The sequence below is a fragment of the Pleurodeles waltl genome, chromosome 1_1, assembly GCF_031143425.1.
Source record: "Pleurodeles waltl isolate 20211129_DDA chromosome 1_1, aPleWal1.hap1.20221129, whole genome shotgun sequence".
Taxonomy (NCBI): Eukaryota; Metazoa; Chordata; class Amphibia; order Caudata; family Salamandridae; genus Pleurodeles; species Pleurodeles waltl.
The window spans coordinates 356,028,243-357,181,675 of NC_090436.1; the positions used below are offsets into that span (position 1 = coordinate 356,028,243).

Below are 1,153,433 nucleotides of genomic sequence, written 5' to 3' on the forward strand. Positions count from 1 at the left end.
ACTTCATAGAGCTCCATGTTAGCCAAGGAAGAGTTGCACAGCGGTGCAGACTGCCTTCTGCCATGATGCCAAATGCTGGCGGAGTGAGGTCACTTCCACCTGTCCCTGCATGCAGGCCAGGTGGTTGCCATTTCCTAATGCTAGTAATCATGTTGGACTAAGCTATGTGCGTCATTGGTTTAGATTGTACACACCTATACAATTCCAGTCTGCTACATCAATACATGCTTTGTGTACTGTGATATTCTTTGTCCATACTACCTGCATTCACACACATCTCATGTTTGGTTTACTTATCTACCTACCACTGCGGAGGAGGAGGCAAGCACCTCTGTACAGACCCCTTGTGGACTTGGATACACTGGAGGACCGGCACATCATACTCACCTACCATATGGACAGAGCCACAATCACTGAGCTGTGTGCACAACTGGAGCCTGATCTCATTCCTGCTATCTGTAGCACTACAGCAATACTCCCTGTAGTACAGGTACTCTCAGTGCTCCACTTCCTGGCAAGTGGTTCATTCCAGGAGACAGTGGGCTTGGCTGCAGGAATGTCACAGCCAATGTTTTTGATTGTGCCTGGAAAGGTTCTGGCTGCCTTGCTCAAACACATAAGCAGCTACATCTCATTCCCCCAGGTTGAAGATTTGTCCAATGTGAAGGCTGGATTCTACGTCATGGGACACATAGCACATGTGATTGCAGCCACTGATGGGACCCATATTGCTTTGGTCCCTCCCAGGGCAAATGAGCAGGTCTACAGGAATAGGAAGAGTTACCACTCTCTACATGTTCAGATGGTGTGCCTTGCTGATCAATACATTTCCCATGTCACTGCCATGTTTCCTGGATCTGTATTGAGGAAAAGCAGCATCCCACAGGTGATGGCACGACTACAGAGGCATAGAGTGTGGCTCACAGGTGAGCTTGAGTCTCGACACACTGTATGTCAGTGTATGCCAACTGGAGTTGTACTCCATGCCATTGTACATGGGTAATGTGTGTCCCTCACTTCTTCCAGGTGACTCCAGCTACCCAAACCTGTCCTGGCTGTTGACCCCTGTTAGGAATCCGAGTACTGGGGCAGAAAATCGGTACAATGAGGAACATGGCTGTACCACGAGGGTTGTAGAAAGCACTTCTGGGCTACTGAAAGCCAGGTTCAGGTGCCTTCATCTAACAGGTGGGTGCCTATACTACGCCCCTAAGAAGATCTGCCAGATAGTGAGGGCTTGCTGCATGCTGCATGCTGCACAATTTGGCCCTCAGATGCCATGTGCCCTACCTGCAGGAGAAAGGGGGAGATAATGCACCTGTGGCAGCAGAGAACACTGATGACAGTGATGAGGATGAGGAGGAGGAGGAGTTTGTGGACAACAGGACACATAATACAGCAGTACTTCCAATGGCACACAGGTAAGACTGTACTTCTGTTCACATCTGCACTTCAGTTCAGTGCTGTGTGCCTGCTGTGTTTTGCCAAGCACTACCTTTACTTTCCAACTGACTGTCACTTATGCTTTCGCTTTTTGCAGATGGTGTGATCACAACTGTGTACTGATGTGATGACTACAGACTGCTTGAACACATTTGTTGGATGGATTTACACATTACAGGTCATTTGCACAGGATATTACAGGTCAATACATTGCACATTTCTGTCTGATAAAGCACTAATACTCCAGTTGTGTTCAAGGGTGTTTATTGGAGTGACAATGAAAAAGGGATAGTGCAATAGAGTGGGGAGATAATTGATGAAAAGTTCAGTTTCGTGGCCCAGTTGGTTTGAAGCACAAGTCCAGTGTTCATGGGGCCATAGGAAGAGGAGCAATGACAGTCCAAAGTGAACAAGGTGACTCAGTGGCACACAAGGGGAACATAGTGGAGGGGCTCATTTCCTGGTGGTGGCTTTGGTCTTGGCAACAATCTCTGGTGTCTGTCTGGGTTGCAGGGAACATTTGCGGGATGGTTCACCTTCTGCAGAGGGAGGGTTGGTGGTGGCCTGTGGGTCTTGTGGCAGGTACTCCTATCCACTATCTGCAGCAGATGTTGATGGCTGGTGAGTGGACTAGTTAGTGGAAGTGGGCCGCTGGTGTGCTCTGTTCTCCCGCATGGTGTTGGCCATGTCACCCAGCACCCCTACAATGAAAGCCATGTTGGCATTTAGGCCCTGCAACTGCTGTATGACCTCCTGGTGGTGTACACCCTGCAGCCGCTGGTTCTCTTGCATGATATCACCTGGCCCATACTGTCCTGGGATTTCTGGTATGTACCCAGTACATGTGTGAGTGCCTTCTTGGCAGTCGGTTCCCTGGGCCTGGCCTCCCCCTGGCACACAGCTGACCTCCCACTGTCCCTGGCCCATTGTGCCTGTGTCCCCACGGTGTGCCCATTCCCTCCTACACCAGGACCTTCACTGTCTTGCTTGTGTGGTGTCGACTCAGGTCCCTGTACAAGCGGGCACACTATTGATCGACGTGTCCTGGGTACAGGGGTCTGGGGACGATGAGTGGCTGCTGTGATGTTGGAGCGGAGGGGGTGGGCCCTGTGGTGGACTGACTGTGGGATGTGGAACTGACTGACCAGTCGTCCCAGATGGGCCAGGGAGTTCATCCAGCTAGGGACATCCAAAGTTGCTGTCATCACTGAGGGCATCTTCTGGTGGAGGACTGGGTTGCTGTGGCACCTGCTCACCGCTGCCATTGGCTGATGCACCTGTGGGGATGTAAGTGATCTGTTACGGTCATTGTGTGTCACATTTTCTGCATGTCTACCTTTCCCTATGGGATTGGTGTTGTCCTCCAACCTTTGGTAGTGTATGGTGATGGATTATGGGATTGGTAGTTCTACATGCTGTCCATGCATTGCTGGTGGGTGTGCATGCAAAGCTGGGAGGGATGTGCATGCAGTGGGTAGGGCATGCAGGGGTACACATTTAAGTGTGGTCATTGGAGTGGTGCACTGTGTGGGATTAGTGGTGTGTCAGGAGACGGGGTGAAGGGGTGACATGCCATGCAGGTATAGGTGTCGGTAGGTTAGTAATGATGACTTAAAAGTCTCCAGCCCTCCAGTGATTCTAGTTAGGCCCTCAGGATGCAGGATTGCCAAGACTTGCTCCTCCCATGCTGTGAACTGTGGTGGAGGAGGTGGGGGTCCACCTCCAATCCTCATGATGGCGACCTGGTGACTTGATGCACAGGAACTCACCTTCCCCGTAGGTCTTTGCACCTCTTTCAGATGTCGTCCCTTGTGCGTGGATATGATCACACGGAGTTCACCCTGTCCACGATCCTCTGCCATAGCTCCATCTTCCTGGCAATGGAAATCTGCTGGAACTGTGCACCAGACAGCTGTGGCTCTACCCTGATGATTTCCTCCACCATGACCTGCAACTCCTCATCTGTGAAACGGGGTGCTTTTGTGGGGACATGCCTATTATGTGTTGTGCAGAGGGTATTCAGTGTTGCGGTAGGGTGTGTGGTGTGTGATGCATGATGCATGACGGATGTATAGGTAGTTGTGGTGTGCGTGAGCAGTTCTCTGAGGGATTGGCCTGGCAAGGTGTAGCAGTATTTCGTGTTTGCAAAGGATTGTGGGTTATGTGGGGGGTGTTTTATAGTGCTGTTGGTAGGTGTTTAGGGTGTGTGCATGTGTGTCAGGTAATGGTTTTTTGTTCTGGCTAATGTTGGCTTAAGGTGGTGTTGGATGCACCACCAATGGCTGACTGGCATTGAATGTCCACTGTGGTGATTCGTGGATCATTATTTGGAGAGCGGTGTATTGCTTGCAGAGCGGTGAGGGTGGTGGTTCCGACAGTTTTTCGCCTTCGTTGGATCTGGCGGACTTGTGGTTATAGCTGGTTTCTGTTGGTTTTGAGTTTGAGTGTCATAATGTAGCAGGCGGATTACCGCCTCCGGGGCGGTCTGTTGGCGACCGTCACTACAGCAGTCTTCGGAATAGACCGCCAATGTCATAATGACCACCTCAGGGTGGGTGTTCTTTTCTCTGCATTCTATGCCATTTGCGTGGGCAACTGTCACTTACATGTTTCCAATTACAAAACTAATACAATTTGGTTAATACAAAAAAAGAAGGACATGTTGACATGAAATGGTACACATATTCTTGCATTGAAAAGGGCCTAAAGATATTTTCACTGCAGCAAGGCAGCTGCTCCACGGGAAAACACTAGGTTACATTATTTCATTTAATAATGCTAACTTTGGTTAGAAAACAGCTAGAAATATATATTTTTAATAGCTACTCAAAGTGAAACGTAATGGTAAAATCAAATTTTTAATAACTATTGATAAAAACATGTTTTTAGAAAGTTGCAGTTCCCTGCCTGAAGCCAATGGAGGTTCATTTGCATGCCATCAAACTGTCACCTGGCAGCTGAACAGCCTCCTTGGTGCTGTTGTTGTTCCCTTGACAGTGGGCTATGCCCAGGGAGTTGATTAACTTCAAAGACGCCTACTCTGTTCCAGGCAAAATGTTACATAAATCCTGGGCAGGCCACATACTGGTTTCTCAAGTTAGGCAGGTACCAATCCCTGTGGGAGAGGAGCTCGTCCCAGAACTGGTTTAATTTCCAAAGAGGAGAAGCTGCTTATTTCCATTGCACGACCTCTGGGTTGGCACACAAGCTCTGCACGGGGAAAGAAAGGTTTTGCCATCTTGGTTTTAGTTAGAGAGGGGTAATGTAGAACTGTAAGATGTAAGGCACGTGGGAAATGCTGTAAAAGTGGTAGGGTAATGTTGGAAATGGCTTTCTCTACAGGGTAACACTCAAACATTTTACCTTCCTCCTCCTACTTTTTGCTGGATTTTTGCTTGTTGGCCTTAGGACTGTGCACTTTACCTCTGCTAGCCAGTGCTAAAGTGCTTGTGCTCACTCCCTAAAACATGGTTTGACTGGCATATACCTGATTGGCATATTAAATTTACATGCAAGTCCCATGCAGAGTGGTATATCCAGGGATGTGGAATTCCTATCGCCCGACGCCCGGGACATCTTGTTTGGGGTCAAGGGCAACAAGTTTTTATGTGTACTTTGTCCTTGGGACAAGTAGGCCCAACCCTCTGCAGCACAAATCCTTTGGCTGCCTGTTTACAGAGAGTGGAACTCTCTGCAGTTGAGGTAATGTGTTACCAAAAGATAATGCTGTTCGAAATTGTATTTATGGTTCATTATTTGAAAACCTTCATTATTAGGGTGAGTGCTGTAAGTAAATGTTTTAAGGTCACACTTCACTACTGACGTTGGTTCCAGTACTAAAAAAAAAAAAACGTGTATACACATGTTTGAAAAGTTTAGGCTATGAGGCTAAGTATAATGCTCCCAGAATGCTCTCTGATTATATGCAAATGAAATGTCATTTAGTAAAATGTGTTGATGCATGCTAGTATTTCCCAAAAATATTTCTAATGGAAAATCAGTGTAACCATTTTCAACACGATTATGGGAAGCATGAAAATAAACAAACACTGACAAAGCCAACTGATCTCACATATTTTTATAAGTCTTTTAGTTTCATCAATGCGTGTCTTGTTTTGACATGGCTTTTGTAACACTTTATTGTTGTGGGAGCGACCAGGCCCTCAACATTGTAACAAACACTGGCAAAAAAAAAAACCAAAAAGTTTTTGAAATCTGAAAGCACAATTTGCCACCAGTGGCATAACAACGGCCCGCAGCCGCCCTCCAGGGGGCCCCTTCAGCACAGCACCTGCCCTGAGTGAGTCTGGAGAGGGGGCTCCTCCATGTTCTTTGCAAAGGGGCACCCTCCAGTTTCGTTACGTCGCTGATTGCCACTGTAGTTCCTGACACTGAACAAAACTACTTTGTGTGCCAATATGCTCCTTGTGGAAGAGCAGAATGCGATCACTCATAGTAAAGCCAGCCGAAAGAGAGAGAAATAGAAGTTTAATAAAAACAAAATGTCTTAGTTAACACCAGACCTAATTAGGGACCAAGACCCACATGTAGGTAGCTTTTTGCATGTCGCAAACAGCGACTTTCGCTGTTTGCGATGTGCAAAAAGCACATTGCGATGCACAAACCCAGTTTTGTGGTTCGGTAACCTGGTTACCGAATCGCAAAACGGGCTTGCGACTCGCAATTTGGAAGGGGTGTTCCCTTCCTAATTGCGACTCGCAGTGCAATGTAGGATTGTTTTGTGACCGCGAACGCGGGCGCAAACCAATCGCAGTTTGCACCCATTTCAAATGGGTGCTAACACTTTCGCAAAAGGGAAGGAGTCCCAATGGGACCCCTTCCCCATTGTGAATGTCACTGTAAACATTTTTTCGGAGTAGGCAAATGAAACGAAAACGTTTAATTTTTCGTTTTCGTAATGCATCTCGTTTTCCTTTAAGGAAAACGGGGTGCATTACAAAAAAAACAACAACAAAAAACTGCTTTATTGAAAAGCAGTCACAGACACGGTGGTCTGCTGTCTCCAGCAGGCCACTATCCCTTTGAGGGCCGCCATTCACAAGGGGGTCGAAAAATGCAACCCAACCTCATGATTATTCATTAGGTGGGCATTTGCGAAGCCCTTGCGAATCACAGATGGTGTCAGGGACACCATCCTACATTCAGATTTGCAAATCTCAAATTGCGAGTCGCTCTGACTCGCAATTTGTGGGTCGCAAATCTGAACCTACCTACATGTGGCCCCAAATTCTTAAAGTCACAAAAGTGCACCCATGGTATATGTCGTACCCCTATCAAATATTGGTGAACTGTATTTTAGCATGGGTAAATACGCATGTGTAGATTTGCTCATGTGAAAATCTATTGAGCATTTGCAAGTTCATTTTCCCTCCAGCCACTTTCTTCCCAACCCTGGAAGAAGTTCTAATTCTGCCATTGTCAGGAGTAAATGTCCAACCTTTCTTATTATGGGAAAATATTAGAGAGAAGCTGGTGAAAATCTTTAAAACATGCAGGTTAGCAGGTTTGCAGACTCAAAGGTATTCCAGCCCTGGAACTATTGCTTACTGCTTCCTCCAGCCCCAGTATGCAGATCTGCAGAAAGGTGGCAAAATAAGGAAATTGCTACAGTAGGGATTGAAACGCAAGTATTCAAGCCCTACTATGGTAGTAGCCCTGGCATAATCAGAGAGGCTATTATCAGAGCTCTTACATAATGAGATTGCTGCCATAATTTGTCGCCACACTACATGGCACCAAAGGGACAAGTAGATCTTTTTACAGGACAAGTAGATTTGAGAAGCAACCTGTCCCCTGGACAAGTAGATATTTTAATAAATTCCACACCCCTGTATATCATATACCCAGAGCCACTTATTGTGCTACCCACTTAAGTAGCACTTTAAAACATGTCCCAGACCTGCCATTTCAGCCTGAAGGCAGCGTCCCACTGCTATGCCAACCTGGCATTTAAAACTCCTTGCCGAGCCTTAAACTACCCTTTTATTACATATGAGTCACCACTAAGGTAGGCCCAAGGTTGCCATAGGGGATGTCCTTGTAATGAAAAGTGCCCAAATTAGTGTTTCACTACTGTGAGGCTTACCCCTCCCATGGGATAACATTGAGGATTCCTTATTCTGTTTAATAAGCTGTAATTCCTAAACAAGAGGTGGTAGATATATCATGTTTGGTATCTATGAAATTGTAATGATACATCCGACTTTACCATTAAAGAGAGTTTATCATTACAAGTTTGAAAATGCCAATTTTAAAAATGTGGTATTTTCCTGCCCTTAGCCCTCTGTGCCTGCAACCTGCCTTAGGTCACATGACTGGAGGTAACTGACAGTTGGGACTTTGCGAATACACCCCAGACAGCCACACAATAGGGGGATTAGCAGTGCCTAAATGGGCCATTAACTGACTTGATTGGTGGAGAGGGGGAGTCAGAGCTAAGCACAGCCCCACTTGAACCTGGATAGGCTGGGCTCTGCCACCACACAATAGGCTTAACAACCCTGTATTGTCTGTGCAGCCAGCTAGGAGCCAGGACTGGGTAGGCAGGAAATTCCTGGAACTTTACAGAACCCTTCTGGAAACGTTTTCCCACTTCTAGGAGGAGGGCACTAGGGTATAAAATAGGTCTCTCAGACCCACCCTTCAGTTAACTACAGGAGCTGCAGAAGGACTCTCAGAGAACTGTCTGCTGCTATGACCTGCTGTGTACTCTACCAGACTGCTGTAATACCTGGAAGGACTGCTATGCTACCTGGAGCCTGCCTTGAACCTTCAGAGGCCAGCCCTGTTGTGGAGCCCTGCATCTTAACCTACACCCAGGACTTAAGATGTCACTCCAGGGGCTAGGTTAGTTGGCCTCCTGTTCAGAGACACCACTATCTTAAACCTGCATCTGGATTCAGCATGAGTGAGTCTTAAGCCCCTACGTGGTCTCAATTCCACTCTTGGACAATTGGTGGTGGTGCTAAAGGTGCCCAGGTGGCCATTTTCTAAAACTGAGGACTTGTTATTTTGAACCTGAAACTTTCAAAATGCATAACTTCGGTTCTACTAATTGAATTTTGATGGTTTTGGTGTCAAATAATTTATTAACATTTTCTCTATTTTTCCAAATTGGAACCAAGGGGTTCATCTCAGGTTTAGTGACTTTGAGTGTTCACCCTGTTAACAAATGTGATTATTACTTGGGGTAGGTATTAAACCCCCCTCAACTAATACCCCACATTCTTTTTACAAGCAAACTATAAGATACCCCAGGGTAAAGGTAAGGTTGTCTGATGTCCCTATCACTTTTTGCAATGGCAGTGAAACCACTAGCCAGAGCAATACAGATTCACAGGGACTGCAAAGGCATCCTATTGGCGGAGGTGAACATAAAGTATGTCTCTACACAGAAGAAATTCTGCTGGACTTATGCTTGCAGAACAAGAAAACTCTAAACTTGTTTTGATGGACAGCTGGGATATATCTGAAAAAGTCTTGGGGGTTTAAAATAAACAGGCACACAACACAAATTCTAAATATCTCCCAAAAACAGGAGCAAGTAACATCCCTAAAAAAACGAGTATCTTCTAAAATAAGGCACTTCAGAATAGGCATTTCAGAATATATTGGACAAACAACCTAGAAAGGTGGTATGCACCAAACTGGCAGAGGCTGATCAAGCAAATAATGGAAGACTTGGGTCATTGAAACAGTTGACAGGGTTGAAACCACATCCTCAAGATAAATTAATTTCCCTGTTTACTATATGTGTTTCTACCCTGACTGATCCCCAGTCTCAAGCAGAAACTGATAGCCCTACAGCAAAGGATGATAACATTTATTAGGAGGAGGCACAGCAGAAGTCAATAAGAAAATCTGTATAGTTCCTTGAAAGGGAGGGGCCTGGCAGTCCAGATATACACAATAACTGGACTCAGCACATATCCAGTTACTAGTAGCATGGAGAGCCAGGGAAACAGAGAAGAAATGGGTTACAAAGAATAGACTAGTGATGGGGAGATCACTTTCGGACCAGCCAGACTAGAGAACAGATATACCAAGAAATGCTTAAGTAGCCATCCCCCAGGGACAGGATACCAGTTAAGTGACATCCGATATAGTTACCATACCCTACCTTAATACACCCATCCACAACTCACATTTTGCATTAGGGATGGCCTGGGATGCCACCTATGAGTGCATCCAACAGGACTGTAGAGCGTTCTCTCATCTCTTCCACTAGGTGAAAATTAAAACCTAGTAAGAGTGTAAGAAAGAATTCCATATAGGAGAAAATGCTAGATTACAATGTTTACAACTCTGACACTAGGGTCTGCATTCTCCAAACAAACAGGAAGCCAATAAACAACTAACAAAATCTGAGAAATTCATTAGGTGATATGAGACAGCACCGGCCTGGACTTTAACATATACAAAATACTGCATAGCAGTACAAGAAGCAGAGCATGGCAGTTGCAAGTAGAAGAGATGGATGCATAATCATAAAACGTAGAGGATGAGCAATAAGTGGGACTGTGGGTAAACATCTCAAACACCTCTAGGAGCATCTCATACAGGAAATCAGCATATAAAGTTATTTATCAATTTTATCTAATCACACAATGCTTACATAAGATTTTCCATGGGACCACAGACACATTATAGAGATGCTCAGGAGGCCCAGGTCTTGGGCTTTCCAGTCCTAGCGAAAATGGGCATCATTTTTTTGGGAGTATGACACCCCAATTTTGATGGCATAAGTAAAGTAAATTGGGCAGCATTGCTTTAAATGTTGGGTGCAGCCAAAATGCTCATCACATTAAACTGAAAAATGAAGAGTGCGTCTGGTGTACCCCAGAGGTTCCACAAGATGTGGCAGCTAATGGCAATGGAAAAACAAACACAGATCCAACTGGCTCAAATGCAAAGTTTCAAAAAGTGTGAAATACACTGATGGCCTACTGTAAATGTTTTGAACAGTATTGTTTTTACCATGTTAATTTATGACCATTTCAGCCTTTTCACAGAATACAGAGACAATGAACACGGATGTCTAGACCAAGTGTCAGGACCAGTTGATCTAATGGTGATGAAGTAGGAGTCTGCTCCAGAACTAAAGCTATACAAAGAGGTGCCAACGTTTGTGTGTTGCTGTGGGGGGGTGGATGGAACCACGGGAAGAAAAATGTTTCGATTATCCCCTTTCCTATCATCTACTTCTGATCATCAAAGTTTACGAAGACACATATTCTTATGTTATAAATAAATGAAACTCTCTGCTCAAAAAGCAATAAAATGTTGAAAAGAAAAAAAGACAACAGAATCTGTGCTGTAGATGGTACTTACCCTAAAATCTGGTGGAATTACACAAGAAACACGCCTGCTTATGCTTGCAGCAGTCTTAGGTGACATGGAATCAATGTTTTGAGGCATCTCTGATGTTCTTCCTTTTTTCAATCACAGGTAACATACATTTCCGGCGTCATAATCCCTACATTGGCTAGGTGAAGAATACCCTTGCCTTTACTTCTCTTTATTGCCAAGCACATGCATTCTCATCAATTCCATGAAAACTCTTTTACACTGGCAAGTAATACACCATCAAATTATACTTCCAGTACAGTACTACACAAAGATCGGGATTACCGGACATATCTGAGGAAAAAAGAGTGAATGTCTTACCACCCTACAGGACTTATTGTTCCATTGACCCCATTCTTCAAAGCCAAATATAAGTTGCCACCGTAAGTGAAGAAAAAGAACTGAAGGGAGCAAATATCCCGATTACATCTGTGTCCAAGTTGTCCTCATGGCTAATGGTGGTACAGGTATCTGCTTGGGGTTACTTTGAAAACTGTCAAGAGTTTACTATGGCAATAATTCTTTACTTTACAGGAACTGCTGAGCTCCTGATTTACCCACGCTACTTTACAAATAGTGTTTTCTGTGCCCAACCTAACCCTGTTTCCCCTTGTCGTAAAAGGAGGATAATCTGTGTTATCTTGTAATCGGGTCATGACAAGAGTGTGCAAGTTCCAAGCTGCAGTAGTTCACATTAATTAAATTGTTGCAAATGTTTTGGTTTCTGGGGGAATTGTTTGTATGAGTTTCACTGAAAGCTGAATAATGTATGTTTTAAATGTGCATTGCAAAGCTATTTAGATTCAGAAGCCCCTTTTTACTCTTTTAGGAGAGACTTCTCTGCTCCTGTTCAAAGAGTTAGACTCCTGAGCAAATCTACTCACTTACTTGACTATTTGATTCCGCCTTTTAGCGGTTTCACTTGCTGTCAACTTCTGCTTGACTTCCCTCATGAATTTTACTGAATGCTTTAGTTTAGAATATAGGGCATTCTTCTCTTCATAGGAAACTGAATTTGGCCGATTTTGCACTACGAAAATACTTAGCATTTTACTTTGCCATCGATGATTTTGAATTTACTTGAATTATATAACAAATACATTTATGTATTTATCTTTGATGAACTTTGATGATTTGAGTTTGTAACTTTGCTAATCTGCTAAAAAAAAACCTTCATGGTTTGAAAACCTACCACTCTTTAACAACATTGTGGGGCCTAATGTGCTTCACTGTCATGGATGCATTGTTGATTTACTGATGTGAAACATTAGCCCGTAACTAAAGGGCCATCCGCTTGAGTGCAGTTTGTATTTGTGTGTGCACCAACAATTTGCACAGTGCAAATCCCATCCCCACTACAACATGAGCAAATTGAAAATATGGAAGCAATGCATGTCTACACAGGTGTACATTCTAATGCAGGTAGGAGAAAGAGGTGGGCAGGCTACTGAAACAGCCCTGACAAGTACCACGCATCAGGGATTAGACTAACGCATTTTAGTGCTGGTGTCCGCATCACCGCACTAAAATAAGTCACGCTTACAGAGCTCCCCGACACTGTGGTGATGATCATGGGGTGCTCCAAGCAGCCTTATGTGTGGTGCTTAATCTGTGTCCACTGCAGCTCAGCCTCAGCCTACTAAACTGCCTGCCAGTCAGCCTGGGGACTCCTTGCTATGGTAATAACTCATAGGCGTAGTCCTCTGGGATACATTTTTAACAAATCACGGGGGTGGGGCTGCTATGTGAGAAAATGAACAGTAAGCGCAGGGTCCAGCACCCAAGTGGTTCCAATGTCTTTCCCTTCTGTTGTATTCCTGCAGGCCCTCATCATGAGTGCCGCAGGCAAGCAGCACCAGTCTGCCTGCTTTTTTGTGCCGCCTAGCGCCATGCCTGCCCAGATAAGTACACAGCATGATGTGGTTTTTCCCACTACTCATGGCTGGGACCCTAGGACGGCCTTCCCAGAATTCCTGGCCGACACATGTGCAGCCATGGAGGATGAGGGTCCATGCTCTGTTTTCTTCTGCTCTGGTGGGTGCCTGGGTGGCCAGGCTAAGCGCATTAGAGCACTAAAAGCACCAGCCATTCAGAAGTGAAAGCTTGGGCTCAGTGTGTGAGCCCACAACCACTTTTCAAATAACTGTTGCCGCAGCTGTGTCTATTTATGATTGTATGCAAAGCTATCACAACTAAACTGGCTGATAAGTGAGTGTGATGCACAAGGACACAGCACCACACTTGCTTTGCAAATAGCCAAAGAAACACAGTTGCATACAAGGATGAATCATCATCCACTGCATATTTTTCCTTGAATTTGAAATATAGTGCTGTTGAAAAGTGGATTATTGGTAGTAGTAAGTATGCACCTACCACTGACAATAAGGGCACTGACACAATATAGAGTCAGTAAAGGTCTCAGTAAATTGGCCCCTTGCTCAACCTTTGGTAGCTGTAACCGAGCAGGCAGACCTAACTTAGGAGACAAGAGTGTAAAGCATTAAAAGAAAATCAATGCAGTAAATAAGTAAGACATCACACAATAAAAACCCAACACCAATTTATAAAAATAGGTTACATTTTTATGAGTAAATAGGCACCAAACTAACAAAAAAGGGAACTGGAGATATGAATTTTTAAATAATAAACACTTTCTAGTGCTTAGAAACACAAAGCGCCAAATCGGGACATCTTGTCGCGGTATACCGGGACAAAGTCAACATTAGAGGCGGAGCGCGATAAAGCCCTGGTCTGATACACTATGCGGAAGGCCTAGGTCACAATTATATCTTCACACTTAGAAACTTTTCTGGAGCTTTTTCTTGAGTGGGCCCTTGCTGTTCTTCACCAGGCCAGATTCGGTGAGGGTTTGCTAGCTTGACTTTCAGGGAGCTCCCAGTCAAATCCTGGAAATTGGACCTCCGGAGCTTTTCAGGGGGACGAACTTGAAATCCAGGGCGCGGTGAGTGTTGGCCGGCTTCACTTCCTGGGTCAAGTTGGTCACCTCCTGGAGCTTTTTCCCAAAAGTTATACAAACTTCAGGAGATGTTTCCTGAAGTTCTCCTTGCAGGTTCAAAGGGTCCAGAACACAAATCCAGGGGTCTGGAATCTCCTGGATGGTCCTTGGAAAGTTGGTACCATAATTCTCACAATGCACCTCTCCAAATCCTTTAAAGTCCACTAGATGCACTCCAGGCTGGGGACTCTTGCTGTAGATGATGCAGGTGAAGCTCTGTTAACCTGCAGCTGCAGGGAGTCCACTCCTTAGTCCTTCTTGAAGCAAGGCACAGTCCCCAGGGATGTAGTACCAGATTGTGCAGCAGGCACAGTTCACTCAGAAGTGCAGGCTAAGGGTACACATCCAGATTCGAGCAGGACAGTCCTTCTTTCTCTTGTAGTTTCAGGAAGTAGAACTGAGAGGCTATGCACCTCTCATATTTATTTGCGGCTCCTGGGCATTAGGTAGGGGGCACCCCTGAGCAAGAGAATGCTAGGTGACACCCAGGTGCATGAACTCTTCCAAAATCCATGATGGCTGAAATTCTAACAGAGCAGTCACAGCTATCTAAGCCAACTCCCAGTGTGGCTCATTTCCATAGCTCTCTTCCTACTAACATCTGCAAATGTCTTCCTTAAACCTGCTACCTGGCTGAGGGATGCAGGATGTGGGGGTAGGTGTACTGGCATTCCCTGCCTGTCCTGCTCTCCTTTGAGGATGGATGTTTTATCACCCCTCCTCTGCTCTGCCATTCCTGTGCAGCTGCAGAGCTCTGTTCAGCAGATAGCCTCTCCCCTGGACAGCCACTTATCACCCAATCAAAGCAGCCTTACTAATACTGTTGCCACTGGCCAATCGGTGGGGGGGGGTCAGGTGGCTGGATTTTGGCTTACAGAAAGAAAAGACTCATAACTGTGTTTCTGTACAAGTTATGATAAATTCACGAATGGAAAATTGCTGGATTTACCAAAACAAATCTTTTAATTCCTGGAATTATATTTGTACCCCTTTCCTAACAATATTTACAATCAAATACAATATTGTAATGCTAGCCTATTGAGCCCAGTATCTACAATGGGGGGGAAATTGAAATGGGCAGTTTTCCCTCACCAGGGTTTAGAGAACATCTTTTGTAAGGACCCTGCTTATAGTTACATGACCCCCACCACCCCTGGAAACCTAGGGGGAACTCTGGAGGTACCTAATATGCAAAAATAATGTAGATTATCACTTTTAAAGTGTCCATAGCACCAAAGTCAAATTAAGACCCATTTCCATTCAAAAGCAGACTGCATAGTCAGACTGCATTTAAAAAGTGACAGAAAACCTCCAGCAGTGCCCACGTGCAAAGGACAGCAAATCTGCTGGGCCTCTAACTTCCGTGCCCCATTATCTACTAGGGTTTTCTAGTTAGTTGGCACCTGCTTGCCCTATTATCTACTAAGGACTTATAGGGGCTGTCATCCAAATAGTTAGCATTTGACTTCTGAAAACAGGCTGCAAAGCAGGCCTGCCTGTAAAAGGACAGAAAGCACACAGCAGTGCACACATGCAAGTGCAGACATTCTGCTGGGCATCCAATCTCCATGCCCTATTATATTCTAGGCACTTATAGGCAGAGTGTACCCCCTTATACTATTGCTAATAAGAACTTACAGGGTCTCTCAGGCCAATTGTAAGGGTACCCTAATACCTAGTGTACTCTACTACATGTGTTTTATTTAACAATGTACTGGCCTGGGCCAGGGTAGCAGGGCCCAGGGCACAGACAGCGTTAGTTACCATCAGTACCAGTCAGCAAAAAATGGGGGTGAACAGGGCAAAAGCATGACTTTGCAACAAGTGCAAAGTATGTTGTATTGATTATAGTAGGTTTTTTCCCATGCCAACCTAAGTACTTGGAGCAAGTGGATATCTTTACAGAACAAGCTGAGATTATGTCCCTTGGGCAAGTAGAAGTTTTTACAATTTCAATACTATACAAGTGGCATTTTATATTTTAGAGACTGAGACCAATACTAACGTGTTCCATACTGAGAATGATTCTTATGTATGTCAAATGAATGATATGTGGTGATTTCCTGCTGCTCCAGAATCCAAACGTCGTGCTGTCAGCATCCAATATGGTGCTGCTTGATTTTAATTCAGTTACTGCTGACGTTTTGTTTGTAACCATAAGGAAAAATAATTGAGTCATGGTTGGGACCCTGGGGCCTAATGACTTCTGTGTTATAGTCAGGGCCACCGGAATTATGTGATTGTGCGACTGCGGCGATTTTCGCATAATCATAGTTTTGCCACATAATCCATCATCTGACACATAATCTGCAGATTTTAACAAAAAAATGTTCTCGCTCACATGGTTCAAAAGTTAATAAATATGCAGCGGCACGTCTTGCCGCCAAGTGGAAGGCTCTTTGCAATGCTGGGCCTGTCACCCATCTTTTGCTTGTTGCTAATTTTGGGTCTTAAATTGTACTGATGGGGTTCAACCAATGCCCGGACAGTGTTACCAAGTTTAAGAATGATTAAATATGCACAACTACTGTTACAAAATGTGCAACATTATGCCACATAACTGGCTTTTTCTTGCCAGATAATTTACTCAATCCTGCTGCATAAACTAGCCCTCTGCTGCCACATAATTCCAGTGGCCCTGATTGTAGTGTTACAAGGTTGTAGCCTGTGACTGAAAGCACTGTGAATATGCACACTGTTTTAAAATGGTATTGCTTCCAATATAAGCTAAGTTGGTGTAAAATGGGCAGATATTTAGTGTTCATTATAAAGCCAATGTTAACCTTCCTTTTCAGGTTTTTACCATATTTTCAATACATTTTTAGAGCTGTTCATTAGTCAAAAGTGTGTAATTTCTGATATTTATATCTTTCCGTGTACTTCATTGATTGGTTTTGCTCGCCAGAAAGTGTCACTCATTTGGCAGTCGACTGTCACTCATATGTGAAGTGAAACCATGGGAATGTCACACATAAGCAATCTGAAAACTTGGCAGCTATCCGGTGTGGAATTTCTCAGCCCAACACCCATAACATATTGTTTGGGGTCAAGGAAAACAAGTTGAAATATGTATTTTGTCCTTGGGACAAGTAGGCCCATCACCCTACATACAGCACAAACCCTATGGCTGCCAGTTTAAAGTACTACTGTCTGAATCAAGGAAGGCATAGTCAGCAGTTAAGGTAATATTTTTGTCCATATATTAATGCTGTTCAAACACATTTATGGTTCATTAATGCAAAGCCTTTATTATTAGGATCAGCACTCTAAGGAAAAGTTGTAAGCTCAGACTGCACTACTGATAGTAGTTCCAGTATAAAAATGGGTACACGTTTGCAAATTTAACAATGAGGCCACATTATAATGCTCCCAGAATGCTCTCAAATTAGATGCAAATATTTGAAGGTTGAAAGGAAGATTGACTATTCTTTGCTTTCAAAATAAAACGTTCATAAAAAAATGCAACTAGGAAAAAAACGTTTTGCTAAACTAATGTGAAATTTTAGGACCCAGTTCTCTGAAGCATCATTTATTAAGATGTGCTGATGCATGCTAGTATTAAAAAAAAAAAAATACATAGAAATAATGGAAAATCAGTGTAACCAGTACAAAATAATGGGAAACATGAAAATAAACATTGTCCAAGCCAGTAGGTTACACATGCATGATCAGCCTTTTGGTTTTGTTAATACTTGTCCTGTTTTTGACAAAGTTTTGGTAAAACTTAATTGTGGTAGCTGTCGAGCTCTCACCGTTATAACAAACACTGGCAAAAAGTAAAAATAATTTTGGTCTCCAAAAGCACACATTGCCACAGTAGTTCCTGGTATTGAACAAAACTAGTTTGTGTGCCGATATACTCCTTAGGAAAAAGCACAGTGCTGTCATTCACCGTAAAGCCAGCCAGTAGAGAGAAACAGAAAGCATTTTAATACAAGCAAAAGGTCATGCTTAACGGCATTAATCACCCCGACATAAATAAAAAAATCTAATCTTGGTGGAAAAAAATAGGTTATAGCCTCAAAATTCAGAAACGGTGCCAGTATAAAAAGAGCACTCGCTCCAAGTTCGACACTCGATGGTAGTAACCAAACCAATTGCCGAAATGCGCGGTAGGTGGCATACTACAATGCAAATATAATATTTTCGCGTATAATTTAGCACGTCTGAAGTCGTAATATTTGCAAATAACTGCAACTGCTTTTATCGTGAAACCTGTGCTGTATTTCGCAGTGACAGAAAAAGGGCGAGCCGGTTACGGAAAACGGCATCAGTGCAACCGCTCACCTGGCAGCTCCCCCTACAGGATCCTCTTGCCTCGGCTCCACTTCGTACACGTCGTTGAAGTGTAAGATGGTCAGGTCAGACAAGTGAGACAAGACGCTCTGCGGTTCCGCCTTTATCGAATGGGTAGGAGAGGCAATAGAAGGCGGTGGCATAGGCGAGGAGTCCACGCTTTTCAGAGACAACGGTGGCTCCCTCTCCTCAGACATGTTCCTGAAAACGACGTAGATGGTGCCCAATTTGAAAAAACAAAAAAAAAGCTTCCCGTTGTTTGGTACTGTCTGCTCCGAGAAATCCTTAACGTATTCTCCACAACTCCCACAATTCCACTCGGTAGCGGCCTAGTATTGAACGTGCAGCGGGCCCGTTTATTGAGGTCGGTCAGGCTTTTCTTTTGTGTCTGCAACCGTGTACCGCGTACGTTTCAAATGTGCTGTCTCATTTCCTGGTATTTACGTTACTTGGTTTTCTACGGTCAGATAATATATTACAATTCGGGTTTCTCTCTCCCTTCCAAGCTACATGCCAACTCAGCGTCATTTGGCTGGTTTCACCCTCTCTTTTCTCCCATATATACCCGTTCACCCCCAACAAACAACATACCTCCACAGACACCAGTTCAGTCATCTTAATTTCAATACTGTATCACCCTTGTTTAAGCAGATATGCGAATTAGAAATTATTAATGAATGTTCATGTGTTTTGATTAACAAGAAATTGATAGCAAACTAAAACAGAGAAAAATGTATGTGCACGTTTGAAAATGTGCACAAGGAGAGAGACAGCCAGTTTATACAAACTTGTACTAAAATGATTAAAAATGCATAAAATATTGAAAATTAACAAAAATAATGTAGTAGTATCAAATCAAATCAAATCATTAACATTTATAAAGCGCGCTACTCACCCGTGCGGGTCTCAAGGCGCTAGGGGGGAAAGGGGGGGTTATCGCTGCTCGAACAGCCAAGTCTTTAGGAGTCTCCGGAAAGCGGAGTGGTCCTGGGTGGTCCTGAGGCTGGTGGGGAGGGAGTTCCAGGTCTTGGCCGCCAGGAAGGAGAAAGATCTCCCACCCGCCGTGGAGCGGCGGGTGCGAGGGACGGCAGCAAGTGCGAGGCCAGCGGAGCGGAGGGGGCGGGTGGGGACGTAGAAGCTGAGGCGTCTGTTGAGGTATTCCGGTCCCTTGTTGTGGAGGGCTTTGTGTGCGTGGGTGAGAAGACGGAAGGTGATCCTTTTGCTGACTGGGAGCCAATGCAGGTGTCTCAGGTGTGCGGAGATGTGGCTGTTGCGGGGTACGTCGAGGATGAGGCGGGCCGAGGCGTTTTGGATGCGTTGCAGGCGGTTTTGGAGTTTGGCGGTGGTCCCGGCGTAGAGGGTGTTGCCGTAGTCCAGGCGACTCGTGACAAGGGCGTGGGTCACGGTTTTTCTGGTGTCGGCGGGGATCCAGCGGAAGATCTTGCGGAGCATGCGGAGAGTGAGGAAGCAGGCGGAGGACACGGCGTTGACTTGCTTGGTCATGGTGAGAAGAGGGTCCAAGATGAAGCCGAGGTTGCGGGCGTGGTCTGCGGGGGTCGGTGCGGTGCCGAGGGCCGTGGGCCACCAGGAGTCGTCCCAGGCGGACGGGGTGTTGCCGAGGATGAGGACTTCCGTTTTTTCAGAGTTCAGCTTTAGGCGGCTGAGCCTCATCCAATCTGCGACGTCCTTCATACCCTCTTGTAGGTTGGTCTTGGCGCTGGCGGGGTCCTTGGTGAGGGAGAGTACAAGTTGGGTGTCGTCGGCGTAGGAGGTGATGATGATGTCGTGCTTGCGTACGATGTCGGCGAGGGGGCTCATGTAGACATTGAAGAGTGTCGGGCTGAGCGATGAGCCTTGAGGTACGCCGCAGATGATCTTGGTGGGTTCTGAGCGAAACGGAGGGAGGTAAACTCTTTGGGAGCGGTTAGCGAGGAAGGAGGCGATCCAGTCCAGGGCCTGGCCTTGGATCCCGGTGGATCATGTCATATTAAGATGTATAACCTATGTTTGGCATTATATTGTAGAGCTAACTTAGCCGAAATTGTGGCCTAATTGCCAGGCCTCATACAGAAGCTGAATTTCTAGCGCACTGCAGAGAAGCTGGTGCGTTGAACTGTCCATGAAGTGCATATGTTAATAAAATCCGCTTAGCTAGACTTTTCTGCAATGTACCAACGAACAGGAGATGAGGGACTAGAATATGTAACAATTTTGGTGTAAAACAGACTCAATGTACTTTCCCAGGACTTGAACAATAGAAGCACTGACTGGAGAAGAAGATGCAACATTTTCTATACCTGATGAGCCGGATGATAAGGACATCGTACAGTGAACCAATCAATGAACTGAGAACGGCGTAATATTCGAATTCATTGATTTGAAAAATTAATATTATTTGTTAGGGTAATAACTGGTGATTGACTGACCAATTAGGAATTAGGGGGATGGATTGGAAAACCTTAATAAAAAGTCATGACAAAGGGCAAAATCTTCAGATGTGAGGGGTGAATTGCTGATGCCAGAAGATGCGATTCGAGATTCTATCATTGGGCTCATGCTCTTGAGAGCCTGATGCGTTACTGATCGATAGATGACCTGAAGACGAAGACTGACTTTGTGGCTGATCCATTCTATGGATAGGTAGCTATGACAATCTGACTGTTAACTTTTTGTGCCTTTTCTTTCTAGGTACCAACTGCGCTGTTTGAATACGTTTTTCTTTTAGCTAGATGTTTCCTAAATTTGCGTTCTAAATTATTCTCGCATGAAGTTCCACATGCTAATGCTAATTTGGGTTAGGTAAGGTTTCCTTTCGGTGACGCTAACAGTGACAAATGATTGACAAATTGATTGCAAAGCTCTGCTATTGTCAATATATTTAGCTTTGTTAGCTTGCGCTGAAGCATTAGAGTATATGTTTTCTCAAGTTCTGATTGGTGGTCATTAATGAACTAATTCTGAGCTGATTGAATAAAGTTTGAATTAATCAATGGACTAGTATTGTAACAAATAGGGAAATAAAATTGTTAAAACGTATATTGAGTTGTGGTTATTCATGAAATGTTGATATATTGTCTCATGTTTAACGATTCTCTTTGTGGTTATTGATTGATTACATTGATAATTGATGTTCATCGATTAATACATAGCTAGGATACTCCATGCGATCCAAAAGGTTCATCGACCCTTACGCGTCCCCTTGTAAGTCTACTTACTAAGGACCAGGCGCGCTAACACCCTCCAAAAAACTGTTAGTTCTGCATCCACCTTTATTGGATCACTGTTTTAAAAGTCTGATCTCGCTTTCATTTTAGAGTCAGCTGGTTTGACAGTATACAAACTAAGACCACACATAGAAATATTTATTTCAGGTAAAACAGAATCAAACAATCCTTCTGAAGATTAATATAGATCTCTTCATTTTCTGCTAATGAGAATAATTAGGAAAAAAAAGTGTTACGTATGAACTTTACTGTGATTTAAATTAGGTCATTATACCCTTCTTATTCATATTCCTTGCTTCAGTAAGAGCTCCAGTTTGGTTCATGCTCACACACTAAGGTCCCATGGCTTTGCTGGTGGCAGCTCTTGCTGTTGGCGGTGGAAAAGTCCCTCGCATGGTGACAGACATGCATCCATGCCCCAAGCTGCAACAATTTCTGAACACATGGCGCTGATTTTTTAAGTCATGGACAAACATGGATTATGAGTGTGCTCCATGACGCAGGCCAGTCGCAAGGATTACGGTCTTGTTGGACCGTGAGTGGTTCCCAAAGCACTACCTTCACAGTGGTGAAAGGCTACTGTCTTTACCAGGAGTTAAGTAACACCAGCGCAGTGGTGGCAGCATACCGTATACTGATCATTAGGAGTGAACAGGCCTTTTTACCTGTGTCACTGGCGTGAGGCCTCCAGGCCCACTGTAGGAAGCTGGCTCTGTATATACTATATCAAAATGAGATATAGTGTGCACAGAGTACAGGGGTTCCCCAAGAGGCTTGACAGAGGCAATAATAGATAATACTAATTCTCTGTTTGTGGTAGTGTGGTCGAGCAGTTAGGCTTATCAGATGGTAGTGTTAAGCATTTGTTGTACACACAAGCAATAAATGAAAACACACACTCAATGACTTAACTCCAGACCAATAGGTTTTTATATAGAAAAATATTATTTTGTTAATTTATTTCTAGAACCTCCAGACTCATTTAGCAGGTAAGTACACTAAATGAAAGGTACTTTACACAGTAATACTTAGAACTTTGAATGGAGTGAACAATGTACACAGTTTTCTTTAAAATGGCAAAAAGCTAATTTAAAAGTAGGCAGAGTGCAATTTTCAACAGTTCCTGGGGGAGGTAAGTAAAGTACAGTTGTTGAGGTAAGTAACAAACTTACGGGTTCAATCCCCGGGGTTTCAAGATAACCCCAAACACCCAGCACCAGCAACACAGGGCCGGTTAGGTGCAGAGGTCAAACAGGAGCCAAAATAACGTGGGCCCCTATGGAGACAGGAGGTTACCCCGATTCTGGTGTGCTTGCAGGTAAGTACTTGCGTTGTTGGAGGACAGACCAAGGGGGTTTGAAGGAGTACTGGAGGGGCCCCAAGTAGGCACAAAAACCACACCCTCAGTGGCACGGGGGCTGCCGGGTGCACTGTGCAAACAGGGCGTCGGGTTCTCAATAGAACTCTCTGGAGGGACCCGGGGGTCACTTAGGTGCTGCAGGCAGGGCACGGGGGCCTCTCGGGCAAGCCACCGACTGGGCAAGTGTGAGGCCCGCCTGCTGGTTGTTGCTGCAATGGTGGTTGGTTTCTCTCTGGCCTGGGGGCTGCAGGTGTAGTGCTTGTCCAGGCGATGGATATCTTCATCCCGTGCAGTCGCGGTCAGGGGGGTCCTCGGGATTCCTCTGCAGGCGTCGTCGTGGGGGTGTAGAGAGTTCAGCCCAAGGTGGACACGTCATCAGAGTCACCTGCAAATCCTCTCTGGCTAGTTGGTTTCTCTGGACACGGGCCGGGGGCCTCGGGTGCAGAGTAGTTGGATTTGCGCTTCTGGAGTGAGGTGAGAGTCCCTTTAAAGATGGTTTCTTTGTCTTCTTTTGGACAGGTCTGCTGTCCACAGGAGTTTCTTGGTCCTCGGTGATGCAGGCAGTCCCCTGGAGGATTTTCAGGGGTCGCTGTTCCTGCAGAATGTGTTGCTTCTTTTCTTCCAGCTTTTTGAAGCAGGAGATGGGCCGGTAGGGCTGGGGCCGAGTCAGTTAGTGTCTCCTTCTCTTCTCTGCGGGGTTTTCAGCTCAGCAGGCCTTCTTCTTTCTTGAGGTCGTCAGGAAATCTGAAGAGCTGGGTTCAGGCTCCCCCCTAAACACTAAGGGGGCACTGTAACACTAGGCTTGAGTATTTGAGGCTCACCGCCAGGTGTTACAATTCCTGCAGGGGGAGGTGTGAAGCACCTCCAACCAGGACAGGCTTTGCTTCTGACTACAGAGTGCACAAAAGCACTCACCCCATGTGGCCAGAAACTCGTCTGGAAGTGGCAGGCTGGCATAGATCGGTCAGCCTTACACTAGCAGTTGGGATAACATAAAGGGGGCATCTCTAAGATGCCCTCTGTGTGCATTTTTCAATATATCCCACACTGGCATCAGTGTGGGTTTATTGTGCTGAGAAGTTTGATAGCAAACGTCCCAGTATTCAGTGTGGCCGTTATGGTGCTGTGGAGTTCGTCTCAACAAACTCCCAGTCCATATACTCAGTATGGCTACCCTGCACTTAGAATGTCTAAGAATTATCTTAAACACTGTAGGGGCATATTGTTCATGCAGCTGTGTCCTCACCTGTGGTATAGTGCACCCTGGCTTAGGGCTGTAAGGCCTACTAGAGGGGTGACTTTCCTATGCCACAGGGAGTAGTTGGTGGGGATGGCACTCTGAGGGGAGTGCCATGTCGACTTTGTCTTTTCTCTTCACTAGCACACACGAGCTGCAAGGCAGTGTGTATGTACTGAGTGAGGGGTCCGTAAGGGTGGCATAATACATGCTGCAGCCCTTAGGGACCTTCCCTGGCCACAGGGCCCTTGGTACCAGGGTACCTTTTACAAGGGACTTAACTGTATGCCAGGGCTGTGCCAATTGTGGAAACAAAGGTACAGCTTTAGGGAAAGAACACCGGTGCTGGGGCCTGGTTAGCAGGGTCCCAGCACACTTGGAATCAAAGCGGGCATCAACACTAGGCAAAAAGTGGGGGATGACCGCGCCAACAGTGGCATTTTCCTACACAAACCCCCCACCCCAAACGAAAGAGAATGAGACTAACCTTTCCCAAAAGAGTCTTCATTTTCTAAGTGGAAGAATCTGGAAAGGCCATCTGCATTGGCATGGGCAGTCCCAGGTCTGTGTTCCACTACAAAGTACATTCCCTGTAGGGATATGGACTATCTCAAAAGTTTAGCGTTCTCTCCTTTCATTTGCATGAGCCACCTGAGAGGCCTGTGGTCAGTTTGAACAATAAAGTAAGTACCAAACAAGTAGGGTCTCAACTTTTTCAGTGACCAAACCACAGCAAAGGCCTCCCTCTCAATGGCAGTCCAACGCTGCTCCCTGGGGAGTAACCTCCTGCTAATGAAAGCAACAGGCTGGTCAAGGCCATCATCATTGGTTTGGGATAGAACTTCTCCTATCCCATGTTCAGAGGCATCTGCCTGCACAATGAATTGCTTAGAATAATCTGGAGCTTTTAGAACTGGTGCTGAGCACATAGCTTCTTTTAGGGTGTCAAAGGCCTTTTGACAGTCTAGGGTCCAGTTTACCTTCTTGGGCATTTTCGTAGAGGTCAGTTTTGTGAGGGGAGTCTCAATGGACCCATATCCCTTCACAACCCTCCTGTAATATCCAGTCAGGCCAAGGAATGCCCTGACTTGAGTATTGGTTTTTGGAGCTTCCCAGACCAGAATTACCTGGATCTTGGGTTGTAAAGGTTGCACTTGGCCTTCACCTACCAGGTGGCCCAAGAATACAACTGTTCCCTGCCCTAAATGGCATTTGGATGCCTTGGTAAAGAGGCCTGCTGCTTGCAGGGCCTGCACAATCTTCCCCAGGTGGACCAGGTGATTCTGCCAGTTGGAACTAAAGACAGCAATATCATCTCGATATGCTGCCCTAAAGGTCTCCAAACCAGCAAGGACTTGATTCACCAAGCTTTGGAAGGTGGCAGGGGCATTCCTTAAGCCAAAGGGCATAACAGTAAACTGATAATGCCCATCAGGTATTGAGAATGCTGTTTTCTGTTTTGCTCCAGGTGCCATCCTAATTTGCCAGTACCCTGCAGTTAAGTCAAAGGTACTCAGAAATTTGGCTGCACTTAACTTGTCAATCATTTCATTTGCTCTGGGTATGGGGTAAGCCTCTGTCTTAGTGACAGAATTGAGTCCTCTGTAGACTACACAAAAGCTTATTTCTCTCTTTCAATCCTTGGTATGAGGTTTGGGGACTGTCAGAGTTCTCTATTACCCCTAACTCTAGCATCTTGTGGACCTCCTCCTTGATGCTCTCTTTGACTTGGTCAGACTGTCTGAATATTTTGTTTTTGACAGGTAAACTGTTTCCTGTGTCCACATCATGAGTACACAGATGTGTCGGACCAGGGGTCAAAGAGAAGAGCTCAGCATACTGTTGCAGGACTTGCCTACAGTCAGCTTGCTGTTGGGCCGAGAGGGTGTCTGAATAGACCACTCCATCTACTGTCCCACCTTTAGGGTCAGTTAAGAGGAGGTCAGGGAGAGATTTACTCTCTGCTTCCTGATCCTCATCAGTAACCATCAACATGGTTATATCTGCCCTATCATTATAGAGTTTAAGGCGGTTAACATGGATCACCCTCTTGGGTGTCCTGCTAGTGCCCCTGTCCACCAAGTAAGTAACCTGACTCTTTTCCTCAAGCACAGGGTAAGGGCCACTCCATCTTCCTTAAGTGCCCTGGAAGCCACAGGTGCCAGAACCCAGACTTTTTGCCCTGGTTGGAATTCAAATTTGGTCATACCACGACTTCTGGAGTTGTTGGCTGGCCTCAAGGTTTTTGGATGCCATTTCCATGTACTGAGCTATACTTGTGCAGAGGTCAAGTATATAGTCCACCACATCTTGTTTAGGCTCATGGAAAGGTCTCTCCGGCCCTCTTTAACAAGTGCCAGTGGTCCCCTTACAGGATGGCCAAACAGAAGCTCAAAGGGGAAAACCCTACTCCCTTCTGTGGCACCTCTCTGTAGGTGAAAAGGAAGCATGGCAGGCGGACATCCCATCTCCTTTTGATTTTTTTCAGGGAGCCCCATGATCATGCCCTTCAATGTCAACAAGGGCATTGGTTTGTGGATGGTAAGGTGTGGTGAACTTTTAAGTCATCCCACACTCATTCCACATGTGTTTGAGGTAAGCTGACATGAAGTTGGTACCTCTGTCAGAAACCACCTCCTTAGGGAAACCCACTCTGGTAAAGATACCAATTAGGGTCTTGGCTAATGCAGGGGCAGTAGCTGTCCTACGGGGAATTGCTTCAGGGTATCTGGTAGCATGATCCACTACTACCAGTATGTATTGGTTCCCTGAGGCCGTGGGAGGTTCGAGTGGACCCACAATGTCCACACCAACCCTTTCAAAGGGGACCCCAATCACTGGAAGTGGAACAAGGGGGGCCTTTGGATGACCTCCTGTCTTGCCGCTTGCTTGACAGGTGACACTGGAGCTACAAAACTCTCTTACTTTCTGGAACATATTGGGCCAATAGAAATGGTTCACTAATCTGTCCCATGTCTTGGTTTGTCCCAAATGCCCAGCTAAGGGGATGTCATGGGCCAACGTGAGGATAAACTCTCTAAACTCCTGAGGCACTACCCCTCTCTCAGTGGCACCAGGTTTGGTATCTGTAGCCTCAGTGTAAAGGAGTCCATCCTCCCACTGGACCCTGTGGGAGCCACTGACATCTCCCTTTTGTTCAGCAGCTTGCTGTCTCAGGCCTTCAAGAGTGGGACACGTCTTTTGTCCCTGGCACAGCTGTTCCCTTGAGGGTCCTCCTGGGCCCAAGAGCTCTACCTGGTAAGGTTCCAGCTCCATGGACTCAGTTCCCTCAGGGCATAGGACATCTTCCTGGGAAGAGAGGTCCTGGTTCTTGTGCTGTACAGAGGCTGGTCCCCCGGTACTCTTACCTTTTCTTTTGGAAGGTTTTGCCATTTTTCCAGACTCCAACACTTCTTTTTCACCCTGTGCTCTGCTCTGTGCTTTTTTTTACACATACTAGTTCAGGGATACCCAGCATGGCTGCATGGGTTTTGAGTTCTACCTCAGCCCATGCTGAGGAGTCTAAATCATTATGTATCAAACATTCTACTGGGATTGCAGAAGAGACCACTACCTGCTTCAGGCCAATAACCCCTCCCCATTCTAAAGTCGCCATTGCCGTGGGATGGACCTTAGTTTCATTGTCAGCATTGGTAACAGGATATGTTTGTCCAGCCAAATACTGTCCTGGAGAAACCAGCTTTTCTGTCACCACTGTGACATTGACACCTGTATCCCTCAGGGCTTCTATCAAGAGCTGCTGCCTGTATTTTTCCATGTTAGGCGGCCAGGCAGCTAGTGTGGCTATATCCACCCCACCATCAGAGACTAAAGTAGCTTCTGTGTGAACCCTGATTTGTTCTGTGCACACTGTTGATTCCACCTGGAGACTGCCTATTCCAGTGCTAACTGGAGTAGAAGTTGTGGGATTTTTGTTGGGACAGGCCTTGTCTCCAGTTTGGTGTGTGTGCTGTCCACAGGTGTGACACCAGGCCTTCTTGGGATCAAAATGTTTACCCTTAGACCCATTTGTGGACTGTGAAGAAGCTCAGGTCCACCCTCCTGAGCAGGTTCTTGGGGCCCTTTAGAAGACTCTTTAGTTTTGTCCTTAGATGTCTCACCACCCTTCCCCTGGGGAGGCTTTGTGACCCCTTTCTTTTGGTCATCCCCTGTGGAAGTCTTGGTCACCCTTGTCTTGACCCAGTGGTCTGCCTTCTTTCCTAATTCTTGGGGAGAAAATTGACCTAGGTCTACCAGATGTTGATGCAACGTGTCATTGAAGCAGTTATTTAACAGAGTTTCTTTCACAAATAAATTATACAGCCCATCATAGTCATGCACTCCACTGCCAGATATCCAACCATCTAGTGTTTTAACTGAGTAGTCAACAAAATCAACCCAGGACTGGGTCGAGGTTTTGTGAGCCCCCCTGAACCTAATTCTGTACTCCTCAGTTTAGAATCCAAAGCCCTCAATCAGGGTAGCCTTCATGAGGTCATAGGATTCTGCATCCTTACCAGATAGTGTGAGGAGTCTATCCCTACACTTACCAGTAAACAGTTCCCAAAGGAGAGCTCCCCGTGAGATATGTTTAACTTTCTGGTTGCACAAGCCTTCTCAAAAGCTGTGAAACATTTGGTGATATCATCACCTTCTTCATATTTTGAAACAATCCTTTTGGAGATTTTTAGGATGTCAGTATGCTCTCTGACCCTATTTATGTTGCTGCCACCATGTATGGGTGCTAAGCCCATATCTGTTCTCTCCCATTCTATAGGTAGGAGATGTTTCTCCAAAGCTAATATTTTGGCCTTCCTTGCTAAAAGGATGTCCTCCTCCTTGAGGCTGCCCTCAATGTTCACAGAGAAACTGGACTCCCCTGTGGAAGAACCAGAGTCTCTGAGTCTTATCTGTGGAGACAGGGGTATTGGAACCCTGGTCTCCCTAGCTAGGGTGGGAAGGGGAGTTCTACCTCCTGATCCCCAACTTCTTTCCCATCTTAGGGGAGGGTGGTCCCTTGGGCACTCTGCCAAGAGCCCCTGGAGCTTGACCTTGGAAGGGTTAGAACCAGTTTTAATCTTTCTTAGCTTGCAGAGGGACCTTAGCTCTGTCATCCCTAGATGAAGGTAAGGGGTGAAGTTGAGTTCCATCACCATATCCTATGATCTACTCATTATGGCCCTCATTATGACATTGGCGGTAAGTCCCGCTTACCGCCATGCCAACTGCCACCAACATACCACCACTGCGGCGGTTCACCACTACCCATATTATGACCCACACATAGCAATCCGTCACTATACAGACACACACACAAGTCCGCAAACCCAAAGGTCAGTGATAAACTGGCGGTATCCAAACCCACACCGTTACGCCAACAGAACTACGCCCATCACATTATGACCCACGAATCACAGCGGCAGACATTCAATGGCGCTAAACCATTGGCGGTACATACCGCTGCGCTCAAAATACACACACATATACAAAACTACACCACATTGGACAATTCAAACTACACACACCTGACAGACATACACACACCACACCCACACACCCACAGCATTGTAAAACACACACACACTACCCACAACCCCTTACGACTAAAAAATATTGCCAACTGAGAGAGACAGACCAACAGCACCCACAGAGCCAGAGCCACTAAACACCATCACCCATACACGTACCTTACAGCACACACCTCAACACATCACACCACATACACTACACCCATGGCACCACAAAGACACCCCAGGTTCTCAGAGGAGGAGCTAAGGGTCATGGTGGAGGAAATCATCCAGGTAGAGCCACAGCTATTCATATTACAGGTGCAGCAGACATCCATTTCCAGGACGATGGAGCTGTGGCAGAGGATCGTGGACAGGGTGAACACCGTGGGACAGCACCCAAGAACAAGGGATGACATTAGGTGGAAAGACCTACGGGGAAGGTACGTTCTGTGGTAGCAAGACACCAGATAGCAGTACAGAGGACTGGCAGTGGACCCCCACCTCCTCCCCCACAACTAACAACATGGGAGCAGCAGGTCTTGGCAATACTGCATCCTGAGGGCCTGGCAGGAGTAGCAGGAGGACTGGACTCTGGAAAGTCAAATCTATACTACTTTCACCCGCCCCCACCTGCATGCCATCACATACCCTCACTCTCACTCCCATCACTCCACACACCCCACCATCACAACCCACCCCTCCCACAACCACGCCCTGCATGCAACACCAAAGCATGGACACCCATCACAGACCTGCATGGACACCCATCACCAAAGCATGCACACTTGAAACAATCACCTAGCCCACCAAATCACAACTCACACAAGCCTAAGCTGCCAGGGCAATAACAACCATAGAGGGCAACACACCCATGCACAAGATGGCACACACAGAAACAATAACACTGTATTTACATCCCCACAGGTCCCCTACACAACGTCACCGGAGAGGAGGTGCCAGCAACACCCAGTCCCTCCAGAAGAGGCCCACAGTGATGACAGCAGCTCTGCATGCCTGGATCAGGATGACCAACCTGGCCCATCAGGGACCTCCGGACAGTCAGTTACCCAGGCACACTCACAGACAAACACAGAGCCTCCCCCCTCAGGAAACACCAGCACAGCACCCACCCAGCGGGCCCAGACCACTGTCCCCAGGACACGTCAATCAGCAGTGTGTCCACCACTATAGGGACCCCAGGCCACCTCACAAACACAGGACGATCAGGGACCTGGGGTTAGTGGCAGTGGGCACATGGCCCAGGGGACAGATACACAGGACAACAGGGAAGCTGGGAGGACTGCTGTGCGACAGGGGGAGGACAGGCCCAGGGAACGACTCTCCACGAGGCACTCACCAACATGGGAGCTTACCACCATTCCCAGGAGACGATGGGCCAGATACTGGACAAGTTGCAGGAGATCCAGCGGCTGCAGGAGGGACAGTACCTGGGGATCATGGAGGACCTGAGGGATATCCACACCACCATGGTCACCATTGCAGGGGTGCTGGCAGACATGGCCAACACCATGAGGGAGACATTGACACACCAACGGGCCCCTGACACTAGCCAAAATGATGAACAGCCTTCCACCTCTGCTGACGCTAGTGGACAGGAGGCCCTGCCACAGGAACAACAGGCCATCAGCACCCTTTCCCCTGCAGAAGGAGAACCACCCCGCAAACGGTCCCTGCGATCCAGACAAAAGCCAGAGAATATTGCCAAGTCCCCTGCCAGGAAATAAGACTCTCCTGAATGTCACCCTTGTGTCCCACTCTGTCACCCTGTCCACCTTGAACTGCCATTGCTCCACTTTCCATGCCCCCTTGGACAGTGCACCTGTGATACAAATAGACTGGAACTTTATCCAACACCACCCCAGCCCATTGCAATACCCCCTCCACTTATTAACACGTAAATAAACACCCTTGTAAAAAATACAAGTATGGAGTCTGTCAATTGATTGAACTATGTATTTGTTGAACAAGCTGTAAACATTGCAATTCAACTGTACAGTAATGTATACATAGGTATGACCTATAGTTGGCTGCAGTCAGCACACCAGGAGTCAGAGTGGGGCACAGATATCTGAAAATAGACATGCCAAAGGGTACAGTAAGTGGCCATAGTAAAATCAGCCTGCCAGTGACAATATCCAACACATAACTGTCAATGGAAGGTGAAGTTACAGTGTCTCACCTGTGTGTCACTGGAAGTACTGTCGTATGATTGATGTTCTGTTGTCCTTATCCTCATCCTCTGCCTCCTCTTCGTCACTGTCCACAGGGTCCACTGCTGCCACACGGCCATCTCCAGCCTCATGCTTCTGCAGAAAAGGCACCTGGCAACGTGAGGCAAGGTTGTGCAACATACAACATGCCACAATGATCTGGCTTACCTTCTTGGGTGAGTAGCACAGGGAACCACCTGTTAGATGGAGGCACCGAAACCTGGCCTTCAGGAGGCCGAATATCCTCTCTATAATCCTTCTTGTTCGCCCATGTGCCTCATTGTAACGTTCCTCTGCCTTTTTTCTGGGATTCCTCACTGGGGTCAGTAGCCATGAGAGGTTGGGGTCCCCAGAGTCACCTGCAAATATCGAGGGATACCAGTTAGACACACACTAACCCTTAGGGCCAACTCCATACCCACACACCAACATATACTGGGTGGGAACCATGGACTCACCTACTAGCCACAAACGGTGCCTCTGGAGTTGAACCGTCACATATGGGATGCTGCTATTCCTCAGGATATTGGAATCATGCACAGAGCCAGGATACGTTGCATTGACATGGGAGATGTACTGGTCCGCCAGGCACACTATCTGAACATTCATCGAGTGAAAGCTCTTTTGATTTCTGAACACCTGTTCATTTCTCCGGGTGGGGGAGGGGGACCAAGGCCACATGTGTCCCATCAATTGCCCCAATAATGTTGGGGATATGTCCAACTGCATAGAAGTCACCTTTCACTGTGGCCAAATCCTCCACCTGGGGAAAAACAATGTAGCTGCACATGTGTTTCATCATGGCAGACAACACTCTTGTTAGCACTATTGAGAACATTGACGTGACTGCCATTTTCTATCTGTTCTCTCACTTGCTAGCTGACCTTCAACAGGAGAGGGCCTACACTGCAAGTGCTGCTGTGACCTGTGTCTGGAACCGACCATGGCTTGTGTCACTGGGGAAAGGGCCCCTGCCTTCATCGCTGCGAAGTTGGAGAGACTGGTGGCTGGGGTCCTACCCCAGTACCGAAAGCTGTATGGGCCTCCAGACCAACAGGTGAGTACACTGTGAGCATGATGCATGGGGCATGAATGCATGGAGTGCTGTGTGTGAGGGCCTCGTGTAAGGGGGGGTGGAAGGGTCCTGGGCAGCGTGCTGCATGTATGGTGGGCAATGTTTGTGCGTAAAGGGATGTGAGGGATATGGTGGGCCATAAGTATAAGAGGCCGTACGGTATGGCTGATACCTTTTTCTTTGTTTATTTTTCTGCAGGTCAGCGCCCATCAGAAAAAGGGTATATGGCGTGCCATCGCCAAGGACGTGCGGATCCTGGGGGTCTACGGCAGGCGGAGCACCCACTGTCGCAAACGGTGGTAGGACCTGAGATGCTGGGCACGGAAGATGGTGGAGGCCCAGCTGGGGATGGCCTACCAACGAGGAAGGGGTGCCCGTCGAACCCTGACCCCCCCTGATGTTCCGCATACTGGCGGTTGCCTATCCGGAGTTGGATGGGCGCTTGAGGCCATCATAGCAGCCACAAAGGGGTGAGTGCAGTTTCAAAATATGCAAATTGCGCGTGGTGGGGTGGTCTCCGGGTGGGGGATGTGGGCCTGTGGGTGCCCCTGGGCCAGGCAGTATATCGCGTGGTAGATCCCATGTTGGGCAGGATTCTGATGTGAAAGTCCTCCAACCAAGCTATTAGGCCTCCACTCCTCGACAGGGGTCTGTGGATCTCAGGTATGCTGCTATTGGACTTAGTTATGCCTGTCGTAGGGCTGGTGACTAGCATTGTGACTTGTAGTGCATTGCATAGTGCGTAGGCCTGTTCCCTGTGTGAGTGTGCTGTGTACGCCAATGGTGGTGTTGGGACAGCCATTAACCAAGTGTATCCTTTGTTTCCCCCCCCTTTTTGTTTTGTCACGCTGTCCTTGTGTGCATTAGCATCATCTGACAGAGGAGCAGAGGCACCGGCGACAGAGGGAGCTGTATCCCACATGGTCCAGGAGGCCGAATCCACAGACGGTGAGGGCACCAGTGGGATGGAGGGCGAGGGGAGCACCACAGCGGAGACAGGAGGGGACAGTTCTGACAGTGATACCTCCTCCGATGGAAGCTCCCTGGTGGTGGCGGACACCTCTGTGCCCACCACAACTACAGGTATAGCCATCACCCCTGTACCAGCAGCACCCTCCCAGCAGCCCCTCAGCGAGTTTCCCATGCCTGCTCACCCAGGAGGGTGGGCATCTCCTTCACCCAGGCACTTCAGACCCTGCCCCAGTTAGCCCTGCTGCCCTGAGTGCGGAAGCTATTGACCTCCTGCGATCCATCTCTGTTTGGCAGTCAACCATAGTGAATGCCATCCAGGGGCTGGCAGGCCATTTGCAACCAACAAATGCATTCCTGGAGGGCATTCACTCTGGCGTGGCAGCCCAACAGAGCTCAATCCAGCCTCTGGCCTCCTCCCTGATGGCAGCCCTTGTCCCTGTCTCTAGCCTCCCCCCTCCAACTTCCTCTACCCAGTCCCATTCCCCTGAACCCCAACCTATCCCAAGCACACATTCAGACCAGCATGCACCCAAGACAACACACAGGAGTGGCTCAGGCAAACACAAGCACCACACATCATCCCACAGGCACTCACACAAACACCATCCAGAATCAGACACACCAACATCCACTGCCTCCACTGTGTCCCTCTCCTTCTCCTCGTCCATCACCCTCCCAGTAGTGTCTCCACTCACACCCGCATGCACTACATCCTCATCCACTACCTCCATCACCATCATGCCTATCACTACATACCCCTCACTGGCAGTCACCACCCCCACATCCATGCACACGTCCCCTGTGTCCTCTCTCACTGTGTCTGCCCCCCTTCTCCCAAAGTACACAAACGCAGGCACTAAGACACCCAACAGCCATCCACCTCACAACAGCATCCAGCCCATGCACCTGCACCCAAACACAGCAGACTGACACCTCCTACAACATCTCCCTCTTCCTCCACTCCCAGACCTTCACCCTCTTCCCGCCCAAGTGTTTGTAAGAAGCTCTTCCTCTCCTCTGTTGACCTCTTCCCTACACCACCCCCCCGCCCCACCCGCGTCCTTCATGTCGGGCCAGGGTGTTCAGAACCCAGGCTAGCACCTCAGCCACCCAGTCCACGGCCATAGTAGTGTTGGCAGCTACTGCAGATGGGAGAGGCTCCAGGGAACCTGTCATAACCACTGACAGTGTGCCTGCACCAGCTGCCAAAGGGAAGGACAAGGAAGCACCACCAGGTGTGAAGGGCAAGGTCAAGGAGGCACCACCAGCTGTGAAGGGCAAGGGGCCTGCCCCTTCAGGCAGGAAGGTCAGGAGGCCTGGTGCAGGGACTGAATCAGAGCCCCCACCACCAACCATGGGGGTTCAGCCGTCCGAGGCTGCAGGGGAGACAGGCTGGAGCCTCCCCACACCACGGCCATCGCAACACCAGCACCGCCACCAGCATCACTGCCTGCAGCAGTGCCAGCAGCAGCAGCCCCAGTGGGCAGCCGTCTGAGGCTGCTGGGAAAGGGCTGGAGACTCCCCCCATCACTGGCATCCCCGACACCAGCCCCACCAATGCCACCACTGAGCAGCCGTCAACGCCGGCAGGCAGTGTGTAGTCCTGCCTCCATGTACTGTAGTGCGTCCTCGCCCATGGAAATCCTGGGGGTGCGACACCCAGGTGAGAGACTGTGACCTTGCACTCCCCATGTGCTGCATCACAGGGCACAAAGCCCCCTCCAGAACCAGTGGAAGAAGGCATCATGTCACCCCATCCTTGCCAGGATGAAGCACACTGGGCATAAAGCCCCCTCCAGAACCAGTCGAAGAAGGCATCCACTCACCCCCTCCTTGCCAGGATGAAGCAGACTAGGCATAAAGCCCCCTCCAGAACCACTGGAGAAGCCATCCACTTGAGAGACTGTGGCCTTGCACTCCCCAGGACCAAGCAGTGGGCAAGCCACCCACTTGAGAGACTGTGGCTTTACACTCCCCAGGACCAAGTGGTGGGCAAACCACCCACTTGAGAGACTGTGGCTTTGCACTCCCCAGGACCAAGCAGTGGACAAACCACCCACTTGCGAGACTGTGGCGTTGCACTCCCCAGGACAAAGCAGTGGGCACACCACCCACTTCAGAGACTGTGGCCTTGTACTCCCCAGGACCAAGCAGTGGGCAGCCCACCCACTTGAGAGACTGTGGCTTTGCACTCCCCAGGACATCGCACAGGGCATGTTGACACCTCCAGGAACAGTGGTGTTGTTCCATCTTCGAGCTGAGGTGCCCCCCCATTCCCTGTCCCCCTGAAGTGCCCATGTATTTTCGACCTGATGCCCCTGCAGTGTTCTCTCCGTGTTGTGGCAGGAGTCAAGTGGGGCCTTGGCCAATGTGATGTGGCCCTGTGGCCCACAGACATTGTGGACTGGGCAATGTCCCTCCATTTGTATATATGTATATACTGTTCTGATTTTGAAGGACTTTAATCAATTCCTTGTGTCCTTGCAATATTCCTGAGGGGCACGGGGTGGATATGTAATGTTATTGCATCTGTTTGTGTGTATGATGTTGGGGGTGGGGGTGTTGCGTGTTTGTGTCACTCTCTTTTTCCTACCCCCTCCCCTGTGTGCTAGGCGGCAGTACTCACCTGGTCGTCTTCGCCGGCGTTGGTATTCATGGTACAGAAGGAGATAGACGAGCATGGGGAACACCTGCAACTCGGGCTCCATGGTGGCGTGGTTCTTCCTTAAGTCTCCAGGGGTGAGTCGTTTCCCTTCTGTGCACGGTTTCCGACGTGCTTTTGATGTCGTTGGTACCGCCATGGAAAAGGTGGCGGATAGGCCTGTTGTAATAGTGTGGGCGGTAAATTGTCTTCTGTCTGGCTGTTGGCAGTTACCGCTGTGGTGCTTGTTGCTACCGCTGTGGCGGTCCGTGTGTTAAAGTGCCTGTCTGTCAGAGTGAGCGGTTTCCGCCGTGGTCATAATTCCATTTTTTTTACCGCCAGCCTGTTGGGGGTATTACTGCCACTTTATCACTGACCGCCAGGGTTGTAATGAGGGCCTATGTCTCTAAAGTTGGGATTACTTTTTAAGGCACTAAAAACTACTTTTAGTAACTAAATTCTAACTTTTACAAAAGGTTTAAACTTAAAAAAGAGATGGTAACAGGGACTTACACAAGGCCCTAGCAGGACTTTTAAAAATTTGGAAAAATAGTAAAAATTCAAAAATCTATTTTCTAATAACAGTTTTGAAATTAAGTCGTGTGATCAGGTATTGGCTGAGTAGTCCAGCAAATGCAAAGTCTTAGACCCCAACGTTGATCCACCAATGTAGGAAGCTGGCTCTGAATATACTACATCAAAAATGAGATATAGGGGCTCATTAGGAACCCGGCGGTTCAGACAGCCATGCCGGCAACAGCAGAAATGACTGCCACTGGCATGGCGGTCTGAACTGCCATATAACTTCCACAGGGAGGTCCACCTGTGGCGGCCCTCCGCCACCACTAGGCTACCGCCGACAGGCAGCCTGACGATGACGGATTACATTATCCGACAGTGCAGCTCTGCTTAACGTACCCTGTTTCCCCCAGCCTTTCCCCGGCGGGTTCCCCCACCATGGAAAGGGTGCTCTGGGGCCCCCGGGCAGTGCAGGGGCCCCGTGCAGTGCCGGGCAGTGATCTGCACGACGGGTACTGCTGCACCTGCCGCACTGAGGCATTGCCGACAGCTCCATGTGGAGCCGTCAGCAATGTCCCGGCCCTGCATTCTTCTGGGCCGGTGGGCGGAAACACTGTTTACGCCCAGCGGAATGTTCTTTATGCGGCCGGCAGGCTCTCAAGGAGGCTGGCGGTCTATAGAAAGACTGCCAGCATGAACACGGCAGTGTTTACCGCCGTGTTCATAATGACCCCCATAGTGTGCACAGAGTCCAGGGGTTCCCCAAGAGGCTTGACAGAGGCAATAATAGATAATACTAATGCTCTATTGATGGTAGTGTGGTCGAGCAGTTAGGCTTATCAGAGGGTAGTGTTAAGCATTTGTTGTACACATACACAAGCAATAAGTGAAAACACACACTCAATGACTTAACTCCAGACCAATAGGTTTTTATATAGCAAAATATTCTTTTGTTAATTTATTTCTAGAACCACAAGATTCATTTAGCAGGTAAGTACATGAAATGAAAGCTAATTTACACAGTAATACTCAGAACTTTGAATGGAATCAACAATGTACACAGTTTTCTTTAAAATGGCAAAAAACTATTTTAAAAGTGGACATAGTGCAATTTTCAACAGTTCCTGGGGGAGGTAAGTAAAGTACAGTTTTTGAGGTAGGTAACAAACTTACAGGTTCAATCTCCGGTGCATGGGTAGCCCACTGTTGGGGGTTCAAGATAACCCCAAACACCCAGCACCAGCAACACAGGGCCGGATAGGTGCCAAGGTCAAACAGGAGCCAAAATAATGTGGGGCCCTATGGAGACAGGGGGTACTCTGGTTCTGGTCTGCTTGCAGGTAAGTACCCGCATTGTCGGAGGTCAGACCAGGGGGGTTTGGAGGAGTACTGGAGGGGCCCCAAGTAGGCACAAAAACCACACCCTCAGCGGCACGGGGCGGCTGGGTGCAGTGTGCAAACAGGGTGTCGGGTTCTCAATAGAACTCTATGGAGGGACCCAGGGTCACTTAGGCGCTGCAGGCATGGCACGGGGGGGCTTTTGGGCTAGCCACCGACTGGGCAAGGGTGAGGGCCGCCTGCTGGTTGTTGCTGCAATGGTGGTCGGTTTCTCTCGGGCCTGGGGGCTGCGGGTGCAGTGCCTCTCCAGGCAACTGATATCTTTGTCCCGGGCAGTCGCGGTCAGGGGGGTCCTCGGGATTCCTTCTGCAAGCGTTGTCGAGGCGGTGTAGAGAGGTCAGTCCAGGGTGGGCATGTTGTCGGAGTCACCTGGGGATCCTCTCTGGCTAGTTGGTGTCTCCGGACACAGGCCGGGGAGTCATTTGCATGGTAGTTGGACTCACACTTCTGGAGTGAGGTGACAGTCCCTTTAAAGATGGTTTCTTGGTCCTCAGTGATGCAGGCAGTCCCCTGGAGGTTATTCAGGGGTCACTGTTCCTGCAGACTGTGCTGCTTCTTTTCTTGCAGCTTCTTGAAGCAGGAGACGGTCGGTAGGGTTGGTGCCCAGTCAGTTGGTGTCTCCTTCTCTTCTCTGCTGGGTTTTCAGCTCAGCAGTCCTTCTTTCTTGAGGTTGTCAGGAAATCTGAAGAGCTGGGTTCAGGGTCGCCCCTAAATACTAAATTTATGGGTGTGTTAGGGTCAGGAGGCAGTAGCCAATGGCTACTGTCCCTGAGGGTGGCTACACCCTCCTTGTGCCCACTACCTCTGGGGAGGGTGGCACATCCCTATACCTATTGGTCCTAATCCTTTAAAGCAAGATGGAGGATTTCTCAAGGAGGGGGTCACTTCAGCTCTGGACACCTTAGGGAACTCCTGGCTGTTGGGGTGACTCCCCCTTGTTTTTCTCATTATCCCTCTGGACTTGCCGCCAAAGTTGGGGGCTTGTCCGGGGGGGAGGGGCATCTCCACTGGCTAGAGTGCCCTGGGACACCGTAACACCAGGCTTGAGCCTTTGAGGCTCACCGCCAGGTGTTACAGTTCCTGCAGGGGGAGGTGTGAAGCACCTCCACCCAGGACAGGCTTTGTTTCTGACCACAGAGTGCACAAAGGCACTCACCCCATGTGGTCAGAAACTCGTCTGGAAGTGGCAGGCTGGCATAGACTGGTCAGCCTTACACTAGCAGTCGGGCTAACATACAGGGGGCATCTCTAAGATGCCCTCTGTGTGCTTTTTTCAATAAATCCCACACTGGTATCAGTGTGGGTTTATTGTGCTGAGAAGCTTCCCAGTATTCAGTGTTGCCATTATGGTGCTGTGGAGTCCGTAATGACAAACTGCCAGACCATATACTCAGTTCGGCTACTCTGCACTTACAATGTAGAAGAATTGTCTTAGACACTGTAGGGGCATATTACTCGTGCAGCTATGCCCTCACCTGTGGTATAGTGCACCCTGCCTTAGGGCTGCAAGGCCTGCTAGAGGGGTGACTTACCTATGCCACAGGCAGTGGTTGGTGGGCATGGCACTCAGAGGGGAGTGCCATGTTGACTTTGTCTTTTCTCCCCACTAGCACACACAAGGAGCAAGGCAGTGTGTATGTACTGAGTGAGTGTCCCTAAGGGTGGCATAATATATTCTGCAGCCCTTAGGGACCTTCCCTGGCCACAGGGCCCTTGGTACCAGGGGTACCTTTTACAATGGATTAATTGTGTGCCAGTGCTGTGCCAATTGTGTAAACAAAGGTACAGTTTTAGGGAAAGACCACTGGTGCTGGGGCCTGGTTAGCAGGGTCCCAGCACACTTCTAATCAAAGCAGGCATCAACACCTCGCAAAAAGTGGGGGGTGGCCATGCCAACAGTGGCATTTTCCTACAACCACTAATGTAATTTTCTACTGCTCTTTGCTTCTCACACTTGGCCACATCAAGTTAGTAGGTAGTGTTGTGCAGTGCACGTGATTGCATGTCTGTAGTGTGTCTATGTGTACCTTTGAGTGGTACAATACATGGAAAAATCTGAGATCCATTTTGCTGACTGGAGGAGCATGAGTAGGTCTAGGATTCCCCCGCAATCCTCAGATTGGTGGAGTGATGCATTCCTGAGAGCTGGATGGGACACACACTGGGGAAAGGAATAGCCAGGCTCTTCGAAATACTTCAAAGGGTGCTCTTTGATTCTGAGAGAGGCTGCTGGAAAGGGGTCTGGGCATATCTTAGGGATGTGCTGTGGCTGAAAGGAGGATCATAAGAGTAGGGCTGGGGCTCTGAAGTAACCCCGTAGCACTGTGGTGCAACCTGTAGTCACTCCAGTGGCCGGTGTTTTGGAGTTATCAGGTTTGGAGTCGTTCCTGCTGTGACAGACTGTTTTCTGGAGGAAGGGCTGAACCTAGGATTGGGCACTTGAAAGGATCAGAGCTCCAGCACAAACTTCAAAGACTCAGACCATTAATCACATTTGGTCTTTCCATGATGTCATTGCCAGGCCTTCCGTGGACTGAGGCTACTCCAAGACTAAGGCCCTCATTACAACCCTGGCAGTAATACCGCCAACAAACTGGCGGTAGCTACCACCAAATTATGACCATGGCGGTGATATCTCCAATAGACAGCCAATGTACCACACTGACCGCCAGGGCAGAAACAACAGTCACCACAGTGGTAGCCGCCTACCACCAGGTGGAAGACAAAGTACCGCCCACCATATTTTGACCCTGCAATCCGCCACCTTTTATGGGGCGGTACCAGCGCCATCAAAAGCCTGGCGGAAACAGAGCACATAAGTGAAATGACTCACCATTGGAAACACAGGGAAGAACCACGCCGCCATGGAACCCGAATTGCAAGTTTTCCCAATGATCTTCTATGTCATGCTCAACCTGGAACACCAACGCCGGCGAAGACGACGACTGTGAGTACAGCCGCCTAGCACACAAGGGAGGGTGGGAGGAAAACGAGAGTGACACACTCACGCACCACACACACCCGACACACACACACTGTACACATAAACAGATGCATAACAAAAACAATTTGAACACAAAAATCTGCAGAATAATGCCAAGGCAACAGGAATTTATGAAAATGATTGTAATCAGTCCAATAATAAATTCAACAATCCGATTTACACATTAAAAAGATCTGTAATCGTGTATAAAAAACGGGACACTGCCCAGTCCATAGTTCACAGGGCCCACATGGCCACCGGGCAAAGTCCAAGGCCCCACTCAAATCCTGTCCCAATACGGAGAGAACACTGCAGGGACATCAGTTGGCAAATAGGCAGGCACCTCAGGGGGAGGAGGGGATGCACCTCAGCCGGATGGGGAAACAAGCCCACTGGTTCTGGAGGGGGCAACATGCTCATTGCTCTGTCCTGGGGAGTGCAAGGCCACAGTCTCTCAGGTTGGTGAGTTGCCCGCTGGTTCTGGAGGGGGCAACATGCCCTGTGCTTGGTCCTGGGGAGTGCAAAGCCACAGTCTTTCGAGTGGGTGTCTTGCCCACTGGTCCTGGAGGAGGCAACATGCCCATTGCTCTGTCCTGGGAGTGCAAGCCCATAGTCTCTCAGGTGGGTGACTTACGCACTGGTTCTGGATGGGGCGGGCCGCACAGCAGCCCTTGGAGGCTGGACTATATGGCGTCTGCCGGTGATGACGGCTGCACTGTGGTGGTGGTTGTGGGAGGCTCCTGCTCAGCCCCTGCACCCTCCGATGGCTGCACTGTGGTGGTGGTTGTGGGAGGCTCCTGCTCAGCCCACGCACCCTCAGATGGCTGCACTGTGGTGGTGGTTGTGGGAGATTCCTGCTCAGCCCCTGCACCCTCCGATGGCTGTACTGTGGTGGTGGTTGTGGGAGGCTCCTGCTGAACCCCTGCACACTCTGATGGCTGCACAACTATGGCTGGCGGTGGGAGCGCTGTGACAGCTGCTGGTGCAGGCTCCTTCCCCTTTGTGGCTGGTGCAGGCTCCTTCCCCTTCTTTGTGGCTGATGCAGGCTCCTTCCCCTTCTTTGTGGCTGGTGCGGGCTCCTTCCCCTTCTTTCTGGCTGGTGCAGGCTCCTTCCCCTTCTTTATGGCTGGTGCAGACTCCTTCCGTTTCTTTGTGGCTGGTGTAGGCTCCTTCCCCTTCAGTGTTGATGGCCTGGAATCCTTTCCACCACGAGTAGGTGGTGCTACCACTGGGCCTGTGGAATGTTTGGCTGAGGTGCGAGGCTAGGTCCTTGCTACCCTGCCCATACATGCAGGACGGGGGAAGGGGTAGGGAAGAGGTCAATCTGGGAAAGGAAAAGCTTTTTAGGGATGTTGGGGTGGGAAGAGGAAGGAGTAATGGGAGTGGAGGATGAGGGAGTGGTTGTTGGAGGTGTTTGCTGGATTTGGGTGCAGGTGCATGGGCTGTATGCTGTTGTGAGGTTGTTGGCTGTTGGGTGTCTGAGTGCTTGCATTTGTGTACCTTAGGAGGGGGAACGGACACGGTGGGAGAGGACACAGGGAACGTGTGCATGGATGTTGTGGAGGTGTCTGCCAGTAAGGTATGTGTTTTTCTTTGTGTGATGATGCTGCTAGTGGATATTGATGTAGTGCATGCAGGTGTGAGTGTAGATGTAACTGGGTTGGAGGTGTAGGAGGAGGAGGGGGAGACAGTGGAAATAGTGGATGTTGTTGTGTCTGCAAATTAATTTTGTTTGTGTGAGTGCCTGTGGGATGATGTGTGGTGCTTGTGTTTGCCTGAGACACTCTTGGGTCTTGCTTTGTGTGCATGCACATCTGGCTTTGTGCTTTGGATGGGTTGGGATTGAGGAGAATGGGACTGGGAAGTGGAATTGGAGGGGGTACAGTTGAAACAGGGACAATGGCTGCCATCAGAGAGGAGGCCAGAGCCTGAATCGATCTCTGTTGGGCCGCCAAATCAATGCGAATGCCCTCCAGGAATGCATTAGATTGCTGCATCTGGGCTGCCAACCCCTGGATTAAAATTCACAATGGTTGTTTGCCCTACATAGATGGATCTCAGGTGGTCAATAGCCTCTTCACTCAGGGCAGCAGGGCTTACTGTGGCAGGGCCTGAGGTGCCTGGGGCGAAGGAGATGCCTACCCTCCTGGGTAAGCAGGCACGGTCAAACCTCGCTGAGGGGTTACTGGGAGGGCAGTGCTGGTACGGGGGTGGCGGATGTACCTGAAGCTGGAGTGGTCACAGAGGTATCCACCACCACCAGAGAGCTCCCATCGGTGGAGGTATCTGAGTCTGTATTGTCCCCTCCAGTCTCCGCCATGGTGCTCCCCTCGCCCTCCGTTCCACTGGTGCCCTCAGCGTCACTGGACTCTGCCTCCAGGGTCCTGTGGGATGCAGCTCCCCCTGTGGCCAGTGCCTCTGCTCCTCTGCCAGATGATGCTAATGCACATAAGGACAGGATGACAAAACAAGAAAGGGGGACAGGGAGACAAAGGATACACTGGGTCAATGAGTGCACCAACACTACCGTTGGCATACACAGCACCATCACACACAGGGAACAGGCCTCCGCACTATGCATGGCACTACCAGTGAAATGGCTACTCAACAAGGAATAAGAAGGGGTACACACCGCCAACTGCAGCACGCCTGGGACCCACGCAGCCCTGACCAGTAGTGAATACTAACAAGCTAGGTAAGCAGTATTTCATAATCAAACCCTTAGCCACCAGAGAACCTACGCTGTTATGTCTAGCCTGGCGTAGGGGCTCCCATTGACACACAACCACCACTGGGATACCACCCCTCCAGCCGTGAGCTTCAATGATGGCCACTGTACTCACCCCCTTGTGGCTGCTGTGATGCCCTCAAGTGTCCACCCACCTCAGGGTAGGCCACCACCAGTATGCGGGCCATCAGGGGGTCAGGGTCCGAAGGGCAGCCCTTTCTCGTTGGAAGGCCATCCCCAGCTGGGCCTCCGCGTTCTTACGTGCCCAGCGTATCATGTCCTCCCACCGTTTCTGACATTAGGTGCTCTGCCTCCCATAGACCCCCAGAGTCCGCACCTCCTTGGCAATGGCACGCCATATTCCCTTCTTTTGAAGGGCACTGACCTGCAGAGGCAACACAAACAGGAGAACACCATTAGACAAACAGTCCAGCCAGTAACACAAATAGCCCACCATACCCATTTCCATCACACACATAGCCCAGCACACAACGTGTACACCGCAAAGAGGACATCCACCCACCCCCCTTACCCGAGGCCTTCACACACACAACTCCATGCATTCATGCCACATGCATCATGCCCACAGTGTACTCACATGTTGGTCTGGAGGCCCAGACAGCAGTCCGTACTGGGGTAGGACACCATCCACCAGTCGCTACAACTCTTCCGAAGTGAAGGCTGGGGCCCTTTCCCCGGTCACACGGGCCATGGTAGGTTCCAGACACAGGTCACAGCAGCATATGCAGTGTAAGTCCTCTCCTATGGAAGGTCAGGAAACAAGTGAGGAATCTGATAGAAAATGGTGGTCACTTCCACGGCATACCGTCACCGCCAGCGTAGATCACCATTGGCCACTGCATCCCATAAGGCCCAATTATAACCAATGAAGAATTGCATGGCGGTTCACGACCGCCTACCGGCACGGCGCACATTGTCAACACCATTACTTCACTTTCACCTGTCCCTCCACACAGGACAGGGGGATGCCATTTCATGGGGGGGGAACAGGCCTATGGATTAATGCTGAGTTAAAGGATGATTAGGCACATACTTCACATATTACACTGTCCCATTACATGTTTGCACATTGTGGACTTCTGCTGTGGCCCCATTGTTCGGTTTGTGACAGGCTCCTCACTCTTTTGTCCCTTAGATACGTACCGCTGTGGATGAATAGCAGATGGAGACATACCCCAGTGTACAGACCCCTGATGGACTTGGCTACACTGGAAGACAGGCAGATAATACTCACCTATAGACTGAACAGGGCCACAATCACAGAGCTGTGTGCTCAATTGGAGCTTAACCTGATATCTGATATCCGTCACCCCACTGGGATTCCCCACTCTTGTGCAAGTGCTATCAGTTCTCCATTTCCTGGCAACTGGTTCTTTCCAAGTGAGAAATGTGGCAGCAGGAATGTCACAGCCAATGTTCTCAAATGTGCTAACAAGAGTGTTGTCTGCCCTGATAAAACACATGTGCAGCTACATTGCAATCCGTCAATATTTTCAGGTGACTCTGGTTACCCAAACCTATCATGGCTGCTGAGCCCTGTGCGAAATGCCAGGACAAGAGCAGAAGAATGTTAAAATGAGGCACATGGGTGAACCAGAACAATCATTGAAAGGACCTTTGGCGTCCTGAAGGCCAGGTTCCGGTGCCTCTATCTAACAGGTGGATTCTTGTGCAACTCACCCAAGAAGGTCTGTCAGATAGTAGTGGCATGCTGCATGTTGCACAATCTGGCCCTCAGATGATATGTGCCTTTTCTACAGGAGGAGGAGACTGGAGATACCCCTGTGGCAGTATTGGACCCTGAGGACAGTGAGGATGAGGAGGCAGAGGATGTTGATGTGGACAACAGAACATCTTTGATACGTCAGTACTTCCAATGACACACAGGTAAGACAGTGCAACTTTACATTTCTACGTCAGGAATCAGGCCATGCGCGGTCCCGTCTGAAACTCCGCTGAGCGGCTCTGTGGCGCTTTATGCGCACCACTTGTCATCCCCTCTGGTTTCAAAGGTGGCCATCAGCATAGTCTGCCCTGTGGCAAAGCTCATAGAGCTGCAGGTTCAGGACATTGGTGGACAAGATGCACTTATCAGTGCTATTCCAAGAAGGGGCTACAATTCCCATGTTTTTAGAGACAGCAGCAATCTTGGGGTGTGGCAGGCCTATAAAGCCCAGCCACACCCAAGCACGTTGCTCACTATTTTGAAGACTTCGATGCAGTCAGACCTCGTGGGAGTCTCTCTGAAGAAGAGCCGAGTTCCTGCATGGCAGAGGGACATCCAATCGAAGTATCCTTGTTTCCATGGTGAATTCAAAAACGAGTAGGTCCTACTTGTAGCGATAAGTCCTTCATGAATCCAATTTTGGAGGAAGTCTTTACTTCCAGAAGTAAAGCGCCCCTTAGCACAACGAGCAAAGTGTTTTCATTTTCCAGAGTACAGCGTCCTTGGCGCGATGATCAAAGGCGTTTCAGAGCACAGATGTAAAGTGATCTTGGCACGGCAATTCAAGCGCTTCAGCTCACAGGTGTAAAGCGATCTTGGCACGACAATTCAAGCGCTTCAGTCCACAGGAGTAAAGCACTATTGGCACGTCAGTTCCAGTGCTTCAGTCCACAGTTGTAAAGCACTCTTGGCACGGCAGTTGAAGCGCTTCAGTCCACAGGTGTAAAGCGCTCTTGGCACGGCAATTCAAATGCTTCAGTCCACAGATTTAAAGCGCTCTTGGAACGGCAATTCAAGCGCATCAGTCCACAGGTGTAAAGCGTTCTTGGCACGGCAATCAAAGTGCTTCAATCCACAGGTGTAAAAGGCTCTTGGCACAACAATCAAAGTGATTCAGGCCACATGAGTAAAGCGCCCCCTTAGCATAACGAGCGTAGCGCTTCAGGTAAGACAAGTAAAAAGCGCTTCCTTGTATTATAATTAAATCGCTTCAAGTTCGATGAGTAAAATCTTTTCGGCCTTTATAGTTGTGAATGTGAAAGTATTTTTGGAGATAAGCAAATCATAGTTTTCATTGTTTTTTTGGAAAGCATAATATGTGAAAAGCATATTTAATTCTTTGAGATGTTCTAGGTCATGATCAAAGGTTTATGTTATGAATGCATAGATGTTACAAGATTGATATTCTGAGTATGATCATAGTCCAAAGCTCTTGCCATCTCTTGTTTCTGAGGTCGTAGTTTATTCTTGTTCCATGATTCAAAGAAGGGGCTTTGCTCTCATTTCAAAAGGGGTCTCCATCTGATATTTCGGAGACACGTTTAGTTAAGAGTCTATTGATGCGTTATATTCCTATAAATGAGTAAACGCATATTTGTTCTAACCTTTTTCTTTTCAGATCTCTCTCCCTGCTGTTCCCTACCCTAATTCCCTTCCCCCGACTGGCTTCATCATTACTCTATAATAGCTTTCTGAGTTGATGACGCCGGAAGGTGGGCCTTTTGTTCAGCAACATGCAGATCCCGAGGAAGGGACACTGTGACAGAATAGTGAGCTCACGAGTTTTATACTTTCCTCTTGGTCTGTACGTGAGCTGCGCAAAATGGCCACCCTGGATGCCCTTATGCAAGTAGTCACTCAGATGCAAAGGGATTTGACAGACTCAAAAAATGTTACAGCTGATTTAGTTAATAAAGTAACTCAGTTACAGAGTAAGGTGGATGGTTCTGAATCTGAGTCTCGTCCTACGCCTTCCGCACCTACCAACATAGCTGTGAATGTGCCAACACAGATTCCTTTAGCTGCACCAGAGAGGTTTTCTGAGGACCCCAATAAGGTTCAAATTTTTCTCACACAGGTGGAACTACATTTTACGTGTTGGCCTAGTGCCTTTCCAGACGCACAATCTAGAATTGCATTCCTTATATCATATCTGAATGGTGATGCAGCTACTTGGGCAGTGCCATTAGTCCAATTAGACAGTCCTCTTTTATATAACTGGCGTCGTTTTGTAGAAGAATTTGTAAAGATATGTGTCAGACGCGCAATAACTATGTCTGCAGACAAAGAGCTACTAGAATTACATCAAGGAAACAAAGACCTGATAACGTATTTGTCACACTTCAACCGGTTTGTAGTGGAAACCGCTTGGCCTGAGGAAAAAAGGTCAGCAGTGTTTTATCAAGGGCTAAAAGACGAACTAAAAGATGTATTGGCCCAAGTTGAACCACAGCCAGAAACTTGCACTGATTTAATTAATCTAACCCTGCGGATAGATCACAGACTTTCTGAAAGAAAAGGAGTAAGGAAAAAATGGGAAAAACCCAACTGGCGAATGGAAAGATCCAGACACTTTCAATTGTCTTCAGATCGTATGATAGAACCAATGGATATCGGAACTGTTCGCCCACCACTGACCAAAGAGGAGAAAGACATGTGCCGAAAAAATGGTCAGTGTCTGTATTGTGGAAAAAAGGGTCATTTCGTAAAAGAATGTCAAAAGAATTGATCCAACATTTGTGACAAAGAAAAAGATAGCGGTTGCTTTGGAAAATTCACAGGAAAACTAAAGTTTTCGGACGTGGTGATAACTGATGATTCTACGAGGTGTAATAATGAAGCACTGAACAGAGATGCAACAGATAAAAATGGATGCATTCAAAATATCTCAGATTCAATTCTCTCATTACAGTAGATGATCTATCACCTGTAGCTAAACGCCAAAGGAAGCCGGCGCCAGAGAAGGCAGACAACACCCCTAAAAAATCTCTTAAGAATGATTCGGTACCCACACTCGATAGAAAGCCCCTAAGGAAGTCATCTCGGAAGAAACTTCCAATTAAACCAGTAGATACGACTAGATCCCTCCTAGCCAACCTCTGTGACCTAATAAATAGCATGAAATCATCATTCGGGGCCAAACTGGATTCCCTGTTGGAACGCTTAAAAGTAGTGGAGTGCAGGGTCGAGGCAGGCATGGGATTTGTAAAGTCCTTACACCCAGAGGCCTTACACGACCCAAAACAAAACCCAAGCCTAATATTGCCAAATTCGAATTTCGAGCGAAATTCCCAATCCATACCCCTAGATAAGGTTAATGACCCACACTCATTCCCAAAGCTCTTGACTAAACCACAGGTACCATTCATATCAGCAAGTACTAGCCATATACACTCTACTCACAAGCCTCTAACCAGTATACAATCATTCCCACCAGTACCAACTACTAATCATAAACAAGTTTCCACATTGCCCAATACTCCCTCACTAACTAGGACAAATATGCCCCAAACAGACAAAGGAAGGTCTCATTTTATTGAAACAAGACCCCCGAACTCTACATACATACCTAGTGACCATTTACATCTTCCTCCGGAGGCAACTCCATACGTTGTGGTCCTGACAAATGTTCCCCCTATAGGTGACCAACACCGGGAAACGTGGCCGGCATTGAGGAATAAGGCCCTGAATTGGATAGGAACACGTTTGGGTCCTGGGGGGGTGGGGGTCCTATTTAACGATATAAAAATTGTAAGAAGAGTCAAGTGGATAGGAAACAGGGAAAAAGTAGTGGAAGGAGACTGTGTGGTTCTTTCATTCAAGACCCCAGACTTGGTGCATAGTATCATCCACAAATTAGGTGCTAGACAACCCACTTGCCAAGGAATTTCACTGCTACCCTTGGGTTTCTTTTATCCAAGATCTCCGGGGCGCAATGTTAGGAATCTACAACCCGTAAATGAACAAGTACCAAATACCCTGGACCACAATCCTCTTAGTAATAGATTTCAACCTCTTACAACGCTAGAAGATTTGGATTGACTAAACAGGAACAGGATAGATTTTCCATATGATCCTGCCCTGGATGTAAAGAAAGAAAGGTCTACCGAGAATAGGGGAGATGTATTCCGCGAGAAGGTACTTGATAGGAACATCATAGACATCCGTTTGAATCATGGAAACCAACTCCCCCCAATAATCTATACTCAAGATGATGTACCACCCTTACCATCTATAGAGGAGGCGCACCCCCAACCCTATCAATATATGGGAACAACTATACTGTACTGGAATGTGGCAGGCCTAACTAATAAGATCAATAACGAGCTTTGGGTGAATTTCACTGGGGATTTTCCTTGTATCTGTCTTCAGGAGACTTGGACATTAAATCCAGTCCACATAAATGGGTACAAGACATTCCATACACCAGCTGTACAGGCTAATCACGGCAGGCCAAAGGGAGGCCTATGCACATATATCTCAAACAAGGCTTGGCTATGTAACCCAAAAATGCAAATCACAAAAACCTATTATCAAATGATTGAATGCAATTTGGATCAGAACACGCACCTAGTACTCATCAACTTCTATAATAATGCAACGCATAGAGAAGTCCCCAAAATTTTAACAGAGATGGGTGAGGACCTAGAGGAAATATGTGCGAGCAACAGACGTGAGACTCTTATTATATGGGGGGGCGACTTTAATGTACATCTTTGCAAGGAACCCACAGGAAAGGTGTGTGGTTGGGATACCGAAGACATCGGCGTAGGACCGCACTTTTCACATACCATTCAAGGAGAGGCAATGAATTCAGTGGCCCAAAAACATAATTTGTCTCTTGTAAATGAATTACTTCCCAAAGAACTACAGCTCAAACCAACTTTTAATGGAAGGGGCGCAAATACAGTTATTGACTATATTTTAATGTCAACACATTTTGTTCACTATTTTACTAATTACATAATCCACGACATCGCAATAAGCGACCATTTCCCTCAAAGCCTGGAACTCTCATTAATCCCTGCCACACAGGCTAAAGCCAGAGAGGCAACGATGGTAAATGATATTGTACTAGCCCCGGGTAATGGTTATATACTGAGATGGACTCAGACTGACCCTCATGCATTATTAAAAGATATATTACGTGAACATACCCAAGTGTTCCTTGATTGCCTTAGTGATGACACGGCCCCAGGATAATGTCTAAGTGCTTTCCAACAGATAACCTACGCCGTAAAAAAAGCCCTCACGTCTAGGACAGGAGGGGCAGGGGGCAAGAAAAGGGAAACCGGCTGGTTTGACCACGATTGCACGAAAGCGCACACAAGACTAAAAAAAGTCCTAAGTGCCCTAATAAGATGTCAGACCGAAATACGTACCTGCAGACTGGCATACAAGACAGCCACAAAAAAGAGGAAACTCGCTCTGAGAGGGAAGTTATGGGACAATCTACACAGAGCTAGTCTGACGAAAGACAATGCCCTCTTCTGGAAAATAATAAATACTCCTGTTCTAGGGGACAATAATACCCCTAGAATGGAAATTGCAATCTCGGAAGAGGACTGGATCACGTACTTTTCTAAGATATACTGTCAACCCAATGACAGAGTTCCTCTGGACCTTCTAAAAGTCCCAGACCCTGAGGAAGATCGACACCTAGCAGTATCACCTCAGTTTACCTTAGAGGAGGTAGTAGAAGCTATAAACACAAGCAAAGCCGGGAAAGCGCCAGGGCCCGATGGTGTTCCAATTGACCTATATAAAGCCAACACGACTTATGGGGCCCTCTATTGACGCAGGTACTGAGGGCCATTTGCACACAAGGTCCACCATCAACATGGTGCCATTCTATCATCATACCCATATACAAAAAGGGGGATCGCCTTAACCCAGCCTGTTATAGGCCAATTTCTCTCCTCGATACATCAGCCAAACTAGCGGGGAGAATAATCCTAAATAGACTCCAAATATGGTCGGAAGAAAATAACATTCTATCCCCAGTGCAGTATGGCTTCCGCACAGGACTAGGTACAGTGGAACAGGCTCTAAACTTAACTATCCTAGTGGGGAAGTATACAAAGACCAGAGAGGGTAATTTGCACCTGGCCTTTATAGATTTGTCCTCAGCATTTGACTGTGTTTTGCATGAAAAGTTATGGGATATTCTAATAAGCATGGGGGTCGAACTAACGATAGTCCATTTCATAAGAGATCTGTATACTGGGTGCAGAGCAAGTGTAAGGTACGGGATGAGAGGGGAATGCACCAAGTCTTTTGGCATATACAGAGGGGTGCGTCAAGGCTGCGTTCTCGCACCACTTCTATTTTCATTATACATAAACAATCTAGAAAGTGAATTGATAAGCAATTGTAAAGACCTTCCACAAATAGGCAATTGCCCCTTCCCTGCACTCCTTTACGCAGATGATGCAGTACTCATGGCCAGGACACCGCTAGCCCTCCAGAAACTCCTAACCACTTGTATAAATTACATGACAGCCCTGGGCCTCACAGTCAACCGTTCGAAAACGTTCATAATGAACTGTGGCAGGAAACTGAGCAAGTCCTATAAAATCACTATTCACGAGGACAAGGTGAAGATAGCTCCCACCTTCTCATATTTGGGCATAATGTTTGATAAACAGGCCACCTGGGCACACTGCGTGAAAACAAAAAAAGACCAGATTATTAAAACAACGGCGGCCTTGAAGATTTTTTCAAAAAAACTAGGGGGGATCTCCCCGTCAAACATGGTAAAAATCTACAAGGCCAAATGTATCCCGGCGGCTACTTATGGTGCATGTATCTGGGGGTATACGAACTGCCATGCGATTCAGTTGGAGGAAAATGACTTCCTGAGATACCTGCTAATGGCACCAAATAGCACGTCATCATATATTAGCCATTCGGAACTAGGGGTCCACTTTGTAACTGATCTAATTAAGATACAGCCTCTATTATTATGGCATAAAGTGTGGACCTCTGAGCATACCGGATTAAACCAGGCCATACTATCCGACTGCATGAATCTAACACACTCGCTTAGAGTTCCCTGGCTAAGATATATTATGACCTTTTTTAAAAATATGGGCTGCGAAGCATATTACCAAAACCCACAATCACTGGAAAAAATAACCAGGAGAGATTTGAGGGCTCTGACTTTGAAGCACTTGGATGAACAGAGATGGGAAGTGGAATCAAAAAAATCTACAGTAATGTCTAACCAACTAATTCTGTCGACGGTGCAGTCCAGCCCTACTTAGTAAGCGTGGCAAATCCCCGACATCGATTTGTCCTTACAAGATTCCGCTTAAATATCTTCCATCGGCTAGTAACCTTTCCGATTATGTGCGACTGGAGTACAGTTTTAAGAGTATGTCCATGTGATGCAAAAGCTCCCCAATCTACAATGCATGTGGTCCTCTTTTGTAAATTTTATGATATTCCAAGAAAACGTATTTTATTGCCTTTTTTAAGATCGACTAATTTGCGCCAGTGCCGCGACGCGTATTTTACCTTACAGATTTTATCCTCTATTGAAATGTGTGGAATTTTAGCAAACTTTTTATGTATAGTACTCTCTGTAAGGAAGTCTATGGGCGTACTGAACTAATTTTATTTGAAAAATTTGGAATTTCCGGTAAACTCCTCACTCTCCAGAAAATACTGTAATTGAACTCGATTTTGCACTGATGTAAATTCATCAAGTTTTATATACCTGTCCTTGAATGAATTAACGATGTGTTTTATTATCTTCCCTATTTATTTATAATTTTTCTTATACATATTTATCAATGTATTATTACTTGATACTTTTATGGCCTGTTGAAAGCCGAATAAAGTCTGTTTGATGATGATGATGAAAGTGCCCAAGAAAAAACGAAGGGGACCTCTTGGGCAAATTGACAATCCCTTCAGTGTGCTCTTGCACAAATTGTTATGTCAAACATTTTCGAATTTTAGTACAAATGACTGTGCAGGGAAAAAAGCATAATGTACAAGTTTTAATTGATTCAGGGGCAACAGGACATTTTGTGGACCAACAAACTGCACTAGACTTGCATATACCCAGTGTTAAGAAAAAGGTTCCAGAAGTTGTGTATGCAGTTGATGGTAGTGAGTTAGCAGGAGGTCCCATTACTAAACAAACCTCCCGAATACAAATGATTTGCAAAGATGATGACAATCAGAACCACTGTGAGATAATTTGCTTTGATATAATCCAAGCACCTCAATATGGTTTTATTTTAGGAATGCCGGTGGTTAATGTTACATAATCTATGCATAGACTGGCGCAACCAGGTTTTGCGTTTTTCTTCTTCTTCGTGTGCAAAGAAATGTTTTCAATCAAGATGAAACAAAGAAGGAAATCTTCAACACTCTATTGCTACTGCAGTTGAGAAGGAAATTGATCTGCCATCACAGTATTCAGAGTATACTGATGTTTTTTAGTGAAAAGAAAGCGAGCTCATTACCACATCACAGGCCGTACGATTGTCAGATCGACCTTGTACCTGGCGCCAATATACCAAATTGTAGAAGCTATGCACTATCAGAGAAAGAAAATCAAGTCCTACGAGAATACCTTGATCATTGTTTAGCCAACAAGCTAATTCGGCCATCACGATCTCCAGCGGCTTCTCCACTGTTTTTTGTACCTAAAGCTAATGGCGATTTGAGGCCTTGTATTGACTTTAGAGGGATAAATAAGATCACAGTTAAAAATAAATATCCACTACCTCTCATATCAGTCTTGTTAGACCAGGTAAAATCCACCGTTATTTATACCAAACTTGACTTACAAGGTGCTTATCACCTAGTTCGAATTCGAGAGGGAGATGAGTGGAAAACGGCTTTCAAGACTCGTTATGGCCTCTTTAAGTATCTAGTGATGCCGTTTGGTCTATGTAATGCCCCAGCAGCCTTTCAATATTTCCTAAACGATGTTCTGAGAGAATATCTAGACATCTTTGTCATCGTTTATATTGATGACATATTGATTTATTCAAACTCGGAAGATATGCATGAAGAACATGTTAAAAAGGTATTAAAAACTCTACAAAAACGTAATTTGTTTTGCAAGCTAAGTAAATGCGAATTCCATACCAAAGAAGTTGAATTTCTAGGAGTCATTTTAACACCTGGCGGCGTGCAAATGACTGAAAGAAAAATTCAAGCTGTATCCGAATGGTCCACACCAAAATCAGTACGTGATATTCAATGTTTTTTGGGTTTAGCGAATTTTTATCGATGCTTTATCCATCATTTCTCCCAAAAGGTGGCACCAATCACCAAATTGCTAAGGAAAAAGGCCGTCTTCAACTGGTCCCAATAGACAAAGAAAGCATGTCAAGATTTAAAAAAGGCCTTTACTACCGCTCCCATCCTAGCTCACCCCAATGTGGAGGAACCATTCATCGTTGAAGCCGATGCATCTGATGGTGCTGTTGGGGCCATCCTGTCTCAACGTCATCGAAAAACTGGACAATTACACCCGATAGCATATGAGTCAAGAAAATTGAATGAAGCGGAACAGAATTACACCATAGCAGAAAATGAATTACTAGCAATTCATAATGCTTTTAAAGAATGGAGACTTTATCTGTTGGGAGCGAAACACACCATAACTGTATATTCTGATCATAGAAATTTAAAATTTATGAGTTCTGCCAGACTACTAACTCCTAGACAATTAAGATGGATGCTATTCTTTGCAGAATTTGATTTCATAGTGACTTTTAGACCAGGAGTAGATAATCGTAAGGCTGATGCATTGTCTAGACAAGATTCTTCAATCAAACCTACTGAACAAAAACCCATGCCTATTATAACGCCTTCAAAAGTGTTGTGTTTAGTAGCTGCTGAGAAATTCTTTGATCTCATTAGTAGCCATTTTCATATCACCAAGTGGCAAGAATGTTTACAACAAAACACCAAGAGGTCTATTCAACAAGGCTTACCTCTACATGAATCTCGAGTATTCCTGCCTACTGAGGAGTTAAGAGAGACGGCTCCACTGGCAGGTCACCCAGGTCCTCAAAAAACAATAGAACTCATGAAAAGGTATTTTTGGTGGCCTACATTCGTTCACGACCTTAAGCAAATGCTACAATCATGGGAAGTATGTGCAAGATGCAAAAGCGAACATAGCAAGCTCAATGGTCTACTGATACCTCTACCCATTCCCAGCCATCCATGGGAACATATCTCTATGGATTTTATTACTGATCTTCCTCAAATAAAACAATGTACAACTATTCTAGTGGTAGTAGACAGCCTTACCAAGTATGCTCACTTCATTTCCATGTAAAGGGCTCCCAACCTCCGACACCTTTGCAACTATCATCTTAGAAAATACAGTTCGTCTTCACAGATTTCCAAGAGTTATCCTCTCTGATAGAGGAACACAATTTTCTGCACGTTTTTGGCAACAATGGTGCAAGGCTTTACGAATTGATTCAACTTTATCTACTAGTTATCATCCACAAACGGATGGTCAAACAGAGAGACTAAACCAAACTCTGAAAAAATATTTACGATGTTACACAACAAAGTCTCCTAAAACCTGGCTGGATCTTTTGTGGCTTGCAGAACTGGCTTATAATAACTCTCACCACTCTTCAATAAACTCAACTCCTTTCTATGGTTTATATGGGCGTCATCTGCACATTTTGCCAGTTACGTTACCTGCCTCTACTCAAACCACTCCAGCAGTCATGAACATGCTAACACACATGAAAAAAGTACATTCACAATTGCAAACAAATCTTCATCAAGCAAAGAAAAAATATAAAATGCAATATGACAAAAAACACCAGCCTGGTCCTTAGTATACAAACAAAGATAGAGTTTGGTTATCCACTAAAAACTTTGTATTAAAAAATAAAAATATGTTTCATCCAAAATTCATAGGGCCCTATGAAGTACTACAACAAGTAAACCCAGTAACATATAAGCTAAAATTACCATCGTCTTTGAAAATTCATCTGGTGTTTCACACTTCGCTTCTTAAACCTGCTTCGCCCTCAAGCGTCACACAACCAGCTCCTCTATTAGTCCAAGGTCATTGGGAGTATGAGGTGAGATCTATTTTAGACTCTAAATATAGGGGGTCTTCCCTTTGGTACTTTGTATCCTGGAAAGTATACGGACCGGAAAATGACTCTTGGGAACCTGCAAGACATGTTCATGCACCACGTTTGGTGCGAAGATTTCACCTCCTCCATCCTGATAAACCGGGCCCTGGACCGCGCTTGGGAGAGGGGTGTAATGTCAGGAATAAGGCCATGCGCGGTCCAGGTCCCGTCCGAAACTCCGCTGCGTGGCTCTGCAGCTCTTTATGTGCACCACTTGTCATTCCCTTTTGTTCCAAAGGTGGCCAACAGCGTCGTCTGCCCTGTGGCAAAGCTCATAGAGCTGCAGGTTCAGGACATTGGTGGATAAGATGCACTTATCAGTGCTATTCCAAGAAGGGACTACAATTCCCATGTTTTTAGAGGCAACAGCCATATTGGGGTGTGGCAGGCCTATAAAGCCAAGCCACACTCAAGCACGTTGCTCACTATTTTGAAGACTTCGATGCAGTCAGACCTCGTGGGGGTTTCTCTGAAGAAGAGCTGAGTTCCTGCATGGCAGAGGGACATCCAATTGAAGTATCCTTGTTTCCATGGTGAATTCAGAAACGAGTAGGTCGTACTCGTAGCGGTAAGGCCTTGATGAATCCAATTTTGGAGAAAGTCTTTACTTCCAGAAGTAAAGCGCCCCTTACCACAACGAGCAGTGGTTTCAGTTTCCAGAGTACAGCGGCCTTGGCGTGACGATCAAAGGCGTTTCAGAGCACAGATGTAAAGCGCTCTTGGCACGGCAATTCAAGCACTTCAGCTCAAAGGTGTAAAGCGCTCTTGGCACGGCAATTCAAGTGCTTCAGTCCACAGGTGTAAAGGGCTCTTGGCACGACAATTTAAGCTCTTCAGTCCACAGGTGTAAAGCGCTCTTGGCACGGCAATTCAAGCACTTCAGTCCACAGGTGTAAAGCGCTCTTGGCACAGCAATTCAAGCACTTCAGTCCACAGGTGTAAAGAGCTCTTGGCACGGCAATTCAAATGCTTCAGACCACAGGTGTAAAATGCTCTTGGCACGGCAATCGAAGTGATTCAATCCACAGGAGTAAAAGGCTCGTGGCACAACAATCAAAGTGATTCAGGCACATGAGTAAAGTGCCCCTTAGCATAACGAGTGTAGCGCTTCAGACAAGACAAGCAAAAAGCGTTTCCTGGTATTATAATTAAAGCACTTCAAGTTCGATGAGTAAAAACCTTTTGGCCTTTATAGTTGTGAATGTGAAAGTATTTTTGGAGATAAGCAAATCATAGTTTTCATTGTGTTTTGGAAAGCATAATATGTGAAAAGCATATTTAATTCTTTGAGATGTTCTAGGTCATGATCAAAGGTTTATGTTATGAATGCACAGATGTTACAAGATTAATATTCTGAGTATGATCATAGTCCAAAGCTCTTGCCATCTCTTGGTTCTGAGGTCGTAGTTAATTCTTGTTCCATGATTCAAAGAAGGGGCTTTGCACTCATTTCAAAAGGGGTCTCTATCTGATATTTCAGAGACACATTTAGTTAAGAGTCTATAGATGAGTTATATTCCTATAAATGAGTAAATGCATATTTGTTCTAAGCTTTTTCTTTTCAGATCTCTCTCCCTGCTGCTCCCTACCCTAATTCCCTTCCCCCCGACTGGCTTCATCATAACTCTGTGCTATAATAGCTTTCTGAGTTGATGACGCTGGAAGGTGGGCCTTTTGGTCAGCAATGTGCAGATCCTGAGGAAAGGACACTGTGACATTCTATGACTTTGGTTGTATTTTGTGTGGCATTGGCATGCTGGCATTTCCCACTTCTTTACCCCCTTACTGTTCTGTCTGGATATTCATTTTGCAGATGTTGGTGTTTTGACAAATTCTCCTGGTGTGATCACAACAGCCAGCTACAGGTCATTAATTCTATGCTCATTCTATATACAGTTCATTTGCAACGGTTGTAGCTGTTTCAATCAATACATATTTGAAATACATGAAAGACTCAATGTCGATTTTTATCCAAGGGTGTTTATTGTAGTGCGCTAATATATAGAGGGGAAAGAGCAATGGGATGGGGTGATGATGAAGGAAAGTCCATGGTATTGCTCCAGTCTGTTTGTAGCACATGTGCATTGTCCATGGGGCATAGGAAGGGGAGCAATGGCAGTTCAAAGTGGACAAGGTGACTGAGTGGGACACAAGGTGGACAATCAGGAGAGTCTAATTTCCTGGTGGTTGTCTTGGCAAGTGTCTCTGGCTTCTGTCTGGTTCGCAGGGAATGTTTGCGGGGTGGTTCACCTTCTGCAGGGAAAGGGGTGCTGGTGGCCTGTTGGTCCTGTGGCTGGGCATCTGGCCACTAGCGGCAGTGGATGGGGAGGGTTGTTCAGGTGACTGGCTAGTGGCAGGGGCCTGCTGCGTGACACTGCCTCCCTCATAAAGTTGGCCATGTGTGCCAGCACCCCTGCTATGGAGATCAGGGTGTTGCTGATGGCCTGCAAGTCCTCCCTGGTCCCCTGATACTGCCCTTCCTGCAGCCGCCTGTTCTGCTGCACGTTGTCTAGGATCTGGCCCAATGTGTCCTGGGAATGATGGTAGGCTCCCAGGATCTCGGAGAGTGCCTCCTGGATAGTCGGTTCCCTGGTCCTGACCTCCCCCTGGTGTACAGCAGTCCTCCCAGTGTCCCTGTTGGCCTGTGCCTCTGTCCCATGAACCACATGCTCACTGCCACTGACCTCAGGTCCCTGATTGTCTTGTGTGTGAGGTGTGGCCTGGGGTCCCTGTACAGGTGGGCACACTGCTGATTGACGTGTCTTGGGGACAAAGGTTTGGGGATGCTGGGTGCGTGCTGTGGTGTTGGTTCCTGATGGGGGAGGCTCTGTGGTGGTCTGTGACTGGGCTTGGGTGACCGGCTGTCCCGTGGTCCCTGATGGGCCAGGTAGATCGTCCAGATCCTGAAGACCAGAGTTATGTCATCACTGTGGGCCTCTTCTGTTGGGGGACTGGAAAGTGATGTCACCTCTCCAGTGACATTGGCTGGGGTACCTGTGGGGATGTAAATTATGTATTATGCTTCATGTGTATGACATATTGTACATCCCTGGCTTCTCCTCTGTGGTTGATGTTGCCCTGCCAGCTTTTACTTGTATATGTTGGTATATGGTGGGATTGTTAGTTTCCCTATGCTGTGCATGCTTTAGTGATGAGTGTCCATGCGCGGCTGCGAGCTGGCGTCTTGCTGCAATGGAACGTACCTTCCCCCGTAGGTCGTTCCACCTCTTCCTGATATCATCTCTTGTTCTGGGGTGCTGTCCCATGGCGTTGACCATGTCCATGATTCTCTGCCATAGCTCCATCTTCCTGGCTATTGATATTTGCTGCAAATGTGGTCCAAATAGCTGTGGCTGTACCCTGACAATTTCCTCCACCATGACCCTTAACTCCTCCTCAGTGAAACAGGGGTGCCTTTGTGGTGCCATGGGTGTTATGTGATGTGTGTTGGTGAGGGTGTGTTGGGTAATATGTTGGGGTGTGTGATGTGGAGTGCGTGAGGGATGTATGGGTGTGAGTGGTGTGTGGCTCTAGTTGTCGCAGTGGTCTTGGTGTCAGTCTTGTGCCAATGATTTGTATTCGTAAGGGGTTGTAGGTACTGTGGGTGGGTGTTTTATCGTGGTGTGGGTGTGTGGGTGTGGTGTGTGTATGGTTGTCAGGTGTGTGAACTGTCCAATGTAGTGTTGTTTTGTATGTAGGTGTCCATTGTGAGCGCGGCAGTATGTACCACCAATGATTTACCACCGTTGAATGTCCGCTGTGGTGATTCATGGGTCATAATGTGATGGGCGTTGTTCTGTTGGCGTAACAGTGTAGGTTTTGGGACCACCAGTTTATCACTGACCTTTGGTCTGGTGGATTTGTGTATGTCGCTGTATTCTGTCGGATTGGTGTGTGTGTGTCATAATATGGTGAACAGATATCCGCCACCGCAGCAGTAAGTTGGCAGCCACCAATGTGGCGGTAAGCGGGATTTACCACCAGTGTCATAATGAGGGCCTAAGTCTTGGATCTCAGAATTCAGATAGCTTGACTGTGTGACTGAGGGAGACAGACCAGCCATTCGAGCCTGACCAATCAAGCCCAGAGCGGTGAAAGAGTACCTTGAGAGGACGCCACCGTGGACTACTTTGAGCAGCATCACAAGCTGCCACATCCAACTGCTACCCCGCTGCTGCCTATCCTGCTGCTAACCCTCTGCCACAAAAACAAAACAAGCACTTGCAATGCATTGGGTCTTGCATTTGCTCGACTTAGATCTATTAGTGTTGTAAAGTCCTAACTGGACTTTCATTGCCACATAAAATGAAAATGAAAAGTAATAGAGTTTACATAAGCGACCTGACTTAAAGTGCCATGCCATGAGCGTGAAGGAGCACACAAAATGAAACAGAAGTTTGCGTGCAGTCAAACGTATTGGCAAATGTGCAGCAAGATCGCACTGAGCAGGAAATAAAAATAAAAGGTAGTACAGAAATCATGCTGAAAACATAAACCCTCGTATATTTTCAGTAGTTGGCCAGTGCGCTTGAGGAAGGCTAAACACCAGAAAAGACATGACGTAGGCATGCTTTTCACAAATAAAATCAAGCTATTTTTAAAAGGCAAGCCCATAGACCAACAAAACTGATGGGTGTGCGGTGGGTGTGGTTAAAAGCCTTCAGAGAGATTACAGCAGGATAGAGCGCTTCTGCGCTCAACCCTAAAAAACACAATGAAACTGGTGGGAGTGGTTAGGCGGGAAGGGGATAGGACAGGGTAACACAAAAGCAGCAAGGAGGGGAGTGCTGGGGGGGCATCGCACACCACAGGAGCAGCGGAGTCAGGAAGGGTTGAGAAACTCTCAATAACTAGGTGAAAAGTCTTAATGCCATATATTAGGTCCAAAAAAAAACCCTTATAACGAGATAGTCTCCGTCCGTATCTCTCGATTGGAATCTACAATGCTGCTTGAAGATACGGAAACGCTGCAGGGTGTATTGGACCGCGCGGCTGTTTCCCGAACCTAAATTTAGATTAGATTCCAATCGAGAGATACGGACGGAGACTACCTCGTTATAAGGGTTTTTTTTTGGACCGAATATATGGCATTAAGACTTTTCACCTAGTTATTGAGAGTTTCTCAACTTCACAATCCAATGGAAATGAAGCCCTGATGAAGTCCTCAAGAGAGAAACTTCTCAGAGGATGAAACACGTGTTGGCTGTTCTTGTGGAGGACAATAGAATATTATGAATAAAACTGGACTTTGAGACAAACACGAGTTTGTTATAATTCACAAAGAAGATTGGACTTTTGAGTAAACTTCTTATTGATATCATGAGTGCTCCGACATCTGTTCTTTTGCTGTTTTGTTTCCCTTGAGACATTGGAGGACTAAGGAAGATCCTCTTGTCAGGAGCACCGTGCCATGAACGGAATGTGTTTTGACTTTGATGGACGTTCTGTGAGAGCCCTAATCCTATGAATTTCTTCCTAACTGGCACTGTTTTGACTACAGTTTGCATGGGCTCCCATGGGTGGCATAATACATGCTGCAGCCCATGTGGGATCCCTGGTGTATCAATGCCCTGGGTACCTAAGTAACATATACCGGGGGCTTACGGGGGTACACCAGTATGCCAATTGTAGGGTGTTAGACCTGGCATCCTTGGTGTGGTCTCCCCTGTCTTTTCTACCTCTGTTTCCCATGTTTTGACTGTGTGCTGGACTCTGTTTTTGGTACTCTGGGCACTTTACCACTGCTGACCAGTGTTAAAGTGCAAGTGTTCCTGTGTAAAGTGATGTGTAATTGGCTTTTCCATGATTGGTATATTTGATTTACTAGTAAGTCTCTAGTAAAGTGCAATAGATGTGCTCAGGGCTTGTAAATCAAGTGCTACCATTGGGCCTTCAGTACTGGTTGTGCCATCCACATTAGTAGCCCTGTAAACATGGCTCAGGCCTGCCACTGCAGTGTCTGTGTGTGCAGTTTTAACCTGCCAATTCGACCTGGCAAGTTTACCCACTTGCCAGGACTACACCTTCCCTTTTTATACATGTAAGGCACCTCTAAGCTGGGCCCTAGGTAGCCCCATGGGGAGGGTGCAGTGTATGTTAAAGGTGGGGCATGTACTGATGTGTTTAACATGTTCTAACAGTAAAATACTGCCAAATTCATTTTTCACTGTTGCATGGCCTATCTCTCTCAAGGTTAAAACAGGGGCTGCCTTTAAATATTTTTAAAGTTCAGATTCCCTTGGAGAGCAGAATCAAATTTGGAGTTTGGTGTCTCTGAACTCATAATTTAAAAATACATCTTTCAGTGAAGTTGGTTTTTAGATTGTTAGTTTGAAAAGGCCACTTTTAGAAAGTAGGCATTTTCTTGCTTAAACCATTCTGTGGCTCTGCATGTTTTTGGATTCTCTGTCTGGGTCAGACTGACAGTTGGGCTGTTGTGAATTCCCTCTAAACAATGACACAAAGGGAGCTAGGGTGTAGCCTGGGTATCATGATGAGCCATCTGAGCTGGAGTGGAGGGACAAATGGTTACTTACACCTCAATGGACTGTGCCTGCCCTCACACAATGCAGTCTCCAACCACCTGGTGTGTGTCTGGGACAAGGCAGTTTTTGGGAACAACAGAGACTTTCCTTTAAAGTTTGCCTATTTCAAAGGCAGAAAGAGGTACAAGTAGTGGGCCCAAAACCCCAGACTTTAGATCACTTCTGGAATCAAAAGGACCCTCTGCCAAGGAGAAGAGCTGAGGAGAAGTGCTGCCCCCGCCTGTGACTGTGCTTTGTTCGGCTATCCTGCAGTTGCTTCTTCTGCCTGTGAAAGGGGACAAAGACTGCACTTTGTTGTGCATTCCTGCTTGAAGAAGAATCTCCAAGGGCTTGAACTGAGCTTGCCTCCTGTTTTGAAGTTTCAGGGCCAACACAGACTTCCTCTGGCAGCACCTGGACTCTCTGTGGAGACTTCTGCCCTGCCAAGAGGTGCCCTATTCAGTCCCTGGGCCCTTGAAAGATACAGTTGGCGGAACAAGAGCTGAAATCCACGCACAGAATGCCGTGCGGGACATTTTCGATGCACCATCTGCAACGAAGCTGATAAACGACGTGCCACCAGCTTCTCGGCTGAAATCGACGCTCCACCTGCATCGCAGCTGAGAGATCGACACATTGTGGCTGGATAAATGACGCACCACCTACTTGCGGCTGCTGATAAAGACGCAAACCTCATGCAGCGCTGTAGGAGGCTGACCTGGCTTATAGTGGGTACCTTGTGGTACTTACACCCTATGCTAGGTCCAGTTATCCCTTATTAGTAGATTAGTAGTGTTCTAGCAGATTAGGCTGATAGAGGTAGCTATAGCAGAGCAGCTTAGGCTGAACTAGGAGACATGCAAAGCTCCTACTATACCACTTATATCATATAGCACTATATCATAAGAAACACAATACTCAGAGTTACTAAAAATAAAGGTACTTTATTTTAGTGACAATATGTCAAAAGTATCTCAGAGGATATACTCCCTCAGGAGGTAAGTAAAATACACAAAATATACACACAAACCAAAATCAGGTAAGTAAACAGTTAGAAAAGTAGTGCAAACACTGTAGAATACAATAGGATGCAATAGGCCTAGGGGCAACACAAACCATACACTCCAAAAGTGGAATGCAAACCACGAATGGACCCCAGGCCTAGTGTAGTGTGTAGAGGGTCGCTGGGAGTGTAAGAAAACAATAAGGGTGTCCAAGATACCCCACCCCAAGACCCTGAAACGTAGGATTAAAGTTACCCTACTACCCCAGAAAGACAGTAAAGTCGAGATAGGGGATTCTGCAAAGGCAACAACTGACTGCAAAGCACTGAAGACGGATTCCTGGACCTGAGGACCTGCAAAGGAAGGGGACCAAGTCCAAGAGTCACGCAAGTGTCCGGCGGGACAGGACCCCAACAAACCCCGGATGAAAGTGCAAAATGGCTGCCTCCGAGTGGAAGAAGCCAAAGATTCTGCAACAACGGAAGGTGCCAGGAATTTCTCCTTTGATCAGAAGATGTCCCACGGCGTGCTGGAGGATGCAGAGGTATTTCCACGCAGAAAGACTACAAACAAGCCTTGCTAGCTGCAAGAGTCGCAGTTGAAGAAAATGGGTGCTGCCTGGGCCCAGGAAGGACCAGGAGGTCGCCCATTGGAGGAGGAGACCGGGGGGGGGGGGCGCTCAGCAACACAGAGAGCCCACGCAGAAGCAGGCAGCACCCACAAAAGCACTTGAACAGGCTTTCAAGAAATCTGAGCACGGCGTCGTCTCAACACTACAAAAGAGGGTCCCACAAAGCCGGTGGTCAACTCAGCGAGTTGAGCAATGCAGGACGGAGTGCTGGGGACCTGGGCTGTGCTGTGCACAAAGGAATCCTTGCAAAAGTGCACAGAAGCCCTAGCAGCTGCAGATCACAAAGTACACAGGATTACTGTCTGGTGTGGGGAGGCAAAGACTTACCACCACCAAATTTGGACAGAAGGACCACTGGACTGTCTGGGTCACTTGGATCCAGCTCCTGTGTTCCAGGGACCACACTCGTCAAGATGAGAGGGGACCCAGAGGGCCGGTGATGCAGATGTTTGGTGTCTGCAGTAGCAGGGGGAAGATTCCGTCGACCCATGGGAGATTTCTTCTTGGCTTCCGGTGCAGGGTGAATGCAGACAGCCATCAGAGCATGCACCACCAGGAAACAGTTGAGAAAGCCGGCAGGATTACAATGTTGCTGGTAGTCGTCTTGCTACTTTGTTGCGGTTTTGCAGGCATCCTGGAGCAGTCAGCGGTCGATCGTTGGCAGAAGTTGAAGAGAGAGATGCAGAGGAACTCTGGTGAGCTCTTGCATTCGTTATCTGAAGAGAAACCCACAGGAGAGACCCTAAATAGCCCTCAGAGGAGGATTGGCCACCTAACCAGGTAAGCACCTATCAGGAGGGGTCTCTGATGTCACCTGCTGGCACTGGCCATTCAGAGGCCCCCACTGTGCCCTCACACCTCTGCATTCAAGATGGCAGAGGTCTGGGACACACTGGAGGAGCTCTGGGCACCACCCCTGGGGTTGTGATGGACAGGGGAGTAGTCACTCCCCTTTCCTTTGTCCAGTTTCATGCCAGAGCAGGGGCTGGGGGATCCCTGAACCGGTGCAGACTGGCTTATGCAAGGAGGGCACCATCTGTGCCCTTCAAAGTATTTCCAGAGGCTGGGGGAGGCTACTCCTCCCCTGCCCTTAACACCTATTTAAGGAAATCCTTTGTTCAGGCTTCCTGGGACTGGGCTGCCCAGGCCTCAGGAGGGCAGAAACCTGTGTGAGGGTTGGCAGCAGCGGTAGCTGCAGAGAAAACCCCAGAGAGCTAGTTTGGCAGTACCCAGGGTCCATGCTGGAGCCCCGGGGATGCATGGGATTGGCACCCCAATACCAGATTTGGCATGGGGGGGACAATTCCATGATCTTGGACATGTTACATGGCCATACTCGGAGATACCATTGTGAAGCTACATATAGGTATTTACCTATATGTAGTGCACGTGTGTAATGGTGTCCCCGCACTCACAAAGTCGGGGGAAATTGCCCTGAACAATGTGGGGGCAACTTGGCTAGTGCCAGGGTGCCCTCACACTTAGTAACTTTGCACATAACCTTCACTAAGTGAGGGTTAGATATATAGGTGACTTATAAGTTACTTAAGTGCAGTGAAAAATGGCTGTGAAATAACGTGGACGTTATTTCACTCAGGCTGAAGTGGCAGTTCGGCGTAATAATTGTCTGAGCTCCCTATGGGTGGCAAAAGAAATGCTGCAGCCCATAGGGATCTCCTGGAACCCCAATACCCTGGGTACCTTGGTACCATATACTAGGGAATCATAAGGGTGTTCCAGTGTGCCAATCAGAATTGGTGAAAATGGCCACCAGCCTGCAGTGACAATTTTAAAAGCAGAGAGAGCATAAACACTGAGGTTCTGGTTAGCAGAGCCTCAGTGATACAGTTAGGCACCACACAGGGAACACTTATAGGCCACAAAGTATGAGCACCGGGGTCCTGGCTAGCAGGATCCCAGTGACACAGGCAAAAACAAACTGACACACAAGTAAAAATGGGGGTAACATGCCAGGCAAGATGGTACTTTCCTACAAGCGCGGTTTTCTAAAACCGTGTGACCGGATTTCTCACGCATCGTCCCTGGGTTTCAAAGTCATCGTGAACCTGCACAGATCCGAGGTGCCCTGTCTGGAAATCAACGCATCGCTCTCTTGCGAGGGAGAAAAATGACACATCGCCTACCCGACCGGAGAAGAAACAACGCTCGGCCTAACTTGCGAGTAAGGAATCGACACATCGCTGACTTTTCCCGACGCACCCTCGTGGCTTTATTTTTGACGCATGCCAGGTACTTTGTGTGAAATCAACGTTTCCATTGTTTTCTATGGAGTAAGGTTCTTATCCTTTTGAAAATTAATATCTTGACTTGTGTATGTTGGATTTTTGTCCTTTTGGTCTTGTTTGATTTAGATAAATATTACCTATTTTTCTAAACTGGTGTGGTGTCATTTTGTAGTGTTTTCACTGTATTACTGTGTTTGTTGGTACAAATACTTTACACATTGCTTCTGAGATAAGCCTGACTGCTTGTGCCTAGCTGCCAAGGGGGTAAGCAGGGGTTATCTAAGTGTTTCTCCATAGCCCTGACTTGAGTTAGTGTTCCTGCTTGGACAGAGTGCAAACTGACTGCCAACCAGAGACCCCATTTCTAACATGGGGTGTAAGAAGTACCAAAGCAACTAAATTTGGAGGAGAGAGCACAATCACTGGACAGTAGGATCCCAGTGAAAACAGTCTAAGCACACTGACATCAGGCAAAAAGTGGGGGTAACCATGCCAGAAAGAGGGGACTTTCCTACACAAGCTTTCCCTTTCCACTAAACAAAACGTTCCTGCTGTACAGGTTTGGAAATCTCCACTCACTGGATAACATGCTAGTCTGTCTGGAACCAACCATTAATGTGTTATGCAGACACTGTAGGTTGACGAAAGATGACCTAACTCACCTAGTATGCATCTGCAAAGCCCTAGTGAGACGTCAGAAGTCCCTTCTGTGCCAGGCGTTCATAGAGAATAGCATGTGAACATGCAAGGCACCAGCAGTAGCCTGCTTCAACTCTAAAGACAGAATAATGATCTGTTGATTCATGAAAATATTGACTCTTGCAAAAGCCGACTTGAAATCAACAGTCTCCTGTAGAGATGGGGAAAGGCAAACTTCTGCCACTGGGCTTACAAGGCCCTAAAGGATCACCGCTTATATGACTGCACTACTATGTCCTTAACTCAAACTTGCATGGTTTGTAGATATTAAACGTGTAAGTCACTGACCGATCTCCATGACATCCTGCAGGAGTGGATGTAACTGCTCCCCAACAATTGAAGCTCAAACTTGCACTGATAGTTGTAATGAAGTTTCTTAACCATATCCCTCACAACACACTAAACAGCTAAATAAGCAAAGAAAGGCGCTATATAAGCCATTGGTACCAATATTTTTATTCTCTCATTTAATCTTTAGTCATAGTCAATTTTTATTAGAAATGTGTCATGATTGTAACAATTTAACATGAACGTACAATAAATTATTTTGATTCTGTGTGATTCTGACATTTGGTGACTGGAAATGGACTAAAAGAAGGGAAATTTGAGGCCTCCAAAACTGTCAACTGTCCAGCAGCCAGTCAGGCTGTTGTCGAGGAGGTGAAGCTCGGCAAGACTGTGACCAGGACTGGGGCTAAGATCTCAGAGTCTCCCAGCTGGTGAGGGGACTTTACCCAGGGAATCCAAGACCACCTGACCGGGAGCCTGAAGCACAAGTGCCTACCGGCTTGTCAAGACCAGTGTATCCTGTGAGGAAGAGGAGAGCGCTTGGAGGGAGCGAGGTCCAGTGTGGCATCCTGGCGAGTGGATCATTGTAGTGAGGTGTGAGAAAGTGGCTAATGCATCATTCAGGCCATTTCCAGTATTCTCATTCAAGCTGCTGACCCTGTATGCCAGAGGGGTCCACCTTGAAGTTAGCTATAGCTTCACTGATCAGGTTAGCGTCTGTGGGCAGGTAAAAATCAGTGACCCCGTATGTAGAAGGGGGCCTCCTAGAAGAGTGCATTACTCTTGTCCATTCGGGTCATAGCCCATGTGTGGAGTAAAGTTGGTGACCCCATATTCTAGAGGGGCCAGTGTGAAAAGTGAATAACAAGTGAATTACTGTCTTGATGAATGGATCGTAGTGCATGTGCAAAGTAAAATCAGTGACCCAGCAAGCCGGGGGGGGCTGTCGTGAAGAGCAAAGATCATGACCTAGTTTCACTGGTACTGAGGAAAGACTGAGGAAATACCAGAGAGTGTTGTGGGTGTATCTGAGCTTTGCAGGGGGTAGAGCATAAATAAAGGGCAGGGATACATTTTCTAAACTTGTGGATTGCAGACAGCATTTATTCAGAATGTATGTTTTGAGGTGGTACTAGATGAAGCAGGAATCATGTATGTCAATGAAGTACCTGCCACCAGCAAAGCAATTTATCCGGGGATGTGGGGTGAAGTTCTATTTGAAGGCCTCAAGGAATTAAGTACAGAGATGTTGAAGGAAGAAATGGACAAATGAACATCACAGTTAGTAATGATACAATTAAAGTTTACATGGGTTTCAACTCAAGAAATGTTACTAGTTTCCTGTGAAACTGAACTGCAGGTCCAGCGTAACCTCTCCACTGAAGCTGATAGGTTTGAATGAGATAAAGTTGTGAGGGGTTAGAAGGAGCCACAAATGGAAAATTGTATTTTTTGACTAAAAGTAATGATGTATTGAAAGTCAAGCCATACAACCAGACTCGATTGGAAGCTAAACGTTTATTGCCTGATGAATTCTGCCTCATGATGAGGTGAGTGAGGCCTGTTTACTATTCTTTGCCCACAGTGTTTACATATTTTGGAAAGGTTTCTTTTACCTTTAAAACTGTTTATTCAAGGAAACACACATGATGTGGAGTGCAAATAATCCTAACCAAATTAACCTCAGAGTGTATACCCAATAATTTTCCAATTAGCTGTTTGCAGATAAAACACTGTGCATGTAGCGGTACAGAACAAAGGGCACTGAAAGGAAAAGAAGATAGCAGAGAGACAACAAACTGGTAACAATGAAAGTCAATGAAAATAATGACCCCGAATTAACTCGCTCAACCCTCAAATAAGTACCATAGTGCTCAAAATTACAGATTCTCCTATGCTCTGCTACTCCCAGAAGCCAAGACCAACGTATAACGCTTGCATGACACTACTGTTAACCATGCTTGATGGACAAACTGATCAAAATGCCCTCGCTGACTCCACCTGAGTGAAACCTTAATGCTTTCTATTATGGTCCACTGTGAGCTCACATAGGCAACAAGGTCCTTAGCTACTATCACCCCCTTCATTGTCAAGAACTCTTGCTTTTTTGCACAGGGTGCCAAGCTGTGACTCAGGAAAGAAAAACAAGTGTCTCTCTCCAAAAGTCACTGTCTTTTTTACTGATTGCTGTAAGTAGAATGCTTTGCCTCACATCTGTAGGCATGAGCCACCATCACTATTCCTCTGGATGTGTTGTCTGCTTTGTTATCAATTCTATGTCAGGTCCGGACGCGAAGATTACGCTTCACTTTCGCCAATTTAGTCTACCAACAGCCAAGCAAATAACAAACTAAATTTTCCATAAACATTTGGGAAATAACATAATAGTCAAACAACCAATCAGCATCCAATCAACCGTCTGAGTCATCTTAATAATTCTTCATTGATGTTGCCACCTCCTCTTTCTTCACTGCTCCTGCAACCGAGCTAAGTGTCCTAGGTGTCCTGGCCATTCTTTTCTTTTTTTTCTGCTATATTTGTTGTGTTTCATTTTACAAATTGCTGTTACACTGCCGCGCTAGCACTTGGCCTAACATTTTGCCAAGTTCTTTTGAAGAATGGCCACGGGACCGTATATTGTTCCTCTGTAGCCACTCCCAGTGACTGGATTTGCGATGCGTCGTGCAGGGGCCGACGTGGTGTGGTCCTCTGACCATTAGAAGTTGCCGTGTACTGAAAGCGATCAATGCATTCCACCAGAGGATTCCTGCTCTGGCGGTCTATTCAGTGTTTGTAGATTGGGCGATTTCCCGCACAAATGGGCAATATTTTTCCCATTTGTGCGTTAAAAAAACCCAATTGCGATTGCCTAATTTTTAGGCGCTTATTAGCCCATTGTTTGGAAAACTGTTTGTGGGACGCTGCTGCCCCGCCACCAGCAGCCAGCAGACATGCACTCACTAAGCCTCCTCGTCTCCACTTCAGCCAGGTGGGAGCAGGCCAGGGAGGGGGTCCCGCCCCAGCCACAGTGTAACATCGCTTAGCCACGCCCACGCAGACCTCGGCCCACCACCGACTGCCCCCCCGTGAGAATATGGAATACTACACTACTCACTCAGTCACAACTCATCACATGATCCATGCTGCAGGCAGCGAATGAGCGTGCGATTTGCAGCTGGGTGCAGCATTGATTGGACTGTGTGGTGTGGGCTGTCAGTGGAATGTAGGGATACAAATTATTATGTACAGAACACGCGCAGCAGCAGGCCGCAGCACATGTGGCTGGCTGACTTGGCTCAGTTGACTGACTGAACTCTCTTCCGCTGAAGATCATGAATGATGTAAATGTATTCATGTTGCTAATTGGTGGTGCGTCCAGACCGCGTGCCATCCATCCTTAATGGTTGTGGTGTTGGGGCAGAGGGCCATCAATCTAGTAGTGCACAAAAGCTCTATCAGTTGGCGGCCCTCCAAAAATGATTGGACTGCACCCGTGGCGCAGTTTAAAAGCTGCAATGGGCACACATGGATCCTCTCATCTTGTGAGCGGCTGTGGGTGGCGCTCGCTGATGCCAAGTTGCTGACTTGTTTGTGCCTGTGCCCTCACTGCCCTGCCCATGCCAGGCCCAAGCCCCAGAGTGAGAGATTGGGGCCCAGCCGGGAGACTCCACCCTTGCCCCTTCCTGTTGTGTGGGCGCCACGCCGCTCCGCCCCCCAGGCCAAGTGCCACTGCCAACTGCCAGTGCCAAGTCAAACAACCTGATACCTGGCCTGCCGCCCTCCCCCACTCACGTGCAGTCAGTGCACAGCGTAAGACAAGGCAAGGTAGGTGTGCTGCAAATGCTATTTAATTCCCGATTTCCCGTAGTTCAGCTCACTCTTCCAGCTTTCTGCTTTTTCCCAATTGTGATGCTTTTTCCTTTTTCTCTTACTCCTTCTTTCCATATGTGTCTTTTTTGCTTGCAGTAAATTCTTGAGGAAGGAATATAATTGCCGGCCCTCAAAAAAGTGTGTCTGTGCTCTGCACCGGAAACAACAAGCACAAATTAAGCACTGAACAAAAGATCATTTGCCCACCCTTGCCCCGCACTATCGAGGCAAAAAATCTGAGTTTCAAGGCGGTGCAGAGAAGTGTGAATCACTGCACAAATCACACTTCTCTGCACCGCTTTGAAACTTGGATTTTTATTGCTTCAATAGTGCAGGGCAATAGTGGGCAAATGGGCTTCTGTATTGTCACTGTAAGCGGAGAGGTGAGTGATCGATCCTTCGCTCCACAGTGTGAATCAGGAGCGAAGGATCGCTCACCTCTCTGCTTACAGTGACAGTAGAAAAGCAGAGCATTATTTGTAAATACAAAGGTGCCGGTGCCTAAAGCCTTCCACACCGGAAACATCAAGCACAAATTAAGCACTGGATGGAATCACATGAAGGTTGGTCATGACAAAGAATTATTGTTTTCGACTCGTAATGCAAGTTACCAGCTGAGCTGTGCAGTGCGTGCTTTGCAGGGCAGTTAAATAAAAATAAATCATTACCTACAGGTTGGGTATTACTTAAACCATTGTATCTGAAACCTTTTTGCACGTTTGGTAGCAGTCTATCTTATACTGCCTGTAATGCAATTATTCAAGTTTAACTTAATGACTTACATTTCCACAACACACAAGCCACAATTCTCCATTGCACCAACCAAGATTTCATTCTGTGGCTTTTTGGTTACACACAGACCTTTCAGTGCATTAACTAATAGAGGTTTCATAATATACAGTGATTAACTTTTCTATTTTTTCGTTGAAGGCATGAGTTATTATGTATGTAGCTACATGAAAGAGAATATTTTAGTTTTGTTAGCCACACGTTTAACCCTGTCCCATTGCATGCAGCATCATTGTTCCCATACTTTTTTAATGCAGTTTGAGCTGTGTGCTCAGCTGATTTATTCATTTATTTCACACCAGTTGCAGGCAGTGCAAGCACAAATGTGGTCTCATTGGCTGAGCGAAGCAAAATGAGGGTACCTGGTCAGTGCTCAGCCTCACTGGATGGTTCGGTTTGTGATCTCAGTCAGTGGGTATATTATTTACATCACTTGTTGTCATGCTGTACTCAGCGTAGCCATTGCTTGCATTTGACACAATAATTTAAGTTTAAGTTCACAGAGTGTGGATCACTGTATTCTATCCTCTAGTAGGAATTTGCAGAAGGTTGTCTGACTAGCCTCACACAAACAGCCTTTTTCACCTCACACAAGGATGTATTTTTCTGCAGGGCCCTGTTGACCTCCAAAGTCCAGGGCAGAGGTAGACCACTAATACAAGTGTAGGGGTAGTGCCTGAGTACTTCTGAAGGAGGCAGGAAAAGAGTTAAAGGCTGGTCTGCTGCTGATATATTGAGAAGTCCAGAAAGTAGAACAGTAGTAGAACAGACTAGAGATACACACTGGGAATGCGAGATGGCCACTTGCGTTTCACCTTCATCTACCGTATGCATCTGAAAGGCAGTGAAAAGAACATGTTGTGCTTTGATTTGGTAGGGCTGTTGATTGTCATAGATTAATGATGGACCTAATTTAGCAAATGTTATCTTTGCATGTTGGGGCTGACATTATATTGGGATTTACAGGACTTGAACTGTAAAATGCAAAGGTAATACAGGATTGGGTCTGCTTTCCACAAACTTGAGTTCGGCATGAAATGTTGAGTAAGTTTGAGGGGGTAGTCCATTAAGATGTATTAATTTTTGCTGTTATCAGTGAGCTGTTCTTGCTTTATTATAAAACCAGATTGAAAGCTAGAGCATACATCTTATTTTACCTTGAATACAAGGGAGTTGCCATCCTTTTCTCCATTTCAAAACATGACAAATCCAAAGTCAATTGTCTGCCCTAGAACAAATTAATTGCCCCAGTGCAGAGTCAACACCACTTTGTATCTCCATTGAATTCACTGGTGTTGTACCTCAAAATAAGTACATGACATCTTTAGACACTTGAATTAGAGGTATGCTAAAATAACCATTAGCAATCCTAGATAGTATTTTGTTATTGCTTTGCACATGATTATCAGTGAACTAGGGACAATGATTTCAATTTAATTTGCAGTTTCAGGTAGTCCCCTGGGCTCTCATCCTGACATAGTTCACCATTGATCAGCTCCCAGCTGACCTGGCAGTTTAATTGTTACACCATGGGCAAATGGGTACAATATGAAAAAGAGTGGGAGTTGGATCCTGAATTAAAAAGATGGATTGTCCCTGTCAAATCGGATAATTCCAAAGCGGCCTGCAAGTACTGCCATATAGACCTGCGTGCACATTATAATGATTTAAAGCAACATGCAGCAACCACAAAACACCGCTCGCGCTGTAATTCAGCAAGTGCTTCTATGGCATCCTTTGTACAACCTATTCCTTCAATATCTAACGACCAGAAAAGAAGAGAAATTAGGTTTGCCATACAAACTGCTTGTTGCACATCCATAAATAATGTAGATGGATATGGTGAAATTTTAAAGGATAAATTCCCTGCCTTCCGAATGCACTGTACCAAATGTACAGCACTAAATAATTCTGTGTTGGGCCCATACTTCAAAGGCGAAGTGTTGAAAGATATCGGAACATCACCCTACTCCTTATTAATTGACGAATCAACAGACACTGAAGTAAAAAAACTGCTTTGCATTTGTGTGAAGTATTTCAGCAGAAAGCATAAAAAATTAGTAAGCACTTTCCTTGGCATGCTAGAATTAGATTAGGCCTGTGCCAAAGATATAGCAAATGCAGTCCTAAGCTTGCTTGAACCTTGTAACCTCGAGATTGAAAATTGAATAGGCATATGCACCGATGGAGCAGGCATCATGTGCGGAAGGCATCACTCAGTATTCACCTTGTTGCGAGATAAGCAACCTTCCTTGCAACTTGTGCGCTGCATTTGTCACTCCCTGGACTTCATTGCAAAGAAAGCAATAAGGAGCATTCCAAGCAATGTAGAATTCACGATCAGAGAAACATACAACTGGTACCTTTTATTCTTCATTGATTGGCGGCTCAGTGGATGTGGGGGGAGAAAATCAATGCGCATGTGCCTAAAGTGCTATAGTCAAAACATCACACAGTTGTAAGCGGGTACCTTGGCTTTATGGGATTAAAGCTGGCCTGTACAGAAAATAGAGCAAATCTGTTACCTATCTTTCTTGCAGCTAGCAAGTCGCAAACCCTTGACGGACACCATGAGACATTTGCAGTTTCCTTTTACCAGCTTTGTCTACTTAAAAGTACATGTCTTCATATGGATGTTGGACTTGCTTCCTGACTAAAGGTGAAAGGGAATGACCATTCGCATGGACCCTTTTACAGCCACATCTCCTTGCGACCTTTGTGAATGAGATTTACGATTGCGGAACACGCCAACATTCAGATTCTTATGCACCTACTGTGTCTGTGATCCTTTTTACCGCCACTTCGAACGATATCAGATGGCTAGAAAAGGAGAGAAATTAGAATTGCAGCAGACCCTGATTCAATGTGTAATTTGTAGTTTCCCTTTACCACTAGCCATGCATGTTTTCAGAGCAATATGATGTCTTATAAGTTACACTTTTGTATGGTGTCCTCTGTGTACCACTGGTATGCATCAAGAATGCTCTACGAAACTTATCAAGAGCAGCAAAACCTATCTTTCCATACTTTGATGAAGATTGTGCCATTGCCATGTATTAGCTCTAGGACTACCACAGTTCTGCCATTACAGATGTAGAGATGGTCACCCTGGCCCTTATTAAGACATTGGCGGGCGGCAGAGGCCGCAGCGGTCTGACCGCCACCATGACCTTGGCGTCTGGTGACCACCAGGGTCATAATGATCCCCATAGTCTCTTGCAGCTTCAGGTAGCCCCCTGTCCTGTCAACAAGACACAGTTAATCATTGAGCAGGTTATCCCAGCTGCCAAGCAGTTGCTGTTTAATTATTGCAACATGGGCAAGTAGGCTCAATATTACAATACAATAAAAAGAGTAGTAGTGGTTTCTGAATTAAAAGGACTCATTGCCCTGTAAAATGAGATATATATACCAAGACAGCATTCAAGTACTGCCATATAAAATTGCATGCCCATTCCAATGATTTGAGGAAACCTGCAGCAAACTGAGTGTAAGTGATTTAATTACCCATTCGCAGTTTCACTTTACCAGCCATTTTTTACTTTTCCGGTGCATGCCTAGCACTCTGAAACAAGCATATTGCACCCTAGGATGTGGCTACTGCCCTTGCTTTCTGTCTACAAAGGAAAATAATCTGCCTTCTACAAAGGTCTCCAGTGCCAAAACTGGTGTCAAAAGGACTGCTGTGAACTTGACCGAAGTGACGCTCCACCGAAAGCTGTGAGTCCTAGAAATGATCAAACCGTATGGTACTGAATGAACCATTCGCAGTTTCACTTTACCAGACATGTTTACTTACCAGTGCATGCCTCACACTCTGAAACAAGCATATTGCGGCCTAGGAAGTGGCTACTGCCCTTGCTTTCTATCTACAAAAGAAAATAATCTGCCTGCTACAAAGGGCTCCAATGCCAAAAGTGGTGTCAAAAGGACTGCTGTGAACTCGATCAAAGTAAGGTTCAGCTAAAAGCTGTGAATCCTAGAAAGGGTCAAACTGTGAGTGACTGAATGAATCATTCGCAGTTTCACTTTATTAGCCATGTTTACTTACCAGTGCATGCCTCGCCCTCTGAAACAAGCATATTGCGCCCTAGGATGTGGCTACTGTCCTTGCTTTCTGTCTACAAACAAAGGAAAATAATCTGCCTGCTACAAAGCACTCTAATGCTAAAACTGGTGTCAAAAGAACTGCTGTGAACTCGATCAAAGCGACATTTAGCCAAAAGCTGTGAATCCTAGAAAGGATCAAACCTTAAGTGACTGAATGAACCATTCACAGTTCCACTTTACCAGCCATGTTTACTTACCAGTGCATGCCTCGTACTCTGAAACAAGCATATTGTGCCCTAGGATGTGGCTACTGCCCTTGCTTTCTGTCCACAAAGGAAAATAATCTGCCTGGTACAAAGGTCTCCAGTGCCAAAATTGGTGTCAAAAGGACTGCTGTGGACTTGATCGAAGTGACGGTCCGCCAAAAGCTGTGAATCCTAGAAAGGATCAAACCGTATGGTACTGAATGAACCACTCGCAGTTTCAATTTATCAGATGTTTGGTTACCAGTGCATGCCTCACACTCTGAAACAAGCATATTGCGGTCTAGGAAGTGGCTACTGCCCTTGCTTTCTGTCTACAAAGGAAAATAATCTGCCTGCTACAAAGGGCTCCAATCCCAAAACTGGTGTCAAAAGGACTGCTGTGAACTTGATCAAAGTAACGTTCAGCTAAAAGCCGTGAATCCTAGAAAGGATCAAACTGTAAGTGACTGAATGAACTATTCACAGTTTTACTTTACCAGCCATGTTTACTTGCCGGTGCATGTTTCGTCCTCTGAAATAAGCATTTCTGATGGATACAACTACCTGTGGATTCCTCACCTAATGAATACTCCCATGGCGCCAGCATTCGACGGAAATCTTCTTACTAGTCTCTGCACGTCGACGAGGACGTCACTCTTGCCCACGCGACGCCGTCTGACGTCATACAGGCAATAAGAGGTCCTTGCCGACGTGCCGATGACAGTTCCCTTTTTTCCGTGCATTCGAAGCGGTTATCTTCGAGGGAGCTACTGTTACCTTCGTGGTTACAGTGTATTGTCTGCTGCGTAGTCTTCTCTGCGGTAATAATGTCTCAGAGGAAGTCGGGTTTCAAGCCCTGTCGAGAGTGTGGGGGCAAGATGTCAGTTACAGATCCTCACTCCGACTGTCTATGGTGTTTGAGCTCCGACCACGACGTCTCGACTTGCGATTCATGTCAACACATGAATCCGAAGGCCCTCAAAGAGCGTGAGGCCAAGTTATTCATGGCAAAGTCAAAGAAGAAGGAGAAACATCATAAGAAGTCTTCTTCGCCAAGGTCTCACCGGCGTCATCGAGACTCCCGGCGCCGTAGAGACTCACGACGTCATTCCAGCAAGGAGTCTCGTTCGAGGTCACCTTCGGCTCGGCGTCGGAAGACTTGGGAGGTCAGCCCCACGGTCACGCCGCATCCTTCGACGCCGTTGCCCTCTCTGGCGTCACCGACTTCGCCTGGTCAGGCGTCGGTGATTGAGGTGGTGCAGCCTCTTGTGTTTTCTCCGGCATCGCAGACGTCGAGGCCGGCGTCGGGGTCGCCCTCGATCCAGGCACCCCAGTATCCGGCTTTTCCCACTCCTGGAGCCGATAGTACTGCGTTTCTTAATGCGATGTATACCATCTTTCAGCAGATGGCTCCAGGAGTTGCTCCGGCTGGTCCTTCGGGGCCCTTGGCCTTTTCGTTGGGTGATCCTGCTCCTCTTCGGCCGGCACCCTTTATGCCCTTTCTCCCTTTTGGGAATGTGGGCTCGGCGCCGGTGCCGGTGTCGGTGGCCGCTCCGGTGGCTTTGGAAGTTTCGGCCCCGGAGGTTGCCCTTCCGTCGAAGTCAGGATTTTGCCCTGTGACTCCGGTTGGTCCATCGGCTCCAAGACCTCGTCCTCCGGCTCCTGCCTCGGCGCCGAAGCTGCCTGTGGCGCCGGACGCGGCGTCAGATGCTTCTGGAGATCGGCGCCGTTCTTCGACGTCGGCGGAGGCCATGTCGACTCCGCGTATCGAGGAGAGACTTCATTCGAGGGGGCGTGCTCTCCGTCTTTTAGAAGAGCAGGAGTACCAGCGAGTCCTAGAGGAGGGAGAGATTGAGGACTCTGGAGACGGACTGCATGGTCTGGATACAGCCAGTGGGCTGGACACTTCCCCTGAGTGGGACCTTTCATCTCCAGGGGAATATACGGAGGAGGCTGCTTCCTTTCATGCTGTGGTGAGGAAGGCAGCAAGCTTTTTGGACCTGCCTTTGCCGGTGGCAGAGGCGAAGCAGAATTTGCTGACAGAGGTTTTGCATCCGGCCTCTGCTGCAGCTGAGCCTCTCTTGCCATTTAATGAGGCTTTGCTGGATCCGGTGTTGGAGGTGTGGAAGAAGCCGGTGTCTTCCTCGGCCGTTCATAGGGCTGTGGCCAGGAGGTATCGAGCTGCACCATCTGACCCTGGCTTTCTCTCTAGACACCCTACGCCGGAGAGCTTGGTGGTGCAAGCCTCCTGTTCCTCAAAGTCAGCGCCTGGTTCCTTCCCGACGGTGCCTGGAGACAGAGACTCCAAGAAACTGGATGCGCAGTCCAAGAAAATATTTTCGGCATGCAGTTTGGCGTTGAAGGCCACCAACGCAACGTGCATTCTGGGGAGGTACATCCATGCTCTGATGGATGATATTTCGTCTTCATTTACGGAGCTCCCCCAGGGTCTCTTGGATGTGGTCTCGGACGCCCAGGCTGCCGCGACCCAGATTATCCAGTCTGGGCTGGACACGACCGACTCGGTGGCCAGGGCGATGGGCACGGCTGTGGTGGCAAGAAGACAGGCCTGGCTCCGAAACTCAGGGTTCTCTGCGGATGTGCAGTCGACCCTGCTGGACCTCCCGTTTGATGGGGACAGACTGTTTGGAGCCAAGGCAGATTCGGCCTTGGAACGATTTAAGGAGAGCAGAGCCACAGCCAAATCGTTAGGACTGCAAGCTCCTTCTTCCTCTGCCTCTTCTAGATTTTTCAGGAGGTTTCGGGGATTTGGGCGTGGCTCTTATTCCTCTTCCTTTCGGGGGAGGTTCCAGCAACCCGCCTCTTCCCTCCCCTATAGGTCATTTAGAGGGAGGGGGAGGGGTGGGGTCCGTACCAGAGGAGCCTCTCAACAGCACTCTGCCTCTTCCTCGTCCTCTGGAGGGGTGCAGCAGGGGAAGCAGCCTTAGGCTTCCACCGTTTCCCACTCACTCCTCTCCTGTAGGGGGAAGATTACAGCATTTTCTCCACAAGTGGAAGTCTATCACAACGGACACTTGGGTTCTTGGCATTGTGGGAAAAGGCTACGCCCTTCCCTTTCGGGAGTTCCCGCCCCTCATCCCGCCCCGCCCATCTTATTGTTCAGAAGAACACCTCCTGTTGCTAGAACAGGAGGTTCAAGTCCTCCTTTCAAAGGGCGCGGTAGAGTTGGTCCCAGAGCAGGAAAAGGGTCGAGGTTGTTACTCAAGATACTTCCTGATTCCCAAAAAGGATGGTCAGTTGAGACCAATCCTGGATCTGAGGATCTTGAATTGGTTCCTCAAACAGGAAAAGTTCAAGATGCTGACCCTAGCACAGGTGCTTTTGGCGTTGAACAAGGAAGATTGGATGGTGTCTGTCGACTTGCAGGATGCTTACTTTCATATCCCGATACTCAAGTCGCACAGGAAGTATCTCCGGTTTGTGGTAGGGTCGCAGCACTATCAGTTTGCGGTCCTCCCGTTTGGTCTTACTTCAGCACCTCGAGTCTTCACAAAGGTGATGTCAGTGGTTGCGGCGGAGCTCAGAAGGAAGGGGATAGCAGTATTCCCTTACTTGGACGACTGGTTGATCAAAGCCAAGTCCCCGGAGCTTGTGTTGCATCATCTGCAGTCAACAACCAAGTTGTTGTTCGACCTGGGCTTTTCGGTGAACGTGCCCAAATCTCACCTGGAGCCCTCTCAGCGCCTCCTGTTCATAGGGGCAGTACTGGATACAACATTGAGTCGAGCCTTTCCTCCGCCTCAGCGGATTCAAGATATTCAGGAATTGGTTCCAATGTTTCGAAATGGAGTGGTAGTTCCAGTCCTCAAGGTCCTTCGTCTGCTCGGTCTGTTCGCCTCCTGCATTCTGTTGGTCACGCATGCTCGCTGGCACATGAGGGCTCTTCAGTGGTGCCTCCGAAGGCAGTGGTCTCAACACAAGGGAGATTTGGAAGGTACTGTCAAGATCTCCAGAGATGCTGCTGTGGAATTGAAGTGGTGGATTGCGGGCAACAATCTTTCACAGGGAAATCCGTTCGCGCAGTCGCCACCAGTGGCCACGGTAATAGCGGATGCTTCCACCCTAGGATGGGGAGCTCATCTGGGGGATCTGGAGATCAAAGGGCTTTGGTCTCCAGAGGAACAGGTGTTTCATATCAATCTGTTGGAGTTACGGGCTGTACGTCTGGCTCTCAAGGCCTTCCTCCCATCCCTTCGTGGTCAGTCGGTACAGGTCCTGACGGACAATACTACCACGATGTGGTACATAAACAAACAGGGAGGAGTAGGGTCGTACCTTCTCTGCAGAGAAGCTCTTCGGCTATGGTCCTGGGCAAAGGACCATCAGATTTGCTTGGTGGCAAATCATCTGGCCGGGATCTTGAATGTACGTGCGGACAGTCTCAGTCGCCAATTCTCGGCAGACCACGAGTGGCGTCTCCATCCAGATCAAGTCTGTTTAATATTCCAGATGTGGGGGTTTCCTCGGATAGATCTGTTTGCCACTCGGGAGAACGCGCATTGCCCGTTATTCTGCAGCCTCCAGTATCCGATGCAGGGAGCGTTGGGGGACGCGTTTCAGATAACCTGGTGCGACCAGTTGCTTTACGCGTTTCCCCCCATACCCTTGATTCCTCGAGTGTTGAGGAAAATTCGCCAAGACCGGGCCCAAGTCATCTTAATAGCTCCGGATTGGCCAAGGAGGGTATGGTACTCCGACCTTCTCCAACTCTCACTGTGCCCTCCGCTCCGTCTCCCTCTCAGGGCAGACCTCCTCTCGCAGTCGCAGGGGCAGGTTTTACACCCCAACCTCCAGAGTCTGCACCTACATGCTTGGAGATTGAACGGGGCAACCTGAGTTCCTTCTCTCTCCCGCCTGATGTAGTGGATGTTATCTTAGCGGCCAGGCGACACTCCACTAAATCTATCTACGCTAATAGGTGGTCTAAATTTGTTATGTGGTGTGGAGAGAGACAGATTGATCCCTTACGTGCTCATCTGTCACATGTTTTGTCTTTTGCACTGTCTCTAGCGCAGAAAGGTTGTGCAGTGGCTACCATTAAGGGTTATTTGTCGGCCTTGTCAGCCTTCATTTGTCTTCCAGACCAACCGTCGTTATTTAAATCTCCTATTGTTCTCAGATTCTTGAAAGGTCTTCTGAATCAATATCCTCCAAAACCATTCGTTATGCCTCAATGGGATTTGTCCTTGGTCCTGACTTTCCTTATGGGGTCCCCTTTTGAGCCTATGCATTCTTGCCCTTTAAGGTATTTGGTTAGTAAAACAGTATTCCTGGTAGCTTTAACATCTGCAAGGAGAGTGAGTGAGTTGCAGGCCTTATCGGTTAAACCCCCTTATATAACGTTTTATGGGGATAAGGTGGTGTTGAGGACCAAGGCTGCTTTCCTTCCGAAGGTTGTTTCACCCTTCCATTTGGCTCAGACAATCACTTTGTCCACGTTTTATCCTCCGCCTCATCCTTCAAAGGAGGAAGAAAGACTACATCGCCTGGACCCAAAAAGGGCGTTGAGCTTCTATATCGACAGAATGAAGGATATCAGGCTGGAGGATCAGCTGTTTGTCGGATACGTGGGCAAGAGGAGAGGAAAGGCAGTCCACAAGAGAACACTCTCCAGGTGGGTTGTTCTTTGCATTAAAATCTGTTACTCTTTGGCAAAGAAGGATCCGCCTGAGGGCATTAGAGCTCATTCCACCAGAGCTAAGTCGGCCTCTTCGGCCTTGGCCAGGGGTGTTCCTGTGGTCGACATCTGCAAGGCCGCAACTTGGTCGTCCCTTCACACTTTTGTGAAACATTACTGTTTGGACTCTGAGGTCAGAAGGGACGGTCATTTTGCACGGTCAGTGCTGCAGGATTTCTTGGTTTGACCATTTAGGCACCCACCGCCGGGCGTGGTACTGCTTTGGGACTCTATTCATTAGGTGAGGAATCCACAGGTAGTTGTATCCATCAGAAGAACGAGTTACTTACCTTCGGTAACGACTTTTCTGGTGGATACATTAGCTACCTGTGGATTCCTCACGGTCCCACCCGCCTCCCCGTTGCCTTTTTGGTCTCTCCAAGCAATCCTTGAGTGTGCTCCTTTTGGGTCTTCAAAGTGGCAATACATTTTGCATATATGATATTTGTATATATGTGTATATTTATATATAAATCTATATATATTGTGTATATACATGATTCGTATGTATAAATATATTTATTTGTTTAAAAAGAAAAAAAAAAAAAAGAAGGTTATATTAAATCTACAGCTATTTTATTGCAATGTTGTGTGATTACAATATTAAGAGATGTTGCTTTGCTCTTTCATTACATTGGGTTATTATTATTCTCATGCACGTAAAAAATGTTGGTACTGTCATCGGCACGTCAGCAAGGACCTCTTATTGCCTGTATGACGTCAGACGGCGTCGCGTGGGCAAGAGTGACGTCCTCGTCGACGTGCAGAGACTAGTAAGAAGATTTCCGTCGAATGCTGGCGCCATGGGAGTATTCATTAGGTGAGGAATCCACAGGTAGCTAATGTATCCACCAGAAAAGTCGTTACCGAAGGTAAGTAACTCGTTCATTGCGCCCTAGGATGTTGCTACTGTCCTTGCTTTCTGTCTACAAATAAAGGAAAATAATCTGCCTGCTACAAAGCACTCAAATGCCAAAACTAGTGTCAAAAGAACTGCTGTGAACTCGATCAAAGTGACATTGAGCCAAAAGCTGTAAATCCTAGAAAGGATCAAACCTTAAGTGACTGAATGAACCATTCACAGTTTCACTTTACCAGCCATGTTTACTTACTGGTGCATGCCTCGTACTCTGAAACAAGCATATTGTGCCCTAGGATGTGGCTACTGCCCTTGCTTTGGGTCTACAAAGGAAGGAAAATAATCTGCCTGCTACAAAACGCTCCAATGCCAAAACTGGTGTGAAAAGGACTGCTGTGAACTTGATCAAAGTGAGGTTCTGCCAAATGTTGTGAATCCTAGAAAGGATCAAATCGTATGTGACTGAATGAACCATTCACAGTTTCACTTTAACAGCCATGTTTACTTACCGGTGCATGCCTCGCACTCTGAAACAAGCATATTGCGACCTAGGAAGTGGCTACTGCCCTTGCTTTTTGTCTACAAAGGAAAATAATCTGCCTGCTACTAAGGGCTCCAATGCCAAAACTGGTGTCAAAAGGACTGCTGTGAACTCGATCAAAGCGACGTTCAGCCAAAAGCTGTAAATCCTAGGAAGGAACAAACCACGAGTGATGATGTTCCCTTGACTTTTCCAGAGAGGTCCAGATACATTGTGCCTCTTTCATGGGGCTGCCTGTCCCAGAAGCGGGGAGGTGAATTTTTGCATATGGTATGGTCTTGCTCCTCTCCCCGGTTGACAATTAGGAGGCGGTGGTGGAATGTATTAATGAGATTACCCTGCAGTCCATCCCATGTACTTCTCTGGCCTGTTTGCTGGGGGGTGGGGGTGTTTCCCTTGCACCACTGCCTGCAAAGTCACTACTAGATTTGTGGACCTGGCTATAGTACTGGCAAAACCGTAAAACACCCTGAATTGGAAAACTCAAGCGGGTCCTTGGCTGAAAAGGTGGCTAGAGGAGCTCACAGGTGGGCAGGATATAAGAGTGCAATATTGTACCGGGAAGCTCACAGGGTGAATGAGAATGGATGTGGTCAGTGCATGGGATTACCCGGTTGATTGTCTGTAAATGTCTGATACTGACATCCTTGATAGTTCCCAGCAGACTGAGAGTTGGTCGGATGAGGGACGGGAATAGAGGAGCCTATGTTTTGTAGAGGAATGGCGGAAGCATAGAGGAGCTGAGCAGCTTATTGGGTGGTTGTGGGCGGGCACTGGGGACATGTTCTTATCGAGCTAATTTGGTGTGGACCACCACTTGGTACAGCAGCTTTGGGGGGGTGAAGGGTATTGGAGCAGCGAAAGGTCACCTATATACTTTGATGATGTGCCTTTTATGTAATTTGCCCTCCTTTGTCATAGAGTTCATACAGTACTGATTAAGGAGGGTACAGTCACATTGGATGTCTTACTGCCTTCCGCCGAGGATATTGTTTGACTTGTTGTAAAACTTCAATAAAATCTGTTTTAAAAAAATCAAACATTATCGGTCGGCATGGTCTTGATGGTTGGGCTGGTGTCACCCACGGCATTTGGATCCCTTGGGGGCTGATGTTGTACATATCCTAAACTTTCTGGCCCACTTGGCCTCGGAAGGTTTAGCTTATCAGTTGATTAACACCTGCTCCGCGGTCTCTGCGGGGCACGTGCCGGAGGGTGATCATCTGGTGGGGAAGCATCCCCTAGTGAGGAAGTTACTGCAAGGCAATAGTTTATCCCTCCCTCCGGAGCCTCGAAAGTTGTCTTTGTGCAATGTTAAGAATGTGCTCAACCTATTTCTGTAATTGCAGGCCAAAAATATATTTCACGCAAGGAGCTATCAGCCAAACTGGCCACTCTTTTATGCTTAGTCTCCAGCAGAAGAGTATCAGATGTCCGTGCTTTAGACATTATAGGTAGAGTATTCACCCTGGACGGGGTTACCATCCATATTTCTAGACGCACAAAATAGCATTCTCAGGTGGTCTCTTACCCTTCTTTTCCAGATTCCCCAAAACTGTATGTGGTCAGATGTATCAAGAGCTATAAGGTCATGATAGCAGATATCTGGCCCCATGGTGAAAGACAACTTTTGATCGCTCTTAAGAAACCATTTTAAGCCGTTTCCTCCCCTACTATCACAAGATTGGTTCGTTGGGCGATGTAGAAAGCTGGCACTACGATATTTGGGGCCCACTCCATCAGGGTGGCCATGGCCTTTAAAGCAATCTCCCTTGGGGCTCGTCTGGAGGATATCCTTAATGGGCTGACCTGTCCTCAAACTCCGCCTTTAAGAAGTTTTACTTTAAAACAGTCCCTAACATGACATAATTAGTGGCGGCTAAGCTTTAAACCAGTGTGATCCTCGCCTCTGGTCCTGACATAGAATGAAAAATTTCCTAGCTATTGTAGCCAAAAGGTTAAATTCTTTCTAGGACACAGAAGTGAGAATTAACCCACCCACTATGGCATGCCTGTACCTGCCCCAGTAAGAGGTGATCTGCGTAAAGATGGGCATTTTGCATTTCATCTTGATAATGTTTAGCTATACCTCATTGTGCCTAAATTGTAGTTGGATTTTGTGGATTTCAAAATACCTGTCACACAGTGTGGATATGGAGAGTCATTTAGTTCTGTTATCTTCCTTCAGGATCTGATGGGTCCAAACTGGAATGAGAAGATGGTCTACTTCGGCCGCAGGAAGAAAGAGAAGGTGGCGACTTCGACGAAGGACTATTCAGACGACAGACTGCTGATTGGATACTGATTGACTGTTTGACTATTATGTTCTTTCCAAAATGTTTATGGGAAATGTAGGTTTTTGTTTGATTGGCTGCTGGTAGAATAAAGTGGAGAAAGTGAAGCATAATCCTCGCCTCTGTGCCCTTAATAGAATTGAAACTTTCTGTTACAATAGCTAAGACATTTTTAGTTCTGAGGTAGATGCCATGCATTGTTCACAATTTGCTGTGTTGGGTCTGAGTGCAGCCTAAACAGGACCCTTAATACATTTTCCATCTCATCTAATAAAGAATCTGCAAATAGTCTCAAAGGCACCCTCAGCACCAGAAGAACTTTTCCTCTGCAAAGATTATCTAGGTGGGCATCCAACTTCAAAATACTGTATTTTGAACAGGCTTTGCAGGACACCAAATCTGTGACTGTAGAGTAAATTTTTGTCAGTCAAGACTCAGCTGCCATCACCTTGTGTGCATCTACACCCTCTTTTTCACTTTCTCAGAGAGCCCCTCCAGCATGTGCTTGACCTACTCTACCACTGCCTCATTCTTTATGTTCTGGGCTAGGTTTGTGTGAATCACATCAAGTACTGCAAAAGGCTGACTTCTCCAGGTGTTAGCTCCAGGTTCTCAGGGAAGTTTGCTACAAGTGGTCTTATTGGGAACCGTCTGTTTACACTGCTCCTTCCTACCGTTCTTCTTGTCAGCCATGCTGTCTCCCTCAGTCATTTGAGCCCTCACCCACTCCTTGCGCCAGTTGGTCACTTGTTCCGGTGTCCACAGTTGTCTGCCATATGCCGTAGGACACTGGCAGAATGTTCCTCCTCTATGCTCACCTGACTCTATCAATTTTTACGTCATGTGTGGCTGCCACTTCAAACAAGGAGGAAAGCGAGACAGGGCTTCAAGTGCCTTGCCAACATAGTCAGTGCGCTCCTGTTTAACTTTGCAGTTAGTCCGCAGCATGCCTAGAAAAATCATAAATATGTTACTAGTCCTGCAGGTTTAGTGGCTTAAATAATGTACTCAACCTAATTATGCTGCTCTTGACCCCTAAACTGGAATCAAATTATGTGATAATGGGCAAATGTTTTAATTCACTGAGCCATCATTTTCTTCTTTATTACATATGACAGCACCTTCAAATATGCAAGGCCAGCATGTCTGCTGTACAAAAAACACTTTTGTTTGGTTAATTGACTAAACATTTGCTCCATATCTAATACAAATCCAGCCACATACACAATGCACACGACGGCTGGCTTGCCTCTTTTTGTTCATTAACCACATTTTCATCAGGGTGGGCTCAGGAATTTTTCTCAAATCATGTTTAAAATCTATCACTTTTAATAAATACATACCTGAAGCATGAAGTGGCAGCATGCTTATTTGCAATCAGCAGATTTTCCATTGAAATGTGTTGTTTTACTGCTAAAACTATATTGTGTACAGTGAGTTTGTGCAAATATTTGTCATTTGCACATCACCAAGTAAAATGTTATGATTTGTTTTGCTCCTATTTAAAACTTTGTTTGCATCACACTTCTGAATTACAAAAAGAAAATGTTCTTTCATAATCCTTGATATGAACTGGCCTGCTCAAATCATTATTAGTTCCCCTTTAAAGAGCCCTTCATTCACTAACATCTAGTCTTCAGTTGAAAAATATTTCAGTGCATGACAATAGTCACTACATCACTGGTTGGTGTCACCATCTGGTGAATGAGACTCCATGCATTACTTGAAGGTGATCCACATGAACAAACCCAAATCATTCACAAAATGCCTGCTCTGTAGCAGAAACAGATCATTAAGAGACCATGCCCTGCTCAAGCTGAACACTGCAAAATTAAGAAATTTCCTCTGGCTAAGCACCAATGATTTGAAATGCTGCTCTGGTACATATACATCAAGCCATGGCAATCTCAGTGACGTCAAGCAGTACTTTCTACAAAAACGCTTACATGATCTATTAACTGCAATTTGTAACTAGTCTCTCTGAACCTGATCTGACATTGATGCCTCCATATCTCTGAAAATTAGTAACGCTTGTTTTACCTCTATGTGTTCTGTTCATTTTTGTACTATACCACAACTAGAAAGCACCCTGCCAAACTGTGCCGGGGTTTTGACGCACTATATCAATATAAAAATAACACCCTTATGTATTTTGCCTTCAGTACCGACAGATTTTGTTTTGTCACAAATGTGGTGAATGTTTTACTAATTGATAAATGGGTGCTGCTTGTCTTTTTCTTTTTTAAACAAATATTGTTTTTTCTCATTTAGAAAATATAAATCTGTTAACACCCATTTAAGCAATGTTTTGAATCCTATATCTCAGGGTATAAATTACAGGGGATGTGGTATGCTCAAATCATTGTAACATTTTCTTGCATTTAGGAGGATCTGTACTATAGGATTATCAGTTTTATATGAGTCTCAATGCATGCAAGGGTGAGGAGTGGTAAAGGCCAGAGAATCATAGGGCCTTAGGCTAAATTAGCCATCTTGTCTGATCTCTGGTCACGGCCCCATATATTTGTTTTGTTTCTGGAACATAAGTAAGTACTAGGTTCAGTTCTCGTTGTTTTTTTTTTTGCATGTACAGTTTTATTGGTTCCTTTTAACTTGCTCGCTTGGTAACCCTAAACAAGAATGATTTGCAAAGATGAGGTCAGGCTTATTGTTGATTATAATTACAAGATATAAGAATACAATTATGATGGAAGTTACTTCAATAGGAAACCCTTCATTGTTGATGGCCACTGTCATCTAGTTAACAGGCATGAATTCTAGAATTTTCTTAAAAGACTACATTGTGGCAGATAGGGAGACAGCAAGCACAGCAATTTCACCTTTTGCATAGTTTGCTAGATTCATTGCATTTTTTCTGTAGTGGTTTTATGGTATTAAAACTGTGGGTGCCGTGACACTGGTATCCACAGTCAAAGTGCATGTGTGTCTCTATAAACATGAATGGAAATGGCTATTCCCCTTTGGCTTATTTAATTTGTGAGTCTGGCCATGGTAGTTGGCACAAGAAATGCACCAGTAGGGTGGACGTTAAATGGCATCTACGCGGTGTATATTTACTCCTATCACATGTTTGACTGAAAAAGTATGGTTCCAGGTAAGTCACGGTGACCTCGCTGACTGCAGCCAAAAACACTCCACTAATACATGTCACAGAAAAGTGTTCGGCTATTTAGAAGAATCTACTTTCAAACATTAGCTAAGTGACCACTAAGTTTGCCCTGCAAACCCACAGGGTTGATTACTTAAGGTATAAAAGTGAAACATTAAAGATATTAAATAAAAGGGATGTGCCTACAGTGAACAACTACAAACTTGTAATGAAAAGAATATTTTCACAAATTTGGCGTAGAAAATGCTAGAAACATGCTTTAAATACCCTTCTTTTGAATTGATAAAAAAATCCATTCAGTAAAGTTGAAAGTTAATTTTTTTAATTCATACTTTGTGCCACTTAAAGCGTGATGGTAATAAACCAGTTCTGGTGTTTTCCCTTCCTTTCAGTGGCAGAAACTAGCTTCCTAATGAAGAATGAAAAAAATGCTCTGCCAAAACACAAACAACCACTTTCTAAAAGCAGGACGACAGAAGTGGAGCAATAATTAAACACCTATCTGAAATAGGCCATTTACAGTGCTTAATTTGTAAAATAATAATAATAATAATAATTGCCAGGGCCCTTGTCAGGAGGCCATTGCAGCTCGCACCACCTATTACCCCTGCCAGTGCTACTAGTGACAGTATCTGCACAACTATTAACCATCACAATCCTACAAGTGTGGCAATTTAGACTATTCCATGCCCCCAAAAGAGTAGCTTGGGTGGTCAGGTATTGATCGTGTTTTTATGTGTATTGAATTAATAACAGCTGTTTTCATGCTCATCTATAAATTGGACAGACAATACCACCATGTGGCAGACTGTCATAAGTGCCAGAGTTGAAAAATAAGTGTGGGTGCCCAGCACTGGAAACCACTGGCTCAGATTAAGCACTGATTTGAGAATAGACAAGTGCAGATTGTATTGCAAAGGACTAGAGCAGAGACATGACTTTGGGCATGTAGATATCACAAGGATGCTCAAGTGATAGAAGCTTTTCACTAAAATGTGCATCTTAGACATCCTGCTCTGCCTCCAGCAGGAGGGAAATCAGGAAGAGGGTGTGGTTCCTGACTTCCAATGGGCTGGATCTAAGCAGGGACTCGGAGCTCCTCACTGTGAGGTGTTGCGTTCTGGCACCGCCACATTACACAGGGCCCACTTACATAACATTCGGCGTACACAATAAAGTACACCACGCACGGGTTAGTATGCTCGGCTTTCTGCCTGTTGGCGCCAAGCCAACCGGCACTTTTATTCATTTCATGACGTCAGGACCAAACCAAATGGCCCTTAGTTTACAGGGTAGTTATTCACACATATTTCATCACACGATTATGAAAACATCCCCTTTCCACCTGGTATATCCCAGGATGCAAACATAACAGGAGGTGGAGGGGTCATTCTGTCATTTTAGATGGAGGCTTCTCGGTAGGTTTACAATCAAGTTATACAGAACTGATGAATTAGGGCTTTTTAATTTAGAATTCTGCAGGGATATGCAAATCTCTATTCACTGACTAGTGTGCCGGATAAAATTTGCATCCTACTACCAGCACCAGGGGCAGTTGGCTGCATCCCGTACTGCTTCAGGGACACAGAAGGCTCAAGACAGGCCTCATCTACCCTGTGCTAGAGAAGCAACTACTCACTTGGAAGTGAACTGCACTGCTCTTTGTGTGAGCCCTCACTGGAGGGAGTCCATTGCCTTAGGATGCTTCCCTAGAAACCAGGGAGCAGCGAGGCAGATCAGGAGTGACTTTTCAAGCATCTTCAATAAACTGGCTTTAGCAAGAAGCAGGGATAGAGACGTCTGTCTCACAGTTGGCGCTATGACTGGAGTCTGCAGAAGAGTGGCAGGAAGACTGGAATTATTGGAGTGTACCTGCATTAAAGACACCTCTCTGCCCCTGATCTCCATATAAAACAGTAACCCTTTCTTGTTTCAACTTTTTTGGAGTAAGAGGAGTCTCTGGTGGCCATTTTCTGATAATGAGACCACAATGACTTTACATGCCATCATTGCTGTGAACATTTTTTAAACATTATCTTTTTTATAAGTTACATCTCCTGTTCCACTAATCCTATCATATAGTAATTCTATTTTAATCAATTTGTTGTCATTCAACTTATTACACTGTTTCTTAGTTTTTCTAACTTGGTTTACGAATTTTATTGTGTTCCCTCTGTAATAATGTTCTTTAGTACTATTGGAACCTATCATGCATTTATTTAGGAGTAAGTCTTCTGCTTGTGCCATATGTACGTGCAGTTGAATAGAGTTTTTCAGTGAACGGTATTGTAACCTAGCAAGATAATGCCTTACTAAGAAGATACCCAGTGTTCTGTTTTTGCCTGTCCACTTACCAACCAAAGCTAAAATATTGCACTGTCACCCTACTACATGAGTCTCTCAATACAGCTATTTGAAATCGGAAGTCTGATATGGGTAGTTAACAGGTCACAATTGCACTCAAATCGGGTGGTCTCCAGGTGTCATTACTTATTGTATATGGGCTAACAGCCACTATTTCCGCCAATATTTACAAATGTAGTTGTGAAGGCATTTCCAAATGAACTTGTGAGCTTGGGGGACTCCCTGGTAATCCTGAGGTGTGATTTTAATTTGATTATAGACCACTATTGGGTATGCGGTCTGTATTTGCAGAAAGTCACTTCAAAAGTCTTTCTGGAAACTAAGGCACATATTCAAACTAACTGACCTCTGGAAATCAGGAAAGCATAACTCTACAAGTCATACTCAAAATAGAATATTTTTGTAATTTCCAGATATTTGGTTGAACTAGTCTCTGTTTTAAACATATAGCCAATTTGTATCTCAGCCCATGCACAGTTTGCTTTCCTTTTGCTATTTTCTGATTTAACTGCCTCCCAATCCATGAAAAGACTGTCTTTAAACACTGTTATCTCACTGTCACACAACCAGAAAGTATCATTTGAGAAGGTAATTTCAAGGTGATGTTGAGAAAAATAACTTAATGTCACATACCATTGTTCCAGTTGGGAAACATACATGATACCATAAAGATGAGTAATACTGTGGTCTCCTGCTCTTTAATTATATCTTTGATCATGCCCTTGAAAGTATGACGTATATACATATGTATATAATATATATATTTTTTTTCTTTCACTAAAAACCAAAGGTTACGGGGATGCTATAGTTAGGTTTAGATTTTACACGCACGAAACCACAGAAATTCAGCTGTTATAGTTATTTATTTCAAGTAACTATAACTCGTGCCCTCACCATGCACAGTTTTCTCATCAGAAATTTTACTGCAAATGTTGTAGTGATATTATCAATGATGTCATAGAAGATGTCGTGAGTGATGTAATATCTGGAGTAACTGGCAGTGCATGGGTTACCTTAGGACACAAGTTATAGTTACTTGAAATAACTCTACCATAACAACTGAATTTTTATGGTTTTGTGCATGTAAAATCAGAACCTAACTACAACATCCCTGTAACCTTTGGTTTTTCTGTGAATTTCTATGTTTTTTTAATTCTATTTCCTAACTATAAAGTCCATGTCGCCTTTGGTTTTTTTCAGTGAATATCTAACGTTTTTGTAAGATGCCCATTGCGATGCATGGTGGAGGGTGGGTTGGGCACAGGGCCTGGCTTGGCATTGTGTTTTCCTCCCCCCTCCTTGCCATCAATTGTCAAAGTCCATGCCCCTGCTTCCTTGTTACAGGCATGTGTGGACGTTGTTCTGCGTCTTCCCTTCCCGCCTGCCCTGAACAGCTTGCGGCCCCATCCACCTCCTCCCTACCCTCTGTTGTCCAGTCCATGCACCAGCCCCCTCCCTAATGCCCTGTATTGTCCAGTGGGCTGCCACTCCATTTAGCTTGATATCCCTGCCCACTCCTCCTGCCCTCCGCTGCCGTTGCACATTTCTATGCCCCATTATTGCTCCCCTGCTTAGCCTCTGTGCTTAGGTTCCTGCCCTACTCATAATGAATTCAGTAGGGGTCATACCATCTTGTTCAGTTCCTTCAAGAAGGTGTATTACTGATAGTGTTTCTTTCTGACAAAGGCTTGTAAATAATGCTTTAACATCAACAGGTTGGAATCACTCTCAAAACTTGTATCTTTCAACAGTTTAAGGATATCTTTGGTTTCTTGGAGGTACGAAGGCATACTTTGAACAGTAGGTCTCAGAAAACAATCTATGAAAATCAACAAGGGATCAAGCACGGAAACAATCCCCACTACAAGAGGTCTCTCAGGAGGGAGAATGCTCTCTTTACGGATTTTTAGAAGGATACAGAAGTTGGGAGTGACTGGATTTTCTGCTTCTAAGAATTTACTCTCTTCTTCAGTAATCAAGTGGTTCTCCAGGACATGTGACTAATTTCTGGATTTGGCTTTTCAGTTGCAAGGTGGGGTCTTGTTGGATGGGATGGTAGTTCTTTCTGTCCCCAGCAATCAAATATATTCTGTGTCGTAGTCTTTTTTTGTCATCAGCATTATTGCTCCACCCCTAGCCATTGATTTTATCACTACAGAATGATCGTCAGTTTCAGAATTGGATATCGTGAACTCCTATCTTGTGGTTCACGATATGGATCCAACTCCTTGTCCTGACCGTTCTTACTCATGGGTTTACTTTACAGCGAAGAAGGATAGATCAGGACTCAGGAAAAAGATCTTGTGACATAACCTCTTATGGTGAGCTGTCGACCATCAGAGTGTGGAGAGGAAAGAAGATGAGACGACCTGGTTCCTGGTATCTTTCCCCTGTCCATACTGTCTGAATCTAAAGCTGTCTTCCCTATCTGAACTCCCCAGGAAGTACCTGCAAAGCAGCTGCCAATTATACACCATCAGAAGGAAGGTTGATCATTCTTACTAACAATGCTTCTAATACCAACATGTGTGTGGCTTGGATTCGTTTCTAGAATACAAAGAGCCCAAGTTATATTCAATGCTAATTATTCAACGCAAACAACATTCAGGCATGCAGTGTAACCCATGTAGCCAAAACCTAACTTAATACCTTATGCAGTCTATGTTTTGACTTCCAATGTTCCCTTTACATTAGAAGTTAGGTTTCTTCATCATGTTTTTTAAAGCCTTTAGCCTCTAGATTGTCGAACTGTCCTTGATCATAGAAAACCTTTAAGAAATACCTTAGATTGCTTCAAATTAAAAACTATTGTTCTTTCTTGGGCCTAAGTTGCCTTTTGATCTCTTCTCCTTTGTTTTGTAGGTCCTGTGGCTTTAAAGTGGGAGCCAGCTGGAAGAAGAAGAAGCATGCTGCGGGAGCCGGCCGAGTCAAGGAGGTGAGGGACGGCTTTGCAGGAGGTGCTTGTTTCTTAAATTCAGGTAAGTATTGATGATCTTTCTTCCCCCAGTTCATTGAAGCAAAGCCAGGGTCTCCTGTTGGGGGCGCAGTTTAAATAATCACCATGCCCAACATGGCTGCCAAGAGTTGCCAAGATCCCACGAGATCTCGTCAAACTCTGAGGTATGGCTCGGCCCAACAAAAACTGCACACAAGTGCTTCCAAAGTGCATAATTAAGTAAACAAGCGCCCTAAAAGTGCACAACCACAATGCATGAGCACTTCTGAAGCGCACTACAGAAACTCAAATGTGAGAATACTCTTTATGTGCTCTTGCTCGGGGCTGAGATATCCCTAACAGGACCTATAACAGGAAGTGCTCAGTGGCTGAGATATCCCCACCAGAATCTATAATAGGAGATGTTCGGGGCAAGATATCTCTAACAGAACATATAACAGGAGGTTGTGGTATCTTATACTGTCATTGTATTCCATCATCACATTCTGTATCTAGGTGATGATGCGATATTTGGTAAACCATTCCTATTAGGATGCTGTAGATGGGGGTGTTTGTATTAAGAAGAACCAATAAACATTACACTTCATCTCACTACTGATGCCTCGTGCTGTGGAGTATTTACAATTTAACAAGGTTCTCAGGGGTTGAGATAGAATAAGTCTGTGGATTCAAGCAGTATTATGTGGGATGGGGTGAACAGAGGCTTATAGGACCAGGATCATGACATCGGTATTGTGTGGAAGTGTACTTTTAGTCGTATTTTACAAAAGAAGGAAGGTTGTTCAATCCATGTGTCGAAATCATCACGTTTCTTAAAACAACTCCCAGTCCTTTGTTAAATACTGCCATCTTTTCAGATGTTATGATTGCAGGAGTATAAATAATGTACTGAAGCTTGATGAACTAATATGTGAAAACTGGTGACTTTTGTAAACGGTCACCATAATTCATTTTGTTCTCCGTTTAAGCAAAACTTCAGCCAAAATTGCAGTTATTTTTACTTGCTCAATGCTTGCCTTAAAAGAGTGTGATTAATAGCTTATAGATGGGTAGACAGCTACCCCTAGCGAGTCTTTGCATTATGTCTTACAAGGTCAGATTTATTAGGTCATTGCTCAAGTTTGACTGCTCTATTGTTTAAAATTGTCCCTAACGTGTGTTTTTTTCCTCGAGGATAGAAGTAGAAGCAACATATTAAGACGTTCCTTCCTGAGAAGTGAAGTTTGGATGAATGTAACAATGGATCCACAGACGAGATGGAAGAGAAGAAGAAACTTTTATAATTGTATATAGTTAATAAAGTTGTCAGTGAATTTGTAGTTATCTAACAGTAGTTTTATTGGCTGAATTGTATAACACCCCATGTACTGACCAATCGCGAGCTTTCCAAAAGTGATATAATGATCTGTCACCTATTCTTATATTGCAATCTTCCCGTGTTCCTTTTCTGAATACTTCTGTCGGAGTTTTGGATTGAGGGAGATTTTAGTGGAGGTTCGAGTCATTAGAGATGTGGGTTTAGCTGTCGATGCAGACCAGGCCCTATTGAAACTTTCCTGATTGTGTCCCCTTGCTGAAGTAGACTGCATGTTGTTGTTCTATGGGTAATGTATGAAATTGTAATGTTTTGCGTGTCTCTTGTTTTACTGGTACCTGCTGCAACTTATAAATTAATTGCTGCATAATGATAGTGATTTTTATTATAACCCGGGGTAGTATATTTTTTCTAAATTTTTGTTTCTAAATTCTTTTTATATGAAGCCCAACATGTTAATACTTATTAATGGTTAGTGAGGCAATATGACATTACATGCTCATGATTTATACTGACAATCTTTTGCTGACAAACTTTTATCTTTTGTTCCAATGTATAACATATCTCTGTTGCAAATATTGTTGTTACTAATTAGTGTTATGATACTTGAGATAATTTGCTCACTTGCTTTGATTAAACTCAGATATATAAGACGTTCTCATCAGCCACTAAAGAGCCTATATGCTTATCATTTATGTCTAAGTGTTATTTTTGTGACTTTAGCATTGTTAATATAGGGAAATAAATTGATAATTATTCCTAATAAACTGGTGTGGTTATTGCGTAGTGATTGGATCACTGATTATTTGATTGTTGGTGTTTATTATTACAGTCATCATTGAAGTCCCCTCTAAACTATGTTGCGTCGATCCATTGGCCTAAAGCGCGAAGTCCACTATTTAAACTGAAGTAATAGCTAGAAATTCTTGGCTCTGCATCAGTTTTTGGTAGCAGAGTTACTGTTACATCATTTTTTGATGACTTCATGATGTTATAGTTTGTAAAAGAATTCTTTTGAAAAATCATTTTACAAACTCTTTCTTTTCTGAAATGTTATACGGATCTGAGAAAATGAGTTGCTAATTTCCTTAGGTGACTTTCCCCAGTCCTCTGAGACACTCTAGGTTGAAGGGTATGGTTCTAGCAGTGTTTTTATTGAATTGAGTGAGGTGAAATATTTTGCGCTTGCACAGCTTAACCTAATTTGCAGATGATTGAGGTGTATATGAGTTTAGAAGGAGTGGGCGTACTCCAATAAGTATGAGAGTAGGGAAGCGGCGTTCTTCATTTGAGTATGGCGCTTGGTGCAGGAAAAATTATCCATGAGGTTGTTGATGATGGACTTAATGAGAGAGGTCTAAGACTCCGGAGTATATTGACAAGTGTAGTGAGACACTTGGTACAAGTGTAGTGAGACACTTGGTATATGTTGTAATTTTTCCATTTAGTAGACCGATCCGGCGTGATTGGTAAATCGCGTTTGTGAGAAAAATGTGTGTGATCGGATTTTACTAAGATTTGTTGAATACTAAGTGCACTAGGAAAACAATCCAATGATCAGTTGAGAACTGAAATTTGCAGGTCGAATTTTACTCACGAATGAGGGGAACTGTGAAAAAGAGTAAGCGAAAGCGAAAGGAAGGTTCCTGAAGCGATTGTAGTACCCTACCTGTAGTAAATGGGCACATTTGTTTTCTTTTTCTTTTTTTGGTTTAAGGTTTTGCTCGCAAACTAATATTGCATTGATTTAATGTGTGAATTGTGAAAATGTCAGGCCGAAAGACCTTGTCATTGTCTCAGCAGTCGCGCTGAGAATGGGTGTGTGCATTAGTGTGACGTAAGTTGTGCCGTGCTGGGATAGGTTGGTTAGTGAGAAGGGTCGAGCATGCATTCGTCAATCAGTCCAACATTAGTGCAATGCGGTTGGAAGGTGAGGGTGTCGAAGAGGATTATGGGATTGTAGTTACTTTCTCTGATTATTTATTTTTTAAACTGATTTTGTTGTTTATTTTGTTTGATTTTGCTCATGAATAATTTTTCGTAGATCTTGGTTTTGAATACATTTTGGTGAAAATAAAGTTTTTCAAGGCTTTGAGAAGTGCCCTTAGAGGTGATGAGTACATTCCAGCACTTGAGGGAGAAATTTGTCCTCTGGAAAATACTCCGGCATACATTGTGATTGAGGAGAAAGGTGCGGGAGCGTGTCTCTGGTTGAAACATTGGGTTAAGATCACAAAGATAGAAGGTTGTTTGGCTTTCCCAGAGAATGGCACATTCAATTTGAGAATTTTGGAGAATTTGAGTCAGAAAATGTACAGTTTGAAACCTCCTCCAAGGTCAGCACAGTATGAAGCCCTAGCGATTTGGGAGCTGGTAGCTAGACAGCAACAAGCACTGAAATTCAAGAAAAGAATAAGGAGTGTAGAAAAGACAATAGCAGACGCTAGATGGGAAGAGGAGCAGAAAAGGTGGAGAGTAGCTACTTTACAGGCAATTATATTATTTCCTGCAAGAGCAAATGAGGATGAGACTGAGACAAAAGCTGAGAAGAAAAAGAAAAAGAGTTTGTCAGTAAAAAAGGAGGGGAAACTAAAAGACTTGAAACGAATTATGTTCATTGATGATAAGGAGTTAGATGATGATGAATTAGTTTCTGAGATTTTGCAAACTTATCCAGCACCATATACAGCTCAAGGAGATCAGAGAACTAGTGAGAATGGAATGAGTGGGAGTGGGATCGCTAATAGGAGTCATACTGCCCCATCAGCATCAGAGCTATCACAGAATATCCTGAGCAATGAACGAGTTCAGGTACAGAGTAGTCAGTTGCACAGTAGTTTCAATGATTCACTGAACAGCAGACATCAGTTGGAGATAAACATTCCTGAAACATATCCAGGGGCTTATATTATAAGGACGACTACTAATTTAGTGTTGTCTCCAGGTCAGCAAGGGCTGAATATAATTCAAAAGGAGCCTGTTCAAACACAGATTCCTCAAATGCAGAGCATGAGAACAATGCAGACACAGAAAACTGGACCTTTTGTTAATCCAGATGCAATTTCATTACCTATTATGATGGGTCCGTTAATGCCACTATATGAACAGTTTAGTTTCAGAATGGGGTTTTGGAAATATCGACTCCGAGACAGGAGCAGACCCTGAATGAGACCAATTCTTTAATAGATTTGTCTCCTGTTGGAAATTCTGGGACCAGATCCTACAGTAATCAGGGGGAGAGACTATTGTCACCACAGCAAGGTGCGAGCACAGTACGAGAACAACATTCAGGTGCACAGTCTAATGAGATTTCTTTAAAAGGTTTATCTACACAAGAAATAACCAAGTGGTTAGCAGACTTGAGCAATTCCAAGACTTTAGAGAAAAAGAACAGAGAAGAAAACTCAATAGACAGAGTGAGGTTGTCAATTGAAGGAAATGAGATTCTTGAAGGGACAATGGGTGTGAATAGACTTGAGTCATACACAGAAGCTCAGTTAAGATACTAGAGTAAGATAATTACAAAGGGGGGCAGAAAAGTACATCAACAGTTACAAGAAATAGCAGAGGAGTATGACATTGATCTCATGAAATTGAAAAGCCTGAAGAGAAGTTATAGCTTAAATCTTGAGGAAGAAGACTTTTTACACATGAGATCTGCAGGGATGAAAACACATCTTAGAGAATTACTTGAAAGAGTACAGGTTTAGAGAGCATTAAACAAGTGGGAAGGCAGATGGGTCAAGAAAAGAGAAAGACCAAAGAAAGGAGACATGGCACAGGCAGGAGACTCTGTGAAAATATTGCCGGTGAGGAAAACACCAGGAGGGAATTTTGTACATGTACCTTGGAGTAGGAGTGATATCATAAGCTTTACGAATGATTACCCAAGGTTGAGAGAGAAGCCAGTAGAATGGTATCAGCAGACAGATAGGTTTGTGAAGCTTGCAAAATGCCTGTGGGATGACTTGAATAGTCTCTTTGATATTGTTGTTCCAGCAGATTTATGGATTGAATGCCAAAGGGGTATAGATTGACCGACAAGTGAGCCGCAAAAGGATTAGAAAGCAAGTGCACCATCTCCAGAAGTAATGAGATATTACTATAAAGTTGTTGAGTTCCGGAAAACAAGAGTTTCGCCGAAAAATGTTGATTGGCAGCATACAGATAGAACAGCCCAGGAAGTAAAGGAATCAGTTCATGCATACTATGAAAGGTTGTTGAAGGTGTTTAAACAATTCAGTGGTGCAGTGATAATGGAAAAAGGCAACATGAATCATTTTGTGTTTAGGTTTGTCGAAGGGTTGAAAAGAGAAATTAATCAGATGACTAAGAATCATTTAATTTGTTGGGAGGCCAAACCAAATGATGAAGTGTTGAAGTATGCAAAATAGTGTAGTGATGAGACTGAGATGAAGCAGAAAAAGTTAAAGGAGAAAGCAATGGTGATGCAGATTAAGGCTGCTCAGACAGGAATGAAGGGAAATTTTCATCTACAGCCGCAAGGAAATGGTATGTTTCAGAGTCAAGGTAGAGGCAGAGGTCGAGGTGTAATGATGCTTCCAGTGGTCAATAGAAATGTGGATTTGAATTCAGTGGTGATACAAGATGAGCAGCAAAGAAGGAAAGCGTTACCTTGTCATAATTGCGGGATAATTGGACACTGGAAGAAGCAGTGCCCGATGTTGAATCAAAGTGGTGTTGTGCAACAGACAAATCGTGTCAATTCTTATCAGAGCATGAGAGGACCTAGAATGGAAGGTCAAAATCAGAATTTCCAGAATAATACAAATGTTATGCAGGATTTTCAACCTTTGCAGCCAATGCAGCAGATACAAAATGTACAACCACAGGTACAACAAGTACAAATGCCACAGATGCGACAAATGCAGCCACAGGTGCAGATGGTGCCTGCACAACAAATGCACATACCGAGACAGGTCCAAATGATACAAGGTCCTATGGATCAACCACAGGTAATGTTTTTGCAAGTGGTCACAAATCAGAAACAAAACAAAAGTGAAAAAAGAGTTGATCAATTCCTTTTATACAGTGAAGATGAAATAAAAGATGAATGGCCGTTGGATAGCTCAGATGAGGAGGAGTATGTGATGGCAGCATCATTAGAGGTGGATCAGAAAGGTCCGTATGTGAAGGGTGAGGTACATGGTCATGAAGATAACTTTCTACTTGACACAGGAGCTACACGCTCAACAGTGAGAACTATAGAAGTTCCACATATACCAATATCGGAGAAAACAGTTCAGATCGTAGGTGTCGCTAATAATCATTTGACCAACACTCTTATAGAACCAGTTTTTGTTAAAGTTGGTCATTTTAAAGATTTTCACATTTTTGTTATTTCCAATTCCAGTCCAGTGTCATCAGTAGGAAGAGATCTGCTGTGAAAAATAAATTGTTCGATTTCGTGTTCACCTAGAGCATTTGAAATCGAGACAAACAGTGATGAGGAAGATTAAATGGTTGCTGCTGAAAAGGAACGAGTGTCCAGGGAATTTCCTCTGATTACCTTTGAGGAACAAACAAATGAAGATAACAATTCAGTTGATTTAATTGATTTCTTTCCAGTCTTTGAAGTGAAAGATCTCTCAGTTGATTTGCAGGACAGGGTTAAATTAAAGGTTTGGGATCTTTCAGGGAAGGACATTGGCTTGATCAAGGGAGTTGAAGGAGTCAGAGTGGCAGTGAAAGAAAATGTGATATTTCCTCAAACTGTACAGTATCCAATGACAAATGAGGCAATAGAAGGACTAAGACCTTTGATAGAACAGTTTTTGGAACAGGGAGTTTTGAAAGAAGTGATGAGTAGCCCGTGTAACTCACCAATAATGGGTTTGAAAAAGCCAAGTAGGAAAATGTGTCTTGTCCAGGATTTTAGGAAAATAAATGATATTGTAGTCAAATGTTGTCCAGTTGTGCCAAACTCAGCTGTGATCATGTTTCAGTTTCCGTGCGATGCTGAGTGGTTCACAGTAATTGATTTGTGTCAAGCATTTTTCTCCGTGCTCTTCACGAGGACAGTAGATATCTCTTTTGTTTTAAATTTCTGACCAGAGTATATTGCTAGTGTAGAATTCCTCAAGGGTTTTCAGAGTCACCATTAATTTTCAATCAGATTTTGGAAAATAACCTGGAGTCATTGATAATGACTTACCAATCAACATAGGTGCAATATATAGATGATCAATTGATTGCATCAAAGACAAAAGAAGGCTGTAAGGAGGATACAATTGCATTGGTGAATTTTTTGTGGTACAATGGTCATAAGGTGTCACCTGCAAAATTGCAATATTGTCAGCAAGAGGTGAAATACTTGGGTCATTTGATTGAGAAAGGGTCCAGGAGAATTTTGAAATAAAGACTAGCGACAATTGTGAAAATGAAAGTATGCAAAAATAAATGAGGATGTTCCTGGGAACGGTAGGATATTCTCGACAATGGATTCCAAATTTTTCAGCTATTTCAAAACCTTTGCAAAAGCTAACACATAAGGATGTTTCAGACCCCATAATGATGGATGAGGAATGTATGAGAGCATTTACTGAATTGAAAGAGAGTTTGTGTCAAGCTCCAGCCTTAGGTATGCCTGATTACACAAAAAAAATTCTGTTGTTTTGTCATGAACGAAATGGATGTTCTTTGTCTGTCTTGACACAGACACATGGTGGTGTCAATCGACCATTAGTGTATTTTTCGGCTACTTTGGATCCTGTTGCAGCAGCCTTACCAGGATGCTTGCTAGCAGCTGCAGCAGTCGAGCAGAGTATAACCCAAAGTGAGAATATTGTAATGGGTTATCCTCTGATGGTAATGGTATCACATTCAATTGAGATTTTGTAGACACGATCAAAGACACAATACTTGACAAATGAAAGACTGACAAGTTATGAAACTGTGATCCTTGGGGCACCTAATGTGACTATCAAAAGATGCACAGTGCTCAACCCAGCAACTGTATTGCCAGATGAAAGAAATGATTCAGATAAAATAGATGATACTGAACATGATTATTTGGAAGTTACAGAATTGTTCACAAAACCAAGGGCACATATTAGAGACACCTGCCTAGAAGACAATAATCAAATTATCTTTGTTGATGGTTCCTGCCTGAGAGATAACAGGGGTAGGCTGAGAGCAGGATATGCGGTATGCACAATTACTGGCATATTAGAATCTTCATGGCTTAAATGAGTGTTTTCTGCTCAGATTGCAGAATTGGTGGCTCTTACTAGAGCATGCCAAATTTCTGACCAGATGAAAGTAACAATCTATACTGACAGCCAATATGGATTCGGCATTGTGCATGATTTTAGACAAATTTGGTCACGGAGAGGTTTCTTACTGTCATCAGGTTCACCTGTAAGTGCACATCAAAGAGGACAGGATTATGTGACTTTGGGAAATGCTTATGCAGATCAGGTTGCAAAATTCTGTGCCTCAAATAGGATCTCGTTTAAAGGAAAATGGAAACTGATGTCTGAAAATAATGAAGTCCATACTAATTTTACAATGCAAATTGTTGAGACTTTGGAAGAGCTAAAAGCTATACAAAATAATGTTCCAGAGGAAGAGCAGACAGATTGGGTGAAACACAATTGCATACAAAGAGAGGATGACATTTGGGTGACAACGGAAGGGAAAGGGAAAGTGGTTTTACCAAACAGTTTACTGTCACAGATGGCCAGATATTACCATGGTCAAGCACACATAGGGAGATGCAAGGATCAGGAGTTTCAAACAATTTTGGTTTAATCCGAAATTTAGGCAAGTTGCTGAACTGGTTTGCCATAGATGCATTGTTTGCCAGCAGATGAATGTTGGTAAAGGAACAGTTGGCAACATGGGGCACATAGGGCCTCATTACAACCCTGGCAGTCAAAGACCGCCAGGGCTGTTTTGGCGACTGCACCGCCAACAGGCTGGTGGTGCAATTTTGCCTATAACAACCGCGGCGGAAGCGCTGCGGTCGCACAGCCAGGACCGGCGATTTACCGCCATGGCTGTCCCAGCAGTTTTAATCCTCTAGGGCAGCGCTGCTTGCAGTGCTGCCCAGGGGATTACGAGTCCCCGCCCCTGCACTGCCCATGCACTTGGCATGGGCAGTGCAGGGGCCCCAGGCACAACCCCACACTGCTTTTCACTGTCTGCACAGCAGACAGTGAAAAGCGTGACGGGTGCAGCTGCACCGTCGCACGGCCGCAACACCGCCGGCTCCATTAGGAGCCGGCTCCCATGTTGCGGCCGACATCCCCGTCGGCCCAGCGAGGATGTCAGAATGGACACGGCGGGAGTGCGGCCGCATTGGCGGCCGCACAGCGGTTAAACCTTGGCGGGCGGCAGAGGCCGCCCGCCAAGGTTGTAATGAGACCCATAGGCATGGCGGGAAGTCCATTCAGAAGAATGAAAATGGATTTTATTGAGATGCCTGCGTGTGCTGGTTTGAAATATGTGCTGGTGATTGTGTGATTGTGTGTATTTTTAGTCACTGGATTGAGGCTTATCCGACAAGGAGAAATTATAGCCTTACAGTAGCTAAATTACTTTTGAGAGAGTTGAGAGTTGAGAGAGTTGATTCCACATTTTGGTTGCTCAGTCTCTTTGGAATCAGATAGAGGAAGTCGCTTCAACAATGTGGTGATAAAATTACTATTTTCAGCTTTAAACATTCAGCAGGAGCTACATTGTAGTTACAGCCCAGAAGCTTCAGGACTTGTAAAGCAGATGAATGGAACTTTAAAGTCCCGATTGGCAAAAGTGTGTGCGTCAACGAATTTGAAATGGCCAGATGCTTTACCTTTAGTTCTAATGTCAATGAGAAGTACTCCTGACAAGAAGACTGGTTTGTCTCCTCACGAGATTCTGATGGGGAGAGCAATGAGATTGCCAGCAATACCTGCAAATGCGCTTGTAAATATTACAAATGACACGTTGCTAGATTATTGCCAAAGCCTGGCTGATGTGGTTCGATCTTTTTCTCATTAGGTGGAGGCCGCAATAGTTCAACAATCTCAAGGCCAAAACTTGAGAGCTGCTGACTGGGTTATCATACGGAAGCATGTAAGAAAGTCGTGTCTGGAGCCACGGTGGAAGGGTCCTTGCCAGATAGTCCTCGTGACAACAACAGCTGTGAAGTGTGCAGGCCTGCCAAATTGGGTGCATGCCAGCCACACGAGGAAAGTGAATAACCCAACAAAACAAGAAGAGGATCTGCTGAGGTTACCAACAGCTAACAACATTCCAAGTAAATAACAAGAAAGAGAAGAACTGGATCCTGAGAATGCTCGAGATGTGCCTACTCCTATGACGGATGAAAAAGAGCAAAGTCTAGAGGAGAGTGAACAGCCTGCAAATGGAGTAAAAGGTAAATCAACGCAAGAAGAAGGAGAAACATTCTGATCAGAGGAGGGGGTTCTCAGAAGAGAATGATCAGAGACGACCAAATGAGAGAAAATCTGCTCAGAGGAGGGTGTCCTCGGAAGCAGGTGGTTTGACATACCAAACTGAAAAAAAGACTGATCCCATTGGAAAAGGAATCGAGACAGATCCCGCCCAAATGGATTGGACTCTTTCTGGACCAGTTGCGGGAACGTCAGAAGAAAAAGGTCCAATCTCAAGTTCGAATCCAATTTTGAGAAAATTACTGACTAAGAAAATGATAAAAGAGATAATTGGCCAGAGAAAAGTTCAAAAGGAGTAAAAATAAAGCAGATCTACTAATTCAGGAGGGAAAAGAGCTGAATGAAAGAGAAAATAGTAGTGGAGAAGAAAGTGAAAGTAGTAAAAGACCAAAAAGAAAGAGAGTTGCGAGCAAGAGATATTCTGGTCCAGAATGGGCATATGTAACTGCAAATGAATGGCAAGAAGAATTTTTGAGTTATTGTTTCGACAGAGACATTAAAAATGTTCATTTTGGCACATGAAGAACAATAGAATATGTTTGGGAAAAAGTTGAAATTGAAAGAAAATGTTAAAAGTTTTGCTAAGAAAAAGATTGATAACTGACTTAGACAAACTGATAACTGAATTTGACAAGCTGCTATACCAGATTGACAAGAAGAATGTCCTGTGTGAATGAACTATTGAAAAAAAAAATTAGAAGGGATTTATTTTTGTTTTTGAAATTATTTTGAAAAATATTTGAAATTTTTATGTTTTTGTTTTATTTTTCCTAATTCTTCAGAGACCATGAGAAACTTTAGTAACCAAAACAATAGCATTAACCGTTGTAAATGTGTAGGTATTGGGTTGATGGTAGGAAGTGTGTTAATATGCTTATTGTTATTTGTAGGTTTGATTGTTTATGAGACTAATGGAGCCAACCATACTGCAGGGATTGACAAATCTCTGGAAACTACTACTACTATATCACTAACAAAAGATGAGTTTAGGATAGACGCCAAATACTTACATGAAGAGAAAGACCTTTCCTCTAATGTTTTATATCGCTTATTGCGTGAGTATGTTGAAGTGATGGACGCAAAAGCTTGTTATGTTTGTACACGGATTCCAATTTCAGTGGAAGAAGGAACTACTTATCGTAGTCTGCCTGTAACTTATGCTATAAGTTGCAGTATTTTACTAATACGTTTCTATAACCAAGAGTACATCCAATATTTATTTTCAAACTAAGACCTAGTGTTTTCGTTTGTACCTGTTATTGGTTATTTGAATAAAATAGCCTAGGATAATAATAGTTATTATGAGGAATTTATTTGAGCCTACTTTAACTTTTGGAATGGCTTTTGCTCATCGGAATAATCTAACCTGCTAATTAACACCTATTGAGAAGAAATATTTAGATAACACAGAAGATAGAAGAAGAGAAATAAAGGCGAGGATAAATAAGGGAATTATTAGTCGTAGACCTGGAATTGATTACGTTTATACTGACATTACTAAACAAGGAAAACTAACACTGGATGTTGAACATGTGGGAAAGCTTTGTATATATAGGCCACACAGTAGTAATGATAGAGTGTTTGTGGGTATGACTGAATGTAGACATGTGTTTATGTTTCGGAGTAAATGGGATTTTATGATGAATAAACAGGACCCACCAGTAACTGGTGTTTACTATATTTGTGGAAGAAATGCCTATTACCATCTTCCTAGAGTATGGTATGGCACATGTTATTTGGGAACAGTCTTTCCAAAAATATACCAGTTGAAGGACTTGAATAAATTTACTAAGATGACGAGAATTTAAACGAGACACAAGCGAGAATCAATTTCTAACATTGTGAGAGACATTTTCAACGCTATAATCCCTTCAGTGGGAGTAGTTCTAAACTCTATTAAGATACAGAAGTTATTTACAATAGTAGATAACATGTTGACAAGTTATTCTGGAGCTATCATTCTTCTAGATACTGAATTAGCTGCTACAAGAGCTATGGCACTTGAGAACCGCCTTGCGTTAGACATTCTTTTGGCAAAAGAGGGCGGAGATTGTAAATTACTTGGTCTGAGTTATTGCTTTACGTATATTCCTGACAATTCAGGACAAGTTAGAGGTTTGATTAATAACATAACAATTAACAAATAAGATTTAAAAGAACTAACTGAAACTACAATCTGGGAGAAAGCTGACAAGGGAATTGCAGCTGTGGGAAATTGGTTTGGTAATTTGGGAAAAGGAATTATATTAAAAATAATAAAATGGGTTTCAATAATTGTATTTTGTCTAATTGGAGCTTGGGGAACATATAAACTAATCAAATGGATAAAAAGGAAAAGATATGAAAAGAATCCGAAAAGATTTGGGTGGTCATTACAACCCTGGCGGACGGTGTTAAAGCGGCGGTAAGACCGCCAATAGGCCGGCGGTAAAAAATTTGGAATTATGACAGTGGCGGAAACCGCCAACAAAGACAGCCACTTTAACACTCCGACCGCCACGGCGGTACAGACAAACAGCGCAGTGGTCACTGCCAACAGACAGGCGGAGGACAATGTACCGCCCACAGTATCACAACCTACCAATCCGCCACCTTTTCCGGGGCGTATTCACCGCGGATAAAAACACGGCGGAAACAGCCATTTCAAAGGGAAAACACTCACCTCTACACACTCCACGAGGAAGAGGGTCACCATGGAGCCGGAACTCCATATTCTCCCTGCAATAGTCTTCCTGCTCCTATACGAGGATCATCAACACCGGCGGCGAAGACCACGGTGAGTACTGCACCTACGACACAGGAGAGGGGGAGGCAAAAACACAGGGACACACACAACCAACATCCCAAACCACCAAGTCTCTGCAGTGGGTGATTTGCCCACTGTACCATCCTGGGGAGTGTAAAAGCCACAGTCTCTCAAGTCTCTGCAGTGGGTGATTTGCCCAGTGTACCATCCTGGGGAGTGCAAAGCCACAGTCTCTCAAGTCTCTGCAGTGGGTGATTTGCCCACTGTACCATCCTAGGGAGTGCAAAGCCACAGTCTCTCAAGTCTCTACAGTGGGTGATTTGCCCACTGTACCATCATGGGGAGTGCAAAGCCACAGTCTCTCAAGTGGATAACAGTCTCCACTGGTTCTGGAGGGGGCTTTGTGCCCAGAGTGCTTCATCCTGCCAAGGACTGAGGTAGTGGATGTCAATCTCCACTGGTTCTGGAGGAGGACTGGTGCCCAGAGTGCTTCATCCTGTGCAGGACAGAGGTAGTGGATGCATGTCTCCACTGTTTCTGGAGGGGGCTTTGTGCCCAGAGTGCTTCATCCTGTGCAGGACAGACGGAGTGGATGCATGTCTCCACTGGTTCTGGAGGGGGCTTTGTGCCCAGACTGCTTCATCCTGTGCAGGACAGACGGAGTGGATGCATGTCTCCACTGGTTCTGGAGGGGGCTTTGTGCCCAGAGTGCTTCATCCTGTGCAGGACAGACGGAGTGGATGCATGTCTCCACTGGTTCTGGAGGGGGCTTTGTGCCCAGAGTGCTTCATCCTGTACAGGACAGACGGAGTGGATGCAGGTCTCCACTGGTTCTGGAGGGGGACTGGTGCCCAGAGTGCAGCACACACCCCGTGACGGTCCCAGTTGTGTCACTGCCCCTGCCGCAAATGGGCTAGCGGTGCATTCCATGGCGGTCTTTGCCCTGTTCAGCGGTCCCTGGCCTGTTCTGTGGTGCTTGAGTTGCCAGTGTCAGACCTGTTCAGCGGTGCATTCCATGGCGGTCTTTGCCCTGTTCAGCGGTCCCTGTCCTGTTCAGCGGTGCTTGAGTTGCCAGTGTCAGACCTGTTCAGCGGTGCATTCCATGGCGGTCTTTGCCCTGTTCAGCGGTCCCTGGCCTGTTCAGCGGTGCTTGAGTTGCCAGTGTCAGACCTGTTCAGCGGTGCATTCCATGGCGGTCTTTGCCCTGTTCAGCGGTCCCTGGCCTGTTCAGCGGTCCTTGCCAAGGCGGTCATTCATTGCCCAGCAGGGCTGTGGCTGGCGGTCCTTCATGGGTCAGCTGGGCTGTGGCTTGCGGGGCCCTCCTGGCCAGCTGGGCTGTGGCTGGCGGTGGCCTCCTGGCTAGTGATGATGGGGCTGGCCTCCTGGGTAGTGACTCTGGCGGTGGCCTCCTGGCCAGTGACGATGGGGCTGGCCTCCTGGGCAGTGACTCTGGCGGTGGCCTCCTGGGCAGTGACGATGGGGCTGGCGGTGGCCTCCTGGGCAGCGGGGATGATGGTGGTCTTCTCCGCCGTGCTGCTCCTCCCAGACTTTGGAGATTTCTTCTGCCCCTTCCCCACCTTGGGAGGAGTCACAGCTGAGTCGACACTCCCCCCGGGACCCTTGTGAGCGGCTTTGCTGGCTGGAGTCTTCCCCCTCTCCCGCCGGGCACTGTCCAACTTCTGGTGCTTCACAGGGGGGGGGGGACTGGCTGTGCTGTGGCTCCGTGCCACACTGGCTGGCCTGGTGGCCGGTGCACTCCACATACCTGTAACAACAGGCACCACTGGTCCCGGAGATTTTTTGGCTGAGGTGCTAGTACGGGACCTATGAGTTGGAAGGGGGGGGGTGGTGGGAAATAGGTTAAGGGTGGACAGGAAAAGTTTTTGGGAGACACTGGGACGGGTAGCTGGAGGGGGTTTGGGAGTGAAGGAAGAGGTGGTGGTTGTAGGAGGTGTAACTTTTGTGGATTTGGGTGCAGGTGCATGGGCTGGAGGCTGTCGTGAGGTGGATGGCTGTTGGGTGGGTGTGTGCCTGTGTTTGTGTATCTTCGGAGGGGGCGTCACTGACACACTGGGAGAGGACACAGGGGACGTGGAAATGGTAGTGGGGGTGGTGACTGCATTGAGCGGGGTGTGGTGGTGGGTGTGCTGGTGCGGGACGTGGTGGCTGTAGTGGTAGTGCATGCAGGTGTGAGTGTAGACGAGACTGGGAGGCAGGAGGGAGACGAGGAGGAGGGGGACACAGTGGAGGCAGTGGATGTTGGTGTGTCTGTATGTGTATGATGCTTGCGTGAGTGCCTGTGGGATGTGTGGTGCTTATGTTTGCCTGAGCTTCCCCTGTGTGGTGAGGTGTGTGCAGGCTATTCTGATGGTGTGCTTGGGATAGGCTGGGGTACAGGGGATTGGGTCTGGGTGGAGGAAGTTGGAGGGGGTAGGCTAGATACAGGGACAATGGCTGCCATCAGTGCTGAGGCCAGAGTTTGCAGGGTTCGATGATGGGCAGCCTGACCAGAATAAATGCCCTCCAGGAATGCATTTGTCTGTTGCAATTCCCTTTCTACACCCTGGATGGCATTCAAAATGGTAGACTGCCCAACAGTGAGGGACCTGAGGAGGTCAATGGCCTCCTCACTGAGGGCAGCAGAGGTGACAGGGGCAGGGGCTGAGGTGCCTGGGGCGAAGGTGATGCCCACCCTCCTGGGTGAGTGGGCACGGGGCGAAGGCTGAGGGGCTGCTGGGAGGGCGGTGCTGGTAGGGGGGGTGGCGGCTGTACCTGTAGAAGTGGGGGGCACAGATGTTGCCGCCACCACAAGGGAGCTCCCATCGGAGGACGAGTCCATGTCGCTGGTTGCAGATCCTGTGACCGCCGTGGTGCTCCCCTCGCACTCCGTCCCACTGGTGTATTCTGAGTCCGTGGTGTGGCCCTCCATGGCAATGTGGGATGCAGCTCCCTCGTGCTCCGGTGCCACTGTACCTCCGCCTGATGATGCTGATGCACACAAGAACAGGGAGACCACAAAAAGGGGGGGGGACGACAGAAGAAAGACAGGTTGAGTGCATGGCTTACTGCTACCGTTGGTGGACAATACAGACACAGCCGCCCCCTGCACTACGTCGCGCTGTTGGGCTCTACAGATGCAATTCCTGGGATATGGCCTACATGGCTATGGACGACATCTGCACACATAGATGTCACAGGGGCATTAATACCTGTACTTGGCACTCTACAGAGTTGGGGTGGGTTGCCACATGGCCTGCATTACGGAGGGGCCTGGCCTACGGAACTCGCCCTAGCCTAGGGAAACCCACAGCCCTCCTCACCCACCCACCTTCACTGCGCGCTAAGTCCGCTGAATGATGTTGTACTCACCCCCTTGTGTCTGCTGTGATGCCCTCAAGCGCCCATCCAACTCAGGGTAGGCCACCGCCAGGATCCGGAACATCAGGGGGGTCATGGTTCGACGGGCACCCCTCCCACATTGGGAGGCCATCCCCAGCTGAGCCTCCGCCGTCTTCTTGCTCCAGCGGCGAATGTCCTCCCATCTTTTCCGGCAGTGGGTGCTCCGTCTGTGGTGGACCCCCAGGGTCCGGACGTCCTTGGCGATGGCACGCCAAATATCCTTCTTCTGGTGGGCGCTGACCTCCATGATATGTACAGGGGAAGAAGAGAAGTCATTACCAACTGCACTGTCTAAGTGAGTGGCCCACATCCCTACCCTTGCCATGTGGCACATGCATTCACAGTCCTTCATGCACGCAGAACTGTGCCCCCTTCATTCTTACAACCAGCCCTCTCCACACAGGCATAGCCCATACAACGTGCTCCCTGTGTACTTACCTGTTGGTCTGGAGGACCATAGAGTAGCGTGTACTGGGGGAGGACCCCGTCCACGAGCTTCTCCAACTCCTCTGCAGTGAAGGCAGGGGCCCTTTCCCCAGACGCACGAGCCATTGTCTCTTCCAGACCGAGGTCACAGCAGCACTTGCAGTGTAGGTCCTCTCCTGTCGAAGATCAGGTATCGAGTGATTGAACAGATAGAAAATGGCGGTCACATCCGCGGCGGTCACGTCCGCGGTGGTGCGTACCATCACCGCCGGCGTACATCATCATTGGCTCCTGGGACCCATAGGGTCCAATGTTAACCAATGCAGCATTGCGCCGCGGTCTTCGACCGCCTACCGCGACGGTGTACAACGCCAGCGCAGTTACCTCACATCCCATTGTCCCACTTTAGAGGTCAAGCAGCTGCCATTTCAGGGGCCCACATGGCCTAATTACCAATTGCGTCACACATACCTAGGCCTTGTCTCACAACATAAATACAGGCCACATTTTGTGTATGAATGGTGTTCTGTGTAGACTGTGGGTACATACCTCTGAGTTGTTTGACTCTGTGGTCGCTGTTGTCCTTCCTAGGCACCGTCCGCTGGGACATGTGAGGAGATGGCGGAATCCTCCGGTGTACCGACCGCTGGTGGACCTGTAGACAATGGAGGAAAGAAGTTTGATCATCACCTACAGGTTTGACCGTGCCACAATCCAGGAACTGTGTGCCCAGTTGGAGCCTGACCTGATGTCAGCAATCCGCCATCCCACAGGAATCCCCCCTCAAGTGCAGGTGCTATCAGTGCTCCATTTCCTTGCAAGTGGGTCATTTCAAACAACAGTGGCCATGGCATCAGGGATATCCCAGCCTATGTTTTCCAACGTGTTGTCCAGAGTGTTGTCTGCCCTGCTGAAACACATGCAGAGCTACATCGTTTTCCCTCAGGTGGAGGATTTGCCTACAGTTAAAGGTGACTTCTATGCCCTTGGACATATCCCCAACATCATAGGTGCCATTGATGGGACCCATGTGGCTCTGGTCCCCCCCCACAGGAGTGAACAGGTGTACAGGAACCGGAAGAGTTATCATTCCATGAATGTACAGATGGTATGTTTGGCAGACCAGTACATCTCCCAGGTAAATGCTATGTTCCCTGGCTCTGTGCATGACGCCTATATCCTGCGGAATAGCAGCATCCCTTATGTGATGGGTCAACTCCAGAGGCACCGGGTGTGGCTATTAGGGGACTCTGGTTACCCCAACCTGTCATGGCTACTGACCCCAGTGAGGAATCCCAGGACCAGGGCAGAGGAATGCTACAATGAGGCCCATGGGCGGACTAGGAGGGTGATCGAACGCACCTTCGGCCTCCTGAAGGCCAGGTTCAGGTGCCTCCATATGACAGGTGCTTCCCTATTCTACTCACCAAAGAAGGTGTGCCAGATCATTGTGGCCTGCTGTATGCTTCACAACTTGGCTTTGCGACGACAGGTGCCTTTTCTGCAGGAGGATGGTCCAGATGACGGTGTTGTGGCAGCTGTGGAGCCCGTGGACAGTGATGAGGAGGAAGCAGAGGAAGAAGACATTGACAACAGGGACTCAGTTATCCAGCAATATTTCCAGTGACACACAGGTGAGAAAACATTCCTGCCTACTACAAGTACTTTCACACTTCTACCTCTATCCTGTCTGTCGATTTCAACCTGTATATGGCCACTGAGTTGTACATTTCCCTTACGGTTTCACAGGTGTGGTTTCCAACGTGTGTCATGTGCTTAGATTCCTCATGGACTTGAGATGTGTGACATAGGTATGTTGACATTACATTTGAAAACGCATTTTGTCACTGTCATTGCTAATACACATTTTCGAAATCACAGACTGACTCCAGATTGTTTTGTGCTTCAAGGGTGTTTATTGAAGTGCTAAATATTGGAGGGGGGTTGTAAAATGTTGAGGGGTGATGGTGGAGGAATGTCCATGGCAGAGTCCAGTCAATTAGGTGCATTGCCCATATGGGCATAGGAAGTGGAGCTGGGGCAGTTCCAATGTGGAAAGGGTTACAAAGTGGTACAGTAGGATGACAATCAGGGTGGTCTCATTTCTTGGCGGGGGTCTTGGCATCGTGCTTTGTCTTGTTCCTGGATCTCAGGGACCGCTTGCGGGGTGGTTCTCCGTCTGCAGGGGGTGGGGTGCTGGTGTGGTGGTCCTGTGGCGGTGCCTCCTGTCCACTAGCGCCGGCGGAGGTGGTGGGCAGTTCATCGTCCATGCTAGTGTCAGGTGCCCCTTGGAGTGCCACAGTGTCCCTCCTTCAGCACCCCTACGATGGTGCCCAGGGCGGAGCTGATGGTTCTGAGTTCCTCCCTGAACCCCAAATACTGTTCCTCCTGCATGCGCTGGGTCTCCTGAAACTTGGCCAGGACCGTTGCCATCGTCTCCTGGGAGTGGTGGTATGCTCCCATGATGGAGGAGAGAGCCTCGTGGAGAGTGGGTTCCCTTGGCCTGTCCGCCCCCTGTCGCACAGCAGCCCTCCCAGTTCCCCTGTGTTCCTGTGCCTCCGTCCCCTGGACCGTGTGCCCACTGCCACTGCCCCCAGGTCCCTGTTGTTGTTGGGGTGGTGGGTTATCCTGGGTTCCCTGTAGTGGTGGACACACAGCTTATTGACATGTCCTGGGCATGGAGGTATGGGCCCGCTGGGTGGGTGCTGTGCTGGTGTTACCAGAGGGTGGAAGGTCTGTGGTGGGCTGTGCCTGTGTGAGGGGAACCGACTGTCCCGAGGCCCACGATGGTCCGGGCTGGTCATCTGGATCCAGTTGGACAGAGCTGCTGTCATCACTGTGGGCCTCTTCTGTGGGTGGGGTGAAGATGTCTGGACCCTCCTGTCTGGTGACGTTGGGTAGTGGTCCTGCAGGGGTGTAAAAGCATGATTAGTGCATCTGTGTGTGTCATGGTGTGCAATGGGTGGGTGACCGTGTACCCCAGTGCTAGCATTCCTGTGTGGGGGCTTGTGTGATGATGGTTGAGGGTGGTGTTATGGGTATGTGCAGTGGGTATGCTTTAGTGATGGGTGTCCATGCTTTGTTTTGTCATGCAGGGCTTGGTGTTGGGATGGGTGGTTTGTGTTATTAGTACATTTGTGAGGAGGTGGAGTGATAGGGGAGGGGCCGAGGGTGGGGATCTGTGATAGCATGCAGGTAGGGTGGGGGATATGATAGGTAAGATTTGACTTACCAGAGTCCATTCCTCCACCGACTCCTGCGAGGCCCTCAGGATGCAGAATAGCCAAGACCTGCGCCTCCTATGTTGTTAGTTGTGGGTGAGGAGGTGGGGGTCCGCCACCAGTCCGCTGTACCGCGATGTGGTGTCTTGAGACCACAGAACGCACCTTCCCCCGTAGGTCGTTCCAACTCTTCCTGATGTCGTCCCGATTTCTTGGGTGCTGTCCCACTGCGTTGACCCTGTCCACTATTCTTCGCCATAGCTCCATCTTCCTAGCTATGGAGGTGTGCTGCACCTGTGATCCAAATAGCTGTGGCTCTACCCGGACGATTTCCTCCACCATGACCCTGAGCTCCTCCTCCGAGAACCTGGGGTGTCTTTGCCGTAACATGGGGTGGTGTAGGTGATGTGTGGGGTGGTGTGTGTGGTGATAAGTGTGGTGATATGTAGTGGTGTGTGGTGTTTTGTGCGTGGCAGTTGTGTGGGTGATGGTGTTGAGTGCCTGTGGCTGCTAGTTTGTTGATGGTGGTGTCTCTCTCTGGCCTTCTCTCTGTAATGGTGGTCATAGGGGTTTGTGGGTGATGTGGGTGTGTGTTTTATATTGTATTGGGTGTGTGGGTGTGGTGTGTGTATGTGTATCAGGTGTGTGTATTTCGAATTGTCCAATGTGGTAGTGTTTTTTATAAGTGTGTGTATTTTGAGCGTGGCGGTGTGTACCGCCAATAGAATACCGCAGTTGAAAGACCGCCGCGTGGATTCGTGGGTCATGATAGCATGTGCGTATTTCTGTTGGCGTGACGGTGGAGGTTTTGTTTTTGCCAGTTTATCACTGACCTTTGGTGTGGCGGACTTGTGTGGGTGTCTGAATTTTGTCAGATTTCGAGATGTGGGTCGTAATAGCTGTGGTGGAATTCCGTGGCCGCGGCGGTGTGTTGGCGGTCTTCTGCACGGCGGTAAGCGGCTTTTACCGCCAATGTTGTAATGACCCCCTTGATGTGCAAATGAATACATTTTATGGGAAAAGTAAAGGGAAAAAGAAAACTAATGTGAAAATGCAAGAAACAAGGTTTTGATTTTGTGAAAATAAAATAAATGAATTTATTATGGGTTTGTGTGAAGACATAATTAGTCATCAGGGGAGGGATTGCAGAAGTGGAAATTTTTAACAATGATTTTTATTCATTAATAATGTACAGACTATTGATGAACTAATATGGGAAAATGGGTGACTTTTGTAAATGGTCACCATAATTGTCACTAAAGTGTAGTTTCTTCATCGAGGATGGAAGTAAAAGCAACATATTAAGATGTTTCTTCCTGAGAAGTGGAGTTTTGATGAGATGGAACAATGGATCCACAGATGAGACAGAAGAGAATAAATTATAATTGTATATAGTTAATAACGTCGTCAGTGAATTTTTAGTTATCTAACAGTAGTTTTATTGGCTGAATCGTATAACACCCCATGTACTGACCAATCGCGAGCTTTTCAAAAAGTGATATAATGATCTGTCACCTATTCTTATTATTGCAATCTTCCCGTGTTCCTTTTCTAAATACTTCTAAATACTTCTGTCGGAGTTTCAGATTGAGGGAGTTTTTAGTGGAGGTTCAAGTCATTAGAGATGTGGGTTTAGCTGTCGACGTTGACCAAACCCTATGGAAACTTTCCTGATGGTGTCTACTTGCTGAATAGACTGCAAGTTGTTGTTCTATGTATGAAATTGTAATGTTTTGCGTGTCTCTTGTTTTACAGGTACCAGCTGCAACCTATAAATTAATTGCTGCATAATGATAGTGATTTTTATTATAAACCAAGCTAGTATGTTTTTTCTAAATTTGTGTTTCTAAATTCCTTTTACATGAAGCCCAACATGTTAATGCTAATTAGTGGTTAGGGAGGCAATATGACATTACATGCTCAGGATTTATATTGACAATCTTTGATCTTTTGCTGACAAACTTTGATCTTTTGTTCCAATATATAACATATCTCTGTTGCAAATATTGTAGTTATTAATTAGTGTTATGATACATGAGATAATTTACTTGCTTGCTTTGATTAAACTCAGATATATAAGATGTTCTAATCAGCCACTATTGATCCTATATGCTTATCTTTTATGTCTAAGAATTATTTTTGTGACTTTAGCATTGTTAATATAGGAAAATAAATTTATAATCATTCCTAATAAACTGGTGTGGTTATTGTGTAGTGATTAGATCACTGATTACTTGATTTTTGGTGTTTATTATGACAGTTATCATTGAAGTCCCCTCAAAACTATGTTGAATCGATTCATTGGCCTAAAGCGCGAAGTCCACTATTTAAACTGAAGTAATAGCTAGGATTTCTTGGCACTGCAGCATGATCTTTTCACTCAGTTAACAATCAGGTCATTCTCATGCACGCGCCTGCTTAGTCTGTAGTCTTTTTGCATGTCTTGGGTGGTGAGTTTGAACTGCCCCACTACGCATGTTGTTGTTATCCTCTTCTTTTTCCTCTCTTTCATATACGGCATACCCCTAAACAAAAAAGTCTCTCTGGGCCTGGATAAAAGGGTCGTGGTGGACCTTGATAGAAAGGTGGTGGGTATTGGTATAGGATATGGTGCCACATAAGTGCTTGTGGACTAAATCTCTCATACTGTCTCCAGACCTGAGTGCCACATCCTCTAGTGTCTTTCTGTTCGCTGCTCTAATAATCAGAACTCGATTCCCACCCATATTGACCATATTGCCGGGACTTCTGTCCTTTCTCTGTCACAGATTCTGTCTGACTGCAATGATTCCGATTGATATTTGGCTACGGAACATGGGATTCTGTAATCCTGTAGTGTTAGTTTTTCCCTGAAAATAGCATCAACAAAAGGTTTGTGGTGCTAAAATCACCATCTTCCCAGCTTTCAGGAACAGGCAGACTTGAATCAGAAAACCCAATTTTTCAACACAATTTTGGCATTTTACTGGGACCTATCACATTTTTACTATTTTTTGTGCTTTCAGCCTCTTTCCAGTTAGTGACAGGAATGGGTGTGAAACCAATGCTGGATCCCAGAAAGCTAAACATTTCTGAATCATAGACAAAATTCTAAATTCACCAAGGGGTAATTTGTGTAGATCCTCCAAAGTTTTCCTTCGGAAAATAACAGCTGAAATGAAAAAATATTGAAATTGAGGTGAAGAAAACAGTCATTTTTCTCCACGTTTTACTCTGTAACTTTTTCCTGAGATGTCAGATTTTTGAAAGCAATATATTGTTACGTCTCCTAGACTCTTCTGGTTGCAGGGATATATAGGGCCTGCAGGTTCATCAAGAACCCTAGGTACCCCGAGCCAATAAATGAGCTGCACCTTGCAATGGGTTTTCATTCTATACCAGGTATACAGCAATTCATTTGCTGAACTATAAAGAGTGAAAAAAACAGGTATCAAGAAAACCTTTGTATTTCCAATATGGGCACAGGATAAGGTGTTGAGAAGCAGTGGTTATTTGCACATCTCTGAATTCCGGGGTGCCCATACTGGCATGTGAATTACAGGGCATTTCTCAAATAGACGTCCTTTTTACACACTGTCTTACATTTCGAAGGAAAAAATGTACAGAAAGACAAGGGGCAATAACACGCCTATTGCTATACTGTGTTCTCCCAAGTCTCCCGATAAAAATGATACCTCACTTGTATGGGTAGGCCTAATGCTTGCGACAGGAAATGCAACATGGACACATCGCATTTTTACATTGAAATCTGATGTGTTTTTTGCAAAGTCCCTAGCTGTAGATTTTGGCCTCTGGCTCAGGCAGCACCTAGGGAAACCTGCCAAACCTGTGCATTTTTGAAAACTAGACATCTAGGGGAATCCAGGATGGGGTGAGTTGTGGTGCTCTCACTGGGTTCTGTTACCAGAATCCTTTGCAAACCTCAACATTTGGCCAAAAAAACACTTTTTCCTCACATTTTGCTGACAGAAAGTTCTGGATTCTGAGAGGAGCCACAAATTTCCTTCCTCCCAGCGCTTCCTCACGTCTCCAGATAAAAATGGTACCTCACTTGTGTGGGTAGGCCTAGTGCCCGCAACAGGAAATGCCCCAAAACACAACGTGGACACATCACATTTTCCCAAAAACAGAGCTGTTTTTTGGAAAGTGCCTAGCTGTGGATTTTGCCTTCTAGCTCAGCCGGAACCTAAGAAAACCTACCAAACCTGTGCATTTTTTAAAACTAGACACCAAGGGGAGTCCAAGATGGGGTGACTTGTGGGGCTCTCATCAGATTCTGTTACCCAGAATCCTTTTCAAACCTCAAAATTTGGCCAAAAAAAAAACACTTTTTCCTCACATTTTGGTGACAGAATGTTCTGGAATCTGAGAGGAGCCACAAATTTTCTTCCACCCAGCGTTCCCCCAAGTCTCCCGATAACAATGGTACCTCACTTGTGTGGGTAGCCCTAGCGCCAGCGACAGAAAATGCCCCAAAACACAACTTGGACACATCACATTTTCCCAAAGAAAACAGAGCTGTTTTTTGCAAAGTGCCTAGCTGTGGATTGTGGCCTCTAGCTCAGCTGCCACCAAAGGAAACCTACCAAACCTCTGCATTTTTTTAAACTAAACACCTAGGGGAATCCAAGATGGGGTGACTTGTGAGGCTCTCACCAGGTTCTGTTACCCAGAATCCTTTGCAAACCTCAAAATTTGGCCAAAGAAATACTTTTTCCTCATATTTCGTTGACAGAAAGTTCTGGAATCTGAGAGGAGCAACAAATTTCCTTCCACCCAGCGTTCCCCCATGTCTCCCGATAAAAATGGTACCTCACTTGTGTGGGTAGGGCTAGTGCCTGCGAAAGGAAATGCCCCAAAACACAACGTGGACAAAATTACCAAATACAAAACTACCTGTTTTTGCAGGGGGCACCTGCATTTTTGGTCCTGTGCTCAGCAGCCATACAGGGAAACCTACCAAAGCCAGACATTTTTGAAAACTTGACACCCAAGGGAGTCCAGGGAGGTCTGACTTGCGTGTTTTCTTACCCAGAATCCTCAGCAAACCTCAAATTTAGCTGAAAATCACGTTTCCCACATATCTGTGTGAGATCACCTCACCGGGACAAATTTCCTACCACCCAACGTTCCCCTCAGTCTCCCGGTAAAACTGATACCTCACTTGTGTAGGTGGGCTAAGTGCTTGTAACAGGGAAGAGCCAAAAACATGTTGAAATTGAGAGGTAACCAAAGCGAGTCCAAAAGGGCAGTTTGAAAAGAAACATTTTTAGGTTGACAGGTGGGGCAGAATCTTTATCGGTATATATGAGACAATGCTGGGTGGTAGGAATTTTGTGGATTCCTGTAGATTCTGTAAGGCTCCATCACAAAAATGTGTGATTTCCAGCAAAGTTGGAGGTTTGCAGGGCATTGTGGGTAAGAAAATGGTGCGGGTGCATGTGAAGCACACCACACTAGACTCACCCAGATGTTTAGTTTTCAGATGTGTCTAGGTCTTGTGGATTTTTCTACAAGTCAGCGTCCCAAAGTCCAAAAAGTGCTGCCCTTACCATTCCAAGTGGGATGATTTTGAGAGTTAGCCAAGCTCTCATGACCCAAATGTAAAACCAAAACCCAAAATAATCAAATGTCTTCTTGCTTGCCATGGGATAAGATGTTTTAGTGTGTGGGGGAGAGCTGAAAGACTGTTACCCCCTTCAGTTGGGGTGGGGGCATAACCATGCCCATACTGGTTGGTATGGACTCTCTGCCCCCCCCCCCGGGGTGTGGATCAAGGGCAATTGCCCCATCTACCCACTGGTGGGCAGAACAACTTTGGCCCCATTTATTTGGGGTGGGGTTATGGCCATATCCCCACCCTCTTATTTTGAAAAAAAATCTTCCCTGGTCTCTGGTGGGCTTTCTGCCCCAAAAATGGGCCGATCTGCCCCTCAATAAAAATACCTGGTGTGTAGCGGTTTCTGCCCTCCTTGGGTGCAGACTGGCCTAATAAAAATAGGCTGATAAATGGCGTAAGTACAATTTGCCCCCCAGAGGAGCGACAAAAAAATATAGATCCCTGGTGTCTAGGGGTTTCTGCTCCCCATGGGTGCAGGTCGGCCTAATTACAATAGGCTGATCTGCCCTCGGGGGACAAAAAAGGCTTTAAAATATTTTGCCCTTCTGGGGGCCGCTCCCCTCATTCAATAATATAAAAAAAATTCCCTGGTGTCTAGTGGTTTCTGCCCCCCTTGGGGACAGATTGGCCCAATAAAAATAGGCCGATTTGCCCCCAAGGGGGGCAGAAATGGCCTAAAAGTAATTTTGAACCCTGGGGAGCGACCCTTGCCTGTTCTGACCAACCAAACGCAATCCAAGTCATATCATGAACGCTGTTATTTTTTGCCTATTACATGTTGGGACATTATGTTTATTTTGATCTGTTCCAGTTGGAATATGGTGATCTGGTTGAGCTATTCTGGTTTGAAATTGTGTTCCGCATTGTATTCTTTCCTCGAGGATCGTTTTGCTTCTGGAGGGTGGCGCTCCTCAGCCAGGCTTTTCTGCTGTTCGTAGTGGTGTTCAATATGATGCCTGAAGTCATCCTGGTGCCGGACTGCATGCAGGGTCATCACCTGATGTTGTCGTAGTACTGTACAGCGTAGAGCATCCTCACACCACATTACATCCCTGTACGCAGTGGCCATATTGGATTTCCAGTCAGGTTACTTACGGCCATGTTTCCTTGTTATTTACGAGTGACTAATTTTACTTTATGTCATTTTTGCCAGTGCTTCGACCAGAAGAATACTGATCAGCATAAAGATCACAACTACGAAATTAACTTGAGGTACTGCAGTGGCAATTTTTTAATGTGTTTATCTGTGGCATCTTCCTTAGTTACGACAATTATTTTGGTTTCATCTTCCTAATTATCTGCCGACAGCCAAATTAAAAAAAAAAACACATAACACCTGTGGTAGTTTACTTCTTGTATATGGCTACTAATCAAGAAGTAGTGCAGTTTCCTCCATTTTTACAAAAAAACAGAGATCAAATGGAGCTAATGGTTGCAATACTACGTATCTCTTTATATTCTCCTGTCTCTATTTTTATTTTTTTTTAATAATCAGTGTTGGACTTTTGGCCATACGCATGGTCATCCCTAGTCTTTATGCCTCCTTCCTCCTGGTTTTTCTGACCTCTCGCTGTTGGCTCTAGGACTCTGAGCACTTTATCACTGCTGACCAGTGCTAAAGTGCAGGTGCTCTCCCATCTAAAGTTGGTATGATTGGCTTATACCTAATTGGCATATTTAATTTACCTATAAGTCCCTTGTACAGTGGTATCTTTATACACAGGGCCTGTAAATTAAATACTACTAGTGGGCCTGCAGCGCTGCTTGCACCACCCACTGAAGTAGACTTTCAAACCTGTCTCAGGCCTGCTAGCGCAGGGCCTGCGTGCGCAGTTTTCTGCCACAGGGACCTGGCATCTAAATTTACTTGCCAGGCCCAGAACTCCCCTTTTACTACATGTAAGTCACCCCTAAAGTACGCCCTAGCTAGCCCTATGGGCAGGGTGCCATGTATGTAGAAAGGCAGGACATGTGCCATATTGCATGGCCTGTCCTGGTAGTGACAAACAGCCTAACTTGGTGTCTCACTGCTGTGAGTGCTGCCTTCTCATAGGATTGCATTAGAAATGCCCTGCCTTATGTGTAAGGGGTATTGTCTGATTTATGAGGGGTAGCGTAGGCGTGTTTGGTATGGTTGTGATGGTGATAATAAATACTGCTTACTGGTGTGGGTGTATTTTTTATTACTATCACAGAAATGCCACTTCTAGAAAGTGCGCATTTATCTGTGCTTATGACTCTGGTGTTTTGCAGCTTGACTCCAATCCACGTCTGGGCAGAGTGACAGTTGGGGCTTTGTGCATACTTTTCAGACAGCCTGTACACAGGGAGGGTGGAGGTGTCACCGAGGTGCATCTGCATACTGAATAGTCTTCCTGGGCTGAGAGAAGGGAGAGGCGGGCACACCTACATTTGTAAAGGCTGTGCCCTGGCCTCACACAATAGGGTCGTTAACCCCCCACTGATGTTTGGAGCCTGTGCTGAAAGGAGAGAGGGGGCACTCCCAGAACCAGTTGTAACTGGCTGGAACCTCCTCTCCCTATCATTGTAAAACACTGTAAAAATGGACTATAAGTACAGGGGAATTTTCCCCACAATTTGAACATTCTTGGAACTTGAAACTGGACACAGAACGCTGATGAATGGACTCACCAGGAAACCGCCATGGACTGCTGCTGCTGTGCTGACCTGTGACCTGCCTGGTCACTAGGAGGAACTGCCACCATCTGCACCCCTTGTGCTGGCCTGTAGCTGGGCCCACCAGCCCTGTGCTCCTTCTTGTTTGGTTGTTCCCAGGGGCAGGGTGCTGTGGCCCCTGACCCCTGCAACGCTCTTTTGAACCTTGGCCCAGAATGCTTTGACAGAGAACAAGGCATTCTTTCAGTTGCTGGGCTGTTGATGTACTATAGCGCTTGGAAAGCGCTTTTCTTTTCCTAAAAGAAATCACTGCCGCAGCCCGGGCTTTAAATTGTGCCCTTGCGCTTCCTGGAGCGCGTCTCTGCTGATTGGAAATCACCGCCGCAGCCGGGTTCTGAAAAGATCCCCGAGCGTGAGGTTCGCGCTCAGCACTGTGCCCCCAGGGCACGAAGGAAACCTCAGTTTTAGTGTAAGGAGCAAGCGTGCTCCTGTTGGTGCCCCCGGGGCGAGGACTGCTCTTTGGAGTCCCCCCGGGGCACCGGAAGGCCCTGCCTTGGGCCAGAGAGCCATAGAGACGGCGAGAGGAGAGGAGGACGCCTCTCTCCCGCTGGGAGAAGCCTCGGAAGGCTTCGGTTGCCAGGGGGAACGGGCAGCAGCCTCATCGGAGGCTCGCTGCACCCCCAGGTCCCTCGGGGCCCCTGCGAGGGCCAGCCCTGCCGTGAAGGGGTCTCCCTTCCTGAAAGGGCCGACGGAGGCCCTGGGAGACCCCAGGAGTTCGCGGGCCCCCAGAGGGGCCCGTTCGCAGAGTGGAGGGGGTGCGTGGCGCCCCCCTCCTGATCCACAGGATTTCCCTGACTTGGGCCCCCCCCTGGAGAAGGCCGGTGGAGGCCCGGGGGGCCCCCAGTGATCACGGGTCCCAGAAGGGGCCCGTCAAGGAGTCAGAGAGGGTGCGTGCCGCCCCTCTCTATCTGCCATGTTTGGGGAGGCCCCCGTTTTTGCGCAAAGGAGCGCCGGGGGCCCCATTATTCGTTTTAGGCACTGGAAGTGCCTCCTCATCAACCAGGTACTTTTAAATGGACCAATAGAGTTATAATTGAAGTTCTTTCTACAGACTTTACTAATTATAATATATTGCCTACCTGCTCTATGATGCTTTTACATATGTGTGCACATGTTCCTTTTATGGGCATGACTTGCTAATATGTTTCCCTAACTTGCCATAGGTTTTCTAATGTTCCTACTATGGGCGTTTTATGATATTCTTATGACAAGTGTCCTAATGTGATAACGTGTTTCCTGACTACTGCTTATGTTGCAGAATACTGAGTAACATGTGTGTTATGTGTGACTACTGCTAGTTTGCAGAGTAACTAATGTGTAACGTTCTGACTACTGCTAAGGTAGCAGGATAGTACTGTTATGTGATGTTGGTCTGATAATTACGTTGTGTACAATACAGTATATTTTCATATAATCTGGTATTGTGTTTCCTTTGTGGTGGGGATATTGCGTCACATGTGTGTGTGTGTTGTGCAAACGCTTTACACACTGCCTCCGGGTTAAGCCTGACTGCTCGTGCCAAGCTACCAAGGGGGTGAGCAGGGGTTATCTTGGACGTGTAACTCCCTTGCCCTGACTAGAGTGGATAAGTTCTGCCTGGCTGAGGTGCATACCCTAGCCAACCAGAAACCCCATTTCTAACAATCAGAGACTTGTGACACACCCAGTCGTCGATTAAAAAAAAAGACATCAGAACTCAAATATTATAAGTCATGACAGTCGTGTTCTGGAGTCATAGTGCCTTCTGGTTGAGCCAGCAGCCAAGGTGAAAAGCAGGTCAGGTCACAGAGCATAACTGAAGCAGCTGTTGAGCCATGTAAACGGAACACTGCTTTTCTTTCCTAAGCTCTATTTTTCTAGTTTAGAATGACAAGCAGAGAGGAGAACAGGTTTATTTTTGGCTAGTTAGAGAAAAGCTGGAATTTTTCTGCATATTTCTAGACATTCTGAGCAGCTCACTAATAAAACTCACTTATATTACAATGTTTCTAATATGTGTTTGCAACAAATATCCACCAGGTTTCTGATGTGTTTAACTTTGCACTATTGATTTTATTTTTATCCTTCATGTTTGCAAACATGCTCACACTTTCATATGAAAGAGCTACACACCAAGGTTTTAAGTAGTTTGTGGGAAAGGTGATTGTGATTTGACACCAAACTCTCTTTTACTGCCCAAATCTCCAAAATCTCAGCCTCTTGCTAAATGAATCTTTGAGATTTGCTTAAGATCCTTCCTATACTCTTGATCTGCTTTCGGACATCTGTTGTACAAGACCCTACATCATCAAAGTTAAGCACAGAAATGTAGTATAGCTTGACCTTCCAAATGCTTACCTGAAACCCACGTAGCCGTTTGAGAACATGGCAGAACTTTTGGTGCTGGGGCTTCTTTGTTGTGTCCATTACTGGGGATATCTTGCTTCTCTCCCATTCACTGCCTACTAAAGAACACATTTTGTTCAAAGCCATATGCATCTGCCACAGCACTGTGACTAATTTGGGACTATTATTATCCAAGCTTGTTTTGATACATAGCGGCCTTTGCACCTTTTGAGATCCTCTTCTACAATCTCCTATGGCTGTCTCACATCATAAGGTACAGTCCTGGAGTAAGACTGTTTTCCTTCCTCAATGCAAAGTGTTTAGCAGTGTCCCTTTGGAAGTATTATAGACCACTTATACCTCTAAAGGACCTTAAGACGTGGCCATGAGCATGAAGAATGCAAGTGCTAGTGTCTTGTTAAGCCACTACGATAGATCATTATGGGACTTTATACAAAGATTTTCAGAAAAACTACCAAGACAGTCAATCCTTCACCTCAGCATCTCTTCTCCACCATAAATCTCTCCTTTGATATCTTATTAAATACTCCAACCTCCTTGCCCTCTTCTCTTTCACCTTATAGTACCTGATTTATAAGAGTCATTTTATAAGTTGTACTTGGCTAACAGAAAGACTGCCAGCAGCCCCTACCCTTATCCCAACCCTCTTTCTTTGTCGCCTTCCATTTGTGACAAAAATACCAGGTAAAAGGTGGTAGAAGCAGTCTGGAGGTTTTCTGGGTAGAAGAAAGCAGCATGGGACATAGCAGAACTTTTGGTGCTAGGGCTTCTTTGTTGTGTCCATTACTGGCGATATCTTGCTTCTCTCTCATTCACTGCCTACTAAAGAACACATTTTGTTCAAAGCCATATGCATCTGCCACAGCACTGTGACTAATTTGGGACTATTATTATCCAAGCTTGTTTTGATACATAGCAGCCTTTGCACCTTTTGAGATCCTCTTCTACAATGTCCTATGGATGTCTCACATCATAAGGTCCAGTCCTGGAGGAAGACTGTTTTCCTTCCTCAATGCAAAGTGTGTAGCAGTGTCCCTTTGGAAGTATTATAGATCACTTATACCTCTAAAGGACCTTAAGACGTGGCCATGAGCATGAAGAATGCAAGTGCTAGTGTCTTGTTAAGCCACTACGATAGATCATTATGGGACTTTATACAAAGATTTTCAGAAAAATTACCAAGAGAAGACAGTCAATCCTTCACCTCAGCATCTCTTCTCCACCATAAATCTCTCCTTTGATATCTTATTAAATACTCCAACTTCCTTGCCCTCTTCTCTTTCACCTTATAGTACCTGCATTTATTTAGTCATTTTATAAGTTGTACTTGGCTAACAGAAAGACTGCCAGCAGCCCCTACCCTTATCCCAACCCTCTTTCTTTGTCGCCTTCCATTTGTGACAAAAATGCCAGGTAAAAGGTGGTGGAAGCAGTCTGGAGGTTATCTGGGTAGAAGAAAGCAGCATGGGACATAGGCCAAGTGCAAAAAGCAGCACAAGAAATGGTCATGTAAGACGAAGTAAATACTGAACCACACTGAGCAGGCAAGTAATGCGAGTGGCTATTCCAGCAACCGATGCGCTGAACAAGTGAGGGGATGGCCATGGGACAATGAAGCAGACCTGAAATTGTTGGGCAGTTTAAAGGGAGTGGGAAAGGGCGCATCAGCTGTGCATTGGTTTCAATGAGGGCCAACAAGCAAGGTGAAGGTCAGTGCGATGGGCAGGTGTAGGAGGCTGGCCTGGCTTATAGTGGCTACCTGATGGTACTTACACCTTGTGCCGGGTCCAGTTATCCCTTATTAGTAGATTAGTAGTGTTCTAGCAGCTTAGGCTGATAGAGGTAGCTATAGCAGAGCAGCTTAGGCTGAATTAGGAGAGATGCAAAGCTCCTACTATACCACTTATATCATATAGCACTATATCATAAGAATCACAATACTCAGAGTTACTAAAAATACAGCTACTTTATTTTAGTGACAATATGCCAAAAATATCTCAGAGGATATACTCCCTTAGGAGGTAAGTAAAATGCACAAAATATACACACAAACCAAAATCAGGTAAGTAAACAGTTAGAAAAGTAGTGCAAACACTGTAGAATTCAATAGGATGCAATAGGCCTAGGGGCAACATAAACAATATACTAAGAAAGTGGAATGCAAATGACTTAGGGACCCCTGGCCTAGTGTAGTGTGTAGAGGGTCGCTGGGAGTGTAAGAAAACACTAAGAGTGTCCAAGATACCCCACCCCAAGACCCTGAAAAGTAGGAGTAAAGTGACCCTACTTCCCCAGAAACACACTAAAGCCGTGATATGAGATTCTGCAAAGACCACAACTGACTGCAAATCACTGAAGACCCATTCCTGGACCTGAGGACCTGTAAAGGAAGGGGACCAAGTCCAAGAGTCACGAAAGTGTCCGGGGGGGCAGGAGGCCACTAAACCCCGGATGAAGGTGCAAAATGGCTGCCTCCAGGTGGAAGAAGCTGAAGAGACTGCAACAACGGAAAGTGCCAGGACTTCTCCTTTGCACAGATGATGTCCCACGGAATGCTGGAGATGCAGAGTTGTTTCTTTGGAGAAAGACCACAAACAAGCCTTGCTAGCTGCAAAGGTCGCGGTTGAAGAAAAGGGTGCTGCCCCGGCCCAGGAAGGACCAGGAGGTCGCCACTTGGAAGAGGAGACAGAGGGGGCGCTCAGCAACACAGAAAGCCCACGCACCAGAAGGCAACACCCGCAGAAGTACTTGAACACGGGTTCAGGAAAACTGAGCACGGCGGTCGTCTCAACACTACAAAAGAGGGTCCCACGAAGCCGGTGCTCAACTCAGCGAGTTGAGCAATGCAGGACGGAGTGCTGGGGACCTGGGCTATGCTGTGCACGAAGGATTCCTTGCAAAAGCGCACAGAAGCCCTAGCAGCTACACAGAATTACTGTCTCGCGAGGGGAAGCAAGGACTTACCTCTGCCAAATTTGGACAGATGGACCACTGGACTGTCAGGGTCACCTGGATCCAGCACCTGTGTTCCAGGGACCACGCTCGTCACGATGAGAGGGGAGCCAGAGGACAGGTGAAGCAGAAGTTTGGTGCCTGCTTTAGCAGGGGGAAGATTCCGTCGACCCACAGGAGATTTCTTCTTGGCTTCTAGTGCAGGGTGAAGGCAGACAGCCCCCAGAGCATGCACCACCAGGAAACAGTCGAGAAAGCCAGCAGGATTAGGCGCTACAATGTTGCTGGTAGTCTTCTTGCTACTTTGTTGCAGTTTTGCAGGCGTCCTGGAGCAGTCAGTGGTCGACCCTTGGCAGAAGTCGAAGAGGGAGATGCAGAGGAACTCTGGTGAGCTCTTTCATTCGTTATCTGAGGAAAAGCCCACAGGAGAGACCCTAAATAGCCCTCAGTGGAGGATTGGCCACCTAGAGAGGTAAGCACCTATCAGGAGGGGTCTCTGACGTCACCTGCTGGCACTGGCCACTCAGAGGCCTCCACTGTGCCCTCACACCTCTGGATTCAAGATGGCAGAGGTCTGGGACACACTGGAGGAGCTCTGGTCACCACCGCTGGGGTGGTGATGGACAGGGGAGTGGTCACGCCCCTTTTCTTTGTCCAGTTTCGCACCAGAGCAGGGATTGGGGGTTCCCTGAACCGGTGTAGACTGGCTTATGCAAGGAGGGCACCATCTGTGCCCTTCAAAGCATTTCCAGAGGCTGGGGGAGGCTACTCCTCCCCAGCCCTTAACACCTATTTCCAAAGGGAGAGGGTGTAACACCCTCTCTTAGAGGAAATTCTTTGTTCTGCCTTCCTGGGACTGGGCTGCCCAGACCCCAGGAGGGCAGAACCCTGTCTGTGGGTTGGCAGCAGCGGTAGCTGCAGAGAAAACCCCAGAGAGCTGGTTTGGCAGTACCCGGGGTCCATAGTGGAGCCCCGGGGATGCATGGGATTGGCACCCCAATACCAGATTTGGCATGGGGGGACAATTCCAGGATCTTAGACATGTTACATGGCCATATTCGGAGTTACCATTGTGAAACTACTTATAGGTATTGACCTATATGTAGTGCACACGTGTAATGGTGTCCCTGCACTTACAAAGTCCGGGGAAATTGCCCTGAACTATGTGGGGGCAACTTGGCTAGTGCACCTAACTTTGTCTAGTGCACAGTAACTTTGCACATAACCTTCACTAAGTGAGGGTTAGACATACAGGTGACTTATAAGTTACTTAAGTGCAGTGGTAAATGGCTGTGAAATAACGTGGATGTTATTTCACTCAGGCTGCACTGGCAGGCCTGTGTAAGAATTGTCAGATCTCCCTATGGGTGGCAAAAGAAATGCTGCAGCCCATAGGGATCTCCTGGAATCCCAATACCCTGGGTACCTAGGTACCATATACTAGGGAATTATAAGGGTGTTCCAGTGTGCCAATTAGAATTGGTGAAATTGGTCAGTAGCCTATAGTGACAATTTTAAAGGCAGAGGTTCTGGTTAGCAGAGCCTCAGTGACACAGTTAGGCACTACTCAGGTATACACATACAGGCCACAAACTATGAGCACTGGGGTCCTGGCTAGCAGGATCCCAGTGAGACATTAAAAATACCCTGACATAAACTCACAAACAGGCCAAAAGTGGAGGTAATACTGCTAGAAAGAGGCTACCTTCCTACAGCAGGCAGGATAGGGAAAACTAGGCAGTCTGAAAGACTTGCGAGGAGATTCTATCACTGCATTCAGGGATGGCTTGAGGGAGGTGATGTCTGACATAGGTCAAGGACAGAGAGGTGGGGATGAAATGGGAAACTTCGGTAAAGCTGTAGGTGTAGCATAGAAAGCATGGGCCAAATTGAAAGAATTAGAAATGAGGGGGAAAAAACAAAAGGCATGCAGATCCGCTGCAGGGAATAAAAGTGCTTGGGACAGGGACAGCTGGTGGCTGAATCATGTCACAAAGGAAAAGAGAAGTACCATTGCTTGTGATCTTCTTAGAAAATAAAAGATACAAAATCTGAAACCGGCAAGAAGTGTGACATGTATGCCACTGACAACTGATGTGATCTGCAGGACGCAATTTAAATCCTGACAAGGCAGACCCTGCCTTCCATCCTTCGAGTTCAGTAAATGGAGTACCATAAAAACTGAGCAACAGCAGCATCTGTTATTTACTGGTCTTAGAAACGGACATAAGTACTATATGACTGGCTATATTAAAAGCGCTAAAAGGGGTAGATTAAAGCAGAGGAAAAGCCACAGAGAAGGGATGACAGTGGGGATTTCAGTGAAAAGGGAAGTAAAGTGTTAAGGGCTTAGGAAAAAAATACTGGAGGACTTTGGAGAAACCAAGCTGCCAAGGGAATAAAGACATGCAATGAAGAAGGTCAGATAATACTTGAACAGAGAAAACATGTGTCTAGATTAGAGTACAAATGGAGAGACAAGAATCCTTGCCTCTAGCCCAGGGTCACTGGATTTGTGTGATTCTGAGGCTGCAGCCTTTTGTGCAGAGTAATGGATTTGCTGCATTTGCCACATAATTTGTCATCTGCTACATATTCTTTAGATTTTAACACAAAAATAATTTCTAACTTAAATGGATCAACAATTACTAAAATTGCAGCGATGTGTGGTGCTGTGCAATGGAAGGTCTTATGCCAAGGTTGCAGGTCATTTTACAGTTGTTTTTTAATCTAGTTTGGTGTTAAACTGGTACTAGTGGAGTGAAAACTTTGTCCACAGAGTGTTAGCATGTAAAACCAAGCATTGGCAAAGCAAACAGGTCTGGATTTGGTCCCCAGAATTGTGGCAATTCTTGCTTTTGTTTTGTCATGGCGTTTGCAAACCTTTAATGTTTGGGATTTTGGTGGGCCCTCATGAATCATGAATATAACAAAAAAATCATTTGCTACAGATAAAAAAAGTTTTGGTCTCAAAACAACACACACACATTACCACAGTACTCCCTGGCACTGAAGGGAACTACGTTGTGTGTCAAGGAGTTCCTTGTGAATGGGCAGCATCCAGTAACTCAGTGAAGTCAGCGAATTGCTGAAATGGACTGATTGCCCCTTAATGCATGCTGGGGTGGAAAACTGTGAATGACACCAACCATAGACTAATGAATGCAGTCTGACTGAAACCCCTATAAGTAACTATGTTAGACACATCATTTTAGTAAAATCAAAAGGTCTTGGCTAACACACGTAAAAAAGTCAATCATTCTAGCTCTGGCTGCAAGGCTCTTTCCTTTGAGAAGGACAGAAAGAAGGAAACAGGGATGAAAAAGAGAAAAAGACAACAAAAGAAAGATGTAAAGAAGGAAATAAAGAAAGAAGGAAAGAATGTAATACCAGAAGAACGAGAGAGAGAGAAGGAAGGAAAGACAAGCAAAGAGGGAAAGAAGAGAGAAAGAAAGAGTGAGAGAATGACGGAAGGAAAGTGAATGAAAGTGAAAAGGAAAGAAAAAGAAGGAAACAAGACAGGTTAGAAAAAAAGGAGAGAAAGAAAAAATAAAAAGAGGATAACACTACAGAATAGTTTCAAATGCACACAATCTGGTATGCTGTGAAATAGCAGCAGTGAGAAAAGCAAAACATTCCTAAAGAAATTCACAACAGCTTTGGCTGGAACTGGGATCTGGTAAAAATGGAATGTGCTTCAGAAGCATCCTACTATCACATCAGGCTCAAACCACAAAGGCAACACTAAAGTAACTATAAAGTAAAAACAAAAACCCTAGCACTGAGGGGGGAAAGCTTGTGTGTGGATGTGCTCGTGGTGAGAGCAAAATGCAGACACTCAAAGTGAAATTAACCAGTTTGCTGACCCAATGCTATATGCTGTAGTGGATGGAAGCAAACTGTGAATGGTACAACAGACCACTGGATGAAGAACGTTGGCTGAAAGACATATATGTAAGAATATTATACACATCTTAGTAAAATCAAAACGTCTTGGCTAACGCCAGACCTGAAAATTACAGGATTATGTAATAATACTATCACTAAATTTGCTGCATTAGTTGCATAATTTGCCTTTTCTTGCCACACACATTTTTCCTTTCCTGCAGCATAATTCCTGTGGCCCTGCCTGTATCTCACAAAGGCCATGTGAAGAGAGACAAGACAGAATCTGCAAACTGGCAAGGCAAGACAGTGGATTTTGACTCCTCACTGACAACTGGTGTGATTTCCATGCCACATGTTCAAACCCCAGTAAGACAGATCGCCTGCCACCCTTGCACATCGATAGTTTTTAGAAACAACAGAGTCCTTTGCAAAGCCCTGTTGTGAAAGCAAGTTATTAGTAATTGTAGAACGGAGTTGAGGCACTAAGCAGAACTGCTAATAATGAGGTGAGCTATTTGTCCAGAAAGCATTACCATGTGTAAAGATTACAACATAATTAAGTAATACTATCAAAACTTGTCACAGTGCTCTGCATAATTTGCCTTTTGTTGCTTCATAATTTACTCAACCCCGCCACATAATTCGATGCTCCCCTGAAACGTAATTCCAGTGGCTCTGCTTTAAACATGTTAAATTCACTGAGACACGTTAGTTGTACTGGATTGGGTTTGCCCGGTAGGTTTAAAATGCACAATATAGAACTCTCTTATCTTGTATTGGCTCTCCAAGGAGAGCTCCACCCCATTGTTTGGCGTTTTAGCTCCACCTCTATTGGCTGACCAGTTAGAAACCCCTCTCTCACTCTACGTTTGGGGGTCTATTTCCACCTCTGATAACTGGCACCGGTCAACACTAGAATGTTGCTATTCTATTTTGGTTTGTAGTGATAATCTTTTATAAACCTCGTGGGAATTAAGTTTCTGCTATTCTCCTCGGCAGCAACTGAGACCTGGGCAAATCGCGTACACACCTAAGATGAACTGTTTGAATCTGGTAAACATATGGCCTGGTTATTACCGCAGTTGCCATCCTGAAACAGGCAAATTAGATGAAAAACTTAGATTAAGTTTCAAGCAAACGTTATATGCCCTTTGGGACAAACACACCAGAGTTGTCAAGCATACGCACTTATGTATGTTTAACACTATGATACTTGGTCACTCGCTGTGCTTTCGTATCTTTAGTGATGGGCAGTTAGCATGTCATTTTGTTTATCCAAAGCTGACCTTTTTTGTACCAAAGAGGTCAGACTGTGTTCATGCTGACAGCTGTATCACTGTGTACCACAGGGAAATCAGACATTTGTGGCCAAACAACGATCTGCAGTGTCTAAACCTTGTGGCTGCATGAACACTGAAAGGGGGTGCGGAGTTTGCCCAGGAAACCTCCATGAATTTGGAGACGCGGAGACAAATATTCCATATAGTGTCAGACAAATCTTTTTGTACGTAGTTGTAGAAACATATCTAACTTCGATGTGAGAAAGACCTGTTGTAGTGGCCATTTCATAATGCCGCAATATCTGCATTCTATATAGCAAGCTGAAAATAATTATTTTGAAAGAAGTTAAGTTGGGCCTCTATTACATTTCTTCATATAACCGAGGCCTGTTGAGGTATATAAGCTACGGTGGGTCTACACAAACCGCGTAGTGGTTTTAATGTAGTCTGCAAGAAGCCATTTAGAAAACTTAAAGCAAGCAATGGTAAAAAAAAATAAAAAAAAAAAAAAAAAAAAAATATATATATATACCAGAAGGGGGAGTGTTGTATAGTAGTCGCGTAGCAAAGAATTCCTATGTGCATCCCTTCCCTGTATAAAATGCGACTATGTTGTCTAATGGTGATACGGCAAAACAAAGAATCTTCGAATTCTATAAAATAAACTTTCTGTTGGGAGCTGTGTAAAGGGACTCTGCCTACTAAAATCCATAGAAACTCGTGTGCTCGTATGCTTTCCTCTGATGCCACTTGGCGTTTCTAATTATAGCACGGAATGAAGTAATATCACAAAAGATATTCTTGAGAATGCGATAGGGTAAGTGTGTAAGGTGCATGGGGGCTGGATTGATGGACCACATTAGCATGCCCGTCCTATCAATGTGCTGCGCCGCTAACAACGTCAGTTTGCCAGACTCCCCGTGTGTCTACCAGCTCCACTGCCAAGCAAGCGCCGAGAGGATACCTGGGACGACAAGGGAGACTTCTGAGGCAAGATCCGGGCTAGCGAATTAAGGACGATTTACTGGTCCTCAGAGCCCGGAGCTCCCTCATTTGGGAAATGAAGCCGCAGCCGGAGCTCCGGGCAACCAGACAGCCCGAGACCTGCAAGTGCTGGCACTGAAAGCCTTTCAGTTCTGAATGGAAACTCTCAATTACAAGACATGGCTGTGTTTCCCATGCCTTAAATCCGATGTGGCAAGGAAGGCTCGTCAGCATGACAACATTGGGATATTTCTACCGGCACTGAGATGCTGCTGCTGAAGAGAAGTTGACCTGTTTTTTTCATTTTGGTTCACGTTTAAGCGAGCAGGTTTGTTGGCACTGAAAAGCGATGCTGCAAGGCAGGGCAGCCGCCTCTTCTCAGCCCTTTCTCCTTCAAGCTGAAGGTTACCAGCAGCCGCTCCAGCCGGCCCCGGCTTTGTGAACGCAGCGTGTGGAGCGCCCCGGCCCCGGGCTCCTCGCTGCGGCTCGCTCTACCCCGCCCGCCCTCGCTCTGCTGTCTCGGCGTAGCCTAGGTTTTGGTGGATGTGTCTGCATGAGTTCTGCACCGAATGGGCGCAAAACCCGCCCCCGCTCGGCCGGATCTCTCTTCCAGATCAGCGGCAAAGCCTTCCCCCGAGACACTGAGCGCCGGGGGAGCTCGGAGAGCGGCCACCGGACCCTGCGAGCCCTGGACGTCTGCAAGATGGTGGGTACCAAGCAAGCCTTGCGCCTGGCGTGCATGTCTAGAAATGCTGCTCTAGCGCCGCGGCCACTCCCCCCGCAGCTTTACTATTCCCCTCACGTGCGGATGCACTATTTTTAAATCTGCAGTCCCCCTCGCTTGGTTCTTAATGGCTGGGGAGAGGCGATGATAGGCAATTAAATCCGGCGTTCGCAAGAGGCTGCTGGCTGTCTCTCGAAGGTGGTGCCGTACGTGTTTGTGAGGAGGCGGGTAGCCAGACGCATACGTGTGGTAAATGAATGCTAACTAAACTGAAGTTGTAGTGCATCAAAAATACACTTATCATTGGAGCATGTGGGTGGGGAAACAGAACAGGGCGTTTATTCTGTATATTGAACTAATTGATACTGGGCGGCCTTTAGTTCGGCGGGCCATTCTTTGAAGAACTTCGTCTAAACTGCGTTTTTCACTTGTATTTGCTATCTGGGGTCATTGTGTAGAGGGGTCCCTGTACTTTAAGGCCTGAGTTCTTCCTCCGCCTGCTGTTCAGAGACGCGGGCGAGGGACAGCCCGAGCTTCGGCTGTATCTTCTTCTTCGCAGCAGTAGTAATACTCCTGCCCGTTCGTGTACAGGTAGCACAGCCACAGTCCGGAACGACGGCTGGCCAGTCTCTCGCGAGGGCTTCCCTGGAGTCGAACCGAGGATACCTTCCGTAGTATACCGCGTCTAATTAGGGTCAAAGGAGTGCTCCAGTAATGCAACGGATTGCACACAGTAGAATTGCGAAACACAACAGCTTCGCCTGGTACCCACACCAAGAACTTCTTTTTCTTGTTCCACTCTACTGCCTTCCAGTATATGACTCCTTCTCCCAGAGCTCCTCCCTCTGCCCTGTCTCCTAGGTTACAAGGCTCCTAAGTAATGAGCTGAGGTCCATAGATATTAACTGTTTGCCAGCCAGACATTTGTATCTAAGTGGTTTGCATAAAATACCAAGACTCCCATGTGTCATTAGCTTCCTAAACACTTGATGTGAGACAATGTGCCCACAGTTTAACATAACTGTTCGATTCACGACGGTGTGACTCCTACTCAGAGCCGGCCTTTAGCATGGGCAAGCTGGGCCCAGGCACAGGGTGCCAACATTCTGAGCAGTGCATTGAGCTGTGGGCATTAAGGCTATGCCAACAGCAGCGCCCTTCTCATCATGCTCCAGCCTTGTCCTTGTTGCTTCCTGTTCGTTTCTATCTGTTTTGCCAGTTTAAAGTGGTTTTAGTCCTTCATTAGCATACTGCAGGCACATTTTTTAATACCACTGTAGCCCCCCTTCCTTGCTCGCTCCTTTACCCTCTAACACACCTGCTGACACACATCAACAAAACCATCATCTGTTTGAGGCAGCTAAGCTATTGGTGATTTAGGTGAGCTGGGGAGATCCAAGGATGGTTGTGTTGAGCAACCTCACTGACCTGGTCAGTGAACTGCTCTGCCACTGCGTAGCTCCACCAGCAAGTGAAGCCTGTCTGTCTTGAACTCTGACCCCGGTCAGAAGTTTGAGGCCCTCCTCCACCCGCAGGCTCCTGCCTGCGCCTCATCCCTGGTGTCGAGTGGGAGAGCTCTGCTCTTCTGCTAGGCTGCCCTCTGCCTCTGCCTCTGCCTCTGCCTCTTTTCTCTTTTTTCCTTCCTCTCCCCTTGTTTTTTCTTTTAGTGTGCTGTTTTTTGTGCCTTTCGCTTTTCTGTGCTTTCCTCCACCTTCTTCATTTTTCTCGTTTTCCCTATCATTCCTCTCGTTCTCACTTCTTTCGCTCTCTACTCTCTCTAATTCTCCCCGCCGCTGCTGCCCCCGCGGCCCTACCCCCCTTTTCACTCTGTTTCCCGCCTCCCAGCTGTCCTCTCCTCCCCCTCCCTACTTAATGGCAGCCGCGCACAGCGGGTGCGCCCCTGGCCCGCCAAAGGCGTGCCTAAGGCAAGCCCGTCTGCGCCCATAAGCAATCCGACCGCGACTAGCGCCAGGACCCCAGGACCTGCCACCCACCACCTCTACAAGCCAGCAGCACTCATCGCACTCAATCCAGGATGCAACAACAACTGTAAGCAGGCATCACCAGCTGACACCCACGGACCCTTGAGCTGCCTCCACTGCCACCAAACCCACACCTCCACTAAGACCTTGGACCCAGCACAGCCCACCCGCACAACACACCAACACCAAAAACTCTGAAGTGCATTCTCCTCAATATCTGCTCCCTCCAGAAACATGCTACCGAAATCTGGGACCTCCTTGACAGCACCATCCCGGGTGTGGCTTTCCTCACTGATACCTGGACCAACACCACCTCAGGCCCGGACATCACCATCACCATCACCATCCCTCAAGGATACAAGATCACCCAGAAAGACCTCCCCGGCCGCCCTTAGGGGGTAAGGGGGATAGGGGAGGAATCGCCATCGTCCAAAGGTCCAACCTCTGTCTTAGCACACACTCCAAAGACTCCGAAAACTCCACAAGCCTGATTGAACACCTACACTTCAAACTACAGACCAGCCCAACATCCACCCTCAGGGGAACCCTCATCTACCGCCCACCGGGACCCCACACACCCTTCATCGACTCCCTCACCAACTCCCTCACCGCACAAGCCATCGCAGTCACCAACTAAACCCTGCTGGGAGACCTCAACTTCCACCTCGACAACCTTCAAGACCTCAACACTGCATCCGTCCTAGACAACCTCCACAACATAGGGCTTCAACAGATTGTGACGGAACCAACGCACTCAACAGGACATACCCTCGACCCTATCTTCACAACACTTTCAGTCACATCTCCAAAATCCCATGGACAGACCATCAATGCATCCATTTCATCTTCACCACACCCACCGTCATCAGATCCCAGCACCAACCACCACATAGAAGCTGGACAAAAATCACTGACAACCAGCTCACCATCGCCCTAGCACACTCTGCCCCCACCATCGCACACAACAACCCAAACACCACAGCAATCACCCTTCACAAATGGATCGCCAGCTGCACCAACACCATAGCCCCCCTCAAAAGGAATAACAGCCCCCATGCCAAGAAAGCCAGCTGGTTCACCCCAGAACTCAGAGAATCCAGATGCACCTGTCGTCACCTTGAGAAAATCTGGAGAAACACCAAATCCACAGAAGCCCAAAGCAACTTCAGAGCTGCCACCACCGCACACCACCAACTCATCAGGAGCACCAGAAAGAAAGCTGTACAAGAGAGAATCTCCATCACATGCACACAACAGCAAGGAACTCTTCAGCATCATCAAGGAGTTTGCCCAACCCAACAGCGAAACAACGGACATCTCTCCCTCTCAAGACCTCTGTGACATTCAACACCTACTTCCACCACAAAATCAAGACATCTACGACAGTTTCAGCAAGAACAGCCTACGCACGGAACCCCTTCCACCAAAACCCGACACCGACAAACCAACAATCACCAACTGGACCCCCCTCACCATAAAGACACATTGAAAACCATGAAGTCCATACACTCCGGAGCCCCCACGGACCCATGCCCCCACCACATCTTCAACAGAGCTGCGGACACCATCGCCCCCAAGCTCCGCCACACCATCAACCGCACCCTAACTGCCGCCTCCTTCCCTGATGACTAAAAAAACGCCGAGATCAACCCCCTGCTCAAGAAACTCTCGGCATACCCCACTGACCTCAGAAACTTCAGGCCCATCTCCCTACTCCCATTTCCTGCGAAAGTAATCGAAAAAGCCATCAACAGCCAACTCACCACTTTTATCGAAGACCACAACATCCTCGACATCTCCCAATCCGGATTCAGGAAAAGCCACAGCACTGAAACGGCCCTCCTGGCTGCAACAGATGACATCTGCTCCCTGCAGGACAAGGGAGAGACGGCAGCACTCATCCAGCTAGACCTCTTGGCCGCCTTTGACACAGTCTCCCACCACACCCTGATACGCAGACTTCACAAAGCCGGCATCGGAGACAAGACCCTTGCCTGGATCCAATCCTTCCTCTCCGGCAAAACTCAACGAGTGAGACTCGCCCCCTTTCTCGTGAGCCTCACACCTACCACCTCCGCTGTTCCCCAGGAATCCTCCCTCAACCCCACGCTGTTCAACCTCTACATGGCCCCGCTGGCCGCCATCGCCAGAAGCTACAGAATCAACATTGTCTCCTACACCGACGACACCCAACTCATCCTCTCCCCATCTAACAAACCCAACACAGCCAGACACAACTTCTGCGAAGGCATTGAGGCAGTCTCCAACTGGATGAGAAACAGCTGCCTTCAACTCAACGCAATCAAGACAGAAATACTCATCATGGGCCGTCAACCCAATGCATGGAACGACTCCTGGTGGCCAGCCACCTCGGAAACCTGCCCACCCCCACAAACCAAGCCCGCAACCTCAGAATCATCCTGGACTCCAAACTCAACATGAATCACCAAATCAACTCAGTCACCTCCACCTGCTTCCACACCCTACGCCTTCTATTCAAGACTTTCAAATGAATCTCCCTCAAACACAGAAGGACCGTCACACACGCCCTCATCACCAGCAGACTGGACTATGGCAATGCACTCTGTGCCGGAATCAACAAGAATCTCACCCGCAAACTCCAGAACATCCAGAACACCGCACCCAGACTGGTCCTCGACCTGCCTCGACAGTGCTACATCTCACAACACCTTCGCACACTACATTTGCTTCCCATAGAGAAAAGAATCACCTTCAAGATCCTCACCCACGCACACAAAGCCCTCCACAACACCGGACCATCCTACCTGAACAAGCAACTCAAATTCCACGCACCCCACAGGGCCCTACGCTCAGCCCAGCTCTCTCTCCCGAAGTACCCCACATCAGGAAAACCAGAACAGGGGGACGCTCCTTTTCCTACCTCGCTGCCGCCACCTGGAATACCCTTCCACTCCACACCAGACAAACCACCCCCTCCTTAACTTTATGAAGGAACTGAAGACTTGGCTTTTTTAAGACCCACCTCATCGGTGGACGCTACACATCCCCTTTCACCCAGCTCCTTGAGACCCTTGCGGGTGAGTAGCTGCCCTTTATAAACACTGATTGATTGATTGATTGATTGATGATTGTTGAGGGGCCAGTCAGCTGCTCATCCAGGTACTGACCAGTGAACACAAAGCGGACCCCCTGCTGCCTAATGCTACCATCAGCAAGGGCGCCAAATTTCTCTCCACCCACGCCCAGGGCGCTATCTTAGCAAAAGCCGTCTCTGCTCATGCTTTTTAGGGTCAAGTGTACACAAGTGCTCTGGCCCCTGTTGTAATCTCTCTGTGGGCTTTTAACCACACCCATCAGTTTGGTTGGTTTGTGGGATTGCCTTTTAAAATTAGCGTGATTTCATTAGTGAAAGTCATGCATACGGAATGCCTTTTCCGGTGTCTAGCCCTCCTATCCAGCACCTGTAAACTACTGAAAACATACGAGGCTCCGTGTTTTCCAAATGGCTTCTGCACTATTTCTTTTTATTTCCTACGCAGCGCGATCTCGCTGGGCAGTAGTCGAGAACTTTGCATGACATCGACCCCGTTACATGGATAATTGTTCTTTTGCTGGTTAGGTGGATAATTCCACTTTTGCCGGTTACATGGATAGTTGCACTTTTGCCGATATGTTTCACTGCGAGCGAACTTCTGTTTCCTTTTCTGTGTCTCCTTCATGCTCATGGCGACGGCTGGCTCGCATATATGAAACTGTTTTACTTTTCATTATCAGTTTATGTGGAAAGAAAAGTCTGGTTAGGAGTTTACAATGCTAACAGCTGTAACTCGAGCAAATGCAAGACCCATTGCATTGCAAATGCTTGTTTTCATGGTAGCCTGTATAATGAGAAGATACAACACATGTTCATGTTTAGAATTAACCATCATACTTTGGGTTCATAATACTCAAAACACTTACACGTTGCGTTTGTGACATGGGCCTCAGTGTTAATACATTAAAGTGTTATTGTATCTCATTGTCACTGTAGTCTGATGGCTGGTAAATTGTATATTTTCTTTCATATATACATTTTAAGACATTTGGTTCCAGTGTGTTGGTTAGAAAGTGTGGCCATTTAGTTATTCACACGAAGTAGCTTACCTGACAAAAATATACCAAGACCAAACGTACATGGTTGAAGGTAAAATGCTCAAGTGTGCAATAGATTTAAATCTGCTACGAAGCAGCTCAATACGATTCTATTAATATTATTTGACTTCTAAAGTTAGAGACGAACATCTGATATGATGCTATATGGAATGTAGTAAAAAGTGCACAGCCCTTTATCACTTGTACTGTGTGCAGGAAACACTCTTTATTATACTCTCCACCTTTATGTGCACTGAATCTTCACAGTGAGCCAACCAGTCACTCCTCAGATAGGTAATTACATACCGCCTGTCTGAGATGTTGATGGAGACCATGCTTCAAGTGTTTGTCATGTATGTGATGTATGTGTACCATACATCCTCTGGAGTCTAACTTACAAAATGTCAGATCTTGTTTGCAAAAAATCCTTCTTTAGTGCACACCGCATGTACAGGATCCCAATGAAGGTTGAACATCAGCTCTCTTTTCCAAGCATTCCCATAATGTATGTGCCATGTTAGCACCCCCCTTGGGTATTCTAACTATGAGCTTGTTACATTCCCGAATGAGGTTGACATTAGATATTTGAATTTGCTTTTTTTGGTATAAAAACAGCGTATCTGTTATAAAACGATGAAATAGTTCTTTTACTGTAGATTCCATTCTGAGTATAGAGGTTTGTCTATACTGGCAATTATTTTTGGTTTTGCTGAATTCATGCTCTTATGCACTGCTGCCTTTTTATGTCATTGTTTTTCACTATTTTAAAGAGAAGTACTGTTGCGAGGAAATCAACGGCCCCATACAAAGTAAAAAGAGGGTCTTGGCATCTCAGTATCACATCTTGGGGCTTGGAATTCGGGCCTCGTTTAGAAGTCTGGCCTTTGAACAAGGTTATGACTTCGGGCCTCGTTTAGAGTTGGGCAGTCATTCCCACTTGCAGACCTAAGACTCAACTGAAACCACAATGGTCCTAGACAGAAAAAAACATTAAATGTACCTCATGTTCTTGTTGTTAACTCCCATTATTTGGGGCATCAATTATGTGAGCTTGGACTCTGCTTTGGAAAGATAGGAGCTGCAGCGTTCACAGTACAAGAGCTTCAGTCCCCATTTTTCCCCATAGTCAGCTCTTGCACTGCATGTGCCAGTCATTTCTGGAAAAAATCGGCTTGAATGGCACAAATGACCCCATTGTTTCTATATGGATGTCAGCCCATACCAGCTGAGAGGATCTATACACACTAGTCAAGTTGCCGTAGCGAAGAAGTAAAAAAAATCACAAAAAGTTCCAGGTATGTAAGTTGCCTCTGAGAGGCCTGTGCTTTATGCAAAGTACTAATGTACTGGGCAGCTATATTCGGTCACATTCATTTTCATTTAGTTTAAAGATTTTTTCCCCTCACCAGTGGTCAAGGAGCCCCAGGCTTAGGGTGAACAGCTCAACAGGGTGAAATCCGCCTTGTGATAGCTTTTGTGAGGAGGTTTGTGGCGTTGGAAAAGCTCCCAGCTGGGCAGAGTGCTGGTTAAAAACATCTTGGATTTATTTAGAGTTTGGTGGACAGGGTACTCTATCAAATATGCAGTAGATGTCCTGTGTGCCATATTTAGAGTGCCATTGACTGTAATGCACTTGAAATGCATCTCACCGGACATCTGCCTCACTTTTGGCGGAGTAGCCTGTCTACCAAACTCTAAATAAGGGCCCATGTTCTTTTATTGGGCTAGTGCATACAGTTCTATGGTTATGGTGGGATGAATTTAGGGCATGTTGGCCGTGGAGACTGCTAACCACATTCCTGTTGTTAAGGTTTCATCAACTTTAGTTCCTGCGAATCAGACAGAACTCTTCTAGATAAATGCCCTGCTCGCTTGATGTACACAGGCAGTTACAGGACTTGGGTAGCCATAAATATGTGTTTTGGGACTCATTGTTCTCAATGACAACACCATCAAAGGATGGTGGTTTGGGCAGACGAGCAGAGCTGTTCTCTAGAGTTTCGTCGGGCAAGTAGTAAACTTTAGTGGGATTTTACAGTACCCAAATACATGTCTTGCTGCTGTGTAACTGGATAGAATTTTACAAGATGGATAGATTCTTTATTTGGGACTTTCTGGGCAGGTCCTGGTAAATCATATTTTGAAAGAACGTTAAGTAAGTGACTTTGATGAAAACTGTAGAATGTAAGGGGTTTTGTAGGACGGTAGAGAATCGTCCAGTAGCTTTTATTTTTTAGGAAAGTGAATGGACCAGCGTGCATTTTATAACACATCAGGGCAGGAACATTGGTGAAATCGAGTAAAAATTATATGTCTTTTACAATGCTTTTCAGTATTTTGCGCCCACCCCTACCCCCAGGAAAGGTATGGGTGTGGTAGCTGGTTCTCTTTTGGTTTGAACATTTTTTATTGTGGAACAGTACATTTCGCATCAAATAATGACATATACTTCCCCAGACAATAGTCTGACTGGATAGCATTAAGAGAAGGCGTTTTCACATCAGAAATCGAAGAGAAATTAGAAAAATCGGGGATTTCAGTTCTTTGTTGTTTCTCTCTGCGCAGTTCAAAGTTGGCCCACCTTGAGGATACACTTTTTAATGATCTCCATTTTAACCCATTCTTTGTTCCCGTGGTAATACATTCCATATTTTGTTCAACTACATGAGCTATGAAAGGCTTCATTCCTTACCCCAAAAGCTTGATGTAACAGTTTTTTTGCCATCAGACGTCTATTGCCTAGGAGACCGGGGATCTATATATCAAATTTTTCCCCACCCTAGAATCCCAAAACATTCCCAACAAATATGCAGTAGTTGCCTCTAATTTTTACATTCTGTGTTGTCCAAATGTATTTGATTTAACATACCCCTCATGCATTGCTTCCCGTTCTTTATTTGTGATTTTCGTCCTGTAGTTATATCCCTAACTTGTTCTTGGTCCAAGACCTGTGCAGTGATCGAGATTTGTGGGTCCCTCAATGGAAGTATGATGCAATTCATGAAAATACATACCCTGTTCTCTTCTCCCCAACTGAATGGCACGTGTAGCTTTATATCCATTATATTTATAGCTAGTATTTCAACTGCAAATGTAAATAGTAACAGGGTTAACGCGCATCCCTGTTTTGTCCCCCTCTGGGATCTTATTTATGCAGAAAGAGACTTTGACAGATAGGTATAATTTTCCAAGATCCGTTTGCAATTATACGTTTCATTTATTGGATTCATCATTTTCTTTTCATGTAGGGCCAGTCTATGTGATCAAGTCCGTTTTGGGTCCAAAGAGCAGCTAAGCTGACTCCCCCGTTCACTTTTTTTATATTTTAAATTTGCAGCCTGTCTTTTAGAGTTGTAGCACAAGCGCTCTGGCTTTTTAAGATGTGATAGTATATTGTCTAGTATTGAAGTCAATATTTCCATGAAAATCTTGGTATCCAAATTGTTCAGCATGATGGGTCTGTGGATGAGAAATGGTCTTCGTACGCACCATTTTGTGTATAATAGCTATTTATGCTTATGACATGGTACGAGGTATCTTCCCAGTAACTAATAAGGCATCACACAACTTTTCTCTATGCCCTAGGAATGTATTTTCCATGTGCTTTGGAATAGGTCTACCAGGCTGGTCCCGGGGCTTTGTTTATTGTCAGGGTCCTAATTTTCATAGATGTTTTATCTCTCATGATGCAGATTTCAGTGTCTTCCCTCAGATAACTAGGTATCACCAGTAGTCAAGTGTGATCCTTCTATTTAAATTGAAGTTCATTATCATTGTCATCCTTGTAAAGTGCCGGATTGAATTTGTGAAAGAGCATAGTTTTCGTTTCTTCTGTTTCTACCAAATAACCTATTGTGTCTGTAAGTGTAGCATGTGTGATTTCAGTTGTTTTACGCTTATCTTAGATGCCAAGGTCCCAGTGGTGTCCAAGCAATTTTCAGAGTGAGGGTGCAGCCATCAGAGTTACATCACTGTAGTCATAAGAAATGTGAAAAATCTGAGGGTTTCACAGACAGCAGGTATAGCAATGAGCCACGCCAATTCAGCTACGGAGTGGTAAAGGCGTGGTATGTAGCCTTGGCATATTTTGGAGCAGTGTTGCAAATGTATTACTAAAACATGGTGTGGTGGCACACTGTCATTTACAGACAGCACGCTGTCCATTGAAATGACTGCAGATTTTGTACTGGCATGCAGTTTTTCTGATACAACTATATAGCACTCAAATAATAATATGTGGAAATCGGATTTCTCCAAATATTTATCATTTTCACATCACCAAGTAATGTTTCTTAATTTGTTTTGATCCTTTTAAAACTTTTTTTGTCTCACACTTCAGAATTACAAAAAATTTGCATCATTTGCGCTTTCCTATATACGGATATATTTTGAAATGCTTGTCAAGTTCTTTTACAGGTGTTCACATTTTGCTGTGTGCTACAAAAAAAAAACATACTCCAACATTTTCTTTCACACTTCCTAATTCACAGCAAGATTGTCAGTTCAGTGAGCGAAAGAAAAGTGAACACCAGTCCCCATATTAAAAGAAGCCCCAATTTAACAGAAGATATAGTTAGACATTTGACCTTTGTCTGTGAACACTGCAAATGTGGCAGGATAAAAACAAAACGTAAAGAGATCTTTATTGCTCATTCATCTTTGAAACGTCAGCATGGGTACTGGGGAAGGGGAGGTGCTGCACTCTACTGCAAGGTTCTATCCAACAGGATATAAAAAGGAGACACACAAAATGTACTTCTACCCCCTTGAACATATAGAAATGCGATGTGGAAATTGTTTCTTTTTCCTTTCTAATCCCTTATGCTCTTGCTGTAGCCTATAGACTAAAATAGCATAGCATTTTCATTTTATAACCTGTTGCTGTTCCCTTACCCTTTTACCTCTGCTTTTAAACACCCCACACCTCTGTATCATTTATCTTAAAATATTGTTTAATTGTCTACCTACTTTCATCCATTTCAATGTGGCCTTTACTAATGACAGCTTTATATCTCAATTTTTCCATTACATTCTTCCTTTTATGTGAATTGAATTCTGCTGTTACCTGGGCATGTTCTCAGGTTTGTTCAGCTGCCAAGTTCTAAAACATTTATACCTCTGGTTGCTTCTGTGGGAATAAAGTTGAGATCTGTCCTTGTGTATGTGCTAGTATAAGGATTATACCACATTACAGGCTATTCAGCAGATTCGAGGCACCTGTTCTCTTTGTATGGGCATTCAACTTCTCATATTAAGTGTAGCTATGTGCACTATTGTACTCTCAGATCCAGTTAAACATACTTGCCTCCATCGCATTTGTGTTCATCCCTTCAAAACTTCAGCCTATTGAGTTAACTCCCTCCCCCAAGAACATTGAATCCCCCCTTTGAATTTAGAAATCATAATTAATTAAGTACTTCTGAAGTAAAACATTCCAAGGAATACCTCAAAACACTGGTGTAAATCCTCATAATCGGCTGTCTGCTCGTCCTTTCTCCCTAGCATCCCCAGCAAGTTAATAAACCTCATCTACATAACCGAAGTCTTAGACCCTTTATTGTAGGCAAAATGCACCTCTTGCCTCTTCCAGTCTTTTACTAACTAAATCAGACATCATATTGTCCGCTGCTCCTCCTATGTCTTTCCATTATATTTTTGTGTGTTGCTTTCTTTGCATACTCCTTGGGCACTATTGCTTTCAAGGCCAGTTCACCTCTGGAAAGACTTGGCCGAATTTAACACCTTTTTCGAAATTCAAGCCAAAGTGAAAAATACAACCATATCTGATCTTGGCCTCTTTGATCTTTACACTTCCCTTCTGTTTAGTGTGATTATTTATATGTTTTGTAGACCTTGAAACTCGAAGTTCTTCTGATCGCTGAATGTTGTGTCTAGTCTTTATTTTAGTGGGAAGGAGGGCATCTTCAGTATGTCTCTCAGGATTGTTTTTATTTATTCTCAGTAAGTGGATTTTTGTCATCTTAATTTGTTTCCAACCATCTTTGTTGGCCTTTTAACATTCATACAAGTAGCATACACAGCAAAACCCTTGGATAACCAGATCACTAGATAGGGCTTTGCTGAGGGAGTAACATCAATTTTAAACTCAATGAAGGGTCCATCCCAATGGTGGGCCCCAATTGCTATGCAAGCTGCCCTGTAACATATTTATGAAATCGAATGGAACTGTTGTATAATGTTTATGTTTGGGGATATGAACCTAAAGATAGGGAACAATAACCAGAATATAGTCAACCAAGGGTCTACGAGCAAACGGAGAGGATTGGTCAGAGAGATGTGAGCTGCATGTGATGCATCATGGTGAGTAAGATAGTTTAAGAATGTGTTATTGAGAGGAAGCTTTTTCTGTGGAAGGTGGGGAAGAAAGGAATGGCTCAATTTAGAGTTTATATCTAGGCTTGGACCTGATTGAATCAGCCAACCCCAGTGGCTTTTGGCTGTAAAGTGTCATGTTTGGGCCACCTTTAAGAGTCAGTAGAAGGGCATCCCACCTGGCAATTGGGAATTCCACAAGTCTCTGGATTCTTCTCTATGTAAGGCCCAGCTTTTTGTTTCAGCCCATTTTATGGTGGCTTTGCACCAACTCTAGAGGGAGGGTCCTGCAGGGAAGGGTTGTGCACAGCCTTCCATTACTTTGCAATCACCTTCTTAGCCATCAATAAGCCAAGGTATAGGAACAGATGGCAAACATCTATCTTCATTTGTCCAAGGACCTTAAGGGTGGAGTGCAATCTGCTGACTTTGCTGTCCCTAGCTGCACTTCAAACTACACCCAAAATGAGCATAACAACATCATGCACATGTCGGATCTAACCTACAAGTTAAAGCCCCTGTAGGAGGCTGGTCGGTTTTGTAGTGGGTACCTTGGGTACTTACACCTTATACCAGGTCCAGTTATCCCTTATTAGTGAAATGTAGTAGTGTTCTAGCATCTTAGGCTGATAGAGGTAGCTATAGCAGAGCAGCTTAGGCTGAACTAGGAGACATGCAAAGCTCATGCAATACCACTTATAGTTACACAGTACTTATACAAAAGTAAATTCAATACTCAGTGTTACCAAAAATATCTTAGAGACAATACTCCTTCTGGACGTAAGTATTATACACAATATATACACTAGACACCAATATTAGACAAGTAAATAGTCATAGAACAATGCAAACAGTAGGAAATCCTATAGAATACAATGGGAGGAAATAGGTCTAGGGGCAACACAAACCATATACTGTGAATCACAAATTCCACCCTAGACAAGTGTAGTGTGTGCAGAATCGCTGGGAGAGTAAGAATACAGTAAAGGTAAGTAAATTACCCCACCCCAGAGCCCAGAAAAGCAGGAGTAAAGTACTGCAAGTTTCCTTAGGACACATTACACCTCGTTTTGGGTATTTTGCAGCAGCCAGCCAAGTCTGCAAAGAACAACTGCTAGATTATTGGACCTGAAGACCTGCAAAGCAATGGGACCAAGTCCAGAAGTCGAAAGAAGTTCCAGGAAGGACAGGAGCACCTGCCAACCCAGAAGAGGGTGCAAAAGAAGAGTCCCCGGTTAGTTGAAGACTGCAGAAATGCACCCTAGGAAGATGCCAGTGGGTTCCTGCATGATGCAAAAGATGTCCCATGGCGTGAGGATCGTTGCAGACGAGATTTTGTGTTGGAAGACGCCAACAAGCCTTGGCTACGCCACAAGTGCGTTTTTCAACAAAATGGCGCTGGATGGACCCAGGAGGGACCTGGAGGCCTCAACTCTGTGTGAGGAGGAAGAGGGGGCTCTCAGCACTTTAGAGAGCCCTGAGGCTGCCAGCCAGCACCCCCAAAAGCCACAGGATCCAGGTTCAAAGGAGATGCACAACGCAGTTGATGCAGCACAACAAAAGAAGGTCCCACGCCGCCGGAGAACAACTCAGCGACTTGAGCGTCGCAGGGTGGAGTGCTGGGGACCTTGGCCAGGCTGTGCACGAAGAAATTTTGCGAAGAGTGTACAGAGGCCTCAGGAGGTGGAGAAGACACAAAACACAGGGGTACTATCGTTCTCGGGGAAGGCAAGGTCTTACCTCCTCCAAATTGCGTAAGCAGGACCTCAGGACAGTCTATGTCGATGATGTTCACCCTCTGTGTCCTTAGGAGCACGCTCGTCGTCGTGAGAGGAGTCCCAGGGTACTGGTCGTCACAATGGAAGGTGCCTGCTTGGAGCAGGTGAGTGACTCTGTCACTCCACGGGAGATTTCTTCGGTCCTTCTGGTGCAGGATGAAGACAGGGAGTCTCCAGAGCATGCACACCGTGGAAACTGTTGCAGTTGCTGACTTGGAGCTGAGGTTGCTGACCAAAGTGTCTCTTGTAGACACTTTGTTGCAGTTACAGTGTTTCTTGGAGCAGGCTGCGGTTGATCCGAGGTCAGAGGATGCTGAAGTTGTTGCAAAGGATTCCTGAAGGAAACGTGAAAGCAGAATCTAAAGAGAACCCACAGGAGAGACCCTACAAATCCCTGAGAGGGGGATTGGCTACCATATCAAGTATGGACCTATCAGGAAGGGTGTCTGACGTCACCTGCTGGCACTGGCCACTCAGAGCCCTCCAGAGCACCCCCACACCTTGCAAAGCAAGATGGCTGAAGTCTGGGAGACACTGGAGGAGCTCTGGACACCACCCCTGGGGTGGTGATGGACAGGGGAGTGGTCACTTCCACTCCTTTGTCCAGTTTTCCGCCAGAGCAGGGGAGAAGGGGTCCCTGAACCAGTGTAGACTGGTTTATGCAAGGAGGGCACCATCTTTGCCCTTCAAAGCATTCCCAGAGGCTGGGGGAGGCTACCCCTCCCCAGCCTGTAACACCTATTTCCAAAGGCAGAGGGTGCAACACCCTGCTCTCAGAGGAAATGCTTTGTTCTGCCTTCCTGGGACTGGGCTGCCCAGACCCTAGGAGGGTAGAACCCTGTCTGTGCAGTGGCAGCAGCTGTAGCTGCAGTGCAAGCCTCAGAGAGCTGGTTTGTCAGTACTGGGGGTCCATAGTGGAGCCCCCAGGATGCATGGAATTGGCTCCCCAATACCAGATTTGGAATCAGGGGACAATTCCATGATCTTAGACATGTTACATGGCCATATTCGAAGTTACTATTGTGTGTTACTATTGTGAAGCTACATATTGTGAAACGAAGGTATTGACCTATATTTATTGCACGTGTGTAATGGCGTCCCCACACTTACAAAGTCAGGGGGAAATGGCCCTGAACTATGTGGGGGCACCTATGCTAGTGCAAGGGTGCCCTCACACTTAGTAACTTTGCACCTAACCTTCAGCAAGTGAAGGTTAGACATATAGGTGACTTATAAGTTACTTATGTGCAGTGAAAATGGCTGTGAAATAGCATGTGCACTATTTCATGCAGGCTGCAATGGCAGTCCAGTGTATGGGTTTGTCTGAGCTCCCTATGGGTGGCAAAAGAAATGCTGCAGCCCATATGAATCTCCTGGAACCCCAATGCCCTGGGTCCCTAGGTACCATATACTATGGACTTATAAGGGGGGTCCAGTGTGCCAATTGTAATTGGTAAATGAAGTCACTGGCCTACAGTGACAAATTTAAAAGCAGAGAGAGCATAAGCACTGCGGTTCTGATTAGCAGAGCCTCAGTGACACAGTTAGGCACTACACAGGCATACACATTAGGCCACAAACTATGAGCACTGGGGTCCTGGCTAGCAGGATCCCAATGACACAGTAAAAACACACTGACATACACTCACAAGCAGGCCAAAAGCGGGGGTAACCATGGCAGAAAGAGGCTACTTTCTCTCAGCCCCCTCTGGATAGCTCTACCTTTTTCACTATCTTACAGTCTATTAAATCAGACTCTCTGCTAGATCCCCTACCACCTTCTCACTTCAGCATTTTACATCTGGATTTACTGCAGGTGGCCGTGAATCTCCTTAAATCCTCTCTACACGAGGGCTGTGATCCATAGGGCTGGAAGCACGCCATGGTTCTCCTGCCCCTAAAAAATTTAATCTTGACCTAACCAATTGGTTGAACTTTTGTCCAATTTCCCTGCTGCCCAGTTTCTCCAAACTTTTGGAATAACATGTGTATGTGCTGCTTCCAACTTATGTGGAGGCCTCAAATATTTTACATATTTCCCAGTCAGGCTTCAGGGCTGGGCATAGCACTAAATCCTCCCTCCTAAGAGTCACTGGTCATCTTAGATGTCTCCTGGCCTGGCAAGTTGGGGGGGCAACTACGATTATTTTATTAGATCTTAGCACGGCCTTTGATACTGTGTCCCATTCCATCTTGATCAAAAGATTGGCAACATTGGGTTTTGAAGGAACAGCTTTGGCCTGGATAATATAATTCCTAAAAGATCAGGCGTTTCAAGTTTTCTCAGCCAATGTTAGGTCAAAGTCTCAGGCTTTAACTTCTGGAGTCCCTCAGGACTCAAGGTTAGGCCCACTGTTGTACAATATTTACGTCCGCCCACTGGCAGATGTAGTGGAGAGTTGTGGTATGCAGATGACACACAAATCATCTTCTCTTTTTCATCTGCACAGAGTCTTGGACCATCTGATCTTAACCTAGGCTTGAGTCGTATCACCTCTTGGATAAACAATACCTCACTCAAGCTAAATGTAGATAAGACGGAGGTCATGATCCTAGGTAATAATTCTCAACTCTGGGGCCCACAACATTGGCCAGAATGCCTAGGGTCTTTTCCTGACTTGTTCCCAAGGTTAAGAATTTGGGCTTTGTATTGGAGGAGAATCTCTCCATGAAACCTCAGGTGGTTAAGGTTACCTCCACTAGCTTCTCTGTGTTTAAGTGGCTGAACAAAATCATCTGAATGATTCCCCAACCAGCCCAAAGGATAGTGAAGCTCTAATCTTGTCTAGATTGGAATATGGCAACACCCTTTACTTAGTAATAGATCAAGCATCCATCCGATGCCTACAGATAGTTCAGAACTCTGTGGTTAGACTTCTGTATCCACTACCAAAGCATGCTTCTGTCTCTCATCTTTTCCAAGAGCTTCATTGGTTCAGGGTTACAAAGCATATTCAATTCAAAGCTCTGTGCTATAGTTTCAAAGCTGGAGCAGGCCCACATTACATACAGGATCAGATGGTGCCTTACGTATGCTGATATCACTGAACCTGGCCATGTCTACTGTGCCTAGGTTTCCCTTGGCTCGAATGGGAGGGTGTTCCTTCTCAGTTCTGGGTCCGAAACTGTGGAACCCCCTCCCAAACCCCCTAAACCCCCTAAGAAATTGCACTACTTTACTTGCATTCATTAAGGGCCTGAAGACCTGGCTGTTCTAAGCTGTTGATTTCACATCTCTTCCTTTGCTCAGCTCCGGGAAAACTTTTTTGGGTAGCTGCACACTTTACAAGATTTTATATAATAATACAAAGCGGTCCTCCATTTTGCTTTTTTAAGGGCTTTTTGTATAAACCCAGGCTTCCCAAGGTACTATGTTGACCAACCCGGTAATGTTCACAGTGGTCAGGATTTCTGACCAGAAGGGCATTACTGACAGGCAGGTCCAAAGCATCTGGCAGAGGTCAGAAGAGACTCTAACTCAGGATGCACAGGAGACATTGGCAACAGGACAAATGTATTAAATGTGACAGGTGATAGGTAAGCCCTATGTCAGATATGGGAATTAACTAATTTACATTTAACATTTCATGAGACAGTGTGAGGATTTTCAACAATATTTTCCTATTCCTTGTAATGGACCACTTAAATTGCGGAGAGGCTGCAGGCATAGGCATGCGTGATGCTGGAAAGTGTTATACAGCCATCTCATGCATTTTCTACCATTCCCCATTGCCAAAAGGATTTGAATGAAGAGTGACAGGTTTTACGTCAGTGATTTACCATGTTGCCTGTAAAATGCGGGCCAGGGCTCCGTATACTAGGAACTGTCCTCTAAAATGTCAATAAATGTCAAGGTCATAACACTGGTGACTTCCCAGCGATGGAGGTCTCCTGCAGAATATCATCTAAATGTCCCAGATGTTGTATAAAAGGAAAGCCTTGGATTTAGGGGATCATGTATTTGGCGGCAGACCGGCTCCAAGCAAAGCATCAGTGTGCAGTAAATACTGAATCTGGATGACCTCCCTCAAAGCCTACCACCTGGTAGCAAGACTCTTTGGAGCTCCTCAAGCGAGAAACTTGTCAGTCAGCAAGCAAGCCACTGGAGCTGTGCATGTGGATAGTTTTACTCAAAATTTGAGCCTCCAGCCAGCCTTGCTTCACTGGAAGTTTAAGCTTGGTCATCACCTCCCTGTCTCGTCCATTATGCCAGATAAGCTCCCTAAGTAGTGTTTCTACTTCTCAGAATATTTTTGCGAAGGATAATTGTGATACTAGTGAAAAAATAGAGGAGCCTAGGTTGCATCATCATTTTTGACAAGGGAGTACCCACCATAACCCAGAGCAGGAGTGTTTTCGAAAAAAGGCCACGTATGCCCTGAGGGGAAGTCATTATCATCATGAGGTTTCTATCTAGCAGGTCTTTCTCAAAGTGGTATACTTGGAAACCAGGGTAGCGAAAAGAGACAGCTTCCCATTCATTGGGGCTGTAACTCAAATCAAGCTGTGTTGGGGCATAGTGGGAATATAGAGAATTTTTGCCAGTTAACTTAGAGCCCGTAAACAATGCCAAACTCTTGGAGTGTCAGGACTAAATTCATCAAGTCTCCTTCAAAATCCTTGAGCTATATTGCAAGATGTCTTTAGTATAAAGTGACACAATGTGTTTGGTGTGCTGGTTGAACGCTCCATGCAGCTCCCTCCCACCTAAACTGTACAGAAGGGTGCCCCATGGTGAGTTCAAAGTACAGAGGGGAGAAGAGCATCTCTGGTGAGTCCTCCTGCCAACCTTAATGAAGGCGATATCAGTCTGTCCATACAGAATCTGCTCAAGGGGTCCATGTAAAGAAAGCCAATCATCTGTACGGTCCTTCTCCCCAAACCAAACCTAGCCATTACTTTGAAGAAGTACTTCCATCTCGGGGTATCAAATGCCTGTTTTTGGTGAGGCCGTTTCCATTCATTTGTATTACCTCCTTACATTTAGGGATGTTGTCTTACCAGGAGTACACCTGTTTTGGCCTGGGTGAAGTAACTGAGGGAGCTTTCAAATGATACACTTCGCAAAAATACACTTCGCAAAAATTTTGCTTAGGATTTGTGATCTGAATTTAGGATAGTTATAGGCCTCCAGGAGGCAGGGTCTGTGGGGATCCTCTCAGGACTGAGTATGATAAACTAATAGGGAATCCCTAAGGGTTGGTCACAGTTGTCTCTCAGTAATTGACATTTCTCACACAAGGGCTAGTTTGGATGTTAAGATATTAGCAAAAGTTTTAAAGAGCTGTATCGTGAATCCATCCATCCCCAGGGTTTTGCCACTAGTCAATTCTCGTATGTCTTCTTTTATGTTATGTTATGTGGTGTGATGGGACTGTCTATATTTCCTGCTGTCTAGGGAGGTGCAAGTCTCTCTGGAGGGTTTGTACTGATATTCTGCTCTTAAAAAGGGTGCAATAGTAATTGAAAAGAGCCACGTAGATGGTCTGCTGAAAGTGGATAAGAATTCCCTGTGAGGTTGAAAGTGACATAATGCAGGTTTGCTAGCCATGCTAGCAATCTATAAGCCTTATCCACTTCAGTATGAGCTCTACGGGTTTAGGTGGTATAGTCGAGGCTTTGCAGTCTCTCCATCAGCATGGCCTCAACCACCTTCAAGGTCTGGAGGGGATCCTGAAGGGAGGGGTCAGTCACTTGCTGTCTCTCAAGCCATATATGAGTCTTCTACCTTCTTTAAGTCTCTCTCTAGGGTCCCTCTAACACTGACTACAGACTGTTTACAATGGGCCTGCAAAATCACCGTAAAAGATCCCATCCAACAGATGGAGAGAAAGTCAAGTCATTATTGTTAACAAAGTATTTCTGCCTTCTGTATGCAATGGTTCCACGGAATGCACTGTCCTCCAGCATGGTGCCCTGTAGGATGGAAGATGAGTTTTATCCTAGTTAAGGCTATCTAAAAAAGGATTGTGGTAAGATATGTCTATATTTAGGTACTCAGAAAAAGAGAGGAGTGAGGCTGTCTGGGTTGAGCATACAAACCTATCAAGGCATACAAAGGGATAATGGGGAGGGAAGTGAAAGGAGTAAAGAAAGACATCCGAGGTATGACGTCGCCATATGAATGTGGGACCAGTGCTGAAGCCTGAATGATAATATCAGAAATGCAGGAGTGGTGGACGTGACCTATCAAGAGAGATGCCTAGGTTACTATCAAAATTGCCCCTAAGATGCATGAGTTGTATCCACCTGGCCAATTGATGTGACAGGCGGGTAGGAAATGGAAGCTTTCCATGTAGGAGGCTTAAATGCTACCTATTACTACTGGGTCTCCATGTAACGTATCGTCTACAAGAACAAAACTGCCACCTTGGTCAGCTGTGATCCTGCCTACTTAAAAGTGGACCAACTCAGAGCTTCCCTAACATATGTGAAAAAATTAGTTGTGAACATCCAACCTCACCATTGCTTTTGAAATGTAGCCTCTATACTTGCCTGATATGGGATGTTGGGAGCAAAACAATTTAAACCCATCTCCTCTTTATAAAGAAGTGTACTTTGTGCTGCTTGTGTATTGTGTGCATCCCTCTAATAGTTCAAGTTACTAGTTCTTACTGAATCTGTTGGTGCTGTCATCATTTGTGGGTATACAATATGTTCCTCCCTCCACCCAGACTGCAGGAAACAAGCCTGAGTGCCCAACCCCCAAAGAATTGAATAACAATCAACTAAACTATAAACTTAAACCCAGAAGGTAAAAGATCCAACGTCCATAAACATCATCTTTTTTGTTGGGAGCATGCCTGGACGCCTTTCTAAAACTTGGGGTCCCAGCCTGGCGCTTCCTGAATTTCAAAGAGGTAGATCCCGGGAGGCAGACCAAGACTAAGGCCAGTCGTTGCCACATGCTGACCATGAGTAAGTGTGGCTCTCCAGTGATACAGGGTCACCACTGGTGCCAGGGGAAGTGGGGAAACCCCATTTATAGAGGAAAAGGGAGAAAATTGGCCAGGAGGCAAAGTCCCCGCATGGAGCAGAAATAAAGGCCTGGGGATGTAGAGGATCGTGTGTTCTGAAGAGCAGGAAGAGGGATTAATATTAATGTGTCACATTAGGGGAGGGGGGAATCCTATAGCAGATAAATGCTATCATACGTTTGCGGAGTCTCAACTTAGTGTTTTGTTCCAGGAAGCAAATCTCGGGTAAAGAAATGTCCTTTTTCTCAGAGGAAGTAGCAGTCAGTACTTCATTTGTTTCTCAGAAGGATCCAGCTGCCATCACAGCAGAGCATCTACTATTCTGGGCCTGTTCTTGTGACTGGGTCATAGTCGAGGATAGGTTTGTCCCCGGTCTCATCTCAGGGTGTCGTCGGAGGCGTTGAGGCACCTTACATTCCCATTTTCAGGGTACATCTGGCTGAGAAGAGTTTCCTTGGGTTTCGGCCCAGTCACAAGTCGCCACTGGTTCAGTAAAGAAGAAGGTCGGCTAGTACAAAACTACTTTAAGTTTGGATGGAAAAAAATAAATACATTAACCCCATCTCTTAAAAGTTTCCTCTTGAAGCCCAGGAAGAAGGCTCTTTGGCTAGGCTGCCAAAGCATAGTCTAGAGCAATAAGAAGTTGGTGGTTGTTGAGTTCAAGATGTCCTACCAGCAGAGCCGCTTGCAGGATTTCATCCCGGTCTTTGTAGTAGAGAGGTTTGTCTCCTGTTGGCATCAGCAAGGTACTGGGCAGGGATTGCTGGGACGGGATCTGGTTTGCCCTCTCAGTAGAGAAGAAGGGAGAGAGGGCGTGATCTTTGTATCAAGAAAGTTAAACACTATGATGTTGCTTTGCTACGAATGAACCTTAGAGCCCTTCATTCTGTCCTCAAGAAATCAAATTTGCTTTCTCATTTAGGTTCAATCAATCAATCATAACATTTATAAAGCGCACTATGTACCCGTCAGGGTTTCGAGGCGCTGGGGGGGGGGGACAGGGAGCTGCGATCTCGGTGCTGTGGTTTCGTCTGAATCCAGATTGGGAGGGGTCTAGGATGGAGTTGTCTTCTAGGTAGTGGGTGAGCTGGGTGTTGACGATCTTCTCGAGGACTTTCGCTGGGAAAGGGAGGAGAGAGATCGGTCGGAAGTTTTTGAGATCGTTGGGGTCAGCCTTGGGTTTCTTGAGGAGGAGTTGGATTTCTGCGTGCTTCCAGCTGTTCGGAAAGGTGGCTGTGTTGAAGGAGAGGTTGATGATCTTGCGGAGTTTGGGGGCGATGGTGGTGTTGGCTTTGTTGAAAACGTGATGTGGGCATGGGTCCGTGGGAGAGCCTGAGTGGATGGAATTCATGGTTGTTAGGGTTTCGGCATCGTCCACTTGGGTCCAGGTGGTGAGGCGGCGGTCGTGGGTGGAGTCGTCAGTCGTCAGGGCGGAGGTTCGAGGTTTGAGGATATAAATCTTGTGAGGGCCTCTCCCATTGGGTGACTCATTCAGACATTTTCTTGTAGTCATCCTCCAGCAGGCTAACATCTATAGCAGTGACATAAATTTTTGTTTTGAGGGTGGTCCGTGGCATTCCTATGGTCTCAAGGATCGTGTCAAAATTGTCTTACTTCACTGCTGGAGATTTCTATATCTGGGAATTCAGGGAACCCCAAGCTTGTTGGCTTTGGCTTGCCCATATTGCAATCTGACATGATTAACAGGAGTTGTGAAATGGTAAGAGGTCTCACTGAGAGTGTTGGTTAATATAAAGAAATGGATCAGGTTTTTTCTGTGACGGTCATGCAGCCAAGATCCCGCTAGAGTCCCTTAATTTGGCAGTCAGTAGCGGAGGTGGCAAGACAACATCAGTAGTGTTGGAAAGTGACGCTTTGGCTCCTACTAGTGTGGGCACCAGGCCTGCTTGCCACACCCAGCAGTCACACCTTGAGAAATCTGGCCTCCAGGGGAGGTGAGGAGCTATTATTGGGCCACTGCCACTAGATGTTGACGCGTGATGTTTCCAGAGCTCAAAAGGACGTCCTAAATCCCAGGGAGAGGGGCCCAGTGTCGGCTTTGCCCCAGAGCTCAAAGATGCTCAGTCCAGGCCAAGAGTTTGTTAAAGATTGTGTTCTCTCTCTGGTGTGTCCGGTGCAGCAGGGGGCATAAGAAGGAAGAATGCAGTCCAGGCACCTTAATCAGCATTGCTTGGTCAGAAGTTCACCAGGGTTTAGATTATCTTGGTGTTGGGACCCCATCATGAACTCTTTTGCCTTATTTCCGGCCACACAATTTCAGTCTCCATCGCACTAATACCTGGTTCCTTATCCTCTTTTTTTGCATTTGGTGTAGGGGGACACTGAGTTAAGAGGCACAGTTTGCGCATTTTAGTTCGTAAAAATTATAAAAAAGATAAGGAAAAGGGTATAAAACACCCATGCACCCCCCTTTCATCATTGCTTCTCACCTGCTCCAGCTCAGGTGGCCTTGGCGACTCTTGCCAGGTGATGTCCTCAGTGGTCGTAGTGAGGTCAGCCCAAGGTGAGCTGATGTTCGTTTGCTGCCCCCTAGTCCCTTCTTTATGGTTCCTCATTGACACATTTCTGGTGCATTGGCCTATAAACGTTTTCAGGGGGAGGAGGGAAATTCATCTGTGCACTCTTCCATTGTCAGCTCCACCTGCCCTAGGCCGGTGGTCCATTGGTTCTCAACAGGCAGTGCTCCAGTGGTTGCAGTGAAGCAGGCTCCCCAAGTACAGGATCTTGGAAAGAGAGACGTTTCACGAGTAGGGGAGGACTACTAGATTTCACAATCTAGAGGCGCCTTCCTCAGGTTGTCTAGTCTGGAGAATTGAGCGAGGGGAGCCAGTGTCAGTGCAGTGCTCCCTAGCCTTTCTGCAGTAGCTCCTCCACACCGGTAATGATTGCAGCCCTCAGCCTCGTCACAACCCTTCAGACTTACGAAAGGGCCTGACCACGAGGCACAGCAGTGGAGAATCTGTCTCACTTCTGTGGTCACCCTGTCAGCAGCAGCTTCACCCCTGCGACTGTCAACTCCCGCTTATGACTCCCTCTGCCTCCGAGATCCAACAGGTAGGGGCAGATGAGGCAGGGAGTGCAAGATAGTGGACGCTCTGGACCTGGAGCCAGCTTAGAATGCATCCGCCATGATAGACTCCAACATCTTCATTGTTATTGTTGTGCTTCTATTTAATAATATTAAAGTCTTCCTTCTCATTTTCTTCTTTGATAAATCTTATTCTTCTTTTATCTTTGCTCAAGCTATTTTCTAAATCTTCCCATTTGTCTTGAAGTATCTGTTTTTTTCTTCAGAAATGTGATCACATGACGTGCATTTAATGTGTTTCATTTTAAGCTCATTCTTATTTATTTATGGTATTTTCTCTGTGGATTGCTCCTTTTGTTATGTTTGTTTTCTAGTGTGACTCAGGCCTTTTCTCATTATCTCTACTGTCTTATACACGTCTGACTGAAGGTCGTTTTCTGCATTCCATTAACTCAGTTTTTGTCAGTGGTGCACTTGAATCTCTCTAAGTCACAATGCCGCCTCAGCAGGAAGTGCCTTGGTTCTCCCTGCCTGCTTGTTTTACAGTGTAGAACACCATAATTGTTTCTTGAATTTCCTTCTTTCCCTTTATTTGTCTTTTTTTTATAACTGAATGTTATTATTTGTTATTGAAAGTAGTGTACTCACAGCTTGTCCCAAAGTTGGCAACATTGAATCTACATATCATCTCTCACATTACAATACATGTCCACTTGCATTGACAGTAGCATTACAATAATACACCATGATAGTTCCACCATTTACCCCATATTCCATCATGCTTCTGTGGGCACCCTCGGGCAGCATAAATCAGCTTTTCTTGATGCGGCCACCAATTCACCTTGCCCTCCATCCCGCCATCAGTGGACTTTTGGGTTGCTTCCACATAGGGCTATATCCCTTTTAGCTATGAGGCATGCTACCCCTGTAAATATCTGCTCTGCACGAGGCCACCCAGTTCTTCCAGCAGACCCAACACCACTGTCTTGGGACTGAAGTCCACAGGACGCCCAACACCTCTGATATTTCTTTACCGACCCCATCCCAGAAGGGCCTTAGTTAGTGACAGCTCCAGATCACATGGAAGAAGTCTTCCCCAAGAAGGTTGCACCTAGCAACGGGTTGGATGCGTCATGGGGGATATTCTCAGTTCTCTTGCTGGGGTTATGTAAGTTGTGTGGAAGCAATTGAATTGTATCATGCGCAGTCTTGCTGAGATGGTTAGTTCTCTGGGAGCCAGGGATGCCTCCCGCCATTCATTGTCATCTAGTTCCCCAACCACTTTGTCCATTTCTGTCTCAGGTGGTCAAAGCCATCCGGGACATTCGTAAGTAGTAACCTGTACATTTGGGATACTGCTTTTTCCCTAGTTTCCCCGTTAGTAGTTTGGCTTCTAGCGGATTATATTCAGGGAGGTGAGTTTCTGAGGGGATATGCGCCCCAAGAGTAAGTCACATTTGCAGATAGCGGAAAAACTATGTCTTGTTCAGTCCATATTGTTCTTTTAGATCTTGAAAAGACATAAGGCTACCCCCTTTATAAATGTCCCTCAAGTAGGTGATCTCTATCAAGTCCCAGCAGTGGAACCTTGTAAGTGTTGTAAGTTGGTTTAGCCATTCCCTGCATCACAGGGGAGTCATTTGAGTTGAGTGCAGGTCCCATTTTATTAAACACAGGGCCCCCTCCAGGAGCTCATGGCAAGCCGAGTACATGAAGGCATCTGTTCGGAGATTTTACCCCCATAGATCATACCCACAAGATCACTAAAACCCACTAGATGGATTTCAAGCCGGTAAGTGCAGTCATCCTATCCTCCTGCAAACCAGTCATTTAAAGGCACCAGCTGTGCGGCTAATTAATAAATGTATAAGTCTGGGATACCCAATCCCCCCTCAAAAGGAGACTTCCGCGTAGTATCAAAGGCTACTTTATATCGCCCTCCATTCCAAATAAAATTCATGAGTTTGGATGTGAGTGATCAGGACCACTCCCTTGGTATCTGATAGGGGTAGTTTGTCAAAGCATAGAGGTAGCGGGAGCAGCATCATTTAAGGAGAGCAGTACGCCCCATTGGGTTTAAGGGCAAACCCTTTCAACGTTGTAGGCCTCAATCCAAGTTTGAGGACTAGTCCTAAAAATTTAGTACTCAAGCTAACTTGGAGAAGGGAGATATGAGCCACCAGGTATTTGAAAGCATTCCTCTGGGAATTTGGGGCACCACAGTCATCCCTTTGCATCACCTTTCACTTCCACCAGTGTTGATGTACTGGCAGAAGCCTGGATATCTCCCTGAACATCTCCAATAGTTTGGACGCAGGCGGATCACCCAGAAACACCAGGACATCATCTGCGTATAGTGCCACCCTGTCTTCCAGTCCATTCCCCCATCTCCAGCCCCACATTAGAGGGTCTCTATGTAGTAAGCATTGCCAGGGGCTTTATGGCTAGGGTGAAAAGCAACGGGAATAAGAGACATCACTGGCGCGTCCCTCACCAAATGGGAAACAGAGTGGACAGCACTCAGTTCACCCGGACCTGGGCTGTGGGTTATTGATATAGGATACGTATCATTTGGCAAAATCTATTTCGCAACCCCATACGCAATTGGACCACCTCCATATATTCCCATGAGATTGTGTCAAATGCTTTACAGAAATAAATGAGGAGCAGGGCCAGTTTATCTTCTGATTGTGGACCTCGAGAGAGGGCTGCCTGGACTCGACCGATGGAATGCCTCATGTTTCTTCCTTGCTCTTCCTGGTACCCCTCTGGTCCTGCGGTTCCCCCCACTTAAGTTCAGATATAGCAGCCTCTACTTCTTCTTTCATCTGTGGTTGATCTAATTCTTGGCAAGGGAGGTTGAAATACTCGGTACTGGGATGTTCCAGACTATGGAGTCCTCCTCTGTTAAGTGCGGTAGGGGACCCCTTGTATAGATATCTTGATAGAAGGTCGCAAAGGTTTGAGCTATCGCTAACAACTCCACTCGGATGTTCCCCTCCCGATTTTTATATGGTTGTCACAACTCTGGCGGCTGCCTCACGTGTTGCCAGCCAATTCCCTTTATTTGTCTTTTTTTGTTTCAACTGGGGGTTTTTTCAGTCACTTTCTGTAGTCACACATTCAAGTTATTGTTGTGTGGGGTTTTGCACCTTAGGTACACCACTCAGCTTTCAGTGCATCAATTCTACTTATCCCCCTCTTTATTCTGTGGTGATACGCTGTCCCTCTTGTTCTGAATGGTACTACTTATGCTATGGATACACAATATGTTGTTGGAACGGTCCAGGGGAGAAATCATCTAGTTTTCCCCAATTTTATGCTGCCTCCTGGTCTATTACTTCCAAAACTCTTTTTATAGGCACCTCTGACCAAAACATCCTGAAAAGTCAAAACATCAACTATTGGGGATGTTCTTGAGGGTGTCGCTGCCGGAAAAGTAGGAGTGTAGGTAGAGTAAGAATCACTGGAAAAACTTGAAGACGGAGACTGAGAAGGAGTTCTTCATCTTTTTTGTCTTCTTGGCATTGAATGTCTTGGAGTAGACATTTGTGGATAGCCTTCAGTACAAGGAGACACTGTTAGTGTAAGCCTTGCTTCTGAAGTTACAGGATGAAGTATTGTACTTAAAGGTGAAACAGGTCTTGGAGGCAAATCAAGAGGAGGGAAGTGTTCCTGAGAAGAATCATCCTCAGGGATTACTAAGGTTGCACCTCTATCATTATCTGGTTGGAGAGAGTCGAAAATTGAAAAAAAAGGACATATCTGATTGCTTCAATGTTGATCGTCTTTCCATCAAGTGTCTAGATGACGATCTTGACGTCCACATCCTGGAGACTGATCTTCTCAACATCGAACGGTGCAGTGCAACCGTTGAATGCTCCACCAACAATCTCGCCATCGACGGCTGTGGCGCCTGAACAGGTAATGATTCAAAGTTAAATTTAGTGGTACCTTAGAAGTCTTCATCATCATCATCGGAGGTGCTGTCATTGTGCTCTGCTACCTCGTCAACAGGTGTTTGAATAGTGAGAGTGATCAGAATTATGTTTTCCCTCAATGGATCTTCCTCTATTGGGGTCTTTAGAGTGAGAGGTTCTTGTTTCAGAAGAAGGAACCCCTTCTCCTCCTTTTTGATTAGCTTTTTCTTCTCTTCCTTCTGGTGTACGCTCTCCAGTTTGCCTCTCAAGCGGATGTCCTCTCAATCTTAAAGGGCTCTCTTAGACAATTTTGACAAAATTCACACTCCTTAACAGAGTGAGAGGCAGGCAGGCAGGCATACAACACACACTGAATGTGTGTCTGAAGAGGCCTTTTTTTCACCACATGCATGGCACTTCACAAAGTGTGAAGGCATTCTGAAGAAAAAAATCACAATGCTTGTTGAAAATAGTGAAAAATGTAATAAAACCTCAAAGGTGTCAAATGAGGTAAGAAATTTTAACTTTAGGACTGAAACGTTGAAGAATAAATTGGGTAAAATAAATCAGAGAGTGTTCCTAATATCCTCTCAGCATGAGCCAGAAAACAAGTACTGAGGCTGTGAGGCAAACTGCCAGGACAGTGCATGCTAGGAAGGGAAGTTTCTGGCTCCTTAAAGTAACAGTGTATTTGTTTCTAAACTCAGTGAACTCTTTACCTGACAGGCTCCTCTTTTTACTTAATCTTCTGTATTTGTGGGTATTCAAAGAATTTTTTCTATTTAAACCTATGATTGCCTTGTAACCAGGTGGTGCATTGTGGACCTTTTACATTGTTCAATTTCTTTATAAGACAAAAAAGTCTCAGTCAAAGAAACAGGCCTGTTATGCCTCATTGGAGGTAACTCTACCCTACGAGAACTGAGGTAATACCTCCTACTTAAAATTATTTTCTCAAGATTTGAAGAAAAAGTGTTCCGGGATCCTAGTAGATGCATGGGAGTATTCTGTGTTTATGACTTAAGTGAGGATACCTACGATGCAGATCTAGGAATACTAGTAAATAACTTTTCCTTCCTTTTTACCGTGGGACACCATTCATCATTTTGTGAATACAGATATTCATTGTTGTGTTCAACGTTACCCACCACAATTTTTACTTACAATGCTGTGTCTCCTCCATCACCACAGAGACCAAGGCCACCTCCACCTTTATCAGTATGTGCTTGCTCACCTTACTTGTACTGACTAATACCGGTCAGGCCTTCTGAGTGCCACACCTGGCAAGCAGTAACATCTATAATTTAAATACTTTATATGTAAGATCACTTGTAAATATTTGTGATCTTCATTCCTTAGGAGCCTTGGGAATGCATTTTTACCCTGTAAGGGGTGATATTTGTTTACTCGCTTGTATCACTTTTAGGGAGCTTTGCTATGTAACCTGTCTGCTCAGCACCGTCTTGGAGTCGCCCAACTGGTAAATTTGATTTTCCTAGTACTGGAAATTAAAACAATTTACTCTGATACCATACCACTTGTGTGGAAATATCGTGAAGTGTAAGAAATAAATGATAACTTGAGGCTCAGAACTCCAGTAGCTATGACTAAAGTGAATTTAACTTAAGGAATAAATCATGCCAGCACTATTTTTGTACCAACAGTTCTTAGCACAGCTAGCAAACCTTTAGCAGGACATGTTCAACAATTCCCAGTATGGTTGCTCTTCTTAACAGGGGGCAGTATCAACACTTCTCTGCAGCGCTTCTGATTTAATTAACACCTCTCCGCAAGGCTGTTATATGTTCAGTGGTGCAGAGCCCAAACTTCACAACAGTAATGCTTTACCTTTCTTTCACAGTAGGGGAGTTGTATGTTTTTATTGGACAGTTGCGTCTCAGCTGAGTAGGTCCTCCATGAATGTATTGGACAGCACCAGAAATGATCAGAGGGGCAGCCATACTTTTCCTGGATGTAGCGACATTTCTCTGGAGGACTGCTATGCTGCTTCCACAGCAGTAGCACTGCAGTATTTTGATTTACCTTCTTTGCAAACATCTACGAGGGAATCCCTAGAACTGCCTGCTGGCCCTAGGGATTAATGGTCTCCATCAACCAGTGATAGATTTTTACCCAATGCTCTAGACTATGGCACTTTTTGGTGTCACTTATTTCCGTTTTCAACAGAGGCCCTTGAAACCAGAGCTATTATAATTGTGTTTGCAAGATTAACTCGGCTGACTAAAGCTGACCTCCATGACATGGCAGCAGAGGGGCTGTATTATTCCTTATTGAAAAGGCAGCAACTATGTCGTAAGCTCAGGCCGTACTGTTGCCTTCCCTGCGGGATGTGCACAGTCAAAGCTAATCCAAACAACTCCAATGTACTAACCAAGAGGGCTGAGAGATTTACTGACAGAATGCATTCTTTACTTTCGCTTTTCGGTGTGGATATGGTGTGCAAATAAAATGCAAGTGGATATAAAGACAGAAGGATAAAGTGAGCTATACTCTGTAAGCAGGACCGAGTGATGGGGCCTTTGCATTTTCACAATTCTTTGTAAAATACGTTGCCTTAGTCTTCATTTTCGAAAAACATAAAGCGTACGTGGCATTTGTAAAGGGCAACATCGACCATTTCTTTGGTTTCTGGCCTCTGAGCACTGTAAGAGTGTGTGCTGATGTCCGAGTTCCCTTTTTCACTGTTTTTCAGAGTTCATGGCCCTTCATTCTTCAGATGCAGGTGTCCTTCCCACTGTGTCAGTACTGCATTTTGTGTATGCTTAGAGTTAATGTGTCAATGTCTCCATGACTATGTGCCCTAAAACCCCAGTGTCAGTGCTGCAGCTTCAGTGTCCCAGTAATGTCCCAGTGATATTTCCCCACTGTCAAGCTGCCTCTGTCATCTTCCTGTTCGATAGTATGGCAAAGGCACAGCCACCATGTCAATGTCCAGGTATAATAACAATAACAATTAGTTGTTTCGAATGTAGCTACTGCTATTTCAGTTTCGTTTTCAAAGTGCTATAAATATCAAGTGTTTGTTACTCAAAGTATTGGTACTTCAAAATCAGAAAGATAAAAAGCTGAGTTGGACCTGCTGAGAGTCAGACTGCTGACCTGCAGATTAAACCAAACATCAGGCAAGCAGCAAGAGGTTAACTCACTGAGTGAGCATACCAGCTGGCCAGTGCCCCTTTGTCTATCACCAGGCAGTGCCTTATTGTCAGTGTCATATGTGTCCTTGTGTCACTAACACTGTTAGATCTGGGGTTCTGTGTCCATGACATCTTCACAGTGTCAGTAACTAATGTCATTTTTTCTGTGCCCATCCACCTGTCCCTATTCATCAGTATGTCCATGTGCCAATATTCCTATGTCACCTTCCAGCCGTCAGTGGCAGTGTTCATGCGTCTGTGTCCTACCGTCAATGTATTAGAGTTTCCATGTTCCTGTGTCAGTGGTGGCATGTCATTGTTTCTATTTCCATCCTATGCTGGTGATAGTGTCCCAGTCTTTGCCCCCATATCTGTGCTTTTGTCCTCAGTTTAGCTTCCTAGTGCCACCTTATCAGTGGCCCCATGCCATAGAGTGTCTATCAGTGTTGTTGCCCCTGTGTAAGAGTTCTAGTGCCACTGCCACAGTCGGTGGCTCTTCAAAGAGTCAGAATGTCTGTCCCATTGTCCGTGTCACCATGTCCGTATTCCTTTTGCAGTATCAGTGTCTCAGTGCTGTCACTTTGTTTGCTTGTATAGCCATTCAGCTATACAATAGTGCTGCAAAGCTATATGCAGGGACAGTAGGAACAGACAGCAGACTGGCAGCTGAAACTGAATATGTACTTATTGGTGATGAAACAGCTCAACAGTGAAATATTCTTGAACAACGATAAAGTGAGAAAAAAGGTGTGTTGAGGCTGGAATGTCACCTAGTTGGAGTATAGTCATGTTCTTATTCCCTGAGTTTCGGGCTGCATGTATCTGGTATACTGTTTTTTAAAGTTTTGCCATCAGCCTCACACTAGTATGTTTCCAGAGGTCGAGGCCTGTCCCTTGATATGAGTGAGGTTTTGGACCTGTCTTATGACCTGTAGGGGTTTAATACATAGGGTGGTGGTTGCAGCATACTATGAATCCATAATTGTGGCCTGACCTTTTATCTGTGTCACTCTAAAGTTCTGCTTCTATGTGTTAACCCAGATATTGACACTAACATTTCAAGTATATGTTGAGAGTGCTTCTGTTTGTGATCTGCATGGTATATGCATTGTGTGTGTTGACATAGTCTTTGATAATCTGCTAAAATAAAAAAATAAAACATCTCACAGGATAAGGGGGAGTGTTATTCTAAAGAATGTTTGAGGTAACCTGCCCCTAACAAAATTAAAATGTTCAATAAATCAAGTTGCATAGTCGGATAAACATGCCTTCTTGATCAGATATGTTAGAAACCATTAAGTTTTTTTTAATAGTTCAGTAATCATTACAGAAGTCAAAATATAGTTTATCATTCGTATCAAATAGGGTTTGAGCATAAAGCTCAGTCAAATGCAACATTCGGTTTGACATAGAATCAAGCCTCAGACCATATCAAAATGTATTCTGCGTCCTAAGCACGAGGCAGACTTGCAAGTGTCTGCTCTCAAAGAGTCTGGAAAGAAACTCATGGCTCACCTCCAAAATGAGCCCTTTTAATGAGAATATACATAGCAAATATCTCATGGTCAGCAAAATGTGAGCAAAATGTTACATAAGCTCAGCAAATCACATTACAGAATATAATGTAACAGTACCTAACACCATTCTGACTCTAGCTCTCCTCTGCTGGCCTAATTTCGTCCAATGTGACAGTACAAATCTAGTTACACACAAAAAAATGTCGGATGTATGAAATGAATAGGCCCACTGAGTTACCGGCAGGAAGGACAGGGAATAGTTACATTTGGAAGTTCAGGGGTGTGGAATTTATTAAAATATCTACTTGTCCAGGGGACAGGTTGCTTCTCAAATCTACTTGTCCTGTAAAAAGATCTACTTGTCCCTTTGGTGCCATGTAGTGTGGCGACAAATTATGGCAGCAATTAATAGCCTCTCTGATTATGCCAGGGCTACTACCATAGTAGGGCTTAAATACTTGGAGTTTCAATCCCTACTGTAGAAATTTCCTTATTTTGCCACCTTTCTGCAGATCTGCATACTGGGGCTGGAGTAAGCAGTAAGCAATAGTTCCAGGGCTGGAATGCCTTTGAGTCTGCAAACCTACTAACCTGCATGTTTTAAAGATTTTTAGCAGCTTCTCTCTAATATTTTCCCATAATAAGAAAGGTTGGACATTTACTCCTGACAATGGCAGAATTAGAACTTCTTCCAGGGTTGGGAAGAAAGTGGCTGGAGGGAAAATGAACTTGCAAATGCTCAATAGATTTTCACATGAGCAAATCTACACATCGTATTTACCCATGCTAAAATACAGTTCACAAATATTTTATAGGGGTACGACATATACCATGGGTGCACTTTTGTGACTTTCTTTAAGAATTTGGGGCCACAAGTAGGTAGGTTCAGATTTGTGACCTGCAAATTGCGAGTCGCAAATCCGAATGTAGGATGGTGTCCTTGACACCATCTGTGATTCGCAAGGGCTTCGCAAATGCCCACATCATGAATAATCATGAGGTGGGTCGCAATTTGCGACCCCCTCACGAATGGTGGCCTGCTGGAGACAGCAGACCACCATGTCTGTGACTGCTTTTCAATAAAGCAGTTTTTTTTGTAATGCAGCCTGTTTTCCTTAAAGGAAAAAGAGATGCATAACAAAAACGAAAAATGAAACGTTTTCGTTTCATTTTTTCAGAGCAGGCAGTGGTCCACAGGACCACTGCCTGCTCTGAATTTTTTTTTACAGTGACATTCACAATGGGAAAGGGGTCCCATGGGGATCCCTTCCCTTTTGCGAAAGTGTTAGCACCCATTTGAAATGGGTGCAAACTGCGATTGGTTTGCGCCCGCGTTCGCGGTCACAAAACAATCCTACATTGCACTGCAAGTTGCAATTAGGAAGGGAACACCCCTTACTAATTGCGAGTCACAAACCCGTTTTGTGATTCGGTAACCAGGTTACTGAATCGCAAAACTGGGTTTGTGCATCGCAATGTGCTTTTTGCATGTCGCAAACAGCGAAAGTCGCTGTTTGCGACATGCAAAAAGCTACCTAAATGTGGGTCTTGGTCCCTAATTAGGTCTGGTGTTAACAAAGACATTTTGTTTTTATTAAACTTCTATTTCTCTCTCTTTCGGCTGGCTTTACTGTGAGTGATCGCATTCTGCTCTTCCACAAGGAGCATATTGTCACACAAAGTAGTTTTGTTCAGTGTCAGGAACTACAGTGGCAATCAGTGACATAACGAAACTGGAGGGTGCCCCTTTGCAAAGAACATGGAGGAGCCCCCTCTCCAGACTCACTCAGGGCAGGTGCTGTGCTGACGGGGCCCCCTGGAGGGTGGCTGCGGGGCCTTTGTTATGCCGCTGGTGGCAACGTGTGCTTTAAGAGTTCAAAAACTTTTTGGGGGGGTTTTGCCAATGTTTGTTACAATGTTGAGGGCCTGGTAGCTCCCACAACAATAAAGTGTTACAAAAGCCATGTCAAAACAAGACACGCATTGATGAAACTAAAAGACTTATAAAAATGTCAGATCAGTTGGTTTTGTCAGTGTTTGTTTATTTTCATGCTTCCCATAATCGTGTTGAAAATGGTTACACTGATTTTCCATTAGAAATATTTTTGGGAAATACTAGCATGCATCAACACATTTTACTAAATGACACTTCATTTGCATATAATCAGAGAGCATTCTGGGAGCATTAAACTTTTCAAACATGTGTGTACACGTTTTTCTTTTTTGTACTGGAACCAACGTCAGTAGTGAAGTGTGACCTTAAAACATTTATTTACAGCACGCACCCTAATAATGAAGGCTTTCAAATAATGAACCATAAATACAAGTTCGAACAGCATTATCCTTTGGAAACACATTACCTCAACTGCAGCGAGTTCAACTCTCTGTAAACAGGCAGCCAAAGGGTTTGTGCTGCAGGGGGTTGGGCCTACTTGTCCCAAGGACAAAGTAAACATAAAAACTTGTTGCCCTTGACCCCAAACAAGATGTCCCGGGCGTAGGGCGATAGGAATTCCACATCCCTGGGAAGGAAAAACAACATGTCATCACAAAGCGTTTCATTAATGCACACTTTGCTGCATGTGGAAACAGGTGAAATGAAAACACCGCCATATTGAATTTCAAAATGGAATCAGATATACTTTGGCCATCCTTATGGAAAAAGAGTTCTTTAGAGCAGAATAAAAACATTTTTGATGCAAAACATTAATTAATGACACTAAGCACTCACTATTTGTTAATCACAAAGCAGCTCTTACATGTATCTGGGTGAGTCAAAGTAATGGAGGCCTTTGGGAACCATTTTAGATGCCCCATACCTGACCTTGTGCACATGGTGGAGGTGAGGTTGTTTTCACAGACAGTGGAAGTGTATTGCTGACATTCCTGAAGCTTGAGGGAGGATTCAAGAACAATTCTTTTGATAAACGATTTTATTAAGTTTTCATGAGTTAAAAACAAAGTACAGTAACATAACTGACACATAGCACTCAGATTGTATAGTCATGCACAGTGCAATTGGTTACAGCCTAGGCATAGGAGTGGGCAACAGTCTATTGAGTATCGGACAACACGTCCATGAGCACAAGGCGGCATAAAGGTTAAACAGCTTGGCCCAGCCATTTCCCCCAGATGCAGCCGTGCTTCGCGGGACATCCCTGGGCCTTATATATGGGTCCCTCTTGTTGCACGCACCAGTCTACTCCCCTCCGCCATTTCGCAAAGGGCCGGGGCGTGGGAGCCTCTCCTATTAGTTGCCACATCTTGCTTGGCCACCAAGGCCGCTGTACCCAGGAATGCCCAGTCTGTCATCGAGCCGCCAATGACATCCATGACTCTCAATAACAGCACCAATGGTGAAAGGGTACCTCTCATCCCAGCGTCTCCCTCAAGTTCCTGGCCACCACAGCCCAGAACTTCTGAAGCCTTGGGCATTGCCACACCATGTGATAGAAGTCTGCAGGGGTGTGTGCACAGCGGGGGCAGGAGGGCTCAGGGAGAAGGCCCACTCGGTGTAATCTGGCTGGTGTGAGGTAGATGCAGTAACTTAATAAGATGACAAAGGAGAGATTTATGGTTGAGAAGAGATGCTGAGGTGGAGGATTCACTGTCTTCTCTTGGTAGTTTTTGTGAAAACCTTTGTAAAAAGTCCCATAATGATCTATCATAGTAGCCCAACAAGACAGTAGCATTTGCATTCTTCATGGTCATGGCCATGTCTTAAGGCTGTTGGCCTGGTGGCAGGAGGTCAGCCAGTACAATAGCTTCCCATTCTTGTCACCGTAGTCATAGATTCTGGCCATTTTGGCGCACCACAAGTGTTTTGCCTCTAGGGATTGGAGATGGATTTCTTCCCATACGAGAATCAATCTCGGGGATGCCTCTTCCTGAGGATCAGTGGTGCGGCCTCTCTCGAGATGAAGGGCCTGGGCCCCCAGGAGAGTAATTTGATGTGTACGCACACGTTCCATCTCACAAATTTTAGTCTTGGTGTGTCCACTAATGGTCGCCTTTCTGACCGCCACAGGGTGCTGACTGAGCGGACCGAGCCTATGTTAAGTTGGAAGGTATGATCCCACCTCCTCTTCGAGAGCTTTGGCATACGACTCATTACAGAGGTACCATGCATTGAGTAGCCACATTGGGCACTTCCCCTCTCTGAGGGAGCTGGGATGCAGGAGGGGAGCATGATCAGATATGCCTCAAGGGAGAATCTGGATGAGGGTGACCGCTTGGCAATCCGGGGCCAACATGAAAATAAGGTCGATATGAGAGTGGGTATGATGTGCCACATACATATGGGTGCATTGACACTGTTGGGGGTTCCCTGTTCTCCACACGTTGCAGAGGCCAAGAGTGGCACTCTAGTCAGAGAGGCGGTGGGCACCAGCGCAACGTGGAGCGTCAGCAAATGGCGGAAGGGTCCAGAGCACTCTTGGAGTGCGAGGGCCATCTTCGCGTGCCAAGTCACTCCCTCTACCTCAACAGTTAAGTGAAGAAATAGGAGACTGGACTCCTTCAGAAATTCGATTAGGCCTTTCATCCTGTCCTGCTTGGAGCGAAAGACTCACACTGCCAATATGTGCCTTCACAGCACAACCAGTGCCCAGAAGCAGGCAAGACAGCAGCTATGACCAGAATAAACCCTGACTCAAGGGCCACCCTGACTCCAGATTACTGTAATACCTGGCCTGGCTGGAGGTCCTCCGAAGTTGGCTTCTGCCACTGCCCCTCACTGCATTCTCTCTGGAGCAGGAGGGGGTTGCATATGATTGGGAAGTGTACTCTATTCCAGAAGCGATTGAGAGACTTCATGTTGCTGCCAGTTGATTACAGACCTCAGCTCTGTGCTTCAGAGATCTACATTGTGGTGAGAGATCAAAGACTAATGAGAACTGTGGTAAACTCAGTGCACTAAATTTGTGTGTTGGGGGAGTAACATGACCCTGAACCTTGATTAATGCTAATAGAGACATTCTTACTCATAGGGAAGAACCAGTCAGTTTAGAGGAAGAGGGGGAAACCCAGTGAGAGGAGTGGATAGCAGATCATCAGTTACTGCGCAGTTGAGTGATTGTTGAGTTCTGAGCTTGACCCACACCCACATTACCGCCCTCTTTCCCCTGTGGCACCCACATACGCGTCTGGCGGTGTGCAGTATTATTTTTGCTAAAGGAAGAGAAATACATAAAAGGAGAGCTGGCAAGACTCACACTTGCTATACTTGTAGGAAAGTACCATCTTGCCTGGCATGTTACCCCCATGTTTTCACTGTATATATGTTGTTTTAGTGTATGTGTCACTGGGACCCTGCCAGCCAAGGCCCTAGTGCTCATAAGTGTGCCCTGTATGTGTTCCCTGTGTGATGACTAACTGTCTCACTGAGGCTCTGCTAACCAGAACCTCAGTGGTTATGCTCTCTCTGCTTTCTAAATTGGCACTAACAGGCTAGTGACCAATTTCACCAATTCACATTGGCATACTGGAACACCCTTGTATATGGTACTGAGGTACCCAGGGTATTGGGGTTCCAGGAGATCCCTATGGGCTGCAGCATTTCTTTTGCCACCCATAGGGAGCTATGACAATTCTTACACAGGCCTGCCACTGCAGCCTGAGTGAAATAATGCCCACATTATTTCACAGCCATTTTACACTGCACTTAAGTAACTTATAAGTCACCTATATGTCTAACCTTCACCTAGTGAAGGTTGGGTGCCAAGTTACTTAGTGTGTGGGCACCCTGGCACTAGCCAAGGTGCCCCCACATCGTTCAGGGCAAATTCCCCGAACTTTGTGAGTGAGGGGACACCATTACACGTGTGCACTATACATAGGTCACTACCTATGTATAGCTTCACAATGGTAACTCCGAACATGGCCATGTAACATGTCTAAGATCATGGAATTGTCACCCCAATGCCATCCTGGCATTGGGGAGACAATTCCATGATCCCCCGGGTCTCTAGCACAGACCCGGGTACTGCCAAACTACCTTTCCCGGGGTTTCACTGCAGCTGCTGCTGCTGCCAACCCCTCAGACAGGTTTCTGCCCTCCTGGGGTCCAGCCAGGCTTGTCCCAGGAAGGCAGAACAAAGGACTTCCTCAGAGAGAGGGTGTTACACCCTCTCCCTTTGGAAAAAGGTGTCAGGGCTGGGGAGGAGTAGCCTCCCCCAGCCTCTGGAAATGCTTTGATGGGCACAGATGGTGCCCATCTCTGCATAAGCCAGTCTACACCGGTTCAGGGATCCCCCAGCCCTGCTCTGGACACGAAACTGGACAAAGGAAAGGGGAGTGACTACTCCCCTGACCTGCACCTCCCAGGGGAGGTGCCCAGAGCTCCTCCAGTGTGCTCCAGACCTCTGCCATCTTGGAAACAGAGGTGCTGCTGGCACACTGGACTGCTCTGAGTGGCCAGTGCCAGCAGGTGAAGTCAGAGACTCCTCCTGATAGGCTCTTACCTGTGTTGCTAGCCTATCCTCCTTCCTAAGTAGCCAAACCTCCTCTTCTGGCTATTTGAGGTCTCTGCTTTGGGGAATTCTTTAGATAACGAATGCAAGAGCTCATCAGAGTTCCTCTGCATCTCTCTCTTCACCTTCTGCCACGGAATCGACCGCTGACTGCTCTGGACTCCTGCAAAACCGTAACAAAGTAGCAAAGACGACTACTGCAACCTTGTATCGCTGATCCTGCCGCCTTTTTGACTGTTTTCCTGGTGGTGCATGCTGTGGGGGTAGTCTGCCTCCTCTCTGTACTAGAAGCTCCGAAGAAATCTCCCGTGGGTCGACGGAATCTTCCCCCTGCAACCGCAGGCAACAAAAGACTGCATCACCGGTCCTCTGGGTCCCCTCTCAGCACGACGAGCGTGGTCCCTGGAACTCAGCAACTCTGTCCAAGTGACTCCCACAGTCCAGTGACTCTTCAGTCCAAGTTTGGTGGAGGTAAGTCCTTGCCTCCCCACGCTAGACTGCATTGCTGGGTACCGCGTGATTTGCAGCTGCTCCGGCTCCTGTGCATTCTTCCAGGATTTCCTTTGTGCACAGCCAAGCCTGGGTCCCCGACACTCTAACCTGCAGTGCACAACCTTCTGAGTTGTCTTCCGGCGTCGTGGGATCTCCTTTTGTGACTTCGGGTGAGCTCCGGTTCACTCTTCTTCGTAGTGCCTGTTCCGGCACTTCTGCGGGTGCTGCCTGCTTCTGAGAGAGCTCCCTATCTTGCTGGGCGCCCCCTCTGTCTCCTCACGCAATTGACGACATCCTGGTCCCTCCTGGGCCACAGCAGCATCCAAAAACCCTAACCGCGACCCTTGTAGCTAGCAAGGCTTGTTTGCGGTCTTTCTGCGTGGGAACACCTCTGCAAGCTTCTTTACGACGTGGGACATCCATCCTCCAAAGGGGAAGTTTCTAGCCCTCTTCGTTCTTGCAGAATCCACAGCTTCTACCATCCGGTGGCAGCTTCTTTGCACCCTCAGCTGGCATTTCTTGGGCATCTGCCCACTCTCGACTTTGTCGCCACTCTTGGACTTGGTCCCCTTGTTCCACAGGTATTCTCATCCGGAAATCCACTTTGGTTGCATTGCTGGTGTTGTTCTTTCTTGCAGAATTCCCTTATCACAACTTCTGTGCTCTCTGGGGAATATAGGTGCACTTTACACCTACTTTACAGGGTCTTGGGGTGGGCTATTTTTCTAACCCGCACTGTTTTCTTACAGTCCCAGCAACCCTCTACAAGCTCACATAGGTTTGGGGTCCATACGTTATTCGCATTCCACTTTTGAAGTATATGGTTTGTGTTGCCCCTATACCTATGTGCTCCTATTGCAATACATTGTAATTTTACACTGCTTGCATTACTTCCTTTTGCTATTACTGCATATTTTTGGTATTGTGTACATATATCTTGTGTATATTTGGCATCCTCATACTGAGGGTACTCACTGAGATACTTTTGGCATATTGTCATAAAAATAAAGTACCTTTATTTTTAGTATATCTGTGTATTGTGTTTTCTTATGATATTGTGCATATGACACCAGTGGTATAGTAGGAGCTTTGCATATCTCCTAGTTCAGCCTAAGCTGCTCTGCTAGCTACCTTTTCTATCAGCCTAAGCTGCTAGACACCTCTTCTACACTAATAAGGGATAACTGGACCTGGTATAGAGTATAAGTACCCCTTGGTACCCACTACAAGCCAGGCCAGCCTCCTACATTGGTGGTGCAGTGGTGGGATAAGTACTTGTAACTGCTTACCACTTTGTCATATTGTACTTTTCATAAGAGAAAAATATACAAAACAAGTTCAGTGTATGTACACCTAACCAAAAAGTTTTGCTTTTCTTCTCTTACTATATTTGCTAAGTGCTGAAAAGTACCTCTAAAACTTTCAAAAAGTTTCTAAAAAGTTGAAAAAGTTTTTTTCTGTTTCCTTAAAAAGTCCTTAAACTTTTTCTTTCTTTTTCTGTCCCTTAAACCTTTTCTATCTTGTCTGGTACAGGACCTAATCTTGATCTGGCCAGCACTGCTTATGATAACCATAGCTGGAAAAGTTTGAGGAGTCTGCATTGATAAAGGTTTAGGGGTAGGGAAGAATCCCTCTAGAGGATTGTTGATTAAGATACTCATTGAAAATGATAAGGCCTTAGCTGGCACATCTGTTGAGAAGTTAGGAGATGGTTCACACTCTGATTTTAGGGCAGCCTCAGCAAGAATGTTAGATGGTATTCTTTCCAACCTGCCCCTTAGCAGACCTCCTAGCATAACTGGTACTAATGTGAGCTCTCATCACAGTAGGGATGTCATTCCTTTAGGCCAGGTTGTTAGGGTGCTAACTGTTAGGGACAGGTCTCCTTCTGTTATTTCACATCATTCTTCTGTGTCAAAGCATGCCCAACCCACCCACCCTGATGACAGAATGTTAGAAAGGGAACCCAATAGATTGATAGTGGAAGAGACCAGGCTGAAGCTTAAACAGCAACAGCTGGCTCTAGACAGGGTATCTTTAGACTTAGAAAAAGAAAGACAGAAGTTGTGGTTAGGACCCCATGGTGGCAGCAGCAGTATTACAGATAGTAATCCTGTGAAAGAGCATGATTCTAGGAATCTGCATAAGATAGTTCCCCCTTACAAGGAGGGGGATGACATTAACAAGTGGTTTGCTGCACTTAAGAGGGCCTGTGTTGTACAGGGGGTCCATCAAAGGCAGTGGGCTGCTATCCTATGGCTATCTTTCAGTGGAAAGGGTAGGGGTAGGCTCCTTACTGTGAAGGAAAGTGATGCCAATAATTTTACAGTTTTGAAGAATGCACTCTTGGATGGATTTGGCTTAACCACTGAACAATACAGGATTAAGTTCAGAGAAACGAGAAAAGAGTCCTCACAAGACTGGGTAGACTTTGTTGACTATTCAGTGAAGGCCTTGGAGGGGTGGTTACATGGCAGAAAAGTTTCTGACTATGAAAGCCTGTATAATCTGATCCTGAGAGAGCATATTCTGAATAACTGTGTGTCTGATTTGTTACACCAATATCTAGTGGACTCTGATCTGACCTCTCCCCAAGAATTGGGAAAGAAGGCAGACAAATGGGTCAGAACAAGAGTGAACAGAAAAGTTCATACAGGGGGTGACAAGGATGGCAAGAAGAAGGATGGTAAGTCTTCAGACAAGGGTGGGGACAAATTTAAAGATGAGTCTTCATCAGGCCCACAAAAACACTCTGGTGGGGGTGGTGGGCCCAAATCCTCTTCTAATCAAATAAAGAAACCATGGTGCTATTTATGTAAAGTAAAAGGCCATTGGACAACTGATGCCAGTTGTCCAAAGAAAAGCACCAAGCCTCCCACTACCACAACCCCTACTGCTACACCTAGTGCCCCTAGTAATAGCAGTGGTGGTGGGAGCAAACCTACTAATAGCCAATCCAAGGGAGTAGCTGGGCTCACTTTTGGTAATTTAGTTGGGGTTGGTCTTGTTAGGGAGACCACAGAGGCTGTGTTAGTCTCTGAAGGTGCCATTGATTTCGCCACCTTGGTTGCTTGTCCCCTTAATATGGATAAGTACAAGCAACTGCCACTAATAAATGGTGTTGAGGTTCAGGCCTACAGGGACACAGGTGCCAGTGTTACCATGGTAATAGAGAAACTGGTACACCCTGAACAACACCTACTTGGTCACCAGTACAAAGTGACTGATGCTCATAACAACACTCTTAGCCACCCCATGGCTGTTGTAAACCTCAACTGCGGGGGGGTTACTGGTCCAAAGAAAGTTGTGGTTGCCTCAGATTTACCTGTAGACTGTCTACTAGGGAACGATTTAGAGACATCAGCTTGGGCAGAAGTGGAGTTGGAGGCTCATGCAGCAATGCTGGGCATTCCTGGGCATATTTTTGCTTTGACAAGGGCTCAAGCCAAAAAGCAAAAAGGACAGGGTGACTTGGATCCTAGAACAATGGACCAAGTGCTCCCTAAAGCTAGAGTTAGTAAAGGTAAATCCCTACCTACTATCCCTCCCTCTACAGATGATTCAACTTCTGAGGAAGAAGAATTTCCCCCCTGTGCAGAACCTTCACCAGAGGAGCTGGAAGCAGACACTGCTGAGCTTTGGGGTGGAGGGGGGCCTGCCAGGGAGGAGCTGAGTGTGGCACAGCAAACCTGTCCCACATTAGAGGGTCTAAGACAGCAAGCTGTCAAACAGCAAAATGGGGATGTCAGTGACTCACATAGAGTTTACTGGGAGGACAACCTCTTGTATACAGAGGCAAGGGACCCTAAACCTGGAGCAGCCAGGAGATTGGTCATTCCCCTGCAATACAGAGAGTTCCTCCTAACTCTAGCCCACAACATTCCCTTGGCTGGACATCTTGGGCAAATTAAAACACGGGAAAGGCTTGTCTCCCTGTTTCATTGGCCTAGGATGTCAGAGGACACAAAAGATTTTTGTAAGTCCTGTGTCACCTGTCAAGCCAGTGGCAAGACTGGTGGCACCCCAAAGGCTCCCCTTATTCCACTGCCTGTGGTTGGGGTCCCCTTTGAAAGGGTAGGGGTTGACATAGTTGGCCCCCTTGACCCTCCTACTGCTTCAGGCAATAGGTTTATCTTGGTGGTAGTGGACCATGCCACAAGATATCCTGAAGCAATTCCTCTTAGGACCACTACAGCACCTGCAGTGGCAAAGGCCCTCCTGGGAATCTTTTCCAGAGTGGGCTTCCCAAAAGAGGTGGTATCAGACAGGGGTAGCAACTTTATGTCTGCATACTTGAAGGCCATGTGGAAGGAATGTGGTGTAACATACAAATTCACCACACCTTATCATCCACAAACAAATGGACTGGATGAGAGGTTTAATAAAACTCTCAAAGGAATGATAATGGGACTCCCTGAAAAACTCAGAAGGAGATGGGATGTCCTGTTACCTTGCCTCCTTTTTGCTTACAGGGAGGTACCCCAGAAAGGAGTGGGCTTCAGCCCCTTTGAACTCCTATTTGGACACCCTGTAAGAGGTCCTCTAACACTTGTAAAGGAGGGTTGGGAACAACCTTTAAAAGCTCCTAAGCAAGACATAGTGGACTATGTACTTGGCCTAAGATCCAGAATGGCTGAGTATATGAAAAAGGCCAGTAAAAACCTTCAAGCCAGCCAAGAGCTCCAAAAGCAATGGCATGACCAGAAGGCTGTTCTGATTCAGTACCAACCAGGACAGAAGGTGTGGGTCTTGGAGCCTGTGGCCCCAAGAGCACTCCAAGACAAATGGAGTGGACCCCACATCATTGTTGAAAAGAAGGGAGAAGTCACCTACTTGGTTGACTTGGGCACTCCCAGGAGTCCCCTTAGGGTGCTCCATGTCAAATCGCCTAAAACCCTACTATGACAGGGCTGATCTCACCCTGCTCATGGCAACAGATGAAGGACAGGAAGAAGAGAGTGACCCTCTCCCTGATCTCTTCTCTTCCACAGAACAAGATGCTCTAGTGGAAGGTGTAGTTTTAGCAGACTGTCTTACTGCTGAGCAGAAAGACCACTGCATAAATCTCCTGGGTCAGTTTTTTGAACTCTTTTCTACTGTGCCAGGCACCACTTCTTGGTGTGAGCACACTATAGATACTGGAGACAGCTTGCCTGTCAAAAGTAAGATCTATAGGCAGCCTGACCATGTCAGGGACTGCATAAAACAAGAGGTTCAGAAAATGCTTGAACTGGGAGTGGTTGAGCACTCTGAAAGCCCATGGGCCTCTCCTGTGGTGCTTGTACCAAAACCTCACTCTAAAGATGGGAAAAGAGAAATGAGGTTTTGTGTAGACTACAGAGGCCTCAACCAGGTAACAAAAACTGATGCTCACCCTATACCCAGGGCAGATGAGCTCATAGATACACTGGCATCTGCCAAGTATCTAAGCACCTTTGATTTGACTGCAGGGTATTGGCAGATCAAGTTATCAAAGGATGCTAAAGCAAAAACTGCATTTTCGACTATTGGAGGGCACTACCAATTCACAGTAATGCCCTTTGGTTTGAAAAATGCACCTGCCACTTTTCAGAGGTTGGTGAATACAGTCCTGCAAGGGTTGGAGGCTTTTAGTGCAGCATATCTAGATGATATAGCTGTCTTTAGCTCCACCTGGGATGATCACCTGGTCCACATGTGGAAAGTTTTGGAGGCCCTGCAAAAGGCAGGCCTCACTATCAAGGCTTCAAAGTGCCAGATAGGGCAGGGGAAAGTGGTTTATCTGGGACACCTGGTAGGTGGAGACCAGATTGCACCACTTCAGGGGAAAATCCAAACTATTATAGATTGGGTTCCCCCCACAACTCAGACCCAGGTGAGAGCCTTCTTAGGCCTCACTGGGTATTACAGGAGATTCATAAAGAACTATGGCTCCATAGCAGCCCCTCTTAATGACCTCACCTCTAAGAAAATGCCTAAAAAGGTATTGTGGACAGCTAGCTGTCAGAAAGCTTTTGAGGAGCTGAAACAGGCCATGTGCACTGCACCTGTCCAAAAAAGCCCATGTTACTCCAAGAAATTCATTGTTCAAACTGATGCATCTGAATTAGGGGTAGGGGCAGTCTTATCACAACTCAATTCTGAGGGCCAGGATCAACCTGTTGCTTTTATCAGCAGGAGGTTGACCCCTCGAGAAAAGCGTTGGTCTGCCATAGAGAGGGAGGCCTTTGCTGTGGTGTGGGCACTGAAGAAGTTGAGGCCATACCTGTTTGGCACTCACTTAATTGTTCAGACAGACCACAAACCTCTACTTTGGCTAAAACAAATGAAAGGTGAAAACCCTAAATTGTTGAGGTGGTCCATATCTCTACAGGGAATGGACTATACAGTGGAACATAGACCTGGGAGTACCCACTCCAATGCAGATGGACTCTCCAGATATTTCCACTTAGACAATGAAGACTCATCAGGTCATGGCTAGTCTTATTGTCCTTTGTTTTGGGGGGGGGGTTTGTGTAGGAAAGTACCATCTTGCCTGGCATGTTACCCCCATATTTTCACTGTATATATGTTGTTTTAGTGTATGTGTCACTGGGACCCTGCCAGCCAGGGCCCCAGTGCTCATAAGTGTGCCCTGTATGTGTTCCCTGTGTGATGACTAACTGTCTCACTGAGGCTCTGCTAACCAGAACCTCAGTGGTTATGCTCTCTCTGCTTTCTAAATTGTCACTAACAGGCTAGTGACCAATTTCACCAATTCACATTGGCATACTGGAACACCCTTATAATTCCCTAGTATATGGTACTGAGGTACCCAGGGTATTGGGGTTCCAGAAGATTCCTATGGGCTGCAGCATTTCTTTTGCCACCCATAGGGAGCTCTGCCAATTCTTACACAGGCCTACCACTGCAGCCTGAGTGAAATAATGCCCACATTATTTCACAGCCATTTTACACTGCACTTAAGTAACTTATAAGTCACCTATATGTCTAACCTTCACCTAGTGAAGGTTGGGTGCCAAGTTACTTAGTGTGTGGGCACCCTGGCACTAGCCAAGGTGCCCCCACATCGTTGAGGGCAAATTCCCCGGACTTTGTGAGTGCGGGGACATCATTACACGCGTGCACTATACATAGGTCACTACCTATGTATAGCTTCACAATGGTAAATCCGAACATGGCCATGTAACATGTCTAAGATCATGGAATTGTCAGTGCCAATTGCCAGGGGAGACAATTCCATGATCCCCCAGGTCTCTAGCACAGACCCGGGTACTGCCAAACTACCTTTCCCAGGGTTTCACTGCAGCTGCCAACCCCTCAGACAGGTTTCTGCCCTCCTGGGGTCCAACCAGGCTTGGCCCAGGAAGGCAGAACAAAGGACTTCCTCAGAGAGAGGGTGTTACACCCTCTCCCTTTGGAAAAAGTTGTCAGGGCTGGGGAGGAGTAGCCTCCCCCAGCCTCTGGAAATGCTTTAATGGGCACAGATGGTACCCATCTCTGCATAAGCCAGTCTACACCGGTTCAGGGATCCCCCAGCCCTGCTCTGGCGCGAAACTGGACAAAGGAAAGGGGAGTGACCACTCCCCTGACCTGCACCTCCCAGGGGAGGTGCCCAGAGCTCCTCCAGTGTGCTCCAGACATCTGCCATCTTGGAAACAGAGGTGCTGCTGGCACACTGGACTGCTCTGAGTGGCCAGTGCCAGCAGGTGACGTCAGAGACTCCGCCTGATAGGCTCTTACCTGTGTTGCTAGCCTATCCTCCTTCCTAAGTAGCCAAATCTCCTTTTCTGGCTATTTAGGGTCTCTGCTTTGGGGAATTCTTTAGATAGCGAATGCAAGAGCTCATCAGAGTTCCTCTGCATCTCTCTCTTCACCTTCTGCCACGGAATCGACCGCTGACTGCTCAGGACTCCTGCAAAACCGCAACAAAGTAGCAAAGACAACTACTGCAACCTTGTATCGCTGATCCTGCCGCCTTCTCGACTGTTTTCCTGGTGGTGCATGCTGTGGGGGTAGTCTGCCTCCTCTCTGCACTAGAAGCTCCAAAGAAATCTCCTGTGGGTCGACGGAATCTTCCCCCTGCAACCGCAGGCAACAAAAGACTGCATCACCGGTCCTCTGGGTCCCCTCTCAGCACGACGAGCGTGGTCCCTGGAACTCAGCAACTCTGTCCAAGTGACTCCCACAGTCCAGTGACTCTTCAGTCCAAGTTTGGTGGAGGTAAGTCCTTGCCTCCCCACGCTAGACTGCATTGCTGGGTACCGCGTGATTTGCAGCTGCTCCGGCTCCTGTGCACTCTTCCAGGATTTCCTTTGTGCACAGCCAAGCCTGGGTCCCCGACACTCTAACCTGCAGTGCACAACCTTCTGAGTTGTCCTCCGGCGTCGTGGGATCTCCTTTTATGACTTCGGGTGAGCTCCGGTTCACTCTTCTTCATAGTGCCTGTTCCGGCACTTCTGCGGGTGCTGCCTGCTTTTGTGAGGGCTCCCTATCTTGCTGGGTGCCCCCTCTGTCTCCTCACGCAATTGGCGACATCCTGGTCCCTCTTGGGCCACAGCAGCATCCAAAAACCCTAACCGCGACCCTTGCAGCTAGAAAGGCTTGTTTGCGGTCTTTCTGCGTGGGAACACCTCTGCAAGCTTTTTCACGACGTGGGACATCCATCCTCCAAAGGGGAACTTTCTAGCCCTCTTCGTTCTTGCAGAATCCACAGCTTCTACCATCCGGTGGCAGCTTCTTTGCACCCTCAGCTGGCATTTCTTGGGCATCTGCCCACTCTCGACTTTGTCGCGACTCTTGGACTTGGTCCCCTTGTTCCACAGGTACTCTCGTCCGGAAATCCACTGTGGTTGCATTGCTGGTGTTGTTCTTTCTTGCAGAATTCCCCTATCACGACTTCTGTGCTCTCTGGGGAATATAGGTGCACTTTACACCTACTTTACAGGGTCTTGGGGTGGGCTATTTTTCTAACCCGCACTGTTTTCTTACAGTCCCAGCGACCCTCTACAAGCTCACATAGGTTTGGGGTCCATACGTTATTCGCATTCCACTTTTGGAGTATATGGTTTGTGTTGCCCCTATACCTATGTGCTCCTATTGCAATACATTGTAATTTTACACTGCTTGCATTACTTCCTTTTGCTATTACTGCATATTTTTGGTATTGTGTACATATATCTTGTGTATATTTGGCATCCTCATACTGAGGGTACTCACTGAGATACTTTTGTCATATTGTCATAAAAATAAAGTACCTTTATTTTTAGTATATCTGTGTATTGTGTTTTCTTATGATATTGTGCATATGACACCAGTGGTATAGTAGGAGCTTTGCATGTCTCCTAGTTCAGCCTAAGCTGCTCTGCTAGCTACCTTTTCTATCAGCCTAAGCTGCTATACACCTCTTTTACACTAATAAGGGATAACTGGACCTGGTACAGAGTGTAAGTACCCCTTGGTACCCACTACAAGCCAGGCCAGCCTCCTACAATACTTTAATGCATATATTAAATATTTGTAACATTGTTATTTTTAAGATCCCTTTCTCACTTTAAATAGGTAACTGGGCAGGAGTTATTGTTTTCAAGCGTAAGTGTACAACCTCTTGTATACTTTTAGATACTTCTGTGGGATTAAAGCTATTTCATTTGTTTGTTTCAGTGTCATTTAAAAATCCTTGTTTGCTAGTGGTCAGTCATGCCTCTTTGTTCCTCCTTTTTCCCTTTGGGAGCAGGGACTAACTACTGTATAATCACACTTTGTCGTGTTTATCTGGTCTTTGTGGGACTTTTTTTCCATGGTTTTCTGCTCGTGTTCGGCGAAGCTTGCCTTTTCATTTGTAGAGCATTCCTGCGCTCAGCTTAGCTTCGCTGAAACACTTTCTGTAAACGGGGCTGTAAATCAGGCTGTTATCTTGTTCTCTTTCTATTCAAACCTTTGCCCTCCATGGCCGTGGCCCTGTGTCATCTCTGAGGTGCGCGCTGGATAATCGCCTACCTCAGAAGGAGGACAAAGCCCGTGACCCTCGCTGAAGTGTGTATAAAGGGTCGGGCATTTTAGGACTGGTCTGGTCTCTTTGAAAAGAACAAACTGTTAGAGTTTTTACTCATCGGCAGAGGCAAATATGAAGTACTTTTTTTTTTGTTATAACCAATTTTATTGTTTTTTAAATGTGTGCAGACACAACAGTTAAACGAAAGAATGCACATACATGTCAGTGAGTACATGACAGTCCTGCTGAATAAATCAAGGCAATATCTTCCGCAGACGACAACCCGCCTCCCTTCTAATATGAAGTACTTTTAAAAGTAGGTATTTATCTGTATGGATCTAAATGGTGCATTTGATAAAGAATTGAAACACACTTTGTTTTGTTTATGATTCGGTTCTTCGTGGTGTGTAGAGATGCTTGTAGAAAGGATGGTAGAAGCAGTAGTAAGGGAAGACGAAAATCACAAGCCACGCCAGTACAGCCCAGGTGGGCTGCAGAGCATCAGACTGCCCACCCAAAAGTTAACTGGAATGCACCAACTGTAGGGAGGGCTGCAGTCTTCCGGGATCACTCAACCAGTCAGAAATTACCAGGCCTCTCTCAAACAATCCACGGCAACAGTGTAGTCTCGTGGGACTCTTTTCCAATGAACAGTTCACAGTAGCTTCCCCAGCCAGACACCTGACAAAAATTAAACTAACAAATCCGAGATTATCCCAGTACTGCCTTATCTAAACAGAATATGTTTTCTTGTGCCTGATTTGCTCTGTGTTTATTTGAAGCCTATATGCAGTTCCCACACGTAGTAATTTACCTTGCTTACCAGTAAAAAGCCGCAATCTTGGTATGGTCGGCATTTCTGATGCTAGTAGTCAAGAGGCACGGGGCATCCGTATGGCGCCCTCGCTTACAGATAAGGCATCCCTGGTTGCTTTTCTCCTCTGGAACCAGCATGTTGTGCGAAAGGTGGAGCACGGTGGCAGATAGCATTCTGCGTATAGATGAGTTTGGTAAAGACAGTGATATCGCCTGTCTATGCCCCAGAGCCTTTCCAAAGTATACACAATTAAAATTCCTATTTTTAGCGTACATTTCTTCAGAGTGAAACTATACCATGCTGATGTTGTTTAGCGCACTTTTTTTTTTTACAGTAGAACATTTATTAGCATTTCATTCTGGGATTGTCATAAACTCTGGATTTTGAGATTGGCGACTTTAGAGGGCGGAGAAAGAACATCTGTCACTTCCTCCTCTCCTATTCACCTCTCACCTGTCCGACAAGGCAACAGAGACTCTAATCCTTTACATTAATATTACTTAAATTTGGTAATAAAAAAGTACCTGTACACTGAGAAAGAGGTGCACTTGGCATCTCACTTGGGATCTTTTGACAACTAACTCGACGTGAAATATGACATTATTTCTAATATGATAACTATTTAATGTTCACACCATTTTGGGAATGAAACGCTCTGTTCTCCGTGCATTTTGTGGCTTAAGCATGCAAGTTAGTAAACGCTGTGTAAAAGATGGGCACAGTTAATGTTTCTTGTGCTTTTTGTGAGACGGCAATTCTCCTAATGTGACTGTATTCATTCCAGTTTGGAACATTTGCCCTAAACGTGTGTGTAGAACCCCTTTACGGAAACAGTGAGCTTTCTTAAAAATAAAGTGGGTGCCGGGGGATAGGCGTGTAGCCCTGGTATAATTCTTATTGTTGTGTTGTTATTTCTGTGTTTGGTTGTAAGCTCGTGTTTGCTTTATATCCCGTGGTTTGGCAATAAAAAAGTACACCTGCAACAAATATGTTTTGGATGGCCGCGTCACAGTGATTGTGGTCTTAAATTGTTTTGTATGGTTGGAAGCCCTGTTTTGCCTTATATGCTGTAATATCGGCTTTCACCTGAAGTTACTCGAGTACTTCATATAAACACTCGTTACATTACATAAGGCCATTTTTTTTTTTTAGAGTACCGGTATAGTACGTGATTGTTTTGAATTATAGGATATTGCACTTGGTGCACACTGTGTTTTAATGTTGCTAGATTTGGTTGAGTTTTTGTTTGCTCTCGTGGATAGAACTTTTGCTCTACACCTGGGAGTACTTCATATTCTAAGGGCCTTGTTTGTAATATTATTCTAGTAGGCCTGAAAATGTGTAATGCACTATACCCTCTAGGCGCTAAATATATGGGTATACTGCATTACTTTCTGCCATTCTGTTTTCATATGGTTATGCTCTCTATGGGCTGACTATATGGTTGCCTGACCATGTTGCTTACAAATGCTATTTTTATTGTGGTGCCCTCTAGGGGCTATTCTGAGCATTACAGTCAAGATACTAAAATATTTTCTGCTCTCGGAAACTTGCCCCATAATGCTTTGTAGGGCATTCCTTTTACAAAGCATTTGTGCCCATAACTCACTATATGATGGCCCTAGGACAGTGGGGCCACCATCAAAACATTCCACACGACGTGCCCTTTCTGTCTAGGTCAACTCTGGGTCCCCACTCTAGTTTGGGGGGACGGGACAAAATAATAATATAAATAAAAATAATAAATAATGGCAATATTTTCATGTTTTACTGCAGATAGAGGAAGAAGATAAATGGAAGTGGTTTAGTTAATGCAGGGCCACTGGAATTATGTGGCAGAGAGGACCAAGTTATGTGGCAGGGTTGACCAATTTATGTGGTAAGACAAGTCCAGTTATGCATTTACAGTGTCAATAGCTGTAACTCAAACAAATGCGAGACATATTGCATTGCAAATGCTTGTTATTAATTTGTTAGTCATGCTGAAGGACACGTTTTTATTTAGGAAACCATTGTATGACAGAGCAGAGCAGCAGTTGCACATTGCAATTATTTTACGATGAACGCTGTTTAAAACCAATTTATTTTGCTGGTGCAAACAACAATATGGAGTGATTGTTCTCTGTCAGTACAAATCAAAGGCAGGCCAACGCCTAGAAGGAACGCAAACTGCAGTAGACTTCTTTCTGTGTTCTTCCGGGAATGTTCATGCCTCTTATCACTTGGCACAGCACACAGTCACGTGAACTGCAGCAGGAAGAAAGTGTGCTAACATTTCAGTTAGGCAGATCAGTTGACGAAGATTCGGGTGGAAGGGAGGACGTATTTTATCACTTTCTTGATTGATGAATTTACATCTTTTATCACAGTGGTGGGTCACAATAGTGCTCATTCCGCCACATCAAGGCACTTTTCCTGGTGTTTTCCTAAACTGACATATAGACCCTTTTGCCACTACGTGCACTACTAATCTACTCTCACATTACCGTTAGGGTTCGGACAGTTGGTAAAGGATGTGTCCATTCAAATAGAAGCACACAAGGACCTGGAAAGAAAACTCAGCTCTCAACCCTCAGTGGAGGACAAAAATGAGGTGCAAAAAATACGTTGTCTGAAGCTCCACAATGGGTAAATGGGATTCGTGCAGCACTTGAATACAAAATTCATGTATGTGCTGACAAAGGCCAAGGCTGGGCATGACCTAGAAGACTAAAGATAGAATGAGTGGAAGGCCTGGTGAAATCTTCACATCTCCACATAAACAAGATGGGTAATTGTGATGCCGATATACATTACCTCCTCCCCCCTGATAGTGAATGCACCATAGTTCCCATATTATCTTGTATTTCCTGGTGCTTTTTCATACACTTCTGGACTCACCTGCTTCAAGATGCAAGTTGCTGTCATTAAGAATCAGTGTTGGCCCAACTGTCTGAAGTAAAATGTTTGCTAGCAAATACGAGTTGGGAATGTATATTGCTAAAATATTACCAATGACGGTAACAAAATGTGACCTTTTCTCTCTACTGGCTCTTTAATACTCAAACTCGGCTTAGGAGAGCCTTGAAAAATGACCTGTGGCTTCAGCTACCATAGGCTTCTTAACCTCTTGAATAGGGACAAAAGGGTCCCAGACATCTGTCAGGTGCTACTTCCTCAGAGCTGCCCAAAGCAGTCAGTAAACAGACTCATACCATGAGTCTCATGTTCCCACAAGATTTGCTAAATGTCATTCAGACCAGTTACAGAGACAAGCCATAGGTCTTGCTTTAGATTTGTCTCAGTCCTGATACTGACGCTCGTGAAACTCATGTTGAAAGCGTAGCTCACATGACAGATTTGACAGGGCATATTACATGTCAGTTTTGTGTCATCAGCTAGCCCTATATGAATCAATTATGACTCACTCTTAAAAGAAACATTTAGACAGGAGCGACTCGTGGTGCTTTCTAGGGGCAGGGCGGTGCACGCGGGAGTGGGGGAGAGGGAAATTAATTTAAAAAAAGACCACTTACCTGGATCATCGCTTCCGCCACCACTGCGCCGCTCCTCTGGCTTCAAGCCTGCCCTACGGCCAATCCTGACACTGCTCAGAGCAGCATTAGGATTGTCTGGGAGCGCCCAGCAAGGGTGCTCCCAGGCAGACTGGGAGCCTGTGCATGCTCTCTTCAGCCCGGCAACACAGTGCCGGGCCGGAGTGAGCCTATTGGGCATGTGTGTTTGGCCAGCCCGAGACAGCCGGCCAAACGTACAGGCGCTTTGAGGGGAGTGCACAGTGCACTCCCCTCAGTGCACGTCACAGCCTGTGGCCCCACCCCTTTTACTAGAAAATTATAATAAACACAGTTTATTATCATTTTGTAGTAAAAGATTTGCAGCTGCTGCCGCTAGCTAGGGGGGAGGGGGCGACGCACCTCCGCCCTAGTGGAGGGGCCGTGCCTGCGTTCAGGGGCAAGGGTAAAAAAGGCTATAATAATCTAAAAATTGCCCATCATACAATAGTGGTTTTATAATCGTTCTGTAAATTGGAAATACTGAGAAGATTATAGATCTCTTCAAGTATGGGTAAAAGAAAATATAACATACTTTGACAGCATATGGGGTGTTGTGAGGCTGGATTTGTGAACGGGATCTTTTTCTAGGAAGATAAAAGCAAAAAAATGGCCGTGCATTTAGCTCCACAAAGGGCATGCCTTGGTGCTAAATGAGGTTTTGATGCACATACAAGTCTTTTCAGTGGGTGGGAAAATAACAGACAAATCAGTCCTAGGGCGCTTGTCTAGACAGATGAGGGATTTGTATTTTTGCTGTAGTTTAGATGGTCAAAATCTAAAAAAGTTAAAAAGAAGAATTTCAAAAAATCAGAGTGTTGTTTGGGGTGGTTAGATTTGCTTTGGCAGTCTACTGCTGTGGGACAGCAGTTAGGAAAGTTTAGTAATCCAATGCTGGCTATCTAGATCTAGGAAGTTGCCCAAACTGTAAACGATAGTTCGGATAGGCAATGCAGTTAGAAAAGTTTAGTATTGCAGTTCACTCCTGTTGTTAAAATAAGTTACCAGCTTATTCTACCCCTAATATGAAGCAGAGAATGATGAATAGTCACTTTCCCAAAAATTACCTTCAACTGCAAAAAACATGTTAGATTTCTCAGCCATAAGTTTGTCTTCCCCAAAACCTTTTGCCTTCTACTCTCCTGTTTTGCTGAATTTGTTTTTGTTGGCCTTAGGACTCTAGAACACCAGTTCCAAAGTGCTTGTATTCACTCCCTAAAACAGGGTAAAATTGGTTTACTCCTGATTGAAATATTTCATTTACTTATAAGTCCCTAGTAAAGTAGTATACCATATACCCAGGGCCGGATTATTAAATGCTGCTAGTGGACCTGCGTCACATATTGTGCCACCCAATTAAATAATCCCGTAAAACATGTCTCAGACCCTGCCATTTCAGCCTGTATGCAGTTTTAAACTGCCAGCTCGAGCATACAAAATAAACCCCTTTGCCAGGCCTAAACATTCATTTTTGAGTCACATACGTCACCCCTAAGTTAGGGTCTAAACAGCCCATATGGCAAGGTGCATTGTGTTTAAAAAGTTGGACATGTACTTATAAGTTATATGTCGTGATAGTGAAAAACCCACAAGCTTGTTTTTCACTTCTGTGAGGCCTACCTCTCCCATAAGATAACATGGGGTTGCCTTAGTACATTTAAAAAGTGATAACTTCTGTTTGGGAACCAATAAAAATGGCATGTTTGGTGTCTACATTTTTTTAATTTGAAATCCTCTTTAATGGTAATGTCGGATTTTAAGTCACAATTCTGAAAATGGCACTTTAAGAATGTTGCCATTTTCTTATTCTAATTATTTGGTGCCTGCTGCCTCTTTCCTGGGTCCCAGGACTAGGTCTAATTGGCAGTGGGCCTTAGATATTCCTCCCACTCAGCCAAAAAGTATAGGTAAGTAGTGTTGGCAGGATGGGCCATCCTAGCAGGATGAGTGGGCAGAGCTGTGCACAGCCCCACTTGCAATTCAAAGACACTGCCTCTGCTCACACACAAAGAACTTAACACTAGCCTATTGTGACTGTAGACTGCCTGGGAACAGGGTAGGAAGGCAGGAATCTCCAGACACTTCTGTTGGGGCAGGGGAGAATCCAACAGTTTCTTCCACTTCAAAGCTGGTACCAGGTTTAAAATTAGAATCCTCAGATGCATTCTTCAGTTCGCATCTGGACCTGTAGAAAGTCTCCCAGAGGTCTGCCCTGCTGTCTACGGCCTACTGTGTACTTCAGAGGACTGCCGTGCTGCACTGCCTGCTGCTGTGCTGCTTGAAGCCTGCCCTATGCCCTCAGAGGACTTGCCTGCTGCTTGGGATCTGCTTTTCTGATTGAACCCAGGACTTCTAGAGTCTCTCCAAGCACTAGTTATCGGGCCTCCTGATCAGACCGCAGGGACAGAAAAGGCTCCAACCGTCTTGGACCCAGCCTGAGTGAGTCCTGACCCTCCAAGTGGTGCCCCTCCAATCCTGGTCCCCTGGAGGCGGTGCTAAAGCTGCCCACATCACCCAAATCCAAACTTGAGACTTAAAATATTGCTCTGAGATCTGAGATGTGGACCTACCTGCTTGCCAGATCACCCAAGTTGCATCGCCAGTTGGCCTGACTTTGAAGCAGCTCCCCCTACTTTCTTCTCTGAAGCAATGAATCCTGTTCTGCAGCTCCTCACCGAAGGGGTACCTAGCCTTGTGGAGCCCTCGTCGGCTACAGCTTGCAGCTTTGTCCTATTGGAGGCTTTCAAAGACCATAAAAGAGACTAAATCCAGATGTAAAAATGTTCTCCATGACTTCGTCCAGCGGCTCCCTGGTGATGACGCCTCATCCTCGGACACCGCCAGCTGCCTTGCCCCATTGAACTTTACCTTGTCAAAAATTTTTTTTAAAATTCTTCTAAGTCCAAAGGTAAGCGAATACCGGGCCGAATCTACTTCATGTATCCAAACCATGCTCCTTTGCGGTCAAGCATAACTCTCGACTTTGCACTGGTCGTACGCGACTAGATGTATGCAGTTGACACTTTGATCTTTTAAGTGTTGTTTTTCACTTTAAACTTTAAAAATTCATAACTTCAGTTTTACTGACTGGATTTCTGTTGTTTTGGTGTCAATTAATTTATTAAAATCTAATCTAATTTCCCAGATTGATATTGGATTTTTCTTGTGTTGGGTTTTCACTTTGTTACTGTTTAAGTACTGCATACATACCTTAGACATTGCCTCTAAGTTAAGCCTGAGTACTTTTGTGCCAAGCTACCAAAGGGTTAGGCACAGGTTAATTTAGTGACTTTTTCATGGTTCACACTGACCAGATTTGTGTCCATTATTTGAGAAGGACTCACATCCCCCTCAACTTACAACCCAATTTTTCTCAAACTCAGTCAAAGTTTGGGTCACTGACAGATTTGTCTGGTGATCCCAGGCTATGGGTTAATAACAGGTTCAATATTGCTTGAGGTTCCATGTGCAGTAGAAGAATGTCAGCTGTTACATCGCTAGTCTTTACACCGGAAAACAATACATTAAGGCCATTACATCAGGAATACCTTTATTTCACAAGTACTTTAGCCAGCATGTAAGATGGTGAGTATATTTCTTTACAATTTATAAATGTTTATATATGGTTCAATGTGTGTGTAAAAGTGTAAAAAGTATATTTTACACTGGCCGCAATAGTGCCAATGTAGTTATAGTTCTCTCAGAGTTTTCTTAATAACTTTGGCACTGTTAGATGAATTTGCACAAAAAGTTGCAGCAAAAAGGTCATTCAGTTTAGGTCTTTCTTGATTAGTATCGCACAGACCCGTCATAGAGAGCCAAGAGAAAGGGTGGTTTCCAAAAGTACAATTTCCCATTTTATTCTATTGAATTTTTGCTCGTCAGTAGAGAAAAAAGCTCAGCAGAATTATGAACTTGCCAAAGTGTTTGAATTTTACTCAGGGACTGTACTTTTATTGGCTTGATGCGAATCCATTTGTTAGTTTTTGGAAAATTACCTGTATATAGGTGCTCACTTTGAGCCTGAAGAGATTACATTTTAGAGGTATCTTGCCAGCTGGAAAGTTGTAGTTTTGATTTTTCTACAACGTTAGCACCATCACATTCTCTGGAGCTTTCTAATTCTGCGGCGTTGAACTTCTGACCCCCCCGGCTCTAAGGACCCATAAACAATGTGCCAACTCGAATTCGAACGGCAACCTGTGCACAACACTCTGAGCAAAACTTTAGTAAGATGGTTTTCAGATAACATGCAATCTCATGAGACAGGGATAGTTAGTGGAACACAAATACTCATTCATAAATGAACAGTGTACTCAAGGATCACTAAAATAAGGCATACATGTTTTAAAACTTTTATTTAAAACTAAAACCCTAGTCTAATACACACAAGATGAAGTGTCACTACAATGAATGAACAATAAGACAGCAGAACATTTATGAATGCCATAAACAATAAAAAATACTCCAACATTATTGCTATGAAAGCTATAGCATTAACAACCTCATTCACTACTTTTAAGTGCTATACTAATTCTAGTTCTACCACATTAGTAGCAAATTAACAATAAGAGCATGTTTTGAGTTTCAGAGATGGTCCACACATGCATACCTTAAGCCAGAACAATACATTCTGTCTTGAGCTCACAAAGCAGCTGTGTATGGTCGCAGTGAGGCACATCAGGCCTACAGCGCTCTCAGCTGAGCAGCAAGTAAAGGCGAAATGCTTTGCAGCTTCAGTTAAGACAGATGTGCAGTGGTGCTTCTCTTTCCTTGTGTAAAGTCATCTCTGACTTTTGGCTGTGGTTTTTATAGATCATTCCAGGATTTTTAAAGGTTTTTAGGATAAATATTCAACAACAATGGCGAAATGCTGTTCCAGCTATTTTTAATATTTCAGACAGTGTTCTTTTGGAAAGATAACTAATGTAACACATAAATAATCGCTTTCTAGAAACAATCTCTATTCAGAACAATGATGAAACAAATAAATGATAAAAAACAATGATTTAACACTATGAATATATTCATGTAAATTTGATAATCACACATGCAGGGACAGAACACTATGAAAAAGAATGCACATTTGATTTGAAAATACATATTCACATTTAATTAACTAATTACCATACATATGTCATTCACAGAAAGGAAATTCAAGAATTATAATGAAAGACAAAACGTGATATTTACAACATCGCTGCTTGACAGATTTGCACAAAAAGTGTCAGGTTCAGAGCATCCTTATCTTGCTGTTTATGTTTTTTAGTTTAAGCAGACTTATCAAGGAGGGCACTTTTAAACGGGAGGGTCGAAACATGTTAATTTGCACCAAACTATGGCATCAGTTGACAAATCTACATGAAATGTAGCAGACATTTAGCATGAGTAATCGCCTGTGGCTTTGACAAGTTTTGTGAAGCTCCAAAACTAACTCAAAATGGGGGGCATAAATTATTTCATCTCGCGACAATTTTGATGCTCCTATTTTTCTATACCAAATTTTATTAAAATACGCAAAAAAAAGAAACATTGGGTTTGCCATACAATTACATACGTGAACTTCGTAGATGTTATTGTTCTTCTGTATTTCACTATTACAATAATATACTAAGAGTAGTGAACATTTTTATTTCTACAGCATAGAAATATTGCATCAGGTAATGTATGGTAGGATAAAGCAGTAAGATAGTGACAGTAAATCCTGATATGTCCAATAAACAGTACAGTGTGAGAACACTACTGTAAAAAAGGCAACATGTTAGAACGACAAACAATACTTTGAATGTGTAGCCCCACCCCCACCGATGTAATCTACTGCTATCACAATTTTAAAAGCTTGCTATTCTTTTCTTTCTTAGAGGGTGGACAGGAATAAGTTTGTGTTGTGTAATTGTGTGTTAGAAATGAGTGTGACTGAGTTGTCTACAGGGGAAGGTTGTTTTAGTCAGTTAGAGCATTCTGGGCGTGGAGGGGTCAGTTCTCAACCCCCTCTTGTGCTTTGAACTGCTCTAGCAAGGCATCCCAGGACATTGCTATGGGGTGTTTACAGAGTGCTAGGTATTCCTCCCTTCGGAGTGATTGGCTTTCAGCTGAGCCCCATCTCCACACCTCATCTCTCCAAGTTTGAGCCAGGGGTGCATTAGGGGATTCCCAGCATCTCGTTATCTGTCTCTTGGGTAAAAGTAGTGCCAGGTCCACAAATCATGTTGTCATTCTATAGGTTTTACTTAGGCTTGGTATAGAGGCCCAGGACACAGTGTTCCATTGCGTCCCAGTTGTTGTGTTTGTCAAAGTTCTGAGGGAATTTCAGACCTGTGTCCAGTAAGTGCGCAATAATGGACAAGACCATTGCATATGTAGCATAGAACCTTCCTCAGTCTGGCAGGGTGAACACACTGCTGGAGCTATGGGAAACATTCTATGTGGTGTTAATTTTGCTCTATGTAGGAGCATGAACCGGGCAAATTTAAACCTAGTGTTGCAGGGTATCGTGCTAGGTTACTCAACCAAGGAAGTCCATTCTTTGTTGTTGAAAACATGGCCTGTGTCATTTTCCTATTGTGTACGTAATGGAACAAGTAAAAAACATATAAGTGGGTTCAATGGGCATTATATAACCATGTAATTAAATGTCTCCCTGTTCCCATCTCATATACTGCGTGAATGAACTTGTGTGTGGTGGGTTTTTCTACAGCGGACGTGTCAAAAAACGAAGGCCGTGCATGTGTATGAAATCATGGTGTGATACTAGTTGCCCGTCCTTTAACAAGACCCCAACCGCAGTAATACCTCTCTCCTCCCATGGTTCCATCCTGGAGGAAGTAACTTGCAATAATACTTGCAGAATTTTTGGAGTCAAACACCTTGAACTTTACAGTTTTTAAGGCATGTTATGACTAATTTACAGTTAGGATTGTCTGATGTTTTGTCACTGTACATCCCCTTAGACATGGTTTTAATCCTTAACCGCCTGATAAATATTTGTAGCATGGGAACATATGATTGTCCTTCCTTTGATTGGTAGAGAGGGTGTAAGTGGCTACTGCACTACACAGTGGATGCTTTTACACCATTATAAGGAACACACACATTTTTGGAATGCGTGGGCTACTTACCTTTCTGGGTAAGTCACTTGAACCAATTTATTGTATCACAATGGTATTTTTATGCTAGTACACTCATTTGGATTTGGACATAGTTATTGATACATGGTTGTTTCGCTTCTAGGTGTCTTCTACAAAGCTGATTGTCCTGATCATGACCCTGATCTAAATTATCATATGGGTTGAATCGTCATCATTTTTACAGTGGACTGGTTGTTCCTAAAAAGGTTTAATTAAGGATTTCAACATAATTTATTTCGTGGATGCTATTGGAATTTATATGTTGCTACCAGTCATGTATATATTTGGTATAGCTCCTGTGCACTATTTGACTTGAGCACTTGCACTGTGCCTCTACACCAATTGGTGCACGTACTGTTTATTATATTATTTCAAACCAAATTGAATATATGTTTCAAAGAAAATGCTTGATGCTAATAAATTTGATAAAAATTGTAACCTATCATACTTGGGTCTATGCATTAACACTACCGTGGAAGTTTAGGGTTATACTTCCCCTCAGGATCATTTGTATTCTTTATCCTATTGAACAAGGAAGTCTTTAGCTTCTGTTGTCCATTTCAAGTCTGCATTACTAAAGTTTACCTCGTCAGGTACTACTGGCCAGGACCTACGGCCAATCGGTGCTTGACATGTTTGATGGCTGTGTGGTGAGCAGTGGGCAGTCTGCTACAGGTTAGAAAATTGAAAATGCACACAACCTCCGCCCACAAGAACTCTGCCTTATGTTTTCAAATTTTCATGAAACTCCTTATAGTAAGGGTAAGCTAAATATGCTAAGGTTCTGCCAAAATTGCATCTCAGTCCATAATACCCCACCATTGCAGCTAAAAGAATTGTAAATATCGTGCTGATTCATCTACAAGTGTCAAAGTTATTTGCAAATTAACATTTTTTTCACCTCCCTCCATTTAACACAGCCGCTCTTGATGGATTTGCATGAAATGCAAGATATCAAGTATCAAGTGTGGGTTAAACAATATAAGGGCCTGCCATAGGAGCTCTCTCATAAGGCTCCAAAGATAATAGCATATGAAAGATTGTGTGATCCTCCCATTTCATTTTCTCCCCTTTGACTGACCTGCATAAAACTTGATATAGAAAGACAAAAATAAAGATGCTAATGGTTTGACAAATGTAATGCTGATTCCTGAACCAATATCACAGTTATTAGCAGAAAAACATTTTTGGACCCCCTTGTAAAGATGTTCCCCCTTGATGAATTAGCACAAATTAGAAAACAGTGATCTGAACATGCAAAATGTCAAATTTCTCAAACAATACTCTTCCTCATCAATGCTGCCTGAAATGTTGACTTGTATAATATATATATATATATCCTACATTAGTTATAGTTAGGACCATGTTTCCATTGAAAAAGTGTTTTTTGACTTGCCTATATCTTTGGCACCATTTGTGTAATCTTCACAATTTTTTTTTAAAAAGTGTGCCAAAGAATCTTGTTGTGCATGGGAAGTTTTGGGGTGATATGTCAAGTGGGGGCCGAGAAAAAAGGAGGGGGCAGAAAAGTGCAGCGAAATGAATAGAAAACCAAATTTGTATATCTAGAGGCGCAAAGGCTTCACGAATCTTCCTGCTCTCATGTTGAGATCTGATTGGCTGCCAACAGTTCAGCCAGGAACTGTTGGCAGCCATCTTGGGACACGGCTTCAGTCAAGTTCCAGAAAAAAAGATTAAAAAAAGAAAAGTGACCAGGGTGGGGACACCTTGAACCCTTAGCTCTGGTGCTGTGGTCCCAGAGGGACCCCCAGAGCAAAAAAGTACTTTTATTAAAACTTTTCAGCGAATTTGCGACAAGTCACAAATTGCGGCAAAATTGTTTTCTTTTTTATTTTAAAAAGAAGTGTGTTCTCCTGTGCTTGTTTTAATAAAGCCCCCAGGTGGACCAGGTCCCGGGGGCATATAAAAAATAAAGGAGGGGGTGTACAGTGGCCTCTCTCCTAGGGCTTATTTATTCCCAGTGAACTTCCACTTCCCCGGGGCTTGTATGCAGGGGGGTGCGGCACCCCAGGGAGCACCACCTTCCTGGGGCAATTATTTGCTAAAAAGGGGGACAGAGACCGCCACCGCCCCAGGGCCAAATGAAAATTACGGAGTGGGGCCATTGTGGACCCCCTGCCCCGGGAATCACCACCTGCCCAGGGCAGAGTTAAATGTTGGAGGAGGGGCGCGCAGTCCCCCCTTGTGGAACCAGTAATAGCTCTGGGGACCGCCACCCACCCCCAGGGCTGGCTCGGTGCCCACCCCTGGGTCTTAGCTGTTTGCTCTGATCTGGCATGAGCTTTGACAGCTCACGCCAGGTCAGAGTTAACAGAACTTTGCTCCCAGCAAGCAAGAGCTGTCAAACAGCTCTCGCTTGCTGGGACCTGAGGTTTCCTCTGCTTCCCTGCTTGCAGACAAGCAGGCAGGGAAACAGAGGAAAGGATTGCTCTCAAGACTGGGAGCTGCATGTTTAGCAATTCCAACTCCTGCAGGAGGCGTGCAGCCAGCTGGGACCACGGGGGCCTTGAGACTCCCCCCGTAGTCCCATTATACACTAGGTGCCCTGGAGGACACCAAGGAGAGATGGCCGGGCCTTGGGGATGGGGTCACCAGTGCCAAAATCGGCCCGGCGAGGGGAGCCTGGCAGCCCCCCACCCACATAAATTTTTTTTTTATGTCCTGATGATTTTGATGATGCATTCTTGATGCTGAGGAATATGAGGACATCTTCACAAAAACAAAGAAGCACTTATGTCATATAGATAAGAAGGACCCTGGTGTTGTGGAGAATTACATCTTTGTAGTGTCGTTGGCCTCTCTGCAGGAGGTTTCATGTTATCACAGAATTATAGAGAAAGGCACACAAGGAACGATCTCATTGCCAAACACATTGTCACTGGTGACATTTCCTTGTGGTCCATTACACAGCTGTAGTGTAGACTACAAATTGGACATTTACCCTAGGAGGCAGAAAGAACTGCAATTGGGTAGATATTTTGTGCAAAGCTGTGGACTCTTGTTGCATAAAAGGGCAGGTGAGATCCCTTTGTGGCCAAGTCACTCACACAGCTACTGATACACTCTCACAGACACTCACACACCCACTCACAGACGCACTCAGACACTCATGCGCCCACCCACAGACTCCCTCAGAGACTCATGTATTCACTCACAGACCCACTCAGACACTCACAAATCCACTTAGACATTCACACATTCACTCACAGACCCTCTCAGACATTTATGCACCCACTCACAGACCCACTCAGGCTCACACACACACTCACAGACCCACTCAGAAACTCGTGCATTTACTCACTCACACACTAACAGACCTACTCAGACTCACACACTCAATCACAGACCCACTCCGAGAGTCACACACTCACTCAGAGACTCATGCATTTACTCACAGACCCAATCAGAGACTCACACACCCACTCACAGACCTACTCAGACTCACACATTCACTCATAGACCCACTCCGAGACTCACAGACCAACTCACAGATCCATTCACAGAAACACTCTCACATCCACTCTCACACCTGGAGAATCCCTCTCACACTCAGACACTCTCACATCCATTTTCACACCCAGACACTGTCACAACCACCCTCACTCCCAGAGACACCCTCTCACACCTATTCTCCCACCCAGAGAGACAAGCCCTGCAGCGAAACCCCCGCCGTGCACCGTCAAAGGCTTTGCTCGGAGCGGGGTTGGATGGTTATGGGGGGGTTGGCTGCAGGCCAGTGATTGGATTAACATATAGTAATTAAAATTACTTTTTGTTTAAAAAAAAAAAACATAACAAATTCACTGAATAAACCAAAGGTTACTGGGATGTTATAGTTGGGAAATAGAATTAAAAAAACATAGAAATTCTCTTAAAAAAGCAAAGGTTACAGGGGCGTTATAGTTAGGTTCTGCATTTACTCACACAAAACCATAGAAATGCATCAGTTATAGGTATTTCAAGTAACTACAACTCGCACCCAAAAGTAACTATAACTCGTGCCTTTGCCATGCACTGCTAATTACCCTAGATATTACAGCACTCATGACAACTTTTATAATGTCTATAAACATATCAATGAAACATTAGCAGTCAATTTATTTTAAACAAACTGTGCACGTCGGAGGTGTGAGTTATAGCTATCCTAAGGCACAAGTTATAGTTACTTAAAATAACTCTAACGGCTGAATTTCTGTGGTTTTAGTGTGAGTAAATTCAGAACCTAACTATAACATCCCTGTAACCTTTGCTTTTTTAAGTGAATATGTATGTGTGTGTGTATAAATATATATATATATATATATATATATGTATATATATATATATATATATATATTTTACAGAAGTAGCAGTAGCATCAGTGTAGTTATAGCGAGTTGTAAGTTTCCATAGGGAAGGCATACTTTTGTTTTCTTAATAACTTTGTAGCTGTTCGATAAATCTGTACAAAACTTTCAAAAACAGTCCAGTTTGTGCCCTATGCCCTACGTTTCCCACTGATCTGCCTGGGTGGTGGTGGTGGGGCAGGAAAAAGATAGGGTTCTAAAATAGTAATTTCGTCTTTTAACTTTTTAAACCTTTTTGCTGTCCAGTACTGAAAAAACTGTTGAACAGAATTAAACCAAATTTGACACAAAGTGAGAACTTTACTCAGAAAATATGTGTGTGTGTGTTTTTTAATGTGGTGTATATCTTTTAAGTAGTTTTCAAGAAATTAGTGTTTGAAAAGGTGCTCAGAGTGAGCATGAAGGGATTAACCTGAGAAAAAGTTAGAGATATCTGGACTGGTAAATCACAGATGATCCATGGTATCAATACTGTGGATTCTTTGTGAAGACCCTTTTCTCCAGTCTGCCGTTTCGGTACCGCAGAGCCAGAGAAGAATCAGGGGTACCAGAATGACCTGATTGTTTGGCTGCATCACCGTGAGAAAAGGTTGTGTCTGTCATTGCAGGGCTCATGGTCTCTGCCCCTGAGTCCTGAAAAAGTCGAGAAAGGGCACAAATGGGACAGTTTAAGTTCACCCTGAGCCTCTGGTCCATGTGGTTGGGAGCCAAAAAGACCCACTGTTGTTAAAAAGTAAATCAGAAATGTTTTTCAGCACAGGCTCCATTATGCTACAGTGGAAATCAATGAAGACTCCTGGGTATCTCTTGAACCACAACTGTCCTGCTATAGGCCTTGTGCACCGAGGGCTGGCTGCCCATGGAGTGCTGGGCACAGGGACTGGCCAGTCTTTAGCCCATCAGTGCCTTGCACATTGTCAAAGGTTATGTGCATTATCAGTTGGTTACATATAGAAGAATGGGCAAGGATATAGCTAATTAAATTATCTCCAGTGCAGAAAGCCTATAACTCACTCAGTGAGTGGATAACGTCATCAGTGATGTAATTTGAGATGTCATCAATGATGTTATTCAACACGTCATGAGAATGTAGTATGTGAGATCATGAAACTTCATGACAGGAGTAAAAGATATAGGGGGTCATTACGACCCTGGCGGTCGGTGGTAAAGCGGCGGTAAGACCGCAAACAGGCCGGCGGAAAAAAATAATTAATTATGACCGTGGCGGTCATCCGCCACTTCACCATTCCGACCGCCATGGCGGTGAAGACCGCTGGCCTGGAGATTGCGGTCTCCAGCCCGGCGGTCGTCACTAGACCGCCAACGGTATCAGGACCCTGCATACCGCCATGGATCTCGGGTGGTTGGGAACCGCCATGAGATCCATGGTGGTAGGCACTATCAGTGCCAGGGAATTCCTTCCCTGGCACTGATAGTGGTCTCCCCCACCACCCGCTATCCCCCATGAATCCTCCCCCCGCACCCCCCACCCCCCCTGCCACCCCCTGGCACAACCCCCCTCCCCACTCCGACCCCGAACATGCACATATACACACCCCTACACGCACACATACACCCCGACAACACATACCCGCACACATACAAACAGACATGCACACCGTCCGACCCGCACACATTTCCCATACATACAACACCCCCACACGCATACACTCACTCACTCACCCCCTCTACACTCTCACACGCACACCTCCATGCACGCACACAACACACAACACCCCCCCTTCCCTAACGGACGATCAACTTACCTTGTCCGTTGATCTTCCGGGAGGGGACGGGATCCATGGGGGCAGCTCCGCCACCAGCACACCGTCACCAGAACACCGCCACACTGAATCATGGGACGTGATTCAGTGGGCGGTGTTCTGTTGACGTGGCGGTGGAGATTGAGCAACCTCCACTTTCCCGCCGTCCGCCACTATGGCTGCTGGCGGCTTTCCTTACGAAAAAGGACGGCGGGCTGCCAGCAGTCATAATACGTGGGGCGGAAGACCGCCACCACTGGCGGTCTTCAGCACGGCGTTACCTCTGCGGTCTTGCAAAAAGACCGCCGAGGTCGTAATGACCCCCATAGTTACTTTGCAGAACTATAACTGTTGAATTTCAATCGTTTTTAGGTATTGTTTTGTAACTATAGCCTCATTTTACTTATGATTTTCTCAGTGAATTTCTGGAGTGTTCTCAACATATGTTAAGATCGTATTACCAAAATTACCAAAACCTTTGTTTTTTCAGTGAATGTCTGTACAGGATTGTCAATAAATTAACCTGTGCTCAACCTCCTTGTAACTATGGCATAGAGCAGGCATGCTTAACTTGGAGGCACTGTGTAAAGTGTTTATGCAGAACTCAAACAGTAACAGTGTCAAAACAGAATACAAGAAAATTCCCAAACCAATTTAGAAAAACAGAGTGGATTTTAATGAATAAAATAACATGAAAATGAAAAATATCCAATAACTATAACCAGAGTTAGAAATTTTAAAATATAATGTTCAAAATAGCTCCAAACATTTTAAGCATTACAGGACAAGGGTAAGGTTTAAGGCTACTGCGATGGAGTGCAAGTCAGACGCAAGCACCAAGTTCGAACACAGCGAAAGTTGCCAGAAATTTTCTAATCCTCAAGTTTCAGGAAACTTTAGGAGGAGTACTTTTTAAGACCAGCCAAGGGTTGAGGACTTTGAGAAAAGCACTTGAGGAGGATAGGGGGGTCGGGGGTGGGGAAGGGGGGGGTGATGGCGGGGGAGGGTCAAGACTCACTCAAGCAGAGGAAAGTAGCGTGATCCAAGGGGCAGGCCCACCTGGACTGGGTGGCAAGGAATTCAGGAAAAGGCGTCTTGGAGCTTGTTGTGTCCCTGTAGTCCAACAGGAGTTCATCCTTAGACCCTTGTAGTTAACCTTTTTGTCCTTGGTACAAGAAGGTGAGCAGGTCCAGGCTGCAAGGTTCTTCTCAGGTCACATTTAGCAGGTCCACCGTCTTCTGTTCTTCCACAGCTCCAGAAGTGATCTGAGGACGGGACTGCGGGTGCCACATTTATGCCCAGTGCCAACCTGTGAGTGGAAAACACACCTGACCACTCCCTAACCAGTGTGGTAAAATTCCTAGTGGTAACCCTATGCACCTTAGCAGCACTTCATATTTGCTTTACTCTTTGCCTAAAATCAACATGGCAGAACCTTTCTCCTTAGAAGCGTGGCCTGGGAAATGAGCACCCCTCCTTTGCGGCCACTCAAAACTGTTTTTGGGGGCAGCTTCTCTCCCACTGGGCCTGGTGCTTGACTAGCTAGCTTGACAAAGGAAGGGAGCAGGCTCATGTGTTACCTATATTGGCCTGTGACAAGGTAGGCCCTTTTGAACTTAATTAAGTTCTTGGGAACAGCCCAGATGGTCATCCTGTCAGAGAAACAAAACACCTCTCAACACCCCAGGCCTTTGTCTCAGCTCTGTGAGCAAGTTCACACCTCACGAGGAAGCTATACCTGGGTGACAGTTGGAAGATCATACAAATGGGTTTCCAGAGGCTTTAGGAAAGCAACACGTTGGGCTTGTAAAAAATATTATAACAAGTTCAAACATGCTGTCTGTAGTTGCTTCTTAGTCAATAAACGTGCACAGAGTACTGCAGCCAGCAAAACCAATCAAGGTAAAAGTCTGGGGTGCAACCATATATAAATATATGTGTATCTGTCTCTCGTGCTCTCTTTCTATATATATTTATGTATAGATATTTATATGCATATATTTAAATATACATATAGTGGCACATACACTTATGCGTGTCTACTTTGATCAATATATATCTAGTTATATATTTAATATCCAATTTAAATGTAATAAGTTTAAAATAAATTATTTGTAACTAATTAATTTTTCAATTCTAATATTACTATACTATTTTAATTAATAATATTAATTTGATTAAATAATGTATATTAACAATGCCTAACCCAGAGCCCTTAAAGTACACATTACTACCTTTATACACTCCCCATTGCTCATCATAAAAACTTCTTACAATCTCTATACAGTAGTCATCCCTGAGCCTCAAAAACACCTTATTACATTCAGTTTGTGTCAAGGTGAACCCTTAAACTCACTAATTTAACATGAGCTCATCCGCCTAGTAGCTATGACTTACAGCAATCAGGCTTATGTTAGGGCAACATGAGAAGTGTTTATGCACCACCAAAACAATAATAAAGTAAAAATACCAAACATTAAAAATAAAAAGTAGAAAAATAGAGTAATTTTTTATAAACCAATTTACATCAAAATCGCTAAAAAATTCAGTAAGGGGCACCAGAGTTTAAAAAAAGCATTATGCACTAATGATAGTTAATGGTCAGGGTACACTGGGAACAAAGTGCAATTTCATGCCGATCACAGTGGAGCCGAGTCAGATACACCATGCAGCTTTATCTGGAAGTTCAACAGTTTAAATAAATGTATAAGACTCACTGGTCTAGAGGAAAGATTTTCGAAATATTCTAAACTTTTACTGGTGTCCAAACAACCACAGGAGTGCACTTCTAAAGCCCCAGTGACCTAAGGGAAGGCACTCAGGGTGTTAACAGGGTGTCTTGCAGAGGCCAACAGCAGGGTTCACTCCAGGTGCCACTGGTTATTTGGGTATGTCCAGAAAAAGGCATTTTGCAGCTTGTTGTCAACTGACCCTTGGAGTCAACTTCTTTGCCATGAGTACAAGAGGAAGTAGGTCCAGTCCTTCAGGACTCCAGTGTGGTCCCAAACAAAAGGTCCAGTCCTCTTATGCTCTTCTTCAGGTCCAGAAAGTGTTATGAAGTGGGTGTCTGGAGGTGCCACATGTATGCCTGGTGCAAGCTAGTCAGTGGGGGTGACTCCTGGGTACTCCCTAACCAATAGGGTGAACGGTCCCTGAAGCAAACACAAATGCCATGTACCAGAGCATTTTCAAGATGACAAAAGTCTTCAGCCACACTAAACTTGGGCTCTGAGTGCTGGAGGTGTTTGCGGGGTGTCATAGTTTATCAACATCGTCTTCCTACACCTAACATCAAAATCCAGTTTAATTCAGGTACTGTACCCACAACAGACCCACAGACAGAAGTCTGGTAGGACAAAAGCAGGGCCCTTCATCCAGCAGACAAAGGATACACAAGAATGTTTTTGGCATACTGTTCTCTCCCTTTCAAGTATGCCCCAAGTGGGTTTCTGGCTAAACAGACCTGTCAAGCAGGATTTGACATTGTGATGTTTCAGGATGGCTAAAGCCCCCATTCTGAATATTCTGTGGAGTTCCTACTCTGCCTATTCAAGCTTACCGATTGTTTCCTTCTGGAAGGCGTTTCACTCCTTTTTCACACCATTCCCAGGCTAAGTACAGAGTAGGAGTTGCTCAAGAGTTAATACATGGAAAAGGTAACATCCTAACACTTACTTTTTCTTGATTATTAACAATTTGACTTCACCATTGATTTGGAGTTTTTTTTTTTATAAACAATTTTTTATTGGTTTAAAGGCAGTAGATACAACCAATGTGTATTGACACACTAATCGCGTTACGGTATTTATCCAAACACATTTTGTGACAGAACCTTGATCCTGGGTAGACATACACAAAAGCAATCCATTAGCACAGATAATATTTATGAAGGCCCCTCTTAAAGTCATTTAAAACACTTCGCTTAGCCATTTCTCCCAGATCTTTTCATATTTGTCAGGGCACCCCTGTGCCTTGTAGACTGGCCTCTCCCAGTTTTGGCACACCAGTACAGTCCCCTCCTCCACTGTGAGGGAGTCGGTGGAACCGTGGCCATCTAATCCGCTGCAGTGTCTCTCTTGGCCACCAGGAGGGCAGTGCCCATGAAAAGCCTATCCATTCTGGTACCCACACTGTCCTCCATGACCCCAAATATCACAAGTAAAGGTGACAATGGGACCTCCTAACCTAGGAGTTCTGAAAGTTCTTTCAGTAATATAGTCCAATAGCGCCTCACAGGAGGGAATAGCCACATCATGTGGTAGAAGTCTGCTGGTGCTATACCACATTTGGGAAAGGCGGGGTTTGCCAAGAGCCCTGCTCGAGGTAGTCTTATGGTGGATAGATATACTCCATGCAGGCAATATGTTTGTATGAGTCACAGGCGGGAGGATATGGTGATAAGTCATGGGGCCATTAAGGCATCCTGCAAGTCTTCCTCCTCATGTGGTCTGAGCCAATCCTCCCATCTCTCCCTCACATGGGCTAGGTCTCCTGGGGCAATATTGATCAGCATTTTATATATCTGGGACATTCCCCCTTTCCCCATTGCTCCTATAAGTAGTTTAGCTTCTTGTGGTCTATATTCTGGCAGGGGGCCAGTGTCTGTAAAAGTGTGTCTGGAGTGCGTGGCAAAGCTGTACATATTTATAGAATTGTGAATGTGGCAGCTGATAATTTATTTGCAGTTCTGTAAAGCGAGCATAAATGTGTGCCTCGCCATACATCTCTCAGGTTTGAGATTCCCAGCTGATCCCATCTATGGAAACCCTATAACGCTGCTGTCTCTCAACCAAGTGCCTTTCCAGAGAGGAGTCTGCTGCATCAGTGTGGCAGCCCATTGAGTGTGCCTGAGAGCTGCTCATCATGCAAGGAACACCATTCTGGTCCCTGGAGCGGCTCCCCTGGGAATTGGCAATCCGTACAGAACGTCTAGCACCTTAGGGAATTCCAGAGCATTAAGCTCCAGTTTGTATGCTGAATCTGACCATCCCCCCACAAACCAATCATGTATAACCAAGAGCTGGGTCGCCAAATAGTACAGGTAGAAATTGGTCATTCCCAACCCCTGTCATAGGGCCCTGCTGACAAGGTTGCAACGCAATGCAATGCCTGGTTCCCTTCCATAGAAAGGACATTATGGTCTGGTCGAGGGTGCGGAACCAGGAGTGCGATAGTGGAAATGATAGGTTTTGTAAGACGTATAGGAACCTCGGAAGGATCATCGTTTTAAAGAGTGCTATGCAGCCTAGAACGTTTGAAGGGAGGGAGCGCCATCTTGTCAGGTCTGATGTCGGTCGTTGTGTTAATGGCCTCAGATTAAGGGCCCAGACCAAGTCGGGGAGTAGTGCCACCCAAATCTCCTAATATTTAAAGCTTAGTAGTCTGATGGGCACCTTGTCCTGCCAGGCAAAGCAGTCACATGATTGCGACAGGGGCACAATTACAGACTTCAGGGAGTTTACTCGAAGGCCCGATGCCTCTTCAAAGCATTTCAGGAGGTGCAGGCAGCGTGGGCCACTATTTGCCGGGTTTTCCAGATAGACAAGTACGTTGTCTGCATATAGCGCTATGCAGTCATCAGAATCACTGCTCCATCGCCATCCTCTAATTAGGCGATCCGTCCTGATCAAGTGTGCCAGTGGCTCCATCGGCAGGGTGAAGAGGAGGGGGGAGAGAGGGCATCCCTGGTGTGTGCCTCAACATATGGGAAAAGCTTCAGACAAGGCCCCATTAATCTGCATTCTGGCCTCAGGGTTGACGTATAACGCCTGCACCAGCCTGCAAAACCGTGGACCCAACCCAGCTCGTCTCAGCACCAATTGCAGGTAACACCAGTCCACCGAGTCGAATGCCTTCTCGAAGTCCACAAAGAAGAAGGCAAGATTCTCAGACAACAGGTGATGGTGGGCCAGGGCCATCTGAGGTCAGCGGATACAGTGACGTGTGCTGCAGTTTTCCATAAATCCACAATAATCGGGGTGTACCAGTAGAGGCAAGACCCTCTTGAGACGGGCAGCCAGGGTGGTGGCAAACATTTTAACATCGAGATGGGACCGTAGTATGCACATATATGGGATGGGGGCTGTGTCTTAGGAATCACCACTATAGTGGCCGTGTCCATCCCTGGGGGAAACACACCTGTATCATCCACCTCCCCATATAAAGCCTGAAGTCTGGGTGTCAACTGCTCACAGAATTTGACATAGTGTTCGGCTGGAAGGTCGTCAGGTCCTGGGGTCTTCTCAGGGGCCATTGACGTGTAGCCCTCTGGATTTCTGTGTCTGAAATAAGTTCATCTAATATTTCTGTCTCAGCTTGAGGCAGCCTGGTGAGGGTAATGTTAGAAAACTGGGTCGAGTAGTTGGGGTCAACTGCAGGAGAGGAAGTATAAATGGATCAATAGTTTTCAGCAAAGACTTCAGATATTTCGGGGAGGGTATGCACCGTATGGGCCTGCGAGTCCTCAATTTCAGGAATGACCCAGGACAGCTGGTGATGGGACACTAGCCAGTAGCACAATTTCCTGTTTTTGTCCCCAAAACCATAGACCTGGGAAGTGAACGCTCCACACAGATGTTTAGCCGCCTCCATGGGCTGGTTACGTGTTTTGGCCCGGATTAGAGCCATCCAACGGGAGTCTGTCTCGTTGAGGTGCCTCATCAACTCCACCTCGAGCTGAAGGGCCTGACCTTCTAATTGCTCAATGTAGGACACACACTCTCTCTCTTGTGAGCGTACAAACACTTTAGCGAAACTCCTGATCACTGCTTTACTTTCCACCCAAAGAGTCCCGGGTGACGAGACCGAGCTGTCATTAATGTTAAAGTACGCCTGCAATTCAGTTTGTAAGTAGTGAGTACAATCTTCATTTTGGAGATGCCAAGCGTTAAATCACCACATGGGACGGAGCCCTATGTTAGCATGCCCTATGCGTGTCAGGAGAGGGGTGTGATTGGAGATTCCTCTTGGAAGAATCTGAACCTTATGAATAACACTGCTTTCTCTAGTGGGAGCAAGGATAAGATCTATTCTAGATTGTATGTGGTGGGCCGCTGATGTGTGAGTCAACTGTTGGCCCGTGGGTGCCGATTTCTCCGTACATCACTCAATCCCAAGGACGTGAGCCAATCTGTTAGGTGCCTCGCTGCTACGTGCCGAGAAGCAGATGGTGGACCTGATGAATTCCTGTCTGGGTCGATGACTGCAATGAAGGCACCCTCTATCACTGTCTGTCCATAAGGAGCTCTAGCAATATCTTTGTCAGTTCCCTTAAGCAGCTTTGTACCATCCCTTGAGGAGCGTAAGCACTCACCAAGTTTATTGGGCAGCCCTCAATCATAGCCACAAGAGCGATTTACCACCCTTGGATGTCTCTGATCACTTTGTCGACCACTGTAGGCATGGGGGGCCTCAGCAAGATTGCTATGCCCCTTGAGTTTTAAGGGTTTTCACCTCATCATCAACCTCAGAGAGGAGAGAGTCATCCTCTGTGATTCGGGCCTTGGCATTGTACAGATCCTGGCACAGCAGCGCGATATCCATTCTGACTTCTATTTTTTCTCAGCTGCCTCTCGTGATGATTGAATCGCTTGCAGAATTGTGGCTAGATCCCCACTTGGTTGAGGGTTGTCTCCCGACTCTACCGGCAGGGCGGTGGTGTACTGATCAATCTTCGTTTGGGCCACAGAAGAGTGGGCCGCTTTGTACTTACCCATGGCTGTTGTATACAGGGATATGGTTTACTTCTTGCGCCTCAAGGTGGGTCCGAACCCTTGTCGCTACAAGGGGGGAAGGGAGTGCCAGATGTAGAGACTCTTACGGAGGATGACCACCAAGAGCTGTGTCGGGGGAAAGCGAGGCCCTCGCTGCACTAATGCTAAAATTGAGACGTCCCAACAAACAGGCGCCTGGTCATCTGCTCCGTTTACTCCTGTTGGTCTCTCAGCAGCACCTGCCCCCCACTCCTGAGGGGGATCGTGGGAGAGGACCAGGCCCAGCATTCCACTGGTATGTATGTTCATGACGACAAATTCATCGACCTCCAAGTGTCCAAGGGGGGCAGTCTTTTTAGTAATGATGCTCTGGGCGCCGGAGAACTGGTGGACCTATCCTATTGAGTTGCACATCTCCCTCTGAAATTCTGGGCAGCAGCGAACATCCAGCAGTAGGTGTCTTTGGCCCTTGGTCAGTCTGCGGCGAAAGAATGAAGAGGAGGGTACATGCTCCGGACGTCTCCAAGGACGCAATCTCAGGATGGGCCCAAAGCTGATGTTCTGGTTACGTCTCCCACCTCACCGGGGGTCCCATCGAAGCCGCCCTCCCCACCTCAGCCTGCACCCTGTTAGGGCCTCTGTGCTTCTCCCATCTTTGCGTCGTGACCCGCAACTCCTCTCGCCCCCCATGGCCCACCCGACTCCACCCTCCTTCGGGATCAGGAGCTTTGCAGGCAAGCGGGGGCCCAGACGCAGGAATCCTCAATACAGTCTGCTCACCTGGAGTCTCGAGCACACGTAGGCCGGCGCTGCCGTCCGGTACGCCTCGGGTACCAGCCTAGGGTGGGAGAGGAGCCCCACCTCTGTGTCCTCCGAAGCGGGACCCAGGGCCTCAGGCCTGTGCGCAGCCAGGCACACACGTCAGGGCCGCCGATGGGTCGCTGGGAAGCTGAGGGCACACCCCCTAGATCTACGGATGCTGGAGGGCTGGATCCTCGGTTGGGCAAGGCGGGGCCCTGGGTGCAGGCCTGCTCCCGCTGCTCATGTGGGCAGGGGCTCAGCTGGAGCACCTTGCTGCCGCCCATATTTTCTTCATCAGGCCCGGCCGCGCCCCGGATCCAGAGGCCAGTGTTTCTTCATTTGGTGGCACCTCCGGGGCCTCGGGTGTCAGGCAACCAGTGGGTCGTCTGATATTGTAGATCTAGGCTTTTAAGGCGGACGAATGAGAGAGGGGTTGGGAACACTTCTAAAGTGTGGCCGCCATCTTGACGTCTCACCCCCCGAATATATCTATTAAAATTAGTGGTTTAATTATCTTGCCTACTGACTTTCTCCCCACCCTTGCGAATGCCAGGCGAGTCTTCCTTTCAGCTTTCTCCTTGTGCAAGACTCAGCTGGCTCAGCCATAGAGCAAACCCATCACTTCCATGACTGCTGGATGCAAAGCTTCACCTCCCTCGGTGTCTGTGCACCTTCCTTGGACATGGCCCTGGAGGTCTCTTTCTATTTCAGCATCCTTCTGTCTATCATAAACCTACTGACTTTACCACCCTCAGCAGCCCGCATCAGCATACCTCCTCTCTTGCTCTGCCACAGCCGCAAGCCAGCCACAATTCAGCCAAAACCACACGCCATCCACATTCAACCTCTGTGCTGTCCGTAGCCACCAAACCTTGCAGTTCAGAGCCTCTGAGCTACAAAACTGGTATATATTGCCCTCATGCTACTCATCTCCTTGTAAGCCCTTACACATCCTAAATATGTTGTTTTTTTCAAAATCAAATCTCCAAGATCCAGTACTGGCTTGAGAACTATAACTCCATACCTTTTAACAGCATTAACAAACACTCCGTTCTTGTCCAAATATTTGTATACACCTTGTTGAAAAATATTGTTTTTTAGGGGGCTGCTTTTAGTTGCTTTCACTGTCGCAATTAGAATGTTTCACTGTGATTCAAGGCATACAATGAAATAGGACTAAATTCCCTGAGAATCTATTGGTGATTCATAGGGTGATCATGAATTTCAGGTCAAGACTAGAGGCCAGCATTATGCATAAATCTTTAATCGCCACACCATTACAGAACTTCAAAGAAAACATTAACCACACTTAAAATTCCAGAACGAGAATCTCACTAGTGTCTATATAAGTCTCAATCCAGCAGCCATCTTCCTCTTTTGTTTGTTGCTTCTTGACAGCTACGTATCTTGTGTGGTTAACTTCTTTAAATGTAGGCCATTTAAAAAAAAGGTATGTTATTATAGTTTGAATTCAAGTTGTCTATTATTAAAGTATTTTTGTTAGTTACAAGTGTATTTTCCTATTAATTGAATTTTGTTGTTCCTAACAATTTACAGGAGTTATAGTTTTATCTTATAGGCTTAATTTAGTTTGCAGTGTATTTCTGAGAAACAGCTGTAGAAACACTTGTTTACTCTTATATTAGAGTAAAATTAGGCATTCTTACCATTTCATTTTATCGTATTTTCCACATAGACCAGCCATGGACGGTATAATACAGCAAACCTTTGCCATAACACTACACTAACAATAACACAAATCAAGCACAGGTAGCCAAATGCTAGGTCGCCATAATGGCAACACCACCAATCATTAATTATAAATAATTGTGATGCTGCATAATAAGAGTATATCAGTGGAGACTATGCCTCCACTACTCCACTATAGGTGGATTGGAAACGTGGCAAGAGCAATATGGGGCACCCTCCTGTTCCAAAGGAACCCTGAAAGGATGGTGTTAATCTGACGGAACCAGCCGTGAGGAATGGCATATGGATAGTTTTGTAACTGATGTAACAGTTGAGGAAGGGAGACCATATTAAAGATACATGATCGGTCCATCAACAATAACGACTGGAGCGACCATGCCCTAATTCTTCCTGTGCCCTGGTCAACGCTGGTTCAATGTTTCTAGTCCAGGCGACTCCCTGTTAGGGGATAAAAATACGCCAGGTATTTGAGGCCCTCTCCTGTGACTCGTATGTCTGGTGCCCACTCAAAAGGTTCCATGTACCTGTTTAAGGACATTAAGGCAGATTTGGACTCATTTATGTAGAGACTTGACGTTTCACAGAATATTTGCATAATCTGAAGAGTGCGTGGGCCAGTAGAGTCAGGGTCTGTCATGGAGAAAAGTATATCGTCTGCATGCAATGCTATCCTGTCTGAGCACACCGGACTCTACTCAAAGCCTTTAACTTTAGCATCCATTCTGGCCCTTACAGCTAAGTGCTCACCCACCAGCCCAAATATTAGCAGGAAGAGAGGACATCACTGGCGTGTCCCCTGATGAATCGGGAAGGTCTCCGATACGTGACCTGAAATGCGGACTGCTGCCTTCAGATTAATGTATAACAAGCATAAATAGGCGGTAAAACTGGGCCCAAATTTAAGTCCCTGCAGCAGGGTGAACAAATACTCCCAAGTCACCGAGTCAAATGCCTTATCCAGATGGGCTGAAAGGATAGCAGCAGGCTGCCCAAGGCGACCTGCGAGTGCAAGGGCTTTTGAGTCTCGCCAATATTATGTTGTGTAGTGCTTCCCGGCATAAAGCCTGCCTGATCAGGGTGTATGAGTTCTGTGATGTGCAGGAGCAATCTACTAGCTAGAGCCTTGGCCAGAAGCTTAGCTTCCATGTTTAGTATAGATCTTGGACGATATGATGTGGAATATTCCGGGGAATGACCCGGCTCAAGTAAAACCACAATCTCTGCATGGAGGGTTGCTTCATCTATAAAGGCATGGACAGCCTGAAAGTTGTGCTTCCCCAACTTAGACATAAATAGTTTAAGAAATTCTCCAGGAAGCACAATTGAGCCTGGGGCTCTACCTGCCTGGAAACCGCCAAACTCCAATGAAAGCTTGGCCTTGGTTAGTTTCTCATCTAGCCCAGCGCGGGCATCATTCAACAGTGTCCACAAGGGCAACGCACCTACAAAGTCAGTGATCTTCTCATGTGGCAGTATGTCCTACCTTGTATACGTTGCCTGAAAGACGTTACAAACCTGAGGACTAGCTCACGCAGAACAGATTTAAAGGCTTCCCAGAGCATTATGGCGCTTGACATTGTGCCTCTGTTAAGTGCAAAGTTCTCCTTAATGCCTCTCACCTGGGTTATTCGGTAAGTAGGATTTTGTGAATTCCATGACGATAAACGCCATTGGATCCTCCACTAAACCCCATAGTCAATGGGGGTTGGTCTGATAGTCCCTGTGCCTGAACTGCTACATCTATGATTCTGTGGTGGGGAGCAAAAAATAGTCGAAACAGGAGAGGGAGCCATGTACCAATGAGAGGTATGTGAAACCGGGATGTGTTAGGTGATGGGCTCTCCACACATCAGTCAATCCCAGGACAGTTGCCATTATGGATAATTTAGATCTACCAGAGCTGGCCGCCCTATCGCCTGTGTGGTATCTATCTATCTGGGAGTCCATCACACCTTTCCAATCACTATCAATCACCGTGAGACCATTCAAAAGGTTTCCCCACATGCGTATGACACTGTCAACTAGGGCCTGTCTCAGGGAGGGGATGCATATATGCAGCATAAACGGAGGGTAAAGTGTGCCTGTCACTATGTATCTGCCTAAACGATCCTTCCAAGACTGCACTAATTGAAATAGTACTGTTTGCTGTATTAAAATACTGTGCCCCTGGACCTCCTTGTGAATCCTGAATGATGTACCTAGTCATACCTGTACCGGGCCAGGCAAGGAGCTTTAGTACCTATAAGATGATTCTCCTGTAACATTAGGGTGCAAGCCCCCGACTTCTTGGCGTACTTTAAGACAGCATCAGGTTTGACCTGGTCGAGGACCTACCACACATTCCATGACTTGACCTAAGGAGGCCTCAGTTCTTTCCATAGTCAGGGAGTTGGAGAATATATATATAAGGGGGGCTGAATGTAGGCAAAGCCGCTGTGTGAGGTGGGACTGTGCTTGTGAACAATAAAGCAAGAACATAAATATCCCCCAAATTTCCCCCCACCCAACTACTTTGTCTAACAGGAACTATATGTCATAGAACACAAAGAAGTGAAGCCCCAACGGTGGGCACTCACTGCCTGCATCCAATGGATCCCTAAATCCTATAGTAACGAATCCCCAGAGATACTACAGTTACTAACTGGGGTTATGCCAGTCAAGCCAAACCATAATCCTCAGTGCACTGTGTAGGACACAGAATGTATGCATAACACTATAACTGCCCATTTGGACGTTACTTCAGAGCAGGGGGAGAGAAACATTGTGCCATACCAGCCTCCCTATACCCTTTATCAGGTCATATGATCCCGCTTTTCACTGCGCCAGGAGAATTGGAACTTATAGTGTCGTTTTTTGGAGGGACTGCGGGTCGGGTCTGCTCTGTGAGGAGTCCGAAGCTATGCACGGCGGGATATGATTTTTTTTTGGATACTCTCTCAACAGTCCAACGAAAACCTCTTCTGGAGACTTAAAGAAGTGTGTCTGTGACTCAAAGACCACCCACAGCCAAGCCAGATAAAGCAGCCTATAAGGCAGTTTAAGTTCCCAGAGCCGTTGTTTGACTGTACTGAACGATTGACACCACTTTTGAATGAGTTTCGTGTAATCAGGGAAGGTCATGATGGTAGATGCTTGGTATGTGATATTGGGTTGTGATCTTGCAAACCTAAGTATTGTGTCCGTGTCTATATAGTTCAGGATCCAGGCACTGATCGGTTATGAGCGTGCTCCCATAGGCGGTTTTATGGTTAGTGCCCTGTGTGCCCTTTCTACCACAAAAAACGAGGATAAGGTTCCATCATGTACCACAGAGGGGAGCCACTGGGTTAAGAATGCGTCCACAGACCACTCCTCACATCCTTCAGGGAAGCCCATGAATCTCACATTATTACACCGGGCTCTTCCTTCTGCATCTTTGACTTGCAGGGCCAGCTCTTTAGTCACTGCTTCGGGTTTCTGTACTTTTCTTTGGAGGATAACAACTCTCTACTCCCAAGATCCTTGTCTCAGTGATCCGTTTGATGTCTCTGCGAAGGTCCTGACGGAGCAGAGTGACATCCTAACCAACCGCCCTGACCTTGGTGTCCAGCATATCACAGGATTGCGTGGTAGAGGCCAGCAGCGTTACATTATCATGACTTGTTATTGATTGATCACTGGGTCCAAGGGTTTGTGCCATGCTGCTGGGCTGTCCATATTTATCCATTGTGCTTTGTTTCAGCCAGTCGGTGGTTTATCCCTGGTCATGGTAGACCTGCCAGACCCCAGAGGGAACATGTGGCGGCACAAGCAGTCAGCTGTCTGTGATGTAGAGTCAAGTACCACAAGGCTTGGGGTTGGCCCAGTAGGCTGCATGCTCACCAAAGGTACCCTCACAGCCGGCAACGCCCACCACAACCGGCACCCCCATCAGCCACCCTGCCCGTAGATTTGTCCGCCAGGAAATTTGGGCCTCAGCATATGTTATGTGTGGGTGGCCCACCCTGTGTAAATGCTATTCTGGAGGGGCCAGTGGGAGGCAGTCAGCACACATTTCAGGTCACCAGAGTCAGCCAAGCACCTCCAGTGCCATAGTTGTTATGGCACCTGGAGGGCCCCGTCTCACCAGTGCACCAGGACCTTGGGCAATACCTCCATCCACAGTGTGCTCCACCATGACTAGGCGCGACCTGCCGGTGGCTATAGTGTTAGGCCTGGTCCCACGAAGGGTGGGGGCTCTAACTGTCAATTCACAATCAGAGCATTCCCTCAGGTGTGGACAGGCGCAGTCCCGCCACAGATATTGATGTTTATAGTGGCAAATCCTGCTGTGGTGGAGGTTACCAGCAAACAGATTGTCAGTGGGTAAAGTCAAGTGGCAGCTCATCCACTAACAATTTTAGCTGCAAGTGTTACCTTTGTCACCAAACAGCTGCCGCCATCACCACAGCGGCGACGGCTGCTGCGCTGAAACCCGGGCGTATGCCGGGACTGCACTCCTCAGTCCTTCGTGGGGACCCACAGCACATCTCTGGCTGGTTCAGGGCTAGGAAGCAAGAGCACCCAGAGCAGGGGAATACAATTGGGTGTGGGCTGCCACACCCTCAGCCGCAGCAAGGACTCCGGCAGCACTGCCTGCTACAGCTTCAGTCCAGCCACATTGCTGCCCAGGTGCCGCACAGGGTGTCTGATCCAATGGGGCTCAGGCCTCTCCAAGCTCCAATGGGGAGCGCAGGTCAGCACTCCGACTCTGGCACAGGCCGGCTGCCCCATCAGGTCCCACTAGCCACCCCAGCGCTCCACGTCAAGGTCCGTCCCAGTGCCACCAAACCAGGGGGAATGAGGCAGCTGTTGTAGGGCACTAGCGTCCTCCTCAGCGGGGCGCTACACCAGGAGGGTTTTCCCAAAGTTGCAGCCCTGACTAAGTGGTGGCGTCCTCAGCCCCGGGCTACATTACCACTCCGGTGCTGCTATCTTGCTGATGTCAGCTGGGCGCATCATGGTCCCGACTTCCACCAGCCTCTGGCAATCGTCCTCGCATAATGGGGCCTCGATGGGTGTCACTCTGTCCAGGGGTTGACCCGATGTGTTTCTCGGGCTCAAAAGGGGCTTGGTGCAGGAAAATGCAGAAGATAGATTTGTGACTTTCGGGAGTGTCCCTAATGTGCGCCTGCCACATCTTGCCGGTAAGTCACAAACTCAGCTTGAGACATCTCTCTGAAGCAAAGCAGACAGTGAACATTGTGACGGTGCTGGCCAGGGGAGCCCCTGCACTGCCTATGCCAAGTGCATCAGCAGTGCAGGTGCCCCTCTTGGACCCTGCACCCTATTTCTCTGCCAGCCTTTTCATGGCAGTGCTACCGCCATGAAATCGCTGGTTGAGATCGAAGTCGTAATCCCTTTGCGGGTTAGGACCGCCATGACCACCAGACCACTGGGACGATTAATCTTGGTAGTGTTGTTGGTCCAACCACGGCGCAACCGCCGTGGTCGTTATATGGTGCTCGGACCACCATTGAGAACCGGGCAGTCATGAGACCGCCAGGTTCGTAATGAGGCCCTATGTCTTCTTCGATATTCTATCCAAAATTTGATGAACATGCTAAGTAATGTATGGTCCGTGCTTGAAAGAGTATGAAACTTGGATGGAAGAGTTTAAAAATGATGGGGTAACACAATTGTTGATTTCATACACTGGACCTAATAATCCAGTAATTTCAGCTTCAATAGCACGTTTGGTGAGAAATTGTATGCTTGAGGCAGGGGCAGACATGTAGAAATTTGGCACGCATCCTGTGAGAGGTGCGATGGGGAGTAAAGTTTTCTCATCAGGTGGTCAGGTAGAGGAGATATTAAAAGCGGCAGATTGATCTAATGCAGATGTGTTTGCAAATTTTTATTTAAAACCTATGGAGCATGTTTCATCTGTTGTGTTTTCACATCTTTGAACATGCATAATGCTATCCTCCAGTCTTGACATGAAATGTAGAAGTTTGCGAAGAGAGAATCTGGATTTCATTAAAGACACTGAGACTAGCATTGTCCCACCCTTCCTTCCCAGGTAAATATTATTTTGAAGGACGAATGGATATATAGAAAACAAAAAAACATAATAGAATGTTGGACATGATTTGTGAGCATGTTTTTTTTCAAGGACCAGTTTACATTTATTCCAGTGTTACCTTTTAGCACAGTAAGAATGGAGATTTATGGTGTAAAAGACGTGGGAGTCTTTTACGTTTGATTGCTGTTTTACAAATTGATCCAAGTTTATTGTGACTGAGCAGCTTAAAAGAGGAAGTTGGCTGCTGGGTTGAAACTTATGTAGACTCTAGTAATATTCTGGTTCTGGAATTTTAAGTGTGGTTAATGTATTCTTTGAAGTGCTCCAATGGAGTGGCAATAAAAGACATGCATAATTCTAGCCTCAGTGTCTTTAATGATTCTTTCTTCACAAACCTGGAGAATTTACATTCTTCCATGCAGCATTCTGACTTCACTGTAGTGGTATCCTTTTCAAGGACTTATAACCATCTAGAGAGTGGTGAGATTCCTTAACTCAACGTGAAACTCCACTTCCTTCACTATTTAATACTTTCTTTGCTTTACAGCAAAGATTATTCCACAAAGCACTAGGTTATAGCTTTTTAAGATCCAGAGGGGTTTAACTAAAACGTTTCTTTCTCTGCTGTTTGGCTCTATCCTGATTCCATCCACTTCATCCCTCTCCTGATTAAAACGAAACACACCCCTGACATTCCTTTGCTATCTCCTCAATGATGTAAAGTACCATAGTGTGTTTTGAAACCTTTATGACATGTGGGTACAGGAATAAAATATCAGACCAGCATTCTTGTGGCTAAACTGTCAAACATATTTCCCTTCCTCTACTAAAAGTCTGCTAAGCATAGATTTGGGCTAACCTGTCAATGACAAATCCTTTAATTAGGGCACTCATTATTGTCTTCATTGTAATTCTGATATGAGTGGAAACAGTTGTTCTTGCCTGCATTGAAATCAGTTGAGAGTTTTAAAAAAACTGTATTTTTGATTTCCCCATGCACATTTCAGCCAGTTGCGTAGCTTAGTCAGTGAGATTTGGGAGTGTGATTCTCAAATTCCCAACTAAAAAGCAGTTGGCTTCAAGGTGGGGAGGTGAGATGACCAAATTTCGGGATGGACTGTTTCCACGAGGAACAGGGTCACTACTGCTTTGCATTAGGTTAAAGTGGCACAGTGGGCCAAAAATCATGGGCTGGAATGCTACCCAGAGCGATTGTCACTGTTTAGACTGTTTGCAAACATTCATCCATCACCTTTTGGGTGTTTGAGTGCCAGTAGTATGGCTGGAAACTTGAGGCTGGCATAGCTTTCCAAGTATACTACTGTCAATGTTTGTGCATTACCAAAAGTAGTACATTTGCACCCATTCAAGGAGTAATCATACGGGTGAAGATTTACAATTTTTTTGGGTAAACTAGTCATTATATATATTTATGACCACGATCCAAAAAATGAACACGTTTAACTATTAAGTGAAATGAGAACATTGAAAAAAGCCAACACAGACATAGCAGACCCAACTCAGTGAGACAGATGTACAAAGCAATTTAACGGCTGCAAACTGCCCAATTTTCAGAATTGGGCCATTTACAACTGAAAAATGCTTTATATGATGTAGAAAATGCAATTTGGTAACTTGTAACCAAATCCCATTTTGAATATGCAATTCATTATTTGGAAGGGGTGTGTTTAGGGCATCCCTTGCAAATACCGGATCAGTATGGTGTGTATTACTCTTGTGCGACTGAATTCCGGTCGCAAAACAGTAATATTTTACTGGTGGTGGCCCGTTTGCAGAGGAGAATGGGTCCCCCAGGGAACCCTTCTCCTTTGAGAATGTAAATAATAATATTATTTAAGAGCAGGCAGTGGTCCAGAAGACCACTGCCTACTCTTAAGAAATTAAACTTCATTGTTTCATTTTTTAATGTTTTTAAAGCATCCCGTTTTTCTTTAAGAAAACAAGCTGCATTAAAAAAATTGCTGATCTCAGCAGGCCACCATCCATGTGATGGCTGTGACTCTTAATGGGTTGCAAACTGCGCCCTACCTCATTAATATTCATGAGGTAGGTTGATTTGCGATCCACAAGAAATCCCTAAATGAAACTCAATGAGTTCCATGCATTAGGAATACTGTTTTTCTAATTGCGGTTTGTAAGATACGTCCCTTCCCATCCCACCCGGGCCTGGCAGTTCTCTCTAGGAACACATGACTTCCATAAAGCACAGTATAGTGGCACTGCACACACTCTTCTTCACTTCTGTTACAAGAAGACCCGATTGTAGAGTTGGAAAATCAGGGCATGTGGGCAAGGCTCCATGCTTTTAGTCCTTGCCTTTTACAAATCATTTTATCCTGTGACCGACAGCTCCATGTACTAAGCCCGAGTTGTAAATAGAGGAGATAGGGCAGGTAAATATTAAGGGAAGCCAAGCCAATTCTTAGCATTGGGTCTGGCTTGACCATAAGAGTCCGTGCACTAACAGAATCAAGAAAACAATTGGCATGTATATTATGCAACAAACATAATGTAAAAATATGCTACAATCTCTTCAGAATTCAAAACAAAGGATTTAACATGCAGAAGCATTTTACCTAGATAGGTCAGATTATATCACTGCTTAGTCAGACATTTATTAAAAGTCTTAGTTTTTAGAAACATTCATGGCTGTCCCCCAATTACAATGTCATTGCTCTGACCCTGCTTCTGGCGGACAGGTCGCTTCCTCCTCACCTCTGCTATACTCAGCTGCCATCCTAATTTGGTAATTTAATTTTTTCCCCGTTTATTCGGCTCTGCCTTGCCACTGCGTCCCCACAGCCCCGTCCTCCTCCCCCCTCCCTCCACCTCGATTCTCAGTTCCATCTTCCCTTTTTTCCCCGCCTCAGAGCCCTGCTGCCCCGCCCCCCCTGCTCTTCCATTGGTCGATTCCCCCCCTCATCCCAGCTGCCACTCCCTCCCACCTCCCCTCTTATGCCGGCCGCAGCGTGGTGAAGGTAGCGACCTCTGACCCTGCTTCTGGCAGACAGGTCGCTTCCTCCTCACCACCGCTACACTCAGCTGCCATCCTAATTTGGTAATTTAATTTTTTCCCCGTTTATTCGGCTCTGCCTCGCCGCTGCGTCCCCGCGTCCCCGCCCCCCTCCCTCCACCTCGATTCTCTGTTCCATCTTCCCTTTTTTTCCCGCCTTAGAGCCCTGCTGCCCCGCCCCCCCTGCTCTTCCATTGGTCGATTTCCCCCCCCTCCTCGCAGCTGCCACTCCCTCCCTCCTCCCCTCTTATGCTGGCCGCAGCATGGGCGCGCCAAAGGCAAGCCCGTCCGCGCCCGTCCGCGCCAAGACCGCGCCCAGCGTCAGACACCCTGGCCAACACGCCCCCGTACCACCAATCACCACTACACTGCCTACGAACTCCCGCCCTCAATCCAGGACGCTCCTCCATCTGCTTCCAGTCCACCCCGACGCGCACCAAAGGACCCTTGTCCTGCAAAGCCTGCAATTTCACCTGCAACCTAACCTCCAAGCTCCAACTCAAAGCCTCAGACAGCTGCCTAAGGTGCATCCTGCTTAACACCCACTCCGTCCAAAAGCATGCAATCGAACTCTGGGACTACTGACCACATCCTCGCCCGACGTCGCATTCCTCACCGAAACTTGGATGAATTCGGCCTCAGAACCAGACATAGCCATAGCCATACCAGAGAACAACAAGATCACCAGAAGAGAACAAACCAGGAGGAGGAATCGCAATAGTCCACAAAAACACCAGAAGAGTCTCCACCAGCTCCCACGACACCATCAAATCCACCGAGCACCTCCATCTCAAAATCCACATCAACGCCAACACCACCCTCAGAGGAACACTGATCTATAGACCCCCAGACCGCAGTTCTGCGACGACATCGCTGACACCAACAGCTGCCAAGCCCTCGCCTCAACGGACTACATCCTCCTCGGCGACCTGAACTTCCACCTAGAAAACAACAACGATATCAACACCACCAACCTAATCGACACCCTCGCCAACCTTAGCCTCAAGCAACTCGTCATGTCACCCACCCACACCACACACACTCGACCCCATCTTCTCAGCCAGCAACCACGTCTCCTTCAGCCACACCACCGAACTCCTGTGGACCGACCATCGCTGCATCCATTTCTCCTTTCAGAAGCCGGTCACTCACCACCTCACCACTAAACCCCCCGCCACTACTGGAACAGAATCTCAGCAGAACAGCTGATCTCCATCCTCACCCAGGCACCCCCTCCCAGGACCCGGGACCCCAGCACAGCCGCCACCTACCTGCACAAATGGCTAGAAGACTACGCCAACACCCTCGCACCACTCAAACAACCCTCAGACTCCCACCACAGAACAAAGGCCAGCTGGTTCACCCCCAACATGCAGGCCTCCAAACGGGAATGTCGAAGAATGGAGAAGACCTTGTGCCTTGCACCCACCGAATCCAACCACACCGCCCTCAAGACTGCCATCCGCAAACATCACCAGCTGATCTGCACTACCGAAAGAACCAACTACAAAAGCCGAATAGACACCAACGCCCACAACAACAAAGAGCTCTTCGGCATCATCAAAGAACTCTCCAACCCCAGGACCTGCTCACACGAACCCTCGCCATCACAGGAACTCTGCAACTCCCTCGCCACTCACTTCCGTCGAAAGGTCAAAGACATCCACAACAGGTTCGAACCCCAGACCCATCAGCCAACCACAGACAACCAAGATCCCGACACATCAAACAACACCAACCCTCTATGCTCCTGGACCCACGTCAACAATGAAGACACCATCAACACCATGGCCTCCATCCACTCCGGCTCCCCCTCGTACCCCTGCCCGCACCAGATCTTCAACAAAGCCAGCGACATCATCGCACCCCACCTCTGCGCAATCATCATCAGCTCCTTTGAGACAGCCACCTTCCCGGAGAGATGGAAACACGCCGACGTCAACGCCCTTTTGAAGAAACCCAAAGCAGATCCAGATAACCCCATTAACTACCGACCTATCTCCCTCCTCCCCTTCCCAGCGAAGGTCATCGAAAAAATCGTGAACAGTCAACTTTCCCGCTACCTGGAAGACAGCCAAGCGCTCAATACCTCCCAATCCGGATTTCGCAAGAACCACAGCACAGAGACCGCACTCATTGCTGCCACAGATGACATCAGGACCATGCTTGACAAAGGCAAAACCGCAGCTCTCATCCTCTTGGACCTTTCCGCAGCTTTCGACACCGTCTGTCACCACACCCTTCAAACATGCCTCCACAACACCGGGATCCGCGGCAAGGCCCTCGACTGGATCTCCTCTTTCCTCTCCGGCAGAACCCAGAAAGTCCGCCTTCCGCCCTACTTGTCCGAATCCTCCAAAACCGTCTGTGGCGTCCCTCAAGGATCCTCCCTCAGCCCAACACTTTTCAATGTTTACATGACTCCCCTCGCCAACATCGCATGATCCCACAACATCAACATAGTATCCTACACAGACGACACCCAGCTGATCATCTCCCTAACGAAAGACCCCACAACAGCAAGAAACAACCTCCACAAGGGACTTCACGCTATCGCCGACTGGATGGAATCAAGCCGCCTCAAGCTAAACACAGACAAAACAGAGGTCCTCATCCTCAGCAGCAACCTCTCCGCCTGGAACGACTCCTGTGGCCTACCTCCCTCGGAGCAGCCCCCACACCCACCACCCAAGTACGGAACCTGGGCATCATCCTTGACTCAGCACTCAGCATGACTCAACAGGTCAACGCAGTCTGCTCTTCCTGCTACAACTCCCTCTGCGTGCTCCGCAAGATCTTCAAGTGGATTCCCGTTGAAACCAGAAAAACAGTCACCCACGCCCTATTCAGCAGCCGACTGGACTTCGGCAACGCACTCTATGCAGGAACCACGACCAAGCTACAAAAGAAAATGCAACGTATCTAAAACGCCTACGCCCGACTCATCCTTGACGTCCCACACCGCAACCACATCTCAGCCCATCTCAGAGAGCTACACTGGCTACCCGTATCGTAGAGGATCTACTCACCCACGCACACAAAGCCCTCCACAACACAGGTCTGGCCTACCTCAACGACAGACTCACCTTCCACACCCCCGCCCGCCAGCTCTGCTCCGCCAGCCTCGCCCTCGCCTCCGTCCCCCGCATTCACCGCACCACCACCTGAGGAAGATCCTTCTCTTACCTCGCCGCCAAGACCTGGAACTCCCTACCGTTCCAACTACGCCAGACCCAAGACCTCCTGGCCTTCAGAAAACAGGTGAGTAGCACGCTTTATAAATTGTTTGATTGATTGATTAAGCATGTAAACCCTAAACGTTACCTACATTCATATTATAGATGGAAATCAATATCAGAGGTGCTTGCTCAGTGCACATCCCGAACTCAAGTATTTAAAAGTGTGCCTAGGATCACACAATTTGGATAAGCAGGGATGCCGTTATTGCTTCCAGGTGATCTATTTTCACGTTTTGAAATTCAGCCACGTTGTTTAGTCTTTCATTCTTGGCTCACAATGACAAAAACCAACACAAAGGTAGCAGAATTGACTCGGGACCCATCTACCAAATGAAGAACGCATGTTTTGGGGGTGGGGGGGGCGGGAGTGTCACACCCAAAACAACTGCCCCTAGCACTAACCCTGTGATTTCAGAATATAACACCTGCCAAAAAATGCTTAGGGGAAATAATTTGAAAGTAGCAAAAACCTATGGGAATTACTGGACAAGCACCTATTTCAGAGGTTATTCCACATTCCCCAGGGGATTACTTGTAATCCTGCACCATGGAAATTCTTATCCCCACAGGATCAGAACTCTGCACCTCTGATAAGGAGGGCCAGTAAGTCAAATGCAACTTTTGCCTTTTTCTGAGCGCTAATTATGCAGGAAGTGTACTCCTAAGCTTATTCTCTGGAATTGGAGGTAAAAGAATTAACATTTTCTTTAGGGTGCTACAGCAACAATTGGAAGAAGGCAAGTTTGGACTATTACTAAAATTACTTGTAACCTTCACACTAACAATCCATGGGGCATATTTAAGAGCTCCTAGCGCCACTTTAGCGCCAACATAGCATAATTTTTTTACGCTAAGGCAACACTAAAGTGGCTTTTCCCACTTGCCATATTTACAAAGTGGCACAGTGCATGCATTGCGCCACTTTTTACCCTCTTGCGCCACATTTTGCCTGCGCCAGGCATAATGTATGCAAGCGGGTTGTTCCCAAATTAGGGGGGGTGAAAAATAGCGCAACAAACTCTAAAAGATTTATTTGCAACATTTTTTCAGCATTTTTAACGCCTGCACAGAGCAGGCATTACAATGAGGCTCCCATTGTTTTAAATGGGCCTCTAGTTGCTTTGCTGGATTAGCGTAAAAATATTTGACCCTAATCCTGCAAAGCGCCAAACTAGCATCAACATTTTTTACACTAGTTCCCTAACTACTGCAATGGTGCGCCGTATGTTAATTACAGTGCACACATGGTGCACTGTGCTAAGGGGCGCAGAAAAAGTGGCGCTGCATCTGATGCAGCGTGACTTTTCCTAAATTTGGCCCTATGTTCTCTAAGTAATTTGATTTTTATGATATAATTGCACAGTTTCTAAGGGTTCCTAGCCAAAGTTGTCAAAATACATTTTTTTAAAAGATCTGCAGCATTCTACATAGAGAATACCACAGCTTGTTAAAGGACCTTTGAAGCATACAGTTGGTGTACCCCTGGTGGTTTTTCTGGGATATGTGAGAGCCGTGTTCCTGGAGGTCTGAAGGCTCACCGCCATTCTGCTCCTCACCAAGCACCGAGTGGCCATTTACTAGAGCCCCCAGCCTCAACATTGGCTGAGATCCACGACTACTGCCAAGAACAACTTGAGGCCTACTGGAAGTTGACACCTATGCCCTTAAGACCAAAGGACATTTTGGCTCACTGGTTATGTAACATGCTGCACAGTGGGAACTTGACTCGAGCCAGAAAACAGATGGTCCCGATGACTGCGAAGAGGCCCTCTAAGTACTAAACTTATGTATACGGTGTGCAGAGCCCCAGGCTGCTGGAGCTGTGGCTGGCTTCATCTATGAGGTACCCGCAAGCTGCCCTGTAAGGTCTCACATACTTCAGCAGAACGTTGGGATAGAAGTGATTTGCATGTTCTGTAGCCATACATTGATCAAAGTGCCTGCTCGCACCCCGTGAGGGATGTTTTATCTGGTGTAAACTGTGCGACTCTGCTTTTTTCTTTTTGTTTACTTCTCCTCTTTTGTTGTAATCACAATATGCACACTTCTGTATTGGACAAAACGTTTCAATTAAAAAAACATGCAGTTAGCACACCTTTCCTGTTTTAAATTTAGGCAATGAAATTCCTTTATTTCAAACCATGTTTACATATTTAGGCCTGAAATGTCAAAAACAGTTTTGATTAAGACTTTAACGCTACAACTTTGCATTCAGGGTTAAAGGCCTACTTCCCAGTTCATTTTTTCAAACGCACATGTAGGTGGATAAAAGGCTTGCTGTGTACTACAGTGAGCATTTGGCTTTCATGCTTCTTGCGCAGTCTCCACAATTATATCGTCAGACACTAAAAAGCTACTTGCTATTTCCAAGCAGTTGACCTGTTATAGGGAAAAAGCACATGCATTTAGAGGTTGGCTATCATCCTTTCTTTGTCTAGTGATAAAAACACCAGCAATCTATAACCATAAAATGAAAAGAGAATCGTGTGAGAACTTACAAAAAAAAAGAATCCTAGTCCTAGAAGAAACTTCGAATTTTTATTCTGGAATATTCTGGATCTCAATGCCAGTCGAAATTTGATGTTTACCTTAAAAAACAGAGATTTAGTCAAGCACATGAAGTTATGGGGGTGGTTTATTTGTACCTTTATTTACTGAGAAATAGTATCAATTCACTTTTACCACTTCTAAAAATAATAAAAATTCACTTTGAAATAGACGTGTTCGATTGAAATCAATTGTAGTTGGAAAAGCAAAACTCCATATTTATTGTGTTTTACCAATAGGCAAAAAATTATTGCCATTCTCACATGGAAATTAAACACATAAATCCCTGTACCAGATACTCATAACCCTATACCCTTAACCGTATACTCAAAACCTCTAACCCAACCCTGTACCCCATACTCTTAGCCCTATGACCCAGATCATCAATTCCTAATACTAAAACCCATAATCCTGTATTGCTATCCTTTAACCCTTCACCACACCCTTGCATTCTATACTTCAACCTTTAACACTATAAACCAAGCCCTTAGTGCAATACCCTTACTCCAGTACCCGTAACCCCATACTCTGATGCTCAGCCCCTAACCACAATTCATTACCCTGTTTACCCCATACGCTTAACTTTCTACCTTTTCCTCTTCACTCCAAACGCTTAAGCCCTGTACTCCAATTCCATAGTCTTGTTAATAACCCCTTACTTTTCATCTCATAACCTTCACCCATAAACTCTACATCTCCTACCATTAATCCTGCATCACAAACCCTTGACTCAGTACCCAAAATCATATAGTATATAACTGTAGCTCTCCACTCTTATTTCATATAACCTAAAATCCCAACTCGTAAACCCGTAACAGATAACCTCATACCTCACAACCTTAACATTGCACTACAAACTCTTATCCCTATAACCTTGATCGAGAGGGTTTTTCTGTATTTCAACCTTTGTGTGTGCTCATAAAATAGAATGACAATGGGCAACAAAGAGAAATGATTATCAATCATCTGCATAAAAATATATTATTATAAGACTTTGAATTCAGTCAATAAAGAAAGTTGTGTGAGTTAAAGAGTTTTATTTTCAAATCTCTTGGCAAGTCATCTATTTATTCTTTAGGCATTAATTAATAGATTTCACCATCAAAAGTTAATATAACCCATCAATCGATATTTGGTGACAAAATAGAATAAAATATTGGTTAATATTATAGTCATTGTAGGAATAATACAAACATTGAGTTCCATAAAGGAGAGCACCCTATTCTAAATTTGATATTAGGACAGAAAAGGTGTCAGTTCAGATACCCAAAAACAGTACCAGTGAGATATTCAGGGCACAAGCATAAAGCCTTTGCATTAACAACTGAAAAATATTCTCAGCTCAACCATTGCAGCAGACCATTCAGGGAAAAATCTAAAAAAGCAGCCTCTCCTGAGGAAATGCATCAGAAACTCAAAGGATGAGTCTTCGGTCAGAGAGCTGGGGAAGGAATCCACGCCTACTTTACGAATATGCACTAATATACACATACAAGTTCTATGTTGTAACATTATTTTCTTCTTCATCCACCAATAGAATATCAGCTTCTCCTGCGAACAGTTTTGCTCCCTATGCTTTCACCAGAGCATTATGGACTTTCGGGCATTAGTCCTGTATAGCTTAAAATGTTTTCTTGTGGTCCAAAACGTCTTCCCATGAATCCTCCTTCCTGTTGTTCTTGTCTCCTCTCTTTGAAAATTTCACTATCGGTTGTCTAATACAAAACAAATGTCTATTCACTATCTAACAGTAGGCTTCAGAAGTTGCAACATCTTAGCAAAGAGAAGAAGAACATCTTGCACAAACAACTATTTGAGGGAGACAGTCCTTTCCGTGTTAATGCATTACTTTTCAGTTAACATGGCATCGACATGCTAACTTAGTTCAGCACTTTATTTATGTGCAGGCCTATAACATTGAGGTATGGTTACCTACTATAAGGTTTTCATCTTAGCATGACTTATTTTTGATGTAAACTTGTGCACCTTAATAATAAAATAGTTTTCAATAGCAAATACAATTTGGGCTTCACCCTTAACTCCTAAAGCATACTTTTAAGCCTCACATCCTATTCCTTTAAATCTTAACACCTTACACCTTCATCCCTTTCACAGTGTCCTTATTTCAGTTTGTTAAGGAAACAAACATTTTGGGCTGTTTTCCTTTTTTAAGTATTTATTTAAAAACTAATAATGTAGACTTGTTATTTTTAGAAGTGTTGCCTTTGATATTTTGAGGCAATACCACTTACCACGGTAAAACCCTTTTTTACATCATTTGAGAAATGAAGTATTTTGGGTGTGCCCTATTTATGAAAAGCCCTGTTTTAAGAAAAAATGTTTATGTTAAAAATTAGAATGATCCAAACTGATGGGTGGCTTGATTTTTAACAAAGGTGAAGGAAAATCAGGGAAGATGTTTGGCTTCTAAACATCTGCTGTTCTGGTGTTCTTTTCCTGACTACTGAGAGAATATTAATTTATTTTTAAATGTATTTAAAAATGGTGCAGTCTTTACAAAAAACAATTATGACCTTTTCATTGACATGCAGTTCTGTCCATTCTGCATTGTTCTTGTTTGATTTTTAAAAAGCCTAAAACAACTGAATTTTTTAATTGAAAGTTGTTATATTTATATGGAATTAATGTCTTATACTTGTATTTATTTGTTTTACTGTTTTATAAAACCTAAATAAGATGGATTGGAATAGTCCTTTCTGATAACTGTACTATGGAGCCTGGTAGGAAACTCGGTTGAATCTGACTGTCTGACAACAGTCCTTTATTCTGAAACTATGAGCAGGGTCTGTGTCAACAGATGTCTGTGTGAGCCATTTGTTACTGGCAGGGGGACCCATCAGGAGTGCCCACTCTCTCCCCTACTTCTTGCTAATGGTTGAGGGAATGCCATTCACTGGGGAGAATCGCTTTTCAAAGTACGACAACTGTAGTTTAATAATGTGCTAATGATATTCTTTTATTTGTTAAGAGTACTGTAACACATATTTTTCCCATTTCAGGGAAACAATTACATTTGAGTTTTCTACGATACAGGAAACTGTTGGGAGCACACTGCCTCACACTCCAGCATGCAGTTTGTCCCATTGCATTATGGGAAATGCTGTACAAATTCATGCTTACTTAATCTGTAGTTTGTAGTTTTTCACCTTAATGGCTGCAGCTAGTGCTGTATATCTCTAGATACGTGTTTCTGGGTTCAGCCCTTCATCAGTAGAGAGCAGGAGGCTTTTTCTGGGGTTAATGCAAATGCTGCCAAAGTCCTCTCAGGTCTCAGAACCATTCACTGGCACACAGGTGCATCAACCAAAGCTCGTCAGTGTGCTGGCTCAAGGGAGCCTTTTTAAACAGGAAACAATTGGGAGCACACTACCTCACACTCCAGAACGCAGTTTACCCCAATGCATTATGGTAAATTCAGTACAAATCTGTGCTTACTTCATCTGTAGTCTGTAGTTTTTCACCTTAGTGCGTGCAGCTAGTGCTGTGTATCACTAGACACGTGTTTCTGGGTTTAATCCTTTATCAGTAGAGAGCAGCAGACTTTTTTCTGGGATTGCTTGAAATGCTGCCAAAGTCCTCTCAACTTTGAAGTAAGCGTACTGCATTTACCAGGATGCAATGGGGTGAATGGTGCTGGGCTGAGAGGCAGTGTGCTCCCTCCCCATCTTGTGTTTAAAAGGCTCCCTTGAGCCAATGAGCTGACAAGCTCACCTGGGGTGCACCTGTGTGCCTGGGGAGTGGTACTGTGACCTGTGAAGACTTGGGCAAAATACCAGCAACCCCAGATTACTTTTCTCTGGTAGTTCTGCTCTCTACTGATGAAGGGCTAAACCTAGAGATAACAGCACTACTTGCACCAACTTTGGTAAAAAACCACAGCAACTTTGAAGTAAGTGTACTGCATTTAGCAGGATGCAATGGGGTGAACTATGCTGGGATGAGAGGCAGTGTGCTCCCTCTCCCCACCCCCTGTTTTTCTAAGATACTGATTGTTGACTGGGAAAAATCAGAAATATCCACTCACCCATAACGGAAAACGGTTGACCTAAAATACCCCTTATTTTGGTACTCTGATTTGGTGAAATAATTGAGTATCACTGTACACAGCAATAAATATATTGCAGTAGCAGACATTTATGGGCCAGTGATAGATACACTGACATCACAAATTGAGGAATGGAATACACTGCTATTTTCAATGTCTGGCTTGGTGGTTCTCATTGAAATGGTGGTGGTGCTTAGATTTTTATTTACTAATATTCCAGTCTCTAAATAGGTCTTCTCTAGACCAGGCTTTGTAGCTTGTGAGCTACTGGTAGCTCCCCAGCTACCTGTAAGTAGCTCTCCTGTGTGCAGTCCAGCCCACTGATTTAGAAGCTTTTGCTGTGTTGAAAATATTTATATATGTAGAAATTGAAAAGTGTGTATGTGAAGTGAAAATTTTTTATTTTCATAACTCATAAGCTGATGTTTAGAGAAAAATGGTTTAATTTTAAAATATAGTTAAAGCTGATATCAAGCAGCGTTGAGGAGAAATATTTCTTATATTATTTCCTTGGTGCCAGGGGCATGGCAGCTATGGCTGTTATAAATACCACCATGATGCATTATGGTGACAGTGCTTGTAATTTTTAATAGGATAGCCAATAATGCAGTCTTGTCTGATATGGTCATAATTAAAACACAAATATTATTCACAGCTCTAGATGATTTTCACTAAATGTAACTAGCTCTTATTATAGAAGAAGTTGGAGACCGCTAGCTTAGAGTGTGTACTGTTTTGACTCAGCTGATCTGGGCTGTTGCACAGCCCCGGCTGATTTAGGATATTCTATCATTGCCTAGCAAGAAGGGTGGATTTTTGAAACCTAAATTGAATATCATCTTGCGCTCAAGGGCACTTTGCTAAATATTTGTTCCACCATGTTCTGCCTCACATGATGGTGGTGGACAGGTACCAGGCTGAGACAGGCACACTCCACTGTCATGTAGATGGTGCGGTGTGCATATTCAGTTTGTCAGGGGATATGCAGCTGCTATTGTCTTCTGCTGTTCCACTCCCACAAAACCGCTTGCTTCCCCTGACAGCAGATAACATAGTTTGTAGGTATTGTGATTAGAAGAGGTTTGAGTCCAGTGCTGCATCTTTTTAGACACCAAACATTCTTTCCCCTAGATGAACTTCATAGGAACCAGGAGATCACGTTGCTGGAAATATATACTGTGGGCTGCAGTGTTCGGTTTTGTGTCCCTTCCAGCTGAACCGCTGCAGTTTGCACCACTGAGGCAAATGATACTAAAGACACTAAGGGGGTGATTCTAAGTCTGGCGGGCGGCGGAGGCCGCCCGCCAGACTTCCCCCCTCCAGAATACCGCACCGCGGTCGGAAGACCGCTGCGGCTATTCTGTGTTTTACACTGGGCTGGCGGGCGACCGCCAAAAGGCCGCCCGCCAGCCCAGTGTAAAACTACCTTCCCACGAGGATGCCGGCTCAGAATTGAGCCGGCGGAGTGGGAAGGTGCGACGGGTGCAGTTGCACCCGTCGCGAATTTCAGTGTCTGCAAAGCAGACACTGAAATTCTTTTTGGGGCCCTCTTACGGGGGCCCTGCGACACCCCATACCGCCATCCTGTTACTGGCGGGAGAACCGCCAGGAACAGGATGGCGGTATGGGGTGTCAGAATCCTCCATGGCGGCGCAGCTTGCTGCGTCGCCATGGAGGATTCATTTGGGCAGCGGAAAACCGGCGGGAGACCGCCGGTTTTCCACTTCTGACCGCGGCCGAACCGCCGTGGTCAGAATGCCCAGCGGGGCACCGCCAGCCTGTTGGCGGTGCCCCCGTCATTTTAGCCCTGGCGGTCTTGGACCGCCAGGGTTAGAATGACCCCTATAAGTTGAGTCTCTAAATTGCATATGTTTACTGATGTCTGTGCATATGTAGTATTCCCTGTGCATAGCTATGGTAGGCTGATCGAGACATGTCTATAGAATGCATCTACTATTGGCTTAAACTTGCGCATTTCAAACTTATACATCATATTTACCATTCTCCAACACACTTAGATAAATTCGGTCCTGCAGCAGGGTCGTACTGGGACAGAAAGTAGGCCCAGATACCAAAATAAAAGTGGGCCCCATTAGAGAACCAGATAGATAAAAAAGTCACCCACATTTACAAATCAGGACATGTTTGAACTTAAGGAAACAATCTGTAGATATTTTGCAAGATATCGGAGACTGAATGCATTTGTGTTTGCGGTAGCCAGTGTTTGTAGTGATATCAGAGAAATCAACAGTCCAATCAGGCTCACTTTGCCATGACACAGGCCCCCAAGCTACTAAAAAACACGGGCCACATAATGACTTGTCAGACCAGCTCTTGGGCACTAGCAGATTGCCCTACAGGCAACTCCAGCCCTGTCTCGCAATAGGCCCTGCCTGCAGTCCTACTAGCTGATTTAATTAATCTATCTCAGTATTGCTTGGGCATTCAGGATTTTGGGGAAATGGCTATAGATATGACATAAGATTAATCTAGTTCCCCATGTCCCCTCTCCGTGCGTAGTGGTGCACAACATGTAGCGGACAATACATGGTTTAAGCAAAGGCTCACAGCTGACCAGACAACCAACGATGATGTCAGGATAGGAGGCCTCTTCCAAGGATAAAAGAATGGGTAGAATATGTGGACTTCAGCAATGACAGCGCTGAGATCAGGGCACAATGTCGAGGGTACACACGGGTAGACAGAGACTACCCATTATTTTTACAGGGTGGACACCTTCTACCTTGCCAAGAAGTTGGGCTCCACAGAAATATACAGAACATGTCCCTGTGTCATTTTAGGACAGTGGGACACATTCAACAGCACCTACATGTTGAATGCTTTTATTCTGAGCAGCAACGTGGAGGCTGGGGGGGGTCTTATCAGACTTCAGCTGGGCCTATAACAAAGGCCCTAGCTAAGGGGTCATCAGTCTCCTTCTGCTCCATTATCCTGGCTGGGAGCTACCTGGGGCTTCACACCTAAATGCAAACACAATGGAGGGGAAGCAAAGGCGCACAGCTTGTTATTATTTCAGAAAGTACTTTGCTTTTGACTTTCTTCAGACCCTGAATATAAGAGATGTTCATGCATGATAAGAATTTCAGATGTGCTGGTTTGTCACAATGTTTACACAAATAATTTAAAAAACACTATTTTGTTTTATTTCTTTTATAGTGCTACTCATTCGGATGTAGGGTATCAGAGCGCTTTACAACATATGTACAAATTATACATTGACAATGAATCATGTGTGTATAAATCAATGTGCAGGATGTATTTCATAAGACATTGGGGGTTACAAAGTCACACATCCTTCATAGCTCACTGTAGTATATTAGAAGGATTACAATTTATGAACTGTGAGTAACAAAAATATCTCTGTGGTAAAAGCAATAACCCACTTACCTAGCTACGTAAAAGAAAATGTTGTCATCTGCATATTACATAATGTGATTTGCAGGAAACATAGGCAGTCATTCTGACCCTGGCGGTTGAAAACCGCCAGGGCAGAGTGCCGCGGAAGCACCGCCAACAGGCTGGCGGTGCTTCTGGGGCTATTCTGACCGCGGCGGTAAAGCCGCGGTCAGAAAAGGGAAGCCGGCGGTTTCCCGCTGGTTTCCCGCTGCCCCTGTGAATTCTCCACGGCGGCGCTGCAAGCAGCGCCGCCATGAGGATTCCGACCCCCTTCCCGCCAGCCTGGTTCTGGCGGTTTTCACCGCCAGAACCAGGCTGGTGGGAACGGGTGTCGTGTGGCCCCTGAGGGCCCCACATTGATTTTCAGTGTCTGCTTGGCAGACACTGAAAATCGCGACGGGTGCAACTACACCCGTCGCACACCAGCAACTCCGCCGGCTCCATTCGGAGCCGGCTTCCTCGTTGCTGGTGCTTTCCCACTGGCCGGGCGGGCGGGCGGCCTTTTGGCGGTCGCCCGCCAGCCCAGCGGGAAAGTCAGAATGACCGCCGCGGTCACTTCCTGTGAGTTTATGGGTTGTGATGCTACTTCTGGTTGTATCACATCCTGGGAAGCCACTTTATGATGTCACACGCCCTACCTGATATCATGCACTGTGATGTCACGTGCCATGATGTCACTTCCATAATGCCTGACTGGGTTAGTCCCCTTACTATGTTTTTTAAGGACTTGTGCCCTTGCTGAAATATTCTCGACTTTACAGCCTTTGGTAGTTCTTCCAACTGGTATTTGGGGAGCTTTACAAACCTATTTCGGAACTGCACCGTAATCTGTCATTTGCACATCTGTTTAAAACTTGTATCATAATGCTTGATTATGTGAAATAAGTTACCATATGGAAGTAGGGCATATGATCTGTGTAAGTATGTTCCCCATGTTTTACGTGGCTTTTCTGGTTACTACGAGAACCCTTTGGTTCTTCCTTATTCGTTTTCTTAGTTCCTTTTTATGGAATAGACATAGTTGTTTTGTGGGCCGTGGGCGCAGTAGTTTGTTTCCGATTTTGTTTTGCCTGTTGTGGCAAATATTATGTTATCTTCCTATATTTTGTTGAAAAGCCTTTAAAACAAAGTGATCTCAACTCCACAATCACAATAAAAGTAAATTAAACAAATACAATATTAAATGTGATTGTTATCGGAGAGGCCTGCCATTACATAAAAACACTCAGGGCCTGATTTAAGAAAAGTGGTGCTGCCCGCAGGCCAGCACCACTTTTCTTGCACCCCTTAGCGCCCCCCTACTGCCACCATGTGTGCGCCGTATCTTAGATACGGCACACCATGGTGGTAATTTGGGAAACTAGCGTCAACATTTTTTACGCTAGTTGGGAGCTGTGCAGGATTAGCGTCAAAAATGTTGACGCTAATCCTGCAAAGTCCATTGAGGCCCATTGTAAACAATGAGGTGCCTCCTTTTAATGCCTGCTCTGAGCATGTGTTTAAAAGTGCCAAAAAAAATAATGCAAAGAAATCTCTTAGGTTTCTCTGCGCCATTTTTTCACCCTCCTTAATGGGGGAACACCCCCTTTGCATGCATTATTCCTGGTGCAGGCATAATGTAGCACAAAAGGCTACAAAAAGGCACAAAAGGCTACAACATGGCGCAATGCATGCATTGCACCACTTTGTAAATCTGGCGCAGTGATTTTGGCCTTGTCGGGCCCCGTTAGCATTTTTTTTTTATTACGCTAATTTGGCACAAGGAGGCGCTAGGGGTTCTTAAATCTGCCCCTCATTGCTCCATGTTTGGACAGTGACATATCTACAAATGTTCCTTCTAACAATGTAGGCAGCTGCCGGGCCTGCTAGACTAATAGCCATGCCGCTGTGACCTCAAACTTAATGCAAAGCTTGTCCTCAAACAAATGCAAAGTCCTAGCACTTGTTCCAGGTGTTTTCTCATCTATATGCCATTGGCGGCTGGTAAATTTAGGAGGGGGGGCGGGACAGGCATGCACACTCACACTCACTCATTCATTCATTCACACAAACACAAGCGCGCACACACACACACGCATCAATTCACAGCACTTATTATCAAATATTGCAAACATGCACGCACCAAACATTCATTTTAAAAAACACAAACGCCCATAGGAGCTGTGACCGCTTCAGCTCAGCAAAGTTCCGCTCAGGCTGCCAGGAGCCTGCGCAAATCACGCATGTCTAGCTCCTGGCTGCCTGATCTGAAAATGAAGAGTGTCTGTCAGGCTGACCTTTGCTCAGCCTGACAGACACTCTTCTTGAGGGGCAAAAGGTGAGGGGGCGTGGCTGCAATAAGCAACATACCATTGAAGTCACCCATTCATATAAAAAATATAACAGGTGAATATCATTCATCCTTATTTTTCATTATTTTCCTACCCAGTTAAGAGAGACTCCTAATCCACTCAATCACTCTAAGAATGCTCCTAATATTCCGCTTTATTCAAATATTGTAGTTGTTTATTAATTAAGAGATTAAGTTCTTGCTTCGGTGGCGCCAGAGACTGATCTAGTGCAACCTAGCCAGGAGGCAGTAGTGTGCTTCACAAAGAGCAAGTAAGTGCTAGAGAAAACGAACCCCAGGTCGCATATGTTAAGTTCAGTTAACAGCTCATTTGTTCTTAAAGGAAGAGGGGAATGCGTTTAATGTAATTACGGAGTTATCCTTACTTAGGAGTGGGTTCCAGGCTTTTGGGAACAGGGAGTGAAAGCTCTTCCTATATATACCCAGCCAGAAAATCTAAGCAACTGCTAACAAATGTATTTGTTTGTGGGCGTTCCATGCTATTATTGTTAAAAATACCAAATTGTCTTGCCAAACCGAAGGCAATTTCCCAACACGCTCAACAGTGTTGGTGGTGTTTTTTTTCCTATTTCATTAGTCGAAATGATTTTACTCCTGTGCTACATAGGAATTAACTGACAACTGTTTTCCTGGTGAAAATGAACCGAGAGTAACTTAGAATGACCGCAGATAAATAGCTTTTTTAGTGTTCTTAGTCTTTCAGGGTAATCTTGTTTTGCAATGGCCAGTCCCTCCTACTTTTGTATTTGCTCAATGGAATAAGTGCAAGTAAATAATTTTATTGGAATACAACCATAATTTTGCACAAAAAGCTTTGTGAATCGCGTTCCCTTTATTCTAGCCTACACTTCGTCTATTAAATTCTAATTACATTCATCATGTGGGTTAGTAAAAATCCATGACTCTGGTGTGGAGCTTACTTAAGGCCTTGGAAATGATTGTTTCTGCCTTCATATCTTTTGCACGGAGCTGGAAAAATGAACACTGTTGTGTTGCTGCTAAAATAATATCATCACATTGCTACCTGTATCTTAACAGTTCGCCGTAATCATTGCAGTTTAACAGTGTTGCAGTTGTAGGCCTCAGGGGACCAAATGAAGGCAGTCACAGTCTGAGTAATCTAAGTGTTCCTTCAGTCGTCAGGGTTTTCATTAATGTACCAGGATGCCATCTGTTTTCATGATCTGTCTAAGGACATTTTCAGGAGGATCCACAACCAATGTACTGCATCCACGAAGAGGGGAAGAGTCCCTCTCATCTTCAGCCCTGTGCTCTAAGGTAATAGCACTGATCAATAAATGTAATGCCTGTCCCTTCAAATAATCCACAGTAGATTTTGCAGTCTTGCTATGATTTCCATCAGTCTAGCCTGAAAAAGTGTCTCAATCTCTTGTAGCAGATTCACATCCCAAAGCACTTATCTTTTCCTCCTGTGCCACCAGAGCATCTGTAAGCCAATGATGCTTCTTCATACAAGACCTTTTCCGAAGGCGTTCGCTCATTTGGTGAATTGCAGTTCTCTGCTTCATTCTCGACTATCTGGTTGACCTTGCTTTTTAGGCCGGATTTGCTAGGTTTATGTTATTCATGATTGTCTTGCTACACAAGTCTGTTGTTGACTCCAGATATGATAGCCAAAGAGTCAGAATGAACTTGATTTTATGCAGAGTACCCTCAGAACCAATAGTCCCATAAACTGTTACTGGCCATAAAACGCCAAATAATTAATCTTCCAGCCTTTATACTTCACTGTGTCTAGGCATAACATCCACACAGGCTCATTTCTTTACAAAACATCATGTTATCTTTTTATTTGTTTTGCTTGCTACACAATTATTTTTATATTATGGTTTATTTCCAAGGTGCACTCTACATTGGCAGCAATAGTTATAACAGATCACAGGTTTGACAAAAAGTGGTCTAATTGATTTATACACAGCGACAGCGCTTGTGCCTGTAATATGTCCCTTGACCCAAGCAATGTCCCAAAGGTAGGGTGGGTTGTATGACTTTACGTGTGCCCTGTGCCTTTACTACACATGCCTATATAAATATAAATATATATATGTTCGATGGCATGTGTAGCTGTAGATTCACATGCTGTGCATATCCCGCCATCTAGTGTTGGGCTCGGAGTGTTACAAGTTGTTTTTCTTCGAAGAAGTCTTTTCCAGTCACGAGATCGAGGGACTCCTCCCATTTCGGCTCCATTGCGCATGGGCGTCGACTCCATCTTAGATTGTTTTCTTTCCGCCATCGGGTTCGGACGTGTTCCTCTTCGCTCCGTGTTTCGGTTCGAAAAGTTAGTTAAATCTCTGAAAAATCGACGGTATTGTTTGCGTTCGGTATCGGGTTAGTTAACGCATATCGACACCGAATTAAAGAAGAGCTCCGGTAGCCCTTCGGGGCTTCTATCCCCCGGCGGGGCCTGGTCGGCCTGACCGCGTGCGTCTTCAAGGCTCATGGAACGGACCCCATTCCACTTCTGCCCCAAATGCCATAACAAGTATCCATACACAGATCAACATCTGGTCTGTAATTTGTGTTTGTCCCCCGAACACAAAGAGGATACTTGCGAGGCCTGTCGGGCATTTCGGTCGAAGAAAACGCTACAGGACTGGAGAGCACGAAGGCTTCAAATGGCGCCGGCGCCGTCAGGACACCACGACGTCGAGGAAGAAGAGACTTTCTCCATTGCTGACTCGGACGAGCCCGAAATAGAGCAGACGCCGAAAACCGTGAGTAAAACAGCCCCGGCCAAAACTCACGCAAAAATCATGAAGGCCCAGGGGACGCCACCGCCGGCAGGCCATGGCTTAACCCGTCAAATCGGTGACCGTCCATCGGCACCGAAAAAGGGCACACACGTGTCGAAGTCATCCGACTCTGGTCGAGATCCCGGCACAGAACATACTTGACACCGAGACTCTAGTTCCGACCAAACTCGGCATCGAGATACCGGCACAGAGATAAGTCGGCACTGGGAGATCGGCACACCGAAACCGAAAAAAGTGGCTTCGGAGCCGAAAAAGACTGGAAAAAGTTTTGGTACCGAAACATCCAGCTTCGGAGCCGAAAACAAGCTCCTACTCCGAAGAACAAGGCCTTTCGGCACAACTACAAGGCCATAAATTTGGACAAGAGCTAGAAGCAGGGGAGCCAGATTAAACACAAAGAAGGCTCCATATTCAAAAGGATACAGGGAAAATAAGAACTCTCCCTCCTATAAGGATGAAAAGGAAACTTGCTTTCCAAAACAAAAAAAAACAACCACAAGCAAAAGTGGCAAAAGCAGTAACTCCACCTCACTCTTCGCCACAACCGTCACCACAACACTCACCGCAACTGTCACCAATTGCAACACCCCCTATGATGCAATCTCCAATGCACACAGGGATGAGCCAGGATGACCCAGATGCATGGGATCTCTATGATGCGCCTGTATCAGACAATAGTCCAGACTGCTACCCAGCAAGACCATCACCACCTGAAGACAGTACTGCCTACACGCAGGTGGTGTCCAGAACGGCGGTTTTTCACAATGTGGCACTGCATGCTGAACCCATTGAGGAGGACTTTTTATTTAATACTTTGTCGTCGACACACAGTCAGTACCAAAGTCTCCCAATGTTACCAGGGATGTTGAAACACGCGAAACAAGTATTTCAAGAACCCGTTAAAGGCAGAGCCATCACACCTAGGGTGGAGAAAAAGTACAAGCCTCCCCCTACAGACCCCGTGTACATCACACAACAACTGACACCTGACTCAGTAGTAGTGGGCGCAGCACGTAAAAGGGATAATTCACACACCTCTGGAGATGCACCACCACCGACATGGAAAGTCGAAAGTTTGATGCAGCGGGAAAAAGAGTTGCAGCACAAGTGGCCAATCAATGGCGCATTGCCAATTCCCAAGCTTTATTGTTAAGATATGACAGAGCTCATTGGGATGAAATGCAGCACTTTATAGAACATCTGCCCAAGGAGTTCCAAAAGCGTGCACAACAAGTGGTGGAAGAGGGCCAAAGTATCTCGAACAACCAGATACGATCGGCAATGGATGCAGCGGACACAGCTGTAAGAACTGTGAATACAGCGGTCACTATTCGGAGACATGCATGGCTACGCACCTCCGGGTTTAAGCCAGAGATCCAACAGGCTGTGCTTAATATGCCTTTTAATGGACAGCAGTTGTTTGGGCCGAAGGTGGACACAGCTATAGAGAAGCTGAAGAAGGACACTGATACGGCCAAAGCCATGGGCGCGCTGTACTCCCCACAGAGCAGGGGCACATTTAGGAAGACACAATTTAGAGGGGGGGTTTCGGGCCCAAAGCACAGAACCCTCAACCTCACAAACCAGACCCACATACCAGGGCCAGTATCAAAGAGGAGGCTTTTGGGGACAATACAGAGGTGGACAGTTCCCTAAAACTAGGGGAAAGTTCCAAAGCCCAAAGACCCCTCAAACTAAACAGTGACTTCAGTGTCACAAATCCCCAACACATAACACCAGTGGGGGGGAGACTCACAGATTATTACCAAAATTGGGAGGAAATAACAACAGACTCGTGGGTCCTAGCCATTATCCAACATGGTTATTGCATAGAATTCCTACAATTACCACCAAATGTGCCTCCAAGAACACACAACATGTCCAAACAGCACTTAGATCTATTACAACTAGATGTCCAAGTGCTGTTACTAAAAGACGCAATAGAACTAGTACCCAACCATCAGAAAGGAACAGGTGTTTATTCCCTGTATTTTCTAATACCCAAAAAGGACAAAACTTTGAGACCCATTTTAGATCTCAGAACACTAAGGGGGTCATTCTGACTCCGTCGGGCATTCTGACCGCGGCGGTACAGCCGCGGCCAGAAACGGAAAGTCGGCGGTGTACCGCCGACTTTCCGCTGCCCATGGGAATCCACCATGGCGGCGCAGCTTGCTGCGCCGCCATGGGGATTCCGACCCCCTCACCGCCATCATATTCCTGGCGGTTCCGCCCGCCTGGAACAGGATGGCGGTGAGGGGTGTCGTGGGGCCCCTGGGGGCCCCTGCAGTGCCCATGCCAATGGCATGGGCACTGCAGGGGCCCCCGTAAGAGGGCCCTACTTTGAATTTCAGTGTCTGCTCAGCAGACACTGAAATTCGCGACGGGTGCTACTGCACCCGTCGCACATCCTCCACTCCGCCGGCTCCATTCGGAGCCGGCATCCTCATGGAGGGGTGTTTCCCACTGGGCTGGCGGGCGGCCTTTTGGCGGTCGCCCGCCAGCCCAGTGGGAAACCCAGAATACCCGCGACGGTCTTTTGACCGCGCAGTGGTATTGTGGCGGTTCCCTCCAGGCGGGTGGCTCCCGCCGCCCGCCGGGGTCAGAATGACCCCCTAAATCTTTACATCAAATCAGATCACTTTCACATGGTGACGCTTCAAGACGTAATCCCCTTGCTCAAACAACAAGACTACATGTCAACTTTAGATCTCAAGGATGCGTACTTCCATATACCCATACATCCTTCACACAGAAAGTACTTAAGGTTTGTAATCCAAGGAATACATTACCAGTTCAAAGTGTTACCATTCGGGATAACAACAGCACCAAGGGTATTTACAAAATGCCTTGCAGTAGTAGCTGCACATATCCGAAGACAGCACCTACACGTATTCCCGTATCTAGACGATTGGTTAATCAAAACCAACACTCAAGAACAGTGTCTTCAACACACAAAATACGTCATAGAAACCCTTCACAAACTGGGTTTCTCACTAAACTACCAAAAATCACACTTACAGCTGTGTCAAATACAACAATACTTAGGAGCAACAATCAACACAAAAAAAGGGATTGCCACTCCAAGTCCACAAAGGGTACAAGCATTCCAAAACGTAATACAAAACATGCACCCAAACCAAAAGTATCAGGTAAAATTAGTGATGAAACTACTAGGCATGATGTCCTCATGCATAGCTATTGTCCCAAACGCAAGATTACACATGCGGCCCTTACAACAGTGCCTAGCAACACAATGGACACAAGCACAGGGTCAACTTCAAGATCTAGTGTTGATAGACCGCCAAACACACACCTCGCTTCAATGGTGGAATCATGTAAATTTAAATCAAGGGCGGCCTTTCCAAGACCCAGTGCCTCAATATGTGATCACAACAGATGCTTCCGTGGTAGGGTGGGGAGCACATCTCAACCAACACAACATCCAGGGACAATGGGACACTCAGCAGAAACAACTTCATATAAATCAGCTAGAACTACAAGCAGTGTTTCTAGCGTTGAAAGCATTTCAACCGCTATTAGCCCACAAACACATTCTTGTCAAAACTGACAACATGACAACAATGTATTACTTAAACAAACAGGGAGGCACACACTCATCACAACTGTGTCTCTTAGCACAGAAGATCTGGCATTGGGCGATTCACAATCACATTCGCCTAATAGCGCAATACATCCCAGGAATTCAAAATCAGTTGGCCGACAATCTCAGTCTAGATCACCAACAAATCCACGAATGGGAGATTCATCCCCAGATACTACAAACCTACTTCCAAAACTGGGGAACACCGCAAATAGATCTATTTGCAACAAAAGAAAACGCAAAATGCCAAAACTTTGCATCCAGGTACCCACAGCCTCACTCCAAGGGCAATGCGTTATGGATGAGTTGGTCAGGGATATTTGCTTACGCTTTTCCCCCTCTCCCACTCCTTCCGTATCTAGTAAACAAATTGAGTCAAAACAAACTCAAACTAATACTAATAGCACCAACTTGGGCACGACAACCTTGGTACACAACACTACTATACCTGTCAGTAGTGCCTCATATCAAACTACCAAACAGACCAGATCTGTTAACTCAACACAAACAGCAGATCAGACACCCAAATCTAGCATCGCTCAATCTAGCAATCTGGCTCCTGAAGTCTTAGAATTCGGACATCTAGACCTTACACAAGAATGTATGGAGGTTATCAAACAGGCTAGAAAACCTACTACAAGACATTGCTACGCAAATAAATGGAAACGATTTGTTTATTACTGTCATAATAATCAAATTCAACCATTACACGCGTCCGCTAAAGACATTGTTAGCTACTTACTACACTTACAAAAATCTAAGTTAGCTTTTTCATCCATTAAAATACATTTCACAGCAATTTCTGCCTATCTGCAAATTACACATTCAACTTCACTATTTAGAATCCCAGTCATAAAAGCATTTATGGAGGGTCTAAAAAGGATCATTCCACCAAGAACACCACCAGTTCCTTCGTGGAACCTCAATATTGTATTAACGCGACTCATGGCTCCACCATTCGAACCCATGCACTCTTGTGAAATGCAATACTTAACTTGGAAAGTAGCCTTCCTAATAGCTATCACATCTCTCAGACGAGTAAGTGAAATACAAGCCTTTACCATACAAGAACCCTTCATACAAATACACAAGCATAAAGTGGTTCTACGCACAAATCAAAAAATTTTGCCAAAAGTTATATCACCGTTCCACTTAAACCAAACTGTGGAACTCCCAGTGTTTTTTCCACAACCAGACTCTGGGGGTTATTCTAACTTTGGAGAAGGTGTTAATCCGTCCCAAAAGTGACGGAAAAGTGACGGATTTACCACCAGCCGTATTACGAGTCCATTATATCCTATGGAACTCGTAATACGGCTGGTGGTATATCCGTCACTTTACCGTCACTTTTGGGACGGATTAACACTCCTCCAAAGTTAGAATAACCCCCTCTGTAGCTTAAAGAGCATTACATACATTAGACATAAAAAGAGCTCTAATGTACTACATTGATAGAACCAAACAGTTTCGCAAAACAAAACAAATGTTTGTAGCTTTCCAAAAACCTCATGCAGGAAATCCAATATCCAAACAAGGCATTGCCAGATGGATAGTTAAATGTATTCAAACCTGTTATGTTAAAGCTAAGAGGGAACTGCCTATTACACCAAGGGCACACTCCACTAGAAAGAAAGGCGCCACAATGGCCTTTCTAGGAAATATACCAATGACAGAAATCTGTAAGGCAGCCACATGGTCTACGCCTCATACATTCACTAAACATTACTGCGTGGATATGTTAACAACACAACAAGCCACAGTACGACAAGCAGTACTAAGAACCTTATTTCAAACAACTGCAACTCCTACAGGCTAAACCACCGCTTTTGGGGAGATAACTGCTTACTAGTCTATGCGCAGCATGTGTATCTGCAGCTACACGTGCCCTTGAACGGAAAATGTCACTTACCCAGTGTACATCTGTTCGTGGCATGAGACGCTGCAGATTCACATGCGCCCTCCCACCTCCCCTGGAGCCTGTAGCCGTTATAAGTTGATGAAAATTAAACTTGTAAATTTGTAAATATCACACTTTTAGTCACATTATGTACATACATACTTCCTCCATTGCATGGGCACTATTACTATATACACAACTCCTACCTCACCCTCTGCGAGGAAAACAATCTAAGATGGAGTCGACGCCCATGCGCAATGGAGCCGAAATGGGAGGAGTCCCTCGATCTCGTGACTCGAAAAGACTTCTTCGAAGAAAAACAACTTGTAACACTCCGAGCCCAACACTAGATGGCGGGATATGCACAGCATGTGAATCTGCAGCGTCTCATGCCACGAACAGATGTACACTGGGTAAGTGACATTTTCCATATATATATATATATATATATACACACTTTAAAAATCAAACGGTTACAGGACATTATAGTTAAATTCACATTTTACTCAAACAAAACAATAGAAATTGAACAAATATAGTTATGGTTAGCTCAAGTAGCTATAATTCGTACCCTAAGATAACTATAACTCGTGCCCCCCGCCATGCACAGCTTTCTACTCATTAATTTGACTGTAAATGTTACATTGATAATATGAATGATGTTATCAAATATGTCATGATTGATGTAATATGTGGAGTAATTAGCAGTGCAAGGCGAGGGCGTGAGTTATAGTTACCTTAGGGCACGGGTTATAGTTACTTAAGCTAGCCACAACCATAACAACTGTATTTCTGTGGTTATGTAGTAGTTAAATGTGAACTATAAAGTCCCTCTAACCATAGTTTTTTTAAGTTAATTTCTTTGTTTTAAGAAATCTATTTCCAAACTCTGTCCCTGTAACTTTTGTTTTTTTTCAGTGAATTTCTATGTTTTATTTCTATGTTAAGTAATTTTAATTAATTTAAGGTAATCCAAACACTGCTGTGTGTGTGGGGATTAGTCGCAGGCTGCGATCAGGCCTCTATGAGCACCCAACCCCGCACCACACATGGCCTTTGGTTGTGCGCTGCAGAGGTTGGCCACAGGGCCAGGCCCTGCAGCCAACCCCCCATAACTACCAAACTGTGTGCCACACACAGCCTTCAGCCGTGCGTGGCGGGGGTTGGCCACAGGGCCTGACCTGCAACCAGGCCCTGTGGCCAACACTCCTTTGAGCAGTCAACACTGCTCCACTCAGAGCCTTGGCAAAGAAAAGGGGACAGGGTAGGAATACCCTTACCCATTAGGGAGGAATACCCTTACCCCTTAGCCTTGATGCTGAGGTCCCTCTGGGAGTCTGCCAAAGCACAAAAGCATTTTTTTAAAAAGTTAGCCGCAAAATCGCAGCAGATTTGCAAATCCGTGACAAAAAATAAAAAATGGGGGGTCATGTGCTTGTTTTCAATAAAGCCTACGGTTGGACAAGGTCCCGGGGACATGCCCATATATAAAAAAAAAATTAGTAGGAGGGTGCACAACGCCCCCTCCTGAGACTCTTCTGACCCCCCGAGGATTTCAGCTGTGTGGACACTCCCCCCTCCATCGGGCTCTTTGAGTCTGCAAGTGGCTGGGCCCTGGGAATAGGGGCCAGAATCCTCCCCTTTTTTATATAATGTATTTGGCCCTGGGTCATCTTTTGAAATTTAGCACTGGGGGGAGGCGGTCATCCCTGGGGCATAGTAAAGCCCAGGAGTGGGGTCCATGCGCCCCCTTCCTTTTTTTAATCAAAGCGCCAGAGATGTGGTGGTCCCTGGGACTCAAAGAGCCCTATGGTGGAGGTCCACATGCCCTCCCCCTCTTCATAACAGTAAAGCCCCGAGAAGGTGGTGGTCCCTGGGGCTTATAAGAGCCTCAGGAGGGGGGCCCAGTGCGCCCACCTCCTTTATTTTTTTTCTATATGGGCATGCCCTACGCCTTCTTTTTAAAAACACTTTGCCACAGATTCGCAGCTGTGCTGTGATTTTGCATCAAACTTAAAAAAAAAAATATATATATATATATTTATTTTCACCTTGGTGGGGTCCCAGGGTGAACCCAGCATCAAGGCATCAAGTTTAGGGGGTTAGGGTATTCCTACCTTGCCCGCTTCCTTTATTTGTTATCTTTTTGTTTGGGATTTGGCTGAATATGAGCCCCAAAATGGATGCCAGCACTTCCTGGTTAAAATGTTGGCATCCAATCAGATCTCTGCACGAGATCAGGCAGATTGATGGAGGGTCTGCATCCCTAGATATACAAATTGGGTTTCCTTTAAATATCTCAAAAACTACTGAACAGATTCACATCAATTCACTAAAAGGCGCTTTCTGGACCGAGAGCTACCTTCCTGCCAAATTTGGTGTGATGCCGTCCAGCAGTTTGGGTTGTAGTTGTGTCTATAATCCCTGTGGGAAAAAGTATTGTGAAAACGCGTTTTGGGACCCTCCCTTTTTCACAGCCCCTGCTTGTCGAATCACCCAAAACTTGTATATATGTTTGTGTATGTATGTATATATATATATATATGATTTGCATAGCAGCCTCTACTATTTTGACAAAATGGCTCCTGTGCACCCCGAAGAGTGTTAATGCAATTAGTTGTCCTCCTGGGACCTCACTCTTTTTGGCTTTCAGATATTGCATTGATTTATTAGTGATTTCACATAACATGTCATTAGTGATGTAATATGTTAGATTCTAAGCAGTGGATAGCAAGGGTGCAAGTTATAATTACTTTAGGGCCTATGTTATAGTTAATTGAGATAACTATAACTCGTACATTCAGTGGTTTTGTTAATTTAAACAGTATTAACTGACAGTTTTAACTGACATTTTCATCTAACTATAAAGACATTTTACCTTTTGTTTTCTTACAGTGAATTTCTAAGGTTTTTTTTTTTATGCAAAGTGAGATAATATTACCATACCTAACTATAACATCTGTTTAACCTTTGTTTCTTTTTAATTATTTCTGAAATTTTCCTAACATAAAGTAATATTTTATTACCATACATAACGCTATCCCCATGCCTTTTGCCGTGCTTGGCCTGGCACCTGCGCCCAACCCCTAGAGGCAGCCAACTCTACACCTACCACGGCCTCCGACTGGGCCCGACTAGAGGTTGGCCGCCCTGGGTCCAACCGCTTTGGGAAAGGCAACACCTCACAGATGTGGGGTTGGCCGCAGGCAAGGCCATTCGCCCAACTTCTGGTGGTGCCCAACCCCCCATTGCAACATGAGCAATGGGCAGCCGGTGGTTGGGTTCCAGGCCTGGCGCCCAAACCCTGTGGGGGTACATGGTTGAATTTAAAGACTGCAAAAACAACGGATGATGGACGGACTGAAGAACAACTCAAACATTCACCCCCAGTCACAGATCTGGGATTAATCCATCAGTTGTTTTGCTTGCCATGCCATTCCAGTTCACACCCAGTCATATGCATGTCAGTCTTGACCCTGTTCCCCATGGGAACAGTCCAGCCCGAACTGCCAGGCCAGGTCTTCCCTGGACAAGAAACAAGCACCCTGGGACCGGTTTCAGGGTATCACCCTTCATCAGCCAGTCTAGCTTGGCTGGGGTGGCATGGTGAGGAAAAGAACGATGGATTAAACCCAGATCTGTGACTGGGGGTGAGTGTTTGAAAAGTTCCAACACTCCGTCCATCATCCTTCTGTGTTGCTGAATATAGAGTGTCATTTTAAGTAAGCTATAGCTACTGACTTTTTCAAATGGTCGAAACACAAAAATATAAAAAGTGCGACTATTGCCTTGTTGACGGGTTTAGAATAATAACATACCTAAAGCACATGTATTGTCTTTGTCTAAATGACCAATAATTATAATGAAATGCATGTTTCATTAATTCACAAGTTCAATGTTCAGTAAATTATATATAATATTTATAAATGTTATATAATTATATTATATATTGCCATAAAAAATGTAATAAAGCTGGCACTGCAGAAAATGGGCTGGGCAAATAAAATGACTCTAGGAATGCCACTGTGGGAGTATTGAAGATTGGCAGAACGGCGTGGGGTGTAAAGGCACCCACAACTGGACATGTTTGGCATTACCAAGCTCGGGGAGTTGCGAAGTGAAGTGGGATGGCTGACCTTTGAGGAACTACAGAGGCAATATAATCTACGGGCCAGTTCCTGCGCTATATGCAGGTCAGTTGATTCTTCATTGCCGGATTGACCAGGCACAGGAGCTAGAAGAGGAGAACTCATTGATATAAGATGCTGGGAAGCACCCTACATAAGCATGCTGTATCCCAACTCCTTGTACATTGCCAACCCTCCTTGCAGTCACTGAAATGGAAATGGACAACAGATCTGGGCAGGAGAGAAGATGAATAAGAGGGGGATTGCATGCTGCAAACCCCGAGGAGGTTGTCACCTGGGCCGATTCAACTGAAACGGCTTCACTGGGCTCACTTCATACTTACTAGGCTGGGAGTGGTTGATCCTGACCACTGCCAAAGGGGATATACAGAGTAGGATCTCGCTGATGGTGGGAGACACTTTTGTATTCATGTTCATGCCCCCCTCCACCCCAGTTCATATCCATAGGGATTTGGGAGAGAGTGACCCTTGACAGATACAAGCTGGCTGTCTGCAGTACAGCTGTTGCGTTCACGAGATGTGACATAGTGTGACACTAGGGGAGGTAGGAGCCCCCAACAGTGCAGGAATGGAGCTCAAATATGGAGTGGTGCAGAAGAGCAGAGGAACCTATTTACTGGGCGAGGAGGTGCCCCCAGAAATATGTGAAGATATGCGGCCAATGGAAGGAACACATGAAGGAGTGGAATGGGGCCATTGAGACCCCTGTGCCAGCTCTTTGACTGACACCCAGGGTTAGGTATGGAGACTTTAAGACGCTTACAAAAAGAGGTACCACAATGTGTTGATGGAAGGGAGTTGGTTCTATGTTGATATGTGACCTGGTACTCCATGTCCACAGGTGCCGAATATATACTCCTGTATCAAGTGCTTGCCTCTGTACCTGGGTAGATGTGATTGTTTCTCATGTACTGTTATTGATGTTACAAATCACTCAATAGAAAGATATTTTTTTTTTAAATGTAATAAAGCTTCATTAATAATCAAGCATTAAAATGTCTGAGTATCTTTTTAACATGTTTCTAGCTACAAAGAGCAGTCATGGAATGAACAACAAAGGGGAGGGCTGCACTCAAGCTAGGAGTGCTGTAAAATATGATAAGCTTTCTCGGGGGCATGGATTTATTGACTCATGAGACAGCACATCTGCAGCCCAAAACATTTCTTTCTTATTATACTGCTGATTTGTCGATCCGTCAAATTTGCAGTAACATATTTTTAGTATGTTTTTTGCACCAGGATACTTATTGTGGGTGGTGTTTCACTATTAGCATGTGATCAAGGCCGGAGTGCCGAAATAATGTGTCGGTGTTAGTGTCACATTAAAATTACTGAATCACAGCCTTCTTGGGTGGGCGCTTACATTTGTTTGGATTTGTGCATATATCTTTAATATATTTACCATGCATGGTAAAGACATACATGGTAAATGCTTTGCATGGTATAAAGGCTGTTTCCCCTAGGGTTGTCGGTCTCCGGGTCGATCATTTCACTCTTGCCATCACCTACACCAGAACCTACAGCACTCTGATGGCCCATAAAGTGCTGCGGGTGAGAATCTGCTGCCCTCCGAAAAACTGAGGATGAAGCACATATTCACCAGCATCGTTACCCATCCTCCTGTGTTCTTCTTAGTGTTCTACTCACAAACGTTTCTCAGCTGCCGGACTCGGAATTATTGTGAGATGTTTTATCAGTTGGAAGGTCAGAGAAATGTACAAAATCATTTTAAACCTTTGACCCGGTGACATCACACATCATACCTCTTCAGCTTATAGAAGTCTCCGGTCGTAATTTATGTTGTTATGTGACAAGCACCGCTATGTTTGTCTCACCTATTGCTCACAGATGGTATTAACAAGTATACTCCTGCTACCTTTACCTAGCTCCAAAATACTTTATAGTTGAATTTTCAGTTATCGTCAGGTATACTGTGTTACTGTGTTGTGGTCAGTGAGTAGGCATCTTGTTTAAGAAAAACGCATACTAAAGTATGCCATTGCAAGAAGGGATATCTGAAATGAATGGTGTTGTGTGTTTTTCAGCTTGTCCAGGATTTCAACACACAAGTGGCTCTGTACCGTGAGTTGGTGATCTCCATCGGGGATGTGTCAACGAGTTGCCCCTCTCTGCGAGCGGAGATGCATAAGACTCGGACCAAAGGCTGCGAGATGGCGCTGCAGGCCCACCAGAAACTAGCTGCCATCTCCGGGTAGGGTTTGCGCCGCTGAAATACTTTCTCTTCGTGTTAATGAATTGTATTTTTTTTTTTTATGTTAAGCAGCCTGAACAATATTCTCGCCTTGTTTTAGCATCCTTTAGAAATATGTGGAAGGACAAAATGTTGCATTTGCTTGACTTTGGAATTGTTAAAGCATTAGCTAGTTACCTACCTTTGCTTTCAAAAGTTACTCACACTTTTTGAAGGGGCAATTTGTGGTATCTTCTGCAAGCCTTTTATGTTCTGCTACAAAATAATTGTAAAACTTGAATGGATCTCATTTTCTCGGAATCACATAGAATGTGCGTAGGAGCACCACAAACGTTTAACTTACATATCAAGCTACCTTGAGATCTGAAATAAGACTATGTTAAGTAACTTAGAGGATTTTACAAGACACAAGTTTAGTTAGGATGATTCCCGACTGTTGTCATAAAGAGTTTAAATCAAAGGATGGAGTAGATGATGTAAGTTTTTTTGTGAACTCTGAGATTTAATTAGGCAGATGTTCCGTCCACCAGCCTTGTATTTCACCCCTCTCCACCCCCCATTTATTGTTGAGGAGCTTCAAGATTACTGCAAGTGATTACTCTGCCTTTTAAGACTTGCTATTTTTGAGCAGGAAAAAAATCAATGACCTGGCGTGCAGGGAGAAAGAAAATTGTATTTTACAAACTTCCGCTGTGAGCGTTTGTTTGTGAAACACAAACAGTTCTTAGAGGGCCAAAAAGATATGGCTTTCAACTCACCCTAACTGCATCTGCCAAACCTGTGCATGCACTTAAGGCAGAGAAATCCCTGCTAGACAGACTGAAATGTGCATGGCGGGCGATCTCCGTTCTCTAGAGAGGCTCGTTCTCTGTTGACCTGGTGGGCTGCCTAGGGAAATGCCCACTTTGTACTCATTATCTGTGAATAGTGATTCCAATGAGTTCAGGAAAATACTTTTGTGCTTTGACGTTGGCTTAAGAACGCCAGTATGATTCAAACACATCAACACCAATCGTTATTTCTCACAGGATATACATCCAGCATATTTTACATATGTACTGAAAATGGCAGGTGTCAAATGTGTCTACCACGAACCAAAAATGTTGCCACTGTTAGTCATTTTTGATTATCCTTTTGTGGTTTTATGTGATGAAATCCCAAAATGTTTTTTTTCAAATGTTTGTAAATATTTATTGCACTTACTAAACTACATCAGAGCATTACTAGAGATGGATTTTTATATAGGCAGCCCCCCTATACTAATGTGGTGAATAAAAGTGTGCTTCAAAACCTAATGTACCATAGTTACCAAGGTTTCATATTGCTATGTGTGACATTTTCGAAATTGCAGGGTAATTATGAGTGACATTTCAACTACTATGAGTGCAATGAAGACGAGGGAACCATATAAATATTGTTACATATCGAGAATCATATACCTCCCGCTGTACACCAGCGTCACCTTGTGGCCTTTGATAAACACTACTCGGAGCTTACCTAGCAAAGTGAGAAACTAGAACAAGAAGGTTTTACCGCACCTCAGGACTTGCGTGACAATCTCAGACATTGCGGTAATGCAGGAAAATGACCGGAAATGCGTTATTCTAACACAAGATGCGTGACACTTGGGAGGGCTGATATACCTTATCATATTATTAGTAAAACGTAAATAATTGCTCTTGATTTCATGTGTTATACCAGGGTTCGGAACATAAGAAATAGCAGCCTATTAACTAAAAGAAATGTTCCATTCTTTAATTTATATTCAGTTGTGCAGCATGCATGTACATTTGTACTTTTTGTTTCATACCATGCAAATTAATAAACATTTATAAATTTAAGCATCGGTAAGCTACTATAAGCCAAAAGCTCCTAGGTGCTAATACAAAATCTGGGTGGTTTCCAGAGCTGCAGGGATCGGTTTTTCAGATTCACTTACTCAAAGACTTAGTTCAGTCAATCGGAAATGAACTAGAAAGCCAGTTGGACTGCAGTACTGACACTAAGCCGCTAAGCAACCCTGTGCTGGAAGTGTTTTCAGGTTACTATCAGTGTCTCTAAACAAGTTCAGGGACACAGTGGCAATTCAAACAATCTCATTCATTTAAAAATAACACTCAAAGACAAAACTAAGAAGTGGGAACGTGTAGTTTAAAATGTTCATTTTAAAATCCGCGGTCTAGTGTATAAAATATGTACAGTAAACAGAATGCAAAAATAAAAGCAGGTAAGCATGTAACGGTCAGCGAGAACAAGGTACATTTTTCTGACATTGTTATCAAGCTGCAGACTCCTAACACCTTAATGCCGTTTCTAAATGCTATGCTAAACGTCAGCATTAAACAGCAAAGCCTCCCTTTCCTATTTCATAGGACTTTTGAATAGGACGCCTTCAGCACTGCTTCTGGAATCAGCTTTGACTGAGAGAGGGGGCTCTTGCAATCTGGCATAATGTCTGGTGATATTTCTGGTCTGAAGGTCTCACCTGGTCAAATCCTGTTTTTTTTATATAATTTGTCTACTGATTGTATCTCATATTCACAAAATTAATCAGGTTTTGGAGACATTAGGCCTGCTGTTAAATTAAACTAAAATTATGCAATATGTGCCAGCTTGATCCGTATGTTGATATTAAGCATCTATTGTTGTAAATAATAAGCTTACAATGTGAGCGGCCATCTTGTAATGGGTGCACCAACTAATATAAACAAAAACATGTCAGTTTACAGAGTTTTTGTCTATGATGATATCATTTTTGTGCGTACTTTAACAACTTTACTCCTACTATTAACGATAAAAGAAGAGCTGACAGCAAGTATGGAATGAAAACTTACTAATAGAGCTAGCACTGTCAGAGTGTTCACAATATTCTCTGGATTGTGGGTTGAGATAGACAAATTTTGAAACCTATATAATGCGATAAGCATTGCACACTACATATTTTTGTCCACGTTATCATGTAAAATTGCATATGAACACATTTGAATAAAACATTTAACTACATAACACATCATAGTAGAATTATATACGAATGGATGTATAAAAGCATGACCTTTAAAAACACTTTGAAAATATGTGTGTTGATAAAAAGCAAACCAGGCCCCATATTTGCTTTCTAATTAATACAGCTGGGTGCAAAAACATACGAGGTGTACAAACTGTCTGTTTTATTACGTCTTACCATATTATTTTTGAAGATCTGAGACAGTTATTTTCTTTTCTTTTGGCTGGCAAATGATTGGGCATGTTGGTGGTCACTTTTCCCAATTGGTGGTGGTGTTGTCATGTAATCACCGAAGTATTCAGATTTTTTTGCTACAGCGCTTTGAGTGTTTGTATACAGGCATTCAGCTGAAAAGTGGTTTTTATCCCTTGATTTGGCATTACCTGCTGTGGAAATAGGCAGTGAAAAAGATCCTAAATATTCAGAGTACCCAGGCATGGTGAGATCACCTGTCCCTCGATTCCAGTTAGATCAGTGTCTCTAGTGTTGAAGTGGTTGCTGCTGAGTCTAACATTGAGACTTCTCAGTCATATTAATCACACTTCAGGATTGGCACATGCAAGCCTCACAATAAGAGTGGTACAGCTTTAACATTTTCAGGAGTTGTTTCATGTTGATCGATGCCATGGTAGGTGCCTCCAGTGGTAGTTCAAGTACTGCCTCTTGCAGGCAATTTCTGCACCAGAAAACCAGTCTCACTTGAGGAGCCCTTGTTTTTATAAAAAAATAGAGTCTAGTACTCACTGAATACTGATAAACATTCAAAGACAAGATGTAATACCAGCCTTTCAATGGGTGGGATACTGGGTCTGGAAGTGGTTTTAAATCTCTTAAGCAGAATGGGCTACATGGTAGTCAATATTTTCTGCCACTGAAGTCAAAGGAACCTCTATTTGTATCAGAACTGCAACTAGTTTATCCACAACAACTTTTATTGGTTAATATTAATTAGGAACCATTGTTCAAAAGTGTGCGCTGGGATGATTGAAACAGATGCAACTAATAGTGTACAGTTCAGTCTAGGCTTCAAAATGGGTACAAATCAGTGGTGGCTGCCACAAATCTCAAAAGGAGGCGGTGGGAATGGGGGAGGAAACAATCAAATAAAAAATAAATCCGCAGTTCCTGGGACACCAGTACAGGCTCCCCATGCATTCCTGGCACTGCTCTCCTGCTATACCTAGCATGAGAGCAGTGTCAGCATTGGTCTGAGTGGCGTGGTCTGCCACTGGAGTCTGTGTTGTTTCTCCAACCCGGCTATGCAATACAGCCGGGTTGGAGAAACCTAAGTGTGCATGTCAGTTTGGCGTGCCTAAGATGGCTGGCCAAACTGACATGCGCACTTAGGTGCACTCACTTCACTCCTCCTCCCCCCTCCCTTGGCCCAGCCCTGTCCCTCCCTGCACATGCTGGCTCAGTGCCAGCAGCTGAAAAATAAAACAATACTCAAATACCATTTTATTTTTCAGCTACTGGCTCTGAGCCAGTGGGGGTGACGCTCCTTCGCCATCGCGGAGTAGCCACCCCGGTACAACTACTGTGTAAAGTGATGGAATTGCACACGAGTGAGTGACCAATAGAGTTTGCGCAACCAAATGTCCCTATAAACACTGGATTATACTGAGTTAGGCAGAAGAATTCAAACCATAACTCCCACATGTGGCGAAGGAAAGAAATATGCTTTTTTAATACCAACCTCAACATTTGTATTTGTGAAACTTGTCAAAGTGAAATAATGTAATGGGAAGAAAGATTAGTCCATGCAATATGTGGGTTTTCTGATACATAAAACAGGCTTCTTCTATGTGCTCTATGCTTAAGGAGGGGGCTTCTCTTTTGGACGCGGTCTTTTGAGTTAGTCACATTTTAAGGTTTGCACATGGCTCTTTCTTTGAGAAGCTGCAGAGGTACTTTTCCAGACCATAATGTCTGTAGCATCTAACTTAGCTGTACAATTTCTTTTCCATGTTGCAGAAGATTTAAGTTTTCTTTTAAAAGACCAAGGCTGGAGACACTTTATATTATTTAAGAAGTATCATATTTTGGAGAGTGTTTCTATACAATTTCATTTGTGAAATGTCTCTATCAGTTTGTCTAATTCGTTCTACAGCTTCTGTATTTCTGCCATTCATTGTAAACTGCATAACACACTAAAACTATTAAGAGTTTAATTTTAGCTAAAAGTGGATCTAGGTGGTAATCATCAAAATCCATATTTTCATGAATTTTGGACAAGTGCTGCTTCACAGCTGCTAAGCTGAAATGTGCTAGCCATCTTGGCACAGCTAACATTCACTCTTCATAGAACAGTTGTGCGTGTACATATGCCATACCTGGGGTCTAGGCGATTAGCTGATGGACCAGGAGTTTTAGAAATAAATTATTGCATGCATATATCAGTCTCTATAGACCACAGAACTATGATTTCAGGATGTAGATTTGGTGAGTTATGTGTACCATTTTCAATTATATCATTTAATAATTGTGCATCCATGATGTTTTCTTTTCTCTGCTAATTTAGACATTGTGTTGAATTGACTTTTGGAATAGATGTTTTTCTAAATTACTAGTGCATTCATATCCTAGACAAGTGGTCTGCTGGATTGTTTTATTCAGTAACATGATTTCTCTAGGTATTATTCATGCTCTCAATAGGGCTTCTTTACCTTACATTTACCAAACGTTTGTTCCCCAAATACTTTCTTCATCAATATTTTCTTTCCAATACCCGTAGCCTTGTGTAGCAAGATTATTATTAATTCATGGCTGTAAATCAATTTGTTATTAGTCATAGGGTTCTTTTGGAGCCGCTTGGGGTTTTCTGAATAATAAAAAACTGACGGATTGACAAAGTATTGAAATTAAAACATTTCTTTAGGAAATATCAGTGACTATTTAGAGGCGGTGTCTGGCTGTGTTCCCACTGAGTATAGGTCTATTTCTCTTGCGGTTAGTTAGTTCTGTGTATATAGTGATGGCAAAATGATGGTAGTAGTACATTTCTTTATAATTATCAGCATTTAAATAAACATCCTCGTTATTGAGGGTTGTGTAGGCCTTAATGTCCAACATCATACTTTTAATCATTTGAATGTCCCATTCGTTTGAAAAAAGAACCTGGTATTATGACATTGTTTATCGCAATCTTTAAAACGTAGGGGTTTGTAACAACTCTATTGGGTCCAAGTATTTGATACGGAACCTTTTCCCAAACCATGTCACCTGGCACAGGATATGCAGTAATATTTACAGTGTGATAAAATTGTTGTGCTTGAACCACAGGTAAGGGCATACGTCTAACAGGAATGTAATGTCCATTAACTAAAGTAAAACAGCAATTAGCATAATAAGCCACATTCGAAGCAAGAACACTCAAATAGCAATCCAGAAGTAAGACCACTGTGGTATTAGATACCTGCCATGAAACCAGTTGTACATAGAAAGCAGTCAACAGTGTTGAGTGATTGGGGTGGAGTGTGACGGCAAATCATCTATTTCAAAGTCAGAGTCATTTTCATAAATGGATATTTCTTGTAAGTATATCATTTCGATTGATATTAGCTTAGTTTGGGTCCATAATAAAGCAACATAGTAGCTGAGATCTGGTTACTGCTGCTACTTTAAAAGTATGACCCGCTGCCTTTGTGGCTAGATTGGATACGGAGTTCCATTTAGTGTGAATTTTATGGGCCATGGTATTTGAACATGGACCAACGGAAGCTTGTCTTGTAAGATAGTTATCTTTACCCAGACCTGTCTATTTTTTATTTGTTTTCCCTTTGAATTTCTGAATCTGTTCAGATGCCAGTATGTTAAATCAGTATTGTAACCCTGCAGGCAGAAAGATTAATCCAACACTATTAGGGTGGAAACTCCTAGATCAGCCTTCTATGGCACAAATAACAAGGCATGTATTTCTGTGAGTTGTGCAGTGCAAACATCAAAAAAGTTCAGGTTTGTGTGTAAAGTGGGTTGAACCCAATATCTTCAAAAATTCCCTGCACTGCAAGTGGCAGAGTATTTCTGTATAGTACCAACCGCAGGCTGTGCAGAGCCGTTTGTATGAAAGATGCCCTGATATTTCTCAAAGGTTAACATAATAGGAGTCTGTGGTAGGTTTTATATATATTGGAGGAACGTTGCATGCAGTGACTCACCAGATCATATTCAAACTTTACATCAACTGCATGTAACAAAGAGGCCCACTGCACCCAACACGGTGTAGCACCCAAGCATATGGAATGCTTGCTTTGTTTTTAGTGCTACAAGTGTAGGAATGTGAGAAACTATAAATATGAATTTTCCTTGCACCAAAGGATGCTCTTTCAAAATGGCCATCCGCAAAGCAGCTAGACTTTTCTCTGTGGGAATAAACCATGTTTGAGCTTTGGAGCAGTAGGAACTGTATGCCCCTCATTGTAAACTATTTCTAAGTGTATCCTGAGATGCTAGGGATAATCACATTCAAGTAAGCACTTTTAGATTTAAAAAATAATAATTTTGGTACTGTGTGTGGTCAGTATTGTCACTGTTTGGGTCAGTATTGTCACTGTTTGGTTCAGGTGAGTGTTTAAATCATCTTTTGTGATGTAAATGTTGTCAATATAAGATAGGCCTGAGATCTGGTTGTAGAATCTCCATCATACGTGCTACAAATAATATAGCCCATCAGTAGCCCATCTGCAATCGTTTAAAGCAAAATTGAAAGCTGTTGATGGAAACAGCAGTTAGAAATTCACTTTCAGGCGCTATGTTTTAACTGAGAATCCCATTTTATTGGAGATGTCCAGTGTTGTTTTATATTCTATAGGATCCATATAGTTTTAAGTTGAAGTTAAGTTTTTATAAATGAAAAATTATTTTGTTAAAAGAAATAAAAAAGTGATATGAATTAATCTAAGGATATTATATCTAGATATAAAAAGTATTTGTAAAAATATTTATAAATGTTGTGGAAGTCTAGGCATATACTTCCCCCGGTTGACCAAATTTGTATTTATGATTTAATTACCCAAGTCTAAGGGTTATGTGAGTTTGCCTCATTATGTAGAACCATATAGTTTGAAGGCAGGAAAAAAGAAGGGTGATCTTTGTTGAGTTACAAGGTGCTATAATGCGTTGATATTTTAATTGATCTATAATGGCTTTTATATTGTGCTTTGCTTCTGGCTTCAGAGGATAGCGAGCCTGCTTTTGGGTCTAACTCCTTACAAGAATGGCATGTGGTATAGAATCTTTATCTCACCCCGCTTGCTTTCTATACAAGGATGGAGCCTCTTTCAGAGCCTACTTCCTTGCAATAATTCCCTGATATCTTTATGTACTATGGAGAGAAATGCATCGTGTATTATCTTCTCACCTCAAGCTGCATCCCTAATAAGGACTGGAGGCTACTCGCCCTCCGCAAGAATGAAGCACTAGACAATTGCAGCCACAATACTGCTTTAATTGTACGTGATATGTTGCATTGATTTGAATATTTACATTTTAAATTCTGTCTGGAGGATTTAAATGTGTATCTGGAGTTTCAACTGGGATATATTCATCAGTTGGAATCACCACCAGAACCTCTTTGAGAGTCTGATTAAATATGGTCACTTCACCTATGCTGTTTAGAAGTGCTATCACCTAAGTCTCATTCCCCAGAAGTGTCCGTAGTTTGTGCATCATGTTTTTAGCTAGCCCCACTACTTTCTTTCTTTTTAAAGTGCTTCTTGGAGTCAGAACCATTCTCTTCCTTTTTGACACTAACCTCAGCTTCACGTCCTGATTTATCTTTCTGCTTGCTATAGTCTTTTTTCTGAAGTACTCTGTCTCTCCACTTCTTTCTGTCCTTTTACTGTCAGAGTCCTGAAAATAATTAGAAGAACGGCTATTATAATACTGATTTTGATTCAAATTTTTCATTTTATCACAGTCCCTCAGATTGTAACCACCCAGGCTGGACACTTGAGTTGACGGGAGATGCAGTTCATTTTTTCTGTTTCATTTACTTTTTTTTGTTTGTTTCGGGTGTAGTTTTTCCTTCACCCGAACCTCCAACCTCGTCTTTTGTTTTGTGATGCAGTTTGGCGACTTGTGATCCCATGGTATCACAGCCCACAGATGTATGCTTCCGATGTTATTTTTGGTAATTGTTCACTCTTGAACGGAAAATAGTGGCATATGGCCAAAGCCGCTGCTTCTCCACAGATGTTGCAGATAGAAGAAACAATTTAAAATGTTTTCATTATTTTCAACTCTAGATCCAGAACTGGTGCAGCTCCGTGTTCATTTTGTGCTTGTCTTAATAAATCTGGAAGAACCGCTAATGAGAGTGTACCATGCGTAGTAGTGTAGATACACACAAACATACTTTTCCAGGTGTTGCACTCCTCTACAGGAGGCACCATTCCAAGGTGAAGACACATAATCAGAATTCTATGCTTGTCTTGGAGTGGTGTATGAGGATAGACTGCTTCCAACTGATTGGTTTTGTGAGTAGTCCAGGAGGCGGTTTCATTGCGCTTCACAGGCACCTGCCCCATGATAGATTTATAGTCTGTGGACTAAGGGGGTCATTATGATCCCCGGCGGTTCAGTCCGCCATGCCGGAGGCGGGTGAAAAGACCGCCACCGGCATGGCGGGCTGAACCGCCATATAAAGAACATATGGAGGGCCGCCATAGACAGCCCTCCTCCACCACCAGGCTGCCTCCGACAGGCAACCTGACGGTGGAAGGAATTATTATCCGACAGGGCAGTGCTGCTGCCCCTCGGAAAAAGATCCCTACTGCCACCAGCCTTTGGCTGCCGGAAAGGGTGCTCCGGGCCCCCCGGGGGGCCCCTGCACTGCCACTGCACTTAGGATGGGCAGTGCAGGGGCCCCTGTGCAGTGCCCCATCGCAGAGGTCACTGCCCGATTTACGGGCAGTGATCTGCGCGACGGGTGCAGCTACACCCGCCACTCAGAAGCATGGAGCCACCGGCAATGTCCCAGCTATGCATTCTGCTGGGCCGGCAGGCTGGCTGTCAGTTAAATGACCGCCAGCATGAACACAGCAGTTAACACCGCCGTGTTCATAATGAGGGCCTAAATGTCTGTACCGCAACCTGCCCCTGTGGCGCAGGTCCTGCAGGAACTGCTCTGCCTTTTTATATTCTCCAGTACACACTGTCTGTACAGAGGTACTATTTGATTTAATCATCTAACAACTTCCTGAGTTAATAACTGTTGTGGTGTGTATCCGGCCAATACATATCAGGTAACCCCTTCATTACTGAGAAGGCTCGCTCTGACCTTCTGATTTGTATGTGTTAATTGACTACCAAGCCAATTTTGGTGTTCCTGGTAAGTCAAAGTACTTTTTACTTACTTACATGCCCTATATTTTGCAGACATGGCTCTTAATGTATGGATGTGAAAATGCCCTGTTGCGGTATCTAGAGGATCAAATCTACTCAAGAATAGAAAACCTCAAAGGCATATGCAGCATGTGCATAAACCACAAATGTTACTGCACCCCCGTTATTAGGCACACCTCTGTCTTTGAGATTTTGCGTTGCTACTGTCCTATACTTTACTTCTATTGCAACAGGAGCCACCATTTGTAACAAACATATACAAAAACATGAAACTCAAATACTGGGGGAAAAACCCTTTAAAAGTCAAGCTTGGCAAACCTACAGAAAACAGAGGTTTCCTGTGGTAAGCAAAATTATAAAGGATGTCTATTGCAGAGGATGTTTCCGTGCAATTGTAATAATTGTTTTTCGAGTGGTTCACCAAAAACTACTCAAAACTCAAGAACAATCAGAGGACCCACGTTGTGTGCCAAAATACAAAATCTTGGGGGCTCCCCAGAGCCACAGGGGTTGGATTTCTAACCCACCAACACCAGACTTATTTCTGAGTCAGAAATTAATTCGAAAGCCAGTTAGAACGTGGTCCTGACACTAACACGTTGGAATGTCCTGCTGAAGCAATGTTTTCAGATTAGTATTAGTCCCTTCAAACACAGTCACAGTGCCAATCTAAAAAATCTTTTATTATGAATAAGGCACGCAAATATAGCACTGAACGAAACCAAGATAGTCGAATTTGCACCTTAAGGTACAGCTGGAAGGTTCAGATTTAACTGCTGCAAAGAATGGTGTGAAGATCATCAGTCAACCAATGCTTGAAAATGGGATAAAAGATGAAAGGGCATGCTAGAGAAAAATGTTATTATGACAGAGAAAAAGGAAGTCTTCTTAATTTAGCATGCTTAAGTTTACTCTTAAATTTCACTTGAGGGATTAAGTCAGGGTAGTGGTTAGGTAAATCTCATGCAAACATGCTACACCCTAGTGGTGGGTGAAATGACTAAATCTGTCCAATGTGTTATATATGTAATTTTCACGAAAATTCTCTCTGCGTGTAAGGTAAGCAAATATCTTACAGCTGTAATGTAAGAACAGAAATACATGTTATTTAAGAGAAAGTCATAAGTTACACCTGTTTGTATGAATCTGGTCCTTCTTTGCATACGCAGCCAAGCAAGTAGATGGATTTTCCCTGTGACATGTTTTATTTACATTTTCCGAATATAATAAACAATCACAGTGATAAATAATGCAGTGTGACCTCGACTTATGCATCTTACAAGACAGCTGAATCACCCACAGTGAGATGTGACAAAAAGCAGCCCATCTGATTTATTATCTAAGAGGTAACATGCAAAAAAAAAAGCTATGATATCCATATGGGGGATATAAAGGAGTACTCAGTGAGTCCCAACAATTCAGGGGAATCATGGCCAAAAGGAAGGGCGCAAAAAGAGACTGGATCGGCTAAACAAACAAAGCTGGAGAGTGAATGTGGAAGGGCGGTAAAGCGGGGGTGGAGGGGGCGGGGAGGAGCGTGACCATGTGGTTAAGGGCCCAATAAATATGGGAACTCCACAGGCGTGTCGTTATGTGAAGTTAGAGCATATGTGGGATGAGGAAACCCTGAGCAGACATAGATGACTCAGTTCAGACAGGGCCTTGTCTGGAGTGGTACAAAGACAGCTGTCCGCAGCTATCTGTGAGCTATCCCGAAGCAAGAGGTCCCACACCTGCAGATGTTCTGGACTATGTTGGCCCTTTTGTACATTCAGCTTCATAGCAGCACTCCCTCATTCCCCCCATTTGGACAGCTCCTACCCCATCTCAGGAGAGAGGACCCAACGGGGGACCTCCAAGCCATAGTGATGTGCCGATGTGCCAAAACAAGGGCGAGGTCCACAAACGTAGACGTGATAAGCTTGGCGTGGGGCTGGGGAACAATCCCAGCAGGCACACAACATGTGTCGTTTTTAGGCTGAGACCTATAGCGGCATTGACTACTGTTGTCACCAACTCTCAGAATGGGGTAAGAGTCAGGCAGTCACACGCCACATGAGCAAAGTCTCCACCATCTAGCCGGCACCTGGGGCATGCCGCCTGGATCCCTGGGAACACCCTATTCAGTAGAATATGAATCAGGTACACCCAATGCAAGCAATAATATTGAATTTGTTTAAAGTGGGCATTGCTGGAAGTCTAGGGTGTATAACAGTTTGTTGGCACAGTCCATATCTGTCAGCTCCTGTCCATGACATAGTTATCCCATAAAGAAGAGAGGTCGTACTTGATCTGAGTAAGCAGAGAGCAATGTAGCAATGTGACTGCGTAGGGCAGTCCTGTCGTGGCCTGTCGTGGTGCGCATGGTCTTCGGATACTGATGCTTGATAGGTTCCAGTCCTGTGATGCCCCAGACCTGCCAAATGGTAGCCTCTAGTGCGCATTAGAATAGAAACTGATGAAGGGGAATATCAGACTCGCCAGATAAACCCTGAAAATCCCATATTTGGCTATTTGAGTACCAGTCCCTGAATCTAGTCCATCCCTGATGCTCCCACTCACACAGACGAGCCCAATCCCCTGTGTGGGCTATGCAAGGAAGTATTGCTGATGGGAGGTCTCTGGCATAAGGAAGTTTTGTCTTTGTACGCTGGAGTGCTCTGGCCCAGGTGAAGCAATGGGTAGACAGCATAGGACCCTCCACCCCCTAAAGTGGTGAGGATGTGGGACTAGGGAGGCATAGAAATACATATTGCATTCAAAAAGAAAATGGAGTGTGTTCCATCTTTCACAAAATGACCTCAAAAGTATCATTTAAATTTGTCACGTTCTCTCTCACCCTAAAAATGCTGATGTTGGCAGAATATTGTGGGCTGAGCAAACCATATTTCACAAGCCGCCATGCACTTCTCTACCGTTGACATTACAGATGACAGCATAAATGATATTACTGATTACATATTACAAAATATATTTCATCATCACTGACATGTATAAACATAAGGTAACATATTGTGCCCATTGGGTGCAATTAAAGAAAGGGGAGAAAATGGGCAATGACAGCATTCTGTACCTTCAGTCCGCTGAACGTGACCTCAGGCTGTATCCATTAGGTGCTCGGGTAGGGTGATGAGATTTTGAATCCCAAAAACAGAGACATTTTGCAAAAATAAAAGAAGGTCTACAATTTTGTATCAGCCGAGCTGCACAGAATGATAGCCCTTATCAACCTGGAATCACATAAGAGACACTAAGAAGATCAAAAAAATGCAATGTTTTAAAACCAGTAAGATATATTTTATTAAAATTTCTTTTTTTATAATAGCTGCTAACTAATTCTGCTATTGAACAAACACAAATATACCTCCCTCTGTTTCAGTCAACTCTCTCCAAAAACAGGGACACAAACCAAATTTGCATGAAACTGCCAGTACAGCTGGTGAAAAAGGGGGACAGTTCTAGCAAATCTGGGACTCCTGGTCACCCTGTGCTCAGGTAATGTTTGAGAGGGCACAGTAGCGTTAAAGTGCATGCCTTGTGCAGAGAAAAGATCAAAATGAGCTGGTTGTGCTTACAAGTACATCTCATTGGCTACCAGTGACAGGAAGAGCTGAAGGGTACCATCAGTGGGTGCTGGGGTTAGAAAAAGACTGCATGAGGCAAACTGTAGTTAGAAGGCTATGTTTTGTGTCTGTCACCTGTTGAATATGCCCTCAGTCTCCATTAAATGGGAGTAGGCAGCATAGAGTGAGTTCTGAGGGTGTGGAAGTGTGACCTGGGAGTGAAGAGGAATGTCCAAGATATGGCTGAAAATCAGCAGTGTGCTGGAAAAGCAATGGAGGACGCAGAGCTTGGTTGAAATCCACATAAATAATCTATCACTTATTGGGCGCTGTGAGAATGTAAATTAATGTTTGGGAAGGATGTGGGTCCCCACCAGCTAATAATGCCACAATACCGTATCACGTCCAGTTAGGTCTCAATAATTTACCTCTGAGCTCAAACCTTTGTAGCTGTAGCACGGAGCAGAGAGGCTTAACTTAGGAGAAATTCATGAAAGCGTTTATCATTACCAAAACAGTTAAAAAGTAGAAAACACAGCACAGTAAAAATCCTACCACAATTTATAAAAATGGAGAATATTTTAGTGAACAAAATGAGACAAAAATTAGTGTGAACCAGAGATATGAATTTTAAAAATTTGAAGTAAGTTTTAGCACTTAAAAGCACAAAGCCCCAACTGCGAGCAAATGATAGTGCTAGACTCAGTCAAACGTCAAGGTCAGCTGCGATGGACGTAAAATTAATTACCTACCAGTGACTGGAAAGAGCTAAAGAGCACCATCAGTGGGGCTGTTGTTAGAAATACTGAACCAAGTGTAGTTAGAAAGCTGTGTCTTGTGTCTATCATCTGTTGAATATGTTCTCAGTCTGTATTAAATGGGAGCATGGGGTGCGTTCTGCAATTGTGGAAGTGTGGCCTGGAAGTAAAGCACTACAAAGCACAAAGCCCCAATCGCAAGCAAAGGATTGCACTAGACCAGGTCAAAGTCAAAAGTGAAGGCCAACTGCGATAGAGCGCAGATCGGATACAGCGACCTGGTTCGACCTGGTTGGAAGTTTTACCTTCTGATTTAGTTTGTGTAATGGAAGTCAAAATCGAAGACAAGGCAGCAGGCTGTGCTAAGATTGGTTCCAATGGGCTGGATAGCCATTGACTTTTGGCTGGAAAGCTCCCAGTGGGAGAAATTAAAATTTCACACCTAAGATAAGCTCCCTTGTCTGCCGGATACTTTCGACTTTTGGATTTCTAGATCTCCTTGGCCCCGTGGCAACACACCTTCATATGATTGATTTGGCAGGTTGGTCCCAGACGTCTGTCTATTTTCCAGACAAAAATTGTTTGAAAAATGTTTAAGTCTCACCTTTTAGGGTTAGGCAGGAGGAGTACACTATAGCACTTATCCAAGCACCCCAGGGACTTGGGGTCCCCAATTGGGGGTCAGGACCCACTCCAGATGAAGCCACCCGCTCCAGATAAAGCCAACAGCAGGGTCTAGGGCAGGTCCTCTTGGAACTGGTTAGATGGGCTCTTCAGGAAAGTGGGCTTCTTGCATCGTTTGTGTCCAGCCCACTCCTCAGTCTTGAGTACATAGGAGAGCAGGACCAGCCCTTGGGGGCTCTCTCCAGTCCTTCTTCTACCTTCTACAGGAACAAATATGTTCTGAAGATGGTACAGAGTGCCACATTTATGCCCAATGCTAGCCAGCCAGTGGGTGGGGGAAAACTCCTGGCCACTCTCTAACCATCGGGGTAGAAGTTCACTAGGGTGCCTTTACCGTCTTTTACAGCACTTTCAGTGTGGTTTTACTGTAAACTATCCCACAGTGCCTCTCTCTACCTAAACCCAACTTGATAGAAACTATTGTGCGCAGCTCCCTGTGCCCACCCAGAGCTGTGGCTATAATGACCAGCCAACTCACTGCCAGTTCTGGGTGCAGCCCCACTTCCGCTGGGATTGGTACCTAGCTGGCTAACAGGACAATGAAGGGGACAGGACTAGGTGTGGGATACATTTGCCTGTTACAGGGTAGGTAGCATTTGAAGCTTTAAAAAGTTCTTGGGCACAGGTCAGATGGCCATCATGTCAGAAGGAAAAGCATCTTCCCACTCTCAAGCCATTTTTAGGGGTGCCTTCCAAGTATTAATAAGAAAGTTTTAGGCTTGGAAAAAGTGTTGTTGTGCCCGGTCTAAATGACAGTTTTAAAGCCTGAACAATTAGGCTGCTGTGGCAGGCCTAGGGTTATGTTGTACATGGTCACTTTAGTGGTGAGTGGCACAGTAAGTGCAGTCCACTAGTCCCATTTAGCTTACAGGTCCTCTTTACCTGGGGTAAGATGTACTAGGGAATTATAGTATAGGTAAAATAAGTGTGCCAATCAAGGTTTTTAACCAATAATACAATTGTTTTAGGGGTCAGAACACATGTGCTGGGGCATGGTTAGCAGGGTAACAATGTACAGAGTTAAAAAAACAGCATCATCAGTTAAACAATGGGGGTGATCATGCAAAAAGAGGCATTTTCTTACTAGAGGCTTTGCCTACATTCTGGTTAGGGAGACAAAGTGTAGACTGAGGCACTGATATTCTGCGCCAATTTGGAATTGGTTAGGAGGAGCCAATGCAGGGTATCGTCCAGGGTCACACTCTAAGCAGCACATGCACTTGGAAGGGTTACATGGGGCAGGATGTGGCTCACATGGTACTGTACATTGCCTTTCCTAGGTAGTCCATGTGCTTACATGGAGCTATAGACAAATATAGCAAGCCTTTTTGTTGTAACCAATCAAATTCTACCCCGAGTTTGGGCAATCAGAAGTCAGAGGGGCTTATTCTCAAACATTTTCAGAAATATAGGCTCTTAAAATGAAAATCCTGATTTACAGGATGAAGAAAGATCCACTTTCCTTGTGGCATTACGAACATTTTTAAGAACCGCTTAATAGTTTTGCAGGTAGTTTCCTGTTCTACAATGTTGCAAACAGTCATAACATAAAAAAGTTGACTTTAATGTTTTCCCTGATTTTAGGGAGTGTGGTGTAAGGGGTTTCTCCAAAGGAAAAATAATTTTGTGTGTGTGTGGAGCAAAAAATGAAAAAGCAATGACATTGCCAATAGGGCTGGCGCATAATGCAAAGTTTGTTCTCAGTTACTAGTGAGTTTAATTACTCAGTACTGCATGGCAGATGCACTCTCTCACTTAGACTGAGACTCTTGCATACATTCATCCACCCACTGACTGATTCTTATGTTCATCCGTTCACCCATCAACAATAAAATACATCTACAAACTCAACAAGGATATGCAAGATAAATTAAAAGAAAAAAGGAGAAAGAAGAATAATGGTACAACATAAATATGGGGACATGCTTGCAGTTAAAAATAAGTAAACAAGCATTGGATGGCTGCATCCTGAGTGATATTTGGGTTTGGGGAAATGGTATGAGTGCACATCATTCCTCTATACTGGCATTGATGCGGAGTAATGGTGCAAAGAGTACAGTCAACCTTTTGTAGACTGGGGGATGCGTAAACTGAGACCCAAAAATACCTAAAGGGAAACCAGTTAATCGATCAGACGTAGACCTCCCTACAACTGCCAGATGCCAGGTTGTAGCAATTGCAAGTTAATTCGGGATGGCCTCCCTGGCTGGCAACAGAGAAGACTAGAGACTGCAGTTGTGCGTGCAGCACAGATCAGAGGTGGAGTGGGGCCTGGTGGAGTCAGTGGTAGTTGCAAAGGCTGTGTAGCCCAGCAACACCAATCGGACTGTAGGATAACTAGAAATGTCCAAAGTTCCATTGACTTAAACACACTGCTGGAAAACAATGGACATAGGCTGCCGCACCCTGAGACCCACTGTGATTGCCATCACATGGGTTTCTACAGCCAGTCTGGGAATATGAAATAACCTTAATGTGGAGATTAATTGGCTGAGCAAAGACAGAAACCCAGGGTAAGGGTGTGCTGCTCCCCACTTGCTGTTTTGGTTGTGCTTATCAAACTTTACATGGAGCATAATTAACAATATGGAGAGACTATGTTGATGTTGGTGCACGATTAGATCCACTAGTGACACTCTTTCTTTCCCAAATAGGGGTTTATATAAGCATCTGCAGGAATATTCATACAGCCTGCAGCTACTAATTTTAAGAAGACTGGGAAGTTCTAGCCATTCCAGAATATACAGATTTCTTCCCTGTGGAATAACCAATCTTCATCAGAGCCTTTTGGTGATACTTATCCAATGCAAGAGGCACAAAATTATATATTGCCTTAGGCAAGATCCACTAGACTTGTAATCAGTCATCTGACCCTCTGTAGTGTTACTATAGAGGAATAGAAAAAGGTATTGATCGCCCCAGTGCAAAGTTCAACATTCACTGTAAGGGTGAGTAATAGGGGAGGCTTGTGGCAAGAACAAGGAGGGCTAACCTCCCAAAAAGTATACTGCCCAGGCATGAGAACTGCATTTCCCACTTGTCTCATTTGTGACTTACTTCGGATCTTCTGATGATAAAGCATAACTTACTATGTGTGTTTTACAGGAGCCCGCTACACCTGTATTGCCCTGAGCTAAACCCTATGGACTGAGACCAAGATATGTGATCCACTCAAAGCATACCTGTCTTCAGCTAAACTAGTAGTGCAGTTGCTCTTCGCTGAGGCCGTCAACGGGTATATGCCAGCAAGAAAACACAGGCAATAAACCTTCAACACCGCATATCATGAACCTCCTTGAAAGTCACATTCACCTGCCTGATTGCAGAGCTACCAACACTGGCATATTCAGAAGGAAAATGGACTAAAGCACAGCAGAAGTATCTGTAGAGGTGAAGTCAATGAGAACCGAACTTATTTCTTTACATTTATGCCTAGACATCGCTGAAAAGAGAATACAGAAACACACTGAATCAGTTGTCAGTATGGGCTGTGAATTGCAAACTTGTCGATTTGCAGGTCAGATCCTGTAGAATCCCCGAACGTTTGGAGGAGGATGACATTTTTGGTTTTATGAAAGAGAGAGTCTGCAAAGTAAAATTGCCATTTGTTTGAAAATGGATTATTGGTAAGGGCAGGTAGGTACCTACACTTAGCAATAGGCCACTAACCTCCACTTAGGTCCAGTTAGGTCTCAGTAAATTAAATCCAGCTCAACCCTTGGTAGCTTGGCAACGAGCGACAAGGCTTAACTTAGGAGACCGAGTGTAAAGCATTCAAATATCACAAAACAGTAATTGAATAAAACACAGGAAACCGTTTAAAAATCCAAAACCAATTTATAATAATAGATTATGTTTGTATCTTTAAAATGACACAAAAATGAATAAAATCGGATAAGGGGAACCCGAGATATGAATTTTTAAAGAATGATTGTTTTTTAGCGCCTAAAAACAAAAAGCGCCAATCGGGTCATCTGGTTGCACGTCGACCGGGGCAAAGTCAAAGTTTAAGGCCAACCGCGATGGAGCCCTGCTTGGCTACAGCTCGCGGGAGGCCTCGGTCAAAAGTTTACCTTCGGACTTGGTCTCTTTTCTGAAGATTTTCTTCAGCTGGGCGAACCTGCCAGTCCAATCCGACCTCCTGGAACTCTTCTCTGGATACACGCCACGGGAATCCTCGGTGGAGATTTTTACCTTCGAACTTAGTCGTGTTTTTGAGGTGAAAATCTTTCGACCGGGGTAAACCTGGATCTTGATCCAACGTCCTTGGAGCCCTCCTCGGATATGCTGGCTGGGAGGTCCCAGTCAACTTTTTACCTTCGGACTTAGTCTCTTTTTTTGGAAATTTTCTGCACTGGGACGAACCAGCAAATCAGGCCAGGTCGAGGTTGGGGCAAGCCGGCTGGAGTTGCCGCGGCGGGTCGGTCCCTCTATGGAGCTTTTTTTTCAAAAGTTCTCCAAACTTCTCCAAACTTCTGGGTCTTCTCCCAGATGTTCTTTTAAGGTTCTTTTGGAGTCCACAGCTCACCCCAAGGGTCCAGAAGCTCTGAGATGATCCTTGGGGGTGCCGACTACAACTCCCAGAATGCACCTGGCGCAAACTCTTTTTTGGCCACTGGACAGTGGTCAGCTGGTCGGTTTCTTCAGGAGTTGGTGCAGGGGACTCTGGTTAGCAATTTTTCGCCTGTAGCAAACATGGAGTCCCTCCTTGAACCAGTTGAAGCCAGGCAAAGTCCTTCTTGTGGTAAAGCCCAAGTGTGCAGCTGGTGCAGTCCTACTGAGTGCAGGTTCCAGGTGCAGTCCTTCTTCTTCTGTAGTTCTTCCTGGTAGGGATGTGGTAGGGAACTGAGGCGTGGGTGCAGGTCTGGCAGTTTTATCCTTGCTCCTGGGTGAAAAACAGGAGGGTCCTGATTCTCCAATCAGGTGCAGGGTCCTTCCCCCGTGATGATCACTTCCTGGGAAGTGTGGCAAAAATCTATCCCAGGAGGCAACATTCTTCAAAAATCCATCATGGGTGAATCTGATTTTTGGAGGTTACATCTGGCTGAGCCCACCCACTGGTGTGGCTAAAAATCATAAACACACCCCTCTCCTGCCCTCTCCTAATCTAATCAAGGGGGCACCTAGTTGTCTGGGGTTGCAGGATGTGGGGGTGTTGCTGGGTTGCTCCAAATGTCCTTCTCTGCCTTTGAAGACCAGTTTGGCAGCCCTCCCCCTTCCTGCCTCACCATCTGCTGAGGGGAAATTCCCTCCCACAGGCACATCTCTTTGTGTGAAGCCAGGCCACTTCACACCTCATCAAGGCAGCCTGACAAGGCTGCCAGAGGCAGGCCAATCAGAACACAGCAGCAAAAACAATGCAGGGCTGAAATTGGCAACTTTTCAGGTAAAGTTTAAAACTCTTTACCTGAACAAGTTATATTAAAGCCAACAACTGGAAGTTGTGGGATTTATTATAACAATTAATTTGATACCAAACTCTTGGTATCCATTACTTAAGGGGACTTTTAAAATTAAAATAAAGTCTCCCCATTCTAGCCTATGGAGGCCATTCACTACAATGAGGGAACACGAATTTGGCTGTTTTTACCTCACCAGGGCTTATAAAACTATTTTTATAAGGTCCCTGCCTATAGTTACATGGGACCCAGCCCTAAGGGCACATAGGGCACACCTTAGGGGTGACTTATATGTAAAAATAAGGTAGTTTAAGACTTTGGAACTACTTTTAATTCCAAAGTCGAATTTGCATATAACTTTAATTTAAAAGCAGCCAGCAAGGCAGGCCTGCCTTTAAAATGACACTGGGCACCTCAGTAGTGCACCTATGGGTGTACTAACTATGCTGTGGTCCCTAAACCTACATGCCCTACCATATACTAGGGACTTATAGGTCGGTTGACTTAGCCAATTATAATTAGCCTAATTTGCATATTGATTTTACCCAGAGCACATGCCTTGGGACTAGTTAGCAGTACCCAGGGCACCATCAGAGTCAGGAAAACACCAGCAAAAAGTGGAAAATGGTGGCAAAAAGTTAGGGGGCCTCTGCAATCAGCCCTGTTTTCTCACACCATTTAAGACTTTACATGCGGGCAGTCGATTCTACATCCATTCTAATAGTCTTCACCAAAAACGTATCTCCCTCTAGCCGCAGATGATGTATTTGCCTGAAGATGCGAGTAATACCAGTGGCGGCTACTGTGAAAGAACATTGAAGATGCAGGGCAGGGGTCAGTGTGGTGAAGAAAAAGAAGAAATAAAACTAAATAGCACTTACCTGGCAGCTGCCTCTTCAGGGCTCTTCTGTTCTTCTCGACTCCTGGCGCTCCATGTACAGGCACCCAGACTCCCCACACCGACCCAGATGCTGCTTTGAGGCTGGTAATACCCAGCATGAGAGAAGCACCAGGGTTGGTATGAGTGGTCTGGTTTAACGCTCAGTTAGACCATGGGAGTCTGTGTCTGTTCTCCACCCGGCTGTGCAGCACAGCTCGGGTGGAGAGATCTAAGTGTGCAAGTTGGTTTGTCCGTCCTAAGATAGCCGACCATACCGACATGCGCACTTGCAGCAGTGCCCACCACTCCTCCTCTCTGCTGCTCCTGTCCATTAGGATGGCCCTGCCCCACCCCGCTCTTTACTCAGCTCAGCAAGGAAAATAAAATGATACTAAGCTGTTTTATTATCCTTTACTTTTCCATGCTTCACTGCTGAGAGCGCAGTGGGGCGACGCTCCTCCACTTTAATGGAGGAGCCTCTGCTGAGTGATACTCATAGTAAGACATTTGTCTGACATTTGATTACAGTAGTACCACGGACTGAAATATTGTGAAAGACAACACCCTCATCTTAGTTGTGCAGCTATTGTTTAGATGTGTGTAATGAATCAGAGACATGTACTTGACTAGTGAGAATTTGATGTTTTCTGCTTATGTAATAGGTAGGCCCGCCACCCTCATGTGGCATATATCCCTACCTGACATATTGTTTTTCTCCAATTATGTTGCTAGGTGAATCTATAACCAGTAATATAACCCCATACACTTCTCCTTTAACTTGATGCCTGCCACATGCAATGATTAAATACCAAAAATATGATAGAGAATGATGATACATGCATTTGGTACTAGATCGAACTGGGACTCTGGCCTCATCTGGGTATAGAGTATTAGTCCCAGGTAAAAGTTTCCTGAGAATGGTTTGGGGACAGCAGAGAAGAGGCTTCTGCATCCAGTGTGCCTTCAATATAGTACCGAGATCCTGGTAGGGAAGTTCCAAACCTCCACTGTACCCTTTTGCCCCCACCCTCCATTATTCCTTAGTCATTCCTGTTCTCTCTTTGTGTGAAAAATTAAGGAACCTTTCAAACGCTACAACAAATTTTCAAATAAACAACTGGGTACCCCTTTTCTACTACCACAATGGCACAAGAAAATGCTTCCTGAATTCCCTCACTGATATCCCTAAATATAAATGCTATGACCACTACACAAAATGTAAAAAATAAACTATAATACTTATGCTGGAAAGATGTAGACAAAGCGCTCATTCAAGAGATGCACCTGCCTCAAACAATAATAGGAGAGGATGGCAATAGGTAGTACCTTCTCCGAAGGAGCTGCTGCCCATACACAAGACACCACACCCCTCCCATACCTAAGAGGTGCGGAACTGGAGCCGCATAAAAACTGTAAAAATGCAAAACTGAAATATTTAATTAAAATGCAGTTCCTTGCTTGAACAAGAGGTACTGGCTACCCTCAATGTTTTGTCAAACTGGTCCTTATCTTGGATTTTTGACTAGCCCTAAGCACCAAAGACAGTTGGCCCTGGCAGCAATTAACAAAAAAATTCCTCCTACACAACTACAATATTGGATGAAAAAAAGGCAGATTTGCCCTTGCAAAAGAAAAAAATACTGTACACAATGGCAAATGTTGTCTTCGTTAATATATGCATCAAATACCAAGTAAAGGGAATTTGCTTCCTGATTACAGGGTTGTGGAATTCATATGACCCAACATCCAGGATGTATTGTTTGGGGTCAAGGACAACATGTTTTTGTGTTTATTTTGTCTTTGGGACAGGTGGGCACAAGCCTCTGCAGCACAAATACTTTGGTATCTAGTTTACATGGAAGGGAACTGTCTGCAGTTGAGGTAATATTTGTTTCCCTATGTTAATACTGTTCGAACTTGTATTTATGGTTGATCAATGCAAAGCCTTTATTATTAGGGTGAGTGTTCTAAATACAGTTTGTAAGCTCTGACTGCACCACTGACAGTGTTACCAGTAAATGTGGACACACATGTTTAAAAAGTTTAACAATATGATGCTTTGTATAATGCTCCCAGAATGCTCTCTGATTAGATACAAATGTTTTCAGAAGCTTGTAAGCAGGACTGATGATTCTTTGCTTTCAAAATTAAATATTCAGGAAAAAAATGCAACTAGGAGAAAAAAAGGTTTTGCTAACACTGTGAAATGTAGGTACCATTTATTTGAAGCATCATTTAGTAAACTGTGTTGATGTATGCTAGTATTTAAAGAGTAATTCATAATGGAAAATCAATGTAGCCAGTTTCAACTATATTATGAGAAACATGAAAATAAACAAGCATTGGCAAATCCATCCTATCCATATTTGGAGGTCAATCTTTTGCTTTTGTCAATGTGTATCTTGTTTTGACATGGCTTTTGTAAAACTTTCTTGTTGTGAGAGTTGCCAGGCCCTCACCATTGTAACAAATATTGGAAAAAACAAAAATATTTTTGGTCATAAAATGCACACATGGTCATAGTAGTTACTGGCACTGAACAAAACTACTTTGTGAAAGAGCAGAATGCTATCACTCACAGTAAAGCCAGACGTTAGATGGATGGAGAGAGAAATAGAGTTTTTATAAAAACAAAAGGTCTTGGTTAACACCAGACCTAATTATTGTCCCAATTCTTAAAGAAAATCACAAAATTGTACCCATAGTCTTTGCATTAGTGCAAAAATATGGTTTTCATGTAAAAGAATTTACAGAAGTAGACCAGGAAATCTTACTCCTAGAAAATATTCGTGAACTGTATTTTAGCATGAGCAAATATGCATGTGTAGATTTGCTCATGCGAAATCACTTTCCCTACAACCGCTTTTTTTCCATCCCTGGAAGAACTTCTTCTTCTGCCCTTGTCAGGAGTAAATTTCCAACCTTTTTATCAGTATGGGAAAAGATTAGAGAAGAGCAGGTGAAAATCCTTAAAACATGCAAGTTAGTAGGTTTGCACAGACTCAATTGCATTCCAACTGTGAAACTGTTGCTTACTGCTTCCTCCAGTCCCAGCGTGTAGGCCTGTGGAAAGGTGGCATAATAAGGACATTGCTAGCATTCAACCCCAAGTGTAGTATTAGCCCTGGCTAAATCAGAGAGGCTATTATCAGAGCTCTTATATAATAAGATTGCTGGCATGATTTGTTGATGCACTACATTGCATCAAAGGGAAAAGTAGATGTTTTTACAGGACAAGTAGATTTATGAAGGAACCTATCCCATGGACAAGTAGATATTTTATTAAATTCCACACCCCTGCGATTATCCAGACTCCTGGTGGGCTTTGGTACAACATGCCTTGTCTTAGTTAGGGACTGGAAATACATTCAGTTGGACTTCTGCCGTGCAGGTGTTTGGACACTTTCTTATCTGGAGTACATAATACTTCATCAGGTATTATTTTCCGTGACCAGCATCACTTCTCGCTTACACTGGTTCATGAGATATCCCAGAGGCTGAAATTTCTAACCACAATCCATTACTAACAGAACTGAATCTAAGAAAGTATATACCACTTTCCTCATTGTGGAGTATACACTACTTTCCTCATTGTGGAGGATACTGGCAACTGGTACAAATACCTGGACAACAAAAAACAGAGGTCACATTTTAGCACATACAAACGTAAATGTGGCATCAGTCTCATGCACAAATGCTGTGAGGAGTGGAGTAAGACCTGCTGGCAGGGGTAAATAATGTGCGACTCAGCACTGCCCAACAGTGCGCCTTATACGAACAAATAGACTGAAGACCTCAATAACTACCCTTACATTGCACATACCAAATGAATCTGACCACTGAACATCTTCGTCAGCTGGAAGAAGATGCTCACACCCAGCGTCCTGTTAACTAAACAGGCAGAAAGAGCGCTAGTAAATCTCAAGTGTAATAGGTACGAAAGAGGAGAAAAAGCTAGCAGACTTCCATCATACCAACTACGTCACTGGGAATCACAAATCATTGTTGCTACTGCATGAAGCAAGAATGGTCCTTTGCTGACAAACCCAATGGATATTTCAAATGCCTTTGCCTTATACTGTGGATCCCTGTATTATTTAAAACACACACACCACATCAGCTGAAGAGGAGTTTGCAAGAAACCTGCCCAATCTCATATCAAAAGGGCATGTTAGACAGTGATACCACTAAGGAAGAGATAGCACAAGCCATTGCTTACCTCCCAATTGGTAAATCCCTAGGGGGATACAGTGTTCCCAAATGATTTTACAAAGCCGGAAAGTACTTGCAAGAATGAATGCTGTATGATGCATTCAAAAAAGTTGCAAGAACAGGTAACTAGGGTCACCTTTGTAATAAGGTCATAATATTCCTTACACCAAAGGAGGGTAAAGTTCCCCAGGAATATAATAGTTACTGCACCATCTCACTGCTCAATACTGACATAAAGATCCTAGCAAAGATTCTTCTGACTCAAATCCACTAAATAATACTGGTCCTAATACATGAATCGCAGGTGGGATTTGTTCAAGGCCTTTCATAACTTAATTACATGAGAAAAGTCTGCCACCTAGTCGGGAATGTTTGAAACAGCCTGCAGAGTCTCTTTAGATGCTGAAAAGGCATTTCATCTGGCACAATGGGCTGTCTTTTTAGAACCATGGAAAGAGAAACATCGGGGGCATGACTTCATTTCAAAGTTCAAGTGGCTCTATAGGAAAACAGCAGCACAGGTTAACTTCATTTCAAAGTTCAAGTGGCTCTGTACTAATATAATGACACAGGTCCCCCCCTTCAGATCCACCATGACCTCCTGCTGTCTCCTGGGCCTGATATGTCCTCTACCCTCTCCACCGTCCATAAATACTTGCACTGCCTTTCCCCTCCCCGACCTACTGTTCACTACTAGCCTCCATCATGGGATATATTTTACCTCCTCTCTTTGCCATACTTCCTCCCACCACACCACTTCACCCACAAACTGTCGCCAATGCCCTCCCTCCCCACAATGGACGATCCTGTCTTTTTCAGCTCCAAGTTACGGAGTGCTCCCCACTCCCAGTGGGGCACCTGGACCCCATGTCACCCGCCACTAAGACCTTTTTGTGCTAGTGGCTCCTATTAGTATTACCTGCAGTGTGTGCGCATTCCTCCCTTAACTCTCTCCTCCCCTCATTTCCCTCTACGCTTGCATATTTCATTGTCATGTACGGTATTATATTGCAGTATTGTCCCATTGTTATGTATTCTCAATACAAAATTGCAACACCAGAAGCAATGACAGAAGTTCATAGTAGTCCCACATTGAGCATGGAAGGTGTTGTCCTCTCTCCCCGCTTCTGTTTATACTAGTTTTAAAGCTCTCTTCAGAGGTGCTACAACAATCCCCCTGAATCAAGAGAATACAGACTCCCTGTCGTCAAGTCAATACATTTTTATACAAAGACGATATACTCATAATGATTATTGAGCCAGACACATGGCTTCAAAACCTCATGACAATAATCAAAACATTTTAGGTCTTCGCAGCCTAAAAGATAAACTGGGAAAAATGTGAAGCCCTTAAATTGTCCTGCATCACTACCAACATCTGCTTGAGTTCAAAGAGGTCTCAAATGTTTGGGTATACAAATAAACAGAGGTCTAGAACATATTACACTACACAATTTGGATGCGCTTATAGGTACAATATCACCGCTAGAATTAGATCTCCTACTTTGTCTAGAATTTACAAAGATATTGCATCTTCTTTGTGGGGACCCATTTGCTCTAGATTAAAGCCCCGAAATCTTCATGTGCATACCACATTGGTGGCCACCAAAGGACTCTATATTAAAGTCACAAAATTTTAATCAGCATAGTACATCAGTTGTCTGGTGCAAGCCCTACATGGGCACATAGCACATAGCACAGATGCTGTTACAGAGGGTACCTTACAGCCTACCACAGATCTCCTTCCGCTTTGGGTCCTCTGGGAACTCTACGCTTTGAAAAGACGATCAGACCTGACACTTGTATATCTGGAAGACCTGTACCAGGCTGCCTGCACAATTTTAATATGAGCCTCCCATCAAATATCAAAACAAGCCAATAAAGACCTGTGGATATGTCATCGTGTACACTCCATCCTGCCCCTGCGGCATAGGAGGTACCAGTATTCACTAAGCCCGCTACAAACAAATGTGGATTGCGTGCATAGAACACACAATTATGGACAGTAACCTAATAACGTTTAATGAACTACGTACAGAATTTCCATTGCTGTTGACTGTGCATTGGCAGTACTTCCAGTTGAAACACTATCTAAATAGCATGTTAAGGAGACAGCTGATCAGCTTATTTACAGTGCCTATTTAACATTACGTACAAACTTACAAGTACATATAGTAATGTCTGGCTTTTACAACATCGTAATTGTCATTTTGTCTCTGCACAGGCGTTAATGGAGGCTCCACCACACAAGTATTAGGCAGAGACAGACTGAGTTGATTGACTGAATAATCATGACAGATACTTAAGGAAAGCCAAACTAAAATGTCTGTATTATAAAACCGTCCACATTTGGTACAGGCCCCTGAGTAGGCTTCACAAAGCATATTTGTTAGAGCACTTGGTTGTGATTTATCACTTTTTTTATTGCATTGTCTGACATTGGCTCGGTTCTGGACTAACAAATGGCGTGAGACAACTTTCCTCTGGAATACAAGCCTCAGTGCACCTACGTCTGCTCCATGGCGTAGGTGACTTGCCAGAAATTACAAATTATGGCTGCCCATAGCTTTGGCTACCTACACTGTCTGAATGGTTCACGGAACTTTCCAGAATAACCACTTGTAAACAGGAAGTATACAACCTACAATATCAATATAAAAATATTTGGTACCGTTTTATAATACACTTGCCTAAGCACACATCAGCCTTTTGAACACTCATGTAGTTATAGAAGTTCCAATTTATCACTACCCTCCTAGTGTTGAAGTAGTATCAATGAATAAGTTAACAGCACACTCATGCTTCCATTACTTACCGTTAATGGCATTACTCCTAGTCCTACTCCCTCGCCTTCCTTAAGTAACCAATGAGGCCCCTTGCCTCACCTAGTCCCCCGCTCCCTTTTAAAAAGTCCCCCCACCCCAGGCCCCTCCTGTACAGAAACAAGCCAAAAGCAGCTCAGTTGCCCTGTACCGGAAGGGCAGGAGGGAACTGTGAGGAAGGCGAGGGAGTAGGACTAGGAGTAATGATATTAACGGTAAATAATGGAAACATTACCCCCCGTCCCTCCTGCGCCTTGCTTAAGTAACCAATGAGACATAGCAAGAAAGCAGGAGACCGACAACTGAGTTGCAATGCAGAAAATGTGTTTAATTACAACCAGTCAAGACACACAAAGACCCCTATTCCATCATAGAGGACAATACCCTGGGCCCCAAAACCGACTCCAAACATTCCAACAAAAGTGGAGGGAGAGGCCAAGTAGCCGCCGTACAAATCTCCACCACTGAAGCGCCCTGCAACTCAGCCACCGTAGCCGCCATACCCCGAGTGGAATGACCCTGAATCCCAGGAAGAGGCACTACCCCTTTCACAGCATAGGCAAACAACACCATAGATCGGATCCAGGGACTCATGGAAGCAGTAGATGGCTTTTTCCCTTTCTGAGCAGGCCCAACATTAACAAACAAAGAATCCCCTTTCTGAAAGGCAGTAACCACCTTCAGGTACCACAACAAGGCCCGACGCACATCCAAAGCATGCAACCTGACCTCCTCCTCCAAGGAAGGATCGGAACAAAAGGCAGGGAGGGTCACCTCCTGTTGGACATGAAAACCCGAATTCACCCTTGGTACAAAAGAGGGAACCAGAACCAGAACAGCCCGATCTGGAAAAATCTTGCAAAAAGGAAAAGAGCATGACAAAGCACCCAATTCCCCCAAATGCCTGGCAAAATTAATAGCAACCAAGAAACGTGTCTTCAAAGTCAAATGCTTCAAATCAATGTCTGCCAGAGGTTCAAAGGGTAGTTCTGTCAAGACATCCAACACCAACTGGAGGTTCCAGGTAGAAAAAAGAGCGTACTGGCCGTGGAATAAGTTCACCATGACCTGAAGAAATGTGGGCATCAAATTATCATCATCTTGCAAATTCTGCCAAGGACCCCGAAAGGCTTGCATCGCCGCCCACTACATCCGTAAAGTAGCCTCAGACAACCCCATACAGGCCTCATCCAGCAATAACTGAATCACCACAAACAGAGAGCCCACAGTAGGGTCAACCTGTTGCCGCAAACACCAAGAGGAAAAAACCTTCCACTGACGCTCATAGGAATGCAACGTGGACTTACGCCTGGCGGCCTGTAAGGTCACAGGCAAAGGACCAAGCATCCCCAGCTCCGTCAACTCTGCTGTTCAACATCCAAGCCATCAAGTGTAGCTTCTGCAAGGACCACCAGGAGAGGCAAGGAAACATCAGAGGTGAGGGATGGAGAGGAAGAACCCACTCCGTCCCGGAGGTCAACATCCGAAGCAAAGGAAACCAATTAACATGAGACCAACGGTGTGTGATCAAAATCACCCGAGCCCCCACCCTCCGGAGCCATACGAGAAATGAGCAGAGCAACTGAAAAGGGGGGAAAGCATAAGGGAGACCCTGCGGCTACTGACAAGTCAGACCGTCCACCGCCCAAGACTGAGGACACCCAAACCGGGGGAAGAACCTCCTCACCTTCTCATTCTCTGGGGAGGCAAACATGTCCACAATTGGACCACCCGACTTCCGCACCAGACATTGGAACAGAGAAAAGCGGCGAAGGGAGAAATCCCGGGAGGAAGGAATGACCCTGCTCAGCAGATCCCCCGAACATTGTCACCCCCTGAATGTAGGTGGCTGGAAGAGACAGAACATAATTCTGAGCCCAGAGGAAAATGTCCCATGCAATCAGATTCAGAGAGCTGGACCTGGTTCCCCCCTGGCTGTTGATCTAAGACATGGCGACCAAGTTTTCCATCTGGACCAGCACCGCCTTCCCCTGCAAGAGCCCCTGAAAATGCAACAGAGCCAGCAGAACAGCTTTTAACTCCCCCCAATTTGAGGACCTCCCTGCCTCCCGGAGAGACCAAAACCCATGTACCTGCTCCAAACCCAGCCATGCTCTCCACCCTGATAGGCTGGCATCGGTCGTCACCACCACAGGCACCGGAGGAGACAAAGGCACCCCTATCCGGAGATGAGCTGACACCAGCCACCAACCCAACTCCCTGCGAATAGACTCCGATACAGGAATTCTCACCAGAAGATTGCAAGGATCCGTAGACCAACGGGAGAGAATCCAGTTGACCAGACAAAGGAGATGTAATCCGGCCCAAGGGACCAGGAAGGTCACTGAAGCCAAGTGACCCTGAAGTCGCAACCACTGAAGTGCTCTGGTAGCCACTTTTGACAAGACAGTGCCCACTTGCTCCCGAAGGCCCATCAACCTCCTTTCCAATACAGCCACTAACCCCAACAGAGTCAGAAACCTAGCCCCGATGAACACCAGGTCCTGGGAAGGTTCCAAATCTGATTTCCCCTAGTTTATCAAAAAGCCGTGACCCTGGAGGACCTGCAAGACACATGCCATATGAACACACATTAGAACGTCGCTGGGAGCCTGTACCAAAAGATCGTCCAGGAAAGGATGCATGAACACCCCTTCTGCATGCAGAAGATCCATCAGCGGAGCCAGTACTTTCGTGAAAACCCTGGGAGAGGATTTTAGACCAAAGGGAAGAGCAAAGAACTGAAATGGTCTGGTCCGATTGCAAAACGCAGGAACTTCTGAGAGGATTCTATGACAGGCATGTGGAGGTAGGCAGCCTGAAGATCCGGAGACCCCAAAAAATCCCCTGGGCCAATCAGAGGAATAATTGCTTGAATGGTCAACATTCTGAAGTGCACAGTCTTGATCCAGGAATTCACCCACTTGAGACGCAAGAGAGGACGAAAAACCCCTAGATACTTTTGGAACAAGGAACAGGATGGAATAAGCCCTTTGGTCCTGTTCTCCCAGAGGCACCCTGGAGATTGCCCCCTTCAACAGCAAGCCCTGAACACCCTCCAGCAAGGCCTCCCTCTTGTCACTGGCTGCAGGCAAGGGCATTGGACAAACTCCAATAGCCGGAGGAACAAGATCGAATTCTATGGTGTATCCATTCTCTACAATGTTCAAGACCCAACGATCGGTGACATCTCTTCGCCAAACTGCAGTCGTCTCCCAACCGGCCAATCTCCACAACTTTGATTGTCAGGAGCCCTTCTTGGGAGCGCCCTTTGTAGATGGAACAGACCTCTTAGTAGAAAAGCGGGGCTGAATCCTACGCTTCCTGGAAGAAGAGGACGAGGTTCAAATTTGGGAGAGGACCTAGAATGTTTCTTCCACCCCTTGCCAGATGAGGAACCCACTTTATAAGGCAAGGCATGCTTAAGGTCCTTCAAGGCCTTAGAAATCATGGCTGGTAACTGATCCCCAAACAGAGCCTGACCTTCAAAAGGAAGTCTCAGAAGTGCCGCTTTTTCCCCAGGGTCTTCCTTCCACTTCCTCAACCATAGATACCTTTGGGCCCCAATCACGGTTCCAGACGCCATAGCCGATGTGCGGATAACATCAGAGGAAATATCCACCAACAAACGGGCCTGCTGCTCCATGACAGACAACAATTCAGAACATTCAGAGCCCTCTTGAACAGCTACAGCAAGCCTGTCAAAGTCCTGAACCAAAGACTGCGCAGAATACGTAGAAAAGATACCGGCCCGTAGAGCTAAATTCCTTGCAGAAAAAGCCCTTTTCATACTGGAGTCAACCTTCTGGTCAGTGGCATCAAAAAGAGTACAGCCTTTCGGATTGACAGCGGTTTTACCAATCAATGTAGCCAGCATGGAATCCAACTGCACTGAAGGAGGCACAGTATCCTCCCCTTCCAGCAAATACAATTTCTGAAGAAAACAGGGAACCTGGGCCTTGTCAGCCTCCTTCCATTCACGGAAAACCATGTCCTTAATTGGCCCCTGGAAAGGCATAGCAAAATGAGAAGGGGTAACATACTGAGGAAACAAGTGAGATTCAGGCCCAGCAGGTTGAAAAGAAGGGAATCCAGGATTGTCCTGCACATGAGTCAAAATGTCCCTCATCTCCTCACAGGACACATATTTTCCCACTGAAGAAGAAGAAGGAACATCACCCTCCGAGGACGAGAAGCCATCAGCCGCCACTGAAGCTTAAGAAGTAGAGGGACAACTGCACCGGGCAGCACCAGCCTGGAGGGCCCTGGAGACAGCCACTTCAATCATGTCCTGCACCTCCTCCCTAGACATAAGAGGAACAGGCCCATCGATTGTACTCCTGGCCACAAAGGCTGACTTCAGGGGAACAGGAACTGCGACCCCTTCAGAGGACGAAGAGAAGGAGAGAATACGTCTCTGCTTTGCACCCCTCTGTTCCGACATAATGGAACAACAGAATGCCCAAAACCACCATCGGAATCCTTGAAAATGCCAACCCAAAAATATTTAAAAATGCGGGCCCAAAGCCCGACCTTACGTAGATAGTGAAAACATGCAGCCGGGACCACGTCCTGCACCGTGAGGCGATGACCCGGAAGCACAGCTGCAGCTGCAACAGAGCCGTCCAACTCCGTCAGACGACTCGGAAGCTGCACCATCAGCGGCAGCCACGCACACCTCCTCCAGACGCAGCCCGCCAGGAAATCGCCAACAGAAGCCTCGCAACCCGCTGTGATGCAGAACTCCCTGCCAAGGAGGAGAAAGAAAGGTAAGTCTAAGCGAGACAAAAAGAAACAGGAGCGGCCTCTGGCGGGGGGGACTTTTTAAAAGGGAGGGGAGGGGTCTAGGTGAGGCAAAGGGCCTCATTGGTTACTTAAGGAAGGTGAGGGAGGGATGCGAGTTAATGGACATACGAACATACTCCACACAGTGACAGATCACCGTAGCAGCATTACTTTTGTGCTACTATTGATTAAAATCATTTGATGTATACATAAACGCTTTTTAGACAAGAAATAACTACTAATTATTGGGAAAAAAACAAAAGCAGTGGCAAAGCCACTACGTCTCGTATTGAGTAGACCTACTGACTTTCCCTGTGATTTTTGCCGATACTGTTCAGCATCAGCAAAAAGAGAACAAAAATCAATTTTGCCGGTGCTGTGCAGCATGGGCAAAAAAAAAAAAGGCATAATAACACGTCCATGTGTTATCAATGTATATGCCTATGTGTCATGGCGCTACATGAGCCCACTGTGATGACATCACAATGCTTGTGCACGTATACAGCATGACGTGGCTGTCATTTTGATTTGTTTCCATTCTTACCATTCCAAGATGGTGAACGCCTATCTGGTAGCGGTAAATAAAGGAGTTAAATGTACACGAAAGTGCACACTTATAAAGAGAGAGTGTGTCAGTATAATGCATCTGCTGGGTGTGCCCAAAAATATATTAAAAAAATAAGAAAAGTGGCCGAAGGGACGAAAAGGCTACCGGGGAGTGATTGAGGTGAAATGCATGTGGAGTAACTGGGAGTGCGGAGACGTGTGACTAATGCAGGAACTTGAGGCGGGGAGGAAATACGAGGTAAAAGCAAAAGGTTAGTTGGGGATAGAAAGAGCATAACAAAGCCATGTATTTGGAAGCCAAGCAGCACACCAGGAAGAGAGCAGGAAAAGACACACTACTATGGAGACATAACAGAGAAAAAAAAAAAGGTAGTTTTCTGAATGTATTTTGTTTAATTGTGTTTTACAAAACAATTTGTAGAATAAAATGTTACCTGTTTAAATTTTTTAAAGTTTCCAATTCCCAATGTGCCCAGGATTTTGATAGGGCAAGCCACAATTGGCAGACTGGTGTAGTCACTCCCAGTCATCTCTTCTTAAAACCATTTTTCTTCCGCTTGTAGAACAAATCAGTCTTGGAGCTACCGAGGTACACAGTCTTGGGGCAGCCACCACACTCCTTCTGAATGGTGCATTCCTCGCAGTATTATGCATCAGAGACACCCGGGCCACCAGAGATCACACAGCGACCCTGGTATGAGCCAGAATTACACTCATCGCAGATACGCACCAGTGTATGTTCGAGTCACAGATCACACATTTACCATCACATTTCTCACTAAGGCATCCAATGGCTTACAGCGAGGAGATGCTGAGCTGGGAACTGTGCAGCATAGTTCATTAAGCACAATAACAAGTGGTATAATGGATACATGAGGATACTAAGTCAGAGCCTACTTTTACCCCAGAAAAGTAGACAATCTGTTCCAAAATCTTATAATGGTTAGTGCTCCATCAGTGGCATTAAGACCATCGTACTCCCTCCCTCCCCCAGCCCAACTTGGATGTAAGAAATGAAAGGATACAGATGGTAAGTAATCAATACTCCAGGGGGTGTGAGGGCACAGGAAGAGAACAGGATGCATTTGAATAAGAAGCAAACAAATGAGATTGTACAGAAAGCCCCCAGTGACGCACAGGCCTGGACTTTTTCAGGGCTAAGATGGTTTGTACGTCATACACTTTTGACTGGACGTCAAGGACCGAATGGGCCACTACTAATGAAACATGTTGACCACTTTTACAAAGTATTATGAAGCACACATATCTACTACCTGAAGATACAATTAGGCCCACAAGAACAGACTGATATGGCTTACCTACAATTCATGTGAGACCAACAACACTATTTTGGATGTACAAACCGTCTTATCCTTGAAAAAGCTGGTCTAAGTTCTCTGCTGCCCCTCAATTAAATAGAGGCTTTCATTTGTTTTCAGCTGTATTCAAATAAATGCATAGGACAATTAATACGAAATCTCTGACCACTATCTTACAAAAGAAATATCAAACCACACGTTTATTATTATTATTGAGAATGGTTTACTCCAACTTTCTTGAATATATTTCATAGTTGTGGGCATAGGGGTATTGTCCTCATAGAGTAAGTAATCAATACTGTCAACGAACTAGTACTAGTTATTGTAACTCCAGAACTATTATCCCCTTTGGTATTTGTAGATTACTCTAAAAGGACGAGAGGAGACCATGAACAGAAGACACAGGCTTTATTCCGTACACCCCTGCCACAGTTGCATTAAACACTTCTCTTCAGAATCCTGTCTCAGGTCTGAAGCTCAACATAGAACACTCAGGTGTCAACGTTCTAATCCTGCAGCATCTTCTCATAGGGCAATAGGATCCGGAGATACCAATGATACGGTAGGGGAGGACAAGTACGTACCACAGAAAAGGATATCACACAACTCCCCCTTTATAATAAAGTAACTTTTTCATAACATAACAGTAAGTAACATATATGAGAGGAAACATAGCAAGTAGATTATCAATAATTGAATTGAGAGTACATCTTGACATAACAACCGGAATGAAGCGTTTCAAAGAAAATACTTTTATGCACGAAGGTGTGTCAAAAATTAAGTACAAAGAATGTCTTTAACTATATTTTGTTTGGACCACATAATCTTTCAGAAAACTGGTCGGGTGTGTCTTCCTTCCACTTGACCTGTTGAGAACACTGGTTGTCTCACTAGTGAGTGTGGGGACACTTTCAGTCTCTGGAGCACATACCTCGTCATTTGCTCTATTGTCAGAGCCTTCGTCAGGTAAAGTATACGTTGCTACTCTCCCAAGATTGCAGATTCTCCTATCTTCTGTTTCTACAGCATTTTAAAATAGTTTCATAACTTTCAATAGCTGAGTAAACGTTGACCAATTCATGTCAGCTTTGATGTTAACCAAATCACCTATTTTGAAATCCACAACTTTCCCCCATGTATTTTGCCATACCTTTCCTTGTGAGCTGCTTGTGATGTAAGTTCCCTTCCCCTTCTCTGTGTGTTGTCTAAGATATTCATCCACCCTTTATGTCACTTCATCCATCTAGGCACCAATCTAGAGTTGGGCTTTCTTGCTTTCATCAGTTCAGATGGAGTCTCATACGTGGTTTGGTGGGGTGTTAGTAGGAATGCTTCCAGATGTTTCATTGTCTCCTCTTTTCCAACATAACTTTGGCCAGTTGAATACCCACCTTGATAGTTCTGTTGAACCTTTCTACTATCCCATTAGTTTTGGGGTGGTACAAGGGAAATGGTTTGTGTTTTATGCCATTACAATGTAAGAATTCCTTCATCTCAGCATAACTGGGCACCATTATCTATAAAAATTTTGTTTGGTAGACCCTCTCTCAGAAACATTTCTACTTTCTGTGGCCATCTTGAGTAGAGGTCAGTTATTACTAGGATGTAAGGTGAATATCTTTCACAAGTCTGTGGACCATTTATATCAAGGGCTATATCCATCCATAGACCCTCTGGGAGAAATCTACAATGTAAAGGTGGGGTTTGTAGCTTCAACACCTTATCACTATCTGAGCAAGGCAAGCAGTCTCTGACGTTTTTGTTTATACACAGCTCCATGTTCAGCTACCAAAAGTCTAGGTGTAATCTTTGTTTTGTTTTGGTGATACCGAGCTAGCCTTCATGTGCTAAATCAGTGAGTTTGTTTCTTATGTAAACAAGGGGAACTAGTTTAGTACCCCTGAAACGAAAACCATCAATCACAGACAATTCTTCTCTGACCAACCAGAACCGTCAAAGATGTTCATGATGTTTTCCTTGTCCCACCCAACCTTTAGTTAATTTTTCAAACACCACAGATTCCAAGTCCTTTTTCCAGAGATCTTCTTCAATGATCCCTTACGTTACCACACCTACATCTTGTCTGTGAACCTAAAAAATTCTCTCCTTTATTACCTTCAGTATCTTTTATAATCCTTCATGTCACCGATTAGAAAGACGAGGCAGTCTTCTGCAAAGTTTCTCAACCCTGGGATGTGTTCTACTTAAAAAGTGAATTCTTCTTAGTTAACCACCCACCATCTGATCCTGCTAGCTATGGAATTGAACCCTTTGAGTAAGGACTTCTTTAAGTTGTTTAAAGTCTGTTTGTAGTGTAAATGTTGTTTCCCAGATACAATTATTGAATTTGTTGAGCACCCAGTATACTGCCAGTGGCTCTTTTTTATTACTGAATTATTTATTTCAGCTTGCTGTAAGGTTCTAGACGTGAAGACAATGGTTTCTTCTCCCTGCAGGAGTACTGCCCCTAGAACTTTTGACCTACCATCACTTGCTATTACTGTCTCTCTTTCTGGCACAAATGCTTTTAAATTAGGAGCTGTGGATAAAGCTGTTTTAGCATTCTCAAATTATGTTTGCCATTTTTCATTCCACTCAAAATTCACCCTATTTTTTTAGCAGAGATTGCATATGGTATGTTCTGCTTGTAAAATTGCTGATACATTTACTGTAGAACTCTATCATTCCTATAAATGATTTAAATTCATTCTAGTTATTTGGTGTGACAAGTTCTATTATGGTATTCATCAGTTCTGTTTTCAGTTATCCCTCCAGCAGTAATCCTGTGGCCTAAGTAATTTATCTCAGAACATCTTATTTTACATTTTTCGTTCTTCTCAGTGAGGCTCTGTTCACTAATCATCCGTAACACTTCCCCGTTTCTTTTATCATGTTGTTCTTGAGATTGACCAAAACCTAAAACGCCCTCCTAGTAGCAAAATACACCAGAGATTCTTTGGAGCATATTTGACATGATCCTTTGAAAGACTGACGCTGCAGACGCTAGTCCAAACAGTATGCGTATAAACTTGTATGCCCCCATGGGTGTGATAAAGGCTGTGAGTTCCTGAGACTCTTGGTATAAGCGGACCTGATAGTAGGCTAATGTGAGATCAAATGTTGAAAAGACCAGGGCCTTTGCTACCTTAGTCATCATTTCCGTGATGTTAGGCAAAGGATACATGTCCACGATTACCTGCTGATTAAGAGCCCTTAGGTCTACACATAATCGTATCATCCTATTTGTCTTTTTTGAGATCACAATTGGCGCAAGCCATTCTGTGACCTCTACTGGCTCTGTTAAACCAAGATTGTATAGTCTTTATAATTCTTCTCTCACTGCTTCATGCATACTTAATAGTAAATTCCTCACTTTAGCTGATACTGAACAAGCATTCTCTTTCAGCTTTATTTTATGGACAAAATGTCTAAAACATCCTGGTTGTTTTGTTGATGCTTCTGAGAATTCCTTTTTAAGATCAGATTTTTTTCTTCCATTTTGGAGATTGTTTGTATTAAAATCTGTGGTACTATATTGGGATTTAGGCAGATTCCTAGATCTTTTTGCCCATGCCATCATAAAATGTTGTTGCCTTTGTGTGAAACATAATCTTGCCTGGTATACCTGACTTTATCTAATACTTCCCCAGAAGTATCCTTTCATCTCTTTGGGCTAACCACCAAAACCCCAGGGACATATGTCCATTTTCTGTAATCTCTTTTTTCCTTTAAACATTTTTGCAAATATGTGTTCTGAAATGATGGCCAACCTTGAGCAGAAATCACATGACCTCTACTTCATGTTCATGTTCTTCAACTTGTATGGCATCTTTGGGGATGTTAAATCCCCCATCAGACATTTGCCACACAATTTCTTCCAATACTTGAGATACTCCACCCTTTGATGTTTTTTAGAGCTCATATTACTTCTGCAGCAGATCATAAAATTACTTTTCCTCCCATACTTGTTGCACATTGCTTTTAATGTGGGACATTATTTACTGTTTGCCATGTGGCCAACTTTAGCAGGTCTATAGCAATTGCCTTTGAGTGCCCGACACTTCATTTTCATTGGGTATACCTGTCCCTTTTTACCACCAGTATATCACCTGTTTCTTTCCTCAGTATATTTACCTTTCCTCTGCCATCTGTATCTTGTTTAATTTTTTTCACACACTACATACTGTGTTTCACTTGTTTAGCCACAGTCAAAACTTCACCTAATGACAGATCATCTTCTAACCAAAGTTCTTCACGTATTCTCTCCATTTTAAAAGTCAGTAGAAACTAATCTCTTAAATGATCCTCACATGTTGCCCCACACTTGCAAGTGGCTGCTAATTTCCGTAATTCTGAAACAAACTCTTCAACAATTTATCCCTCTTTTTGAGGATGTTTTCCAACATGGTAGCATTAATTATAGTACTAACCTTGGGCAAAAAATGATTATCTAATTTCTTTAAGCTTATATCATACTCATTTAATCTCCTGGACTCATCGATACTGAGTGCTGAAGATGTTCTAGAATTTCTTGACCTTCTGCCCTTAGATGGTGCTGTAATAATACTACTTTCCTTTCCAAGCCTAGATTTGGGGCACGTACTACTGAATAGTAGTGAAATAAGTTTTTCCATTTGTTCCACTTTAGTGGTGGTTAACCGGGAGATGACAAAAAGAATGGTGGAGGTGTTACATTCCGCATGCTAAAACCTTGTTTACTTAATTTATGTGCCTTGTGTAACCGAAAAGAAAATTATGAGGTTATGTATAAGCTTATTATGCTTTAAATTTGAAGAATAAACTTTGAGCTGAACTTCTGTAGATTCAACAACAGTATGAACAGGTCAACATTTTAAAAAACGTGACCAGGTCAAATGTAAAAAGCACTCTAGTGAAGCAATAGTTTTTGTGACTCTAGGTGGCGCTGTCTACAGATCGAGTAAATGAAGACTCTGATAGCCCCTCTAGGATCTACAGGCAGATCCTGTGAGGAAGGATTGAGAAGAAGATTTCACTAGCAAGTGTTCTCTCCGGTGCTTTTCCAATGTTTTCTCTCTATGGAAGGCAAATCTGTAACAGGAATTACAGGTAAGCAGTGCTTTGTTCACCCATTCTTCAGGCGAGGTAATGACGATGCCGCTCACAGATTCAGGGGAAGAAACGTTTTCAAACAGGGAGAGGTGAAAACATTGAGAAAACATGCTGTCTCATTTTCACTGCTGCTCCTTGGTTCGCAAATATTCATTCACTTCAACTCTGACTTGGAAAACTACAGAAAGGAAGGGATCACATTGGCATGAAATGTGTTCTGCTAAGATATATATGAAACTCAAAAGCTCTCACAAGACGAAAACTATGTGCAGTGTCCATCAGTGCACAACTTTCAGCAGCTAAGAGGCGGAGAAGTATTTCCCTACTGATACTGTTGGGCAATTAATATCGTGGGTCAAGGGGCGAGATCACGTCCTAAAAGTTCCACAGACAGAGAGATAACGTATATTATACTAGTATGAAGCGCACTCCCTTCCTCAGTGCAGTCTGTCAACTAGCGTCGCACTTCTCAGAGTTTTCATCAGACAGGGAGGTGCCGATACGCAGAAATACCCATGGGACCATCACTCTTTTCTTTAGCAGATCCCGATAAAAAGGCCTAGTGCACCCTAAGATCTTCCTTCAAACTAACGAATGCCAGTCAGCAATAACGTCCATGGGACAGTGTTTCACAAAGGCCGGTCAGCAATAATGCCTGTGGTGATGCTTTGCTGAGCGCCTAGTCACCACCAAAGTGTCAGATTGTTCACACTGCAATGCCAAAGGTATACCCTCTCTAGAGACGCTACGTGAGCATATGTGGGTGACAGAAAGTGGTCTTACACTCGAGAGTCTGATGTGATCTCAGGTGTTGCCACCCTTCAGATGTACTCACAACTTCACCATTTGTGTCTGACACTTGACCCGACAAGATGTAGCACGGTGACCCTGAAGGAGCTGTACTTCCAGGCGGGCTTATCACTCCACGATAAGGTCACTCCTTAATCCTCTTTCTCAGCGTGTTGAGGTGTACGTCCATCGATGTCATCCTCGTCACCAGTGTGGCATTTGTAGATTATTCCACAAGGATGAGAGCAGACCATGAACAGAAGTCACATCCGTTATTCCATACGCCACAGCTGCATTTAACACTTCTCTTCAGAATCCTGTCTCAGGTCTGAAGCTCAGAATAGAACACTCAGGTGTCCAAATTTTAGTTTTGCAGCATCTTCTCTTAGGACAATAGGATCAGGGAGATACCAATAATACTGTGGGGGAGGGCAGGTACATACCATAGTAAAGAATACCACACCCCCTTTCCTTGATAACCATAGTGCAATTTTAGATTCAACTGGATTAAATCCTGGGATGGCGTGTTGGGACTCTTTATAGGTCTCTAGAACATGCCATATCTGGAGGAAATGAAATAATTGTTATGCATGTAATTCAAACTCAGCACTAGAGGAAGGTAGAGACAGTGACAGAGAAGCTACTGTCCCCTGATCTCTATTGCTTGAATTGAGGAATCCTCAACTGGTTGGCAAGGGAGGATTTGAGAGCTCATGTAGGAACATATCTCTTAATTCTGCGTGCTACAGATGCTAGAGTCTGGTCATTAGAGGACCTGTGAATAATACAAGTCATTTTAAAAAGAACTCTCTGTTTGAGGGGGAGCCAGTAAACTTCATTAACGCAGGAGAGATATGCGCATGTCTGTACAGTTTACAGGTTATCCTCACTGCTGTATTCTGAATTATTCGTAGCTTGTGTAAAGGTGCTGCAGGGAGACCCAAATACAGGGAGTTTGCATAGTCCAAGCGGGACACAATTACTTATGCAGTAGTTGCTTTCAAAGCTTCAGGTGACAGCAGAGATTGCCTTGATCTAGGGGATCATGGACAGTTGATTGTCTGCCACAATGCCCAGGCTCTTGGCAGAGGCCGCTGGGATAGGAGGGGCATTTTACTCTGGGACAGTAGGTGTTGGCCCAGAGATCCGTCCTCTGATTGAGAATAACCAGCTCAGTCTTGTCTGTGTTTAGCTTGAATATGTTACTGCCCATCCAGTTCCAAATGACCTTCAGAGTAGATTGAAATTCCTGATGGGGTTGGGAAGTACACTCAAGCCTGAAGATGAGTACCAGAAAACAAAGAAGAAAGGGCGCTGATTGGTATATTCACTTATGGAATTGGTAAACTGTCAATGCAATGGATACACCTCTTCATAGTCTTTTTCTTACAAGGCGAGGTTACTGAAAATGTTCGCAATTTGTATGGACCCAAAATGATTTGCAGAAATAAGACAGAAGCAGGCTGTTTGCACTCAAACACTACTGCCTTAAATAGTATTACTATGCAGGGACTACTTTCCGTGCACATTTACAAGCAGCATGGGCAGCTACAGCAAATCTCTAATTTTTTCTAGGCTCATGTATGAATCTCAGGTCCAGTTTTTCCTGTGCATTCTGGCATTTGTGTCCCTGTTTCTAAAACCATGTTAACAGAAAAGTCATGGAATGCATTGCAAGATCTCGGACTGGATCAGTTCTCACTCACAAATGTAGCAAACATGAGAATTCTGCAAAAAGGGGGCCAGGGGGCGTGACATTTAAAAAAAAAAAAAGAGAGAAATGAGAAATATGCCAGAACTAAATATGAAGTGTGCCCTCCTTATGCTTCCTACTACAGCAATCGTAGTAAGATTGGAGTGTAGGGCAGGTATCTCCATCAGCTGGTGCTTCTGAAAGGTTGGGGTAGAGATGTTCAAATTTAGTATATATCCAAACTCAACTGTATGACTTGTCACTGCCTTTTCCCTACCTCTGCTTGCTTTTCTGGTTCAGAGGCCTGTCATTAAGTTTCCTGATTTGCAAAATAAACCCGTCTACAATTGGAAGCAAAAGTTAAAGAAAGCAGGTGTTTAACTACAGAGCTGTTTGTTATTGCTGATCACATTGCAACTGAAACCATCACCAAAGTGCTGAGTGTGTTGTGTATTCTTGCTAGTAACAAATGAAAGGAAGCTGCACTGGGATATATTACTTTCTTGGGTCTTGAAAGGGAACACCCCAGTGCTTTGTCTGGACCGCATTCAGTGGTTGCCTACTGCTGAGGGCAGGTGGTAATCATTAGAGCAGTGGAAGCTGTGTACACTGGACCGGGGCATCAAAGAGAGGAGGCAGCATTCCAAGGGATATTTAAGTCCTCCCTCCATATCCATTTAACAATGTGATATTTTTTAGGTCGAGCGTAAGCGTACAACGTCTTGTATACTTTTAAGTGGGCTTCCAGCTATTTCATTTGTTAAATCCAGTGTCATTTAAACATTCTTGCTTGCTAGTGGTCAGTCATGCCTTTGTCCATCCTTCTTCTGTGAGGGAGCTGGGACCAACGACTGTATAATTACGCTTTGTCCTGTTTATCTGGTCTGTGGGGGTCTTTTTTTTAACTTTATTTCCTGCTTCTGTCCAGGGAAGCTTCCCTTTTCACTTTCAGAGCATTCTAGCTCTGAGCTTAGCTGTAAACAAGGCTATAAATCAGGCTGTAATCTTGGTCACATTTGGTCTTTGTGGGCCCTCTGCACCCTCTCTCAGCTGCTTGGCTCCAGACCCTCCTTGGCTTGGATTTTCTTTACCAAGTGTGCCTGCCTGCGGTCGGAGGATCGCTTGTAATTACTTATAGCCTAGGCACCCAGCTCTACTAGAGCTTTGCAGTCCTTAGAGACAGTGCCCACTTCTGCTCCGTACTGGGATCCCACTCACAGCTACATCAGTGCACCTAAGTTCACACACTCCAAGCCCTGAGCTGTGCTATTTGCAGAACCCCACACATGCTGTCTGCCAGAGCATCTCAGTTCTTGAAGTCAGTATACTCTGCTGCTCCAGTACCGGGACTTGGGCGCAGCCCCATCAGTGCACCTCAGTTCACACACTCCAAGCCCCTCAGCCATGCCAGAACCCCACACACGCTGTGTGCCAGAGCACCTCAGTTCTTCCAGTCAGTACACTCTGCTGCTCTAGGACTGGGACCTCGGGCGCAGCTCCATCAGTGTACCTGCCCCTACGCACACACTCCAAGCCCCTTAGTCATGCCAGAACTGCAACACACTGCCTGCCAGAGCATCTAATTTCTTACAGTCAGTACTCACTGCTGTTCCAGTCTTGGGACCTCGGGCGCAGCTCCATCAGTGCACCTCAGTTCACACACTTCAAGCCACTCAGCCGTGCCCATGCAAGAACCCCATACACGCTGTCTGCCAGAGCACCTCAGTTCTTACGTCAGTACACACTGCTGTTCCAGTACTGGGACCTGGGGTGCAGCTCCATCAGTGCACCTTAGTTCACACACTCCAAGCACCTCAGCCGTGCCAGAATCCCACATGCTCTGTATGCCAGAGCACCTCAGTTCTTACAGTCAGTACACCCTGCTGTTCCAGTACTGGGACCTGGGGGGCAGCTCCATCAGTGTACCTCAGTTCACACAATCCAAGCCCTCAGCTGTGCTAGAACCCCACACGCTGTCGGCCAGAGCACGTTAGTTCTTACAGTTAGTACACAATGCTGTTCCAGTAACGGGACCCCGGGCGCAGCTCCATCAGTGCATCTCAGTTCACACACTCCAAGCCCCTCAGGCATGTCGGTGCCGGGATCCCACCCACGCTATCTGCCGGAGCACCTCACTTTTTACACTCAGTAAACACTTTTCTTCCAGTACTGAGACCTCGGGTGCAGCTCCATCAGTGCACCCCAGTTCACATACTCCAAGTCCCTCAGCTATGCTCATGCAAGAATCCCACACACGCTGTCTGCCAGAGCACCTCAGTTCTTACAGTCAGTACATACTGCTGTTCCAGTACTGGAACTGGGACGCAGCTCCATCAGTGCACCTCAATTCACACACTCCAAGCTCCTCAGCCGTGCCTGTCCTAGAACCCCACACACGCTGTGTGCCAGAGCACCTCAGTTCTTACAATCAGTACACACTGCTGTTCCAGTACTGGGACCTCGGGCACAGCTCCATCAGTGCACCTCAGTTCTACTCTGGCAAAAGTCACTTTCTTTCCTATACTGGGACCCCGCTCACATACAGTTCCGTTACAGCAGCTCACTTATAATATTCAGTCCCACTGCCAAGCCAATACTCGACCCAAAACAGCAAAACACACCTCAGCCAGTGTACCTTATGTCTAACATCCAACGCCACTGTTGATGGGAACCACTACAGCTCTGCCAGAATCATTCAGTTCTAACATTCAGAGCACGTTTCTTCTCTGTACTAAGGCTCACACACACGTTGTTTCGTTCCTCTCTTTTTTCTTCATCAGGTGTTCCTTCTTTCACTATTTTTTTCTCTTCCCTTCATTCATTCTTTGTCATTTTAATTTGCTGGTTCCTTTGACTCGGTATGTGTCCTGTCACTTATTTTTTTAGATCTTTCTTCCTTCCTTTTGCTGCTGTTTTTCTTATCTTGATCTGTCAATTGTTTTACAATAAATCCCTATTTTTCCCATCTGCATGAGGAAGCCACAAGTTACTTGTCAGGACCCGAAGTGTCAAATGGTTTTCTCATTCTGTGTCTGTGGGAAATGTGTCAGTGTATATATGCCCTGTTCTTTCACTGCATGTTTCTCTCACCATCTCTCTTTTTTTCTCTAATGTTCATTTTTCTCTTTCTTTTCACACTTCTTTCATTATCTTTTCCTTTTTCTCTTTCGTTCACTAGGTTCCTTCCCTTTTTACTTTTGTCTTACACGTTTGGTCTATTTCTTCTTAGTTGTGTTTTCATTTTCTCGTTCTTTCTTTCCGTTCTTTCTTTTATTTCTTTGCAACCCCTTCTCTTTCTTCCTTTTGTCTCTTGTATTCCTTTCACTTCTCTATTTTTGCCCCATCTGCTTTCTCTCCTGAGGTCTAGTTATCAGTGAAGCAACATGTGCAGTGTCACCAGGGCCCAGAGACCTATAGACCTCACTCAACTCTAATTACTGCTCTGTTTTCCTACCAAAATTCCTGTCAACCATTTCTCTTTCTTACTCCAGGGCCCATGACACCGTTACTACGCCACTTGTCCTCTCCATCCCGACTCCCTCTTTCCTTTCACCCTCCAATCCGCCCCAAATGATATATTTTTTCTATGGTGTTTTGTGCATTACACTCTAATGTTTATTTCTGATAAAGGTTCATATGATAATTGAATATGTTTTAGGATAGTGGAAGAAGGTAAATGGAAGTGCTTTAGTTAAATGCTGGGCCACTGGAATTACATGTCAGGTAAAGACAAAATTAAGAGGCAGGATTGACCAATGTATGTGGTAAGAAAAGTCTAGTTATGAATCTACAATGCCAATGGCTCTAACTCAAGTAAATTGGAGACATATAATGCATTGCAAATGCTTGTTGTGTTATTGTCGGAAAGAAGTTGTAATCCTAAAGCTGCTCAAATGCTGTGAAGATCAGCTATCCTGTGCAGCCTTTCAAACAGCATTTGCTTCCATGTGGAAGGAAGTCCACAGCCAATTTCTGTCTCACTACCATTAATGAGACGGGCCTTGCATGCCTCACAACACACAGCTCCTTTGTGTGGTGAAGAATTACTAAATGTTTGCTTCACAAAGGGCGAGGCTGCTAATATGCCCTATCTGCAACTACTACAGCTCTTACAAGGTTTTCGTCCATGATAAGATAATTGGTGTTAGCAGTTAATGGCTTATCATTATGTCTACTGTTTCCTTTCCAGCAGTCATTGGAAATGCTGTCTTATGTGAGATGGTGTCAAACATTCAACTGCATTTAGTGATTACGAGATTTCATAGATGTTTATCATATAGGGGGAAAATATTAGTCAGTAGCTTATAGAGTTTCTCTTCCGTTTCTACAAAGACACTTGGAACACGGAAGACACCATGGAGCAATTATGACACACCCCTGTTGAATCAACCCAGTTGGGTGCAAAGGGAATTACCATATAGGTGCAAAAATAGTCCTGTGGAGCTCAATAGGCTATCCTGCACTCTTTCTATGGTTTGTAGATTGCCCCTATTGTTCCTGTTCGGCCATTGTGCAACACCTTGCCACGATTTCCCTCTTTAGGTGTCTAGGTCCCCGCCTTCCATCCTCCCAATACTTTTATAATATTTGCAGGTTCATCCCCCACCTTCATGGACCAGTTTTTCTCGGATCCTGCAAAGTTCCATTCTCTCCCTCCACTCCAGGACTCTTTGGCAGTGTGGGCTGCCCCAGTTTCGTGCAGGATCTCTTTTTGCTACCATATAGCCCAGATTAATCAGTAGTTCACTATCAGACATAGCCCCAGATTCGGTCCATACACCCAGCAGCACCCTCAGTGTGGACGGTGGCATGGGTACCATCATAAACTCCACCAAGTATCTCGTCACTACCTCCTAGAAGGGTTGAATATTTGAGCAACCCCATGATGTATGATAAAAGGTACCCCACTGTCTACATTGTTGGAGGCATTGGTCATCTTGGGATCTGCCTATTTTGTGTAGCAGAAGATGAGTGTAGTAGGTTCTGTGCAGTGTCTTGATTGTATAAGACGCAAGCTGGCTCAGGTGGCCGCCTCTTCCGAAATTGTCAGGCGTCCCTCCAGTTGTTTTCCTCCAGCTCCTCCTTGCCCCTTGCCCTCTTGTCCTCAGTTGTGTTAGCTCCCTTTGCAACTTTCTCATCAATCTAATGTATGTGAGGGAGATGTCTTTGGCAGTCAAGTGTGCGCATAAAAGCTGTTCTAGTGGGAATTCCTCCTTTATTGCTTCTTTCCTGGGGATCCTGGCCTGCAGAGTGTGTTTTAATTGCAGGTTTTTAAATGTGCGTTGACCCTGTCAATATAAGCATGTAAATGTACAAATTGAACCATTCTGTTAGCATCCCATATGTCCTCCAGTGCTGAGACGCCGATAATGTTGTGTTCTTTAAAGCCTGGTAAGTCTGGTCCGGGGTGGAGTCTAGTGCCCACCCAGACAGTGGTTCTCGATGCTAGCCACTTTTCCTACTCCATTTTCCTAGTCAGTCTACATCATATAGATGTGACTTTGGCAGTGGCCAATGAGGGGCATTGGGTTGTAATTTATCCTCGTACAGTATGTGGAGGTATCCCCTTTATCCTAGAATCTCCGGTCCATCCTAAACGTGGGGTCCATCAGCAGGGCTTATGTCCACTTGTTTATAGTATGTATTTCATAGTATTTCTGCTGTTTGGTAGTGTGATGCCCCAACATATTCCAAACTTTGCAGTGTAAAGAGGTCAATTTGTGCAGGGCCATTAAACCTGATGAACACACATAATAGTTTGTTTGTTGCCTGAAAGCAGGTGTCAGGGATTGCAGAGGGACTGTTTTCAAAGATATAATTGAATCTGGGTAGTGCAATTATCTTCAATAGAGCTGCTCTTCCCATGAGTGAGAGTGGTAGGGTCCTCCAGTTTTTTATGTTAGTCTCCAGCCTCCACAACAGTGGGGCTATGTTATCCTTGTTATGGCACACGTTCCTCACTGGAGATCCACAGACCCAGATATTTAAAGTGTTGAGTTGCCTTTTCAGAAAAAGCAGTAGTGTCCCTCTACCCCACAGCCTTCTGTCTGGAATATCAAGGATTTCTTCCCGTTAATCCCCAACCTTGATTAAGAGCCATATATAGCGAATATTTCCTCAAGGTGCTTTAGCGAGATGTATGATTCTGCTATAAAGCAGGATGTTGTCTGTGTACAGCAAGATCTGGTCCTCTCATAATTCGCTCCAGTGCCAGCCCCATACCTGGGCGTCGACCCGGGTCTACTTCCCAAGTATCTCTATGGCTATGGCAAACAGCATCAGCGACAGGGGACATCCCTTTCTCATGCCCTTCCAGATGGGGAATTCCTGGGATAGAGTTCCATTCACCTTGAGTCTGGCCCTGGGCTGTGTATACAGAAATCAGATAAATTTCAGGTATTTGGTTCTGAATCCCATTTTCTTCATAATGGCGAACAAAAAGGACTACTGTATGGAGTAGAATGGTTTGTTCGCATTCAGGGACGTGATTGCCAGTGAAATCCCCAATTTATCAACCGCCACTACACAATTGTACAGACTTCAGAGATTAAGTTTGGTCGACCTGTGGGGTCTAAACCCATTCTGGCCTGGGTGGCCCAGGTCAGAGAACCCACCCTGTGGTCTGTTTGCCAAGCCCTTGGCTCGAATTTTGGTATTGGTAATAAGAAGATAGATTGGTCTGTACGAGTCCCAGTGCCCTCGAGTTTTGCCTGCCTTGGGGAACAAAACAATGGTCTTGGTTCGGAGATCTCTTGGCAGCTCCCCACCTTTGTACTCTGTAGTAAACATTTTGTGCAATAAGCCTGCTATTCTACCCGTCATTCTTTTGAAAAATTCTGCTGGTGGCTGTTTGGACCCCAGGTTCTCCCAGAGTGGAGCTGCATGAGTGCAGGGTTTATTTCTTCTTGTGTGAAGTTTGTCTCTAATTCTAGAGCAGCTGTTCTCTCAAGCCACCTTCACGGACACTCCATTGCGAATTTCCCCACTTCCGATTCCAGGACCGTCAACTGATTGTCATAAAAGTTCTGCAAATATTCGGCCATTGTATCCGCTAAGTCCTCACTGCCTGTGACAGTCAAGGCATTCAGTGCATTAATGCCTCCAGTATGGCTTTTTTCCTGGCCGCCCACAAACAGCCATGTCAGACTTTTCCCCACCTAATACCCTAGTTCATATAATGTTTCTGCTTGGAGATATGCCCCATTTAACTTCTTCTGAGACCAGAGAGCAGAATTCTTCCGTTTTGGTCAGGATGCTTAGCCTTGTGGCTAATGACAGCCTTGAGTGGTACTCTGCCTCCAAATTCATATGTTCTTGTTCTAGATCAAGTCGACGTTGGGATTTTTCCCTTGTTTCTCCTATCTCTTCTGCTATGATTACCCCAAAGGATTGGCGCTTTGTAAGTTTCCCATCTGATCAGTGTGTCTGTCTCTGGCTCAGGATTTTCTTTGAAATAGTGCTCTGTGGCTCTGTCAAGGTGTTTCACTGCCTACTCATTTGACAGGTGCAACAATGCCATTCTCCATTGTGTCCTGCCTCTTGGTTTTGATGTCATCAATGTGATGCTCAGCAGTGGGAGGTCTGATATCCCTCTTGTCTTAAATTCTGCCTTGATGCGCCTGTGGAGTGTCATGGGTGATGTAAGGAAGTAGTCTATTTGCAAATGGGTGTTGTGTGTCTCGGAGTAGTAAGAGTATTCCCTGTCTGTCCTGTACAGTGACCTCCATATGTCCCCCAGTCCCATTGTCTTTGCAAAGTCACCCATTTTCCGGGTGTGGGGGTTTCAGGTCTAAGTGGGGTAGGTCCTACCTAGTTGTGGATGCATTGCCATGTTGAAGTCTCCCTCTATTATAGTCATCATCTGGGGCAGAGCCAATATTAGTTGTTCCAGGTGTTCCAGGGTACCAGCCTGTATATATTAATCAGTGCTATGGGTTCCCCCTCCCAGGTTCCCATGACAGTGTAGATGTTTTAATTAGAATCACTACCCGCCTGGATCCCGATGTGTAACCCGAGTGATCTGCTGCTGTGCATCATCCCCTCCCCAGGGGACCTCACTTGGATCCCTTTAGATGTGTTTCTTGTAGGAATACCACATCTGTGGTGTAAAGTATTATAGCTTTGGTCACCAGTCCCCACTTAATTATGCTGCCCAACCCATTATCATTCCATGTGAAGCATGTGTCTTCATAATATGGCCTATTGTTCGTCTTCTTGTGGGTAGGGTATCTGCCTGGGTGGGGTGTTTCGTTCCCTTGTTCTGTATACTCTAGTACAGCTGCAAAATGGACAATGGTAACCTTAATGATATCCAAACTCCCTTCCCTCTGTTCCTACCTTAACATGCTGTGGTCTTGGAACTGGCTGCTACCGCTAAGCATGCATGTCCATCACCCAACAGAATCAAAGATTCAGAGTTTTGCCCTCACACTCCAGTGTAACAACGTGCCGTACATCAGTAGAGTGTCTCATCTTTAACAACCCCTGGTTGTCTTCCGGAGTGAGTTCCATGGTCCTGCCACAGCCTCTCTCGACCATGGTCCGCAGTGGGTCCGCTCAGATGATCTCCTGCGCGGTCATCAGGTTGACTTTTGGGTATGGTCCGAGTTCTCTGTCGTCTTTGTAGTCTGGGTTCTCCAGCAATGATCCTCCCATTCTCAAGGGCTTCCCATTTATTATGCATTGTCCAGGGAATGATGGCATCTGCTTGTGCTTGTTCTTTGATCAGTGCTGTTGGCAACCCCTGTTGTTGTGCCTTGTGTTGTTTTTTGCCTTCTTGCATTTTCGGTGTCTGTTATCTCTCTCCATTTTCTGGGGGCCAATACCCCCCATCTCTCCAACCAGTCCCAGATATCCTCCACCGCCGTGAAGAACTGTGTCCCACCCTGATCTAGGATACAGAGCTTTTCCGGGAAGAAGCATGCCAGTTTACCTAGGAGTTGTTTGAAGGATTTTCTTTGCCGTTGGACTACTGTTGTATAATCCATATGCTCGTGCCACTTGTAGTATGGTATCTATGTCCTGAAAATTCGCCAGCCTGGCTACCATGGCCCACGGTGGAGCTCTGGGGGCCGCCCAGGGACCTTATGTGCACTTTCCACTGTGAACCACTTTGCGGTTTTCCCCTTCAGGACCATAGATGAGAGCCACTCCTCCAGGTAGATTTTGGTGCTTAGGCCCTGAAGTCTCTCTGGGAACCCAACCAGTGGGATTTTGTTGCAGAGGGATCGGTGCTCGGGCTCATGCAACTTGTCCACCAAAGCGGCTACTTCTTTGTCCATTACTCGGAAACTAGCAGTTTTCTCCATCACCCTTGGGTGGACGTAGGCCACAGTTCTTTCTGTGGCCGATGCTCTGTCTGCTAGCTTCTTATGGTCAGTCTTTGGTAGGCTTACCTCCCAAGAAGTTGAGTAAATTCTTTGTCCCAGAGCCATCTTGGTTTCCTTTATTGCCTCCAGTATGGTTGTTGTATGCATTTCGAGGCCATTTTGTGCAAGTAGGGGCATCTGTTTGTTGCCCCGGATTTTCTGACGTGTAGTGCCTTCCTCCTCTGATTTGATATTTTTAGGGTTGACCATGGTGTTTCTGGCCCGAGTCGGTCCTGTGTTGCCCACATACAATCATTTGGGCTCTCTGTGAGCCGCAAATTGATGGGTACTGCGGTCTCGCTCTGCTCCTGATGGAGGGCTGCACCCCCGGCCTCTCTTGGACAATTCAGGGATCATGAGCTATGTTGCATTGAGTTGTGGGCCTGGTAGTGGCACACCTTCCCAAGTTCTTTTGTTTGCTCTGCAACGCCCCAGGGATGTGCACTCCTCCACCCCCCATTACCTGTGCTTCTCAGTCAGTGGAGTCACTGAAATCCCCTTAGGTTGCATAATGGTTGACAGGTCTCTGGCGGTCACTCTTTGTTGACACATCAGTGGCAACATGGATGTGGTGTTTTCTTCTCACCCAGGTGAATTCAAATAACTCCCTCAAACCCCAATACACCCCCCACTCCCCCATCTCCCCATGCTCGAGGTGGCGAGACAAGGTGGAGTCAGCACCTGCCCTGGGTGCAGAAATCAGGAGGTCCAATTTCAATAATCAGGACCCAGGGATCTATGCGGCCTGGCCCTATGTTGGAAGCCTCTGCCACATATTGGAGCTCGCCTTTTGCTCAGGCTCTCCCCTTTGCCTCCTCTGCTGCCTGGAGGCCTCCACACACCCCAGTGTTGATTGTGTGGGAGGCAGAGGGGTGAACTCTCCCCTCCGGCTATAGTTTCTTGCCCCGCTCACCTTCGTGTGGGCAGCAGTGCAGGGGTTGTGCAACCAGAACAGAAGGTGGCTACTCTTCATTGGGTTGGCCTGCGGCCTGCTTGCCAGTTGCATCCCGCTCCAACTCAGCCCCTCTCAGCATCCGGGGCAGTCCAGTGGAGTCCTGCTCTCTGAAGCCCAGGTCCTGGCAATCGGTATCCTAGAGGACAGGGGGTTTCAGGATAATGGCACTCATGGGCTACAGCGCAGCGTCTCAAGCTTAAGACATCCCTCGCATTGCAGCTTCAAGCCATGCCAGCCATTGCATTTCTTTATCTGCAGAAACCTTCACCATGCCCCCAGACATTTAATAAAAAGGCTGCTGGCAGAGCCAGGTAAATCTCTCACAGTATTTGCTTACCCATAGCAGCAAACTCAGTCGGCCTCTAATGGGAGGGTCAAAACCAATACTGGCCCACATGTTGTTCTCAAGCAGCTTGCAATCACTTGTCTAAGGTGCAAAGAGCAGTCTGGTCCCCAATGAGCGTCTTGCCTCATAATTTCAGAGACCGCAGTAATCTAAGGTTTCTCACAAGTTTATGACTGCACTTACCTCCGTGCTGTACCGCAGTGGATCAGGAATTCCAGGCCATTTAGGTCTTCTCAATGACCCAAAGGTCCAGGTATCTCCACGGTAGGACTCATCTGCCCTCTAGTCTGTGTGCACCCTGTGCCTGCACAATAATGAAGTAGAATATAGTGTGTGTCTAATATACTAGGAGAAAACATAGTGTGAGCAAGAAAAAGTTAAACAGAGATAGGTGTCACAGTTTTCCCAGCCATACATAGATATGTTTACCTGTACTGGACATTGTTTCAAGTCCTGCAGGATGGGAGAGCCTGACAGTTGTGGAGGGTATCTTGAGGAGAGTTCTATAGAGAAACGACTGAGACTGAGAAAGAAAGACCTTCTTTTCTGGATTTGCAAAATAGAAAAACATAGAGGAAAGAATCAACAAAGAGTGATGGGTACCTTTAGAATGTAGTGCTTGGAATGAAGGAGAGTTTCATAGAAAGTACAGGGGATGTACCAAAGTGTTTTTTAATTTGGTTATTCTGTTTACTGGCAGCCAATTGTGAGCTTGGATGGTTTGATAATCATATCCTATTGCGCCTCTGTTGAGCAGGAGATCAGCAGCACTTTTAAATGGGTGGATTTGGGGAAACTATAAGGACCAAATGAATCCTGGAACAATATTCAAGGCGACTGGAGTAAAAGGCATTTATGATGATTAAACTGTGAAGAGAATACGATTTTATGCAATGCTTTAACATGGGAGAGACAGTGTTGAACTCTAAGTGATAGAAGATGAACAGTTGAAACATTTCCTGCTACCATGTCTTCTAGGTATCTAGCAAACACAGCACGAGTCAGCAATGATCCGAAGAGGAAGGATCAAGGGATTTACTCCAGAAGTCAAAGTGGTCATTGACCTCAGGCTGTTTCATGTTTTTGTGTGTTTCACTTTGAATCATTTAAAATGTATGCAATTTAATACTAACAGTACGACTGCGGAGACTGTGCAGTCAGGTTAGAGAACTCCTCACATAAAAAGACAAGACAGGCTTTGTTTTCCAGTAATGCACACAGTCATGCTTTATAAGATGCACTATAATTTGACAAAATGGGAGTAGAACTCTACACAAAAAAAGATAGGACAGGCCTATCTTTTTATGTGCAGAGTTCTCTGCCCGACTGTGGAGTGTCCGCAGTCGTAAGGTTACTATTAAATTGCAGTTTTGTGAAGAGCGAAAAAGAGTAAACTTACACAAACGTATCAGTTTACCTTTGTGAATCAGGCCCTCGGTGCTATGGGAAATAATTAATTGCCAGATGTATCAAAAAAACGAATTGCATTTCTTAAATAGCAAATTTTAAGAAATCGCTATTTAAAAAATGCAAAATGGTATGTATGTTTTTTGCAATTCGGTAATAGCAATTTCTTAAAATTCACAAACGCTATAACCGAATCGCAAATAGAGATTGTGACTCCATTCAACCATATGGGCCTGTAGGCCCGTAGGTGCGAATGGTTTTGCATTTCCCAATTTGCGAATTCCAGTTAGGAATTCGCAAATTAGGAAATGCAAACCCCAGGGTACTGGGTGCCTAAGGCCCCCTCTGATGCACCCCAAAAAAATATTTGCGGACAGGTGAGGCACACACATGCCTTAGGGGCATGTGTGCGCTACATGTCAGTTTTAAAAAAGGCATTTATAATGCATTTAAAAAATTTGTGCATGCTTCCTACCAAATTGGATTTGGTGGTAATTGCATTTTCTTAATGCCCAATTCGCATTTAGGAAATGCTTGATACATGTGCTTTGGAAATCGCAAATAGGAATTCTCAATTTGTCATTTACTGTTTAGAGAATCGCAATTTGATATTCTCTAAATGGTGTCGCAATTTTAAGGAATCGCTATTTTTGCGATTCCTTAAAATTGCACTGCGAATGCCTTTCATACATTGTGAAAGGCATTTTTGCATTTGCAAACGGCCGAATTTGGCAATTCGCACCGTTTGCGAATGCAAAAACGTTTGATATATCTGGCCCTAAATTCTCCCATCACATGAAAAAATAGTGAATCCCGTATAGCATGCCTATGTGTACATTACTAGAAGTCAGACAATTTAAGATGTCATCTAACAGACACATATAGAGAATAATAGAAGAAGAGAAAAGAAGGGAAAAGAAAAGAGTAGGAAGGCTGCAGCTTTCTGTAGTAATTTGACTGCAAATGGACTTAAAATAGTCCTAACCTAAAGTTCGGTGCAAATGATTTCCTGAGTAATGTGAAGAATACATCACATTTCAGAGTATAACTTATCACCTGTAGTGAGAGGTGTTGGTGAGCTCCAATAAGCAGGAGTGAGAGTAAGTTCTGTAGAATACAGGATTCTTGCCCAGGGGGGAACAAGCAGAGGATGAGCATTAAATTTTGGAAGGAGTTTAGAGAACTTTGTAGCAGAATGAAGTTGGAATGTATGGGATTTGGAACAATGCATTGGGAGTACTATTACTCTCTTTCTCTGTGAAGAGGAAGGGCTATGTCATGGCAAAGTCGGTAGCAAAGTGATATATATATTCAGAAATATTTTATATGAAAGATTGGGTGTGCTCATGGCAGAAGTGTTGTGACTGGGCTGAATGAAGTAATACTGACAGGTTTGGATGGTGATCGTTTCGAATTCATGAGTCATGAGAGATTGACAATACACCTGTGCCGCAGGGTGTCATGAACTAATCCAGATATAATGTAATGCATATAGTGCTTTTTTCTTAATGTGTTTTGTGCATTCTTATCTAATTCCTGTACAGTATCCCAGAATCTGCAGAAAAGAAGTACCTGGTTTGTATGATGATGCTGATGAAGAAGACATAATACAGCTGAAACCATTGCACATAATCGCTCCTCGCCATGCATCACTAATTGTACGTCTGTACGTTGCTATTTACAACTGCACTTGACATTACTAAGAGGCTGCTGACTTAATTTTCACAATAATTTAAATGTGTTATTCCTTATGGAATCTTGTTAATTTTCCACATATTTTCCTTTATTGCCTGCAAATATACTATCTGTGTGTGGACTGCCTTTGCAATATAGGGCCGACAGGAGCAATGCCTTGTAGGTACGTTTGGTCTGGATCTCTATGACAGCTCCAATCTTCACATGGTCAGTGTCCATATATTTTTTGTTGGAAGGATTTACATAAAGGGAAACAATAAACTTTCAATTCATCTTATATCATAGCAGCAGTTTCCTGTACAACACCTCTCTTTCAGAGCGTTGGGCGGAAAGGTTTAAAACATTGCAGCAAGGATATTCCTCACTTCCCACAGAAGTCAATGTTTTTGTGACTTTTCGTAGCATTTCTGTGTTTCCCCTTGTACACAATCCCATAAGCCTCAATAATGCTTTTAAGCAGTGGATTACTCTTTATATTACTTCCGTGTATTATATTGTCTCCGACACAGTAAGCATAAATAAAGATGTTTATTTGTAAATAACAAAACACCAACCAGTAAGGAGAATCCGCAGCACCAGCTGCAATGGGCCAGCACCTGCTGTTACAAACCCCCTGGCACTGCTGGTATTCTTTAACATTTTTCTTTACCTACATATGGCCTCAGTAATATTCTTTACTGCACAAGTTCCTCTGAAAAGATGCAGACTTCCCAGCACCCTGCTACGCTATGATTAACTCTGTTTTTGATCCTTTTTTCTGAGCTATCTCTGCAATATATATTTCTGCTAAATCTAAGCCTCAGAATTCTCAACTATTAAGTACCTTCTTTGACATCTTTTCAGGCTCAAGGTCATTCCTGGCAATTTCTTTCCCGCGGATAATAAGTTCGACATTACTACCTGCAGCGCATTGAAGAACCAATGCTGCGTGTTTGCAAACAAACATCTCTCATTGCTCTCCAATAACATTTCTTACATGTCGGTTACATTTACATTGCAAAGGTGATACCTAGTTTCTGTGTTGCTCACATAGGTTTCCATGAGGAGATTCTGTTGCAGTGGTTGCTCGTCCATTGGGGTATGAGTGTCCTGCCGGAGACCCCAGGTGTCGTCAGCTGTGCCATGCGGGGGGTAGTACCACTTAAATACAGTACCTATGAATGACTGGAAACAATGGTAGCACAACAGCTTATATATATATATATGTTGGATCAAGCGGTTCATCAGAGAGGCACTTTTTACATTCAGCTGTTGTGTGGGAGAATTCAAAGTAGTGTCGGAGGGCTGGTGTTTTCACTACTTCCGGCAGAGCTCTAACAGTGTACTCGGCATCCTCGCTCATAGCAATGCTGCGGTGTTGTGTGTCCAATCATCATGCAATGTACCATGTGAATAACTGTATTCCATATGGTGAGTGGCTGCATATTTCACTTGTAGGTGAATGAGCACAGAGCCTGGCATTGAGGAGATGCGGATGCTTCTCTTTCTTCCTCTGCTCCTGAAGGCCCTCACTGGCTTTGGCAGTTGACATGAGCCTATAAGCAGTGGCAGCTGCCACCCTAAATATTTGGTGGGGCAACCACTGACCATCAATGCCTTGTCAACTCCGAAGCTGTCCGTTGTGGCTCGTTATAAACAGAGTTTATGGGATGGGGCCATGCCAGTGACCAAGATGGCCGCTTGATAGTGGTGCTCCGACAGAGTAGGACTGCAATCATCATAGATCACCCTTAATCCAGCATCCAAACCCATCCCACTCATGCAGATATTTCAAGTGAAGTCACAAGTACCAGCGTTTGCAACACTGCACCAACTCAGTTAGTTCCTTCACGAGGGTGAGGCCTGTGCAGCCCAGTATAGCCTCTCAAGTAATGCGGAGATAGGGGGTGGAGGTGAGCCTGAGGGCGAGACTGCAGAGTCTTGCCAGCGCGTTGCCCTCCCCACTCAATATTACATACCAGTGTGGCAACCAGCTCTTATGAATACCTCTGGATCTTGAGACCACAGCCCGGCCATATTGAAGATTGCCTGCAAGGCCCGAATCTGCCCACACTGCCACCGGCTCAGGACGCCTCACTGGGTGCAGATGGTGAGGGAGAGACCAAGGAGTAGGCTGCACCTGCAACGAAGTCAGCTGCCCTATCCAGACAGGATCCTGAGACTGTACTCACCATTGCCTGTTCAGAGACTGCAGCCCCCAAGGGCTAAGTGACTTTGGGCAGTGTGTGGCGCTGGTTCCAGCGGGGGACTCCTTGTAGGGCACCTGTGACCCTCCTAGAGCACTGCGCCCAACATGCCTGCAAGCACCTGTGTAAACAGACTTTGAGCCCTCGCGGGCCTGGAGACCCTCTATCGGGTCTGCCAACCGGGAACCGATGATGGTACTGTTGGATGAGGTTACCCATCTCCCGCCTATATGCATGTTACATCTCTTCTCCCCTTTTGTATTGGCTTCCTTGCTATTGGCCCTGCATGCTGCATTTGGGCTGATGGACTACCCTGTACTGTTGGGGGCTGCTCATCGTAATACCCCTTTGCAGACCCCCTTCAATCCAAGAGGCTGGCCTTTGTGAACCCTGAATGTGGGGACAGACTGGATGCCAATTCCACCCCCTCTTATGGTACATCAGTAATTTTTTTGTGCGCCCCTGGCCTATTGCAAGTTTATAAACTGAAGTAACAACTTGGCCTTTGGCTGCTCTGACCTCCATCATCAAACCCCTGTTTTCCTATGCCCAGATGGAGGCTCAGGAGAGGTAGGACCACTCGCATACCTGGTGCTCATTACCTGTTACATTGGAGACCCTGCAGTCTTCCTCTCCCTCAACTTTTCCTAATCAACCAATGCAGTAGCAAAATTGCACTCCTCCATGATCTTAGCAACATTGCTGTTTAGACTGTACACTCAGTGTGCTCATTGGGAACATCACATGCTTCTCATAATATCAATTTGCGAGAATTACTGAATCATTCGGTCTCCCCTCCTTGCTGGTCGATATGCATCCACCACTCACGATGAGTCACGGTGATCTGAAACAATGAAAATTGCAGTTTGACCAGCCCCAAGCCGCGTGGTCACAGGACCACCAGTTTGATGTCGAGGATCACCTGGATGGAGACTGACTCTGCATCCGCTAGCGGCACCACAGTGATAATGGCGAACCTTTGCACCGGTTTTCCGCATATCCTAAAAACAGTTGCCATCAAGAGAGAAGATATGGAGGCCCACAAACAATATCCGTAACCTGGGCAGTGCTGAATTCACAAATATGGTACGCCCAGACTCCATTGTGGAACAATTGCTCAGTGACCACTTTGGCCAGGACTGCTTCACAACCACTTTAGTAGTGGAGGGGGCCCACCGCTCCCTAGGACGTTGTCCTCCTGCAAGTGCCCCTCCATGGCCGATCATCCCCCGTTTCTGGATTACAGAGCCACCGCCCTCCGACTTGCTCATGAGAAGGGCCTGCTCCACTATCAGGGATCAACCATCCCATTATTCCCCAACTTCATTGCCACTTTTCATGAAGCCCGCTGTACATACTTGGAAGTTAAGAACTCTGTATGCAAATTGTGCCTTAAATATGCAACGCTTTATCCTGCACGACTGCAGGTTGGCGTAAATGGGCGGACTCGAATCTTTGACACTCAATCAGATGTGGTGGACTTCTACAGACATCGCGCTGCGAGCAGGTCCTCCACCAGGCAACCGACCCCAGAGTGCTCTTGCTTCCCGACGCTTGCTTCTTAAGTTCACTCTGACTAAGAAACCTACAGCCAGTTCTGCCAATGGATTACCGGAGGGACTCCCACAGTCAAATCCACAGATGCCTTCATATTATTTACCATCTATAAATACTGTTATGTTGCATACAATGTGTATTTACTGATATAGATTCCCCTATTTGTTTTCCTAAAGTAGTCATCTCGACCCAAGTCAATGATCATTCTTCAAAATGTAGTACACACCTTACATGGCATTGCCTCCCCCCTGAGGTGTGCACCGTTTCCTTGTATCTATGTATGTGTTTAGTTGTGAGGTCTCTTTTTAGAATTCACTGGATATCTTTACATCCGGTGTGGGTGGAGGGGTGGGAATTCGATGTTCTTGCTGTTTAGATCTGTTTGTTTACTGATGACTGTGTGAATATTGATTTGTTGCATATTGTCCTCATACACATTATTACCTTTCTCACTCCCAGATGTTTATATCTGACAGGCAGAACAAGGCGTCAGAGGCTGCTCTCCTTACCTGGAACATCTGTGGCCTGAACAATCCCCAAAAGGGGAAGCAGGTTCTTTCTTATCTCGCAAGATATGGAATCCAAATAGTCTTGCTTCAGGAAACCCATTCACCTCCTCAGGACTCCCACTCCTTTGCAGCTGCATGGGGCCCTCACTGCTAATTTGCCTGCTACAGCTCCGACTCAAGGGTGGTATGCAACCTAATGCACAAGAGTATCCCCTTTTCAACCGGGGCCAGCATAATTTACCCAAATGGCCAGTATATACTCTTAACCAAAATTCTAGCAGAACGCCGAGTTCTGATAGTCAACATCTATGCTCTGAATCTAGACATGCCCGAGTTCTTTTAAGAAATACACACACATATAAGTCAGATCGAAACAGACCTCATTATCATGGGTGGGTCTTCAATATGACATTGAAACCTCGATTGGACTGGTCTGGTCTACAGGCTACAATAGTTCTCCACACCAGTCAGAAGGCTGCTCTCATGCTGCTGATAATGTTAGCAGCATGAGAGCAGCACAAGGATTGACTGGAGTGGGCTGCCTTGACGCTCCCACAGGAACTCAAGGACTGTTCCTGCTCTTCACCTAGTTGTCTTAAACAGCTGGGTGGAGAGGTTTACAGGTTTACACTGCACATGTCAGGTTGGCTGTTGCAAGATAGTCTGCCAAAGTGACATGCGCACTGTAAACTGGTGTCTGAAGCTGACACAGTGACGATTGCATATGAATCACATTTATATTATAATGCTGAAATGCGTTTTGCGTCCACTGAAATAATTCTGACTGCGTCCCAAATTTCTGTCATAAAGGAAATACCACTGGCTCAAGGGAAGAACATTATTTTCGTTACTTCCGTTCCAGCCTTAGAGGCTGTCACAAAGGCTAACGTTCTGAACGCACAAGCCCTACATCGTAGATGGATACAGTTGGCCACTTCCTTAACTGCCATTGATGTTGATGATGTTTTTGACCCTAAACTAAAAACTAAAGAATTTCTCCAATATGAACATGAATTCCCCATGCCACTAATACTTTCCCTTTTGATCAGTATAAATACATAATATATACTGACCATTCGGCTCAGTGTGCCATAGGCAACAAATATCAATACTGTGCGTCTTGTGTGGCTGTATATGGAGTAATAAGGGATGGAGAGTTCCACCCTCAACAAACCTTTGCACAGTCCTTAGGGGATTGTACTGCACAAGTGACTGAACTTAAAGCTTTAGTTTTAGCACTGGAGCATACAGTTCTTGAACTCCCCACTCTTATAGCGTGCGATTCATACTACTGTGTCCAGTCAAGCATAGAGTGCCTAGGGGAAAAGTGGCAGAGCTTAAGGATGGTCTGCCAATGCCTCATGTAATTCGCACATTGAGTCACCAAAGTGTTGGAATACACATTGTAGGGAATTCATTGGTTAAAACTGCTATTGTAGCTGCAATTACTCGTTCTCACACAAGGGTGGATGAAGAAACTCTGGCTGCCATAAATTATTTGGCTAACGGCACCCCTTTAGAAAAAGCATATGCAGAACACATTACTACCAGTTGAGTGCCCAGAATATTCCTTATTTAACCATTCCAGGGGTGGGTGATCAAGATCACAGATTAGAGCTGTTTAGAGCTGCACATAAGAGGGTTGCATCTGCCCATGCCAGTGTGGCGGCTACTGTTTCTCTGTTACACAAACGCTGTTGGTGGCATGGTCAGTACAAACAGACAGAGCCTTTTATCATCAGTTGCGACATTTGCCAACAAATTAAAGGTACCACCTTTAAACGCCCACTGCAGACACCCCTCTTAGTTTCCAGTAAAGCTCTGCAGTGTGTATATCTAGACCATTGTGCCCCCCTGAATTTGGTTGTTGCATTTAAATATATTCTGCTTGCTGTAGATTGTTGTTCCAGGTTTGTCTATGTGGCCACAGTGATCAGCTGACGCTCGCACTGTTATGAAAGATTTGCAAGTCTTCATTAGGACATATGCAGTAGCTGCATTCCACTCAGACCAGGGCCCTTCATTTGCCTCCAAAGGATATGGGGATACCATAAGAACCCTGTGTGTGACTGTGCATTATTCCTCACACTACCATCCTGAGGGAAATGCAATAGCGGAGAGGAAAAGCCTAGACTTAAAGCAACCCTTAACAGCTAGAGTATTAGGTTCAGGTAGCGGTTGGATTCTCCAACGTTATGTAGTTTAGAGAGCATTAAGTAATCTGCCATGAAGATCTTTGGGTGGCCAAACCCCATATGAAGTCCTGTTTGACATCCAGATGTATGTCCCAAATCTTGATGGTCCTTGCACAGTGGCAGCAGAAACAACTTTTGGCATAAATGAACGTTTCATTGTCTTACAGGAACTCCAGGACTTCCAAACTGAGCCTTCCTCCAGCATGCCACCACTGAAGGAGTGAAGGTACAAACAGCACCTACCGACTGGATTCCAAAGGTTGGGGATCTATTTTGAGAAAAGATTGTGGTGAAGAAAGAATTTGGCCTATCATACTGTGCACTGGTGTCAGTCTTTGGAATTCAAAGTACCATAACTGATTTTCAGACTGCTTGCTAGTTGTAGAGACAAACGCTTTGTTTCCATTGATCAAGTAATATTGGATCATGTGGCCGATACTCCACAGAGGACCTGGGGACTCCTTGGTAGTTCCTTAACCCCTCTCACTACCATATAGCTAATAACTCTTCAAGAGTTGAACACCACCAAAGTTGTTTCCCCTAGGTTGACGAGGGTGGAGAAAGAACTTTTGTTGATTCCAGTTACTGCTGCAAATACAAGAAACAAACCAGACATAAATCTACAATTTTCTACTACTTCTCAAAGCAACATAATTATTTATGACGAACCACCTTTGGAGGTGTCTACCAGTTCTCTTTCACCTGCTGAGGCTCCTGTTTTTGCGCAGACTGCTTCTGGGCACTTTGTTGACATTGAATACTTCCCTTCAGATTCCATTACCACTTCAGTTAATGGTATACATACATTTCTTCATTGGCTTAAACACATGTATCTGATCTGTCCATGGTCCTGTTTGTGGATTATACTTGCCTTGTTTGTTCTCTTCTTGTTGTCTGGATTTGTGACAGCTTTCTTCTTGCTTATAAATGGGCATTATCTTCCTGAATGCTCTGCTGTTGAGCTGGCAGATGAGATACGCAAGCCTCATTTGTCTTCCCCAAAAAGTGAGAAGAGACCTGTCCCTTGTGAACATTTCTGCTGTTCCAGTCCTTGATGGTTTTGTTTGGGATAAGGTCCCCTATGATATCTGTGGTCCTGCAGAAACTATTCTGATTCCATATGTTTTTAAAATCGCTGCGGATGATGTAATAACACCTGGTGTTGTATCTGATCACTGGGATGTAAAAACTGTTTCTTCAATGCTTTCTGAGCGTAAATTATATTGTATTTGAAAGTGAAGATATGTATGTGAACTCATCCAGTTACTGTGAAGTGTTTTGTTATCATCACTTGTTATCACTATGCACACCGTTACTTACATAGAGTTAGTACTTCACATATAATATTTAATTATACACAATGGGAACATTGCCCTACTCCACCAGTGGGTAGTTCAAAAACATAATAGACAACTTCATATGTTTTTCTGGGCATGATACTTCTGATCCTGCAACTTATTATTTTAAATTAATGCCTTCAAAAGTGAGAAAAACATGCTGACCAACACTAAATTAATTTAGTTAAATACATTCATTTGCCAGCAAGCTGTTAGAGGCTACAGTTATTCGAAAGGAACAATTGATTTAAAATCAGTATGGGGAGCAAAAGATTGGCAAGTGCAGGGCATGGATGCCTTATTGAAAGTGTGTCTTATTCAATTGCAGGTAATTTATCTGAATGAAGTTCAGCAGACTACTTGCCTAGGTCTAGCAAAAATTAAAGAAATAATTGTGCCCAGTATCCCTTCAATTGCACTACGTGAAAATTTGATACATTTAGTAAACTATACATAGGAATAGGTCAATAGTATGTTACATTTAATTCAACACTTTTAGGTCCCAGTGGGTGGTTATTGTGGCCAGTGGGCACAAATTGTTGTCATCCATGTTTTTTAAACTCTTCACAGGGTTCTAAAGCAAGCAGACTGGACCCTCATCATATCCAGGGACAGCACACAGGAAATGTCACAACTTACAGTGCAGGGAAGTTATATCAGCAATGGTTGCAACATTCCACATTATCAGCCGTAAAAGAGCTCTGATGCCATGCATTTACAAGACTTCTTGTTAGGTCCTAGATCACCACGCTCCAAAAGATTCCTGTATGCCATGCAGCTTTCTCATATGGAAGCAACTCCTAGCTTAAGGCAAATAGATCTGGCTAATTTGAGAAAAGCATTAGTGATTGTGGGTGATGGGATGAATACATTGTCCACATGTATATCCACATTAAATACCACTATGTCTTCTACAACTGATACCAATCAAAATGATATGTCTTTTTTGCATCATGGGCAAAGTCAACTTAGATCTATTATGCAGTTGAGTTGGACACTACAAGTTCTGAAATCGAACCCCGTGCCTTGGAAGCATGTGACCTCAAGAGACTTAGGGCCTGATTACAACTTTGGAGGAGGTGTTAATCCGTCCCAAATGTGACGGATATACCACCAGCCGTATTACGAGTTCCATAGGATATAATGGACTCGTAATACGGCTGGTGGTATATCCGTCACTTTACCGTCACTTTTGGGACGGATTAACACCTCCCCCTAAGTTGTAATCAGGCCCTTAATATTGACATTTAATGAAACATGTAAATAACAGATAATGTCAAAGAAAGATGCTACATACACAACGCTTAATGGAGAGAAATGAGAAAAGTTGCCTTTCAAAGTAGCCAAAACACCATCAGCAGTATGACTAATACACAGTTATCTCACTGCTAGTATCTAGGTTTCAGTTTACATCATGTTTGAAACATTTTCCAGTAGGTAGATATCAGGCTTTAGGGGAGAGTTTTATACACGAGGTGTGGCAATTACCTTTCGATTACAAATGTACAAGCATGGTCAGGGAAGTTTTCCTTAGTAAAAACAGTTGCAGAAATTCTGTAAGTCACTCAGTGATTTGTACGCAGGTGACATTACAAAGAGTATGTAACACATCTGTTATGTTACTTGAAAGGAGTACCAGTTTCCTTGATTTGCTCAGTATTTCAGTTACTTTCAAATGGAAGTAACTGAAATACTGTTACCTAATGCTGATTGACCAAGGCTGTTGTGGGAAGAGAGCAAATAGTGATCTGCTGTAGAAACATACTCCCCACCCATCCCCCGCACGAGGTTAGGGTAGCTAGCTTGTGGCGTTCCATTTCAACTTTTAATGTTATTTTCGACAAGCTGAGACAACTAAAAACACTTTTGCTTTAGGAACACATGGTGCTTACATCTGCTCGTGAAATTTTTGAATTGCAATTTTACAAAGTCTTGTTCTAAAATACAGTTGCTCTTGAACACCAACTTTCCAAGACACTTCGGTGAACTTGTGAGACGCACCTTTAACACCTCTAACACTGCAGGCATTTTACACATTTTTTAAGGTGATTGACTCTGGGTTTGTCAGCACTTTTCAGAGTGATTACATCTTTTATGCACTCCTTGTTTTCGACTGTATTTGGAGGTGTTATTCCTAATTGGTGAAATTCTTATCCTACTTTTGTGGCTTTATGATCAATGTCCTATCTCGTAGTGAAATAGTGATGGCACTGCCGCATGTCCAGCTTCGTCATTAATGCATGAAATAGGACTTTGTCATATATTTATGGGAGGAACTCTATCACTACTGGTCCTTGTCACCCGGCCAGTATGGTTCTGCTGTGTGCAGCCTGGGCTCCTCTATCGTCGGTGCCCTTTCGAGTGTGCACTGGATGTATGTCTTGCAAAGCAATTGGTACTATCTACTGATTTGAGTCTGCTGATGTTCCCGTTAGGGGCTCATTTTTAGTGTTGTCCTATGAGACTACAATTGGTCCAGCAGGCTTTTTATGAGTACCTGTTCCAGGGTATGGAAGCTACGGTTCTGGGATTCTTTTCTTCTGGCTTACCCACTGCAGGCACTGCTCAGAAAGCTACTTCCTCAGCGGAAGCAGAGGTTTTGGTCAGGGTTGACCCTTCGACTTACTCTCTGAGGCTCTTGAGGTTTTGTCATTTGCAGATGAAATCTATTTTGGATTCCTTTACCACTAACAATAGGGATGACATCATGGCTGCCTCCAATGACTTTTAAATTTGGCTCGTGTTTTTAAGCAAATTGTCATGTTTTAATTGGCTTATTTTATATATTCTGTTTGCTTTCCTTATTGGGGTGAACATTTTATTTGTTTTATTGCCTTTCAGTAGTATAGCTTTTTTGGAATCTATCTTTTTCACTGGCAAGAGGAGGGTGTTGTGAGGACCTCTTGGACCCAAGTTGGTTGCCCCGTTTTAGTAGCTCCACTTCATATTTTATACTTTACACGTTTTAGCTGCATCGATTTTACCATTGACATTTTACATGGTTCCTCTGCCTGATATCCTTCTAGGAATATTCTGTACAAAGTGCTTGTTTAGCTAGCTTTTTCTCAACAGGTGATCAGAACATTTTGTTCAAGGCTAAGAACACTGTGCACTATATCCTGTTTCTTGTGTTGCCCATTTCAGGAGACAGCTTCTAACATCCAGGCATAGCATTACATCAGACCTGTGCTTCTAGCACAGTGTGGGCTTATCATAGAAGTGAAGCACTGAAGGGGCAGAAGGGCATTACAGCTACAACCACCCTGGGTCAAATGCTGTATTCGACAGGCAGCTTTGCTGGTGCTAATCTTTCAGCTTCCAGAGAGGATTGCCATCAACACTGCAGATTGACACCTGATACTGTCTCCAAGTATGGTGCTAGGTCTAATCCCTTAGATCGGGCCAGGCAGGTACACCCGCTATGCTCTCAGTATATAGAACTCATTTACCATGGGTGGATCATTCATTGTCTTGACCATGTTCATAATGCTGGTTACTTTGCTTTGATCCATCTGCCTAATTACCACAGCTCATTCTCTTTATGTAAGATTCAGATTGTTTCAATAAATGTATTGAAATCTTATCTCATACCTCTTGTGTTTCGCCTCTTAATGAATGAGTAATTTGAGAAAAGGATGAGATCTGTGTCCACGACTTCCCTGGGGAGTCAGAGTGTTATGTTCAGATTGACGTAATCACCTTCCACCCCAGTAGGTTCAGGGGTTCGGTGAGGCACTGTGACCAAGCCAGGAACTGGGCTGACAGTTTTTGATATTTGCGGACAGACTTAGTCACCCATATTCTGATGTTCTGGCATTCTAATTCGCAGTCCTATTATCGGAACCGTATAAGAGGGAAATCCTCTTCTGAGGAGGAGCAACAGCATACCATCATGGAGGAATTCGATGAAGATAAAGAAGCCTTTGATTTCCCACTGATGATGGAAAAGAGGTTCAGTCTGCCATTACCCCCTCCCCAGCGGGGAAGACCCCTGGTCCCAATGGCTCTTTGATTCCATTTAAAAAAAAGTTCTCGTACGTATTATCCCCAGCCTCCTAGAACTGTACTAGAAATGATCCGTAAGGGCTGTTCACCTGTACAGGCATATTTCCATGCTTAACATTGAGGTAAAATTGCTGTCTAAATTGCTCACTAGTAGCTTTTGCCTGTCTTATCAGCACTCTGAACTTCAAGGACTTACGGTGATGTTGTCTATTGACTATGAAAGGGCCTTTAACACTGTGCACTGGCCCTTCCCATACTTCAGAGACTGGATGTGGGTCCCAAGTTCTCAAGTTTCTCACTAGCCCTCTACGATGCCCTGCAGTCACAGGTGCGGGTCAGTGGCATCGTTACACCACCCTTCTTTATAGATCGGGGCCCTCATCAGGGGTACCCCTTCTCCCTCCTCCTGTTCACACTGGCAATAGAGCCATTGGTGAACTGGATCTGCACTGACACCCAGCTGACTGTCTTCTGTTGATCAAATGGCCAGGAGGACTGAGTGTCCCTATACGCGGATGACATGCTTCTCTTTCTGCAAGACTCCCACTCCTCACTGGTGAGACTGCAACCACTCCTTTGAATTTATGAGGAGGCGACAGGCCTGTTTTTAATTTAAGTAAATCCATGTATGTTCTGCTGACAGATGCCCAGCTGCAGTTTCCATAGGATGATAGACTACAGATGACTTCTGGCCCTTTTCAATATTTAGGTCTCCACATTTTTAGTGACTGTAAGGCTTGGACTTAACTGTTCAGTCTGATGGGCTGATGAGGAGGATGGCTATATACAAGATGGTGGTACTCCCCTGTTTTTTCTACACATTGCAAAACTTCCTATACATCCTTCCACCCCTCCACTTTCAGCACTTGCAATCCCTAGTCACACTTTTCCTTTGGACGAGGAGGGTCCCGAAGATAGTGTATGCCAAATAGTGTATTGCTGCGTGCAAGGGTGGCTTGAGGCTCCCTCATCTAAAATTACACTATTATGCGATGCGGATGGTGCCAATAAGTGACTGGGTATTTGGTGACATAGAGAACTCCACTTTTACTTGGAAACTAGAACTTGAGGCACTCAAATTGCACTATTATATGGTAACCAACCCCTGCACTCAAAACCACAGATCACAAAACTTCCAATCTTATACTACTGCACATCTCTATCGCACATTAAATACATGGACAAGCTCACCGTCAAGACCTCTCTGTGGCTTAGTACTCGGCTAAAAAGAGTGGTGATGGTAGCAGGCTTTCACACCTGTGACTTAATTGTTTTTTCCAGACTAGGAGACATATAGAAGCAGGATCATATCAAGTCCTTTGAGGTCTTAACTCAAGAATTGAGTCTATTCGAGGGGTGGGGGATGTTGACAAGATGGCAGGCTAGACGTTCCCAAGCGCAGCTCCGGCTGGACTTTTACATATCCTACATAATCTTGTGTTGCTGTACACCATCAACCCCAGCAAATCTTCACAAATGTATCTTCTGCACCTGCCACATTGGAACAATTCAAGGAAAGGTGAAGCCGTCCACCCGAAGCAAGTACAGTTCCCAACAGAAATTCAGCCTTGCATCGAACATGGTGGGTTCTCAGATCAGTGACCTGCTGGACATACTGTAACCCCGAGAGAGACATACCAGAGCTGAGGAGCTTTGGAGAGGACCTGGCGCTTTGCCCTGCCAGAATAATCTAGTGGCGACCTGCCTCTTCGCCCCTGCTTGACGGAAGCTCCCGAAAGTAATACCACCTTGCATCCAATATGGTAGCATTCCGGACCGGGCGCAGTGAGCCAGGCACTAACCCGGTGAAACACATATCAGAGCCTAGGAAGATTGAAACGGGGCTGGCCCTTTGCCCTGCCTGAGCAGCCCAGTGATGGCCCATTCCCTCCGCTTCCGCCACACTGAGATTAATGAAGGCGTGCCCGCCCAAGGTGCAGGGGGCATGAGAACAAGGGACTGGGGCGCCTGAGATTGTACAGAAGAAAGCAATTTCCTCCATATATAAAACTACCAATAACAATATGCCCAACACTGTCTTTAGACTGAGAAGCACCTGGGAGATGGATATGGGTGAACTAGATAATGTGGACTAGGAAGCTGTGCTAATGTTCCCATGAGTAGTAGTTATATAATCTAGATTGAGACGAATCCAGCTTAAAGTCCTGCATCTACTATGACCGAGTTCGCCGCCACAAAATAGGCATGGCATCCTCCCTAGAATGCCTGACATGTAGAGTGCAGCTGTGGGGCTTTCTCCACATGCTATGGACTTGTCCAGTCATACACTCCTTTTGGCAAAAAGTACTTCTTGAGTTGAGCAAAATATTAGGTACGACCCTATTTGACGTTCCCAACTATATAAGCCTAAGCATACCTAATGATCTGGACCTCACACAAAAGAATCTATTACTTTGTAATTTGGGCCTGGAAGTAGCAAAGAGGGATCTAGCCAAACACTGGGAGGCCCCTTAACCACCGACCATGATGGGGTGGATAACAGGAATGGATATGTACATGGCAGCGGAAAGGGTGACGTATAGGAGGTGGGGATGCCTGCACAAATTTAATAAAGTATGGGATAGCTGGATCAACTACTATGGACTTGATGTGCAAGATGACGCTAGTAATGCATTGTTAGAAATGGGGTCTTTGGTTGACAGTCAGGTTACCCTCTGTTCAAGCAAGGACCCTCACTCTAGTTAGGATAAAAGAGAATCACCCTCAGCTAACCCCTGCTTACCCCCTTGGTAGCTTGGCAGAGCAGTAGGCTTAACCTCAGAGTGCTGGGCGTAAAGTATTTGTACCAACACACACAGTAACTTAATGAAAACACTACAAAATGACACAACACCAGTTTAGAAAAATAGGAAATATTTATCTAGACAAAACAAGACCAAAACGACAAAAATCCAACATACACAAGTCAAGTTATGATTTTTTTAAAGGTTTAAAATAAAAAGAGTCTTTAGGTAGTTGTAACACCACACTAGCGCTGCTAGCGTGAAAATGTACCTGGTTTGCGTCAAAAATAACCCCGCACGGGCGGTGTGCGTCGAAAGTAACCTTGCACGGCTGTGTGCGTCGAAAACAACTCGGCACGGCGGTGCGTGTTGAAAAAGCCAGCCACACGACGATCCGAAAGTCCCGCGGCGCAGGGTGCGATCTCTCAGCCTCCGTCAGCGATGCTGCGCGTCGTTTCTCCTGCTCCGGGCGTCGGTTTTTCGGTCGCGTTTCCTGCGGCGTCGTTTCTCCGCTGCGGAACCGGCGTCGCGTCGTTTTCTCAGCCGCGATCGGATTCGCGTCGATCTTTTCTCCGCACGGCGCTCGGTGCGTGTATTTTTGTCCTTAGGCTGCCAGTCTCTCCTTTCAGGGTCCCAGGAACTGGAAGGGCACCACAGAGCAGAGTAGGGGTCTCTCCAGAGACTCCAAGTGCTGGCAGGCAGAAGTCTTTGCTATCCCTGAGACTTCAACAACAGGAGGCAAGCTCTACATCAAGCCCTTGGAGATTTCTTCTTCAAGATGGAAGGCACACAAAGTCCAGTCTTTGCCCTCTTACTCTGGCAGAAGCAGCACTGCAGGAAAGCTCCACAAAGCACAGTCACAGGCAGGGCAGCACGTTTTCCTCAGCTATCAGCTCTTCTCCAGGCAGAGGTTCCCCTTGGTTCCAGAAGTGTTTCTAAAGTTTGTAAGTTTGGGTGCCCTTCTTATACCCATTTTAGTCTTTGAAGTCACCTTCCTTCAAAGGGGACTCACACCTTCTTGTGAAATCCGGCCTTGCCCAGGCAAGGCCTCAGACACACACCAGGGGGTTGGAGACAGCATTGTCAGAGGCAGGCACAGTCCTTTCAGATGAGAGTGACCACTCCACCCCTCCCTCCTAGCAGAGATGGCTAATCAGGAAATGCAGATTACACCCCAGCTCCCTTTGTGTCACTGTCTGGTGTGAGGTGAAAAACAACCCAACTGTCAAACTGACCCAGACAGGGAATCCACAAACAAGGCAGAGTCACAGAATGGTTTAAGCAAGAAAATGCTCACTTTCTAAAAGTGGCATTTCCAAACTCACAATCTTAAAATCAACTTTACTAAAAGATGTATTTTTAAATTGTGAGTTCAGGGATCCCAAACTCCACATGTCCATCTACTCTCTAGGGGAATCTACACTTTAATCATATTTAAAGGTAGCCCCCATATTATCCTATGAGAGAGACAGACCTTGCAACAGTGAAAACGAAATTGGCAGTATTTCACTGTTAGGACATATAAACCACATTACTATATGTCCTACCTTATCCATACACTGCACCCTGCCCTTGGGGCTACCTAGGGCCTACCTTAGGGGTGCCTTACATGTAAGGAAAGGGAAGGTTTAGACCTGGCAAGTGGGTACACTTGCCAAGTCGAATTTACAGTGTAAAATTACACATACAGACACTGCAGTGGCAGGTCTGAGACATGATTACAGAGCTACTTATGTGGGTGGCACAACCAGTGCTGCAGGCCCACTAATAGCATTTGATTTACAGGCCCTGGCACCTCTAGTGCACCTTACTAGGGACTTACTAGTAATTCAAATATGCCAATCATGGATAAACCACTTACATACAATTTAAACAGGAGAGCATATGCACTTTAGCACTGGTTAGCAGTGGTAAAGTGCTCAGAGTTGAAAAGCCAACAGCAACAGGTCCGAAAAAATTAGGAGGCAGGAGGCAAAAAAGACTGGGGATGACCCTGCATAAGCAAAAGTCCAACATGCATCTTCCTCCGACACCCCCTAATTTAGATGATTTGGACCACCACCCCTGCTCACCTTTTAACATACTTATATTTTCTCCTATATTGTTTTTATTCCTTTATATGGCAATACCTGATGTACTGATGTCCTTTCTCTCTATGTATGTGTTTGTATTAGGCACTAGTTGGTGCCTTTTATGTTGTGTCTTGCAAAATCAAATACAAATATTTCAAACAAAAAAAAAGGGAATTCAGTCTCTTCAAACCACAATTTTCTCCAGACATCGAAATCTGTCACACACTTGACATATTTGCTGCAGACTGTTGGGGATACCAGATTTCAGCCTACTTGAGTGTAAGCTAAAGCTAGGTTAGGAATGCATATCAAAGCTGTACAGATCGCTACTACTTAATACCCTGACTCATTGTATGGTGTGAGATCTGCAAAAAGAGTCTGACGTTGGGGAACTTGAGGACAATGAAAAGCAAGAAGCCAAGGTGGTGGCCGAGATGTTTGTTGTCCCAGCAAACCTCACATTAATTCAGATCTGGTACTTCCATAGGGTTTATTATAGCACTGTCAGAGTATGGTAGGTGGACAGGGCCCCTCACTCTGAATGAATTCGCTGCAGCTATCTTGGGGACGATTTGTACCATGCCATCTAGGATTGCCCACTATAAAGAGCTTTCCACAACACATATATAGGGCCTTAGCCAAAATAATTTCTATACCTTGTGGCACAGAGCCAAAGGTCTCCTGTTGGGAATTCTGCTGATGACATGGAGAGCCTCTAGGAGTCAAACAACCCTGGCAGGCATAGGAATCCTCATTGCCTAGAGGGATATCATGGTTTTGGAAAAAAACAGAGCCCTGCCTCTTCCCCTCACTCCACCCTAAATACATGGTGTGAGAGCATGGATTCCTGTACGAGAGTGGAAAAAGATATAATTATAAATGGATGGGATGCAAAGACAAGCATCAAAAAAACTGGGGGCCAGGGCTGGCCAGTAGTACGAGCCCCGAGTGAATGGGATGGACTGTAAGAACGTTACTTGTATATATGCTGTTGAACCAAGTTGCTTCTGATTTCATATTATGTTCTTAACGGTGTAAAACTATTACAAATTCCATTATGGCCATCGCGGGGACCAGTTTTAATTGCAGTTAATTCACTGCACTTTTTATTCGTGATTTTGAGGGAAACGGAAGTCAAGGATACGTCAGATTTCACAGTGGAGCCCCTTTCGCCATCTGCCAATGAAAATGATGCGCCAGAAAGTGCTTTAGGTCAATTGCGAATTCCACGTGTGGAAAAGTGGGGGAGGCAGGACTAGGTACCTACAAGTAGATAAAAGCTTTTGTTAAACCAGGACATTCTTTTGAACACTCCATTCCCATATGTGTTTTGTTGTGTCACTGCATATTGTTTGCTTTTGCTGTGTTTTAGGAGCTTGTAGAGAATTTATTGTTGGCTGTAAAGATGTGACGTGCCACTTCCTCGATTTTACATTTGATGTTATTTTGTAGCGCCATAACAGTGACGTGTTTTGTAACAGTACTTGAAAGGGTAAGTAGGACAGCCTACCAAGGTACTCTGCTTTTTATATCATGGTAAAAAGTGGCGTTAGCAACGCATCTCATCACAGTACACCTCACTGACAGTATGAAACAGTTATTCTTGTGATGCAAACGAATGCATTGCCATCTTGGCACATGAGGTCCTGCTTCCCTGGAGGAGCCTAGATCACAGCTTCTATCTGTGAGAATTCTTATGGTGGGCGGGTGATGCTTCATCACCCCTCTGTCAGCGAGTACAATGTGCATGAATGATCCTAACAACTCCTCACTTCAATCCAAGGGGCGGCTCAGTAGTCAACCCCCTAAAGTGCCGAAGTTGTTTTCTTCCCCATGCTTGTGTCACTTCTATTTGTCTACTCTCCACACTACCTCCAGGCTTGGTGCTCTCAGGATGAATGGAGATCTCCTGGACTACTGTTTTCTTTGGCTTTTTTACGCCTTCTTGAGTTTTTGTACCCAGTGATATGTCCTGCAGTGCTGCATGATCCCTCCCCTGCCTCTCTCCATGTTGAGAAAAGTCATAACTTACCGTACTTCTAAAGTGCCAAAATATTTATCATCCTCTCTGTGTCCGTGAAGGACCTGAGTTGCAGAGGTTCTTGACACTAAGGGGGTCATTCTGACCCTGGCGGTCTTGGACCGCCAGGGCGCAGAATGACGGAAGCACCGCCAACAGGCTGGCGGTGCTTCAAAGCCCATTCTGACCGCGGCGGTAAAGCCGCGGTCAGAAAACCGGGGCCGGCGGTTTCCCGCCGTTTTTGCCCCGGCTGGGCGAATCCGCCAGGGCATTACCGCCAGCCTGTTTCTGGCAGTTTTCACCGCCAGGAAGAGGCTGGCGGTAAGGGGTGTCCTGGGGCCCCTGGGGGCCCCTGCACTGCCCATGCCAATGCCATGGGCAGTGCAGGGGTCCCCTAACAGGGCCCCGGCCAGCTTTTCACTGTCTGCCTAGCAGACAGTGAAAAGCGCGAAGGGTGCAACTGCACCCGTCGCACGGCCGCAACACCGCCGGCTCCATTCGGAGCCGGCTTCTGTGTTGCGGCCTCATTCCCGCCGGCCCAGCGGGAATGTTGGAATGCCGGCAGCGGTCTTTTGGCCGCATGGCGGCTGATTGGCGGTTCCCGCCTGGCGGGCGGCTACTGCCGCCCGCCAAAGTTGGAATGACCGCCTAAGTTGCGTTTAGGTGCAGTCCCTTCGAATTTCCACATCCTGATAAACAATGAGCAGCATTTTCAAATTTAAAAGTATTCTAAGGGTGGCAAAGAAGTAGGAAGGAGGGTGGATTTTCCACCGTCTTTAGTGTAGGTTCAGTGGGAAAAAGTGAGTGTTACATTGGAGCAGTCATGCAAAATATATTGAATGCCCACAAAATGTTTCGTTTGGGAAAAAAGTAACTTGGCAAATGAACACTTTTCATTTGCCCTCAAGAATTGGCCGCCTATTCCTAGTGAAACAAACTGCGTAGATTTCGCGATGTAGGAGTACTGGAGATCTGTGGTTGTCATAGATTTGTAGGAGTACTCGTATGATTCCTTGTGAATCCACCGAAATGTAAGATATTTCCAAGAGTACAGAAAAACTGGTGACTAGAATAATGAGTTGGAAAAGAAGATTTTGTAAATCGGGCATAAAATTACAAGTAAAGAGCTGTTCGTGAAGTAAACTCATGAGGATACTCTCTCTACAAACAGCTGTTTATATTCTTTTTTCACAACAGAAGCCCACTGAAACCGAAAGACAGTTGCAGGTATGCATCAATCTGCGGCTGAAAACAGCTTCCTGCAGAGAGGTGAGTGACACACAGGGGAGAAATGCGCCCTGTGATTGTCTCTGGCTCTCTGTGCATCCCTTTTATAGAGTCGCTACAATGCCTGGAAAGAAGAGGTGCTCAGAACAGTCGAAGCAATAACAAGGCGCATAACCAATGTTTACAAGTGCACGTACATCGGGAAATTGTTGTGGATATTTCCAATGGTCAGAACGTTCCCAGTAGGATTGAATAAATGCTACAAGTCAAAGGCTAATCACGTCACTGCGCCCGGGAGGCCCTATTGTAACATGATAAGTAGTAGTGTTCCATTATACCCCATCAAGTACAGCTGATGTCTGTTTTATGGATCCCTGGGGGCTAGGTCATAAAATGTTGCTCTTCGGCCGTCATAGTTTTACTGTAATGGATCCAATGTTTGTTCCTGGAATAGAAACCATTGCACTCGAAGAGATGATTTCGAGCTTCAGTGTGTGTATGAGCAGGGTAGCCTTTGTGCATTTCTCGCCTTCCAACTTGATAGGGATACCACCAGCTGTAGCCATGTGGCAACTGAAGGCCTACATGTGGCCAAGTCTCTGGGAAGAGAAAAATGGATTGAGTCTAGTGAGAGAGATGAATCCAGTGTTGTGATTCCTCTCATGAACTTTCCCCTATTACTGTTCTCTACTTGTCACATCACAGGCAAGCCAAGGCCACATGATCCCAAAGTTCAGTGTTAGCTCTTAACCTTTTCTATAAAATTCAAACTCCTATTCTGTCAAGAATGTTTTATCACTGTAGTTATTATTGTTTAAATGGGTTCTTTTTACCTCTCTCTGTGATCTGCCTTGGCTGTCCTTATCATCCATAGGGTTGCTGTAATTGATCTCTTCCCAAATGAGCTGCATGTAACCACTCCTCTTTCCTAATATGTGTGTGTGTGTCTGTGTGTGTGTTTCAGATGCACAGCTTACTTCCATCTCTTTTATATTATTCTTTATTCTCATAGTCAATGCTATTCATTGTGCTACACTGCTTCCAGTCAGTATCTGCAGACGCTTAACAAGAAAGCAATGTAATATTAAATTAAGTTGTGTTTGCAGCACTTTCTTTTATAAAAAATGAGCAAGAATGGCCAGTCTTTCTCTTTTCCTCCTGTTTTTTCCTGACTTGGTGTTGGACTTGGCCCTCTTAATAAGGTCACCCCCAACCGTTTTGCCTTCATCCCTCCTTTTGTTTTGCAGAATTTGTTTTGATAGGCCTTAGGTAACCCATAAGTCAGGGTGCATTGTAATTAAAAGGTTGGACAGGTACTTTTAAGTTTTACTTGTCCTGGTAGTTAAACTCTCGTAATAAGTGCTACCTTTTGATTAGGAACAGGTGAACATTTCATGTTTAGTGTTTAAGAAATTGTTATTAAAAATCCTCTTAAATGGTAAAGTCGGATTTTAAGTTACAATTTTGAAAATGCCACTTTTAGAAAGTTTGCATTTCTCTGGCCTATTTGACGCCTGCAGCCTGTGCCTGGGTCACGTGACTGTGTGTAGATGGAAGTTGTACTTTGTTTAGTCCTCCCAGACAGCCACAATGTAGAGGGATTAGGAGTGTCTGTATGGGCCAAAAACTAGCAGGAACTGGGCGGGGGAGGTGCGCACAGCCTTACTTGCAGCACTTGCAACTTAATAGTTTGTATTTGGATTTAGACTGGGAGCAGGGGATATTCTAAATGTGAGGAATCTGTGGTTAGAGAGGATTTCCACCAGAAAGTGTTACTGAAATAACTTGTTTCTCTGACTTGTCATAGTGCTCTTATATGTAGTTTGGCCATAGCCTTCAAGATATTGCAGAAACCTAGAGTGTGCCACTTCTTAAAATGTCTAGGTCACTCACTACTAGCACAAAAACAATGGCCAGACTTTCTTGCTGCAGCACTTGTCTAACCCACCTCATCTCACATCAGAACTTTTATTCTTCCTGAATTACCTAAGCCTGTGACAAACAATTACCTATTTTGCCATTACTGCCAGTGATTGTTTATGCAAGCTAGAAATGTTATACATACCACTAAACAACACAATAAATGTCTTCCTGGCACCCTGCTTGCAACAATGTGTTCAGTGTACACAAGACAGCTTCAATCCTCCCTGGGACACAGAGTTCCTAGGTCTACTAGCAGTGAGTTTGAAAAGGTTTTTTACAGCACATGGGAAAGTTTTGCCATGTGCTTTGAAGGCTTGTTTTTCTTGATGTTTTCAATATGTGGCAATGCTATCCCTCAGAACTCTTTATGACCTTAGATGGTCAGTAGGTTCGCTTCCAAGATTACTTTGTAAGGTGGGTGACTTTATAGGTAAAACACCAGATTTGGAATTTGAGCCTAGCTTTGATGGGTAGCCACTGCAGATTGGTCAGGATTGGGGAGATAAGATTAAATATTTTAGTGGAAGATATGCATCAGGCTATGGATATTGTGCAGCTGTAAGTGGAGCAGGACATGTTATAGTACATCCTGTACAAACAGATTGGATGCAGGAGGAAGTATTACATATTGTTGAAAGAGTGAGGGTGAAAGATTGCAGATTTAGCTATTCTCTTGATGTATATAGGGCGTTAGAGAGAGCAGGCACAATTGTAAAGCCACACGATTTTACTTTGGTAGCGTGTGATGTGGAATGCCTTTTACCTCCAGTTGAACAAAACTTGTATTTGTGTCTAGGAGTAATGAAGGCAAATTCTTTTATCAGAGGGTTGAGCATCAGGTATGTCTGGCATTTAGGATTGGCATTTCGTAAGGCTGGTACAGGGACTAAAGAGTCAGATACAATTTTTTTTAATTGTACTTACATTTTAAATACCATATGTAGAAGAAAACCGCAAAGAAAAAAAAGAAAACTACTGCATAGAAACAACAATACTAATGAAATGAGAAAGTAAAAAAAAAAACGACAACAAAGAAACTACAATAACAGCCTAACACGTCACTGAGGGCAAGCATCATCAGACCATTAATGTATGATACTGTTAATGAGCAGTAACAAGAGAGCACACGGCACTTAGGGCTTGAGTTAGGTAGGCGGATGGGTTACACCTTTACAAAAGTGACCGTCATCCCGCCCACCTTGTTACAAGTGCATTGTATCCTATGGCACTTGTAATAAGGTGAATGGCATATCCTGTCACGTTTGTGACAAAGTACCACCTGCCAAACTCTAAATCATGTTTTAGTCAGGTAGGCATGGAACAGTAAAGCATAATGTTGCTTTGCATTTTGAAGTAGGGTTTTAATTGTGCATCCATAAGTCAGAATGCCCCTCTGCAGCCTGGGCTTTGTGACATTATTCTTGTCTTGGATCTCAGTCTTATTGCATATCAGCCATGTGATCCAGTGCAATTGTTCCCTAATGATGTCTTAAGAAGACTACAAATTTGTTTCTGGGAGAAATAAGCCATAGGGTTCCTCCAAATAGTTACAATAGAATAGAGGTCATGCCTTGATGCATGTGCAGCCAGATGTTGTTGATGAATGGGTAGATGTGGCTTTCATGGATATTAGTGGATGAAAACTCCCATCTCCTTGTACACCCAGTCCAATGGTTCAAGATTGAATAGAGTGGGTGCTAAGATAGAGCCCGGAGGAATGTCATTCAACATTGCTGTTCTTCCACAGAAGTGGTTTCCCGTCTCCAACAGTTTAGATCATTTAGGTAAATGAGAGGAATCCGCGTTCAGGACTTTGTCACAGAAACCCCACACAGTTTTTTTTTATTGGCAGCGGTCATCAAGGACCTTAGGGTTATTCCCAAAGAGTTATTTTTTTGTTTCAAAATGAATGGTAAATTGTAAAGGCCCATGCAACCTTAAAATACATTTTAAAATGTATATAGGCTTTGTAGATCTTGGGTTCTCCCTCAATGGAATGTTGGTGCACTTAAATGCCAGAAAGTCTCTATTAAAGCACATTAGAACTGTAACTCAGAAATAATTTAAAGGATATAAAGACCACTTTACAAAGGCTGATGGTGTCCTTCCCATCGCTAGGCAATTGGGGGGGGAAATTGTCAACCCAAATTTAGCTTTTTAAATTGATTTTGACAATTAAATTGATAATCGTTGTTAGGATTTAAATATAAAAACGCGTCAAAGCTCCCCTTCAGTGAAAGTTTTAAAATATTAATGGCAAATGATACACTTTTAGAGCACATTTGCCAAAAATTGCTGTTATTTAAATGTATGTTTTGTGTTGGTATTTATATTGTATGAACTTAGCTGGAATGCAAACGGAGCACTGTATATTAATGGGGATTGATCTAGGACAAAGGCTCATATTCGTAAACTCAGATTCCACATTTTTGGGTTGTGGAGTGACATTACATTTTGCATATATTTTTAATTGAATTGCATTTGACACATTTTTACAATTTTAGTCAGGCAAATTAAGTGATTTGTCCAGCATCACACTATTTCCATTCAAGGACCACGAAAGGAATTAGATCCCAACTCTGCATGTTCCAAAGTGAGTAGCTTAGCCATGAAACAAAACGCTCTTGTGGCAAGCAGGAAAGCCATAAACCAATTCTGTTACCACTTTCAAGCTACAGCTTTTCATGTTCCATGAGATACCATGCTCTGGGCCTGATTACAACTTTGGAGGAGGTGTTAATCCGTCCCAAAAATGACGGTAAAGTGACGGACATACCACCAGCCGTATTACGAGTTCCATAGGATATAATGGACTCGTACGGCTGGTGGTATATCCGCCACTTTACCGTCACTTTTGGGACGGATTAACACCTCCTCCAAAGTTGTAATCAGGCCCTCTATTCGGCAAATGTTTTCCTTATCCAGCACTTTGCAGTTTTACAGAATTCATTAGTCAGTACACATGAAAAACTTCCTTGAGGTCATTTAGTAAATTCCATAATGCCCAATTAGCGTATTTGTAGTTTTCTAATGTACTAGCTAGCCCTATTTAGTATTTTCCAAAAAGCTTCTGAAATGCAGACATTGCAAATGCTATAATGCTACAATTATTAGAATTCTTGATATTTCATTGTTGTGGCTAGTATGGCTATGCCTCATTAGATGCTCCAATTGAACCCTCCCTAGATGAGAGAAACAAGATAACTGAGTACTACACCTCAATCAGTTTTATACAAGGTAGAATGAAATCAATCTGTATCAATTGCTTTCTCTTGGCTATACAGTGCATAATGTGAATCTTCTCTACATAAAATCATGAAAGAGAACCACATAATCTTATTTTCTCCTAACTGATGCATCTTACTGAATTAATCTCAGACTTCAGTGGGAGCTTGTGGTTCTCTTTAAGAGGTCATAGTCCATCACTACAGGTGTTGCAATAGCATTGTCCTAAGCCCTCGGACACTGAAAGATGTGTGTTTCTGCCTCAGCATACCCCTGGGTAGAGTAGCCACTGTAAGTGCAGAATCTAGAAATGCTCCATGTGATCGTCTTCACAATAAAAAATGTTAGTGCTGTTTATCACTAGAACAAACACAAATGAGATATGGATCTACTCGGGCACAATATTTTAGGACACTGGATCTTAAACTGGATCTGTGGCACCTATTCAGAGAGGTCACAGACCCATATGGCCTCTAACAATTGTTTTCTGTCAATAATAATACGCATTTGTAGCTTAATAACTGTATAAAGATGGTCTCAGCTATAAGAATAATAGTTTCATCAAGTAACAATAATATTTACTTGAACTCTACTGTGTTGCCTCCCCAATTTGATATACGTATCAAATAAAATTTAAAAAAAACATGAAAACATGTTTAAACAAATCATAAGCATTAAAAGACGTTTTTTTATCCAAAGCTGATTGCTAGTTCATGACAAAGCATGTGTGTGCCCAATGTCACTATTTGCTTCCCAAACACGATGTGACCGAAACCAGCAACCAATCTCTGACTAAAAACACATTTGAATTGCTTATAGTGCTCTAGAAAAACGTATGCATCTGCACAGTTAGAGAGCGAAGATTTTTTTTACCACAAAGTGATCCCTGCATGTATCCACAGGTTCAGTGCCCAAAAGGCCCTTCCAAGTTGCATTCTCTCATCCACTGCTTTACAGGGCAGACACTTACTCCAAGCACCTACTCTTCTTGTTTTGAAAATGGGACATGCCTGAAGTTTCAGCAGATGTAAAATACTTCCACGGACAGAATGCCACGTTCCAATAGGCAGCACATACTCTGATGTTATGAGACCTGGTCATCTAGCTTCTATGTAACCACTGTCTTTGTTACTTTTGACACAGAGACCCTTCATACCAAACATGTTTGCTGGCTTGTGTTTGTCCAAGGACAGTGCCAATCCAGTTACTACTTCTGTCCCACCACTTCTGCTGAGAGCTATTATTTCCATAATTATCTCTTTCTTTGTGAACACCAACTGGATTTTATAAGAATGTGCAGTCGTCCTCAGATTTAAACATGCAGTTTTAGATATTGTGTACTTCTTTGTGTTTTTATTGTTGTGGTCCAAATTATACATTTGAGCTGGGGGTCTCTGACATTCAGTTGTGATTCAGTGAGGTCTGCTGAAGTCAAAAGGCAGAGAACCACTGTTTTAAGGTACCACGAGGAACAGCTATGTGTAAAACTCTAGCATATGAAGATCTACTGTGAACATGGGATATTATAGAGGTTGTAGTGAACTTGTGGCGATTAACAAGATCAGATTCAATACATAGACATGGCTTCCCTTTTTGTGTTTTTGGGCAAACAGGGTCCAGTGGGAAGTCGAAAAGGCATTCTAAGCTAATGTTGATATAGGAACTATTGTTTTTTTTTAAACCCATCTTCAGAAAATTCAGAATTGTTTAAAAGGATAAAACCATCTCAAACACTGCTTACCATCATATGTTGCCCAAGGTCAAAAAGGGCAATATTGGGAAATTCCGTTTATATTATACCTAAATTCTAGAAGTCAAGCACAACACAGTTAACATGAGTCAATAAAAAATACTCGGTAACTAGAACTTTGCCCTTGCTTTCTAAGATAATTGGTTGAAGTTTGATTTTTAGTTGGTGGTCCTTTCAGAGTCCTTGAAAATGGGTAAAGAGGATAACAGATTAGATAAGCATGATATTTGCACCACACTAATTTGGTGCAAACTTAAAACTTTGCTATGTCTGCAAGGATGGCTCTTGAACTGATGCTGAAATCACAAATTCCTTAATATTGCCTTGACAGTGGTGCAGACTTTTCCGTGCAGAAAGAACAGAAACGTTGCAAACCATAGATGTCTATTAGCAGATTAGTGAAGTAACAATCGCCAAAAAGATAAATTAGGCAGAAATCAAAATTCACTTGGGTACAGCATACATTAATATAATCTGAGTAACTCAACAGGTAATACAGATATTGAATTAAAAAAGCAATGTATGCAAATCATCATTATCAATCTTTGTTTGATTTGCTACAAAACTATAAATAAATACATATGCAAGGCAGTTAAGATCAGCCAAGAATAAAAATACAGAATTTAACTAATAGCCGAAACTGCCAGTGAGAATTCTGACGCCACATCATATAGTAAGTAAACTCTTCCTCTAACAGACAGCACCAGATAGAAAGTGAGCACATCTGGTAATATGAGATAATATTAGATAGAGCAGTGCAGGTTAACTTGGGCAAAATATTTGTCAGCGAACAGTGGAACGTAAAAAGCTTTCCAAGTGTTTAAAAAAGCGCAAAACATAAGTAAAGTGCAAGAGACAGATATTATTACAATTATTACAGCTACGTGGGATAATAGTGTAGCCAAATGAACTTCCTCATGGGACTGCTGGTAAATGATGTATTAAATTCAGTCTAAATCGTGTTAAAAGGAATCGATGATAATAAGACATATTATTGACAAGGTATGGTTCAATTAACAGTGTTGTCTGGAGTGATCAATAAACTTGTAGCAGACGATTTATCCTTGACCAATAGTGCTCTCGTGCATGCCCTCCAAATTGTAAAAGCTCTCTTAGTCCAAAGGTAATCCTCCACAGTTAGGGACTCTGGGTGATGAAAGAAACTCACGTCGCCCCAACTTAATGAAATAACCCTTGATTTAACTAATCCATTGCATACTAGTGGCTCAGTCTTTTATTATCACGCAATTAAAATGCTTAGCTGGGTGAACCCATGTCGAAATCCAGAAGATTAAGGGCTGTGACATCAATATATCCTCTAGATAGTCAATCCCTAGTTCTTCATGAATGATAAATTATGATGCATTCCGGTGGAAGGAAAAGAGATTTCCTAAAAACGTATTTTCCAGAACTTGTAAAAAAGATACACTGGTATAAACTCATATACAACTAACATAGGCATCTACAGAAATGCATTTCTTTCTGTAAATTTTAGGCATGGCTTTATAATGTCTATGGCCTAGCCTAGAAGCAAAGTCAGACAGAGAAACAGTACTCCTTGAAAACATGTGCCCTCTAACCGTTACCAAGGGAGACCAAGATAAGGAGGAATCAAATAAGGCACCTGGATAAGAAAACACTGGAACGTGGCTAAGAGGATTGCCTTTGAGACAGTAAGATCTAGTCTTAGTGGACCATGCACCTATTACCATTACAGGAGGCTTGGAAAGGTTTGTGCTTAGGTCAAGGCTATCCATCAATTCCACAAATTGGTTGAGAAAAATGTCTAGACCCAAAGCGGTGCGCATGATAAGAACATGGCGAGAAGTGATTTTAGGTATGTCCCTACTGACTTCAATTAATTACTTTTTCAGGCTGGTAATATACAATGTAAACCAAAACGGGGCCAGAATGCAGCCTTGGCAATACTCCCCGGCTAAACTTAAAGTGCTTGGTGCATTCACTCTCCTCACTAAACCTCAAAGGTTAAAATGAATATCTTGCAAAATACAAAAAAAAAAATTTTTAAATGGCCTAATGTTTTTCCCTCTTCACCCTATCGAAAGCTGAACGGAGATCCATAAATGCGAGATGTAACACCCTTGTCCCAAAATTGTGTAGTTTGCAGCAATCAATTACATGCTAGGGCTCTGGTCGATTGTGCTTAGGCCCCTGCGAAAACCATACAGGGAGTCAATGCAAACAATCAGCTCTGATTCCCATTCAAAAGGCCTATTCAACAAAATACGGCCTACTATCTTCACTGTGAAACTGGTCAACGAGATGGGTCTATAGGACTTAGGATCTAAATGGTCACCTTTCTTAAAAACAGGGAGAACCACAGAAGCGGACCGGGCTTTGTAAATGTGCACTTTCACTACTGCATTTAAATATAGTGTTAAAAGAGGAGCCCAAAGGTCTATATTGGCCTTAAGTCTAGCAGGACCCCATCAGGACCAGGAGCCTTATTTGCAAGAGCACATAAATAGCATTTTGGACCTCATCTGTTGTAAATTTAAAAGGGGTTAGCGCTTTAACATGTAGCACAACAGTATGGATATCATATATAGATAAGTGTTCTACCCATAATGGTATACTGCACAGCAGATTTCCAACAGGCCCTGAAATAGGGCGGTTGACAATTTCCCAAAACCTACCACTTCCCCTAAAATAGCTTGCAGACAATAGCTGTTCCCAAGCTTTGTCCTTGTCTGCTCCTCTAATATGCTCTTATTGGAGGCTCGGCATATAGAAACCCATTTACGGTCTCTGGGGACAGACTTTACTGCCTACAAGAGGACTCAATGTTCTCTAGAGCAATTGAAGTTAAACCAATTAAAGGACTATTTTTTTGTGTGTTATTCTTGCTTGTTAACAGAATGTGTATGGTAGGAAGATAACGTTAAAAGAATTCCCAATAACAGAGTCGGCAGAAGTATCACTTAAACATAAGTCAATCTCAGTGTGACATTTCCTAAGTAAATCTCTGAAAAGACTTTAAGGATCTCCGTGGTCCATTATAGGTGCCGTCCCTGAGAGGAAAGACTCCCATTGAACTTGGCCAGTTGTACTAGGCACTTCTGGGTTATGGTCACTCAGGGCAAGTATTACATTCAGGAGCTAAGGTTAAAACCAGATTATACTCAGCTAGGAGTAAATTAATACAATCTGCCTCAGAACTGTACAAAAAGTGCATGGAATCTAAAAAAGCACTAGCTGTTTCACCTAGCTGCTTGAAGCACCAATTCAGGCAAGGATGCAAATTTAAATCTCCAGCAAGAATAACTTTTTTTCTTGAGGCAAAATTGTGGCCAAGTTAGAAGACCCTGTTTGAATGGTGGTCACAGAACACCCACGTATTAGAGAGGCAAGAATAAGAGGACCACCCTTCGCTCTCCAGTGGTTAGAAGAAACAGCAGGAAATTAAAAAGAAAAACCATTCAGAAACAAATTAGCAGAACTATCCCATGTTTCCTGGAGACAGACAACATAAAAATGTTCCACAAAATCATAAAAATCCACATGGTCTGTCTTGTTAACAAGAGCAGCAATATTCCAGCTGAGGAAAGAGACAGTACCAAGGTCTGCCTGTTTAAACTTGGGGCCCGATTAGGAGTTTGGTGGTCGGACCGCCAGTCCACATTGACGGCAGTCCCAAGTAATACGTTAAGTTGTCAGTCTTTCACATGCCTTATTACGATGCATGCAGCCTGAATTGGTGACCGCGTCGAGGAGTGTGTACCACCTGCAAAGTGGCGGACTGCAATGTTGGCTATTCGTACTTTGCCACCATCAGGGCAGCGGGTTCCCCCGAGCAGATTTCGAAAACACAGTGGCACTGGTGGTCTCCCGGCAGCAGTTCGCTGACAGCGGTCGACCACTGCAGTATGCGCCCAGCAAAGCACCATAACAATGGCCATTGGATCGATACAAGTACAACACACCTGATGTTCATTTGCACAGTGGATACACCTGCAAATCACACTATAAAACACACCTCATTCCAGACCATGATCCTTTGCCACTCCACTGCAGCACAGCCATTAGGCACAGCATTTTGCGAGAAGGCAGGCTTATATTTTTCTGCATCCCTATTACTACTCACCACACATCTTGCCAGCACTTTTTTTCTCATCCCTTTGTGCAGTTTTTTTTTTGTTGCAAAGCCACTGACTTTAATTTGGGGATATGTCATAGCCCAAAGACTGATGCTTTTCAGAGGCAGAGTTGTCAGTCATAGTGGATTAAATCATAAGAGTAGAGCCACAATTGTTTGGAGCCCAAGTCCAAAAAATCACTATTTGTCAGAAAAGAGAAATGTGGATCAGAATAGTAGACATGGTAGTCAATGCAGTAGGCACTACTTTGCACACACAGGAGGAAATTAGGAAGAGGGGGAACGACCTGAGGGGAAATGTGCGTTCTCTGGCTTCCAAGCAACACCTGGAGGCCAATAGGACTGGTGGTGCCCCTCCCAGCAACCCAATCAGAGGGTTTGTGTGGGAGGAGAAGGTCTTGGCCATACTGCATCCAGAAGACTTGGCAGGAATACCTGGGGGAGTGGACTCTGGTAAGTTACATCTCACTAACTATCACTAAACCTCAGTGTCCTCTCTGCCCCCAATCCAGTTTTTGCCATTGTGTTCTCTACCTAGATTCCTAACATGCAATCCAAAGAGTAGCAGAGAATTTGTCTTATCATTGTCAATGTGTGTTGTTGCAGATAAGATGTATCAATTACCATCACATGCCACTTGTTGCAATGGAGACTGTAAGTGTAGTCCCACAAAATAATCCTAATTAGATGTGTCAATAGGTAACTATATGGTTCACCCCAAATGCAGTTTGTGAACAGGTATATTACACTAACCTGTTCACTAACTAAAGTGTTGGCAAGTAGACATGTAAGTGACTACAACTGTAATGAGACCCTGTTTTTGCAAATTCAAATATAACACGTTAGTGATTTTGACCATTGTTACTTGTCTGGCATCTCACAACTGATGTCCTTTTCACATGGAGTGAACAATCAACATACAATGCTTTACTCAGAGACATTTCTGCCTACTTTGTTTTATGTTGTCCTTGTCTCACCAACTAAAACCATTGATGGAATGAGTGACATCATACAAAGGGTGTGTGTACCAAAGTTTTGCCTGCATGAAGTTAACTCAGCTGTCTAGGAATTGCAGGTAAACCATTGTCTCTACACCGGTCACATGATGACTAATGAGAAATATATACAACCAAGTTGTGTGATTGCCTGTATTGTACACAGCTAGGCCTTTGGAATGGTCAGATATACTTGTTAACTCTCGACTATGTTGACTAGAATGTTGGGGAGATGTCATGTTCATCCCTCAATACAAAAGGAAAACACCTCTGGACTTCTAATGAGCTGCCTAATTTAAGTATCTGTATTTAACGTCTACAGAGGTCTTGTTAACAAGTTTAAGACCACTGAACTATATCACAATAGTAACCTCTATCTATTTTTAATTCTTCTAGGTCTCTACTTACTGTGTCAAAAAAGTTTAGAGTGTAGATAACACACTTCCACCAAATACAGTGTTCTCTATTTCACAACAGGTCTATCTGGCAGAATACCTGCCCAGATCTTGAAGATAGAGGAGATACCCACACCACCCAAGGACCAAGCCTTCAGGGATGACAACACTCCTGGTGATCTGGATGAGGAAGCCCATCTGGTCAGCCTGGGCATACGTCAACTGTGAGAGTCACTGGGCCCACAACAATCCCTCCCATCCCAGCTACAACACCTCAGCCAGCATCATCCACCACAACCTGTGTACCTAGCACAGTAACCACCATTGTGTGCCCCTGCATGCTGGATCCTGATGTGACAATCACCACCCCAGTTACAGAGGCACCAGGAAACAGTGGGAGCGGGTATCCTGGGCCAAGTGTACAGGCTCGTGGTGGGAGGAGTCGTGGGAGGGTAACAGCTAGCTGGAAGAGTGAGGCCACTGAGACACTTCACATCCACGAAACCATTGGCCAAGTACTGGGAGCCTATGAGGAGTCCCAAGACGTGATGGGCCATGTATGCACCGAACTGAGGGAGAGGAAGCCGCTGCAGAGAGACATACACCATCAGATGGAAACCAATAACTCCAACATGGGCTCCCTAATAAGGGTGCTGATGGACATCCATACCAACCTGTGCAGGGCTTTCCCAGCCCCATCTACCTCTTTCTGTGGTCCGACTACATCAGGACCCTCAACATCTGCTGCACCCACAGGAAGGGAGGGCCTGCCAGAGGAAGACACACATTCAGACACCCCTGTTCCTGTAGCTGTGGATCCCCCCTGCACTGGCAAGCGGGGATATCCATGAAAATTACCAGGAAGAGAGGATGCCAAGACCTCCACCACCAAGAAACCTTGAACCTAATTTCCTCCAAAGTGTGTAACACATTTACCCTGTGGACTATTTCTGAACACATCTATCTTTGTGACAGCAACAGTAATTTGGACTCCAAATAATGTGGCAACTACAACTATAGTTTCATTTACCATGACTGACTTCTTCACTTTTCATTGTTCATGTTTGTATCACACAATGTTTCTTTTATCCATGTTCACTAAAATAAATCCACTATTATGAAACGCATTGCCTGCTCACATCTAGCAATGTTTGCATGGACGTCCATATGAACTTGCCAATGGCATAAATATATACTTGTGTAAGTATGGATATGCTGGACTATACAATTTCTTACCTCAGGATCACAACCATGTCTCATCAAAACATACATACAAGTGTGTACTCATATACCAGCTTAAGTGCATTGCACCAACAATAGGCATCATATCAGAAACATAGCAAATCAGGCATGACACCAATAATCTGGGACAGTGTTCACAATTTAATTTGCAGACATTAACAACATAGAAGGAGGGGATACATCTGATAATTTAATTATGAATAGGCAAAATTAAATTGGTCTACGTCACCAGCTGGAGCCATATCACCTAGCCCACAAAGGTAACCCTCATCAATAACACCCATAGAGATACACATGGCCGTACTACATTGCCTGATCACAGGATCATTTCAATCCATATTTCCAGTATGTGGTGGTATGTCAACAAATAATATCTGTTGTACTACAAGCACCTTGCCCTACAATGATGAGACACATCAGCAGCTACATACATATTACACACAATGAGGATTTAGCCAAACTGGAAGGAGAATAGCATGTTTTGACTCCAAAACAACATTTTGTTGTAGCACATGATGGCTCACATATTTCATTAGGACCATCACATGACAAGAAACAAGTCCTCATTACTGCCAATCACTGTGCAAGCTGACCTGGTACATGATTTGTACACCCAAAGTCTGTGTCTGTCGTACCCAGGAACAACCGTTGTCCACATTCTACATCCAAACAGCAACATATACCAACAGATGTCACAATGACGATGTCATGGTGAAGGTACCTAAAACAGAAAATAAATGAAAGTTAGGTGGCAAACCATAGATGTAATACAATTCAGATAGTCAGCTCCTGGAAATCTTAGTCCATGACAAAAATCAGAGCAAAACAAAGCAACAAAAACATAATGAACATGTGTCATGACCTTGTTCAACAAACACCTTCTACCTGGATTAACCAGAGCTTGTTCTCAATGAAACTTTCACATAACATACTCCTCCCAACATCACTCTAAGAGTTGTTGTTACAGTCCAAGTCATGACATGACACCAGAATACTTATACTCATGAGAACAAGTTGTTGATGAGATCTTAACACAAGTCAGGTCCTTCCTCCATGCCACTATCATCATCAATTGGCATTCCAGGATCCTCACCTGGTGGTACTTAAGGGTCTCAGTCTTCTGCGATATATATGGGAACTTCCATCGCAGGGCTAGGTTGTGGACCATGCAGCAGGCCCTAGCGATCTGACACACCTTCCCGTGTGAGTAGAGGAGGGCTCCCCCTGTTTTGTTCAGACAGTGGAATCTGGCCTTTGGGAGCCCAAAAGCCCACTCCACTGGCAGCCTTGTCCTTCTGTGAGCCTCATTGAAGCGGACTTCCCTTGGAATTGTTGGATACCTGAGGAGGGCCAACAACCTTGGATGTTTGGTGTAAGCTGAGTCTCCTAGATGGAATGCAGTCGCAGGTGCAACAATAAGTTACACAGTTCCTGAGTATACTACCTGATATTCCCCCACACAAAATTAGGTCAGATCATACTTAAACCAATAGGCCAGGCCCTCTTCAGTTGTAGCTGTGACATCAGCTGGGGTATGGTGCATGACAATGGAATCATGGGCAGATCCAGGAAACTGGGCCTAGACGCTGGAAATATACAAATTGGCCAAGCAGACAACTTGGATGTTGATAGAATGGAAGTTCTTCCTGTTACAGTAAACGTGCTCCCTGGTATGTGGTATTACTAGGGCAATACGGGTGCCATCAATGGCGCCAATTACATGTGGTATCTGAGCAACTTTATAGAATTCAGCCTTCACATTGGCTAAATCCTCACCCCTGGGGAACCGGATGTAGCTGCCTACGCATCTCATCATTGCTGAAAGCATATCTCTCAGGAACATTTGTTGTGACATACAACCACATATTGCCACAGTGTATTGAAATGAACCTGTTGCCAGGAAATGCAATACTGCCATCACTTTCTCAATTGGCGTAACACATGTGGGATTGGTGTTTAGAGGCAGGAAATCAGGCTCTAACTGATGACATAGGTCCAGTATGGTTTGCCTATTCAAACAAAACTTACGGATGATGTCCCTTTCTTCCATTGTGTGAAGGTCTGGAAATGGGCGGTACACTGGAAGCTGTTGTCTTCTCCCTCTCCCAGGGTACTTATATGGGAATTGTAAACAGTATATGAATGTTGGTCACAATGTCCACAGTAACATTTGTGAAGAATAAGCCAAAACTCATGTGACAGTACATAACTGTTTCACATTTCAAAATAGACATTTTCATTTAAATGGTATATTATGCAACGTCCATCAACACTCCTCATTATTGCCTTTACATGCGGTTTGTCCATTGATGTGTAAATTATACTTTACTGATGTACGATTTGCACCTTCAATTTTTTTGTAACAATTTATATTTGAGAAAATACCTTCAATGGCGGTGTACAGTGCACAGTGCTAATTTAGCCTAAATGCACATTAAATCACCAGACAAATGAAAAGTATAATGAAATTATTTGGCAATGGTTATTTACATGTTAACACGTGTAACCTCTCATTTGTATTGGTGGTGATGCAGTTAACAGTCACCATTGCAGTATTTTCAGTCACTAAAATGGTGGCTGTCTGACCTTGCAATTTGGACATTGTGCATCTGACGCACCAGCAAAATCGACGTTGGGGATTGTGGTGTTCGAGTGCCAATGGCTGTGTTCATATCCGCTGACGACCGCATACGTCACGTACAGGTAGGCCGCGGTTTGGAAAAATCCTCACTTGCCTCCTGACACTGCTGATATCAAGACCGCCTCCATTTTCAGCTGCTGTTTGTCGCCTCTGGGAGCAATCATGGCAGGCCAAGCAGGTGAGAGTGCCTTTGCCTTCTCAGCAGAGGAGGTGGAGCTGCTGGCAGATGAGGCCCTTTCTCTGTATGGTCAGATCCATGGTTCACCAGAGGAACAGGTAACTCTCTCACATGCATATGTTTCTATGTTTTGATCCATAATGTTCCTTTCCATAGGTAACTTTGTGCCCCTGAGTCAAATTGCTAAGTCTGATTACTCATGTAAAGTATTGTGGTCCCTACATAGGAAAAAAATGTCAGGGATTGGCCAGCAGTATACATTGTGAACTGAACATCATCATTGGGATGTGTGAAGTGTGGAAAGCTCTACATTCCATTTGTGGTGTATGTAAACATAAATGCATGTATAGCTTTCATGGTACCTATGACTAATTTAGCATTCAGATCATGCTGACTCTGCAAACACATGTCTGGCCTTTACTGCATGAGCTGTGAATGTATCCTGGTTTAAATTGTTGAGGATGATGTTAGGTAGGTCTAAGTTCCCACATATCACTCAGTGTAGATTAGATCTCAGAAATATGTTGTTTTTGAACTACCAATAGCCCACAGACCCCTACAGAATGTCACACAGCCTTGAGAACTCATATGAAATGACATCAAGTTGCAAATGATATGTTGTAATGTTGTAAATGTGATGTTCAGGGGGGATCAGTATGCTATGCCTGCAGGTAGCAAGACCTGAGATTGCATTATGCCCAGTCATTACCCTGGCCAGCCTCAGGTAGGGGTTGTGTGACAAAACAGTTGATGCCAAAAGTATTTTCCCTGCAGATCTGTGAATCCTTGGATGAGCACTGAATGAGTTTGAATGCACAATAGTAGTCCTGATTACTTTTACATTGAATACATTTAGAATGGTGACTGAGGTAACCCCTTTGACCTGATGCTTCATTCCATTGACCCACGTTGTCAGTGTGTCACATTTCATGATGACAGGCCCCTCACACCTACACCTCTGGATTCTATTTTTCATAAGTAATGCTTGCACTGAACAGGCCTTATTCACATGTTACACATTTCCAGTGCAGATATTTTTTTGGTTGGAAGTGGTTTTGATATATTTATCAACAGTTTGTTAACATCCATCCAAACAGGAAAAACAATGGTATGTCGAGGTCATCCATGTAACAGTGCCACATAGCCTAAAATATTTGTCCTGTCATGCCAGTACATACTACACAAACTCTAACAGATGTAGTATGATGTTACATGAAGTTGTCCACATGTCCACACATCCGCATAGAGGAAGCTGTCACAGCTCATAATGGAAGGGCTGTCAGAAGTGTCCAAGTCCTAGGATGCAGTCTGTTCTATGCTTCCCGGCTTCAAGGACTGTATGCGTCAAGTCAATGGGCATGACTACAAAGGTGTCTGTACAATAAAGCAGAAATAGTGTGCTGTTTTTAAGTTCACAATGGTGTGTCATATTTAATTGTTGCCTCGATCATAGTCTATGTATGATGGCCCAGGGCTACATGATGTTAGTGTGTTGGCTTATTCAGTGTAGGACATGACTAGGGATAAGCATGGTCAGCAGATGACTACTTAAGTATCTATTCATGTCTTTGTAGTGCTCAACATGTTATGTGTTCACTTTTGATTTGCCTTGTGCTAGTTGTAGACAAATTGTGTCACAACAAAAAACAATAGCCAAATAATTGCAGTGACATACAATAATTTCCCCTCTTGTGCCCATACAGGTCAGTGCCCATCAGAAGCGTTCCAACTGGAAAGCCATCGCTCGTAAGATGCGGACCCTGGGGGTCTATTGTTGGCACAGCGTCCATTGCAGGAAGCTGTGGGAAGACCTGAGGGGCTGGACCAGGAAGATCAGAGGTGCAGATGGGGAAGTCCTCCCAATGGGGACAGGGCGTGCACTGGCTGCTGATCCCACTAATAGCCTGCATACTGGAGATGGTTTTACCAGACAGTCCACTTATCTTCATTGTGTCAGGAGTGATGCTCCGTCACTACTGTGTCTCATGTGATGGGAGCCATATTACATGTGCCATAGCATACAGTGCACCTTTTCAACAGTGACTGAACTATACTTTCTATTGGTCAGTTGTGATTCTACAGTGACATGAGTATGCAGACATCTCTGGAGCCTACATATTACCTAATGTACCTTTCCCTGTTGTTGTTTCATCTACACTACAGTTTCAAGGTACATTCACTGACTGGTGACATGCATCAGGGAGTGATATGTGGCAATGTAAGGATCATATGTGAATGTCTGTACTCCATTTTACAGGGCCACTGATGTTTCATATACCAAATGGTGCTGTATTGTGCCATCCAATCAAGACTGAAGTGTGTACACCTCCTCATGTCTTTGATATTCACTGACATACAACAAACCTAAAGGTGTTTTGGCTTTTCTGAATGCAAACTGAAGATGGTGTTGACACCAGTACCAAGCCTGATTGCCAATCTATCTATCTTCCAGTGTCTAGGCCATGGTTCTCTCCTACTTTTTTATGCTACATGCTATGGTAGTGGAGCTGCCTCAGTACAGCTTGCATTTTCCTAACTTGTTAACGGACATATGATGAAGTATTAACAGAAAAATGAAATCAGTGTGAACTGAACCTTTGCATGTGACATGATTTGTGAGACAGCACTTGTTGCATCTACCTTGCTGAACGACTTGCCCATCGTCACATCATGATGTTGTTGCAGGGAAATTAGCATTATGAGAATCCTGGGGCTTGTGTGAACCCTAGAGATGTCTTCTTGTTAGCCATCATATCTTGTGGCATCAGTTCAGAAGGGTATGCCACAAGGGCTAAAGTATACAAGGTGGTCAGATGTCCTACTATATATACAAGGATGGAGTATTGAATCATGGTCTAGGATATTTTTGGAGTTATGACATCACTTTGACCAACTATTTTCTGCTAATCTAGCATGCATGCACATGCTCCTGTTTATTTTGAAGGTCATGTAATGAGCTATGCAGCTGCAGTAGCCTGTGTCCTTCTGTAATCTTTTGTGTTTGAATCTGATGGTCAGGTGTGTTTACGCAGATGCAATCAACCATTTTTAATGTTTCATTTCAGGATCATCCAGGGCAAGAGAAGGAGACAGTGCCAATGCTGTCGGGGAAGGAGCTGGCCATTGTGGTTCTGAAGTCTCAAGACACCAGGGGACCCAGTGGCAGAGAGAGTGCGGGGAGTGCCACGGAGTTCGCAAGCTCGTCATAATCCGAGTCCTCCTCCAGTGGACACTCCTGGGTGGTGGCAGACTCCACAGATGCACTACCATCTTCGTCCATGTCTGCCACCACCAGTGCCATTTCCACTGACCCTTTTGCTCCCCACTCATTTGACTGGGCCTGCTCTTCTAAGAGTGGGACCATCTCCTTTGCTCCAGGAACCCCAGCCCATCCTCTTGTTCTCCCAGCTGCGTAGGGCGAGGAGGCTGTTCACCTCCTGGTGGCTGTCTCTGTGGGTCAGATTGTCATTTTGAATGCTGTAGAGCAGGTCTCAAAAGACCACACAGTCAATGCGGTGTAATTAACAGGTCCGTCTTTATCATATTCTCTACCTCGTACACTCTGGTCCTTGCCCACATCTGGGCGTCATCTTTATACTCCCCATGACGTATCCCTTCGGCCAGCACTATCAAGGGAGAGCCACAAGGGGTTTAATGGATTACTCCCCTGCGGGTGACCCTCGCATGGTGCCGTCCTCTGGTGACGACATTCCAAATGCCATCCAGGGGCAAGGCAGCCCTGTGCAGCATTTGGTGGCCTACCTGAAAGGCATTCATATTGCAGTGTCTTGCCTTCAGAGATATTTTCAGAGTCCGGCCTCCTCGCTTTGCGCAGCCTCCCATCCCCCCAACCTTGTATCCTTCCCTCCACCCTTCCCCATACCAATACCCTATTCCTCCACCTGTCCAAAGCACAAGCACACATTTACACTCACACACCCATACACAGCCAAGCAGCACATCCAAACAGAGGAACAAACACTATAAAAACAGGCACACATCCAAACACAAAGGCACTACACCCACCATCACCACCACCACAGATTCCGTCACTGCCATCACTACCACACCCACCATTGACAACACCACATCTGCTTACTCACACCACTCCCCATCACATCCACACACAGCACAAATGACACTACACACACATGCACACAGCATACTCCCACTACATCTACAGCTAGTTCAGACAACACCACACCTCCATCACTTCCAGTTCACACAACCACTCCCACAGTCAACATCAGATCAACATCCACACACACCCACCACTTCCACAGCAGCAACCACCACTAATACAACATTCACTTCATACACACCAAAGAAACACAGACACACAAGTAAGCGCCCTACACACACCGCATTTAGTAGACACACCCATATTTGCAGCACATTCACCAAACACACATGCATCTGCACCTACAACAGACCCAGGCACATCAGACCCAGTCACTCGCTCTCCCTTCAAGAACCCACCCTTTCCCAAACCCACTCCTAAGTTCCCTATTGAGGACCTTTCCTCTTCCATTTCCCTGACCCTGAACTCTCCAAAACCTCAAATCTCTTCTCCCAAAAAGATTCCTGCCCCTGCCATACCCAAGACTACCTCTCCACCTCCCAGCCCATCCCTAGTATTCACCCACTTGCCCCTTCCAGGTCCCAGGCTACCGCTTCCAAATGTTTATCCACTCCTTCCACTTCCCAGACCCCACCTACTAAATGTAGATCCGCCCCCTCCTCTTCCCTACCAACTACTTCCCATACCAAGTCCACCTCCCCAAACCCAAAGGTCCCCTTCCCAAAGGAGATCTTTGAGGTGTCTGCCCGATTGATGCCCCTCTATGAGGAGGTTATACTGGCTAGTGTCTGATGAGGCAATTTTGGAGGCACAGCATTGTGCACAACACAGTTGTGGTTGGACTGGCCATTGGCGTTTGCCTTACAAGCATTTTATTCTTGTTCAAAAATTTAATTCTGTTTTTTGCTGGAACACATTAGTCCTTTTTTACTTTTTTCCTAGTAACTTTTGGGAACATACCAATGTTACATCAGTTTGATTGTGACACAATGTCACTGTATCTACACATTATTACACATTATGGCAGGTATGCTTCAAATATTTTTGTGGTGTATTTTGTTATGGACATGCACAGATTGTAATGGTATGTGTTGATGATAGGCTTTTCTGTGCAGGCATTCATCATGGTGCTAACAACTTGCCCCACCCAATTTCTGTGCTTTGGAACATTGGAGTGTGAGACTTCAGGTGTGTTATTTTCACACTTAATGTTGATCAATGTGATTAGGTTTGCATATTTAGCTTTTGGGACCAGTACTGGGCTTGCATAGGTTAGGGGGCACTATTGCATGGATGTATGTGTGGGATGTATCCAGTTTGGGTCAGACATTGTTTTAGGTGGTATTTTAAATAGTAAAGGATTCAACTAGTCTTGTGCATTGTCAACCTCATTTGGCTTGCACTTCTCCCTATGATGTATGTGAATATGTGTTGACTGTGTGCAAGTTATTTATTTATCCACACCTGGATGGTGCTTGGTTGTCATGGCTTTTTGTCTTCTTTTTGTGACGTGTCCATTGTTTGTGAGTAGCTTACACTTACTTTAGTTGTCTATGAAGATTGCAGTTACTGACATATTTCTTTTAAGATCTTGCACTTACACATTGTACACATAAGCATGGCACTTCATGATGCTATTGGTTGTCCATGCTAAACTTTAAGCCAGGGAGCCTCTGCACAGAGACATTTTGGGGCATAGGCAAAGTGGACTGTGGCCCAGGGACCCAGACTTTTCACGGGGGACCCTAATTAAGACAATCCTGATCTGCAGAGGGCCTTTCCATGATGAGCTTACATTATTTCTTAGGTGGATTGTTTAGGATAGCATTTTACAAATGGGATTGTTTGATGGTCCTGATGTGTGAGAGTCTACTGTAGTAATTTAGTGTAGAAGGTGTGTTTCCATTTCATGCAACATCCCTAATTAAGTTTCATATCTATGAATACTGGATCTAGCCTGTGAGGAGTTGGAGGGTGTCACAGTGATTATTTGCTGTGATGTTAGTGAGGACCTGCTGTTGTGTTGCTGTACTGTAGACACACATCACTATCCCTGTCAGTTTTTGGGGCACACATTTAACATTTAAAGGAATGTCCCTGTTCAGTGTCAGTGACCTGTCCAAAAAGGGCATGAGAGAGGTGAAAATTGAGCAAACAGTATTAGCTATTCCAGACAGTGACCCACAAAATAGGTTTAGCCCCATGAACCTTAAATTGCACCTATCTGTACATCTGTTAACTGGAAATTAAATGGAAATGGGTGAGATGAGGACTTACTGTCGGTTTTGTCCACGACGGAGAGGGTTTTGGACGTAATCAAGCAGTGGCAGGACATGTCCGATTGGCTCCATGGCGCCAGAGGACATGTGCAGATGAGTAAGGGTGGGTTTCTGCCTTTTATCCCTCTGTTTCTGCCAGTTCAAGTCTGGAGGTTTTGCTGGCACAGTCACATTGTTGGCAAGGGGCATTGTGACTGGACCGGCGGTGGAACTGGCAGTCCGCCCTCAGACATACATGTTAACCTGGGCCATCGCGGTCTGAATTTCCTGGCGGTGACGTCGGTCTTTCGTCTATAGACCTGCTCCACTCGTGGTTGGACGGGCGGACCGCCGAGTTGGTGGTCAGGGAAATCAATGCCGTTTCAATGGCTGTGACCTTTCCTCCAAACTCCGAATCAGGTCCTTAGTCTCACTTGAATAAGCAGACAAACCACTAGTATTAGGATACAAAAGTCATTCATTAGTTGATGGGGCAAAACAGTTAGAGGTAGAAACATTAGCCATGGGTAGGAATGATGGAACAGTGGATAAAGGACCAGCATTCGTGGACAAAACTGCAGGAACATTTGGGTCATTAAAATGCATGAATGTTGGTCTGTAAAAATGAAAACAAGGAAAGCACTGTAATGCCAGGGGATACATTCTTTCTGGATGACAACCAACTGTGGTAACATAAACCAGCCGAGTGCGAGTCATTATATGCAATCCAAGACAAAGGGGTTCATTATGAACACGGCAGAAACAACCGCCGTGTTCGTGCTGGCGGTCAAAACACTCACCGCCAGCGACCCCGGAACCCCGCTGGCCACATTATGAACTTTTCTGTGAGCCGGTGGGCGGAAACCTTGTTTCCGCCTGCCGGCTCACAGAAAGGCTCGGCCGGGACATTGACGGTGGCTCTATCCTTCGCGCAGATCACTGGGATCAATGGGGCTCTGCACCGGGGCCCCTGCACTGCCCATGCAAAATGCATGGGCAGTGCATGGTCCCCCCAGGGGTGCCCCGGGGCACCCCCTCTGCCAGCCTTTTCCTGGCGGGATATCCCGCCAGGAAAAGGCTGGCGGGAAAAGAAACATTATTCGCAGGGTAGCGCCGCTACCCTGGCGGATGGTGTTTCATCCCGCTGCCAGGCTGCCTGACGGCGGGAGCCTGGCGGTGGGTGACGGCTGCTGCTGGCTGCCGTCACCATGTTTATTATATGGCGGATCAGCCCGCCATGCCGGTGGGCGGCTTCAGCAGCCACTGCTGGCATGGCGGGCCGAACCGCCATGATCATAATGAGGGCCAAAGTCTTGTTTCCATAAAGGAAGCTCCCTTATTTTACGCTAAGGTTGTGGCCAGGTCTGGAAAATTCAGAAGGAGCAGGTGACATCAAATATGCCATTGAAAGAAGAGCCAGACAAAGCTTCTAGTTAGAATGAAGAGGAATGTGCTTGATCTCAAGAGTATTTCTATGAACAGAAAAATAAGGAGTCTCAGGAGAAGGGAAAGGATGTCCGCCTGCAAAGGTGGACAACGGCAAAGTGATCTAACTAACATGCTTTACCAGTTAAAACATAAGTTCCATCCAAATGATACATTCATCAGGTTCCCACTGAGCAAGAAACCATCAAAACCCAGTGTTCTCACCGTACTTGGTGGCGATTTCCTCCTCATGGGTAATACAATGCCAACTTTTTCTCTCATTGCAACCTTCATGATATCTCACAAAGGAGTATTCATCTCCTCAGTTTCCTGTACTGTGGAAGTGTTTTGAAGTCCCTGTTCATAACAACTAATTGCTACTATAAGACCTTCAAAATGTAAGCTGACAAAGAATAATATTTGTAAATGAGCACAGAGTGACTCTGGTGTCTGTAACAGAAAAGTTGTTACAAGCAGAAATGCAATATTTATTTCAAACATAAACTAAGGCACCTAGGCCTACTCATGCCATATTAAACTGCACATATGCTAATTAAAGTTACTAAAAATATATGAGTTATTCAGTTTACTGATCCTAAATACAAAACATCATTAAAAATAAGATGCAAATAATGAAAAAATCTTGTGTAAATTAAGTAAGCTACGTTTATGCAGGTTGACATATTAAGAAGCACAAATAGGCAATGATGACAGTGCTTCATCACAAAGGTGTAGGGCTATGTATACCCTATCTCTGATTCATTTTGGGCTGTGTGGTGCTGGATCACCGTTTTATTTACTACTTTAGACTTTGGTTAATAGTCGCTTGTCACATTAACTTTAAAGACGTACTGATTTTGGCTGGAACTTACACATACACTAAGCAACATGGCAACACAATTAAGTATAGAGCACAACACAATAAAATGGTCAAAGAACTTGAAAACAACCACAGTACAAAGCAGTAACATGCCTTTGCAATAATGCAGCACAAAAATACCGCAACACAAAAAATAACAGAACACATTAACAACACAACAAAGTCTTATGTAACAAATGAGGAGAAATATTCTTGTCCTGTGGTACAACCTCCAGTAAAGTAAGCTGCTTTCATAATACGGTGCTACAAGGAATTAGCTCTAAGCACCGCCAAGGACATAAATAGCACCAGTTAAAAATGTGTGGGGATTCAGCCCTCTGGCGGTCCTCTCTGGTCAGCACCTGCAGCACGTGTGGTACCGTTTGAAGGTGGGTCCCAGGCAGGCACTCCGTAAGAGTGATACCAGCATATTTTTAATTTCCTTCTGTTTCCGTTGTTCGCATTGCTCTGGAAAACAATGCTTTGAGGACAAGAACTTCCTCAGGACTACCGTCACCTCACATCAAACATTTATATAGATAGCGTAACAGCAAGAGCTGCCAACTGTGGAACTGGGAAACCAGACTCGGTGTTGGCTCACCATTGTGTGATTGTGGGAAAATCACTTGATCTCCTCATCCTGAATGTGTCCCTGTGTAATGTAACAAGTGCTCTTGTAAAGTGCTCCGATACATTACGGTTGATTTTGCGCTATATAAAACTGCAAATATGTATACTTTTTTCTTCATAAACAGTGAAACCACCTTCAATCAGCAATAGAAACATCTCTTATTCAGAGAAGACTTACACCTTGTGCAAAAATAGTGCACGTTTTCCTCCTTCAGAGGACAAATATAAGTAGGTGTTGTAGTCAAAGATTCCTATGTGGAAGTATGGGTCAGGTAGCCAGTTCACTTAGTATAGAGGTTGCAGATGCATTTAAAAGGTAACAGGATAGGTTACAGGTTACTTAATGAGGAAACCCCACCAGGAGCAACATCCTCTCTGCTCAGCTCACGCTTTCTGTCACACTCCTCCAGTCACTCACAAGCATTCCATGACATTACACACTGGCTGAGCATATCACAGAACAATGGAGGTGTGCACAGAATGCATCACAAGCATAGCAGATATAACATATCTCCTTCCTTTAGAGAATAATAAAAATGCAAGCAAGGAACATAACATAGAAATTATTAAAATCCGAACTGAAAACGTAAGAGACTCTAGCTGCAATAAGTCCTATAAATTATTCAAACCCTATAAATTATTCACACAGTGGTCGCATCTGACCCTGTCCATAGAAAACCAAAAGCACACCTATGTACAGGTCCCATTGAACCCTTAACACACCGCCTATTACTCAACCAGGCAGAAACAATCAAATGAACCACAAAATGAGTATCATTAAACCCTCACTCCACTCAGAACAGTGGGAGTCTTGTGTATAACGAAATAGGTGTCTTTCAAACCTTACTACAGCAGTAGGCAAAGGTGTCTTTCAACCCTCATTCTAGAAATTCGCAATGTGTATCTTTCAGTCCTCATCCAATCTGTGGCAACAGAGAACCTCATGAATGTAGCAATGGGTATTTCTCAACCCACACTCATCCCAAAACAACAAGGTGTCTTGTGGATTTAGCAAAAGATCTCTTTCAACCCATGAGCATTAAGCAGAATGTCTCTTTCAACCCACATTTGTCACAAAACAACAGGGCATCTTGTGCATTTAGCAATATATCTCTTTCAACCTACACTCATCATAAAACAACAGGACATCTTGTGCATTTAGCAAAAGACTAGTACTACATGTTCACCCAGTAATGCATAACAATCCACAGAACCATGGTCACAAAACCCTGACTTAACTAGCCACTTCCACTGCACAAACCCAAAACTAACAAAATACTTTTGCCAGTTCAGATTATAACTAAAACTTCAGCATAACATTGCAAGAAATTAGCACAATACGGCTAGATATCATATGTAACCATTCAGTATTACATTGCATGCAACCCCTATTTAAAACATTCTACTGACATCTTCACTCAAACTGGAGCAAAAGAAAGCATACACTGTGGCAGCAAAATCAGCATGACAAACAAATGGCAAACTCAAAGTCCTCCACTATGGTGAGCGATATCTCACCGACTATGCCACAAAGAACCCATGACAGTATATGTGGCCGCAAAATCAGCATGACATAAAAAAAAATAACCATGGCAGGTAACACAAAGTTCACTCTGGTGAGCTACATTTCCCCCCAAACTACACACAATACCATGGTCATATATCTAGTAGTTAAAGAGACGTTACAGCTCCCTATGTGCTCAGTTGAATGATTGTTGAATTTTGCTGATCCGTGCAAAACTGCATGTCTCTTACATTGATCCTGCAGTGCGGTTTGGCTTCAAATACCGACACTGCACACCACTTTGATGTGTTTCCAAGAACTATGATGCTGACTCCAATGATTCCTGAATCGATTTGACTCACAGTTGAAATGTGGTCTAGTCTTTAGCTGCTACGTTGCGCGTCACTCTGACTTGTTCCCAGGCAACACTGATCACAGTGTGGGCACGCTCAGTATTCTGATCCCTCGCGCCTAGGAGTTTGTGCTAGGAATCCCACAGATGACGGAAGGATTAGAGTTAATATGCACCTCCACTATGACAGCATGAGGTAAATCTCACATTGCCTTCAACAGATAACATGCGCTGATCACGCTCTTCATGCTCATGTTCAACCACTTTCCCATGGCAGCTCATTTAATGATACGGGCAAAGGTCTGCGTGTCCAAAGATGGTATATCAAGTAACTCGTTCGTCAGGGCTCACAGTAAATCAATTGTTAACACTCAGGTGGTCATTATAACAATGGCGGTCCTGCCCCGCCACACCTGCGGTCGCGGTCAGACCACCGACAGTGCGGCGGTACAGGACCGCCAAATTATGACATCGCTAGTAAACTGGCTGCATTGCAGCCAGTTCACCACCTGTACCGCCAGGTGGGTGGGACCGCCTGGCCAAAGGTTGACCACCTTCGACCCGGCGACCCACTTAACACCACCCGTGGTATTTTGAGTATCCTTACCGGCAGGGATTCCGAGGCAGCAGCCTCGCCACAAAATCCCTGGTGGTAAGGATACTGGCAACAGGAATACTCATTCCTGTCACCACAACAGGACTCCCCAACCCCCCTCCATATAGGAGCTCCTCCTGACCCCATCAGAAGCACCCCACCCCCCAGACAATGACACCCCCAAACCCATCCCTATTCTGAACACCCCACCCCCATCCATGCACGCACCACACTTGCATACATACACGCACACATCCACGCTCACTCATTCACACACATATGCACACAAGGCCACGACACCCCCTGCATGCACGCATACGTACTCCCCCACCCCCACATAATGCATACACAAGCACACAGACACTTGCACAGCCAGCCAGCGCCCCGCTAACACAACACCGCCATGCTGTTTACAATGTTGTAATACGGTGGGAGGTGTTGTGGTGACCTGGTGGTGGCGACCGAGCAAGCTCCACTAGACCGCCGACCAACAGTATGGGTGGTGGCGGCTTCCCCGTCAGATGGTGGCAGAGAGCAGCATTTTGAAAGCTGCCAACTCTGGCGGTCGTGGAGGGCGAGACTTCAGCAGTCTACGAAATAGACCGCCAAAGTCATAATGAGGGCCTCAGTCTTATCACCGAAAACAACTCACTGCACGAATCAGCCTCCAAATTTGGTGACACACAAAAACCCTCCTCTGTTATACTGTTATAGTCGCTGCCGGTTCACTCACCACCAGGAATGCTGACTATAAACCACTCCACTCCACAGATTGAATCAACACTGTATTTTGTCCAGCTGTGTGCATGCAAAGTACATTAGGCCACTTCTTTGGTACTCGTAGTCCGTTTAATATCAATCAAATTAAATTTGCATCTGACACAGTTCCTACCAGGCACAGCAGGCTCAAAAACAGTGACTGCTTGACAGTGTCTTAGTTCATATATGTACAGTTAAGTAGACCACCCTTTTAGTCTGCAGGGTGTCTGATAGGTTAAGACTCTGGTGAGGTTCAGGGCATCTACTTTTCCTCTTCTTGCATTACTTTTCTCCTCCTGTGCATTCAGTGTTCCTTCACTCCTAAGTTTCATGAGTTTCCTTGAGTGTAGATTTGTTTCCAGATCATTGCCAGTGTTGTAACCAAAGATTCCTTCCCATAAGTTGGAGTCAGGGATCCAAATACGTAGGATAGAGGCTGTAGATTTATTTAAAAGGTTACAGGATAAGTTAAACATTACTTAATAAGGAAACCCAGCCAGGACCAGCATCTACTCTGCTCAGCCCAATCTCTCTGTCACACTCCTCCAGTCTCTCTCCAACATTCCAGGATATCACACACACTGGTTGAGCAGAGCAGAGACCAATGGAGGTGTGTGCGGAATGCACCACAAGAATAGCAGATCATAACAGTAGAACAGCAGCAGTGCAACATTTTCCCATCACAGGGCACATACAGAGCAGGCAACAGCAGTGCAAGTTTTGCTTTGTCCAAAGATTGGTACAGGTGGCAACCTGTTCGAAAAGGTTTCGAATGCATACACCTAGTGCTGCACCATCTCAAAATCTTGAGGGTCTCCAGGGATTCGGCCCGTAAATTGCCCAAGTAGCTTAGTTTGATCTCCGTGTCGGACTAATATTCATGAAACAGCTGCTCGAGGGTGGCAGCGTATATTGAAGTGGGATAGAAATGAACAGTTCTGCTACTCTGTTATGTAGATCACCATAAAAAGGCTCAATATGAAGGAAATTACATACAAATACCAGTCACTCATGTCCTGTTCGCTATGCCTCGTGCAAATCTGTTGTTTCATCCTAAAAAAACAATTAAAGGTGCTGATGCGTAATGTGCTGTGTTTTGCAATGCTGCCAAAGATTTGTATATTGGCATTTGTGCATTCTAGTGCGGAGTAACAGTTTTCCTTAATGAACAAACTGCATAAACATTTTTCTTGTGTTTCAGAATAAGTTTTACAAATGTGCTTTTGACGACTCATCTTCATGGCAGATGTTTTAGCTTCAGCTAAGGCCTTTCCCTGCCCACTTGCCTATTTCCAATTTTGATGTGCAGTAGTTCGCTTAGGGATGCAGCAGACCTTTTTTTGATTAATGCATTTTGATGAATGGTAACACTGTTTTATTCATAGTCTTGTGTAAAAAGCTCCACCGAGAGCTTCCCGGCACAGGCATCCTTGGGAGGAATTCTGTTTGCAGCGTGAATACGCATATAAAGGTACAGTGTCATGTGTCAAGGTCTCTGGGTCTGGAGGGGTTGTTCACGAGCTCGATACGTCAGTGCGTAGGAACCAGTATCAGGAGGATGCTCCTGTAGAGAGGAGCAGTGTGGGCATGTTTGTTCGCCATCGTGTGCAGCACCTGAAGAAAGGCGGCTGTCTGAAAGGGAACAAGGGGGCCAATGAAAAGGTCCAAATGATTTCTGGTGGAGGGAACATTGTGGTCAGCAGAATAATGCACCTAGGTATATGTTTGTGTGCCTCTACTGACAGGTACGGACTAGGCCTGGCTACACGGAACTCTGCGAAGTGCCAAAAAGACTTCACCACTACACGGAGTTCCGCGAGCGACGGAGTTTGGGTAAGTTGCGCTGTTTGTGCTGATTTTCAGTGCCAGGATTTCCTCCTGCACTGGAAAATCAGCGCGAATGGCATCACGCGGAGCACCAGAGGGTTCTAACATTTTTCTGCCACTCAAGTAGATTTTCAGTTCCAGCAGCAGCTTCCTCAACGCAAGCGGCAGCTTTCTCAACGTGAGCCGTAGTGACCTGCCACGACCTCTTATGTTCAGAAATGTCGCTCGCCAACTTAGCGATTTCTGTCGCTCATGCTCGCCAACTTAACGATGGTGAGCTGCTTAAGAGAAAAAACTCAGGTCCACGTCACTTCGCTGAGTTTTTCGGAACTACGTGAGGAACAAACTCTGCTGGCAGAGCGAAATTCTTCTCCCAGCCCTAGTTTGGATGAGAGAACATGAAAATTTTATTGGTTGTCTGAATATCTGGCACTGAGGGCGGCTGTACGACTTTGCTAAAGCGTGCATAGTTGAGTGACAACTCTCTCTGACAATATGTTATTTTAGATGCGTACATATAAGCAAACATTCTGAAATTAGTGTGGTGCTGCAGCCCCATCGGAGGTTCGAGTGCTTTCTAAACTCGTTTTTTAAGGATTCTGTTGCAGGCTGGAATCTGGTTTACCTAATAATGATGTCAGTATTGTGTTTAAGTCCGTCCATTCTCTGTACCTCAATAGGATTCAGGGGTGTGGTGGGTCCTGTGTTACTTTCACTGCTAAAGCGTCATGATAGAAATTTTCAAAGAGGGAATGGAACTAAAATAAAGAACATTTTATGTGATCAGTTTCTCGACCTTGACTTAAAGAAAGAGTGGACATACAGAGTGGATATACAGATAGGCCATAAATAAACACTCATGCCAATTTCAGATTCATACAGTTACAGTCACTAACCAAAGTTTGTTTTTTTGGTAGGAAGCCAATCACAATGTTTCCTTTCAAAAGCAGACGTGTACGCAGAGCTAATAAACAACACTGTATCTCCAGGTAAATAAAATAAAACTTCTCTCTTGGCTGATAAATTACCAAAGAACAAGAATGGGCTTAGGTGAAGGCTGGCTAGCATGATACACAATCCAATGTTCAGTTGACAAGGACTTGATGTCTGGGCAGAAAGTTAGCCAGATCAGTCCATCTACTGGCTTAGTTTTCTTAGTTTCTTAGGGCCAGATGTAGCAACCGTTTTGCATGGCGCAAACTGCAAAATTCGCAGTTTGCGCCATGCAAAACGGGCATCGCGATGCACATTCCCATTTTGCGAGTCGGTACCGACTCGCAAAATGGGAATGCGACTCGCAAATAGGAAGGGGTGTTCCCTTTCTATTTGAGATTCGCACCGCGATGCAGAATTGCTTTGTGACCGCGAACGCGGTCGCAAAGCAATTTGCAGTTAGCACCCATGTCAAGTGGGTGCTAACTCATTCGCAAAAGGGAAGGGGTCCCCATGGGACCCCTTCCCCTTTGTGAATGTCGCCAAAACTATTTTTTCAGAGCAGGCAGTGGTCCAATGGACCACTGCCTACTCCGAAAAAATTAAACCAAATGGTTTCATTTTTTCTTTTGTACTGCAACTCGTTTTCCATTAAGGAAAAAAAAGCTGTGAGTGCAGGGAATCGCAAGGGGGTCGCAAATTGCGACCCACCTCATTAATATTAATGAGGTGGGTCTTTGCGACCCCCTTGCGATTCACAGATGGTGTCATGGACACCATTCTGCATATGATTTTGCAAGTCGCTCCGACTCGCAATTTCCGAGTCACAAAATCATATCTACCTACATCTGGCCCTTAGAGTGGTACAGACAATATCCCTGATCAGAAATGTAGGTAATAATTACAGATTTGATGTAGCGTTCAATACCATTGGCCATGCTCTTAATTTCCAGGTTAAACATCCTGCCCTGCGTCCATTAGTCAGTATGCCGGTTTCAGTTGCTTCTCGCTTCTCATGCTCACACATTTTATTCCACTCTTTAAAACTCACTCTACATTGACATCCTGTAGAGTACTACTGTGATCAATAGTGTTGGTGTTACAGTTCAACATCTAGTTTGTCAAACACTTGCAACTCTTACATGCTATGGATATACTTTTCTAAATGTATACTGAAGATCCGAAGCTCTGTTTCAAACCTCAGCTGTCATATCACCCTAAAACAGCCTCTGCTTGTGCTCACTCCAACTTTGCAACGTCTACTCATCAGTTTGTCACAGGATGCCTAAATATTTCTTGAAGCTCGGTTGCTCAAATACTGAAATACTGATCACAAGGAGCAAGGGGCCAGATGTATCAAAAAAGCCTTTTGCGAATCGGTAATAGCGAATTTTAAGAAATCATTATTTCTGATTCGCAAAATGCTATGTATCATATTTGCGATTCGGTAATAGCGGTTTCTTAAAAATCGCAAATGCTATTACCAAATCGCAAATAGCGAGACAGCCCCCATTCGCACCTATGGGCCCGTAGGCCCATATTTGCTATTGTTTTGCATTTCCCAAATAGCGAATTCCTAACGGGAATTTGCAATTTTAGAAATGCAAAACCCCAGGGTGCTGGGGGCGTAAGGCCCCCTCTGCTGCACCCCAAAAAAGGTTTTTTGGACATGTAAGGCGCACACATGCCAAAGGGGCATGTGTGCATTACATGTCAATTTTAAAAATGCATTTTTAATGCATTTTTTAAATTTGCACATGGTACCACCAAGTTTTACTTGGTGGTAATTGCGATTCCTTAATGCCAAATTCGCATTAAGGAATTGCTTTATACATGTGGTTTAGAAATCGCAAATAAGGATTCCTTATTTGCGATTTCTTATTTAGAGAATCGCAATTTGCGATTCTCTAAATGGGCTCGCAATTTTAAGTAATCGCTATTTTAGCAATTCCCTAAATTTGCGTTGCGAATGCCTTTCATAAATACTGAAAGGCATTTTTGCATTCGCAAACGGGCATTTGCACAGTTTGCGAATGCAAAAAGGCTTGATACATCTGGCCCAAGGTGCACAAATTGCAGCTCTCCATCTGGGCCAATATTATGTATCCCTGGCCTTGAAATCTTATGCGTAATCTAGTTTTACACTTAGACTCCACTCTAAAGCCTGGTCTCTAGGGCAGTCAGGAGTTGTATCTTGTAACTCTAACTATTGAGTAAGAGCGAGCCTTATATTGCTTAGAGCCAATATGTTTCTTATGCTGGTATTGGTTTATTCTTCCCTAGATTACGGAAATGCTTGCTGCCTTGAATTTCCAGATAAACTCTAGAAGTGTGTGCTGTCAGTTCAAACTCAGTTGCGCTTCTAACCACTGATACTTTGTGTGGTAAAAACATCTCCACAGTTTTTAAACAGTTACAATAGAAAAGGATTCTATTTAAGGATTTAAAGCAATTGTAATTCTACGACGGGTAATCTATGGTGATGCCCATCAGTTTATATCATCTAAATGAAATATCTACCTGTCTGCCAGGTCAAGTCGTAGCTCACAGGGCGGGTGCAGCGTTATTATCCTGTTGTTGTGAAAGGTTTTGCAGCTTCTGCTGCAGGGGGCAGGGGGATGACGCACCTCTGCCCTAACGGAGGAGCCTCCTCTGCCCAAGTCCTTCCAATCCTGTGGTTCTTTTTCACTAGCTATTCAGTTCAGTTTCTAGCTATTCACTTTCTATCGTCTAAATTAAATATCTACCTGCCTGCCAAGTCCTTTCAATCTTTTTTACTAGCTACTCCCAAAACTCGAACCAAAACTTTTGGAGACAGAGCATTTTCATTGATCACACCCAAAGAGAGGAACAATCTTCCCATAGAGTTTAGTCTTCCTCAGCTCTGCTAAATTTCCATAAACTTTTAAAAACGTACCATTTTTTACTTGCGGATTTTTAAATGTATTTATTTTACTGTACTTTGCCCTATTTTTTTTCAGTGCAAAGCAGCTTTGTTATATGTGCATTTAATAAATACATATACAAATATTAATAGTAATGCAAAATATAAATTCCTTCTCAGGAGCAACGTCCCAAGTTGGGTAGCATTTACTCATGTGTTAATGGCACATGTGACTGTTCCCTAGCAGGTGCAAGTTTCCACAATTTTTCAACAGGTAGAACCTTTTAAGAATCCTTGTTCAAACGTAGTTCAAAATTCGGACTTACTGAACTTGGAACATGCATAAAAGTTATATAGTGTGCAAATCAGAACACCTATGTGCATTAGAGGGTGCACACATTGTGTTTTATTGCTATTTGCCAACAGACGTCTTGCTGAATAACAGTGGGCCAATAGAATGGGATCCACATTTCACACATGCACCTGCAACAGAAGTAGCAGAAGAATGCAAAAAGACTGCCTTCCTCCCTTCACCTCCAAACCCAAGGAAATGTGTTGGGTACTGCAAGGATCCTCGCTCAGCCCCTCCCTCTTCAACACTTATATGACACTTCTGGCCATCCTCGCCAAAACCGATGGACTCAACATCATATCCTATGCCGATGATACAGCTCATCCTCTCCCTCTTCCTCTCCTAAGACATCACCAACACCAAGACCAACTTCCACAACTGCATGTCAGGCATCGCCAAATGGATGAAGGACCAGTGCCTAAAGCTCAACACAGACAATACTGAGGTATTGATTTTTGGAAACAAAAGCTTACCTGGGGATGCATCCTGGTGGCACTCAGAACTCGGACCTACTTGTACTCCCACTGACCACCCTAGGAACCTAGGTATCATTCTGGGCAATAAACTAACCATGATGATTCAAGTCAGCTCTGTCCCCTCCTTCTGCTTCTTCATCCCCTGCATGCTCCGAGAGATATTCAAATGGCTACCCCAAAACTCCAGACGCACTGTTACCCAAACCCTCTTCTTCACCCAACTGGACTACAGCAATGCTTTCTGTGCAGGGACTGCAGCTCACCTCCGACGACTACAAACTATACAGAAAGATGCAGCCAGACTCGTCTTGGATCTCCCTAGATGAACCCGCAATACCCCTTCAAGCACCTGACCCATGCAAACAAGGCACTATACAACTGCGGACTTGCCTGCTTGAACCAACACCTGAATTACCATCAGCCCAACAGACACTTCTGCTCTGCATCCCTTTCTCTAACCCTCCCCGCCCCATTCGAAATAGCAGATTTGGAGATCGCTCATTCTCCTACCTAGCAGGTAAGACATGGAACAAGCTAACCTTTCATCTACAGACCTCTCCATCTTTTCCAGAGTTCCAAAAGTCACTGAAGTACTTGCTATTCAGCTAATAAACTGGACCCTGCCAGTGACTTGATCCCCTCACCGATGACAAGTAGCGCTGTACAAAACCACTGGTTGATTGACTGATTGAGTTGCAATTAAGGCCTTATAGTTGCATATTTTGGTTTTGCTGACATGATCTACGTGGGATTTAAAATAAAACTGAAAAAGGAACGTCAAAGTATTCAGAATATGTGGGATTGGTCCTGAAACTGTTGCCCTCAAACCATGCAAAATGTGGACGAGTGGTACATCACAAGTATCTATAGTTCAAGATTTATTTCAGAAAACACACACGCACGCTTTCACTCTCTCCACCCTCCCACTCCATCCCACAACCCATTACAGCATCACACTGTTTTAAAAATCACAACTTTACATTTGCTTCGTAGGTTTCACTCTGCTTGTAAATGATTTAATTGATTTGATGTCCAACTGTTTAGCAAACAGAGTAGACCAAACTAGGTTGGAAAATAATTATTCTGACCTATGGTGAAGTACTGGTGGACGTCCAAAATGGGATTTCCGTCTATTACTGCAAACACAATAATTGTTTTTGACAGTTCCCTCTCTCACTCAGACCACAAATCAAGAAATGTTCTTCCATTTACTCCGTTCCTATTTAGTTTATTTTTATTTATTTGTTTTCACATGGCACTTGCTAACCCCTGTGTTGGGATCATCCTAAACTTCTTGCCCTTTTCCCTCCATGTTTTGCTGAATTTGTTTTGTTGGCCTTAGGACTCTGTGCACTTTACAACTGCTAACCAGTGCTAAAGTGCTTATGCTCTCTCCCTAAAACTTGGCTTGGTTGGTATACACCTAATTGTCTTATTTAATGTACTTATAAGTCCGATTAAAGTGCACTACATGTTCCCAGGGCCTTTAAATTAAATGCTGCTATTGGGTCTGCGGCAGTGCTTGTGCCCCCCCTTAAGTAGCACTTTAAAAAATTGCCCCAAGCCTGCCATTGAAGCCTGAATGCAGTGTTACACTGCCATTTCGACTTGGCATTTAAAACCCCTTGCCAAGCCTTAATCTCCCCTTATATTACATGTATGTCACCCCATGAGGTAGGCCCTAGATAGCCCATCTGATAGGGTGCTGTCTAATTAAAAGGCAGGACATATACGGGCTGAGCACTGCCTCACTTACACCTGAATAGGCTATGTTCTGACCCCACAAAAAGGGCTGCATACCCGACTGTAGTGAGTCCGGAGCGAGAGCAGGAAGAAAAGACATCTGTGCACTTCAAAGTCCCTTCTTTGAAGTTACCATCACTTCAAAGGCACAACTGGGTATAAGTACTGGACCTGTAACCATATCAATTCGGTACACTACTGGACCTGTGAATAACTCTGCCAGGAGGAATGAGTGCTGTGCTGCAACAAGGACTGCCACACTTGACTGCTGCTCTGGAAGAACTGATTTTCTTCTGTGCTGCCCTACTACCTTCCGCCCTGTTGAGGAATGACTGAACCCATCTCACTTGAACCCAGAGTGACTCCAAGGGCATGTTGCCTTGCCCCCTGTTCTTTCTCATCATCCGGCAATAGCACCTGAATTTTGCTTGCTTCAAGTCTTGCCCTGCCAAGTGATGCCATTCCAGTCCTGGGCCCTTGGAAGTGGGTATAAAGTGCTGCAACTGAAAGAACCTGCTCATCAACACTGTTGCAGTGATCGAAACTGGCACATCTCCTTCAACGCATTTGCCGTGAGAATCGTAGACACCGCATCACCGACTGTGTGGCACATTGTCTCCAGCATCTGAAGCATCTCCCTGCTTTGCATAGCTCGGAACCAACGCATCGCCTCCATCCGAAGACTTGACAGTGATGCATCGCCTCCTTTTCTCCCTGCATCTTCTACATCAATGCATCCAAGAATAAAGGTACTTTTTCAGAAGGCCAAGGTTGGTTCCTGTAACTGGCTCATGCTCTATCGTGGTCAACCGAACTTTTGGATTTACCCAGGTCTAGTGCCCTGGTTGGCGCTTTAAGCTTTTAAGCACAATTTCATTTAGGGCCTGATTACGAGTTTGGAGGCCCTCGAGGTGTCGGTCTCCCCACGGCTCTATTACGACTTTCCCACTGGCCTGAAGGGCAGGACCAAGGTGCAGCAGCATTGCCGCCAGCTCATAATAGAGCTTGCGGCAATGCTGCCAAACACAGGGGGCACCAGCACCCTGGAGATGAGAGGGTGCTGGGCAGGGGGCCCCTGCACTGGCCATGCCATGGTCATGGGCAGTTCAGGGCCCCCTGTGGCCCCCTGCACTTGTTCTCTGCCAGCTTTTTCATGGCAGTTGAACTGCCATGAAAAGGCTGGCGGACAACAAGTTTATAATCAGAAGGGCGGTGCTGACTTCAGCGCTGCCCTGGCTGATTACAACCTGCACTGCCATCATTCCTTCAGGATCGGAGATCCTGGCGGGGACAGCGGTAGGTTGACTGGTCTGCCCACCAACCTCATAATGTGGCGGTTGGACTGCCACAACCGCAGAGGTCTGACTGCCAGTGCAAGTCTGGCCATCTGTTGACCGCTAGACTCATAATAAGGCCCTTAATCTTTACAAATTCATAACTCTGGTTATACTTATTGGATTTTAGTTGTTTTGGTCTTGTTTTGTTCATAAAAATATGATCTGCTTGTCTAACATGGAGTCGTTTTGTGGTGTTTGCACTCTGTTACTGTTTAAAGTGTTGCACAAATACCTTACACATTGCTGCTTAAGTTAAGCACAGGTTAATTTATAGTGTGCATCTGACTTACCCTGACTAGGATTGTGGTTCCTTCTTGGACAGGGTGCATATCTCTGTCAACCAGACACCCAATTTCCAACACACTAGATCATCAAAATGCTGTACACAACACAACAAAACCTTCACAAATTCATATGGACAGACATGGGAAGACCACTATGCAAAGTTTAAGATTGTACAGAGCACAATAACAAACTAACAAGCTGGTTGTAAGGGAGGTCCCTGAACATGTGAGCGTATTACACAGTAATAAATGAGGGCATACAGATCTGTATAGAAGAGCATGTACTCTCTGCCCATGGATGGACACAGTCAAATCAAACTACATACAAGTAGTACAGTGTATAGTTCACAGGAAAGTTGTGGGGGATGATCATCCATTGCCTAATTTGAGTCAGTGGTGTTCTGTGCTTGGCACCAGTACCTCTTCTCTAATTTTGTGATGAGCACAACCATAATTGTTTAATAATTCAATACACAATAAAATTGCTAAAACCTGCCCTTCAAAACTATAAGAATAGTCTGCATTGTCACACCTGTAGGAGTGTGATGGTTAGTAGTTGTGTTGGTACTGCCATTGACAGTGGCACTAGCGCTGGCAGGGGCAATAGAAAGTGCAAGCATTAGTGGAGTCCTGACAAAGGCCCTGACACTTACATTTTCTTACAAATTGAGCACTACATTCATCCCTCCCATTTCTGTTCCAGAAAGAATGTTCAGAAACCCTCAGGATCAAAAATCTAGTCAAGGATCATTTGGTAATCCATATCTTCACTCAGGGAAATGGAGCAACTGGGTTATAGACATAATCACAAGTGACCAATATCTTTCAAAGCCATCCAACTGGCATAGATAGGGGTTGAGTTTGGGAGCAAGAAAGCCTTTAAGTTGTTTTTGAAAGGCTTTCAGGGAAATTAGAGTTTGAATTTAAGGGGGATAGAGTTCCAGTTTTTAGGAGCTTCTCCTGAAAAGGACTGATTCAATGCATGTTTTTTATTGAAGGCTGCGATTTCTGGTAGTAAGGAGTCAGTATTCTGAAGTTGCTGGGAGCTACCACAGAGCCTCAGTTTCTTGGCTAGATAGTGGGATTTGTCACTGTGGATGACTGGCAGGAAAGGTTGAGCCTGGATCTTTCTTCTGTAGGCATCCAACTTAGGTAGGACACAATAGAGTGATTCAATCAAACCAGTCATACCCTAAGGCCAGTCAGACAGCAACATGCATCAAAGTTGTCACTGGGGTTAGGTGACTCCTTGAAATCCCAGCATGAATGGCAATCTGGATAGGACCAAAGTTTTTGTAAGTGTTTTCATGTCTTGGGTCGGTCCGCCAGATATATTTAATTTGCTGATTTGCATTTCTTTAACCCATGTTGACATGAATGAGGAAGTGTAGTGTGGAACATAAGGATTTGGCATTGTCAGAGATAGTACATGAGCAGTTTGGGATGTTAATAAAATATAGCCATTCTTCAATTTGTGTGGATGATGACTTGGGTGAGAAGGGAAACTTTGTCTTCTGGGGATCGAACTTAAGATGGTGTGTTGTCATCCAGGATTGTTTTATGTCCAGAATGGAGGCCAGTTGTGAGATGTCAGTGGGTGAAGAGGCTTTAAAACAGAGCTGTGCATCATGCACAGTTTTTTTTATATGTCTGAGCCAGTATGGGAAGACACCCACTGATTCAAAGTAAAGGTTGACTGTGACATGGGATTAAACAGAGCCTCAGGGTAGTCTTTGGGAGAGTGTTGCAGGCTTTGATAAAGCATGTTCCACTTTGATTGCTTGTACGCAGGTCTCTAGGCATGACTTTTGAACCACTTCAGGACTTTCCCATCAAAGCCCATACACCCTTTTAGATTACGGATAAGGATATCACGGTTTGACAGTATCAAATGCCACCGAGAGATCAAGTAGTATGGGTAAGCATGAGTCCCCACAGACCATGATTCTGAAAACATCTGTTATTTGCAGGATGACTGGCTTCGCACCTTCTCTAAACCCATAATGGTTGAGTAGTTTATTTTTCTTTGCACATTGTTTTCGTTGAATATTGATGGTGTCATAGTTGGACTCTCGCTCCTAGGCAAGACTGCTGGTTTAGGGATGACAGCACTTTTGTTAGTAGGTGACTCCTGCAGCGAGTCACAACTGTCGGACCAACCCTCCCAGCTCACAAGCAGTGCCTCACCAAACTCAGACAGTAAAGGTGATTTCTGGCAGCCTTACGCCTGGACTCTAGGTGCGACTTTTTAGGGGAGTCATGGTGGAATGGAAGTTACCCTTTTCTCTCGCTAGTAATAAGTCTCTAACACACATAGGAAATGAAGGAGATGCAGGAAAGTTTTGAATATATTTATTGAAAAGACTGCAATCTACGGTAAAAGGCATGAATTGCAATGATACAGATAAGGAGCAATAATGAAAGCAAAATCGTGAAGATGAGAGTTGTGAATATGAAAACCCCACCATATTGCAATAAACATAAGATATGAAATTCCTAGCATAGAAAGGCTAATCTGAAGAAACCCCTCTAATGACCTTGTCTGTGTAAGGTGTATTTATATTGCTCATGTAGGATCCCTGATGCAGGTATGTACCTAAACAACTGATAATGTGGCAGACTTATGTCAACAATTACATAAACAATCCCTAACAAGTACGCACTATGTTCCTGTCAAACATAAGTGAGAAGGGACATAATGACAATACCTACATACATCACTGACAATGACGCCTTATCAGATTGGCCCTGATAACAAAAAGCAAAACATTTCCTATAAAAAGCTGCAGAAGTGCTAAAAGAACAAATGAAATAAATAGGATAAAACAGAGCATACTAATTGGGTAAAAGGTTGCATGTTAAAAAAGGCAACAGGCCTGCAAGCTGATGGCTAAGCTGACTTCTGTGCCCTGTGGGCAACTAAAATGGATTCACCACACTCTCACCATTTGCCGGAACAAGGATGCTAACTCACTACTTAGGGTACATGACTCCAAGTCTAAAGATGCCCTGTCTAAAAGCCTAAAATCTAGTTAAAATCTAAGGTAAAAACATGCAAATGCGAGATAACGTCAATCATGACAAGCCAAGCAGGCTAAACGCAAGCCTAATTCATAAGGCGATTTGGTATCACATTTCATATTTTGGGGAAAAAAGCATATGGTTGAATTTAACAATATGTGTGGTCCTGTACAAAATCACCAAAGTCATCAAATGGGATTAAATCCAGGAAGGACATTTCAGCAGATATCGAATCGATCACAGGATTGTCAGAAAAATCCTCGGAGTAGAAGTGCGCAGAAGTCTCAGATGTAGGATCACCCATGTAGGCGGCACCATCCATTGTGCCATACATCGAAGGAGCCAAGTAGTTCACAAGCGGTGGCTCATAGGTGGCCTCGCGAATCAACCTCAGTCTTGTAGGGCACAACTGTGAATGAACCTTCATCTGGAACATTAACAGTTCCTTCTTCACCGGATGCACTGGCGTGCATTCAAAGAGGCATCAGATGCAATGAAAGACAGGTTGCAAGCACAACAGGACTGGCCGGAATGACGATGACCAATTATGCTCCAGTTCTTCCAGAAATGGAGCGCCAAAGTACTGTATCATGCGGTCATGACACAGGTGGGCTGGTGGTAGCTCCATCATCAGCTTAGCTGAGAAAGCACAACCACTGCATATCAGGAGTACCAGTAGCAGTATTCCGCCAATCAATGACAAAGTTATAGGAAATCCACCAAATACACTTGAAAAGAGTGAATGAATAGCTGAAGAAATAGCTCAGAAGGTGGAAGGTGGAAAGTCTGGAAGGTGGAAACAAATCCAGAACCAACAGCCTTAAAAAGTGTACAATCCCTGCAGTGGTCAAGGGGTTAAAAATCCTGCAGACCAGCAAAGTGCAGGGGGAAGTTGGCATTTAATAAGGATTGTATCTCGGTTGATGATCTTGCTATTTGTAGATTGTACGTCTTCTAGGCCGATGTCAATTCCACTTGTTTTTGAAACAATAGCACCTTTAGTCTCCTCAGCTTGTCAAAATTTACATTAGCAGTAGTAATGTGAGGCCACATGTCTGCTACCCTTATCTCTTGTGTGTGGGAGGGAATAAAACCTGGCTGCGCCAAGTTACAGTTTGAGAAATTGAAATTGCGTAGGTGATTCCCAGACCCATTCCGCAGCAACTCTGATCGTTCAGAACCATATAACTTTTATTCGAAAGTTTATGAAATGCTGGATGAATCAAAGAGACGGGAGTACCTTTCACTAAGCATGCCAAGTTTGTGACCTCTGCATTGCAGAAGCCGGGAAGGGACACCTGCTTGCAAATCATTGAATGACTTACACTGATCTCACATTCACTTCCCCTCAGAAAGACCTCTGTTTTGCCGTTTATACATTTGAACTCAAAAGCAACTCCTACTCTTCCGTAATTTAGCTATCTACTAGCTGCTGGTATCTGCGCACAGGAAAATTTTCACACATTTTGTGGAACAAAAGGTGTAAATTGGCAGATTTATAATCCCATGTACTAATCATACTGTTGATGGTGTCTCTGCTACACTGAAAGGCAGGTTTTCTAACTTTTCAATGTTAAGCATGTTGTAACTTGCTTCCTTTTTAGCCATTATCTGTTGTGCTCTGGACAAATTAAAGGCAGCAAACAATTCACTACTGTTTATATATTTCCAAGGGATGCAGCCATTTTTCAGAATGCAATGTCCAACCCAACTGCATGATGGAACATGGCTCACTTAGCCCATGTTATAAAAGGGACATGTAATTCTGAATCATGTCAGTGGCAGATGACACAATATTATTAAGTATATATATTCTGTTGGACAGAGTGTTCATGCCATTATCAACAACAGCTAAACCCTTTTCCCTTTTTACTTATCTATCTGCCTTAAGCATGCAGCCGCTTCCATTTGAGAAGGTTTCCAGACACACTTCAGCCTCGGGGAGCAAAGAGCTGAGGCACCTATTCTACCAGGGAGCAGCAAAACAGATTAAGCATACCGGGGACAGCAAAACAGCATTAACCCCACGCTGGCCCCTGGGAGAACACTGGAGAGAAGCACCAGGCAGGCAGTCCAGCACATCCAGACCAGCAGTCCTAATGGTGATCTCTCCTGGCAACCCAGCAGGGCCTAGTTAGACCAAAGTCAGAGAAGGGCGACTGGCAGCAGGGCAACAAGCAGAAATGCAATCCAGTGAGTCCTTCAGGCCACCCAGCAAGTAGCAGGCAGCAGGGCAACAGCAAAAGAGCAGTCCAGCTATGTTCTTTGAACAGCTTAGAGGTCCAGTTCCAGTTCCAGTTCCAACAGTGCTCTAAAAACATGGGGTCAGAGCCCCTGTACTTATACCCTAAAATGTCTTTGATGTAAGGAGTGACTTCAAAGGAACCCTTTCAAGTGTAACTCAACCCCTTTCAACCCATCCCTGTCTCCAGACATCATTTGGGAGGGCAGGACACAACCATATTATGTGTAAAGTGTGAACGACCTCTCCCTATCCCAGCCCAGGATGACTATTGGTCTGCAGATGAATGCAGATGTATCTCCTGTCACACCCAGCCCGTCCTATGATGTGGCTGTCTGGAAAGTGTGCACAAAGTGTATCTGTCACTCTGCCCTAGATGTGGATTGGAGTCAGGCTGAAGAGTTATAAGCAGAGAAATGCCCACTTTCTAAAAATGTCATTTCTAAAATAGTAATGTAAAATCCAACTACACCAGTAAGCAGGATTTCTCACTACCATTCCAAAAAATACAGAGCATGGCACCGCTATTCCTTTTGGATCACAAATTAACAGTTAAAATATATAAGGGAAATATATAAGGACATTTCCAATGCTAACCTAAGAGAGGAGCAGCCCTCACAGCAGTGAAAAACGAAATAGGCCGTTTGTCACTATATGTTACAATTGGCAAGGCACCAACAAATTTTAGCTACCATCCAAATGTATCATTCCAACAAAGTATTTATTCTCTTCAATACAAAGGAAGACAGCCAACATGTTTCGTTCACCCCTTTGAACTTCCACAGGACATCAATGCTTTCCTACCATCAATGCTTCACAGCAATAATATGTTGCAATCATCAAGTGTATCAGCTTCAAAAGTTCAATAAACATGTTCCATTATAATGTCCCTCTATGTGACGTGTAGTAGTTCCAATTCTGATAATTTTAAATCACCAACGCCATGATAAACCGCTCACATAAACTTTCCAACCACTCAGTAGGACGCCATGGTAAATATTTATTTTTATTTATTTATTTAAGATTTGTCAGTGCCTTGCCAATTGTAACATATAGACATTGGACCTCTCTTTGGTTTGCACCTTGGGAGCAGCAGGTGCTTTGGTTTGAGCATGACACAACAAAATATTTGGGACAAGGGGGAGGTGCGGTAGGACTATTTGGCTCACTACTGTGATCGGATGACAAATAGGCTGTTTGTCACTACTAAGACATGAAAAACCTAAAGATACATGCCTTACCTTTCAATTACACAACACCCTGTCCATAGGGCCTATCTTAGGGCTGACTTAGGTGTAATGAAAGGAGAGTTTAGGCATTGGCAAGTCATTAGAAATTACAGGTCAAGGTAGCAGTAAACTGTGCACGTAGGCACTGCGGTGGCAGGCCTGAGACAGGTTTGAAAGACTTCTTCTGAGGGTGGGGTAATCAGCGCTGCAGCCTCATTAGTAGCATTCAATTTATAGCCCTGGGTATATGGTATCCCACTTTACAATGGGCTTACAGATAAATTAAACATGCCAAACAGGTATAACCCAATTATACCATGTTTTAGGGGAGAGAGCACATGCACTTTAGAACTGATTAGCAGGGGTAAAGTGCCCAGATTCCTAAAGCCAACAAACCATAAGCAGAAAAATAGGAGGAGAAAGGCAAAAAGTTTGAGGATAACCCTGCAGAAAAGGCCATTTCCAACAGTTCCCAAATTCGACAGACACCAGCTTGTGTCAACTAAGACTAGTAGGGAACTTCCTCCCCACAGCAAAGCACTTAGTACAGCCCCAACATGCACAACAAGAAAACAAGCCCAACCCCTGGAGCATCGACCTCGTGGGGTATACGACAATTAGGAGAAAAAATGTCTGCACTGTCTTCAAAAAGAGGTCAGTGAGCAAGAACATAGCAATCTAAATCAATGACAGTTGAGCAAGCAAAGTAGGAAAACAGTTCAAGGAGCAACAGTTTCCAGGACATTGACACTACATTTTGATGGAATGTCAGAGTCAGCCCCACTGGGGGGATTGCCAGATATCAATGTATCAGATACCAGCAAGCATTCGGGATATGCTGTCTTCCCTGACCACAGTACCTGGAGAAACCTGTGCAGCTGTAGGGCTGGAAAGTCCTTAACCATGCACCCTTAACGACGTGGCCTTTTACAAGCAAGCATAACCACGCTTGTCAGAACAATGCATGGCTTTTTCTGTGCGTTAACCACACATGTGCTAAACTACGCCTGCTAGGTTATTTTCAAAGGGGTGGGGGAAGGTTTAAGGAAGGGCGGGAGGAGGGAATTCCAGGAAGAATCGGGAGAGGACACGGTGAGGTAAATGCGGTTGGGGCACGGTTGGTGGGTAGGTTTTAGTGGACTTAGGGCTTAGGGTGGATGGGAGTGTTGGGGTAGTTTAATTATTGGGGGAAGGTTTTAGGGCTCAGGGCAGGTGGGGGTGTCGGGGTAGTTTAGTTTTTAGGGGCAGGCATGGAAGGGTCGGGTAGTTTTATTTTTAGGGGCGGGTAGGGGTAGTCAGACTTTTTTATTTTTTTTAGGGCTCAGGGCGGGTGGGGGTCGTGGTAGTTTCGTTTTTTGGGGTAGGGGTGTGGGGTGGAGTAGATTGTTTTAGGGTTCAGGGTGGGTGAGGGGTGTCAGGGTACTTTAGTTTTTAGGGGCAGGGGTTGGGGGGTTGGGATAGTTTGTTTTTTTAGGGCCCGGCAGTTGGGGGGTCAGGGTAGTTCAGATATTAGGGGTGGGGATAGTTTTGGGCCTCAGGGTGGGTTGAATGAGAGAACCACGCATACCGTTTCTCATGCCGTTTCCACACATGCATTTACTAGGCATGCTTTTACAACAAAATTGTTGTTAAGGCATGCGTGGTAAATGCATGCGTGGAAACAACGCGGTCCCGGTTCCAACCGCGTTGTTAAGGCATGCGTTGTTCTGGCATGCGTTGTTCTGGCATGCATGGTTCCATCATACAACCCTATAGGGCTCCTCCGCACATCCCTGACTCAGCCACCCGCACCTTGTTGCATACAAGCATGGAAGGGGTCTGCATTACTTGGTTCATTCCGGGATCCTGTCTGACATGACCAACAAAGGCCGTACCTCTTCAGGGTGTTAAAAAAAGTGTGGCGGCCCTCAAGATTGCATCACTGTCCCTGTAGTTCAGGATCAAGCAATAAGGGCCTAGGCATCCTCGGTGCTCAAGCGATTGTGTGACATCTGACATTTTGGAGTTCTGTTGCACCTCACCCTTTAGTGGTATTATAGTAGTTTCAGTGGTATCCACCTTGTCTTTCACCTTGCAGAGGTCAGCCCCCAATAAGTTCACTTTATCAGAAACACCCACTATCTGCCCCTCCATCACCATCTCAGAGCTATGTATAGCCTTAAGTAACACTGTATGGAAAGGCTCCTCCTGACGTTCTGGGGAACGCTCAAGGGTCCCTGACCTTGGTGTCAAAGCGGGTACTTAAGCCACTCCACAGTATTCCTCAGCACCAAACGGATGAAGCAACTGGTAGGGAGGCAGAGGTCAGGTGATTGTGGTACTAATGCAGCACCATACAGTATGCTGCAAAGAAGGACTATATTAAAAAAAAAAAAAGAAAATTATATGTCATTTTTTCACTTAAGCGTAACAACATATAACAAAATAATTCCATGCAGTGGGCAGATAAAAGGAAAATGGTTTTATCCTGTAAATAGTCTGATGGGTGTGGTGTTGATGGACCCTTATATAGTCATGCAACAATTATCGAGAACTGGAGGAATGGTGGCAAGCATACAGTAGACCACATAGAACACACTTACAGTTCTTGGCATTCCAACAGGTATTGAAACTTGGAGGCTATGATGAATTCAGTGGCCACGAGGGGAAGAAAGGGGAGACACTGCTCATCATAGCTATCAAGAGGATCACAGTGCAACAGATAACTGTGTTACTCATCAATGTCCAGTGTCAATAGGCAGTCTTGGAGTGGTTGCCAGATGTCTTTAGGTCTTTCGGTGGGAGGGCTGTAGCGTAGAATGTATCTCACTCGTTGTATCACAGTAAACCATACTTTTCAGTCACCTGGCATTGGTGGGACAAGTCCTGCTGCCCAGTGCAATGCTATCTCCTGTTTTGCCAGGAAGTGTGATATTGTGGTGAATCTGCGTACCCCTTGAGGCACATCACTAACATCCCAAAAGTGCCAGGAGGGGATCAGTTGTGAGCACAACACCTATCATCGTGGATACCAGGGAGAATATCTTCAACCAGTTTGCCCCTCCGTTTACACATGTCCATATCAAATGTGTGAAATCTGCCTCCTCTGCTCAGTACTTGGGACAGTGGGATGATCGAGTGGGGACTATCCTAGCCATGGCACAGGGCGTGGTGTAGGCCTGGTGTATAAATGTGTTGTGTATGAGTTTTTTCCTATGGGTAAGGGAGACAAGTTTAATCTGAATACAGCAGTAGAACCATATTTTGTCAGTTAGTGAATGTTCCGAGTTGTGTTCCCAGACTGTTATGGTCTTCCCATTTTGTGTCAGCTTCATGTCAACGCAGGCTACGCAGGCCTGGTAAGTCTACAGACCAGTCTCCCACCTTCCAGGTCAGTAGTAAATAATGTCAAGGGGAAAATCATCTGGGGCGTGTGGATAGGAGGGCATGTGCAGCGTGTTGTGTAATCATTGCAGAATTAAGTGGTCCATGTATGCAGCACCCTCAAAGTAGACAGTCTCTGAGTGCATAAGGATGACACTGTCCGAGAAGAGGCCGCCGACCGTATGTAGATTGTGGTGCAACAGGGTACGCTGGACCAATTTCCCCTGGGTCAAGGGGGAGCTAGGGATTATTTGTTCATAGGAGAGCCAGCGAATAAATAATTTCCCCTCCTACGAGCGGGCGGAGTTTCCTCCATGGCCTACTCGTGGTTGACAATGTTTGGATGTGGGAGGGATCTAACTGGATGCCCTCGGGGAGCAGGCCCTGTTCAGGATTTGGGACCTGGGAGGGCCTTGAAGAAGCATGGGTGGGCCATAAAGATGAATGAGGTGGTCCAGAGACCCCCAGATGTGTGTGAGCTGGATTTGCTACCCACTGCCACCTTATGTCTACAAGGTTAAACTGTATATTTCTAGAAGTTTATATTTATGGGCTTGATCTTTTTTGCTTACTCCACTTCCCTCTGCTTTCTCTCCGTCTCACCTTCCTTTCTCCTGACTTCACCCTCCTTTGTCTTCACTTCACCCTCCTGTTTGTTCGCCTCCCCCTCTACTTCCTTTTATTTCACTCTCTTAATATAATTCTACTCTCTCTCTACCTTATCCACCTACTTTTATGCTGTGCCATTCTCTTTCTCTACTTCACCCTCATATTTCTCTCACCTCACCCTCCCCTCGTTATGCCTTATCCTATTTTCTCTCTCTCCTGACCTTGCCATCCTCTCACTGCGTGTCAGCTTACTCTTGCTTCTATTTCCACTTCATCCTTCTCTTGCTCCACCTCTTCTCTCTTTTTCTTCCCTGCTTCTTTGTCCCTCACCACCCTCTCACCCTTGCTCACCCACCTCTTTCTTTCCAATTCACCCTCCTTTTCCCCCTTCAACATCCTCCTTTTTAGGGTCGAGCCTGCGCTAGCATGCGCTTGCGCATGCATATCGCTTGCAAGATGCTTTAGTAGTTAGAAAAGGGCTCGGAGCCCCGTCCATGTCACGTCAGTGTCTTTCATTGGTTTGTGGGCTTACCTTTTAAAATCTGCTTGCTTTCATTAGTGGAAGGCATGCATATGTCATGCCTTTTACGGTGGTTAGCCCTCCTCGAGCGCAGCGACCAAGAACTGAAAACATACGAGGCTCGCTGTTTTCCGTCCAGTTTGTGGACTACTTTTTACCTTTTTCGCAGGGCGATCTCGCTTGGCAGATGTCGAGCGCTTTGCATGACATCAACCCTGTTACATAGTTAATTGCACTTTTGCCGGTTATGTAGATATTTACAGTTTTGCCGATAGGTTTCACTACGAGTGAACTGTAGCAGCGCGATTGCGCTCTTTTTTTCCATTTAATGTGGCAAGAAAAGTCCGGTTGGGAGTTTACAACTGCCAATAGCTCTAACTCTGAGAAATGCGAGACCCGTTGCATTGCAAATGCTTGTTTCTCACTGTGGGGCCTCAGCCCTGTTCCCCTTGTTTCCCTCTGCTTAACCTTCCCCTCACTCATCTTTCTCTCATCATGTTAGGACCCGAGGAGTAATAGCAGGACTGTACTCAGGGCCACTAGAATTATGCAACACAAAAGGACCAATTTATGCAGCTTGGTTGATTACATAATGCAATTCTGCAGCTGCAGGGTATTCTGCATAATTATGCGTTTGCCCCACTTGTCACATAATCTATTTTCTGCTGCATAATTTGCAGATTTTATCAAAAAAATATTTCTAGCTCAAACGGATCAAAAGTTACAAAAAACGCAGTGATACTTGTTGCCGCACAATGGAAGTCTGATTGATAATCTTTCAGTGAGGTATTGCTGTATTTTCACTTCCTCCCGCCCTCCCTCTTTAACTGTTTTGTGATACCCGTCACTCCCCTCTGCAGACAATGCTGGATGAGGGTAACATCCTGAGGCGTGTTCAGTTATTGTCACTCAGCGTTATAGGCACCATATTGCCGCTGGCTGTCTGCTGCATGGCCTCAGTAGAGCTGCATGACTCTCTCCCCAAGCACTTGCTTGTCTCCGTGTGCCATCCCTGAGACTTGGGGGACTTTGCAGCACCCAGGCTGTACATGTGGCTGGAGTGGAGTGGCATGACTACACATCTGTCAATATCTTGGCTCACCCATTTTCAAGACAATAATGTGGGAAAGGGGCAGTTTACACTATCGTACTCATAAAATGTCTAAAAAACACGGGGATAAAGACATTTCAAAAGTCTGCTTAAATCTCTGCATTTCACTCCCTTCCAGGTTCATACAGCTGTGCTACTACCCAGATTACAGTTACAGAGACCAGGCATTGTTTTTAGGTCGAGCAGGCAAGCGATCTGACGTATTGTAATCTCTGTGGGCTCTTAACCACACCCACCGCACACCCATCACAATAACTCGTTCATGGGCTTGCCTTTCAAAAATCCTTTGCTATCATTGGTAAATGCTTTACGTTTGTCCCTTCTTGGGGCAGTTTTGTTACTGCCTTGGCCATCGACCCCGTTTAAATGGATAATTGCACGTTTGGCATGCGTTTGACTGTGAGAGAACTTCTGTTTCCTTTTGTGTCTCTCCTTGGCGCTTATGCTCATGGTGGCCATGGCGCTTTGAATCGACTCGCTTATGTAAACTGTTTTAATTTTAATTTTCAATTTATGTGGCAAGAAAAGTCTAGTTAAGAATTTACAACACCAATAGCTCTAACCAGTGCAAACGTGAGACCCTTTGCATTGCAAATACCTATTTTATTAAGGATTAGAAGGACCTATATTGCATAAATATATACACAGGAAAGCATTAGCTCACAGATATATATCGTCCTACAATTCAATCGAGAGCCATACGCCTCCCCCTCCTGTTGCTCCTGACAGTGATCATAATTAACAAGCAATTGTTATATGTGCTAGGGTGTTGCTCCTCTCCCCCCCACCAGTCACAATCCTTTGTCCATATGTTGCCCCAGTGGTAGCTCTTGAATGGACAGGCCCTCCTCCCGATGCCTAGCGCTATCTCACTCTTTTTACAAAATTGCTGGGTATGATTGTCTTCCTTTACATCTGAGCCTCCCTCCTCTCCTGGAAACCAATAGTTCCTCCCACACCATAACGGTGCTCTCTACTGTTGTCTGTCCGCCGGAAGCTCCCTTAGGTCAGCCAACACGGCAGGCCAAACCCTCAAATCATCTTCATCTTTTTTGTCCTTTCTGATGAATTATATGCATACCTCCTCTCAGTGGCGGCTGGTGAAGTTTGAGAGTGGTGGGGCTGGGCGTGGTGGGGAGCATGTTAGAGGGGCACAGAATTTTTTGCGAGGCTAGTTGCCATCTCCTGTGCAAATTTTATTTAACAAAATTAGGACAAAGTGATGCAGCGTGATTGAGTGTGCATACTGTATATGCTAGCCACATATACAAAATCCACTGAATAAAGTGAACAAAATTGACATGTATTTACACTATACTTTACAGACAATATACACATAAACTGGGCAAGCACAATGTGCTTGCACAGTATGGCACACACGGACTGTACACACCCTGTACAATATAAAGGCATGGCATCAATCAAAATAACTGCAGAGCAACCCTTGAGTGCTAGAAATGTACAGGAACAGTACAGTAGTAACAGAGAGGCTCTCGTGCCCTGTTCAAAAGCGAATACTAATTAGGAACAAAGAAAAAAAACATTAAACACTTTAGAACAAATTGGCTGAAGCAATTGCATAGCACTGGGCCTTCTTAAGTCCAGCAAAGAGGCCATGTATTGAATGGGCATGGTCTTGACAACAGCTTTTCTGGTGGGCAGTGTGTGAGAAGCTGACATCGGTGGTTAGCAGCTGGCACAGGTGGGCAGTGAAAAACTGAAACTGGTTAGTATAAAGCACTCATACGGATGCTAAAAACTTCATAACCCAGCTGTAAGGCTCTTAATTCTGCATTTTTCAACAAGACCATAAAGCCCACAATGACTGCAATGCATAAGCTCACAGTAATATAGCACTACAGCTGTCTCTGTGGAAAATCTTTCCAATATATGTGCCATCTCCAGCCTCTCATTTTAACTCCTTGGTGCTTAGAGAGTGCAATAAATTATTCTGCTTTTTGGAGCTTCCCAATGATTTATCCAAGTGATTTGAGGCAAATTATTCATGCCATCGATCTGCGACTCACTGACCTTATTTATCATTGCAGAGTTCAACATACGTTACAATATTTTAATGTAGTAGTATCTACAATTTTCAGGAGCACTTCGTCTGAAGGGCGAACAGTTGGAAACATATTGGTAGCAATGAAAGAAGGACATCCAGAAGTCCAGTATGCTTACAAACACGATTTAGCCTGGTTTTCTAAATAGTTAGTTAGGTATTTATATCAAGTTCTGCTCATTGTTTTCGGCCTACTGCGTGCACATTTTCAAAACACTCACCTGTCGTCGGGAAGCCTGGGAAAGTGCGCTCTATTCGTTCCTCCTCTCCTGCATCCCTACAGTCCAGCTGGGAGACATCCACGCTCAGGGTATATATGCTGTCTGCAGGACAGGACTCTGCCCTCTCTAGGGAGTATAGATGTGTGGGCGTGGCCTGGATAAGAACTCAAACACAGAAGACCTGGGCTGACATTCTGCTTTATGCATTGCACAGCACGTGGCCATCTTGAGCTAGTAAACAGATACAAGTGGCCATCTAGAAGATAGGTTTAAAAGTGCCATGATTGTCACGCAGCGCGGACAGTCCAAATAGAGATTTCAGAAAAAAAAACATGAACATATTATCACAGTGATGCTGATGCGTCCAAAACTGTCGAATTATTTCTTAAACTGTTAACACAGTTTGTTGTTTGGTCTCGAAGTGATTATTTTCTACCAACGTTTCAACGTGAGTCTTCTCAGTGTTTTGGTACACGTTTCCAATGTTTTGAAAGGGTAGGATGAAAATGCTCTCCATGTGATTGACGTGGAGGGCTAGCACAACAGGGCTTGATTCTAAAACGCCCAGACCTAACTTTACCCCTACGTCATTAGGGGGTGGAGACTCCTCCTTGATTCTGTGTCTTTGCCGAGCTGATGACCTCACACAGCTCAGGGCTATACGTTGCCAGCCCGGCAAAATTAACACTAGATTTTTGGCTCGCCGTAGGGAGGAAATTTTGGAAAAACATCACAACAACAACAAATACGGTGAGTAGGAGTATACAGCAAGATAGTTTGTGTGCATTCACTGTGCATACAAGTGTTTTTTTTTTCTTTAAACAACCAGTTTTAGCATTGCTTTCATTTTGACCATGAATGTAAAGGGGGCGGAGCCCCGTCGCCCTTGAACAGAAACCGCCACTGCCTCCTCTGCTACTGCCCACTTATACATATCCCTGAACCAGTCCTTGTATCTCCAGGGTCTGCCGCCAACCACTTAAATGCTATGCGGCGTTTCACCAGCAGCAGGCCAAGTGTCACAAATTTCCTGCCAGCCTTCTTGTTTTTAGGGGAGGGAAGCAGGCCCAGTAAAACCTGTTTAAGTGAATGCTGTACCTTCCAGCCCGTCACCCTGTTAAGTTGCTCTACTACCTCCCGCGGGTAGTGCACCAGCAAAGGACATTCCCAGAATACCTGCATAAACTTTGCCCCAGGTGCCTGATATCTGGCACAGCTGTCTGCACGGTTGCCATATATAGTTTACGGCATGCCGGTGACAGGTATGTCTGGTGGACATAGACCAGGCCGGTTACTCCAGTTTTACTGACTAGGGTATCAGACAGTCTAAGTGATTATCAATTAAACATCAACTTTGCATATACATTTTGAAATGCTGTAATTTTGACCAGAACGATCAGCTTGTATGTTTATGAAAATAGATACATTTTGCTATTGCATAGAATCGTTTCTTGTTCGAAAAATCAGTTCAACTTCCCAAACGAAACCTTGTCATTTTTATTAAAAGCACATTCTCTTTCATTTTATTAAATATTTATTTGGTGGCAATCATCAATTTATTAGTTTCATCACATACTCGTGTGTACTCCTATCACACAGGACAGGTTCTGCCCTGCATGCTCATGAAATACCATCTCATGGTATGGATGCACGCAATAATCCAGGAATTTCCATTATTATTTCAGGAAGGAAGGCCTGTGTGGGAGCCTGGAATTGGCCCAAGAGTTACCAGTGGGTCGAAACGTCGATGAGATAATTATTGGCCTGGATTGGTTTTGTCTCTGCCTTTATTTGAAATTGAGTGAAGGACTAAAATTGGGAGATGTACCCAGATGTAAATAAATGGTGGTTCACTGACAAGAATGGTTACCTAACAGGCTATTTTTTAATTGTGGATGATAATGGATATGTGGGTGATTTATTCTTGGTTTTTGTGGTTCTAAATCACGAGCACTTTTTCTTTGGCACTTCTTTGTCCTTCTGTGTGTATATGTATGAGGGTAGGATTTCTTATGTTTTTTGAGCAATGTTGAGAAAATAATTTTTATATAAGTAATAATAAAGAATTTATTGGGAATGTGATTTATGTCTATGCTGTATATATTTTCATTTTTCTTTGAAAACCAATTGTTTTGTTATTTTAAATTATATGACTAATGAAAATAATTGTTGACGGATGGATCAGTGTTGTTTGGTACTGTCTCTATGCCAAGCTGTTGTTTTTGTTTCATGTTATTTTGTTTTGTTACCCCTCCCATGGTTTTTGGCCTGCAGTGACATTGTTGATTACAGTACTTTGCTTTTTGGCTATTTTATCAGTAATCTTTTAATTTGTGAGTTTTAGAATTTCTTTAATTCGAGTATGTTACCAGTGGTGGAAAATGGGTTTATGCACAACGTAGGAGCTTCCATAAGGTACCAGACACTTTCCCAGATCCAACATGGTGGGATTTAGGGTTGCATGACGTTGAGGAGGATTTGAACTGGAGTGTATTGACTGTACTATTCTATCCACTGCCTGGATCGTAGCACCTAGTGATGTCCTGCATCCAAGTGCATTGGTCTCTTGAATAAGGATTGTCATGTGCTGCAGCTTATTAACTGTTAAGAAGCTATGAGTAGACAATGTATTTCTGGGGGAAGAACGGCAGATGGATAGTTTGAAATAGTTGAAATAGTTACAACATATGTAGCTCTGTTGACGGGGTGGGATTTTCAAGCATTTTTGTGAAAGAACCCCCCTCAATTACCCCTTTTAACCTCGTTTGAGGTTGTATTTGGGCTTGGCATGTGGAATAAAACACCGTCTAGTGAAATGGGTAGCTTGTTTATTAAACATACTAACTAAATTAAGATTTACAGAATTACAAAAAGGGCCAGGCTAAATTTCTGAACAAATAAAATTTCTTGTATCTACCCTCCCCATCATCATGTTCCCTTCTCCACCTAAACAGAGGCTCATTAAGTGCAAACGAAACGTCCATAACCCACACCAAAGTGCATATGGTAAGCAACCAAGAAAGATTTCTATCACGTATGAACTTTCCTGTTAAAGCATATAAAAAAATGAAGTCATATATCGCCTTGGTTAGCTAAGTGAATCCTTCCCTCCCTGCAGTCCAAAATTGACGTGCCTCAATCAAACGTTATGTTTTTTTGTTGTACCACATCACAGCAATTCACTGAATCACTGTCTGCCAAACTGGCGTGTTGAAAACAACCTATTTAAATCCTGTCTGCCCATCCCATTGAATGGGACTATACCACAAACAATGACTAATTTATTTGGAGTTTTCGGATATTAAGTTTAGTACTATAGTACTGAGTGAAATACAGGGTGTATTTTCCTATCTATTATGTCCACTCAGCAACCGCTGCTAGATGGCAGGGAGCAATGCATTGGTGGTCGCTGGGTTTGTGTTATGGATAATGTGATATGCGGTTTTGAAGATTCTATATTACATATCCTATTGATAGGGCTCAGTTTGACATAGTATAGAACTTATGATATCAATGGGATTTTTTTGAAATATGCATACAATGTGCATCTAGTGAATCGACCCCTTTACAACTCCTCTTTTCATCTTAACTAGTTATCCATGTCACAGCTTCAAAATTAATGATAAAACTTAAGCTTGAAGTTAACTTGGGATATAAAAAAGAAATTGACTTAATGCGCTGGAGCTGCCAAATTCTAAAATAAAGCTTTAAATTGGCTTCAGAAGGCAATAAGCATTGAAAAACTTGCGTTGGCAGGTGAAGTGGATGATGCAGTAGGATTGGAAATTACCCAAGATATTTGTTGGTGGAAACATACATTATAATAATGTGCTTGTGCCTGGAATATGTAACTTGAATAAAAAAAAAAAAAAAAAAAAGAACGAATGATTATCTGAGATTTCAAGCAGAATAAATTCATGTTAGAAAAATCAATAATGTATTTAAGGAGTGGCTTTTTTGGACAAAAATATTAATTACAGAAAATCTATTATTGTGATGAGACTAAGATGCCTCTGCAATTGTCCACAGTACTGGTACTTGGATTAGCTTCACTGTAGTAGTGGTGCAGCAGCGCTGGGTTTAATTACGGGTTTTAGGAAGTACAGAAGCAAATGTTAAGTTTCAATACGTTAATGTTGTTACAATATGGAGTGTTACACTTCAGGCATCAATCCTTGTCTTATACATGTTCATGCATCTTTACTGGATTCCTCTGTTCCGTCAATTTAAGTTTGTCTGGCCCATGCTTCTTCATATCTGAGGAGTATTAAGACCCACGTTCAACTCTTTGTCAATTTCTTCTACACAGTCAGATGCAGCCATTAACAATAAATCTAATTTCCTTGCAGGAACTAAGCCTTGAAGACATTGTGCCTGAGAGGCCAATCTCCTTTCAGAAGTCCGCCGTTCACTCTTATGTCCGTCTGGCTGCCACTGCCTACCTCCATTATTCCTGTGTGTGTCAAGGGGCTCGGACTACAAGTCGTGCTAATATATAAATGTATTCAGTGACAGTTATATGTCTCAATCGTATTTCAGTCTATGGCAGTATATGTACTGTGATTATGCCCTGCTCTCATAACAAACTCCAACAGCTACTCAGAGTTTGGAGTAGAGGAACTATTTGAGTGCTCTCTGTCCATACCCATTCCCCAATATAGGGCTCTTGTTTTACCTCGTTTTGAGAAAAACTTTTTGATCTCTCGTACCCTCTGTTGCACTGTTCTCTTTATAATGCTCCTCTCCCTGTCTTTAACTGTGTTAAAGTTTTGCACCTGACCCATCATTTCTTAAGTAAATTGATTTTCTCCTGTCCATAATTCTGCCACTTACCTTCCTTCTCTTTATGAGTTTCTTACTCTGCAAGCTTTGACTTGCTTTCTGCAGTTAGGCCTTGATCAGCTTCCAAATTTAAAGGTTCCAACTAGTTACGTTGTGTTGAAATTTCCTCAGAAAGGCCTTTGGGAAGGTTCTCTTCCCAGAATGCATTGCATTAATTATTTCCTATGTGCAGGTGACCAGTTACTCTTTCCAAAAGGCTGCTTAGGCAGCAAAGGTTGTGTTTACTCATGTCTATTAAGCAATATTGTTCTACAATGTTTCCAAAACCCTCTGGGACTAGTTTGCACTTTTTGGGAACTAGTAAATAAGCATGGCAAGAGAATTGAGTATATGTTTTAAAATGGCCTTAGCTGGACAGGCTCTTGAGTAGCCTAACTGCATGACCTTCTCTTCAGAATCACCAGCATAGAAGACAACTGTTAGAAAATGGGTTAGTAATTTGAGGTGGGGGAGGTACTATGATTCTTTTACAAGTAGCAAGTCCAAAATCTTGTGTGGTCCAATATACAAGTTCAGTAAATAAACCTGGGCTCAATCACTGTTAGATATGGTACATGGCAGATAGCCTTAACTTAAGGGAAAATGTGTAAAATATTTGACATTACCAAAACAGTTAAAATGTCAAAACACAATAAAGTTATTACAACCTATTTCTACAACATAGGAAAATTGTAGTAAGAATAATGACTCAAAATGATTTTAAAAAAGCATGCAGAAAGGCAACTGGAAATATGACTTTTTATTGTTCAAATTTATTTTTTGAAAATTTTTAGCATTAGAAAAGGGGAAAGGGAAAAAAGACAAAAACACAGCGGGGTATCACAGCACCCAACAGTCCCCGAGGAGAAACAGTCAACAGGCCGGTCCCTCTCCTGGCCTCACCACCACCCTCCCCACCCCCCGGGAGGGCTAGCTTATAGTCACAGCTGTGGGACTAGGAATGGGATCTCTAACACTTCCGCCCACCCGTTCGGTCGGCATAGTCCAGGTGCAACGTTGTTGGAAGCCTTTTGTGTCCCTGAGACTTCAGATGAGGAGGCCAGCAAACTAGCCCAGCAGTCACTCTGGGTTTTCTCACCCATGCAAGAGGACAGCAGGCAGCAGGTCTGCACAACAGGGTAGTAGTCCTTCAGAGCAGCAGTCCAGCAGAGTGGAAGTCATCTGTCCTTTCTTACCATCCACTGGTACAGAAATGTACTGAAGGGTTAGTGTCTGGGGTCAAGTATGTATACCCATTTGTGCCTCTGAAGTGGGAAGAAGCTACCAGAAGCAGGCCGTTGAAGTGTACAGGTGCCCTGCCTTCCTGGCCCTGGCTCCAGACTAACTACAGCGGGTATGCAACCCTTTGCCTAGAGACAGGACATCACCTATTCCAGTTTCAGTGGGGCTGGGCCCAACTTCTCCATCCCATCCTGCCAGTGATGGCCCATCTTCTCACACCATTCTATGTGGCTGCCTAGGGGGAATACACAAAACCCAGCTGTCAGCTACACCCAGCCATGTGACATTCTTCAGGCACTAAATGGCTAAGGCAGGAAAATGCCAACTTTCTAAAAGTGGCATATTCAGACTTGTAACTTAAAATCCAACTTCACCTTAAGTTAGGATTTTTCATTACAATTTCAGCGGCACCAATCGTGATCTGATTACCTGTTCCCATTTGGAAAGTATGCTTATAAAATGTGTTTGTTTGATATCAAATGTAATAAGGCAACTCCAATGTTATCTTATAGGAGAGTTAGGCCTTGCAGTAGTGAAAAACAAATAAGAGTTTTTTAGTACCAGGACATGTAAAACTTAGAAGTACAAATCCTACTTTTTAAATACATTCCATCCTACCCTCAGGGCTGTGCATGACCTACGCTATGGGTGATTTATATGTATTAAAAATAAATATTTGGGCCTGCCAAATGGTTTACTTTGCCAGTTCGAAATGTCAGTTTAAATTTACACACACACACACACAGGCTGCAATGGCTGGCCTGAGACATGTTTAAAGTGCTACTTAAGAGGGTGGCACAATCAGTGCTGCAAGCCCACCAGTAGCATTTAATTTACAAACCCTGTGCACAAGTATTTCCACTTTACTAAGGATTGACAAGTAAATTAAACATGTCAATTGGGTAGAAGCCAATCTGACATATTTTAAGGAGAGAACATAGGTGTTTTACCACTGGTTAGCAGTGGTAAATTGTGCAGAAGTCAACTAAAACAGGAGGTCTGAAGGCACACATTTAGTGGGAAAACCACACCAAATGTGCCAGGTCTAACAGAAGCCGTAGTAGTAAAGTTACTTAAAAGTGTAAGAGTAAATTTGCATGTATGTATTTATTCATACGTAAGTTTACCTTTGTGAATATTCCCCCAACCTTTTTTTTCAGAAGTTGAAATCCTCCAGTTGGGCAAAGTAAAAGGCTGTACCCTTGCTAATCCTCTTGCAGTTGGATAGCCATTGGAGGAAGTCCTACTGGTGCTGTTTTTTTTATTAGGGAAAACTCTGAGAGGGAAAATGAAACTTTTGTGCCCAATGAAGTCCTCTCTTTTGTCGGATACTTCTTGTGCCTGCTTCTGGTAAAAATATCTTCCTTCATACTTAGTATTTTTTCTGGAGCTCAAAATCCTCCACCAGGGCAAGCCTGAAGCTATATCTGACGAACTCTCCTTGAAATCAGATACCTTTGCCTGTTGAAGCTTTGGCGGCCTTGGGAGTCCAAGTCACAACTTTTTAAAATTTCTGGAGCAGTTTCTCTTTGTCTCTTATAAGGCTCCAAGGACCTCAGGGACATCACTTAGGATCTAAGAATCACTCCAGCAGAGGCCATCTGGTATTACTGGACATCTGCCCACTTCAGGAAAAGGTCTCTTGTAGCTTATGTTACTGTGTTACAGTAGCCACACAGGAAGTTAGCCAACTGACCTTTAGAGTCCACATGCCAGTCCTGAATACTACTGGGAGCAGGTCCAGCACTTCAGGCCTCCACACGGGTCACAGATAGTAAGTAAGTCCAGACCTTTTCTATTCTTCCACAGGTCCAGAAAGTGTTCTGATGCACTGAGGATTAGCTTCTGCCTTTGTAGTATTCATTAGCCAGTAAGTAGGGGTGACACCTAGACACTTCCTAGCCAATAGGCAGAAAGTTGCCAGGGGCAACTGTTTCCTATTTTTTTATCACACCTTGTTTGCCATACTACACACTATCCCACAATGCACTATTCATATGAAAATATAATATTGCAGAACATTGCTGCCCTTAAAGGTTGCTGGGGTACCAGACAGAAGTGTGTCTAGTAAATTGAGCAGTTCCCTCCTCCTCAACCACACCACAATAGTTCTGGGGCTAGCTTATGTTCCCATTGTGATAATGCCAAACTAGGTACATTGTACCCTGGGCTGAAACTGCTTCTGTTCCCCAAGTCTCCCATTACAATTAATTATGAATGGACAGGCCTCACCCTTGTCCCTTCCACCCAAAAGGCCTAAGCCAGTGTTTCTGCTCTGGGAACAGTTTTCACACCTCATCAAGGGACAGTTGCTGGCAGACCAATGCTAATTAGCCTACTAAAGCCTAAGGCAGGGAAAGTCATATTTTTTAAAAAAGTTGCTTTTCCTGTGTATTTATCAAATGGTCAACTTCACAGTTGAATTGGATTTTCAATAGGTATTATGCCAAACCAGTGTTAGCAAAAATAGTATTTTATTTAACTTCAGTTTTTCATTATAGGCTGAGCTTTAGCCCTTTATAGTGAAAACAGCTTTTGGGGCCTAGTCACTATAGGAGCATATTATCATATAATTAATATATATGTTCCACTTTTAAATTGTAGGTGGGCTTGAAGGCCTAGTTAGGGGTTATATAATGTGTATATATATTTATATATGTGTGTATACAGGGAGTGCAGAATTATTAGGCAAGTTGTATTTTTGAGGATTAATTTTATTATTGAACAACAACCATGTTCTCAATGAACCCAAAAAACTCATTAATATCAAAGCTGAATATTTTTGGAAGTAGTTTTTAGTTTGTTTTTAGTTTTAGCTATGTTAGGGGGATATCTGTGTGTGCAGGTGACTATTACTGTGCATAATTATTAGGCAACTTAACAACAAAAAAATATATACCCATTTCAATTATTTATTATTACCAGTGAAACCAATAAAACATCTCAACATTCACAAATATACATTTCTGACATTCAAAAACAAAACAAAAACAAATCAGTGACCAATATAGCCACCTTTCTTTGCAAGGACACTCAAAAGCCTGCCATCCATGGATTCTGTCAGTGTTTTGATCTGTTCACCATCAACATTGCGTGCAGCAGCAACCACAGCCTCCCAGACACTGTTCAGAGAGGTGTACTGTTTTCCCTCCTTGTAAATCTCACATTTGATGATGGACCACAGGTTCTCAATGGGGTTCAGATCAGGTGAACAAGGAGGCCATGTCATTAGATTTCCTTCTTTTATACCCTTTCTTGCCAGCCACGCTGTGGAGTACTTGGACGCGTGTGATGGAGCATTGTCCTGCATGAAAATCATGTTTTTCTTGAAGGATGCAGACTTCTTCCTGTACCACTGCTTGAAGAAGGTGTCTTCCAGGAACTGGCAGTAGGACTGGGAGTTGAGCTTGACTCCATCCTCAACCCGAAAAGGCCCCACAAGCTCATCTTTGATGATACCAGCCCAAACCAGTACTCCACCTCCACCTTGCTGGCGTCTGAGTCGGACTGGAGCTCTCTGCCCTTTACCAATCCAGCCACGGGCCCATCCATCTGGCCCATCAAGACTCACTCTCATTTCATCAGTCCATAAAACCTTAGAAAAATCAGTCTTGAGATATTTATTGGCCCAGTCTTGACGTTTCAGCTTGTGTGTCTTGTTCAGTGGTGGTCGTCTTTCAGCCTTTCTTACCTTGGCCATGTCTCTGAGTATTGCACACCTTGTGCTTTTGGGCACTCCAGTGATGTTGCAGCTCTGAAATATGGCCAAACTGGTGGCAAGTGGCATCGTGGCAGCTGCACGCTTGACTTTTCTCAGTTCATGGGCAGTTATTTTGCGCCTTGGTTTTTCCACACGCTTCTTGCGACCCTGTTGACTATTTTGAATGAAACGCTTGATTGTTCGATGATCACGCTTCAGAAGCTTTGCAATTTTAAGAGTGCTGCATCCCTCTGCAAGATATCTCACTATTTTTGACTTTTCGGAGCCTGTCAAGTCCTTCTTTTGACCCATTTTGCCAAAGGAAAGGAAGTTGCCTAATAATTATGCACACCTGATATAGGGTGTTGATGTCATTAGACCACACCCCTTCTCATTACAGAGATGCACATCACCTAATATGCTTAATTGGTAGTAGGCTTTCGAGCCTATACAGCTTGGAGTAAGACAACATGCATAAAGAGGATGATGTGGTCAAAATACTCATTTGCCTAATAATTCTGCACTCCCTGTATATCATATTTAAAAAGGTTATTTCGACAGGTTTACCTGCTGATTTCAAGCTGCAGCAGTCACAATACATGTAGGCCTCAAACCATTTTGTTCCTTTCCAGCCTGGTGGATGGAATAATAATTGTTGCAGTCCACAGGTAACCTTCCATGCCATTGCTGTATTTTCCTACACCATATACTATTGCCTTATTGCCTTATTGGAAAGTTAAATATGCCAATTGGGGATTAGCCAATTTTAACATGTTTTAGATGTCATAGCACATACAATGGGGTGAGCATATTTTCTGGCACATTATCAAATTTGGAGATAATTTACCTCTTGCAAAAGATTAGGAAGAAAACAAGCGGCCTCCGATTCTGCTTCTCCGAAACGTATGCACCAACAGATCCTTAGATCCAGAGGATCATAAAGCACAAATTGGCTTACAGAGAAATACTTTGCTAGAAAGAGAGGTGAGAACACTCTCCCTTAACGGCTTTATAGTCCAGACAGAGGGTTTCAAACTAAAAACATCTCTCCTGAATAGGAAGCTAGTTTAGATTGAGTTGGAGATGCTTAACAGGGATCATTTGAAAAAGATTGAGAACAACGCAAGCTGCCGTATTATGAACTGTGTGCAGTCTGTCCAAAAGACAAGCAGGGTGACCTGAGTAAAGGGAGTCAGCATAATTCAATTGTGAAGAAATCAAAGCATAGACTGAAGTTTTCCATACAGTCATGGGCAGATAACAAAGGATTTTATGGAAAATGTAAGTAAAGCAAAACATTTGGCTGGCATCATTGTGATTTACAGAGTTAATGAGAGTCCATAATTAAACACCTAGATTTATAACCTAAACATAGGAGATAGTTTAGGCCTTAGGTCCTAAGGCCACCTATTCAAACACCATATGAAAGGGCAGGATCTCTATTTTGTCTGAGTTTAATTTCAGAAAGCTTGCATTCATCCATTTTGCCAAAGCCCTCCTACATATAGAGAAACAACATTGGGTTTTGCACAATGACCAACTAGGTGTTACCAGTATAAGACATGCCGAAGAAGCCAAACAAGCTAATCAGAGTTGCACGGGGGCTAAATAAATGTGAAAGAGTGATAAATTAAGCGATGATTCCGACGGTATGCTGCAAGGGATTCTGAAATCGTCTGAAATGGAGATAGAGGGACACAGTTAGATCTTTCTGATAAAAGGACTTAATCAAGTTCAAAGCACGATCAGTGACTCCAAAGCCCACAAACTAATCAATAAGTACAGAATGTGCGACCGTGTTGAAAGCTGCAGAAAAGTCTAAATGGACTACCATGGCAGAGCCGCCTTGGTCCAAAATGGCTCTAATGTCCTCCACTACAGCAATCAGTGCTATGAGACAATCTAAAAGCAGACTTAGCTACATCAAACAACTGGTTCTCTTCCAAAGAAGATGTCAGCTGAGCATTGGCATAACTTTCAAATATCTTAGTTTGGAAAGGTAATAAAGAGATAGGTCGAGAATAAAGTTGGAAAGGACAGTTATGTCCACAAATGTTTTTTGGGAATATGATTATAAAAGCTTATTTTCGTCTCTGTGTAAGTTCTGCAGCTGTCAACGACTTGTTGCAGTTTTCCAGGTGATTGGGTGCTGAAACATCTTTAGCAGGGGCTAAAATCCAGGCGGGAGGATCTAAGAATGAGCCCGATTTGAACTTATTAATAGGAATCTCAAAGTGTTGATGTTCATAAGAAGGGATTCTGACAAGCTTTTCCCAGGGTTACAAAGATTAAATGAAGTATCATATAGTACCTGTACTATGTACTCTGTTTATCTGTACAATACGCTATGCATAAATCATTCCTAGACGGAACAGTTTATTATTGTTTTATTGCTATAAGGTAGCTAACACATTGTTTTAAACATAGCAGTCATGTTGAAATTTTAAAACAGTTGGTAAAATGTGTACAATACAATTGCAAGGCTGCAATGTATAATTTAAATGTTTATTGTCAGCATATGCTTGCAACATTTAGGAACCAGAAGTATGTTTTCTTCTTTCTACTTTTCTTTTTTTTATTTATCTTGCATGTGCTTGTTGATTGTTTGTGCATGTGTAAGTGGGTGAATTAATGGATGCATGGCTGCGAGGATGAGTGACTGAGTCCATCTGTGATGTGTTAGTGCTTACCTAAGCTCACCAGTGGTTAAAGAGGCACTTTCATTTATAAGCCAGGACTATTGGCAATGCCAATGCTTGTTTTCATGGGAAAGGCAAGTTTTTTACGTTGAGCATACTAGACAGTGCATAGGCTGCCGGTTGCAAGACATATTTTAGCTTGCCAGCTACACAGAGGAGGTTGGAGTCTGCACATTGCTTGCCATTTGTTGGCTTTCCTGTCATTCTTATTTACCTGCTTCTTATTAATGTCTCCACTTGTCGGTATTGTGGTTGAACCCCTCCCACAATCAGTCAATCAATCAGAATTTATATAGCTTTGCTAATCACCTGATAGGGTATAAAGGTGCTTACAGGTCCTGGAAGGCTCATTCAAACAGCCAGGTCTTGAGGGCCTTTCAGAATTCTGGAAGTGAGGTGATGGTCTGAAGTTGCATGAGGAAGCTGTTCCAGGTCTTTGCTGTGGTATAGAAGAAAGAGCGTCCTCCACTTCTGCTTTGGTAGATGCGGGGTGTGTGGGCAAGTGAAAGAGGGGTGGAGCGTAATCTTCTCAATGGGTAGTGGAAGTTCAGATGATGATTAATGTAGGGAGGTCCTTGTTGTGTAGAGCCTTGTGTGCATGGGTCAGCAGCTTAAATTGGCATCTGTTCTGTAGGGGGAGCCAGTGAAGTTGCCTGAGGTGGGTGTGATGTGGGTTCGTCGGGACGGTCGAGGACGAGTGTGGCTGTGGCATTCTGTTTGGTTTGAAGTCTCTGTAGGAGGTGTGCGGCGTTCCTTCATAGAGAGTATTGCCGTAGTCCAGTCGAATGGTGATGAGGGCCTGTGTCACGGTGTGTCTTGTGTGCAAGGGTAGCCACCTGAACATCTTACGTAGCATACGCATAATGATGAAGCAGTTGGAGAAGACGACATTGATCTGGGATTTTATGGTGAGCTTGTCGTCAGTTATGATTCTAAGGTTTATGGTGTGGTCGGCGGGTGTGGGTTTGGGTCCCAGGTCTGATGGCCACCAGTAGTCGTTCCATGGGTTGCTTTTGTTGCTGAATCACTACTTCTGTTTTGTTTGTGTTCAACTTCAAACAGTTGTTCTTCATCCAGTCAGCAATGGAGTCCATGCTTCTGTGGAAGCTGGTCCTGGTGGTAGTAGGGTCATTAGTGAGTGATAAGATGAGTTGGTTGTCATCTGCATAGGACGTTATGTGGAGACCATGATATCTGGCGATGTTGGCAAGTGGTATCATGTATGCATTAAAGAGCATGGGGCTGAGGGACAGTGCTGATGATATCCTTGGGTTCTGAGGTGAAAGGTGGGAGGCAAGACCCTCTGTGTTCTTCCAGTGAGGAAGGCGGCGATCCAACAGAGTGCATCCCTGTGGATGCTGATATGGTGGAGTCTTTCGATTAGTATGTGGTGGGATATGGTGTTAAAGGCTGCAGAGAGAGAGGCAGCAACTGTCTGGAACACAATCATGGGGTAAAACACAAGAAATAAGCACACTCATGGGGCAAAGCACAACAAATTCAGCACAATCAGGGGCAAGTAAAAGAGTTTAAGCACGATCAGGGGGCAAACATACAACATTAGGCACAATCAGGGGGCAAAGCACACAAAATTAAGCACAGTCACCGAGAGGCATAACAGAGAGAAGCACAATTGAGGCAAAGTAGTGGCAAGGCCTGGCAGCATGAGGGAGAGTGGGCTTGGGACCCATGTTACATTGCCTCTTTACCATTGCTTTCATTGGCTGGTATCTCTATTTACATTGCTTGCTTTTCAAGCACTATATTTTTCCTTTTTTGTTAAGCACTCCATGACAGAACATGTGGTTTTGATCTGTGTCCCTCATGTACTTCTATCCCCCTGTATCTCTTTTGTTCTCTGTCCCCCAAGTACTTCTCCCTGCCTCCTCCCAGTTGCTCACCTGTATTCTTCTCCCCATTGCTTCCCTACACCCTCCATGTTGCTTCCCCCACCTGCGCCCTCAGCTTTAGTTTCCTATTCCTCCCACCTTCCTCTGTGTTGCTTTGGCTCCTCCTCTCGCCCCGTGTTGCTTTGGCTAATTGCACCCTGCCCTCCCCAGTGATGCTCTGGCTTCCTGCCCTCCCCCATGTTGTGTTGCTTTGCCTCCCTGTTAGAACTGGCATCCTCAGGGTGGTCTTACCCTAGACTTGTTACCTTTCACATTCTTTATCGCTTTATCTTTTTGATTGCCTTAGGACTTAGAGCACTTTACCACTGCTAACCAGTGCTAAAGTGTACGTGCTTCTCCCCTAAACATGGTAGCATTGGTGTATCCACAATTGGTATATTTAATATACTTATAAGTCCCTTGTAAAGTGGTATACCATATACTCACGGCCTGTAAATTAAATGCTACTAACAGGCCTGCAGCACTAATTGTGCCTCCCACTCCTATATCCCTGTAAACACCTCTCGGGTCTGCCATTGCAGAGCCTGTATGTGCAGTTTCACGGTTACTTTGACTTGGTATTTAAATCCTCTTGCCAAGCCTTATACACCCCTTCTATTACATTTTAATCACCCCTAAGGTAGGCTCTAGTTAGCCCATAATGCAGGGTGCTATATATGTAAAAGGCAGGACATGTACTTTTAGGTTTTACATGTCCAGGTAATGAAAAGCTCCCAAAGCCGTTTTACATTACTGGGAGGCCTGCTCCTCTTATAGGCCAGCTTTGGGAAATCTTTAATATACCTTAAAGCTGTAATTCCTGATCAGAAAGGAGTAGCTGAATCATGTTTCATATCATTGAAATGAAAATAAGAAACCCTCTTTACTGGTAAAGTCGAACTTACTATTACTATTTTAGAAAAGCCACTTTTCTGAAAGTGGGCATTTCACTCCTATGTGTGCCTGGCAGCCAGTCTCTAACACACGTCTGGTCTGGTCTGGGCTGGGTGATAGCTATATTTTTGCATTTCCTCCAAACCCCCACAACACAGGACACTCAACTGCATCTGCATTCATCTTCATACTGGTGAGTCATCCTGGGCAGGGAGGATGGGAAGTCTCACACTCACACTTCGAAGGAAAGTGGCCTGAGCCCACACAAAGGGCTGATTACTCCCAACTGATAGTCTGGATCCAGGCCTGGGATGAAAGGGTGACCTGTACACTTCAAGAGGCTCCTTTGAAGTCACCCCCACTTCAAAGACACTTTTTGGTATAAATACTGTGTCTCTAACCCTCTAAAATCAGTACACTTCTGAACCTGAAAAGAACTCTGCTGGGGTAAAGGCTGCTGTGCTAGAGGATTTCCTCTCTGCTGTGACTGACTGTTCCAAGTAACTGCTTCCCTGCTTTGCTGAGCTGACCTGCTGCCTGCTGACCTCTGCCCTGCTAAGGACTAAACCCAAATTGACTCCATGGATTTGTTGGCTTGCCCCCTGTTCTCCCCAGTGTCTCAGGGACATCAAGTGATTCGCTTCCTTAGGAAAAAGTGCTTCACCTTGTAAAAATTCAAGATACTGCTAGTGGACTCTTTTCTGCAAGGAGTTCCCAACTTCACCCTTCACCTACTGTGTTTGCTTTACAAACCGAAAGGTCTGTGCGCCTTCACTGGTACAGACCTCCCGGCTTTCTCTGCACGCACCGGTCCTGGCGGACCCAGTCACAACTCATACACAAGTGCCGCATTTGCATGTTGGGTGCCAGTGTACGTGTGTACACCCTACATCCTCTTTTGGGATCAGGGACACTCTTAAACCTATCTTTGTCCGGGATCAAGAGCATTTCTTCGCATCTGCACTACCGTAAACACTTGAATCAGAGCACGAGTGCATCTGAATCTAGCAATTGCATGTATACTCGACTTTAGTCAAACTTGAGAAGTACTTATGTGATCTTTATCTTTTTGGTCTTATGTTATCCCCAATATAGAAACCTATTTTTCTAAACCTGTGTGTAGTCTCTTTTGTGGTGTAGCCATTGCATTACTGGTGTGTATGTTGCACAGCAGATACTTTACACATTGCCTCTGATTATACCAGCCTGTTGTGCACCAGGCTATCAGACTGTGTTTATCTAGCTTACCTTGACTAGAGTGGTGGGTTGTTCTGTGCTTGGGTGCATACCTTAGCCGACCAGCAGCCCCATTTCTAACTCTCTGCTTCCCCCACTGCTTCTATGCCCCCATCCCCTCTCCCCCAATTACCCTCAGTTTAAATAAAAACACGGATCGGTAACTAAAAGGGAAAAAAAAACCTGCATCAATTTGCAAGTCCGTTCATGCATGGTGCTTGCACCTACAAAATGATGCAGTACTCGTGTCAAAGACTTTTTTAAAATTTTTAAACTTTAGCCAGGCCACACAGCTGTGGGGATGCTGGGCAGCGCGGCTAAAAACCGTTGACAACCCCAATAGGTCACAAAGAAGATTATTGGTTTTGTCAGTGCTTGTTAACCATGAACTATGTTTATCCTTTCCAACTGCACAGAGCAAATCATTTCCCCCCGGCCACCTCCTTGGAGACCAGCAGCAGGATTCCGTTTTCTCTTCCTGTGAGGTGATAGTTGCCAGAGGAGAGTGCAACGAAGGCTCGTCAGCTGAGAAGGAAATCAGCGCTAGTCTCAGGGGCGATGTTCCCCAGCAGGTTTGCCCTCCAAATGGATATGTGTTGGTTTAATCGGAAATATGTCATAATTACAGGCCACTTTAAAATTAACAAAGTAAAACCTTTCTAATGTTCAATCAGGGTCAGCTTTTGGCCGAAATAAAGTGTTGCATGTGTGAACATAACAGTCGTCTATTGTGTTCCTGTTTGCTTTCTCTGATTAGAGCGAGAACGATTTTCTCGTTCGCTTTCTCTGACTCTGGGGACTTTGAATCCCAGAAAGCAAAGTGTTTAGAGACTGCATCTAACTAACGTCTTGGATTGTGGCATGTTCTGTCACTCCGTTTACTGTACAGATCACACACAGCAGCTGTCTTCCGGGGGCAGGCTCCAGGCAACTCGTACGTTCTCAGTTTTCAGTGCCCTCGTCAGAGATTTAAAGACGATGTCCTGGGGCCGTATGTCAAACTACATGCACTGCAGGCCATTTTGTAATGCCCCATCACATTAAAAAAAACATAATGAAGTGCTCATCCTGGCAAAGAGGATACACGGATAAGTGGACTTATATGTAAGGGCTGCCAGCATAGCATACCTGATAAGGAAGTAACTGATAGTTTTATTAAATTAATTTCTTCAGGAATCTCCTGAGAATAATGTATCACATAGGTATTCCTCCTGAAATTGTTAGAGTATCAGCCTCTTAGTAACACGTTTGTGTACAGTTTCTGCAGCATTGAACTCCATTATGTAAAAAGATGGAAATGTTCTTTCTCTAACATTCTTTCCTATCTCTGACAGGGGCCAGGCCTTTCCTTCAGTGATGGTCTCTTTGCTGCTTGTTTACAGCTTTCACAGTTTGTCTGTGAGTGCATAAGTGCTGTGACATATATTTTATTGTGATATATATTTTGTTGTGTACACTAATACAATATTTACTGTCCTGTTACAAAAAGCCCCTCTTACATTTTGTTTGCCTAATCTATGAAAAAAGCTCTGTATCCAGCCAGAGAAAAAGTATCCATTTTATCATTGTAGGGCGTGCTGTAGGATACTGTGCGCATAGAGCATGGTGTAGAGGGCGCAGGCCGGCTCGGATCTCGGCCTGCAGCCCACGTGTCACCCCAGCGCTAGAAATCACGACGTGCACACCGCAGGTACTTTTGCTGGAGGATAAAAGACCTTGCGGGTCCCGCCTCCGTTTATTATAAAGCCCCTTTCTCCGGACACCGTACCACGTCACAGAGTGGGGCAGTGAGCAGGTTAGTGCCTGGGAGGCTCACTACATCCCCCCCTGGTTTTAGTACGTCACTACCAACACCCGAACAAAATACAAATCACACAAAACCAAGTAGAAAAACAGAGACAGAGAGAGATGGAGAGAGAAAGAGAGATATATGACATCGACAGTCCTCTTCCGCACAGGAAGTCCTTCAGCCGCTGGCTTGGATTGGGGTTCGGCCGCAGGTGGTACCTGGTCCGTCCATCTCGGGGCTCAGACCTCCCCACCGACTGCACATCTGGGGAACAGACCCTTACCGGGGCATCGCGGCGCAACGCCTCGGTTCTTCTTGACTCTTCTGTCGACCGACCTGATGGCAATCGTCTCCGGTTTCAAACTCTCTGCATTCTTCCTCCTCTCCGCCTTCCGCGCCAACACCCTCATCCGAGGGCACCGCCTTCCGGAACCAGAACACTTGTCACTTGTCACCTGTCGTCTTCCTCTCGCGGCGGACACCATGGTCCCTACAACGCTCTCCACCCTCCAAACATCAGGCTCAAACGGGGTGCGAAACTTCCATCCTGGGTGGCGGTCCTTCAGAATGACCGTATCTCCGACTTGCAGGTCGGGACGCTTCGCCCTCCTGTTAGCGCTGGCCTTAGCGTTAGTCATTTCTCTTTCCTCCTGCGTCCTGGATATGTCCAAGACAGCAGGATGCCAGCCTCTACTTGCTGGTAAACAGTCTCTGGGTGGCGAGCTGAAGAGCAAAGCCGCCGGGGCACACCCCGTGGTGCTGAGGAGGGATTGACGGTAAGCCCTCAGGAAGGTGTGGAGGCAGAGCTCGGGGTTCTCTTGCTGATTCACTCCGATTCGGAGGGCGCGATTCAATGTCCTCATGAAACGCTCTACGTCTCCATTCGCCTGAGGCCATTGCGGGGTGATCCTTCTAAGCATTATGGCCAGTGAGCGCAAGTAATAATGTAACTCCTGACCATGGAAAGGGGGTCCATTGTCAGTTCTTATCTCATCCGGCAAACCCAACAAGGCGAACGTCTTCTCCAGAACAGGGCGACGTGTTCGAACGCCGTCGACACCACCAATTCTACCACGGGGAACCGTGTACACGAGTCAACCATCACAGCCGTCAGATGCCCATCCGAGAAACTGCCAAAATCCAGACTGATCCTGGACCAGGGGCGAGTGCTGGGTGGTTCAGTCACAACAGGAGCAGGGACGTTTTCCTGAGCGGTGATGGCACATGGATGGCACTTGCCTATCACGTCATCCACCATGGTGTCCATAGCCGGAACCACACCTTACTTCGCAGGCGCGCCTTCGTCTTTGGGGTTCCTTGATGGCCTTTGTGTGCCAGATCCACCACTCGACTCTGCAGGCTGCGGGGTATCACCAAACGTTGCCCTCTTAGAAGAAGACCCTCTGGGCTCACCGAGAGCTCCAGCCTCACTTTCCACAGTTGTTGCATCGCTCTTCTCATATCTGTGTCAGACCCGGGTGGTTTGTCAAGGAAACGTTTCCAGGAGTGAGTGTGTAGGGCCTCCTTCGCCCGGCTTATGAGGGCGTCTCCAGCTGAGGCGTCAGCAATTTCGCCCACCGTGAGAGCTTTAGGGCAGGCCATGTCCACTATCATGCTTATGAAACTCTCCACCCGCTCGTCCTCTTCATCTGATTGTTCCTCAGAGCACGGTGGCAAAGGATGTCGCGACAGATAGTCTGCGGGATTGTTGACCAAATTTAAATATTGCACAGACTGTTGTTCTACTGCATCTCTACTGGAGTCTTAGCATGGTCCCTGCCACATGCTAATGAACTTAGGTAGAAGGAAAGCAGCACATGTGCTATGCTAAAATATACCATACCTATTCCCTTAGCTGAACCCGCACACTTGGACTTGAATACTGTACATAATTTTCAGTTAAAACATTTCTGTCCTTCATTTAAAAAAACAACAACTTTTTTTACCCAGGTGAACTATATATCCAGTCGAACACAACTGCCCAAAGTGATAACCAGCCCATGTATTGGTAGATCATTGAAAAGGCTGTTGCACGTTATGTGCAATCATTAAAATTATCTAGAAAGACAGTAGGCTGACTTCCCAAACATTGCAGTGTGAAAGGATGGGGTAATCTTCTTTAATTATTATGTCCCCAGCCCGACCTGTCCTGATCAATTCTGAGCTACTCGACCTTGTGTGAAGACTTGTATAGATTCAGGTAGGGAGGCATTGGGCTTTAATGGTAGCCAGTCTGTCTCCTCATACATAGTTAAAGAGTGGAAAGGAGGAAAGCTTTTTAACACGTTATCTCATGCAAGCCCACTAAGATGAGGCTTAGTGAGGCCTTGCTTCAACACTCCGGTGTACCAGTGGAATGCTGACTTAGTAGACTTTTTGTCTATACAGTTTTATTTGCATTTGAAATCATGACAAAAATGCAGAGACATTTTTACACTTACTCAATCCTGAAAAGCAGGCCTCCGCTAATGTGAATTCTGCATATTTAGTTCACATATATCCATCTGACCACTTTGCAATGGTTAACAAACATCAGTAGAAAGCCCAGAAGGAGGCAAGGAGCAGAGAAGTACAGAACATCAGGTTTAACTCACATGAGGACATTAAGCATAACAATCAGCAGTGCGGAACTTAAACTGAGTTAGGAGAAACATGGGATTACTCCCACAAAGCACAGCACACCTTATATTTTTTATGGCAACCATATGCTGTTCAACTCCTTTTCCAGATGTGACCAGTAATTCAAACCTTATTTCCCCTCATGTAGGGCTGGAGCTGCGCTCACTCCCCACCTGCATGCTTCTGCCTTTTTGTCCATTACGCATCCCAGCTTCAACAGGGTACAGCAGGTCTTATGGCCTCCCAACTCCTCCATAGTGCCCAATAAGGCCAGCCTAAGTGTAAGAACAAAGGGTCTCCCCAGGTCCACCTCAAGGGAATGTTGTTTGCAAAACCAGAGATGTCTAACGGGGCAGTTCTGAACTACACAAGAAAAGGTGCTGATCGTGTTTAGGCAATATATACAACTGAGAGAGATCCCAGTGCCCATTTTCCACAATCTCTCAACAGTGTAATAAATCTTAGTAGCTAATTTTAATGAGGCATATACAAGATGAGATTGCCAAACATGCAGACCAGCTTGTTTTCCCTCGATTCATTGTCCTAAGACTAATCTAGGTCACCATTTGGTTTGATGGATGCTCAACGAATCTGGAGATTTAACAATCAGAACACAGTAGAGGCTAGGAATGCCCTTCTGGTCGACCAGCTTGGCCTCTAATGAGTTAAACTCTGTGAGGTCAGTCAGACAAGTCTTAAGGAGGTCAAGTATGTGCCTCAACTGTAGAAATCTGAAAAAAGTGTGAGTTGTGTATAGCATATTTCTCTTTGAGGGTGGAAAACGATTTCATGAAGCTTTCTTCCCACCCGTCCCTAACATGGAAATAGCAATGTTGTCCCAGCCCTTGAAGTCAGGAATTTTGCGGGAGTCCGGAGCCAATTTCTCAACCATAGTGGGGTTCCCTGAGTGAATTTCGTACAACTACCCAATATGTTTCAAGTGCATTGTGCCATAGGTGTACAGTGGCTTTTTTGACCTCCAGGAAGGAGTCAGGAATTCTGGTGTTCTAAAGTGCACCGCGTCTCCAAGCCTGTCTAATTCCAGCTGATGAGCTGGGTGGTGCCTTTTGCCAAATTTCCAGTCATTGTTAGCGAGCCACTCTGATCCATGTGAACCGAAGCTGTTATCACCTTGGCTTACAGGTTGGCCAAGAGTTTTGTAAGTATCTTGGTCTTAATGTTGATTAGAACGATGGGTTGGTAGGATGGGTCCAGAAATCTCCCCAGGTTTGAGATCATAACAGTTGTGGCCCTAGAGAGAACATGTCTGAGCTGATGCTTTAGCTGGCTTCATTGAACAATGATATTAAGTGGTGGCTTGCAATTGAATCAAACATTTTAATGATTTCCTCCTTGAAAGGTCCTGCAGTGTCCCACCCAAGAGGGTGGGAGGGGTATACTAGCTAAGAATGAACCACTTATGTCCATGTATGGAACCCATTACCAGAACATATCTGTCCAGAAGGTCTGTCCTAGTCTTCTCTATGATCGGGGGGAGGCTTTATGGAGGACGATCACCACCCACTTCGATGGAAAGCCCTGAGTGGAACACCCTAGAGAAACTGTGCGTGCCCAGAAAGTCGCAGTTGTTACCCAGAAGGTGAGATTCCTGTACAAGCAAGGTATTAGGGGAATATCATTGAATGAAGTTCAAGGTGGCCCCCTTGTAATTCTATTGTTCAGCCCGTTGACATTCCAGGACAGGGTGATGTATATAATAGAAGCTGTCTGTTCTGTACAATTGGCTATTTGGGGTTTATAAGTAACTTTTGAGAGGAAATCATGTTCTGCAACATAAAACCCAAATGAGCTATAAAGAAACTGAGCCCCACCCTCAACTCTTGTTCCGCCTTATACTTCCGCTCCAGACACATCTGTTGTCCAGCATCAAAGCTCTCCAGTAACCTTTAGTTACTGTCTACCTTAGCAGACAGGCATAGAGGTGGATGGCCCTTTGTTGACACCTGTTTTTGATGAGATTAGTATTCCATCTCTAAGCATCCATGGCCTAGCCCCTGCAAAGCTCGGCCTCAGTTTCTAGCTTGTTGTGCACGGCACATCATTGAGAGGACCAACTACAAACAACTGCATATATATATACATGAAGTCTGTAACAGCTAGGGTTCACTTTCATTCTTTGGGCCAAGCGGGCTGCCCAACCATGCAGCCTCCATTGCACCGTTCAAAGTTTCAGGGCTGCTACTGACAGTACTTGGTGACCCCTCCCTATCTTCTTACATAGAGTCTGAGTCTGAAGTGTTTATTTGTATGTTCCTTCTGTTGCCCATTGATTCGTGCCACCTGTTTTTCTTCCTAGGTGTGGATTGCTGCCTTTATGTGTCTTGGGTCATTTGGTCTGGCCACACCAACTCCGTTATGGAATATCTGTCTAGGATCCCAGCTCTGGCTTCCATCTGGCCATCTCTCCTCAAACCATGACTAGACATGATCAAAAAGTCTCGGAAACATTTTTTTCTTGGAATATATTCTAAAGCTTGGAGGGCAAACACAACATGTACTTGAAACCTTTAGCTGTCAATTTCTGCTTAAACCAGGCAAAGGATTTTTGAAGATGTTGTGCCTGTCTTGTATAGTTAGGGATGATAATGATGCTCTCTGACTCAAATTGGACCTTGTCTCTAACCCTAGGTTCTCTTAGGGTTATATCTCTGTCCTGGAAATTGAGAAGCTGAGCTATCATGAATGTGGGCAGTGCACCAGGCTGGGGCCTAGGATCCAACACCCGATGTGCCTGTTGATGATAAAACAGCTTGAAAGTTTGTCTTCTACTACAAATATTTTAAAACAGTTGCAGAGTTAGAGGCCTGGATTGGAGCCCCTTTACCCTCAGAAACCCCATGAAGCATAGATTGCTCCTTCTGAAGCAGTCCTCTGCATTGTCTACTCGCTAAATGAGGTCTTTGGGTAGACCAGGTAAGCTGTGATAGAGTAGATAGAGGCTCTGGTATCCTTCAGGTCAAACATTTACGCCTTTGCCCCAGGCACCCTCTCCTACTTTCCGCAGGTCATGTCTCAGGAGCAAGACTTCATTCCCCACCTCATCTACTTAATGTAAGTATCAGTGGTATTCCAAGTATATTGAATCACTTGAAGGGTTAAGTCTGTTGAGAGGGGTGAAGGTGGCATGCTGTGCAGCTGTTGTACCCTGGCGATTAGCCACATCGTTGTTGACCCACAGAGTGCCATACATCACCTTGGTGTGTTTCTCCATCTTGCTGTGCCTGGCAGACAGGACATGTTTGTCTTTTGAAATAGGTGTAGAGGAGGTGCCTCCTGCGCCAACAGGACCAGAGGTGGTGTAACAATGGTGTGTCTCACCGCAACTGGCCAGCAGGGTCAGCTCAGGCCAAACCAAGCCAAGCCCAGCAGTCGACATGACACCTCCCACCCTCAAAACAAAGGTATATGCTAGACTCCACAGGCACTGGTTGCCCACAGCTAGCCCCAACACAGCTGTCAACTAGGCTCTGGGACCTTCTCCCAACTGCCACTGCAGTGTCTGTGTGTGCAGTTTTACCTGTAAATTCGACTTGGCAATTGTACCCATTTGCCAGGCCTAAACCTTCCTGTTTCTTACATGTAAGACACTCCTAAAGTAGGCCCTAGGTAGCCCCAAGGGCAGGGTGCAGTGTATGGTTAAGGTAGGACATATGGTAATGTGTTTTATGTGACCTGACAGTGAAATACTGCTAAATTCGTTTTTCATTGTTGCAAGGCCTGTCCCTCCCATAGGTTACCATGGGGGCTACCTTTAAATATGATGAAAGTGTAGATTCCCTTTGGGAGCGGATAGACGTGGAATTTGGGGTCTTTGAGCTCACAATTTAAAAATACATCTTTTAGTAAAGTTGATTTTAAGATTATAGGGGTCATTACGACCCTGGCGGACGGCGGAGAAGCGGCGGTAAGACCGCCAACAGGCTGGCGGTCAAATTCTTGGAATTATGACCATGGCGGTTACCGCCATGGCCATCCGCCACTTCTCCGTTCCGCCCGCCAGGGCGGAGACGACCGCTGGGCTGGAGACCTGGATCTCCAGCCCGGCGGTCGCCACTATACCGCCGGCGGTATTTTGACCCGGCTGACCGCCATGGTTTTCATACGGTTTGGAACCGCCATGAAAACCATGGCGGTGAGCACTATCAGTGCCAGGAAATTCCTTCCCTGGCACTGATAGGGGTCTCCCCCACCCCCACCCCAACTCCTTCCCCTACACCCCCACCACCCCTGCCACCCCCCAAAGGTGGCAGGCCCCCCTCCCCACCCCGACCCCCAACAGCACATCACACATTCACACATGACACACACGCAGGCACCCCCTACACACATACACGCACACACACCGACATACATGCCAACATCCACACACACAGTCAGACACCCACACCCACATTCAAACATACACGCACACAACCATACAGACATACCTACAGACATACACGCTCTCATTCCCAAACTCACAACACCCCCGCAAGCATACACGCACACGCACACCCCCATGCACCCACACAACACACAACACCCCCCCACCCACCTCCCCTAACGGACAATCGACTTACCTGGTCCGTTGATCCTCCGGGAGGGGACGGGATCCATGGGGGCTGCTCCGCCGACACCACACCGTCAACAGAACACCGCCACACCGAATCACAGGACATGATTCGGTGGGCGGTGTTCTGTTGACGTGGCGGTGGAGGTGGAGCAACCTCTACTTCCCCGCCGACCGCCAGTATGGCTGTTGGCGGCTCTCCGTCCGAAAAAGAACGGAGAGCTGCCAACAGTCATAATATACTGGACAGTTGTAAGGGCACTCATGATCGTATAATTGAAGGTTAGTAATTATTAGAATCTTCAGTGTGGAATAAGACCATAGAGAGTTCATATATTATTTATTTCTTGACATACAAAATCCACCTTGATACAAGAAAAACGTCCTTGAATTTCAATAAAGTATACAGCAAACAAAGCCAACACGTGTTTCGTCCTATGAGAATGTATTCTCACAGACTTCATCAGGGCTGCAAAAAATATATAAGAAGAAAGACCATTGCTGTAGTACATATTAAAACGTTCAGAGCAGATCTCAAACTAACTTATCGTGATATTTGTGAGAATCAAAACATGCCATATGCAAGTTAGAGTGCCAAATACTATAATAGAAACTGTTCTATTTATAACTATTGACCCATTAGAAAGTTATCCAAACTATGGGATAACCGTTTGTTTTTAATAGTGAGAAATTAGGATTTGAAACAAAAAGTGAAGTTTCCATGCGTAAAAAACTATCCTATCCTAACTCGAGTGTGAAATTATCCCAAGTAGAAAAATAGAAAAATAGACAGAAAAGGGGAAATCACCCAAAGTCTAAGAGTATACGAAAGTATCAAAAACCAAAATAGATGTGAAAGAAGGGGGATATCTCCAACTGTGCCCACATGCCAGTGGAACAACCTAAGGACCAATATTGTAGCACACCTAAAACCAAAAAGCATACCTTAAAATCAAGTATGTCTTATATGCAAACTACTCATTTCCAAGCATTATCTAGTAGAATCTGCGGAAATAACCATAAATATATTCAGTAGTGATCCAAGTCTTTGTGCAAAGTCAGAAAGTGAAACTACTATATAACTGAATAGCATAATAACAGAATAAGTATAGCCCCCGGGGCAAGACTGACCTTAATTAAATGAATATAGTCCTAAATTAAGTCATCTAATGAAGAAATCTTCTTGTATTCCCTATATGCGAGAATGCGGGAAAAAAGAGTAATTAAAATAACTGAGTATACGTATGCAAACTTAACAGATGACCATTATGTCCTAGAGTACACCTCCGTAAATTCAGCCCAACAGCAACACTCACCTATCAACCAGAAAGTCTAAATATCAAAAGGAGAACTCCGTGGTGCGAATGTATCCACGTCGTTCCCAGTATCTGAAAGTCAAATCGTTCGAAGAACGTCCGGCGCGGATGCAATTTAAAGCGTCTTCCCGTCCGATGTGCGGAAATAAAAGACGGACTACGCGTCAATTAACGGGCGCCATCTTGGAAATCCCTGATACAATATTCCCAAGACCAAAACTGAACCGATCCAAAGTAATATTGGAAAAGGTATCTCAATATACATCATCAAGCCAGTCAAAACATAAACCACAGGGACAATGTTCAAATAAGTCCAAGCCTAAGTATCAAAGCGAGGAACTGACCACCAGGAGCGAAAAAAACAGTATCTAGATTCCATAGATCCCCCATAAACCAAATTGTAACAAATCTGAGAATATGTCACGAAACCGTATGTAATTGAAAAGTCCACTATGTGTAACAAAAGGAGAAAAATAGCAAGAGCTACTGAGAAAGTAAAAAGAGTAACATTCTGTTGAAATGCAGAGAGAGAGAAAATATAGAAAGAGTAAAACCATCATAATGGTAGGTATATAGTAAATACAATGAAGAAAAGCACTGAATTGTAATGTAAATTATTACTATTTCATCAGAAGATTATTAATGGTGGATTGATACAAAGTTGCGAGTAATACATCCAGTAGCAAATCAATAGTCACTATACATTTAAGGATTGTACAAACTTAAGTTCAGTAACAGTTAAACGGATCGCACAAATCACAAAATAGCCAACACACTAATACAATTCAGTCAATATCATATATGAAAGCCAATTAGAAGTAAGCTATTGAATAGTGCTATGTTGTCGAACATAGTCAGTTAATACAAGTTGAAGACAATTTATACAAACGGTCTAGTGTACATATGTCAGGCCAAATAGAGGTTATATTAATCTCCCAAATAGTATTCCATTTCGAAATTTGTGTTGAGACCATCCTCTACCGCTCTGAGTTTAAGGATCCAGTAGCATTCTCTTTTTCTGAGATGGCCTGACATATGTACACTAGACCGTTTGTATAAATTGTCTTCAACTTGTATTAACTGACTATGTTCGACAACATAGCACTATTCAATAGCTTACTTCTACAGGGAGTGCAGAATTATTAGGCAAATGAGTATTTTGACCACATCATCCTCTTTATGCATGTTGTCTTACTCCAAGCTGTATAGGCTCGAAAGCCTACTACCAATTAAGCATATTAGGTGATGTGCATCTCTGTAATGAGAAGGGGTGTGGTCTAATGACATCAACACCCTATATCAGGTGTGCATAATTATTAGGCAACTTCCTTTCCTTTGGCAAAATGGGTCAAAAGAAGGACTTGACAGGCTCAGAAAAGTCAAAAATAGTGAGATATCTTGCAGAGGGATGCAGCACTCTTAAAATTGCAAAGCTTCTGAAGCGTGATCATCGAACAATCAAGCGTTTCATTCAAAATAGTCAACAGGGTCGCAAGAAGCGTGTGGAAAAACCAAGGCGCAAAATAACTGCCCATGAACTGAGAAAAGTCAAGCATGCAGCTGCCACGATGCCACGATGCCACTTGCCACCAGTTTGGCCATATTTCAGAGCTGCAACATCACTGGAGTGCCCAAAAGCACAAGGTGTGCAATACTCAGAGACATGGCCAAGGTAAGAAAGGCTGAAAGACGACCACCACTGAACAAGACACACAAGCTGAAACGTCAAGACTGGGCCAATAAATATCTCAAGACTGATTTTTCTAAGGTTTTATGGACTGATGAAATGAGGGTGAGTCTTGATGGGCCAGATGGATGGGCCCGTGGCTGGATTGGTAAAGGGCAGAGAGCTCCAGTCCGACTCAGACGCCAGCAAGGTGGAGGTGGAGTACTGGTTTGGGCTGGTATCATCAAAGATGAGCTTGTGGGGCCTTTTCGGGTTGAGGATGGAGTCAAGCTCAACTCCCAGTCCTACTGCCAGTTCCTGGAAGACACCTTCTTCAAGCAGTGGTACAGGAAGAAGTCTGCATCCTTCAAGAAAAACATGATTTTCATGCAGGACAATGCTCCATCACACGCGTCCAAGTACTCCACAGCGTGGCTGGCAAGAAAGGGTATAAAAGAAGGAAATCTAATGACATGGCCTCCTTGTTCACCTGATCTGAACCCCATTGAGAACCTGTGGTCCATCATCAAATGTGAGATTTACAAGGAGGGAAAACAGTACACCTCTCTGAACAGTGTCTGGGAGGCTGTGGTTGCTGCTGCACGCAATGTTGATGGTGAACAGATCAAAACACTGACAGAATCCATGGATGGCAGGCTTTTGAGTGTCCTTGCAAAGAAAGGTGGCTATATTGGTCACTGATTTGTTTTTGTTTTGTTTTTGAATGTCAGAAATGTATATTTGTGAATGTTGAGATGTTATATTGGTTTCACTGGTAATAATAAATAATTGAAATGGGTATATATTTTTTTTTTGTTAAGTTGCCTAATAATTATGCACAGTAATAGTCACCTGCACACACAGATATCCCCCTAACATAGCTAAAACTAAAAACAAACTAAAAACTACTTCCAAAAATATTCAGCTTTGATATTAATGAGTTTTTTGGGTTCATTGAGAACATGGTTGTTGTTCAATAATAAAATTAATCCTCAAAAATACAACTTGCCTAATAATTCTGCACTCCCTGTAATTGGCTTTCATATATGATATTGACTGAATTGTATTAGTCTGTTGGCTATTTTGTGATTTGTGCGATCCGTTTAACTGTTACTGAACTTAAGTTTGTACAATTCTTAAATGTATAGTGACTATTGATTTGCTACTGGATGTATTACTCGCAACTTTGTATCAATCCACCATTAATAATCTTCTGATGAAATAGTAATAATTTACATTACAATTCAGTGCTTTTCTTCATTGTATTTACTATATACCTACCATTATGATGGTTTTACTCTTTCTATATTTTCTCTCTCTCTGCATTTCAACAGAATGTTACTCTTTTTACTTTCTCAGTAGCTCTTGCTATTTTTCTCCTTTTGTTACACATAGTGGACTTTTCATTTACATACGGTTTCGTGACATATTCTCAGATTTGTTACAATTTGGTTTATGGGGGATCTATGGAATCTAGATACTGTTTTTTTCGCTCCTGGTGGTCAGTACCTCGCTTTGATACTTAGGCTTGGACTTATTTGAACATTGTCCCTGTGGTTTATGTTTTGACTGGCTTGATGATGTATATTGAGATACCTTTTCCAATATTACTTTGGATCGGTTCGGTTTTGGTCTTGGGAATATTGTATCAGGGATTTCCAAGATGGCGCCCGTTAATTGACGTGTAGTCCGTCTTTTATTTCCGCACATCGGACGGGAAGACGCTTTAAATTGCATCCGCGCCGGACGTTCTTCGAACGATTTGACTTTCAGATACTGGGAACGCCGTGGATACATTCGCACCACGGAGTTCTCCTTTTGATATTTAGACTTTCTGGTTGATAGGTGAGTGTTGCTGTTGGGCTGAATTTACGGAGGTGTACTCTAGGACATAATGGTCATCTGTTAAGTTTGCATACGTATACTCAGTTATTTTAATTACTCTTTTTTCCCGCATTCTCGCATATAGGGAATACAAGAAGATTTCTTCATTAGATGACTTAATTTAGGACTATATTCATTTAATTAAGGTCAGTCTTGCCCCGGGGGCTATACTTATTCTGTTATTATGCTATTCAGTTATATAGTAGTTTCACTTTCTGACTTTGCACAAAGACTTGGATCACTACTGAATATATTTATGGTTATTTCCGCAGATTCTACTAGATAATGCTTGGAAATGAGTAGTTTGCATATAAGACATACTTGATTTTAAGGTATGCTTTTTGGTTTTAGGTGTGCTACAATATTGGTCCTTAGGTTGTTCCACTGGCATGTGGGCACAGTTGGAGATATCCCCCTTCTTTCACATCTATTTTGGTTTTTGATACTTTCGTATACTCTTAGACTTTGGGTGATTTCCCCTTTTCTGTCTATTTTTCTATTTTTCTACTTGGGACAATTTCACACTCGAGTTAAGATAGGATAGTTTTTTACGCATGGAAACTTCACTTTTTGTTTCAAATCCTAATTTCTCACTATTAAAAACAAACGGTTATCCCATAGTTTGGATAATTTTCTAATGGGTCAATAGTTATAAATAGAACAGTTTCTATTATAGTATTTGGCACTCTAACTTGCATATGGCATGTTTTGATTCTCACAAATATCACGATAAGTTAGTTTGAGATCTGCTCTGAACGTTTTAATATGTACTACAGCAATGGTCTTTCTTCTTATATATTTTTTGCAGCCCTGATGAAGTCTGTGAGAATACATTCTCATAGGACGAAACACGTGTTGGCTTTGTTTGCTGTATACTTTATTGAAATTCAAGGACGTTTTTCTTGTATGAAGGTGGACTTTGTATGTCAAGAAATAAATAATATATGAACTCTCTATGGTGTTATTCCACACTGAAGATTCTAATAATTGCTAACCTTCAATTATACGATCATGAGTGCCCTGACAACTGTCCAGTTCATTGTTAGTTTCCCTTGAAACATTGGAGGATTAAGGAAGATCCTCTTGCCAGGAGCACCGTGCCACATTTGGATTGTTAATGTGATTTTATGGACTCACTGTGAGCGCCCAAATCCTATGACTTGCTTCCTATGTGCTTTTGTCTTCAACAGTCATAATATGCCTAGCGGAAAACCGCCACCATGGCGGTCTTCAGCACGGCGGTCCCTCAGCGGTCTTGAGAAAAGACCGCCGAGGTCAAAATGACCCCCTATGTGTTTGAAAATGCCACTTTTAGAAAGTGAGCATTTTCTTGCCAAAACCATTTCTGACTCTACCTGTTTGTGGATTCCCTGTCTGGGTCAGTTTGACAGTTGGGCTGGTTGCACCTCTCATTAGAAAGTGACACAAAGGGAGCTGGGGTGTAGTCTGCATTTCCTGATGAGCCATCTGTGCTAGGAGGGAGAGGAGGAGTAGTCACTCACACCTGAAAGGGCTGTGCCTGCCCTCACATAATGCAGTCTCCAAACCCCTGGTGTGTGTCTGGGGCCTGGCCTGGGCAAGGCAGGATTTCACAATCAAGAGAGACATGGGCAAAATGGGTATAAGAAGGGCACCCAAAATCACAGACTTTAGAACACTTCTGGAAACCAAGAGGAACCTCTGCCTGGAGAAGAGCTAAAGAGCTGAGGAAGAAGAGCTGCCCTGCCTGTGACTGTGCTTTGTGGAGCCCTCCTGCAGTTGCTGCATATGCCTATACTGGAGGACAAAGACTGGACTTTGTGTTGCCTTCCTTCTTGTGAAGAACTCTCCAAGGGCTTGATTTAGAGCTTGCCTCCTGTTGTTTGACGTCTCAGGGACAGCAAAGACTTCTCTCTGCCAGCACCTGGAGCCTCTACTGAGACTCCTACTCTGCCAAGCGGTGCCCATCCAGTTCCTGGGACCCTGAGAAGAGAAGCTGACAGCCCAAGAGTGAGAAATCCACGCACTGACTGCCGTGCGGGGAAAAGATCAACGCTACTCCGATCAGCGGCTGAAAAATCGACACGCTGCCAGCTTTGAAGTTGAAAATCGAAGCTCGCCTGCAACGCGACCGGAATAATTGACGCCCGGAGCTGGGGAAACGACGCGCACCATCACTGACGGAGGCTGGTGAGATTGCAACCCGCGCTGTGTGATTTTCGGACCATCGTGCTGCTGAATTTCTGACGCAAACACCACTGGGCGAGTAAAAGCAACGCAAGGCCTGCCCAGACCCGAGAGTGCTGACCGGATTGACGCATCACTCTCCTGCGGAGAGACGAAACTACGCACGCCAACCCGACAAAAGGAGAAACAACACAAGGTTATGCTTGTGAGTGAAATCGGTGTATCGCACACCCTTTTTGATGCACACTCACCCGTGCAGGGTTATTTTTGACGCACCCGAGGTACATTTTCACACTAACAGCGTTAGTGTGTGTTTAAAATTACATGAAGACTCTTTTTGCATTTTTAGCGATAACTTGGCTTGTGTATTGTGGATTTTTGTCATTTTGGTCTTGTTTTGTTTAGATAAATATTCTCTATTTTTCTAAACCGGTGTTGTGTAATTTTGTAGTGTTTTTATTAAGTCACTGTGTGTGTTGGTACAAATACTTTACACCTAGCACTCTGAAGGTAAGCCTACTGCTTGTGCGAAGCTACCAAGGGGGTAAGCAGGGGTTAGCTGAGGGTGATTCTCTATTACCCTGACTAGAGTGAGGGTCCTTGCTTGGACAGGGGGTAACCTGACTGCCAACCAAAGACCCCATTTCTAACAGCCACCAACTCCCATTGACAGAAGACTTTTTTTTTGGGGGGGGGCTTGAACCACAACATAGCTATGGGCCATTTACTCCCAAACCTGAGTGCTGCCACCTGCCAACACATGGAAATCTGCTGAAGGGCTCAATGGCACAACAGAACCCGTGGCTCAACGCCACCAGAACCAGTGCTGCAGTCCTCACCCCACCATCTTAACTATGGGTGAGGCTGTCAGTTCCACGTGACTACCAAAGGCTCCCTTTCCTCACCCACCTCTGGCCTGGATGGAAATTGTGAAGTCATGGGGTGGGAGCTTTGTGGGGATCCTGCAACCTGCAGGCAGACAATATCTCAGTGTCCGACTCAGCTCACAAGAGCTGCTATTACAGCCTTCATTTCAAAGACTGTTCTTCTCATGGATCTGTTCACCTCTCTTCACTGCTTCTGATACTTTCCCCATTCAGTGGCGTTCGGTGGTGCAGGATAGTCCACTCAGTCCCTTGCAGCAGGCTGCCACCAAGTAGTGCAAGATGTAGAATTATATACTTTGGACATGTATTGCATTAATACGGATGCCATGTTGACTCTCTTTGCCACGCCCCCTGGCTTTGTAGGCCTTGGATTGATAGGAAGGCTAAGGACTGGCTAGAGCTGAGCGGGACGGGGCGATCTCATGGTCTCTACCAGTCAGCTTCTCTGGTCAGGTGTAGCTGATGTGCAGCATTGAAATTCCAGACGGTGTAGTTATTGGGGTGGCAGGTAGGCTCGAATTCTGCTCTGACAGGCTGAATTTATATACTTTACTTCATCTGTTATACCCTCCAGCAAAGATCACTGTAAAAAAGTAGCATGACAGGCAGCAGAGATGAGGGGGAGGTCACATGCTCTTCCCTTTGCAGATTAGCCATCTTCACACATATTCAACAGGCATAGGGAGATGAAGTACTCTGTCTCGAATCATGGCCAGAACTGAATCTGGAACCCTAGTCTACTTGGTCCAATGAGAACAAATTAGCCTACTGAACACCTGCTAATCAGAGATTATCACCACTACACGTGAAAAAAAACGAATGCCACTCCGAACAGGTGAGGTGGGGAGCAAGATCTAGGCCAATCTAAGCCCCAGCCTGGAAGAGACGCCCAATTGGATTTAGGAATTAAAGCCCCCAGGTAAAGACATAAAAAGCTAAAATGTACACTTGTAGAGGTTTTAACTACCCTTGCAATGTCATCAAGGGCCAGCATGAGTAACTGCTGAGCTATAGTGGTAATTAACATGTTGAGGAGGCCTGGAGTGAAGCCTTCAGTAGAGTTACAAAATGCAGAAAAACAAAATGATTTTGTCCTTTGCCGCAAATTGAAAATCATCAGCACCAGTAAATTCAGAGAAACGTGGACCGGCCTCGCTGTTTGTCTACAGATGATTCGCGGAATCTAAAAGGGTATTGAATCGTATGTCAACTATCTTGGGTGAGCCACGAAATGAGGGGAGTAGTAGTCAGAATATGGTTAATTCTCTTTCAAATGTGCAGCGCGAACCACATACAAACACGCTCTCGCTTTAATTTTTTTCCCCAAAGTTGGGTACTTCTGCCAGTCTGAGGTGGCGCGGGCGAGTCAAGGCTTTAATTAAATACGGGTCCCTCACTGTCTGCCTCCAGAGATTCGCAACGGCAAGTGTTCAACCCCACACCTCACCCTCGCCCCCGCCCTCCCAGAAGAACCATACGCAAACGGTGCCGAGCCCGCAGGCTGCTCATCTGATGAGCTATGCCTTTGGCAGGGGCATGCTTTGCGAGACATCTATTTATGTTTATAATTATTTCTTTTCCTTTCGGATGCTGCTATGCGATGTGCCTTTCAAAACCTCAAGCGAAGGCTGCAGTCGCTTAACTCAGTTTGGCAGCACATTCCAATTGACAGCTATGAATCAAAATAATTCTGTCTCTGCGCCTCTCGTGTTGTGACAACACACAGTTTAAGGATGCGGTTTTTCCGAAGCCAGTTCGATTATTTTTTTTGCTTCCTGCGAAATGATTTCACAAATAAGGCCCATTGAAATACATTTGCACTCCGCAGTTATTGTTTATCAGTCAACATATTTATATTTTACTTGATCTGTTAAAGATTTGAATACCCTCCAACAAAGCTCACTGTAGAAAAGTAGCATAATGAAAGCATGTTTTAAACCTAACGGAAGGCAGAGAAACCTAAGTCAGAACTTTTTATTTATCTTGAAAAACAATATAACGATGGAATGCATTACTTCTGTGAGTGAATTCAATAATATATGTGCACTTTTACAACCATTGAAGACAAAACATATTGAGTGTAGGCAGCAGCTTAATGGAGCAGCGCATAATCTATGTAAATGTGGTGAATTGACATCATTTTCCAGTCACAATGGCAATTTCGTACCATATTACACAATTTGTATAGGGTAAGAATTTCCAGACTACAAAATGATTCCAAATACCAGTATATTTTCTCTCTGTGTGATAATTGTATGGCATTCTGTTAATTAAATTTTACTATTTGTGAACCTTATTAAGATGATTAATTACAAAATCCTATGACACATATTGGCACAGTAGTTACTACTTGTTTAGTAAAAGTTGAAAGGCAGAGTATGTCTAAATCCTGATCTTGGTCAGAAGAGACCGCAGGCTTCTTGTTGCATGGAAGTACCACCATCGCAAGGACTAACAGGGCATCAGGCAATCATGAATAAGACACATTCCAACCAACTCCTCCATTTTCTAGATGCTTTCTTTGAGTCGTGTGTTATGCTTATTCACCGTTTTTTATTCAAAATTGGATTACTTGATCAATCATAAGCGTTCCATTTTCTTCTTTCTAAAAAGCAGGTGTTCGGTATTTATTATTCAGTGGAAAATGTGCTTTCGGTATTTTAACGTCACCATATCCTTATTCTCCTGTTCCATTTCTTTTTTTTGCTACTGTAGGGTTTGTAATTAAATACATTTCACCTCCCCCCTTTTTTTGTAAAATTGCCCACTTTTTAAATTTAAATTTAACATCTTATACTTGTCATTCATCAGATGAAAAACAAAAGTTTGCAATTTTTCCACTTAATTGCGTATTCTATTGACAGGATATTGCAATAAAAAGATAAACCTTTTTCATTGTTTAACGTTTTCTGTTTTTACTGATTTTCTTCGTAAATGTTACCATAAATTGTTTTTCAAGAACGTCTAAGCAGTAGCATGAAATTATTGCCCAAATCCACGCAGTGCGGCGGTCCCCGAGCTCCAGGGGGCCCCTTCAGTACGGTACAGTGGGTTCTTGGCTGGGTCTGGGAGGGGGCGCACCATGTACTTTGCAGAGAGGGGGAGCCTGAAGTGTCGGTACGCCACTGCTTCCGAGTTAGAGAGCTGCTACTTTAGACGTAGCTTTATTGGCTTAGGCCAGGCAATGAACTCTCTCTGTAAAGTAGTGCCTTCTATAGCAAAGCTTGGCAGATCTATCATTGGACCTGTGACTAACAGAGTTTTAAGGTTCTCAAAAGTAGACACTAAGGCCTTCATTACAACATTGGTGGTATATACCGCCTACCACCGTGGCGATGGCCACCAAAATACCATTGCCGCAGCTACCAGCCGTCCACTAAATTATGACCATAGCCGGAATTCCGCCAGTAGGATGGCGGAATTCTGGCTGCGGCCATGGTGGCAGATGGTGGTAAGGTGGCGCTGCTGCACATGATACGGACTGGTGGTGTTCTGCTGGCGGACACTGCTGCTGGCAGCAGCGCCCTGTCCCGTCTCCTGCCGGAGGACCCTCTGCAAGCAGGTAAATCGGGTGCTCCGCCAATGTCATAATATGGGGAAACGTACTGCTAGCCTGTTGGCAGTACTTTTCTCCATTTTACCACCGTCCGCCAGGGTCGTAATGAGGGCCAAAGTCAGTTCAGTAAATAAATGAGGAAAACGAAGGCGAATGGTAGGGCTGCACATTACCTCAAATGATATACTGGTACATTGAGTCACTTTCTAAGGCCTAGTGTGGGCATTTTTTAGTGCCACAATAATGTTTCCGAGCTGGTCTATCAACTATAGCAATCATCTTCTGGATGCAAAAAGACCTCCAAAACATTTACATACACTGCAAGAATACTGTGATATTGCAAAACGAAGTACAGTTTAGACAAAAATTCACTCTTTGATAACTGAGTGGATAGCTCAGAGAAGTTTTGTGGTTTAATGGACAAAATTTGAGGCAGTAAAATAATATGCCAAGGAATAACCCTACAAGGTTGCAGCTATTAGACCAGACATGTTGAAAGGGTTGAGGCTCAGGCATGCAGTATAGTGGAAAGACTTATAAAATGTTATTATAAATTTGCGGTATATTACTCATAAGCTGAGTGGAGGTTTTCCACTTTCAAAGTACAGATTGAAATAAAGCATGACCATGAAGTCTGTGGCCCTTATAACACATTGACTTGCACAATAGATGTTTGCATGCAGTCATGGGGATGCCAAAGTGCCTTGTAGTGGTAGCTTTAAGACTGGAGGTAAATTTACTGCAAGCTCATGATATTTTATACTGTTAATTACTGTCCAAGGAACAACCATCTCTTTGTTGGACAAACGTCCAAGTTAATTGCTGAAAGACCAACAATCATCTCTAATGACATTTTCCATTGAGAGTTCAATTTACACTGGGGAGACCTACCCGAGTTAGTCAGTGTCTTAACTAACTCTTTTCTTAAACAACAATGATCTCAAATAATTCAGTTGCACCTCACCCATATGCAATGTTCCACCTTCGACTTCATCATCAATAACAACAATCTCATTGAATACCTTCCTCCAATATCAGTGAACTGGATAAACCATTTCCTTGTCCTCTTTTCCCTCCTTTGCATGAAAACCTCTTCATCTGGTCAACCTAAGAAACTGAGGGCATGGATCAGGGGCTTCAACAACTTGAACCAATCCTACCTAGGCTACAAAATAACCAAAAATGTCTCCCCTCACAAATATCAAGTGACAGGGCAAACCTAGTAGAAAACTACAACACTGTTATGACAGAAGTCAGAAACAAATTTGCCCCACTCAAACAACTCCACAACACTTCCTTCTCACAATCATCCTCCAAACAACTCCTAGGTGAACAGAAGATCCTCAGAACCATTGAATGCTCATGGTGACAAAACCACTCAAAGGAATTCCTAGAAGCTCTTCGACTTAAGCATAAAAAGTACAAATGACACATTTTCCAATCAAAAGTGGAATTCTTCTGAAGGAAATAAGGATAGTCAGAAATAAACCAGAGAAGTTATTTGACATTGTGAGGGAGTCCACTTCCCTTTGGCCCCATTCTAATCTCCCAAGCAACAAAGAAAAGTGTGACAACCTCTCTAATGTCTTCGTGAAAAAGATTGACAAAACTGAGATATCCATCCCAAAGGCCACTCACACTCTTCCTCTAGAACCAATGTCTTGGAAGTCCAAAGAAGAATTGCTCCGGCTTTGCCTCAGACCGCTAACTGAATCTGCACTAGAAAACAGTCTCTTCAGTCAAGCTCTCCTTTCACTGTGCTGATCCCATCCCAGCTAAAACGGTCAAAAACATTCCCCCCATATCTCATCCCTTATCTCACACAATTAGGCAACTCCTCCATCAGCTAAGGTGTAATACCCATTTGCATAAAATAGGCCAGGTCACCCTTCTGCTAAATAAACTCTGACCTTAACAAACTCTGGCCTTCTTCCCAACCTCCCATTCCTAGCCAAACTACTGGAAAGCTGTGTGGTGTACCAGCTCAACAGATCCATAAAAAAACACATCCTCTTTGATGACCATCAGTCAGGTTTCAGATTCAACTGCTACACTGAGACCACAATGTTACAAATAATTGATGACCCCATCTGCAAAATCGACATTGGAGTTTTCTTTCTTTTCATTCTCACAGCAAGCTACTCACCCCTCCTAAGAATCTTAGAAGATTGAAAGCTCAATTCTTTTAACAGTACTAACCTGATAGAGACTTCTATCTGCAGATTCCTTATGTTTGAAGTCTCCCTAGGCATCAGATTGGATCCAGAAAATTGTTTGTGAGCAGTAGAGTCCCCTTGTGCACCATAAGGTGGTGTTGATTAGCTTTGTGTCAATTGTCAGCGTCGTCCACTCCGAAAGTGACATCACAGTACTTAAATAGGCGCCACCCAGGCATGCTGGCATCATTTCTTTTCTTTCTTCACCAGCTAACACTGATCTGAGAGAAGAGCTATCCCCCTCAGTCAGTTTTTGACTTGACCCTTTCAACTTGTCACCAATTTTTTAGGTTTTGCCTCCTTATGTGTCAAGGATGTCGTCATGCAAGATGGGTTTTAAGCCCTCGGAGCCTGTCACCAGCTGATGTCAGTAACAGATCTGCACCTTATCTGTCTGTGGTGTTTGGAGCTCGACCATGACCCAAAGTCGTGCTGCAATTGCGGGTCATGGATTGGGAGGCTTTGAGGGAGTTTAAAGCTGATGGCGGTCCTGCATGAGACTCCGCGTAGATCGAGTTTCCGATCAAGGGGATGGTCCCAGGATGCGTTGTAGAGCTCAAAGACATCACCATCACATTCCAAGCAAGTCCTCTGGACGATCGGGTAAGCCAAGGCACAAGAAGTAGAGCAGGAATTCAAAGTGGTCATCAACTTCTCCGTGACAAGGGAGCGTCGGCATTCTAGGTGTCGTTCTTCTGAACCTGTGCCTGGGCTGGCTCTGCACCTCACCGACTTTCTGGGAGCTGGAGTGACCTCTGCCCAATTCGAGTTTTATGAGACCATGTGCCTCATTTTTTGGGCATTCCGACTCCGTTGGCACGACGTCTGGCCCCACGGAGACGGAGGGAGACCCATCTGGTTCCGCACTGCCACTTCAGCCGTGGCTCCTATTGCCGCCCAAAGATCCACTCCTGGATCAGGCCCAATACTGGTCGTTCCATATCAGTGCCAGTCCCAACGTCGACACTCCCGGTGTCGCCAGCTCCCACTAACATGCCATCCGCATTGCCATTCCCAACTCCGACACGGAGCCGGATGGGCATTACTGGATGCCAAAACCGGCAAGAGCCTTGCCTCCTAGATCGGAGTTTGAGCCCTATTTACCTGGGCTGGGCCTCGGGGGAATACTGGGAAGGGTCACTGGACCCTCTAGAGTACCAGCCGTATGAGGAAGAAATGGACTGGCATGATGATCTGGGTCAAGCCAGTGGACTGGACACCTCTCCAGATAATGCTATCCTTTCTCCCCCTACTGTGGCTACGGAGAAGGGGGCTTCCTGTGCAATGGTGGTGAGGATGGCGTATGAGGTCCAAGACCGTCAGCTGACCTCGGTTGCAAGACTAATCTCTTGACAGAAGTGCTGCAAACGGTAACCTCTACATCCGAACCCCTGCATCCTTCTGGGTACCTGGTCCAAACCCAGGACTGGGACTTCTGTGAATAGGACGATTTCCTGCCACTCTCACCCCACACCTGGGATCCAACCTTCCTCACCCAAACCCCTTCCCCAGAGATCTTGGTGGTCCAAGCCTCAACTTCCCAAGGCGCTTTCCCTACCACTCCCCTGGATAGGGAATCCAAGAGGCTGGAGTAATTTGGAAAGAAGATGTTCTATTCCGCTAGCCTGGCATTGCAGTCCATAAACACTGCATGCCTTTTGGGCCTTTGCTTCCACACTCTGTGGGACACGGTTGCCCAACTGCTGCCACAGGTCTCGGAAGAGGCGCAGGCTGTGCGCTCTCAGGCTGTTGCCAATGGGAGAGATGCATCAAAGTTCACAATTCGTTGCAGACTTGACACAACCAACTCACTAGGCATAGCAGTATCCATAATAGTTGCCCTGAGGCGCCACGCCTGGCTGAGGACATCTGGCTTTTTGTGGGATGTTCAAGTTTCCCTTATGGACATGCCCTTCGATGGCACTTGTCTCTTCGAAGACAAAGCAGATTTGGCGCTCGAGCGCCTCAAGGACTTGGGTTTTGGCCAGGCCCTTGAGCCTTGCGGTGGCCTCCAGCACCTCCCAATCTGCCTTTCACTCCTTTTGTGGATACAGAGGAGGCTTCCAGCTGCTCCAGTTACTGCCTAGCCACTGTGCCATGCATGCTTCCCAGCCTCTGGGTGGACAAGGGCACGGTACCCACCATCCTTGTGGGTCAGGTGGCCAGCCGCCTGGTCAGTCCATCAGCCCTCCCAACTGCAGCAGCCTCTAAACCCTCCTAGTCTGCCCTTTTACCACCATGGGCACCCAGTTGGCAGCAGGATTCGCCAGTCACCTGCCGTACTGACAGTCCATAACATCGGACAGGTGGGTTTTGCAGATTGTCCATATGGGTACTCCCTCCCCTTCGAAACTACTTCTCCCATCAAGTCACCTTCTAATGACCGGATGATGGAGGATCATCTGTCCCTTCTCCACGAGGAAGTTGTGGCTTGTTTGGCCAAGGGAGCCATACAGAGGGTTCCAGTGGAGGCATAGGCTGTGGTTGTTATTCCTGCTACATTCTGGTTCCCCAAAAGGACGAAGGTCTTCGCCCTGTTTTAGATCAACGAGCCCTCAATCTCCTCCTCAAGAAGAAGAAATTCAAAATGCTCACGTTGGCTCAGGTTTTGTCTATCTTGGACCCATGAGACCGGATGGTAGTGTTGGACTTGCAGGATGCTTATTTCCACATTCCTGTCCTGCCAGCCCACAGACATTACCTGTGGTTTATGGTAGGCTACGAGCACTTTCAGTTTACCATGCTTCCCTTTGGCCTTACCAGCACCTCTCTGGTGTTCACCAAGGTGATGACAGTGGTTGCAACCAGTGGCGACTCGGAGGAGCGTCACCCAACCCCCCCACTCCTCCAACCAAGGGCGGGGCTATGGGGGTGATGTGCACTGTGCACTCCCCTCAGTACGCATGTATGTTTGGCCGGCTGTCTTGGGCCAGCCAAACACACATGCACAGTAGGCTCTCTCCTGAGAGAGCATGCACAGGCTCCCAGTCTGCCTGGGCGCTCCCAGCCAATCCTAATGCTGCTCTGAGCAGCGTCAGGATTGGCCGCAGGGCAGGCTGGGAGCCTGTGCCTGCAGTCCAGAACAGAAGAGCGGGGTGTAGGAGCGCGGCGAGAAGCGGAGCAGAGGTACGTTTTTTTGTTTTGAAATTTTTTTTTTGTTTAAAGTTTATTAAATAAATTCCCCCCCCCCCCCCAACCCCCTGCGCACCGTCCCACCCCCGGTACCCCGGTAAACCCAGCGAGCCACAACTGGTTGCAGCACATCAGTGGAGATCAGGGTTTGGTGAAGGCGGGCTCTCCCCAGGTTGTCGTCTCAAACCTCCAGACTACGGCGAACCTCCTGCATTCGCTGAGGTTCACTATAAACATTCTGTTCATCGAGGTGTTCTGGATACGGTGCAGTTTCGGCTTATCGCACGGCTCCTTTTTCAGCAGTGGGTAGAGCCTTGGTTAGATCTGTTCGCCTACGCCCAGAACGTGCAACATGAGCAGTTTTGCCCACTGGAGTTTCTAAATTGGCTCTCGCTCGGAGACGCTTTTCATCTCACGTGGAACTCAGGCCTCCTGTGCGCTTTTCCACCCATGCAACTCGTGTCCGGAATTTTCAAGAGGATCAGGAATGACTAGGCCCAAGTAATCCTTGTGACCCCAGACTGGGCACGGAGAGTCTAGTATCCCGAACTACTGAGCATGGACTTTGATTCTCCGATCAGACTGCCCCTTTGGGAGGGTCCTCTGTCGCAGCAGCAGGGGATGGTTCTCCTCCTAAACCTGTCAACTCTCCACCTTCTTACATGGAGATTGAGTGGTGGCAGTTCACAGCTTTTGACCGTCCTCCTGAAGTCTGTTACGTCATCTTGGCGTCTCTCCACCAAAACAGTACGCTCCTGCAGTTGGGAGAAATTTGTGGCACAGATAAGTCTCTTGATCTCCTTTCTGCCCCTCTTTCTGAGGTTTTAATTTTATTTCTTTCCTTTGCCCAGTAGGGCTCTGCTTTGGGCACTCCTAAAGGCCATTTGTCTGACATTTCTGCTTTCTTGCGTTGCCTGATCAATCTCTTTCCTCCTTCCCCATTCATTATGCCTCAGTAGGACCTTAATTTGGTTCTGACAGTTTCGATGTGTGCCCTTTTCGAGCCTCTCCACAATCGTCCGGTAAGGCTTCTCACATATAAGACAGCCTTCTTTGTAGCAATTACATCTTCCAGTCGAGTGAGTAAGCTACGGGCCTTGTCATCCAAGCCGCCTTAACGCTCTGTACATCCAGACAAACTGGTGCTTCACACAAGGACCTCTTTTCTGCCATAGTGACCATGCCCTTTCATGTGGGCCAATAAATCACACTGCCTACTTTTTACACCCCCCCACATCCTTCTGAAGAAAAGGAGCGACTCCACCATCTGGACCCAAAGCAGCACGTTTGTGTTCTATGTTGCTTGTACGCCTGAGTTCTGGATGGATGACCAACTGTTCGTGGGGTATGTGGGTGCGAAGAAAGGTTGGGCAGTGCAGAAGCAAACCATCTCTTGTTGGGTCATACTCTGTATCCAGTTCTGCTGCGTAACCTTTGCAACCTCCTGAAGGCTTGCACGCTCATTCCACCAGAGCTGCAGCTGCAGCCACTACATTAGCACATGGAGTTCTGGTCCTGGAATCTGCCAAGCAGCAACGTGGGCCTCTCTGCACACATTTACTAAACATTTCTGCCTGGACAGTCAGGTCCGTAGGGATGGGCAATATGCCCATTTCAATCCTGCAGGGCTTTGTCTTTTGAAATTGATTTGCAGACCCACCTCCAGGGATGGTATTGCTTGGGTATCGATTCAGAGAATCTGCAGTTAGATGTCTATATCAGAACAAGTTACTTACCTTTGGAAACGTCTTATCTGGTAGAGACTATTTATAACTCCAGATTCCTTACCGACCCACCCACGCTCCCTGCTCTGCCAATGGATTTCTAGGGGCAGGGATCACCCTTTCAGGTCCCTAGTTTTGACATACTAGTGGTCAATATTCTTCATGGCTCTACGCTTCTGGCATGCAAAGTCATGAAGAGAAACTGACGCCAGTATGCCTGGGTGACGTCAGTTTGGTTACTGCAACTTCACTTCCGGCGCAGCCACTGGCAGACACGGTTCTGATCAATGCCATTTGCTGGCACACAGGGGTACGGCTCACAAGAAATCTTCTGGATCCAGTCTGATGCCTGGGGAGAATTCAAAAGTAAGAAATCTGCTGCTAGATATAATCTATACCAGATAAGGTGTTACCAAATATAAGTAACTTTTTCTTCAGTCACTACATGGAACCCGTTCGCTCTCTCTTAGAAAAATCAAAAAATGATTTTCATCTCCATGCAGATGACAACCAGCTATACTTAATAGTCTCATCTTCCAAGGATCTAACACACCGGTCTAGAGACCTCACAAATCTCAAGTTTTGAATGTTGCTCTACCACCTCAAACAGAAAACGTAGGGGAACATGTACATACCATTTTTCCTGTCACAAACGGCCCGATTCGCAGAATCGGACCGTTTGCGACAGGAAAAAAACATTTTGGTATGTACAGAGCCTATTTTGCGATTCGGTAATCTATTTACCGAATCAAAAAATAGGTTTGTGAGTCGCAATTAGGAAGGGGTGTTCCCTTCCTGATTGTGATTCACAGAGCAATGTAGCATTGTTTTGTGACCGTGAATGCAGTCACAAAACAATCGCAGTAAGCACCAGTTTCAAACTGGTCCTAACCCATTCGCATGGGTTCCCATTCTGAATGGCAGTGAAAATATTTTTTCAGAGCAGGCAGGGGTCCCACGGAACACTGCCTGCTCTGAAAAAATGAAAAGAAAAATTTTCATTTTTGTTTTTGAAATGCATATCTTTTTCCTTTAAGGGAAACGGGCTGCTTTTTAAAAAAAAACTGCTTTATTTAAAAGCAGTCACAGACATGGTGGTCTGCTGTCTCCAGCAGGCCACCATCCCTGTGAGGGTGGCCATTCCCATTGGGGTCGCAAATTATGACCTCCCTCATGAATATTCATGAGGTAGGTCACTTGCGACCCCATTGGGAATTGAAAACAGTGTAAAGTACACTGTTGTACATCTGGTTTTGCGACTCGCAAATTGCGAGCCGCAAAACCGGATTTTTATACATCTTCTTCTCTCACCACCGCACCACAACCCACTTGCAAAGTCCTGGATAGTCTCCTTAAACCTATTTGTCTGCAATCCACTTGTTGTAAACAAGGCAAAATCTCTGGGCTTTACACTTGACACTAACGTTAATCTACATGCCCATATCAACACCATAGCAAAGACTATGGTATCCCAAATCAGGCTTTTCAGATGGATCAAACCGTTAATTCCAGCTGATGACTCCAAAACATTAGTACTATCGATGATCCTCTCAATAATTGAGTATGGCCACTAACTTCTAACTGGCATTAAAAATTCACTTAGCTCCTTTGAAAGCAGCTGCCTGTTTAGTCTCCAGCACAAAGTAATCTGATCACATATCTCCTGTCCTGGCCACTCTCAACTTGCTCCCCATTGAACCAAGTCATTCTAGTGGCACTGGAAAGGGAAAGAAGTGTGTGTTACCCGGAACTCCTGGGCATGAGCATTTGTCCTCCGATCATACTGTCACTTGTGGAGGATCTTCTGTCACAAAAGGGCTGGGCACTGCACCCGGGTCTTCACAATTTACATCTCCATGCTTGGAGTTTGAACAATTGACCTCTTCCAACCTTCCCCCTTAGGTCATTGCTGTCATATTGGCAGCAAGGCATCCCTCCACAAATCGGTGTACGCCAGTCGTTTGTGGACTGGTGTGCCACCCATCAAATTGACTCATCATAGGCAAAATTGTCTGAAGTGTTGTTGTTGGTCCCCTCTCAAGCCCAGCAGGGGCATGCTGTGGATAAAGCTAAGGGCAACTTATTCGCTCTTTCAGCTTTTTTGCGGCTGCCCAACCAACCATCATTATTCATATCACTGGGTGGTAAGAATTTTCTGGATCTCCACAGATTCCAGTAGTTGCATCACAAAAATGTGTGGAAAATGTATGATTTTATGAAAGTTTGAGGTTAGCAAGGGAGTGTGGATAAGAAACCATTGTGGGATTCGCACAAGGCACACAAGCCTGGATTTCTCCCGGTTTCTAGTTTTCAAAAATGTCTTGGTTTAGTAGTTTTCACTAGGTGACAGCCAAGCCGGGCCCAGATACCACAGCTACCCCATTCTTCATGTATCCACATTGCGTTTTGGCTCCTTTTGCATTGTGAGCACTATGCCAAGCCACACAAGTGAGGTAGTGTTTTTGTTGGGAGAAGTTTGGGAATTCTAGGTGGTAGGTGGTAGGAATTTCGTGGACCCCTGCAAACTCTAGAAGTTTCCGTAACAGGAATATGAAGAAAAGTCATGCATTTTGGCAAAGTTCGAGGTTTGCAGTGCACTGTGGGTAAGAAAATGTTGTGCAATACATGCAAGGCATACAACCCTGGATTCTCCTAGGGGTGTTGTTTTAAAGAAATTCTAGATTTGGGAGACAGCCGAGTCTGGGCCGAATAGTGCAGCCTTTCAAAATGGCAGGTGTTAGAAATTGGGTCTCTAGCTGGCAGAGGTATGCACCCTGACCAAGTAGTGACCACATTCCTAATTGGGTTAAATCATATCAACTCTGAAAATTAACCTGTGCTCACCCTCTGATAGATTGGCACCAAGCAGCCAGGCTTAACTTAATAGGCAATGTGTAAACTATTTGTGCAGCACACACACAGTAATACAATAAAAACACCACAAAAAGACTCCACAAATGTTTAAAAAATAGGGAATATTTATTTAAGTAAACCAAGACCAAAATGACAAAAATCCAACCAGTAGAAGTCGAGATATGAATTTTTATAGATTAAACTACAAATAGTGCTTAGAAGTCACTAGCCGTCAAGAGGTTACTTGAGGGGGCGAAAGACCGGTGCAAATCCAAAGTTCAAGCCAACAGTGCTTGAGTGTAGGCCGGCTACAGAACCCACGCAGGGTCTGCTGAAGAAGTACCTTGTATGGAGCAACCTAGGACGTTGAGGAGCAAATGCGAAGGTGATATTTTCACACAGTTTGGTCCCATGCTGAACCGAGCAATGCATGCTTTGTCGTCAATCCATGTAGAGCGTCGTCATTGAGCTGCACAGGCTGTGGATCCACTGTCATCAAACAGCATCAGTGTCAAAGGGACGATATGTTGTTCCAACCGGTACAGTGGTGAGGATGCATCAGTTTTTGCAGAAATCAGCTGAAGAACTCACTTCTGAGGGCCAGGAGAGGTAAGGGTAAGATGGCAGAGTCTTTCAGCACCAGGAGTGTTTCAGGCAGTCTTTAAAGTCCTTGAGACTGTGGAAGAACAGGAGGCAAGCCAAAAATCCCTTGGAGTCACTCTGGGTTCAAGTGAGATTGGTCCAGTCCTTGTCCTCAGCAGAGCAGAGATCAGGTAGCATAGCAACTCAAAAAAGCAGAGAAGCAGTTCCTTGGCACAGTCAGTCCAGGCAAAGTGACAATCCTTACAGCACAGCAGTCTTTACTCCAGCAGAGTTCTTCACAGGTTCAGCAGTGTATGTCAACACCAGGGCAGTGCGCGCTCTATTGGCGACTAGAATGCAAAAACCCAGCACTCTCAAAACAATTTAATTTATGCATTGTGCTGATATGTTGTTGTTTATCCTTTTGCATTGCAGAGTTTAATCCTGAAGACTTATTTTTAATGTGTTTACAAATACTGTTCAGTTGCAATGTATTGCTGCAGGCTTTCAGAGTGTGTTAGGGTGTGGTCCCTTTCCAGGGCCTTCCAGAGACTTTCCCTGCAGCATGCCTGGGTGTGGTTGTGGGCTGGGCCAAGACTCTATAAAAGGGAGCCAGCCCAGCTCCAAGTGCTCACTATTCAGAGGTCCCGGTGCAGAGCAGCAGCTACTTCCTGAGCTCCTGTCCCGGTGGCCTATTTGATCTTCCAGGCCTCTGCCCTTCATTCTTCATTGGTGATCCTTGTTCTGGGCGGTAAGACGGTGGTTGGGCTGACCTCCCGACGCCGTTATCGAGAACTTTCATATTCTTGGCCTAATTCTTTAATGATTAACAGATTACTTTGCGCGCTACCATTTCTTGACATTTGCATGGTGGCTTGCGAATCGGCAAAAGACGCGCAATTCGTTTCATGATGATTTGACTTTGTTATTCATTGCGCGCTACCATTTCTTGACATTTACATGGTGGCTTAAGAATCGGCAAAAGACGCGCAATTTGTTTCATGGTGCTTTAATCTTGTTATTCATTGCGCGCTGTTATTTCTTGGCATTCACATCGTGGCTTACGAATCGGCAAGACGCACGATTCGTTTAATGGTGATTTAACCTTGATATTCATTGCGTGCTACCATTTCTTGACATTTTACATGGTGGCACTCGAATCGGCAAGACGCCCGATTCTCTCTTCTAGCTTAATTCAGGTTGTTCATTGTATGCCATTTATTCTAAGACATTTATTAAGTAATATTCGAGTTGACAAGTTGTGTGATTTGTTTCCAGAATCCATATTGTGTTATTCATGGTGCATAATCCTTTTATGGTGTTTACTATATATATGAAAATCTGCAATGTGCGCAGTTCGTGTTGAAACATTTCAAGAGAACACAGAAGACCAGAGTTTCTAGATGCAATATTGCATGGTCCTAGTATGCATTCTCAAAAAAGGATTCATATGACTGGTTTAGAACTTATTCAGAATGTATTTCCTGATTCTCATGTAAAGGAAAGTACTTGAATTTGAAAGTTTCATTTAATCCATCTTGATTCCCTTACAGGTATCCGGCCATCTTGAAACTTAGTCATTTTAAGCCTAATTCTTAGGTTGTTCATGTTTTCAGAATGACTAGGCTTAGAGTCATAGTCTAGTATTGATTTCATGAGATGTAATTTTCATATTGTGTATTTTAACCTTATTTCTTACTACAGGTCTCCTTCCCGGCTGTTCCCTTCCTAATCCCCTCTTCCCCTCTCGAACTCTCTTAGCCTCTGTGATTTATCTATCAGAGTCTTGGAGCTGTTCAGTGGTGGATGTGTTGGGAACGTGCGCAGACCCCGAGGATCTGGTGACTCTGACAGTGTACTAATTTGTTGGGTCAGAGCCCCAGTACTTATTCCCAGATGTGTCTTTGAGGATGGGGTGACTTCAAAGAAGGGTCTTAGAAGTGCACAGAGATCCTTTGTTCCTAGCCCTGGCTCCAGACTACCAGGGAGGCATAATCAGTCCTTTGTGTGGGGACAGGCACTTCCTTATTCTTGTGTGTCAGCTCCCCTCCACCCTTCTTGCCTAGGAAGGCCCATCAGAATGCAGATGAATGCAGATGAGTCCTTTGTCACACCCACCCTTCCTGGGAATGTGGCTGTATAGAGGGAAAACACAAAGTGTAGCTGTCACCTAGCTCAGATATGCATTGGAGACAGGCTGCAAGGCACACAGAGCAGTAAGAACAGAGAAATGCCCACTTTCTAAAATAGTAATGTTAAATCTGACTTTACCAGTAAAGAGAATTTATCATTACCATTCCAATTATATGAAACATGACAAAGCTACTCCTTTCCGATCAGGAATTAGATCTTAAAAGTATATTAAGGGATTACCAGTGCTGGCCTATGAGAGGAGTAGGCCTCACAGTAGTGAAACATATCTTTGGGAGTTTTTCACTATCAGCCCATGTAAAACTTAAAAGTACATGTCCTGCCTTCTCCCTACATGGCACCCCGCCCTATTGGCTACCTAGGGCCTACTTTAGGGGTGACAAATATTGTAAAAGGGGAGTTTAAGGCTTGGCAAGAGGTTTTAAATGCCAAGTCGAAGTGGCAGTGAAACTGCACACAAAGTCTGCAATGGCAGGCTTAAGACATTTTTTAAAGGCTACTTGTGTCGGCGGCACAAACAGTGCTGCAGGCACACTAGTAGCATTTAATTTACAAGCCCTGAATATATGGTATACCACTTTACAAGGGACTTGCAAGTAAATTAAATATGCCAATTGTCGCTATGCCAATGTTACCATGTTTAAGGGAAAAGAACATGCACTTTTGCATTGTTCAGCAGAGGTAAAGGGCTCAGTCCTAAGGCCAACCAAAAGGTGCAGCAAAAAGTGGAGGGTAAAGGCAAAACGTTTGGGGGTAACCCTGCAGAAAGGGCCATTTCCAGCAGTAGGGAAGGGGACATTTGGATTACCCCCTGCTGTGCCGGTCCATATGTCAAAACTGTACCCAAATGATTCATAATTTGTTCGCCATTGGGATGGGGATGCTCTTCATCCCAGGTGGGAGAAAGATGGTTGGGGGTCTAGGCGTGGGGGATAGGCCCCATATTATGTTTTACTTGGGCACAAATAAATATCCCGGGTGTTTAGTGGGCTTTTTTGTCTCCCGCTATCGAGGGTAAAAGCCCAGTCAACCCTCATTCTGCAGAAAGGCTGTTGGGCCTGTTCTGGGTTTAGGGCAGACCTGATGTCTGGGCAGGAGGCCCTACCACCATTTATTTTTTTTGCTATTGTTTCCCCTGGGAACTAGTAGGCTTTCTGCCCCCCCCCCCCCTCCAATCCCCAACCTGCACAAAGACTGTTGTCTGTTGGGGGTCAGGGTAAAGCTGGATATCTGGGTAGGGTGACCCACTGGCCCACAGCTGGCTGGACTTTTTCTGTCTACTCTTTCCCTGGTGGTCTAGTGGGGTGGGAGGAAGCACAGGCCCAAGTCCAGAGGTGCATTCCCTAACATAGCAGTGGAATTCCCTTGTGCCTAGTGTGTTCACTGCCCTGCAGGGGGTCATTGGGGGGTAAACACCACATAAGCAGGAGGACATTAGTGCCTTTTCTATTTTCTCTGGTGGCTGGCAGGCTTTCTCCTGGGGCAGATTGGGTTTAAGAATCCCCTATTTGTCCCCAGAGGGACAAAAAGACTGCTGTGCTCAGGTGAGTGGAGGGCATAGAAGGAGCAGACGCCCATGGATAGGGGCCTGCTCCGCCCACTCCCAAAATGGTGAAGTGAAGAATTCCCTGATGCAGGGGGTAAATGGGTGAAAACACCCTTTATCTGCCCCAGGGTAGAAAGACTGGTTTGGCCATAGGAGGGGGAGCACAGGCCCATGCCCCGGGGGCCACTCACACCCAAAAATACTTTTCCACAGATGTGTAGTGAGCTTTCTGTCCTAATATATGGAAGGTAAAATACCCCTTAACCGCCCTCCAGGGTGGCAGAAAAACTGATTTTTCCTGACAAAGGAGGGTGTACATGCCTTTGCCTTGGGGAGGGGTGGGCGGAGGGGCGCTTTCCTAAAAAAAAGTCCCTGGTGTATAGTGGGTTGGATCCCTGCTAGGGGAACTGGTGCCAAGTGCGATCCCAAAGCAGGGATCCACTCAGGAAAGACAGTGCTGCAAAAGAGACATTGTCACATTTACAGTCCTCTTCATTTGCTTCCTGACTTTGATTTAGGAAAATAAAATGAAGCCAGTTCGCACTGCACTGTGAAGGTATTGTGGTAGGTGGCAATGGGCCATCCATTGCACTAAAATCACTAAAAGGAGGAATGAAGGAGGGTTAAATCTCCTGGAACTATTGGTAAAGGAATAAGATGACCCATTAAAAAATCTATTAATTGTGCAAGAACTCAGTCAGAAAAATAAGGAGGGGGCAGAGTGGAAGATCACTCTGCTGCAAAATAAATTGCTTTATAAAGAACTGCAAAAGGTTCACAGAATTATTTCTGCTACAAGCGCTTGGTACATCCTTAATACATTTTCCTTGATGACCCTTGTTAGAAATGGAGTCTGTAGTTGGAAGAGAAATACACCCTTGTCCAAGTAGGGACCTCAATCCTAGTCACACATAATCCAAATTATCCTGTGCCCACCCTCTGGTAGCTTGGCACTGAGCAGTCAGGCTTAACTTAGAAGGCAATGTCTAAAGTATTTGCAATAAATCATACAGTAACACAGTGAAAACACCACAGAAAGACACACACAGGTTCCACGCAATCCAACACCAGTGGTGCGGGTCATGGATTCACACGGACCCCCAGGTACAGTACCTTTGGAAAACAAAGAACAAGGATGTCACAAGGAGTCAGAGAGAGGCGTTGCTGGAGTCGGTGCGGTGTCAGTCCCTTACAGAGTCCGAGGAGATGAGGCATCGGTTTTGTGCTGCAAAGCAGGTGGAGATGAGGGGTCGGTTCCGTCCAGACGCCAGGGGAGTTGATGCGGTGTCGTCCACGATGGATCGATTTTTTGTGACCCCGCGGGGTCGCTGGTTCCGGTCCACCAGGACATGATGTGTTGACTTCACAGTCTCGCAATGACCCTGAGTGACGTCAGCGGAGTTGTGGCAACACCAGACTTGCGCTGCAGGCTGGAGTCATTGCGTACAGCGATGTCCAAGGAGCAAAAGCAGGCTGCGGTGTCACTGAAGTTGTCCTAGCGTCGCTGAAGTCGGAAACCAGCAAAAAGCTAGCTGATGAAGTCTTTAGGCTGTAAGGCACAGATGGATTTAAAGTGCAGAGAAATGCTCACTTTGTAAAAGTGGCATTTCTGAAATAGTAATATAAAACCCACCCTCATCAATAAGCAGGAAGTTCCATTACCATTCTGACCATACTAAATATGACCTGGTTACCCCTTTCTGATCAGAATCTACCACTCAAACAGTATATGAGGGTAACCCTAATGCTATCCTATGAAAGGAACAGTAGGATATATAAAACACACATGTACATGTCCTACCTTTTACCTACATAGCACCCTGCCCCATGGGCTACCATGGGCCTACCTTATGGGTGACTTATATGTGGAAAAAGAGTTTAAGGCTTGGCAAGTACTTTTAAATGCCAAGTCGAAGTGTCAGAGAAACTGCACTCACAGGCCTTGCAATGGCAGGCCCGAGACATGGTTAAGGGGTTACTTATGTGGGTGGCACAACCAGTGCTGCAGGCCCACTAGTAGCATTCAATTTCCAGGCTCTGGGCACATGTAGTGCACTTTACTAGGGACTTATAAGTAAATCAAATATGCCAATTGGGAATGATTGTTTAAGGGAGGGAGCATATGCACTTTAGCACTGATTAGCAGTGGTAAAGTGGGCAGAGTCCTAAAGCCAGCAAAAACAGTGTCAGAAAAGTGGATGGAGGCAGGCAAAATGTTGGGGGATGACCACCCTAAAGCTGTCAGGTCTAACAACCCTCTACTCAAACAACCCTCTACTCAAAATATGCCTTTGAGGTGGAAATTTATGTTACACATGTCTGCTCAAACAAGCAAAATCACAAATTAAAATCATCAACTAAAGTGCTCCACTTGGCTTAATGGAGATACAATTGAGACAGATCTCAAATGTGACATTGTATTCTAAAAGCTTAGGTAGGATATAACATCTAATGGCTGTCTTTTACTCTGTACTGTGACAGCACAGATTTTTCAAACCTACCATTAGATGAGAAGGTTTAAGAAATAGAACAGTTTAAGAATCAGAACAAATGTTTAAACCAATAAGAAATGTTCTTTATAATTGTACCTGTTTTATTTGGAAACCTTAAGACACAGTTCAAAAGGGTTACTAGGAAAGAAAAAAGATGAATGCTTTGCAGTACCACAGTTAATGGCTGTGAATATTGGTTATTTTACTGACCATAGACACATCATAGACAACACCCTCCTGGCAAGACATCAATGTCTCCTCTTGGTAATGATGTACATCACAGCTGCCTTTGACACAGTCAACCATCCTACCCTCATAAGCACACTGGAATCTCCAATGGGATTTACTGGCAATGTACTTCGCTAGTTCTCCGTCGACCTTTCCAACCAACACTAGGTTGCTAACATGGACACCCCCAGGACCCAAAACATCTCTATCACCTTCAGATTCACTGTTTTGATGGATTAACTCATCTGCTTAGTTCATAATCAGTATCCTTAGTCCGTATATACATTAGTAAGTTTTGGTAGGTTTTCGACTAGCTCATAGTACCACATCCAGCCCCTAAACGGACCAGGGTAAGAGATGTTGTTGGCATCCTCAAACATGACATTCTGATTCCCAAGGAATCAGTGGAAACAGTTGTAACCCTTTCGCTAGTCACTCTTGCATCACCAATAACACAAGAAAGATACAACAAAGCATTTTCAAACATATATTGAAGTGATCATATTCTTGTAAGGAAAGCATGAGCTGCGATTATTAGAATGATGAGACATGTTTCTGTAATCAGCATTATTAGAATGGTAAACAAGAACAATTCAACCATGTTAATTGCTGCTAATGTTTGTCTACGCATATCTGTATCCAATACTACACTAATTAGAGGATAGCAGGTGTACCCATCTGCCAGATAAAGTGGGATAGTCTGGTGTTGGGTGTCTGGAAGTCGATATAGGTTATCTTCATTAGCAGGCTGGAGGTCGGAGTCAGCAAGGCTGCATCTCAGTCACAGTTCACAGAGGTCCTGTGCTAAACCTAGCATGGAAGTGCCTCTCTTGCTGAGTGCTAGCACGGAAGCTGTTACATAACAAAGTGTTGTTCTTATCGCACTGTGGCAGAGGCGCAGAGCAGCTCATTTCAAACTAAAGTGTCTCCTAATGAGCACCTGCAAGAAAACAAAACAATGGCATTGTGCTGTAGAATGTGCAACCTTGGAACTAACTGTACAGACCAGAGAACGTCAGACTCACACATTACCAAAAAAATATGGCTTGATACCAGTTCTTTCTTCTAAAGAAGGTGAAACCTTTTCTTCCAGAAAGCGACTTCAGATCTGCCCTAATACATGGTAACATCCTGCTCCTTGACCTCCCAGACTCCACATTGGCTCCCCTTAAGAGTATCTCACACACCTCAGCAAATCTCATCCAGGGCCTGAATAAATATGATCACACCACCCCTATATTGATCGAACCCCATGGCCTCCCATTGCTAGACCTCACCATCTTCACAACCAGCTGCATCATTTAAAAAGCCGTCACCGCCAGAACCCCCACATATCTTGCAGACAAACTCACTGTCTCTTGTGGTTTCCTCCGGACCCAAAGCCTGTGCATCATCAGACTGCAGGCTAACAAGTGTAAACAATAAAATAAAAAAGACAAGGCAGCAAGCCTTTTCTGTATGTGCGCCCAGGACCTGCAACAGTGTCCCTGTAGCCTTCTTGATTGTTCCAACTCTGCTGCCATTTAGAAGAGTTCAACACGCACCTCTTGAAAGAACACTAAGAGGGTCATTCTGACCCTGGCGGCCGGTGGCCGCCAGGGCCACCGACCACGGGAGCACCGCCGACAGGCTGGCGGTGCTCCAATGAGCATTCTGACCGCGGCGGTTCAGCCGCGGTCAGAAGCGGAAAGTCAGCGGTCTCCCGCTGACTTTCCGCTGCTCATTGGAATCCTCCATGGCTGCGGAGCGCGCTCCGCAGCCATGAGGATTCTGACCCCCCATGAGGATTCTGACCCCCCCTACCGCCATCCAGTTCATGGCGGGAAAGCCGCCATGAACAGGATGGCGGTAGGGGGGGTCGCGGGGCCCCTGGGGGCCCCTGCCGTGCCCATGCCAATGGCATGGGCACGGCAGGGGCCCCCGTAAGAGGGCCCCAAAATGTATTTCACTGTCTGCCTTGCAGACAGTGAAATACGCGACGGGTGCAGTAGCACCCGTCGCACCTTCCCACTCCGCCGGCTCGATTACGAGCCGGCATCCTCGTGGGAAGGTCGTTTTCCCCTGGGCTGGCGGGCGGTTTAACTGGAACCGCCCGCCAGCCCAGGGGAAAACTCGTAATACCCGCCGCGGTCTTTTGACCGCGGCGCGGTAATTTGGAGGGCGGGATCCTGGCGGGCGGCCTCCGCCGCCCGCCAGGGTCATAATGAGGCCCTAAATCTCAATGCATAAATAGTCCACAACCAGCTACCTCTTCTGTCATTCGTTGACTTTATGCTTGTGTTTGACCTTGTACAGTGCTCTGCCGTCTTTTGGCTATGTTTGCGCTATAGAAATAACACGCGCATGTATAGGGTAGAGCATCTGATGCACTTTCTTTCACTCTATAGACTTACGGCAGCACTTGAAATTTTTCAAACACATGATTAGAAGAGACGGTTTGAAAAACAGAACAAACCTTTAAGGTCATAAAAGCGATGGTCTTTATAATTCTGCATGTTTTAGCAGCATTAAGACTCAGCTATATATTTTAGGGCGATTTTTAAGAAAGGTTTACTAGGAAAGCAAGGAGGCAAATGCCTTTCAGTAACACGTTTAATGACTGTGAATAATGATTATATTACTGGTCAAGGGAAAATAGCTATTATTTGTTATCCTATGAATCATGAAGTTATTTTATATGTGGAGAGTGGAACATTCATACTGTTGTATATTTGTAATTACTTGGGAATGAGATTCTGGATCATTAACATGAGGGAAAGCCGTGACTAAGTTAGTTACATAATGGTAGGCCAAAACACCATTTAAATAAAATATTCTGGGCTTAACCTCTGTATACAATAGTAAAGTTAGTCGTCCATCGAATTTAGTAAATGAAAAGGAGAGAAATGTGTTAGGAAAAATGAATTCAAATTGTCTCATCCTAAGAAGGGAAATGGCCATATGCACTTTTAACATTTTGAACCTACAAACTGCAATAACTTCTATTGATGTGATAGACTGGAACCTATGTGTAATTTGAGGCTGACTGCAATGGAGCAAAGGTTGGGCAAATCTGGATTACCTTGACACTTAAGACCTCATTTAAGTTTTGCCATGCGGCCCGTCCTCCACTAGGGCGATGGAGTAAGTTACTGTGTTTTCTTTACAGAGGTGCTGCCATCCAGATTTAGAAATATCCGCTGGCCCAGCAGACTTTTCTATCATTGACAGGTACTGCTGTCACAAAGGTTCCTCTAATGCAAGCTTGACACACTGCTCCATCAACATGACGGAGCTCTAATATCAAACTTACAGCTTTTTTTATTTTCAAGAAGAAAATCCTGAAGCGGGATTTTCTTTTTGAGAAAAAGAAAAGCCTTGCTTGTTATGGGAGTCTTTTCCCATGGGGATAGGGCCATTGTGTGCTTTTCAATGCCCTTTACTGACAGGTTTTTCATGGTTGTGACAGGCATTGAAAGATGGCTGTATATCTGCCCATCTAAATTAAGCAGGTGGACATATAGCCAGACCTCTGATGGCCCTTACCCTATTGGGCCATTGGAGGAGTTTGACCACGCTGGAGACGAAGTAGTCTCCACCTTCAGCAAAATATGGGCCACCCAAATTTAAATCGGACGGACGGACCATAATGTTGGCAGGGAGGTAACTCCATCGCTGTTGCAACAAAGTTCCCATTCTGCCAAGATTTAAATTAAGTTTTTTTTTTTTATGGACTCTGTAACCTGAGAGGTCTTCACAAAGATGCATACTTGATTTTCGAAGTCTCAACAAACCGTCAAGGTTTTTGCAGCAAAAGCTCCAAATAGGACGGACTTGAAAATGGAGCCCGCAAAGTTCTCTCCTAATAGGGATAATTTTGCTGCCTTTTCTCACTCTCAGATTTTACTTTCAATCTTAATCACTTTTTTGAGCATGAAGTCCAGTATGTGGCAATGCTGAATCCTACTACAACTACTGCAGTTTGTAAGATGCCTAAAATTGTAGGGTCTGTAGGCACCAGTGATCTTATCAAACTGCATCCTAAAATGGTATGAAATAACATCGCTGCTAAGATAAGACAGGTAACGTTCAATTTTAAATTGTTCAAAAGTTTTTGCATCCCACGATTCAAGGGAATATAAGTACAGGTGTTGGCTGCTAGGATAGAAAACTGTCTTACTCTCTTCCTCTTTAAAATAAAGTTTGAAAAGGGGAGTATTTACATCAGTTCCCTGACGCTTCTTAGAGATCACCCAGGTCTATCTGGAGGAAGTGCAAGTCACACAATTGGTGCGGTGCCAGTTTATGCTGAAATTTCAATACTAAGCATGCTAGTTTAAACAGAGTATTTTTTATCAGGGGGCAATGCAAAGCATGTATAATTGTATAAATAGGTTCCTAAGTTTACATACTAAAGATCTGTCTAACGGCCGCCTTCTGTACAAACTACTGCGAATGCATTGCAGCACAAGGAAAACCTGCATATACTGCATTGCAGTAATCTAGATGGAAGTTTATTTCTGATCCTGTGACAAGGCTGCAATGATGAATGAAAAGGAGATGGCAGAGACCACTCTTTAACTACACTACAGAATTTGCGGATATAGTTATATTCATGTTGAGACATATATGCAAAGGCTTTAAATTTTGGAAGCAGTAGTGAGGGGTTGTCCTCGTAAATTAGAGGTAGCAGGGTTATATTGAGCAGGTAAAATCTTATTTTCTGACCAAAGAAGATAATGTTAGTTTTAATGCTGTTTAGTTACAAAAAATTGGAGGCCATATACTTCTTTTCAGCTCTCAAGTAGTCTTGTAGTTCTTTAAAGGCATGTATATCAGAGTTTTTTTAAATGTATATCTGGCAATCATCTGCAGAGAACTGCACCTAAACATTGTAGTTCTTAGTATCTCAAATGGTGGTGCCTGATGTATATTAAATAATATTGGGCAAGAGGGGGGCCCTTGGGGCCCCTACAAGGAACCCTAGTTGGTGAAGAGATGGAATACCCCAGTTAATGTTGCCCATTTGACAGGAAGGAGGCAGACCATGCTATGTTGAGGGGGTGGGGATGGCTGTGTTCCACACTCTGACTAATCTTTAAGGAAGAACTGGATGGACCATGTTGTCAAAAGCTGCCAACCAGTCTAGTAACACAAAAAATGTAGCACATTCTCCATCCAGGCAGTGTAAGACTGATTCCTTATTTTTCCTTAAGCTTTTGGTTGAAATCGGTATAGCAGTAGTGGGCAGCTGAGAATGGGTGTCCAGGATGTGCTGCAGTTTGCCTGCAAAAAAGTATCCCATGCCAAGACATGTTTGCTGGCAAAAAGAAGATTTATTTTTCTTTGTTAGACCCTCACCCACTATAGTAGTGGCATGCTTTATCATCGGGTCTCATTCTGGTCCCTAAAACCAGGATGAGCTCAGCCATGTTCCAATGAGCACTTTGAATATTTTTCTAGCCGGGTTCTTAAAAGGATAATATAAATACCTCAAATAATCAAGGTTATTCATTAGCTGTTTGTTGGGTATGATTAAAAGATTTGTTATGAGAGCGTTAAGGATATAATGGTCCTATTATCCTTATAGATGGTTGACATGTTTCAGCTCATAAACTAAAGACCTCTTGGGTCCAGGGCTTTCATCAGAACACACAAAACATGTTGGCCTAGTGTTTGTTTTAATCCTACATACCATGCAACATACTCATGCATGCATAGTGTGGTATCACTTTCCTAAAAATGTGCAGCATCGGCATCTTTATTCCTGTACAGAGATAAAAACATAAAGCAAATAACTAGTCGCCAGAGTGATGTCGCAAAGTAAATTTATCTGTAGCATTTGGTTGTGGCCATTTTTATTGCATCATGCTTAGTGCTCAGAACACACAACTCAAGTCTACATGCACTTGCGCAGTGAAATTTCACTGTATAATGTCACAAGGAATGAATTACATCCATAGCACTCGATTGTTGCCATCTTTATTGCAATGTGCTTAGTGTTTAAAACACATAGTTTACACATAGTTTACATCATATATGCATTAATGCACTGAAACTTCACTGTGTGATTTTGTGATGATATGGTTGCAAAGCCCAGTGTGCCATGCATAACAATGTTGCCACCCATTGCACAACAAAGTTGTAAGCCGAGTGAGCACTCCGTGCATTGCAAGTCATAAAACTTTAGATGGTAAAATATGTATTCTCAGGCAAGTTCTTACCCAAATCAGGAATCCCTCATAGCCACAGGGGAAGAGAGAGGGTAATGCCCCCCTAGTCACACACTGTAATTATCAGAAATGAGAATCAGAACACCACATAGGGAGATGATTGAGGAAAAAAACCTGTGAATAAAGAACAATGCGAGATAGGAAGGAGAAAATATTAGGGGAATGCAGTCAATCTTGGGTTAAATCGAAGCTGAGGGGTCAACAGCCAACAGGAAAATCACTTCCTTCGTCAAGGGTAACATGCCAGTGTTGGACTGACTATCAGTCCCACTTCTCCCACTGACTTCCCAGCTAATCCGAGACTTGATTCCAGTATTTATATACCTCACCGGTCGCTAAAGTGGGCCCTGTGCGCATGCGCAGTGTGTAGCGAGGTTGGACCCATGCTTCTAACTCTAGAATGATGGGAACTGTAGTTCCCAGGAGTTGCATTTCCTCACCAATGGAAGGAGGGCATCTGTACTGGAAGTGGACCTGGGGTTGCGTCTCCATTTCAAACAGAAGAGTGCTGGACCGGACCTCTTTTTGCCATTAGAACACAAAATACCTCTATTTGTGCTCACAATTAGCTTTGGTATAGAATAGAATGACTAAGGCAATGTAAAAATTCAGCATAACAATTCAAGTCCATGATAATGATGTATAAAGGTTAATGTAGTGAGTCTAAAAATGAGACCCTTGTCATTCTGTATGCTACTACAGAGTCCTAACACAAAATAGCCCAAAGGACTAAGGGCCTGATTTAGAACTTGGCAGATGGATTACTCCCATCTGCCGAAATCTAAATCCCATAGGATAGAATTGTGCCGGGGTAACCCATCCACTGAGTTCTAAATCAGACCCCTAGTGTGCATTTAAGCCACATAAGGGTGTAGGGATGATTGTCTGGGGGAACCTGGTATTATTATTCAACTCATGACAATGCATTACTTTGGTTCCAAGGAATGTCATAATTTAAGCCAAATTTGTAAGTCCCCAGCCTATGCACCCATTGTTGTTCCCTTTCTGTTTCCATTTTGCCTACCACTACCACCAGTTTCCTACAGTTTTTCAAAGATTTAGCTAAGTACTGATATTATGGGGATGGACCTGTAGCTGTTGGCAGTGTTTTGGTCCAAAGACATTTTTACACTTTAGGAGTCAGTAGCCCATATTTAAGTTAAGGAGGTAATACCTCTGTTAAGAAGGACTTATTTACTTACCCCTGAACATGTGGAGCATGTATGTGCTGTTTGAGAATCCAGGCTGGATCAGTGAATAGATTAGTGGTTACAAATTATGTCAATAAGTGCGTGACTGCCTGTAATGAAGCTAGGTCCAAAGAAAACGTAGAGGTGTGGCTGCTTTGGACAAACATTTTTGAGAGGGGTATCATGTAGCAGCTGCTGATACACCTCCCCTTCTACCAGAATCTATTTCAGAATAAAATGTGGTATATCACAGTTATCGGTATTCCTGGGTGAAACTGTCTGACAAGTGATATAGGGTTTTTCTAATTAAATGCATGAATCGCATTAACATGATTAAAGAAAATTAACATGTAGTTGAAACAAAGACATTATGGCCCTCATTTGGACCTCAGCGATCTTTTTCAAAGACCGCTGAGGTACCGCCGTGCTGAAGGCCGCAAGTGCAGGCGGTTTTCCGCCCAGCGTATCATGACTGCTGGCAGCCCTCTGCCCTTTTTCGGATGGAGAGCTGCCAGCAGCCATACTGGCGGTCGGTGGTGAAGTGGAGGCTGCTCCACCTCCACGCCATGTCATCAGAACACTGCCCACCAAATCACGTCCCAGGATTCGGCGTGGCGGTGTTCTGGTGATGGGGAGCTGGCGGCGGAGCAGTCCCCATGGATCATGTTCCCTCCCGGAGGATCACCGGACAAGGTAAGGTGATTGTCCGTTAGGGGAGGGGAGTGAGGGAGTGTTGTGTGTGTGCATGGGGGTGTGCGTGTGAGTGTGTAGAGGGGGTGTGTGAGTGCGTGTATGCATGCGGGGGTGTGTTGTGTGTATGGGAAATGTGTGCGTATATGTCTGTGTGTATGTGTGCGTGTATGTGTGCGTGTATGTGTGCATGTATGTGTGTGTGTATGTGTGCGTGTATGTGAAGTAGTTGTGTGAGTGTGCGTGTAGGGGGGTGGGAGTGTGTGTTTTCAATGTTGGGGGGGTCAGGGAGGGGAGTCCTGCCACCTTTGGAGGGTGGTGGGGGGGTCGTGGGTTTGGGGGGAGGACTCTGAGGAGGGGGAGGTTGGTTGGGGGAGACTCCTATCAGTGCCAGGGAACGTATTCCCTGTCACTGATAGTGCCTACCGCCATGGATTTCATGGCGGTACAGAACCCCATGAAATCCATGGCGGTTTTGAGTGCAACCATCTATGGTTTCTATTGTATTTTGCATTATAAAAGAAGCCCATCCCGGAGGGTGTTGGGCTCACTCTCCCCTGGTCTTTAGGCGGTAGTAACACTAAGCTGGTCTGACCTCCGATTTCTGATATGTTATGTACTTTTCTCTGCTATTTGTATTATTTGCACTTTATTCTGAGATACGTGCTATATCTTGATTTAAATTGACTAATTGACCGATTCTAACCATTTATGTGCTTATGATTTTAAACCATTCATTGTAAAGCCTAATGTGCTTTACTATTTATATTGTAATTTAAATAAAGATTTGTTGATCAGGTCCAGTTGATGAGCAACAAAATCCTTAGGGTAGTAACACTTTAAATTTGACATTAGTAGGAAAAACATCACCACAAGCATTTAACTCTAGCTGTAAAAGTGTTTTTGCTTTGTATGTGACTTAATTGACTATAGACTCCCAGTGCTCTTGTTTGCTAAGCATAATCAAGCCTTTATACAGAGCCACAAAGTGTATGTGTTTTGTTTTATCTTTAGGCTGACAATGTTTGCACCATTTTGTTTCATCACTATGATGTTGTTTTATTGTTTTTAGCTTTCCATAAGCCAAGGTATATTGTACTATATGTATACTTTGACCTATATAGTGCTTACTCCTGCTTTGTTGGATACTGAAGCACTTCCCCAAATGGATAGCAAGATACACCGTATGGAGTCTGTGGATGAATGCGTGTTGTTTTTGTTTTCAGCCTATGTGGGAAGTGATTTCATGTTGTGCATGATGACCACCGAGTTGCAGTCATGGTGTTATGGGAAGCAGCGTCTGGTTGTGTGATGGGTGAGGGACGGTTAGAGAAAGGTTCACAAATTATAATTATAATAAGGACTAACCAGCTTAGACAGAAGGGTAGTGGGATGCTGAGGGCCTGTCCACCAAAAAGGGGTGTAATCAGAAAAGACCTGGGAAACTTTTTAATGACGTGTCAGGCAGAGATGCTGTTCAATGAGTAAAATGATACCAAAAAGGACAAGAATTAAATTGGTGACCTAAACAGTAGTAAAGCACCATTTTATTCTATTTTATTTTATTACTTTATTTATTTTAAAGGAAGGGGGTACTGATTTCTGCCGAATAAATACAGCTCATGAAAGAGGAAGAAAGTAGAAGAACAGTCAAGGCTGGCAACTTGAGCAGAAACTAAACAAACTTTAAAAGACCCATATTCCATCTACTCCTGCTAGGCTGTTGGGGGCCAACACTTTAGAAAGGTGTCCCCCTCAACCCAAGCTCATGAAGAGTCTCAAGGCAGATGAGCATCAGTCAGGCAGGCCCTAGTCAGGTTGTGGCTCAGACCTCACCCAGACTACCACACTGCAGATGCAAGAGTGACAGACAGAGCACTCAGCCAGCAGTGTGTTAAGAGTGGGGGCGGGGCTGGTCTGTGAGAGGTGGGAGTGGGGAGGAGGGGAGAGTGCACTAAGTGCACATGTGTGTTTGGCAGGCCGTCTCAGGACGGCGAAACACACATGTGCACTTAGGTTTCTCCAACCTGGAGAAACAGCACAGACCCCAGGCTTGTGTCTGAGCGGCACTCCGAGCCTCTCAGACCAATCCTGACACTGCTTACGTGCTATGTTTAGCATGTAGGCAGCACCAGGATTGGTGGGGAGCCTGTGCTGGTGACAAGAAGACCAGAGGAACAATGAATGCGGCAGGAGGCGGCAGAGGTGACAATGGGAAAAAGGTGTTTTTTTTAATCCCACTCAAGCCTCACCCTGCCCCTCCCCTTGAGATTTGAGGTGGCCACCCCTGGTGAATGGCATTTCAGGTTAGAAAATAGTATGCGGAAAGGCGACTTTCTTTGCTTCCAGTGTTTCAACTAGCGGATATACATTTATCAAGCTAGAATGTAAGACTCTTTCAATATAACAATGCAGAATATTAGTTATATTTCTAGTTCGATCCATTACCCCACAGCTTCTTTTTTGTTGGTGAACTAACTTCCTCTCCCAGGTTGTCATTATTGCAGAATGGACTGTATTCTTAATTTGCTAAACCAAATGTTTTTTTTTTTATCAGTGACTAATTAAGGAGTTAAGGGGGTCATTACGACCTTGCCGCCCGCCAAGATCTGACCGCCGTGGCACCCCCGCCACGGCCATTTGGAGATCCCCGCTGGTTTCCGCTCGCCGGCCCAGCGGGGATCACGGCCGCAACATAGGAGCCAGCTCCTAATGGAGCCGGCGGTGTTGCGGCCGTGCGACGGGTGCAGTTGCACCAGTCGTGCTTTTCACTGTCTGCATAGCAGACAGTGAAAAGCTGCATGGGGCCCTGTCAGGGGGCCCCTGCACTGCCCATGCCAGCTGGCGGTCGGGGACTCATAATCCCCTGGGCACCGCCGGGGCAGAAATAGCGGAATACCGCCAGCCCCGGCGGTGCGACCGCAGTCGTAATAGGCGGAAGCGCCGCGGTCGTAATAGGCCAGGAAGCACCGCCAGCCTGTTTCCGTCATTTTAGTCCTGGCGGTCTCGTACCGCCAGGGTCAAAATGACCACCTAAGTCTCTTGAATTAAAACCGTTCAGGTCCCACCTAGCTAAGTGCAGCTATCTCTCTTGTTCCATTGTTGCCTTCACCGGTTCTGCTGCATTAGAGATGCTGCATGACGAACAGCACCCATCCTTTAAAACCGATGTATAGTCAATGCCCTATGTGGAAGAGGATTTAAAGTGTCTCCCACTATGAAACTGGGAACTGTTATTGAAATGACAGCCCCTGGGATAAATAGAACAGCTTTATGCTTAATTGGACACTGAATACATTAGGGTGATAACCGCATATCATTCCTTCTCCTTTTCCCTAGTTCCTCCTGCCATTGATTAGGCCAGGCCAAATGATGTTCCAGGGGTTAAAGAGGAACCTTGGAGGGGTGCCAGTAAGCATGTTATCATTTTTACAGTCCTAGGTAGTTAAGGGTGTGTTCTAATTGTTTGAAGCCCTAGCTAGTTAAGTCTGTTGTTGTTGTTTACAGTCCTAGGTGGTAAGCGTATGTTTTCATCATTTAAAGCCATAGATGCTTCAGAGTGCGTCATTGTTTATAGCTTTGGTTGGTTAAGAGTGTGTTGACACATTTATTCTCACAACAGGGATATTATGATGCAAATTACAGTAAGTAATAAAGAAATTCGAAGAGGCACCCCCAAAGGAGTGAGATGATAGAGTATTTACTTACAGTAATGGAATTACTACTCGTTATTGTTTGCTGGTGTAGTGCAACAGAGAGAAAAGTGCTATTTAATGGCTCCATCGGTCCCCTTGGGAGTCCTGCTCTCACATCTAGCTGGGACCAGGTGCACCGCAGACATGAGTCAGTTGCTTTCAGCTGTTGGTGCCAGCCGTCCTGCGCACTGAGATCCCTGCACAACACTTCACTGAAGCGCACTGACGGGGAAAATGTTAGGAACTGCAAAGCAGATTGTCAGATGCTAAAGGGAAGTACTTGAAGGAAAAGAATAATATAGGTAAGGAAATAAAATTGTGCATTGTTGGCACAGGTATTTAGCTGAATACATTCACGTGAAGGAAAATGATTGCATATATGTTATTTCAGAATGCTGCATTTTTTAAACTGTTGATAGATTTTTGCGCAGGGTTCTGTTAACATAATTGTGAACATTCACATCTTTAACTGAACAACCTTATTGTGTAGGTCCCGGCGGTCTGTGGGAGTCAAGAACCCTAAGGAGTGGTACTGGAACGATTTTCAGAGTGGGGGTGCTAGCCAGTTGTCCCACTTCAATAAAGTCAGAGGGATATTGAACAACTATGGTGCTGTGAAGCGAATAAGTGTAGAAGGGGTCAAACCCTTCGCTGATGAGAGTGGCGACCCCATTCTCATCTCCTCATTGACACTTTTGGGAGAAAATAGGGTAGAAGGAGACTTTCAAAGCACATTTTTCTCAAACATGAAGTCAATTTAGTGTGGGATACCTGTGTATAGAGATCATGTTCTCTATCAAAGTGGATCTCAATGCTGTGAAATTAGCACAAACAGTGGAAAGATAACTCAGTTTTACTGGGCTGAGATCCAGATGACTTATTACAGTTTATAGTATCTACCATTCAAAGATAGATCCAACGGATTAGAAATCTGGTTCCTAATTAAAACCCTGAATGCACGGAATAGATTTCCTCAGAACTATTTCTTCTTAGCTTGTTTAAGTTTACTGAATACAGGGCCCTCATTATGAGTTACTGATATTCTGGGTACCCGTAACTGTGGAGGAGGGAGTTACCAGGGGGCTGCAAGTGGGGCCCTGATAGACCCTTACTAATGAAGAATAAATGAGAGACTCAGTAATTCTATGTCCGGTTCCTCTGGCATTTTCACATTTATCCCAGAGATTCACATTGAGAATGTAGCAGCTTTTAGCAAACTAAACCGGTCCACTTTATTTCTAAGGATCTCATACTCCCGATGTGGCTGGTAAACACTCATTGTGCCTATCAGAACTAGGAGGCCACTCATATTGAATGCCTGTCAGTCACTCAGAGCTGTGTTACCCAATAGCTAAGTACACTGTTCCTGATAGTGGCCAGACATCATCACTTGTATAATCTTGATAAGTGACACACTCTCTCAACATGTTCTCCTAATAATACCCAGAGCTCATGATAACACCTGCTTTCATTCACCCATACTAGAGGCTTTGCCCTCTGCTCTGGACAGTACCCAGATTGTGACCTCATCCAGTACTTCCCTATTCCCAACAGTGCAGCAGATGCCTCGTCAAACACTTAAATGTTATTTTTATACGAAAAAGTGTGTGCGACCCGTTAGAAAACTGGACATCCAATGTGTGAATGTTTGTATAACAGCTGGAACGTTGTTGAACAGAATCAGTAAGTGTTAGACCTGACAGCCTTAGGGTGGTCAACCCTAACTTTTTGCCTGCCTCCCTCCACCTTTTGGACACTGTTTTTGCTGGTTTTGTGACTCTGCGCACTTTACCACTGCTAACCAGTGCTAAAGTGCACATATTCTCTCCCTTAAAACATGGTGACCTTGGTTCATACCCAATTGGCTTATTTAATCCACTTGTAATACCCCAGTAAAGTGCACTACATGTGCCCAGGGCCTGTAGATTAAATGATACTAGTGGGCCTGAGGCACTGATTGTGTCACCCACATAAGTAGCCCCTTAACCATGCTTAAGGCCTGGCATTGCAAGGCCTGTGTGTGCAGTTTCACTGCCACTTCGGTTGGGCATTTAAAAGTACTTGCCAAGCCTTAAACTCCCCTTATTCTACATATAAGTCACCTCTTAGGTATGCCCTAGGTAACCCATATGGCAGGGTGGTATGTAGGTAAAAGGAAGGACATATACCCGTGTAGTTTATATGTCCTGGTAGTGTAAAACTCCTAAATTCGTTTTTCAACTACTGTGAGACCTGCTCCTTCCATAAGCTAACATTGGTGCTACCCTCATATATTGTTTGAGTGGTAGATTCTGATCTTAAAGGAGTAACCAGGTCATATTTAGTATGGGCAGAATGGTAATACAAAATCCTGCTGACTGGTGAAGTTGGATTTAATATTACTGTTTAAGAAATGCCACTTCTAGAACGTGAACATTTCTCTGCACTTAAATCCTGCTGTGCCTTACAATCCACGTCTGACTGGGCTAGTTGACAGCTCCCTTGAGCGTTCCACTCAGACAACCCCAAACACAGGATGCTCAGTCACACCTGCATACATCTGCATACTGAATGGGTCTTCCTGGGCTGGGAGGGTGGAGGGCCTGACACTTACATGTCAAAGGACAGTGGCCTGCCCTCACACAATGGACTGCCACACCCCCTACTGGGACCCTGGCAGATAGGATGGAACTGAAAGGGGACCTTGTGCACTTCTAAGCCACTCTTTGAAGTCTCCTCCACTTCAAAGGCACATTTGGGTATTTAAACAGGGCCTCTGACCCTATCAACTAGGAGACTTCTGGACAAGATACCACTGGTGAAGAAACTCTGAACCAGAACATGCAAACTACCAAGAGAAGCTGCCTGGCTGCCCAAAGGACTCACCTGGCTGCTTGGCTGAAAAGGACTGCTGTCTTGCTGTTGCCCTGCTGCCTTGCTGCCCTCTGGCTCTGCTGAGAAGTACTCTCCAAGTGCTTGGATTGAGCTTGCCTCCTGTTTCTGAAGTCTCAGGACCAAAAAGACTTCATCTCTGCAAAGAACTCCTTGTGCGGTGAAATGTTGACGCACAGCCTGCCCGAAACCATGCACAGCCTGCATCGCGGTGAGAAAATCACTGCATGCCGAACCGGAACAACGTAGCCTGGCTCCCTGAGAGGAGATCGACGCAGCGCCAGCGTTGCGACTGGAACTTCAAAGCATGGCCCACTGGATTGACTCATAGCCGAGCCGGGAAGACGCAGCCTGACTTCCTGTGAGAAGAATCGATGCAACGCCTGCCGTGTGAGAGAAATTTCCCTGCATCACCCACCGGATCGACGCAGCTCCTGTGACTTCGTCGTTCACGCCAAGGATTTTCTCTGCATCATCCCTGGGGTGTCCAAATACCCCGCAACATGAAGAGGATCCAAGTCTGCTCGCCGGAAATCGATGCAAAGCCCTGGCTGCATGAAAAATATCAACGCATCGTCTGTGTGCGCCCGGAGAAACCGAGGCACACCTCCCAGTTTTCCATGCATTCCCTCCTCTGCTGTCCCTTGCGCATAATTTAGATGCTAACCAGGTACTTTGTGTTTGCAAGAGACACTTATGGCTTTAAGAACTTAAGATTCTTTTTATCATTTTCTAAAGTGATATTTCAACGTGTACTTATCGAATCGTGATCGTTTTGCATTTAATCAGATAAATATTCTATATTTTTCTAAACCTGTGTGGTGTATTTTTGTGGTGTTTATACTGTGTTATTGCATGATTTATTGCACAAATACTTTACACATTTCCTTCTAAGTTAAGCCTGCCTGCTCAGTGCCAAGCTACCAGAGGTTGGGCACAGGATAATTTGGATTGTATGTGACTTACCCTGACTAGATTGAGGGTCCTTGCTTGGACAGAGGGTAACCTGACTGTCAACTAAAGACCCCATTAAGCAACAGCAAATATGATAGCATTCATATTGTTTAATGAAAAATACTACTATATATTAGTACTGTTGAATGGTTTAATGCCATTTCAAGTATTGGGAAATATAAAAATGTGATGAGTGGAATACTTGAATTAATCTCCACCACTGGTATTTATTACTGAAATATCATAATACAGGATAACATGGGAGTCATGACATATAGGCCCTCATTCTGACCTTGGCGGGCGGCGGAGGCCGCCCGCCAAAGTCCCGCCGTCAGGTTACCGTTCCGCGGTCGAAAGACCGCGGCGGTAATTCTGACTTTCCCGCTGGGCTGGCGGGCGGTCGCCTTCAGACCGCCAGCCAGCCCAGCGGGAAAGAGGCTTCCACGATGAAGCCGGCTCGGAATCGAGCCGGCGGAGTGGAAGCTGTGCGACGGGTGCAGTTGCACCCGTCGCGTATTTCACTGTCTGCGCAGCAGACAGTGAAATACATGTAGGGGCCCTCTTACGGGGGCCCCTGCAATGCCCATGCCAGTGGCATGGGCACTGCAGGGGCCCCCAGGGGCCCCGCGACCCCCCCTACCGCCATCCGGATCTCGGCGGTCCGACCGCCGGGATCTGGATGGCGGTAGGGGGGGTCGGAATCCCCGCGGCGGTGCAGCAAGCTGCGCCGCCGCGGAGGATTCAATGGGGCGGCGGTACACTGGCGGGACCCCGCCAGTGGTGCCGGTCCGACCGCGGCTTTACCGCCGCGGTCGGAATCCCCATTGGAGCACCGCCGGCCTGTCGGCGGTGCTCCCGCGGTCCTCCGCCCTGGCGGTCAAAGACCGCCAGGGTCAGAATGACCACCATAATGTATACATTAATATATTGGATCACTGGTGATATTATTAAACATGATTTGTTGATCTGTAATTGTGTCATTTTCTACTAAGAAAGAACAGCGTATACTCTGAGCAGTTTAATCAGGGTTGTAAAAAGGTGTGTCATTGTTTTGAAAATGTAATGAAATTTTGCTTGCAGAGCAAATGGTGGTTTGCTAGTACCTTGCCCAACTATCTTATGCTATTGCAAACAAAAGTCTTGTCAGATACAGTTGGGAGACTGGTTTGAGCAGAAAATGTCTATCAGTAAGATAGTTTCTAAGTGAACTAGTCTCCAGTGGAAAAAGTTCCACAGAATTGCGTACGGAGAAATTGTAATAACATTTTGGAATTTGGCAATTTTTTCCAACTCAATTAAAATTTCACACAAGCAAGGTTTTAACCTGCAGTTCGTCACTCAAATTACATCTGAGTACATTGGTTTGCCTTGATCGTTTACAAAAAAAAGTCCAATATTATGGAGCTGCACGCCTTCTTTGCACTTCGGACGAGCGTTGTATATTGTACTATAATTGTACACTTCATAAATGGAGAAGCAGATGCTTTTTATATATGTGTCATTTAAGAAACCTTTGAATCTATTTTCATTTTCGATTTCCTTGCGCCGTACCCAGTGTTATTAGTATCAAGTCACAAAATGCTTAAATTTTGCTCTGAGGCACACAGAATAACAGATCTGCATCAGAACAAAATAAAAGTAATTTGTTAGAAATAAGTATTCTGTGTTTAAATTTTATTTATGACAGAAAATTGATATCCAAAGATATATTTTTGAACCATGCTTCTTGCACCTTATCAAGGCGTCCTACACACTGCAGCATGCCTCATTCAAGACCTGAAGAAATATGATCCCATCACCCCAATCCATGATTCTCCACTGGCTCCTCTAGCCGGCATGTGTCATCTTCAGAACCAGTTGCATCACGGCCGTCAACCTTTTCTGCTTTGCAAACAAACTTACCATCTCTAGTGGTTCCAGTGGTTCTCGACACAGCTGCAGCCAGGGCATCATCAGACCATGGACTACTGAGTGTTAAAGAAAAAAGGCAAAAAGCCTCCCAGAGTCTGCAGCATCATCTCCATTTATATCAGGACTGCCCCAACACTGTTGCAGTAGGGGGGACCAGAGGCCGCAAGATGGCCGCACCTTAGTGTGGCACCATGCGCCGAGCCACCTGTCCATCAAATATCAGCGGTTCAGGATGCCATTGACAATCTCCTGTCTTGGAGCGGTGTGTGGCACTCTTTTGCCACCCCTGTGGTGCACCTGGTGACTGCTAGGACTCCTTGCATGCCCAGAGCGGAGCTTCTTTAGCTTGGCCACGCTTGAGCTGAAACTCTGCACGATTAAGACATGGCCCGCAGGTCGACTCAAATGAGCCCTCTCTGAACCGTGCCTATGACTGACTGAGGAGCTGGACTGCCTAGTGTGGAGATGGACATCAGGGGCTGTGATTTTCCTTTTGTGGCAGCTGGTGTCTGGTGGCCCCTAGGTAGGGCCTGTTGAGAGTGTGTCCCGCAAGGACCTGGGCTGGGTGAGTGTAGGTGCCCTTGGGTGCTGCAGCGTTGTACACGCCTCAACTGTGGGGAGGTGGGTCTGGGCACTTCCTGCCATAGGATAATGGACTGGGTGATCCTCCACCTGCTGTAGTGTCCTGGAGCCCAGGGGAGGCCTGGGAGCTGGTGAGGGGGCCTCCCTTGTTGGGGAGTAGGGGGGTGCAGGCTTGCGCTGCCAGGTGTGCTCAGACCAGGTGACTCTATCACGATGCAGGGCCCTTTCTGACTCTTGCCTCGTTCTCCATCTGAGTAAGTGATCCTTTTGCCTGGTGCCCTGGAACCCTCCCCCTGCGGTTCAAATACAGTGAGTTTATATGGATGCTAATCTGACACTTCCGATCCTTGGGGTGGTCCAGTTCTGGCTGTCTTGCCCTGTCAGGGGATGCTTTGCTTACCTGCTTGGCCACAAGAACAATGGAACTTCCTCTTGTGGGGACCTCTCTGTGGTGGCTGACTGGCCCGATGCTTGGCAGACTGACTCCTCTACACCGCTGTTGGCCAGTTGTGGTTCCTTGAGCCTCAACATCCAGCTGTGCACTGACTCACAGGAGGCCCCCCTTAGTCAGCAGGATCGACAAGGACACCAACAGACAGTCCAAGCCCCATTTTAGGGACAAACGTACGACCAGGGGACAGTCCGCTGGTAACACCCGCCTGGCCCCAGTGCAGGCACTAATGCAACGTAGATACCACTCCCCACCACTGACTTTGCTGTTTTGGCCCATATTCCAAACAACTTGTTTAAACTTAAATGATAAACCATTGAATCTATTGTGGCGCTAAATAGCATTTCCAAGAAACTGGGTACCAGGCCAAGCAATTTGGGGAAGAGGGGAGCATTACTGACCACAGACACTAGGTTTGTGTGTGAAAAAGGCTGCTTATTTGGAAACAGGTGCACTGGCAGTCAAAATCTCAGCCTTTGCCTTACAAAACTATACAACAGTTCAACTATATAACTACCCTTCCTCCTTTACCATCCCCCCTCCATCATTGACCTTGTAATACTGTATTTCCTTAGGCTGTTTAGACTGCTTGGTATCCTTATTTGTTGCAGATCCATGTTATGTACTTTGTTTGCTTCATTTTACTATATGCATACAACAAAACTGAAAGTGGAATGATTATTTTACCACTTTTGTTGGAGAGAAAACGTAATATTTTAGTAACAGCAGGAAGAAATGCCCCATTTTTACATCCAAGGTACAGCAGAAATGAAAGGGAACTATATTAATTACTGTCCTGCAAATAGAGCCACATTTGTAGCACACTGTTATCCGAGGTTATAGTATTTTGCAGAGTACATTGTGGAAAAGGGGTAAGAAAAGAATTTGCTTTGTGTTCGCCAGTCTTTCTAGCCCTCTTTACACACTCAATAACTGCGCTGTGAAATTGGCCTCTGAAGCGTATGATGTGTTCTCTTTAAGCTGACACCAATAGACAATTATCTGGCTTCATTTAGCAATAACCATCCTGCTGTTTTGCCTGTTGAAGTTAGTCCAAGAAACAATGCAATCTGAGCTTTATATTGCATTCTCACCCTTCAACAACTGGGTGCGTGTGGAAAACAGAATTTAAATAATTTAGCTATATTTTTTCTGCATTTTAATGCCCCTCGTGAACAGTGTGTTCCTGCAAGTGCTTTTGGTTAAACAGAGAAATCTCAAAACACTCTAAAGAAGACTGTACATTATTGTCTGGTTTTAGAAGGACTCTATGGCTTTTCGGTACTAAACAATTCAGGCTGAATGAGCCAGTATAGGGGCAAAAGTATGATCTCTCCATCCCGCATCAGAGCCGAGCACCTTCACAAAGTGGGAGACATAGTAAAACCTGTTGGATCTGATTGTATGAATGGGTGGCAGTTACCATCTTACAGTGGGCAATTTATTGACAGCTCCCACTACCTGCAATTATGAAAAGTCCATTAATGACTGATGGTGCCTCCCTCTGGTGAGAATACACTGTTGGTAGGAGACACTGACAGTCACCACCTGTGGATGGCGGAGCCGAGTAGGCACTGTTTTCAGTGGGGCTCGCCCCATAGACATATTGTATATTATGAATGGTGGTTTAAAGGAACACACTATCCAGAAATAGACCTGCACTTTTTTGGTTTACTTTTGGGTGGTATGTACAGGATGGGGCAATGGGGGTTCTCAGTGTGACCAACCTGAATGTAGGCGAGTTCAAAGTACCACTTCTAACCACAGGAAGCAAGCCACTTAAGGGCGTGATTACGTGTTGAAGTGTTATTTATCCTCCTAATAAATAATACCACAAAGTATTTACGAATTATGGGGAATAACGTGGATTTTGATGTTTAATGCTTTAACGTGCCAACATCTGCATAATACAGTAAATACCATATGTTTTCTCCTGTTAAATTTCAGCAAGTTTGACCTGTCACAATTTAATGAAGGTTGAGTTATTTAACGCATCCAATAAATTCACTTTACTTTTCTTTCTCTAACTGCAAAGTGAGAGGCGTTTAAATACCTCCAAACTCGTAAGTATGACCTATGTGTAAACAGGGGTTAACATAAGGGGTCAGAATATTACGAGCAACTTGTAAATAGGCCCATAGATTTCTCCTTAAGGGAAATCACCATCAGGGCCAGTCTGGCCTATTGAACAATCAGGCAGTGCCTGAAGAGGTAGTCTGACAAGTCAGTGTGTGGGCCGTTTTTTTGGCTGTTTGTGGGTCCACTTTATGGCTTGGTGGGGCGTTTTTTACCATTGATTTCCCTGATGTTACCAAAAAGAAATGCCTACAGCAGATACAAATGCATGCAGTCTCCCATTCATTGCAAAATACTTACACAGTGTATCTTTACAAGTTCAAACTGCTCCTATTTGCAAACATGGGCCTAATTGTTGGCTATCCAATTCACTAATGGGAGCCACTTTTATTTTGGTGCCCAGGACAGTTTTCTGTCCTAGTCCGACCCTGAGCACCATGCAGTCCTTCTACCTGAAGCAGAGAAATTTCTATCGCTCTTGTGGAGCACATGGTAGGAATATAGTTGCAGAAGCATGAGCTCAGTGTCCTTTCTTCTGCTGATGGAGACAGTACCATTTGTAATGGGTCACGCTTGGCTGTCAGCGGAAGATTTAATCATCTTCATCAGTGGGTGGAGTATTTTATATGGAAAGGACCATTGTCTTTCCTCCAGCTGAGCAAGGCAAAGACAAAGGTGCACCAGACTCTGAATGCTCATTGAAGTAGTATCTCCTGGATGCAGCAGCACATAACCCTCCAGAAGTCCAATATTGCAGTGTTATTCCATTGCAAAGCTCCTGACAGGAGTCCAACTCTCACCAAAGGTGGATCCCACAGGGATGTTCATGGAAACATTAAAAGGCGCTAGTGTAAGGGCATATGAGCCATGCATGAGCTAACTCATAAATGCTGTTTAGTTCCGTCAGTGCTTAAACACAAAAGCATAAGTCAGCTTGGAGAAACTAAGCCGTGAATGGCCTAAGGTGAAGCAACTTCTAAAATCCCACCTGTTTACAGCGCGTAAAAGAGGTGTTAATCAAAATTAAAAGGAAACGAACGCACATAAAATAAGGGAAGCGATGCTTAGTCATCACTTACGTTGAGATATATTTGTTATCTCTTCACAGTTTTTAGAGAATCTGTCAAATGGGCTTTTTTGACTGGATTAATTAAAGGTATGTGTGAAATCATCTTCTCTCCATTACACTTTCGTGTCCCAAAAAAGATTAAACGCTCCTGCGATTATTCCTTCTTCCTTAACAGTTCTGCAGATGAAAAGCTATGCATATTGCGTCGGTGCTGTAGGAAAGCTCCCTCAAGCAAACGCAGGCGTTGTCAGTTAATGTTTGTGATGACATCCCCTGGCTCTGCAGTTGTATCGCCAGCGGCACAGACACTGGGTAAAGGCGGCGAGGCTGAATGATGGCAGGGCAGGTCGCATTTATTCTGTTTAAAACAGTCCTCGTGAGTTTTGTTCTAAACACACTTTCAGCGTGTCACCCACCCTTTCACCCATGCTACTTGTTTTACAGCCATCACCTGTACACACCATCTTCTGAAATACATGACAGTGCAATACAAATTATTTACATATTTTATGATCTAATTTGGTTTGAAAGCAAAACAATGTGTGTGCATGCTTTTTACTGCTGAGCCATATGTTTGGTCCAAATTAATTGTATAAATGTAACATTCTGCGCTACTCTCATTATGCCCCTTAAACTTATTCGATATTTTTGAAAATATATGAATAAATGTCTTTTTTTTAAACATCAAAATGTAGTGAATTTATTACACAAAAATGCCACAGTTTTAAGGGTACTGTTTGTTACCACAGACTTATCCTCTAAACCACTGGTTCTCCAACTTTATTGACAGCTGGAAAAAAAATGCACCGCGTTTACATTCAAAGTACAACACAAATAAACGGGGACAATGTTAACTATTAGAACCGTGACCCAATTTTTAAAATAACAAACGTTCGCGACCCATCTGGTTTAATCGACATGAAGCAGGACTTTTTTTAATGGTAATAAATAAAGTAGTGCACTGTCATTTACAGATAGCACATTTACCATTGAAATGATCACTAGATTTGCACAAACATGCAGTTTTACTGATAAAACTATATTGCATAGAAATGATAATGTGTGGAAATCGGGTTTCAGTGAATAAGTATCATTTATGCACCACCAAATAAAGAGCCAGATTTACAAGGCCCTAGCGCCTCCTTGTGCCGCATTAGTGTCATTTTTTTACGCTAATGTGGCTCAAGAAGGAAATTTTTGCCACTCCACATTTACAAAGTGGCGCAGTTCATGCATTGCGCCTGTTTGCAACCCCTTGCGCCACATTATGCCTGCATCAGGTATAATGTATGCAAGGGGGGGCGTTCCAGCTTTAAGAGGCCCGCACAAATGGCGGAGTGAAATCTACAAGATTGCACTGCGCCATTGTTGACGTCATTTTTAATGGCTGCTTAAAGCAGGCTTTAAAAGGATGCACCCATAGAAACCTTTGGGCCTCATTGCACTTTGCTCTACTAGCGTCAACATTTTTGACACTAGAGTAGCAAAGCGCCACAAAAGCATCAACAATTTTGACGTTATTGTTTTAATGACTGCCATGGTGCTCCATATTATAAATACCTCACACACATGGTGTCGTTAGGTGGGACAAGGACGACGCAAGAAAAGTGCCATATCAGTACTGATGTGTAAATTTCTTGTAAATCTGGCCCAAAGTGTCTTGATTAGTTCCTAATAAAAATGTCGTTTCCATCACACTTCAGAATTACAAAAAATGTTCTTCATGTTTGCTTTCCTAACTGCTGAATGTGTGCAGTTTATTTACAGGTATTTACATCGTGTTGTCCGTTACAAAAAATTACATTCTACAACGTTCGTATCACACACCTGTACCCCAGCAAGATTGTCAGACAATTTGTTTTACTTTTCTTTCTCTGCCTAAAAGTTGAGAGTAGATTGTAAACACAAATCCATTTGATAAAAAAGCAGCAGTGTCTCAGCAGACATAGCCTGACAGTGAACCTCCATGTATGAAGCATAACGAATGTGACAAGATAAATACAGATTTTAAAGGCATCTTTTTCATTTCTTGGACTTTGCGACCCACCAGTGGGTCATGAGGCACCCTTTGAGAAACACTACTCTAGAAAGAACGCTCACAAATCTGTTTTACCAGCACAGTAATTTTGAGCACAGTACTTTCGTTTTTTTAGAACATAGACTTTAAAAATGGAACTTCCTGAAAAGAATACTGACACTAATTGTTGTGGAGGCCAACATTGATGTGAAACGGACCCTGTAAGCTATTTCTTCTGAAATGATGTGTTACCTTTGAGATCAAAGTGTTTGACCATAGGTAAATATCTGTTGATCGTGCAAACAGACTCCATAACATGCCTAAGATGAAGATTATACCTCAGACTCAGAAATGTCACATGGTTTAATTACGTGTCTTGTAAAACATAGAACACACCAGGGGAGATGTGATGCGTGACCTGAAGTAAGAAGTCATTATTCTGGGGAGAGGATATACACAATAGAGAACGGTGATAATAACAATCTGTCCCAATCAGTAATTTTGTGTTCCTCTCTTATTCGCCTACATGTACTTAATTTTTTTTAAATTGTCTTCGTTATCTGCTGTTTTGAAACTCATTTAGAAAAAAAAACAAGAAATACATATATACGTACACTAATGCCATCTGCTTATAGTTTCAGTTATCACGGACTCTAAGCTAAATCAGTTATTTGCACTCTCCCCACTCAAATCTGAACAAAATACATTTGCAAGGCTCATAATGAGCTTTACACCATTGTCTTAGGGAAAACGTTTGTCTTAAGATGCATGAAGATTTTTGAAATCATGCAGGTACTCTGTAATTTGGATAACATCCGAAAAGTCAAGCGGTATGTAACATCTCCAAGGTCGTGAGGTTTAAACATAGCTTCAGAATATGAAATGACGTAATCTAAGTTTACTATTCAATGAAAGGGTTTCCAGAGCTGGTGCCAAATCCTTGTAAAGTGTGCTGTCTCACTGGACTTTCCTTCAGTGGTTTGAAACAACTCTATGGTAGTGTAATTTCCTTCGTAGATGACAGACATAAAAACAATGTTTCAAATCCATTCAGACTAAGCTCTGTTGACTGTAAACCATTGCATACTATTAATTTTTCGATTTGCTTCCTATACCAGATCACTCATGTGAGTTTACTGAAAGCTTTCGAGATAGAAGGCTCATAAGTACCAAATTAGAGGCAGGAAATGGGACTCTTGTATGTTGCTTTTCTTCTTTCAAAGAAACTCACACGGCCTGACTCTGTTTCAAGAAGGACGAGGATTATTCAGAACTAGAGTGGTTATAAATTTGAAGCAAGGTAAGAGCAAATTGAAAATCGTCCCTTCTTTTAGACTGATTAGACCAGAAGGGGTTGCCCCGCTCACTCACATAATTTTTATCCCACGATACACAAAGTACAGTTTAGGTGGCCCTGAGTGTCTTCCTCATTCTAAGATGCAGAATTAACATTTTGCACAATAGACCTCAAATGTGGTTAAAACAGAACCTCTCCTCCCGACTTCCTGGTAAATAGTGAAATGGCAGATATGAATAAAGTTGGTTCTTAACAAGGCAACTTATTGTCTGTTTCTGAAAAATTAAATGCTGAGGTAATCTGATGTATGCTTGCAGAATATAACGTTTCCACCAATCATAAATCCATTTATAACGTTTCCATTATCCAAGAACTAGAATCTTGAGATTTTTGTTTTTGTTCCATTAATCTCAATTCTTTTAAGAGAAAGCACTTGTAATGCCTCACCTCCAGTAATGACCGCTTGACAGTTAGAGATTTCGAAGTTCCAATATGATGAGCCTTGAGAATATTCCTGAGGATGTTATAGATCATGATTTAATCTATATCATCACCTCATCAAAAATTACCTTAAGGGCCAATAAAGCAGCACTGTCTAGACTGAAGAGACATTCCTAATGATTGGTATTTTTGGCTTTGAGTCAGTGCCAAATGTTACCCACTCTATGCGTTTGGTTTCAACACCCTGGTCTTACAAGAAACAATATCTTAAAGATGCTCACCTTTCCAAGAGGTGACAAGGTCACTCTGTTTGTGCCCTTTATATAAAATTTCCTTGAAAGAACTCCAATTTTCCATATTTACTGGGGTAAAGTTCATTATCGCACCCCAATACAAAACTGTGTTTTTTCAGGGTATGGCAGTATTATACTATTACCAAGGAAACATTTGTCACATAAAAGCGAAAATGTGTGAAACTAAATGTTAACTCATGAAATGGTGTATTTCCTAGATTTATAGAACTGATTCCTCATGCTTCATCTTCTGTAATGCCATCTTAAACTGAAATATTTACACCCTTCATGCTACGTAAGGAATAAAGCCATCCACTAAAATTATGAGTGAATCATATTTTTGGCTTTCAGATTCTCCATGTTTGTACAGTAGTCTATTAAGTGGCAATAACATCGTGGATATTTCCTCCACCAGTGGTTGTTACTTAAAGTTTCTGCCTGATAACCTTGTGTGTTGGGTTTCCGTATTTCCTATGTTAAACTCTATAAAAGCCAATGATAGTATATCATAATCCAACCTTAGAAGGCACTCAGAGATGCAACTTCCTCCTCCTTGAATGCAAAAAAACGAATAGACAGAAATACATTTCTGTGTAAAGATTTTTGACTTTTGTATCGTAAATTAAACACATTTTATGTTGTTTTATAAATGGTTACCTGGTGTCAGAAGAAACTGGGATTTATGAATGTTCAAGCTTGGGGACGACACTGAAAGGCAGTCATTTGAATTTAATTAGTTAAAGCTGTTTTGTTTGATCTAGAAAGAAGTGGTGTAAAGATGTAGGGGGAATACAGACAACCAGAATGGCAGAGACATACACAGGAGGTTTCCTACAGGATATGGATTATTCACTCGCATGGTTGAAGCGTTGATGTGGTCCTGAAATGTAAATACAGTATTCACGGTGCATTTGTATGGTTCAGAGAGTGGCTTTATGTAAGACATTTTAATTTGAATGCTTCAGTGAGTGGAACCAGGATTCTGATCTTTAGCGCAACAAGCCATCAAGGAGGTATAAATGTCAGCTATTCCATTGATTAATGTGATGCACTTTACATTTGGTCAGTGGACCTATTACTACCACCGTTACCTGCTGAAACAATATCCTTCCTAATTATTAGCCTGTATTTGCACTTATACCTAATTCACTGAACAACATTATTAACCAGATTACATTGACTTCTGTGAAGGAAATTAAACTATTCCAAGGATAACTAGCCAGGTCATTCTTGAAGCCAGTTGAATTACTTACAAATCTGCTATACGTTGTGTTATGTCACAAAGAGTATTATTTTTGTGTGCTATGCATGCTGTTTTCATCAATATTTCAGCCCAGTATATGTATGTTTTTCAAGATTCTCCATTGATTGTTTTTGTTAGGCTTTCCTAGACTAGTTCTCTTGTTTATTCAGTAGGAAGCTCACAATGCCTGTATAGTTGGAGGAGTAAGGGGTGTGTTGCATGATAAGCACTGTGGGAGAAAAAGAGTACTGCAAAATTGAGACACGCTATAATTTACCTCAGTCAGTCTTCCCACAATTTACTGGATGAGGGCTCAATTTCTTGAGGCGACGTGTCCCTGTGTTAAGGCGCCTCTCAAAACATCAAAATCAATTAAAATGCAATTCATTAATTAGTTTGGGCTCACTCAATAACTGAATTCTAGATGAATGAAAAGTTAAAGGGATGGAACCGAAAAGTCTTCTGGTTCCCCCCCAAAATCTAGGATTTTCATACACTATTCTTGCACATTAAATCAACATTCCTGCAGATTCACCATGGTACGAGCAAAATTTATTATTCCTTGAGCAAATCGGAGTACAAGAAAAATACATTTCAGAACCTTAACATCTAAGCACTATCCTATTATTTAAATAATTATTCAGCACCCTCTACGCTAATATCATCTGAAGCCGTTTGGACAAAACACAATACATTTACAGTCTCTCTCTATGTGAATTAATGGATCTCATGTTTCCAGTTACATCCAAGATAGAAAAAGTACAGCACAAAAAGAACAGGAGTAGCAGTGGAAATATTTTAAGATATTGCGACTTTACCTTGTACCCTGAGCCTGGTGGGGAGAAGATACTGCAGGGGAGGAAAGCACTGAGTGAGTGACACAAATTACTTTCATCCTAGTTAAAATGTCATTTTATATAGAAATGTGGCCTACCTAAAACATATTACAAAATACACTTCTACTCATTGTAGAAAACGCATTTTAAAAGCAATTGTATTAAATCAGTCTGTAGATCTGAAATTGTGTATGTAAATGTATACTACACATTGTTAAAGACACACAAGATGTAAATTAATACAATTCTCTTGCAGCACTCCCCAAGATGTACATTTTTCCTGAAAAATCCATATGTTCTCTCCCATCACCCTTTCTCTCTATGGCCAAACCTGCTATTGAGATAAAATGGGAAAACCTCTCCACTTTTCTGTACTTTCCAGACCCTTCACTGCTCCCCTTTGATCTCCACTAGCCCTGTTTTTTATTTGTTATTTCCATTTATTTTCTCTCTTTTACCTTCAATCTTCTCATTGTGTTCCAGTTATCTTCTTCACTTCTTGCCTTTCACATCTTACACTGCCTCTTGCCTTTCACATTTCACACCGTTACTGTTTCCATTCTCTTCTCTTCAACTCCTCCTTATTCTCTCTCCAGGCTGCTCTTCTCCTTTCACCCTTTCGCCTTTCTCTGCCTTCCTGGTCCTTGTTTCTGACATCTTCCTCATAAACATTCTCAAATATCCCGGTTTATCCCCTCCTAAAGTGATATTTTTTTTATCTCCTCCTAAGCTGATCTGCTTCCCCTCCCATAGAAAGAACTAAGATGACACCTACCTAAAAGGCTGGTGTTCATCTTTTCATATCTGGAGACGGGCTCCACTGGTTACTTACCTCTGTCGAGCAGTATGGATGCCTTTCTAAGTTATTTAAACCATATATCATGCCCACGGTTTTGGGATGGAGATCGAACTATTACTTTGTCCATCCTATTTGTCACAATCCTTACATTATGAGAAGCTAGGGCTGTGACGAGAAAGACTCAGGTAGTGTAGATTACTGCTACGTGATCAGTGTATTACTATCTCATTCCTTTTCTTCGTGGCACTCCCTGGCTCCCTCAGAAGGACTCTGACCAGGAAGAGCAGGAATCCATCTAATGAAGATTACCAGGAAGTAACTGGAACAGTATGCTTGCTGGTGTGTTCCACTTTAAGAGGCGCTTTGTGTATTTGGGAGTTAGTCTATCAATGCCATCACAGTGGGCCTCTGAGAGCCTTCAATTATGGGCACTCTGCTTGCAGAGCAGGCGCCACTAAGGTAAAGTGGAGCCTTGCCATTTGTTCAGCCTGAAAATTAAATTAGCTCTGCTGTTTTGCGGAGTCCGTAGTTTATGTTACAGGGCATTCATCACACACTCACGCACAGCATATTAATAATTGAGTCTGGCAAAGAGAAAAGCTTCATTTATATTTAGGGGATTAGAGTAACGGATAGCTTTAATTCTCCTAATGAACCGTGCAGTTGTGACTCCAGGCAACACGTGTTAATATTTGACTCTGACATGGGAGGTCCCAAGGCAACGAGTATAAGCTTTATTTTTGCGTCAGAGAAGAGTCATAACTGGGTGAATGCGACTCATATATTCACTCGTTATCTACTTGTGTACTCTCTTCACCTACATTTCGGCATGTACATCAGTCACTCATCCATAGCTTTTGCATAGTGAAAAAATCTAATAATTATGTTTGGGATTCACAAAGAAGGTTTATACCTGGTTACATCACCCAACTCATATATCATTTCCTCTTTGCATTACTTAAATATAGGTGAACATAGGGTGGAGAAGATTACAAAATGAGATATTTTTCTTTTCTTTCCTCCTTTTTCCCTGCCAAATATTTTCCGTACACACCACTCCTTGCGACATACCTCTTCTGAATTCCGTATAGATGAATACATTTCTCTACTTTCCTCCCAACTTAATTAAATTTAATTTGGGCGTCAGTTATGAATATCCAGCACTGTCTTTCATGGTATGCTCACTCCTTCCAGCTCTGAGCTTAACTCTCTTTTGATTCGTTCCTCATAAATTGCGTTCTCCCACCATCACATCACCACTGGGACGATTCAAGCGACATTTTCACTGCTCATGAATTCATTCGCTAGTTAGTTAGAGCTGTCAATCACACACTGTAAAAAGACCTCTTGTGTAACACTATCAAGTGTATATTTTTCATTCTTATTTTCAAATCATACGCATAGGACATTTGAACACATTCATATTGATCTTCATGAGGCACCCAGTCAATGTGTGCAGTGCATTCCATCGTAGTCAGAGTCCCATTCTCAGTCGTCCTGAACACCGGATCTAATGAGCAGTGCAATCACCAGCCTCGGCTGTCCTTTTGGGGTAAGGGGCCACGCCCCCCCCACCTTTTGCCACTCAAGAAGAGTGTATGTCAGGCTGAGCAAAGGTCTGCCTGTCAGACACTATACATTTTCAGGTCAGGCAGCCAGGAGCTGGACATGCACTATTTGTGCAGGCTCCCGGCTGCCTGAGCTAAACTTCGCTGGGCTGAAGAAGTCAGAGCCCTGTGGGCGTGACCTCTTCAGCCTAGCCAAGGTGCCGCAAAGCCCTCACCTTCATTACTAGGGGGACGTCACCGATTGCTTCGGACCTAGGCGCTTCAGTTTTAAGTCCTGAAGCGCCCAGGGCCAAGTGTCAATCATTGACGCCCTGTCACAGAGTGGGGTGGCGTCAGCAGTCTCACTTACCACACCCTAATCTGTGATGAGTTTGGACTGCTACCTTCCCTCATTGGCTGAACTTAGGTTAGCCAGTGTCAGAAGGCAGCAGTCCAACCCTCCTGGGACTTCAGAGGCAGAACTGAAGGTAAGCATGTGTTTTTCTTTTTTTAAATGAATGTTTGAGGCATGCGTGTATGTTTGAATGAGTGTGAGTGTGCATGTGTGCCTGTGTCCCCCTCACCCCCGTAAAATTACCAGCCGCCACTGGCAATCACACAAATGTCTCATGCACTTTTCAGGTAAGGATCAACACATGATCCATCCAATTGCACAAAGGTGGTGAGAAGTAACATATGCTCTCATTACTGTCATGGAAGTAGAACGTACATTCTAGTTAAATCAATCTTCTCTTTTACCCCTTCACTGCCAGGTCTTTTCCTCCTCAGGTGCCAGGCCTGTTTTTTGGCTATTTGGGGCAGTTTGTGCTTAGGCCCTCATAAATTTTTGTCCACACAAGCTACCCACGCCAAATATGCTTCCTTTCTTTCCAACATCTAGAGGTACCCAGAGTTTATGGGTTCTCCTGGAGGAGACCACGAAATTAACCAAAATACAGCAAAAATATATTATTTTCTTTTAAAAAATGGGAAAAAAGGGCTGCAGAAGAAGGCTTGTGTTTTTTCTCTGAAAATGACATAAACAAAAGGTTTGCGGTGCTACAATTACCATCTTCCCAGCTTTCAGGAACAGGCAGACTTGAATCAGAAAACCACATTTTTCAACACAATTTTGGCATTTTACTGTCACATACCCCATTTTTACTATTTTTTGTGCTTTTATCCTCCTTCCACTTAGTGACAGAATTAGGTGTGAAACCAATGCTGGATCCCGGACAGCTAAGCAGTTCTGAAAAGTAGACAAAATTCTGAATTCAGCAAGGGGTCATCTGTGTAGATCCTACAAGGTTTTACTATGAAAAATAAGAGCTGAAATTTAAAAAATATTGAAATTGAGGTACAAAAACAGCCATTTTATTCCATGTGTTACTTTGTAACTTTTCCCTGCAATGTCAGATTTTCAAAAGCAATATACCATTATGTCTGCTGGACTCTTCTGGTTGCGGGGATATATAGGGCTTGTAGGTTCATCAAGAATCCTAGGTACCCAGAGCCAAAAAATTAGCTGATCTTGCAATGGGTTTTCATTATATACCGGCTATACAGCAATTCCTTTGGTGAAATATAAAGAGTGAAAAAAAGTTATCAAGGAAACCTTTGTATTTCCAAATTGGGCACAAGGTAAGGCGTTGAGAAGGAGTGGTTATTTGCACATCTCTGAATTCTGGGGTCCCCATACTAGCATGTGAATTACAGGGCATTTCACAAATAGACGTCTTTTTTATACACTGTCTTACATTTGGAAGAAATAAATGTAGAGAAAGACAAGGGACAATAACACTTGTTCTTCTATTCTGTGTTCCCCCAAATCCCCCTAAAAAATGGTACCTCACTTGCGTGGGTAGGCCTAATGCCTGCGACAGGAAACGCAACATGGACACGTCAAATTGTTACATTAAAATCTGATGTGTTTTTTGGAAAGTGCCTAGCTGTGGATTTTGGCCTCTAGCTCAGCCGGCACGTAGGGAAACCTACCAAACCTGTGCATTTTTAAAAAAATAGACACCTAGAGGAATCCAGGATGGGGTGACTTGTGGGGCTCTCACCAGGTTCTGTTACCCAGAATCCTTTCCAAACCTCAAAATTTGGCAAAAAAATACTTTTTCCTCACATTTCGGTGCTGGAAAGTTCTGGAATCTCAGGGGGGCCACAAACTTCCATCTACCCAGCGTTCCCCCAGGTCTCCTGATAAAAATGGTACCTCACTTGTGTGGGTAGGCCTAGTGCCCGCGACAGGAAATGCCCCAAAACACTATGTGGACACATCAAAATGATCAAATACAAAACTACCTGTGTTTGGTCCTGTGCTCAGCAGCCATCTAGGGAAACCTACCAAACCCAAACATTTCTGAAAACCAGACACCGGAGGGGGTCCAGGGAGGTGTGACTGGCGTGGATCCCCTCATTGTTTTCTTACCCAGAATCCTCAGCAAACCTCAAACTTAGATAAAAAATGACATTTTTCCCACATTTCAGTGTGGGACCACTGCACCGGCACACATTTCCTACCACTGAACGTTCCCCTCAGTCTTCTGGTAAAAATGATACCTCACTTGTGTAGGTGGGCCAAGTGCCTGTAACAGGGAAGAGCCAAAAATATGTTGAAAATGAGGGGGAACCAAAGAGGGTTCAAAAGGGCAGTTTGAAAAAAAAAACGGTATAGATGTGACAATGCTGGGTGGTAGGATTTTTGTGGATTCCTGCAGATTCCAGAAGGTTCCGTCACAAAAATGTGGTAAAAATGTGTGATTTCAAGCAAAGTTGGAGGTTTGCAGGGCATTGTGGGTAAGAAAATGGTGCGGGTGCATGTGAAGCATACCAAACTGGACTCACCCAGATGTTTAGTTTTCAGATGTGCCTAGGTCTTGTAGATTTTTCTACATGGCAACGTCCAAAAGTCCAAAAAGTGCAGCCCCCACCATTCCAAGTGGGTCAATTTTGAGAGTAAGACAAGCTCTCATGGCCCAAATATAAAACCAAACTCAGAATAATCAAATGTCCTCTTGCTTGCCGTGGGATAATGTGGGATAGTGTGCGGGTGGAGAGCTGAAAGACTGTAGCCCCCTTCAGTTGGGGTGGGGACATAACCCATACTTGTTCGTAGCCACCACCATGCTGTTTTTTATTTATTTTTTATTCCCTGGCATCTAGTAGGCTATCTCCCCCTCCCCTCCTCCCGGGAGTGGATCGGATAATTGCCACATCTGCCCACCGGTGGGCAGAACAACTTTGTCCCCATTTATTTGGGGAGGGGGTATGGCCATACCCCCACCCTCTTTTAAAAAAAAAAAAAATCTTCTCTGGTCTCTGGTGGGCTTTCTGCCCCTCTTGGCGGTACCTGGACCTTACAAAAATAGGCCAATCACCCCCCCAAGGGGGGCAGAAATGGCCAACAGTAATGTGCCCTCATGGGGAGTGACCCTTGCTCAAGGGGCTGCCCTACCAAACAAAACACACACACACCAATCCCTGGTGCCTAGGGGCAGAAATGGCCAAAAATAATTTTGCCCCCCAGGGGAGCGACCCTTGCCTAAGGGGTTGCTCCCCTTGTGTGAAACAGACTGAAAAAAACAAATCCCTGGTGTCTGGTGGTTTCTTCCCCCTTGGGGGCAGATTGTCCTGAAACAAATAGGCTGATCTTCCCCCAAGGGGGGCGGAAATGGCCAAAAAACAATTTTCTCCCAGGGGAGTGACCCTTGGGGTCGCACCCCACATGTAAAAAAAAAAAAAAAAGATCCCTGGTGTCTAGTGGGTTCTGCCCCTCTGGAGGCAGATCGGCCTATTTAAAGAAAAGGCCTAATAATTAATTGCCCCCCAGGGAGTGGCCCTTGCCAAAGGGGCCGCTCCCCTTATGCATACATCAAATAATTTTTTTTTTAAGAAAAGCCCTGGTGTCTAGTGGCCATTTCTGCAGCCTGATTGCTTCACACCTGCCCCCACCTCCCGGTCGGAAGAGGAATGCTTTGCATTTCTCTTCCGGATCGCGCTGGCAATGGAGGGGACCTCTGATGATGTCAGCGCGCGATTGTGTGCTGACGTCATCAGATGTCAGTGGGGGATGGGGGGCTCAGGGGTTGAAGGAGAAGCGATTCCCCTTCCATCCTTCTTATGGGGTGTGGGTTGGAGGCCCTGGTGCAGGGCAAGCTGGTCTTGTGTGGCCTAGCACAAGACCAGCTCGTACCGGGCCCCTGGGGGTTAATAACATTGAACTATGTGCCCATGCAACTGTTGTGTACTAACGTGTGAGCCTACCTTTCTGCTGAAGCATTAAAAGTACAATTAGAGCTGGATGTTTCCCCATTGAGTCAATGTGAAAGGAAACCTTGCGATTTATCTAAGTACATGTAAAATCTACAGATGGATTAGGTATGCAATAAATGAGTCAGTGGCAGTAATTAGAGTCTGAATCCAATGTACCCAAGCCGGACTTGGATCCAAAATCCTGTCTAAAAAAGCGTTGTAATTTCAAGCTCATAGTATAGCAAGCTTGTGAAGCAAATGGGCGCATACCACTTGAAGATTAGTTCAGAGCTTCTTATTCCAAGGATTTACTTGTGCACCTTTCTAAATATGTTGCCGTAGGTTTTAGAGTCAGTATAAAGGGAAACTTTAGGTCCAGCAGGCCTATTGAGTGGCCATTATGGTAGAAGGCTATATAAGCCATCAGCTGTACCTGCGTGGTTTGATTCCATGGACAAAAAAAACATTGGAACGCTGTGCATTGTACTTGCCATATTGGATACTTTCAAATTTGGAAACATTAGTCTTTGTTTCTTCAGCCTTAGTAACTATTCTTCTACATGAAATTTTGTTGCAGTATGCTTTATTATTTAGCACTCCATAGGTTTGTGTGTGTGTGTGGTGGTTTAGTCGTGATTGTGAGATAATACATCCTTTTGAGTGATCCACCAATTGAATGATTGTTTTTTCCCGGCATGTTGTGTTTGCACAATGAAACTGCCATGCGCTACTACAATACTTGTGCTCTTGTCCAGTAAGGCCATGATAGCTTGGCACAGCAATTTGCACCATTGGTGTGGAAGTTAAATGTTTCATGCAGGCTGTCATATATATTTACACCTCCCACATGTATGACAGAAAAATGCACGGCTTCAAGTACACTGTTCTGGCTATCTGCTCAAGTTCTGTTATTCCTAATGGGGGTTTCCATACCACATCATGCTTCTGCCCACCGCTCCTCTTCGGCTTGTGGATTACATATGTTGTTTCTTATTTTCAACTAATTCCTTTTCTGCATTTTTGTTTATCAAAGTATGGTAAATTGTTATTTCTATAATTAGTTTGGTATTGTGCCTTTAGCTTATATGCTCACACATTTATATAACAAACGTGTTTTTATATAGAACTAGTTGAATTCCATGTGTAGAAGAACGGTAGAAGGATTCTCATGAATTTTCTCTTGTTAAAACATTATTCAGAAGGGCTGTTTCTGATGGAGCTTGTTAGAGTCCATTTAAAACCAGCATCTTTAGTTTTCTCTGTGAGTGAGGAGTATTTACAACTTCGAGTGAAACTGTTGTTTCTTCATTACAATTGCTAACTGAGAAAATACTTGTTTCTCATAAAGAAATCTTGTCCTTTCGAGCGCATTGCTGCTGACTTCAGCTTTCAGGCATGCAGCAAGTATGTTGCGCGTCACCACATCTGAGCTTTTAGTGCTAATGATTGTTAGCCAGCACTCAGTAAGAAAGGAATATATAATATGCTGTCTGTTTTTTTATTAATCCCTTTCTGTCCACTGTCCATTAATTATCAATGAATTGCCAATCTGCTTTTATAATCATCAAACATAGTTTTGTGTATACTCTGCACTAGAATGTTTTTTAACAAAATCTTATAAAATGCTTGCCCAGTTTTCTTGTAAATGTTATCTTAGGAGAGTGGGTACCCACTTCAATACCTCTGTCTCCGATAGGTACTTTTATGTTATAAAAGCAAACTCTCTCTGAGTAATTTCATAACCTATCTGTTTTCCAATTCTGAACGGTACGGTGGTATACCTGTACTTCCTTAGGACTAATGAAAATCTACTAGGTGTGATGAGGATTGACCCTGTCACATAGCATGCCAAGTAGAAAAATCTACTTTTATAGATTAGATATATCACTCATAACTGCTGTGTTCTGCAATTCATAGAGTGATGTGCTTTATGTTTATATATAGGGTATGCTAGATATTACATAGGATTGCTTCCCTACCTTGAACAGTTATAAAATTCACTTTTCTCCGTGTAGGTAGAGTGACGGTTTTCTACGGTTCAGCTGAGTAGAGAATAAAAGTTGTAATTTTCAAATTTTGATCAGGAAAATGAAAGAAATTGGATTAAAAGTTCATTTTTATGATTTTTCAAACATCTAGTTGAATGGTGAAGGTAGATCATGATTTGCAGCTTTTAAAAGCTCTACGTTGTGTCTGGAACCCTGACCATAATAAACCAAGCTGGCTGGGTTTCCCTTTCCTCCGTTGACAGTAATTAGCATCCTAATGAGGCATACAAGTGTCAGAGGAGTTTTTAGGGTGTTCACTGCATATTTACCTGGATTGTGCAGTTTTGGAGAGGGTGGGGCTAGGTGGTATCAGAGAGTTCTTGGGATGAGGCCTGGCTTTTGACAGGTTAAAGTATGTTCTAATAAGGGAAAGAAATACTGGCTTTTGCAGATTTTTCAAATGTTTGTACTAGCCAAGACATCACAATACTGGTCATGCAAGTAAAAACATGGCCTGGTGGTAACTCTAGGGGTAATATATGAGACTTCAAAGGACCTTCACTGCATTCAGTCTCTTACCTTGCCCTAGGGAGGAGTTTGACTTCTAGAAAGAAGACTAAGGGCCTGATTTAGATCTTGGTTGAGGGGACTACTCCATCACAAATATGACAGATATCCCGTCCGCCGTATGACCATCCTACTATATCCTATGGCGATTGTAATACAGCAGACAGGATATCCGTCAATTTTGTTATGGAGTATTCCATCCAACGACATCTAAATCAGGCTGTAAGTCTCAAAGTAAAGTTTGAGTGGTGTGATCTACAAGTGGTACTTAACCCACCTCCATAGCAGTCAGCCTCTAATCGTGTCCTATCCTGGCTTATCGCAAACATTGACTTTGATTGATGTGTTGCGATTTCTTGGAGCTTGTTGGCTCAAAATTAAAAAAATTATGGGGGTCATTCCGACCCTGGCGGTCCAAGACCGCCAGGGCCGGGGACCACGGAAGCACCGCCAACAGGCTGGCGGTGCTTCCTAGCCCATTCTGACCGCGGATCAGAAAAGGGAATCCGCCGGTTTCCCGCCGGATTTCCCCTGCATGGGCTGAATCTCCATGGCGGCGCTGCAAGCAGCGCCGCCATGGAGATTCCGACCCCCTTCCCGCCATCCTGTTTCTGGCGTTTTTTACCGCCAGGAACAGGATGGCGGGAACGGGTGTCGTGGGGCCCCTGGGGGCCCCTGCACTGCCCATGCCACTGGCATGGGCAGTGCAGGGGCCCCCTAACAGGGCCCCACCATGATTTTCACAGTCTGCTTAGCAGACAGTGAAAATCGCAACGGGTGCAACTGCACCCGTCGCACCCCTGCAACTCCGCCGGCTCCATTCGGAGCCGGCTTCATTGTTGCAGGGCCTTTCCCGCTGGGCCGGCGGGCGCTCTTTTGGCGGTCGCCCGCCGGCCCAGCGAGAAAGCCAGAATGGCCTCCGCGGTCTTCTGACCGCGGAGTGGCCATTTGGTGGTTCCCGCCGCCCGCCAGGGTCAGAATGACCCTCTATGTGTCTGGTTCCCTGAATCAGATTTTAACCAGATTTGTGACATTTTGATTTTAAACAATTTTCTTGATGCTTCTAACTTGGTTTACAAATTTAATTGTGATGTTTTTCTGACTTTATTAGTCTATGGCATCTATAACACATTTTTGTGAGGAAAACCCTGGTGCTTGTGGTGAATGTCAGTCTTTACATTGTGTATTTACATTACGGTAGGTTACATTGCTGTAATCTTATTGTGATGTTGTGATGTTTTACCTTGTGGTACGTTTATACCAGAGCTTATATGTCAAGTATTATATTGTTTGTAAACCACTCTGTGTGTGTATGTATTTATCTATATATATATATTTATATATATATATATATATATATATATATATATATATATATAGAGAGAGAGAGAGAGAGAGAGAGATTAATATATATACATATATATATATATGTATATCTATATATATATATATATATAGATATATAAATATATCTATATATATATATATATATATAACTATATGGCCTAGTGGTGGTCGCCACTAGGTAGTTATAGTTAGGACTTTTTTTTTACCATAGACAGAATGTTTTATGTTTTGCCAATAACTTTGGCACCACATGACGTATCTTCACAAAATTTTCAAAACTTATATTTTGATCAGGTCAACTTATTTTCTAGAAAGTTTCAGGGTGATCTGTCAAACTGGGGCCAAGAAAAAGTAGGAGGGCCCAAAACACTTTTTCCCCATTCTTTGTCAATCGGATTTTTTTAATTTTTGAACACGACTACAGCCCGTACCACTGAACGGAATTACACCAAATTTGGCAGAAAGCTAGATCTTGGCCCCAAAAGCACACTTTATGTCATTTGGTGTAAATCCGTTTAGTAGTTTCTGAGATATTAGAGTTTAAAAAATATAGATTTAAAGTGCCACGTATTCAGATTCGCTGATCCAAACCCGGGAATTCAGGGAAAAGCAAGGCCCTGATTGGCTGGCTGCAACCTGACAGAAAAGTTGTTGTCACCATTTTCTTTTGTCGCATCGGCTCGAGGGGTGGGAAATGATCAGTGAAAAAGCACAGAAAGGGTCAGGATACAGGTATGCTGGCCCCAAATGAGACATGGAATGGTTCCTTAGGGACCTCTTGTGGGCAAAAAATTGCCCAATTATTTTTTATTTCGCCTGATCCGCAGATCAACGGCCGGGTCCGTGGATCTGCAAATCCACAGATAGATCAGCGAATCAAGAAAAAAAATTGGAAATAACCCCACCCGCCGTATCGAAGCTCATGCTGTGCACAGCCAAAGGTAGTGCGCAGATTGGATGCTTTCAGGAGGGTTGGCTGCTAGCCAGCCCCTGCGGCACACTGACGAAGGTTGTGTACAGCGCAGTGTTGGATGGTTATAGGGCTTGGCCGCGTTGGCTTGGCTGCAGGCAAGGCCCTGCAGCCAACACCTGATGAGCGGTGGTTGGATTAACATACAGTAATGAAAATTACTTTACATTTAAAAAACAACACAAATTCACTGAAAAAAGCAAAGGTTACAGGGACGTTATAGTTGGGAAACAGAGTTTAAAAAACATAGAAATGTATTTAAGAAGCCAAAGGTTACAGGGACATTATAGTTAGGCTCACATTTTAAAAGTACAAAACCATAGAAATGCACCTGTTATAGTTAGATATCTCAAGTAACTTGTGCCTTAAGGTAACTATAACTTGTGTGCCTGCCATGCACAGTTATATGATCAATCATTTTACTGCAGATGCTACAGTGACATTATCGATGATGTTATCAAAGATGTCGTGAGTGCTGTAATTTGTGGGGTAATTAGCAGTGCATGGCGTGGGTGGGAGATATAGTTACTTTAGGGCATGAGTTAAAGTTACTTGAGTTGACTCTCACTATAACAGGTAAATATTTTGTATGTTTAAAATGTGAGCCTAACTATAACGTCAATATATATATATATATATATATATATATATATATATATAAATGAAAAAAACAAAGGTTACAGGGAATTATAGTTCTGTTCATGTTTGACCCACACAATACCAATTCAGCAGTCATACTTATACTTATAGTTATACTTATGTTAAGAAATTGTACTCGTAGGCTAAATTTACTTTCCGGCGTGGGTTATAGTTTCTTCAGACAAGTATAACTATAAGTATAACTATAACTGCTGAATTTTTATGGTTTTGTGTGAGAAAAACGTGAACCAAACTATAACTTCCCTGTAACCTTTGGTTTTTCAGTGAATTTCTGTGTTTTTAGTATCACAAAGTAATGTATAAATACCATACATTAATTCAACCATTGCCGTGTGTGGCCTTTAGCTGTATGCAGTCTGTGTTGGCCACAGGGCCTGGCCTTGTGGCCAGGTCCTTTGGTGAACCACCCCACATGCACCCAACCACACCCTGCACACGGCCTTTGGCCAAGCACAATAGAAGGAGGGGTTTTGAGTGGGTGAAGTTTTTTCTCTTATTGGGCTTCTGATCCACGGGTACTATCCACATCTACTCGCGTCCCAGGAAGGGATCCACTTCCCTAGATAGCTATATTTTTCCCTTTAATAACTCCAAAACTACTGAACAGATTTACAGCAAATCATAAAAAGCATGATCCGCGAACCAAGTTTTAGTTTCTTGCCAAATGTGGTGTAATTCTGTTCAGTGGTTCTGGCTGTAGCCATGTCTAATGATTGCAAAATCCCCGTAGACTAGTGAAAAAGCATTTTGGGTCTCTGTGTTTTTCTCTGCCCTTGGTTGACGAATCACCCGGAAACATTTGAGGCAACAGCTCCACCTTGACCCCCTGACCATGTCCTGTTACTTAAAATGGCAGCCACAATTTTCTGGTCAGGTTGCAGCCAGCCAGTCACAGCATTCCTGTTGGGGCACGCATTTGCGAATTTACCGCGATTGCCGTGGAAACGTCACAATAGTTGATATACAAATTTATATCCCTTTAATTTCCCGAAAACTGCTGAACAGAGTTATACCAAATATGCAAAAGCGTAATCTGCGAACCAAAATCTACCTTTCTGACAAATTTGGTGTAATTCCGTTTAGCTGTACGGGCTGTGGTCGTTTTTACAGCTCCTATGGGAATTAACATGGGAAACGCACGTTTTTTGGCCCTCCTTTTTCTTGGCCTCCGCTTGACAGATCACCCTGAAACTTACCATGTGCAACAAGAATCACCAACACACTTTCTTGGGTATCGGGAAGTTTGCCCGACGCTATCTCTCAGTACACTGTTACCACACCAATGTTCGTCAGTATTATACTACAAGAAGTACAACTGAGATGCTTTGATCATAACATGATTCACGCCTCTGCGCTTCTTCAGGGCTGTTACAAATATAAAAAAGGTAAATGTCAGTTTTAACTTTACAATTAAAAATTCCTTTCATACATTTTATCTTTCTCCACCTTATTTTAACAAATTAGAACAAGTGTTACAAAGTAACATAACTGCACATTAAAACTCTTATTAACATTTATTTCATATCCCTGTACATTTCTCACGTATTATGGTTATTGCGATCGACACATTTTTTTGAACAACAACTAACTTAATAAACATATGTCACAATTTTATGCAGATGATCTTATTAATCCTTCACAAACTCAAAACCTAGGGAATTACATTATTTGTACTATATCCATCCTTAATCAACAGTAATATATCATGGCCTAATCCATTGTATCACATTATGTTGTTCTTACTTATGAATAGGACCTATAATTGGACCAAGATTCTTAGTATGTGTGAAACAGTAATATAGCTCAAAGCACCACTGTGTTCACACTCAAACTTGCAAACCTGAATAACTTATTCTTTGACTGAAAAATTCACAAAAAAATTGATAACCACATTTATCACACTTGTGCATTTCCATTGTACTTAAAATTCTACTTACACTTTTATAATCTATTCCTTATTCATAATGCGTTAGTATTAAACTGTTGGAAAATGGGTTATTGGTAAGGGCAGGTAAGTACCTACACTTAGCAATAGGCCACTAACCTCCACTTAGGTCCAGTTAGGGCTCAGTAAATTAAACCTAGCTCAACCCTTAGTAGCTTGGCAACAAGCGACAAGGCTTAACTTAGGAGAAAAAGCGTAAAACATTCAAATATCACAACACAGTAATTAAATAAAACACAGGAAACAGTTTAAAAATCAAAAAACAATTAATAAAAGTAGAAAATAGTTTTAGCTTTAAAATTACACCAACACAAATAAAATTGGATAAAGGGAACCGGAGATATGAATTTTGAAAGAATTAATGCTTTTTAGCACTTAGAAATGAATGGCGCCAGTCTGGTCATCTGGGGGCAAAGTCAAAGTTTGAGGCCTACAGCGATGGAGTCCTGCTCGGCTACAGCTCACAGGAGGCTTCGGTCAAAAGTTTATCTGCGGGCTTAGTCGTTTTTCTGGAGATTTTCTTCAGCGGGACCAAGTCGCCAATGCAACCTGACCTCCTGTAACTTTTCCCCGGATACGCATCGCGGGAGCCCTCAGTGGAGATTTTTAACTTCGGACTTAGTCGTTCTTTTCGAGGTGAAAATCCTTTGACCGGGGCAAACCTGAATCTTGATCCGACGTCCCTGGAGCCTTCTTCGGATACACTGCCTGGGACGTCCCGGTCAACTTCCTACATTTGGACTTAGTCACTTTTTCAGAGATTTTCTTCACCGGTACGACCTGCAAGTCCGGCAGGGTCGCGGTTGAGGAAAGCCGGCAAGAGTTGCCGTGGCGGGCCGGTCCCTTTGTGGAGCTTGTTTCCAAAAGTTCTCCAAACTTCTGGATCTTCTTCCAGATGTTCCTTTGAGGTTCTTTTGAGGTTCACAGTTCACCCCAAGGTTCCAGAAGTTCTGAGATGCTCCTTGAGGGTGTGGACTACAACTCCCAGAATGCACCTTGCTCAAAGTCCAATTTGGCCACTGGACAGTGGTCAGCTGGTCAGTTTCTTCAAGAGTTGGTTCAGGGTACTCTGGTCAGCAAGTTTTTATCTGTAGCAAACAGGGAGTCCCTCCTTATACCAGTTAAAGCAAGGCAAAGTCCTTCATGTGGTGAAGCCCTAGTGTGCAGCTGGTGCAGTCCTCCAGAGTGCAGTGTTCAGGTACAGGTCAGGGGTCCAGCAGTGCAGTCCTTTTTCTGTAGATCTTTCTTGATGGAATCTGGTAGGGATCTGAGGTGTGGGTACAGGTCTGCCAGTTTTATCCTTGCTCCTGGGCGAAAAACAGGGGTGTCCTGGTTCTCCAATCAGGTGCAGGATCCTTCCCCCTGTGATGACCACTTCCTGGGAAGTGTGGCAAAAATCAATCCCAGGGAGCAACATTCCTAAAAAATCCATCATGTCTGAAAGTGATTTTTGGAGGTTACATCTGGCTGAGCCCACCCACTGGTGTGGCTAAAAAAATTAAACACACCCTTCTCCTGCCTTCTCCTAATCTAATCAGGGGGGTACCTAATTGTCTGGGGTTGTAGGATGTAAGAGAGGTGCTGGGTTGCTCCAAATGTCCTTCCCTGCCTTTGAAGACCAGTTTGGCAGCCCTCCCTCCTTCTTGCTTCTCCATCGGCTGAGGGAAGTTCTCCTCCCCAAGGTACATTCCATTGTGCAGAGCCCAGGATACTTCACACCTCATCAAGGCAGCCAAGCCAGGCTGCCTGAGGCTGGTCAATCAGAGCAGAGCACTACAGGGCTGAAGATGGCAATGTTTTAGGTAGAATTTAAAACTCCTTACCTACACAAGTTATACTAAATCCAACAATTTTAAGTTGTGGGATTTATTATAACAATTAGGGCCTCATTATGACCCTGGCGGGCGGCGGAGGCCGCCCGCCAGGATGCCGCCCTCCAAAATACCGCGCCGCGGTCAAAAGACCGCGGCGGGTATTACAAGTTTTCCCCTGGGCTGGCGGGCGGTTGCTGAAAAACCGCCCTCCAGCCCAGGGGAAAACGACCTTCCCACGAGGATGCCGGCTCGTAATCGAGCCGGCGGAGTGGGAAGGTGCGACGGGTGCAGTGGCACCCGTCGCGTATTTCAGTGTCTGCAAGGCAGACACTGAAATACTTTGCGGGGCCCTCTTACGGGGGCCCCTGCCGTGCCCATGCCATTGGCATGGGCACGGCAGGGGCCCCCAGGGGCCCACGACCCCCCCTACCGCCATCCTGTTCATGGCGGCTTTCCCGCCATGAACAGGATGGCGGTAGGGGGGGTCGGAATCTTCATGGCTGCGGAGCGCGCTCCGCAGCCATGGAGGATTCACACGAGCAGCGGAAAGTCAGCGGGAGACCGCTGACTTTCCGCTTCTGACCGCGGCTGAACCGCCGCGGTCAGAATGCTCGTTGGAGCACCGCCAGCCTGTTGGCGGTGCTCCCGTGGTCGGTGGCCCTGGCGGCCACCGGCCGCCAAGGTCAGAATGACCCTCTTAATTTGATACCAAACTTAATGTATCTGACATTTAAGGGGACTTTATCAATTAAAATAAAGTCTCCCCATTGTAGCTTATGAAGGCAATTCACTACATGAGGGAAAAACAATTCTTTCTGTTTTACCTCACCAGGGCTTATAAAACTATTTTTATAAGGTCCCTGCTTATAGCTACATGGCACCCTGCCATGACTGTGGATCCACAGAGGCCTTGTTAAAAACACTTTCAGTAATTAGGCCTACCTGGGCAGGCCAGGGCTCAGAGGGCCAAAGAAATGTTGTTTATTGGTAAGGAGGGGACCATGCGGTCCCTCTCTCCGAGCCATTAAAATGCCTGGGGGACCCCATCCTGCAGTGACAATCTCTAAATTATTGGGGAGGGGCAAGTGGTACATGGCCCCCTTCCCTAGCCATATTGGGTTGAGGGAAACCACAGCCAAGGCCAAAGCAACTTAAGTTGATGTGGGTGTCCACCCTGGACACTCACAGCAGTGGCAGCATTTGGGGTCATGGGGAAGTCCCAGGGCCTCCATGGCCCTTGGGAACTCCCCAGCTTGCACCCACCGTGGTGCAGTGGAGCCCAGCTGCATCTGTTTGCTCCTGCTCAGCAGCTTTTCGCTGCTCCTACTGGATAGCAGCAAACCTGTGATCCTTGGAACTGAAACTGAAGTTCTTCCTGCCAGCGGTCTGGCAGGCAGTGTCCCTGGGAGACTGATGCCATCCGGCCCGGGGTATTTTTTTTTATTATAGTTAGGTGAATATGTCAGTGGCAACAAAACATTTTGAGCTAAAAAAACACAGAAATTCATCAGTTATATTTAGTTGAGTTAACTGTATCTGGCGTCCCTGCTATGCACTGCTTATGACCTTATATATAACTTCACTCATGTCATGCTCTTTGACATCATTTATGAAATCACAGATGACATCTCAAATAACAATGATGACATCAGCGCTCTATGGAAAAGCAGACCTAATTATAACTACTTAGTGGCGATCACCACTGGGTAATATATTTATAAAAACTCTGCTGTACTGTAAGCTATTTCACAGTTCAATACTCCACTCTACACCACTCCTTAGTAAGCTATTACACTGTATACTTCTCCACTCTTCCCCACTACACAGTACCCCGCTGTACTCTGCAACACTCCACTATACAGTATTACCCCTATAATACTGCAGCCCACTAGACTGTACACCACTCTAGTTTATGCTATTCTACAGTACCTCACTCCACTCTATGCTCCACTGTACTCAATGATGCTCCACTTTCCACCATTCCACTCTAGGCTATTATACTGTACACCACTCCACTCTAACCCACTCCAGAATATGCTATTCCACTGTATGCCACTCAAGTATATGCCACTCCCCTCTACATCACTCTACTCTGTGCTCTTCTAATGTAACCTACGACACTGCACTTCACTCTATGCCAGTTATTTATGCAACACTTCATTGTATGGCACTACACTCTATTCAACTCCACTGTATTCCACTCTAGTCAACGCTATTCCAGAGTACGCCACTGCACTCTAACACACTCCATTGTACGCTGCTGCACTGTACAAGACACCACTCTACTGTATTCCTCTGTATGCTGCTCAACTGTACAACACTCCAGTCTACACTGTGCCACTATACGCTACTGCACTGTATGCCAATACACTCTATACTATTCCACTTTACGCAACTCCATAGTACAAAATTCCACTCTGTGCTATTCCACCGTATGCCACTCAACTCTAGGCTTCCTTAATATACGTAATTCCACTGTTTGCCACATCACCCTATGCTTCTCTACTTCGCTCTTCGCCATTCTACTCTACCCCACTCCACTCTTCGCCACACCATGCCACGCAGCTCTACGCCACTCAGCTCTATGCCACTCCAATGTATGCCACTTCACTGTAACCGCTTCAGTCCATGACAATGAATTGTACTCTGTTACACTCTAGAATACTCCATTCTGCACCGCTCCACTGTACGCTACTCCACTGTGGGCCAATCTACTCTACCCTATTATACTGTCTGACACTCCATTGTACACCACTCTACTGTACACTGTTCCGCTATATGGCACTTCATTCTACATCACTACACTGTATGTCAGCAAAAGTCAACATTATTCCACTCTACATAACTCCACTGTACTCTGCTCTGTTGAATGCTACTACAGTCTACCCCACTGCACTGTACCCCGCTCCACTCTACAAATTTCCACTCCACAGCACTATACTGTACACCACTCCAATCTATGCCCCTACAGTCTACGCTACTGTATTGAAGTTCTTCCATTCTACGCCACTCCACTCAATGCCATTCTACTCTACCCCACTACAGTGTACTCTGTTCCACTGTATGCTACTTCAGTGAACACCACTCCCCTCTTTGTGACTACACTCTATGATGTTCCACTGTACACCACTGCGATGTACCTCACTCCACTCTATGCCACTCTACCCTACAACATTCCACTGTATGCCACTCTACACTATGCTGTTCCACTGTACTCTGCCATTCAATGCCGCTCCACTCTACCCTACTACACTCTACCCTATGCCACTGTGTGGCATGCCATTCTACCCCACTCCACTTTATGCTGTTCCTCTATATGCCACTCTATGTCAAAACACGCAGTTTTATTCCACTCTGCAGCACTCCTGTATATGCTACCCTACTGTATGCCATTTCATTCTACACCACTACACTCTTCTATTCCATTGTACACCACTCCACTCTAGAACACTGCACTTGATTCCACCGCACAGTATGCTATTACACTGTACGCCACTACAGTCCATCCCACTACACTCTATCCCACTCCACTCTCCAACACTCCACCGTATGCTATTCCACTTCGCAACACCTCAGTCTACCCCAGTACACTGTACGTCACTCCAGTATATGCCACACCACTCTATGCTATTCAACTGCACACCACTGCACTGTACCTCTCCCCACTCCATGCCACTCTGCTGTACACTACTATGCTGTACTCCACTCTACTGTCTGCTATTCTACTCTACACCACTCCTCTCTACTCCAGTGTACACTATTCTATTCCATTCCACTCCACACTATTGCACTTTACACACTCTACCGTACATCACTACACTGTACACCAATCCACTATACACTATTCCACTGTGCGGAACTCCACGATACAGTACTCCACTCTGTGCTGTTCCACTCTATGCTACTCAACTGTACACTACTCCATGGTATGCCACTCTAATGTATGGTATTCATGTGTACGGCACTCCACTGTAGGCCACTGCACTCTTCCTCACTCTACGCTACTCCAGTCTAAACCACTGCTCTCCACTCTAGTCCCCTGCATGGTACTCCCCTTTATGCTATTCCAGTGTACGCAAACCTACTTTTGCCACTACACTCTGCTATTCCACTCTATGCCACGCACCTCTGCTCCTCTCTGCTACACGCCACTACAATATTTGGTATTCAACTGTACCATACCCTATGCCATTCCACTCTATGCGACTCCCATCTAAACCACTTCACTCTATGCTAGTCCTATCTACAGCACTCCCCTCAGTACTATTCTACTGTACATAACTCCAGTCTTGCCACTATACGCTATTCAATTCTATGCCACCCCACCCAACTCCACTGTACGCCACTACACTATATGCTATTCCACTCTACGCCACTACACTCCTACACTCTACGGCACTCCACTGTACGACACTCCACTAGATTTGCGATGCCATAACCAGTTGCGGCTCGCGGGAATTCCTGAAGGCAGGGCGAAGTGCAGGGTGGAGTGGGGGAGGCATGGGGGGAACAGGGTCACATAATAATTAAAAATAAAATAACATTTTAAAAAACTTACCTCTGCTCCCGCACCGCGCTGCTCCTCGCTCCTCTGAAGGCTGCAGGCACAGGTTTCCAGCCTGTAAAATTATATAGAAATAAAGAATGTTATATGTTTTAATTTATTTAATAACATTTTCATAATTTGACAATAAAATATTTAATTCATAATCAAGTTAACTAAGTTAGTAGTGCTGTAGAATATAATACAGTATTGTCTGTTGGGTAACATTAAGGGCCATATGTACGAACACATTTTCCCATAGACACAGAATGGCATACAAATTTCTACACAAGATTTAAGTTCATGGCCAGACATAGGATTGCTATAACATGGATGGGGTAGAAGGCTCCAGAATTTACCTGATGACGCAGGGATGTACTAGAATGACCTGTAGCCAAGAGAATGCAAATGAGGCTAAGAAGGCTAGATGATAAAGTGGTGGAGGATATTACTGTTTGGAAGGGACTCTGTTACATGTTCCTAGATCCAGACGCTGCTATTGACTCCTCCGATGCGGAGAATGACGATGACAGGATGAGTGTGATGGTAGATGACAATGAGAAAGATGAACTCAAAGGCTGAAACACTGACTTGTATTAATTTATGTACAAGCACATGTGGTTTTGTGCCTGGGATTTTGGCGAATGTAAATGGTTTGATTGGGCAATGTTTTGTTTCCCTGAACCAAACTCATACTTGTCTTTCCATCACTGCTATACTGATAATGCTCAAACTCAAAATAAATTTGTTTAAAAAAAACATTTAAAAACATGCAAATATGTTTTATTTTTATTTTAATGTTTTTTGTACTTTTTTCTATACTGTACTATAAGGAGCTCTGTCCCAGTGGCAGAGGTCTCCACTTACATGTGAAAAGTTACTAATAGTAACTTTGCCATTTTAAACTAAGCTTTACTCCTGAACTCAGGATGTGAATACATTAATTGGCACCAAAGGGACAAGTTGATTTTGTTAGAGGACAAGTAGATTTATGACACAGCCTGTCCCAAGGACAAGTAGATATTTTGTTAAATTCCACACCACTACATGTAGATTTACTCATATTTATATTTACCTTTGTGAATAGGCCCCAGGTGAATTACTTCCTATTCCAGCTCTTATTCTGCTAATGTATATGCAGGTATTCTCAGTCATCAGGAAGCAAAGTACACATCTCATCTCATGGTTTTCATATTCTTTTAGAGCACCTTCATGGTGCTTAACTAGGATAGAAGACTGCAGGCCTCGCCTGGTACCACAAAAGCCACACATTGGTATCAATCAATCAATCAACAGCATTTAGGAGAAGTGACCCGGCGCACAAAGCAAAGCGACTGAGAGTAAAGCCATCCAATTAAATCTAGATTTGGTCAAAGAGCCAGGTTTTAAATTCTTTCCTGAAACACTGCTCTGCCTCGGTCATGCGAAGGTTAATTGGAAAGGTATTCCAAAGTTTAGCAGTCAATACTGAGAAAGATCTGCCACCATGACTGACTCTGGCAAACCTGGGAATGCGCATAAGTCAGATTTGGTTAGACTTCACTGTTCTCTCCTGTTGGTACCAACCTAATCTACTTCTTAAGTATCGAGGGCTCTTGCCTGCAAGGGCTGTGAATGCCAAGGTCAGAGCCTTGAACTTGATTCCTTTTGCCACCTGAAGCCAATGTGACTGCTTCAGATAAGGTGAGATATGATGGCGGAAAGGGACCCATCGGGTCATCCACACAGCCATATTCTGTATGATCTGTAACCTGTGGATCAGAAGGCAGGGAAACCCAAATAAAGGCTATTTGTGTAATTCAAACGTGATGTCACTAAAGTGCGGATTACAGTTTTTAAGATCTCAGCTGGGAGTAGATTAGATAAAACAGCTGCCTGACTGATCTGAGCTTCAGGGAGCATATTGATGAGACCAGCCTGATCTGGGAGGCGAAAGAGAGCTCAGAGTTAAGTCCGATCCCAAGTTTCTGGCCGAAGAGGCCAGTTTTGGGGTGGATTCAATTTGGCAAGCCACCAAAGATTAGCAGGTGGAGGGACCTACTGGTTGAAGAGAATAACCTCTGTTTTATCACTATTCAACATTAAAAAGTTTGAATCCATACATTTTACTATGCCTTTTAGGCAGTCTTTAAACTTGATGGAGTCCGCTTCTGAGTGTTCTCAAAATGTGAATACCAGTTGTGTGTCTTCTGCATAGTGTACAGCCTTCACTCCCCAGCGAGAGTGGCAAGGGGGACAAGTAGAGGGAGAAGAGCAGAGGACTAAGCACAGAACCTTGAGGCACCCCACAGACCAGAGATTTGGATTAGGAGGAAAAAGGGTGGAAGAAAACTTGCTGGGAACACTCTTCCAGGAAAGATTGTATCCAGGACAGGACTGTGCCCTGAATGCCAAAAAAGCTTAACCTATTCTACAAGGTGGAGTGTAGATCCATATCAAATGCGGCTGCTAAGTCTAGCAACACCACCGTAACAGCAGATTCGCTGACACTTCCAACAAAGCAGTCTCCATGCTTTATCTGGCAAGCCAGGGAAGCCTGGCTGGGTGTCATGCATTAGATAGTTTGCCTCAACAGAGGAGGAGAATTGAAGATATACAAATTTCTCCAAGACCTTTGCAGGAACTCGCAGAAGTGAGATGGGCCTAAAGTTGTTGAGCATACTCGGATCCACATTTGCTTTCTTTAGGAGTGATAGCAGAAACTCCTTTTTCCAGAGGCCCAGGAAGATGCCAGATTTCAAAGAGGCATTCCAAATCATATTGAGATAAGAATTCAGCGAGTGTGCAGCTAGTCTAAGAATATGAGGGGGGCAGCGGTCCTGTGGGGAACCAGATTTGCATTTTAACAATTCCTCAAGTGATCGTCCCCTGATATAATACAGAATTCTGAAAAAACTGGTAAATGACTGGCGGGCGGTGAGGGAGGGTCAACTGTGCCAGCAGATCCTGGGAAAGTAGTATAGAGTTTTAGAATCTTTTCAGTCAAACAAATATGGAAGCCTAGTGCAGAATTTAAGCGAGGGAAGGATGGTACTTCAAATCACATCAGGGGAAGTGAAGGTTTTAACAATATTGAAGACTTCTCAAGAGGAATTGGCGGCAGTTGCAGGCCCAGTGAGACGTGCTCCCTCATAGAATTCCAAGAGAGTTTATGGAACTTTCTGAGAGCTGCCTTATATGTATGCTTAGCCTCTAGGTCATAGGACTTTCTCCAGCTGTGCTCAAGCTTTTTGCAGCAACTTTTCTCTGCTTTTACAGCAGGAGAGACCCAAGGTGCTGACAGCTTGGCTCTTTTTGCAGAGTGCAGTTTGAGGGGTGCAATAGGATCCAATGTTAGGGAGACCCATTGGTTAAAAAGGATTGCATCGCTGTCTGGATTGCCTGGTAATGCGGGTGGAGTGGATTCTAAGGTTGGCACAAAGGGCTCCTTCGTAACCGTCTGAAAGGTACTCTTCTTTTCTGGCATGGATTTTATTTCAGGCTGATTGAGTAATCTGTGAAATGAAAATGGAAGAAGAAAATGCTCTGTCCACACTAGTCGAATAGGGGCGCAAGCCTGAAAACCTGAGATATTGGAAAAAATTAAGTTAGGTATTTTGCCAGCTATGTGAGCAGGTGCGGTAACATGTTATGTCACGGTAAGGCCTGCCAAGATCTGGATCAGCTGCAAGGCTTGGGACTAGTTAGACGCATCCGCATGCATGTTAAAATCTCTCAAGACTGTGAAGTTGGCGTATTCTGATGATAATTGACCAATGGCATCACAAAGTTGTGGGAGGCAGTCGTGGGGCAGTCCAGGGGATTTTAGATGAGCAAGCTGGTGAAGAAGAAAGTTGAGGTTAGTTTAATGCAGAAGATGAGACCCTCAATATTTCCGATTTGACCACGTATTGAGGACGAGACCTCCAAGATATCCCTGAAAATAATGGCTAAGACACCTCCTGTATTGATTCATCCCCAGTCAGTGCACATGATCCGTTAGCCCAGGGGGATGGCCAGGGCAAGGTCCGGATTAGATCCTCCCTTTTGCCAGGTTTCTAAGAAACATAAGGTCCCATGTTTCGTCAGATAGTAGGAGCTATATGTCGGAGGATTGCTTAGGAAGGAACCTGTGGGTAATGGGAAAGGCTCTGCAGCCCACCGTTCTGGAAGGTGCTGTAATGGGCAGACAAATGCGGTTGTCATGTCTTTCTAGAGCATCCCATACACCTTGGGGAGTGAACCCGCAGTGCTTGCACACAAAGGGCCTCATTACGATCTTGGCGGTCTTTAGGCAAGACTGCCGCTGTGTCGGCCGCCAAATGACCACCATGTTGGCGGTCATCCAACTGCCATATTCGGACCCACACTGTGAAGACTGCCAAAAAACAGCCAAATTTCCGAAACTGCCAGGACACCAGTGGGCGGGAAAGAGGCCGTCCCAACCCCAGCACCGCGAGCTCGACACAAATATGCCTGCCAGATTACAACCTACAAATTAGCACAGCGGTTCTTCCATGGCAGCAAAACATTGGCAGTATGAGCCGCAGCAGTCAGAAACCACCACTGGACAACACCACATTGGACAGTTTGAATACCCCACACCTGACACACACCTACACGCTGCACTACATAACACACCTCCCACAACCCACAATCTTTTGCAAAATAAAACACCATACAGATACACTGAGAGCAGGCACATACAAAGAGAGAGCACCCTAACACTATAGGCACACACACACATCACATGCATCACACATTTAATGAACAAACACAACATACACATAACAAGCACACATATTCCACTACAACTGTCCATTCCTTACAACGCACCACCCACACCCCATCATTCACCCAACACTGCACCCTTTCATACACATCACCCCCCCACACCGTAAGCACAATCTCAAACATGTCCCCACAAAAGCACCCAAGATTCACTGATGATGAGTTGAGGGTCATGGTGGATGAAATTGGTAGAGCCACAACTGTTTGGAGCACAGGTCCAGCTAACATCAATTGCCAGGAAAATAGAATTATGACAAAGAATAGTCGACAGGGTCAACTCAGTGGGCAGCCATCCACACACAAGGGACCACATCACAAAGAGGTGGAAGGACCTTAAGGGGAAGGTGCATTCCATGGCATCGAGACATCAAATAGCCATGCAGAAAACTGGCGGTAGGCCCCCACCTCTTCCCCCACAGTTCACATCTTGGGAGGAGAAAAGTCTTGCAGATACTGCATCCTGAAGGCCTGACTGGAATACCTGGGGGACTGGAGTGTGGTAAGTACCCACAACATCAATGTAACACAGTTGTGGTGTCCTGCATGCTTCCTCACCACCCAAATACCCCATAATTCACTGAATGTCCCACTACACCTACCTACCAATCACCCAATGCCCCTCTCCTGCATGCCGCCACCCCACACAGCCCTACTGCCCACACAGCTATTGGCAAGGGCAGGGATACCACAGCCTAATCCTATCACTACGACACCAACAATGCACCAACCCATTAATGCGAAAACCTGCAATATCCGGTCACATTTCATGCAAGAAAGACTATTGTACTATCTACATCACCTAGAATGTACGACTGAGGACCAGTACATGACAACGACAGCAATGCAATGGCACACCACAATAGCAAGAAAGGCTAAACACAGTTACAGCTCTGTAACTATTCCAAATGGACACTTATCCATATCCCCAAGCCTGTAATGGACTGACCATGGGTTTGAAAGTAATATACCAGGCTCCATGCACATAAACAAGATCCAGAGACAGGAGTATTAGCCTTGTATAGCCACATACTATGGTGCAATGGTCAGCCTTCTTGTGTGACTACTACCAAGCCTGATTGCTCACCAGGTACCAGAGTCTATTAGTCATGTCAAGTATCAGAAAGTAACAGAAACCCATCAGCAGTGCCATATGTACAAAATACTGATGACAGCACACAATGTGGCATATTGCACTCCTGTCACAAGCTTCTATGTACCACTAAGCTATGCTGTGCAGCAGCTGTGATTGTCATTGCTGGGAATCATGCTAAGCCATTGTCTGTATCACACAGAGGGTACCAAACACACTTTCTAAACTGCACTCTGTGTTTCACTCCATCCACAGGTAACCCTGCCATTGTCATCATGGAGAGGATACCAGGCACTGCCAGCCCTCCTCAGGAAGAAGGCCCCAGTGAGGTCAACATGCCTGGATGTCTGGACAGTGACGACCTACCTGGCCCATCCAGGACATGTGGTCAGTCGACGATTCCCAGGCCCACCGTGCCCACATCATTTCCCTCCACCCCAGTTGCTCAGACATCACAGCCAAGCAAGTGGGCCCAATCCTGTTTTGCAAGGACTGTTCAATCTGTTGTGTTCCCCACAGTACAGGGACCTGAGTCTGACCTTGACACCCCAGACAATGATGGTCCTGCTAACACTGGGAGTGGGCACACCGTGCCAGGGGCACAGGCACCTGGGGGTAGGGGATTTGGGAGGGATGCTGTGGGACAGAGGAAGGGGCAGCCAAGGGACTCCACTGACCAGGATACCACTTACCAAGTCCTGGGAACATACCAGTCTTCTCAGGATAGGATGGGCCAGATCATCACCATGTTTGGGAAAAATCAATGGCTGCAGAGGGAATACCTCCAGGAGGCCATGCAGCAGTGGCAGGCACACAATGCTACCATGCCCCCATAGAAGGGGTGCTAAGCGACATCAACACCACCCTGCGTGATATAGCTACCCACCATCAGGCCCCTTCCACTAGCAATGTTACATCTGCCCTCTCTACATCAGCTGCAGTTAGTGGAATTGAGGGCCCTGCCAGGGAAACCCCAAGCCTCAAACACCCCTCTCTCTGCAGCAGAAGAACCACCCCCCACCGTGGATGTCCATTCAGACATCCAGCTGCAACAAATGCCAAGACCAAACCCACTGCCAAGAAGTGAACCGCTCCTGATTTGTCACCCTTGTGTGCCACTGAGACACCCTGTTGACTGTCCTAAATCGTGTTGTGTGGGTTCTCATTATGGTAATGAGGCTACTGGATTTGGAAGACAGGATCACATGGATTGCGGATACTAAGTATGATTCCACACCACATGACGCCTGTCGACCTAATCCAGGTTCTGTGGCTAACTAGCAGCACCTCATCTCTGGCCGAGATGATTGTGGCAACTGGGCGCATGACAAGAAAGACTCCTCAGCGAAATCGTGGTCAATCAGATCTCATCCCTTTCACTCAGTTACCAAAAGTCTGATATAGGCTAAGATGCCAGAGGCAGAATATAGTTCAATAAGGATTTATTGAAGTAACTGCATCTTAGTTAAAAAGGCATGTATTGCAATAACTAGGATGATAAAACACAATAAAAACAAGCAGGTGACTACCTGAGTAAAACACAAGAATAGTCGTACCATACTGTCACTAAGAGTGATATCTATATTTCTCCTACCTAAACTATGTTTGAGCACAACGTAATAAGCCTTATCTTCCCTTCGGGTTTCCCCCCTGGGGGTATATCATCCCTCATACCTGGAGGAAGAAGCTTGTAGTCTAGAGAGACACCGTTCTCATGTGATTCAGGATTCCGGCCATCTAAGCAAGTAGCTGCAGCAAGGCGATCAGCAATCAGTCGTGGTCATCTAGCTGGAATCTCCCTCTAACTTGTCTGGGACAAAAGGGTGTTTTTATATTAAAACAGCTGACATTCTAAGAAATGATCCCCATGTATGAGTGTGTGTAGGTTACTACCTATGTCCAACTACATAGTGTTAACTCCGAACATAGGCATGTTTGATATCAAACATGTTGGAATCGTATCCCAAGGCTTTTGCAGCCATTGGTTGTATGGTTCCATGCACTCTGGGGGCTCCTTAGAGGTCCCCCAGTGTTGCCATTCCAGCCTCCTGAGGTTTTCCAGGCAGTCCCAGCTGCCTCCACCTCACAGACAGGTTTCTGCTATCCTGTTGTTTGAGAAGCTCAAGTCCAGGAAGGCAGAACAAAGGATTTCCTTTGAAAATAGGTGTTACACCCTCTCCCTTTGGAAATAGGTGTTACAGGCTTGGGAGGAGTAGCTTCCCCAAGCCACTGGAAATGCTCTGAAGGGCACATTTGGTGCCCTCCTTGCATAATCCAGTCTACACCAGTTCAGGGACCCCAGTCCCTACTCTGGCGCAAAACTGGACAAAGTAAAGGGGAGTGACAACTCCCCTGTCCATCACCACCCCAGGGGTGGTGCTCAGAGCTCCTCCAGAGGGTCCCTGGGTTTTGCAATCTTGGATTCCAAGTTGGCAGGGAACTCTGGGAGCATCTGAGTGGCCAGTGCCAGCAAGTGACGTCAGAGCCCTCCCCTGATAGGTGCTTACCTGTTTAGGTGACCAATCTCCCTTCCAGGGCTATTTAGGGTCTCTCCTTTGGGTGGTTCTTCAGATTCAGATTGCAAGACTCCAGCAGGAATCCTCTGCATCCTCCACTTCAACTTCTCACCGAAGAAGCTGCATCTGGACCCTCCAGGAACTCTACAAACTGCAACAAAGAAGCAAAGATGGCTTCTGCAACATTGTATCTTCAGCTCCTGCCGGAAACTGCAACTGTTTCCCAATCTTGCTTCCTCAGAAGACAGTCTGTCTTCATCCTGCACCAGAAGAGCGAAGGAATCTTCCTTGGGGTGAAGGAGTCACTCCCTGCTTCAGCAGGCACTTACTGCAATGACGACCAGCTGAGTGGATCCCCACTCCTGATGAGCTGCGTGGATCCTGCATCACGGGTGGTGGACTGAAGTGGGCCCCACGGTCCTGAGATCCTACTGTCCAACTTTGGTGGAGGTAAGTGCTTGCCTCCCCAAGCAAGACTGTACCCCCATGCACCACGTGCTTTGCAGTTGCCAAGGCTTGTGGGCATCCTTCCACAAAGTTCTTCATGCATCTTGCTGTTGCAGCCCCCAGCACTGTATCCTGCAACGCACATCTTCCTGAGTGGTTATCTAGCGGCGTGGGAACCTTTGTCTTAGTGCTGCGTGGGCCTCTTCTTGCACCTCCTTTGTTCCTGTGCTGTGGGACTCCTGTGCATGCTGTCTGGTGTTCTGTGGTATCTTTGAGTTGCTGAGAGCCCCCTCTGATTCCCCCTCCTGGATAGAGCCCACCAGGTCGCTCCTGGTCCAGGGCAGCGCCATTTTCTGCTAACCGTAAGCTTTGCGTGTGCCAAGGCTTGTTGGCGGTCTCCAGCGATGCCAACCAGACTGCAGTCATCCATCCGGGGTGGGACGTCATCTGCACCAACCAGGAACCCAACTTCGACTTCTTGGGTGCAGTACTGACTGTTCTTCTTCACCAGTGGTTCTTCTTTTGCACCTTCATCTGGGTTAGCAGGGCTCCTGTTCTCCCTGGCCTTCTCTGTGCTTCTTGGACTTAGTCCCCTTCTTCCACAGGTCTTCCGGTCTAGGAATGCACTGTTGGTGGCTTGCAGTCTCTTCTAGTTCTTGCATAATCTTCTTTCTCGTGTTTCTATGTGTACTGGGAAAGTTACTGTGTTTTACTCCTGCCTTCCTGGCACTGGGGTGGGTTCTAGTACATACCTTTGGTGTTTTCTAGTACTCCCATTGACCCTCTACACACTACACTTGCCTAGGTGGGAAACCAGCATTCGCATTCTACTTTCTTAGTATATGGTTTGTGTTTCCCCTGGGCCCATTTCTAGCTATTGTGATCTTTACCAATTGCACTGTTTTCAAACTGTTTTTATGCACATTTCTGCATACTAGTGTATATAGTTTGTATATCACTTACCTCCTAAGGGAGTAGAATCACTATGGTATGTTTGGCATTTGTGTCATCAAAATAAAGTACTTTTTTTTTGTAACACTAGGTGTTTTCTTTCATGTGTGTGAGTACTGTGTGACTGCAGTGGTATTGCATAAGCTTTGCATGTCTCCTAGATAAGCCCTGGCTGCTCAGGTACAGCTGCCTCTAGAGAGCCTGGCTTCTAGACACTGACTACATTTCACTAGTAAGGGATAACTGGACCTGGTATAAGGTGTAAATATCATAGGTACCCACTACAAACCAGGCCAGCCTCCTACACTTCCTAATATCATTTTAACAAGCTATCTGTCCTGAACACCTCTCAAAACTGTACTCTTTAACCATTGACTACTGACTATGGTAGCACACCCACAGATGATATCCACATCCTGTGGGTGAGAGGAGCTGGCAATAGGAGAATACATGAAATCCAGCTCTAAACTGGTCAGTCCAGGAGAGAAGTGAATGTTTGAATTAGTTACTACAATGCATTTTAGAGCAGAAACACTAATACTGTACAAATAATATTCCTTCTCTCTGCTACAACAACTCACACACAGGCACTGGACATCATTACACCATCACATTTGCCAAAGGTCAGGAGGTGTAATGTCAGCTATCCACGTCTGATTGTGCACTGACAAGACATGAAATGGTCCACCTCACATACTTGTATGTCACTGTTAGTACTGATTGATGAGGTCACTCCTACAGTCAGCAGCTCCTTCGTCCTCTGGCTCTTCATCACTTTCCATATCACCATTTGCAGGCACAGGTACCGCTGCATTACCCTCATCAGCTAAAAATTGTATCCAATGCCTCAGGGCTAGTTTGTGGAGCATGCAGCAGGCAACGATTGTTTGGCAAAACTTGTGGGGCGAGTAGAGGAGGGCACCGCCGGATAGGTCCAGGCACATGAAGCTTGCCTTCAGAAGGCCGAATGTATGCTCTATTACACGCCTTGTCCTCCTGTGAGCCTTGTTGAAACGGAGTTCCCCTGGCGTTGCTGGGTACCTCACAGGTGTCAACAGCCAGGGAAGGTTTGGATAGCCTGAGCCACCTGTGAACACAATGGTAGAACAAAATCAATTGAGGTACTGTGATTGTGCAGATTGTGATGACAGGTCACATTACATTTGCAAACATAACAATGTATAGTCACCAACCAGCCAGGCCCTCTCTGTGTGTTCATGGTTTGGGACATTGCTGTTCTGCATAATGCAGGAGTCATGCACTGATCCAGGAAACTTGGCAGTCACTTGGGAGATATACTGGTGTGCCAGACAAACCACCTCCACCTGCACATCGATTGAGTGGTAGTTCTTCCTGTTCCTATGCACCTGTTTATTGGTAGTGGGATGGACCAGGGATAAATGGGTGCCATCAATGGCCCCCCTACCACATGAGAAATCAGTCCCATTTCATAAACGTCACCCTTCACATTGGCCATATTCGCTTTTTGGGGAAACCTGATGTAGCTGTCCAGGAGTTGCAAAAAAGCACATAGTGCATCCCTCAAAACCTGACTGAACATGGGCTGAGACATCCCTGCTGTTAAGGATACAGTATGCTGGAATAACCCAGTGGCCAGGAAGTGTAGCACTGACAATGCTTGAACGATGGGAGGTATGCTATAGGGATTTGATTGCCTGACATCAGATTTGGCTAAACTATCTACATACATCCATGATGGTCTGACGATTAAGACAGTAGGTCTGGATGACATGCTTGTCCTTCATGGTTGCCAGGTCTACCACTGGATACGACACTGGTGGTTGTCTCATTTCCCTCATTGCAGGATATCTAATTTGAGACGAGAAGATGTACAATAAGTCATGCAATTGGCACACGACAGCAGCACCTTGTATACTTGCAGACACCTACACATGTTTAGGGGATGCAGAGCAATGCAGACATAAACATTACAGACCATACAAATGCATATCATACACCATCATTGCAGCACATTGGCTGGAATGTCAGTCGGATAGGACATTTGACACATATGTATGTGAAAATGTGTGAATGACTATGCAGTCATGAACTGATGACACATTTGTAACTAAATTAATCTATATCTATCAGACACCTATGTACCTCAGAGTAGCTACACAGAACTATCCACATATATACAGGCTCCGCACATCCTTTTCTCACGATTGTCTCATTATGTAGCACAATCCTGAAGTAACAACATTGGGTGACCTAGATTTCTGGTTGATCAGGTGTCTGATGCACTTATTTAAGCACATGCATCGAGTACATGCGGCCAAAATGGCAGGGGCTTGACATACAGTTCTGGGCAGTTGGAAGTGACCGAAGTCCACCAGCGGAAGTCGTCATGGCGGTAGGCATCACAGCCGCCGTGCAACTTGTCATATGTTAACATTACTGCCTATGGAGGACTTGTAGGCCAATGGCGATGACTGCCAGTGGTGACGGTCCTGTACGTGGTGGCCGTGACCAACATTTTCTACAGTCTTGCTCACTTCACTCCTGGCACTGTTGCTAGCAAAACCTCCATAGCGTGAGCTGCTGTGTACTGCCTCTGGGAGTACTCATGCCATGTCCTGCAGGCAATAGGGCCTCTGCTTTCACACAGGAAGAGCCAGAGAAGCTGGTGGAGGAGGTCCTACCCCTGTATTGACAGCTATATGGGGCACCAGAGGAACAAGTGACTCCAGTGCTCCAGCCATGTGTGATTGGTTTGTGTGTGACGATGAGTTGGTCATGTGAACTGTTGATGGTGTAGATGCATGCATGTGGCATACCATACAGGTGTGTGGGCAGGTAGGATGGATGTGTGTGCTCACTTGCTGTTACAGTTGTCTTGTGTCAGCTACTGTTTGTATGGTGCATGTGTACATGACTTTCTCCTTTTATCTGTGGCATCCATGCAGGTGAACACCCATCAGAAGAGAGGGATCTTGCGTGCATCGCCAAGCAAGTGCAGGCCCTGGGGGTCCACAGCCGCGGAACACCCATTGTCGCAAGCGGGTGGAGGACCTGAGACACTGGGCCTGGAAGACTGCAGAGGCGCAGCTGGGGATGTTTTCCCAATGAAGGAGGGGTGCCCGTCTGACTGTGACCCCCCACTAATGGCCCGCATTTTGGCGGTGGCCTACCCTGAGGTGGATGGGTGTTTGAGGGCAGCACAGTAGCCACAAGGGGGGGTAAGTACTGACTGTTACCTGGTACTTGGCTCTGGTTGAATGCTGTTTGCTGTCTCACTGTACCTTCAGTGATGGTGTAGTAGCTGAAAAATGTTTCTAGACTAGTGGTAATCAGTTGGTACTACCTTGCCAGTGTATGAGATGTGGCGCTGCCATCATGGTTTGCTATATGTGAGTTTTGAGTGCGAGTTTTGGAATCATGTGTCAAAACATCATTCTGACTGCATGTGGAAATGCCCTAATGTCAATTGCACATATGTTGCACATCCTGCCATTCCCATGCATGTGGGCTGGTCTTTCACCATGCCCTTTTAGCCTATCCCGGACTATCCCTCTGCATATGAGTGTCAGTGGCTCTAAGGTGTCTGACCACTCCCATCGGTGCCTTTTACTTGTTGTAGCAACAGGTTGAGTCACTTATTTGGCACATGCTCCAAACATGACTTTTACTGGTACAGGTCTGGACTCCATGTGAGTTTGCCATCTCATTTAACACAGATTTGGCCTGTCTAGGCCACTACATATCTGTGTTTGTCGTTGTAACTCTGTTGTCCGTTCATCTCCATTCAATTGGGTATGTGAAGGTAGCAACGAAGGGACATTCTACTTCTGGGGTATATTTTGTGTATTCGTTATACAATTGCTTTTCCATATTATTGACATGTGGGCATTTCATCTCTGTCCCAGTGGGCGGGCTATAGAGAAGGCTAGTGGGTTGGCAGAGCCAGCCTTATACAATATGTGATGTCAATAGTATGTGTGCAAATGCTCTACCAATTCCTTTGCAACCTTCGTAATATGCTGCCTACATCATGTCTCAATGGTTAATTGGGGGCACACCATGTGGAGTAGGGCGATCTATATTGCCCTTGGCCTAGCTGATGTGTCCAGTCAGGTGAGGATTAAGTATTGCATCACTTATGTGGTCATGAAGTGATGATCTGGTTGTACCACTATGTCTAAAGCAAGTATGTGTTGTACTAGATGTTTTTAATGCACTGGCAGTCGTGTAGGGCCATGGATAAATCATGTGTACACGTCATTTCCATGTGACATTTGTGTAGTCTTGTGTTAGGTACATGTGAACATGTCAGGTGTGGTATGAGTGATGTTGGTGTACTCATGTTGTCAAGTCCTGGAACTGGATGTCTGGTGGAATGCTAGGTGGCTTATGATGTCTATAGTGGTTGCCTGTAGTGTAGTTGTGACACTGCACTCAGTGATTGCCTATGGATGTGTAATGGGTGCTATATAGGCCATTGTAGCTGCTCATGCAATAATGAAGCGATGTGGTGTACCTGTGTTTAGTGTGTGCAGATATTCCACTTTGATTGTGTGAATGTCATGCCATGGCTGTTCTCCAGACATGTATTCTACACATCAGTTGTCACCTCTATGGGAGTGTCACTTGTTTTGGCTTGATCAATTCAGGTACTCCTGTTGGCATATATGTATGGTGGTCAGCCAGCAATGTGATATGTATTGCATGTGCTGTGTGGGATGTCAATTGAGTAGTTGACACTTTCAAGGGGCATTAGTATTTGAGATGGACTGGTTAGGTGTAGTTTCAGGACATGCATGATGTGTTGGGATCTGTTACTTGCTCTTCCAATAGGTGTTGGGAGTATGGAAGGATAGGATCTGGAATATGCATAAAATATCTACTTCTGCAAGGGCATGTGTAGCATGGTGACTTAGCTTTAAAGATGTACAGATGGATTAATCCAGTCGTGCTAACATACTCAAAGGGTGATGTAGGTGAGAGGGATGACTTAAAAGTATGGACAGTATTAACATTATGTGACATAATGTAGGATATGTGTAATGCCAACAGAGATAGCCTACCCGGGACATATTTACCTGCAGTACTGCATGTTTCCATGTGTGTATGTAAGGAATGTGATAATCCTTTCTCTCCCTCTCTGTCTCTCTCTCCCTCCCTCTCTCTCTATTTGTGTGCATCAACATCGGCAGGCGAAGGAGAGGGGGCACAGGCGAGTGGGGATGCTGCTGACTACAGGACTCGGAGTGCTGCAAACAGCGACAGCGAGGTACCCTGTGGCCTGGTTCCAGGGGAGTGCCATGGTGGAGACCGGACCATCATCATTATCTTTGGAATCCTCCTCCAGTGGACACTCCCTGGCGGTCGTGGACCCATCTGGGACCACCCCAGCACCATCTTTGTCCGCCACCCTCCTTACTACTACCGCCCTCCCTGTAGCTCCCCACCCAGATGTCCGTGCTCATTAACCGAGGAGGGTGGGCGTCTCCTTTGCTGCAGGCACCTCTGCCGCTGCCCCAGTCAGCCCTGCTGCCCTCTGTCATCAGGCTGTTGACCTCCTGAGGTCCATCTCTGTGGGTCAGTCGACCATAATGAATGCCATCCAGGGACTTGCAACTCGAGTCCAACAGAGCAATGCCTTTCCTGGAGGGCATTCATGGTGTACTGGCTGGCTTTCAGGCTCTGGCCTCTGCATTGACAGCAGCCTGTCACTCTTTGTCTTCTGTCCCCCCTTATAGTGAAAATAGGTAGGTTTGACCACTGACTTTGTGTTCATCACTGTGCATATTGTTGTTCAGTGTTCACCAGTTGCAGATTACATTTTGTATTCAGTTTAGCTGCCTGTTGGCTTTATCGTGGTGTTAGACATTGCAGTTGAGACATTGTAGATGAGCTGTGTTTTTCCACACGGTAAACTAAGCTTGTGTTTTTCGTGTTTTCTCTTACCGAACACAATAGCATGATAAGAAAGCACATATGTTTTTTTTGTTTTTCTTCAGTGCAGGGAACAGGTTGGCCTTGGAGGGGGATCCTTGAAAAGTTGGCCAATTTTCTACGTTTTTCTTCCAACTCTGACCTACAGTAGCCAGTATGTTTTGAATATTTCTATCTGAGAGGGGAGGGTCTTTGGAAGGCTTTTTCCATGATTGTTTAAGCTATAAAAGAAGTGGCCCTGGTCAGTAGCGAGGGGAATTTCCGAGACCTCGGTCAGGATTGGACGTCAAATGTCTGACACAAACACTTGTCCCGTGAGGGTGGATATCTCTTTCTCGCAGTTGAACAGGGGTCATCAACTTGCTGGCATGAGAAAGATGAAGAGCTTGGCAGGCCCTATGGTGATGAATTTTGACTTTATCCTTTGTTTTGCAATTATGCTATAATATAATTACATATAGTTGCTGTGTACATTGCAGTTGAGAATCACTTTGATATATTTTCCTTTCTTTGCTGTGACAATTTTTAAACGTGTTCCTCCGATCTACTAATCTCCTTCATTTTTTAGGAACCTCGTGGTAGAAGAATAATAAATGCCTTCTTTAAACTAAGAAGTGCATTCCAGAGATTTTTGTCAGCTCGGTCATTAGTGAAAGCAAAACATTTTGGCGTAGATCGTCAGTTTAAAAAAAAGGAGTTGGAGATTGGAAGTGCACGATTCAAAAGTGTAACTATTTTTGTTTTAGTTTTTTTGTTTAGAGAATTTGTTTTTTTGTTTAGAGAATTAACCTCTTAGCTGATTCCCCCCTCCTCCACCCCCCACCCCAAGTGCTGAGCCCTTTTTGGCGATTTGGGGTAGTTCGAGCTTAGGCCTTCATAACTTTTTGTCCACATAAGCTATCCACTCCAAATGTGCGTCCTTTTTGTCCAACATCCTAGGGATTCTAAAGGTACCCAGAGTTTCTGGGTTCCACTGGAGGAGAAGAAATGAGCCAAAATACACCTAAAATTTTGTTTTTTTTTAAAAAATGGGAAAAAGGGCTGCCGAAGAAGGCTTGTGGTTTTTACCCTGAAAATTGCATCAACAAAGGGTTTGCGGTGCTACAATCACCATCTTCCCAGCTTTCAGGAACAGGCAGAGTTGAATCAGAAAAACACATTTTGCAACACAATTTTGGCATTTTACTGGGACATACTTCATTTTTACTATTTTTGGTGCTTTCATCCTCCTTCCAGTTAGTGACAGGAATGGGTGTAAAACCAACACTGGGTCCCGGAAAGCTAAGTGTTTCTGAAAAGTAGATAAACCTCTGAATTCAGCAAGGGGTCATTTGTGTAGATCCTACAAGGTTTTCCTACAGAAAATAACAGCTGAAAAAAGAAAAAAATATTAAAATTGAGCTGAAAAAACAGACATTTTTCTCAGCGTGTTACTCTGTAACTTTTTCCTGCAATGTCAGATTTTTTAAAGCAATATACTGTTACATGTGCTGGACTCTTCTGGTTGCAGGGATATATAGGGCTTGTAGGTTCATCAAGATCCCTAGGTACCCAGAGCCAATAAATGAGCTGCACCTTGCATTGGGTTTTCATTCTATACCGGGTATACAGCAATTCATTTGCTGAAATATAAAGAGTGAAAAATAGGTATCAAGAAAACCTTTGTATTTCCAAAATGGGCAAAAGATAAGGTATTGAGCAGCAGTGGTTATTTGCCCATCTCTGAATTCCGGGGTGCCCATACTAGCAAGTGAATTACAGGCCATTTCTCAAATAGACGTCTTTGTTACACACTGTCTTACATTTGGAAGGAAAAAATGTAGAGAAAGACAAGGGGCAATAACACTTGTGCTATTTTGTGTTCCCCCAAGTCTCCCGATAAAAATGGTACCTCACTTGTGTGGGTAGGCCTAATGCTCGCCACAGAAAAGGCAATATGGACACATCACATTTTTACATTGAAATCTGATGTGTTTTTTGCAAAGTGCCTAGCTGTGTATTTTGGCCTCTAGCTCAGCTGACGCCTAGGGAAACCTAGCAAACCTGCACGGTTTTGAAAACTAGACACCTAGGGGAATTCAAGATGGGGTGATTTGTGGGGCTCTGATCAGGTTCTGTTATCCAGAATCCTTTGCAAAACTTCAAAATGTGGCCACAAAAACACTTTTTCCTCACATTTCGGTGACAGAAAGTTCTGGAATCTGAGAGGAGCCACAAATTTCCTTCCACCCAGCGTTCCCCCAAGTCTCCCGATAAAAATGGAACCTCAGTTGTGGGGATAGGCCTAGCCCCCGTGACCGGAAATGCCCCAAAACTCAACGGTGACACATCACATTTTCACAAAGAAAACTTTGACCTCTAGCTCAGCTAGCACCTAGGGAAACCTAGCAAACCTACACAGTTTTGAAAACTAGATACCTAGGGGAATCCAAGATGGGGTGACTTGTGGGGCTCTGATCAGGTTCTGTTACCCAGAATCCCTTGCAAACCTCAAAATGTGGCCAGAAAAACACCTTTTAAAAATGATACCTCACTTGTGGGGGTAGCCCTAGTGCCTGCGACAGTAAATGCCCCAAAATACAACATGGACATATCACATTTTCACAAAGAAAACATAGCTGTTTTTTGCAAAGTGCCTAGCTGTGGATTTTGGCCTCTAGCTCAGCTGACACGTGGGGAAACCTAGCAAACCTGCACAGTTTTGAAAACTAAACACCTAGGGGAATCCAAGATGGGGTGACTTGTGGGGCTCTGATCAGGGTCTGTTACCCAGAATCCTTTGCTAACCTCAATATTTGGAAAAAAAACACTTTTTCCTCACATTTCGGTGATAGAAAGTTCTGGAATCTGAGAGGAGCCACAAATGTACTTCCACCCAGCAGTCCCCAAGTCTCCCGATAAAAATGGTACCTCACTTGTGTGGGTAGGACTAGTGCCCGCGACAGGAATAGATCACACAACGGTCAATGTTGGTACTTACATGAGGCAACTGTTGACCCTGGGGTGATCCATTCCTTACGCAGGCACTAGGTATAGGCACTCAAGTGGGGTAGTGTTTTTATCAGGACAGGTGAGGAATCACTGGGCTGTAGGAATTTTGTGGATCCCAGCATATTCCTGTAGTTTGTGTGACAGAAATGCAAGAAAAAAATAGTTTTTATTCAACATTTCAGCTTTGCAGTGTATTCTGGGTAAGAAAACTTTGGGGAATCCACACAAGTCACACCTCTGTGGACTCCCCCGGATGTCTAGTTTCCAGAAATGTTTGGGTTTAGTATGTTTCCCTATATAGCCGCCGAACCCAGGATCAAAAAGACAGGTGACTTCCTTACACAACCATTTTGTTTTGTGATAGATAATTTTGATGTCTCCACAATACAATTTGGGCAGTGTAATTCGGGACTGAACTAAATTGGGGAGCTCCCAGGAGAGCACCCTCTATGTGCTTGTCCCCGCATTCACCTGAGCTAACCCACTATTACCCTGTTGCACAGACTGTGCTTGCGAAGGGACAACAGGACTGCCCTCATCACCTCCCTCACAATTTACTGGAAGGAGTTATCCAATGGGACTCCTCCAACTGAAAAATCACTCCCAGAGTCTGCGCCATTGTCCTATCCCTCAGATGCTGTCTTAGTATCTGCTGTCGCAATCTCTGATCCTATGTCAGAGCTGTCCTCTATAACCAGAGTGACGTCAGCAGCAGTCATCCATCAAGATGCCATCTCTGCGATTCGCTAAACTGTTGCTCTAAAACACTAGCCTACATACACAGTCACAACATTTCTGGTGTGTGTGTGTGTGATACGTGCAACAGTAGAGGCCACCTTACCTGTGCTTCTTCCCTCAATCAGCACGTGCTTTCAAGACACTCAAACACCTTTCATACCATTCGTCACAGTCTTTAGCACCTCCTGCACCCAGTCCAACAATCATTATTGGTGCTCCCACTCCCATGTCCTCCTCCTCGGATTCCCTCATTACCACCCAGCAAACATGCACTTCATCTCTCCATAGCCACCCCCCACCCCGCACATACATTTCATTTGTATTATAGCGCAAGTAGTGGCTGACTTTACTAACGTACTCAGCTATTTACATAAAATACAGATTTGCTCTTTGCAGTAGTCATATAAACCTTCTGCGCTTCTTTATGGCACTAAAACTGCCACTAGAAAAAAGTCTGATCCTTTTGTAGCAGAAATATCATCACAAGACTTACTTGACTTCTTTATTGCTGCCTAAAAGCTACAGTTGAAATGCGTCAGTTGAAGTATGTGCACTGCTTTGAAGACGCAAGCTGCAACTGCAAGACAAGTGGTGGCAAATATATATATATATGTGTAGATATATATATAAGATATATATATAGATCATGTGGGTCTGGTTTTCCTGGGGGCCGATTGCAGCCCCCAGGGAAACCACACATGCACTGCCAAAAGTGATATATTTATATATATATATATATATGTATATATATATATATACACATACATACACATATATATATAGATCTATATACATATAGATCTATCTTTAGATATATCCATGTAGATAGACATATCTATATATATGTATATATATATATATAGATCTGTATTTTTTTGGTTCACATTTCCTACGGGCGACCCCCTGTCAATTTTGTTATTTAAAAAAAAAAAAATAGCCCCTGGGGGTGGCGCGATTGTGCCCCCCCCAGGGGGCCCCAATATTGAAATAAAAAAATATGGCCGGGGGGGCTGGTCCGTTTTCCTAGGGGGGGCGACCCCCCCAAGAGAAATCCCTGGTGTCTAGTGGCGTTTCCTGGCCCTCGAAACACGTTCAGGAAGGCCGTTTGGGGCTGTTTCCCCATTGGAGCAGGAAGCGGCCCTATGGCCGCTTCCTGCTCCGATGGGGAAAACAACACTGTGACGTCAGCGCGCAGCACGTCACAAAGGGGCGGGTGGGGAGTGGGAGACTGTCTCCCAGGGCTAAAAAAAGAAAATAGGATTTTCGAACCCCCTCTCTGGTGCATTTACAAACATGGTTTGCAGTGCCTCCCTTAACCCCTTTAATGCGGGCGTCGGCCACTGGTCGACGCCTGCACTACCTCCCTGGTGCGGCGGGTCACGACCAGTGGCCGACGCCCGCATTAAAGGGGTTTAGGGAGGCACTGCAAACCATGTTTGTAAATGCATGTGAAGTTAAACTGCCTTATGGTGTTGTGACAAACATGTTTTCTTGTTTATCAGGACTTTCTAAGTTTTTGGATGGGTGCTTGGATAAAACTAAAGTGTTTTCATATTTAGAAAAGGTGCTTTTTGAAAGGAGTGAAGTCCCTTTTGTTCTTGACAGGAGGGTTTGGATACTTTTGTCTGTTTACAGAAAAATGCATGAGAGATGTAAACAGTTAGAACATGAAAATAAGAATTTATGTGATAAAATTAGCCATAACAAATTATTGCAAGCTGAAATCTACCAAGCTGTTACAGGAGAATCTGACTTTTCACATTCCAGTAATGAGGAGGTTAAAAAAGGTGGGGGCCAGTGTGAGCGCAGATCTTTGTGCACAGAGCAGCCCACAGTTTTTGGCAGGAGTTGAAGTGCATTCTTTAAAAGATTACACTGAGCGAGAAGGTATAGACACAGGTATTTTCGCAAAATGTGCAGTTTCTGGGAATTCAGTGGAATCCAGAACATAGAGAGATGTTGTTACAGGTAAAACAAAAGATTTCAGAGTTTGCTACGATTGGCACTAAGCAAGAGACACAGAGTTTCAGGAAATTATTGATTTTTGGAAACAGAATAGCCCTCACCTGAGTAAAATTTTAACGCTTTGGTGCAAAGTAACTAGGAAAAAACTTGAGTTTGAATGGAGTGAAGAGCAGCAGTGTGCTTTTGATTTGGCAAAGGAAATAATTTAACAGACTTCAGATTTGTGTGCAGCGCAAGAGGGAGGACAAGGGTGCCCCTTGGGCTTAGGATTAGAAAACTATCTGAATTTGTGGAGCGCTATACTCCTTTTAAAAAACAGCTTTTGACTTGTTTTTCTGCTCTAGTGAATACTGAGTAAATCACACTAAATTATAATGTAATTATGAAATATCAACCCTACATGAACAGGTGTCACACGCCCCTGTACAGGATGAGGAGAGGTGCAGGACGTACTACAGGTAAAAGAGTCACCAGTGAAATTGAGTGCACCATTTGAATTCTTGTCCCCTGAGGATAGAAAGTATGTTTGGTTTACTAATGATTCATTAAAATATGTGGGTACTAAAAGACAATGAAAGCAGTGTCATACAATCCAGTTATTGAAAAGTTATTGAACACCACAGGAGAAGGAAAAATAAGCCAACATACAGAGTTGTACAATGTGTGTCAACTTTAAAGCAAGAGCTGCTTGAGACTTGTCATTTTTACACTGATTCTTGGTTCACTGCCACTGGATTATCTGTTTGGCTTTCCACATGGCTTGCACATAACTGGTTCATTTATTCAAAGGAGGTGTGTGGCAAAGAGTTGTGGCAGGAAATTTGAGAAATGTTAAAACAGAGTAAAGTCATAGATGCTCATTGTCCCATTGACTCATTAGAACGCTGGTTCAGTTCCCTTGCAGACGTCAAAGCCAAAAGTTCAGAGGCAGGAGTGTCAACCCAGAATTCTGACTTGGTGGGGATGACTAAGTGGGCGCACCAGAGATGTGGGCACCTGGGAGAGAAAGCCACTTACAGGTGGGCAGAGGTTAGAGATATGCACATTCCCCTAGATTTGATAAACCTGATTTTGCAATGTCCTATTTGTCAGCACACACAACAGAGATCTGTCCCACAAACAGTCAAAGATTAATTGTGGAGAGGAAAGTTACCAGGACAGATATGGCAAATTGATTACATTGGGCCACTACCGATTAGGAGCGGTTGTCAATACATCTTCACCGTAGCGGACACTTATTCTGGATACTTGATTGCTGCCCCTTGCAAACGTGCTACTCAGCACAATACTATCATAACTCTGTACTTGTTAATGTTATACTATGGAGTACCACTCCATATCCAGAGCGACAATAGGTCACACTTCAAAGGCAAATTAGTACAGGACTACTGTTCTCAGCACAATATTGAGTGGATATATCATATTCCTTATTATCCACAGGCCTCAGGCATGATTGAGAGAATGAATGGTTTACTGAAAGTTCAATTGAGAAAATTATCTGATCGAACTTTAAAAAACTGGAGATAGCATTTAAATGAAGCCCTCCAGATTCTGAACAATAGACCAGCAACAAATGCTGAAACACCTTTGATGCGAATGTTAACTCCAGCTTTGCAAATACAACCACATGTGGCCACCAATACCATCACATACTGGGAAATAAAACCTGGAGCCTTAGCTCCTTACAGTGCCACACCTAATCTGCAGGTCTTGATTTATGTGCTTCACAAGCTTACAGACTAAAACCCCTAGACATAGTGCTGTGCGAAACAAGTGTTTGGAATACAGATTCCCCTAGGGGGTCACAACAGTGTTTAAAGCATGGGGGATACAGATATCGCTAGACACAGAACCCGGATACCCCCACGTTTTGATGACGCACAAGGAGGCCAGCGTTCCTACCGCTCTCCACAATGGCCCCTTTTCCATCTTAAGGAGTTCACTGAGCAAATCGCCGACACCTCCCACTTTACAAAACCTCAGCAGCAAGTGAATGCCCTAAGAGATCCCCCTGTTATCCACAGTTGGAGTTTGATTCCAGGTGCTCCGAGTGAGTTACAAACTTGCCTCATACACTCTGTATTGTCAGCCCACACCGGCAAGCTTCAGATTTGCTCCTGGAGCATCAATGGCTTGCTAGATAAACTAGCATATAAGAAAACACTGGACTGTTTGCTTACCTTTAACATAATTGTGGTACAGGAAACTTGAGCCGAGAAAGGGCCGACTATTCCAGGATACATTAACTACACAGTCCCGGCCACATAAGAAACACTTCACAGCTGTCTAAGTGGCAGGTTAGTAATATTCATCCATGCAGCCCTGGAAGGCAGCCATTCTATGAAACCAGCAGCTTAGAGCGGCCTCCAGACAGTTCTTCTTACCTTGAAACAGGGCTCCCGGAACCTTAATTTAGCACGTATGAACATCTACGTACTCAAGCTGAAAGCCAAGGTACACCTGAAAAGCAAGATTTCTGCTCTGCAGGATAGCTCCTCGCCTTATGAAATAATACTTTCAGGGGACTTTATTATGAACTTGTTGGGGCATGCCCAGGACAGGGAGTCACTCACAGCTCAAAACACTTTCTGACATATTCCAGACGAAGGGCCATATGTATGAAAACATGAGCTTGCAAATCGCAAATAGCGATTTTTAAGAAATCGCTATTTCCGAGTCGCAATTGGCCATGTAACAAAATTGCGATTCGGAATTATCGATTTCTTAAAAATCGCTATTTGTGGTTTGCGAGGCCCATTTACCGAATCGCAATTTGCATTCTCGCAATTTGCGTTTTTTTTTGCGATTCAGTAAAAAATGGCAAATTGCGAGAAAGTTCGAGAATGCACACCTGGAGGAGCCTGATGACATCACCAGCAGGAAATGAGTCATCCCAGGCAGTTTCAGGTGCCACACCCAAACCAGCATCCTGAGAGAGAGCAGCCCAGCCACACAGAGCAGCACTCAGCAGGAGCAGAAACACCTGAGCAAGGATGGAGACCCCAGGACCAGCACAGGAGAAGGCAGAAAGGAAGCGCAAGATTAAATTTAGTGAACAGGAGCTTGAGGTCCTGACTGAGGAGGTGGTGAGGAGCCATGACCACCTGTTCGGGAAATCTTCACTCCAGGTTCCTGAGAGTGAAAAGAGAAGATTATGGCTGGACATTCAATCAAAAATCTGCGTCATTGGAGTGGCACAGCGCTCCATCGAGGAAATAAAAAAAAGGTGGTACGACCTGCACTCCCGTGCAAAGGAGAGGGTGGCAAGGAGACTTGCGGAGGCCAGGTGTACAGGTGGCGGACCACCAACAGAAGCACAATTGGAGGACCTGGTGGAATCCACACTCCTCCCTGAAGCTGTGACTGGGGTCACAGACATCAACACCTCCGGCACACCGAGTACCAGGCAAGGTAAGTGCAATGATGTTTGGGAACCCGATATGTGTATGCACAAAAGCCCCTTAGGAATTAGCATGTAATGTGAAGCAGTGTGTGAAGTAGACCAGTCCACATCTTAGAAGCAGCACAACAATGCATTATGGGAGTGGCAGTCCACAAACTAGTACAGACAGTAGCATAACAATGTAATGAAGTATAGTGACACCCAAGGCAACACAACACACACAACACCGTGTAGAGCAGTACCTGTACCTTTACTGCCATTTTCTGACAGATAATGTAACATACAGAACTGACATGCTGCATATTGTTGTTGCAGGTGGGCCAGGCCCAGCAGCCACACACAGCACATTTGGTTGAGAGACAGACACCCATCAGCCCTCAGACACCAACACCAGTGGGTCCCTCCACATCTTCACTGTCCGCCGCAGGCCCAGGGCTCTACCACTGCCAGAGTTCAGCGGCGACTCGGTGAGCACTTGGAAGGGCCAAGCACACCATCTGCACAAGACAGGCGCAGCCAGATTCTGGAGGGAAGGGTTCAGCCAGCACCACGCAGGATTGCAACAGAGTCCCAGCAGCAACATCATGAGACAGGTGAGCGTCCGTCCTTATTCGGGGGCCTTGAGGCTGCTATGTTGCAGCAGCAGCGCCTGCAAAACAAGCAGATCCTCAGTTTAGACCGGAACCTGCGAGTGCACAACCGACACATGATGGGCCTGCATCGCCAACTGGACGCACTAAATGGCAATATTTCACAGCTGTGTGAGGGACAGGTGCAGGCTTCAGAGGACACCAGGGACCTAACTAGTGCTGTCCGTGACCTCTGCCAGGAGCTGCGCCATGAAAGGGTTAGCCGGCGCAGACAGGAACACAGATTCCGGACAATGTTTGGCAGCTACTGCAGGTCCTCCAACAGGATGGCGAATTCCACTGCACTAATCGCCCGTCGCGCAGTGGTGGCACAAGTGGAGGCTGCACATAGCAGCAGGGACGTTGTCCAGGGACTAGTTCACATCACAAATGTGATTGAACACATCATGGGACAGAGATCTGCCACTCCCAGTGAGGTAGCCTTGGGGGACACTGAGGACAGTTCAAGCCTCAGTAGTGTTGCCGTACCACCAGCAGACACCAGACGGCGCAGTGCCAGGCACAGCACTGCCAGGCACAGAACTGCCACTGAAGGTGACAACCGAGGTGCCAGTGACTTAACTGGGCACCCGAATGGTGTGCGTGGGAGAAGAAAGTGACTCTTGCCACCATTACACTGCTGTTGCCACTAAAAGGGAATAGTGTGTGACTCTGTTCATTAGTTAATTTGCGTTTCTAACATCACCTGTTTCATTTATTTCTCAAATATTCATTACCTGACGTAAGGTAATAAATTTATATCACTACAGGTACAGTTGTCAGTGGATTTTTGTCATTCATACTCACGTCTGAAATGGTTGTGTGTGATGTCGGCACGCCTTTGCCTTCCCTCTCCTGCACTGGTCCTGTCTGCTGGCTGTAGAGGTTGTATGGGATTGTCATCCTCATCTGATTCAGTGGCACTGATTTCTATAGGTATGCCCCTGGTTGTAGCTATATTGTGCAAGATTGCACAAGTAGCCACTATTCTACATGTGGTCTCTGGACTGTACTGTAGTGCCCCTCCACTTTTGTGGAGGCAACGGAAGCGACTCTTCAGCAGTCCAAATGTGCGCTCCACCACGTTTCGGGTTGCCCTGTGTGCTGCATTGTATCTCCGTTCTGCTGGTGTTGTGGGATTGAGGTAGAGCGTCATCATGTAGGTGCGCACTGCGTAGGCACTGTCTCCTGGAAGGGACAGAAGGTGTGATGAGTAACTGAGCCATCTGACATGGGTTTGCCATCTATGCACCAGTGTACAGAGTGACATTACCTAGTAGATATCCTTCACCAAACTCCCCAGCTAGCAGTCTTGTGTGAATCCCGCTGTGGCGAAAGATGTACGAATCATGTGTGCTCCCTGGGTACCTGGCCACGAGATCAGTTATGATATAGGAGGCATTGTATATCACTTGAATATTCATGGAATGTTGGTATATACGGTTTCGGTACACTTACTCTGTGGCTGATGGTGGACAGATTGCCACATGTGTGCCATCTATGGCACCTAGGACGTGGGGGAACTGTGCTATCTGGTAAAACTCTTTTTTTGTCTGCTGTATTTCCTGTGGGATGTGGGGGAATCTGATGTACTGTTGGAGTTTGCTTAGCATGGCGTTGATAAATGGATTGAAAAATCTGGAGAGGGTACTCTGTGAAACCCCTCCAGCTGCTGCTATGACCCCTTGATAGCTCCCTGAGGCAAGTAGGTGTAGGGAGCATAATACCTGCACATGGGTGGGTATACTGTGAGTCCTTAGTGTTCTGCGCTGCAGTATGGGGTGTAGCTCAGCTATCAGATCAAGTATCATGGCTGAGTTCAACCTATACCTCTCAAATATTTCCTCCTCTGTCAGGTCAGTGTAATGCGCACTCTGAAAATACGCTCCTGTCTCCTCCTCCCTCTCCTCAAACCTACCAAGATCCTCATCCTCCTCACCATGACGTAGAGTGCAGCCATTGTGGAAAAGAGTCTGAGGCGTTCTGGGCCTCTTTATATAGGTTGCACCTGGTTACCACCTGGTTTCACTTAGTGGTATTTTGCATGTGCAAAATGCTAATTGCGATTTTTTGATGCATCTATTTGTGACTTGGATTTTGCGAATCGCATTTTGCGCCTCGCAATTTCCTACTGGAAATACCGAATCGCAAAATGCGATTCGCAAAACCAGGTCGCAACGCAAAAAATCCCAATTCTTGCGATTTCATATTTTTGGTCTGCGAATGCCTTTCAGGCATCGCAGACCACGTTTTTGCACTCGCAAACGGCTGATTTTTGCGATTTGCACCGTTTGCAAGTGCAAAAACTTTTGATACATCTGGCCCCAAGTACCAAACCCAATTTTTAATCAAGACAAAAGAGGCACAGAACTCGTCCAAGAATTGGAGACCATGAATCTGCAAGCAATTAACGTCCAATTGTGCAATGACCATCCACCGTCTTTTGCTTATCACAATCAAAATGCCCACACCCTTAATAGATTCTACTGTGCTCTCGGCTCCTCTCATTCACTTGGTCTCCAAATTTCAAATCAACCCAGAGATGACAGTAACCACTTGCCGCAAGAGTTCTCTTGCTCTGTCTGTGGACTGCCATAACCTCAAAAACGCACTCCAAGGCAGCGTCTACACAATGAACAATAGAAAGCTTAAATGGTCTGTTAGGTGGATCGTTGACCTCTCAGTAGAAGCTAAGTGCTTATGGGCTGCTCTTCTTGAAGGCACGACTCCTGTTCACAAAGCCTGGGTGCTACGTACAACAAAACTCTTAGATTGCCACACATCCTTTGGGAGAAGCTTCACAGACAACTACAGCACTTCCCATCCTGCTGCAAACATAAAAAGCAAGGAGCTCAAACAGAGCCCAAACCAAGCCATTTGTGCGTTCCAAAAGTATCCAAGTGATGACACACTAAAGGCAAACATAGCTAAGTCAAGGCTTGCGTATAGAAAGCATCTGTCGGACTTGAAAAGAGAGGTGACTGCAAGAATTATCGACCAAACATTTGTATGATCTTAAGTCCAATAGGCAGAATACGATTTGGACAATTTTGAATAACCTAAGCAATTTGTCACAAACAAGAGTCTCAGTTAATATTCTGGAAGAAACGTGGTACCAGTATCTCTCGAACCACTTTGGTCACCGAGACCTCAAGATGATTCTGCAGGAGTCAGTCACCACTCAAGTGATGGTGCCCACATTTCCAAATCCACTCCACCTGGGCATCCGACCTCCAGCCTCATGCCCATCTTGGCAGCGACAATTGAGCAGCAGATTCTGAGAAGCCGAAGAGCAGGGGCACCTGGCCTGAACAGAATTCCAACTGCACTGTTCAAAGAAGATACATTATACTGGGCAAGACATCTGGAGTCTGTATATGAGAGCCTAGTAATTTATCATACCATTCATTATCTTTGAAAGGGTCAACGCTTACCCCTATTTTCAAAGAGTGTACCAACTCCGATGCTGCAAACTATTGGCTCCTTGTCCTCTTGATCCTAGAATTGAAATATTTTGCTAGTTGTCTGCTAAAAAAATTAGTGGCATGGGCATCTGAAAATAACTTAATCCCGTTCAACCAGACAGGGTTTACTAAAGTTGTTGGCGCGACTTCAAAGCTGTTGGCAAAATTGCTATTGTTTGATCAAATCACGGCTTCAAAGCAACCCCTGTAGCTGTCATTCATAGACAGACTACAAAGCTGCTTTTGACCAAGTGGACAAGGGATGCTGTGGAACAACCTGGCCAGCTGGAACATATGCTGCTGAGAGCCATAATACTACCCTACACTGATACTTGGGTCAGGATCAAGCTAAGTGACGGTGCCCACCTGTCTAGAAGGATCCCAACCCACCAGGGGTTACCGCAAGAGTATGTGTTAACACTAATCCTCTTCAAACATTTCTTAGCTGAACTGCCCCACTGTCTAGGACAGGTCAACTCCCATGATCCAAAGCTGGGCAACAGTTTGTGTCTGATGTTTGCATATGATCCAGTATTACTCAGTTGGACCAAAATAGGCCTCCAGAGGCCTTTGAAGGCCACAGCCCAATAGTCATGCCATGGAGATCAACTTAAAAAAGAATAAAATTATGATTCAGGTAAAATCTACTAGGAGTCATCACCATTGAGAAATGAGTAAGGACAACATTGAGCAGGTGGGAGAATATAAATACCTGGGCATGCTTGTCGATAGCCAGGGCTCCTTTAACCCTCACCGGGAGTTAATGCAACAGAAGTCAGTCGCTCTTACTGTTGCCTTTAAGCGCATTAAAGCATCCACAGGATCATCCACTTTATTACCACTGTTAAAATAATTCAGGCCAAGCTAATTCCTACTGTTGGTAGCAAAGCCTTAAGAGGGAGATACACTATCCATTTGGATAGAGCTATAATGAAAGTGTTCAAGGTTGTTTTTCATCTACCAATATACATATCTCCTGCTCAGCTTTGCTTCGAATTTGGCCTGGTGAAGCAAAGTATTGCTAGGCAAGGAGCTTTTGGTAAACTTTGTTACAAATGAAAGGAAGCCAAACAATAAACTTCTATCTGTGGTCTGAAATTAAAACCAGAGCTTATTCGCCGGCCAGAGTTATCTTCCCAGCTCCATGGCATTGTTAGATGTAGTGGAACAATGGGATACTTTTGCCACCTACTCCCAGGCCAAGACTGTGGTCAACAAGTCCATCAAATAATGTTTTCTGCTTGTGGATAAAGTAGCATTTTCACAGAGCTGGCCGCCTGGCTCACATCGGGGTTCTACATTAAGCTAGCTCCCTAGCCTTATCTGGGCATAGTTATTAAAGCCCAGTATAAAACAGCTTTTATGAAGTTCCAGATGGACTGACTGCCCTCACTTCTACCTCGTTGGAAGCCTACTAGCAGAGTAGATCTTTGCCAGTTCTGCATAAAATCTCCAGAGACCTTGGTTCATCTGATAATTATTTGCAAGGCTACCATACAAGATCGAAGGTCCATTCTAAAGTCAATTTGAAATCAGATGGGGTTACATCGGTGCAGGCCTGCAATACTAGCTTACTTAAATGGAACAGACGTGCAGCTTAGCTGCCGGCTCTCAAAATATTCGATTTGGCTTGGCCAGAAAATTATTAGCCTATCAGAAGCTTCTTCCCAGTGACCCATCATGACCTTGATTAAAGGATAGGCTGGCCACATTTTTGTGCCTTATTTAATGTTTTATCCATTTGAATGAACCTATGTGCTTTTATGTTTTTTTATCTCATGTTTATAACCTGCACTTCGTGCAAAGGTTTCTATTAACTATGCAGTTAATAAATGTACTACTACATTTTCCTGCCCTAAATATTTGGTGCCTCTGGGCAAGCTCACATGACTTGGTGTAGTTGGCAGTTGGACTTTGCTTATTCCTCTCAGACAGCCATACAACAGCGAGATTAGATATGCCTGGATGTCTCATGAAGTGGCAGGGTGGGGGAGGCGGTGATGGACATAGCCGCACTTGCAATAGACTGTGCTCTGCCTACACACAAAGGACTTGTCACCCTTGCATTGTTCATGCACCCAGCTGGGAGCCAGGGGAGGGGGGTGAGGAAACTTCAAGCACTTCACAGGGAATTCTATAGAAGCTTGTATTTCAAAAAAGGTACCAGGTATAAAAATAGGTCCCTCAGGCCCACTTTTCAGTACACTTTCTGAGCGTGCAGGAGGTCTCTCAGACCTGCTGCGGCCTGTTGTGTTTTCGACAAGACTGCTTTACTGCACCTGTAAAAACTGCTTAGCTGCCTGAAGCCTACCTTGAATACTCAGAGGCTTGGCGTGTTTTATCACTTGAACCCAGGACTACCAGAGTAACTTCATGCATTAGTTGACTTGTCTCCTGATCAGAGCCTCAGGGACAGTTAAGGCTACAGCCATCTTGAACCCACACCTCGACCCTGCATGAGTGAGTCCTGACCCCCCAAGTGGTTACTCTTCAGTGCTGGACCCTTGGTGGTGATGCTAAAGGTGCCCAGATAGCCAAAATCGTAAACTTGGGACTTAAAAAGTGTTTGGCTAAAAACTGCTCTGATAACCAATGGAAGACCGGAACCAACCTGTTTGTCTATCAGCCCTAGGTCAATGGTTCCCAACCTCTGGTCCAGGGACCCATGGGGGTCCGCGAACCTTCCTCAGGGGGTCCGCGACGGCTTATAAAATTAAATAATGTTTATGATTTTAGTAATGACTCAGTGGGGGTCCCTGGATTACAATAATTATTCAGTGGAGGGTCCCCCGGTTCCTGTAATGATCAACTGGGGGTTCCACAGAAGTCAAAAGATTGGGAATCACTGCCCTAGGTGCATCTCTGGCCATCTTGAATTAGTAGCAGCTCCCGCTACATTCTTCGCCATAGCAACAAATCCTGTTCAAGCGGTCCTTCGCCCCATGGGTATCCAGCCTCGTGAAACTTTCATTGGCGACAGCATCCTGCCTTGTCCCATTGGAGATTTTCAACTTCCACAGAAGAGGTCAAGGACCTGATTTCGATCTTGATAGTGTTACTACCAAGCCACGTCAACGGCAGACCCAAAAAGACCGTCAAGTCAACAGTATTTCGCACGCTATATTTAGATGTTACAGCTCTGCAAGCAGATGGACTGGCAACGTTTTGCTGACAGAGGGCGACATTGACTAGACCCAATTGACTACGTTCAACGGCACGGGCTCTCGAAGAGACGTAAGTGACAAACATATACTGTCTTTTAGCCATACATGTCCCCCTGCCCTACACACTACACAACACACCACATACATACCATCATCCATTACAATTCCACCACAACACAACCTGTATACGCCGAAAACACACATCGACATACATCCATACCACAATATACACACAACATTGACACTGCACAACAAAGCAACCAACACAACTACACACTCAGCTACACAAACACACTCATACAAATGCACAACAACACACATCACAATAACGTCCGCCACACAACAACATTAACATGAATGTATCACACAACAGCACAACATACACAACATCGATCTCACATGAAAGCAACACATATACAGATACAACCAATCCACCCACTCCAGCTCCCTCCACATGAAACAGCCAATCCACACACACACACACACACACATACATGTACAGACTCACGTACACAACAGATAGTACAAACCTACCTCTAGAGGTCCCCTGCAATGCGCACACATGGACACCATTGTCCAAAGTGAGTGCTCCGTCATTGTGGTGCCAACATTCGTTTTGTAATGAATGATGAAACACTAGTGTGTCCCCAGTCATGTGTTACATCATGGGGTATCCCACATATGCATACCACAGTAGTAGTCTCAACCTCACATGCTGGGCCCACCCAACGTACCGTGGCAATGCGGCATCCCTACCTGCGAGTTTGGCGATGAGGAGGTTGTGTTTTCTCAATGGGTCGGTGGCTGCAGTCATGGCAGGTGTTGTCCAGTCATGTCCAGTCTTAGGTGGAGGTGGAATGGGGATAAAAGGTGAGTTTTCACCCCTTCTCCCCCCAATCCACCAAGTCTGAATTGAAGGTGAGCCCGCCACATTTTCTTGGTGGTAAGGCACATCCAAATCTGCACCACAGAAAGGGTGACTGGGTTCCTGCCGATATCCACTTTCCCTCTCCCGCCATCGACGCAGATGGTGTTTCTTGGCAGAAACAGTGGGTCGAATGCGGGCTTTTATCTATGGGACTGCCAACATCTAAATAGGGCGGCGGCCCGGCAGCAGACAGTTTTTCAGTCGAAGGCGGGACCGTTGCCACCAACATCTAAATCAGGTCCGAACATAGAAATCTTTACCACACCTTCGTCCTGGAGCTGCCTGACGACAACTCCTACTCCTGGGACACTTTCTGCAGCCTTGCCCCACTAAACTTTACCTTCTCAGAACAGTTTCATCAAGGTAAACGCCGACGAGGCGCAATCTACTTCTTGTATCTGACTCACACTGCATCGTGGTCAACCATATTTTTAGATTTTGATCCAGTCTTGCGTGACTAGGTGTCTCGGTTGGCGATTTAATGTTTTAGGCAATATTTTTTACCTTACAGTTTAAAAATTAATAACTCAGGTTCTACTGATTGGATGTTTGTTAGTTTGGTATCAGATAGTTTATTAAAATGTACTCTATTTTTCTAAACTGGTGTGGGATTCTTCTTGTGTTGTGTTTTATTACTGTTTGTATGCTGCATAAATACCTTACTCATTTCCTTTCAATTAAGCCTGACTGCTTTTGTGCCAACCTACAAGGGGTTAAGAACAGGTTACTTCAGTGACTTTTGTGGTTCACCCTGACAGGTTCACACTCCAGTGAACTAACAACCCTATTTCTAACACCACCCATGTACGTTGTTAAAATATTTGCCTATTACTCTTTATGCTGTATGTTTAATCTTTTGGTTTACCTTATTTTAGCTTGCACATGTGGCTTTATGTAGAAAGAAAGATTTTCGTTTGATCAATGTTTGGTCACCTACTTTAGTTGACAATGTAATTAGAGTTGAGTTTTAGTTTAGATTCTTTTTGGTGCTTTTCCACACTGTGTTAGCAGTTGTCTGTTATCAGTTTGTGAAATCAGTGTTTGTTCTCTGCACTCCCAAATCCTTTGATGATTTTACCAGGTTTTTTGTTTCTGCTGTGAGGAAAATAGGGTTACTACCTTAATAGAGTAGTTTACATTTTGATTCAGATTTATTCTTGTAAAATTGTTTCACTAATTACAGTTTTTATATCTGAAAAGTACGTACTCTGTTGGTGTTTTAGCATATTTTCAAAGTTGGGTTAATTATTTTGCCAGTGACCCGTCAGCTGAAGATTTATACTTCTTTAATAAAGCCTGAAGTGTCGAGGGCAAAAAACTGCCAAATGTGTCATTTTTTTCTGAGACTTTATGGAAGAGGTCTTTGATTATTCACGTTTTCAAGTGACCCACTTGCCTCTTAGGATGCCTCTTACTCTTTATAGTAAGTTAAAAGTAATGTGTATATTATGTTGTTCCCTGTCTACCATTATCTTAGTACAGCAGAATCATATTACTGTAATGCATCCCAAGACAGCTCAGCACTTCAACACATCATTGATTTTAATTAAACATGCCTACTCAGCTTGAACATCCTGCTGCATTGTGCAATGTAGTGTGCCAGGGGATCTGAAAACTGCTATGAGAGAGAGGCTACAATTTGTGAAAAGGCCTTTTAGACTTGGATGTCCATGTAACACCAACAGGGCTCTTGCCATCGTCCACGGTCTATCAGTAGCAGTATGCAAATTTGCAGTGAAAAGGGTAAATTCAATGCCAAAACAACTGCTTACTTTCCTAGGGTCTGACTCACCCAAAACATTTGCATCCCTAAATTTATTGAAATTATGAGTCCCTGATTAATAATATGGCATTTAAGTCAAAATTTCAGTTTTGTGTTTCATACTTTTCATTAAATGAACATCAAATCAGTGAACGTAGGCAATTGCAGACTAATTTATATATATTGAATTATTTATTCTTCAGTGCAAATATATTTGTCTAACTTTTCTTCATGCTTTTATTACAGTAGACTAACTCATTCTGCCACCCTCTAGCTCCAAATAATCCCTCACAGGATGTTCTCTATTCCCAAACCTCTGAATTTCTCTAAGCTTTCGAGATTTAACTCAAAGCACACAATAAAGACAGGTATGCTCTGTCTATTTATATACATCAGGAAAGCAATTATGACTACGACAGTAATGTTATTGTTGTGCTGCAATTGTGGACAATGAATTAGTATGTCATAACAGCAGGCTCATTCTTCCAAGTGTGTTGTGACGAGGGGTAATTCAGCTTTTTCATGCTGGATATATTGGTAGAACTGTGACAAAGAAGAGGTTACCTCATATGATTCAGAAGTGCTTACTCTTGTGCAGGAATTTGAGGTTTGTGCTATTTTAGACAGGCCCTTGGCACCCTTGGTTCCACTTGATTCTTCCATGACATCTTGGCATGCATTAGAAATTGATATTCTAGTTCAAATATCAAGATTTTAGTCTAAAATGAAATACTAAATTCTATCACTGACTACTGGACCAAATTGTTTGAAAGAGCATTTATTGGTGATGTGACTACCGAAAATGTGATTGAATTTTTACAAGGTGTATTTGTAAGGGAAGGTTGACCTGCTATCATTATTATAGATAATGGTGTCCACTCTATTAAATATGAGACAAGGTATTTTAGGTCTTTTATTATTCACGCAAACAAATGTCCTTGTATCACCCCCAAGCCAGTAGCATGGCAGAGAGGATCAATAAGATTCTGAAAGACTGTATGAAGTGGACTGTCGCATCCGAAACCAATGTTACCTAAGCATGATCTGGGCTCACAGAAATAACCCTCTTCCTGTTGTCAAAGAATCGCTGTTCTTTGTACAGAGGAAGAGATGTTTCTTGACATCTTTGTGGGGAGTGGATGCAAAGGTTTCTAAGGACAGTTTTGAGGTCAGCTAGAATAATGAAATTATCACAGAAAGATAAAATTGAGCCAAGAGGAATATTAAAGTTACCATGATAATCCAGGTATGATCAAGTTTAGTATCAAACCTTGAGACTGCGTCAGAACAAGGAAACCCATTTTGTAAGTGAAAGGAGCCTAGAAGTATTCTATTCCTAGCAAGGTGGTTAAAGTTGGCAAAAACATAGTTTGTTTGGAAAACAGAAGGATGTGGAATGTAAATAGATTGTGTAAACTGTCCAAGGTGTCTGATCATAATCTGTTCATGTCCAAGACATGTGGTTTTGTTTTTATGGATTATCTTCAGTTGTTGGTGCATTTATCTATCTCTTATATACATCAGGAAGATAAGAATGTGTTTGCCGCAGCTGGTTGTGGTTGGAATTCAAACAGGGATATTAACACTAAGGTTACGTGAGGTGGTAGGTAAGTTTGAGTACCATTACTTAGTTTTTTACTGAAAGACACATCTTTTTGTTCTTCCTTTAAATGACTCATTCTTCACTTCCATATGTTAAATATGGGATGCTTCACATTTCATATTCAAAAGTTAATACATATAACTTTTGTGATAGGAAGGAAGACATGTTGAAACATAAAACCTTGTGCATTGTAATGTTCCATATGCTTGGTCATTGGTATGTCATGGTTATACATGTCATTGAGCTGAGACATTTGAGGCAAATGTTTAATGCGCACCACCCGCAGCTGCGCTCTCTATAAATCAAGGATTTGATTTATTCATTATTTATCCACTGTTGCATTATCTCCTTAGTTATTTATGACTCTCGCTGAAGCCACAACAATCAGTATGAGATTCTAAATCATCTTATTCACTGCTGTGATGTAGCAACATTGGAAAACAAAAGCTTGTTCACACTGTTATTATGTCATACAGGAATTCCAAGCTGCTCTGACAAGGTTTTCAGATATCATAACACAACAGGGGTCTCTAGGGTCCTAATGACCAAACCAACTACATACCACTCTCTGACTTCTACAAAATACAATTAGGTATGTCTGGTTGAAAAGAGAAGTGTATGTTTGTATTTAGAAATAATTATTATTTAGGACTAGAACCCTCACCCACCCAAAGGTAGCAGGTTTCATCATAAGGTCCCTTGTCACACCAGGACCAAAGGTATCTGGTGTGGGCTGCAACCCTCTACTGGGGAGAGGAGCTCTTGAGGTTGTTTTTGGTAAGGATGATCATCAACCTAGAAAAGAGATTGGTATGGGAGTGAGACAAAGAGAGATAATTATGTGTAAGTGAATTGAGTTAAGTTTGAATTTTGTTCTGGTGCCTTCAAGGGATAGAATAAAACAGTGATGGGACGTCAGGAAATTATCTTCCCTAAAAAAGTGTCAACATGCTTCTGCCCTGTCTTTGACCTAGTTTGCTAGTTTCTGGGGCATCTTTCAGGACCAACAATCAGAGTCACTCTGTAGTGAACACTTACAAATATGTACATACTTGAGTATAGGTTGGTGGTGATCCACCTGATAAAGAAGGTGGCCCACAGCTTCCTGTTTGTGGGGATCACCGTCGTTCTACCTAAAAGAATACAAATAATTTATTTGACTTAAACGAATGACAGTAATAGTCCTTCTTATTTATTCATGGACAAGCAACGGTTAATATGCCCATCACCACTGTTGTACTATTAATGAATGATGCATATCAGAAGCATAAGTCTTACTCTACAGTTGCATGGTGTTTTGCTCCTTCTCAAGCCTACATGAAGGCAGCCTAGATGGCAGTGCTGCATACACAATAGTTTAAAAAATAGATTGTCCAGTGTAACAGTAAGTACAGCAAGCAACCCCACATTGAAAGATGCTATAGCTATTGTGAAGGTGGTTGAAGAGTCAGAAAGTGCATGAACAAGATGAAAAGTGCAGGATAGGACAACACTGTTACTGATGTAGTGGTATTGGCTGATGACAGTGACAATGTGAATGCAGTAAAGAGCAAATTCCAGTCTTTATCTGCAAAGAAAAGTACCAGAAGAAGTTTCTTTGTCAGTGAGTAGTCAAGGAAAGTCTTCACCTTGAATTTGCCTCGGGTGTGTTAGCAACTACCTTTTGGAAGATCTAAGCAGTGTTTTGCGTTGGGTAAGGATTGCCACAAGTATGGCACGAAAGGACATTTTGCACGCACCACCAGAGAAGAAAACTGTGACTGTAGATGTGGATGAACTGGAACACAGAGTACTCATGGTGCAGGATGAAAGTACTAGTGGAGGTATTGATTGCGAAAAGAGGAGAACATGCCCCCAAAGCAGATTTTGAGTTCAACGAGAAGATGGTGGATGTAGGTTCAATACAGACAATAATGACAATGCCAAGAAGGTTGTATGACATAACGTGGCCAGGAAGGCAGTTGGTGTCCACTGATGTTATTTTGAGAGGATACCAAGGGGCTGACATAAGAGGTATGGGATTTATGACTGTGCAGATCAAATTTACTGGGTGACAGATAATGGGAAATGTCTCTATTGCTCCTGATGGTCCTCCAATTTTGGTGACCTCCATGTCATGGTTAAACCGAGAGCTTATAACCAAGTAGTGATCTTTGATGGGAATGACTTAAAGGACATTCTATCCCAACATGAACGAGTCTTCGATAACAGGTTGGGAGAAGCCAAAGGCTATATTCATGAGATCAAATTAAAGAAAAATTCTGTTTGTGTCAAACATATCGCCAGGAAAATCAAGATTGCTGTGAGAGCGAAAGTAAAAGACATCATACAACAGCTATTGGAAGATAAAGTAATCATAGAAACAGTAGAGGAAGCTGAATAGCTGTCTCCAGTGGTAATAACCAAGAGGTCTGATGGGTCTCTCTCATCTTTTGTGTTGATCTCCACAGCTTTAATGAGAACGTGGTAATAAACAGTTTTCCTGTGCCCAACATCAATTAGTAAGTCCTTATGTTGTCTGGGGGAAAATATTTCTCACAACTTTACTTGAGAAGCACATACCACTAAGTATAACTCCATCCGCGTTCTAAACACCTTACATCATTTCAATTTTGCAGACTTCTGTTTCGGGTGTGTTGAGCCGCAAGTGTCTTTCAGCAGTTGATAATTTAGAGGTCTCAGTGGAGTCATTGTTTTTTAGGATGATATTCTGGTGTTTGGAGGGGACATTGAGGAACACAACAAAGTTTTGAGTGACATGTTAACTCGGATTGAGGGGCAGACTCAACTTTCTGTAAAGATAATTGTGTGCTCATTATGCAAGAGATAGAATGCTTGGGCTACCTTATCACAAGGGTGGGGTAAATTCCAAACTGAATTTGGTAAGTGCAATAATAAGTGCCCATGTCCCAAATGACAGAGATACACTTAGGTCTTTCATGGGCTTATTGGAGTATTACTCCAGATTTGTGCAGCATTTCTCTCATAAAACAGAGCCATTGAGAGCATTATTGCGGAAGGGCAAGACGTTCATTTGGGGTGAACAAGAACATGTGTCCTTCTTGTTGATCGCAGACAATATTGCACATGTTGGAGTGTTGGTACCCTATCAGATTGCTTTGAAGACCATAGTCACAGTGGATGTCAGTGCAGTAGTAATAGGGGCAGTATTGGCCCAAATGCGTGGAAAGATGGAAAAAATACATAGCTTTTGCTTTACGGTCACTGACGGACATGAAGCAGAATTATTCCATCATTGTGCGTGGGCAACTAGCTATTTCAGGATGTTCTTATGGGGAAACATGTTTCATCTGAGGACAGATCGCAAACCCCTTCTCAACGTTTGGGGACCTGGAGGCATAAAGAATTGTTCAGGGAGTATGAGTGTAAAGTGGAGTATGTCCCGGGATCAAAAAATAATTTGACTGACTGTATATATAGATTACAGAAAGTTTGTATAGATTTTATTGGGACTGTTGCATTTCTCCCTGAACATGGCAAGTTTGCTGCAATGTTGGTGGATGTAAAATCTAAATGGGTGGCGGTGTTGTATATGAAATGTGTCACTACTACATCAACCGTTGCTATATTAAGTGAAGTGTTTAGAAGAGAGGGTATGCCCTCCATGTTACTCACAGACAATGGTACGCAACTTACTTCGCAAGAGATTAAGGCCCTCATTCTGACCTTGGCGGGCGGCGGAGGCCGCCCGCCAAAGTCCCGCCGTCAGATTACCGTTCCGCGGTCGAAAGACCGCGGCGGTAATTCTGACTTTCCCGCTGGGCTGGCGGGCGGTCGCCTTCAGACCGCCAGCCAGCCCAGCGGGAAAGAGGCTTCCACGATGAAGCCGGCTCGGAATCGAGCCGGCGGAGTGGAAGCTGTGCGACGGGTGCAGTTGCACCCGTCGCGTATTTCACTGTCTGCGCAGCAGACAGTGAAATACATGTAGGGGCCCTCTTACGGGGGCCCCTGCAATGCCCATGCCAGTGGCATGGGCACTGCAGGGGCCCCCAGGGGCCCCGCGACCCCCCCTACCGCCATCCGGATCTCGGCGGTCCGACCGCCGGGATCTGGATGGCGGTAGGGGGGGTCGGAATCCCCGCGGCGGTGCAGCAAGCTGCGCCGCCGCGGAGGATTCAATGGGGCGGCGGTACACTGGCGGGACCCCGCCAGTGGTGCCGGTCCGACCGCGGCTTTACCGCCGCGGTCGGAATCCCCATTGGAGCACCGCCGGCCTGTCGGCGGTGCTCCCGCGGTCCTCCGCCCTGGCGGTCAAAGACCGCCAGGGTCAGAATGACCACCTAAATGTTTTTTGGACACCCGTGATGTAAGGCATGCATGCCCTTTATTGTACAATCCTCAAGGGAATGGACTTGTTTAGAGGGTTAACAAATTGGTTCTGTCATGGCTGCATGAAGGAGCCTCAGTGAACAAAAGGGGATGCTCAAGGGAAAAGTTGGAGAAACTATTCATTGATGTGGATGACTGGTTCAAGGTGAAACCGGGTGAAGTTGGTAAAGGTTTTGCCAAGTTGTGGTGGCCTTACATGGTCAAGGCTGTTGGCGGTAATTGGGTTAAGGTCGATGATAGGCAAGCCTGGAATCTTAGGAGAATGGCCTTGCACCAAAGACAGGAGAGCATGGAAAAGAAGTTGGGTGATTTTGAAGGTCCATGCTCTCCTTGGTTATTGAAGAATGACATTGAATTTGCAATTGAATTTGCTAACTATCAAGATGGGGAGAGGCTTCAGGAACCACAGGTTTTCTGGGGAGAGGAAATGGTCCAATATGAAGGTTACAAGCTAGAACGGAGATGAGGACGAGGAGGCCCCCAGGGTACGTGGAGGTGTTGAGGCAGATATGCTAATTAAGAAAATTATTAATGATTTATATGTTATTACTAATGAGACAATTCATAGAGAAAATAATCGTAGAAAAATAATGTGCATGTTGAAAAATGTGCCCTCGGGGTATGGTTACCATGTCTACTAAAACAACTGAAAATGTGCAAAAAATGAAAACATATGAGAAAAATGTAGTAATATGTCATAATGAGACGCATAACCTCTGTTTTGTATTACTAAGTTAGCTGAACTAAAGGCCTAGTTCCACTAGGCCTCGCACACTCCGAACATGGAGAAACCAGACGCCTTGCAAATCACTGGAAATTGCTGACTACAGCCTTGACCCGTTCGAAGTTCAAGTTACTTAGCTAGAATTTTCTGTATTATTATTATTAATTACAACAATTTGGCTCCATCATTACTCCTGCATAGCAGTCGAAAGGAAGGGTAGATGATTTTGGAGGCCATTCCTTTTCATTTTCTATTTGATGTCACTCAAAAACCCACTTGTTGATTATTACCCCTATAGAATTCTATACATTATGTATGGCTTCGTTCAATGCTTGTAGCTTGAATATCAGATTCTAAATCTAGCTATTCCCTGCCATGACAATAATGTAACAACCATCATAGTAGCCGGTTTCAAGTAAACCTGGATGTTCTCCTACATATTTTTTCACATGCACATTTTTTTGGATTCTCAAGACATTTCTCTTGCTTCAGTTTTTAGGACTTCTGCCTTGTTGTGAATGCATGCATGTGTTCTTGATTACAGCTTCGTTAAATAATGCAAATTCCAGATTTTTGTTCCTTTCCCTTTAATTAACTAAACTCCTGGGCTGACCCTGTTTAATCTTCTCAACTTTGCAGTATCTGCCCAATACCAGGCATTAAGAGTTTCAAGTCTCACCCTGTCGAAAGAAACTGGTCAATGATGAGCTCCTGCTGGAATTATATTTGCATAATTTTCCTATTCTTCAGTTTTATTGACCCTACCCAAGTTTGATGTTTTATATTTTAGAGACTGGCGCGATACCATGAGACAAATTTATTAAACTGAGCCACATTTTGCAATTTTGTGATCAATCTTCAGGGTGAATAAGTAATCAATATTTTTATGCTGCCGCTATTAACCCTATATAGTTTGGAAGTCATGAGACAGTTGGAAGAAGGCGCTCACACAAAACACGTCAATCTTTGTCAATTAATGCAGGGACATAAATAGTTTTCTGCTCCTTTGCTGTCCGTGTGAAGCATGAAATACTCTTATCCATTCCGCAATAACAAGCCGTTTTCTGGTTGAGTAAGATTTGTCTCATTGTGTCTTTTCAGGTTAAGGTGATGAGTGTGTCACCTCCCATTAGTAGGCATACTAGAGTTGGCAAAGGGAGTAGTTTGTGTTGTGCTACAGGGAAAGGCACACCGATTCATTCACTGAAAAGAACTTGACACTTTATGTATCTTTGTGAATAGACCAAGGCTAATAGATTCAGATCGTCTAATGCTTAGTAGCAAACCGCAGAGAATTACTCACAGAAAAGTACCTCTATCCCTTGAAAGTTAAATTAGTTGACAAAACGACCCCTTAATAATTATTTGGTTTTGGTTGTGTGGCGGGGTAAGAGAGTGGTTGTGTAGCAATCTCAGCCTCTGAACAAAGCAATGTTTTTTTCTAAATAAATAACCAACTATTGTAGAGATGACCCAATTATTTCACAATTATAGTTTTGCTACAGCCAATACAAAAGTGTCCTGTTAAAATGAATAAACAACTTGGACCCTGGCTATGAGTTGGCAACAAATGATTTTTGGATGCAAATTGCTGTTACCGCCTATAATAGGATTGAGACACATCATGAGTTTTTTCTTTCCTAGTATGTGTCAGAAAAAGGTGCTGTAAATTGTGGCAGCAAATAACGCACATGCATTGTTTGCGCTCCTTGGAATGGGTAATAACATGCACATGTGGCACAGCATTCTCCATTTGAATGTATCCAACTTAACATTGGGGCAAATTGACCACCTTCCTACTTTGTGGACACTCCCCTATTGTAAATCAGCAGGTGCACAATTTGCAGCCGATTTTTGGACACTCTTCATGATCTGGCCCATATCAGGTCTACCACCCTATGACAAATGTGTGTGTTTAGGGAGATATACCATGGGTTACGTCTTTCTGTGAAGCACTAACTGGCTAGTTGCAAGGTGGCAGTGGGGTGGGTCGTAATTGTGAGCACCCTTTATTGTGAAGCTCTTTCATTTTTGTGAGTGCAATGTCTGCACTTTATATTCTTAAAGTTACCCCTCTTGGAGCACTGTGTGTTTATTACACGCTCTACTATCGTAGGGAATCCAGCTAGCGTGTTAAGAGAGAGAGAGAGGCCTGTCTGGATGTAACCTGTGACTAAGCTTTCACTTCACCCCTTCTTTGGGACTGAAAAGAGGGGACTACCTTTTCCCTTGGCACTCTAGCTCACTTTTGGTATGTTGAGTGAGCACAAAAAGTACTGTTCAGGGTTGTGTCAAAATATAAAGTAAAAAATATTGTGTTATCAAATTATTGTGGCGCACGTACATCAACAACCTAAACTCTGACAAAGCATACATAATTATACGTTTAGTACTCCACATATCTACTTACCTTGAAGATTTTTACATATCATCAAGTAACATATGTGGAGATAAGTATGGGTAAACTATACTTATCTATATACATTTACCTTGTTGGTACTTTGTTGATGTTTTACCAATATATTTCTGGAGCACGCTGTTGAAAAGGTCAGATTCTGGTGCCATATCCTGTTCAGAAATATGCAAGTGGTGTTTGATCAAAAAAAAAAAAATTACAAAATAAATCAGCTTAAAACAACAAAACAAGTTCTGGGAAATTACCACACGTTGGCATCTGTCTGAAAATCCTTGCAATCCTCCCTCACATTAAAAAATATGAATTATTTATAGTAGGCGTCAGACTATAAAAAAAAAGAAAATGGAGAAATATATATGGGGCTGTGTAAAGTTCTGTGTATCCTTGGTTTGCCGATGGCTCCACGTTCGCAGGTCATGGTCGACAAAATATTTGAGAATAGTCTATGATTATTATTTTGAAACTTAAATGCTTGTTCTGGATCTGTGCCTTAGTGCCAGCTCAGTCTCATGCTAACAGGGGCTACACTGCAAAGGAAGAGAATGTCATTGTGACTCAAGAATAGAGGGGCTTAGACTTGTTCAGAAGATCTCAGAATGGAAGGGCTCATGGCTGAAGCATGTGAGGATCTGACACTCTGATCAGACTGCAGATTGATAAATGTTCAACATTTGTTCTCACTTAGGATTTGTTCAGCTTTAGTTATTGTAGCCCCATTTACTTATTCTCTGTGCACATCTTCTTTTTCGGTTTCTCTGGTCGAGTTGCTCAAGTTTGAAAAACGTATTCAATGGGGCAATGAAAGAGACAGCCCACATCATATTTTACAACATTTATTTTAGACCACATTTCATATTATTTCGATTTTATGCTGATTTGGTGTTATCAGAGGGCTTTTGTATTCAATAATTTATTCCGGAACCTTTAGTGTTATATTAACCATTCCAAGGAGCTTTTGAGCACTATTAAGGTAGAAAAATAGTTAGCCAATGCAAGGAACACTGATGTCTAAATATGACTACTCCAAAGAAGAACTGATGGACAGGACAGAGATACCACCTATGTGTCTGGATGAAATACCCTTAGTTCCTTCTTGTATGTAGGCAAAGCTGAAAGAACTCACAATTTGGTTATATATTGCTTGGTTTGTTATCATGTGTTACACTAAACTAATATTTGTACTAGGGTGGGAACATGCTTCACCCTTTTGCAGGTATGGTGTGAGTTTTTTCGGCTACAGGCTATTGAATAATATTTACAAAAGGTTTGTGCTATACATAAATACGCTAGGTCAGTGATTCCCAACCTGTTACATTAACTGATCAATAAAGTGTACATAAATTAAGAAGCTAAATGTAAAGTTTCAAAGTTTACAATGTTCTGTAAATTTGAAGACATTTGAAATTGGAGGCTATAAATTAAGTTAGTATCCTCAGATTGATTAGAAAGAGCAGTGCAAGTGCATCATACAGAAGAGTATGGACGATGAGTGGCCTTAATTGATTTTAGAAACGCTCTAATCCTATTAAAATCACAGTTTTAATTTTTGTTATATTTGATTGTGAATTAAATACATAATTGTATCATTTATGTATTTGTTTGATAAATGCTTGTTTCACAAGCACTTTTTCTCCACACAATGTTGCTTTAGTTGTTTTGGGGCAACAATTTTAAAGAAATTTTGTATTGAAACACAAACAATAAATTGTATCTTTTCGTATGAATCTGTGTATGAATATCATTTGAGATACAAATATTGGTGTGTGCTGCATATGCATGTTGCAGTTTATATGTTGGTAAAATTATTTTCGTGAAATTATTGTTTGGACTATTGTAGTAGTGTAATTTAATACATCTAAATTAGGTGGACAGACATAGAGGTCAACCTCTGAAGGCTGTTACTCTGTATGGCAGATGGAGATGCCTAATCATGGCAGAGACGGTGTAGTCTCCATCATGGTTTCACCTAAGGTCCACCTGCATTTAAAAAGGTGGGCTTAGCATTATGTTGGGAGTAAGGATACACTGCCACTGTTGCAACAGAGTATCTTTACTACCAACATATCAATCAGCTTTGGTGTGTACAATATATTTATAAATTATGTATTTTGTTTCAAATATGGATATGTATTTTACTGGGAGATGAGTGGTTCGTTTTTTAATAAGAATATTTAGAAGTGTATATTACCTGACATATAATAATTTGGCTAATGTTTAAATGAGTAATTAATTGTATTTGTAAGTAATATTTCCATTTAAAAATATGCCCTACTATAATTTCCAACAATATTGTTCAACTGTTGTGGGGGTGCACTGTGGATGGGTTTTTCTTAATTAAGAAATGTATTTTACTAAAACATACATATGTTTTAAAAAGTCAAACTGCATGGATTTCAAAACATTTTGCACCAAGAAACATGTAATAATTAATGCATTGAATGAGTCATATGTATCGCTTACATGATGATTAGGAATCTTTATGGGCTGAGATGCAATGATTGTAACACTTATTTTGATATGTATATCTATCTATATCTATATTTCTAAGATCATTTGCTGTTTTTGAAATTCCACAGTTGATTTAAGTGCAATAAGTATGGGTGAATGTTATGCATCAGTATTGACCAGATGCACACCTTAGTGTTATGAATATGTTGAATTGAAATTGAACTTTAATGCACATTGGCACACATCTCATCCTTGCATGTGTGCTCTTTTCTCAATGTCTTTTAATCTGGAGCTAGAATACTCAAACTGACCCTCCACCCATTTATGAACCGAAGGACTTTACCTGTTTTTTGTTAGATTGGAGTTAGAATAGTAAATCTTACCTGTGCGCAGTGGATTGGAGTTAGGATAGTAAATAGGTTCCTTGCCTTAATGTTTGTTAGGCTGAAGCTAGAATAGTATATTTGACGTCCCCTGTGTATGCATTTTTCCTACCATTTTTTAAATTGTATATATCATACTTTCCATCACCCAACCTTCCTCCCAAATACATGTTTTTGCCTAGTTTTGCACTTTTATATTTACGATGGTGCATTTAAATTTTATTATTAAAATAATTTTAGATTGACGTTATTTAATTCTGTATTGTTTATAAAATATTTTGAGGGCGATTTTATTTAACACTATAATTGTATATAAAAACTACATTTCTTTAAATGTTTAAATTGGGTTTTGTAAAAACAACAATTTATATTGATGTGTTTTAGTATTTGAAAAATATTAATTGTAGTACTATGTTTTTACAGTTCTTTAATGGCTATATATGTATATATATATTTAGTCACACATACACATATATTTATATGTATTTTTATGTTTATTATTGTAATGTTATCTATTTTGTATTGTGTATATTTTCGGTTAACATATTTTATTTAAGAAATGTTTAGAATTTATTATTAGAATATTTACATTATTTACTAAAGTCATTTAAAATCACATGTATGTGTATGAATTGCATTTTTAATAGTTAAGTAATCTTCACATGTTTTATATTATATTTTAAAAAAATACATTACTTAAAAAAAAAAATCATTTTTAAAGTTTCTATGGTGTTAATTGCATTACATATAAATACTAACCTATATGGGGGTCATTAGGAGTTTGGCAGACAGAAACATCTGTTAGCCAGACTCCCGACGAAGAGACCCCTGCTGTGCTGGCAGTCTCCCCACAAGTCCCATTACAACTTTCCCACTGGGCTGACCGGTGAAAACCTCTGCCCATTGGGAAAGGTGTTACAGCATTGCCCCCGGCTGGTAATTGAGCAAGCAGTTATGCTGCCACACACAGGGTGCACCAACACCCCTGTAATGCTCACTGTCTGCAGACAGTGCCCATTTCAAGGATGCTGGTCAGGGGGAGCCCTGCACTGCCCCTGCACTTTTCATTGTGGTGAAACCGCCATGAAAAGGCTGGTAGAGAATAAGGTTATAATCAGCAGGGCGGCACTGAGTTCAGTGCTGCCCTATCTAATTACAACCAGGACTGCCGTCAGCCAGACCGGATCTTGGATCCTGGCGGGTACGGCGATAGGTTGGCAGGTCTGCCCACCAACCTTGTAATGTGGTGGTTGGACCGCTAAAGCTGTGGCGGTCCAACCGCCACCGCATGTCTGGTGGTCTTGTGACTGCCAGACTCATATTGGGCCCCATAATGTCAATATTTTGGTACACAATATATTCATAGTGGATATTCTGAAACATTATATGTATGTGAAGTCGATATTTTTTACCTCAATATTTTTTCCAAGATATTTTGGTACTGAGGTATGTTGCTAGCCGATAGTCATACAACCACAGTGGATGGGAACATGGGGATGCTGTAGAACCGACAGTGTTGGATGTTGTTATATAACTGACAGTTGCCTTATTTCTGTTTATTAAAGAGACCTTTTACACACAATAGACAAGCAAAGATCTGAAAATGGTTGTGTTGAAGTGAATTTGAGGCAATCTATGATTCTTGAATCAAATAAGTGTGACCTGGCACAAATTATCAGTGCTGTCGGAGTAAAGCCATAAAAATAGAAGCATGCTTTTTATTTCTATATTAACTCATTTTTACATCAATTTATATCAGCAAAGTTGTTTATATTAGTAAAACAACTATGCTTGATTGAACAGAGGAACAAGTAAGAAAGATAGGATTATTTCACAGTAGGGATCTGGACAAGGAGCCCCTGACTTCTAAGTCTTGACCACCTCATTGTTCAGGTTTGTGTGTTTTGATTTCCATCCCACAAGTTAACTGATGACAGATATGGAAAGGGCAACATCACACACGTATTTGCCTAGGACTGTGCAAAAGGAGTCAAGATTTATAATTAGCAGAGCACTGATAATTCTTAATGGGGTTTTGGGACTGGTGTAGTTCAGTTTGTGGAATTGTGGCCCACAAAGACTATCACTAAATCTCCATTTGCATTCCTTACAATTATCTATGCACATCGCACATTCAGCATCCTCTATACTAAGGGGGTTGATTACGAGTTCAGCAGTCTGACCACATGAACTCCAATACGGCAATAGGTAGCTGGCCGCCAAGCCAGCGGCCTCCCTACCATCGTATTATGATGTTTCCACTGGGCTGACAGGCCAAGGCAAATGCTTGTCGCACACAGCACCCTCGAAATACGCACTGTCTGCCATAACAGACAGTACGCATTCCGAGGGTGCTGACAGAGGGGCCCCTACACTGCCCACGACACATTTGTTTGGGAACTTGCAAATAAAACAGTAGGTGATAGATTATCGAGCAAGTTTGGTAAAGTCATAATTATGGCAAAAATGATCTGGCCACAAAAACACTTAATTCCAGAAGTCATGTTTTCTGTATGAATGTGTTTGTGATTTGTAACCACAAACCTATATGGAATTCAGTTAAGTGCTAAACATATCTCTTTCCCTAATTCCTTTTCTTTGTCTCTGAAAATCAATTCACAATTTCTTTTTATGTTATTTTTTGTTATATACACAGTAGAAAAACACATAAAAAGACCAATGAATATGTAGTCCACAATGATACCCAATATTACAAACATAATAAATGCATTCATAATTGTGGCGTTCTTACTCAGTTGATGCCCTCTAGCCTCCTTCTCTGTCCTGTTCTTTCTTTACATGACTCCAGGTCACCATCAACTCTTATGACCTGAGGGTAGCATAAGTGACATAGCATAATGCAAAATGTAACTTAAGATAACTTACACAAAGTATCATGTCTTTCCCAGTAAGAAGCACCCAATTCCGGTACCATTGGTGGTCTCAGACTAGTTATGAGTTTGTAAAGTCAACACTAGTGGCTTTAAGCATCTTTCTGAACATATCTTCCCTGCTTTAAGTACTAGCTGAATTTGTGTATAACTTGATGACCCTGATTTGCTTCAGGCAGTAGCCAACAAGAAACAGGAACTACTTTGACAATGTTAAGATATGTAATGAGTTAGCTACTTCCTGTAGAGAATGCAGTTGTTGAATGACACAGACCTGCACTTTCTGCTTCTGACACTAAAGCGCCACTACACAAAAACATAAAAGTAGCTTACAAAGGGTCGTTAAAAAAAGGCATATTCTTGTAGAATACTCCCATCACCACAAACAGATTTCATGTCAGCATGTGAAGAGGCCCATTCACTGGGTAACAAAATGCAGCTCAAAAAGAGACATTGGGGCAGTGTTAAAGCGGGTGAGTTCTCCAGTACACCTCTGCTTGTTTTCTACCCTTGTGTGCTTTTGCATATTTATTGTGTCCAAAGAAAACTGATTTTTTCGCAGAAATGGCAGAATGCCCAGCTGAAACAATATGTATGTGCGCCTGGAATTATGTGTTGGGCCATGCCTTAAAGGAAGTGTGGATTGTTGAGTCTTCGCTCCCATACGCATACATTCACAATACTTTTTTGCAGCTATGCTGCCATAGTGCTGTATCTGTGACTTCTGAGGTTATTAAGACACATTCTTACTACACTAGCATGGCTTAGTCTTTGAGGTTCAGGGTGTGTGAACCTCAAATTTCCCAACTAAAAAAGCAATGGGCTGCATGGTGGAGGAGGGAAATTACCAAAGTTCAGGATGGTATGTTTCCATGAAGAACAGGGTCATTACTGATTTGCATTAGGTGGGCATCTAGAGTGGCACAGTGGATGAGAAACAATGGCTTGGAATACTACCCCAAGCGATTGCCACTGATTAGACTATTTACAAGCATAAATCCCATCACCTTTTGGGTCTCCGATTGCCAGTAGTATGCCTGGAAAGAGTAGTACATTTTCATCCATTCAGGGAGTACTTCTATGTGTGCAGACTTTTTGGTAAGCCAGTCATTATGTATGTTTGAGATCCCGATCCAAAATTAACAATTTAAAACCTCTTAGTGAAATGAGAATGACGGGAAAAATCAACAGAGCCATAATAGACATGACTCAGGGCCCAAGACCCAACTAACCAAACCAAGAATGCATTTGAGGGGTGTCACACCCCAAATATCCCTGCTGAAGTTACGCCGATGCCCTTCCCATCTTGCCCTGGTAGTTATCTCAGATAACTCATGACTACTGTGGCATATAACAAAAGCCCAGGAGTCCCTGTCTTGGGATCGCCTATTTGAAATGTATTTTCACTGCACACACTCTTGTTCGTTTCAATTATGAGAAGCCTTGATGGTAGAGTTGTCAAATCTGTGCATGTGGGCAAGGATCCATGTTTATAGTCCTCGCCTTTTACTAAACATTTTATCAAGTGACTTATGGTCCCATGTATCAAGCCTGTGTCGCAAATAGAGAACAGTGTGCAGGCAGATCAATAAGGGGAGCAGAGCCATGGGTCTGGATTGACTCTTAAGAGTCTGTGCACGAACCGAGCCGCGAAAACATTTGTCATGTATAGCTTACATCAAACATAACATAAACATAATACAATCTCCTTTTAGCAAGTGGAAGTGTTTCACCTTAGTGCATCAGATTATATCACTGTATACACAGGCATTTTTTTTAAAGTGATAGGTTTTAGAACTATTCATGGCTCGCCCCGCAATGACAATGATATTAGTGAAATAAGATGTAAGTCAATAGTAATTTAAACCCTAAAAGTGGCCAGGTTCTTAGTTGTAGTGACTTTTCAGCCATAAAGTATATATGAGCTACCAGATGGGTATCTCTGGTGCCCCCTCCACTCCTCATTTACACCAAAGCTCACTTCAGACCCGACTCAGGACCTCCAGACCCAACTACCAACCCAGGAATGCATCTATTTGGGTGGTGTCACACCCCAAGCATCTTCCAGACTTTCGCCAAAGCTATGCCTCTGGCCTTAAATTCTGCCCTCGTAGTAGGTATTTGCAGAATGCCCACTTCAGGGTAGGCATTTCCAACAAATGATGTAGGTCTTGTATCTCGTTTGCTTCAGAGCGAGCAGTTGAATTGAATTGTTCAGATTTTATAAGAGACAACAAGGAGCAGGGGGCTGAGCAGGCTACTTGGTACTGCCAGCTCAAATTACCAGCCAGGGTGCAGCTCGAGGCTGATCTGAGAGAAAGTTCCAGTCTTATGGCCTCAATAAGGAACTGAATTCTGCAGGACTAGTACTTCCCTACTGATTGAGGCTTCAGTTGATTCTTGATTGAAATTACAGCAAGATGCTATGTACCAAGGTTGGCAATACCTTGCCCAGTAGGCCTTACTATAAGCTAGACTACAGTAGACCTCATGTTCCATATTCATTTTGGATACACCTCCAGCCAGAACAGCAGCATATTATTTCTCCTCGGAGACCAATATGCTCAAGGTTAGTTTATTATCAATTGCCAGTTCCAGATGATGCTCTGAACTGTTTGAATCCAATCTGCCTTCACCTAATCTTCCCTGATATTTTACAGTGCCATGACCGAAGTAAAGAATCTTGGGCATGTCTCATGATCGGTCGTGTTAAAATATTTTTGGGATATGAGGTATTAAAAGTTCAGTTAAAGCATAAACTTTAAACAGGAGAAGTCGGAAACAGTTAGCAGGGATTATGTGTCTCGCGAGCGGCCCACGGTCACTTCCCCAATACCATAAATGCTATCTTTGTTTGCCTAGATCTGGGCTACCATGCAACAAGTGGAACGCCAAAGCCAAGACAAAAACAACCGGATAAGGTCTGCATTGTACTCAAACCCCTGCAAAAATATAGTGGTTGCTATACTTTTACTGATAAACTGGGAGGGGTCGAGCAACACTGAGGACATGGCTGTGGGTGTGAGGGGGAAAGCACATTGGAGAGAGCAAAAACAACATGTACTCCTTTGAACTGCTCAAACAAACAGAAAAAAATGTTGCCTGATGTGAGCTGGGGAAGGATACGGGTTATCTAATCAAAAGGATGGTCAAGCAGCTGTGCACCAGGGAAGCTGCAAACACAAGATGAGAAAGGAAAAGCCATCTGTGAGAAATTGGTTTGTAGGTTGACTGGGGTGTCCAAGGACCGCCAGACTTGCGTGGCAGTCGGACCACCGCACTCGAGGCAGTCCCACAGAGCCCCTTAGTTTGCTGCCAGTATGCTACGTTGAGAAAGCATTATTTTAGACAGTGGTTTATTAAAGACAGGGGAGCTTCCTCTTGAAATTTCTGTTTGACTTGAATTGTCCCTCTGGAGGTTACAGCCTGGAAGGCTATATGAAAATCGCCCTGTTAAGGCGCATAGCAGAGTGAGCTGCAAACACTGTGTGTGTTTATTAATCATGAAGCAGTTAACTAAAACCTCTACCTGAGCTGCAAACACTGGAGCATTGCTGTTTGAAGTAAAGATCTGTATCCCTGTCTTTTAGATCAGACTGGGCTGTAGAAGGAGTGGCTTCAGTTACTTCAGAGGCTTACTGTCATGTCTCATGCTGATGTGCTGAAGTCCCATTTTATCCTGCTTTGAATTCTGCAGGTTACAGCATGACAATGCACTATCTAATAGAATTAACTTATTTTGCTTTCAGTAGATTTTTGTGGTTGAATTTCATTGTGTTAAATACATTTTGTGTTTCTATTATAAGTTAAAAGCCCGCCTACATCATTTAATGTGCTCCATTGTTACTGAAAGCAAATTAAAACAAGAAACTTAAAAAAATAAATTGTTGCAGCAGAGCAATCATTAGTGCAAGTGCTCCATCTATAGGGCATTTACCACATTACCACGTAATACAAGGGGCAAGTAAAAGGAATTCAGAGCAAACATGAATACAATACAGTGTGCTAGTTAGCGAAGTGCTACTTAATGAAGTGGGACCGAAATAGCGTTTCCACTGTAAATTTGAAAGCACTATTTAAATGAAATAAATACTATTGAATAACGTTCAGAAGTACATTAGATCAAATCATGATTACAGAAAGAGATTGATGTCGCTTTGCAACTGGTGGCAATATATAGGTTTCAGTTCCAGGATTGAGTTTGCCTCCTGGATGTTGGTGTATATTTATTGACAGCACACATTCATTTTCAACTATCGAAATATTTGACAACTATTGGTAACTTTTTTGCTATAATGTAATTGTTTTATTGAATCAATACAGTAAGAAAAAAGACAGTACATGAATAAAACGTGTGTGTTGCTCTACTTCAAAGTAAGAGGAAAGGATACGAAATGATGCTGCACTCTTAGGGGCATATTTATACTCCGTTTGCGCCGAATTAGCGTCGTTTTTTTCGACGCAAATTCGTCGCAAAACTAACGCCATATTTATACTTTGGCGCTAGACGCGTCTAGCGCCAAAGTATGAGGAAAGAGCGTCATTTTTTTGCGTGAACGCCTTCCTTGCGTTAATGAGATGCAAGGTAGGCGTTCCCGTCCAAAAAAATGACTGCGACACAAATGCGTCGTATTTATACTCCCGGGCAAAAATCACGCCCGGGAGTGGGCGGGGCAAAAAAACCCGCATTTGCGCCTCTTTTTAACGCCTGGGTCAGGGCAGGCGTTAAGGGACCTGTGGGCTCAAAATGAGCCCACAGCTGCCCTCCCATGCCCCCAGGGACCCCCCTGCCACCCTTGCCCACCCCAGGAGGACACCCAAGGATGGAGGGACCCATCCCAGGGACATTCAGGTAAGTTCAGGTAAGTATACATTTTTATTTTTTTTATATTTTTTTTTGCCATAGGGGGGCCTGATTTGTGCCCCCCTACATGCCTCAATGCCCAATGACCATGCCCAGGGGACATAAGTCCCCTGGGCATGGCCATTGGGCAAGGGGGCATGACTCCTGTCTTTACTAAGACAGGAGTCATGTAAATGGCGTCTGGGCGTCGTTAACAATGGCGCAAATCGGGTGGAGGCGATTTTTTTGCGTCAACCTGACTTGCACCATTTTTAAGACGCCCATTTTCCCCAACGCCGGCGCTGCCTGGTGTACGTGGTTTTTTTCCACGCACACCAGGCAGCGCCGGTCTGCTAGCGCAGACTAACGCCATTCAATAAATACGGCGCCCGCATGGCGCTTCAGAATGGCGTTAGCCGGCGCTAAACTTTTTGACGCTAAACTGCGTTAGCGCAGTTTAGCGTCAAAAAGTATAAATACGGGCCACAGTCTCTTTGTCTCAGTAATGCATTTATTAAGGCACTCCCCAGATACCAAATAAAAGCATGTGAAAATATGAACGTGAACATTTAACTTGAATGCAGTGAAACACGTGTGCATGTCAGATTACTCACATCAGTTAAATAATGACAGACAGAAAATCTGCAATACATCAACAGTGAATATATGCAGTTAATATATATATGCATAGTCAAGCTAGATAATTAAGAATGAAAATGCTTCATCAGGGTCGAATCTTTCATCCTTGCCAGCACCAAGCCGAAGAACACTGAACGGCTGAGGAAGGAGGTCTTCCCAACATGGGATTTGTTTCCTGAATTGTGCGTCCACGTTCAGGAGAGCTCCTTCTACCTCAGGGCCAAGTTTTCCCACCTTATATACCTTGAACAAACTCAAGAAGAAGATTCTAGCACTCTCACCCTCCCTTCGGTTATGAAATTCAAGCGCTGGCTGTACTGGGTCTGCATCGAAAACATGCAAAGGAATAGGCCCTGCCCCAGTGCAAGTCGAGAGACAGAGGAGCTGTAGTTTTCCTTGATGAAAATATTCCCAGGTTGAGACGCTTTTATCACGTCTACCTTCCACATTTCGCATGGTGTGTCCAACACAGTGTAACCCTGTGCTGGTGAGAAAACAAGCTAAGTGTGGAAAAACCTTGCACCGCCGCTGTGACAGTATCTGAAGCTGAGCACAACATGGAGTCAATATAGTGGTTTTGATATAGTGCTTAGCCCACAGCCAAGCATTCATTTTAAAAATAATCTGGTCGCTTTTGATGATCAGATGAATTCCATTTCCACCTCGAAGGTTCAGAAATAGATGAAACTCCACCAAACATGGAATAAAATGAAATCCTTCCTACCAAGCCCGATTCCTGTTCTGAAATCCCCTGACAAATTCACAAATCATAGATAGTTGGATTATGAACTCAACTGAGGCCCTGGAGCCACTTAAAACAATGTCAATAAAGCAAAACAATAACACCTAGAAGATTCCGGCCTTCACAGCCACATCTCCATATGGACCTAAAATTATGAATCAGGAGTGCAAGAAATCACAAAAGAAGACAGAGTAAAACTATCAGGCTGCCGACAAACTCCTCTATAAAGTATAATACAAGCATATTATTGATTGATAAAAATCACTAAAGGCTAATTTCTTGCTAAATAAGATCCTGCAGGCCCCAGTCCTATCACAGAAGTTTTTAAACTCTATAAAAAATCTGGCATTTCTTGCAGACGACAGTAACTCGATCAATCCTTCACAAGATTTATATGAGGACATATCTGAGTTCTTTTTTTTTTTTAAATAGCTTATTTAGTAGGCACAATTTCCACCAATCAAGAGACGACGAGGGAACAAGAGTCTGAAGCACACCTTCATAGACGTAATGGAAGAAGTGCATAAGGTCTTTACAGCCATAACTTCTTCTGCTCCATCTGATGTTGCTCCAATTTATTTCCTCAAAAAGGAGGCAGAGATTTGTATACCTAACTTAGCCTTATTTTCAGGCACTGCGCAGCGGGCGTGGAAAGCAGCCTTGGCTACACTTCTCCTTAAAAAAAAACCTTCACTAGATACTAAGGTGCTACCAAATTATTGGACAATTTCTCTTTTAACAACATACACCAAACTTACTGAAGCGCTGGTACATGCACAGATGATGGAGTTTATGAAACTTAACTGGATTTTTCATGTATGTTAATCTTCAAAAAGGTTTCAGTAAAAACCGTTCCTTATCAAGCTATAACAAATAAGAGATAAAGGTGGAGTGTGAGCCTTGAGCTTGCTCGCAGCATTGAATACCATCTCACACTCCCTCCTGTTCGTTAGTGTGGCAGGGACAGTTTTCAACTGGTTCACCTGAATTCTCCAGAATCGGTCCCAAACGGTGAGACTGGCAGGCTACTGATCTACTCCCAAGGCCATCACTACGGGGTGCCACAGAGATCAGGTCCTAAGCCCTTGCTTGTTCAGCTTGTATGTAGCCCCTCTGGAAAATTGATTGAATCCTTTGACGTCTCATTTACATATGCTGAGGACACCGACCTATTAATCAGACTAGATAAAGATCCTATGACGGTTTCCTTTAACCTCAGAATTTGCCTACATGAAGTATCTAGGTGGGTGGATTCCAACTCTGTCACCCTGAATTTAGGCAAAATGGAGGTGATTGTGTTTGGTGCTGACACAGCCTGGTCTGCTGAATGGTGGCCAGAAGAGCTAGAAGCATTGCAGGCTTCGGTGCCCCATGCCAGAAAACTAACTATTATTATTGATAAAGATCTTAATACGGAGACACATGCTACATTACAGGGTTTTGGTTGTTCTATTTGAAAAGAGAAATCTTACCTTATATTCATCATTCTTCTAGAAAAGGTTTGGCAGAGACTCGCATCATATCACAATTAGACTGTTGCTAAACAACTCTTCTAGGCAAACCAAAATGTCTTATTCAGAATCTTAAAAATCCTCATGCGATGCTTCTTGGAGACACTTAGCACAAGTAGCAGGAATTAATGTTACGTATCAGCCCTTTTTTGGTGTAATGTAGTGAAAGGTAAAGTCTCTTAAAACCGCAGCAGTGCTCATGAGTGGAGGGAGGAGAGCAAGCTGAAAGTACTGTTACAAGAGAAGAGATTAACTGCAGCCTCCTAAATCGCTAATCACAGGGTTTGTGGACAACCATTCAGCCAGAGTAGGTTCCGCTGTGGCTCCTCCATTAGAGCATAGGAGCATCACCCACTTGTGTGGGTAACAGGCATGCATGTTCTATGGGTTCAAGGTGTCCATAGGCGATAAGCTGGGTGCATTGCATTTTAAAAATTTGAAAAGCAGCTGCAAGCGATATGCCAGTTTAGGGTACTTGTCTATTAGTCACAGATATAACCCCAGGGGTTATGGAAACATACCTCAACTGTATACATATAACATATACACCTCATAAGGATTTTGTTGCTACGTGCCAGACCATCCTTGCCATACTACATAGGCCACGACAAAGGCTTAGCACCACATGTGTCAGATTTCCATGTTTTCCCAAAAACATGGTTGTTTTCTTCAGTCTTCTTCACACAGGGACACATCCCTCCAAGGCTTGACCCAAATTATCTTCTTCTTTTGAGTGTGGGTTTATCAGACATGGGTGGGGCTTCCATGGTAGTTTTGAGCAGGGATCCCCTCTCCAGACATCAGGAAATGCTTTTGAATGGGTAAAAAAATTCATTGGGAGCTGTCAGCACTCAGGGGACCCTACCAACCCCAGATATTTCTGAAAGCTAGAGACATTGTGGAATCCACAGTGATGTTACTTGGATGAATCTTAACATGTTTTCTTACCCTGAACCCCTACCAGAGGTTGAACTATAGGTAAGAAAATACCAATTCTCACGTTTTCTGTGACAGAAAACTCTAGGAATTCAGACAAATAGTAAAAGTCATACCATCCAATGAACCCACACATCTCCTGATACAGACAGTACCTGCCATGTGTGGGTGGGACTACTGCACAGGATATGGCAAAGTTATATATACACTATTTTGGCATAACACAGACACATATTTGGCCTGTTCTTGTCAGTTACTGTACGCCCACCCACACATATGAGGTACTGTTTTTATTGGAAGAAGTGTGTTGGGAAATAAAATGGATTTCCCACCCCCATATTCCTGAACATTCTGCCACAGTAATTATTTTAATTGGTTTTTAACCATTTTTTGACCTGTGCAGGGAATTCTGGTTAAAGAAAAAGTGGTGGCATCCTTACAAACCACGCCACACTGCCCAGGACTCCTCCAGATGTTCAGTATTCAGAAATGTCTTGGATTGGAAGGTTTCCACAGGTGCCAGAGAACCCTAGGCCCATATGTGTGTTTCTGTATACAGTAAGAAGTCAAGGGCTGTTTCATGTTACTTGCTGTGATGCAGTTTGTGTGTTCCACAGCATGATAGTGAGCACTGCTTTGATTTTTTTAAAGCTATGAAAAAATCCAAACCACATCCGAGCCTAGTGCTGGGACGAGAGTATGACTGCAGGCTCCTGCTGAGGCAAATATACTGCATGTATATTTTTTCTGAGGCTAAGAAAACATCCAGACAGCACCCAGACTCCTCTTTGAGCAGCAAACGTTTGTGTGTCTGCAGCCTGGGAAGGAACCAATCGCTATTTGGGTTGTTTATGTGGCTAAGAACAAGTTCAAACAGCACCCATGCTCCTCTTAAGGGCGCAGACTTATGTGTGTCTGTCTGTGTCCGAGCTGTTTTGTTGTTTTTTTAGACCAGGCTCCAAGCTTGGGCACAAATGTGTGTGTCCACGCCCAAACAAGGAGCCAGGTGCTGTTTGGATTGTTTCTGTATGTAAGTAAAAACTCCAGATATCATCTGAGATCCTTGCTTGGGTACAGATATGTGTGTGTATCGGCGCCCCAGCAGTGAGCCAGCCTCTATTTTGTAATTTTCAGAGGCTAAGAAAAAAATCCAAAGAGTGTCTGGAGTCCTCAGTAGGACACAACTGTTTGTGTATGTGCACTCATGCAAAGAGCCAGGCTTTGTTTTGGATCTTTTCTGTGACTAAGAAAAAATCCAAACAGCATCTGGCTCCTCGCTGCGGCACAGACGTGTGTGTCAGCTTCCAGCAAGAGAAAACCCAAACAGCGCCAGGCTTCCTGTGCAGCACAGACATATCTGTCTGCCCTCCAGAGAGGTATCAGACAATGACTGAGTTTTGATTAGGCTAACTCAAAATCGAAACAGCATCTGACTTTTTGCTGGGGCGTGGAATTGTGTTTCTGTAGACCTGACCATGCCACTGCCATTTTACAAGTTGTAGGCTTTCATTTAACATGCTGGTTCATTAGGGAAGACCCAGTGCCAGTCTCTGTGTGTGACACACCAGCTTTCATTAGTAGAAGGGAGGGCCTGTACTGAAAATATTATTTCACACTGACAGAGAGATCTGGCGACTCCTCCAGTGAAAGGGGGTTTTAAAAGGAATACGTCCCTCTGCTCCTCCTGATTACCAGACCCCATCAATAAAAACATAAGTTGTGGTATTTACCGCTGCGCAAATGGATTGGATACTGTTAGAAAAGGGATCCCTAGTTGGCAGTCAGTTTACACCCTGCCCAAGTAGGGACCCACACTCTAGCCAGGGAAAGGGAAATACACAGCTCAGATAACCCCTGCTCACCCACTTGGTAACTTGGCACAAGTAGTCAGGCTTAGCTCAGAGGCAATGTGTAAAGTATTTGTACAAACACACACAGTAACACAGTGAAAACACCACAAAGGGACTCTACACCAGTTTAGAAAAATAGCCAATATTTATCTAAATCAAACAAGACCAAAACAACAAACATCTAACATACACAAAAAGAAATATGAATTTTAACTGGGGCTATCACGACGTCGTTGACGGAGTAGTTCCCAACAGTCCGATGACACTCGCGGGGAGAGCGGCACCAGTCATCAGGTACAATACCTTTGGTAATGAGGAAAACAAGCCGGTGCACAGAGTTGGGGAGGTGAGGCATGGCTAGATTTGGCCCCGTTGGTTCCTTAGTGCCGAGTAGGGGAGGTGATGCAGTGTCAGAGCGAGGCGTTGGTTCCTTACGATCCAGCAAGGTCGATTATCTGGTGGGTCAAGATGTGGTGTGGCAACCTCTCAGAGGTCTCGGTCATGCCACAGAGCTAGAGGCGCCACGGCGGAGTTAGTTGTCATGGACATCGGTGACACGGCACTCGGACTCGCAATGTCATAGGACATCAGCAAGGCTACGGCGACGTCGGCCCTGTGGCGTTGGACGGGGTCGTCGCACTCCAGCAGGGACCACACCTTCGAGTTGCAGGCAGCGGCGTGGAGTCATGCAACGGTGCTGGTTCTGGAGTCGTCCTGAGTCGGTGTGCCTGGTTTTTCTTGGTTTCAGGCCAACTTTCACTCCCAAGGGCCCAGGAAATAGATTGGCACCACTTGGCAAGTTAGGGTCCTTAGCAGGAATACCCAGATGCTGGCAGATTAAGGGGGTCATTCCGACCCTGGCGGTAAAACCCGCCAGGGCCGTGAACGACGGAAAGCACCGCCAACAGGCTGGCGGTGGTTTCCTGCCCATTCTGACCGCGGCGGTAAAGCCGCGGTCAGAAAAGGGGATCCGCCGGAATACCCCTGGCAGGGCTGAACCTCCGCCGCCATGGGGATTCCGACCCCCTTCCCGCCACCCTGTTTCTGGCGGTTTTTACCGCCAGGAACAGGATGGCGGGAATGGGTGTCGTGGGGCCCCTGCACTGCCCATGCCACTGGCATAGGCAGTGCAGGGGCCCCCTCACAGGGCCCCAGCATGATTTTCACTGTCTGCAACTGCACCCGTCGCACCCCTTCAACACCGCCGGCTCCATTCGGAGCCGGCCTCTGTGTTGCAGGGCCTTTCCCGCTGGGCCGGCGGGCGCCCGCCGGCCCAGCGGGAAGCCAGGATGGCCTCCGTGGTCTTTTGACCGCGGGGCGGCCAAATGGCGTTGACCGCATGGCGGGCGGCGGTCAGAATGACCGCCTAAGTCTTTGATGGGCCTGATGCTTCAGAACAGGGGGCAAGCTCAGTCCAAGCCCTTGGAGAAACTTCACAAGTTGGATTTCAAAAAAGCAAAGTCCAATCCTTTCCCTCTTAAGGCAGAAGCAGCAGCAGGCCAGCACAGCAAAGCTACAGGTATAGTGGCAGGTCCTTCTCAAGCATCACACTCTTCTCCTTGGCAGAGGTTCCTCTTGATCCAGAAGTATCTAAAATTCTGGGGTTTTGGGTCCACTACTTATACTCATTTCTGCCTTTGAAGTAGACAAACATCAAATGAAAGTATTTGTAGTGCACAAGACCCTGCCTCTTCCTTGCCCTGCCCCAAACACCCACTAGGAGGTTGAAGGCTAAATTGTGTGAGGACAGACACAGGCATCCAGTGCAGGTGTCAGCTCCTCCCTCCCACTCTAGCTCAGGAAGACTCATCAGGATATGCAGGACACACCTCAGCTCCCTTTGTGTCACTAGAGTGAATTCACAAAGAGCCCAACTCTCAGTCTGACCTAGATGTTGAATCAGTAGCCAGGTAGAGGCACAGAATGGTTAAGCAAGAAAATGCCCACTTTCTAAAAGTGGCATTTTCAAACAGACAATCTAAAAACCAACTGCATCAAAGAATGTATCTTTACATTTTGAGTTCAGAGACCCCCAACCTCCACATCTCTATCTGCTCCCAATGGGAAACTTCACTTAAAAGATATTTAAAGGCAATCTCCATTTTAACCTATGGGAGAGATAGGCCTTGCAAAACAAAAAAAAAACGATTTGGGCAGTATTTCACTATCAGGACATGTAAAACACAACAGTACATGTCCTACCTTTTAAATACACTGCCCCGTGTCAATGGGGCTGCCTTAGGCCTACCTTAGGGGGACAAGTAGTAAAAGGAAAGGTTTGGGCCTGGCAGGTGATTACACTTGCCAGGTCTAATTGACAGTGCAAAACTACAAACTCAGACACTGCAGTGGCAGGTCTGAGATATGTTTACAGGGCTGCTCATGTGGGTGGCACAATCAGTGCTGCAGGCCCACTAATAGTATTTGATTTACAGGTCCTGGCCACCCATAGTGCACTTAACTAGGGACTTACCAGTTACTCAAATGTGCCAAACATGGAAAACCAATTACCAATATCTTTTAGACAGAGAGCACTTGGACTTTAGCACTGGTTTGCGGTGGTAAAGTCCCCAGAGTATCAAAACCAGCAAAAACAAATTACACACAGGATCCAAAAAGAAGAGGTCAGAAGCTAAAGGTACAGGGACACCACGCAAAGAGCTGTCAGGTCTAACAGATACATATAGTGTCACTTGCTTATCTGATGAAGTTCCATGCTGCTTACAACCCAGTTCTGCTGGCAAGTATACTTGTCTCTGACACACAGGAAAACACACAGGCACATTTGCAAAGGTCTGGGTAAAAGACCTGCCCTCCCCACCCCTGTGCTGTGTGGCCTCTAAAACAGAACCCACAAGTATCAAAGGAATGCAGTCAGAAGCACACAAGTTCTCCATTACAATCTGGTCTCCTCTGTCAGAGGTTGTGAAAACCAGTGGGACACTCTTTCTCCTAAGGCACAGCTCGGCCCCCTGCAGAATAGGTGGATTAATGCTTCTTTGGTGCGCTACCCGTGAGGACACCTAGTGATGTCATAGATTGCCAAGGTGATGAGAATTCCTTGGCAGTCAGTTGACCTGTGTCACGAGGGCTGAGCTGGAAGTTACATCAGCTCCTTGATGGTTGCTTCTTTTGTCTTTCATACCTGGAATAAACTCTCTGCTAAGAAAGCTTCTTGTCTGTATAATACTACAACACATGTTGCATCACAACAACTTTGTTTATAGTGCCGCAGTAGTGGCTCTCAGCAATTTAAACAACTGCAACATTCATGAAGTGAGTAAAGGGTTTGACTGAGCTGGAATCACTGAATCATCCCTGTTCTCTAAGCAAGCCGAGTCTCAAAGAAAAAGGGTTAGGGCTCAATGCACTGTTGGCAAAAATGCTTTTACTAAAAATGACAATGGCAATGAAGGTTACAAAGTGGACCCCCAAAAAATCCAAGTACATAGATTATCAGAAGAGGGAAAATGCAATGTTAACACAGCCTGCACAGCAGTATTCAACCCACAAGAGAGAACTGGTCATAGATAGTAGGGACTTTTGCAAAAGCAAAAATTTGTTCAAAATTAGTTGCTGTCGTTCCTTTGGAGGTGCTAAAAGTCTTTCAGTCAGCAGCACACCAAAGTTTTTTTATTTTTCAAACCCATACCCACAAAGAGGGAGTTTGTTATTGAAAAACAGAAAAAAATGACACACACTGGGAGTTTTCTCCTAGGTTGTGGGGACATTTTTCTTTTTTTCTACAACCCTGTACCACCAGTTTTTCCTGGTAGCAATGAATGAAAATAAAACACGAGGCCGTCCACTCTAGATAGGGTGAGTGGCCTTATGTCCTTTCTCTGCCTAGCTCTACTCCTTTGGCCCTTCAAGGTAGCCTTTTCTTGCTGGTGAAGATTAATCAGCACAAAGTATGGATATTAGATCATTCATACAAGCATTTGACACAGTTTGCTTCCAAGACACATGGGCACTCATTACAACATTGTCGGTAAGTGCCTCTTAACGCCATGCTGACTGCCGCCAACATACCGCAGCGGTATACCGCTACCTGTATTATGACCCACACATAGAAATCTGCCACTATACAGACACACACAAAGGTCCACCAGCCCAAGAGTCCCAAGGGTCAGTGATAAACTGGCGGTACCCAAACCCACAACGTTACGCCAACAGAAATACACCCACAGCATCATGACCCACGAATCACTGCAGCGGTCATTAAACCGCGGTAAACCATTGGTGCGCTCAAAATACACACACACATACAAAACTACACCACATTGGACAATTCAAACTACACACACCTGACACACGTACACACACCACACCCACACCAATATAAAACACACACACAAACACTACCCACAACCCTTTACGACCCAAAGATTTTGGCAAGTGAGGGACAGACAAGCCAGGAGCACCCACTGAATCTGAGCCACAAAACTCCATCACCCATACACCATCCGCGCACCTCACAGCACACACCTCAACACATAACCCCACGCACCCTCACACACACCAGTCACACTACACCCATTGCACCACAAAGACACCCAGGTTCTCAGAGGAGGAGCTAAGGGTCGTGGTGGAGGAAATCATCAGGGTAGAGCCACAGCTGTTCGAATCAAAGGTGCAGCAGACATCCATTGCAAGGAAGATGGAGCTATGGCGGAGAGTCGTGGACAGGGTCAACGCCGTGGGACAGGACCCAAGAACAAGGGATGACATCAGGAAGGAGTGGAACGACCTACGGGGGAAGGTACGTTCCGTGGTTGCAAGACACCAGATAGCGGTACAGAGGACTGGCGGTGGACCCTCACCTCCTCCCCCACAACTATCAACCTGGGAGGAGCAAGTATTGGCGATCATGCATCCTGAGGGCCTGGCAGAAGTAGCAGGAGGACTGGACTCTGGTAAGTCAAATCTTTACTACTTTATCCCCCACCCTACCTGCATGCCATCACAAACAACAACCCCTACCCTCACCCCATCACCCCACCACCTCACATATACCCCACCATCACAACCCACCCATCCCAATACCAAGCCCTGCATGCAACACCAATGCATGGACCCCCATCACAGACCTGCATGGACACCCATCACCACAGCATGTACACTAGTGACAATCACTTAGCCAAACAAATCACAACTCACACAAGCCAAAGCTGCCTTGCTAATAACAACCATAGAGGGAAACATACCCAAGCACAAGGTGGTACACACAGAAACAATAACACTGCATTTACATCCCCACAGGACCCCCACTGAACATCACCAGTGAGGAGGTGCCAGCCACATCCAGTTCCCCCCTAGAAGAGGACCACAGTGATGATAACAGCTCTGCACGCCTGGATCACTATGACCAACCTGGCCCATCACTGACCTCTGGACAGTCAGTTACCCAGCCACAGTCCCACCCACCACAGAGCCTCCCCCTCAGAAAACACCACCACAGCATCCACCCAGCTGGCCCATCCTTCTGTCCCCAAGACATGTCAATCAGCAGTGTGTCCACCACTACAGGGAACCCAGGCAACCCCACAAACACAGGACGATCAGGGACCTGGGGTCAGTGGCAGTGGGCACATGGTTCAGGGGACAGAGTCATAGGACAACAGGGAAGCTGGGAGGACTGCTGTGCAACAGGGGGAGGACAGGCCCAGGGAACTGACTCTCCACAAGGCTCTCACCAACATCCTGGGAGCATACCACCATTCCCAGGAGACCATGGGCCAGATACTTGCTAAGTTGCAGGACACCCAGCGGCTGCAGGAGGGACAGTACCTGGGGATCAGGGAGGACCTGAAGGACATCCACACCACCCTGGTCACCATTGCAGGGGTGCTGGCAGACACAGCCAACACCATGAGGGAGGCAGTGACACACCAATGGGCCCCTGGCACTAGCCACACCGAACAGCAGCCCTCCACCCACTCCACCAACGCTAGTGGACAGGAGGCCCCGCCACAGGAACAACAGGCCACCAGCACCCCACCCCCTGCAGAAGGAGAACCACCCTGCAAACGGCCCCTGCGATCCCGGCAGAAGCCAGAGAACATTGCCAAGACCCCCAACAGGAAATAAGACTCTCCTGATTGTCACCCTTGTGTCCCACTCTGTCACCCTGTCCACCTTGAACTGCCATGGCTCCCCTTCCTATGCCCCCTTGGACAATGCAACTGTGATACAAATAGACTGGACTCTACCCTGGACATTCCTCCATTAGCAACCCAGCCCATTGCGATACCCCCTCCACTTATTAGCACCTAAATAAACACCCTTGGGACAAATTCAAGTATGGAGTCTGTCAATTGTTTGACATATGTATTAGTTTAACAAACTGAAAACATTGCAATTCAAATATACTGTAATATTTACATAGGTATGACCTGTAGTGGGCAGCAGTAAACACATCAGGAGCCAGAGTGGGGCACAGAGATCTGAAAGTAGAGATGTCAAAGGGAACAGTAAGTGGCCATAGAAATTGAGAAATCAGGCTGCCATGTCCAATGTCAAACACAAAACTGCAATGGAAGGTGAAGTTACAGTGTCTTGCCCGTGTGTCACTTAAGTACTGCTGAATTAGTGTAGTTCTGTAGTCCACATCTTCACCCTCTGCCTCCTCTCCCTCACTGTCCACAGGCTCCACCGCTGCCACAAGACCATCTCCAGGCTCATCCTCCTGCAAAAAAGGCACCTGGCGTCTCAAGGCCAGGTTGTGCAACATGCAACGATGATCTGGCACACCTACATGGGTGAGTAGTACAGGCCCCGGAATCTGGCCTTCAGGAAGCCAAAGGTTCGCTCAATGATCCTCCTTGTTTGCCCATGTGCCTCATTGTAATATCCTCTGCCCTTGTCCTGGCATTCCTCACTGGGGTCAGTAGCCATGAGAGGTTGGGTTAACCAGAGTCACCTGCAAATATCGTGGGATACCTGTTAGCCACACACTCACCCTTAGGGCCAAACCCACACTCATATACCTACATCAACTGGGTGTGGACCATGGGCTATTAGCCACATCCGGTACCTATGGAGTTGAGACATCACATATGGGATGCTGCTATTCCTCAAGAAAAAGGCATCATGCACAGAGCCAGGATACTTTGCATAGACATGGGAGATGTACTGGGCCGCCAAACACACCATCTGCACATTCAGAGAGTGAAAGTTTTTTCTATTTCTGAACACTTGTTCATTTCTCCAGGGGGCTAGGGGGGACAAATGCAATATGTGTACCATCAATGGCACCAATGATGTTGGGGATTTGTCCCAGTGCATAGAAATCAGCCTTCACTGTAGCCAAATCCTCCACTTGGGGGAATACGATGTAGCTGTGCATGTGTTTCAGCAGGGCAGACAACACTCTGGTCAGCATGTTTGAGAACATAAGCTGTGACATCCCTGATGCCATGGCCATTGTCGCTTGGAAGAAACCACGTGCCAGGAAATGGAGCACTGACAGGACCTGCACTAGAGGGAGGATACCTGTGGGATGACGGATAGCTGATACCAGGTCTGGCTCCAATTGGGCACATAGTTCTTGGATTGTGGCCCTATCAAGTCTGTAGGTCAGGATAATGTGCCTGTCCTCCATTGTCTCCAGGTCCACCAGGGGTCCCTACACGGGGATGTCTCCATCTCCTATTCGTCCTCAGTGGTTGAACTCTAGGGTGAAAAACGGTGAGCAGAGGGTCATATTCAAACATATTTCCACATTAATATGCAATTTTTGCTTTACAGAAACAGTATGTGAACTCGTAAGTCAGTTGATGTGCCAATGTCTGCTGTGACGCAGTTAGGTGCCATGGCCTGTGCCCACCTGAAATGGCGGCTGCCTGATCTGTGAGGAGGGATAAGTGGAAATGAGGTAATTCCGCTGGTGTTGTGCGCCGTTGCGGTCAGCGGTCAATGACCGCCGTGCAACACTGCATTGGTTATCATTGAGGCCATGGAGCCAATGGCGATGTACGCCGGCGGTGACGGTACCCACCGCCGTGGACGTGACCGCCATTTTCTATCTGTTCACTTGCTAACGGACGTTCAACAGGAGAGGACCTACACTGCAAGTGCTGCTGTGACCTGTGTCTGGAAGCAACAATGGCTAGAGTGTCTGGGGAAAGGGCCCCTGCCTTCACTTCGGAGGAGTTGGAGAGACTGGTGGATGGGGTCCTACTCCAGTACCCTTTACTCTATGGTCCTCCAAACAAACAGGTGAGTAGACTGTGAGCATGATGCGTTGGGCATGAATGTTTGGATCGCTGTGTGTGTAAGCCTCATGTTTGGGGGGGCCTGAGGGGGTCCTGGGCAGAGTGCTGCATGTAGGGTGGTCAATGTATGTGCGTAAGGGGACTGGGGGATATGGTGGGTCATGAGTATAACAGTCTGGATGCTATGACTAATACCTTTTATGCTGTTTTTATTCTGCAGGTCAGCGCCCATCAGAAAAAGGGTATTTGGCATGCCATCGCCAAGGAGGTGTGGACCCTGGGGGTCTTTGACAGGCGGAGCACCCACTGGCACAAACGGTTGGAGGACCTGCGCCGCTGGGCAAGGAAGACGGCGGAGGACCAGCTGGGGCTGGCCTACCAACGAGGAAGGGGTGCCTGTCGTGCCCTCACCCCATGATGTTCCACATCCTGGCGGTGGCCTATCCGGAGTTGGATGGGTGCTTGAAGGCATCACAGCAGTCACAAGGGGGGAGTACAGATTCTGAATCATGAGTTTGTGCGCGTTAAGGTATTACCTGGGTAGGGGATGTGGGCTGTGGGTGCCCCTAGGCCAGGGCGAACATGGCAGGGTATGTTCAATGATGGGCAAGCTCAGATGCACTCCAACCCCAATAATGTTAGTGGGCATCTACTACTGGGCAGTGTCCTGTGGGTTTCAGGTGTGCAGCTAATGGCTTTAGGCATTGTACCCCATGGCCTGGTGAATAGCATTGTAACTGGTAGTGCATGGCCTAGTGCATAGGGCTGTTCCCTGTGAGTTGTGTATGCCAACTGTAGAGTTGTTGCTGGCATTGACCAAGTGTATCCTCTGTCTCTCCCCCCTTTTTGTTTTGCCACCCTGTCCTTGTGTGCATTAGCATAATCTGGCGGAGGAGCAGAGGCACCGGTGTTGGAGGGAGCTGCATCACACATGGGCCTGGAGGCTGAATCCACCGACGATGAGGGCACCAGTAGGATGGAGGGCGAGGGGAGCACCGCGACAGAGACAGGAGTGGACAGTACTGACAGCGACACCTTCTCGGATGGAAGCTCCCTGGCAGTGGCGGACACCTCTGTGCCCACCCCAACTACAGGTACAGCCACCACCCCCGTACCAGCACCGCTCACCCAGGAGGGTGGGCATCTCCTTTGCCCCAGGCACCTCAGCCCCTGCACCAGTCAGCCCTGCTGCCCTCAGTGAGGAGGCTATTGACCTCCTGTGATCCCTCTCTGTTGGCCAGTCAACCATACTGAATGCCATCCAGGGTCTAGCAGGGCATTTGCAACAAACAAATGCATACCTGTAGGGCATTCACTCTGGCGTGGCGGGCCAGCAGAGAGCATTCCAGGCTCTGGCCAACTTAATGATGGCAGCCATTGCCCCTGTCTCCAGCCTCCCCCTCCAACTTCCTCTACCCAGTCCCAATCCCCTCAACCCCAGCCTATCCCAAGCACACCTTCAGACCAGCAATAACCCAAATCAACACACAGAAGTGGCTCAGGCAAACACAAGCACCACACTTCATCTCACAGGCACTCACACAAGCACCATCCACATCCAGAAACACCAACATCCACTGCCTCCACTGTGTCCCCCTCCTCCTCCTCGTCCACCTCCCTCCCAGTAGCATCTCCACTCACACCTGCATGCACTACATCCTCATCCACCATCTCCATCACCAGCACGCCTATCACTACATGCCCCTCAATGGCAGTCACCACCCCCACATGCATGCACACGTCCCCTGTGTCCTCTCCCACTCTGTCTGTGGCCCCTCTTTCCAAAGTACACAAACGCAAGCACTCAGACACCCAACAGCCATCCACCTCACAACAGCATCCAGCCATTGCAACTGCACCCAAACACAGCAGACTGACAACTCCTACAACATCTCCCTCTTCCTCCACACCCAAACCTTCACACTCTTGCCGCCCCAGTGTCCCTAAGAAGCTTTTCCTCACCAACATTGACCTATTCCCTACCACTTCTGCCCCACCCCGTCCTTCACTTCGGGCCAGGGTGGCCGGAACCCAGCCCAGCACCACAGCCACCCATTCCACGGCCACTGTGGTTTCTGCAGCAACTGCAGGTGTGAGAGGCTCCAAGGAGGCACCCGTCAGCCCAGCCAGTGTGCCAGCACCACCTGCCAAGGCCAAGAAGGATCAGCCACCCAGCAAGGGCAAGAAGAGGACACCAGCCAGCAAGTGGAAGGAGGCACCACCACCCAGCAAGGGCAAGAAAAAGACACCAGTTTGCAGAAGCAAGGAGGCACCACCATCTGCCAAAGGCAGGAAGGGGCACACATACCAACCATGCCACTTCAGCCGTCCGAGGCTGCAGGTGAAGGCCTGGAGGCTACCACCACCACTGACAGCACCGCCACCTGCACCACCACCTGCACCGCCGCCAGCAGCACCACTGCCAGCAGCACCACTGCCAGCAGCAGCCCTAGTGGGCACCCGTCCGAGGCTGCAGGTGAAGGCCGGGAGGCTACCACCACCAGTTGTGTAGTGGTGACTACATGGCCAGCAGTGCATCCTGGCCCCTGCAACACCTGTCGGTGTGACACACAGGTGAGAGACTGTGACCTTGCCCCATCCAGGATGAAGCACACTAGGCACAAGGCCCCCTCCAGAACCAGTGGAAGTAGGCATCCACTCAGCCCCTCCTTGCCAGGATGAAGCACTCTGGGCACAAGCCCCCCTCCAGAACCAGTGGAAGAAGACATTCACTCAGCTTCTCCTTGCCAGGATGAAGCACACTGAGCACAAGGCCCCCTCCAGAACCAGTGGAAGAAGGCATCCACTTGAGAGACTGTGGCTTTGCACTCCCTAGGACCAAGCAGTGGGCAAACCACCCACTTGAGAGACTGTGGCTTTGCACTCCCCAGGACCAAGCAGTGGGAAAACCACCCACTTGAGAGACTGTGGCCTTGCACTCCCCAGGACAAAGCAGTGGGCACACCACTCACTAGAGAGACTGTGGCCTTGCACTCCCCAGGACCAAGCAGTGGGCATTGAGCCCCCTCCAGGCCAGTGGCATTGTACCATCTTCCGGCTGAGGTGCCCCCCATTCCCCGTCCCCCTGAGGTGCCTGTGTTTTTTCGACCTGAGGCCCCTGCAGTGTTCTCTCCATATTGAGGCAGGAGTCAAGTGTGGCCTTGGCCTATGTGTTATGGCCCAGTGGGCCACGGACATTTTGGAGTGGGCATTGTCCCTCCTTTTGTATATATTGTACATACTGTTTATTGCTTTAAGGGTGTATATATCTAAATTTGAAATATTACACTCACTTGTTTAATCAATTCCTTTTGTCCTTGCATTATTCCTGAGGATTACGGGGTGTATATGTGATGTTGTTGCATCTGTTTGTGTGTATGGTGTTAGGGTGGAGGTGTTGCGTGTGTGTCACTCTTTTGTTTTCCTCCCCCTTCCCTTGTGTGCTAGGTGCAGTACTCACCGTAGTCGTCTTCGCCGGCGTTCATGCTCCTGGTATATTAGAAGGTACACCAGCATTGGAAAAAAGTGCAGCTCAGGCTCCATGGCGTCATGGTTCTTCCTTGAGTGTCGAGAGGTGAGTCGTTTCCCTTCAGTGTTCTCTTTCTGCTGTGCTTTTGATGGCATTGTTACCGCCCTGGAAAAGCTGTGGGCAGTACATTGTCTTCCGCCTGGCTGTTGGCGGTTACCGCCGCGGTGTTTGTTGCTACCGCTCTGGCGGTCGGTGGGTTAAAGTGGCTGTATGTGTTGGCGGTTTCCGTGGTCTAATGATATCATTGACTTACCAGGAGTTAGTTCATGCATAAAACCTGCTATTGAACTTGCTGACAAGTAAGGTTTAGCAGTTACATTGCAGTTAGAATTCAGTGGATAGTCGATTGTTATAGATTATGATTAAATTATTGTTCGCAACATTCCAATTATATCAATCATCTCAAATTCTTATTTTTTGTTTATATATCACATGATACATTTCTAAAATATATAACTTAAACAAGCTTACTAAAATGTACAAAAGAACAAGTAACTCTGCAAGCCAACTTTAATCCAATATGAACAGATTGTATCAACAAAGTTTTGTAACAGGCAAAATAATACCTGACCCACATCTTGGAATGAGCTTTTTCTACAGGGAGTGCAGAATTAATAGGCAAGTTGTATTTTTGAGGATTAATTTTATTATTGAACAACAACCATGTTCTCAATGAACCCAAAAAACTCATTAATATCAAAGCTGAATATTTTTGGAAGTAGTTTTTAGTTTGTTTTTAGTTTTAGCTATGTTAGGGGGATATCTGTGTGTGCAGGTGACTATTACTGTGCATAATTATTAGGCAACTTAACAAAAAAAAAATATATACCCATTTCAATTATTTATTATTACCAGTGAAACCAATATAACATCTCAACATTCACAAATATACATTTCTGACATTCAAAAACAAAACAAAAACAAATCAGTGACCAATATAGCCACCTTTCTTTGCAAGGACACTCAAAAGCCTGCCATCTATGGATTCTGTCAGTGTTTTGATCTGTTCACCATCAACATTGCGTGCAGCAGCAACCACAGCCTCCCAGACACTGTTCAGAGAGGTGTACTGTTTTCCCTCCTTGTAAATCTCACATTTGATGATGGACCGCAGGTTCTCAATGGGGTTCAGATCAGGTGAACAAGGAGGCCATGTCATTAGATTTCCTTCTTTTATACCCTTTCTTGCCAGCCACGCTGTGGAGTACTTGAACGCGTGTGATGGAGCATTGTCCTGCATGAAAATCATGTTTTTCTTGAAGGATGCAGACTTCTTCCTGTACCACTGCTTGCAGAAGGTGTCTTCCAGGAACTGGCAGTAGGACTGGGAGTTGAGCTTGACTCCATCCTCAACCCGAAAAGGCCCCACAAGCTCATCTTTGATGATACCAGCCCAAACCAGTACTCCACCTCCACCTTGCTGGCGTCTGAGTCGGACTGGAGCTCTCTGCCCTTTACCAATCCAGCCACGGGCCCATCCATCTGGCCCATCAAGACTCACTCTCATTTCATCAGTCCATAAAATCTTAGGAAAATCAGTCTTGCAATATTTATTGGCCCAGTCTTGACGTTTCAGCTTGTGTGTCTTGTTCAGTGGTGGTCGTCTTTCAGCCTTTCTTACCTTGGCCATGTCTCTGAGTATTGCACACCTTGTGCTTTTGGGCACTCCAGTGATGTTGCAGCTCTGAAATATGGCCAAACTGGTGGCAAGTGGCATCGTGGCAGCTGCACGCTTGACTTTTCTCAGTTCATGGGCAGTTATTTTGCGCCTTGGTTTTTCCACACGCTTCTTGCGACCCTGTTGACTATATTGAATGAAACGCTTGATTGTTCGATGATCACGCTTCAGAAGCTTTGCAATTTTAAGAGTGCTGCATCCCTCTGCAAGATATCTCACTATTTTGGACTTTTCTGAGCCTGTCAAGTCCTTCTTTTGACCCATTTTGCCAAAGGAAAGGAAGTTGCCTAATAATTATGCACACCTGGTATAGGGTGTTGATGTCATTAGACCACACCCCTTCTCATTACAGAGATGCACATCACCTAATATGCTTAATTGGTAGTAGGCTTTCGAGCCTATACAGCTTGGAGTAAGACAACATGCATAAAGAGGATGATGTGGTCAAAATACTCATTTGCCTAATAACTCTGCACTCCCTGTAATGTGAATTCTGTGTTCAAATCTAAAAACAAAGGAAATCCTTATATTTTGACCAAATTGATTATTAAAGCCCTAACAAATCTAAATGGCAGGATTTTCCCAGGCATCCTCGCAAAGCTAACACATTTTGTAGACGTCAGGGGCAACCTCTTTGATTATACATTGTTCACATAACATGTTTTTCACTAAGCGCTTTTTTTTAACACCATCGACACATCGAGAGCTATCACCACCCCCAAGACGTTCACTTAATGTGGGAAATAAAACAATTGCACACATATAAAGCTTTTGGTGAACAAGAGGTGACAGTGGCCTGATGATTTTGCGAGTTGTGGAAGACAAGATATGGTAGTTCACTGACCACTAAACTGGTGTCAGTAATAAATGAGAATAGATTGTACCATGTTAGGAAAGTGCCCTTATCATGAACTACTTCGAATGAAACCCTAATAAAAGTTTAAACAGGAACTGAAGCTCATGAAGTGACGAATCAACAGTTATTCAGGCAAATACGGATTACTGTCACTGATGAGGAGCCCACAAAACAGCTGGCTGCCTCCAAAAGCCTGTACTAGAAAAAGTGCTGGGATACAAAAATCAAATTTAAAGCAGCAAGATGGGATAACATGATTAAGAGGTTCCACACACAATTAAATTTTTTTTAATGTAGTAACAAAAATGTATAAATATGAAGGCAGTAATGATTCTAAAGCCTATGGGAGATCATGGGGTATTCAGAATATATTGCTCCCCAGTGGCTCAATCGAGTCTTCTGGAATAATGAGGGAGCCCAGAACAGACTGCACACTTATAAAAGTGGGCCATCTGACTTATCATGTAGATGGAGGTTCCTGGCTGCTCCATCCATCCAGGGACAGACGCAGTGTATGGACCTCTGCTGTCTTGTGGAAAAAGACATACAGAAACCCAGAGGATGCCCACAGAAATATGAAAAGATATGGAGGTTGTGGAGGCAATTTTCCACAGACGCCAGTGATGCAAGATACTAACATACCCTCTTCTTTACATTTGGGAGATGATTTGGAGGGAATTTGATAGCCCTACAGACATCATGCCTCCTTAAACTGAGCTCCAGCCTTTACAAGACTCCTGCAAGCCATTGACACACCACAAACTACACTCATAGGTTGCACAGCCTTGCAATGCATCTGGGAAAATGGAAATATGCCACAAACTACTGCAAAAGTATGTAGGTCAGAGCCTGGGAACCTTTACTCCATTGTTCATAGAGGAACTAGAGGTATCTTAGGGTTCCCTCACACACAGTCTGTGAAGCCTTATTAAACTGTCATGCATCCTGTCTTCCTCATGATACTGCTGGACTTCGGAAAGGATACCAGGCTCACTCATTTTACTACACTTGGCATCTGTGACCTGTGAGAAAGACCTGAGAATGTTGGACCCACTACCAGTTGAAATCCAAGGAAAGAAAGATCTCCAGTGATCATAAGGATCATCCCCTGGGTGGCTCCAGGATGATAAAAAAAGCTAAAGAGGACATTCCTGTGAAGAATCCCAGCTGACCAGTGGCAACTGGACCTAAACTGGACTTTCCTGTTGCCCCTTGCCTGACATCCCTGAGAGCCTCCTAATGCTCTCCCTGAGTCCCAGGGTCTTTCGCAGTACGCTTCTGTGGAACTTTTTAAAAACATTGTGCTCCAGAGATTCAAGGGACCTTCTGGGAAAAGTATCCAACCAGCAGGTTCACTGCTTTGCATTGAAGATCAGGTTTGTACTGAGTAGAGAAAAGATTTTCTTCACAGAAAATCCCTTTTTAGATTGGCACTAAGAAACTTTTTTGAACATCCCTACTTCTGTGCCCTGGCAGGGTCGATCTACTTGGTGTATCCGACCCACACTCTATTGTGGTCAGCCTCAAATCACACCTAGGTCCTGTTCTAACATAACCATTGACTGCCACTGGTGCTGTGCCCTTTTTGGTGCAAGTTTAACTTAGGACTTCGAAGTTTCATATTTCTGGTACCCCTTATTGGACTTTTGTCATTTTAGTGTTGCATATTAACCTTTTCTCTGTTTTTATGAATCAGAGACAGATTTTTATTTTGCTGTGTTTTCAACTTTTTAACTGTTTTGGTACTTCTAAATGCTTTGTACATTTTGGTTAAGTGCCATTGATTGGCCCCAGGCTTAAATTAGTGTAACCTTTGACTGGATGTCATTGTCATATTACAAGTGACCAGAGGCATCACAACTCGACTTTCATAAGGAAATTAGGGATGGGCTTTTATAGAGGGATTGTAGATTCCTATGTATTATATATATGTATATATTTTTGAGTTATTATCAAAGTGTTCCCTACTTATAACCTTGGCTAAACATATCGTAAAATCTGCTGTGATAACTGTGTTGTACTGTACCAAAACTTCCCCTACGCCACCTCCTTTGAGCTACGCTCTTACAGCACTTTCATGTCAACCTGAAATGCCAGTGTTGATTAGTCAAGCTAACTTTCGGTCACAGACTAAGGGGGTCATTCTGACCCCGGCCGGCGGCAGAAGCCGCCGGCCTGGCTGGGACCGCCAGAATACCGCTGCGCGGTCAAAAGACCGCCGCGGGTATTCTGGGTTTCCCGCTGGGCTGGCGGGCGACCGCCAGAAGGCCACCCGCCAGCCCAGCGGGAAACACCCTTCCATGAGGATGCCGGCTCCGAATGGAGCCAGCGGAGTGGAAGGGGTGCGACGGGTGCAGTTGCACCCGTCGCGATTTTCAGTGTCTGCATGGCAGACACTGAAAATCTTTGTGGGGCCCTGTTACGGGGGCCCCTGCAGTGCCCATGCCATTGACATGGGCACTGCAGGGGCCCCCAGGGGCCCCACAACACCCCATACCGCCATTCTGTTCCCGGCGGCCAAAACCGCCAGGAACAGGATGGCGGTATGGGGGTCAGAATCGCCGGTTTTCCGTTTCTGACCGCGGCTGTACCGCCGCGGTCAGAATGCCCATGGGAGCACCGCCAGCCTGTTGGCGGTGCTCCCGCGGTCGTTGGCCCTGGCGGATTTTACCGCCAGGGTCAGAATGACCCCCTAAGAACCTTGGTTAGTATGGACCTCAAGCATTTTCAGTTTCAGAATACTGGATGTTAACTGCAACTGCTTGAGCCAGAGAAAAAGCCTGAGTATTTGTAGTCATTCATACAATTTAGGAATCTAGGCTTTAAGCAGCAAGGCTAACAGCATTTTGGTCATAGCTCCCTTATATATTATACGCTTAGCAGACAATTAGAATGGGCCCTAATGTTATAGTCAGAATAAAAATATTTTTCCTGTTCTATCTTAAAATCCACTTCATTTTTAAGCACCTCTTTTTCCTGGAGAGACTAGTCTGATTGGTCTTCATCTCCAGCATGGAGGTTGAAAGTAATTGCTATTAATAAAGGCAAAAGAAAAAAGGCAACCTTACCTGCTCGTCCTAAGGCATTCACTTACATAGAAGAAAATACATTCATATTAATGTTGGCCACATTTGTCACGTAATTCACCAGTAGACATCTGATGGGACCAGAGTTTTGTGTAACACGTCCCAGCTGATCTCAGTGTGTCATCTTCTTTGCATCTCTCACTCTAAGGGGAATTTCACTACCTTTTACCTTGAGATCAGTAATTCACTTCAGATACTTACCCATTTGCTGTGTGAGAATATTCCATAATTGTGTTTCTTTCCTAGACACCTGTGTCCATCCTGTAAAGATGCATCTGTGCTTACAGTGGGGTAGCCAGGTACCCTTTTGCTAGTCATTCGTCTATTGTCACTTCCTTTGTGAATAAAGTACTCTGACTCCCTTTGGATCCTGAGTCACATTACGTAAAACTAGAAAATAAATATGATAAATAAATAAGCGCCCCTTCGTGGCTGCCACCCATTATGGATGGTAACACACCCTTTGCCACTGGGCTCTGCAGCTAGTGGTGGTCATCTTTCTCTTCTTTATATATTGAGGTGACCCCAACCTCCTGGCCAAGGTGACCACAGAGAATCTGGTGTGTTATTAGCTGTGTCTGGGGTGGAACGTGGAATCAATCAGGAATTTGTAAAGCGCACTACTCACCCGTGAGGGCGCTGAGGGGGGGGGAACGGGGTGGGGAGGTGCTGCTGCTGCTCGAACAGCCAGGTCTTGAGAAGTTCATTGCTCATATTTGCCATAGGAATGTAGAAGGGTACCCACCTTCCAATAATTGTGTTCAGACCACAGGCCGGAAGTGCAGTTTATGTGTTCGTGGCATCTAGAAGTTCTCCACAGTGAGTTCCTTGTGCAGTGGCAGTCCGAATGTTATGCTAACCTCAATGCGTGGTAGCAGCTTTCCTAGGCACATTGGGAGATCACCCTGAAACTCAGACTGAAAGTACTTTGTTTCTAGGGCGAAGACAAGAGATTATCTGTGGATGGCAAAACACCAATACAGAAAACGGCTCTTGAAAAAACGTTTTGTACTTATGTGCCCTTACTTTCTTGAGCATTCATGTGGCCATACTGACCTTCAGCCGTGTATGGGCTCGAACGATGTATTTGAGAATGATTATTTTTATAGAGCACGTGCCCAGGATGATGCACTCAGGCCATAAGAAAAGGGCATGAACGTGGGTGACTTACTACCAAGAGCCAGAGATCGTAGTGTGTTTGTATATATGTGTGTGATTTCCATTGCCGGGGCTAACTAAAGAAGGGTCAGGAATATCACGGTTTTGAGCAAGAAAATGAAAAGATCTCCCCCAAATGATGTGGTCTTTTTTATTGTACCCAGGGATCCATAGATTATAATGAGGTTTTTAAAGTTATTTCATATTTTTATGGAATTTCGAACAAGTTAATATCGTTTAGTGTAATAAAGTAGGTGTTTTGTTATAATCGATTATTGCATACCCTTTTGCATAAAATTAGCCACCCACAGTGCAGTAAAACCCCAAGCATAGAACAATTTGACACTATGCCCCAGCCAGAAAAACCCTCTGACGTCGGTGGACCCCCAATTTTATCATTACTGGAACCTGGGGAACTTCACTGAATCATTACTGGAATCTGGGGATCCCCCACTAAGTCATAACTGGAAGCCGGGGACCCCAGCCTAAACATTGTGGATGATTTGAACTGCAAAACAATACACACAAAAATACAGAAACAAGCATTCATAAAACAAATACACAAATGGCAACACATTTTACTTAATTTGCAGACAAATATAAAAAAAAATTCATGTAAATTTTAATAGGCAGATTGGAGCTTTTCTAAATTCAGTTGAAGCCACATATCATCTATACTCTGTTCTGTTTGATGCACCTGCGTTGCTCCCACGAATCAATCTGAGGATACTAGTTTAATTTTTAGCTTCCACTTTCAGGTTGCTTGACACTTACAGTATGTTTTAAACTGTTCAATTGTATATTTAGCGACTTGATTTATCAACACTGTATTCATCTGTTAATATGAATTTTCTAAGCAGTTGCGGACCCCCCAAGGTGGCTTCGTGGACCCCCAGGGGTCCCTGGACCTCAGGTTGGGAACCACTGGACAGACCGGATTCCCACCCAGCCATTCCATAACGAAAGTCCACAGGAGAGTCACGTGTAAACAGCTAAGAAGCTCTGCTGTACTGATGTCTGTGTCTAGTGGAACACCCTCCCAAGTGATGGATATGGTGCCCTGCAGCCCACCTTCAACAGGCACTGGCTGTTAACAGGACGGCCCTCTGGTGCCCCTGATCACATCACATAGAGTCCAGAACTTTTCCTGTTTATTTCTAGGGTGCATGCAGTCTTGTATGAGCCGTTGATACATAATGCTTATCTAGCATTCGGACCTCCCGGCGGAAGAGGGTAGGACCACATCTGCTGGGGGTGGGGGACATCCCCAGCAATATAGGCCTACCTTTCTACCCAGAGGTGATGATGTGTGGAGGCTCCTGCTGGAAGTGTATTACCTCCAGTGTGAGAATCCATGTCCCTGTGGCTTGCTTAGTGCGGGGGTAGCCTTTGTCTGATGGGAGGCTGCGCCTACTACGCGGTGGGAACACCCTTGCAAGCCTTACATTTTAATTTACCTTTTTTTACCTAAGGTTAAAAAGGAGCAACATCCCAGCATCCCTAGTGGTGTGGCGATGTGGACGCATTCTGACCAAATCAGGTCAGATCAACAGTGACCTTCAGATGTCCAATGTCATGAGTAGTCGTCCAGTCCTGTATTTTTACTTTGCGTGCGAATACTTACTTTTTTTTTTTTGCAAGTGCGTAAGTACAAGTGCAGAGGGCCTAGAAAATACAGGTATATGTAAGCTACTCACACCGGGCTTGAGATCTTCGGGTCTGTAGAGAGCTAGTACGGGTGGCAGGAAGCAGCTGTCCCTGTGTAGTGGGTTATATTGTTTATTTCCTGTTGTTTGGGTGCAGATGAGGCATTTTATGTTACCAGCGCCCCTTATAACCTAATGCACTTGTTAATGCCGGGGTTGCACCGCAGTGCTCTGCTTGGAGCGGGCATTTCACAGTCCAGCGAAATCACCTCCAGCCCTCGAATAAAGTTCTGACTTCAGATCGCAACATGAAAGACACATGAACAAAACGGGACTTGTGTGCCTTATATTTCAACGGGCGAGTATTGCGGGTTCGGTTCAGAGACCAAAACGACCTCTCTTCAAAAAGTTGCTGTCATATTTTTGTGGCATATTTCCCTCAGCCGTGGCTGCATGTTCTTTCCAGACATTAAAATAGGTTTGTGTCTGGGTTGTACTAGAAATATCTTGTAATAGGGGATTTACTGCACTCCATCTTATGAACTAGCAATAATAAAAAAGTATCTCAACTCTTGGCGCGAGATGCAGATGAAACGTGTCCCTAGGGCTGTTTTGAAGATTACCAGCGAGTTTATCAGTAAGACCGAGACAATAAGACGTCTTTCTTCGCTTTTTTTCTGTTACAGCGCTGAAGACGGCGAAATCCACCCCGAAATCTGCAGACTCTACATCCAGTTGCAGTGCTGCTTAGAAATGTACACGACGGAAATGCTGAAATCCATATGTCTATTAGGATCCCTACAACTTCAAAGGAAAGGTATACATATTCATACATATTTGATATTCATTTTTGTGGGATTATTTTAGGACAACATGCCATGAAGACACTTATTTTCAGCGTTTTGCTTTCGTTAACCAATCCAGTAAATTCTTTGAACGGACAGTCCTGGTTTAGTTGAGTGGACGGATTGAACTAGGGCATCTGAATATATTCTTAGGCGAGAGGAGAGTCTAGGGCAGGTAGGAGGAGCTGTGATGGTGCCGTTAAGTCATATGGTTTCCTTGTTTTCGTGAACTCAGCAGAACATTTCCGTGCCCCATAGTTAATGTCGTTATGATGAGGCATCAAGGAGCACTAGTTTTGACTGACAAGTCCTTCACTAGTTCTGTTTTGTTACTGGGGGTATGCTTACCAAGTAGCTTTTTATCATTGTCTTCTTAGGCAGCTTCGATGTAAATAACATGATACCATCCTGGTGGGTGGTAGTTTCGCATGGGGGCGGAGTGGCCATCTTGCTACTCTGCCATTTTCCCTCTGGGCTGCAGGCTAGAGGGCTGCTGTTAATCCAGCCATGCTCCTATGGGCTCTTTAGTTGCAGTTTCCTTCATTGTGGGGCTGGTTTAAAAATGTTTGCCAGGACTGATTATAATTTTTGGTCCGGCCCTAGGTTTGCAATCCCCCAAATTAATTCAGGTAAATAATGCAGGTAGTTGTTTGGAGACTCTGACTTCAGTTTCATGTCACCACACACCTTGCCTGTGTATGTTCATATACGCATATAGCCTAGGTGGCCTCCAGACTAGACTTGCCTTTGGATTGCCTTGAAAGCAATACTTCGAAAAGCTTTTCCATATGTGCTGAAAACTTCAGATCTCTTTGCCCAGTACTTCTTCACCACCTGCCTTCTTGTTATGCCTATTGATGTTAGGCCTCCTGTAACCTAATTCTCTAGATTCCCCTTGAACACTTCAACAGGACTGACTCTCTAACTTCGAGGAAAGGGTGAACCCATTCCTGTGATAAGAACGTAATTGAACGGGGCATATGGGGAGCATTACAAAAGGGCCGACATTGCAACATAGATTGCTAAATGCCAGTCACTCTCCACCTGTCAATAGTGGACTATGAACACAAGAGACCATGTTTTTCTAAAAATGTTGATTTCATGAGCAAATGGACTATGAGAAATATTTTAATCCAAAGTATATGAGTGAGAGCTGTGGGTTACAACCCAAAAACATTTTTGTTGGAAATAGGTTCTTAACAAATGAACTACGCTGCACAACCAGAAGAGACCTGTTTTAAGAGAAGTAATGGATAAAGTACATTGCTTGTGACTGTCAAGAAACAAAATAGTCACCTGTAACTGTAGTTCTCCAGTATTGGTATCTTTCATAGATTCACATGCTTGAATCATTCCCTGTCGAAGTGAGAGCCCCACTGTACTATGATAAAGCAATGCGTATTACTATAACAGATAGACTGGCATTGAACCTTAGGTCTTATAGCTATGTCCTTTTTAAAAAAGGACCAATCCACAAACTTTAGCTAATCAGGCAACAACGCTATCAACAAAGGCTGATTCCCTCAGATTTTCGAGCACAAATGTGAATTTATTATCCCAATGTCTAAGGGGAGCCTCTAAGGGGAGGAGGAAGGGTCGTATGTGAATCTATGAAAGATACCAAATACTGGAGAAGTATAGTTACAGGTAAGTAACTCATTTTCTTCTCCAGTATTGGATCTTTCATAGATTCACATGCTTGAATATGAATAACAAGCAATAAAGGAAGAGAAGGACAATCATATCATGGTAACATACATTTAGTGGGCGGTAGGAAAAAAGTAAAAGAGCCTCACCATATTGAAATAGATGTCTTATCACTGCCTGTCCCTTAGCAGCATCAGACTTATGAGTCTCATCCAGTCAATAATGCTTTATAAATATGTGCCTGATGGACCACATTGCTGCTTGGCAGATATGCTGGCTAGGTACTCCAGCAAAAAGGGCTGTAGATGTGGAAACAGCTCTGGTTGATTGGGCTTTGACTTTGGCCTGCAATGGCTTTCCTGCTTGTGAGTGACAAAATTGTATATCTGATGCAATCCATCTGGCAAAGGTTTGTTTGGTTACTGAAAGACCTTTGCCAGACACAATTGGTCTGCTTTGCGGATCTGATGGGCCCTGTGTAAGTAAAACTTTAGGCATCATTTGATGTCTAGAGAATGTAGAGATTTTTCTGCAACTGTTTGAGGATTTGGTAAGAATGTTAATAGAACCACTGGTTAGTTCGGGTGGAAGTCTGACGGCACCTTGGGAATAAACTTAGGATTGGTTCGAAGTATAACACTGTCTGACGTGAATTAAAGAAAAGGTTCCTTGATAGTAAAGGTGTGAATCCCACTTACTGTTTTGGAAGATGTGAGAGCCACTAGCAGTGCCGTTTTCCAAGTAAGGTACTTCAATTCTGCTCTGTGAATGGGCTCAGATGGTTTTCTCATGAGCTATCTCAGTAATACATTCAGATATCATGATGGTGGAGGTTTTTATGCATGGGGAAAAGTCCTGAAGAGGCCTTTGAGGAATTGTTTTGCAGTGCGACTAGACCATAGAGAAGGTGAATTACTGGAGCGTCCAAACCTGGAAATTGCCACCAGGTGCACTGTTATGGAAGAATGAGTCAAGCCAGGTCTTGCCAGGTGGAGCAGATATGAGAGGGTTTGCTCCGGCGGTGTTGTGATAGGGTAGACATCAAATTCCACACACCAAAGGCAGAAGCGTTTACACTTGAGTTTATAAGTTATTTTTGTTGTGTCCACTCTGCTTTGGCAAGGATTTCCCTGCAGACTGACAGAATGTCTGTCGTGGAGAACTCATTGAACTCAAGAGCCAGGCAGATAAGTGTAGTGATGTTGGGTCTGGATGCCAGACCTGGCCCTGGTTCATGGTCAACAGCACTGGTACCAGCTTGAGTGGGACATAAGTTTGTTCTAAGAGGAGCAGGCGCTCTGTGAACCATAACTGTCTGGGCCACTTGGGGGTTATGAGGAGAAGTCCGCAAGGCTCTGTCTTCAATTTGTTGAGGACCCTTGAGATCAATGGGATTTGGGAAAAAGCATAAGCATACATTCCTGACTATCTCATCGAAAACACATTCCCCCACAATCCCTCTTGGGGATTCCAGCTTGCAAAGAATGGGCATTTCTTGTTCTTATTCGTAGCGAATAGGTCCAAGTTTGGCATGCCCCACCGGTTGAAGAGTCTGCCCAGAATGTGCTGGTCTAGCTCCCACTCGTGGTAAGGAATACTGATCCTGCTTAGCGAGTCTGCGAGAAGATTGGACACTCCTGGTACATGTTCTGCTTTGAGCGATATTTGATGTTGATGAGCCCAGTTCGAGATGTCCTGTGCCTGACGAGTTAGCGCTGGTGAGGGCGTTCCCCCAGTTTGTTGAGATAAAACATACTGGTGGTATTGTCTGTGCGTAAGAGCACCAAGGACTGTGCTATCTTGAGGAGAAGCAACTTCAGTGCTAAGGCGATAGCTTTGAGCTCCAGTTGATTGATGTGAAGCTTTGTTTCGCCTGGACTTAACTTGCCACTTATTTGTAAGTCCAGGAGGTGGGCACCCCAACCTTCTAGGGAGGCATCTGTTGTTATGATATAGTTTGGGCATTTTATGTAGATATGAGAGCCCTCTGGATAGATTTGAAATTTGTGTCCACAATGACATGGCTACTTTCATTGTTGAGGTTATCGAATGAGGTCCTTGAAGGACCCTGCACCTGGAGCCATTGTTTGTCCTGTTCCTCTTGAAGTGGTTGCCTTTATAGTTGGTAGGTTGAGGCAAGAGGGATGCAGGAAGAATTCATTCCTATGAATGATTTGTGGTTCCGGACAAAAAGGTACTTTTTGTGGACAATCTGTGAGCTAATTGTCAAATCTTCCACTGTGACTGTGAAGCACACTTGGTGAGTGCATCTTTCAGGGAAGGAGTGGGAGGTTTGAAGTGAACCTTTTCTGAGTCAAGTTTTCCCTTTTTGGAAGAGGAAGGAAGGTCCTAATGCCTCTTCTTGTGCCCAGTAGTGGTATTTCTGGATTTGTTAATGACCTATGAAGGTGTTTCTGAGGTGATTTACTCCTTAGTTTTAATTCTTTTGAGAGAAAATGAAGTCTTTGAAGACTGATCTCTGTCCTCCTCAGATAACGGCACTCTGTGGTCTTCAGCTTTTGTAGCCACAGCAAAAGTATACCTTCCCTGTTTTTCAAAGTCTTCTGAGAAAAGGTGCGGCAGGTTTTGCAGTCTCACCTTATGCTCTAGATGAAGGCAATATGTGGGTCATCTGAATGAAGCTTCTTCTTCCCACAGGTGTTACAGGTTCTGTAAAGTCCTTTTTTGGTGAGCCTAGACATCGGGGGTCATTCTGACCCTGGCGGCCTAAGACCGCCAGGGCCACGAATGACGGAAGCACCGCCAACAGGCTGGCGGTGCTTCCTAGCCCATTCTGACCGCGGCGGTAAAGCCGCGGTCAGGAAACCGGGGCCGGCGGTTTCCCACCGATTTTGCCCCGTCTGGGCTAATCCGCCATGGCAGCGCTGCAAGCAGCGCTGCCATGGGGATTCTGACCCTCTTCCCGCCAGCCTGTTTCTGGCGGTTGTCACCGCCAGGAAGAGGCTGGCGGGAACGGGTGTCTTGGGGCCCCTGGGGGCCCCTGCACTGCCCATGCCACTGGCATGGGCAGTGCAGGGGCCCCCTAACAGGGCCCCGGTCAGCTTTTCACTGTCTGCCTAGCAGACAGTGAAAAGCGCGACGGGTGCAACTGCACCCGTCGCACGGCCGCAACACAGCCGGCTCCATTCGGAGCTGGCTTCTGTGTTGCAGCCCTCCTTCCCGCTGGGCCGGCGGGCGCTAACATAGTTAGCATAGCATAGGCCCAGCGGGAAGGTCAGAATGCCGGCAGCGGTCTTCTGACCGCGGAGCGGCCAAATGGCGGTTCCCGCCTGGCGGGCGGCAACCGCCGCCCGCCAGAGTCAGAATGACCACCATGGTGTCCAGACAGAATCCACAGTTAGTAGAAATGATGATGGTTAGAAGTAAATTCCTCTCTAGAATTTGAGAGAAAAGGACATTTTGAGCAGCGCTCAAAAATACGCAAATCACACAGCATGTGGTAGAAGATTTGAGAGAATCAGCCTCTGTTGGGACTGCTCTAGAGGGAGCTGTTGCCTGATTGGCTCAAGTTTGTAGTTAGGTCCATTTTTCAAAGGACATGTATAGGCTATAAAACCTTTAGTTTAATGTCAGTCTATAAGATATAGTAATACTCATTGCTTTATTACAGTGCAGTGGGACTCCCACTTCAACAACGGGGAATAATTCAAGCATGTGAATCTATGAAATATCCAATACTGGAGCATTACGGTTTTGGTCCTTGTGAGGTTGCCCTGCGTAGGACTGGAAAAAATGATAAGCCAAAAAGTTGACACAAAAGGAGGAACTATAAGTATAGATTTAAACAGAATATACGGTAGTTTCAGGGATACGCAAAATGTACCTCCCTTTTGAATGTGAATGCCTACTTAAAAGACAATATATTCTGTCCGTAATTGATTCACTGATTTAAGGACCAATTTGTCTGCATATGTTATTTTAAAAGCATGAGGCTGGTCGGAAAAGTGTACATATTAAAAAAAGTTTCAAATTGAAAATGCATGATACAATTATTAAGTAAGGGCACATTGGTGTAGGTTTGAATGTGAACTATAAGAACCATGCCCCACTGGAAATAATTGGATGATGTATTTAGAACAAAGTAAAAAAGGACACAAATGAATGGTGACCATTTAATATAAAAGGATAGCCATTGAGCTCCCTTTAGGAAACATTTCATGCTAAAAAGATCACGTTTGAACATCTGTATGGCTGACCCAGACTTTCATTCTTCTAAGCTAGATGAATGAAGGGCAACTGACACATACAGTGATGATAACCCATAAGAATGAAATGCCCATCAGTCTATTCAGGCACCTGTTATCTTTCTCTCTATGTACCATCACAAGTTTGGATTGTAACATATATGTGAATGTGTTGTAACTTGTTTAGCTAAATCATTTTATTGTAAGGTGTGTTTTCTGAAGACTAGTGAGCAGCCCTGCTGGATGAAATGTACCCATCCTTCGATGGAGACACACAGAGAGCAGTGAGGAATAATGGGTCTGGTGTCCAAGCTTCTCCATGGAGGGGAAAAGTGAGGCCTTCTCTTTATGGCGGCTTCTCTTCGGTAAGGTGGAGACAGTTTTTCTGCTCTTTGCCGTCTGACATATTTGGGAACATCCCCTGAGATCAATATAAGGAGGATTCTATAAAAGCTTGTAAAAGTCTTAGCTTAGCACATCTCCTCCACCAGAAGAAACCTATCTCCTCCAATTTCTGGGCCTATTGTGTAGCAGGTCTTTGATCAGCCAGGTAGGAGGATATCACTAATCCTCACTCATCAAGACTAGCCAGGAATGAATTTCAGTAAGCCAGAGACTAAGATAATTTAAGTCCATGAACAAGTAGGTGATGGAACCAATTTATGGTGAACCCTAAAAGTGAGTTCAGACCCATCATAGTTACTGACTCTGGACTCTGTTTAATGTGCCAGTCACAGATTATAATTTAACTTATTTAATCATGTAGTGCCTGATTCCTGTCAAAGCATTGGAGTTTGCGTACTTTCTCAAACTGGATTGTCCATTCATTTAAAATCTGTTAAATCGGGGGGGGGGGGGAGCATCACTATGCACATCAACATTCAGATCAGGGTCTCACCAGTCACCTGTAACCAACACAGAGCCTCTTTAGTTGTCCACAGGAAGGTGACCTTAAACTAAGAAGGGAAACAGTAGGCTGCAGTGCAGAACCAGATTTAGGAAATCGTTACAGTAGATTCCATTTGGGATTCTGAGAAGAGTGGTCAAAATCAAAACACAGCCTAGTAGGGATATTTACAGATAGAGCCCTGTTCCAAACAAATAAGTAGTGTTAGTCAAACACAGACTAATATAATGTGGCATTTATAAAGATATGTATCAGCAAAAAAATTTTTGGGCACCAAATATACCACCTCTCCGTGTCCTAATCAGATATAATTAGATACAAAGAGAAGATGTCTATCATCCGCATAATCCTGCTTTGCCAAGAAATAATTAATATTTTGTGTTTTCTGAAATATGGCTTAGCCACTTCCATATGGTCTAATAACATTTATAATGGCTTTAATCGTCGCAGTAGCAACGGCACTTTGCTAACCTAGCCTCCCTGGAAAAAATTACTTGTAATAACAGACCACATCATAAAATTAAGGTACAGCATTTCAGAATCTGAAATTCAAGTCTGCTATGGAGACTTTTTCCTAAGCCTCAATATAATCCCTTTACTTTCTTTCCTTCTATTTGTTAGTTTTAGATACACTCTGCACCAACTTCCTGTGATTGCCTTTATCCAGTCAGGTAACTTGTGCCCCCCTCTTTCCAGCTCCTTCCTCCTTCTTCTCTGTGTTCCGCTCTATGCTGTACTCGGCAGATCTTGTGGTCTGTTTAGTTAACAACAGTATATATGGATATGAGGTCTCGGTGACGCAGCCTTGTTTGTAATGATGTAGGGGATCGTTGAAGTTCTCTTTTGAGCTGAACATGTATAAATGCTTTTTCTGTTTGCTTAAGGCACAGAAGACCAGGTCTCTCCTACAGGGTTGGCGTAGTACTATCCTGGGTAGTGGTACTTCTGGGCTAAAAATAGCCATGAGATAGGTCGATACTGATGTAGTTTCCTCAACCAGTGGATGTCTCTCCCAAGCACAATTTCTTCTTTTTTTTTTTATTTTTTTTTTATTGGAAAGGTATCATACAACAAATACAAATAAGAAAATAAAGCAAATAACACCCAGCGGGGATAAACCTTTGGAAGACAAATGTCCATCTCTTAAATGGTGACATACCATTTTGGTTTAAACATTTAAACATTATGAGCAAAAATCCAATCCTGAAATGCCCCCCATATTACCTTCCCTTTCCTCCTCGCATATTTCCCTTTCCGTTCATACAATGCTGTTTCCAAATAATACACTGACAATATTCTGGCCAACTATTGTTGCCAAGTCGGGGGTCGGACATTGAGCCAGGCGGATGCTATACATAATCGAAATACTGCCATAGCCACAAATATAAATGCTTCATAAAGATTGTCCGTATCACCCAACACCCCTAAAACCATTACCTCGGGAGTTAGGATTAGATCAAATCCCAGGACTTCTTTCAATACAGATTGAATGCCCTCCTTCAGATCCTTCAATTCCCCGCATGTAGCCATCATGTGTACAATATCTATTCCATACATTCTACATCTTGGACAGCTGGTTCCCAATAAACTGCCCCATTTAACAAGATGAGCTGGGGTATGATACAAATCAAACACAGTTTTATAATGTTGTGCTTGGAGGGAGGAAGAGAGTAGAATAGTGTGTCCCAATTCTAATGACCTTAGAAAGATTTTACTCCCGTCTTCCAGTTTCCTACTCCACTTTTCACAATTCTTCTCTAAATCATCGGGCTGTTCTAACATTAATAATCGATAGATTGACCTGATTGATATATTAGGATTAGTCACAATATCATCCAGCAATTGAACGCTCCTAAATCCCTGCACCCCTCCTGTTTTTCTTAAAAGGAAATCTCGTATCTGAAGGTATTTAAAAAAATCCCTACGCTCTAAACCATAACACTTCTGTAGATCGACAAATGCCTTAACCCCCGAGTTATCAAAGAGATTCCCCAACCTCTCTATACCTGCTGAAACCCAGCTTGCCATACATTTATCCTTGAATATGTCGGGGAGCAATGGGTTCTTTTTGATCATGGTATAACAATTATATCTACCAAAACCTTTCTTTTTATACCATGACCGCCAGCACTTATAGGCCGCCTCCAATACCTTATATCGAGTTTTCTTATAGTACCCGGGCTCATGAAAAGTTACCAAACATCCATTAGCTGTTGCACCCATCTGCAGCTCATATATATTCGGACTATCCTCTTCTGGAATCCCTCCTTTTTTAGAACCCCATAAAGGGCGCATATACTGAAAGGCTGCCGCCATTTGGTATAATTTTATATTCGGCAAAGACCACCCCCCCCTTTCTCGGGAAAGTGACATGAATTTACTTGCTCTTCTGCATTTACCATATGCCCAGATAAATCTCATAACCACTCTATCTATCTCTTAAAATCTCAAGTTAGTAAAGCTCAATGGTACAGCCCGGAACAAATACAACAGCTTAGAGAGGAAAATCATTTTTACCATATTACACCTCCCCATGATGGTTAAATGTAAATTATTCCATCTGCACATATCTTGTCTTGCTTTAGCAAGTATGGGATCCAGATTTAACTTAACAATTTCTCCTACTTGTGGCGTGATATCTATTCACAAATATACTGCATGGTCGACCCTTCGTGTATCCTGAGTGCTGGTGTATTGATTAATCAATATCTGTGTTTTATCTCTGTTTAGACGATATCCAGAAAATCTTCTGAACTTCATTGACACCTTTTCAACCTCTCTCAATGCCGGATCAGGGGTGGGAGTTAGTATAGCAATATCATCTGCATATGCTAGAACTTTTATATCCCATCCCTGCCTACGAATTGGTGGAATCTTGCTGTTATCTTCAATCTGTCTAAGCAAGGGATCTATATAAACAGCAAACAGGAGCGGAGAGCATGGACATCCCTGTCTAGTACCTCTCTTAACCTGGACACTCTCCGATTGTCCCCCCATTAGTTGTATTTTGACTACCGGTGATCTATATAGAGCTCTTATTGCTGCAATAAATTTCTTCCCTAACCCATAATACTCCATTACATGCCATAAATACTTCCAGCTCACCCGGTCAAACGCCTTTTCCGCATCTAATAATGCAACTGCCATCGGCTCCTGGGCCACTTCTGTAGCGTCCAAAAGTGCAATAACTTTTCGGATATGATCGGTAGTATCTCTTCCTGGCACAAACCCATGCTGACTAGGAAAAACTATCTTCCTGATCACAAGAGATAGTCGAGCGGCTAATATCTTTGAATATATTTTAGTGTCGCTATTGATTAGTGTAATTGGCCTGTATGACGCCGGGTTTGATGCGAGTTTCCCTTTCTTCAAAAACATTACTATATTAGCCGTATCCCATGATGGTGGAATTGCCCCTCCATTCTGTACCTGAATAAACAGTTCTATTATTACCGGAAGCAATATGGCTTTAAATGTTTTATAAAACTCTAAAGGAATTGAATCGGGGCCTGTAGCTTTACCCGTGGCTAAATCCCCCAGTGCTTTGTCAATTTCCGAGATATCTATTTGTTCCCCTAGATATGAAGTATCACTCTCCGATAATTTATTAACTTTAATGGGGGTTAAAAATCTCAATATTTCTTCATCCGAGTATATAGATGCGTCATCATACAATTCCGTATAATATCTGTGGAAAACCCTCCTAATTTGATCCACTTCTACAACCATTTGTCCTTGCCAATCTTTAATCTCTCTAATAGTCCCGGATGCTATTTTCTGGCTTGCCCGTATTGCTAATAAACGCCCGGATTTTTCTCCATACTCGTATCCTAATGAACGCTGCGCAAGATATTTCTCTGCTATTCTTTGAGTCATAGTTTCGTTAATTGCGGCTTTAGCTATTACCACTTCCTCCTGAACCTTTTTAACATCACTCCCTGTTTCTATCGCCACAACCAACTGTCTTTCCAATACCCTCAGTTTCATTTGAAGATCTTTTACTCTGTTTTGGGTACTTTTTTGCTTTTTTATACTAAAACTCAATGTTTCACCACGTATTCCAGCTTTTAAAGTGTCCCAGACTATCTCTACCGGAGCTGTCCCTTGGTTAAACCCCAGAAATTCAGCTATCCACTTACTCATATGCGTACAATATTCCGGACCCAAGCACAATTTCTATTTCCCACTAATCTATAAATTGTACACGTGCCACTGCTTGGAACTGCTGGCCTTCCTAAGTGCTTGCTGCCAGTGCTCCTGAGGTATGAGAGGAGATATGGGAATCAACAGAACTGCTGTGCTTTTTGTAAAGCATGTGTCCGTCCACCACTGCCTACCAATTTAGCTCCATTTACAGGGTTTCCTTACCTTGAATGTACCATATTCAAAAGGCTGGTAACAGATGTAAGGTTAGTTATGCACTCAAAAGTTTAATATTTTGTTCCTAACCAATTGACTTATTTGGGATCTGTGCATCTGAAACTGTTGAAATTTTCCATGCCCCTTTTTATTCATCTTACCTACAGGAAAGGCCTTCGTCTAGCAGAACTTCATGGTCAGAACATCTGCTTCACACCAGTAGTTCTCGTTGTACACAAACGCTGGTCCTATCATATGCATAATGTTACTTCAAGCCATCTAGTTGCTTTCACATTTGCCACCCCAACAGCACATCCACATCAAACAATGCTCACTCGTTTGTGCATTTGAGCATAGTACGCAATGTGGAGTAATCTATACAAAATTCACTTAGAATAGGCCAGACCTGTTGGCTTGCCAGTGCTTGTTAACCTTTGGTTCAGCATTTGATTTGACTTAAGACAGTCCTTCATTTTGTAACCGTTGAAGGAGGAAGTGTCATCTGAAGACAAGTCTGCACATCCAGTTCCTCAGCAGAAGGGCAAAGTTTGCTGCACATCTAAAAGAAAATGAACCTTTTACTTAGTACCTTTCTTGCTAAAATGCAGTTTTTACTTTCCAGGCTTTTCCATTAACATCCTTTTCAAGAGTCAAAGGCAGTGTAACACAATGGAGGACAAGTTTGACACAATATGACCTACAATAAGACAAAAATAAAAACGTGTGATCCTGCAGCAAGCAGTCCATATCTCTGGCCTCACTCCCAACTGGCTGACACATTTGGTGGGGGTGGCAAGGGCACACTCACAGACTGTTCACACACATTCACAAACTAGACCTAGACATGCATACAGAGACGAATATCAGCATTTTGGGTGAAGGTCCAAAGACAAAACACCCTTATAGGAGCCAAACGTACTTGCAGCCAGCAGAAGGCCATCTGTTAATCAACACAGTCGCCAGCTAAGAGCTAGCAAAGGTTAAGTTTTAAAGATCACGTAACATAACGTTATACCAATTTGCCTCAACAAAATGGTGCTGACTTACCAATAGCAACATTTTTGGAATGCAATTGCAAATCAATATAGATATAGTTTAGTTTAGTTTATTTTTAATGACATATCAAAACATAAAATCTCAAAGTCAGGCAAAAGTCACAATTTAAAAAGCCAAATGTTGGAAAATCTCAGTACAAACAATGTGCTAAATCATTGGGGAACTCCTCAGGTATTTAATACTATCAGCTTTACTATTGCAGTAATAACAAGCCACTAGACTATAAATTAAAAAAATGAGGGCCATATAAATACTTAAGTAATTAGCATAAACTATAAACAATTCAATCTTAATAATTAGCTACAATTAAAACCTTATAGAAAGAAAAAAAGCCTTCCTACCTAAGGCTAGGCAAGATTCCCATGTGCAAAACTTCACAAATATGCCATTGTGTAAACATTAGTGATGGTAAAAAATAAAAAGTTACAGTTTCAAACTATTGAGGCTGGACGAGTTTGTACTACTAGCAGCTTTAGACTGCTGTGGTACTAACAGCCTTGAACTGAAGTGATGAAAACCACAAAGACAAAGTGCACAGTGCTATCTATACATATCAAAAGTAGGGGCCATATAAATAGTCAGTACAATCTTAAAATTTGTTTCAAGTAGAACCATATAAAAATCACTCCTGCATGAGGCTGGAGTGGCAACCATATGCAAAACTTCACAGATAGATCATTATCTATTGATGGTAGTACAATAGTAAAATTAAAAAAAATGAATTTCTTGCTTATAAGACTGATCCAATATCCCTGTGCAAAGCGGTGCAAATAAAAACTCTTTTCTTGAGCAGTCCCACCCAAATGCTATGAAAACTCTGGACCATTGCAGACAAAGATTCTTATTCTGGGCCAATCCCTCATAGTGGTATGAGGGCCCACGGCGAGTAGACCAGACAGCTGATAGATATTTAAAAACTGCACTTACTACCATTGTAGATGTATCATTTTTACAAATTCTATAGGCATTGGCGCGGTCATGTAGAAGCAAAGTTTTACAAAGTTGGATGATCCATTTTTTTGCAAGGGATTATATATAAAGGACAGAAGAAAATAAAGTGTTCAGTTGCTTCCACACATGGTTGGCACAGTTTGCATTTATTATCTTCAGAGCTGTTTGACGACCATCGGGCAGCGAAAGCATTAACAGGTAGAATGCCATATCTGAACTGGAGAAATAGGGAGCAAGCATAGACCGGTATTGCCAGGTCAAAAAATTGTTCAGCACATGGCTCCTGTTTGACAAACAAAAATTCTGATATTAGTCGACCCAACCCAACCCACCCCTATGGGAAATCTGTTCATTTACCTTCCCCCAATTTCTCTGCTTAATAAGTGTAGCAGCATTGGTTGGGATTGAATCAGGGTTCCCCGAAAACTGGGGGAAACCCAGTTCAACCCAAACAGATTTCATTTTCCGCAGCCAACTAACCTTATCCCAACAGCTTGAGCTCCCTAGTACGTCTCTGCCTCCCGAAAAGGTTCCAGTTCCTCTGTCTTCCAGAGTTGGTTCCAGTATAAGGGAATCTTCAGGGCTGCATGATCTTCAGTGTTCTTCAACCCAAGATCCAGTCTAAGGGTACCTAATGGAGCACCCTTCCCCAGCCTAGCTATGTATCTGATGAAGTTGTTTGCTTTGACTTGTAGGATATTCTGCTGTCTGTTAAAGCCCCACAATTCTGCTCCACATAGGGCGGCTTCCCTAACCTGGGCCTTATACATTTCTACAGTGGGGTTTAATGGGGGATTAACTACAGCTTTAGCTTTGCGGTCCAAGGCCCCGTTCTATGACATATAATATGGGCACTTTTACTAATCCCATCTCCATCAATCTAATCCTCAAATAATCAATCTCATTGGCTCTTTCTAAAATGATAGAGTTCATTGTTATACTAGCATTCACATTCTTCTTTTCCTGGCAGCAAATCATCAATTTTGTTTTCCCGACATTGACCTCAACGTCTTTGCGAATTAGTCAGAATTGGTCGACTAAATTTTGTAATCCCTTATGTGATTTTGCCATAATAATGGTGTCATCTGCAAAAACCAACCCCAGGATTTTCCAACCAGCCAGCCATGGCGAGTCACTCTTGCAACTGTTTAGATACTTAATGCAATTGTTTATGTACAATGGAAAGGGGGTGGGCAAGAACACAGCCTTGCCGCACTCCCCTCTCAGTGATGACTGGGCCTGTCAGTTCACCATCCCTGCCACATCTGATTCGGGCAAAAGTACCTTTATGGAGTCAGACAATTAGGTTCAAGAGTCCACTAGGAGCTCCCATTTTGTTCAATGTATGCTACAGCTTATGTCTGGGAACCAGATCGAAGGCTGCACGGAGATGGATGAAGGCAACATATAAGTTTCCTCCACTGATATCCACCGTCTTCCGTCTGATTGCCATAAACCTCATCACTTGATCAATTGTACTAACTGCATGCCTAAATCCTGCCTGTAAACCTGAGATGGCCCCACTCTCTTCAATCCACTCCTCCAGATGATTGAAGATCTGCTTTGCAAATATTTTTTGGAGGTTATCTAACAGGCTTATAGGCCAATAATTAGATGGATCACTAGGATTTTCCTTCTTGTAGAGGGGGACTAGTTTGGCTCCTTTCCATGGGTAGGGAACAGGCACACCTGCAGTCACTGCATTAGAAACTTTATTCGAATAAGGTGTCCAGATGTCAAGATGTGACTTACAGAGGTCACCTGGTATTTTGTCAAGGGCGGGGCTTTGCCTCACTTGAGGGAGGATATTGCTGCCTTGGTCTCAGCTAAGGAAAACTTAGTTGGGGATACACTCTCTTCCCTACTAACACTCCGCTCTATGGGATCTGGCTCATCTCTCCCTGAGTAGAGTGAACTAAAATGTTTGACCCATACAACAGAAAGAATTGATGCCCCAAGCAGAGGCTGGGATTCACCACTTTCTTTTGAAACCAGTTTCCAAAACGTACTGGCGTCCTTATTTCTTGCAGCCTCTAAAAGGGCCGACCAACGTTTCTCTTCCCAACTTCTCCACGCCTCAGTTAATGCCAACCTATAGTTTTTCCTAGATTGTTTAGTTGGGTCTCTAATCCTCCTTCTGAGATCCCTCAGTAGCCTGTTCTTAGCTTCTCTGCATGATCTATTATACCACCTTTCATTACACTTGATTCTCATTTTGCCTTTAGCCTCTTTAATGAATAATTCTTTCAGATAGTCAAATAATTTCAAATGTTTGGCCAGTATTCTTCCCTCATCCTGCCCAGGTTGGAGCATGAGTTCTATTTGGTTTGTCAGTAGTCTATACATGATTGCAGTAGTATGTAGAGAGGAATTAATAGTTTTCCACTTAACATTCCATTTATATTTGTGTTAGTGAAAAGCCGGTCAAAAACCCTAGAAACAGGCCCCAATTACAGGTAGCAAACCCCTGATGGTAAGTGTCAATGGATCATGATCACTTTCCTCGTGCTCCACTACCACCATGTCTACCATATGTCCCCACAAGCGTATATCTAGTAAGAAGTAGTCAATATGACTCCTACATGCTCCTCGTCTAAATGTAGGAGAGGGATTTACATCTGAATGAAAGCGCCCATTACATGCACTAAGACCTTGGGCAAGTGTAATATTAACAATTTGGTGTGCCTCCCTACTCAGTCTATGTCCTTTGCTCTTTGATAATTGCGGGATGCCCCATAGACTGTCCTCTTTTTGATAGAGCTCCTGCGCCAGTGGGTAAGGCTCAAAAGTGGCATTAACGTCCCCAGCAATCAAAATATAATGGGCTCTATTTGTGCTAGCTAAAAAGTTATCCAGAGCACTTAAGAGTTCAGATTCACAACTTTTACTCACACCCCTGCTATAGATGTTTACCAGTAGTCTTGATTGTTCTCTGAGGGTGGACAGAAGTAAGCCCTGTAAATCAGCACAACCTATATCCAATTCTCTCACTTGGCACTTAAGGGAGCAACTGATCCAAATAAGTAAACCCCGAGGGTCTTCCAGAGGACACCTTGCTTGCTGCAACCCAGTAGCTCTTGAATCCAGGTCTATGCATGGGCTCCATGGCCCACGAAATAGGCATATCATATGCTTTGCTATAAAAATGCGAATTTTGGCTTCCAGACCAGTTATGTTCCAACTAATAATATTAGCTGGCATCTCAACCAATGTTTGTGATGGAATCTGCGTTAAACCCACTAGAATTAAATTTCCCATTGATTCTGCATCTGGACCACCATCTCCATGCACGTCAAAGTCCACCATCAACTCCCCACTTCCTGGAGGTCCCTGCTTAGCCCCATTTTTTAGTCAATCCACTTCGGACAGTATAGATGAGGTTCGCCTACACATGGTCTGTTGGAGAGAGGGATCGCCAAGAGCTGGGAGACCCTCTGGGGCCAACTTCCACCCTCCTGGTAAAGGAAGGACCTGTTTGGGGATAGAAAGCTGCAAGTCTGCACAAAAAAATCCCCATGGGCAGTGGACCAACTTTACAGCAATTTTAAAAGATCTAGTTAACTGTGACTGGTGAGTTAAAATTTACAACAATACAATCTCCATTACAGGGCTTCCTCGACGAGCCCACCCAGTCCACCCTCCTCACCATTAGTATCGAAGAAACCATTGAAAATGGGAAATTGCTATTGACATGTAACCATTGGATAACCTTGTTTTTTCAGTTCTGTATAAGTCTTTGTACTATTTAGCTGTAACCTGGGTTCATTAGTAATCACTGCCACATATGGGCTGTCATCTGGGGGGAGGTGTAGAGCCCCATGAGGTCTATTGCTGGTTCTTGCCATCTTCTGAGTATTTCCTGCCTGACATTTGGGGGTCACCCCATCGAATTTGGGCATTGAATTGGTACCATTTTCTCCCATATTATTGGTGGCTGAATCTCCAAAGTGCCAATCCTTCCAAACTTGACCGGAGCCCCCAGCCAGGTCCTTTCTCCTGGACAGTCCAGAAGAGGCACTTTTCCTGGCGTAATTGTGACATGCTTCAAGATGCACTAAGGTTTTCTCTTGGTACAGCAGAGCCCCATCTTGTAACCCAAACAGTGGAGAGTTGCTCTGGGGTTGAGACTGAACCCCCCCTCCCCATTACCCCAATTTCTCTTCAATGGGTGTTAGGCGGTTCTCTATAGGACACAATTTTCTGGTTAACTCCTCCATTATATGCTCTGTTACTTGAGTTAGCAGGACCCTCCAGAAGCCTCTCAGTTATTCCGCTTTCGATTCTAGAGCTATTGGGACCCACAGTGCGTGCATGCTAATTCTTTAAGGAATTGTCACCTCGCTTTCTTTTCACTTTTACTGCTGGAATCTCTAAATCTGTCACACCAGCCAAAGTGCTCAGTGAGACCGGTGGGAGTTCTTCCCTAGATAGATCAGGCAGGCAGGTTCTCCGATGTTCCCTGACATCCGTCTTGCATGACTTGGTTAACTTTTAAGGCTAATTGAGGTCTCTCCAGTAACTGGGGTGGCGGGAAAGAGGTGGCCGATGAAACTGTGATGGATAGACGTCGTTCGGCAGATTCGATCTCCTTTTTAATGGCTCCAACAGCTCTTTGTAAAAAACTGTCTAGAGTATTGTTAGTTCTAGAACTGTCCTGGGAAGTTACTACCTTCCGTTTACCCATCTTTTTTCCGGTACCAGGAATACAATCAAAAATATAATCAAGGATAGTCTCAGCTCTTGTGGAGCCACTAGCTCTCGCCAATTAAAAGGGCAATCTAATTTCATTTGAAGTTCTACTTCCACTTGCTATAGGTTGTTATAAATGAGAGGAATGTATGAACAGTTTTTGAAAAAAGAAAAAAGAATGGCCCAACTTTGCTGCCCAGACCTCCGGGCCTCACGGCGGCCCTACTGGTCCTTTAAGCGGTCCCTCAGCATGCCTCATTGTCTGATATCACGCACTGTGGCACACACAACCGTATCTCTTGGGTGTCTGGGGGCTATGTACCCCTCAACTGCTCAGCCGCTCAGTCTGCACCTGCTGGGGGAAATGTGTGAGTGCTAACTACCAACTACCCCAAAATTCCACTGTGAATGGGTACGATTTCAGTGACCCAGCTACAGGCAAAGCGTCAGCCACTTCTCAGCTTACAATAGTCTGTAACGCTGACTGACAGGGTTTAGGGAATTTTAGGGAATTTTGTCAAGGCTCTTTCACAGTCTCACCAGGGGACTTCCTTCTCGTCTCTTGCCAAGGTAGGTGTGCGGCGCCTCTCCTTCCCGTGCCAGCCCGGTAGCTACGTGCCTCAGCCAACCCCCATCGCTCCAGCACCAATACCCAGTCTATCCTGCAGTCTGTCTGCATGAAGCCTTAAGTCATGGAGAGCACGGGAGTCAGCAAGCGGGCCACACTACACGCCTTCAGGCTCGTTCTGAACTGTTGCTCACCTACCCAGTCCGCATTACCTCACTGGGTCTGCTGTTGTCTGCCGTTGTGCTGGTCGCCGGACGCAGTCTCAGTAGGCACTACGAACCAGTGTCCCGGGATACCTCTGCGACCAAGCCCCTGGGTATGTAGTTGTCATGTGTACATCACATTCCATCTTACTGGCTGAGAACACACCCAAAACATGATGAACAGTATAAAAAATGGGTGCAAAATCAGGTTGCTTTGACGCACAAATTCAGGTCACAACAAGGATGAAAAATGTTCTCCCATGGTGGGCATGTGTATTACATTTCCCCCCACTGGAAAATCACAACTGGCAATTTTGGCCTGTTTTTAGGTCCGGTAGGTACGTTCTCTATTTATCTCATTACAAGAAGTCCATCGATAATTTGACCAGAAACAACATGTTTCCCATCAAGCCAATCATGCTTGGACCAGGTGATAAAAAACTAACAACCCTTTGTTCCTGGACCACTGTCAGCAATGGAAAGAAGGCCAGGAGCGGAATGTTTCAATTTAAAGTTTTCATCTGAAAATGGACCCCTGTATATACTGGCAACCCATGTGCCATCTCCATTTACAATGTCCCCTCCTTGGATCATCAAATCCTTTATGGCCCTGTGAAAAGTACTCCCTTTGTACGCTTTTGGAACACCATCTTTTCTAAGTTCTGCTGTACAAAACTGGCTGAAATTTTCTGCAGTTTTTGCCACAGTGTTAGCAAACAGTTCTGCTTTCATCCGCCCTACTTCCTGGCCGCCTATAGTATAGAGTAGATATGACAAACTGCATTTTCTAATACACAAAGTAGTTCTACAAACTGCAATTCACAAACGTACAAGTGGAAATTTCCACCTCACTAACATTTCTGTCTCCACACCTGTGTGTACTACTTAGTAGTAAATACGTGAGGGAGCAGGGGAGTGGAATGGTGGGAAAATGGGAAATATCTGCTACAAAATAGGAATGGTCTAGGGAAAGTAAATAGGGGTGAGGGAGGAATAGTTTATTACACTTACAAAGGCCTGCACTTCTAAAGTTACTAAGGACAAACAAGTGACAAAACTGTAGTAAATTAGCTCCAGCCTTTTCAACTATACACATCTATTTTGTTTAACCTTACAAATTGATATATAGTTATCAATTTTTTTTATTTTATTATTATCAAAGTAATAATAATATTTAAAAAATACAAATATGCAACTTCTTCAAAGCTTCTAGCAAAAGGGGTTTACTTTTATGAGGCTTTCCTTTGTGTGGATAAAATTACTTTGTCATTATGTTGGGTCAGTGGTCCATACGTTGTCCTGTATTATTTAAAATGTTTCAATAGTTATTTACAGTTAAAAACAAAAAATCATTCAGATTAACTCAGCACATAACATTTGTCAAAATGTAATACATATTGAACAACAATGTAACTGTGGGTGAGCTTTTTAAACATTTTCTTAAAAAATGTTTTATAAATTAAATACTTATATTTAAATTAATTAGTTAATATACATTTAATTTATTGTTCTGTAACATTTTACTTTATTAGTTCTATGTTAGTATACATATTTTAAATGATTTGCATTTATATTAAAATATCTTGTACTTTCCCATAGGGAGATTTCCACTATAGTACCAAAGATCTCCACCTACATTTAAAAAACTTCCTAGTAGCAACTTTATATTAGTAATTCTGGTTCCACCCCCTTTTTCAGCAGGTGGAGGCATGTAGTTCTTCACTCTGTAGTAAAATTACATTTGTCAATGATGAATATTCAAAAGCAGTAAATAAACTACAAAGGGGGTCATTCCGACCCCGGCGGGCGGCGGGCACCGCCCAAACACCGCCTCGCGGTCAAATGACCGCGGGGAGCATTCCAACTTTCCCGCTGGACCGGCGGGCGATCTTCAAAAGATCGCCCGCTGGCCCAGTGGGAAAGCCCCAGCAAAGATGAAGCCGGCTCCGAATGGAGCCGGCGGATTTGCTGGGGTGCGACGGGTGCAGTTGCACCCGTCGCGATTTTCAGTGTTTGCCAAGCAGACACTGAAAATCTTAATGGGGCCCTGTTAGGGGGCCCCTGCAGTGCCCATGCCAGTGTCATGGGCACTGCAGGGGCCCCACGACACCCGTTCCTGCCAGCCTCTTCCTGGCGGTGTAAACCGCCAGGAACAGGCTGGCGGGAAGGGGGTCGGAATCCCCATGGCGGCGCTGCATGCAGCGCCGCCATGGAGGATTCCCTGGGGCAGGGGAAAACCGGCGGGAAACCGACGGTTCCCCTTTTCGCCCCGGAAGCACCGCCAGCCTGTTGGCGGTGCTTCCTCTGCCCTCTGCCCTGGCGGTTAGAAACCGCCAGGGTCAGAATGAGGGCCAAAGTGTTGTATAAGGTTTCTGCTGTATTGTAAAACTGTATCATCATTTAAGTTAGCAATGAAGATGGAGTGTTTCCACCCATGACTATTTTATACTGACTCAGTTGTGTTTTCTCGTAAAGGACCTCTCTCAAGGACCATAAGGCTAATGATAGAGCACTATGGGGGTTATTCTAACTTTGGAGGAAGTGGTAATCCGTCCCAAAAGTGACCGTAAAGTGACGGATATACCACCAGCCGTATTACGAGTCCATTATATCCTATGGAACTCGTAATACGGCTGGTGGTAAATCCGTCACATTTGGGACGGATTACCACCTCCTCCAAAGTTGTAATAACCCCCTATGTCTCTGAGCATATCTTGGCTATCTTATTCTTCAGGTTCTTATTATTCTCTCCCACTTTGCATGGATTGTGGGTAGTGGATATAATGGAAATGCTGATCTGTTCCTAGAGCCTTACAAACTACCTGTACTACTATAGAAACAAGTGTGTGTGTGTTCCCTGGTCTCTACTGATTCTGCTGGCACCCCAAACCTAGGTATGAAATCTATGAGTAACACCTTGGCTATAGTAATGGCACCTGCATGGGTGCAGGGTTATGTTTCCACCAACCATGAACCCAAAGTCATGCATTACTCTAGGCTCTTACTTTGAGTCCCAGCGAGTCCAAAGCCTTTTTTAGGGCTTGTGAAAAGATTAAGGAAAACTCTTTGAATCCTTAAGGGGAAACAAGAAAATAAAAGCAGCACCGCAAATGTGGCCTATACTAAAATAATAAAAGGGAGCTCAATAAAATGTGACTGAACTAAAGTGCACAAACGGCAGGCCTAGTTGCTAAAATAACATGTCTAAAAATATGGCTAAAATAGCTATGCAACAAAAGTGATTGGAGGGCTTCACTCTTGCTGGTCCCTGCACCCTTTTAGCAGAATGCACATGTGCTCTGGACAAACCTTCTGTAGTTGAAACAGCCTCTGACCTGGTCACTCGTCTGTCTACCATTCGCACTGTAGCGCTTCCTTCCACATTATCTCCTTGAGCTTCAGCTACCTCCAGTCCCGCAGTCCATTTTCGGCTGCAACTCCATTTGCACCAGCAGCCCCATCAGCCCTCATGGGGAACATGTCCACCAACTCCTCCTCCCTCATGCCCTCACTTTCCTTCCTCTCCTCCTGTGGTTCAGTTATCTGGAGTAGTAGGTAGAGAGGAGATAGAGAAGTTGGAGCACAAGTCCTAACCTCTGCCTAAGCTGGTAATTTAGGATTCATTGTTTCCTGAGTATCTTTCACACTACAGACATGGGATTCATGCTTTTGTTTGTGTGAATCCTCGCTTCAGTTCGACATCAATTAGATTTTTGGGGTCTTTCAGTCTGTTCTGCAAATTAGCTAATCTCTCTATGTTAAAGGTACCAGATTCCTGAAAGGACTTCTTCCTGTTCCCATTAGTGAGTTCAGCCTACTAGTTTAGGTTTTTGTATGTGTGTTTATCATATTGTTGGTACTTAGTATGGGCAGGAGTCTTGTTTGGTGGAGGCTCACTATATGTAGATTGTCTGGGTCCCATTATGATTTCTTTTGCCAACAGTTCATCCCATAAAAGGAGGCAGAGAAGGAAATGAAAAGTGTGATATGGTTTCCTTCAGTTATTATTTTTAATAACCAATCGGGGGAAGGGCAGGAAGGGAAGGTATCATGCACAGGCAAATAAAGATCCCCTTGCATAGACAAAACTTCAGTCTGCACCTGGAGGGGCTTGTGGAGCTGTCAGGTGGCAAGATCAGAGGGTTTCCTTCTCTCACACATTCATCCTTCAAAGGTTTGTGCTCCGGATCCTGACACCCCTGCCTATCTTCCAGGTCACAACACTATTTCTAGAGCCAGTTTCCTTTAGATCATTTGGTCACACTCATAATAATTTTCCTTTAATGTGGAATCCTCCCAATCCTACCTGCAGACTATTTTCCTTTTATATTCCCTGTTGTCTCCTACCCAGATGAAAATCGTGTGACCCTTTCTAACAATACATTAGACACAAACAATTTAAGGCATGCGAGTAAGTAACACACAAACAGTAAACGCTGGTAGACTTTACCTAAAATGTTGGTTCGATCTTCGCTCTGATTTTAGCCAATTGCAAGTCCAGTGTTCAGTCGTTCTCCAAAGCTGCTCACATAGAGAAACTTCTCTTTTACCTCTGGCTTTTAGGGTCACCATGTGGAGCTCAGACCAGTATCCCCCTGCTTTAGTTGACGCTCTTCCCGCCACCACATGCACCTCCTGTTGATAACACGTCATGTTTAATGCAAAATAGCAAGTATCAGACCAAAAGATAATTGTCATTTAAACTGACCAGTCCTCTCACAAGAATGTGAAGCATAGTCACCAGGCCAGACACTTGTTACTCTCAGCAGAAGCATATCTTATGTGCAGGTGACAGGATCTTCACCTCAAGCAAGTACATAAATGGCCTTGAGAAGAAGATATCATTTATATACACAATAGAAGTGTTATTTTTCTCCTAAAGGCCTTGAAAACAAAGTTACTTTTTTAGGAAATGTGCAAGGTACAGTTCTGAGCCGTATAGCTTCTGGGCCTACTTCAGCCATGAAAATGATTAACAAAGCATTATGTAGGAGTATGTGAACATATTACAGAAAGCTTTTAAGTTTGTTCTTATATCTTGTCTCTTTTCTATGAAAGTTACAAAGAAAGCAATAGGCCTAATTTGTTTGTTATGAAACACATATATTAAAGGCAATAATAAGCCTTCAAGGATGGATTGTTATTGTACAGTATTAAAGCCTGCAGTCATGGGCAAGGATTTTGGTGTTAATTACACCCTCTTTACAAACCCTAACTGTAGAAGATTTGCACTGTAATAGCATCTATTTGGAAGGCATGGCAGACTTATTTGTCTGCCAGGATCTGGTAATGTATACATGTATATGGTATTTCTTCAGAGCAAACCTAGACAAAAGTTTTAAAGTGCTTTAACAAAAATACATTTATATACATAAATATACACACACACACATATATATATAAAGAGCTAGAACCAATGGCTGAGGCTCTCCGCTCGCCTCCATGATAACATTCAGCATGAGACAATAGGTCAGCCACATCAGACATTGGCTCTGTTGCCCTACAAGTGATAACATGTACATCCACCTGAAAATGAGTGCTCTTCAGTGGCATGACTGGTAAGACATTCCTTTTTTTCCCATTATTTTTCCATTTTATTTCCATTCTTATTTCCCTTCTCTTTTTTTTCATTATTTTTAAAACATGCTATGACTCCCAAGACAGTGCTAATGGGCTGCTTTCTTGCCATTTATTTCGCCTGCACTGCGATGCATCTTGCTAGGATACCTACTTATGCACCAGACCACCATCATCGAATGGCATTGTCCATAGTTTCACTGCTATATTTACAACTACTGGCCATCATTACAAGATGGCCGTTCGTTGTAAACACAGGGGCGTACATGAACTTCACTCAACGAAATACCCATTGCAAGACAACCACCTGCTGCTGTGTTTAATTTTATTTGTTATTGCAAGCATATTTCTAGCATGTTTAAGCGGGTGTATGTTTTCTTTTTACCTTTTTCTTTTAATTTATTTTGCATATGTTGTTGAGTGTGTGAGTTTACCGTGGTTTTGTAAGTGGATGAATGCAAGAAAGAGTCAGTGGGTAAGAGAATGTGTGCATAAATGCTAAGAAGATTGGCAATGTACGATAACCTATTGAATATCTAAGCCCTCCATTGAATGAAGAGGCCTATTAATTTAAAAACCAGACCTATTGGCATTGCCAATGTTTGTTTTTCATGGTGGTGCCCTACTTTTCAAGGTAGGGTAGATGGACCTCTAGAGACCTTCCACAACTGGAATGGTGAGATATTTTAGAGATCGCTTCTCCCATCTGAATAGTGGTTTCAACAGTTCCACCGTCTCCAATGCGAAGTTAAGGATTGGTTGACTTCGAATCCCACAGCATTCTCAAAAGCTTCCAATTGCAAGGGAAGGAAGCCTTAGGAAAAGATAATGTTAGAAGGACGTTGACCACAAATAACAACATTGTGTGTGTATCTGAGCCAAATTAAATATCCTCAATAGTGCCATCCTCCTTGATTTGGTTGGTGAAAGGTTCAATATTATGGGAAAATAGGAGATGAACTAGGAGACAGCCCTGCTGAGTTCTACTACCCAGTTGTAAAGGATAAGAATTTAAACCTTGCCTTTGAGATAACTCCCAGGTCAAAACGGACTGTTCATAGGATTTTGGGGATAGAGCTCAAGTTCAGTGGATCAAAGCCTTTCCCTGTGAGTATGGGTGGTAGGGCCTTCCTCTTGATCATCTATAGCAAGTGGACAATATGGTGTATATCATTGTGTGGCTAGGGGCAGTAAATGAAGCCTGATTGGAATTAATAATTAATCTCTGGACCAAAGATTAGAGGATTTTGGTGTGCAGCTTTGCAGTGTGATTCATCTAGACAGTGGGCTGGTATGATGTGCTTGGATTAAAATATTTTCAAAGTTCGGGAATTAAAAAAATATCAGCTTCCCCTATCAAGAAAGTGACCATTTCCTCCTCAGCAAAGGAGGTGAAGTGCAAAGTTAATTTTTTGGATTAGCACTTTGGAGAATGATTTATAAATGTCACTAGTGAAGCTGTTATGTTTTGAGGCCTTATTCATTTTTAAGGCTTTTATTGCAGGTGCTGCCTGTGTTGGTAAAGAATTTAAGCCTCCGTATTGTTTCTTAGTTCATCAGTGAGTTGTTGCAGAGTTCTGTTTAAGTCAGCTGTATGTTAGCAGTGGGTGGGGTATTTTTCTTCACTAATGACCGAGCTGAAACACTCATGCACTGACAAAATCTCTGGAATGCGCTTCTTAGTCTAAAGAAGACATTTATTATTTACTTCGCAAGGTTCATAAAAGGAGATTAGCATGCTGAAAGTACACGTTTAAAAATGGTCACAGCAATGAAATGAAAACATGTACAAATGATTCTCCACTGCAATATACACAGCAAATATATGTATCTTTATTATAATGCAAAGCAAATAATGAATTAAAAAATATGCATCACCATGAGGCAAGGGCACAACTGCTTCATCTCCTCCTATTCAGCATCAGATCGCCAGATCCCAGAATTGATCGAGGAGAGAGAGCAATCAATTATCCTCACAGGAAGGATGACACACCCCAGCGTCCTCGGCATGTTTGAGATCTGAATCACGCTCAGTCCCCGGTCCATCTGGTCTCGGCCTCTTATACTTTGAACAAATAAGAGAAGAACATTTTAGAACCTCCCTCTCACTGCAGAAGTTTATCTATTAAAAAAATGCTGATCGCTTTAGGCCAGCTTTGAAAATAGCACGTCGGGTCTTGGCCACTATCCCAAGGTGCCACTTCAAAACAAGACCGTCCTCTGCCGTCTTAGTACATTCTTATCAGCCTAAGCCCTTGGTGGGGAAAGACACGAAAAACAAAAACATCAGCACATTGTACAATATGGAAAACTACTTGCAGCTTTTAACGTGGTGGTGGCTAATGCTAAAATAAAGTCAATAGGCAAAATTAATCTGGTGGTCACTAATGTGACGGTGTGCTGCTAGGCTAAGGGCAACGTGGTGTCAGTGGTCAAAACATAAATATCATTACAGGGTGTATGCTACGTATTTGTGAAACTCATCCTTTTCAGAGTTTACAAGTTCCCCTGTAGGTGAAAGAATTTCAGAAACATATTTCTCTCCCTGCCTCAGCAGGCTAGCAAAATGGTCCCCCTCTAGTGACCTGGTCATATATCAGATTTTTGAAGCATAGCAATGTAGTTTCAGCCTTACAGATAGATATGAAGTTAAGTGTACCCCCTTGGGCCATTACCAAATGGAAGAGAGTATGAGTAGGAATAGTCCTGTATTCTTGTTCGGTCTTCTGCAACTGCTCTTTTTCACAGTTTATGAGCTTTCTCAGCCCCAACATGATCATTTTACACTTGCCTTTCATGACTACTCATGTTCAAATTGCTCACACTTCTTTCGTTTTGTTAAGATCAAAGCACTCCTCGATCTTAGACTGAAGCTTGACCAGATCTCTCAACAATATCTGGCAGAGTGTTGTGCAGCCAATGGCGAGAGTTATCAACTCTGATGCATTATCTGAGCTAAAGAATGATACAAACTTCCAGGCCTATGGCCTCTGCCCCTTCCTCCAAACATTTTATCCAGAGGTTGCCCCGCCAAGAGTGGCTCTCCAAATCCTTGCATCTCCTTGTGGCAGCTTTGGCCTGGCAGTGCCGGAGCTGCTAAGTATTGTTGACCTATTCAGAGCACTTACCGTGACCACTATCTCCACCACTCTTGTGTAGCTATACCGACTGAAGAGCTCCAGTCAGGGCAAAACCGCTCTTGAGTTGCATGTGTTAGAGTTCAGGGTTGACCCGGCCTGGCAGTTCGGGCTGGACTTTTCCAGTTGGACCAGTGCTAAGACTGGTTTGCATATGATTGGGTCCAAAAAGAGGAGGCACTGTGTGCAAAATAATTGAGGACTGGGTTGCGGCCCAGGTAATTACCAGTGTTTGAGATTAATTCGAGCATCCCACCAATCACTTTCTTGTTTACATCAGTGTGATGCCCTAACTGCAACGGGTATACCCAAATGTAGGTCCTGTGCTCGCTTTGCTACCACATCCAAGCTGCAACCAACTGAAGGACCCCACTTAGGATAAAACCGGTCCTGGGTTGCTTGTGTTCCGGTTCAGGGAGGACATGGTCTGGCAGTTCTAGTTTGAATATTACTACTGGAGCAGGATCAAGACTTATGTGAAGTAATAGTTTGTATGTATATATCTATGTATGCTTATTAGGGCTGCACACTGAAGTAAACAAATATCTATATTTATTTGTTTACTTCAGTGTGAAAGCCCAAGTGCAACAGGTTCGCCCAGCCCAGATAGGGGTCGCATAATTTCTTTGTCACTGGAACCAAGCTGCACCTGACAGAAGAGTCCCAAGGGTGAAATCGGTCTTGAGTTTCTTCTATTTCAGTTCAAAGAGGACTTGGCTTGGCAGTTTGGTTGGACTGATCCTATTGGAGCAGGGTCAAGGCTGGTTTTCATATGACTGGGTCTACCCTGAGCTGGCATTATGAACAAAAAACAATGGACTGGGATGCACCCCAAGTAATTACCAGTGTTTGAGTTTAATTCAAGTTTCCCACCGATCATTTTTCTGTTTACTTCACTGTGACACTGTAAGTGCAACAAGCATGTCCAGACATGGGTCCTGTGCTCTCTTTCACACTGCACCTAACGGAAGAGTCCCAACTAGGGCAAAACCGTTTTTGCACTGTTTCTGTTCTTGTTTAAAGAAGACCTGGCATGGCATATTGATCTGGCCTGTTCCTATTGGAGCAGGATCAAGGCTGATTTTCATATAGCAGGGACAAATTGGAGGTAGCATTATGTGGGAATAATTATGGAGTGGAATGCTGCCCAGAGTAATTGGCAGTCATTTCTCTCTTTCGCAAGACGTTGACTGTAGCTGCCTGTATTTGTAAAGTTGATGTTTCTACTTTAATGTAATTGATTTTTTTTAACTCAAGAGTGTTTTATTGGGATTTTACACAATAGGAAAATTAAATAACATAAATAAAAAGAAACAAAACAATATATGGTACCATCACATCAAGTGGGAACAGTCATTTAGGGTATAGCATGAGGAGTCGGTCCACATTTATAAAAGTAGAGGACAGAGATAAGTGTATTAGTTTGCAGTGGTTAGGTGTGGTTAATCAGTGTATGTATTGTGACGGACCTGTTTTTGATTTTGTGGTGAATGATTAAGGTACCTCAGTTGTAGGTGAAGACAAAAGTAGAAAAGAAGAAGGTGATAGGGGTGAAAAAGAGGGAGTACGTGGAGAATGGGGGGTAGGGAGAGGAGAGGGTGGGAGAATCAGTGAGTGAATGCATGAATGATTGAGTGATCAGATGATCGTGGTTACATAGATGAGTAAGACATAAAGTTGTCTAGTTTGCACCAGAGCTTACCATTCTTCATTGGTGTTGTCTTCAAGTACAGGTTTAGTGAGTTACAGGCAGTTCTGGTGAATAGAACCCATTCCCACCATGTGTGGGGGGATAGTTTGGATGAGTCTTTCCATTCATTGAGGATAACTTTAAGGCCAGTTGTGACTAGAATGTCCCGTAGGAGACAGTCCTCTTTGTTTAATGCCTGTTTAATGTCAGTGGGGAGGATGCCCAGTGTAATAGGTGCTAAAGTAGGAGTCCATTTTGTACGAAGTTTTATGAGATATTGTATAACTGATGTCCAGCCAGACCTTTTTGGCGAAGGTGCACTCCATTAGCGTGTGTTTTAAGTCTCCTGTTTCCTTCTCACCACTCCTGCATATGTTGGAGGATTGGAGGCCTAGTTTGTAAAGTTTGGCCAGAGTCCAGTAGGCCTTATAGTCAATCCAGCATCTGCTTTATTATGTTGGAAGCGAGGTTACTCCAGGTAGATGGCCAGTCCGGTGAGACCTTTGGAGCGTTGTTGGAGTCTGATAGTAGAGCTTCCCACTTGTCTTGTGTTAGTTTATTGAGTGAGGTTTTTGTGGGAGATAGGAGTGAGTAAAGTTTGGAAGGTAGGCGACTGCCTTTGGTAAATTTTTCTAATGTGTTGGGTAGGTCGGGGGAGTTGGAGGTTTATGTTTGGCTATAAGTGATTTTATTTTAAGGAAATGGTAAAAGTCTAGGTTGTTTAGGTCAAATGTGTCTTTAATTTGAGAGAACGGTATGGGTTCTGAGGGGGTGCTAGTTTTAATTTTTCACCATAGCGACGCTAGACATCAGTGTTTAATTTTGTTGGGTAGTCTGTTATCAATTTTTCGGAGTGCCTGTGCTGGATAGAATGTTTTTAGAGTGGTGTGTTTTAATTTTTTTACGGTTATAAATGAAGTGAGGGATAAGGGTTTAATAAGGGTGGTTTCAATAGCGAGCCATGGTGGCGAGGGGTTGGTGGTGGTTAGGAGCCAGTGGCTCCCCTGTTTCGCTAGGAAGGCATGTGGTATCTCTGGTAGTCGGGTGATTTTAGACTGCCAAGTTTTTTAGGAAGTCTCAGTTTCTTTAAGGCAATTTTGGTGTTTTTAGACTTCCAGAGGAATTTGGTTATCAACATGTTTATTTTAGTAAAATAAAGTGTCTGAGAGGTATATGGGGTATATGCTGATTAAAAAGTTAATGAGGGGGGTAATCATCATGTTGATAGATTCTATTCTATCCCACCAAGTAATGAACCTGGATGACCATTTATCCAAACTATCTTTGATGTTATCTAGCGGCTTTTTCTCATTAAGATCAATGAAGTCTTTAAGGTTATGGGTGAACCATATACCTAGGTATTTTATCTTAATTGAGGCCCATTTGAGTCCATAAGGGCTGATGTGTGAGCTGTTGCAGTAACCATTTAGAGGAAGAACCTCTGTCTTTTCCTTGTTGAGGCAGTAGCCTGACATCTTAGAATAGTCGTTGATGGTGGATATGATGTGCGGCAAGGCTGAGTCTGCCTGGGTGGTAATAATGTCATCCGCATAGGCAGCTAGTTTTTGTGGCCTGATGAGCAAGGGATACTGGGGATGAATGTATTTTCTCTGATCAATGTAAGAAGGGGTTCTAGCGTTAATAGAAATAGTAGGGGGAGTGAGTGCATCCTTGTCTGGTTTCTTGTTGGAGACAAAAGGGATTAGACAATTTTCCATTCATGTTTACTCTAGCTTTCGGTTTTTGTACAGAGCAAGGATCATTTGTGAGAGAGCAGGGCTTGAAGGAGGTGAGTGAGGCTTGGAGGAATGTCCACAATACCTTATCAAAGGCCTTCTCTGCATCTAATGCTATTGCATAGGTTGGTTGGTGCAGGATTTTCAATTGCATGGCTAAAAAGTCTGATATCTGCTCTAAATCTTCCTTGATAAATCCTGATAGAGAGGGATGTATTATGTTTTTGAGAATGGGCTCTATTCTGAGAGCTAGGATCTTTGGTATATTTTGCAGTCTGTGTTTATGAGGTATATGGGTCGGTAGTTCTTGGAATTGGATTGGTCTTTCACTTATTTGGGTATAACAATTATGGTTGCCTCTGTGGCGGAGCTCTCAATGGAGCCAGTGGAGGAGAAGTGGGCAAATAGGTCTTCTAGGAGAGTGTTTAGGGAGGAACCCCAAATTTGATAGAATGACGCCGGGAAGCCAACTGGGCTCTGAGCCTTCCTGGTTTTCATGGTTTTGATCGTGTTTATGATTTTTTTGCGAGAAATTGGTTGTTTTAGTGATTCTTTGGTTGATTCATCTGTCTTAGTTACATTAATTTTTTTTAGGTAGTTTAGGCATATGTCATAAGATGTGTTATAACTTTTGGAGTAGAGGGTATGGTAACATTTTTTGAAGGTACTTAAGTTGTCTTTCTCATTTGTCAATGTGGCGCCAAGTTCATTGGTTATAGAGGTTATTCTTGTCTTCTGACAGGTCTATTTTAAATAAGACGCAAGTATTTTGCCAGCTTTATTACATCCACAGAAGTTGATGCCGTTGTATTTTTGGACTATTAGGTGGGCTTTGTTACACAGAACTTGTTGTCTTCATACTTGAGTTTAATTAGATTGTTTAATTGAGTTTTGTCTTTGGTGTGTTTGAGATCTTTTTGTAATGCTTTTATTTTTAGTTCTAGTTGGTCTAAGGTTTTTTTGTCTAGTTTGTATTTCTTTGACATAAGTTTAATCATGTGCATTTCACAGGCGTCCCAGATGATTTGTGCATTTGGACCATAATTCCTATTGCATTCTATGAATTAATCAATCTCTTTTTTAATTATTTCCATCAAAGAAGTTTCCTCCATTAGGAGGACATTCATTCTCCATGTTTGTGTTCCTGATGTATTGCAAGCTATATCGTAGAGTAATGAAATAACAGACATAGGGGGTTATTACAACTTTGGCGGAAGTGTTAGTCCGTCCCAAAAGTGACGGTAAAGTGACGGATATACCACCAGCCGTATTACGAGTCCATTATATCCTATGGAACTTGTAATACGGCTCGTGGTATATCCGTCACATTTGGGACGGATTAACACCTCCTCCAAAGTTGTAATAACCCCCATAGTCTGAGACTAGGAGCGGTTCAATGGTTGAGGAAGAGGTGGCTAAGATGTGAGCTTCGTCAATTAAGATATAACTAATGCGACAGAATGTATTGTGCGGATGGGAGAAAAATTAGTAATTTTTTCCTGTGGGATTGAATAGTCTCCATAGGTCTTTAAGTTTAAGAGAATTGCACGTTTAGCATTTGTTTATGAAATTTGTTGGGTTTAAATTTACATGCAGAATTCCTGTCAAGAGTGGAGTCCCAGAGTAAATTGAACTCTCCACCTAGAATCATTCTGCAGTTGGAAAGTAAAGTTGAGAGTTTTTTATTGAGATTAATCCAAAAGGTAGAGTTTTTGTTATTGGGGGCATAGATGTTCATGACTATAATTTCAGTGTTGGCTTTCTGTAATTTAGTAGGAAGTCATCTGCCTTAGGTGTCTGCTTCTGAGGACAGGATAGTGAGGCCAGAGGCTTTAGAGATAAGGGTGATCAGCCCATTCTTTTATTCGTGGCTGGGGCGAATGATAAGTCACTAACCCATGCTTTTCACCAACCCATGCTTTTTTAGGAGAATTGTCTCTTTCATGGCCACCTTGGTTTCTTAAAGGGGAATGAGGTCCCCCTTAAGTTTGTGTTTATAGTCTAGGAATTTCTGTCATTTGGTTGGGCGATTCAGACCCTGGATATTAAGGGAGAGTATTTTTATGTTCTGCATTTTTGTGGGAGGTGAGTCTTCTTGTCATTGTAATTAGCGAAATGCCAGTTATTGTTTGCCTGTGAGGTGGAGGTAGGAGGCAGGGTGTGTGGGTGGGCCTGAAGGGACGGCAAGGGTGAGGGGAAATGGAATGAGTCAGAGAGGAAGGGTAGGGGGTAGGGAGGAAGGGAAGGAGATAGTAGAGTAGCACAGTACAGGACAGAAGGAAAGATATGAAAGGTAAAAAGAAAATGGAGAAGAAAATTATAGTGTAGTGATTGGTTACATATTTGTGATGAGAATCTAGGGACCATGGAGAGGTATCTAACAAAATTTATCTGAGGAGAGGCGATAGAGATATAGTAGTTGTAAAGGGGAAAGGAAAGTGTAATATTTGTAGTGAGTGAGGTGGCTATTTGTGGGATGGGTGTTAGTTGGTGGCACGTGTCATTATTTCTGCTGAGTTAAGTTTTTATGTCAACATTTAGTTTTCGTACCCAATGTATTTCATAATTCATAATCATGGAGTACAATGCACAGTTTGCAGTACATTCTTCACTTACTGTCATTATAGTGTCATTATAGTATACATTGTGTCAACATACAGCCAACAGAGCTTCAACCAGCTAGTAATGTGTCTACCTTGAAAAAAGTCATGAGTCTGTCAAGTGACCCCAGGTTACTGTTTTGCAGGTAGAGCGGGCAAACGTTAGTGATTTTTGTATTGTCCAACCTGTGGGTCAAAGCGCAGTTTCGATAACAATTGGACAACTGCTAAGTACCCATTGGACGGCACTAGATTTGTATGAAATTATTCTCAATGTTAGGCTGGTATTGATATTAATTAATGTCAGTATGAGATTTTGTAAATCTAAATTATGTTGACAGTGAGAAAATGAAACATTGCAATAAATCCGTCATTGGGTTGAAGGCAATTATAAAACATCTGATTTAACCAGAACAGGTTGAAGGTCGTTATAGAGATACAAGACCAGTTGTTGAAGAAAAGAAGATAAATCTTACCATTGGTTAGGGTTATTAGTAGGATGTTAGGTTTATTGTTAGGTTATTAGTAGGTTAATAAGTGCTAGTTAGTTAGTTTAGTTAAGCTTTTGTAGGTAGCTGACCAGTTTATTTATTCTGTCTTGGTTTGAAGAAGTGGAAGCAACTCAAGCAAATATTTTGGCCCATTATAATTATTATGGAAGAATGAGCTTGTATGCACATGTGTCGATCCCAGAAGAACGTGAATTGGTTTCTGTTTAGGCCATTTGTGGGCAGTCTTGATTATCATTTATTACTAAGTGAGTAGAAACTTAGTGAAAGTTTATAGGAAGGATTTGTGTTAAGTGTTAGCCACTGCTTCCAAGTTTTTAAGAAATAATTTTCAGGTCTTGGATTTCTGCCATGTAGTAGTCTAGTTCCTTAGGGTCTTCGGAAATGATGGTTTTGGCATTGTAAGTTGTTTTTATTTGTGCAGGACCAATAACGAAAATTGTATTGACAGATCTTTCAGAGTTTTCCTTTTGGAAAGGAACGCCTTTTGTTGTCTGACAGTGTATTTGGAGTAATGCTGAAAGATCCCAGTGGAGGTGCCTTGCCACTTAATTCTCTGTATTTTCGTCATCTGTGTGAGGATGGCTTCAGTATGTTAGTAGCTGAGGGGTCTGAAAATGATGGGTTCTTGGAGCTTTGCTGTTTGCAGGTTATTTCAAAGTCTTTGTCTAAGTTTATATTGAGTACTTGGGGGATCCATTTTTAAATGAAGATTGCACAGAAAGGAGTTTGGTATTCACTACGATCAGGAAGTCCAAAAATGTGTAAGTTGCCTCTTCTATTTCTACTTTTGAGCTTGGTGATGTTCCTTTCCAATCGTGCCAATCTCGCAGTGGTGTTTGCTAAAGTTTTAGAAGAGTTGTGTTTGTGGTCTTCCAGAGGTTTATCCCTGATTCTCTTTCAGAGATTTTGCCACCTAGTTGTATCATTTCTTGTTTCAAAGATGCAAGGTCACTCTGTACAGTGTCTGTGGTGGATTTTGTTGACTGAGCAAGCTCATGTAGCATGTCGAACTTCTGCACAATTAGGTCTAGATTTGCGTTCTCAGATTCAGACTTTATAGGGGAGTCTGGAGCCACAGGGCCCTCCTTGTGTCTTTTTTTGTGCTGGTTTGGTGTCTTTCAGAACTCCCCTTGCTTCTGTGGGGTCGTGCAGTTTGGAGTCTGCCATTTTGAGAGCAGACCTTCCTGTATACTTTGGGTTGGGTACACCTAGTGGGATTTCGATAGTCCTTGAGATGTTTGACAGAGGTGTTGAATGTTGGGAGGTAGGGTTAGGTGCAGAAGTCGGCATTCTTCCTGGGCTAGTAGCACTTAAATAATTTCATATGGTGCCGCAATGCAGATTGTTGAATAGCAAGGTACAGTACTTTGGAATGTAAGGCATTATTCTCAGCCCCCTCCTATCTGCAATTTGGGTTGCTGTTGAGGTGGAGGAATTCAGGATCCCAATGTGTGTAGTTTAGAAGTTAGAAAGTTCTGGAGCTGTATTAACTGGAGGTGGCCATCTCAGTCGGGTAGGTTAGTTTTGTATATAATAGGTTCCTACCCTTAGAGAGCGTTGTACAGTAGTGCCACTAAGTGCTCACCTCTAGAGTTAGGATGTTCGTAGTGACGCTGGGGTAGTAGACGATTATCAACATGGAGTCCTGGTGTCGGCCATTTTAGGGTCAGGCGTTGAGAGGCAGCTTCTGGAGCACTTGGTTATAAGAGGTGTTTCTCTTGAAGTTTTTGCTTCCAAAGTGGGTCGCTGAAAGCACCACACTCTCCTATATGTTGGGCACTGTTTAAAGTGTATTTGGAGGTGGTGTATTAGCAGAGTGGGCCATTTTAGTCCTTCGGCACGGCAGAGCTCTCCGACTAGGTGGCCATTTTTCTTGGGGGGTAGCCACGTTCGCCTACTTCAATGTAATTGTTGAATGAAAAATGGGCATTAGAATGCATAGATATTTATTTGTATGTATCTATGTATTTTTCGTATAGTGAAAGCCTAGATGAAAGTCTTTGGAGCACTATACTGGGTTAAAGGCAAAGATACACTAAGTGAGTGATTGAAGGGGTAGATGGATTCCAACAGCAAATGTTGACTGTATTGTGATGTAGTTTTCTAAAAAGAGGTGCAGGATTTCCTAAATTAGAACATGGTTAGAGCACTTCTAAAGACTAAGCGTATATCATTCCTGACTCTAGATGCTGAGATGGGGAAGTCTTATTGTCTTTATTGGACTTTTTATTCTTCATTCTGATGCACTTTTTCTTCTTCTTCAGTCTGATGTTGTACTGCCAAGAGGAGGTTGTGCCAAGAGGCACTGAAAACAGTGAGCTTGTCAGCCAGGTAGGTGGGGGCACCAGCTGGGGTGCTGTCTATGATCGCTCTTTAGATTATGCATCTGGTGTTCCATTAGGTTGGGGTTGATGTGGCCATATTTCTTCATGATTTTAATAGGGCTTGGTAACGTATGTAGTAGTACCAGGTTGTCTTGGTTTTGGTGCTTTGTGCTCCTTGACTGTGAGATCAACATCCAGGATGATTCCAAGTGACTTAACTTTGGTATAAGTTAGGGTTCAGATCTGTCCAGATTATTTGTTTGCCTTCATCTTTTTTGTCAGCCGCAGTACGATTTTATCCATATTAACAAGACCTTTGTGGTATGAACATTAGACCCTCTCAACATAATAATATTCTGTTGTTTTGTAGTTTTATAGTGTGCAAATTCTACCCAAGGGTATTGGATCTCTTTACATGAGCACCAATGACATTGCACAAGGTCAGATCTTTTTTTTTAGGCACTGGGAGATTAAGGGCCTGATTTAGAAGTTGGCAGAGGGAAGTACTCTGTCACAAATGTGACGGATATCCCATCTGCTGTATTACTATCACATTATGGGGGTCATTCTGACCCTGGCGGTAAAAACCGCCAGGGACAACGACCGCGGGAGCACCGCCAACAGGCTGGCGGTGCTCCCATGGGCATTCTGACCGCGGCGGTACAGCCGCGGTCAGAAACGGAAAACCGGCGGTGTACCGCCGGTTTCCCGCTGCCCTGGGGAACCATGGGGATTCCGAGCCCCATACCGCCATCCTGTTCCTGGCGGTTTTGGCTGCCGGGAAGAGAATGGCGGTATGGGGTGTCGTGGGGCCCCTGGGGGCCCCTGCAGTGCCCATGCATGGGCATGGCACTGCAGGGGCCCCCGTAACAGGGCCCCACAAAGATTTTCAGTGTCTGCCATGCAGACACTGAAAATCGCGACGGGTGCAACTGCACCCGTCGCACCCCTTCCACTCCGCCGGCTCCATTCGGAGCCGGCATCCTCATGGAAGGGTGTTTCCCGCTGGGCTGGCGGGCGGCCTTCTGGCGGTCGCCCGCCAGCCCAGCGGGAAACCCAGAATACCCGCGGCGGTCTTTTGACTGCGCAGCGGTATTCTGGCGGGCCCCAGGGTCAGAATGAGGCCCTATGTCCTATGGGGATCGGAATACTGCAGACGGGATATCTGTCTTGTTTGTGACAGAGTATTCCAGCTGCCAACGTCTAAATCAGATGTTTAGTCCTAATTATGAGTGAAGGCTTTATTTATCACCCCTGATAAATAATGATCTCATGGGGATGTTATTTATCGGGTGCAATAAATAGCACCTATTACGAGTTCACAGGGAATAACATGCAGATTTGGTGTTTAATGCACCAAATCATATGATGCCGTAAATACTGTGGGCCTCATTATGACTTTGGCGGTCTACTTGGATGACCACCGCAGTGGCGGCTGCCAAAAGACCATCATGTTGGGGGTCATCTGATCACCGCATTAAGAGTCACACAGTGAAGACCGCCGAAAATCTGCCAAAAACCCGACACCGCCGTCCTGTGTCCTACAGGTGGGCGGGAAAAATGAGGTTCCACTGCCAGCCCGACAACTTACCACCCACCAGATTATGAGCCACAACTCAGCACAGCAGTACTACCATGGCGGAAAACCACTGGCGGTGCAAACCCCCACATACTCAAATTCACCTCAGACAGAATACAACACCTCATTGGTCAGTTTGAAATCCCCACACCTGACACACATACACACAGCAGACACACCTACCCACTGCACTATAAAACACACTCCCACACAACCCACAATCCTTTGCTACCAAAACAACAATCGCATATGCCGAGAGCAGGCAAAAAGAGACACACACCACCTTTATACTTTAGGCACACATACACATCTCACTCAGCACACAACATACAACTGCACCAACAACACAATACACACATAAGGAATAGACACAAACACCACAAACCACCATCTCATACAAATAAACACCCCCACCCCACCAAGCACCCTACACTGCACCCTTGCACACACAACATCCACACCCACCTGCAACACAACCATCATCATGTCCCAACAAAAGCACCCACGCTTCACAGACGATGAGTTGAGGGTCATGGTCGATAAAATTGTCAGGATAGAACCACAACTATTTGGAGTACAGGTCCAGCAAACCTTCATTGCCAGGAAAATTGAGTTATGGCAGAGAATTGGCTACATGGGCCAACTCAGTAGGCAACCATCCACGCACAAGGGAGGACATCAGGAAGAGGTGAAATGACCTATGGGGGAAGGTGCGTTCCATGACATCACAACACTAGATTGCTGTGCAGAAGACTGGCTGTGGGCCCCCATCTCCTCCTCCAGAGGTCACATCGTGGGAGGAGAAGGTCTTGAATATCCTGCACCCAGAGGGCCTGACTCGAAATACCCAGAGGACTGGACTCTGGTAAGTAACTACCACTCCCCTGGCACACATTTATCCTGTCCAGCATGCTTCCACACCACCCAAACACTCCCCAATCCACTCTGTCTCCCACTACACCTCGCACCTTATCACCTAATGTCCCTTTCTTGCATGCCACACTACCACCTAGCCCCATTGCCCACACAGTCCCTGGCACATGCACGGTTAACAGTGTCAATAACAATCACTACGACTCCACAGTGCACTAGCCCATCTTCAACAAAACCTGCAATGTCCACTCCACAGCACCTTGCATGTATGACTACTGCACTAGCTACACCAACTAGATGCTGTGACTGAGGACCATTACGTGGCAATGACAGCAATGCAATGGCACTACACAATGTCAAACAAGGCCAAACATAGCCACAGTGCTGTCACCAAACCTAATGGCCAGATATCCAGATCTACAGCCCTGAAATGGACTAAGGATGGGCCAAAAAGTTAGACGGTAAACGCAATGCACCAGATGCACAGACAGAAAAAGTTACCATGCATACACACATACCCTCCTCCCACTTGGACACCATGCTGCAGTGTACAGCCATTCCCTCTCACATCTAGCAAGCCTGATTTGCCACGAGCAAACAGGGCACACCTGTCATGTGAACCACCTACCCACCAAATGTTACCTAGCCTGATTGACACCATTCCTCAATGGAGCATGGTACACATGTCACAAACCACTATCCACAAACAATGTTTGTAGTGCTGCATCTGTCACTGCCATTGCGGGAATCATGTCAAGCCACTGTATGCATTAGGCAAAAAGATAACCAATTACACGTCCACCATGTAACTTTCTCCCACTCCATCCACAGGTACCCCTGCCACTTCCACCATGGAGAGGATGCCAGAGACAGACAGCCCTCCTCAGGATGAAGGCCCAAGCGAGGACAACGCCTCTGGATGGCTGGCTGAACATTGACGACTTACCTGGGACAGCTGGTCAGTCAGTCCACCACTACCTGCCTCACCCTGTCCACATCAACCCCTCCCCCGTGGCATCAGCAGCATGTCCAACCCTTCGTCCCCACAACTGTGTCCCAAGGATAGTTCAATCACTAGTGTGCCCCACAGTACAGGGACCTGAGTTGCCCCTCACACCCAAGACAATGAAGGTCCTGGTGACACTGGAAGTGGGCACACCGTGCCGTAGGCACAGGCACATGGGGGCAGGGGGCCTGGGAGGCAACCTGTGGGCCAGAGGACGGGGCACCCAAGGCAGTCAACTGACCAGCAAACCATCTCCAAAGTCCTGGGAGCATACCATCAATCCCAAGTCAGGATGAGCCTGATCATTACTATGTTGGGGGAAAACCAAAGGCTGCAGAGGGAATAGCACCAGCAGGTCATGAAGCAGAGGCAGGCACACAATGCCATCATGGCCTCCATTGCAGGGGGGCTCAGTGACCTCAACACCACCATGCGTACTTCCACCACCCACCAGCGGGCCCCTTCCACTAGCCACATTACATCTCAGCCTTCAGAATCTTTCGCAGCTAGTGGCTCCATCCAGACATCGGGCTGCAGCAGATACCAAGACCAAACCTACTGCCAGGGAGTGAACTTCTCCTGATTGTTTACCCTTGTTTGCCACTGAGACACCCTGTTGACAGCTCAATGACATTACTCCCTTTTCCCATGACCCTTGGACACTGGACCTGTGCTACCTACAGCTGTGCCACCTACTCTGATGATTACAACTACCATGACCCCACTAATCACCTGTTTGTTCAGATTACCCCTGTATGTATGTAAACAATATTGATCACGACAACAGCATATGTGTCTTTATTGGAACATGTACAAATGTTTTGTCAGCAAAATGTGATGTGGATATGACCTCCTAAACCAACCAGTGTAATAGACAGCAGAGGGAGGCGTCCTCTGCAGGAGACACAGTACAACAGATATGTCCCAGGGCATATGTAAGGTAGCCACTAGTCCAGACACACACTACAGTACATTCACTCACCCAGCATGCAAAAGAGACCATGACACAGAGTTACATCAGGATAGAAGGCATGGTGCCACACAAAGCACATATGCAGAACATAGTTGTCCAGCCCAGTATAGTTTTCCACAGAAGCAGGGCAAAACAGATGACATTTCTACATCCCCAGTCACAGCAAATACATGACAATTCACTGTAACTGCCATCTTTCATGTGCTAAACACTATACTACATACAGTTACCAACAGCTAATGAGCATGAATGCCTCAAGCCATAGGTAGCAGAGGTATTGATTTACATGACACAGTCAGTGGGTGGAATGACATGAGGACAGGAGAATGCAGGACAAACAGCTCAACACAGGTCTGTACATATGAGATGTGAATCTAGCTACTTGCAGAGAGTATACATGTGAGATAAGATACATGGAAACTCTGCATCTTACCTGCAAGCACTCACCTCCCCCAACACACACAAAGGGACAGGAACACATTACAACACCACTGATGAAACTGATCAGGAGGACCATTGTCACCAATCAATGTGGATACACATAACTTGCTAATACACAGTCACTGGAAGTACTGATTAATGAGGTCAGTCCTAGAGTCAGCTGCACCATCCTCATTTGCCTCCTCATCACTTTCCATGTCTGCATCACCAGCCACTGGTTCAACTGCCTCGTCAACATCATCTAGCAGTGATATCTGACATCTCAGGGCAAGATTGTGGAGCATGAGCAGGCAACTATGGCATACCTTTTAGGGAGTGTAGAGGAGGGCACCTACAGAACCGTGCCTGGCTTTCAGAAGGCCAAATGTCCTTTGGTATACACACCTCGTCCTGCTGTGGGCTTCATTGAAACGGAGATCCCCTTCCATGGCAGGGTACCTCACTGGTGTCAACAGCCAGGAACGGTTAGGATAGCCAGAGTCACCTGTGTGCATAAAGGTAGGAGCAGTTACAATACAGGTACAGCCACAGGGAAGATTGTGATGACAGGTGCCATAACAGAGACACATCCAAATGTATACATACATACCAATGAGCCACGCCCTCTCTGTGTGAAGTCGTCCCATCAAGTGTGGGAGAGTGCTGTTCCTCAGGATGTAGTAATGTAGGAATCATGCACAGATCCTGGAAACTTGACTATTACCTGTGCGATGTACCGGTCTGCCAGACACACCACCTGAACATTGATCGAGTGGTGGTTTTTCCTTTTCCTGTACACCGATTTATTGGCACTGGGTGTCATCGATTGCCTCTATCACATGAGGGATGTGTCCCATATCATAGAATTCTCCCTTCACATAAGCCAAATCTCCATGTTGGGGGAACCTAATGTAGCTGTCTAGGTGTTTTAAGAAAGCACACCGTACATACTTCAAAACAAGACTGAACATGGGCTGTGACATCCCTGCTGTCAAGCCCTGTGTATTCTGAAAGGACCCAGGGACAAGAAGGTGTAGCACTGACAGGACTTGTGCTGTGGGAGGGATGGCATAGGGATTTAGTATGGCAGGCAGTAGATCAGGCTCCAACTGGGCACATAGATCCATGAAGGTTTGATGATTCAGACGATATGTCTGGATGATATGCCTGTCCTCCATGGTTGTAAGGATCAACTAGTGGTCGGTACACTGGTCCATGTCTCAATCTCCTCATGACAGGATATCTAGGATAGAGAGTCGAACATGTACTAAGTGATTAGTACAACACACGTGTAAGCAGAACATGTCCTCATCGCACACACCTAACACTGTAGACGTGTCGCACTGCTAACACATACCATTATGGGCAAGCTGAAGCATCACAGTGACGTGCATGTCACATGTATTGGCAAAACTACGATGGCACAACAATAGGCTTACTGCACAGTTTGCAGATAAATATGATGACAGTTATTTAGGGACTGCAAGGCATGATATGTGCACAAAATGGCATCCGCCTTGCCAGGACAGTTGCAAGTGACCTAAGTCTGCCGGCGTATGTCATCATGGCGGTAAGTGGTTGCAACCACCGTGCAACTTCTCATTGGATAACATTGCTGCCTATGGGGTGTTGGGGCCAGTGGTGGTCACTGCTGAAGGTGACGGTCCTGTAGGTAGCAGCCGTGACCGCCATTTTCTGCCGCCTTGCTTACTTGCCTCCTGACACTCTTGCAAGCAAGACCCCCACGACCTGAGCTGCTGTGTCCTGGCTCTCTGAACCATCATGCCACGTCCTGCAGGTGATAGGGTTCCTCCCTTCAACCCAGAAGAGCTAGTGAAGCTTGTGGACGGGGTCCTACCCCTGTATGGACAGCTGTATGGGGCACCAGAGGAACAGGTCAGCCCAGTGCCATTGTCATGTGTGATAGGGGTGTGTGTGAGATGGTGTAAGGGCTAAGTTTACTGGGGAGGGAGTACATGCATGCAGGGGGCATAGAGTTGAGGTGTGTGAGCCAAGAGGAAGGGCATGTCTGGGCACTTGGTGGGTCAGATGTGTATTGTCCACTGCTGTTGGTATGGGGCTTGCGTACCTGACTTTCTCCTCCTGTCTGTGTCATCCATGCAGGTGAACGCCCATCTGTCATGCCGCGGCGCTCGCCGCGGCTGTGGGCTCAGGTTGCCGCGGCGCAGCACGTTAATTCTGCCGCGGCTGGCGCCCGGGTCGCGGTAGACGCCGCGGCGGACGCCCAGGTCGCGGGGGTTGCCGCGGCTCCGACGAGAGCCATGGAGGCTCCAGGGAGCCGGTCTGGGGGCTGCGGCGCTCGCCGCTTCCCTTCTTTCAAATTCTGCCATAAAGGCAGACGCGGCAGAGCCTGAAACCCCGAGGGGGTTTCAGGCATGGCCGCACACAGCGCATCATGCGCTTAACATTTACTTTTCCTGCATGTCATTCCTGCCCACCACTTACCTATGTTCCTAGGACAAACCGAACCCTTACACTTGGGGTTCTTTATACTCACCTTTTTCTCTTCCCAGCATGCTTACCACTTCCTCTCTGCCCAGCATGCATTGTTAAACACACATACCTAATTCCTTATTGTTTTCTTTTTCCCAATCCAAGATGGTGGTGTTCTACTTCCTGTTTTCTATTTCCTGTCCAGGGGTGTATAAGGGGATTCCAACTGCTTGTCCATTGCGTTGCAACACTTCTTGGTGGTAGTCACGCTCCTATTTGATTTCCTTCTGCGAATCCTGTCTGTTCCTGATCTGCCTTGTTTCCCTGCCTTCCTGATCTACGGTCCTAATACCCTGGTGTCCTCCTTTTCGTTTCAGGGAGTTCCTGTGGAGGTTTTTTACCCTACTGGGGTTTTTCCTCTGGGACTCCTTCTGGAGGGCACGGACCTTAGTGGTTCGCTCATACCAAACAGCACCGTGGCTACCGGAAGGGGTCGCCCCTACCTCGGCCAGAGCAGAACCCGTCGGAACAAGGACCGTTCCCCTACACCTCTCAGCTGCGACGGTAAGACCATTGAAAATCGCGACAGATTGCAACGCCCAAAATTCCAGTTGCAGTCCGGAACTATGGATAACCCAGTGGCAAACACGGAACCTACTAACCAGGACCTACTGGCGACAATACAACAACAGGCTCAAGAACTCCAGCAGTTACGTCCTGAGAATACTGTTTATCGACAAGCCTTTGCCTCCAGGACCACAGATGTCCCTGCAGTAGCCACCTCTACACCTCGATTTTCCGGGGATCCCACCACATTAAAAGAATTCCTGGATGCCTTGACGGTGTACTTTGCCTTTCGCCCCTCGCAATTTGTACAAGATAAGACCAAGGTGGGGTATTTGATTAGTGCCTTATCAGGACCAGCCTTGGCCTGGGCCACACCGCTAGTAACCAGAAACGATCCCTGTCTATCTAATTATTCCACCTTTATCACTACTTTTAAACAGATGTTTGAACGCCCTGGACTCGAGGCGTCAGCAGAAGAGGCTCTTTGCGAAGTCCAACAAGGGAGTCAAGATGTATTACAATACATCACCCGTTTCAGACAATTAGCTGCAGAAACAACCTGGGTGGAACGTACCTTAGTGACACTCTTCCGTAGAGGTCTCAGAGAGGACATCAAAGATGAACTAGTACATTCTGCCAGGATAGAAAACCTCAAAGGATTGATGGACCAGGCACTAACGATAGAATATCGGTTAAATGAACGAAGAATGGAGAAAAAGAAGAGTCGTTTGCCTTCTCACTCAGTACCATCTCGTCCCTTCGCCCATCGTACCGAGGAAGTCCGTCCTGAATCCAAAGGGAATACCGAGGAAGAGCCCATGCAGATTGACACAGCTCGCGGGCCTCTATCCGCCAGTTAAAGGGAACATAGACGAAGGAAGGGGCTTTGCCTATATTGTGGTGCAGCTGGCCACTTAATTCGTGCCTCCCCCATTCGTCCAACCAAGCCCTTGGGAAACGCCAACTCCCGTCCCCAGTAAGAAGGGTGAGGACGGGATATCGTGATATACCTTCTATTTGCTCTTCCAGGGAGGAAGGAACTGCTCTTTTTCTCTTACCAGTTACCCTCCATTTAACTGATGGCCGCGAAGCAAGAACTTTGGCCTTATTGGACTGCGGAGCCAGTGGCCTCTATTTAGATGAAACCTGGGCCAAAGAACGACAGATAACACAAATACCCAAAGAAGTACCAGAACAGGTACATACCGTTGATGGGTCACTCTTGGCCTCTGGACCTGTACAATACACCACCCCTACCTTCTGTTTACAGTTTGGTAAACATCAGGAAATTCTCTTGTTTGACTTAATCTCATCACCACACCATGTCATGATCCTGGGAATTCCATGGCTTACACGGCACAATCCTTACATCAACTGGGAAACAAAAACCATTTTGTTATCCTCCCATTTTTGTCAACACCACTGCTATCCGGCCGGGGATTACTGGTCCCCAAAAAGTCTCTCCACAGCACCTTCTCAGGTGGGAGGATCCATTAATGTCCTACAGGGAGTTCCCAGACATTATCAGGACTATATCGTTGTATTTCAGAAGTCAGAAAAACCTGAACTGCCACCCCACAGAGAATACGACTGTGCCATTCCTTTAGAACCAGACACCGTAGTTCCTTTTGGGCGGATGTACTCCCTCACAGAACCAGAGAAACAAGTTTTAAAGGAGTACCTAGATGAGAATCTACAAAGTGGGTTGATAACTCCCTCCTCTTCACCCGCCGGGGCTCCTCTTTTCTTTGTACCAAAGAAAACCAAAGATCTGCGTCCCTGTATCGATTTCAGAGGGTTAAACAGGATCACTATCAAAGACCGGTATCCGTTACCCCTCATCAAGGACATCTTAGAAGCAGTCAGAGGAGCCAAGAGATTCACCAAACTGGATCTCCGAGGAGCCTATCATCTACTAAGAGTCAGAGAAGGTGATGAGTGGAAGACCGCCTTTAGAACACCTTTTGGTCACTACGAATATAGAGTAATGCCCTTCGGACTCACTAATGCCCCGTCCATCTTTCAAAGATTCATGGATTCTATCTTTTCTGATCTTTTGCAACAAACAGTGGTAGTGTATCTTGACGATATCCTAATTTATTCGGTTCATCCAGAGGAACATTCCAAGCACGTTCGCCAAGTCTTAGAGAGACTCCGACAACATCATTTGTTCTGTAAGCCTGAAAAATGCGAGTTTGATCAGATAGAAGTAAAATACTTGGGATACTGTATAGACCAAACCGGAGTTGCCATGGACTCAGACAAAGTACAGGCTATATTGAATTGGCCATCTCCTTCTTCCATCAAGGAGACTCAATGTTTTCTGGGACTAGCCAACTTCTACCGACAGTTCATAGCAGACTTTGCCCAGAGAACCAGCTTCATTACTCAAACCCTCAAAAAGGAACATCTAAAGAAGGGTTTTTGTTGGACACCAGGCGCTGAGTCAGCTTTTCAGGACTTAAAGAAAGCCTTTATTCAAGCCCCTATTCTTCGACACCCAGACACCAGCAAACAATTCATTGTTGTCACAGACGCCTCAGAAAGAGCCATTGGGGCTGCCTTGTTACAAAAACAAGACGATGATGACCTAGAACACCCTGTATTTTATCTATCACACATTCTATCTGACTCTGAGCGAAACTATTCCGTGCTAGAACGCGAATTACTCGCCTTAAAGGTCGTGTGCACCGAATGGAGACACTTTTTGATGGGATCAAAGGAGCCCTTTGAAGCCCGGACCGATCACAGAAATCTACAGTGCTTAAGAAATTTCGAGTGCCAAAATAGCCGGCAGGCTCGATGGGCCTTCTTCTTCAGCCAATATGATTTCTATATCACCTACATCCCTGGTTCTCAGAACATCCTGGTGGATGCCCTGTCCCGACGTTATCCTGGGTGCGGTGATTCCGCGGTTCAAAATTTATTTGACAACAATAAAATCATAGGGGTAGCACAGACTTTTTTAGATCAAGTCAAGTCCGAATATGCCCGTCTACACGAAACAGAACTAAAAAAGTTACGTCCACAGCTGCACATAGATCATGACTACTATTATCATGATAAGGCCCTGTTTTTACCCACTAAAAAAGTGCAAATCGAAGCTTTACGCATGTGCCATGATTCCCCTATTGCAGGTCATCGAGGAATGAAAGCGACTCAAGATCTTTTGCTTCGCTCTTTCTGGTGGCCAACTCTCAAAGCTGACACTGAGGCATATGTGTTATCCTGTCCTACATGTGCTCAAGCCAAGACACCCCGAACCAGACCTGTGGGGTTACTCCGCCCATTACCTGTTCCCCCAGGCCCATGGCACACCATATCCACCGATTTTATGTGCGCATTACCTTCCTCAATGGGAAACCACGTCATAATGGTAACTGTGGACTCCTTCACCAAAATGGCCCACTTCACCGCCTTGAGAAAGTTACCTACGGCAAAGGAGTTAAGTCAGATCTTTACTCAAGAAATCTTCAGGCTACATGGGTTACCCCAAGTTATTATATCGGACAGGGGTCCTCAATATGTCTCCCGTTTATGGAATCAATCTGCAAGACCTTGGGGATCCAGGTGGCCTTATCATCCGGGTTCCACCCTCAAACCAATGGACAAACGGAACGACTCAATCAGGGTCTCGAACAGTACTTACGTAGCTTCTGTAACGCTACACAAAGTAATTGGGCTTCCTACTTACCGCTTGCAGAATTTTCCTATAATAACTCTCTACACAGTGCCTCTAAAGTCTCTCCTTTCTATGGCTCTTATGGTTTCCATCCCAGGGCCTTCCCAACTCCCCTGAGAGACAACTCCAATCTTCCCGCCATCTCCTCCTTCGTTCAACAACTACGGGGTATACAACGAATTATCCATTCCAACCTTGTGTCCACCAAGTCCCGCATGAAGAAGATGGCAGATAGGAGACGCTGTGCGGCTCCTCTATATCAGGTCCATGATAAGGTCTGGCTCTCCTCTAGATTCCTACCTCTCCGACTCACCCAAAACAAATTCAAACCCCGCTTTTATGGTCCCTTTCTCATTCTCAAGAAAATCAACCCAGTGTCTATGCGTCTTCACCTACCCCGGACATGGAAGATCCACCCAGTATTCCATGTCTCACAACTGAAACCTTACCGTCCTGATCTTTTTCATAGGCAGTTGCCCTGTCCCCCTCCTCTGTTGGTTGACAATGTGCCTGAGTACGAAGTGCAGGAAGTCTGTGACTCTCGGTTTTTCCATGGTCACCTCCAATACCTTATTCATTGGAAGGGATACCCTTTGAGTGAGTGTTCCTGGGAGGATGCCTCTTCAGTCCATGCCCCCCTTTTGATCCGCCGCTTTTTTCGGCTCTTCCCTCACAAACCCAGGGCCTTGGTGGGGGGGCATACTGTCATGCCGCGGCGCTCGCCGCGGCCGCGGGCTCAGGTTGCCGCGGCACGTTAATTCTGCCGCGGCCGGCGCCCGGGTCGCGGTAGACGCCACGGCGGACGCCCAGGTCGCGGGGGTTGCCGCGGCTCCGACGAGAGCCATGGAGGCTCCAGGGAGCCGGTCTGGGGGCCGCGGCGCTCGGCGCTTCCCTTCTTTCAAATTCTGCCATAAAGGCAGACGCGGCAGAGCCTGAAACCCCGAGGGGGTTTCAGGCATGGCCGCACACAGCGCATCATGCGCTTTACATTTACTTTTCCTGCATGTCATTCCTGCCCACCACTTACCTATGTTCCTAGGACAAACCGAACCCTTACACTTGGGGTTCTTTATACTCACCTTTTTCTCTTCCCAGCATGCTTACCACTTCCTCTCTGCCCAGCATGCATTGTTAAACACACATACCTAATTCCTTATTGTTTTCTTTTTCCCAATCCAAGATGGTGGTGTTCTACTTCCTGTTTTCTATTTCCTGTCCAGGGGTATATAAGGGGATTCCAACTGCTTTTCCATTGCGTTGCAACACTTCTTGGTGGTAGTCACGCTCCTATTTGATTTCCTTCTGCGAATCCTGTCTGTTCCTGATCTGCCTTGTTTCCCTGCCTTCCTGATCTACGGTCCTAATACCCTGGTGTCCTCCTTTTCGTTTCAGGGAGTTCCTGTGGAGGTTTTTTACCCTACTGGGGTTTTTCCTCTGGGACTCCTTCTGGAGGGCACGGACTGTAGTGGTTCGCTCATACCAAACAGCACCGTGGCTACCGGAAGGGGTCGCCCCTACCTCGGCCAGAGCAGAACCCGTCGGAACAAGGACCGTTCCCCTACACCTCTCAGCTGCGACGGTAAGACCATTGAAAACCGCGACACCATCAGAAGAAAGGGATCTGGCATGCTATCACCAAGCAAGTACGGACCCTGGGGGTACACAGCCGGTGGAGCACCCACTGCAGAAAGCGGTGGGAGGATCTGAGACGCTGGGCCCGGAAGACAGCAGAGGCCAGCTGGGGATGTCCTCCCAACAAGGGAGGGGTGCCCATCGGATCCTGACCCCCCCAATGGTTCACATTTTGGTAGTGGCCGACCCTGAGGTGGTTGGGCGTATGAGGGCAGCACAGCAGCCACAAGGGGATGAGTACTGACTGGATAGTGGCACTTGGCTGGCATTAATAGGGATAATATGTCTCGCTTTAGGCAAAGTGACATAGTTGCAATGACATCCTGTGTATCGTCTATTGGAAATGGGTATCATGCACCCTGGCTGAGTATAGATAGTAGATGTGGATGTACATCTCCCATTACTAGACCTCCCCATGTCTGTAATGTGGAGATGGTCAAATAACATAGCCACATGTTTGAGATCATGCTGCCTATGCAATGGATGTGAGTATTGGTATCGCCATAAGCACTGAATATGACAAGCTCCATCCATCTGCATTTGTGGCTCTGAGGTGTCAGTCCACTCCCATCTATATAGGATACCTGTATATGCTACTCTGTGACTTTAGTTTTATCACAGGGACTGAATACATCATGTACTGGTTACCTTATTGAATGAATGTGGGGCTCCATTACAGTTCCACAACAGATATGGCCTTCATGGGATATGATCATTGCTTTGACAGGTGTGTTGTCTTATTTAGGTGATCTGACTGTAGGGTAAATGAAGTTAGGCAAACTGGGATACTGATATATGTAGAATTGATGAGGTCTGGTTGCAGACATTGTGCATTTCTAGGTGCAATACTTGTGGGGATGTTATTGTTAAACCAATGGAATGGTACTAGAGGTGTTAAGTGCCTTGACAGGTCTCGTAGATGTCACCATGGTATGTATATAGGATGTATGACAATGGCCTAGCAATTAAAATGCTACATTGCAGAGTTACTTCTACATCATGTTATAATGGTAAGTTGGGGCCACATATGATGGGCTGGAACTTCTCTGCTTGTCTAGGGCAAGCTGAAGTGGCAGATTAGGAGAGGTTGGCCTATAGCATGTCACATGGCATGTAGATATGATTCTAATATTGCATTTAGTATCCCCTGGCTGGCTTATGTAGTAGTGGGATGTGTAAGTGGGTGTACAGGCAGTGGACTGGCATGTAATGTGACCGGCAGGTGCTGTGTGGTCTGTTAGTGTGGTTGTCTTCAATGTTATGGATGTGTTACAGAGGGCATGGTCTAATCATGTGTTGTCACTGTAGTGGCCAGAAATGTTTTGTTCAGTCAGCTGGACATCCAGTGGGTGATAGGGGAAGGGAGAGGTATGATGTGTATTCAGGCAGACAATTGATACTGCATCCAGGGCATGCTGTGCCAGCAGAAATGGCATTGGTGGTCACCATGTATCCAGTTGTGCTGTCCAACTTAGATATTGATGTAGGTGTGAGGGTTGCAATACAGGGGTGGGTTGTATGGACGTCTTGTGACATGTTGTAGGTAATGTATATTGGCACCTGCGAGGGCCTAGCCAGGATAAGTATTGTCACAGATGTGCTTCTTTAACAGTGTGTATGAGAGCAACATGTTAACCCATTTTTGCCCTCTCTCTCTCTCCCTCTCTATTTGTGTGCATCAGTATTGTCAGGCGAAGGAGAGGGGGCACAGACGAGTGGGGAAGCAGCAGCCCACGGGACCCAGGAAGCTGACACCAGCGAGAGCAAGGGACCCACTGGGGAGACCGGATCTACTACCTCTTCTTCGGAACCCTCCTCCAGTTGACACTCCCTGGAGGTGGCGGACCCATCTGGGACCACCCCAGCACCATCTTTGTCCGCCACTCCCCTTATTAGCACCACCCTCCCTGTAGCTCCCCCCCCCAGTTGCCCGGACCCGCTCACCCAGGAGGGTGGGTATCTCCTTAGCCGCAGGCACCTCTGCCCCACCCCAGTCAGCCCTGCTGCCCTCAGCGAGGAGGCTATTGACCTCCTGAGGTCAATCTCTGTGGGTCAGTTCACCATCGTGAATGCCATCTAGGAATTGGCAGCTCAAGTACAACAGAGCAATGTGTTACTGGAGGACATACACGGTGCCCTGGCTGGCCTTCAGAGATCCTTTCAGGCTCTGGCCTCCTCACTGATTGCAGCCAGTGTCCCTTTGTCTACCGTCCCCCATCCACCTACCTCTACCCAGTCTCAAACCCCTCTTCCCAAACCCATCCAAACCACACATACACACAGGCATGCATCCACAGACAAGGATACCACTGACAAGCACCACAAGACCCACCACTGGCAAGCACACAAGCAACACCCTCCTGCAGACACAACAACATCCACTACTTACACAGACTCCCCCATCCTTCACAGACACTACACCTGACACACCTGCAGCCACCACACCATCATTCATGGCTACAGCCACAACACCTGTCTTACCCACAGTTACCACAATATCAGACCCGCAGACATCCACCCCAGTCACCACATCTGCACCCACCACAACCACTGACACCCACACGTGCAGCACATATACCATACCTGCAGACACCACCCCAACAGTCACCCATCCAGCATGGCATCTCCCTGCACCTCCTGCCCCTCTCCTCCCAAGACACCTAAACACCCACACTCACCCACCCAGCAGACACCCAGCACCCACAAGCATTTCATGCATGCAGTTGCACCCAAGACATCCAAACCGATACATCATAAAACCACTCCCTCTCCCTCCACTCCGAAACATTTTTGCCATGACTGCCCACTTGTGTCAAAAAAACATTTCCTCTTGGAGTTTTCCTTGTTCCTATACCTCTCCCACCCCGTGATACCCCAAAGCGTTCTTCCTCCCTCCCCAAGTCCAGCCCTTGTGCCCCCCTGCTAGTGCCCATGCCCCTCCCCCACCAAGATGTCTACCCCTCCCAAGCCCAGGCCCAAGGACCCCCCTGCTAAACCCAAGCCCAGGCCCAAGGCCACCCCTCCCAAGCCAAGCTCACACCCCTCCATCCCCCTCCTAAAATCCTGAGGTGCCTTCCTGCCCCCTTGAAGCCCCTGGCATGTGGAGATAATTTTTGCAGTCAGGAGTCACGTTGGGGCACTGTACGTGCCATTTGTGCCTTTAGCACCTTGGACTGCCCATTGGCCTTTTAATTGTACATAGTTTTAATTTTATAAGTTCTAATTTTTAAATACATCTGGACCAACATTTTGTTGGATTCAATGTTTACATACTTGTCCTGCCTTTCTTTCTTTCTACATGGCAGTTTGGTGTTTGTGGGCTTTGGTTTGTATGTGTGTGATGTGTGTGTGTGTTAATTTTGCCAGCTGTTGTGCTTGGGCTGCATGTGTGGGTGTGGCCCTGCAATTTGTCCTGCTGTCATTGCTGTGTAATTTGTGTAAGATGATTGTGTTTGTGACATGCATGTATGTAGCTAAATTGTGTATTGCTTGTATAGAGATGTGTAATGGTCGTGTTGTGTGCCCTTGTGTGGTTGTTGTGTGTGTGGTGATGGCTATGTCAAAAGTGTTCTGTGTGGTGTTGGTGTGTTGTGACGTATGCTTTGTTGTATTGCAGTGTGATTGTGTTTCTTGGTTGTCTGGTGTTGTTACATGTTGTTTGTATGTGTTGTCATGTGTATGTGTGCTATGAGATTGCTTGGCAAAGCATCTGTGTAGTTGCAGTTGTGTTGTCGTCGTGTGTATCGGTGCTGTTGTGGATGGTTGTGTTTGACAGGGCCGGTGTTCTGTCTGCGGATTGATGTGTGTATGGCACGTGTGTGTTGGCCATGGGGTGTGTAGTACGGATGTGCATGTGTTTAGTATGGTGGTGCGTGTGTGTATGTTGGTTTTGTGTGTATGTGAGTACGGGTGTGTGGTTACGTGTGTGACCCCATCGCAAGTCGTCCCGGATGTGTATGTTGTGTATGCATGTGTAGTGTGGGTTTTCTTTCCAGTGTGAGGTAGGTGTGTGTACTCACAATTGTTGTCTTCGTCGCCGTCACTGGTTCAAGAGTCGTTGTGCAAGCAGAAACAGCTCAGGTTCCATGGCGGCTCCAGTCAGGTATGTGTTTCTGAAGGTGAGTGTTTCCTTTTATAGAGTTGGTTTCCGCCAGGGTTTTCCTGGTGGTGCGACCGCAGAGGAAACCTTGGCGGTGTGCAGCCTCATAATGTGTCCAGCAGGAATATGGTGTCCTCCTGCCTGAAGGTGGCTACCATCATCCGTGGCTCCATGTCCGCATTGGCGGTTGTTTGACTGTGTTCTATTGGGATGACTGCGATGGTCATAATTTGGCGGTTTTCAACGCAAGCCTGTTGGCTGTATGACCACTGCTGCCAACATGGCGGTCCTGAGACCTCCAAACTCGTAATGACCCCCGAATGTGTTCTCCAGTTAAATTTTGGCAGGCTTCATCTGATGTAATTTAACAAAGATCGAGTTATTTAATGCAGCCGACAAAAGATGCATTAAATAACTTCACACTCGTAATTCCAACCTATGTATAAACCTATGCAAAAACTGGAGTTTACGCATGGGTCGGACTATTATGAGGAGCTCATATTCAGGCCCAAAGTGATTTGCCTAGAATCACAGGCTATTGAGCCGATGCCAGGCCCCAGACCTGGTTCCCCAGTTCCAAAGTTGTCAGCTCTAGCTGTTAGGATACATCGCCTCCTGTCATTCTTTTTTTGTTGTGTGCGCCGGGCTCACTACAAAGAAAACTACATATAAATGTTTCTAAAAACACATGATCGAAACGTTATAATTCTATTACAGGAAAGAACAGGTTAATTTAGTATGCAGGATGTATTCCTTCTATTTACAACAATGGCTTTCTGCTAGTCCCATTACATAGATATGCAGCAGAGTCTCCTTGAAATATGTACACTAATTCTTCTAAGTGTTAAGATATAAACTCCTACAGTCTAGTTCATGCAATGAAGAACAACGGTAGTGCACCACCACCAATAATATTCCAATGTTCAATTCCTTAATATAATAGTGCACAAGTCTTCTCTTTATTCTTTTTTCTTTTCAAACAACACATATATCCATAGGAGCAACAGCCAACGCGTTTCGTCCTTTAACATAAGACTTCTTCAGGGCTGGAATACAACAAATATGCCGTACATTCAATAAACAGATAACAATTCAATATATCCACAAACATAACTTCACACAAAAAAGACAATAGACCACATCAACATTGTCAATAAATACATGATTCTATATTCTATTCCAGATGGGAAGAACCTGACAAGGGAATATTTCAATTTTTATAAAAAACTACTCTTAATATACATGTGTGAGAATATAGAAACATATAGAAAAGATATGATTACAACATCACCAGAAATTATTACATATATCAACAACTATACATATATAAACAAACAACACAAACACAGAAAAAATATATATTTATATATAAAACAAACCCCCATCATTTTAAATATTGTTGTTACCACCCAAGATTAGTGCAAAACAATGCATCAACCAATGATTACATTCTTAAAATTTATTACCAAACAATATAAATACCGAATCTTAAGAATACCAAGACCTGTATATAAGTGCCAACTCATGATTGATTGTTTTAACACACACCCTTACACATACCTAGTCAATTGACTCAAATTGGTTCATCATATCGTTTTTTCATGTGCCTTTACAGGGAGTGCAGAATTATTAGGCAAGTTGTTTTTTTGAGGATTAATTTTATTATTGAACAACAACCATGTTCTCAATGAACCCAAAAAACTCATTAATATCAAAGCTGAATATTTTTGGAAGTAGTTTTTAGTTTGTTTTTAGTTTTAGCTATGTTAGGGGGATATCTGTGTGTGCAGGTGACTATTACTGTGCATAATTATTAGGCAACTTAACAAAAAAAAATATATACCCATTTCAATTATTTATTATTACCAGTGAAACCAATATAACATCTCAACATTCACAAATATACATTTCTGACATTCAAAAACAAAACAAAAACAAATCAGTGACCAATATAGCCACCTTTCTTTGCAAGGACACTCAAAAGCCTGCCATCCATGGATTCTGTCAGTGTTTTGATCTGTTCACCATCAACATTGCGTGCAGCAGCAACCACAGCCTCCCAGACACTGTTCAGAGAGGTGTACTGTTTTCCCTCCTTGTAAATCTCACATTTGATGATGGACCACAGGTTCTCAATGGGGTTCAGATCAGGTGAACAAGGAGGCCATGTCATTAGATTTCCTTCTTTTATACCCTTTCTTGCCAGCCAAGCTGTGGAGTACTTGGACGCGTGTGATGGAGCATTGTCCTGCATGAAAATCATGTTTTTCTTGAAGGATGCAGACTTCTTCCTGTACCACTGCTTGAAGAAGGTGTCTTCCAGGAACTGGCAGTAGGACTGGGAGTTCAGCTTGACTCCATCCTCAACCCGAAAAGGCCCCACAAGCTCATCTTTGATGATACCAGCCCAAACCAGTACTCCACCTCCACCTTGCTGGCGTCTGAGTCGGACTGGAGCGCTCTGCCCTTTACCAATCCAGCCACGGGCCCATCCATCTGGCCCATCAAGACTCACTCTCATTTCATCAGTCCATAAAACCTTAGAAAAATCAGTCTTGAGATATTTCTTGGCCCAGTCTTGACGTTTCAGCTTGTGTGTCTTGTTCAGTGGTGGTCGTCTTTCAGCCTTTCTTACCTTGGCCATGTCTCTGAGTATTGCACACCTTGTGCTTTTGGGCACTCCAGTGATGTTGCAGCTCTGAAATATGGCCAAACTGGTGGCAAGTGGCATCGTGGCAGCTGCACGCTTGACTTTTCTCAGTTCATGGGCAGTTATTTTGCGCCTTGGTTTTTCCACACGCTTCTTGCGACCCTGTTGACTATTTTGAATGAAACGCTTGATTGTTCGATGATCACGCTTCAGAAGCTTTGCAATTTTAAGAGTGCTGCATCCCTCTGCAAGATATCTCACTATTTTTTACTTTTCTGAGCCTGTCAAGTCCTTCTTTTGACCCATTTTGCCAAAGTAAAGGAAGTTGCCTAATAATTATGCACACCTGATATAGGGTGTTGATGTCATTAGACCACACCCCTTCTCATTACAGAGATGCACATCACCTAATATGCTTAATTGGTAGTAGGCTTTCGAGCCTATACAGCTTGGAGTAAGACAACATGCATAAAGAGGATGATGTGGTCAAAATACTCATTTGCCTAATAATTCTGCACTCCCTGTAGTACGTCCAAATAGGCATCTGATATAGGGAAAAGACACCGCATCACATATTCAAAATAAGGTTCTCTCTTTCAACTACCACTCATTGTTGGTTATGTTTATTAATTCAGTAGTGTCGTTGTTAATAAATAAACAGAGGAAAAGAAACATAAGTTATCTACAGTTGCTACAATTGACAACCCAGAACAACACAACCACTTTTATAATTTCCACTTAGTGGTCCATTTGCAGTAGTGGATGAACCCTTTGGAGCATTGCAAACTGTAAATTGTTGCTACTGGGTTGAAGGGGGGAGGTCGAGGTAAAACAGAATCTCAAAACTGTTTTTTGGTGGACTATCAACACAGTATTCTGTTCCCATATGTATTCCTGTCAAAGCTCAGCATTTGAGGACATCTTCAGGCACAAGTAGTTATTCTTCTTTCACAACTATATGTGCCCCAGGCATTCTGTGATTATTATTTTAATGCTCAAGTCCCTTTTCCAGCTGCAGGTGGACCTTGATAGAGTCAGTGCTACATGTAAATAGTGAAGCGCAGCAATGACAGCTTGGGCACTTGAGGAATCCCACAGATGTTGCCTGTGTCTGAAAGGGTAGTAAAGATAATTCAGACCTGCAAACTGGTGCTGTTCATAACATCTCTGCCAATTTTACAAAGCTGTACAAGAGGATTTTATGATCTGCAGTTTGTTCAGCCCTCAACAGGTCAATGGGACACTGGCTACCGCATTGCCAATATCAAGTGATGCAAAGATGCTGCAACACTGCAGCTGGCAAAAGCTTACAACATTATTGAGCTGACAAACAATGCTGCCATTCGTCTGTGTGCTACAGACATCTATAGAGAGGAGCCAGGAAAGGTATACATAAGGGTTGCAAGTATGTATTTTAGAAAAACACAAAAGCAGTCAACCTTGAGTACTGACTGAGGAGAATATTATTTCAAATATATGACTTGCCATGGATGTATTTGAAGACATCAATTAAAAGGCTGTTCCGTAGGAAAAACACAATTCATTGTAGCCCCTCTTTTACTCTCCCCCATATTGATGGGCAAACAAACACACGGTGGAAGGGTGCTGTGTCAAAGGCCATCATCTACAGTAAGCAGCTCGGCTCACCATGCAATTGCTAACCTTTTAGGGACTTTGAGTTTGCCCAAATAAATATCCACTTGCTGTACAGCCTTGGGTACTTTGAGATGCAGGAGTGAGGGAGTGAACATATCTTCTCCATGTAGAAGCCAAACAATAATAAAATGCAGAGGTTTTAAGCAATGTGTACCACGTATGTGGCATCATCTCAAAGTTGAGGATGGAGAGTGAGGCAGGGAATTTGACCACACCTCAGAACGGCTTGTCCTTTTCCCAGGACCTTCAACCCTTCTGTAAACCTCTGTCTTTGGGCTCAACCACCCCCAACTCTCTCCACTATACTTTGCTCTTCCCTACCACCTTAGGACCTGTGCTGCTGGTGTTACTGAAGACTGGTATTTGGGTGTCAGCATAAGGCATGCCGCCATGTTTTCCTTTCTTTAGGGGAGCTGCAGAGATGTGGGGCATGTATTCCTTAATTTTGATCTAACTTGAGATTATTATTGCTGCTCCAATGCAATGAATTAAAAGATCATGCAAGACAGAGGAAGTAATGACAGAACTGGTAATAGAGTTCCCTGATGTATGTGTATGAATACACTGTATACACTGTTCTGCCTTGTATGATCTTATAATCATTGCACTGGATTTTAACTGATTTATTTTCTTACACAGATTATGGAGACAAGAACACAATGTGAAGATTTATGTTTTATTTACAAATGCATTAAGTCATTTTTGTTGTTTATGAATTCATTTTTGATTTGATTTTGTATGTCCAGTCCGGCTTGGCAGTTTTATGGCTGGTTAGTTGTGATAATTGTGAAATGGCCATTGAATTTGACTCCTTTCATTCAGTTGTATGACCTACAGCCTGGTTACAGTTGATATTTAGATTGCTAAAATATATATGTACAGTTGTGTCCAAATATTATGAGACTCATCAATGACTGGCTGACTTCTTGTATGCAAGCATGAGGGAAGGGTCAGGCTGATCATCGGTACATCCTGTATTGCTTCTGAAGGTAGATGCACAGTGACCATGGCATTGAGTGCTATATGTTTTGGCACACTATTTGTGTGTGTATTTATGAAACTTTTCCCTGCATGGGTTTAAATCAAACCTATTAATTTCTTTCTATATTTTATTTTTTATTTGTATTTTTTAACTGAAATTGTCATTATTCATCACTATTATGCCTTAAATGGATCCCAGTCCTCTGCTTGCCTTTTTCCTTCAATTGATGTGTATACCTGTTCGCCATTTGATATATTTCAGCAGTACATTGTGGGACTGTATATTCATTGTATTTTTTTGTTTTGAGATTGATTTTGCTATAAGGCTGTGGAATCAGGAATTAGCATTTTGGTGATAGTATGCATTTAATTGTTCAGTACTGAGGCATTTCGAAATGGGGCCTATTTTTGACCTGAGAATCCAACATCTTTCACTCACCGTTGTTTGTGTTTACATTGTATGTTTACTTAAGTGGAGATTATTCTAGATCATCACCCGTGAGGAAGGCTGCATGCCTGAAACTCGTAGGGCGCTTTCTTTTTTGCCAAATAAATCACTAAGTGGCACTGCAATCCTGAAGTATTTGTTGTTCTGTTCAAGCATGAAGATAAAATAATATATATATATATTGTTAGAAATGGGGTCTTTGGTTAACAGTCAGGTTGCCCCCTGTTCAAGTAAGGACCCTCATTCTAGTCAGGGTAAAAGAGAATCACCCTCAGCTAACCCCTGCTCACGCCCTTGGCAGCTTGGCAAAGCAGTAGGCTTAACTTCAGAGTGCTAGGTGTAAAGTATTTGTACCAACACACACAGTAACTTAATGAAAACACTACAAAATGACACAACACCAGTTTAGAAAAATAGGAAATATTTATCTAAACAAAACAAGACCAAAACGACAAAAATCCACCATACACAAGTCAAGTTATCAATAAAAATGCAAAAAGAGCCATAAAGTAGTTTTAAACACACACTAGCGCTGCTAGCGTGAAATTGTACCTGGTGTGCGTCAAAAATAACCCTGCATGGGCAGTTGTGAGTCGGAAATCCAGCCGCACGATGATCCGAAAACAGCGCAGATTGTGATCTCCCAGCCTCCGTCAGCGATGCTGCGCCTCGTTTCTCCTGCTCTGTGCGTCGGTTCTTCGCTCGCGTTTCCTACGAGCGTTGTTTCTCAGCTGCGGAGCCGGTGGTGCTTCGTTTTTTTAAGCCGCAGATCAGAGTCGCGTCAATCTTTATCCTGCACAGCGCTCTATGCGTGGATTTCCTTGTGTTTAGGCTGCCAGCTTCTCCTTTCAAGGTCCCAGGAACTGGATGGGCACCACAGGGCAGAGTAGGAGTCTCTTCAGAGACTCCAGGTGCTGGCAGAGAGAAGTCTTTGCTGTCCCTGAGACTTCAAACAACAGGAGGCAAGCTCTAGATCAAGCCCTTGGAGATTTCTTCTCAAGATGGAAGGCACACGTATTTGCGTCATTTTTTGACACAAAAGCGGCGCAAACTTACAAAATGCAATTGCATTTTGTAAGTGTGCGCCGCTTTTGCGTTAAAAAGTGGCGCAAATTGTGGCGCTAAAAAGTATAAATATGGGCCTAAATGTATTTACATATAGTAAGAAACACATAATTGTTCAGTGTTCTTTGCAAATAATATAAAGATTATAATTGTGCCTTAGCTTTGGAAAGCTGTAGAGTTTCACCAAACCATAGAGAGTTGGAAATACAGAATTTGTCAAAAGGATTTTTATATGGACTAATACAAGTTAGGTATCAGAGGCCAAGTGATAAAATAATTAAACGCTTTGCCTTGTTTTTGGATAGCAATGCTCCCCCAATACTGGCCGAGCCCAGTTGTGTGACCAGGCAGAGTGATGATAAGTAATGCTTCTCTTTCTCTGTTTCTGTGTGTTACCCAATTCTCAATTTCTTGGGTCTACTTCTAAGTAGCATATTGTTCAGTGCAAGGTTGGCAGTGAGTTCATAAAAGTTTGAAAGTGCATATTGATTCAGTTTGAAACAGATTGCAAGGTAAGTAAGTGCATTCTGACAAACATAGAGAGTGAATGAAAAGACAGTGAGGATCCCTATACAGAACAGGCAAACTCCTAGGTTAGACCCACTTTAAGATTTATCCAGAAAAGTGCAACACCAGTTAATGTATTTTGACTTATCATTCAATTTATTTGTCTCTGATAAAAAATGAATTTAAGGTTCAGACTTTGGCCTTATCAAAGCTCATTGGAAGATCATCCAGCATTTTCAAAATAATGTCTCATAGTTGGAGTGAAGCCCTACCTGGGAATCGGGCCATCAGGTTTCTCAGTAGGATTACTGAACTGCACTGCACAGTGGTATGGGATTTTGCTGGGATCTTTGGGACCAAGATGGTCCTCTTAAAGGAGAAGTAGCCATGATATTCATTAACTTAAATGGAACCTCAATTGATAACAAACATAAATTATTAGGAAGTACAGATTCAGACGTTATACAGGTGTCAGTGCCTTTGAAAGGCATGCAGGACTGTACCAAGAATACGTAGATCCCTTAAACTGGCATAGATGATCACTTATAACTGGTTTAAATCATGAAAGTAAGAAAGATGTCTGGAGGGCTTTCAAAATAGGAGCAGAAAACAGATCGATGTAAAACATTCAGTTTTAGATGAGACTCAGTATTGAAATATAGAAAAATCTTAGTACATGACTCATATGAATATGCGATAAAAGTGAGAGCAAGACCAAATGGATGCAGTTGACTGTGTCTGCTTCAAGTTTAAGGCATGTTGTATTTTAAGACATAGGAAAGTGAAATGAAAACTGGCAACAATTGCATGACATTTGCATATTGATGTATGCATTACAAACTGCGCAAGTAACTGCTGTTGGAGCAGTTTTTGGCAGGACTGTCTTTAAAGGAGGAAGCCAAGCAAGAGGACTCATTTCCATCATGAATCTACACAGGGCTTGACAGCACTGTATTTCCCATCATCCATCTACACATTAAGTGACATCACTGGATTTCCTATCATCCATCTGCACAGGATTTAACATCACTAGTTTCTCACAAGAACTGTCTTTAAAAGAAGCCAGTCAGTCAAAAGGAATCATTTCCATCATCCATCTGCACAGAAAGTAATATCACTGGATTTCTCTTCATCTATTTGCAAAGGATGTGACATCACTAGATTTCCCATCACCCATCTCCATAGGGAGTGCCATAACTTCTACCTCTTCCCAGGACCTCCTTAATGGTGGCTGCAGCTGAAAGAGGACCAAAGCAAGCCCATTCGTGGCTGTCTGCGCCTGGACCATGCAGAGTGTCAGGAACACTGGTTCTACCCCTTTCCTACCACTACCCCACTCAGACCCTCAGCTCCCCACAACCCCCACTGCCAGTCCACAATCTATTGCCTTGCCACAACACACAAAACCATGGGAGTGTTCGCCTACACTTCCTGCCAGTTTTCATGCACTTACCCACACCCAGCTCTCACTGCACCAGCAACGGTAGCATCCAACATCCCACTCTCACACAGTCCTGCAACAACCCACACAACACTCTGCAATCACAGGCATGCTCCTTAACACCTCCTTACTCACCAAACAGACCACCATGTACTGAGACCTGATGCACGCCGAAGCCCCAGACCTAGTTTTTCTCATGGAAACCTGACTGAACCCTGCATTTGCACCTGCCAATTCCAAAATTGCCACACTGGCTACAAGATCACTGGGCAAGACTGGCTTGACAAGCCAGGAGGTGGAATCACCATCATCCACAGAAATGCTGTCAGGTGCACCACCTCTACAGACAAGTAATTTCCAACATGGAAATCCTGTCGTCAAGCTCTATGTTACAGCCAACTTCACCCAAGAGGCACTCTTATCTACAGACCACCCGGACTATGCACCAACTTTACCTACACCATCACAGACTTAGTTACACCACTCGCCCTCAACGCTAGCAATTACATCCTGTTTGAAGACTTGAACTCCCACTTGGAACACCACTCTGACCCCAGAAACTCAAAAGCACTCATCACAAACCTTGGAAGCCTGGGCCTCACCCAATGAGTAAAAGGACTGTCCCACATCACCAGACACCTCCCGGACCGCATTTTCACCACCTTCAACAACATACAAGTTGTCAAGCCCACACCAGTCTCCTAGACAGACCATGTCTTTGTTAAATTCAGCATCTCACTCCCCGTCCGATGCATATTCACTACATCCAGACCAGCGTGCCAAAACTGGAACAGCATCACTGATGAGAACTGGAACAGCACTCTCAATACCCACAACCCAAACACGGCAAATGCATTAAAAATTTCAATAAATGGATCACCTCCTGCCCTGACTACCTGGCTCATGACTGAAATACAGCAATACAACAAGATCTAGACCCCAGGCCAGTTGGTAAATGGAGGAACGCAGACTTATGAAACACCACTGCAAACAACTGGCGCGCAAATGGAGAATGATCCAGTACAATGCAGATTCTACCACCAAGTAATCTGGATCACTAAATGTGTCACTCTGGTAGACCACATTGATGCTAGCATCAGTGGAAGCAAATACATCTTTGGCTTTGTGAAAGGTTGCACCTCACCAGGGAATGCCTCCAACTCGATCACCCCCTTCCTGGGACGCTGCATCAATATCTCTCAATTCTTCAGCAACAAAATCACAGCCCTTTACAGCAAATTCAACTCACAACTGGACCAAACAGACCTCGCCATACGCCTCCCGATCTTACCCAAAGAGCCCATGCTAATTACATGGCCCATCATTACTCCAGAAGCAATCACCGCCACCATGAAGTCCATCCACTCAGGGGCCCCATTCGACTCCTGCCTCTAGCATGTCTAATCTAGAAAATTGCAACCCATCAACCCCATGCTCACAGCCATTCTGAATGTCTCCATCTCTTCTGTGACCTTCCCAGATGCTTGGAAACATGCAACTGTCCTCCCATTTCTGAAGAAACCATCTGCTGACCGTTCAGCACACACCAACTACAGACCAATCTCCCTGCTACCATTTCCAGCCAACGTCCCAGAAAAAGTAATCAACAGACATCTCACTGATCAATGGCCACCAACACCTCTCAGTCTGGATTCAGACCCTGCCTGAAACAATGAAACTGCCCTCATCGCTGACACGGATGACATCCAAATGGCTCAGGACTGAGGAGACTAGGTGTCCCTCATCCTTATGGAACTCTCTGCAGAGTTTTTGGCACAGTTCCCACCCCATCTTCATCCAACGCCTATGCAACGTCGGAATCCAAAGGGCGTGTATTCTGATGGATCTGGTGCTTCCTAACAGGAAGGATCCAGTCAGCCTGGTACTGTACACTTTGGATACCTGCGACCTCATCTGTAGCATTCCGCAAGGATCCTCCTTGAGCCCACCCTCGTCAACGTATACATGATTCCTCTAGCCAGCATCATCCGCTGTCACTTTAATGCCCTCTTGACGACGCACATTCTCTCCACCACAAACAAGACACCCAGTACCCAGATCAAGTTCAAATCTTGCAAGACTGAAATCTTCCTCTGGATGAAAACCAACTTTCTGAAGCTGAATACCATCAAGACTGAAATTGTGATCTTTGGAAAGAGCACTTCACTGTGCGACAACTGGTTGCCATCAGAGCTAGGATGAACACTCACCCCCACCACCCATGCCCAGAACCTTAGGATTCTTATCAACAGTGAACTTGGCGTGATTGCCCAAGTCAACGCTGCATTGCCTCATGCTTCATACCCTGAAGATGCTGAGGAAGATTTCCAAATGGTTCACAAATTAGCACCCATAAAACTCCCACTCACACCGTAGTCACAAGCAAGCTGGACTATTGGATCAACAAAACACTCACCAGAAGGCTGCAGACCATTCAGAACATGGTGGCCCGAATCACCCTCAACCTATCATGCCGCACTCACATCACACCACATCTGAAGGAACTCTACTGGCTCTCCATACACAAACAAACACAATTCAAACTCCTCATCCACACTTTGAAGGCAGTACACAATACTGGCCAATCATCTGCTTTCACAAGCCTTCCAGACACCTCAACTCATCTCTCTTACTTGCGCACATCCCATGCATACGAATAACTGGATCTGATGGTTGATCATTCTCCTACAGCACTTCTTAAGCATGGAACTACCTGCTGCTACACATAAGAGCCTCCTCCTCACTTCTTGAATTCCACTAGCGGGTGAAGACCTGGCCTTTTGAGTAGTCCCACTAGGCCCTAGGTTTGGCTGGACTCACAACTGCTCAGTCTAAGAAACCCTCCCAGGTGCTAATTGCCTCTACAAATCTGGACAACATAACATTAGGAGATGGTTACAAGAGGACTTTCTAGATACCTAAAATAAGACATACATGATTTAATATGTTTATAAAGTAAATCCAAAATTAACCTATAGAAACTTGGTGATAAAAAAGGAGAAGGCTCTAGTGATGCGATTACTTATATAAATGTTTGACACCGTGGTGACAGCTTAATCTGCCCCCTTTGAGGATATATCACAAACAAATATTTTTTTTCTGTACTTACAACTTCTTACTCACCTTCTAGTTTTGCAGGTTTTTGCATCATTTACCATTCTCCAAAACAGAAGAAACACATGACCAGTGGTCTGACGCATTTGCCGTAAAAGAAGATATCACTCACAGAAACCTTTCTCAATGGGGATAAGTGTAGCCACAAAATTAATTATGCTGTATACCCAAGAAAGACAATAGGTCCACATTTTTTTGTGTCCATGGCCAGTTATATAAAGCCTTCAACAACTTTCAGCTATGAGTACACTACCTGTGTTTAAAGAAAATTGTTTGTATAAACTCCACAAAGCTTAAATTACAACGTGTTTCATAGTTTCTAGTGGGTGTTTCCTAGATTGCAGAATTTATTTTAGCAGAGCTTCCCCACCATCTGAGTGTGGGGGACATTCATTTCAGCAAACAGCTGTACAATGCCATGATCAGAACCATGGGGGACCTCAGTCAGGAAAATCACACAAATAGTTGGGCCTTAATGATAGTTCTCTCTCCATGCATGATTTGTTTTTAAAGTTGTATTTCCAAAGATTGGTTTGAGGCGAAAACAGCAGTGAATAAATCTAGTAACTGAAGCGTTGTGGGAGATGCATCTGTTTCCTGTGCATGGAAGCCACTAAGACATGTTGCAAAGAAAAAGAACTGGTGGTTTTGGTAGGTGGCACCAATGATGACCGAAAACGACTCTGACGGCAGCTCGAAACATGCACACAACTTATTCCATAGTCAGTAACTTTGCTCTTTATTGGGAGAGCAAAACGTCTAGTGCCTTTCCTAGTTCTTAACCAGCTGATGCTGAATGATGTTCACTCGGTGCCGATACTCCTCAAAAAAGCAGCAGGATAGCCATTGGACCGTTATGGCTGTATTCCACCAGGTTGAAAAAGGAAATCATCTTCTCTCTGCATCTCTTTTGTCATAGGCTACATCCCTTTGGTAGTAAAGGCTAGCTGCCCTCACCCAATCTCGATTGGATGTGGCGGTTTTGCAATAGCCAGTTCTTACAGATTGCTCACCTTGCTATCAACATTAGAAGAAACAATAAACCGTTTTGCCACTTATTCAAGTCCCATAGCCCTGTTCCGATCCCAAATAATATCAGGGAGTGTCTTACTTTGATTTCCACACCCAGGATTTCACTTGGTGACCCACTAACGTCACTCCAAAAGCCGTCTAAAGCTTGATCTTCCACAAACATGTTTGTTGTCTGCATCCGTTGCACCGCATTTCTTACACCTTGATGTTCCTCATGCAAATTTGGCGATCTTTAGAGCACTCCACAGGCCCTATAAAGTGAAAACAAGTGGTTGTGCTTTAGTGGAGCTGGCTTCACTGTTTTATAGAGTAAGTCAAAAGATACTTCCAACAAATCCTGGGACTTTAATCCTGGGAGGTCTTTCCTCCAGGTCTCATAAGGGTCCATGCCTTTCGAGTTTTCTGCAGCAACCATATCCCAGTACCACAAAGACACTTCTTTTTTATGGTCTTGGGCTCCCCTAAAAGAGTGTCACGTTCCCACTCATTCGCCTTTGTTGCACCCTGCGCGGACCACCATGAACATAGCTAAAAGTATTTAAACTAAGGTGAGCCATTTGTTTCATTCAATAATGGAAGAGCAGAAGGACAAATCCCAAAGTTCTACAAAAACACAATAGCTGTTTCTGCCCTGCGCCTCCCTTGGGTGTGGGGCATAACCACACTCAGACAACCTCCAATAACTTTTCTATCCTTTTGCAGCACCGTTGTCTCACAACGGATCCCTTGAAGCATTTGCTGTGTATGAAATTTTGTTGTGAACTTTTGTATTAAGTGCATTTCTGAAAGTCTTTCAAACTAAAGATTTTTGCACCTGTGCCTACAGTTGATTCGGTGAGGAGACAGCACGTGAGCACTGAAAGAGAAATACTGATGAGATTTGTGTAAGATAATTAAATATTTAAAGTAGCTACAAAGGTTGCAAAGGTAACCCATTTTCAATATAAATTATCCTGTGTAGCTTGCTTACAGTAACAAGTTTAATGGCTAGCAGGGAGCAATCCCTGAATATATTTAGGCCCTGATTTCATCTTTGATGGACAGGGTGGTGTCTATTAGGATGGCAGAGGACATTAAGTCCACCTTCCCTACGGTATTCTGTCCGTCAAATTTAGAAATGACCCCCAGTCCAGCTGCGATCTCTATCTAGAAAGGAAGTGTTGTCACAGCAGTGTGCAAAGAGTTTGGTGGATGGTGGGAGTATGTTTGTGAAAAATGTATCCATATGACCCGTACACCTTGGGGATTTTCTGCTAGGGTGTGGGGGTCATTATTGTTATTTTCTGCTCCTCACTGTCAGGCCTTTCCTGGCAACAGGAAGCTTATGATCCACGACAGAGTACCCTGTCTGCCAAAATCTAAATCAGCCCCCTAGAGTTTGGTGATGGGTTACTCCATCAAAAATGTGACAGTTATCTCATCCACCTTATTACAAGTGCCATAGGGTATAAAGCATTAATAATAAGGTGGACGGGATATCTGTCATATTTGTGACAGAGTAATCCATCTACCAAAATCTAACTCAGTCCCTTAGTCTGGCGGCCATTTTCCAATGGCGTCAGCTAGCCTGGGCCTGTTCTGGTTTGCTGGTCTGCTGTGCTGGGTTTGTCAAGTCATTGTAGAAAAGTGGTGTGAAAGATTATTCATCTTCATTATTCTGCATGTTGCACATAACCCCCAGATTTTGTACCTGCATTGCGTTTTGAGTTAATTTAAAATCTCTGGCTTCCCTAGGTGAGTACACACACACCTGCCCTGTTGGAGTCATATACAGACCTCACCTCCAGGGACCTGCACAGGTTGCTCAGATTCTCATGTCTGTATCCAGATATAGCCCATCGACAAACAAGATTGGGTGTCCAGTCAAGGGAATTATTGCACTTAGTTTTTCACTGATACACTCAAAGAGACCTGGGTTGCAAATGACATAGAAAACTATGACCAGGATTAATATCCTGAACCCCAAGAGACAAATTTACCATGTCTGTACAGCCTGTGACTAGTGGGATGAGAACAGTTATATTAAATATGGCTTAACATTCACTTGATACCACAAGAGAGAGAGAGAAGGAGGAAGAAGGTCCGCTAACACATCTATCCCAAATCACTGCAAAGAATTGGCAGACCAAAGACAAAACCCATATTGTCTCTACCACAACTGTCTTAACTTGTAAAGATATAAAAGGATCCCTTTTTGGTAGATAAAAGGACGCTCATCAAAAACTGTGTGTTCATCATCCGGTCCTCTCTCATTCCTATTACATCTCATTTAGATGGGGGAAACGTGTGGTGCTCCCAAGGTAATATTTAGGGATCGGAAACTGTAGTAACATTAACCATCCCTCTAGTCTGTCAACATGTTTAGGCCATATGATCGAGCTGCTATGGATCAGTAGCCTTTGTCTGGGTTACAAATCTATATAGAAATTATCGGTGTTAAATCTTCTTTGATTTATTAAACAGAGAGGTAGTATAACAGACAACACATAAACGATTTTTAGTGGACTTGTTGTATGCAGTAAGTATTCCTGTCGAAAGGTACAAGGGACATGCAGTATGCCAGTCCCCTACTGTTCACAGTGAATATTTCCAATTATAGTCTCTTATCAACATGGGGCCAATCACAGCTGGCCCTCAGTTTGTCAGTGCAAATTGATTGGGGTCTTCAAATTAGCAGATGGGGAATAACAAGAAATAGTGCCTGTTAACGCCCTATTCCTGTGAGGGCTGGAGGTCAGAGACATAATAGGCCCTTGGCAATAGCACTTGATGTATGCAAAAACAGACACACATACCCCCCTCCTCATGCGCGCGCACATACACACACACACACATTCTATTGGGCATAATGAAGAGTGTGGAAGTAGATCCACAAAATAGTAATCCAGTTAACATAATAATTAAGTCAAGAATAATTACACAAAAATGCATAAATCATAATCATTTAGTAATCAGAGAAATGTGCACGTAGTGCTTTTTTGATGCATTTAAGCAAGCAAATTCATGACAAAAAGGCTATTAAAAGTGGAGGCTTTATGTACACATATGCCCGAGGAGAATTGGCCTGGATAGTACATAGTGCTCCCCTTCGCAGTACATAACACACAGGGACATTCAGTGAGCCATATGATTCCTACAGTGCTGCGGCACCAAAAGAAAGCACGCCTTATAGTAATGAGAGAGCGTAGCTTAAATATTACATATTAGATGTGAAATACTTATATCTAACAATGCTGCATACAAAAACAATCATAAAATATTGTTTGCTTAAATGTATTCCTAACATGATTATAAGTGTGAAGTTATTATCGTGCACACAGACTAATGTCGACTGTAAGAAATAATTGCTTGCATTATGATTAATTAAAAATGTGATAACACCTACGAAGATTGCATTTGTATTAGAACCCATAGGCCTTAAGTTAGCGTGAGCCGAAGACTTAGCCGTGTAGCTCTCATATTAAAGCATATTTTTCAGTTTTTCAGTGTGCTGACTCGTAAAGGGCCATGACCCAGCATTTGTTCTCTTCTTCGCTTTATGTAACAATGCTAATTTTTCTCATCCGCATGCTAGCTGCCTTAGTATAAGTTTTATACGTTTTGTAACAATATTAGAAACATTCAAGGACGATATGCCATGGAAAAGAGAACTTTTGACCTGAAGAACGTGCCAGAGAATGAAGTAACCCTGGATGTGCCACATTCGAAGACGTCAATTATGAAGACCAATCAAAATGTTATAATTTATCGTGGGGTGACAATTTGGAATACCTAATGTATAATTTGATAGGTTAAAGATAGTGGGGTATAACGATTATCCAATAGAATTTTGGGGGAATTGTAGGAGGCTGGACTGGCTTGTAGTGAGTACCTAGGGGTACTTGCACCTTGCACCAGGCCCAGTTATCCCTTATTAGGGTATAGGGTGTCTAGCAGCATAGGCTGATAGATAATGGTAGCTTAGCAGAGCACCTTAGGCTGAACTAGGAGACGAGTGAAGCTCCTACAGTACCACTTAGTGTCATATGCACAATATCATAAGATAACACAATACACAGATATACTAAAAATAAAGGTACTTTATTTTTATGACAATATGCCAAAAGTATCTCAGTGAGTACCCTCAGTATGAGGATATCAAATATACACAAGATATATATACACAATACCAAAATATGCAGTAATAGTCTTAGAAAACAGTGCAAACAATGTATACTGTAGTTACAATAGGATGCAATGGAGACACATAGGGATAGGGGCAACACAAACCATATACTCCAAAAGTGGAATGCGAACCACGAATGGACCCCAAACCTATGTGACCTTGTAGAGGGTCGCTGGGACTATTAGAAAATAGTAAGGGTTAGAAAAATAGCCCACCCCAAGACCCTGAAAAGTGAGTGCAAAGTGCACTAAAGTTCCCCAAAGGACATAGAAGTCGTGATAGGGGAATTCTGCAGGAAAGACACAAACCAACAATGCAACAATGATGGATTTCCAGTCGAGGGTACCTGTGGAACAAGGCGACCAAGTCCAAAAGTCACAAGCAAGTCGGAGATGGGCAGATGCCCAGGAAATGCCAGCTGTGGGTGCAAAGGAGCTGCTACTGGACTGTAGAAGCTTAGGTTTCTGCAGGAACGACAAGGGCTAGAGACTTCCCCTTTGGAGGACGGATCCCTCACGCCGTGGAGAGTCGTGCAGAAGTGTTTTCCCGCCGAAAGACCGCCAACAAGCCTTGCTAGCTGCAAATCGTGCGGTAAGCGTTTTTGGATGCTGCTGTGGCACAGGAGGGACCAGGATGTCGCAAATTGCGTCAGGAGAGAGAGGGGACGTCGAGCAAGACAAGGAGCCCTCTCAGCAGCAGGTAGCACCCGGAGAAGTGCCAGAAACAGGCACTACGAGGATGCGTGAAACGGTGCTCACCCGAAGTCGCACAAAGAAGTCCCACGTCGCCGGAGAACAACTTAGGAGGTCGTGCAATGCAGGTTAGAGTGCCGTGGACCCAGGCTGGACTGTGCACAAAGGATTTCCGCCGGAAGTGCACGGAGGCCGGAGTAGCTGCAAAAGTCGCGGTTTCCAACAATGCAGTCTGGCGTGGGGAGGCAAGGACTTACCTCCACCAAATTTGGACTGAAGAGTCACTGGACTGTGGGAGTCACTTGGACAGAGTTGCTGGATTCAAGGGACCTCGCTCGTCGTGCTGAGAGGAGACCCAAGGTACCGGTGATGCAGTTCTTTGGTGCCTGCGGTTGCAGGGGGACGATTCCGTCGACCCACGGGAGATTTCTTCGGAGCTTCTAGTGCAGAGAGGAGGAAGACTACCCCCACAGCATGCACCACCAGGAAAACAGTCGAGAAGGCGGCAGGATCAGCGTTACAGAGTTGCAGTAGTCGTCTTTGCTACTATGTTGCAGTTTTGCAGGCTTCCAGCGCGGTCAGCAGTCGATTCCTTGGCAGAAGGTGAAGAGAGAGATGCAGAGGAACTCGGATGAGCTCTTGCATTCGTTATCTAAGGAATCCCAAGAGACAGAGACCCTAAATAGCCAGAAAAGAGTGTTTGGCTACCTAGGAGAGAGGATAGGCTAGCAACACCTGAAGGAGCCTATCGGGAGGAGTCTCTGACGTCACCTGATGGCACTGGCCACTCAGAGCAGTCCAGTGTGCCAGCAGCACCTCTGTTTCCAAGATGGCAGAGGTCTGGAGCACACTGGAGGAGCTCTGGGCACCTCCCAGGGGAGGTACAGGTCAGGGGAGTGGTCACTCCCCTTTCCTTTGTCCAGTTTCGCGCCAGAGCAGGGCTAAGGGGTCCCTGAACCGGTGTAGACTGGCTTATGCAGAAATGGGCACCAAATGTGCCCATGAAAGCATTTCCAGAGGCTGGGGGAGGCTACTCCTCCCCTGCCTTCACACAATTTTCCAAAGGGAGAGGGTGTAACACCCTCTCTCAGAGGAAGTCCTTTGTTCTGCCATCCTGGGCCAGGCCTGGCTGGACCCCAGGAGGGCAGATGCCTGTCTGAGGGGTTGGCAGCAGCAGCAGCTGCAGTGAAACCCCGGGAAAGGCAGTTTGGCAGTATCAGGGTCTGTGCTACAGACCACTGGGATCATGGGATTGTGCCAACTATGCCAGGATGGTATAGAGGGGGCAATTCCATGATCATAGACATATTACATGGCCATATTCGGAGTTACCATTGTGAAGCTACATATAGGTAGTGACCTATATGTAGTGCACGCGTGTAATGGTGTCCCCGCACTCACAAAGTCCGGGGAATTGGCCCTGAACAATGTGGGGGCACCTTGGCTAGTGCCAGGGTGCCCTCACACTAAGTAACTTAGCACCCAACCTTTACCAGGTAAAGGTTAGACATATAGGTGACTTATAAGTTACTTAAGTGCAGTGTAAAATGGCTGTGAAATAACGTGGACGTTATTTCACTCAGGCTGCAGTGGCAGGCCTGTGTAAGAATTGTCAGAGCTCCCTATGGGTGGCAAAAGAAATGCTGCAGCCCATAGGGATCTCCTGGAACCCCAATACCCTGGGTACCTCAGTACCATATACTAGGGAATTATAAGGGTGTTCCAGTAAACCAATGTAAATTGGTAAAATTAGTCACTAGCCTGTTAGTGACAATTTGAAAGAAATGAGAGAGCATAACCACTGAGGTTCTGATTAGCAGAGCCTCAGTGAGACAGTTAGGCATCACACAGGGAACACATACCTATAGGTCACAAAATTATGAGCACTGGGGTCCTGACTAGCAGGGTCCCAGTGACACATAACAAACATACTGAAAACATAGGGTTTTCACTATGAGCACTGGGCCCTGGCAAGCAGGATACCAGTGAGACAGTGAAAACACCCTGACATACACTCACAAACAGGCCCAAAGTGGGGGTAACAAGGCTAGAAAGAGGCTACTTTCTCACACAACCCCCCCTCCCCCAAACGAAGGACAATAAGGCTAACCTTGGCCAGTTGAGACTTTATTGTCTAAGTGGTGATAAGTAGAGAGTAGCTCTGCAATAGACTGGTTACTCCCTTTATCATCCACTATATGGTTACTTCCCTGTGGGAATGTAAACCACCCTGTTTTTTAGCTAAGCAACAATGTGAAGATGTATTTTCAGAGTTCTATCAGTAAGTTTTAGTTTAGAGCAGTGGGAATTGTCCACTGAACCTATTTGTAGTGATGGAAATGCCAGACAGGGATGCTGTCTCAGAAAAGCCATAGCTGAGCAAAAACTTTGTCCATATGGCTGGAGGAGAGAACAGGGATGCTGTTTCTCTTGGGTTGGAGCAGGGCAGGGATGCTGTCCTATCAGCTCCACACTAGGGCAGGGATGCTGTCCTAAGTGTTGTGAGGCAGTGCAGAGTTTCTGCACTAAAGTTTCTCTGGGAGGGTTGGAGGGATGCTCCATGTTAACTAAAATGGTGCTCTTTTTCTCACCAATGTTAGTTATCCCACAGAGAGGTACTTCTACCTCAGGAAGTACAGCTTTGCCAGCTGATGCTTCCCTTGGAACAGGTGCCACCCCAGGAGAGGTTTCACCCACCACAGGAATGGTATCCTGAATGGCAGGGTGGTTAGGGGATACTGTGATACCCTTTTTACCTGTTGATGGAGAGGGATCCTGAGTTTTCAGGCCTTCTCTCCTTTGCTTTTTCATTTCAGTAGAAATGAGAGGGAACAATTCCTCTGGGATGCCCAGCATGGCTGCATGGGCATAAAACTCTACATCAGCCCAACCTGAGGCCTCTAGGTCATTACCTAAGAGACAGTCTACAGGTAAGCTAGGTGATACCACCACCTGCTTAGGGCCAGTAACTCCACCCCAACTAAACTGAATTATAGCTAAGGGAAGAAACTTAGTGGAGTTATGGACATCAATAATCTTATACTGTTGTCCAAATATGTGGTGTTCAGGAGGCACTAGGTTTTCAGTCACCAAAGTGATACTGGCACCTGTGTCTCTGTAGGCCAAGGCCTCAACACCATTTATTGAAACTGTCTGCCTGTACTTATCCATTGTAAGGGGACAAGCAGCCAGTGTGGCAAGGCCAATGCCACTAGGTGTGACAGAAACTGTCTTGGGACTGACTACCCCAGTTTCTATGATGGACCCATAAGTGAACCCAACTACACCCTTTGCTTGACTGTTGCCAGCAGTCCCACCACTAGTACCACTACTGCTAGGGGCACTAGAGCTTGATGTATTAGTGGTGGTAGGCTCAGGGGGTTTACCTGGACAGGACTTATCCCCTGGCCTATGGCCTCTGTTTTTACACACAAAGCACCAAGGCTTTTTAATGTGTGCAGGTTGAGAAGAAGAGGAAGAATTTGTTTTATCCCCACCCTCTGAAGAGTGTTTAAGATTTGAAGTGGGATCTTTGGTTTTACCCTTATCCCCATGCTTATCTTGAGATTTTTCACCATCTTTCTTCTTATTGCCATCTTTGTCACCCCCTGTATGAACTTTTCTGTTCACCCTTGTTCTGACCCATTTGTCTGCCTTCTTTCTCAATTCTTGGGGAGAGGTCAGATCAGAGTCTACCAGGTACTGGTGCAACAAATCAGACACACAATTATTAAGTATATGCTCTCTCAGGATTGTGTTATACAGGCTTTCATAATCAGTAACTTTACTGCCATGTAACCACCCCTCCAAGGCCTTCACTGAATGGTCAATGAAATCAACCCAGTCTTGTGAAGACTCCTTTTTGGTCTCTCTGAACTTTATCCTGTATTGTTCAGTGGTTAAGCCATAACCATCCAGGAGTGCATTCTTAAGAACTGTAAAATTATTGGCATCACTTTCTTTCACAGTAAGGAGCCTATCCCTACCTTTTCCACTAAATGATAGCCATAGGATAGCAGCCCACTGCCTTTGAGGGACATCCTGTACAACACAGGCCCTCTCAAGTGCAGCAAACCACTTGTTAATGTCATCCCCCTCCTTATAAGGGGGAACTATCTTGTGCAGATTCCTAGAATCATGCTCTTTTGCAGGATGACTATTGGGAATACTGCTGCTGCCACCATGGGTTTCTAAACCCAGTTTCTGTCTCTCCTTCTCTACTTCTAAAGTCTGTCTATCCAAATCCAGCTGTTGCTTCTTGAGCTTCAGTCTGGTTTGTTCCACTCTCAATCTATTGAGCTCCCTTTCTAACAATCTGTCATCAGGGTGGGTGGGAGGGACATGTCTTGAAACAGAAGTATGATGAGAATGGATAGAAGGAGACCTGTCCCTTACAGAGGGCACCCTAACAGCTTGGCTAACAGAAACATCATTTCTACTTTGATGAGAATGAATGCTCTTGCTATGATGTGAGACAACACTATCTGTATGGTGTGACTCAACATCAGTACCAACTATGCTACACTGTCTAGTAATGGGCAGGCTTGGAAGTTTCTTTCCTGAATCTTTTCCTGGGGGAGTCCCTGGATCAGATTGGGAACCATTAGCTACTTTTTCAACAGATGGGGCACTTTTAGCCTTATCTTGTTCTCTAAGAATGCTAAGTAACAATTCCAAGGAAGGATTCTTCCCTACACTCAAACCTCTTTCTACACAGAGACTCCTTGCTCCTTTCCAGCTAAGGTGGTCATATGCAAGTTTGGACAGATCAACATTTTGGCCTGTGCCCGACATTTTTAGAAAGAGTTAAAGTGATAGAAAAAGGATAAAAAGTTTGTCAGAGCTTTTTAGAAAGACAGAGAAAAAAAACTTTTTAAACTTTTTAGAACTTTTTTAGAAAGTTAGAAGTACTTTTCAGCACTTAGAAAAGAGTGAAAAGAGGAAATGCAAAACTTTTTGGTTAGGTGTATATACACTGAACTTGTTTTGTATATTTTTCTCTTATGAAAAGTACAATGACAAGAGTGGTAAGTAGTCTCAAATCACTTATCCCACCGCTGCACAACCAATGTAGAAGGCTGGACTGGCTTGTAGTGAGTACCTAGGGGTACTTGCACCTTGCACCAGGCCCAGTTATCCCTTATTAGGGTATAGGGTGTCTAGCAGCATAGGCTGATAGATAATGGTAGCTTAGCAGAGCAGCTTAGGCTGAACTAGGAGACGAGTGAAGCTCCTACAGTACCACTTAGTGTCATATGCACAATATCATAAGAAAACACAATACACAGATATACTAAAAATAAAGGTACTTTATTTTTATGACAATATGCCAAAAGTATCTCAGTGAGTACCCTCAGTATGAGGATAGCAAATATACACAAGATATATATACACAATACCAAAATATGCAGTAATAGTCTTAGAAAACAGTGCAAACAATGTATAGTTACAATAGGATGCAATGGAGACACATAGGGATAGGGGCAACACAAACCATATACTCCAAAAGTGGAATGCGAACCACGAATGGACCCCAAACCTATGTGACCTTGTAGAGGGTCGCTGGGACTATTAGAAAATAGTAAGGGTTAGAAAAATAGCCCACCCCAAGACCCTGAAAAGTGAGTGCAAAGTGCACTAAAGTTCCCCAAAGGACATAGAAGTCGTGATAGGGGAATTCTGCAGGAAAGACACAAACCAACAATGCAACAATGATGGATTTCCAGTCGAGGGTACCTGTGGAACAAGGCGACCAAGTCCAAAAGTCACAAGCAAGTCGGAGATGGGCAGATGCTCAGGAAATGCCAGCTGTGGGTGCAAAGGAGCTGCTACTGGACTGTAGAAGCTTAGGTTTCTGCAGGAACGACAAGGGCTAGAGACTTCCCCTTTGGAGGACGGATCCCTCACGCCATGAAGAGTCGTGCAGAAGTGTTTTCCCGCCAAAAGACCGCCAACAAGCCTTGCTAGCTGCAAATCGTGCGGTAAACGTTTTTGGATGCTGCTGTGGCCCAGGAGGGACCAGGATGTCGCAAATTGCGTCAGGAGAGAGAGGGGACGTCGAGCAAGACAAGGAGCCCTCTCAGCAGCAGGTAGCACCCGGAGAAGTGCCAGAAACAGGCACTACGAGGATGCGTGAAACGGTGCTCACCCGAAGTCGCACAAAGAAGTCCCACGTCGCCGGAGAACAACTTAGGAGGTCGTGCAATGCAGGTTAGAGTGCCGTGGACCCAGGCTGGAATGTGCACAAAGGATTTCCGCCGGAAGTGCACAGAGGCCGGAGTAGCTGCAAAAGTCGTGGTTTCCAACAATGCAGTCTGGCGTGGGGAGGCAAGGACTTACCTCCACCAAACTTGAACTTAAGAGTCACTGGACTGTGGGAGTCACTTGGACAGAGTTGCTGGATTCAAGGGACCTCGCTCGTCGTGCTGAGAGGAGACCCAAGGTACCGGTGATGCAGTTCTTTGGTGCCTGCGGTTGCAGGGGGACGATTCCGTCGACCCACAGGAGATTTCTTCGGAGCTTCTAGTGCAGAGAGGAGGCAGACTACCCCCACAGCATGCACCACCAGGAAAACAGTCGAGAAGGCGGCAGGATCAGCGTTACAGAGTTGCAGTAGTCGTCTTTGCTACTATGTTGCAGTTTTGCAGGCTTCCAGCGCGGTCAGCAGTCGATTCCTTGGCAGAAGGTGAAGAGAGAGATGAAGAGGAACTCGGATGAGCTCTTGCATTCGTTATCTAAGGAATCCCAAGAGACAGAGACCCTAAATAGCCAGAAAAGAAGGTTTGGCTACCTAGGAGAGAGGATAGGCTAGCAACACCTGAAGGAGCCTATCGGGAGGAGTCTCTGACGTCACCTGATGGCACTGGCCACTCAGAGCAGTCCAGTGTGCCAGCAGCACCTCTGTTTCCAAGATGGCAGAGGTCTGGAGCACACTGGAGGAGCTCTGGGCACCTCCCAGGGGAGGTACAGGTCAGGGGAGTGGTCACTCCCCTTTCCTTTGTCCAGTTTCGCGCCAGAGCAGGGCTAAGGGGTCCCTGAACCGGTGTAGACTGGCTTATGCAGAAATGGGCACCAAATGTGCCCATGAAAGCATTTCCAGAGGCTGGGGGAGGCTACTCCTCCCCTGCCTTCACACCATTTTCCAAAGGGAGAGGGTGTAACACCCTCTCTCAGAGGAAGTCCTTTGTTCTGCCATCCTGGGCCAGGCTTGGCTGGACCCCAGGAGGGCAGATGCCTGTCTGAGGGGTTGGCAGCAGCAGCAGCTGCAGTGAAACCCCGGGAAAGGCAGTTTGGCAGTATCAGGGTCTGTGCTACAGACCACTGGGATCATGGGATTGTGCCAACTATGCCAGGATGGTATAGAGGGGGCAATTCCATGATCATAGACATATTACATGGCCATATTCGGAGTTACCATTGTGAAGCTACATATAGGTAGTGACCTGTATGTAGTGCACGCGTGTAATGGTGTCCCCGCACTCACAAAGTCCGGGGAATTGGCCCTGAACAATGTGGGGGCACCTTGGCTAGTGCCAGGGTGCCCTCACACTAAGTAACTTAGCACCCAACCTTTACCAGGTAAAGGTTAGACATATAGGTGACTTATAAGTTACTTAAGTGCAGTGTAAAATGGCTGTGAAATAACGTGGACGTTATTTAACTCAGGCTGCAGTGGCAGGCCTGTGTAAGAATTGTCAGAGCTCCCTATGGGTGGCAAAAGAAATGCTGCAGCCCATAGGGATCTCCTGGAACCCCAATACCCTGGGTACCTCAGTACCATATACTAGGGAATTATAAGGGTGTTCCAGTAAGCCAATGTAAATTGGTAAAATTAGTCACTAGCCTGTTAGTGACAATTTGAAAGAAATGAGAGAGCATAACCACTGAGGTTCTGATTAGCAGAGCCTCAGTGAGACAGTTAGGCATCACACAGGGAACACATACCTATAGGTCACAAAATTATGAGCACTGGGGTCCTGACTAACAGGGTCCCAGTGACACATAACAAACATACTGAAAATATAGGGTTTTCACTATGAGCACTGGGCCCTGGCAAGCAGGATACCAGTGAGACAGTGAAAACACCCTGACATACACTCACAAACAGGCCCAAAGTGGGGGTAACAAGGCTAGAAAGAGGCTACTTTCTCACAGGAATGTATTGTGAAAAAGGGATAAAAGCTCATGACACAGAAGGGTCATCAATAATTAGGTAGGGAATGATATCGATTGCATCCAGAAACTCTGTCACTTTATTTGGTGATTTGAGGCTTAAATAAACCATCCTCATCCATAGACTGCCCCATTACACTTTTCCTCCTTATGAGGGAAGTGTCCCCTGTCCCTTAGATGAAATAGTCTGTTGGCGATCTAACTGATGTCCTGAAGACGAAGTCTGATCCTGTATGCTGACTTATACCGAGGAGGGTAATTATGACAATACTATTGTAATTTGTCTGTTTGCTTTTCCTTTCTAGGTACCAACTGCTGTATTTTTGGATAGAGACCTTAGTTATATGTTTTCTAAATTGGTGTTCTAAATTGTTTTGCATGAAGTCCAACATGCTGATGCTAATTAGTGGTTAGATTAGGTGATCATCCTGACTGACGCAAAGACGAGACTGACATTGTACTGTGCTGAACTGAGATGTATACGTTATTATATGTATTCTAACCTATGTTTATCTTACATTGGTGCTTTTATGTTCGTGATCTTTGCATTGTCAAAATCTTATCACAGTTGCCATATCGTGACTATGCTCTTTTGCTTCTTGGTTTTGAGATTGATACTCTTATTGCTAGATTGTAATCAATAGGGAATAAAATTCACAAAACTTCAATCAAAGGTGTGGTTATTCATGACTGAAAGGTCATGGTTGCGCCAACTGTTTAATCAATGTCTTTATCCAAAGTAAGGTATATTGTGGTGATATATGTTGATAACGTCATTGAGATATTGCTTGACATACTGATCAGTTATCTCGCTCTACGGTGTCTCACCACTGGGTCAAAAGATTCATCGGCCTAAAACTAGTCCTAATGTGTATAAAATTGTCATAAAGGGACGCGTTAACAGTAACGCCACCAACTTCAACTTTATCCAGAGGTGAACGATGAGATCTTTAGATACTGGGAACGCCGTGGTTATATTCGCACCACGGAGTTCTCCTTTTGATTCCTAGACGATATTAGTTGATAGATAGGGAATACAAGCAGATTCCTGTATGAGATGACTTAATGTAGGACTTTATACACGTAATGAAGATTCTACTAGATAATGCTTGGAAATGAGTAGATTTCACATAATACATACTTGATTATAAGCCCTGATGAAGTCTGTGGGAATACATTCTCATAAGACGAAACACGTGTTGGCTGTGTTTGCTGTATATATTATCAAAATTTAAGGACGATTTTCTTGTATCAAGGTGGACTCTGTATGTCTATAATTAAAGAACATATGAACTCTCTATGGTGTTATTCCACACTGAAGATTTGAATAATTACGCACCTTCATTTGCACGATCATGAGTGCCCTGACAACCTTTTAGTTCATTGTTAGTTTCCCTTGAAACATTGGAGGATTAAGGAAGATCCTCTTGCCAGGAGCACCGTGACAGATTTGGATTGTCAATATGATTTATGGACTCACTGTGAGCGCCCATTTCCTATGACTTGCTTCCTATGTGCTATTTCTTAAATTGTAGAAATTGGGGATAGTCTGGGTGACATTTTGATATAATGCCGTGACAATAGGGGAAAATTTCAGAACTGACTGAGAGATGTTAGTTGCAGATGTCTGGAGAGAGACTACGAGATCGAAGAGATTCGAGATTCTGTCATTGGGCTCATGCTCTTGAGAGCATGATGTGATGCTGATCAGTTGATGACCTGAAGATGAAGACTGACTTTGTTGCTGATCCATACCGTGGATAGGTACCTATGACAATGTGACTGAATTAACTTTTGTGCCTTTTCCTTCTAGGTACCAACTGCACTGTTTATTGTTTTTCTCCTAGCTAGACTTTTTTCCAAATTCATGTTCTAAGCTGTTTTTCGCATGAAGTCCCACATGCTAATGCTAATCAGGGTTAGGTAGGGTTCCTATTCTGAGACGCTGACATATACTCTGTCACATGATTAACGGACTGATTTGCTGAACTCTGCTACTCATCTTAACATATTCATCGTTATTGGCTTATGTTGAGACATCAGAATGCATGTTTTCTCAAGTTCTGATTAGGTTATGTTATTCGTGGTCACTAATGAATTAATCTTGAGTGGATTTGAATAAAGTTTGAATTAACCTCATGACTTAGTATTGTAACCAATAGGGAAAATAAAAATTGCTAAACATATATTGAGTTGTGGTTTTCATAAATGCTGACTAATGTTTTGCTTATTGGTTTGTGTATTGATTATGGATGCACATTGGTTTCACCATAGCTAGGATACTCCATGCGAATCAAAAGGTTAATCGACCTATACGCGTCCCCTGGTAGGTTTACTTACTAAGGACCAGGCGCGCTAGCACTATGAAAGACTATGACGGCCAAACCCACATACTTACTGACAACAGTGCCCGCCACCCTCCCTCGTGGCTGTCATCCCCCAAAGCCCCGCCCCCTAGAAATATAAAACGATAGTAAATATGGTTTATTATTGTTTTATTTTTCAAGTTGTTCAGCTGCTGCTGCTGCTGGAGGGGGGGCAACGCTCCTGTGCCATAGTAGAGGAGCTGCCACTGGTTGTCACTGATGTAGAGCATCCATAATTTTAAAGATGTAAAGTATTTGTGAAAAACAGTCATGTACCATGCTCTGACTCTCTGTGTATACTGGTGGAATTTTCACATTAAGACTGAGGGCTGAAGTGTCTACACACACTGCAAAATCTGAAGTATTAAGTAGAAGGCATTGATGGTGAAGGTTAAAATATATTCAGGCTCCATTCTTCAAGCACCATAATTCAGAGAAGTGAACGTCTGCTTCTTATATGGGGAATTACGTTTGGTTATGGATATGAAAAATACAGGCAGTGTTATTTGTAAATAAATACATAAATAAAGAAAATAAAATAAATGTTCAGACGGGAATATTATTGTCAAGGTGCTTTCCTTCAATCGGGTTAAATTGTTGTAGTTTTTCACAAAATTCGATACAGATCCAAAGTTCTGCCATGACAAATTGCTAGCTGTGGTTAATTGAATTTGCAAGATTCTTGCTTTGCAGAAAGGACCAGGAATTCTGTTTAAAAGGATGTTTCAAATTAGGCCTAGTTGTCAGCTACTTTCCTGGGGGGGGGGGTTGGGAGGATGTGTGTGTGTGTTCATTTCAACAAAGCAGGGATTCCTATTTTTCAAACAATGCGTTAAGTTAGAGAGACATTCTATTGCCATGTTGCAGTACGTTCCATCTTTTCTAATCCCATGACAGTGTAATTGTCAGGGTATACACAAATGTGGAGCTTCCTTCTTCCCTCAAAGAGGTTGAGCTTTCTGTGGTAGAGCTTTCTGAGAATAAGTGGGAGCCACCACTTCAGTAAAAGAGTCTCATTTGCTTTGCACAGTTGTTTTCCATTACTTGGATTCTACAATCTGGTGATTTCACAGTACAGTTTAAGGACAAAGATCCCAGATGTCAAACCCACTATACATTTTCTCCAAGATACCATTAGAATAATACCAAAAAGGGCCATCCCATCAGTACACACAATGCCTCACAATCTACTCACCTTCAACATTGTATCCAATTATGGCTTTAGTAAACTGACTACGTTTCAAAACTGCTTTACTGAAATGCATTTTCGTGGGTAAATCTCACCCAGATTAATAGTAGAATTGCCTAACCGGCTCAACAGGTAGCCAGGTACCAAAGGTATTAATGGGTGTGCTAGGTGTGGTATTTAGTATATTGTACTTCTATGATTTGTTGTTATTTTTCATAACATTTAATTGAGTGCTGTATGTCACTGTTTCCTATGTGTTTGAATAAATAAACTTTTGCAACACTGGAACCTAGATCCATATAATTAAAATTTATTTTAAATGATTTCAAGGAAAAGAAGTGTGTTTGATCCCGAGAATTATGGACTGTAAAACGGACGAGAGTTCTGAAGTTCCCATTTTAGAAGATACGTCATCATCGCCACCAGACTCTCAGCAGAACTCATGGCAACTTGATGCAGATATTGAAAACACTGAAAGGTATGTTTGTCTATGGTTCATATTTTGTATCTGTTGCTCTGCCTCTTTCCTTCTATGCTATGTTCTCTTTCCATGACACCATGATTAGACAGTTATTATTTAACATAGCATTAGTATGGATCCTAATGCGCAAAAGACCTTGTGACGAAGCAAATACTACACCCATTCAATTAAGACAAGGAAATTCTGTCTGGGCACACTTGGGGCAATGTTATAGGTAGCATGCACCATCCCAGTTTGTGACACTTGTTTAACATAGTGCACTGGATACAAACAGGGACAATGGGTGTTATTATGGATAATTCACTGGACCGAGGTGAGACACAAACTTGCTGTGCCCTTAAGGCACTGCATTAGTGAAAGACACTATGGGGGTCATTCTGACCCTGGCGGCCGGTGGCCGCCAGGGCCACCGACCACGGGAGCACCGCCAACAGGCTGGCGGTGCTCCAACGAGCTTTCTGACCGCGGCGGTTCAGCCGCGGTCAGAAGCGGAAAGTCAGCGGTCTCCCGCCGACTTTCCGCTGCTCGTTTGAATCCTCCATGGCTGCGGAGCGCGCTCCGCAGCCATGAGGATTCTGACCCCCCTACCGCCATCCTGTTCATGGCGGGAAAGCCGCCATGAACAGGATGGCGGTAGGGGGGGTCGCGGGGCCCCTGGGGGCCCCTGCCGTGCCCATGCCAATGGCATGGGCACGGCAGGGGCCCCCGTAAGAGGGCCCGCAAGGTATTTCAGTGTCTGCCTTGCAGACACTGAAATACGCGACGGGTGCTACTGCACCCGTCGCACCTTCCCACTCCGCCGGCTCGATTACGAGCCGGCATCCTCGTGGGAAGGGAGTTTTTCCCTGGGCTGGCGGGCGGTCTTTTGGAGACAGCAACTGCGCCACGTCTCCTCCGATATAGGCTCTCCCACATCCATCTCCCATCTAATCCTGGAGGACCCTCCAAGCTCACCCCGCTGCCCCTGGATACAGTTACATAATTTTGTGCAGCAGCCGCAACCTATAGTTAGGGGACAACGCTCTCATATGCGCACAGCAACTGCGCCACGTCTTCTCTGATATAGGCTCTCCCACATCCATCTCCCATCTAATCCTGGAGGACCCTCCAAGCTCACCCCGCTGCCCCTGGATACAGTTACATAATTTAGTAATTAGTTTGCGGGGCAACTGCGTACGACACAGCATCTCCAAAGCATCTCCAAAGCACGACACTCCGACAGAGCCTCCGGGAGACCAGAGAACCGAGCACGCAGCATAGCACATACCCTCACCACATACAGCCGCTGTAATGCAATGGCGCGTTCATCTCCAAGCGCCTCACTAGGAGGAATCAAACGACCATCCGCAAACCAATTACCCAGCAGAGTTAAGCTGGCTTCCCGAAGAAATTCACGTATTCCCCCATCTCGAAACATCTGGGCGTCAGCAACGGCTAAAACAGGTAATGAAGGGGCAAAAGGGGTGTCAGCTCCGGAAGCAGGCATCAATGCCTTCCATGCCTTGGCAGTACACGCCACCGTGTCGACACCCCGCGAACGAGGCCGAGATGGGTGCCCAAGCACACGTACCAAGCTGTCTGGCCAAACTGCGTCACTTTCAGGCGCCAGATGAGGCAGATAATGAATCGGGCGCAACCAGTAGTACGCAAAGTGTGCCTGCGCACAGTTATAGTACAGCTCCAAATCAGGGGCGGCCGCCCGCCCAAACCAAACGTATCAGAACAGAGCAGAGACGCCGAAAAAAACTCCTCGAAAGTGGGAGTAGAAGATTTACAAACAAATACAAGAATTTGGGGAGCACCACCATCTTCAGAATGGCAATACGCCCAATCAGCGAAAGCGGTAATGAGCGCCATGCCTCAACCTTCTCTTCCAACCACGAAAATGCTGCACCATAATTGGCCAACCAGAGAGTTTCCGTGTCACAGCTCAGCTGGACTCCCAGATAACGAACCGGGCCCTCCGCCCATGCTATAGGGTACCGGGAGGAGAACTTCGCGACAACTGGGGACAGAGGCAGCACCACTGATTTAGACCAATTAATCACTATACCAGAGAAAGTGCCAAAGTGCACGATCTCATCCAACAGAATGTCTGAATTCCGGCACGGGTCCCGTACATACAGTGCAATGTCATCAGCATACATAGATATCAAAATGGGCCGTTGCCGGAAATGCAGACCTTTGTCATTACACCGCTGTCGCAACCCCGCCGCAAGGGGCTCCATTGCTACCGCAAAAAGTAACGGAGACAATGGGCATCCCTGACGAGTTCCATGGGCAACCGGAAATGAGGCCGACACACTCCCATTTAGGCGCAGCCTAGCAGTGGGCTGAGTATATAGTAGTCTGACCAGCTTCACAAATCGTGCACTCAGACCCCACTCGGGCAAGTAGCACAAACATATACTCCCATGCTAAGGAATCAAAAGCCTTAGTAGCATCCAGAAACACAGCTGCAGCGTTATCATCAGCCTCCATCGAACTAGCAACCGCATAAAACGTGCGTAGGTTATGAGACGTGGATCTACCAGGCACGAAATCTGACTGGTCTGGCAGCTCCAGCCGAGGAAACAGCGGCTGCAAACGCGCCGCAATCATTTTGGCCAATATTGTATTATCAATGTTGATCATAGGATCCTTCCCGGGCTTGAGAATCATGACGATCAGGGTCTCCCGGAGCGAGGCAGGGAGAATCCCAGCCTCCAGAGATTCCTCGTACACCTCCAAGAGGTGAGGGGCAAGAATATCCGCATATTCCTTGTAGAACGCAGGGGTCAAACCGTCAGTACCAGGAGCCTTATCACCAGACAGGCCTCGGATCACCGCAGTCACCTCCTCCACAGAGGATAGAACGTCCAAATACGAGCGGTGGGCATCATCGAACCACACAAGTGCAATGTCAGAGAAATAAGCCTGCGCCCCCACCGTGTCCAGCCCTACCGCATCAGCATATAGCAGTGAAAAAAATTGGGTAAAAGCTTGCATGACGCCACTCGTCCCAGCCACACGCTCATTCCCGGCACCTACAATCTCGGTGACGTAATTGCTAGCCCACGGCCTGCGCAACATATCCGCAAGCGTGCACCCGGCCCTCTCCCCTTCACCATAGCGACGTGCCTGAGCGTTCCTCCCCAAGAAACAAACCTCTCTAAGGGAGGCCTCCTCATACAAAGACACCGCTCTCCGCAGCTCCGCCAGCACCTCACCAGACCAGCTCCTCACCAAACACCGCTCTAGCTCTGCAATCCTCCCCTCCAAATCTGCTAGCTCCCGACGAAGGGCCTTCAGCATCCCATGCTGTTTCGAGAGACATACCCCCCGAATAACCACCTTAAATGCCTCCCACAAAGTGCCCGCGGCCCTCACAGAGCCACTGTTTTCAGCAAAGAACGATACGATGGCCTTGCGCACCTCTTAATGAAAGGCCGCATCCCGCAACGCCCCGCAGGGAAGCCTCCACAGGAACGTGCGCCCCAGCTCTCAGGGCACCTCCAGCACTAACCGAACCGGCGAATGGTCGGACAGCATGCGAGGCAGATGATCCACAGAGCTCATCCATAACTCCACATCTCTGGTGCCCAAGCAGCGATCGATACGGGACCAGCTGCAGTGGGCATAGTTGACGCACGTGTCCTCTCTGACAGCACCATGCCTCTGCCTCCACAAATCCACCAGGGCACCCCCATGCATTACCGACGCCAATGCCCTCGCCGCTGCAACATGCTGCACCCTGGCCACACTCTTGCGGTCCATCCACGGATCCAGAACCACGTTAAAGTCACCACCCCAAATTACTGCGCCGGTTCCCTACGACTCCACCAGACACCACAGCTCTCGAAAAAACTCCGGATCGTCCACATTAGGACCGTAAACAGCAACCAACCGGCAAGCTCTGTCCAACAGTGTGCCACTCAGCAAAATATACCTGCCGTTCAGATCGACAATCGACAATGACCCTCCGAGTACTCCACTGTATCCATTTACGCTGCAGAATCGCCACTCCGTGAGCGTCACTCGAATACATCGAGCAGTGATATTCGCCAACCCACATAAACAATGATCAGGACTCATCCAAAGGGCGATAACCGGCCTACCATCTCACCACCCAGTTGAAACTGGGGGAGAGGGGCACAAGGGCCGAACAGCAAATTAAACAACAGAGCGATCCCAAGTACAGAAGTGGACCACCATAACCCAGCAGCTCCAACAGGCCGCGCCTGTTCCAGCAACTCACGAATTAGTCATTGTCACTCAAGGTAGCCCTCTCAGATCCGGAGCCGTCCGAGCCCGCAACCTCCAGCCGCTTAGGCAATCGTCTAGCAAACCAGGCAGCCTGCTTTGGGTCCATGCAAAACAGTGCCTTTCCCTCATGTCGCACTCGCAGCCTGGCAGGGTATAACAGGGCAAATCTTGCGCCCGCCTGGGTCAACAAGCCCTTAGTCGGTAAAAAGGCCCGTCGGGCCGCCTGCACACCAGGAATGTAGTCTGGAAAAAAACTGAGTTCAGAGTTCTTATACATCACCGGCTTCCTCTCCCGTGCCAATCTTAGAACAGTGTCTCTGTCTCGATAGTTCAGCAGGCGGGCAATGATGGGTTGCGGAGGTGTACCAGGCGGGGCCGAGGCCCCAAGGACCTATGAGCCCTCTCAACCACCAGCAGACGGGAGAGCTCGTCCGCAAACAGGTCAGACAGCATGCTTCTCCATGCTACCCATGTTCGTGGTCTCCGGCAGCCCAATTATGCGAATATTATTTAGTCGCGACCGCGCTTCTAAGTCCTCGTTTTTACTCCGGATAACCTCCAGGATTCGCTCCATTTGCGAGAGCTGTTCTCTATCACCTCGGCGGGCATCCTCCATCTCCGATGTCCACGTCTCCAGGATATCAAATCTGGCATCATGATCGTCCACCCAAGCTTTTTTTTGATCTAACTGCTCAGTTACATGGTCCAGCTTTGCATCAATACCAGACAGGCTGCTCTTGAGCTCTAGGAACATGGACTTCACTGATGCATCCAAGCTCCCTTCCTCTGCCCCGTCGCAACTGGACGTCAAGGCAGAGGACCCACCTCTCTTTTTCCCTCCATCGAAGGTGAGCTTAGCTTGACGTTGCTCTTCCTTACCCATGGTCTCAGCCCTGTCGTCAGCCAGTACCCGCACCAAAGAAACGAATTGTGATGCAGCCAGAGCCAAGGGTCTCCCTCCACCAGGGCCCCCTCTTCTAGCACTCGGGCCACACCTCACCAGCCGATCAAGCGAGGCACGGTACACCAATCGGTCAATTGGTCACTCCGCAGGACATCCAAGCAACACCTGCCTCCACCAGCATCCACCGCAGACGTCAGCTCCACAGTCCAGTGCAACAGTACCTTCAGCTGCAAGCCAAGGTCAGGAGCTCAGCACAGGTCCAAGCGCAATAACGTAGGTCTTCCCCTATCAAGCGCCCGACTCTCACCACATAAAGGCCAGGCCCGCCTCACCCTCTTCAGTGGCAGACTACCTCCTCCTTCGGCCCGATCGCTCTCCTCCGCAGCCAGGACCAGGCGTGACCAGCCAGGTCCACCACGCAGCAGGCAATTTGCACCGGCCCCCCGGCCGGTCTCCAGCACCTCACTCTTCGAGGCGCAGTCCAGCGCCGGTCTCCCGCACCCCCCCCTTTCACCAGGGGGGCACCAACAGCAGGCACCAGCGCCGAGCCAAGGACGCCCGACGCGCCGGAGGGCAGGCCCGTCCCCTACGAGCAGTCATCTCTCCGCGGGCGCGCCGGCCCACCAATCACAGCGCCTCACACACCCACGCCAGAGGGCACCGTTCAGGCCGAGGTCCGACCCGACCGCCAATGGCCCCAGCCACCAAGGGAAGCGAGAGTCCCCCGGCAATTCCACCCGCCCCCGGCTTCAGAGAAACAGCCGGGAGCGCCGTCCAGCAGAGCGCGCCCAGCACCAAAGACGTGCGCGCCCCCTCTCAAAGCACACCGCACAGCCGGGCCCTCACCCCGGGCCCAGGAAACACCGCGATCCGCCCCTAGCAGTGGCCTGCCGCAGGAATCAACGCGGCGCCGGCAGTCTCAGGGGCCCGCACAGCCGGCTCAAATCCAGGAACGTCGCCCATCCAGAGAAATAAACGTTTAAACTCCATGACGGCCATCTTGCCCGTCAGCCAGGCCACGCCCCCCCAAGATCACTTTGTTTTTAATGTTTTTCTGTCTTAATGTTTGGTTTGAGCTTTAATGTATTTCATTTTGTTAGCTGCATTGCATAAAATTAATTTAACCTGTGCACATTTTGGTGCCTCGCCAGGAGTCTTTGCTAGTCTGGCTTCCTGGCAAGGATGTTTTGTAATCTCAGCTTCTGCACATTAAAAACATCTAGCCGCTCTCCTTTACATCTCCAGAGGGATTTCAGACAACAGGATTTGCTCCATTTGCGAGAGCTGTTCTCTATCACCTCGGCGGGCATCCTCCATCTCCGATGTCCACGTCTCCGGGATATCAAATCTGGAATCATGATCGTCCACCCGAGCTTTTTTTCAATCTAACTGCTCAGTTACATGGTCCAGCTTCGCATTAATACCAGACAGGCTGCTCTTGAGCTCTAGGAACATGGACTTCACTGATGCATCCAAGCTCCCTTCCTCTGCCCCGTCGCAACTGGACGTCAAGGCAGAGGACCCACCTCTCTTTTTCCCTCCATCAAAGGTGAGCTTAGCCTGACGTTGCTCTTCCTTACCCATGGTCTCAGCCCTGTCATCAGCCAGTACCCGCACCAAAGAAACGAATTGTGATGCAGCCAGAGCCAAGGGTCTCCCTCCACCAGGGCCCCCTCTTCTAGCACTCGGGGGCCACACCTCACCAGCCGATCAAGCGAGGCACGGTACACCAATCGGTCAATTGGTCACTCCGCAGGACATCCAAGCAACACCTGCCGCCACCAGCATCCACCGCAGACGTCAGCTCCACAGTCCAGTGCAACAGTACCTTCAGCTGCAAGCCAAGGTCAAGAGCTCAGCACAGGTCCAAGCGCAATAACGTAGGTCTTCCCCTATCAAGCGCCCGACTCTCACCACATAAAGGCCAGGCCCGCCTCACCCTCTTCAGTGGCAGACTACCTCCTCCTTCGGCCCGATCGCTCTCCTCCGCAGCCAGGACCAGGCGTGACCAGCCAGGTCCACCACGCAGCAGGCAATTCGCACCGGCCCCCCTGCCGGTCTCCAGCACCTCACTCCTCGAGGCGCAGTCCAGCGCCGGTCTCCCGCACCCCCCCTTTCACCAGGGGGGCACCAACAGCAGGCACCAGCGCCGAGCCAAGGACGCCCGACGCGCCGGAGGGCAGGCCCGTCCCCTCCGAGCAGTCATCTCTCCGCTGGCGCGCCGGCCCACCAATCACAGCGCCTTACACACCCACGCCAGAGGGCACTGTTCGGGCCGAGGTCCGACCCGACCGCCAATGGCCCCAGCCACCGGGGGAAGAGAGAGTCCGCCGGCAATTCCACCCGCCCCCGGCTTCAGAGAAACAGCCGGGAGCGCCGTCCAGCAGAGCGCGCCCAGCACCAAAGACGTGCGCGCCCCCTCTCAAAGCACACCGCACAGCCGGGCCCTCACCCCGGGCCCAGGAAACACCGCGATCCGCCCCTAGCAGTGGCCCGCCGCAGGAATCAACGCGGCACCGGCAGTCTCAGGGGCCCGCACAGCCGGCTCAAATCCAGGAACGGAGCCGGAGAAATAAACGTTTAAACTCCATGATGGCCATCTTGCCCGTCAGCCAGGCCACGCCCCCCCAAGATCACTTTGTTTTTAATGTTTTTCTGTCTTAATGTTTGGTTTGAGCTTTAATGTATTTCATTTTGTTAGCTGCATTGCATAAAATGTATTAACCTGTGCACATTTTGGTGCCTCGCCAGGAGTCTTTGCTAGTCTGGCTTCCTGGCAAGAATGTTTTGTAATCTCAGCTTCTGCACATTAAAAACATCTAGCCGCTCTCCTTTACATCTCCAGAGGGATTTCAGACAACATTAAATGAAAAGGGTAGAATGGGGCGGTGTTGTTTGTTGCTACCAATCAGATTTAACATTTAGCTATTACTTTTAGCATTAATATTGCCTTACTTTGGTTTTTATTTGGGCCTTACATTGATGTTTTATTCATCCCCATCCCGCGTTGATATAATCCTGTTGCTATTACAATGTTCATTGTAAAGCACCCTACTTTCTCTCTGGTCAATGCCCACTTAGAACTGGCAAACAAAAATAATAGTTGATGCTGACTGTATAGTTAGAGTTGATCATGTTACAAAGTGGCTATGTGAAAATCAGGCAGCCATATTGGCCTTCAACATGGAAAGGTGCAAAAAAAAAAATCAAAAGCACCCCATTCAGTCTTCTTGGATGGTGGGATAATATGCAGAGCCTTTCCAACATACATATGGAATATTGAAAGAAGAACCCAGAATACATCAAGAAGCTGGCCCTCATCTAGGATTCTTCATTAAGGAACACTGACATTTTAAAACTAACATTTTAGGTTTCTCTTTGTCAAACTTTGGAGTCACAAGTTACACACAGGGCCTGATTCAGAAAGGTAAACCTACACGTGTGTGTAAGTTTTCAATTGTTTTCTATTCACAAAGGAATTTTATTAGTAGTATCTTTACGACTGCAGAGTCTCCGTGACATAAAAAGATAGTACTGTGAGCTACAATTGCGCACAGTCACAGAACCCTATTTGAAATTCACCAAGGACAAAGTAATTCTGTGTACTTATTCTGCATTCATATACAAAGTAGCTATTGATTTTCATGTGAATTAACCCATTATTCTCAGGTCTTTCTTACCAAATCATTTGAACAGATCCGAAAGAGCGATATATTATTTGGGTATTTGTGTGCGGCTAAGGTTCTATATGGCTTGGACTCAACATATCAGAATAGAGGCCCTCTTTTTCAAACACTCAAATTAGGATCAGCCTTTTTCCAAGCAAGATATTGCAAATGGATAGTGGTGATAACTATGTTCTGCTTCAATAAAGCCAACTGTGCTTTGTCAGACAGAATGAGAGTGCATTTCACAAGAGGTGTAGTAGTGACAGCTGTGCTGTGTGTCCCGGAGACCTACTGGCAGACATCTCTAGGGCAGCTCCCTAGAAAATTCACCACACATTCACCAAGCAATAGTGTTTAGACCCAGAGTCAGCAAGAAAGTCTGCAGTAGGACAGGCAGCTTTTCACAAATGTTTCCAATACAGTAAATGTTGTTCTTCCTCTTTTACTTATTTTACAATAATTGGTGCTACCTAATATTCAGTTTGAACTGTGCATATATGAATGATCCAGTGCCTGAAAAGATACAAGATATATGTTATCTGCTTCTGCATTGGTATCTTCCATTGATGCACATGCCAACTTTCCTCCTTGCTTCAATACTCACCTTCTCTCTAATCAGGTTTACATAGGTGCTTTGAAATCTTAACTATGTTAGTGTTTGGGGAGGTAGAGTTCAGAATACTTCCCCAACATGGGCTTGAGTTTGGTTAATTTTCAGTGAGATGAATGTGCTACTAAACTTACACTCTTCAGTTTTCTGAATGACTAATTTATGTTCTGTAGTGCTGTTGTATGTAAATGGAGGCAGCCAGCTTGATGGTAGGGAATTACTCAAGCATGTGAATGTAACAAAGCTATCAATGCTAGAATCAGGTAAGTAAGGTCTGAGGATCCTCACATCTCTCAATATAATCTAATCATGGTTGTCTGCTGTAGGAAGTTGGCTCTGTATGAACTATTTCAAAGTAAGAAATAGCATGCACAGAGTCCAAGGGTTCCCCTTAGAGGTAAGATAGTGGGAAAAAGAGATAATTTTAATGTTCTATTTTGTGTGGGTGTGGTCGAGCAGTAGGCTTATCAGAGGGTAGTGTTAAGCATTTGTTGTACACACACAGGCAATAAATGAGGAACACACACTCAAAGACAATTCCAGGCCAATAGGTTTTTATATAGAAAAATATATTTTCTTAGTTTATTTTAAGAACCACAGGTTCAAGATTTACAATCAATACTTCAAATGAAAGGTACTTCACCTAGGTATCATAGGAACTTTGAATCAGCAAAATAGCATGTACAGTTTTGGCAAAAATGGAAATAAGCTATTTTAAAACTAGACACAGTGCAAATTTCAACAATTCCTGGGGGAGGTAAGTATTTGTTAGTTTTGCAGGTAAGTAAACCACCTACAGGGTTCAAAGTTGGGTCCAAAGTAGCCCACCATTGGGGGTTCAGGTCAACCCCAAAGTTACCACACCAGCAACTCAGGGCCGGTCAGGTGCAGAGGTCAAAGTGGTGCCCAAAACGCATAGACTTCAATGGAGAAGGGGGTGCCCCGGTTCCAGTCTGCCAGCAGGTAAGTACCCGCGACTTCAGAGGGCAGACCAGGGGGGTTTTGTAGGGCACCGGGGGTGGGACACAAGTCAGCACAGAAAGTACACCCTCAGCGGCACGGGGGCGGCCGGGTGCAGAGTGCAAACAGGCGTCGGGTTTGCAATAGGTTTCAATGGGAGACTCAGGGGTCTCTTCAGCGAAGCAGGCAGGCAAGGGGGGGGGCTCCTCGGGGTAGCCACCACCTAGGCAAGGGAGAGGGCCACCTGGGGGTCGCTCCTGCACTGGAGGTCGGATCCTTCAGGTCCTGGGGGCTGCGGGTGCAGTGTCTTTACCAGGCGTCGGGTTCTTGGAAGCAGGCAGTCGCGGTCATGGAGAGCCTCTGGATTCCCTCTGCAGGCGTCGCTGTGGGGGCTCAGGGGGGGTCAACTCTGGCTACTCACGGGCTCGCAGTCGCCAGGGAGTCCTCCCTGTAGTGTTGTTTCTCCACAGGTCGAGCCGGGGGCGTCGGGTGCAGAGTGGAAAGTCTCACGCTTCCGGCGGGAACGTGGAGTCCTTTTAAAGTTGTTTCTTTGTTGCAAGTTTTGGTTTCTTTGGAACAGGGCCGCTGTCCTCAGGAGTTCTTGGTCCTTTTAGATGCAGGGTAGTCCTCTGAGGCTTCAGAAGTCGCTGGACCCTGGGGAGCGCGTCGCTGTTGCAGTTTCTCTCGAAGTGGGGAGACAAGCCGGTAGGGCTGGGGCCAAAGCAGTTGGTGTCTCCGTCTTCTCTGCAGGGCTTCAGGTCAGCAGTCCTTCTTCGTCTTAGGTTGCAGGAATCTATCTTCCTCGGTTCTGGGAGCCCCTAAATACTCAATTTAGGGGTGTGTTTAGGTCTGGGGGGTTAGTAGCCAATGGCTACTAGCCCTGAGGGTGGCTACACCCTCTTTGTGCCTCCTCCCTGAGGGGAGGGGGGCACATCCCTAATCCTCTTGGGGGAATCCTCCATCTGTAAGATGTAGGATTTCTAAAAGTCAGAGTCACCTCAGCTCAGGACACCTTAGGGGTTGTCCTGACTGGCCAGTGACTCCTCCTTGTTTTTCTCATTATCTCCTCCGGCCTTGCCGCCAAAAGTGGGGCCGTGGCCGGAGGGGGCGGGCATCTCCACTAGCTGGGATGCCCTGTGGCGCTGTAACAAAGGGGGTGAGCCTTTGAGGCTCACCGTCAGGTGTTACAGTTCCTGCAGGGGGAGGTGAGAAGCACCTCCACCCAGTACAGGCTTTGTTCCTGGCCACAGAGTGACAAAGGCACTCTCCCCATGTGGCCAGCAATATGTCTGGTGTGTGGCAGGCTGGTAAAACTAGTCAGCCCACACTGGAAGTTGGGTATGTTTTCAGGGGGCATTTCTAAGATGCCCTCTGGGGTGTATTTCACAATAAAATGTACACTGGCATCAGTGGGCATTTATTGTGCTGAGAAGTTTGATACCAAACTTCCCAGTTTTCAGTGTAGCCATTATGGTGCTGTGGAGTTCGTGTCTGACAGACTCCCAGACCATATACTCTTATGGCTACCCTGCACTTACAATGTCTAAGGTTTTGCTTAGACACTGTAGGGGCATAGTGCTCATGCACCTATGCCCTCACCTATGGTATAGTGCACCCTGCCTTATGGCTGTAAGGCCTGCTAGAGGGGTGACTTATCTATGCCATGGGCAGTGTGAGGTTGGCATGGCACCCTGAGGGGAGTGCCATGTCGACTTAGTCATTTTCTCCCCACCAGCACACACAAGCTGGCAAGCAGTGTGTCTGTGCTGAGTGAGGCGTCCCCAGGGTGGCATAAGACATGCTGCAGCCCTTAGAGACCTTCCCTGGCATCAGGGCCCTTGGTACCAGGGGTACCAGTTACAAGGGACTAACCTGGATGCAAGGGTATGGCAATTGTGGAGACAAAGATACAGGTTAGGGAAAGAACACTGGTGCTGGGGCCTGGTTAGCAGGCCTCAGCACACTTTCAAATCATAACTTGGCATCAGCAAAGGCAAAAAGTCAGGGGGTAACCATGCCAACCCCCCCCCAAACGAAAGAGGATGAGACGAACCTTTCCCAAGAGAGTCTTCATTTTCTAAGTGGAAGAATGGAAGAACCTGGAAAGTCCATCTGCATTGGCATGGGCAGTCCCAGGTCTGTGTTCCACTATAAAGTCCATTCCCTGTAGGGAGATGGACCACCTCAACAGTTTTGGATTTTCACCTTTCATTTGCATTAGCCATCTGAGAGGTCTGTGGTCAGTTTGAACTACAAAGTGAGTACCAAAGAGGTATGGTCTCAGCTTCTTCAGGGACCAAACCACAGCAAAGGCCTCCGTCTCAATGGCACTCCAACGCTGCTCCCTGGGGAGTACCCTCCTGCTAATGAAAGCAACAAGCTGGTCAAGGCCATCATCATTTGTTTGGGACAAAACTGCCCCTATCCCATGTTCAGAGGCATCAGTCTGCACAATGAACTGCTTGGGGTAATCTGGAGCTTTTAGAACTGGTGCTGTGCACATAGCTTGTTTCAGGGTTTCAAAGGCCTGTTGGCATTCTACAGTCCAGTTTACCTTCTTGGGCATTTTCTTGGAGGTAAGTTCTGTGAGGGGTGTCACTATTGATCCATATCCCTTCACAAACCTCCTGTGGTACCCAGTCAAGCCAAGGAATGCCCTGACTTGAGTCTGGGCTTTTGGAGCTACCCAGTCCAGAATAGTCTGGATCGTTGGGTTGGAGCGGCTGGACTTGGCCTCCACCTACAGGGTGTCCCAAGTAACCCACAGTTCCCTGCCCTATCTGACATTTGGATGCCTTGATAGAGAGGCCTGCTGCTTGCAGGGCCTTCAAAACCTTCCTCAGGTGGACCAGGTGATCCTGCCAGCTGGAGCTAAAGACAGCAATATCGTCAAGATAAGCTGCACTAAAGGACTCCAAGCCAGCAAGGACTTGATTCACCAACCTTTGAAAGGTGGCAGGGGCATTCTTTAAGCCAAAGGGCATAACAGTAAACTGATAATGCCCATCAGGTGTGGAGAATGCTGTCTTTTCTTTTGCTCCTGGTGCCATTTTGATTTGCCAGTACCCTGCTGTCAAGTCAAAGGTACTTAAGTATCTGGCAGCACCTAGTTTGTCAATTAATTCATCAGCCCTTGGAATGGGATGGGCATCTGTCTTGGTGACAGAATTAAGTCCTCTGTAGTCCACACAAAACCTCATCTCTCTCTTACCATCCTTGGTGTGAGGTTTGGGGACTAAGACCACTGGGCTAGCCCAGGGGCTGTCAGAGTGCTCAATGACTCCCAATTCCAGCATCTTGTGGACTTCCACTTTGATGCTTTCCTTAACTTGGTCAGACTGTCTGAAAATTTTGTTTTTGACAGGCATGCTGTCTCCTGTGTCCACATCATGGGTATACAGGTGTGTCTGACCAGGGGTTAGGGAAAAGAGCTCAGCAAACTGTTGTAAGACTTTCCTACAGTCATATTGCTGTTGGCCAGAGAGGGTGTCTGAATAGATCACTCCATCTACTGAGCCATCTTTAGGGTCTGTGGAGAGGAGATCAGGGAGAGGTTCACTCTCAGCTTCCTGGTCCTCATCTGTTACCATCAACAGATTCACATCTGCCCTGTCATGAAAGAGTTTGAGGCGGTTCACATGGATCACCCTTTTGGGGGTCCTGCTAGTGCCTAGGTCTACCAGGTAGGTGACCTGACTCTTTCTTTCTAGCACTGGGTAAGGGCCACTCCATCTGTCCTGAAGTGCCCTGGGAGCCACAGGCTCCAGAACCCAGACTTTCTGCCCTGGCTGAAACTCAACTATAACAGCCTTTTGGTCATACCACATCTTCTGGAGTTGTTGGCTGGCCTCAAGGTTTTTGCTTGCCTTTTCCATGTACTCTGCCATCCTAGAATGTAGGCCTAGTACATAGTCCACTATATCTTGTTTAGGCTCATGAAGAGGTCTCTCCCAGCCTTCTTTTACAAGAGCTAGTGGTCCCCTGACAGGATGGCCAAACAGAAGTTCAAAGGGGGAAAACCCTACTCCCTTCTGATGCACCTCTCTGTAGACGAAAAGCAGACATGGCAAGAGGACATCCCATCTCCTTTTGAGCTTTTCAGGGAGCCCCATGATCATGCCTTTCAATGTCTTGTTAAATCTTTCTACAAGACCATTGGTTTGTGGATAGTATGGTGTGGTGAATTTGTAAGTCACCCCACACTCATTCCACATATGCTTCAGGTATGCTGACATGAAGTTGGTACCCCTGTCAGACACCACCTCCTTAGGAAATCCCACTCTGGTAAAGATACCAATGAGTGCTTTAGCTACTGCAGGGGCAGTACTGGACCTAAGGGGAATTGCTTCAGGGTACCTAGGGGCATGATCCACTACCACTAGGATATACTGGTTCCCTGAGGCTGTGGGAGGTTCAAGTGGACCCACTATGTCCACACCCACTCTTTCAAAGGGGACCCCCACCACTGGAAGTGGAATGAGGGGGGGCTTTAGGTGTCCACCTGTCTTACCACTGGCTTGACAGGTGGCACAGGAGACACAAAACTCCTTTACCTTCTGGGACATGTTGGGCCAATAGAAATGGTTAACTAACCTTTCCCAAGTCTTGGTTTGTCCCAAATGCCCAGCAAGTGGAATATCATGAGCTAAGGTTAGAATGAACTTCCTAAACTCCTGAGGCACTACCACTATCCTAGTGGCACCAGGTTTGGGATCTCTTGCCTCAGTGTAGAGGAGTCCATCTTCCCCATAGACTCTATGTGCTCCAGTGATTTTTCCTTTGGTCTCTTCAGCAGCTTGCTGCCTAAGGCCTTCAAGAGAGGGACATGTTTCTTGCCCCTTACACAACTGTTCCCTTGTGGGTCCCCCTGGGCCTAGGAGCTCAACCTGATAAGTTTCCAACTCCATGGGCTCAGTTCCCTCAGAGGGCAGAACGTCTTCCTGGGAAGAGAGGTTATTTTTCTTTTGTTGTGTTGAAGCTGGTTCCCCAGTCTTTTTTCCTTTCCTCTTGGAGGGTTGGGCCATTATTCCAGGCTCCAACACCACTTTTTCACCCTGAGCCTTGCACTGTGCCCTTGTCTTGACACACACCAGTTCAGGGATACCCAGCATGGCTGCATGGGTTTTGAGTTCTACCTCAGCCCATGCTGAGGACTTCAGGTAATTTCCAAGCCAACAGTCTACAGGGATATTTGAGGAGACCACCACCTGTTTCAGGCCATTGACCCCTCCCCACTCTAAAGCTACCATAGCCATGGGATGTACTTTAGTCTGATTGTCAGCGTTGGTGACTGGATAAGTTTGTCCAGCCAGGTATTGACCAAGGGAAACCAGTTTCTCTGTCACCATGGTGACACTCGCACCTGTATCCCTCAGGCCTTCTACACTAATCCCATTAATCAAGAGTTGCTGCCTGTATTTTTGCATATTAGGGGGCCAGGCAGCCAGTGTGGCTAAGTCCACCCCACCCTCAGAGACTAATGTAGCTTCCGTGTGAACCCTGATTTGCTCTGGACACACTGTTGATTCCACCTGGAGACTGGCTATTCCAGTGCTACCTGGAGTAGAGTTTGAAGTGGAACCTTTCTTGGGACAGGCCTTGTCTCCAGTTTGGTGTCCCTGCTGATTACAGCTACGACACCAGGCCTTCTTGGGATCAACGTTTTTACCCTTGTACCCAAAATTGGATTGTGAAGAGGCTTTGGACCCTCCCTCCTGAGCAGGTTTTTGGGGCCCTGTAGAAGACTCTTTACTTTTTCCCTTGGATGTCTCAGCACTCTTCCCCTGGGGAGTCTTTGTGACCCCTTTCTTTTGGTCACCCCCTGTGGAAGTCTTGGTCACCCTAGTCTTGACCCAATGGTCCGCCTTCTTTCCCAATTCTTGGGGAGAAATTGGTCCTAGGTCTACCAGATGCTGATGCAGTTTATCATTGAAACAATTACTTAACAGGTGTTCTTTCACAAATAAATTGTACAACCCATCATAATCATTTACACCACTGCCATGAATCCAACCATCCAGTGTTTTGACTGAGAAGTCAACAAAATCAACCCAGGTCTGGCTCGAGTATTTTTGAGCCCCCCTGAACCTAATCCTGTACTCCTCAGTTGAGAATCCAAAGCCCTCAATCAGGGTAGCCTTCATGAGGTCATAGGATTCTGCATCTTTTCCAGAGAGTGTGAGGAGTCTATCCCTACACTTTCCAGTGAACACTTCCCAAAGGAGAGCACCCCATTGAGATTTGTTTACTTTTCTGGTTGCACAAGCCCTCTCAAAAGGTGTGATCCATTTGGTGATGTCATCACCATCTTCATATTTAGTTACAATCCCTTTAGGGATTTTTAGCATGTCAGGAGAATCTCTGACCCTATTTATGTTGCTGCCACCATTGATGGGACCTAAGCCCATCTCTTGTCTTTCCCTTTCTATGGCTAGGATCTGTCTTTCCAAAGCCAATCTTTTGGCCAACCTGGCTAGCAGGAGGTCATCTTCATTGAGGCTTTCCTCAATGCTTCCAGAGTTGCTTGACTCTCCTGTGAGAGAAGCAGCATCTCTGACTATCACATTTGGAGTCAGGGTTGGAGGAACCCTGGTCTCCCTATCTAGGGTTGGAGGTGGGAGTTCCTCCAACTCACTAGTGTCCCCCTCTGTGAAGGCATCATCAGAGGGGTTGTTTTTAGCAAACTCTGCCAAGAGCTCCTGGGGCTGTACTTTGGTAGGGTTTGAACCAGTCTTTATCTTTTTGATTTTACAGAGAGACCTTAACTCTGACATCCTAAGATGCAGGTAAGGGGTGAGGTTGAGTTCCATCACATTCTCTTCTGTAGTAGACATTTTGTTTCTAAAAGCTGGAATACTTTTTAAGAATCTAAAACTATCTCTAGAACTTAATTCAAACTTTTACAAAACTTTTAAACTCTAAAAGAAATGCTAACAGGGACTAACACAAGGCCCTAGCAGGACTTTTAAAAATTTAGAAAAATAGCTCAAATTTCAAAAATCAGTTTCTAATGACAATTTTTTTAATTTAGTCGTGTGATCAGGTTTTGGCTGAGTAGTCAAGCAAATGCAAAGTCTTGTATCCCACCGCTGATCCACCAATGTAGGAAGTTGGCTATGTATGTACTATTTCAAAGTAAGAAATAGCATGCACAGAGTCCAAGGGTTCCCCTTAGAGGTAAGGTAGTGGCAAAAAGAGATAATTCTAATGCTCTATTTTGTGGTAGTGTGGTCGAGCAGTAGGCTTATCAGAGGGTAGTGTTAAGCATTTGTTGCACACACACAGGCAATAAATGAGGAACACACACTCAAAGACAATTCCAGGCCAATAGGTTTTTATATAGAAAAATATTTTTTCTTAGTTTATTTTAAGAACCACAGGTTCAAGATTTACAATCAATACTTCAAATGAAAGGTACTTCACTTAGGTATCATAGGAACTTTGAACCAGCAACATAGCATGTACAGTTTTGGCAAAAATGGCAATAAACTATTTTAAAACTAGACAGTGCAAATTTCAACAGTTCCTGGGGGAGGTAAGTATTTGTTAGTTTTGCAGGTAAGTAAACCACCTACAGGGTTCAAAGTTGGGTCCAAAGTAGCCCATCGTTGTGGGTTCAGGGCAACCCCAAAGTTACCACACCAGCAGCTCAGGGCCGGTCAGGTGCAGAGGTCAAAGTGGTGCCCAAAACGCATAGACTTCAATGGAGAAGGGGGTGCCCCGGTTCCAGTCTGCCAGCAGGTAAGTACCTGCGACTTCGGAGGGCAGACCAGGGGAGTTTTGTAGGGCACCGGGGGGGGAGACACAAGTCAGCACAGAAAGTACACCCTCAGCAGCACGAGGCGGCCGGGTGCAGAGTGCAAACAGGCGTCAGGTTTGCAATACGTTTCAATGGGAGACTCAGGGGTCTCTTCAGCGAAGCAGGCAGGGGGAGGGGCTCCTCGGTGTAGCCACCACCTGTGCAAGGGAGAGGGCCACCTGGGGGTCGCTCCTGCACTGGAGGTCGGATCCGTCAGGTCCTGGGGGCTGCGGGTGCAGTGTCTTTACCAGGCGTCGGGTTCTTGGAAGCAGGCAGTCGCGGTCAGGGGGAGCCTCTGGATTCCCTCTGCAGGCGTCGCTGTGGGGGCTTAGGGGGGTCAACTCTGGCTAATCACGGGCTCGCAGTCGCTGGGTAGTCCTCCCTGTAGTGTTATTTCTCCGCAGGTCGAGCCGGGGGCGTCGGGTGCAGAGTGGAAAGTCTCACGCTTCCGGTGGGAAACGTGGAGTCCTTTTAAAGTTGTTTCTTTGTTGCAAGTTTTGGTTTCTTTGGAACAGGGCCGCTGTCCTCAGGAGTTCTTGGTCCTTTTAGATGCAGGGTAGTCCTCTGAGGCTTCAGCGGTCGCTGGACCCTGGGGAGCGCGTCGCTGTTGCAGTTTCTCTCGAAGTGGGGAGACAAGCCGGTAGGGCTGGGGCCAAAGCAGTTGGTGTCTCCGTCTTCTCTGCAGGGCTTCAGGTCAGCAGGGCTTCAGGTCAGCAGTCCTTCTTCGTCTTAGGTTGCAGGAATCTATCTTCCTCAGTTCTGGGAGCCACTAAATACTTAGGGGTGTGTTTAGGTCTGGGGGTTAGTAGCCAATGGCTACTAGCCCTGAGGGTGGCTACACCCTCTTTGTGCCTCCTCCCTGAGGGGAGGGGGCACATCCCTAATCCTATTGGGGGAATCCTCCATCTGCAAGATGGAGGATTTCTAAAAGTCAGAGTCACCTCAGCTCAGGACACCTTAGGGGTTGTCCTGACTGGCCAGTGACTCCTCCTTGTTTTTCTCATTATCTCCTCAAGCCTTGCCGCCAAAAGTGGGGCAGTGGCCGGAGGGGGCGGGCATCTCCACTAGCTGGGATGCCCTGTGGCACTGTAACAAAGGGGGTGAGCCTTTGAGGCTCACCGCCAGGTGTTACAGTTCCTGCAGGGGGAGGTGAGAAGCACCTCCACCCAGTACAGGCTTTGTTACTGGCCACAGAGTGACAAAGGCACTCTCCCCATGTGGCCAGCAACATGTCTGGTGTGTGGCAGGCTGGTAAAACTAGTCAGCCCACACTGGAAGTCGGGTATGTTTTCAGGGGGCATCTCTAAGATGCCCTCTGGGGTGTATTTCACAATAAAATGTACACTGGCATCAGTGGGCATTTATTGTGCTGAGAAGTTTGATACCAAACTTCCCAGTTTTCAGTGTAGCCATTATAGTGCTGTGGAGTTCGTGTCTGACAGACTCCCAGAACATATACTCTTATGGCTACCCTGCACTTACAATGTCTAAGGTTTTGCTTAGACACTGCAGGGGCATAGTGCTCATGCACCTATGCCCTCACCTATGGTATAGTGCACCCTGCCTTATGGCTGTAAGGCCTGCTAGAGGGGTGACTTATCTATGCCATGGGCAGTGTGAGGTTGGCATGGCACCCTGAGGGGAGTGCCATGTCGACTTAGTCATTTTCTCCCCACCAGCACACACAAGCTGGCATGCAGTGTGTCTGTGCTGAGGGAGGGGTCCCCAGGGTGGCATAAGACATGCTGCAGCCCTTAGAGACCTTCCCTGGCATCAGGGCCCTTGGTACCAGGGGTACCAGTTACAAGGGACTTACCTGGATGCCAGGGTGTGCCAATTGTGGAGACAAAGGTACAGGTTAGGGAAAGAACACTGGTGCTGGGGCCTGGTTAGCAGGCCTCAGCACACTTTCAAATCATAACTTGGCATCAGCAAAGGCAAAAAGTCAGGGGGTAACCATGCCAAGGAGGCATTTCCTTACATCTGCTAATCTGTTTTCCTGGATCTTTAAAGCATGTGTACATTTATTTTTCTGATGGATACTTCTAACCCCAGAATCCTCATTTTTAGAATATTCCCCAGATGTCAGATTGGATCCGGAACCTTTGCAACCAAGTTTCTTCCACCTCTAAGTGATGCAAGGTGGATCCACACTGGCTCCGTTCCGCCCTGAATATGACGTAGCAGAGCTGCATTTTAAATGCCACACTTGTGCACTGATGTCAGTTCAGTGCCTTTCCCTGTGCGTTCAAAGCTCTGAGCCCAATTTGGTCAGCATTCAACAACTCCTGAAGTTAGAAAGTCCAGTGTACTAGATAATGATGCCCCCTCCTAAAACTAGAGATTTCAAACCATGCAACGACTGTAGGAAACAAATAGTGGTCACAGACTTGCACAAGGTGTGTCTCTTGTGGTTGTGCTTGTGACACAACTCACAGTTGTGCGACAAGAGAACCCTCATGCCCCCAAAGGCTATCTGGGATCGGGAAGGAAGTGAAGCTGTACATCACTGAGCACTAGAAGTCATAGGCCTCGATTAAGTCCCACTACAAACAAGGATGCAGGCTTGCTCCCACTCGCGAGGTCACTCTCGTAAGAGGTTAACTTAGCTTTTGAAGTCCAAACATAAACACAAAGAGACAAAGTGTGACTTGATTCCATTCCGCTACTCTTTGCCCAAAGAAAAGACACGAGGGCACCACAACGTCAGTTGGTCTCCCTCTGGATCTCTAGTTGTGGAGTTTTTCCTCAGCTGGTTCCAGTGCAGTCTGATTTTTCAGGGCCTTTTGGTGATTCTGCAGTACATCAGAGCCTTCAAGGAGACCATGTTGCAGATATTTGACACTCTCATGGCTCCCTTTGATGTGTCTTTGGGCACCAAGGATCCACAGGGGCCGTCAATTGGGTTACAGCTGGTAGATCCTTTCTCAGTGCCATCTAAACCCTTGGACCTATAATGGGTTTTCTACTGCTCTGGTACAGGCTTCCTCCCCGGCTCCTCAACCTGCATCGGTACCTGTCTTGTCGATGCCAGAGAAGCGCCAGTGGAAGATCTGATGCTGGTTCTGCTGTTTGACTCCAAGTATGATACTGACCCATGTTGTGCCACAAAATTACTAAAGCCTGCCTATGATTAGGCTGGTGGCTGGATGTTAGACTGGCTCCTGGCGTCCCTGATTTCCTTACTAAACATAATTCTCCCGAAAGTCTAGTTGTTCAGGCTTCAACCAGCACCCCCACTTGTTCCCCAAACTCCCCCGGATAGGGAGTCTAAGAGGACTGAGGCATTTGGAAAATAATTGTTCTTTGGTTACGCTAGCATTGAGGCTGTAGTAGATCCTATTTGGTTTTATTGGGAATCAGTAGTTAGCTGAGCCTTCTGGCTTGCAGGCCTGTGCCCCTGTCATCTAGTGACTTTTAACCTACTTAGCCTGCTCTGTTTTAGAGCATTTTATTCAATTATTTCTTCCAAGATGGCTGCTATATATATAGTAAGGAAAATGTTTTGATTTCACCTTATCAGTGCCACTCACCGTCAAAGACAAGTGATATATGTAGGTATTCACATCATGTCCCTTTCCCACTTACGTGTGACAGGAACACAATGTACTTTTGGAGTGAACTGTTTATGTAATTGCCGCCCCAAGCATGTCTTCTTACCTATTGTTTGGGAACATACCTGTGTCAGGCATCCTACAATATCTGTATAATTATATCTCACGCAGACAAGGTTATCAGAGGGATTCCTTCCAGGTGCCAATAACACTATCTGTGGTACACGTCGCCTTGATGCAGACCCAGCCTTTGTGTCCCCACAGAGTCTGATCTAGAGACCTCACTCCAAGGTAACAAGGGCTGGGAGTGCTTCTCATGGACATGATACTAGCAGATTAGGTTTATCACACCTAAATCTCTTTATGTTAGAGATTAGGTTTCCCATGCTATGGTTGTAGGGATATTTTACATTCCATGTTACTACAATATGGTGGGGTTCTTTGTATTCACGACTTTCATCGTTACCATTCTGCTTCTTCCATCGCTCATCATTCCAATTATTGCAGCTCATGCATTTTACAGTAGTTTGCAGTCTTGTTAATAAAACCTATTGAAAACTTTACTGCATCTCCTTCATTGCCTGTGTGTGACTGAGACTTATTTCTCATGTGAGAAAAGGGTAATCTCCATTTAACCATGACTCCCCTGAGATGTTGCACTCTTGAGACCATGCGTAAAGACTGCCAGAAATCACCTTTAACTGTTTGGGTTTTTGGTGAGGTACTGCTGTAGGATTGACATAGTTGCCTACAAACAAAAGTACTGTCATCCCTAAACCATCAGAGTAAAAGTCCAACTACGACAAGGCCAGTCAATGCAGGTAGTTTGTTACTCACATTTACGCACACCTAAGAGACATCTTTCCGGTGGTCCCAGAAGGACATTACTGGGTCAAACCATTCAGGATAGCAGGATGGTCTTGATACTGTTGATTGTCTGAGGAAAAAGGGTTGGTACTAGTGTGGTGCTCTACCAACATGCATGAATCTCTTATGGATATGCCTTTTGATGGCTCACAAAACTCCTGTTTTGGGGAAAAGATGATTCTGTTTTGGAACTATTCAAGGAGAATAGGGTCATGGCATGTACTCCGGGCCTTTTGACCCCTGCAAAACAGTTTCCTCATCAGCTTTGGACATTTTGAGGCTATTCTGGGGACAGGGGCGGCTCCTCCGCAATGGCAAAGGAGTGCCCCCCACACTATCCCAACCTCCCCAGCTAAGCCAGGAGCTGTAAGCTAAAACAATAGTCAATTATTGTTTTATCTTTCAGCTGCTGGTCAGCCAGCAGCATGCTCAGGGAGGGACGGGCTGGGCCATAGGAGGTGGGAGGGTGGATGAGGAGAGAGTGCACCTAAGTGCGCATGTGTGATTGGCCGGCCGGCTCAGGCCGGCCAAACACACTTGCACACTTAGGTTTCTCCAGCCTGGATGTGTTGAACAGCCGGGCTGGAGAAACTGCACAGACCCCAGGGTTATGTCTGAGCAGCAATCCAAGCTGCTCAGACCAATGCTGACGCTGCTTTCATGCTAGGTTTAACATGAAAGCAGCATCATGATTGCTGGGGAGCCTGTGCTGGTGTCCCAGTGAATTTTGGGACACCAGAAGAAGAGGACGGACAAGCGAGGTGGCAGGAGACGGCGGCGACGAAAAGAGGTACGTTTTTTAATGTTATTTTTTTTTAATTCACCCCTGTCTCTCCCCCGGCCCCTCCTCCCCTTGAGATTTGCAGCCGCTGTCTAGGGCACTGGCATATATACACATGGTCAGTCTTCCCAGCCTCTGCTGCAATTGCCCCTGCCTATTCAGTTTCAAGAGATGAAATTTTTACTCTCCAATAAAGCCATTGAGAGGGTTCCAGACTCAGCAATAGGAGAGAGCTGCTACTTTCACTATTGTCCACGTGCCAAGGCAGGAAGGGGGCTTTCAGCCCATCTTAGATCTTTGTTCATGTGGAAAGACAAATTCCAAAGGTTCTATCTGCTATGGCACCAAGCAACCTGCAGGACACTTATTTTCATATACCCGTTCTGCAGTGCCACAGACGTTACCTGTGGTTGAAGGTAGGCAGAGAGCATTTTCCGTTTGCTGTGCTCCCTTTCATCTATGCCCCTGTGGTGTTCACGAAAGTGATGACAGAGGTCACCACCCATCTTCATAGGTTTGGTATGCCAGTTTTCCCTTACCTTGATAATTGGCTGTTGAAGGCAAGCATGCCACAGTCAGCCATAGGCCACTTGCAGATGAAGGCGAACCTCCTGATATTGTTGGGGTTCACGATCAACAAGCCAAAGTCGCAACTGACTCTTACGCAAAGGCTTCCTTTCATTGGAGCTGTCCAGGATACGATCCAGTTCAGGGCCTTCCTTCCGTTTCAACAAGTCCTGGATATTTGGGCTATGATCTCAATGTTTCAGCCTCGTTCCTGGGTCTCGATGAGAGCAGCTCTGAGGCATCTTGGTCTTTTAGCTTCTTGCATCTGCAATGGAATCTGAAGTTCCAGTGTGCCGAGCACCAAGAAGGCCTGTCAGATGCCATTCAGATTCCAAAGGAAACTCCACACGTTCTGCAGTGGTGGCTGGTCAATCGCAATTGGACCAGCAGGAGAGCCTTCTCCGTTCCTCACCCAAAGTTGATGGTGGTGATGAGTCCTTAGTGCTGGGTTAGGGAAGTCATCTGGTGGAGGTGGAGATCAGAGGATTTTGGTCTCCGATGAAAGCCTGGCTCCATATAAATCTGTTGTAGTTGATGGGCCATTCATCTGCCGTTGAAGGCCATCCTGCTAACCATTAAAGGGGGGCTGATGCAGATTTTCATGGACTCACCATCACATGTGGTACTGCAACAAGCAGGGCGGATTAGAGGTGTCCAGTGCAGAGAGGCTTTATGCTTCTGTAGGTGTCTGGAGTGTCAGGACATTTTTATTGTAGTGAACCACCTGGCTGGATCATTGAATGACAAGGGGCACAAGCTTAGCTGGCAGCATCTGGCGGACATGAGAGGCACATAGCTCCTTCCGGCAGTAGGGAGAACCATGGCAGATCTTTTCGCCACCATTGAGAACATGCAGAGTTGAAGGTTTTTCACATTGGAACATGGGACTCCTGTATGCCTTGCCTACACCTGCTTCTCTTGCCCTGAGTTCTGAAAAAAATAGGGACGACCAATCCCAAGTAATCCTAGTGGCTCCAGGTTGGGGTAGGAGAGTGTGGTGTTTGGAGCTTCTGAGCATGAGTATCTGCCTTCCAATTAGGCTATCACTTCAGTAGGATCATCTGGCACAGCAGCAGGGCAGGCTCCTTCACCCAACTCTGCAAAATCTACACTTCCAAGTGTGGAAATTGATCAGCAGCAATTAACTGGTTTTGATCTGCCAACTGAATTGTTGGATGTCATTCTTGCCAACAGGCGCCTTTCACAAACTCCATTTACGCTGAGAGAGAAATATGTGGCTGGTGTAGAGTACGCAAGACAAACACCTCACAGGCTAAATTGTTATATGTCCTGATGTTTGTTTTGTCTTTGGCCTAGCAGTAGACATGATTAAAGAATATTTGTCAGCTCTTTTGGCCTGTTTACATTTGCAGGACCAGCTTTCTTGGTTAAATCACCTGTTGTGATGCAGTTTATTAAAGGTTTGGCACAAAGGAGACCTCTCAAACAGTTTGTGATGCAACATTGGGACCTTATGTTTTTTTTTTTTTATGTGTACACTATTCTTGCTGATTCACAGCTGTATATTACATCTTCTGCCCTTAAAGACTATCTTCCTAATTGTGATTTCTTTCAGCTTGTCATGTGAGTGAGCTTCAGGCACTGTCAGTGCAAACACTGTAGAATACATTTTTTCCAGACAAGTTGATGCTGAGGATTTAGTAGATTACTTGCCTAAAGATGTGAGCCTTTTCAACAAGGGGCAATCCATCACTCTTTCAGTGTTCTTTGCACCTTTTCACCCTTAAAAAGATGAGAAGCTTCATTATTTGGACCCCAAGAGAGCTTAAAGCTTTTACAGAGATCGTACCAAGGACCATTGGGAATGATCATTTTTTTGTGGGGTGCTTTGGGGCAAAAAAAAAGAAAGGCTGTGCAGAATAGTACTCTGTGGATGTGGATAGTCCTCAGCATTAAAATGTACTACTCACTGGACAAAAGGCAGCCTCCAGAAGGTCTGAGATACCATTCCACTAGAGTTGAGGCTGCTACCACTGCTTTGGCATGCAGAGAGCTTGTCCTTGATATCTGCTAGGTTGCAACTTGGTAGTCGGTGCACAGGTTCACAAAGCACTACTACCTTGACACCAGGGTTCGATGGTAAGGACATTTCACCTGTTCAAATCTGCAGGACTTTTTGGTCCAGTCCACAGATCCTCCACTTTTGGGAAGTACTACTTTGGTATCTATTCTAAAAGAAGATGTCTGCAATTAGAAGTGTCCATCAGAAGAACAAGTTGCTTACCATTGCTAACACTCTTTCTGGCACATACTCTATTTCACTGCAGGTTTCTTACCGCTGTCCCTTCCCTTTCTGTGGGGTGTCCTCTTCTTTTTTGATAAATGAACTTTATTGTTTTTAATGCTTGGAACCGAACAACAGATAAAAGAGCATCCAATACCCATGCCATATACATGTTTGTACATTTCCCACATTATCGCTGCCCCAGATGTTTCAGTACAGGTTAACCAGCCTATGATGATCCCACCACCTTCCTCAAGCCTTAGAATGCTTCAGAGGACATCCTCTAGCCTTATAAATTGGTTAATCTTGCTTAGCACACCAATCCATTGCCCTGCGGCACTCTGACAATAAAGGAAGGTCTTGGGATTTCCATTTATGGGTAATATCTCTTTTGGCGGTGACCGTGCCCATACTTACCTAGGTTCGCTCTCCACGGGTGCTCTCCCCTGATCATCTAGGATACCTAGCAGGGCTACACAGCTGGCTCTGGGAATACAACAAAACAAAGGCTGCTGAGCCATGATCTGTTTTCTGCATCTTCTACCCTCTCTTCAAGAGTTTTGGTTGCTGATAAGAGGTGAGACACATTCCGTTTGAATTATGTGACAATGTCTTTCAGTCCAGAAACTTGACCCTCAGCCTCAGGGACTCTGCCCTCTACCTCACAGAGATCATGGTCTAGGAGCATTACATCTGTTCCCACTTCTGCAATCTTGGTTTCAGCTGCTTCGCAGAATGTCTGGATCACTAGAAGAATAGTTTGGATGTCACAAGCATCAATCGTCTTCTGTCAGGTGGAGATCCCCATGGATGATTTGGTGCTTCCTGAAGTGGGAGTTGTGCATGTATCAATTCTTTCTTGAGTTTGTGTGTTTGGTCTCTTATCTCAACATCGTGGACTGGGTGAGGGTTGGTACCTGTGAGCTTGCAGACGGTCTCGTCAGGTGAAGTTGTCCCATCAGAGTGTTTCAGTGGATTTCCTCCTGCACCCAATGTCACCCAGCTCCGGGAGAAGCTGTTGCGTGCCAACAGATGTGATCCCTCAGGGCTGGCTCCTTGAGTGTCTCAGCAGAACCCTGGTCCCTACTCAAGGACCTCTGCTGGTCTGCAGTCCTAGTGCGGCTGGGCCCACTTGCCACGGATATCCAGGTATTAGGTAGCACGAGCAGCCAAAACCATTCCAGATGGGAAAGCTCAGTCAGGAATCTTATGGGCGCCCTAAAGGGCATGGTACTAAGCAAGGGTCATCAAGGGCCTGATTCCAACTTTGGAGGAGGTGCTAATCCGTCCCAAAAGTGACAGTAAAGTGACGGATATACCACCAGCCGTATTACGAGTTCCATAGGATATAATGGACTTGTAATACGGCTGGTGGTATATCCGTCACTTAACCGTCACTTTTGGGACGGATTAACACCTCCTCCAAAGTTGGAATCAGGCCCCAAGTGTCTGTCAGCAGCCCCAGTAGGATGCACTACTTTGCCATTAGCATTGAGAGCTCTCTTCCTCACTCGCTCCAGGATCAGGTGCACCAGCGCAAATCTGAAGCCCACTACGTGGACATCTATACATAGGTGGTGCAATAAGTCAGCAAATCACAATCTTTCTTTGCGCTGCAGGGAGACAGCCTGCCCCGACTGCCACTCTCCCAAGTCTGGCAGCAGGAGTCTATTTGGATCTGAGTTTCAGCGACCTCCTTAGATATTCAGGGTGGCCATGTAATGGGAAAGAACTTCATTGAATGGCTGTTGTCAGATTTGGTAAAAAGTAGCAGAAAATGAAAAAGGAATGTGAGCTTTTCCAATGTGGCTGTCTATAATATTGAAAAAACAGGGAATAGATTGTGGGATTTTGAAAACGAGTGCACTAAAACAAAATGATGAATCACTGATGTCTTGCAATGCAATTTACAATATGACTGAAGTCAAGTTTATGATGACTGAGTCATACTCATGTGATTTTGATATGCTTCCTTTGCTAGAGTATAATAATCATTACTCCCTTATTCAGAAGACGATGGGTGATACATAATTGGGTAACCTACCAGAGAGGCTGGGACTTTGTGCACCTTTCTTGATTACACTATTATAAAGCTTGACACTCTGCTGTGAAGACGAAAGAGCCACCACTATCCATCAGACCTGTCAGCCTTAGGGTGGTCTTCCACCAAACCTTTTGCCTTCACACTCCATGTTGCTGAATTAGTTTTTGTTGGCTTTATGAATCTATGCACTTTACCACTGCCAACCAAAACTGAAGTGCTTGTGCTTTCTCCTCTTGCACCTGATTGGCATATTTAATTTACTTATAAATTCCTAGTAAAGAGGTATACCATCTACCCAGGGCCTGTAAATTAAATGCTACTAGTGTCTCTGCAGCACTCGTGCCACTGTGAGAAAGTCATCCTTTTGGCCATGGTCACCCCTAATTTCTTACTGATATTGGTGGCTTCTGACTCTGACTGTGTTCTGGGCTCTGCTAACCAGGACCAAGGCCAGTGCTCTGTTTAAAACATATATGGCAATTAGGCCTAAATATATATGGCTCTGACAGCCTACCTGTAAATCCCTAGTATATGGTAGAGCATATACGTTTAGGGACCACAGTGGAGTTAAGGTACCTGTGGGTGCACTGTGGGGTGTCAAATGTTGTATTAAAGGCAGCCCTGCCATGCTGGCTGCTTTTAAAATACAATTAAGCCCATAGTCTACTTTGGATGTAAAAGTGCTTTTAAAGTCTTTAACTACCTTATTTTTCCATATAAGTCAGCCTAAGGCCTACCCTAGGTACCCCAAGGCTAGGGTGTAGTGTAATTATAAGCAGGGACATTATAAAAGTTGTTTTATGAGCCCTGATTAGGGACAAAATGCCAATATTGTGTACCCATTGTAGTGCATTAGCTCCATTGTCTAACTTGGGAAAGCTTTATTTAAAATTAATAAAGTCATACATTTGTCAGGAGTCTGCTAAAAATAATATTCAAAATATCAATAGTTAGAATAAATCCAACAACTTGTCAATGTTGGATTCATTATAACTATTACAGGGAAAGAGTTTAAGAACTCTTCCCTAAAGTTACTTAAAATCAGACTTGTAGTAGCCTCTCTTGATTGGTCAGACTTTGACATGCTGAGCCAAGCTACCTTTATGAGGTGTGAAGTGATGTGGCCTGAAACAAAGGAACCACCTGGTAGGATGAGAACTGCAGCAGCAGATGCCAGAGCAGGAAGGGTGACTGGGTGGGCAAACTAGTCTTCAATGGAGGGAAAGACAGTTGAGACAGAAACTGGTCCTCCCCCATTTCCTGCACACCCAGCCAGATGGGTGCTCCTGTAATTAGATTAGGAGAGAGGCTGGAAGGAGAGTGTAGGAGAAAATTAGCCACACTTGTGGGTGGGCTTAGCCAGACTTCAGCCTCCAGGAGAGATTTTCTCCATCTTGAATTTTTGAGAAACAGTGCCTTCTGGGATTGAAATGTGCCACACTTCGCAGAAAATGGTCATCACAGAAGGTGGCCCCCAGCGCCCCATTGGTCAGTGGTGCCCCCCTGCTTGCCAACCCAGAGACCTGAAAAAAAAAGTGGAAGAGATGCCCAGTAACTCAAATCCCTGCTGGAATAAATCAGAAGAAGAAGGACTGCCCTGCTGAACTCCTGGTCTGCACCAAGAAGGATTACACTCTGAAGGACTGCACCTGATGCATGCTCTGGGCTTCACCATCGAAAAAAAGGGCTTTGCCCTACTTCTAAAGATTCAGGAGAGGACTCCCTGCAAGCAACAGGTACAAAGGAGCTACCAAGAGTCCCCTGCATCAAGTTCTGCAAGAAGAGCCAGGTGTCCAGTGGACTTTTAAGGATTTGACCAGGTGCACTGTGGGAATTGTAGTCCTAACTCTCCAAGGAGCGACTCAGAGCTTTTGGAACCTTGACTCGTATTATGGACCCTCCAAAACCCCAAAGAGACCTTCTGTAAGAAGATCCAGAACTTTGGAGACATTTGGATAATTTCTGGAAAAAAGATCAGGCCTTTACGATCTACTACCAAGACATGTATGTGAAAGACCCCCTCATGCGTCTGGTGGAGGAGGGCTCTATAGTGTGAGACCTTCCAGTACCAGCTATCCCACCTACTCTTGCCCAGGACTTAGACCATTCATTGACGGCGGAGGAGGTGGATAGTGCCATATTGGAGCTTAATGGGGGGAGAACAGTGGGGCCGGATGGGTACCCAATAGAGTACTACAAAAGATTCCGTTCACTGTTGGTACCTCATCTCCTGAATTTTCATGCTGAGGCATTGACAATGGGGGACTTTCCCCCTGAACTTGACTGCCCCACAATCATGATCCTGCCCAAGGAGGGGCAGGCCCCAGACCAATGTGCATCATATTGGCCAATCTCCCTCATTAATGTGGACATAAAGATATATGCCAAAGTACTGACATTACGTCTTACTGGTACACTGGCCCAACTCATTCATCCTGATCAATGCAGCTTTATGCCAGGCAGGAGTACGCGGCATTGCATCTGCCGAGTTCAGGTGGCCCTATCCCGTGGTTCACAATCCAGTAGTACCCTGGCTCTTCTCCTTATAGATTTTTGTAAGGCATTCAACACAATCTCATGGGAATACATGGAGGTAATCCTAGCACATATGGTGTTGGGGCAGTTGCTCCGCCGAATGATCCGACTACTGTATCAGCACCCCAAGGACCAGGTTCGGGTGAATGGAGTGCTCTCCCGGATATTTCCTATTCAGCGGGGAAGGTGTCAGGGATGTCCCTTATCCCTGCTGCTCTTCGCGCTAGCGATTGAGCCCCTGGCTTGCTTGCTGTGGAGCGATCCTCTGATGTGGGACTGGAGATGGGGAGTTGGAGTGGAGGATAGAGTGGTGCTGTACGTGGACGATGTCTTGGTATTTCTGGGAGATCCGCCTTCATCAGATCCCAGATTTGTGAAACTACTGGAGAGGTTTGGGGAGGTATCCAGGCTTCTAGTCAATGCCAAAAAATCAACATTGGTGGAAGCAAGGGGGAATGCGGAGGGTCGACAGTGGTGTCCCCAATTCTCAGTGCGGAGGAATGCATTTAAATATTTAGTAACCCACATCTCCCTTCTGCCTATATTAGTGCGGGTACTAAACTTCAGGGCCTTGTTAGCACGTCTGGAGAGGGACCTCCAGCGTTCGAAAACTCTCCCCTTAAGCCCCATTGGGCATACTTCCCTTCTCTAAATGATGTGGCTCCCCCGCTACCTATATGTCCTCACAAACTATCCCTACCAGATACCTAGGATGTGGTTCCGAGCTCTCACATCAAAATTTACTAATTTCAAATGGAACGGCGGGTGGCACAAAGCAGCCTTTAACACTGCGCTGAAGTCTTCATACGAAGGGGGGATGGAGTCCCAGATTTATACTTCTATTACTCAGCGGCCCAGGTGGTGCCTATAAACAACGGGTTTGTGGGAGGTTAGGATGACCCGTTTTGTAGGGGTTGCATGCCTTGTAGCTAAAAGAGCTATAGCCCTCAGGTGCAGGCTTCCTGGAGCTCCTTCGTTGGCGGGATGGGGGGGGGATTGGTGTGCGCATCAAGAAAATCCAATCTATGCAGCCTGAGGGTGCCCAGAAAAACATGATAAAATATGGGGAAAATGGTGGGCCTACCATGATGTTGTATTGTAATGTAATACTTAACATTGATTGACCAGTAAAGGAATGTGTCCTCTGCTTTGTAACTGTGTTATTGACATTGTCAGAACTTATTGTGCGTGCAATGTTTTGGAAATTAATGAAAATCAATACAAATTGGGTAATAAAAAGAAACTTAGAACTTCACTTAAAAAAACAAAGGTTATGGGGAAGTTATAGTTAGGTTCAGATTTTACACACACAAAGCCATAGAAATTCAGCAGTTATAGTTATACTTACCACAAGAAACTATAACTCGTGCCCTATGGTAACTATAACCTGCTCCCTTGCCATGCACTGCTAATTACCCCACATATTACATCAGCCATCGCATCTTCTATGAATGACATCACTGATAATATCACTGCAACATTTGCAATACAATTATTGATGAGAAAACTGTGTCTGGCGGGGCTGCGAGTTATAGTTACCTTAGGGCAGGAGTTATAGGTTCTTGAGAAAACTATAGTTGCTGAATTTCTATGGTTTTGAGTGTGTAAAATCTGAACCTGACTATAACCTATAACGCCCCTGTAACTTTTGTTTTTCATTGATATATATATATATATACATATATGTATTTTCACATCCAAAATGCTCGATTCCGAGCTCCAATGGCCCGTGAGGGGTGATGCGAGAAACCGGCACGAGCAGACGGGTAATTAAATAATTCAAATGAAAAGTACTGATCGCACACTCAGGATTCAAGGAAAAGCACAACTCGTTTTAATCACAAACACAACGCGTTTCGACTGACACAGCAGCCTTGGTCACGTGATAAGTACCACCAATAGACATTCACTAAATACTATTATTATCATAGATATAGAAATAAGACATATATATATATCCTCAAACCACATAAAAACCCATAAAACAAACAGTGGGTTTTTATGTGTTTTTTATGTGGTTTGAGGATATATATATATGTCTTATTTCTATATCTATGATAATAATAGTATTTAGTGAATGTCTATTGGTGGTACTTATCACGTGACCAAGGCTGCTGTGTCAGTCGAAACGCGTTGTGTTTGTGATTAAAACGAGTTGTGCTTTTCCTTGAATCCTGAGTGTGCGATCAGTACTTTTCATTTGAATTTTATATATATGTATGTATATATATATATATATATATATATATATATATTACAATATTACATTACTTAGTAAAACTATTTAACATGGTATTTTTCACAAATTATTCCCGTGTAACAATATTGTTGCAGTAGATATTCTGTCCTATGGTAGTTAAACTGCACAAATGAGGTTAACCTGTTACTCAGATATTATTAATGAGTGTTAAAATAACAAATATTGAACTAATACTGCCGCTGAATGCTCCTGTTATGCTGTATGCTTTTCCTTTGCTTGCTGCATACCTTACTCAACCCTGCCAGACAATTTAGCCGTTCATTGCCGCATAATTCCAGTGGCCCTGCCCAAGATTAATAATTGGTTGGTGTAGGCTTAAAAAGAGTTTTGGGACTTCTTTATGACACAGGTATTTCGTGGAGCAAGTTAAAGCCACTGTCTCCCAGCTTTATTTTTGAAAGGTGGATCTGGCTATCATTAAAGAGAAAACTAGTTTATAAATTGGCTCTAAATTGTGGCCTTCCCAAAATGCAGAAATCTGTGAGAATTATTGTGTCATGATATCGAGCTCTCTTACTGGGGTTCCATATAATTCAAAACCATGACCTAAATGTTGTTGGCCATGGTTAGTGGAGAGCTTAGCTCTCTAGTCATTGTCTTGTGTTTGAAATATGAGAAAACAACATGGAGCTTTCCAAGGACTCAGGTGGTCATTCTGAGTTTGGCGGGCGGCAGAGGCTGACTGCCAAACTCATCCTGCTACTTGACCGCTAGTGCGGCCAGGACACCGCCGGCCCTATTCCAGGTTCACCGCAGGGCTGGTGGGCAGAAACTGTGTTTCAGCCTGCCGGCCCTGCGGTGAAGAGGGTCTTAACATTGATTCCGAGCCGGTGACAATGTGGCGGTGCAGCAGGTGCAGCAGCACCCATCGAGCATTTCACTGCCTGTAATTGGGGCAGTGAAATACGCAATGGGGCTGTGCATGGGGGCCTTTGCACTGTCCATGCCAAGTGCATGGGCAGTGCAGGCACCCCCATTCCGCTAGCTTTTCCACAGTGGTGTAAACGGCCATGGAAAGGCTGGCAGATGGGGACTCGAAATTCAGAGCCCTGGCGGATTACAACCGCCGGGACCGCCAGGCTGCAGGCTGGCTGCAGCCTGGTGTTGTCGGCGGTTGGACCGCAGCAGCTCCACCACGGGTCAGAGTGGACTGCCAGACTCGGAATGACCACCTCAGTCTATAAGAGAATATCGACTCAATCCTCTTCTGGAATGACTTCATTTCGGTGGCATATTAAGTCTCCAATTGTCAATATTTAATATTTGTGTTTATAATAATGAATGAAAAAAGTAAGTTATATACTAAGCACCAAAGAGATACGTATGTGAATATGTCCCGTCCCTGCAGGGTTTGTGCAAGATTCTGTCTCTATGAAACGACTAAATTACAAGCATTGCGTGTCACAGGTTCTTTTTCGGATCTCGTTGTCTTGCATGAGGTACCTTGGCTCAATTAAAAGAGGGATGTTCGCAATCAGCGTAAATGGAGTCATTTTCAGCGTAAACGTGGGTTGGCTGTCGTTAATGTCTTTATAAATCGGACCCTATAAATATAAGAATGCCCATTTGTTTGCTGTGTTGAGTCAGATGGTTAACTTAACAAAAATTACACTGGAACATCTGTGAGTGAATGGTACGTTGGTATACACATTTATATTCAGTACAACCTCCATTTTACATTAAAGCAGATAAGGGAATCAAAGAACTAGTCAGATTTTATTTAATCATAGGTGCTACTGGCGGTCTGACGTCATCTTTTCAAGGGTCGGGGGCTGGCTGCAAAACAAATGTCATTATTCCTGAAGTTTGGAACTATTTTCTGTACAGTAATTATTGTACTTTTCATTCCTGCAGAGATATGAGAGAAATGAAAAACCTTTTAAGTAAGCTCAGGGAGACCATGCCTTTGCCACTAAAGAACCAAGGTAAGTCCTGGTATCTGTATTTTTAAAATCGAGATAGAGAGTCGGTCTGCTCGGCTGCAGAATCCTCAGGAGACGCAAGTTTACCTTCTCGAGTTTGCAGTAGTGTGTGTATGAATCCATCCACTGGAAAGAAAATTATCTTGTTATTGGAGCGCATCAACAATGCCTTTTATAGGCAGACCAGCTTTCCGCACACGAAGCAATTTGGTAGGAAGGACTTGTCAGAGATAAAGTGAACTTCCTCCTCTGTTAATAGCTTACTGGCAGCCGACGCTTGCCTTCCCAGAAACTGAATGTTCAGACTACAGGAATTACTTCCATAGTGTGGAATATATAAAGGCTATTGAAATATGTCACTGTAATAAGTGTTTTTGTGGAAGACGTGTATAAATGCATTGTGTAATCCTCTACATTTTTACTTAATATAAGGTCGTATGTGGTGCACTGTGCCAGGCAGACCATGTACCAGAGTGTTGTGTACTCAGACATACTCACATACTGAAAACATTTGTGGTTTAAGTGTCAGCATTGAGGTGTGACTTATAGGATCATCTAGAGGTAGGCAGAAGCGGGGCATCTGCTAAACATAGGTCAATATCTTAAATGCCTACTTCTCAGTTCCCCCACCTCCTTTAGAAGCAGCAGAACTGCATGATTTTCTAGCGCTTCAGAAATGCTTTGCCTAGTAACCGCATTGGAAGGAATGCCACCAGTCGCAAACAGGAAAAAGCATTGGCAAAGGTAATAGGACTTACCTATGCGAGATCTGTTGGCTAGGTATCCATATTGCACAGCAAGTAAAGAAAATAATAAATGAATTAGGACATGGTCAATCCTGGGCGTGTTATAGAGGTTTCATTTTCTATACTTTCAGCCATGTTGCAGAGCAGCCATGCTGCTGTGTGACATGGCTAAAAATATTGTCACAGCCAATGGATCTCGCATAGGCAAGGCCTTTTGCTGTTGCCAGTGCTTTGATATTTATTCTGTGCTTTTTTCCTTCTTTTGCAAAAAAAAAAAAAGACACACACACACACACACATATATATATATATATATATATATATATATATATATATATATATAGCAACAAGTTCACAATAAACGTGGCCTATCGCAGATCTGTCTGAATTTTACCGTGGGAAAAAAAGAAAAAAACGTTGGCCCTAATTACGAGTTTGGCGGTCGGAAGACCACCAAAACTGCGGTGGTGGGCGAACTGCCTGCAGTCCTGGTGGTCAGACCGCCTGATTACAACCCTAGTGGTCGGACCACTGCCACCGCCAGGATCATGGATTCCGACAAGGTGACAGCGGTCAGAGCCGTGGTCAGCACAATGGTGCTGAGCTCAGCACTGCCGTGCTGACCACAAATCCCCTTTCCGTCAGCCTTTTCATGGTGGAATCCCTGCCATGAAAAAAGGCTGGCGAACAGGCATTGCTGGGGAAACACCCTCTGTGCGACGGCATTGGACTTGTCTCCATGAGGAGTCAAGGCCAATGCCACCACACTGTTTTCACTGGGCTGACCGGCGGAAACCTCCTAATGCTGAAGTTTCTGCCGGTCAGTACAGTGGAAACATTGTAATTGGGCCGTCAAGAGACTGCTAGCTCTGCACCAGTCTCCTTCCAACAGGGCTGGTGGACCAAGAGACTTATAGGTAGATTGATACTGCCAGTTATAATTGGCCTAATTTGCATATCCATTTTACACAGAACACTGGCCCTGGGACTGTTAAGCATTACCCAGTGCATAGCCAAGAGTCAGTAACCACCTATATCTGTCCAAAGCATTTGGAGGTGACCAGGGCAAAAAGGAGGCCTTTCCTGCACTCAGCAATTAGGGCCTTGCCTCAGTTTGTATTCTACCTGCAGACAGGAACAGGCCCTGGACATGGACATTATTTGCATATGAGGGGTCTGTTCTAGTAAAAAAAAACGGAAACTTTCAACAAGAACTCCACAGAAAAGAACTTGTCTCACAAGAATCCCTGAGAAAGGAGGTGGCACTGGGGGGCCCAGCAGCTGAGTAGGAAATGGTGAACATAAGCTGCTGACTTCTGCAGCCCCTGCCACATACAGTTCTCACCTGACTGTAAAGAAGGGCTGGCTGAGCCTCTGTGGAGGATCGAAAGAAGCAAGGCAGGGGGTTTGCCCGGCTATCTGTAGCAAGTTAATCACGCATTGGCAAAGGAAGTAGCTCTGCCTCGGGAACTATTGGCTTTGTCAGTGTTTTTAGCCATGTTGCACAGCAGCGCGTCTTCTGTGCAGCATGGCTAATTTATAGAAAAACAATGTGCTGCTACGCAGACATTGCTGGCCAACAAGAACAAAAAAACATTGACAAGAACAATAGATCTTCCATTGGCAAGATCTATTAGCTTTAACAATGTTTTATTTCATGGTTTTCGAATGTAAAGAACTGAAATCAAAACCCGTCTGAAGCAAGAGAGACAGGCAAAACTAAACCAGCTGTTGCTGACCAATAAAAGCAAGAAAAAGGAGAGTGATGCATAAACCTATCAATGGTAAGAGAAAGAAGAGTGATAAGCAAGCCCACCAATGGTAAGTAATAGTTGGGCTCCTAGCCTCTTTTTAGATTTTTTTTTAAAGAACAATAAGCTCATAAGAAACAGCGCATGTACTGTCTCAGGCGAAACCTAAACAATCAACAATTATCCCACCTGCCCCCATGTGCCTGGACACATCTCCTAATGTGTCTGGGCTGTTTCTCTTTTAGTGGATGTTTCTGTAAAACAAAAAAAAGCCAAAATAGTCTGTTTAACTTTGTGGCCCGGCTGGCATTACATTTGTGTCTAAATTGATCTGGCCCTTTGTGGGCCAGACATATTCTGAATGACTAATGAACGTCTAGTAGGAAAGAGACATGCTTGCTTAAAGGGAAAAAGGATGTATGGAGTTATGAATCCGTTATGTGAAGAAGAATGTCTTACTCTTAGAAATTCATGGGTTACTTCCAACCTAAGATAAACCTACTTACAGCATACACGTTGTGAAGCAGGCATGAAGTGTTTAGAACCAGATACACATATTTTTCTATGAGTAGTTGTCTTTTATTGAATTATGTCAGTGAGTAAGTCAGACTGGATAAAACACACACCCGGTTATAGAAAGTGTTTTGGCCAATTTTATCAAGCCTGTTCTGTGACTAGGTATGTCATACTGCAGGATGTGGTGTGACCTAGTCATCAGCCCCATTTCAAACAATGCCTAATTTTCAAAAGGTAGTCAGAAATCTATTCCTGTAGGTTTTCTCCTAAGTTTGGACCATCATGGAATTCACAACAGATTCAAAATGTACTTCTAGGATTTCCGTGAATCCATATTACTCACATCCCGCAATTACGTATGTGTAAATATATATGTGCACATGTAGATACTTGTAGAGACAATGCAATTGTACTACAAAACTATTTTTTAGATTGTCAGTGTATTTATTGCTGTTCTTAAGAGGGGTAAATGACCATATCCAGGATGGAAATGTGTTTAATTTAGTGATTGCCCACAACTCACAGGTTTGTAGACAGAGTAACCCGTCTGAGTTCTAAATCAGCCCCTTAGTCTTAGTTAGAGAGTTCAAAATCCTCCAGCAGGGCAAGCTTGAAGCTCTGTCTGACAAAGTCCTCTCAAAATCAGTTATTTTTGCCACAAGGTGCAACTGAAGCTCCAGAGGTCTTGGAAGTCCAAATATTTTTTAAGTCCAAACTTGTCAATGTTTCTGGAGCAGCTCCTCTAGGTCACTTTTAGGGCTCCTGGGACCTCAGGAACAACCAACAGGGACCACAACCAGGAGTCAGTCCAGTTCTAGTATATCAGGAAAAGTTCTGCTGCAGTTTGGTGTGTCCCTGTAGCCACATGGGTGGTCAGCTAGCTCACCCTGGCAGTCCACTTCTTAGGCGTACATTTAGGAGGGGGTCCAGCCCTTTAGGTCTACACAGGTCTCAAACAGCAAGTCCAGTCCTCTTCTGTTCTTCTTCTGGACTGATGAACTGTTGGTGAGGTGCCATCTTTGTAGATTTTTCTTGCTAGTAACTGTAGGTACATGTCAACTGTTAGAGCTGTCATCCTGTACTGTGGTCTTCACCAAGCTTTTTGCCTTCTCCCCTGCTGTTTTCTGAAATTTGTTTTGCTGGCTTTAGGACTCCGTGAACTTCAGCACTGCTAGCCGGTGCTAAAGTGATTGTACTCTCTCCTCTAAACACTCTAAACGTGATAAAATTGGCTTGCACCCAGTTGGCACATTTATTTGATATATAGGTCCCTAGTAATGTGGTATTACATGTATCCATTGACTGTAAATTAAATACTACCAATGGACCTTCAACACTTATTGTGCTGACAACTTAAGTAGCCTTTCAAAACATGTCTGCAGCCTATGTGCAGTTTTAAACTGCTAATTCGACTTAGCAAAATAACCCTTTTGTCAAACCTAAACTTTCCTCCTTTTTAAAACATATAAGTCACTCATATGAAGGTCCTAAACAGCCCTTATGGCAGGGTGCAGCGTGTTTAATCGTAGAACATGTACCTTTTTACACCTCCTGGTAGTGAAAAACTTAAATTTGTTTGTTTTTCACTGCTGCAATTCCTACATCTCCTGTGGGTTACCTACTATATTAAATAAGTGATAACGTTTGATTCGCAGCAGGTAGTCATGTTTACACTCAAATTGATTGTAATTTAAAACCTTCTTTAATGGTAAAGTCAGATTTTAAGTCACAATTCTCAAAATGGCACTTTTAGAATGTTGCCATTTTATTGTCCTAACCACTTGGTGTCTGCTGCCTGTATCCTAGGTCGTATGACCTAATGTAGTTGGCAGTTGGCTTTTGTGTATTCCTCCCAGACAGTGAGACAAGGAGAGACTAGATGTTGTTAGTATGGGTGTCAGAACACCGTTCAGAGGGCCACGGGTCACATAGGAGTTGCTGGGCCAACCAAGGTGGTTGAGGCAGTGTACTCCTGATGTCCTCAGGCCCTCTCTACCATGGATCCCACTGGATCAAGCTTCCCCTTCCGCACCTGACTTTCAGTTGGATAGCATATCTCGAGCAGTCAAGGCTCCTTCAGGGGAAGCTCAGATAAAGATCCATGAATACAACTCATAACTCAAAGTGTGAGCAGCACACATTAAACCAATGTCCACTTAAAAATAAGTATTTTAATTCCAACTCTACACGTGAAAAAGCAACATACAAACAGCAATAACACAATTCCCGTGCGGTCAGGGCTCTCGCAGTTGTTAGGCCACTCCCTGTCCTCCCACCTCTAATGCAGTGTGTTCAGTGTTTTTCCCCATTCACTGATGGCCACATCCAGGGAATGTAAACTAATAGGCTGTACTCAAGAGTTCTTCCCTCGTACTCCGTTAGTAAATTCAGTCATTAGAGTCTAAAGGTTTGCAGCAACGGTAGTATGTCCCCCAGGGCCCCAAAGGCCCAATTTGTGGCTTACCTGCTCCAGCGGCAGGGAACCCTTTGGTGGTGCAGCGTGGTCATGAACTGGATCAGCTAGGCCAGGCTGCGCACGATTACATGTGGCAGCATCTGATAGGGGTCGGCTCTCTCCCTTGAGCCACACTACCTGCGAATTCAGACGGCCAGGGTTGCTCCAGCTCCAGCAGTCATGCACTAAGTCACTTTTTCCTCGGCAGGGAATGGGGTGGTGTCCTTGTTCCAATGGGGCCCTGTTGGTGTCCCTTTGCTCCTCAGGCCTCTCTTTCTGCAGTTCATAAGGTGCGGTTGGGTACCACATGGTCACAGCAGTTTCTCTCTGATGGCCTGGACTCCTTGGCTTTCTTGTCCCCAGTGGCCAATCCTGGCCTATGGGGTCACCACTTCAGTTCTCACACTCAGTTCTCAGTCACACTGGCCTGATGTTGGCCCCACCTTGCATACATGGTCGCAAAGGCAACCTGGACAAAGGCTATGGCCTGATTGGTGTGGGGGTGGGGTTCTCCCGCCATACTCATTGATTCATTCTGACGACCACTCCTGGCATACATGATCGCAGTGCCTTATGGGTGCAAAGAGCATGTTTCTCCTACCGCACTTTTCAAGTTTAGTTCAGAGCGGCCCCTCGAGGTATATAGGTTTGCTGGTTCAGTTAGGCACTTGGGCTATGCCACGATCGGTGCAGGGAGTGGGCTTCTCTCACAACGCTCCTCAGTTTAGTTTGCTGCAGCCACTCCTGGCATACAGAGTTACTGTTTCAGTCCAGCACCAGGGCTATATATAGCCTGACTGGTGCGGAGGTGGATTCCTCACCTCACACAGGAAATCCTCACATCAGGGCTTCCTTCTGGAACTCGCTCCCTCCAACACTGTTCTGTTCCTCACAGGCATACTGATCTTTGCAAGCAGGCAGGAGCTGGAGCTCCAGGCTCCAGAGCAGGTGATCTTGTCTTACGTGCGTGATGTCCCTTCACACAGCAGGAAAACTAGTAGGCTTGGACCCTTAGTTCTGATCACAGGCAGAAGTCTGGCAGAGCTTCTACTCCTCATACAGCCTGTCTGACTGCTCGGCAGATGACAACATTTCTGGGTCTCATATTCCCCTATTTATATTCCTTTTCCAGACATAAGATGTGATTTAGTGTCTGGATCATTGAAGTTTTATGTTGGGGCTTTCTTCTTTCAAATGGACAGCTCTCCCCTTTCTTCTTCTTCCTGAAGGATGTCAGTACAGCAGCTAGGACTCCGAAGCTGATTAACCCACAACAAGATTCATGGGATTGGCCAGAGTTCACACCTGAATGTAAGCCACAGTGATATGTACATCAAAAAGTTAATCCTGAGCTCTGAGTCATAATCTTTATAATGTTCTTATCAATCCCATCTCCAGCTTCCTGAGATGTGTCCAGGCCCGTTCCTTGTGATCTGTCCCTGAAGCAAAGAGCCCTTTGAAATGTACAGGGAGAGTCTGGCTCTCCCCTCACCCAGTGATTGTCCCACCCAGCTTACAGGAATACATCAGTGCATAAATCAGTCTAGGGGAATTCCTCTGCTCCTCATGTTTTCACCAGGAAGAGCTGGGCTTCACAAAATGGAACCCAAGGTCCTCCATGTATTGTACCAGTGTAGGCACATCAGCACTCAGTGTACAACCACAGCACACTCACTACCTAATACTGTTATCCCCATGTATTATGCCACCACCAGCATACCCACATGCAGCACACATGCTCAGTTTGTGCACTCTGTTCAGTACTGCAGCCTCTCTGTACTGTACCAGAGTGCATTATTTTAAAACCAGACACTGTCAACACACACATTTTCCATGTGCGCACTGTACCACACTTCACCTTCTGCGTAGTGTCTTTCTTGCGAGCGCACATGAATTTAGAACATGTTTCAACAACACACGCATTTCCGCAGTAACCTGATGTAGGCTGGCACTGAGTTTAGCACACAGCAGTGTAATTTTAAAAAAGGTGAGTGAGTCTGTAGGCCTCATTCCAGTGATACAGTAATAAAAGGACCTGTTCACTACAACTGATCACTAGGCGGTATGCTGCCACCACTGTGCTTGTAAGGCTTAAATCCTGGTAAAGGCAGTAGCCTTCTAACACTATGAGGGTAGTGCTTTAGGTGCCACTCCTGGTCCAACAATCCTGCAGTCCGTGAGACATGCTTATGTCATGGCCCACACACTTGATCTCTGTTTGCCTATGACATAAATTCATCATTAGGGACCTAGAGAACAATAGAGCTGGGCACTCAAAGCGGAGATACAAGTCTCTCACCATGCAGAGGACATTTCTGTTCCATCCATGGACTATCATGCCAGGATAGGAAGAGCGAAGCTGTTTGATGCTCCAATTACATTTCGAAGGGGCTGCCTCCAGCACATTCCCAAAGAACTTGACACTGGCCTTTTGTCACTCCAGACCCCTTGCAGCCTTGGCAGGGGAGGGAAGGAAATTCCAGAACAAGATGTAGGGAGACGTCTACAAGTTTCTCCCACTACAAAGCTGCCAATAAGTATATGTACTGGAACCTGAGACCACCTTTTCAGTTCACTCCTGGACCCGCCACGCTGCCAGAGGACTGCCCTGCTACTTTAGACCTGCCCTGCTCTCTGAGAAAGGCGAATGGTCGTGTTTCCTTATTCCTAGCCCGAATGACTCCAGGGGTCAAATGGCTGACCTTCTATTCTGAGCTACAGGGACACACCAAGCTCCAGAGGCCTTCCTACAAGTGCCCAGATGACCTGCTGCCCTGGACCTGCAACTGGACCTGCCGGAGCCCTACTAGCCTCTGCTACAGTGACTTCCGTATCCCCAAGAAGTGCCTCCACAGGTCCTGAATCTTTGGCTGGCATCAAAGAGAACTTCTCCTTGCCTAACTGAAGGGTCCATCAAATCTGGGGAAAGTGACGCAAAGCCCCTTAAAGCCTCACCGCACGTCTGCAAGTTTCATTGAAAAACGGCAAGCAACGCAAATTCCTGCAGAGCCTCACCACACAGCCGCCAGCTTCATCGGAACTGATGCAGAGTGATGTAGAGCTCAACAAAGCCTCGTTTCGCAGTTGAAAGCTTCATCGTAACCGACCCCGAACGTCTCAAAAACCTGCGAAGCCTTGCCGCATAGCTTCATTGGAATTGCCACCAAACAACACAAAGCCTTGCAAAGCAGAACCGTGCAGACCTCACACCAAGGATATAACGTACAACTCTAAGAGGGCCAAATTTGCTCATGTGCCCGGCGTGCGCACCATTGCCCTCTGCCTGAACTTGTGACTTTGCCATGGTCCAGGGCAACCAGATTGCCTCAGTTGGTGATCTGCATCTTTTGGTGCTAAGTTTATCAAAACCTTTAAAATCCAATATCCATAGTTCTACAAATCACATTTTTGGTGTTTTGGTCTAAAAATAGGTATTAAAACATAAATGTGTTTTTTTCTAAATTGGTTTGGGATTTTCCTTGTATTGTATTTTCACTTTATTACTGTTTGTGTGCTGCATAAATACTTTACACGTTGCCTCTGAGATAAGCCTGACTGCTTTCGTGCCAAGCTACCGGTGAGTTAAGCACGGGTTAATTTCGGGACTTTTTTGTGGTTCAACCTAAGAGGGATTGTGGCTGTTGCTTGAGGAGGGCTCACACCCCCCTCAACCAAAAACACAGTTTCTCACCCCAGCATTGTGTACAAGACACTCTACCTTTTTGGCTTCAAGGCCTACATAGGAGTAATTTATTTAATATTTAAAAGTAAGGTTTTCTCCTGTTGAAAAGGGATATTTTGACAGGTTCACCTGCAATGTTAAATGCAGGAGTCAGGCTACTCAGATAGGGCTAAATCCTTGTTTTCTTTGTGATTCTAGAGGATGGCACACTAAGTGCTGCAGTCCACAGGTGGCATATGACTTTCCATGCCATTGGTGTATTGTCCTGCACCATATGCTTTGGCTTTACTGGGGAGTTGAATATGTCAATTGGGGATTAACTAATTCTAACCTGTTTTAGCGGTCATAACAGATACACCGGGGCCTGGACAGCAGTACCCCAGTGTGCAGAGTTAAAAAATCAGCAATACATGTCTGCAAAAAATGTGTGTTACCATGCTAAAAGAGGCACTTTCCCATACTGACATGCCATCCTCCATCGATCATGCACAGCAGTTCCCAGGTGGCATTACCATCATCCATTGGATGTTCATCCAAGTCTGTCTCCATCCCAACTACAGTAACAAAATTCATCTATTGCTCAGATGCATACAACAAATATGTTATTCCTGGTTCCTCCAATTTCTTCTCCTAAACGTTCTCTCATTCTTACCACACATGCCTTGTCAATGTTGATCTCATTGGTCACTGAAACAGTAAAGAACAAGAGATTCCTTTCTCACTATTGAAGTTTCCCTTAAATTTATGTCTTGTCTCAAAATGCACCGCATTCTGACAGTAATATCTTTATCTGTGTAAATCCAGTTTTGGTTTGCCAATGCCCACGTATTCTAAACTGGCCTGATCACTTATAAAATCCTATTCATATTGCTATACTTAGGCCCTCAAAATCATTTTCACTAACAATACTCAATTTACGAATTTCACCACCAAAGACTGATTTAATTTCCTTCTACAAACCATTGTAATCCACTTCTCTCCACATAAACTGTGCCCTACAGGCATTTGTATGTTCCCATGGCCCTTTGCACTTGAAAAAGTTGAAACTTAAACATACTGCATCTTGATATATTCAGGAACTGGATGCTAACAAAGGAAATATTTTCAAACCTGCAAATGTATGGCCTAAACCAAAATCCCCAGCTAACCTGCACATCCTCAAAATAGCAAACACCACAGGCACACAAACAATTTTTTCTGCCAAAGCAAGCTACTAATTAGATGTAGACCACAAATGCAAAGCATTCAAAATAACAGAATCTACTCTGATTACCTTTCTGCCCCTGCTATTCCTCATTCCATATAGAAATAATTTGGCATTAACAATGTATGATGCAAACCCCACATACCTCTTACATATCCACAGCTAAACTCCTTTCCATCACAATACATTCCTCAACAACCATTCTGCACTCTCTAAATATATCATCTGTTTTGATGGTGGTCTCAGTTTTGATTCTTTCACTTCTTTTTCTGCTGTCTGATGGTGTACCACAGCACGGATGGCTTATTCTGTGTACAGTGAAGCTTAATAGGATTGACATCGGTGCTGGAGTCCAGTTCTTTGCTATAGATTAGCTCAGATGAGCTGGGTGATGTCTATAATTACCAGTAGGTTGGGGAAAGTATCTTTTATGGGTTTTGTAGTTCTGTCATCTAATTAAAGCCAGATAGACCAATGACTTAGCTAAACTGATGTTTGTAGAGCTTGTGGACATTGTGATGAAGTTGGCTATATTATTGGTGAAAACAGGGTGGGTCTGGATGGTCAGTTGCTGGTGTCTGCATGACTAGGACATCTGATGGATTTCTGCAACACCCACCTCTATGTGGTTTGGTGTATCTGCATGTTTGATACTGTAGCCTTGAGTGACATTGAAGATGTGGGAGGATGTCGGGGAGAAACAAGCTTCTTTATTAAAGATAACATTAAGTTTTAAGCTTTAAGTAAGCTCTTGGCTTTGCCTTTTGACTCAGACAGCTGACAAAGGATGCTCTGGCAACCTGGAGAAAGATGGGACAGGGCCATGTTATAAGAGTCCATAGGGCAATTGGTTCTCTAGAATGGACCTTCCTCTTTGAAGCTTTACAGCGTAATGATCTTGGAGCCCGCTTCATTAATCCGATTACGCTTCTTTATACGCTCCCACTGACATGGGTGAAAACTGGGGCCCTTATCTCTGAACCCATTTCTGTTGCCAGAGGCACACGCCAAGGGTGCCCTCTTTCGCCTCTCCCTTTCCCTTTAGCCATTGAGCCTCTGGCACTAGCGCTCCATGCTGATAGTTATACCTGGGAAATCCCACTAGGAGCGGTCCTACACTCGGTATGCATTTACGCTGATGACCCTCTATTATATTTCGGCAATGTTACAGTACTACTGGAAGACGTGGACTCTATATTTAACATGTCTGACATCCTGTCAGGATTGAAGTCATATGGCCAAATCCTGTTTACATTCATTCAGTCTCACAATAACTGACCCAGTATCAATGTTATTCGTATCTATCACTTGCCTTCATATCTATGTGACTCACCAAGGCACTAACATCTATATGCACACAAGTGAGGTTTTGGCAGTCCCTCCCATTATCGGTGGCAGCCCTCATAGCTCTTATTAAAATTATTATGCTTCCAAGGTTTCTTTATTATTTTGCTAATCTCCCCTTTTACATATCAAAGCCCTTTTTCACCACATTAAAGTGCTTGATGCAATCACTAATTTGGCATAACACACATTGTTGAGCGATGCTGCAGAAGTTCCTCCTGCCTGTGGACGAGGGGGGTTGGCTGTCCCCAATTTTGAGCAATACTATTTTGCCTCTCAACTTCAATGGGTGGCCAGATGGATGGTCAGTTCCTGTCTAGCGGACACTACCACCTCCTCCCCTAACTAGGACAGGTCTAAACTACTTCTTTTATTTTTGGCCCTCGCACCTGACCCCATGTATCTAAGAGTCACTTTCAGATGCTATAAGCACTGTCTTTTCGTCACCAAGCACATGCACCTGTATCCTCCAGCCCTTCCTTTGCTGGCACACCTGTCAACGGTCTGTTCGCATCACAGGCTGAACTTACCTCTTGATATGCTGCAAGAATCCATACACTTGGACACTTATATGGGGATGGAGCTCTTATACCAATAGATACTCTGATTGAAGATGAGGGACTGCCTCCTGTACAACTCTCTGATAAAGGATCTGGGTGACAGCTGGGGGGACATACAACAAGAATGCCCCATTCATCTTACCACACAATACTTAATGTTGTGAGAGCTGGCAGACATCTGGCTCCTGGTTTGCTGTTTCCTTGCGTACACACACGGCCTCATTGCTTGTCCCACAGGTCTATACTGGGAAGCAGACTTAGGCCCTTACTTTGACCTTGGCGGTCCGAAGACTTCCAGGGCTGCTGTGGCGGTGTGACTGCCGACGGGTCGCCGGTGAATACTGCCAAATTAGGAGTTTGGCGGTTTGGCTGAAGCCAAACTGCCAGGCCTCCATCCGTCCTGCCACATTACCATGTTCCGCTGGGCTGGAGGTAAGCACATCCAGCATGGCAGAAGGGTGATACCGCTAGTGGTATCACAAGGCGGGAGACCGCCTGCATTTTTCTGACGGTCTCACTGCCAGAAAAAGCTGGTGGGCTTGCACCCTGGTGACAGGAATAAGCATTCCTATTGGCAGGATACACTCGCACACACATCCACATACCTGCACACATGCTCTCACATACTCCCACACACAAACATACCCCCACTCACCCACGCACTCACGTCATACACCCCCATTCACACTAACATACATAAAAACTGCACTCACGCATACATTCACTCCCCCTTCCTCCAGCGCATACATTCACACACCCCTCCCCCAGTCCATGCATACATTCACACACCCCTCTCCCTTCCTCAGCGCATTCATACATTCACACAGCCCTCCCCCAGCGTATACGTACATTCATACACCCCTCCCCCTGCACTGCATACATACAACCCCCTGCACTGCATACATACATTCACACACCCCTCCCCTGTGCACCGCATACATACATTCACACCTTCTCCCCCCTGCACTGCATACACCCACTCACCCACTCTCCCCATTCACTCACACAAATATGTACCCCCTCCCCGTCCACTTACACAATCATCCCCGTCCCCGCCCATTTACACACTCACCCCCTCCCCATCCACTTACATACACTTGCACACGCTTACACGCACTCACCCCTTCTATCCGCTGAATCGCACTCACGCACTCAATTACTCACACACTCACCCCATCCACAAACACTCACTGACCCCCTAGAATTTAAATCCTTCTTTGTATACTTTCAGCTAGGGTTATTGGTTATATATACTGTAAATATCAAAAAGGGTATTATGTCAGTGTTAGGTATCCTGGGAGACTTGCAGGCTTAGATATGCTCTCTTGCATTTCCCTTTTCTATCAGAAGAGCATATTGTGGCCAAACGAAACACCATTGAGTCTTGATCCCCTTCAAATGGTTGTCTGGTGAATTACATCATACAGATCATTAAGACTGTGGTACCAGCTCTTACTGCTACCAACATCAGTCCTTAGAAACTAGCATGGTCCCTGCCATCCGGAAACAAGTTGTTCTCACTCCCTCCTGAAACAACTTCAAGTAAACTTGGCCAGTCTGCCTAACTAATGGCCTGTCTTCCTAGAGTTGTATCATGAATCCTGAAGTTTCCTAAGTTGTGGAAGATGGACAACATTTTTTATATGGCTTAATCAAGCTTTGGTCCTCAATTTGGCATTGAGGCTGTCCTAACAGCACCTTTGCTTGATGTTTGCATGATTTTGGATTAGGCAAGCACAGCTGCCCTTGCTCTTTAGACCACTTGGCATTTTTGATATGGTCTCATGCTGCCAGCTTCAGACTTATCGTTCTGAATTCATTGTTCAGGACTGTGCCCTGGTGCAAGACTGAGGCTTCTTTTAGTAGGCAGTTTGAGTGATCTGTGGTAGAAATAATGCTGGCTAAGTGATATGGGCACTACCCTACAGTGGCATCAGTTGCGTGTAATCTTGATTTAATTTTTGATTCTGAACTTGTCATAAAGACCCAAAGGCCAGACTCCATTTTGTGCCTGATAGTTACATAAGCCTGACCTAGATACCGTCTATCTTTATCCTTCAGATAACCTATGAAAGTGTCAAATCATCCATAAAACGACCGTGGCAAGTACCTGAGGCGCGATAAGTCTGCAACATGTTTACTGTTATCTGTATTTCAAGGACCGACAGTGAATCTATAATACAAACAATGTAGTTTGAATTGACATACTTTTGTCATATTGGTATGTAATGGTTTGTTTTGAACTGTCATATTGGTTCATACCGGTTATGTCTCAAATTGAGTGAAAATTCCCTAATGTAGGGTAAAGGTCAATGGCCAATGCTATAAAAACCCCATGAAGTGGCCAATGATATACAGAGGTGTTCTCTCCAGAATATTGCACAAGTTCCTCCCAAAGATCCTGCTGGAGACTACCAGACTGCTGTATGGCTGCAGCATCCATTCCTATTCTGAGAGCTGATACCGAGTCAATTCTAAGAGGATAGGAGCCTTTAGGGTGTTAGGTTGGCAATGGCTTTCCAACCATGTTAGAGATGTTCATATTATTCTTGCTGTTGGGGACATGCATCAGTGCAGTACTGTTTCAATTGAATTCTGTTTGTTTTTTGCTCATGTGCTAATCAACAGGAGGAGATTGATGAAATAAACACCTTCAGATATAAACTGTCTTTTCACAGTACTTGTATATGATATTATAAAGATTTGGGTTTAGTTACTGTGTCCCTGGCCCCTTTTTAAGGGCCTGTTAGTAACCCAGAAAGCACAGACACCACATCACCAAGTATGTTCAGCAGGGTTGTGTGGGGCTACAACAACTTGGTCTTTAACTTGCCTTCATATCTATGTGACTCACCAGAGAACTAACATCTATATGCACACAAGTGAGGTTTTGGCAGTCCCTCCCATTATCGGTGGCAGCCCTCATAGCGCTTATTAAAATGATTATGCTTCCAAGGGTGACTGCATGCAGGTGCTAAGTATCAGCAGCTAATTTACCTGGCTGTGATGTCCCTGGTGGTGGGGCGCCCTCTTTTACCCCACAGCAGAGTTGGCGATGGCCTCATGGATTGACGGGGGCCGGCACAGCTGCAGCCTACATCTGGAGCCCCGAACTAGAGAGACTTGACACTGGACTGTCTCACTCACCAGCACCTGGAGCTCCCCAGGAAGAAGAGGTGAGCCCTGCATGGCAGAATTCGTACCTTCCTTGCTCCTGAGCCAGCAAAACTGGTGGGGGGGAGCAAGGGAGGCAGGGTGGCTCGCTGCACAGAGGTGAGTCTGGCAGGCTAACTCGTGCGAGTTGTGAGGAGACGATGGATATGAGCCTGCGGGATCCCAGGCCCGACAAGCCCTAATCAAGAGGCACCCATAGCTGATGGCGGCCTGCGGTCTTACCCGCTCGAGCTAGACATCGCCCTTCATGAAAGAATGTTAGGACCCACTTCCCCCAACCCAACTGAATCTATGATTCGTGTGGAAGTGAGAGGGCTGAAGGCTGAGAGGATGGAGGAGGCAGCCTTCCAAATCAGGCCTAATATTGCTGGGCATCAGACACTATTGAACAAACACCCACTTGGGGTTTTTTGCTGACCTACCTAGGGTGACGCGGGCAATGAAGGTGGCCCCTTGGAGGGCACACAGTGGATCACCTCAACAAGGGGGCGAGAGCAGTGACAAGAATATTTGGCACAGTGGTGGACTACCTGGCAAAGAGGGGGGCCCACAGCACTATCAGGAAGCAACCAGATGGGGTCCTTTACAGACTACCTGGGTGGAAGGGGCTCTTGATCTTCCCCATCTCCTCCTGCTCTAACTAGCAGATATTGATTTAGGCCCCTAGGCCCACAGTCCACATAAACTGCAGGCTGAGTTGTCATCATTGGCCCTTCTGAACTTATGTTGCCCTAGTAGGGGGGACAGCTCCTCTGCTTCATCGCTCTACAGCAGCCACAGCAGGTACACAGCATACCAGGTAGGGGACAACGGGATCACTGATTGGGGTGAGGTGCTGGGCACTAGATCTGGGTGGCGCCATTGACTCCTTCTCTGCAGGCTGCCACTGAGCCAGAATAACCGGAGAGGCACAACGGGCCACTTGAGCTCCCTCAGCCATGCTTTCTCAGCACTTCTTATGCTTGGCTGGCAGTGACCCTTAGAGCCACTGGTGCCTGGGGGCCACCCCTGCACTGGGCCTACTGGCGCTGTGGATCCTGCAGCAGCAGAGTTGGATTATAGTGCCTCCTATAAAATGGGCCATACATCAACACATCCTCCTTCTTCTGTTTTCCGCAATTGTATTGTTACTCTTGCGATGGACCACCTGATATCAACCACAGCAGCACATGCGCTCCTGGCAGCTGACCCGCCAACTACAGTGGCGGAAACTTCTACGGGTGGTGACTGCCTGCCCTCCTCAGGGCCCACTGATGATAAGCAGGACAGAGTCCTTGCAGCCATTGAAAATTCACGGATATCCATGGAGAATAAGATAGGCTTCCTAGTGGTTTTCTTTGAGATGACCACTGCAAACTCGAAGACAGGGTTACAGAGAGGGATTACAGAGGGAGAGAAGGTGGTGGCTGCACTACAACCGCAGTCCATGGCCAACCAGTATGACATCCGGAACCTCCAGGAACAATTTTGGGTAATCGAGGGGAGGGCAGAGGATGCTGAGAGGCATTCTTGCAAGAGCAACATTTGAATCCTGGGCCTGACGGAGGGGATGAAAGGCTGCGACCTACTGGCCTTCCTGGAGAACTAGTCCAAGTCTTTCATCTCTGCATCTGACCTGACAAAATTCCTCTCACTGTAAACGGCCCACAGGGTGATAACGCTCCAGCCTGTCACCAGGGCTCCGCCACTCTCACTGCTGGCTAAACTTCTCCACTTCAAAGATCGAGATACAATCCTGACAGTTGCCAGATTATCTGGACCTCTGAAAATCAAAAATTCAACCATTATGTTATTCTCGGACTACACCACAGTACAGCGCTAATGAGCTTCCTTTTTGGAAGTGAAGAAAGAGCTCTGAATGCTAGGTATTCAATACTTGTTGCGCTTCACATGGTGGGTTTGGCAGTGGGCACTCGCTGATACCTGGAGAACCTTGCACCCGCACTCCCCCGTCTATTCATTCTGTTCTGCACCGCACAACCTGTATATTAGCCTTGATCTAATTCTCTGTTCCACCTCCGTTCTAGAGATGGTCATGCATTCCGACTACTTGGGCACATCATTTCTGACCACAACACTCATATAGTGGATGTGGCTCGGAAGTAACCAGTTCCCCAGACACTCATGTGGTGTTTCCCCCAGGAATATCTGAAGGACCGGGTATTTTGTGGGTCCCAAGAGTTGCACATTAGGCACTATTTCTCTGGAAACCATAGCATGGTGTCCACCAGGGTGCTTGTATGGATCACTTTCAAAGTAGTCACAAGTGGGGTCTGTCTGCAGGAAATGGCGAGGGTCTGTAGGGTGCATGAGAAGGAGGTCCGAATAACTAATACCCACTCTAGAATGAGCTGTGATTCAAGACGCTTCTAGAGGTCCCATGTTGGCTGAGGCCAAAACTCATCACGCTACTCTCCTGGAGTGGCTGTGCTGCTTCAATTTCAATGCCTACATGGCTAGGACGCACTGGGACGGGGGACAAATCAGTTTGCCTTCACACGTGGCTGGCTCGTTAGAATGCCTGCTCGAGCCCGATCCTGGAAATAGCCTTGCCTGCTGGCGACAGCCATTATGAACAGAGCGATATCCCTGACGGGACTCATCCCTCTCATCCCCATTGCCACCATAGAAGGCATGGATGCTCACATTACAATTTCTGAAATCCATCAGGCCATTTGAGATCTGGATAGAAATAAAACCCCGGGGCTAGACGGGTTACCAATAGAATAAGACAGCACCTTCATTGTGAGTCTTCCACCTAGGCCAGTGGAGATGGTGAAGGAAGCCCTGCAGATTGGGGAATTGCCTCTGTCCCTCCTATAATCCCTCTTGGTGCCCCTCCCGAAGCCTGATAGGGACCCAACCCATCCTCATATAGGCTGATCACCATCCTCGCTGCAGACTGTAAGATTTTGGGGAAGATCCTGGCTGACAGGTATAGTCAAATATTACCTGAGCTAATTCACCTAGATCAAAATGGTTTTGTTCTGGGTCGTAGAGTGTCTCAGAACTTCCAACACCTGCTTCATGTAATGTTCAGGCCCCCTGACGGTTCCCACTTGCAGCCTACCTGATACTAGATACTGAAAAAGCTTTTGATACACTCACATGGGATTATCCTTTCCCGGTGTTGGCCAGGTTTGGGGTGGATAGACACCTCTTAGCATACACAAAATTCTTGTGCAGTAGCCACACCTCTAAAATCAATCTGGATCGGATTATCTCGCCACCCTTCTCCGTGGGCAGAGGCACCAGGCAGGGCTGCCCCTGTCCCCTCTTCTATTCTCAATAGCTATGGAACCCCTTGCCATCCGCCTTTGCCAGGATGGTGGGGCTTGTGGAATCCCCTAAATCAATGCGACTCATGTGGTGTCTCTGTATGCAGACAAGCTGCTCCTATACCTCTGTGATGTCCACTCAGACCTCAACCCCTTACACAACACACTCCACATGTTTGAACAGGCAGCGGGCCCCCAGGTCAATTGAGCCCAGTCGTGCATGTACCTGCTCCGCCCCAGTACAGCCACAATTGAGGTGCGACTCAGAGGGGCCCTTCTGCATTGAAGGGGCTAACAGTCCATTAACTTGGAGATCACCTTTCCACTACCCAGCCGATTTGTATGAAGGTAACCTGAGAAAAGCCCTCTCTACCCTAAAATCTCAAGTGCAGTTCCTGAACCTTTATCTGCGACCAGGAAAATAGCCCAATCCAAAATAATAATCTTGACATATTGTGTGGAGCTGCCCGGATCTTGACCGATTCTGGTTAAGGGGTGACGTCACGTCACATCACATCACATCACAGACACAATGGCCCTCATTACAACCTGTGGCGGATTTCACCACCAGCAAGCTGGCGGTGAAATCCACAGTATTGGTCGCACCGCCAGGACCGGCGGTTTCCCACCACATTGGTCCCGCCGGTTTGAACTGTCACGAAAAGGCTGGCGGTACGGGGAGTCGTGGGGCCCCTGACACAGCCCCGTGCAGCTTTTCACTGTCTGCTAGGCAGACAGTGAAATGCGCGACGGGTGCAGCCGGCTCCTGTGTTGCGGCCAAGATCCCCGCTGGGCCGGCGGGCAGAAACCAGGTTTCCGCCCGCCAGCCCAGCGGGGATCTCCTGATGGCCGCGGCTGAAGTGCGGCTGTATTGGTGGCCGCCCGCCGGTCCGATCTTGGTGGGCAGCTTCAGCCGCTCGCCAAGGTAGTAATGAGGGCCAATGTTTGGTAATCGCTGTAAGCAGTCATTGTTATCCCTGGGCTTGACCCTAACGAGATGAGAAATAGCAAGAGAGTGGAAGGCTGTGCCCCCTTCACTGGTGGCGTGGAAGAATGATCTAGATCACTGCATGGGTTTGGAGGTGGCGGTATACAAAGCCAGGGGCTGTCCACAAAAACACCCTAAGATATGGCAGGCATGGGAAGAATACAGAGGCATAGTATTAGATCCTACATGCTATGTATGCCAAATGGTGGACAAAGAAATCCGTCTGTTTACGGGATAGAGTGGGCAGGACTGTGAGTGGACCTCAGGATTTGGTGGCCAGGCACACTTTGTAACATTTTGCGAGGACATGAGTGGGGCCAAGGGTGGAGTTGACTATGCAGGTTTGTGCTCTTGTTTATGTATCTATGTTCCCTGTTTCCTTCTATGTCGGGTTTTTGGGAATATATGCCTTGTAAAACCAATAAAATTTGTTGTAAAAAAAATATTTTGTAAACATCCCTGTCCCCCACCATCGGTGTTTTTTCTATGATCTAGACACCCTGTTGGTAGCGCTTATCTTGGGAGACAAGCACCATTGGGTATCCCTGAAAAAGCTGCAACTACCAGTAGGCAGAGGTGGACTGGGGGCCCCATCATTTGAGGCTTACTACTTTGCGGCACAATTACAGTGGGTCTTGCAGTGGCTGGCAGGGACACACATGGAAGACACATTCAATGGATCCCTTCCCCTTGCACTATCCACAGTCCAAAAGTTCCTGCTCCCCAAAATCACACTCCAAACCACATGGTCCTTGCAAGTCACGGTTGCCCATAAATGTCTAGCTAATGTTTTTTACCTCATACGCCACATCCCACCATACGCCCCAGCACTCCCCCTGCAGGACCTTCCACAATCCTATTTAGCCTCTGACTTAAGGAGCTGGCATGAGCAATCCCTGACCACAGTCGGCGACCTCTTTGCAGACGGTAACCTCCTTACCTTCAACCAACTTATCTCTGAGCATACTATTCCACGGGGACAGTTTCTCACTTACAGGTAGCTACATAATACATGTCAAGTCCTCTGGTCCACATATGAAGAGGAACCGCAAAAACACCCCGGCATACAGGCTTTACTATACAAGGGCATACAGGAACACTGGGTTTCCACTGACCGCCCTGAGGGTCAAATGGGAGGACGATATAGGACAGGTGCTACATGACACTGAGTAGGGTCAGACTTTGAAATTTCCCTAACGAGTATCTAGAAATGCCTGATTTAAATTCATCCAGTTCTCTATTTTACACCGGGCTTACTAGACACATGAGCAACTTAACCACTACTTCACTGCTGCACACCTTTGCTGCCCTCACTGTTGCTTGGCTCCTGCTGATTTGCAGCATATGTTGAGGTCCTGCCCAGCCCTATCCTCCTATTGGCACTCTGTCCATGACGTGTTACAAGCGATCACTGAGCTCACTTACACTGAAACATGGGTGGCCTGTGCTCTTGGCATCTATAAGTGCAGGAAGCGTCAGAGGGTGAGAACTAGCTTTGCCGGCACGGCTCTCATGCTCGCTAAAAGAGTCCTCACTTTACAGTGGAGAGCTGAACAGGCCCGACCGGGAACTGCATGGCACGGAGCGATGCAGAAATGGGGGAAGGCCGAGGTAGAGGCCCTGTGCTATGAAGAAGTCTGGCACCTTTGTAAACAACCAATTTCAGTGACCTAGGATACTCTCCACGGCCAATGCCTGCACGTACTTGAAATTATGTTTTGCCCTCATGAGTCTGATAGGGCCACCTACAACCCGTAACCCTCCTCCCCATCCCTTGGGAAAGTCAGGGTCAGTTGCCACCAATTACCTCCTGGGTTTCACCCTGTGCTCGATCATACCCTCAGAGTTCCCCCTGACCTACTGCTGCTCAGCCTTCCAGCCAAAGCAAGAGAATGATAGCCCTACTCTCAACCCAACTCGCACTTCCAACCACATCAAATATGAAGCTTCACTCTCGTCTTACAGCAGCAGCCTTACCAGATTTGGTCCCACCTACCCTTGAGTACAAATCGGCACTTCCCTTCCCCAGTTCAGGGATCACACCCAAGTTAACTGGGTAGACACACTTGCATGCAGTTGCTTAGTGCTCCTATGCTTATCGCCTAGCACACTACAATGACTTGCATGAATGTTGCTGCTTTGCAGTCACTTGAAATGTGGTTATCTACTGTTACAGAGCATTGCAAAGGACTTGTGATGCTGTCTTTGTTTTCATATGAAATAAAAGCAGTTTAAAAAAAAAACACTACACCAGCTTTAGCAGGACCGGTAGTACAGGGGCAGGTTGCTGTACCAGCAATCAGTGCACAGATAATAAAGACTAATATGGGAAAGATGTCCACAAAGCATGATGAAATTGCCTTATGGATTGCTCACAATACCAACCAGTTGGCAGCGGCGTACCCTCACACGACACCCAAAGACAAGCATGAAGAACTGACTATGGGGGCCATTCTGAGTTTCCCGCTGGGCTGGCGGGCGACCGCCAGAAGGCCGCCCACCAGCCCAGCGGGAAACCCCCTTCCATGAGGATGCCGGCTCTGAATGGAGCCGGCGGAGTGGAAGGGGTGCGACGGGTGCAGTTGCACCCGTCGCGATTTTCAGTGTCTGCTTGGCAGACACTGAAAATCTTGGTGGGGCCCTGTTAGGGGGCCCCTGCAGTGCCCATGCCATTGGCATGGGCACTGCAGGGGCCCCCAGGGGCCCCACGACACCCGTTACCGCCAGCCAGGTTCTGGCGGTCAAAACCGCCAGAGCCAGGCTGGCGGTAAGGGGGTCGGAATCCGCAGCGCCGCCATGGAGGATTCCCTTGGGCAGCGGGAAACCGGCGGGACACCGCCGGTTTCCCGTTTCTGACAGCGGCTGTACCGCTGCGGTCAGAATGCCCATGGGAGCACCGCCAGCCTGTTGGCGGTGACCCCCTATGTCCCTTACCCTTGAAATGGTGCTACCCGAAGAGGAGTGCAATACCTGGGGAAGTATATTTGCCTGCAATAACACTAACATGCATGGCACACCCTGACTAGCAGGTCTCCCTGAGGTATTAAAAGAAGTACAAAATCACTGAACTGGTTCTGGAATTAGGTATGAAGTTAACAGTAAACTTTTCTACAGTTTCCTCAATCATCCTAAGCAACATAAAGGGAGAAGTGTCGGCTCCGGACATACGCCAGAGGTTTTCAGCAGTTCTATTTCAAGACTTTGAATGGGAATTACTGAGAATAACTTTAGAAATGTATACTTCTGTGGGCTGTGATACCTTGGGTACGTGAGCCATTAAACCACATTAAATACCTAAAAGAGACATTGAGGGTTCTGTTAAAAGAAAAGCCTATAGCAGATGGTAAAATGACTAACTGGATCACCACATGTTTCTGGTGGTGAATCCAACTGTTGACTTCATACAGGTTGGGAGTCCAGATGTAAATCCACCCAATAGAGTTTATAATGTAGATATACAGATTAAGGGGGATATACCACACACTTAAAGCAGTCTTCTGCCCTCATTTATCTGAAAAATATTACATCATACTAGCAGAATATAACTGGTCTCCAGTCGTCATTAAGGAAGAACCCCAAGACGAGGAGGTGATAGGTGTAGCCTTTCTTCTATCGTACCTGAGGGCGTCAAGGAAATTAACACCAGCAAGTGGGCTGTTAAGCCCTATGCAGAAACCAAGTGGGGTAGGATACACACACTATTCCACATGTGATTCCCTTATGCAGTGAAGCCCAAGCACAGCCTCAGTACCCTTGAAGCCAGACTCAGAGCACAATATAAAAGCAATACTAAATAAATTGCCAAAATCTAGGCATTATAGTGCCTTGTGTTCAACCAATTAACACAACTCTTTTTCCCGTTTCAAAAACAGACGGATCCTATTGAATAGTTTTAGATATTAGGAATCTAAACTCACATGTAAAAACATATGCAGTGCAGAACACTCGGAGTACGAGTTAATGACAAACTTAGTACGGAAAAAGTACAGAGCAACCCTAGACACCTTCAGTCAGAAAACAGTGCCTGGAAGGTAGTAACAAGCTGCCTTCAGTTTGAATGGATTGCAGTACTTGTTCAAATGATTGCCCATGGGGTATAAGAACAGCCCGACCTATTCACAGCACATGTAGGACATTTGATTTTTGGTTGAGGGGGTGAAGATCCTTCTCTAGCCAAGAACCACAATCCCTGTCAGGGCCAACCACAAAGTCGCTAAATCAACCTTTGCTTACCCCTCTGGTAGCTTGGCACACAAGCAGCCAGGCTTACTTGGAGGGAATATGTAAATAATTTATGCAGCAGGGTGTGGCCTGGCCAGTGACCAAGATGGCCACACTACACTGAAGCTCCAGTGCGCCCAGCCCTCACCTGGATGGAAATGAGTCTGAAGTTTAATCCTGCCCGATCCAAGGCTCATACTCTGCATCCCCTACTCCTGCTGCACATCCTATCAGCATTTTGAGGGGCAGCCACGAAATAGATGTGTCCTCACTGGCCTGACACGAGCGGCCCGGCATGGCCTCAGAGGCCTGAGGCGACTGGGACCATAAGTGAACCTGAGACCACCCAGTCTTGCCGGGTTGCCTGCTCCAATGTCACGCTGCCTGCCAATCTCTGCAACCTCCTTCCCCCATGGAGGGGTAATCGGAGATGCTTTGCTCCGGAGAACAAGACTTTGGGCCTAGTGGCCATTGCCGGGTGACGCTTCTGCACTTTTATGCAGGCCTCCGTCACTATTGGAGCAATATTGCCCCTACTTCGTCCAGAAGCAGGACTATGCTGACAAATCCTTATGCTCGCCCCCACTGGCAGATCTGCCTTTTACGCCATATCCATCCAACCCAGCCCATCACAGACACTGCACCTTGAAGTCCCCTCTTCTTCCCAACAAACCATGGTTCGCCATGATCCCAAACAGTGTGAGCTACCATTTGACAAACACAGACCTAGAGATACCCCAGAAACCTCAGCCGCAATGGAATCAGGTGCAACTGGTAGTCCTGACACTGACCAACCTACTGGCACTGACGCTATAATGGCGGGACTCTGGGAAATTGAGGACAGATTCAAACACCCTTGCCAGCCACCTGGATCGAATGGGAGAGCAGCTGGACTGCCAAAACATATGGCTGGATGGCGCTGAAGAGTGCATCTCTGTCTTGGAAGTCGGTGCTGCCACGACTACGAAGCATTTGGAAAAGCTTGTACACCTACTGAAATCAGTGGCCATCAAAAATGAGGATCTAGAGGCACTTGGCCGTCGAAACAACCTCCTCATACTGGGAGTAGCTGAATCCACTGGCACTGGGTGCCTTGAATTGTTTGTAGATCATTTATTAATTGTCCTGTTCAGCCGCCAGAACTTCACCACCACTTTTGTAGTGAAAGGAGCTCATCGTTTGTTGGGACCATGCCCATTTCCTTGTGCGCCACGATGACTGATACTCACCAGGCTCCTTAACTTCTGGGACCAAGACATTGCCTTTAAACTTGCTTGAGAACAAGGTTCTCTGCAGTGGCAGGGATCCGTGGTATCCCTCTTTCCCGGCTTCACTATGGCGGTGCAGGATGCAAGCCATAATGTTAACTGATGCTAAAGCATCTCTCCATAAGTTGAGACTACGGTAAGGAATGCTCTATCCTTCCGGTCTCCATGTGGACATCTATGGAAAACTCCGATTTTCTGATACCCCAGCAGATGTCCTAAGCTTTTGCAAGCAGTACACTAAGGACTGCTCTTCCCCGCCGCACCCCAGTCCCAAACACTCCATACTGGATTCTCATTCCACTGCGAGCGCTGTGCTATATTCAACTAAATGACGTTGCCTTATATTCCAGGCTGTGTCCTGTAACCCTCCCATGTTGGATCCTGTTGCTCCTTTTCATCAGCTCCATTATACTGAACTCAGTCTACCTTCCCCATATTGCATCTTCTTCAACAATAGCCCATGGCCCAGTCCTGATGTATGTAACCAACTTCTTTGGCATTCCGGGCCAGCACGCCACAGCATTGTCACCCCCCTGTGGTGTACAATCTTGAGATGTATCTTCCTTTGTAGTTGTTTCTAAGGGTTTTTTTCTGTGATTTCACCGGGGTTGTATCACCTTGTGTGGGTGGGAGTTTGGAGGGTCCTTTTTTCTTTGTGATCATATTACATTCACTTATGGTACTGCCACATGCCCATAAGGGATTGACTAAGGAACTTACCTTCCTTTCATGGAACATTAGGGGACTTAATAATCTCTTTAAAGGTAAGCACATATTGCAGTACCTCTCATGACACGGAGCACAGTTGGCGTTCCTTCAGGAGATCTACCTAACCTCTGGAAGATCCCACTCCTTTGCAGCCACCTGAGGCTCCATCCACTTCTTTTCTTGCTATAGCACTTACTCATGCCATGGCTACATGATAGTGCAAAAAAACAGCAGATTTGTCTTGGTCACGGGCTCCCTTGTGGGACATCGCATACTACCCTGAATAACACAGAATCCCAAAGCTGCCCCAAACCGCACCCGCGGGCACGCACTACCTTACTCACTGAATTCTGAGACTTGGCTTACCGCAAGGTGTGCTTCCTTGAAAAGTACTCCAAGAACCGAAGGTATGGGGAGGGGGAGAGGCCAGTTCAGAGATCATTCAAACCATCAACTCCCTGATGGTTCGAAAGCCCCAGGCCTGGACGGCTGCCCTGGCATCTTCTACAAACAGTACAAACACTTCCTAGTTCCACACCCACTTGCTGTTTACACAGAATCCCTTGAAAATGGGACACTTCTGCTGACACTCCAGGAGGCTGTAATCACCCTACTCCCAAAGCCTGGTAAACATCCACACCATTGTGGCCCCTATCAACCCCTATTTCTCCTCATCTTTGATAACAAGGTGCTTGCCAAAGCCCTCCCCTCCCGTCTTTCCCTCTTGATGGACCAAATCATCCCTCAGACCCAATCTGGGTTTGTTCCACATTGTTCAAAATCCCCGAATTTACATACAGTCTTTTCCATCCTTAACTCAATCTCCCCCACTTCACCCGCTGCTGTCACGCTTTTAGATGCGGAGAAGGCCTTTGACTTGAATGGCCCTTCCTATATGCTACACTCCACAAATTAGGCATGCTGAGAGGCTTCACTTCACTGATCAAGTTATTATACACTAATCCCATCGCCTGGACCTGTGTCAATAGCACATTCGCCTCGCCTTTCAACATCACAGGTGGGACCAGGCAGGAATGCCCTCTATCCCCCTGCTTTTCATCATAGCAATGGATCCCCAGTTACATCACCTGAAAGTAAAGCATTTACACTGCAGACTCCAGTGTAAACCTTGCCCTCTGCTTCTCTCCCTGTATGCAGATTACATTTTACTCTTTTTAAGTCACCCAGCAGACAATCTACCCGACCCTTTGTGAAATAGTCTGCTTTGGATGATTCTCCGGCCTTAATATTAATTGGTCCAAATCTGAACTCTTCCCTCTGACGCCACCACACCCATCCAATGTGAGTTTCCACGGTCCTGGTGTGAGGGCCCAGTTAAGTATCTTGGGATATTCTTACATTACAACAAGGAACAATTTATAAGACTAAATTATGGCCCAGCCATAGAAAAACTAACAAATCAGGTGAAGTGGTGGACTCGTCTCCCACTCGCCATGGTGGGCTGCATTGCCATAATTAAAATGGCTGTTGTCCCCCGCTTCTTATACCTTTTCCTCAACAATCCTTATCACACTCACATACTCCTTCTTTACCACATTGCGTGGCATACTCCTGAAACTTATCTGGGCTGGCTGAGGGCTGCCAATGGCTGGGATACCCTGATGCTCCCATACAAAAATATTTAGCAGTGCAATGCTAAATGTATTCACTTCATATTTTTACAAAGAGCTTAGACCATGGCATATAGTCTGGCTTGCCTGACCCTACAAGATCCTCCGACTGCCCGAACTGTGGTCTCCCTGGGGCACACTTTGCGCACATGTCCTGGACTTGTAGTCATCTTGAAACCTTCTGGTGCTCCATCTTCTTCCACCTAACCCATATACGGTGCAGCCCTTACTCCTGATCCATTAAATGCGCTACTGGGCTACATCCAGGATGTACCTAAGAGCGTTTGCTGCTTTATAGCAGTTGCACTCCTCCTGGCTACGTGAGAAATAGCCCTTCACTAGGGCAGTAGACACCCACCAACAGCCAAGGATAGGCTTGGCAGCTTAGCATATTGAGATACCACTGGTGAAATATACTCATCATTCAGCCCCCACCACTAACAGCCCACAAGACATCTTGCAACCCCTGCAGACTTACCTTCTGACAATGGAGGGCAACAATACAGACACTTGAGCACCGCCACTGGGTCAACTTAGATGTAGTTTGCAGACACACCCCGGCTATTGATTTCTCATCATTAGTTCACCTAGAGTTCCCCAGCCCACCAATTCCACATCCTTGGCTCCATCACTACATATGGCATGCTATTATCACTCTCCATCTTTCTGTTTTGAATTGCATGCTAATTTCCACCCAATATGCAATGAGGCACATGACTAAGTACTTCCCCTACATGGGGAATACCGATTGTTTGCTATCGCTTTTGTTGTGGAATATGATAATTAAATAAAAAAAGGAATTTATGCAGCATACAAACAGTAATAAAATTAAACCACAACACTAGGAAAAATCCCACACCAATTTAGAAAAACAGAGTAAAATCAAATAAATAATTTGAGACTGAAATAACAAAAATACAATCAGTAGAAGTGGAGATATGCAATTTGAAAGATTTAGGTAAGTATAGTGCCTAAGAGCACAAGGCGCCACTTGTTGTGTTAGACCGAGGGAAAATCACATTTTCAGGACAACCATGGTGAAGCATGGGCCAGATACAAGGACAAGGTTTGTCCCGCTGAAAAAGTTACCTTCTCAAAGTCTGAAGTGAAGAGTCCAGTTCATGGTGGAGGAGGCTACGAGGAGCAGGAGAACGCTGTGATGGTTGTTACTGTAGTGCAAATATGAGTCGGAGAGTCGTGGATGGTTGTCACTGTAGCATGAAGATTCTGCCAGCCTCTTGAATGGTTGTTGCTGGAGCTTTGCATAGGTGGTCACTGCAGGCTGTCGATGCAGAAGCACAAAGTGCAGATCTTTCATTGTGAGCCTTCGCTGGCGGTTGTTGTAGCGCAAAGAGTCAAGTACACTGGAGCTTTGCGTTACTGGTCATTGCAGGTGGCAAGGTCTTGACTTGAACGAGCCTGTTTGTGGTAACGAGGAGCCCAAAACTTCAGAAGTTCTCCTTTTCTTCACAGGGGAAGCTCAAATGATACCAGCCAAAGGTCCAGGACCAGAAGAGGCACCGCGTGGGGATCAGGAACTCACTCCAGGAGACGCCAGCAGGACTCAGACAGGCGCAGTTGCAGGTCCAGGAGGTCCAGTGCAGCAGGTCAGCTGGACATTGCAGGGAGGCTTCTGGATCTTGTTGTATCTTTGTAGATCAGAACAGGAGGTCAGCCTCCAGACCTCTAGAGTCACTCTACCTCGGATGAAGGAAGCAGGTCCTGTCTTCTTTCTCACAGAGCAATGGAGGCCTCAAGCATCAGAGTAGTTCTCTGGCAACGGGGCAGTCCTTCTTCTGTAGTGTCCACTAGTCTGATATTGAAGAGTTGGTCTGAGGGTCCAATATTTATACCTGTTGCCAGATTTGAAGAGAGAGATCTGGGGTTACAATGCGCTGGTGTCATGTTCTTTGTGAGTGTGCTAGAGGCAACCTCGTTTAAATGCAATTGGGGCAGGAAACAGCACCACCTTTCCCATCCTGGCTGGGTGGCTCATCCTGCCAACACCTAGCCCCTCTTTGTCTCACTGCCTGGAAAGAATACAAAAAGACGAACTACCAAATACATGTAGTCCTGGGACTCAGGACACAGGCTGCAGGCACCAAATGGTTAGGACAAGAAAATGCAAACTTTCTAAAGGTGGCATTTTCAGAATTGTGAAATAAAAATCTAACTTGTAACCATGAAAGAGGATTTTAAATGACAATTCTTTTGAGTGTAAACATGACACCCCTACCTGCTCCCAATCAAAGGTTATCACTTATTAAATGTAACGAAGTAACCCAATGTTATCCTATTGGAGAGGTAGGCTTAACAGTAGTGAAAAACGCATTTGGGAGTTTTTCACTACCAGGACATGTAAAACCTAAAAGTACATGTCCATCTTTTTAAATACACACCCCTGGGTACATGTCACACTTGTATTCTCCAGCTGAAGCTCATTTTGCTTCCATTGAGAAAAATACTTGTAGATATACAGAGAGCTATTTTGAAAAAGCGCCCATTGGCGCAGGGAAAACTAAAAATTGTTGTTTCTCCCGTGCCGGCACTAGAGGCATCCAGTAAGGCAAGCATTGCTAATGCTCAAGCTGTGTACCTAAGATGGGTGCAGTGGGACTCTTCATTAAGTGCAGTAGATGTAATGTTTCAGTATGAGCCGTCTCTTCAGATTCAAGCTTTCCTCCAATATGAACAGAATATCACCTGAGCTTCAAAAGCCTTAGCCACTGAGTCATACCAGAGAGTGTTCTACATTGATGGCTCAGTGCATCCTGCAATTGGAACCAAGCTGAAGTACTTTGCAGCCTGCACAGCAATGTAGGGTATAATACAACATGGTGAGTCTGTCCATACTAAATTCCTAGGTAATAGTACCACACAACATGTAGAAATTCATGCCTTGATATCTGCATTGGAGAAGGCTGGACGGTCAGTTCCCACACTAACAGTATCTGAATAATACTTCTGTTTGCAAGATTATTGTAGATTTAAAACACTGGCACCTGAACAGATTCAAAGATTTAAATGGGAAACCTATTAAGAATAAACAGGTCTAGTGAAGGATTGCTGTCTTACAAGGTAAGATCCCAATGGTCCATGTCATGCACATTTTGGGCCATCAGTGTGATGGGACTCATGCCAGAAGAAACTGTGCAATCGACTTGGCTGCAAAAGCTGCAGTACAGACTGTTAGGATACCGGTCTTAAGCAGATCTCAAATGAAGATCGCCACATACATACAAACAGTGATACAAGCAACAATGAAGAGTGAAACGCCTCCATCTGTCTTTCCTGTGAAATACTCCTACACACTCAATTCAGATAGCACTCCTGTGGTTACTATACCCAGAGTGGGAGACAGGATAATTCCTAATAAGCTTCCAGATTAAACTTAATAAAAGCAGCCCATGAGGGGTTGGTGTCTGCGCATGCTGGGAGAAATGCAACTGTTGCACTGCTATTGGTGGGCATGTTTATATGAACAGTAAAGAAGTTATGTTCAACAGTGTGATGTGTTCAACAGATTAAAGCTTCTACTGTTAGAAGTCCTGAGCAGACTCCCCACCCATTCGCCAGTATACCATTTTAGGGCCATATTTTTTAGCCATGGCAGGCCAATACATTCTGTTGACCAATATAAGTACATATTGGTGGCAGTTGGCTTATGTTTTCGATTCCTGTGGATATTGCCTCAGAAGAATGCAAGTGGTTGAACAATCAGTAAGGATTTGCAGTGTTGGATAGCCACAGGAATAATCCACACCTTTCATTCAGACAGTGGTCCTGCATTTTCCTCCAAGACTTACAGTGATGCTATGTTTGCTCTGGGAGTATGTCTGCAATTCAGCAATCAGTTTTGAGCAGAATAACGGAGACATCAAGGGTGCTAATGGCACATTTAAACAAGTGCGAGAGCATTACATAACTTGTTTAGAGAAGTACTGGGTAGGCACTATCCATATAAAGTGCTCTTTGGAGTCCCTATGTATCTACTGGTCTAGATAATGCACAGAAGGTGGCAGATGAAAAATAATTTGATCTGGACCTATGTTTAAAAAGCTTACAGAACATCTAAGAGGTCATAGACATGCTATCTAATGTGAAGCATTCTGAAGCAGCAAGCAGCAAAGAGGAAGTTTCAACAACTGCTGATGGGTGGATGCCACAAGTAGAAGATCTAGTTTGGGAAAAGGTCCATGATAAGCAAGCTCTCAAGCCATCCTACCAACCACCCATTCCAGTTTTTTGGGAACTGGCAAAAGGCAACTGAACTGTAAACCTGTTTCCTTTGTTTAGTTCAAATTATATCAACAGGTGTCCATTGACCACATTAAGAAGCACTATGTGGCCGATTTTGCACTTCAAACCCTCCTGAACATCATGAAGGATTCAGAGTAGAACATTTCAACCTTTCCCTACTCTGAATGATATACCCCTGGAAGAGCACAATAGTGTAAGTTTACTGTTTCTCCAACTTTATATCGAACAAAGGATTCTATAGAAGTATCTAATGGTGCCATTACTACAATGACAAATGTTTCAAATGATGCCATCTTTTATTATGAACCCCTGCATGAGTAAACAACAATCAACATCACACCTTTTCACAAAGCAAAACTTTATGACAATTAGTCTGAATTCTACTTAGAGGACTTTTCATCACATTCCCAGTAACTCTACAACATCAATTTCTATTGCTTATCATTGGTTTTGTGACAGGTACCTGATACAACTATTGTGCTATGTTTGGCTCACTACAGGAGTGTTTCTTTTCATTATACAGCTGACAAAGCTGACAGTAGTTATACTGATACTGAATGGACATTACGTCCCTAAAAGCACTCTTAAGTGAGCAACCTGTGGCTCAAGACCTTCTACTGCATCTCTCACCCATCTGAGCGCGACAAGATCTCTACGCTGCAAACATTATAGCTTATCCTGGGCCGGAGGGCATAGCCTGAGAAAGGGATCCCTATAGCACCTTGCAGATGCCATATGTGTGGAACATTTTAATGAATTATGTGATTATTCCTGGTTCTATTTCAGATGACTGGGACACCAAGACTGTAAAACACATGATGTCTGATTTACAGGTGTATCCCACTGTGAATAATGAAGATCCTTGTTGGAATGCATTGAATTACAATGAAATGTATTGTTTTCATCATTATGCTCACAATTACATACATTAAACTAGCTATCCTAGAAAAATATAGTGTCACACAATGCGAGCATTGTGAACACCCCTCCCCCCGCCCCCAAGTAAAAGTCTGCCAAATTTCTTAAGGAAATCTCTCTATTTCCAAAGTGAGGACAGGACACATCCCTCAGCTTTCTATTTTTCCCAATGTCCTCAACAACTACACAAGAACTTAATTACCACTAACAAACTGATTTTTTCAGAGGAATTCAATCTGAACATGGCCATTTAGGGACATGAGTAGTGGAAAGAAAATATTTACGAGAAACGTATTTGGGGAACAAAATATTAGCAAGTTCAAGGTGTATTCCGAGCAAGCATTATAGTTTAAAAAAAATGTATTTTCCTGAAAGAAACTATCCAAAAAAGACTGCCTGTGTGATATTTGGAACTATGAAAGATCTTTAAAAACTTTTGATACCAAAGTTCAATTCAACATTATTCGCCATTTGGTAGCCATGCATGAACATTTCTGAATCTGCGGTAAATACTATGATCCAGAATGAAACTTATGATTCCTCCTGACTCCCATCTGAACCTTTAACCTTATTCTCTTACGACCCCAACACATGCATGAATAGTTTCCTTTCCAGCACCCTTGGCCCGAAAACTAATCGCCCTGATCCACAAAATAACAGTCACATACTTGTAGTCATTACCACTGATAGTGTGGGTAAGCTGTGCCAACATTGATTAGCACATTCCAGTCTTCCGGCTGAGAAGGAACATTTGTTTTTAATTAAGGAAGATATGGATTGTTCTAATTTCCTCCTGGGGCCTTGTTGCACTAGAAAAAAATAATTTATAGCAACAGGAAAAATGCCTTTTTAATCAGTGGAATACTCAGATACAGAAAATGCAGAATTAAGTTACAGATAAAGAAAACATGCAAGCACTTTTCTGAATTATCGTCAATAACATGCACAAACTTTCCAAACGAGGGTACTCTTTTAACAACACCATCAGTTCAGCATTGGACCTCCTTAAATCAGACTTAGGTCTTTCACTGCATGATCAGTTAAGAGCTATACTACAATCACATTGGGCTTTACAAACTTTTCAATTTGGCTATGTGCCCTGGCAACTCTTAAACGAAACAGCCATTTGTGAACACTAAAATTTGAGTCTAACGTAGAAAACAATAGCTAAGGAATTCACATACACTTTTTAAAAAGTGAGCAAAGAGAAGGAAACTAATTTTCTGTTAGTGAAAATGCAACTGTTACATGGCTGTAACATGGAATTATTTCCCTGTCCATTAAATTCTTTTGTTTTCATAATTGCCAGAAATCTACATCATTTGGCTGGTACTAGAAAATGCACAATTCACATCTACTGGATTCCTGGAAACCTTTCTCTTACATTGTTTACATGAAGATGACCATGTGTTTATTGGTGTTTCCAGCTGCAGATATCATCTGGGTCATTCCCTACTATGCAATTTAATTTCCTTGCATGGAATATGTAATGCTTTGATGCCTGGGTTGGATTGTATTTTATCGGCAACTCCTATTTCGACCATCCTCATGCATCATGAAATACTGAATAATATTTATTTTTTAATGTTAACCAACATCTGTTGCTGTGAGTTGGAGCCAGGCCAACTTTATGTATTTACATTTTCTAAAGCAATAAAGTGCTGTAGAAGAATATTTTATTCAATACCTCAGTACCTATTCGAAGGTGTCCGTTGGCCTAGAATTGTTATGAAAGACAAGTTTTTACAAAATTAGCAAACTGGTCTCAGTGTTACTACAAAAAGAAGTCTATTTGGTTTCTGCTACATAAACCTATGATTTGCAGAAAGCCAGGACTGCTTCCGAGCTTCAGTGGCTGTTACAATCGCAACCCCCAATTCATTTTGCTGTTATTGTTATACTGTTTTCAGCCTGTCGACTACAACTGGTATTATGCACTTTTTAAGAACATCAGATCTGGTCTGATGATTGGCTTTAAAGCTGTGTTCGGGCAGATTCCATCATGTTTCCGTTCCTTGTTCTCTAGTCTTTATGGAGGATTCCCTACAATCCTTCTACTTATGAGCTGTGCTATTTCATCTTTCTCCTTTTCCAGCAAGGAAATCGGAAATGTACATGTGCCCAGCTGAGCAAAAGTGCTGAGAAACCCTAGCATACTATCTGGGACATAGGAGACTTGCTGAACTAAGTGAGAGTTTTGATGTTGTCCTCTCGCAAAATGGATGTGGTGCAATAATTTTGGTGCATGAACTGTGTAACCTAAATCACCCTGGATCTACGCATAGAGCAGGCCCTAGTGTCTTTCTTAGATGTGGAAGTGTGCCTGCAACCACTGCAGTTACACCAAATAAGTGTTGAGAACTGCTTCTGCCAATACTGCTAAAGGCTTGTTATGATGGACCAGCATCACCAGTGTGTCCCTTTGAAGAGCATCCTGACCATTGGCTCACATCACTGCTGTCATTGAATCGGAGCATTCTCACCACCTCTGAGTGCTTTGGAACCACAACATCTGTTTCAGTTCTCTGGTCCATCCACCTCAAGAGTCTGTGACATACCTGTGTTACCCATCTATCTCATTGATAACTCATAAAGTGCCTGTAAGCCCAGTGCCATAGAAATATCCTCAAATGATTAATCGAAGTCACCGCCTGATTCAACAAGAAACATGCACAGAATCCTATATCAACTACAAAGACTGTGGTGGTCATTATGAACATGGCGGTTAACACTGCATCGCCGGCGGTGGCCGAAACTACAGCCAAAAGGCTGGCAGTCTGGACCGCTAAATAATGAAGCATATGAAAAACAAGTAGTGGTCCATCCACACACTGCCATCTTTGTAGTTCCGATGAGGACGGAGGAGGCTGCCTACAGGCCGGTGGAAAAGACCTACCCACCCACCAAATAATGAAACACCAGACCGCCAGCTGTTCCAGGGCGGGAATCACCGCCAAGCAAAGTGTGGCAGAAACCAACAATATAAAAGGAAACACTCACTGGAGATAAACAGAAAACTCAGATGCAGACATGGGGAAATAATGGCAGTGCTGCTCCTTGCCATATTCCTCCAGGACCGTGACCGATGACGAAGACAACAATAGTAAGTACTGCTGCCTAGTACACATGGGAAGAAAGGGCACAATTACACAGCAACCCCACCCGCCCTGCAACGCACTCCCAACACCACCAACCATCCCAAGCCAAACATACCATAACCAAATGTACTTACCAGATACAAGCCAACAAAGACCTGCACCAAAATACACACATGTGCACACCACCCCCCTCCCCACAATGAAACGCTGAACAACATCACTACATTGTGCCAACAGCACTACAGGGCACTCAAATTTATCACAAAGTACGAACCGTACTGTACAAATAAGGCCATTGGCCTGTCCATTCCCCAATCACAGAAGGGGAAATATAGGCTGACCTTGACTCCCACATGTGCAAAGGGTATTCCACTCGAAAAGGGCATCAATGGGGCAGCCAGGAACCTAAGGAAACAGGGGCATGGGGTAGCGGGTGGGGACTTACATCTGAAAGGGGGGGCTTGGGCTTAGCCCTGGGGAAGGGGCTCAGGAATGGGAAGGGCAGACTGGGGCGGGCTTGGACGAGGAAGGAGTGGACTGGGCAAGGACATGGGCACGTTTAGGGACAAGACGGGGTGGGCCAGTGGGTTCAAACAGATCAACACAGGAGAGGAAAAGCTTCTTAGGTGCAGTTGGGGGGGATGTGGAGGCAAGTCTGGGAGTGGAGGTTGAGGGAGTGCTCGTATCAGGTGTTGGTGTGCCGGACATGGATGCAGGTGCCTGTAAAGTATGCTTATGTGTGGTGGATTTGTGTGGTGTGGATGTCTGCAAATGTCTGAGTGTTTTGGGAGGAGAGGGGGTGGACACAGTGGGGGAAGACAGGCTGCCAGTGTAGATGTATGTTGTGTGGGTGTCTGCAGGTCTGGTGAGTGTGCTGCAAGTGTCTGTCAATGCAGTCGTGGTGAGGGCAGGTGTGGTGCCTGGGAGGCATGTCTGGATGTCAGATGTTGTGGTGATTACATGAATGGGGGCAGCAGCAATGACTGAGGGTGCAGTGCGTGTTGGTGTGCATGGTGAGGTGACAGACAGGGTGTCGGGGAGGTTGACACACTGGGGGAAGTGGATGTTGTTGTGTGTCCTTTTTTATATTGGGTGTGTGCCTGCCTGTGGTGGGAAGTGTGGTGCTTGTGTTTTTCAGTGTGCATGGCTGTCTGTGTGCTTGCGATGGGTGAAGGGAGTGGGGTGCTGGAAGGGGTAGAGGTGGTGGAGGGCGACGGAAATACCAGGGACGCAGGCTGCCATCAAAGAGGAGGCCAGAGCTTGAAAATATCTCTGTAGGCCAGACATGGCACCGTGAATTTCCTCCAGGTATGCACTGCATTGTTGCATCTGGGATGTTAGCCCCTTAATGGCATTCACAATGGTTGTCTGCCCTGCAGAGATGGTCCTCAGGAGGTCAATAACCTCCTCCATGAGGGCAGCAGGGCTGACTGGGATAGGGGATGAGGTGCCTGGGGCGAAGGAGACACCCACCCTCCCCGGTGAGCGGGCATGGGCAACTCCGTGGGGAGCAACTGGGAGGGCAGTGTTGGTATAAGGGATGGCAGAATATGTCAAAGAATGGGTGGGCCCAGTAAGGTCTGCCATCACCAGGGAGCTGCCATTGGAGGAGGTATCAGAGTCATGACCTCCAGTGATAGTTGCCTGCCCTGTGGAACTCCCCTTGCCCTCCAACCCACTGGTCCTCCTGGCTTCGCTCGACTCTGCCTCCTTGGAACTGTGGGCTGCTTCATCCCCACTCGCTGGTGCCTCAGCTCCCTCACCAGATTATGCTAATGTACACAGGGACACAAGAACACAGGGGTGGGGAAACAAAACAAGGGATAACTTTGTCAAATCCTGAATATATGTACATTTTGTCTCACACACAAGCACCTACACTCAGCACAAACAACATACGTAATGACTGTGCCCCTGACTAGTGGTCATGACCCCAGAATACACCACATAACCCTCATGGAACACGAACCTGATACACAATGCGGTGTACACCCACGAGAGATCATGCCCAGCCAATGCACTTACTAGTCCATAAGACCACAATGAATACCAGATGACAGCAAGGGGACCTCTGATAGGCCCGTAGACTGCCCAAACTACCCCTTACACCATCCCAGGGACTTGGAGGGGTCAGGACTGCAGGAAAACATTTGTCCAAGTTACTGGCACTACAATGCATACATACGGCAGCACCAACATACATACATCAAAACGGTATCACAACAGTGTTGATACTCACCCCCTTGTGGCTGCTGTGCTTAATTCAAGCGCCCATCCAAATCCAGATAGGCCACTGCCAGAATGCGGGCCATTAGAGGGGTCAGGGTCCGACGGGCACCCCTTCCTGATTGGGAGCCTCCCCCAGCTGGGCCTCTCCGGTCTTCCTGGCCCAGTGCCTCAGGTCCTCCCACCGATTCCTGCAGTGTGTGCTCCGGCGGTTGTAGACCCACAGGGGGTCAACACCTCCTTGGCGATGGCTTCCATAGGCCTTTCTTTTGATGGGCGCTGACCTGCATGGGACACACAGAACAAATAAACAGACATCAGTATGTGTGCACCAAATACAAATGCCATGTCGTTCCATATGGAACGGCCATTGTTGACAGGCATGTTTTCAACTCACAGGCAAAACTTGCCAGACAATCTACGGCGGCACAGTCACACATCGGACACACATGCATACAGGCATCCGCCACAATCACACACATCTTAGCATGACAAATGCCAACTCACCTGCTCCTCTGGTCGCCCATACAACTTCGCATACAGGGGTAGGACCCTGCCCACCAACTTCTCCAGCTCCTCCGCAGTGAAGGCCGGGGCCCGTTCCCCTGTAACCCGCACCATCTCAGGGACTAGAGTCAGGACACAGCAGCACACGCAGTGGAGTACCCTCCGCAGGAATCAGGAGCCAAGTGTCAAGGGTCTGACAAAATGGCATAGGTACCGCTCGGTGTGCTCCGTCACCGCCGGCGGTGACCATGATTGGCCCAGGTTTCCCACTGACAACCATGTAATCCAATGATCAGGTGCACGGTGGTGAACACCGCCTTCCGCTATGATGACTAACGCCAGAGGAATGAAGTCACTTCCACTCTATTATACCTGGATGGCAGGAGACTGCCATTTTGCTAGCCCCCTCATCCAGGGCCCCAATCTCCCTCCCCTTCGTTGCTTGCTGACATGAATCTACAATCCTCACATGTACCCATCTTTGGAAGTGTGTCCACACTGTAACTCAGCACTCATTTGCCTGACGGTGTATCTCATACTTTCCGTTTGTGTGTGTTACCTACCTGCTGCACATTTTAAAATACAGTGACATCATGGGATGCAAGTGTAAGTTGACACTCAGAATGTGTTTTTTCCTCCCTCATAGGTACAGACCCATGTGGCGAGGGAGGGCCCCATCTTTATACAGACCCCTGGTAGATCTGGAAACTATGGAAGAACTTTACATCATTTTCACCTACAGCCTCAATAGAGATACAATCCATGAGCTCTGTGCATTAATGGATCCTGTTCTGAAACTGGTAAATCAAAATCAGCATGCCATACCTACAACTGTGCAAATGCTATCTGTGCTCCATTTTTTGGCTACGGGCTCATTTCAGGTGACAGTGGGCATGGGTGCTGAGATCTCACAGCCAATGTTCAGCCTCATCCTGTCCAAATTCCTGGATGCCTACGTTCAACACTTGCAAACATATGTCCAGTTTCCCCAAAGAGCTGCACTTCCCACCATCAAATCTGGATTCTATGCCTTTGCTAATATCCCCCATGTGATAGGTGCAATTGATGGAACCCACATAGCTCTCATACCCCCAAGAGTGAATGAACAGGTGTATCAGAATCGTAAGAACTATCACTCCATGAATGTACAATTGGTGTGTACTGCTGATCAGTACATATCACATGTCAGTGCCAGGTTCCCATGCTCAGCATATGATTAATTTGTCCTTCATACACACTCACAATTCATATCTCATATTGACAAAGGACACATGATTTGAGTGCATAGGTGTATTGATTGAAGGGCAAAATATACATTAGTGTTGGGACAGTGAAAGGGAGTGGGCACATGTTTGAAATACATACTCAAGTACATATGCTCAGCTGTTGGTAGCACTGGGTTTTGGTCCATGTGTCCATAGGAAGATGGTGTGATGGCAGTGGAATGTCAACAAGGTAGCTCAGTGGCACACAAGGGAGACAGTTCATGGCAGAGTCACTTCCTGGAGTCGGGCGTGCTCTTGGCTGGTGTTTCATTGGCATATCTGGGTCTGAGAGCACGTTTGTGAAGGTGCAGCTGGGCTGCAGGTCTAGGGGTGCTGGTTTCCTGTGTGTCCTCTTGCAGTGCCACCAATCCCGTAGCTGCTGCACATGTAGATTGCAGGGCACTGTCCTGGCTAGTGGTTTGGGCTTGCAGGTGGGTGGAGGTCTCAGACTGGCTGTGGTATTGGTGCTGCAGCACCCCTGCAATGGAGGCCATGGTTGCAATGAGCTGTTTCCATTGCTTCATGGCCTCCTGGTGGTGTGCTATCTGCAGCCTCTGATTCTGCTCCAAGGTGGCCAGGATCTGGCCCATCCTGTCCTGGGTATGGTGGTATGCTCCCAGGACCTCAGACATCACCTCCTGGGCTGCTGCATCCATCCTTTGGCCACCCCCCTGGGCCACTGATGCCCTCCCACTGACCCTAGGCCCCTGTGCCTGCGTCCCCTGCACAGATCTGGCAGTCCCACTTGCACTGGGCCCTTCATCATCCTGCCTTTTTGTGGGTGGAGACTCTGGCCTCTGTACATGTGGGGTGCCAGTCCGTGGCCGGGAGACACTGGTGTGGGGTCGTTTGGCCAGAGCTGATGATGGTGGCTGTGTGGTAGGGGTGTCAGTGGTATCCTGGATAGGGCTGCTGGAGGGTGACAGTCCAGGACTGTGTGATGGGCCAGGGAGTTCTTCTATTCCAAGACATTCCTCTGCACTCTCCTCAGTGGTGCCACTGTCTTCAGGTGGGGTGCTGGCAATCCTTGACGTCTCCGTCTGGGTGGCATGGGTGGTGGTGCCTGTGTGTGGGGGAATAGACAGGTGGCAATTGCAGCACTGCTCTGCAGTATTTGATGGTTATATTCCCCTGTCATGGCATGCAAGGTCTCTTCTTGTGCATTTAGTTGTATTTTATGTGGGGGTGGAGGTGCATTGTGGGTGCTGTAGTGCCACTGGGAATCTTTGCAGGGGTTGGTGACTGTGCCCAGGGGGCTGGATGGTGGTATGTTTGTGGGATTGTGGGCATTCAGGGAAATTGGATGTGGGTGTTGTGGACTGGGTGGGGGATGGGGTCCTGGTAATAGTGAGAGGGGTGGGGTGACACATGCATTATAGATGTGGTGACTGTTAAGGTATTGTAGTTGACTTACCCGACTCCAGCCCTCCAGTGAGTCCGGTGAGGCCCTCTGGGTGAAGGATAGCCAGGACCTTCTCCTCCCAGTCGGTGTATTCGGGGGTGTGGTGTATGGGTTTCAAGGTTGCCAATGTGTGCGTTTGTTGTTGGTGGGTCCCATTGCTGGCTGTGACGGTGTGTACCACCAATGGTCGTTCAGCATTCACTATCCGCCACGCTGATTTGTGCGTCATTATTTGGTGGGCGGAGGTTCTGTTTGCATGGTGGTGGCGGGGTGGGGTGTACTGCCTTTCTGCCATCGTAGGCCCTGGCGATGGCTGGAGGTTGCAGGATTTTTGGAGGTTTAACTTTTGGACATCATTATTCAGGGGTGTGCAGTCTACCGCCACCGGCGGTCTTCTGGTCACCGTCGCCACGGCGGTGTTTACTGCCAAGTTCATAATGAGGGCCTGTGTTGTTAAAAAGCAAAACTATCAACAGAATATTTCTTTCCTTTTATCCCAAGCTGCATTACTTTTCCCAATTCGGCATATTCAATATCATGCATGGTCTGCTTAATTATCAAAACACATCTCTTCCCAATACAGATCATGCTATGATAATGTATTTTATATGACCTAATGTTTTATCTTATTGCTTGAAACAAGCAAAGCTTCAAATATGTATTCGTGGAAAGATCACTTCTATATTTCGTTCAATATTACATATTTTATCAGAATATACATACATTTCTTTTGATGTTTGTTCTGATGTTATTAATTAATTTTAGATATGAAAGTTTTATATCTCTCTTCCAAGAGTTGGATTTTACTTAAGTATTCTCATGAACCAGAATCTCTAAACATGACGTCATACACATTCATTTGACTCAACTACACCATATTCAGATGTACAAGCTGGGAATGTCGTAAAGACCCAAAGGCCTGATTCCATTTTGTGTGTGATCATTGCTGTTTACCTTTTACCCAAATACCCTCTGTCCTTACCTTTTGAACAACTTGTAGTAGTGTGAAACCATTCAGGCAGCAACCTTGACAAATAGGAGACATAGATCTAGGACAAGTTTCCTGTAATCCACATTTCAAGGTCAGGTAGTGAATGTATAATGTAAGCAATGTAGTCTGAATTGGCATACTTTTGTCATACTGGTTTATACTGGTTTGCCTTGAACTCTCAGATAGGTTCATACTGGTTATGTTTGAAACTAAGTGGGAATTCCCCAATGCAGGGTAAAGGACCGTGGCCAATACTATAAAACCCCCACAAAGTGGCCACTGATTTAGAAGGTCTTCACCCCAGATTATCACACATGGTACTGCTAGAGACCCTGCCAGAGATGGCCAGACTGCCATACTGCCACAGTATTCAGTCGTAAGCTGCGAGCTAATATCAGGCAAATTTAGAGAAGAGAAGGGTTGATCCCAGCTGATATATGTTTTCCTTTCGAGGGAACACTCTCTCTCGACCAAAGCCTGATAATCACAGCTTCCTCGATGTGAACAGGTATGCAATGCAGTGAATCCGAAGAACTTTAGGTTCAAGTTACCTACACCATGCCGTCATAGTATAGCTCACAGAAGTAGTCATGAGGATTTTAGGTTGCCAGCAACTTTCCATCCATGTTAGAAATTTTCATATAATTCTCTCTATTAGTGATATGCATCAGTGCTGTGTTAATTATATTCTGTGTGGTTATTACTCATGTGTTAAGCAACAGGGTGAGACTGTTGAATTAAACACTTTTAAATGTAAAGTATCTTTTCTTAGTGCAGTACTTGTGTGTGATATTCTAAAGAAAGAAATTTGGTTTGAAATACCACTGTGTCCCTGGCCTCTTTTTAAGGAACTGTTAGTAACCCAGAAAGCATGGACACCACATCAAGTATGAGGAATGGGGTTATGTGGGATTAAAACTGGGTCTTTCACGCCCAAGCACTGGTGTGATGAACCACGTTCAGACACCTGTGGGTAGGAAAGACATACCTTGTAGAACTAAGCCAGATCCTTAGTTTATTCAACAAACTATCAATGACGCGTTAGTTGAATAACCTCTCTCCTCTGGTTGTTTCTGCCTTTAAAAGTCCTTGAGAAAAAAAATTCAACTACGACTGGCTATCTGCCACACAGAGAGAGGGTGTGCAGGCAACATTTTGATTACGGTAGGATTATGGGAATGTGTTGGTATTTAGGCCCACTTACTGGTCTCCTTGTTAAAATCCAGTATTTTCAGTGTTCAGTACTTCAGCTTAAATTAGGTTTTCAACACCTTAATTGCATTTCCAATCATCTGTCTCATCTCCATTGACAGCAAACACTCATATGAGATGCAGGAGCGGACAGCAGGCAGCTCTGACTATGGTGAGCTGGGATTCTTGTAAGAAAGCCAGAAGGGATTGCACAGTGCCTCAGTGCAGTGAATCGAAGCACGGGCATAGCTTCCCAGTTGTGTGCTAAACTGCCTTCTAGCCACAGTGGTGTATTTGCTTGCTTCAAGTACTAGGCTGTAGAAATAGCATGAGAGGGCATGTCAGGCTGTGGTATCAAGATCCACATGATTTAAAGAAGCCAAAAATATACGAGTGAATCCTAAGGATCTCACTTCAATAAACTCGTCACAATTCCAAATCATGCCGCTTCACAGGCTTACTAAAGGAAATGTTATGTGACATCGAATATATTCACAGTGCATTGTATAAGCAGGGTATAACTCTGAGTCAGGGGAATGCAGCCCGTTGTGGAAAAGCATATTTAATTTCTCATTTGTTTCCTCCACTGAGGAAACATTTCTGAAAGCCCTTTCTCCTTTGGCCCCGCAAAGTTAAGGTGTCAGCCACCTTTTCACCCTGGAAGGGCAGTTAATCCAGTCGTTTATGGAGTATCTCTTCAATCATTTCCGTGGTGAAGTGGGGTCACAAGTTTGTGGGTGTTGGCAGACTCTCTAAGACAAACCACAGCTAGAATCTCCCGCTCTCCACTCGTCCTATTGGGCTTAGCACTGCATAACTGTATGCAGCATTGGCGTAAAATTACGCCTCGCGTGCCTCTTTATAGCTGTCTGGAATAACCAGACCCATATTCGCTTTTAAATGTAGGTTTATGTCCTATAGGTTTGTGAATCGCGGCCATATTGTTCGTCATGGTATCCAAAATACTTTTCTATGACGAATGTCCTGTGTTAATTGTGTGTTTTTCCAGATACATATGTTGTGGACTTTAAAGGCTAGAATGCTTCACGTAGCTTTGGAAAGTTAGTTATTGGTATTTTCGCAACAAAGTACTGTTATTTTGCAACGTATGAAATAGGTTTTTTTAATGAAGTAGATTTTGGAAGACTTCTGTCATTCTCTGGTAGTTCCTATCTGTGCCTACTAGACCATCAAAATGGCAGTGAGTAGTTTATTCATCCGTTCAAAATGACACACGGCATAATCAATTTCACAAAAATATTGCGTTAAGATTTCTCATGTTCTCGTTAGACTGATTCTCTTATGCCCACTAGATGGAACTCTTGTATTAGTTTTATGATCGTCAACTCGATTTCTCAGTTTAATATTTTAAGGCACTGGCTAGTTAAATCAGCAAGGACCGCTCATGGTCGTATACTGAAGTCTCTAGTAGGTATCTAACCTGCTTCTCATAACTAGTGTTTTTAGTCCTAGTGTGCAAAAAAGAATGCATGCTTGGTGGCTTCAAAGCTGCTTCACAATTGCCAGGAAACACACTTAGTAGACAACTTACTTTCCCACTTTTGTTTTCCTACGTAGCGAGGGCTAATTTCCAGTGCTAATGGGCACATTCAGCACTTATTTCTGCCCACCTGCACTCGTCATGCAGTTTTGATGCCATAAAGTAGTGCAGAAGGTTTATATGCCTACTGCAAAGATCAAATCTGTATTTTATGTAAATAGCTGAGTACATTAGTAAAGTCAGCCATTGCCTGCGCTATAATACAAATGAAATGTATGTGCGTGGGGAGCTATGGAGAGAAGAAGCGCACTTTTGCTGAGTGGCACTGAGGGAATCCGAGGAGGAGGTCATGGGAGTGGGAGCACCAATAATAATTGTTGGACTGGGCGATAGAGGCACTAAAGACTGTGACGATTGGTGTGTGACAAGGTGAAGTAATAGTGTGTCTTTTTTTGAGTGTCTTGAAAGAATGTTCTGATTGAGGGAGGAAGCGAAGGTAAGGTAACCTCTTCTGTTGCACATATCACACACACACACACACACACCCATCAGCAATTTCGTGACTGTCTACGTAGACTAGTGTGTTAGAGCAACAGTTTAGCCAGTAGCAGAGATGGCATCTCGTTGGATGACTGCTGCTCAAGCCCTCACTCGGGTTATAGAGGACAGCTCTGATGTAGGATCAGAGACTGAGACAGCAGATACTGAGACAGCATCTGAGGGATAGGACAATGGCGCCGACTCTGGGAGTGATTTTTCAGTTCGAGGAGTCCCATTCGATAACTCCTCTTCCAGTAAATTGTGAGGGAGGTGATGAGTGCAGTCCGATTGTCCCTTCGCAAGCACAATCTGTGCAGCGGGACAATAGTGGGTTAGCCCAACCCAGGGAGCAGGTGCATGCGGCGGCAAGCACAGAGAGAGTGCTCTCTTGGAAGCTCCCCAATTTAGTTTAGCCCCAAATTCCACCACCCAAAACTACAGGGAGTGCAGAATTATTAGGCAAGTTGTATTTTTGAGGATTAATTTTATTATTGAACAACAACCATGTTCTCAATGAACCCAAAAAACTCATTAATATCAAAGCTGAATATTTTTGGAAGCAGTTTTTAGTTTGTTTTTAGTTTTAGCTATGTTAGGGGGATATCTGTGTGTGCAGGTGACTATTACTGTGCATAATTATTAGGCAACTTAACCAAAAACAAATATATACCCATTTCAATTATTTATTATTACCAGTGAAACCAATATAACATCTCAACATTCACAAATATACATTTCTGACATTCAAAAACAAAACAAAAACAAATAAGTGACCAATATAGCCACCTTTCTTTGCAAGGACACTCAAAAGCCTGCCATCCATGGATTCTTTCAGTGTTTTGATCTGTTCACTATCAACATTGCGTGCAGCAGCAACCATAGCCTCCCAGACACTGTTCAGAGAGGTGTACTGTTTTCCCTCCTTGTAAATCTCACATTTGATGATGGACCACAGGTTCTCAATGGGGTTCAGATCGGGTGAACAAGGAGGCCATGTCATTAGATTTCCTTCTTTTATACCCTTTCTTGCCAGCCACGCTGTGGAGTACTTGGACGCGTGTGATGGAGCATTGTCCTGCATGAAAATCATGTTTTTCTTGAAGGATGCAGACTTCTTCCTGTACCACTGCTTGAAGAAGGTGTCTTCCAGGAACTGGCAGTAGGACTGGGAGTTGAGCTTGACCCCATCCTCAACCCGAAAAGGCCCCACAAGCTCATCTTTGATGATACCAGCCCAAACCAGTACTCCACCTCCACCTTGCTGGCGTCTGAGTCGGACTGGAGCTCTCTGCCCTTTACCAATCCAGCCACGGGCCCATCCATCTGGCCCATCAAGACTCACTCTCATTTCATCAGTCCATAAAACCTTAGAAAAATCAGTCTTGAGATATTTCTTGGCCCAGTCTTGACGTTTCAGCTTGTGTGTCTTGTTCAGTGGTGGTCGTCTTTCAGCCTTTCTTACCTTGGCCATGTCTCTGAGTATTGCACACCTTGTGCTTTTGGGCACTCCAGTGATGTTGCAGCTCTGAAATATGGCCAAACTGGTGGCAAGTGGCATCGTGGCAGCTGCACGCTTGACTTTTCTCAGTTCATGGGCAGTTATTTTGTGCCTTGGTTTTTCCACACGCTTCTTGCGACCCTGTTGACTATTTTGAATGAAACACTTGATTGTTCGATGATCACGCTTCAGAAGCTTTGCAATTTTAAGAGTGCTGCATCCCTCTGCAAGATATCTCACTATTTTTGACTTTTCTGAGCCTGTCAAGTCCTTCTTTTGACCCATTTTGCCAAAGGAAAGGAAGTTGCCTAATAATTATGCACACCTGATATAGGGTGTTGATGTCATTAGACCACACCCCTTCTCATTACAGAGATGCACATCACCTAATATGCTTAATTGGTAGTAGGCTTTCGAGCCTATACAGCTTGGAGTAAGACAACATGCATAAAGAGGATGATGTGGTCAAAATACTCATTTGCCTAATAATTCTGCACTCCCTGTACCTGTTTTTGCCGGGTGGGGTGCACCTGCGTTTTTGGTCCTGGGCTCGGCGGCCATATATGGAAACATACCAAACCCAGACATTTCTGGAAACTAGACATCCGGGGGAGTCCACAGAGGTGTGACTCGTGTGGATTCCCCAAAGTTTTCTTACCCAGAATACCCTGCAAAGCTGAAATGTTAAATAAAAACTCTATTTTTTCTTGCATTTCTGTCACACAAACTACAGGAATATGCTGGGATCCTCAAAATTCCTACCACCCAGTGTTTCCCCACCTGTCTTGATAAAAACACTACCCCACTTGAGTGCCTGTGCCTAGTGCATGCGTCAGCAATGGACCACCCCAGGGTCAGCAGTTGCCCTCATTTAAGGACCAACATTGACCGTTGTGTGATCTATTCCTATCGTGGGCACTAGGCCTATCCACACAAGTGGGGTACCATTTTTATCAGGAGGCTTAGGGGAATGCTGGGTGAAAGGAAACTTGTGGCTCCTCTCAGATTCCAGAACTTCTATCACCGAAATATGAGGAAAACTTGCTTTTTTGGCCAAATATTGAGGTTTGCAAAGGATACTGGGTAACATAACCTAGTGAGAGCCCCACAAGTCACCCCATCTTTAATTCCCGTAGGTGTCTAGTTAAAAAAAAATGCACAGGTTTGGTAGATTTCCTTAGGTGCCGGCTGAGCTAGAGGCCAAAATCCACAGCTAGGCACTTTGCAAAAATCTGCTCTGTTTTCTTTAGGAAAATGTGATGAGTCCATGTTGTGTTTTGGGGCATTTCCTGTTGCGGGCCCTAGGCCTATCCACACAAGTGAGGTACCATTTTTATCGGGAGACTTGGGGGAACGCTGGGTGAAAGGAAATTTGTGGCTTCTCTCAGTTTCCAGAACTTTCTGTCACCGAAATATGAGGAAAAAGTGTTTTTTGGCCACATTTTGAGGTTTGCAAAGGATTCTGGGTAACAAAACCTGGTGAGAGCCCCACAAGTCACCCCATCTTGGATTCCCCATGGTGTCTAGTTTTAAAAAAATGCAGAGGTTTGGTAGGTTTCCTTAGGTGCCCCAGAGGCCAAAATCCACAGTAAGGCACTTTGCAAAGAACAGCTCTGTTTTCTTTGGGAAAATGTGATGTATCCTTTGTTGTGTTTTGGGACATTTCCTGTCATGGCCTAGGCCTACCCACACAAGTGAGGTACCATTTTTATCAGGAGACTTGGGGGAATGCTGGATGGAAGGAAATGTGTGGCTCCTCTCAGATTCCAGAACTTTCTGTCACTGAAATGTGAGGGAAAAGTGTTTTTTCCCAAGTATTGAGGTTTGCAAAGGATTCTGGGTAACAGAACCTGGTGAGAGCCCCACAATCCATCGTGGATTCCCCTAGGTGTCTAGTTTAGAAAAATGCACAGGTTTGGTAGGTTTCCTTAAGTGCCGACTGAGCTAGAGACCAAAATCCACAGCTAGGCACTTTCCAAAAAACACGTCTGTTTTCAATGTAGAAATGTGTTGGTTCCATGTTGCTTTTCCTGTCGCAGGCATGAGGCCTACCCACGCAAGTGAGGTACCATTTTTAATGGGAGACTTGGGGGAACACAGAATAGCAGAACAAGTGTTATTGCCCCTTGTCTTTCTCTACATTTTTTCCTTCCAAATGTAAGCCAGCGTGTAAAAAAGACGTCTATTTGAGAAATGCCCTGTAATTCACATGCTAGTGCCCTGGAATTCAGAGATGTGCAAATAACCACTGCTTCTTAACACATTATCTTGTGCCCATTTTGGAAATACAAAGGTTTTCTTGATGCCTATTTTTCACTCTTTATATTTCAGTAAATGAATTGCTGTATACCGGGTATAGAATGAAAGCCCATTGCAAGGTGCAGCTCATTTATTTGGTCTGGGTACCTAGGGATCTTGATGAACCTACAAGCCGTATATATCCCCCAACCAGAAGAGTCCAGCAAACGTAACAGTATATTGCTTTAAAAAATCTTACATTGCAAAAAGTTACAGAGTAAAACATGGAGAAAAACTTCAGTTTTTTTCACCTAAATTTCATTTTTTTTTTATTTCAGCTGTTATTTTCTGTAGGAAAACCTTGTAGGAGCTACACAAATGACCCCTTGCTGAATTCAGAATTTTGTCTACTTTTCAGAAATCTTGCTTTACGGGATCCAGCATTGGTTTCACACCCATTCCTGTCACTAACTGGAAGGAGGCTGAAAGCACCAAAAAATAGTAAAAATGTGGTGTGTCCCAGGAAAATGCCCTAATTGTGTGGAAAAATGTGGTTTTCTGATTGAAGTCTGCCTGTTCCTGAAAGCTGGGAAGATGGTGATTTTAGCACCGCAAATCCTTTTTTGATGCCATTTTCAGGGAAAAGACCACAAGCCTTCTTCAGCAGCCCTTTTTCCCATTTAAAAAAAAAAACACCAACATTTTCGTTGTATTTTGGCTAATTTCTTGGTTTCCTCCAGGGGAACCCACAAACTCTGGGTAGCTTTAGAATCCCTAGGATGTTGGAAAAAGGACGCAAATTCGGCGTGGATAGCTTATGTGGACAAAAAGTTATGAAGGCCTAAGTGCGAACTACCCCAAAAAGCCAAAAAAAGGCTCAGCTCTGGGGGGAGGGGGAGGCCCAGCGGCTAAGTGGTTAAGTGATATGACCAGAATCACAGAATGTTGAGCCAATGCCAGGTCTCGAACCTGGTTCCTCCATTCCAAACTCAGCAGCTCTGGCCGCCACACCAATTCTTTTCTTGTCCGGAGGTCACTGCCTACCTGCTTAATCACCCTGAGCCTGCACTGATGCTCCGCTCTAGTCTGCCATAGTGAATCCAAGCACCAAGTGAAGAAAGCCTTTCTGACTCCACTGCGGCTGCTCACATAGACTCCAGCCACTAGCCTCCTTTCACTGTGGATGGCATGGCAGTTCTCCGAAGGCAGACGGTAGACACAAGCGAGGTGAGAGATGAGTCAGTCACGCTGGTGAGCCTAAGTCTGTTTTTGCTGTGAGTGGTGAAGTAGTGAGCCTCCTAAAACTAAAGCCTTCCTGCTCCTCCCTCTATAATTTCCAGTACTGCACATCCATGCTGCTCAGTTGTCAGTGGTACCTCAGTACTGTTCCCCTCAACCAAAGCGTTAGCAGGGTAGATACACATTACCTGTTTTTCCATTGTACTCGTCTGAGCCCTTATATGGTGAGATGTTAATCTCGTGGTCACAAATGGTTCTACCATAGTGTTACATTAATACTATATAAAGTTCTACTACTGTGTGTGCTGAGAGAGGTGTTCTGACTCCTCTGTTCTAAGGGCTGCCTCTCTTTTTTAGGTCGAGGCTAGGCTGTGGGCTGCTGTGTGAGACATGCTGTATTCTACACTGTGGGCTGTAAGCCTGCCTATTGCTTTTAATTGGTTGCTTTGATTGTCCTTTAAATATGCTTGCTTGCCACAGGTTAATTCTCCCCCATTGTCCCACCTTTTTGCCTTTGGTTACTCCCACGGAGAACCACCCTATTACATGTGATATTACACTTTGCCGGTTACTCAGGTCATTTTTTTTCTTCTTTGTTTCCTGCACGTGGAAGCTTGTTTTGCTTTGCCTTCAACCGTCTCCGCAGCCCCCTCCGACAACACTGCTTGCCCGCACCTACTACCCCTCCCAGGTCACTGCTTGCCTGTCCCAACTACTCCCATTGCTTCTTGGTTCCTATCTCATTTTCACGGTTTTTGGAAACATGGGGACATGTACCATTGAAGTTGTCCGCCCTGCAGTATATAATGTGTGTGCACGCAGCTCTCTTTGTAAACCAGTCTGCAGCTTCTTGACTAGGGATTCACTATGTGCTGAGCACGAGCTTGGCAGTACAGGCATCTTGTTTAATGTTTAAAAATGACACAAGGGGGCGTGGCCAAGATGGCCACCACGTAGGAGCGTTTTTCCAGAGCTCTGCAGCCGAAATGCGCAGCAAACCGGATCGGACACCCAAACATGCCATCTGGGGGTGTAGGGGCACCCCCTCTGTACCCTGGAGGCCCCTGAGTTCGTCTGAGGGCGGTGGGCCCCACGCTGGGGTGCTGTAACCCTGCAGATGGGACCGCCGGTTGCTGGAGGTGCGGCCGAAGTGGGCCGCTGCTGGAGCGGTGCAAAGATGGCAGCCGTGATGTGACCGGCGCCCGTTCGCCATGCGGGAGCGGTGAGTGTGGTGACCCGGAGTGCGGGCCCCACTAAACTGTGAGCCCGGACATCTTCGGGCAGACGGCAAAGCAGTGTGGGGCAGAGACTGAGCTGACTGATGCGGCCCCTGGGGCCCCGACAGACCCTGGTGGGGCGCATGGAGAAAGAGCCCCGACGGTGAAGACCTTCACAGGGAAGAGAAGGAGGGGGCCCACGCTGTGCATGCACGTATAACACCAGACAGCCCTGTGCATCGGACAGGTCGTGGTGCACTGTGAGAGTGGGCGGTGCAGCAGGACGAGTGCCGAAGAAAGGGGACAGGCGCTCATGGCATAAAGGCCCCTGAGTAGTAGCGGTCCCCGCCAGAGTGCGTATAACTTGGACAATCAGGAGCAGGTGAGGAGCCCCGCCCGCCACGGTTGAGCAGAATGGAGGTGATTAGGGCCTGCCGACCCGGGGTGCCGGACCAAGTCAGGCAGGAAGAAGGGGACATTTCGGGAGCGGGCCCTTGGTGGAGCGAGACGGGAGCCGGCTGTAGGGGGCCACTGCATATTTGAAAGAGCACATTACTCTGGGCCGCTTATTAGTGGAATAGCAAAGTCCACGCAGATATCAGCTCAATAGGGCCCCCTGAGCAGGGGAGTGGGCTGAGACAGCAACAGGAGCACGATGGACCAGATGGAGGCCTTGATAGGACACAGACTAACAAGAATGGCATCTCAGAGACACAGCAAGAAGGACCTCTTCAGTAAAACCCCTGCCAAAAAAGCTGCACTGTCTGGGACCCCAGAGGTGGAGGGCGGAGAGACAGCTGGTCCGGGGCAATCGGAAGGCGATGGAGCGCCACTGACGAGAGCGTTCATGGAACAACTCTTTGGGTCCCTACGTGAAGATTTCGCAACACTGAAGCAGGAAATAGCGGCTGACATTAAAGACCTTAAGAGAGAGTTGGTCGACCTGGGACAGCGTGTATACACGATAGAACAAATGCATGACACACGAGAGGAAGAACTGGACTGTCACAGGGAGTAACTCCTCACCTTACAAGACAAGAATCAAGAATTGCAGTACCAAATAGAGGACCTAGAGAACAGATCATGTTGCTCCAGCATTCGAATAAAAGGAGTACCTGCAAAGGCAGTGACGGGGGCCTTGGAGGATTTTGTGGTGCGTCTTTTTCGCCACGTGGCCCCAGCCTTGAAGGAACAGAACATTGTGCTTGACAGAACGCATACAGCTAGCCTTCCTGGTCGCATGACGGGCCAGGCTCAGGACATACTAACCTGTCTGCATTACTATAAACAGCCAGAGGTCATAATGGCAGCGGTCTGCAACACAGCATCCATTGAGTTTGAGGGCCATCAGATCGGCCCGTATCAGGACTTATCGATGATAACGCTGCAGCGATGTAGACTGTTCTGGCCTGTGACAGACCTCCTACTTCTTCCGGCTCCACTTCACCTGGCAAAACTAAATTCGTAGTATTCCCACATTGGAGGAGGCACAGGGACTGGACGGGATGCCGCCGAGCCTCGGAGATCAGGCCCAGAAAGCAGCATCACAGGAACAACTGCCGGGCGCAGTCAGGGGATGCCCCAAAACACACAACCGGTGACATAAAACACACAATCCTTCAACGGTTGAGAGCCAAAAGGAGAGGGCGGCACTGCTCAGAAGTCTACGCAGCCAGGATAGCGTATCAGAAGCAGATTCAGACCATTGAGATGAACTGGCTTGCTATGTGGGATCTCCTCCGGTTCCCAAGCTGATGCTTCCTAGATAACTTCAGCGGGTAGTCCCCGAGGTGATACAGGCAAAGAGACAATAGACTGGGACAACCGGTTGGCGAAGCTCCGATCTACCGGAATAGTGGTTGAACTCCCGACAGACTGATGAACTGTTCGGGTCTGCTGATGACTGTTCCCAGGCGGGGAACGCAGTTAATAGTTTATCCCATGTTAAATGTTCATTTCTTACTACCTCCCCACATTATCCCAGATGGGACGGCACCCTCTTACCTTATCATTCCCGGGCACATGCATGGGGACACTCTCACACTGCACCAATCAGACAACGTACAGCACAGCGACACCTATCAACCTTCCCACTGATAACCATACTTAGGGCCTCATTCCGACCCTGGCGGTACAAGACCGCCAGGGCCGGGGGCGACGGAAGCACCGCCAACAGGCTGGCGGTGCTTCATTGCCCATTCTGACCGCGGCGTTAAAGCCGCGGTCAGAAAAGGGAATCCGGCGGTTTCCCGCCGGATTTCCCCTGCTTGGGCAGAACCTCCATGGCGGCGCTGCAAGCAGCGCCGCCATGGAGATTCCGACCCCCTTCCCGCCATCCTGTTCCTGGCGGTTTTTACCGCCAGGAACAGGATGGCGGGAACGGGTGTCGTGGGGCCACTGATTACTACCGCCGGGGCCATTGTGGCCGGAAACAGCCTGTTGGCGGTGCTTCCGTCATTTCAGCCCTGGCGGTCTTGTACCGCCAGGGTTGTAATGAGCCCCTATGCCACTTGCTGGACAAGGTCCATCGCTCTAAAACTCCTGCTCTTCTTCTCTCCATTGACGTAGAAAAGGCCTTTGACTGAGTACATTGGCAGTATCTCCACGCAGTCTTAAGGAAAATTGGGCTTGGCTCCAGGTTCCGTGAGTGGATTTGATGCAATCATGACAAACCTAGAGCCATGGTTGCTGTGAATGGGGGACTGTCCCAGCAATTCCCCATATTAAGGGGCACTCAACAAGGATGCCCCCTCTCGCCTCTATTATTTGCTTTATATTTAGAGCCTTTTGCTGAGCATATACAGCAACATCCGGATATTTCTGGAGTGCCAATGGGCGGTAGATCGCATAAATTGGTTCTCTACGCAGACGATATGCTCCTTCACCTGACCCGGCCGCATACTTCTCTCTCCGGGGTCATGACGGAACTGACAGCCTTTGGTAGGGTATCAGGTTTTAAAACCAACCTTGCTAAATCATCCATATTGAACCTCACCACTCCAGAGGTCAAGAGGACATCCCTGGAGGCCACTCTCCCCTTTTCATGGGCTGCTCAGGGGATTACATACTTAGGCCTGTGGATACTCCCCACCATAGAGGCAACAATAGACAGTAACTACAACAGGATACTCTACACTACACGCTCAGACCTAGCAAAGTGGAAGACACATGGCCTCTCCTGGCTGGGGTGCCTAGCTGCGGTCAAGATGACACTCCTGCCTAAGATACTCTACCTTATGCAGACCCTGCCATTGCAACCACCCCCTAACTTCCTAGACAAAATGCAAACGCTCATCTGGGAGTACATTTGGGGCAAAAAGAGGGATAGAATGTCCAAGGCCCAGGCATACCTTCCTCAGACCGAGGGAGGGTTGGGAGTCCCACACCTATTGAGCTACTACTATGCTGCACAGCTGAGCTACATGGTTGAATGGAGCCAACCCCTGACAGAGAAATACTGATTTTTTATCGACCAGGCAGTGGCAGGAGTGCACATCTGGAAGGTACCATGGTTGCCCAAGAAACACCGACCACCAAGGATTTTTGTTTCACCGATTTTGAGGGCCACAATGGGTGCATTGGACAAAGTACAGGTTCTGAAAGGGCTGTCCACGCCGGTCTCCCCACAGACACCGATCATTGGAAACCCAGACTCCCCCCCCACCCTTGATGACCCTGCCTTCACACCTTGGCAGGAAGTGAACTGCAAGAGGATAGGCGACTTTTTGGATGAGGAGGGAGTCATGGCCTTCCACAGCCTCCAAGCGGGGTATGGTCTCCAGACATCTACATACTGGCAATTTGTGGCCGTCCATCACTGGGTGACCTCGTCTGCAATACGTCCGCATGCGAGTCGACCCCTTACATGATTTGAACAATGGTTACTGACCAAAGATACAGACAAGCGGCTCTTGTCTGACATTTATGCCCTACTGACCGCACCAACTACACTCTTCGTAACACCAGCAAGGCGCAGATGGAAGAGGGAATGCGAGCGTGCATTCACGGGCAGGGAATGGCACAATGTTCTTCACCAGGCGCGGGTCACAGCGTAAGCCACAAACACCAAAGAAATGTTTTTGAAAATAGCCCATTACATGTGCTATACACCTGCACGGGTGGCCAAGTGGAGGGCGCAAGGCGACAGCGAATGCTGGGGTTGGTGCGGACAGAAAAGTACACTTACTCACATATTATGGCACTGCCCAAAAATCGCCTCTTTTTGGCAGTCCATCCTCCAAGTGATAGAGGACATATATGACACAACCATACCGCGCTTCCCAAGCTAAGTACTACTAGGCCTCCCCAACCCTCAAACATATCCACTTTGCACACCTACGGGTAGGGCTATGACCTTGGCTCTGGGGGCTGCTAAACAACTACTGCTCTCACAATGGTGAACTGAGACCATTCCCACCCACACTGATTGGCTGCATAAGATATGGGCCCTTATGGGTATGGAAAAATTTACGGCAGCAGCGACTGGCTCACTGCCTCTCTTTGATAAAACATGTGGACCATGTATCCAATAATTGTCGGACGAATTCAGGGAACTAACTTGCCCATCTTACTTACGCATCCTTTGACTGAAGAGTCTTGCCCAGACTTCCCTTTGAACAGGCTGATTGATCTGATCCTAAGGTTTTCCCTCCTTCAACGTACGTTTTGAGTATGCATAGTGAGTGAAGTAATTATTACACTGTAGGTGTTGTGCCCCCTTCTCACATCCAACCCCCCCTTCGCCTTCTCCTATGTCACCTGTCTCCACACTGGCTGGTGGTTGTAGGTGGGAGAAATTGTATTGTTCTTACCTTTACAAAATCAATAAATTAGATCTTGAACCTAAAAACAAAACAAGTGTAAATGACACTCCTTGCCCACCATTCTTACTACGGTGCCACTCCCTCCCCAGCCGAAGCTCACATCTCTCTAGCGGCATGAAATGCACAGATCCAGTTGGCTGGGAGCCCGGTCTGTGCTGGCCAATCAGCAACTTGTCACTCAGAACACTACACTACCAACTGCCTTCAAAAGCTACCAACGTAGTATGAGGAAGGCACTGATACAAATTAAATCAAGTTTCTCATCTATGCTCTTGGAAAACTGTCAGAGGTGATATTATTTTAGGGCTTTCTTGCTTATTGACAAATTCCCCCTCGCCTTGTACTGGTTACTCGTCTATCCAGCCCTTCCCCTCCTCTTATTGTAAAAAAATGTAATCTGCACTTGTGCGGGCTGGTAGACAGCCCCTTTAAATTTAAAAGCAGCGCATGCTCAAAGTTGTTAATAACAAGCTGGCGAGCTGGCAGTAGAGAGCTTTTTTCTTCTGATTTCTACTCGGTGATCCTTCGCTGCAGCCATGCACTCAAAATACACATTGTCTACTGGTAAGAGGGAACTAAACGTTGTTTTAAAAAAGTGCTTTCAAAATATAGATTGCAGTAATGCGCAGTCAGGTTGTACCTAGTGCAAAACAAATGTGTGTTCATTAAAATCACACACCCATTTGTTCAGCTGGAAACAACCTTACAATTGCTCCAAAAAAGTAATACATACTTGTTATCACAAGCTTCAAGTGACTCAGTTAAAGCCAATTTTGGCTTCTAAGCAGCCTTTACATTTGCAAATTTACCAGTTGCACACAGTTACATTTCTTTCAGACAGCAGGCACCCTGTCAAGAAGGCATGTTTCTTGTTTAGTGATCTCTCCCTCCCTTTGCTGCACAGCATGGGACCCTCCTTCCATTCCATTTCAGCTGAAGCATATCAACTGTGTTTGGTGATGCAGCATTAGAATTGTTGAAGGAGTATATAGTGAAGGGTTAGCTGGAATATAGGGAATTATCCCCGGAGTTGAGTGGATTTTGGAATGTCTGTTGTAGGAAGTTGGCTCTGTATATACTATTTCAAAGTAAGAAATAGTGTGCACAGAGTCTAAGGGTTCCCCTTAGAGGTAAGATAGTGGCAAAATTAGATAATTCTAATGCTCCATTTTATTTTGTGGTAGTGTGGTCAAGCAGTAGGCTTATCAGAGGGTAGTGTTAACCATTTGTTGTACACACACAGGAAATAAATGAGGAACACACACTCAAAGGCTTAACTCCAGGCCAATAGTTTTTTTAATAGAAAAATATATTTTCTTAATTTATTTTTAGAACCACAAGTTCAAGATTTGAAGTAAATACATAAAATGCAAGGTTCTCCACACAGGTAAGTTAGGAACTTTGAATTAAAGCAATATCATGTACAGTTTGTGTTAAAATGGCAATAAGCTATTTTAAAAGTGGACACAGTGCAAAAATCAACAGTTCCTTGGGGAGGTAAGTAATGGTTAGATTGTGAGGTAAGTAAGACACTTACAAGTGTCAGTTCCTGGGCATAGGCAGCCCACCGTTGGGGGTTCAAGGCAAACCCAAAGTTACCACACCAGCAGCTCAGGGCCGGTCAGGTGTGGAGGTCGAAGAGGTGCCCAAAACACATAGGCGCCTATGGAGAACAGGGGTGCTCCAGTTCCAGTCTGCCAGCAGGTAAGTACCCGCGTCCTCGGGGGCAGACCAGGGGGGTTTTGTAGAGTACTTGGGGGGACACAAGTAGGCACACAAAGCACACCCTCAGCAGCACGGGGTGGCCGGTTACAGTGTGCAAAGCAGGCGTCGGGTTTTGTATTGGTTTCAGTGGAGGGACCCGGGGGTCACTCTAGTGGTGCCGGCAGGGCACAGGGGGGCTTCTCGGGCTAGCCACCACCTGGGCTAGGCAGAGGGTCGCCTGGGGGTCACTCCTGCACTGAGGTTCGGTTCCTTCTGGTCCTTGGGGCTGCGGGTGCAGTGCTTGGTCCAGGCATCGGGTCCCTTGTTACAGACAGTCGCCGTCAGGGGGAACCTCTGGATTCTTTGTGCAGGCATCGCTGTGGGAGTTTAGGGGGGTCGTCTCGGGCTACTAACGGGGTCGCAGTCGCTGGGGAGTCCTCTCTGTGGTGTTGGTTCTCTGGATCTCGAGCCGGGGGCGTCAGGTGCAGAGTGTGAAGTCTCAAGCTTCCGGCGGGAAGAGTGTGGTCTTTAAAGTTTGTAGAAAAGTTGCAAGTTAGTTGCAGATTGTTGTGAGAAAGTAGCCTCTTTCTAGCCTTGTTACCCCCAATTTTGGCCTGTTTGTGAGTGTATGTCAGGGTGTTTTCACTGTCTCACTGGGATCCTGCTAGCCAGGGCCCGGTGCTCATAGTGAAAATCCTATGTTTTCAGTATGTTTGTTATGTGTCACTGGGACCCTGCTAGTCAGGACCCCAGTGCTCATAAGTTTGTGGCCTATATGTATGTGTTCCCTGTGTGGTGCCTAACTGTCTCACTGAGGCTCTGCTAACCAGAACCTCAGTGGTTATGCTCTCTCATTTCTTTCAAATTGTCACTAACAGGCTAGTGACCAATTTTACCAATTTACATTGGCTTACTGGAACACCCTTATAATTCCCTAGTATATGGTACTGAGGTACCCAGGGTATTGGGGTTCCAGGAGATCCCTATGGGCTGCAGCATTTCTTTTGCCACCCATAGGGAGCTCTGACAATTCTTACACAGGCCTGCCACTGCAGCCTGAGTGAAATAACGTCCACGTTATTTCACAGCCATTTTACACTGCACTTAAGTAACTTATAAGTCACCTATATGTCTAACCTTTACCTGGTAAAGGTTAGGTGCAAAGTTACTTAGTGTGAGGGCACCCTGGCACTAGCCAAGGTGCCCCCACATTGTTCAGGGCCAATTCCCCGGACTTTGTGAGTGCGGGGACACCATTACACGCGTGCACTACATATAGGTCACTACCTATATGTAACTTCACCATGGTAACTCCGAATATGGCCATGTAACATGTCTATGATCATGGAATTGCCCCCTCTATGCCATCCTGGCATAGTTGGCACAATCCCATGATCCCAGTGGTCTGTAGCACAGACCCTGGTTCTGCCAAACTGCCCTTCCTGGGGTTTCACTGCAGCTGCTGCTGCTGCCAACCCCTCAGACAGGCAGCTGCCCTCCTGGGGTCCAGCCAGGCCTGGCCCAGGATGGCAGAACAAAGGGCTTCCTCTGAGAGAGGGTGTTACACCCTCTCCCTTTGGAAAATGGTGTGAAGGCAGGGGAGGAGTAGCCTCCCCCAGCCTCTGGAAATGCTTTCTTGGGCACAGATGTGCCCAATTCTGCATAAGCCAGTCTACACCGGTTCAGGGGACCCCTTAGCCCTGCTCTGGCGCGAAACTGGACAAAGGAAAGGGGAGTGACCACTCCCCTGACGTGCACCTCCCCTGGGAGGTGTCCAGAGCTCCTCCAGTGTGCTCCAGACCTCTGCCATCTTGGAAACAGAGGTGCTGCTGGCACACTGGACTGCTCTGAGTGGCCAGTGCCACCAGGTGACGTCAGAGACTCCTTCTGATAGGCTCCTTCAGCTGTTAGTAGCCTATCCTCTCTCCTAGGTAGCCAAACCCTCTTTTCTGGCTATTTAGGGTCTCTGTCTCTGGGGAAACTTTAGATAACGAATGCAAGAGCTCATCCGAGTTCCTCTGCATCTCTCTCTTCACCTTCTGCCAAGGAATCGACTGCTGACCACGCTGGAAGCCTGCAAAACTGCAACATAGTAGCAAAGACGACTACTGCAACTCTGTAACGCTGATCCTGCCGCCTTCTCGACTGTTTTCCTGGTGGTGCATGCTGTGGGGGTAGTCTGCCTCCTCTCTGCACTAGAAGCTCCGAAGAAATCTCCCGTGGGTCGACGGAATCTTCCCCCTGCAACCGCAGGCACCAAAAAGCTGCATTTCCGGTCCCTTGGGTCTCCTCTCAGCACGACGAGCGAAGTCCCTCGAATCCAGCAACTCTGTCCAAGTGACTCACGCAGTCCAGTGACTCTTCAGTCCAAGTTTGGTGGAGGTAAGTCCTTGCCTCACCTCGCTAGAATGCATTGCTGGGAACCGCGACTTTTGCAGCTACTCCGGCCCAAGTGCACTTCCGGCGGAAATCCTTTGTGCACAGCCAAGCCTGGGTCCACGGCACTCTAACCTGCATTGCACGACTTTCTAAGTTGGTCTCCGTCGACATGGGACTCCTTTGTGCGACTTCGGGTGAGCACCGTTTCACGCATCCTCGTAGTGCCTGTTTCTGGCACTTCTCCGGGTGCTACCTGCTGCTAAGAGGGCTCCTTGTCTTGCTCGACGTCCCCTCTACCTCCTGGTCCAATTTGCGACCTCCTGGTCCCTCCTGGCCCACAGCAGCGTCCAAAAACGCTAACCGCACGATTTGCAGCTAGCAAGGCTTGTTGGCGTTCTCTCGGCGGGAAAACACTTCTGCACGACTCTACAAGGCAAGAGGGATCCGTCCTCCAAAGGGGAAGTCTCTAACCCTTTGCGTTCCTGCAGAAACCGCAGCTTCTTCTGTCCAGTAGAAGCTTCTTTGCACCCGCAGCTGGCATTTCCTGGGCATCTGCCCATCTCCGACTTGCTTGTGACTTTTGGACTTGGTCCCCTTGTTCCACAGGTACCCCAGATTGGAAATCCAGCGTTGTTGCATTGTTGGTTTGTGTCTTTCCTGCCTTATTCCCCTATCACGACTTCTTTGTCCTTTGGGGAACTTTAGTGCACTTTGCACTCACTTTTCAGGGTCTTGGGGTGGGCTATTTTTCTAACCCTCACTATTTTCTAATAGTCTCAGCGACCCTCTACAAGGTCACATAGATTTGGGGTCCATTCATGGTTCGCATTCCACTTCTGGAGTATATGGTTTGTGTTGCCCCTATCCCTATGTGTCTCCATTGCATCCTATTGTAACTATACATTGTTTGCACTGTTTTCTAAGACTATTACTGCATATTTTGGTATTGTGTATATATATCTTGTGTATATTTCCTATCCTCTCACTGAGGGTACACTCTGAGATACTTTGGCATATTGTCATAAGAATAAAGTACCTTTATTTTTAGTATAACTGTGTATTGTGTTTTCTTATGATATTGTGCATATGACACTAAGTGGTACTGTAGTAGCTTCACACGTCTCCTAGTTCAGCCTAAGCTGCTCTGCTAAGCTACCATTATCTATCAGCCTAAGCTGCTAGACACCCTATACACTAATAAGGTATAACTGGGCCTGGTGCAAGGTGCAAGTACCCCTAGGTACTCACTACAAGCCAGTCCAGCCTCCTACAATTGTTGAGCAGAGCCGCCGCTCACGGGAGTTTCTTGGTCCTGGGGGTCAGGGCAGTCCTCTGAGGCTTCAGAGGTTGCTGGTCCCAGTTGGATGCGTCACCGGTTGCAGGTTTTCGAGTCAGGAGACAGGCCGGTAGGGCTGGGGCCAAAGCAGTTGTCGTCTTCCGTCGTCTCTGCAGAGCTTGTAGGTCAGCAGTCCTTCTTCTTGTTTCAGGTTGCAGGAATCTGATTTCCTGGGTTCTGGGGTGCCCCTAAATACTAAATTTATGGTTGTGTTTAGGTCTGGGAGGGCAGTAGCCAGTGGATACTGTCCTGGAGGGTGGCTACACCCTCTTTGTGCCTCCTCCCTGAGGGGAGGGGGGCACATCCCTAATCCTATTGGGGGACTCTTCCAAAACTAAGATGGTGGATTTCTAAAGGCAGGGGTCACCTCAGCTCAGGGCACCTTAGGGGCTGTCCTGACTGGTGGGTGACTCCTCCTTGTTTTCCTAATTATCTCCTCTAGCCTTGCTGCCAAAAGTGGGGGCAGTGGCTAGAGGGGCGGGCATCTCCACTAGCTGGGATGGCTGAGGCTTCAGAGGTCACTGGTCCCTGTTGGATGCGTCGCTGGTTGCAGATTTTAGAGTGAGTAGACAGGCCGGTACGGCTGGGGCCAAAGCAGTTGTCGTCTTCCGTCGTCTCTGCAGAGCTTGTAGGTCAGCAGTCCTTCTTGTTTCAGGTTGCAGGAATCTGATTTCCTGGGTTCTGGGTGCCCCTAAATACTAAATTTAGGGGTGTGTTTAGGTCTGGGAGGGCAGTAGCCAATGGCTACTGTCCTGGAGTGTGGCTACACCCTCTTTGTGCCTCCTCCCTGAGGGGAGGGGGCACATCCCTAATCCTATTGGGGGAATCCTCCAAAACTAAGATGGAGGATTTCAAAAGGCAGGGGTCAACTCAGCTCAGGACACCTTAGGGTTGTCCTGACTGGTGGGTGACTCCTCCTTGTTTTGCTAATTATCTCCTCCAGCCTTGCCGCCAAAAGTGGGGGCAGTGGCCGGAGGGGCGGGCATCTCCACTAGCTGGGATGCCCTGTGGTGCTGTAACAAAGTGGGTGAGCCTTTGAGGCTCACCGCCAGATGTTACAGTTCCTGCAGGGGGAGGTGCGAAGCACCTCCACCCAGTACAGGCTTTGTTCCTGGCGACAGAGTGACAAAGGCACTCTCCCCAAGTGGCCAGCAACTCGTCTGGTTGTGGCAGGCTGGCAGAAACTGTTCAGCCCAACACTAAAAGTCGGATTGGTATTCAGGGTGCATCCCTAAGATGCCCTCTGGGTGCATTTTACAATAAATTCTACACCGGCATCAGTGTGCATTTATTGTGCTGAGAAGTCTGATACCAAACTTCCCAGATTTCAGTGTAGCCATTATGGAGCTGTGGAGTTCGTGTTTGACAAACTCCCAGACCATATACTCTTATGGCTACCCTGCACTTACAATGTCTAAGATTTTGCTTAGGCACTGTAGGGGCATAGTGCTCATGCACATATGCCCTCACCTGTGGTATAGTGCACCCTGCCTTAGGGCTGTAAGGCCTGCTAGAGGGGTGACTTACCTATGCCACAGGCAGTGTGAGTTTGGCATGGCACTCTGAGGGAGTGCCATGTGGATGTAGTCATTTTCTCCCCACCAGCACACACAAGCTGTGAAGCAGTGTGCGTGTGCTGAGTGAGGGGTCCCCAGGGTGGCATAAGACAGGCTGCAGCCCTTAGAGACCTTCTCTGGCATCAGGGCCCTTGGTACCAGGGGTACCAGTTACAGAGGACGTATCTGAGTGTCAGGGCTGTGCCAATTGTGGAAGCAAAGGTACAGTTTAGGGGAAGAACACTGGTGCTGGGGCCTGGTTAGCAGGGTCCCAGCACACTTTCAGTCATAACTTAGCATCAGCAAAGGCAAAAAGTCAGGGGGTAACCATGCCAAGGAGGCATTTCATTACATGTGTGACGAGCTGTTTATTGTGGATAACAGAATTTGCAAAGGTGATAAAGTGGTGCCACCTGCAAGTTTGAGAGAGAAGTTGGTTAATCTGGCTCATGAGGTGCCTTTAGGTAGTATTATGACTAAGTCTAGACTTTGTGAGTGGAATTGGTGGCTGAGGTTAGATCACCATTTAGAAGTGGTAGTCTGTACGACCTGCTCCCTTTGCACCTGTTGTATACTACTGGGTAGAATATTGTGTATGCAATGAGGGAACTTTGGGTAGTTGAACTCTGGTGATGGAATTCTGGTGGTGGGTGAGAGAGAAGTGGGTTGAAGAATCCAGTGGTCCTTATACTTGTACCTGACATAAAACTTCAAATGAGCTTACCTGTATCCTGAAGTTTGGATGACCTTAGCATATAGCTAAACAAAAAATACTGCCAAAATGACTGACTTCCACCTCCTGTTACTATCATAAGGAGTTATGTGTATGTACTTCTAACTTCCTTATTACAGGGGAATTGTGACATCCCTAGTCACCTGTAATAAAGAAATGACATAGCCCCTCAGCTATGATCACTTATTACAGCGGAGCTCTGATGTCCCAGTTTCTACTGCCAGAGCCAGAAGTCAGGTCATAGAATATAACTGGCCTACACTTTACCTAGTAAAGTAGTACTACATGTACCTAGGGCAGGTACAGTAAATGCTACTAGTGGGCCTGCACCACTCACTGTGCCACCCACTTAAGTAGCCTGTTAAACATTTCTTATGGTTTTGTTTTGCAGCTGTTTGTTCAGTTTGAAACTGCCATTTCGACCTGGCAAAATAAACCTTTTTGTCAGGCCTAAACCTTCCTTTTTAATATGTATAACTCTCCCCTAGGGTAGGTTGATGATTTGATCTTATAGGCACTAATTTGTACTAAAGAATTAACAAATTTATAACTTGGCTTCTACTGATTAATGTTTGTCGTTATGGTGTCAAATAATGTATTAAAACTTACTATATTTTTCTAAATTGGTGTGGGATTTTTCTTGTGTTGTGTTTTCACTTCATTACTGTTTGTGTGGTGCAAACATACTTTACATATTGCCTCTAAGTTACGCCTGACTGCTTTTTGTGCCAAGCTCCCCAGAATTAAGCACAGGTTAATTTAGTGACTTTTTGTGGTTCATCCTGCCAGAGATTGTGGCTGTTGCTTGAGTAGGGATTCATTGACCTTAATCAGTAACTCAGTTTTCTCACAGTGGCTTTTACTTCTTCTCTGTTTTTAGTTGAACAATGATAAACAGAATAGAGATATTTATGTTTCTATGCATTACGAGCTGGCTTATGCTAAACTAATTTTAATATTGTTTGCAAAAAACATCTAACTGCTTTTTAGTGTGTTTTATTTTAAATTCAAATTTTATTCTTCATGTTTATAAACATCCCATTTATTTCACATGAAAGAGTACCACACCTAGGATATAGATGTTTTTACTGGAAGAGTATAGTGCATTATAAGGAATGCAGTACTCCCTACCATACTTTGTAAGGATATTGCAGGTTCCTTCAGAGTTCCATGACCTCACAAAGCAATTTTGCCTTCAGCCGCATTCTCCAACTTTTGTGTGATTTGTATTACCCTTATATTGTACAGGGGATGAGTACTTTAGCCCATATATAATACTAGTGAGACAGTGTAGGAGGCTGGACTGGCTTGTAGTGAGTACCAAGGGGTACTTACACCTTGCACCAGGCCCAGGTATCCCTTATTAGTGTAGAGGGGTGTCTAGCAGCTTAGGCTGATAGAAAAGGTAGCTTAGCAGAGCAGCTTAGGCTGAACTAGGAGACGAGTGAAGCTCCTACAGTACCACTAGTGTCATATGCACAATATCATAAGAAAACACAATACACAGATATACTAAAAATAAAGGTACTTTATTTTTATGACAATATGCCAAAAGTATCTCAGTGAGTACCCTCGGTATGAGGATAGCAAATATACACAAGATATATGTACACAATACCAAAATATGCAGTAATAGCAATATAAAACAGTGCAAACAATGTATAGTCACAATAGAATGCAATGGGGGCACATAGGGATAGGGGCAACACAAACCATATACTCTAGAAGTGGAATGCGAACCACGAATGGACCCCAAACCTATGTGACCTTGTAGAGGGTCGCTGGGACTGTAAGAAAACAGTGAGGGTTAGAAAAATAGCCCACCCCAAGACCCTGAAAAGTGGGTGCAAAGTGCACCTAAGTTCCCCAGAGAGCACAGAAGTCGTGATAGGGGAATTCTGCAGGGAAGACCAACACCAGCAATGCAACAACAATGGATTTCCAGACGAGAGTACCTGTGGAACAAGGGGACCAAGTCCAAAAGTCTCGATCAAGTCGGGAGTGGGCAGATGCCCAGGAAATGCCAGCTGTGGGTGCAAAGAAGCTGCCACCGGATGGTAGAAGCTGTGGATTCTGCAAGAACGACAAGGGCTAGAAACTTCCCCTTTGGAGGATGGATGTCCCACGTCGTGAAGAGTAGTGCAGAGGTGTTTCCGTGCAGAAAGACCGCAAACAAGCCTTGCTAGCTGCAAGGGTCGCGGTTAGGGTTTTTGGATGGTGCTGTGGCCCAGGAGGGACCAGGATGTCGCCAATTGCGTGAGGGGACAGAGGGAGCGCCCAGCAAGACAAAGAGCCCACTCAGAAGCAAGCAGCACCCGCAGAAGTGCCGGAACAGGCACTATGAAGTGGAGTGAACCGTAGCTCAACCGAAGTCACAAAAGAGGGTCCCACGACGCCAGAGGACAACTCAGGAGGTCGTGCACTGCAGGTTAGAGTGCCGGGACCCAGGCTTGGCTGTGCACAAAGGAAATCCTGGAAGAGTGCACAGGAGCCGGAGTAGCTGCAAAACACACTGTTCCCAGCAATGCAGTCTAGCGTGGGGAGGCAAGGACTTACCTCCACCAAACTTGGACTGAAGAGTCACTGGACTGTGGGAGTCACTTGGACAGAGTTGCTGAGTTCAAGGGACCTCGCTCGTCGTGCTGAGAGGAGACCCAGAGGACCGGTGATGCAGTTCTTTGGTGCCTGCGGTTGCAGGGGGAAGATTCCGTCGACCCACGGGAGATTTCTTCAGAGCTTCTAGTGCAGAGAGGAGGCAGACTACCCCCACAGCATGCACCACCAGGTGCACCAGGAAAACAGTCGAGAAGGCGGCAGGATCAGCGTTACAAGGTCGCAGTATTCGTCTTTGCTACTTTGTTGCAGTTTTGCAGGCTTCCAGCGCGGTCAGCAGTCGATTCCTTGGTAGAAGGTGAAGAGAGAGATGCAGAGGAACTCTGATGAGCTCTTGCATTCGTTATCTAAAGAATTCCCCAAAGCAGAGACCCTAAATAGCCAGAAAAGGAGGTTTGGCTACCTAGGAGAGAGGATAGGCTAGCAACACCTGAAGGAGCATATCAGAAGGAGTCTCTGATGTCACCTGCTGGCACTGGCCACTCAGAGCAGTCCAGTGTGCCAGCAGCACCTCTGTTTCCAAGATGGCAGAGGTCTGGAGCACACTGGAGGAGCTCTGGGCACCTCCCAGGGGAGGTGCAGGTCAGGGGAGTGGTCACTCCCCTTTCCTTTGTCCAGTTTCGTGCCAGAGCAGGGCTGGGGGATCCCTGAACCGGTGCAGACTGGCCTATGCAGAGATGGGCACCATCAGTGCCCATCAAAGCATTTCCAGAGGCTGGGGGAGGCTACTCCTCCCCAGCCCTGACACCTTTTTCCAAAGGGAGAGGGTGTAACACCCTCTCTCTGAGGAAGTCCTTTGTTCTGCCCTCCTGGGCCAAGCCTGGCTGGACCCCAGGAGGGCAGAAACCTGTCTGAAGGGTTGGCAGCAGCAGCAGCTGCCGTGAAACCCCGGGAAAGGTAGTTTGGCAGTACCCAGGTCTGGGCTACAGACTCGGGGGATCATGGAATTGTCTCCCCAATGCCAGAATGGCATTGGGGTGACAATTCCATGATCTTAGACATGTTACATGGCCATGTTCGGAGTTACCATTGTGACGCTATACATATGTCGTGACATATGTATAGTGCAGGCGTGTAATGGTGTCCCCGCAGTCACAAAGTCTGGGGAATTTGCCCTGAACAATGTGGGAGCACCTTGGCTAGTGCCAGGTTGCCCACACACTAAGTAACTTAGCACCCAACCTTTACCAGGTAAAGGTTAGACATATAGGTGACTTATAAATTACTTAAGTGCAGTGGTAAATGGCTGTGAAATATTTCGTTATTCCACTCAGGCTGCACTGGCAGGCCTGTGTAAGAATTGTCAGATCTCCCTATGGGTGGCACAAGAAATGCTACAGCCCATAGGGGTCTCCTGGAACCCCAATACCCTGGGTACCTCAGTACCATATACTAGGGAATTATAAGGGTGTTCCAGTATGCCAATGTAAATTGGTGAAATTGGTCACTAGCCTGTTAGTGACAATTTGGAAAGAAATGAGAGAGCATAACCACTGAGGTTCTGGATAGCAGAGCCTCAGTGAGACAGTTAGTCATAACACAGGTAACACATACAGGGCACACTTATGAGCACTGGGGCCCTGGCTGGCAGGGTCCCAGTGACACATACACTAAAACAACATATATACAGTGAAATATGGGGGTAACATGCCAGGCAAGATGGTACTTTCCTACAGACAGCAATCGTTTTTAAAAAACAGTCACTAATTTCCTTTTTACTGGTCAGTTGTAACATCTCTAGTCAGCTGTCATAAAGAAATTACGTAGCTGCTCAACAGTAATGTTTTACAGTCGAGTTCTGACATTATATGCCTCCTACCTGCTTCTACCTGAGTCCTACCTGAGTTATAGTCTGAGACCTGAGTCTCAGACTATAATTACGGCTGAGTTTAAATATCAACTGTCTTTCACATTTTTCTGATATACTTTTATACAACAAAATCATGGTTAGGAGAAAGTAGATGTTTATGGCAACACCTTTACTTTTTCCCATGCAGTTTATTAGAGGAAAAATAGAATCTCTGCATTTTTCTACCTGACTTTAAACATTAAACTGATTCTGACATTTAAAAAAAAATAATAATTGCTGATTGATGTGTTTAATTTCTTAGGACAGATTCTGTTTTTAAAGTTCATGTCTGCAATGAGCATGAAAGAGTTAAATGCATAGGATTCAATCATTCAACCATGTATTATAAGGAATAAAATACCCTCTGCAGTACATTAGGAGGATATGGCAAGTCACCTTGAAGTTCCTTCATTCGCATCTCTCTGTATAGTAACAAAACATCTTAGTGACGTGCAGTCATGAAATATCCTAATAATGTGCAGTAGAGTTTTATATATATGTATATATATATATATTAAAATAAAATATGTTAGCACTCTGATTGGAACTTTGGGATCAGGTCACCAAATAAGCCTAATAAGATGCTCTTTTTGATGATATTTGACACTAATATACAGACCCACAAAAGGAGAGAAGAGAACATAGGTTCTGGCATTTATTACTACAATGTAAATGTCACATCCAATATTATTATTATAGTAGAGATTAAATGAAATCTGATGGTAGTCTTGATCTGCACTGCTTCACGCTATGGGCCAATGACACCATGCTCTGGTTCTCTTTAAATACCTGTTTCTGCAACAAATGCATATGAAATGACAGCATGGCAGAAACCATACATTGAGATATGCTATTTATTTAAGTTGAGGGGGAGAAGTGGCAGCATTACCCTTCACCTCTTGTGGGTCATGGCCCCTCCCCTCTTTCCAACAATAGTAATCAGTGGCACGTTACACTCTCCCTAGCTGCATATATAAAGTGACCCTGATTACAGGTAGAATTCAGTGGTAGCCCCAGGTAGCATGCTGTCCGCCCAACTATAATCGGCCTGCGGTTCTGCTTGTCGATTTCCTGGGCGCTGGAACACTGGACCTTGTTTTAGAAGGTGGAAATCCAGTGGGCAAAATCATTAGGCTTAGGTTATAAGTGCAGCCGGTCCTGCTCTCTTACCCCTTCCCTACTCCCTTACTACCGTACAGGGTGAGCACGGCCACTTCCTTCCTGCTGTGCTCAATGCCACCTTTTCCTCCCCACTGTCTCCCTGAACTGTGCCAGCCCCTCCTACTCCCATTAACTACCTGCCCAGAGCATGGCAAAGGTAGTACAGTACAGAAGTTCAACCAGAAACAAAGGGTTTACATAATGTCAGAAAGTAGCCTCTTTCTAGCCTTGTTACCCCCACTTTTGGCCTGTTTGTGAGTATATGTCAGGGTGTTTTCACTGTCTCACTGGGATCCTGCTAGCCAGGGCCCAGTGCTCATAGTTAAAACCCTATGTTTTCAGTATGTTTGTTATGTGTCACTGGGACCCTGCTAGCCAGGACCCCAGTGCTCATAAGTTTGTGGCCTATATGTATGTGTTCCCTGTGTGATGCCTAACTGTCTCACTGAGGCTCTGCTAACCAGAACCTCAGTGGTTATGCTCTCTCTGCTTTACAAATTGTCACTAACAGGCTAGTGATCAATTTTACCAATTCACATTGGCATACTGGAACACCCTTATAATTCCCTAGTATATGGTACTGAGGTACCCAGGGTATTGGTGTTCCTGGAGATCCCTATGGGCTGCAGCATTTCTTTTGCCACCCATAGGGAGATCTGACAATTCTTACACAGGCCTGCCAGTGCAGCCTGAGTGAAATAACGTCCACGTTATTTCACAGCCATTTACCACTGCACTTAAGTAACTTATAAGTCACCTATATGTCTAACCTTCACCTGGTGAAGGTTGGGTGCAAAGTTACTTAGTGTGAGGGCACCCTGGCACTAGACAAGGTGCCCCCACATCGTTCAGGGCAAATTCCCCGGACCTTGTGAGTGCGGGGACACCATTTCACACGTGCACTATACATAGGTCACTACTTATGTATGGCGTCACAATGGTAACTCCGAACATGGCCATGTAACATGTCTAAGATCATGGAATTTTCACCCCAATGCCAGAGACAATTCCATGATCCCCTGGGTCTCTAGCACAGAACCCGGGTACTGCCAAACTGCCTTTTCAGGGTTTGCACTGCAGCTGCTGCTGCTGCCAACCCCTCAGACAGGTTTCTGCCCCCCTGGGGTCCAGGCAGCCCTGGCCCAGGAAGGCAGAACAAAGGATTTCCTCTGAGAGAGGGTGTAACACCCTCTCCCTTTGGAAATAGGTGTGAAGGCTGGGGAGGAGTAGCCTCCCCCAGCCTCTGGAAAAGCTTTGATGGGCACAGGTGCTGCCCATCTCTGCATAAGCCAGTCTACACCGGTTTAGGGATCCCCCAGCCCTGCTCTGGCGCAAAACTGGACAAAGGAAAGGGGAGTGAACACTCCCCTGACCTGCACCTCCCAGGGGAGGTGCCCAGAGCTCCTCCAGTGTGCCCCAAACCTCTGCCATCTTGGAAACAGAGGTGTTGCTGGCACACTGGACTGCTCTGAGTGGCCAGTGCCATCAGGTGACGTCAGAGACTCCTTCTGATGGGCTCTTACCTTTCTTACTAGCCTATCCTCCTTCCTAGGTAGCCAAACCTCCTTTCCTGGCTATTAAAGGTCTCTGCTTTGGGGAATTCTTCGGATACCAAATGCAAGAGCTCATCAGAGTTCCTCTGCATCTCCCTCTTCACCTTCTGCCAAAGGATCGACCGCTGACTGCCCAGGAGGCCTGCAAAACGGCAACAAAGTAGCAAAGACGACTACTGCAACCTTGTATCGCTTCATCCTGCTGGCTTTCTCGCCTGTTTCCTGGTGGTGCATGCTCTGGGGGTAGCCTGCCTCCTTCTTGCACCAGGAGCTCTGAAGAAATCTCCCGTGGGTCGACGGAATCTTCCCCCTGCAACCGCAGGCAACAAAAGACTGCATCACCGGTCCTCTGGGTCCCCTCTCAGCACGACGAGCGTGGTCCCTGGAACTCAGCAACTCTGTCCAAGTGACTCCCACAGTCCAGTGACTCTTCAGTCCAAGTTTGGTGGAGGTAAATCCTTGCCTCCCCACGCTAGACTGCATTGCTGGGTACCGCGTGATTTACAACTGCTCCGGCTCCTGTGCACTCTTCCAGGATTTCCTTCGTGCACAGCCAAGCCTGGGTCCCCGACACTCTAACCTGCAGTGCACAACCTTCTGAGTTGTCCTCCGACGTCGTGGGACTCCCTTTTCTGACTTCGGGTTGACTCCGGTTCACTCCTCTTCTAAGTGCCTGATCCAGTACTTCTGCGGGTGCTGCCTGCTTCTGTGAGGGCTCCCTGACTTGCTGGGCACCCCCTCTGTCTCCTCATCCAAGTGGCGACATCCTGTTCCCTCCTGGGCCACAGCAGCATCCAAAAACCTTAACCGCGACCCTTGCAGCTAGCAAGGCTTGTTTGCGGTCTTTCTGCATGGGAATACCTCTGCAAGCTTCTTCACGACGTGGGACATCCATCCTCCAAAGGGGAAGTTCCTAGTCCTCTTCGTTCTTGCAGAACACAAAGCTTCTTCCATCCGGTGGCAGCTTCCTTGCACCCTCAGCTGGCATTTCCTGGGCATCTGCCCACTCTCGACACTGTCGCGACTCTTGGACTTGGTCCCCTTCTCTTACAGGTACTCAGGTCTGGAAATCCACTGTTGTTGCTTTGCTGGTGTTGGTTTTCCTTGCAGAATCCCCCTATCACGACTTCTGTGCTCTCTGGGGGTTGTAGGTGCACCGGTGCACTTTACACCTACCTTACAGGGTCTTGGGGTGGGCTATTTTTCTAACCCTCACTGTTTTCTTACAGTCCCAGCGACCCTCTACAAGCTCACATAGGTTTGGGGTCCATTTGTGTTTCGCATTCCACTTTTGGAGTATATGGTTTGTGTTTCCCTTATAACTATGTGCTTCTATTGCAATCTACTGTAACTTTACACTGCTTGCATTACTTCCTTTTGCTATTACTGCATATTTTTGGTATTGTGTACATATATCTTGTGTATATTTGGCATCCTCATACTGAGGGTACTCACTGAGATACTTTTGGCATATTGTCATAAAAATAAAGTACCTTTATTTTTAGTATATCTGTGTATTGTGTTTTCTTATGATATTGTGCATATGACACCACCAGTGGTATAGTAGGAGCTTTGCATGTCTCCTAGTTCAGCCTAAGCTGCTCTGCTATAGCTACCTTCTATCAGCCTAAGCTGCTAGAAACACCTCTTCTACACTAATAAGGGATAACTGGACCTGGTACAGAGTGTAGGTACCCCTTGGTACCCACTACAAGCCAGGGCATCCTCCTACATTGGTTGTGCAGCGGTGGGATAAGTACTTGTAACTATTTACCACTTTGTCATTTTGTACTTTTCATAAGAGAATAATATACAAAACAAGTTCAGTGTATGTACACCTAACCAAAAAGTTTTGCTTTTCTTCTCTTACACTATCTGCTAAGTGCTGAAAAGTACTCCTAAACTTTCAAAAAGTTTCAAAAAGTTTTTTTTTCTGTTCTTTAAAAAGTCCTGAAACTTTTTCTCTCTTCTCACTGTCACTAAAGCTTCTTCTATCATGTCTGATGTAGGAACTTCTCTTAAAATGGTCAATACAACATATGACAATCTTAACGTTAAGAGCCTAAGGAGTCTCTGCATTGATAGAGGTTTAGTGGTAGGAAAGAATCCCTCTAGAGAATTTCTGTCTAATATGCTTATTGAGAATGATAAGGTCCAGGGTGGCACCTCATCTGAAAAGTTGATAGATAGCTCACACTGTGACTCAGGGGAGCCCCTTGAGGGAGTGGTACAGGGTTCTCTTCCTATTCTGCCCCTTAGCAGACCACCTAGCATTGCTGGTAGTAATAGAAGCTCCCATCATAGTAGGGATGTTTTTGTTCCTGAAGGCCAGGTTGTTAGAGTGCAAGTTGTTAGAGGCAGGTCTCCCTCTGTTGAATCCAATATTTATTCTGTGTCCAAGCATTCCCAACCCACCCACCCTGAAGACAAATTGTTAGAAAGGGAACTCAATAAATTGAGAGTGGAAGAGACCAGGCTGAAGCTTAAACAGCAACAGCTGGCTCTAGACAGGGAATCTCTAGATCTGGAGAAGGAGAGACAGAGGTTGGGGTTTGGACCCCATGGAGGCAGCAGCAGTATTCCTGATAGTAATCCTGTTAGAGAGCATGATTCCAGGAATCTGCACAAGATAGTTCCCCCTTACAAGGAGGGGGATGACCTTAACAAGTGGTTTGCTGCACTTGAGAGGGGCTGTATGGTACAGGGGGTCCCTCAAAGGCAGTGGGCTGCTATCCTATGGCTATCTTTCAGTGGAAAGGGTAGGGATAGGCTCTTTACTGTTAGAGAAAGTGATGCCAATAATTTTACAGTTTTGAAGGATGCACTCTTGGATGGATTTGGCTTAACCACTGAGCAATACAGGATTAAGTTCAGAGAAACCAGAAAAGAGTCCTCACAAGTCTGGGTAGACTTTGTTGACTATTCAGTGAAGGCCTTGTAGGGGTGGTTACATGGCAGTAAAGTTTCTGACTATGAAAACCTGTACAATCTAATCCTGAGAGAGCATATTCTGAATAACTGTGTGTCTGATTTGTTACACCAAGGTTCACTCATGGGTCCATCATAGAAACTGGGGTAGTCAGTCCCAAGACAGTTTCTGTCACACCTAGTGGCATTGGCCTTGCCACACTGGCTGCTTGTCCGCTTACAATGGATAAGTACAGGCAGACAGTTTCAATAAATGGTGTTGAGGCCCAGGCCTACAGGGACACAGGTGCCAGTATCACTTTGGTGACTGAAAACCTAGTGCCTCCTGAACAACACATCATTGGACAACAGTACAAGATTATTGATGTCCATAACTCCACTAAGTTTCTTCCCTTAGCTATAGTTCAGCTTAGTTGGGGTGGAGTTACTGGCCCTAAGCAGGTGGTAGTGTCACCTAGATTACCTGTAGATTGTCTCTTAGGTAATGACCTAGAGACCTCAGGTTGGGCTGAGGTAGAGTTTTATACCCATGCAGCCATGCTAGGTATCCATGAGGAATTGTTCCCTCTCATTTCTACTGAAATGAAAAAGCAAAGGAGAGAAAAAGGCCTGAAAACTCAGGATCCCTCTCCAACAACAGGTAAAAAGGGTATCACAGTATCCCCTAACCACCCTGCCATTCAGGATACCATTCCTGTGGTGGGAGAAACCTCTCCCGGGGTGGCACCTGTACCAAGGGAATCATCAGCTGGCATAGCTGTACTCCCTGAGGTAGAAGTACCTCTCTGTGGGATAACTAATATTGGTGAAGAAAAAGAGCACCATTTTAGTTAACATGGAGCATCCCTCCAACCCTCCCAGAGAAACTTTAGTGCAGAAACCCTGCACTGCCTCACAACACTTAAGACAGCAGCCCTGCCCTAGTGTGGAGCTCATAGGACAATATCCCTGCCCTGCTCCAACTCAAGAGAAACAGCATCCCTGTTCTCTCTTACAGCCATATGGACAAAGTTTTTGCCCAGCTATGGCTTTACTGAGACAGCATCCCTGTCTGGAATTCTCATCACTAGAAATAGGTCCAGTGGACAATTCCCACTGTTCTAAACTAAAACTTACTTATAGAAACTTTGAAAGTATATCTTCACATTGTTGGTTAGCTAAAAAACTTCAAACAGGGTGGTTTACATCCCCACAGGGAAGTAACCATATAGTGGATGATAAAGGGAGTAACCGGTCTATTGCAGAGCTACTCTCCACTTATCACCACTTAGACAATAAAGTCTCAACTGGCCAAGGTTAGCCTTATTGTCCTTCGTTTGGGGGGGGTTGTGTGAGAAAGTAGCCTCTTTCTAGCCTTGTTACCCCCACTTTTGGCCTGTTTGTGAGTATATGTCAGGGTGTTTTCACTGTCTCACTGGGATCCTGCTAGCCAGGGCCCAGTGCTCATAGTGAAAACCCTGTTTTCAGTATGTTTGTTATGTGTCAGTGGGACCCTGCTAGCCAGGACCCCAGTGCTCATAAGTTTGTGGTCTATATGTATGTGTTCCCTGTGTGTTCCCTGTGTGATGCCTAACTGTCTCACCGAGGTTCTGCTAACCAGAACCTCAGTGGTTATGCTCTCTCTGCTTTACAAATTGTCACTAACAGGCTAGTGACCAATTTTACCAATTCACATTGGCATACTGGAACACCCTTATAATTCCCTATTATATGGTACTGAGGAACCCAGGCTATTGGGGTTCTAGGAGATCCCTATGGGCTGCAGCATTTCTTTTGCCACCCATAGGGAGATCTGACAATTCTTACACAGGCCTGCCAGTGCAGCCTGAGTGAAATAACGTCCACGTTATTTCACAGCCATTTACCACTGCACTTAAGTAACTTATAAGTCACCTATATGTCTAACCTTCACCTGGTGAAGGTTGGGTGCAAAGTTACTTAGTGTGTGGGCACCCTGGCACTAGCCAAGGTGCCCCCACATCGTTCAGGGCAAATTCCCCGGACTTTGTGAGTGCGGGGACACCATTTCACACGTGCACTATACATAGGTCACTACCTATGTATGTCTTCACAATGGTAACTCCAAACATGGCCATGTAACATGTCTAAGATAATTCCATGATCTCCCGGGTCTCTAGCACAGAACCCGGGTACTGCCAAACTGCCTTTTCAGGGTTTGCACTGCAGCTGCTGCTGCTGCCAACCCCTCAGACAGGTTTCTGCCCCCTGGGGTCCAGGCAGCCCGGGCCCAGGAAGGCAGAACAAAGGATTTCCTCTGATAGAGGGTGTAACACGCTCTCCCTTTGGAAATAGGTGTGAAGGCTGGGGAGGAGTAGCCTCCCCCAGCCTCTGGAAATGCTTTGATGGGCACAGATGCTACCCATCTCTGCATAAGCTAGTCTACACCGGTTTAGGGATCCCCCAGCCCTGCTCTGGCGCGAAACTGGACAAAGGAAAGGGGAGTGACCACTCCCCTGACCTGCACCTCCCAGGGGAGGTGCCCAGAGCTCCTCCAGTGTGCCCCAGACCTCTGCCATCTTGGAAACAGAGGTATTGCTGGCACACTGGACTGCTCCGAGTGGCCAGTGCCATCAGGTGATGTCAGAGACTCCCTCTGATAGGCTCTTACCTTTCTTACTAGCCTATCCTCCTTCCTAGGTAGCCAAACCTCCTTTTCTGGCTATTTAGGGTCTCTGCTTTGGGGAATTCTTCAGATACCGAATGCAAGAGCTCATCAGAGTTCCTCTGCATCTCCCTCTTCACCTTCTGCCAAAGGATCGAACGTTGACTGCTCAGGACGCCTGCAAAACCGCAACAAAGTAGCAAAGACAACTACTGCAACCTTGTATCGCTTCATCCTGCTGGCTTTCTCGCCTGTTTCCTGGTGGTGCATGCTCTGGGGGTACCCTGCCTCCTTCTTGCACCAGGAGCTCTGAAGAAGTCTCCCGTGGGTCGACGGAATCTAACCCCTGCAACCGCAGGCATCAAAAGACTGCATCACTGGTCCTCTGGGTCCCCTCTCAGCACGACGAGCGTGGTCCCTGGAACTCACCAACTCTGTCCAAGTGACTCCCACAGTCCAGTGACTCTTCAGTCCAAGTTTGGTTGCGGTAAGTCCTTGCCTCCCCACGCTAGACTGCATTGCTGGGTACCGCATGATTTGCAGCTGCTCCGGCTCCTGTGCACTCTTCCAGGATTTCCTTCGTGCACAGCCAAGCCTGGGTCCCCGTCACTCTAACCTGCAGTGCACAACCTTCTGAGTTGTCCTCCGGCGTCGTGGGACTCCCTTTTCTGACTTTGGGTTGACTCCGGTTCACTCCTCTTCTAAGTGCCTGATCCGGTACTTATGCGGGTGCTGCCTGCTTCTGTGAGGGCTCCCTGACTTGCTGGGCGCCCCCTCTGTCTCCTCATCCAAGTGGCGACATCCTGTTCCCTCCTGGGCCACAGCAGCATCCAAAAACCCTAACCGCGACCCTTGCAGCTAGCAAGGCTTGTTTGCGGTCTTTCTGTGTGGTAACACCTCTGCAAGCTTCTTCACAACGTGGGACATCCATCCTCCAAAGGGGAAGTTCCTAGTCCTCTTCGTTCTTGCAGAACACAAAGCTTCTTCCATCCGGTGGCAGCTTCCTGGCACCCTCAGCTGGCATTTCCTGGGCATCTGCCCACTCTCGACACTGTCGCGACTCTTGGACTTGGTCCCCTTCTCTTACAGGTACTCAGGTCTGGAAATCCACTGTTGTTGCTTTGCTGGTGTTGGTTGTCCTTGCAGAATCCCCCTATCACGACTTCTGTGCTCTCTGGGGGTTGTAGGTGCACTTTACACCTACCTTACAGGGTCTTGGGGTGGGCTATTTTTCTAACCCTCACTGTTTTCTTACAGTCCCAGCGACCCTCTACAAGCTCACATAGGTGTGGGGTCCATTTGTGGTTCGCATTCCACTTTTGGAGTATATGGTTTGTGTTGTCCCTATACCTATGTGCTCCTATTGCAATCTACTGTAACTTTACACTGCTTGCATTACTTCCTTTTGCTATTACTGCATATTTTTGGTATTGTGTACATATATCTTGTGTATATTTGGCATCCTCATACTGAGAGTACTCACTGAGATACTTTTGGCATATTGTCATAAAAATAAAGTACCTTTATTTTTAGTATATCTGTGTATTGTGTTTTCTTATGATATTGTGCATATGACACCAGTGGTATAGTAGGAGCTTTGCATGTCTCCTAGTTCAGCCTAAGCTGCTCTGATATAGATACCTTCTATCAGCCTAAGCTGCTAGAAACACCTCTTCTACACTAATAAGGGATAACTGGACCTGGTACAGAGTGTAAGTACCCCTTGGTACCCACTACAAGCCAGGCCAGCCTCCTACACATAGTTATTCTCTGCTTGTGCTGATTAACTTGTAATAGACAGATTTAGATGGAGCAGTTCCTTCTGAAATTGGTAATTATGCCACACAGAATCTCCTCACCTAAATCCTATAAGTCATAATCGTGGTCTTTTATATATACTTACATGTGGATGTTATCAGCATCATGGAGTGTCAACAGTTAAACTAGTCAAGTTTGCTTAGGTAACTAAGGGAAGCAATTGGACCCCCAGTCTCTATACACACATATATATTTTCATTCATTCTCATTTATATCTCTCTCTCGCTCTCTCTCTTTCTCTCCCCTGTCATTTCTAGGCCAATACCTTATGGGGCATGATGCAACATGCGACCCTGTCTGCATTTCTGTAGAGGCCCAAGTCAGATACCTGAACTCATTAGCAGTGCACGGTAAAACAAAACAGCAGTGCTTTAATTGTTTTTCTTGTGCACATATGTATCTTTAAGAAAACATTATGGGTCAGATTTATAAAAAGTGGTGCATCATGTCATGATGTACCACTTTTCCTGTGTCCCATTGCGCCTCCCCTAATGCCATCATGTGTGTGCCATATTTATGATACATAGCATCATGGTGCACGTTAGGGAACTAGGGTAAAAAATGTTGACACTTGTTTGGCGCTTTGCAGGATTAGCGCCAAAACTTTTGATGCTAATCCTGCAAAGTGAAAGGAGGCCCACTGGAAACAATGGGAGCCTCACTTTAACCCCTGCCTTACGCAGGCATTAAAAATTATGCTAAAAATGGCGCAGTACAATCTTGTAGATTCCACAGCGCCATTTTTCTGGGCCTCCCAATGCCGGAACGCCCCTTTGCATTCATTATGCCTGGCACAGGCATAATGTAGCGCAAGGGTTTACAAAGTGGCGCAATGCGTGCATTGCGCCGCTTTGTAAATTTTTGCCAACCTAACCCCACATACACGTAAAAAAAAATGACTCTCCCAGACAGATGTGGGTTTATGGCTAATCGAGGAACGCGGCACTACGTACGCCGGCTTCAAATTGGCCTTGGCCCATTGGACTCGGTTGCCTTCGGATCTAACATTACTATTTCTGGATTTTGAGAACGCCTTCGATTCGGTGGACTGGAACTACCTACAAATGGTTCTGAACCAAACCGGTGTGGGTCCTAGGTTTAGTGGATTAGTCCAAGCATTATACGTTAATCCCACACCCAGAGTCCAGATTAAATGTATCTTTTCCTGTTCCTTTCCCATTCGCAGAGGAACCCGTCGGGGCTGCCCCCTACCCCCTCTCCTCTTCTTTGCCCTGGCTATTGAGCCACTTGTGCAACTGTTCAGGAGCAACTGTCCCTTTAAGGGATGGAGATAGGATATGGATCACGAAGACTGAATAGCATTATATGCGGATGATGTCTTTCTTTATCTTGCAGACCCGACCACCTCCAGCCCGCATAGTCTCCATCTCTTGCGATGTTTTGAAGAGGCCTCAGATCTCCAAATGAACCCCTCCAAATCTATGTTGGTGCCCCTGGCACCATCACGAGACTGTTTTGCATGGCAAGAGGTGGTACCCATCCAGAGGCTTCATTTTAAATATTTTGACATCTGAGTGGTGCTCCTCCCTGAGATGACCTGGATCCTGACCTTCCAACCACTGGCTCAGCAGCACATGAAGACCTGCTGAGATGGCGGTCTCTCCCATCGAATGTACTGAGTCGCATAGCGCTCTTTAAGATGATGATCCTCCTAAAATTCCTATACATCATTCACAATATATAGACAAAATATCGACACAACCATGGTTTCGTACCTAGGACAGGGCCATGACATCCTTCCTTTGGCGGGGCACTAGACATAGGTTGGCGATACATCACTGTCAGAGAGGCCAATATGACGGTGGATTGGGGCTGACTGATCTACATTTTTGCTACTTGGTTCTAAGTTCTAAATGAATGGCTCAATGGGGGGATGTCAGACCCGACATATCGTCTTCAACTCACAACTCTTAGCTTCCCATGGATACTGGGCATACTTTATAGCTCCCTGATTCCCAATACCATGGTGCCCGGGACCAAGATGGTTTTCACTGCGTGGAAGGTGGCCCTAAGGCACACTCGGTGGACAAATCCCCTGACTCAGCAGACTCCCCTTTGGAGAGGTGCCTGGCTTCGGGAGACAGCAGCACTGAAAGGCTTTGACAAATGGGTTCTGCTGGGTATCTGTCCCCACGGGGATGTGTGGAAGGGAACACATATGTGTTCATTTCAAGACCTACAAGTGACCTACCAACTCTCCCACACCCAATTCTACAAGTACCTCTAACTCCGCAGTGCATTACATACACACATAATAAGCACTGATCTCTTTCTGGAATACAGCCTAGTGGAAGGCAAACTACTTATGGCTGGGGAGAGGGGGAATATCTCAAATATATAAAATGTTGATCAACAGTGCCCCAGGTGACCTGAGCCATATCCAACACAAATGGGAACGATTACTGGGTCGGTTAGAAGATGAGGACTGGCGCAACGTGCTAATGAGTTATCACTATGTCCTCCCGCCTCAGGCTAATACAACCATACCTATATGGGGCGTACCTCTCCCCTGCTAGACTGAACCGGGCTGGTTTTCTTCCCAAACCTGCATGCCCTAGATGGACTACTGCAGATTTTTATCATATGACAAGAATCCTTACCCAGTGTTCACCGATACTGGGTAAGGATTCTTGATGAGCTCACCTACACAATGGGTTGGAAGGTCCTAATATCCCCCAAAATGGTGCTGCTGGAGGTGATGGAGGACTGGGAGGTGCACGAGAGGAGTGCTCTTTTTGTAGGAACTATATTGTTAGTGGCCAAAAGAGACATTGCAGCAGGCTGGAACAAGTCCGACCCCACTGGCCCTGCCAAAATGGAGGCAAGGAGTTGACTGGTGTGCACAGCAGGAGAAACCAGACTATGCGGCGCTGGAATGCCCCGCAAACATAACAAAATATGAGGGAAATGGTTGGGCCAAATGGCTTGATCGTTCGTTTAGGTCATGTCCCATTGCTGAAATTGTTCTATGCATGCATGGTCTGTTCCTGGAGGCAAACTAACGTGACTGCCTGTCAACTCTCAATAATGTGCTAGCTTTGTGAATTGCTGTGCTCTACCTTTTTTGTTCTAAAAATTAATAAAACTTGTTTATAAAAAGAAATTACACTAATATGGCACAAGGTGGCGTAGGGAGCTCATAAATATGCCCCTATATGTCTTACTGATCATTTCCAGCATTACAAAAGGTAACAGATCTGTGAAAGGGTTACATACTGATTAATTGTCTGCTACTCAGGGGTGTGGAATTGTATATCATATCTATCTGTCCAAGAGACAGGATGCTTCCGAAATCTAATTACATCAGATCTCGGATACTACGTTTTTATATTAATTCAAGGTTTGAATTCTGGAAATAATGGGTTCTATTTATGGCTGGTCATCGAATAGTGCCAGAATTCTGATTACAGCCAGGATATGTCATTGCTATAATTGTACCACTGCTCTTTTAATTACTTTAGGTTCTGGTCTGGTAAATTCACTTTTAAGCATTGACTTTATTCTCAAAAGGTTGCTGTAAATCAAACCAGATGATATTTGCACTCCAGTGCGCAGGTCTGTGCGTAGGTCTGATCACGTAAACATAACTACCTTCTGTAATTCTTGGACATATAACTTAATTTCACTTTGCATCAGTTTCTCGGTTTAGTATAATTGAGAACATATATACGCACTACTTCAATGACTGGTTTATGTTTTGTAACTAGATGGCCTTTGCAAGGTCTTGTTAAGTTTACATTTGATGGGCTTGATCCTCATGTAAAGTTAGCTTACATGTGAAAAAGTTGGCTTTGCCTTCACAAAATAATTTATTCTTGTGAAGATTTTCTCAGGAATAAATCTACTTATGTAGAAAGTAGACAGAAAGTGATAGTTCCAATGCTGGAATGGCCTTGAAGTTTGTGCACGCTCACAAACTAACAGTAACTACAGTAACGTGACAGGTGCCCAATCACAGAGTATATATACAAATTAGGCACCCTTTCGCTGATCCCCATTTATATACCCATTGAGGTGCTTTTGTGCTATTAGTTGGGTCTGAATGGGAGGAAAATAACCCTCAGGTTTTCTTTTCCCTCTCCCCACAACTTAGTAGTTGCTGCCTTGATATGACATACATACATAATGCAATAGGGTCTAGTTTAAATCAAATCAGAATATCTTTATTCCTCTGGAGCCATAAAAGCAGAACTTAAACACTAAAATGCAAAATATTAGCACTTACGCAAAAACAAAGGGGCATATTTATGAGCCCCTCGCACCACAGTGCTAATGTGGAGTTAGGTTCGCAAAAACGCTGCTGCCATATTTACAAAGTGGCGCAATGCACACATTGCACCACTTTGTAAATCATTGCGCTAGGCATAATGTGTGCAATGGGGGCGTTCCGGCATTAGGAGGCCCAGAAAAATGGCGCAGTGGAATCCATAATATTCCACTGCACCATTTTTAGTACCATTTTTTAATGCCTGCCTAAGGCTGGCGTTAAAATGAGGCTCCCATTGTTTTCAATGGGCCTCATTTCACTTTGCAGGATTAGAGTAAAAATATTTGATGCTAATCCTGCAAAGCACCAAACTAGAGTCAACATTTTTGATGCTAGTTCCCTAACATTGGCCACTGTGCATCATATCTTAAATATGGAGCAAACATGGTGGCGTGAGGGGGGCACAATGGGGCGCAATTCACAATTTTATGTGTCACAAGTATTTAAAATTCATAACATTTCCTGATAATGAAAACTACTCTAATGAAATTTAAAATTGCATAGCAAATGTCTATTGATCCTAGGTGCTGCAAGAACACAAACCCATCCTTATAATGTCTCAGTCTTGTCTTTTGTAGGATGGGAACCAAAAAGGAAGATTGAGGGATTGAATAGAAAGTGCAAAACAAAATAAAGGCCCTCATTATGACTTTGGCAGTCTCTGAGCCAGACCGCGGAAGCCACAGGCGCCAGAAGACTGCAAGTGCTGGCAGTCTTGCCCGCCATATAATGGGTACTGTCAGATTTCTGCCACACTTTGGGCGGATATCCGGCAGTAGCCATGCTGGTGGCGGTGGTCACTGGCGATGCTACCACCTGCACCGCCCTGACAGAAGGATGCTGCCAGCCGTATTAAGACCATTAATACGGCCTGGCGGTGTCCTGATGGCAGGGCGCTGCCGGCGGTAGTAGCACTTCTTCCTGTTTCCTGCCGGACGACCTCCTCGCCGGACAAGGTAAGTCGGGCGTCTGACTGGGGAGGGAGGCGGGAATGTGGGGGGTGTTGTGTGTGCGGTCGGTGTCTGTGTATGTGTATGCATGTCTGTGTGAATTTGACTGTGTGTGTTGAGGTATTTGCATGGTTGTATGCGTGTTAGTGAATGCGATTATGAATGTTGAAGTGAGTGCGTGTCTGCTTCTCAGTGTGTATGCGTAGGAGGATGAATGTTTGGATATTTGTGAGTATGCATGCCTGAATGCGTGTAAGTATGTGTAAATGAATGCGTGGATGGATGCATGTGATTGAATGGATGAGTGTGAGTGGATGCGCGTCTGGAAGTGTAGGTGAGTCGGTGTATGCGTGGTGTGTGTGGGTGTCTGTGTGCATTGATGTGGGGAGGGAAGTTGGGGGGCGCTGTGACTGAAGGGGTTTAGGGATCAGGTGCTTGCTGGGGGGGAGCTGTCTACCAGTTACAGGGAAGGAATTCCCTGTCACTGGTAGCCCTACCGCCACTGTTTTCATGGCGGTGCTACCACCGCGGAGACCATGGCGGTGGGCACGCTCATAATACCACCGGCGGTGCTTTGTGGACCGCCGGGTCAGAGATGAACATCTCCGGCCTGGCGATTCATACCGCCATGGTGGTATGGGTGGAGATGTAGCTGGTTGACAGCACCAACCCACCATACTCATAATGTGGCAATCTGCACCGCCAGCCTGTTGGTGGTGGGACCTAATGAGCACCAAAGTGTCTTGTCCTTTGCATAAAAACATTGTCACAATAGGAAAGAGGTAGATCCTGTTGCCAGGCCCATGACTGAGGAAAAGCAAATTTTAAGTGCAATGTGCTTAACCTAATATGTATAAGATACTGACGATGAGCGGGTTCATAATCCAATCTAAATAGGGCTCCATGCTCCTTCTTGTTGACACTAACGAAAATCTGACAATCAATTCCTTGTGATGGGCCCTCTCTAGGTGTAAAATCATGCAGTACTTTAGATAGCGCTGTTTAACTAAGTCTTTATATTCAGGCTTGACTTTAAGGTGGTTTTTTTTGTATAATTCTGAGAGTCCTAGAGTCTCGAAGGTTTCCCTTACATAAGAGAGCCAGGAAATCAGATCTGCCTTGTTAAGTGACAAACAGTCAGTAATGCAGGTTCTAACAAGGCCAGCCTTTGGGGTGCCTCAACATTTAATCCAGAGTAACAGTGGTGCAAGCCCAATCAGATCCGCCAAGTATTATATTCGGATTTCCTCATGGCAGATAAAAAAGTAGCTGTACTTACAATAATCTACCATAAAACGATGTTTGGCATGTTGAAGGGCCCCCACATTGCAGTAGCCCATAGCCTTTCACCATATACCCCTGTCAAAATGCATTTACGTACATGCAAGCTTAGCATTTCTTTATTTGTTTGTGCTTTAACCTATGTGCAAATCTAAATATAGATTTGATATTTCTATTAAAATGTTGCGTTCTAGAAGTTAATAGAGCAGTCCAACTAGAAGATGCACTAAAAAGGATTCCTAAATAATTTTAAAAAATTACCTTTACTAGATGTGCCTCCCCATAGCAAAATGCTTGGACTTCGGACTTGGACGGCCTCGTGTCATAATATAGAATAGTTAACCTGCAAGTCTAGGTTATTCATACAGGTTAAAAACACATTAAAATAATCCTTAGGCCATTTGTCGTGCGGGCAGCAAGCACAGCATCATCAGTGTATAGCAGGATGGCTATTTGTTAGACCTGACAGCCTTATGGTTGTCTTCCCCCAGACGTTTTGCCTTTCACCTCCTGTTTTTGCTGTATCTTTTTCTTGGCCTTAGGACTCTGGGAATTTTACCACTGCTGACCAGTGTTGAAGTGCATGTACTTCTCTACTAAAACATTGTAACATTGGTCTATACACAATTGGCATATTTAATTTACTTGTAAGTCCGTTGTGAAGTGTAATACCATATACTCAGGGTCTGTAACTTAAATGCTAGTAGTGGGCCTGCAGCACTGATTGTGCCACCCACTCAAGTAGCCCGGTAAACATGTCTCAGACCTGCCATTGCAGAGCCTGTGTCTGCAGTTTCACTGCCACTTCGACTTGGCATTTAAAACCCCTTGCCAAGCCTTAAACTCCCCTTTTATTACATATATGATACCCCTCAGTAGGCCAGAGGGCAGCCCATAGGGCAGGGTGCCACGTAGGTAAAGGGCAGGACATGCACTTTTAGTTTTGCATGTCCTGGTAGTGAAAAACTCCCAAAGTTGTTTTTCACTACTGTGAGTCATACTCCTCTCATAGGCCAGCATTGGTAATTCCTTAATATACTTTTAAGATGTAAGTCCTGATCAGTAAGGAGTAGCTACATCATGTTTTAAATCATTGGAATGGTAATGATAAATCCTCTTTACTGGTAAAGTCAGATTTAACATTACTATTTTTGAAATGCCACTTTTAGAAAGTGGCCATTTCTCTACCGGTACTGCTCTGTGTGCCTTGCAGCCTGTCTGTAATACGTGTCTGCGGTAGGTGACAGCTACACTTTGTGCATTACTTCTAGACAGCCACAAACACAGCAAGGCTGCATTCTGATGGACCTTCCTGGGCAGGAAGGGTGGAGGGGAGCTGACACACTTCAATAGGGAAGTGCCTGTGGCCACACAAAGGGCTGATTACCCCCTACTGGTTGTCTGGTGCCAGAGGTAGGAAGAAAAGATCCCTGTGCATGTCAAAGACCCTTCTTTTAAGTCACCCCTACTTCACAGGCACCTTTGGGTATAAGTGATGGATTTCTGACCCTACCAAATCAGTACACTACTGGACTTGGGAAGAACTCCGCTGTGGTAAAGACTGCTGTGCTGTAAGGATTGCCACTCTGCCTGGACTGACTGTCCTAAGGAACTGCTTGTCTGCTTTGGTGAGCTGCCCTGCTAATCTCTGCCCTGCTGAGGACAAGGACTGGACCCATCACACTTGAACCCAGAGTGGTTCCAAGGGCTTGCTGGCTTACCCTCTGTTCTTCTGCAGTCTCAGGGGCATTAGTGTCTACAGCGCTGCCTACCTGAAGGCAACTTTTTATTGCCCTATAGGCCCTTAGTGGCCATCATGGGAGGTGCCTGGCTCCTAAACATTTGATTATGCTGTTACAAAGGCTCTGATGCATGTTTTATTCATTTTATGATTTGTCTGTTTAAGTACTGTTATTTTAGCTTACTTTTCTGTTACCAGTTTTCTTACAGCACAGGGGACCCTCTGCTGCATAAAGGAAGTTGCTGGACTCTGGTTTACACTCTCCATTCTTTTGCCCATTACTTGTTTTAAATCGAAGAACCCTAGTGTGCTTCTCCCGCTTTACCCTCTGTCTGGCCATGCCCCTTAACCATGGTCCTCTTAAGGAACCAGAAAGCACATCCACACAGCGTCTACAGCCCTGTCTACCTGAAGGCAACTTTTCATTTCCTTGTAGGACTTTAACAGCCATCTTAGGAGGTGCCTGTCTCACATACTTTTAATTACACGGTTACGTAGATTCTGATGCCAGTTTTATTCATGTTATGATTTTTCTGTTTAAACACTGTTATATTAGCTTATGTTTCTGTTAGCAGTGTTCATTGCAGCACAGGGGAGCCTTTGTTGCACGAAGGGAGTTGCTGGTCCCCAGTTTACACTCTCTGTTCTTTTGCCCATTACTTGTTTTAAATCAATGCGCCCTAGTGCACTTCTCCTGCTTAGCCCCGCCTATGGCCATGGCTTTTAAACACGGCCCTCTTAAGAGTCCATCAGTGCAGTGTCTACAGCGTTACCTAAATGAAGGTGACTTTTAATTTCTTTGAAGACCCTTAGCAGCCATTTTGGGAGGTGCCTGGCTCCTAAACTTGTAATACGCCATTACGAAGGTTTTGATTCCAGTTTTATTCATTTTATGATTTGCGTGTTTAAGCACTGTTATTTTAGTCTATTTTTGTGTGCCAGTATTTTTGCAGGACAGTGGAGCCTGTGCTGCACAAAGGAGGTTGCTGGACCCCCGTTTGCACTCTCCATTCTTTTGCCCATTACTTGTTTTAAATTGAAACGCCCTAGCATGAGTTTTCTGCTTGGCCTCACCCCTTAACCAGAGCCTTCTTACAGGACCCGGAAGCACGTCCGCACAGCATTCCAAAGGCACGCCCATCTGCGTCTGTCCGCAGCCAGGCTGCGCCATGCGCCAGGACCCCTGACCCTTTCACCTTTCAAACCTACTCCAGGTCAGAACTATTGATTATTGGAAACAAAGGTCATGTACTTTACATAATTTCAACTTACCTGCCAATCAGTATTCGTGCCTAACTTCTACATTTGCATTCAACCCTGTCTTACCTCACATAAGAATGGCACCATAAGGCACCCAACACACCCTCTTTTTTAGGCTGAGCACTCAGACAGCACACTTTCCTGTTTACTCCTTAATATGAGGTCACTTATATAATACAGGCATGATTTCTCTGACCTTATGGAGCTAGAGAGCCCTGACATCTCTTTCCTCACAGAGACATGGGCCGATGCTGCATCTGACCCAGACTTTAATGTAGCCATCCCAGAAGGCTATAATGTAATCAGAGCTGATAGACAGGTGTGATTACAATTATACACGGCAATCACTTTAAGGCTACATTTAAGCCCTTTTGCATTTAAATTGTGAAGCCCTAATGTTCAACCTAAAAAAAAAACAATACTTATAACGTTAACTGCCTGCTAAGCTACCGCCCCCCACCAGGCCCAAGGGAAAATTTCACTCAGGCTTTAATCGATCTCATGGAATCATGCATAGACTTACCCAATTTTACGATTTTGGGGAATTTTAATTTTTATTTAGAATGATCTGAGGACAAGCACATAGAATATTTAATCAATAGCATAGAAAGAGAACTTTACCTCAGACCCTTCACACTCCTCTGCGGAGTCCACCAGGGATCCTCGCTAAGTCCCACCTTTTTCAATGTGTATGTTACCCTTCTAATTGAACGTATTTGTGTGGCTTCGCAGTCTTTTTCTATGCTGATAACACCCAGATATTGGTGTCCTTTCTTCTAACATGGAAAAAGTAGCCGAACAATTTAACATCTGCATGGGTAACATTGTTCATTGGATGCAAAAAAAAGTGTTTGAAATTAAATTATAAAACTGAGGTGTTGATTTCGGCAGTGACTCCTCTATTTGGAATATGGCCTAGTGCCCTCCCAATCTAGGGTCGCTTTCGCCTTTGGTACAAAAAGCAAATAATGGTCTTTTTTGAGGTCAGACTAGCGTTCACTGTTCACGTCACTCAGGTAACAACTTCCTACTTCCTCATTTTAAAAGTCCTTCCTTTTTCTTCCCGCAGGGCTGCAGAAAACAGTCGTATGAGCTCTGGTAATCTCAAAACTAGATTACTGCAACGCTTAGTATGGAGGTACCCAACAGCGCCTACAAAACTACAGACTCTTCAAAATGCAACAGCCTGAGTACTGATGAACATTCCAAAATTTAGCTCAATCTCACTAACCATTTTCGAACAGCATTGGCCCCCAATTAGGGAGCAAATCAAGTTCAAGGCCCATAACACCATACATAAAGTCGGCCCTCTTTTTTCCCCAAAAAAGTTAGACTAGTATTTACCTACTCACAATGTGCGGTCTACTGCGGCGAGAAAGGTAGCCATCCCCAGAATAAAAAAGGCTCACTGGGGAGGAAGAAGATTCTCCCATACCACATGCAAATGGTGGAATGCGCTACCTGACCAGCTCAGGACCCAGCCAAATCTCAAAAAGTCCAGAAAACAATTATAAACCTGGCTTTCTTTCCCTACTGCTAATTAGGCCTTAGTTGTCCTTTTTTCCCTTATGACCCTGTTTGGACACCAGTGCCAAGACTCCAATTGGCATTTGCGTGCTCTACAAATTATTAACTTAACATCAAGGACTACCTACAACTCTCCTTGTGCTGCTGGACTCTGCAATCTGTGAGTCCTATCACTGCCTAGAGGGTATGAAGGACGTCGCAGATTGGATGAGGCTCAGCCGCCTAAAGCTGAACTCTGAAAAAACGGAAGTCCTCATCCTCGGCAACACCCCGTCCGCCTGGGACGACTCCTGGTGGCCCACGGCCCTCGGCACCGCACCGACCCCCGCAGACCACGCCCGCAACCTCGGCTTCATCTTGGACCCTCTTCTCACCATGACCAAGCAAGTCAACGCCGTGTCCTCCGCCTGCTTCCTCACTCTCCGCATGCTCCGCAAGATCTTCCGCTGGATCCCCGCCGACACCAGAAAAACCGTGACCCATGCCCTTGTCACGAGTCGCCTGGACTACGGCAACACCCTCTACGCCGGGACCACCGCCAAACTCCAAAACCGCCTGCAACGCATCCAAAACGCCTCGGCCCGCCTCATCCTCGACGTACCCCGCAATAGCCACATCTCCGCACACCTGAGACACCTGCATTGGCTCCCAGTCAGCAAAAGGATCACCTTCCGTCTTCTCACCCACGCACACAAAGCCCTCCACAACAAGGGACCGGAATACCTCAACAGACGCCTCAGCTTCTACGTCCCCACCCGCCCCCTCCGCTCCGCTGGCCTCGCACTTGCTGCCGTCCCTCGCACCCGCCGCTCCACGGCGGGTGGGAGATCTTTCTCCTTCCTGGCGGCCAAGACCTGGAACTCCCTCCCCACCAGCCTCAGGACCACCCAGGACCACTCCGCTTTCCGGAGACTCCTAAAGACTTGGCTGTTCGAGCAGCGATAACCCCCCCTTTCCCCCCTAGCGCCTTGAGACCCGCACGAGTGAGTAGCGCGCTTTATAAATGTTAATGATTTGATTTGATTTGATTTGCCTGAGGTGCCCGCTCCAGTCGTGGGCCTCAGAAGTAGGTTCTGCAGCTGAATTCTGCAAAAAAATGATGCATTGTCTCCACTGCACCAGTCGGAACCGACGCATCGGTCCTTCAACAACGACGCAGAGGTTGTTTGGCGACAACAACTTCACAGCCTGCATGGTCCAACGATGGCGCATTAAATTCATCTCCACTGAGCTTGATGACGGTGCCAGGACATGACTGCTTGAAAAATATTAACACATCTCCTTCGCATTTGCCCATTGACGTTGACACTTGCTCCAGCCAAGGTACTTTTTGAGCTGACCCTGCGTGGGTTCTGTAGCCGGCCTACTCTCCCTCGTGTTTGGCCTGAACTTTGGATTTCCACCAGTACCACGCAACCTCAAGTAACCTTTTGACCGCTAGTGACTTCTAAGCACTATTTTTAGTTTAATCTTCAAACATTCATATCTCCACTTCTACTGATTGTAGTTTTGTCGTTTTGGTCTTGTTTTACTCAGATAAATATGCTCTATTTTCCGAAACCTGTGTGGAGTCCTTTTTATGGTGTTTTCCTTGTGTTACTGTGTTTGTGTGTGTTGCACAAATACTTTACGCATTGCCTCTTCAGATAAGACTGTCTGCTGTGTGCCAAGCTATCAGAGGGTGTATCTAGCTTACCCTGACTAGAAGTGGTGGTTCCTGCCTGTACAGGGTGCATGCTCTGACAACCAGAAACCTCAGTTCCAACAGTATTTCATTATTTCCCATGCATGTCAAATCCTTTCCATTTTCTGCTAAATATTTGTTGATCCTATTAGCATAAAGCAGGAAAAGGAAAGGGGCCAAGATACACCCTTGTTTAACACCCTGGGTAGAGCTGATTTGAGAGGAGCATTCACATGGGGAACTGTAAGATCCTGGTGTAGGCGCCTTACAAGGATAAGAAGTTCTTTCTCAATTCCCATTCTATCCCATAGTTTGTTACGGTTCACTAGGTCAAAGGCACTGGATAAGTCAATAAAGGCCAGGTGTAAAGAGTTCCCTTTAGCTGTATCATACTTCCCTGCTATGATATAGAGGTTTAGACACTACTCAATGTTGCCAATACCAGGTCTGAACCCGTAGTGGACTTCCGTCAAAACATTATTCTCTCTCCTCAATTTTCTAGGTGAGGCAGTTACACTCAGCCCCAGATATTGGCACTGGAGTCCAGTAAGGAAATTGGCCTATATCAAGTCGGCCAGGAACTATCCCCCTTTTTAAAGATGGGGACAATGGTAGCCATCCTCCCAGAATGAGGAATGGGGCCTGACACAACAGATCTAAAAACATTTGTAAACAAAGAAGCCGACAAATTTATGTTATATTTAAAATTGTTGGCTGTGACCCCATCGGGGCCAGGAGCCTTCTTAGGGATGCATTTTTTAATGGCGAGATTCACTTCCTACATATTGGTAGGATTTAAGAAGTCCTGGGGGTTCTGACTATTTAAGGTGTGGTCTAAAACCGTATTAGTAGACTGATTATGTGGTGAAAAGAAGTGAGTTATCCATGAATCCATAGTAATTCAGTTTTCTGTGATAGGTATATCTAGCTCTACAACAAAAGGCTGGTTAACAACTTCCCAAAACTTTGAGTTATCCCTTGGCTTCCCTGCCGCTACGAGGTCCTTCAGTGCCTTACTCCTGATCTCAATTTTCATCTCCACTAAGATCAATTTATACAACCTTCTTGCATCCTTACCTTCATATACTAAACAAGGTTATCTTTTCAGGGCCACGATCAACTGTTTATGGGCAGTGGAACAAGCCAAATTATACCACCGATTAGGGGCAGGCTTACGACAGGGTCTATTGGAACTTAGAGTATCTGAGATGGACATACAGGTGTTGTTTAATTCAGCATGTATCTTATTGGACCCTATCTTATCAGTTAAACAAGTTAAAATAGAGTCCTGTTCTCTACCACAATATCTTGATTAAACACAATTGGGTCTACCTTGTCCCATTTTATCTTTAACCTCTTAGTGTTTGAGAACTGAATTCTGTCTTTATTTTTAGGACCTGTGCGCTTAAGATGGGAATTAAACTTAATAACAAGAGGGTTATGGTCGCTTGTTCATTTGCTGACCACATCAAAATCTAAAAGAAAAGAGAGCTCAGCTGATAATATAATATAATCAGTAGTGCTCCCAGTATGGTTTCCTGGGAAGCTTTCTCCTTACGGCACGTCACTGGTAAAATTTAAATTATGCTTCAGCGTCAAGTTGTTAGTGCTTCACCGTAAGTTGTGTGTTTAAAATGGCTGGCATTATCATTATTTAAATTCCTATAAATTACTATAACCACACACTACGTTATCAGAAGAATGACATAAAAGAATATTAAAATCTCCCACCTATATTATATAGGCAGTATGTTTTGATTTTTGATAGAGATCATCTAAAAAACAATCAAGTTGGTCAATCACATCACTTGAGGTCTGCTTTAAAATGTTATATTAAAAATCAACAAAATGTCCAGTTCAAAAAATAAGGGGAGGGCCCACATTGTGAAACTTGGAATTCAGTAATTTTGACAGAGAAAAAGTAGCAATTCCACCTTTGGCTCTTCCCACCTTTGAGGGCATTTCCTGTTGGAAAATTGTACGGTACCATCAATATAGAAGCTTTCCATCAGCCATGTTTCTTGACAGCATATGATTTCAAAAAGGTTGACAAAGCTGACCTAGTTAGGATTTGAAATTTTTGGATGGGTCCCGCAATATTCCACAAGATAAGGATGAGAGCCTTCCTGGCTGGGCTTGCTTCTTGAAGTGTGGGCAAAGCTGAGTTGATCTGTGGTTGCTGGGTTATGTATAAGGCACATGCGAGATTGAAATCCTGAGTTGTGGACATGTCTCCTTTACCCATGGGCTGAGTGGATTCCTGACTGAAGGGTTTAGAGTCAACTACCCCAGGATCCAAATCCATTATTGGACATCGTCATCTAGATCTTTCAGGGTGGACAGTGGTTCCAATGATTTTCTGGTTTCTATAGTACATGTGGGCAAATCAAATGCTGTGCGATTGGTATTTGTTATAGCATTTACCCTTGACAGGACAGAGGACTATAAAAATAGGCCAAGGGCAACACCTGTATGGATCCTGGGGACGGAATCTGTCTACCGAAAAGTTGTAAGAGTGTTTTCACCAAGTTAAGGAATCTAAAATTAATGATCACACAGTCACCCTTTGCCTCTTTTTTACCTGGGACGATCCAGAAGGTTCTTCTAGTCATTATCACCTCTTTTGAATGGCTCTGGGCCACCTCGACTTACTTCTGAGTCAGTGGATTGTTTTGTTTCTCAGGGCAGATTAATCTTTGTGCGTGGATGCAAGTAGAGCTGCAACATCCTTCAGCACAATGACGTTGGGGGTACATTCAGGGGGAAGTTGAGGGAAAGAAGTTATCTTTTTCCCCAGGGCTTTGGTAACTTCATCAGCCACTTTAACCCTGCTACTCTCCTTTGACCATTCCTTACTGTTGAATCTACTCCCACTTGATATCTCCCGGCCCCCATTGGTTGAGATACCAGCGCATTGTTTGTAAGATGAGTGCCATCCGATACTATGCTAGGGGGTTATATATGCAAAGGGTAGATAGCCTCTGGTCATGACTCCTGAGGAGGAAGCAAATGGTTGCACCCCAATCGACTGTTGAGCAGCAGGTAGGGAATTCATTTTGCTTAGTTGGACTTCAATGGCCCATAAGGCGGTCGTTGCTAGGGTCAGGCTTACCCAGCAGGGACTCCATAAGGTCACTACATAAATCTTTCATTCTATCAAAGCAAAGGTCCCCCTCTGCCATCCCTTTATCCTGCCTAGGGATGACAGTTGAAATGCACAGCCTCTTAGGCTTGGTGCCTGCTGCGGCTCTTTTCCTTTTTCCCACCTGCCCCCCGGTTATGATGCCACTGGGGTGGGATTTAAGTTGTGCCTCCCCTAATTCCATTATAGGGGTTCTTGCTGCTGCGACCCCTGTGCCTTGCTCAGCAGCTGGGGTATTGGCTGTAGCACTAATGTCGCAGTTTTTAATTTCTATTATGGCCAGTAAAGGGCTTTGGGGCACGATGGGAAGGGAAGAGAGTGACAAACGGTGCTCAGGGAGCTCGATCTTTTTAGTTGTAACTCCCACCTATCTTTCTAAAAACCCATCGAGAGTGGTGTTTGGAGCCCCTGATGGAATCACCAGAGTCTTGGGCTTTCCAAATTCACAACAATTTTTCTCAGGAAAAGTACATTATTAAGCAACAATACCTATGGTATGATGTTAAGGGGTGGCCCAGCCCAGCCTCTTCCTTACAAAGACGGCCCTGGGCATGCACCAGTGTGGGCCTTAAATGCACCTGCCTGGCTCTTAGCAACCGATGGGCCGCTTCTCTGCCGTGCGGGCTGTCGGTGAATGTAGTTTCTGGGCCCCCCCGCCAGGCAAAACAAACAGTCTGTTGATCCTTCCCGCACCGTGGTAGTAGTGCGTGCCTTAAATGGCCCTGCCCGGTGCTTCGCAACCCATGGGCGGCCTCTCTGCCATGCTAGCTGTCGGTAAATGTGGTTTCTGTGGCCCCGTTGGGCGAAATAACAAGTCCATAGATCCTTCCTGTACCGCAGGAGTAGTGTGGGCCTTAAATGTACCTGCCTGGTACTTAGCAACGGATGGGTGGTTTCACTGCCATGTGGGCTGTTGGTAAATGTAGTTTCTGGGGCCCTTGCCGAGCGAAACAAGCAGTCCACTGATCCTTGCCACGCTGCAGGAACAGTGTAAATTGCTGCTTAGCAACCGATGGGCACCTCTCTGCTGCGTGGGCTGTCAGTAAATGTAGGCCCATATTTATACTTTCTGACGCAAAACTGCGCCAACGCAGTTTTGCGTCAAAAAAATTAGCGCCGGCTAACGCCATTCTGAAGCGCCATGCGGGCGCCGTATTTATTGAATGACGTTAGCCGGCGTTAGCCGCCGGCGCTGTCTGGTGTGCGTTAAAAAAAACGACGTACACCAGGCAGCGCCGGCGTAGGGGGGAAATGGCGTATGGGCGTCCAGAAATGGTGCAAGTCAGGCTGAGGCAAAAAAATCGCCTCAACCCGATTTGCGCCACTTTTTTACGACGCCCATCCCCCATTGAAATGACTCCTGTCTTAGCAAAGACAGGAGTCATGCCCCCTTGCCCAATGGCCATGCCCAGGGGACTTCTGTCCCCTGGGCATGGTCATTGGGCATAGTGGCATGTAAGGGGGCACAAATCAGGCCCCCCTATGCCACAAAAAAAAAATAATAATAATACTTACCTGAACTTACCTTAATGTCCCTGGGGTGGGTCCCTCCATCCTTGGGTGTCCTCCTGGGGTGGGCAAGGGTGGCAGGGGGTGTCCCTGGGGGCAGGGGAGGGCACCTCTGGGCTCATTCTGAGCCCACAGGTCCCTTAACGCCTGCCCTGACCCAGGCGCTAAAATCCGGCGCAAATGCGGGTTTTTTAGTCCCGCCCACTCCCGGGCGTCATTTTTGCCCGGGAGTATAAATACGACGCATATGCATCGCAGTCATTTTTTAAGACGGGAACGCCTACCTTGCATATCATTAACGCAAGGAAGGTGTTCACGCAAAAAAATGACGCTAACTCCATGAACTTTGGCGCTAGACGCGTCTAACGCCAAAGTATAAATATGGAGTTAGTTTTGTGTCGAATTTGCGTCGAAAAAAACGACGCAAATTCGGCGCAAACAGAGTATAAATATGCCCCGTAGTTTCTTCACCCCCTTACAGGCAAAACAAGCAGTCCGTAGATCCTGCCAACACCGCAGGAGTAGTGCAGTTTTAAAAGCACCTGCCTGGTACTTAGCAACCAATGGGTGGCATCTCTGCCGAGTGGGCAATAAGTATGTATGCTTTGTTATTTCATCTAAGAACATACATGCTAAAGCGTCTAGATCCTTCTTATGTTAGCAGTTGATACATATTATATACCAAGAAATAGAGTAAGGTCTAAAGTGGTCTATAAGAGAAACCAATCAGCCTACCAGCTGCAGATAACCAAACAAGAAAGACTTATTGTTATACCAGTCACATTCCTTATGTAAGACACTGACCGTGAGGATGGAAAGACCTAAAGAGTAAGCTACCAATAAACACTTCTTATTCCAGCATTGTTGGAGAAAAACATTGCGGCAGAACATCGCCAAAATCTGTGCACAGACACCCAATTTCCCATACGGCTCACCACAAACAGGGACCATGATGTCAGAACAGGGCAATTAACTGCTTACGAATGGAGTCAACAGAGGCTTAGCAATGTCATGCAGGAATGGCAAAAAAGTCAGTCGGCCAAAAGAAGATGAGTACTGATGCTCCACACAGCCACAGGTCTGTAGACCCAAGATGAAAAGCAAGCCAGCCACAGATGAAGACTGTTTACGTATGAAAAGTACAAAACCATTTACCTTCATAGCATTAAAATGGTGGTCCATCTGAGAGAAAAACCCTGAGTGGTACTGTTAACGCGTCCGTCTATGTCAATTTATACACATCAGGACTCGTTTTAGGCCAATGAATCTTTGGGCCCAGTGGTGAGACACCGTAGGACGAGATAACTGATCAAAATATCAATCAATATGTCAATAACATTGTCAACGTTTAACACCAAAATATCTCTTACTTTAGACATTAATAAACATTCGGCGCAACCATGACCTTTCAGTCATGAATAACCACACCTTAATGAAGTTTATGAGTTTTATTCCCTATTGATTACAATCTAGTAGCAAAGGCATTAATCTCAAAGTCAAAAACATATTAACACGATTACAAGATGACAACCACAATAAGCTTTCGATAATGCAAAGGTCAGTAGCATAGACAATCAGATAGATATAAGCGGATTATAACACATCGAACTTTCTAAGATACTAGTTCAGCATAGCACCATGTCAGTCACGTCAGTTTGTCAGTCAGAATGAATACCTCGTCTAACCTCTAATTAGCATTAGCATGTTGGGCGTCATGCAAAACAATTTTGAACACCAATTTGGAAAACTTCTAGCTAAGGTCTCTATTAAAACATACAGCAGTTGGTACCTAGAAAGAAAGGCAAAATGAATTTTCATTAGTAATTTTATAATTACCCTCCTCTGATTAAGTCAGCATTCAGGATCAGTCTTCGTCTTCAGGACATCAGTTAGATCGCCGTCAGTCTATCTAAGTTAGAGGCAGGACACTCTCCTCGTAAGGAGAAAAGTGTAAGGGGCAGTAAAATGGGCAAGGATGGTTTTTTCTAAGTCTCAGATCACAGAATAGTGTGACAGAGTTTCGGGATGTAATCAATATCATTCCCTACCTAATGATGATTATTTCCTGTGTCATGGGTTTTTATCCCTTTCTCGTGATTCATTCCCCCAAAATTCTATTGGTTAGTCAATACACCCCATCATTGTTAACCTATCAAATTATACATTAAGTAATGCATTTGTCATCTCTCGATTGTCCTGTCTTCTGATTGGTCTTCATAATCGACTTTCCGTAGGTGGCATATCCGGGGTTACTTCATCATCTTGGCACACGTCTCAGGTTAAAAGTTCTCTTTCCCTCGTCTCATTGTCCTTGGAAGTATCTACAAATGTTTCGAAGCACAATCATTTTATACTAAAAGATGCTAGCATGCGGATGGGAAAATGTCCCCATGTTTCAAACTAATACAGAAAGAACAATAGCTGGGTCATGGTCGTTTGCAAGTCCGCACACTGAAGAGACAGGAAAAAATACGCTTTTAATATGAGAGCTACACAGCTTCTGCTTGGCTCATGCTAACTTAAGATATACGAGTTCTAATGTATGCAGTTTTATACGTTTTAATGTGCTCAGTTAGGCAAACTATAAACGATTATTTCTTACAGTTGACATTAGTTTAAACATATGAACGATTCTCCATATTTATGAATACACTTTTAATGAATGTTTTATTAATACAGCATTGTTAGACATAAGCATTTCACGTCTATAATATGTAATATCAAAATACGCTCTCTCAGTACCACCATTAGCACACAAATCAGAAGCAGGAGATTTCAAAGGGTGCCCACACATTCAGTGTGTCAAACTGGGATCTAAGATGACACCAGCCCCTGAGTGTAGAGGGAGAGCGCGGGGAAGTAGAAGCCGAGCTAGCCAGTGCTCTTATATGCTACAAGTTTCTGAAATAACGACTCGTAGAACCAGGGATGATCACCACCACAGTCACCACCGCTGAAACTCTGAATGAGTCAGTTGACAACAGAAAAAATAATAGGATACAGAACGTAAGAACAAATCAAGCAACTCATCATTTGTAATGAAAAGCAGGCAGCTCCAGCACTTGCATGTGTCTTCTTTCTCTGGAAGAGGCATAACTCTGGGGCAGCCAAGCCAAAATACATATAAGAGAAGAGAGACTTATCTTTTCACTTTGATGCTACTCTACACCAATTACTAAATAACATCGAGATTCCCATAAACCTTAGTTGATACAAAGCTATGGCTACGATATGAAACCTAAAGAAGGCTGAAATTCATTGATGTCATATCTGATGCCATCATTGATGTAAATGATGACATCATTATGTCCGCGTATGTAAGGTCTGTTATGAGCTTAGCATGGCATGGTAGGTTTTATGTCTATGGCGTTTACCTTAACTAGCAATTTCCATGTTTTTAGGTTATATATTGTAGCTACATTGTCCCTTTTCCATTTTAATGGAAATTTCTGTGCCTTTCATTAACAAACGTCATTTGTGTTATTAGTTGATTTAACAATAACTCATACCCCTTCAGCAATTTATTTTTTGTTATTTTTTTCCAAGCTGTGTTATGATATACTTTAGCCCAGTGGTTCTCAACCTATTGACGTCTGTGTCCCTAACTTTATCATTACTGGAACCTGGGGACCCCCACTAAATTAATAATGGAATCTGCCCCCCCCCTCCACTGACTCATTACTGTAAGCCAGGGACCCTGGCCTAACTATTGTTGATGATTTAAACCACAAAACTGTACACAAGAAATACCGAAAACAATCGTTCCATCAAACACATACACAAATGATGACATATTTTATTCAATTTGCAAACAAATATAAATAAAAAAATACACATTTTAATTTTTATTGGAATGTTAGAGCTTTACTAAATTCCATTGAAGCTATACATCGTCTATACTATAGTCTGTTTAATGCACCTGCACTGCTCTCACAAATCAATCTTAGGGTACTAATTTGATTTATAGCCTCCAATTTCTAATTCCTTAACATTTACATGTTTAAAAAATGTTAATTGTACATTTAGCCACTTTATTTACATACTCTTCATTAATCTCCTAATATTATTTAATTTTCTAAGCAGTCACTGAGCCCCTATGGAGGCTTCGCGGACCTCCAGGGGTCCCAGGACCACAGGTTAGAAAACACTGCCTTAGCGCCCTGCCGTTGGCTATGCGCAGCAGGCTCTAGATGTGCCACCTGGCTACACTCTACAACCAGTCTTGGCCATACTCAGCGGACACTGGGTGCAGGGCCTGGTCTTCTGCCACACCGGCACTCCACACCAGTGTCCACTGCTTCCACTGTGCTTCAGTCATGCATAGAAGGGACTGGGCAGGCAGGCCATTCACCCACTCTCTGCTTCACTGCTCTGCTCACAATTGCTAACAGAGTGGAGGTACAGCCGCCATCCGTCTGACACTCCTTCCTTCTCATTTGAAAGATATCCTGGTGTCCTCTTTGCTAATATAAACAGGATATTGGGCCAGATGTCCGTGTCTCTGCCACAGCTATGAACACTAAATAACAACTTGTTTTCAAGTGGAGCTAATTAGTGCAGTTTTGCAATTTCAAAGAGCTGTGAATGACAGGTGTTAGTGTTTAATGCAGTAGTACTTACATTGTTAGTGCCCCCAGGTCAGTCTGCTTGTGACAATATCGGCATCCTGGGGTCCATGTGAGTATCATATTTTCAGTATTGGCTTCCATGTTGCAGTGTCCCCCTGTCATGTCCCTGTACCCACTGAAAGTGTTTCCAGAACACTGAGCCTGGTCTCAGTTTCCCATGTCTGTGCTCCCTAATTAGTGTCCCTGTGATAAAGTCAGTGTTTTCACGCAATGTCTCCACGTCTTTGTGTGAATGTGCCAGTGTGTGTGTGTGCCTCCCAGTGTTTGTGTTACTGTTCCTGTATTAGCATATCAGCTTCAGAACTAGTTTTGGGATTTGAGATACATAGACAACAATAAAAGACAATAAAAGATTGCTCCGCCAGTGATTTTACTTTAACAAGAAAGGGTACTGTATTCTACCAGTACGAATCGTATAAATCCGGCGGAATGCAGCTATGTTAATTCTAATGACCATGGATTTAATCTGAGGAATAGAATGAATCTAGACCGCTGCAGCCTTAGTTAGCAGCTTCCTTTCTGGTCGGTTGCCCAGCGGTAGGTCTCTAAAGTCTACTTCATTTCAAAGTTCTTCATTCTGATGCTCACGCTTGGCGTGAGCAGATGACCTGGAAGCAATGCAGTGGCCACTGACATCAAATGAAATAGGGGCTTTGTACAGGGGAAACGTCCTCTACGCCGACTCTGTAACAACGAAGTCCTGGTTAATGAAAGCGGAACAACGCTTTCCTTAACCACAACTTTGTTGTTTTGTGCCTTAACCACGCATGTCCTGAACAACGAACATGTGTGGTTAAGGCACAAACAAGGGAGTCGGCTGAGGAGGACGGCACGGACGACGAGGCGACGACTCAGGTATGTGGGGGGTGTGGGGGGTTTTAGGTTTTGGGGCGGGTTGGGGGTTTTAGGTTTTGGGGCGGGGTGGGGGTCAGGGGGCTTTAGGTTTTGAGGTGGGGGTGGGGAGTCGGGGGGTTTTAGGTTTTGGGGTGGGGTGGGGGGTCAGAGGGTTTTAGGTTTTGGGGCGGTGGTGGGGGGTCAGGGGTTTTAGGTTTTGGAGCGGGCGGGGTAGTGGGGGTTTTAGGTTTTGGGCTGGGGGTTGGGGTTTTAGGTTTTGGGGCGGGTGGGGGGTCGGGGTGACGCATGCAGGATCAATGGATGCCTATTACTAATGCCTTTACCAAGAATGCCTTTACAACGAAATATCGTTGTTAAGGCATTCGTGGTAAAGGCATTAGTGGTAACAACGAGGTCGTTGTTCCGACCTCGATGTTCAGGCACTCGTTGTTCCGGCAGGCGGCGTTCCGACATACAACCTTTGTACAGTCCATGCTGGAAATGTCACCAAACTCTCGTAGGTTAGGGAAAGGAGCAGAGGAAACCTCGAGGCCCTGTTGGGGGCAGCCGGGCCATGCACCATGCAACACTGGATCATCATAGTCTCCTTGCCGTGCTGTGCTCCCTTTTTATGGTCTGGGTTGACAGTGCAGGTGTTGCCAGACAATTATGTGAGAATCAACAGGAGATGGGCTTTCGCTCCGTCCATATGTTGGGAGCCAGAAGTACGTTTTGATTGGACATAAGATATGTGCCTCCACAAAAAAAGTGCTTGCCCTCTACACAGCTGCAATCGTTTTGTTCATTTATTCAGCTGCCTGAGGTTGAACTGTCAGGGTCTAGATAACTAAATAATTTATGGTGTTTTTCTCTAACAGCAGCACAGATCGTCGAAGGACAATAATTAACCTACATTAATTTTTAGGGCTGGCTTGACAGTGCAACTGTCACCAGTCATTTTAACCCACACCAATAATATTCTACAGTTCCCAACCGTTTGACTTCTGTGGACCCCCACTTTATCATTACTGGAACCCGGGGACCCCACTGAATCATTATTGGAATCTAGGGACCCACTACAGAGTCATTACTGAAATCTGGGGGCCTTATCTGTTAATATCATTTAATTTTCTAAGTAGTCACAGACCCCCTGAGGAGGCTTTGTGGACACCCCAGGGGTTCCGGACCACAGGTTGGGAACCACTGTAGTAAAGCACTCAGTTATATAAGATTGGGTACAACCTTTTAACTGGTGAGACCAGTAGGTTGCTCTCTCATCCGCAGAGGACAGTTAATAAAAATTGCCTGTCCTGCCATTAGCAACTAACTTCCTGCCACCATAGCCAGTCTTATGTAATCCTCTGAGCTGGGGTGGTCACCCTGGTTGGGGAAGGACCTGCATGTTGTGGTCCTATGAACCAAGGAGCACTGCTTTGAGTCTCAAAGGCATAACCAGAACAGTTCTCAGCATAAATACATGATGGTTGTGAGTGTTGAGGCCACATAAAGATCAAAAACTCAACAGAGACTCACTCCTGGGTAAATCAGGACGGTGTACACTCTCACAGCATCATGTAGAGAATCGTAGGTCACGATGTCAGTGTGCCAATGTCAATGCCTCCTCTGTCGGTGTCTCTGTGTGAATATCCCAGTGTCAGTGGTTGTGTCCAGTACCTGTGTCTGTGCTTTGTTCTTAATATCTGTCTCTCTGTGTCCCTTTGCCACTGTTGTAGTGTGAAACCAATGGTGGATCCCGGACAGCTAAACATTTCTGAAAAGTAGACAAAATTCTGAATTCAGCAAGGGGTCATTTGTGTAGATCCTTCAAGGTTTTTCTACTGAACGTTACAGCTAAAATAAACAAAATATTGAAATTGAGGTGAAAAAATGAGCCATTTCTGTCCACGTTTTTTCCTATAACTTTTTCCAGCTATGGCAGATGTTTTATAGCAATACACCTTTACATCTGCTGGACTCTTCTGGTTGTGGGGATATATAGGGCTTGTAGGGTCATCAAGAACCCTAGGTACCCAGAGCCAATAAAAGAGCTGCACCTTGCAATGCGTTTTCATTCCAAACCGGATATACAGCTCATTTGGTGAAATATAAAGAGTGAAAAATAGGTATCAAGAAAACCTTTATATTTCCAAAATGGGCACAAGATAAGGTGTTCAGAAGCAGTGGTTATTTACACGTCTCTGAATTCCGGGGTCCACATACTAGCATGTGAATTACAGGGTATTTCTCAAATAGACGTCCTTTTTACTCCCTGTCTTACATTTGGAAGGAAAAAATCTAGAGAAAGAAAAGGGGCAATAACACTTGTTCTTCTAATCTGTGTTCCCCCAAGTCTCCCAATAAAAATGGTACCTTGCTTGTGTGGGTAGGCCTAATGCCTGCAACAGGAAACGCAACATGGACAGATTACATTTTTACATTGAAATCAGATGTGTATTTGTGGATTTTGGCCTCTAGGTCAGCCAACACCTAGGGAAACCTACCAAACCTGTGCATTTTTTAAAACTAGACACCTAAGGGAATCCAGGATGGTGTGACTTGTGGGGCTCTCACCAGGTTCTGTTACCCAGAATCCTTTGCAAACCTCAAAATTTGGGAAAACAAACACTTTCTCCTCACATTTAAGTGATAAGAAAGTTCTGAAATGAGAGAGGAGCCAAAAATGTCCTTCCACCCAGCATGCCTCCAAGTCTCTCGATAGAAATGGTACCTTACTTTTGTGGGTAGGCCTAGTTCCCGCGACAGAAAATACCCCAAAACACTACGTGGACACATCAGAATGATCAAATACAAAACTACCTGTTTTTGCGGGGTGGGGTGCACCTGTGTTTTTGATCTTGGGCTCAGCAGCCATTTAGGGAAACCTACTAAACCCAGACATTTCTGAAACCCGAGGGAGTCCAAGGAGCTGTGGCCTGAGTGGATCTCCCAGTGTTTTCTTTCCCAGAATCCTCAGCAAACTTCAAAATGTAGCAAACAAATCACATTTTCTACACATTTCTGTGTGGGATCACCGCACCGGCATATATTTCCTACCAGTCAACGTTCCCCTCATTCTCCCGATAAAAATAATACCTCACTTGTGTAGGTGGGCCAAGTGCGTGGAAAGAGATAAAAACATGTTGAAATTGAGGGGGAACCAAAGCGGGTCCAGAAGGGCAGTTTGAAAAGTTAATAGAATAGGCTGACAAGTGGGGCAGAATTTTTATCGGTATAGATGCAACAATGCTGGGTGGTAGGAATTTTGTGGATTCCTGCAGATTCCGGAAGTTTCCATCACACAAAATGTGGGAAAAATGTGTGATTTTAAGCAGAGTTAGAGGTTTGCAGGGCATTGTGGGCAAGAAAATGGTGCGGGTGCATGTGAAGCATAACACCCTGGACTCACCCAGATGTTTAATTTTCAGACGTGTATAGGTCTCGTAGATGTTTCTACATGGCAGCCTCTAAAAGTCTAAAAAGTGCAGCTCTCACCATACCAAGTGGGACGATATTTGAGAGTTAGACAAGCTCTCATGGCTCAAATGTAAAACCAAAACCCAAAATAATTAAATGTCCTCTTGCTTGCTGTTGGGATAAGATCTTTTAGTATCCACCAGGGAGTGGATCGGGGGTAATTGCCCCGGTGGCCAGGACAACTTTGTCCACATTTATTTGGGGTGGGGTATGGCCATTCCCCCACCCTCTTTTAAAAAAAAAAAAAATCTTCTCTGGTGGGCTTTCTGCCCTCCCTTGGGGGCAGATGGGCCTTACAAAAATAGGCCGATCTGCTCCCATGGGGGGCAGAAATGGCCAACAGTAATGTGCCCCCATGGGGAGCGACCCTTGCCCAAGGGGCTGCCCCCCCAAACAAAACACACACACCAATCCCTGGTACCTAATTGGTTTCTGTCCCCCTGGGGGGGGCAGATCGGCCTAATAGAAATAGGCTGATCTGCCCCCCTAGTGGGGCAGAAATGGCCTAAAATACATTTGCCCCCAGGGGAGAGACCTTTGCCTAAGGGGTCACTCCTGTTGTGTTAAACTGGTGGGATGAAAAAAATCCCTGGTGTCTAGTGGTTTCTACCCCACTTGGGTGCAGATTGGCCTAAGAAAAATAGGCCGATCTGCCCCTAAGGTGGGCAGAAATTACCTAAAATAAATTTGACCCCCAAGGGTCGCTCCTGATGTGTAAAAAAGTTGTTAAAAATTATACCTGATGCCTAGTGAATTCTGCCTTCTCTGGGGGCAGATCAGCCTAATTAAAATAGGCCGATCTGCCCCTGGGGGCTGGAAAAGGCCTAATAAAAAGATGCCCCCCAGGGGCGACCCTTGTCCAAGGAGTCGCTCCTCTTCATTGTTTACTTTTAAAACAACATACTCACTGGTGTCTAGTGGGCATTTTTGCAGCCCGGTCGCTTTACGATCAGGCTGCTGAAATGCTCAGAAAGACATGAAAGGGAAGGAAAAGCCTTTCCTTTCCTTTCATGTCTCTCTGCCCATCCCCCGATCGGAAGAGAAATGCTTTCATCAGATGTCACTTGGGCGGTGGAGGCGGGGGTGGAAGGGAAGCGATTTCCCTTCCATCCCTGCCCAGAGAAGGGGGCCTGGTGCAGGATGTAACGGTTACGTCCTCGGCACCCGAGCGGTGCTACCGAGGACGTAACCATTACGTCCCGGGCACCCAAGAGGTTAAGTGACAGCATACATCTGTCAGTGTTTGTATCCGTGTGTCAACGCAAAGTTTCCATATCATGTCACACTCTGTGCCCCTTTTAAATATTTATGATTCGTGTACTTGAATAGGAATATGATAGTTCTGAAATTTCAGGTGTGAATCACACATGCCACAACTACTCACTGAAAAAGCTTTGCGAATTAAACCCTAAAAGAACAAGGGTCATTGATGATAGTTTGAGCCATGTTCACTGTAAATCTTAACATTATTTCATTGGCAGTCTTTTGAATTGAAACAGATTTGAAATACAAAGTATCTTGAACATCTGCACATATGAATAATAATTGTGTCTATGGACTGGTCATTCATTTCATCACTAAACTTGAGATCCTCTTGTTATTATTTCAGATGATAGCAGCCTCCTGAACCTGGCTCCTTATCCACTAGTTAGAAGACGGAAGCGAAAGTTCTTTGGATTGTGTTGTCTTGTCACCAGCTAATCAACACGGCTCTGAAATACCAAGACTTCCACCACTTCAATGAATTCAATATAATTTGACTTTAGAATTTATTTTAAAAAGCAATGTGTGTTTGTTATTGGCCAGTTGTGGCATGCCAAACAACTTCACCGTCTTGCAAATGAGCCACGTGTTAACCACAATTGCAATCAATATCGATTTTTTTCTAATGGCCTCGCTATATTTGATCAAGATATGTCTGCTCTGAAAAATCTCTGAAGCTGCCAGTAACCTATATCACAGCAGAACATTATTGGTTTGAAGTATTCCATCCACGATTTTCTATGGTGCCTGATCTCTTCCACTCCACCTTTTCCTGCTCACCAGAGTCACAGATAAAATACTTGCATTTCAAGAGTCAAACTGGAGAAAGAGCATAAATTGTTATATATTTTTTACGGACACTTTTTTTAAATTTCACCCTGCATGCTTGCCTTCAACTGTTTGATGCCTATACGCCACCATTATGGATGATAAAACGTACTACGTTAATTTTGCTTTATGTGCAAACTGGGCAAATTATTCACGTGCAATGCTATGACTACTGTATATCCTCTGGTGAAATGTTAACTATTATAATAAAAACAATTTTATGTTTGCAATTATGAAATACAGAGAAATGTTGGTACCTCCAGATAACAACAAACAGATATATTATTATGCAAGAAACAAATCTAAAACTCATTGTGTTTTTTGTTACCATACCTATTTAGTCTTCCACACAGAAGCAGAATAATAACATAGGCAGTTTAAAAAGAAAGATATCTTAATTTATAATCACAGATGTATTTTTATGTTACTATTTATACAGAGGTTAAGGACCTGTGCGTATATGGAAAGCATGTATGACTTGTAAATACAATATCGCCATTACTATATCATACTTACACGTATTTTATTTCCTTTAAACCCAATGATGTATGAAGAATGAAGTTATCCTGTCTAAAGATGGTGTTCCAAAGTCAACAAGTCCCCTGAAATGTAAAGCAAAATATGATCTTAGTTTGTTTTCATGGATGGTTAAAGCATGGTGTCTGCACAGTAACATATTATCAACTCTTATAGGGCATGCTGGATTTAGCTCAGACTGTAATATATAATACATTTTACATTGTTAATAAATTCTTTTTAGTTAAAAAAAAATCTTGACAATTCTTTGGATCCATACCAAATTGATGAAAGCAACAAAGTTTCTAGCTGTAATTGATTGCTTCGCTTACAGGGATGTAGTCAGTCATTTTGCGGTGGATAGCATTTTAAAGTGTACTTAAAACGATGGACGTTAGTATGAGTTAAATATTATTCATTTTCTGTTTTATCATTACTTTTTACTACCAATATCAACCATTAGTTGGCACCAAGAAGGACCACATTTCATGCAATACAGAATCAAATTTTTCAGTATCCTCATGCTTCTTTATGTAACTTTGGAGCATATGTCCAACTTGAATCAGATGAATTGACATAGATTGTAATTCGAATGAAACCAGTTGACATGAATTTTAAAACATATCAAACAAATTGACATGGGGTTTAATTTTTCATCATTTGTTCAACTTTAATTTTGACTCTAGTGAAAAGTTTTAGGAGGAGACAAAATGAATGAAAGTAGATGTTAGATATTGCATAAAACATCCTGGAGGTGAACATGCAATAATACACAGTAATATATTCAGCTAATAAAATCATCAAAACAGATTTCAGTGACAAAAAAGTTAAGAGATAACATTTATAGTACTCATGAAATAACAAGTATAATTACAAAGTGCCATCACCAGGTCAATACAGCATATTTAATTCTTATCCAAGCTGTCTAATCTATGTGTTGCGTGTGTATGGAGACGGATACAGCACAAACGTAGCTACAAGGAAACAGAGCAGTATACAAATCTAACGCTTTGTATGTTGCTTTGGGAGTAACACAGCAAGGCATTACCTACCGAAAGCAAGTGTATAAAGATGGGCCTACATCTACAGAATAACGCTGGTAGTCGAGGAAGTCTTATGCAATTCGCCCATAGTCATTTGTAAAGAGGACAAAACAAGGCAAAGTACATTGGTTTATACAGCACACCAGCAGAACATGCCGCTTCTTTAAGGCTCCTCCTGCATAGGTTATGAGCCACCAAGTTTATAAATCTGAAACTAACATGTTAGCAGGCATGAAAGTTGTACCACAAAAGTCCATAAAACCCAATGCAATCTACTTACAGAATAATAGTATATTTAGAACTCAGAAGATGGAGCTTTAAGCATTGATTCTACATATCCAGGACAGTTTCTTTTCAAACTATGCTGGGTGTCCATGGATATAGCTTTAGCCTGATCTCAGGTATGCAGTGTTGTGATAAACCAGCCTATCGTCCTTGCATTGGAATTTAGCAAAGAAATCAGTCTACAACAACTGGGCCTTGCCTTATGGCTTTTCTTGAAAATAGTGTGGCCCAAAGGGGAGGGAGGATATGAAAGGTAAATATGCTGTTAAAAAAAGGCAGCAAGAGAGGTATACAGTGATCAATATTATGATAAAATACATCCATTGGTAACCTAGCCGAGTCATGACATTTATGGGGTTTTAATTATGTTATTTGAGTCAATATTACTATGGTTACTATTAGACAAATTAGTGACCCATCTATCTCAATATTGGAATCCAGACCACAATCCCACCTGGACGTACAGGCACCTATTGTCCAAAACAAAATAATGTTATTTTCCTTAGTTACCTTTTGAAGATCCTTTCATGCTTTACTTTCTAAAACTTTTTTCTGTTCTTTAAAGGCTTCATTTATTGTCAAGTTTTAAACCGTTTAGCAAAGATATTTAGCAGTTTTAAGTGAATATCAAACTACCCCACCCACGGAAGGCTTTCTGTACCCATGTGATTCTTCTTCAAATGCTTTTTATACATTCTTTGCGGCTATCTCAATAGTTAAACACTTCATAATCAGGTACCTTAGTTTGGTTAATATAGAAGGTGCCATAACAATTTCCCAGCTTTGCTTCTTATTATGGCTGCCACTTTCCCAACTTCTGTTAATAATAGTTCTAGTTCTTTAGCCATGGGGTAAAGTGGAAACTCTGTCAGGGTGATATGATCAATTTCAAATATAGCAGACACAACAAAGTCTGTATCTATCTTATAGCCTATAATACTACAATAACCAATGGCTTTGCTTGTGCAGGTAACAGAAGAGTCTGGATGTAAATCTTTATGAAGGTTGCCATGTAGCTATGATATTAGTAAAAAAACAGCCAGGCATGTCCTCTGCAACAGATAACCTAGACAAAACAGGCAAAGAAGCCATTTAAAAAACAAATACACACTGTTACCAATATTGCTCAACATCTTCCAGAAGGCAGAAGATCTGTTTTAAAATTTGTAGAGATGGCATGCCAAGGCCCAGGAGACACAGATAGCAGTTGTAGGTTTAAATGGTTAGATGTTTAGACTTGTGTTGGGCACAAACAGTACAGGCTATAGCATATTGTTAGACAGAAGAATGGACCGTAGGCCATCAGAAAGATCATAATACAAACTCCAAGGTAGTAATTTGTTGATAATCAGAAATCGCAGACCCTTGACACATCTGCATCACATTCAATTGTAGTTCTTTAGTTGGAACCATTTCATCAACCCTGGCTAGAAGATGTCAGTCAATGCAAATTTCTCTGTCGATGTTTCTGAGATCTATGCACATGCTCAACTCATTTTTGTGCTTATGTGCCACAATAATTGAGGACAAGGACAGAAAGTACTCTGTCGGCTCAGTCACACCCTCTGCAAAGAATTGCTTCAAGGGCTCACTCCTGAAGCTCATGGAAACATTTGTAAGCCTTTGTACCACTAGCACGCATCTATACATAATTTTTATCATATGCTCAAAACCTTTGAGTTTACCATGTTTATCCCTATACACATCAGAATTACACTTAAGTGCTCTCTCAAGATCTGTGAATTCTTCCTCCATATATAAACCTTCAGTTCGCAAAACCCAGTTTATATACTGGACCCAAGCACCCCTAGCAAAGCCCATCCAAAAGTATCAGGACCTTCTACAGAAACATAAACTTTTCAATAGATTATTCAACCCCTAACTTCACCAGTAGTTTCAAAATAACATTCAAGGTCTAGGTTCACCATTATACACCCCTGGATTTATGTCAGGATAAACAAGCTCACAAGCTAACCCCTGTCCTCAATAGTTCTTGAAATCATTACCTTAGAACATGAGGCCATGTAGTTAATTTTACTCTAGCACAAATTCTTCAGTGGGGTATTGTAACATGTACATCATTTGCATGCACTTGCACACAAAACACAATGTTATTGAGGCTCTCTGTTACCCCTTGCTCAACTTCATTGTCTACCACAACATTCACTTTAACCCCCTTGGTGCTAGCCGTCCACACTTCCAAAAAATGTCCAAGTGTATCACACTTGATATATTCCTTCCTGACTGCAGGGCAAAACTTAAACGATGCAACATGAAATTTAGTCCCCACTTAAAGCAAAACTTTTCTCCACTATTCTTCTTCAGCGGTGATTGTTTGTTACTGCTTCTACTATATTTGACTACACACACTGCTTAGTCATTCTACCTCAGGGGCATATTTGTACTCTGTTTGCACCGAATGTGCGTCAAAATTTTTGACTCACATTCGGTGCAAACCATGCACCATATTTAAACTTTGACGCCTGAGCCCGCGGACGTCCAAATTCCTCAGTGTGAGTCATTTTTTAGATGCAGGAAACTGCCTTGCGTTAATGACATGCAAGGTAGGCGTTCCCACCCAAAAAATGACTTTAAGGCCTGTGCGCCTTATTTATACTCCGTTATTTTGATGCACAGGATCGCCTGGGTCAGGGCAGGCGTTAAGGGACCTGTGGGCTCAATTCCATAGTCTCTGACCATGGAAGGAGTCCAGAAGTGCCCTTCCCTGCCCCCAGGGACACCCCCTGCCACCCTCGCCCACCCCTGGAGGACACCCATGGATGGGGGTCCCATCCCAGGTAAGTACAGGTAAGTTGAGGTAAGTTTTTTTTTTTTTTTTTTTTAAAGTGGCATAGGGGGGCCTAATTTGGGCCCCCCTACATGCCACTGTGCCCAATGACCATGGCCAGGGGACAGGAGTCCCCTGGGCCTGGCCAATGGGCAAGGGTGCATGACTCCTGTCTTTGCTAAGACTGGAGTAATTTCAATGGGGGTTGTGCGTAAAAAAATGGCGCTAGTCCGATTTGAGGCATGATTTTTGCCTCAAACCTGACTTGCACCATTTTTTGATGCACAACCCCCATTTTCCATAACATCATTCCTTAAATAAGGCGCCCGCATGGCGCGTAGGAATGCCGTTAGCCGGCGGTAAAATTTTTGACGCACACCAGGAAAACAACGTTAACGCGGCGGAAATGACTGTGGGTCGATTTACGACACCGCAACCCGGATATGCGCCGTTTTTTTTAACGCAATAGCGTCAAAAAACACAGCAAACACAGCCATTTCACCAGAGGAGAGCCAAAATGGATCCCAGATGCCACTACAGACCCCAGGAAGATGACAGCAGACCAGGAACCAGCCAGGAGGACCCACACAAGAACCAGGACACTTTTAAGAAGAAAAGAAAGTATCGCTTTAGTGCAGAGGAGCAGGAAATTCTGGTTAAAGAGGTGACGGAACACCAGCACCAACTGTTTGTCACATCAAAGTTGCCAATCAGTAGGAGAGAGGCTATATGGCAACAAATTGTCGACAACATTAACAGTGTGGCTGAAGTACGCAGAACAGTCATTGAGTGCAAGAAAAGCTGGCATGACAGCAAACGCAGGACCAAGGAAAAGATGGCCAGGAACAGGAAAGCAGCACTGCAGACTGGAGGGGGGAGTCCAGCACACCAGGAGGCCCTGGACCACATGAAGGAGATGGTCGCAGCCGTCATCCCTGAGGAGATCGTCACAGGGATTAAAGGACAGGATAGCGCAGACTACCAGGAGACAACACACATGCAGGGTTAGTCGCATGGGGAATTAAAATGCACAAATATTAACTGCAAGCGTGGGGGGATACCGACCACAAAATGCATGGAAGTCATCATATACATGGAGTGGCATGGGTAAAGGGGCACGGCATGGGGGCATGGCCTGCACAGACAGAAGCTGGGGCACACCATTACACTACACCAACAACAGTCCCATGGGGGCATGCTGTCATGCCAACGATGGAGCAAAGGGAAAGCCACGCCAGAAGGGAAGGCCACTACGTCAAACTGACATCCTGGCACTCGTCAGCCAACATACCCCCTACATTAACTAGGGCCCTATTAGCAATCCTCTAGCCTAACCGACAACTGCAATGTAACTGCGACAACAGTTGCCACTACCACCTCTGCTCTGTGTGCAGCTCAAGTAGCCAATGGCAGTAACCTCCCCATGGATCATACACATCTAAATTAGGGGGTGAGGATGACAACTGCAACAATCCCCAGAAACAAGACAAAGGCCCCAGTACTCTCAAATGTCAATGCCCATAGTTGTCACAAACATCAGCCAAAGTAAACAACAATAGGAGCGACACAGCACTAAGGACACACCCATGCTGCATATGTCAGGGTCCATCCTGTGCCTGGGTAACAAGGCAACATCCCAAATGTCATACTGCTCAGACAACAGCATTGAGGAGGGGATACATGTAACTGGTCACTGAAATACACCTGCACAGTCAGAGGACGAAATAGGACACTGATACGACTATCAGGGCAATCCAATGTAGCACACATTACCCAACATCAGCAGGACCCATTAACAATGTCAACATCCATATCGGATCATAACATTGCCATGCATAGGATATGCCACATGTCAATTACATTTAAGTGGATGTGAACGATCAGGGATTGGGGCAGGTCCAGATTGTTAAGTGTGCTGCCAGGGCCATCAGAACACCCACAGCCAGTGAAAGGTCTCACCATGAGAATGGATGTACACGGAGGGTCGAGTAGGAAAAGAAGGTGGCAATTCTCTATTTGGCTCAAATCAACACCTAGAGGCGATGAGGCTGACAAGTCTGGTAACTCAATAACATACATGTGACACACAGGTGGGCCATAGGCCTGAAATGCCCATCTGAAGGACTGGAGAAATTAACACAAAACAAGATCACAAAGTGAATTCATCAAAAGGCAGGCACGTCACATCACAATTGCCACAACACAGACACACTAATTGTACCCTGTTTCATTGCAGAGGAAGATGGATCTCCTGCCGATATGCCTGTCCCAGATTTCCCTGATGACATGAATGACGAGCCAATAAACATTCCCCAGGAGACTATCCAAAAGGTCCTTGAAACCCTCCAGACCCCGCCTTCTGTCACAAGGAGGAGCACAGAACAAGCAGCCATCGCAGAGGAACCACCCACCACCCCAATTGTAAGACCTGCCAGCTCCAATACAGCTTAGGACTCAGACAACACTGGCACCAGCTTTGAGAGAACTGTAGTGGGAGTGCAGCGGGAGCTGGCCAAGGAGGTGCAGGTGGGGATGCAAAATATGGCAGCCAGCCTAGAGGCGTTCGTGCATGATGTCATCTGCAGATCAGGCAGCAGCTATGCAAGCCCTAACTTCTATCTTGCAGGAACTGCAGAAAACCCAGAAGGAAATCAGCACAGCTGTAATGCAGTTGACCCAACACCTACAACAGCAATCCTGTCAACGCGTGCACGAATGCAACATTGAACCCCTCAGGGCCGACCTGGCTGCCTACCATTGTGATGTGGCTGCTATTCTCAAGAACCAGCAGGCCCTCCTTGCAGCAGTACTGCCCTTAAGACCTTCACAGGGAGCAGCGACCGGGATGTCTGACTCCACGTCTTCTAACACTGAGGTGTGTGTTGCCCCTTCACAACCAACAACAACAAGGACAAAGCAGGCAACACACACATCAGAAGAAGAAGACATGGAACAGATCACATTCACAAGGAAAAGTACCCGAAAGCACTAGTCCCTGCCACATGGCCAACTATTACCAAGGTCCTGCGCTTTGTAACTTGCCAGTCTTGCAACAACTCTACTCAAGCACTGTTCTGCAAACCACTGTATATCTTTTCACCCAGCCCAGTGATTGTCTCTCTCCTACTCATTGGCTAAGTCTGTCCCTCTGCACTGTCTGATACAGCAACCCCAGCATGACAAAAGCATTTTGGTAAACCCTTGTGTTGGATCACAATGGAAGATATCACTATAATGGACTCACAATCATGGACAATGTACAGATAGCACTACAGCACTTTTCAATAAATAGCACTTACACAACAAATCTGTCTCTGGGTAATGTGACATATCAACTGTGCAGTAGATAACTGAAATGTGCCTACTGTCAAATTACGTAGCTTGTCAATACAACTGTCCTGATAATATGTAGTTAGAGAAATCTGCACAGTGCCCATGATTGCATCATACTCTGCCCATCCTGAGGGACAAATCTGATGAAGTGAGAAACCATACACCACCATGCTGTGTAGGACATAAGAATGCTTCCTCAGGATATAACTAAGTCATCAAATAGTGGCCGCAAAATGTTTTCACCATGCAAAAATAACACAATAAACATGCCACACTAATCTAAGTAAATACTAAAAAAACTGCACAAATGAAGGTCTCTGAGTTAACATACAAATAGGTAATCATGCCGAACTGTGTCATAAATGATGTATGAGGGTCATGAAGACAAGAATTAAAGATTGCCAATGAGAACTCATCTTATAAGGGTGTGCATGATCATCACACTGCAGTCAGACCTAAAACTGTTTCCCCAATATCAAGTCTGGAAGCACTGTTAGTGACTTTGAAAACACACTTATCAACAGAAACACATTGGGATCCATATTAACTGTGATTGGTGGTTGCAACAAAGGGTAGACACTTTGCAAGGTAGCTCTGGGCTAGCTGCCAATCGTACAGCTCAGTTGGGATTTGTTTGTAGCATAGGACACAGATGTTATAGTACAAAATTGATGTACACTGAATCCAAACCCACGATCAAGTGCCATTCAACACATACTATTAAGGTGTAACCAAATATTTATTAAAAGCTAACCATAGATGAGGAAACTGAAGGAAAAATATTACCTACCCTAATCTACCCTGACTACTCATTTCTCACAACTGTCCCTAACTTACCTAAGCTACACTTACTTATCACATGTAACGAAACGTTCTAAACATCTACCTCCACCCCCCTTATGAGACGGGACACATTGAGGACAACACATACTAACCTAAACACATACTATACTATCCTAAACAAATATATATTTTTTTGTATTTTTGCATTTTGTTTTTATTTTTTATTTTATTTTTTATTGTTTTACACACAAGAACCCCAACATAGCCCCCCACCCACCCACCCACACATGTAATAAGTCAAAAAAGAAACAAGCAGGACCCCCCACCCCACACCCACTAACACTAACTAAACTAACAGCCTATACTAACCTAACACTAAGCCCCCTAAGCCCACTAACTATAAGAACAAGGAAAGAGGAGGGAGGGGAGGGTATCATGTCCATCAAATCAATTGTCTAGAGCAGTGGTTCCCAAACATTTTCGACCCACGGCTCCCTTGATCTATTGGCCACTGGCTGCGGCTCCCCATTATGTTACTTTTTGTTGGCGGGTGGGGGATGTAAGCCTGGCCTAGGGAGTACATCCATTTTTCTCCCTGAAAAGAATTGGGATGACGCCAATGAAGGTATTGTAATTCTATATATAACTGTAAAAAATAAAAATGTAACAATTGTTTAATTACAGCATGCATAGGGTTTTTTAGTAAGGGGAAAATATTGGTTGACAGTAACCCTAGTAAAATGGGCAGGTCTCATTTTTATGTAGTTATAACATAACTGTTTAAATATTGTGAAATGTAGAATCCCTTTATTTGTGTTTAACCACCAGAGGGCGCTCAAGGACAAAATTAAAAAAGAGCTGCTACAACTGAGTAGTTTTATTTTGTACGAACTGGCCCAAGGGCTATAAATAGCTCAATGGTTCCCAAACTGTGTGCGGCGCCCCTGGCTAGTTTTGATGGCGCACCAGCGAGCCGCGGCGCACAGATTGGGAACCACTGGTCTAGAGGTTGGCCCTCCGGAGGGTCCTCTTAATATCCTTGACCCGACGTTTAATGTGCCGCAAGTCCCGGCTCAGGTGGCTTACCTTGCGCAGCACTTTGTCCATCTTATGTTCAAGTCTGTTGAAGGCTGCAGGGTCAACAGATGGAGCAGTGGCAGTCTGGGTACCGGTGGAGGAGGTGTGTGTGGGCTGTCCTGCACCGGTGGCAATGCTGGGGCCAGGAAGTCCTGCAGATGTTGGATCAACAGTGGCAGCTGTGGTGGGGCCACCTGGCTCTGATTGGTGGTTGTTTATGTGGTGGCTGTGGTGGGCAAAGTAGGCCCCCCTTGTGGGAAGGCTCGCCATGCCCCGGAGGCACGTTCATGGCGATATCGCTGGGCCATCCTCCGGAACCCCGACTCCACCAGCAGGATGTGCTGGTATCGCATGGCCCGGGCGCTGAAATTCACGGACCGGGTCTGGTGTCATGTTAGCTGCTGTGAAGACAAATGCAGATATGCTACATTAGTAACTGCATTGTGTGAAACGGCACAGCAAGTTAATCAGACATTACATCTACTGTACTTGTAACAGCTCATATCACGATACAGAGCATTGAATGTCCCTGAGGAAGTATATGGCAGGCCAGACAACAAAGGTCACATCACACAAAGCACATCCATAACCTACAAGATGGGTAACAACTGGCTTTGACTTGCTATCTGACTTCTGCCAGTTATCATCTAAGAATCATGCTGCATATCCTCCGCCAAGAGCTGGGCTACAAATGTCAGTGTACGGAAAGCAAAACTACAGCCACATGGTCTGCAAGTTGTAACTGGACTTTCCAGTATGGTACCAAGTGCCAAACCTGAGTGTGTATACTAGTATGCAACCAAACCGACACTTATTCACAGGTATGTGTAACATACTGGTAGCATCAGTACTAGGTACCCCATTCACAAACCCATGGGCGTGTTGGAGGGGGGGGCGGTGGATACACAACTATAATTTGCCAACAACATGTACACTGAGGAGTGTATAGGCAACTCCACACATGTTTGTCTCTACAGACACACCACAGGTAAGGTCTATCTACAATTAGGAGTCAGCAAACCCTAGAGCACTCATAGGGTCAGACATGTCAGGAAATGCAGAACTTAGTACACAACATATACTTCCAGTGAGGCCTGACTTACATCAGACACAGAGGGCCTGATTCTAACTTTGGAGGACGGTGTTAAACCGTCCCAAAAGTGGCGGATATACCACCTACCGTATTACGAGTCCATTATATCCTATGGAACTCGTAATACGGTAGGTGGTATATCCGCCACTTTTGGGACGGTTTAACACCGTCCTCCAAAGTTAGAATCAGGCCCAGAGTTGCTAGAACACCCATGATCATGAATTGCATGCACACCTAGGCCATTACACTCAGGTTCCACAGACTGGATGCACTACATGTGGAAGTACATGCTGCTAGGAGGTTCTACCTACTGTTTCAAACTTACGTAGGTAAATAGGGAAGCAGATGTCTATTGGAAAGCTATTAGCTCTACCAATCTTAGAGAATGTGGGTCTGACAGGCTGACTAAATAGGGGCTGACTTCCATTGTGACTCTTGGTGACACAAGTGTCATACACATGACTATCCCCTGTACTCACAGTGGGGCCTACAGGGATGTCCTACAATCCCTACATGATACCATTGGATACGCATTGGCAAACTCAAAACATGTGAGAACTGCATTCCCACTCATGGAACAAGTGAAAAGCTTGCCCAACGCATCACACCTTGCTATGCGTCAAACTCACACGAGTCCATAACCAGCAAACACAACACATAACAGACATATCAACACTTACTGGAGTGGTCGGGGTCCTCAAATGTCGCCACCTCTCCCACAGTGTAGGGTGCCGGTCCACCTGTAAGGTATGAAAGGAAGAAATGTGCTCAAAATCTGTGCACAGTGCAACAATTTCATAAACATATACAATGTGTAGGCTGAATAAGGAAATGGAAGCCATTCAGAAATGATGGTACTGCATCTGATATTTCACGGCCATTTTGTACATAGCATGGGTCTCCTGTGAGAGTTACACACATATCTGCACACATACATTGGCCCTAACTATCATGTGGTTGCAAACATGCCCCATAATTGGTGAGCACTAAAAAATTTGGAGTGTAATCGTCTCATCATGTGCATCCAAGAGAAATATCCAACGCCTGGTTACTTGAGGACTGCATTACCAGTCAAACATGCCTTGTGGCCATGACACATTTATTGCACATAAGACCAATGTACAGAGGGAGGGGCAGGGACTCCTGTAAGCCATCCTGTTGTTACAGTATAGTCAATTGATGTGGCCCAGCTATGGTGATTTGCACCAACCATGGAGATGTGAAGCCATGTGCATCAACTTGGACTGCCATCCATATTTGGATTGTGGCTCAACTAATTCCAACAAACATCTTAAGATGTTAGCTGAGGGCACCTTACACCTTTTTACGATGTTTTCAAATCATGAACTGACATGTATCCAAAAAGATCAAGAAACACTATAATCCCACACATTCATAGTACTTCTGTGAACGCTTTCCTTCCACACTCACCAGACTAACATGAGACCAATGTCTGAGCCAATTTGCTATTATCAATCGATGTGAAGGCAGCACTCATTTTCTGCATCATGTAGTGATTCTAAAGTCAGTCTAGCAATTGCGTCAACATAGTTGGCCTAAATGTTGGTACATCTGTACTTCTCTGTCAATAGTACCCTATATAGACATGATTGGCTCCTATTTTGTTAGCTGATCTGTAAGGAAATGCCTCCTTGGCATGGTTACCCCCTGACTTTTTGCCTTTGATGATGCCAAGTTATGATTTGAAAGTGTGCTGAGGTCTGCTAACCAGGCCCCAGCACCAGTGTTCTTTCCCTAACCTGTACCTTTGTTTCCACAATTGGCACACCCTGGCATCCAGGTAAGTCCTTGTAACTGGTACCCCTGGTACCAAGGGCTCTGATGCCAGGGAAGGTCTCTAAGGGCTGCAGCATGTCTTATGCCACCCTGGGGACCCCTCACTCAGCTCAGCCTGCCAGCTTGTGTGTGCTAGTGGGGATAAAATGACTAAGTCGACATGGCACTCCCCTCAGGGTGCCATGCCAACCTCACACTGCCTATAGGTATAGATAAGTCACCCCTCTAGCAGGCCTTACAGCCCTAAGGCAGGGTGCACTATACCATAGGTGAGGGCATAAGTGCATGAGCACTATGCCCCTACAGTGTCTAAGCAAAACCTTAGACATTGTAAGTGCAGGGTAGCCATAAGAGTATATGGTCTGGGAGTCTGTCATGCACGAACTCCACAGCACCATAATGGCTACACTGAAAACTGTGAAGTTTGGTATCAAACTTCTCAGCACAATAAATGCACACTGATGCCAGTGTACATTTTATTGTAACATACACCCCAGAGGGCACCTTAGAGGTGCCCCCTGAAACCTTAACCGACTACCAGTGTAGGCTGACTAGTTTTAGCAGCCTGCCACACACCAGACATGTTGCTGGCCACATGGGGAGAGTGCCTTTGTCACTCTGTGGCTAGTAACAAAGCCTGTACTGGGTGGAGGTGCCTCTCACCTCCCCCTGCAGGAACTGTAACACCTGGCGGTGAGCCTCAAAGGCTCACCCCCTTTGTTACAGCACCCCAGGGCACTCCAGCTAGTGGAGTTGCCCGCGCCCTCCTGCCACAGCCCCACTTTTGGCGGCAAGGCCGGAGGAGATAATGAGAAAAACAAAGAGGAGTCACTGGCCAGTCAGGACAGCCCCTAAGGTGTCCTGAGCTGAGGTGACTCTGACTCTTAAAAAATCCTCCATCTTGCAGATGGAGGATTCCCCCAATAGGGATAGGGATGTGCCCCCCTCCCCTCAGCTAGGAGGCACAAAGAGGGTGTAGCCACCCTCAGGGCTTGTAGCCATTGGCTACTAACCCCCCAGACCTAAACACACCCCTAAATCGAGTATTTAGGGGCTCCCAGAGCACAGCCAGATAGATTCCTGCAACCTAAGGAGAAGAAGGACTGCTGAGCTTTAAAACCTAAGGAGAAGACGGAGACACCAACTGCTTTGGCCCCAGCTCTACCGGCCTGTCTCCCCACTTCTAAAGACACTGCTCCAGCGACGAGTTCCACAGGGTCCAGCAACCTCTGAATCCTCAGAGGACTACCATGCATCTAGAAGGACCAAGAACTCCAGAGGGCAGCGGCTCTGTTCCCCAAAGACTGCAACTTTGCAACAAAGAAGCAACTTTGAAACAACACACGTTTCCCGCCGGAAGCGTGAGACTTTGCACTCTGCACCCGACGCCCCCGGCTCGACTTGTGGAGAACAAACACCACAGGGAGGACTCCACGGCGACTACGAGACCGTGAGTTGCCAGAGTTGACCCCCCTGAGCCCGCACAGCGACGCCTGCCGAGGGAATCCCGAGGCTCCCCCTGACCGCGACTGCCTGCTCCAAAGACCTGACGCCTGGTAAAGACACTGCACCCGCAGCCCCCAGGACCTGAAGGATCCGACCTCCAGTGCAGGAGCGACCCCCAGGTGGCCCTCTCCCTTGCCTAGGTGGTGGCTACACCGAGGAGCCCCCCCCCCCCTTGCCTGCCTGCATCGCTGAAGAGACCCCTTGGTCTCCCATTGAATCCTATTGCGAACCCGACGCCTGTTTGCACACTGCACCCGGCCGCCCCGTGCCGCTGAGGGTGTACTTTTGGTGTTGACTTGTGTCCCCCCCGGTGCCCTACAAAACCCCCCTGGTCTGCCCTCCGAAGACGCGGGTACTTACCTGCTGGCAGACTGGAACCGGGGCACCCCCTTCTCCATTGAAGCCTAAGTGTTTTGGGCACCACTTTGACCTCTGCACCTGACCGGCCCTGAGCTGCTGGTGTGGTAACTTTGGGGTTGCTCTGAACCCCCAACGGTGGGATATCTTGGACCCAACTTTGAACCCTGTAGGTGGTTTACTTATCTGCAAAACTAACAAAAACTTACCTCCCCCAGGAACTGTTGAAAATTGCACTGTCTAGTTTTTTTAAATAGCTATTTGCCATTTTTGTGAAAACTGTATATGCTATTTTGCTAATTCAAAGTTCCTAAAGTTCCTAAGTGAAATATCTTTCATTTAAAGTATTGTTTGTAAATCTTGAACCTGTGGTTCTTAAAATAAACTAAGAAAATATATTTTTCTATACAAAAACCTATTGGCCTGGAATTGTCTCTGAGTGTGTGTTCCTCATTTATTGCCTGTGTGTGTACAACAAATGCTTAACACTACCCTCTGATAAGCCTACTGCTCGACCACACTACCACAAAATAGAGCATTAGAATTATCTCTTTTTGCCACTATCTTACCTCTAAGGGGAACCCTTGGACTCTGTGCATGCTATTTCTTACTTTGAAATAGTACATACAGAGCCAACTTCCTACATTATCTGACAAAAAGACCGCACCAATTTCCTTAATGGAAAAGTAACCTGTAAGTTTGCTGAGCACGTGCTACCTGACAGCTAGCAATTGTGATCCTTGCCATAGTGCATCGATGATCCCCTTATATTTCCCCAGCATTACACACAGTCAGCAAGTTAGTTGGCAGACATTGCACTAATCCCCTGATGTCACTACAGAGCATTTAATCGTGCACATTAACATAAGTCGTACTCACCAACAGTGCCACCAATCATGATTCCCAGGTGTCCAAGAGATCCTGCTCCTTGGTGATGACGTCAGCCCACCAGTGCTTCAGCTGGTGGTCACTCCTCTGGCTGGCATACACACGCTGCAGGTGATGCAGCACCTTTCCCCACCGGATTCTGCGCGCCTCTGTTGGATACCCCTGTATGACCCTGACCCCTGCCTGGATCATGAGCGGCAAGAAATGTGTCACCAGCCAGATGAAGCCCCCCAACTCCTCTTCCCCCATCCTGCCAAGACGTGGCCTACCAGACATACTTATAATTGACGATAAGGAATAGGGGTACAAGAAATAGAAAGGGGAAAAGAGTGAAAGTAGGGGTACAAAGACAGAAAAAAAGTAAACCTAAACACTAAAAGAGCCCAACTATCCCCAAACTATCACTACCCACAACAGAATCCCACAAACAAGAAAAACACAAGATAAATGGACAAATGTAGACAAAACACAGTACTACAGTATACACAAACAATATTTATTTCACAAATGGACTTTACAGATAGCACACAGGACAAAAACAGCACAAAATCTCAGGACAACACTCTCTACACAGCCACACAGTCTAGAAGGATCATAGACTGCAAAGTGAAAGTGAAAGTACACCCACTGTACATGATCTGTAAACAGGATATCCTATTACATCACTTCCTGTATGAAAAGTCCTGCCTTTTTCGCGTTAAGCATCATTTTTTGTTTACCGAAACTGTATTTGCGTCATTTTTTTTGACGCACAGAAGTGAATATTAACCCGCATCCACATAATGGTACATGGGCTGTATAAACATCTGGATGCGGGCTAAATTTCACTCCTGTGCGTCAAAAAAATGACGCAAATACAGTTTTGGTAAACAAAAAATGACGCACAATGCTAGGGACATCAAAATTACAGTGCATTAACTGGTTTGGGGCATTTTTACTTGTTTTTTGGTTATTTTACATTTGGAACACATCAGAGATTGGCTAATTGAAGACAGTATGGTGTTGATGATGTATGTTCACATGTGTGACATCATACTGCAGCGGAAAATCATCCGCTACACCCTTCACAGTATTTTTACAGTTGGCTGACGCAATAGATGGTCATAAGTGTGGCCTACATATATGTGTTGCACAAATTGTGCATGTTTGGCATAAGGAGAGGATAGCAATGTGACGCACACATGTAAAATACCTAAAAGCCTTTGGCTCAAAGTGTGTGCTTTGACAACTAATGTATTGGTTGACCAAATGTGTGTGTATCACATGAAGAATATTTGTACATATGGTTGTATGAATGTGACGTCCATGTGTCCAATCCTTAGATGCAAGTCAAATTGAAAAAGAGCAAGGGCATGTGTTAGTCATACATGTAACAACACCCATAAAGTGTACTTCCAAGTTTTAGGGTCACGTAGACACCACATGTGACATAGCATGCACCAGATGGATGGCAGACGCTTGTTCATGTCAATGGTCCACATTTTCTACATCCTATGTCCTAGAGTATTGGTAAGAGCTTCCTAGGCACTAGTTGGTGAATCCCACAGTGAGTCATACACATGCATTGAGGAAGTGGGTACCATGTTGTTTGCACAGACAGACAAGGGTGAATCTCATATGTATGATGACACCACAGTTGAGGCCATAGAAGTGAGCCCCAACTATCAAGTGGCTGTGGTGGACCAGCATACGAGACAGCACGTGTCCACATATTTCCAGTGATCAATTGCACATAGGTGTCTTGTTCATGTGTGTGGTCCAATGATGATCCTGTAGATTGTTTGGGGTGTAATTTGTCCCAGTTCGGTCCAGGACTCATCATGAGTCAGTGGCAGCTATTCCTGTAACTAGTGAGTATCCTTGGTTGATCAATGTGAGTAAAGTAGATGTGGACATGTGAACCAACATGTGGATGGTCCCACCCTGTCACTAAAGACGTGTAATGAGACAGTCAACAGGGCAACCTTGGTGTGCTGAGTGAGATAATGTCTCAGGTGTCATGTTCCGGCAGGTGTCATTACAACATTTGTACACAGGTTGGCCTCTGCACTTCCCACTGCATCTGGGAACATCATAGCCTCTGTGCTGATTATTCTCGCAGCTATTCACCACACACGGCCCATCACTATGTTGTGTGCACTGTGATGCTGTGTGTGAACTGACATGGTTCTGATATTTGTGTAATATTCAAGGACATTATCAGAGGTTGCTGGTTGTGTTGAAAGCCCCGTACCCAATCCCTGCTTACAGCCCTGGGACACTGTCACACTTTGTCATTCATGCATAAATGCAACCCAGACAAGGGATGGGCCATGAATTTTGCTTTTCCAAGAGGATGTAACTCAAAAGGTACAGTTAAAAGGCAGATGATGCTATACAAGGTATTTGGGTATGCATGGAAGAAGCCCATGCCCAATGTCCCCTGATGAATGAGAGGTTTGCTAACGCAAGTGTGGTACATATGTAGACACAGGGATACTTTAGTGTGACGCACAGACAGTTGCCAGTCAGGCTGACAGAATGCAAGGTGATTCAGGATCCAGTTACTTGACAAGTTACGTAATCAGTGGTCTGACTGAGACTGTTTTGAGGACAAAGTAGACAGTTGACATGTCAAACTGTGTACGTCCTGTGTTTTTGAAGGTGACAAATGAACCCAGTGGCTGTGTTACATGGCTTAATTAGTATCAATGATTGACAGTGTATTTGACATAATGGCACCTCCTATGCTGTTCCAGGCATCATCAGGGGCAGTGCTTTTTGAAATGTGTGTTGTGCATGGAGGTGATCATAGGTGTGGGCTGCATCTGTTTCTCACCAGTCCTGTAGGTGAGACTTGCATTCTATGGGCCAACAGACATTTTCACAAGGGGAAGCAATCTACATGTCCTAACAGGCCTTTGAAACTAGAAGACAGTGTATAAATTGACCTGACGTCCTTGCAGTCAGATGTTCTATGACAATGGCATACCATAGGAAAGGGTGTAGCACGCTGGTTTGCTAATGTAGGTGTGGGTGTGTAGAGGAGGTATTATCAGGGTACATATCTAAGTATTCCAAGGACGTCTTCCGACAGGTGGGTTGTGACCAGGTGCATGGGTGTGTAATGAGTTAGGAAATGGCCTAACATGTACATGGAATATCATGTGCGCAATGCATGTCATATGTGTGGCACTTGTGCTGTCTATGTTCTGCTTCTATGGCACTCTGGTCACAGATAGTCCTTGCAAATATTGTATGCAGCTGGACTAACTGCTGTCAAGGGTCTGGTCAGGCATTCCTGTTACTGATGCCAAAGCACATTGACATCCTCATGTATGAGGCTTGTTTTCCCCTTATTGAGTGATGGTGTCATAGTTGTGTGCCATATGCTGCATTGGACCTTGCTTTCAACATGTATGTGTGAAATAGTTGTGGTCCTCTGCTATTGGCCTTCAAAGGAGATATGTACATGATATATGTCATTAAGAGTGTGTGTGTATGTGACAATTGTATGTTAGGCATCAAATTAGCTCTGGGATGTTCCGTGTCCTACTCAGTATCTCAGCAATGCTCCATGAGGCAACACTCTTATTTTGATAAGTAGAGATGAAGGTGTGCAAAAAGGAATGGCCAGACCATGATATGGTGATTAGAATAGGTGTTTATTTAAATTAGTTAACTAAAGTGGTGAAGGTGATCATAATCAGAAGAAATTATTTACAATCTGTTGCCGCCTGCGTATACCAGCGGCCGTGTTCTGTAGTTCCCCCTCCTGTTGCAGGCCAGCATCCTCCTCTTCCTCCTCTTCAGGCATGTGTGGCTCTGGTTCCAGGAGGGGAATGTTTCTTTTGATACAAATGTTGTGCAATATTGCACATGTGAGGATGATCCTACAGACCATCTCGGGGGAATATAGGAGGCTACCACCAGTGATGTCGAGGCAGCGGAACCTTGACTTGAGGATGCCGAAGGTCTGCTCGACAATGCTGCGTGTCCTCCTATGGGCGTTGTTGTATGCACGCTCTGCAGCAGTACTTGGGTTGCCAAAAGGTGTCATAATCCATGGCTGGATGCCATACCCCTGATCAGCTGTAAGAGAAAATGAATGGGATCATGCTGATGTAGCTGGCACTATTGAAAAGACCTTTCATGGCAGTAGTTGTCTTGTGTTGTCTGTGACTCTTTTCTGTACTAATGTGGCATCCTATGCTTGTATGACTGTACCATCTGCATTGTGTTGTTTCCTTGGCTGAACGAGTGTTTGGCTGCTGACCGTTTGTCAGCTGTATGTTTTGGGATTTACAGTACAGTGTGCCCTCCCTAGCATTGTGACTTGTGATACAGGTGTCCGTGTGTCTTCACTGGGGGTGAGACGATAGTTCCATGCACAGTTCAAATTGAAAGTGTTGTTAACACGTTCATATCAAAGTACCCTGGACATCCCATACCTTGAAACTTATGCAATGTATTAATGTAAAGGTCATTGGGACACTTACAATTTGCAAGGTGACATTTAGGCAACCACACTCATTAACGTCTTAACATTAGGCTGTATACTAATTTCCAATGTGTGACAGGTTCAATGGTGACTTCAGAAACATGGCTAGCGATGTCACGACCTCAGTATGTTCCTGTTCAAATGTTGCTGTTGTGGTGTATGTGTTGTGTGTCGTAGAGGGTTGCTGTGCAGTGTGTATATAAGTAGGTTTTTGTACTTACCAACAAGTAGTCCATTGCCATACCGTCCATCCTGGAAGTGTTCATTGATGGTGCAGTGATGGAAGATGTATGAGTCATGTACACTCCCAGGATATTTAGCCACGATGTTGGTGATCAATCCCTGGTGATCGACTATGGCCTGCACGTTGATGGAATGTGTGTGCTTCCTGTTGCGGTAGAGGTGTTCAGTTGCAGCAGGTGGCACAAGGCGTACATGTGTGCAGTCGATTGCACCAAGGACGTGTGGGAAGCCACTGATTGTGTAGAACCCCTGTTTTGTTTCCTGCTGCTTCTGCAGTGTGTCAGGGAAGCAGATGTGGCGGGGTGTCAGTCGAATAATGACATCCAGTACTTTGGGCAAAAAGGTGGAGAATGATGGTTGTGATATTCCGCCAGCCAGGGCACCAGTTGTTTGGAAAGAGCCACTTGCCAGCATATGGAGTATGGCAAGCAGCTTTGTTTCTGTTGGGATGGTGCGGGGTGTCACCAAAGTGGGGGTCAACTGCTGTTCAATGTTGCGCAGCAGCTGCTGAATGGCCTGCCAGTTCAACCGGTACCTCTATATGATGTCATGTTCCCTGAGGCCCTGCTGGGTGGTTCTTGGGCGGAATATCCTCTCCTGCCTTCTGCGCTGCCTTTGAGGTCCCTGCTGATGTTGTTGTAGCTGCTGTTGTTGCTGCTGGGCTCTGCGTCTGCGTGCACACTGGATTAGAATCACCTCCATGGCTCCCTGTTGCTGCTCTGCTGCTCTGCTGTTTGTTCTGTGTATTCTGATTAAATACAGGTGTGTTTGCCCCATTTTAACGCCTGCCCTGGCGTTAACTTTTGACGCAAATCGGGCTGTGCGTCATTTTCTGGCTCCGCCTCCCGGCCGTGCGTCATTTTTGCCCGAAAGCATAAATACGACGCACGGACCTTTAAGCCATTTTTTGGACGGAAACGCCTACCTTGCATATAATTAACGCAAGGCGGGTTGCCGCATCCAAAAAATGACACACACAGTGGAATGTTGACGTCCGCGGGCTCGGGCGTCAAAGTTTAAATACGGGGCAACATTTGCGCTGATTGTGCGTCAAAATTTGTGACGCACAATCGGCGCAGATGGAGTATAAATATGCCCCATGGTGTCTCCCAAATCTGGAGTTGTCCAACAACCCGCAGACAACTCTTAACATTGGCAGGAACCGCCATCATGGTGGTTCCTGTCATTGTTATATACATTTGACAGCTCAAAGAGCAAAGTTTGAAAGGTCCACTTCTCTCTTCCTGGAGAATGCCCAGTTATCTTCCATGTTGTGGGTTATCAGAAGGGGTGTGGACCGGTTTGCCACAGGTCGGTAACATGACATAATAGAAGGTTGAGAACCTACTTTTTTATAAGATATTGAGTTTGGAATTGTGTTACGATTTATAGTCAGATTAATACATCGAGTCAGAGCATTGAATCCAAGTGTGTTTATTAGTGCTCATGTGGTCTGGAAATCAAGGACACTTGTTGATATCTTTTTTTGATAAAGAGTTTTTGACCTGTAGACAGACAGCCGACACGTGTTTCGCCCCCTAGTGGTGGATTCACCAGGGCTTTTTCAAGGCTAGTATGGTTCATCAAAGGGAATCCATTGTATAGGTCAGTGAGAATAATCAATCCTGTAGTTGTTGAGTGTCCTGGGATAAATCCCTCGCCGGTGTTGCGGCCTTCTAGTCCAGCGCCATATGTCCTTGATTTCCAGACCACATGAGCACTAATAAACACACTTGGATTCAACGCTCTGAGTTGATGTATTAATCTGACTATAAATCGTAACACAATTGCAAACTCAATATCTTATAAAAAAAGTGGGTTCTCAACCTTCTATTATCTCACATTTGACAGCTGTCTCTGTCAAATTTGGTGCTTTGCAAAAGTGCCTTCCTAATCTTTTAAATACTTTCACAGATTCATCCGTATCTTCTTCTTCATCTTCAGGAGTGAAAAATGTCTCAGCAAAACTCATAGAGTATTCAAAAATCCATATTTTTATGTCTGGCTTGAATTTAAACCCATGTGGCTTAATCACAGAAAAGAGTTCCCATAATTCATAGTTACCATCAGCCCCATGAATGAGTTCCTAAAATTCACACTTACTATCAATCTTTTTTAATTTAAAAATCACAGCACATGAACAATTCTTGGAATACAAGGTCTACTACAATCCTATGGACCCGCCGAACAATCTGTTACACTTCAACAGTTTTTACCCCAGATCACCTAGGGAAAATCACCCACTGTATTAGTTCCTCAGGTTAAAAAGAAACTGTACTAACAGAAAGCATTAAAGGCATTCCGTGAAACTCACTACAACATTTTTGGATAATGAGTACCTGGTTGATATCATTCACAATGCAAATAAACAAACACTAAACAACCCCAGGGGCAACTTCTACCAACTTTAGGGAAAAAAGACACAGAAAGGATAATGGGCCATATTTATACTTTTTGAAGCAAAACTGCGCTAATGCAGTTTTGCGTCAAAAAAATTAGCGCCGGCTAACGCCATTCTGAAGCGTCATGCGGGCGCCGCATTTAATCAATGACGTTAGCCGGCGTTAGCCGCCGGCGCTGCCTGGTGTGCGTGGAAAAAAACGACGTACACCAGGCAGCGCCGGCGTAGGGGGATATGGGGCTTGGGCGTCAAGAAATGGGGCAAGTCAGGTTGAGGCAATTGTTTCGCCTCAACCCGATTTGCGCCATTTGTTTTCACTCCCAACCCCCATAGAAATTACTCCTGTCTTAGCAAAGACAGGAGTAATGCCCCCTTGCCCAATGGCCATGCCCAGGGGACTTCTGTCCCCTGGGCATGGTCATTGGGCATAGTGGCATGTAGGGGGGCACAAATCAGGCCCCCCTATGCCACAAAAATAAATAAAAAAAAACACTTACCTGAACTTACCTTAATGTCCCTGGGATGGGTCCCTCCAGCCTTAGGTGTCCTCCTGGGGTGGGCAAGGGTGACAGGGGGTGTCCCTGGGGGGATGGGAGGGCACCTCTCGGCTCCTTCAGAGCCCACAGGTCCCTTAACGCCTGCCTTTTGCAGGCGCTAAAAAACAGCGCAAAAGCGGCCATACGTCATTTTTTTTGACCCGCCCACTCCCGGGCGTGAATTTTGCCCGGGAGTATAAATCCGACGCACATGCCTCGGAGTCGATTTTTTAGACAGGAACGCCTACCTTGCATATAATTAACGCAAAGTAGGTGTCCACGCTAAAAAATGACGCTAACTCCATGGACTTTGGGGCTAGACGCGTCTAACGCCAAGGTATAAATATGGAGTTAGTTTTGCGTCGAAATTGCGTAAAAAAAAACGACGCAATTCCGGCGCAAACGGAGTATAAATATGCCCCAATATCTATTACCATATATAGTACTCATTCTAATATTATGAAGAACATCATGAGTTAGCATTGAAGGATACTAATATCAGGGACACCAAACTATCAAAACCTATGTTTTTAATTAAAGAGGGAGATCCATATGAGATATCATTGCCCACACAAGACCAACGTCTATGAAGACAGACAATATGTAAAGACCATTAAATCCTGTCCAGTTCAGGGCTGTTTCCCATGAGGGAAATTTAACATATGTCTCTTTATGAGGAAAGAACTGGATTAAGCCCTAAGAACACCATGAGTGCTGAAGAGTCACACCAATTCTAACTCATCCAACTAAATTTAGGTCATCCTGTGCCTGTGCCATCTAAAGTACACTGGTATAACTACAAGAAGGATTAAAATATGCATAAACAAACACTATAAGGTGCAAATAAAATCACAAAATTCGCCAGGCATTTTACTGATGCTAACCATTCAGAAAACCAACTGGAATGGTTTGTAGTTGAAAAACTGCCAATTGTTGTTATATAAGCAGCATTGGATATACTGCCTTTGCACATACTAAGGCCTCAGCAGTAAAGTTTCCTGGTCCCCGCTCGCTACAACAACAAACCACAGTTCATTCTATGATCCTACTTAACACTTTTGACGGGAGATACAGTTTTGCTACTCTAAAAGTATAGGTTGTTTTGTGTAACACAGAGAAGCACCTATGGATGGTGTCCTTTATATCAGATAAAGACTTCTGGTTGCAGATTCCTTACCTTAGAATTTCCCCCAGGCGTCAGACTGGATCCGGAAATTTTTCTTCAAGCAGTATCTCTGCGTGCCCTCAGGTGGCATCAGTCAACTCTGCAGGCATCGTTGGCATTGTGGTCAATGTGATGAGGTTGCAGTCGTATATATGTGCCTCCCCGGTGCACTGACATCAGTTCTTTTCTTTCCACACCAGCCTACATTCAGATCCGATAGAAGAGCTACCCCTAGTCATTTTCTGACTAACTGCAACACTTTTTGACAAGTTTTGGATGTTTTGAGGGATGTCCTGGAAGACCGGTTTTAAACCCTGCAACTCCTGTCACTGAATGATGTCGGTGACGGATCTGCATCTTGTCTGCGTTTGCTGTCTGGGGCGCGACCACAACTCAAAGTCCTGCTCTGAGTGTTGTACAATGAACCCAAAAGCTTTGAGGGAGCAGTCGCTAAAGCTCATGGCGGCCTGGCGCTCGACTCCGCATCGCTCCAGGTCTTGTTCAAGAGGAAGGTCACGAGACCACTCGCGGAGTCATCACCAATCCTCCTCGTCCCATTCCAAGTCCTCAGGACGAACGGGTCACAAGAAAAAGAAGGCTGAATGTTCTTCGTCTTCACCTCGTCGCTCGGACGATGTGACGCGGGAAAAGCGTCAATGCTCTGGGCCTCCGCCTTTAGAGCCTGCGTCTAGGTCGGCTCTGCGACTCTCCAACTTTGTGGGATGCGGTGCCATCCCTGCCCATTTTAAAGAGTTCTGTGAGGCCATGCACCTTATCTTTGGGCAAACCAACCTGTCCTCGGTGACCTCGGGCTCAGGAGAGTCGGTAAGGGCCCCCTCGGGTTTCACGCCGGCAGCTTCGGCCTTGGCTCTGGGGGGCAACTACAGATCCGCTCTTGGATCTGTACCGACACCAGTCTTGCTAACGCGACCTTTCCTGGTGTCGGGACAAATGTTGACGCTCCTGACGTTGGTTGGACCCACAATCAACGTCAATCCTATACTTATCACCCATGATCTGGATGCCAAATTTGTTTTCCTGGGGCTCTCCTGGGCCCAGGGCTGATCCTGACCCTTCTTTCTATGGATATGGATATGGGGATAGTGTAGAGGTGTCGCTAGACTCTTTAGAATACTAGCTTGACCCTGACATGGACTGGGTTCAAGATTTGGGCAATGCTAGCTGGCTAGATACCTCTCCTGATGCTGACATGCTTTCTCCCCGTACTGTGGCTATGTAGGAGGGAGCTTCAAACTCCATGGTGGTAAGAAGGGCTGCTGAGGTTTTGGACCTCAAACTTCATTCTTTGGAGGTCAGGACAACCTCCTGACCGAGGAGCTTCAACCTGGGGCTTCCAGTTAGGAACCCCTCCTTCCCTTTAATGAAGCCCTTACAGACATCCTACTGGGTACCTGGTCCAAACACAGCACAGGGGCTCCTGTGAATAGGGCGGTTGCCCACCGCCATCGGCCTGCGCCAACCGACCCAAAATTCATGACCCAACATCCTACGGCTGAGAGTCTTGTGATCCAGGCTTCCTCTTCTTCTCGTGCATTCCCTTCCGCTCCCTCGGATAGGGAATCAAAAAGACTGGAGAGCTTTGGGAAGGAAATGATTTCTTCCGGCAGTCTAGCTCTGCAGTCCGTGAACACCATATGCCTTTTGGGCCGATACTCCCATACCCTCTAGTATACTGTCACGCAGGTGCTGCCTTGAGTCCTGGAGGAGGCCCGGCCGGTTCTCTCCCAAGCTGTTACTGACGGTAGAGATGCAGCAAAATTCATGATTCGCTGTGGACTGGATACTACTGACTCACTAGGGAGATCGGTTGCATCAACAGTGGCCTTGAGGCGCCACGCCTGGTTGAGAACATCTGGCTTTTCAGGAGATGTCCAGAAATCTCTAATGGACATATCGTTTGATGGCACCCGTCTCTTCATAGACAAAGTGGACTCAGCACTCCCTTCCCTTCGAGACTTCACCTCCAACCATGCCACCATCATTTGATCATCTGTCGGAGAATGAATAGGCACTTCTCCGTGAGCAAGTCAAGGCTCACTTGTCCAAGGGAGCCATAGAAAGGGTCCCTGCGCCAGAAGTAGGTCGTGGTTGTTATTCCCGCTACTTTCTGGTGCCCAAAAAGGACAAGGGCCTTTGCCTTATCTTAGATCTCCAGTCCCTCAATCTCTTCCTCAAGAAGGAGAAGTTCAAAATGCTAACTCTAGCTCCAGTCCTGTCTGCACTAGACCCTGGAGACTGGATGGTAGCGTTGGACTTGGAGGACAAATATTTCCACATTCCCGGCTTGCCGGCCCACAAACGTTACTTGCGTTTTGTGGTAGGTCACAAGCACTTTCATTTCACTGTGCTCCCCTTCGGCCTTACCAGTCCCCCTCGGGTGTTAACAAAAGTGATGGTAGAGATTGCAGCTCATCTGTGCAGGTTAGGGGTTTCAGCCTTCCCCCTACCTCCAGACTATGGCGAACCTCCTGCATTCGCTGGGATTCACTTTAAACAAGCAGAAGTCACACCTGACTCTCAGACGATCCCTTTCATTGTAGCTGTTTTGGACAGAGGAGTTTCGAGCTTATTCTCCCGAAATTCGAGTCCAGGATATTCAGGCTATGATTCTGATGTTTTAGCCTCTATCCTGGATTTTGGTGAGAATGACTCTGAGGCTGCTTGGTCTCACGTCCTCCTGAATCCTGCTGGTCCATCATGCAAGATGGCATATGGGCTGTGCAGTGGGACCTGAAGTTCCAGTGGGCGCAGCATCAGGGAAATCTCTCCGACATGGTCCAGATCTCAGAAGGGACTGCACTAGATCTGCAGTGGTGGCTATCGAATCCAGATTGGGTCAAAGGCAGATCTCTCTCTCTTCCCCAACCAGATCTCACAGTAGTGACGGATGCGTCACTCCTGGTATGGGGCAGCCACATGGGAGAGGCGTAGATTAGAGGCCTCTGGTTTCCGGCAGAGTCGGGGGGCGCACACCAACCTTTTGGAGCTCCAGGTGATCCGACTTGCATTGAAAGCATTCCCCTCCTCTCTCAAAAGGAAAGTGGTGCAGATGTTCACCGACAACACCACCGACCATGTGGTACTGCAACAAACAGGGCGGAGTGGGGTCATGGACCCTCTGTCAAATGGCTCTTCGCCTGTTGACATGGCTGGAACGCCAGGGCATCTCACTGATGGTTCAACATCTGGCAGGCTCTCTGAACGCCAGAGCAGACAAACTCAGCCGTCGATGCATAGTGAATCACGAATCGCGTCTCCATTCGGAGGTGGCACAAGGTCTCTTTCAGTATTGGGAAGAGCTTTGGTTAGAACTATTTGCCTCTGCAAAGAACGTGCAATGTCAGCTGTTTTGCGTGTTGGAGTTTCCAAGGCAGCATTCGCACGGCAGCTCAGGCCTCCTTTACGTCTTCCCGGCAATACCACTTCTGGCCAGAGTTCTGAAGAAGATCAAACACAACCGGACCCCAGTAATCCTGGTAGCACCAGACTGGGCACGAAGGCCCGTATTTATACTTTTTGACGCTAAACTGCGCTAACGCAGTTTAGCGTCAAAAATTTTTGCGCCGGCTAACGTCATTCTGAAGCGCCATGCGGGCGCCGTATTTATTGAATGGCGTTAGCCGGCGCAAGCAGACCGGCGCTGCCTGGTGTGCGTGGAAAAAAACCACGTACCCCAGGCAGCGCCGGCGTTGGGAAAAATGGCGCTAGGGCGTCTTAAAAATGGTGCAAGTCAGGTTGACGCAAAAAATCGCCTCCACCCGATTTGCGCCATTTTTAACGACGCCCAGACGCCATTTACATGACTCCTGTCTCCGAAGTCTGTGATGTTATCTTGGCAGCCAGACGTCCCTCCACCAAAATGGTTATACGCCTGTTGTTGGAAAAAATGTGTGGCATGGTGTATCAACAAGTCTGTTGATCCCCTTTCTGCAGCTCTCTCAGAGGGTCTCTTCTTCATTCTCTCTCTTGCCCGGCAGGGCCCTGCTCTGGGCACCCTCAAGGGTTATTTGTCTGCCATCTCTGCCTTTTTAAGCCTGCCAGACCAACCTTCTCTGTTCAAATCTTCCATTGTTAGGAGGTTTCGTAAAGGACTCACCCACATGTTCCCTCCTATCCCATTCATAATGCCCCAGTGGGATTTGAACTTGGTCCTCACATGTCTCATGTGTGTTCCTTTCGTGCCGCTCCACAACTGTCCTCTGCGGCACTTGACTCTTTAAACTGCCTTCTTGATTGCCATCACCTCTGCTCTAAGAGTGAGTGAGCTCCAGGCTCTCTCTTCGAAGCCACCATTTCTAGCTGTCCATCCTGACAAAGTGGTGCTTCGTACAAGGGCTTCTTTCATTCCCAAAGTGGTGACACCTTTTCATGTAGACCAATCAATCACTTTGCCTACTTTTACGCATCCCCACATCCCTCTCATGAGGAGGAGAGCCTCCACCGCCTGGATCCAGAAAGAGCGTTGGCGTTCTACCTCAATCGTACCAAAGATTTTCAGGTGGACAATCAACTCTTTGTGGGTTATGTGGGTGCGAAGAAAGGAAAGGCGGTGCAGAAGAGGACCATCTCGCAATGGGTAGTCCTCTGCATCAAGATGTGCTAAGCTTTGGTGAAAATGCAGCCTGCTGAGGGTTTGCGTGCTCATTCCACCAGAGCAACTGCTGCTAATACAGCGTTAGCATGCAGAATTCCAGTCCTGCATATCTGCCAGGCAGCGACGTGGGCATCCAAGCACATATTCACTAAAATGTACTGCCTCGTTAGTCAGGTCCGTAGAGACGGCTACTTCGGCTGTTCGGTCCTGCAGGACTTTTTGGTGTGATCTTAGTTCTCAGCCCACCACCAGGGCTGGTATTGCTCGGGTATCTATTCTAAGGTAAGGAATCTGCAACTAGAAGTCTCTATCAGATAACCCCCACCAAGTATGACATTGCCTTGCATAAATACAGGGACCCAAACAAAATCATGTAGAATGTATGATGAAATCTTACTGGTTGCCTACCAATCAGCGATCCTCACACTACTTTACCACACTTCGAACTTTTCAAAAATAAAACGTATTTTCAATTAAAGTGTTTTTATATAGAAAAGAAAATCACATCTGATAATTACATCTGTAATGTCACCATGGCACTATCTTCCATGCACTCAAGATATAACCAACATAGGACACATTCAATAAAAATTATATGGGCTGCACAGGTGACATTTATGCCCATCAGTCCTTGGTACAGCCCCCTGATGTTACACGCCTTCAGAATGTGCTCTGCGTCACAATGATGCACCTGCCTGTGAGCAGTACCTAGAGCAGCTGATTTAAAAGCCTCACAGAACCCTGTACCTTTCAATAACAACAGCGAAATGAGCAGAAAAAGTTGTTGACTATGCCAGCACATTTCTCTGAAATAGCGAGTTTAGGGCAACTTTACACTTTTGAATGGCATGTGGGAGCTGTGTAGTAATTTACCTAAACCCCAATATTTTTTCATTAATTCAGCCCTAGTTTCTCCAGTTGATCTAGCAGTTAGAGACTATACTCCTCATCAGGAAAGCACAATTTAGCAGAGTTAAACAGAATAAAACATTGAAAGCTTAAAAGGCTGAGGGGCATGTTTATCATGGTTCTGTGTCACCCTTCTGTCACACTGGAGGGGCTCAAGATGGAAAGAAAACCTAGAATGACATTTACTATGCCACGCAAGGTCACCTTGCATCGCTCTGTTTTTCCCTTGTAAATGTGTAGTAAAGCAAGGCAGTGCAAGTTGCTGCCTTGCATTACTCTGCCCCAGGGAGGTGCTCCTTGGGTAGACTGCTTGTGTTCCCATGCATCCACCCTTGGATGTTGACGCATGCACAGGTTTACTATTAGTGGTACACCTAGAAATGCGTCAAAATGCTACTCCTCTCATGGGGAGGTGTGAAGAGGATAAATATACTTATTTATCCTCATTTTTTCCTCTATCTATGCGGAACAAATAAAGAGAAAAAAAACTCAGGGGATTGTTTATGTGCAGGAAGGTCTTCCTTCCTGCACAGAACAATACTGTCTACAATACAGGCACCCTTGCACCATACAGTGTTAATTATGGCACATTTCTGACGTACCCCTTTCATGCAGCACAGCAAACTGTCTTGTTGCATTGTGTAAATATTTGATAAATATGGCCTGAATTCTAAATTAAATGTATGGCAAAAAGTGAATTTAATCACAGAATAGGCAAAATGTGGTCCAGAGGAAAATGTGTGGAATACCAAGAGGCTCAATTACAGAAAATGCTAAATCAGAAAACCTATTAGTCTTTAGTTAATAAGAATATACTTTAGAACTGTAAGCAACAAACTCATAAAGAGTATTGACACATAAAAGAATCCAAGTGAAATCGACATAGAAGGGCTGTACAATCTAAAAGAAAGAATCCCGATCCTAAAGCCCAAAAGGTTTTATAAACAACTCACCCTTTCTATTAATAGATTCTGCAAATTCAGCATAGTATGATCATAGTTAGGGTCGCATTGGCAAATCTAAAACAACCACCTAATATTCTAAAACTTTAGTACTAACCCATTTCTTAACGTAGGAGAAATCTTCCATCTGCTCTCTCAGCGTATGTCCTCTGGATATAATCAACACAAAATGAAACATCCCTCTAAAAATGCCACATAGAATTAGCACATCTACACTATCATTTCCGGTGAAAGTCCTTGAAAATGATACTTTGGTTACAAGCTTCCTTCACAATACATGCTTTCTAACAATGTTGTACATCGCTAATTCATTGACGTCATTCACTTGATGCTCTGCGGAAACTAGGGGAGAGATGACTAGCAGTGGGACACTGACTAGGAGAGTGAATAAGCAGAAGCAAGTTGAACAGGACACCAAAAACTACATTCAGATTAAAAATAATGGGGTCAAGCACAAAAATATTGCATAACAGTTCATGACATTATTTACTCTTCTAAGTGACCTAGGTAAATAATTCCAAGTCCAATAGTTAATTCATCGGTTACGACGCACTATGCATCATTAAAAACACTAATTATAAAAAATAATTTTCACACAATATTTGCACATTTTGCATACTACAAAAAGCATAATTTAGATAACCACAGTGTCTGCAGAGTAGAGTGATGCAAACGTAGGTGTACTTATAAATGAACCATCCTTGTTTTTCATTTTCATCCTAGAACAGGATGACAAGGCTATGAGCTTTATATTATGAGCATTTTGTTTTTTAAAAAGGATAATTATTTAAACAGACTGATAGCATAACTTGGCCAGCCATCATCCTCAAGGACACTTGAAATCAGTGATACTTGGATAAGAAATTCAGGTGCTTAACATGTGTTTAAATCATTGAACAAGAGCACAAAACTCCTAAGTAAGAAATATGACCAGTATGTGCAGTTGCACTAACAAAAATTAAAGCAACACAGCTTTCTACCTTCCTAGCAGAAACATGCCCCATGAAAAGCAACAAAACAGAAATATCCTTCATGTTGTACTTGTCAAGTAATGTCCTATATTTTCTAACTATCTGTTTATTGGGCATACAAGCTGGGCCATGTTTAAGCAGCAGTAAAATGTATTGTTACACTCGCATGTGTTTCTTAATACCTATTCATTTATATACAAGAGTTTGACTAAAGAGAAGTGCCTCCTCTTCATGACCATGAAGTAAATTTCACTCCAAGTTATGGTAAGCGATGTGAGTGAGAGAGTGTAAACAAGTTATCTCATATATGGAGTGTTGTTTATGATTTGCAATGAACACAACATCTGGGAACATCACCATGTGTGTTTGCCTTTGAGCACGATTGTGGTGTAGAATATGTTATACCCATTTGTTTGACATCCTCTGTTTTACCTTCAATCATAGGTTAACCAATAAGCACACATAAAGAAGGTATGAGAACCTTATCCCTTTACATAAGGTATGAAGACATGACTATGGATGCCTCGTAGATAGTGATATACCCAGTCCTATTGAAGGCCCCTGACCCAAATAGGCGCTAAGAATGACAGAAACATGTTGTCAATCGGCAGTGGATGTGCAAAACATTGATTTTATTCTAGAAACGTGATAACGGTATTCCACTTCCTGTTGCACGTTCTGTAGTATATTAAGGCCCGTATTTATACTTTTTGACGCTAAACTGCGCTAACGCAGTTTAGCGTCAAAAAGTTTAGCGCCGGCTAACGCCATTCTGAAGCGCCATGCGGGCGCTGTATTTATTGAATGGCGTTCGCCGGCGCTAGCAGACCGGCGCTGCCTGGTGTGCGTGGAAAAAAACCACGTACACCAGGCAGCGCCGGCGTAGGGAAAAATGGCGTTAGGGCGTCTTAAAATGGTGCAAGTCAGGTTGACGCAAAAAAATCGCCTCCACCCGATTTGCGCCATTTTTAACGACACCCAGACGCCATTTACATGACTCCTGTCTTAGCAAAGACAGGAGTCATGCCCCCTTGCCCAATGGCCATGCCCAGGTGGAATTCTGTCACCTGGGCATGGTCATTGGGCATTGTGGCATGTAGGGGGGCACAAATCAGGCCCCCCTATGCCACAAAAAAAAAATATATATATATATATATATACTTACCTGAACTTACCTGAATGTATCTGGGATGGGTCCCTCCATCCTTGGGAGTCCTCCTGGGGTGGGCAAGGGTGGCAGGGGGGGTCCCTGGGGGCATGGGAGGGCAGCTGTGGGCTCATTTTGAGCCCACAGGTCCCTTAACGCCTGCCCTGACCCAGGCGTTAAAAAGAGGCGCAAATGCGGGTTTTTTTGCCCCGCCCACTCCCGGGCGTGATTTTTGCCTGGGAGTATAAATACGACGCATTTGCGTCGCAGTAATTTTTTTAGACGGGAACGCCTACCTTGCATCTCATTAACGCAAGGAAGGCGTTCACGCAAAAAAATGACGCTCTTTCCTCATACTTTGGCGCTAGACGCGTCTAACGCCAAAGTATAAATATGGCGTTAGTTTTGCGCCGAATTTGCGTCGAAAAAAACGACGCAAATTTGGCGCAAACGGAGTATAAATATGCCCCTAAATGTCAACCCATCTTTTTGCGCCTAAAGAAGCGTTGAAAGCCCTGTATCACCCTCTTCAGGAAACAGGTGGTTTACAGAGCAATTGCAAAAACTGCGGAGGAGGGATTATGGGCTGACAATATAAGAGATGAAAAACAATAAACAGTGTGGAATGCCTGCTGATGATTTGCAAAAATAAACGAATTACATCACTGGAGCAAAAACACCTGAGAAGACAGTCACACTTTTTTGTGAGAAAACGAGGTACGTTGCACTCTGTTTGGGAGTACATTCACATCACTAAAGAAGAAAAAAAAAGGTATGAGGAACTTTGTGGAAGTATCAGGATTCTTTACCAGTCACTATTAAGGTGCTGTTTACATATTGTACCACTCAACATTAGCCACAGCGAAATATGCAATTGCTCCCAGTGATCTAACAGGGCCTCTACGGTGGCCTTTGTGATGACCTCAGGACACAAAGATGCCTGCGACACTTTACACAGGCCACAGTCTACGATGGGTTCCACTTCAAGAGGCTCCAATGGCCGCCATTTTGACTCACATGATGAACTGAGTGGTGCACAATAGTCTTCCTCTCTGATGCTCTCCCAACCAGGCAGCAAATGGGCAGAGAGAAAGCGGTCAAAGTTTGAAACAATGCAAGCATAATTTTCCTTCATACTTCAGAAAGGAGAAATTGTCACTTCAGATCTAGAGTTTCTAACCTATTTCACATATAAGCAGGGCTACTGAAATTATACGATTGTGTTGCCGCAGCGATTTTCGCATTATTACAGATGTGCCCCGTTTGCAACATAATCATTCATCTGCTGCATATTCTGAAGATTTTAACAACAAAAAAATGTTTCCAGCTCAATTGGTTCAAAAGTTACAAGAAACAAAGTGCATGGGGGTCATTACAACCCTGGCGGACGGTGTTAAAGCGGCGGTAAGACCGCCAACAGGCCGGCGGTAAAAAAATGGGAATTACGACCGTGGCGGAAACGGCCAACAAAGACAGCCACTTTAACACTCCGACCGCCACGGCGGTACAGACAAACAGCTTGGCGGTCACCGCCAACAGACAGGCGGGAGACAATGTACCGCCCACAGAATCAAAACCTACCAATCCGCCACCTTTTCCAGGGCGGATTCACCGCGGATAAAAACACGGCGGAAACAGCCATTTCAAAGGGAAAATGCTCACCTCTACACACCCCACGAGGACAGACGACACCATGGAACCGGAACTCCAAATTCTTCCTGCGATAGTCTTCCTGCTCCTATACGACCATCATCAACGCCGGCGGCGAAGACAATGGAGAGTACTCCACCTACGACATAGGGGAGGGGGAGGCAAAAGTCAGGGACACACACACGCAACACCCCCACCCCCACCCTGACCCTCACCCACTACAACACACACACCAATGCATATCCAAACATTACAGTAACAACCCCCAACCCCCCCGGAAGAATGCAAACACAAAAGGAAATGAGTTCAACCATTGTAATATATCAAAATACAGGAAGCAAATATATACAGATATAATTACACATTCAACAAAAAATACATCACGATTAGTAGTGCAGGTAATGCACCATTCATTGTCCGTGGACCACTGGGCCCAAAATGCATGGGCGAGGCCCACATCAGATACCTGATCAAAACGGAGAGAACACTGCCGGGGCATCAGATAGAAATACAACAGGCACCTCAGGGGGAAGGGAAGGGGGGGCATCTCAGCCGGATGAGTGCACCACGCCAGATCCACGACGGGGCTCCATGCCCATTGATGTATCCTGGGGAGTGCAAAGCCACAGTCTCTCAAGTCTCTACAGTGGGTGGGTTACCCACTGTACCATCCTGGGGAGTGCAAAGCCACAGTTTCTCAAGTCTCTACAGTAGGTGGTTTGCCCACTGTACCATCCTGGGGAGTGCAAAGCCACAGTCTCTCAAGTCTCACAAGTGGGTGGTTTGCCCACTGTACCATCCTGGGGAGTGCAAAGCCACAGTCTCTCAAGTGGATAACAGTCTCCACTGGTTCTGGAGGGGAACTGGTGCCCAGAGTGCTTCATCCTGTTAAGGACAGACGGAGTGGATGCATGTCTCCACTGGTCCTGGAGGGGGACTGGTGCCCAGAGTGTTTCATCCTGTCAAGGACAGATGGAGTGGATGCATGTCTCCACTGGTTCTGGAGGGGGACTGGTGCCCAGAGTGCATCACTCTCCCCTTGACGGTCCCAGTTGCGTCACTGCCCCTGCCGCTCATGGGCTAACGGTGCTTGAGTTGGCGGTCCTTTCCCTGTTCAGCGGTGCTTGCCCTGTTCAGCGGTGCTTGCCATGGCGGTCTTTGCCCTGTTCAGCGGTGCTTGAGTTTGCAGTTTCTGACCTGTTCAGCGGTGCTTGCCATGGTGGTCTTTGCCCTGTTCAGCGGTGCTTGAGTTTGCAGTTTCTGACCTGTTCAGCAGTCTTTGCCCTGTTCAGCGGTGCTTGTCCTGTTCAGTGGTATTTGCCATGGTGGTCTTTGCCCTGTTCAGCGGTACTTGAGTTTGCAGTTTCTTAACTGTTCAGCGGTACTTGCCCTGTTCAGCGGTGCCTGCCATGGCGGTCTTTGCCCTGTTCAGCGGTGCTTGAGTTTGCAGTTTCTGACCTGTTCAGCGGTGCTTGCCCTGTTCAGCGGTGCTTGCCATGGCGGTCCTTGCCCTGTTCAGCGGTGCTTGAGTTAGCAGTTTCTGACCTGTTCAGCGGTGCTTGCCATGGCGGTCTTTGCCCTGTTCAGCAGTGCTTGAGTTTGCAGTTTCTGACCTGTTCAGCAGTGCTTGCCCTGTTCAGCGGTGCTTGCCCTGGCGGTCTTTGCCCTGTTCAGCGATGCTTGAGTTTGCAGTTTCTGACCTGTTCAGCGGTCTTTGCCCTGTTCAGCGGTGCTTGCCCTGTTCAGCGGTGCTTGAGTTTGCAATTTCTGACCTGTTCAGCGGTGCTTGCCATGGCGGTCCTTCATTGCCCAGCTGGGCTGGGGCTGGCGGTCCTTCATTGTGCAGCTGGGCTGTGGCTGCCGGGGCCCTCCTGGGCAGCTGGGCTGTGACTGGCGGTGGCCTCCTGGCCACTGACGATTGTGCTGCCCTCCTGGGCACTGACTCTGGCGGTGGCCTCCTGGCCACTGATGATCGTGCTGCCCTCCTGGGCACTGACTCTGGCGGTGGCCTCCTGGCCAGTGACGATCAGGCTGCCCTCCTGGGCACTGACTCTGGCGGTGGCCTCCTGGCCAGTGACGATGGGGCTGCCCTCCTGGGCACTGACTCTGGCGGTGGCCTCCTGGCCAGTGACGATGGGGCTGGCAGTGGCCTCCTGGGCAGCGGGGATGATGGCGGTCTTCTCCGCCGTGCTGCTCCTCCCAGACTTTGGCGATTTCTTCTGCCCCTTCCCCACCTTGGGAGGAGTCACAGCTGAGTGGACACTCCCCCCCGGGACCCTTGTGAGCGGCTTTGCTGGCTGGAGTCGGGCACTGTCCAACTTCTGGTGCTTCACAGGGGGGGGACTGGCTGTGCTGTGGCTCCGTGTCACACTGGCTGCCCTGGTGCCTGGTGCACTCCACATACCTCTAACAACAGGCACCACTGGTCCCGGAGATTTTTTGGCTGAGGTGCTAGTACGGGACCTATGAATTGGAGGGGGGGGGTGGGAAAGAGGTCAAGCTTGGTCAGGAAAAGTTTCTTAGGAACACTGGGACGGGTAGCTGGAGGGGGTCTGGGAGTGGAGGAAGAGGAGGTGGTTGTAGGAGGTGTAACTTTTGTGGTTTTGGGTGCAGGTGCATGCGCTGGAGGCTGTTGTGAGGTGGATGTATGTTGGGTGGGTGTGTGCCTGCGTTTGTGTACTTTGGGAGGGGGCGTCACAGACACACTGGGAGAGGACACAGGGGACGTGTAAATGGTAGTGGGGGTGGTGAGTGCAGGTGAGCGGGGTGTGGTGGTGGGTGTGCTGGTGCGGGACCTAGTGGCTGTAGTGGTAGTGCATGCAGGTGAGAGTGTAGACGAGACTGGGAGGGAGGAGGGAGACGACGAGGAGGGGGACACAGTGGAGGCAGTGGATGTTGCTGTGTCTGTATGTGTGTGATGCTTGCGTGAGTGCCTGTGGGATGTGTGGTGCTTATGTTTGCCTGAGCTTCCCTTGTGTGTTGACGTGTGTGCATGCTGGTCTGATGGTGTGCTTGGGATAGGCTGGGGTAGAGGGGATTGGGTCTGGGTGGAGGAAGTTGGAGGGGGGAGGCTAGAGACAGGGACAATTGCTGCCATCAGTGCTGACGCCAGAGTTTGCAGGGTTCGATGAAGGGCAGCCTGACCAGAATGAATGCCCTCCAGGAATTCATTTGTGTGTTTCAACTCCCTTTCTACACCCTGGATGGCATTCAAAATGGTAGACTGCCCAACAGTGAGTGACCTGAGGAGGTCAATGGCCTCCTCACTGAGGGCAGCAGAGGGGACAGGGGCAAGGGCTGAGGTGCCTGGGGCGAAGGTGATGCCCACCCTCCTGGGTGAGCGGGCACGGGGCGAAGACTGAGGGGCTGCTGGGAGGGCGGTGCTGGTAGGGGGGGTGGCAGCTGTACCGGTAGAAGTGGGGGGCACAGATTTTGCCACCACCACAAGGGAGCTTCCATCGGAGGACGAGTCCGTGTCGCTGGTTGCAGATCCTGTGACCGTCGTGAAGCTCCCCTCGCCCTCCGTCCCACTGGTGTATTCAGAGTCCGTGGTGTGGCCCTCCATGGCCATGTGGGATGCAGCTCCCTTGTGCTCCGGTGCCACTGTACCTCCGCCTGATGATGCTGATGCACACAAGAACAGGGAGACCACAAAAAGAGGGGGGACGACAGAAAAAAGACAGGTTGAGTGCATGGCTTACCGCAACCGTTGGCGGACAATACAGACACAGCAGCCCCCTGCACTACGCCGCGGTGTTGGGCTCTACAGATGCAGTACCTGGGATATGGCCTACATGGCTATGGACGACATCTGCACACATAGATGACACAGGGGCATGTATACCTGTACTTGGCACTCTACAGAGGTGGGGTGGAGTGCCACATGGCCTGCATTATGGAGGGGCCTAGCCTACGGAACTCGCCCTGGCCTAGGGGAACCCACAGCCCTCCTCCCCCACCCAGACACCTTCACTGCGCGCAAATTCCGCAGAATGATGTTGTACTCACCCCCTTATGTCTGCTGTGATGCCCTCAAGCGCCCATCCAACTCAGGGTAGGCCACCGCCAGGATCCGGAACATCAGGGGGGTCATGGTGCGACGGGCACCCCTCCCACGTTGGGAGGCCATCCCCAGCTGAGCCTCCGCCGTCTTCTTACTCCAGCAGCGAATGTCCTCCCATCTTTTACGGCAGTGGGTGCTCCGTCTGTGGTGGACCCCCAGGGTCCAGACGTCCTTGGCGATGGCACGCCAAATATCCTTCTTCTGGTGGGCGCTGACCTACATGACATGTACAGGGGAAGAAGAGAAGTCATTACCAACTGCACCGTCGAAGTGAGTGGCCCACATCCCTGCCCTTGCCATGTGGCACATGCATTCACAGTCCTTCATGCTCACAGAACTCTGCCCCCTTCCTTCTTACAACCAGCCCTCTCCACCCAGGCATAGCCCATACAACTTGCACCCTATGTACTCACCTGTTGGTCTGGAGGACCGTAGAGTACCGTGTACTGGGGGAGGACCCCGTCCACGAGCTTCTCCTACTCCTGTGCAGTGAAGGCAGAGGCCCTTTCCCCAGATGCACGAGCCATTGTCTCTTCCAGACCGAGGTCACAGCAGCACTTGCAGTGTAGGTCCTCTCCTGTCGAAGATCAGGTATCGAGTGATTCAACAGATAGAAAATGGCGGTCACGTCCGCGGCGGTGACGTCCACGGCGGTGCGTATCATCACCGCCGGCGCACTTCGTCATTGGCTCCTGGGACCCATAGGGTCCAATGTTAACCAATGCAGCATTGCGCCGCGGTCTTCGTCCGCCTACCGCGACGGTGTACAACGCCAGCTCAGTTACCTCACATCCCATTGTCCCAGTTTAGAGGTCAGGCAGCCGCCATTTCAGGGGCAACCATGGCTTCATTTTCAACTGCGTCACACATACCTAGGCCTATACTCAACACACATACAGGCAACTTTTTGGATTATGTTTCGTGTTCTGTGTAGACTGTGGGTACATACCTCTGAGTTGTTTGACTCTGTGGTCGCTGTTGTCCTTCCTAGGCACCGTCTGCTGGGACATGTGAGGAGATGGCGGAATCCTCCGGTGTACCGACCGCTGGTGGGCCTGTTGACAATGGAGGAGCGACATTTAATCATCACCTACAGGTTTGACCGTGCCACAATCCAGGAACTGTGTACCCAGTTGGAGCCTGACCTGATGTCAGCAATCCGCCTTCCCACAGGGATCCCCCCTCAAGTGCAGGTGCTATCAGTGCTCCATTTCCTTGCAAGTGGGTCATTTCAAACAACAGTGGCCATGGCATCAGGGATGTCCCATCCTATGTTTTCCAACGTGTTGTCCAGAGTGTTGTCTGCCCTTCTGAAACACATGCGGAGCTACATCGTTTTCCCTCAGGTGGAGGATTTGGCTACAGTTAAAGGAGACTTCTATGCCCTTGGACATATCCCTAACATCATAGGTGCCATTGATGGGACCCATGTAGCTCTGGTCCCCCCCCCACAGGAGTGAACAGGTGTACAGGAACCCGAAGAGTTATCATTCCATGAATGTACAGATGGTATGTTTGGCAGACTAGTACATCTCCCAGGTAAATGCTATGTTCCCTGGCTCAGTGTATGACGCCTACATCCTGCAGAATAGCAGCATCCCTTATGTGATGGGTCAACTCCAGAGGCACCGGGTGTGGCTATTAGAGGATTCTGGTTACCCCAACCTGTCATGGCTACTGGCCCCTGTGAGGAATCCCAGGACCAGGGCAGAGGAACGCTACAATGAGGACCATGGGCGGACTAGGAGGGTGATCGAACGCACCTTCGGCCTCCTGTAGGCCAGGTTCGGGTGCCTCCATATGACAGGTGGTTCCCTATTCTACTCACCAAGGAAGGTGTGCCAGATCATGGTGGCCTGCTGTATGCTTCACAAGCTGGCTTTGCGACGACAGGTGCCTTTTCTGCAGGAGGATGGTCCAGATGACGGTGTTGTGGCAGCTGTGGAGCCTGTGGACAGTGATGAGGAGGAAGCAGAGGAAGAAGACATTGACAACAGGGACTCAGTTATCCAGCAATATTTCCAGTGACACACAGGTGAGAACACAGTCCTGCCTACTACAAGTACTTTCACACTTCTACCTCTATCCTGTCTGTCGATTTCAACCAGTGTATGGTAACTGAGTTGTACATTTCCATTACGGTTTCACAGGTGTGGTTACCAACGTGTGTCATCTGCTTAGATTCCTCATGGACTTGAGATGTGTGACATAGGTATGTTGACATTACATTTGAGAATGGATTTTTTCACTGTCATTGCTAATACATATTTTCATAATCACAGACTGACTCCAGATTGTTTTGTGCTTCAAGTGTGTTTATTGAAGTGCTAAATATTTGAGGGGGGTGGTAAAATGGTGATGGGTGATGGTGGAGGAATGTCCATGGCAGAGTCCAGTCTATTAGTCTACCCGGTGCACTGCCCATATGGGCATAGGAAGTGGAGCTGAGGCAGTTCCAATATGGACAGGGTTACAAAGTGGGACAGTGGGATGACAATCAGGTGGTCTCATTTCTTGGCGAGGGTCTTGGCATCGTGCTCTGTCCTGTTCCTGGATCTCAGGGACCGCTTGTGGGGTGGTTCTCCGTCTGCAGGGGGTAGGGTGCTGGTGTGGTGGTCCTGTGGCAGTGTCTCCTGTCCACTAGCGCCGGCGGAGGTGGTGGGCAGTTCTTCATCCAGGCTAGTGTCAGGGGCCCCTTGGACTGCCACAGCGTCCCTCCTGGTGTTAAGTATCTCCTTCAGCACCCCTACGTTGGTGCCCAGGGCGGTGCTGATGGTTCTGAGTTCCTCCCTGGAGCCCATATACTGTTCCTCCTGCATGCGCTGGGTCTCCTGAAACTTGGCCAGTACCGTTGCCATCATCTCCTGGGAGTGGTGGTAGGCTCCCATGATGGAGGAGAGGACCTCGTGGAGAGTGGGTTCCCTAGGCCTGCCCGCCCCCTGTCGCACAGCAGCCCTCCCAGTTCCCCTGTGTTCCTGTGGCTCCGTCCCCTGGACCGTGTTCCCACTACCACTGCCCCCAGGTCCCTGTTGTTGTTGGGGTGGTGGGTTATCCTGGGTTCCCTGTAGTGGTGGACACACAGCTGATTGACGTGTCCTGGGTACGGAGGCATGGGCCCGCTGGGTGGGTGCTGTGCTGATGTTACCAGAGGGTGGAAGGTCTGTGGTGGCCTGTGACTGGGTGTGGGGAACCGACTGTCCCGAGGCCCACGATGGTCCGGGCTGGTCATCTGGATCCAGTTGGACAGAGCTGCTGTCATCACTGTGGGCCTCTTCTGTGGGTGGGGTAGAGATGTCTGGACCCTCCTGTCTGGTGATGTTGGGTAGTGGTCCTACCGGGTTATAAAAGCATGATTATTGCATCTGTGTGTGTCATGGTGTGCAATGGGTGGGTGAGCGTGTACCCCAGTGCTAGCATTCCTGTGTGGGGGCTTGTGTGATGATGGTTGAGGGGGTGTTATGGGTATGTGCAGTGGGCATGCTTTAGTGATGGGTGTCCATGCTTTGTTGTGTCATGCAGGGCTTGGTGTTGGGATGGGTGGTTTGTGTTATTAGTACATTAGTGAGGAGTTGGAGTGATAGGGGAGAGGGTGAGGGTGATAGCATGCAGGTAGGGTGGGGGATATGATAGTTAAGATTTGACTTACCAGAGTCCATTCCTCCACCGACTCCTCCGAGGCCCTCAGGATGTATAATAGTCAAGACCTGCTCCTCCCATGTTGTTAGTTGTGGGGGAGGAGGTGGGGGTCCGCCGCCAGTCCGCTGTACCGCGATGTTATGCCTGGAGACCACGGAACGCACCTTCCCCCATAGGTCGTTCCACCTCTTCCTGATGTCGTCCCGATTTCTTGGGTGCTGTCCCACTGCGTTGACCCTGTCGACTATTCTTCGCCATAGCTCCATCTTCCTTGCTATGGAGGTGTGCTGCACCTGTGATCCAAATAGCTGTGGCTCTACCCATACGATTTCCTCCACCATGACCCTGAGCTCCTCCTCCGAGAACCTGGGGTGTCTTTACCGTGCCATGGGGTGGTGTAGGTGATGTGTGGGGTGGTGTATGTGGGGATGAGTGTGGTGATATGTAGTGGTGTGTGGTGTTTTGTGCGTGGATGTTGTGTGGGTGATGGTGTTGTGTGCCTCTGTATGGTGGGGTTGTCTATGCTGTGCTGTCTCTCTGGCCTTCGTCTACATTTTTGGTCTTAGGGGTTTGTGGGTGATGTGGGTGTGTGTTTTATATTGTATTGATTGTGTGGGAGTGGTGTGTGTATGTGTATCAGGTGTTTGTATTTGGAATTGTCCAATGTGGCGGTGTTTTGGAGATGTGTGTGTATTTTGAGCGCGGCGGTGTGTACCGATAATGGAATACCGCGTTTGAAAGACCGCCGCCTGGATTCGTGGATCGTGATAGCATGGGCGTGTTTCTGTTGGCGTGACGGTGGAGGTTTTGTTTTCGCCAGTTTATCACCGACCTTTGGTGTGGCGGACTTGTGTGGGTGTCTGAATTTTTTCAGATTCCGAGATGTGGGTCATAATAGCTGTGGCGGAATTCCGCGGCCGCGGCGGTGTGTTGGCGGTCTTCTGCACGGCGGTAAGCGGCTCTTAATGTAATGACCCCCCATGTGTTGTCACACAGTGGAAGGCCCTTTGCAAAGTTATATTTTTGTTGCTATATTGCTAAATTTGGGTTTTAAACTGGTATTAATGAGGTCCGTCAATGCCCAAGCAATGTTACCAAGTCTGAAAATGACAAAATAACGAAGTAATACTATTTAAAAATGTGCCACATTATGCCGCATAATTTTCCTTGTCTTGCGACATAATTTCCTCATCCCTGCCGCATAGTTTGGCCCTCCTCTGCCACATAATTCCAGTGTCCCTCCATATAAGGCATGATGCAGCGAGGTTGCAAACAATGGCAGTTTCTCATTGCCATTGTTGAATACAAAAGAAGAGAAACAGACTTTAGGTGAGTCAGGTCATATAGGTTTATTACATGAATGGAGTACAAAGGGACAGCCAGCACATAGAACAGCTGCTACCATTCGTCTCCGCTTCCCAACTCCTTCAGAACGTTCAACCAAGCAACTATCCACATTTCAGAACACCACACACATAAAGTCCAGGGAGAGGCCATAACAGATATCTTAAATAACTTGCCATAAAAGGTTCTGTGGATAATTGTAATTGTGAAAGCATATACCTAAGCAATATCCATGTGTAACCAATTCTCTGTACTTGATGTGGAACTAGTACGTTTTGAAAAATGAACATACAAAAACTTCTAATATAATTCCACAATCACACTCCTCCTTATCATTTAAGAAACTATGGCTAGCTTTGTCTGTGGAAGATAAGTTATAGTTTCTATTTCATTCTTGTAGAACTGCAAGATAATCAACAATGTGAATGTTCTGCTGTTCTTCAGCCTTACCAATTCACATGTACACACTAGAACTCCAATACCTTATACTTTAGCATTTATACACTGCATGAGCAACATTGTCAAGGCTAAGAACACCTTATTTTCCCTCATAGGCTAATCCTTAGTAAAATGTAATAGCCTCACATCTTAGAAGTGTTCCGATGAATACTCCAGAATAGCTGGAATTATTTTCCCCTCAATAACATGTATTTCTGAAATGTGTCTCTGTATTGTCAAATACAAATCCTTAGGAAAACAAGAGGGTCTTGGAAACTGAAATCCGAGATTTATGTAGCAAGTTGCTGACAGTAACATCAATCATTGTGTCATGATCACCTAGCAAAGACACTGAGGGCCCGAGCAAAGTTATGCCCAGATGCCCAAGATAGACACTGGTGGTCATTACAACCCTGGCGGTCGGTGTTAAAGCGGCGGTAAAACTGCCAACAGGCCGGCGGTAAAAAAAATTGAATCACGACCGTGGCGGAAACCGCCAACATAGACAGCCACTTGAACACTCCGACCGCCACGGCGCTACAAACAAACAGCATGGTGGTCACCGCCAACAGACAGGCGGAGGACAATGTACCACCCACAGTATCACAACCTACCAATCCGCCACCTTTTCCGGGGCGGATTCACCGCAAACAAAACACGGCAGAAACAGGACTTCGAAGGGAAAACGCTCACCTCTACACACCCCACGAGGAACCAGGACGCCATGGAACCAGAGCTGCAAATTCTCCCTGCCCTTATCTTCTTGCTCCTCTACCAGGAGCACAAACGCCGGCGGCGAAGACCACGTGAGTACTGCACCTACGACACAGGGGAGGGGAGGGAAAAGAGAGTGACACACACAAGCAACACGCAACCCCCACCCTCACCCACTACAGCACACACACTAATACATATTGATACATCACAGTTACACCCCCAAGCCCCCCGGAAGAATGCAAAGACAAAGGGAATTGAGTGTAACCATTGTAATATATTAAAATCCAGTACGCAAAATTATATATACACCATTAACAAATATATACACCAATAATACAAGTCCAGGTATTGCACCATTGAAGTCCGTGGAACACTGGGCCCACACGGCATGGGCGAGGCCCACACTCAAACCCGAACATGACGGAGAGAACACTGCAGGGGCATCAGATAGCAATAAAACAAGCACCTCAGGGGGAAGGGAAAGGGGGGCACCTCAGCCGGTTGAGTGCACAACGCCAAATCTACAAGGGGGCCCCATGCCCACTGTTCAATCCTGGGGAGTGCAAAGCCACAGTCTCTCAAGTCTCTACAGTGGGTGTTTTTCCCACTGTTCAATCCTGGGGAGTGCAAAGCTGCAGTCTCTCAAGTGGATAACAGTCTCCACTGGTTCTGGAGGGGGCTTTGTGCCCAAAGTGCTTCATCCTGCCAAGGACTGAGGTAGTGGATGTAAATCTCCACTAGTTCTGGAGGGGGCTTTGTGCCCAGAGTGCTTCATCCTACCAAGGACTGAGGTAGTGGATGCCTTTCTCCACTGGTTCTGGAGGGGGTTTTGTGCCCAGAGTGCTTCATCCTGCCAAGGACTGAGGTAGTGGATGTAAATCTCCACTGGTTCTGGAGGGGGCTTTGTGTCCAGAGTGCTTCATCCTGCCAAGGACTGAGGTAGTGGATGTAAATCTCCACTGGTTCTGGAGGGGGCCTGTCCTGTCTGGCCCAGCGGGGCTGATGGCGGTGGCCTCCTGGGCACCGGGGCTGATGGCGGTGGCCTCCTGGGCAGCGGGGCTGATGGCCTCCTAGGCAGCGGGGCTGATGGCGGTTTTCTCCGCCGTGCTGCTCTTCCCAGACTTGCTGAGTTTCTTGTGCCCCTTTCACACATTGGAAGGTGTCGCAGCTGACTCCACACTCCCACCTGTACCCCTGGGAGCGGCTTTGGTGGCTGGAGTCTTCCCCCTCTCCCGCCGGGCACTGGCCAACTTTTGATGCTTGACAGGTGGGGGACTGTCCGTGCTGTGGCTCCTTGCCACACTGGCTGCCCTGCTACCTGGTGCACTCCAGAATCCGGTGACTACTGGCACCACTGGTCGCGGGGATGTTGTGGCTGAGGTGCTAGGTTGGGACCTGGAGAGTCGGGCCGTAGGAGACTGACCGGGTGGGGGAGGTGAGGGAAAGAGGTCAAGGGTGGACAGGAAAAGTTTCTTGGGAACACTGGGACGGGTAGCTGGAGGGGGTTTGGGAGTGGAGGAAGAGGTTGTGGTCGTAGGAGGTGTTCTTTGGTGACTTTGGGTGAAGGTGCATGCGCTGGAGGCTGTCGTGAGGTGGATGGCTGTTGGGTGGGTGTGTGGCTGCGTTTGTGTACCTTGGGAGATGGCGTCACAGACACACTCGGAGAGGACACAGGGGATGTGTGAATGGTACTGGGGGTGGTGAGTGCACGTGGGCGGGGTGTGGTGGTGGGTGTGCTGGTGATGGAAGTAGTGGCTGTAGATGTTGTGCATGCAGGTGTGAGTGGAGACGGGACTGGGAGGGAGGAGGGAGACGAGGAGGAGGGGGACACAGTGGAGGCAGTGGCTGTTGGTGTGTCTGCATGTGTGTGATGCTTGCGTGAGTGCCTGTGGGATGTGTGGTGCTTATGTTTGCCAGAGCTTCCCTTGTGTGTTGACGTGTGCGCATGCTGGTCTGATGGTGTGCTTGGGGTAGGCTGAGGTACAGGGGTGTGGGTCTGGGTGGAGGAAGTTGGAGGGGGGAGGCTAGAGACAGGGACAATAGCTGCCATCAGTGCTGAGGCCAGAGTCTGAAAAGCTCGCTGAAGGGCTGTCTGACCAGTATGAATGCCCTCCAGGAATGCATTTGTTTGTTGCAACTGCCTCTCTACACCCTGGATGGCATTCAAAATGGTAGACTGCCCAACAATGAGGGACCTGAGGAGGTCAATGGCCTCCTCACTGAGGGCTACAGGGGTTACTGGAGCAGGGCCTGAGGTGCCTGGGGCGAAGGTGATGCCCACCCTCTTGGGTGAGCGGGCACAGGACAAAGGCTGAGGGGCTGCTGGGAGGGCGGTGCTGGTAGGAGGGGTGGCGGCTGTACCTGTAGATGTGGGGGGCACAGATGTGGCCGCCACCACAAGGGAGCTCCCATCAGAGGATGAGTCCGTATCACTGGTCTCAGCTCCTGTCCCCGACGTGGAGCTCCCCTCGCCCTCCGTCCACTGGTGAATTCCGAGTCCGTAGTCTCGCCCTCCAGGGCCATGTGGGATGCAGCTCCCTCCTGCTCCGGTGCCACTGCTCCTCCGCCTGATGATGCTAATGCACACAAGAACAGGGAGACCACAGAAAGGGGGGGGGGACAACAGAAGAAAGACATGTTGAGTGCATGCATTACCGCTACCGTTGGTGGACATGACAGACACAGAAGCCCCCTACACTACGCCGCGCACTTGGGGTCCACTGTTCAATCCCTGGGACATGGCCTACAAGGCTATGGCCGACATCTGCACACATGAATGTCACAGGAGCCTGACTAGGCGTAGTTGGCACTGTACACAGGTGGGGTAGGGTGCCACAGGGTCTGCCAGAAGAAGGGGACTTAACTAGTACACTCGCCCTGGCCTAGGGAAACCCACAGCCCACCTCCCCCACCCAGACACCTCCACTGCGTGCTGAATCAGCTGAATGGGAGTGTACTCACCCCCTTGTGGCTGCTGTGATGCCCTCAAGCGCCCATCCAACTCCGGGTACGCCACCGCCAGGATCCTGAACATCAGGGAGGTCATGGTGCGACGGGCACCCCTCCCACGTTGGGCGGCCATCCCCAGCTGGGCCTCCGCCGTCTTCTTGCTCCAGCGGTGAATGTCCTCCCATCTCTTACGGCAGTGGGTGCTCCGTTTGTGATAGACCCCCCAGGGTCCGGACGTCCTTGGCGATGGCACGCCAAACATCCTTCTTCTGGTGGGCGCTGACCTACATGAATTGTACAGGGCAAAAAGAAAAGTTATTACCAACTGCACTGTCACAGTCATTGGCCCCCATCCCTACCCTTGCCATGTGTCGTTTCATGCACGCCTCAATCTCCCCCCCTATCTTTCATCCACCCCACTCCACACAGGCATAGCCCATACAGCATGCTCCCAGTGTACTTACCTGTTTGTCTGGAGGACCGTAGAGTAGCGTGTACTGGGGGAGGACCCCATCCACAAGTTTCTCCAACTCCTCCGATGTGAAGGCAGGGGCCCTTTCCCCAGACGCACGAGCCATTGTCTCTTCCAGACTGAGGTCACAGCAGCACTTGCAGTGTAGGTCCTCTCCTGTCGAAGATCAGGTATTGAGCGATTGAACAGAGAGAAAATGGCGGTCACGTCCGCGGCGGTGCGTACCGTCACCGCCGGCGTACATCGTCATTGGCTCCTGGGACCCATAGGGTCCAATGTTAACCAATGCAGAATTACGCCGCGGTCTTTGACCGCCTACCGCGACGGTGTACAACGCCAGCGCAGTTACCTCCCATCCCATTGTCCCACTTTACAGGTCAGGCAGCCGCCATTTCAGGGGCCCACATGGCTTAATTTTTAACTGTGTCACACATACCCAGGCCTTGCCTCAACACTCATACATGCAAATTTCGAATTATGAATCGTGTTCTGTGTAAGCTGTGTGTACGTACCTCTGAGTTGGTTGACTCTGTGCTCGCTGTTTTCCTTCATAGGCACCGTCCACTGGGACATGTGAGGAGATGGCGGCATCCTCCAGGTGTACAGACCGCTGGTGGACCTGTCGACAATGGAGGAAAGACATGTGATCATCACCTACAGGCTTGATCGTGCCACAATCCAGGAACTGTGTGCCCAGTTGGAGCCAGACCTGATGTCAGCTCTCCGCCATCCCACAGGAATCCCCCCTCTAGTGCAGGTGCTGTCAGTACTTCATTTCCTTGCAAGTGGGTCATTTCAAACAACAGTGGCCATAGCATCATCGATGTCCCAGCCTATGTTTTCCAACGTGTTGTCCAGAGTGTTGTCTGCCCTGCTGAAACACATGCGGAGCTACATCATTTTCCCTCAGGTGGAGGATTTGCCTGCAGTGAAAGGTGATTTCTATGCCCTGGGACATATCCCCAACATCATAGGTGCCATTGATGGGACACATGTGGCTTTGGTCCCCCCCACAGGAGTGAACAGGTGTACAGAAACCGGAAGAGTTACCATTCCATGAATGTGCAGATGGTGTGTTTGGCTGACCAGTACATCTCCCATGTGAATGCCAAATTCCCTGGCTCAGTGCATGACGCTTGCATCCTGCGGAATAGCAGCATCCCTTATGTGATGGGTCAGCTCCAGAGGCACCGTGTGTGTCTATTAGGTGAGCACCTGGAAGCAAGTCAGTGGGAATGTTTGTGGGGGTCTGGGGATATCCCTACAGGTTAGTGTGTGTCTAACAGTTGTCCCTCGCCATTTGCAGGTGACTCTGGTTACCCCAACCTGTCATGGCTACTGGCCCCAGTGAGGAATCCCAGGACAAGGGCAGAGGAACGCTACAATGAGGTCCATGGGTGAACTCGGCGGATTATAGAGCGGACCTTCGGCCTCCTGAAGGCCAGGTTCAGGTGCCTCCATATGACAGGTGGATCCCTATTCTACTCACCAAAGAAGGTGTGCCAGATCATCGTGGCCTGCTGTATGCTTCACAACTTAGCTTTGCGACGACAGGTGCCTTTTCTGCAGGAGGATGGTTCAGATGGAGGTGTTATGGCAGCTGTGGAGCCTATGGACAGTGAAGACGAGGAAGCAGAAGAAGAGGACATCGACACCAGGAACTCTGTGATCCTGCAATACTTCCAGTGAGACACAGGTAAGAATGCAAACCTGCCTACTACATGTACTTTAACAATACTGCCTCTCTACTGTCTGTCGTTTTCACCCAGTGTATGGTCACTGAGTTGTCACTTTCCCTTACGATTTCACAGATGTGGGTCCCACTGAGTGACATCTGCTTTGTTTCCTCATGGACTAGAGCTGTGTGACATAGGTATGTTGACATTACAATTGAAAAAGCATTTTGACACTGTAATTGCTAATACACTAATTCGAAATCACAGACAGACTCCAGATTGTTTTGTGCTTTAAGGGTGTTTATTTAAGTGCTCAATATTGGAGGGTGCTGTTAAATGGTGAGGGGTGATGGTGGAGGAATGTCCATGGCAGAGTCCAGTCTATTAGTCTCACAGGTGCATTGCCCAAATGGGCATAGGAAGTGGAGCTGGGGCAGTTTGAGGATGGACAGGGTGACAAGGTGGGACAAAAGGATGACATTCAGGGCGGTCTCATTTCTTGGCGGGGGTCTTGGCATCATTCTCTGTCTTTGTCCTGGATCTCAGGGACCGTTTGCGGGGTGGTTCTCCCTCTGCAGGGGGTGGGGTGCTGGTGTGGTGGTCCTGTGGCGGTGCCTCCTGTCCACTAGCACCGCGGAGGTGGTGGGCAGTTCATCGTCCAGGCTAGTGTCAGGGGCCCCTTGTTGTGCCACAGTGTCCCTCCTGGTGTTGAGGACTTCCTTCAGCACCCCTACGATGGTGCCCAGGGTGGAATTGATGGATCTGAGTTCGTCCCTGAAGCCCAAATACTGTTCCTCCTGCAGCCGCTGGGTCTCCTGAAACTTGGCCAGTACCGTTGCCATCGTCTCCTGGGAATGGTGGTAGGCTTCATGATGTTGGAGAGGGCCTCGTGGAGAGTGGGCTCCCTGGGCCTGTCCTCCCCCTGTCGCACAGCAGCCCTCCAAGTTCCCCTGTATTCCTGGGCCTCCGTCCCCTGGACCGTGTGCCCACTGCCCCCAGGTCCCTGTTGTTGTTGGGGTGGTGGGTTAGCCTGGGTTCCCTGTAGTGGTGGACACGCTGCTGATTGACGTGTCCTGGGGACAGAGGTATGGGCCCGCTGGGTGGGTGCTGTGCTTGTGTTTCCAGAGGGTGGAGGCTCTGTGGTGGCCTGTGCCAGTGTGAGGGGAACCGACTGTCCTGAGGTCCCAGATGGGCCGGGCTGGTCATCTAGATCTAGTTGGACAGAGCTGCTGTCATCACTGTGGGCCTCTTCTGTTGGTTGTGTGGACATGTGTGGACACTCCTGTCTGGTGACGTTGGGTAGGAGTCCTGCAGGGGTATAAAAGGATGTTTATTGCATCTGTGTGTGCCATGGTGTGCAATGGATGGGTGACCGTGTAGCCCAGTGCTTGCATTCCTGAGTGGGGCCTTGTGTGATGGTGTTTTAGGGGGGTGTATGGGTATGTGCATGGGCCATGCATTGGTGATGGGTGTCCATGCTTTGTTGTTGCATGCAGGGCTTGGTGTTGGGATGTGTGGTTTGTGATATTGAGACATTTGTGAGGAGTTGGAGTGATGGGGGTGAGGGCGAAGGTAGGGGTATGTGATAGCATGCAGTTAGGGTGGGGGATGTAATAATTAAGAATTGACTTACCAGAGTCCATTCCGCCACTGACTCCTCTAAGGCCCTCAGGATGCATAATAGTCAAGACCTGCTCCTCCCATGTTGTTAGTTGTGGGGGAGGAGGTGGGGGTCCGCCGCCAGTCCGCTGTACCGCGATGTTGTGCCTGGAGACCACGGAACACACCTTCCCCCGTAGGTCGTTCCACCTCTTCCTGATGTCATCCCTATTTCTTCGGTGCTGTCCCACTGCGTTGACCCTGTCCACTATTCTTCGCCATAGCTCCATCTTCCTAGCTATGGAGGTGTGCTGCACCTGTGCTCCGAATAGCTGTGGCTCAACCCGGACGATTTCCTCCACCATGACCCTGAGCTCCTCCTCAGAGAACCTGGGGTGTCTTTGCCATGCCATGGGGTGGTGTGGGTGATGTGTGGGGTGGTGTGTGTTGTGATAAGTGGGCTGATATTTAGTGGTGTGTTGTGTGAGGTGCGTGGAAGGTATGTGGGTGATGGTATTGTGTACCTGTGGATGCTTGGTAGTAGTTTGTAGTGTCTCTCTCTGGCCTTCTTTCGGTATTTTGGTCGTAGGGGTTTGTGGGTGAAGTGGGTGTGTGTTTTATATTGTATTGGGTGTGTGGGAGTGGTTTGTGTATGTGTATCAGGTGTGTGTATTTCGATTTGTCCAATGTAGTTGTGTTTTGTAAATGTGTGTGTATTTTGAGCGCGGAGGTGTGTACCGCCAATGGAATACTGCGGTTGAAAGACCGCTGCATGGATTCGTGGGTCGTGATAGTGTGGGCGTATTTCTGTTGGCGTGACGGTGGAGGTTTTGTTTTTGCCAGTTTATCACTGACCTTTGGTGTGGCGGACTTGTGTGAGTGTCTCAATTTTGGCGGATTCCGAGCAGTGGGTCGTAATTGCTGTGGCGGAATTCCGCGGCCGCAGCGGTGTGTTGGCGGTCTTCTGCACGGCGGTAAGCGGCTTTTACCGCCAATGTTGTAATGAGGGCCACTGTCTTTCCAGTCTGTGAAAGAAGTTATGGTCTTCTGGGGATTGTAGTTCACTGTCAGGACAGTGCCATGTAGGGCATTCTCCATGACAGACAGCGCTGACCATTTGCAATGGCAGCCAGCCTTTACTTCCCTGAAAGAAACTGGGGGCCTCATTTACAAAGTTTTGGCGCAGAGCACCGTCTCAAGCCTTTTTGCGGCACTGCCCTTTGTCAAAACAAGATACTGCACATTTCCGTCCAAGTCCCCTGCGCTGACACACTAAATTGCTGCCATGTGCCAACGCAGGCACCCTTGAACCACAGTGCGTTGCTGGGGTGATTGTTTTTATGCAGGAAGGAGGGAACACCTTCCTGCACAGAAAATAATCACAAGAGGCATTTTCCTCCTTCTAAGTGTGCTGCAGAATAATGTTATTTCTCCCCACTGCGCCACCCTTTTGTTACCCCTGGGGTGGCATAGGAAACTGATGCATTTGCAGGTATACAAAACCTTGTAAATCGTGGAATGCGTCAGATTCCTTGGGTGTTGTGTGCGAACACCCACTGCAACACCCATGGAACACCCCTTTCATGCAGGGTAATACGTGAAAGGGGGCTTTATATACAAGGCCATGAAAAGTCACGCAAGGTGGCTTTCCCCGACCTCGTAAATATGTTCCTGCGCCGCCGGTGCGTCGAAAAAAGTGATGCATATGTGGCACAGGCTGCTTGTAAATGAGGACCTGAGTTTGGAGTGCCACTCCCCTGTGCTCATCCAGCACCAAGCGGTAAGCAATGCCTTCAGCGCCCTTCTTTAGAGCACCAGCTTTAAACAACTGCACAAACTGACTTTGTCAGAGGCATAAAGTTAATTTGCTTTATCAAGAACAAGGATTTGTCAGAGCCTCCAGTCATATTTTAGTTGCAGACTGTACAAATGATATGTAGCTATTTTAGATAGAGGCAGAAAGTGAAAAAACACACTACCATGATTTCACAAGTCTGTATCTTTATGTGAACAATACTAAGCTGTGGCCCGAAGGAACTTCTTGTAGCATTTGAGATGTTCAGACTTAGGCACATATTTATATTTTTTCGGCGCCACATTTGCGTCATTTTTTGACGCAAAAGCGGCACAAACTAACAAAATACAATTGTATTTTGTTAGTTTGCGTCGCTTTTGCGTCAAAAAGCGGCACAAATGCGTCTCTAGGCCCATATTTATACTTTTTTTGCGCCACATTTGCGTTATTTTTTTACGCAAATTCGGCGCAAACTTACAAAATACAATTATATTTTGTGAGTTTGAGCTGCTTTTGCGTCAAAAAATGACGCAAATGTGGAGCTAAAAAAGTATAAATAAGGGCATAAATGTCAAGGACTCTCTCTAGAAAGCGTTATTTTCCCGTCCTTCCATACAATGAAGAAAGAAAGTTAATAGGTAACAGACTTCAGAGTGTGAACCTGGTGATAAGAAGGAAAGTCAGAAGTACTTGGTTTAGCTTAGAGGTAAGGCCCTGGCGAGAGGCTAAGATGTAGCACTTTCGATGGTGTGCACTTAATCCTTTACCCACATTCAAAGGAATAAACAGGAGGCTTGTGGCTGACATATTAGTTACTTGCATGGTAAAGAAAATCAAATGTTATTACAGGTTACTGTCTGTTTGAAGATATTCAATTAAAGGAGTGCATAAAAATTAACCCAGCTATATAGCTAAACTCTCAATTCTCCAGGAGAGAAATTTGATCTGCAGATGTACGTACCACGGACTAAAATCATCACAGATATTGATAAGGGACGTGACGAACTGGGTGAATCTGCTCTTTCTTTAACTTCAACTGCAGACTGAAATTAGGCCGAAAAACTGACAAAACCAAGACCCATATTTATACTTTTTTAGCGCCGCATTTGCGCCACTTTTTGATGCAAAGGCGGCGCAAACTTACAAAATACAATTGTATTTTGTAAGTTTGCGCAGCTTTTGCGTCAAAAAATTACACAAATGCGGCGCTAAAAAAAAGTATAAATACGGGCCCAAGTCTGTAAATGCACCAGAGAACTTGGCCGACTTCTAGTGCAAATTCCTTGAAGTTGCTGAACTTGCCAAAAGTGCCAAAAACAGTACTTTTGCAGGCAGCTTTTTGCGGACCACTGTGGAATTAAGGCCTACAGTTCATCTTTATGTTGTTGTTCTTGGTAACTGTGTATCAGTAGAAATTGCAGATTTGTGCTGTGATTTGTATCTGTGTACCAAGAAAAAATGCCCAGTCTTACTTACCAGGTGTCAAGCTGAGAGTTAATGGTCAGTGAAATGGTTTCTTTTATGTTGAAAACATGCAAAAGATTACCAACTACATGTAATAATATACATATATTTAAGTATATGTCACAGCCACATGTGCTCATTTAGAGATGTAATGTGATGGTCAGACTGCAGGAGTGATGCTTTTGCCACAAGAGTGACTCAAGTCCCCATTTAGAGTTCGCCTAAGGCAGTTATCATCATTCGCTATAACTTACCATCTGACGTATTTAGACTCGGGCAGTTTGAAAGACAAAAATCTGTCATCTGTCCGACTCCTTTGCCACATTTTAGTTATTCTGTTCTGTTTGACGCCCAAAAATCAACAGGCTAACCATCAAAAAGCCAATAGTCCGTCGTTTGTATCCTTCACAGCCCCCACACAACCCACCCAAGGAGCGTGGGAGGCACAACTTGAAAAGAACTAAAAGCCCAGAGCAGCCTGCCAGTGGTACTAACCGTACGTTTATTACATCACAGTGTATACCCACTGACTACTCCGACTGGTAAACTGCTTTCACATTTACTAATAGCAGCCGGACCTGCAGGGCCATATTTATACTTTTTGACGCAAAACTGCACTAATGCAGTTTTTGCGTCAAAAAAATTAGCGCCGGCTAACGCCATTCTGAAGCGCCATGCGGGCGCCGTATTTAATCAATGACTTTAGCCGGCGTTAACCGCCGGCGCTGCCTGGTGTGCGTGGAAAAAAACGACGTACACCAGGCAGCGCCGGCGTAGGGGGATATGGGGCTTGGGCGTCAATAAATGGGGCAAGTCAGGTTGAGGCAATTTTTTCGCCTCAACCCGATTTGCGCCATTTTTTTCGACTCCCAACCCCCATAGAAATGACTCCTGTCTTAGCAAAGACAGGAGTCATGCCCCCTTGCCCAATGGCCATGCCCAGGGGACTTATATCCCCTGGGCATGGTCATTGGGCATAGTGGCATGTAGGGGGGCACAAATCAGGCCCCCCTATGCCACAAAAAAAATGAAAAAAAACACTTACCTGAACTTACCTTAATGTCCCTGGGATGGGTCCCTCCAGCCTTGGGTGTCCTCCTGGGGTGGGCAAGGGTGACAGGGGGTGTCCCTGGGGGCATGGGAGGGCACCTCTGGGCTCCTTCAGAGCCCACAGGTCCCTTAACGACTGCCTTTTGCAGGCGCTAAAAAACGGCGCAAAAGCAGCCGTACGTCATTTTTTTGGACCCGCCCACTCCCGGGCGTGAATTTTGCCCGGGAGTATAAATCCGACGCACATGCCTCGGAGTCGATTTTTTAGACGGGAACGCCTACCGTGCATATAATTAACGCAAAGTAGACGCGTCTAACGCCAAAGTATAAATATGGAGTTAGTTTTGCGTCGAAATTGCGTCAAAAAAAATGACGCAATTCCGGTGCAAACGGAGTATAAATATGCCCGCAGTGTGGCCGGTTCGCAAACACCCCCTCCCCCACCCTCCTCCGCCAGGGCATCCGTGGTGGAGCCAAGTCTAGAACATATATGCGATGGAGAAATTGCCAGCTATCCTGCATCATTGAGTTTATAAATTTGGGGGCATATTTATACTCCGTTTGCGCCGGAATTGCGTCGTTTTTTTTTACGCAATTTTGACGCAAAACTAACTCCATATTTATACTTTGGCGTTAGACGCGTCTAGCGCCAAAGTCCATGGAGTTAGCGTCATTTTTTAGCGTGGACACCTACTTTGCGTTAATTATATGCAAGGTAGGCGTTCCCCTCTAAAAAATCGACTCCGAGGCATGTGCGTCGGATTTATACTCCCGGGCAAAATTCACGCACGGGAGTGGGCAGGTCCAAAAAAATGACGTACGGCCGCTTTTGCACCTTTTTTTGCGCCTGCAAAAGGCAGGCGTTAAGGGACCTGTGGGCTCTGAAGGAGCCCAGAGGTGCCCTCCCATGCCCCCAGGGACACCCCCTGTCACCCTTGCCCACCCCAGGAGGACACCCAAGGCTGGAGGGACCCATCCCAGGGACATTAAGGTAAGTTCAGGTAAGTGTTTTTTTTCATTTCTTTTTGTGGCATAGGGGGGCCTGATTTGTGCCCCCCTACATGCCACTATGCCCAATGACCATGCCCAGGGGACATAAGTCCCCTGGGCATGGCCATTGGGCAAGGGGGCATGACTCCTGTCTTTGCTAAGACAGGAGTCATTTCTATGGGGGTTGGGAGTCGAAAAAAATGGTGCAAATCGGGTTGAGGTGAAAAAATTGCCTCAACCTGACTTGCCCCATTTCTTGACGCCCAAGCCCCATATCCCCCTACGCCGGCGCTGCCTGGTGTACGTCGTTTTTTTCCACGCACACCAGGCAGCGCCGGCGGCTAATGCCGGCTAACGTCATTGATTAAATACGGCGTCCGCATGGCGCTTCAGAATGGCGTTAGCCCGCGTTAATTTTTTTGACGCAAAACTGCGTTAGCGCAGTTTTGCGTCAAAAAGTATAAATACGGCCCTTGATTCTGTTGGGCTGACGTGGAGCGAACGTCATGCCGGGATACCTGCAGGATGAGTGATAATCAGTGTTCAGACTGTACTGTGGCTATTTAGAGATTCCATGGGCTTCTGTCTAATTCTCTATGCAGGTTCTCATTTGTTGCATTTTATTTGGCCTGACATTTTTTAGTGAAATGACAACTAAAATATTGAACATTTGGTGCAAATATTTTTTTCTGCTTTGATAAAGCTGCCCAGTCCTGCATATTCTACCCATTCTAGAACATGTTCTCCAGGCTTAAACCACCTACTGTTCGAGGGATGATGCTGTATTTGAAGCTGTATCGGCTTTGCATGTGAGTGTTTTTGTGGAAAGAGCCTTGAAATTTCAATAAATTGCCACTTGGTTCGCACGCCAAGAAACTGAATAGTTACTAGACCCTCAAGATCTTCATTCAACAGTGTTTTCTTAAAGTTGAATAAAATATACGTGTTGATACATGTTTACCATTATTGCAAATTAACATATATTTAATTTTCGTCATGTGATTCACTAATGATAATCATTCATGTGTTTGGGGCTTAACTCACTTTGCTAACTCTATCGCCCTTTTAGCCATGTTAACAAGATTAACATGGCTGATTCTGCCAGCCTTTGGCACAGCTTACCTCCTACCGTTTTTTCCTTTTTAATTTTTTTTTTAACCAGATGATCCTAGCATGTTGTTAATGCATTCCTTAGTTTTGCCAGCCTTTCGGTGGTAACGCTGATATGTGAATGACCCTCCTCAAAGTCTGCCTGTCACATAGATCCTGGCATGTGAGCTACAGTGCTGCCAAGTTGCTCTGTCGTGATGCATTCAGCAATTACTTGGCTTTTCAGCCATGAGCGCTCTGGAACAGGAAGTACCTCTTGAACCACAGGCGGAGTCAGTATGGTTCATGGTGTCGACTTGAAGTCGAAATGCATGACTAGCATCAGCAGATTCCTTTTTCTGCTGGGCGTGTGGGCGCTAAACTCTTGGGGCTAGGTGTAATAATCACATTTGGCAAGTAGACACTTCTTAGATGTGTAGTGACTGCTTTTCTGCCATACACAACTTTCACAGTACATTTTTAAAAGGTAGTGACAAAATAAATGCAAGGCAGAAAAGACAGAATACTCCAATCAAATATAAATAATCGTATTTCCCACTGAGCTAATGAGTTCTGGGCGTGCCAAAACGTGGCAAGAATCATATCAAGCATCTCAGTGTTGGTGCCAAAACGTGGCAAGAATCATATCACGCATCTCAGTGTTGGTCCATGATAGAGTGCAGGTAGAACAGAGCCCGTAAAGCGTAGGTGTATAGTTCAAGCCATATCAGGTACAGAGATAAAAAGATGACCATGCAAAAACCACCGTGGCTGCTGTCTTCTCCGGTGACTAAGGCCGCTCTGACAGTCTGAGACTGCCTCAGTCGAGGTGCAACTTTGTCAACCTTTCCCTCCTCTAATGGTAAGGAACCTAGGCCCAGATTTATGGTGGCCTAATAGCATTACAACGCCACAATAACATAATTTTTCTGATGCTAATGTGGCGTTGGAAGGGCAAAACGCTGCACCATATGTACAAAGTGGTGCAATGCTTGCGTTGCGCCACTTTGTAGCTCTTTGCGCCACTTTATGCCTGCGCCAGGCATAATGTATGCAAGGTGGGCATTCCAGGGCTACGGGGGCCATAAAAATGGCGCAAAGGAATCTATGAGATCTATGAGATTCCTTTGCGCCATTTTTATTGGCATTTTTTAATGCCTGCTAAGTGCATGTGTTAAAAAGAGGCTCCCATTGTGTTAAATGGGCCTCAGGGTGCTTTTCAGGATTAGCGTCATAATTTTTTACGCTAATCCTGCAAAGTGCCGGACTAGCGTAAACAATTATGACGCTAGTCTCCCTGAGTACCGCCATGGTGCGCCATATTATAAATACGGCACACACATGGTGGAGTTAGTGGGGGCGCTAAGGGGCACTAGAAAAGAGGCGCTGCATTGGTTGCAGCGCCACTTTTAATAAATCTTCCCCCTAGATTTTACCCTATCTACGTTGGAAGATATGTTTGCAGAATGGAAACCAATAGGGTTTCTCGGGGTTAAATATTTTTTTTGATGACAATACGATCAAACCATTCTAAAAGCTGTAGTTTCTCACTCCCAGAAGGTGAACGGTATTCAAACTACCAGATGAGTCATTGTTCATGCACCCAAGCGTTGCTTTGAGGATTTCTAGGCCTTTCATGCGTTTGAAAAGTGCCCCCTCACCAAGTACCTTTGAAGTCCCTATGGCAGCTGTGGTGAGAGAGGCGATTAGAATGCCATTTCACAGACCAAGGATTGCGGGTGGGAAGACGTTGTTCTGGGGCAGAGATGCTGCCTCGAAGTATCAACCAAAGTGAAGCTTGTAGAGAATAAGCGGAGAGCCATGCTGGCTCTCCTTGTTTGTATAACGTGCTCTGCGTGTCCGGGAGGGGCACGGAGCACCAGTATATAATAAAGAGAGAGCTGCGTTGACGCACTTTCGGGTGTGACTTGAAGCACACTAAGTCTCCATGTGTTTATGTTCCTCGTGGTGCTCACAAATTTACAATGGCGACGAGCGGGATGTCTATGTCCCACGCGTTCAAAGAATAGTACCTCAAGTGAGGGACGAGGTGGAAAAAAAAACGAGGAAGAATAAACGTACCGAAAGTCGTGCGGTGTCGGCCGCCTGAAAAGGAAATTGACCGCCCGGTGTGGTGCACGCGGGAGAGCGTGCGGCTTGGCCCCCTGCCTGGGGAAGCCGAAGACGGTGAGCAGTGAGACACGCCCTGCCCCGCCCCAGAGAAAAAAAATACGGGGGGAGAAACGCTCCGTTGAGCGCTTCGACTGGACAATCCTGTTGCCAGGAGATCCTGATTGAAGTGTGCACCACGTGGGGTGACACGCTTCGTCGAGCGCGCCTGAGTTAAGCGTCCTGTTGCCGGGAGAGCAACAGTGACGCAGGTGCGGTCGGATCGGGTGATTCCTTTGAAGTGTTCTGCCTCTGCGGAAGAGCAGCGAGCTGAATGTTTCCCCTGGAGCTGGGGAAACAAATTAAATATACGATGTAAGAGTGAGGCAATTGCCTCTGAGCACAGGAGACGAGTGCCTGTGATAGCTGGAGGCATTACTGGCAGGCAGAGGCCTGTGATCAAAAAAAAAAATAAAGAGAGTTTTTTTTTTCTCTCTCTCTTTTCTCTATATATCAGTAGTAACCAACAAGTACAAGACAAGTGTGGATGAGCCAGGATTTATTTAATACCAAGATTGTTCTAGAGACAATAAAACAAATAAAACTTTAATTTCTGTGAATCAGTGGAGAGGGCAAATATGAGTGCCCCGCCCCAGGACAATGCTGATCCGCCACCACCACCACCAGGGAATCCCCAACTCCCAGCACAGTTGAATAACAGTATGCACTCCTCAATTACGTCATTACCACCGTTTAGCCAACTGATTGACCTGGCCACTGCTGCGCCTAGATGGCGCTTATGGATAAATCGCCTAGAAAACTATTTTTGCGCAACTAGAGAAACGGATGGGGCCTTACGTAGGTCCGTAATGCTGTTGATGGGAGGAGATGAACTGCAGGAGCTGTTTGATTCTCTCCCTGATACAGGAGACAAGTCTGATTTTGATGCAGCGGTAACTGCTTTAAATAGACACTTTGATCCTCAACTTAATTCTGATTTTGAACGTTTTAAATTGAGACAGGCGCAACAGACAGAAGTCGAGTCAATGGATATGTTTTATGCCAGGTTGAGAAAGCTGGTGAGCTCGTGCACAGGACTCAACCAGCAAGAGGAAATTCGAGCGCAAATCATCCAAGGTTACCGATCCAATGCCTTAAGGAAGCTTATTCTTCGACAGCAGGGTATGTCACTCGACGATATTTTGATTCTTGCACGATCGCATGAACTATCTGCGGTACGAGCAGACGCGATGGCAGCCGTAAGAGGCCAGTCGTTAGCTGCAGCGTCTTCAACTCGTGCTGTCCAGGTTAAGGAAGAACAGGTGGATGCTGTCCAGACACGCCAGATAGCACAGCGTAAACCAAACCCGGCCAAATCCAATGACAGGGTTTGTGGAAGCTGTGGCTATGAGCACCGAGCGAACATGGGGTGCCCGGCGAAAGGACAATCGTGCAACCGCTGTGGTAAAGCAAACCATTTTGCTAAAGTGTGCAGATCCAGAAGAAATAAGCCAACAGACACGAAAGGAAAAGATGCTAGTGTTAGAGCTGTATCCAAAAGCACGGAAGAAGTAAGGGACCATGTCATGGTGAGTGGCCCAGTTTGCGATGAAGACGAAGAAGAAGACATTTTTGTAATTTCTTTCACGGGAGGGAGACAACTAAAGAAGAGACCGCCTCCCATGAGCGATGTTCAGGTAAATGGCATGCCTGCATCCGTACTCATTGATACAGGGGCGTCTGTCAATGTTATGGATGAAACTCTTTTCAAGAAGTTAGTACCGGCCCCGATACTCACTCCAACGTCGACAAAAATATATAACTATGGAGAACGAGACCCCCTTCCTCTCAAAGGAACAGTAGAGGTGGCAGTGCATAGCGGGGGTAAGTCAACGGATGCCAAGTTCTATGTGGTGGCTGGGGATCGTGGCACTCTACTAGGATGTGATAGAGCGGTCCGTAGTAATAATTTACCTGTGTTCGGACGCTCTTTAGGCCGATGAATCTTTTGACTAAGTGGGAACTCTCTGTACTCTTAATCGATCAATTTCCTGAAATCAATAATCAATAACGAACATAAGCAATACCTTGATCACCATAACACTTAACAATTAATCCAGAATACATTTCGGCGAACCCTGAACTTTCAGTCAGGAATAACCACACCAGTTTATTGCAAAGTTAGTGTATTTATTTCCCTATATTAACAAAGCTAGCACAATATATATGTGTCTCAACACCAAATGATAAACATAAATGAACATTAATAGCTGTCCATAACGGCGAAACAAGTGTAATCTATGTAGCATTTGAATCACAAGGCATTCGATAATGGCAATGCAAAGCACTAATACGATAATCTGTAATGAGCTAATTGCATACATTTAGTCAGCATAACAAGATCTCAAATTGCATCGTGCGACATATGGAATCCTCATCTAACCTCAAATTAGCATCGGCATGTGGGACTTCATGCAAAAACAATTTATCAACATAAATTTAGAAAACTCCTAGCTAGGGCTCTTATTAAAATCAGCAGTTGGTTACCTAAAAGAAACACAATGCAATTTTACAATTTCCTTTCATATTTACCAATTACGATCAGCATACAAAGAAGTCTTCGTCTCACAGGTACCGTTTCTCGATCAGCATGGGACGGGGCAAAGGGGCAGGGGTGGACGGGCAATTGCCTCACGGCGGCAAGGTAAGACTACTACTTCATGCAAAGGGCATTTCAAAGTTAAAGTCTCTAGGGCAAGAATCATTAAAGTCTCTTTCTCTCAATTAGAGAAAGCATCAAAGTCTCTCAAAATGGCGTCGCAGCAAAGTGGGCCATAATAGCTACGAAGTCTACAAAATGGCGTAGTGTCCGGGTAATGGCCGTAATGATCTCTCGTGCACCTGGTTTTTATAGACAACAGTTCGAATCCAGTAGGGTCTCCATTGGAGGGTTCATAGGTTAGCTTCAAATTGTCCAATCAAAAACGACAGTTCTCAAGCTTTTACTTAAGCATACATTATCCTTGGAGATGGGTACGCAAGTTGCAACATTGTCTACCAATTAGCTCACTTTCAGAGCCTCCTTTGTCCGCACCTGCAAGTCGACCTTGAAGTAAAGAAAAAATATGCTAGGCTGGCACGAAACTTTAAGATAAGCATGTGAACAGTTTCTGTGGAAAAGTACAGCTTCAAGCAGAAATACACGTTTAATAGCACATTGGAAAAATACGAGCATCTAAACCGTGAGACCAGGCCACTAGGCCAAAGCCTCCGCTAAAGTAATGCTAAGCTAAAGCATTTCAAACAAACAAATCGTAGCACACGTTTATGGTTATGTCGGATTAGTGCAATTCTAATACACCACGTTATATAAAGCGCGCTTATAAATGTTGGCAAACTACTCTAAGGGCACATTTTGTCCCCGTACAATCTTTATTAGTTCGGTTAAAGTCACACATGATTATTTCACACTACGTTTCTGCGTTAATAAATCAAAACCTTCATTTTCTGCTTCATCAATCCCTCCTCTGATGACTACTTGTCATCACACAAATTAAGCCCACAAATTTTATTCCATTAAAATTCTGTCAGTTCTCTTTTCCTTTTAGTTCCCCTAGTTTGCGCTTTGTATTCTTCTGCCATTCTTTTCATAATTTTCTTCTCCTTTATTCTTTTTATTCTTTCCATAATCATTATTATTCCCCTTTTTATTCCCCAAATTCCAAATACACAAATTATCACTATTAAAATTCCCTCTATTATTTTTAGCAATATTCCATTCCAAATTCCCCCAATCCAATGTCCCACTGAAGCAAGTCCTTTTCCAACCTTCTCCCACACTCCTGGTTCTTTCAGTTCCTTCAAATCTGCACTTTCTTTTGTTAGATTAGCAAGCATAGTTTTAATTTTCACACTATTGTCAGGTATATAGGTACAACAGTGTCGTGCACCAAGCATTTTGCCAACACCACCATCCTTTGCTAAAAGAATGTCTAAAGCAAGCCTATTTTGAAGAGTCATAGCTCTTTCCGCTGCAAGTTCAGCATCTATCAGGATTATAGCACCTGAAAACTTTGTCAACATGTTATCCACTATAGTAGACAACTTTCTTATTTTGATGGAATTCAGCACAACTCCCAATGAAGGAATCATGGCTCCAAATATATCACCTACCACAGCAGCTGCGGTCTCTCTTTTCTGGATACGATGGGATCCAGATGTCTTTTGAATCATCGATAGGTCATCCAGTTGATAAACCTTTGGGAACACTATACCCAAATAACATCTTCCCCACCATCCCTTTGGAAGACGATAATAGGCATTATACCCACAAATGTAATATACACCTGGAATGACAGGGTCAAGTCCGTCCATCATGAATGTCCATTTGGCCTTAAAGATAAACGTGTGTTTACACTCACTCGCCCCTACAAAAATGTTGTCATAATAAGATTCACCTCGATATATACAAAACTTCCCTACATGCCAAGCATCTAAAGCAATTTTCCCTTGTGTCTTTATTGCAGCAAAATCATAATTATCTACTGAAGTCCTCTTATGTAACTCCTTTTCTAATTTCGCCTTCATTTGAGCCCTTCTATCATCTGTGCGATCTAAAAAGCTTATTTCTACTGCAGAGAGCGAGCAGGTAAGATTTTCCCTATGAGCGTGAGCCGTTTCAAAAGGTTGCATTGGCTCGAAAAATTCCCTCATAATTTTTGCATCCCAATCTTTTGCAGTCTGGCTTAGCTGCGCTATTATAGGAACATAAGCAAAGGTAACATCATAATTTGAGTAAAAATACTGTATGTTAGTTTGACCATAAAATCTAGACATTACTATACTACATGTAATCCCGTATGTAAGAGGCATGTGGTGATATGTCACCCCTTCCTTCACTGATGTCGGTATCTGGGTACACACATAACAATCTTTCGCATCCATTGTCTCAACATATTCTGTTAGTAAGCGATAGAAAACATTATACGAAAGCTCTTTCCTATCATGCAAGAGTCTCTCATCCAGTGCTAGCCTTTTCAATGCGGTTAGTTCAGTGACAGTAACAGGAGCAAAAGTAGAAGCCTCAACTCTCTCATTCTCAGTTTTACCACGTATTCCAAGCACAATTGCCATTACTATTAGTACACATGTAATTACCAAGCCTATACACACATATTTACAATATTTCTTTCTATTGTTTTGCGTCATGATCTGTATAGAATCAGAGAGCTAGAAGCACTTATAAATGAAACTTATTTAGCAATTCAGTTACAAAGCTGAGCGAGCGCAATGTTCACACCGTCTTCTTCAAGAGGCCAGTCACTTATCGGTTAGCAGCATTTGTCTCAATTCGGCAATAACTCAGTCTTTATCGGTTTAGCAAATGTCTCATCCGGTTTAGCAATGTCTCAGCTGGTTGTTTGTTTCACGTTAGATTGTAGCAAGCAATATCATTTATCACCCTTTAAATCAACACTGTCCATAAAACTTTTCTTTTCTATTGGTATCTCTTCCTCTTCTTCGTTCTCAATGCTTAGAGATACAAACTCGTCAGTCCAATCGTCATTGACTGCATATGCCCATTCTGGACCGGAATACCTTCTGTTCGGTATCCTTTTCCTTTTCAATTTTGCTTCTCTTTTCGATTCTGCCTCGCTGGTACTTTCCTCTTTTGTCAGGTCTTTTTCTTCACTCGAGGTTGGTACCACGACAGACACTTCTTTTCTTTTCTCTTTTACTTTTGGCCTTTCTCCGTCGTTCAAACCTTCTCCGGACCTTTGTTTTACTGGTGATATACTTAGTCTCCTCTTTGCACCATGTCCATTTGATGGACCTGCGACCTTTTCTGTAGAGGTTTGAACTTTTTCGTTCTGCTCTGCCTTGTCCCCTCCTTCAGGGGAATCGATCACGTTCTCTTTTTCTTTTTCTGTATCGTCTGTTTCTGGGAAAGCCCTCTTCTGATCAGGCTCTCCTGCTTTTTCACCTTTTTCGAGCCCTTCCTCACCGTTACTTTCGTCAGGCTCTGTATCACTTTCAGCTGCTTCAGGTTCTTTGTCACCTTCGGCTGCTTCAGGCTTTTTGCTACCCTCAGCTGCTTCAGGCTCTTTGTGACCTTCAGCTTCTTCGTCGCTGTCTGAACTTTCTCCTTGGTCTTCCCCAAGTGAGTCGGACTCTTCGTTCTCCAATAATATCTCTCTCTCTCCTGCTTCTGCCTGTCCGTTTTCAGTTCGGTTTTGTTCTGTCTCAGCACTCAGCACTGTTTTATCAGGCACTGGCAGTTTCAGCGCTTCAACTTCCTCATCTGTGGGACACAACACCTTCTTTGTGTGACTGGCGTGAATCCAGTTGGGAACCCCCGCACACTTCACAGCGGTAGTTGTCGTCAGGATCACTTGGAAAGGGCCTTTCCAACGGGATTCCAGACACGACTTTCTCACGTGCTTCTTTACCACGACCCAGTCACCTGCTTTCAGTGCGTGTCCTGGACCTTGGATCGGTGGCAAGGTGGTCGCTTCCACCTGGTGAGAGAAAGAGCGAACCACGTCAGCCAGACCTTTGCAGTAGTCTAACACCATATCATCTGTAATATTCAAAAGCGCGTTTGCGGGAACTGCAGGAAGTCTCATAGCCCTGCCCATGAGAATTTCGTGCGGAGACAATCCAGTTTTTCTATCAGGGGTGTTTCTCATTGACATTAGCACTAAGGGTAATGCGTCAGGCCATTTCAAATTTGTTGATGCACATATTTTCGCCATTCTTGATTTCAGTGTACCATTCATCTGCTCCACCAGTCCTGATGCTTCAGGGCGATAGCTACAATGCAGTTTTTGCTCAATGTTCAGCGCTTCGCAGAGTAACTTTATCACCTCGTTATTGAAGTGACTTCCCCTATCTGATTCTAAAGAGATCGGGAATCCGAAACGTGGTATTAACTCTCTCAATAATAACTTTGCAACTGTAAGGCTGTCATTTCTACGTGTTGGGTATGCCTCGATCCAGTGACTAAAAATGCACACAATCACCAACACATATTTCAGGCCTCCATGCACAGGCATCTCAATGAAGTCCATCTGCATACGACTAAAAGGCCCGCTTGCCCTACCGATGTGACTCGCGTTCACAACCGTTCCCTTTCCTGGGTTCATCTGCTGGCAAGTGACACATCGATGGCAAACTGCTTCTGCAGCTTGACGAAATCTGGGGTTAAACCAATCAGTTTTGAACAATCTTATCATGGCATCTCTCCCTAGGTGAGCTTGCCCATGATAGAACCGCGCAAGCTGTGATAAGAGACTATTTGGCAAAACAAATTTTCCCTCATTTGAAACCCATAACTCATCTGGTCTCTTTATACATTGTGATTTCATCCAGGAATCTCTTTCATCCTCCCTGACATTATTCTGTAGTGCTTTTAGTTCCTCTATTGTATCTACGACCTTCAAGGCAAATGCTTCAGCTGGTTCGAGTTCTGGCTCACTTATTGAATTCCATTCATCTCTGAGTAATATACAGTTCAAGGCACAAAATCTTGCGACTTGATCCGCATATGCATTTCCCAGAGAAACATAGGCCCTCATTCCAACATTGACGGGCGGCGGAGGCCGCCCGTCAATGTTGCGCGTCAGGAATACCGCTCCGCGGTCCAGAGACCGCGGAGGGTATTCCAAGTTTTCCCCTGGGCTGGCGGGCGGCCGCCGAAAGGCCGCCCGCCAGCCCAGGGGAAAACGACCTTCCCACCATGAAGCCGGCTCGTAATCGAGCCGGCGGAGTGGGAAGGTGCGACGGGTGCTACTGCACCCGTCGCGTATTTCACTGTCTGCTGTGCAGACAGTGAAATACAAGCGGGCCCTCTTACGGGGGCCCCTGCAGTGCCCATGCCATTGGCATGGGCACTGCAGGGGCCCCCAGGGGCCCGCGACACCCCCTACCGCCATCCTGTTCCTGGCGGGCGAACCGCCAGGAACAGGATGGCGGTAGGGGGTGTCAGAATCCCCTCGGCGGCGCAGCAAGCTGCGCCGCCATGGAGGATTCTTTTGGGCAGTGGGAAACTGGCGGGAGTCCGCCAGTTTCCCTCTTCTGACCGCGGCCAAAGTGCCGCGGTCAGAATGCCCTGCGGGCACCGCCGGGCTGTCGGCGGTGCTCCCGCCAACCACGAGCCTGGCGGTCTATGACCGCCAGGCTCGTAATGAGGGCCATAGTCCTGTCCTTTCGTGTGAGCACTGCACTTTACCACTGCAACTTCAGCTGGTACTTGAATGGCATGTAATAATTCCCTTATTCTTTCCCCGTTTTTCACTGGGGATCCTGAAGAAGTCAGGAAACCTCTCTGTGACCATAGTTGTCCAAAGTCATGCACAATCCCAAACCCATATTGGCTATCAGTGTAAATGGTGACTTTCATCAATGCAGACAGTTGACATGCTCTGGTAAGGGCTACAAGTTCTGCTACTTGTGCAGAATAGACTCCTTGGAGCCATTCCGCTTCCAAGACCCCTGTTACAGTGCATACAGCGTATCCTGCTTTCAAAATCCCCATCCCGTCTCTTAGACATGAACCATCAACAAAAAGAATTTGGTAATTTTCATCAAGCTTAGTATCTTTAATGTCCGGTCGAGGTTTTGTGCAAAATTCAGTCACCTGAAGGCAGTCATGCTCGACGTCTTCAGCGTTCTCAATTTCGGCATTTTCTCCAGGAAGCAAGGTTGCTGGATTCAACGTAGTGCACCTTTTCAGCTGCACATTCGGTGAGCCCAGAATTATCGTTTCATACCTTGTGAGTCTTGCTCCGGTCATGTGTTGCGTTCGGGAGCGGGTCAAAAGTATCTCAACTGAGTGAGGGACCATGACTGTTACTGGGTGTCCCATCACTATTCCTTCACTCTGAGTGAGGCTGATACCAACTGCTGCTACGGCGCGCAAACACCCTGGGAGTGCTGCTGCGACCGGATCCAAAGTAGCTGAAAAATACGCTACTGGTCTGTTTACGCCACCATGGGCTTGAGTCAAGACAGACAAAGAACATGCATCACGTTCATGGCAAAACAATGTGAAAGGCTTTGTGTAATCAGGCATACCTAAAGCTGGAGCCCTGCACATGCACTCTTTCAATTCGACAAAAGCATCCATCTCATCTCCTTTCAGCTCAATTTGATCCAAAGCATCCTTCTGGGTCAGTTTCAGTAAAGGCTTCGCTAGAGTCGAGAAGTTGGGAATCCACTGGCGACAGTAGCCCACCATTCCCAAAAACTTCCTCACTTCCTTTCTCGTCTTGGGCGGACTCATTTGAAGTACACTTGTTATTCTCTCCTTCATTATTCTCCGTGACCCCTTCTCTATCTGGTGACCCAAGTATTTCACTTTCTTCTGACAGAACTGCAATTTGGAAGGAGACACCTTGTGTCCATTCCTTCCCAAATGGTTCAACAGAGCAATGGTATCGGCCGTGCAGTCGCTTTCTGTCTTTGATGCAACCAGTAGGTCGTCAATGTACTGTACTAGGGTTGACTCAAATGGCAACTCTAACTCTTCCAAGTCTTTCTTTAGAATCTGATTGAATATCGACGGTGACTCAGAAAACCCTTGAGGAATTCGACACCAACTGTACACTCTGTCTAGGAATTTGAAACAAAAGAGAAATTGGCTGTCCTCATGAAGAGGCACAGAAAAGAATGCTTGTGACAAATCGATGACCGAGAACCATTCGGCATCGCAAGGGATTTGAAACATTATCACAGCTGGATTCGGTACTACTGGGCAGCATTTGACTATGATGTCATTTATTTTCCTCAAGTCCTGCACAAGTCAGACCTTTCAACTCGGCTTTATTAGTCCCATTATTGGTGAATTACATGGACTACTTAACACTTCTTTCAGTACTCCTTGTTTTACAAATTCGTCAATAAGTTGAGCAACTTTCATGAGGGTGTCTTGTGCCATGTGGTATTGTGGGGTCTGGGGAAAGATTGCATTGGGCTTTACAGTCACTTTCACTGGTTCCACTCCTTTCATCAATCCCACCTCTTTCCCTGTCATGTCCCACACTTCCTTTCCGACTGTTTCTTGTAATTCGGCTGGAATATCTTCTTCAGTTATCATCGGGAAAAGACAAATCAGAGGATACTCTACCGTTTCCATTTCATCCCCGCTACGCTGTCCTCTTCTTCCCCATCACTGCTTGTCTGTATCGTTATTCCTTCGTTCGAACACATGATCGAACATCCCAATTTGCACAATAGGTCTCTCCCTAACAGTGCTATTGGGCTTGAGTCACATATCACAAACTGATGCACCCCTTGATAGTTACCGATGCTGACTGGTACCGGATCTGTTATTGGGTTCGTCAGGTGCCTGTTTGCTACTCCCACCACTTGAACTGTCCTCCCTGAGAGTGGCAAATTTGGTACTTCACTGCTCTTAACAGTTGAACGTGTGGCTCCCGTGTCCACCAAGAATGAAACACGATGACCCATTACTCTTCCCTCTACGTACGGACCCTTTTGATCAACTTCCAAGGATGCTGCAAGCACACAATCTCCTTCTTCTTCTGAGCTCTCACTCTCCCATACATTGTTTATTCCACTCTCACTGTGTAATGGGAACTGTTGTACGGTGCCATTTGTACTCATTACCTGACCCGAGACCTGTGGAGGAACCATCACTTGCTGCTGACTCATTGGTGCCAAAGGTATTTGCATTTGCTGATTAGGTACCATGGTTAACTGCTGTTGCATTGGCTGCATTTGCGTCATGTGCATACGAGGCATCTGCATCTGCTGCGGCTGCATAGGTTGCAATCCCTGCAATTGATTTATGGTCTGAAAGTTTGGGTTTGGACCTCTCATTTTCGGTCCCCTCATTGTCTGAAAGGCATTGACATCATTGTTTTGCTGACCAACACCTACACCTGCACCTGCACCTGCACCTTCCTGCACCACCATCGGGCACTCGCGTTTCCAATGACCGACAATTCCGCACACGTGACACGGCATCACCTTCTTCATTGCCTGCACACCCGTCACAACAGTGTTTAAATCCGGACCATTATTCACAAAACCTCCTCTGCCTCTGCCTCTCGCCTGTGGCTGAAACGCCATGTTTCCCTGCAACTGCGGCTGCGGTTGCGGTACCTGCTGTTGGAACCCTTGCATCCCTTGCAAACCTTGCAGACCTGTCTCAGCTGCTTTAAGTTGCATCATCATCACCTTCTCTTTCAGCTTTTTCTGTTTCACCTCAATCTCGTCGCTACAATATTTCGCATAATTCAAGACTTCCTCAATCGGTTTCGACTGCCAGCAAATCAAATGCGACTTTATCATCTGACTTATCTCTGGTCTCAACCCTTCCACAAACCTAAACACAAAATGAAGCATATCCTTCGCCTCGATTGTTTCCGTGCCACTGTAATTCTTGAACGCCTTCAACAACCTCTCATAGGAACTATGAATCGATTCTTTAGCCTCTTGGGCAGTTCGATCAATCTTCTGCCAATCCACATTCTTCGCGGCAACCTTCGTCTTCAAATGCTCAATCACCTTATACTACAAGCTCATCACCATAGGTGATGGTGCACCCGTCTCCCTGTCTCTCTCTGGTTCACTTGTCGGCCAACCTACAGCTCTTTTGCAATCCTCCCACAAATCTGCCGGAACCACGATCTCAAAGAGAGTGTTCAGGTCTTCCCAGAGACATTTTGCAAGCTTCACAAACCTATCAGTCTGTTGATACCATTCAATCGGCTTCTCTCTCAGTTTGGGAAAATCATCCGTAAATGACTGAATGTCGCTTCTGTGCCATGGTACATGTATTAATTTTCCCCCTGCTGTCTCCCTCATTGGTAACATGGTTACTGTCTCGCTGCTTTGTGGTCTTTTCTCATTATGCTCTGTAGCACTGTCCCTCCTCTTTTCCTTCCTCTTTACCCATCTGCTTTCCCACTTGTCTAAGCACCTCCACACTTGTGCACTCTGTAGCAATTCTCTAAGGTGTGTCTTCATGCCTGCTGACCTCATGTGTTCAAAATCTGTGGTCCCAAAATCCAACCTGTAGCTTCTGCTCAAGTGTTTCATCTTGTCTATGTCAACCCCGTTTCTGTCAGCTGCTTCCTGCAAGCTCTTATGTACCTTGTTCACTTCCTTCGTAATCCTGGGACATAGATACCTCAGTTCTTCTTCCGTGTAGGACTCTAACCTATTTACACCCATAGTCCCTTCCACCAATTCTTGTGCTTCCATGTTCAACCTGACCCTATTCATATAGTCTTCTCCTTTCCCACTGGCTGAACTTTGTGTGGAATTTAGACTGTTGAACCACTGTGTCAGCTGTTGCGCATTTACCCCCATCAGTGTAGCATTCACATCGACTGCCATTGATGGTTGCGGCAACTTTTCAGTATTCGATGTTAAAGGTATTATCAGTGGGGGACTCGACCTCACCAGTGTAGACTGAGCACATATGGGACTAAACTCCATCAAGGATCCAGATCCATTTGGCTGAGCCGCTATAGGAGTTATCCCTGGAGTGTTCTCTATGCACCTCCTTTCTGTCCCATTCTGCAGTATTGATCCCTGACCGCTCATACCTAAGTTAGGCTGACTGTACAGAGGTACCGGTGGACCTACAGTAATGGGTAGTGATATCGCGTCTGGGTTCTGTCCATTTCCCATGTTCTGAGGCATGTTCATTCCCATACTATGGGTCATCATTGCCGGCATGCCCATCTGACTCCCCGTCATCTGAGCATGTGCGTTTCCTCCCTGCATCTGCTTTTGAGGCATCATAAACTGAGTTGATTCAGCCTGTATCATTGTTGGATTGTGACCATTCTGTACTCCCCTTACTGTTTGTTCTAGAACCATTCCTCCACTATTGTCACTGCTGTAGTACCCTGGCATCTGCGGTTGATAATTTTCTGCTGGTTTCAACATGGGCACATCTGGATATATTCTCCTAACCTGCGGTATCTGCGGGGTAAACAGTAAACTCGGGTCCTTAGATCCCGATGACGCTCCTGAACTCTGGGTTTCACTGTTCTGTACCGGTGCCGGAGGGGCAGAACTGGTACTTGGACCTTGTCCATTCTCCGCATAAGGTGGTGGACGGTCGTTCAGCAATTGCATTATTAACTCCTCATCCTCTAACTCCTCTTCTCTTCTCAACTTTTCCTCTTCCTCTCTATCCTTGGAACACTTCCTGTCTGTCTTACAGGTAGCTTTCTTACCTGTCTCCTCTTCTTCCTTAGTAATTGCTGGAAACAATTTTATCCCCTGCAATACATCTGACCTCCACACCTTCTGCGCATTATCCCACCTAGCATCCGCTAGTGTCTTTTCTACCTTCCTCATCCTTGTTTCAAACTTATTCTTCTGTTGCTGTCTAGCCATTAATTCCCAGATGGCTAGAGCCTCAAACTGGGCTGGCCTTGGAGGCACCTTCATGTCATACATCGTGAATCTCAGATTCTCTAGGATCCTTATATTGAATGTCCCATGTATCGGGAACGCTACGCTCCCATGTTTCTCTGTCAGTTTGTGCCATTGCTTTAGCCAAAGACACGGAGCTACCCCTTTTTCCTCCATTACAATGTAAGCTGGTGTGCCCTCGGGCGGCGTCTCCTCTCCTACGCTCGCTTTGATGTAAGACTCCCCCTTCATCGCACTCCTAAATGCTTTAAGGAATTTCATTTTCTCGTCTTTTATTTCACAAAGTTTATAATCAATAGGTCACTTTTATTCCACAAATTTGTAATCAATAGGTGACTTTAATTCCCGGAATACTCTTCGCTTGCCTTTCCCCTTCCAAACGAGCCCCACGGACTGCGTCCAATCCGTGCGCGACCCGTCTCTGCAACCAACCTATCCCAGCGCGGCTCCTAGTGACGTCACACACACACACTGCGGCTGACAAAGCCTCGCGGCTAGTCTTCCTTCACTCAGCTCCTCTCGTAACAACTTCTTGCATGTATCGCGAGCTACCAAAAACTAAAACAGATCTGTTGGTTTACTACAGGAAGGGTAACACAATCGCTTCAGGACCTTAGGGACCTTTCACTAGCCTCGGCCGCTATTCCGTCTTTCTCGGTCCCCACGTTCGCAAGCAAATCTGACCTGCAGACCTACTCTCAACTTGTCAATGATCTATTCTAGTGCTCTTGGAATCTTGTCAAAGCCCGAAGTCAAAGTTTCTTTCACTCCCTAACACACGTGCCGACTCGTTGACCACGCCCGATCAACCGACTAAACCGCCCAGACCACAACATGGATCAACATACTCCGGAGTCTCTTGACCTCGCAGGGCCCGTCTCAACAACAACAACCACGTGGACCTTTTTTATGCACAAAGCGCCACACGCACATGAAGTTCGACGACTTCCCTACTCTCACACTCGGAGCCGCACCTCCGCTATCTCTATGAAGTTCGACGACTTCTCTACTTCTACACTCGGAGTCGCACCTCCGCTATCCTTTAAAAGAAAAAAATCCTCTCAACCTTTTCACACACCCTGCGGCAATAAGCTGTGCAAGCGCAAAACCCTAACTTCACTCATACCATCACTAGTACCGCCAACGCTGTTTCCACACCTCCGTTCTCTCCATTCGCAAGCTCCGAGATCCCGGGAAAGTCGCGGCGGACCTAGCCCATCATCATTCTGTCAATCTATTTTACCCAAAAAAATCTAATTCAACTTCTCGAGTGGGGTCTCAAAATGCGTAACCGTTAATTCAACACCATGTACTTTAATAGTACAGGGTCCCAAAAGACGAAACCGTCCTCTGCTACCATCTACTGATAGAGCGGTCCGTAGTAATAATTTACCTGTGTTCGGACGCTCTTTAGGCCGATGAATCTTTTGACTAAGTGGGAACTCTCTGTACTCTTAATCGATCAATTTCCTGAAATCAATAACGAACATAAGCAATACCTTGATCAACATAACACTTAACAATTAATCCAGAATACATTTCGGCGAACCCTGACCTTTCAGTCAGGAATAACCACACCAGTTTATTGCAAAGTTAGTGTATTTATTTCCCTATATTAACAAAGCTAGCACAATATATATGTGTCTCAACACCAAATGATAAACATAAATGAACATTAATAGCTGTCCATAACGGCGAAACAAGTGTAATCTATGTAGCATTTGAATCACAAGGCATTCGATAATGGCAATGCAAAGCACTAATACGATAATCTGTAATGAGCTAATTGCATACATTTAGTCAGCATAACAAGATCTCAAATTGCATCGTGCGACATATGGAATCCTCATCTAACCTCAAATTAGCATCGGCATGTGGGACTTCATGCAAAAACAATTTATCAACATAAATTTAGAAAACTCCTAGCTAAGGCTCTTATCAAAATCAGCAGTTGGTTACCTAAAAGAAACACAATGCAATTTTACAATTTCCTTTCATATTTACCAATTACGATCAGCATACAAAGAAGTCTTCGTCTCACAGGTACCGTTTCTCGATCAGCATGGGACGGGGCAAAGGGGCAGGGGTGGATGGGCAATTGCCTCACGGCGGCAAGGTAAGACTACTACTTCATGCAAAGGGCATTTCAAAGTTAAAGTCTCTAGGGCAAGAATCATTAAAGTCTCTTTCTCTCGATTAGAGAAAGCATCAAAGTCTCTCAAAATGGCGTCGCAGCAAAGTGGGCCATAATAGCTACGAAGTCTACAAAATGGCGTAGTGTCCGGGTAATGGCCGTAATGATCTCTCGTGCACCTGGTTTTTATAGACAACAGTTCGAATCCAGTAGGGTCTCCATTGGAGGGTTCATAGGTTAGCTTCAAATTGTCCAATCAAAAACGACAGTTCTCAAGCTTTTACTTAAGCATACATTATCCTTGGAGATGGGTACGCAAGTTGCAACATTGTCTACCAATTAGCTCACTTTCAGAGCCTCCATTGTCCGCACCTGCAAGTCGACCTTGAAGTAAAGAAAAAATATGCCAGGCTGGCACGAAACTTTAAGATAAGCATGTGAACAGTTTCTGTGGAAAAGTACAGCTTCAAGCAGAAATACACGTTTAATAGCACATTGGAAAAATACGAGCATCTAAACCGTGAGACCAGGCCACTAGGCCAAAGCCTCCGCTAAAGTAATGCTAAGCTAAAGCATTTCAAACAAACAAATCGTAGCACACGTTTATGGTTATGTCGGATTAGTGCAATTCTAATACACCACGTTATATAAAGCGCGCTTATAAATGTTGGCAAACTACTCTAAGGGCACATTTTGTCCCCGTACAATCTTTATTAGTTCGGTTAAAGTCACACATGATTATTTCACACTACGTTTCTGCGTTAATAAATCAAAACCTTCATTTTCTGCTTCATCAGATGTCACACGGCAGAAGAGTTAGAATTGGTGTTCTTCGCACGTCAAGTTCATGACACTCAGGTGGAACAACTCCTCAATGAGTTCCCGCAGCTCTTCGAAGGGTTGGGACGGCTGAAAGGAAAGCGCATCAAACTGCACATAGACCGTAGTGTGGTTCCGGTGGCGCTAAGACATCGTCGAGTACCGTTCCATTTGCGTCCTGCTGTTGAGAAAGAATTGCAGCTGCTGGAGGACCAAGGAGTCATTGAAAAGGTAGATGGGCCTACACCTTGGGTGTCACCGTTGGTGATCGCGCCAAAGCCTAAACAACCGGGGGCGATTCGTCTCTGTGTTGATATGCGGTTGCCGAACAAGGCCATTAAAAGAGAGAGACACATAGGCCCTCATTCTGACCCTGGCGGTCTTTGACCGCCAGGGCGGAGGACCGCGGGAGCACCGCCGACAGGCCGGCGGTGCTCCAATGGGGATTCCGACCGCGGCGGTAAAGCCGCGGTCGGACCGGCACCACTGGCGGGGTCCCGCCAGTGTACCGCGGCCCCATTGAATCCTCCGCGGCGGCGCAGCTTGCTGCACCGCCGCGGGGATTCCGACCCCCCCTACCGCCATCCAGATCCCGGCGGTCGGACCGCCGAGATCCGGATGGCGGTAGGGGGGGTCGCGGGGCCCCTGGGGGCCCCTGCAGTGCCCATGCCACTGGCATGGGCATTGCAGGGGCCCCCGTAAGAGGGCCCCTAAATGTATTTCACTGTCTGCTGCGCAGACAGTGAAATACGCGACGGGTGCAACTGCACCCGTCGCACAGCTTCCACTCCGCCGGCTCGATTCCGAGCCGGCTTCATCGTGGAAGCCTCTTTCCCGCTGGGCTGGCTGGCGGTCTGAAGGCGACCGCCCGCCAGCCCAGCGGGAAAGTCAGAATTACCGCCGCGGTCTTTCGACCGCGGAACGGTAACCTGACGGCGGGACTTTGGCGGTCGGCCTCCGCCGCCCGCCAAGGTCAGAATGAGGGCCATAACGCCCACAATGGATGATATCATTGCGGATCTGAATGGGGCACAGTGGTTCTCGAAACTGGATCTTAACGTGGGGTATCATCAGTTGGAACTAGACCCTGGAAGTAGGAATATCACCACTTTCTCAACCCATGTGAGGTTAAGAAGATATAAGAGACTAAGGGCCTGATTCTAACTCTGGAGGACGGTGTTAAACCGTCCCAAAAGTGGCGGATATACCACCTACCGTATTACGAGTTCCATAGGATATAATGGACTCGTAATACGGTAGGTGGTATATCCGCCACTTTTGGGACGGTTTAACACCATCCTCCAAAGTTAGAATCAGGCCCTAAGTTTTGGGGTATCTTCGGCTGCTGAGGTTTTTCAGAATGCAATCAGAGAGACATTGTCTGGATTACTGGGAGTGATCAATTTAAGTGATGACATCTTGATACATTCCTGGACGAGAGAGGAGCATCATCGCCATCTGAGATCGACTTTGCAGAGGTTAGCTAATGCGGCACTGACGCTGCACAAAAAGAAGTGTGCGTTTTATCAAACGTCTGTAGATTTCTTTGGTTACATATTCTCGAAAGATCGCCTGCAGGTGGATCCACGGAAAGCAGAAGCAATTCGACAAGCCCCCATTCCACAAAGTCCCACGGAAGTTCGTAGTTTTCTAGGAATGGCCACGTATTGTGGAAGGTTTATACCACAACTTGCTACTATGTCTGAACCTCTTCGACAGCTCACGAAAGGGCAACATCGCTGGGACTGGACTCAGGAGGCCCACAAGGCATTTGTGGACATTAAGGCTGCATTGCTTGAGAGGTCAACTATGGCTTATTTCAACCCCCGCATGAGAACGGAAGTGGTGGTGGATGCGAGCCCCATTGGGCTAGGGGCGGTGTTATTGTAAGAACAGAGGCATCAAGAGTGGATCCCTGTCGCATATGCCAGTAGGGCTTTGTCGGCGGTAGAGACTAGGTATGCACAGATTGACACGAAGCGCTGGCTATTCGATGGGCGTGCCGCCATTTTCATCTCTATTTGTATGGGCATGAGTTTCAGGTGGTCACTGATCACAAGCCGTTGGTGTCGTTGTTTGCGGGCAGTCCACGCCTTGCGCCCCGAGAATTGAACGATGGACCGTTCTGCTTCAGCCCTATCGCTTCACGGTCGTGTATCGCCCTGGGGCAAGTAATCCTGCAGACTATTTATCTCGTCACCCTGCTCCAAAGGTATTTGATGCACACCAAGAACAAGATGAGGAAAGTACCGAGGTCTTTGTCAGCATGGTTGTACAGTCGGCGTGTCCCAATGCTCTGCTTATCACTGACATCGTCACCGCTACCCGGGATGATGTGGTGCTGAGTCATGTCAAGGAAGCGTTGACCCATAAGAAATGGAAGTACTTTCTAGAGAAAACTAGTATGTCATGCCCAAATCAGAAGTTGGCTATGCAAGGTATATGGAAGGTGCGTGATGAATTGTCTACGGATAATGATGGTTTGGTTTTAAGAGGAAGAAGAATCGTACTTCCACAGTGTCTCTGGTCTCGAGTGGTTGAGTTGGCTCATCAAGGTGTTGGGAAAACTAAAGCGAGGCTACGTGATAAAAGTGTGGTTCCCTGGCATGGATAAGCAAGTGGACGAAGTGGTGGGGAAGTGTCACTCCTGTATTATCACATCGATGGAACCTCGGAGTTGCCCCGTGGCAACCGAACCGGCCACTTTGAAACCATGGGCAAAGGTGAGCATGGACTTCGGAAGTTTTCCGGATGGAAGATTGACGGCTGTCCTGATTGATTCGTATACAAAATTCCCTGTGGTCGAATTGGTATCGTCTACGGCGTTTGAAAATGTAAGACCAGTTCTGCAAAAGACGTTTGCGTTGTTTGGTCTGCCCTACGAAATTAGAACGGACAATGGGCCCCCATTCCAAGGGCAAGAGTTTCACGCGTATCTTGATGGGTTGGCAATTCATCATCGTAAGATAATGCCCTACTGGCCTCAGGCAAATGGGGATGTTGAAAGGTTTATGCGAACTTTGAATAGGGCCCTCCGAATTGGAGTTGAGCAGAAGGAAGACAGTGAACAGTGTTTGCATCAGTTCTTGAGTGCTTATCGTCAAACGCCTCACAGTACTACTGGGTGTGCTCCCTCTGCTCTGATGTTCAAGGTGTCTCCACGTGACTGCATTCCAGCTGGTGCTAAATGGAGACCTCCTGCGCTGGATGTCAAGGCAACTCAACGACGACGAGTAATCACTAATCAGAAGGCCAGTATGAAACGAAGATCCAAATATCGAGGATCTCAAGAAGGCAATCGAGTAGTAGTAAGATGTCGGAGAGGAGGAGGAAAGTTTAGGACACCGTTTGAGCCTGAAGTATGGGAAATCATTGGAGTAAAAGGGTCAATGATAACTGCGTCCAGAGGTAGACAGAGAGTGACCCGAAATGTGTCACACTTTCAGAGGGCTGGCCGGAGAGAATTGGAAGAAGAAGAAGAAGAAGAATGCGAGATGGATGATGCCAATGGTGGTCCCTCAATGACATCTGGAGAGATGGAAAGTACATCTGGATCAGCTGTGACTGAACAAACCCAGCCTAATTGTGTTCCTGGGCATGGGAATGTGCACACTAGAAGTGTGAGGTATGACTTACGCCCCAATCCTGCACCAAGCAGCAAGCTAAAAGACTTTGGGGGTCATTCTGACTCCCGCCGGCCGCGGTATCCGCAGGGCCGGCGGGAGCCGCCAGAATACCGCTGCGCGGTCACTAGACCGCCGCGGGTATTCTGGGTTTCCCGCTGGACTGGCGGGCGACCGCCAGAAGGCCGCCCACCAGCCCAGCGGGAAACACCCTTCCACAAGGATGTCGTCTCCGAATGGAGCCGGCGGAGTGGAAGGGGTGCGACGGGTGCAGTTGCACCCGTCGCGATTTTCAGTGTCTGCATGGCAGACACTGAAAATCATGGTGGGGCCCTGTTACGGGGGCCCCTGCAGTGCCCCTGCCATTGACACCCCATACCTCCATCATGTTCCTGGCGGCCAAAACCGCCAGGAACAGGATGGCGGTATGGGGGTCGGAATCCCCATGGCGGCGCAGCAAGCTGCGCCGCCATGGAGGATTCCCCAGGGCAGCGGAAAACCGGCGGTACACCGCCGGTTTTCCGTTTCTGACCGCGGCTGTACCGCCGCGGTCAGAATGCCCTTGGGAGCACCGCCAGCCTGTTGGCGGTGCTCCCGCGGTCCCCGGCCCTGGCGGTCCATGACCGCCAGGGTCGGAATGACCGCCTTTGTCTGTCAAGTTGACTAGTCATAAGCTGCATATCATCATCATCTTTTGATGACGGAGCACTGTTGGAGACTGATGGGGACAGTGTGCGAATGTCTCCGGGCGTCTAAAGAGGACAGTGTGAAAAGATGGTGTACTAGTTGTTACAGAATTGTACTGTTTGGGTTTTGTTGTTTAGTTTGTTTCTTTTAGTTTTTTTTTACTCAGTTAATCCATCTCCATGTGGAGTAAAACATGGGGGGGATGTAGAGAATAAGCGGAGAGCCATGCGGGCTCTCCTTGTTTGTATAATGTGCTCTGCTTGTCCGGGAGGGGCACGGAGCACCAGTATATAATAAAGAGAGAGCTGCGGTGACGCACTTTCGGGTGTGACTTGAAGCACACTAAGGGGGTGATTCTAATCCTGGCGGGCGGCGGAGGCCGCCCGCCAGAATTCCGCCCCCATGATACCGCTCCGCGGTCAGAAGACCGCGGAGGGTATTATGAGTTTTTCCCTGGGCTGGCGGGCGGTCTCCAAAAGACCGCCCGCCAGCCCAGGGAAAAACTCCCTTCCCACGAGGATGCCGGCTCGTAATCGAGCCGGCGGAGTGGGAAGGTGCGACGGGTGCAGTAGCACCCGTCGCGTATTTCAGTGTCTGCAAGGCAGACACTGAAATACCTTGCGGGGCCCTCTTACGGGGGCCCCTGCGTGCCCATGCCATTGGCATGGGCACGGCAGGGGCCCCCAGGGGCCCCGCGACCCCCCCTACCGCCATCCTGTTCATGGCGGCTTTCCCGCCATGAACAGGATGGCGGTAGGGGGGGTCAGAATCCCCCATGGGGGATTCTGAGGGCAGCGGTAAACCGGCGGGAGACCGCCGGTTTACCCTTTCTGACCGCGGCCAAAGCGCCGCGGTCAGAATGCCCTGCGGGGCACCGCCGGCCTGTCGGCGGTGCTCCCGCAGACCCTCGCCCCGGCAGTCGAAGACCGCCGGGGTTAGAATCAGGGCCTAAGTCTCCGTGTGTTTATGTTCCTCGTGGTGCTCACAAATTTACAAAGCTGTGAATAAACCATCACTTCACTGATACCGCACACCACTAAGCCATACAGATGGGATGCAAAACATTGCGATGCACGCTGGGGGGATGAGGAGGCAGAGGATTTGCTCGAAGCTGCTGCAGTCTTGGGTGAATATATTGGATGCCACCGATTGCATGTTTCAGATGAGCATTGCCAGATTCTCAGCATGCGCTGTTTGAGTTACCCAAGGCACAAACGTATTCCTTTCACACTACAAAGGGTGTGCGGGAGGGCAAGTGATCACAGCACGGTGGGGGCGAGGGGTAAATATTCATACCTGACATGACTAAATGTCTCTTGAAATCATGGTCAAATGCAGCTAAAACGGCAAATCTTTGTCGTTTTAGCTGCTTTTTACCATGCCCATTTTTTTGGTGTGATACCAGTTTTAAAAGATGTTTTTCTATTTTGTTTCCCTGAAACACTGTACTGGTGAAGAGAGAGATGGTTTGAAGTTTCGGTGACGTTAACCTCCCTACCTTAAGCTATACAATGAAAAAACTGCTTTTCCTCAGAGTTTTTCTTGGCGTATTGTATTTTTTGGGGGTGTACTGCCTTGCAGTTAAGACTGACTTTTGGGAGTGAGTCAGTGTAACTTGTGAAAGCAGGACAGTTAGCTCTTGGGGGATATGCCTGCATTCTCTTAGCTCTGATAAGAGGAGTGGCTGCCTGCAAAACTATTTTTAGTGGTTTTACACGTGTATGACCGAAACTCCGTTTCTCATATTGAATTCAAACGGTTTCGATTGAGCGAAGCGTTGAAATGTCTTTTTCTCCCTTTTGGTAAGAACTAGATTAAGGACAGCTCATGAACAAATAAATGTCCTATCGTAGGTAGGGCAGGGACTTTACTCCTTGCGTGAAAGATGTGACCTTTGGCTACCAGTCAACTAGCCTGAGCCGGACCGTTCCCTCTGACAAGAGGTGCCAATTGTGGACAACACAAATCTTTCGAAATTTTAATCGAAATTGATTTTAGATGATAGGCAGTGGAACCAGCAATTAGGCAAGCATCAGTTTTGTTTAACCAAAATAAGCCTGATTAGAAAGAGTGTAATAATAGTTAAGAGATAAACATTGCACCACTTGTAATCGCTACTGAGTATTTGAAATCCAAAATGTGCCATCCTTCTGGTAGTGTCTACTACACATCACATCTAACCTGGAGTGGAAAGAGTTTTCCTCCCTCTATATTGTAGGTTTTGCAACTTGTACTTTGTTGGAAAACAGCATGTAATGCTAGGAGCAACAGTTAAGTTACAAAAAAGAAGTGCAAATAAACTGCATTTTACTTGCCAATCCATCTCCTAATGCTGTAGTTGTCTATTACTTCTTTCTTCCACCGCCCTGCACTTTGTCTCTCCATCCCATAAACACCAATGCCACCTATTCTAGATTCCACTTCCGTCCTCTTCCTTCCACTTCCGCACAGTCTTTTTATATCATAAATTGAGTTCCAAGCCTATCTAGTCTTTATTCCACCACATGCCCCTCTCCTCCACTACCCTTCACTTCCTGTCTCTTCAGGCCATGAATACCAAGGCTGGCTGCTCTGAATTCCACCTCTTCCACCACCAAGCATTTCAGGTCTCTTTATCCCATAAACACAAAGGCTGGTGCATTAGAAATACTGAAAAGTGCAGTTATATGTGTGTCTAAATTGTCACAACTTAGATTTTCTTAATCTACTCCATTTTTAGAAGATGGCTGTAGTTGCTTGTATTTGGGAGCCGGAACCATTCAAATGAATTTATTGGATTGAAACAAATACTTCTATACTCCTTGAAATAGTTCAATGTTTGCTGTGAAGAAGCGACATATGTCTTTAGTGTTTGCTTGACTTTAGTGTTCATTAAAATTCCAAATAAAATATTTTGAATCTTAAAACAACACACCTTTCCTCTACAAACTAGAGAATTCTGTCTTTGACTACATAAAATGCAAGACTTGGGAGGTTCTTGCCTTTCTTTTCTGGAGGTTTTGAGGGCGGTCCGCAGAAGATTCCCTGACTTTGGGATTTGTTGATCTGAGGGAAAAAGTGTGGATAAATGACCAGTTTATCAATAGCATTGCCTATCGACCAGAGCTCTGGAAATCTCTACCAGCTTAGAAGTGCACCATTAAGAAAAACGTTAATTCCTGAATTCTCCTAGGAAAATGTCACCAAATTCATATTTTCAGTGTAAGGGTAAGCAAATGTGACAAATTGAACAGAAACAGACTATGGGCCAAATTTAAGAGGGCCTAGCGCCAAATATCACCACATTGGCGTCATTTATTTTAAGCTAATATGGCAATATTATGGCAAAAACACCACACCATATTTACAAACCCCTCGCGCCACATTATGCGTGCGCCAGACAGAATGTATGCAAGGGGGGCATTCCCCCGTTAGGGGGGGCAGAAAAAATGGCGCAATGAAATCTAAGAGATTTCTTTGCGCCATTTTTAGCAGCATTTTTAATGCCTGCACAGAACAGGTATTAAAAGGAGGCACACACTTGTTTTCAAAGGGCCTCAAAGTGCTTTGCAGGATTAGCATCAACATTTTTGACGCTAATCCTGCAAACGGCCAAACCAGCACCAACAATGTTGATGTTAGTTCCCTAACAATCGCCAGGGTGCGCTGTATGTTAAATATGGTGCACACATGGTGGCGTTAAGAAGGCGTTAAGAGGTTGCAAGAAAAGTGGCATTGGATGCAGTGCCACTTTTCTTAAATTTGTCTCTAAATCTTTCTGTAGAGGGAATATCCCCAGCACAGTAGAGCTGCTTGCGAAAGGGAAGTAAAGATATATGGAGCTTGTAAGGCTGACAATTTGAAACTTGGTCTGAGAAACTGCTAGACTTGGGTGAGGTTTGGCGAGTTGGAAAGAGAGAGAGAAATTAATTAGGCTTCTGACCTCCTGAATATCTTGAGTATATATGTCCCTGGCATAGCTTCTGCATTAAAGCAGTTAATTAAAACAGATTGAGTTACATCTTGCAAACATCAAGTGGAGGAAATGCGGTCTATCTTTTAAAATAAAATAAAGTTCATGCCTACTGCCTGAGCAAGCACTGTCTGCTACTGAAAAAGACAACTTTCCCTGCATGCTGCTCTGAATGCTTCTAGATTGCCAGTCTTCGTGTCGGGTAATATAGCCCCCAGATTCCTTTCGAACTACAACTTTTCTCTAGATCTAGTGGCATTGAACTCTTCCTTAAAGAACATGGCTCGAGCCCTATTCTGTGAAGCTTGTCTTCCTTAGAAAACGTTTGTTCTGAAAGTGTATAGCGAGCAGGAATCGCTGGAGACAAGAGAAGCTTTATGCAAACAAACAACATGGACACTCATGAGATTTCTCTCTTTTCATTTGTCAGCAGACTCATTTCAGCTTATGCCTTTTTCAATGCTTGACAGGTGTCAAACTTGTTCAATCTCTATACCTTTTAAACCATATTGTGCATTCCCATTGGAGGAAAATTTCAAAACCGGACTGCACCCTCCCAGTTTTAACACCACTTCATTATTGTGCTGCCTTGTCACGTGTTTAAATGTATATTCAGTCACGGACCTACTTGTCCATTTATCGCGTCTGTCTGGAAGGTTTTAGGGTGATCTGTCAAGCAGGGCCCGAGAAAAAGTGGGGTCCAAAACAATTATTCCCCATTCTTTTTTCCATAGGGATTTTGAACAGCGATAGCACCCGAACCACTGTACGGGATTACACCAAATTTGGCAGAAAGGTAGCTCTTGGTCCAGAAAGTGCCATTTTGTGATTTGTTGTATATTTCTTTAGTACTTTTAGAGAAATTAAAGAAAATCCAAATCTGTAGGTATAGGGATGCAAAGGATTCACCACCACTCCTGATCTCCTGCTGAGATCTGATTGGCTGCCATCACTTCAACAAGAAAAAAAATGTAAAAATTAAGAAAAGGGGCCACGGTACAGACACCCAGACCCCTTAGCTCTGGTGGTGGGGTCCTAGAGGGACCCCCCAGGACTAAAAATAACTTTTTTTTAAAAAACATTGTCGCAGATTTGTGACAAGGTTGCAAATTCTGGCAAAATCTTACCCAAAAAAAATCAGGCTCCAGTGTTTAATCATTCTTAAGCCTCCGGGTGGGCCACTTCCTGGGGGCATTAATATTGGTAATGCAGCCCCCCGCCCCACAGCCCTGGGGACCACCACCTCCCCTAGGCTTAAGTCAAATTTCACGCAGGGGTCTGCGCATCCCCCCACAGCCCCACAGCCCACCATCTCCCTGGGGCTATTATGCAATTCAATGTAGAAGGGTCACATGCCCCCCCCGCAGCCCTGGGCGCCACCACCTCCCTGGGGCTGTACTCATTGGAAGGGGGCCACGCGGCCTCCTTGGAGGCGCCACAGATGGCACTGGGGAGCGCAGCCCTCCAGGGCCGACTCCAGCTATGTCCCAGGGTGCCCACCCCGAGAGCACATCTGGGACCGTGGGGGCCGTCTGGCACCATGAGGGCCTTCAAGCTCACCCCAAGGTCCCCAACATTGAGCTCACATGGCTGGGCCCTGGGAGATGGGGTCCCCAGGGCTGACACAGCCCCCTTCCCCCAAAAATAAATAATTAGGCCAGGCCCCAGGGGATGGGGGCCCCCAGGGCTAAGATCAGCGTAAGTAGGGAGGCCACGCAGCACCCTCCTGCCCAAAAAAAGTTAGGCCAGGCCTCGGGAGATGGGGTTCCCGGGGCCAAGATTGGCCTGGGGATGGAGCCGTGCAGCCCCCCCAAAAAAACAAATTAAATGTTTAGGACGGGCTCTGTGGGATGGGATCCCTGGAGTGAGATCGGCCTCAGGGGACCACACAGCCTCCTCCATAAAAAAACAAAATATTTACTCTGGGCCCTGAGAGATGGGTTCCCCGGGCCGATATCGGCCTAAGGCGGGGGCGGCATGGGGGTAGGGTGGTTATATGGGTTTGGCAGCAGGGCCTGCACAGTGGTTTTTGGATTAACATATAAGCCTTCATTAAAACCCTGGCGGTAAATCCTGCTTACCGCCGTGCAGAAGACCGCCAACATACCGCTGCTGCCGCGGAATTCCGCTACAGCTATTACGACCCACAGCTCGGAATCCGCCATGATACAGACACCCACACAAGTCCGCCACACCAAAGGTCAGTGATAAACTGGTGATAACAAAACCGACACTGTCACGCCAACAGGAATACGCTCACACTATCACGACCCACAAATCAACGCAGCGGTCTTTCAACCGCAGTATTCCATTGGCGGTACACACCGCCGCGCTTAAAATACACACACATTTACAAAACACAACCACATTGGACAAATCAAAATACACACACCTGACATGCATACTCACACCACACCCACACACCCAATCCAATATAAAACACACACCCACATCACCCACAAACCCTTACTACCAGAATTCTGAAACCACACCAGAGAGAGACACCACCACAAACAACACCAGCATCCACAGACACACAACACCATCACATACACAACATCCACGCACCTCAAACAACACACACCAACACATCCCCTCACACATCACAACACACAACACCTTACACATCACCCACACCACTTCATGGCACCTCAACGACACCCCAGGTTCTCTGAGGAGGAGCTCAGGGTCATGGTGGAGGAAATCTTCCGGGTAGAGCCACAGCTATTCGGATCACAGGTGCAGCACACCTCCATTGCAAGGAAGATGGAGCTATGGCGAAGAATTGTCGACAGGGTCAACGCAGTGGGACAGCATCCAAGAACTAGGGATGACATCAGGAAGAGGTGGAACGACCTACGGGGAAGGTGCGTTCCACGGTCTCCAGACACCGGATTGCTGTACAGAGGACTGGCGGTGGACCCCCACCTCCTCCCCCACAACTAACAACATGGGAGGAGCAGGTCTTGGCAATACTGCATCCTGAGGGCCTCGCAGGAGTAGCAGGAGGACTGGACCCCGGTAAGTCAACTCTTTACTACCTTATCCCCCCCACCCTACCTGCATGCCATCACATACTCCCACCCCCACCCCCATCACTCCAACACCTCACATATGCCCCACTATCACAACCCACCCATCCCAATACCAAGCCCTGCATGCAACACCAAAGCATGGACACCCATCACCAAAGCATGTCCACTACAGATACCCACACAGACCCCAAACCAAATATCACACAAGGACCAAGCCAAGAATGCAAGCACTGGAGTACAGGGTCACTCACCCATCGCACATGATGGCACACACAGATGCAATAATCATGCCTTTACACCCCTGCAGGACCCCTACCCAACGTCACCGGACAGGAGGTACCAGACATATCCAGTCCCCCAACAGAAGAGACCCACAGTGATGACAGCAGCTCTGCACAACTGGATCAAGATGACCAGCCCGGCCCATCAGGGACCTCGGGACAGTTGGTTCCCCTGACACTGGCACAAGCCACTACAGAGCCTCCCCCTCAGGAAACACCACCACAGCATCCACCCAGAGGGCCCATCCCTCTGTCCCCAGGACACGTCAATCAGCAGTGTGTCCACCACTACAGGGAACACAGGCAAACCCACCAACCCAAGAAAATCAGGGACCTGGGGGCAGTGGCAGTGGGCACACGGTTCAGGGGGCACAGGCACAGGATAACAGGGAAGCTGGGAGGACTGCTGTGCGACAGGGGGAGGACAGGCCCAGGGAACCCACTCTCCACGAGGCACTCTCCAACATCATGGGAGCTTACCATCATTCCCAGGAGACGATGTCAACGGTACTGGCCAAGTTTCAGGAGACCCAGCGGCTGCAGGAGGAACACTATCTGGGGATCGGGGAGGACCTGAAGTCCATTAACAACACCCTGGTCACCATTGCAGGGGTGCTGCAAGACCTTGTCAACACCAGGAGGGACACTGTGGCACAACAAGGGGCCCCTGACACTAGCCTGGACGATGAACACGACACCAGCACCCCACCCCCTGCAGATGGAGAACCACCCCGCAAACGGTCCCTGAGATCCAGGAACAAGACAGAGAACATTGCCAATACCCCCGCCAGGAAATAAGACCCCCCTGAATGTCACCCTTCTGTACCGCTTTGTCACCCTGTCCATCCTTCAACTCCCATTGCTCCACTTCCTATGCCCCTTTGGACAATGCACCTGTGAAACAAATAGACTGGACTCTGCCATGGACATTCCTCCACCTTTCCCCCCTGCCCATTTTACAACCCCCTCCACTTACTTGCACAGAAATAAACACACTTCAATCACAAAACAATATGGAGTCAGTCTGTGCTTTCACAAACGTGTAATTGCAGGCCTGGAGGAAATATAGCAGAGGGCACAAAGTGGGACCCACATCTGTGAAATGGAAAGGCAAAGTGACACGTCAAGGTCCATAGACTAAGTGTAAAAGACAGACTTATGCTAGCTCCAATAATAGTATGAGATATGGGAGGCAGTGACATCTTCTTACCTGTGTCTCACTGGAAGTATTGCATGATTATGTTGTTTCTGTAGTCGATATCCTCTTCTTCTGCCTCCTCTTCTTCACTGTCCACAGGCTCCACAGCTGCCACAAGACCACCATCTGGCCCATCCTCCTGCAGAAAAGGCACCTGGCATCGCAAAGCCAGGTTGTGCAGCATACAGCAGGCCACGATGATCTGGCACACCTTCTTTGGTGAGTAGTAGAGAGAACCACCTGTCATATGGAGGCAAGGGAATCTGACCTTCAGGAGGCCGAAGGTTTGTTCAATCACCCTCCTAGTTCGCCCATGTGCCTCTTTGTAGCGTTCCTCTGCCCTTGTCCTGGGATTCCTCACTGGGGTCAGTAGCCATGACAGGTTGGGGTAACCAGAGTCACCTGCAAATATCGAGGGACAACTGTTAGACACACACTAACCCTTAAAGACAACCCCATACCCAGACTCGTATTCACACTGTATAGGGTCCTTGTCCTTCCTCACCTATAAGCCACACACGGGGCCTCTGGAGTTGCCCCATCACATAAGGGATGCTGCTATTTCTCAAAATGTAAGCGTCATGCACTGAGCCAGGAAACTTGGCATTCACATGGGAGATGTACTGGTCTGCCAAACACACCATCTGCACATTCTTAGAATGGTACCTCTTCTGGTTTCTGTACACCTGTTCACTCCTGCGTGGGGGTACCAATGCCACATGTGTCCCATCAATGGCACCAATGATGTTGGGGATATGTTACAGGGCATAGAAGTCACCTTTCACTGTGGGCAAATCCTCCACCTGAGGGAACAAGATGTAGCTGCGCATGTGTTTCAGCAGGGCAGACAACACTCTGGACAACACGTTAGAGAACATTGGCTGGGACATCCCTGATGCAATGGCCACTGTTGTTTGAAAGGAACCACTTGCCAGGAAATGGAGTACTGACAGGACCTGCACTAGAGGGGGTATCCCTGTGGGATGGCGGATAGCTGACATCATTTCTGGCTCCAACTGGGCACACAGTTCCTGGATTGTTGCACGATCAATTCTGTAGGTGACTATGATGTGTTTCTCTTCCATTGTCGACAGGTCCACCAGTGGTCTGTACACCGGAGGATGCCGCCATCTCATCACCTGCCCCAGCAGATGTGCCCTATGGAGGAGAACAGCGAGCATAGAGTCAGCCTACACTGAGGAATCACAAAATGTAATTTGCACACATTTATTAATCCGCAATGTGCCTGTAACTGTGTATATTCAAGGCCTACATTGGTCTGACGCAGTTATTATTAATGCCATGTGGCCCCCTGAAATGGCTGCTGCCTGACCTGTAAGGTGGGACAAGGGGATATGAGGTAACTGCGCTGGCGTTGTACACCGTCGCGGTGGGTGGTCGAAGAACTGCGGCGCAATTCTGCACTGGTTAACATTGGACCCTATGGGTCCAAGGAGCCAATGGCGATGTACGCCGGCAGTGACGGTACGCACCGCCGCAGATGTGACCACCATTTTCTGTCTGTTCACTCACTTGATATCTCACCTTCAACAGGAGAGGACCTACACTGCAAGTGCTGCTGTGACCTGTGTCTGGAAGCGATGATGGCTCATGTGTCTGGGGAAAGGGCCCCTGCCTTCACTTCGGAGGAGTTGGAGAAATTAGTGGATGGGGTCCTCCCCCACTACACACAACTGTACGGTCCTCCAGACAAACAGGTGAGTACATTGTGAGCATGCTGCATGGGCAATGCCTGTTTGGAGCGGTGTGGATGGAAGATACATGGGGGGCTGAGGCCTGCATGTGTGGAAGGTGAGTGCATGTGCATCAGGGCAAGGGTGGGAACGGGGGCCAATGAGTATGACGGTCCGGAGGGGTAAAGAATTTCCTTTCGCCGTGTACCATTCCTCTAGGTCAGCGCCTACCAGAAGAAGGCTATTTGGCGTGCCATCGCCAAGGATGTCTGGCCCTGGGGGTCCACCACAGACGGAGCACCCACTGCCGTAAAAGATGGGAGGACCTGCGCCGCTGGAGCAAGAAGACGGCAGAGGCCCAGCTGGAGATGGCCTCCCAACGTGGAAGGGGTGCCCGTTGCACCATGACCCCCTTGATGTTCCGGATCCTGGCGGTGGCGTATCCGGAGTTGGATGAACGCTTGAGGGCATCACAGCAGCCACAAGGGGGTGAGTACACTCTCATTCAGCTGACTCTGATTGCATTACGAGGTGTCTGGGTGGGGAAGGTGGGCACTGGGTATCCCTAGGCCAGGGCGAGCTTGGTAGGCAAGGTCCCTTGTGAGGCAGGCTATGTGGCACCCCAACCCCACTAGTGGTTAGTGCCATCTACACCTAGTCAGTCTCCTATGGCTTCCAGGTGTGCAGCAATCGGGCATAGGCCTTGTACCCCATGGGCATGTGATTAATCTAGGAACTATAAGTGCATGGCATAGTGCAGAGGCCTGCTGTGTCTGTTGTGTCCGCCAACGGTAGTGGTGTTGCATGCACTGAACATGTCTTTCTCCTGTCTTCCCCCCCTTTTTGTGGTCTCCCTGTTCATTTGTGCAATAGCATAATCAGGCGGAGGAGCATTGGCACCGGAGCAGGAGGGAGCTGCATCCCACTTGGCCCTGGGGGGCGAAACAACGGAGTCTGAAGCCACCAGTGGGACGGAGGGCAAGGGGAGCTCCACGGCAGGGACAGGAGCAGAGACCAGCGACAGCGACTCCTCCTCTGATGGGAGCTCCCTTGCGGTGGCGGGCCCCTCTGTGCCCACCGCATCAACAGGTACAGCCGCCACCCCCCTACCAGCACCACCCTCCCAGCAGCCCCTCAGCGTGTGTCCCATGCCCACTCACCCAGGAGGGTGGGCATCTCCTTCGCCCCAGGCACCTCAGGCCCTGCCCCAGTCAGCCATGGTGCCCTCAGTGAGGAGGCTATTGACCTCCTGAGATCCCTCACTATTGGGCAGTCTACCATTTTGAATGCCATCCAGGGTGTTGAGAGGCATTTGCAACAAACAAATGCATACCTGGGGGGCATTCATCCTGGCCAGGCAGCCCAACAGAGAGCATTTCAGACTCTGGCCTCAGCACTGATGGCAGCCATTGTCCCTGTGTCCAGCCTCACCCCTCCAACCTCCTCCACCCAGTCCCAATCCCCAGTACCTCAGCCTAACCCAAGCACACCATCACACCAGCATGCATACACATCAACACACAAGAGTGGCTCAGGCAAACATAAGCACCACATATCCCACAGGCACTCACACAAGCATCATACCCATGCACACATACCAACATCCACTCCCCCCACTGTGTCCCCCTCCTCCACGTCTCCTTCCTCCCTCCCATTCTCGTCTACACTCACACCTGCAAGAACTACATCATCAGCCACTACCTTCATCACCAGCACGCCCATCACCACACACCGCTCACATGCACTCACCACCCCCACCACCCTTCACACATCCCCAGTGTCCTCTCCCAGTGTGTCAGTGAGCCCTCCTCCCAAAGTACACAAACGCAGGCACACACCCACCCAAGAGCCATCCACCTCACAACAGCCTCCAGCCCATGCACCTTCACCCAAATTCAGCAGACGTACACCGCCTACAACCACTACCTCTTCCTCCACTCCCAAACCCCCTCCATCTACCCGTCCCAGTGCGTCTAAAAAAACTTTTCCTGGCTAACATTGACCTCTTCCCTCACCTCCCCCCCATCCTTCCCGTAGGGCCAGGCTTTCCAGGTCCCAGCCCAGCACCTCAGCCACCACATCCCCAGGCACAGTGGTGCCAGCAACTGCGGGGTCATGGAGTGCGCCAACCATCAGGGCTTCCAGTGTGCCACTGAGCGAGGGCAAGGACATTCCGCCACCTGCTGAGGTTAAAAAGGTGCCCACATCCCGGAGGGAGAAGCTGAAAACACCTGCCACCAAGGGGTCAGCGAAAACGAAAGGGGATAGTGGCAAGACAACTGCGCCACCATCAAAGGTGGGGAAGGGCCAAAAACAGAAGGGCAGGTCAGGAGAGGGCATGGTGGCACAGACTGAGGGACCAGTGTCACACATTCTGTCCACGTCCACGCCAACCTGTACGGCAGAGAACACCGCCACCTGCACTGCCACCTGCAACGCCACCTGCACCACCACCAGCACGCTACCTGCACCGCCTCCGGGACATCTACAGCCGCTGCGACAGTCCCCAGCCTCTTTCCCAGTGGGCAGCCATTCGAGGCTGCAGGAGACATCCTGCCTTCTCACTCAGCTGGTGCTGACACATGCTCCGCCGCCACAGACCCCACCACCAGCAACGCCGCCACAGACCCCGCCACCAACACCGCCGCCACAGACCCCACAGCCAGCACCACCGCCACAGACCCCGCAGCCAGCACCGCCGCCACAGACCCTGCCACAAGCACCGCCACGACTGACACCGCCGCAAGCACCGCCACGACTGACACCGCCGCAAGCACCGCAAGCGGCCCCGCGACGTACTCAGACAGTGGCAGCACCGCAGACATGGCTACCATCCCCAGTGGTCAGTCGTCCGAGGCTGGTGGTGAGTTCAAGGACCCTGGGCAGCTTCCATGAAGCATCACTGTCATCACAGTTGTCACCTGCATATGGAATGTGAAGCCGCAGCAGTGTGGGGTATGTCTCTGTCTCCATGGCGTATCATGAAACCTGTACCTCGGCAATCTCGTGGCACACACACCCAGGAGAGTGTATTGTTCCGGCCACACTGCACGTGGAACACTTTGGGCACAAAGCCCCCTCCAGAACCAGTGGAGAGATACATCCACTACCTCAGTCCTTGGCAGGATGAAGCACTCTGGGCACAAAGCCCCCTCCAGAACTGGAGACTGTTATCCACTTGAGAGACTATGGCTTTGCACTCCCCAGGATACAGCAGTGGGCAAACCACCCACTGTAGAGACTTGAGAGACTGTGGCTTTGCACTCCCCAGGATACAGCAGTGGGCAAACCACCCACTGGAAAGACTTGAGAGACTGTGGCTTTGCACTCCCCAGGATACAGCAGTGGGCAAACCACCCACTGGAAAGACTTGAGAAACTGTGGCTTTGCACTCCCCAGGATACAGCAGTGGGCAAACCACCCACTGGAAAGACTTGAGAGACTGTGGCTTTGCACTCCCCAGGATAAAGCAGTGGGCAAACCACCCACTGGAGAGACTTGAGAGACTGTGGCTTTGCACTCCCCAGGACTAAACTGTGGGCATGGAGCCCACCTGTGGAGCAGCAGCGTTGTGCGTTCATCAGGCTGAGGTGCCCCCAGCCCCCTCAGGTGCCTGCATATTTTCTATCTGATGACCCTCCAGTGTTCTCTCTGTTTGGAGTCAGGTATCATGTGTGGGCCTCGCCCATGCATTTTGGGCCCAGTGGTCCACGGACAATGATTGGTGCACTATCCGGACTTGTGTATTTGGTGTACATAATTGTACATACTGGATTTAGAATTTTGATAATGATATTTCACATGATTACATTCGTTCAAATCAATTCCTTTTGTCCTTGCGTTCTTCCAGGGGGTGGAGGGTTGTATATGTAATGTTGCAGCATGTATTTGTGTGTATGGTCTTGTGGGTGGGGGTGTTGCGTGTTACATGTGTGTCTTTTCCCTCCCTTCTCCCCTGTGTTGTAGGTGCAGAACTCACCCTGGTCGTCGCCGCCATTGTTGGAGCTCCTGATAGAGGAGCAGGAAGACCATCATCGGCAGTATCTGCAATTTGGGCTCCATGGTGTCCTGGTTCCTTGTGGGGTGTGGAAAGGTGAGTGTTTTCCCTTCTGTGTACTGTTTCCGCCGTGTTTTTGTTCGCGTTGGTTCCGCCCCGGAAACGGTGGCCGATAGGCCTGTTGTGATATTGTGGGCGGTACATTGTCTTCCGCCTGTCTGTTGGCGGTGTCCGCCGCGCTGTTTGTTTGTACCGCCGTGGCGGTCGGAGTCTTAAAGTGGCTGGCTATGCTGGCGGTTTCCGCCACGGTCGTAATCCCATTTTTTTCTCCGCCGGACTGTTTGAGGTATTACCGCTGCTTTAACACCGACCGCCAGGGTTGTAATGTGGGCCATAGTAATATAAATTGCTATATGTTAAAAAAAACATAGAAATTCACTGAAAAAAACAAAGATTTCAAGGACGTTATAGTTAGGAAATAGAATTTATAAAAACTTAGAAATTCACTTAAAAAACAAATGTTACACAGACACATTTTAAACATACCAAACCATTTAAATTCAACAGTTAGAGCTATCTCAAGTAACTATAACTCGTGCCCTAAGGTAACTATAACTCGCACCCTTGCCATGCACTGCTAATTACCACCCAAATTACAGCACTCATGAAATCTTTGATAACATCATTGAGAATGTCAATGTAACATCTGCAGTAAAATTATTGATCAGATAACTGTGCATGGCAGGGGCACGAGTTATAGTTACTTTAGGGCACGAGTTATAGTTACTTGAGATACCTCTAACTATAACTAGTGAATTGCTATGGATTGGTAAGTTTAAAATGTGAGTCTTACTATAACGTCCCTGTAACCTTTGGTTTTTGAAGTGAATATATATAAAAAGTACCTCAGACAGAGGAGTGGGTGAGTAGGAATTATCAGCAGCCCAGCCCACCAGTAAAAAGAAATGTATTTTTTAAAGAATGTAGCAGGGGAAAATCTGAGTAGTGGATGGGTCATATGGAGGAAAGTCACTCAACGCTATATAACGTTGAGTGCAGTGAGTGCTACTGGTGCAGTTGAGGTAGGAGGAGGTTGAAAAATAGGGGAAAAAAGGTTAGACTGAAAGGGTAACAGACAAGCTGTAGATAGGTGTGGGTGACCAACACGGAGGGTGTGGGAATTTGAGAAGGGATGCACCACACAAGAGAGAGAAGAGAAAGCATGTACTCCCAATGAGTGCTGAAAGGAAAAAGAAAGTTGTTTCTTGAATGGAAGAATACAAGTCATCTAGTCAGAAGGATGGTAGAAGAGGAAGAAAAGCAATGGAATACGACACATGAAAATGAGATGGATAAGAAAGCCACCCAGTGCTAAGCAGTGGATGACCAACAGCCATTATTAAGTATTGGCATGGTACACAATAAAACTTTGACTAAGCTCTAACTAAGATCCTTGTGACAATCTTATTCTAATCTTTGTTTCCTACCTTAGATACCCCTTTTTCAGTCAATTATTTAATTATTTTTAATTAACTTTGATCCTTTTGTATTTTTAGTCCATTTTCATAGATGTATGTTCTGTTTCACTGAGAGAAGCTTTATTTCTTGAGCAACTTATGTGGGGTGAGCCAGCTCATTTGGATTTAGTCACAGCTCACTTTGAGTGCGAACTGAGTCTCAAGTTTTACATTCTGTATTCCTTAGGGATCCTTCAGTTTTGATGGATGAAGACATTTTACTACATTTTGTTAATGAAAGATAAAGAACTGCAACACACTGAGGTTTTTCTTTTCTGACATTGCTCTTAATAACATATAAAAATCTAACATTAAGACTATTCAAGGAACCCCAAAACTAAAGCGGGGAACATCCTTGGTGTTAGCTGGTTAGATCAGTAACATGTTAGCTACAGCTTGGCACACAGCCTATAGACTCTTCCCTCCTCCATCTCTCCTTTACGCATCCCAAACCTCATCTTACCACTATGATCTCCTTCTTAACACTTTCTGGATTCACATTTCCACTGTTCAAATTAACTCATATTTCCCTCTGCTAATACCTTACTCATTTTTCCTACACTAATCCACAACTAATCCTTTTGATTTCCAGAGTAGCATGCTACTCACCGAAAATCTCTTTGATGCCTTATCAGGGGTAGTAAGCACTATATAAATACAATTACAATATATAAACAAAACGGATCGGTTTATGGGAAGCTGTTATCTGTGTCAGAATTGTTGTGAAAATCAAGACATGCTAAATGACCTAGGCCCTCATTCTGACCTTGGCGGGCGGCGGAGGCCGCCCGCCAAAGTCCCGCCGTCAGATTACCGTTCCGCGGTCGAAAGACCGCGGCGGTAATTCTGACTTTCCCGCTGGGCTGGCGGGCGGTCGCCTTCAGACCGCCCGCCAGCCCAGCGGGAAAGAGGCTTCCACGATGAAGCCGGCTCGGAATCGAGCCGGCGGAGTGGAAGCTGTGCGACGGGTGCAGTTGCACCCGTCGCGTATTTCACTGTCTGCGCAGCAGACAGTGAAATACATGTAGGGGCCCCCTTACGGGGGCCCCTGCAATGCCCATGCCAGTGGCATGGGCACTGCAGGGGCCCCCAGGGGCCCCGCGACCCCCCCTACCGCCATCCGGATCCCGGCGGTCCGACCGCCGGGATCTGGATGGCGGTAGGGGGGGTCGGAATCCCCGCGGCGGTGCAGCAAGCTGCGCCGCCGCGGAGGATTCAATGGGGCGGCGGTACACTGGCGGGACCCCGCCAGTGGTGCCGGTCCGACCGCGGCTTTACCGCCGCGGTCGGAATCCCCATTGGAGCACCGCCGGCCTGTCGGCGGTGCTCCCGCGGTCCTCCGCCCTGGCGGTCAAAGACCGCCAGGGTCAGAATGACCACCCTAATCAGCTAGTGCCTCAATTGCAGATGGACAATGACTAACTTCAGATTGGGCATCATTAAAAGATTATTTGTTATACTTTGTACGAAATATGTCTCTTGTGTCATGGGGGCACAAAAACACAGTAATAGAGTGCAAAATGTAAAGCTATCTATGCAGCGGTGATTAAAAGGTTATAAAAAAGTAGCGGAAAAAAATAAATTCACCTAAATTTAAGCTAAAGTGCATATATATATATATATATATATATATATATATATATATATATATGTGTGTGTAGATATTATGGGGGTGATTCTATCCCCGGCGGTCGGCGGAGAGGCGGCGGTCGGACCGCGAACAGACCGGCGGTCCAAAAAATGGCATTCTGACCGCGGCGGTCACCGCCGCGATCGACCGCCACTTTCCCACTCCGACCGCCACGGCGGTCATGACCGACGGGCTGGAGTTTGCGCACTCCGGCCCGGCGGTCGACCCAAGACCGCCAACCGCATCATGACCCTGCTTACCGCCGCGGTTTTTGGCGGTCGGGAACCGCCATGCGAACCATGGCGGTAGGCACTATCGGGGCCAGGGAATTCCATCCCTGGCACTGATAGGGGTCTCCCCCACCCCCCACTACCCCCCACGAGTCCCCCCCCCACACCCTCCACCCCCTGCCACCCCCCAGAGATGTTACAAACCCCCTGCCCCCCCCCACCCCGACATGCACATACACGCACCCCGACATGCACGCACCCCCAACATGCACATATGCACACCCCCTACACACACACATACACAACGGGGGCACATACCCGCACACATACATGCCAACATGCGCACCCGCCGAACTACACACATTGCCCATAGGCACAGCAGCACCCCCCGCCCGCATGCACGCACTCACACACCCCCTCTACACACCCCCATGCACGCACACATCACACAACACCCCCTCCACCCCCTCCCCTCACGGACGATCAACTTACCTTGCGTTGGTCCTCCGGGAGGCGACGGGAGCCATAGGGACGTGACCGCCAACAGAAGACCGCCAACAGAAGACCGCCACACAGAAATGTGGGTCGTAATTCTGTGGGCGGTGTTCTGATGGCGTGGCGGTGGAGGTTGACCAGTCTCCACTTTCCCGCCGACCGCCAGTGTGGCTGCTGGCGGTTTTCTGGCGGAACGCTCCCAGCGGTCGGAATACGCGCCGCGGCATACCGCCGCGGTCGGCGGTCTTTACCGCGGCGGTAACTCGGCGGTCTTGCGAAAAGACCGCCAAGGTCAGAATCACCCCCTATATATATTATATTATAGGTACGAAATAAATGAAAAAACACTGAAATTCACAAGTTATGATTAGGAGCACAATCAGTAACTCACAGTGCAAGAAATGCTAATTATTTTTCAAACATGGCGTTTCTATTTATAGGCGTCACAGTTTTCTAACTCTGCCAAATATTTCTCCTCTTAGGCTAATCTATTTAGTGATATGGGCTAGAGGGGCGTTCTCTCCCTTCCTGTTAGTTAAATATAGGGTGACTTCAGCAGTCTATGTTGGTAGTTCTAGGGTGGGTTTTTTAGCACCTTCTTCAGATTAATTTTTTTCCTCTGAAGATTCACTTGTTAGATGCACTACCATCATATATATTGTATGTTATCCTATATATTGGTATGCCCTTTATCATTATTTGTAAATTAAAAAGTATTTTTTCAAAATGTAATGACATTTTGATTGCTTCCTCTCGATTTAGATCCTTAATCCTCCACATTTGATGAGAACGAGCATCATGATATTAGTAGCATTATTGCAATTGTTTTCTCTGTCCTTAGACGATCTATATGTAAACCAACAAATGTAGACGATGTAAGCACTTTAAGTTTTGGAATATTTCTTCTACTCAAGATGTTTTCAGTGCTATAGAATCCCACCATTTGGCCAGCTCTTATTGCCAGAGTATATCCAGACCTGCCAGCTTTATTAGGCCATCCTTATGGCTTGTGTCTCTTAAGCTATTCATCCTTTTATTAATTGTCTCTTGTATATATACCATTCCTGTCATATTCAAAATTAAATATCATGCTTGAAAGCAGGGGTATTTTAAGGGTCAAAGTCAGGTGCTGGTGGAACCACAATAATACAGTAACTTTTCTAAAAGACAGCTCTTGCAAAAGCACCACACTCTGTTCTCATATTTCAAACAGTAACGTAGTCCTGTAATAGCTAAAATACAGACAGACACCAAACAGTATCCATATCCAGCCACCCACAGAACAGAATTGGTCTAATCAACAATACAGTACCAAGAAAGATTTTTTGCGTGATTCAAATTGAAAACCTCAATAAGAAGAAATGTAATAAAAGAGACTTTTGTACATGTCTTATAATGTGTAGTCATGTGTAATCAACATATATTTTCCACAAGCACAGAATTCTCTTTATTCTACTTGAACAAAAGAAACTGCCTTTTCGGATCACTCAAATGGCATAGTGAAATATGAGGCAAAACAATACAAAAAAAACTTTTAGATGTCTCAGGTGCGATTCAATTCAGAAGCAAAGGCCCTCATGTATCATCATCAGGCTTGCTGCACGTCAGACTGGCACTGCAGTGTCTGACGGGACCCTTGTGGCTGCTCTTTGCCAGAATTTTGAAAAAAGACAAAGAGCAGAAAATAGCTGGAGAGAAAGGAAAGTATTAAAATTGGCTCTGACACTCCCTTGAAACCAAATTTATTAATATACGGAAGTGCTGGTCAAGATTAAAAACACAAATAGAGTTATGGAACTAATGGTCCTTCACTCTAAGGAACGAGTGGCCAGAAAACAATTACTTACTCCACTCAGAAAGTCAACATGTTTCGCGCCTTCAAACGTCCAACCGAATCAATTGGCGCTTCATCAGGACTAAACTAGATCTTCTCCAGAAATCATAGAAAAAATCATATGTTGTATGCAAAATTTGTGGAAAAATATAACAGAGAGACTCTACTCACATCAGTTCACTTTGATTAGGAGGAACTGAGCCATACCTGTAGAAAAATGTGACAAAACAGAGAGACAAAATAACATAACACATTTCCTACTCAATTCGGGGGAATTGCATGATTAGTGTTGATCTCTTAATAAGAGCTAATTAGACATGGTCATACTGACAATGTGAGGAAGGGTTGTCAAATCAGTAAAAGTGTGCTTACCTTCCTTGACTTAGTAAAAGTTTCATAGGAAGCGCAAGCTAACAATCACTCGTTGTTTCTATAATAACATATTAGAAACAAAACTTAATTAGTAAAATCATCAGGGCAAAAACTTTATATCAAACAGTATGTCGTAATGATGTAAACTCTCCATTAATCCAAAATGTCACGTCAGGTAAAAAGGCAGTGTGGTAAACCAGAAAAAAGGGATGATCCAATGTGTATCTGGAGAGATATACCTCCAAGGTGGCCCTTCAGGGCATGTACAGCAATTAATGTCCCACATGTGGGAAGAATTGGACGTAAGTACTGCTAATAGAGAAAGCACAGAAGACCACCAATAGCAGCTGAACTGAAATATTGGAGGAGGAAAAGCTGTGAAACGCATCCTATAAAATGAAAGGAGACGCAAAGGCTCGTGAAAATCATGATAGACCGACCTATCTCGGTACAGGAACGGTCTGACCTAGGTGCCGTCTCCCCGAACTACTAAGCGGGTAGCGTGCACCTGATCAAAGTGACACACCATTCTTGGTCACACAGGCACTTATAACCGCGTTCCTCACTAATAATGTGGGAACGCAGTCAAGGAATAGTAAAAAAAGGGTTGCACTGGGAGAAAAAATGCCAAGGGTGAAACACTTACATGCTGTTTGTCCGTGACCAGATTCGGTCTATGTGACGCCTTCACGCCGAACTGCTCGGGAAGTGCGGACGCCAAAGGTTTTAAGACGCCGGCAATGCAGCGTCCAATCGAGGAGACGCAGGGGTCGTAAATACAGAGGAAGGACTAGAAAGTCCCTTCCATTGTGTGTACGACAGTAGCTATGGAAAAATCTCTCACGTCACTGCATGCTGATGTAGAGAAAGACGGCGAAACAAGAAACTGTACTAATGACAGCACAGTTACCGCATTAGATTGTGTGAGAAAGCACTAATGTTTGGAGGGCTGTGGTAGACAAAAGGACAACTGAACAGTTAGTAAGAATGTTCCTTCTGATTAAATTTTATGGTGAAGCACTAAAGTGCAGTTGCGTAATGTATACAGGAGGGAGAGGAATAAGAAACAAAGATGAGACAGAACGGGGGGGAAGGTGAGAACAAGGGGCTCAGATAGGTCCCCTATGAAAGTCAAGATGGGTTGTGGCCTTGAAGACAATTTGTAAAGCACATGATCATGGGAGTATCAAAACTCAGAACAGGGAAGTAATTATCTCATACAAGCTGCCACACTCATCCATGGTATATCATCGTTCAATCCATGAATATTAGTTCCTAGTTTGAAAACCCAGCGTTGTTCTACTTCTAGGAGTGCTCTTGAAGGTGATTGAACAACTTCCAGAACAATCCACTATAAATCATCAGGAGTATGTTGTACGTCACGGTAGTGGATGCTCAATTTCGTAGTGAGACGTCCACATATGATGTTACTACGATGTTAGTTTATTCTAATTTTTACTGGTCTGGTAGTCATTCCTATATACCATGGGCCACAGGGACAGCAAATCATGTATATCCAGTTGCGGGTGTTACAATTAGTATGTTTGTGAAGTTTCCATGGTCCGATAGGTTCCAAGTGGACTGTTTGCATGCATTTGGTCAGAGGGCATACATTACAACTGCTGCAAGGATAATGGCCTTTTACAGGTGGTAAGTCCCAAAGTGTCTTCTGATCTGAGTCCTTGTTGTACTGCTGCAGTCTAGTATGCACCACAGAATCCTTTATATTAGGGGATCTTTTGAAAGCATATAAAGGTTTGGGTATGTAAACTCTCCCACTAGTAAGGATAGACCAGCGTTTATTGATCAGTTTCTTATGAGAGTTTGAAGATGGCGAAAAAGTAGTTACACAGATTAAATGGGATTCAGAATTTTTCAGTGTGGAAGACAACAATGCCTCTCTATTGTTGTTCCGGGCTCGTTTATGTGCTGTGTTGATAATTCTAGCTGGATAGTGTCTCTCTAGTAATTTCGTGGTGATATTGTCAGCTTGTTGATTATAAAAAAATATACTGCTGCAATTCTGACGTAATCTCAAGAATTGGCCATACGGTAGGTTGTCTCATAGAGATTTCGGGTGAAAACTGTAAGCTATTAAGATCAGTCTTTTTGTGATATGTACAGGATTCTAACTTGCCACAATTAATAGTAATTAGAAGGTCCAGGAAGGCAATACTTTTAGTGGATACTGTGGAAGTGAACCTTAAGAAGGGATCAAGGCTACTGATCCAATCAATGAAGGAGGGAACTGACTATGTTTCCGTCCCGTCTGTTTAGGAAAATCAGATTACACTTTTATTCTTTAAAGATAGACCTACTGAGTCACAACAAGAAGACACAGGACTAAGGACCCCGTCCACCTTTGTGCAAAAACCATGAGAGGGGCCATGAAGCTCCTTGAAACAAGCAGAGTAAGTGGGCATAGGTGACATCAAATAAGAATCAAATTTGTGCAGTGACCCCCCAAATTCAGGACAAACCTTGTTAGTTCTCTTTAGCTCCAAGTGCATAATGTGTATTACACCTCCTTCAAAGAAAAGAACAGAGCGCTTTCCTTTACACTTCTCTATTAGTTTGAATCTGGATGAGCATCACATATATAGCTTGAGAAAAAGAGTCATACAACTTCTACTTCTAAAAGCAAACAAGTATTGCAACTCCCTCCAGCTTGTATGCCATACGTTTTGGTTCTTGCAAGAGTACCTTCTTTAGACCCCTGTCATGAAGAAGATACTAAGGTATTAATGAGAAAATGTGCTCATTGGTTAGGATCTAAGTCCAGATACAAGGGTGATCTAAATGATAGGATTCTAATGGCTCGCAGAGTAAATTGGGTTGGCCTAACAAATAAGGTCTATGAAGGAGATTGTATTGTGATTAATTTTGATGATCCTTGTTTAGTAAAATGCTTGATGGCAGATTTGTCTCACTGTCTCGGGAAGGATGAGGGAGTTATAGTCTTCCCACTTAGCCATTTTTATGACCCTTCTTTGGTACATGTTTCAGTGAGGGCAGCACAACGTGTTAATAATGTAGGACTGCCCACAACTCAAGTACAGTCTCTAAGTTCCTCTGGTTACTTACAAGCCTTAACCCCACTTGATGAGAATATTTGACATCTAATCAGGGCTAGGGCATTGGAAGGCGTTTGGGAGAGTTCTGTTGATGATATTGGGTTGGATAAGTGTTTAGTACAAGGGGGCCCTGATGAGACAGATACTCCCCATTAGAGGCAGTGAGCGATAAGAATATGGTGGTAGGTTCAGGATCTAAATCGTTAACGCTACTTTGTTGGAACATTGCAGGGCTTCGGTCGAAGGCAAAAAATCCAGAATGGTTAGAATTTATATCCTCTTACGACGTAATTTGTTTTCAGGAGACCTGGTCAATGGACCCCCTTTTTTTAGATGGATATTATTCTGTACATCAACCGGCAATCCCCTCCCCAGCGGGAAGGGCAAGGGGGGGCCTTATGGTTCTTGTCTCTTTGCATCTCCCAAAAGTGGAGATTTCCTTAACTTGGTCCTCACCCTATTTTATGATTGTTTTATTGTTATATGAAGGGAGTAAAGGCCTCCTGATAATAAACTTTTATAATAACATTCCAAACGATCTTCTGAAGCGAAGTTTTGAAGAGGTAACAGATTTTCTGGATTCTTCTCACAAGCTCCAGGACAAGGAGTATACTATCATATGTGCTGGGGACTTTAATACTCCATTATGTAATATGGAAGTTTCAGATGCTCATTGTACTCCTATGGAGGATAGACAGGCTTTAACTCATTTTATTCATACTAATCAAGGGGAGGTCTTAAATACTTTTGTTTATAGACTTGACCTTGTATACGCTAGAGATAAGGCAAACGCAGGTATTCAAAAATTACCAACGTTCACGAGGAATTCCAAAGGGAGTATTATTGATTTTATTCTGATTAGTGCTGTTGACTTCCTTTTAATTCTTGATTTTAAGATAATACCTCATTGTGCCAGTGACCACAACCCATTATTTATTGAGCTTGCATGTAATAGTAAATCAGTTACAAGTAACAGGGATTTAAATAGGACAACCACTTTTACTAAAATCTTTGGTCTTCGTATGAAGTGGGAAAGAGTAGACCCGAAAATATTTAATCAGGAAATTATTGAACAAAATGTGGATTCTATTAATTTATGTCTGTCGCAACAAAGCACCCCTGATGAGTTAGCATTAGAGTATGTGAAATTATGTTCTGCTATCTCAGAATCTTTGGTAATTTATAGGCCTATTTGCGGTCCAAGGGTGTGTCGCTGGTTCAATTCTGCTTTCACAAAGGCCGATAAAGATTTGAAAAGGGCTTTTAGATCAAGCCCTTTTTCCAGCGATTTAGTACGAACAGCCAGGGCACAATATAAGGCAGCCTTGGTGGTGAGAAAAAATGAAATCAGGTCTAGCGCATGGTACGAACTAATGGTAGCTACCGAACTGAAGGATACCTCACAGTTCTGGAGAGTAATCAATATTTCTTATTTTTTGGATCAGAATAATAAGGAGGATGAATGTTTGATACCAGAAACAGTGTGGGTAACCCATTTTACTAAGGTTTTTCAGCCAGAGAACAACACATTGTCCGTAGGGAATGAAAGAGATAATCAGAGCCCTGTGGACTTTAAGTCGACTACTATTGATTTGCTGTTTGACCTGTATGAGGTCAATGATGCTCTTGCTCGTTCGAGATCCGGGAAAGCCGCTGGACCGGACGGGGTTCCGATTGACCTCTTTAAGTCCATGCTGGACCTTTAGGGTCCTTTAGTTACTAATGTACTAAGGTGTGTAGTTATGAGTAAGATCTCCTCTTTGTGGAAATTGGCTACGATTATCCCAATTTTTAAAAAGGGCTGTAGGAAAGATTCATCTTGTTACAGACCAATTTCCCTTATAGATCCCACAGCCAAGGTACTGGGAAGTGTAATTTTGCCCCGATTGGAGGATTGGACTACTGAGGCAAAGATTATCTCTCCAATCCAATATGGTTTTAGACCCGGCTTTGGCACTATTGAACAATGGTTGAACTTGCACCTAATTTTGAGTAAATATGTGACCGCAAGGAAGGAATCTATCCATCTGGCTTTTATAGATTTATCTAGTGCGCTTTCGACCTGGTGAATAGAAAGACCTTTGGTCAATTATGGATTCCCTGGGGGTGGATCGGAACATCTTGGAGTTAATCAAACGTTTATATACAGATTTGAGGGTTTCAGTGCAATATGGATCACATGGCGAGAGGTCTGCCCCTTTCTCTTCTCTGAGAGGAGTTAGGCAGGGCTGTATTTTAGCTTTGTTTTTATTCCTGTTATAGATAAACGACCTTTATAGTTTTTTAATAGCAAATGGTAAAGATTTCCCTAGAATGGGTGCGAGACAGCTACCTGTATTATTGTATGTAGATGATGTGGTTTTGATCGCCCGCACTGCTAACGGTTTACAACGTTTGATGGATAATGTTTTAATCTTTATGCAAGATTTAGATCTGAAAGTAAATTATACAAAGACGTATGTAATGACATGCGGTCCTAGAAATACAAGATCTAAACGTTTTACCATGGAAGGGATCACTATAAATAAAGTAAAGGAGTTTTGCTCTCTGGGTTTATATTTTAATTCCTCCTTACAATGGAAGTCCCATCTTACCTTCAAGATCCAACAGATGATGAGAAACTTGGAAGCAATTTTCCGGTTTGCTCGCAAACTAGGTCATGGGCCAGTTTACCATATAATTAGGCTTTATAAAGCAAAATGTGTATCTGCAGCCACTTATGGGGCTGGTCTGTGGGGTTTGAATAAAGCTGATTCTCTCCAATGGGTTGAGAATAAATTTGTACATAGAGTATTGATGGTGCCTAAGAATGTTGGTAATTTTATTTGTCATGAGGAATTGGGACTAAGTTATATCGGGGATTTGGTTGGTGTTGCCCCACTCTTATTATGGCTGAAAGTCTGGTTGAATCCTGCGGCCGTTTTGGTACAAGACTGTCTTTTGCATTGTATCCATCTTGCAAATTCTAGCAGGATCCCGTGGCTTTCTTATTTACAAACTAATTTTTGGAATTTAGGATTGGAGAATATGTTTTCCCATCCTGAGTCGCTGACCTCGAATGCTATGGATCTGGTTAAAATTCGATACTCTGAATATATCTCAAATAAGAGATTACATGAGGCGTCGCAATTGAAAACTTTTGACCCCTATGTTCAGATCTCAACAACATCTTAGATGGAACCCTATTCATCTTGGTTCACAAATTTCTCAGAATATTCTCTTCTTGTTTTATTTTGATTAAACCTGATTCATTTTAGCTTTTCCTAAGCAACGTTGCTGGCAAAAAGCGCTTCCGAATTGTCCGTGGGACTCTATTTCTAAACAAAGTACATGTCATTTTCTTTTATTTTGTTCGCTTTGTTCTGCTCCTAGACGTACATTTTTACAAAAAAAATTACGGAAATTACAATTTACATTCTATAATGACGCTTTGATGTTCATACAACAGCTGAATTCGATTGATATTTGTTATGCCATTTTAAATGTCTTAAGACTAGCTATTGCTATCAGAAAACGTTATGAATTAGTGGAGGGAGTTGTACTCTAATATAGTGAGATAGTGTACAGGATTGACCTTTATGAGAATTTTCTTGTGGTTTAGGCATTTTATGTGATTAAGGAATTTATGAATTTGAAATAAGTCTGTAATCAATATAGATGATGTATTTTACTATTGATGTTTTTACGTCTTAATATTGTAAATAATATTATGTACACCAATTGAATTCGTTTGATTTATGTTATTTTAAATTTTTTAACGGTAGCTATTGCTATCAGAAAAGGTTATGAATTAGTGGAGGTAGCTGCACTTTAATCCAGGATGTTAGCGTATAGGACTCGATCATGATGAGAATCTTCTTGTGGTTCTCGGTTCTTTATGTGAATATGGAATTTATGAATTTGAAGCTAGTCTGTAACTAATATAGACGAGGCATTTTATTATTGATGTTTTATTTTATGGACTATATTGCATTGTAAATAATACTATGTGTAATGAATTCTGTGCTTGTATGGTAATTTGCAGAATAAAGAATTTTGACTGACTGACTGACAACTATACCAAAGATGTCTTTATCTGCAGGGGGTTATAGATGTATATGTATGAGTGATTCCCTCACCTGGCTCCTGGAAGTAGTAGACATATACAGCTGTTGCTATTTTCCAATTAAAAGTTATTTAGGCCCATATTTATACATTTTTAGCGCCGCATTTGCGCCGCTTTTTGATGCAAAAACAGCGCAAACTTACAAAACACAATTGTATTTTGCAAGTTTGCGCCGCTTTTGCGTCAAAAATTGATGCAATTGCGGCGCTAAAAAAGTATAAATATGGGCCTTAGTATGTACAGTTAGCACATTAGTCTTGTGTATCAAAATGATGGTGATTGTTATTGTAAACTCTGCAGTAATTATATAAAACATGCTCATCTCTACTCTGATATAGTGGTTGAATCCCCATTATCCAACACCTACAAATATTAGCCTCATGATTATTATATTAGCTTAAATGTTAGTACTTGCTAACTATTTTAAGCCAAATCATGTAAGTACCACCACACACCTCAGAAAGCTGTTGGTCCTACAATTGGATAAGTTGACCATGACATACTCCCCCTTTCTCATCCACACTGTAGTTCACAAAGCAGAGGTTTCTCAGGGCTCAATCATCTCACCCATGCTTTTCAAAATCTACATGAAGTAATTACCAGCAATGATAAATTAATTTCAGCTGACATGCTACAACTATGCAGATAACACACAAATACTCCTTAAACTGGAAAGCCCCAAAGACATTGGAAAACTCACAAATCGTCAGTTCCCACAGAGCCAATGATCAGTGGATGACATGGAGACACCTCAAACTGAATGCTTCCAAACAGAAATACTCACGGGTGGCGACTAGAACAATTATGACCTACTCTGCACCTGACCTGATGATCTGATACCACCTCCTAAAGTATCTAAGGAAGCAAACAATCTTGGAATTACCATGGACTCCAAGTTAACAATGATTGCTCAAGTGGACATATTACCAAGATCAAGCTTCATCACCATGAAAACTCAGACACGCATCCTCCCCCACCTGGGATTTCCACACAAGGTCCAGGCAATTATCTCTGTTATACTGTCTAAACTGGATTATGCCAATGGCCTCTACTATGGATCATCTCTATCTAAGATTAAAAGACTACAACAGATCCAAAGCTCTGTTGCTAGACTACTCCTACATGTAAAGCCACAAGCCCACATTTCCCCTGCCTTGAGGGCCCTACATTGGTTACCCGTTGCCAGAAGAACCACTTTCAAGCTGCTTTGTATCACCCAAAAAGCAAACAATACACAGAAAAGGACTGCTTTTCATCAGGAACAAAATCACCAAAAACATTCAACAAAGGAACCTCCGCTCAAGATTGGCACCTCTCCTCCAAACCCCGCCATACAAGAAAAAGACAATAGGAGGTACATCTTTCTCTGCTCAGGCGGCCAAACTATAGAATTCATTACCCACAGTTATAAGATCCACAGATAACTATCTTATCGTCAGAAGAGTTTACTACATAACCACCATACTCAAACAGCAATGTACAGCATATCCCTGTGTATGAAAACACTTATAATTTGATTATATATATGTTTCTAGGTGTGTGTACTTCTTTGTACAAATATGTGTAATAATTATTTATATATGTTTTCTTAAAATATATACATACTATTTAGGCCTGCTTAACAAATATATATATTACTTAATTATTTTATTTACGATTTTATATACATACACACACATGCATATATATCTATCTATCATGCTATGCTTAACATGTTCATGGATCATTGTCTAGTTTCTTTATAAGTTGTTTGATTAGATGCTTATTAGTCTCTGTTTTATTTATCTATCACAATAGGTAAACATCATCTTAACTATTTCACTATTGAAATATTGAGGAAAATATTTTTTTTAATGAATGTTATAAAAAGTACACAAATAAATTACTTTCAAATACTGCAACACTTGAAAATCTGTATTATACAATACAACTGTAAATCTTAATATTTTGCTTATAAATATATTCTTTCTATGTAATCATGTATCTATATATTTATTACTTTAGCCCTACTGTACAAGAGAAAAAAACACTCTCACCAATGCAGTACTCTGTCTCACCCTATGCCTATCTCAATCTATCCTCTGTCTCCACTCTCGGACTCATCCCAAACCTCATTCTACCTAAACCTCAGTTTACTACTATGATCTCCCAAATAACCCTACTAAATTCCCCCTCATGTATCTCTCCTTTGACTCATCCCAAACCTCAGTTTACTACTATGATCTTCCAATTAACAATTTCTGAATTCTTCCCTCCTCTGTCCCTCCATTTTTCTGTTCAATCCAACTAATAGACTCACATGTCCACCGCTCAAATTAACTCATAGTTCCCTACGCTAAGACTAATACTATACTTATATTTTCCTATACTAATTCACCACTAATCCTTTTGGATTCCGGAGTAGCGTGCTACTCGCTGAAAATCACTTCAACACCTCGTCACGGGTACTAAGCGCTATATAAATACAATTACAATTACAAAGCAAAGATAGCAGCATTCTTCCCTGTATTCCTGCCAGGGCGCTACAAAAACGACCTTTCTCTAGTATGCTGTATAAAGCATTCATGTATCCGGATTATATACCTCCCCCCCCAACAATCCGCAAGACGGTGCATTGTTTTTACAAATATACATGGACAAGTGTAAAGCAGCTAAAAGTAACATGCTAATAATGTGTTCTTAAGTATATGAACCTGCCCAGTGACTCTAAATATAAGTGGATGGTTTGCAAATCACATTTAACATGAGGCTCGCTAGATCCCTGCCTAGGCGCTTACCTTACATTTCCAAACTATTGTAAACACTAACATACACCAAATATTCATTACCACATCCCCAAACTGCAATATTCCTTGTTCACATATTGCACATAAACCCAATGGCCGGCCAGAAACCCATGTAGCATTTGCTAGATGGCCTTCGTCTTTTATGTTTAAATGCAGCTTGTGTTGTTTGTGTGATCACATTGCATACACATTGCAGTTTGTTGTGTCTGCCGCACATTCTTGTATTGTAATTCCTACCTACTAGATTATTACTGCATGCAATGAGGCAGGGACAAATTAACATCTGTTATTGGAAGCAAACACTAAAATAATGTGATTTCCCTTGTGGGTCCTCAGACTCCTCCCACTGAATGTATGCCCTGCTGCTCTTACTCAACTCCAATGCCAAATATCTTCCAATCCACCCCAATGGAAACCAGTATGTCCTTGGACGCTCAGGCTCTTGAACCTGCGTAAATGGGCTCTATAGCAGCTCATAGCACTTGCCCTTAGCATAAGCACCCTTGAATATTGTTAAAAATGAAAGACATCAGGATGGGAAGCCCTCTAGTCTAATATGCATTTAATGCAAAAATAATTACTAATATGTCACAATGTCATTCAACTGACGAGAGATCTCACTTGAAATGGATCAGTTAAAACTTAATGGTAAAATACATGAAATTTACATCCCTGCCTGAGCGCCTACCTTACATGCTTTCTCACAATATAACTCTATGGAATCTAATCATGTGACATAAGCTCGTTACTTTCAGCAATACCTATCTAATGAGCAGTAGTCAGGATCTTCTCCTGGAGGAAGCGCAAGGCACCTTTGAGGGGAGGATATCACTCAGGAATACAATACTGAGTTCATAATTGTCCTAAAATCCTTCTAGTTGTCAACACTGAAAACAAGGTTAGAATTGGCAGAAATCTGCAAATGTACTACTTTCAATATAATGGATCTGTGAAATTTAGGAAACATAATTGAGGCTAAATGATGCTTCAGATCAGTAAGAAACACATCTGTATTTGATACATTTGATTGTTAAGTAGATCGATACACAGTGATATGTGTAGATAAATAGATAGAATCACTGAAAAAAACAAAGGTTAACTTTATGTTATATTTAAGGAAGGTCATAAGATTTTTAGCTTAATTTTAAAAGACCCTAGAAAGTCACTGAACAATTAAATGAAAAAAGTGACGTTTGGAGACAAATAGGCCTTTTTTGTGTGGTCACCCTATACTTTCACATTTTGTTGCACCCTATATTTTTGCTGGTTTTAGAACTCTGTGCCCTTTACCCTCTGCAAACCAGTAGTGAAGTACCCGTGCTCCTGCTTTTAACACAATCAAATTGGCATATTCTTAATTGGCATATTTAAATTAAATATACGTCCCTAGTATATGGTACAAGATGTACCTACAGTCTAAGTTAGATGTCACAAGTGGACTGCAGATATTGTGCTATCTAGTACTATGACCGTGTAAATAACGGCATAAGGCCTACCACTGTAGCCTGAATGTGGCAGTTTAAATATAGTAATTCAACCTGTCAAAATAAACCCTTTCAACAGATCAAAATCTCATTCTATAAAATAATAAGCCACCCATATGTAGGCAAGTTAGTCCACAAGGCCGGATGCATAGTATGTAAAAGTAGAACATGTAGACATATGGGCCCACATTTACTTCTGTACACCCTGTCTCGCTGTTGGAAAACCTTGTTTTGTTCTACCAGACCTCTCCAGACCTCTCTCTCTAGGTTTATCCCCCAGTATACGCCCCAGCCCTCAGCGCCTATGTTTAGTGTGGCCAAAGACTTTTGCCATCCTGAAAATGCTAAAAGTAAGTAGGGCTGGCCCCAGGAACTTTTACCCCCTTGGTTAGGGCATGCCTAGGAGTCATATCTATCCACTTATTCATGCCAGGCATAAGTGTGGCATATCCAGGCACCCACTTCAGAAAATTCCTGGATCTGTGGAAGAGGATTTAAACTGCTGTCTGAGACCTGAAAAGAGACTATAAGACTGGACTTGATATCCCTCTTGTACCCAAGACAAAGAAGTGTTCATTTCTTTTTGACTAAAGTGTGAATCCGTAGTAACTTACTGTAAGTCTGTGGAGCTTTCCTGTATTCAGACTTTGGGTAAAAGCTGCACCAAAATATTTTTACATTGGTTCAACATATATAAATTATTTAAAGTATTTATCTACATGTTTAAAAGGTCAGTGGTGCAATAATAATATGTTTGGCCAAATGTGTGGTACTTTATGTAATTTACTACCCTGCTGGGTTAAGTTAATTGCTTTGCTGGCTAGAAGACAGATCAAAACCTACCCCAGACAACAGGCCCATTTGTGGGTGATTAAGCCTTCATCTGGTAGAAAAAGATATTGGGGAGAGATCTGCACAGGTTGATTAACAGTTATTTCCCTAACAAACCTAGACATGGCTTTCTCGCAGAGACAAAGCTGAGCGAGCAGATCTCTTGCACCTGTGAAATTAGGGAACCCTTCAGTAACAGGTAGGGGCAGAGCTAAGGCCCAGGAGTGAGTTGTTACAAACTAAGGCCCATATTTATACTTTTTTTTGCGCTGCATTTGCGCCATTTTTTTACACAAAAGCGGCGCAGACTTACAAAACACCACTGCATTTTCTAAGTTTGCGCCGTTTTTGCGTCAAAAAGTGGCACATATGCGGTGCTAAAAAGTATAAATATGGGCCTGAGGCTTATATTTATGGGCATTTGACGCAGGGCAGGTCAGCAAGTCACCTTGCTGTGCTGCCCTGGTCAAAGGCAAATGGCAGGAATGCTACATATTTAAGCAATATGACACATTTCTGCCCTTTCCCACTGCACTGCTGCCTTTTTGGCAGCCTAGCTCCAAAGCAATCACCCTTTCATCATGGTGCCAGGGTGCCTGCATTGTAGTCAGGATTGTTTTTGAGCAAAGAGGGGCACTTTCCCACACAAAAACAATCCCTTGAGGCTCTTTCCTCTTTTTATGTATGCAGCAAAATACAACACACATAGAGGAAAAAACGAGGAGAAATAAAGAGATTTCTCCTCGTTGCGCCTCACCGGGAAGGAACAAGGTTTTGATGCATCCCCAAGTTTACAAGGTCTCAAAAAGTGAGGCAAGGGCCTCATAAATATGACCCTAAGAGTTGATTCTGCCATTTTTAGAAATCCTGCCTGTGAGAGGATGGACTCGCCGGTGGGCTGCTCCTTGTCTGTCGGTGGGGTGATGTTGCAGCTTTGGATTGTGTAGAGATGCCCACCTTCTAGAACTCCTCATCTCTACTTTTAAACCCCTGCAGAAGAGAGTAATTTAGAGAAGACTACAGAAAAACAGAAATGGAGTGCTCCTGAAATGCATGGACACCGGATTGGACACTGGATTGGTACTTTCTTTGACTATTATCTCCAGGGCCAGTGGCGCTGTTATCCCCACTCCCACTGGGGGACAGTCAAAGGCAGACTTACAGGGGACCCTAAAGGAGAGAGTTTCATCAGAACTTCTGTGAACCAGTTCTGGCTGGAGATGTCTTCGGAAGGGATGCCCGAGAGTGTTGCGAGACACACAGGTGCCCTGGAGAGTGCAGGTAGGCAGTGTACTTTGCCTTGAGAGCTGTGGAGTACTGCTGCTGGTAGATTCCAGGCAAAGTAGGCTGCTGTAAGGCAGGGAGCAGAAGGACCGGTCCCTGACCTCTTCCTTAGTGGAAGGAGAGCAGTTTAAAATAAGCTTCAAAAATTGCTAACATTTTAGAGGCCAGTAGACCTTAAACCCATGGTTTTAGTGGTTGACGCACACCTCTAGGAGCAAAACGCAAGACACGCCATCTGATTTGGGCCAGCATGCCCTGAGAAATCCATATTTTGTTCCCTTGCTCATTTTGTCAGTTGTTCCCAGTGCTGCCAGGCTGAGAAGAGCGATACTGCGGTCAGTCGTTTATTAAATCAGCTTCCTATAGAAGGACAATTCCCTGAGAGCGCCAGTGTATGTAGAGCATGTAGCACCCATGGCCTCCTCATTCATTTTAGTCTCCAGTAGAGGGCCCCCAGAGACCTGACCTTGCAGAGTGATTCACTCTGCCACCTTTCACCGTGCCCCTGAGGGGAACCAATCTGCCTGAGCATCCTGAAAAACTATTTCCCATGCCCATGTCTGAAGAGAGCGGGTCTGAGCCGGAGAACAGACAAGCGGAAAAGAAAGAAGTAGATGGGGAGTGAGGAGAACTCTGGTCGCTGCATCTGTCCACACTTCTAGCCAGCGGCTGCTCCTCCACTATGTCCGGCCGCCGCCAGCAGCACACTGCACATGTGTTTGGCCGGCTGTCTCGGGCGGGACAAACAAACATGCGCACTGTGCTGTCTCCAGCCCAGCACTATGTTGCCGGGCTGGAGAGAAAAGGCAAAGGCTCCTAGTCTGCCTCGGAGTGCCCTGGCTGGGCGATCCAGCCAATACTAATGCTGGTCTGAGCAGCATCAACATTGGCCGCAGGCTGGAAGCCTGTGCCTGCTGAGGGGACGGAGGAGCGGTGGCGCAGCACTCAAGTAAATTGTTTTTAAACTACTTTTCCATTATTAATATTCTCCCCCCGCCGCACACTTCCCCAGCCCTTGTAACCCCTGTGAGCCGCGACTGCTTCTAGCAAGACAGGTGGGGTAGAAGTAGCATTGACAGCCGGATTTGCTGCAAATAGGAGTGCGTAAGTGAAGGAAAGAAGCCAACCTGACCGTGTGGGCTTAGGCTCCCTTGTAAGTTCTGAAATAAGAGTAGGGTTTCCCCACACTTTAGTCAGAAATAATAATTTGGAAAACAATAAAAGTGAGTGTCAGTGTGTGTTTTTGTTTACTTTGGAAAAAAAGTAAAATGTAAAATTTTACTCACAACAGCCAAATTAAAGCAGACCCCCTGCTGACCATATAAGCACCATAAGCCCTTAAGGCAGGCTAGACATTTTGCATATTAACCTGGTGGTGCTGAAAGGAGGGCAGTGACACTACCAAGGAACCTACCACTGCTCTTAAGGCCCCATACCAATTTTGGCTGTGCCATCTACAGCTTCCTGGAATAATGCATGAGTAACCTTGAGAGAATATTTTCGTACCTTTCCCAAGCAAAATGAGAACTGAGACTTTTATCCAAGAACTCTGGAGATGCCTTTGCTGTTAGTTCCAGTGGTTATTCAGAAATCGTATTTAATGTAAAAGTAAGATTCCAGTACTGCATTGCATTGAATATGGAAAGTGTTATTGACGTGCTTTTCTGACAGTAAATGACTGCATTCATATGTTAATGAAATGCTACCATCTTGAAAAATTTAGACTATTGATTTGCATTACATGTGAACTTGCGTTTTGCCTCAGATTTTTAAGGTGACGCTCGGACAAAGTCACAAGTCCACACTTTTGATCAATATATCCTACTTTTATATCTGGTGCATGGGGAGTATTCTGTTTCTAGGAATTAGGGATTGCTGATGCACAGCCCGCAGGAGGTGTATCCATCACTGGGTGCCCAAGGTAAATTTAGAGGGGGACCTGACCTGTGGGAGCTTTCTGTAGTGTGCACTCCCTGTTTGTTGTGAGACACTTCAGCGAGTGTCACAACAGGCATTCCACCTGATATCCTGTATATATTTGTTAATAATTTATGTATAATATTTAGTAATGTGAATAATAAAGTACTTGTCAATTTCATAAGAAAAGGCACTCGCTGGACAGCGATTAATTAAGTTTTGCTTGTTGTTACTGAATTTCGTCTCTCTATCTCACAGCAAAAATCTATCAGATTATTCCGTGCATCATTCAGCTGTAATGTCTTTACTTCCTTTAACATATTTTTAAATAAAAAAAAACAGTTTTATTGAGGTTTTATGTTTATTAACGCTTACGGGTACAGTGTGATAGAAGGGGGAGCAAACAATGTCCGGCAGTCGTATTACAGCATTGGTAAAGAATACAAGGCGCTTTAGGATTCGGGTGCGTGACAATCGATGCAGAAACATTGTTAGAAAGACATTTCTCACAAACAGAATGAAGGTACAATGGCTCGGTTTGAGTTTTGTGTAACAACCAAACATGGGGTCATATTTACACTTTTTGATGCAAAACTTCGTAACACAGTTTTGCATCAAAAAGTTTAGCACCGGCTTGCCCCATTCCTGAGTGGCAGCTGGGCGCCATATTTATGGAATGGCGCAAGCCGGTGCAAAGGGTGGGCTAGTGTAAAAAAAATGACATTAGCCGGTAGGGGGTGGGGGTATGGGAGAAGGGGGTTTTGCACCCAAAAATTACGTTAGGCTGGTTAGAGGCAAAAAAAAGTCTCTAATCAGCCTAGCGTACTTTTCTGACACAAAACCATCCATACCACATGACTCCTGTCTTAGAAAAGACAGGAGGCATGCCCACCATCCAAATGGCCAGCACAGGGGAGCAGTGTCCCATGGGCATGGCCATTGCACCCTGTGCCATGCAGGGGCCCCCGAGTTGGGCTCCCAATGGCACTTTAATTAAAAAAAAATAATACTTACCTATACTTACCCTACTTAACTGGGATGGGTCCCCATCCTCCGGGGCTTGAGGAGGGCACCTGTGGACCCATTCCATGGTGTTTAACCATGGAAATGGGTCCACAGGTCCCCTAACGCTTGGTCTGACCCAGGCATTAAATAATGGTGCAAAACATTGCACCATTATTTAGCCCCTCCTCCCACCCGTGCGTCATTTTAGCAGAGGAGGATGAATATGGCGCTATGGAATTAGCACTATTTTTTAGATGGGAACGCCTACCTTGTATCTCATTGACGCAAGGTAGGTTCATGCATCTAAAAAATGGTGCAAACTCCAATATTTTGACGTTAGATATATCTGACATCAAAATATAAACATGGGGTTAGTTTTGTACCGAATTTGCGTAAAAGAAATTATGCAAATTCGGCGCAAATTAAGTATAAAAATGCCCATTAGTTTTGTTGGGTTCCCTGCTAAAATGGAATGAACCAAGTAGGAACAGATAAATGAAAGCTCCATCAACTAGTAGTGGGGCAAGAGACTGGAAGAAATTTGGGGCAGAGGAGATAACACGGGAGGGCACGAACAAGATCAGCAAATTAGTGCACAGGGAAAATGAGAGGGATGCAGGCCAGCGGACACAAGGGTCAGGGGGTGGGCGAGTGAATGGTCATCCTCCAGCACTCTCCAGCACAAGGAAGTGGGGTTCTGCAGAGGTGTCTACTTAGGGCAAGGGGTTTCATGAGGCTATGCAGGTTCAAAGTCTGGGGCCCCCTATAATCTAACAGTGTCTCCGGGATCTAAGGAGTTGAAAGGGCTAGGGAGGGTGGGGGAGTGGGGTTAGTGGGGTGATCCACATCGGTCAGTTTCCTGAACTGTGTAAGCAGAGTATCCCAGGCTGCATCTATGGGACATTTGCCAATTCGTCAATCTTCCTCCCAATGTAATGCAGAGCTTGCCACCTCTCCCCAACAGTGCAGCTCCCTGCAGCACTGTGGAGGAGTTGGGGAGTGTTGGGCCCTCCAGTGTATGATTAGTAGATGCTTAGCCAACAGGAGAGCAAGGTTGGCTGTGGCCTCCCATGAGTTTAGTGTTGTAAGCTCTGTGACATTGGCCATTGAGGCGTGTATGGCTTGCCTGAAGCCAGCTATGCTAGGGCATAACCAAAACAGATGCCCGGGCTTGGCATCTAGGGCAGGTGAGATTGGCCATGGGGAGAATGCGGTTCAGCCGGGAAGGTGTGAGATATGCCCTGTGGAGTATCATGTATTGGATGTTTTTGAAATGGGCATTTCTGGAAATAATCTGGGGGTACTCTAGGGCTCTGGACCATACGGTGTTGTATAGAGGTCTCGTCAAATCCTCTTCCCAATGGCATCAAAGGTGTGTCAATGGGGTCCCTGTGTGCTCCCTGATAGCACTGTATAGCCATGTAATGAGATGTCGCCCTACCCCCATGACACATAGGGGGTTATTCTAACTTTGGAGGAGTGTTAATCCGTCCCAAAAGTGACGGTAAAGTGACGGATATACCACCAGCTGTATTACGAGTTCCATAGGATATAATGGACTCGTAATACGGCTGGTGGTAAATCCGTCACTTTTCCGTCACTTTTGGGACGGATTAACACCTCCTCCAAAGTTAGAATAACCCCCATAATGTATGTATCACCATGTGGGTTGGCGGTACATCTTCTGTCTCACTCAATAGTGACCAAAATGCCATCAGAAGTAGCCTGTGAAACAGGAGTTGGCATAGTAGAATGTCATAATCGTGGCGCATTTGAACGAATGTAAAAAGCTGGGCATTTTGAAAGAGGCCTCTCACCATTTCTAAGGAGTGATTGTGACATACCGTCAGATGGTCCGCTGTAAAGTGCCTCAAGGGTCCCAGTAGGCCCTGGAGGGGAAGAGCACGGGAGTATGGAAGTAGCTGTTTTGTCAACTGAGCGACCCTGACTAGGTATTTTCGGGCGACCCACACATGAAAGGATCAAAATAGATGCATCTTGATACAGTAGAGGAGCTGACGTACTATGTGTAGGGAAGGGAGCCTTCCCCCGTGCTTCTTTTGTATAGGTGTGCACCTGCCAGCCATCGGAACACCCACTGGAGCTGTGCCATGAGGTAGTAGGTGTAGGAGGCTGGCTCTCTATATAGTGTACGAAAATGATGTGCACTGTGCAGAGAATCCAAGCAATCCCATTTTGGTATCCAGAGGTAAAAAGAATGACCACCTAATGCTCTGTTTTTGTGATAATGTGGGCTAGAAGTTAGGCTAATCCAAGAGATGTGCTAAGCATTTGTTGTACTCACAGTATCAATAAATGACAACACACACTCAGAAGAATAACTCAAGAACAATTTATAAAAATGCTTTAGATTTTTATGAAATTTTTAAGTTAAGACCAAGATCATCGTCTACGGTAAGTACCTCTTTAGTTATGATTTTTCAAAGCTCAGAAAATGCCCAAAGTGGGGGTAAAACCGTTGGGCTGTCTTCTGTTGCTAGCATCAGAAGTAGGGGTGACATTTCAAAGGCCTCAAAGCCTTTGAAGCTGACCGCTGGAGAAGGGGCCTGCCTGGGGAAGAAAGTGTGACACCTCTGCCCAGGAAAGGCTTTCTGTTCTGGCTCCTGAGAGCAAAGGCTCTCACCCCAGGAGTCCAGAATCATGTCTGGTGGTGGCAGGCTGGTTAAGACCAGCAACCATGCCAGGGCTGTTAGGTTTTGCAGGGAACACCTCTAAGGTACCCTTTGGGTACTCTTTATAATAAATCCACACTGGCATTGTGTGGATTTATTGTTCTGAGTTGTTTGATACCAAACAATCCAGGGATTCAGAGAGGCCATCATGTAGCTGGGGAACTCGTAGCGACTAGTGTCGAGTGTATGCATTTGTTATGGCTTCCCTGTACACTTACTATGTCTAAGAATTGGCAAAACACAGTAGGGGCATATTTGCTCATGCGGACATTTGCCCTCACATGCATCATAGTGCACCCTGCCTTAGGGCTGTAAGGCCTGCCAGAGGGATGAGTTACCTATATTTCATGCAGTGTTAGTGCACATGGCACCCATGGTGAGTCCCATGTTGAGTTTGTAACTTTGGGTACACCTTGTCATGCACTTTAAAGGAGTCCCACTCGATGGCGCAGGTGGCAACTGTGGCGTGATTATCCACAAAGTGGGTTAGTTGAGTGTCACAAAATGCCGGGTCGTCTAGCGTGTCTTTGGGCAAACTCCAGGTTGGGACCGGAGGATGTGGCATGCCTCATTCTAGGTCCACTGTGTGAGCAGCATGGTTGGATAGCATGTGGCCCAGATAGTCTGAGTGCGTTAGCCGTGGGATCAAATCTGGGGAACACATAAAGCAGTCTAGGTGGATATACAGGTCATGAGGGACAGAGTGGTGTGAGTATAGGCAGTTTTGCAATCACTAGGTGAGGGGGCACCCCTGGTGGGTGCTGGCGGGCTTGCACTTAGTGTGCTCTGTTCATGGAGAAGTGGGGGGAGAGGGACTGGGCCGGCATGACAGACTTCACTCACTCCTCCAGGAACTCGATTATCAGTCAGGACCCCTCGAGCCTTCTGGCAGTCCCACCACACATATGTTGTTCCAGCAGGTCCTCCCCAAGGCATCCTCTGAATGGTGTTTCAGCCGTCGCAACCTGTCGAGGAGGTCCCATGTGTTCTTTTCTTGGTCTGCCAACTGTGGTCTCATGTCTGTTATGTTGTGCTCAGTTTCTGTGATGCTGAGGCCAGTTTTCTCTGGTCTTCTTGCAGGAGGCTGAATTTTACTCGGATCTACTCTATTCATGATTCTACAGAAGTACGCAATATCTCAATTGCATGTAGAATGGCATCCAATTTGGTGGCGGAGTCCTGGAGTTGAGGGGGTGGTGAGCCTCCACACTGCTGGTGGTCAAGGGAGCGAGGCACCAGGAAGGGTGGGTGGGACTGGCCCTTAGTTGATTCCTGCCTGCCTATGCTTTCTGGCTTTGTAGACATTAAAACACTGCTCAGGTCTGCGCTAACTGATGATTGCTGCTCCTCTCGCTGGTGGATGCTCTAAGAGGATGCTTGGGTAGTCGATGCACACAGTCTGTGAGAGTGGATCCCAAGGGTGCTGTCATTTGTCGATGGGGGGGGGCATGCCTGTACTTTCAGGGCTCAGGCGCCGCTGTCAGCTGTCTCTGCGTGCTCATTGCTTGCCGCCCTGTGCTTCTTGTGGCGCCTGAAGCTGACCAGCCTGGGAACTTAGCTTGCGGAGGGCACGATTACAGGGATGGGAGTCCACCACATTTGTCAGTATGTTTGACGGAGCCCGGCTGACCTGACCAATGTCTTTGCACGGGCTGCGCTGACCTCAGAGTCCCTGCAGTGTAGGCCACAGGTCGCACAAAGTCATTTGGGGCAAGCAGGAGCGAGGAAGTGGGTTGATGTCTCTCTGCGGCATTGTCTAGAAAGCCTCATAGCACCCCTGCAGGTCCTGTCACTTACTTGGGGCTGTCTGAAGAAGTCAAAGGCTGCATACCGACCTCACACCACTGTGGCCCATGGTCGAAGTCTCACTATAGGCCCGGGGAGTGGGCTCCCCAATGTTGTTCTGTGCTGAAGGCGAGAAGGGGGGGCGTCAGGCAGGCCGTGGGGGCTGCAGTTGGACAGTCACACCCCATCTCTCCCAAATGGAGGAGTGTAGGTGTCCCCTCACCACATGCTGGCTGCACAACTGGACTGCACCGGGAACTGGCCTGGAAGTGGGTGCGTGAGCTCACCGGGATCAACTGCACATCACAGAAGTTCCAAGCAGCCTGCGTGCCAACTGCGCGCTAATAAGGGCTGCAGTTGGGGGTCCAAAGAGCTGGCTCAAACATGGGGGCCTTGTGGAGTGGATCGTGTCTCGGGCCTTATCCAATATATGAGAGAGAGCATCCACACGCTGTCTGCCGGCCGCACACCAAAACAAAACCCCAATGCGGTTCACCAGCACAGCCGTGCCAGCGGCTTGCCACAGAGCCAGAGCCGGGGGTCCCTTATGGGGCTCAGTCAGCCTGCACCTCAGCTGGATGTTGGTGTGGTGTTCAGCAGCCTCACAGCGCGGGTCACAGGTCTCAGGAACCCCACAAGTGTGGGAGATACAGGAGAACAGGATCACACTCCTCATGTTGACACTGAATAGACTATGCAGTGCCCGCTTGGGCTCCATGAGCCCCTCAGCGATACCAGTGAAGCTCTCAGTTTCTTGTGCTGATTGCACATAGACGTTGATCCCCACTGTTGAAATGCCCATGCCGGTGGGCCTCGTGGGCCTGGAGCGTGGCTCTTAGGAGAAAGGTCTGGCAGCTTCTGTCAACCTTCTAGGTATGTCCCAGTGATCCTCGATGGTCCCCCTTGCTCACGGTGACACTGGAGGCACCCCCTGGAAGTACGCAGATGGCTGATGCCGCATTCATCAAAAGGACAAAGAAGGATTATACTGCCTGCATGTCGGAACCTTTCTAGCAGGTGTCCAACATCTTCGGTGGTTAGGCTACACCCCCCCTATATACCTTCCTGTAATGAGAATTCCTCTTTTTACATGATAACTCCAGTTTCTACTGACTGGTAAAACTACCTTTGAACTGTGAACACTGGGACACTGCTATCCAGTCTCCATTGTATGTACTCTGACCTCTGAAATTTAATAACTTTGGTTAACCCCCATTTGCATACTTAACTTTCTAATAAGACCATAGCTTATGCTGCAGGGCTATACACCCATTGCATGGAAAGCTAAATGTAACCTGTAGGCTTGAACACCTTTTTGCATCATCCAGGCTGACAAGGCTACAAATGTAGTCTGACTGCTGCAGCTTTTAACCCACAGGCGAACTTGTCAAAATAACCCTTTTTGGCATTAAGAAGGCCATCCCTAAGTACTTCTTGTAGCCCAGAAGGTAAAGTGTCTATTATTTAAACCTGGTACCTGAATTAATTTTATGTTGGCATGTTACTACAGTGACTTGCCTCCAAAAGCTACTTAAACTGTAAAGAGCTGGGCCTGACCCTATGAGAAAAATGAAAATTCAAATACAAAAAAAATCAGTTTTGTTTTGGAAAAGCTATAAAATAGATTCTTATTATTTTTTTTAAATCCTAAATCAACAATGAAACCAGATGTTTGATAAATACACATGCAAAGTAACGTTTAAAAAGTTATACTTTGCCTGCCTGGAGCTCCAACAGGCTAGTTAGCATTAGCCTGCCAGTAGCTGCCCTCTGTCAGTACTTTCTCCTTAACAGAGTGTGAAAACTCTTCCCAGAGCAGAAACTGAAATTGGCTTACGCCCTTTAGCTGGAAGATCTGGGTGTAAGATATGCAACTCTTCTTAGCTCAGGAAGATAAGTTGGGGTGAATTTAGGAACTTCTTTAATTTGAAAGGGACCTAGACGAGGCCTGTCCATTCATAGATAAGTGTTTAGGGACATCTGGGATAGGGAAACGTTTGTTCCTAGGGCCAACTGTAGCCAGCTTGCACTAGCCCAATAGAAGGGTTAGCTGGTCCCAAAACCAGCCTGGTATAGGTGAGGAGGAGGGGACTGATTATTTTCATAGGCACACCCCTGGCTGGAACACCTCCAAGGGCAGTAAAGTACTGCCATTTTGGATTTTACTCAGATTAGTGCACCATGGTATAGTTTGCAGCGAAGTTAAAAAGGGTGTGCTGCAAAAGTATGAAGGTTTGCCCTTCAGAAGATTATTCTCATTAGTTAGGAAGTGACCAGGAGTCACCCTCACCTACTGCCTGGTGAAGCCTATGAAGGGCTTGACGCCAAACTTGTCATTCTGGTCAAAGGTTTTTCCTTCAAAAAGAGAAGTAAAAACCTCTATTAAAGTTATTCCTGGTTTAACCAGTTTCATAGTAAACAAAAAAATCTGATTGTTTGGGAACATGCTTGTTGGTGCTTTGGTAGTAAAACGACAGTCGTCATATTTTTATTCTTTCATTGGTAGCCCCAAATTCTTATTTCCTTTAAGAAAGCCAGCTGCTATGCAACTGTTAGATTTATTGTGCCAGGCCACCAATTTGATTAAAGCTTGTTTCTTTGCATCTTCACCGTTCCATTTGAAAAAAATTATTTCAACCCTGTAAACTCTCTGTGGGTTATCTGGGACTTTATATTTTCTTGTGGTAAAAGCTACATGTAAAATCTTCACAGTAATATTTTAAACAGTAAATATGTATTTCTTCTTTAGGTTCAGCTGCCACCACTGCACATATTATGACTCCTTATCCCAAACATCATCATCATCAAAATATTTTATTCGGTTTAAAAAAAAAAAAAAAAAAAAAAAAAAGTCAGATACAGTTAAAAGTTTCAACAATTTACAAGCAAGACATTCTAGCTGGTCACATTGTTAAACATATGTTATAAGATTCCTCAGTCTTATAGTACAATTTAAAAAACAGGTAACCAATCAACAGAAAAAAGGATCACTAACTGTCAAAAAAAAAGTAGTACAGGCATAGCTTGAGTAAAATTTGTCCGGCTAACAATGGCCTTAAAAAAACGAAATCTAAGGTGCTTATCAATCTGACAAAATAAAATAAAGTACATAGGTCCTCATTTACAAGGCCTTTTTGCCACTGTTGAATAGTTTTTTTTTTTTTTTACCCAGCTGTTGCGCTAAGCAGTGCTTTACACAAACTGGCACATAGGGCCCAATGCGTTTGTAAAGCCTTGCGTCACATTATATATGCGCCAGGTATAATGTATGCAAGGTAGGCATTTCACTGTGTCAAAAATGTTAACACCTCCTAAGAGCAGGCATTGAACTGATGCAGGGCTTTTTCCTATGGGAGCCTTCCACGCATTGCTGGAGTAGCATAATTTATTTGACGCTAGTCCAGCAATGCATCAGTTTAGCGCCACAGATGCATCAGAATTTCAGACGCATCTGTGGAAACGTGGGCCATGGAGCTCTGTATAGTAACTACCGTGCATCCATGGTGTCACTAGGGAATTGTTAGGTAGGGCAAGAAATCTGACTCATTGGGCCAGATGCGTCAGTTTCTTGTAAATGAGGCCCTTAGGGTCCGATTTAAGAACCATGGCGCTGCAACCAGTGCAGCACCACTTTTCTTGCCCCCCTTAGCATCCCCTAACACCACCATGTGTGCGCTGTATCTAAGATACAGTGCACCATGGCAGTAGTTAGGGGAACTAACGTCAACATTCTTGATGCTAGTTCAGAGCTTTGCAGGATTAGTATAAAAAATGTTGACGCTAATCCTGTAAAGTCCATTGAGGCTCATTGTAAACAATGGTGTGCCACCTTTTAACGCCTGCTCAGCGCAGGCGTTAAAAGTGCAGAAAAAAATGACGCAAAGAAATCTTCAAGATTTCTTTGCTTCATTTTTGGGCCCCTAACAGGGAAACGCCCCTTTTAGGGGGCCCAAAACGCCCCCTTAGTATACATTGTGCCTGGCACAGGCATAATGTAGCGCAAAGAGCTACAAAGAGTTACAAAATAACACAATGCATGCATTGCGCCACTTTGTAAGTTTGGCACAGTGATTTTGGCCTCGCTGGCCCACATTAGCGTAAATAAAATTATGCTAATTTGGCAAAAGGAGGCACTAGGGGCTCTTAAATCTGCCGCTTAGGCAATCCAGCACGGGGGGATGGCGGCCTTAAATAATGGCGTTCCCCTGGGCATGGTCATTGGGGTGGTGGGCATGGCTCCTGTCGTTAATAAGACAGGAGCCATGTCCATGGGGGTTGTGCGCCAGAAAATGGTGCTACATTGCTTAGAGGCATTTTTTTTGTGCCTCTAAACAGTTTAGTGCCACAATTCGACGCGCAAGCTCCGGTTTCCCCTATGCCTCACCCACCCTGTTTGCATCCTTTACAAGAATGCTAACAGGGCATTAGTGCCATTCTATAAATATGGCGCCCGGCCGGCGTGTTGAAATGGCGCTAGCCGGCGCTATACTTTTTCACACAAACTGCGCTAACGCAGATTTGCGTGAAACAGTATAAATCTGGGACTAAGGCCCTCATTACAACCCTGGCGATCGGTGTTAAAGCAGCTGTAATACCGCCAACAGGCTGGCGGAAAAAAATGGAATGACAACCATGGCGGAAACCGGCAACATAGATAGCCACTTTAACACTCCGACCGCCACGGCGGTAGAAACAAAAATCACGACGGTCACCGCCAACAGACAGGCGGAACACAAGGTTCCGCCCACTGTATTACAACACGCCTATCCGCCACTTTTTCTGGGGCGGTACAAACGACATCAAAAGCACGACGGAAACAGGACTTGGAACGGAAACCACTCACCTTTCTACACTTTACGAACAACCAGGACGCCATGGAGCCCGTACTACAGGTCCTGCCTATGCTGGTCTACCTCCTCTTGTATCAGGAGCAGGAAAGACGCCGGCGATGACCACAGTGAGTACTGCACCTAGCACACAGTGGAGGGGGGGAGGGAAAAGAGAGTGACAAACACACGTAACACGCAACACCCCCACCCACAACACCATACACACAAATACATGCAGCAACATTACATATACACCCCATCACCCCCCTGGAAGAACGCAAGGACAAAAGGAAATGATTGTAACGAGTGTAATCAATTAAATATCAGATAGGCCAAAATCAAAAATCAGTATATACAAATATGTACACCAACTACACAAGTCTGGATATTAATTAAATCAATGTCCGTGGGTCAGTGTCCCAAAATGCATGGGCGAAGCCCGCACAAGATACCTGACTCGAAAAGGAGAGAACGCTGCAGGAGCATCAGATGGGAAATAAACAGGCACCTCAGGGGAAAGGGAAAGGGGGGCACCTCAGCCGGTTGAGTGCACAACGCCAAAACCGGATGAACGGACGATGCCACTGCTCCACAAGGGGGCTCCATGCCCACTGGTTGGTCCTGGGGAGTGCAAAGCCACAGTCTCTCAAGTCATTCCAGTGGGAGGGTTGCCCACTGCTTTATCCTGGGGAGTGCAAAGCCACAGTCTCTCAAGTGGATAACAGTCTCCACTGGTTCTGGAGGGGGCTTTGTGCCCAGAGTGCTTCATCCTGGCAAGGACTGAGGTAGTGGATGCTGTTCTCCACTGGTTCTGGAGGGGGCTTTGTGCCCAGAGTGCTTCATCCTGCCAAGGACTGAGGTAGTGGATGCTTTTCTCCACTGGTTCTGGAGGGGGCTTTGTGCCCAGAGTGCTTCATCCTGCCAAGGACTGAGGTAGTGGATGTGAATCGCCACTGGTTCTGGAGGGGGCTTTGTGCCCAGAGTGCTTCATCCTGGCAAGGACTGAGGTAGTGAATGCCTTTCTCAACTGGTTCTGGAGGGGGCTTTGTGCCCAGAGTGCTTCATTCTGCCAAGGACTGAGGTAGTGGATGCCTTTCTCCACTGGTTCTGGAGGGGGCTTTGTGCCCAGAGTGCTTCATCCTGCCAAGGACTGAGGTAGTGGATGTGAATCTCCACTGGTTCTGGAGGGGGCTTTGTGCCCAGAGTGCTTCATCCTGCCAAGGACTGAGGTAGTGGATGCCTTTCTCCACTGGTTCTGGAGGGGGCTTTGTGCCCAGAGTGCTTCGTCCTGCCAAGGACTGAGGTAGTGGATGTGAATCTCCACTGTGGAGGGGGCTTTGTGCCCAGAGTGCTTCATCCTGCCAAGGACTGAGGTAGTGGATGCCTTTCTCCACTGGTTCTGGAGGGGGCATAGTGCCCAGAGTGCATCACATGCAGTGTGGCAGGTCCCATTTCCTCACCTGGGTGTGTGTGCCACGAGATTGCCTGGGAACCGGTAGCATGATACTCCATGAAGGCAGAGACACACTCCACCCTGCTGCAACTTCGCCTGCCACCTGCAGGTACAAAACAGTGCTGTGAGTCATGACTCATGTACGCCTGGCAGGGTTCAGGACATCTCCTGCAGCCTCGGACGGCTGGCCACTGGGGATGATTGCCATGTCAGCTGTGGTGGCACTGTCTGAGCACGTCGCAGGGCTAGTGGCGGTGCTTGCGGCGGTCTCTGTGGCGGAGGTGCTGGCGGTGGTTCATGTGTCTGCACCTGTTGAGGGACACAGCAGGACGTCTCCTGCAGCCTTGGACAGCTGCCCACTGGGGGTGATGCTGGGGACTGTTGCTGAGGCAGCAGACGTGCAGGTGGCGGTACAGGTGGCGTGCAGGTGGCGGTGTCCACCGCCATACAGGTTGATGTTCTGGTTGACAGAAGGGGTGCCTCTGGTCCCTCAGCCGGAGCCACCGCGCCCTGTCCTGACCTGCTCTTCGGCTTGTGTCCCTTCCCCACATTTGATGTCGCTGCTGGTTCCTTGCCACTGTCCTCTTTTGGCTTGGAGGAGCCCTTGCTTGCTGGTAGGTGCGGCTTCTCCCTCCGGCATGTGGGCACCTTCTTCACCTTGGCAGGTGGCGGAATGGCCTGCGCCTTGGCCTCGGTAGGTGGAACACTGGCAGCCCTGATGGGTGGTGGCTACGATGTGATCCAACTTGCTGAGACCACTGTGCTGGAGGATTTGGTGGCTGAGGTGCTGGGCTGGGACCTGGACAGCCTGGCCCTAGGGGAAGGATGGGGGGAGGTGTAGGGAAGAGGTCAATGTTAGCCAGGAAAAGTTTCTTAGATACACTGGGATGGGAAGATGGAGGGGGTTTGGGAGTGGAGGAAGAGGTAGTGGTTGTAGGATGTGTACGTTTGCTGAATTTGGGTGATGGTGCATTGGCCGGAGGCTGTTGTGAGGTGGATGGCTGTTGGGTGGGTGTGTGCCTGCGTTTGTGTAGTTTGGGAGGAGGGCTCACAGACACACTGGGAGAGGACACAGGGGATGTGTGAATGGTAGTGGGGGTGGTGGGTGCACGTGAGCGGTGTGTGGTGATGGGCGTGCTGGTGATGAGGTAGTGGATGAAGATGTAGTGCATGCAGGTGTGAGTGGAGATGAGACAGAGAGGGAGGAGGAAGACGTGGAGGAGGGGGACACAGTGGAGGCAGTGGATGTTGGTGTGTCTGCATGGGGATGGTGCTTGTGTGAGTGCCTGTGGGATATGTGGTGCTTAAGTTTGACATGTCCACTCATGTGTTGATGAGTGTGCATGCTGGTCTGATAGTGTGCTTGGGATAGGCTGAGGTACAGGGGATTGGGTCTGGGTGGAGGAAGATGGGGGGGGAGGCTGGACACAGGGACAATGGTTGCCATCAGTGCTGAGGCCAGTCTGAAATGCTCTCTGTTGGGCCGCCTGGCCAGAATGAATGCACTCCAGGTATGCATTTGTTTGATGCAAATGCCCTCAACACCCTGGATGGCATTCAAAATGGTAGATTGCCCAACAGTGAGTGATCTCAGTAGGTCAATAGCCTCCTCACTGAGGGCAGCAGGGCTGACTGGGGCAGGGGCTGAGATGCCTGGGGCGAAGGAGATGCCCACCCTCCTGGGTGAGCGGGCATGGGAAACTCGATGAGGGGCTGCTGGTAGGGAGGGTGGGGGCTGTCCCTGTTGATGCGGTGGGCACAGAGGTGCCCGCCACTGCAAGGGAGCTCCCATCAGAGGAGGAGTCGCTGTTGCTGGTGTCTGCTCCTGTCCCCGTTGTGGAGCTCCCCTCGCCCTCCGTCCCACTGGTGCCTTCTGACTGTTACTGTAGCCACCAGGGCCATGTGGGATGCAGCTCCCTCCTGCTCCGGTGCCACTGCTCCTCCGCCAGATGATGCTATTGCACACAAGGATAGGGTGACTAAACAAAAGGGGGGGAGACAGAGGAGACACATGGTCAATGCATGCAACATCACTACCGTTGGCAGACACAACACACAAGGAGCAGCCCTAAGCACTAGGCCATGCACTAACTGTTTGTAGGAAAATCACCTGCCCATGGGGGACTATGCCTAACCCCATTTGCTGCACACCTGGAACCCACAGGAGGCTGACTGGTTGTAGATGGCCACTACCACTATTGGGGTTGGAGTGCCACAAAGCCTGCCTAACAAGGGAATTACCATAGCAAGTTCGCCCTGGCCTAGGGGAACCCACAGCCCACAGCCACCATCCCCCACCCAGACACCTCATAGAGCGTGCAAAGTCAGCTGAATGAGACTGTACTCACCCCCTTGTGGCTGCTGTGATGCCCTCAAGCGCCCATCCAACTCCAGATATGCCACCGCCAGGATCCGGGACATCACGGGGGTCATGGTGCGACGGGCACCCCTTCCGCGTTGGGAGGCCATCCCAAGCTGGGCCTCCACCATCTTCTTGCTCCAGCTGCGCAGGTCCTCCCATCTTTTCCAGCAGTGGGTGCTCTGTCTATGGTAGACCCCCAGGGTCCGCACTCCCTTGGCGATGGCACGCCAAATCCTCTTCTTATGGTGAGCGCTGACCTAGAGGAAAAGTGAAGTTATAATGGATGTTACTCTCCAATACATTTTTTCTCACACATTGATCACAAACCTCCCACCATGACCCAGACATACATACACACACCATCCTCACATGCTGGCCTGTCCCCCCGTCTCTTCCATCCACGACACTCCATCCACCATGCACACAGTGTACTCACCTGTTTGTCTGGAGGACCGTACAGTTGCATGTACTGGGGGAGGACCCCATCCACCAGTTTCTCCAACTCCTCCGCAGTGAAGGCAGGGGCCCTGTCCCCAGACACTGTAGCCATAGTCGCTTACAGACACAGGTCACAGCAGCACTTGCAGTGTAGGTCCTCTCCTGTTGAAGGTCAGGTATCAAGTGAGGGAACTGATAGAAAATGGCGGTCACGTCAGCGGTGGTGCGTACCATCACCTCCGGCGTAGATCGTCATTGGCTCCTGGAACCCATAGGGCCCAATGATAACCAATGCGGAATTGTGCCGCGGTCTTCGACCGCCTACCGCAACGATGTTCAACGCCAGCGGAGTTACCTCATTTCCCCTTGTCCCACCTTACAGGTCAGGCTACCGCCATTTCAGGGTGCCACATGGCAGGCCAAATAACTGCTTCACACCTATTTAAGCCATAAATACGGATATACAAAGACACATAGAGAAATTTTAACATATGTGCTAAACAGCCTTGTGAAACCTATGTGTTGTATGATCCTCTGCTCACCGTTCTCCTCCATAGGGCACATCCGCTGGGGCAGGTGATGAGATGTCAGCATCCTTTGGTGTATAGACCCCTGGTGGACCTGTCGACAATGGAAGATAGACACATTATTATCACTTACAGACTTGATTGTGCAACAATCCTGGAACTGTGTGCCCAGTTGGAGCCTGACCTGATGTCAGCTATCCACCATCCCACAGTAATACCCCCTCTAGTGCAGGTCCTGTCAGTACTCCATTTCCTGGCCAGTGGGTCTTTTCAAACAACAGTAGCCATGGCATCAGGAATCTCCCAGCCAATGTTCTCTAACGTGTTGTCCAGAGTGTTATCTGCCCAGCTGAAAGACATGCGCAGCTACATCGTCTTCCCTCAGGTGGAGGATTTGCCCACAGTGAAAGGTGACTTCTATGCCCTAGGATATATCACCAACATCATTGGTGCCATTGATGGTACACATGTGGCATTTGTCCCCCCCCAGGAATGAACAGGTGTACAGAAACCGGAAAAGCTACCATTCAATGAATGTGCAGATGGTGTGTTTGGCAGACCAGTACATCTCCCATGTGAATGCCAAGTATCTTGGCTCAGTTCATGACGCTTACATTTTGAGGAATAGCAGCATCCCTTATGTGATGGGGCAACTCCAGAGGCACCGGGTGTGGCTAATACGTGAGCCTAAAGTCCCAACACAGTTTCATTTGCTGTCTGGGTATGGGAGCTTCCCTAATGTTTGGCAGTTGTCTAACTGTTGTCCCCTGATATTTGCAGGTGACTCTGGTTACCCAAACCTGTCATGGCTACTGACCCCAGTGAGGAATCCCAGGACAAGTGCAGAGTAACGGTACAATGAGGCACATGGGTGAACTAGGAGGATAATAGAGCGCACCTTCGGCCTCCTGAAAGCCAGATTCCGGTGCCTCCATATGACAGATGGATCCCTATACTACTCACGGAAGAAGGTGTGCCAGATAATCGTGGCCTGCTGTATGTTGCACAACCTGGCTTTGCGACCCAGGTGCCTTTTCTGCAGGAGGATGCGTCTGATGGTGGTCTTGTGGCAGCTGTGGAGCCTGTGGACAATGAAGAAGAGGAGGCAGAAGAAGAAGATGTAGACAACCGAAACAACATCATCATGCAATACTTCCAGTGAGACACAGGTAAGAGGATGGAACTGCTTCCCACATCTCATACTATTGTAGGACCTAGCATAAGTCTCCCTTTTTACCTCTGTGTATAGACTCTGACTTGTCACTTTGGCTTTCCATTTCACAGATCAGGGTCCCAATTTGTGCCCTCTGCTATGTTTACTGCTGGCCTACAGCTGTGTAACATTGGTATGTGAACAAGTACATTGACATTGTTATATTTCAGAGATGTTGCAATTACACATTTGTGAAAGCACAGACTGACTCCAGATTGTTTGGTGATTCAAGGGTGTTTATTTCTGTGCTAATAAGTGGAGGGGTGTGTGCAATGGGCTGGGGTGATGGTGGAGGAATGTCCATGGCAGAGTCCAGTCTCTTGGTCTCACAGGTGCATTGTCCAATGGGGCATAGGAAGGGGAGCAATGGCAGTTTAAGGTGGACAGGGTGACAAAGTGGGACAGAAGGGTGACATTCAGGAAGGTCTTATTTCCTAGCCGGGGTCTTGGCAATGTTCTCTGTCTTGTTCCTGGATCTCAGGGACCATTTGCGGGGTGGTTCTCCTTCTGCAGGGGGTGGGGTGCTGGTGGCCTGTTGGTCCTGTGGCGGTGCCTCCTGTCCACTAGCGCCGGTGGAGGTGGAGGGCTGTTCATCGTCCAGGCTAGTGTCAGGGGCCCGTTTGTGTCCCACTGTGTCCCTTATGGAGTTGACAAGGTCTGCCAACACCCCTGCAATGGTGACCAGGCTGTTGTTAATGGACTTCAAGCCCTCCCTGATCCCCAGGTAGTGTTCCTCCTGCAGCCGCTGGGTCTCCTGAAACTTGGCCAGTACCGTGCCCATGGTCTCCTGGGAATGGTGGTATTCTCCCATAATGTTGGAGAGTGCCTTGTGGAGAGTGGGTTCCCTGGGCCTGTCCTCCCCCTGTCGCACAGCAGTACTCCCGGGTTCCCTGTTATCCTGTGCCTCTGTCCCCTGAACCGTCTGCCCACTGCCACTGACCCCAGGTCCCTGATTTTCTTGGGTTGGTGGGTTTGCCTGGGTTTCCAGTAGTGGTGGACATACTGCTGATTGACGTGTCCTGGAGACAGAGGGATGGGCCCGCTGGGTGGGTGCTGTGTTTGTGTTTCCAGAGGGGGAGGTTCTGTGGTGGCTTGTGACAGTGGCAGGGGAACCGACTGTCCCAAGGTCCCTGATGGGCCGGGCTGGTCATCTTGATCCAGGCGTGCAGAGCTGCTGTCATCAATGTGGGCCTCTTCTGTGGGGGGACTGGATATGTCTGGCACCTCCTGTCCAGGTATGGGTCCTGTTGTGGTGTAAATGCATAGTTTTAGTATCTGTCTGTGCCATCTTGTGCATTGGGTGAGGTACCCTCTATTCCTGTGCATGCATCATTGTGTTGCCCTTTTGTGATAATTGGTTTGGGGTCTGTGTGGGTATCTGTACTGGACATGCTTTGGTGACCGTAGTCCATGCATAGGTGTTGCATGCAGGGCCTTGGTATTGAGATGTGTGGGTTGTGATAGTGGGACATATGTGAGATGATGGAGTGATGGGAGTGAGGGTGGGGGTATGTGATGGCATGCAGGTGGGGTGGGGGGTATATGGTTATATAGATATGACTTACCAGAGTCCAGTCCTCCTGCTATTCCTGTGAGGCTCTCAGGATGCAGTATTGCCAAGACTTGCTCCTCCTATGTTGTTAGTTGTGGTGGAGGAGGTGGGGGTCCACCGCCAGTCCTCTGTAGAGGCAATCCTGTGTCTTGAAACCACTGAACGCACCTTCCCCAGTAGGTCGTTCCACCTCTTCCTGATTTCATCCCGTGTTCTTGGTTGCTGTCCCAATGTGTTGACCCTGTCGACGATTCTCCGCCATAGCTCCATCTGCCCAGCAATGGAGGTGTGCTGCACTTGTGATCCGAAAAGCTCTGGCTCTACCCGGATGATTTCCTCCACCATGACCCTGAGCTCCTCCTCAGAAAACCTGGGGTGTCTTTGAGATGCCATGATGTGGTGTGGGTGATGTGTGTGGTAATGTCTGTTGTGATGTGTGGGGGGAGGTGTTGGTGTGTGTTGTTTGAGGTGCGTGGATGTTGTATGGGTGATGGTGTTGTGTGCCTGTGGATGCTGGTGTTGTGTTTGCTAATCTCTCTCTCTGGGCTTCTTCCAAAATTGTTTGTTGTAAGGGTTTGTGGGTAATGTGGGTGTGTGTTTTATAGTGTTGTGGGTGTGTGGGTGTGGTGTGTGTATGTGTATCAGGTGTGTGTATTTTGAATTGTCCAATGTAGTTGTGTTTTGTAAGTGTGTGTGTATTTTGAGCGCGGTTGAAAGACCGCCGCATTGATTCGTGGGTCGTGATAGTGTGGGCGTATTCTTGTTGGCGTGACGGTGTAGGTTTTGCTATCGCCAGTTTATCACTGACCTTTGGTGTGGCGGACTTGTGTGGGTGTCTGTACTGTAGCGGATTCCGAGATGTGGGTCGTAATACCTGTAGCGGAATTCTGCCGCCGCAATGATATGTTGGCGGTCTTCAGCGCGGCGGAAAGTGGGATTTAACGCCAGGGTTGTAATGAGGGCCTAAGTGTCTTGTTTTAATATTGAATCACAAATACATGGCAGGCATTCAGCATCAGAAGTACATCGCCTAGGGATGCTCCATAAAAACATGAACCATATTTAGCCTGAGGAGTGTTAATAAATAATAGTGTGGGTTTGGCATATCAAATAAAATGATGGCTCTATGGCCAAAGTAGTATGTAGAAGTGTGTACAGCCTAAGAGAGACCTTAGACAAAGCAAGAGATTCCCTCTCGTCACATAACTGACCCACTAATGCCTCCTTTACGCTGGTGTGATCCGCTTTCACAATACTCAGAAATATCGAAAAGAGAGGGCCAAGTGATTCCATAGGTAACACTTAGTTGGGAGGCAAGGCAAGGTAATACCAGGCTCCTCAAAGGATAACTTAGGCCACCAAACAACACAGGACAGGAGCCAGACAACAACAAAGTGTGATCAAAATAAGGAGTGCGCTTGTTATATGAACAAGAGGTTTCTTAGTAGCTTAAGAAAAGCCCTTCTTTGAACTGACACCAGCAGATTGCTCTTAACAACAGTCATACAGCAGAGTCATAGAGGGGCCTACTGCATAGAGACTGTTGTACGTGCAAGGTGGAAGAGACTGACAACAACACTGAGACAGGTAAGACTCCAAAGGAGCCGGGTGCAATTACAGGAGTCTTTCCCTTACCTGATCAGAACAGAGATCAAGTCAGAGGGGACACTGACTGCAAACGTATGTGGAGAGCAACAGACAATGGACCGAATTTGGAATAGAACAGAAAACTAGAGAGGAAAGAAAGGATAACCAGGATACAGGACAGACACAACAGCAATTGGACAAGGAGAAAACAAGACAAGAAATTATGAACAGGGTTCAGACGTCAAGAACAGAAATTCAGGAGTCAATGACAGGCTGTACCCAACATGGAAAGGTCATGCTGGTACATGGAAACTGGAACTTGGGTTCAGAACAAGAAATTCAAGAACATATCCAACAGGCGATGTACCCTGTTGGTACATCGAATAAGCAGAGGAATACAGAATAAGGATATACCAGTAAGTCAGAACAAGGAAGCAAAGGAACTCGCTGCCAACTCAGCAAATATGTGGTCAGAAGCCCAACAGGGAAGACACAGAGATCAGAATGTCAGGCTCGAAAGGATAGGCAGGAAGAAGGGTGAGACTCAGAAATAAGGGAAACACATAAGCACAATCCTGTTCAGTGCAGACACGGGATTAAATCAAAAAGCAGTAGCAGGAATCAGGAACTCCTCTCGAGGTTTCAAGAATTCAGCAATGCAGACAACTGGAGAAAACAACAGGAGCTCCCAGCAACAACAGTTGAAGCACAAGTTGTGAATGAAGAACACAATCTTAAATCCCTTCTGCCAGCCCAAAGCCACACCAGATGATTGAAATTCAGAACAGGTGTGAGCAGAATGCAGCACAATGCAGGTGGGAGCAGTCACAGACCCTCCTCCAGCTCTCTGCCTGAAGAGTACACAGAGGTTCCTGGAAGCAACCAGTAGGCAGAACGAAAATATGGAGTGAAACCTGGATCAGATTTAGTTTCATAATATGGACAGAATTTGTGTAAGGGAGCAGATGGTCATGCTGAAAAAGATAGGACGGAGGGTGAGTGGGGCATAGTTACTCTTTTAATGTTTCAGTTATTTTTATTTTATTTATTTTTTCCTTAACAGTATTTGTAATCCTATTAGTGCTCACATTATAAATGTGTTATTCTTTACCTAACCTAAATAATTATCTTCACTTTTATTTTAATTCAATTTAATTTATTAAATAATTTATCCTGATCCTAACTCTAATCCATAACATAAATTGAAGTATAATATTACTCAACATTTACGTAGGTCCGATACTAATATTAACTCTTCTTTTATGGAATATTTTAATATGTGTTACCCTACTACTTCCCCTAACCCAAAATCAATGGTAGTTAACTGTTTGTGATTATTGTGCTCATTCTTAGTCCATACCTAATATTAAACCTAACCTGTAAATAATGTTCTTATTATTTTGCTAAAAATAGCATTCAACCATATTATTTACTTTATAATAGCATTAAATATAGTATTAATAAAATATGTTATAATATTTGCAAACAGAAGATAATTACCTGATTGGAAATCAAAAATGCTAATATTTTATCTTTCATCACCCAAAGAACACACTTTAATGCACTTTTAATTATATCCTAATAGTTATTCTTATTTTGTATATTTTTTTTAATTCATGTTATATATCTTAGTGGGGTGGAATGTCCTACCCCTTGGTTTTAAATGTACTGAAATTTGCCTTTAGCGTCAAGTTGTATTTATTTAACTATTTTAGTTGCGCCTTACCCTTAATTTATTTTCCACAGTTCATTTCAATTGCTTACTTTAGTCAAAGCTGTATCGCACAATGTAATGGACATTGAAGTAGTTGTTGCATCAGCATAGTAATCCATTGAGGTAGTGTATTCGATGTAGTTAGTGAATACCCTCCTGTTAGACCTGACAGCCTTAGGGTGGTCACCCCCAACTTTTTCCCTGCCTCCCTCCACATTTGACTCTGTTTTTGCTGGTTTTAGGACTCTGCACACTTTGCCAAAGCTAACCAGTGCTAAAGTGCATATGCTCTTTCCCTTAAAACATGGTAACATTGGTTCATACCCAATTGGCATATTTGATCGACTTGTAAAGTGCAACACTGGTTGTGCCACCCACATAAATAGCCCCTTAACCATGTCTCAGGCCTGCCATTATAGGGCCTGTGTGTGCAGTTTTACTGCCACTTCGACTTGGCATTTAAAAGTACTTGCAAAGCCGTATTCTCCCCTTTTTCTACATATGAGTCACCTCTAAGGTTGGCCTCAGGTAACCCAGAGGGCAGGATGCTGTGTAGGTGAAAGGCAGGACAAAATATCTGTGTGCTTTATATGTCCTAGCAGTGGAAAACTCCTAAATTTGTTTTCCACTGATGTGAGGCCTGCTCTTATCATAGGCTAACATTAGGGTGCCCTCTTAAACTTTTTGAGTGGTAGATTCTGATTAGAAAGGGGTAAACAGGTCATGTTTAGTATGGCCAGAATGGTAATACCAAATCCTGCTGACTGGTGACTTGTGAGGTTGGATTTTATATTACTATTTCAGAAATGCTATTTTTAGAAAGTGAGCATTTCTCCAATCCAACTCTGGGGTGGGCTGGTTAACAGCTCCCTGGTGCATTTCACCCAGACAACCACAAACACAGGATGCTCAGTCACACCTGGACATATCTGCATACTGAATGGGTCTTCCAGGGCTGAAAGTGTGGAGGGGCTGACACTGCTGAAGCAGATGTCTTAATTAGAAATTATTAATGAAATGTTTATGTATTTTGGGAAAAATGACTTATGTAGACAAATGAATAACGTAGAAAGATAATGTGCATGTTTGAAATTGTGACCTTGAAAAATGGCCACCAGTGTTCATGAAATGTACTAAATAAATAATAATCCACATGAAGTATTGAAAATATGTTCTTGCTTATTAATTGTAGGCCTTAACTTAGCAAGTGTCTTAGCCTAGTTTTGCCAGGCCTCAGGCAGAAGCTGTATTTCCTAGCGTTTAATATAAAATGCTGACAGAGTGAACTAACTGTGAAATGCTCATTGTTTTAATTAAATGCTTAGCAGAAACTTTCTATGGGAACTGACGGACAGGAGATGAGGTCTCTAGTAATGTATCCAAATGTATGTAATGTGCATGAGATGTACTTTCCCTGGACGCGAACAATGAAGACACTAACTGGAGACGAAGATGTGACAAATTTGAATCCTGACGAGCCGGATGATGATAACATTGTAAAGCAAACCAATCAACAACATGTGAACTGTGAAATATTAGAATTCATAGATTTGGTATATGGACACTATTGGACAGAGTAATAATGTACGATTAATTGACCAATTGGAAATTAGGGGATAGTTTGGGGAACTTTGATATAACAACGTGACAGGAGAGACCAGATTTCAGATTTTGAGGAGATTTTTAGGCAGACCGCTGTTGAGAAGAAGAGACTTGGAAGAGATTCGAGATTCTGTCATTGGGCTCACACTCTCTGACTGAGAGCCTGATGTTGCTGATTGATTGATGACCTGAGGATGAAGACTGATTCTGCTTGCTGACCCATATCGTGTATAAATAGATAAGACAATGACTGAATTACATTTTTATGCCTTTTCTTTCTAGGTACCAACTGCGCTGTTTGAATACTTTCTTTATGTATATGTTTTCCAAATTTGTGTTCTAAATTGTTTTGCATGAAGCCCCACATGCTGATGTTAATCTGGGTTAGTTGAGGTTATTCACATGACGACTGACGAATTGCAGAGACAAATGGTTGACGGACTATTTTGCTGAACTTTATGGACATCATAGCTGTGCTGAAATGGGTTTTACTGATGCCTTTTGTTGATACATTGGAATGCTTTCCGATTCAAGCTTTGCTTAGATCATGTTGATTAACAAGCATCATTAAAATAGTTTGTTTTGAGTTGATGATTAAGAACAACTTAAACTAATCAAAAGGTTCATCGACCTATACGTGTCCCCTTGTAAGTTTACTCATTAAGGACTGACACGCTAACAACACTTACATTTCAAAGAACAGTGGCCTGCCCTCACACAAAGGACTGTCAACCCCCCTCCTGGGACCCTGGCAAACAGGGATGTACTGAAAGGAAACCTTGTGCAATTCAAAACCACTCTTTGACGTCTCCCCCACTTCAAAGGCACTTTTGGGTATATAAACTGGGTCCCTGACCCTACCAAACTAGACCCTTCTTGGGACAGAGACTCTGCACCAGAACCTGCAACCTGACAAAAGAAGCTGCCTGGCTGCCCAAAGGACTCACCTGGACTGCTTTGCTGTAAAGGACTGCTGCCTTGCTATTGCCCTGCTGCCTTTCTGGCCTCTGGCTCAGCTGTGAAGTGCTCTCCAAGGGTTTGGACTGAGATTTCCTTCTGTTCCTGAAGTCTCAGGGCCAAAACGACTTCATCTCTGCAAGAAAACTCCTTGTGTGGTGACAATCGACACACAGCCTGCCAGAATTGATGCATAGCCTGTCCAGGGGTGAGAAAATCACTGCATCGCTGAACCAGAATGACGCAGCCTGGCTCCCTGAATGGAGATCAACGCAGCGCAAACGTTGCGACCAGAACTTCAACGTACAGCCCACCAGATCAATGCATCGCTGAGCCGGAATGACGCAGCCCGACTTCCTGTGAGTGGAGTCGACGCAGCACCAGCCATGCGGCAGAAATTCTGCATCACCCACTGGATTGACACAACAGTTTTGAATTTGTCCCGCACGCCCAGGATTTCCACGCATCGTCCCTGGGTGTCAAAAGACCCTGCATCGCATAGAGGATTCAAGCCTACGCGCCGGAATTCAACGCAAAGCCCTTGCCGCCTGGAAAAGAATCGACACATCGTCTGTGTACGCCCGGAAAACCGATGCACACCTACCTTTTTCCATGCATCTCCTCCTCTGTGGTCTTCGTGCATGTAAGTTTGACGCAAACCAGGTACTTTTATGTTTGCAAGAGACAATTGTTGCTTTTAAGAACTAAAGACTCATTTTATCATTACAAAAGTGATATTTCAACTTGTGATTATTAAATCTTGATCGCTTTGACCTTAATTTAATCAGATAAATATCTCATATTTTTTCTAAAACTGTGTGGCGTATTTTTGTGGTGTTTTCACTGTGTTATTGCATGATTTATTGCACAAATACTTTACACATTGCCTTCTAAGTTAAGCATGACTGCTCAGTGCCAAGCTACCAGATGGTGGGCACAGGATAATTTGGGTTGTGTGTGACTTACCACTAGGATTGTGATCCCTATTTGGACAAGGGTGTATACCTCTGTGAACTAGAAACCCCATTTCTAACACTACCCAACTGTTTAATAACTCATTGAACAGCAAGGTTAAAGAAATTGATTGATTTTATAACTTGAATTTACAAAATCACGTATTGAGTAGAATCTCTTTCAATATAGAGATTTCAGTTCTAATACACAACTCCTAATTTAGCACAACAAATAATTCATTTATAAAGATCTTAACAGTATTTTCAAAGAAGGATTTGAATCTTACTGATAAATCACTGTGACGAGCACAAAGCAGTGGCTGAGGAATCAGCAAGAAGCAATTTGCAAATGCAAAACAAGCCTTTCTTGAGAACCTCTGCAAAGAACTTGCTGTCTCATTTTTAGGGTCGAGCCTGCATTGCATGCGCTCGCACATGCGTATCGCAGCGAGACTCTTTAGTGTTCAGAAAAGGGCTCGGAGCCCTGTCAACATCACGTCAGTGTTTTTTATTGGTTCGTGGGCTTGCCTAATAAAATCTGCTTGCTTTCATTAGTCGAAGGCACGCATACGTCATGCCTTTTCCGGTGGCTAACCCTCCTGGAGCGCAGCGACCAAGTACAGAAAACATGAGAGGCTCGCTGTTTTTCCATCGGGCTCGTGGACTTCTTTTTCTCTAATTTACGAGCGCGATCTCGCTTGGCAGAAGTCGATCGCTTAACATAGTTAATTGCACTTTTTCGGGTTATGTATATAAATGCACTTTTACCCGAAAGGTGAAAAGTCGGGTTAGGAGTTTACAATGCTATCAGCTCTAACATGAGCAAATGAGAGACCCGTTGCATTGCAAATGCTTGTTATTAAAGAGCAGCTCTAGTAGAAGTTGTCAGAAGGATCAGTGGTATATTTTGGGCATTAGTCAATATCTGCTTAAGGAAGCGACTGTGTACATGTGTAATTTCAAATGTTTATTAGTGATTGTTGTAATCCTTTAGCAACCACTTCTGTTCTGTTGACAGCTCTGTAGAGTAGTAACCCCCACAGAATTGAATCTAGTAACAAGCATCCTTAGGACTAAAGATTAAGTAATAATTTACATAAGGGGAAATCCACTAGTGAAAAGATTCCCAAGGAATAATGTAACATGGCATGACTTGAGTTTTTTATGTCTCCTGTAAGGGTTTTTATATCTGGAAACTACTAGAAAAATGTCCAGATCCCTCACTTTTCCTTTTTGCCAGTCCTAACCTTGTTGTTCTCTGTCCTTTAGAAATCTCTGGAGGAACAAGGCATTGCTACTTCAAGAACTCAACACATCTTCTAATTCTAGTGGTTGCATGGTTCTGTATCTTGACATATCTATATAACGTGCCAGTTTCAGACTGAAGGCCATTATGCTCACCTGGCCTGACAATAAACATGTCATTACAGCTACAACTTACTTTGAGGTGACTCTGGCTCACTATGTTAAGAATCTCTTAATATATATTTGTGATCATACTCATTATTTCCAGAACCATGGACCTTCTGTTATGTTGAAAACCTGCGTATCTAGTTCCAGGGTCGAAACATACCACGTAGATGCTTTTATGAAGGAGGACCTACATACTGACAATCAACATTGGGCAGAGACAAACAAAGAGATTATGAATCCCCAAACCTCATTTCCTCCCATAATGGTTCCCTCATTCGGCTGCTCTTTCTTAACAGAAACTCCTATCAGGTACAAATTCTCATTCAGTTTGCAACTGTTGCTTTTCTTAACAGGTCCACAATTATTTTACTGTAGATAAATACATATGTTTTGTTATGCTATGTTATGTTATGTTATGCTAATCTATGATATGTTATGCTATGTTATGTTATGTTATGTTATATGTTAATTTGTAAAGTTCACTATCACCAGTGAGGGTTTCCTGGCCCTGAGAAGGTGTGTGTTCCTAGGCCTGTCTATGGTAGGTTGGTTAATTGTATAGCCATGCCATCAGCTTGTTGGGGAATGCAAGAGAGGAGGAGGCTCTGATAAGGAGGGAGAGTCCATTCCATGTTTTAGACGTGATGTAAGATAACATCCATCCTCCTTTTTCTTGTCTGCGCTTTTATACAACTGTTTGTAATCAAAATGTGTGTTAATATTTTCACAATTGTAAGAAATTGGGATGTTAACTTAGGACGGTGTTAGCGCATCTGACCTTAATAAGTAAACTTAGAAGGGGACGCAAATAGGTTGATGAACCTTTTGACTCACAATTAAGATGTTCTTACCATAGCTCCAGTACATAATCAATACACAATAATCAATAATCATTAGCAACCAATAAAATCAATAACCAATGGAGTCAGTAATTGTCACGCACCATGACCTTTCAGTCATGAATAACCACACCTTTTAGTGAAAGTTAGAATATTTATTTCCCTGTATTAACAATGCTAAGGTCATGTAGATTAATCTCAAAATCAAATGAAACACATACAGAAACAATACTGGCAGTCCAAAGCGGCGGAAGAAACATAATCTAATCAGAGCTTGAACTACAACACATTCTAAGGTTATGCTGCAATCATTCAATAACAAAGTCAACTGCATCAATGTAATTATATACGTGAAGGTTAGCAGATAAATTCATCAAGCATTAGTCCCTGTTAACATAATTCATTAATGAGAATCCTCAACTAACATCAGATGAGCATCAGCATGTTGGGCTTCATGCAAAACAATTTAGTAACAAATATGCATGATAATCACAGTTTAGGTTATATCTATGCTCAGTATGGATCAGCAAAGCAGAATCAGTCTTTGTCTTCAGGACATCAGTCGATGAGAAAGGCATCGGGATTCAGCATCAAAGTTCAGAAAACGCAGTCTCTAAGCAATAAAGTTACGCGCGTCTGTTGTCAAGACGCACAAGAAACTAGTAACCTCTCGGTCAGGAAGAAAATGGGCATTGGGCTGTCTTCTCTCTGTGCAATGTCGTTAAGTCAAAGTTACATAAACTACCTCCCAAATCCCTATTGGTCAGTTAATCGTATGTTCACACTTTGTCCAATAAAACTAAAATCCCAAATCTAAGAATTCTAATATTACTCCGTTCACATGTCGTTGATTAGTTTGTCTTGCAATGTCCTCATCATCCGGCTTGTCAAGTAACAATATTGTTGCAGCTTCTACTCCAGTCAGTATCTTCATTGTTCTTGTCCTAGGAAAGTCAGTCTCACACACATTACACATAAAATGTTGCATTAGCAGGAACATCATCTTCTAGCAGTCGGTTCTCACAAGAGGCTTCCGTTATGAGCACATTTAAACAATACAATAGAAATTCACAGTTTAACTTTCTTTGAACAGCCATTTTACTAAACGCTAAGAAATACAGTTTTTACACGAGGCCTGGCAAGTAGGCGAAGACACTTGCAAAGTTCAGGCCTACAATTAATAAAGCCAAAGCTTACGGCATAACCCTTAATATGACATATTACTACATTAGCCAAACATATATTCAACATTTCATATTATTAAATCATTGATTAGTACATTTCGTTAACATTGGTGGCCATTCTTCGTGATCACATTTTCAAATGCTTGCATTATTTTTCTATGTTATTTTATTTCCTACACAAACTTATTATTCAGAATACAGAAACATTATTAAAACACCTATGCTTGCAAAGGTGTAAGCGCTTCTCCAGCAACAGCCACAATCCCTGTCAGGGTGAACCACTAAAGTCACTAAATAAACCGGTACTTAACCCTCTGGTAGCTTGGCACAAAAGCAGTCAGGTATAACATAGAGGCAACATGTGAAGTATTTATGCAGCACACAAACAGTAATAAAGCGAAAAAACATCACAAGAAAAATCCCACGCAATTTAGAAAAATAGAGTAAATTATAATAGCTTATTTGACACCAATGACAAAAATCCAATCAGGAGAACGCAGGTTATGAATGTTTAACATTTAAAGTGAAAACTAGCACCCAAAAGATCAAAGTGCCAAACACAGACATCTAGTCATGCGAGGCCAGGGAAAATTTGAACGTTATGACCGACCGCAATGGAATGCGGGTCAGATACAAGAAGTGGATTGGGCCTGGTCCCCACTTACATTCAGACTTAGAAGAAATTTTGTATAAAAATGCTTGCAAAAGTAAAGTTCCATGGGGCAAGGCAGGTGGCGGTGTCCGAGGAGGAGGTGTTGTCATCGGGAAGCTGCTGGCCAGAGCTGCAGTGAAGAATGCCTGATTTAGATCTTGATGGTATTAGGGCCAACCCGCTGTGGCAGCGGTCCCGAGTACTCCATTAAGCTGACGATGTTCCAACTGCCATATTTGGATCTATTGCTGTAAAACCGCCCTACGTGGTGATGGAGCGTCCTCTGTCTCGCTAGCTGTATCCCGCAGCCGATGAGGCAGACTCCAAGGCTGGCGAGTGGCACTCTATCACTGTTGGGATGGCGGCATTGTGCTGACCATATTTAGATAACACAGTTGAGCTGGTGGTGTACCAGCGGCGGTCCTATGACGGCGGGAGAATGTTGCGATGCCCGTGCAGCATTGTACTATGGCTATTGGATGGATGTTAGCAGCTCACACCTAATTTATATTGGACAATTGTTAACGCCTGTAAAACACACTATAAAATACACTCCATTCCAGACCATGATCCTTTGCCATTCCACTACTGACTACCATTCTGAGGACGTCCTTCCCACTGAGCAGCCAGGTTGCTCCCTTTCTTCTATTCTCCTTCTGTTTTGTGTCACTTTTTCATTTTTTTACCTTATTTTTCAAATCACTGTAGGGACACAAGCATATTTTATATATTGATCACTAGTGCAGGGAGGTGGGAACTCACCTTTTACAGAGGGGGAATTGACAGTCAGGGTGGATAAAATTATTAGAGTAGAGTGACAATTGTTTGGAGCACAAGTACATAACACTACCATATCTCAGAAAAGGCAAATGTGGGACAGAATAGTCAACAGAGAGAATGCTGTATCTAACAATCTGCGCACAAAGGAGGAAATTAGGAAGAGGTGGAATGACCTTTGGGGGAGAGTCCATTCCCTGGCCTCCAAGCGTCACCTGAAGGTCCAGAAGACTGGTGGTGGTTCTTCCAACCCCCCATTATAACTGCTTCCCTGAGAGGAGAAGGTCTTGCAGATCCTACATCATGAGGACTTGACAGGAATCCCTGGGGAGTGGAGACTGGTAAGTTACACCTATGTATGTCTCACTAATCACACACACAGTCCCTGCCCTTAACTTAGCTGTTCAGAATGTTTCTAGACACCCATCAAAAGATATTTATTGAAACTTCATTTTCCAGAATACCTTGTGTTATTCAAATCAGTAGCATCATGGTTGTTTCTATCTATTTAACAATGAACAATATGTATTGTCAGAATCAATGTTGTTCTCCATGGATCACCGCTTGCATTTTCCAAGTCCTTTGCTTTATCTCAGTATAGGTTGTTGTCCTTCAAAAAGGAGGTTCCAAACTCTGTCCATATGCACATGAAGGTATAGTGCGTGTAAGTGGTATCTTACCCTATTCACACTATGCAAATATGTGTGTACATATTGTAAATGTGTGTTTATATTCACTAATTTAGATGGGTATTGTTACTCACTTTTTCACAAGTATTGGCACTAGAGTTTACAAATGACTACAACTACCATGATGCCCTGCTTTTGTCTCTGCAAAACAATAGTGCAATGTGGTGTTGCCCAACCCCACTTTCCTTCCACATATGCACAAAAGTCAAAGTTTTATGTATTTGTCATTCACCATTTCATGGTATGTATTAACAATGAATTTGCTATATTGATCTAGTCTGGTGTCACCTTCTTGATCTACCTGCTTGCATAAATCCTAGTCTGTGTATTCAAAGGTTTCCAATAATGTTCTGTGGCATACTGATTATAAATAGTATTAATACACTATTTACTTTGCAGTACTCATATTATGACCACCGACATTCAATCCAATAAATTGTACCATGGTTTATTTTTGAGGCTGCTACTGTGTTGCGTTGCATGTCTGGTACATGTAATGTACACTTTCTAAATAACATTTTACATTTCAGGATATCTCTCCATCATTGTTACTGAGGTGTGCATCTGTGTACATTAACCTGCATGAGTAAAAAGTTACAAATCACCCAAAGGCCTAAACATCTAATTAATTATAATGTTGTCTTTTTTTGGGTTACTTCATGTGCAGCTGAAGACACATTTAATGTACAACACAGACCTTTAATGTCTTTTTTTTTAATAATTCATATTAGGACCAACACCAAGGGCCAGCAGACAACCGTCTGCAACCAAAGACACCTTCTCTCTATGCTAGGATCAAGTCTTCAGTGAGGACACCACTCCTGCAAGTCCGGATGTTGAGGGAATGCCTGGTCCATCTGGTCTGCCTGGGCAGACAGCGCCAGTGAGTCACACTCCGCCCACACCTACACCTCCCATCTCAGCTACTACAACAACTCAGACTATGGATGTCTCTACTCCCTATCTCCAGAGGAAATCAGCAACCTTCTTGGGTCCCCCAGTCCTGGCTACTGATCAACTCCACTATCACCACCTCCAGTTGTGCCAGGTCCCAGTGGATTGGCCACACTGCCTCAAGGGCAAATTGTAGTGGGGGTAGCAGTTGTGGGGGTGAATCAGTGGGCCAGCAAAGTGAGGCCACTGGCATCACAGCCACCCAAACCACCATTAACCAAGTCTTGGGAGCACTATAACAGTTGCAAGATGTCAATGGCCAGGTCCTAACAGAGTTCTGGGACCTTAAGCAGGCGCATAGGGGGCACATTCTTGAGCCGCAGACTCACAACTCCAATTTGTGGTTCTTGACTGGGGTGATGTTTGACATTTATCATCATATGTGCAGTCTTTTCCTGCACCAGCTACCCCTGTCTGTGGTCCTTCATTATCAGGACAAAATACACCTTACTCAGCCCCAGACCTGGAGGCCCTGCCACAACAGGAAACTGCTCCTCCCACCCCAGTCCGTGCACCTGTACCCCCACTCCCAGATGGGGCTATTCATCCGGACCACCAGGAGAGGATGGCAGGACCGCCACCACCACCTCCAAGAGATGCCAAACCTAATTTCCTCAAGTGTGTGTCTAACATACACTCTGTGGACTATTTCAGGGACACATTTACCTTTTTTGAGAAGAGCTGAATTTTGTACATTGGACTCCAAACTATTTGTGCTCAACAAATATAGTTGCATTCACCATGATGGACTTCAGTTTTGTATTCTTGTTCTTTTTCATTCTGGTTTCAAATATAATGCACTCATTTTTTCAAAGTAAACACACATATAACAAACTCAAAGACTGGTGCTGTATTTATTGTGGTAATTCATTTTCTATGTCTTCTGTACACCATCATTTTTTAAACCTGTTAAGCAATATGATTCTAAAACAAATAATAGATACCAACTTGGTAATGTGTTTCGCATGTAAAAAAATAAGGGAACAGAATCAATGAAATCTGGATGTATTGGTGTCAAACATTGGTGGGTAACAAGTCAGCGACACAATCAAATATGCTTTTCACAAACCACGCAGAACTCAAGCAGTCTGTGCCATTTAGAAGTTGACACTCCACAACCTTGACACCATAGAAGAAAGGGAATATTTCATAAAAACAAATTAAATAGGCAAACTATTTTTGATTCATGACCTCAGCTGGAGCCAGATATCTTGCCTTCACAATAGGAATCCTTCATCAATAACACCAATAGTCTATGCCATGGCAGTAATGAACACTGAGGCCACATGACCAGTTAAGGACACTGTTTCAGTACCTGGTGCAATGTCACAACCACCATTCAGTGGTGTGCTAAAAAAAGGTTATTTCAGCTATGAAGAGACACATCAACAGCTTCCTACACTGAACACATATTGAAGATTTAGCCAATGTGAAGGGAGACCAGTATGCTGTGGCTTGGCATATACATGTGGTTAGAGAATATCATATTAAGGAACACATATTGCCTTGGTGGCAATATCCACCAGGAATCAGGTCACAGTGCAGGTTGTCTCTGTACAAGATCTGTACATCCAAAGTGGTGTCTGTCCCAGGATCAACCCATGTTCCCTTTGTACTTTCCAAAAGCAACATATCACTGCAAATGACACAACTTTGAAATGTCCAAATGAAAATGACATGGTGAAAGATCCTAAAAAAGAATAACAGGGTAAACTTAATGATTTCACATATTAAATTTGGTTCAAATGATAAGTTAGGAGGACACATATACTTAGCAGAGCAAAATTAAACTATGCCAACAAACGCAGTAGTCAATGAAGGGAAACTTTGATCTACAAACATCTTTGTCTTGAACTTTCACGAACTGGCCATTCCTATGAAATTACCATCACAGTCTGATATGTTCAGTATGTCACAAGCTGTTCTGACATTGGATGTTACAATATGTAGGGATACACTTATACTCAGATGAAGAAGTGGTCAGTTAACCCTTGACTAGGTCTATTCCTTCTTCTTCACCACTATCATCTTCATTGGGCATTTTGACATCCTCACCCAGTGGGTCTTCACGGTCTCCATCCTCTGTGATTATTGGGATGTGCCATCACAGGGCAATGTTGAGCATCATGCAGCAGGCAACCATGATTTGGCACACATTATCAGGTGAGTAGAGGAGGGATCCACCGCTCTTGTCCAGACATCAAAATATGGCCTTCAGAAACCTAAAAGCCGTCTCCACAGGCCTTAGTGTTCTTCCATGGGCATCATTGAAGCATACTTCCCTTGGAGTTGTTGGATTCCTCAGAGGTGACAACAACCATAGTCGGTTAGGATACGCTGAGTCTCTTCTGTGGAAGCAATACATTGATAGATTAAAAACATATCAAGCCATTGTACATTCCTAAACTAGGAATAAAGCAAATGATCCTTAAGTCATATTACACTTACCAACAAGCCAGGCCCTCTCAGGTCCAAGTTGTGACATTTGAAGTGGTATGGTGCTGTTCCGTACTCCAAAGGAATGATGCGTTGACCCAGGAAAGTGAACACACCCAATTGAGATGTATACACAGGAACAGTTCACTTGTGTATGTGTCATATTTTGCCAAAAATAGTGTCCTATGTATCTTAGATTTGTATACGAAGTAGCCATCATTCTGAGAGCTGGTGATGCACAAACAATTAAAAAATTCACAGCTTCACATCCTAAAATGGAAGGTGCCTAACTTTGCCGTCGATCCATCGGCCCTCAGCGAAAGAAGACCATGTTCCATAGGTGGAACACTCCATGACGGGCATTGCCATAGATTTACGTGTGTGACAGCTGAGCATGAAAGCCAATATCTGTGTCCATCTCCGCCACAGAGTGCATACGCATATACTTGTATGCGGTGTCTGGAAAAAAGCTCACTTGCTTCCTAACACTGAAGCAAATACACCTCCTCAACTTTTGCTGCTGTTACTGAACTCTGGGAGCCAGGATGCCAGGCAAAGCAGGTGACAGGACCCCAGCCTTCTACCCTGAGGAGTTGGAGCTCCTCACCAGGGAGGTCCTGTCCCTGTTCAGGCATCTGTATGGGAACCCAGAGAAACAGGTACATGTTTGAGTGGCAAATGTTTGTCAAACTTACTTGTCCCTCCTTTGTACACAGGCTAATCTGTGGAGTGTTGTTATTGGAGTGGAGTGGACTGAATGATTTAGCTGGGTACAGAATGTTGTTTGACAATGTTAGAAATGTCTGTACATTGAAATGAAAATACACCTCAAAGATTAAGCTAACTTTTCAGTTCATGTTACTCACAATTCCAGATTTCATTAGGCAAACTACAGGCCCCTTACTTCCAGTGGCCAGTAGACACTGTACCACCAGTGCAAGTTAAAACATGCAACCTATGTTGAAATGAGTGAAATATAAAGTGCAAGATGAATCTTCAAAGCTGTGGAGAAGTCTGATGCTGTTCTGTCAAGTGAAATTACATCCCATAATTTGAAATAAGAGTACAGGCTCTCAATCATCATTACAAGTATGTCCCATTACTACATACACTTGTTTATTCATCACCCAACGCCATGCTGTCACTTGCTCATGGCAGTCCTTCCATACTGCCCTTAGTTACTGTAGCATGAAGCCAATGTATCTGTGCATGGGATTATGTGCAAATAATGTACAGGTTGTTTGGCCTTTAGTAGCTCATAATGATATGGACTGATCAGGAGTGGCTTTCAATACAGGAAAGGTTTCCTAACCCTGGCCTAGATGATGTTTGCGGCGTAGACTGCTAAACATGAGCAGACAGAACGTGTTGAGGGTTTGAAAATAATCTGTACTGACTGTTTTGGAAATGCATGTGAGAGCTGCAACAAAATTGTGTCATGCTGCTACAGACAAAGAAAATCACTCAAAACCTTTTTTTACTCCTATTTTTGTCATCCATGCAGCTGTCAAAAGTGGGACATATGAAAGGCCATCGCCAAGAAGGTGCGGACCCTGAGGATCCTTAAGTGGCGCAACCTGCATTGTCGGAAGAGGTGGGAGGACCTCCAATGCTGGACCAGAAAATCAGCCCAAATCCAGCTCAGACAGGCCTCCCAAAGAGGCAAAGCGTATGCCGCACCCTGGCCCCTCTAATGGCCCACATCCTTGCGGTAGCCTCCTCAAAGCTTGATAGGCAGTTAAGGACCCAACAGCAATATCAAGGGGGTAAGTTATTGTATGTAGCTATTCTTGTTGTTTAACCTTTTTAATTTACAACAATGTTGTTTAGCATTAGCATGACAGCTGACACACATCCAACGCAGATGAGGATTTCTAGAGGTGTAATTTTGTCAGAAGGTGTTTGATGCTGTGTTTGGGGTATTGTTTTGTGCTAATGGTTGTCAATATATTCCTCATCACAAGCCAAGCCAAGTACTGTTTTGAGCATACACATGGATGCATGCGGAAAAAGGGGATTCCTGCATGGTCTCCATGTTAAGAGGGGCATTTGTACAAAACATGCCCATTTGAGGATTGGTTCAGGTGTGATGTTCCATCACAAATGTGAGTAAGTAATATAGGCCCTATTACTACTGACATGGCATAGTAAGCACTTATTATACAGTTAATGTTTCAGACTTTACAATGGTAAGTTGGTACAATGACAATACAATCATGAGCATGTGCTCTAAAAGGTCTTGAGACGTGTACAATGGCATCATTCCTCATCTGAAATATGTTAGAAATATGTTTCAACAGCAAGCTTCAATTCAGTACTTGTAGACAGTAGCAGATTGTCATGAAGCCTTAGTCCTTCACAAATGTGCATGTAAGCCAGTCTGTGTCAACCAACATGAATTCTTATGCCAACCTGTATTGATTGAAACAGAGAGGAATGTGTCTACATTGGTGACAGAGTTACATGTACCCCAAATGACATTTAAGAGTTCTTAGTTATATTCAGATGAGAAATCAATGATGGTGAGAAAAGTGATGCTTAAAAGGACATTTGCAGATTGAAGGTTACATCAGATGTAATGTTGTAGTATCCAATCTTGATAAGTCAATATCAGGTACAAACATGACTCTTTTGGAGATTTGGGTATGTTTTTGCTCTGTACTGAGGTGGTTTAGGAATGTACCCAGGCATATGTAATTACTCATTCTGTCAAAGCCATTTGTCATGCATAGAAATAAAAGTGGAAAAAAGACAAAAGGCATACATGATATGGGAGATAGCATTGGGAATTTCTAGACTGTGGACAAATGGTTTGTGGAATTCTTTCCTACATGCATGAGATACTGATGATAAAGAAGCCAAGTTTGAGAGCCTTGAAGCTAGTTTAATATGTAGACTTGGTAAATGTTTTGTGAGCAAAGTTAAAGTTCAATTCTATTTACACATCTACAGGTAACTGTTTTATCTGTGTTTTCAGCATCATCAGGGCAAGGGGAAGGTGACAGCGACCATGACGGTGGGGAAGAAGCTGGGCATTGTGGTTCCAGTTCCACCGACACCTAAGGACCCAGTGCCAGGGAGGGTCAGGGGACTGGCATGGAGGCCACCAGCGACTCTACATCATCTTCAGAGGCTTCCACAGAAGATCAGTCCCTAGTGGTGGCGGACCCCGTGTGACAATTCCACCTTCATCGTTGTCTACCACCCACGTTTCCATCTCCACTCTCCCTCTTGCTCCACCACCAGTTGGTTGTCGCCACCCCCCCCCCCCCCCCCCCAAGGGGGATGCATCATATTTCTTGCAGACACCTCCCCTCTGCGCCTGTCTCCCAGGCTGTGCCAATGAGAAGGCTATTGACCTATTGCTGACTCTTTCTGTAGGCCAGACCGCACTACTGAATGCCATCAAGGGGGCTAAGTGGGCAGATGACACTGATGCTAGCTTATCTGGATCGCTTTCACAATGACATCTCTGGCCTACGGAGATCATTCCAGGGTCTGGTCTCCTAAGTGACAGCAGCCTCCCACTCATCCCAACCTCCTTCCCCAAATCCCACCCCTTCCCCATCCCAAATCCCTTTTCCCAGCCCTATCCAAAGTACACTCACCCCTTTGCACACACCCTCTCATACACACACAAGCAGCACATCCACACATAAACAAAAACACAGCAAGAAACACAGACACACACACACAAACATACAGAGACCACACCCCCATCACCACATCTGCAGATGTCACATCCACCCCACCACCAACACACCTGCAGACACCACACCCACCATGACACAAACATCAACGTCCACCACACACACACACATGCACCAGCACATCCAGAGGTACCACAACCACACACAGTACCCCATCCGCACACACATACACACTGTGCACAAACACCCACACGCACCCAAAAAACAGATACTCAGTGAGAGACACCAACCAACATGTACACCACATACACCAGACCCACAAGCACCAGCACCATCAATAGACACATGCACACCAGACACTACCACTCCATCTACCTCCCAACCCGAACTCCCTGCCAACTGCCCTACCCATTTTCCCATGAAAGGCCTTCTATTTGCCCCGGCCCTGACCCCTTCCGCATCTCAAGCCATCTCTTCCAAACGTAAATCACCCCTCTGAAATGTCTTGCCACCCCTTCCACGTGCCAACCCAACCCTACCACATCCTAACTCACCCCTTACAAACCTAAACCCTCCTCTCCCAAATCCAACCCACCCCAATCCAAACCCACCACTCCCAAGCCCAAGGAACCCCTCACTCAAAGTAACATCATTGAGGTGCCTTCTCTCTGCCCAATAGATGCCCCTTCTGGAGGAGGTTGATTTTGGCAGTGTAAATAGGAGGCAAGTTCTGGGCATGTAACTCAGACTAAGGACATATGGGCTTTAACTCTTTGTTGTTATACTTCTAATTAAATTTAATTTTGGGAGACTTATCTCATTGTAATTTAAAAAAAACCTTTGACAATGCCTTTGTCCAGGCCTTATTTTTTTATTGTTACTAATTGCTTCCTGATTATGTTATTTCTGCTAATGTGTGGGCCATGCACTTACTCTCATTTGTGACAGTGGCAAGCACAGGTTTTATTTTTTAGATGCTTTTGGAATGCATACATTTCTGACGGACATGCTAATTTTGGTGAAAGCATTTGTCATGGAGCTGGACACTTCCACCAAAATTACATGTGTTTTTGTTTTTATGACTGGAGAATGCATGTGTATTTGTTTTAACATGATGTGTATACAATATACATATATGCATTACACAGGGAACCTGACACTTTAAAGTTAAATGTCATCCATGTTTGTCATAAATTGCACAAACCAAGGGGACATGTGACCTTCATACATCGCTAACATGTTTGCCGTTTAAAGGTAACATTGGTTGTACATTTTCTGGATAGCCACTTGTAGCATTTTGTAGTGCAATTACTACATTATAATGAATTTATGTAGTTCCTATTGAGTATACTGTTTATGTCTATGATATGATTGTTTAGGGGAAATTATTTCACACACCTGTATAGACTCATTTCGATTTGGGATTGCTATGACTTTTTGTGTAGGTGTCCATTGCCATGAGGACAGTTAGTACCACATTGGTGAGTGTTTCTGATATATGGAGGTGTGTTTTTAAAAAAAATTATCACTACGACATTACAGACATATGTGTTGCACATCACTGCACTATGGCTTACAAGTATTTCTTAAACATGGACGAGTCCAGTGCTAATGTACAACCTCAATTCTAAGGATAACAGGTAATGCAATGACTTACCTTCTGTTCTGGCATTGATGGGATTGATTTTCATCTTGGTTCAGAAGCAGCAGCAACGGAAGGACTTGTATGACCGGGTTCATGGCAGCAGGAAATGAGAAAACTAGAAAAAAAAAAGGTGAGTTGAGTCCTTTTATCCCTTCTAATCCGCCAACCCAGGTGTGGAGGTTTAGCAACAGTTGCATCGGCAGGAAGGCACATCATGATTGGCTTGGTGGTAAAACTGGCCGGAGTCCTGCTGCTGGCCGCTTTTGCCTTTGGTGCCATTGATTTGGGTGGAAATTCATGGTGGTAACGGTGGTTCATCTGCAGTCTTTCATCTGTGGACCCGCCAACATCTAGATAGAGCGGGTGGACAGCCAAGGTGGTGCATGGGAAATCCATCAGAAAATCGAAGGCAGGACTGTTACCGCCAAGATCTAAATCAGGCCCTTTGTCTCTTCAAGGAAGTTAAAGATATCCAGCGGGACAAAGCAGCAGGGTACAACTGACAAGGGCTCCACTATACCAGATACCCTTCCTTTGAGGAGTTGTTGAACAGGAATTGCTGCTGCGGAGTAAAACGCAGTGGAAGCTGCTGCAAAGTCAGTCAGACCAGCAATGCATCTTTGGAGGTTGATCCAGGTCTCCTCTCAGAGCGCTTTTTGGTCAAAAATGTTTTTAAGTCCCAAGTTTTGGATTTGGACTATCTGGGCACCTTTAGCACCATTTCCAAGGGTCCAGGATGGGGTCTGCACCACTTGGGGGGTTAGGACTCACTGGGGCTGGGTCCTGGTGCAGGCTTGAGATGGTTGGAGCCTTTTCTGTCCCTGTGGCTCTGATCTGGATGTCAGCAAGCCAGCCCTTGAAGTCTCTCTGGTAGTCCTGAGTTCAAGGAGAAGTGCAGGGCACAACAGCAGGGCACACCTCTGGAGCTTAGGGCAGACTTCAGGCAGAAAAGCACTCCTTCTTGCTGCAGCAAAGCAGTCTTCTGAAGTACACAGCAGGTCACAGCAGTAGGCAGTCCTATGAGTCTCCTTTCGGAGGTCCAGAAAGTGAACTGAAGAGTGGGTCTGAGGGTCGTATTTTTATACCTGGTTCCTCATCTGAAGTAGGCGCAGCTCCTAGAAGTTTCCCTTTCAAACGTGCTTGGAATTTCCTGCCTCCCTGCCCTGGCCCCAGCCTGGCTACAGGCATAAAAGACTAGTGTGAAGTTCCTTGTGTGAAGTCAGGGCACACCGTATTGACGTGCAAGTGGGCTTGTGCCCAGATGTGTCCCCCATCCTGCCTCAGATGACCCATCCAGGTGCACCTAGTCTATGTATTGTGTGGCTGTCTGGGCAGAATATAATAAAGTCAACTGCCAACTACACCCAGTCATGTGACCCAGGAAGAGGCCGCAGACACCAAATAGTGCGGGCAGGAAAATACCAACTTTCCTAAGGTAGCATTTTCTAAATTGTGAGTTAAAATCCGACTTTACCATTAAAAAGGGTTTTAAATTACAATTTCTCAAATGTCAAATATGAACTTACTATCTGCTCCTAATCAAACGTTAGTACTCATTGAATGTAATAAGGTAACCTAATGTTATCCTACAGGAGAGGTAGGCCGCACAGTAGTAAGGCCATGACTGATCCCTACTTCTTTGTCATACCGTTGTTGAATTTATAGTTTATGGTATTTTTGCATTACAACCCGCCTGGGACAAAATATTCCCTGCAAACCACAACTAAGTGAAACCCTGTAGAATTCTACCCCCTCTGGAGTCACAGAATCCGCTCTAAGCCACAACGTCTAGGAACCAAAGTCTCGCTGTCAAACAAACTTTCAAATTGAACAAAGATTCAGTTTCCTTAGAGCCTAGTTTAAGAAGCCAACTACCTATAGCAATCATTCAATAACCCTCTAAACATAAAATTAATTTAAGCCCTAGAGAGCTTCCCAGCCACTTCTGCCACAGGTGCACAAGCATTTCCTTCCTTTCCCTAATCTTCTTTATGTCTTTGACACTGAAAGGAGACTAATCAAAGCATTTCTTATGCATCCAGCTATGCCATTAGGTGGGGAATTTAAAACAAAAAACTATTTCACACATATAAGAAACCTAAACTTGCAGCAATTTAAAGTAAGTAAAGTCCTGCAGCATTTAATTTCCAGCCTTCTATATCACACAGATTCAGATAAGGGTGACATGTGGTAGAAAGTGCCTTCAATTATAAATTACTTTTTCCAAGTTAAACAACCATAACAGGGACCAAATGGTACAAGGGCATGTGCTTGTGACGCAGACTCCCATTACATTTATCTGTATCCACAGAGTTTCTAACAACTTTTCCCACTGAAACATTTTTTACACGCTGATGCTTACATTTGCTTTTAAAAAACAATTGGAAATGTATGATGCATTATCGTTTAAGGTGTAGTGTGCTGCCTCCACTGGGTCTTGCATCCCCTGATAAAATGTAACATATTTATAGATGTATGCAGTATTTCTATGGTGTAAACCTAGCTAAAAAGAAGTGGAATTCTATATAGAGACAAAGACAAGCAAGTCAATGGGTGACAGGAGAACTAACTGGTTTGTAGACAGATAATGCCTTGTGGTACAGTGCTCTCTAAAGACGTGTATCTTTAACTTTCATAAATTGGAGCAGTGTTGGGGTAGTACTGATGTATATGGGGATGCTGTTCCAGATCCTTCGTGAATAGGTAGAAAAGGCCTGATATCTTGTTATTTCTTTTTAGTTTTCTTAGACTGGAGTCTTGGCCTACGGTGTGCTGAGAATCACCAGAGATGGCAAACTTGTCTGCAGGATAAGCAGGAATGTTGGTCGTGAAGGCTTTGTAAATGATGCAACTATTTCATTCTGCAGCACCCATAGAAAGAGTAATATGCAGCTAAGGATTGCTTTTGTAGAGGGCAGTATCCCTTCCTGCACAAACGTAATCCTGCCCATAATGCAGGCATCCTTGCAACTTTTGAAGTATGTAAATACTCTGTAGCATCTATAGAAAAAGTAATATACCTCTAAGGATTGTTTTTGTACAGAACGGTATCCCTTCCTGCACAAATGTAATCCTGTCCGTACTACAGGCATCCTTGCACCGTTTGACGTATGTAAATTAGTGCTGGTATAGTACACTTCAACATAATGTTCCATGCTTTCATCAATTGACTCAAAACATCTATATTAAATATTCATATACAATTGGTAGAAATAAAAATGACTGTACCCTCTTTGTACTTCTACTAAGAGGGAGCTGGATGTTTCGGGCTGAATCACACTGCATGCATGAGTACATAAGAGAGCACTCCTCTTGTACAAATACATTTTGTGAATTGGTCCTCATGTTTGCTTGTCACTGCCATACATGTGCCCCGCTTCGACCCAATTCCATGCTACCCCATTTTATCTTGTAGAACATATAGGCACAATCAGTCACTCTGTGATCACAATAGCGGGGACCCTAATAGAATACCCCAATGAGACACCGTTCATTAGTACTGTTGAAAGCAAGTACATGAGCTACTTTGAGGCCAGCTGCACCGCTTCTGTGCTTATATTTATTTATTTGTATTTTATATAGCACAAACAAAGCGCAAAAGGAGTCAGAGCATGTTGCTATCAAAAGAGAAATTGGGAGACTAGATAAGGTTCACCTGTCTTGACTGCTCTCTAAATATATGCTTTTACATTATTTGAAAACGTCTTTCAGCTAATATTAACCTGGATTTATGTAGAGGTAATTGTTGCAGATTTTGCTATTTAAACACAGTAAATAATGCTTGTTGCAACATGTTATCACCTAGTGTAATGGTACTCAACATATTGGTCTTGGAAAGACACTGTGTAGGGTGTGTGGATGGAAGGGTGTTGTCTTTAGTTTTTGATTCTATATGGGATGTGTTTCCATGTTGTGCATAATGCCCACTGAGGTGTGATTATCATGCTATGGAATGTTGCATTTAGATGTGTAGTGGATGAAGGGTTGTGAGGGATAGATGCGCAGTTTAATGGTTTTCAATAAGCTTGGAGTGAGCTGGCATCTTTGAGCAGCTCTGCTCTTTATGGGATTTCTTATAATCATAGTTCACTTGGCTGGTTAATGCATCGGGTGGTGCAATCTGAGATATTTTGTGTAAAGGATTTTGGTTCTGATCTGGTGTGATTTGAGAGAGAAATGATGTGGACATTTTTTGGATTGGCTTTTTTTTACTATCGTCTCATATCTGATTGGCACTGAGAGATTTAATCACAGTATATAGCTAGTTGGGATCTGTAGTGGCGGACTAGATTAGAGTCCCATGATTGGCAGACGCATGTGGCAGATCTTTTCAGTTAGTCCATGCATGTTCACTTAGTGATGGCTGGTTTACGGACTGATACAGTAATGGGTGATTGACAAGACTTATAGCAGATACGTCTTTTGTGAGTGGAATTATATTAGGCAGTATAATGGAGTATTATGCAGCAAGTATGAACTGCAGTTGGCTGCTGCCAAATGGGTGATGTGTTATCAGCCTTAGTGAGGGCCAGAAGGGTTATATAGGAATAATGGACAATGCTACATAATACCTGTGCTAGGCGTAGCACAACTGGATATAGAAAGTAGCGTGATGGTTGACCTGTTCCATATCTGCAGGCTGTAAGCTTGTACTGGAAAGTGTGAATATTGTAGGTCTTGCACGTTTTGTAACGGAACCCTTTTGGCTCCGAACCTACTCCGTAGCAGTGTGATGTCATAGACAGAATAAAATGTAACAAAAGCTTAGTTTAGTATGTTGGAAATCACAAGTATACCCAGAGGAATAATGACGTGTGATTTACAGCTTTGTGTGTGGGGTAGTCATTGGCGGGTACCCAGGCAGGGGAGGAGCTACAATTATCATTCTAGGTTCTATACCGGAGTTGTGGGATGGTATATTTATCTTGGAAACAGCGATGTTGTTACTGTCCCCTGAAGTGTAGTTGTTCCTCAGTTCTTTGAATCATGGCTGGTTGCTAGTTCCAGAGCAGCTTGTACTGAGACAGCAGTGCCTTCTGTAGGTTTCTTATAGTACGATGGCTTGATGATGATCCGTGTTGCAAGGGGTAAGACAAGTGTCCTGTTTTGTTTGTTTGCTTGAACTTATCTTGTGTGTATAGTAGTATTTTTCTTTGGGAGGCTTCGAGGTGGAGAGGTGGCTATTGCTTTCTTGGCTTTTGTGGAAGGAGGCGGTGTTGAAGCTGTTGCGCTGCCTGGTGGGCTCTGGGGGGAAGGTGCAACCAGGGAATCTAAGGTGGCACGTTCAGGACACTGTGAATAAATGTTAGGACTCGAAAACGTTACCTCTGTCACATCAGATGTGAGCACCTAAACCATAAGTTGCTGAGTTGCTGTTTTCGGGGAAATCTGTAGAAATGACTTTGTGAAAAGGTTGAGAAAACACCGGGAACAAAACGCTAAACTGTAATGAGACAGACTCCAAAAGGCATTTCATAAGACGTTGTGTGCAGCAGGTGGTGCTCGTGAGTCACCGTCTGGCACATCAGCCATTGCTTTACTCTCAGAACAGGTTGATTGATCTACGAAAGTGACAGGCAGATAAAATGATCCTTGGAATCGGTTAAAGGGAGAGAGAGACTGAGCAGAGACTGAGCCCTTCGTGCTGCTGCAGTCAGTAAATACCAAGACTGAAGCTCGGGCAGTTCCCATGCAGTTCATCTGCTTTCTAGGATGCCAGGGGATATCGCCGAGGCCTGCTCGAGTTACTACTCCGCCAACAACACCTTTGTAGAAAGGTTTGACTGCCCCAGGCGCGGGGATGAGGCGGACCTACTGTACTGCTGCGGCTTTATTGATATGAAGTACTGCTGCAGTGAGCCCGGGAACTACTTCCCATACAAGCATGGCTACATGTGGACGCTAAGGTAAGGCGGAGGAGTACCTCAGCTGACAGCAGGTGAAGTCTCTTTCTCAGACTTGGGCTTCGATTAAACAAACCTGTGCATTCTGGGAGTTGTATTTTTGATCACGTTCTATTGTACCGAGTAGACCCAAAAAGTATGGTTCGTAGCAGAAAATATAATAACCTAAACAGATTAATTTAAATGCTAATATCTTCATATATGGCTATGATGCTTTGAATATGACAATATGAGAATTTGGGTTATCAAAATAAGGACAAGGATCGTGTGTTGTGTCTGTCTGAAGAACGGCCAAACATATAACTAACTACAAGGCGCATAATACAAAAGAGAACAGAATCCGAGGAAGGACTAACTTTTAAAGATAATAAATTCACCTCCAAGTCATTGTTGGGTTTTCGTGGTGTGTTCACACTATCTGCGTTGCCCATGCTTTTTATTTCACAGTATGTTCATTCCCCTGAGGAGGAGGGGCGATGTTTGGTGTCACTATAACGTGTGAACTGTATACTGTGAGAGCGTTTGGGACTATGTTCAGTGGAACAATTACTGTGAAGGAAGTTGCGTTAAAAAGTTCGAATTTTTTTATTTTATGGGGACATTTCAATACGGAAGAATTGACAGGGATTCCTAAAACTCAGGATATACTGTCGAAGACAGAAAACTAATTTTCCACCGAAAACCTAGTGCCCTTTTAAAATGTGGAGACAAACACACACTTAAAAAAGACACACACTATGATCAAAGTCGGCAGAAACGATAGCGACTTACTTAAATGATTGTAATAGACAGTAAATTGCGTGTAATGATGAAAACAGCGTACCATAACTTGAAAACGTTTCCATTAGTCTAGTGTACTCAGGTAATGCTGGGGCCGGCATTATTTCTTGGGGGACACAGAGGTGTTGGAACGGTGGAGGAGCAAGGGTAGGGGAACCCTCTGTCCCCTACAGGGTGTTAAAGGACAACAACGCTTTGATCGTCATTACGAGTGGACAGATAAAGTTGTGATAGTTATGGCACCTGAAAATTCGGCTCAAGGTGCAAGTGGCCTCACAGACCGGCTACTGAAATTGCTGCATAATTGATTGCCACAGCCCAGGGTGCATCACGCTCACACCCAGACTCCAGGGTGCGTCAGGACTGCGGGAGTTTAGACTGTACTTCAAAGTAACTGCACCACACGCGCTTATGTAGATACAGCTGCTCACTGGAGTTAAGAGAGCTAAAAGTGTAAGTATTTTGGTGGTTACCCCAAGGTAGAACCCTGGTTTGAGCTGAAGTTATTGTAGTAAATTATTGTGGAACTGCAGCGAAACATCTGTATGCAGCGGGATGCGCCGTAGTGCCTTCATGTAGTTTCAGTGTCTGATAATGTGCTGCTCTGGAAGCTTTTTCATAAGTAGATTTGTAGGGTCACTGGTGTTTTAGTTAAAATGCTCTGGGGCATATCTTCTGCGTAGTAGCTTGCTGTTTTATGTGCCATGTTTCATTTACCAAGGTTGCTGTGATTGTTAGATTTATTGTTGTAGTTTGAAAAAAAGGGGGCATGGAAAATCTTCTTTGGGAGCCAAGGCACATGCATTGTTGAGGACTGGATCTGTGAGTTAAATAGAAATTTCAAGCGCAAATTTTATGTTAATCATTATCTAAAACGAGCTTTCACCTTGATCATCTACATATCACGCAGTGTTGCAACCACAGCTGCCTGGGCACCCAAGCACTGCAGTACCTTGTGTGGTTCCCAGTTCTTAGGAAATGCCGCATGAAGCTCGTAGCTGGAAGCTGTGAGTTTCACTCACTTAGGCCTGAATTCCCGTGCACTCCCTGGTTTCCAGCTGCTGCTGCTTCCAACTCAAGTTCCAAATTGGCAGTCACCTGCCTGAGGGACTGCAGCTGCATTTTAAAGCTGCTCCGCAGCTCTGCTAGGCCGGTTCAGGTTTGCCTTCCTGTTTCTTTCCCTGTTCCATTGTGGCTGTTTTTCTTGGATTCCTCTCTGGTTTTCCCAATCCTTTGTATTTCCGTTTGTGTGATGTTTGCTGCCATTTCTTCTTAATATTCTTTTACTGTAAAAGGCTTCAATCTGGTTGGAGGGTGTGTCACAACAAAGCTGAGTTGCTTTGCTTGTTTCCTCTCTGTCTTCATTTGCTGATCCTGACTCCTTGCACCTGAAAAATTCCACTATTGGATTCTGGGTTTTCTTCAATCCTCTGAAGTCTTTGTCCAGCAAAGAGGTTTTTTTACGCTTTTGACTTTTACTTCCTCAGAGGTTAGTAGCTTCTCAAGGGCACTTGCCTACCACTTATTTCAGCATGTGGTGACATTGTGACTTCTGGAAACAGTCACTTGTACTTTGGATAGAGGAAGACTCGGACTAAAGTGCAGGTAAGCATCTAGACCTGAACAGAAGCCCCTTTGGGACTTAATGGAGACATTTTATTGCAAATTCAACAGGTAGAATGTGCGTTTACTGAAGGATGTCTTCTGGAAACAATGCCTACCACTTATTTCAGCATGTGGTGACATTGTGACTTCTGGAAACAGTCGCTTGTACTTTGGATAAATGAAGACCCGGACCAAAGTGCAGGTAAGCGTCTAGACATGAACAGAGCCCCTTTGGGACTTAATGGAGACTTTTTATTGCAAATTCAACAGGTAGCACATGTGAGAATGTGTGTTTACTGAAGGACGTCTTCTGGAAACAATGCCTACCACTTATTTCAGCATGTGATGACATTGTGACTTCTGGAAACAGTCACTTGTACTTTGGATAAATGAAGACCCGGACCAAAGTGACGGTAAGTGTCTAAACCTGAACAGAAGCCCCTTTTGGACTTAATGGAGACACTTTATTGCAAATTCAACAGGTAGCACATATGAGAATGTGCGTTTACTGAAGGATGTCTTCTGGAAACAGTCACTTGTACTTTGGAAAGATGAATACCCAGACTGAAGTACAGGTAAGCGTCTAGACCTGAACAGATGCCCCTTTGTGACTTAATAAAGACATTTCATTACAAATTCAACAGGTAGCACATATGAGAATGTGTGTTTACTGAAGGATGTCTGCTCTGTCATGGGTGAACACCTGTGATACAAGGCTACAGGGCAATGATTTTTAGCTCTGGCTTTGGGAAAACTGTAGCTTTTTTTCCGAAATATTATTACTTAGTGTTTGAGTTTGTATGGTCAGCAGGCTTCATTCATTGGTATGTTTGATGGCCATTTACCTATTCACTTTTTGCCTCTACCCACCACAGCATGGAGCAGTGGGTCAGCTCACCCTACCCATTGACTCCCTTCACTTTTAGTGACTGCACGAAGCTTGCGCACATTGGTTCACATCCAACTAAAAATAGTGTACTTTTTATGTTATTCATCTTTATAGTAGCTTTGAATGCTGACTGTTTATTTTGTCTGCAAGTCAGGTGCCCAGTTAGATGATGATATATTTCCCATCTTTCTTTGAAATTGGTGTCCGAAAGTGACATTGTTCCTGCAATTTGAGTGCTTCCTAAGGTGGTGAGTTATGCATGTCTTCTTTATAGATAATAATGAAATGCATGGCATGACACAATTTAAAGAGGTTGTTATTTTTTTTTTAAAAACTAGTAAAACAGTCATACCAGTGAATGTTTTTTAAATTCAAATTGCAGTTATACAGCAACCACATTAAGGTGGCAGCATATGTTATTTTTATTTTTGTGCCACATGCTTGCAGTATTAAAAATAAAAAAAAAAGCTTGTCAGGGCTAGACCTGTTGGCTTTGCTAATGCGTGCTTGTTAAATGTTTTTAATGCATACAATTCTAATGTCACTCTGCTTCGGTCTAGGCCCAACTAATGGGGTTGATCCAAAGAGGAACACCAGTTTTTCTGAGGTCTTTTCACAACCAGCACTCTTTTTTTTAATGTCCTCTAAGTGAACTCTGGGGGCCGTATTCACAAAGGTTAACTTAGAATTTTGTTCTAAACTTAGACCAAAAGTCTAAGTTTACAACTTTGGGAATTCACAAAGGGCATTTACAATTACTATCCATATGTCCGCATTCCGGGGCAGAGATCCACCACAAGTGTTTATCTAAAGATAGTAATCGTAAATGCCCTTTGTGAATTCCCAAAGTCATAAAGTTAGAATTTTGGTCTAAGTTTAGAACAAAAGTCCAAGTTTACCTTTGTGAATTGGGCCCTGCGTCTGTTCACTCAGCCATTGGTTGCTGTGGCCACCCACCTTTAATCGTTGATTGTTTGAAGTGCCTTTCATATTTACAATTAGCCCATGCGAACATTGGGTAGTCCTATATTTTGCAGTGAATAATAATGGAAAAGGAGTCAATCTTCAGGATCAGATTATCAAGATCGCAGCCCTGCTCCCCCAGATGTGACTGCTGCTAGCATGCAAATCTACCACTACCCGTCCCAGCTGCATGCCACTGCTGCCTAGCTATATTTCTATTGCACCATCCTATTCCTTGTTTATGGGACCAGTGAGCATTCCGCAACACTTACTCTTTGAGCACCACATAATATCGTTCATTATCCCACTGAGTTATTGTGTAGATGCAGCTTATTTTAGACTTCCTGTCATTGGATATGGGGCAAGATTTAGGGGAAAATGATGGTGCGCGTTAATGCACCAAATTTGACAGCGTCATGTACCGTCACTTTCACAACGCAGGGATGTGCCCTATTTAATAGAATACGGCGCACCCCTGTGTTGCCCCCATGTGCCGGCGCTGAATTTGCTGTTGTGCGCCAACACAGCAACCCTTCCACCATTGTGCAAGGATTGCTTCGTTGAGGGGGAGATTGTTTTTGTGCAGGAAGTAACACCTTTCTGCACAAAAACAATCATAAATGGCGATTTGCTCTTTCTATGTGTGCTGCAGAATGCAGCACACATAGAAAGAGCAAGAAATAAGGAGAAATAAAAGCATTTCTCCACGTTGCGCCCTGCTAACGCCACGCCTGGGGTGGCATTAGATTTTGGCAAGGCGTCAAAATGCAATGTGTGGTGCTGTGGCATACCCACAGCAACACCCATTACACACCCCTTCCATGCAAAGAGCTGCTGCATGCGAAGGGGCCGTATTTAGAAGGTGGTGTTAACCCACAAAAAGTGGCTTAGCACCACCTTGTAAATACGATGCAGTGCATAGCGCCACTGGAGCGTCACTTTTAGTGACGCTCTGGTGGCGCTAGGGGCTCTTAAATATGCCCTATTGTGTTTATACTTGAGCCTGGTAGCTGCTCTTGCAGATCCTTGGTGCTGGAGTGTCAGGAAAGTGAAAGGAGCATTTATCTGTGTATTCACCAGCCAACATGCACATTTTCCCCTCCTGCCTATTTCTTGCTTCTTTCATCCTCTTGTCTTTCCTTTCCTTTCTTGTCCTTGCTCACGTCCCTTAAGCCTCTTCCTCTAAGCTCTTCCTTGCAGTTCTCCTGCCACATCTCTCCTGAGCTTCTCTTACATCCTGTCTTGTCTCTCACCCTGCCCATGTACTCCACTTCCTCACGTCTCTCATGCCCATCTCTCTGACTGTCTTTGAGTTTCCCTCCCCATCTCTTTGTATTCTCTCAAGCCATATTTCCTGTACCTCCAGAGCTAGACTCACATACCCCAGAGCCTGTGAGTCCACGACACCCTTCCTAATAGAGTAACAAAGTATTCACACCTAGGCACACTTCACGTCAGGGCAAGATGTGCCCAGATGCCCCAGCCTGCAATGAGACCAGACAACAGCCATGAGGCAGTGTGGTATACCTGTAAAGCTTCCCTTTCCTTGTTGGCTGGTGCAAATTCTGTAAATCAGGTCTGCTTCATGATTGTTATCATTTTTGTGCAGTTAATCTCTTTATCTGTAAATTTCTAAATATAAACCCAATATCTCCAGCTCCACATCTCACTGCCACCTCCTGACAAAGTATACAGGCTGAGTATTGCACCTCTGTTTGCCTTGCAGGGGAGTACATCAGGACTAGTAATCTGACCCCTGCCACTGGATATTCTTGGCGCTTCAGACCTCTGATAAGATAGCCTTTGGAATCAGTGGCACAGCAAAACTTGAGGGGGCCCCTTCTCCCCTGGACCCAGTCAGGGGCCTGCCACCTGTGCACAATGTATTGTGTTGAGAGGCCCCCTTGGAGTTCAGGCCCCCCAGTACTGCGGGGGCTGCAGGGGCCTTAGTTATCTCACTGCTTGGAATCCCTGACAACCGTGCAGCAAGAGGTGGAAATGAGTATCTGCCATAGTATTGACCAGGGAAATCTGCATATCAACATCTGTCACAGACACACCTAATTTCACAAATTGTTTGTGGTAGCACCATTCTGTGGCACGCGGTATCCCTCATTAAGGATGGATATCACATACTGAGGCAATCGTACTCCTTCAAAGTGAGTCTCAAACCTTGGAGCACAGTCTTGTTAAGTGAATGTGAGCTTCACATCTTGCACTACAGTCTCACACTTTGGACAACAGCCTCACTTGTTTGGCTTAAAGTCCATGCTTTCTTTCCCCAACGACAGTCTTGCATACTGTTGTGAGTCTCAGGCCAGATAGAAGAGCATTCACTTTCAGATCTTGGGGTACCAGCATCAATGGTTTGTAAGGCTCTAACTATGGAACACAATCTCACTTTGTAAGCTTCAATCATTGGGAAAGTTTTACTCAGTGAAAGTGACTCTTACACCTTCAAGCCCAGCCTCACTCTCCGAAAATGACTTTCACATCTTGAATCACTGTCTCATTTGCTGGGCTTAAGTGTCATCCCTTAAAACAACACTGGAACACATTGTTCGACATTGCTTGTTAGCTTCACATCTTTCAGCACAGTCTCACTCACTGTTCATAAGCCTAGCAACATCAGTCATTGAGTGCAGCGATATAGCAGAGACAGCCTGCAGCCAGCTTTTCTGTGGGTCCAATTCAGAACAAGGTCAGTGAATTTCTGCGAGATGTTGGATGCTAGAGGCTCCCTTGTCACATTCTGCTCCGGGGCGGGGATTGTTACCTTCCCTTTGCATTATGCCACGTATTGAGTCTGAGCCTCACACTTTGGACACAATATCATACACTGAGATCTGATAACTGAGAGTGCAGCCTCACTCAGGATGCGATTCTCATATCTTGGGGCATACTCTCATTCACTGGGGTTGAGTTTCACTATGCGAAATGGTCTCATTGAAGCATAGTCTCACAGAGTGCTCAGTGTGGAGCACTTTCCCACTCATGGAAAAGTGCCCCCCCAATATGGGGGAGCGCAGCCACTTAGAGGTCACAGCTTCAGCACCTTGTTGCATTGGCTAGAGGATACGAGGGACTCCAGTTCCTGAATCTTATTATTATCCACCTGGGAGGCAATGACTTGGTGCGCATGGGCAGGGAGGCGCTCAGGGAAACAATCTTTCTAGAGATCACCAAGTTGTCTAAACAATTCCCGAACGCTGCCATCGCTTGGTCCCATATGGTACCCCGTCAAAAATGGGGCCCTGGCATTAAATCAAGAACTCTCAACGTGTCAGTTAGGAGGCTCAATGCAGAGATGGCCAAGTTATGCCCGGGCGAATATGGAACATTCCGCATAAACTTCTGAAAGGCCCTGAGATGTTCCACAGGGATATGGTGCACTTGTCAGATGCGGGTACAGACCAATTTATGTCCAATATGTGGTTCTTCTCTCGCAGTTTGTTTTCAGGTGGGGAGGGCGAAGGACCTTTGGGGCCCCGGTCACCCTCGTGGCGGGAGAAGAGGTACTAAAGTAACCTGAAGCATCAGAGGGGTCCCCAAGGCTGGGGCCCCGGGATAATACCAGAGATAGGATCCTGAAGTCCTGGACCAACGTGCAGATGTACACACCAGATTAAGGGGTAGGGAGCCAGATCGCTGGGGTGGCCTGGGATAGGCTGGGGTTGAGGGGAATGGGACTGGGCAGTGGAAGTTGGAGGGAGACGGTAGAAACATGGACAATGGCTGCCATCAGAGAGGAGGCCAGAGCCTGAATTGATCTCTGTTGGGCTGCCAATCCAGTGTGAATGCCCTCCAGGAATGCATTAGAGTGTTGCATCTGGGCTGCCAGCCCCTGGATGGCATTCACAATGGTTGACTGCCCTACAGAGATGGATCTCAGGAGGTCAATAGCCTCCTCACTCAGGGCAGCAGGGCTAACTGGGGCAGGGCGTGAGGTGCCTGGGGTGAAGGAGATGCCCACTCTCCAGGGTGAGCGGGCATGGGCAACTCGATGAGGGGCTGCTGGGACGGCGGTGCTGGTACGGGGGATGGTGGCTGTACCTATAGCTGGGGTGGTCACAGAAGTGTCCACCACCACCAGGGAGCTTCCATCGTAGGAGGTATCTGTTTCTGAACTGTCCCCTCCAGTCTTTGCCGTGGTGCTCCCCTCGCCCTCCGTCCCACTGGTGCCCTCACTGTCGGTGGACTTTGCCTCCTGGGTCTTGTGGGATGCAGTTCCCTCTGTTGCCGGTGCCTCTGCTCCTCCACCAGATGATGCTAATGCACTTAGGGACAGGATGGCAAAACAAAAAGGGGGGGGGGAAGAGATAAAGGAAACAGTGGGTCAATGGCCGGACCAACACCACTGTTGGCGTACACAGCACCCTCACACAGAGGGAACAGGTCTATGCGATATGCATTGCACTACCAGAGAAATAGCTTGCCACCAAGGCAGGGGGAGGGGCACACACCGCCAAATGCAGCACATCTGGGACCCACGCAGCCCTGACCAGTAGTGGATGCCTACGAGCTAGGTAGCAAGATTATCCCTTCAGAACCCTAGCCACCAGGGGACCTACGCTGTAATGTCAGGCCGGGCCTAGGGGCACCCACTAACACACATCCCCCACCCGGATACCACCCTACCATGCATAAGTTGTAATGATGGGCACTGTACTCACCCCCTTGTGGCTGATGTGATGCCCTCGAGCGCCCATCCAGCTCTGGATAGGCCACCGCCAGTATGTGGGCCATCAGGGGGGTCAGGGTTCGACGGACAACCCTTCCTCGTTGGGAGGCCATCCCCAGCTGGGCCTCCGCCATCTTCCATACCCAGCGTCTCAGGTCCTCCCACCGTTTGCGACAGCCATAGACCCCCAGGGTCCGCACCTCTTTGGCGATGGCACGCCATTTACCCTTCTTTTGATGGGCGCTGACCTGCAGAGGCAATACACACAGGAAAATACCATTAGACAAACAGTCCTTCCTGTTACACAAATGGCCCACTATACCCCTTCCCATCACCATTTCCACACACATGGTCCAGCACACAACCTGTACACTGCCAAGAGGACATCCACCCCCCCCTTACATGAGGCCTTCACACACACAACTCACTCATGCTCACCAGTACACACCTGTTGGTCTGGAGGCCCATACAGCAGCCCATACTGGGGTAGGACCCCATCCACCAGTCTCTCCAACTACTCCGAAGTGAAGGCTGGGTCACACGGGCCATGGTAGGTTCCAGACACAGGCCACAGCAGCACAAGCAATGTAGGACCTCTCCTATGGACGCCCAGGTAGCAAGTGAGGAATATGATAGAAAATGGCAGTCACGTCCGTGGCGGTGTATACCATCACCACCGGTGTAGATCACCATTGGCCACTGTACACCATAGGGCCCAATGTTAGCCAATGAGGAGTTGCACGGTGGTTCCCGACCGCCTCCCGCAACGGCGCACAACGTCAGCGGAATTATCTCACTTCCACCTGTCCCTCCACACAGGACAGGCTGATGCCATTTCAGGGGGGGGGGGGGGCAGGCCGTGAATAATGCTGCGTCATAGCAGATATTAGCACATACTAGACAAATCACAATGACCCATTACATGTTCACAGGATGAAAAGTACAGTTGTAGCTCCATTGTTCACTTTGTGGCTGGCTCCTCACTCTTTTGACCCTTAGATTCCTACTGCTGCGAATGAATAGGAGATGGAGACATACTCCCGTGTACAGACCCCTGGTGGACTTGGCAACACTGGAGAACAGGCACATTATCCTCACCTATAGACTTGGCAGGGCCACAATCACAGAGCTGTGTGCCCAGCTGGAGCCTGACCTGTTATCTGCTATCCGTCACCCCACTGGGATCCCACCTCTTGTGTGAGTGCTATCTGTACTCCATTTCCTGGCAATTGGTTCTTTCCAAGTGACAGTGGGCTTGGCAGCAGGAATGTCACCCACAACCCTTTACGAATACAAACCATTGCCAGCAGAGAGCCACCAAGACCACTGAAACAACTAGAGCCACACACTACTCACACCTATACACCACTCACGGACTCCACATCACACACCCCAACACACCCTCACCAACACACATCACCAATACCCATGGCACCACAAAGACACCCCTGTTACACAGAGGAGGAGCTAAGGGTCATGGTGGAGGAAATTGTCAGGGTAGAGTCACAGCTATTTGGAGCACAGGTGCAGCAGATATCTATAGCTAGGAAGATGGAGCAGATAAAACAGAACAAAGGAGCATGTTTGTGTCAAAGGCCTGAATTTTCTATCGTAATTCTGCTCCATCTGACTCCTAATCGGAGCCCAAGGAGCATACTTAAGAAAAGTGATGCTGCACACAGTGCAGCAGGACTTTTCTTGCACTCCTTAGCGCCCCCCTAATGCCACCATGTGTTCAACGTATTTAAAATATGGTGCACCATGGCAATAGTTAGGGGACTAGCTTCAACATTTTTGACGCTAGTCCAGCACTTTGCAGAACTAGTGTCAAAAATGTTGATGCTAATCCTGCAAAACACCCAGAGGCCCATTGTAAACAATGGAAGCCTCCTTTTAACACCTGCTCTGAGAAGCGTTAAAAGTGCAGAAAAAAATGGCGCAAGGAAATCTTTTAGATTTCTTTCCGCCATTTATTTGCCCTCCCCTAACGGGGGAACGCCCTATTTTTCATACATTATGCCTGGTGCAGGTATACTGTAGCGCAAAGGGTTACAAAGTGGCCAATGCATGCAAATATGGCGCAGCGTTTTTTGCCTTTGAACTCCACATTGTCATAAAAAAATTACACTAATGTGGCGTTGGCATGGCGCTAGAGGCTTTTAAATATGCCCCTAATAGGCAAATTTAAGGAAAGTGGCGCTGCACCCAGTACAGCGCCACTTTCTTGTGTCCCTTAGCCCCCCCAACTGCCACCAAGTGTGTGCCGTTTTAAAAATATGGCGCACCATGGCGCAGGGTAGGGGGCAATAGCGTATTATTTGTTTTATTTTTTTACACTACTAATGTACTCTGCAGGAGTAGCACCAACATTTGGACGCTAATCCTGCAGAGTACATAGGGGCTGATTATAAATAATGGTATGCCCCCTTTTTACACCTGCTCTGAGCAGGCGTAAAAGTGCCGAAAAAAATGGCGCAAGAAAATCTCTTAGATTCCTTGTGCCATTTTTCCAGCCCCCCCTAACAGGGTAACACACCCCTTTGCATACATTATGCCTGGCACAAGGCATTGCGCCACTTTGTAAATATGGCACAGGGAAAATGCCACTTTAGCGCCGCCTTTGCAATGGCGGTGCTAAGGTGGCACTAGTGGCTCTTAAATATGCCACTAAGTGTTATATATTGTTCGCACAATGGTCCCCATTTCCCAGGTAATATCGATAATTATTGACATTTTTATAACCGTATCACTTCTCTTGGGGGCCGCTGTCTGCATTCGTCAATGCCATCACTCACTTATCCAGCCATCCATGCACTCACCCGTTCAACCATCCAGACATTCAGACAATAATTGTCCATGAGTTCAGTCATTCATCCACTGCTGCACTCATCTATCCAAACATTTACCAATTTTCTCATTCACCCTTTTATTCATTCAAACATGCCAAGCTATAAAGTAGAAGTTTTATTGACAAAATAGCCAAATCTTTTGGCTTTGTCAATGCTTGTTTACATTAACCACCTTAAATGTACTGAAAGGGGCGGTCGAAGATGGATTCGGACCAAGCAATTGAGGTCAAAGGGGCATTATTCCCAAAATCCTTTGATACCTCCACTTTCATGCTGCAACATTTGTTTGTATACTTTACAGCAAAGCTACTCCATTTACTACGATTAGGCAGATAAACCTGGATAATACCACTAGTTTGCACCAGATGTCAGAAGTGGCGTCTTTTCTCTGTGCCCGCAAGATACGTTTTTTAAACCGGTCCTGTCCTCTGACTTTCAGCGACCCTCTTTCAGTTCGTTGATCCGTGCCTGGCGGAAACGTCTGAAATGCCTAGTTGGCGTCCTTCGCGGACCTTTGCAGTCGCTTAAATGGTGGGCCACTGAAGCTACCCTAACTAAAATAAAAAACAAGCTTTGCACTTCCAGAAGATAGCAAAGTTTATAAAAAGACTTTGTAATTTTGCACACTCTTGTACCAACATATTTTTGTTATGTGGGTGTCCCATGTTATGTTTGAAGTAATAACTGCACTCTGCTTGCAAAACAAACCTTGGAGGGACGCCATGTTGAGTATGTGTCACGAGGTTCTCCGTATGTAAACGAAATTGTCTTCTTGCTGGCATCCGGGCGGGTTGTTAAGCACTCGACAAGTGCATTGTTTAGTATAGATGCACAAAAACTTTCACCTTAATAAATGCTCTGAAACAAGTGTCGATAAAAGCAAGTGTGTTTTTCCCCACAAAAATCGCCATGAGTGTCCAAAATAAAGTAAGTCGACATTCAGTATTATGAGCAGAAAAAATGTTCCACAGATGCAAGCATGGCCTTCTAGACACCGGGCATCAAATAATGTCCTTTATTATCTGAGACCCAATTACGCGATTTTAGTATATTGAATTTAGCATTACATAGCACATCACTGGCCTAGCCTGCAATCGCTCCGCAGGCCTTATACAAAGGGCCACAAGCTAGGCTTTTATGAGTTTTTTAATAGCTAACTTTATTTGCATTTACCTAGTCAAGTACAGCCTGACAGTATCACCCTAAAATCACATTTCCTGAAAAAAGCTATGGTACCACATAGGTTTACGTAGTCAATAGCACCATATTTACCCATGCCCCTATCTTTGTCACCACCGAATATCAGACCACAACATTACCACTAACAAGCTTATGTATAAGTAGATCTTTTGGAATATTCAAAGCATGCCTCTTAAGTCGTGTTATGCTTAAACTTATAACTTTGTTTCTCATAAACTGGACCCTCTATGTACATGTCTATAAGTCCAGCTGCTTTGGGTAGCGCAGCAGCCACCTGCCGTTTTTGAGCTATTTCACGCTGAACAAGAAAAATACCTAAATTAAGAAAATCTTTAATGTATCTATTGGTACCCAGTTCATCCAGGTTTGAAGCAGAGCTAGATTTGGGTTTAGGAGAGCTGGCTATATGACCTTTGCAAACATCTCCTCAGTTAATCGAGTCCAAAATCATTTAATTGCACTACATCCCCATACAGTGTGAATAAAGTCACCTTCTGTCAGCTGACAACGAAGGTATCGTGGATAGGAATCCATCGAACTACCTAGACCTGAACATCTGTTATTGCAGTGCCATCATACCATTCAGGGTGAAACTCTTTTTTACAAATACACATAATTATGGTTCTCTAAAGTAACAAGGAGGTGGATAGTGAGACCCTGTCCTCTACACTCGGTGTCCATTACAACCCTGGTGGTCGGTGTTAAAGCAGTGGTAATACCGCCAACAGGCCGGCGGAAAAAAAATGGAATCACGACCATGGCAGAAACCGCCAACATAGACAGCCACTTTAACCAAACACCGCCGCGGTCACCGCCAACAAACAGGTGGAAGACAAGGTTCCGCCCACTGTATTACAACTCGCCTATCCGCCACCTTTTCCGGGGCGGTACCAACGCTATCAAAAGCACGGCGGAAACAGGACTTGGAACGGAAACCACTCACCTCTCAACACCCAACGAGGAACCAGGACGCCATTGAGCCCGAACTACAGGTCCTGCCCATGCTGGTCTTCCACCTCTTGTATCAGGAACAGGAAAGATGCCGACGACGGCCACGGTGAGTACTGCACCTAGCACACAGGGGAGGGGGAGGGAAAAGTGAGTGACACACACCCGCAACACCCCCACCCCCTCACCCACAACACCATACACACAAATACATGCAGCAACATTACATATACACCCCATCACCCCCTGGAAGAACGCAAGGACAAAAGGAAATGATTGTAACGAGTGTAATCAATAAAAATCAGATAGGGCAAATAAAAAAATGAGTATATACAAATATGTACACCAACTGCACAAGTCCGCATATAAATTAAATCATTGTCCGTGGATCAGTGTCCCAAAATGCATGGGTGAAGCCCACACAAGATACCTGACCCGAAACGTAGAGAACACTGCAGGGGCATCAGATAGAAAATAAACAGGCACCTCAGGGTAAGGGGGGGCACCTCAGCCAGATGAACGGACGATGCCACTGCTCCATGAGGGGGCTCCATGCCCACTGCTGTATCCTGGGGACTGCAAAGCCACGGTCTCTCAAGTCTTTCCAGTGGGTGGTTTGCCCACTGCTGTATCCTGGGGAGTGCAAAGCCACAGTCTCTCAAGTGGATGTGATTCTACACTGGTTCTGGAGGGGGCTTAGTGCCCAGAGTGCTTCATCCTTCCAAGGACTGAGGTAGTGGATGTGATTCTCCACTGGTTCTGGAGGGGGCTTTGTGCCCAGAGTGCTTCATCCTGCCAAGGACTGAGGTAGTGGATGTGATTCTCCACTGGTTCTGGAGGGGGCTTTGTGCCCAGAGTGCTTCACATACAGTGTTGCAGGTCCCATTACCTCACCTGGGTGTGTGTGCCACGAGATTGCCTGGGAACAGGTAGCATGATACGCCATGGAGGCAGAGACACACTCCACCCTGCTGCGACTTCGCCTGCCACCTCCAGGTACAAACAGTGCTGGGAGTCATGCCTCATGTACGCTGGGCAGGGTCCAGGACGTCTCCTTCAGCCTCGGATGGCTGCCCACTGGGGATGATTGCCATGTCAGCTGTTGTGGCACTGTCTGGGCGCGTCGCAGGGCTGGTGGCGGTGCTTGCGCCGGTGTCTGTGGCGAAGGTGCTGACGGTGGTGCATGTGTCTGCACCTGTTGAGGGACACAGCAGGACGTCTCCTGCAGCCTCGGACAGCTGCCCACTGGGGATGATGCTGGGGGACTGTTGGTGAGGCAGCAGACGTGCTGGTGGCGGTGTCCACTGCCGTACAGGTTGATGTTGTGGTTGACAGAAGGGGTGACTCTGGTCCCTCATCCGGAGCCACCGTGCCCTGTCCTGACCTGCTCTTCGACTTGTGTCCCTTCCCCACCTTTGATGTTGCTGCTGGTGCTTTGCCACTGTCCCCTTTTGGCTTGGAGGAGCCCTTGCTTGCTGGTAGGTGCGGCTTGTCCCTCTGGCATGTGGGCACCTTCTTCACATTGGCAGGTGGGGGAATGGCCTGCTCCTTGGCCTCACTGATGGGTGGCTCCCGCGATGAGACCGGAGTTGCTGGGACCACTGTGCTGGAGGATTTGGTGGCTGAGGTGCTGGGCTAGGACCTGGGCAGCCTGGCCCTAGGGGAAGGACGGGGGGTGTAGGGAAGAGGCCAATGTTAGCCATGAAAAGTTTCTTAGACACACTGGGATGGGAAGATAGAGGGGATTTGGGAATGGAGGAAGAGGTAGTGGTTGTAGGAGGTGTACGTTTGCTGAATTTGGGTGAAGGTGCATGGGCCGGAGGCTGTTGTGAGGTGGATGGCTGTTGGGTGGGTGTGTGCCTGCGTTTGTGTAGGTTGGGAGGAGGACTCACAGACTCACAGACACACTGGAAGAGGACACGGGATGTGTGAATGGTAGTGGGGTGGTGATTGCACGTGAGCGGTGTGTGGTGATGGGCGTGCTGGTGATGGAGGTAGTGGCTGAGGATGTAGAGCATGCAGGTGTGAGTGGAGATGAGACAGGGAGGGAGGAGGAGGACGTGGAGACGGGGGACACAGTGGAGGCAGTGGATGCTGGTGTGTCTGCATTTGGATAGTGCTTGTGTGAGTGCCGGTGGGATGTGTGGTGCTTATGTTTGCAATGTCCACTCTTGTGTGTTGATGAGTGTGCATGCTGGTCTGATGGTGTGCTTGGGATAGGCTGAGATACAGGGGATTGGGTCTGGGTGGAGGAAGTTGGAGGGGGGAGCTGGACACAGGGACAATGGCTGCCATCAGTACTGAGGCCAGAGCCTGAAATGCTCTCTGTTGGGCCGCCTGGCCAGAATGAATGCCCTCCAGGTATGCATTTGTTTGCTGCAAATGCCTCTCAACACCCTGGATGGTATTCAAAATGGTAGATTGCCCAACAGTGAGGGATCTCAGGAGGTCAATAGCCTCCTCACTGAGGGCAGCAGGGCTGACTGAGGCAGGGGCTGAGGTGCCTGGGGCGAAGGAGATGCCCACCCGCCTGGGTGAGCGGGCATGGGAAACACGCTGAGGGGCTGCTGGGAGGGCGGTGCTGGTGGGGGGGTGGCGGCTGTACCTGTTGATGCAGTGGGCACAGAGGTGCCCACCACCGCAAGGGAGCTCCCATCAGAGGAGGAGTCGCTGTCGCTGGTGTATGCTCCTGTCCCTGTCGTGGAGCTCCCCTCGCCCTACGTCCCACTGGTGCCTTCGGACTCTGTAAATTCACCCTCCAGGGCCATGTGGGTTGCAGCTCCCTCCTGCTCCGGTGCCAATGCTCCTCCGCCAGATGATGCTAATGCACACAAGAAGAGGGTGACAAAACAAAAAGTGGGGGAAAGACAGAAGAGACACATGGTTAATGCATCCAACACCACTACTGTTGGCGGACACAACACACAGGGAGCAGCCCTAAGACATGCACTAACAATGCAGGGGAAAAGCACATGGCCAAGGGGGACTCTGTCTAGACCCATTTCATGCACAGCTGGAACCCATGGGAGCGTGACTAGGTTTAGAGGGCAAATACCACCTTTGGGGTTTGAGTGGGAATGAGGCGGCAAAACAATGGATCTACCTTTGCGCGTCTGCCCTGGCCTAGGGGAACCCACAGCCCACCACCTCCACCCAGACACCTCATCAAGCGCGCAGAGTCAGCTGAATGAGAGTGTACTCACCCCCTTGTGGCTGCTGTGATGCCCTCAAGCGCCCATCCAACTCCGGAAATGCCACCGCCAGGATCCGGTACATCAGGGGGGTCATGGTGCGATGGGCACCCCTTCCACGTTGGGAGGCCATCCCCAGCTGGGCCTCCGCCGTCTTCTTGCTTCAGCTGCGTAGGTCCTCCCATCTTTTCCGGCAGTGGGTGCTCCGTCTATGGTAGACCCACAGGGCCAAATATCCTTCTTCTGGTGGGCGCTGACCTAGAGGAATAGTGAAGTTAGAATGGATGTTACTCTCCCGTACAGTTCTTCTCACACATTGCCCACAAACCTCCCACCCTGGCCCAGACATACATACACACACTCTATCCTCACATGCTGGCCTGTCCCCCCCCCCTTCCATCCACGACACTCCATACAATCATGTGCCATCCACCATGCTCACAGTGTACTCACCTGTTTGCCTGGAGGACCGTTCAGTTGCGTGTACTGGGGGAGGACCCCATCCACTAGTTTCTCCAACTCCTCCGAAGTGAAGGCAAGGGTCCTTTCCCCAGACACTGTAGCCATTGTCGCTTCCAGACACAGGTCACAGTAGCACTTGCAGTGTAGGTCCTCTCCTGTTGAAGGTCAGGTATCAAGTGAGGAAACTGATAGAAAATGGTGGTCACGTCCGTGGCTCCTGGAACCCATAGGGCCCAATGTTAACCAAGGCTGAATTGCGCCGCGGTCTTCAACCGCCTACCGCGACGGTGTACAACGCCAGCGCAGTTACCTCATGTCCCCTTGTCCCACCTTACAGGTCAGGCAGCCGCCATTTCAGGGGGCCACATGGCAGGCCAAATAACTTTGTCACACATATTTAGGCCAGGAATACGGACAAAGGCACATAGAGAACATTTCATGTTTTTTCTAAACAGCCTTGTGATACCTAAATGTTGTATGACCCTCTGCTCACTGTTCTCCTCCATAGGGCACGTCCGCCGGGGCAGGTGATGAGATGGCGGCATCCTCCGGTGTACAGACCCCTGGTGGACCTGTCGAGAATGGAAGACAGACACATCATTATCACTTACAGACTTGATCGTGCAACAATCCAGGAACTGTGTGCCCAGTTGGAGCCTGACCTGATGTCAGATATACGCCATCCCACAGGAATCCCCCCTCTAGTGCAGGTCCTGTCAGTACTCCATTTCCTGGCCAGTGGGTCTTTTCAAACAACAGTAGCCATGGCATCAGGGATGTCCCAGCCAATGTTCTCTAACGTGTTGTCCAGAGTGTTGTCTGCCCTGCTGAAACACATGCACAGCTACATCATTTTCCCTCAAGTGGAGGATTTGCCCACAGTGAAAGGTGACTTCTGTGCCCTGACACATATCCCCAACATCATTGGTGCCACTGATGGTACACATGTGGCATTTGCCCCCCCCCCCGCAGGAATGAACAGGTGTACAGAAACCGGAAGAGCTACCATTCTATGAATGTGCAGATGGTGTGTTTGGCAGACCAGTACATCTCCCATGTGAATGCCAAGTATCCTGGCTCAGTGCATAACGCTTACATTTTGAGGAATAGCAGCATCCCTTATTTGATGGGCCAACTCCAGAGGCACCATGTGTGGCTAATAGGTGAGGCCAAGGTCCCCACACAGTTTGAATAGGTGTCTGGGTATGGGGTAGTCCCTAAGGGTTTGTGTATGTCTAACAGATGCCCCTCGATATTTGCAGGTGACTCTGGTTACCCCAACCTGTCATGGCTACTGACCCCAATGAGGAATCCCAGGACAAGGGCAGAGGAACGCTACAATGAGGCACATCGGTGAACTAGGAGGATAATAGAGCGCACCTTCGGCCTCCTGAAGGCCAGATTCCGGTGCCTCCATCTGACAGGTGGGTCCCTATAGTACTCACCGAAGAAGGTGTGCCAGATCATCGTGGCCTGCTGTATGTTGTACAACCTGGCTTTGCGACGGCAGGTGCCTTTTCTGCAGGAGGATGGGCCTGATGCTAGTCTTGTGGCAGCTGTGGAGCCTGTGGACAGTGAAGAAGAGGAGGCAGAAGAAGAAGATGTAGACAACCGAAACAACATCATCATGCAATACTTCCAGTGAGACACAGGTAAGAAGATGGAACTGCTTCCCACATCTCATACTATTGTAGGACCTAGCATAAGTCTGCCTTTTTACCTCTGTGTATGGACCCTGATTTGTCACTTTGGCTTTCCATTTCACAGATCTGGGTCCCAATTTGTCCCCTCTGCTATGTTTCCTCCTGGCCTACCGCTGTGTAACATTGCTATGTGAACAAGTACATTGACATTGCCATATTCCAGAGATTTTGCAATTACACATTTGTGAAAGCACAGACTGACTCCAGATTTTTGGGTGATTCAAGTGTGTTTATTTCTGTGCAAATAAGTGGAGGGGGGTGTGAAATGGGCTGGGGTGATGGTGGAGGAATGTCCATGGCAGAGTCCAGTCTCTTGGTCTCACAGGTGCATTGTCCAATGGGGCATAGGAAGTGGAGCTGTGGCAGTTTAAGGTGAACAGGGTGACAAAGTGGGACAGAAGGGTGACATTCAGGAGGGTCTTATTTCCTGGCGGGGGGCTTGGCAATGTTCTCTGTCTTGTTCCTGGATCTCAGGGACCGTTTGCGGCGTGGTTCTCCTTCTGCAGTGGGTGGGGTGCTGGTGGCCTGTTGGTCCTGTGGCGGTGCCTCCTGTCCACTAGCGCTGGTGGAGGTGGAGGGCTGTTCATCGTCCAGGCTAGTGTCAGGGGCCCGTTGGTGTGCAACTGTGTCCCTCATGGTGTTGACAAGGTCTGCCAGCACCCCTGCAATGGTGACCAGGGTGGTGTTAATGGACTTCAAGTCCTCCCCGATCCCCAGGTAGTGTTCCTCCTGCAGCTGCTGGGTCTCCTGGAACTTGGCCAGTACTGTGCCCATGGTCTCCTGGGAATGGTGGTAAGCTCCCATGATGTTGGAGAGTGCCTTGTGGAGTGTCGGTTCCCTGGGCCTGTCCTCCCCCTGTCGCACAGCAGTCCTCCCAGCTTCCCTGTTATCCTGTGCCTCTGTATTCTGACCCGTGTGCCCACTGCCACTGACCCCAGGTCCCTGATTTTCTTGGGTTGGTGGGTTTGCCTGGGTTTCCCTGTAGTGGTGGACACACTGCTGATTGGCGTGTCCTGGGGACAGAGGGATGGGCCCGCTGGGTGGGTGCTGTAGTGGTGTTTCCTGAGGAGGGAGGTTCAGTGGTGGTTTGGGACTATGTCAGGGGAACCGACTGTCCCGAGGTCCCTGCTGGGCCGGGCTGGTCATCTTGAGCCAGCCGTGCAGAGCTGCTGTCATCACTGTGGGCCTCTTCTGTGGGGGGACTGGATATGTCTGGCACCTCCTGTCCGGTGATGTTGGGTATGGGTCCTGTTGGGGTGTAAATGCATAGTTTTAGTATCTGTGTGAGCCAACTTGTGCATTGGGTGAGGGACCCTCTACTCCTGTGCTTGCATCTTTGTGTTTGCCCTTTTGTGATAGTTGGTTTGGGGTCTGTGTGGGTATCTGTAATGGACATGCTTTGGTGACTGTGGTACATGCATAGGTGTTGCATGCAGGGCCTTGGTATTGAGATGTGTGGGTTGTGATAGTGGGACATATGTGAGATGATGAAGTGATGGGAGTGAGGGTAAGGGTGGGAGTATGTGCTGGCATGCAGGTGGGGTGTGGGGGATATGGTAATAAAGATATGACTTACCAGAGTCCAGTCCTCCTGCTACTCCTGCGAGGCCCTCAGGATGCAGTATTGCCAAGACTTTCTCCTCCCATGTTGTTAGTTGTGGGGGAGGAGGTGGGGGTCCACCGCCAGTCCTCTGTACAGCAATCTGGTGTCTTGAAACCACTGAACGCACCGTCCCCCGTAGGTCGTTCCACCTCTTCCTGATGTCATTCCGTGTTCTTGGATGCTCTCCCACTGCGTTGACCCTGTCGACGATTCTCCGCCATAGCTCCATCTTCCTCGCAATGGAGGTGTGCTGCACCTGTGATCCGAAAAGCTGTGGCTCTACCCAGATGATTTCCTCCACCATGACCCTGAGCTCCTCTTCAGAAAACCTGGGGTGTCTTTGAGGTGCCATGATGTCGTGTGGGTGATGTGTGAGGTGCTGTCTGTTGTGATGTGTGGGGGGATGTGTTGGTGTGTGTTGTTTGAGGTGCGTGGATGTTGAAGTGAAGGTGTTGTGTTTGCTAATCTCTCTCTCTGGCCTTCTTCCAAATTTTACGTTGTAAGGGTTTGTGGGTAATGTGGGTGTGTGTTTTATAGTGGTGTGAGTGTGTGGGTGTGGTGTGTGTATGTGTATCAGGTGTGTGTATTTCGAATTGTCCAATGTGGTTGTGTTTTGTGTGTGTGTGTATTTTGAGTGCGGCGGTGTGTACTGCCAATGGATTACCGCAGTTGAAAGACCGCCGCATTGATTCCTGGGTCGTGATAGTGTGGGGGTATTCTTGTTGCCGTGACGGTGTAGTTTTAGGTATCGCTAGTTTATCACTGACCTTTGGTGTGGCGGACTTGTGTGGGTGTCTGTATTGTGGTGGATTCCGAGATGCGGGTCGTAATACCTGTAGTGGAATTCCGCCGCCGCAACGGGATGTTGGCAGTCTTCAGCACGGCAGAAAGCGGGGTTTACCGCCAGAGTTGTAATGAGGGCCATAGTGATGATGCATGGAAGCACTCAGTCTGTGTGAATCAGAGTTCATAGGACTTGGAGAGGGTGATTTGCTTAAGAATAGTCACATCTTAGCCTCCATATTTAACAGAATCAGAATAATTTATTTATACAATTATTTAAAATCGTTACGAACATTGACCTTTCTATACCTTAAAAATGTACTGTAATCCATATTCAAAATAAAATTAACGGTTGACTGCAATGCTTATATAGCATCCTTCTTTACATGTTAAAACTTTTATATATATATAGGCAGCTTTCTTTAGGGCAAATTTAATTTGGCATATTCTTTCTTTGACGAATAGCGGAGTATTTGTCACAGATGTGATTTACGAGGACAGACAGTGCAAATTCTTCAAGTGTTCTTTTCATGTTCAATATCAAAATCCGTCATCATCTCCCGTCAAGTTTGAATTATGGATGTGGTGGTTCTGTCACATAAATGTTGGACCTTTTAGGGGTCAATATCCCAGATTACAGGTGTTCACCCTTCTCCTGTTCTGCTGATGTCTGGCTAATTTAAGGCTCCCTCTGCAAGCATCTGAAATTTCACACATCAACAAGTCATTATTGGATTTCTGGAATTAAAGGGCTTCAGGGCGTTCATTTCTAGTACCATGTGCAATAGAAAATGAGGATACCACACCTTTGACCTGTACTTGTACCGTTGGGTTTGTATACAGCAGGCAAATATATCTCAGGAAGCGGGCCCAAATCCCACCTTACTCAATAGGGCAAGATATGCTTCCAGTGGACAAAGTTGAATGCCTTTTCTTTATCCACCAATGGCACCAGCCCTCAAGGCATAGAGCTAATGTCATCACTGTGTAAAGGCATTCAATTGTTTGGCAGATTCAGTGATGAGGCATGAAACTACACTGGTCTGTGTGAATCAGAATTCATAGGACTCGGAGAGGACGATTTGCCAGAACTTAAGAACATCTTAGCCTCCATATTTATAAGAGAAGGGTCTGTGTGTTGAACAGTGATCTGCAACGTGCACAGGTTTCAAAAACACAGACATAAGTCTAAATGGAGGATGCAATCATTTAATTACCTTTCAAATGTGTCATAGAGGTGAGGGATTAGCAACAAGGAGAATTGTCTGAAACACGCAACAGGAACTCCATTCGGCCTCAGAGTTTTCCCCAAATGAGGCTAACTTAAGGCCTCACCAACTTCCTCAGCTAAGGTCAGTACTTCAAACTTTTGCGCCGCCAGCTGATTTTGTTGCCCAAATTGGAGTGTTGTTAGGGAAGTCTTGAGTTCTCAAGGTTGGTAGCCAGTAGGAGAGGCATCACCCCCACAAAAAAAGGAAGCAAAGAGCTCTGACAGCACTAGCCACTCTATAATCTGCTGTCTCTTGTCGAAATCTCACATGCTTTTTAAATCTTCTCTTTTACTAAGATAATGAAGCAGCATAAATGCAATGTTCTGAGATTATTAATGTTATTGTGGCATCCTCAGAACAGTTCCGACTCAATTCCATTAATGGAGAGGCTTGAAACTGTACTTAATGCCTGCATCTCTACTCTGGTGGAGACAATTGTCAATTTGGTAAAGACTATTATAAGGTTAATTGATCATAACAATACACTCCTCAAAGCTGCTGGGATCAGGTGCTGCTGAGAGCAAACATTACCCCCACACCAGTAGCACATCTGACGACCCAGGTACAGAAATTAGTACCTATCGTGCCTCAAATTTCATCTATAGGTCAGATTACTGCTATGAACACAACACTATCTACTGGGGTTAGGGAACCCCAGCAAGCTGCTCCAGAAATCAGAAATCTTGACCCTGTCATTACATCAGGAGGGCTTCCTCTAATGGAGGATGCCTCTAATCTGCATCTTAACTTTCCACAGTAGTGTTCTCCACATGTATCACTTTTGATGAATGTTCCTTGTTTGTCTGCAACCTGTCCCAAACCCCACAGTGATCTAAAAAATATGGTGTATCATTGCCAACCACGCAATACGATCTTCAGTCTTCCATTGTTTAAGGACATCTTCCTTGTCCAGAGAATCAAGTGGATTGGTCCCTTAGCCAAACAAACTAGCAGGGACTGCATGGTGATTAACTGTAGAAATCTGTACTTAGCTGGTTGGCTCATCTCACAATGTGCTTCATGTGCTCAGGAAAATCTCCAAAACAAATGCATTACTATTTTACAGCTGGGCTACTTTTATAGTCCCTTTTCTCGCCTCCTACAGGTCTGTTTTGCCCCCTATGCATTCGGAATCTGAGATTCTGAGTGCATCCAAATATCCCCACCACCAACAGGTTTGCACTCCTAACAAGCCTCGAGGATGTTGAATGACTATCTAGAATTCTTCACCACCCATACAAGAAGCAGGCTCAAAGGTGGTTTGCAGCAACCCAGAAGATCATGTATGTGCAGGGATTTCCCCCAAGGCTTGGAACATCATGTAGATTTGTACCCATCTTTTATGTTGAAACATTGCTGGTCTAAGTGCCCAATGGCAAATTCGAGCTGGTGTAACTGTATCTTTGAATTTGATTTTGTAATGCTACAGGAAAACTGGCCAACGCCACCCCCCGTTTCCCCCATTCCACTTGTCTCACCACCATGGAAAGGCTGGCAGATGGATACTCGTAATCCCCAGGCCAGTGCTGCTTGCAGCGCTTCCCTGGCGGACTACAACCGCCGGGACCACCAGGTTGCAGGCTGGTGGCAGCCTGACGGTGTCGGTGGTTGGACCGTGGCAGCTCTGCCATGGTCATAATAGGGCTGCTGGACCACCCTGTCTGTGGCGGTCCAACCGCCATCACGAGTGTGGTGGTCTTGAGAACGCCACACTCGTAATGAGGGCCTATATTTTTATTTCTAAGGGCATCACAGAGCATGTGGACACAGAGTGCACCGCAGAAAATTAATCCAGTGATCATAACCCAAATGAATTAATCTTATGCCTCCCAGAAGGCCCACTATCACCGTCCTGCAAAGGTGTGTCTGACCTGATTCCCTGGGTCAGTGTTTTTAGGCAAAGGTGGCAGGCAGTGAATGCCAATAACCTGCTGTTTGCAATAGTCAAGGCTAACCTTGGTCTGATTCTTGATTAACTCTTAGCCCCTGATTGTCATGCCATTGGCATACTGGTGGAATTCAAAAATATAAGCTGCTCTATTACAAATGTTTTAATTGCTCCTTGAAGAAACAACAAGCCAGATAAAGCTGGCTGGTTGGATAGGGCGTGCAGGATGGTTAATCAATGCTTGTGACTGCTCTTAAACATAACCCAGGGATAGTGTCCCCATGGCCCTAGCAAGGCATGATGATATATTAGCCATTAAAAGAAGAAAGCTTATCCTCAAAGAGGAAACTTTTGAAAGCTTGATTAAAACTTGGAAAGAACGAGATACCAAAGGTTTTTGGGATATTGTGAATGTGAGCAGGATTGCAGGGGTTAAGAGTAATGGGTTTGTCACCTGCATTAGCACAGATCATTGGACCAATCATTGTAAACATAAATATTCTTTTCAGCATTTCAGCTTTTCAGGCAGCAAGAAGATGATCTCCCTACTATCCCCATCGACCTAAGTTTTACTGTTGAAGAGGTGTCCTTAGCTATCTCTTCCAGCACCTCTAGAAAGGCACCGGGCCCTGATGGAGTCCCATTGGACACATATAAGGAAAACATCACTTTGTTTGCCCCCATCGCCACCAATGTCCTGAACACTGCAGTTCTTCACAGGATTCTGATTTCCTGGCAGCTCACTGTTATAGTTCCCATATTTAAGAAAGGCAGCAGGTAGAATCCATGTTGCTACTGGCCAATATCCCTGTTGGATTCGGTAGTAAAAGTTATTGACCAAATTATCCTATCTAGAATAGAATCTTGGGTTCAGCAGTCTGGGCCATCAATAAGGTGCAATATGGATTTAAAGAGGCACGAACAGTGCCTCAATTTGAGCATACTGAACAGAAAGTATATAACACAAAAAAAGGTTCTCTCTTATTTGCATTTATGGGTCAAAGTAGTGCTTTGGATTGTGTAAATTGCTCCAAGTTGTGGCACATATTAGCTGAGAAGGGTTTACCCCAGCCTTTGATCAATTTCTAATGTGCAGTACATTGTGGGCATCGGCTAAGGGTAGGTATGGTACAGAGGGAGAGTGTACCGATGCCTTTGGATTGTCTCGAGGTGTCCAACAGGGCTGTGTCTTGGCATCAATCTTGTTCCTGTTATAGACAAATGGTCTGACACCCTTTTTATCAGCTAAGGGGATGGACCACTCAAAGGTAAATTCGACCCCTGTGCCAGCACTGCTTTATTCACTGATTTATGCTGATGATGCAGTGCTACTTTCCTGCACGGCCAATGGTTTATGGGGGCTAATCAAGAACTTTGTCCTGTTTATGGACAACTTAGTCCTCGAAGCCAATATATCTAAAACTCACTATCTGGTATTTAGGCAACAAACTATCAAGGTCACACCAATCAAGGGAAATCTCACTACAAGGGTGGCTGAATACATCTACCTTGGAGTAACCTTTGATTTTTTTTACCCTGAATCTCAAATTGTTGTATTAATTTTAACCGTTCACTTGGGGCTTTGTATGATGTGTCTCGAAAAGTCAGTGGAAAACAGGTTTTAGTCCTCCTAGAAATATATTGAAATGTGTACCTGTTCCAATTTATGGGGCAGGAAAATGGGACATTCTGAAATGCACCAGGCTCCAACAGAAGAAGAAACGTTTTTGCAGGCACTTGCTGGGGGTTGACCCAGGTAACCTACATTATTTCAAGCAAGAGGAATGGGACCTGCCCTATGAGGTGGTCCTGATGGGGCTTGCTCCACTCCTCCTTTGGACCTCGATTTGGAGCAATGAGAAAGCATTGATCAATTGGGTAACTATTACTGATTGTCTTGCATGTGACTTCTGTGGCCAAGCTCTGTTAAGAAAACTGTGGAAGCTCTAGGCAGGCCTGACCTGTTTGCATCACCACACACTATTATGCGAGGGGAACGAACCAAAGTGAGGGAGCTGTACTTGAGCTTTTCAGCAGCCAGTAGAGAGAGTAGAGAGCTGCCCAAGCGTCCTGTGATAGATTTAATCGTAATTCAAACAGGCATGAGTACCATACTATACATGTCTATTTTGAAAAATGGTTGTGAACGGGCGATTTTGTCCAAAGTTTGCCTAGGCTGTATTAGCTTTTCACTAGATCAGTTTGATACAAAATCTATCTTGACCTGCCTGTGTGATGAATCCTCCCCCCAGTCTTTGGTTCAGTTCTTTTTCTGCAGATTTTATCAGATGGGCAGGTGTAAATAACTGGCACATGTTTTACATTTATGGATCCTACCAATGTAGACCTGCTTTTTATTTCCTTTGCATGTTGCCTGATCCATATTTGTATTACGCAGTGTGGGGTTTTCTTGAAAATGGCTCCATGCAATAGAAAATTAATGGATAGTCAAGGACGCTTCCTAATGTACCTGTGCACTTTATTTTCTCACTTTCAATTTCCTGTTAAACACATGATTTTATTGGTGGACATTTTTATCCTTAGGAAGTTACTGCTTGAGCTAATGTTTTTACATGATGTATGTAAGAGGCCAGTACAGGAGGCCACGTGGCACACATGAGTTACTGGGCCCAACCAAGGTTTTTGAGGCCTTTTACCCTTGATTTCCCGGGTCACACCCCACTCTCGAACCTACTCAACTGGGCCAAGCACCCCCTTCTGCACTTGTTGGGTAGTGTAGCTCAAGCAGTCAAGGTTCCTTCAGGGGAAGCTCAGATACAGATCAGTGAGCACCACTGATAACTCAAAGCATGGGCAGAGCAACAATAAGTCAGTGTCCAGTATTTCAATCCTAACTCTGAACGTGCAAATGTAAACAACATTCAAAAAGCAATAAGACAATTTCCTTGAGGACGGGGCTCTACTAGTTGTCAGGCCACTCCCTGTCTTCCCACCTCTAGTGCAGCAGGTTCACTGTTATTCCTCATTCACTCTTGGCTGCATCCAGGGAATGTAAACAAAAAGGCCATACTCAAGAGTTTCTCCCTTGGACTCTGAAAGTAAGTTCAGTTTTAGAGTCTTGGGATTAGCTGCACCAATGATGGTATGTCCCCAAGAGGCCTGAAGTCCCAGTTCTCGGCTTACCTGCTCCGGTGGGAAAGTACCTTGCAACAATGCAGCCCGGTCCAGTTGTGGATCGGCTGTGTTGGGCTGCTCGCAGTCACATGGGCAGCACCTGGCAGGCACCAGCTCTCTTCCCTGAGTCCCGCTACCTGCAGAATCTGGACAAGTGAGGTGCTCCAGCAGTCATGCAGTAAGTCTTTCCTTCCCTCTGTGAAGGTTGGGGGTGGTTTCCTTTCTCCGACGGCTTCTGTGGAGGCAATCTACAAGTTGAGTTGAAGTCCACCTCAGTCACAACAGTTTCCTGATCCGGGGCGACGACTCAGATGTCTCTACTTCAGCATCTCCAGTGGCCACTTCTGGCATACGGGGGCACCACTCCGGCTTTACAGTCCGGCAATAGTAGCCTTAAACAGATGGTCACAGCAGCCCCTTCTGGCATATGGTGTCGCCAGCACATGGGCAATGGCCCGATCGATGTAGGGATGGATTTCTCCTGCCACAGGCTTTGAATCCACACAATGGGGGCTCCTCCTGGCATGTGGGATCACCAAGTCAAAATAGGCACACCAGCAATGGACTGATTGGTGCAGAGATGGGTTTCTCCCACCACAGATGTTCAGCACTTAGCGGTGTCCCCTCCTGGCATTTGCGGTCGCCTAGTTCAGTAGGCATATGGGCAACAGCCCGATCAGTGCAGGGATTGGGTTTCTCCCACCGCACTCCTGCAAATCAGTTCACTGCAGCCCCTCCTGGCATACGGGGTTGCAGATGAAGTCCAACACATGGGCTACGGCCCAATTGGTGCAGACTGGATTCCTTGGACCTTGCACAGTGAATCCTCATGCCAGGACTCCCTTCTGGGCCTCTCTGGGCCTCTCTCCCTCAAATGCTCTCCTCTTCCTCACAAGCACACCAGTCTTGGCTAACGGGCAGGTGCTGGCGCTCCAGGTTCCAGGCAGGTGATCATGGATTCCCTGGGTGATGTCCCCTTACCCAGTAGGGAGACTAGCAGGCTAGGCCCCTAGTCCTGGTCCCAGGTAAAAGTCTGCAGAGCTTCCCCTCCATGCACATCATGGCTGCTCGGCAGATGACAACTTTGGGGGTCTCAAACTCCCCATCTTGCAGTTCTTTTCCAGACACCAAATGTGATTTAGGGTCTGGACCTTTGAAGTTTCATGTTGGGGTACTCCTTCTTGGAAATGGAAATCTCTTACCTTTCTTCCTTCCTCCTGAAGGATGTCTGTCACAGCAGGCAGCACTCCAAAGCTGATTAACCCACAAGATTCATGGCAGTGACCAGAGTTTACACCTGGTTGTCAACCACAGTGATATGTGCATCAAAGTTTAATTCTGGGCCGTCAGCCCTACACTTCATGATTCCCTTATCAGCCCCATCTTCCTCTTCCTGAGATGTGTCAAGGCCCCTTCTTGTGACCTGTCACTGAATCAAAGAGCTCTTTGAAATGCACAGGGAGAGCCTGGCTGCACCTCATCTACTGCTTGACACACCCTGCTTACAGGAATGCAGTAATATACAGTTCCATTGGAGGGATTCCTCCACTGGCTTCCCAAAATGGAATTCAAGGTCCTCCATGTTATATCCCCGTGCAGGCACTTCTGCACTCAGTATACCTCCACAGCACACTCCACTGCCTAATACTGTTGTCCTCCTGTATAATGCTACAGCACTCAGTCTGCACACAATGTTCAGTACTGCAGTCTTTCTGTACTACCCTAGAGTGTGTTTTTTTAAAGCACAGCCTGCCAGCTGACACACATTTACCATGTGCAAACTGTACCACAGTTCACCCTAGCTGTGGAGTATTCCTTGCGAGCACACATTCACTCAACACATGTTTTCATCACGCACACACTTCCACTTCAATCTGATGTAGGCCGGAGGTGAGTTGAACACACAGCAGCAGAAGCTTTAAAAAGGTAAGTGGGCCTGTAGACCTCAATCTAGTCACACAGGGTAAAAAGGACCTGTTTACTACTACTACTGATCACTACATAGTATGCTGCTACCACCGTGCTTGTGCTGTTTAATGCCTGATGAAGGCAGTAGTTTTCCACCACTATGAGAGCAACACACTGGACACCCCTCCAGGTTCAACAAGACCACAATTTGTGAGACGGGCCTATGTCATGGCGCACATGCAGGTTCTGTGTCCATCTATGACACAAATCAGCATTAGGGGTCCAGACAATAATACAGTTGGGCTCTCAAGGCAGGGGTACGCATCTCTCACTATGCAGAGGACTTTTCTGCTCTAACAATGTATTTTTAATTTCTTTTATTTCATTTTATTGTATACGTTTTTTAATATGTCTAGTGTTTTTAAACAAGCTCTTTTAGATAAATGATCGATACATAGGACAGTATTCCATGTTTGGCATGGATTTGTCGCTGAGATTGTGTCATATATTCTATTGTTTTATTATTATATTTGTATAATCAAATAAAGATTTATGTTATATGTGGCGTCCCCTAATAATTTAAGTTATGGGACAGCTGAGCTTGCTCTGAGGCACTGAGTACATCTCTGCTACCGCCTGCATGATATTGGTCTTCAAGATCAAGAATTCAGGCCTTGATGGTGGCCACTGCCTCCTGTTTCCCACTTTATCTTCCAGTAATGTATTCCCTTACCTTTAATGCTTCCCAGAGTGTCACCAGAGGGTCTATTGATTCCTTATATGTCTAAAAGTAAATCTTAGTCTCGCCTCTAAGAAAATCTGTAAGGTTTTTATCTGTTCGCTACCATGCATTAATTTGTCGCATTTCCCCCACCCCGTGCACCTAGTAGGACATCCTATTGTAGGTTCAACTGGAGAGTGTAATCTTGTATGCTTTCTTGGTTGAGCTATTTTATAGTGTGATCTATGTGGGAAGCATTGGCTGTTTGTGTGAAGGCCTAGGGAGTGCTCCAGTGTAGTAGTTACAGAGTTGACACTGCACACAGTAACTTCTCTGACACAGAGGAGTGTCAGAATAATAGAACAGCATTCCAAGTGCTTCTAGTGTGTATGGAGGTTTGATGGTGCAGAAATCTGGATGATATGTTCCCACATACATCCATACTCTGCATCAAAGGGTAATTCACCAGGTAGAGATACATTCACAGAGCCTTCTCTTATGATACGTTGAAGGTTTGCATGTTGTGGTGAGGTAAGGAGGAATCAAGTGTTAATAATTCTTCAGAATTCCTGGTGACTTAAGATCTTTACTATTCAGGATTAAGGAGGAATCAAGAGCTTGATTGTATCTAGTAGGTGTAGTGAGGTGGAATAGTGTGCTGTGTCAGATTCTGAAAATAGGTAACGTAGGTGTCCTGATGCTCTGTTCTGGTTGACTGTTGGTTTGAGAGTAACCCAGAGAGAAGGTGGAGAGAAAGTTTTCTTTCATTCTCTTTTTTTTTTCTTCTTTATTTTCCCTTTCTTCTTTTTAAAATTTCGGAAGAATGCAAACCTAATGTTTTTAATATATGAGATGTTTGCCCTCAGTAGTGTTCTAGAGTATATGGGGAAAGTAGTGAGGGTAATGAGCTAAATCAGGCCTTGATTAAAGTCCTATATTTCATTGGTATAACATTAGCATCTCTATGTTTTTTAAACAAGTTTCATTGAGCTTTTCACTTTACATGCTTGTATAAATATGCAGTGCGTCAATCATCATGAACAATAATGGGGCTTATCCCTACGTACTATGACTAGAAAAAATATGCATTACATGTTGGATACTATATAACAGTAGCATAGCGACGTACGATGGGACATCCTCCTCCTGAGGACATAGTGTGTTACTAGGGGTAAGCGGATTGCTGTGATAGAGACTTGACAGCGTCTTGTCACATCAACCAGGCTAGGACCCTGCTGGACTTGTGCCCTTCTGAATGTGTTTTAGTTAGGTGTACTTTATAATCGATACACCGTAAGGTCTTCATTAACTGTGCATGTTTTTCCTTGACAGCGATAAGTTCCTGTTTGGCAGCACCTTCCGTCATTGTGGACTGCTCCAGGATGCCTCGGGAGCATTCTAGTCTACCTAGCATGCATTCTACTGTGCTACGCCGAGTGTTAACACTGTCCCCTCACTACCGTTTTGAAAGCATCCCATTCGATAAGGATGGTTGTGGCGGTGCCATTTTTTTCTTTCATTGAAGTAGTGAACTATAGTTTTTCGGATAGCCTCGCAGAAGGCTTGGTCTTCTAAGGTGGAGGGCTGAATTCACCAGGTTGGTATTGTAGAAGCAAGTTCTAGCCATGTGAGGTGTAATAGTAAGGGATTGTGGTCCAAGACGGTCTTCCTGAAGTATTCTGTATTGTATGTTATGAGTTGGATGGACCATGAGCACAGAAAATGGTCCAACCGAACACGGAGGTCATGTAGGGGAGAATACAAAGAAAACTCTTTCTCATTAAGGTGGAGGGCACTCCAGATGTCTGCTAGGGAGAATTGGGACAGCCATTGTGTGAAGTAAGTAGAAGTGCTAGTCATGGGCATGTGAGGCAATGGAAGGTGTGACCTATCCCGGAGGATGTCCAACACGCAGTTGAAGTCCCCGCCCAATATCCACGAGAGGTGGGATCCACAAGCGAACTGCAACTCTAGCTCTGCTAGGAAATGTGGTTGCCTTGTGTTTGAAGAGGAGCACAGATTCCCTCCACTAATACATATCCCCCCTTGATCACTGTGGTTATGCATTTGAAGGAATCATGGGTCTGATCCATAAGAGCAACCCCCTATCATAGCCTAAAAGAAATGTGAGTACCCTTGTGTTTGAGGAATGCATATATGTTCTGCCATTTCTTAGCGGAGCTCATACCACAGACATTGCATGTCACGTGCATCAGCTTGGCCATGCTGTGTAATATATAAGATAGGAGGGAAGGAGACCCCTCGTTTGTGCCGCTGGAGACCGATGTATCCCCAGGCGGTCCCCATTGTGTAATGTGAGGACATTGCATCACATGCCAGTAACTGAAGACCGGGCCTCGTTGTGTAAACTTCCCTACTCTCCTCCCCAGGGCCGTAGATTGGTGTATGACCGCCCAAACAACAGACTTGTGCTAACATTTGAACTATGAACGCAGCAGAACCATGATGGGTTCTCATGGGCAGGGTAGCAATGGTAAAACTGATGAGCAGCAAGTGGCCCGCAGCAGGGCCCAACAAAAATATATTAAATAGCCGGGAGGCCAGGTTTCCCTCAAACAGGATCAAAAGAGGACGAAAGCTGGTACAGTCACATAGCAGCTTCAGATAAGCACCCATGTCCTATGGGAGTGGGCCAGGTGCAGCCTGGCATCAGGTGAACTAGAACAGAGCAAACAGTGAGTGTGTCCCAAAGTTCAGGTGTAGTGTGGTCAGTCGTGGGTGTGAGGTGCTGCCAGTTCGCGTCCAGTGACCAGATGAAGAGAGAAGCGCAATAGAAGAAGTCATAGAGTGCCAAATTCATGTCAGGGAAATGCAGCTCGGGCTGGGTCATAGCATGTAGGCCACAATAGTTATCAGTAGATATGGTGGTCGCCAAGTCATGGTCTTAGATGATGGCATCAGCAGTTTGGAGAGTAATAGACCGCAGGATCACTGATGGAGAGCTAGAGTGAATTGATGACTTGTCTGAGGAAGCACTGTCTGAGGCTTTATGGGGGCCTGAGTCCCACAGCCAAGAGACCATGGACATAGCTGAGGGTCTCTCCAGTTGTGAATGTGCCTTTTGAAGGAGTACTAGTGGCAGACCGACCTGGTGATGTTTCGCCATGAGTGCGGTGTCTAACACAAGCTAGCTGTTCTCAGGGTGGCAGTGTTGTGCTCAGGAGCATTTTGATGTTGTTCCAACCAGTTCTAATTGGTTCAGTGAAAAGTATGTACATTGGTTTACCATGACTTTTAATTTTGCAAGAAAAAGCGGAGTACACTTGAGGCCAGTCTGGCTCAGTGTCCATTTTACTCCCAGAAAGGAAACATGACCATGGTGCACCGCAATTGTATAGTCTGGAAAAATTATGAAACAGGCGTTCTTGTATGACAGCTGGTTGGCCTGCCTGGTGGCTCGTAGGAGTGTATCTTTGTAGTTTAGTATTTTGGTCACCACTGGTCTGGTGGGGGGGGGGCTGCAGGGAGCGCTGCTGTGGCACACAGTGGGCACATTATACAGTGAAGGAGGAAATATATGTCGAGGAATTTGAGCAGAGAGCTATTTCTGAATGAAGGCTGGGGAATCTGCACTTTCCGTTCCTTCAGTTAGCCAAACTATACAGATGTTGTTCCAGCAGGATCACCCTTCTGCATCTTCCTCCTCACTCTCCAGAAAGTGTAGACTGTCCGCAAAGTCCTGCCTCTGTTTGGTGGGGTTAGTCACCTGAGGCTGGAAATCTTGGAGAACCGTTTCATTTTTCTTCACTTCTCAAGTTAAAGCTTCTTATCACACGTATTCCAAGGTCTATGACTATTCTGTCAATCTTGCCCCCAGCACTGTTCTCGTCTCCTCAATTGCTTGAATGATTAGATTCGGCTTCGCTGCCAGCGGGCTGCCACTATGCTGGTTTCTTGAATCTCTTGCAGTTAGCATGCTGGACATGTTCGTAGGGTGACCCTCCATTGTGGTGGGAGTAGTGGGCAACTGAGTGAGCTTTTTCAGTCTGCATATCCCCACCTGTACCAAGTGTGTGGCACTCAAGGTGCATCTGGCTGCTTGTGTGTTCCTTGAAGATAGGCCTTCAGCATTAGAGTGGTGTCATTTGGCGAAATGCAATGTTATCGTAAGTGTCCGATTCGCCACTGTTCAGGGGGTCCAGCGACTCACCTTAACGCCTTGGTCAACAAAAGAGCACAGGCCCTATGACAGGGGAGGCAAGAAGTCTCCCCCCCCCCCCTCCACCCTGTGGAGGTCAAAATGCAGATGGCCAGGTGTGTGGTGAAGAGGACTCCCCTACTGGTGCTCCCGATTATCCATGAGGCCAGCCTCTTCAGTTAAGGAAAGAACAGTGTTGCAGGCGTGGGGGGGGGGGGGGGGGGGGGCAAAACAGGTAGAAATGGCTGCAACTATGCTAGGCCCAGTTCAGAGAGGTGGGTTGCTCAGGCATACTTGTCCAGCTGAGCCTATCAGCCCCACACGGATGCTGCTCCTGCGAGGAATCAGCCGGGAGGCAGGGTTTTCTTGCGATCAACCCCCATGCGGCACCCCCTCGCTACACATTCTAGTCTTTGATGGCAGGCTGCAAAACAAGTACAGCCCATGGCTCGCCTCTTGAGGTGAGAACCCTCTCCTTTCTGCTTGGCTGGCCAGAGGAGCCGCTAGGGCAGGGCCTTTGGAGATGCTCCAAAGTGCTCCCCTGGCTCCGTGCCCCTGGCAACCTATTCTGCATTCCTGTAGGAAACCTTATCTTATCCCTAACAGGCAAGGATTGTGCAGGCCCAACCATGAGCTGGCTCAAGGTGCAGCGGCAGTTTTACAGTGCCAAGCTATGCCCCATCATTAGCGTCTCTAATGGGGAATATTACCTTATTTGTCACTCTTACATAAGCGCACTTGGGTGGCCATTGGTCAGATGAGTTAGCTAGCTTTGTTACAATAAGTTAAGAATACAAGTTGTTTATAATTATTAAATATTTTGAAATTACTTTTTAAAATGTGTTTAAAAAAAAAACCAGTGACCACCTGATTGGCTATACTCTAGCCGAGACTGCAAATTGGGTACTACCGCTTTAACTTCCGGGCATACTCTGTAGCAGTTCTCCTTAGATGTAATATCCAACAACTGATTATTGTTGCTTGAACACCGTAATATGTCCTGTAAGAGGTTGGAACAGTATCTTTGGTGAACCGTTATCACTTATCAAATGCAATAGGGAAGCCCAGTGTTAACCAATGGGTGGAATATGCCTAACAATAGGCAAAAAACGACTTTAGGAGTTTTTCAGTGCTTAGGCATGTCAAACTTAAACTCACGTCCTACTTTTCAAATATAGTGCACCCTGTCCCATCAGTCTTTAGAGCCTACTGTAGGGGTGACTTATATGTATTAAAAATGAAGGTTTATTCCTGGCTAAAGGTTTGTTTTGCCAGGTCAACATGGTAGTTTAAAGCAACACTACAGGCTGCAGTAGCAGGCCTGAGACATGTTTTAAAAGGCTACTTTAGTGGGCCATACAATGAGCGCTACAAGCCCATTAGTATAATTTAATTTATAGGCCCTTGGTATGTGTGGTACCACTTTAATAGGGACTTACAAGAAAATTTGATGGGCCAGTTAGGTGTAGTCCAATTTTACCATGTTCAAAGGAGAGTGCGCAAGCACTTTAGTTCTGGTTAGCAGTAGTCAAGTGAATAGAGTCCTAATGGCAGCAAAAATGGGTTCAGCAACAGAAGTCAGAAATCTGAGGGAGTCCTTGCAGAAAGGGCCTGGTCCAACAATAACTTTTGAGTATCACTCCACTTTTGGATGCTCCCAAATAATTCCATCAGGTGTAATTTTACTCCAGTCGTTTGCATGTTCTAAAGGATTGCCTAAGTCATAAACATCCTAAACGTCTTCTTCAAACTCTAACTCATGGACATATCAACCCAAAATTCCACTACTATTTCCTCTAAAGCCTCCTGAGTTTCAAATGCATGACTGGCAGCTTCTCAAGACAGGAACATTAAATCCTCTATGTTATATTTGTCTATGAATTTCATCTCCAAATTTCCCTCCACAATCTCCTCAAAAACTATCTTTGTCTTCAGAATATCCAATGCTTTTGTTGGGGCATCTTCTCCTGAGGCATTTGGCTCAGTGCTTTCCTAGTCTCTGGGCACACTTATGACAGGAGTTATTACTGTTTGGGATCTCAATACCAATTCCACGCTAAGTGTAACAGAGTCTGTTGTAATTGTAGGAGCAACTGTGGCAGGGTAAATGACAGTAGTAGTCTAAGCTTCCAGTAGTGGACCTGTGCCAACTAAGGGTAACAATGGTGTTCCTGGGACTTCAATAACCCCAATGGGTGATGTGGTATCAGAAGGGGCAATCCTACCACAGGAATGCTCATATCTACCCGTGCACTTGCACCCGGGTTCAAAGATTGTAAGGGCACTAAGGGCTGTTGTTCCCCCCCCCAACTTGCTGAGCAACAATATACAGAGGTGGCCATGAAGTCAACAGATCAACCAAAAGTAATCAAATGAGTTACTATTATTCATCTCATTTTTTTTCTTGACTTCTATCTGCCTCAAGTACTTTCTTCCTTTCTGTTCTGTCTCTTGTTAGTGCAGGGTACATCCTTAAACCTCCAACGACATTCTCCCTCCATCTGCATCAAACCTTGCTTCCATCCAACTATGGGCCTTATTCTTAGTTCAGGTAAGATATTTCTCCTTCTCCTTTGTAAGTTAAGCATAGTCCCATGCATTCAGAACCTCATACTGAGGTGGTTCATGCAGGGGTTTCATCTCTTACAGCACTCACCTCAGATTCTTAATCACTCTCTTATTAAAAGTACCATGTGGGGGTGAAATGCAGGGACCCTTCATTCACATTGATCTTATTCCATTGTTTGATTCAAATACACAGGTGTAAACTGACCTTGGTTGTCACGTAAAATATGTGGGCATGCCATGTGTAGGTGCCCCTTACCCTCACAAACCTAATATTCTTACATCATCAATAGGAAAGCTCTCAATTTCTTGAAAAATTTAGTCTTTTCTCCTTGTACAGCACTTCACAAAATCAGTAAGCTGCAGTGGAAGCAACCAGCCATTCTCAGCCAGCCACTATAAAAAAAAACACAATAATACTAACACCCAGTCTCGATACCAGGGAACGGACCACTCAAAGCACAGCACCTACAATCTGTCCCAATGTGACATACACACACCAGCCGATCAAATCCAGTGCAGCACCCTATGACTCAACTTGCACCACCTCACAGCAGATCTCACTCTATAGCAATCAACGTTGAAATAATTATTAAAAATCAAAAACAAAACAAATACTCTTCTCTGTTCCACTAAATGAAATTTCAAAGTCCTCAAATGCCCTCCTGGCAGTATCACACACACAAAGCGAATTCTTGACCAGCTAGATATCACCCTAACTAGTGTGGTCTACTCCTCTGCGCCAAAGGATTAACCAAACACCAATCTCAGTTAGTACACTCTCACAATAGAAGTTTAATAAGTCCCTGTCTTCTGTGTGATTGATAGTGCTTCATAGTCTGACACCGGAAACCTCAACAGACAAGTTGAAATATAATACAACTTAATATCTCTTGTGGGATCTTAGACTTTGCTAACTATACTTCAACTCATTGCAACAAGCGTGTTTCTCTGTATAATCACAAGCAGTAAGTGCTAAACTGCATTTCATATTTTAACTTCAATTCAGAGCCCTTCTGGACCCAAATGGACACCATACGGTGAAACACTGGTAACACCATAATTCTTGACAACGTGCAGTCAAAACATATAACCCTACTATACTCATACTCTTAGGTTAATGCAACCACTTCAGGATCGCTGGAACACTGCCAGTTCTCCAAACTGTACTATAGAACCTTGGGGAAGTGGATTGGACTGGGCATATTCTGACTGATTCTTGGGCAAATTCTAAATACTTAAGCCTATATTGAGAACCATCCTCTGCTGCCAATTGAAGTAGCATGGATGGGCTCTTCAACACACAAATCCTTGGTGCAAATTCAAGCACAAACTGCACTTGAGTATATGGACTGTTGTCTTGAATTGAGGCTTAACATCAATAGTTCAACAATAATTCAATAACAGTTAAGCACATTAGGCAACACAAGGATGACAGGGAATAGTAGATATGCAAACCATGAAGGCTTATTAGCAGAATAGCAAAGTTACACACTCAAATCAATTAAATTACTCATAAGTTAATAATCATCTTTGTAAAGCATGTTTCAGTTTAGTCAAATGTGAATCAAAATAGCAAATACAACAATAGATTATATAAAGATGGCCAAATGCAGATCAATTAAGATTTGGTTTCCTCTAAACGGAAAGTCCCTCTTGATAAGCTGGGAATTCAAATGAGGGCGGAAGATAAGCAGCAGGTGACTGCAAGTGAAGTCTCTGAAAGGCAGAACTAAATGAATGTTTGGTTAGGCAAGCTAAAGAACAGATTTGTTAGGGAGTTTTACTCCGTGAACATGGACAAAAATAATAGTGTCTCAAGAGTGGTAAGGGAAATCTACTTTTGAAACACTAGATAGGAGCATCTGCACTCTCGAATGGACAGTGGAATTCTGCTCTTCAAATATCTCAGCAATGTACAATTAAATTTTTAATTTCAACAGAACACTATCCCCACGGTACTCAGGAGCTGGGGAACCAATCACAACCTAACATTATCCCGATAAGGTGTCTTCTCCCATCTTGCCTTCAAAAATTGGCTTGTTCAGACTGGACCATTGTGGTCAGGCTGTCCCCAGCGCAGGTGCAAAACTTTCTGGGCCTGATTCACAATTGTAAACCTATACTTTTGTGTAATAATTTTGCTACTCACAAGCTAAGAGTTTAATTTTCCTAATTGTAATTTTATTACTGCAGAGACTCCGCATGCGTGGTGGAGACTCCGCACAAAAAAGGATATGCCTGCCCTATCCTTTTATGTGCAGAGTTCTCTACCCAACTGCAGAGTCTCCACAGTCGTACCACTACTATTAATAAAATTAAACCTTTAGTTTGTGAATGCAAAACAATAGTAAACTTACACAAAATTATAAATTTACCTTTGTTAATCAGGCCGCTATTATATTATTTTCGATGAAGCTTTCAAGGATAAACACATTTGCACAAAAACTAATACAATGGCTACAATTAGATTTAACAAAGTCATTACAGTTCAGTTTTTGACACAAGAGAACAAATGTGATAACAGACAGCAGCCAAGGGTACATTTAAAAATGTAACGTGAATTATTTAACTGAGGACTACATCAACTATGGCTATTTTAATCTGAATTCTTTAACTACAATCAAGTATAACTTGAGCATTACTATTATGGCAAATCTTAACGTGAGAATCACACAGTTATGTGTATAGTTGTATAACTGAAAGCAGATCAATGTATACCGTCCAAAGCATAAAATGTTGGCATAGCGTCACCAAGTGAAAGCCTCGAAAAAATGTAAACTGGTGAAACTGGCAAAAAAGAAACACCTCTCCTGCAACCCACATTACCTCAAGTATATTTCAGCATAAGGTCTGTCTCTCTTGTTTAAACCTGAGAAGTAGAAAAGAAAAGAAACAGTTAAAAACACGTCTTCGAGCACAAAATAGCACGTCAGTTTAGAAACTGGATACAATTGAACATGAAAATAAAGGGGGTGATTCAGACTATGGCGGACGGCGGAGGCCGTCCGCCATAGTACCGCCGCCAAATGACCGCACCGGCCATTCAGACATTTCCTCTGGGCCGGCGGGCGCTCTCCAAAAGAGCGCCCGCCGGCCCAGAGGAAATGCCCCTGCAACGAGGACGCCGGCTCAGAATTGAGCCGGCGTAGTTGCAGGGGTGCGACGGGTGCAGTTGCACCCGTCGCGTATTTCAGTGTCTGCAAGGCAGACACTGAAATACTTAGCGGGGCCCTCTTACGGGGGCCCCTGCCATGCCCATGCCGTTGGCATGGGCACGGCAGGGGCCCCCAGGGGCCCCGCGGCACCCCCTACCGCCATCCTGTTCATGGCGGGTTTCCCGCCATGAACAGGATGGCGGTAGGGGCTGTCAGAATCCTCATGGCGGCGGAGCGCGCTCCGCCGCCATGACGGATTCCCCCGAGCAGCGGTAAGTCGTCGGGAGCCCGCCGACTTGCCGCTTCTGACCGCGGCTGAACCGCTGCGGTCAGAATGCTCGTGGGAGCACCGCCAGCCTGTTGGCGGTGCTCCCGTGGTCGGTGGCCGGTCAGAATGACCCCCATAGTCTTTATTTCAAACAAACAATATCCAATGCACGAAACGTAAGTATGATTGTGATAGCTCAGCTCTGACATCTGGAACTTCATGACAAGTGCAGTCTTGACCCCAGGACTCGGAATGGATCAGAGAAAAGTCACCTGCAACTGAAGGTCCATTCCTGGCACATCATGCATGTGATATAGTTGCCCAAAAAACAGTTCACATATAATGTAGTACTACAGGCTTTGCACTGAAGCACAATTATTCCTGATGACTTATGTAGGACTTGGGCGGGGGAGGATACGCCAATATCTGTCACTACCTTCCAATGTAAAAACATCTACTGCCTGTATCAGTTCAGAGATGAAGAATTTCTAGGGCAAAAGAGCAAACATGGGAGCACACGTAAAGGTCCCATGATTACAAAAACAATCAACTTCTAACCCTACGGATTCTAAAGTGTGCATGTGAAGAACAGTACAAGGCTCCTCCTTGCTCTTTATTTGTGTCTTTTATTTACTGAGCCTCCCTCAATACTCTGAATTGGGGGTAGAAATAAATGCATTGTGTCATCAATAGCTCAGCACAGCATCTCACTGCAGCAACACAGACTAGAAGATTCATGAATTAAGGAAAGCAAAGATGAGTGGTTACATTCTTTACCAAAGCAATCAAGACCACATCATCCAAGGTGTGTGAAGGAGAGGGGGGCACAAGCAACAAACTATGATGGACGTTTAGCAGCATTCACTCGGCCTCCCCTTTATCTTGTAGAAGCATCAGCTCAAGAAGTGGAAGATGGAAGGAGGCGAAAGGAGGGGGAGACAGGGACTTATTAAACTTCTATTGTGAGAGTGTACTAACTGAGATTGGTGTTTGGTTAATCCTTTGGCGCAGAGGAGTAGACCACACTAGTTAGGGTGATATCTAGCTGGTCAAGAATTCGCTTTGTGTGTGTGATACTGCCAGGAGGGCATTTGAGGACTTTGAAATTTCATTTAGTGGAACAGAGAAGAGTATTTGTTTTGTTTTTGATTTTTAATGCATGTGCAGCGAAGAGGCCATACATTCTGCAATACCACGCCATCTCCACTTAAAACAACAACAAGCCTAAAAGGATTAAAACGACTCAATGATGGCAACAGAAGGAGATGGACATCGGAACCAAAAAAAACATCTATGGTAACGTGGGAATGGGAATGCAACTGGTTACACAGTGGAAAAGCACCCCGAAATCACAAACTGAGTCTGCACTACAAAATAAAAGTGGCCCTAGACCAGATTCTCTTCTGCCAGCCTGCAACAGCCAGGCCTCGCGCGGGCACTGCTTCTGCACTGAAATGGAATGTTAGGGGCCTATCAACAGTGCAACAACACAGCAAAGGGCCCCATAATTCACTCTGTGCTGTGCAAGCCTGTAACGTCAAAACAAGATCAGAAAATGGGTATTGTTTCCATAGTACTGAGGTACCCCACTGTACCGCTATAAGGGCCTGCAGCACGAGGACGACAGAGGTTCGGCATTGTTTGTTCTTAAGCACGCTCGTCTGCATAACTTCAATCTTCGTGCATAATTATTTTCCGTTTTGTATCCTGGTGTGGTCTCAGTGCTATAAATTACATACAATATAAAGATGATTATTTGACTGGTTATTTTCATCTTATCGTGTGCATATGCTTTTTATAATGGAAGCCTACACTGATTTTTACTATGTCTGTCTTTCAGCATCGGTGCCCTGATCGGACTGGGAATTGCTGCCTTGGTTTTGCTAGCATTCCTCATCAGTATCTTTGTACTGTGTTATTTATTTCTCTACACAAAGCCACAGAAAATAGACACCGGACTCAAAACGCAACAAATACATTCCTCATCTACTCAAGAGGGTATGGTAAAAAAATATGCACTCTTTTTTTAAGCTGCAATAAAACCACGCTAGTGTTTTGTACGGGTCTCCATTTGCAAAATAAAGTACATTCTAAATTTGAGGGTAGTAAATAAAAGTATGACTTTTTCTACAGGAGTGTGTTGTATGAATAGTTTGAATTATATATTTTGCATTTAAGTTTTGGCCAATATACACATTTTTCATGAGGCAAAAAGGAACATTTATTTCATACTTAGTTGCAAATTAATGTTGCCATTACTTTTGCAAAAAAATGTATGTATATGTTACGTTGTGTGTATTGTAAGCGGTATGTGATGGTCACATGAGGTATTCTCAGTCAAAGCTGACGGTAGGTCGACCTAAAAAGAGCCATAATCTCATATATCTCTGCCATTACCTCCCGTCCCTCCCTCGCCTTCCTTTAACCAGTGAGGCTTCCTGCCTCCCCCTAGACCCTACCTTCCCCTTTTAAACCCCCCCCCTCCACCCCCGCCACCTCCTGTTTTTTCTGTCTAGCCCACGTTAGACTTACCTTTTGCTTTTTCTCTCCATGGCGGGGCCTTGGGGTCATTGTTCCTGCACTCCTCGAGGCGCGGGGCGCTTCGGGGTGTGCTCTGGCCGGTCGCGTCTCTGCAAGCAGGCGGGGCTGCTTGGCAGACGCGTCCTGAGAGTCGGCTGACGAGGTCAGTCGGCTCTTTATGACTGGGGTGTCTGTTTTCGGTTCCTCGGCCCGCGGAGCCGCGCGGAGCTGCCGGTGAGCATTTTTTGGTGTCAGAGATGGTAGGACGGGCGTTCTGCCCGCGTTTTAACTAAATTCCTTAATTAATGGTGTACTTTTATTGGATGATTGCTTTTTTGGAGGTGGAACTGTACCTAGTATATTTAGAGGTTGGGTTCAGGGGGATGGTAGTACTATTTGAATTTACCATGCCGAAGGTTCCTACAAAAAGGCGCAGGATTGTTTCTTCTTCCTCCTCCTCAGGGGAGAAGGGTACTTCTGCCATTTCTACACCTGGCGGTCACCAGGTTCCGGGTAGTTCTTCTGCACCACTCATGTCAAGAGAGGAAGTACAGGACATGATAGAGGTGGCTGTTTCTAGGGCTCTCCAGGCAGGGATGGCCAGGCCTAGTCGGTCTAAAGATGCCCGTCCTCCTGCGATTGCGGAGAGATCCTCTGCAGATGGTGAGGAGGAGGATGCTCCATCTACTTCCTCTGGGGGGAAATATGTCTCCAGGGAAGAGATGTGGGAGGTGATGTCACACGTGCGGGACAATTTAGGTTTTCCAGTGTTTCAGCCTGCAGGATCTGACTCACACTTGTTCCCTCAGTATCAGACGCCTTCTAAGTTTGCCATGCCTTTTCAGGGACCTGTGAAGGATATGGTGTTTCGGGAATGGAAGGATGTGGATAAAGCTCAAGTTCCACGATTCCTTCAGAAACTTTATTTACTGGAAGGGGAGGATGTGTTACCTCCCTCTGTTCGTTTGGATTCCATTTTGGCAACCCTGATTGGCAAGACGGCAGTCAATCCGGAGGATTGTGTGCCTACTGATGCCACGGACCGTTAAGGTGGATTCTGGTCTCAAGAGGGCTTTTTCGGCAGAAAATCTGGCCCTGAGAGCAGGTATATATTCTGCTTATGCGGCCCAGTCGTTGGTACAGGACTTTGATAAGCTGGCATTTGCTGTACAGGAAGGTGCGGAGTGCTCCGAACTGCTAGCGGTTATGGAGCAGCAGGCCAGGTTGCTGGCGGATGTATCATCGGATGTGGTCCGTACTTCGGCTCTGGCATCTGGGACTTGGATTGGGGCCCGCAGGTCCCTCTGGTTAAGATCGTGGAAGGTGGATCCTGGGGACAAGTCTGCTCTCCTGAAACTGCAATTTGAAGGACGTAGTTGTTTGGTGATCAGTTGCCTTCCATGCTTTCCAAGGCATTTAAGGAGAGGAAGCATGCTTTGCCTTATAAAGGTGGCTCTGCTTCTGGCAAAGGGTGGAAGAAGCATTCCCGTTCTTCTCCCAAGATGGATGCAAAATCTTTTTCTTTCAGGAAACGTCGTTTTCAGCCTCGTTTTTCCCCTAAGAAGTCTGCTCCTTTGAACCGGGGTAGGTTCAAGAAGGGGTCCTGACAATCACTGTGGGCCTGGCATAGGGCAGGTTGGGGGAAGGCTGAGGCACTTTCTTTCTGCTTGGCAGGAGAGTGTCGGCAATCATTGGGTGCTGGACATTGTGGCCAAGGGTTACGTCATAGATTTTGATGTGATGCCTCCAGATTCCGGGGTGCGTCCCACTCCTCTGCCTGCGGTCGGGGCACGGAGAGAGGCGTTGTTGAATGGGGTCCGAGACTTACTTCTCAAAGGGGCCATTTCCCGCGTTCCTCTAAAAGAAAGGGGTCGGGGCACTTATTCCGTCTTGTTTCTAGTTCAGAAGGTGTCAGGGGGTTTTCAGCTTGTCCTCAATCTGAAAGGAGTGAATGCTTGGATCAAGACGGTGCATTTTCGCATGCTGTCAATTCAGACTATTTTTCCGATGGTCAGTCAGGGGGATTTTCTGGCGTCGCTGGATCTGCAGGATGCATACCTACATGTGCCAGTGGCAAATGCTTCTCAGCGGTTCCTACGGTTTGCAGTAGGCCTGGAACATTATCAGTTTTGTGTGCTGCCTTTCGGCCTCAAGTCAACTCCCCGGATTTTCACCAAGGTGCTGGCCCCTCTAGTGGCTCTTCTACATTCAGAAGGGGTGTTTATTCATCCTTATCTGGACGATATCCTAATACATGCACCCTCACAGGTCCAGTTGCGGAGGCATGTGGCCCGGGTACTGGTGGTCCTGCAAAACCACAGGTTTTTGATCAACTGGGGGAAGTCAGATTTGGTCCCTTCCCAAGATCTGGTTTTTCTAGGGGCTCGGTTTCTGACTCATCAAGGTTTGGTGACTGTGTCGGAAAAGAGGTTAGGTGTGCTCCAGTCCCTGGTGAGGACGATCGTGTCGCAGTCTGCCCCCGAGCACGTCTATGGTTACGTCTGCAGGGACATTTGATGTCAGTGATTTTTCTGGTTCCTTGGGCGCGATTCCATCTTCTTTGCTTGATTAACTGCTTCCTAAGGAGGTGGGCTCCAGGGTCCGGTTCTCTGCTGACTCGGATTCCGGGGTCAGGGTTGATCGCAGGGAGTTGAGATGGTGGTTGGGGTCCACGCACCTTCAGGTAGGGGTGTCTTTGTCTCCTCTAATCCCAGTTGTGAAAACGACGGATGCCAGCCTCTCAGGTTGGAGTGCTTGGATGGGGTCGGCGCAGATTCAGGGATTTTGGTCTCCGCTAGAGGCCAATCGGTCGTCAAATTGGCGCGAATTGAAAGCAGTGTTGTTGGCTCTGATCCATTTCCAGGTATCCCTGAAAGGAGTTGCGGTTCTTATTCGGACAGACAACTTAGTCACCAAGGCTTATGTAAACCGGCAGGGGGGGACCAGGTCGAGGGCTTTGTTCAATCTGTCAAGAAAGATTTTTGTGTGGGCTCAGGATTGGGTTCCTTCTCTCCGGGCTACCTACATTCAGGGGGTGGTCAATGTTCGGGCGGATCTACTAAGCAGGGTGATTCCTTCCTCACAACTTTTCTCCCTCCGAAGGTCGCTGTTTCTTCATCTTGTTCGCCTCTGGGGTCTTCCGGTGATGGATGTGTTTGCATCCCCAGAGAATGCGAAACTCAGTCGCTTCTGCTCCCGGTTTCATTGTCCTCAGGCTTGGGAGGTGGACGGGATGTCGTATCCTTGGCCTCGGGGTCTTTTGTACTCTTTCCCACCCTTTCAGCTGCTCCAGACTTTTCTGTTGAGAGTTCGGCATTTGGGAGCCAGGGTTATCTTGATTGCGCCCCATTGGCCGAGGGCGAATTGGTTTCCATTGCTGCAGTTGATGGCGTCAGGTCGGATGTGGACTCTTCCTCTTTGTCCGTCTCCCCTGGAGTTTCCTTGCCTCTCGAAGGGGTCATTGAGGAGGTTGCACTTGACGGCCTGGAAGTTGAACGACGGGGTTTGAAGGGGCTAGGGGTGCCAGTAGCTTTGAGTTCTACGTTACTGGCTTCAAGGTGGCGTTCCACTTTGATTTCTTATGGTAGACAGTGGAAAGTTTTTCTTCTTGGTGCTTCCGGCATAAATTGGATCCTACATGCACTTCTATTTTTGATGTGATGCAATTTTTACAGAATGGTGCATATTTGGGTTTGTCGATGGCTTCTCTGCGGGTGCAGTGGGCGGCTATTCAGGCATTTAGGGGTCCTTGGCGTAATCTGTCGGATGAGGGTCATTTGATGCCTAGATTTTTTCAGGGTCTTCTAAACCTGTTTCCTCACCCCGTACGTTCTTTTCCTTCCTGGGATCTTTCCTTAGTTTTGGATGCATTGACTGCTGCCCCTTTTGAACCTCTGGGGGATTGTGACTTGCGTCATCTTTCTTTGAAGACGTTCTTTTTGGTGGCCATTACTTCGGCCCGCCCGTTAGGGGAATTGGGGGCCTTGGCCTGTTCTTTTCCTTTTTGTAAAGTTTCTCCGGATCGGGTGGTGCTTGTTCTGGTTCCTTCTTTTATTCCAAAAGTTAATTCTTCTTTTCATGCTCGCCAGGAGGTCATACTTCCTTCATTTTGTCCGAATCCTTCCTCGGATGAGGAGGTTCGGTTACATTCTTTGGATGTGCGCAGGGCATCGTTAGAGTATCTATGTGTGTGATTTGCTCCTTTCCTTAAAGGGGATTCTCTTTTTGTGAATTTCGGTCCGGCCCAGAAGGGTGAGAAGCCTTCCATGGCTTCGTTAAGTTGGTGGGTACGCTCCTTGATTCTGTTGGCGTATTCATTGAAGGAGGTGGTTCCTCCCCAGGGGATACAGGGCCGTTCTACCAGGGGTATGGCGGCTACGGTGGCTGAGCTTCAGGGTGCTTCAGTGGTGGAGATTTGCAGGTCCGCCACTTGGGCCTCTCCTTCTACTTTTGTTCGGCATTATAGGCTGGCGGATTAGGGTAGTTTGGAGTCGGTATTGGGTCACCTAGTCTTATCCTCTATGATGTAATGGGGGGTAGGGCCTCGATGGTCTTTATGGATTGTAATTAAAACGTATTGCAACTCGGTGTCCGTCTCCTGTTTTCTCTTGCTATGTCTCATTGGTTAAAGGAAGGCGAGGGAGGGACGGGAGGTAATGCGTCCATTACTTACGATAATGGCATTACTCCTAGTCCTACTCCCTCGCCTTCCTTTCCGTTCCCTCCCGCCCCCCCGGTATGGACCGCCTGAGTTGCTGCTTGGGCTTGTTTTTGTACAGGAGGTGGTGGGGGTGGGGAGGGGGTTAAAAGGGGAAGGGAGGGTCTAGGGGGAGGCAGGAAGCCTCATTGGTTAAAGGAAGGCGAGGGAGTAGGACTAGGAGTAATGCCATTATCGTAAGTAATGTGCGCATTTCACATACACACCCTGTTTCGCACAAGAAAAATGTGCGTCCCAATTTCTGATGATTCCATCCTCCACTTAAAGCAGGTTATTGGTCTGCCACCCCCACCCCTTCTACATAAATAGTTTACTGACCAGTACTCAGATGCTTTGTAGTCAGGCTTGTGCCATATAAATATATTTTAATGAATGGATGAATGCTTTAATATAGCACCCGAGCCTTTTGGTATTTTATTCAAAGCATTTTTTGGCAAAAGTGAGATTACAGTTCTTTATTATATACAGTTAACTCAAACCAATACAGAATTGTGGTGAGAAGGCAGACCACGATTATTTGGCAGAGCCAAGTCTCAAGGCATGCTAAAAGCATAACAGGTCTTAGCACACAAATACAAAAAGTTAAAAGGTAGCTCACATCAAGGACACAAAGTTAATTAAGTACAGTGCCGTTGTCAAGGTGCAAGAGCGTAGAAAAAGCAGCATTTTTGCGTGATTAATTTGCATCATTTTAAGGCAACAGACTGATTGAAACCTGCCCCTTTTACAAATAGCAAGTGCCTAGTGATAGTAGCTGTTTAGTTGTTAGAGTAGAAGATATTAACAATTATAAAATACCAAAGTTATAAAACTGGCTAAAAGTTAAGACCTGCAGAAAAACGTCACATAAGTATTTATATAATTTATAAACAGCAAACTGATCAGGGGCTACCCCTTTAGCGCCATGCAATCACAAGAAAATAGCGCATTGGACCAGGGAAATTAGCATTATAAAGCACTAAAATTATGGACTGATTAAAAGTCTAGTCCTACAAGAGGATGTCACTTCAAGTGCGTGTGCAGAACATAAGCAGTGAAATTGGGTGAGGCCAGCTTTCCGTAGGGCATGATGAGCGGGATTGCATTCAATTAGTCAGTGGTCTGCAAGCACCACAAGAAGAGGACAGTCATGAGTTGTGTCCTGCTGGTGGTCCAATTGATTTTACTTGTGTGAGGGACCTCTCAACTACCAACGGGTATTTCACCATTCGCACAATTATTCTTGGGTCAGCTGAGTTAAGACAATCAAGGACGGCTTGTCTACAGGAGAACGCCTGAGCTGATTTCAAATGGGGTGTAGCCATTTTCATTGTGTATTCACAGCAGAACTGCAGAGGCAGATGGTGTGCAGCAGATCTTCGGTTACAGAGCGGCATAGTCGGCAGGTCATTCCCCCTGCTGTTCTTGCCAGGGCCGGCTATGCATAAGGGTTGGCAGGATCCTTAGGTGATAAGTGAACCAACCCTGAAATTTAGTGATAATCCATGATATCCCTGCAGTCTCAGGGCTTTGTAGCTGTTTAGTATGGCCCTGGCATGTGTGCAGTGCACTAAAGTAGATCTATCCTCCAATGAGGAGAACATTTTCATTTTTTTTATGAACAGCTTTTAAAAAAACTTCATGACCTGCAGCAACATGCCACAGTTCGGCCAGCCCAAACCGTGTTATTGTTTCTTCAAGATAATCCTTTGTGGGTGTGCATGGCCTTTTCATGAAGTCCTCCCATATACAATAATTTAGTGAGTGTACCATGGCGAGTTTGAGCTTATGGCAAGAGAACAAATGCTTCTTACCTTGCGAGGGACTGCTTTACAAGCCCAAACTGTAGCCTAATCTGTGTTGGGGATGTGTAGCTGGGGAGCTGAAAAATGTGTCTATTTATATGTGTTACTATTATGTCCAGTGTCATTGCATCCCGGCCCCAAAGGGCCTCTGATCTATATACCAGGGTGGGTGCGACTTGGGCTCTGGCGATTTCCAAGATGGGAGTAAGTGAGTGCACTACAGAGAGCCTGGCCACAAGGGCGATTCCTTTCTTTTTATTTCCCCCTTATGAGGTTTAAAAGAACCTCGTTGTTGAATAAAATGCCATGATATTTGTAGACCTTCGTCAGCTTGAGGGTGTTCCTCTCAAGATACCAGTTAGCTGCCCGTTTATGACTATTTCTAGCTAAGGTCATCATAGTTTTATTTTACTGTTTATTTCCAGGCCATTGGCCAGAGAGTATTCCTGTGTTGCTGCCAAAAGGCCAACCATGCCAACCCTGGTGTGGCTAAGTAGCATCAGGTCATCAGTGTAGAGGAGATTTGACAGTTGCGTTGAACCCAGTTTCTGTAGATGGGAATTAACTCTAAGCAGGGCTGCGGGAAGATCTGCCAAGAATAGGTTGAATAATAACATTGCTAATATGCAACCCTGCTTGAGGCCACTTGTCGTTGGAATGGCCCTGATAACGCGTCCCTTTATGATAATTTATTTTACAACAGGACTCGTTTCAGGCCAATGAATCTTTTGACCCAGTTGAGAGACACCTTAGGACGAGATAGCTAATCAATATGTCAATCAATACATCAATAATGTCATTAATATTTATCACAACAGTACATTTCACTTTAGTCAAAGTCATTAATCAATTTAAACTACTGCCATGACCTTTCGGCCATGAATAACCACACCAGTTTAGTAGAGTTTGTATGAGTTTTATTCCCTATTGTTTACAATTCTAAAAGCAGATACGTCAATCTCAAAACCAAGAAGCATAATAGCATAGTCACGATATGGCAACTTTGATAAGATTTCATTAAGGCGAGAATCACAAACATCAGAACATAACACGGCGTGAACATAGATCAATTTAGCAGAGTGTCAATAACGCGTCAGTTCAACAAAGCAGAGATTCGGTCGTCTGTCTATTTACGTCAGTTTAGTGAACACCGGTCCTAACCACTGATTAGCATTAGAATGTTGGGCTTCATGCAAAACAATTTAGAACACCAATTTGGAAAACATCTAACTATGGTCTCTGTCAAAAGTAAGCAGTTGGTACCTAGAAAGGAAAAGCAAACAGACAAATCACAAATGCATTGTCATAATTACCCTCCAAAGTTTAGGTCAGCACACAGGTTCAGTCTTCGTCTTCAGCACATCAGTCAAAACACCGTCAGTCAGAACTCAGCTCCGGGGCAAGAATGGGGCACTTCCCTCATAAGGAGGTAAAGTGTAAATGGGCAAATCTAAGGGCGCGGATGGTTTTAAGTAAACCAACAAGTCACCAAACAGAGTGACAAAGTTTCTGGATAAAATCAATAGCATTCCCTAACCCACCTAAATGGCTCCCTGTGTCATGGGTTTTTATCCCTTTTTCGTTGTACATTCCCCCAAAATTCTATTGGACATTTGTTATACCTCACTATCTTTAACCTATCAGAAAATACATTAGGTCATTTATCTTTCACCCCATATTTTTTTACACGTCTCTCATTGGTTCCCCTGTTCGATGTCTTCAGAGGTGGAACGTCCGGTATGGTTTCATCTTTCTGTAATTCTTTGCACATCTTTTGGTCAGTAGCTCCATTGTCTTCACCGGTTTGAATGACCTTGTACATTACATTAATCTACACTGTTTAATTTTGTTTTAATGTCACCCTACAAGCAATGAAGAATGCATGAGAACGGATCTAGCATGGTTACATTTGGCTTCTAGTTTTGAAGCAAACAAGAGGTCATGTCCTTTTGCGAGTCAGCACACTGCAAGATAGGAAAAATACATTTAATATGAGAACCAAGCAGCTAAGCTTCGGCTCATGCTAACTTAAGGCCTACAAGGATTTCAGCACAAATTCAATAACACAATGAACAATAATTAGTATAAAACTTATTCAGTATAAAGATTCATAAACATTTTAGTCATCATTATTATTCCACGTATACATTGTTGGCCACTCCCCGTGGTCACATTTCAGGTGCACATTTAAGCAAAATTACTATTTCATTTTATATGCGGCTTTATCACACATTAATTCATAAACATTGCATGTTAATATAGATTATATAAGCTACGCTCTCTCAGTCCCTCCTCTGATGACGTTCGTCATCACACAAACCTTTCACTTTAATTTTTCACCTTGCGCATATTGCGCATTTCAACATCTTGTCCCTTGTGTGAACTTTCCCAAATTGCATTAAACATTTTTTCCCTCTCACTTTCCTCATTCTTTTTATTTCTCTTTGTCCAGTTTCTTTTAATTTTGTCATTAATTTTGCATGCTCCCCATAAACCTAATAACCAGGCCAGAACAATTAATAGACGCCCTAATATTTTTGCAAGTACCGCATTCCAAATATTGGTAAACCAGCTCCCTACTCTGGCAATTCCTTTTCCCACTTTCTCCCACACTCCAGGTTCCTTCAAATCCTTCAAGTCTGCACTATCTCTAGTTAGGTTAGTAAGCATACCTCTAATCTTTCTACAATAATCGGGTATATATGAGAAACAATGATGCTCGTTGAGCATCTTGCAGACTCCGCCGCTCTTTGCTAAAAGAATGTCTAAAGCAAGCCGATTTTGAAGAGTCATAGCTCTTTCCGCAGCAAGTTCCGTATCCATTAGGAGTATAGCCCCCGTAAAATTTGTCAGCATGTTATCCACTATAGTAGACAACTTCCGAATCTTTATGGAGTTTAAGATAACTCCTACTGAAGGAATTATGGCTCCAAATATGTCACCAACGACAGCAGCCGCTGTCTCTCGTTTTTGTCTAGTATGTTGTAATTCAGACGTTTTAGGTATTTGCTTTAAGTCATCAATCTGGTAAATCTTTGGGAAAACTATTCCCAAATAACATGTCCCATACCATCCCTTAGGGAGACGGTAATAAGCATTAAGTCCACAGATATAATAGATCCCAGGGACCGCTGGGTCCTGTCCATTTAACATGAATGTCCATTTACTCTGAAACAAAAACACATTCCTGCATTCACTCGTTCCCACAAATAAAGTGTCTGTGTTCAGATTTCAGCCTATATATACAAAGCCTTCCTACATGTAATGCATCTATAGCTAGTTTGCCTTGCGTCTTTATTGCAGTGTAAGCATAATCATTTGCATATGTGCATTTCTCTAGCCCCTTTTCTAATCTTTCTTTCAGTGCTTTGCGTCTATCATCAGTGTGATCTAAGAAGCTTTTCTCTACAGGTGTCAATAAGCAAGTCAGATTATTGCGGTGTGCATAAGCTGTCCCAAATGTAAGCGTTGGTTCAAAGAAGCCTCTAACTAATTTTATACCATGCTCCTTAGCTAATTTGTTCAGAAATTCAATCACAGGCACAAAGGAAAACACCACATCCAAATTTGAGTAAAAGTATTGCACATGCTCTTGATTATAGAATCTCGTTAGTAGTAAACTACAACTTATCCCATAGGTTAATGGCAAGCTATGATAAGTGACCCCTTCTTGTACTGATGAAGGAATCTTTGTGCACACATAACAGTTCTTTGCATCCATGGTTTCAACATACTCATTCAGCAAGCGATAGAAGACATTAGAGGAAAGTTCCCCTTTTGAGTTAGTTCCCTCATGCAAGTGTTTTGTATCCTGCTCAAACTTTTCCCACGGTGTTAGTGTTGTAGTTTCAGGTTTTGAAGCATTGTTAGTCGCTTTCTTATCCAACCACAGCATTCCCACAATCACACCTACAATTATTATTGCACACACTATACCTAATATAAGACTTAACCGACCACACACTTTACCCTTTTTGTTACTACCTCTATTATAAGCCATGTCTGTAAAGAATCAGACAGCAGAACAGCAATCAACTTGAGGACGATATAAAAACTCTTTTTTTTTCCTTGATGCAAAAGTCTCTTTCTCTCTGCGTGAATTTACAGCGTTTCACTCACTCCAGGACCCTTTTGTCAAATCAGGTTAGCAGCTTGTCATAATCGGGTTTTCAAAGTCAATTCAGGTTATCAGTGGCACATCCGGTAGTTTATAAGTCTCTTTCTCAGCATTTCAGCTTTCAATTTCAATTTTTTTTGTTTTTTTGTTGTTTTAACATAGTCTCTTTCTTTGATTGATTTCAGGTACCGTAGTATTGGCCTGGTACTTCTCGATCAAAACAGAACGCTAAGAATTCTTGTTGCCATTCAGATGTCGTTGCATATGCCCATTCAGGACCTGCGTACCTCCTATTTGCAGTTCTTTTTCTTTTCAATCTGCGTTCGCCTTGCAATTCTCCTTCACTTAGATCCTCTACACGGGATGTATCCGTTTCTTCTGTTATTGTTTCACATGGTATGACCTTTTCTTTCGTAGCTTGCTTCCCTGGCCAGTTATCTCCCTTATGCGTCTTCTTCCTGCTTGTCCTTTCAGGACGCTGAACAGCACCCTCCTCTTGTGCTATGGTGTTTTCTCTTGATGGACCTGCACCTGGCTCACGGGATGCCGGTGTGCTTTGATCTCTCTCTACTATTTCCCCTTCTTCTTCTTCTGGGTCTGTAACAGGTTCAAGCTCTAACCCGTATCCGTCTACTTCTGTGAGAACCTCTCCTTGATTTAGTTCTCCTGCTGCCTCTACTGACATAGGCACACTGTCACCTCTCTCGAACTCGTTTACTGTTTGAGGGACTAGGCTGTTCTCAGCGGGCTCTCCTGTAGTCTCAGTTCCCCCTTGGCTGTTTTCTGGCCCTGAGACTTCCTTCTCTGGAACTGCTGAGTCAGAAACTTAAAGTTCCTCATCAGTCTGACACATTACCTTCTTTGTATGACTGGCATGTATCCAGTTTGGAACGCCTGCACATTTCACAGCGGTGGTTGTTGTCAGTATTACTTGATATGGCCCCTTCCAGCGCGGCTCCAAACACGACTTTCTCACTTGCTTCTTGACAACCACCCAGTCACCGGTTTGTAGGGTGTGACCTGGATCACTGATTGGTGGCAATGTGTTGGCTTCCACCTAGTGAGAAAAAGAGCGAACCACATCAGCCAAACCTTTGCAGTAGTCCAACATCATATCATCCGCAATATTTACAAGAGCATTTGCAGGTACTGCCAGCAGCCTCATAGCTCTGCCCATAAGGATCTCATGGGGTGATAGTCCTGTCTTCTTATCAGGGGTGTTCCTCATCAACGTCAGCACTAAGGGCAATGCATCTGGCCATTTCATATTGGTAGCTGCGCACATCTTTGCCATTCTCGACTTCAAGGTACCATTCATTTGTTCTACTAGTCCTGATGCTTCAGGGCGGTATCTACAATGCAGCTTCTGTTCAATGTCTAATGCAGCACACAAGAGCTTAATCACCTCATTGTCAAAGTGTCTGCCCCTATCTGATTCTAAAGAGACCGGAAAACCGAACCTGGGTATTAGTTCTCTAAGCAGCAGCTTTGCAACTGTGAGACTGTCAATTCTATGTGTGGGGTAAGCTTCAATCCAGTGGCTGAAAACACACACAATTACCAACACGTACTTCAATCCTCCACAAACAGGCATCTCAATGAAATCCATTTGCATCTTGCTAAATGGACTGCCAGCTCTCCCTATGTGGCTCAAAGTTACCACAGTCCCTTTTCCTGCATTCATCTGTTGACAGATGATGTACTGTGACAAGTAACCTCTGCGGCTTGTCTGAATTTCGGGTTAAACCAGTCAATCTTGAATGACCTGATCATTGCATCTCTCCTAAGATGTGCCTGTCCATGATAAAGCCTTGCAAATTGTGACAGAACACTGTTTGGCAAAACCAGAAAACCAGTCTCCCCTCCTCTCAGACCCATAAGTCATCAGCTCTTTGTACACATTGCATTCTCTGCCAGGAGCGTTTCTCCTCTCTGCTAGCACGACCCTGTAGTGTTTTTAGCTCATCTAGTGTATCAACCACCCTTAATGCAAAGTTCAAGCATGTTTCATTTTCAGTTTGCGGTAACAATTCCCACTGATCCTTGAACGATATACAGTTCAATGCGCAAAACCTTGCGACTTGATCTGCATAGCCGTTTCCCATTGACACAAAATCTTGTGACTTAACATGAGCATTGCATTTCACCACGGCAATTTCAAGAGGTAACTGAATCGCATGTAACAAATCCTTAATTTGTTCACCATTTTTCACAGGAGAACCAGAAGAGGTCATGAAACCTCTCTGTGACCACAATTGGCCAAAATCATGTACCATTCCAAATCCATATCTGCTGTCAGTATAGATAGTGACCCTCAGATTTTCAGCTGCGTGGCATGCCTTAGTAAGGGAAATTAGCTCTGCCACTTGTGCGGAATACACTCTCTCGAGCCAAGAAGCTTCAATGATACCAGCTATGGTACACACAGCATAACCAGCTCTCAGCATTCCGACTGAGTCTCTCAAACAGGATCCATCAACAAACATAATGCAGTCATTTTCTTTTAACTGCATATCTTGAATGTCAGGCCGGGGCTTGGTACATAGTTCTGTTACCTCAAGACAATCATGCTCCACTTCCTCTTCATTATTAATCTCGGTACTCTCAACAGGAAGTAAAGTTGCCGGGTTCAATACAGTACATCGCTTCAATGAGACATTAGGCGACCCCAAAATAATTGTCTCATATCGGGTAAGTCGGGCATTTGTCCTGTGCTGGGTTTTAGTTCGATTCAACAGAATTTCAACTGAATGTGGAACCATTACTGTCAAGGGATGTCCCATCACTATGCCTTCAAACTGCGTGAGGCTTTGACCAACTGCTGCAACTGCGTGCAAACAACCCGGTAAGGCTGCTGCAACAGGGTCCAAGGTAGCTGAAAAATATGCTACAGGGCGGTTTGCACCTCCATGGACCTGTGTCAAGACAGACAAAGAACAAGCATCACGTTCATGACAAAACAGTAGAAACAGCTTCGTGTAATCAGGCATAACCAAAGCTGGTGCCCTGCACATGCACTCACTTAATTCAATTAATGACTCAAGCTCTTCTTTAGACAGAGTTATGGTATACGGTTCGTCCTTAGTCTCTTTGCCTGTCAACTTTATCAATGGTTTTGAGATAATTGAGAAGGTGGGTATCCACTGGCGACAGTAGCCCACCATTCCCAAAAACATCCTGACATCTCTCTTTGTTGTCGGGGAATTCATCTGCAAAATAGCTGTTACCCTTTCCTTTGATATTCTCCTGGACCCTCTCTCAATCAAGTGTCATAAGTACTTTACCTCTTTCTGACAGTACTGCAGTTTCTTTGACGACACTTTATGTCTGTTCTTTCCCAAGTGATTCAGTAAGGCAATTGTGTCTTACCTACAGTCATATTTTGTCCTGGACGCAATCAGCAAGTCGTCAATGTACTGCACTAGAGTCGAACTGAAAGGCAGTACTAAGGATTCTAAGTCCTTTTTCAATATCTGATTGAAGATGGACGGTGACTCAGAAAACCCTTGAAGAACTCTGCACCAACTGTACACTTTGTCAAGGAATTTGAAACTGAATAAAAACGGACTGTCCTCATGAAGAGGCGCCGAAAAGAAAGCTTGTGACAAGTCTACAACAGTGAACCATTCAGCATCACACAGAACCTGAAACATGATCACTGCTGGGTTTGGCACTATGGGGCAACACTTTACTACAATCTTGTTTATTTTCCTCAAATCTTGCACAATTCGGACCTTACCACAAGGCTTCTTCAGACCCATTATTGGTGAATTACATGGGCTGCTCAATACCTCTCAGAACTCCTTGTTTTACAAAGTCCGCAATTATCTGCGACACCTGATTAAGGACATCTTGTGCCATATGGTACTGGGGCACCTGGGGAAACACCGCATTTGGCTTCACTTGTACTTTAACTGGTTCCACTCCTTTTATCAGTCCCACTTCCTTTCCTGTCAAATCCCACACTTTCTCAGTCACCGCTCCCTGTAACTCGGCTGGTAAGTCAGTCACTGTAAGCATCGGGAATAATGTTATCAAAGGGTAATCTTCATTCGCGGTTTCTGTCTCTAACTCTGAGAACTGACCATCATCTCCTTCATCATCACTGTTTGTCTGCACCTCAATTCCATCATTGGAACAGGTAATCGAACATTTCGTTTTGCACAGTAAGGGGGTCATTCTGAGCCCGGCGGGAGCCGCCAAAATACCGTACCGCGGTCGGAAGACCGCGGCGGGTATTTTGAGTTTTCCCCTGGGCTGGCGGGCGGCCTTCAAAAGGCCGCCCGCCAGCCCAGGGGAAAACGACCTTCCCACCATGAAGCCGGCTCGTAATCGAGCCGGCGGAGTGGGAAGGTGCGACGGGTGCTACTGCACCCGTCGCGTATTTCACTGTCTGCTATGCAGACAGTGAAATACAAGCGGGCCCTCTTACGGGGCCCCTGCAGTGCCCATGCCATTGGCATGGGCACTGCAGGGGCCCCCAGGGGCCCCGCGACACCCCCTACCGCCATCCAGTTCCTGGCGGGCGAACCGCCAGGAACAGGATGGCGGTAGGGGGTGTCAGAATCCCCAAGGCGGCGCAGCAAGCTGCGCCGCCTTGGAGGATTCTCACGGGCAGCGGAAAACCGGCGGGAGACCGCTGGTTTTCCTGCACTGACCGCGGCCAAAGCGCCGCGGTCAGAATGCCCTGCGGGGCACCGCCGGTCTGTCGGCGGTGCTCCCGCCGACCCTGGCCCCGGCGGTCTGAGACCGCCGGGGTCAGAATGACCCCCTAAGTCTCTTCCCGGTAGGGACACAGGACTTGAATCGCAGACTACAAACTTATGCAGTCCCTGAAAGTTGCCAATCTCAACTTGCACCGGATCTGTAATTGGATTTGTCAAGTACTGGTTTGCTACACCAACCACTCTTATGGTACGCCCTGAAAGTGGCAATTTCGGAACCTCTGCACTTCTGACTGTAGAGCGTGTAGCTCCGGTATCAACCAAGAATGAAACCTTGTGACCCATCACCTTTCCCTCTACATAGGGTCCTCTCTGATCTACTTCTAGAGACGCTGCAAGTCTGCACTCTTCACTGTCTGAACTGTCATCCGACCATTCCTCATTCATTCCATCTTCACCACGCAATGGGAATTGCTGTACTGTATTATTTTGGCTCATCACTTGACCTGTGACCTGCTGAGGAAGCATCACCTGTTGCTGTCCCATTGGGGCTAATGGTAATTGCATTTGCTGTCTAGGTACCATGGGAACCTGCTGTTGTACTTGCTGCATTTGCGCTGGTTCAACATGCGGCATTTGCATTTGCTGCATGGGCTGTAGCCCTTGCATCTGAACCATGTTATTTTGGAAGTTCGGATTGTGACTTCTCAATTTTGGACCTCTCACATTTTGCAATGTACCGACATTAGTGCTTTGTTGAATGACACCTGCACCACATTTGGGCATTCCCGCTTCCAATGCCCCACGCCCCCGCACGTGTGACATCGAGACATCTTTTTCATCCCTTGCGCATCATTTTGGACCACCACATTATTCAAATCTGGACCGCGATTCACAAAACCTCGACCTCGGCCTGTCGTTGTGCCTGAAACACACCATTCCCTTGCGGTTGCTGCTGTATCATCTGCTGAATTCCATTTCCCTGCATACCTTCCTGCGCAGAACTTATCTGCATCACCATCACTTTCTTCTTCAACTTTCTCTGCTTCAGCTCAATCTTGTCACTACAGTATTTCGCCTACTGCAACACCTCATCAATCGGCTTCGCTTGCCAACAGATCAAATGATTCTTAATCATCTGGCTAACCTCTGGTCTCAGCCCTTCAACCAATCTGAACACGAGATGGTTCATGTCTTTCGGCTCAATAGTCTCAGTACCACTGTAATGTTTGAATGCCTTCAACAATCTCTCATAGTAGGCATGTATCGATTCTTCAACCTCCTGTGAGGTCCGGGCGATTTTCTGCCAATCAGTCACTTTCAGCTACACTTTCTGTTTCAAAAACTCAATCACTTTGTAATAATACTTCATCACCTCCTTAGAGGGTGCTCCGGTCGCCTTATCCCTTGCCGGCTCCTGTGGTCGGCCAGCCTACCCCTCTCTTGCACTCAAGCCATAAGTCAGGCGGAACAATGATCTCAAACAAGGTATTCAAATCTTCCCAGAGACACTTCGCAAGCTTCACAAACCTATCTGTTTGCTGATACCACTCTATCGGCTTCTCCCTCAACCTGGGATATTCATTTGTGAAAGATAGGATGTCTCCCCTGGTCCACGGTACATGGATCAGAACCCCACCAGCTGTTTCTCTCATGGGTAACATCTTTACTGATTCCGTATCTGGTGAAGCTTTAGCTTTACTTGATCCCGGGCTGTCACTTTTCTCCTTATCTCTTTTCTTTGCCCATCTGCCTTCCCACTTTTCTAAAGCTCCCCCGATTTGCGCACTTTGCAATATTTCCTTTAGATGTGCTTTCTTTCCGGCAGACCTCATATGCTTGAAGTCTTTTGAATCAAAGTCTAACCTGTAGCTTCTTTTCAAATGTTTAGTATTCTCAATATCAATATTGTATTTGTCTGCCAGGTTCGCTAACCTCTGATGTACCTTACCTACTTCTTTAGTGATTTTAGGGCACAGATATCTCAATTCTGCTTCTGTGTATGACTCTAATCTGTTTACCCCCATCGTTCCTTCCACTAATTCAGCAGCCTCCACACCCAGTCTCACAAAATTCAGGTACTCATCTTTCTCAGGCCTTTCTAATTTTTCTACAGTTGTTGCGGTCTTTGGAGCGTAAGTTTTTTCTAACCACTCATTCACTTGTTGCACCGTAAAACCTTGCAGTGAAATATTCCCTGCATGCATCATTGGCGACTGTGAAGCATTTGTACTTATTGTCTGTGGGGTTAGCACACCTAGCCCTGCGTGTCTCATTGCCTCCAACGGTGCTTCAACCGGGCTAAGGTCTAACAAAGACCTTGGTCTTTCAACTGCTTGTTCTCCCGGGGCCATTAACTGGGGAGTTCCTATGGACCCTCCTCTTATTACATCTTGTGTCATTACTCCCTGATCACACATGCCAGGCTTACCTTGTGCATACAATGGCACCAGTGGGCCAACAGTAATTGGCAATGATATGGCCGCAGGTGTCTGTCCTGGTCCAAAACTCCATGGAGCAGCAACTCCAAAGGTCTGATTCTCTGAAGCCGGGGCAGGTATTAATGGAGGTCCCGCTGCTGGATTATACCCTGGTATCAGCTGTTGCTGCGCCTGGGGCAGCAATTGTGGAGTTGGCTCAATCTGCACTAACCTCGATTTTGTATATATCGGGTCTGGCGGCACTATCAGATTTGTAGTAGTCTCTAGTACTGGGACATCTGGATAGATTCTCTGTATCTGCGGTGGAGGTTGCAACTGTATCTGCATGTCTGGCGCAGTGGGTACACTGACACCATTCTGTATCGAACCCGTATCACTAGTCTGTGCTGTATCAGTAACTCCCTTCTCCTGTGTCTGGTTCCCAGGACCCGCACTAGTGCTCGGGACATTGTCGCTTACCGCATGAGGTGGCGGGCGATCATGCAACAACTGATTTAGAAATTCTTTGTTATCTGAATCATCTTTTTCTTCCCAAGATCACTTAGTCTCTTTAAGCTTACTAGAGTCTTTGTCTGTTTTACATGTCGCTTTCTTCCCCTGTGTCTCGTCTCCCTGTGCTATTGCTGGGAACAGTTTGAGTCCGTCAACTATTCCCTGTCTCCACATTTTGCTCTCATTATCCCATCTAGCTTCCGCTAAAGTCTTTTCTGCCCTTTTTATTCTTCTTTGGAATTGTTCTTGTCTCTGTTTAATAGCCATTAAATCCCAAATTGCTAAAGCCTCATACTGAGCTGGCCTCGGAGGTGGCTTCTGTACACTTAACATCCACCTTAAATTCTCTAGAACTCTCGTATTGAACGGTCCCTTGTTCCGGAAATGCCAAACATCCCTCTTTTTCCGTCAATTTGTGCCACTGTTTCATCCATAAGCAAGGCGTGACACCTTTTTCCTCCATGACTATATAAGCTGGAGTACCCTCAGGCGGTGTAGGCTCCCCTTCACTCGCCATAATTTATGCGACTCTTTTCAGAGAGCTCTTAAAAGCTTTGATAAAATTCATCTTTGCGTCTTTTCTTTTGTTGTATTTAATCAGATAGTGACTTTAATTACCAGCACACTCTTCACCCTCCTTTCTCAACCTATTGCCTCTCACGGACGGCGGCCAATCCGTGCACGGCCCTCTCGGCGATTGACCTATCTCAGCGTGGCACCACTGACTTCACACTCACACACTGCAGCTGACAAAGTCTTGCGGCTCGTCCGCCCCTCACTAAATTCACACCAAACTAATGCAAAATTACTGCGAGCACCTTTAACAACAACAACAACACAAATTTGCTGGTTTACTACAGGAAGGGTACACATTTGCTTCAGAACTTTACAGAGATTTCACTTGAAGCCTTGGCCGCTACTCTCTCCTTCTCAGTTCCCGCACCCGCAAGCAGAATTCAACCCGCAAATTCTACTCTCGACTTGTCAATGGTTCACTCTAGTGCACTTTAGAACTTGCCAAATCTCCATCGAAGGTTTCATACATACAATTTGACTCAAACCGACTTGTCAACCACGCCCAATTGACCTAATTAAACCACACAAATTACAACATAAACCCAAGTGTCTCCTAATCAATATACTCCGGAGTCTTAGACCACGGCGGGTCCGTACATGAACAACCAACCACGTGGATAATTTTTAGCACAAGCGCCACACTCATATAAGTGCGCCGACTTCCCTACTCTCGTACTGCAGAGTACGCCCACTCCTACTAAAACAACATTTACCTAACCTGAATACACGCAAACTTCACAAACCACCTGCAAAAAGCATAAGCTAAGCAAGCGCAAATCCTATACCACACATACTAAAACGCCGAGAACATCCCCAACTCACTTAGGCAGGCTCCGAGATCCCAGGAAAGTCATGGTGAATTTAGAAACGCATCATACCTCCAATTTGTATTATCTCAGGAAAACAATCTAAACAATAATTCTCCGTCCTAGGGCTCCGAAGGGCCAAACCGTCGCTCTGCTACCAGAACTAATAACGCGTCCCTTTATGATAATTTATTTCACAACAGGACTCGTTTCAGGCCAATGAATCTTTTGACCCAGTTGAGAGACACCTTAGGATGAGATAGCTAATCAATATGTCAATCAATACGTCAATAATGTCATTAATATTTATCACAACAGTACATTTCACTTTAGTCAAAGTCATTAATCAATTTAAACTACTACCATGACCTTTCAGCCATGAATAACCACACCAGTTTAGTAGAGTTTTTATGAGTTGTATTCCCTATTGTTTACAATTCTAAAAGCAGATACGTCAATCTCAAAACCAAGAAGCATAATAGCATAGTCACGATATGGCAACTTTGATAAGATTTCATTAAGGCGAGAATCGCAAACATCAGAACATAACACGGCGTGAACATAGATCAATTTAGCAGAGTGTCAATAACGCGTCAGTTCAACAAAGCAGAGATTTGGTCGTCTGTCTATTTGAGTTTAGAGAAGTTTAGTGAACACCTGTCCTAACCACTGATTAGCATTAGCATGTTGGGCTTCATGCAAAACAATTTAGAACACCAATTTGGAAAACATCTAACTATGGTCTCTGTCAAAAGTAAGCAGTTGGTACCCAGAAAGGAAAAGCAAACAGACAAATCACAAATGCATTGTCATAATTACCTCCAAAGTTTAGGTCAGCTGACAGGTTCAGTCTTCGTCTTCAGGACATCAGTCAAATCGCCGTCAATCAGAACTCAGCTCCGGGGCAAGAATGGGGCACTTCCCTCATAAGGAGGTAAAGTGTAAATGGGCAAATCTAAGGGCCCGGATGGTTTTAAGTAAACCAACAAGTCACCAAACAGAGTGACAACGTTTCTGGATAAAATCAATAGCATTCCCTAACCCACCTAAATGACTCCCTGTGTCATGGGGTTTTATCCCTTTTTCGTTGTACATTCCCCCAAAATTCTATTGAACATTTGTTATACCTCACTATCTCTAACCTATCAGAAAATACATTAGGTCATTTATCTTTCACCCCATATTATTTCACACGTCTCTCATTGGTTCCCCTGTTCGATGTCTTCAGAGGTGGTACGTCCTGTATGATTTCATCTTTCTGTAATTCTTTGCACATCTTTTGGTCATTAGCTCCATTGTCTTCACCGGTTTGAATGACCTTGTACATTACATTAATCTACACTGTTTCATTTTGTTTTAATATCACCCTACAAGCAATGAAGAATGCATGAGAACGGATCTAGCATGGTTACATTTGGCTTCTAGTTTTAAAGCAAACAAGAGGTCATGTCCTTTTGCGAGTCAGCACACTGCAAGATAGGAAAAATACATTTAATATGAGAACCAAGCAGCCAAGCTTCGGCTCATGCTAACTTAAGGCCTACAAGGATTTCAGCACAAATTCAATAACACAATGATTATTAATTAGTATAAAACTTATTCAGTATAATGATTCATAAACATTTTAGTCATCATTATTAGTCCACGTATACATTGGTGGCCACTCCCCGTGGTCACATTTCAGGTGCACGTTTAAGCAAAATTACTATTTCATTTTCTATGCGGCTTTATCACACATTAATTCATAAACATTGCATGTTAATATAGATTATATAAACTACGCTCTCTCAGCCCCTTGTTAGGTTAGCACCATTGCCCATTTTGATTTTGACCCATGTGTCGGAGTATAGGTATTCGATCGCTCTCACGAGGAGTGTAGGGATACTCCAGCCATTTAGATTTTCCCAAAGCCTCTTGTGATTGATACAGTCACAAGCTACTTTGTAATCGATGTACTACAATTAGAGTGGTATCTTCTTTGTTGTGCAGGAGTTGACAATGAGTGCCAGAGCCATCAGGTTCGTAGTTGTGTCAGTGTTTTTTGTGAAGCTTGTTTGGTTTAAAGGGATGATGATGTTCAAACTTGCCCATTCGCTGAGATGATCAAGTAAATACCAGCGTAGTATTTCACCTCGTTATCAATAAGGGCGATCAGCCTGTAATTCTCTATTTCACATTTGTTTCATCCTTTAAAGGTGGGTCCAATTATAGAGCCTCTCCAAGAGGCCGGAACTCTCCAAGGGCCCCCTGACAGAGCGTTGTTGATGAGATTGGCCCAGATTGTCGGGCTCATCTTGTAAATGGCTTGAGGTATTCTGTTTGGGCCTGGCACACCGGAAATGCATCCCTTGGCCATCTTCCTAAGTACCTCTTTGAGGTAGCGCTTTGGCAAAAGTGGAAAATGAAATGCTGGAAGGGTTAAAACATCACTTGACAGAGACGTTTGGGCCTCTCCTTCGCTGGCGTTTGGGGGAATTTGTTGTACAATTGAGAATTTTTTAAGATATTAGGCCAGAAACATTGTTCAACGTAAGTGCAAAAACGATTTTATAAGGGAGTTTTGGGTACTCCACCAAGGAATAATTGGGAAATATAGGGTAATATTCAAAACACATTAGGTAAGTAACATTTAAAGATCACTTTATGCTGAGGCCTGTTCTTTTTTTTCAAAGAACAGTGCAGGCAACACAAACTTTGATTGTGCACAGCTCTCATGTGACCCTCATTTGCATGATACAACTGTTATTTTCTGTGTAAGAATGACTGGTTTTCTGAGGGTGACAACCTGACATATTTTTTCCTCTCGACTCCATTCCCCTCCCTCCTATCTTTCTATTTCCCAGTACTGCTTCACTCTTTTCCTCTTCTTCTCTTTCCTTCCCCCTCGTCTTCTCCTCTTACTTCCCCTCCTCCCTTCTCTTCAGTTATCATGTCCTCATTCTTTCATAAACTTTCTTTTATCCCTTCCCCATGCCCTTCTTTTTTTGCCAACGTTATTGTTTTTTGACAAAGAGCATGATACATCACATGAACTGTATACAACCATAGGGGCATTACCCCATACATTGATAGGAGTTCAAATACGGATATCAATAATAAGACCACAACTGAATGTAGTATTTGCAAAGCTGGAGAGACATGGAAGCATTAACTACAAGTGTACAATAGCTTGATGCATGGTTACAAAACAGAATAAAGATACACAGTATCTAGCCTGGTCCAAAAACTAATGCAAATGAAATGATAATTGACCCTGGATTGCGCCAATAGGTACAGAGTGTGTGGGATCCCATGCTGGTGGTCAGGAGCAACCACCAAATGGACAGTCTGGGCGACTGGGGGAGATCAGGAAGTGGGCGTGGGGCTGCAACAGAGAATGCTCGAACAGTGGGTTAGTGGGCAAGCTTGTGAATCTTAGAGGGAACACATGAGCCACCCTAGGGAGATATAGTATCATCTTTGAGACATTCCTTAAAGGAGAAAATCATCTTGTGCCACAAACTGCGATGGGGAGTTTTCTTAACCCTCTAGTTACTTCCCTCCTCAAGGAGATGGACTCCAGTTCAGCCTGACAAAGCATGTTGGCATGGTCTTGGGGTATCCCAATCAAGCAGGAGGCCTTTCAATTCATTGTTATTGAATGGTGAGCCAGGAGGTTGACGAGGTACAAAAATCTACTAGCTGCATAGCCCGATTTGGGGTATGTGTAAACACACTAGTATGCATCATTCCAGGTTTTATAAATCTTGATGGCTAGTGGTGGATGTAAGTGTAGTGGTAGACCTTCCCCAGTAGATGCTTACAGTTTGACAATACCGAAACATATGCCTGATGTTCGCTCCAGGAGGAAGGTGACAAGAACAATTTGAGTTAGCCATTTTATTACTTTTATTCAATCGTGCAGGAGTAATATAAGCACAATAGAGAATGGTGTGTTGAATGTCACCCTGCTCCTCTCCAATTCCTCCATACTTCCCTCCTCTTCTGCTTGAAGATACTATTTTAACCCAGTGCATAATTTTGCTATTGGAACCTCTGGTCACCTACTTCTTCCTATTCCCCAGTCTTGTCTTCTTCATCTCCCTTCCTTCCCTCATCCTCCTAATTCTTTCTGTACTGCAGCTTGAGCCTTAAGCCACTATATTATCTACCTGCTATATCAAACTGCAGAGAATACATCAAGATCTCTGGAGAAAAATTCCAAAGAAGTTTTTAATACAGTCCAGTGCATTTCATCAATGGCAAGTTTAAGTTGGACCAGCATTTCAATGTCAGATGAACCTGACAGTTTGATCCCTGTGCCATTCACTGAATCATATCTTTTTTTCAGTATCATTTTATTTGAACTTAACTTTTAAGTAAACTCATTTATTCGTGGCTTGTTCCGTCAGTCTTGGCAGTGTAGCCTAGGTCATATTGTATGCTGGGCGGGATTAGGGAATACCAAGGTTTACTAGTTTTTTCATCATCCTTCATTCCCGTCTCTTTATCTCACTCTTTCAGGTACGTTTTCATCTCTGTTTTCTTCCTATGTCACTGTTTTCCCAAGTTTAACTTCCTCCTTACTCTCTTTTCTGCCTTTATCTTTCTTGCTGCGACTCAAAGCCTGATGATGTAAAAAATATCCAGAATTCCAAGAATGAATGTTATTGCCCACCCTCTGCAACCACCAGCACAAATGAAACACTAATACTGTTTCACCTTTACCAATAAAAGTAAGGGCTGAAGGATCTCAGCATGCAAAGCTGTGACAAATTCAGAACTGGCTGCCACATACCATGGACCACTTCACAACTATGATTACTTCATACCACAGCAAACATAATGAAAGCTAAAAAGTCATTCTGGTGGTTGAGAGACATTGCAGGTTCATTTAGAAAAATACAAAAGCAGTTCCTTCAATAGTGGCAGAGTGACACTTTTTACTGATTGCAACAAAAAGTAATAATGACTTAAGTAGGTAAGGTGTAACAAGAAAGACACTGAAGGCCCTATTCACAAAGGTAAACTTAGACCTAAAACCTAAGTTTAGGCCTGAAGTTAAAGTTTCAGGTCTAAATTTAGGGCCTGATTCACAAATGTAAACTTAGACCTGTAGTCTTAGGCACATATTCCTTTTGCACCAAATTTGTGTCATTTTTTTTAACGCAAGTTCTGCGCAAAATTAGCTAAATTTTTATATTTTGACGTTAGACCCATCTAACTTCAAACTATAGGAGTTTGCATCATTTTTTGGATGAGTGAACGTACCTTGTGTCAATGAGATGTTTCCATCCAAAAAATTGTGCTATCCCCATTGCCCCATATTTATCCGTCTGTGCAAAAATGACGCACGGGTGGGAGGAGGGGCTAAATAATGGTGCTAAGCTTGTTTAGTACCATTATTTAACGCCTGGGTCAGACCAAGCGTTAAGGGACCTGTGGACCCATTTTTATGGCTAAACACCATGGAATGGGTCCACAGGAGCCTCCCCAAACCCCACCAGAGGGACACCAGAGGATGGAGGACCCCATCCCAGGTAAGTCCAGGTAAGTATTATTTAAATATTTATTTTTGCCATCGGGGCCCTAACTTGGGACCCCCTGCATGGCAAAGGGTGCAATGGCCATGCCTAGGGGAGACTTGTACCCTGTGCTGGTCACTGGGGTGGCGGGCATGACTCCTGTCTTTCTGAAGACATTAGTCATGTTTTTGGTGGTTGTGTGCCAGGAAATGGCGCTAGTCTGGTTAGAGGCATTTTTGTTGCCTGTAACCAGGCTAGCGTCATTTTTTGACACACAACCCCCTTCTTCCCTACCGCCATCCCCACCTGGCTACTATCATTTTAGTTGACGCTACCTCAAGCTGAGCCCCGGCTTGCGCCATTCCATTACTTTGGCGCCCGGCTGGCACTCGGGAATGGCGCAAGCAGGCACTATACTTTTTGGTGCAAAACTGCATTCCTGCAGTTTTGCACCAAAAAGTATAAATTTGGGCCTAAGTTTAGACCTGAAGTCTAAGTTGACACTTGAGGTCTAAGTATAGACCTGAAACGTAGACTTGAGGTCTAAACCGAGTCTTTAGTTCTAAACATAGATTTGTGGTCTAAACTTAGACTTTAGGTCTAAACGTAGACTACAGGTCTAAGTTTACATTTGTGAATCAGGCCTTGAAACCAGTGATTCCGGTGGAATTGTTTGATTTCTTAACAAAGCCCACTAATTCTCCCTCTCCAGATTCATTGCTAAAAATGAAGACCTTTCTATCCATGTCAGCCTCCCTAAAATACACCCGAGTATGAACATGAAAGACGCATATTTACTGCAGCATATAACAGGGGTGGTGGGAATGACTAGGAGTCCCCTCTAGCTCCTAATCATGGCCAGATGTATAAACCGAATCCTGAGCAACCAGCCCTTTTCCACCCTTGGCCAATTAGATACCTACTGCTGCTTAGACTGAAGTTACATGTGTTGGAAATAGAAAACAAAGGAAACTGAGTATATGAGGAATAAAGAAAGTAGAGAGGGATCATTGGGTAAATGCCAAACTAGACAAAAAGATTGAGATATTTACTGGAAAGGCAAGTAAGTTAGACCACAACTCCATTATCCAAAGGTTAGAGTTCTTTATTATTGCTTGCTGCTACTTTGTTTCACAAAACATGCTACATATCATCATTCATTCAGTCCTGCGTACCCGCTGTCACTTACACAGCTTTCGTAAAGCACATTTTAACAAAACATTAGGCCTCCATATGAACAGCACTAGTTTAGATACCTTTCTTTCGTATGGTAGTGGGGAATCAATGCATTTTGCTTTTGAATGTCTTGGGTCTCCATTCAAGGAATAGTAAGGGGATCCCACCACACCCTTTTCCCATCATGCCCCATTAGTCTTGCTTTCATGAGGCCTCAGACAGCAGAACTATCCCCCATTTACAATGACCTTCAACTTCTGACTTTAAACAGCAGATCTGTCCATTAGGAAACAAAGACCGTACAGGCTCAAGCACTGCATAGTAGATCTGTTCCTCATGGGAAATCAAATGGGCAGGCTAGGAACTCTTGGGTTACACATATATTTTCAAGGATCACACAAATCTTACTGGCGTGAGCCTCACTTGGCTTAGTGACACACAATGTTCAGGTCTCTATTGTGGAAAGGCAGAGGTATAGCTCAGTTTTCAAAGCTCTACCTACATTTGCTGTAGGCAGCAGTACACTACCCATTCGACAACACAGAACTTATAATATTTTGTTTTACACAGCAGAATGATGCCCCAGGATTCATACACTGTGCATGTGTTGGCTTTAGACAGCAGGCGCATCCTAAAGGTAACATATCTTCTTGATTCTTTGCAGTCACAGCTGCTGCCAGGAAAGGGTGGGAGGCAGTGCGCGAAACAGGGGGTGCAGGAGGCAGTTAAAAAATAAATAAATAGACTTGCCTGCCCCTCTACGATCTGCCGCTCCCGCCTGCCGCCTTGTCTTGTGGGCTTCCCTCCCCAACCAATCACAACGCTTCTCTCATGCTGTTACACAGCATGAAAGAAGTGCTGTGATTGGTCTGTGCGGGCAGAAATGCCACTCAGGGAGGGAGTGGGGCACTGTGCTTGGTCTCCCAGTGGTAAAATACAGCCAGGTGGAGAGTTTCTAGGTGCGCATGTGACATGAACACTTAGAAACACATCTACCACTCCTCCTCCACTTGACTTGGAGCAGGCTGGCCCCATCCCTCCCACGAAAAATAAAGGGATAATGAAAGTATTTCATTATCCCTTTATTTTTCTGCTATTCGTCAGTGGGGCAACCTTCCTCTGCCATAGCGGAGGGGCCGCCTCTGATTCTTTGACTACAGGCAACACTCTCTTCAAGCAGCATTTTTTGCATAATTGATTAAACATAATACAATGGGAAAGAAGGCATACCTGGCACCCAGAACTGTCCACTTTCTCACCTGGATCACTCTCTTATACACTGTTGGTAAGGGATTTTGAATATTCAGAGTTTGCTTGAGTTATTTTCATTACTTCCATTAGTTTTAGCTGTGCAGCTCTCATTTCCTCTCTCTCTCTTCTGTTTTTCTCTAGCTTTGTTCCTCATATTTCCCATGTCTTCTCCCCTCCTCAGTCTCACTTATCTCACTCCTTAGTATGAGTTTGAATTTATTATTTCTATAAAGTTCATCAATACTCCAGGCGTTTTCCAGCTGTTGTGATGAAGGCCACAGTATATCCTTTGGCCATCTGCCATGACAAAGCAATTGTAGGTTAAACCTCACTGAAGACTAGCCATGTTCTGTCCCTCCTCCTAAAAAACAAATGCTTATTTTTTAAGACGATCTTATCATACTTGCCTGCAGATAGCACATAGCTTTTAACTACATAAAATGAGACCTTTACCAGATTTTGTACGATGGGCAACTTGCAAGTTTTGCTTTCTTTTTCCTGAAAAGTGGGGAATGTTTAAAGATTGTAAGCCAATTGCCCCCTAGGTAGTAATAGCAGAAAAAGCTGTGAGGCCACAGCTAAATAGCAGAGTATCAAATATGTGGAAAGCACCAGATACATTTGTAATTGTGGCCAAGTTAGGAGCACTATTTTGTGAATGCGCCAAAGAGCAGTCAAGTAGATGTTGCTGTTGAATTTACTTGAGAAACCAGGGTACAATGCATATTGAACCTTGTTGAACCTCGGACCAAGATTGCATACGCTCAGAGAGATACCACAAGTCAATGGGAACTTTTTCTGTTGAGGTTCAGGGGACCTTTTTGCCATCCACATTGCTATAACAGTTCAACAGCTTTGAAAATGAGCATCTGTAATTTTGTCTATGTCCTCAACGTATGTTTAAAGTGCCATGTAATCTGATCAATATTACCAGTACCCTCACATACACATAATAAAAGATAGGCCTTAATGAGGAACCCTAAAAAAAATCCACGACCAGGACAAGGTGTGGATCGTTGACATGAAAGGGGGCTTAGGAACGTCTGCTTCTTATGTGATAGGAAAGAGACCAGCCACCTCAGGGGCATGTCCTTTAGTTCGACTGTGTGTGTATGGGCAACATAGTATGATTTGATTATGTATAATGTCAAAGCCCACCAAAAGATCTACTAGAATTGAGGCAACACCACTACCACTATCCGGTATGACATTTAAGTCATCTAGTATAAACTAGCATAGATTGAGGAGGTTATTTTAAGTCTGGCAGATACATGCTGGCAAGTGCAGAAATGCTAGGTGGCTGTAATTTCCATTACCACCTGATATTTCTGCACATATATCCATATATTGTGAATTAACCCAGTGGAATGGGAAATAACTGTGTGGACCCAGATTTATCAGACAGACTTCTGCACTAAATTCCCTCCTCAATGGGAATTTATCACAAACGCTTACCACCTGTTTGTAGCAGGTTGTTAATGGCACCAAGGCGACCAGTGCAGGGGCAGGTTAGGCAGCTTGCAAGGGTGGCAGAGGGAAAGGGGGTGTTCCTTTCGTAGGGAGGAGCATTACATGATCCCCCCATGCCCTAGTAGAGGATCAGGGGGCATGGCCACGCTGCACTGCAGACCTTTCTCAAAGCTATTTTATCAGCTGGATATCCTGGGCAGTAACAACTGTGTGAAGAAAAATTGCATATAGTAATCGAAACCTTAAACACTAAAAAGGGACGGTAAATCATCAGTCTATTTGTAGCAAATGGCCTCCATCTACCAAGCTCCAAATAATTCCTTTAGATCCTTAAGAGAGTGGAAACTAGACTTTTTAAGGTGTCCAAAATGACATGCTTCTCTAAACATTGGCCCAGATTAATGAAAAGTGGCGATGCACCTAGTGCAGCGCCACTTTCCTAACGCCATGTGTGCGCTGTATTTAAAATATGGCACACCATTGCGGTAGTCAGGTGGGTTAGTGTCATTTTTCTATGCCAATCCGGTGCTTTGCAGGACTAGCGTCCAAAATGTAGACACTAATCCTGCAAAGCACCCAAAGGTCCATTGAGCAAAATGGGAACCTCTTTTTAACGGCTGCACTTAGCAGGCGTTAAAAAATGCCAACAAAAATGGCGCAAGGGAATCTCATAGATTCCTTTGCACCATTTTTACCTCTCCCCTTGCGCCGGAACGCACCCCTTGCATACATTATACCTGGCGCAGGCATAATGTGGCGCAAGGAGTTCCAAAGTGATGAATTGCAAACATTGTGCCACTTTGTAAATATTGGTGCCGTGTTTTGGCCCTTCCAATGCCACATTAACATCAAAAAATTACATTCATGTGGTGTTGCAAAGGCGCTAGGCCACCATAAATCTGGGCCATTGTTCTATGTTCACTAACATATATTTATCCATGATCTTAGCTACAAGAGGGAGTAGAGTGATAGATATGCCTATGGGTAGAGGGTGACTTAGAGTCCATTATTGTTCAGTAAAGAACTAAAAGCTGGCTACTTGAGAAATTAGCCTACTCTTCAAGACCATTTTGTGGTCTTATTTCTCCTCTCCTCTGTGCCATGCAGTGAGTTTACTTGAACAGTCAAATTTCTTTCTTCTATGGCATTTGGTTGTCAACAAGCAAATTGGCCTTTTTCCTGGTTATTGTTTGTTGGCAAGTGGTTTATCCTAATAAAGGAAATGTATTACTAAGATGGAGAGTGAAATTTCCCTGAATGTAATATAAAACAGAGGCCAAGACATTTTTTAAATTCTATATCCATAAAGCAGATAGTGTATGTATGTTTAGAGAATTAGAAATGAACGGTTAAGCTTTTTCTTTCCTTTCCTTATTGATGTATAGAATTAACTCTGTTTTTTATTATCATTACTAGATCCAGAGGTCCAAATGGAGGGATCTTCGATTCCAAAACTTGTGGAGAGCTGTGAATACAACCAGGGTCAAGGGATTATTGAATGCAGCTGAATTTGTAGACCTTGGTTTGCTTGCCTGGAGATTGTATGACATTTAGGAGTGCACACTATCCCCTTATGAGACGCTGATAAGTATTCTGGTTGAATTATTCAATTGACAAAGAAGACGCATATTCAGATTCTACTACACCCTTCTGCAGCACACATGTTATGACTGTAGGCAGTGTTGCGAAATTGGATTTCATTTTGTTGCATGGATTTATTTCTTTGTGCCAAGGTTCTGTTAGTCATTTGCTGTCCCACAGCATAGCACGTGGCATCACCATGGACTGAAGATTGTATTCACAAACTATGAGATGCTGCACTGTGAAGAAAGCAACAGTCTCTTGATGATGACATGGAAATGTGCATCTGGATTTCTATAGTGGTCAGGAAAGCTCTCTGATTTTTTTATCGTCTGAGTAATGAACAAGTTCACTGTTAATAAATTGAGTACTTCTACATCTAAAACAATGTAGCTATTTTTATACTTGGGGATCAGTGAAGACATGGATAATGTACAATGCCATTGGGATATCAACATTTGGCATTTAAGAATGGAAATCTCAAAATAAATTGAGTGTACATTTTGAATTTACACCTTCTGATGGATATGAAAATGCATATCCTTGTTAATCTGCAGAAACCCATAAGATATTGTTGTGGTAGAGTTTTGGAATATAATCATTATACCTGTATGTTTATAATAATGTGAGTTATAGTGCAAGCCTCACTACAAAGCAACTGAGCTGGACTGAATTGGGAGAGTGATGAGGGAGTGTAGGAATATAGCATCATGATTGATGGTTTCCAATGGCAAGGCTTAATGAGCAGGTCAGACAGCAAACCGAATGTCAGAGCTGTGAGCAGGAGAAAGGATGCAGTGGGAAAGGAAAAGATTGGGAACTCTTCTGGGTGGTTACCTTGACAAGATTTGATGCTTGAAGAGATTGGTTTTCAGATCTTTGTGCAGGTGGAAAAGGCATGAAGCCTGGCAGCTCCAGACAGACACACAATTCTATATCTTAGGTATATAGCAACAGAATGCCTGGCATTTTGTCTTCTTCTTAAATTTGAAGCATGGTGATGTTGATGCTACATTATGTACTCCACCCAATGTCTTAATATTGATCGTAAGGTGGGCTCTCAGAGTTAAGTGCCTTGTTGATGTTGCCTCTGGTCTTAAATGTGATGCAGATGTACAGTGGGAAAACAAGAATGTTCTGTAAGGGTCAATGTTGTACTTCCATACTTGTGAAGACATGTGATGAGGTGTGCAGTGCTGTCAGGTGAAATCTGTAAACGTAGATGTTTCTAGAAAGAACGTACCCTTAATCGGGGTCATGGTTGTCTTCTCTGATTCAGCAAATAAGTTACTGTATCTCTGAAAGAAGTTCATATATCAATAATGAATTGACAGCCTGTGGAAATCTGTTATAGTATCAGAAATAACCAGATGTAAGTTTTATTATTTATGCATCACTACAGAGCCATCCAGGGCTGCTAACTAAAAGAATGTATAATTACATAAAAAGTAGAGGAAAGGAGCACAAACGTTGGTTAAACAGCACCATCATAACATGTGCGGATGTGTTGTATTAATCCTATGTTAATTGTCACTCAGTAAACTTAGGGGACCAACAATGTTTTCTTGGTGTTCTGTATGGGTTGGGGATATCTCAATGCCATTTCGTGCAATTCCTATAAACAGCATGATGAGATATACAGTCTATACATAAGACTGCAGATGGGAAGTATTATACAAGTCAATATTCTTGTACGCTTTGTAATATAGGAAAATGATAAGAAAGAGATGAGACAGGAATTTGAAACAGAGTTGAACATGCCTTAGACAAGCTGTTCTTGAATGACTGAAAGGGCTTCTCTTGAGTAGAAAAGTTGAGCCGGCTTAAGAGAGGGGTCCTCTTTCCCCAAAAGGCATCATTCTTTTTACACTGTCAGAAGACGGATAGTACTCTGAACATACTGCTCACTGCTCTCTATTATATTACTCATACTTATTGTAGTATAGTATAACAATATTGAGGTATTAATATTGAGCTGCAGTAAAATCAACTGATGAATATTGACTGCCACTAGATCATCAAGATAAGTATGCATGTGTAAGTGTACATTTAGGCCCTCATTATGACACTGGCGGTAAATGCCGCTTACCGCCGTGCTGACTGCCGCCAACTTACAGCTGCGCTGGCAAATATCCGTTCACCATATTATGACACACACACACCAATCCAACAGAATACAGCTACATACACAAATCCGCCCGACCAAAGGTCAGTGTTAAACTGGCAGTCTCAAAACCCACACCGTTACGCCAACAGAAGTTAAACTGGCAGTCTCAAAACCCACACCGTTAAGCCAACAGAACAACACCCATCACATTATGACCCAGGAATCACCATGGTGGACATTCAACGGCGGTAAACCATTGGCGGTACATAGTGCCGTTCTCACAATGGACACCCACAGACAAAATAACACCACATTGGACAATTCAAACAACACATGTGACACCCATACACACACCACACCCACACCACTATAAAACACCCACCCACAATACCCACAACCCTTTACGAATACAAATCATTGCCACCAGACAGACACCAAGACCACTGCGACAACTATACACACATACCACTCACACCCATACACCCCTCACGCACTCCAAATCACACACCCAACACATTACCTAACACACCCTCACCAACACAAAGACACCCCTGTTTCACTGAGTAGGAGTTAAGGGTCATGGTGGAGGAAATCGTCAGGGTAGAGACACAGCTCTTTGGAGCACAGGTGCAGCAGATATCAATAGCAATGAAGATGGAGCTATGGCGGAGAATCGTGGACAGGGTCAACGCCGTGGGACAGCACCCCAGAACCAGGGACGACATCAGGAAGAGGTTGAGTGACCTACGGGGAAGGTACGTTCCATAGCAGCAAGACACCAGCTCACTATACAGAGGACTGGCGGTGGACCGCCACCTCCTCCCCCACAACTCACAGCATGGGAGCAGCAGGTACTGGCAATACTGCATCCTGAGGGACTCGCTGGAGTTGGAGGAGGACTGGACACTGGTAAATCAACTTTTAACAATTATCTCCCCCCATACCTGCATGCCATCACACACCCTCACCCTCACTCCCATCACTCCACTCCATCCCACATACTCCACCATCACATCACACTAATCACAAAGCCAAGCCCTGCATGCTGTACCAATGCATGGACAGCCCTCACAGTCCTGCATGGACACTCATCACTAAAGTATGCACAGCATAGGGAAACTAACAATCCTACAATACACCAACACACACAAGCAAAAGCTGGCATGGAACAACAACCATAGAGACTAACCTAGGGAAGTACAAATGTCAGACACCTGAAGCATAATACATGATTTACATCCCCACAGGTACCCCAGCCAATGTCACTGGAGAGGAGGTGCCATCACTATCCAGTCCCCCAACAGAAGAGGCCCACAGAGATGACAGTAACTCTGGACTTCTGGATCTGCATGATCTACCTGGCCCATCAGGGAGCACTGGACAGTCGGTCACCCAAGCCCAGTCACAGACCACCACAGAGCCTCCCCCATCAGAAACCAACACCACAGCACCCACCCAGCATACCCACACCTCTGTCCCCAGGACATGTAAATAAGCAGTGTGCCCACCTGACCTCAGGCCACACCTTGCACACAAGACAATCAGGGACCTGGGGTCAGTGGCAGTGGGCACACCGTTCAGGGGACAGAGGCACAGGCCATCAGGGACACTAGGAGGACTGCTGTGCAACAGGGGGAGGACAGGAGCAGGGAACCAACTCTCCAGTAGGCACTCTCCGACATCCTGGGAGCCTACCAACATTTCCAGGACACGATGGGCCAGATCCTAAACAACGTACAGGAGAACAGGCGGCTGCAGGAGGGACAGTATCAGGGGATCAGGGAGGACTTGCAGGCAATCAACAACAACCTGATCTCCATAGCAGGGGTGCTGGCAGACATGGCCAACATTATGAAGGGGGCAGTGTCACACCAGCTGGCCCCTACCACTAGCCACTCGTCTGAACAGCCCTCCACTTCTGCTGTTGCTAGTGGTCAGGAGGCCCCACCACAGAACTAACAGGCCACCAGCACCCCTCCCCTTGCAGAAGGTGAATCGCCCCGCAAATGTTCCCTGTGAACCACACAGAAGCCAGAGACTTTTGCCAAGACCACCGCTAGGAAAGGACTCTCCTGATTGTCCCCCTTGTGTCCCACTCAGTTACCTTGTCCACCTTGAACTGCCATTGCTCCCCTTCCTATGTCCCCAGAGACAATGCACCAGTGCTACAAACAGACGGGAACAATTCCCTGGACTTTCCTCCATCATAACCCCATTCCATTGCACTTTCCCCTCTATATTTTAGCACTACAATTAACACCCTTGGATAAAAATCGACTACTAGTATTTCATATATTTCAAATTTGTATTAATTCAAACAGCTACAACCATTGCAAATGAACTGTACATAGAATGAGCATTGAATTCAAGACCTGCAGCTGGCTGTTGTGATCACACCAGGAGAATGTGTCATATCACCAACATCTGCAAAGTGAATATCTAGAGGTAACAGTAAGTGGGCAAAGAAGTGGGAATTGCCAGCATGCCAGTGCCTCACAGAATACAACCAAAGTCATAGAAATGTAAAGTTGCACTGTCTCACCTGTGTGCCATTGGAAGTACTGACGTATCACAGATGTTCTGTTGTCCACATCCTCATCCTCTGCCTCCTCATCCTCACTGTCCTCAGGGTCCACTGCTGCCACAGGGGGATCTCCAGTCTCCTCAAAGGTACATGGCATCTGAGGGCCAGGTTGTGCAACATGCAGTATGCCACTACTATCTGGCAGACCTTCTTGGGTGAGTAGCACAGGGATCCACCTGTTAGATGGAGGCACAGGAACCTGGCCTTCAGGAGGCCAAAGGTCCTTTCAATGATCCTTCTGGTTCGCCCATGTGCCTCATTAGAACATTCTTCTGCCTTTGTCCTGACATTTCCTCACAGGGTTCAGCAGCCATGATAGGTTTGGGTAACCTGAGCCACCTGCAAATATTGAGGGACAACCTTTAGCCACACACTATCCTATATGGCCCACACCATAGGCATACGCCGACATATACTAGGTGGGAACCAGGGTTCACCTATTAGCCACACCCTGTGCTTCTGTAGTTGAGCCATCACATTTGGGATGCTGCTATTCCTCATGACAAATGCATCATGCACCGACCCTGGATACTTAGCATTGACGTGGGAGATGTACTGGGCCAGGCACACCATCTGCACATTCATGGAGTGGAAACTCTTACGATTCCTGCACACCTGTTCATTCTGGCGTGGGGGCACAAATGCAAAATGTGTTCCGTCAATCGCACCAATTATATTGGGGATATGTCCCATTGCATAGAATACGGCCTTTACAGTGACCAAATCCTCAACCTGGGGGAATGCAACGTATCTACACATGTTTTTTATCAGGGCAGACAACACTCTTGTTAGCACATTTGAGAACACTGGCTGTGACATTTCTGCTGCCAAGCCCACTGTCACTTGGAAAGAACCAGTTGCCAGGAAATGGAAAACTGATAGCACTTGCACAAGAGGGGGGATCCCAGTGGGGTGACGGATAGCAGATATCAGGTCAGGCTCTAATTGGGCACACAGTTCTGTGATTGTGGCCCTGTCCAGTCTATAGGTGAGTATAATGTGCCTGTCCTCCAGTGTAGCCAAGTCCACCAGGGGTCTGTACACGGGGTATGTCTCCATCTCCTATTATTCCACAGCGGTAGGTATCTAAGGGACACAAGAGTGAGCAGGCTGTCACAAACTGAACAATGGAGCCACAACAGCAGTCCGCAATGTACAAACATGTTACAGGACTGTAATTGGTGAAGTATGTGCCTATTTATCCTGTGACGCAGCATTAATCGATAGGCCTGTTCACACCCTCTGAAATGGCGTCCGCCTGTCCTGTGTGGAGGGACAGGTGGAAGTGAGGTAATGCGCTGACGTTGTGTGCCATGCAATTCCTCATTGGTTATTATTGGGCCATATGGGGTACAGTGGCCAATGGTGATCTAAGCCGATGGGGATGGTATGCACAGCCACAGACGTGACCGCAATTTTCTATCAGATTCGTCACTTATTTCCTGACCTACCATAGTAGAGGACCTACACTGGATGTGCTACTGTGACCTGTGTCTGGAACCTACCATGGCCCATGTGACCAGGGAAAGGGCCCCAGCCTTCCCTTCTGAGGAATTGGAGCGACTGGTGGATGGGGTCCTACCCCAGTACAGACTGCTGTATGGGCCTCCAGACCAACAGGTGAGTACACTGTGGGCATAATGCATGTGGCATGAATTCATGGAGTTGTGTGTGAAGGCCTCATGTAAGGGGGGTGTGTGGATGTCCTCTTGGTGGTGTACATGTTGTGGGCTGGGCTATGTGTGTGGCAATGGTGATGCAAACGGGTATGGTGGGCCATTTGTGTGACAGGCTGGACTGTTTGTCTAAAGGTGTTCTCCTGTCTGTTATGCCTCTGCAGGTCAGCGCCCTTCAAAAGAAGGGAATATGGTGTGCCATCGCCAAGGACGTGTGGACCCTTGGGGTCTATGGTAGGCGGAGCACCCACTGTTGTAAATGGTGGGAGTACCTGAGACGCTGGGCACAAAAGACTGTGGAGGCCCACCTGGGGATGGCCTCCCAACGAGGAAGGTTTGCCCATCGGACCCTGACCCCCCTTATGGCCCGCATACTGGCGGTGGCCTACCCTGAGCTGGATGGGCGCTTGAGGGCATCACAGAAGCCACAAGAGGGTGAGTACAGTGGCTATCATTACAACTTACGGTTAGAGGGGGGCATTCGGGTGGTGGTTATGTGTCAGTGGGTGCCCCTAGGCCAGGCCAGACATCGCAGCGTAGGTCCTCTAGTGGCTAAGGGTTTGAATGTGAAATACTGCTTACCTAGCTTGTTAGTATTTACTCCTGGTCAGGGCTGCGTGGGTCCCAGGTGCGCTGCAGTTGGCTGTGTGTGCCCCTCCTCATTCTTTGGTGACTAGACATTTCACTGGTAGTGCCATGCATAGTGCGTAGGACTGTTCACTGTGAGTGAGGTTGCTGTGTAGGCCAACAGTGGTGTTGGTTCAGTCATTGACCCAGTGTCCTTTGTCACTCTCCACCCCTTTCTTGTTTTGTCACCCTGTCCTTATGTGCATTAGCATCATCTGGCAGAGGAGCAGAGGCACCGGCGACAGAGGGAGCTGCATCCCAGAGGACCCTGGAGGCAGAGTCCACCGACCCTTAGGGCACCAGTGTGACAGAGGGCGAGGGGAGCACCACGGCGGAGACTGGAGGGGACAATACAGACTCTGATACGTCTTCCGATGGGAGCTTCCTGGTGGTGGCGGCCACCTCTGTGACCACCCCAGCTACAGGTAGAGCCACCACCCCGTACCAGCACTGCCTCCCAGTAGCCCCTCAGCGAGTTGCCCATGCCCGCTTACCCAGGAGGTGGGCATCTCCTTCGCCCCAAGCACCTCAGGCCCTGCCCCTGTGAGCCCTGCTGCCCTGAGTGAGAAGGCTATTGACCTCCTGAGATCCATCTCAGAAGGGCAAACAACCATTGTGAATGCCATTCAGGGGCTGGCAGACCTGGAGGGCATTCACAGTGGATTGGCGGCCCAACAGAGATCGATTCAGGCTCTGGCCTCTTCTCTGATGGCAGCCGTTGTCCCTGTTTCAACCGTCCCCCCTCCACTTCCACGCCCTCAACCCCAACCCATCCTAAGCACACAGCCAGACGAGCATACACACAAGACAACACCCAAGAGTGTCACAGGCAAACAGAAGCACCACACTTCATCCCACAGGCACTCACACAAACACCATTCAGTTGCAGACACATCAACATCCACTATCTCCACTGTTTCCCCCTCCTCCTCCTCCTCCCACCCAGTTACTTTCCACACTCACACTTGCATGCACTACATCAATATCCGCTACCAGCGTCATCACCACACCAAGCAGAACACACACCTCACTGGCAGACACCTCCACAATATCCATACACGCATCCCCTGTGTCCTTTCCCACTGTGTCTGTCCCCCCTCCTAAAGTACACAGACACAAGCACTCAGACACCCAACAGCCATCCACCTCACAACAGCATACAGCCCAAGCACCTGCACCCAAATCCAGCAGACAAACACCTCCAACAACCACTCCCTTGTCCTCCACTCCCATTACTCCTCCCTCTTCCCACCCCAAGGTCCCTAAAAAGCTTTTCCTTGTCCAACTTGACCTCTTCCCTACCCCCTACCCCCGTCCTGCACGTATGGGCAGGGTAGTAAGGACCCAGGCCAGCACCTCAGTCAAACAGTCCACAGGGCCAGGGGTAGCACCACCTACTCGTGGTGGTAGGGATTCCAGACCAACAATACTGAAGGGGAAGGAGCCTGCACAAGCAGGCAGAGGGAGAAAGAACCCATCCACCAGTGCCAGGAAGGGTAAACGATCCCCAGCCCATGAGCAGGAGGAGAGGAGGCAATTTACGCCAGGGGAAGCTGTCGGACCAAACACTGCCACCACCAGCAGCTGTCACAGGGCCCCCACCGCCAGCTGTGGTTGTGCAGCCATCAGAGAGTGCAGGGGCTGAGCAGGAGCCTCCCACAACCATCACCACAGTGCAGCCATCGGAGGGTGCATGGGCTGAGCAGGAGCCTCCCACAACCACCACCACAGTGCAGCCATTGGAGGCTGCAGGGGCTGAGCAGGAGCCTTCCACAACCACCACCACAGTGCAGCCGTCACCGCCGTCGGATGCCATATAGCCCAGAACCTGGGGGCAAGACACCCACTCGAGAGACTGTCGCCTTGCACTCCCCAGGAGAAAGAGCAATGGGCATGGTGCCCCCTCCAGAACCAGTGGGGAAGACACCCACTTGAGAGACTGTGGCCTTGCACTCCTCAGGACAAAGATTGCAGGGCATGTTGCCCCCTCCAGAACCAGGGGGAAGACATCTACTTGAGAGATTGTGGCCTTGCACTCCCCAGGACAAAGAGCAATGGGCATGTTGCCCCCTCCAGAACCAGTGAGGAAGGCACCCACTTGAGAGACTGTGTCCTTGCACTCCCCAGGACAAATAGCACAGGGCATGTTGCCCCCTCCATAACCAGTGGGGTCGACACCCACTTGAGAGACTGTGGCCTTGCACTCCCCAGGACAAAGAGCAATAGGCATGTTGCCCCCTCCAGAACCAGTGGGCTTGTTCCCGCATTTGGCTGAGGTGCCCTCCCGAGGTGCCTGCATATTTGCCAACGGATGCCCCTGCAGTGTTCTCTCCGGATTGGTGCAGGATTTGCGTGGGGCCTTGGACTGTGCCCTGTGGCCATGTGGGCCTTGTGAACTATGAACTGGGAGGGTCCCTTTTTTGTACATGTGTACAGATCTGTTTAGTGTGTAAATCTGATTTTTAATTTTATTGTTGGACTGATTACAATCATTTTCGTAAATTCCTGTTGCCTTTGCTTTATTCTGCAGATTTTCATGGTCAAATTGTTTTTGTAATGCATGTGGTTGTGTGTATAGTGTGTGTGTGTGTGGTGCATGTGTGTCACTCTCGTACTCACAGTCATCGTCTTTGCTGGCGTTGGTGTTCCAGGTGGAGCATAATGTAGAATATCATTGGGAAGATTTGCTGTTCTGGTTCCATGGTGGCGTGGTTCTTCCCTGTGTCTCCAATGGTGAGTCCTTTCTCTTCTGTGTTCTGTGTCCACCAGGCCTTTGATGGCGTTGGTACCGCCCCGGAAAAGGTGGCGGTTTTGTGAGTCAAAATATGGTGGGCAGTACTTTGTCTTCCATCTGACTGTAGGCAGCTACAGCTGTGGTGGCTGTTGTTTCTGCCCTGGTGGTTGGTGTGGTACATTGGCTGTCTATCAGAGATATCACTGCCATGGTCCTAATTTAGCGGTAATTACCACCAGTCTGTTGGCAGTATTAACGCCACTTTATCACCGACCACCAGGGTCGTAATGAGGGCCTTAATGTTTAGCTTAACAAACAGTTCTTTAAATCTCCAAGGTTTCCCATCCTGAGTAATCTGTTTTTTTTCTGCCATTAGCACTTACATTTCTAAACAACTCATCTGCAAATTCCTCCCTTTTCTATTGTCTTTAGCCATACTGACTACAATTTGTTCATAAGTCTATGTTTCCCAAGGAACATAAGCGTTGTCAGCCTTAGTCGCTATAAACAATGTGATTTACACTTCTTGTAAGTTGCTGCTTGAACAAGCAGAAGTGGGTTTACAGACCTTGCAATTACACTTCATTTCTACTTGTTTTGCCTATGAACACTGCACTCTATCCCCAGTGCATTCTGACGTAGTCATGTTTTTCACCAACAAGCGGAAGCAAGTTCTCCCACCTTGAGGTAACGTTCTTAATTTCTGCCCAGTGTTTTGACTCAGACTGGCTTAACAAATACAGTATACGGAGCGCATATGCTGTTTCCTGCTACTCCTGATTTGTTCTCTAGATTCACATTTTGGCCTTGACCTGGACCTGTGTTAGACATTTACTCTCAATTCCTGACATTTTTTAGATCACCTGTTTCTGTTTGTCACTACTTTGCAAGGAAAGATACTTACCCCTCATTGCCTCCTCTCCTCCAGATCATTCATTTTTTGTATTTTTTGTTGTACTTTGCTATCCAAGTATCTGAATTTTCTTATATCCAGAGGTTCTGAATGACTACGCTCCATCTGAGTATTTTGCTTCCTCCTCCTTGGACTCTTGTTTAAGCTAATCATTATTTTGTATTTTATTTTTCTTCCTTTATTTAATTTTCTGCATATTGATAAACTTTTTCAAATTGAATTTGCCTGTGGGTCCATCCTTTCATTTCCTGACACATGCCCTGGGGCCCTGGCCCTTTAAAGATCCCACCCCTCAGCACTTTTTTCACCTTCATTTTTTAAAGGTTCTCAACTAACATCCTCCTGAAGTCCTCAGAGTAACCCTGATGTCAAAACAGTATCAGCAATGGACAATACATAGCCTAAATTGACCCTCCCTAATTTAAACACTCCCCATAGTCGAGTCCAGCGTCTTTTTGTGTATTTATGCGCTTATCACTTGCTCACTTTTTCTTCACTATATGATCTTGGATGAGCACTCTCTAATCAAGTTAACATTTTTTTCTCATGAAAATAAATGTATTGAATCCGTCTCTCTTTTAGTTGGTCTTTTGCACCTACAATTGGTTGGATATTCAGAATTGTTTATCTGAATATGGTTCCTTTTGGATGGATTATTCTTCCCCCTATTAACAAATGTAATTAATAGAGTAAGAGTACAGTCAACCACTTTTTTAAAATACTAGTAATTGCTTCTGCCTTCTGCCTAGCTCATTGGGCATACCCTTGTTTTGCTATACAGTTCTAGGTGTAGTTGCTTGTCTGCAAGGGTTTATATTTGTGCAGTATATTTTTACTTCTTTATATAGGCCTACACTTACTTTTTCCCTGTGCCATGTCCAAGAAAGAAGGTCTAACTTAGACTAAAGAAGACATTGCAAAAATGATTAGCCGCCCCTACCTTTTGTCTGCTCCACCACCTTCCTTCTTCCTACTTCAACAACCAGGTCTAGATAAAGTACGTCAGCTTGACAAATGCAAAAAGAAACCTGTCAGAATTTTTCTTCATCTAATATGCTCAATGAATATCTAATGGCAGGTATCCTACCATTAGGACTGCAAGTACAAAACGTACCAGAAATTTTTATTGAGGACAAAAAGGTTTAGAGGTGATTTTAGCCACAATACGACAACTTGTTCCAAACACTGGATGAGCCTCGATATTGACACTACTTGGGAACATAGTAATCAAGGATTGGAGAATATTCAAGAATTAGAAAAGGTTGTCTTAGAGTTAGACAAGTTGGCAGATGCAAAAGGTGCATTAGAAGTAATAGAAAAAGCTGTTGCTGAGTTCAAAAACATTGAACATAACAAAAAAGCCAACAAAGTCACCCATAACATTACATACTAAAACAAAGAAAAAATTTACCCATATCTACTTGAGGATTATTATACCAACAACAGTTTCTCATTGAGCGAGAGAGTGACAGAGGACCATAGTGAAGATAGAAGAATAAACTTATGTTTTTTTTCCAGAACCATCAGCAGATGAGAGCAATTTAGATTCACTGGAGGGTCCAAGTACAACATCATTAAATCCACAAGTAACACATTTTTTTGACTGTACAGAAACATCTCCCCAATCATCTACCCCTCCCACCAGGACATATGGCAAATGAGATGGAAAATTTACTAGTGAAGTCCCCATCACTAACACATAGAAATAACTCTGTGCTACCTATCTCTTTCACTTACTTCAGGACTCTCTCTCTTCCTCGTAGCTCTACTTATTGAGCAAAGGTCTTTCCTTTGACATCACTGAGAGACCTGATGGATTCAACATACATACTGAACTACTACATTTTTTCAGAAAGATCAAACTTAGGGCGTTTTTTTGCAGACAATCATTCTGAACCTAAACATGATAATACCATGTTTCCATCCCAAATCCACATTCAACTCATATATTGCCTTGTTTCACCTAAAAGTCATTACATTTGAGAAGCGTATTGTAAAAGGTGTGTATGCCTTAATTTAGACATGTTCCTATGTCTTCTCACAAAATTAGAAGAGAAGACTCTTCCCGATCCAAAGACTAATAACTACAGTGTTATAAAACCTTCTGCAAGAGCAGTGGGATAGAGATCCAGGATAAGCAAAAATAGGATCAAGAAATTTACCAACAACTTAATGACGTGGATCATTAGATAGAACATGATCACTACTCCAAAAGCAATTCAGGAGACTGTTAATTACCTGACTGAACAAGCCAAATTAGAAAACTACCTGAGCACCTATACATTTCCACTCCTAAATAATAAAAAATCAATAACTCCTATTCTGTATGCTCTTCCCAAAATACCAAGACTCTTGAACCCCCCCCAATCGGCTATGAAATATACCAACAGCATGAGGATTACTTTTTTCTCCAAGCTATGCTAACCTCATAATGAGGTGGTAGGAGAAGGAACATGCTTGGGGACCAGATAAAGAGAATCATTTGTAGAAAACTGTTCTTTGGCTAAGAAGTATCAACAATCTCTTTGTAATTTGCAACAGAAGAATCCATGGTATATTTTGTCATCTGAATGATAACAACATGTACCACTAATTGAGAGCAAGTTGACTTCCTAGATATCACCATGTATGTAGAAATGGCTTAATTGAGACCACACTGTTCAGAAAAGCCAATAGCATGGCACAAGCTTCTACCCAAAACTCCTAATCAGGAGCATACCATATGAATAATTATGATGAATAAGACAAAATTGCTCAAATGATATAGACTCACAAAATCGATATGAAGAAATCACAAAGAGATCCAATTGAGGTTATCAATAGAGAAACTTGAGGAAAGGCCTGGAAAGACTGAAGCAGAAAATAATACATATTCTAATCCTCAAAAATAGCAGGTCCCAGACACCAAGGAGAATGCAGAGATAAAATTGGTACGGACATACAGCAAATAAAGCCACAATATGTGAAAGATATTTAACAAACATTGGCACTTGATCTGTAATGATCCAGATGTTGGAGCAAGATTGGAAAAGTCCTCAAATAAAATTTAGGAAACCAGCATCTTTGAAAGATAAACTGGCAAGGAGCCATTTCCCGGAACAAGATACAAACATTTGGCTGAAGAATTTACAAGCTTGCTTTACAAAATATAATCGCTGTAAGGCAGGTAAAATTGGCAAAACATGAAAGTTATTAATGACAGAAATAACCATCTAATAACAGTTAAACAGAAGATAATGTCAATTCCAGTATGTGGTTTATGACATTGAATGTGCATGCGGCTTGCAATACATGAGCACCACCTACATGCTCAAAAAAAGAATTTTGGAACACGTAAGGGCTGTACAACAAAAAAGATACCAGCTATGCTGTAGCAAAATGCAATTTGAAACATCATGGTAATTGTTCAGACTGAAAAGTCCTATACATGGTAATAGATGTACACCCCTACCCTGAGTGCCCAACTGTAGTGATGTCTGCATCCCTAATGCTGATTTTGTTGTCATAGGCAAATTCGGATCATGTATCATGTTTGTGCGCTATGACATATGCCAGTCTCTCAGACTGCAGTCTTGTAAGACTAGGAGGGGGGCCCAAAGTGCTAACCTCATAGTAGTGAAAGCTTACTATCTACACCAGAAGTTAAGCAGCACAAGTACAGTGGTGATCAGTAGAAGTAAGCAAGTCCTTTTTTAACCTGTGTCACTTGAGTATGGCTCACACACTCACTCATATGTAAGCTTCAGCTGCTGTGTCCTAATCTTTCCCTTTGTTTACATCAGAATGGTGTGAAGTGCTGTACAGTGGTGAGGTGGTGTATCTACGCTGGGAGTATGTGTACCTGGGAAGAGTAAAATACAGGGATAATGCTATGTACTGAGCAGTGTGTGCATGGTGAATGCATGTGCTGGAGAGATATGTGTCTATGAGTAGTAGAGTCCCAGAAAGATATAGGCCCTCATTTTGTCATTGGTGGTAAAACCGCCTACCGCCGCAGTGACGGCCGCCAAAATACCGTCACTGTGGCTACCATCCATTCACCATATTATGATCACTGCTGGACTTCCGCCACAAGAAGGGTGGAAATTCGGCAGTAATCATACTGGCAGATTGTGGCAAGCTGGCACTGCTACCATGAGCACTGCCATGCCAGTTGAATGCCGCCAGCCGTATCATGACTTGTGATACAGCCTGGCGGTGTTCTGCTGGCGGGCGCTGCTGGCGGTAGCATCGCCCCTTCCCGTTCCCTGCCGGAAGACCTCCTAGAAGAAGGTAAGACAAGGGAGAGGGTTGGGGGGTGTTATGTGTGTGTCTGGTTGTGTGCATGAATGTGTGAGTGTGTGCTTGAATGCGTCTGTGTGTGTGGTGTTGTTTGCATGTGTGTCTGCATGTCAGTGTGATTGTGTGTAAGAATGTGTGCGAGCATGTCTGGAAGTATGCATGTATGAATGGGTGTATGCCAGTGTGAGTGACTGGGTGTATGCATGGTGCGTGTCTGCAGGTGTGTGCGTGTATGGGGAGATGGAGGGGAATGAGAGGATCGGAGGGGGTGGTGGAACTTTGGATGTAGGGGGGTGGGGAATTTAGATGGGGTGAGGTGTGGCATTAGATGGGTGTTGAGGGGTTGGGGGAATTCCCTGTCACCGGTAGGGCCTACCGCCATGGTTTTCGTGGTGTTGCTAATGCCATGGAAACCATGGTGGTAGGCAAGCTCAAAATGCCGCCGGGGTTACTATGCTGGCCGCCAGGTTGGAGATTCACAACTTCGGCCCAGAGGCTGATGCCGCCATGGCAGTATGAGTGGAGAAGGGGCAGGTTGGCTGCAGCCAACCCACTATTCTCATAATGTGGCGGTATGTACCGCCAACCTGTTGGCAGTACTACCACCACATTAACACTCACCGCCAGGGTCATAATGACCCCCATAGTGCTGTGCAGTGCAAGCAGGATAAATGCATGTTCCAGATGCATGTGTACCTAGTAGTTGAACAATACAAGAAGAGTGCAGTACATTGCATGCATGTTAGATGCATGTGCTGGGTGTATGTGTGCCTATGAGTGGTACAATACATGAAGGATACAGTGTGTGCATGTTAAATACATATGCTAGATGTATGTGTGCCTATCAGTGGTACAGTACATACAGCATACATTGCTGGGAAGTGCATGCATGTTAAATGCAAGTGCTGAATGTATGTGTGCCTGTGAGTGATACATTACATGAAGGATACAGTACGTGCATGTTAAATACACATGCAGGATGTATGTGTGCCTATGAGTGGTACAATACATAAAGCATGCATTGCTGGGCAGTGCATGCATGTTAAATGCAAGTGCTGAATGTATGTTTGCCGCTGAGTAGCACAGTACAGGGAGGATACAGTACTGTGCAGTGCATGTCTGCTGTATACATGAGCTGAGTGCTTGCAATGGGTTTATGTGTGACTGTGACTAGTACAATACATAGAGTGCCCTAGGTTCCATTTTGGGAGATCCAGGCATGCATGGTGAACCATGTGGAGGAAGTAAAGCGATCCCCCAGACAGATTTGTGTATTGCTGCATTTCTTTAAGCTGGATGGGACATACACTGGGGAAGGGAGGACCAGGCCTCCCCTGTACACTTCAACGGGTGTTCTTTGATTCATTGAGAGTTCACAAGTGAGGGGTGTGGACACATCCTACAAAAGGAGTGGGGCTAATAAGAGAATCATAAAGAGAATGGCTGTAGGCCCTAGGCTAAACTTTTAATTCACGTCATCAATGTAGCTGACATCCAGGTGTGAACTCTAGTCACCACCACGGTCTCTGTTGTTGGACTATCAACTTTGGAAACGATGTTGCTGTGACAGACTGCTTTCCAAGAGGAAGAGGGAGCGGAAGAGTGGGCACGTCAAATGAAGCAGAACCTCAGCATAAAACTTCCAAACCTCAGGTCCGAAATCACATTTGGTGTCTGAAAATGAACTATGAGAAAATTGTAATCTGGCAAGCAGCCAGACAGGCTGTGTGAAAAGGGGAGCCCTGCAAGAAGTCTGCCTGTGACCAGGACTGGGGGCCAAGGCCTGCTAGTCTCCCTGCTGGGTAAGGGGACATTGCCCAGGGAATCCAAGATCACCTACACTTGTGCCTGGGGCACTAGTGCCTACCAGATTGCCAAGATCAGACTAGTGTGCTCTGAGGAAGAGGAATGCATCTGAGGGAGAGAGGGCCAGTGGGCAGCCTTGTCGAGTGGACTCCCTGTGTGAGGTATGAGGAATCGGCTGCTGCATTAAAGGTCATTCCCGGAAATAGTCGGCGACCCCTGTATGCCAGGAGAGGACCACAGTGAAATTACCCATGTGTCCTGCTGCGCCAATCGGACTGCAGCCCGTGTGTAGTAGCGAGGCGACGACCCCGTATGCCAGAAGGAGCTGCCATGTACAAGACTGCCAGTCGGTAAGGGATGAAGCCTTGCGGGGTAGCATGTAGGTGACCCCATATACCAGGAGGAGCCCCCATCATCATACTGATCGAGCTGGAAACCGTGGACTGAGTTGCGGTGACCCTGTTTGCCAGAGAGGGGTCACCGGGAGCCCCAATGACTGCGGCTTGTTCTGCCCCCCACCGGAGATGTGAGTGCCATGGGAGCACCTGCGTGCCATCACCGAGGTGAGGGACCCCAGACAGGCTCATTGTAGCCATCCCCAATTAGGAGACCAACTGAACACTTAGGGCCTCATTCTGACATTGGCGGGCGGCGGAGGCCGCCCGCCAATGTCCCGCCGTCAGAATACCGCTGCGCGGTCAAAAGACCGCCGCGGTTATTCTGAGTTTCCCGCTGGGCTGGCGGGCGACCGCCAGAAGGCCGGCCGCCAGCCCAGCGGGAAACACCCTTCCATGAGGAAGCCGGCTCCGAATGGAGCCGGCGGAGTGGAAGGGGTGCGACGGGTGCAGTAGCACCCGTCGCGATTTTCAGTGTCTGCGTGGCAGACACTGAAAATCTTGGTGGGGCCCTGTTAGGGGGCCCCTGCAGTGCCCATGCCATTGGCCCCACGACACCCGTTACCGCCATCCGGTTCCTGGATGGCGGTAAGGGGGTCGGAATCCCCATGGCGGCGCTGCCTGCAGCGCCGCCATGGAGGATTCCCTAGGGCGGCGGGAAACCGGCGGGACACCGCCGGTTTCCCTTTTTTTGCCGCGGCTGTACCGCCGCGGTCAGAATGCCCAAGGATGCACCGCCAGCCTGTTGGCGGTGCATCCGCGGTCCCCGGCCCTGGCGGTTTTTACCGCCAGGGTCGGAATGACCCCCTTACTGTGCAGGAGGAGTCGCTGAGAGCCTCCGTTCACTTCAGGAGTGTGACTGCGGGTGAGAGACTCTGCACCCACTGAGTGCTACTGCCAGGACTGTGTGTGGTCTACTCACCTGACCTCAGCTGCATGCTCATTGTTAGAAATGGGGTATTTGGTTGACAGTCAGGTTACCCCCTGTTCAAGCAAGGACCCTCACTCTAGTCCGGGTAAAAGAAAATCACCCTCAGCTAACCCCTGCTTACTCCCCTGGTAGCTTGGCAGAGCAGTAGGCTTAACTTTAGAGTCCTAGGTGTAAAGTATTTGTACCAACACAGACACAGTAACTTAATGAAAACACTACAAAATGACACAACACAAGTTTAGAAAAATAGGAAATATTTATCTAAACAAAACAAGACCAAAATGACAAAAATCCACAATACACAAGTCATCAATAAAAATGCACGAAGAGTCTTTAGGTAGTTTTAAACACACACTAACACTGTTAGCGTGACAAAGTACCTTGGGTGTGTCAAAAATAACCCTGCACGGGCGAGTGCGTGTCAAAAAGGGCTTGCGATACGTTGATTCCCCTCACGAGCGGGACCTTGTGTCGTTTCTCCTTTCATCAGGTCGGGCTCGTTGTTTCTTCTCTCTGCAGGAGACCAATGCGTCGATCCGGTCAGCACTCTCAGATCCAGGCAGGCCTTGCGTTGTTTTTACACGCCCAGCAGTACTTGAGTTGAAAATCCAGCCGCAAGATGATCCGAAAACCCCGCAGCGCTGGTTGTGATCTCCCAGCCTCCGTCAGCGATGCTGCACGTCATTTCTCCTGCTTCGTGTGTTGATTCTTCAGTCACGTTTAAGGTGAGCGTCGAGTCTCAGCTGCGGAGCCAGCGGCGCGTTTTTTCTTCAGCCGCAGATCGGAGTCGCATCAATCTTTTCCCCACATGGCGCTCTGTGCATGGATTTCCTTGTCTTTAGGCTGCCAGCTTCTCCTTTCAGGGTCCCAGGAACTGGATGGGTACCACAGGGCAGAGTAGGCGTCTCTCTAGAGACTCCAGGTGCTGGCAGAGAGAAGTCTTTGCTGTTCCTGAGACTTCAAACAACAGGAAGCAAGCTCTAAATCAAGACCTTGGAGAGTTCTTCTCAAGATGGAAGGCACAGAAAGTCCAGTCTTTGCTCTCTTACTCTGGCAGAAGCAGCAACTGCAGGATAGCTCCACAAAGCACAGTCACAGGCAGGGCAGCTCTTCTTCCTCAGCTCTTCAGCTCTTCTCCGGGCAGAGGTTCCTCTTGTTTCCAGAAGTGTTTCTGAAGTCTGTGGGTTTGGGTGCCCTTCTTATACCCAATTTCTCCTTTGAAGTAGGCCTACTTCAAAGTAAAGTCTCTTTTGAATGTGAAATACTGCCTTGCCCAGGCCAGGCCCCAGACACTCACCAGGGGGTTGGAGACTGCATTGTGTGAGGGCAGGCACAGCCCTTTCAGGTGTGACCACTCCTCCCCTCCCTCCTAGCACAGATGGCTCATCAGGATAAGGCTACAACCCTGCTCCCTTTGTGTCACTGTCTGGTGTGAGGTGCAACCAGTCCAAATGTCAAACTGACCCAGACAGGGAATCCACAAACAGGCAGAGTCACAGAAATGGTATAAGCCAGAAAATGCTCACTTTCTAAAAGTGGCATTTTCAAACACACAATCTTAAAATCAATTTTACTAAAAGATGTATTTTTAAATTGTGAGCTCAGAGACCCCAAACTCCACATGTCCATCCGCTCCCAAAGGGAATCTACACTTTAATCAGATTTAAAGAAAGCCCCCCATGATAACCTATGAGAGGGACAGGCCTTGCAACAGTGAAAAACGAATTTAGCAATATTTCACTGTCAGGACATCTAAAACACATTACTATATGTCCTACCTCAACCATACACTGCACCCTGCCCTTGGGGCTACCTAGGGCCTACCTTAGGGGTGCCTTACATGTAAGAAAAGGGAAGGTTTCGGCCTGGCAAGTGGGTACACTCGCAAGTCGAATTTCCAATTAAAACTGCACATACAGACACTGCAGTGGCAGGTCTGAGACATGATTACAGAGCTACTTATGTGGGTGGCACAACCAGTGCTGCAGGCCCACTAGTAGCATTTGATTTACAGGCCCTGGCACCTCTAGTCCACTTTACTAGGGACTTACTAGTAAATCAAACATGGCAATCATGGATAAACCAATTACATACACATTTTGTAAAGGCGCACTTGCACTTTAGCACTGGTTAGCAGTGGTAAAGTGCCCAGAGTAACAAAAACTGTAAAATCAGAGTCCAGCACACATCAACAACCTGGCAAACAGAGGCAAAAAGTTAAGGGAGACCACGCCAAGGATGAAAAGTCTAACACTCATGAACAGGGCGCACTCAGGAATCCGGCACACTTCACAGTAGAGTTCCAGTGCCACCACACTAATTTAGCAGCATTTTCCCCCAGGGTTGACAGCCCCAAAACCAGTCTCCCCCGGTAAGTGGTGGAGCCATAATGGACTCTTGAGACTCGGACTACTAGTGGGGTACACCAATAGTGAATGCAATCAATCAATCAATCAATTTGTAAAGCATGCTACATACCCTTGAGGGTTTCAAGGCGCTGGGGGGAGGAGGGTGCTGCTACTGCTCGAAGAGCCATGTCTTGAGGAGTTTTCTGAAGGAAAAAAGGTCCTGGGTCTGTCGTAGATCCGACGGGAGGGGATTCCAGGTCTTGGCGGCGAGGTACGAGAATGATCTTCCGACGGAAGATTTGCGCCGGATGCGGGGGATGGAGGCGTGGTCGAGGTTTGCGGAGTGGAGATGCTGGGTGGGGGTGTAGAAGCTGAGTCTGTTGTTCAGGTATGTTGGTCCGGTGTTGTGGAGTGCCTTGTGTGCGTGGGTGAGGAGCTTGAAGGTGATCCTCTTGTTGACGAGGAGCCAGTGAAGGTCTCTTAGGTGGGGGGTGATGTGGCAGTGGAGAGGGATGTTGAGGATGAGTCTGGCGGAGGCGTTTTGGATGCGTTGGAGGAGTTTGGATGGGATACCGGTGTAGAGGGCGTTGCCGTAGTCGAGTCTGCTGCTGACGAGGGCCTGGGTTACTGTTTTTCTTGTTTCTGTTGGGATCCATTTGTAAACTCTGCGAAGCATGCGGAGGGTGTTGTAGCACGAGGAGGAGATGGCGCTGACCTGCTTTGACATGGAGAGTGAGGAGTTGAGGGTGAAGCCGAGGTTTTGTGCGCTGTCGGTGGGTGTCGGTGGGGGACCCAGCGGGGTCCGCCTTTGGTTTCTTGAGAAGGGTATTGATTTTGGCGTGTTTCCAGCTTTCCGGGAATCTTGCAGTTTCGAAGGAGATGTTGATGGCTTTCCGTAGGTGTGGTGCGATGGCTGTGTCTGCTTTGTTAAAGATGTGGTGTGGGCAGGGGTCTGATGGTGATCCGGAGTGGATGGAGTTCATGGTCTTGCGGGTTTCGTCGTCGCTGATGCTGGTCCAGGAGGTCAATCGGCTGGAGCGGGTGGAGTTCGTGGTGGGTGGGGTAGGAGCATCCGGAGTGTGAGTGGAGTTGAAGCTGTCATGGATGTCCGTTATTTTTCGGTGGAAGGCGGTTGCTAGGGCGTCGCATAGTTCTTTGGAGGGGGTGATGTCGTTGACGGAGGCGTTTGGGTTGGAGAGTTCTTTTACGATGCTGAAAAGTTCTTTGCAGTCGTGGGCGTTGTTTTCTAGGCGGGTTTTGAAGGAGGATCTTTTTGCTAGCCTGATGAGTTGGTGGTGTTCGCGTCTGGCATCCTTGAGTGCCATGTGGTTGTCTGGAGTGTGTTCGAGTAGCCATATTTGCTTGAGTTTTCGGCAGTGGCGTTTGGAGGCTTGGAGGTCGTCAGTGAACCAGGTGGCTTTTTTGTTGATGTGGTTGTTGGAGGGTTTTCTGAGTGGAGCAAGGCGGTCGGCGCAGTCGTTGATCCATAGCTTGAGGTTGTGTGCGGCGATGTCAGGGTCGGTGGGGTTGACGGGCGGTTTCTGGGCTAGGGCGTTGGTTAGTTGAAGTTCGGTGACTTTGCCCCATCGTCGGCGGGGTGGTTGTTCGGTGAGGTGGTGTTCTGTTTGCTTCTTGAAGGTGAAGTGGATGCAGTGGTGGTCGGTCCAGTAGAGTTCGGTGGTATGGTTGAAGGTGACGTGGTTGCTTGTGGAAAAGATGGGGTCGAGGGTGTGACCGGCTGTGTGGGTGGGTGTGTTGACGAGCTGTGTGAAGCCGAGGTTGGCGAGGTTTTCGGTCAGGGTGGTGGAGTTGGTGTCATTGTTGTTTTCGAGGTGAAAGTTCAGGTCCCCGAGGAAGATGTAGTCCGTGGAGGCGAGTGCATGGGTGCTGGCCAGGTCGGCAATGGCGTTGCTGAAAGGTGCCCTGGGTCCTGGGGGTCTATAGGTGAGTGTTCCTCTGAGCGTGGTGTTGGGGTCGGTGCGGACTTGGAAGTGAAGGAGTTCGGCTGCGCTGAAGGAGTCGTCCAGGGTGGTTTTGACTTCAAGGGTGGCTTTGTGGACGATGGCTATGCCTCCTCGGTTCTGTTGGTGCGGTCTCGGCGAGTGACTTTGTATCCGTTTAGGATGGCTATGGCGATGTCGGGTGCTGAGGAGTCGTTCCACCAAGTTTCAGTTAGAAAGGCCACGTCCGGGGAGGTGGAGTCCAGCAGGTCACAGACTTCGATGGCGTGCTTGCGTGCTGAGCAGGTGTTGAGGAGTATGCAACGGAGGTGGTTGGTCTTGATCCTAGGAGGTTTGTGGGCTCTGTTGCAGGTGAAGCAGCAGTTGTGGCAGGAGAAGGGTCCGTGCGTGCTCTTTGGAGAGGCCTGGAAACAGGTGGTGTCTCGGCTGGTGTTGAGTGCGCGGAGGGTGTCGGCGTTATAGCGAATGCTGACGGGGTGGCTGTTGCTGGGGCCAGGGGTTCTGGTGCTGGACGCGGTCCAGGCGCGGACGGGTGCAGACGGGCTTGCCTTTGGCGCGCCTTCGCCATGCCAGCAGCGCGGCCGTGCCGCGGCTGCCATAAAAGGAGGGGAGGGTGGGAGTGGCAGCTGGGAGTGGCAGCTGGGAGGCGGGAGGGCCTGACGAATGAGAGGGCTGGGGGGTGGGGCCGCAGGGGATGCAGCAGCGGGAAAAACCAGGCAAAGGAAACAGTGAGAAGGAGGGGGGAGGCGGGAGGGGCTGCAGGTGACGCAGCGGCGGGCAAAAAACAGGCAAAGGAAACGGTGAGAAGGAGGGGGGAGGTGGGAGGGGACGCAGGGGACGCAGCGGCAGGAAAAAACAGGCAAAGGAAACGGTGTGAAGGAGAGGGGAGGCGGGAGGGGCCGCAGGGGACGCAGCGGCAGGAAAAAAACAGGCAAAGGAAACAGTGAGAAGGAGAGGGGAGGCGGGAGGGGCCGCAGGGGACGCAGCATAACCACAATCACTAAACACAAGGAATGAGTGGGACAGGGAACCTCCAAAGAAACACTGGAGTCTCGACCTCAGGGAGGAACTGTGTAATTGTTTGTGGGTGTTGTATTTTTCTTTTGTGTCGATAGTATTAGAAATAAAATACTTCTCTTTTTTCATAAAAGTGAGAATTTGGCTGGACAATTATTTATTGCTGCTGCTACGCGCATTTTGATTTGTAAGCATGTGTAGTAAGCTTGAGTTGTAAGGCTGAATTGTAAGCCTGTGAGCAAGGCACAGACCCACCTCTCCCATGCTGCTTCATTGGTCTCCCCTGCTTTCTGCCTCATTTTACTGCTTTCTCCTCACTTTCCCCTCGTTTTCCTAAGTGCTTTCTCCTTTTTGCCTTGTTTTGACTGTTTTCTCTTCATCTCCCCCATTTCTGAGTGCTTTCTCCTGCTTTTTGGCTCATTTTTATGGGTTTCTCCTCCACTCCCCCATTTTAATGAGTGCTTTCTCCTGCTTTTTGCCTCATTTTTACTGCTTTCTCCTCCTCTTCCCCATTTTTCTAAGTGTTTTCTCCTGCTTTTTGCCTTAATTTTTCAGTTTATCCTTTTTTCCCCATTGCCACTCCCATCTGCTGCCCGTTTTCCCTCCTCCCTCCTAGCCCTGCCTGCTGCCTCCCAGCGGCCCACCCTGCTCCCAGGACCTACTTAATGGAGGCCACAGCACAAACCCATTGAGTAGGTCCCAGACCCAGCTCTCCCGTGCTGCTGCATCGCGCTCTCCTGCTTTCTGCTTCGTTTTACTGCTTTCTCCTTCTCTCCCCCATTTTTCAGAGTGCTTTCTTCTGCTTTTTGTCTTGTTTTTTCATTGTCTATTCTTTTTTTCCCCATTGTTGATCCTGCCTGCCACCCAGTTTCCTGCCTCCTGCCTAGCTGAACACACCAACAACCACTGCTACCACACATCCCCACGTACCAACAGAGTACTATTCTCCTGCCAACACTGCTGCCTCACCTACAGCACTGAAACAACCAACGACACCAGCAAAACCTCAAACGAGGCAGCACCCACCACTTTGACCAAGACACAACTCCAGTACATCCTACTCAATGTACATTCTCTTGGTAAATACCCCACATGTACATCATCTTCCTCACAGAAACGTGGCTAAACCCTGGCTCTGCACCAGATATTGCCACCACCATCCCCGAAGGTTACGAGATAACACAACAGGACTGAACCTTCAAGCATGGAGGCGGAATCACCATCATCTACAGTGGTTCCATTTGCTGCACAACATGCCCTGATGACTCGACACCGGTAATGGAACACTTCAACATCCAACTCCACACAGATGGAAAAAGCACCATCAGAGGCACCCTTGCCTACAGACCACCAGGACGACACAGGTTCTCAATGCCATCCCAGAACTCATGGCCCCACACGCAATCAACACCACGCACTACATATTCCCAGGAGCCCTCCACTTCCACCTCAACAACCCCAGCGACACCAACTCCACAACCTCCTGGAAAGCATGAGCAGCTTTGCCCTCAAGCAGCTGGGCACTGACCATAACCAGATCACAGGGCACACTCTCAACCCTATCCTCACCCACACCACTCAGCTGGTCCGACCACCACATCGTACACTCCACCATCTCAGGACACACCTACCACGGCACCGGGCCTCCCAGATCCACGTGAAGAGACTGGAAAAAGACCAGTGGAGTGACATTCTCTGCTCCCACCTCCCAGACTCTATACACGATCTTGAACAAGCACAAAGAGCTTCTCCCAGTGGATCACAGAATGCACTGTCACCCTCACCTCCGCCAAGACAGCCAAGGTCAAAGAACAAAGCAAATGAGCAAGCTAGTTCACTGAGGAACTGCACTCCACCAAATGCAACCGCTGACAACTCAAAAGTAAGTGGTGCATCAGCAGAAAAACAGAATACCATACCACCTTCAGGACCATTCGCAATGCACTAGCAGACAGTATCAAAGCAAGGGCAAACCATAGCAAAGAACTCTTCACCATCATGAAGGAGTTTACCAATCCCACAGCCACCGAAAATTACATCACTCTCTCCCAAGAACTGTGCGACAACCTTGCAGACTTCTTCCACAACAAGATCTCGGCCATCTGTGGAAACTTGAAATGCCGACCCTCCGCCACAGACAGCATCAACCAGCTCACACCCGCGAGCACAAACCCAAAAACCTTACAACTGGAAACTCCTTACCATGCAGGACACTATCTCCATCATGAACTCTGTCCACTCGGGAGCACCCACAGACCCTTGCCCCCACTATGTCTTCACCCTCAGAAGCAAGACAATCGGCAACAAGTTCAGTAAGGTCCTGAAGACATCACCACAGCCTCCTTCCCCGAGGACTGGAAACACACTGAAGTGAGGCTCCTTCTGAAAAAAAACATCCATCAACCTAGCCAAATTGAAGAACTACCGGCCCATCTCTCGGGTCCCCTATCCAGCAAAAGTTCTTGTGTGGAAACTGGCTAAGGAATCCATTTTATTATCCCCCAGGCCTGACCTCATCCTGTGATACTCAATGATGTACAGGCCTGAAAAACATATGCAGAAGGTTGAATGACCTTTAGTACATTAACCCTGACAGGCAGCTTGTAATGCAAGGCTTGCCTAAAAGAGACAGCTCATGTGACATGCATTGCTTCATTCGCCCAGCAACAGACAGACATCTCGATGTCCACATAGGTCTGAGGAGAGGTTATGAGGAAGCTGGTATGGTCACGCTGTAGTCCCAAACATCTGCGAAATGTGAAGGTCACGCTTGTGGTCATATTGTATAACGCTGCCACCATAAAATGTTATTCTACTGTGATTGGATAGATGCCTAATATATGTGTAATACCATGCATCTCCTGATCAACATCATGCCATGTACTTGATGAAGAAATTATCTTTCAGTTGTTCTGATTGGATGATGTATTTTCACCCTTTTGTGGTTTTCATGCGTAAAAGATTGTATTGGAGTTCCGCAATTCAGACTGCTTGGCCTTGGCCTTTCAAGCCACAGTCTCCGTGCACGTATTATTAAATATTTCTGCTTGTACCTTAAGGCTGGCTGGTCTCTGGTTTTTTCTTGAGGGCAGATAGAAAAGGAGGCTTCAACACTCGAAAAAGGGATCAACCAGCAACTCACCCAGACCTAGAAGACCATAACCTCCTGGACCCCTCCTGGACTGGATGATTGATTGAGTGTTCACTATCCTATATCCACCTCCCCCAAGACATAGGGGGTCATTCTGACCTCGGCGGTAAAAGGCGCTTACCGCCGGTCAGAAGACCGCCATAACACCGCCGCGGTAAACCGCGACGGTCATTCTGACCCGCAACTGGCAAACTGCCAAAAAACCGACAACAACAAAAGTCCGCCACACCAACGGCCAGCGAAAAACTGGCGATGACCAAACCTCCACCGTCACGCCAACAGAAATACGCCCATGCTATTCCGACCCACAAATCCCCGCAGCGGTCTTTCAACCGCGGTATTCCATTGGCGGTACACACCGCCGCGCTCAAAATACACACACCTTTACAAAACACAGCCACATTGGACAATTCAAAATACACACACCTGAGACACATACACACACCACTCCCACACACCCATTACAATATAAAACACACACCCACATCACCCACAAACCCTTACGACCACAATTGCGACTGAAGGCCAGAGAGAGACAGCACAGAATAGAGTACACCATCACACAGAGGCAAATCACAACATCACCCACACAATATCCACGCACAAAACACCATACACCACCACACTCACCACACTCTACAACACATACACCACCCCTCACCTCATCCACACCACCCCATGGCACCCCAAAGACACCCCAGGTTTTCTGACGCAGAACTCAGGGTCATGGTGGAGGAAATAGTTCGGGTAGAGCCCCAGCTCTTCGGGACACAGGTGCAGCACACCACCATTGCCAGGAAGATGGAGCTATGGCAAACAATAGTGGACAGGGTCAACGCTGTGGGACAGCATCCACAAAATCGGGACGACATCAGGAAGTGGTGGAACGACCTACGGGGAAGGTGCGTTCCATGGTATCAAGGCACAACATTGCAGTGCAGAAGACTGGCGGCGGACCCCCATCTACTCCCCCAGAATTTACAGCATGGGAGGAGCAAGTCTTGCACATCCTGCATCCTGAGGGCCTCGCAGGAGTAGCTGGAGAAATGGACTCTGGTAAGTCAAATCTTCACTACTTCATTCCCCCCACCCCACCTGCATGCCAAATCATACCCCCACCCCCATCACACCAACTCCTTGCAAATGGCTCACCATCACAACCCACCCATCCCAACACCCAGCGCTGCATGCGTCCACAAAGCATGGACACCCATCACCAAAGCATGCCCACTGCACATACCCATCTTCCCCACAAGCCACCGTCAAAACAGCCCCCACAAGGGAATGCCAGCACTGGGGTCCACGGCCACCCACCCATTGCACACTATGGCACACACAGAAGCAATAACCATACTCTTATACCCCTGCAGGACCCGACCGCCACCACACCGCCCAGGAGGGTCCAGAAATGTCCATCCCACCCCCAGAAGAGGCCCCCAGTGATGACAGCAGCTCTGTCTCCCTGGACCCAGATGACCAGCCCGGCCCATCGGGGACCTCGGGACAGTCGGTTCCCCTCACACAGCCACAGGCCACAGCAGACCTACCCCCCTCTGGGAACACCAGCACAGCTCCCACCCAGCGGGCCCATGCCTCTGTCTCCAGGACACGTCAATCAGCGGTGTGTCCACCACTACAGGGCACCCAGGTTGACCCACCACCCCAACAACATCAGGGACCTGGGGGCAGTGGTAGTGGGCACACGGTCCAGGGGACAGAGGCCCAGGGAAACAGGGGAACTGGGAGGGCTGCTGTGCGACAGGGGGGGGACAGGCCCAGGGAACCCACTCTCCACGAGGCCCTCTCCTCCATCATGGGAGCATACCACCGCTCCCAGGAGACGATGGCTACGGTACTGGCCAGGTTCCAGGAGATCCAGGTACTGCAGGAGGAACAGTACGTGGGGTTCAGGGAAGAACTCCGAGCCATTAGTTCCGCAATGGGGACCATCGTCGTGGCTCTTACCCAGATTGTCACCACATTGCGGGACCATGTGGCACCACAAAGGGCCCCTGTCACTAGCATGGACCAGGAACAGCCTACCACCTCCGCCGGCGCTAGTGGACAGGAGGCCCCCACACAACAACAGGCCGCCAGAACCCCACCTCCTGCAGAAGAAGAACCACCCCGCAAGCGGTACCTGAGATCTAGGAAGAAGACAGAGTAGGATGCCAAGACCCCCGCCAGCAAAGGATACCCCCTGATGTCATCCCACTGTCCCACATTGTCACCCTGTCCAACCTTGAACTGCCCCTGCTCCATCCTTCCACAGGCATATGGACAATGCACCTGTGATACTGAAAAGCTGGACTCTGCCATGGACATTACTCCACCATCACCCATCACCGATTTTCAAGCATGTCCCTAAATTTAGCACTTAAATAAAATCACTTATTGCACTAAAATTATCTGGAGTCTGCTTGTATATTGAACAAATGTATTAGACATAACGGTGCCAAAATGATCAGTTACATTGTGATGACAACATACCACTGTCACACAGCTGTAGTCCATGGGCAAACAAAGCAGAGGTCATGCAGTGGGGCCCACATCTCTGAAAACGGAAGGGAAAGTCACAACTCAGTTAACATAAACTGAGGGGAAACTCAGACAGTAGAGAGGCAGGAGACTGTAAGTACATGTAAAATGGCGGTGTTGATTCGTACCTGTGTGTTATTGAAAATACTGTTGTATCACTGTGTCCCTGTTGTCTGTGTCGTCCCCGTCGTCTTCCTCCTCTTCACTCTCCACAGGCTCCACAGCTGCCACAACACCACCCTCTGGACCATCCTCCTGCAGGAAAGGCACCTGGCGTTGCAAAGCCAGGTTGTGAAGCATACAGCAGGCCACGATGATCTGGCACACCTTCTTCGGTGAGTACATTAAGGATCCACCTGTCATATGCATGCACCTAAACCTGGCCTTCAGGAGGCTGAAGGTCCGCTCGATCACCCTCCTAGTCCGCCCATGGGCCTCATTGTACTGTTCCTCTGCCCTGGTCCGGGGATTCCTCACTGGGTTCAGTAGCCACGACAGGTTGGGGTAACCAGAGTCACCAATTAGCCACACACAGTGTCTCTGTAGCTGTTCCATCACTTAAGGGATGCTGCTATTTCGCATGATGTACGCGTCATGCCCTGACCCAGGGAACTTGGCATTTACATGGGAGATGTACTGGTCAGCCAAACAGACCACCTGGACATTCATAGAATGATAACGTTTTCTGTTCCTGTACACCTGTTCACTTTCACTGGGGGGAACCAAAGCCACATGGGTCCTATCAATGGCACCAATGATGTTGGGAATATGTCCAAGGGCATAGAAATCACCCTTCACTGTAGCCAAATCGCCCACCTCAGGGAAAATGATGTAGCTCCGCATGTATTTCATCAGGGCAGACAACACTCTGGACAAAACCTTAGAAAACATAGGCTGAGACATCCCTGACGAAATGGCCACTGTTGTTTGGAATGATCCACTTGCCAAAAAATGGAGTACTGACAGAACCTGCACCAGAGGGGGAATCCCTGTGGGTTGGCGAATAGGTGACATCAGGTCTGGCTCCAGCTGGGCACACAGTTCCTGTATAGTGGCTCGGTCAAGTCTGTATGTCAGTATGACATGTCTTTCTTCCATTGTCGACAGGTCCACCAGCGGTCTGTACACGGGAACATTCCTCCATCTCCTCGCAAGTCCCAGCGGACGGTGCCTAGGAAGGACAACATGGAGCACAGAGTCAAGCAAACCACAGGTACGTTCCCACAGCTTGCACAGTACACGATTCGCTATGCATTGAATGGCTTGTATGAGTGGCAATGCAAGGCCTAGGCCTGTGTGACGCAGTAGAAATTAAGCCATGTGGGCCCTTGAAATGGCAGCTGCCTGACCTGTGAAGTGTGACAATGGGATGTGAGGTCAATGCGCTGGCGTGGCACACCGTGGCGGTAGGCGGTCGAAGACCGCGGCGCAAAGCCGCATTGGTTAACATAGAACCCTATGGGTTTCACGAGCCAATGACGAAGTGCGCCGGCGGTCGCAGTACACACCGCCGCGGGCGTGACCGCCATTTTCTCTCAGCTTAATCACTTGAGACCTGATCATCCACAGGAGAGGACCTATACTGCAAGTGCTGCTGTGACCTCGGTCTGGAAGAGACAATGGCTACTGCGACTGGGGAAAGGGCCCCTGCCTTCACTTCTGAAGAATTGGAGAAACTCGTGGATGGGGTCCTCCCCCAGTATGCGCTACTCTACGGTCCTCCAGACCAACAGGTTAGTACACTGGGACCATGCTTTGTGGGCAATGCCTGGGTTGAGTGGGGTAAATGAATGAAGGTGCGGAGGGGAGCGTATGAGGCATGCATCAAACGACAGATGAGAGCATGTGCCACATGGCAAGGGTGGGGATGGGGGGACACTCACATCGAGCATGCAGAAAATTTTGATTTTTTGTTTTCTCTCCCTGTACGTGTCACATAGGTCAGCGCCCATCAGAAAGTCGACATTTGGCGTGCCATCACCAAGGACGTCCGGACCCTGGGGGTCCACAACAGACGGGGCACCCACTGCCGCAAGAGGTGGGAGGACGTCCGCTGCGGGAGCAGAAAGACCACTGAGGCTCTGCTGGGGATGGCCTCCCAACGTAGGAGGGGTGCCACTCGTCTATTGACCCCCCTGATGTCTCGGATCCTGGCGGTGGCCTACCCAGATTTGGATGGGCGCGTGAGGACATCACAGCAGACACAAGGGGGTGAGTACAAGCACATTCTGCTATCTTAGCGCGCAGTGGAGGTGTCTGGGTGGGGGAGGAGGGATGTGGGTATCCCTAGGCCAGGGCGATTTCTGTAGGCTAGTCCCCTCGGTAAGGCATGGCCCTGTGCCCCCGCTCTCCACCTCTGTAGGGTGCCAAGTACAGCTATCCATGGCCTTGTGTCACCTATGTGTGCAGATGTCGTCCATTGGCTTGTAGGCCAAGTCTCACTGATTGAGTAGTGTACCCCAAGTGCGCGGCGTAGTGCAGGGGGCCTCTGTGTCTGTCCTCTCCGCCAACTGTGTTGCCAATGCATGCACTCAACATGTCTTTATTTCTCCCCCCCCTTTTTTTGTCTGCTCTTCCTGTTCATGTGTGCATTAGCATCATCTGGCGGAGGAGAAGTGGCATTGGAGCACGAGGGAGCTGCATCTCACATGGCCCCGGAGCGCCATGCAACGGACTCTGATTTCACCAGTGAGACGGAGGGCGAGGGGGGCTTCACAACGGGGACACGTGGAGACATCGACACCGACACGTCCTCGGAAGGGAGCTCCCTTATGGTGGCGGCAACATCCGTGCCCACCGCAACAACAGGTACAGCCGCCACCCAGCGCACCAGCTCTGCCCTCCAAGCAGCCCCTCAGCGTTCGCCCCGTGCCCGCTCGCACACCAAGGCGGGCATCTCCTTCGCCCCAGGCACCTCAGGCCCTGCCCCAGTTACCCCTGCTGCCCTCAGTGAGGAGGTCATTGACCTCCTCCGGACGCTCATTGTTGGGCAGTCTACCCTTTTGAATGCCATCCAGGGGGTGGAAAGGGAGGTGCATCAGAGCAATGCATACCTGAAGGGCATTCATTCGGGTCAGGCTGCCCATCAGCGATCGTTCAACGCTCTGGCCTCAGCACTGACGGCAGCCATTGTCCCTGTCTCCTGCCTCCCTCCTCCAACTCCCTCCACCCAGTCCCACTCCCCTGTCCCTCTCCCTATCCCAGACACACCTACAGACCAGCCTGCACACACCTCAACACCCAAGGTCACCTCATCCAAACATAAGCACCACACATCCCACAAGCATTCACACAAGCAACATCCACATGCAGACATACCAACAGCCACTGCCTCCTCTGTGTCCCCCTCCTCCTCGTCTCCCTCCTCCCTCCCTGTGACGTCTCCACTCACACTTGCATGCACCACTTCATCAGCCACTACGTCCATCACCAGCACACCCACCAGAACACTCCGCACATGTGCAGTCACCACCCCCACTGCCATTTACACGTCCCCTGTGTCCTCTCCCAGTGTGTCTGTCACCCCCTCTTCCAAACCACACAAACGCAGGCAGCCACCCACCCAACAGCCATCCACCTCACGACAGCCTCCGTCACAAGCACCTGCACCCAACGACAGCACACTTGACTCTCCTACAACCACATCCTCTTCCTCCACTCCCATACCCACTGCACCTACCCTTCCCATTGCTCCTAAAAAGTTTTTCCTCTCCAAACTTAACCTCTTTCCATCACCTGACCCAACCCCTCCATCTCGTAAAAGTCCAATCAGCACCTCAGCCAGCACAAGCCCTGGACCTACAAGGACCATAGTCCACCACCTTCGAGGGCAGCTACATCGGCCAGCAGCAAAGGGACAGCCAGCCCACCCCCTGGGAAGAAATCCAAAAAAGGCAAGGGCCGGCGCGAAAGGACAGAGACGGCAGCCTCCACAGGCACCACCCTGGCACCGTCAGGAAGTGGGGTGCCACCTGGCACATCTCCAAAGGGAGGCAAGGGGCACAGAGGATCAGGCAAGGATGGCAGCAGGCGAGCTGCTCAGGAGGGCACCACCAGACCCATTCCAGGGGTGAAGGAGGACACCCACGGGCACGGGACACCAGCACAGGAGGGCCCCGCAAGCGAGAAGTCGGATGCCGAGTGAACACCATATATTGGCCAGAACTGGTGCCCTGGAGACACATGTGAAGAACCGCTGAACAGGGCCCTTCAAGACAAGCACCGCTGAACAGGGCCCCGCCGTCTCAAGAACCGCTGAACAGGGCCCTTCAAGACAAGCACCGCTGAACAGGGCCCGCCCTCTCAAGAACCGCTGAACAGGGCCCTTCAAGACAAGCACCGCTGAACAGGGCCCGCTGTCTCAAGCACCGCTGAACAGGGCCCTTCAAGACAAGCACCGCTGAACAGGGCACCGCCGTCTCTGCACCGCTCCGCTGGGCCCTTCCTCTCAAGCACCGCTCCGCTGGGCCCTTCAACTCAAGCACCGCTCCGCTGGGCCTTTCCTCTCAAGCACCGCTCCGCTGGGCCCTGCCGTCTCTGCACCGCTCCGCTGGGCCCTTCCTCTCAAGCACCGCTCCGCTGGGCCATTCAACTCAAGCACCGCTCCGCTGTGCCCTTCCTCTCAAGCACCGCTCCGCTGGGCCCTTCCTCTCAAGCACCGCTCCGCTGGGCCCTTCAACTCAAGCACCGCTGACACATTGGCAGAAGGGGCAGGCCCGGATCCGTGTCGGACAGGGCTGCACGATACACTCTGGGCACCAAGACTCCTCCAGTACCGCTGGAGTCTGTCATCCACTTGTGAGACTGTGGCTTTGCACTCCCCAGGATGGCACAGTGGGCAAACCACCCACTTAAAGGACTTGTGAGACTGTGGCTTTGCACTCCCCAGGATGGCACAGTGGGCAAACCACCCACTGTAGGAACTTGTGAGACTGTGGCTTTGCACTCCCCAGGATGGCACAGTGGGCAAGCCACCCACTGTAGGAACTTTTGAGACTGTGCCTTTGCACTCCCCAGGATGGCACAGTGGGCAAGCCACCCACTGTAGGGGCTTGTGAGACTGTGGCTTTGCACTCCCCAGGATGGCACAGTGGGCAAGTCATCCACTGTAGGGACTTGCGAGACTGTGGCTTTGCACTCCCCAGGATGGCACAGTGGGCAAACCACCCACTGTAGGAACTTGTGAGACTGTGGCTTTGCACTCCCCAGGATGGCACAGTGGGCAAGCCACCCACTGTAGGAACTTGTGAGACTGTGGCTTTGCACTCCCCAGGATGGCACAGTGGGCAAGCCACCCACTGTAGGGACTTGAGAGACTGTGGCTTTGCACTCCCCAGGATTGAACAGTGGCCATGGAGGCCCCTCGTGGATCTGGCGTCGTGGACTCATGTGGCTGAAGTGCCCCCCCTTCCCTTCCCCCTGAGGTGCCTGTAGTTTTCCTATCTGATGCCCCTGCAGTGTTCTCTCCAATGGATTCGGGTCTCATGTGTGGGCTTTGCCCATGTGTTGAGGACCATTGGCCCACGTACAATGACAGAAAGCCAATTTTGACGGGACAATTTACATATGTGTATATAGTTATGGGATGTTCGACTTACTTATTTACTTAGCCTTACAATATATTTGAATTCCAATAACATATTATTTTGTCTTTGCTTTCTTCCGGGGAGTCTGGGGGGTGTCACTCTGAGTTGTTGCTCTGCATTGGTGTGTAGGTAGTTGGGTGGGGGGGGGTGTCGCGTATGTGTGTGCCCGTATTCTTTTCTCCTCCCCTGTGTCGTAGGTGCAGTACTCACCGTTGTCTTCTGCGCCGGCGTTCGTGCTCCTGGTAGAGGAGCAGGTAGACAATTGCTGGTAGGATGTGTAGTTCTGGTTCCATGCTGTCCAGATTCCTCGTGGAGTGTGTAGAGGTGAGCGTTTTCCCGTTCGTAGTCTGTTTCCGCCGTGTTTTTATCGGCGGGGCTCCCGCCCCGGAAAATGTGGCGGATTGGTGAGTTGTGATAGGGTGGGCGGTACATTTGCTGCCGCCTGTCTGTTGGCGGTGACCGCTGCGCTGTTTGTTTGTCCCGCCGTGGCGGTCGGAGTGTTAAAGTGGCGGTCTGTGTTGGCAGTTCCCGCCAGGGTCAGAATTCCATTTTTTGCACCGCCTGCCTGTTGGCGGGTTGGCCGCCGCTTTAACACCGACCGCCAGGGTTGGAATGACCCCCATAGTGTTGGACTGCTTGGACCACACTATCCTTGGAGTCAAGTGCAGAAGGGTTACTTGGTCCAATTGTTCGGTATCCATAGTAGGGCAGGTGCCAGGACATTAGGAGTAAAAGGCCTCAACCCCCACAATTGGGCCCAGTTGTACCTGTGTGCCCCGTGGCCCTCTGAAAGGCTTCTGCCAGTATTAATTAGAGACCAGTGATATGCTATGGCTTAGACATAGTAATGAGACATAAAAGGGTTGGCGACAGAACTAAGAAACTACAACATTTGGAACTGAATTACATCATTTGACTCAGAACCAAATCCCCATTTGGTCTAAACTAGGAGAGGAACTGTTTTAAATTTATGAAAAATGCAGGAAAGTAACACTCATGAATCATCTAGAGCAGATCGAATAGAATATGCTTGTGTGATTACTGGTATTGTAGTATTCCAAAATGAAATGGGACAATGGCAAAAAGAATCTGCCTAGGAAAGAGATTTTCAGGTACATAACCACAACAAAAAATTGGTTATAACAGAAAAGACCACCAAGGCTGTGACCTCCCTCAACCTCTGCCTATAACTGCTGAGGGCAACAAAGAAGACAGCCCTTGCCGCATGAATTGAAACCAGCACCAACAACATCAAGGAACTTTTCAACATTGTTAAGGAATTCTCCAAACTGGCTGCCAGAGAAAACAACATCACACCTTCACAGGAGCTGTGTGACAACCTCACCCACTTCTTTCACGACAAGATCACAACCATATACAAAACTTTGAACCTCAACCCACACCTATGAACTTCCTCGACAGATAGGCAATGATGTGCAAAAGAGGACCATTTCCCTATGTTCTTCATGAATGTCTGCCACACACTGGCTAAAAAGCAGTCTCTGGAAGGGCTGTGTGCTCATTCCACCAGATCCAAAGCTGCTACCATTGCTCTGGCTCACAGGGGTTTTCTCCTGGACATCTGCCAGGCAGCTAAGTGGGGCATCACTTAATACATTCACAAAGCACTACTGTCTGGATATCCAGATTCGCTGAGTGGGACATTTAGCCCAATCAGTCCTAAAAGACTTTTGAGTTTGAGTCCATTCATAGACCCATGTCCAGATAAGTATTGCTTTGGGATCTATTCCAAAGGTGAGAATTTATGGTTAGGAGTCTCTATCCAAAGAAAAAGTTAGTTATTGTTCCTTCTGCTCTTGTTGTTAAAGATTTCAGGTAAAATAGTGCCAAAAAGCACAAGGGGCCAATAGTAATCAGTGGTCATGGTAGACCAGGACATAGGAGTGATTTCAGGCCGACCGCAATGAAGTACAGGTAGGATACCACAATAACCATGGGACTTGGGGGGGTCATTATGACCCCGGCGGTCGGAGCTAAAGTGATGGTAGTACCGCCAACAGGCTGGCAGTACTTACCGCAACATTATGACATTGGCGGGTTGGCTGAAGCCAATCCACCAATGTACCACTCTGACCACCCTGGTGGTAGCAGCCGCCAGGCTGGAGATAACAATCTCCAGTCCGGCGGCTGCTATTGTGCCGCTGGCGGTATCATGACCATGCCTACGGCCATGGTTTCCGTGGCGTTCATAATGCCACGAAAACCATGGTGGTAGGCCCTATCAGCGAAAGGGAATTCCTTCCCTGTCACTGATAGGAGGCCCCCTTCCTCCAAAACCTCCCCAGACACCCCCCCTACATCCACGCTCCCCCATACACACACACACACGCAGATACACACTCATCCACACATACATACATGCATGCATTCATTTATTCACGCACACATCCGCACACACACCCATACTTACATGCAGACACGCATTCACATTACCATTCATACACGCACTCACACACCTTCATACACGCACTCACACACCTTCATACATGCACGCAAATAAAACTAAGCATACACTTGCATTCACGCACACACTCACACATCCATGCACCCCCCCACATACACACAAAATCCCCCACCCCCCTCTCCTGTCAGAAGTCTGACTTACCTTGAGCGAGGAGGTCTTCCGGAAGGGGACGGGACGAGGCGCTGCCACCGCCAGCAACGACCGCCAACAGAACAACGCCAGGCCTTATTATTTGTCATAAAATGGCTGTCAGTGGTCTACTGGCATGGCGCTGCTGGAGGTAGCAGCGTCACCTTACCATCATCCTCCAGTATGGCCACAGCCGGATTTCCACCCTTCAATATTGTCATAATGGGGGCCTTAGTCTTTTTTTTTTTTTAGGAAGTCAAATGCTTCAACAGGGCAGGATAGCAGGCTGTATCAGAGGACATTTTCACAAAGTCAGATAGACACTGAATGAGGTCCTGCTGAAGCAGTTCATTTTGTTGAAAAAGGGTTGAGCCACATAAAATTCAAATTTCGCAACCAGGGAAGTCCTCTTGCTGACACTTTTGGCACCTTTGCCTGCTCAAAATTTTAACTTTCGAACTTAGGCCCACATTTATACTTCATTAGCGCTGCATTCGCGTCATTTTTTGACACAAAAGCGGCGCAAATTTACAAAATACATTTGTATTTTGGATGTTTGCTCCGCTTTTACATCAAAAAGCGGCGCAAATGCGGTGCCAAAAAAGTATAAATATGGGCATAAGTCTCTTTTTGGAACATGAAATCCTCCAATGGGGCAAGGCAAGAGGCTGTATCCGACAATGGTTTCTACAAGGCTGGATATCTTCTTGCTAAGGGTCAGCTGAATCAGATTTGCTGCTGTGGAGAATCTTTGAGCAGGAGTAAATTGTTTTCTCAGTCCAGCAAGGCCGCGCCTCGGGCTGCTAGGTGGGGTTGTTTGTCTCAATCTTCCAGAAGCCCAGCTTTTCAGGAGTGGTCGAGTTAGACACAGCCAAGGGTCTCAAGACCTTAGGATCATCACTTGAGGGTCAAGACTCACTCCAACAGAGGACACCAGGAGGGTCAAAGTCCGATCCAGATGGCACTGGTCAGCCGGGCACTTGAAGGAAAGCGCCTCTTGCAGCTTGTGTGACGCCACGCTTAACCGCGGCATCTCGGTGTACCGCGGTCGGACCACGACTACGATTATCGGAGCACCGTCCTCTGCATTTTTGCCCAGTTCTTGCGACGCATGCCAGGAACCATTTTTCATGCTCCCAGTCGCGTCGTCCTTACCTGTCTTTGTGATATTTTGTATTTTCTGTCTGTGGGGGACTGCTTTCCTTTTTCTTGTTCTCCTTTTCTTCTTTTTTTCTGTGCTCTTGTCTCTTTATTCTTTCTCGACTCCATGCTGTCTTCTTGCAGGGTTCCATGTTGTCTTCTTCTGTTCCTTTATCCCAGCATGCTCTTTTTCTCTTACTGCTACTTTTTTCCCATTCTCTTCTATGGGTCTTTTCTCAATCCAAGATGGTTTTGTGTCTTTTTCCTGTGTTGTCACCTCCTGTCTTCCAGAATATAAGTCGCTCAGTCCTGACCTGCCTGGTGTTGCAAACACTTCCTCTTGGTGGTGATCTTCGCTCTTGTCGTTTGTTTCCAGTTTTTATTCCTGTTTTTTCCTCTTTTTCAGGAGTTCCTGTTTTTGAGGTTTTTCCCATTTTTTTCCTCTGGGACTCCTTCTAGAGGGTACGGTCTGCTTTGGCGTTTTCCTGTCAAGCAGCATCTAGGCTACTAGAAAGGGTCGCCCCTATCTTGGTCTATCCAGAACCAGCAGAAGACCGAGTGCTCTTGCAAACCCTTCAGTCAAAGGTGAGAAGCATCGTGCAGACCGTGACAGATTGCAACGCCCAAAGAATCTGCGTTACGAGACCATGGAAGGACCACAGGGAGAATTTGTAGAAAATGCACAAGCCATGCTGCAGACCATCCAACAACAAGCTCAAGAGTTAAAGCAATTGCGGGCTGAAAATACTGCACTAAGACAAGTTCTGTCCTCCCAGTCAATGGATGTATCTGCTGCTACACCTCGATATTCTGGGGATCCTCAGAAGATAAAGGAGTTTCTGGATGCTCTAACGGTCTTCTTTGCTTTCCATCCGCTATAGTTTTCTTCCGATAAGGCTAAGGTGAGTTATCTGATCAGTGCCTTGTCTGGCCCTGCACTAGCCTGGGCAACTCCCTTGGTTTCAATGGAAGATCCCATCCTGAATAATTATCCAGCCTTCTTGAAACTTTTCAAGCAGATGTTTGAAAGGCCTGGGTTAGAAGCAGTGGCAGAGGAGGCCTTTATGTGATATACAGAAGGGCAATCAGTACGTTTTGCAGTATATAACCCGCTTTAAACAGTGGGTAGCCGAAACCACCTGGGTGGAACGCACCTTTGTAACTTTGTTCCGTCAAGGACTGCGTGAAGAAATCAAGGATGAGTTAGTACATTCTACTCCAACCCATTCCTTAAAGGAATTAATGGACCAAGTCATGAACATTGAATATAGACTACGAGAACTTAAGATGAAAGAAGAAGAATATGAGTACGATATCAGCCTGGAGTTAACCATACCATCAGTCGGCGTACTGATGAAGTCTATTCTGAAGCTTCTCCATCCGCTACAGAAGAACCCATGCTGATTGATCTTGTCTGTGGTCCGTTATCCGAGTCTGAAAAGGAGGATAGAAGATGAACAGGTCTTTGCCTTTACTGTAGCAAGACTGGCCATCTGATTCGTTGTTGCCCTGTTTGCCATTCCAGACCTTCGGGAAACGCCAAGTCCCGTCCCCTGTAAGGGGGAAGGAGACGGGAGGAGCTGAGGTACCATCAATATGTTCCTCCAGAGAAAATATGTCCAACTTGTTTATCCTTTGGGTCACATTACAATGTTCACAAGGTCAGGAAGAACAACTCTTTGCTCTTGTACATTGTGGAGCTAGTGGTATCTATTTAGACAAGACCTGGGCTAAGAATAAGAGGGTTCCACGTATTACAAAGGAAACCCGGGAGGAAGTACACACAGCAGATGGCTCCCCTTTCACCTCTGGGCCAAGGGTTGCTTCTCCTGCACTCTGTTTGAATTTTGGAAGGCACCAAGAACATGTTGCTTTCGATCTTCGATCCTAATCACATGATTTTAGGAATACCTTGGTTAACCCGGCACAACCCCTATATCAATTGGGAAACGAGAACAATATCCTTAACATCTCAGTTTTGTCAGCAAAATTGCTATTCTACCAACTCATATTGGTCCCCCAAAAGATTCTATCAGTCCTCTCAGAATTCCGATAACACTATAAATATGATTCAAGGAGTACCAGATTGTTACCAGGAGTATTTTGATATCTTTCAGAAACCTAGCCATCCCCTCTTACCTCCTCATCGAATCTATGACTGTGCTATTCCTTTGGTTCCAAACAAGATATTTCCATTTGGTTGAATGTATTCTTTGACAGATCAAGAATAAAAGGTACTCAAAGAATACCTGGAATGCATCTTAAAGAATGGGTTAATTACTCCTTCATCTCCTCTTTTCTTCTTTCCCAAGAAGACGAAAGATCTGCGTCCATATGTCGACTTTCGTGGACTCAATTAAATAACAATCAAAGATCGTTATCCCTTACCTTTAATTCGGGATATGCTGGATGCCATACAAGGAGCCAGGATGTTCACTAAATTGGATTTAAGAGTTGCCTATCATCTTTTGCGAATTGAGGAAGGAGATGAATGGAAAACAGCCTTCCGTACTCCATTCGGACACTATGAATATCGTGTTATGCTTTTTGGATTAACCAATGCACCTTCTGTTTTCCAACGATTTATGGATTCTGTGTTTTCTGACTTGTTAAACCACAATGTAGTAATCTGTCTGGATGACATATTGATATACTCCCATAATCCTGAACAACATAGTGAACATGTACTACAAGTTTTGGAAAGACTCAAAAAGAACCAATTATATTGCAAACCTGAGATGGGTGATGTAGGAGGCTGGACTGGCTTGTAGTGAGTACCAAGGGGTACTTGCACCTTGCACCAGGCCCAGTTATCCCTTATTAGTGTATACGGTGTCTAGCAGCTTAGGCTGATAGATAATGGTAGCTTAGCAGAGCAGCCTAGGCTGAACTAGGAGACGTGTGAAGCTACTACAGTACCACTTGGTGTCATATGCACAATATCACAAGAAAACACAATACACAGTTATACTAAAAATAAAGGTACTTTATTTTTATGACAATATGCCAAAGTATCTTAGAGTGTACCCTCAGTGAGAGGATAGGAAATATACACAAGATATATATACACAATAGCAAAAATATGCAGTATAGTCTTAGAAAACAGTGCATACAATGTATAGTTACAATAGGATGCAATGGGGACACATAGGGGTAGGGGCAACACAAACCATATACTCCAAAAGTGGAATGCGAACCACGAATGGACCCCAAACCTATGTGACCTTGTAGAGGGTCGCTGGGACTATTAGAAAATAGTGAGAGTTAGGAAAATAACCCTCCCCAAGACCCTGAAAAGTGAGTGCAAAGTGCACTAAAGTTCCCCTAAGGGTAAAGAAGTCGTGTTAGAGGAATAATGCAGGAAAGACACAAACCAACAATGCAACAACGATGGATTTCCAATCTCGGGTACCTGTGGAACAAGGGGACCAAGTCCAAAAGTCACAAGCAAGTCAGAGATGGGCATATGCCCAGGAAATGCCAGCTGTGGATGCAAAGAAGCTTCTACTGGACAGAAGAAGCTGAGGTTTCTGCAGGAACGAAAAGGGCTAGAGACTTCTCCTTTGGTGGACGGATCCCTCTCGCCGTGGAGAGTTGTGCAGAAGTATTTTCCCGCCGAAAGAACACCAACAAGCCTTGCTAGCTGCAAATTGTGCGGTTAGTGTTTTTGGATGCTGCTGTGGCCCATGAGGAACCAAGAGGTCGCAAATTGTACCAGGAGGTAGAGGGGACATCAAGCAAGACAAGGAGCCCTCTTAGCAGCAGGTAGCACCCGGAGAAGTGCCAGAAACCGGCACTACAAGGATATGTGAAACGGTGCTCACCCGAAGTCACACAAAGAAGTCCCACGTCGCCGGAGAACAACTTAGGAGGTCGTGCAATGCAGGTTAGAGTGCCGTGGACCCAGGCTGGACTGTGCACAAAGGATTTCCGCCGGAAGTGCACGGAGGCCGGAGTAGCTGCAGAAGTCACGGTTCCCAGCAATGCAGTCTAGCGAGGTGAGGCAAGGACTTACCTCCACCAAACTTGGACTGAAGAGTCACTGGACTGTGGGGGTCACTTGGACAGAGTTGCTGGATTCGAGGGACCTCGCTCGTCGTGCTGAGAGGAGACCCAAGGGACCGGTAATGCAGCTTTTTGGTGCCTGCGGTTGCAGGGGGAAGATTCCGTCGACCCACAGGAGATTTCTTCGGAGCTTCTAGTGCAGAGAGGAGGCAGACTACCCCCCCAGCATGCACCACCAGGAAAACAGTCGAGAAGGCGGCAGGATCAGCGTTACAGAGTTGCAGTAGTCGTCTTAGCTACTTTGTTGCAGGTCTGCAGGCTTCCAGCGCGGTCAGCAGTCGATTCCTTGGCAGAAGGTGAAGAGAGAGATGCAGAGGAACTCGGATGAGTTCTTGCATTCGTTATCTAAAGTTTCCCCAGAGACAGAGACCCTAAATAGCCAGAAAAGAGGGTTTGGCTACCTAGGAGAGAGGATAGGCTAGTAACACCTGAAGGAGCCTATCAGAAGGAGTCTCTGATGTCACCTGGTGGCACTGGCCACTCAGAGCAGTCCAGTGTGCCAGCAGCACCTCTGTTTCCAAGATGGCAGAGGTCTGGAGCACACTGGAGGAGCTCTGGACACCTCCCAGGGGAGGTGCAGGTCAGGGGAGTGGTCACTCCCCTTTCCTTTGTCCAGTTTCGCGCCAGAGCAGGGCTAAGGGGTCCCCTGAACCGGTGTAGACTGGCTTATGCAGAATTGGGCACATCTGTGCCCAAGAAAGCATTTCCAGAGGCTGGGGGAGGCTACTCCTCCCCTGCCTTCACACCATTTTCCAAAGGGAGAGGGTGTCACACCCTCTCTCAGAGGAAGTTCTTTGTTCTGCCATCCTGGGCCAGGCCTGGCTGGATCCCAGGAGGGCAGATGCCTGTCTGAGGGGTTGGCAGCAGCAGCAGCTGCAGTGAAACCCCAGGAAGGGCAGTTTGGCAGTACCAGGGTCTGTGCTACAGACCACTGGGATCATGGGATTGTGCCAACTATGCCAGGATGGCATAGAGGGGGCAATTCCATGATCATAGACATGTTACATGGCCATATTCGGAGTTACCATTGTGAAGCTACATATAGGTAGTGACCTATATGTAGTGCACGCGTGTAATGGTGTCCCCGCACTCACAAAGTCCGGGGAATTGGCCCTGAACAATGTGGGGGCACCTTGGCTAGTGCCAGGGTGCCCTCACACTAAGTAACTTTGCACCTAACCTTTACCAGGTAAAGGTTAGACATATAGGTGACTTATAAGTTACTGAAGTGCAGTGTAAAATGGCTGTGAAATAACGTGGACGTTATTTCACTCAGGCTGCAGTGGCAGGCCTGTGTAAGAATTGTCAGAGCTCCCTATGGGTGGCAAAAGAAATGCTGCAGCCCATAGGGATCTCCTGGAACCCCAATACCCTCGGTACCTCAGTACCATATACTAGGGAATTATAAGGGTGTTCCAGTAAGCCGATGTAAATTGGTAAAAATGGTCACTAGCCTGTTAGTGACAATTTGGAAAGAAATGAGAGCATAACCACTGAGGTTCTGATTAGCAGAGCCTCAGTGAGACAGTTAGTCACTACACAGGTAACACATTCAGGCACACTTATGGGCACTGGGGCCCTGGGTTACCAGGGTCCCAGTGACACATACAACTAAAACAACATATATACAGTGAAAAATGGGGGTAACATGCCAGGCAAGATGGTACTTTCCTACAGGTGAATTCCACAAGACCGAAGTGAAATATTTGGGGTTCAGTATTAATCAAACAGGAATATCCATGGACCCAGACAAGGTAAGAGCTATCCTTGACTGGCCTTCTCCCTCTTCTATAAAGGAAATTCAATGTTTTCTTGGGCTTTTGAACTTCTACCAACAACTCATTCAGGATTCTGCCCACCAACAAAGTTTCATCACCCAGACTATTGAAAAAGAAAATCTGAAGAACGGGTTTGTCTGGACCGAACATGCTGAGCTGGCCTTTTAGGAGCTAAAGAAGTCCTTCATGCAAGCACCCATTGTGCGACATCCTGATACTACTAAAAAATGTATAGTAGTGACTGATGCGTCTGAAAGAGCCATAGGAGCGGTTCTACTTCAAAAACAAGACACACTGCACCTTACTGTCCCAAACAACACACTGATTGGGTCTGACCCCGGGCTTCTAGACCACAAATGCTGAAGTCCAGCCCTGAGAGGCTAAATACTTCTTTCTGGTGATTTAGAGCTTCTTGACAAACCCCTCCTAATCTCCAGCTGAGAGCCCCAGCACTGAATAGGTGAGCAGCGGCCAAAGTAATCATGTGGCCATACAGGTAGAAGTGTGCTCTTCATTTTACTGCTGCTGTTGTCAATGTGTTTATAAAACACATGATCAAAGACACAGCTTTGTAATAATAAACATTTATAATATTGCGAAGTTTGTTAGGAGATGCATAAATGTCATTTGGATATACATATATTTCCATGTCACATTGGTGTTTTTTATTAGCATATTTAACAGTTAAACATTCTGGAGAAAACATATTGTTAGAAATGGGGCCTCTGGTTGGCAGTCAGTTTGCACTCTATCTATGCAGGGACCCTCACTCTAGTCAGGGCAATGGAGATACACACATAAGATAACCCCTGCTCACCCTCTTGGTAGCTTGGCACAAGCAGTTAGGCTTATCGCAGAGTCAATATGTAAAGTATTTGTACCAACACACACAGACACACAGTGAAAACACCACAAAAGGACTCCACACCAGTTTAGAAAAATAGCCAATATGTATCTAAATCAAACAAGACCAGAATAGCAAAGATACAACATACACAAGGAAAGATATGAATTTTAAAAGATTAAATCCCAATAAAAATACTTAGAAACACAATAGCACCAACTGAGGCTATCACAACGTTGTTGACGGAGTCCTTCCCAACAGTCCGACGCCACTAGTGGGGAGGGCAACGCCGGTCAAGGAGTTGCACAGACCCCAAGGTAAAGTTCCTTTGGTAACAATGGAAACAAGTTGGTGCATGGAGTTGGGGAGATGAGGTGTCGCTGGATTAGGTGCGGCGTCGGTTCCTTACTGCAGAGCAGGGGAGGTGATGCGGCTTCGGGTTGAGGCGTCGGTTTCTTACGATCCAGCAAGGTTGATGAATCGAGCGGGTCAAGATGCAGTGGGGCCACTTCTCAGGGTCGCAGTCAAGCCACGGAGCTACAGGCACCACAGCGGAATTGGGTGTCACGGACGTCGGTGACACAGTACTTGGGACTCACGATGTCACAGGACTTCTGCAGGGCTACTGCGGCATCGGGCCTGCGCCATCGGTCAGTGTTGTTGCACTCCAGCGGGGACCACAGATTCAGGTTGCAGGTAGCAGTGCAGAGTTGTGCAGTGGCACCGGTTCTCTAGTCGTCCAGAGACAGTGTGCCTGGTTTTTCTTGGTTTCAGGCCAGCTTTCACTCCCAAGGTCCAGGAACTGGATTGGCACCACTTGGCAAGTCAGGGTGTTTAGCAGGAGTACCCAAGTGCTGGCAGGTGAGGTCTTTGATGTCCCTGGGACTTCTTACCAGGAGGCGAGCTCAGTCCAAACCCTAGAAAATCTATTTAGAAAGCAAAGTCCAATCCTTCCCCTGTTAAGGTAGAAGCAGCAACAGCACGCCAGCACAGCAAAGTAGAGTGGAAGGTCCTCCTCAAGCATCAAGAGGTTCCTCTTGATTCAGAAGTAATCAAAAGTTGTGGGGTCAGCAGTCCAGTACTTACACTCATTTCTGCTTTTTACACTCATTTCTGCTTTTGAATTAGGCAAACTTCAAAGGAAAGTATTTGTAGTGAACAAGACCCTGCCCCTTTCTTGCCCTGCCCCAGACACACTCTAAGGGGTTGGAGACTGCATTGTGAGGGCAGGCATAGCCAATTCTAAGTGCAGGTGTCAGCTCCTCCCTCCCACTCTAGCTCAGGAAGTCTCATCAGGATATGCAGGACACACCTCAGCTCCCTTTGTGTCACTGTTTAGATTTAATTCACAAACAGCCCAAATGTCAGTCTGACCCAGACGTGTATTCAGCAGCCAAGCAGAGGCACAGAATATTTAAGCAAGAAAATGCACACTCGGCATTTTCAAACAGACAATCTAAAAACCAACTTTACCAAAAGATGTATTTTTAAATTGTGGGTTCAGAGACCCCTTCCACATCTCTATCTGCTCCCAATGGGAAACTGCATCTAAAAGATATTTAAAGGCAATCCCAATGTTAACCTATTGGAGAGATAGGCCTTGCAATAGTGAAAAACGAATTTGGCAGGATTTCACAATCAGGACATTAAAAACACAACAGTATATGTCATACCTTTTAAATAAACTGCACACTGCCCATGGGGCTACCTAGGGCCTACCTTAGGGGTGCCGTATATGTAGTAAAAGGGAAGGTTTTTTCAGGCGAATTGGCAGTGCAAAACTGCACACACAGACACTGAAATGGCAAGTCGGAGACAGCTACTCATGTGGATGGCACAATCAGTGTGGCAGGCCCACTAGCAGCATTTACTAGGGGCTTACTAGTAAATCAAATAAGCCAATCATGGATAAACCAATCACCAATATAATTAACACAGAAAGCATATGCACTTTAGCACTGGTTACCAGTGGTAAAGCACTCAGAGTCCTAAAACCAACAAAAACAGGTCAGAAAAAATATGAGGAAGGAGGCAAAAAGTTTGGGGATAACTCTGCAAAAAGGGCCAGGTCTAACACATACATTTTTTCATCTGTTTTTTCTTTTGCTGCTATCGCTTTACTTAAGAATAAGACACCACACGTGTCCTGTAAACTGTGAAAAATGCACTTTTTAAAGAGTTAAGGGAGGTGAAGATTAAGGGAGCAGTGACCAGAATAATCCAGATAATCTTGAGTTTGCAAGTGCAAACCTTCTTGCATTTGTATATCTTCCAGTTCTCACCGGAATTTAAAAGAACCACAATATTTTTTGGAAAAAATGATAATTTCTGACATTCCTACTTTGTTTTCCTGGTAAGAATGCGTCAGTCACGCATAATATATTGAAATGTTACACATAAAATCACTGGAAATGTCATTCATAAACAAACTGGAAACTTGGCAGCTGTGCTGCTCCACAAAGTCATACATCTGCCCCTAAATGTATATGCCCCATCACCTGCCACAGCAAAACAATGGTGTCCTCGGGTCACCACTAACTTGTCACTTTCCCTGGTGAGTGGATTGCAACAGGCTTGTGGATCTGTTGAGCATAAGCAGAATTTACGTTCTCGGAGACAAGTGTGATAAATCTTGATAATGAAGCTACTGAGCTCTCCTGCCACAATTACTGTAAAGCAAGTGTAAAGACTGTATTGTTCACTTGTGAGCTAAGAATATTAAACCCGAGTACAGCAGCGTCCTATAATACAAAACTTGCTGGTTTGTTCTCCCTAACAGAGCATACTTTACTAAGCTCTTACTGTAACTGTTTTCACTCTTATATTGACAAGCAACTGGCTTTTGGAGAGTAATTTTTGTATAAAGCAAATGCTAGCGCTTACTAATATTGTTTCCGACTACTATTTGCAAAGCTAAAATGCTAAATAGGCGTAATTTTAATAAGTAGGCTGTGTTCGTTTTCTCTGCGTTATAATCTTTTTTCCCAGCAAGCTGTTATGTCCCACTGTTGGGTAAACCCTTGGTTTGCTGTCCCAGAAACATTTCCCATATGCACTCCATGAGACCCTCATCAGCAGTTATAACGAGACCCTGGAGACCAATTAATTTGTTCGTTAACTGTAATTTCCTTCCCCTAATTCATCACAGACTTGTGTCCCCGTTGCCTGATTCAATGTGGTGGTCGTTAGGGTCAGCGTGGCTCCAATCAACCACAGGCCTACCGCTGCGCATTATGGATGACGCAGCGCCTAAAGTGAGGCTACAGTTGCCAAGCCGACCTTCATCGATGGAAGTGACCATAATAGGTATATTTTGAAATGCTAATTCGAAAAAAAAACTGTCTATTAGAGCAAAGCAAACACTCCTCATTCTGTAAGTGTATGATTTAAGAGTCATTCAAGCACTTGGGTGGGGGAGGGTGAAATTAAAAAGCACAGGCTCCCAACTTGCATGTTTTACATTCCAAACAAATATCAGGATGAACATATTTAAACATAGAGCCGCTCCATTCTTGATCATATCTCTTTGGATAATAAATGGTACCTATGTCACTTATATGCAGAAAAATCCAGATGACATTTGTGTTGAAGTCTGTGATCACCAGTCCGTTTAGACCTTTATTAGGCCTTTTCTCCCTCTGTGCTAATCCTTTTTTAGGCTATATGGGGTAGTTCACTCTTAGGGCCCCCATATTTTTTTGTCCACATAAGCTATCAATGCCAAATTTGTATCCTTTTTTTTCAAACATCATAGGGATTTTAAAGGTACCCAATGTTTGTGGCTTCCCCTGGAGAAAACCAATAACTTATCCAAAATGTAGCTAATTTATTTGTTGGGAGGGAAAATGTTAAAAAAGTGCTGCGGAAGAAAGTGTCTGTTTTTTTTTTTCTGCGAAAAATCACCACCTTCCTAACTTTTTTAAGGAGAGGCAGACTTGAGTCAGAAAACCAAGATTCCTAACACAGTTTTGGCATTTTACTAGGAGATAGTCCATTTTCCCTTTTTTTGTGCTTTTAACCTCCTTCTAGTTTGTGGTGGAAACGGATGTGAAACCCATGGTGGATCCTGGAGGGCTATACATTTCTGGAAATTTTGAATTCAACAAGGGGTCATTTGTGTAGATCCTTCAAGGTTTTCTCAAAGAAACCAAGGGGGTGATTCTAACCCTGACGGGCGGCAGAGGCCGCCCGCCAGAGTTCCCCCCTCCAGAATACCGCACCGCGGTCACAAGACCGCTGCGGTTATTCTGGGTTTTCCACTGGGCTGGCGGGCGACCGCTAAAAGGCCGCCCGCCAGCCCAGTGGAAAACACCCTTCCCGAATGGAGCCGGCGGAGTGGGAAGGTGCGACGGGTGCAGTGGCACCCGTCGCGAATTTCACTGTCTGCAATGCAGACAGTGAAATTCTTTGTGGGCCCTCTTACGGGGGCCCCTGCAGTGCCCATGCCATTGGCATGGGCACTGCAGGGGCCCCCAGGGGCCCCACGACAACCCAAACCGCCAGGAACAGGATGGCGGTATGGGCTGTCAGAATCCCCATGGCGGCGCAGCGAGCTGCGCCGCCATGGAGGATTCAAATGGGCAGCGGAAAACTGGCGGGAGACCGCCGGTTTTCCACTTCTGACCGCGGTCAAACCGCCGCGGTCAGAATGCCCAGCGGGGCACCGCCCGCCTGTTGGCGGTGCCCCCGTCATTTTAGCCCTGGCGGTCTTGGACCGCCAGGGTTAGAATGACCCCCAAAGTGTTGAGAAAGAAAAATATTGAAAATAAGTAGGAAAAAAACAGACATTTGTGACAACGTTTTAATTTGTAACTTCTCATGAGGACGGCGGATTCAGAAAAGCTATATAAAATATAAAAAATCAGTTAGACCCTTCTGGTTGTGGGGATATATATGTTGTGTGGGTTCTCCAAGATCGCAAAGTACCCAGAGCCAATAACTGAGCTGCACCTTGCAATGGTTTTTCATTTTGTACAGGGTATAGATCAATTCATATGGTAAAATATAAATAGTGAAAAGTAGGTATCAAGGAAACCTATGTATTTCCGAACTGAGCACAAAAAATGTAATTCAGACACAGGGGTTATTTGCACGTCTTAATTTGTAGGTACCCATGGTATCATGTGAATTAGAGAGTATTTCTCAAAATTCTTACTCATTATGTTACATTTGGAAGGTGCACATGCAGAGTAATACAATTGGTAAAAACACTTGTTCTATTATTCTGTGTTCCCTTAAGGCTCTCAAGAAAAACAGTACTTCGCTTTTGTGGGCAGGCCTAGTGCCTGAAACAGAACACCCCTCCCCCAAAGCACAACATGGATACATCAAATTGTTCTACGCAAAACTGACCTGTTTTTTGCAAAGTAGGTAGCTATGGTTTATGGGCCCTACCTTAGCCAGCCTTGCAAACGTACATTTTTGAAAACTAGACACCTAGGGTAATCCAGGATGGGGTGACTTGCATGGCTCTCACCAGGTTTTTTGAAGCAGAATCCCTAGCAAACCTCAGACCTTGACTAAAAGCACACTTTCCTCACATTTATGTCATGGAAAGTTCTGGAATCTCCACAGAGCCACACACCCCCTCTCACCTAGCAGTCTCCTAAGTCTTCTGATAAAAATGGTGTATGTAAGCCTAGTGCCTGTGACAGGAAACAACCTAAAACGTAACATGAATACATCAAATTTTTCTACGCAAAGCTGACCCATTTTTTGCAAATTGAGTAGCTGACGTTTTTGGACCCTAGCTCAGTCGGCACCTAAAGAAACCTTGCAAACCTTAGCATTTTTTTAAAACAAGACACCTAAGGGAATACAGGATGGGGTGACTTGTGTAGATCTCACCAGCTTGTTTTACCCAGAATCACTTGCAAGCCTCAGACTTTGACTAAAAGAACACATTTTCCTCACATTTGTGTGATGGAAAATTCTGGGATCCCCACAGAGCCACAAACATCCTCCCACCTAGCATTATCCTAAATCTTCTGATAAAAATGGTACCTCGCTAGTGTGGGTAGGCCTAGTGCCCGTGACAGGAAATGGCCCAAAATGCAACATGGATACATACATTTTTCCATGGAAAACTGACCCATTTTTTGCAAAGTGCGTAGCTGTGGTTTTTGGGCCCTACTTCAGCCAGTGTCCAGGAAAACCTAGCAAACCTGTACATTTATGAAAACTAGACACTTATGGGAACCCAGGGAGGGGGTGACTTGCATGGATACCATGAGGTTTTTGTTACCCACAATGACCTGCAAACCTCATACTTTGCCTAAAATCACGCATTTTCCTTACATTTCTGTGATTGAAACGTCCAGAATCCTCCAGAATCCACAAAATTCCTAACATCCACCATTGCTCCACTTGTGCCATTAAAAATTCTGTGCAACTTGTGTGACTGGGCCTATTTCCAGTTACAGGAACTTATCAAACTAAGGACAATGGGAGCCCTTGCGTGGGGCCTCCCAACTGGACTTTTCTTGCCACATAAATTGAAAATGAAAAGTAAAACAGTTGACATAAGCGAGCCGATTCAAAGTGCCATGGCTACCATGAGCAGGAGCGCGAAGGAGAGACACAAAAAGAAAAAGAAGTTCGCTCACTGTCAAACGTATTGGTAAACTTGCAATTATCCATGTAACCGGGTCGATGGCCAAGGCAGTAACAAATCTCCCCCAAGGATGGACAAACATAAAACATTTACCAATGGATTTTTGAAAGGCAAGCCCATGAGCGAGTGATAGTGATGGGCATGCGGTGGGCGTAGTTGAAAGCCCACAGACAGATTACAATAGCCGTACAAAATACTTGAAAATTTAACAAACCTCAGCACCATGGTCCTTGTCAACTAAACTAGGCCTAGGCAGGCAAAGAAACAAAAACAGAAATAAACCAAAACATTGAGGATTTGGAAGGACTTGGTTAGGGGACCTCGAGGCATCCCTGGGTTAGTAAGCCCCAATTGTTTTAATTACGGTTGTTTATCAGTGGCATCCTTGGGTCCCCTTACCCTTGTCACCCCAAATTGAAAACCCAGCATACCCTTTCAGCACTTGACCCACAGGCGAAGCAGCTCAAGGGCCCTCTAAGAGGTAAAGTGGGTTGGCACATTAGTATTGCGCATAATAACACTCAATACTTCATCACCCAGTTGTTGCTTTTACTTTAAAAAATGAAAAGTACTTTAATGCACACAAAGCTAAATACTACATGCTGAATCACAAACATATAGATAAAATACAGCTAATGAAAGTAAATACAACAGTGGGAAAAAACTATTAACAACCCTTTCTGAAAGGGGCCCCACAAATAACCAGTCTACAAAAAAATGAAGCCTAACGTTTTATCACAGAAGGGAACTCATGTAAAACCACAATGTCCATAGCTTGGCCTATTGCAATATATGAACTCTTCACAATCCACACAGGTAGGCTTACAGACTTTATCAATTAAATCATAATCAATAATAAAGGCCTACTGCTATCAGCAATGCATTCAGATTTGGTTAATCAGACCTACACACTTTAACACCACTGAAACATTAACCTAAACAACCTTCAATTAGACCTAATGCATTTAAATATTAATATTGAGTCTCTCACTTGCAAGAGAAAAAAATCCCATTAGCCAGGGCTGACTATTAACGATGGGCTCCTACTCAAGAGCTAAGGAAAAATGCATCTGGATATATTTGTCACTACTGGAGCAATGGATCCTCTGTGACTTCAGCCTGCTGTACCTCAGTTGCCAAGCAAGCCTCAAGAACCCATAAACTCCTCCGACAGCCATCCTAGGGCCTTTACAAAAGTTAATTCTGAACAGGTGCCTGCTTGTTCCTGGGCACACATGTTCTTTTCCTTGTGGCATGCTCCAAGCACCAGCACTACATTCCTGCCAGCCTTTGTTGAGCTCAGTTCTTTGTACTCCCTGCACAGCCGTGCTGTCCTTTTGTAGAAGGTATTGGACTTAGCCCTCCCTGAAGGGTCACTCCCACACTTTTCTCCTTCACCTTTCCTGTTTTCCTGAATTTTGTTTTAGTTGGCATTCGACTTGTCACTGTTAAACATGGTACAATTGGCATACACCTGATTGGCACTGTTAGAAATGCGGTCTCTGGTTGGCAGTCAGTTTGCACTCTGTCCAAGCAGGGACCCTCACTCTAGTCAGGGCAATGGAGATACACACTTAAGATAACCCCTGCTCACCCTCTTGGTAGCTTGGCACAAGCAGTCAGGCATATCTCGAAGGCAATGTGTAAAGTATTTGTAACAAAACACACAGTGGAAACACTACAAAATGGACATCACACCAGTTTAGGAAAATTGCCAATATTTATCTAAATCAAACAAGACCAAAACTACAAAAATCCAACAAGTGAAGTTATGAGTTTTTAAAATAAGAGAATCTTACTCCATAGAAAACAATTGAAATGTTGTTGTTACACAAAGTACCTGGTTTGTGTCAACCATAAAACTGTATGGGCGAGCGTGTGTTGGAAAAGTCAGCGATGCGTTGATTCCTTACTCACAAGTGAGGCTGTGCGTCATTTCTCATGCACCTCGGATCCGCACAAGTTCACGTTGATTTTGACGCCAAGCGATAATGCGTGTGCAAAATCCAGCTGCACGGTGATAGAAAACCACGCTGTGTGGGGTTTGCGGCGTTTTCCGCAGCTGCAAGCGGTGTTGCATCGTTTCTCCAGCCCAGATGCAGGTGATGCGTCAATTTCCCAGCCACGATGCAGGTGGTGCATTGATTTTCAGTCGCGAGGCAGGTGGTGTGTCATTTTTACAGCCCCGTTGCAGGTGTTGCAACAAAAGTTTCCCCGCACGGCTCCTGTGCATGGATTTACACCTCGGTTCCACGAGCTTCATCTTTCAAGGGCCCTGGGACTGGTTAGGGCACACATAGCAGGGTAGGAGTCTCAGCAGAGAGTCCAGGTGCTGGCAGAGGACGTTTCTGATGGTCCTGAGATTTCAAAACAGTAGGCAAGCTTAATCCAAGCCCTTGGAGATTCTTCACAAGCAGGAATATACCACAAAGTCTAGTCTTTGTTTTCTTTCAGGCAGAAGCAGCAACTGCAGGCCAACCCAGTAAAGCACAGTCACAGGCAAAGGGGCAGTACTCCTACTCCAGCTCTTCTCCTTGGCAGAGGCTCTTCTTGGTTTCAGATGTAGTCTGAAAATCTGGGGTGTTGGGTCCACTACTTATACCCTTTTCTGCCTTTGAAGTAGGCAAACGTCAAAGGAAAGTCTCTGTTGCTCACAAGATCCTGTCTTGACCAGGCGTGGCCCCATACGCCCACTAGGGGGCTGGAGACTGCATTGAGTGAGGGCAGGCAAAAACCCATTCAGGAGTAAGTGACCACTCCTCCCTCCACTCTAGCCCAGATGGCCCATAAGGATATACAGGCTACAGCCCAGCCCCTTTGTGTCCCTGTCTAGTGGAGATTCATAAGCAGCCCAAATTGTCAATCTGAGGCACACAGGGAATACACAAGCAGGCACATTCACAGAATGGTTATGAAAGATTGAAAACCCACTGAATGAATTAAAGTTTTTTTATTTCAATTCAGACATGTTTCTTAAACATTTGATCCAAGAGTCTTAAAGTCCAAGGTTATTTATTGATGTCCATTTCAATCAAAGGCCGTGGATGTTTGAGACAAAAAGCCAGAAACTGACACGTTTTTCTCCCCCTTTGGTGGGTCTACCTGGGGCTTTTTCAAGGCTGTGAAGATATAGATGGTAAGGGTTCAATATGTGAAAAGGCTATTAAAAGAGCTAAGAGCTTTGCGTTATGCATATTTGTTTATGTGACTAGGGGAGGAAGGAGTCCCAAGAGGTACTCTGTGAATTCAGTAAAGATATAAGAATATGTAATTAAGGACATTCCCTTGTGAACAGAAGTATAGGTGAAATCCAAGAGAAGAGACTAAAAGAATTCACATGTCATCGGTGAGCTAGACGTGAAAGATTAAAATCAAAATTATGATTCTCTTTATTAGTTTTAGCTAGGTCATGCACGTCTGAATTTTCTATTGGTTAGTAAGACAGATGCTAGCGAAGAATGATTAGTAACCTGTACTGTTATAGATGCAATGTCACAGGATTAATATATCATTGTTATAGAACCAGTGGGTGACATATAGAGACAACTCATACCTAGTAAATGTAATCACAGCAACTCCATTATTAGGAACACTTATTGGTAGGTCATTATATTCAATCTGTTAGAGAAAATAATATTGTATAAAGTATAGTGGCTTGAAGGCTCTATACATCTCATCTTATTACAGTTAGGTATGTCAAAGAGTGGTGACAAGTCTTTTCAAGTAGTAATTAGTTCACAAACAATCTTATCTCTCAGGTGAAGCATAGACTGGCTTTTAGTTTAGTAGATAGTCTAAAGTTAATCATTCTAAAGAATGTTTGTGCATACTGATATATTCATGAACAACTGTTGTACATATATTATGTTACAGGGCAGCCCTGGAGGGAGTATTTTCACGTAGTAATAAGTTCACTAACAGTCGTATCTCTCAGGTGAAGCTTAGGTTGGCTTTTAGATTAGTAGATAGTCTAAAGTTTATCGAGAGCAGTGTCTCGATTATTGTTAACAACGTAAATGGGATTGCTGCTCGCTTAGAGGGAATCGACAATTGGTCAATTGTTTTCTAAAAGTAAGAAAATTGTAATGGAAAGTGCAAAGTGGAGTATGGCTGTGTCAACAGACTGACTTATTATTCTATTCATATAGAAACGAGGGGGTAACTGAGAAGTTATGCGTTCTGGGCCCTTTGTATCGGGCCACTTACCCGTTCATAGGTGAAAATGTCACAAGATCTAAGTCCTGGCATGAATCCCATGTCGCAATACCGGCATTTCAGGCCGGCGCCATATTTGTTATATTCCTATGCATTGTCCTTCTTTTATTATTAGGGCCCCAAGTAACAAGTGAATAAAGGCATGAAGACCGTGGCCATGTTTCAATAGTTTTCTTGTGTTTCAAATAGACCAAACAGGCTAAGACATAACTGGTATCACCATGGTACGGATGTACATGCCTGCCCTGTCGGGAGTATATAATATTATGCTTAGTTATAACCACTAATAAAGATGTTTTAGTTATTGTTAAAGCCCCGAGGGGAAGTCAGGTTAAAGGGCAATGGTATCCGCGGCCATATTGGAAGGATGTTGTAAAGGCAGATGGAGAAAACGGTCTAACTAATGGGGTGTAAAAAGTGTTAATGGTGTGTAGTCCTATTAAAAGATTGGATATCCAGTGTGAAAATCTACCTCCATATAAATACTTATTGAGCTCACGGCTCGAACTGTTTTTTCCTGTGGCTCTCTTTAAGATATTCAGAAGTAAAGAGTACATAGACACATACAGTGTTGTGGTTAGGAACTCTACCAATATGGTAACTAGCCTTCCTAAGCCATCCCAATTCTAATATTGGAGTATTAGTATTTATATGAGATAGGGTAGAAATTCTGGCTGTGTTTATAAATGATGAAGGAGATATTACTCCATAATTGTCCTGATGTACTGTTAGTTCAACCCATGCAAAGGTAAAAGATTAAAAAGACAAGTGAACAAAAACAAGCAAACAAAAACAATGTGAAGATATTTCAATAGGTTACATATTCAAATCTATAACGTCCTCAGAGGAGCCAATAGTGACATTCTGCATCTTTGTTGAGTCCTCATCGAACTGTGTCAAACTGGATAATAAGAGTACCTTTGCACTGTCGTAGTTTTAATGCGAGGTCCCCAACTCGAGGATGTTATTTGAGTTTTGTATGCCATAAAATGTAAAAGTACGTGTGAAGGGGTGATATTTTACGAAGTGTTCAACTAATGGAAGTCTTACATCGTCCTTTTGTATATTTCGATATCGCTCCTGTATTCTCACTTTTAGTGCTCTATTTGTGCTGCCTATATAAGATCTGTTACAGGGGCAGGTAATGAGATACACTGTATTGGTGCTCTCACAGTTGATGAAGTCACGTATAGTGAAATGTTGTCCATTAAAGGCAATTTCTTTGGATTTGGATAAGCCCAGTTTACATATAGAGCAATTAGTACAGGTGTAGAATCCTGTGGATTGTTTCAAGAAGTGTTTAACAGTTTTCTTTTCTTGGAAAAATGAGAAGCATATTTTGTCTCTAAGATTTTGTGCTCTTTTGAAGCCCATCTGTGGGACGGGTTGTATATTCTGTGCGATTGAGGGATTTTTTTGTAAGTAAATACCAAGCAATTTATGAATATCATGTTGGGCATTATGGAATTGGGTGATGAAGTGGAAAGATGTCTGGTCAGTAATTCATTTGCCCTTGTTCAGAAGAACGTTACAGTCAATTTTGACAAAGTGCTCTTTGGTGCGGTTCAATCCAGAGGTATTGTACCCTCTTCTAGAAAGACGTTCTGAAGATTCTGACGCTGCTGTCTCATAGTTTTCTATACTTCTGTAATTGCGTCTGGCCCGTCTGTATTCCCTAGTTGGGATATTGGGTATTGTAATTTGTGGGTGGCAACTGATTGCATGAAGAATAGAGTTGGCCGCTGTTGTTTTTCTATGGAACCGTGTATGCAGCTGGTTCTGGTCTATATAGAGAGTGAGATCCAAATAATCAAGTGATTACCTTGAGATTTGATGGGTCACTTCAATATCCCACTTGCTAGATGTGAGTGTACGTAAGAAAAGTTGAAGAAGAGATTCTTGGCCTTGCCATATAAGGAGAATGTCGTCAATATATCGTCCCCAGAAGATCAGATGTTGGGAAAAATCATCTGCATTTTCATTCCAAAGCAAGTGTCTTTCTACTTCTCCCATAAAGATCGTGGTCCCTTGTTGCTGAAGATAGCAGTCCCCTTTAAAGAGGAAAAAAAAATTCCCGAGGCAGAAGGACAAAATGGCTATGATCATCTCATTTCTTTCAAGAAGGTGTACTGATCTAGTAGATAAACATCTCCGTATTGCATCAATGCCATCTTGGTGTTTTATTGAGGTATAAAGACAGACCACATCTATGGTTACAAGTATATAGGCCCTCATTCTGACCTTGGCGGGCGGCGGAGGCCGCCCGCCAAAGTCCCGCCGTCAGGTTACCGTTCCGCGGTCGAAAGACCGCGGCGGTAATTCTGACTTTCCCGCTGGGCTGGCGGGCGGTCGCCTTCAGACCGCCAGCCAGCCCAGCGGGAAAGAGGCTTCCACGATGAAGCCGGCTCGGAATCGAGCCGGCGGAGTGGAAGCTGTGCGACGGGTGCAGTTGCACGCGTCGCGTATTTCACTGTCTGCGCAGCAGACAGTGAAATACATGTAGGGGCCCTCTTACGGGGGCCCCTGCAATGCCCATGCCAGTGGCATGGGCACTGCAGGGGCCCCCAGGGGCCCCGCGACCCCCCCTACCGCCATCCGGATCCCGGCGGTCCGACCGCCGGGATCTGGATGGCGGTAGGGGGGGTCGGAATCCCCGCGGCGGTGCAGCAAGTGGGCCGCCGCGGAGGATTCAATGGGGCGGCGGTACACTGGCGGGACCCCGCCAGTGGTGCCGGTCCGACCGCGGCTTTACCGCCGCGGTCGGAATCCCCATTGGAGCACCGCCGGCCTGTCGGCGGTGCTCCCGCGGTCCTCCGCCCTGGCGGTCAAAGACCGCCAGGGTCAGAATGACCACCATAGTCTGGTTGCCAATCAATATTCCAAAGTTTCTGAAGTATGTCCTTTGTAGCCTTAATGTAATAAGGTAGATTGTTCATAATGAGTTGTAGTTCAGAGTCAATAAGAATGCCCAGGTTCGAGGAGATTGAGTTTATGCCTGAGATAATCTGTCTACCTTTAGGTGGATGGTCCACCTTGTGTATTTTTGGAAGAAGATATAGGATGGGTGTAGTTGGGTGTTTGATAAATAGGACGTTCCTCTCTTCCTGGGTAAGAATTTACCTTGAGTACCAGTGTTCCAGTAATTCCCATAATTAATCTTGAACCTCCTGGGTTGGATTGTGTGTGAGAATATAGCATATAGTATTGTTGATTTGTCTATATGCCTCTTGAAGATAGTCTCTAGTTGAGAATGACAATGTTGCCCCCTTTGTCTGCTTCCTTTATCAGAAACTTATCTGCTTGTAATTCAAGTATTGCCTGCCATTGTTTGAAATTGGTATTCAAGGGAAGATATTTTTGTTTTTGTATGTATTTCTGATATTCCCGATCTAGGTCCTCCATCATAGCTGTGAAAAAAGGTCAATTGTGTTGCCTGGTGGTAATATAGGTGTGAAAGTAGATTTCATCAGTAACCTAGATTGTTTGGTATGTGATGTGTCAACATTGAGTTCCAGTGCTATCTCTGTAAATGATTGTTCATATTCCTCAGTGCTGGAGAGGTTGCTAAGTAGTTGTATGGTTGTTAGGTCTTGGACTGTAAGATCAATTGTAATATATTGTTGTGGGGGTTTAGTTTTATCTCGTTCCTGGGTAGCAAAGAAAGATTGAAGTTTCAATATCCTAGTGAATTTAAACAAATCGATGTTTGTTTGGACTAAGTCCCAATTTCAGGTGGGGCATAAAGAGAGACCCTTGGTTAGGATCTCCAATTAAGGTTTTGAGAGAGCTGTATCAGATAAGTTGACAATCAAATCATTGTTTAGATTTTGTTTCTGGCTTCTTTGCTGCATGCCCGTGTCTATATGCCCGATGTACTGGGTTCTGGGGTTATGGAACTTGGTGGTCTTGTGCGATTGTCTTGTGCTGTACCCAGACGGTGGCTTCTCGCTTTGTCGTAAACATTTACTCCTGGTTTTATTGTTTGACATGTTCCTGTTTCCTCAGGAGAATCTATCTCTGATGATAAGTGAGTCCCGGAGCCACTATATGGTTCGGTGGAAGTGCTTGATGTTATCGTATTTCTTGCTGAAGGTATAGACTCTGCCAAGTTGGTAGTCAGTAAGGTCTCAGCGGAATTTTCTATTTTTCCTTTGGATTATGTCCTCCTCATATTCATCAATGATTTTGTGGAGAATGTCATAGTTTTTCTTGGTGATATCACCCCAGTTTGCTTCTTCAATTTGTCTGTTAAGTGTGTCTACGTTGTCCCAATATTTTTCAAATTCCTCTTGCGCTATTTCAAGTAATTGTTGTAGCATGTTGTTTGAGGCTGTCTGTAAGTTGGCTTCCCATTATTCGAGCCTCTTGTGGGAGGTAGTGTCAATAGGTGGAAAGATCAAAATTCTAAGGCCTCTTGGTATAAGGTTATGTTCAACATATTTCTTTAGTGAGGCTGCCTCCCACCATTTGGAAGTCTCTTTTTTGACAGCTCGTTCCAAGGCCTGGAAGGTATTTTTGGCAGAGGGTTTGAAGCATTAGACCGATGTACGCCAGCACCTGTTGTGTTAAATACTTGGTTTAGAGGGCTGTTTCTTTGTTCACATCTATTATAGTGATCCATCATGTTCTTATTAGTCAACATAAGGTTACAGGTTAAGGGACTTAGTGGTAGAGAGATGAGAAAGTGATTCCAGATATCAAGTTGCCATGGCCCAACTCTCTCTTCCTTTTTGAGTGCCTTTTTCTATGATATCGTGAGTAATCAGGTGGGGTATGTACAGGTTACTAATCATTCCTCGCTAGCATCTGTCTTACTAACCAATAGCACATTCAGGCATGCATGACCTAGCTAAAACTAATAAAGAGAATCATCATTTTGATTTTATTCTTTCACATCTAACTCAACATTAACATTGGAGTTCTTTTTGCCTCTTCTCTTGGATTTCACCTTCACCAGGGGATGCCCTCAATCACACCTTCTTATATCTGCACCAAATTCACTGAGTACCTTTTGGGACTCTTTCCTCCCTTAGTTACATAAACGAATATGAATGACACGAAGCTCTTAGCTCTTTTAATAGCCTTTTAACATATTGAACCCTTACCATCTACAACTTGCAGCCTTGACAAAAGCCCCAGATAGACCCACCAGAGGTAGTGAAACACGTGTCGGCTCTCTGGCTTTTTGTCTCAATCATCCATGACGTTTGTTTGAATTGGACATCAATAAATAACCTTGGAGTTAAAGACTCTTGGATCAAATGTTTAAGAGCCATGTCTGAATTGAAATAAAAAAAATCTTGAATTCATTCAGTGGGTTTTCAATCGTTCATAACCTCAAGACTTTTGACTAGGGGCATAGTTGGCTCATACCCCATCTGATTACCCATGATATCATAGAAAAGTGCATTCAAAAAGGAAGAGAGAGTTGGGCCATGGCAACTTGATATCTGGAATCAGAGTCACAGAATGGTTTAAGCAAGAAAATGCCCACTTTCTAAAAGTGGCATTTTCAAACAGACAATTTAAAAACCAACTTTACCAAAAGTTATATTTTTTAATTGTGAGTTCAGAGACACCAAACTCCAAATCTCTATCTGATTCCAAAGAAAAACTGCACTTGAAAGTTATTTAGAGGCAGCCCCCATAATAACCTAGGAGAGAGATAGGCCTTGCAACAGTGAAAACCACATTTGGCAGTATTTCACTGTTAGGACATGTGAAAACACACCAGCACATGTCCTACCTGTAACATACACTGCACCCTGCTCATGGGGCGACCTAGGGCCTACCCTAGGGGTGCCTTACATGTATAAAAAGGGATGGTTTGGGCCTGGCAAGTGGATACACTTGCCAGGTCAAATTTGCAGTTTAAAACTGCACACAAAGACACTGCATGGCAGGTCTGAGCCAGGTTTACAGGGTTGCTCATGTGGGTGGCATAATCAGTGCTGCAGGCCTACTAGTAGCATTTGATTTACAAGCCCTGGGCATCTCTAGTGCACTTTACTAGGGTCTTACTAGTAAATCAAATATGCCAGTCATGGAAAAGCCAACTACACATGCAAATTTACACAGGGAGCACTTTACCACTGGTCAGCAGTGGTAAAGTGCTCAGAGTACCAAAACCAGTAAAAACAAAGTCCAACACATAGTCACAACATGGGAAGCAGAGGCAAAAAAGACAAGGGCGACTACGCCAAGGATGCCAGGTCTAATGGGCAACTTTAATTCACTTATGAGTCCGTACTACATGATACTACATGTCCCTAGGGCTGGTAAGTGAAATGCTACTAGTGGGCTCGTAGTATTTATTATGCTACCCATTTAAGTAGCCCTTTAAAACATGCCTCAGGCCTGCCAAGGTTTTAAACTGACAATTCGACCTGGCTAAATAAACCTTTTTTAAAGACTCAGAATGCGACAACCATGCCAAAGTGTGACCATCATCACCTTAACTCATTTTAATCACCAAACCTCATCCGCTGTAATCCATTTTGTTCAATTATTTATCTTCATGTTTCTTCAATTTTTTAACCAGACTTCATGATTCTGATATTCAAATGCATGTAAAGTGTTGTGCCATGCATTTTCTACTGTATGTCCAAATGCACAATTCAAGTAAATTAATGTTGTACATCTAATGCATTTCAGGCGTTAAGCCCTTCTTCAGGAGTGACTGTATTGTAGACAATGGCACATACGAACCAGCAGAAACCGAATCTCACATTAATGAACAATTAGACCAATGATTAATTTGACACCCCAAACCTTATGTGCAATGTGTTAATCACGTGAAATAACTCAAAATATTACTCCACAGGTGTATTCCATTACAACCCATTAAAATACAAAACACACTTACATACTAAATCCTCGGTAAGTACTGTTCCCAGCGTGCTAAAAAATATACCCCATGCAGCACAATAAGACTTAAAAAGAAAACTGTTTCACACCCAAAAACAAAACGCACTCCTGTGATCTTACCACTGTGATGTGCTCATGCTATGACACCTTAAACAACAAATGTGAACCCTAACCTTTGGAAACAACAATAACTCTGATGTGTGGGCTGACCAGAACAAACCGCCTCGTGATTAACCCTCCTTAAATGAAATCAAGTGCAACCAATTCCCTTTTAAAGTAGCATGACGCTAATCCAAGTCACATGCCCCATGGTGAAGTATCTGATTACAGTGGATGTGCGGACTACCATTTACATAACTAAGCCTTTTGCCAGGCCTAAAAGTTCCTTTTTAAAACATATGTCACCCCTAAGATAGGCCCTAAACAGGCAACAGGGCAGAGAGCATTGTATTTAAAATGTAGAACATGTTTTTTAAGTTTTACGTGTCCTAGTACTGAATACCTAAATTCATTTTTCACTACTGCAGTCATATCTCTCCAATTGGATAGCATTTAGCTACCTTGTTACATATAATACGTGCTAACCTTTGATTGGGAACAGATAGGAATGTCAAGTTTGGACTCAAATGAATTGTAATTTCAGGTGAATGGGGAGAACTTTCCAAAACTAGATGTGGGGGTAGCCAGGATGTCACCCTTCACTTCAAAACTCACACCAAGTATATACAATGGACCTCCTGAACCACCTGTTCAGTACACCACTAAACATGTGGACAACCCTCCTGCTTGAGACTTACCTTGTTCTCTGTGAAAGAAGATTCTCTGTGTAAGCTAACCTGAGTGACTGCGAAGGTCAGTTGGCATTTTGAGCTGTTTTGAGCTACAGGGACACAAGCTCCAGAGGCTTCCCTAAAACTGCCCAGCTGACCTGCTGCAACTGGAGCTGCCTGAGCCCTGCTGGCCTCTGCTAGACTATGTCCCTGATCCACAAGAGGTGCCTCCACATGTCCTGGACCCTTAATTGGCATCAGAGTACACTCCTCTGTAAGGAAAGGAGGAATTCTGAAGTCTTGGGCTGTTTGTGACCGCGAAGGGCTCCATTCATGCCAAGTCTCTGTCGGCTTTGATGACCACCAATGTGAAGCTCCAGTGAACCTGACTCTTCACTGTACAGTGACTGCCTGCAACAACTGGCAATGTGAGACCTGTACTTTGCGCTACAGCAACAATGGCCCACAGTGACCGCCAATGCAAAGCTCCAGCAACAACCATCCATGATGCCCAACTGGATTTTTTTGACCCACAGCGATGACCATCCGTGATGCCGGGCCTGCTCTATCATGCTACAGTGACAGTAATTTGCGTTGCTCTCCCTGCTCCTCGCGGCCTTCTCCACTATGAACTGAACTCTTCGTGCCGGACTTTGAGAAGGTAACTTTTACAGTGGGAGTAGCCTGGTCTCTGTATCCGGCCTGTGATTTATCACGGTCAGCCTGAACTAGTGACTTTCCTCTGGTCTAGCAAAACCAGATGACCATAAGTGGCACTTCGTGCTTTTAGGTGCTATTCTCACCTAAAACTTTGAAACAGCATAGCTCCAGTTTTAGTAACTGGATGTTTGTCATTTTGATCTCGTTTTATTTATTAAAAAGTCTAAATTTGGGTTGCATTTTTCTTGTTTTGTGTTTTCACCTTATTACTGTTTGAGTGCTGCATATTTACATTACAATTTCCTCAAATGGAAGCCTGATTGCTTTTGAGCCAAGTTACCAGAGGTTTGGGCCCAAATTAATTTAGTGACATTTGAGGGTCACCGTGACAAGGCTTGTGGTTGATGCTTGTGAAGGATTTTCACCCGCATCAACAATTAACCCAATTTCTTACAGATGGTTTCATCCTACAGGGCATTCTTCCAGCACATTTTTCCATGCAAGTTTAGCATCTTCCCTCAAGGCAAATGCAGCTTCTCCAGCAAGGTGAAAAAGGAGCAGGCTAACAATATCACAAAGCAGACTTCTGTTCTGAGGGTTACAGTCCAGCTACCTCCTTTCTCTAGCTGGCAGTGTTTCCTTACCCAGGCAATCTATGACTTCTCTTACATGGATCTTAGTCAAGCTGATCCCCTGATGTGGAATCCAACAATCAGAGATCCTGGCTCTGGTGCTCAACCAATTACTCTGGTGAACAGTCTGCTCCCTCTAGTCACATTCACTGCAATTTCAATTTATTTGCGCTACTTTCATGTAAAGACATCATCAAAAGAGTATCAAAAATTAAACTATCTGGTTCAATTTTAGATGTATGGCCCACCAAACTCATAAAAGCAAACACTGAAGCCTTAGTCAATGATATTACCAGCATGGCATTATTCCTTTAAAAAAAGAATACTCTAAAACACACCATTGTTTGACCTTGCTCAAAACAACAGACCAAGATGCCTCCACTCCTTCACTTGACCAGCTCCGTATCCCAGTAGATGTGGTGCTCAACCTTGGAGTCCTATTTGCACAGCTGTCTTTCAACCCTCAAATTTAAGCAACCATAAAATCAACAAACTGCAACTTATATGCCATATCTAAAATCAGCCTTTACCTATTCATTCAACACAGAAAACTACTGGTCCAAGCAGTTGTCCAATCAACGGTATATTATTGTTTTGCGGTATACCTAAATCTCCTAAAAGAAGACATTGCAAAACTTCAGCCTGTTCAAAGTTGGGCCATAAGGAAAATATTCAGATTGAAGAAAAACAGCCATGGTTCAGGGCACACATGTGTCTAGAGATAATCATTGAACATCATTTACAACACAGGCTCCTCTGTCGTATGTGGCAAGCCATCAACGCAAAACCTCCTGGATATCTATCAGACCTCTTCAAGTTCCATCAAACATCAGTGGTACTACACCGCACTTCTGAGAACAAACTGATCCTCCCAGAATGGAGACTAACAAGATTTCGAAGTAAAACCCTAAAATTTGGGAAAAAACTCTGGAACGAACAGACTTTCCATAGAAATCAGGTCATCAAATTTCAACATATTATTAAAAAAAACACTAAAACAACTTCTACTCTCAAGACAATAATTATTCATCAATTCTACGTCAGAAATTCAACTATACAAATAGAATACAATCTATCAAACAATAATGTATGACAATAGCCTTCCTACTGTCAGTACGTTCTGACGCCCCTCTCATTCGTCATCCCTGCCCCAGTTTACATCCTCTGTATCCTTAGTCCTCCCTTGCCACAAATACACTTGATTGTTTATTGTTATCAGTGTTTAACTGGCACCTCTTACCTCCTTTTTACGTTGCTCTTCCCTACTTTAAAGAGATTGCTACAAGGATATTTGGAATTGCTTAAAATTATCAAATATTTATCGTAATAAACTGATTTTTTTGTCAAATATATGTGCTGCGCCTAGAAGCTGGACCCCAGCATTTGCTGTGCATTAAACAAAATACTAATACAATAAATGATAATTAATTTCTAGCCCCTTTGATGACTGAGTCACTACAAAGACTGGCAAAATGACACAGGTTTCTGCTCATTAGGTATCCATTACTGATATGAATGTGTGTTCTACTGGTCCACCTCTGGGATCGGTTTCAGTCGATTCCTGACAGGCTGTGTATTCTTTCAGACTGTATAGTGCTGGGAGCTCCCTGTTATGGAGACCCCAAAGAAAGCCCAAAGGATGGAGAGGTTTATTTACTCCGCTTCCCCTCAACTTGCTGGGAGCATCACCTCTGCGGTAAGAATAATGCAGGGAGGGAAGAGGAACTGTCCCTGCACAACAAATGTGCATCTGTCTCCCTTTTTCCTTTCAAAGAAGCCTGGTCTCTTCAAAGGGTATAACAAATGTTTTTACAATCTACCTCCCTCTCTGACAGGCTTTCCAAGTCTTGTGCACCATTCACACTTAGGGCATCCAACATGAATTCCTGTTCTCATATAGTACAGCACTTTATATACACTCCCAGTGGTTGATGTGTGCCATTGGGTGGTGGTGGGCCACATCAGCACTTCTTTTAGGGTATCAGTCCCTCCCATGGGTGACAGAGGTAGCCCATTGACAACCTCTCTCCTGTGCCCCTGTTGGCCGCCTGTGCTAGAGTTGCACCCATCAAAGCTCAGTCATTCATGGTAGTGACATGCTTCATGTGCTGTGTCAATAGTGAGAGTAATCGGAGACGTGATGTGACATCTCCTAGAAGTAGTCACTCCGTGCCTCAGCTGCATAGTGAACAGTGAAGCCCATCCTCAGAATGACATAGGTTCTTGGCTAGGCATACAGTCCTGAAGCACGTGTTGTAAATCCCAGAATTCTATCATCTATCAATTGCCCACCTCCCCTCAGCACCCTGCTGCCTCCTTCAAGACTCTGGCCACATCAACATTGAAGCCAGCCTGGAAATTTTACATTTACTGAAGTTAAGACGTCCCTCCCTCCCCATATCACCAAGCCCAGACTTGCTGTGGGGGGTGGCACAGCGATACAGGAGGCCGCATACATTAATTATGAGGTGAGAAAATAGAAATAAGTGAAATTGTCATTTGATTTATGACAGATAAAACATTTCCAGGCAAGCAGACACTGGATTTTATACCTCTGAAAGTATATGTGTGTGTCCCCATGTCATACATGCAGATGGGCCTGCAGAGGGAAGATATTTTGCTGCTCCTTTATGTTTTTTTTTCATCCATGTGGTTCCTGACCAGTACTGGCAGATGAGGAACATGGAGTGGGAGCAGCAGGCAGTATGCCTCCAAACCAAAACAAGCATTTATAATACAATGGGTCTCGCTTTTGCTTGAGTTGGAGCTACTAGCATTGTAACTTCATAACTAGACTTTTCTTGCCATATAAATTGGTCAGCCCTGCCTCATAATTTTGTCTTTTCCTACTATATAATTCCAGTGGACCTGCATATAACTAAAGCACTTCCATTTACCTTCTTTCTCTATCTGCAGCAAAAAAGTCATTTAGCATACTAATTTAAATCTGCCATGCTAATTCCAATAGAATACCACTTTCACCACCCCACCATCAGATTCGCTGGCTGGCTAACAAAATTCCCCCAAAAAAGACACAAGACAACCACAGAGGAGTAACAAGAGAAATAAACTAGAAAGGCCACCCAAACTTATCAAGAGTGTTGAAACAGTCATAGTGCAATGAGGATGTTAAGTTGGCCTGAATCATGGTCATAACTGTAATAAGGAGAGATTATTAAAACATACACAATTTTCTTATGAACCTTTGACAGAAAAGCTTTTGGCATTAGACTGTAATGCTCAAAAAGCCCCTAGAGGGCACCATAACAAAAATATAATTTGTAAGAAACATGGTCATTTAACCATATTATGAGGGGATAACCCCATGAAAACAATTAGGAGAAAGTAATGCAGTGTGACCATCTACTTAGTCCCTAGAGAACATTTTGAGAGATAGCAGGCCTACTGCAATGACGTTACAAACAAGACCTTTAAACCTAAACTTCACTCAGCTGTAAAACAAAAGTTATAGCCATTAGAAAACTTAAAAGACACTGAGTGGTAGGAGGGGTTTTTATTTTGGGGTCCCACTAACCTAGTGTGGCCCCCAAAGATGATGTAGACAGAAAGAGCTACCATGAACATTTTGGTGGTGGTTCCATTGCCCTAGGACCATGACAGGCTGCGTTATGAGCAAAAAATTTTGAAAAAGAATGCTTGCAAAGCATTATGGGGCATGTTTTCCCAAGTGCAGTGAATATTGTAGCATCTCTGTCCCGCTGTGCCAGTAGAGCAGCTTTCGCTTTGAGGATTTCTGTTTTCATAAAGCATTCACCAATTTCAAGTGTTTTAAGGGGAGAGCCACAGGAAATTACTCCAATTAGGTAACTGTGAACAATATGACCAGTGCTCCAATACGGCTGACCGACTTCAAGTTGTTGTGACTGAGTGTGCCATGGCTGACATACAGCACAAAGGGGAGAGATAAAAGAAATAGTTATTCCACATTGAAGTACATTGGCAATCATGCAATATCCATGTAAGTGAGCAGTCTGCGAGGGGTGAGAAAAACTGTATCAAGGCAGGACAAACGTAAAGCAATTACCAATGACATCAAGGGATTTTTGAAAGGCAAACCCATGAACGAGTTGAAGTGATGGGCGTGAGGTGGGCATGATTTAAAGCCTACAATACTTATAAAAGGTCTTGACCTAAAAACTGGCCTACCTGGCCAAAAACAGGCCCATAAATTGCTAAACAAAACACAGCCAAGGAAACAGTGGGAGCTTGATTTGCATATCCTTTTTCTGTTTGCACTAAACACATGCTGCAGGCTCACATTTTTCTCTGCTCCCCTTCTGAGACTTGTTGCAACTACTGCATCCCGAGGCTGAGGATGGACGACTGTGGCTAACTGGGTTACTCAAGTGCCAAAGTTCCTCAACTCAGAATCGGTGTTGAGTGAGGGAGATAGGAGGTCTTTTGGAATGACTGTCAGACCAGTGCATTGAGCACTGCCTGATTGCCCTATTGGCCAGTTTGACCCTGTTCATAGGGAAGGCACACCAGGAGACTATCGAAACACAAGCAGTATGGATGGTTTGGAGCCTGCAGGGAATTAATCTTACATCTGCCTACTTTGACTCCAACATAGATTAAAATCCCTTCACTACATGGCACTTACTGAATTCAATTACATATCTAAAATAATTAACCACATAAATCATATAACCGATGTGCTCATGATGTTCTATCTAGCTGTCAGTATTGGCATAGCATTCAGGCATGACAGTGTATTCCTTGAGCTACACAAGATAATATTGTGCAGCCTCTTAACGGTGGGAGAAGTATTCACGATTCAAGAAGGCACAAATTCCAAAGGAAGACGATTAGCAAGTTTAACAACAGAAACATTTCTATTTTACAGGGATATAGGAATGAGCAAAGACAGCCTGTCACCCAGGACTGGTTTGTACCTGCTGTTGATAAGTAGAACGCAAGCGCCTGTGTTTGGAGCCAAGCATAAGTAAGCTTCAGGTGACAGTTAGTTAAGAAGGCGCCGATTCTAGGAGTAAAGGGCGGTGGTAACTCAGTCCAACAACCAAAAGAAGCAGACACCAGAGCAGCACAATTATACCACTGCATCATACAACGGGTAAACATGCCTCTGAGGAGAGAGTTTGGTGAATGTTGGCAAAGGGCAGGATCATAACCTGCTAGTGAAAGAACAGTACAGAAAACCCTGAAAAATCAACCACAAGATAAAAATAATATAACAGACAGGGTCCAAAAGGCCACGAAAGAATGCACTGAATTACAAAAAAATAATTTTAAAAAACTGAGAGCGATCATGCTGTGTAAACCCTGAATTTGCGAAGGAGCGCTAGAAAAAACAATAGAATTAAACTGGTAGTTATGAAAAGCGCTTGATTACAGCCCAGGGAGATCGCGCTGCCTACGAAATAAAAAAAGTAGTCCAGAAACCATACAGAAAACATGGAGCGTCATATGTTTTCAGTAGTTGGTCGGTGCTCTCGAGGAGGGCTAAGCACCGGAAAAGGCATGATGGATGCATGCCTTTCACAAATGAAATCAAGGGCATTTTAAAAGGTAAGCCCATGAACAAGTGATAGTGATGGGCGTGACATAGGCGTGGTTAAAAGTCCACAGATACATTACAACAGGCCAGAGCGCTTGCCCGCTCGGCCCTTAAAATGGAAGAGGACAGACAGAGTCCTTCACCGGAGGAAGCAACGAACGTAGGGTGGGTAAAATTTTGTGAATGCATTAGGAAGAGGCTGCAGCAAAATCTGAAACCATGTAGAAGAGAACCCATGGAAACAGTGGGAGCTTGATTTGCATATCCTTTTTTGGTTTGTACTAAGCACATGCTGCAGGCTCACAGTTTTCTCTGATCCCCTTCCGAGACTCGTTGCAACTACTGCATCCCGAGGCTGGGGATGGAAGACTATGGCTAACTGGGTTACTCAAGTGCGAAAGTTCCTCAACTCAGAATCAGTGTTGAGAGAGTGTGATAGGAGGTCTTTTGGAAAGCCTGTTAGGGGCATATTTATACTATGCTTGTGCCAAATTTGCATAATTTTTTTAATGCAAATTCGGTGCAAACTTAAATCCATATTTATATTTTGACGCTAGACACCTCTAGCATCAAAATATTGGAGTTAGCACAATTTTTTGGATGTGTGCACCTACCTTGCATCAATGAGATGCAAGGTAGGTGTTCCCATCTAAAAAATGGTGCTAGCCCCATAGTTATCCCCCTGTGCTAAAATGACGGGCGAGTGGAAGGAGGGGCTCAATAATGGTGCAAAGCTTACTTTGCACCATTATTTAACGCCTGGGTCAGACCAGGCGTTAGTGGACCTGTGGACCAATTCCATTGTTAAACACCAGGGAATGGGTCCACAGGTGCCCACCTCAAGCCTCAGGAACACCCCCACCCACACCAGAGGGACACCAGAGGTTGGGGGACCCCATCCCAGGTAATTAGGGTAACTAAAGGTATGTATTTAAAAAACAAAAATGTAAGTGCCATTGGGGGCCCTGACATGGGCCCCCTGCGTTGCACTGGGTGCAATGGCCATGCAAAGGGGACCCTAGTTCCCAGTGCTGGCCATTGGGATAGTAGGCATGACTCCTGACTTTTATAAGACAGGAGTCATGTGGCATGGATGGTTTTGCGTCAGGAAATTACGCTAGGCTGGTTAATGGCATTTTTTTAGCCTCTTACTATCCTAGCGTCATTTTTTGAGGCAAAACCCCCTTCACCTGTACCGCCACCCCCACCCGGCTAATGTAATTTTTTCTGATGCTAGCCCACCCTGAGCACCGGCTTGCAGGATTCCATAAATTTGGCACCCGGATGGCGCTTTGGAATGACGCAAGCCGGCGCTATACTATTTGCCACAAAACTGCGTTTGCTCAGTTTTGCAGCAAAAAGTATAAATATGGGCCTTAGTCTCCATAGGGGTGAATTTATGTCCCTCAGGATAGCTGTGAGTCTCATTCGGAGTGATTTAATGTTGATTTAATGTTTCTTGCCTTGGTTCCCAGTTTTCCTTGGAAGGTTTCCTTGGGTGACTATGGCCCTCATTATGACATTGGCGGTAAATCCCACTTACCCGCCACGCTGACGGCCGCCAACTTACCGCCCTGCTGGCGAATATCCATTCACCATATTATGACACACACACACCAATCCTACATAATACAGCCACATACACAAATCCACCAGATTAAGGGGCATATTTATACTCCGTTTGCGCCGAATGTGCGTCAAAAATTTTGATGCACTTTCAGCGCAAACGTTGCCCCATATTTAAACCCTGACGCCCGATCCGGCGCACCAGGAAAATGGCGCTATGTGCGCCAGTTTTTGGAAGCGGCACCCCGCCCTGCGTTAATGACATGCAGGGTAGGCGTTCCCGTCCAAAAACAGACGCACATAGCGGTGCATGGTATTTATGCTCCAGGGCAAAAATCACTCCCGCGCGGCAGGCGGCGCAAAAAAATGGCGCAAAGCACGAATATCGTGAAATTTTAACGCCTGGGTCAGGGCAGGCGTTAAAATGGGGCAAACACACCTGTACTTAATCAGAACACACAGAACAAACAACAGAGCAGCAGAGCAGCAGAGCAGCAACAGGGAGACATGGAGGTGCTTTTTCTTCAACGTGCATGTAGACGCAGAGCCCTGCAGCAACAACAGCAGCCACAACAACAACAGCAGGGACCCCAAAGACAGCGCAGAAGGCAGGACAGGATATTCCGCCCAAGAACAACCCTGCATGGCCTCAGGGAAAGAGACATCATCCAGAGGTACCGGTTGAACTGGCAGGCCATTCAGCAGCTGCTGGCAAATATTGAACAGCAATTGGCCCCCACTTTAGTGACTCCACGCACTATCCCAACAGAAACAAAGCTGCTTGCCGTACTTCACATGCTGGCAAGTGGCTCCTTTCAGACAACTGGTGCCCTGGTTGGTGGAATCTCACAACCATCTTTCTCCGCATTCCTGCCTAAAGTACTGGATGCCATCATTGGACTGACACCCCGCCACATCTGCTTCCCTAACACAGTGCAGAAGCAGCAGGAAACAAAACAGGGGTTCTACGCCATCAGTGGCTTTCCGCACGTCCTTGGTGCAATCGACTGCACACACGTACGTCTTGTGCCACCTGCTGCGACTGAACACCTCTACCGCAACAGGAAGCACACACATTCCATCAACGTGCAGGCCATAGTCGATCACCAAGGACTGATCAGCAACATTGTGGCTAAATATCCTGGGAGTGTACATGACGCATTCATCTTCCGTCACTGCACCATCAACCAACACTTCCAGGATGGACGGTATGGCAATGGACTACTTGTTGGTAAGGACAAAAATCTACTTATATACTCACTGCACAGAAACCCTCTAGGATAAACAACACATACACCACAATAGCAACACCTAGACAGGAACACACTGAGGTACTCACATCACTAGCCATGTGTCACAAGCACCATTGAACCTCTCACACATTTGAATTTACTCCACAGCTTAGTGTGAAGACATTCATGACTGTGGTTGCCTAAATGTCACCTTGCAAATTGGAAGTCTCACAATAACCTGTACACTAATACAATGCATAACTTTTAAGGGATGGGATGGCCTGGGTATGTTCATATGAACGTTTCTAATACCCTTTCATGTTTCAACTCTGCATGGAACTATCATCACACCCCCAGTGAGGACACACGGACACCTGTGTCACAAGTCACAATGCAAGGGAGGGCACACTGTACTTGAGAAACCAATACATCCTGCTGACAAACAGTTAGACAACAAACACTTGCTCAGCCAAGGAAAAAAAACAATGCCAAAGTTTCCACCAACAACCATAGGTTGTCACATTAGTACACAAAATAGTCACAGACAATACAACACAACTACTGCCATCAAAGATACGTACAACAGTGCCTCCTACATCTAATTGATACCATTCTGTGTTTCTCTTTCAGCTGATCAGGGGTATGGCATCCAGCCTTGGCTAATGACACCATATGGGAACCCAAATACTGCTGCTGAGCAGGCATACAATGACGCCCACAAGAGGACACGCAGCATTGTGGAGAGGACCTTTGGGATCCTAAAGTCAAGGTTCCGCTGCCTTGACATCACTGGCGGAAGCCTACTATACTCCCCAGAGATGGTCTGCAAGATCATACTCACTTGTGCCATATTACACAATATTTGTGTAAAAAGGAACATTCCCCTCCTTGAACCGGACCCAGACATGGCTGAGGATGATGATGAGGAGGATGCTGGCCTGCAACAGGAGGGGGAACAACCTAACACGGCAGCAGGAGTGCGTAGGCGCCAACAGCTTGTGAACAATTTTTTTACTTAAGTTATTATAATCACTTGTATTCCACACTTGTAAATAAACACAGATAACAAACACCACATCATGCTTTGGCCTATTCATTTCTGACCACCTTTAGTTTGAAATAGCTGAAGATGAATGTCGTCTCATTGATCAAGAATGCCATTAAAATTCATCACACCAAAAATAAACATCACAACTGTATGCACAGAGGGTAGGATGTGACATGTTACATTACCATACACAGAGCCCAACAAGAGTACAAATGTGACAATTACACATGCCGGATCCAAACAACTGAAACAGTCTCTCATCCAGCCCAAAATTGGAGATCATTTGAAAGTCACATCACACGTGTTCAGAGACAGGGTGGGACCATCCATGTGTACGTGAACATGTCATCAATGGCTTCTCTCAAGTGTATGATGTGAGCAATACACAATTGCAACAACATCAGCTGCCACTAACTCAGGAGGAGACCTTGAAGTTACAGTGACAACCTACACACACAGACAGGTCATACTGGATCCACATTCCCACACACATGTACACATATGTCATACAACCAACCTAATATTTGAAAGTAGACCATCACAGTTGTGTCCCAGTTTGAACCTAGCAGGAAGATTGTAACATGACACTAAACCAGTTTATGCAGAAAGGGACACAGACAAGCAAAAAATTCTTCGCATTATCACATCGTGAACGCTGAGAGTCTTGCAAACTTAGTCATATGAAAATGGTATGCAACTTAGCTCCAAATCATCATTACTGCAAACGTCAAATGGGCTAATGAGATGAATGAATGGTCAACAGTCATTCATACCATATGGCCTTACATTAGCACGCTGCTGCAGGTTTGCCATGATATGATAAAAATACTCCATGGATACAGTAGCTATTCTGGATGGTCAAATCCTAGGGTGCTGGGGGCCTAAGTCCACCTCTACCACCCCCAAAACATACAAGAATCATGTACTTGTGAACTAAACACATGCATAAGGCACATGTGTGGCCTCCATGTCACAAGTCCTACACAAATATGAAACACAAAATCATAATGGGACATGGTCAGCCCCATAAAAACTGAAAGTGACTCTCCCACTCCCTGTTAGGACTACAGATAAAAGCATCCCCATCATAAAGGTGGGCACATTTTGGAGACGGAATACATAATGGTATCAAAAACATCATTTCAAAATAGCCATCAGCAATTACACCAAATATGTTGTCAAATATGGTCAATACATTAGTTAACGTATCCCAAACATCACAGTGTGAAGGCCGTCTATACATAAAAGTACGGACATTTGTCATATACAAACACAAATGTGTCTCACATCGCACAGTTTGACCATGACAAATCACCTTTCCAAAGCTAAACACATGAAGACATTTGGATAAATTTGCTCCATATTCTACGCATACAGCATGGCCGTCATAATTTGTTCACGTACATGAGTGCACACAATGCAGAGTCAGATACAAATGTATCCAAAAGTGTCTTGATATTTCGCCTTCAAAATATTATTTACATCCACAATATTTTTGACTCTGCATCATGTGCACTACTGTACGTGTAAAAAAAAAAACGCCCATGATGTATGCGTGGTGAAATTGACGCTACATGGACAATATGTTGGTCATTTCATGTACAGTATTAATTATTAATATTCATATCATATTTTTTCACTCCGCATCATGTGCACCACTGTACGTGTAAAAAAAAACACGCCCATGATGTATGCGTGGTGAAATTGACGCTACATGGACAATATGTTGGTCATTTCATGTACAGTATTAATTATTAATATTCATATCATATTTTTTCACTCCACATCATGTGCACCACTGTACGTGTAAAAAAAACGACGCCCATGATGTATGCGTGGTGAAATTGACGCTACATGGACAATATGTTGGTCATTTCATGTACAGTATTAATTATTAATATTCATATCATATTTTTTCACTCCGCATCATGTGCACCACTGTACGTGTAAAAAAAACGACGCCCATGATGTATGCGTGGTGAAATTGACGCTACATGGACAATATGTTGGTTATTTCATGTACAGTATTAATTATTAATATTCATATCATATTTTTTCACTCCGCATCATGTGCACCACTGTACGTGTAAAAAAAACGACGCCCATGATGTATGCGTGGTGAAATTGACGCTACATGGACAATATGTTGGTCATTTCATGTACAGTATTAATTATTAATATTCATATCATATTTTTTCACTCCGCATCATGTGCACCACTGTACGTGTAAAAAAACGACGCCCATGATGTATGCGTGGTGAAATTGACGCTACATGGACAATATGTTGGTCATTTCATGTACAGTATTAATTATTAATATTCATATCATATTTTTTCACTCCGCATCATGTGCACCACTGTACGTGTAAAAAAAACGACGCCCATGATGTATGCGTGGTGAAATTGACGCTACATGGACAATATGTTGGTCATTTCATGTACAGTATTCATTATTAATATTCATATCATATTTTTGCACTCCGCATCATGTGCACTGTAATGCGTCATAAAAAATTGACGCACAACTGTGTATGCGTGAAAATATGACGCATAACGGGAAAATAAAAACGGCGGCCATTTTATGCAGGAAGTGATGTAATAGGATATCCTGTTTACAAAATCTGTACTGGGAGGTAACTTTCACTTTCACTTTGCAGTCTCAGATTTCTCTAGACTGTGTGGTTGTGTGAAAGGTGTTGTCCTGTGTTTTACTGCTTTTGTGTCCTGTGTGCCTTGTATTTTGTCTTAGTGTCAATCTATTATTGTTGTATCACATTGTCTCAGTCTGTTTAGTGTTATTTTGTCTATACCTGTGATAGTTTGTATTGTCTGTGGGAGTCTGTTGTGGGTAGCATAGTTTGGGGGGTTAGTTGGGCTATTTTTCTACTTCTCCTTTTTCTTTCACACCTCTACCTTTCCCCATTTCCCCCTTTATATTTTATATTTTGTTGGTACATTCTTATCCCTCTCAATATGTCAGGTAGGCCTCACCTGTCCAGGATGGGGGAAGACGAATTGGGGGGGTTCATATGGCTCGTAAGCCATTTCCTCCCACTAATGCTGGAAGCTGGGGGCCGAGTGATACAGGGGTATCACACGGAGGCCAGGAAAATCCGGTGGGATAAGGTGCGCCATCACCTGGTCCGGGTCTATGGGAGTCTCAGGAATGTACACCAACTCAAGCACCGCTGGGCAGATCTGATCACCAGGGAACAGGACCTGCTGGACCACCTGTGACTCCGGATTGGTGGCCATGTTGGTGAGTAAAAAACAATTACATGGGAATGACAGAAATCGGTGTGTGAACATGTGATGATTGTTAGCGAATCTGCAAAATAAGTAGCTGAGTGTGTGTAATGCCAGGGAAACCTAGGCCCATGGTTATACACATTAATCCCCATTCTTGCAACACATGTACACGCAATGACAGCTTTATAAATTCAACATCTATTTGTATTATGCTAAGTCGCCCCCTCTCTGCGTCCCAAAATGTTTCAAATGCTGCGCTACAAAGGTATACATATGTGTCCTAATGTGAATTTGTTGCAGAATGTGTATGAAGACCTATGCTACCAGTCCGATGGATCATTTTTGCAACACATACCAGATGCCTGTAGCTGCATGTAATGTAGTGTTGCATTTGTGTCAGAAAAGCAACACGTGAACGGCTCTATTTGTACTCCACTGGTCATAATGGCCAGTGAGTACGTCATGTAGAAACAACATACCTACATATGCAGACGCCATAGCTAGACGGAAAATTGGAAACACATGATGATGCTATACATGTGTGTTGCCGTCACGTCACATGAAGTTAGTCATGTTGTTCACACATATGTCACATGTGTGTCTGTTTGCTGTCTGTTGACCCTGTCCAAATAGCCTGTTTAATTGTGAGTGGTCATGCAGTCCTCATGGAACCAGTTTTGGAATGTCTCTCGGGGATGCACATGCTGAGATGTATGGATAACATTATTGTTGGGGCATACTAATGGAGGATTAACTTGGACGACACATGACTGTCCTGACCACTGCATGAGTGTAGTAGGGTGTGACACTGGAGCAGGAGACTCATCCAATGTTAATGTTGAATACAAAGTGATCCATGCAGGATGAGCATGTGTGAAAGTCTATCATTACCATGTCATTTTCACACAGTGTCATTGTAACAGAAATCTTTTGTCCGTTCACCCAGTCTGAGTATAATCTTTGTTTCATGCTTTACAGGTGGACCAGCCCCGTACACCGTGGGAGAGGTGGCCCATTTTGACGACCCCGATACCTACAGTGAGTGTCGCCTGAGTGCTATTTACATTGTTTGGTAATGACGCATGATGGATTACTGTGTGTTCAAGAGAATTCATGATTTGATGTGCTGGCCGTTCATTGGCTTTGTTCTTTTAGTGTGATATCAAATTTGAATAATGTTCCTGCAAAGCAATACGTAGTCATCTCTCAGATTGAGGGGCTGTAGCCCATTCAATTATGGCGGCAATTGGGAATGGTATGACTCATTTGGAATAGACTGGTCAATGTTCGACTTGGTCAGGGACTTGCCATGAACTGAGTCTGCATATCAGACTGACAGTCTCCCAGATAGCTTAGGCACATGGCATTGATGACAAGTGCTTCTTCCTAGTTGAGGATGGACTGTGTACACTGTAGGTTGGATCTTCCGTGGGCATGTACTTCCACAAGGTGAACTCGAAGTGTGTGTGACTTGAGTGCAATGCTCTAGGTGTTCAGTTGAATCATGTGAATGGGTGTACTACCTCCCCTGTGTGTGTTGTTAAACATGCCTCACTAATAGTATGTTATGTTGGGCTAAGTCATAACATTTTGACATGTGTGGACCTGGGATGTGACAAGGTTGGGCTGACTACAACGTGTTGCTAGCCCTTCATAGGTGTTGTGTGTGAAGGCACATAATTGTTGAACTTTCTGTACACTCCTGGGTGTGCATTGAACATGGGATTGTTGGTTGTTCTTCCCACACCGCCCACAAAGACTGGGATGTTGCTGTGAAACCGGGTACCTAGGACTGTAGCAACCAGTATGTTACACGTACTTAACACCTTTTGTGACTTGAGTTAGTATCTTGGGCCAGAGGGAGAAAAATGTCTACACGTTGCAAATGGCATAAATATATGTGTGGGATTTGCAAACGTCTGTTTCCTAATCCAAAATGTATTTGGTGGTCATGTACATATGAGTAAAATGCTTTTCAAAATTGATATAATGAAGGGTTTTACCAGACCTACTTGCAAATCACAGTGGTAGGCAATCCCATTTGCAACTGAGTACGTGGTTGCAAAGTGAGTAGCTGTTATCATCCACTTGAAGTGGATGGTAACTACCTTGCTGACTGGAAGGGGTCCTCATTGTAAAGCTTCAGCCTTTGTGAGTGGACTTAAAAAATCCTGCGCAAAAAAGCCAGTGGTCTAAGGGACCAATAATTACCGTGAAAATTTCCAAGTACAATTGTTGTGATTTAAAATAATAATAATTGCAGCTCATTTTTCTTTCCGGTAAACGGCCTACACTTGGGGAGAAATAACTTGCTTAATTTAAAAACAGTCACGTCTATGGAGTTCTGCTGGTCCCAGCAGGCCACCATCCCCGTGAGTGCCCATGTTGCTAAGGTGGGGCAACTTGGAACCCACATCATTGATGTTCATGAGGTGGGTTTTAGGGACCCCATAGCGACTCGCAGACGGTGTCAGAGACACCGTTCTGCTTTGCAATTTGCTAGTTGATTTTCCTAAATTCCTACATCTGACACCTAGTGTGGACACATGATTCTGGGCCAGGGGTTCAATCTTAGCACACAACTAATTAAAAATGCTATTGAGTGAGGAGTGTGAGTGTAATCACATAGAATGACATATGTACTGAAGTCAGTATGTGGAAGAGCTGGTGCCATAATGTCAAATGCCTTAGGTATGATTTGGATGAGTAGTTTAGGCTGATGTCATCCATCATGTAGAGACATGGATATGCTAGGTGTGATATGACCTTAGGGATGCATGATTCACATGTACTTCCTCTGAGCATTTCCGTGAACTATGTTGTAACAATTGCTGCATACAATATATTTCTAGTAATGGACAAATGAGCCATTGTGGGATTCAACCCACTGTAAATTCAATGCTCAATATTTCCCTTTTCTCTTCACAGCTGCAAACCTGAGTGCCGCAGAGTGCAACCATTTTGAGCGCAGGGCAATGAGGTACAGGCACATCCTGCAGGTGCAGTGTGGCTATCGGAGGATGGCCCGCAGATACAATTCCGATCGGTCCTCCGGGGCGTGGTATGCCACACCACAGGCTCCACCAACGGTGCCACCTACAACCACCAGGTCTGCCCAAGGGGACCCAGCGACGGACCAGCCATCTTCCTCAAGACCTGGACCCAGCCGTGTGTTGGGAGCAGGGCTGTCCCGTGGCCACTCCACTCCAGCGACAACCTCCACCTCCACCGGCACGCAGACCAGCAGTGACCCTCCAATTGACCCTGCAGCCTTCCAGGCATTGTCTAGGAAACTGGACAGGTTAATTCGAAAGGTGGACAACCTGACGGAGGACATGGCGGAGGTTAAAAAGAAGGTGCGCTCCATCCGGCGGACACTTCGGAGGGCAAATCTTTAGTTATTTTGCCCTCCTGAACTTTTACCCCTCCCCTCTCCCCTCTTTCCTCTTTTCATACTGTTAGTTGGGTTTAGGGGGTTAGTTATAGGATAAGTATAGGTAATTAGCTTAGTTAGTGTTAGGTAAGAGGGTGGGGGGTCCTTATACTTTCTATCTAATATTTTTGTGTGGGTGGGTGGGTGGGGGGCAATGTTGGGATTCCTGTTTAATAAAAAAAAAATTTTTTATAAAAAATACAAAATACAAAAAAATATATGTTTGTTTAGGATAGTATAGTATGTGTGTAGGTTAGTAAGTGTTGTCCTGCATGTGTCTTGTCTCTTAATGGTGGGTGGGGGGTTGATGTTTAGATCATTTCGTTACATGTGTAGAGTAAGTTTAGCTTAGGTTAGTTAGGGACAGTTGTGGGTTAGTAGTAGTCAGGTTAGATTAGTGTAGGTTTACCTTTCCCTTAGTTGCCTCTTTTATTACTACTTTTAAATAAACATTTTGTTAACCCTTTACCTGATGCGTTAGGTGCTACCTTTTCATGGCCTTGACATCAGTGTAGCAGAAATGTTAAGTATGACATTTGTGTTCCATGCTCCCTATCCCCAGGCTTATGAGGTTTAACATGCCAGCTACCCGTGTGCTAACTTGGTAAGTATCCACCATGTTGGAGAGCCACCATTGGTAGTGTGCATTGATCATCAAGGTTTGGGGTTGGTATGTATCCTACTTCACAAAGAGTGCTTCCAGACTTGTTATTGTAGGTAAATAGATAGGTCGGACAGCATTGTGAAGTTCAGGGAGAGCTTTATAGATGATGATTTGTTCACACTCTTGTCTTGTTGCTATCATTGCTGACCTACATCATGTGTGTACTGATTCAGCATGACTTTCCTTCATGGAAGTATACGCCGTAAGGGTGATTGATGCAGTGTAATTTGTTTATCATTCCTTTCATTCTACAGCATAATTTCAAATTTTAGTATTGCATGATGCCTACATTTCTCAGCCACCATTAGTTGTGTAGAATAGCTATAGATGGTGCATCATTCTGTCCAACACAGCATGATTGTGTGTGCTTAGTCCCTTCATCAGTTATTTTCCTCAGTATAGTAAAGCTATGATGCAATCCTGGCCACTGCACAGATGATTCAGTATACATGAAATCAGGACAGTAGTATAGAGAATCGACATGGTTTCCACACAACCCCTTTGGAGTTATCTACTGCACAGTTGAATTTTGAAATGACACAGAGACACAATAGGTGTGCAAGTGATATTTATTTATAAGTGGTGTTGTGCAAAATGTCCATTCACCATGTTTGCTGACTCCTTTCTGGTGCATTATTACATGGTGATCCTACAGAAGGGGTGTGGATGATGCTCCTGACATGCTGGGGTGATGTCACAGACAGTGCAGAGCAACATGAAATGCCAAATGGTAGGAGAGAAACATTCACTGGCAAGGTGGACAAGTCAGACAGTGGATTGCCGAACAGTCATTGAGGTTAGTTGTAGTGAGACTGGCATGTGTCAAAACGTAGGACCTTGGTCAGAGTAGGGCATGGTGCAGGGACTAGGGCTTCCGGGTACTCTTGCGTGTGAATGTTATCTGTTCCATGTCTTCTTCTTCTGATGTGTGTGTTGCCTGGTGTGTCCTTGTTGTTGTTGGTTGTGAAGGGGCAACACACACCTCAGTGTTAGAAGACATGGAGGCAGACATCCCGGGGGCTGATCCCTGTTGAGTAAGGAAGGGCAGTACTGAAGCAAGGAGGGCCTGCTGGTTTTTCAGAATGGCAGCCACATCCCGATGGTAGGCAGCCAGGTCGGCCCTGAGGGGTTCTATGTTGCATTCGTGCACACGTTGAGTGGCTTGCAGTTTGAGTTGTTGTGTCAACTGGATGACAGCTGTGCCAATTTCCTTCAGTGTTTTTGAAATGTCCTCCAAGAGAACATTTCTGGCTTGCATTGCAGCTGCCTGATCAGCAGTTGACAACATGCACGAACGCACCCCCTCAAGGCTGGCTGCCATATTTTGCATCCCCACCGCACGTCCTTGGCCAGCTCCCGCTGGACCCCAACGACAGTTCTTTCGAAGCTGGTGCCAGTGTCGTCAGAGTCCTCAGCTGTGTTGGAGCTGGCAGGTCTTACAATTGGGGTGGCGGGTGGTTCTACTGTGGTGGCTGCTTCTTCTGTGCTCCTCCTTGTGACTGAAGGTGGGGTTTGGAGGCTTTCAAGGACCATGTCAATGGTCTCTTGTGGGAGGTTGATGGTCTCGTCATCCATGTCATCAGGGAACTCATGGACAGGCAGATCAGCAGGAGATCCGTGTTCCTCTGCAATGAAACAGGGTACAATTAGTGTATCTGTGTTGTGACAATTTTGCAGTAAGATACAAGCCTTTGGATGCCTTAACATTGTACTCTGTGTTTGTCTAGGTATCTGCTGTCCGTCATAGGGCATTGTTGTAGGCCTATGGCCCACCTGTGTGTCACATGTTTGATATGGATCTTTCAGACATGTCTGCCAGGTCGCCTCTAGGTGTTGCTTTGTAATTATTTAGGAATAGGCGTTTTTTTCTCCTACTCCTCACTCAGTGTTTCACTATTGTTATGGAGGGACATTTTGTAGGGTGGGCTCTCATTATCCAACATGTGATTCTTGGCTTTCTAGGCAGCAGGATAGCTAATGGTGTGGGGGACTAAGTTTGACCCACTTGTAAATAACTCTGTCACCCAGATATTCAATTTAGCTAAGACTAACTAGCAGTGCCTCTGGTCTCCCACATCAAAGGAATGTTTAGACATCCGAGCGCATGACATCTTTGGAACTTCTCAGGGAAGTGGTGGTCACTCAGGTCCTACACATTTCTATCTTTTCCGGTATGTTCCCATACACAAATGACAAAGACAGTATTAGTTTGATATGAAGTTTCATTGTACAACTGACTTGTAGGAATTTAGGTGTGAGCCCCAATTACACAAACAATACACACTGTTAGAATTGAAATAGTCCGCAGGAGAGTAATACATTAGTACACAGCTTTCATGGTGCCTAACTGTTTCTACTCTCCCCCTGCATGTTCTATGTATAGCACAGCTTGTTAAGTTTGGAGGTTGCCTGTCAGAATCACAGGGAGACATCATCCCTCATATCAGAGGAATGGGCTAGGATCTGGTTGTGCATCAGCAGCAAGGCAGGCAGCATCTAGTTGTTATTTTCTGTTTGGAAACTCCCCCATGCCCTTGTCTTGGGACAAGGGAGTGAATGTAAAAGACATATGTCATGGTGATGACAAAGTTTCCCTACGCAGGAATGCCAAACCTTGACCCCTACCACATCTATCAGCAACGTACCAGACGGTATCCTTGACTGGGGCACAGAGTGAATATGTTCTGGCAAACTCCAGTGCAGAAGTAGGCAAAACAGTGTGATTTGACTAATTGACAACACCTTAGGACTGACTATTTGCTACATTAACTGATAGGAAGGGCAATGAGAATCATTTAGTGCAAATTGCTCTGAGGCACTTAGATGTGAGCAAATGAGTATAAGTACATTCAGGGTAAGATGCACAAAGGCCTCCAGCCTGAGGCTAATGCGCAAAGTATTCGTTTCACTTGCCACACTACACTTTGACTGACTGTGGGTGTTGTGACTGCCCTGCCAGCACACTTGCCTCTCAGGCCCTACCCCATACACTTTTTATTCACATTGCATGATCTGTACATGTAACGTGGCATTACCTATGCATGTCAATGTTAGGATGTGGTATGGATGTAAACATTCTTGATGTTTTGAGATGATGTTGGGTGATGTGTTTTGAATTGGATTGGCCTGTTTATCGTATGAAGGTCCTATTTGTTTGTCCGACTTTGCAGGTGTGTTTCAGTGACCAGTTGCCTGTGTCCCCTCCTCAATGTTGTTGTCTGAGCAGTATGACATTAGTGATGTAGCCTTGTTAGCCAGGCACGTGAGGGACCCTGACGTATGCAGCATGTGTGTATCGTTAGTGCTGTGTGGCTCCTATTGCTGTTTACTTAGGCTTATGTATGTGTCAGTTATGGACATTCGGCATTTGAGTGTACTGGTACCTTTGTCTTATTTCTAGGAGTAATTGCAGATGTCACCCTCACCCCCTAATTTAGGTATGTATGTTCCAGGGTGGGGTTTCTGCCATTTGGTACTATAGCTGCACAGAGATGAGAGGTGTTATTGTCAACTGTGTTTGCAGTTAAGTTACAGTTGTTGTATTTGCTACTGCATTTCAGATAGGGACCTAGTTGATGTAGAATAGATTTTGCAATACAAGTGCCTGGATGTGGATTTGAGGTAGTGTCCTTCCCACCTGTCACTGCTTTCCCTTGGCTCTCTTGTTGTAATTACAGGATGTCCCCGTGGGACTGTTGTTGTTGCTGTATTTTGTCGTGCCCCAGCTTCGGTCAGTACTGGGCATGCCCCCCTGCCGTGCCCCTTTCCCCATGCCACTTCATATATGTGCTGACTTACATGCATTGTGTAGTAGGTATCCCCCCCCCTGCTTACAGTCCCCATTATTGTATCATGATTCCCCATGCGACTTACCCTGCATGTGCGTTGTGTCGTGGTAGTCTGCGCTGTCCAGTCCTTGAATCCCTGTGACGATCTCCTCCGGGATGACGGCTGCGACCATCTCCTCCATGTGGTCCAGGGCCTCCTGTTGTGCTGGACTCCCCCCTCCAGTCTGCATTGCTGCCTTCCTGTTCCTGGCCATTTTCTCTTTGGTCCTACGTTTGCAGTCATGCCAGCGTTTCTTACACTCGGTGACTGTCCAGCGTTCTTCAGCCACACTGTTAATCTTGTCCACAATTTGTTTCCAGATGGCCTCTCTCCTACTGAGTGGCAATTTGAAGGTGATGAAAAGTTGGTGCTGGTATTCCGTCACCTCTTTCACCAGGATTTCCTGCTCCTCTGCACTGAAGCGACACTTTCTTTTTTTTTTTAAATGTCCTGGTTCCTGTATGCTTCCTCCTGGCTGGTTCCTGGTCTGCTCTCATCCTCCTGGGGTCTGTTGGGGCATCTAGGATCCATTTTGGGCCTCCTCTCCTGAAAGGGCAGTTTTCGCGCAAAAATGTGACGCAATTGCGTGAAAAAAAACGGCGTTTTCACGATTGCGCTGTCGTAAATCGACCCACAGTGATGTGCGTCGCATTTACGTTGGTTTCCTTTACGACAGACCGACGCTGTCTGCGTCACGAAATAATGACTCCCACCTGTTGGTTGCGCCGCCGTACGTCAAAGTATAAATTTGACGCCCGCATGGCGCATCCAAATGGCGTTAGACGGCGCAAATTTTTTTGACGCAAAATTGCGTTAGCGCAATTTTGCGTCAAAAAGTATAAATATGGCCCAGAATGTCAGTTATAAACTGGCAGTCCCAAAACCCACACTGTTACGCCAACAGAACAACACCCACCACATTATGACCCACGAATCACCACAGTGCACATTCAATGGTGGTAAACACCGCCGCACTCAGAATGGACACCCACATACAAAACAACACTACATTGGACAATACCAAAAACACACACCTGACAACCATACACACACCACACCCACACCACTATAAAAAACACACCAACATTACCTACAACCCCTTACATACAACAATTGCCACCAAGAGACTGAGAAGAAGAGCACAAATACAACTAGACACACACACCACTTACACCCATACACCCCTCACGCACTCCACATCACACACCCCACCACATTACCCAACACACCCTCACTAAAACACATCACACATCACCCATGGCACCACAAAGGCACCCCCGTTTCACTGAGGAGGAGTTAAGGGTCACAGTGGAGGAAATTGTCAGGGTAGAGCCACAGCTCTTTGGAGCACAGGTGCAGCAAATATCAATAGCAAGGAAGATGGAGCTATGGTGGAGAATCGTGTACAGGGTCAAAGCCATGGGACAGCACCCAAGAACAAGGGACGACATCAGGAAGAGGTGAAATGACCTACAGGGAAGGTGGGTATGTTCCATAGCAGCAAGAAAGCAGCTCACGATACAGCGGACTGGCGGTGGACCCCCGCCTCCTCCCCCACAATTCACAGCATGGGAGAAACATGTACTGGCAATACTGCATCCTGAGGGACTCGCCGAAGTTGGCGGAGGACTGGACACTGGTAATTCAACTTAACAATTATCACCCCCATACCTGCATGCCATCACACACCCTCACCCTCACTCCCATCACTCCACCACATCCCACACACTCCACAAACAAATCTCACCAATCCCAATGCCAGGCCCTGCATGCTGTACCAATGCATGGACACCCCTCCCAGCCCTGCATGGACACTTACCACTAAAGCATGCACAGCATAGGGAAACTAACAATCCCACAATACACCAACATACACAAGCAAAAGCTGGCAGGGTAACAACAACCATAGAGGGGAAGCTACAGAAGTACAAATGTCATAAACTTGAAGCATAATACATCATTTACATCCCCACAGGTACCCCAGCCAATGTCACTGGTAAGGAGGTGCCACCACTATCCAGTCCCCCAACACAAGAGGCCCACAGTGATGACAGTAACTCTGGACTTCTGAATCTGGCCGACCTACCTGACCCATCTGGGATCACTGGACATCCGGTCACCCAAGCCCACTCACAGACCACCACAGAGCCTCCCCCATCAGGAACCAACACCACAGCACCCATCCAGCGTACCCACGCCTCTGTCCCCAGGACACGTCAATCAGCAGTCTGCCTATCTGTCCCGGGACCCCATGCCACACCTCGCCCACAAGACAATCAGGGACCTGCAGTCAGTGGCAGTAAGCACGCCGTTCAGGGGACAGAGGCACAGGCCAACAGGGACACTGGGAGGACTGCTCTGCGCCAGGGGGGAGGACAAGAGCAGGGAACCACCTCTCCAGGAGGCACTCTCAGAGATCCTGAGAGCCTACTAGCATTCCCAGGACACGATGGGCCAGATCCTGAACAACGTGCAGGAGAAAAGGCGGCTGCAGGATGAACAGTATCAGGGGATCAGGGAGGACTTGCAGGCCATTAACAATCTCCATTGCAGGGGTGCTGCTGGCAGACATGACCAACATCATGAGTGAGGCAACATCACATCAGTGGGCCCTTACCACTAGCCAGTCATCTGAACGGCCCTCCACTTCCTATGCCGCTAGTGGGCAGGAGGCGCTGCCACATTTATCCTGTGACGGAGCAATAATCGATAGGCCTGTTCACCCCCCCCTGAAATAGCGACCGCCTGTCCTGTGTGGAGGGACAGGTGGAAGTGAGATAATGCCGCCCACGTTGGGTGCTGTGGCAGTACGCTGTCATGAACCGCCATGCAATTCCTCATTGGTTTATATTGGGCCCTATGGGGCACAGTGGCCAATGAGGATCTACGCCGGCGGTGACGGTATGCACCGCCGCGGACGTGACTGCCATTTTATTTCACATTCCTCACTTGTTTCCTGACCTTCCATAGGAGAGGACCTACTGTGACCTGTGTCTGGAACCTACCATGGTCCGTGTGACCGGGGAAAGAGCCCCAGCCTTCACTTCTGAGGAGTTGGAGCGACTGGTGGATGGGGTCCTACCCCAGTACGGACTGCTGTATGGGTCTCCAGACCAACAGGTGAGTACACTGTGAGCACGATGCATGTGGCATGAACGCATGGAGTTGTGTGTGAAGGCATCGTGTAAGGGGGGTGGGTGGATGTCCTCTTGGCAGTGTACATGTTGTGCATTGAGTTATGTGTGTGCCAATGGGGATGCAAACGGGTATGGTGGGCCATTTGTGTGACAGGCTGGACTGTTTGTCTAATGGTGTTCTCCTGTCTTTATTGCTTCTGCAGGTCAGCGCCCATCAAAAGATGGGAATATGGTATGTCATTGCCAAGGAGGTGTGGACCCTAGGGGTCTATGGCAGGCAGAGCATCCACTGTCAGAAATGGTGGGAGGACCTGAGACGCTAGGCACGAAAGACTGCAGAGGCCCAGCTGGGGATGGCCTCCCAACAAGGAAGGGGTGCCCGTCAGACCCTGACCCCCCTGATGGCCTGCATACTGGCGGTGGCCTACCCTGAGCTGGATGGGCGCTTGAGGGCATCACAGTAGCCACAAGAGGGTGAGTATAGTGGCTATCATTACAACTTATGGCTGGTGGGGTGGTATCCGGGTGGTGGTTGTGTGTCAGTGGGTGCCCCTAGGCCAGGCCCGACATAGCAGCATAGGTCCTCTGGAGGCTAAGGGTTTGAATGGAAAATACTGCTTACCTAACTTGTTAGTATTTACTTCTGTGCAGGGCTGCATGGGTCCCAGGTGTGCTGCAGTTGGCGGTGTGTGCCCCTCCTCATGCCTTGGTGACTAGCCATTTCACTGGTAGTGCAATGCATAGTGCGTAGGCCTGTTCCCTGTGTGTGAGGGTGCTGTGTATGCCAACTGTGGTGTTGGTGCAATCATTGACCCAGTGTATCCTTTGTCTCTCTCCCCCCTTTCTTGTTTTGTCATCCTGTCCTTATGTACATTAGCATCACCTGGCAGAGGAGCAGAGGCACCGGCGACAGAGGGAGCTGCATCCCACAGGACCCTGGAGGCAGAGCCCACCGATGCTGAGAGAACCAGTGGAACAGAGGGCGAGGGAAGTACCATGGCGGAGACTGGAGGGGACAACACAGACTCTGATACCTCCTCCGATGGGAGCTCCCTATTGGTGGAGGACACCTCTGTGACAACCCCAACTGCAGGTACAGCCGCCACCCCCTGTAGCAGCACAGCCCTCCCAGTAGCGCCTCAGCGAGTTGCCCGTGCCTGCTCACCCAGGAGGGTGGGCATTTCCTTCGCCCCAGGCACCTCAGGCCCTGTCCCAGTGAGCCCGGCTGCCCTGAGTGAGGAGGCTATTGACCTCCTGAGATCCATCTCTGTAGCAATGCAATGCATTCCTGGAGGGCATTCACAGTGAATTGGCGGCCCAACAGAGATCGATTCAGGCTCTGACCTTCTCCCTGATCGCAGCCATTGTCCCTGTTTCTACCGTCCCCCCTCCATCTTCAACTTCCCAGTTCCATACTCCTCAAACCCAACCCATCCCAAGCACACAGGCAGACGAGCATGCACACAAGACAACACACTAGAGTGGCACAGGCCAACACAAGCACCACACTTCATCCCACAGGCACTCACACAAACACCATTCAGTTGTAGACACCACAACATCCACTGTCTCCACTGTCTCCCCCTTCTCCTCCTTCTCCACCTCCCACCCACTTATGTCCACACTCACACCTGCATGCACTACTTCAATATCCACTACCAGCGTCATCACCACACCACGCAGAACACATACCTCACTGGCAGACACCTCCACAACATCCATGCACGAGTCCCATGTGTCCTCTCCCACCGTGTCTGTCCCTCCTCCTAAAGGACACAAACGCAAGCACTGAGACACGCAACAGCCATCCACCTCACAACAGCATACATCCCATGCACCCACACCCAAATCTAGCAGACATACACCTCCGACGACCACTCCCTCATCCTCCACTCCCATAACTCTTCCCACCCCAATGTCCCTAAAAAGCTTTTCCTTTCCCAGATTGACCTCTTCCCTACCTCTACCCTCCCCCCGTCCTGCACGTATGGGCAGAGTACCAAGGACACAGCCCAGCACCTCAGACAAACAGTCCACAGGGAAAGTGGTAGCACCACGTGGTGGTAGGGATACCAGAATAACAACACTGAAGGGGAAGGAGGCAGCACAACCTGGGATGAAAGGGCAGAGACAGGCACCAGCTGTGAGGAAGGGGAAGGAGCCTGCACCAGCTGTGAAGAAGGGGAAGGAGCCTGCACCAGCTGTGAAGAAGGGGAAGGAGGCTGCACCAGCTGTGAAGAAGGGGAAGGAGCCTGCCCGAGCTGTGAGGAAGGGGAAGGAGCCTGCACCACCAGGCAGAGAGGATAAAAGACAATCCACCCCTGCCAGGAAGGTAACGGATCTCCAACCCATGACAAGAAGGACAAGAGGCACTCTACACCAGCGGAAGCTATCAGGCAAACACCGCCACCACCAGAAGCTGTCACAGGGCCTCCACCACCTGCAGTGGATGTGCTGCCCTCACAGAGTGCAGGGGCTGCCCAGGAGTCTCGCCCAACCACCACCAGCATGCAGCCATCACAGGGGCTGCCCGGGAGCCTCCCCCAACCACCACCAGCATGCAGCCATCACCCCTGGCGGACGCCATGTAGTCCACCCTCCAGGAGCTACTGTGCGGGCTGCCCCCTCCAGAACCAGTAGGGTATTTACCCGTTTGAGAGACTGTGGCCTTGCACTCCCCAGGACAATGCAATGGGCATGTTGCCCCCTCCAGAACCAGTGGGCAAGGCAACCACTCGAGAGATTGTGGTCTTGCACTCCCCAGGACAAAGCAATGGGCATGTTGCCCCTCCAGAACCAGTGGGCAAGATACCCACTTGAGAGACTGTGGCCTTGTACTCCCCAGGACAAAGCAATGGGCATGTTGGCCTCTCCAGAACCAGTGGGCTTGTTCCCACCCCTCCCCCTGAGGTGCCTGCCTATTTGCTAACTGATGCCCCTGCAGTGTTCTATCCAGATTTGCTCAGGACTCAAGTTGGGCTTCGGACTGTGCCCTATGTCCATGTGGGCCCTTTGAACTTTGGACTGGGCAGTGTCCCTTTTTTATACAAGTGTAGATATATGTTTCATGGCCAAATCGGATTATTAATTTTGATGTTGAACTGATTACAATCACTTTTGTCAATTCCTGTTGTCCTTGCATTATTCTGCCAATTTTCGGTGTCAAATTGTTTTTGTAGTGCAGCTGGTTGTGTGTATGGTGTGTGTTGTGCGTGTGTGTGTCACTCCCTTTTTCCTCCCACCCTCCCTTGTGTGCTAGGCGGCTGTACTCACCGTCACCGTCTTCGTCGATGTTGGTGTTCCAGGTGGAGCATAACATAGAAGATCATCAGGAAAACTTGCAGTCCAGGTTCCATGGCGGCGTGGTTCTTCCCTGTGTCTCCAATGGTGAATCTTTTGACTTTTGTGCTCTGTTTTCACCAGGCTTTTGTTGGCGTTGGTACCACCCCGGAAAAGGTGGTGGTTTGTAGGGTCTTAATATGGTGGGTGGAACTTTGAATTCTGCCTGGCTGTAGGCGGCCACCATCGTGGTGGCTGTTGTTTCCGCCGTGGCGGTTGGTGTGGTACATTGGCTGTCTATCGGATATATCACCGCCATGGTCATAATTTGGCGGTACTTACCGCCAGCCTGTTGGTGGTATTACCGCCATTTTATCACCCACCGCCAGGGTCGTAATGAGGGCCTTTGTGTCTCTCTTTGCATGCAAGAGCCATTTACATTCCCCTTTACCTATGAGGCCTAGACCCTTATCTTCAAGTGGCCATAACATTTTATGGAGCTCCTTTCATGTACTATGGTCTGACTATGGGACTTTTCTTTAGAAACAAATTAATTTTGAAGCTTTTAGTCTATTTTAATTTCTGTCAAACCATCATGGCAATGTGACAGATAACAATGCTAGGTAAAATGCCACAAATTCAGAAGTGTCATGTGCTGTCTCTTTATCACAGAACTACATAGTAACTTACTTTGTAATATCTCCCTTAAGTTTCTTGAACATGTGTACCTCTCCTGTTGGTAATTGGCAGACAATAGCTTTGGTTTCTCCAGCAGCTATTTAGCTGAAAAGAGCAGTGACTTGTGAGCCAGTCATTAATGACACATCACATTATGGCTTCCTTTGCAAGGCTACATAAAAGTCACAGTCCCCATCATGTAATTTACCATGCAGTACAAGTAGTTCCACCCACTTATCATCATCCTGACCTCCTTGTGTGCCAGCACATTGGTAAAGCTGTATGTAGGCTAGCTCCACTGGGAGGAATGTGCATGCAGAGTACCAGGGCCTGTGGTAGAGAACTGCCTGCCGCTATCTACCAAAGGACCACCCTAGCCTTGCAGCTGGCTAGGTCCATGTCATATTTAAAAAAATGTAAAACAGTAATTGAGGCTTTGCACTGAGAATACTGCTTTATTTATAAGAGTATCGTATATGTGCATTTTCGGGCTAGTACACGATTTGGCAAGACTACTCTAACCTTTATGCTAGCTTTATTTTTAGATCGTATATGCAGCTATTATTCCCCATGTCCTCCTGCATGGGTAAATCCTGATGTACTGTGGTGTTCTTCCGTAATGCAGACCAGGGCTACGTGACAAACTGTTAAAAGCTTAAACTGCTTCACACCCTCTGGCCCATGTAGGATTTCGCATTTGGTTATCAGAACTCCAGTGAAAGTACACATTCCTATGTCTGTATGGCTATTGAGTCTTGTGGGCATGCTTGTAGGCGCAAAATTGATGCAATGAGAGTCAATTGTTTTTTTGTCTAAGTAGTCTTTTGTATTGAATTTGACACTTGTTTGCTAAAAACTCTGTTTGCGCTTTATGTATTTAATGTGAAATAGGTGTGGTGATTTCATGGAAATGTAGTTTTCCTCAAAAAATTTAGTTTTCCTTTGCATGAAGAGGTATGGTCATCAGGTATATCTGGTCTTACATTTGCACATGGATTCGATTCTTTGTATTGTGAGTTTGCTCCTCGTACAGGCTAATGACTGTATAATTCATGAAGATACAGTGAGATGCTTTACATTTGTGTTGGCGGTCCCTATTGATGTTAAATTTGTGGAAGTTGTGGCTTCTTCAGGTGTGTTTAGTTACACTTGGCAATGAATTCTGGTGGCTACATGTGTATATGGAGCAAAGGAGTGGGGCAGACATGAAGGAACAAACACCATAGGTGCATAGCTCCCCTTTCTTCACACGCACTGATGTGAATGCATAGTGAAACTAGGGGAGGGGTTGACATTCATGTAAGAAGGGAAAGTGCACTTAAAGTAACCTGTAGGATTCATGGGTCTTGTTGATAAACTATGCATGTTACAGGTGAGCGTGTGTGTGTTACCTGTTGGTGGATTAGTGCCCCTACTGCAGTACTGAACATATACTGTGCTGGTTACTGATTGTACTCTTTCTTGATTTCTCTCTCGCTGCTCTGCACTGGTGTTCCCTGTCTGGCATATGGCTGTACAGTTAGTAAGGGGAAGGGGTAAGGTACTGCCTTTAAACCAAAGCAAAGTGCACTGTCCCTAAGACAAGTCCAACCACCAGTAAGTATCCACTTCCACACCACAGTTGCATTGCTTCTGCCCTGCTGCTTCAATGCGCATGATGGGGTGTCAGCTCTGGTCAAGCAACAGCCACAATGCCTTGCAGGGTGAACCACAAAATGTCTCTAAATTAACTTGTGCCTAACCCTGGGTAGCTTGGCACAAAAAGCAGCTAAGCCTATCTTAGAGGCAATGTATAAAATATTTATGTAGCACACAAACAGTAATAAAGTGTAAACACAACAGATATAAAAACCCAAACCTATTTAGAAAAATAGATTAAATTATATTAAATTATTTGACACCAAAATGACAAAAAGAAAACCAGCAGAACTGGAGTTATGAATTTGTAAAGTTTTTAGTGAAAAGTGCTAAAGTGCATTATTTTGCCAAAACATCTGCTGAAGGAAGTGTGGCTAATGTGATGAGGTCTGAAGAAAACGTGGCTTACTTAATTATATCAGGATGAATACCAATCACTACTACACTAGCAATATCATCCTGGGAAAGCTTTTTTGACAAACCGCTACCTTTTTGCTAGCAACTTTGACTCCGCTCAAAGGACAGAGGCTTCCCACCTACCACTCAATATCTTTAAGCACAGCTGACCAAAAAAACACACCACATATATACAGAACAGTCATCGTTGATGGGCGTTGCAACAACGGTATACGCTTAACCCTGCACAGCACCAGTTGTCGATGCATTCACAAATGATGCGATCCTAAATGCAATATTTAGTAGGTCCCTTATACATCCTATTTCATACTTGGTTTAGTAAGCTACCAGTTTGCAGCTGCATGTGCCAGTCCACAACATCTCCCTCAATCACACACATCTTCCCAACCTCAATAATGGCAAAGCGTCATGCTTGAAACTGGCATCAGACTTAAGTCGAAATAAAGCGGCAAAAATAAGTGGAAACAATATCCATATGGTCAGTGTGAAGAAGAGAGTCTCGATGAGGAAATTGTTACGTTCCGATTCAGATTTATTTAAAATACATGCCCACAAATTCCTCCAAGTCCTGTTCTCACAGCGTCATGGCCGCAACTGACAAACCGGTTGCTGCCAGAACGCTACGGGACTCCAACCATTCCACTGCCTGCATTCTACGTTCTGCATTCCCTTCAACTACGGCCATTACATCTTTCCCCCCTTTACAACAATATAATGGACACAATCTCCCTCTACTACATAACAAAGTCTTGAAACTTTTTTGGTGCTCTAATTACTCTCAACTGAGAAAAAAACATTCTAGAATGACCAGTCTGATGTGAATTCAATTCTTCTTGACTATTTAAATCCATATTCTTCTGATTGCCCATTCCCATTCGCGGATGAAACAAAGTCTGCCAATCGCAACCATCTTTCATCCGCCTCTTACTTTTAATAATGTCTGCTTGCACTGCTGAAATTTTAACCACTTGTCTTTTATTCCACCAACCTTTCCTCTCCCGTAGAAGAGATTTGTTTTGTTTTTTTACACTTTCAACACTTTCACAGGAATGGAAAATTTTGAGACTCCTTTTTGAACTCTTCCAGGGTTTTTGATCAACACCCAATCTCCATCCTGGAATTCTTCACTATAACAACAATGTTTCCTGTCGAAATGTTCTTTCATTTTAATCTGTTTCAGAGCTCCCTTGCGTGAAATCTCATCAATGTTCCGTATTTATTGCTCAACACCGTTTTTTTCCTTTAACCAACTAGGATATAAATTTGTGTGTACACTGCTCCCTCTTAATAATTTTAAAGGTGACTCTTCAGTTGTACAATGTGGAGTGACATTATAATTCCATACCTTCCCTCTTAAGAACTCCACTACATTACGTCTTGAAGTAAGCGCTGTTTGTATCCCTTCCTTCATAATCCTGTTTGCTCTCTCTACTAACCCATTAGAACTCGGTGAATACAAAGCAACTTGGTAATGTGTGATATCATGTCTTTTCAAAAAGTTCGTCATTCGTTCTGAAACAAAGTGAGCCCCATTATCAGTTACAATCACTCTAGGTGCCCCATCAATTTTAAATATAGACTCCGAAAATGTGATAGCAAAATTTGTATTAGGGGCCTCAACAAACAAATGATAAATCCATTTAAAATGATAGTTGATTAAAACTATGAGATATCTCATATCGTAAGGTAGCATCAAAAATGGTCCAGAGAAATCCAAACCTACCTTTTCCCAAGCACCTACAGGAAAAGGAACAGGTTGCAGGGGATGTTCATTTGTATTTCAATGCTTATTTGAGACTAAACATTCAGGACAGTTGTCAATCACAGATTTTACATTATTTTCCAAGGATGGCCACCAATAAAATTGTTTTAGACAATCCTAAATGCCTTGATCATAATCAAATCATGTCTTATGACTTCTCCACGCATCACTATGTCATTAACTACTCCTAATGCATTAGCTATTTTGAAATACTTCTTTAAGTCATTAGATAAATATTTTATTTCAGGCCATCCTTGTGAAATATATTGTTCTATTTTATATAAATTTGCACCAGACTGACTTGCTTCTATCCACATTTCTTCTGTAATTTTACCACCACTTTCCTCAATTGCATCTAGAATTGCAATTACGCATTCTGTATCATCTAAAACTTCTGCATCATTATTCTCTATTGACATCCTAGATAGGCAATCAGCCTGGAAATGTTTACTTCCAGATAAATGTTTTACATGAAAACTGTAATCTTGAAGTTTGAATAATAACCTTACCAATTTGGAAGATAAATTGCTATAAGTTTTACCACAAAGAATATGCACCAAAGGTTTGTGATCCATGTACAGATCAAATTCACGTCCCCATATGTGTACTTTACATTTTTGAATTGCCCATACAGCTGCCAATGCTTCTCTTTCTATAGTACTAAACAGTTTTTCTCATGGTGTAAGAGTCCTTGAAGCAAACACAACCGTTTGTTCTTTATTATTAACCCATTGATTTAAAACTGCACCCAAACCTGTCAAACTGGCATCTGCAGTGATAATACACTTACATTCAGATTTATAAGGTTGCAATGCAGGAGCTTCAATTATCATTTTATTCACCTCCTTAAACGTCTCTTCCAACTGTCCCGCCCATTCAAATTTCACTCCTTTCCTTAACAACATTCTCAATGGTTCTACCTTACGTGAGTATCCTTGTACAAACCTTGCATAATACTCAACAAGTCCTAAGAACGACTTAAGACTATCTCTGTCCTTTGACGATTTGGTTTCCTGTATGGCACTTAACAAAGAGAATTTAGGTGTTATACCTTGTGATGAAATTGTGTGACCTAAGTACTCTAAATCTCTTACCCCAAACTTACATTTGTCTCGCCTCACGGTCATTCCAACTTCAGACAACGGTTTTAGTACTCTCTCCAAAATTTGTTTGTGTTCAAGAGTATTTTTTGCATTAATTGGTATGGCATCTTGATATGCCTGTACACCCTGCATATCACCAAATAACTTGTCCATTAATCTTTGGAAAATGCTAGCCGCTGATTCTAGCCCAAACGGAAGTCTGCAGTACTCAAAAGTTCCAAACGGTGTTATGAATATAGGAAGTTCCCTAGAATTAGATGATAAAGCAATCTGGTGATATGCAGATCTAACAAAGAGAAAATTTCCGCCCCACCTAAGTTTGCCAACAACTCCTGAATTTTAGGTAGAGGATGGCAATCCACAACAATGTTCTTATTCAATGTGCGCAAATCAGCACACAACCTAAGTTCACCTGACTTTTTCTTAGCCACAATGTTTGGAGAAACCCATTGAGAACATTCAGTTGGTTTAATGGTATTTTGCTAACACAAATCTTTTAATGTTTTCTTCAAATCCTTTCTTATACTAAGAGTCACATTACGTACTTTTTGAATAACTGGCTTTGCATCTGATTTAAGTCTAATATGATGTCCAAATCCTTTAACCAGACCTATTCTTTCCTGGACAACATTTTCAAATTTCTTACAACTAACTTCTACATCCTGAGAAATTGAATTCAATCTTACAATTTGTTCCTTGTTACAATTGCCCGCTCTAATTGGATTGTCAGAACCAGGAACTAGATATAAACCCATTTTGGCTAAGTCCTTCCATCCAACAATGTTTTTCCCTTTAATGGCAACATATACTTTCGAATTTGTACTACGTCACAAACATTCTATGTCAGTTACAAAATATCCACGCATCTCAATTACTTTCTCACCAAATGCCAATGTATTTACATCAGAAGGCAATAATTGTATTTTACTACCGTACATCTCTAAAAATGTAGAATCTCACAAAATAGTTATGGGAGACCCTGCATCAGCCATAACTTGTATTATGAAATTATGAATTTTGGCATCAACCACTGGTCCCTTAATGCTGCTAGTTTCAGTAACTGAATTGCATTCCACAGTTAATAGTACACTTTCTTTCGTTTCAACATTATTGTCACTGCATTCTATGCTGTTCACTTTACCATTAGTCTTATTCATTCTACACACTACTTAAAAATGGCCAACTTTTTAACATAACATACACCGCTTTGATAGCACTGGACAAGTAGGATTGTTAGCAATATGACTCTTGGATCCACATCTAACACATTGCATGACTTGTTTTCTTGCAAATTTTCTTCCTGTTTTATCGTTCTTACTGACAGTGCATAACATTTGTGTAGACTCTTCTAATAAGTTTACAGGAACCTCTTCATTTAGAGCTTTTGAATTAATCATGGAGCATTCAATACATTTTGCTAACTCAATTACCTCTGCAAGCGTAGGATTCCTACATGGCATTAATCTTCTTGAATTTTACGTGAATAACAATTAAACACAAATTGATCGCGAATAGCCATATCAATGTTTGGTCCAAATTCACATGTGGCAGACAAAATTCTTAGTGCAGAAATGTACTCTTCAGCACTTTCATCAGCATTCTGTTTTCTTTTTACGAATGTATGTCTTTCAAGCAAAATGCTGGGTTCCTCGCAATAAGGTTTACTAAGCCTCTCAATTGCTTATTGGTCCAACTCCACAGCGTTATTTCCTGCTTGCCCTCTAATGGTATTCACAACAGGTAAATTGTCAAACACTTCTTGAGTGGCTTGTCCTAAACTACCATACAAGAGATGTAATTTTCTTGCTGGAGAGAATGTATTTGCATCTATTGCAACAAGAAAGTTCTGAAAGAGTTTAAACCACTGCTTCTATTTTATTGGTGGTCTCCCAGGCCTTTGCAGGAAAGGTGGAGGCTGAATGAACTGATGTTGCATGGGATGCCAATAAGCCACTTCTGTGATCACTGTGTTTTCAATAAGCTGTTTGTGCCTGTATTAAACAATGCAGGCAAAAATGTAAAATATTTGTATTTGTTATATGAATTACTTTGAAACTAGTACATGTGTCTCCGATAACATTGTTACAAGGCAACGCGGTATGGCCTTGCTGAACGTGTCCGTCAGTGGTGTGTTGCCTAGCAATGAGAAATGCGTGCTGCAAGCATTGCTCCAAGATGGGTCGAGGCAGAATACATAAACTTGAAGTGTTGCGCGAGTATGCGCGCCGCGTCAAAACGAAGTAAACAAACTTTAACCTCTGTGCATGTACATCGAGGCATGGTACATAAACCGGAACTACTGCGCGTGTATGCACGTTGCGTCGAGGCAGGGTGAATAACTAGAGCTGCTGCACGTGTATTCGCATTAACTTCAATGCAATAGAATCGGATAAAAACGCACAGTCTACGCACGCTCTTATTCTTTTATGAATTCCGAAGCAGCCGGTGCCGAAATGAATAATTTCGGTCTTGTGGGCATGTACAGTTTTAGTTTGCTAAAGCTCGTCGCCAATGTGAAGAAAGGAGTCTCGATGCGGAAATTGGTACATTCCGATTCAGATTTATTTAAAATACATGCCAACAATTCCGCCGGAGTCCTGGTCTCACAGCGTCCTGGCCACAACTGTCAAACCGGTTGCTACCAGAATGCCACGGTACTCCAACCATTCCACTGCCTGCATTCTACGTTCTGCATTCCCTTCAATTACGCCCATTACAGTCAATCCATTCTTTGACATATACATTTTATAATGTCTGCGTGTAATTCATTATGAGGTTCAGTGGTTAACTCTCACGGGGTATAGTAGTAGACAAGTAATAGCTCCGATGTCCACATGTGATCTGCCGTTCAACCACAGTAATTTTCTAATGTCTGTAAGTTTATAGCTGTGTGCATAGTAGTGTTTCAAAGGTTACACTTGTGCACAACGTTCAACAACGTTCAACAAAATGGTCTGAACATGCATGCAAATTATTAACCTTACACTGCAGATTAAATCATTGTAAAAACAAGTTAAGCAACCAAGCATCAGCTGCAAAGGGGCAAAAGAACAATTAGAATAACTTAATTAGCATAAAGCAACATATCTCGCACCATGTATTTAACATAATTGTGTTGATCTGCAAGATGCAGCATTAAACATGTGGAAACCAGAGGACCCTCATTGCTGTTAATGTCATTGACCTCCCTGCCATTGCAAACAAACATATTTTAAAAGATGACCTATAGTGACAAAAATGTGACAACAGGTTTATTGAGTTTGGCCTCAAAGTAAATGCTCACAGTTGGTCAGATCAGTCATGTTGAGGTTAAGTGCAGTCTATGGACAAATTATCACATTGGAGTTTTAATTTTCAAATAATAAAAAAGAAACAGGCAAATGCATGCTTTTTAATTAGATGCATCCCCACACTGCATTACAACAGCTTTCCCTCACATAGCAAGCATAAAAAGTATGTATGTATGTCTAAATGTAGGTATGTATATGTTGGACCTGGCCCTTTCTGCAGGGTCATCCTCAAACGTTTTGCCTTCAGCCTCCTATTTTCTGAACCCGCTTTTGTTGGCTTTTAGAACTCTGCACACTTTACTACTGCAAACCAGTACTAAAGTACTCTCTTCCTTAAACGTGGTAAAACTGGCTTACATGTAACTGGCACATTTAATTTACTTGTAGGTTCCTAGTATAGTGCTACTACATGTAGAGGGGTATGTAAATTAAATGCTACTGATGTAGGGTGACCAGGCATCCCAGATTTGCCAGGACAGTCCTGTTTTTTTACCAGCTGTCCCAGCAGATTTTGGGGAATTTGGCTCATGTCCCGTTTTTTTTAGAGGGTCAACTGAAAATGGAGAGAGGTGCTTTTTTACGCTTTTGAAATCAGGGATAGTTAGCAGCTGTTATAAGAAACCATATAAATTAACAGGTATAATACTGCCTTTGAAAATTGCATTTTATTTATGTTCTTAGTGGTTATTCTGGAATTCTGTGCTGATGAGCACCGTCATTCTGTGCACTCAATTGAAGCACAATGGTAGTCCATCCTCTGTTTTTGTGAAATGTCCTGGTTTTTGGCTTTGAAATTCTGATCACCCTAAACTAATGGGCCTTGAGCACTGATTGTGCCACTCACTTAGTAGCCCTTTTAAACATGTCTCAGACATGCCATTGCAGCCTGTGTGTGTTTCATTTTGACCTGGCAAAATAAACCTTTTGTCAGGCATAAACCTTCCTTTTTGATAAATCTGGTCACACGTAGGGTAAACAATCCAAGAGGCAGGGTGAAGTGTATTTAAAAAGTTGGACATGTACATGTTCTGGTAGTGAAAAACTCTTAAATTAGTTTTTCATTACTGCAAGGCCTACCCCTTCCAGCAGATAACATTGGCTTACCTTATTATACTTATTAAATGATACTAAGTGATAACTTTCAGTTGGGAACGGGTAAAATGTTGAGTTTGGTGTCCAAAGAATTGTAATTTAAAACACTCTTTAACCTGTAAAGTCGGATTTTAAATCACAGTTCTGAAATTGCCACTTTTAGAAAGTTGGCATTTTCTTGTCCTAAACATTTGGTGTCTGCAGCCTGTAACTTCGGCAACATGATTAGGTGTAACTGGCAGTTGGTCTTTGTGTATTGCTCTCAGACAGTGAGACAAAGGGGAAAGGGGAAATAAGTGTTGGCACCCTCGGTCATCTCTGACTTGATGGGGGGAAAGAGGAGCCTACCACACTTGCTCATCACAGAGGCTCTGCCTGAGCATAATCACAAATGGTTTGACACTAGTCTTTTGTGTCCGCAAACAAGCTGGGGCCAGGGCGGATACGCAGTAAATTCCAAACACCTTTAGGGGTGGAAGCCTTCAGAACCTTCTCCTACTTCTAAGTGGTCCCCAGGTATACATAATGGATCCTCAGACCCAACTCGTCTGTACACCTCTGAACCTGTGGAAGACTCAGAAGGGCTACTGTGCTATCTACAAGAAGGACTGCGACTCTGATGCCCTGCTACTTGAGTGAGAAGGACTGAATCTGCGTCTTGCACCCAGGACCATCACTCCAAGGGCTAGTTGGCTGGCCTCCTGATCAGAGCCTCAAGGACAGAAAAGGCTCCAACCACTTTGACTCCAGCACCTGGACTCTACCTATTGCAAGCCTTGCCACCTATCCCCCTCCAAGTGGTGCTTTTTCAGTCCTGGACCCTGAAAGTGGTCAAGAAGGTGCTTTGCCGGTGTAGCTGTAGTCCTGTGAGAAGAACTGATGCAGCACAATGCATCTCCTCACAGCTGTATCAGCACTCCCACTGCACGATGCATCCCCAATGCAGGACCTCGCATCACAGCCCACTGCTTCCTCGGAACAGCCGCCGTACGATGCATCCTTATTGCAGGACTTTACATCGCAAGTCTCTCATCAAGGGCATTCTCAACAATGATGCCTGACTCCATGGCGCAGCACTGCAGCTTCTTCAGAACCGCTGCTGTGCTATGCATCCTCGACACCAGACTTCACATGCCAAGCCCTTCATTGACAGCGTCCTTGATGACTACGCAGGACTCCTGATCAGAAGCCTCAGGGACAGAACATGTTTCCTTTATCTTGAACCCAGCCCCCGGGCATCTGCCAGCTGTCATCCCTACTCTCCCAAGTGGTGCCACCCCAGTCCTGGACCCTTGGAAGTGGGCCTGAAGGTAGTCTGTCAGCCCAACTGTTATGGCAGCAGAACCAACGCATCACCTCCCAAATACTCTGCATTGGAGTTGCTGTGTGATTCTTTGCCTCACCAAACTCCGCATTGGAGCTGCTGTGTGACGCATCCCCAGCTCACAACTTCACATTACCGCCTCCAGCGTCCCACCAACTGCCACTTTGCAACACTTTCTTGACGCAGGCCTTCACATCGCAAGCTCCTTGTCTACAGCACCCTCGACAACAAGCAGGAGTCTGCATCACAGGGCCTGCAGCTTCTTCGGAACCTGACGGTGCACAATGCAGGATTTCAAATCACAAGGTCCTCATTGACGGCATCCTCGAACCACTCCTGTGCAATGCATTCTTGAAACAGGACTTCATATCGCTCCATAACCAGGATTTAATGTACTTTGTTCAGCGGGTCCTATTGGGGCCCTGTAGCCGGCCCACGCTCCATCGCATGCGGCATGAACTTATGACTATGTACTGATACTGTGAGACCAGATAACCACAGGTGGCAGTTTGTGCTTCTAGGCACTATTTTTACTTAAAACTATCAAATTGCATATCTCTGGTTCACTACTTGGATTTTTGTTTTTTCAATATTGATTAATTTATTACATTTTATGCAGTTTTTCTAAATTGGTGTGGGATTTTTCTTGTGTTGTGTTTTCAGTTTATTACTGTTTGAAGCACTGCATAAATACTTTACACATTCCCTCTAAGTTAAACCTGACTTTTTGGTGCCAAGCAACCAGATGTTTAAGCACAGGTTAACTTGGGGTTTGCTTGTGTTTCATCCTGACAAGCATTGTGGTTGCTACTTGAGTAGAGTTTAACCACTGTCAACATGTAACCCAATTTCAACAGTAGTTATGTATGTGTGCGTGGGTATTTGTATAGCACAAACGTAGCTATAAAACAACAGAATACTGTACAATTGAGGACTAGTAGCTCTTCCTTACAATTGTAAGAGATGGCTGGAGGAGTACTTTAACACTGGCATTGTTCTTAGGTTTGAGGCTATAGAACTATTTCAAAGCACTAAATGAGATATTGCCAGATTTCATCCAGCAGAATATTCAATATTATTTGAGGACATACACATGCAAGACTCAAGACGTACTTCCTACATATGCACTCCTGCTACGGATGCTAAAGCGTGCAATGCTCCTAGGCCCAACAGCTGTTGCATAGCTGATGCTATTTTTTGCAATAGACCAAATTAATCTATTTTATTCCTGAACAAAGACTTGCTCCACTTAATTTTATCGCTAGTGGAGATGAGTAAATTCAGGTTCAATGCAAAACGTTTGATGTGCACTTCATTCTGCAGGCCTGCTTCTGCTCAAATATTATAAAGTTTTAGTGAGATTTATTTGTGGTAATTGAATTGAAAGGGATCAATTGACAGACAATGTTCATCCACTTAGAAAAAGAGTTGGAATGTCCTGGATACGTGGTTCTCTACTGGCTAGCTATGAGACATGCTTCCTTTCAATGATATGGTCAAATTGTTTTTTGCCTCACTGCCTGTTGACCAACTACCTCGCTTAAGTTTAACTCGCGGGGAAGAGGCGGTCGTCAACCTGGCGTACTCACCCCCCATTGTATTAGATGTTCCCACCAGGCTGACTGGCCTGAACATCGTATTACGACATTCCTGCTGGCCTGCCCGGCAGAAACAGTGCTAAGGTATTGGTCTTGGCTCCCTCAAGGAAGCTGAGGCCAATACCGTGGCACAACAGTACTCTGGAGTGTGGCAGTCCAACTGCCATTGCAGCATTGGCGGTCCTAGGACAGCCACTGTTGTAATTAGGACCTTTGTCTTAGATGATCAGGGCTCCTATGGAAAATATGACTCTGATGCTCAAGGGGGAATGACAATAGTCTATTGATTCATTATATGCATTCGCTAGGCTTCACTTTGTGGGAAGGGCTCAAAGGTCCATTACCCTGCTGTACTCCCGGAGGCAGGACTCACTATCACCGCGGACCGCTAGCACATAAAATACCGACATTGCTCTCATCATGGAACACACCTGGGTGCATACCTGGCCAAAGACCAGGGCCATCTGCACCCATCCGTGTCTGTACAAGGCTGGGCTGTGCCCTTCTCTTGGCCATAGGACAGACAAAGCTGGAGACTAGATCAACAGGAACTCTAAAGTATAGTTTCTTGCCTTGATTTGTGTCTTTTCACCTTGCCAGAGATGAGGAAAAAAACTGACATTACCCCTTGGGAGAAAGGGAAACACAGGCCCCGCAAGCAAGTCAATTACTATCGATTTGACCTCAGCTCTGAGCAAAGCCTTGTAGAAGACAGGATAGACGCCCTCAGGAGACAGTCTATCACCCAAACTGTTGAGTCTGCATATCAAACCCCAAGCGTGGAGAGTATGGAGGATTTAGTACAAAATGGCAGCATCGCCGGTAATGTTGCATCTAAAACAGGAAGGGGGCTGATAAACATTAAGGGGCTCATTTACAAGGCCCTAGCGCCACCAGAGCATCACTGTCAGCAATGCCCCGGTGGCGCTGATCCCTTTTTCATATTTGCAGGCAGCGCTAAGCCACTTTGTGTGGCTTAACACCGCCTTGTAAATATGGACCCCGCCAACACAATTTTCTGTGGCAGAGGGGCAATCCTCATTGCTTCTAAAAGTGCCTTAGATGTAGAAGAAATTGTAAATCTGAGGCACACCAAACTTTAACACCACCCCAGGCGTGGCGTTAGAGTGGTGCAATGAGGAGAAATACTTTTATTTCTCCATGTTTTTGCTTTTTCTATGTGTGCTACATTCTGCAGCGCACATTGAAAGAGCAAAACCCCACTAATGACTGTTTATGGAAGGTGTCCCTTCCTGCACATAAACAATCATTAAATAATGATTGCAGCACACATAGAAGTAACAAATCACCATTATTGATTGTTTATGTGCAGGAAGGGATACCTTCCTATACATAAACAATCATTCCCTACAATGCACTATGGTGCAAGGGTGCCTGTGTTGGCGCTAGGCAGCTAATTTTAGTGCCAGGGCTAGGGAACACAGAGGTGTGTGCCATATTCTTGTAAATACGGCGCATCCCTGCATTACAGGTAAATGTACATTTCAGAGCGCAGCGCTGCCAAATCTGGCGCAGCTCCATGCTCCAACATTTTCTCGTAAATGAGGCCCATAGTCTGGTCAAAATGGAAATCAATGTGCCATCTCGGACCATAACAGTGATCACTACTTTGCCTGGTACACCCCACCCAAAAGGAAGAAAAATAGCTGTGGTGTAGCCTCAGTGGAAGAAGATAATGTACGCCGAAACCCAGGTGCCTAAAAGGTGGGTGCAAGTGTAGTGTGGTTAGTTTTACGTATTCATTGCGCTTTAGCTTCAGGCTTTAGGCCTTTGTGCACTTTGCCCTGAATATATTTTATTCATTTGCTGACAGCTTAGAGCCTCTGTGCACTTTGCTCTACATGCTTTTTATTAGGCTTCGTACTGTTATTTTTCAAATAGCCAGTTCTACGGTGTTGTTTTTTATTCATATCACACTGTTTTGCCTACTTCAGCACTGGAGTTCTCCATAACATATTTACTCTGTACTTCAGTCAAGGATACAGTCTGGTACATTGCCGATAGACGTGGTAGGAGTTTAGACTTGGCATTCCTGCGTAGGGACGTTTTGTGATCACGATGACATGTTAGTTATAAAATCACTTCCTTGTCCCAATACACGGAAGAGGGAGATTCCGACCAGGGAACCACAACTAGACGCTGACTGCCTCGTTGCAGATGCTGAACCAAGATCACAGGTCTTTGCTCAGGTATGAGGGCTGATGTCTCCACAGTGATTCTAATAGGCAAGCTAGAAGCTTAACATGCTGTGCTCTAAATAGAACAAGCAGAGGGAGAGTAGAAACTGTTAGACAATATGATAGCTTTGTTCTTATGTTTTCCTCTCCTGGTGACTATTTCAATCCTACTGTGTTGTATCGTTCTGGTTATTGCGGCTCACGCCTTAATATCTAAAATACAGTCTTTTATTAAAACATTATATAAAACTTACACTGTCTTTGTCATTTGTGTATGAGATCATATTGGAAATAAGAGAGTTGGTTTGGATCTGAGTAACCACGACTTCCCTGAGAAGTTCCAAAGATGTCATGCGCTCGGCTGCCGAATCATTCCTTCCACATGGGAAAAATGAGGCACTGCTAGTTAGCCGGAGCAAAAAACTGATTTAGGGTGACAGAGTTCTTTACACGTGGGTCAGACTTAGTCCCCCACACCGTTATAGATCCTGCTACCTAGAAATCCAGTAGTCTCATTTAGAATAATGAGAGCCCACGCGACATGGCGCAGCCAACGTTTGGTCTGGCTCTAATTATTAGGTCCGACTGACTCTCTTGGTCTCATATGTATTTTGACTCCTCGGTTCCGTATACGGAGACGTCCGTGGGGCTGAGGCTTTCCGCTGCCACGGAATAGGTGATTCCTATTGCTTAGTGGTTGGTTGTTCAAGCTTGAACTTTGAAAGGAAAAACCCCGATATTGGTGTGCCTTCTCTGACCTGAAGCTATTTTTTATAAAATGGCGAATCCTAATGTAGTGAATATAGCAATTAATATGCGTCATCCGCTCACGGGACATCTGTTGACACATGGACTGACAGTCCAGGGGGGTCCAGTCACTTTTGTGGTGGACGCCCATGCAGCCTATAGAACGGAACTTTTTTATTCTTGGGTCGGATTTCCAGCAGTGGATGGGGGAACAAATACTTTTCATGAATACACTGTTGCGAATGTCCCTGGACAATACAGGGCTTACGCTTATTTAGAAATACCTCTATCTTATCAAGAACACCATAATTGGCTTGATGGCGCCCTCCCACACACAGTAGCACAAGTTAGGTTAGGTCCGCTGAGTAATGATGGTCCTACCTGGCCTTTATTGGCTACATATACACCTCATCCTGCGGTTGCTCAATTGGCAGTGGTTGAAGTTCGTCGTTTATATACAGAATTAACGGCTACATATAGACGATTAGTTCAGTTTGTAATGCAGACACTAAATACGAATGCAGCGCGTGCTGCTCCAGCGCACCCACAGGCAGTGGTTCCGGGTATTAATCCGGCCACTGTACACTCAGTTATGGGTAAAGTACCGGCTAAACGAGAGGAGACTCCATTTTGGGTGGCGCAAAAAATTAATACGCTGGAAGCAGTATTTCCCCATACAGGACCTCAGGATAAACATAGAATTTTGACGATGTGTTTGCCGTATGGGATGGTTCCTCCGGTGGACCTTTGTAATACCTGGGGCACGGTGTTTGCCACGCTCTACACTACGGCACACGGTACACCGACATTAGCTAATTTACCGGACGTGCTTAAACAGATTCAAGATGAATATGGGGCTGCCCCTGCCTTAGATTTGGGCATGCAGTTGCTGGGCAATTTTGCCACAGTTTATTCTATTATTTTGAGTAATCTCAAAGGAGAGGCAGTAGCACTAGCAGTGCGAATGCGTCTTCGGGATGTTCCGCTGCTTAATCAGGAGCGGGAGCTTCCGAGAATAATAGCGGAAACGTATTCTAGTATTGGTCGTGATAGCCTAGGGGCTAGACCACAAAAACCCCAGTTACAGGGTAAAAATAATAAAGATAATGCTAAACAGCAACAACCTGAGGGTTCAAAAAAGCGCTGGGAAAAGAAACAGCAAACACCTAAGAAAGATGGTGGGCAGTCTCCGCAACCGGAGACCCCACAGAATAAGTATAATCTCAGGAATAGGGATACTTTGAAGACGCCTGATAGATATCAATATACTGATACATGCCAATCTCGTTCCTTTCAGGACTCCTCAGAAAAGAGAAGTGAGAGAGGTGGGCGGTCAGAACGGAGGACGGAGTACGTGAAACCGAGACAGGATTCACAACCCTCAGCGGAGGTTTCTATTAAACAAGAAGAGAAACAGCTGCAACAAAAACAGCAATTTAAAAAGAAGAAAGTGGCAGCAGTCTCAGTTAGACATGCCGCTCAAGAAGAGAGTTCTCTTGATGAACAAGACGTGGGCGTTAGCACTGTTAGACAGCGCGGCAGAGGTCACAATAGTTCGCCGGAGTCTTCTAGAGCATTTGGAGGTGAAAGCAACTGATGACTTCATACAAGTCGAGACGGCGGATATGCAAGTCTCTGATCCTGATAGAGTATATGAAGTGACTCTACGATTGGAAGGGGACATTGACCGTATTATAAACGCCATTTTTTGGGACCATGTGGTAAAATCATATGATGTTCTGCTGGCCAACAGGATTGGCCACCTGACTTTGTTCGCGACTGTCCGGTTGGGGAGGAGGTTATTACACCTTCCTTCTCACCACTTGTTCCAAGAGAACTAGCGGAGTCCTATAGTAAATCATGGGCTCTAGCACAGGCTCCCGCCTTGTATAGAAATAACGTGGGGTGGGACAGACAATCACCTTATCATGTAATTCCAATAAAGGGCGAACCTCAGCCACAACCGCAGTATCCTATCAAATTTGAAGCAAGGGCCTCGGTTAGAAAAATTCTTACACAATTGGAGTATCAGGGTGTAATTGAGCCCTGTGTCTCGCCGATGAATAATCCCTTATTTCCGGTTGCTAAACCGGACCATTCATATAGGATAGTGGTGGATTATAGACATTTGAATAGTCATACACGCACATATGCAATACAGAATTCACACAGCGCAGCGCTTATGAATAATATAGTGCGTAAAAAATACAAGACAACATTAGATATCTCGAATGGATTTTTCTGCCAGAATATAGCGCCCGAGAGTCGGGACTATACCTGTTTCAGTGTGTTTGGCTCTCAGAATTTTTTTTGTCGTTTACCTCAGGGGTATAAGAATAGCCCAGGACTGTTTTCGGCTCGTGTAACTGAAATGCTGCATGAGTTCGACCCTGAAGCGTTATCATATGTTGATGACATATATCTGACAGACGATGAGATTCTGCAACATCTAAGGCGTGTATCGCGCATTGTTGTGGGGTTTGCTGATATTGGCTATAAATTTAATTTTAAGAAATCGAAGATTGCCTTCCTCAGCATCATTTTCCTGGGATATGAGTTGTCGAGTGAGGGCAAGAGCTTAGCGCCACATTTTTTGGAGAAATGTGCTTTATTGCAGCCTCCTAATACGGTTCGGAAGTTCCAGTCATTGTTGGGGTTTCTGAATTTTGGCAGAACTTACATTCCTGATTATGCGAAGCGTATAAAACCCTTATACGAGTTGATTCGCCCAAATTTTTCGAGTAGATTTTGGACGATTGAACATACACACATATTACGAGAATTACAAAGTGATCTCTTAGCAGTTAAACACTTACACACACGGGACAATAAGACACATTTAATCATCAGGGTAATACCTGGGGCTGTTGGGTTTACTTATGTCACCTTTAATGAGGGGGAGACAGTCCCGATTGCATACAAGTCTCACTTGTATTCTGCTGCAGAACAATGTTTTGCACAGACTGAGAAAATTCTCACTGCAGTACAGATGGCTGTTATTAAAGAAAGACCGCTGACCCAGGGTCAACGCATCGTTGTCGTTTCCCCAATTCCGGCCTTAGAGGCAGTTACAAAAGCGAGTGTTCCAAATTCGAAAGCTTTGGACCCGCGATGGATACAATGGGCTACGTCTTTGACAGCCACTGATGTAGATTACATTTTTGACCCTAAACTGCAGACTCAAGAATTTCTTCAATATGAAATGGAATACCCTGTTCCTGCTGGTACGTTGCCTATTGACCAATATCAGGTGGTCATGTATACCGATGGCTCTGCGCAACCAGCGGTTGGGACTAAACAACAGTATTCTGCTGCATGTGCGGTGGTGAGCGGCACTATGGAGGGGGACGTGTTCTGCCCCCGACATACTTATACTAAAACCTTGGGAGATTGCACGGCACAGCTGGCTGAGCTCAAAGCTCTATTGTTAGCGTTGGAGCACGCGGATCCGGCGCTTTTAACCTTGCTGGTCTGTGACTCCTACTACTGTGTGCAGTCTTTCAACAAATATCTACACTATTAGTTCTAAAGGCAACACCATTAAACATAAAATGTTGTGGGGTAAGGTTGCGGATCTGAAGGAAACGCTTCCTAATGTCCATGTTGTGCATACACTTGGACACCAGCGCGTTGGAATACACGTTGCTGGGAATACTTTGGCTGATGAAGCCGCGAAATCGGCAGTGGCTGTCGCCACTGTGGCCGCAGTGACTCGTTCGAGTACCAAACCAGACACAGAAATTTCGGCTGCCATAAAGGCTACGGTTGATGGCACGCCCTTTCCTAAAGTGTTTCCTTCGAAATATAGTTACTGCTTGAATGGTGCGCTGAATGCTTCTGTTACAATTCCAGGCATTGGTGTACGTGAAATTCCCAATAAAATTGAGAGACCTCGATTGATTTCTGCAGCACATGAGGGGGTGGCTTCTGCACATGCTGGGGTGGCTGCCACGATTTCACTTTTACAGGCTCGTTACTGGTGGCCTGGTCTCTATAAAGAGACAAAGCAATATGTCCTTTGTTGTGACGTTTGTCAACAAATTAAAGCATCGTCGGCTAGACGCCCGCAGCAGACGCCCCTTCTGATTTCAAATAGACCATTACAGTGTGTGTACTTGGATCATTGTGGTCCGCTGACACCAGATAGTGCATACAAATATATATTGGTTGCTGTAGATTCATGCTCCAGATTTGTGTGGGTCTGGCCACAACGCTCGGCTGACGCTCGAACTGTTATTAAAGATTTGCGCATCTTTGTCGATATATTTGCAGTTGCGGCTTTTCATTCGGACCAGGGCCCTGCTTTTGCCTCTAAGGCATTCAGGGACACCATGGCTTCGTTGGGGGTCCAACTCCAATTCTCATCTCCATTTCATCCCGAGGGAAATTCTGTCGTGGAGCGTTTGAATCGTGATTTAAAGCAGTCCTTAACGGCCAGAGTTATAGGTATGGGTCGTGGTTGGCTAGCCCACCTATATGGAGTACAGAGAGCACTTAATAACTTGCCTAGGAGGTCACTGGGGGGTCGTACTTCATATGAGTGCCTGTTTGGAACACGAATGTATGTTCCTGATCTAGATGGTCCTGTGTGGAGGCGGCAGATACGCACTTTGACATAAATGATTGTGTCACTGTTTTGCAGGATTTACAACAATTCCGTGAAGATAACTCTTCTGCCAGTGCTGCCTCCTCAGGAATTAAGGATGAGCCAGTAACACCTACTGGTTGTATACCCAGGATTGGGGATCTAGTGCGTGAAAAGGTCGCAGTTAAAAAAGAATTTGGTCCTTCTTATCGAGAACCTGTCCCTGTGTTGGGGGTGAGCGGCATGAGAACTGTGATTTTACCGCCGCTGCGAGGGGCCAAAGGAAATCGCTTTGTTTCCATTGATAATGTCAAGTTACAACATGTGGCCGATTCTGCACAGCAGACCAAGAGGGACACCCAGTAGTTCCGGAATCCCTCTCACTACTGGGGAAGAAGTCCCGCTGCAGGTGATTTTCACCGACACTGTTTCCTCTCCGAGCTTGGGGACCCTCTCTTTGCGCACCCACCATGGTGGACAGGGAGGACTAGCAAGTTGGTGAAAAATACCTGGTGACACCCTATTCATCACCCACCACGCTGGCACCATGGGCAGGAAATGAGGACCAAGCACAGGATTGCTGACTATCTTAGGTGGGTGACTTGCCCACTGGTTCTGGAGCGGGCTCCATGCCCCTTTCTCTGTGCTGGGGAGTGCAAGGCCACATTCTCTGGAGTCGGTGACTTTCCTACTGGTTCTGGAGGGGGCTCCCTGACCATTTCTCTGTGCTGGGGAGTGCAAGGCCACAGTCTCTCAGTTGGGTGACTTTCCCACTGGTTCTGGAGGGGGCTTTGTGCCCATTTCTCTGTGCTGGGGAGTGCAAGGCCACAGTCTTTCAGGTGGGTGACTTGCCCATTGGTTCTGAAAGGGGCTCCATGCCCATTTTTATGTGCTGGGGAGTGCAAGACCACAGTATCTCAGGTGGGTGACTTGTCCACTGGTTCTGGAGGGGGCTGCATGCCCATTTCTCTGTGCTGGGGGAGTGCAAGGCCACAGTCTCTCAGTGGGTGGCTTTCACACTGGTTCTGGAGGGGGCTCCTTGTACAGCAGTTGCAGGTGGGTAGCCTATGTGCCCTCTGCTGGAGGTGAGGGCTGCACTATTTCAGCAGGTGAAGGTGCCTCCTGGGCAGCCTCTGCTGGAGGTGAGGGCTGCACTGTCTCAGCAGGTGAAGGTGCAACCTCTGCAGGAGGAGTGGGCTGCACTGCCTCAGCTGGAGATGAGGGCTCTGTGACTACTGGTGGTAGTGTCATCCTGCCAGCCACTGCTGGAGGTGAGGGCTGCACTGTGTCAGCAAGTGAAAGTGCCTCCTGGGCAGCGTCTGCTGGAGGTGAGGACTGCACTGTGTCAGCTGGTGAAGGTGCAGAGTCTCCATGACTACTGGTGGTTGTGGTGGTGTCACCCTGCCAGCCTCTGCTGGAGTCGAGGGCTTCTTCCCCTTCATGGCAGACATCCAGGGCTTCTTCACCTTCATGGCAGGAGGTGCGGGCGCCTTTCCCTTCATGGCAGGAGCCGAGGGCTTCTTCCCCTTCATGGCAGGAGTTGAGGGCTTCTTCCCCTTCATGGCAGGAGGTGCGGCCTCCTTCCACTTCATGGAAGGAGTTGAGGGCTTCTTCCCCTTTATGGCAGTGGCTGTGGGATCCTTACCCTTCCTGGCTGGTGGAGTGGGAACCATCACTGTCTTGCCTCCATGAATAGGAGTTGCCTCCACTGTCCATGTGGACTGTTTGGCTAAGGTGCTAGGCTGTTCTTACAGGCAGGACGGAGGGAGAGGGAAGAGGTCAAGTTGGGCAAGGAAAAGCATTTCAGGGATGGTGGGGTGGGAAAAGGGAGGAGGGATGGGAGTGGAGGTTGAGGGAGTGGTTGTTGGAGGAATACGTCTGCTGGACTTGGTTGCAGGTGCATGGGAAGTGTGCTGATGTGAGGTGGATGGCTGTTGGGTGTCTGAGTGCTTGCGTTCGTGAGCTTTGGGGGGACAGACAGGTTTGGGGAGGACACAGGGGACGTGTACATGGGTGTTGTGGAGGCGTCTGCTAGTGAGGTGTGTGTGCTGCTTGCTGTGGTGTGGATGTTGAAGAACTGCATGCAAGTGTGAGTGTGGACATGACTGTGAGGGAGGTGGAGGAGGGGGAGGCAGTGAGTGCTTGTGTGTTGAAGTGTGATGCCTGTTTTTGACTTTGCTACTCTTGTGTGTTGTCTTGTGTGCATGCTCGTCTGTATGTGTGCATAGGATGGGTTGGGGTTGAGGAGACTGGGAAGTGGTAGTTGGAGAGGGGAAGGTAGGGACAGGGACAATGGCTGCCATCAGAGAGGAGGTCAGAGCCTGAATCGATCTCTGTTGGGCCACCAATCGATCGTGGGTGCCCTCCAGGAATGCACTGCATTTCTGCATCTGGGATGCCAGCCCCTGTATGGCATTCACAATGGCTGACTGCCCTACAGAGATTGATCTCAGGACATCAATAACCTCCTCACTCAGGGCAGCAGGGCTCACTGGGGCAGGGCCTGAGGTGCCTGGGGCAAAGGAGATGCACACCCTCCTGGGTGAGCTGGCACGGGCAACTTGCTGAGGGGCTACTGGGAGGGCGGTGCTGGTATAGGGGGTAGGGTGCAGCTGGGGTGGCCACAGAGGTGTCTGCCACCACCAGAGAGCTTCCATCGGAGGAGGTATCTGAGTCTGTGTTGTCATCTCCTGTCTCTGCCGTAGCGCTCCCCTCGCCCTCCGTCCCACTGGTTCCCTCGGCGTCAGTGGACTCTGCCTCCTGGGTCCTGTGGGGTGCAGCTCCCTCTGTCGCCGGTGCCCCTGCTCCTCTGCCAGGTGATGCTAATGCACACATGAATAGGATGAGCATGCGGGAGAGAGAAAGAGAACACAGGGTCAATTATTGCACCAACACTACTGTTGGCATACACAGCACCATCACACACAGGGATCAGGATTGAGCACTATGCATTGCACTGCCATTGATTTGGCTACATGCCACAGCAAGATGAGGGCCAAACATCGCAACCTGCTGCCTCCTGGGACCCACTAAGCCCTGTCTGACATGGAATGCAACCTAGCTAGGTTACCTTCGTTTCCCTTTCAACCATTACCCTGGAGTTGGATCACGCTGCAATGTCTGGCCTGACACTAAGGGGCACCCACTAACTCACACCCACCACCCGGATCCCATGCCACCTACCACTTATTGTAGTAATGCCCACTGTACTCACCCCCTTGTGGCTGCTGTGATGCCCTCCAGCACCCATCCAGCTCTGGGTAGGCCACTGCCAGTATGGGGCCATCAGGGGGGTCAGGTTCTGACAGGCACCCCTTCCTTGTTGCGAGGCCATCCCCAGCTGGGCCTCCGCGGTCTTCCATGCCCACTGTCATAGGTCCTCCCACTGTTTCCGACAGTGGGTGCTCCGGCTGCCATAGACCCCCAGGGTCCGCATGTCCTTGGCGATGGCACGCAATAATCCCTTCTTTTGATGTGTGCTGACCTGCAGAGGCGACACAGATGGGAGGACACCATTACACATACAATCCAGACTGTCATACATATGGCCCACCAATCCAGTTTCCTTTACCATTGGCACACATGTTGCACTCTTGTGCAAGTGCTATCAGTGCTCCATTTCCTGGCAACTGGTTCTTTCCAAGTGACAGTGGGCTTGGCAGCTGGAATGTCACAGCCAATGTTTTCTATTGTGCTGGCAAGGTTCTTGTCTGCCCCGGTGAAACACATGTGCAGCTACATTGCTTTCCCCTAGGTGGAAGATTAGGCCACTGTAAAGGCAGGATTCTATGCAATGGGCCATACCCCAATACAATTGGTACGACTGATGGTACACCTATTGCGTTAGTCCCCCCCGCCAGAATGAACAGGTGTTCAGGAATCATAAGAGTTTTCACTCACTGTATGTTCAAATGGTTTCCCTAGTGGACCAGTACATCTCCCGTGTCACTGCCAAGTATCCTGGGTCGGTGCATGGCATCTTCGTCCTGAGGAATAGCAGCATCCCAAATGTGATGGCCCAACTACAGAGGCACAGGGTGTGGCTAATAGGTGAGCCAGATCAGTGAATGCCTTCAGGTGTTCTCCCCATAGGATTGTGTAAGGCTACATGTTGTCCCTCAATACTTGCAGGTGACTCTGGCTACCCAAACCTATGGTGGCTGCTGACCCCTGTGAGGAATGCCAGGACAGGGGCTGAGGACCATTATAATGAGGCACATTGGCGAACCAGAAGAATAATCGAGCGGACCTTTGGCCTCCTGAAGGCCAGGTTCAGGTGCCTCTATCTGACAGGTGGATCCCTGTGCTACTCACCCGGAAAGGTCTGCCAGATAGTAGTGTCATGCTGCATGTTGCACAACCTGGCCCTCAGACGACATGTGCCTTTTCTGCAGGAGGAGGGGAGTGGAGATGACCCTGTGGCAGCAGTGGACCCTGAGGACAGTGAGGATGAGGAGGCAGATGATGAGGACAACAGAACATCAGTTATATGACAATTTTTCCACTGACCATTATTCTGACTATTGATTTATCTGTGTGCCTGCGGCATGATGGCATTCACTTCCTTTGCATCTCAACTTACTGTCACCTATGGCTTCTCATTTTTCAGATGTTGGTGATAAGACAACATTGTACTGATGTGATCACTACAGACTGTTCCAGGTCACTGCTTGTTAGCTATCACAGTGTTCAGATCATTTGCACTCAATGTGACTGTACCCACAAATGCACATTTAAGACACATAAAACAGCGTTACTCAAATTGTGTTCAAGGGTGTTTATTGTAGTGCTATATAATTGAGGGTAAAGTGCAATGGAATGGGGTGATGGTGGAGGAAAGTCCAGGGTATTGTTTCAGTCAGTTTGTAGAACAGGTCCAGTGTCCAGGGGTGCATTGGAAGGGGAGCAATGGCAGTTCAAAGTGGACATGGTGACAGTTTGGGACACAAGGGGGACAATCAGGAGAGTCTCATTTCCTGGCGGTGGTCTTGGTCTTGGCATGTGTCTCTGGCTTCTGTCTGGTTCGCAGGGAACGTTTGCAGGGTGGTTCACTTTCTGTAGGGGAAGGGGTGCTGGTGGCCTGTAGGTCCTGTGGCAGAGCCTCCAGTCCACTAGCTGCTGCAGAAGTGGAGGGCTGGTCAATAGACTGTGGTGGTGGTCCCGCTAGTGGTAGGGGCCCGCTGCTATGCAGTCCATTCCTTCATGATGCTGGCCATGTCTGCCAGCACACCTGCTATGGCTATCATGGTGAAGTTGAGGGCCTGCAAGTCCTCCCTGATCTCCTGATGGTGTTCCTCCTGCAGCCGCTTGTTCTCCTGCATGTTGTTCAGGATCTGGTCCATCGTGCACTGGGATTGTTGGTAGGCACCTAGGACATCGGTGAGTGCCTCCTGGAGAGTCAGTTCCCTGGACCTGTCCTCCCCTGGCGCACGGCGGTCCTCCCAGTGTCTGTGTTGCCCTGTGCCTCTGTCCCCTGAACGGTGTGCCCACTGCCACTGACCCCAGGTCCCTGATTGTCTTCGGTATGAGGTGTGGACTGGGGTCCCTGTACAAGTGGGCACACTGCTGATTGACGTGTCCTGGGGACAAAGGTGTGGGTACACTGGGTGGGTGCTGTGGTGTTGGTAACTGATGGGGGAGGCTCCGTGGTGGACTGTGAGTGTGCTCTGGTGACCGACTGTCCAGTGGTCCCTGATGGGCCAGGTTGTTGAGCCAGATCCTGGAGTCTAGATTACTGTCATCACTGTGGGCATCTTCTGTTGGGGGACTGGATAGTCGTGGCACCTCCTCTCCACTGAGATTGGCTGGGGCACCTGTGGGGATGTAAGTGATGTATTATGCTTCATGCCTGTGACATGTTGTACATCCATATCTTCCCCTCTATGGTTTCTTTTGCCCTGCCACCTTTGATTGTGTATGGTGATGCATTGTGGGATTGTTAGTTCCCCCATGCTGTGCATGCTTTTGTGATGGGTGTCCATGCAGGGCTGGGAGGGCTGTCCATGCATTGGTATGGCATGCAGGGCTAGGCACTGGAGTCAGTCATATGTGTAGGCGCAGTGTGTGGGATGGAGTGGAGTGACGTGAATGAGTGTGAGGGGATGTGACGGCATGCAGGTATGGGGGTGATAAGTGGTAAATGTTGACTTACCAGTGTCCAATACTTCGGCTACTCCAGCGAGTTCCTCAGGATGCATTAATACCAAGACTTGCTCCTCCCATGCTGTGAGCTGTGGGGGAGGAGGCGTGGGTCCACCGCAAGTCCTTTTTTTGGTGAGCTTGTGCCTTGCTGCCACAGGTTGTTCCACCTCTTCCTGATGTCGTCCCTTGTATTTGGATGCTGTCCCATGGCATTCACTCTGTCCACGATTCTCCTCCAAAGCTCCCTCCTTGCAAAGGATATCTGCTATACCTGTGTCCAAACAGCTGTGGCTCTACCATAACTATTTCCTCCACCATGACCCGCAACTCCTTATCTGTGAAACGGGAGTGCCTTTGTGGGACCATGGGTGTTGTGTGGTGTGTTTGAGTGTGTAGTTGTTGGGTGGTGTGATTGGGTGTACATAATGGAGTGCGTGAGGGATGTATGGGTGTGTGTGTATTTGTCTCAGTGGTCTTGATGTCTGTCTGGTGGCAATGATTTGTATTCGTAAAGGGTTGTGGGTAATGTGGGTGTGTGTTTGATAGTGGTGTGAGTGAGTGGGTGTGGTGTGTGTATGGGTGGCAGGTGTGTGTTGTTTGAATTGCTCAATGTTGTGTAGTATGGTATTTGGGTGTCCATTCTGAGCGTGCGGTGTGTACCGCCAATGGTTTGCCACCGTTAAATATCCGCTGTGGTGATTCGTGGGTCATGATGTGGTGGGCATTGTTCTGTTGGCGTAACGGTATAGGTGTTGGGACTGCCACTTTAGCACTGAACTTTAGACTGACGGATTTGTGTATGTGGCTGTATTCTGTCGGTTTGGTGTGTGTGTGTCGTAATATGCTGAACAGTTATCTCCCACCGTGGCGGTATGTTGGCAGCCGTCAGCGTGGCGGTAAGCGGGATTTGCCGCCAATGTCATGATGAGGACCTAACTCTTTAAACGGTCCAAACGAGCGAAGGTAACCAACCACTTTATTGACTTTGCCTTAATTAATTGTAGACGAGCCATCGCCATGAATTGGCAATCACAACGCTCCTGACCATATATCGTTGGTCCTCGGCACTGTTGAAGTGGGGCAGAGCTGAGACAGTGCCACTTAAGCGAGAAGAGGCTAAAGGACTGTGTAGAGTTCCTATTGCAGTTGGGTGGGAGATTACATGCAGGAATTGAGAATGTACCAAGAGCAAATGCTGCCCTGAACATTGAGGCCAGGATTTATGTGGGCTATGCAAAATTTACAAAGTGTTGCAATGCTTGCATTGCGCCACTTTGTAACCCCTTGTGCCACATTATGCCTTTGCCGGGCATAATGAATGCAAGGGGGGCGTTCCAGCACTGGGGGGGGGGGCAAGAAATGCAGCAAAGAAATCTAAAAGATTTCTTTGCGTCATTTTTATCTGCATTTTTTATAGCCTGCTAAGACCAGGCGTTAAAAAGAGGCTACCATTGTTTTCAATGGGTCTGTAGGTGCTTTGCAGGATTAGTGTCATAATTATTGATGCTAATCCTGCAAAGCGCCAGACTAGCGTAAACAATTATGAGGCTACTCCCCCTGACTACCGCCATGGTGTGCCGCATTAGGGGGGCACTAAAGGGCACAAGAAAAGTGGTGCTGCACTGGTTGCAGCGCCACTTTTCATAAATCTGCCCCTGCCATAAGTTTCATAAATCTGCCCCTGAATATATAGCGGCACACCTCCCTTGCAACATGTTCAGCATAATATGGACTCAAGACATTCAAGTCTTACCTTCTATGTGCTATTAAATAGTCTTCTGTTCAAAGGTTACCTGGCAATAACTACTTATATCCCATAAGCTACCGAATGTTGGTGAGGGCGGAATCTGTAGTCTAAAAACACCTTTAGTCATGACAACTGATTGTTGATTCTTTACTACTTCCATTGCAGGATTAGTGACAAAATGACACAATGGAACATCATTATCTACATGTAGTTATTTTCACTACCTGCAAATGACACAAATCCATGCATAAACACAGAGATGTCTATAATGCTATACATTACATGTCTTAATTCCTTACCAATTAGTAGGTTAGTTCCATAGCTGCCATTCTTAAACCAGTTGTTGATGGTACAGGAATGGAAGATATATGCAATATATGCACGTCCTGGATGATGGTCCACCATAGTCTGGACAGTGATTCAGTATGTGTGGTTGCAGTTTTAGTGCAAGTGGGATGTTGCTGCAGGGGGTACCAACTGCACATGTGTGCAATTAATGGCTCTAAGAACATGAGGAAATCCAGCTATGGCATTGAATCCTTGTTTAGTATCCAGTTGTTGCTATGTTATTTTGGGGAAATGAAGATACTGGGGTGTGAGTTTTATAATGGCGTCAAGGTCAGATGGTAGAAATGCAGAAATGCACCCTGTGAAATTCCTGACAATCTGGCTGTTGTGACTTTGAAGGAACCTGATGCCAGCATGTGGAGCTCAGCCATCAATTTGACATCTGCTGGAATGTTATTGGGCCTTGTAGTTGGTGGCAGGAGACGTGGCACAATCTTCTCCAGGAAATCCAAAACGGACTCCCTCTTGAGTCTGTAGAATTATATGACCACCCCTTCTCTGAGGTAAATGAGGGATATGTGCTGCCATAAAACACACTCCCTCCTCTTTTGCTGCCCTTTTGGTGGTGGTGGTAGTGCTGGTAGTCTCTTAGCTCCTCCAAGTTGCAGTATGACAACGTCCATGGTGTAGTTGAGCTTGTCACAGTTTTTTGTCATTTTGCTGTTTTTATACCACAGCCACTGCATCATTTCCTACACCTCATTTGACGATGCCCAGCAATTCTGGTGCATCTGTATCTTTGTGTTCCGTTTTCACACAACAAATGACGCAGTGCTACACCTATAAATACCACTAAGTCACATTGGCGTTGATTTCTGTAGGGGAACACCTACATTCCATATATTGATTTGTAACACAGCTGGATACGGTGCATTTTTTGCCTCACGGAAGCCTTAAAAAAGAACTCATTCTTGAAAATGCATAGTTTTTTACATATAATTCACTGCTTGCGCCGGCCTTGCGTCACACAAGTCTCTCATAAATATGCTCCTTAGTGTTTGTCCATCATATCCACCAACCAGTAAAACAAAGTTACCTTTATCAGCAGATTTTCCCTCCTCTGTTGGCATTTCAACCTCTCTCCATTTTTGGCCACATGTTCATCCCCTTTCATTTGGGAGAACACCATCTGCCATATTTAGAGTTGTGATGGTGTTAGCAAAGCAAAGAGCTTTTGTGACAGAGGATAGCGATAGCACACAGCCAAATGCACAATGGAAGCCCTTCAAAATGACAAACACCTGCTTATTCTGTACAGAACAGGCCTCAGAAAGAAAACAAATGATTTACCACTCACACTGCAGACTTTTGCTGCTCCACAGCAGAAGCCATTACCATAGTGGGCAGAAAAGCCCCTCAATTTTCTGAGAATTAGTTAAATGTAATAGTAAATGAAAATTTAAGGGTAGTACCAGAGTTGTTTAGAGCTTAGATGCAGAATACAACCATGAGTCGGCGTGGGAAAACAGAGCTAGACTAGTGGACATGTAAAATGCTGGTGAAACGTGATCAACTGTTGAGAGTGAGGTGCAGGGTGCAAGTCAAAACACAAATAAAATTAAGGACAATCACATTTGCTTGGAAATGTGGCAAGAGGAGCAGCAGTCAAAGTCATAACAATTCTTGAAACACTGCACCTCCTCCTCGTGACGAATCTCAGTGTTAGGATATAGCAGTTTGGTATTCTTTTAGATGGACTTAAGATACTGTGATTCATAACATAATAATATCTTCTGGTGCTACCACAATACAATATTGCCTGGTTGTATAGATACAGAAAGCTCTACAGTGTCTAACACTGCAGCCCCTTATAAACAACCACTTGATGAACTACCAGTTCAACAACATTCACTACACCTACCATTTGTAAAGCCAACCCCGCCTGCCAGCCAACTGCTGTGTGCTGCGGATGGGCTCCTTGGGACACAGCAAGTGAGCAGGCTCCAGGAGAAGGGGTTGCCAGGGTCAGTAAAGGCTCAGGGAGACAGAGGCTTCTCCCTTTTTTTAAAAAAAAGTAGCGGCCCTGGGGGTTGGGGTCCCCAGAAATTTTAACTGCTCGGGGAGGGTTGCCACCCAGCCCCCTCCCCTTATTAAATGCATAGGGCCCCTCTAGGGGATGAATGTGGCTCAGGAGGGAGGCTATGTGCCTCCTTCCCCTAAATATTTAAATGAGGCCCCAGGGGATGGGTTCCCGAGGGCCACATTTGTGTGAGGGGGTGTGCAGCCCCCCTCCCCTTTACAAATGCTGCGGGCCCTGGAGATGAGATGCCTGGGGCCCAAAAATGACCATTTAATCAACAAATGAGGGCCAGGGCTGCAAGTTTGTTTTTGGTTTTTTTTTCAGTCCCAGAGGATTGCTGCAAAAACTGCTGTTTGTTTTTCAATTTTGACCCTAGGGGGTGGTCCCTCTGGACCCCCCTCTGGGGCCCAGGGGTGCAGGGATACCCTTACCGTGCCCCCTCATATTTTTTTTTTTGTAACTTCAAGACAGGGCACTAAGGGGGTCATTACAACCCTGGTGGACGTTGTTAAAGCGGCGGTAAGACCGCAAACAGGCCAGTGAAAAAAAAAGGGAATTATGACCGTGGCGGAAACCGCCAACAAAGACAGCCACTTTAACACTCCAACCGCCACAGCGGTACAGACAAGCAGCGCGGGAGACAAAGTACCGCCCACAGTATCACAACCTACCAATCCGCCACCTTTTCCGGGACGGATTCACCGTGGATAAAAACACGGCAGAAACAGCCATTTCAAAGGGAAAACGCTCACCTCAAACACTCCATGAGGAAGGAGGGCACCATGGAGCCGGAACTCCAAATACTCCCTGCGATAGTCTTCCTACTCCTGTACGATCATCATCAACGCCAGCGCCGAAGACAATGGTGAGTACTGCACCTACGACATAGGGTAGGGGGGAGGAAAAAGTCAGGGACACACAGACGCAACACCCCCACCCCGACCCTCACCCACTACAACACACACACCAATTTATATCCAAACATCACAGTAACAACCCCCAACCCCCCTGGAAGAATGCAAAGACAAAAGGAAATGAGTGCAACCATTGTAATGTATAAAAATACAGTAAGCTAATGTATACAGATATATATACACATTCAACAAAATATACATCACGATTAGTAGTGCAGGTATGCACCATTCAATGTCCGTGGACCACTGGCCCCAAAATGCATGGGCGAGGCCCACATCAGATACCTGAGCAAAACAGAGAGAACACTGCTGTGGCATCAGATCGAAATACAACAGGCACCTCAGGGGGAATGGAAGGGGGGGCACCTCAGCCGGATGACAGCACCACGCCAGATCCACGAGGGGGCTCAATGCCCATTGATGTATCCTGGGAGGGCAAAGCCACAGTCTCCCAAGTCTCTACAGTGGGTGGGTTGCCCACTGTACCATCCTGGGGAGTGCAAAGCCACAGTCTCACAAGCCTCTACAGTGGGTGGTTTGCCCACTGCTTTATCCTGGGGAGTGCAAAGCCACAGTCTCACAAGTCTCTACAGTGGGTGGTTTGCCCAATGCTAAATCCTGGGGAGTGCAAAGCCACAGTCTCACAAGTCTCTATAGTGGGTGGTTTGCCCACTGCTTTATCCTGGGGAGTGCAAAGCCACAGTCTCACAAGTCTTTTCAGTGGGTGGTTTGCCCACTGTACCATCCTGGGGAGTGCAAAGCCACAGTCTCACAAGTATTTTCAGTGGGTGGTTTGCCCACTGCTTTATCCTGTGGAGTGCAAAGCCACAGTCTCTCAAGTGGATGACAGTCTCCACTGGTTCTGGAGGGGGACAGGTGCCCAGAGTGCTTCATCCTGTTAAGGACTGAGGTAGTGGATGCTGTCCTCCACTGGTTCTGGAGGAGAACTGGTGCCCAGAGTGCTTCATCCTGTTATGGTTCTGGAGGGGGACAGGTGCCCAGAGTGCTTCATCCTGTTAAGGACTGAGGTAGTGGATGCTGTTCTCCACTGGTTCTGGAGGGGGACTGGTGCCCAGAGTGCTTCATCCTGTTAAGGACTGAGGTAGTGGATGCTGTTCTCCACTGGTTCTGGAGGGGGACTGGAGCCCAGAGTGCTTCATGCTGTGAAGGACAGAGGTAGTGGATGCATGTCTCCACTGGTTCTGGAGGGGGACTGGTGCCCAGAGTGCTTCATCCTGTGAAGGACAGAGGTAGTGGATGCATGTCTCCACTGGATCTGGAGGGGGACTGCTGCCCAGAGTGCTTCATCCTGTGAAGGACTGATGGTTTCTGGAGGGGGACTGGTGCCCAGATTGCTTCATCCTGTGAAGGACAGACAGAGTGGATGCATGTCTCCACTGGTTCTGGAGGGGGACTGGTGCCCAGAGTGCTTCATCCTGTGAAGGACAGACGGAGTGGATGCATGTCTCCACTGGTTCTGGAGGGGGACTGGTGCCCAGTGTGCTTCATCCTGTGAAGGACAGACAGAGTTAATGCATGTCTCCACTGGTTCTGGAGGGGGACTGGTGCCCAGAGTGCTTCTTCCTGTGAAGGACAGAGGTAGTGGAACCATGTCTCCACTGGTTCTGGAGGGGGACTGGTGCCCAGAGTGCTTCATCCTATGAAGGGCAGATGGAGTGGATGCATGTCTCCACTGGTTCTGGAGGGGGACTGGTGCCCAGAGTGCTTCATCCTGTGAAGGACAGAGGTAGTGGATGCATGTCTCCACTGGTTCTGGAGGGGGACTGGTGCTCAGAGTGCTTCATCCTGTGAAGGACAGACGGAGTGGATGCATGTCTCCACTGGTTCTGGAGGGGGAATGGTGCCCAGAGTGCTTCATCCTGTGAAGGACAGACGGAGTGGATGCATGTCTCCACTGGTTCTGGAGGGGGACTGGTGCCCAGAGTGCATCACGCACCCGTCACGGTCCCAGTTGCGTCAGTGCCCCTGCCGCTCATGGGCTAGCGGTGCTTGAGTTGGTGGTGCCTTGTTCAGCGGTGCTTGAGTTGGCGGTGCCCTGTTCAGCGGTGCTTGAGTTGGCTGTGCCTTGTTCAGCGGTGCTTGAGTTGGCGGTGCCCTGTTCAACGGTGCTTGATTTGGCGGTGCCCTGTACAGCGGTGCTTGAATTGGCGGTGCCCTGTTCAGCGGTGCTTGATTTGGCGGTGCCCTGTTCAGCGGTGCTTGATTTGGCGGTGCCTTGTTCAGCGGTGCTTGATTTGGCGGTGCCCTGTTCAGCGGTGCTTGAGTTGGCGGTGCCTTGTTCAGCGGTGCTTGAGTTGGCGGTGCCTTGCTCAGCGGTGCTTGATTTGGCGGTGCCCTGTTCAGCGGTGCTTGAGTTGGCGGTGCCTTGTTCAGCGGTGCTTGATTTGGCAGTGCCTTGCTCAGCGGTGCTTGAGTTGGCGGTGCCTTGTTCAGCGGTGCTTGATTTGGCAGTGCCTTGCTCAGCGGTGCTTGATTTGGCGGTGCCCTGTTCAGCGGTGCTTGAGTTGGCTGTGCCTTGTTCAGCAGTGCTTGATTTGGCAGTGCCTTGTTCAGCGGTGCTTGATTTGGCGGTGCCCTGTTCAGCGGTGCTTGAGTTGGCGGTGCCTTGTTCAGCGGTGCTTGAGTTGGCGGTGCCTTGTTCAGCGGTGCTTGAGTTGGCGGTCCTTCATTGCCCAGCTGGGCTGGGGCTGGCGGTCCTTCATTGGGCAGCTGGGCTGTGGCTGGCGGGCCCTCCTGGCCAGCTGGGCTGTGGCTGGCAGGGCCCTCCTGGGCAGCTGGGCTGTGGCTGGCGGGGCCCTCCTGGGCAGCTGGACTGGTGCTGGCGGGGCCCTCCTGGGCAGCTGGGCAGCTGGGCTGTGGCTGGCAGGGCCCTCCTGGGCAGCGAGGATGGGGCTGGCGGTGGCCTCCTGGGCAGCGAGGATGGGGCTGGCGGTGACCTCCTGGGCAGCGAGGATTGGGCTGGCGGTGGCCTCCTGTGCAGCAAGGATGGGGCTGGTGGGGCCCTCCTGGACAGCGAGGATGGGGCTGGCGGTGGCCTCCTGTGTAGCGAGGATGGGGCTGGCGGGGCCCTCCTGGGCAGCGAGGATGGTGCTGGCGGTGGCCTCCTGTGCAGCGAGGATGGGGCTGGCGGGCCCTCCTGGGCAGCGAGGATGGGGTTGGCGGGGCCCTCCTGGGCAGCGGGGATGATGGCGGGCTTCTCCGCCGTGCTGCTCCTCTCAGACTTGCCGGGTTTCTTGTGCCCCTTCCCCACCTTGGGAGGAGTCACAGCTGAGTCCACACTCCCACCGGGACCCCTGGGAGCGGCTTGGGTGGCTGGAGTCTTCCCCCTCTCCCGCCGGGCACTGGCCAACTTCTGGTGCTTCACAGGGGGGGACTGGCTGTGCTGTGGCTCCGTGCCACACTGGCTGTCCTGGTGGCCGGTGCACTCCACATACCTGTGACAACAGGCACCACTGGTCCCGGAGATGTTGTGGCTGAGGTGCTACTTCGGGACCTATGAGTTGGAGGGGGGGGTGGGAAATAGGTCAAGGCTGGACAGGAAACGTTTTTTGGACACACTGGGATGGATAGCTGGAGGGGGTTTGGGAGTGGAGGAAGAGGTGGTGGTTGTAGGAGGTGTATG

General features: G+C 45.6%; 2 protein-coding genes and 1 long non-coding RNA gene across 5 annotated transcripts; 2 read left to right on the top strand and 1 right to left on the bottom strand.

Moving 5' to 3' along the window:
* The first annotated feature begins 134,931 nt into the window (after positions 1–134,931).
* RGS7BP (regulator of G protein signaling 7 binding protein) lies at positions 134,932–792,151 on the top strand. Of its 3 annotated transcripts, XM_069222694.1 has the most exons (7): positions 135,158–136,071; positions 252,867–253,033; positions 565,761–565,891; positions 649,174–649,321; positions 684,217–684,287; positions 713,284–713,417; positions 790,905–792,151. In XM_069222694.1, the coding sequence occupies exons 1-7, from the start codon at positions 135,919–135,921 to the stop codon at positions 790,920–790,922; spliced, it is 822 nt and encodes a 273-aa protein (XP_069078795.1). In that variant the 5' UTR covers positions 135,158–135,918; the 3' UTR covers positions 790,923–792,151. The 3 variants fall into 3 exon arrangements, with proteins under 3 accessions (XP_069078803.1, XP_069078795.1, XP_069078812.1); XM_069222702.1 differs by lacking the exon at positions 713,284–713,417 and having other exon boundaries at positions 134,932–136,071; positions 790,905–792,150; XM_069222711.1 differs by lacking the exons at positions 135,158–136,071; positions 713,284–713,417 and adding an exon at positions 136,209–136,338.
* A 99,847-nt stretch (positions 792,152–891,998) lies between these two features.
* On the bottom strand, positions 891,999–892,913 carry LOC138259813 (uncharacterized). Its single transcript, XR_011198792.1, has 3 exons — positions 892,886–892,913; positions 892,240–892,297; positions 891,999–892,074 (listed from the first exon to the last, which is right to left on the bottom strand). It is a non-coding gene; the product is annotated as an uncharacterized lncRNA (long non-coding RNA).
* Positions 892,914–952,150: 59,237 nt separating this feature from the next.
* SHISAL2B (shisa like 2B) lies at positions 952,151–1,027,914 on the top strand. The gene is made up of 3 exons (XM_069208850.1): positions 952,151–952,535; positions 995,103–995,260; positions 1,026,197–1,027,914. The coding sequence occupies exons 1-3, from the start codon at positions 952,342–952,344 to the stop codon at positions 1,026,286–1,026,288; spliced, it is 444 nt and encodes a 147-aa protein (XP_069064951.1). The 5' UTR covers positions 952,151–952,341; the 3' UTR covers positions 1,026,289–1,027,914.
* The last annotated feature ends 125,519 nt before the right edge of the window (positions 1,027,915–1,153,433 follow it).

Bases quoted from the DNA above. Each gene is read 5' to 3' on its own strand.
- SHISAL2B (XM_069208850.1), top strand. From the start codon at position 952,342: ATGCCAGGGGATATCGCCGAGGCCTGCTCGAGTTACTACTCCGCCAAC. The intron at 952,536-995,102 runs GTAAGGCGGAGG...TCTGTCTTTCAG, and splicing joins GGCTACATGTGGACGCTAAG to CATCGGTGCCCTGATCGGAC. The intron at 995,261-1,026,196 runs GTATGGTAAAAA...TATCATTACTAG, and splicing joins TTCCTCATCTACTCAAGAGG to ATCCAGAGGTCCAAATGGAG.
- RGS7BP (XM_069222694.1), top strand. From the start codon at position 135,919: ATGAGTTCTGCACCGAATGGGCGCAAAACCCGCCCCCGCTCGGCCGGA. The intron at 136,072-252,866 runs GTGGGTACCAAG...TGTGTTTTTCAG, and splicing joins CCCTGGACGTCTGCAAGATG to CTTGTCCAGGATTTCAACAC. The intron at 253,034-565,760 runs GTAGGGTTTGCG...TTTCTGTTACAG, and splicing joins AAACTAGCTGCCATCTCCGG to CGCTGAAGACGGCGAAATCC.